The sequence below is a fragment of the Trichosurus vulpecula genome, chromosome 1 (assembly GCF_011100635.1).
Source record: "Trichosurus vulpecula isolate mTriVul1 chromosome 1, mTriVul1.pri, whole genome shotgun sequence".
Taxonomy (NCBI): domain Eukaryota; kingdom Metazoa; phylum Chordata; class Mammalia; order Diprotodontia; family Phalangeridae; genus Trichosurus; species Trichosurus vulpecula.
In genome coordinates, this window is record NC_050573.1 from 567,476,417 (window position 1) to 568,629,849 (window position 1,153,433).

At 39.6% G+C, this 1,153,433-nt stretch overlaps 9 protein-coding genes and 5 pseudogenes across 10 annotated transcripts in view; 9 read left to right on the forward strand and 5 right to left on the reverse strand.

Moving 5' to 3' along the window:
• Window positions 1-20,526, forward strand: part of FANCC (FA complementation group C) — a gene marked incomplete in the record, with an annotated part of 210,394 nt that extends 189,868 nt beyond the window's left edge. Inside the window, 5 exon segments of the mRNA XM_036734518.1 lie at window positions 587-662; window positions 2,657-2,738; window positions 4,676-4,850; window positions 12,319-12,519; window positions 20,320-20,526. Coding sequence (XP_036590413.1) covers window positions 587-662; window positions 2,657-2,738; window positions 4,676-4,850; window positions 12,319-12,519; window positions 20,320-20,481 — 696 coding nt within the window.
• A 42,808-nt stretch (window positions 20,527-63,334) lies between these two features.
• On the reverse strand, window positions 63,335-605,431 carry LOC118834457 (aminopeptidase O (putative)). Its single transcript, XM_036741906.1, has 17 exons — window positions 605,382-605,431; window positions 558,311-559,228; window positions 544,097-544,102; window positions 534,492-534,521; window positions 485,525-485,737; window positions 335,547-335,736; window positions 329,058-329,164; window positions 293,431-293,533; window positions 292,432-292,539; window positions 257,161-257,204; window positions 222,649-222,709; window positions 182,113-182,175; window positions 181,459-181,533; window positions 106,727-106,843; window positions 70,492-70,578; window positions 68,036-68,180; window positions 63,335-64,515 (listed from the first exon to the last, which is right to left on the reverse strand). Exons 2-16 carry the CDS (start codon window positions 559,105-559,107, stop codon window positions 68,040-68,042), a joined length of 2,142 nt encoding a protein of 713 aa, XP_036597801.1. The 5' UTR covers window positions 559,108-559,228; window positions 605,382-605,431; the 3' UTR covers window positions 63,335-64,515; window positions 68,036-68,039.
• LOC118834458 (THUMP domain-containing protein 2-like) lies at window positions 314,868-316,411 on the forward strand. The gene is given in 2 exon segments (XM_036741907.1): window positions 314,868-315,012; window positions 315,015-316,411. Coding segments are annotated over 2 exon segments (1,386 nt in total). The 3' UTR covers window positions 316,256-316,411.
• A 97,198-nt stretch (window positions 605,432-702,629) lies between the features above and the next one.
• On the forward strand, window positions 702,630-739,649 carry FBP1 (fructose-bisphosphatase 1). 2 transcript variants are annotated; one of them, XM_036741911.1, is made up of 7 exons: window positions 702,630-702,967; window positions 719,727-719,889; window positions 728,771-728,863; window positions 732,727-732,867; window positions 735,589-735,726; window positions 737,730-737,849; window positions 739,192-739,649. In XM_036741911.1, exons 1-7 carry the CDS (start codon window positions 702,798-702,800, stop codon window positions 739,381-739,383), a joined length of 1,017 nt encoding a protein of 338 aa, XP_036597806.1. In that variant the 5' UTR covers window positions 702,630-702,797; the 3' UTR covers window positions 739,384-739,649. The 2 variants fall into 2 exon arrangements, with proteins under 2 accessions (XP_036597806.1, XP_036597807.1); XM_036741912.1 differs by lacking the exon at window positions 702,630-702,967 and adding an exon at window positions 707,965-708,045.
• A 3,656-nt stretch (window positions 739,650-743,305) lies between these two features.
• On the forward strand, window positions 743,306-750,588 carry LOC118842002 (annotated as a pseudogene).
• A 4,901-nt stretch (window positions 750,589-755,489) lies between these two features.
• On the forward strand, window positions 755,490-799,465 carry FBP2 (fructose-bisphosphatase 2). Its single transcript, XM_036766663.1, has 7 exons — window positions 755,490-755,779; window positions 764,793-764,955; window positions 768,592-768,684; window positions 779,902-780,042; window positions 784,292-784,429; window positions 794,139-794,258; window positions 798,769-799,465. The coding sequence occupies exons 1-7, from the start codon at window positions 755,610-755,612 to the stop codon at window positions 798,973-798,975; spliced, it is 1,032 nt and encodes a 343-aa protein (XP_036622558.1). The 5' UTR covers window positions 755,490-755,609; the 3' UTR covers window positions 798,976-799,465.
• Window positions 791,815-792,310, forward strand: LOC118856382 (annotated as a pseudogene).
• Window positions 799,466-856,296: 56,831 nt separating the features above from the next.
• On the reverse strand, window positions 856,297-862,911 carry LOC118834464 (cathepsin L1-like). The gene is made up of 8 exons (XM_036741913.1): window positions 862,739-862,911; window positions 859,864-859,998; window positions 859,403-859,525; window positions 859,156-859,311; window positions 858,732-858,956; window positions 857,653-857,818; window positions 857,392-857,500; window positions 856,297-856,628 (listed from the first exon to the last, which is right to left on the reverse strand). Exons 2-8 carry the CDS (start codon window positions 859,987-859,989, stop codon window positions 856,529-856,531), a joined length of 1,005 nt encoding a protein of 334 aa, XP_036597808.1. The 5' UTR covers window positions 859,990-859,998; window positions 862,739-862,911; the 3' UTR covers window positions 856,297-856,528.
• A 31,407-nt stretch (window positions 862,912-894,318) lies between these two features.
• Window positions 894,319-899,199, reverse strand: LOC118834465 (cathepsin L1-like). The gene is made up of 7 exons (XM_036741914.1): window positions 899,074-899,199; window positions 898,612-898,734; window positions 898,360-898,515; window positions 897,922-898,146; window positions 895,393-895,558; window positions 895,177-895,288; window positions 894,319-894,418 (listed from the first exon to the last, which is right to left on the reverse strand). The coding sequence occupies exons 1-7, from the start codon at window positions 899,197-899,199 to the stop codon at window positions 894,319-894,321; spliced, it is 1,008 nt and encodes a 335-aa protein (XP_036597809.1).
• A 26,766-nt stretch (window positions 899,200-925,965) lies between these two features.
• On the forward strand, window positions 925,966-930,846 carry LOC118855108 (cathepsin L1-like). The gene is made up of 7 exons (XM_036765226.1): window positions 925,966-926,091; window positions 926,431-926,553; window positions 926,650-926,805; window positions 927,019-927,243; window positions 929,607-929,772; window positions 929,877-929,988; window positions 930,747-930,846. The coding sequence occupies exons 1-7, from the start codon at window positions 925,966-925,968 to the stop codon at window positions 930,844-930,846; spliced, it is 1,008 nt and encodes a 335-aa protein (XP_036621121.1).
• Window positions 930,847-942,657: 11,811 nt separating this feature from the next.
• Window positions 942,658-946,143, reverse strand: LOC118854863 (cathepsin L1-like). Its single transcript, XM_036765065.1, has 7 exons — window positions 946,018-946,143; window positions 945,556-945,678; window positions 945,306-945,461; window positions 944,885-945,109; window positions 943,690-943,855; window positions 943,474-943,585; window positions 942,658-942,697 (listed from the first exon to the last, which is right to left on the reverse strand). Exons 1-7 carry the CDS (start codon window positions 946,141-946,143, stop codon window positions 942,658-942,660), a joined length of 948 nt encoding a protein of 315 aa, XP_036620960.1.
• Window positions 946,144-978,729: 32,586 nt separating this feature from the next.
• On the forward strand, window positions 978,730-994,480 carry LOC118842013 (annotated as a pseudogene).
• Window positions 994,481-1,088,934: 94,454 nt separating this feature from the next.
• LOC118842023 lies at window positions 1,088,935-1,123,885 on the reverse strand (annotated as a pseudogene).
• A 110-nt stretch (window positions 1,123,886-1,123,995) lies between these two features.
• Window positions 1,123,996-1,126,290, forward strand: LOC118842033 (annotated as a pseudogene).
• Window positions 1,126,291-1,153,433: the final 27,143 nt, after the last annotated feature.

Sequence of the window (1,153,433 nt, forward strand, 5' to 3'; positions counted from 1 at the left end):
TTGCTTAACTGTGAATATTTGTTACAAGATATTTTTTTTCCTCCAGTGAGGGAGGATAGAGGGTAAGAGGGAGAAAAAATAATTTCAGCATTTTTTTTTTAAACAGAGAGGTGGGAGGCTGCTACATATGTTAAATGTTTCATGCGCCCTCAGATTAGCTCGTTGTGTTAGTTTTACTTAATTGTTTTGCTAAATTACAAGTGACCTGTTAGAAATAATCTCTAAATGAATGTTTTTATGTAAAAAGCGTACAAATACTGCTTAAAAGAAAAAAAAGGCCACAATCTGTTGTCACGGCGATCGTTGATGCCTTTCTAATGTGGTTGCACTAAGCCGGCATAGCCTTCGAAAACCCAGGGTCATCCACGTGCCGCAGCAAGACATCCAAGTAGGACCCCAGTCTAAGATCGAGTCAGCTTTGGGGAGGTGCCATATCATTCTTATTGACTTATATTGAACTTGAAATGCGCTACGACCTCCAGAGCTTTTTTAGGCACACTCCGACATAGCCATAACCTCCCCATCTGCAAAGTGGATTTTTTAACCCATGTAAGACTTTTTTTAAGACTTTTTTTTTCTGTTGCAGCTGAAATTTCCACTTAAGTCCTACTTTCCCTATGCCTCTTCATCTCTTCTCATGGTATTACTCCAAAACCCAAAAGGTGAGTTGAGCTAGATTTCAGGAGTGAGAAAATAACTTCTGAGAACATTGATGTTGAGATACATGTTTTCCCAGGCAGATTTGCTTATTAAAATGGAAGAAAAAAAAAAGAAAGCTGTCTAGTATTTGAAACAGTCCCACAGAAGTCTCCTATAATAGTTTGTAAAATTTACCACCTGAACATAGAATGTTTTGAGGATGACAGAGATAGCTATTTCAGAGGCAGAAGTGGGACTAGATCCCTGAAGTCTTTTCCCGATGATCCCTGCTACAGTTTGTTATGTTGTACACCTGACATTGTTTTCAACACAGATTTTCCTAATTTCATTTTTGCCCTATTTTGGACAGGACATATTTGATGTGTACTTGAATATAGAATTGGGAGGCACAGCTTTTAAAAACAGGGGCAGGGAGGGAAGAGGCATGGTTCTTGATCACCAGGAATCAAAATCAAAAGGAAAGGTAGTATTGACACAGACAGATAGAAAGGACATGGGTTTTATCCGAACTGAGAAGAAAGGGGAAGTTGAAAACTAAATTAACAGAAAATGTTTTCCTTTTAGTGCTTTTTTTTTTTCTTTAACAAATTTAATTACTGGGTACAGTTGTAGAAAAGAGATAATTCTAAGTGTTGCAACATTTACTTAATTCTCTTTCCAGAGGATGTGGCCAGGAGTAGGAAGAATGCAGTAGATAACCTTTTGAAGTTCTTCAGGATTTATTTGACTGGCTTGGGAGTCTCCTCTGAATCTCTTTGACGCTCCCATTATAATATGTTATTAACACAGTGGATAAAGGGAAGGTTTGCTTTTTTTGAGAGTAACTGGTTGACCTGGGATAGAGCCATTTCCATACGTGTTGGTTCATCTCTTGCCAGCTAAATCAAAATGATTATGTATTGGAAACAGAATAATCTCTGAAGAAAGTGTTCTTGTAAATTCTGAGAACTACCTACAAATAAGGCAACATGGATGTGTTAGTATTAATTATCGCTCAGTCTTAGAAGAAGCATCAGTTTCCTGGGATCATGAAATGAATAATGAGAAGGGAAGCTGAAGGGAATCAAAATTATCTATCATTCTCTTCAAATCATTAGCTCAGCTTATAGGAATTTTAAAGAGTATAGAGCCAACTGTTAAGTTCTCTTAGTCACAGAATCTAATGTGCCTTCATAGAGGAATCTAGGGACTGATGTCAGACACTAGTAGTAATTTAATAGTCACAGCAGAAAAAAGATTCAGGGAGAAGAGCTGGCTAGTGATTATTTAAAAAAAAAAAAAAAAGCTTAAATAAAATTCCAGCACCCTTAATATCCTAAGCCGTAATAGAAAGTAATGTTACTGATTTCAGATTTGGGTTCGTGTCTATAATTTCTGTGACATGTTAAGAAATAATGATATTTCATTCTACATACTTTATATAAATTTGCGGGGTGTTGGTTTTTGACTATATGAAGATGCAGTGCTGTTTTGTATCTAGTTTTAAACTGCAGGTATTCAAGTGTTTGGACGTGTTCAAAATCGTAGCATAGTCATGAAACTACAAATGTTTTTATATTAGCCTACCCATGGACTGAGTTAGGTCATAACTGGAAAAGAGTTAGTTGGGTAGTTTGTTCCTAATCCCCCATTGAATGTTTCAGAAAGTCACCACATATTTTGATATAATTGGTCTTTTATGATCAGAGGAGGCACAGAACTGGGAAAACAGGGACACAGTAACTGAATTCCAGGAAGCTTATACAATCTCTGCCCACACTGTGCCTGATTTGAAGAATCCTTTGAACTCTAGCCCTATGTAATACAGATGAAACTTTGTTCCGTGGGCTAACAAGGATACATAATAGATAGGACTAGGGAAAAAAATGAGTGTGGATTAGATGTGGGTTCCACAACTGAAAAATGGTACAAAGCTTGCCATACACAAGATCTCTAAATTTTAACTAAGAGTTTTATCACTAATATATTTAGTTCTCCTCTTTGATTTTCTCCCTAGATTTGCCTCGTGGACTTTGGTGCCAGCACTTGAATTACATTTCAGAAGTACTCAAAAAAATAGTTGAAGACCAGAGTGTTCAGTGAGCTATAATACCTTTTAGTTGCTTTTATGTTTTGTTTCTCTTGCTTTTTATATTTTCCCCACCTTATTGGAAGTTGTGGTGGGAGGAGGGGTTGTAGGAGTTAAGCATTTAATCTGTGACCACCATGAAGAATTTATGGGGAGGGAAGAGTATTCTTTGAACAATAGGGAGCCCCTGTAGGTGACGTTTCTGTTTTTGTTTTCCAGCAAGGAGTGATGCGATAGGAGCTATACTTTAGGAAGATTAATCTAGCAAGATTGAGTAAAATGGGTTGGAGTAAGGAGAAAGACCAGTAAGGACGTTACCGTATCATGCAAGTAAGAGGTCACGAGAGCCTGAGCTAGGACGATAACCATGGAATACAAGGAGGGGAAGAGAAGAGTATCATCAGAGGCATGACAATCAGTAGGGAAACTTCAGGTCTGGATGTGGCGATTTTGAGGATGCCCAGGTAGAGGGAGATAGCAAAGAGACAAAGTCGCAGGGCAGACTCGGAGCTAATGACAAGATCGAGGCTAGAGGCAGAGAGGTCAGTCCAGTCATCCCCATTGTGGTGATGGTGGATACTGTAGACATGGATGAGATCACCAAGAGATTTAAATAGAGAGGAGAAGCAGGAAGAGGATAATGCATTTAGTGGGTAGGAGAAGCTAGAAGAACCAGCAAAGGAGGCAGAAGGAAAAAAAAAAAGAGGAAGTTCAGGAGAGTCTAAGTCACAAAAGCTAAGGAAAGAGAATTAAATGAGGGGTGACAATTGACAGTGTCAAATGCATCATAAAGATCAAGGATCAGAAAATGCCATTGGTTGATTGTTTAGGATTCGTGTGTCATCTTTGAGAGAACAGTTTCAGTGTAGTGGCAGGGGCAGACACCAGATTACAAAGAGTTGATGAATGAATGTGTGTTGAGAAAGTAAAGAAATGAGTGCCAGCTACTCCTTTGAGAACTCTGGCAATGAGGAGGAAAGACCCCCACGGTAGAGGAGGTGAGCCTCTTTGTAGACAGAAGGAAAGGAATAAGTGAAGAGAGAAAGATTGAAGAGAGAGGAGATGTTTGATGTAGCAGTATTGTGGAGGAGACCAAGGGGAAGGGATTATAGACGAAAAGGAGAAGGGCCAGACTGGAGGAAAGGGTAAGAAAGATTGGGGGGCAAAGAGGGGAGAAGATGAGGAAGCCCGAATTGGACAATCTCAGTCTTCTTAGTAAAGGAGGAATCAAGGTCATGTGCTAAGAGGAAGAAGGATGTGGTAGGATTAAACAGAGTAGAAAAGGTCTGAAATGGGCTTTGTGAAGTTGTAGAACAAAGACTCTTCCAGAGAAGCAGACTTTTCTGTCTACTCTGGCTGCAAAATCAGTGCTGCCCTGGCGTGGCAACAGTACCTCCAAAACATCTGCCGTTGTCACTGAACAGCCAGAGTAGCCGTTTTCTGGACTCCATCTGGATTGCGTGAATCCTCTTTCTCATTTTATAGCTGCTTGGCCAGCTGGAAGGCAGACCTGTACAACTGGGAAGGGCCCATTCCCATCAGCAGCTCATTTAGAGCAGTTAGATAGCCCAGAGGTGCTATCTACAGATTTTAATTTCACAACATTTCTGCTCATCATGAAAAGAAAATTCTTTTTCAAATTCGACGCACAATCATGAAGTCTCTGAAGGTTAAAAATTAGTAAGTACTTAGTGGAAATTGTGCATGGAGTTCCCAAGAAGAGGTACTTTTGAGAATGATCCCTTTGAATACCTTGGATTGGAACAAGTTGGCACTTTTAGTTGTTTACTCAAGACTTAACAGGTATGCCCCTGAGTGATGGTCATAAGTCCAGCAGTGAGTGAGGATAACATAAGACACTTCTACAAACATTAAGTTTACTTTAAGAACTAAGGAGGGGGAAAAAGTGAACTTTCACAGCTGCCATGTATCTTGATTCTGTTCCAGATCCTGTGGAAGTCTCTTTGAGCACTGGTTTTCATTTATTCACTTTGGAGAATGGGCTGATATTGCTGCTGAAGAATTAGTGATGTTGAGAGCTGAATCCCCTGCAGCCTTGCTGTGGCTCTTGGCCTTCTACTATAACCCACATGATGGAAATCAAGAGAGGACTCAGACAATGGTGGGTGGGAGAATTGCCTTAGTACTGTTCAGAATCAATTAGGGCTTGGAGGGGAGGGTAGATGTTTCTGTAGGAGGGAGCCAAAAAATGAATGTGACATTCATTGAAATGTCATGGTTTTATCCAAGGTCTGCCTAGGTTTGTTTGTTTGGTTTTTGGTTTTTCCAGTTTTTTTTTTTTTTGAGGCAGTCAGGGTTGCCCAGGGGTTAAATAGCTAGCAAGTGACAAGTGTCTGAGGCCAGATTTTAACTTGAGTCCTGACTCCAGGGCCGGTGCTCTATCCGCTGTGCCACCTAGCCCCTCCCCCACTTTTGGGGGGAGGGTTGCAGGGAGCAAGGCATTCAGGGTTAAGTGACTTGCCCAAGATCATACAGCTAGTAAGTGTTAAGTATCTGAGGCCACATTTGCTAGGTTCTTGCTATGGGCCATTTTGGTGATATTTAAGTGTTGCTCTCTTCCTATGTCTCAGCCCCCTCCCCCAATAATAGGGTTGTGTAGGCTATTGCTGCCTGTGAATTCTTTTTTTTTTTCTTGTTCCTAAAACTGGCCCAAGGAGCAAGATTTCCTTAAAAGGCCCTAAAAATTCCTCAGGGACATAATGAAGATGAAGTATAGTCTTTGTGTCCTTATATGCTTTTTAAAAAACTTATCTTAATTATTCCATATATATCCTTATCTTACTTTTCCTTTTTTGATGGAGTCACAGAATATTAAAATTTCAAGAGACAGAAATTTTTAAAGAATTTATTTGTGCTGAATTCTGGGGATACAAAGACAGCTAGCCCCACCAGCCCTGAAGGAGCCTACATTCTGATGAGGAAAGACAGATCATAAAGGAAAAGTGGAATGGGCATGGTATGGAGATGGCCAGAGTGGCATAGAGGCCAGGTTCCCAACAAGATATGGTGAAAACTCCCTTATTAAAGCCTGAGACCCAGAGTCCAAGATTGCAGCTATTGATCAACAGTTCCAAACCCCTAATTTTATTGACTCAAACATGGGAAATTGACTCGCCTAAGGTCATAGATTGGGTTAGTGGTAGAATAAGGTTTGGAACCCATGTTCTCAGGGTAGAGCAGCAATCACATCATGGCAATGATTTCCATTTATCCAGTGGTGGTCGTTCTCACTTGTTACCACTTTATAACAGAGTACCCTAGTCCCAAAGCTTTGGCTTGGGGCACATTGGAATCACTGTTCTCCCCAGACAATATCAATGCTGAATTGGATAATTAAAGGGTAATCTGCAGAGATAGAAGGGTCTTTAGACATATCAATACCCAAATATATGTTTGACTTAGGATTAATTCTTCTCATGCCAATCATGATTCTTAAAACAGTGTTCAGCATTTAAAAAGAAGAAATTGGTGACAAATTCTGACTTTTTCTTAGTCAAAGTTCTCTCCATACAGCAGGGCAGAGACACAGAGCTCACATTCTATTATCTGTATTAGTGTTTGCTTTTTTCAAGCAGCAGAAAAACCAAAGCAAGCAAGTACTTTGCCCAACACTCAAGGAAACCTCCTTTACTCTATTAATTTGCATAAAGCATCAGCAGAAGAAAATTCTGATAATTTCAGTTAAAGTTACATAAACTTGTGAATGAATGTCAGCAAGAGAGGCGTCAATACCTTCAATCAAAGCCTTACTGCCTTTATTATCCAATATGAGCTAAAGTAACTATCATCTTTGGCACAGTTAATCAGTATAGTGCTTACTGATACCATCCTCAGGAAACCATCATGTGATTGCTTTAGTTTCTAGTTCTAAAAAAGGGTTGTAACCTGAGGATCTGTTTACTGATTGAAAAAGCCAGTCCAGGCCTCAAACGGACACGGGCTGCTTGTCAGAGAGAAAAGGCAGGTGAATGAGATCCAAATATGGTGCCCTTTTACAGTAACACTGTGCCTGACTAGAATCACAGGAACACAAATTCAGAGAGGGGAAGATCCTTGGAGGTCATCTAATCCAACCTCATCTTTTTATTTTAAAAAGTTATCAGCTTGACAAACATCAACAAACGCAAATATTTCCTTACATAAACAAGAACAGAAAAAAAATAAAAGATTGTATAGGACACTGTGAATCTCCTTCACAAACAGTTTGTATTTCTTAAAGGAACAGTCAGTTTAGCGTGCTAGTCCTGGCAGTGCCTGGCTCTCAACTTCCTTCTGTGCTCTTCTGTGTATGTTTTTTAATGTTTCATTGAGGCTTATTTCATCCTTTTCTTTCTTCTTCACTAGAACTAACCCCCTTCCCTCCTGTAACTCTCCCTTCTCTCCCAGAAAAGCTCCCCTTTGTAACACATAAGTACAATCTAGCAAATAAAACCCCACAAGCTGGCCACATTGCAATGCCTCATTCTGCACTCCTAGTCTGTCACTTCTCTTTCAAGGCATGTAAAGCCTGGTTCATTCGTCGGCATTCTTTTGCAGTCATGATTGGTCATTGCATTGATCACAGTTAAGTTTTCCCTTATGGTGTTGTAGATTTTATATAAAGTGTACTCATTCTGGGTGGTGGAGCCAAGATGGTGGCTGCTTAAGCCCTCCCCCAAATCCCTCCAAACACCTGTAAAAAATGGCTCTGAACAAATTCTAGAGCTGCAGAACCCACGAAATAGCTGAGGGAAGCAGGACTCCAGCCTAGGACAGCCTGGATTGTCACTGGGAAGGGTCTATTGCACGGTACTGGGAGTGGAGTGCAGCCTAGCCTGGGCCCCGCCAGGACAGGCCAGGACAGACCAGACCTGGAGTCAGCCACCCAGAACAGGCCTTGGGGCCATGAATCAGTGAGCTGTGGCAGTTACCAGACTTCTCAACCCACAAACGCCAAAGAGCAGTTTAGAGGGAAACTGCGGAATCGAGTTCAGAGCGGTCTGATCACCAGCCCTGGGGGTGGCAGAGGTGGTGCAGTGGTGGTGGTGGCAGCAGCAAGAAACTCCTGGGGCTGCTTCCAGAGCTCCAGCGTCAGCTGCTTCCCGAGTCCCTGGCTCACATGGTGGGAGGAATCTAGCAGCAGATCAGAGCAAGAGTGCAAGAAGCACTTTGTGGGCACAAGGGCAGATTCTCTTGCTGTTCCCTGCTTGGATCTGAATTGCAGTCCTGGTTGGTGGTTCTTGGGGGAGGAGGAGTGCTGCTGGGACAGAGCCTAGGGTGACAGTGGAGCAGAAGTAGCTCTGAAAGCAGCAGCGCTTGGACCCTAAAGCTTGGGACAAAGTACTCTCTACTCTACAAGCAGTCATACCCTGACAAAAAGCTCAAGGGTCAAGTAGTTGGCTGGAAACATGAACAGGCAGTGAAAACGCTCTCAGATTCAGACTCAGACTTTGGAATCTTTTTTTGGTGACAAAGAAGACCAAAACATACAGCCAGAAGAAGTCAACAAAGTCAAAGAGCCTATATCAAAAGCCTGCAAGAAAAATATGAACTGGTCTCAGGCCATGGAAGAGCTCAAAAAGGATTTGGAAAACCCAGTAAGGGAAGTAGAGGAAAAATTGGGATGAGAAATGAGAGTGATGCAAGAAAACCATGAAAAACAAGTCAGTGACTTGCTAAAGGAGACCCAAAAAAATACTGAAGAAAATAACACCTTAAAGAATAGACTAACCCAAATGTCAAAAGAGCTCCAAAAAGCCAATGAGGAAAAGAATGCCTTGAAAGGCAGAATTAGCCAAATGGAAAAGGAGGTCCAAAAGACCACTGAAGAAAATACCACCTTAAAAATTAGATTGCAGCAAGTGGAAGCTAGTGACTTTATGAGAAACCAAGATATTATAAAGCAGAACCAAAGGAATGAAAAAATGGAAGACAATGTGAAATATCTCATTGGAAAAAACACTGACCTGGAGAATAGATCCAGGAGAGATAGTTTTAAAATTATTGGACTACCTGAAAGCCATGATCAAAAAAAAGAGCCTACATATCATCTTTCAAGAAATTATCAAGGAAGACTGCCCTGATATTCTAGAGCCAGAGAGTAAAGTAGAAATTGAAAGAATCCACCAATCTCCTCTTGAAAAAGATCCCAAAAAGAAAACTCCTAGGAATATTATAGCCAAATTCCAGAGCTCCCAGGTCAAGGAGAAAATACTATAAACAGCCAGAAAGAAACAATTTGAATATTGTGGAAACACAATCAGAATAACACAAGATCTAGCAGCTTCTACATTAAGGGACTGAAGGGCTTGGAATATGATATTCCGGAGGTCAAAGGAGCTAGGATTAAAACCAAGAATCACCTACCCAGCAAAACTGAGTATAATGCTCCAAGGCAAAATATAGATTTTCAATAAAATAGAGGACTTTTAAGCTTTCTCAATGAAAAGACCAGAGCTGAATAGAAAAGTTGACTTTCAAATACAGGAATCAAAAGAAGCATGAAAAGGTAAACAAGAAAGAGAATTTATAAGGGTCTTACTAAAGTTGAACTGTTATGTTTACATTCCTACATGGAAAGATGATGTGTGTAATTCATGAGACCTTTCTCAGTATTAGGGGAGTTGAAGGGAATATAGACAGAGGGCACAGGATGAGTTGAATATGAAGGGATAAATATCTAAAAAAATGAAATAAATTTAATGGGTAAGAGAGGAATATATTGGGAGAAGGAGAAAGAGAGAGATAGAATGGGGCAAATTATCTCACATAAAAGTGGCAAGAAAAAGCAGTTCTGTTGAAGGGAAGAGGGGGCGGGTGAGAGGGAATGAGTGAATCTTACTCTCATTGGATTCAACTTGAGGAGGGAATAACATACACACTCAATTGAGTATCTTACTCCACAGGAAAGTAAAGAGAAGGGTATAAAAAGGGGGGGATGATAGAAGGGAGGGCAGATAGGGGGAGGAGGTAATCAAAAGCAAACACTTTGGAAAAGGGACGGGGTCAAGGGAGAAAACTGAATAAAGGGGGACATGGTAGGATGGAGGGAAATATAGTTAGCCTTTCACAACATGAGCATTGTGGAAGTGTTTTACATAATGATACATGTGTGATCTATGTTGAATTGCTTGCCTTCCTAGGGAGGGTGGGTAGGAAGGGAAGAGGGGAGAGAATTTGGAACTCAAAGTTTTAAAAGCAGATGCTTAAAAAAAAAGTTGTTTTTTGCATATAGCTGGGAAACAAGATATATAGAGAATGGGGCATAGAAATCTGTCCTGCCCTGTAAGAAAGTAAGGGGAAAGGGGATGGGGGGTAGTGTGGTGACAGAAGGGAGGGCTGACTGGGGCACGAAGCAATCAGAATATAAGCCATCTTGGGGAGGGTAGAAATGGGGAGAAAATTTGTAACTCAAAATCTTGTGGAAATCAATGTTGAAAACTAAAATATTAAATAAAAGTGATAAAATTAAAAAAAAAACAAAACAAAAAAAATGTACTCATTCTGCTCCCTTTATTCTGCATCAATTCATATAGATCCTCCCAGGTTTCTCTAAAACCATCCCTTTCATGATTTCTTATTGTACAAAAATATTCCATTACATTCAAAACTATTCTTTCTTTAGTCATTTTTCAGCTGATAGGCGTCTTCTTCCAACGCCATCTTTTTACAAAAGGTAAAACTGAGTCTAGGGGAGGTTCAGTGATGCCTAGGATCACAAAGGTAGCAAGCAAAGATGGGCTTAGCTTCTCTGATTCCACCTCCAGTTCTCTTTCAGCTGTTTGCTTAAAGTGTGTATATACCATGGGGGAAAATGGGAGATATGACAGTAACAGGTGAGTTTACTTAGAAGTTTACATGGTAGAGTCATGTCCTTTTTTTATCTGAGTGCTTAACAGTAAGGATTTTATAGGTACTTCAGTTTTGTTGTAAATCCTAAAGCCATAGTTCTTGCGTCTGTTGAAGTGTGCTTTGAAGAGTGAGTTCAGAATTAAAGGAACTTGTGACATGCTCTCCCCTTACCACCACCACCACCACCATCGTCCCTTCTTGCCAAGTTATTTTCACCCTTCTGCACCAGCTTTCTTAGTGAAGATTCCCACTTTCTCCCTCCACTGATCTCATTTCATTAAAACAGTAGCCCCCATTGGTAATTCTGAATCTACAAAGAATCAAGACCCTCCCTGTATTTTCACCTTTAAGTGATTCATTCCCTTCTCTAGAAGAATTTGTTTGAAAGCCTATGGTAGCAGTTTATACCAGTGCAATATGTTAGGGGGGGTGGGGGGTTATGGGGAACAGTATCTAGGTAACTATCCAGGCCTGGTAGTGAGGAAGAAGAAAGGGACATCCATCCTGGGGAAAAAATGAAATTGCAACAGGAGTCAGGAACAAAGTGGGATAAGAAAACAAAGAAATGTTTTAAACTCTCAAGTTGTTGCAGACACACAAGATAGCCCAGAAGCCCCTGAATGCAAGAGTGAGGAGATTTATAATAGGGAGGTTATGACAGAGAGAAGATAGTGTGAGCGCAGCAAATGAGAGGAAGCAATAACCAAAGCTCAGACTCTCTGCTTCTCTGGGGGTCAGTCCTGGGCCAGCAGAAGAGCATTTCCTAGTTTCTCACGGTCTCGTATGGTGTCAGAATGACTTCAGACAACACCCCTAGTGTATTGGCGTTTGTGACAGCCCTCATCAAGGGAAGTCTCTCTTTCCAACAAACAGCAACAACAACAAAAATTGACTCTTTCAAACTACATAAAATCAGTCATGGGAATTCTCAGCCCGGGATGAAGTATTCTTCAGAATGCTGGTTGAAGATCGTTCTCCCAGGATCCCTGTGGCATTTCAGAATCACGTCTCTAAATTTGTGTCTTGTTTTCCATTCACAACTTGCTCTGCTTTTTTTGTTGCAAGCATAAATCCCAGCATTAAATTTGTATTTTTTTCTTTCCTAAAATAACTGCTTGCAATCTTGCAACATGTATTGTGCTGACTCGTGAAGCCCTTTTTGTCCTGTAAAATATGTATTATTTAACTTTCAAAACACATGTATTAACTATTCTGAAGTACAAACTAAAACCTCTGCAGATGGTCTAAACAAGCTGGCAAAATACAAAAACAGAAAACCTGCCCAGTTATCAGAGTGTTTGATCAGAGAAGGAGGTCAGATCGCACGGGGCTTTAATTGATTTGTAGCTGTGATCCTGAAGTGAGTCCTCTGTTCTTTTTCCCACAATATAAAAATCTCACTGCATTCTGCTGAAACTTTCTTCGTTTCCTTTCATTACAAAAAAAAAAAAAAAAAGATTAAATCTTGGCATGATGCCCTGACTGCTTAGTGTGCAAGACCAAAGAAGTCAAGAAATTTCCATTCTGCCAATTTAGGCTTGTGTGGGGGAAGCAGTGTATACACTCAGGCATGCATTGCTTCCTCCTGTCCTCCTCATACTTTAGTTCTTTGATTTTATAGCGAGGGGTTCCTTAAGCAGCTTTGGTTGCCTAGTATTGAACAGATCCTAGAAACAGGGTTCAGGCTGGCTTGTCTTTGCATTCTGTAATCTGGGTTTCTTGGTAATTGCTCTCACCAGGTAGACGCAAGAGAAGCGCATGGGTGCCTCACGAAACTTTTCAGTGGGACTGCCCTCTCAGTGAAAGCTCTTCAGGCTGTGGCTGGTGAGAGCAGCGAGGCAGGTGCAAGACACCCTTCTGTTCAACGATTAATCAGGCACCTCCTTCTAAACTTCCTGCTGTTGTCTCCTGAAGGATGTAAGATTGCCCAAGAATTCATTGTAAGTGTCTACCCCTTTTTGCCTTCTGGTTCTTGATTGCCGATCCAGGGAACAGCTGCATGGCTTTAGAGCTGGAAGGGACCCCAGACACCAAACAGAAGGGCCGTGGTCCATCCTCTGTCAAGAATGGCGCCAAACTGAAGAACACTGTGCTGTCCAAGCAGCCTTCTTGAAGAAGGAGGGCTTCTAAGAGGACATTTAGTCATAAAGCATTCCTCTTGCCATTCAGTGTATTGGTCTTGCCCTTTATCATCACAAAGAATCCTGGACTACAGGTTAAAGAACAGGCCGAAGTAAAGCAGAGGTCACAATGCCATATAATTAAAGGGTGACTGCAAAGAGCCACATAGATTCTTCTTCCTAACATTAGGGATGAACTATTTTAGGTAGTTACTTTTTAGTGTCCTTGGCAGTATCAGAAGAATCCACTCTGAAACCAAAACTCTATTCTTTCTACCCTTATGTCTCAACTGGCATCTCCCTCCAGGGTTCCAGGCCTAGGGTGCCTATAGAAAGACCTTGCACATAGGCTTGCAGAAAACCCAAGGGGAAAACCTATTTTTCTTCTCTCTTCCTCTGTAGTACATCACCCTTAGGAGGGCCCAGCTTCTGCTAAAATTTGGTTTCTGAAGCACTTTGAATTTCTTTGTGTATGTGGTATGCCTCATTTGCTTCCAGAATAATTAAAGGCAGGAAAACTCTTTTAGGTTAGAGCTTAAAGATATATAAAAAGCTAGGCAGCTTCCAAATATTTCACTAGCTTTCTGAGTCATAACAGTTGCTTGAGTCTGGTGTGAGATTCTATTCATGCTCATATACGCTTTTCACTCTCCAAAGAAACTGCTGACCATGTTTTTAGCAGCAGAGGAAGAAGATGGGAGCACAGCGGGGCAGCCATTAGCTAAGGGGGTATAGACTTTGTTTTGGAGATGATTAGAGATACCAAGGTAGGAAGGGTGATGCTCCAGTGAGGGCTCAGCAGGGTTACGAAAGTCTTGAAAAAAGAAGAGAAATTGTAAAATGCCAAGAACAATATTCTTTTCCCAACAGATAGCCACAGTGTTGTTGACTGACTTGATTAGCGGGTGTGTCATCTAAAAGCTGTTTCAGAGATGGACCCAATCAGCTGTCATTCAGTGTGGTCAGTCTATGTATCCAGCCCTCCTCTCTCCTTGAGCTCTAATACCGTATTTCCCAAATGCCTGCTCGGTATCTCCAGCTGTGTGTCCCAGGTGCCTCTCATCGGAGTCTGTCAAACATGGAGCCTGTTTATCTTTCTACCTAAACCCCACCTTGCTCCTAACTTTATTCTTTCTGTCTAGGTCACCACCACCTCTCTCCTCAGTCTTCTCTCCATTCACACAACCACCCCCCTAATTTGGGCTCTCGTCACACTGCAGTTTGAGTATTGCAGGGATTTGCTAGTTGACTTCCCTACATCCATTCCTTCTCTCCAGTCCATCCTCTACACAGCTGTCAGACACCTTCCTAAAGCATGGGTGTGGCCGTGTTCATAAAGCTTCACTGGCTCCCTATTGCCTCTAGGATAAAATAGAAACTCCTCTGTGTTGGGCATTCAAAGCTCTCCAGACTCTGGCTTTTTGGGGGCAGCTAGGTGGCACAGTGGATAGAGCACCAGGCCTGGAGTCGGGAAGAGTCACCTTCCTGCATTGAGATCTGGCCTCCAAAGGCACTGTGTGTCTTAACTGTTTGCCTCAGTTTCCTCATTTGTAAAATGAGCTGGAGAAAGAAACGGCAAGCCACTAGTGTCTTTGCCAAGAAAACCCCAAATGGGGCCACAGAGAGTTGGATGCCACTGAAAAACGACTGGTCATGGACAATCTGGCTCCTTATACGTGACATTCTGTCACCAGCCTCCAGGAATCCTTAGACCCTTCCAAGGCACGCCTCCTCATCTTTAAACTCAAGCCCTCTTACATGAGGCCTTTTGGGATCCTCTTGACTATCCCCTCCTATTCCCCACTTCCATGTCCCCTCTACTGTAGTGCCAATGCGATCCCCACAGCGGCGGCTAGGAACACGCTGGTGTGGTTCTGAATCACAAAATAGAACAGACTCTCCGTGGAAGATGAAACCAAAACATTTATTCCAACACCAGAAAGCCAGATCTGTCATAGCAACAAAGAAATCCCATCACAGTCACCAGGAAGTCTATACACACTGTCAATGCAGGGGGCACCACATCCCCAAGCCTTCCCTCTGTCAGGCCTCCCCACAAACGAACTCCCTCACTCAGGCTAGCTACTCTGTGTCTCTGACTCCCTCCAACTTCCTGCTTCCCCTATTCGGCAAGCTCCTCCCACCACAGGCTCCGTGTAACTCAAGCAGGTCACATAGGTTTATTAATGGATGGGAAACAATACACCTACCAACACACCAGAAATACTCTGTATTTCATTTATTTATTCGTGTTTATGGTTCTTCTCATACGCATAAAATGAAGTGTAACCTCCTTGAAGACAGGGACTGTTTCATTTTTGTTTAGATATAATTCTTTTTGAAAGTAGGAGAAAGCAAGATATTTTTTAGACATTTACAATGTAGAGTTCTGCACCATGGCCTTTCTTACACTTTGATGATTTCAGTTTAACAAGAATTTATTAAGTGCCTGTTATATACAAAGTGCTGGAGATACAATGATAAAAACATCTTAAATTTAGACTTAAGAATACATTTAAATTTTGTTATGTAATATCTAATAGACTGCAGTTCCCCCAATTTTTTTAGTTCATTGGTTTTAAATTGGCCAAACTATAAAGTACTTCTGAGTGATTTTAAATTTTACCATATGAAACCTCCAGGTGTGAACAGGAGTAGCTAAGCTGTACCTTAAATAAAAGGTAAAGAAAAATCTGTTCAATAAAATAATAAAAGGAATACGTGGCCAAAGGTAAAAGCTGAGAGAACATGTGACAAACTTAAGGGAATTGTGAGAGAGGAAGGCATTTATCTGAACCTTGTGCCAGAGGGGTGGGTTCTCTATACTCCTCCCAGTTACGTGACTTCATTTTGCCATGGCCTTAAGAAGTCAAACAAGGGAAGCGGGAGCCTACATTTCCAGCACATGGGGCAGCAGAAACACTGGGTCTGATTGGTCTTTGTTGCCTCTTACCTTTCTAGGCCAAATTCATTTGCTGCTGAGCGTGAGCTCGTAGATAGTTTAGCACATGCCCCACAGTTTAGTGGTCCCCCTACAGCTTTTGCAACATTCCACATAGGGAATCTTAGTTACCAAGATCTCCTACCTACTGCCACCCCTCCCCCCATCCAAGCTCATATTTATAATCCCTGGTTAATTAGAAGACAGAGTCTATCTTTCTAGCCTTCTTCAAAGCTAGATATTACGTTTTCCAGCTTTCCTACATCTCCACCATTATAAATTACAGAGTAACATTAAAAATTGAGTATCTCAGAACCATGGGGGTTTGCCTTCCTTTTGGTGACCCATGATGCTTCTTAGGAACACAGACATTTACTGACAAGTGAATGGCTGTTCCTTTTCTTTGCATTTTTTCTTTCTCTTTTCTTATAGACAAAATCCATTCAGATCATTTTTTTTGTACATCAACAATGAAGTGCATTAGACAGCTTTGTCAGCATTTTCATTGTTTGCTCCTCCGACTTCCATTTCCATGCCTGTCGGCATCTGTTAGAAGCAACACCAGCCTTGCAAGAACTCGCCTGCAGGCCTTGTTGCTTATGTAGGAAATATCAGCACGAGGCATTTCCTCCTCTCTGCTCTTTGCCCCTTCATTCCTCCAGGGAAACACACATCCTCTACTGTACTCCTAAACCCTGCCACCCATGGGAATAGGAGAACAGGCCCACAATTTGACCTCAGTTTTCCCGAGGGTCAGGGATAACATGGGAGTTTTATTAGGTCTTGGATTGGGCAGTATTCCATTGATCATGTCCTGCTGTGGTGATGCAGTATGAGAGACGGGGACAGAAAAAGAACACATAAGAATAATCCATAGAACCCTGCTTTAGTTATTTCTACTACATTTATATTTTAATGACTGTGGGTTGCAGGGAGAGGATCCACTTTATTGAAGCTTCCATGGCAAAATTCAGCCTTGGGTAGAAGTTCTTGTCAGAAATTGTTGTAAAAGAGGAGCCCTTCACTTCAATTATATTCTGAAGTTTGCTACTTTCAACAAGCAGCTCATTTCCATAGAAAAGGATTCAGTTCTAGCTATAAATTAATGCTGCTAAACTAACCCTGAGACTGATAGAAAGCAGTAACTCAGTGGAAAATCCCAGCATATCCTCATTAAATTTAATAAATCAGGTCAGTTCACTGAAGATAATAGAGAAGTTCATTAAATGATAAAAAGCCAATATTTCTCTTCATGCCTTGGCTTCTGAAACTAACAAAACAAATATGCATCCTAAACAGCTGGGTGCCATCTGGGCATCTTGTTGCTCATCAGAGTAGAACATGCCTTCTGGATGCCATCCATACAGATGTTTTGAAAACCGCCTTTATCATTACCGGCGTTTGAAATTAGGCTTTGCAACAATGGCTGAACTGACATGACAGAGGCAGCCTGAGTAATGCAACTAAATATAATTGATGAAGGAATTTCTAGGTAAACATTTCTGAAGTCCCTATGACCAGGTTTTCTGGTGACATTCTATGAGATCATCAGATCTTCTTTTCTGGGGGTAGCTCATTCCAAGTAGCAGGTGGTCACCAGGTGGGTTGCTCTACAAAGAGGCTAGGTGTATTATTCATGTTTGTGTCAGCCAGAGCTAGGACATTCTAAGACTGGAGAAGAAAGAACTTCATGTTAGAGCCTTTTTATTGTGATTTACATGGGAATCTAGGGCCTTTCCGACAAGACTGAGTGCTACTCCGATCCATTCCAGCTCTAGCTTCTGGATTTAATTGAACATGCCGTCTTGGGGGCTGTGAAAAGGAAGTGCTGTACACGCTGGGTATGAGGGACATGATTTGTGTGGAAGGAGTGGCAAGAAGGAGCTCAAATACCTCCTTGCGGAGCAGCCAGAGGCTGATTTGGACCTGTTTCATCCTAAGAGGATTCAGCTCCTTCCTAAATTTAGTCCCTGAAAAATCAACCATCTGAGTCCTCTCTTAGAGTAGAGATCAGAGTTCTCTCTGCAGGATACTCTGATCTTGCAGGTGAATAACGTCCTAATTGTGGCTCCTTTGTATACTCTGTGCAACCTGTATCACATTTTAGAATCTGGTAAACCCTAAACACCTCGTCTCCATTCCTCTTCTCTTCTTATGCACTGCCAGCTCTCTCAGCCTCTTTCATACTGTTTCCCAAGTTCAGTCACTCCAGAATCATTTTATTTTTGCCTTAGTCTTTTTTAGTTCATCTGAACTTTGTCCCTCATTGTCCTGTCTTCATTCCCATCCATACTTTCCATGTCTCTGACTTTTCACTCTTTCTCTTCTGACACCTTCTTTTTACCTCTTGGTTCTCTGCCTACTTTTGCCACATCCTTCTCTTTTGGCTAAAAAGTCTTTCGGTTGGTCCTTCTGTCTCTGAATACGTTTTGCTTCTTTCTTTCTGTCCTATCATTTCTGTCTTCTGCTAAGTGCTAGGGATACAAGGGCAAAAGATAGTTCTTGCTCTCAAGGAGCTCACAGTCTAAGGGAGTGAATGGCAGTAACTGTGTACCAGGAAGCTATGTGTAGGATCAATAGGAAATAACGAACAAAAGGAGGGCACTAGAATTTTGGATGATCAGGAAAGGCTTCCTAGAGAAGGGGTAATTTAAACTGCGACTTGAAGGAAGCCAGAAGTGGACATAAGGAGGGAGAGCATTCCAGGCATGTGGGCACAGCCAGTGAAAATGCCTGAAGTTGGGAGATGATGGAGTGTCTTGAGGAACAGTGGGGAGGCCGGTGTCACTGGTTACAGAGTATAATGAAGGAGTGAGGTTTGAAAAGTCTGGGAAGATGGGAAGGGGCCAGCTTATAAAAGGCTTTGAGTGCCAGACAGAGCATTCTGTATTTGAGCCTGGAAGTAATAGGGAGTCATTGGAGCTTATTGAGAGGAGGATATACTGGGGTGGGGGAGGGACTTCTGGCAGAGAGACCAAGCAGCAGGCTTTGGCAGTAGTCTGGGTATGAGGTGACAAGGCCTTGCACTGGGGTAGTGGCATTGTCAGTGGACAGAAGGGGGCGTACATGTGAGAGGTTCCAAAGGCAGAACTGACAGGCCTTGGCAATTGAATGTGGAGCAAAGGGTAGGGGTGAGAGTGAGGAGTCACGAATGACACCCAGGTTAGGATCACTGGTGAAGGGGAGTATGGTGGTACCCTAAACAGTAAAAGAGAAGTTAGGAAGAAGAGAGGCTATGGAGGGGGAAACATAATGAGATCTGTCCATGTGATGTCCTATTCAGGGTAGCTAATAAGCCATTGGAAATATGAAACTAGAAGTCAGCAGAAAGCAGATTTCCCATATCAAATGGTTGCAACAAATGAAAAGTTCCTACTAAATCCTGAATCTCAGAGCTCTGTCTCGTGCATGTATATTCATGTGACAGTGTTATTTAGTTAGACAGCCTTCTCTTATGGCACTGTGCTCACTACACAATCTCAAGGGTCCTAGCTCTACAACTAAAAAGATCCCAGGTAGAATTGAGAGGGAACCAGGAGGTCACTGAGCCCAGCTTCTTCTTGTACAGAGGAGACTCAATCTGAGAGAAGCCAAGGGGCTTGCCTAAGATCCCGTAGATAGTCAGTGGCAGAGATGAGATAGAACCCAAGTCCTCTGACTCACTGTACCATGCTCTCTGTACACCACCGAGCACATGTGAATCCACGCACCCCAAGCTTTCACCCTCTATTCTCCCCATGTCTCTTCCTTCCCACCATCCACACCCTTGCTGCTGTTGCTGCTCCTGCCGCCCCTGGAGTTGAAGGGCCAGAGAAGGGAGACAGCCCTGAGACCCAGAGTTGTGATGGAGAGGGTGCTGTCCCAGGTTTCTGTGATTAATTGAGAATCTAATTGTACAAAACATCACATATAGAAATCAGTCTTTTTCAAACCCAGGACTCCCTGTTATATTCCTGTGTCTGGAAATCGTGTACTCCCACTAATCTCCCCAGCTGAGTTTTTATTTTCTTTGTTGTGTGTGTGTGTGTGTGTGTTTTCCCCCACTAATTGACATAGGAAAATGCTTTCAGGCACAAACAGAACTAGCTAGTCCTCTGGGCTCTATTACATAGAATAAACATTTCTGTGTTTCTCGTTTCCCAGATGGTTAGCGTGTTAGAAATCTTGGACATGTCCTAAGACATGACCACAGGTGAGTCATTAGTCTAAAAATATCATATTTAAGGTTGCTTGGAAATAGGCAGAATTTTCCCTTCTCCTTTCAGTATTTTCCCCTTCTTGCCTATATTTGAACTTTAAAGCAAGGCAACCACACTTCATCTGGCTTTACCATTGCAAACATTCCAAGTGCTTACAACAGAAATTCCATCAAATGTTTTTCTCTTAAAATGTTCCTAATTTGTATGTAGCCTTTTGTGAGCCCAAAATGTTTGAGAGCTAAAGCTTTCTATGGATGAGGGTGATCATTAGGAAAGGACTTTGCTAACTTCTTATATTCCTGGGAGAACTGAGTTTCCTCATTTTAAAAACAAAATGAAGGAACGGAATCTTTTGCTGTGGGATTAATAGAATAGATTGCTGTTTTTCAGAACTAGAAATGAATGCCTTAACTAGGTAAAAGATAGCTAATTTGTCCAGGAAATATTTTAAGTTGGCTTTCTCTTTTGCTTCTATTTTAGACAACTCAAACTGATGAAATAGCCAATGAGTTTTTACATCTCATTGCCTGTACTACATACAGATGGAATCGTCTTGGCATTGAAACCCTCAGGCCAGGAAAATTGGCAAGAGATCTCCTTCAAGAACTACGGCGTCACAGAACAAAAAGTGTATTGTTGTAATGGTCTCATCCCCCTTGCCGTCATTTTTTGTATGACAGTGTTTGCTCCGTGTTTATAGTAAAAGGAGTTAAGCTTCATAACTCAGAGTTATGAGTCTAGAAAATCAGTCACTGAGTATTTGTGAAGCACCTACTGTGTCACAGCCATTGTGGATACAAGGCCCAAGAAGGAAGCTGTCCCTTGTCCCATGTAGCCTAGACTCTACTGGGGTGAGGCGGGGTGGGGTGGGGTGGGGTGGTGGTGGTGGTAATAATACAAAGAGAATAAATAAGAATCTACACAGAGTGGTTAAAGATAAGGTAGTTTGGGAGGGAGGACAGTTAAAGAGATCAGGAAGGGCTTCACGTAGAAGGTGGTGCTTGATCTGTCTCAGAGGAAGAACAGGGCTCCATGAAGCTGAGGTAGAAGGAAGTGCAGGCCCATGAGACAGAACAGATGCATGGAGATGGAATCACACGCATGAGGAACACAGAGAAGACCAGGCCAGCTGTGACACAGAGGTCCACTGAGGCTGCAAAGATAGGTTTGGGCCAACTTGGTAGGACTTGAAAAGCTAAAGAGAAGAGTCACAATTTAAACACTAATTTCATTTATTTATTTGTTTGTTTTTGCTGTGAGAGGGAAGGGATGTCAAATTGTTAACTGTAAGAGATGTTGTAAAAGTAGCAATAAGGTATGGTAGCTGATCAGATACGTGGGGTGAGGTGGAGTGAAGGGTCCAGCATAATGCCAAGGTTAAGAACGTAGGAGGGTTTGGGGGAAAGAGAATGAGTGCAGTTTTGTACATGTCTCTGGGATATCCCATTACTGAAGCCCAAGAAAGAGTCTGAGGCTGGACAGAGAGATAGTGATAACCATGCACACACACCCACGTGGGAGTCATTTACACCAAGGAGGTAGTTAAGTGTATGGGAGCTGAGAAAGATTATAGAGAGAAAGGAAGAAGGCCTAGGACAGAACCCTAGAGAATTGTCCTAGTGAAGGGGCATGATGTGGACGATTAGCCTGCAGAGGAGAATTATGAAAAAATAATGTAACAAAAACCCGGAGAGGAGAGAGTGTCCACTACGACGTAGCAGTCGATTGTGTCGAATGTGGCAAGTGAGCTGAGAAGGACAAAGAATGAAAAATAATATCAGACTTGGCAATGAAAAGTTAAAAGAATAATGCTTAAAAAAATTAGGAAAAGAAGGGTGTCCTACCGTATTCCTTCTATGATTCAAATATAGCCTTAATACCTAAAGCAGGGAGACTCCAAACAAAGAAAGAAAGAAAGAAGAGATATCCCTAATGTATATCCAGTTAATCCATAAACATTTATTAATCACCTGCTGTGTGTCAGGCACTGTGCTAAGTGCTAGGATACAGAAAGAGGCAAAAGAGTCCCTGCTGTCAAGGAGCTCACAAAAAACTTTATTTTTTTTTTAAATTTATTTAACATATTTAGTTTTCAGCATTGATTTTTCACAAGAGTTTGGATTACAAATTTTCTCCCCATTTCTACCCTCCCCCCCACTCCAAGATGGCGTATATTCTGGTTGCCCTGTTCCCCAGTCAGCGCTCCCCTCTGTCACCCCACTCCCCTCCCACCCCCTTTTCCCTTCCTTTCTTGGAGGGCAAGATAAATTTCTGCGCCCCATTGTCTGTGTATCTTATTTTCTAGTTGCATGCAAAAACTTTTTTGTTTGTTTTTGAACATCTGTTTTTAAAACTGAGTTCCAAATTCTCTCCCCTCTTCCCTTCCCACCCACCCTCCCTAAGAAATCAAGCAATTCAACATAGGCCACATGTGTATCGTTATGTATAACCCTTCCACAATACTCATGTTGTGAAAGACTAACTATATTTTGCTCCTTCCTAACCTATCCCCCTTTATTCAATTTTCTCCCTTGACCCTGGCCACTTTCCAAAGTGTTTGTTTTGATTACCTGCAACCCCATCTGCCCTCCCCTCCATCATCCCCCCCATTTTTTTTATCTTCTTCTCTCTTCTTTCCTGTGAGGTAAGATTCCCAATTGGGTATGTATGGTATTCCCTCCTTAGACCAAATCTGATGAGAGCAAAGTTCACTCATACCCCCCTCATCCACCCTCTCCCCTCCTCCCACAGAACTGCTTCCTCTTGCCACCCTTATGGGAGATAATCCATCCCATTCTATCTCTCCTTATCTCCCTCTCTCAGTATGTTCCTCTCTCATCCCTTAATTTGATTTTATTTCTTTTAAATATCTTCCCTTCATCTTCAACTCACCCTGTGTCTGCTCTCTCCCTCTCTCTCTCTCTCTCCCTCTATCTATCTATCTATCTATCTATATATATATATATATATACATATATATACACACATATATACATACATACACATTCCCTCATATATATACATAAACATATATGTATGCATATTCCCTTCAGCTACCCTAATACTGAGGTCTCATGAATCATACTTGTCATCTTTCCAAGTAGGAATGTCAACAAAACAGTTCACCTTTAGTAAGTTCCTTGCAATTTCTTTTTCTTGTTCTTTTTCTTGATTACCTTTTCATGCTTCCCTTGATTCTTGTGTTTGAAAGTCAAATTTTCTATTCAGTTCTGGTCTTTTCACTGAGAAAGCTTGAAAGTCCTCTATTTTATTGAAAGTCCATATTTTGCCTTGGAGCATGATACTCAGTTTTGCTGGGTAGGTGATTCTAGGTTTTAATCCTAGCTCCATTGACCTCCGGAATATCGTATTCCAAGCCCTTCGATCTCTTAATGTAGAGGCTGCCAGATCTTGTGTTATCCTGATTGTGTTTCCACAATACTCAAATTGTTTCTTTCTGGCTGCTTGCATTATTTTCTCCTTGATCTGGGAGCTCTGGAATTTGGCAACAATATTCCTAGGAGATTTCTTTTTGGGATCTATTTGAGGAGGCAATCGATGGATTCTTTCAATTTCTATTTTGCCCTGTGGCTCTAGAATATCAGGGCAGTTCTCCTTGATAATTTCTTGAAAGATGATATCTAGGCTCTTTTTTTGATCATGGCTTTCAGGTAGTCCAATAATTTTTAAATTATCTCTCCTGGATCTATTTTCCAGGTCAGTGGTTTTTCCAATGAGATATTTCACATTATCTTCCATTTTTTCATTCCTTTGGTTCTGTTTTATAATATCTTGATTTCTCATAAAATCACTAGCTTCCACTTGCTCCAATCTAATTCTTAAATTAGTATTTTCTTCAGTGGTCTTTTGGACCTCCTTTTCCATTTGGCTAATTCTGCCTTTCAAGGCATTCTTCTCCTCATTGGCTTTTTGGAGCTCTTTTGCCATTTGAGTTAGTCTGTTTTTTAAGGTGTTGTTTTCCTCAGTGTATTTTTCAGTATTTTTTTGGGTCTCCTTTAGCAAGTCATTGACTTGTTTTTCATGGTTTTCTTGCATCCTTCTCATTTCTCTTCCCAATTTTTCCTCTACTTCTCTAACTTGCTTTTCCAAATCCTTTTTGAGCTCTTCCATGGCCTAGGACCAGTTCATGTTTTTCTTGGAGGCTGTTGGTGTAGGCTCTTGCACTTTATTGACTTCTTTAGGCTGTATGTTTTGGTCTTCCTTGTCAGCAAAGAAAGAATGCAAAGTCTGAGACTGAATCTGGGCGCGTTTTTGCTGCCTGGCCATATTCCCAGCCAACTAACTTGACCTTTGAGTTTTTCAGTGGGGTGTGACTACTTGTAGACTAGAGAGTTCTATGTTCCACGTTTGGGGGGGAAGTGCTGGCTCTGCCACACCAGCACTGCTCATTCCCCAACCCCCAACCCGGCCTGGGCTTAGATCTTCAGCAGATGTTGCACGCCTGCTCTGATCCGCCACTTAATTCCTCCCACCAGGTGGGCCTGGAGCCGGAAGTAACAACAGCTGTAGCTGCCTCCCCTCCGCTGCCCCCGGGGCTGGAAGCCGAACCTCAAATTCCTTCTACTCCCGCATCTTTTCCCACTAACCTTCTCCACAGTCTTTGGTGTTTGTGGGCTAAGGAGTCTGGTAACTGCCGCAGCTCACTGAATCAGGGCGCTAGGGCCCCCTCCACCCGGCTTCTGGTCTGGATGGTCCACGCCGCTCAGGCTGGGCTCTGCTCCACTCCGTTCCCAGCTCCCAGCTCCGTGTGGGATAAACCTTATCCAGAGACCATCCAGGCTGTCCTGGGCTGGAGCCCTGCTTCCCTCTGCTGTTCTGTGGGTTCTGCCGTTCTAGAATTGGTTTAGAGCCATTTTTTATACGTTTTTGGAGGGACTCAGTACGGAGCTCACATGAGTTCCTGCTTACCAGCCACCATCTTGGCTCCATCCCCCTCACACAAAACTTTAAATAAAATATGTTCCTATCACAAAGATTACACACCATGGCCATTTTGAATTTCTCCCAGGAATGTAAGGTAGAAAAACTATTGACATAACACACCTATTAATAAAATTTACGATTACATCGTTAGGTATAGAAAAGCCTTTTGACAAAATACAACACCTATTCCTATTTAAAAAAAAGACACTCCGGCTGGTAAGCAGGGACTAGAGTGAACTCCGTTACCGAGTCCCTCCAAAAACCTATAAAAAATGGTTCTGAACCAATTCTAGAACGGCAGAACCCACAGAACAGCAGAGGGAAGCAGGGCTGCAGCCCAGGACAGCCTGGATGGTCTCTGGGTGAGGTCTATTCCACACGGAGCTGGGAGCTGGGAGCTGGGAACGGAGTGGAGCAGAGCCCAGCCTGAGCGGCGTGGAACAACCAAAGTTGGAGTTGGGCGGATGGGGCCCCTAGCGCCCTGAATATGTGAGCTGCGGCAGTTACCAGACCCCTCGACCCACAAACACCAAAGACTGTGGAGAAGGTTAGTGGGAAAAGCTGCGGGAGTGGAAGGAGTTCAAGGTTCGGCTTCCAGCCCCGGGGGCAGCGGAGGTGGGGCAGCTACAGCTGTTGTTACTTCCAGTTCCAGGCCCACCTGGTGGGAGGAATTAAGTGGCGGATCAGAGCAGGGGTGCACAGCCTGCCGAAGATCTAAGCCCAGGCCGGGCTGGGGGTTCTTGGGGAAGGAGCAGTGCAGTTCTGACAGAGCTGGCACCTCCCCCCCAAACGTGGAACATAGAACTCGTTAGTCTACAAGCAGTCATACCCCACTGAAAAACTCAAGGGTCAAGTTAGTTGGTTGGGAATATGGCCAGGCAGCGAAAACGCACCGAGATTCAGTCTCAGACTTTGGATTCTTTCTTTGGTGACAAAGAAGACCAAAACATACAGCCTAAAGAAGACACCAAAGTCATAGAGCCTACAACAAAAGCCTCCAAGAAATACATGAACTGGTCCTAGGCCATGGAAGAGCTCAAAAAGGATTTGGAAAAGCAAGTTAGAGAAGTAGAGGAAAAATTGGGAAGAGAAATGAGAAGGATGCAAGAAAACCATGAAAAACAAGTCAATGACTTGCTAATGGAGACCCAAAAAAATATTGAAGAAAACAACACCTTAAAAAACAGACTAACTCAAATGGCAAAAGAGCTCCAAAAAGCCAATGAGGAGAAGAATGCCTTGAAAGGCAGAATTTGCCAAATGGAAAAGGAAGTCCAAAAGACCACTGAAGAAAATACTACTTTAAAAATTAGATTGGAGCAAGTGGAAGCTAGTGACTTTATGAGAAATCAGGATATTATAAAACAGAAACAAAGGAATGAAAAAATGGAAGACAATGTGAAATATCTCCTTGGAAAAACCACTGACCTGGAAAATAGATCCAGGAGAGATAATTTAAAAATTATTGGACTACCTGAAAGCCATGATCAAAAAAAGAGCCTAGATACCATCTTTCAGGAAATTATCAAGGAGAACTGCCCTGATATTCTAGAGCCACAGGGCAAAATAGAAATTGAAAGAATCCATCGATCGCCTCCTCAAATAGATCCCAAAAAGAAATCTCCTAGGAATATTGTCGCCAAATTCCAGAGCTCCCAGATCAAGGAGAAAATAAGCAGCAAGCAGCCAGAAAGAAACAATTTGAGTATTGTGGAAACACAATCAGAATAACCCAAGATCTGGCAGCCTCTACATTAAGAGATCAAAGGGCTTGGAATGCGATATTCCGGAGGTCAATGGAGCTAGGATTAAAACCTAGAATCACCTACCCAGCAAAACTGAGTATCATGCTCCAAGGCAAAATATGGACTTTCAATAAAATAGAGGACTCTCAAGCTTTCTCAGTGAAAAGACCAGAACTGAATAGAAAATTTGACTTTCAAACACAAGAATCAAGAGAAGCATGAAAAGGTAATCAAGAAACGGAAATTGCAAGGGACTTACTAAAGTTGAACTGTTTTGTTTACATTCCTACATGGAAAGATGATGCGTATGATTCATGAGACCTCAGTATTAGGGTAGTTGAAGGGAATATGCGCATATATATATATGTATGTTTATGTATATATATAAGTGAATGTGTATGTATGTATATATCTATGTGTATATGTATGTATGTGTGTGTGTGTATATATATATGTCTGTTTTTATATATATATATGTAAAAGAGAGAGAGCAGACACAGGGTGAGTTGAAGATGAAGGGAAGATATCTAAAAGAAATAAAATCAAATTAAGGGATGAGAGAGGAATATGTTGAGAGAGGGAGATAGGGAGAGACAGAATGGGATGGATTATCTCACATAAAGGTGCCAAGAGGAAGCAGTTCTGTGGGAGGAGGGGAGAGGGCAGGTGAGGGGGGAATGAGTGAACCTTGCTCTCATCAGATTTGGCCTGAGGGGGAATACCATACATACTCAGTTGGGTATCTTACCCCACAGGAAAGAAGAGGGAGGAAGATTAAAAAAAAAATAAAAGGGGGGGGAATGATGGAGGGGAGGGCAGATGGGGGTGGAGGTAATCAAAACAAACACTTTGGAAAGGGGACAGGGTCAAGGGAGAAAATTCAATAAAGCGGGATGGGTTGGGAAGGAGCAAAATGTAGTAAGCCTTTCACAACATGAGTATTGTGGAAGGGTTATACATAATGATACATGTGTGGCCTAGGTTGAATTGCTCAACTTCTTAGGGAGGGTGGGTGGGAAGGGAAGAGGGGAGAGAATTTGGAACTCAAAGTTTTAAAATCAGATGTTCAAAAAAAAAAAGGTTTTGCATGCAACTAAAAAATAAGATACACAGGCAATGGGGCGTAGAAATTTATCTTGCCCTACAAGAAAGGAAGGGAAAAGAGGATGAGAGGAGAGGGGGGTGATAGAGGGGAGGGCTGACTGGGGAACAGGGCAACCAGAATATAAGCCATCTTGGAGTGGGGGGGAGGGTAGAAATGGGGAAAAAAATTTGTAATTAAAACTGTTGTGAAAATCAATGCTGAAAACCAAATATGTTAAATAAATAAATTTAAATTAAAAAAAATATAAAATACCGAAACCAAAAAAAAAAAAAATAAAAAGTTTAAAAAAAAAAGACACTCCAAAAATAGGAGCCTTTCTTTAATGTGATAACAAAAGCCAAGAGCCAGCCAGCATCATATGTAATGGGAATAAACTAGGGGCCTTTCTAAATCGGGGCAAAAGCAAGGATGTCTACTGTCTTCACTACGGATACAGTACTAGAAATGCTGGCTTTAGCAATAAGACAAGAAAAAGAAACCTAGGCAGAAAGGAAACAAATTTGTCACTTTTTGCAGTTAATACGATGATTAACTTAAAGAACTCTTGGAAAGTGAGCTAAAAATTGGCACAATAACTTCAGCAAACCTGAAGGATTGATAAAATAACTATGGAATGTATAGAATTCTCTAGAGTGTGCCTGTCCAGATACATGTGGGAACTATGTGACTGCAACTAGAAAATAAGGTTTGTGAAAATACAGACTTATATAATTGAATAAAAATGAATTGCCCATAGGTAGGCTGAACCAACCTAATAAAAATGACAATACTGAGGGGGTTTTTAACTTATTTGGTGCCATACCACATCATCAAAGGATTACTTTAAAGAACTAGAAAAAAATAATGAAATTCATCTCGAGGAACAAAATGTCAAGAATCTCAAAGGAATTGAGAGAAAAAAGGGAAAATGAAAGGAACCCAGCAATATCAGATACAACATTATAGTATAAAGCAGTCATTATCAAGTACCAGTTAAAAATGGGCTGATTGGTGGCACAGTGAGCAGAGAACCAGCCCTGGAGTCAGGAGGACCTGAGTTCAAATCTGGCCTCAGACACGACACACTAGCTGTGTGACCTTGGGCAAGTCACTTAACCCCAATTCCCCTGCCTTCTCGCCTCAAAAAAAAAATAGGCTGATCAGTAGAGCAAATTAGATACATAGCATACAGAAACAGATTGAACTAGTAGACTAGTATTTGTTAAACCCAACTACAGTAAGAACTCACTATTTGACAGACACTGCAAAGCAGTCTGGCAGAAATTACAAACAGACTAGCCTTCCACAGCGTGTAACAAGATAAACCCCAAATGGATAAATGCCACCCAAAGGATGACCTTTCAGCTCTATGGCTGGGGGAACAGCCCTTAACTAAACGGGATGGACAAGATAACGGAGGAGAAAATACACAAAATTAAAGGGCTTTTAAAAAACAAAATCAGTGCAGCTAAAAGTCAATGAAGACATTGTCCCTGCCACCGGGAATATAACACACGAAAGGTGGGGGTACCCATCCCTGGGGAAGGATGGAAAGCTCCACAGAAGGCCACAAGCAGTGTGGTCGTTGGGCCCCTCCCTAACTAGTGGCTCCAGAGCCCGTGGCTTTGCTCTCCAGTTGTAGGCAGCTTCGGTCTTGCAGCACAGTGAGGATTCCCAGGGAAGGAAGACATGATGGAGAGGTCCAAAAGCGGAGGTGGGGGGAGAGGGGGCAACATGGGGGGAACTGGAAGGGAAAATAGAAAGAAAACCAGTGGGAGCGTGCCAGAGTCGGCTTGAATTTGAGTGTGAACTTTTACTCCTTGGAAATTGACAAATGCTACAAATTAAAGCTGACTTAGTGTTTTGTTGACTGTCTATATTTAAGCGATGGAGAAACATAAAAGTGTTAAGCTTACTTTTTTTTTTCAGAGAACTAATCCTTAAAAAATTTATCAGCACAACCCTAGAAACCCAGAAAATGAGGCAAACAGAATCTTTGCAGCAGTTTTCTCTGATAAGGGTCTCATTTCTAAAATATAAAAGGAACTGGTTCAGATTTATAAGAATAAAAACCATTTCCCATTTGATAAATGGTTAAAGGATAAGAATAGGCAGTTTTCTCTTTTGTAAATTTATTTTTTATTTTTTTTTACAACACTCGGTTCCCCAAGTTTTTGAGTTCCAAATTTTCTTTCTCCCTCTCCTCCCTCCTCCCCCCACAAGACAGCATGTAATCCGATATAGGTTCTACATGTACCTTCGCATTAAATTTATTTTCATAGTAGTCAAGTTGTAAAGAAGAATTATGGAATGAATCATGAAAAAGAAGAAACAAAACCAAAAAAGAAGGAAAAAAGAGCAAACAGTTTGCCTCAATCTACATTCAGACGTCATAATTCTTTCTCTGGGTGTGGATGGCTTTTTCCATCATGAGTCTTTTGGAGCAGTCTTTGAACCTTGTATTGCTGAGAAGAGCCAAGTCTATTAAAGTGTGTCTGTAATTGTGTATAATGTTCTCCTGGTTCTGCTCACCTCACTCAGCATCAGATCATGTCAGTCTTTCCAGGTTATTATGAAGTCTATCTGCTCCTCATTTCTTACAGCACAACAGTATTCCATTACCTTCGTATACCACAACTTGTTCAGCCATTCCCCAGTTGATGGGCATCCCCTTGATTTCCACTTCTTTAACACCACAAAAAGAGCTGCTATAAATATTTTTGTACATACGGGTCCCTTTCCCACTTGTGTGATCTCTTTGGGATACAGCCCTAGAAGTGGTATTGCAGGGTCAAAGGGTATGCACTTTTTTAATAGTCTTTTGGGCATGGTTCCAAATTGCTCTCCAGAATGGCTGGATCAGTTCACAACTCCATCAACAATGTAACAGTGTTCCAATTTTCCCACATCCTCTTCAGAATTTATGATTTTCCTGTTTTGTCATGTTGGCCAATCTGATGGGAGAGATGTAGTACCTAAGAGTTGTTTTGATTTGCATTTCTCTAATCAATAGTGATTTCGAGCTTTTTTTCATATGCCTATAGATAGAATAGGCAGTTTTTGAAGGAAGAAATTCAGGCCATCAATAATAAAATGAAAAATGCTCCAAATCACTAATAATGAGAATAATATAAGTTAAAGCAACTCCAAAATTCTGCCTCATTCATCAGATCAGTAAAGTTGACAAAAGAAAACAAAATGACAAATGCTCTAGGGGCTGCAGACAAACAGGCACTTCCAGTGTGTCGCTGGTAGAGCGGTGAATTGGTCCTCTCCTCCTGGAAAGCACCTTAAACTATGCTTAACAAGTTACTAAACTCTGATGGTCCTTTGACGGAGTGATACCACCACAAGGCCTGTCTCCCTCCCCATACCCCGCCAAGAAAAATCAAAGAGGGAAAGAACTTCTTAATCAATAAACTCTAGTAGCTCCCTCTCACCTCCAGGGTCTTTAAAGAATCCTTGTTTGGCATTCAGAGCCTTTCCAGTCTTACATCTTATGTGCCTGTCTGCCCCGCCCCCCACACACCTCCACCACCATGTAGTCACTGCCCTCCTTGCTGTTCCATTAACAAGACATTTCCTCTCCTTTTCCCTGGCTCTCCCTCCTCAGTCTCCTCCTGACTTCCTTCAAGTCCCAGCTACAATCCCACATTCTAATCTAAAGGAAACTTTTTTCAATTTCTCAATTCTAGCACCTTCCCTTCGTTGATTATGTCTTAATTTATCCTGCGTGAAGCTTATTTGTCCATAGTTGTTTGCGTGTTATCTCCCCCTTTAGATTGTGAACTCTCGAGGGCGGGGAATGTCTTTTGCCTTTCTTTGTATCCCTAGGGCTTAGCACAGTGCCTGGCACACAGTAGGCACTTTATAAATGCTTATTGACTGATATGCCAAAAAAAAAGAAGTATGCACCTCTTTTGTGGTATCAAAACTAGGGGGTACCCATGAATTAGGGAGGGCTGAATAAATTAAGATATATGAATATAATGGAATATTACTGTGACATAGGATTTTATTTAGATCTAATTCATTAAATTGTAATCTCTGAGTACAAGAACTGTCTTTTTTTTGTATTTCTATCCCAACTACTTATGTACTTTGCATACTTATTAAATTTTTATTTACTGACCGTAAGAAATAACAAAAGGGATAGTTTCAGAGAAACTTATGAAGATTCAGAAACTGACCTAGAGTGAAGAAAAGCCAGGAGAACAATTTATACAGTAACAATATTGTGAAGACAAATGACTTTAAAGACTTAAGAACTCTGGTCAATGCTATGACCAAACATGATTACAGAGGAACGATAATGAGACGTTACCTACCTTGGGATACAAATGTGCGTGTGACACACGTATTTGGAGATAGAGGAATCTTTTTTCTTTTTCTTTTTTCTGTCAAAGGAGTGGGGAGAGGAGGATAGAAAAGAAAGTAGAATTTTATTAATTGAAAAAAAATTTTTTAAAGAATCATGTTAAGTCTAAGGGATCTTCTGTAGGAGCTGAGACCAGGAAATTCATAGAAACCAATAAAAGGGATCAGGTCAAGGGTAGGTCAGGGTTAGGAACATCTTTAGTTGTCTTAATTCCAATTCAAAACATGGTTAATATACCGTAGAGGTCATCAAGCCCAAATATTTCATTTTATAATAAGTAAACTAATTAATAGGAAAGTTAAGCATTGTCTACTAGTTCGTAGCAGAGCTAGGCCTAGAATCTAGGTTTCCTGTTGGACTAAGGTCTGGTGTTCTTTTTTTTATAGGAGATTAAAAAGCACTTTTTTCTTTAAATCTGTCTGACTTGAATTTAAACACTTAGCTAAAATTTAATTTATGTTATTCAGTAGTTATATTTTCTTTTCCTTTTGGAAAGATGTAAGAATAATCTTTCACCAAACTTAACCCACATCCCCTTCTTATTATTCTGATGTTAGCTCACAACCTAACGTTACCTTTCTTCTACTCTCAAACCTACACAGATTTCCCTGGGGAGTTTTGAAAAATGGAGGATTGCCTGCTCTGTTCACCTGAGTAGCCCAGTGACTGCTACTAACCTCGGCAAATCCTGGGTTTGAACGATTCTCGTTTTACTGCAGCCAGACGTCTTAAATGGGCTTTCAGAATAATCAGTCTGCTTCCTGCTGTAGGGCACCAGGGGCCTCTGCAAGTCAGGGAAGCGTTCCTTCAGGCGGATGGTAAAATGGACGAGATAGTCATCAGTTTCTACAGAGACCATTTTGCCCTGACCTGCACCCCATTGATTAGTTGGACTACATTTTTGTTTATTAGCAACTTTGTGTTTCTGGCCCCCATTTTCTGAGAAGAGAGCTTATGTGGCGAGGGAAGCATGTTGGTAGTAACATGGGCATTTAGGCAAATGACAGATTGCATTTTCTATTTAAGAAGGGGACTAGGAAAAGATGTCAGTCCTACATATTACATTTGAGCCATTAGGCAAAATCAAACAGAAGAGACTGTGCTGTCCCTGTGTTACCCAGAGGAGGAGGAAAAAGCCTGAAGAATTTGTCCAGTGGGAACAAATGTGAGGAATGTTGTTCCTCATGGAATCAGGAATCTAAAATTATTTTGCCTTCCAAGGAAGAAAGGAACACAGTTTTTCATTTAGTTTCACTCCCAGTCTCCCTAGTTGGTTCTCTTAATGAAACTTTTCCTCTGACAGTATTTTGGTGTTTATGATTTTCTTTTCAAAAATACATTTCATGATGTTATTGATCACCAAGCTATTGGCCATATATCAGACCATAAATATATAACTAGGGATAGGGACTCATTGGTATGAGTGAGGAAACTTCCCCTACCAGCTCAGGCCAGCTCCTTCTCCACAACCTAAGAGCTGGCCAGATCACTGACAGGTTAAAGTAACTCGTCCAGGTCATGTCAATGCTGATTCCTTACATTACTCCATACTGCCTTTTAAAGATAGAATCAGCTGAAAAGAAATAAGCAACATAAAGCCCTCTCAGAACGTGCTGTTCCACAAATGTGCTTATGCCTCGGGTCAAAAACTGTACTTTGGATTGGACGATGCGTAATCCATTGCTCTCTAATCCAAGTTTAAACGACTTCCTCCTTGGCCCTCTGATGTCAGTGGCTCCTTTTCTGTTTGAGTTTTAGGTTAAAGGAACAGTTTAATCAAGATCAGTCCTCTTAGTCATCCCAGTATATGAAAAAGTCTGCCTCCTCAAAGAGTTGAAAATTACATGGGTTTTGCTCAAAAAATGGTCAGTCAAATGTGTGACATCCCGTTAGACCAGAACTCCTAGCACACAATAAGGACCCTAAGACCTAGAAACGGCAGGAAAGAAAATGGAAGAGAAATGACTTCTTAGACTCATTTTTGTTGGCCCCTAAAGGAAAACATCTTGCTTGCCTGATCCAAAATAGGGTTACTGTTCAGAGATACTTTAAAGGCAAATAGCCCACAAGCGCCATCTGTAACTTTAAAAGGAGACATCTGCACTCACATTCCTTGAACTTTAGTCAGCATAGTAGTTATAAATCTTTGGTATTTTTATTGCTCATTCACACTGCTTGTCTTATTTCTAGCTTTAGAAATCAAGTTTTTCTCAAAAATGTTACTGGCTGCAATCAGATCTAGGTATATCGGAAGACTGAAAATGGGAGCCCATTGCTACAGAGGCTGCATGAGTATCCATCCCTACAATGGAAAAAATTCCAGAGCCATGACCCAAATTTTCCCAAGTATAAATTTGAAAGATATAAATATGAAAGATTGATGGGGCCATCCTCCACCTGAGATCATTATTCCTTTCCCCTCTCTAGTTAGCATCCTGCTCTCTATGTCCTAGTGGAAAAAAAAAAGATTTCCTAAGTTCTCTCTTCAATGTGTTGCACCTCTGCCAAATCCAAGCTTTTTCAGCTAAACAAAACAGTATACTCTTTGATTCTTTTCGCTTAAATCAGCATTTGTCTTTTTTACATGGAAATCTCAGTTGCTATCAGGTCCACCCTCTCAGTGAATACTAATTCCAATTTATTTTTTAAACTAAAAGGAAAATGTCACAACACTTTAGCTTTTGAAGGTTAAAAAGACCTTAGAGTTTAGGGACTCAAGATCATATAAGGCTCATAGAATAAGAGCTGGAAATAATTTTAGAGGTCATCAAATCCAACCTGCTTGTATCGATGAGGATCCTGAGGCCTCAGACTCACCCTAGTCCACACAGTAAGTGACAGGGCCTGGATTTCAATCCGGGCCTTCCCAACTTCAAATCCTGTCTTTTGTGCAATGTTGCATACCTGCAGAATCCAAGAGAATTAGCACTTATTGGAGCTGCCAGTATTTTAATGGAAATGAAACCAATGGCCCTTCCCTTAAAAAAAATTATTTCTGGGGGGCGGAGCCAAGATGCAGCTGGAAAGCAGGGACTTGCATGAGCACCCTGACAGGTCCCTCCAAAAACCTATAAAAAATGGCTCCGAACAAATTCTAGAACTGCAGAACCCACAAAATAGCAGAGGGAAGCAGGGCTCCATCCTAGGACAGCCTGCATGGTCGCTGGGTGAGGTCTATCGAGCATGGAGCTGGGAGCGGAGGGGAGTGGAACCCAGTGTAGGTGGCAGCGGGACCAACCAGACCAGGAGCCGGGCAAAACAGGCCCTGGCACCCTGAATCAGTGAACTGTGACAGTTACCAGACTCCTCAACCCACAAACACCAAAGACAACAGAGAAGGTTAGTGGGAAAAGCTGCGGGGGGGGGGGGCAGAGCGAAAGGAGTTTGAGGTTCGGCCACCACCCCCGGGGCAGCGGGGGTGATGCAGCTACAGAACTACAGCTGCAGTTGCTTCCAGCCCCAGGCCCACCTGGTGGGAGGAATTAAGTGGCGGATCAGAGCAGGAGTGCAGAGCCTGCTGAAGATCTGAGTCAGGTCCAGGCTGGTGGTTCTTGAGGAAGGAGGAGTGCTGGTGTGGCAGAGCTGGCTGTATAGAAATAGCTCTGAAAACAACAGTGCATCCCCTCAAGCTTGGAACAAAGTACTCTCTACAAGCTGTCACACCCCGATGAAAAACTCAAGGGTCAATTAAGTTGGCTGGGAACATGGCCAGGCAGCAAAAACGGGCTCAGATTCAGTCTCAGACTTTGGAATCTTTCTTTGGTGACAAAGAAGACCAAAATATACAGCCAGAAGAAGGCAACCAAGTCAAAGAGCCTACATCAAAAGCCTCCAAGAAAAACATGAACTGGTCTCAGGCCATGGCAGAGCTCAAAAAGGATCTGGAAAAGCAAGTTAGAGAAGTAGAGGAAAAATTGGGAAGAGAAATGAGAATGATGCGAGAAAACCATGAAAAACAAGTCAATGACTTGCTAAAGGACAGCCAAAAAAATACTGAAAAAAGTACTGAAGAAAACAACACCTTAAAAAATAGACTAAACCAAATGGCAAAAGAGCTCCAAAAAGCCAATGAGGAGAAGAATGCCTTGAAAGGGAGAATTAGCCAAATGGAAAAGGAGGTCCAAAAGACCACTGAAGAAAATACTACCTTGAAAATTAGATTGGAGCAAGTGGAAGCTAGTGACTTGAGAAATCAAGATATTATAAAACAGAACTAAAGGAATGAAAAAGTGGAAGACAATGTGAAATATCTCATTGGAAAAACCAGCAACCTGGAAAACAGATCTAGGAGAGATAATTTAAAAATTATTGGACTACCTGAAAGTCATGATCAAAAAAAAAAAAACAGCCTAGATAGCATCTTTCAAGAAATTATCAAGGAGAACTGCCCTGATATTCCAGAGCCAGAGGGTAAAAGAGAAATTGAAAGAATCCATGGATCGCCTCCTCAAAAAGATCCCAAAAAGAAAACTCCTAGGAATATTGTAGCCAAATTCCAGAGCTCCCAGATCAAGGAGAAAATAATGCAAGCAGCCAGAAAGAAACAATTTGAGTATTGTGGAAACACAATCAGAATAACACAAGATCTAGCAGCTTTCTACATTAAGGGATGGATGGGCTTGGAATATGATATTCCGGAGGTTAATGGAGCTAGGATTAAAACCAAGAATCACCTACCCAGCAAAACTGAGTATCATGTTCCAAGGCAAAATATGGACTTTCAATAAAATAGAGGACTTTCAAGCTTTCTCAATGAAAAGACCAGAGCTGAACAGAAAATTTGACTTTCAAACACAAGAATCAAGAGAAGCATGAAAAGGTAAACAAAAAAGAGAAATCATAAGGGACTTACTAAAGTTGCACTGTTTTGTTTACATTCCTACATGGAAAGATGATGTGTATAATTCATGAGACCTCAGTATTAGGGTAGTTGAAGGGAATATACATATATATACATATATATGTATGTATGTGTATATATATACATGTATGCATATGTATATATGTGTATATTTGTGTGTGTATATATGTATGTGTGTATATATACATATATGTGTGTATATGTATATGTATATGTGTATATATATATATATACATATATATATATATATATATAGACAGAGGGCACAGGGTGAGTTGAATGTGAAGGGATGATATCTAAAAAATAAAATCAAATTAAGGGATGAGAGAGGATATATTGAGAGAGGGAGAAAGGGAGAGATAGAATGGAGTAAATTATCTCTCATAAAAGTGGCAAGAAAAAGCAGTTCTGTAGGAAGGGAAGAGGGGGCAGGTGAGGGGGAATGAGTGAATCTTGCTCTCATCGGATTTGACCTGAGGAGGGAATAACATGCACACTCAGTTGGGTATCTTATCCCACAGGCAAGAAGGAGGAAGAAGATAAAAAAGGGGGGATGATAGAAGGGAGGGCAGATGGGGGAGGAGGTAATCAAAAACAAACACTTCCAAAAAGGGAGAAAATTCAATAAAGGGGGATAGGTTAGGAAGGAGCAAAATATAGTTAGTCTTTCACAACGTGAGTATTGTGGTGAATTTGAGAAAGGCAATCTCAGTGGCTTTGTTGCTATTGTGGCTGAGGATTTCACTGTTTTCTGGTTGTGTAGCTGCTGCCTAATTCAGGATGATTATCCGACAAATTCATCTGTCAGCCTTCTTTACCAAATTAAAAAGAAAAGCTCTCTTTTATCAGTGTTTTTGATGTGGCTGGAAAGTATCCCAGGGACTCAGCTTAGAAAACTTAGGGACAGGATGAGAGCAAAGAATGTTTCAGAAAACAAACCAGAGCATGCTCCAAATGCCTTTTGTCCCCCTAAACAAAAGCCAGGAAACAGTTAAGACCTCAAATGTTGGCCTTTAGCTTCTGCTCCTATGTACATTTACCCTTGGGTGAGCAGACTCCAACACAATCTGGCCATCAGTGCTCTCGGACCCAGGTAAGAAGGATGTGCAGTCCTACGATAATATTAGGTGCAGGGGGTGAGAACCAAGAATATTTAACTGTTTGCCCTGCTCCCCTCTCCCCAACTATTAGACTTACTTGTTGTGTTTATTATTAAAGCTCTATCATTCATTAGAGGTAGCGGAGAGTCAACTGCATTTCCTTTAACCCCTAAGATGAAACTGTACAACAGCCAGTCTTGTTCCTTGTCAGTGATCTAGTGACACAAACTAGAAGGAGCCTGGACTGATTCTTCTACACCTGTGTTTGTGCGTGTGTAGGTCTCAGCCAGCTCTGTGCCTCCTTTTATCACCAAAAGGCAAAGGTTGCTTCTGGTGCCCTCATGAGGAGCTGGACGTCAGCAACATGTTTCTATGACATTCTGTCATCATTCATGGCGGCCTTCCCTTTTCTGAAGAGGACAGTTTGTTGGTGGCCCCCATTTGCCTGAGCCCTTCTGGCTGGAGTGCTGTAGTTCTGAGGTAGATTTCTTAACCATTTAGTCTGGTGGGGATTTCAGGGTTTTGCTGGAGTCGGTATGTCAGAGCTTGTCAGTCTCCCTCTATTCAGTCAGCTGTCTTGGTCAGAAGGCCCACCGTCTTTTCTAAAAAACAATGAAGTCGTACAGGTACACCAACATTTCCAGGCAATTCATGTCTATGACTATTTTCTCCATCATCCGCTGAAAAGTGGGGGGTACCCTGGAATGTCTTGGTGCATATACTTAAACTAGCAAAGTCAGCCAGGCAGAAGAAAAACGTCACCTCCTTCTTCCATAGTATGATACATTTTCATTGGATTTTTTAGAGTGTGTTAGTTTGGGCACATTCCTATCTTCCCATTCTTCTGTACCAGCACTGTAGGTAATATATATGGCTGATGGATAGTGTGTTGATGACCAATAGTTCTTTCAGATGATCTCTGAGGTCTTCCACACAGAATTTTGCTTTGGAATGGTCAGGAGTTTGCAATGTAGATTCAATAGGTTACTTCTTTGTCATAGCACACATGCTACTCCTGCAATGAGATGCCACTTATTCTTTCTTTTTTTGGTGGGGGAGGGGGGAAAGACAGGGCAACTGAGGTTAAGTGACTTGCCCAAGGTCACACAGCTGGATTTGAACTCAGGTCCTCCTGACTCCAGGGCCGGTGCTTACTCACTGCGCCACCTAGCTGCCCCTCCACTTATTCTCTTGCTGAACGTCTTCCTCGGAGGTTCAGCAAGAGAAGCCTTGGAGAGTCACCAAAGTCAGACTCTTCAGTATCTTCTAAGTTTGAAAATAAAAATCAGTCCTCTTATGATGCGGAATGAGCTCACTTGCCCCCATCTTCCTGTATCTGACATACATATGGCCATCTAGCCCATGTTACAAATGTCTCTTTGCTTGTAGCCTGCTGGTGGTGTTCTTTTATCAAACTGTTGTAACTTGTGTTTCTTTGGCCCTTTGTTTTACCATGGTTCCATCTTTCAACAGTTGTGCTTCACAGGCTTCTGCCTTCAAATCTGTGCCATCAGTGAACCCTCTTGCTTTGCTTCTGTGGTCCAAACATGAGAAAATGTGCTGAAAGTCAAAATTGAGTTCTCCCAAGCTATATTACCCAGGGTACCCTCACTCCCAGCAGCTGTCCACAGACCAAATGTTTATTTTTATCTTTATAATATTTGTGAAATTATCCATCCTCATAGTCCTTTGCCCAACTGTCATTCTGTATCTTCTCTTGAACTGTATTATTCCTCATTCCAGGTCTTTAGCTGTGGTTTCATGCTCAGTCCCAACCTCAACCACTTGCACAGGTCTATCACTGGACTATCTGAACATTATCACCAAAAAATTAACCAAGACATCTTATTTCAAGAAACCTTCAAGGGAAACTACTCAGATCTCTTAGAACCAGATGACAAAGTGGACATAAAAGAATCTACAAGTCTTTTCTTGAAAGAAACCCCAAAAAGAAAATTCCTAAGAACATCATGAGATGGCAAAAGAGTGGGGATCTGAAGGGGTGCCCATAAATTGGGGAATGGTCAAATAAGTTATGATACATAAGTGTGGTGGAATTCTATTGTCAGAAAACATTTAAGCACCTACTATATGCCAGGCACTGTGCCAAGCATCGGGACCACAAAAAGCAAAAAAGACAGTTCCTGCCTTTGAGTTCACAATCTAATGAGGGAGACAACAAGCAAGATAAATAGGAAATAATTCTGAGAATTAAGGGCTCCAGCGTTAAGGCGTTGGAAAAGACTTTCTGTAGAAGCTGAGATTTTAGTTGGGCCTTAAAGGAAGTCTGGAAAGTAAATGGCTGAAGAAAGGAGCATGCCAGACATGGGGCGCAGCCAGAGAAAATGCTTTCACCAAGAGTGGGTCTCGTTTGTGGAACATTAAGAAAGCTGGTGTCAGTGGATCAGAGAAGGAAGTAAGATGCAAGAAGATTGGAAAGGTTGGAAGGGACTAGGTTATGAAAGGATTTGAAGGCCAAAGAAAGGATTCTGTATCTGATCCTAGAGGTAGTAAGGAGCTGTTGGAGTTCACTGAGTAGGGGACAGGGTGACATGATTGGACCTACACTGTAGGAAAATCACTCTGGTAGCTGAATGGAGGATGGACTGGATTGGGGAGAGACTTGAGGCAATCAGATCCACCAACAGGCTATTGTAACAGTCTAAGGCTTGCACCAGGGTATAGGAAGTTTCAGAAGAGAGAAAGGAGAAACAATTGAGAAATACTGCAAAGATAAAATTGATAGGACTTGGCAACAAATTGGATATGGGGGTTGCGAGATGGTGAGCAGTGAAAGGTGGCCAGCCTAGGGCCTGGGAGGATGATGTTGCCCTCTTCAGTAATAGGGAAGTTTGTAGGATGGAAATGTTTAGGGGGAAAGATAATAAGTTCAGTTTGGACATTCTTAGCTTAACATCCAGTTATGGTGAACTCTTATCAGCATAATGACCAACCATAATTCTAAAGGACTAATAATGAAACATGCTGCCCAACTCCTGACAGAGAGATTATAGATTCAGAATACAGAATGAGATTTTTTTTAAAATGACATGGCCAATGGAGATATTTGGTTTACTATACATGTTTGTGATGGGTTTTTTTATGTTCTCAACTGGGGAAGAGGGGAAAGTGAGAAGGTGAATTTTGTCTGACTAAAACAATTAAAATATTTTTTAAAAAAATATATTGTGAGCAGGCAGAAAGAAAGAATTCAAGCAATGAGAAGCCATAATAGGGACCACACACAAACCAGCCACCACTATAAAAGAGAAGAAAGCTTAGGATACAATTTCCCAGAAGACAAACAATGTGAGTTTACAACAAAGAATAACTTATTCAGTAAAACTGAGCATAATCATATGGGTGGGGGGTGGGGGGTGAGGAGTTGAATGGGCCTTTAATAAAATAGAGGACTTCCAAGCATTCCTGATAAAAAGACCAGAGCTGTGTAGAAACTTTGAAATTCAAATACAGGATTGAAGAGAAACATAAAAAGGTAAATATGAATGAACAATCATAAGGGATTACACAAGAATAAACTGCTTACATTCTAATATGGGAAGATGATATGTGTCCCCTCTGAGCCCTTTGTCTTCAGGATCATAGGAGGAGTATAATCAGACAGAAGGCTAGCTATGTTCTGTTATGTCTTGATGGTCTTAAAATAAGTCCTGAAAGAGAAAATTCACTGGGTGGGGAGAAGAAAGGGAGAGGAAGGATAGGGGAAATTATCTCATATAATCAGAGTATGGAAGTAGAAGTCTATACAAAAAAAGGAGGAAGGGGTGGGGGCAGTAGCTGACACTTGAACCACACTCATCTAAACTCATCAAAGCACTGAATTGGCTGCACAAATACATTTCACCTAACAGGCAAATAAGAGGGGAAAGGGAGAAAGCATGCAGGGATTAGAAAGAGTGAAGATTAAGAGAGGGATTAATACTAAGCAAAACAAACTCTAAGGATGTACAAAAATATTTAGAGCTCTTTTTGTAGGGGCAAAGAATCAGAAACTGAGGGTGCCCACTAATCAAGGAATGACTGAACAAGTTAAAAAAAAGTATAAATAAAAAATGAAGTATAAATTTAAAAAGTATGAAAAAGTATAAATGTGATGGGATACTATTGTGCTGTAAAAAATTAATTTCCAGAAGCACTTAGTAAGACTTGTATGAACTGATGAGGAGTGAAGTGAACCAGGAGATCAATTTATAGAGGGAAAACAATATTGTAAAGTCAAACAACTTTAAAAGACTTAGCAACTCTGGCCAGCCAACTCTTTCAGAGGACTAGTGTTACCCACTTCTTGGTAGAGGGGTGAAAGATAGTACAACATGGGATTTTTTTTGACATGGCAAATAAAAAAATGTGTTTTGCTTCATTATTCATGTTGGTAACAGGCTTTATTTTTCTTCCTCAATGAAGGGGGAAGGGTATGTATGAGAGAGAAGGCCAAGTTTTTTCTTATTAATAAAATTTAATTTAAAAAAAGAATATGTAAGCTAAAAAAAAAACCTGCTGGAGAACAACTCAAAAAGAGGCAATTTAAGAATTGCTGGATTCTCTGAAAAAAACCTGGACACTATATTTCCAGAAGTTATAAATGAAAACTTCCCAGAACTATGAGAACCACAGGGCACAGTGAGAGTGAAAGAATCCACCATCAGTTCACGAAAAGTTCCCCAAACAGAAAAGTTCCAGGAATGTTAGAGGCAAAATCCAGAACTCTCTTATCAAATGAATGACTAGATGAATAAGTAAATAAGAAAGCTATTGCAAATATCCAGAAAGGAATTCAAGTAGCAAGCAACAACCATCAAGATCTCACAAGATCCTGCAGTTTCTAATATAAACGAGAAAATATCTAGGAAAACAATATTCCATAAAGCAGAGGCTATAGGCTTTGAAGTCAAATGAATAAATATTTACTATATAGGCACTGTGTCACCCAGAATAACTTCCTTGAAAAGCTAAGTATAACCCCAGATGGGAAAAGATGAACTTTTAATGAAACAGAGCACTTTTAAGAACTCTTAACAAAAACACCAGTGCTGAGTAAGAACTTGGAGACAAACACAAGAGTCAAGGGAAACTTATAAAGGTAACTTTATTTGAGCAATTGATAAGAGATGTATGATAATGTAGTACTAATACTCTAGTGGGGGAAAAGAAATTCCTTCCAGAATATCAGTATCTTCAGTTAAACTTTAAAAAAAGAGAGAGGACCTGGGGGTGGGTTGGTTCTGTTCTGAAGGTTTGAAGAAGAAAAAAGATAAGGGAGGGTAAAAGGAGGAATGCATTAGAGTAGAAAGGAAGAAGAAAGGAAGGGAGACAATGTGCTATTTTTCATATTTGAGGTGAATAGGAAGAACAGGTATCAAATGAACCTCTTTAATCTGATAGACAAAGAACAAATCAACACAAATATTTTAGTGTAGAAATATATCAAATTCAACAGAGAAACAAATGGGGATGAGGGTTGTCAAAGATGAAAAGAAAAAAGGGTAAAGTTGTTGAATCATGGTAAATGGATATAATGGAATATTAGTGTGTCAGAAGAGGTGATGAAAGAAATTATTTTAGGGAATCATGGGTAATAACTGATACAGAGTGAAGTGAACACAACCAAGATTACAAATCATAGAACATTTTGAAAACAAACAATTTTGAAATTCTTTACAATTTTGATCAGAACAATGACAAACTATGTCATCTTTCCAGAGGAATGATGAGACATGATACTCATCTCCTGACAGAGGGGTGACAGATACAGGGTGCAGAAACCTATACATTTTTTGGACATGGCCACCTTGTGAATTTGTTTTGATTAGCTATGCTTATGTTCTAAAAGGTTTTTCTTTCTCTTCGTCTTTTTTTTTTTGGCAGGGGTGGCAGGGTAGAGTTAGTAATAGTAACTCAGAAAGAAAAGGATGTTGAATTTTTTTTAATGCACAGAAGGAAGTTCAAAGGGAAACAGAAAAGTGGGGCAGTTTTAAAAGTAATGCGTGGAATGTATATTATATGCTTACAAAAAAGAAATGCATGACATAGAAATTCATAGTTTTCTACAAACCTTTTGTGTTCTACTCTGTATTAGGAAATTATATTTGGTGTTTAGATTGAGAATTTTAAAATAAAATTGAAAAGATAGTGGAAGAATATAGAGAGAAACTGATGAAAGTGTTTGATTGACCAAAGAAGGTTGGTCTAAAGCTGTCGATTGACCAGTGCTAGTTTTGAAGAGCCCCTATCAAATATTTAGGTCATATAATTTCTCAACAAGATGTAAGCATCAACCCAGAGAAGAGAGATAAACTTCTCAACTGGCCACATCTAAAGAACCTGAAGGAGCTAAGAACTTTTCTGAGATCTGGAGGCCACAATCCCAAACTTGGTAAGAATATGCAATGATCTAAACCACTGAATGATCTCATGCATGGATACAGCATTAGAAAGAACCTGAAGGAGAAGGATGAGAAAGGAAAATTGCTCTAAATCTTATAAAGCCATTTGGATATTGTTGGACAGAATAATGTGAACGAACTTTCAAAGACTTGACCAGTTGCCTCACACATGGATCTCAGAAAGCCTTTTTTACTGCATACTTTGACTAGTTTGAAAGGTTTGGGAGAAGCCTTGAGCCAAGAGAGTGATGGTCACCAGAAACCCATTGTATTTACCAGCTTACATTGAGATGAGTGATCTTGTTCATATACTGAAGTTCTTGGCTTTGAAGTGGGCTGTCACTGAGAAGTTCAAAGATGATATGCAAGGATCTGAATTTCATATGTGGATGGATATCAATACTCTGACGTATCTTGGCAAATGCCGAATTAGATGCTGTTTGCCAGAAACAGGTGGGCAATATTAGCTAACTATGAATTTAATATACACTACTTGCCAGAGAAAAATAATGAGAACACAGATGCTCTATCCCATAAGCCACATGACTCTGAAACGCTGATGATGCCTAAGGAAGGAAAGAAGGCTATCAGTGATGCTCAGGATTTTGGGGCACAGTATCAAAGAAGTACAGCTGAGAATGTGGGTCTTCCATGGGCCAGCAGTGCATCTAAACTTTGTTTCATTAAACCAACCTTTTTTGCCTCAGTTGTTTATGACTGCCTAATGGGAAGAGTGGATGACCCATGAAGGACTCAGGAAGTAATATAAGTAAAATAAAAAACAACCACCACTAAAACGAGGAAGTAAAGCTAAAGGACCCAACTTCCATTCCCTAGATGACAGCTTACCATTGAGATAATAGCAGAGGTTGAAACTGTGCAACAGATAACCAGAGGGGACACTAACTAATCTCATACATGATACCAGGAAACAGTTGGTGTTGCCAGTACATATTCTTTATGGCCATGAAAGCACCATATCATGACTTTGGATACACGGGTCAAAAGAGAACCCCAGAGCTAGTAAGAACCACATTTTATTAGTCGAAGGTGGCGGAAATCATTAAGTATGAACCTTATGCTCAATATGTCCAAAGAAAAATGTTATCAATTCATGCTTAATATATTGAAAATATGTGTACAAGGAAACCATTAAAACTTGTCTGTGCCTTTATCTCTGGGGAAAAAGGATAGTAAAAGTATAAGACATGCCATAGTGGAGACCAATCTCTTTTTTTTAGGAATGCACAGAAATACTATCCCAAAGAGATCATATAAAAGGGAAAAGGACCCACATGTACAAAAATATTTATAGCAACTTTTTGTGGTGGCCAAGAATGGGAAATTGAGGGGATGTCATTCAGTTGGGGAATGGCTGAACAAGTTGTGGTACATGAATATAATGGGATACTATTGTGCCCTAAGAAATGGTGAGCAGGTGGATTTCAGAAAAACCTAGACTTACATGACCTCGTGCTGAGAGAAGCGAGCAGAACCAGGAGAACATTGTACACAGCAGCGATAACACTGTATGATGACCGACTTTGTTAGACTTGGCTCTTCTCAGCAATGCAATGATCTAAGACAATTCCAAAAGACTCATGATGGGAAATGCTTTTCACATGCACAAAAAGAACTATGGAGTCTGAATGGAGATCAAAGCAGACTATTGTCCCTTTTTTGTTTTTTTTTCTTTTTCGTGGTTTTTCCTTTCTGTTCTGATTCTTCTTTCACAACATGACTGATATGGAAATATGTTTAATATGATTGCACGTGTATAACCTAAATCATCTTGGGGAGGGGGGGAAATTTTAGAACTCAAAATCTTATGAAAGTTAATGTTGAAAACTAATAATAAATAAATTTTAAAATACATATTCAACAAGAATACTTCCAAAATACTTCTACTGTTGCCAGAGTGGTGTGGGAGAATCATTTCTTAGTCTAATTATTTCTGGACCCTCTGTAAGGATCCATTCTGACTGAGGCACTCACTTTGACAGGAACTTACTCAAAGGTTTGGCAAGGACCAAGAAGTGAAAAACGAGGTCACCATCCACACATTAGGAAGAGACCTAATGGACGTCTACACCAAACTTGCTGAAATCTGGGTGAAAGCCATTCCTACATTTACATACAAGATGGAGAAGAGATAAGATTCAAATCTAGTACATCTCAGTTAAGAGAGAGATTGAAGAAAGCCTTCAGTTCAAAAGAACTGAGATAGGAACAAAGTGTAGCATGATGCCTAAGTGCATTAACAATAATTGCAGCCAGGTGATGAGTTTTATTGAGAAACTTGCACGTTTAGGGAACAAAGAAGTTAGCTGACTGCTGGAAAGCTAATTCATATCAAGTTGTCGGGAGACTGTGCAACTTGTCAGTTTATAAAATGAGGAGAGGGTGATGGGGGCCCTATGAAGACAGATCATCCGTTTATTGCACAGAGGAGAGTTAGACTCTGATGAATAGAAGAGAAGAAATGATGGACAGTTAGCTAAGCAGACTCTGAGGAGAAGAAACTTGTAGAAAGACTGTCTCAGCTAAATAAAAGGTCTTTTTAGGACTGGAGGGGATTCCACTTTAGATGAAGGCAACAGCAGAGACCCCTGAGGTACCAAAACAATCTACAGAGCTTAAACATGTTGATAGCCAATATCCTCATGAAAAAAAAGATCTCCAGATAATTAAAGTTGAAAATTAAGGCAACTCTGAGGCTACACCCTACACCCATCAGACTGGCAAAATTTAAAAACTATATTGGAGGGGCTTTAGGAAAACAGCACTATTGGTATGAACTGATCCAGCTATTTCTAAACAATACCTCCAAAAGATCCAAAAAAAAAAAAGAAAAGAAAAGAAACCATATGAAACCTTGCTCTTTTCATAGTGGCAAAGAATTGGAAACTAAGCAGTTGCCTAGCAACTGGGTAATGGCCAAACATATTATGGTATATAAATATAATGGAGTGCTATTGTGCCCTAAGAAATTGTCAAAGGAACAGTTTCAGAAAAAAAAATGGGAAGACTTGTGTGAACTGTTGCAGAGTGAAGTGAGCAGAACCAGGAGAACAATTTATATACAATAACAACATTGTAAAGGCAAAAACTTTGAAAGACTTAGGAACCCTGATCAATGCAAGACCAACCATGATTCTAGAGGAACATCTGAAAGGGCAGTGACAGACTTAAGATGCAGAATGAGACACACATTTTTGTGCATGGCTAACGGAGAATCTGTTTGGTTTGACTATTCTTATTTCTCATAAGGCTTTTCTTTTTCTTCAATTTGGGAGGGATGAAGGAGAGAAAATAAAGGCTTGTTAATTCAAATAAAATGTTCAATGCTTCTAGCTAACAAAGTTCCTCTAGACATATGGGATAATAATTCTCGTCAGTCTATCCCATAAACCAGTTCAGGTGCAGATGCAGAGAGGTCAACAGTTTATAAAAAATTTGAATAATCTGACCTGTGACCAAGCCAACTCATGATGCTGCTGGAGAAACATGAGAGATGATTACTAATGTTCACCTAGGTATACATTACATATAACTTTATATGATGGCATATGTTGATATATATAATATATACATATAATATATATATATATATATATATAATGTTATTATTACTGTCCTGCATGTACTAGAACTACATCTGTTTTGGTATGCATATTTTTGTTATTTTTATATACACTCAAGATGTGCATGTATTGTCAATCAATGTTGCTATTATTAGAGGTATCTTTTATTTTTTTACTGTTTATGATTATTTCCTTCTGTGCTATGGATACACATAGACTATTATACTGTTAGAATTTAATATATCCTGCATATATTTTAGACATTTTGTCATTGAAGTCATTTGTTCTTATATTGTGCTATGTCTAATGCATGGAACATTAATGTGGAATATGTAATACTGTGGTGTGATTGTGATACTCTGTTATACTGATTGTGATAGTTACAATATACATTTGCAGATGTCTGGTATGCCCTAGGCGATTTTCACAGAGACTACAAAATTTTAGCTGTGGGGAGGAATATAGGCCTTGGGTTGGTAAGACCCAGGATCAGAGACGTTTTGGAGAACTTTATGCTGGTGACTGAGAACCCTAGTACTAGACTGTCCACAGGCCTTCAGAAGAGCTCAATTTGTTTTGGGGTTCCAATAGCTCTAAGGAAGGGATTTCTATCTAAGCTTCAGGGAACTAGGCAGGAGAGGGTGAGAAATGAGAATAATAGATGAGCAGAAGACAGGAGCATGGCAGTCATGAGACAAGGATGAGCCAGTGGTTGTGATGACTGGTAAGAATGAAGTCCAATCAACAACTCCTTTTAACATCTGCCTTCCTCAGTGTTTAAATCATAATATATTTCTTCTTAACCATTCTTCCCTTCCCTATTGTCCACTCTTAGTGTTTTTATCTAATTCTACAAGTTTTAATTTGAGAGAAGAAAAGCTATCCCATGGGAGAAGGGATTCTCTGAATTTTACTCCTGGGTGGGAGCAAAAATGACTGGAGAATGAATGTCTCTAACTTTGCTGATTTCTGAGGTTATTCCAGAACTAATTTCGGAGATTATTTTAGTGGGGAATCACTCGAGTGCCTTTGAACTCTTAATAGAATTAACAAAGAGACAAGCCTGTAGAAGAGAAGGGTGGGAGTCAGTGTGATTGTCTCTGAATTTACCTGAAAGACACTCTGCATCACACGCCCCGCGAGCTATAGATGTATCGTATTCTGTTGACTAAAATTTTAGAATTTTTTCCTTATATTCTTTAGGGAAATCATGTTTAAATTTCATTTTTATTGTTCTCTTTGCTAGGTTTAATATCCTTACAATTCCCTTACAAAAATATTGGATAGCATTCTCTTTCCCTACATTTATAAACAGGTTATGTAAAGGTATTATTTATTCTTCAAAAGTCTGGAAGATTTCTCAGAGTTGTCTTAATTTGCATTTCTCTAATCAATAGTGATTTAGAGCATTTTTTCATATGACTATACAAAGCTTTGATTTCTTTGTCTGAAAACTACCTGTTCATATCCCTTGACCATTTATCAATTGGGGAATGACTTGTATTATTATAAATTTGACCCAGTTCTCTATGTAATTGGGAAATGAGGTCTTTATCAGAGGTACTTGTTGCAAAAACTTTTTTTCGCAGTTCTCATATGTAAAACCATCAGGGTCAATTTCTTCCCCAGCTTATGTTCAAGTCTGACATGGCCACTGGATAAGTTCTGTCTCAGCCACTGGCGGGCTGCAGGACTGGGCCCAGAAGATAGCTCCTTGTTCTTTAGAGCCTAATGCTGAAGCAGCTGGCTGTAAAACATGTCATGGACCCCCACTACCCTATTTCCTGGTGGCTTGGTGTGATATTCTGAAGCCCAAAAAGTTGTAGCCCCCTCAAATCTCTTTTACTGAGACACAGGAAAAATAAATACAAAGATGCGTATTCCTGGGCCACATGTTCTTCTTGGATAGGGAGAGCATGTGACATTTTCTCCCCCCTCAGTTTAGTCATGTAGGAAGGACCAAGGGGACAGGCTCTGAAGGCCTAATGCATTGTGAATACATTCCAGTTCTGGCTCCGTAGGCAAGGATGCTCCTCATTGCCACTGGTTATCAGAACAGGTGCAATTCCACAATGGCCCCATGTGCTCTAAAATCTATGTGGCAACTGCATTAGCAGAGCATTAGAAGCATGTTCATAAACGCTGAGCTCAATAGGCTGGTTCCCCGTTACATACACATTTGAAATCTCTATTTTTCTAGGTTTTTTTTAAAGGTAAGATTTAATTTTTTCAAAGTAGATTATTCTTAACTCCTACATTTGTTTGCTTGGATAGGATATTTCTATATTGAAAACAAGGAAGTAAACTGGTACTTTGACTTTGTTACCCCCATGCGTTACCATGAAATGCCTATAAAAACAAATGCCTTAAATCCTTTAATCCTGAAAATAGAGGTCAAATCAAAGTAGAGAACAGAGGAACTCCTTAGTTCCTTCACTGATCCCACCCATTTCCTGCCCTTTTCTTTCTGTGAGTCATTCCCGTATTACTCCTTCCTTTGCTGGATCCCAAACAAAGCCCGAGTGGGAATTCAGGGTCACACCAGGATGCGAGAAGGAAAGGATTTCCGGGAGATGGACACTGGGGGCAGTTTGGGTCTATGGTGCTAGCCTTCATCTTTCCTTCATGCTGCTGCTCCCCATACACCCTTGTTCCCAGCCGAATCTCACATTTCTCTGGCATAGTTCTTGTTCCAAGAATTGAAATAAGAAACAAGTGAATAAGTTTTAACTAGTGTGTGGGTGTAGACAGGAGCTGTCTCCTCTAGAACTCATTGCTATCTCTCCATTTCAGGTTGGCTCGAGCAATGAGTTCCTCTATGATGATTAATTGGGAGGTCAGCGGCAAACGAATCTGAGGCAGCCAGAAGAACGTGTGGGGGAATGAGTACCACTCCTGCTTCCTTCCAAGCATGTGGGAGAACAGCAGGCCCAATAATGTGCTCACGATGGCTCAGTAAAGCCAAGGACTGCTGCCGTTTCCTTTTCCTCTTGCCCAAAAGTTTATCCTGTTTCATGTGCGTAGCCCAGGCCATGAATTCTGAGGAACAGGGTGATAACATGTGAATGGTAAATACAATTGTATTTTTCAGCTTCAGGAAGAAAAGCTAAAACTAGTTCCATAAACACTGCTTAATTCTGTTTGCTCCTCGACCGGATTAGATACTTCCGTTGAAGACGAAAAGTCTTAGCTACAGCACTAGTCAATTTTCAATTAACTCATGGAGCTTTAAAAAAAAAAAAAGTATAATTTGGACCACGATTTTCTAACCACTTCCTCCCTCCCCACACCGAAAAAAAAAAGCAACCCCAAACTCTCAGAGCAGATAGCTAAAAATATAGCAGTAAAGAAGAGCTGAAAACACATGAATAGGAAGAAATATAAATAAATAGAAATAGAAATGAAGGAATATGGATTTCAGGCTGGGGGCAGCTGGGTGATACAACAGATAGTGCTGGGCCTGGAGAAAGGAAGACTCACCTTCCTGAGTTCAAATCTGGCCTCAGACACTTACTAGCTGTATGACCCTGGGCAAGTCACTTAACCATGTTTGCCTCAGTTTCCTCATCTGTAAAATGAGCTGGAGAAGGAAATGGCAAATCCTCCAGTATCTTTGCCAAGAAAACCCCCCAAAGAGCTCAGGAAGTGTAAGGCAGGACTGAGCAACAACAACAAGGCTCCAGAACAAGGATGGAATACACCTAACAGAGGCTGGTAAAACGCACATGAACCTAGTCAAAAAGGCTTTAAACTGAAAGTGAAGTGGGAAAAGGGAGGGAAAGGAAAGTACGTGTGTGTATGTGTCAAACCAACGTGCCTCAGAGATAGCTCTACTGTAAGGAGGGCTGCAGAGAAATTCAGAGGAAACACAATCCAAGAAAGCAGCCAACCAGTAAAACAAACAGCTCAGACTTCCCTGCACAAAAGAGCCGAGTAAAGGGAGCCAGCAAAGTGAACTAGAGACTCCAAAGGAGGCAAATGTGACCTTCTGGTTCTCAGTGAGACTCGGTGGAAAGAGATCCTGACTGAAAGGCTCGAGGAGGATTTGCCTGATTCAAAAGAACAGCATTCATAAAGGGAGATGGAGAATATTACGGAGTAGCATTGTATGTAAAAATATTTATTCATTTGAGTAAATCTAGGAATCAACTGAAGGCAGAAACATGAGGTTATACTCCAGGTCACATAGGAAGAGGAAATAGATGAACTTGGGAAACAGATCTCAGGGATGGTTCAGAGGCATAAATACCTGGACATATGTCAGAGCTCTGCCTCTCTCTGCCAAAAGCCCAAAAGCAGAGAGACTGAGCATTTTGTAAAAAAAAAAACAAAACTCTTCTTAATTCAAGAGGTGGAGGAACTGACCAAAGGGAAATTCAGTTCTGGGTCTGATTCTCATCAACCAATAATGAGGAAGAAACAAGCACAGACATGATGAGACTGCTCCTTGTAGAATTTGTGTCAGAGAGGAGGAAATCTGCACATAATCTACCATGCAAACCTAGATTTTTGGAGAGGTTTAGTCAAGAGGAAAGGTAGGGCCTTGAACTAAAATTCTTTAGAAGCACGTGGAATCACAGAATGTGAGAGAGAGAAGAGATTTCAGTGACTATCTAGAATGACTTCAAACAGAAATTCCCATTACAACATCTCAGACAAGTGGCTATGCACTGTTGGCTCAAAGACACTGCGCCCCCTCCCCGCCCCATCAGGCGGGGTGTTCCAGGCCTCTTGAAAAAGCCCACTCCACTTTGGGACAACTCTTAAGTCGTTAGGAAGTTTTTCCTGACATCAAGGCCTGTATTTGCTCCTGCAAATTCCACCTATGTTCCTGTTTTTTTTTTAATTAAGATTTTTTATTTTGGTTTACAACACTCAGTTCTGCATGATTTTGAGTTCCAGATTTTCTTCCCTCCCTTCCCCCCCAAGACGGCATGGAATCTAAGGCAAAACAGGTTGTCCACATGCAGCTCTTCAAATACTAGAATCATGTTCCCTCTTAGTCTTATCTTCTCCAGGTAAAACATTCAACATTTTCTGATCTATTTATTTAACCTATAGGCCTTGGGTCCTGCCATTTATCCAGGGGCTGGAACCTTGGGTTTTCTAGGAATTCCCATCTGCCTTGCAGCTGAATTTTCTTTTGTGTATTGTCTCCCCCAGCTAGAACACGAGGTTCCTGAGAATGGTCTTATTTTTCTCTATCAGTGTCCCTAGTGCTTCGCGCAGAGCTTGGCACATAATAAGCACTTAACCATTACTTTTTTATTCACTAATGTCACTCCCTTTGTCCAAAAATGTTCATTGTATCGTCCTTCCATCTCCTGAACGGTCAACCAGTCCTATGATGTGAACTCAGTAAATCAACGAGCTCTTAGGAAACATCTGGTACTCTGCTGGGCAGGAGGAATTAATTCATAAAGACAGAAACGAAGCAGCCCCTGTGCTTACAGAATTTACATTCTCTCACAGAAGACAACACACCCACACACAAGTTCAACGAATGTAAAAACAGGTATGACCCCTTTCTCCCCGCCCCTGCACCACTCCCTTGTGATTTGTGGGACCTTGGGCCACTTTCAGTAAAGCTTTGGCTCAGCACTGAAATACTTGGCTCTTCAAGATGAAATAGAAAGCCCAGAGTGGTCTCTTGGACCTTCCCCTCCTCCGTCTACCCCCATGAAAATGTGGGTAAGTAGTTATAGTCATTTGAAAGGGAAAGGAAAACCTTTCTTCCGTGTATGCTTCTGTGTCCTAGACCTCATCCAGACTACACACTGAGTGCCTTTTTACTCCCCTTTTTGGGATACCTTAGACCCAAGAGAAGCCACAACTTCTAAGTGATTCTACTCGGGGCTCTGAGTTAGGGGTGTAAAGAGCCAGAGTTTGAGACAAAGACCTTGACACTTCTCTTTAGAGGCCAAGATCCTCTAGAACTGAACCTGGTCATAGGAGTAGGTCTAAAGCTGAGGAGCCCTTTAATTAGAAAGGGTAATACAGGGATGGTTCTGTATATACAAAATCAATACAACATAACTGGGGCGGGGCACTGAACCTTAAAGCCTTTCACAATTCTGGATGCTCTCCAATTTACAGCAGTGAACACAGTACTCCAGATGAGATTTGATAAGGGCAGAGAACAGAGAGACTCCTTATTTCAGCAAGTTATTCCTCTCAATGCAATCCAAGGTCGAATTAACTTGACATATCCAAAAGATTGCTGACCCATTTTGAGCTTTTGCAGCCCACTAAAAGCCCCAGATCTTTTCCAAACTTCTAACTCTACCTCCCCATATTCTGTGAAGTTGATTTTTGTACCTGACTATAAGATGTTGCATTTAAATCTTTTTAATTTGATCTTTTTAGGTGCAGTCTCATGCAGTCTGTAGCCTGTTAAGATCTTTTCGGATCCCAACTGCCATTCAGAATCAGTTTAGAAGTTGGGAGAAATCTTAGGTGGCATCTAGTCCACATACCCCAAAGGAATCACTGCTGCACGCTCCAAAGCAGTCATACAATCTCTGCTCATGGTTAAAGAATACCGAGATGGGGAACCCACCATCTCTCTGGTGTTAGCAATCCTTCCCAGCTCAGAGTCATCTGAGAACTTCATGAGTATGACAGCTAAATATTGTCTTCCAAGTGTGATAATTTGCTTTTTCTTTTTTGGAGGGGGGAAGGCAGGGCAATTGGGGTTAAGTGACTTGCCTAAGGTCACACAGCTAGCTATTGTGTCAAGTGTCTGAGGCTGGATTTGAACTCAGGTCCTCTTGACTCCAGGGCTGGTGCTCTACTTACTGCACCACCTGGCTGCCCCTGATAAAAATTTTAAACAAGAAAGAAGCAAGTACCCTCAGGGACATTCCATTGGAGACTTCCAACCACATTGGCATCAACACATTAAAGACCACTCTTTGAATCGGCTTGTTGTTGTTCAGTCATGTATGAATCTTTCTGAGCCCTTTTTGGGTTTCCTTGGCAGAGATACTGAAATGGTTTTCCATGTCCTTTTCCGGCTCGTTTTACTGATGCGGAAACCAAGGCAAATAGGGTTAAGTGACCTGCCAAAGGCCACACAGGTCTTCCTGATTCCAGGCCAGGCATTCTATCTACTGTGCCACCTGGCTGTCCTAGTCAATGCTGGATCCAGCTCATATCAGATTGTACGAGCCCACTGTTAAATATTCAGTGAGCATTCCCACCTTGAAAGCAGTGGCATGCTACAAATTAGGGTTTATTATTTTATGGATTATCTAGATTACAATGATGGAGAAAATATTAATAATGCATGGAAAAGAACGTGTGTCATGCGTATGTGTTTTTCTCTTCAGAGAGCTAGTTGTTAAAACATTTACTAGCACACTCATACATCTAGTCCATAGCTCTCCATCATTTCGACAAGAATACCTTATCAAAAGCCCTGCTGGAATACAGCGATGAGATAATATCTAGAAAGCGCTTAGCTCCTTGTCTGGCACACAGTAGGCACTTCATAAATATGCGCTCCCTTCACTTTCCCTTGTAAACTGGATCCAAATTATCGCCCCCATCCACCAGCTTAGGAAGACAGTTGCTCACATCAATAAACATTAAAAAAGGGAAAGGAGGTTAGTTTGGGGTGACCTAGTCTGGACAAGGCTGCCAGGTAGCACAAGTGGATAGAGTGCCAGGTCTAGAGTCAGGAAGACCCGAGTTCAAATCTTACCTCACACTCTAGCTGTGTGACCCTGGACAAGTCACTTAACCTATTTGTCTCAGTTTCCCCATCTGTAAAATGAGCTGGAGAAGGAAAAGGCAAACCACACCAGCATCCTCGGCAAGGAAACTCCAAATGGGTCACAAAGGGTCAGACATGACTGAAATGACCAAACAACAAATTCTTGACAAAGTCATGTTGCTCTCTGTAATCACAACTTCCCATTCTAGCTATTTGCCAACCAGCTGTTGAATGATTCATTCTAGAATTTTCCAAGGATTTAGGTCAACATCACTGGCCTAGTGTTGTCAGACTCCTCTTCTTTTTAATCAGGACAGTTTCCTTTTTCCAGTCTTGTGGTATCTCTATTTCCATGATCTTTCAAATATGACAATGGCTCAGTAACTGTATCTGCCCGTTTTTCACCCAGTCCAGGTGGCTGCTTATCGTCTCACTTGTCCCCCGTATCACTTCCCTGTTAACCATTTTTGTTTTGTCCTGTCCAGAACAAAGGTCACTCTTCTTGGTAGAGAAAACAGAAGCAAAATTAAAATTAAGGAGCTATGCCTTCTGTTGCCAGCTTATTGTTCCATCCACCACAACCAGAGGTCCTATCTGATCTTCCCTATCCCTTCAATACATAGCTTTAAAAAGTCTCTTAGCTTCTCTTGCCAACCTTGGCTCCTTCTGAGGTTTAGCACCCAACACTCTTCCAGAACAGAGCCATGATTCATTCACTATCACTGGGCTTCGCTTCCACCTTCTGTATACTCCTCTATTAAATTTGATTATTCAATTCCCCATGCATTCACATTAATCTCTTTAAACAAATCCCATTTTCCCTCCTAATTGGAATTACTCCCCCTCATGTCATCAGTTTCATTCATTCTACCGTCCCTTCTGGTCTAACTTCCTGTGCAGAAGTTCAGTCCGTGGGATCTTACTGGTTATTCTTCTGAAATCTAGGATGTAGGATAAGCCTGTGCTTGGATTTCCTCGGCTCCCTTACAACCCCATGAGGAAGGTTTCCCATCATTACTACCCCCAACAACAGTTCCTCCCCATTGGTGAGAATTTGATCCAGAGAAGCATTTTTCCTTGTTGATTTCTTCATGTTTTGAAGGATAGAATGATCATTAAGGCAAGTAAAAGGGTTATTAACTATCCTGATTTTGGCAGACAGCTCCAGCAGATGTCTGGATAATTAAATCCCCCATCACTACTATATCATGCTTTGGTGCCAGACTTGTGATCTGTTTCCTAAACTAATTTCCTTTTTCAATCAACCAACCAGCATTTATTAAGTATCTTCTCAGTGCTAGGCACTGTACTAGGTGACTGGTGGTTTGTAGTATACTTCAGTGACAAAACCGCTTGTTTCCATCCCCATTAACCTTTACCCATATGTCTTCCACTATGCATCCCTCCTATGGCTGCTGAATTTTCTCACATGCAATAACTTCATAATATACAATTGCAACACCACCCCACCCCCGACTTTGATCTCTCCAAGTCTCATAATAGATATGGGGTCAGATTTTCTTGTAACTAGGAACTGCAGTTTCTCAGTTGTTATTGGTGTTGTTTGGCATAAACCTGAGCATTTGCATAGACTATAGAATTTAAGCTAAATTAGTATTTTTGAAGAAATTTTACTATTGGCTCCTTTTGTGGGTTTTGTTTGCTATGGATTTCTGAGTGATTCAACGTCCATTCTTCATTAGAGCTCCTCTCTATGGTATCTAGCTCAGGGGTTTGCAGAAATAGCCTTACCCTCTGCCCACTCCCATCCCATCTTTTCAAATTTAAAGCACTGTTGATTAGAACTATGATACCTGGCAAATGTATTCCTACCAGCCTTTGTTAGTTGGGTGTACTTCATCTTTGGCCAGGAATCTGTCATCCCTCCCTGTATTTTAAGCTCTTGTCCAGAAGCCAAAATCCTATTCGTGGGCACCATCTTCTTGGCCAGCTGTTCACTCCCCAAACTAATCTCAGACGATCTACATTCCTGCAACACTGACCTACTAGACATTCCCTCTGCACAGCATTGTCTCCTCCATCTTTATGCCTTGGGGCTAATGGTTCAAAGGCAGGCCTTGCTCCTTTCCTCCCCCCTCTCCTAAGTCTCAATTAGGAAACAAATTTTTTTTCAAAGTCTGAATTGGCAGCCAACCTAAATATATTGGATGAATTGGTAAATATACAGTCGCTAGAAGTACTCTTGTAAGGGCAGCTAGGTGGTGCAGTGAGTACAGCACTGGCCCGAGGGTCAGGAGGACCTGAGTTCAAATCTGACCTCAGACACTCGACATATTTACTAGCTGTGTGACCTCGGGCAAGACCTTAACCCCAATTGTCCTGGCCCCCCCCCAATAAATAGAAGTACTCTTGTACTTTTGTCTTATTCTTCTTTCAAACAATTTTACATTTCCTTATTTTTTTGTTTTTATGTGCATTTAAAGAGATCAGGAAAATGATTACTTCTAATCATTGTTAGGATCTTATGTTTTTAAATGAGTAACATACATATGAGGTCTTAGGCCCTAGCTGCCTGGACAAAAAAAGCAGGACTGCGCCTGCACTGAAGAGAAGCAGCGGAGAACAATCTTCCTTTTACATTTTCTTGCACAAACGTAAGAGGATGATAAAAATCTATATCCTTCCACTTTCTTACTCTGTGGCACCTACAATGTCACTCCATAGCCTGAGGCATTACCTAGATGCTAAGAGTATTACTTCAAAATCATCCTTTTCTTAAAAAAAAAAATTTTCAAATTAGAGGTGGCCAATGTCTTTATCGTTACTTCGAGGAATGCTTTACACAGATTCTGAATGGAGTCATTACTTGTTGAAAAAAAGTGGTTTAGAAGTTTATGGGTTGTTAGCCTAGTCATTTTCCTGAGTCAGGTATCAATAAAAATTAGCCACCTTCCTAGGGTGTCATTTGAAAGGCCAAACCCTCCATAAAGTCATCCCAATGTATCTTACTTCATGAAGGCGATCTGTCCTAAAATTTTTCAGAGTATGCTCCCTGGACCCCTCCCATTCATTTTCTCTCATGTTATTTGTGTATTTGTCCTTTTGCCACTTGAGGACGAGACCCTTGTGATCAAAACCTGTGTTGGCTTTATCTTTGTATCTCCATTACCTAAATGTGCCTTTCTTGTTGCAGACACGTAATACATCATTTAATATTTAATACGATGAATTAAGTGTAACATAGGGAACTCACCATCTTTATCCTCAATAGGTCTTCTCTGTGTGCCTGCAGAAATTAGCTAGTTGTCTTCCTACTTTCAAATCATCCGCTTTGGGGGCAGCTAGATGGCGCAGTAAGTATGGCACTGGCCCTGGAGTCAGGAGGACCTGAGTTCAAATCCAGCCTCAAGACTCTTGACACACTTACTAGCTGCGTGACCTTGGGGTAGTCGCTTAATGCCAATTGCCCTGCCTTCCCCACTCCAAAAATAAAAAAAAAAAACAAAACAGAAATCATCCACTTCCTACTCGCTCCTTTCTCCAAAACCAGATTCAAGCTTTTAGTGATTTATGGGAGTCTGGGCATCCTATGTGCTCTTTATGACAGGGGTTTATGTTCTTGTATGTCATAAACCCCTTTAGCCATGTGGTGAAGCCCACAGTCCCCTTCGAAGAATGTTTTTAAATGCATCAAATGAAGTACAACGGATTATCAAAGACACCAAAAGTTAGTGAAAGTAGATAGTATTGTCCCCCATCCAAATTCACAGACACACCCCACCTGAAATCTACCCATGGAACCTCTGCTTTAAAACTGATCGGGCTGCTTTGAGGACTACTCTTTGGCTGCTGGACAAGGTTCAGGTAGTTGCGGGGCACGCACTAATGATAGTTAAGTTTTCCCAAATTTTCATGCTGTTTAGTTTGATTATATGTATGTATATATACGTGTGTGTGTGTGTATAACATGTATCTGTATCTATACACACACATACACATAAGTATATAAAATACACATCTATGCATACAGATATATTATGCATGTTATAGCTTTCTTAAAAAAAGTGCTACATAAATGTTAGCTATTATCGTCAGTGGCTTGTTCTGCTGGAAATCTTTCTATACTTGTAGTGCTACTTTCCACTTCATAGCGAATCATCTTAGAAGAGCCCTGGATCTTAGTTCCATGCCAGGGGATACAGGTTCTCATCCCTGCTTCACCAGGAACTATCTACATGGCCATGGTCAAGTCCCTTCACCAATCTGGGCTTCAGTTTTCTCCTATGTAAAATGAACAGATGGTTTTAAATTAACTTAAAGTCCCTTCCCAGAGCTAAATAGAGACGCTCTGAACAAACCGCCTCCCATTTCTGATTACATGTATCCACACTTAACTATTTCTCAGACCACTCCTAGGTAAGCCTAGTCACCAACCAGGAAAGTAAGAGACCGAATGATCCAATGATGTTCTATGACCCTCTGACCTGATCTAAGATGGGAGAGAATGCCACTTTTGTTATCTTCCTTGACAAGTTTTAAATCTCAACTTACAGCCCTTGGCTTGGTTTCACTGATTCTCAAAATGTCTCTGCCTCTTGTGTGTCAACTTCAGTCACTTTCATTCCTCTCCTCCTCCAACCAAACATTACTCCCTTTAGAAGAGCAGAACAGTTCCCAGGCCTTACTACCCAGCACTCCTATGTCCTCATTTTCCCCTATTAACCTCTTTTGCCTTCAAGGATTCCTTGCATAGTCCCTCCAGCAACATTTTACTCTAATCAGATGGAATGCATCATCTCTAAGGTAATTTTAGTTAAAATCATTTGACACCTTTAATAAAGATTCCCTACTAGCCTAATGAACCAATTTGCATCTTCCAACTCATATCCTGTTTATTCTAAGAAAGTTACCAATGTAATTTTTTCTAAGTAGATGAATACAAATAGAGAGAACCATTAGCATGTTTACTTAAAAGTCACCAGTCTCCTCAAAAGAGATCCCACAGCGCAATCTGGGCAGCAGCAGCAACGCCACTGAGGGAGGTGGCTCCCAGGTATGCATTTGCACCTTGCTGCCTTTACTGCCAAGCTGGGCTGAGAAGCATCTTATACACTCTGCTTTCCTGTTCTGGATAGTACTTTTTTGGTTAGATTTTTTTTGAGAGTTTTTATTTTTAGTTTACAACACTCAGTTCTACATAATTTTGAGTTCCAGGTTTTCTTTTCCCCCCGCTCCCCAAGACGGCATGGAATCCAATATATCTTCTATGCATAACACACTAGTCAAGTTGTGAAGAACCATGACCAATGGAATGAATCATGAGAAAGTGGAAAAGGAACCAAAAAAAACCCCCAAAAACAAAAACAGAAAAAAAAGGGAAAAAAAGGCGAGCATGAAGTGTGCCTCAATCTGCATTCAAACTTCATAGTTCTTTCTCTGGATGTAGACAGCATTCTCCATCGTGAGTCCTTTCAAGTTGTCTTTGCACCTTGTGTTGCCGAGAAGAGCAGAGTCTATCAGGGTTAGTCGTCACAGAATCCATACATCTGTGGTTACGTATAATGTTCTCCTGGTTCTGCTCCGCTCGCTCAGCATCATATTGTGTGGGTTTTTCAATGTTATTATGAAGTCCGTATCATCCCCATTTCTTACGGCACAATAGTATTCCATTACCTTCATATACCACAACTTGTTCAGCCATTCCCCAATTGATGGGCATCCCTTTGATTTCCAATTCTTAGCTACCACAAAAAGAGCTGCTATAAATATTTTTGTACATATGGGTCCTTTTCCCACTTGTGTGATCTCTTTGGGATGCAACCCTAGAAGTGATATTGCTGCGTCAAAGGGTATGAATGTTTTTACAGCCCTTTGGGCATAGTTCCAAATTGCTCTCCAGAATGGATGGATCAGTTCACAACTCCACCAGCAATGGAACAATGTTCCAATTTTCCCACATCCTCTCCAGTATTTATCATTTTCCTGTTTTGTCATTTTAGCCAATCTGACTGGAGAGATGTGGTACCTAAGAGTTGTTTTGATTTGCATTTCTCTAATCAGTAATGATTTCAAGCATTTTTTTTCATATGCCTATGGATATCTCTAATTTCTTCCTCTGAAAACTGCCTGTTCATATCCTTTGACCATTTCTCAATTGGGGAATGACTGGACAGCATTTATGTCAGGCTGCAACTGTGTATGGTATTATTTCTAATAATCCTGCATCACTTCTGTTCTATAATCACATCGTTTCCAGTGAAATGTATATGCAGTGCTTTTATATTTGTGTGCAACAGCCCCTCTTCCACTCAGGATATCTGATATAAAGGAATCAAACAAGGTTCCACAATAAGATATAAAAGTGGTAAAAAGAAGAAAAAGAAAGATTCCAGGTCGATTGAAATTTTTTGTCTCAAAAACTACACTAGTTCTCTTCTTATTCCTCAAAGATCCTCTCCAGTTCTAACTCCATGAACCCACAAACCCCTGCCCATCTCTGTAGCCAATTTCATCAGATTGTTCTTAAAAGTGTTTTGATAATTATAATTTGATATAGTTGGTTTCCTACAACGGATATTATTTTATGCATTTAAAAAGAGTATTCTGAAAGGGGTGCATACGTTTAACCAGACTGCCAGAGGGGGTCTATGATACAAAAATGGTGAACAACGCTGGAACTAGATGAGAGTCAAGTTCTCTATGCCTGGCGTGAATGAAGATTACATTAGTGTCTCCTATGAGAGACTCACATTCATCAAGATGGCTTCGGGCTAAGCTGCAGATCTGGGATCCAGCACAAAGGGATGAATCTGTGCTAACTTCCACTTCACGCTACCATCCTTATTTTGAAAGCTATTCTTTGGCTGTTGCCTCCTCTAGTAATAACATAAACTTGGTGCTGCATAACTTTTAAACAAGAACAGATATAACTTTTATTGACAATAAATGTTTTACAGGAAGATGTAAAATAAAAACTTTTTAGCCCAAAGGACTAGGGAGTGGTCCCACCTACTGGATACCGTTTTGAAAGGTTTTTTTTTTTTTAAAATCCTGTCTTCTGTTTTGCCTCCAAGAAAATCCTTAGCATATAAAGGTGGCCTCTCTGAATCCCTTCCTAGTATTTAGACCTGGAACCTTTTCTAAGTTTTTGCTATTTCCACAAAGGAAAAGTAGCAAAAGCTGTACTCCACATAACCTCTGTGAAAACATGTGAAATGGGGCATAAACTCTAATGAATAGCACTCTGTACATCCGTTTGATGGCACAGCTCCTTGGTAGCCAGTGCAGAAGCTGGCTCAGCAGGGCAGGGAACTATCTCCTAATCCTTACTGAGTCTGAAAGGCTGAACTTTAAAAGTTGCTGAGTGGCCATAACCCAGGTAATTAAAAGCAAGTTTGGGGACTTTGGTGAAGCATGGCATAAAAGAGAAAGGGGATTAAAGAAGACCCCTGTGTACAATCCTACCCAAATCACCAGCAGGACTCTGCCTTAATGACTGGTGCAGAAAGAAAGGTTTGGCTTTGATTTCTGGAAGGGAAACACTGGGGCGTTTAGTTTCTACCATTCCATTTGAGGTAGATGCTGATCTGGGTTCAATACACAATGGAAAAACTGCCAAAGAAACATGATGTTAAATAAAGGTTATCTTTGTCTTCTTATACATAGTGTAACCCCTTCCTCATTTCACATGTGAAAGTCAACCACAGACACACAATAATGAAGGAAGAAAAATTTATTCTATTGTCATCTTAGAAAATATGGTTTATTAAAAAACACAATACAAAACCTAATTTACACATTTTCCCCACCACTGTGGTCTATAAGGTAATTAAAGACATTTGCACATGATAAACATATGTAGTTATTCGCAAAGCTCAACAGGGCAAATCTTTGTAGGAAAACTCTTTGAGTATTATGGACAAATTAGTTGAGACCTGACACTGCCCACAAAGGGCTTCTGAAGCAGAAAGCGTTTGCCAGGCCTTCATGTAACTGGGTAATAGGATTGAAAGCAAAGGGCCTCTGGCAAAGCCTAGACTCCTAAAACAAATATCTGGTTTTCTCCTTTTGAGGTGGAGCTTTCCAATTCTGCTCTGGGGCTCGAGAGAGAGCCAGACTCCAATGAAGTCAACACAGGCTGGTGATTCAAAGCACCAATGTCTACCCAACAGACCCAGGTCAAGTACTCTTGGCTTGCTGGCAAGAGAGGGAAAGTACTCTTTTTGCATTAAGGTCTAAAATCATGTCTGTATCTCTTCCCACAGAAGTGGAAAAATAAGTCTGACTGGAATCCTTCTCAGATTAGAAGAAACTATTCTCTTTCAATCCAAGTTATCTTAAATAATCCACTATGTTTTTTTCATTTAAAAGGTCTCTATCAATTATCAACAACCTACTAAAATTCAGGCAGTGATATTTGTAAAGAAAATCTTAAGTGAGATGTTTTAATTTTTTTGTAAATTATATTTTATCTGGAGAACACTTTAAACTTGTTCTGTGTATCTGGGTTACCCTTTTAAAAGTACTTGGAAAAAGTCGGACCAAAATTCCAAATGTGGTTATCTACCAAAAACAATTCAGGAACAACTGGCTGAAATGGCATGGAGGAAGAATGCCAAATACATCTGGTCACTGGCTGGCCCCACCAGATAGAAACCATGTGCTTTCTGGACATTTTGAACTCACATGCTGAAGGAACCAGTGCTTTTCAGCAGGTTTTACCAGATGCTTGAATGTCTGCATAGAGATTGTCATGGCAGATCAGAATCGCACGCAAAACTCTGGAGTGGGCATGCTGTGTGGAATAAGCTGGAGCTCTCACAGTGAGGTCCTGTGTGTGAGCATATATGTAAGCTTGTGTGTGGAGTTTCTTTTTCTATATGTTCAGTTGAAAGAAGCCTATGGGAGAGATAAGCAAAAAGAAATCAATGTTTCTTGTCAGCTGAGTGATTTAGCAGTCATATAATCCTTCCTTTGATGTCCAGGGTCAATGAAATCCTAGTACCACCAGGGTTTAGGAGTAGATATATTAAAAGAATCTCTCTGTGATCTTTCCTGCGAAGGAAACAGCAATAAAATTTATTACTTGGTCCCAACGAAGGAATTCTTGTAAAGGGTCTCAGTAAAGAGGTGTCTTTGTATTCCTCGACACTCGGCTTTGGGAAAAAAAAAGATTCATTGGGGGGCACAGGAAGAGAATGGTGTCTAGAGCCCATAACTCTAAGTCTGGGATTTGAAATCCTACTGCTTTGCATTTAAAATACATGATACGAGCTTGACCATCACATGGACTGCTACAGGATGAAAGAAATTACAGACAAGGTTTCATTTGGTAGAAATGCAAAAGAGAACAGCACCTGTAAACGTCTTTCTGGTTTTGAGAGAATGTAAGCAACAGGAGACAAAGAAATCCAGCCTACGTAATGCTAGAAAAATCACATTAAGCTAACCAAATTCAAATTTTAGGGGCTTACGTACATTCTTTTCACATCTGTACATCTTCGTGATTCTGCAAATGACATAACACAAAACGTATCTCATAGAAGCATTCAGTTGCTGCTTTTCCCCCTTGTTCTTTGAACCCCTAGCATTTGCTATCAGGTTGCTGCAGTAGGTGCTTGGGGCCATCTTCAACTGGGCAGGAATGCTTCTGGTCAGCATGTGGGCCCTTTACAAAAGGGGTGTTGTCTTTTTTGCTCTCGGGCTCGACTCCTGTTCCTGCTGAACTGAGCCAGTGTGTAAAATCAGAACTGTTATCAGCTCAGTAGGCACCGGAGGGCGGGTCCAATCGACAGCTCAGACCAGCAGGCCTGCTCCCCGCTACCTGGAAGCTCCGCTGGGAACCAGCCAATCGCCGGAGAAGACTAGAAAGAGGTGAGGCTACAAACACAAAGGATATTTTGCCAAACCGTCAAATCGGACGATGAGCAGTCCTCTGAGAAGCGTAAACATACCCACACACACTGTTCCATGGCTTTCACTGACCTCCGTGACTTTATCTGTGGTCTCAAGCTTTCATAAGAACAGTTCTGGTTATACCCAAGCAGGCTTTACCTTCCAGACAAGGCTAATCAGCATAGGTTTCTAAGATGGAGACAAGCAGAAGTACTTGCAGGCGATCTTTATATTCCTGACAGGACAAAGCATATTCTTCAGTCTGTTTCCAGCCGTTTTTTTCCTCATCTTCCACATACACGCACATGGCTTTTCAACCCGCATTTCTTAGAAAATGGCCCCTTAATAAGTGGTGTGACTCAGCCAGCAATCTTAGCGCCCAATCAGGTTCACTTAACGTTCCCATCTCACCTTCTCTTCAGGTGCAGAACTTAGCCACTGTGAACAAAGAGGAGACCAATTACTGTTCACCAATCGGCTAAGCTCTGCACCTTGTCAGAGAGGTCATCCTCTGAGCATTATTAAAGGGCCGGAGAGCATCTTCCATGGTAGCTTCTTTCTTTTGTTTCCGAGGAAGCTCTACCGCACGGGTCCTTCCGCACACCTATGGGCATTATCTATGGCTTCTGGAAGAGCAGCCAAGGTCATGGTTGCGTGGTAATCCCTGGCAATGTGATTTTAATCTTAAGTCACAAATCAGCATGCCAGGAACCCAAGCAGCCAGAGCACTCAAGAAAAACCGCTGTGTCCTCATGAGTTCATACTTGCACAACAAAGCGTTCACACTTTGACTGTCTCCATCTTATGTGCTTGTTAACTGACCAAACAGGTGGGTGGTTTGGGTTGGGTTTTTGGTTTCTTTGCTGGTGGTTAGTCCCCGTTCTATGAGGACCTTGCATTGAATTAAAAGAAAGAAGTCAGAGTTATAAACGCATCATTACGACTGTGCAACAAAAAAAAGAGAGCGCTGACAGGGCTGTCACAACCAGATAAATTTACAAGAGTTAGCACTTCAAGTATGGCTAGTTTCTCAGACGAACATTTCCAATGAGGTCGGGTAGTCAGTCCATGTAGCACATTCCTCTAGGTCAGGAAGAAATTTTTTATTATTGGAATCTGAGACAGGTCAACCTGAGAGAAGGAACCCATTTCACCTGAATCCACCCTCCACCGAGTCCCTAATATTATCAGCAATCAACCTCCATTACAAAAAAAAAAATGGGCACACAGGGCCCCAGAATTAAAGAGGGTGGGAATAAAATAAAGATTACGAAGGAGGAAGGAGCAGATCTACAAATAGGAGCGCTCCCAGGTCTGTCCACAGAGCCAAACTCCTGAACAATCTAAGGATTCAGTAAGATTTTGTCCACAAAAGCCTGGTCGAGAAGCAGAGCAATGGAATGGGCTTTATGTTCCTGCTTTGATGGAGCTCAAAGAACCTGAAGAAATATTAGTTCTCTGTGAAGTTAAAAAGGGGCAATCTGATTAACTGCGATGACTAAAGGAAAAATAAAGGGCTTGTGCAACTGAGACTTTCTCAAGTGCCCCTTATCAAAGCATACGCTAAACCTGCTAAGTAAGCTCTTTTTAGATTCAAAGCTACTGTCCCTACTACACCAAGCAAAAAAATCATAATTATTAGCTTATTACGAGGGAGCTAAAAGGACAGTCGTTCATAATTAATTTATATTCTTGGTATTATACCCCTCTTAATGTAAATAAGCTGTTTTAAAACAATCCCCAGAAAGCCCAACAACCTGAGCATGCCTAAAAGAGGAAGCGACTTGGAAGGTCTAGGGTTCTTTTCTTAAAAATAAGCCATAATAGACACTTGCTAAACTAAGAAGGCTGAATTTTGATCCCACAAATTGGAAGTAAAAAAAAAACAGCAACCAAAAAACCACCAAAAAAATCCCCCCAAAAGAGGAACAGACTGTCAAGATGTGTTATATCATTAAGCAAAAATGTCAAGTATGTTGGGCTGGAAAGGACTCTCATACCGAACCTAATCAGTTATGTGCTGAGCATGCTGGTGCAAAGGTGCTTTCACAACTTTAAAGGAGAAAACATTTTCATGTAAAAATCCCAAGATTCCAGGGTGCGGGAAGTAACGTACTTTTTTGTGAGAGAAAAAAAATCTTAATTACATGTGGTAGTTTTTTGCTTTTAGGTTCTCATCCCTCCTCAGCATGACTTCTATTGCTTTTCTCTGGTCATTTAGTTCTAAATATAGCCGGAAGCAAACTTTACTGAAGCTTTAAATATAAAAGCCATTTCAATGGAAAACATGATCCCTCAGCTTTACCAAACTGCCAAAGACTTAAAAAGATATGGTTAAAAATTTGCTTGAAGGCATCCTCTGCTGTGTTCGCCCTCCCCAACTCCTGATCCATTCTAGTGACTTGATGAGAAGTAAAAGACCAATGTTAGGGCTTCGGTAGAGAGACCTACTTTATCCCAACAAGCTGGGTGGCAGTTCCATGTTTGCACCAAACAAAGGGGAGAAGGAGGGGAAAATAATTACCTCTTTAAAATAACATCTCTGCCACCACCTTGGCTGATGATCTGTCCATGTGCTCCTTGGTCATCTCAAAGCACCTGTGAGCGAGCTGCTGCTGTTTGGCATTCTCGCTCACCATTAATTCTCCATAGAGATACACACCCATAGCCTGGGAAGGAAAACAGAACAGAACGATTACTTAAATACTGGGGATATTACGAAATATACACACACAACCCCTATCCATATTTATAGATACATGTCTATGATATGTATATATCTCTGTGTGAGAGAGACTAAAGGCTCAAACTGATCTTATACAAGCTACCCAAATGAAAAAAACTATCAGTTTTAGAGATGAAAAAATAGGTATATCTGTTTATCTTATAATCCTATTAATACCCACTGTTTTCAGTGCTTTTCTCCCCTTCTCTTGTCACTAAGAAAGACAAAAAATGATCAAAGTTGTCTTTCAGTCATTGGAACTTGGGGATATTATCAACTGTTGGGCTCGTATTTCTAGGGGGATATCTTTAAAAAAAAAAAAAAAGATAGGCAAGACCTTAGAGATCGTCACAGTTCAATCCACTCACCTTACAGATAAAATGAACGCCAGAGAGCGCCCAAGGTCAACTAAGTACCAGCAAGAACATAACATATGCTACTTTTGAATAGAAGACATCAAGTTCTTGCTTTTATTGACTTGTATGAATGCCTCAGTTGAGAGAAACACACATGCACATACTCATGTAATTTAGGTTTCCTTTTTCAAAAAGACTCTCTGTTGGTCTTCAAGATTCATGGTGGAGACCAAGATTTCAGACGCATTTCAGCCAGCTCACACACAAGTTAATTCTTCCAAGCTATAACATACTAGAGAAATGACAAATGTCCCATCCAATGCATAATGATGCTAACGTGACATCATGGGGTAGCCAGTGCCAGGAAGAATAATCAAGATGCAATTAGGAAAGAAGCATGTTAGTTCTTTACAGCCTGATAGCTTTCCACGTAAGCGTCCAAAATAGGGCTGCAAACACTGGCTTTTCTGTTTCAACAAACATGCTGAAAACAGTCACATTTGCATTTTTCCCAGACTTTTAAAATAGCCAAGTCAATTATGATCTGGACAAGCTAAGAACCACTTTAATTTCACATGCAATCTTGGTCCAAAGCTCATTTATGCCACAGATTGCACCCTGCTGGAGCAAATTAAAAGGATCTAAAAGATAGTAGGATAAAAACTTAGTAGTTATAGTTTCCAAAAATTCTTTCCCTAAAAAAAAAAAGCTTTAAAATGTTCATCTTTATTTAGTTAAAAAATCATTATTCTAAATATACAACAGTTAAACTTATTTTTTAGTATAGATCTTAAGGAGAGAGTTGTTTCTTTCTCTTATTCTCCTTTTATTCCCACTGTATTTGCCACCACCTCCTTCTTACTCCAGTGGGGCCCATGTGACATTTCATAATGGCCAGAAGTTGTATGCTTCTCTTTGTGAGGATAACTGGTCTTTGTTTTCTGTTGCCCCCAAACACTCGGAATGCTATCAAAAGTCTTTTTGTTTTATTCTTCACTTTTAAAATGGATACATTCTGTCTAACTCCTTAATGCTTGCCATCTCATTCAAAAGCTACATTCCGCCCTAGCCCCAATGCACATCAAGGAAGCAAAAGTTTACATCATTGAAAACAACCACGTTAATCATAGCAAAACCAGAATGGTCACTGGAAGTATGGCAGAGCAACCACTTCAAAAGACATGTGCCATAACAGCCATGGCAAGGGGGGTGCAAGCAGTGGTGGTAACATGCTATTGGAAACCCAAAAAGGGCATGCACATGTTTATCTAAAGATGAAAGAGAACTATAGCCTTTTAGGTACTGGGGACACACGCACATCTGTAAGCACACATTCACAGATGCCTGTGTCTATTTACTGAGGCACAACAGACTTCGTGGTAAAAGGCCGTTGGTAACCACTAAGTATCCTGGTGTCTTGTACGTGAAGGCCATTAAGTAGCATTAAGTGTAATGATATTAAAGTCACAGACAGCATTCATTTGAAATACTCCTAAAAGTTGACTGAATTGACTGAATTATGTTTATTAACAATGGAGGCCAAATAGGAAAAACCCCCAATGACCATCGTGTGTGTGTGTGTGTAAATATGTGTGTATATGTATATGTGTGTGTATATATATATATGTGTGTGTGTGTGTGTGTGTGTATACACACACACACACATACATCTATATTAATAAGTACAGTGGACAGGGAGACAAAAATTTGTGCAAAAATTTAACAGGGAGATAAAATATTTTAAGTAATGGTTTTCATTTTGGGGAGCTCTTTTGAAAGTCTTTGGGGTTGATAACGAAAGAGATATCAAAGTAATCCTATAGTCCAGTGTTATATTCTTGAGAGGAAGACCTACGAACCTAAAATACTAGTCCTTCGAACCTGTCCAAAGTAACTTACCTGATCCTCCAGAAGAAATCTCTCAACATCCTCATAGGCTTTTGTGTATTTGTGTTTAATGACAAGTTCACACCAACGATGTCGAACCTGAAAGGATAAGCCAGAGAAACTCTTAGAAAGAAAAGCACTTTTTGGTCAAGAGTTTTCGAGATAGAGTGATTTTAGGACACATATTTTCAAAAGAATAAAAATTAGCATTTGTCACCCAATAAGAAATGAGTCAGAGTCCGATTTTTTTAAAAAAATGAGCTAACTCGTAAGTGAAGAATCTTATGGAAAAAATGGAGTTTCGGTAGGTTCACATTTCATTTTGTTGCTTTAAATGCTTGCTAATATTAGTGTAGTATTAACGTAGTATGTCACTGATAGACATTCTTTTCCTTCAGATCAGAAATTGATTTTTAAAATTTTGTATCACAGCTTAACATGGTTCAATGTGACTGACAGAGAATAAGTGGTATAGCAAACAGGAAGTTATAGCCTTACATACTGCCAAGCAAGGGCACATTACAATACTATAATTCCCAATTGTTTTATTTCTAAGGAGAAAGCAAACAAAAGCAGAAACATCTGAGTAAAACAGCTCCCTTAACAATGAATACAGTGTGTAATGTACTCAAAAGAGCTCAATTTACAACTTAAAACTTTCTTTCCCAAAAAAAGATATTCTTCAAAATTCTGCAAGCAGGGATTAGCCAAAAGAAAAATCTAAAATCTACCAACAGCACAGAAAAGCTTAATTGCTAGAAAGCCTGCTTTCTAAGGATAAAATGAGAAGTGGGTTTTAGCACACAAATCTAAGGCAAGGTTATTGCCCATCAACCTTACAGTGCTGCTGGTTAAACAGCTGGGCCCAGTTGTGCACGGCCTAACTGGTGATTCTTTATATTTACATGTTTTTACCTACCTGAATTTAAAGAGAAGGAAAAAAAAAAAACACCATCTAGTGTTGTGACTTTAAGTGTCATTTCCCAGTGCATCAAAGCTTCCTCAATTACAGTCAATGAGCAGTCTAATGTTTTATATTCCATTATTGGTTCAACATCAGCCCTAAAGGGAAGTAGTTAAGTGCATTAAAAAACCTACTTACATTACAGCTTGCTTTTACTGCCTCTGAGAGTGGGAGGCACTTTATAATAATCAGCTTTTTGTGGTAACAGTAAAATGTAAGCGGTTTCGATATTTTTTGGCAGTCTAACACCAAATTATATTATTATCTACTACCATAGCAAGATGTCCTCCCGAAGGTAAATTTACGGACACACAATTAAGAATGAAGTAAAGAACAATCTCTCAGAGTTTCATTTGTCCCTGGGCCTCTCTCCATGGTCCATTTCTTATAAGAACAGGGATGATGATAACATGGGAATTCTGTTGCTCTGCATTCTCCTAGAAAGGAGAGAACCGCTCTGGATTTTCAGGAAGGGGATGCCATCTTCAGTGGCTTTACTTACACTGATGGAGAAATTTCAGAAGCTCATGTGAACGAACAGGCAGTCTCATTATAATCACTTAACAAGGGAAGAATGGTTTGGGGAAGCAAGGAATGTTGAGTGAGATCTTTATGTCTTTAACAAATGGTCCTCTTCTAAAGAACTAATGGAAAACAGCTATGGCATACAAAGAGAACACAGACACAACCCCTAACATAAAAGTTTGAGCACAACTTCCACATGAGCAGTCTGGGCAAAAAGGTACAACAGTCATGTTTGACTCAAGGGGAGTTAGAACTTCTACCCACTCCACTCGACTCACACCCCTTTTACCTCCTAGTCAAAAATCAAGTACTATCTTGCAAAAAAGGGGGGGGGGCTTCTCACGGGGTGTCTATATATCTAAATATACATATACCGCAGATACAAATCAACTAAATAGAAAAAGCTTAATTACTGTTTGCTGATAGATTGATTCGTTATTTTGGCCTACAGCTATCTGAAACAGAGAAGAAAAGGATGTAAGTCCCTGAGATCTACTTGGCTTTAACTTGAAAAGAATGACGACTTCTTGTTTGCTCTTGGTGCATTTTTTTTATTGCCATGAAGATTTTGACCCTCATTTTCTCCCCTTCCTCCTCTGGAATGGCAAGTTTGAAGGAAGACAAAATACCAAGGTGTGACAGCCTTGCTGGTACCGATGCAGCCCATCTCCAACTGCTGAGACTGTACTTCAATTCTCTCTCACTGGGGGAAAGCTCCAGAAGGATAGGAAAAAGCTTTGGGAGGTTTCCATAGCAAATGTGAAATCATTTTCCCTTCTCAGATAATTAAAATGATTTCTGTTTGTGGTTAATAAGAATTTACTATTTGGAATTCTGTGCAGTATCTAGAGAAAATACACCCTACCCCGCCTTAGTTCCCAGCATCACAACAGGAAAGGCAAAGACAAGACCCCCACATAGAGCTAAAAGTGTTACTATGGACAGGATGTTTAAAAATAAGTCGCAAGGATGAGATACGGGCAACTGAAGAAGGCCTTTTCCTGTTTGAATACTCGGTATTTTACCTTCACAAATATCTGAGATAAAAGCTTGGGAAAAATTCAGCAAAAATGTGAATTGGTCATTCCCCACCACTCCAAATGAGCAGCCTGCGCCACTATAAATCAGTTAATGATACACAAAATTATTAAGAATGAAATTCTCTGCAAATCACACCCATTTCCCCCAATTTCATTGATAAAATTTGGGATATTTCCTTCTCTTAAAACAAAACAAAGCAAGCAAACAAACAAAAAACCAACCCTTCATATCTTAGAGGAGTAGTGTGTGGAGAGAAGGGAACAAGCATTTATTAAGTGCCTACTACGCACCAAGCACTGTAACGAGGGCTTTATAAATATTACCTCATTTGAGGTAATGTTTGGCACAGTATCTTCAGCAGAGAGGGAAAAAATCTAAAGAAAGAACAGCAGTGGTAGTGGCGATGATGTGGTGGTGATGATGCAGAGGCGGTGAGAGCAGCAGCAACAACCAACCAATGAGGCAGTAAAAGACCCAGAGCTACCTATCCTGCTCCCAAACTCCTTCTACTGCTATTTTGCCACTTCCTCATGGATCTGGGTGGGCTGAGACTCACTTCCCTTGTCATTAATTCAGAAACACAGAATACCTTTAAGATCCAAGTGAACATAACCCAACTTCTTTTCTCAATTTACAAAGTCAGTAAAAAGTTAAGTATTGAGCTGCCCCAGAAGAGAGGGTATCTGTATGTTCCTTTACCCCATGTGTCTCCTGTTTCTGTGTCTGTTCTTAGGAAGAGTACAGGCTCCCTTCAGGACAGGGGCTCTACGGCCTATTTCTTGAACATCTCGTAACACAGAAGAGAATGGTCTTCACCAAATCGTTGGTTATTAACCAAACGATCCCCCACTGTTCTTCTTATGGATTTTTCAGTTCTTAAGAGAGCTGGAGACCCATGAAACAATGTACGTAGAAATTCCTTTATCTGAAGTCAGCCCAATTCCCCACACCCATTCTAAATGCTGTTCAGCAATGTTGCTGTGGGGAGAGAGGGACCCTAAAAGCCAAACCTAACCACTGAAAGTAATTAAGGAAAAGTTTCATTCTTTGCCGTTGGCAAAGTAGCTGACTGCATCATTCGGTTCTACGGGAACACAGACCTTCCGTTATTCACGTATCCTGCCCATGACAGAAAATTACATGACAAGGAACAGAAGAGAACTAATTTTTAAAAGTGATAATGCAAGTTTGTATTTATTTGTCCTTTGGCATAGATGCATCCACCCACTGTCAGCTATCTGGAAGGGCAATGGAAAGCTGGGACCTATTTGTAGAACTAGCAGTTGGTAACTTAGATGTCTGTGATAGATGCTCCCCAGCCTGAAGGGAAAGAATCCCCAACCCCTTTCCCTCCTTCCAAACATCCTCCTCACAACACAGTTCTCTCTCCCTAGCCTAACTACATTAGAACAGAACCTTGTTGATCATGAAATCTGATAAACATGTTGCTGGGACTTAAGAGTCATTAAAAAAAAAACCTACTACCAAAATCTCTGAAGTTATCTACAAAATTTATACTTGAAATGATCTAATAAGAAAGTAGGCAAGGAAAGAAAGGAAGAATAAGAGATGAGACAAGAAAAAAAGAACAATGGAGGGAGAATGACAGAAATGAGAGAACAAGGGCACAGGGAAAAGAAGAGAGGAAAAAATGTACATACGGTTAAGGATTAGGGAAGTCTCTTAAGTGCCCAGACTTCCCACTCCTCTACCTGACCCTTCCTATCAAAGAATAAGCTAAAACAGCAGTAAGGATGACGGTCCCTCCGGCTGAAAGAATATTTTATGCACTCTGCCCATCTGAACTCTCCTGTGAAGTTCAGTGCAGGTATTATCTCAGGGTTAGAGAAACGGAAGCCAAGCATCTCATAGGTTAACTGACTTACCAACGTTCCTGTAGTTAATCTGTAGGAGGAAGGAGAGGGCCACCACAACCTCTCTTGATTCTTAGTAGAGTGTGTTTTCCTCAGTAATACAAGAATTGCCTAACATTTAGAATAATACAGCCTAAGATTAAGATATTATTTGAAATCAGCCTAAATACTTCTGGCAATACTTAAAACATATTTTGTTCTTTAGGAATGGTATCAGGCCCATTTGTTCTGTGAAGTCTGGATTCGGTCAAAGGGCCACACTTGAGGACCTAGAGGGCCACATGTGGCCTGGAAGCCGCAGGTTCCTCACTCCTGGTATGGGGGAACTTAAGGGAGGTAGCCAATTCGGAAGACAGATTCTATGTGGAAGATTTTCATCCTTTATATGGTCATCTAAGTTACCAAATCATTTTGATCTCACGTGTGTGTGTGTGTGTGTGTGTGTGTTGTGTGTGTACACAGTACAGGTACAAACACACATTACTTTGAATTTATTACTTAAATAAAAAAAATTAAGGTCTCCTATTTTCTTGTGTTTTTATTATAACTGTTAGTAGCATGAGTCTGTTTCTAAGTCAAATCTTGGAGTAAAACACTAAAGTTCAGTCTTGAATGATGGGTGGGATCAAACCTCTGTGTACTTACTGTTCGGTCCAAGAAAAATAAATTTGCTTTTCAAAGCTCTCTATTCATAAATTATGGGAATCTGTAACGTGTAGTCATTAGGACACAGGTGGTATTTTTAATATATAAATTCTATTTCCATGGATGGAGATTTATTTGAATCAGATTTTCCAGGTTGTTGGATCATTTAAGAACAAAGCACTGGTGAAAATGAGAGCACAAATCCTCTGATGGAATGAACCTTGGCTCAGCACGGTGACCTATTCTTACTGTTCCCAATCCCACGAAAAGCAATTGGAACGATGAACAAGAAGCGATGGGAAACAGAATCACTCCGCAACAAAAACTGGGAAAATTGGATGGCTATGTTTGGGGCTGTTGTTTTTTTTTTTTTTTTTAAAAAAAAGGACATTAAAAAGATCAATAAAACGAACCAACAACAACAAACCTGGAAACGCTAAGAGGGACACAGGGGTCAAGAAGAACTTTGTGCCACAAAATTGCTCTAAGAATCCAGTATGTATCATCCTTTGCACACCTGAAAGGACTGCACCAATGTCGGCTGGTATCAGCAGGGGCGTATGAAGGTTAAATGATTCTGTACAAGAAAAATAATTTCTAAAGTTAAAAGAAGCAGATTGAGAAGGAATACCTGAAGGAACGGATAGCATCGACATGCAAAGATGAAGGTCAAAGGACATAAAGAAATTTACAAAGAAAGCCACTTCAAATGAGCAAGTTAATTCAAACGTACTAAGAAATGAGTATTAAAATATTATCATGCTAACACATTATGCACTGGATGCTGTGATACGTCCTGGGGGATACAAGGACAAAACCCAGAACATTTCCTGTCCTTGAGAGGCTTATGTTCAACTGTGAGGCTACAACATGTCCTCCAGTAAGTGAATAAAAAGTCAGTTCAGGAGGAAGCAAATGCTGAGGGGATGAGTGCGGGAGTGGGGGGTGAAGACTGGAGAAGGGCTCCCATAGGAGGTAGCAGGTGAGCCAAGTTCTGACATTAGATGTCGAGCGCAGAGGTGAACAAGAGGAAGTGGATGCTACATACAAACACAAAACAAAAAGAAACAGACATGGCAGACAGAATATCACATATGGGCAACAGCCAGGAGTTTGACAGAGTAGAAAAAGTGTGTGAAGGGGAGAATATCATCAAATAAGAATAGAAAAAAAGAAACAGGTAGGAGATATTGTGGAGGGTTTTAAAAGCTAGGCTGAGCAATTTTGAGTTTTATTCTGGAGGCAGAAGGAAGCCAATGAATGTCGGATGGAGAGAGGGAGGAAGGACAAAGAGATGGAGAAGGAGGACAAAGATCTGTATTTTAGGATCAAAAACTAGAGTGTATGAGCAAGAAGACCAATTAAGCCATTGCAACAGCCAAGTGAGAGGTGATTGGGCCCTGAAAGATGGTAGAGGTTGAGTAAATAAAGAAGTGATTGATAACACTGGGCAGTTATTATGAACAAGACTTGGAAACTGATTTGATAGTCAAGAAAAGACACAGGTACGGAGTAAGGACCAAGTACTTGAGCTTGCTTTTTGTATTTTTTTTGGAGGGGGGGAGTGTGGAGGGTTTTTTGGCGGGGAGGGTAGAGCAGGGGGTAGATTTCTGTCTCTTGGGACTGGGATCTTGCTTGGGAGATGACACTGAGACTCCTGTTAGTCCTAGAGGGTGGGCTCTGAGTCTTTCCAAAGGTACTTGGTAGCACCCTAGGCCAGGATGACAGCTGAGCCCACAGTGGTTACAGTCAAGAAATGAGGCAGCAACCAACAAAGCAGCAGAGGGCAGTCACCAGCGGAGTCCAGCAAGGACTGCAAGGCCACAAGTCAGTGAAGCTGTCAGAGGACATCGGACGCCTTGCAGTACGTAGCAGGGCCGATGCTGCACAGTCACTGATGTCTTCCTCACTCTGCTCCTGGCCACCTCGCTCTAATGATGGGCTTCACTGCTTGGCCTGAGTTACCATCGTATCTCCAGCTTTGGGCCTGCTGACATCCCGGCCCAGGGTCCTGCTAGGCAGTTGTGGCCTCACCCTAAGAGCGGCAGGAGTCTCGGCTCTGGGGCCTCCCCCTTCCTGAGGAACATCTCTTCCACAAGCCCAGAACTCTCAATTTCTTGACTCTGAAGCTGTCTTTTGGAACTACTGCTGACTGAGGTGGAGAGTGTGAGAAAGAAATCCCCTCTGCACCCTCCCTGCTGCACTTCCTCCCAAGCACAAGGGGAAAAAATGGCAGGCAACCTTGTGAGGACTGCAAGTGCTAGGTTCTTCCTTGATGGGCGGCTCCCTTCTTGACCACACCAGACGTTAACTAGCTCATTTTTTAATCTGGGCTGATCTCGGCCAGTTGTTAGTCACCTCCACCCAAAGGTATTCAATGTCCTGTTAACACTACCTAAAGCTCATTAACAAATGCCTACTATGTGCCAGGCCCTGTGCTAAGCATTTTACAGATATCGCTTCTTTTGATTCTCATAACAACCCTGGGTAGTAGGTGCTACTGTCATCCCCATCTTATACTAGAGAAAGCTGAGGCAGGCAGAGGTTAAATGACTCGCCCAGGGTCACACAGCTAGCCGAGGCTGGATTTGAACTTGGATTTTTTGACTCCAGACCCAACGCTCTGTAGCTGCCACTGTTACAAGATGTAAAGGGAAACTCAAAGTCTGAAAGGGGCACAGCCTTACATCTTATTGCCTGTTATCTGCCCCTTACCTCCTGTAATTCGGTCATGTGAATGGTTGGGTAAGGAGCTCACTTTTTTTTCACAGATAACCCCAGCTATAATTTGTTTCATCCTTTAAAAAGCCTAGGGGTTTGGTTAATAATGTGCACTGTGTTCTGCACATTTACTCGAATTACTTTTTGTTTATAGTTATTAGGTTTGTAATATATTTTATCTTTTAAAAAAGCAAATTAACATGCTTCTCATTCCTTTAATAGAACGTTTGGGATAGGGAGAACAAAAGGCGTGAAGAAGTAGAAAAAGTCATTGCACACTGCAGCCCCCCCAATTAAGAATCAAATGCTATAAACATGACTGGATTACATCTGTTCAGTCAATGCTTGGTGATCCATGCAAAGGGAGGGGAGTGTAAAACCCTGAATAATCCAGGCAGCTGCTTTAGGACTGTGGCTCTATTTCTCACAGCCACTAGAACACACTGAGCCAGCCTGGGGAGGAGAAGCACAAAATTCAGCCCCCAGGACTACTTCTCCACCTCCCTCCAGCCCCCTCCCCTCCCCTCCCCTCCCCCCAAGGTTTCTTGCAGTACATGGGCACAGGGACTAACCTTAACAGAGCTTCCTAACCACTAAACCACCCCAAGTGCTCCAAGACCACAACCTAGTTAGAAAGTTTCTAATCCTAATCCTGAGAGACCCCAATCCTTAAGCTAGACTGGCTGCATAGCCTAGAGATTCTCAGATATCAGATATTAGATAGCAGGGGAGCTGCCTGAATTTAGACCAGAATTCCTTATCCTGAGGTACATGAACAATACATGTATATAAACATAAATATACACACACACACACACACACACACACACACATATACATGTACATACACATATGTAGATAGGTAACTATCTTACTTATTGGTTTCCGTTGTAACCCTATGTATGTTATTTTATACCTTTAAAAATAGTATTCTAAGACAAGTCTCAAAGGGCTCTTGCCAGAGTGCCAAAGGGATCCATGACACCAAAAAGGTTTAGACAAAATCTGAGAAACGAATGGTTAGCGTAACAACATCAGGGAACACAGTCTTTGCACAAACATGTGCACAGTGCTAAGCTTCAGGCTGAACAAGGCAAGTTAAAGCACAACTTGAAGGTGACACAAGCCAAAAGAGAGAACACTGATGTGACTACTCAAATATGTATTTTTATATACAATGGGGAAAAGCTTTAAGACATCAATAGACCTAAGCTGACAATTAATCCTTCCAAAGCTATACACGAGTGTTAACAGGTATGGCATGCTAGGAATGTAAGAGTGAATTACTGGAGCATTGCACAAAGGGAAGCAAGCAGAAAGCTACAATGGATGTTAGGGCTGGAAAGGACCTTCAAGAGTACCCAGTTCAGCCTGACATTATAAGAACAAGCAGGAAACAAAGTATGTGCTGTGGCTAGCTATTCATATAACCACCATCTTAAATTCCAGAGGCCCAAAGTGATTATCTTGGGCGAGGGGGTGTGTGGCCTACTTAAACCCACAGAATTTTAAAACTTGAAGGTACCTTAGCCTCTAGTCTAAGCCCTTCATTTTATAGATGACAAAACGGAGGCCCAGACAGTGACTTACTTTATGATGACGGTCATTGTGAGTACCACAGCATCCTTACAAGCACGGCTCTTTGTTATACTAAGCCACCCCTCTGACTGGATTATTAGCACATTACTAATTCAACTCAGTAGTCTGTATTACTAGAGAGGCTGACAGCATTTTTATGCTTGGAAAAAGAGATTTTTCAGAGGAAATGGGATTTCAAGCAGCACAACAGTTCAAACAGACAGAAGGCACTCCATTCCAGAAAGCAGCATGGTCTCAAGATGGTAGGTGGTTTCTTGCAAGGTAACCAGCCAGTGATGGTCTACAAAAAGTATACAAAGTACATGGGTTACCAGTTAGAAAGTTTTAGAGAAAAACAAGGGGTCACAAGAAAGAGTCATACAGCGAAGGAAGAACTGGAAGGCAAAGAAGTTTTCCACTAACGTCAGTGAAGACCAGTGAGAAGTGTGATGATGGCTCTAGAGGAACCAGTTTTTGTTCCAATGACACTTCATCACTACTATGAGAAAAGGTTACAAATTTAGATGAAGTAGGTGGTAAACATCTTAGCATAGAAGAAAAGCAGAAAATTGAGATAAGGAAGGGGATCAAATAATAAAGGGAAAGCCTGATGGAAGTTTAGAAGCTAAGAATAACCAACCAGAAATCTCTTTAGATGGGCATAAAGAACCAATGCTGGAGTGAAAGGAATCAACTGTTGAACTAATTCGGAACAAAGAGATTCCTCGAGGGATTTAACAATGCTCTTGAAAGAAGAGCTATACCAGGATTCATGATCTGATAGTGGCTTTGGGGGAAAAAAAGTGTGTGTGTGCGCGCGCGCGCGCGCGTGTGTGTGTGTGTGTGTGTGTGTGTGTGTGTGTGTGTGTGTGTATTTTCAGTGACCCAAAGATTCCGGTGCTAGGGCTATATCCCAATAAAGGTCAATAATAAATTAAGGCCAAAAAGCATATACACCAAAAGATTTATAGCAACACTTATCATAGAATTAAATAACTGCAAAGAATGTTGATAGCCTTCAAATAGGGAATAACCAAACAAGGCATGTTACACGACTGTAGTGAAATACTGCCATGCTCTAAGAAACAATGAATATGATGAATAAAAAGAAGCATGGGAAGATTTATATAGACTATGCAAAAAACTGAGAAAACAGAACCAGGAAGACAATAAACACAACGGCTACGATAATGTAATTGGAAAGAGTAACAATGAAATGAATGTAGCAGAATTCTAATGATCCAGTTTGGGCCCCAAAATAAAAAAGTGAGAAGGTCTCCAAGGGTCTTCTCCAACAGCTTGCATGCCCCAGAACAAGAACAAACCACCCCCCACAATCTCTACTGATTCCATCCCTACCCCCAGTCCCAGCAATATCCCACTGCAGATCTGCCTCCCCCTTCCACTGTGCCCTCTGGAATGCCTGTTCTACAATGAATAACTTCCTTTCATTTTAAACCCTTTTCTTTCTTACTCCTTCCATCTTTTGCAGTTGAGCTCTGTCTCTCTCCTGATGACACTGCTTCCCATGCCTGCTATGCTTTCCTGGATTGGCTATGACCCCTGATCATGGTGGAGTGAGAAGACTCCTTCTTCTTCTCCTTTGCTACTTTCAGCTCTCCCTTTACACATCATCATTCAGCATCCTCTCTTTCAAGACTCACATTATCCACATCTGTCATCTAATCCCGAATCTGGTAGCAATTCTGTAACAACCCCAATGACATTCTCTTTCTTCCTTAACGAGGTCAATGTCTGGCTCTTTCACCCTTTCCCAACTCCTGCCCTCGACTAGGGTACTCGATCTGGTGACACTAGCCTCCACATTCCTTGCACAAGACACTCCCGTCCTGACTCCATGCATGGAATGACCATCTAATTTGTCTCCACCTCCTGGATTCCTTTAAGTATCAGCTAAAATCCCGCCTTATGCAAGTACTCCTTCTTGGTCCTCCTTAATGCTAGTACCTTCCTTCTGAGATGGCCTCCAAGTTATGCTGTATGTCTCTTGTTTGTACATATTTATTTACATGCTGTTTCCCCCATTGGACTGCGAGCTCTGGGAAGGCAAGCACTGGTTGTGAGTTTCTTTGTACTCCCAGTACCTGGCTCATAGCAGGCACTTAACAAACTCTTGTTGACTTGACTCCAACATACATATTAATGCTTCCTCAGATACCTTCCCTTCTCAGTTTCCACCATCTACTCTTCTACTCTGCCTCACCTACCTCTAGAGGCGGGCATGTTCTCGATTTTGCCATCACTTACAGTTGTCCCACTTCCTTGACCAAAGAACTCCGAAATCCCTTTCTCTGATCATAATCTTTTGTTGGGCAGATAGGTGGTGCAGTGGATACAGAGCTGAGGCTGGAGTTGGGAAGACTCGTCTTCTTGAGTTCAAATCTGGCCTCAGACACTAGCTGTGTGACCCTGGGCAAGTCACTTACCCCCCAACTGCTTCAGTTTCCTCATCTGTAGAAGGAAATAGCAAACCATTCCAGTATCTTTGCCAAGAAAACCCCAAACAGGGTCACAAAGAGATGGATACAACTGAAAAAGACTGAACAACAACAAAATCTTTCATCATTACATCTTTTCCTGTGTCTTAATGATCCCTGACCTTGCTGTTCTATCTGGGAACTTCATTCCTCCATCCCTCTAGTTCAAGTCTATACTAGCTTCTACTTACGAACCCCTTCCCCTCTTGTCCTAACACTGATCATGCCTTACTTAACCTCAAACCCTGGATTACTCTTACCATCTGCTTCCTTTGTTTCTATTCCTATATACAGATCTGGAGGAAACCAGAAAACCATGCTGACTCTGTCTACTACAAATTTGGGTTATCTGATATTAACTGAGTCTCCCTCTCCCCCTACACTCTCAGGTGAGGATCTCAAGTCATACTTCAAAACCCTCTCTTATCTCACATCACTCAGGAATCTTCCTCCTCACCTTAAAGCCTTGAGTTCAAATCTCATTTCTGTCTGGCTCTGTGACCCTGGGCAAGGCACTTAATCTTTTGGGGCCTTCCTGGCCAGATGTGTCAAACACTTCTGTGCATGGTCAGAACCACATCAAAATGTAATTGGGAAAATACTTAACAAAATATATTAAAATACAACACAGATTACCTTACATTTTAAAACTGAGTCCAATATGGCATCCTTATATACGGATTAGTAGACCCTTCTTCCAGTTGAGTTTGACACTACTAATCTGGGCAACTCTCTAAAACTCAGAGGCCAACTTGCATCAGTCCAGTCCTTGTCTCTTTATATTAAATTTTTAAAAGTAATAGCAAAACTGCCCTGCTTGTTTGTGTCTCCTTCTGACTTTTCTTCTGTTTTTTTTTAAACATGTTCAACTTGTATAATCTGTATCAAATTGCTTACTGTCTCAGAGAGGAGGGAGGTGAGGGAGGGAGGGAAAGAGCAAATTTGGAACTCAAATTTTTTAAAATGAATGTTAAAAATTATTTTTACATGTAATAGGAAAAATAAAATATTATTTTAAAAAACACGTTCAAATGATGCTCTGTTAACTGACTTTTCTCCTTTTATGTTTTTGCATCTGTATTACTACCTACCAATTTCCCCACCCACAAATAAAAGCTTTCTCTTACAAGAAATAGAAGTAGGAGTAGTAATGATAATAGCCAGGTAGCATTGGCGTAGCCCTTTAAGGTTTACAAAGTGCTTTACAAATATGATCTCATTTTATCCTTACAACAACACTAGAAGGCTGGTGTTATCATTATCCCATTTTACAGAAATAAGAACAGTCAAGGAAAACAAATGTGCACATCGGCTGTGACTGAAAATGTTTGCTTCATTCTACACCTCTAGGCCGTCACCTGTCTGCCAGGAGCCGTGACTGTTCACCACCTTGATCCGACTTCATCTTTCAAAATTGTTGCCTTGCTGCCGGTTTCTCCCTCCCTTGCCATTTGCCTTGGCAGAATATATTTATTTGTGAACATTTTGTCTTCCCCAGTGCCATGCAAGTTCCCTGTAGGCTGGTCTTTCATTTTTGTCTTTGAGAAATCTCCCTAAAATAGGATCTTAATAAATACTTACTGATTGATTGATCTGCCATAGCGAAGGCACTACATGAGGCCAAATTCACTACATGAGGCCAAATTTTTTAAAAATGTGCAAAGTTAAATATCTGCAGAAACGGAAGAGACAGACTCTAAAATCAGCTGTATTACAGTAGGACAAAAGGACCTTTTAAAATATATATCCTGTTGTGTATTCCCCAAGTACATTAAAATATTTTTTAGCATTCATTTTAAAAAAATTTGAGTTCCAAATTCTCTCTTTCCCTCCTATTTCTCCTCCACCCCTCGAGAAGGCAAGCAGTATGATGTGGATTATACATGCAAAGTCACACAAAACATAGCTGCATATTAGTCATGTTGCAAAAGAAAACACACACACACACACACACACCCCCAAGGAAAATAAAAAAAAAAGTTTTAAAAAGCATGCTTTAATCTGCACTCAGAGTTCATCAGTTCTTTCTGTGCAGGTAGATAGCATTTTCCATCATGGGTTCTTTGGAGTTCTTTTGATCTGAGTGGCTGTTACCACACACAATGGTCACCCAGTTCTGCTCATCAAGTGACCTTTTCAATGCATACCTCAATTTGCAATACACCCTGGAACCTATGTAACTAAAAATTCCTCTAATAAGATTGTTACCAATAATAGCCTGTTCATTAGCTTATAGCTAATTTATTAGCTTATAGCTAACCTCCTCAAGTCTTCTAAGATCATTATATCCTATAAAATAAATGAAATTCTCACAGACCAAGCAGATACCCCTTCAGGCTCATAAGGCAAACAGAGATTAGACCTAATAGCATAGGAAATGTTCTCCTGAGCTATTGTGGCTCTTTCTGTAACCATCACATCATTAGTAGAGTTCAAATATACAATAAATTTCTAGCTCCAGGAGAATAAAGACAACCTGTCCTTCATTAATGGCTTTCAGACTGCATCTGGTTGGAATTCTGGAATTCTGTAACACCCTCCAGAGAAAGAAATTAACACCCTAGTCCAAAGCACCTCAAATCCATCGACACCTATTCTGCTAGAAATCTCTGCGTATTTAGAAATTGAGTAATATTCTTTTCCAATTTAAAGGGCTTCACACAGCTGCCTCAGTTACCTTCCAAACTCTCTTTTTCTCCCAATGTCCTGTCAATTTCTTCTAATTATATCAGGAAGAATGTCTCAGGTGCTAATGGTCTTTAATCCCTAATTAGAAGGCTGATCTAATGGTTTAGGGCAGGGTACAAAAACTGAGCCAAAAATAGGGAGGGGAAAACCAAGGGAGAGAGGAAGAGGCCTAGAGAGGCAGCAGGCAGTATCTACAATCCTGAATCTGTGAATCAGGCAGATTTCCCTATTTTCATTTTACACATGACGAAATTCTCATGTTGCCCATATCGCCCAACAGCCTTCATTGGGCCCCTCTCAGTTTTTTAACCTTCTCACAGTAGTCTTCATTTTGAATCATTCGCACTCTTTCCACAATTTACGAAAGTATATTGCACAGTGAATTGGTGAAGTTTTCTAAAGAAATCTGGGTACCCATCCTTGCTGCTTGAGAATAGGATACACTTTCTGCTTCTTTTAGGACTTGATTTTCAAATGTAACAAAGAAGAGAGAACAATATGCCAGGGGAACGGATCTGGGAAGACTATTAAACTTCATTATGACTCCCATTTGAAATGCATGTTAAGCTGAAAATTAAAGCTCATGGCTTATGGAAGTTAATAATTCTATCATCGTAATGAGCAAACCTGCTTTTTAAATTTGTGTGCCCAGATAAGATTTAATTTTGCTTTAAAGTTAATTTACTGCTGTTGAAAGGGGCCTGCGTTAAAGCTCTAAGTCATTTGTAAAAGGAGGTACGAGGCAAACAGGATTCCCTAGCTAAGTACCTAGGGTTCAGGGCTATAATTATGCATGGACTGTTTACAATAACAAGCCAACAGGGCAGATGCAGCTCTAGGATCCCTTATCTATGGAGAGTTGCAGCTTTAATAATTTGTTGATTTTCACAAGCCTCCTCTTCACTGCCAGGTCTCTTCTCAAAGGGCTATAAGACATATTTTAAAAATTAAGGTGAACTGAAATTTTGTTTTGACCATTCTGGCACACTTTTTAAGATAAAAGGAGTTATCTTGCTTTCTTCAATGTTTTTATTAATTGCAAATTCCATCAAGTAATACTATATCCCCAATTAAGGTTCTGTGTTGTGAAGGCAAGCAGCATGGGCTTAGAATCCAGCAATCCAAATTTGGATTCTAGAGGAGCTAAACTTTTCTGAAGTTCTAGAAACCACATTTACTTAGAATCTCCCAAATTTAATTAAAAGGGCTTTTAACTGACAAGAAATGGGAGGAAAGAGAGAAAAGCTGCCTCTATGTATCCACGAAGCTAGATCCCACACAAAGGAGCTATAGGGCAACACCCATTAAGTCTACAAAAGACAATATCCAAGAAAGAAGCTAGTAAATACAAAACCTCAGCTGCCTATGCACAAGTGTACCAAGTACAGCAAGATGAAATTACAGAACAGATTGCAAGGAGGCAGATCTGACCCTAAAGATATCACTGAGACTTGGGGGTAGGTAGGTGGGAAATTTTGAGAAAAAAAAACAGATGAGGAGTTTGAGAAACTGATCATAAGACTGGAACAGAGGCATGAACCCAACCTATAAAGACATTTGCTGCTAAAAGCAAACTAGGCAATAATTTCTTGACTTGCTTTAATGGTAGTTTCATCCTTCAAAAGATAAAGGGAAGGGAATTTCTATTATGGGTTGGGAAGGGAAGGGAAGAGTTGGTGGGGTGAAAATGATTAGAACTTTAAGGGTGTGTGCACTGACTGCTTCATCTTAGAATTTGTGGTAGAGAAATGAAAGAAAGCTTGTAATCTAACTTGTATTCTACATTTAGGGCAAGAAAATTTCAAAGGATTCAGAGAAAGGATCTCATGGAATAAAATTCTACACAAGAAATGTGTCCAGAAGAGATGGGAAGTTATTATGAATAAAATTCTGAAGGCAGAAAGAGAATTCTATTGAGGAAAAAAGGGAAAAACTCAACATGGATATACAAGGCACTTGTCAACCAACTTAGAGTTTAAAAGGCGAGGGTGTGCTCACCGGATGAGCTGTCCAAAGAAGTGTTACAGACTGTAAAACCAGTTTGCTTCTTAGATGGTTAACAGGAGAGAGTGAAATTATAAATCAAGTAATCTTTTCATGAACTTGTTCCCATATTAAAGTCTATTTCCCTCCACTTGAGGGGAAGAAAACACACTTAAATAGTTCTTAATATGCTGAACAGCTCGAACCCTTAAATTTAAAGGATTTTTTGTTCCTAGGATTTAAAATTACATGGTTATGTTGTATTTTAAAACTTAGATTCTACTATTTCAGCTACACAGTGATAACACCGAATTTAGGTTGAGAGGGTGCTGGTTAGCATTTAGCCCTTTGGGGGTTAGCACGTTAACCATTTCGCATATATCTGTTTATCTTACGTGTGTAGTTCCACAAATTCAGAGAGAATAAGAAAAGTTAACTGCAAAGAAGAAATTAAAAAAAAATGTACCGGTCAGAAGCAAGGAAGGACCAGAAACAAAATTAGACAGAAGCAAAAATCGAGAGAGAGAGAGAGAGAGAGAGAGAGAGAGAGAGAGAGAGAGAGAATAGGTTCAGGACTGCCAGATCTCAGAATGCTCCGAGGCAGACAAGGAAAGCTCAGGGGAACACAAAAAAGCACTGTTTGTTTTAAAGCCATATTGGGAGAAAGGAAGAGGATCAAAGAAAGGGGTAGAATCACTGCCCTTCAAGGCTAGGACAATGGTAAGAAAAGATGGGAAGGAGATACAGCTCCTTGATTCTTAGGTTACTTCCGTGTTTTTGTTTTTGACAAGAAGAATGATCTTTGGGTTGGTTTTAAATTTAATATACACTTTAAAAAATAAAACTGCACAAATAAAAGAAACTCAGTTTCATGAAGAATCCTTTTTTTCTTTTGGAAATGTTCATGTAGATGTAAAATAATGATAATAATACAGTACCTTTTGGAATAATTTCCTATGATTAAAAGTTATTAATAAACATTCTTTCTAAAAACTCAATAGCAATACCCATGGCTCCAAAAATGGCAAGCAGATAATCAATACATGTTGGATTGAACTGAAGTCCTATATTCATCTCCCTGATGACAGTGCTCCTATAAATGTTAAAGTTTACAATGTTAAAAATAATTTTTATAAGTTTCTAATTTAAAAATTGTTAGAAGTGAGTCAGCCGGCAGACCTTATCTGCTCTGCCTGGTGATGCGTCCTTTTTTGGTTAGGCAGCAAGATATAGGGGAAAGAACATGTTGCATCTCCTACATTCAATTAGCTGTCATAAAGTTGAACATATCTGTTAACTTCGTTATGACTCAAATGTCCTTGAGTCCTAAATGTAAGAAAAAAATTATTAGTAGTAGTACTTGTTGAACAAATCTCATTGAAACCTTTTATTTTCAATCTAGTAAACAAACTGCTGACATTCAGAGCGCACATCATGTATTTACCAACCTCACACGGCTAAAACAATATGGGAACGAAACACCATCATCTGAACTGTGAGGAGGTATGGTGACAATTACATGCTGATACTTGCTACTTGTGTGACCTTAGGCAAATCACTTAACCTACCTAGGCCTCAGTTTCCTCATTTGTAAAATGAGGGGGTCGGACTGGATGACCTCTGAAGGTTTCTTCCAGCTCTACATCTTTAATCCTATGATAATGGATAAAAATTCAATTTTAAAATCTGAAGTTCACTTTTGGTTTAGAACTCTGTGAGGGTCGGTGTAAAAACACATGCATGCAGCCAAGCGAGGCCTGTTCTCTAAAGCCTAAAGCTACGGCGCAATACTCACGAATAAGCAATGCTAAGTGGAAAAGACTGATGCGATAGATGCTAAAAGCAAACCTACTTGGTCAGACTTCATGTGATCCAGAGGGTAGACTCAAGTGATCACGGAAGACAAAATACTTTTCTGTACTATATTCCCTTCTAAAAGGGAGAAAAATTACCTCCCCTACCAAAATTTTATCAAAATCAAGTTGTCTTCATCAAAAGAAATAGTTCCCTCATGTGATCATTTCAGCCCATTTATTCTGAACCTAAAGTATGCATTTTAATACTTTCATCCATATTATCTCTAGATAGCATGTATTAAATGCTTTCACACTTTCTGAAAATAATGCATAGCCAAATCTTTTATCAAGACAGTGGTCATCAGTAGCATCAAATCAATACCATATGTTAAGAACACTCTTAATAACATAATTCTTTGGAACACTAATTCATTGTTGGTGGAGTTGTGAACTGATCCAACTGTTCTGGACAGCAATTTGGAACTATGCCCAAAGAGCAATAAAAATGTGCATATCCTTTGACCCGGCAATACCACTATATACCCGGCTATATCCCAAAGAGATCATACAAATGGGAAAAAGACCCACATGTACAAAAATATTTATAGTAGCTCCTTTTGTGGCAGCCAAGAATTGGAGATTGAGAAGATGCCCATCAACTGGGGAACGGCTGAACAAGTTGTAGTATATGAATGTAATGGAATACTATTGTTCCATAAGAAATGGTGAGCAGGTGGACTTCAGAAAAATCTGGAAAGACGTATGTGAACTGATGCTGAATGAAGTGAGCAGAACCAGGAGAACATTGCACACAACCACCACTACACTGCGCGATGACTGACTTTGACAGACTCAGCTCTTCTCAGCAACGCAAGGATCTAAAACAACTCCAAAAGACTCATGATGGCACATGCTATCCACATTCAGAGAAAGAACTACGGAGTCTGAGTGCAGGTCGAAGCATGATTATTTGCTCTCTTTTTTGTTTTGTTTTTTCTTTCTCATGGTTCCTCCTAATAACTCTAATTTTTCTATACAACATGACTAATTGAAAATATGTTTAATAATGTCTATGTAGAGCCTACATTCGATTGCACGCCATCTTGGGGAGGGAGAAGTGGAGAGAGGTGGAGAAAATTTAAAACTTATGGGAGTGAACGTTGAAAACTAAAAATTTAAAATTTAAAAATTAAAAAAAAAAGACTAATTCTTGATTGATAAATCACTAGCTTTTAATTATTTGGAAAGGGGGTATGATACTGCATCTTCCCACATACTAGTGCCAGTCATTCTTAGAAAGGGGGGAAACAGTGAGTCATATAACTGGGTTGGGGTCACCTGAATAGATCTGGCTGTTTGGATTTGGACAGGAATATCTCCATTTGAAAATGCTATCTTCTTGAAAAAAGGGCAGTATCCCCAAAATGGAACGGATAAGACTTACATAGCACTTCAATACTTGCAAAATGCTTTACATCACTTCATTTGAGTTTCACCACAACTCTAAGAGGTGGGTATACAGCCAGAGGAAGAACTATGGAGTCTGAATGCAGATCAAAGCATACCATTTTCTCTTTTCTTGTTTTTTTTCTTCCTCCTGATTTTTCCCTTTTGTTCTGATTCTTCTTTTACAACATGACTAGTGTGGAAATATGTTTAACATGATTATACATGTATGACCTATATCAGATTGCTTGCTATCTTGGGGAGGGGGAAGGGAGCAAAATTTGGAACTCAAAATCTTACTAAAATGAATGTTGAAAACTATCTATCTGTGTAATTAAAAATATTTTTACGTAAAAGGGTGGGTATATAGAAATCATTATTCCCATTTTACAAATACGAGAGATTAAGTGACCTGTTCTTAGTCATGCATGTAGTTAGTGTTAGCATCAGGATTTGAACCCAAATCTTCCTGACTCCAAGTGCAGCATTCTATGCACCATCTCCAAAGCTTGGGATACAGAATAGTGGTAGTGCTTTATTCTCATCTCTTGCTAGGAATGGGGAGAAGGGTGGCTAAGAAGCTGGTTAGAGATACATTAGTGCAACGAGGGGGAGGGGCTGAGCACATACCAAATGCCCTGCCTGATTCCATTCCACAGGGAGGCTTGATTAGCCCGCTTCTGAGGGGCATCTTACTGTGCCATATCAGAGCAATCACACGCATCTTGCGATTGTTTACTCTTCATTTACTGGGCAGTGACAAAAAGCATTTCGGCTGGCTGTTGAGCTGGAAATGATTATTCATACAAACATGTCGGGTAGATGGTTTTCCTACCTGGTAATTTTTAAGTAAGGAAAAATCAGAGGGAGCTGCCAGGTGGGGGAAGCTGCCTCCCTGCCTGGCGGCCACGTATCACATCCTTAGTACACGATGCCTCTGTTCTGCTGTTTCTTCTTTTCAACTTTAGGTGAAGTGCTGTGAGATGGGAGTGTCCAGGTGATTGGTAAGAGCCATCAAAGAGGGTCCGCCGACAATCAGAACCACTAGCGGCCAAGTTCTGAGAGGAGCCCCAACAGCAGCTGGGCTATCTGCGTAACCCAGCCTGGGAAAGGAACAACTCACGCAACAGCTATGCCACATTCGGACATGAGCTTGGTGGGACCCTAAATAGGGAGAAAAAAGGACTCTCAGCACAAGAACTTCCTTTTGGTTTCACATGTTCCCTCTGGGGGTATTAGTGGATGAATTACAATGGTCAGAGTCTCCACAGTGGAGATGTACAGCAAAGACCAGGGGCCCTGTGCCTTGTCTGCTTGCCTGAGATAGACTGGCTTGGTGCAAAGCCAGTGGGATGCAGGGCAGGAAGAGGCCATGCTAGAGCTATCTCTCTTTTTTATTTTTTTGAGATTTTTTTATTTTCAGTTTACAACACTCAGTTCCACATAATTTTGAATTCCAGATTTTCTTCCCCCCTCCCCCCTCTCCCTCCCTAAGACAGCATGGAATCCGATATATCTTCTACATCTAACTTCGCACTGAACTTATTTACATACTAGTCAAGTTGTAAAGAAGAATTATGACCAATGGAATGAATCATGAGAAAGAACAAACAAAACAAAAAAAATTAAAAAACAAAAACAAAAGAGAAAAAAAAACAAAGGGAAAAAAAAGGCAAGCATAAAGCGTGCCTCAATCTGCATTCAGAATCCACAGTTCTTTCTCTGCATGTAGACAGCTCTCTCCATCCTGAGTCCTTTGGTGTTGTCTTTGCACCTTGCATTGTAGAGCTATCTCTCTTTTTCAAAGAAAGTCATGTTCATTTTGTTGAGTGATAGTCATTCTATCATACTGCTCTATTTACCAAATGCTAAAAATATAATAGGAATTTCCAGGTGGAAACAGAAAAAGAAATAAATCCTGAATGCTTTTCCCCAAGCAATGTTCATAACATACATCTAACTTCAACTGAAAGGCCAACCCCTAAATAGGGTTAATGGACCCTAAACCTCTTTGTCATACTTGGAGGTTAAGCCCTCCTCAAACTCTCAGGGGAAAAAGATGACCAAGCTAGAAATTCAATACAAAAACAACACCGATGAATGGATAGAGTACCAGATGTTCCCTTTCATTTTCCTCGATTCAGCATGTTTGCTTGCTATATAAATGGTTCACCTAAAATCCCACCTTTAGGGGATAAAGAATCAAAAATTTTGCAATGAGACTAAAAGATGTCAAAATTTGGACTACTGGGATTCAGAGAAGATTTATTCTAATCAATGCATCACTAAGAAAAAATAGTGATATTATAACTACGGTAATGTAGAAAGGATTAGCTATGGTTGGTGGCTTCTAGCCAATTTCTTCCCTGTGGTACCTTGAGAGATTACTGTGCTCAGAGAGGGTATCATATTTGACCAGCATGTGGGTAAAGCTAGTTGGACCAGGAAAGAGCACATCTCTGCAGTTCAAAACCTAGTGGAATAAAATGTAGACCAAGCAGTTCATAACAGCTTTGAGAATATATTTTTAATGGGTCTCCATAAACAAATGTTTTCCTTCATAATTATATTAAAATGGTTGTACCTACCAACACAAACACCAGTAAAGTCTCAAAGCTGTAGTTATCAGAAAAAGTTGGTCCAGGTCACTGAAGATTTCTTCATAATGTCTGTTTTAAATTCTATGTTCCTCCCAAAATGCTCACAGCTATGCAAATACCATCATATATGTGTGTGTATATAGATGTACGTACACACACACACACACACACACACACACACACACACACACACGGAGATGGTGGGGCTTTAATAGATGCTTTTACAAAACCAAGGCCAAAGTTTTTATAGCAACACATTTTTCTCCCCTTTACTGCCCTCAGGTAGTAAGCAGCATAGATGCTGAAATGGAAGAAAAATGCTTTTGCCCAGAAAATAACCTGGGATCTACAAACCACCTCAAATTTTCATGGGCCAGACCACAAAAGTAGAAATGAGTGCCAATGATCTTTGGCTCTTTTGTATGGTCTGAGCAAATAACTGGTCTATTTTTAGTTTCCATTCTTAGGGGTATTTTTTAGTCCTTTAACATAACCCCCTAAATCCCAGTGTGCCATGACACGACAAAAGAATATATAAAACAAAGGCCTAAAAGGCTAGAAAACAACTTTGGAATAAATGGACACTTAGAAGACACGAGGACATTTTTACTGACCAAAGTGAGCTATCTCTTTCAAACTCAGCTATGTAAGATTGCCTTTTTGTTGGCTTGTCTCTTCTAATACAGACTTTGACAGTTGTCAACCACAAAAAGGAATATATTTTTAGAAGTTATACTGGGGGAAGAAAGGGAATCAAAGAAAGATGGCACCATTACTGAGGATGGAGAACATGATGAGAACCAATGACTGAGAGAAAGCAGAACTAGGCTCAACTCTTTTTGCTTCACTCTTCCCTGCCAATAAACACAAATTTTGTACTTGAAAGGGCAATCACAAAAATGGGTAAGAGGGAGTTAAGAACCAAGATAAGTAGGGAAAAAGGAAGAAAACACCTAGCTGTCCTTTATGAAATTAAGTCTTCAGGCCCTGATAACTACATCCCAGCAACTGATGACGCCCTTTACTGAGCCAAGATCTTGCAGAATGGGAGAGATTCCACGGTGCTGGAGAGGGGCAAACTTTATCATGATTTTCCAAAAAAGGAAACAAAAAATAGCTTTTTATCAGATCTTTATATAGCAATGGGCCTGACTGCAATTCCTTGCATAATTTTAGAATGTATCATTAAAGAGATGGTTAGCTGACAACTAGAAAGGGAAGCAGTGACCACCAGGAGACATCCATGGTTTTATCGAGACTAAGTCATGTCAGAATAACCTCAAATCCTTTTCTGACAGGATTACTAGAATGGCAAATCAGGGAATTCTTTAGCCTAGATATTAACAAAGCATGTGATGATCTTTCTTGCTCTTCTTGTGGACAAGACAAAGAAGTGGGATAAATAAGAATCTTAACAGGAGATGTGATCAGACAGCTATTCACCTGATAAAGACTTGGGTCATCTGGATGCCTGTGGCATAGTGATCAACAACAACCCAAAATAGTAAGATCTTAGGTTAAACAAAGAGATGCACACTGCTGAGGACTAGAGATAGGACAGTACTACTGAGCTTTGCCCAGCAGGTCAACGTCCAGAGTACCGATTTTGGTTAGTTCTGGGCATCACATTTCAGGAAGGATATTGATAAACCAAAGGATGACCAGGATGGTGAAGGTATTTAATGGAGAAGATTGATGGATGTAACTGGGCATGTTTGGCCTGAAGAAATGATGACTGTGGGAATACGAATCACTCATTCATTCAAAAAGCATTTATTAATTGCTTGCTACGGACTGTACTAGGAACCAGGGACACAGAGACTAAACAGACAGTCCTAGCCCTCAAGAAGTCCACATTTTGTTCTGGTAAACAACATGAATACAGATAAACATATACAAAGTAATTCCTGTGGGAAAGAACTTGTCACTGGGAGAATCAGAATAGTCCTTAGATAAGGCTCTTTACCTGGCTGAGTCTTGAAAGAAGACTAGGATTCTACCAAGGTAGAAATGCAGAGGAAGCTCATCGGGCATGAGGGACAGCCCACACAGTTACAGAAATGAGACATGAAAGGTTATCAACAACCTGGAAGGTCTGACCAAAACATCAGTGGCATAAATGAGGATAAGATTCAGTGAGCCAGGAAAGGTAGCATGGAGCCAGATGGTGAAAGGCTTTAAATGCCAAAGAGAAAGAAGCGTTTGTATTTTATCTGAAGGATAAGTAAGAGGGGGCATCATGTCATCCAAAGAACAGTGAATGGCTCTAGAGTTGGAGGTCATGGGTTTGTAGATTTAGAGATTCTGCTCTTTACTCCTGGTGTGACCTTGAGTACATTACTTAACCTTGGTGGCCTTTTGTTCCCTGGTCTGTAAAGCAAAGAGGGTTAAACTTGATTTTAAAGTCCCTTCCAGCTCTAAATCTATGATCCCTATGATATTGAGTCTCTGGGCTTCTTAGATAGGAAGAAAGAAAGGGTCAATGCTTCAGGCATATCAGTTTTGGACTAAGGGAGAGACTGGCGGCAGGGTGAGCTAACTTCAAATATCTCAAGGGTCACCAAGCGTCAACGGAATTAGATGCGTCTGATCGGCCCCCAAGCACCGAGTTGGGAACAATGACTGAAAGAGCCAAGAGCATCTGATTAAGGCTTGATGGAGGAAACAATTCCTAAAAGCCAGAACATTACAAAAAAAGAAAAGTGTGTGTGAAAAGGTAAGGGACTCCTTCTCACTCCAGCTTTTCTAAGCACAGCCGGATGGCCACGTGTCCAGGAGGTAATGGAGGGGATTCTTGTTTGGGTATGGGCTGTACTAAATGGATTCTCAAGACCCTTACAACTCTGTAATTCTATGACTGTAACCATATTAGGCAGTCTACCAAGAGGCATTAAAGATAGACCTTAAACTTGATTTGTAGTTCAGTACGCTATTTTGAAACAAATGAATGACCACTTAAAAAAGAAACGAAACTTTTTTTTGAACATGCATCTTTTCTTCCGCACGTCCTTAAATGGTGAAATGTCTTATAGAAAGTAACAGAATAGGCTGAGATTTACCTAAGTACGAATAAAATTCCAGCTCACTCCCCTCAAGAAACTTTTCAAATATTATCAGGTTGAAAATGAGAGTGGGTCAGCTTCTTGAAAATCCTGAAGTGATAAGGAGCACTCGTCAGTGTGGCATCCCCCCTCCCCTCCAACACTTCCCTAGGAACCTCTATGAGGTAGGCCAGGAAGAAGCAGCATCAGCAACATGTGACAAAAAGATAACATTTCCTATAATATTTTCAGGAATCTGTGAAATACATTCAGGCATTAATTATAGTAAATAAAACCGAAGAGCTAGAAACGGTGTAGAACCCGTAGTACTGGAATACTGTAACACTCTTTGGTTCAATCTTTAGTTAGAAACCAATAGAGCAACTTAAAATACTATGTAGCTAGGTTGTAAGCATCCTGGCGCTAACTACAGTCCAGTTTAGCTTCAGTTCCCCTTTGTCTTTCAAGTGCTTTTTAATACCTCCACCAGAGGGCAGGAAAGGGTCAAGGAAAGGAGATGAAATGAGAACTAAAGCTATCTTGATATCTTGACCTTTGGGGTGTGGAAGGCCAAAGCAGCTTGAGAATGCTACAGCCGTACACAGTGCCTGCCTCTAGTGGAGGAAATATTCTATATCCTTTGGTAAATCCTAGGCCCAGGTTCAGGGCAAAGTGAGTCTGTTAAAAAGAATTTATAGAATTTATTTTTTTCCACAGTAAATTAGGCTATGAATTCAGGGGAGACAGGAGGAGAGCGAGAAATCGACGCCGCTGGCTAAGTTTCTGTTGACAATACGTAGCACTCCTGTTTATATGGCACTTTGAGGTAAGCAAAGTATTTTTCTCACATCTCTCCAGAGGGCAGTATGAGTACCGTTATTCCTATTTTGAGATGAGGAAACAAACTCAGAAATGCTCACTGCCTTGGCCATGGTTAAACAGCTGATAAGGAATTTCCTCAGGATTCAAAGGCCCAACTCCAAGCCTGGGGTTTTGTCCATCATCTCAAAGTACCACCAAACGAACTGATGGAGAAGTTCTGGGTCAGGGCAAGGGGGGGGAGAAGCAGAAAGGCACACGCTTTGTGTCACTCCGGCAGAAACGTGAGATTATATATGCCTGTGCACTTCCTCTGGGGTACAACGTCTTCCCTTGGTCCATTTAATGAAGGACTTTTATGACAAAAAACAAAAACAAAACCCCCCCCCCAAAAAACCCACCAGAAAAGAAATAGCGATCCTATTTAAAAAAAAAAAGGCTCTCCAAGTATTCATTAAACACTGCGCAACAAAGCAGAGCCAAAGGCAGGAGGGAAAGACACCATACTGTAGAGGAGAGAGCACAGCACTTAAGGGTTAGAACACCAGGAATGGAATCTGTCACTGGACCCTGGATTTAATCTCAGTCTCAAGGTCTTCATCTGTAAAATGAGGGGAACACTTGTACGGCACGCTTCTTAAACTTTAAACGTATAACCCACCAACAAAAACGCGAGCTATTCTTATTAGCAGGGAAGACTTCCTTCCTCCCAGTAAGTCCAGACAAATATTTTAAAAGGAAGACATTCCTAAGGAAAATGAATGAGATTAGAGTAATCTCTTCCTTCCCCTCTCCAATCTACCCTTTTCTGCTCCAAAGCTCTGAAGAAAAATCATAATATACAAAAAAGAGAGAGAAGTGTAGTTTTCCCATCTTGAACTTGCTTTAACCTATATCATTAAGTTGTGATATTTACTGGAGGCAAACTGAGAGTCCGATTTATAAAGGTATTTCTCTGACTAGTTGAGAGAGACGACTGTGAGGGGCAGTATGGAGTAGTGGATAGAGAGCTGGAACCCTGAAGCCAAGAGGACTTGGGTTCAAGTCTCACCTCTGGCGCATACTGGCTCTTTGGCCCTGGGCAAGCCGCTTAAATTCTCACATCGGCAGCCAACTCCGTAAGACGATAAACCACAAAGAAGGTGCCAACTGTACTGGAAGAGGTCTTCTCACCTGGCAGTTCCCTATTATCAATGGCATCTAGTCTAGTCCCCATCTCTATCTGCAACGACCAAGACTCTTTGTACCTGGGCAGGACTTAGAAAGATACTTGCAGAAAACTGGCATGAGGGTGACTATCTGCAGTGCCCCATATGGAAGAACCACAGGGCACCAGCCTCTTCCAAGAGGTATCATATTGACAGGTTGCCACATCTTTTTATCCCAGAAAGAAATTACTAATTGCTCCCTCTATTCATAGGCTGGTTGCATGGTTTTGACCCTTCCCAAGGCCTTCCCTTCCAGGTAAAATTTTACAATACACCATCTAGGGAACTTTGTTCCTCCAAGGGGTAAATACTGGGCGACAACTTGCCAAGTCTGTTCAGTAATAAAGCATAATAATGTGTTTCCACTGTCATGAGGGAAACGGAACAAAAAGCTGTTCTCCTTCAGTTCTAGTAGTTGAACTATCAGTATATTTGCTGCTACTTTGTGGTTTATTAAAAATTACTGGCACAGAGCTAACTCCAGCCACAACTCCGCCTATATTGAGGACTCTGTCGAACAATTTTCACGAGGGCAAATGTGGAGAGTCCAAGGTGCTACCACTTCACGGCCATGGTTTTATGGGCGTTAAACAATATGCAATTGAGCCACTCTCGAAAACTGGTCATGACAGTATCTAGATTCTGTATAGAGAGTTAAAAGATGAAAAACTTTCCATTTACTTGAAGTTCAGCACAGTGCTTACAAAAACAGACTAGGTCTCCTTAGCTAGCTCAGGCTAGACGTACAATAACCACCCATGGACCTGATCCTACTGCTGACTGGCTTTACAGAGGCTTCAACGTACTAATTTCTGACCTGGGCCAATATGCCCCTGCTTAGGCACCATGGTGCCAGGGGTTCATTACCTTGGTGCAGGACTTGGTGTGGACACCTGATAGTTTTTAGTTCTATTGTGCTCACAACTCCTGGCCTCAAGCAATCCATCAGCCTCTGCTTCCTTGGTAGCAGGATGATAGGCATCTACTACCATAACTCATATCCATATCCAGAGAGAGAGAGAGGGGAGGGAGGAGGTGAGAGCATAGAGAAGGAAGAGAATGGGGATGTCCCTTGAACATTAATAAATCTTTATGGTGCCCATTTGACTGGCAGAAAGAAGTCCATTTAATTATCATCATTTTTTCTTTTCAATTTTTCCTAAAAGAAAATTCTAGTGGGGATTATATTTTGCTTATTTTGCAGGAAGACTACCAAAAAGTAATTGAGGATTCAAGGTGGGGAGGGAAGGGAGTGGAAGATTGAAACTCAGCAAAATGTGGGAATCCATGCCATAAATCTACTTCAGGATATGTTTTGCTTCTCCAAGTCCCCCATAATTAGAAAGAAATCCTAAACCTAAAAAATGGGCCCAGAATTGAGACTCCTTCTATGTGCAGGGCAGTTCTGAAGTTCTAAAATACAATTAGTGGTTAAAAGGACAGAAAGGATAGAAATGCTTATAAATAGCATTACAACTCATTTGTAAGAAAAAAAAAAGCTTGCCACTCAGACCATAATCCAAGTCACAGCCTAAATTAAATTTAGAAAAAGGTAATATAAAATACCCCTTGACTTGAGACACCATGCATATGGTCTTTTGTTCTTAAACTGTTTAATTTTGATTGGTTTAGAATTTTCCTTCCTATAAACCACAAGCCAGAGAGGTTCCTATTGGCACGGAAAGGTCTAGGATGCAGTTTTTATGGACTCTTGGGCCAGTTTTAAGTCCACTACGAAACAAAGTGATGTACCTCAAAGTTCAGAGTACTCTTTAGAAGGAGCCACAAGGTTTATTTTTTGACCTTGTAAGCATGAAAACACCTTTACAAGAACAAAATTAGGCCAGTGCCATTGGTGAGGTTAGACATGTGCAAATGTACTCTTTAGTAACACAGTATCTTTTTCCTTACTTGCTAATGTGTTCTCTTGGATTTACTTGCTATCACTATAGCCTACAATCCTTTTTCCTAGAAAGCTGGTGGAAGCTAATTCCATGAAAGATTTTTATTTCCGTATCTTCCAAGGTTACATCCGTCTCTCTCTTTTACCTTGGAAAGAGCCCCTGAAAGATTCAGGTTTGTCTATCCTAGGCGCTACAGGTGGCCAACCAACTTTCTGGTTCCATGCCTATGTCTCTGTAACCAAGTGACAGAAACTTAATTAGCAGGGACGGCGTTGTCTGTGAACTAGCCGCCAACAGGATCACTACAGAGTGACTGATTTATACTGTTCCCTGAAAGAAGTTAGAAGTAAGAACCCCAGGGGGAAAAGGCTCCATTAGTAGTTGACCAGTTTAGGACTAAACAATGAGGGAAGATGTTTAAAGATTTACCTTTTGAGGAAGTTCCTGGCAGCCTACAGAATATATGGACTGAAGAGACTGTGTGTAAGATTAGAGATAAAGGTTGTTTTATTTTGTTGTAAGATACATAGTCAAACACCACTGATTCAAACTAATGGGAGGAGAGGATGGAATTAGTTGGCATATATTATATATATACACACATGATTATTCTATTATAATTTTTTTGTTCTCAAATACATAGAGCAATAAACTATATTAGTAAGATATTGTTAGGATATTATTAATTAGAAGTCTTGAGATAGTCTGGATGAGATCAGAGTCCTAGAATTTTAGAGCTGAAAGGGATACTGGAAATCATATAATGCAGTTCTCCTATTTTATAAATAAAGAGAATAAGATTGGTTGATTTGCCTTGTAATTAGGTTGTGGTTGAGCTATCACCAGAACATGGTTTCCCAGCTTCTAGCCCACTGCTCTTTCCATTAGATATGAAAGTATAATCTGATATTTATAGTTAATTGTACATAAATTGTTTCTAAAGTGCTTTAAAAATATTGTTCTCTTTTATTCTTGTTCGGGTACAATTTAGAGGCTCTGGGGTTCCATCTAACACCAAAGTTCTATGATTCTATGAAAGAGGGTTAACAATCCCAGCTCTTTATATTGTTAATATGCTTAAAAATCTTTGTTCTATTACCAAACTACATTTCAGCCTATTTTAAAAATTGTGAATTATTCCAAATAAATGGAATCCAAATTACTGAGACTCTTCTGTACTAGAAAATTATTAAATGCAAAAACTATCCCAGGAGCTATTACTAAATGACCCTGGTTCCTTCACTAAATGATTATGGCACGTTCAGTCATTTGTGGCTTGAGTAGTTTTTTTTTTTTAAATAAGTTTACACATGCCTGCTCTAGACATTTGTATTTCTTTGTAACTGAGAGAAACAGTACTCCAAATATGGAAATGTCATATTACAAAAAATTAGTAATACCAGTGGCCAGAGCTTTGTACTTCTCTTGTCAGCTTGTCTCTACGACCAGGCAAAGTCTACAATGACCACAGGAAGTGAACGTGGGCCAGAATGTTGCTGCTGCCAATACCAAGTTATGGCGCTTGATTCTGATTTCTAGCTGCCTTACTTCACTTCCAGGGAATGATAATATTTGAAGGTGAGTTCTCAAAGCAGAACAGCACAGCCAGGTGTCAAACAGAGGAGAAGAAAAGGCATCACGAAGTCATACTGGGTGAGGCAGAGTGACTGCATGGAGACACTTGTCTCACTTCTAGAACATCCCTGAAACTAGGACCTCTCAACCAAAGCTTTCTCAGTTTTGGAGAAGGAGGAACAGTATCTGATAGTAACTACCTCTGGCAACTAATAAGCCTTTGTCTCTCTGGAAAAATTCCTTTTCTGGATCAACCATGACTATTTTGCTTTTAACATAAAAACACTTTATTACTGTATTTTCTAGACAACACATTTCAAGCTAATCCCCATCACACATTCTAAGGTAGATAAATGGGTTTCAGAACTCCAAATTTTAAGGAGTTAAAAGAGACTGATACTATCTGATGGTGAGTCAACAGGTTATCAGTGGGGGACAGCTAGTTGGCGCAGTGAGTAGAGTACCAGCCCTGGAGTCAGGAGGACCTGAGTTCAAATCCGGCCTCAGACACTTGACACACTTACTAGTTGTGTGACCTTGGGCAAGTCACCTAACCCCAATTGCCCTGCCTTCCCTGCTCCGAAAAAAACAAACCAAGTTACCAGTGCCCAACTGGAGTTAAAATTGGAGTCTTGGAGTAAAAATTAAGACTATTATTAGGTCTCAGTAAGGAATAGGGTACTTAACTTCATCCAGGCTCAAGGCCCAGCTAACTGTTTTCACAGTTTATAAGAAGAAAAGAACTATTTTGGTTCTTTTAAGAGGATCTTGCCTTGTTCCAAGGAATAGATGCGTAATAGCTCTTAAATCTTGATTGTCCCCACCTGTGGCCATTTGTTCAGAAACTCCAGTACTGAGGCTATTACCATAAAAAATTCTTTTTCCTATTGCCTTGCTGTTCCGTTTGGTCGAGATGGACAACGATCTGGCCACAGCGCTTTGACTCATTGAGTAAAAGTAGTTCATCAAGCTATATTTACTAAAAATAGGTATCCAAGTAACGTTCTACCCTTAAACTCGTTTTCTGTGTCTGGAAAGTAGGTGTTATCTAGCGTACGAAACGGCCTGACATGTGTGAATTACCCATCCTGCTGGATTTGCTTTTGTTTCTCTCTTTAATACGAATACGGTATCACTCTACCCAAAAGCCACTCCTGAGTGAAGCTGACCCTAGCACAGCTCACTCAAAAATGCACGGAGCGTAAGGGTTTGCACGTTCCAGATGGAATGAATGACTGAGCTGGGCTGGGACGGTATTCGACCAGCTAATGCCCAGTAAATACTCGACAAGCCAATGCTATGATAATGTCACGATGAGGATGATTCTAGGAGAGAGCCGTAATTATGTACTCAGAACTCCCGAGCAGCAGATGTTACAGCCTGCTATTGGACGCGATGAAAAAAAGGCAATAAATCTTACTGACAAAGTTCTCCTACTTATTACAAACATCACAAACACCTAAACCACCCCATTCCCACAAGGATAACAACAAAGAAGGCCACTTCTATGGCACAGACATCAAAACACTCAGGGAAATAGATGCTGAGAGGGAACAAGAATCCAAGAAAGGAAAAGGGCTTACAATTGTCACCAAGTTTCCACCTCTCTGACAGGCTGTTCCACATTTGTCTGAAGAGCTGTAACGCCCACTGCTACTCTTAGCCTCTAAGGGCCTATGATCTACTTAGTTGTCTTAGTCTAAGCACGGAAAACCTATTCTTCCCATAGTATGCGACATGGGTTGCGGTTTTTTAATAGGGTCTTCGTTAAGGCTCAAAAGGGAAAACTGAAGCGAAATGCAAAATACAGAACTGAGTTCATCTAGTATAGAATCTTTGTTGTTGTGTCTGACTCTGTGACTCCATTTGGGGTTTTCTTGGCAGAGATACTGGAGTGGTTTGCCATTTCCTTCTCTAGTTCATTTTATGAATGAGGATACTGACACAGACAAGGCTTTTAAGTGACTTGTCCAGGGTCACACAGCTAGCGTGTGAGGCTAGATCTGAACTCAAGAAGATGCGTCTTTTTGACAACAGGCCCAACACTGTGCCACCTAGCTGCCCTCCATGGTGCTGTCATGGATCGGCTTAGCAGACATAGCTCTGAGGAGTAGTACTCTGTTCCGTTGCTGTTTCTTACTTGGGGTGGGGGGCAGGGAGTGAGTTCCTTCATTCACTGTTCTCAGGTTAGCATCTAAGCCTAGACTATCAGCTTGTTATTTGTCTATTAAGAGATGTTACAATTACTACCTGTGCACCTGCTGTGTTTCTGATCACTATCTACTAGGCCCTATAGTGTCAGAACTCTACTGGGCAGAGGCAGGGGCAGCGATAGAAAAGGCACTGGAAGGAACTATAAAAAGCAGTCACCAAAAATCCAGCTCTGGCACCCATAGCTGAGGAATGGGGAAAGTACAGTGGATCTCCTGGACCCGTGGAAGGCAAGGCTACTCAAAGGACAGAAGTTCTGGATGTTTTGAACTGGAGGTCAATGATTGAGGAAGTTTAGAATATAGCAAAAGGTGAAAGCCCTAGATCCAAAGACAGAAGTCCACCGAAAAGGTTATTAGGAGTTGAGATTTTGAGAAACAGAACTGAACCAGTGGGGTCCAAAGGACAGCTAGCCTGGACTATTCATTCTTATCACAGTGGTCACCTAGACAATCTGAGGTGATTTCATACCCACTAAATGGACATCTTAGAGAACTGGCAAATTCTTCAACATTAATTCAGAAGGTGGTAATTCTAGGCTCAGAAAGACATACCGCCATGTAGACTGTTGTCCCAATAATAGGTTGCTGAAATGTGCTGAGCTGGCAGGGGCTGTACTGAGACAGTGAGCCCCAGACCAGAGTAATGATGATAATGACAAATTTCACAAGTTATCAGTCAAAGGGATCCTTCAGCTTTCTACAACAGAGAAATGAAATTTGAAAAGACTGGCAATCAAAGCTGTTTGTAAATTTTGAAAAGTTAATCTACAGTTAGAGATGGCTAGTGAGGAATTAGGGGTGTGTATACCCCACCACACAAGCTCTCTCCCCACACCAGAGTTCAGGAATAGGAAAGGTGTGTGTGGGTGGGGGGTGTCTTTCTGTTCCCCAGTTTCATTTTAATGCCATAGCCTGGTCTGGTCCTGTGCCGTGGCCTAAAGGAAGAATACCATAGCGTTACTAGTAAAAGACTTTGCGAGCCTTTCTCAAATCCTCCTCCTCCTCTTATCTTCTACTACTACATGGAAAGTAAAAATAACTGGTTTTTAAAGTCCCCAGGGAACATGGATATCTACTGGAAAGAGGGCATCAATCATCATTAAACCCTGGTAGTACATATGAAATAAAGTCATAGTTCTAATGACCTTTTTACCAAATGATAAATAGCCTCAGGCTTTTCTCCAATAAAATGTTAACACTTTTAAACAGAGGGAAAGGGCAACACAATCCAATGCCAACAGATTCCAAAAGACTACATTTAACCAACAAAGTTTTGGATAAATACCCTAGGTTGGCTAAAATCCTATTATTCGTCCAGGTCTACAAGGCATTTCAGGGAAACCTCAGTGAGGCATTCATTTTGAAACAAGTAAAAATCTTTTGCTCAGGTATGTGATTATGTCTCTGTGAACATTCCCTTAAAAGGGAACTGGGTGGCTGTGAACTGATGTCCAATGAAAGCTATAATGGTAACATACTCTAGGTAGGTACTTGTTCAAGGTCTGCTTGGACCTCAGTTTCACCTTGAAAAACAGAAGTTGGAGATCAGTGTTGTGACTTTGAACATCCACTCCAATTTTGCTCTGGGGCCTTGAAAACTTTGTAGCACCTTTTTATGAAAAATCAATCCATTTGGGCTGACAATTGTGATCAGACCAGGATCCATTTTACATCCTTAGAGAAAGGCAGGGAAAACCAGACCTGCCATCTCACAACTCGCTGGCATCAAATGGCAACTCTACAGTGACAGCTTTGATCCTACCTCCTTAATTTGTCCACTGCCCATTATAGAATCCTGACATTTCACTGGTACTCAGCTATGATTAAAATATAGCCTAACTGCTAAAAATAGAAATGTCTGTTTGAACACTAATTAAAAATAACAGTCTGGCATTTGGAAACTCATATAAACAAAATTAAAAAAAGCTGAAATAAATAGCAACAGTTAAGACGTTGGCCTGTCCTTATTGGGGAAAAGCTATATCCTTGCCCCCTAGAGTTTTTCCATTAATATTTGAATATATGGTGGTTCTGAGAGGACCCACAATGTCCATCTCATTGTTTTAATCTGAAAGTAATGAGCCACTTTTCTCAACATCTCTCTATTTTAATTATTATCATACCATTCCAATTATAATTTGATAAACTGGGCACAATGACTTTCTACAGTATTTACAGCAGTTTTTAATTAGACACAATTCAAACTCAGTTAATTTTTGAAGATTTAGTCCCTAATATAGGAAATTTAGATCTCTTGAAATGGCATGGCACTTAATAAGCACACTTTTCTAATAGCTGCAGGGAATTCTATCTCAAATCTGTTTCACATAAGATTTCCCTTTTTACTGTCTTCATTTTCCTCCTACAATTATTAAACAACTGGAGGATTCAGTGAAATACATCATACTATAACAGACTGCATTCACTCACTTAAGGGCTTACATCGCATTCCCTTTCCCCCTTCCTATACATAAGACATACTAAACAAAGAATAATTTTAGGGACAAAATAATTTTGTTTTCCCACAAATGTCCAGTCTTACTTTTCAAACATGGCTTTGATAGCTTTAGCTTTCATTTCCCGTACATATGGCCCCCTTCCTGTCCTAACTAAATGCAAACAACAAGTTCTAACAAATTCCGTCCAGGATTCATTAATGTGTAACAGCATCTCACTTTGGCCAACCTACAAGGTTACAAACACCCCACCCTAACTTTATAATTCAAAACCATTACAGGATGTGATGTGTACCTACGTTAACAGACATCCTCCCATTTCTGTCTCTGCTTATCAGCCCCCGAGGACATGCACGTGAGTGTTCATAATTTCAGATAATGGCTAGGGATCTCAAAAAGCCCAAATAAGTGAAACCGTCATTAAGTGGAATGCCATGGTGTCTAGGTAACATGGAAAGAGGTTAATACTGCACACAGGCAAGCACAACCAGAAAACAGATTAATCAAGGCACACATTTCTTGTCCTTCTTCACAAATAAAGCAAACAGTTACAGCTTTTGCTAATGGAAAAAAATAGCTTGAATAGCCCAGGGTTCTAATGGAACGCCAACATTCCTAGCCAATGGCTCAGACACTCTGTTTAATATCTCAGTGGGGCTGTTAATGAATTACCTCTGCATCCTGCTCCCGGAGGTGGTACGTTTTCTCTAGGCTCTGAAGAATTCTGGGACATAATGTCTTCTCCTCTAGCAGAGACTCCAGAAGTAAGACCAGCTGGTCTGGAAGAAGCTAAGAGTAAAATAAAATGTATTATGAGAACAGAACTTAGTTTACTGAGTAATTAAATGAAAACAGACCAAAGACAACAAGTCTAGGGTAACCTGCATAATTATAGTATGTGTCTAAAATATGGGAGACTTTAGAGTTGACTTTTGTAAAACCTCTGAATTTATATTGTCTGTATTCTGAAAGACTCCATTCTAGGGCCTAATTAAGCCTCATTTTCCATGGCTTTTCATTTCATTTCTATTTTTAGAAATGACAAAAACCATGTTTATCTTAATGAAACATTATCGTGGTTTATTAGGTCCCTTTCTTTATGGAATGCCTATGTTAAATAACTCCATTTTGCTGGAAGGGATAAAGAAATAGAAAAAAATCCATTTAAGATTTTTAAGAGCCCACCCAAATTTAGCAGTAGGGAAGAGGCTGTCATTCATTTTTCTAAAAATGAGATCCTGAAAAATGCTAATAAATATGTAATATATTAGGACACAAGCACTATACCTCAGGACCTTCCTAATATGTGTGTGTACATATATAGATACAGATATGTTTGATTATAACCTTAAACAAAATTTGACAGTTCAAGAAAATAAAAGCCAGGGAAACAAAAGCATAGGGAACACAAGAGACTAAGTACTTAAATGCTTCCTCTAACAATAATATTGTACAAATGAATTATTCATAGACAAGCCCATTTAAAATATACTCAAGGGTTAGAAAACATCTATTGTCTAGACTCTGATAGGCAACTGGATAGACAACCCATAGAGCTTATCCATCAATGTGTGCGTGTGTGCGTGTGCGTGTGTGTGTGTATGTATATTACAGATATTGCAAATGGACATTGAGGTAGTATAAAAAATGATCAGGATGAACGGGCTGAAGTTCCTTTGGGAAACTTTAACGTTCTTTTAATGACTCTAAACTTCTCCCTGGAACAAAGGCTCATTTTTTTAATGCCAATGTTCTTTTGATAACTGTTTATAGCTGTTAGTCATGTAATACTATAATCTCTTAAGAACTGAAATTAGGGATCACCTGAAGGGCATGGTAGGAATGAAAAGTCTGTATTTTACAAACAAGGAATTATGAATGAGAAGCATGTTATTAAAGAAATATATTTCAAAGAGAATATTGGTTGGTGACATAATTGAGAAGAAGTGATAACTCATGGGTCAGTTAGCATGCTCTACTGGCATCCTCTGGAATGTCAGGAGAACTTGAAGAAAGCCATTGGCTCGTTGGGTGGATTCCCTAAAGTAAACTTACGGGAGAATGTGGGCAAGAATCAAACCTTGGGCAAAATGGGCTGGCACAGATGGGTTACAACCTGTATTGAAGAAATGCCCACATCAGTGAGATCACAGATCCACTGGAATACTCGAGTGTTCCACCCAATTAAAATACAAAAATTGGGATCCAAAGGTAAAAAGTCTATCACTAGCTGTTAGGATAAGAAAAAGGATACCTCTAGTAAGAACAGAATTATTAGAACCTTCTGATAAGGCCAACCAACAATGTTTTGTTCCTAGACTCACAGAATCACTAGCACTCTTCTTTACACTTTTTAGAAATTATACCTTTTTGATGTTTATGAAATGCCTTGTAAATGCAAAACTTCAACATAACTGCTGTCATTTTGAAGGCTTTGGGTTACACAATTAAAGCTTATGAGATTTTAAAAAAGGAAACAATGGGAGATGTTTAAGATGCCAACTCCTGGGGCTACTTTTTCTTTATCCCTATACTTTTTTTTTAAACAAATATATATGGAGTGACTACTGCATTCAGGGCCCTATGCTGGTTACTCTAGGCGTTAGAAAGATCCTGCTTCCGATGTTTCCTTGACATGTGACCATGGACAAGTGGCTTAATCTCTCTGAGCCTCAGTTTCCACATCTATAAAACAGTGATAATATCTACAGCACTTTACAAGGTTATTATAAGCATCTAATAAAAATGTATGTAAAACACTTTGTCAACCTTTGTTAAGCGCTACATAAATGTCAGCTACGATTATTAGTACAGTGGCAATGCACAATGCACAGTGTTTAGGGGTTTGGCAAGTAGTATGATTTGGTTGGTACCCAGGGGAGTTATGTCTGGAAGAGTAGGCTGAAGCCAGACTTGAAAGCTATGAAAATCCTCCTACAAAGGTATTTTACAAATACGAATTAATTATACAAAAAATACAAATAAATTACAAATACGAATGCAATGCATGCATTGATCCTGGAAAATCAACAAAAGTATAATTAAAAAAAAGCCAGGAAAATTGCTAACTTGTCTCTCACAACACCTATGAAGCATGATACGGCTGTAGAATATCGATTACCTAAAAGGAACTCTTCTCTTATTTGGGAAACAAATACAAACAGAAACTAGTATCTCCTAATTCTGGGAAGTTCAGAAAATGAAAGGGCAAGAAGAAAAGCCACTACCTTCAACCTAACTGTTCCGTGCAGCCCCAACAAAGAGCTATTGTTCTAAGTCAAGTTGGGGAACTGATTTAGAACAATCTAATTCAATTGAATTTATAAAAGGCAAAGAAACCCTGAGTTAGCTAGTTAACAAAACCTCAATTATAAGGAGTCACACGAATTTCTGGGCCAAACCAATTTAAAAACGTTTCCATCTTTTTCAAACTTGATTGGATCAAAAGAAAAGACAGAGATCTGACTCTCAACCCCGCTCAACTACTTATTGTAATCATTTTGCAAGCCACTTAACCTCTCTCCAGACTCAGTTTCCTTTACTGTAAAATGAGCTTAAACTAGCTGATCTCTAAAGACCCTTTTAACTCTAATTACGTATGTTCTTACGTCTGCTGGTCTAATGCTTGAGTTGTACCCACTATATGAACATGAATGCAATATTACATATCCAAAAGAATTACTGACGGTTTTTTGAATAAATTTCAGTCAAAATATTTAAGACCAAGTCACACACTTCTGAACAGGCAATGGAAAGTCCGGTGGGATGAGGAGGGGGAACTGGCAGATCTTTAATTACAAACGTCTTGGTGGGCATAAACTTCAAACTTTGTCTGTAAATTTAACTAAAAAGCTAAAGGGTAACACACAGACACATAGAAGCACATTCCTTCAACTTTTTCACCCTTTCGGCAACAGGAAACAGGCCCGCTGGATGCAAGACCCAGCTTGTTCAAAGATGGGCAAAATTCAGTGTGGGATCTTTATAAATACAATGAACACATTCCATACTAATGTTGGCAGATTTCTTCTTTCCAGTTCTTTGGAGGAGAATTGTATGAATTATCCTACATGAGAAATAAATTGTAGCCATCTGTCCTTTAATTGTTCAAAAGTTTACGTCCTCCCCACTTTTTAAATTTAAGGAGAAATGGGTTTTTCTAAACAAATGGATAAAGTGAAACACAGAATTTGGATTCTTTAATGAATGCTTTAAAATTAATCCTATCTTACATTCCTTGATTTTTAAATTATGCTAATTTCAGTGTCTTCCTGGTATTTTAAAGAGTTTCAGACTTCCTAAAAGTATTTCAAAGCAAAATGTCACATAAATAGCTCACTGTGTAAGGGCACCTAGTAACGAAAAGAAATATGGCAAAAATAAAATGTTTAAAAACAGTAAAAGGATTTCTTATACTATTAAATATGTTCAGAATACAGTATTGTATTGTGTTGGGAATCTCTCCCTGGCAGCTGGTGTGATGGTAATGGGAGACATACTCTGTAGACTGTTCTACTCCCACCCATATAAAAATCAAATTACTTTAATTTCACATGACTTTTAGGGCAATTGTGTTTTGGTAAACCAATGCTGGGAAAGATACAGCCTCAACTTTGTTACCAAATAATCAAGAAAAAAAATTGACTCGTTCTGAGCAATATCTTCCGTTGCCTTAAACGTGACTAATATTACTTTCCTTTTCCTTACGGTTCACAACCATACGGTTCACAACCATATCTAAACAGTGACAGGAATAGAAATCTGTTTTCCTTTACTTGACAAACAAGGATTTTTTTTTGCACTGGTTTTTTTCCATGTGAGGACCAGGCCAGTACTTTTAAAATTCATCTGACTCAAAACCTCAACCAAAATAAGTCTGTGGAACACCAACACTGCGTGTGTACTTGAAAGACAGAGTCTCATAAAACCATAAAACTTGTCCGACAAAAACAGAAAAATATAATGCTTAGTTCCATCGGCCAACTACAAATGCCATTTATTGGCACTTCAAAGCTTTCTACTTTTGCTCTAAATTTGGAGAATGCCACAGTTTCTAATTAATGAGAAAGGAGGAAAAAAGTCTGTCTTGTATTTTTCTCATCGGCCAACTTGGTGGTAAAGCAAAACCACAAGGCTCTGAATGGCTTGGAGGAGTTTCTGCACAGGCCCTTGGAAAGAAAATAAGAATTTTCCAAACCCATCCCAACCTGTAAGAAGCACAAAGAAAACAAACTGACGCTTCAAAAACTCTTAGTGATGTTACAAGGTCATCAAACCTGACTCCCAGAAGACCACCCACACAAATGAGGTTGCTGTTATTTCTTGCAGGAGCATAATGCCATAAATGCCAGGATCCCCCTCTTTCCCCAGAAAAAAATGTCACTGAAATATACAACTACTGACCTTTCACAGGCATGAAACATGACAAGGCACTATGGGCCTGAACATCCCCAGCCGCCTGCCACTGCCTGCCCCGTACCCCAAAGTCAGGGTAGAAATCAGTAAAGGAATACAGCTGGTCGGCTGAATATCTTATCTGCGCCAGCCTGCCCTTGAATGAAGTCATTGAAAGCCTCCTCAGAGGGGAAATGTGCCTCGTACTAATGCAGCGGCCGATTGACAGTGGAGTGATTTCTATTATTACTCCATTATCACACTGGGATCTGTGCCTAAATGAGGCAGACTTCCTCCCTGATGCCGTTTCCTTTTATCCTGGCTGGAGACTAAAAGCGGATCAATGGGAACTATACATATGATGTCACTTCAATTTACAGCTATTGCCTCCCTCTCCATTGTTCTCTGTCTTACACACAGAGACAGATCAATTCTTCCCAAAAATGGTTAAAAAATGCTTAGAGAGAAGTCTTCTCCCAGAAAAGGGTTCTCTGCTATATTTGTCTATGTTACTAGGGCAGGAACTGTTTACACTGAGCAAAAACAGAAGAAACGGGGAGGGGGGATGGGGATCTCAAATTCTCTTGTATACTGAAGATTTGCTGGCTGAAATTCAACACAAACAAGGCCCAAACCAGAATTAAAGCAATATGACCTTTGAAAACCATACACAGAAGAGCTTTTAGTTGCAGTGACACAATAGAAACCAGTAGTTTTCCTTCTCCCTTTGGATTAGGTAGATAGTTGCACAGATAGAAAATGCTTTTTTTCATTTAATTTTCACAAGAGTTCCCTCAAAGTCTATAAATTCCTTCCCCCGCCCTTGTTAGAAAACAAGTCCATCCCTCCCCCCCCACCAACATCTACCCACCCACCCACAGACCACTGAATAATAGCAGTGAGAATGAGTCTCACTCACAAACTTTCAACATCAATGGGGGAAAAAGAAAGCCCAGGTAATGGTGTGTCAAGCAGAATCTGGGAGCAAAATCATCTTGATCTAAACAAAAATAAAAAAAAAAGCAAAGAGAAAGAAAGAAGGAAGGAAGAAAGGAATGAAGGGAAAAGCTAGGCTCTCAAGGACCTTAAGTCTCTGCATGGACATCATGCTTTCAGGGTTGTTTTCTATAGCTATAGACACTTTCCTTTTTTTTCTCCTAATTCTTTAAAAGTTTTATTTAAAGTTGTGAGTTCCAAGAAATATCCCTTCTTCCATTCCCTCTCCCTGAGATGGTAAGCAATTAAATATAGGTTACATATATATACAATTATGTAAAATATTTCCATATTAGTCATTTTGTACAAGAAGACTCGAATAAAAGAAAAAAAATGAAAGTAAAAAATAGTATGCTTCACTCTGTATCCAAACAGTATCAGTTCTTTCTCTGGAGGCAGATAGTATGTTTCAACATTAGTTCTTTAGGACTGTCTTGGATTACTTTATTGCTGAGAATAGCTAAGTCATTCATAATTCTTCACTGAACAATGTTACTGTTACTGTGTACAACGTTTCCCTGGTTCTGTTCACTTCACTATGCCTCAGTTCTACCAAGTCTTTCCAGGTTTTTCTGAAATCCTCTTGTTTATCATTTCTTAAAGCACAAAAATATTCCATTACAATCATGTACCACAGCTAGTTTAGCCATTCCCCAATTGATGGACATCCCTTCGATTTTTCCAATTCTGTCACCACAAAAAAGCCGCTATAAATATTTTTGTACAAATAGCTCCTTTCTCCCTTTTCTGGATGTTGTTCGGATATAGACCTAGCAATGGTATTGCTGGATCAAAGTGTATGCACAGTATTATAGCACTTTGGGCATACTTCCAAATTGCTCTCCGAAATGGTTAGATCGGTTCACAATTCCACCAACAGTGCATTAGTGTTCCAATTTTCCCACATCCCCTCCAACATCCAACATTTTTCCTTTTTTGTTGTATCAGCCAATCTGATAAGTATGAGGTAGTACCTCAGAGTTGTTTTAATTTGTATTTCTCTAATCAATAGTGATTTAGAATATTTTTTCATGTGACTATAGACAGCTTTGATGTTTTTGTCTGAAAACTGCCTGTTCATTTGACCATTTATCAGTTGAAGAATGACATACTTTTATAAATTTGACTCAGTTCTCTATATATTTGAGAAATGAGGTCTTCATCAGAGATATTTGTTACAAAAATCCCCCCCTCCCCATTTTCTACTTTCCTTATTTTGGTTGCATTTGTTTTGTTTGTGCAAAAACTTTTTAATTTTATATAACCAAAATTATCTATGTTACATTTTATAAATTTGTACATTTGACAGATAAGCTATTCCATGCTCTCTTAATTTGCTTATGGTATCATCCTTCATGTCTAAATCATGTACCCATTTTGACCTTATCTTGGTATATGGTGTGAGATGTTGGTCTGTACCTAGTTTCTGCCATCTGTTTCCCAGTTTTCCCAGCAATTTTTGTCAAATGATGAGTTTTTCTGTTCCAAAAACTTGAATCTTTGGGTATATCATATACTAGATTACTATGATCATTTACTATAATGTAATGTGTTCCTAATCTATTCCACTCATCCACCACTCTATCTCTTAGCCAGTACCAGATTGTTTTGATAATTACTACTTTATAATACAGTTTGAGATATGATATAGCTAGATCACCTTCTTTCACATTTTTTTCATTAATTTCTCTTGATACGACAGTTTTCTTTGAATACAAAGTACCTCTTCTTTGCAAATGTTCAAAAAGTTATAAAAGTATAAGACAAGACAACATATACCTATAATTAACAACCATCCAATCCCTCACCTTCACTTCCACCTAACAGAATACCAGAGAGGACTTTCCAAGTTTTACTCAAAACAATGTTTATAAACCCTGTTCACCCTCATCTCTATTGTGAAGTCTTCTACATGAAAGCAAAGCTTTATCCCCCTTAGTGTTATCAAATAACATGAACAAAGCATCCACGCAAATAGCTGCTGTTAACCAGGACACTGTGATAGGACATTTTAAATGCAGTATGTCTCAAGATTTAATCTGAACCAATATTAAGGACAGAAGAAACAAAAACGGTGTGTCACACTACTAAAATGAAAATTCTGTGAGGTTCAATTAAAATAAAATGCCCTAAAATTTTTAAAATATCATTTAAGGGTAAATAGAGTCTAAGTCTGTAGTGTTTTTTAAATTTGTTTCTTATCTAAACTAATACTTTACCACACCCCAAATTCTACAAAGGCACAGACCCTCATTTAATCTGAACTTTCTATATCACTCTGCACCTAGCATAAAAGCTACACACAACAGTAAGGCCTTAGTGAATGTCTGTCATTTGCATGCTATTTTTGACTCATAAACAGATGAATATCAATTAAAGTATATAGAACTGTACTACTGTCTCCAAAATTTAAAAAAATCAATTAGGCAAATGTAAGGTACCAAGGTATCTATCATCTACCAAGCTGTTAATGTTTTAATTATTCACATTGAGATGTTTGTAATTGATTCCTGAAGACAACTTGAAGTGATTTTTTAAAAGCATCAATAAATCATTTTTTAAAAAAAAGGACAGACAAGGCTGACCCATGCAAAGAAATCTTTAGATGTTAAAACTCCACATAGAAAATAATGAAGCATATTGAATTACTTTAACATCATAATCCAAGCACAAATAGGCTAGTGCAGATACGAGCCAAAGTCACATGGGGAACACCATTTCAAGAAGTAACAATGGTATCCACTTTACCAGAGTTAAGTTGTCATTAGCATGAAGTATATGATGATGACGATGATAATTGCTAGCATTTATATAGCGCTCTAAGGTTTGCAAAACACTTCACATGTGATCTCATTTGAAATAATTTTTCAACACAAAGTATAAAGATGCTCTCATTAAAAGGTTTCAACACTAAGAAGGATTAAAATAATGAATGCTTTGTTATGTCCCTCCATTACCTTTTTTTGTTACTTACAGTATATATAATCCAATGTAAACCTTCCCTCTTCCTAAAAGTCATGTATAACAATCTACTGTACATTTTAGAATACTGCAGAAAAAGAGCTTTTTAAATACTAAAACTGAGAACTTACAAGTTCAGAAAGAAACTTATTATCCTCAGTGATAGTGGTATATTTAAAAAAAAAAAGAATATTCTCCTGCAATATGTAGCAGCCAAAGTGACCAGAGAGTCCATTTTCATGGGTTTAATACTCATAAATGAAAGTATCACTTTTTAAAGACAACTATAAATTTCTACGCTATTCATTCTCTGCATATGCCCATGACAGCATGCTTTAGTGTATTATTTTCTATTATTTAAAAAAAAACCTTTTGTGCATTTTCTTTAGTAATCCCAAAGTATTATTTTAAATTCATCTTAAAATTTCATAACTATAATGAGATAATATTTTTCATCTAATTATGACCACGTATTAGTCAGTTGATATAACTTTGTTGAATAAACACTAAAAACTTTTTTAAAAAAATCAACCTCCTAATTCTTTGGTGAAATAATATTCTGATAGTGTCACAAAGGTTCTGGAGGTATGAATAAAACTTAGCCGTAAGAAAACTGTCATGTATGTAAATTAGGTGTGAATTTACCTTACTAAAATCTTTACTCTAAGTTTTCGTACCAGCTATCTTGCATTGGCAGTTCAGACTACTTTTTTTTATTTTATTTTTTTAAAGGACAGCCAATGCTACTAATTAATAAGATGAAACATGTCTTATTAAACCATGTTGCAAAATATTTTCCAATAATTTACTTAATGGACAGAAGATTCACTTAAGAAAAAGTCTGACATCTGCAATCCAATCTAAGTGCACTGAAACATCATAAATGATTAAACCTATATGCTTTAATGAAGTGCTGAGCCAGCAAAATGGACACCAGGTGGTTTCTAATGCAGGTTTAGTCAGGTTCTATCTAGCCCCAGTGTTCACAAAGAAACATTTCATCATAACTTTACCCTTGAGCATAACCGCCTTTCAAAAATAATATATAATTTTAAAAGTTCCAACTTCAAAAGTCTATTCACACCAGCATATAGATAGTATTAATGAGAAAGATAAGTGACGAACAAACTTTACACAGCAGGAAAGAAATAATGCTTGTTCCAACCAGATAAAGGTTGAGAACATCTGATAGACAGATTTAAAAGACAGCATAGTTAAAGATTACATTTTTTAAAACTTTGGCACTGAAACTCTCAATTCAAACAGAGTACTACTAATATTTTACACCTTTCCAAAATAATTTTTGAAAAAAAGCTATTTAAAAAACCACTTTAAATCACTTTGAAGACCTCAAAGTGCTACGTAAATGTGAGTCATTATTGTTATCTTATATCCTAAATCCTGTGAACCATGAACTTTGTACTGTTAGTGAAAAGATATTCACTGGGGAAAAAAATGCAGCAGACACCATCCCTTTATTGATTTATTTATTTTTCCAAAAAAAAAAAAGGTATAGCTTTATTTCTTGGTGGAAATAGACTCATGCAATGAAGCACCTCTAAATTAATATGTCCGTGCAGAAAAGAACTTTGGACAAATATCACCTCTAAGACTATTTAGCCCCTAAAGAGAAAGTATAAATAAAGGGAATTTTTTTTGAGATCTTGTGGACATTATTATCTGAAGTACCACATGTGTAAAAATAGAATCTTTTCATCCCTTATTTTTAAAGCAAAGATTTACTGTATTTAACGAAACTGCTCTTTCAGCTGCCCAAAAAATATGCACGCTTTCAACACCTCAATATTAAATGTGATTAGTTGGTGCTGCTGTAGTTACTGCCCATTTGGCTAGAATATCCAGGGAGTTGTTATTCCATGATTTTGTAGTTTATCCACAAAAAGTTAATTTATGTTCCTACACAACTAGATTCTGGCCCAGACAAGATTCTCATTTCTTAGAAATTTGAGTAACACACATATTTAATAATTACAAGCCTGCAAATATTTTATATTGTAAAGGACCAGAGTATTAAATTATCAACTATCAGCTAGGAATATGTTAAAGGAAGTGTATACCCTCCTTTAATTTTAATCAAGATAATTGTTTCTTAAAGGTACTTAAAAGCAAATAAAATAGAAATCATAATCCACATAGCCATTACAATGGGTTCGTGCATGCCCAACACAAAGACTGCCCATCAATTTCTATCGTCACATTATTGAAAGTAGATGAATTTAGCATTTCATTTTTGCAGCTGTCAGGAATGTAAACAAAACAAAAATATAGGATATTACAGAAAAATAGTTTAATGACAATACTAACAATTTTGCAAGGGGTTTGAGAAAGGAGAGAATGGTAAACAGACTGGTAAAGAGAAGCGAACGACTATAATCTGGGGCACAGAACAGATAACTGAACTAGGAATAAAATCTTTTTGGTAGGGTTCTGAAATATATTAACTTTCCTATAACTCCTAAACCCAAAACATCTTATCAATGGGATTCTGGCTTCTAGTATCATTTCTGTAGTTCTACAGAAGCCAAACCAAAATCAAATCTTGCACGCATGCCTCTCATTTAGGTAGTTTCTGTTCTATGGGATTCCATAGAAACATAACTCAAATGCTTACTTAGTGTCTAATTGTGGTTGGTTAGAAGGAAGTGGTGCATTGGCAGGGGGAAAGGGAAAAAAAGAATGATAAGAATTACTGCTGAAGGAGAAAAATATTTTTTATTTATACCAAATTCTTCCGTCCTAGTGTAACGTATCCCACTTAGTCTCTCTTATATTTCATATTTCAGTATGTCTGAAGTTTGGAAAGAAAACATATTTAACTTAAATTAGGAACACCTTTGGTTCTATCCCAGGTGTTTGATACCCTCCTCCCTGTTTTAATTTAGAAAAGTTTTCTATGACATAGATTGCTATTAACTCGGGGTACCTCTAACTTTCTAGAAATTCCTATTGCTGAAAGATATTAGGAAGGTGAACATTTGGTGGAAAATGTAGACTAGGAATTCCACTGACTTATGAGGACTAATAGAGAGGCTTCTAATGTCTTCCTATCCTTCTTCTCTGTCCAATAACAACAGCTCACTTTATGGAAAGAAAAACTGCCTAGTATTTACATGGAAGAAAAAGGACTGCCCTGGGACGCAAATATTGTGTGTAGGGGCTCACACACACACAAATAAGAAACAGAATGTTGAAATTAAAGCAGACAATACAAAGAAGCTAAATTTGATTGCACAGTATTTGAGGGATTTCGATAGCCTAATGTTAAAAAATTAAACAACGCAATTCAGAAGCTATTTACCAGTGAAGAAAACTGATTGCAACAGTGTGATTTAACACAAATGAGAAAAAATGTTGAAAAGGACAAAGCTCAAAATTGAAATGATTCAAGAGAATTCAAACAACATAATCTTACATCTAATTTGTGCAATCACTTGTAAACAAGTTCAGCTTAAACTCATTATATTGTGAAGCAGCCAGAAGCTTAAATAGGACCAGGAAATTTGAAATGTTGCCTTATTCACTGCCCTAGAAATATACTCCAGGTCAGGTTATCAAAATTAAAGTCTACAAAAAAAGGGAAAGGATCATTACTAATAGTAGCTAATTACGGATTTAACTCCAATATGAGTAAGATACTCCTTTCACAGATGTCTGTAACAATGTGGTTAAAACTCAGCTATGTTTTCCATTGTAAGCCTAATTCTCAGTCAGTTACAATCTTAGCCAAAACTGTCCCTAAAAAAAAATGGCAATTGAGATTTTTAAATTGCTTGGTGTTTAAAAAAATTATTAGTGAATAATAATGTGCGTGTAAAACTCAAGTTTTATTTACTATGGTCATAATTTTAACAGTACTAAGCAATTTTCAATCCAAGAAAATACTACCTAATTAGTGACTTTTCCTGGTTGTATAAATTTTTTTCCCTTAAAATACCCAGTCTAAAAGTATCAGAAGTCCCTCTCCGCCTTCCTACCCCTCACCCCATCTTCTAAAAGGTACAATTTAACTTGGAATCTTTCAAAAACTGTATCTGTTTTATGTTATTTTTCTGAAATAATTTTTAAGGAAATTTTCATGCCTAATTTGAATGGCAAAAAGATTTTCCCCAAAAGTAGTTCATGAAGTTACTTTTCCACATTTAAATGAATTTCTGTTTCCATTTTTAGTACATCAAAGAGAGTGAGACCAATCATAGCCTATATGATGCTTTCTTAAAAGTTAAACTTTATTCAATTATACAAAACAAATCCATTTGATTGACATATGATCAGTATTTGTAATGATAATCAAAACTGGATACCACTTTATGGCAGGAATTAAGCTGAAAACATTTTGTAGATGCCACATTAGGTTGTTATTTAAAATGATATGTAATTCCTACTTTATACAGAATACATTTTAGCACAATCAGAAGGCTGGTTGGTCAACTGATACGATGATAGTTTGGAATTTTACATTATTGAAACAGTTATATATTACTTTAAAAAATGAACCTCAATCTCCTCAAGATTATCTAAACTTTTCTTTTTACTCAAAGTTAAGCAACTAATAAAATACCAAGGTATTCAATATAGACAATAAATAAAGCAAAGTTTTCTTCTGGAAACCATAAGCTCGTAATTCTAGAAGTGAAAGAGATCTAAGATGTGGTCCAGGTCAAACCCCTAATTATACAGATGAAGAAACTGAGGCCCAGAGTTTAAATGATTTGCCCAAGGTCTTATATGTAGTACAAAATTAGGATTCAAACTCAAGTCCAACTTCGGAATTTTCCAAAGTGTGCTAAGTGTTGAGATTATGTACACCTCTGGGTAGGCAGAGGCATCCATCTGGACTAAAGGGTGAATGAGTAATTTCGGAAAAAAACAAACTCAAAAAACAATTCTCAACTTTTGCAAATTGTTTACATAAGAATCTAATTTGCAGGAATAATTTGTGCTATTCTTACAATTTTATTCTGGGAAGAAAAATTCACTTGAGTCAAATTATTTTAAAATAACAACTTATTTCTGAGTATTTGCTACCTGTTTATGCCCAAAGCCCACTATCCATTAGGCACTTAAGAAGAATCCACAGTGGCACCCACATTTCTAAATGTCCTTAATAGCTTATTAAAAATGTGTTCACAAGTGTTCAAACTCTACTGAGCAAATCTGACAGCCAGCACTACCAGCAGAAGTACTATTCACAGCTGAATGACTTTGGGCGCTACAATACCTATAACTTGTTAGTTGTTAGTGAAGATAGCCATTTAGAAGAATGAATGATGGAAGCAAACTTATTTTCTTAAGAGTGGGAAAGCAGATGGGAAGGGGTAGAAAAACAAGAGAATTCAATAGGACCAAAACCTTTTCTCTTTCAACAAAGAAATAGAAGCTCTCTCATTTGATAGCCCAAAACCCTGGGACAGTGGGTCCCATGTGGCTGTCACATTTTCCTAAATAAAAAATAAAAATAAATAAAAAATAAATCTTACTTACTAATGTTTATTTGAGGCAGCAGGCTGGTGCCTAGAGTCCTTCCACCTTATCAGTATTTGGGTGCTCTGGTCATCCTTCACAAAGCTTAAGTGTTTGCTCCCTTTTCTCCTTTCCTTAAACCAATCCCAGAAGAGGCCCAACGTTGCTCCGCCCTACAAGCTGCACATTTTGGACTGGTAGTCATCAAGTTCCTCCTTCCCACCCTAGACCTCCTTTAGGAAAGAAGTTTCTCTCTTCCTCTTCTCTCTGGACTGTCATCTCTTACCCAGTAATTACCCTAATTAGAAGGTTTAATCTCAGCATTTAAACAACCTACAAACTAGTTCCAACACAGCCTGCAATTCAGATGACTAAGAGAACAAAGGCAGTAAGAGGTGTAGCAATTTTATTCCTAATTTATGGAATGTTGATGATCTCTTCTCATTGCTCATCGTGTTAAAAAAAAAAGTCAACCTTGCACCACGACCTTTTCACAAGAGAGGTATCATTAGCATTTGTGTGGAAAACACCATGGTTATGCCAGCTACAATAAGGGAAAAATATTATTCACTAATACTATGCTTCAAAGTTTGGTAAGTAATTAAAAGCAACGAAAACTTCTAAGGCACCACCAGGTGGAAAATTGCAAGACCCATGGTAATAAGTCAACATGGGGAGGTTTTGCAAGAAATGTTTTCATGCGGCATGCAGCTTGGATTAGGTCATGCAAAGAAAAACATAGCAGGTTTCCATTAAAAATGTGTATGATTTTTAACTGAGGTCGGCAGGAATCATTAATTGCTCCCAAGGGTATTTACAAGCATGAATCTACCTGGCACTGGTAATACCGTACAATGTCAGAAATTTCATTTTCACAGGCACAAGGAAAGCTTCAATGACTTAAATGGCAGGCATTGACCAAGTCAAGTTACTGTTATACACAGGGCATACTGAAGAAGACCTTTTGCTTTCAGGACTGCAGTTCTATGGCAATTCTAACAGATAAAAGTTAAGTAGCATTAACTTTGAAGAAGAAAAATCTCCAAGCCTTTAACTATTATGACTACCTTTGGGGACTGGAGAAGAAGCTACACTGAAGGTTCAAGGTTCAAGTGAGCAGACCTCATATCTTCCAAGGATTACAAGGAAACGTGGAAAAAGACTTTAGATCATATAGTATCAGGAATCCAATTCATGGATGCAAGTGAACAGTTACTTTTTCTTTAACAATTTTAATACCTTTCCCTTGTTCTCCACACTGAACTTTCCTCATTTTAGTCTTTAATAAAAGGTAGAACTCACATTGCGACGGCATCGTATAGTCTTTTTCCACAAAGTAAGTCTTTTAAACACATAGCAATTACTGAGCAGGACTAGCTCAAGTAGGTTACCAAACTATTCACAGCCTTTTTGTTGTTGTTACTAAAACTACAAATGTGAGTTTCCATATCGTAGTCTGGTTGAATAAATTGTGCTATGGATATATTAGGCTGTAACGATCAATGATCATGAAGAATTCAGAAGCCCTTGTAAGAACTGATGGAGAATTTTAAAAAGCAGTACTGGTATATAAACATGCACAAAAACTACAGCAATGTAGATGAAAACACTAAAAAGAAACTGAACTCAGATTAAACGTAATGAACAGTAATGATCATGGATAACATGGTGGGGGGGAGGGGGAGGGGGAGGTGTGCCGTTAGAGAGGTTAGGGTACGGCAGTTGGAAAAGGGACGCCAAATGCCACATACAATGCTGGACATGGCTGTGTTTCAGTGGTTTTTATTTAACTGTTTTTCTAAGGCAGAGGGGGAGGGGAACAGGAGGGGGAGGCTATATACTAGAAAATGAGTGTGCTATAAAGAACAAAGGGCATCAATAAAGCTTTTTTTTTTAAAAGAAAGATATTCCAGCCCATAAAATAAAGCATTCTTTTTTTATTTGCTAGAACTTGTCGGATCTTGAAAGCACTCTGCTCATACTTAGAAAAGTTACCTAATAATTTGGAAGTTAAGATCATCTTTTTTTCTTTTTTAACAAATCAACTGGTATGAAGACTTTTCACAAAACTCTCCCTTTTCAATATATTTTTTACAAGTTAAAATGGTTTAAAAATCAACAACGGACAAATGTAGATTTTCTTTACACAGTATTTTTGTATCTGCATTTGTCAGAACATAGTATATACTAACTTTTTAATAAGGCAAAATGTTGATATAAGCATTAATCAGAAACAACTTTTGGTACCTTAATTTTGCACGTCATTTTAATTTACCTTAAAAATTTTCTGGTCTGTATTTTAATTTAGCAAACACTTGAAAACAATTTACCAGACAGGCAAATTTGGATGTTCTTCTGAGAAGAAAACTGACAAAGTAAAATTTCAACAATTCCAAATGTTAATATAAATCTACCTAGCCTGAAATGTTAATCTAAAGAAATAAAAGGTGATATTCTTTGACCCCATCCAGGGTCCATAAACTGACAAAATCAGGCACCTGAGAAATGAAAATAAAGAACATACTTACAGCTACAGATAAAACAAATATGATAATTTTATTTTTTTCAAATACTTGCATATTAAATGTTTTAATATATGTTCAATGGATAAGGATGGGAATGTTTCAGCCAGCTAGAGCTCAAGTTTTACGCACAAGAACAGGAGTAGCATCTAATTTAAACCAAGAAAAGCACCAAATTTACACTCTCCTACAAGTAGTTATATGTCAACACTCCAAGCTGAGTTATTTTTAGTGATCCTACTGTAGTCACCAACCATAGTGCAATGAAAATATTTCTACCGAAGAACAGAATCCCTTTACAAAGAAACAGCTCATTTTTTAGGGCTAAAAAGAAGTGAGAGACAGGTAGAATCCCATTTTAGCACAGGAATTCTGCAGTAAAGCATTTTAGAATAGAATATGAATGTTCTTTGAAGGATAAACACAATCTGACTTAAGTTTTCAAATATTTTAAGCTACCAAGCTCTATTAAAAAATCCCCACCCAAGTAAAGATTGAGAAATGAATCTGATGTCTCCACTAAGCCACTCACAATTTTTCCATATGAGTCAGAGAGCTTAATTTTAAATGCTAAAGAAATTACTGTCTTATTCATTTTTTCTAAATGCATATGAAGCCTATTAAAGTCATTAAAAGGCATCATGTATTTTTTTTAAAAGTCTAAGTATCTATCAGTATGAGGAATCCAGATCGCTATTTTTTCAAAAATGATTAGTATAAATATTATATGAGAGGCTGAGGAAACACTATAGAAACATGCCAAAATGCCAATATTCAAAATCTTAGCAGCACTGAGTGACAGCTACGTTACAGAAACTTTTCTCAGAACTCACTCTCATCACTGAGCCAAACGATGCTTCCAGAAGATTCCTATTACATCCATTTCTTTCTTCAATATTCATATTAGTAGTTCCTATAGGCAACATGCTGGAGGAAAAAAAACTTAGGGAGTCAGGAGATCTAGATTTCAGTTTACCATTTACTAACTATATGAGCTTGGGCAGCTCACTTAATCTAAGGTTCATTTTCCTGAACCATTAAAAAAAAAGCTATTTAGCTTACCTATCCCATAGGACTGTGAGATGTGAAAATGTTTTGTCAACTGTGAAACACTAAACAAATTTTAGGATAGATTTGATCAAACCATTTCCTTCTGTTAACCAAATAGCACTGCCTCTCTGGCCAATAACACTGGAGGAAGACAACTATTCACGCACCAACATTTAAACATCTGGCAACAGGTGGGTTATACTCACAGCAGGGATGACACCCATACATCTCCTTAATATTCGGACCATTAGTTCTACAAGACAATGCAGACAATAGCTGCATGAATTTTTTTTAGAAACTCCCCTCTTCTCTTTCCCTCCCCTATCTGCTTCGATTTCAACATTGTATTTATAGACGGGTGGTGATGCTACACACATGTGATCAGACAAATAGCATTCCCTCAGGAGCATGCTGCTCTATTGTTTAGAGGAAAGCCAAGAATTACCCAAAGCCAGTTCAATTTGTACAAGTACAATGCTAAACATAAAATACCTAACACCACGGAAGGCAGCAGTTATAAATTAATGCTTTAATGCATAATTTCTTGACTTTTTGAATGTGTGAGCCCTAGGACGGCCTCCATAAGATTCTTGAAGATTAGTGTCTCTAAAAATTTCACAGAGAATATTATCAAAACATCAAGCTAGTGACATAAAAGTTAAGGGCAGTACTTTATATATACTTAAAGTCAACTGAGTTCAAAATTAGAATAAAGAATGCATATAGTATGCATAGCATTAGAATAAAGAATGCATAGTATATTGCCTGTATTTCTACCTCTAGTAATGGGCTTTATGTACTAGATTTTAATATCCTTGAGCCTGGGCAAGTGCAGAAGTCTTTTTAAAAGAAACATGGTTTACTTGCACAAAACTGATCAGTTTTGAGAGATCGTTAATATCCTTGAAGAGAAGTGGTTTTTGTGGGTGTGAAACAAAAATGGTGAGAATTTGAATTAGCCCCTCTTATTATAGTATTGAAATTAAGTCTCCTTAATTTATCAAGTCATGTTCATGCCCTGATTTTATATACTCGTATCTATCAATAAATATTGTGATACTTGAAAAAAAAAAGAATGCAGTGTTGTGTGGACACACTGCCCCATTAGACACTTCAAAGCTATGTAATTAATACACAGTTGCCTAGTTCACACAAATGCCTGAGAGTGCGCTGCTGCTCCACACAGCTATCAATCATAAAGTGTTACTGAGATAATTTTGGGCGTACTCATCTCCCAAACATGGATGACAGAAAAGCCAACAAAGGTTGAAGTATCAGGAACATGGAAGCGAATGAAGAAAAGCGGTCGTGTGCTAGGAGTTGTGCTTGCTGAGGCAGAGACAGGAATGCTCCTCGGGGGCACGGACTGTCTGCTTCCTCTCTTTGTATCCCCAGTTCTTAGCACGGTGTCCCACATACAGTAGGTGCTTGATAAAATTTTTACTGATTGATTGGTTTACAGAGGAAGAGACAAAACTACTGCAACTGCCCAATGGGTTAATGGAGATTTGCCACAGAAAAAACAGTGACAACAAGAATTATGTTGGAAAGAGGAGAACTGATGAAAGCTTAATGGTTTAGAAGTTGTTTTGAGTCTTAGGGCAGGGTGGATAGGCAATGAAGGTCCAATTAATATAATAAAGGGAAATGAGGGATGTGTGACAAGCAGATGAAAGAGCGAGAAGGACCCAAGTTAAGGACGAGCAAAGATGAGTTCGCAGAAAATGTGGGAGTGGGGACAGGAATCCTGGATATTGAAAGATGGTACACAGGACAGTGATGGGTTCACATGAGAGCAGGGAGGGAAGTAGATCCGAAGAGCAGAACACTTAGTCATAAGCAAACGCACAATTAACAGGAAGAGCACTGGTTCTGGAATCAGAGGACCTGCATTCAAACAGCAGATTGGTCACTTATACCACTGTGACCTTGGGAAAGTTATTTCACTTCTGCTGGTCTCAGTGTCTCACAAACAAAATGAAAAAGGCTGCATTTCAGGGGTGGGGAACCTGCAGCCCTGAGGCCACATGTGGCCTTCTAGGTCCTCGGGTGTGGCCTTTTGACTGAATCTCAGTTTTACAGAACAAATCCTTTTATTAAAGGGGATTTCTTCAGGGAAGTTTGGATTCCATCAAAGGGCCGCACTTGAGGACCCAGAGGGCCACATGTGGCCTCGAGGCTGTAGGTTCCCCACCCTTGCACTAAATGAGCCCTAACATTACCATAACGCTTCTAGCTCTTAATCTTATGATCCTGTAAGAAGCCAGTGTCCTTAACAACAAGAACAAAAGTGATCACTTTGTGATGCACTGCCCAGTACTTCTTGAGTACTTCTGCTTTTCTAATGACGTATTCTACCACCACAGCAAGGCACTTTATGTTGATTTCCTAGTAGTGGTGGTTACTGTACAATGATCCAGCAACACCCACCCTTTAAGAATAACGGCATAAAGAAAAGTGATTAAACTGCTTTTGATGCAAGCCCTGTAGGGTATACATCCTAAGAATGTCAGACAGAAACCAAGGTCAAATATACACCACAGATCCTAGATTTTAGAGTTGAAAGGGGACTTCAAGGTCATCTAATCCTACTCCTTCATTTTACAGTGAATGAAACTGAGACCCAGAGAAATGCAATGATTTGCCCAAGATCACATAGATCTAACATGTGGCAGGGGCCAGGATCTGAATTCAGGTCCTCTCACTCCAAATCCAGTCCTGCCACAAAGAATACTGCTATGAATATTTTAATGAGAGGCTGCAGAGAAGGGAATAAAGTGGGTACCCTATGATTGAGGAAAGGTCAAAATAACTATGGTATATTAATACAATGGAGTATTGTTGCGCAGCAAAAGAAATAACAAAAATGAAGAATTTGTTAGACACAGTAAGATTTATATGAACTGAGGCAGAACAAAATAAGCAGCACCAATAAAACAATACAAACAATGACTATGATAACATACACAAAATAGCACCAAAACTTGAACTCAAGAATAATGGAAAAAACCAGTGGAAGTCCTAGAGAAGAGATAATAAAACATAGCTCCTCTTTCATCCAAGAGAGGTTAGGGCCTGCCAGGGAAGAATAATATACACCGTCAGACAAAGTTTCTGTATCAGAGTTTTGATTATTTTCTGCCACAAAGGGGTATATGGTAAATGACTGTGACATAAAGACAAAAAAAAAGCATTTCTCAACAAAACAATTTCTCTTAAAAACAGGGGTGTGCATTTGCAAAATGGGTGGGATTAAATCAAAACACAGCAAGGAGGCAAGTGGTGTATAATGAATGAAATTTACGAAATTCCTATCAGCACTGATTAGAACCAGCTAATTTAACTATTTTAAAAATTATTTTTAAAAAATGATTCAACAGTGAAGTTTCAGAGGGTATATAAATTTAGGAGAGTATATTTGCAAAACAGTGCATACTTAATTTCACAAGCTAAGGAAATCATCAATAGGGAATTTCTTATCTATCCCAGGAAAATAATCCAACAGGTGATGTGAAGAATTACTATAATTAAGCACAAGGAAATGTGAGCCAGATGCTCAGTATGTTTGCATTTTCTCCCAAATAATGCCATTACCCAATTGTATTTATTGGAAACCCTTTCATTATCTTTCCCTTAACAGACATTACTATTTATAAAAATAGAAATATAACATGAGAATATGCTGAAGGGATTCACAAATCTACACCAATTGGTAGTACCACGGCTTAAATTGATGGAAAGCTATATAGAATTACATATGGTCTAACCTATAGAATTGTGTGATATGAATGATCGTGACTCTCTACATTTATACAGACTTTCTGCAAAGTAAACTTGAAAGCCTTTGCACATTCAATATATCATTTGGACTCACAATAGTATTTATAGTCTGGAGCTGTTATAATCTAGGTAGATAAGATGGGGTAACAGAAGTTAGGTGACTCATTCAAATTCACATTTTAAGACTGTCCCTCCTGGATTCTACTAGTCACCAAACTCAAGTAATACATACTCTTATGTAGTCAATACCTACTCCATTATTTTAGGTAGTAATTAAAAATGGCAGTGAGTTCATTTTTCTCTGTCTTGCAATGTTCCTTCCCTTCTCCCAAATTAAAGTTACAGGATACCATCTATAGCTAGCCACAAAAAATGAGGATTTTTTAAAAGGTGAAATATACCACTTAGGTAGGCATTACTCAAAGTAAGAGAATATGAATAACTGTTCCTGCCTTGTTTTGTGGAAGTTGGATATATTTCTCAGCAGCAGCCATAAGAAACCACTATCATTACAAAGACTTTGAGTCACCCGAATGAGGTCACTGCAGCAAACCCACCATTGTGACCACACCTTCCTTTTGCCAGGCGTTTACCACTCTTTAATGACTGACGTTCTGAGTCCCAAATCACCGTCCCTACGTTTTTGAACTGTTTGGTCCTGCATATAATAAAAACGAATGTCCTTTCAACCCTCAATTTTAGGGGCACTCAGGATTTTCTACCTCATTCTGAAAGTAAGAAAAGCTCCTCTCCCTCATTCCCCACCCCAAAGTATCTTTATTTCTAGGCCCAAGTCGAGTGAGTTGGTAGGTACTTTGTAGTATCCAATTTTTGTGTGATGGAAATTAAAAAAAAGAAAAAGAAAAAAAGCATGGGCGGATAGATCTTGTAAAGTCCCCCTTCAGAAATCTGGCCGGCCATGTTCCTTTGCAATGGAATTGTAAAGCTGGTAAAGGCAAAAAGTCACAAACAAAACAAACCACCAAAATAAAATGAAATGCCACAGGCAACAGCGTCTTGGTTAAATCTAAAAGCGATTCAAGTTAATATGTAACATAACCCCACCACCTTTTTCATGGCTTTAATTATTACAGACAGTAAAAAAAATATTCCGTCCATCCCTATTTAGTAATGTTTTATTTACCCCTAAAGGCTAAAGCTTTCATTAAATGCAGAAAAGTTGTGCTCAATTCAATACATATGGTAAGATCTCTGTGTGCCTTGTACAGTAGTGTCATGCTTTCCTCAGAACACTGCACACAGTTACAATGTGCCTATGTCAGAATTCTTCTGTCTATGCAATTAATAAGTGGCAAACTTAAAAAACAAGTTTCTCCTTTCCTGTTTTCCTGCTGTGAATTGTTCTCTTCATAAACAACGTTTTCTGTTTTTAAAAAAAGAACTGATAAGTACACGGCACTTCAAGGTTTGTAATTTCTTAAAACAATCCTATGAGGTACACGCTTCAGGTTTATTAAAATCCCCACTGTACAGATGAGAAATTCAGGCATGGAAAGTTTATAAATACTTTCCCCTGAAAACACAGGGCTAGTAAGTAATGGAGGTAGGGTTCAAACGCAGTAAGTGTCCTCTAATATTGCTTCAAGTCAAAAGGCTGAGGTAGTCTTTCTTCCCAAATATAAATATTTTACAGTTTCTAGCTGGCAAGGTCTTCTAAAAGAAAAATCGATTTCAAAGTGATACCACAAAGTGGCTTTCTATTTGAGAAAGCAAAATGAGCGGGCAGCATAGGAAACAAAAAAAAAGTTGGAGAAACAACTCTAGTTCTATCTGATATATATATATATATATGTGTATGTTTATTATATATAGTATAATATGCATAATATACATATGCATGTATATAGCCACATAAACACTGAAAAATTTATATTGAAGCTGGTCCCTGACCAAATAACAAAGAAGACAAAAAAGACTATGATATGAAGACAAAAAAGCATTTCTCAAATAAATATTTTGATATATAGCTTTATCAGGAGGCAAGAAAAGCCAAGAATGGAATCTGTCCTAACAAGTAAATAAACTGTTTACTAGTTGAAGTGCACTGGGAGGTACATTAACTCTTCCAAGTCATTAAGATTCTATTTATTATATTCAAGAAGGAATTTACTAAATTACTACTCATTTGGTTTACCAGTCTTTGGCCTTTGAGTACCTGAAGTAATCTGTCCATACACATAAAAATATGTGTATATGCTTCAAAGGCAAGAAACTGAATAGTCTGGTCACAAAAGGAAAAGAACAGACAAAAGAAAAGTACTGTGCAGCATTATGTTGACCCCTATATTTCTTGTATTTGCTATTCCTGTAATCCTATGAACTTAGGCCCTGGAAAGGCATGTATTTGGGTCATTAAGTAATGCAACTTCCATCATCTGTGGCTGCTGATCTCTAAAGATATTTAGAATTTGAAAGGAACATTTCCAGTTCTCTTCTCTTCAGTCTTAATGATGGTGACTAAGGTTTTTGAGAGGGAACTTTCAGGGCACACAGCAATCACGGACAGTCTTAAAAGTCCTTGCCTTTTATCCCGTATTCTTCTACCTCAACCCTATTCCCTTTGCAAAGCAGTTACAATGAAGCTTTCCAAAGACTCTAATGCTGAAAAATGAACTTGGGTTTGCATTCAATTACCCTACTTTATTAGCAGAACTCGCACACCAGGACACAGAAGATCACATGGTGTTCATTTGCCTTTGGTTCTCCAAAAACCCTTCCATAATGGCAAAATAATTCCAAAAGTGGAAAATGAGAAGCAGAATGAAAAGGTAAGGCCATAAACATTAAAAAAGAAAGGATTCTGATTTTAACTGGTTTTCAAGGAACCACTCACATGGGCATCAAAGCGAACTAAACCCAAATGTGAGCTTGTAAGAAAAGCAGTGTCATACTGTCATTCGTGAGGACGTTTCTAGCCCTTTCCCAACCCCAACCCTGGATTGCTCCCACCACCTTCCATCTCTGCTCCCACATGCATGCCACTGAGTGGCTGTGGAAGAAGTCACATGGACCTGCTACCTGAATCTACCATAAATGTCACTCAGTCTTAACAATGCCAACCAACAACCACCAAACTATCTTTTCTTTTTGTGACAGCCAAAGTCCTAGAAAAAGCTATCTATACCTGTCTACCTTCTCATCTCCCACTGACTTCTCAATCCCTTGCAACGAGCTTCTGACCTCATCATGAAACTTTTCTCCAAGGTTACTAACGATACCTCTTTATCATCAAATCTGATGGTCTCGAAGTCTCTTAATGCCCTTCTTGAACAACATTGGACACTGGTGCTTGCCCCTTCCCTTCCAATGTGTTCTCTCCTTCTGAGCTGTCCGTGACAATGCTCTTTTCTGGTATTTCTCCTGCCTTTCTGGCTATTCCTTCCCAGTCTCTTCATTTTCCATTATTTAAGCCTCACACACTCTATCAATGCTGTTCAGGGCCTTCTTGCCTTCTCCTTTTGGGTGATCTCACCACTTCAACTACCATATCTAGGGGGACAACTCCAAGATCTGTAGGATGGGACAGTGCGTAGTACACTGGACCTGGAGTCAGGAAGATCTGAATTCAAATCCGGCCTCAGACACGTTACTAGCCATTTGACTCTAGGCAAGATGCTTAGCCTCTAGCCCAGGGGTGGGGAACCTGCACCCTCAAGGCCACGTGTAGTCCTCTAGGTCCTCAAGTGCTGCCCTTTGATTGAATCCAAACTTCACAGATTTCCCTACCCCTGCTCCAGACGTCTGCCTCAGTTTTCTCACTTATAAAACCCTCACGGGGTTACTGGGAGGATAAAAATGCAACACAATTTGTAAAGCTCTTTGCATACTTTTAAAGTAGTATATAAATGTAAACTATTCTTATTACTGCTCTCCCTCATCACCAAGCACCTTTTGGACATACGGGATGCTGCCAAATAATCTTAAACTCAACACATCCAATACAGAAACCCCCCCCCCAATTTTTTTGCCCAAATCTTTCCCTCTTTCTAATTTTATTTCAATGACAATAATAACAGTAAGCATTTATGTAGCACTTTAAGGTTAGCAAAGTGTTCTACGTATTTTCTCACTTGACCCTCACAACAACCTTGTGAGATGGAGACTTTTATTATCCACATTTTACAAATGAGGGAACTGAAAACAGAGAAGTTCCCTTTATCAGTGAAGTCACACACTTAGACCCTTTCTTCTTATGATTAATAACAAAGTAATTATAAAAGAACTTTAAAAGCCTCAAAGTTTGCTTACTGACCAAAAGAAATAAAATAAATCATCATTCTTGTCCAGTTATCTGGCTCATAATTTCCTTATCTTTTGTAAGCTACTGACCTAGATGAAGTAGCAGAGTACCCAGGAGGAGAGATAAGAAGCTGCCAGATGGATTAAACCACCACCACCACCACTACCATCATCTTGACTGCTCCCTCCCCTCAGATCTCCATCCATCCAGCCCAGGACCTTGATCTCAAGGGCCCTGGACACAAAAGTGCTCTTCATACAATGGCTCTGCTGTTGGCCTAACCCTTGCAGCCGTCATGGAGGAGAGCAATACCTGTGTAGAAGGCACATCTCTACACCATCCACTAACCAGCTGTTATCCACAGGGCAGGCAAGGCACCCTGAGAAAGAGGCAGGAGGCAACATACACTAGTCCAATCAAACTATGGTCACCCCCCTTGAGTACCATCTCCCCTCAGGGCTGGATGGGAGCCAAGAGCCCAGGAATAGAAGCACTCTCCAGACCACCAGATCTTTTCCCAACCCGGCTCCTATATCCATCATTTAGAGAAAGCCTTCCCTGTGAAGTTGCTACCTAGTCAACTGTTTTTGCAGGTGCCGCAGTCACAACAGGCACGGCCAGCGAAGATCCAGAAAAGAAAGTTCATGGCACTGTCAAATGGCTCAATGTCAGAAAGAGGGCTGGTTTTGTGAGCAGAAATATTCTTAAAGAAGATGCATTACTACCTGCATTGCTGCTGCACCCCTCCATCTAACTTGCAGCTGAAATCTCTGTCTTTCTTATTAGAACGTGAACTCCTCCAAAGCAGGAACCGTCTTGCTTTTTCTATTTGTAGCCGCAGCTTTTAGCGCAGTGTTTTGCACACAGTAAGCACATTCATTATTCTGCTTTGACTGACACAGGTATATGGCATAATGTAGATGATGCAGCAAAGCTCCTACTTAGGTTGTAAGGGCTGGACCACATGACTTGGGATTCAGAGTGAGGAGGGATCCCGGAGGCTACCTAATCCAAATCCCTCATTCATTTTACAGATCTGGGAACGGGGGCCTGAGAGATTAAGTGACTTGTCACAGGTTAGAGTAAAGTAGCAAGGTGGGATTCCAACCCAGGTGCTTGATAGAAACAAGTAGAGAATAGCAACACGCCGTATTAGAAATAGCTGAATGAACTGGGATGTTTAGGCTAGAAAGGAGAAAACCTAGGCTTTACTAAGATGTTTCCAATATTTGAAGGCTTTAGGCCTTCAAAGGCAGACTTAGGATGAAAGAGTTTCAATCGGCAAGAGGCAGCGTTTCACTCACCATGAAGACTTCCTAACGTTTAGAGGAACCCTACAATGGAATGGGATGCATTATGATTCACTCAAAGTGTTCAAACACAGGCTGGTCCAGACAATGTTGAACGTTTTTCCAAACTCTGAGATTATGAGGCTATGTTGGGATTTTACAAGTCTTGGATGCCACACCAGGAATTTAGGCTCCACAAATATTTTCATCCGAATCAAGCCAATAAGTATGTATCTAATGTGTGCGCGTGCACACACACACACACACACGCACACATGCACAAGCACACACACACACACACAGCATTGCGCTAGGGTTTCAGATAAAAAGACAAAATGAAAAACAGTCATTGCTCCCTCATGGTGCTTACATTATACTAGGGTTATGAGGAGAGATACATTGTAAAGAGAAAAGTATTTAGACCATTTGAAGATGGAGATCACATTAACAATTAGGGCAATCAGGAAAGGCCTTGAAAAGTGGGAAGTAGTATATGGGCTAAGCCTAGAAGGAAGTTATGGATTCTAAGAGATGGAGGTGAGAATAGGAGTTCCATCAGGAGATGGAACACCAAGCAGGCCAAGTTGTCAGCAATAAAATGTGTATGAAGGAAAACAATATGAAATAAACCAAAATGGCTGGGTGAAGAAGCCAGAGTTTAAAGGGCCTTAGATCTGTATTTTATTCTAGAGGCAAAAAAAAGTCTTTAAAAAGATTTCTTGGATGGAGGAGGCTTAGGAATGTTTAGGAAGATCATTTTGACACATGAGGAAAATGGACTGCAAAAAGGAGAGACTAAAAGCTGACAATCCAATTGGAAGGCCGGTGCAAGCATCCAGGCTAGGGGTGGTGAGGGCCTGCACGGTGGTGGTTCTCTCCATGTGAACAGAGAGAGAAGGTGACTGATGAGACATATTGTGAAGGTAGCAGCAACATCTTTGACTAAGGTGTGAGGCTTTAATTAGTTTAGACAACAGCAGTGTAAAAGCACAAGAAATGCATTTACTAATTCCTTTTGCCTGCTTTTTCGAAGTTGGTTACACAGCATAGTTATTATTTATTTGCTATTTTTAAAGACCATCTTGTTTATGCTTTGTCTTTTCCTTTCTTAAAAATCTTTTGTTTTCTGAGAAAGTTAAAAATAACACTGTCAGAATTTTTCCAGCTAGAGAGACATTATGCAGCATTTAGAGCATTTTCTCATGGGGGTCATTTTTCAATGACTTTTGAGTACCCATGCTGCTCTCCTCTAGACCCTCCTCAATTTCTGTTGCTCTTGGTGGAATCCAAAATTGTCAAAATAAATAAATAAAAAGTCAAAATAGCAACAAACATACAGAAAAATTACTTTGTGACTTTTCTCCTGCCACAACCTTGTCACGTTAAATGGTTTTAAGTTTGTTTTAATTAGAGCACTGTCCATTCTTGCTTCCCTATGTAATAAACTGAGCCTTTTGCTCTATTACGTGGCATTTCTTTTTCTATCTTAAATACACTGGGTTAGTTTTTCCTCTAATTTGAACCTACTGAGCACCTATACACCTTTTGGGGAGCCATTTCTCTAGTTTACCAAGGTCACTTTGAAGTCTATCTTCCAAGGAGCTAATGACTATCAAATTTAGCGTCATCAGCAAACTCAACAATCTACACACAATTGTACCATCCAGGTCACTAAGAAAGGTATTAAATAATTCAATTCCTGGGCTCATCTCCATGAGATTCCACCCAAGTGGTCCCAGTTAATGTGAAATCTCAGCCCCTCCAAATGTGTTCCTTTCCAGCTGAGCCTAACTCTTAGAATACAGGACAAGTCATATTATTTAGGGACTAGAGATAATTTCTACAGAAAAGACAGCATTGAACAAATAACCAGCTACTACTGTCTGGGCTGTAAGTACTTTTAAATATGTTTACAGGTTCTATGACTTCTAAGACTCTCTTGCCATAATTAAAATCTATTTTTTTAAAAAAAGAATATACCCTTTGTTGCTATCAAAACAAACAAAAATTAGCATCTATTCTTTATGCTGTTCCTCTAACTATAAACAGTCATCATGCTATTTGCACTCTGGGACCTGAAATTAAATTAATTCAAAACAATATAGTGAAAATGAAGGACTTGGTGGCTCCTGACTTTCAGGCCCCAGGTTCAATAGCCAGATTCTCCGTAGAGCCAGGTGTATACAGAGGATTTGTTTGCTTTAGCTACCATTACACAGAGGGGTTATATTATAGAGCTATTATCCATTATATTCAGTTTTAAAATTTACACAGATTGCCTAGAAACCAAAGTACAGAAGAACTAAGATTTTTATGCATTCGAAGTCGCCCACTGCCAGAAAATACTTGGCATGCTCCCCAAACTACAGTCTGGGCTAAGCTTACTGCTTATGTGTCCCGACATTCAAGTTAGAAGATATCCAGTTTTCCAAGGAGTTTAGTTATGCCAGCACTTTTAATGTGACTGGAAAAAATTCAAAAAGTGTCTTCAATATCCTGTTTGAATGTGCTTTGTACTTCAGGAAACTGCTATATTGCCTCCCCTCTGTCAGACACTGAAGCTTTTGATCTGGGAAATACAAGAGGAAGTGGTAAAGTACCCCCTTTGTGCTGTGCAAAAAACCCTAACCCTCTCACAGGTATAATAACATCGAAGGGTGAACAACACTGTGTGTGCCGAACAATTCTGATCTTAAGGTCTCCAAGTACTTTGAAAACACAAAGCTTCAAGCGTGTCTGAAGCACAGGAAACTTGGACCAGGGTGCAGTACTGTACTTATTTTTGCAAAAAATGGGCGACAAGTCAGCAAGCTGAGCAAAAGTACTCTGGGAGGCAGGGCCAAGATGGCGGAAGGGAGACAGCATTCTAGCTGAACTCTCTCAGTATGAATCAGTTACAAAAGCAGAAAGAGAGGACTGAGGAAACTGACTTGCTCTGACAGGTAATAATCATAGTAACCATGATAATAATTATTTCTTCCAAAGACCTCGAGGCATTTCAACATATTATCACATTTACCTCTTCCATAGCCTTGTAAGGCAAGCTAGGAGTGGTTAAGACCACATTCACTGGAAAAATTCATACATGTTGACACCAAGGGTATGTCGTGCTTTACGATACTTGAAATAAACATATTTTGAGGGGGACCCCCTGAATGCAACCAACACTTGTTAAGCACCTACTATGCGTCTGGTACTGTATTTTACAGCAAAAAGGGGAAGTGGAGAAAGTCACACGGATAAATTACTCACAATCTCGCTGTACGGCCTAAAAGCTAATTTCCATTCTGGCAGTCTCAGAGCAATTAAGAAGAGTATACAAAGATTTATCATTTTTCCTTTAAACTTGACCAAACCGTCTCTTGATATCTGCTTGTATCTTCTCACCAAGCTCTTTGGCAGCTGATAAGGGAGGTCAAGGAAGAGGGGCCAGGAATATCATCTCACACATCAGAACTCAACCCTCTAACCTGAGGGTATGAAGGAGACATGAACTGATCAAAAGAAGAAAGCAAGCAAGTACTCCTATTATCTGCTCAGTTACCTAGCTAAAATTCAGAGCAGACCCATCTGAGCCTTTAGCCTTCTAATCACTGTTTCTATTTTAGTACAAAATATATGAACATTTAAACTCCACCAAGTGTGAGAACACCATGAGATGACATTCATAACCTCCTTTTAAAGTAAATTTGTCAGTATTGCTAACTTAACGCTATTTTCAAAATGACTGGTAGTGCTCAATGATTACCACTTTCTGGAATTAATTTCTTTAAAATGATCTTAAAAGCAAAACAAAAACTTTGAAAATATATTGTAAAGATAAAGGAGTAAAAGGAAAAGAATGTTTAAAGCATAGAAAAACCCAAAACCTTAGCATAAAACAGTAGCTTAAGAAATATTTCGAGATATTATATCATTTCTGAACATTTATTAAATAATATTAATGGAAGACATTCATATTAAATTGATGCTGAGGTTGTCTTCATGTGTAACCATAAGGTTTCCTCCAGTTTTGTGTCCATGAGCACTAAGATAAGTAATAGAGGTAGAAGATATGCCTAGCAAAATAAATCATGCCTACTATTGAGATGTGAAGATTTGCCATAACGTCTACTAAGAGACAGTCTATGTTTTATGACATTCAAGCTAAAGAGAAACCCAAACAGTCTTCCCTAAAATGATATATTAGTCCTTAAAGTAGATTTTAAACAAACTGTGTGCAATGAGAATTCATAATGTGCTTATCACAGTGTGTGATTTACTTCATGACCATCACATCATCAAGGGGGATAATGCATGTGGCAATGACTGTAAATGCAATGTTTGTGGCCAAGCTAAGAGACAGACAGGATCAAAGAGGGTTATAAAAAGGCATAGTCTCACCAGGGTGACATTACACACTGTGTCTACGAAACCAGACTTTGCTTTCACGACTACAGCTTTCCCCTGATCTCTAAGTTATGCCATGCTTGGCAACACTTGGAACAAACAATTCTCCTCTTAGGGAGGAAAAAAAAAGAAAACCAGTACTGAGGAGTCAAACATCTGCTGAAGAAATTAATGTTACACTTGTGTTTTAAAAGAATAAATAGTTTTCTTTTGTGGCTGAAATCTAGTAAAATTAAGAAAGAGGTATAACCACTCCCCCCAAAATCTTTTAAAAAGGATTAATCAGATCACTGCCCCTTTTTCTCATTAAAGAGTTTTAAGGATTATTTCTCTCAGGAATATATGAACAACTCAGGTGTGTCATACCATATGCCAAGATTATAAGTAAGCAAGATCAGAAGGACAAATTCTGTCTGCATAAAATTGTAAATCTAAAAAAAATCCAAAAGATATTTCATTTTCATACTCCCAAATTACCATGAAGTAGTTTAAAAAACTATTAAAAATCACAAAACTGTGGGTTTCTAATATTCCTCAAAGAACTGAGAAGCTACGGCTAAGCTGAAAAAATAAAATTACACTTACATATGTACACAGACCATCAAAATGACCATTTACAAAACAAAAAAAATTTTAAAATAGCATCCATAACACTTGGCACCAAAGATCCTGACAAATTTTTTGAAGCATAATATGATATCCTGTCTAGTTTAAAAGCAGCTGGACACAGGTTATTCATTCCAAAGTCTGCTTAGGGTGGTGGCAAGTGTTCAATATACCTCTATTTTATAGATAAGGGAATTTAAGCACCGTAGTGGGGAGGGCAGGAAAAGACTTCTGGATTGGTGGTTTAGATAATCCTGCTTTCACCAGCAGATTTGATGGTACAAAAAACAATTATAAACAGTATGATATAGTGTAAAGGAGATTCACGATGAAATAACAAATTACCAATATAAAATTGCATTCCATCAGAGATTTCAAAGAATTGACTGATGTTAGATAACTGTATTTAAATCTTCATATTATTCCCAGTTGTCCTGTAATACAGTACAATATTTCAAGCTCTTAATTCCAGTCATTTACTATACCTGTACACTATCCCTCCCAAAAGCAATATAAACATGACATTTTGTTTTTAAAAGAAAAATTAGAAAAGGTTAATTTCAAGAGGTATCGTCCAATTTACTTTAGGAAAATTTACTTAACCTCAAAAGAAAATTCACTACATACAACTCCCAATATCACCTCTTTTCTCTTAAACACACAAATATCTAATACTGTATTGTTGAGAGTATCACTAATGAATGTCTGCTTTCCAATTTAGTTAAAATAACAAATATTCAAAACAACACAGGCTTCCTCTCATGGACTACATTAAATTGTGCAGTGTTATGGAGTGATTACTAGTTTGTAATTATTATAATTGATAAATGGTTGCTGAGATTATGTATATCTTGAAGCCTTTCAAAATAACTGATGTATGTACTTCAGAGAGTAACTTTACAGATTTTGAGAGTTATAAGCTGACTGGATGACTTATGGAATTTAGGTTTAAGGAGGGGAAAAAAGTCATTCAAATTCAACTAGGTAAAGGCCTTATGAAAATATAATTAATTGGGAGGGGGAGTGGGAGATACAGTATTTCCATTTATGGACTGAGCATCTCCAAATGGGACAATGCTGGAGTGTGGTTATGTACCCACTGCCAGTTGTTCCCCTAAACCAAATTTCAAACCATTTATTCATTTCAGATACTTAGTAAATCATTACCATCAATTTCTGTCAACATCCCAGGGATCCTACTATGCATGTATAGTGTGGCAGAATCATCAAAAAGGCCATTATAAAGTAAAATTTTTCGGAAGCAATAATTCTTCTTAGCACTAGGTGAAGTGTGTGTGAGCCTATTTGCTCCTGTTAAGCTCAGTATTCAAAACTTCTTCAAAACTCCATGCTGTGGATATTACAATAAAGTGAATCAGAACTCTATAAAAAGCTAAATTTGGGCTGATTGTAGCTGATGGCCTGAAATTTTGGTAACATGTGTGTGCACATGCACATGTGCACACAGACATCCACATAAACACATACAACTTGTGAAAAGAGTGAGACAGGAACGAGAGTGTTTATAAAGCTTCATAAGAATGCAGAGTTCTGGTTCTCGTAGGAATTATCGCAAAGTGTCAAAATTCTATTGCCACAACACTCTGGTGGCTGTCATGTTTGACACGTTTAAGTTTTTGCCTGTTAAGACTTTCATACAGACATGTTCTGTAAGGGGATTGAGAAGATGTGGAGGATTATCCTACACTCCCCACATCAATGGGTGTCTACTTCCGCTAAGTCAGGAGTATGTTGACACCATTTTTTCCTTCTCAGGAATCTCCCCTCAGGAAGAGACCTTTGTATTAGGAGTTATGCGACAGTTAAAACCACCGCTACTGTTCACTTTCAGCAAGAACAGAGAATATGGTTAAGTTTCAAATTTAAGTTTTAAAAAATGTACTTTCTGATAACTTTCAAACACATGTGGGGCATGTGCAGATATTAAGTAGCATGAGTGTCAGAACACCAGACTACACTTTTACAAAAAAAAAAATAAAGCACAAATGACTTCTCCAGTCTGACATTCAAAAAGTAATTTGCTTGTTTATATTGGTATTAACTGTTATTTCTAATGACAGAAAAATAGGGAAGAAATAGCAGATTATCACAAGCTAAATATTTTTAAGACCCCCCATTGTGTTAAGTAAGAGTGTGGTATAGGGAGCTAATTTCAGAATTAATTCAAATCTTTCCTGTGAAACGATATCAGCTTTGTAACCAGGATCCATAACCCCTCAGTTCCCTAAGCTATTCTTTAAGATTAAAATGACAGAAGCATCGAAGATCTACATCCATGAATAAAGCTTCCACACTGAGAATTGTCCCAATAAAATGTCACAGGTCTGAACTGAAAAACTGAGTAAAACAAGTGCTTTAAAGTTGTACCTTTCTTTCTTTCTATCTAATGTGGCAGGCAGGAGGATCACACAGTTTTCTAATGACATCCCTTACAGTCTCACCTGCATAAATTCCTCATTTGTAATGTGTTCAAGTTTACTCAAAACGATTGTGTAAACCTTAACCTGATTCTTCAAAAACTGCAGAATTCCATGGCATGCAGCCATTCAACATCACAAGATCACTACTGCTTTAAAAAAATGAAGCTTTATTTCAGACAGAAGCTTGATGAGATTAAAAAGGGTGGTAATTTTCTAGAAGTAATATAGTCTGTTCAGCCTGGATAAGCTGATGGCACAGTGGACAGAGCGCTGGGCCTCGAGTCAAGAAGACTTGAGTTTGGATAGCCTCATACACTTACTAGCTGGGTGACCCTGGGCAAGTAACCTAACTTCAGTTTGCCTTAGTTTCCTCCACTGTAAAACGGGGATAATAAAAGCATCTACCTTACAAGGCTGTTGTGTGGGATCGAATGGAAAGCACTTAGCACAGGGCCTGCCACACTGTAGGCACTATAACTTACTCCCTTTCTCTTCCCTCCCCCTTTCTGGTGCTCTTGTCCATTCTGGGTCCAGTTCTCCATCCGCACAGAGTATCTGTACAAAATATCTATAAGACAGATGATCTCTAAAGGGCTGTCCATTTGACTTATGTCACAGTCTGGACAAGAGACATTCCAAACAAAATCAACACAATCAGAATAAGAGAGGAAATAATTAAAAGGGGAAAAAATCTTTGAAGCCAATTTTTCTAATAAAGGTCTGATGTCTAATATCTACAGGGAAGTTACAAAAATATAGAAGAACAACAGCCATTCCCTTATGGTCAAAGATATAACAAAGCAGTTCTCAATAGAAGAAACAGAACTTACAAACAACAACAAATCACTAATAATGAAGAAATAAAGCATTTATTTAGTGTATACAATGTGCAAAGCACTGTGATAAGCGCTGGTGATAACAGAAAGTAAGACTGTCCCTGCTCTCAAGCAGCTCACGTTCTAATAGGGGAGAAAATATATCTGCATAGTTTCAGTCACAAGTCACGTGGAAAGGTCTTGTGGGCCTTTGGGTGCAGCCAGCAAAGCAAGTTGTAATGCCTCTTCTTCAATATCATTTCAGTGGAAAATCAGTTTCTGATGCTGAACCATTTGACAGCGCCAAAGACCTTGATGACAAGAATTTTCTGTTCTGGATTTTCAGTAACTGCGGCTGTAGCACCTGCAGAAGCATTCTCTGCCCATTGCTTTCCAGCATGAGGACTGAGGGCGCTGGGCTGGAATCATTCCTATTCTCAGGGCTCTCTCTATCAGGATTTGAGGGGAGATGCTACTCAAGGCAGTGATCTTGGTGGCTGGATTTGTCTGGCACATGCTTCTTACAGTCTGTCTCCCTCAGGATGCCCTGCTGCTTTAGCTGCGTTTGGCAGTAGTTTGGGGGTGGCTGGCCCCTTCTCCACAGGAGTCACGCTCCCCCTAATGATGGCTGTCAGGACTGGTATAGAAGCATGACCAGTGATCTAGGAGGTGCTTCCATCCCCAGGGCTTCAGTGCCCATCTAACTGCTGGCAGTGATGAGGAAGGTGGGACCCTTGCCACAGTGACTTTTCCCCTCAGAGATAGACATAGGGGCTGAGCTGGAAGCAGGTCTGGTATTTTGGGGACACTGTTATTCCCAAGGCTATTGGGCTCAGGGTCTTAGACTGTCTTCATCGAAGTCTGAGTAGAAATGGTGGTCAAGGTGGTGGTGGTGTCTCACTTGGCAAATTCTGCCTTCTGTTTTTCCTTCAAGGTACCTTGATGCTTTAGCCAGGTTGGCTTGCCTAGTCAGAGTGTGGCAGTTGGTGGGGATGGCTGGTCCTTTCTTTCTGGGATGATAACTATGAGGATTGCAGGACCAGTGGTAATAAGAAGAAAGCTGCACACTGAAACAACTCCAAGGTTTCACCTCAAATCACCTCAGATTGGCAAAGATGTCAAAAGAGGAAAACGACATGGATGGACTATGGATGGACAGGCAAATTAATGCACTGATGGTGAGGCTGCGCAGTGATCCAACTAGCCTGGAAAGTGACTAAACTGAATATGTATCAACCCAGAAATAACTCCACAGAGGTCAAAGACTGAGGACAAGGACCTACATGCGTGAAACTATTTATGGTAGCACTTTTACAATATGGTAAATAACTGTAAACAAAGTGAGTGCCCCTCAACTGGGACGTGGCTAACAAATTACCGCATGTGGATGTGAAGCAATATTACTGCTCTGGATGAAACAGATGGATTCAGAGAAACTTGAGAAGACTTGTTTGAAATGAAGCCATGAAGTGAGCAAAATCAAGAGAACAACTCGCATAATGACTCCAATAATGCAAAGGAAAATAGCTTTGAAAGTCTTAAAAAATCTGTTCCGCGCCATGACTAATAACGACTCCAAGAGGCTGTAATGAAGCATGTGCCACATGCAAGGGCAGAAAGGTGATGGATTACAGGTACTGAATGAGACATGCATTTTTAAATGCGGCCAATTTGTGGATTCTGTTTTCCTTGATACTTATTTGTTACAAGGGAAGAAGTCTCTGAGGTGAGGAGACACATTTTTCAGTGCACAGAGAATAGGAGAGAGACAATAATAAAAAAAAGTCAGTGATGTATTTTGAAAAATAGAAGACAACAGATTTGAAGTTCAAGAAGGAACATAGACAAACACAAGAAAGCTCTGTTACTATCATTTTAAACTAGAAATAAGCTTCATAAAAACAAACTCTATTTAACAGAGTTTGGTGTTTCATATATATATGCCTCTTTTCCTGCTCTTATAATAAAATGTTCATGGTTAAGTAGAAAATAAAAAAAGAAAAATTTTAAAATAAGTATTCGTCATTTGGTTCTTCCTACATGGAGGCAGGCCAAGCTCTTTTAAGCTATTGGAGATCTCATTTTGGAGGCTTTGAAATGTTCCAGGGCTTGATGCCACCAACACGATGTCATTCATAAACAAGAGAATCTAGAGAACTTCACCATTTATAGGGAATCCTTCTTCAATTTGGACTGTGAACTAAATATCCTCTAGGACAGTAGCAAATACCTTTGGTAAACATTTCTCCTAGGTTAATGTCTTACTTGAAATTAACAATCAGAAGGTCAGAGTCATCCCTGTGCTACATATATCAAATGAATCTTTCACCGGAAAAATGGAATAAAACAATTAGCAGAGATTATCTCATAGGAACATATGAATTTACCAAATAGCTATCAAAGAAAGCATGTCAGAAAACATAAAGCAGAGAGAAGACAGCACAATTACTGAGCACTTATTAAGTACCTGCTATATGCCAGGCCCTGCAGTAGGCACTGTGGATACAAATAGAATGAAACAATCCCTACTCTCAATGAACTTACATTCCAATAAAGGAGAGAAATGAATATTATGCTATATTAATAACTAATTATTAATTTTGTGATCCATTTTCCTTTTATTTGTTAAAATTCAACTCCTGAAAAGGTCAGTGGGCCTCTGAAGGAAATGGCTGACTGATGACATCTGTCCCTAACTCCCAAGGCACACACTTCTTAACTGGGTGGGCAGGACCACACTCAGCTGGATGGCCTAATTTCTGTTTAGAGTATAAACAGAATCCAGTCTGGGGGAAGAACCCCTTATCCTTGATCCCCTCCATTAGAGAGTAAGGCCATCCAGCTCATGAAGGAAAAAACTAGCAGGAGAGGTCCAGATGGGAATGGCTTCCCCTGCCCAGATGTCTTGAGGCTGCTGAGTCTTATGAGCAAGACAATTCTCTGCAGAAGGAGCTGAAGACTTGTAGCCTGCCTCCTCATTAAATGTCCACCAATCAGGGTTGATTTTCACTTGTCAGGTAAATTCCTTTTCAGAAGGGATTTAAGGCATTTCAGGGTCTCCCTTGGCATCTTTAGTTACTGAGAGAAATGAATGACCATCAATTCAGTGATTACCGGCCAGCGTAATTATTAATAAATTGTTAATTACTCAGAAACTCTTTTGGGATTTTCATTCTTCTCATAGGTGAGAAAAGAAGTAGATATGTAACTATATATAGTATAAATATAAGAAGAATAAATACAAATATACACAAGGTAGTTAGGAAGAGGGAATACCAGAAGATGAGGGGGATCAGGAAATAATGCAGTAATGTCATGTATGCGAGAAACAGGAGAAAAGATTAATTGAATAAGATCACAGAGGCAGTCAGGTGGTACAGTGGATAGAGCGCTGGGCTTGGAATCAGAAAAACTCATCTTCTTAAGTTCAAATCTGCCCTCAGACACTCACTGGCTGTGTGACCCTGGGCAAGTCATTCAATGCTGTTTGCCTCCATTTCCTCATCGGCAAAATAAGCTGGAGAGGAACTGGCCAACCCCTCCAGTATCTTCACCAAGAAAACCCCAAATGGAGTCACAAGAGTTGGACATGACTGAGCAACAACAATGCGCAAAGAGCCCGGAAAGAGGTTGGAACCAAGTTGTCAAGAAGCTTTACAAGCTCAATAGCGTATCTGTATATGGCGACGAGAGACCACTTGAGGTTCAACTGCAAAAATCTGTAGTGAACCAGGGGTGGTAGCAATTTAGATTTGAAGATCTTTCCCACCCATTAATAGGACACGTGACATACAGGAAGTTGTGTGTGGTGGCAGGAGCTTCCTGACAGGAAAAGGAAGTTATGTCACAGGAAATGCTGTGTGTGTGTGTGTGTGTGTGTGTGAGAGAGAGAGAGACAGAGAGAGAGTGCACAGAGCGAGAGCAGTTATGGCTGCTAATGACCGCTGTGTCTGTTAGAGATGAGGTAATGAAAGTCGACCTCTGAGAGCTGAACAGATTGACGCCTGTACTGTGAGTTTGTTTTTGGTAAGGCCCCAGGAGGGGGTCTGAGAGGTTTTGGGATGATAAGACTCCAGGTTGTGATACTATGTATCCAATGATGAACTGGGTAGATGGCTTATGGGATATGGTTCTCTGGTGCCTGAATAAACGGTTTACTACTTCTACCTTCTATGCGGAGAGTCTGGTGTACTTTGTGACATAGAACAACATAGGCATTTTGACAATTACCATCTACATTGTTATTATGCCTCAGTGATACACCAGGTCAGCAGTATTTCAGGACTTCTTCCAGCAGCACTCAGAGGCTATGAAGTACAAGCAGAACAAGCAGAGTGAGGGGATTATTCAGTTGGGGATTAGCGTGTCAGAAATAAGGAAAAGACAAAGAATTTAAGGATGTAGGAAAGGCTGCTACTGAAATGACTAACCGGAAGGTCAAGACTGAAGGACTAGTGAATCTGGAAGCAGGTTCGGAAGGTACGTAGATGAGTATAATATAAAAATAGTTTGGAGGATTGAACAAGAAGATGTCAATAGGCTGAGGATTAGAACACTCCTATCTGAACTTTTTAAGCAATGGAGGCAGAATGCTGGAGCTTACTGACACATTAAGTGGCTAAAAATCAGTTATTTGGCATCAATTAACAAGTATTTAAGTTGCCCACTATATGCTAGGCATCATGCTAAGCAAAGACACAAGGAAGACTACCTGCCCTCAAGAAGCTGACATCCTATCAAAAAGAGAACACACAAATTTATAGGCATATATGTGCCATATGCAAATCAAATACAAGGTAAAGCTGTAGGGAAAGGATAATACCAGCTGGGGGAACCATGAAAAGCTGACCACAGTAGGCGATGCTTGAGGAAACCAGTAACTCCAAGAAGCAAAGATGTGGAAGCATAACCTTGAAGGTTTGGGAAGGCAGGGAAAGGGAGGTACTACAGCCAGTGCCACACATGGGAGATAGAGCATCATGTATAAAGAAGAGCAAGAAGGCTGTATGACTGCACCATAGAGTGTGGAGAGGAATACTATATAAGACTGAAGAGGCAGAAAGAGGCCATGTTGTTTAAAAAAAAAAGCTTTTAATAACAAACAAGAGTTTATATTTGATCCATAAGGTAACAGTGAGCCAACGGAGTTTACTGAGAAAAGGGATGAGGAGTGGGGGGATGCTGGAATGGCATGGTCTGAATTGTTTGGGCAGCTAAGTGGAAGATGGAATGGAGTGGGGAAAGACAACGCAGGGAAATAAATTAGAAGACTATTGTAACAGTTCAATTGAGAGCTGATTATAGCTTGAGCTAATTGGCTATGTGAGTTGAATCAGGTACATCCAAAAAATATTGTAGAGATAGACACAACAGAATATAACAACTGAGTGGATATGTGAGGTGAAAGTAAAAAGTTAAAGACACCATGACAGTGCAAACCTGGGCAAAGAGAAAGATGGTGGTACCCTCAACAACAAGACAAGAATTTTGAAGAGTAATAGGTTAGGAGCACAGATAGAGATACAAGTTCTGTCTTCAAAATGTTAAATTTGAGGTGTCTATGCAATATTCAGCTCTAAATTTCCATGAGGCAGTTTGCAATGTAAGACTATACCTCAGGAGAGAGACCAAAGCTAGATATATAAATCTGGGAATCATCTGAATCATTAAATGTGTTGCTGCAGCCTTTCTGGTAATAATTTATATAATACTTTGAATCGATATTTGTTACAGATATTAATCTATAGTTTTCTTTTTCTATTTTGTCTCTTCCTGGTTTAAGTATCAAAACCATATTCGTATCTTAGAAGGAATTTGGTAGGATCCCTTCTATTTTTCTTAAAGTTTGTGAAACAGCATAATTGTTTTTTTTGAAATATCTGGTAGACTTAACTTATTTTTTTAAACTTTTTTTTAATTTAAATTTATTTATTTAACATATTTGGTTTTCAGCATTGATTTTCACAACAGTTTGAATTACAATTTTTTTCCCCATTTCTACCCTCCCCCCCACTCCAAGATGGCTTATATTCTGGTTGCCCTGTTCCCCAGTCAGCCCTCCCCTCTCATCCCCCTTTCCCTTCCTTTCTTGTAGGGCTAGATAAATTTCTATGCCCCATTGCCTGTGTATCTTATTTTTTAGTTGCATGCAAAAACTTTTTTTTTGAACATCTGATTTTAAAACTTTGAGTTCCAAATTCTCTCCCCTCTTCCCTCCCCACCCACCCTCCCTAAGAAGTCGAGCAATTCAACCTAGACCACACATGTATCATTATATATAACCCTTCCACAATACTCATGTTGTGAAAGGTTAACTACATTTTGCTCCTTCCCAACCCATCCTGCTTTATTGAATTTTCTCCCTTGACCCTGTCCCCTTTCCAAAGTGTTTGTTTTGATTACCTCCACCCCCATCTGCCCTCCCCTCCATCATCCCCCCCCTTTTATTTTTTTTATCTTCCTCCCTCTTCTTTCCTGTGGGGTAAGATACCCAACTAAGTATGTATGGTATTCCCCCTCAGGCCAAATCTGATGAGAGCAAGGTTCACTCATTCCCCCCTCACCTGCCCTCTCCCCTCCTCCCAAAGAACTGCTTCCTCTTGCCACCTTTATGCGAGATAATCCACCCCATTCTATCTCTCCCTATCTCCCTCTCTCAGTATGTTGCTCTCTCATCCCTTAATTTCATTTTATTTCTTTTAGATATCTTCCCTTCATCGTCAACTCACCCTGTGTCTGCTCTCTCTCTTTTACATATATATATTTATATATAAACACATATATATACATACACATACATACATATACACATAGATATATACATACATACATACACATTCACTTATATATATGCATAAACGTGTGTGTGTGTGTGTGTGTGTATGCATATTCCCTTCAACTACCCTAATACTGAGGTCTCATAAATCATACACATCATCTTTCCATGTAGGAATGTAAACAAAACAGTTCAACTTTAGTAAGTCCCCTGCAATTTCTTTTTCTTGTTCTTTTTCTTGATTACCTTTTCATGCTTCTCTTGATTCTTGTGTTTCAAAGTCAAATTTTCTATTCAGTTCTGGTCTTTTCACTGAGAAAACTTGAAAGTCCTCTATTTTATTGAAAATCCATATTTTGCCTTGGAACATGATACTCAGTTTCGCTGGGTAGGTGATTCTAGGTTTTAATCGTAGCTCCATTGACCTCTGGAATATCGCATTCCAAGCCCTTCGATCTCTTAATGTAGAAGCTGCCAGATCTTGGGTTATACTGATTGGGTTTCCATAATACTCAAATTGTTTCTTTCTGGCTGCTTGCAGTATTTTCTCCTTGATCTGGGAGCTCTGGAATTTGGCGACAATATTCCTAGGAGATTTCTTTTTGGGATCTATTTGAGGAGGCGATCAATGGATTCTTTCAATTTCTATTTTGCCCTGTGGCTCTAGAATATCAGGGCAGTTCTCCTTGATAATTTCTTGAAAGATGGTATCTAGGCTCTTTTTTTGATCATGGCTTTCAGGTAGTCCAATAATTTTTAAATGATCTCTCCTGGATCTATTTTCCAGGTCAGTGCTTTTTCTAATGAGATATTTCACATTGTCTTCCATTTTTTCATTCCTTTGGTTCTGTTTTATAATATCCTGATTTCTCATAAAGTCACTAGCTTCCACTTGCTCCAATCTAATTTTTAAAGTAGTATTTTCTTCAGTGGTCTTTTGGACCTCCTTTTCCATTTGGCTAATTCTGCCTTTCAAGGCATTCTTCTCCTCATTGGCTTTTTGGAGCTCTTTTGCCATTTGAGTTAGTCTGTTTTTTAAGGTGTTGTTTTCTTCAGTGTATTTTTCAGTATTTTTTTGGGTTTCCTTTAGCAAGTCATTGACTTGTTTTTCATGGTTTTCTCGCATCCTTCTCATTTCTCTTCCCAATTTTTCCTCTACTTCTCTAACTTGCTTTTCCAAATCCTTTTTGAGTTCTTCTATGGCCTGGAGCCAGTTCATGTTTTTCTTGGAGGCTGTTGGTGTAGGCTCTATGACTCTGTTGTCTTCTTTAGGCTGTATGTTTTGGTCTTCTTTGTCACCAAAGAAAGAATGCAAAGTCTGAGACTGAATCTGGGCGCGTTTTCGCTGCCTGGCCATATTCCCAACCAACTAACTTGACCCTTGAGTTTTTCAGTGGGGTATGACTGCTTGTAGACTAACGAGTTCTATGTTCCACGTTTGGGGGGGAGGTGCCAGCTCTGTCAGACCTGCACTGCTCCTTCCCCAAGAACCCCCAACCCGAACTGGGCTTAGATCTTCGGCAGGCTGTGCACCCCTGCTCTGATCCGCCACTTAATTCCTCCCAACAGGTGGGCCTGGAGCCGGAAGTAACAACAGCTGTAGCTGCCCCACCTCCGCTGCCCCCGGGGCTGGAAGCCGAACCTCGAACTCCTTCCACTCCCGCAGCTTTTCCCACTAACTTTCTCCGCAGTCTTTGGTGTTTGTGGGTCGAGGGGTCTGGTAACTGCCGCAGCTCACATATTCAGGGCGCTAGGGGCCCCATCCGCCCAACTCCAACTTTGGTTGTTCCACGCCGCTCAGGCTGGGCTCTGCTCCACTCCGTTCCCAGCTCCCAGCTCCCAGCTCCGTGTGGAATAGACCTCACCCAGAGACCATCCAGGCTGTCCTGGGCTGGAGCCCTGCTTCCCTCTGCTGTTCTGTGGGTTCTGCCGTTCTAGAATTGGTTCAGAGCCATTTTTTATAGGTTTTTGGAGGGACTCGGTATGGAGCTCACTGTAGTCCCTGCTTACCAGCCACCATCTTGGCTCCACCCACGAGATAATATTTGTGAGACTTAACTTATAAATCATTTATTTCTGGGATTTTTTTGCCTCTGGGAGTTATTTTTGACTTATTCAATTACATATCTTGAGACTGGTTATTTAAATTCTCTCTTTCTTGTTACATTGATATTTGTATTTTATATTTTTGTAAATATTTATCCATTTCATTTAAGGGATTTGTGAACAAAGAATAGTACTGTTGAGCTGGTTCACTAAGAGGTCATGATTGTGAAGAGAAGAGGGTATAATCAGAGAAAGAGTGATGACCTGGGAAAGAACTAAGGTGTGGAGAGACCAGTATGTAGATTTCTGATTTTTTCAAGTTGGCACCCACAAATTGACATCTAAAAGGTGATTTTCTAATTCCTTGCCCAATGTCTATCCTTCTATGATTAGGCCATAACTCTCTCTTGTTTCCAAGTGCTTAAAACCACATAAAAATAGAAATGTCCTGAATGGCAGAATCTAATTAATCCAAAAAAAATCCCCCCCACAAACTAGAGAACATCTATGTTCCTTTCCAAGAATAAGAAATGTAATGTATGCCCCTTATTTAGTATAGTATCACAACACAGTGCCCAGAGACTTGCCTTGGGTTCCTCGAAAAGACAAACCACTCCAGTCTTAGAGGGTCTTCTGAGCTGAGAGCAACACTGATGATCATCTTAGGGAATTGTCTTCAACCTATAGGATACTCATTTGGCACAGATGGCACATGCCCAGAAAAGGAAAGATACTAGCAGTAGCCAGCATAGCTAGTCTCCAACTCAAGTTAAATGAAGGCTTCCTCTTCATATGACACAAAGATTATTCCTGGACACGTATTTCACCACTCTTTGATGACTCTTACATCTATAGACAGACTGACTATAAATGACACAGATCTTCTGAACATATGCCCTTCCATGTCACAGTTAACATGGTACTGGGGAAAATACATAGACAACAATAAACTGAACACATTATTCATGTCTCCTGTAAACTCTGTAAAAATATATATCTTTAGCAGAAACACATATGCAATCAAAAAAAGTTGGGAGTTCTGAAGCATCAAAGCTCTCCAGCTGTGGTACACTTCTCAATGGTCTACAAACAAAAAATCCTTGAGCTCTCTGAAACAAGACAAAATAGGGAAAGGTGAACATTTCTCCATGTTTAAGGTATGCATTTCCTCAAATGATACAAATATGTGATCCAGGCTCAGTTTTTACAGCTTATATATTTTTTTCTCCTAAGACGTTAGGTTGAGGAAGACAAAAATCACACCTTAACATACAACCAAAATGTCAACTGGAACACTTGTGAATTAGAGCACTGGCAATGTTGTCCTTGGGTTTCTACAAGCATAGCCAGCATATTGATCATATGTTTAAAGGGATGATCAACTCTCAGTGAATAAACAGACGCCAACTGTGAAGTGCTATACTAATGTTATCTGTATTGACATAGAAATTTCAGTTTAGTATCATTTCCATTTTTTAAATTGCTCCAAGGACTGCTCATCCTGATTTTACCTTTGTAGTATGGATGGTGAGCTAAGCAGGCAAAGAAACCAACCTAAGCATGCATATGTACATACATCCAGAGAAAACAGTTTGATCATGTGTTAATAGGAGAAGGAAGCCCATTTTCAGACTTCTTGGTATTCTTTTAAAAATTTAATAGGGAGAAAAGTGGGAAGGAGATATGCACTGAATTAGTTTGATAAAGTCAACACTAAAACTGGTGAAAGAAAATCTTACCCCCAAAAGATAAAAATTGCCCTGTTTTGTATTTTTAAAAAAATCTAGCAAGGGAGGTGCTCATAGTAACAGGACACATGTGCATTCCCATGAACATAACACCAAAAGTTGAAATGAACACTGTAAATTTTTAGATTATAAAACACATTAGTATAGTAAACTTCTTGGGGAGGAATTTTCAGCAACTTAAAAGCACAAGATGGCTTCAAATGCCAACCAGAGCAGATAATAAAATTAAAATGCCACAGAAGAGGAAAAACATCCTACTTATAAACTTCTTCAAAATTCAATTAAACTCCTTTGAAGTGAAAACTATTCACATCTTAATAAAAGCCAGAAAACAGCAGATGGATTGGGTAACACAGCAAATACCTTAGAAATAATTTAAGGTTTCCAGTTTCAATGCAGTGTCTAAAGCAGAGCAGGAGTAGCTAAAGAGTTATTGAATAGGGCGCCAGCTCTCGTAATATTCACATTGTGATCTCAAAGAAAATATATCAATAACAAAGTGTGGGGTAAACAGAAAGAACACTGAACAGGTGGTCATCAAAAGGCCCGGGGTCTAGTTCTAGATCTGCGGTCAACCAGCTGTTCTGACTTCCTCTCCCTAGATGTCAGTTTCCACAAATGCGTAATGTAAATGGGCATAGGAGGAGAGGGCAGACTCCATGAGGTCTGTGATCTTTTCCAGCTTTAAAATTCTCTCTAAGACTGAGCTGAAGTTGCACCCATCTAATTGTGAAATAGGTTTCATGATGAATCAGGCTCAAAGGAGTGGGAAGAATTCAGGTGTGATTACTTCCATTTTATAGATCAATGGGCACAAAGTAAAAGCTGGAAACAGGATTAATATACAAATCCTCACTCTTGATCCTGTGCTCAACCTAGGAGATCAGGTTGACTCTTTTACCTGTATAAAAGTTCATTTGGATGGGAAGGGGGTGGTAGGAGGGTTACTTTTCAAACTGATTTAACCAAAGTTGAATACATATCAATGGTAGAACCTGGAATACAATCCTGGGGTTCTAAATTCCAATTCTTTCCACTTAATCACATTACTATCCTTTCATGAAAGGCAAAGAATAAATCCTTTACAAGGGCAGTATTTCAAAACAACTGAATCAATTTATTTAAAATTAAGGGATGAAAAACTTGAATGAACCACTTTTTAACTCCTAACGCAACCATTACAATCATGACAATGAGAACATGAAATCCTACTCCTGTCTCTTCTTCCAGTAATTACTTTACTTAAGTTTAACTGAAACGCTAGAAAGACCCTTAGAGATGGTCTAGCATAAGCCCTTTCCTTTATAGCTGGAGAATCCTTGGGGAAGTGCCCCACTCCAAAGACTGTTCTCTGAAAATACGAACAATTATGGTAAATCAGTAAATAAAATAAGTTAACTTATATAGAAACATGCCACCAATTCAACATATAATAACAATAACAATAACGTACACACAGAGAATGCTCTCCAGGTAACAGACTGCTTTACACACAAGGTAACGTTTGATCCTTGTGGCAGCCCTGTGAGAAAGATCACCGGAATTTTCCCAATTGTATTAATGAAAAAGTTGAGGCTCATTGAGTTGAAGACGATTTGCCCAAGATCACACAGTTGTAAATGACAAAGCTGAGACTCGAACCCAGGTCATCTGACTCCAAGTCCAGCGTTTTGTCCATCACAGACTGTCCAAGTTTAGCTTTCTCAGTTCTCAAATCTAGATTTTAATATGCATTGGGCTGAGAATCCTATACAGTCTTCTGATACGAATCTTGAACTTAGCTCTGAGGACAAGCAGGTATTAGAAAAGGTACAACAGACCTGCAGATAGATTATCCCAAGAAAGTCAAAGGGCAGATGATTTAGCATTCACTATACGGTAATAGAAGACTCAGGTAACATAAATAGAGGAGGTCTAGAAATATCCCCAAATTAAGTTCAACCTCTCTCCCTCAACATAAACCATCAGAAAGAAAGCAAATTGAATGCATCCTCTTTCTCTGTACCTCAATAAACGATAAAATAACCAAAGCATGGGGTCACCAAGAAAAAAAGAGGAACAGTGTTAATCAACAATTCCGACATATTACTAAGCCCTAAAATTGCTCAAAACTGTCCTCTACTCAGCTACCTGATTAATTAATTAATGGTGCAGATCTGACCATGTTACCCTCATTCAAAGCATTACAATCTGGCTCCCTCCTACACTACACGTTTTACACTCCCTACAGCATTGGCCTCCTAGTGGTTTCTCACACAAAAAACATCCTGCTCCAGTCTCTGGTCTCTTCACCGGCCTCCCCAGGCCTGAAATTTTAGAGAAATGTATAACTGGAAAAGGCAGAGGCTAGTCAAGAGATAAGACTAGAACAAGGGAAAACAGACAATCTGCATGATCCACTGGTCTCCATACAAAGTCAAGGGAATACAAGAAAAGCATCCAGTACATTAAGCAGACCCCTTCAAGGCAAATTTACAGGGAAAAGTGGATACAAGGAATCTACAGGATGAGCAGACATGAACGGGTTAAGGGACACCTTGTTTGAAGGAATACCATACAGATAAGGTTAATATTTCAGTGAAGCATAAGAACATATACAACATTCATGTGTGTAAAGTCACAAGGCATGAACATCCTGATCCTCATTCTTGACTGGATTTCTCCCACTTACTTCTGAAGTCATAAAAAGTGCTGATAATAATGGTAGTTATTACATTTTCATAATGCTCATGTGAGTGAAATGGTTAAGACAGATACTATTGTTCCAATACGCAGACAAAAAACAAGCATCAGAGGGGTCAGGAAGTTTGCCCAAGGTCGCAGAGCTAGGACTTAAACCCAAGTCTTCTAACTAAATTCCAAGGGTCTTTCCACTACTGTTAAGCTCCCTCTCAGATCTTTAACATCCTGTATCTTTTATTTTCACCAAACTATCTAGCAAGGAGATTTTGAGCCAATGTAGTAGACATACAAGCAAAGAGGCTGATACCTAAGAATCAATAAATTGCATGTTATTGACACACGAATGACACGTGGGTACTGACAGACACATATGCCATTAATAATACTCTCATTTCAAGGTTTGCACAGCACTTAATATCACCAGCATCTACACATGGAACTTTCTGAGTTAGGTATTATAGGTGGTATTATCCCAGTTTTACAGATGAGGATCAGAGAGGTCTAATGATTTGGCCTCGGTCATATTATTTCCTTTAAACATCTCCAGCAGACGAGCCTGGTAAACACTGTATGAAGTAGAAAAAAGTATGGAGATTTCAAAAAAAATATTTCCATCTATGAAACTACCTCAAAATGGGGAGGAACCCTATAATCACCAAATAACGTGTAATGTTAGATCTTTTTGCCATCAGATATCAGTTCAAAATGAAGTCATACTTGAGGCAGTTAAGGTGGTGCAAGGGATAGAGCGCTAGCCCTGGAGTCAGGAGGACCTGAGTTCAAATTTGGTCTCAGACATTTAACTAGCTGTGTGACCCTGGGCAAGTCACTTAACCTTAACTGCCTCCAAAAATAGAAAGATCGTAATTGTAGGCATCTTCTGTTTCTACTATCTGCCTTTATCACACAGTACATCTGAAAAAACACTGGATTTGGCATTAGAGGACCTGGGCTCTAGTCCTGACTCTATCACTCACTGCTTGCGACAACTTGAACAAATCATTTAAATCTCTCTGGGCCTTATCCAATCTACAGAATGAGACAGGACTACATGATGCCTACAACTAACTCTACATCCAATTCATTTATGACCCATAACTCATCATCGCGGACTTCCTTTTGGGTTTTGATTTGCTGATGCCATCCTGAAATTCATCATCTTCCCTAAAAATGAAAGCAATTTCAGATGGGTACAAGACCCAAAATACACTCAGAAAGTTTGTTCTTTCATTTAGTGATGGCTTTCTTATTAATAAACACTTGTTAAGCACATCACTGTTTGTGACTCGGGGAGAGACAAAAGTCATAAGAACTTCTACCCCTAATGGATCTTATCCTATAGTAGAATTAGACACACACGATATTACAAGCTCATTAGAGCTGCTAAATAAAATGGTCTAAAGAAGGTCATTTACCAGTTGTGGTGACTGAGGATAGCTTCAGAGACGAGGTGGCATTTGAGCTAGGGTTTAAATGATAGCCACTTTCAAAAGGCAAAAGGGGGAAACAAAGGCATTGCAGGCATGGTAGTTCGTATAAGCAAAATATGGTGGCAGGTTAGTAACATAAGTTCATCTTTAGGTAACAAAGAATAATCTAATTTGGTTGAAGTATAGCTTATATGAGGGAGAAGACATGAGATAATGCTGAAAAGACCAACTGGAGTCAGATTCTAGAGGGCTATGAATGTCTGGAAAAAGGATTAAAATTGTATCAGGGATGTGATAGGGAGTCACTAAAAATTTTAAATGATATGACCAGAACTATGGGTAAAAAAGATTACTTGACAGTGAGTATATATCGGGGCAGCGAGAGAATCACTGTTTTTTGGGAAGTTATTGCAAAAGTCCAAGTGGAGGTAATGACTATCCCATGGTTATCACATTGGGAATAGAGAGGAAGGCATGAAGAAAAATGTTGCAAAGGGGAAGTGATACACGGGAAAAGAGGAAGAGAGAAAAGTTTAAAGACACCCCTCCCAAGGTTACAAACAAGGGACAGAGAATGAATTGTGGTGCCAGAAGAAGAACTACTGAAGTCAGAAGGAAGAATAGAGGTTAAGGTTAGGGACAAAGATAATGCGCTTGATTTGGGATATGGTCAGTTTGAATTGCCAGTGGACTATTCAAATAGTAACGCACTATCTGTAGTTGGAGAGAAAGTAACTTAAAAGAGAGGTTAGAACTAGAGACACAGATGTCCAATTTTTCCACATAGTGACAGGAGGCGATGGCCATGGAAGCAAATGAGACCGTGTAGAGCAGAGGGTTGAGAAGAGACATGTGAATACAGACCCATAAGACACGGAGCCAATGAAGAAGAGAGGAAAGACGGGATGAGAACAAGTGTCCAGCAGGAGCGTCAACAGCAGCAAAGACCTGAATCACAGAGTAAGAATTTATGGTAACCACTCCCCTCATCTAGTGGCTTTGTTTCCTTTGGGTGAGGGGGGGGTAGTCCGATGTGGTATCACTGATGTGATTTTACCCAAATTTTGGAAACTCCCACACCAAAGCACAAGTGAAGTTCCCAATTACCCTGCAATGTGTATAACCTTACAGGGGGTGGGGAGAATGTAGTGGTTAAATGATTGTTCCTGATCACATAGCTAGTATGGACCAGAGGCAGGAACTGAATCCAGGTGTGACTGCAATACTGGCCCTATATCCATATGCTTGCTCTTTGGTTTATATTTAAGAATAGGAAATATTCCCTGAATTAAAAAAAAGCCTTTGCATAAGAAGAAACTGACTAAAAGTATTAGTTTTATTCTTTAAAGCTGTTCTGTGAACTAACATCTGACGCACCAAAGATATGACTCTATACATGACAGATGTACACGTATGAAAACAATGACTGTATTCAGGCAATTGGGAGTAGAAAAACCCCTATGGTAATATAGCAAGCTACAAAACATTAAAAGTGAAAAATCCTTAAGTCAAATAATATTGATAACTCATTTATTCACTATTTAATGAATATAAACACAATGAAAATACTTATTCCTATGAAGAAACAGCATAAAAAGTACCAAAATTCTGAGAGACAGAGAGTAACAGGATTCATTGCTGAAAAGAACCTTAAAGATCATTGACCGTAACCCTCCACAGTCATAAACGGAAGAATACACTGCTAGTCAACAACATGTACTGAGCACTGTTATAATACCAAAATATCTCCAGGTTTCTTTGATATAAAAGTCAAAGGTTAAACGTAGTCCTTAAAACAATGATAAAAAGGCTGCTTGTAATAGTGAAAAAACGGAAACAAATATTTACATTCCAACAACTGAGTATTGACTGATTATATGGTACGTCAACGTAATTCAATACGACTGACCCTAAAAGTAACAAATAGGAAGGACACCAAGAAAGACAGAAAGATCCCTATGAAGATCACTTCACAAAATGAATAAAATAGAACTAGAGTGACTACCTAAAACAGCAGCAACAAAGCTTTTTAATTCTACAGATAGAAAAAAGAAATTATAATTTTAAAATTTATATCTTAGTTTAATCAAAATGTAAATAGTTCAGATGTTACAGTTATGTGGAGGATATTATTTATTTTGCTTGTTTTCATTTGTAAAGAAAGTTATTATTTATAATTTAAAAAACAGAAACATTACTGATTTGCCTATTTTAACATAATCTAGAATGCAATCCCAAAGAGTTAAATTTGTGTTTCAATTTTAACTCTAAATTTCCTGACATCAGACCATTAGCATTATGTGAATGCAGAATTTTGCTATTTAATTTCCTCCTTAAAGATCATAAAACAAACCAAGGGAGAAAACAAATAAATCTGCCACTTACTTATTATGGAGTTCAAACCAGGTCAATGGCCCTATTAGAGTGTAACTGAGTTCAGCTTACTTATTAATATACGCTGACAACACATTCTGTAACTATGGCTGCGAATGAAGGAAGAAGCTAGGCGTGGCTATTAGCAGCAGTCCTTATAATATGGATCTCTATCCAGTAGAATCAGTTGTATTAAGACACAGTGAAATTTTCATCAATGTTGGAGGAGATAGGGAGTAAAGAAAAGATTGGAAATCTCCAAGCATCTTGTTTTCCTGCATACACCTCAACCCCCCACAAAACCCACTGCTACCAATGGAAACATTGCAGGGGAGGCATCAATCTTTAAAAAACCAACACACATTTAATGTGAATAATTTCATTATTTTATGTTGATCAACAGTGTCAGTCTTTCACCCAGAAAGAGCTAAACCGAGTTTTGTACAGGATGACCAAATCCTGACCCTCTGACCTGGTCTCAGCACGTTCTAATCATTTCTTATGGACAGAACATCTAGTAAGGTACAGCAGAGAGTTCTGGACTCTGAGTCAAATGGCAGGGGTTCAAAATCACAGCTTGGCCCCCTGGGCAGAAGTAAGTTACGTTACTCTCATTTCTCTGGGCTGCAGTTTCTTTTATCTTTAAAATGCTAGGGCAAGGAGAAGACATAGGAGTAAATGACTCCTATGGTCCCTCTTCTACCTCTAAGTCTGTGACCCTTGTGAATTTACCAGGCCAACAGCCAAATATCCTAACTACAGCAACGGCTGTGTCAGTGTGTGCTCTTCCCCACTCCCACCCCTGCTTGATGCAGAGATAACCATAATGGGGTAGTGTCATCTTCCACTACATGTTTCCTTTACTTCCCATTACTTCTATTTTCATATATGCCACAGTATCTATTGCTGGTGCCCTGTAAATACAAAATTCTGCATACCACCCACATTCTGAATGACCACAATGTATCTATTACAGGTCCTCACCTGGTTATACAATGATGCTCTGATGGACAAAGGGATATACAATTTGCTCCTGCTGAAAAAGATCAGCACGATGTCAGAAATAGAAGTCAATAGATAGGTTAGCTATATCTATATCCCTTGTTTATATGTGGCTGTTCCATGTTGTTGTCTCCATTAGATTCTGAGCTCCCTGAAGGCAGGGGCTGTTTCCAGCTATAGTAAACACTTCCTAGCTTGCTGATCTCACTGACTACCATACACCAAGCTTTCCATTTGCCAGTTACACCTGGAGGTTTCACCATGGAGAATTACGTATGCTATCTCTATGCTCTCAATGATTTTCTAAATGGGAAATTTTTAAAAAATAGGCAAACAATTCTAAGTGTCAATCTGACAAAAGGCTTATGATTACTTTGAGATTAAACTGCCAGGTAAAATCCACCCTTTAAAAAGGACATTATGGAAAGTGTGTGTGTTTAAACAACTGAAAAACTTTATTCTCTCCTTTTCTTTTTCTTCTCAAGTATTTCTTCCACTGACCTGACCTCCTTTATGAAAGTAATCAAAGAAAACTACTTTCCCACATAATTTTTTTTTCCACTGACTCTCCCTCTTTTGAAATCAACTTTTTGAAACCTGGCACACTTTTGGTTACACATGTGGCCCTCTATGCTTAGGCCCACATTATAAAAATCTAATTTTCTTTTCCTGACTTTCTGGTCAATCAGCATACATGAAGTATGGCAAGGACTTAATATTCATAATAACTCAGAGGCAACTTGGTGTAGTAGATAAAGGCTGCTTTAAGTCAGGAAGACCTAGGTTCAAGTCCACCCTTAGATAGATCCCAGAAAACTCTCTTAAGATTATCAATTGGCAGAATATAAGCTGATTGACAGTGATGGAAGGACCGGACTATCCTCACCAGGAGTTCCTTGCACAGATGAAATAACAGATCTATATATCCCTTGACTCTCCTACTTCTTAAAAATAATTTTAACATTTACAAAATAGTACAGGTTAGAGCACTTAATATTGAGTGAAATAAAGAAGAGATGTTTCACATCTTGATTTTAATTAACATTGCCAGTGGCCCCTACCCTCTTTAAGTCCCTACATCACTGTAGTAAATAGTTATAAGACTAGACAGAGAATAACAAAAACCATTCACATTTATATAGGGCTTTATGGTTTATAATACATGGAACCTTTGTCTCCAAGCCACTATCAGTCAGTGATAGGAGAATCAAGCCTATCACACCAGTCACTTGGCTAAGTTATGATGTTATAAGTAAACCTGAAGACAGACTTACACATGTCTCTAGATCACATACACTTTCCTTATGACAACAGTAGTAGGAGGAAATGTACCAGCCCATTTTACAGATGAGGAGGCAGAGGCTCAGAGAAGGTACATCACCCAACTAGTGAGGGCTGAAGTCAGACTTGGAACCCAAGTCCTTCCTAACTTGAAGTCAAAAGCTTCTTCTATTACACTACCCAGCCTCTCCAATAGGAACTGTCGTAAGACTAATGAAAGTTGCCAGGGGTAGGCCCAGGGCCAACAGCACAATCCCCTTCTTTGTTTCTGCTCCACTTTTCTTTCTGCCCCTTGCCTTAGAGTTAAATATCAAGGGAAAAGAGTGGGCCTTACGGGAAAAAAAATCGAGAAATCTGAATAAATGCTAGAACTAGCTGGAAGAACAAAACATCTGATGTAAAAAGGGGAGGGAGGGAGGGACAGAGGTTGGAGACAGACAAAGGCTGCCTCTGGCCCCAGGCACCCCTAAGTGGCTTCAGCCATTATACTAGGAGGAGAAAGGATGAGAGGACACCATGACTCCAATATCAAGACTGTATGTCTGGGGTTATGTGCAGTGTTGTGTCTGACGTTCTATGGAGATGGAACCTAAAGATTTGTACACTTTCATTTTCTGCCTCTTCTCTTCCCTCCAGTTCTCCCTCTAAGGAAAGATGAATCTATTTTATCAATCATTGTTCATTAATGCTTTCTGTTTTGCCATTTGCTTTAAAAGAAACTCTTTTTTTAAGACCAAATGGTTGTTATAACTATACAGATTTGTGTATGTATGCATCCTTGGAGGTAAAACTGTCACGAGAAGGTCGGGGTTGATGTATTCAGGAAGAGAGAGGTTTTCATAACTTCTGGGAACAGTATTGGGGCTTAGAGCTAGGCAGAAAAGAGATTTTACTGCTTCATATTTTATAACTTCTCAAAATCAAAGAAAAACCAACGAATCCAGACCAAAAGAAACCTAGACACAACTGAGCCTTTCCCTTTGGGGGAAGAAATAGTGATTTTGCTTCAGGCACCTTCTGTCCTTGGTCCTTCCCATACAGGTTTAAAGAAACCCTGAGCCTCAGAAGGGTGGGGCAGACCCAGCAGAGGAAGGAGAAAGTCACTCCTACTGGGAAATTTGGGAACACAGGGTGTTGCCCATATAAGGGTGGAGGTAGACAAGAGGGAGTAACTAGTTGTCCTGCTCAACAACCTTTCCTCCTGTACCCTACATACTTGAAGAAACAAATACCATCACTGTTAGAAAGTGTTAGACATGTATTCAGCATTTTTCTACCAAAACTGATTCATGATGATATAAGCATCTGAATATGCTGATGACATTCTAAGAAGTCTTCTTAATAATTTATAACAAATTACTCAGGATAGATACAAATATCTGGGAAATTTATCCTCAGTGCCTAAGTGACTCTGGTAATAAGTCAAGTGCTTACAGAAGGCCCATTAACTCTTTTAGTTTATAATAAGGCCATAAATAACCTGAGGCAGGAAAATAGTCAATGTACATCAAGTCCTGATTTGAGATTGAAAAATTCAGGCCTCCTAAAAGTGTGTTGTATGGTGAGTAAATAGAGTAGTATAGTTAAAAGTTAGGAAGACTCACCTCTGATGTTGAGAGCTGGGGAACAGAACAATGGAAAAGGCACTGACTTTGGAATCAGGATCTGAGTTCAAATTACGACTCTTAACATTTATGGCCTATGTGACTTGGGGCAACACACCACCTCCTTGGGTGGGTCTCAGTTTCCGTATCTGCAAAATGAGGAGACTATACATAGATGGACCCTGGGGTCCATTTCTGCTCTAACTCTATGGTCCTATTTACTTGCTATGTGACCACAGAAAAGTCACTTGACCTCTCTGAGGCTCAGCTCAGTCTCCTCGCCTATTACATAGGGGCGAAAACACCTTTAAATATCCATCTTGCAGGATTGCTGTAAAGCCCAAAGGAGATAATTTACATAAAGCATTTGTTAACTTTAAAGTGCTAAATAAATGTCAGCTGTGATAATGCAAAGTCTATTTTGTTGATGATTAATATTAAAAGAGCTACAGAATTCACAAGCAACTTTGGGAAAGAACTCTTACAGCTGACTTTTGAAAGCTTACTGGAATTCTACAAAGCCTGGGACATCAGCAGGCATTTTGCCACTGGCTACTGAGACCTTCTGCAAATTGGGTTAACATTAATTAACAAAGGAGTAGGATACCCGAATCAAAGATACAGGACGATGATTTCGGCTAAATCCCTTTGGCACAGGTCTACTGGAATTGTACAATTGAATAAATACAACATGTATTTGCATGTGGCGATGCAGGGCATCCCACACCCACTAGCTTCCCGGAGTCAGTCTGACTGCCTGGGAGACAATTGTACCATAGGGAGTGGGCTGAGAACGTAACATGCAGAAATAACAAAGCTGCCTGGGCCTGACTTTATGCTAAGGGCACCTCAGCTTGTCTGCAGATTCAAAGGTAGCGTTATAACCACATGCCTACATGCATAGAAGCAACTGTATTTTCCCCTAACCATGATGCATCCCCATGGCTCATATTCCTATGAAACCATTTCTTCCTTTGGGGGATAAAAAAACGATGATGGCCTAAGTAGCCATCAGGACTGAAAACAGTCATGAAAGCTCACCATCAGAAAGACTTTAGGTCATACTGACCACCATTCTGAAGCAGGCAAAGTATGGGCCCTTACTATTCTTAGTCTAATTGTAAAATGGAAAAGATTCAATTCATAAACAGTTGAGGACAGGGGCAGCCCCGTGGCTTCCTCCCAGGTTCTCTGTAATAAGTAGTTATAGGATACTCTTGTAGGTTGGGGGGGAAAGGAAAAAAAAACACAACAGAATATAAATGATTCTGTAATTGCAATTCTGTAATTTTAATTGTGCATCAACATAGCTTTCATTAACAAAATGCGTAGTAGAAACTTGCTTGGGATACAAAAATGATCTCTACATCTGAACTTTTCTATTGTATTGAAATAGAAGTCACTTTCCTTTCCAAATTGTTATTTCTAACCTCACATTAAAATTTACTGAGACAAACATTTTGAAAAAAAGAGCTGGTCCCTCCAGATGTGCCCTCTTAAATTCTCTTATTTGTGCTTAGCCTTAAATATAAATATGTGTGCCCCACCCTTCAACAAAAAGTATTAGGTGAGAATAATTATAGCTATTCTGAAATTCACATGTACTCATTGTCTATTTTTCCTATTCCCACATTTTATTATTTCAAAATAGGTCAGGAACAAAAAGTCTAGATAACTAGAACTCCATGTTCAAAATCCACTATTACCAACATTATATTTTTCTTTACCCCCTTTAAAAGGATTTACACACAAAAATGCACAGCCTTGTTGAAACAAGTTAAGATTTCCTCTCTGCCATTATCTCAAACTTAAATCAAGGTTGTAGCAATGCTATTCAAGGCTTGATCCTGAAAGAATGAACCTAAATTTAAGCAAAACCCAGACAAAGCTTCTGAAAATATCAGGTTATTCTCTGCCATGGTTTGTTAGCATCTCTCCCATCCTAACTTCACAGGTCCATCTGTTCTCGGCTTTTCTACTGATTGCCACTGCTCGGATGGCCCATAGTGACAATGTCTTTGCATATACATAAGGCATTTTTTTCTAGGTAACAACATCAAAAAGAATGAGTCAATAAGATGGAAACGGTGCCAGGGCTTGGAAATAGCGATAAAATCCTCAAACCAAGGGCAATCCGTGGTTGCAGAGACAATGATCTCTCATCCCTCTTCTCATAAATGCCTTCGGACAGCAACATAAAGCATGTGTACATAAAATATGCATGATGAAATATACACACATACTTGAACATCAGTGGTTTCAAGGTATTTCTATCAGTTGTATTGCTAATAGAGTTCACATGAACAGCAATTTGTTTTAGAAATTTATGAGGGGGACATATCTGATGTTTGCCCATGCTACAGAGAAAAGAACTCTAACCTTCGACACAGGTCCCCTGGGTTCAAATCCCAGCTTTCAAACATGTTTTTAAGGCAAGTCCCTTAACCCTTCTGACCCTCAGTTTCCTTAACTTGTGAAACAGGAAGAATAACACTTTTACCACCTACCCCTTAGGACTGGGCAAGAAAAATGCTTTGTAGACCCTTAAGCTCTAGAAAAGCAGGAGCCACTATTGTGACTAGACCCCACTGCTTCTGCTCTCTTCCCCAGTTTATTCTGAAGACCCCCAACATAATAGGATTGCATGCTATACGTAGTACAAAAGAGGCTTGCCCTTACTACTTTCTGGCACCTTATGCTCTCATGTCATAAAGGTAATAAAAGCCTAAGTGGGGATTCAGAAAACACCAAGAAAAAAAGAGAAAGAAAAAAAGAGCCAAGAACAAAAACAAACCTCTCTTCTTTTAATATACCAGCAAGTGATCATCTAGCCTCTGCTGGAAGACCTCCAATGAGGAGTACCCAGGACCTCTCAAAGCAACCTATTTTACTTTTGGATGGCCTCTAGTAGTCAGGAAGTCCTCTCAACCCCACACACTCCCCTAGCCCCAAGCCACAATTTACCTCTTTGCACTTTCATCCACTCTTCTGAGCTGGCGGCCAAAGAGAAAAAGCATGATGCCTCCTCCACATGAAAACCTTTAAGATACTTTCTATATCAATACTTTAACATATATTTTGATACACAGACTCTCATTTGAAAATAATAATAATCTTATATTCTATTTCCCTAACCCAGCCTTCCTCCCCATACAGTTCTGCATCGCTAAATCTTTCACACGGACAAGGTAGCATTATTAGTTATATAAATATGACATTTGGAGAGGGGCACAGGGGGGAAAAAGGTCATAAGGAGAGGAAATTACAACTATAGAAAAGCAAACATCTCTAAAACTCAAGCATATCAAAGTATGTACACATGTGATGAGGAAAAGAAAACACAAGGTGGTGGTAGGGGGTGAAATTTATAAAAAATGTTAAAGAGGTAGAAGGGAATACGCATTTATATGACACCTACTATATGCGCTAAACACTTTACAAATATTACCCAGGTGATGTTATTATCCCCACTTCACAGCTGAGGAACCTGAAAACAAATGGGTTGAGTGACTTGTCCAGGGTCACCCAGTTAGTAAATAGCTAAGGCTGGATTTGAACTCAGAGCTTCCTCACTTTGGTGCAGCACTTCTGTCCACTGCACCATCTAGTTCCCTTAAATAAGAAACACACTTGCTTTTCTTTAAAAATATAGACTGAGAGAAGGAACAATCTTCTGTGAGAGCCCCTTTAATTCCTTCAAAAATAAGAACCCTAGTAATCTGGTCACATTCATTGCTTAACAAGGAAAACATACATGAGAATGTTTTCCCGTCACAGTTGGTTTTGACTGTGACATGCTCTACAAAAACTTCATGCCTTTTAACTTAGGGCACTAATTTAATGTGAAAGCCAGGATTTCAGCATCAACCCTTGGAGGTACCCAAGCGGTGGCTTTTCTATTCCATCTTTGCCAATTCTTCAGAATCAGCAGGATAAAAACTCCCTTAAGTCCACTCCTTCCTTCCTCAAGAGCCAACTAAGTCAAGATGTTTGTAATAAACTCCATCGACTGGGAAAAAGTGACTTTCACAGTCTTAGTTCCTAGGCTATCAAAGACATCCATGTAAGGGTATCATGAGCTTATCCACATTCTCTTCTTCTCCTCCTTCCTCTAATCTCTCCATCTTAGCAACAAATACAACAAACGTCTCAAAGCATTTCCTCTTCCCTGTAACTAAAGGCCAGCTTTTTCTCAGATTCTTATTTGGTAGTGCCACTTAGGAGTAGGACGAACTTCACTTTGGGAGTAGAAAAAATGCTGACTGGGAATTAGGAGACTCAGGTTCTCCTTCTAGCCTTGTAACTCATTAGCTGCTTGAATCATGCTAACCCTCTCCCCACCCATTCAGTAAACTCCAGTGGCTCCCTACTGCCTCCAAAATTAAACATAAAATCATCTGTTTGGCTTTTAACCAGACCCCCTTCTACCTTTCCAGTCTTCTTACATCTTAGTTCCCTCTGTGTAGTCTTCAATCCAGTGACAGAGGCTTCCTTGCTGTTTCTCACACAAGACCCTCCCATCTCTAGGCTCCAGACATTTTCACTGGCTGCCCCCCCTGTCCAGAATGCTCTCCCTCCTCCTGGCTTCCTTCAAGTCTCAGCTAAATCCTACTTCCTACAGGAAAATTTTCCCAATAACTCCTTAATGCAAATGCCTTTCCTCTTTGGTTATCTCTCATTTATCCTACGGATATCTTGCTTTGTACATAGTTGTCTTTCTGATTGGACTGTGAGCTCCTTGAGATCAGCAACAGGTTGTGCTGTTTTTTGTATCCCTACCAGATACAAAGCACATTGCCTGGCATGCAGTAGATGCTTAATAAATGCTTGCTGACTTGACTGATAACTTGCTTGGGATATGCCAATTTTTAGCTCTTTTAAGTAGCCATTTGTTAATTGCACAGTTTCTATTTTACATAGTTCTATATATAACTGATCAAAACATATTTTCTAAAACTGCCATGACTTCTATGCTTACCTGGATAAAGCTGCTTCTATTTGATATCAAGATCAGATTTCCACACATTCAAAATGTAGGCATCAACCTAAGACTTACACACTCAACTGGTTCACAAAATGGCCATTTCAGGAAAAGAAGTTATTGCACAGTAAACTGCCTGTGCTCGTATGTGCCTTGTGTGACGAAAACCACATGCAGCACAAGCCCCATTTAACAGAAGGGTTAGGGAGCTCTACGAAGCCTTTGCCTGACCCAATGTGGCAAAACCTGAGCTTGGCTGGCTTTAGGGGCTAAACAGCATTATACTAAACGCAGACTTCAAAGAGAAAAAAAAATTGGGCAAAGGGAACGAGAGTTAATAACTTAGTAAATGCAACAAGTGAATGAGGATTGAGCATGCCAAAGAGGAAGGTGGCAAAGTGCCTGGGACTAAAACCAGAACGTTGTCTCTCTACTTCAGACTGAAGACTAGAGATGGTAAACACTGTTTTTTAAAAAAAATAGCTGGAAAGAATACTGTAACAGGCAGTAACCTACAAGACAAGTATACAAATAGAAAACTCATAAAACTGATACTACTACATCGACAGCTAGCCAAAGAACTGTTGTGTGAGGAAAACCTGGTTGATTCAAATCTAAAAATAATTCTAAAACATGCTTCTGGTCTCTCCAATGGACAAGTGAGAACAAAGGAGAAAAGATTTTACTGTACCTATACAACTTCTATTTTATTGGAATCACACAATCTTCTTTCAAAAACAAAGGAAGAAGAGAAGAAGAAAGAAAACTGCCACAGTACAACACTCTTTAAACAGATTACAATGCAGACCTTTTCTATTTTATGCCTCTTCAAACAGATTACAATATAGGACTTTTACATAAGATGGGGGTTGAAGCACAATAATCAGAAAATTATTTATTTTTACCATCTGTCTAATACCTGCATTAGAGCAGAAAAAGAGCTAGGTTTCACAACGAAAAATGCTAGAGGGAGTTCGAATGGACAGCTTAAAATACTTTTAAAAAAGCAACCCTAGACATACAAAAATAATGCCAAAATGACATAAAAACTTCTCAGTAAACAAAAAATTAACAGACAAAGCAAGGTCTGGTTGCTATAGCCTGAAACAGGGTGTGGAGATTCCAGGGTACAGTGACTCACTTATGTATCTTGGACAAATTCATTTAGATGTTTCTGTTTCCTGATGTGCAAATAGTAACAAAGGAGGATTTTGACCTTAACTGATTAAGACAACTGGAGATCCTCTCAAGAAGTAAGAGCTACAAATATGAAGAGTTTAGGTGGAAGGATTCAATTTTGAATGAAGAGTATGTGGCAGGATACTGGGTCCTACCTATTTGATCTCTTAGAGATACTAAGAATAACAAACTTCATGGTAAACCTCAATTCAACTCCACAAGCACTTTAAACATCCTGTGTGTGAGGCATTGTCTGACAAAGACCAAAATAACACACTGCCCTCAAGCAGCTTCCATTTTACTGGGGTGACAGCATGCACACAGATTAGTAAAGGCAAAGTATATACAGAATAAAAGCAAAGCAATTTATGTGGGATTGGGGCAAGCCTGAAACAAACTAGGAGGAATCAGGAAAGGTCTTGTGTAGAGTGGGGAGGGCAACTCGTAGTTGTTCAGTCATTTCAACTGTGTCTCAAGTCTTTGTGACCCATCTGAGGTTCTCTTGGCAAAGATACTGGAGTGGTTTGCCATTTCCTTCTCCAGCTCATTTTACAGATGAAGAAACTCAGACAGAGTTAAGTGACTTGCCCAGGGTCACACAGCTAGCAAGTGTCTGAAGCCAGATCTGAACTCAAGAAGAATCTTCCTGACTCTAGGCCCAGCACTCTATCTGCTTTAGAACCTCAGTGGAACCCAAAATAAAGCGAGGGATTCTAATAGGCAGAGGTAAAAAGGACTGTGTTCCTGCTATGAAGGACAGCTTAGGGAAAGGCCATCATGGTGAGACACACCAACATCACTGACAAAGAAGTGTATCTATGGTACTTTAGGCTCAAGTCAAATGGTGCAAGCTGTTTTTTTGGGGGAGTGGCAGGAGTTTCTATTTATCTTAGAGGGAACCAGGGAGAGATTCAAGATGGTAGCATAGAGCCATGACACCATCAGACCTGTTCTAGAGGATGATTATGCTGGCAGAGGAAAATTAAACAGGAGACAAATCAGAACTGTCCAGGAGAGAGGTGGTGAGGACTGAACCAGGGTGTGAGGACAGAGTACTCTAGTAACTTTCAACATATAGTCTTTAAATTATCAATATCAAAGTAAGGTATATTTAAATGTATTTAAAACTTAGAAGAACAAAATAGATAATGGATGCAATATGGGATTACAAACATTGTCCAACATACACCCTCTGTCCTCTACTCTTGTTCTTTTCTACCTTGTGAGCCAATATGCCAACAGTGAAAAAGTGCCATAGGAAATTTACACCTACAGCTGCCTCACTTCCAAATACAAAAGGAAATATGCAAAATGGCCACCACTTCCTTGTCTACCTGCTACCAAAAAAAGTTCTTATGTTGATGAAGAAAAAATTATCCACTCTGTAGTTTTCTTTCCATTTCTTATACAGTGTCATGTAATACAAAGCTGGATGTCCTAACAAATGAATAAACATCATCTTCTCATTAAAACAACAAAATTCTAGCATCCCAAACTCCCTACCTCTTGAAAAGCCAGCTTTTCTTGATTTTTGTGAAATGAAATAGATAAATGGTTATGAAGCGCCTAATTGGTAAGGCAAAACATGTTTGGTTTGGGAAATAGAAAGGACAAAGAGAAGCGAAGGATTATTCTTCAAAACACAAGTGTCAAGCAGTGAGGAAGTGTGACTCTAAAACTGAAATGTCTGATGATTTCCAAATGACATGCTACATAAATGTGGTACAAAGAAACTACAAAAGGTTATGGGTTAAAATTCCCATGATTCTAGATTGCTCAGGGTTTCTGATCATATAGGAGCAGAGAGGGACAGCGAAAAGAATGCCGGACTGGGAATCAGGAGACCTCGGTTAAATGTCAAATTCTATTACTGCGTAACTGTTACTTTGGGCAAGTCACTTAACCCTCTGAGACTCAGGATGGCCTTTAAATGGAGTGAGACCCCACAGGACTAGTGATTTAGTGCTTGAGCCATATATAATCCTCTCATTATACAGATGGGGAAACTGAGGCTAAGAGGATACTTATCCAAGGTCACACAGGAAATGAGCATCAGAAGCAGAACTTGAATGCAGGTTTCTATGGCATACTGCTTTCCCTTCAGCTCTGGGAATCTATTACTATGGATATGTGATATTCCTGGATTTATTCCAAATGCAATCTTTTTTTTTCCTTTTATCTTAAATTTAAACATTGGAAGGGAAAAGAAAACCCATCAGGGAGGGAAGAAAGAAAGAAAGAAAGAAAGAAAGAAAGAAAGAAAGAAAGAAAGAAAGAAAGAAGAGAAGGAAGAGAAGGAAGGAAGGAAGAAAGAAAGAAAGAGAAGGAAGGAAGAAAGGGAAGGAAGGAAAAAAGAAAGAGAAAAGAAAGAAAAGGAAAGAAGGAAAAAAAAGAAAGAGAGAAAGAAAGCAGGGAGGGAGGGAGGGAGGGAATTAAGAGGGGAAGAATTTTTTACTTACAGTAAGAAAGATATGTACTAAACCTGCTGAGGCCATCAGTTAGCACAGTATCTAGCAAACAGTAGGTGCTTAATAAATGCTTGTTGACTTGAGGCATTTATGTTTTACATTAAATTATACTGAATTTACAATTCATTTCGATGGCGTTACATAGAGCTAAACTTATCACAGAACACCAATGCTCCCAGAACTTTGATGATAAAAAAGGTGGCATTCTCAAATTTCATAAAATGATGGTACTGAACTATATGCGACAAGCAACTGTCCACAGAGAAAATGAATGAAAACAAGTAGGTGTATAAAATGGATTCATATCCTTCTACACAAGGCTCAGATGATTAATGAACACATCACAGAAGCTTTGTGCCATCCATACTTTTCCTTCCGCAAATATGGAGAACCTGACATTTCCCTTCTCAGACACTGAGATATAAAAACAAAATTAAAAGCTAATATGTTGTACATAGTAGCATATGGAATCCTGCACTTCTAAAAATGGGTGCAGTGACTTTCACTCATAGCTCATCTTAGATCATTAACATAAACAGAACTTCCAAGATGCATTTCCAGCCTCATGTATTCAGTGTTTTCAAACATGTTGATGATGCCTGTATTTGTGCTTATAAATTACATTGAAGAACGCAAATAAATTCAGATAGTTAAATTTCTTAATTTCCTTGCATAATTTCTAGTCCGCATGTGTAAACGAATGCTTTATGAAACTAAAGGCTGTCATTGGAAACGCTAGACCAGTGTAGCCTAATTGGTAAGAATATGAAGTACTTATATTCTTTTTGCTACACTCATCTGTACTTGGACACAACCTTAGAAAAAGCGGGGAGAGAGAAGGGAAAGAGAGAGAAAGAAGGGAAGGGGGGAAAGACGGACGGTTTTTTTCTTTCTAGATCAGAAATTTCTGAATAGCAGAAATTATTTCTTCTATTTCTTTAGTAATCTCCCTACAGTTTCACATCTAGGATTCCCAGTAAATATTCTTGACTTACTAAGTTCTTGTTGAGGAGATGTGGGTTCAGGACTGCACAAGATGCATTAGATGACTTATTTTAACGTTTTCTGTGTATTGGTTTCAGAAGGACCAAAGTCTATCATTTAACTTTACACACTTTTTCCTCAGAAGGCACGAGGACAGATCTTTCTAGGCAGCTAAACTTCTCTTTGAGCTGTGCAACAATGTATTTTCAAACCATCATTGTTTAGGATGCTTAAGTACTAGCTTACTGAATGGCACTTCTGTAATTCAGAAAGCCTAAGTGGACTAAATGGCTAATATACTTTGATGGGCAGTATTCTGTAATGGGATCTTAATGTGAACAAACTCTTTAATTCTAACAGAAAATAAACCAGCATAAGTCGGTTTCCTCATTTAGAAAACAAAGAGTTTGAACTGAATTGTGGGTGAGGCCCCTTCCCAGGCTAACATTCTATGATTTTAACTATCTGTTTGGCCAAAGCAAAACAATCTTAATACAATAGGACCTAATAATTCAGTAATTTATTTAGGATTTAATAATTTGACACAATCCACATGTAGTGTAGTTACATTTAATAAAAAGTAGGATAGTGAAATCAAACACCTTAATTGCCACATTTGAGTTCTAAACTAAATATCATATGTAGAATACATATCTTTAGCAAAGCACATTTTTCTAAGTTTTTCTCGTTTGGAACCCCAAATTTTTTGAAAATGACATTTCTATAGGTCAGAGGACTAAAGCAATTAACATTTTAAAATCACGCATTAAAATATTTGTCTCCTATAAATACAAAAGAAGTGATAAAGGCCCCTGGGCTTAACAATAGTTTCAAATGTCTATTTCCTGAAGTGAGAGAGAAATAGAAATAGTGACAGACCCTAACTACAGTGATACTAAGAGGGTATTCCTAAGATACAGCATCTTACTACTGCCATCTGAGAACAAGCGCCAAATATCAGTTCATGAAAATTATTCAGATGAGAATTATTGCTAAATAAAGCATTCTGCCACGGTAGCATAACTAATACTTCCTAAAAGTAACTAAAAACCTCTGGTCTCCTCCCCCACTCTCGACTCCTTTTCCTGTAGAATTCTTATGTTTTATATTAAAATGGCTTTAATCTTTCATTGCCTAGAAGAATAGATGGCAGCTGGCATCAAACCTGCTATCATTAACAGTGATATAAATTATCCTCACCCCTTCAATTATTTTCAAGCATTCCCAATTTTAAAATGGATGCCTTATACTGGTACTCCATGAAAGGGACAAAGGAAAAAGCCATCATATTCCTAGGCATTTCTTACTGTCAATATCTAGAAAAGAAATAAAATCTCATTTCCCCCTCTGATACTAAATCATTTAGAATGATATTTTAACGGTCAGCCAACATTTCCATCCAAAGATTTTTATAAAAATATATTTTATTTGCATGACGGGTAGAGAGAAACCTCTACTCTCGGTTTTCCTCAGGGTGACTCAAAGTAGATTTTGGTGTTTGTGTGTTCCCTATTGCTACCAGCATATGTTTTTAAAACTGTGCTCCATCTGGTGCTTTAATAGTATAAGAAAAGATAGGAGACCCACTCCCACACGACTAAGAGTATATTTCATAGGAATTCTCCCCAGGCTCTGCTAAAAAAGGACAACGGAGCAAAGGTCATGTGAAATTTGATCCGACTAAAGCCCTGGAAAAAGATCATTTCTTACGTGTAAACTTACTAATTTGTTGTACAAAAGAAAAAGCAATCACAAAATTTAAGTGGTTATTAAAAACAAAGTAAAATAACTTTTTTTCTGGGGGGGAGGAGGGGACTACCAGATAAAAGGTACTCAAATGAAAGTGGGCCACAGGAAGACAGAACACAAATTTCAGAAATAAAATTATGAATTGCATGTAATAACCACATAATTATTTCTATATGATGTTTATTTTGAATTTCTTTTTTATAAAATGTTGTTTTCATTTGCCCTCTAAACTTTCTGTAAAGCATAGGACAGAAAATAGCAAGAAACTATGGAGAGAATAAGGAATTATTGGTAACTAGAGTTTTTTTCCATTAGAATCCATAAAGCATTTCTATGAAAATCTGGTATCAATAAAACTACTGTAAGGTAGTATTACATAGACACACAGTGGACAGGGATTTTCACTGGGTAGTAACATTCACAAAGAGAAACTACCACACCTAGCCCCTGACAAAGCTGGCATTGATACTGCATCATTAGCAAAACACATAAGATCTTTGGTGATTCTACTATTTAGAACTACAATATATATATATATATATATATAGCAATATAGCAATTAATCCTAATTGATCACACTTAGTCAAACACTAGGTGAAGTCCACCCTCAGGATTCCTGCTCTGTTTTTTTGGCTGATGTTTCGGGGGATTCAGCCATAACTCATTGCTGTTGACTGATTTATTGATTGTTGATGGTTTCTTGCTGTTATGGGTTTAAGTAAGATACTTCATCTTACTAAACCAGTTTTCAGGAAGGAAATATACAGTAGAGAGAATGGCTTTTATTAGTGTCAAAAACTGGTCTTTGGAAATCACGAAGCAAACATGAAATGGGTCTTGTCAACCAGCAAGCCAAGGAAGAAGATAAATACAAGCAATGTTAACCTATTTTAAATTTCAGGCAAATAGGTTATAACCTTTTTAAAATCTTAGAACAGATTTTATAATTCTTAAAGTACTCATTCGTATCATGGACAAAGTCAGGAAATGGTGATCACCAAAGGACAAAATCCAAGCTACTTTTATTTTTAAATTCCAAACTTTCCCACACAGTTCTAAGAATCTTATTTAAGACTACCAGAATCACTTCTTACAATTCAAACTATGCAAAGAAAACCAAAATAAGAATAAATAAAAGGCAAAATGTTGGTGTGCTTTAGAACCCAAAAAGGACACAGCTTCCAGGTAAATATTTTCAGGGAATAACTTTAAAATTCCATGAAGGGATTTTATCATTCAATCCAAACAAATAGTTAAAAGATTGATAAATACCATAAAGTAAGGACTAGATAGGTGATCTTGTCACTGAACCCCCAAGCTTTATTTTTTTCATCTATAAAATGAGGGGATTGGACTCTAGAGATGAACTCTAAATTCCCTTTCAACTCTGAATCTACGCTTCCCAAGCTTTTATGGCAGTTTCTCTCAGGACTCTCATTTTTTATTCTTGCTATTTCAAGAAAAAGTCACTCCACGTTTAAAACTTCAATTTTAATGTTTAAAAGTATTTATTGGGATTAAGTAACGAAGTTCCACTTTAAAGGACATTTTCCAGAACACATCTATATACAACATATTCTATAACTTATGTGTCATAAACCTGGACATGGAGTCAAGAAGATTTGAGTTCAAATCCAGACACTTTACTAGCTGTGTGGCCTTAGTCAAATCACTTTAACCTTTGTCTGCTTCAGTTTCCACATCTGTAGAATGGAGACAGTAACAGTACCTACCTTACAGGACTGTTGTTAGGCTCAAATGAGCTAATCTTTGCAAACCTGAAGCACTATATAAATGGTAGCTATTATTATCAATTTCAACACTGGCCAAAATGGTCAGCTGAGAATGAAGACAATATAAGGAAAGCATGTTATCAACATAAATCAAATTACATTAATATCATTCAAGATGTTGATGTCAAGCTAAGTAGCTAAATATGGGATTCCTAACTTTCCAATATCAACAGAACAAACAACAAGTATTTATTAAGTACCTACTGTGTGCCAGGCACCGGGAATACAAGTAACAGTCTTTGCCTTCAACGAGCTTTCATTCTATTTGAGGGAAAGAATGCACACACACAGAAAAGTAAATGCAAAGAGGGCAGTAAAAGCTAGGGGACATCAGGAGAAGCTTCCAGCAGGAGATGGTACTTGAGCTCATCTTTGAAAAAAGCCAGAGAGATGAGGAGAGAATACATTCCAAGTGTGGAAGATGACAGCTTCCATGCACAGAAATAAGAAACATATAGAGAACACAAAAGGCAAGTCAGGCTGGGTGGAAGGGAGAATGTCTGAAGCTTGATTCTGAAGGGCTTTAAAAAAAATGAAAGCCAGAGGGGTTTGCATTTCATCTTAGTGAACTAAAGGGAACCACTGGACTTTTTTGACCAAGGGAATGATATAACCAGATTTACTTTTGGAACACCACTTTGGCAGCTGCATGGGCAATGTATTAGAGAACGGAGGAAAAAAAAAACCAAAAAATAAAAACAAAATTTGTGGCACACAGCCAAATTAGGAAGCTATTTTCAATAATCTGAGAGATTATAAGGGCATGAATAAGGGTGGCAGCCGTGACTGGAGGGAAGAGGATGAATGAGAGACGTGTTGTAGATGTAGAACTAATAAGATTTAACAACTGACTGAATACAGGGACAGATGGAGTGAGAACTACATAGGATACTACTACGAGGTTTGGGAACCCCAGTGGTTAGAAAAATGGGGACACCCTCATTAAAAATAGGGAAGCTAGGAAGAGGGTAGTTTTGTGGGAAAAAAAGGATGAATTTTGTTTGAGATATAATGAACTTGAGATGCCTACTAGATATCGAATTAGAAATGCTTAATAAGCAGCTGGTAATGACAGACTGGACCTTAGGGAGAGACCAGGTCCGGGAGTCACCTGCCTGGAGATAGTAACTGAACAACACTGTTCAATGTCAGGCAACAAATGCTACAGGCAGTAATTACACACTTGCTGCTTAGTTTTCATTTTAAGAATTCCTATTCCTTTCCAGAGATGACCTTGTAAATTTTAAGAAAATTACAAGTTTAAGTTTAAGACTATTTTTGAGTCAGAAAACTGAATTCCATACCATGCCCTAAGGAATAAATGGGTATGCATCGTACTCCAAGTACTCCTCAGAATTAGAATTCTTAGAAACTCTGCATCATCATTTTGGATAAGTCACATTTTTTTCAGGGTAGAAGTGACTTACTCCAATTGTTTTGTCTCAATCTTTCATTATTGTGAAGAATTTTGTCTTACCTCTCAATGAATGGACGTGAAAAGGTAAAAAAAAAAACCAGGAAAGTTTAATTGTTAAGGGCTGATTGTATAGGAGACTTATTTACTTCCAAAGCCCATTTACTGAAGACTACTTACTGAATGAACAAAAGTGTAGAGATACAGTTTATAAAATATAGCTACAACTAACTTGTGGATTTACTAATGTATATCTGAATTTCCACATCCCTCCCTACTCCACCTTCCCCACAGCAAATATTATTTAAATTAAATGAGATCCTGAAGCAAGTAAAAAGGAAGAATATCAGAAAGAAATAATGCCTGAATATAAGAAATCTAAGAGAGAGTGGGTTAAAAACAATACCAGAAGTAAAGTACAAAAGATAATTCTAATTTATATGGCGGAAAAGAAAAAACAGGAAAAACTACAACAGGAAGAGGACAGAAAATGAAAAAGAAACGAGAGAAAAAGAATTGTATACATCATCAGGAAAAAGACGAAATCACTGAGTGGAAGAAAAAAGTTATATATATTATGTATGTGTACACACAGAGACTATATGTATGTGTGCATATATTTTATATACACACACACATATATATGTGTATATATATATATATTTATAGAAATCTAGCTATTTATCTGGAAATGGGTATATGGGCAAATGGAAAAGACAACATAAGAAATCAAAACCAAAGTAAATGGCAGCATAAAATAACTTTTAACTTGTTTAACAGCTGTACCTCACTTAGAGAACTGCAGTTTATGGTTTTAGTCCTTTGCTTTGCAGAGCAACCTCAATACTAAATTTTTTCTTTTGCATTTCACTTAGAGAACTTGCTAAGTATAAATGCCACAATAAGTTAGAGCAGCCCATGTCCACCATTTGTCATCCTCAAGTTTATTTTTTTAAGTTAATATTTTTTAATGTAATTCCTTGCCTGATATCCATATTCATATTATTCTTCCATTTATGTATTCTTACAAAAAATACAAACATACATACACACACACACACACACACACACACACAAAGGACAGCTGTCCCTTGGTTGTCCCTTTCTTGGATTTTTTTTTCCATTTGTATACAACAGTTGTTGGTTCCCTGTGACATACAAATTTGTAATAGCAGAACCCTCCTGTGGGAGAGAAAATGTGACTCTCTCAAGGAAAAAAATCACAAGGTAGTGGGTTTGATCTCAATCTTCAGTAGACGCTAAAGATAATGGGCAGACAGCTTGGAAGAGAAAGTAAAGAAAGGGAAGTGATTAAACAAATGGATGTAGTGACCAGATAGAAAATGGTATCTATCAAAAACAAAAATAATTTCTTACTCTAGTAGAAATGGACAAACACAGTAATGCTACATTTTTAGATGTTAGAAAGATTACTTTTGTTTTTAAAAGAATAAGTTGGCTTTAATTGTGAGAAAAAAATCTATTTATAGGCCATTTATAGAACTAAACATGGAGTTTTATGTAACCAGACATCATAAGAGGTTCAAAACCTATGGCAAAGGCAACACAATGGGGTACAGATGACTCTCTTTACTCTGTAAGACTGTATTTCAGAAGAGATCTTCATATCAGCCTGTGATATATTAAGTGGACCACTGACTAGAATTAGAGGATATGGATTCAAAATCCCATTTCTAATACTATGATTTTTGACAAGTCATTTAAATGCCCTCAGTTTCCACATCTATAAAGTGAGAAGGTGGGACTAGATGGCTTCGGGGGTCCCTTCCCCCTAGAGCTATGATCCTGCAAGTTATCTGAAACACCAGGAAGTCCTTTGATGTTTTTATGAAAATTTACAACAACAACAAAACTTCCTTCAATTTTACCTTACCCTGGAAAGGCATCAGTTAGCTACAGAGCCTTTGTCCCATTCTCCAGTGGCCAAACTGCCAAGATAATATGGTATACAAATGCTTGGGGATTACTCATGTAGAAAGGCTCAATGCAACGTATTTTATTACAACTATTATCATCTACTGTGCATATCTAACCCTCGAAAGTACTTGAGCCCCTTCTCCCATAAGGAGGCTCTATGTTTCACACTCCCCTCCTCACAATGCTTTCAGAGTTCTCTTATTAAAAATGCTGGCCATATTTCACTCAGTAAGAGGTGAGATTTTTCTTACCCATAAGGTCCAACATAATCTAAACTTTACGATGAGGAAAACAAAGAAACAAAAAAATAACATAAAACCCTTCAGATCCACTGGAAGGAAAAAAATCTCAACTCAGGTCACTCTCACCCTTGCAAGTCTCCAAAGAGATTACAATAAGAAAGTGTGTTATAGATTAGTTTAATTTTATTTCAGAACAAATCTAGGTCTGGTATACAAAAAAAAAAAACAAACCCAAATGCATTCCTTTCCATTTTATTTTATGGATTTAGGAAGATTTTATACGGTTACATAAAATATCTTGGACACTCTGCGGGGGAGGGGTGAGGTTCAGATGAATATTCTCACATCATATAGAAAAACACAAAGCAATTGTTGTAAACCATCATTCTGTTTGCTTCCTGTCTTCTATTGTAAACACTCATCTATCAGGTTAAAAAAAATCTAACCATAAAGTTTTTTTATAGAAACAATTATCTCGGTATACAAAAAAAGTGGAGACATAAAATTAACTCTGGAAGCGTACAGGTTTCTTTGTGTGTGTGGCTTTTTCCTCTATTACTGGTTAAGGAAAGAACTTTTCTGAAACATCAAAGCCTAACCTAACTCCCCTCCTCCCTAAAAAACACACCTTGTATTGTTGCTACAAAGTACTAGATTTTTAAAGCCAGTGATCCCAAAGCGTTTGAAAACTGCCAGGTGGAAGCTTAAGTACCTTGGAATTTTCAGCATCCCATCCAGAACAATGTGCTTTGTGGACATTCAAGAACAGCACAATGCCCATACTAAGGCAAGACATCATAGAAGTTGGCAGCGGTGTTATCAGCAAGAATTTGGCTACAGAATCAGCTATGATTCATCATACATTCTAGAAGGAGCAAAACAACATACCGTGCTATTTTAATCCTTTGATTCTATCAAGGATCAAAACCAGGAAAAAGAAGAAAATGCAGAATAGATGCATATGAATTCCCAATGCGCGTAACATTTTCAACTTTGTGTAAGTCACCATGCAAGTTTTAAGATTCTGTTTCTTTTTAAAAAAAGAATAAAAACCCAATATATTACTTACCTCCTATTATATATAATTTGAGGTATGATGAACTGTCTTAAAACTTATTGGGTGTTTTCCCAAGAAAACAGGGAGCCCAAATGTCTGTACCTCAAAGTGTTCTAATCGCTGCTTTAAGGCAGCCAACTTTTCACTTACTATAGAGCAAGAAAAATTCCCTCTAGTGCTCCCAAAGTTTATCAAATTATTTAACTTTCTCCTCAATTCAACCTTAGGAGGATTCTTGAAAATACCCATTTGAAGTGTGCTTTAACAGCGCCAACAGTGCCTTTAAATCCTCGTATCCACACTCTAGGTGCGATCTATCCCAACATTCTACTTCGGAAGTTTATTCTTGAGAATTTTTTCTTCAAAATTTATTTTAACATTATAAGGTCCAACAGTTTGCGTAATATAACTGCGGAAAACAAGTTGTGCGCTACTGCAGAGCCTCTTTAAGACTGCCACATTCCTCCCAGTCCCCTCCCCCCAACATATTCAGAAGGCTCTATTAAAAACAGGAAATTAATAATTATCAGGACTCACAGTCAGTAGCCTCAGCAATTAAAAATGTTCTGCATTTGACTGTAAGCGTGGTCGAGTCAAGCGCTTCTTCCCCGCAGTGCCCGTGATCACGCAGGGGAGGTTGAGGACAGATCTGATAACTGATCAAGACCCCTACCTTTTCAAAAACTTCTTCGTTCTCCCTCCTCCTTCTTTTCCTGGCTCTCCGATTTACGCGGATCCATTTTGTGACCTGAAGTTCAAAAACCAGAGCGCTTTTTCACAAACGAGCAACAAAGTGGGAACAGACTGGGAGCCCCAGCTTTCCATGGCTTCACCGCCGAAGGACACGCGCCGTCCCAGCCGGGAGAGGCACGCTCTTGGCACAACAGTCACTACTTGACTCGGGCCCTTTCATCTCCCACCTCCTCCCGGTCCCCCCAAAGAATGGCAACTCAGAGTTCGGCGTCAAGTTATGAGAGAAGCTTCAGGCCACTTGGCCGAAGTATGGGGGGGGGAGAGGTTCGGGGCTCTTTGACTTCTGACCCAGGGCTCAGATTTATTCATCTGCCCGCTCATTACGTCCCCCTCCCCCAAGAAAAGCAGCATCTTAATCACGGCCGATCTTCATTACGCTAACCCTGGAACGCTGTCAGAGGCAGCCCGGGTGGGGAGGGGGGGGGGCGGGATGGGACGCGAGAAGCCGCAGGGAGGAGGGCGAGGAGGCGGCTGGATGCCCGCGGGAAGGCGGCTGGATGCCCGCGGGAAGGCGGCTGGATGCCCGCGGGAAGGCGGCTGCACGCCGCGCACCCAGCCAGGTTTCCCCTCTCACCTCATCATCTACTTGCCGAACGAGCCGACTCTCCGCCCAAGTCTCAGTTTCTCCTTGCAATGGCTAACGGGAAGAAGAAGAAGAAAAAAGAGTCAAACAAAGTGCAAGTTTATTGAGGTTGCGGTGGCCGCGCGGGGCGGGGGCGGGGGTCTCCCCAGCCCCACCGCCTGCCTGCTTCTCGGGCTCTCTCCTGCCACCCCGCATACCCTCCCCCAGCCTCTGGAAGGAGCCCGCAGCCCCCGGACTCGGGGCTCGCCCGCGTCTCCCCCGCCTCCCGTCCCGCGCCCCGGAGCTCCCTCACCTCGCCGCTGCCCGGGAGCAGCCCATGGCGCGCGCGGTTCGGCTCCCACTGGGTTGGCTATTTTCTTTCTTTTTCTTTTTTTGGGGGTGGCGGTGGTGGCTGGAGGCGGGGAGAAGGGCTCGGCCCCCTCCCCTCCCCTCGGCTCTCCCGGCTCGGAGGCGGGGACGGAGCGGCGCCGACCGTACCCCCGTCTCGGCCGGCGCGGAGCAGCGGCGGGGGCTCCTTCGGAAATGAAACACCTAAAGGGGCTGGGGCGGGGGCGAGGACGGAGGGGGGCCCGGTGCTCGAAGATGGGGAGGAGGCAAGGGAGGAGCCTGCCTTAAAGGTATAGAGGCTGCCTCGGTGGGGTGTCCCCACCCCTGCCTTTCTCCTTTCTTTCTCTCCCAGCCCCTCCCACCACCTCGGAGCACAGGTTCCCTCCAGCCCATGGCCCTGAGGCTCCGTCGGGGTCTCTAGCCTCCCATAGTCTCCCCACCTGACCTCATCTCAGCCCTGGACCTTTCGCTGCCGTCTGTCCCACGTACCGGGGTTCACAGATTTGGCCCCGAGCACCTCGATGTCCGCCTGGCCTTGGGTCAAAAACTAGTTCACAAACTTGGCTCGTAGAGATGACGGGGCTTTCTAATGGAATGAGCTAGAACACGTTGGCTATTTAAGACCTGCCAGTAGCCCCTTGACCTCTAAGGAACCCAGAATAATGGCAGGTGGGTTCCCAGGGGGAATGATGAGGGGCATTTTAAAGGCTGAGAGGCCAGTGTGCCTTCTGCTTACCACCTACTTATGGCATCTCAGAAACCGCCCTTAATGAACTCCAGACATTCGTTAAATGCAGGTTGGCCAGGATGGGCCCTGTTTGATTTGAGCACTACGGTGACCCAACTTTCTAGCTGCTGCTTTAAATTCGGATGCAATCTACGTTAATAAAACAAAAAACCATCAACAAAGACCCCCCCCCCAAGGTAACTGTAGCTGATACAAGTGATACTCAAAATATATTTTTTCATATTTGGGGAAAAGACAGTTTGCTCTGGGTATATAAAACTTTTCCATATGCTAGTTGTTTTTCTGCCATGAAATAATTTTGCTTCATTACTTCCATGAGTTTTGTTATAGAAGCGCTAGAGTTCTGTATATATGAAACATGATGGTGACATCACTAGAAGCTACATGTACGTAAATAAGGCGGATGGGGGCGGGCAGGGAAGACGTGGGTCACATTTTCGCCTGCTAATCTTGACAGTATCCCTTTAACTTTATCACATTTCTCTAAAGAAAATCTCTTAACCCTCCCCCCCCCTTTTTTATTACTACAACATCTTTCTTTCGAGATCAAAAGCCTTAGATCAAAGCCAAGATCAAACTCTCTGCTTTAAATAGAAGCAACATCGCCATGAAGTAGTTTACACAAAGAACTTCTTAATGGAGACATCACAGTAGAAAATCTTATTTCATCCCTTCAGTTCATATTCACAACAGGACTACTTAAAAGTACATTCCTGATGCAGTTCCATCATGAAAATGTACAACAGGCCTGCCCAGAGGGCTAGCATTCTACTTAGTGTTTCTGTTTCCAGGAAGGAAAGAAAATCCCAGATGCGTCTAGAATGGTGGCTTGAAGAAAAGTGGTTTGTAAGCTGCTTCACATGACTTTAATCGGACACTGCTAGGAACATTATTTCAGTTCCATTGCTAGTACTAGGGGAAATGGAGAAGCATATATTAAGTGTCTACTATATACCAGGCATTGTGCTAAGTGCTTTAAAAATATTCTCTCATTTCATCCTCAAAACAAGTCTAGAAGGTAGGTGCTTATATTACTATCCCCATTTTAACGTTGAGGAAACCCGGGCAAAGGGACACATGGACCACACCCAGTGAGCGGCATTCCTTGGAGACTGGGATTTGAATTCAGGTAGTCCTGACTGCAAGCCTGGCTTAGCCCAGGGCCCTAAGAGGTTTAAAAGATAATCTATTTTATTAATGGTTAACTTTGAGTCACAGATGTAGAGCTGGAAGGAACCTCAGGAAAAATTAAGTGACTTGCCCAGTGTCCTGCAGGCTACCTGCTATATAGTCTGGTCCTGGTTCTCTGACACAAATCTAGTACTCGTTGGACCACTGCTGATTAAGTGCTTAGTGTGATCTAGTCATGGTATTTAGAGATACTGAAAAAAGGCAAAAAAATCAGTTTCTGCCCTCAAAGAACTGCCTTGCTGAACCGTGTAGATTATTTTGTCTACTAGGAGGAAAGAGTTTAAAAAATAGTTAATTTTCAAAAATATAAGCATTCCCAATACATACACTTGGGCCAGTAAAACATTACAAACAATGAGGAACATCTTTGTATAACTGGAAAGCTACTTAATTTTAAATGGAGAGAGAACTCTTAAGCACTTAGGCTTCTAAGACTACTTAGGACAGTTCAGGATCAATAGAAAACTATTATCGGCAGACATTTCCTTTTACCCACTACAGTTTGTTCTCTGACTTCAGCTAGACCTAGGAATTCCAATGTTGAATGATTCAATATTGACATACTAAGATGCTTCCATATAAACACACCCAATTTCCTTAAATATCCCGTTCTTTTGACCCATCAACATTTTTTTAAACAGAAAGAATAAGAGAGAAAAGCAGACAACAGAAGCCAAAGTAATTACTGCAAATTCATCTTACAACTGGTTCTAAAAATAAGTGGAGGATGTAGCCAATTACTTCTTGTTGGGCTTTTCCTTGTTTCAGTTTCAAAATATAACACTCAGATTAATATAGATAGGGCTAGCTTCGGTATTTATCAGAGTAACAGTGAAGTTATTAGAATTGGAATTGAGGTCTGGGCTCTTTTACCTTATCCTCTAGTGTTACTTTGTTCACCCTCTCTCAATGATATCCAAAATGTTTTGATCGCATGCCCCTATCGCTAAAATTCTTTGAGCGCTCATTTCCCCAATATTTGCATATTATTTATAAATAATATACATATACTTTTGTCCTAATATATTATACATGTTAGAAAAAATGCAAAAATGGAAAATTCAAGATGAACTAAAGATAGTAATTTTAAAATTTTATTAGTATTAAAACCTTTTGCTGTTGCTCAAATATTAATAATCAATAAGAATTATGTTATAAATAAGTAACAATGATAGTTGATATTGCCCATATTTAAGTGAGACAGATAATTGAATAGGCTTCATTATTTTTGAAAAATCACTGTGAATGTCCTGAGGGACAGGAAAGACAAGTAATTGCTAGTAATTAAAATGGGGATAACAGCAGCTACTGTAGAGAGCTGTTGTACCAAATGAGGAAATATGCATAAAGTGCTTTGTAAAACTTAAAGTACTATGTAAGTTTTGTTTTATTTTATTGAATTAATTTTTTTTTACATTTTAAGTTCCAAGCTGTCTCCCTCCCTTTCCACACTAGAGAAGGCCACCATTTGACACAGATATAGATATAGATCTATCTATGTAAAAGCATACTATAAATACTTCTATTTATCAGTTCTTTCTCTGGAGGTGGATAGTATCCTCCTTCAAAGGTCCTTTGATTCATACGTCCAGTTGATTTGAATATTTACAATATTCAGAATAGCTTAGCCATTTGTAGTTATTTTTTCAAACAATATTGCTTTTACTATATCCAGCATCCTCTTGGTTCTACTCATTTCACTCTTCTTTATTTCATGAAAGTCTTTCCACATTTTTTCTAAAATCAACCTGGTCATCATTTTTTACAGCACAGTAACATCCCATCATAACCATATACTACAGCTTGGTTAGCCATTCCCCAGTTGATAGACATCCCCTCAATTTCCAGTTCTTTGATACCGCAAAGAGAGCTTCTCTAAATATTTTGCAATATTTAAGCTCTTTTCCATTTTCTTTAATCACCTTGGAAACATACCTAACAGTAGTGTTGCTAGGTCAAAGGGTAATTCTTGGAGCACAATTCTAGATTGCTCTCCAAAATGGTTGGATCAGTTCACAATTCACCAGCAGTGTATTAATGTCCCAGTTTTTCCACATCCCCACCAACATTTGTCATTTTCCCCTTCTATCGTTTACTAAAATCTGATAGGTGTGAGATATCTCAAAGTTGTTCAAGTTTGCATTTCTCTAATCAATAATGATTTAGAGCATTTTTAAAATCACTAGATGTAACTGTGATTTCTTCATCCAAAAGCCACCTGCTCATATCCTTTGTATATTTACCAACTGGGGAATGACTCAGTCTTATAAATTTGACAAAGTACCTTATATATGTGAGATTTGAGGCTTTTATCTGAGGAAATGTCTATAAAATTTTTTCCCCAATTTCCTGCTTTCCTCCTAATCGTGGCTACATTGATTTCATTTGTGCAGATCCTTTTTAATTTAATGTCATCAAAACAATAGCTATTATATGATGAGTTAACCAAACAGGCAAATTTATTTTTTTGTTGTTGAAAGATACACAATCCAATTTTTGGGCTATATAATGGTTTTTATTGAAAGACGTACACTACAACAATCGAATAACAGGCTAGAAATCAGTGAACATGGCGACTTTGCAGCAGGAGTCATGTTTCTCTCTAGGTAGATATTTGCCATATACAATATGAAAACAATCACAAGTAAATTGTCTCTGATTCCAGCTCAGCAGAAGGTTTTCAGAAGAAACTCCCTCCTTGTTCTTTGTGGATAGTATCATACCTTAGCCATGTTTTTGTACGAGTGAGAGGAACAGTAACAAGGCAAGTTTGGGTGTAAGGTACAGTAAGGCTGAAAGGCTTTAAGTGCCAAATGGAGGACTTTAAATTTGATTCTAGAGCCAACAGAAAACCACTGGAGTTTATTTTTGGTAGGAGGGTGACATGCAGAACTGCAATTTGGCAGATCAGTGGAGAGTGGACTTCAGTGGAAAGAGAATAGAGGCAGGGAGGTCACTGCAGTAGTCCAAGGAAGAGGTGATTTTTAACTTGATTTGGTCTGTGTGAGTGGGGAGAAAGAAGACAGAGATGGAGAGTGTTTGACAAGCAACAGTTCATGTTGTTTATGCTGGGATGTACAAGTGAGGAGAGAAGGATGACATTGAGGTTGTGAATTTGGGTGACAGGAAGTTCTACGTTGCCCTCAACAGAAAAAGGGAAGTTCAAAATTGGGATGAGTTTGAGGTGAAAGATAATGTAGAGATTTGCAATGGAGATGGCAACCCAGCCATGTATTCTAATCTTGTGCAACTTTATCTGTTCCACCCAAAACAAAAAGCCATAGTGGTGGGGGGAGGGGGACTTTTACACATCACTGTTCCTGAGCATAGACCTTGTGGTGGGGCACCTGCCATACCCAGGTGAGCTTTGAAGCATGGGAGAGGATTTTCTCAATGGAACCAGCACAGCTCCTGCTGTATCCCCTGTGGGGACTGGCTAATGCCAGTGGCAGAAGAGGGGGAGACTGCAAAATCCAGAAACAAGCAGGGTTGGGGAATGTTGGGTAATAATTAGCAAAGTGTAGGGATGGTTATGTGGGTGACAAACCCAATGATTGGCTCTTAGGGGGAGGATGGAATGCAACCATTTTCCTACTCTCCAACTGTTGTATGACGCAACCACTTGGGGTCACACCGCAGGCCAACTTGAAGAACTCGAATTTTCTTAAAATGAGAAACAAAGGAAAGATGCCACAGTCACTCTACTATTCTGTAAAATGGGGGAGTAGGATCAGGTGAACTCTCATTCTTCGATCCCATCCTAGCATTTTTGTGTGTGGTGACTGTTAAGAGAGGTCATGTGAGATTTCAGTGTGATTCTGAGATATGTGGTGCCAATTTTCTTCTAAGTATTACGAGAGAACTAACAGTATTTAGAAGGCTCCAGAAGTGTAGCGCTCAAGCAGTATAATTTATATTTGTCCAGACACACATACAGATAGATAGACAGTCATAAAGTATTTATTAAGAGCACTGGGCTAAGTGCTCAGAGTACAGAGGCAAAAGACAGTTTTTGCTCTCCAGAAGCTCACAGTCTAGTGGGGGAGATGATATGCAAATAACTATCCATGTACAAACACGCTACATACAGGAAAAATTGTGAATAATCAATGGAAGGAAAACATTGGAATTAAGAGGGACTGGGAAAGGCTTCTTGTAGAAGGTGGGATTTTAGCTGGCACTTGAAGTAAGCCAGGGAAGCCAGGGGTGAGAGATGAGGAGAGAAAACATTCTAGGCTTGGGCTCAGCCTGTGAAGACGGAGTGTCTAGTTCAAGGACCAGCAAGACAGCCAGTGTCACAATACTGAGGCGTAGGGGGGAGGGAATAAGGTGTAAGATGACTGAAAGCTGGGGCTGGGGGTTGGGCTATGAAGGAGTTTTAACACCAAACAGAGGATTTTATGTCAGACAGATATACAGACAGACAGAAATGGTGGAAATGCCTGCTCTCCTTACCTTACCGCATGGTACAAGGATAACGTTTTATCAATCTTAAGCACCATAGAAATGGGGAAGATTACTTGAATTGTGTCTTGAAGAACCTTACGCTATTCTTGGCAGGTTATTAGACAGAGAGATGGATAAAAGACTAGGAGCAGCCTAGTATCATAGGATAACGGATTTAGAGCTGGAAGACACCTTAAAGATCAGCAAGACCAACCCCTTCATTTTATAGATAAGGAAACTAAGATCTAGAGAGGGCAAGCAGCTTACCTAGTATCATATGGCAAGTGAGTTTCTGAGGTAGGATTTGAATACCCTTGTCCTTCCAAAGAGGGGGGGAAAGCAACAAATAAAACCAAAGGGTCCTAATTTTCCATCCATTAAATACTAGTTTTACAAATAAGGAATTTATATAATTTTTTTTTTAAAAATTCACCATACTGACTAGAAATAAAGCATATGAAGTCATCATTGCATTCACATTGCTTTAAATAACTATCAAGAAAGTAGGGGAAAGTAATGATATATAAGGCTACCAAAATTTATCCTCTGCCTCATGAAATTATGTAGTTGGCAACCGGAATATCAATAATGCATTCCCTAGTGCTCCATCAGTGAAGGGACTTGATTTTCATGATCATACCAACAGTATATTTAACTTCCAAATTTATTTCTTCTGCTTTTTCAGTCAAAAAAAATGCCTCTTAATTCTTTAAACTGGAGTCATTTTGTTTTCACCCCCAAGGTAATATAATTAGCTATTTTTAACACACTTCACATTTCTATTAAGTGAATGCATTCTTAAACAGTAACTGTCACGAGTGTCTAGAAGCTAAATGTTACACTGAGATAGTATTAAAAGTTAAGACATTAGTATGATTAATAGGATATGATACATAAAGACTGGAAAAGAATTTTCCCACTAAGCTTAGCACTAGACAAGCATCTGTTTTGCCACGTCCATTAAATATCAAAAAAGGATTCCTTGTGTTTAACTTAAATTCTTCCTGATATCGTTTAAATCTATTTACTCTAGTATTGACTTCACTCGAGATGGGATGTTGAAAAACTAAAGGAGGAAAGAGTAACTGAATTGGATTAATTATTTTAAGGTGAGAAAATTTAACAACTGTTTTCAAGTAGGATGAAGTCACTTTAAATATCTCATAATGTTATGTATTCTGTTTACATTACTTTTTTATAATGCTTTATTCTGGTGGAAATATGTTCTAAAGAAACTGGCTCCAAGGAATTCTCTTGCTAAAGCAGTCCCTATATAGTCAAGGCAGTTTGTAAAAAAGCAGAAAACAAGGGGGAGGAAAAGCCCTTTCGGTTGCTAGGAGCAACTGTAAATGCTAAGAGAAGACAACTGAATTGAAATTTTAAGCAGTACTTAGTAGAATAGCTAGCAGCCAGAGATTGCAGCTGAGGGAAGGGAGGTGGGAGGAGAGATGTTCTCTCTTTTAAAATACAGCTTAAAATTATCCTTTTCTGATTGGAAAAAAAAGTCATTCAGGTTTCACTCTGTTGGCAGCGGGATGAAGTTATGTGCTTCGGTCTCTTTTTTCCTACTTCTACAACATGGATAGGAGCAAATCCATGGAAGTCAGAGGAAATGGCAGAAATGTCTACATGGTAAAAATTCCAGAAGGGCAGGATAAGGTCATTCCTTTAATTAACTGGAACAGCCCAAGCAGGTAAAAAGATCTTCTGTGGCCAAGAAAGAGAGAGGCTGACAGCTGTGAGAGGCTCAAAGGATGCTTTTATTCCAAGCTGGCCATCCCTAGGAGGGATCCGATTCCAAGACGACAACATTGTACTTATACAGTACTTTGCAGTTTACAAAGCATTTTTTCTCACAATAACGTTGCGAATTACATAGGATATGTATATATATATGTATATATATCAATATTCCCATTTTATATATTTGGAGACTGAGGCTTAGGGAGTAAAAATGACTTTGCTTAATAAAGCAAGCTGGAACTTGAACTCAGGCCCTTTGATTCCAAGTTCAGTACTTTTTGCATTGCTAAATACTGCCTCTGATTCAGGGCGAGTTTGAAGAGAATTTTCTAATCAGGAATTGGAGATGAGACATGGGTTGGAATATTATTATTACAAGACCAGATATAATTAATAGTTAAGGATGGGGGAGAAAGATATCAAATTCCATTCAGTTCATTTCTTTAAATACTGCTTTCTCTTGTCATTTTGAATACTATTGTGTTCATTAAAAAATGTTGTATTATGGTGTTTTAATAAAGATATCTATTTCTGACTCTTCCTCCTGGATCCCCCAAAAGGGGAGAAGTATGGCAAAGTCAGTTCTAATTCTCTTGAGTAAAGGTATCAGATTGAAGTATGGTGGTTCAGATCATATGATCAAGACCCCTACCACCACCTGGTGGCAGTGTACCTTAATTGTATATACAGTATCTTGGAGGAGAAAATCATTTGCCAGAATTAAATCTATACATGTATTCATTTAATGATAGCAAACATCACAAAGGATTCTTTTAACAAAAGCATTACTTGGATATTTCATTTCCATTGAACTCAAACTAAAGGAAATGGGCTTAAACTAGTACAAAAAGTAAGTACTACAAAAGTTTAGGTTACTAGAATATGACTTCTGAATAAAATCTCAGAATATTAGAACACAGAGGCATTTGTAGAAGCCTGAATTAATTTTGAAACAAATAAAGAGAATAGTGGAACCACATTTCATAGAACGCTCAAACTGGCAAAGGTCACAGAGATTGTTGAATCCATGCCCCTCCCCCTCTATATATGTATGTATATATAGATATGTACACATATGTGTGTATATATATACACGTGTATATATACACAGGTATGTTTATGTATACATGTATGTATAGATATGTCTATCTCACAGATTCTGATATTCCAAAATTTAAATATTATGTCCCTCACTATATTAAGTCACTTTGATATAAAATCCTGGCTCTGACCAGGTCACTATGATTTTCAATAAGTCACTTAACGTCCTCAGTTTGCTCTTCTGAAAAATGAGAGGGATGAACTTGAGAACTTCAAAGGTCTCTGCCCATTCTTGGTTCTCTGGTCCTGTGGCTAACTCGACATGAGATGGGTACAGACAATTCTGTCTCTCCAACTTCAGGACTTAAATGGCATCTGCTATACTGCTTCTATACTACATATAGAAACAAACAGAAATGATCACACTCTGAAGTTGCATGTTGGAATCATATAATTTGGTGTGAGGGCAGCTAGGTGGAACAATGGATAGAGTAACATAGAGCAACAGGCCTAGAATCAGGAAGATCCAAGTTCAAATCCAACCTAAGACACTTCCTAGCTGTGGGCAAGTCACTTAACCTTGTTTTCCTTAATTTCCTCATCGGTAAAAATGAGCTGGAGAAGGAATTCAGTATTTTTGCCAAGAACCGCCCCCCCCAAGTGGTCACAAACAGTTGGACACGAGGGAAAAAAACTAAACAATTGGGTTCAAAAAGGATTTTGGTACTTTAACAAAAGACAGATCCCACAACAAATCAGGGGACATCATATCTAACTGTCTGAAGTCATTACATGGAACTGCTAACACATTCTGCCCCTTCTTGTTGCTGCCAAAGCCAGATTACCAGTGTAATGGAAATGGCTATTCGAATGACCTACATGTCATTTTTTATATTTACATTCTAGGGAAAATACTTTGACACTATCAGTTAATAAGCAGAAGAATAAACTATAAAATAGTGGAATCTTCACTCCCAGAAATCTTTAAAAACTTGACTAGTATGTAAATTAATTCAATGTGAAGTTATATGTGGAAGTTATATGGGATTCCATGCCATCTTGGGGAGGGAAGAGGAGAAGGGAGGGAAGAAAATCTGGAACTCAAAATTATGTAGAACTGAGTGTTGTAAACTAAAAATAAAAAAAATTTAAAAAAAAAGAAAATTAAAAAAAATAGAGAGTCAGCAGGCACTGTGTTCTGGAGATGATACGTCCTTAGATAGTTAAATTCTTTCAGAAGAAGCAGCTTAGAAATAGATGACATCTTTTATTTGTTTGTTTTTTGGCAGGGCAATTGGAGTTAAGTGACTTGCCCAAGGTTCCACAGCTAGTACATGTGTCAAGTGTCTGAGGCCAAATTTGAACTCAGGTCCTCCCGACTCCACAGCCGGTGCTCTACTCACTGCGCCATCTAGCTGCCCCTGAAATAGATGACATCTTAAAGGTCCTGGTGCCATTATATAAAACCCAAATTGCATAGGTTTATCAGTATAATAGCAAAAGGTTAACATTTCTCTAACAGTAGAGTTCTTCTCAATTCTTGTTCCATTGCTTCTTTCTCTTCCTGCCATGGTGCTGATCTTTCTCAGCAGTAACAGTTCCACATCATTCCTTCTTCAGAGCACAGTCCCACAACCAGTTGGGTATGTGGTGGTCATTCAGCATGATAATCTTAGGGCATAATTTTGTATTGACAGGGCCCCAGAAATGGTTGCTCACATAAAAACAAAAGTAATGGGAAGTAAACAAACTACCCAATGGGTCTAGTACTGCCCTTTTATGGTTCTATCCTTGCCTAAAGGGAATATGAGTATGTGTGTGTGTGTGTGTGTATACGTGTACACGTGTGCTTGTAGTACACTAACATAGCAGATGTTTTTGTTAGGTCACTTGACTGTTGCCTAATAATACCACAGTATCAGATTTAGAGTAGGAAGGGACCACCAGAGTCATCTGGTCCATCCACTTAATTTTACAGATGAAGGAAGTGCAGTCCAGAGAAGGAAAGTTACTTCCCCAAGGACACATCGGTAATAAGTGGCAGACCTATCACTCCCCACTAGAAAAACAGCAACTTATCCAAGGTGACACAGCCAAGTGTATCGACTAAGGTCTTCGGACTGCAGTGTGCTTTCTACCAGACTAGGCTGTCTCTCAGAAGTCAGCTGTAATATAGACAAGATGTAGGTTCTAGGCACTGAGCAAGTGGAAATAAGTCTGTGCCTTCATCTAATTCCATTTTAATACACAAAAAACGTGCATTATCTTAATTACTGTTTTTATTCTCTCTCTCTCTCTCTCTCTCTCTCTCTCTCTCTCTCTCTCTCTCTCTCTCTCTCCCCTCTCTATCTCTCCCCTCTCTATCTTGGTCTCTTTCTGTCTCTGTCTCTCTCTCTTTCCCCTCTCTTTCTCTCCCTCCCACTCTCTCTATGTCTAGATGTCAATATACGTACATAATCTTCCAATATACTGTTAACATAATAAAAATTGTCTTTTCCAGGTGTTTGTTTATGAGTTGTGCTAAGCTTGCCATCCACTCATCCACAGTCTTTTATAATGGACTTTCTGTGATTCAAAGCTTGCATGTGGAAGATAGTTAAGAAAGCATCTATGTCTGTAGAAAAAATAATTTTTTTCCAAGTACAAAGCCAACTGATGCAAGCAGGGGTCAAACATGGAATTTTGTATCTTAAGTACTATGTTCATGCCTATTCTGCTAACCAGCCCAGATAACATATATATAGAAAGATGTTCTCTAACAACATCTTAGATAACTATGTAAATATTATAACATTAGATAAATATATATAGATATAGACACATACATATATACACACATACATATATATTCAGATTAACATTAAATTAGATTTTTAAAGAAAGCATTCATCTCCAGCTATAGTTAAGAACCTTTCCCATACTTCCAAGACAAACCTGTGTGTGTTCTTAAAGGAGGTAAGGTCTTTGAGAAAGTGAACATACGTATGTAATTCCATGTACCTTTTAAAGACCTGGCATCTTTGCTCCTAAAACTTGGGCTGGGATGCTGTTTAGTTTCCCAAATGTCCCTATTACAGCCACTCTTCTGCAATGCAAAAGGAATGGGCCTTTGCTCCCTGAAACAACATTCGTGGTTTTTTATGGAAGTAAAATAAAATATGTGTGTGTATGTGTGTGTGTGTGTACACATATCAGAAAGGGCCTGAAATCAATACATAGTGTACAACGTTTCACAAATTCTCAGATTTTATATATAATATATATATTTTATATATGTGTATATATACATACACATACATCACATATATGTGTTTTCCAGAAAGTTTATTCATAAAAGATTTAACTCTGTACATACAGTTGGCCAAAGAAAACATGGGTAGGGCAAGAATTAATTGGCTGCAAATCTCTTTCCTTTTTGCAGGGTGTTTTCTCAAGCAGTGGATTAAATCAGTGTTTAATGCTATGCAAGCCCAGCTGTGTCCATATTAGGAGAGTCTGATCTCACATCTCTCTGCAGAAAAAGGACCAGGATGTCCTCCCTCTTTTTGCTGTTTCCACCCCCAACATATGTAGGTGGGAGAGTGGGAGCTTGGGAATGTGAACTTGATCCAGCATTGATCAGCCAAGCAGCAAACCCTTATTGTTCTTTAGATACCAAACATTAACTCCTTTCTACTAGGGATAAGCCCAGCTATTTTGTATATAACTTTTGTACTCAGCAGTACGCTTGAAAAAGAACCACAAGGCTGTATTTGGCTTGTCATAAACAACACAATCTGATGTGCGGATATCAGAGACACTTAAAACCAGTTTATGAATTCTTTTTTCTTTTTGCAATTGCTAATTCCAAATCATAAGGCCAGTATAGTGATTCATCTTAATTTTTTCAACTAAAGATGCTTCTATCTAGCATTTCTTATGTCTACTGTATTTCTTATTTTTGCTTTCCTCTACTCTGGGGTCCAAGAACATTGGAAACATGGTAATATTGCATTGGCCACAGCTGTTAAAACCATTTAAAAATGTATGTTCACTATTTAAGCAAAAACTCATTAGGGATTGGGACTGTTTTAGCCAGTACTAGCTTAGGTGCTATGGGCATAAGTAAACTTAAAAAGCTCACCAAATAATTGAAGCTGTAACCTCATACTAAAATGCTTCACCCATCAATGACACAAAATGCATGGTATCAGACAAACCAATGGCAGACAGTGGGCACCTGCAGCTCTTCACATTATTACGTAGCCATGGGCACCCTCCCAACAATGACTGCATGGCAGAATAAAGCAGATTCTTTGGGTTAGTTGCTTTGCAAAGAGGGACACTTGTTTGACAGCACCATCTCAAAATGTCATAATTCCTTTGTTACAGAAAGACTAGAAACTACAATTTGATATTTGCCCACAGTATTCTTATGTGCCTCATTTCCAGGGGTCAGTAGCAACAAGAACGAGAGCCATAACACAAGGAAAATGTATTTGAAAAGTTTTTACATTTAAATTTATATCCCATAGACTGAAGGAAAGAAAACTGAATGAAGAAACCTAATGTGATTATTGTATAAGCTGTGTACGCTTCTTTTGAGAGATCAGCAGCTTATCTGACCAGAGCCAGATGTATAAAATACATGTAGCTATTTTCTACTTATAAAATAAATGAAGATGAACAAGAATAGAAGTTTAAAGAAATTAAGCCCACTGAAAATACCGGAAAGACTGAATTTCTGAAGGAAATTCCAAGATGGAGATGTACCTTTTACTCATCAGTGCAGGCTGTTAAGAATCATGATGATGATGACGATGATAGCTGGCATTTATATGGTGCTTTGAGGTTTGTGAAACAGTTTACATATGTCAGATCATTTGAGCTTTACAACAACCCTGTGAAATGGGTACCACTGTTATCCCCGTTTTACAGCTGAGGTTCAATGATTTACCCAAAGTTCACAGCTAGCAAGGGGGTCTGAAGCAGGATTCAAACTCCTGACTCCAAGGCCTGTGTTCTATCCACAGCACAACCTACCTGGCTAAAGTTACATTTATGATTCTGAAGGAAAAAAAGTTTAAAAGAAGAAAAAAATAGCAAAAACTACTTTGCAACTTGGGCTAGGGTGCTGTTTAGTCTCCCAGATGTCCCCATTTGGGAAACGTGCACTGGGAAGACATAGAAAAAGCACAGCTTTAGGTACATAGCAACTTCGCATCCTGGCAGAAATCAAATGGTGATAGTAAAGGAGGCTCTCTACCACAGAATCCCAGGATTACCTATGGTCCCCAAGCCTTAATATGCTTTCTGTGTAACTTTTCTTTACCTTTTCATGTTGATAAATGTTACTGAAATTGAAGATGAAATCAGCTGTAAAACATTTGAAGCACAAATCGTATCCCATTTTAAAAGGCTGAGTTAATAAGAGCAAGTCTACTTAAAATAATTTGCTGTGTGTACTAAATAGTGTGTTTTGAAAATATTTTAGTACCATATTTTTGTGACACACATATAAATGCCTTGAAAACAGAATTTTAGAGAAGCATCTTATATCTGAAAAACAAATGGAGGGTGTCCCAAAAGTCTTAGCCCAGTTTTAAGCTTTAGAAACATAAAAGCTATACCATACATGTCATATTTTCCAAAATATTAGGTATTTTATGGTATTTTGCCAAATTCCATGTTAATGGCCCAAGTTTCATTGAGCTGAAATTTTCTGTGGAAATGTTTTAAAATTTTACTTTATGTCTTCTGTTTGCTTAAAGCAACAATGATCCTATTACTTTAATTGTAAAGTGGACCTTTAAAAAACGTGGCATGACCTTTGGAGTATTTGATTCCTCTGATTCCCCTTTAGCAAGTCTGATAAAGAATTTTCTAGAATACATTTAGCTGTACTTGGAAGATTCCACAGCAGTCCTTCTACAAAGTTAGCCAGGGAACTGAAAGGAAATGTTTTAAGTAATGCTAATAACTTACTATTATAAGAAACTACCACTAATTTTTATTTCTCAAGCCGTGCTCTAGAAGTCATTATCTTTGATGTCAGAGGTACAGCTAACTTATTTATTTATCTTTAGGAACTGCAAGACATTAAAAGTCTTTGAAAGATCTTTTTCCCTCCATCTCTTGCTTGTCAGACAAGTTAACACTCAGGAAATAATTGATTTTCATTGTGGGAAATGTTTATTCTTCAGTAATCGGCCAGCATAAATGCTTTCACAGATAAATCACTAATTAGGATTTCTCCAGACAATCTCCCAAGTATCAACTCTTGGGCGTTCTACATGGTGAGAGAGAAATGGGACTGACAAAGCAAAACATGGTTTGAGATGAGCCATACAATAAGCTCCTCAAAATTAATGATCACCTCAAAATCTGAGCGAAATTTGACAGGTACACAGGGAAGAAAAAGAAGAAAGTGTAAGATGAAACAATCACCATCCTCAAATTACAAAGTTCTATCCAGGACAGCCAGGAAACAGAACTGAAGTCTCTTTGCAACGGAAAGAACGGTTTCAGATACCCGCTTTTGCATATTGTCTCCTTCAGCAGATACAAAGTTTTACTTTTGCAGAGAAAATTCTTACAATAATACAGGGTTGGGAGCAGACAGAAGTCCTGTATGTGCTGTGCCTGAACCAAAGTACTGACATAGAAGGACTCAGTCCTTTCTCTTCCACACATGCTCATGGCCAGACCTAGATAAATCACTGATAACCATCACAGTCAGGTGTGTAACAAGAGCATTCTCCTCTTTGACACATTCAGATATGGTCAGGCGGCTTGTAACTAACCATATCCAGTAACCTCTGATATTCTAAGATCTGTCGGGGCTCCTTAAACACTCTCTAACTTTGTGGTAGCGTAAGTGACATTGTATCTCCATAGACAACAGAGGCAAAAGTCAGGGACTCTAGAGATTTGTTTCTGAAAGCAAATAAGAGGGCCATATAAAGATCTCTCCAGTGTGTTAGAAGGTGCACAAAAATGCTTTTTGCTTGACCAGTTGCCTTTGCTCATTTGTTTTTGATGGTCTGGTATGGTTACTCCTACAGACTTTATTATCTAGTTTAGCTTCCAGTTCAAGAACAATATAGCTCTATCTTTCCAAATTCAAATAAAGTGAGCAAAAATAAGCCCTTCCTCCTCTAGCCTTCAACAGATGTCAAAAACCAAAACGAAATGAAACCAAATAACCCTATATTATACCATATATGCTTCTTGAACTTAAACTGATATTTTTTGCATAAAATATTCAGCACAAGTACACAAGGACTATGAATCTGGGTATGATTTAGAAGTCAGGAAAGGGAAGCTTTTGTTCAGCATGCTTATGTCAGTTTAACAATCATCTGAAAGCTCCTAGATGTGTGCAGACTGAGTTAGGTGTTGCACACGTAGAATGTTACATACAACAAATGCTATAATATAAAAATAACACGTGGTAAATGCATAATAGTGCTATATGAAGTCTGAGGGAAAGGAAAGGTCACTACCAACACTGTGGATGCACGTGAGCGTGTGTGCGTGACACACACAAACTAGAAAGACTTCCTGGTGGAGGTGCATTTGTGTTGAACTATAAAAAAAGGCAGGAATTCAAAACACAGAGGTTATATATATGGAAGAGCGTTCTAAGAGCATTCTAAGCATAGGGGAAAAGAATAAGCAAAGGCACAAAGAAAAAGGAACACATCCAGATGACAATTAGTATATTTGTGAATAGTACTGGTAGAACTAGTGTTACACTATCACTAGCATGCATAAATCTAATTTACCTCCTAAAGAGTGTGAAAAAGGATTTTTAGGAAAACCAACACAAAGGTTTGGGACCAATATTATATCGAATATTGTTTACTCCTAGGTTTGCTTCAAAACAATAATGCAGACATAACTCACAAAACATTTGAATGTCATGTGACAAAACGGAAAGCTATTTCTTTGTAACCAAATGGTAAGAGAAACGTTGATTTCCCTATTTGTCTGCAGCCGTGATTTCATCAATGTGTACAGTCCCTCCCCTGGTGCAGACTGCAATCCATCCATGCCTCTTAAGCCTATGGGATTTTGGTCTATATTCGTCCTTAAACATCCCATTGAGTACCAGAGGCCTCTTCCTACATTAATGAATTCAAGGACAGTATCTGCTATCCAGTGGCAATACATGACTAGCCCACATTTTTTCCTTTGGCAATACAAGCCCTTGACTGTATATTGTGAATTTTTTGGCACAAAAGTCATCATTAGTAATACACCATAGCCTGTTTACTTACACCCACCATGTCTCCATTACACTTTGGTCACTTTATTAGGTGATGTTGCTCATAATCTCCTATCATCCTACTCTGTAATATTTTGCAAATAAGCCCATGTACTAAACTGATTTTGCCTCTGGCTGGTATTTCTGTTTAGGACACTAAGTGTTTATTGGTTATAATGAGTTTTAAGCTCTTTCAGCATCCTCATTGTGATGACTATTTCATATAAATTGAACTTCCTGAGGTAGTGTGGGCTAGTGGCTGGAGAGTCAGCCTTTGAGTGAGGAAGACCTTGGCTCAAGTCTTCCTCTGACACTCACCAGGCTTTGTGACCCTAGACAACTCCTGTAACTTGTCAGTAACAAGTGACTAACACAGTGTTCTAGGTAATTCTTTCTAAGTTGCAGTGAAAGTGCCAGGTAGAGGAGATTTCCCTGTCTAGGAGTTCCCTATACTAATGACATGACAAATCCAGTCTCTGGTCCTAAACTTCCCTAAGAAATAACGATGACTAGAATCAATGTCTTTACTTTCTCGGTTTTCATTTTTTTTTTCTGAGTCAATATGTTAAAACTAAACACAGTGTCTTTCCATTTTTATCCTTTCTTCTAGTGTGGCTTGGCTTTTGTGTAAACCAGTCAATCTGACCATACACAACTAGCTGATTCTGAAATAACTCATTTCAGTAACCAGTCATTTCCTGTCTGTTAATATAAACTCAATTGCATTTGTGGTGGTGGCGTTTAGGACTTGCCAGGTCCATTACCGAAAAGAAGGAATATATATTCATGATAGCTAGGCAAAGGTTTCTGAATAATCTCCAAGCTACTGGCTTCTTTTACTTTTCATTCCAAAACATATATTCGATCAATATTTATTAAGCCTCCAGTAAGTAAAAGCCACTATGGTAAGTTGGGGATGGGGTGGGGTGGCAGGGAGATACAAAGACAAAAACAAAAATATTATTTGCCCTCAAGGAGTTTTTATTCTACTCAAATAACAAGGAATCTGAAAGGCTGCCATGAGGAGGGAATGCATGGGGGATGGTTTGGGTGAATACATGGATGCAGAAGGTGGCCTTTAGAGTTCGGGGAATTACTCATATGTATACCAGTATGTTGAGAATGTAGAATGCATGAAGGAAATTAATGTGAAATAAAGCTGGGAAATAGATCAAAGCCACATTTTAGGAAGTTTAAGGTGTCAGGATAAGGAAAACATAGGCAATAGGGAGCCAGCTTTTCAAATCAGGGAGTGCTATGGTCAGACTCGTACCTAAGGAAGATGAATGTGTGAAGGATGAATTTTAGAGAGGACTAAAATTCGGAAGATCTTTGAGGTAGCTAGGTGGCCCAGAATGCCAGACCTGGCATCAGGAATAAAGTTCAATGTTGAGTTTAAATTAGGCTTCAGACACATACTAGCTAGTTGTGTGACCCTGGGCAAGTCACTTAACCTGTTTCCCTCAGTTTCAAGTGTAAAACAGGGATGATAATAATAGCACCTACTTTGCAGGGTTGTTGTGAGGATCAAATGAGATAATATTTGTAAAAAAAAAAGCACTTAGCACAGTGCCTGGCACATAGTAGGCACTTCTACAAATGCTTATTCCTTTTCCTTCCCTGGTGAGAGTTGTGTCAGTGTGAATGGAGAGGAAGTGATGGTTGTGAGAAATGTTGTGGAGGCAGGATTGACTCAGCATCTGATTTCATATTGTTAGGTTAGGGAAAGGCAAAGATGAATCAGAGTTATGAGCTAGGGTGGCTGGGAGGATGGTGATGCCCCCCTCAAAATGGGGAAGTTTAGAGAGGAACAGACTTCGGGGTGGGGATGATGATGTCTGCTGTATTCAAAGCATGTTGAGATGGAGGTGTTGGGGAGACATACAAGGAGAGATGGCCAGGAAGAAGCTGGAGAAGGAGAAGGACTGAGAAGAGAAAACAGGGGCATCTGTCTATGTCTACATGTATATATGCATATATACCTACATATGTATATTCTATTATTCCCCACTGTGTTTATCTTTGCACTGAAGTCACAGAGCATCAACGATACGACGACTTTCTTTGTAAGAATTCTCTGCTTTGGGGCAGCTGGGTGGCACAGTGAATAGAGCACCAGCCCTGGAGTCAGGAGGACCTGAGTTCAACTCCGGCCTCAGACACTTGACACACTTACTAGCTGTGTGACCTTGGGCAAGTCACTTAACCCCAATTGCCCTGCCTTCCCCCCTCCAAAAAAAATAGAATTCTCTACTTCGTCATCCTTTGCAACAGATGTTGGTACAACAGAAGTTGCTACAATTATTTTCATAGTGGTCTTTTTGCTTACGCTCTTCATGTACATACATGGCAATGTGAGATAACTAACTGTCCCATGAAATGATGTTTCTTTTTGCCTTTGTGTCCATGATGTCCAATTAAGCCAATTCCTTTATTAAAGGAGAATCTCTGAGCCATCCTTCCAATTCAATTCAGTTCAACCCAATTGAATACAACCAGCTGGTAAGAATTAAAGCAAGCTAGGTGGCGTAGTGGAGCTGAAGACCTGGGTTAAGATCCAGCTTCAGACACTTACTGGCTTTGTGACTCTGGGCAAGTCCCTTAACCCCTTTATGCCTCAGTTTCCTCATCTAGCACCAACCTCCTAGGGTTTTGTGAGGATAAAACAAAGAATATTTGTAAAGCGCTGTGCCCATCTTAATGTGTTATTTAACTGCTGCCATCATCATCATTATTATTCAACAACTATGTGCGCATTTAGGGCAATGTACAGACTCTGGAGATGGACAGCAATGAAAACAGTCCTTGCTTTCAAGGTTATATTCTATCGCTGGAAGAAATACGTGGACAGAGATGTTATTTCATAATGAGGGAGGGGAAGAGAGGGAAGTGCTCACAATTACACAGATCCTTCTTTAAAGGATCAGGAATGATCCAGTGTAGAAGGGAAGACCCGAGTGGAGCTTGGGTGGTGATAAGGAGGAGAACACAGGAGACACTATGATGTGTCAGGGGAACGTCAATTAGGCCAGACTGGCTGAATGCAGAGTTTGGGAGGGGATGACAATGTGACATCAGCCTGGAGAGATGGCTTGGCGTCAGACTGTGAGGAGTTTTAAAAGCCAAAGAGGAGAAATTGTAATTCATATTAGATGTAAGAAGAGACCACTGAAGCTTCTTGAGCAAGGAAGGACATTCGGATTACTGACATTGGAATAACAATTTGGCATCTGTGTGGAGAGTGGATTGGAGTGCAGAGGTGAGAATGGAAGCAGTGATCAGTGAGGAAGCTGTTGGAGTTGTGTAGGTAGGAGAGGATAAGGGTCTGAAATAGGATATCGTTCATGTAAGTGATGAAAAGGGGATGGATGCAAGATAGACTGTGGAGGTAAAAGTTAAAAAGAAAAGACTTGGGAGCTAACTGGATGGGAGAGTGGAGGCGAAGTGGAGGATAACTCTGAGGTTGTAAACCTGGGTGCCTGGAAGAATGATGACGCCCTTGACAGAAGCAGGGAAGTTAGGAAGAAGCATGGTGGAGGGTTGAAGAAAACCTGTGATTTATTTTTGTCTTCTGTATTCATTCATAGTGACACAGTCCATATGGCCATAGTTCAGTTTCTCCAGTAGTGTATCAGTTCAGTTATTGGACAAAGATAATGCATTTGTGGGAGACCTAAAGAATTAATGTCATTCTTAGCACCCTCTACCTACTATTCGAGCACTCTGCCACCATCACTGGCTGAAGGGAGCTACACAGAACACAGGGTATCTGCATACTTTGTTTTTTTATTAATGCCATGGGACAACATGGTCAAAGAATTCTTTACCTACTGGTCAGCCTTGGTGATGTGCTCCTCCTAGGATAGCTTGGCTCATTCTCAGTCAGCAGACACAGCCTGTCCCAGGTACCATGCTTGGAACCTTTCTAGCTATGTGAAACCTGCCAGGGCTTATACTCCACTGCCATTTCATTTAGAACTCAGGGTCACCTTCATGCCAGGATGAAGCATTGAGGTTATACTTTGTTGGAGTTCATAGTTTTTTTCCTGGCAAAGAAAAAAAATCCTGGCCTTTAAAAGGAGATGAGTCCTAAGATAAAAAGGGAAGCAGTCAACTGGGAAAAATATTTGTATCAAATTTCTTTGGTAAGTGTTGGTATCTAAGATATATTAACAGCTAATGGAAATATATGGCTAAAAGCCATTCTCCAATAGAGAAGTGGTTAAAGTATTATGTGATCAAACACTTCTTAAGAGAAGAATTGCAAACTGTTAACAGTCGTACAAAAGAATGCTCTAAATCACTATTAAGAGAACTACAAATCAAAGTAACCCTGAAGTTTCAGCTCAAACCTTGTAAGTTGGCAAAGATGATAAAAAAAATAGGAAAAGTCAATGTTGGAAGAATGGGAAGAAGGTAGAGATGTGACTAGTTCAACTATTCTGGAATGCCATTTGAAATTATACACAAAATGTGGTGAAAATGTCCCAACTCTTCACAAGTAAGGTGGCTAAACTTTCTACAGCCTTTGAACCAGAGATTCCACTCCTAGGCATATACTCCAAGGGGGTCACTGGCAAAAAGTAATACTCCATATATACCAAAAAATTTATAGCAGTATTTTTTGCAGTCGTAAACAACTAGAAACAAAATCAATGCCAATCAATTGGGGAACATCAAAACAAATTGTGCCACATGAATGTAATGAAATATTACTATGCTGTGAGAAACAAAGAACCTGATGTATACTGAGATGCACAGAAAGACATGTAAACTGATGCAAAGTAAAGTAAACAGCTAAGAGAACAGTGACTATACCAATATGAATCGAACAGTGACCCCCCCAAAATGACTATCTTAGAACTACAGAGAATAACTGGCTCACCAAAGAAGAAATGAGAAAGCGCCTCCCCCTGTTCCTTTGGAGGACTTGGGAATGGGGTACATGAGCATGGGACATTGCAGGTAGGGTCAGAATTTTCAATGTATTGATCAGTTTTGTGACTTTTTTCTATTTTCCTTTTTTTTAAAGACTGGTTCTCTAGAAAGAAGGAAGAAAAAGGATGCAGGGCAGGGGAGAAATCCAGGCCATGGAAAAACAAGATATTAATAATTTTTTAAAAATCAGATGAGTTCTTCTGATGCCACTTGATAGGATCATAGATTTAGAGCTGGAAAGAAACTAGCAACTTTATAGATGAGGAAAATGAAGCCCAGAGAAGAGAAGTGACTTGTCCAAGGCCACACAGATTAGTAGGGCTGGAATTCCAACCCAGGGTTTCTGTTCTGTTCTGTTAGGACCTTTTCTTTTTCCTCTTTATCTTCACTGCCTTTGCTCCATTGACTGGAGATAGTGTTTGTAAATCATCCATAGGTGATACTCTGTTCCATAAGTTGCTGTAATACAGGTCTTGGAAAAGTTGCTAATGTGTTGAGTTATCCGGAGAGCTGGAAGACATCCTGAAGGCTGTCAGTGATTGATCTAATACAGCAGACTCAGGGATGACCTTATTAATATAATCCCAACATATTTAAGAAAAGTTCAATCTGCCATCTGCATGATTGTGCATAACGTGTATGTAAACCAGTGATATCAATATCAAATAGAAATACAGACACATATTGGCTTAGAAAATAACAAATTAGCATTATCTATATTGTACTGTATTTTTATTTATTTTATTTGGTAATAGGGAGTTGCATTGCCGGGGACTCAAATTTGACATCTCTGGTATAGCTCTTTTCTTTCAGTGCATATTTTGCCCTTTGAAAACTGGAATGACATAATGTGAATTGGAGCTGGCCTGACTTGTGAGGATCTTTAATACCAGAAAGCATGTTCGGTTTAATACAAGAAGACCCAACTAAAAGGATCTTTTTTTAGACAAATGTTTTCTAAGAGAGAGGTTCACATTCTGAAGCTGATATAGTTTTCACAATACTTACATAGCTCTCCTCTTCTGAGAAGCTATTTTTATGAAGTAAAGAACAGTTACATCATCCCATTAAAATGTGTGTTACTTTACCACAGATTCAATTCTACTCAAATTATATTCTCTTCTGTAGAAAGCAATGTGTACTTCAACTTCCTATCACATAAAAGCCTGATATAGTGAGTATTATTCCTAATCTCACTTTTGCTATTTATTAACTGTGTGACCAGGGAAAGTCACTAAACATTTGAGGTCTTACTTTCCTAATATGAAAAAAGGAGGAAGTTTACCTACATGACTTCTAAGGTCCCTTCTACCTCTAGATGCTATAAAAGTCCATAAACAATAGTGCTGGGATTTCTGTGTTCTAACATAATTCTCCTATACTGAATAGTTTACAGAGGATACCATTTACCATGTAGGTGGTTGTTCAGTGACTGGGTGAGGACTAAAAAGGCTTGCTGGCAGGGTGAACACTATCTGACAAAGAGCAGAAAGTCAGGAGAAGGTTTTTAAAAAAAACAATCCTTGGGATGGGAAAGAAAGATGAGTAGTCTAAATCAGTGGTTCACAAAGTATGGTCCTGGGTCCACTAGAGGTCCCTGAGACCCTTTCGGGGGTAAGGTCAACACCATTTTCGTAATAATGCTATATCATTTTAATTTCTAATATATGAAGTATAGCTATAACCTATGTACACAAGAGCTCTTTGAAGTCCTTAATGATTCATGAGTATAGAAGGGTCCTGAGATCAAAAAGTTTGAGAATTCATGTTCTAGATCAGAAGTATTAAAGATGAGGCCTGTACCAAGTGTGGCCTAAATTAAATTAAAATGTGATTTTGAAATGTTTAACAAAATAAATAAAAATGCAATAAAACATATGTATGGATTAGTGACTGTTTCTATTTGAGTTTGATACCCCTTTTACACAGGAACTGCTTTCAGGTGTTATTTACACTGAACCTCTGACAGAAAGCTATGAATTGCCAGTCAGACAGGTGAGCAAGCTAGCCTTCTCTCCCAAGAAATGGTGGGAAGGATCCTTTAAATAATGCTTACCTAAGGAGCCTCCACTAGGAGGAACAAAGAGGCCAAAAGGCAGTTTGCAAAGAAACCTAAGGCCGATGGACTTCACTCACTTCCATAACAAAGGAAAGAGAGAGATGGGAAGGAAGAGTAATGTTTTAATGATGTTCATAATGTGGACAGTGTCTGTTTTGCTGCCATTGCTAAATAACTACTGTTTTGGTGCAGTGTTCAGATAGGTCTTCCTCCTAGAAGAGAAGGAAAAAGATCTGGAGGAATGTGTCTTCATTCTTCAGGTTTTCACAGAATGAGGGTCCTTTTAAAAACTGATAAAGGGCTTTCAGACACAAATAAAGAAGAAAAAGGATCTGAAGAGAGAAGGAAATCCTGACCAGGAGGCTAGAGGATGGAATAATATGAAGAACAGAGGAGGAAGAGAACAAGGACCACTGGACACTTGAAGTTATATAACAGGCATGAAGCTCTTCCAATGGAGGGGAAAAGCTATACCCAAAGGGGAGAGAGAGGGCAGCTGTTTGCCCTGCTAGGAATAATGATGAGCCTCATTAGAAGGGAAGTTCCTTGGGCCTAGGGACTGTTTCATTCTTTATATTTTTACCTCTAACACATATCATAGCAGCCACTTAAATGCTTATTGATGGCTGATGTGGATCCTAATAGCTATCAGGAAAAAGAATATTTAGCAAGAGTCAGAGGAAGAAGAGATAACCTGTGATGGTTCATGACACCCTGTTGAATGTTAGTGATGCAAATATTTGTTGATGTGGCTTTGATAACAAAAATGTATCATCTTCCTGGAGTATCAATCTGTGACATGGCAGAGATCTTCCTAAGATTGTCAAAGCTGATGATACTACCTGCTTCTAGTGATTCAGACAGGTCAAGAAGGATGTTCCCAGAAGAAATCTAGAAGACGTTGTTAAAGTCTCGGATGAGAAACTGAATATTTTAGGAAAATAGATGGTGTCTTCACCATTGCTTCTGACTGAAGAATGCAAAGACTTCAGAAGAGAAAGGCAGTTTTCAGAAATGAAGAGCTGTTTCATAAAATGGTATGGGAGAAGAGGATTTGGATTTCTGGATCCTGACTTAAAATATTGAAATGATTAGCTCTTGGCCAGGCATAGAATACACCTAACAAGGTCTGGTAAAATAAATTTTGCCTGAGTCTTGTAAATCTAATTAGAAGGACTTTCAAGTGAAAAGGAAGGAGAAAGGACAAAATTGCCTACATATATCTACAAATCTCAATATTTTAGAGCAAGGGTCCTTAACCTTTTTTGTGTTATGGACCCAACAGGGAGCCTGCTTAAGACTATAGACTCTCAGAATAATGTTTTTAAATAAATAAAATAAAATGCATAAGAGTGTAATAAAAACCAACTATATTGAGATATACTTATCTAAAAAAAATTTTAAACCAAGTTTACCATCTTAGGTTAAGAACTCTTTGTATAGAGAATGATTATTCCTAAAAGAAGGACAATAGTAACAGATACACCCACCAACTTACAGGAGACAAAATCCAGAAAAGGAACTTTTTTTTGAACTGCCTCAGATGTCTATAGCCAAATGTACACAGTCTAAACAATAAGCAAGGAGGCAAATTTGACCTTGGAAGCATGACTGAGGCTTGGTGGGATGGGACTCATAATTAACATTCTGCTCTGGAAGGATATACATCTTAGACAAAAGGAGCAGAATAGTTACACACTCATAGTTTCTTGGTCTTCAAGTAAAGGTTGGATGATACCTTGCCCTGGAGGTTGTAGACTTTGCTCCTTGTCATGTATAGGTTATAATAGATGGGTGACCTCTGAAGTTCTTTTGAACCCTGGGATCCTATGATTCTGTCACTAGAGGTGTAGTTGTCAACAAGCATGATACTTTTTTCCAGTAGACTGGAAAAGTTCCCACTGAAGCTGGAAATTAGGAGATTTTTTTCTTTTTTTTAAATGGTATTTTACTTTTACCAATTACATGTAAAGATAGTTTTCAACATTCATTTTTAATAAAATTTTGAGTTCCAAATTTTTGTCCTTCCCTCCCTTCCATCCCTCCTCCCCAAGATGGCAAGTAGTATGATATAGGTTATGTGTGTGCAATCATGTGAACATATTTCCACATTAGTCATGTTGTGAAAAAGGAAGCAGAACAAAAAAAACAAAAGAAAAATGAAAATAGTATGCTTTGATCTGCATTCAGACTCCATAATTCTTTCTGTGGATGTGGACAGATAGCATTTTCCATCATGAGTCTTTTGGAACTGTCTTAGATCATTGTACTGCTGAGAAGAGCACAATGCTGCTGTTACTGTGTACAGTGTTCTCCTAGTTCTGCTCACTTCACTCAGTATCAGTTTATGGAAGTCTTTCCAGGTTTTTATGAAATCCACCTGCTCATCATTTCTTATAGCGCGACAGTATTCCATTCCATTCACATACCACAGCTTGTTCAACCATTCCTCAATTGATGGGCATCCCCTCAATTTCCAATTCTTTGCCACCACATAAAAAGCTGCTATAAATATTTTTGTACATGTAGGTTCTTTTTGGTCTTCTTTCTGTTCTCTTCTGTGCATTTAGGGAAAAAATGCTACAGTGACCCTCTCTTGTTTTTTGTCTTTTTCTTTTGGCTATCCTATTCTTAATCGGCTTCCCCTTTCTACCCAGACCCTCAATTGAAAATAAATAAACAAGACACCCTCCCCATGTAAAATATGCAGTCAAACAAAGCAAATTCCCACATTGGCCATGTCCAAAAATTTATGTTTTATTCTGAATCTCGAGTTCATCGTTTTTCTTTTAGGAGCTGGTAGCATGCTTCATGACTAGTCCTCTGGCATCATGGTTAGTCATTTCATAAATGAATCTTTGAGTCTTTTAGAGTTGTTTTTCTTTACAATATTGTTATTGTATACATTATGCTTCAGGCTCTACTCATTTCTTTCTTCATCAATTCATATAGGTCTTCTGAAGTTTCTCTGAAATAGTACTTTTCATAATATCTTACAGTGCAATAATATTCCATTACATTTATATATCGTCATTTATGTAGCAATTTCTTAATTGACGGACCTCTTCTTAGATTACAGTTCTTTGCCACAACAAAAAAATTTTTCATAATTATTTTTGTACATATGACCCTTTTTCTCTCCCTTTCATCTCTTTGAGGGCATAGGCCTAAGTAGTGGTATCACTGTGTCAAAGGGTATGCACCATTGCAAACTGCTTTCTAGAATGGCTGGACCGATTCACATCTCCAACAACAGTACTGCCCACTTTCCAAGTACAGTTATCTCTTCCACATTACGATTTTCCCCTTCACAGTTTTGACATATCACAGGTCGGCATAAGGAATTAATGGGAATTTGGAGGGAGTTTTGTGGAAGCCACAGACAAAACACAAAGGCCAGCAGACAACACAGAAAAAAAGTTTAGAAACTCAGAAATGTATAAAATATATGTATAGCATTGTATAATAGCAACATATTTTATCTTTTAACACCATAATATCTCAGACTTCTTCTCTGGTAGAAGGAGGGCCAAAACATTTTACACAAATTTGCCAGATCAAGGGGCAGTGCCCCCTCATCACCCACAATGTGGAAGGGATAAATGTATCTACTTTGGTCATTCTTTGGAACTTGCATGCAATTGGCTTTGTGTTAATCGGTGTTTATTTAGGTGTTAATTTGTAAGTACACCCGGGATGGAAGGTGCAGGCTCTTTCTTTTATATCTCATAGCCCACTAAATGATAGGGAGCTATATATACTAGATGATGATAGAGATTGCACCTGGGATTCCTTGATGCACAGAACTCTTGGAGGAGGAAATTCTGCCAAATTCTGTCATCGTATACTGGCTGAATGACCTTGAACAAATCACTTCTCAGTTAAAAAAAAGGCAACTTTAAGATAAAATGTGTAAAAATATGGCTATTTAATGTGGCTCTGGAGCCACAAATAATTGTTCTAGCCCATCTTCTTTAAGATAGCATCTCAAATATTTAAAGACAGGTGTATCCATCCCTTCTAAGTTTTCTTGGTTGTAAATGTTATTTTCTCTAATAGACTGTAAACACCCTACAGGCAGGAAATACAACTAATTCATTTTTGTGCCCTCAGGGTCCTTATGCCTCACATAATAGGTACACAATAAATAACTGAATTGATAAATGTAGGTGGACTAGGCAACTTGGTGCCTTAACCCCTTCCCTACCTCCAGTCTCTTCTACCTATTCTATAATTCCTGAAATTTTACTCTAAGAGTCTTTCTGTTCTTTAGTTTAAGTTTTTGATCCCAGTTAGAAAACAAATCCCCTCCCCCCCAGGAGAATGAATACTGTATGCTATCATTAATTATTTACATTTTTAGTAAGAATGAGTTTCTGATTCTTGAGAACATGTTTGTATAGGGGAGAGCAGAAGACACTGAGAACCTGAGGTAATATACTAAAGGAGAAAAGGATAAAAATTTGGTTCACTACAAATAAGTTTTTCCTATGACATAATTGTGTACAGGGCTAGTGCTGGCTGGCTTGTGCTTTGTGGACAACTGTGAAACCTGACGTCCTCATCAATATACAAAACCCTACTTCAAATAAGGACACACATTCAAACTGTAAATATTAATTAATGTAGCCTGAGAGAAACACATTTCCTTATCTGTGAGCACCTGACACACAGCTTTTTTAATTTTTATGTAGCCAATCTTCCAACCAAGCCTGGGACATTTTGTGTGCTGCTGGTGTGTAGGAGACAGGACTCCTGAGTGGCCAAGAGAAGATGGAGGTGATACTATATATATGTTCAAAGGGGGGAGTTCGTGCCAGAACTTCTTGGGAGAAAGACATATGGTTCCAGAGACTCTCTGAGGGAGAGAAAGAGGGACAGAGAATATTCCAGAGAAAAGGGAGACTTTGGAAACTGCAGAGCCACCATGTGTAAGATAGCCCCAGGCTTGGCTGGAAGCCCAGTTTCGGTCACATATATGTAACTGAAGTAAATTTATGACAACACATTCAATCAGCTATGTGGGGCAGTGCTGGACCCAGTGGCAGCAAGATCTAAGTCCAAACCCAGTCCCAATCCTTTACTAGGCCAAGTCACTTAACCTCTGTTGACCTTAGTTTCTTCAACCTGCTCAGGAATCTTAACTATTCAAGATCTCCCCCACTCCCTCCCCCCTCCCATTTGGGTGGAGATTTCTGTTTCTCAACCTCTCTTTGTAGCTTCTGTCTGGGCTGTGAACTCTTTGTTGCTTCGGGTTCCACATGCATGCTCATCTCTCTTATAAAAAACCTAGAGTTTTGTGACGTTGTGATTGCTTATTGACAAACCATAAAGTGATAACAATAACAGCCTCCACCTCATGGAGCTGCTGTGAGGCTCAAATGAGATATTATGTCTAGTAAATGCTTGTTCCCTTCCCCTTCAATCAGTAAGTATTAAGGATCTACTATGTGCTTAGCATTTTGCCAGGAGCTGAGGATACAAATACAAAGAACCATATTCTAACGGGTAAGACAAGGACCTATTTAAGTATCTTAAGAATAAATATAACAAATACAAAGTAGCTACATATAAAGCAGCTTGGAAGGAAGGGCACTAGCAGTAGGGGGAGGGAAGGGATCGGGAAAGGATTCACATAGAAGGTAGAACTACAGTACCTTGAAGGGAAAAAAGAGATTCTATGAAGTAGAGAGGAGGAGGGCATACATTCCAGTTAGTGCAGAGACAGAGACAGGAGGTGAAGTGTTGGGAGTTAGGAATAAAAAGAAGGCCACTTTGGCTGGACTGCAGAGTTCAGGAGTGGGGAAGTAATACTGTGGCTGGACAGAAAGACTGGGGTTAGGTTGTGAAAAGCTTTAAAAACTAAACAAAGGAGTTTATATTGTATTCTAGAGAGGGAGCCCCTGGAGTTGACTGAGCAGAGGAATAGCATGGTGAGATCTACACTTAAGGAAAATCTCTTTGGTCGCTGTGTGAAGGACGAATATTATTATAAGAACTACGTTTTTGTTAAAGAGTCACAATGTGCTTATTTTCATCTAGAATGGTTTGTACCTGTTTGGCTTAGGACTCAATTTGGATTCAGTCAAAGGGCCACACCTGAGGACCTAGAGGGCCACATGTGGCCTCAAGGCTGCAGGTTCCCATTCCTCGGCATCCTAAACAGCCACAATGCATGAAAATCATAAAAAAAAAATGTGAAAGTATCAGAATTGATAACTGGAATAAAAATGAAATATCAGCTCAAAACATAAAAGTAAGGAGTATCTTGTGTTTTGATCTGGGTGTTTCAATATAACACTGATCAATAAGGGAAGAACGAGCTGAAGTTTTGTGCTTTGTTAAATATCTTCTAGGGACGGAGCTTTTTTTTTTTTTAAACTTGTACACAAGGCAAAGCTAGAGATCTAGTTTTAAAATATTATCATGAATCCCTTGAAAAACATGAATCTCTTACAAAGTGTGATACAGTGCAACAAATTAATTCTGAATTGAAACAGCTGGGCAAAAAAAAATGAAATCATTAGGAATCAAAAACTGTTCCAAATGAAGATAGTGCTTGGTATTTATTGATTAGAAGACCCCCAAAGATTTCATGGAATATATTTATTTGAAAGAATCATTTTGTCTACATTTCCAAAATCCATTGTCTTGGATTCACATGAAACTTGAATTTTTCAGAGACATTATTCATAGGGTACCTGAACTAATGTTAAAATGACTGACTAATGATGGGAAGACTGTCAAGAATGTTGCAACATTCTCTCTCAAATAAACCAGCTGGCTCTCCCCAAGTCAAAGGCATGATGTCCCTGCTGTCCTGTAAAGTCTCTTGCATCTTGCTTCACATCTTAGCAAGTTCTCTTGAGTTTAGCGATTTCGATACTTGTCATAGGAGACACAGTTTTCCATCATCTACTCACAAAGCCTCTGACAATCCATTGTGGAGTGGGAAGGAGGTTGATGAGAAGTGATGTTTTAAGGAGATAAAACAACATCATGTTTTCTCAGTTCAGGGCTTCAAGGGATATAAGTATAATTGAACTAGTCAAGTCTTGACTATCTCAAGAGTGATTATTCTGTGTGCCCACTATCCATCTTGCCTTTCCTCCTTATTTCTTCTGGCTACTTTTTGGCGATTGAAGCATTTGGCCATGCTTATTAGTATGTCCCCCATCAAGATGAAATTCATATCATTCAGCTTGGTTCTGTCAGTAGCTCAAGAATGAGAGAAATTATTATTTTTTATTATATTAATAGCCCATTATTAATTAAGATACAGGCTTTTTATTTCCTCATTGAGGGACCAGCCCTTGTAGGTCAGTCAGCCGGTCTCTGAAAAGCTTGGCTGATAAGAGGAGCTTGCCCTAATCTTCTGGGTACATGCTCCTTGATCTTAGGCAGGATGCCACCCAACTAGGAGACCTTACTTCTGTTTGAAGTAGAAACAGAATCTAATCTAGGTGAATTCTTGCCCTGAGGGAATAAGTCCATGTCCCTGTGCCCCTCCATTAGAGTTCAGGGTGACCCAGCTCATGAAGGAGAGAACCAACCAGGGTGGTCTGGGTGGAGAACAGAGATTCCTCTGTTGAGACCTGGAAGTGGCTGAGTTTCATGATCAAGCCATGTTCTCAGTAGGTGGAGTTGAAGACTTTTAGCCCACCTCCTCATTAATTGTTCACCAATCAGGTTTGATTTTCACCCATCAGGGGCACCCCCTTTTCCAAAAGTACTGAAAGCATTGAGTATCTCCATGGTTTTGTCTTTCATTACTGAGAGAAATCACTGACCATCAATTTATTGATTATTAGCTAGCTTAATTAATAAATTGATTATTAATTAACCAAGAACTCTGTCTCTCTGGTTTTTCAATGGTAATAGTTAATACCCTTGTGGAAGGTTGAAATTAATAGCTGAAGGAAGGCAATAATTGCCTTTTTTATGAACACATTCTAATAAACATTCTTATGTAGAAGAGCTTAATTTGCAAAGCAGTACAAGGTAGAACCAAGACCAATTAAGTGAAAGTTAAAGGGAGCAGATTTAAGTTCATGAGAAAGAACTTCCTACCAATTAGAACTATTAAAAATAAAATGAGGCGCCTTGTGAAGCAGCAAATGCCCCCGAGATCTTCACACAGCACCTGTCAGGGATGATATAGAAGATCACAGTAGGGTGCAACTGAACTGGATGACTTCTAAATTCCCTTCTACTCTCAGCTTCTATGATCCTATGAAAATTAAGATAATTTGGAATTTAAACCTTTTGTTGTCACTTTTACATTTTAATGATCCATCAGATCACACAGATCACATAAATCTGGGGCTAGAAGAATCTTAAAGGTCATTTGGTCCAAGCCTCTCATTTTAAAGAGGAGAACACAGAGGCTCAGAGAGGTTCATTGCCTTAACAGGGTCACACAGCTAGCAAGTATTTTAGGTGGGACTGTAACCCGAGACTTCCTGCCTCCAAGTATAGCACCTAATCCATTATGCTACACTGGACCCATGTTCCCCATCTCTTATCATGACATAAAATGGGAGGCGACCTGAAAACTGGCCAGCAGACACGTCAGCGCTTTCGCAAGTATACAAGTGATGTGAAGGCTACCAAGATTATAAATACATTCACTTTATTACAGATGCATTTATATTTATTTTGCCCTCCTGGGAAAACTGAGGTCATCCTATGCCTTCCTGATTGATGCTGTCATCAGTCATTCCCTCTTTAGCTAGAGGCAGCAAGGTAGCACAATGGATAGAGTGCTAGACCTGGAGTCAGGAAGACCTGAGTTCAAATCTGGGCTCAGCTCTGTGACCCTGGGCAGGTCACTTAACCACTGTCTGCCTCAGTTTCCTCAACTGTAAAATAGGGATAATAACAAGACGTACCTTACAGGGCTGTTTTGAAGACCAAAGGAAATACTCGTAAAGCAATATGAATGCTTGTTCGCTTCTCCCTCGCTTCCCTTCTTTTAAGCACTTGAATGCAAAAGGATCTGTGAGTTCTTGGATTTCACCGTTTCCTTGAAATCACAACCTATTAATGACCGCCAATCCTGGACACCTCTTGTCCATGAGCTCCCATAAATTCACCCCAAGAAAGTGCATTTGACATTGTGGGGACCCTCTCAGACCCTCCCAACACTTCAGGGGTGCCAGGAGAGAACTCAAGCTAGCCACCTATTATCCATCCCTAACCCTTGTGCTATATGACCAGGCCATCTTCTTCTTTCATATATTTCCCTGAGGAAATCCTTTAGTTTGGGGTTTTAGGTGACAGCTGGTCCCAATTGTCAAAGAAGTGACTCACTTCTTAAAGAGGCCTATTCACTGAATAGGTGTTACCTCACTCAAAGTGAGTACCTGAAAAGGCCTTAGCCTGAAAGGGCCAGGGTCTCCCAATGCACCCTGGGTCATCTCCAGTCATTCTGGTGAATATCTGGTCATGGGTCCCAGATGGCTCTAGAGGAGAAAGTGAGGCTGGTGACCTTGCACAGCCTTCCCTCATTCAAATCAAAGTCAACTGCAAGTCATGTCATCATTCTCCTGATGTCATGGTCTTCTTTGAAAATGAAGGACAAACACAACAACCTGAGGAAATCCTTTACCATACTTCTTCAAATGATTAAGTAATCATTTATTTATTTATATATTGCAGGCTGCTTATGTCCACCATGTCTTACTCCATTAGCTTTCCTGTGAGACACATTTTTAATTCCTGAGAAACTGTAGTGTTCCACAACATACAGTCACATATCATTGGTGGAACGTTAGTTTGAAAGTGGTGAGCTTTTGTCTCCTATAGACATTGGGGCCATGAAAAGAATTTTGTAATGTTGTCCTCTTCTTGTTTTGCTCTGAGCCTGCCTTGTTCCTTTACGCTGTCTGTCCCACATTTATACTTCTTTCAGTCAGTGCCATAATGGTAAAGATGTGTACTACTATGAAATATTGCCCGGACAGTTTGCCCATTTCCTACCAACACCATCCCAAAGGGTAGCCGTGAAGCATGCGTACATGACTCTCATAAAAATTTTATATAGGTGCATATAGGTCAGTAGTTGGTATTTTCTCGGCTGCCTTTTTCAGTACTAATGAGGTTCAAGGCTTTTCCCATGCCTTTGTTGGAACTGATCCCTTGACACTCTCACTAGCTTGTACACTTACTAGTCTAAGCATCCTTGCTCTAATCCAGCTGCTCTGTCCCCCTTTGTTCTCCTTTGTATCATTTCTCCTTCTCTGTAAGCATATCTAGGACTGTCATGTTGGTGTCTAAGGGTGACGACTCTACTGTCCTTAATGGTGAAAAAAGTTTCGCATAAAAATCTTTACGTTAACCCAGTAACTCTACTACTGGTATTAAATTAGGGCTATCCCTACTGCAGTTTAGAATAAGAGCTCCCTGAATTCAAGGAGTTTAAAAATTAGGAAGAGACTAGATCATTTGCTCCTGCTCATTTCAATTCCTTCACTTGGCAGCAAATGACTCTCTGAATGAGTGATGATGTGACAACCCAAGTGTTCACTCTAAAGCAGAGGAAAAAAAACCCATGCACAAGACTGTCCAAAGGAGATTTATTAAAGGATATTCTTTACAGTTGTCTGGAGACCCCCAAATCAGCATCCAGATTGGGATGATGGTAGTTCCAAAGTTGGCTTTCCAGCCTTCTTTTTTTTAATATAGGATAAGTCCAATTCTAGATACACACCCTTAAAGACTTGGAGTTGCCTTTCACTCCACATCCAAATAGTTGGAAAGTTCTGTTAATTCTACTTCTCCAACATCTCTCAATTTCATCCCTTTCTTTGGTAGGTGGTCTTTAGGAGATGCTCTGGTAAGAAGAAATTCAGTACCTAGTGTCCTTTCACTTCTGAATTCAAGATAGCCTAGTCCTCTGACAAAGAAAATATATAGTTCATCACTGGATTTATACTTAAAATCTTTCTAGATTGTTAGGACATGTAATTTCTCTAGTTTAGGCTCTCATCCCTTCTCACCTAAACTGGTGAAACAGTCTTGTTACTTACTAGTCTTCCTGATTCCAGTTTACTCCCTTTCTAACCCACCTTTCAGATCAATCATCAGGATGAGATGCCTTCATCATATCCTTCCACTACTCTTCATTGCCTTTCTATGACCTACTAAAAAAAAAAGCATACACAAGTGCTATAAGAGAGTACAAATATCAAAAGTTTGTTCCTGTCCACAAGGCATTTATACTCTATGGGGGAAGGAGAATATATGTGTGCACAGATAAGTACATACAAGGTAATCTGAGGAGACAGAAAGCATGGAAAATTGGGGTGGGAGTGGGAACTGGGGAAGACTTCACTAAAAAAATGCCATTTGCGCTGAACCTTGAGGAATGATAAGGCCCAGACAAGGAAAGAATATTTCCAAACATAGGGATAAGCTAATTCAAATGCATAAGTTTTCCATACTCTGTGTTCTTTCCAAATTCTTAGTTCCTTGTTTTCATCTTGTCTTGCTTATGTCTAGAATGGCTTTCTGTCTTTCTCTCCCTCTTCCCTTGAGGTCCACTAATTGGATTTCCTACTTTTCTCCAGTGCTCAACTCAAGTGCTACCTTTTTCATAAAGCCTTGCCTGACCCCTGCTCCTCCACTACTATACAAATATCCACTTCAAGGTGATGAGTTCATAATTACTTTGCTTAGATTTTTCCCTTGCACTTAACTGTGCTTTCTTTTTATGATTATGTACATGCTGCACTCCAAGCCCATTGTAAATTCTTTTGGGCATTTAGGTTTTCTGTCCTATCTTTCTTTGTATACCCACTACCAGCCCCTAGCATGATGCCCCGCACATGGCGGGTGCTTAATAAATGCTGAATTACTTGTTTGACTCTAACCCATTCAAATATCTTAGGTAAGGCCCCAGTTACTTCTTATATATGTGGAAATGGGTATGCAAAAAGGATAGTGAGGATCCCTCCAACCCATGTGTATCAGAAAATTAAAATCTATCTGTAGAATAGAGCCTGGAGAAAGTTATATTTTTGTGAAGAATTATTTCTAATGTTGATGGTGCGACTGCTTTCAGATTTGTCTATAAATTGAAGTGTAGACGGAGGTACATATTCCTTTTTAGGGCCTGTACTTATTTCTCTGTTGCTGTGCTGGCTAGATTTTTTTTTTTATGATTTCCATTTAGTGTGGCTGATGAGGATAACCCAGGCCAACCACAGCATATGCCATTTTGGCAGAACACAAAAACATCTCTTTGGATGAAAACTTCACTAGTACAATGTGAATGTCCTGTCATGAATGACTTCAATTGCCCAGCCACAAAAATTAAAAGAGAGAACAAAGGGCTTCTGAGCAACTTTAGGAGCTCTGGTAATGTTAGTCCTGGTCTGGCATATTAGTAACTTTATATTATAATGAAGTGAACAAAGAACAAGGTACCCTATTCACTGAGTGGCTCCCATAACCAGGGGGTTCCCCGATCCACAGCTTCTTTCACTTAAGTGCAAACCTGCTCTCTGAGAGCACGAGAAGTGCTGAAAGCAGGTAAATCACTATCAAAAAATATAAATAATCAGAGGAAATGGGTCAAAAAGATTAAAAGGAGCAGTCTGATCATTCTCCAAGGAAAAGAACACTAAATCACCGTCCTTTCTGTCCGATCCTGTTGTTTTTACAGAATAGTTAAACACCCAAGGAAATACCAGTTTGGTCTAAAAGACAATTTATAGCTGGGTCAGCCCCACTGCATCTGGATATGTTTTTACAGTGGGTTCCATTAGCTGATAGCATAGTTATCTGTCTACACTAGAAGCTATTAACCAGTACTGATAAAACTTTAGGGAAAAAACATACTACACAGAGCTAAATTTTCCTCTAAAAATTAAAAAAAAAATTTTCTTGGTCAAATTGCAGGTTTAGTGATGGACAAACCCTTTCAAGGGTAAATAACAGGTACCTCCTCACAATGAGTCAGTCATTCAAAAGGCATTTGGTAAGTGCTTACTGTATGTCAGGCACTGTGCTAAAAGCTGGGGACACAAAGACCACCCTTCTGAGAATGGATTAAAGCCAAGGTCAGTCTCAGTGTTCTCAGCCTGATGCTGGGGATCCCTGCTTAAAGGAACAAAATTAAGGACTCTTTCTTTTCTCTTCCCTCAGGGTCAACCGCTCCAAACAGAAACTCAGTTGTTCACAAGATCAAAATATGGAAATCAGCTTTTTTGGCTTCCTGTGATACCCCTCCTCCAATCCTTAAAAATCCCTGGGAGCCTTTTAAAACAGCCAGTTGTGAAACTTAGTGTTAGAGGTTTTGCAGCAAATGCTCCCTTTGAGAATGCAAAAACTCAACTGTTACGTACTCAACATAATAAATGCATATACATGAATGAATGCACCCTGGCTTTCACTAAAAAAAAAATACCATGTACTGAGGGAAAAGAGAATCTAGGTTCAGATTCTGGCTCTGCTACTGGCTCTGTGACATTAGGCAAGTCAGTGTGCATAGGCAGACCTCAGTTTCTACGTCTGTGAAATGAGCCAGACATGAACAGATGAGCTGTAAGGTCCTTTCCAGCTCTAAATTCTGGGATCTGTTGAGGTCTAAAGTTTGTTGGGCTAGCTTAGGAACATAAGATCATAGATTTAGAGTTGAAAGGGACCTCAGAAGTCATCTTATCCAACCTTCTCGTTTGATGTTTAATACTCCTACTGAGTACTCCTCCAATCTGCACCCATACTCAAAGGCTGGGTACCCAGATTTTAAGGTAACCCCATGGATCTACACTTCAAACACTAGGACTCATGAGGCTCCACAGGTGTGCTTCCCATTAAGAATCGGCCAGTAGACACAACTAGGTTTTTTTTTTTTAATCAAAGCATTTTACTCAGATCGTGTAGCGAGAACAGTAGGTACAAAACATTCTTCCTATTAAGTCTGGGGCACACTCTCCCACCACTGCACGCAGCCTCCATGGGGAGGGTGGGCTCACACTTAGAGTACAATATTAGAAAGGGACTTGTATAAGATACCCATATGGCAAAGGCAACTCACAACTCCTGGTACCTGTCTGCAGTGTATCTCTGTTGCCCACTGGATGTAGTGTCTCCAGCAGGATCTCATACTGGTCCAGGATTACAAGATTGCAAGAATTTTGGGGGATGGGAAGGGATTCTCTGTTCCTGCAGAGGTCTCCTTAAGCTTTGACTGCTACACTGCCTGTAGCTATTCAACTCAGCTAAAGTCCAAAAGGAGTTAATTAATTTTTTTCTTAGTCAATCCAGCTGTCCCCTCCAGATTTAATCAAAGAGCAGTCTTCCCTTATGGAGAGGTTGGCCTAAATGCATTTCCTGTAACCTGCAATAACTCAACTAACCATCTGTGATTGCACCTGGGCCTTCAGTGACTGTGTTAACTATGAAAGGTGGGGATGGGTCAATCATATCCCTGCTCCATTATACATGGAAGGGAAGTTAAATGACTCACCCAAGGGCACAAAGGTAGTCAGGGCAAAGCTGAAATTCTAAACCAGGTCCTCTCGCTCCGATTCCAGCAATTTCCCCACCATACCAAACTGCCTTCTCTTAGAGAGCAGCTTCATGAAAAACCATCCCATCATGGGAAAGTAGCCACTCAAGGCTTTGTTACTCTTGGTAAAGTATCAGCTGTTCTTTTTCCTATTCGGGGTAAACCAAACCAACGATTTTTATTGGATGAAACAATCCCAAACCCATGCATTATGTTGCACAGAGATTGTGAGTACTCTTCAGGAATCTGAATTAATGACATTGTCAACCAAAATTTTCACAATACTAGTGGAACAGGCCACTAAGAGCAGAGTAGAGGGATGGATGGAAGGGTAGCAGAGAACAGCTCCTTCTGACCCTCAATTTCTTGCCCTACTGATGTTCTGAGCCATTTAGGCCCTTCTTAGGGTAAACTAGTAAAACTGGACCATATGTCAGTAGACTGTCAATGAGGAAACAGTAGTTCCTTGGCTTTTCAATTTAAATAATTGTGCAAGGTATTATGGTAGCTGCTGGGGATATAAAGATAGTTGTCACACAGACACTATCTCAAGGAATTTACTATCTAATCAAGAGGAAGAAACCAAGTATACAAATATCTTTGATACAAAGAAGAATGTGGAAAGTACAAGGTAGTGTATAGGGAGTGTAGCGCATAATCTCCCAAAGTGCTACGAAAAATTTAAAGTAAAGATCATTTTCAATTAGGAACATGGAGAAATCAGAGAAAATTTCATGGAAGAAATGACACCTGCATTGGGCCCTGGTGAAAGGGAGGGACTCTAGCTGATAGAGAAAGGGGAGAAACAAGAAAGAAAGGAATAACATGAACAAAGGCATGAAAATAGGAATCTCTAGTATGTGAAGAAAGGGAGTATGACATGGGACTGGAAAGGAAGGATGACTGAAGTTTTGAGCCTGGATTACCTGGCAGTATGGTAGTAAAGATCAGTAGAAATGGGGAATATAGGAGGAGGGAAAGGCAATGTTGGCCAGATTATGGGTTCTAGCACAATGGAACTGATAAATAATTCACTTTGTATCCCTATATGAAGGATAAAACGGTATTATACCACCTTATTTAATGTACAATTCATATTATACCACCTTGCTGAAAGCACGTGGTCACTTAGATAGTTGGCCAGTGGTACTCCCATTGGTAGAAAGGCTGAAATGAAATTTATTGCCACCATAATGCTAATAGTACATTAAGTAGAAATCTGTAAATCACTCTGTACAAATGCTTTTAAGAACATACAACTAGGGGGTTACCTTTGGTATTCCAGAAACATCAAGCCAGTTCTGAAAGATATCTTCTACAGACAGGCCAAGCCTTTAAAAAAAATCAAACAAAGGATTAAAGAGTAATTACATTTTGCTTCTCATAAAGTAGTTCCCTCGCACCCAGCTAAGTAATGCACACCAGAAATTTTCCAAAAAATATGTATTCTTGGCAAAAAGAGCAGCAATTCTATAGAATAAACAATGGTTTATAATGTACTTGTATTAAACCTATGTTTTTTTTAGTTAATCTCCATAGATGAGGTAGAAGTTGACATTTAAAGGCATATTATATTTGATCCTTTAAATAATTTTTGTGCTTAGGAAAGGAAAAATAGAGTAGCAAGCTAGTATGTAGTTATGTATTATGAATATATGCATATACACACATATATGTAAGTATGTGTGCATGTACATATGTATGTATGGCATAAAAGTTAAGAACAGGTGTTCCCAAGTAAGATTTTTGTGGAAAGAATTTGTTGGCTTGTGTTTTATTTTTGAAAGATTTAAAAAGTATTACATCTTTTTTTTTTAAAAAAATAGACTTTTATTGGTACCTTTTGCTTTTATATTGCCTAGATTTCCCCTATGTTCCTCTCTCCCCATCCCAAAGCATTATTTCTTATATCAAAGATTTTTTTTGAGAAAAAGAGGAAGATGAAAAAAATCCATCAATACATACACACACATATATACATAAATATATATATGAAATAAATGTGACATTAAGTGCAATGTTTCCCATCTTTGCAAAGCGGTGAGAAGAGGTGTCTTCTTAGATCTATTTTTTGGGGTCAGGCTTGTTCTTTATAATTTTGGAGTGTTTGTTTTTTCTATTTACATTGTAGTTACTGCACGCCTTGTTTTCATCAGTTCCTCTAAGTCTTTCCATGATTCTCTGTATTATCATGTTTATCTTTTCTTATAGCACAGTAATATTCCATTACCTCAGGGGGTTCTTAACATTTTTATCTGTCATGGACCGTTACCCATTTGGCAGTCCAGAGAAGCCTATGGCCCCTTCCTCAGAACCATGTTTTTAAATGAATAAATAAAATAGGATTAGAAAGGAAATAAAGAATACTGAAATAGTTCTAAAATGTACTAAGAACAAAAAGTTCATGGACCCCAGATGAAGAACCTCTCCATTCCATTCATGTACCTCAGTTTGATTAGCCATTCCTCCAACTAATGGGCATTTCCTTTGTTTTGAGTGTTTGGATACTGAAAAAAGTAGCAGGGGAGCTAGGTGGGCTAGACTTAGAGTCAAGCCTCAGGTACTTACTAGGCATATGTGATGTGGGCAATTCACTGAACCTCCCTCAGATGCAGCTTCCTCATCTAAAATGGGGATAACAGTAGCTCCTACCTCCCAAAGTTGTTGTGGGGATAAAAAGAGGCACCTATAAACTGCGGTGTGTGTATGTGGGGGAGGGGGTGGCACGGCGCTGTCCATCTGTCTGTCGGTCTAAACATTTTGCCATGTATGGAGCCTTTCTTTTTGTCAAGGGCCTCCTTGGGGTATACTCCTCACAGTAAAATCTTTGAGTCAAAAGGTATGGAAATTTTAATCATTTCATTTGCATAATTCCTAATTGTTTTCCAGAATGATTAATTCCCAACCATATCAATGATGCATCAGTGAACCAACTTTCCACAACTCCTTCAAAATGGACTATTCCAATCAAAAATCAACTAAATTAATGAGAGACACTTTTAAAAAAAATCACTGGAGGTGCTGTAAGAATGAAAAACTGAATGCTGATCTGGTGAGCACTAGAATTATAACTTGAAAATGTCCTTAGACTAAAGCAAGTAAAAGTTATAACAAGGACACGAGATCCAACTGAGATATGAGAACTACTAACTAGATCCTGCTGCCACTGACTCTGTTTCTAACATTAGCCCCTGTTTTAGAATCACTGAATTCTAAAGCTGGGAGTGACTATACAGCTCATTTTGTACACATGACTCATTTTGTCTGCTTCGACTCTGAATCAGGAAGAACATTCCCACTTGTTATATCTTCATCTCCAGTCATCTAAAAGGTCTTTGCTTTCATGAACTTGCTGACTTGAATCATCCTTAAAATTAATTAGCATCCAATATATTCAAATTGTTCCATTGTTTCTTCCTTTGATAAAATCTAACTTGCAGAATCCTGGGAGGATGACAAAGTGAGAGGTATCCTAGGGGCAATTCTTAGGGCCTCCAACCCCCAAAATATGAGTAAAGATTCCAAAATGCAAAAGATTCAACAATTATATAAAAATTTAAAATGTAAAAAAAGTAACCCATAAAAGGGTAATTCTTAAAGAAAAAAATAACTGAAGACTGACTCATCAACCCAGTACTCCTGATGAGTTACTCCCCCAGCTTCTTCCCTCTCTCCCTCAATTCATATCCAGCCTGAGGAGACCTTGCAGCAATTTGAGGGGCCTGCTTTCTTTTGGAAGCAAATACCTTGACAGTGATCCATGGGGAACCTCCATTCCAAGGGCCAGGTGAAGCTACCACTGAAGCTACTACTGACTTCACCTACCCTTGTACCTCATCTAGCCCAATGGAGTGGGGTGAGCCTAGGAAGCAAACCCTTCCTATCTGCTACAATTTTACATACCAATGTCCAGTTATTCTCTTAGCAGTACTGAGGGACTTAACTTTCAGGGTGAGTTGAGGTCACGGAATCTAACCATCCTAGAGGCTAGAGAAACAGGAGGGGGAAAGGATGAGGAGTAGTATGCAGTCTGAAAGAAATGGATGAGGAGGAGAGAGAAGAGCAGTAGTGCAGGACCAGTTATAGTTTTTTTTAATAGATCATCTGATAAAAGGCAAGCAGCATCATGGGGGGTGGGGGAGCTAAGATGGTGGAGTAAAAGCAGAGACTCACCTGGACTCCAACACCCCTCTGAACACCTTTAAATAATGCCATAAAACAATTCCTGGAGCAGCAGAACCCACAGAAGGACAGGGTGAAATGATTTTCCAGCCAAAGACAACTTAGAAGTTCAGCAGGAAAGGTCTACTGCACCTGGGTGAGAGTGGAGCAGAGTCTAGCACCAGCACATCCCTAGCTTCAGCAAACCAGGAGCAGGCCTTGGGAGCCACTGTCTCAGCAGCAGCAGCTGCTCTCAGCCCACAGATAGTAAGGGGCTGAACAACTGGTCAGATGGAGATTACAGGGGTCTCTTTGCTAGCACTGAGGCATGACTCTGTTGTTTTGCCCATACTCAGATCCAGGCAGCAGTGTTGGGTGGCAGTCCCAGGGCGAGGAGGAACACTGAATGCAGTGGAGAGGGGACCCTCCTCACAGTTCCAGGGCAGAAGAGAGACCAGAGCACAAGTCAGGAGAGTAGTAAACACACTTCTCCTTAGATCATAACTCCTTGGAAGAACTGAAAACCTAAAGGACCCTAAAAATTTCTTTGAAAATAGCTGCACAAAATCCCTGAAACTTGAAACAATTGACCCTCCCCCTTAGAAGGACAGCCCTACTTTAACAAAGAGTTAAAAGTCAAGAAATTGGCTGAGAAAATGAGCAAACAGAAAAAAAAATCTGATCATAGACAGTTACTACGTTGACGAAGAAAATCAAAACACACTCAGAAGAAGACGACAAATTCAAAGCTCCTATATCCAATGCTTCCAAGACAAATAAGAATTGGTCTCAGGCCAAGGAAGAGCTCAAAAAAGGATTTTGAAAATCAAGTAACAGAGATAGAGGAAAAATTGGTAAGAGAAATGAGAGTGATGAAAGAAAACTATGAAAAACAAGTCAACCGCTTCACGGTAAGCACAGGGGAAAGGGGGGCACTATGAAGTCCAGTGAAGGAGTGGCCCTGAGCCAGTGGCGACAGGAGAGGGGTCCTGGGAAGAGGTGGATAGAGGCTTGTCCCAGGAGTCTCCATAGCATCAGGAGAAAAAGGTCTCAGCATCAGAGCTACCTGGGGCCCCTGGTAATAGTGGAAGAAAGGCCCAAAACAACTTCCAGGCAGCCCTGGCCCAACTTAGCATCCAGGCAGCTTGAGCCTGAACCACAGTGAGAGACAAGGCCAAACAATTCTTATAGAAAGAGGATACTACTTTGGGCCACAGATCTCAGGACGATGCAGGACCTACCCATGCTGTTCAGGAGAGCAGGGGACTCTGCCTCCCCTTGAACAACTTAGACACTAAGGGTAAAAAGAGGAGCAAACCCATGAGGAAATACTTTGGGCCAAGAGATGCTCATTGGATAATCATCAAGGCGGGCAGCTAGGTGGTACAGTGAGTAGAGCACCAGCCCTGGAGTCAGGAGGATCTGAGTTCAAATCTGGCCTTGGACACGTGACACATTTACTAGCTGTGTGACCTTGGGCAAGTCACTTAACCCTAATTGCCCTGCCTTCTGCCCTGCCAAAAAAAAAAAGGATAATCATCAAGGAAAAGAACAACTCCACAACAAAATCAAGTAGAGACTTGGAGGAAAAAAAAATGTACAGGTCACAAGGATTACAAAAATACCTGGAAGAAATGAAATGAGGTTTTTAAAAATGACATAAATAGGAAGGAAAGAATGGCAAGGAGAATTAATAAATGTTGGGAAACCTTACCCAAGAACTGAATGTCTTGAAAATTAGAATGGGCCAAAGAGCAAAACAATTCAACGAAAAAATAAATATTAAAATGAAATTTTAAAATAAAAAATAAGAAAATACATGAAATATAATATAAAAAACAACCTGGAAAACAGGTCAGAAAGCAATGAGCTAGGAATTATAGGACTATCTGAAAATTATGACTATAGATATCATATTTCAAGAAATTATACCCCAAAACTGTCCAAATCACTTAGAAACAGCAAAATGATAATAGAAAGCATATACCAGGGTGGGGTGGAGCCAAGATGGCAGAGTGAAAGCAGGGACTTTCCTGAGCTCTCCCCCAAATCCCTCCAAAGACCTGTAAAAAATGACTCTAAACAAATTCTAGAGCTACACAAACCACAAAATGACAGCATGAAATGAGTCTCCAGACCAAAACAGCCTGGATGGTCTCCGAGAAAGATCTATCACACTGTGGTGGGAATGGAGCACAGCCTGGCTTGAGCCACATTGGCACAGACCAGGCCAGAGCATACCAGGCACAGCAGGCCTTAGGGCACTTAATCAGTGAGCTGTGGCTATTTCCAGAATTCTCAACCCACAAACACTAAAGACAACTTAGCAGGTCAGTGGGAAAACTCTGTTGGACCTAGATGAGGGAAGGGCATGGTCTGGCCCCAGCTCTGGGGTGGTAAAGGTGGCTGCAGCTGTGGTGGTGGCAGCAGCTGCTTCCAGAGTTCCAGGCCCACAGACAGTAGGGGGAATCAAGCAGTTGATCAGAGCAGAAGTGCAGGGGTCTTTTTGTTGGTGCTGAGACAAGATTCTCCTGCTTTTCCCTGCTTGAATCTGGGTTGCAGTCCTGGTTGATGGTACTGGGGTAAGGAGGAGTGCTAGTGTGGCAGAGCCTGTGGTGGCTGTGGAGAGGGAGTTCAGAAAAGAGTGCTTGAGGTCACTCACAGACCAGAGCACAGGCCAGGAGAGGAGTAAACCCCTCTCATTAGATCATACCACCTCAGAAGAATTGAAAATTTACAGGTGCTTAGAAGTAGCTCTGAAAACAGCAGCACAAAACCCCTGAAGCTTGGGACAGAGCACTCTCCACTCTGGAAGCAGTCATACCTTGACAAAGACCACAAAAGTCAAGTAATTAGCTGGGAAAATTAGCAGACAGTGTAAAAAACATCAGACTATAGAATCTCACTTTGGTGACAAAGAAGATCAAAACATATGGGCAGAACAAGACAACAAAGTCAAAGATCCTACATCAAAAGCCTCCAAGAAAATATGAATTGTTCTGAGGGCATGGAAGAGCTCAAAAAGGATTTGAAAATTCAAATGAGAGAAGTAGAGGGAAAACTGGGAAGAGAAATAAGAGTAATGCAAGAAAATCATCAAAAGTGAGTCAACAGCTTGCTAAAGGACACCACCCCAAAAATACTGAAGAAAATAACACCTTAAAAAATAGGCTAACCAAAATGGCAAAAGACCTCCAAAAACCCAATGAAGAGAAAAATGCCTTTAAAAGCAGAATTAGCCAAATGGAAAAGGCGGTCCAAAAGCTCACTGAAGAAAATAATTCCTTAAAAATTAGAATGGAGCAAATGGAAACTAATGACTTTATGAGAAATCAAAAAAATCATAAAGCAGAACCAAAAAAAATGAAAAAATAGAAGACAGTGTGAAATATCTCATTGGAAAAACCACCGACCTGGAAAATAGATCCAGGAGAGATAATTTTAAAATTATTGGACTACCTAAGGCTTTCAAGAAATTATCAAGGAAAACTGCCCTGATGTTCTAGAACCAGAGGGTAAAACAGAAATTGAAAGAATCCCCCAATCGCCTCTTGAAAAAGATCCCAAGGGGGCAGAGCCAAGATGGTGCTGTGAAATAAAGGAACTACCAGAGCTCTCACAAATTATGTCAGAAACGTCTAAAAAAGTGAATCTGAGCAGACTTGAGAGAGTTAGAAGCCACTAGTAGATTGAGAGTTGCAGGAGCACTGGGCATGCACAAGGGCACCAGATGAAACCAACTGAGAGTAGCTAAGGAATCCAGCCAGTGAGCCAGTCTGGGAGAGTGCTGGGTGAGCGAAACACCAGAGCAGGAACAGGCCCAGGGAGGAAGTACCGGCTACAGCCACGACTGAGCCCCAGGCCTCTCAGCCCAGGACGGGAGTCTGTTGGAGTGCAGAGCCTGCGACTGTGGGAGCAGCTAGCCAGAGGCCTCCAACCCACAGTCTAAAGGTTTGAAACTGGCCTTCTTGAACTTCTGGGAGCCATGATACCCAGGTAAAATGGCTTTCCCTCCCTACCCCCTCACCCAGAGAATACTACCTCAGGAGAAACAGAGAAGCCAGAAGCAGGGCTTCAGTGGCAAGAGGGCCCCTCTTGTAGTGGCAGAAGAAGACTACTGCAGGAAGAAAGGTGTCCCAGCAGGCCCCACCTCAGCAGAACGATGAGAGTAACTGAGCCCAGGGGGGTGGAGCTAACAAACGTCAATGCCAGGACCCCAGACGTGGCTTTGCACAGCCAGGGGAAGTGGCAGACACCAACACAGATGACAGCTGAGACCACCCCTGCTGTAGAACAGTCCAGGGGAAGAGGAGACTCCCAGCAGCCAGACCATCCCTCTACCACACCTCATGAAACCAGAGGCCATAGAACATAAAGCCAGTGAGCAGACCTACAGATTCCAACACAAGAAACTTGGGACAGAGCCCCCTGAGTCTCAGAAACAGAGATTCACTTTAGAAGCCAGGAGGAAAAAAAAAAACACCATAAAAAAACACACTAAAAAGCCAAAGACCAAAGAGTCGTACTATGGAGACAGGGAAGATCAAAACACCAATTCAGAAAAGGACAGCATGGACATTACAACCACAAGTGAAACCTCAAAAGGGAAAGTGAACTGGTCTCCAGACCAAAAAGCATTCCTGGAAGAACTCAAGGAGGACTTTAAAAACCAAATTAGGGAGGTAAAAGAAAAAATGGAAAAAAAATTCACTGATGAAAACAAATTTTTAAAAAGGAAAATTGGCAAAATGGTTAAGGAGAATCAGAATATAAATGGAGAAAATGTCTCATTGAAAAGTAAAAAACCAAATGGAAAAGGAGATAAAGAAGCTAAAGGAAGAAAACAATACCTTAAAAATTAGAATTGTGCAATTAGAAGCTAATGACTCTATGAGACATCAAGAATCAGTCAAAGTCTAAAGAAAGAAAAAATAGAAGAAAACGTGAAATATCTGATTGGAAAAACAACTGACCTGGAAAATAGATCCAGGAGAGACAATCTAAGAATTATTGGTCTACCTGAAAGCCATGATGAAAAAAAGAGCCTGGACAGTATCTTCCATGAAATCCTTAAGGAAAATTGCCCAGAGGTTCAAGAACCAGAGGGTAAAATTGTCATCAAAAGAATCCACCAATCACCTCCTGAAAGAGATCCCAAAGTGAAAACTCCAAGAAATATTATAGGCAAATTTCAGAACTGCCAGGTCAAGGAGAAAATACTGCAAGCAGCGAGAAAGGAACAATTCAAATATGATGGAACTACAGTCAAGATCATGCAGGATCTTTCAGCTTCTACGTTAAATGACAGGAGAAATTGGAATATGATATTCCAAAAGGCAAAAGAGCTTGGACTACAACGAAGGATCAACTACCTAGCAAAATTGAGCATAATTTTCCAGGCAAGGAGATGGACATTCAGTGAAATAAGGGAATTTCAGACCTTCCTGATGAAAAGGCCAGAACTCAATGGAAAATCTGATCTCGAAATACAAAACTCAAGAGAGATAATTAAAAGGTAAACAGGGGGAAAAACCCCTAGTTAATCAATAAGGCCAATTAGTTACATCCTTATATAGGATTATTTTGTCTTATATATGTCAATCTTGAGAATAGTACACTTACGACAATTGAAAGGGATAGTCATAGACTGTGGGTATCAGTATAAAATAACTGATATAATGATAAAAATATAATTAAGTGATATAAAGGGATGGTTCTGGGAGAAGGGGTAAGGAGGTATTAGAAAATGGTAAATTACATCACACAAAGAGGCACAAAAACATATTATAATAGAGGGAAAGAAGGGAGGGAGAAGAGTAGTATTTGAGTTTTACTCTCATCGGATTTGCTTCAAGAAGGGAAAAACATACCCTGACAAGTATAGAAATCAAACTTGTCCTACAGGCAATAGGAAGGGAAAGGGAAAAGAAAAGGGAGGGGGGTGGTCAGAAGGGAGGGAAGAAGTAGCAAGGGAAAAAATGTAAGATAAGTGAGGGGAATCAAGAGGAAGGGTAAACTGAGGAAGGTGGCAGTCAAAAGCAAAAAAAAGAAAACAGAAATAAAAACATAAACGGGGGGGAAATAGGATGGAGAAAAAGACACAGATGATAATCATAAGTGTGAATGTGAATGGCATGTACTCTCCAATAAAACGGAAGCAGATAGCAGAATGGATTAAAAACCATAATCCTACAACATGCTGTTTACAAGAAACACATTTGAAACAAGGGGATACACACAGGGTAAAGGTAAAAGGCTGGAGGAGAATATATTGTGCTTCAGCTAAAGTAAAAAAAGCAGGGGTAGCAATCCTAATCTCAGACAAAGCAAAAGCAAAGATAGATCTAATTAAAAGAGATAAGGAAGGACACTGTATCCTGCTAAAAGACATCATAAACAATGAAGCAATTTCATTACTTAACATATATGCACCAAGTGGTATAGCATGCAGATTCTTAGAGGAGAGGTTAAGGGAGCTACAGGAAGAAATAAACAGCAAAACTATAATAATGGGGGACCTCAACCTTCCCCTCTCTGAACTTGATAAATCTAACCTCAAAATAAATAGGAAAGAAGTTAAGGAGGTGAATAAAATTTAAGAAAAGGCAGATATGATAGACCTCTGGAGAAAACTGAATGGGGATAAAAAGGAATATACCTTTTTCTCAGCAGTACATGGCACATACTCAAAAACTGACCATGTACTAGGGCATAAAAACCTCACAATCCAGTGCAGAAAGGCAGAAGTAGTAAAATTATTCTTTTCAGATCATGATGCAATAAAAATTATTCATAATAAAGGACCATTGAAAAAATAAGCTAAAATTAATTGGAAACTAAATAATCTAATTCTAAAGAATGAGTGGGCCAAAGAACAAATTAAAGAAACAATTAATAACCTCATTCAAGAGAATGACAATAATGAGACAACATACCAAAACTTATGGGATGCAGCAAAAGCTAGAAAAAGAACAAATTAAAAATCCCCAATTAAATACCAAATTAGAAATACTGAAAATCAAAGGAGAGATTAATAAAATTGAAATCAAGAAAACTATTGAATTAATAAGTAAAACCAAGAGCTAGTTTTATGAAAAAACCAATAAAATTAATAAACCTTTAGTCAATTTGATTAAAAAAAAGAAGAAAAGCAAATTACCACTATCAAAAATGAAAAGGGTGAATTCACCTCCAATGAAGAGGATGTTAAAACAATAATTACGAATTATTTTGCCCAATTGTATGCCCATAAATTTGACAACCTTAGGGATATAGATGAATATTTACAAAAATATCAATTGCCCAGGTTGACAGAAGAGGAAGTAAAATACCTAAATAACCCCATCTCAGAAAAAGAAATTGAGCAAGCCATTAATAAACTTGCTAGGAAAAATCTCCAGGGCCAGATGGTTTTACATGTGAATAATATCAAACATTTAAAGAACAATTAATTACTATACTTTATAGACTATTTGGGAAGATAGATGAAGGATTCCTACTAAATTCTTTTTATGACACAAACATATTACTAATACCCAAACCAGGAACAGCCAAAACAGAGAAAACAAATTATAGACGAATTTCCCTAATGAATATTGATGCAAAAATTTTAAATAAAATATTAGCAAAAAGACTGCAGCAATTTATCACGAGAATAATACACTACAACCAGGTAGAATTTATTCCAGGAATGCAAGACTGGTACAATATTAGGAAAACTATCAGCATAATTGATCGTATCAACAACAAAACTAGCAGAAACCATATGATCATCTCAACAGATGCAGAAAAAGCCTTTCACAAAATACAACACCCATTCCTATTAAAAATACTAGAAAACACAGGAATAAACAGAGCCTTCCTTAAAATTATAAATAGCATCTACCTAAAACCATTAACAAGCATTATTTGTAATGGGGATAAGCTCGATGCATTCTCAATAAGATCAGGGGTGAAACAAGGATGTCCATTATCACCCCTATTATTCCATTTGAAATAATAATAATAATAATAATAATAAATAGCTTTAGCAAAGTTGCAGGATATAAAACAAACCCACATAAATCCTCGGCATTCCTATACATTACTAACAAAGCCCAACAGCAAGAGATAGAGAAATTCTATTTAAAGTTACTGTAGACACTATGAAATGTTTGGAAGTCTGCCTGCCAAGACAAACCCAGGACCTATATGAACACAATTACAAAACACTTTTCACACAAATAAAGTCAGATCGAAATAAATGGAAAAATATCAGTTGCTCATGGTTAGGACGAGCTACTATAATAGAAATGACAATTTTACCTAGATTAATTTATTTATTCAGCGCCATAACAATCAAACTATCAAAAAATTATTTTACAGAGCTGGATAAAATAATAACAAAATTCATGTGGAAGAACAAGAGGTCTAGAATATCTAGGGAATTGATGAAAAGAAATGCTAGGGAAGGTGGCCTAGCCATACCGGATATTAAACTGCACTATAAAGCAGCAGTCATCAGAACTACTTGGTACTGGCTAAGAAACAGAGTCATGGATCAGTGAAATAGGTTAGGTACATAAGATGCAGTAGTCACTGACTATAGCAATCTACTCTTTGATAAACCCAAAAACCAGTTTCTGGGCTAAGAATTCACTATTTCACAAAAACTGCTGGGAAAATTGGAAAATGGTAGGGCAGAAACTGGGCATAAACCAATATGTTATACCATATACCAAAATAATAAAGTCAAAATGGGTTCATGATTTAGGAATAAAGGCTGATACTATAAGCAAATTGGGAGAGCAAGGAATAGTTTACCTATCAGATTTATGGAAAAGCAAAGAATTCATGACACAAGAGATAGAGAGTGTTACAAAATGCAAAATGGATAATTTTGATTATGTTAAATTGAAAAGTTTTTGTATTAAGAAAGCCAATGCAACAAAGATTAGGAGGGAAGCAGAAAACTGGGAGAAAATCTTTACAACTAGTGTCTCTGATAAAGGCCTCATCTCTAAAATATACAGGGAATTGAGTCAAATTTATAGGAATACAAGTCATTCCCCAATTGAGAAGTGGTCAAAGGATATAAACAGACAGTTTTCAGAGGAAGAAATTAAAGATATCTATAGGCATATGAAAAAATGCTCGAAATCACTATTGATTAGAGAAATGCAAATCAACTCTTAGGTACCACACCTCTCCTGTCAGATTGGCTAAAATGACAAAAATGCTGGAGAGGATGTGGGAACACTGTTCCATTTCTGGTGGAGTTGTGAACTGATCCACCCATTCTGGAGAGCAATTTGGAACTATGCCCAAAGGGCTATAAAAATGTTCATACCCTTTGACCCACCAATACCACTTCTAGGGCTGTATCCCAAAGAGACCACACAAGTGGGAAAAGGATCCATATGTACAAAAATATTTATAGTGGCTCTTTTTGTAATAGCAAAGAATTGGAAATCAAGGGGATGCCCATCAATTGGGGAATGGCTGAACAAGTTGTGGTATATGAATGTAATGGAATACTATTGTGCTATAAGAAATGGGGAAGATATGGACTTCATAATAACCTGGAAAGACCTACATGATATAATGCTGAGTAAGCAGAGCAGAACTAGGAGAACATTATACACAACCACAGATATATTGCTTCTATGATGACTAACTTTGATAGACTTGGCTCTTCTCAGCAATACAAGGTTCAAAGACAACTCCAAAGGACTTATGATGGAGAGAGCTATCTACACCTGGAGAAACAACTATGGAGTCTGAATGCAAACTGTTTGCTCTCCTTTTTTTCCTCCTTTTTTTAGTTTAGTTTCTTCTTTCTCATGATTTATTCCATTAGTCATAATTCTTTTTTACAACTTGAATACTGTGTAAATAAGTTCTATGCAAAGTTATAGGTAGAAGATATATCAGATTCCAGGCTGTCTTGGGGAGGGAGGGGGTAGGGGTGGGAAGAAAATCTGGAACTCAAAATCATGTGGAATTGAGTGTTGTAAACTAAAAATAAAAAATCTTAATTTAAAAAAAAAGATCCCAAAAGGAAAACCCTTGGGAGTATTGTAGCCAAATTCCAGAGTTCCCAGGTCAAGAGAAAATACTGCAAACAGCCAGAAAGAAACAATTGGAGTATTGTGGAAACACAAGCAGGATAACACAAGATCTAGGAGCTTCTACATTAAGGGACTGAAGGACTTGGAATATGATATTCCAGAGGGCAAAGGAGCTAGGATTAATACCAAGAATCACCTACGCAGCAAAATTGAGTATAATCCTTCAGGGCAAAAAAAATAGATTTTCAATGAAATAGAGGACTTTCAAGCATTCTTAGTTGAAAAGTCCAGAGCTGAATAGAAAATTTTACTTTCAAATACAAGAATCAAGAGAAGCATGAAAAGGTAAACAGGAATGAGAAATCATAAGGGACTTATTAATGTTGATATTTGTAACTTAACTCATGAGACATTTCTCTGTATTAGGGTAGTTGAAGGGAATATATATATATGAACAGAGGGTACAGGGTGATTTGAATATGAAGGGATGATATCTAAAAAAAATTAAGGGGTGAGAGAGGAATAAGGGCTGAGGAGAAGGAGAAAAGGAGGGATAGAATGGGGTAAATTATCTTACATAAAAGAGGCAAGAAAAAGTTGTGATAATGGAAGGGTAGAGGGGGTAGGTGAAAGGGAATGAATGAACCTTACTGTCATTGGATTTGGCTTAAGGAGAGAATAACATACACACACAATTGGGTATCTTATCCACAGGAAAGTGGTGGGGAAAGGGATAATGGGTGGGCATGATAGAACAGAGGGATGATTGGGGAAGGGGGTAGTCAAAAGCAAACACTTTCAAAAAGGGATAGGGTCAAAGGAGAAAATGGAATAAATGGGGAGCAGGATAGGATAGAGGGAAATATAGTTAGTCTTTCACAGCATGACTATTATGGAAGTGTTTTATATAACAATACAGGTATAACCTATATTGAATTGCTTGCCTTCTCAAGAATGGTGGGTGGGAAGAGAAGAAGGGAGAGAATTTGGACTCAAAGTTCTAAAAACAAATGTTAAAAACTGTTTTTACATGCAACTAGGAAATAAGATATACAGGTAATGGGTATAGAAATTTATCTGGCCCTACGAGAAAGTAAGTGGAAAGGGGATGGGGGTGGGGAGTGGGGTGATAGAAGGGAGGGCAGACTGGGGAAAGGGACAATCATAATATATGCCATCTTGGGGTGGGGGGGAGTGTAGAGATAGGGAGAAAATTTGTAACTCAAAATCTTGTGGAAATGAATGTTGAAAACAAAAAATAAATAAATTAATCTTAATACACACACACACATATATATTATATATGTATGTGTGTGTATATATATATGTGTGTGTATATATATGTATATATACATATATATACATATACACATACATATATATATGTATATATATATATATATATATATATACACACATACACATATACCAGTAACATCCTAAAATGCAAACTCCCAGAAAAGTCATAGCCAAAATCCAGAGCTTCCAGTTTGAAGAATAAAATACTGCACACCACCAAAAAGAAAGAGGTCAAGTGCCAAGAAACCATGATTAGCATCACACAAAACTTGTTAGCCTTCACTGTGAAGATGTGGAGAGCTTGGAATATGATATTCCAAAAGGCAAGAGATAAGGACATACAACTAATGATATCCTGTCTGGCAAAACTAAGTATAATCCTATAAGAGGAAAAAATAGACTTCTAATGAAAGAGAATATTTCTAAAGCATTCCTAACTAAAAAGCCATAACTGGGTGGACATTTTGAAATAAAAATGCAAAAGCCAAACAAAACATAAAAAGGAGAGACACATTTGTAGAACTGGAATGAAATTTGCGTGGAAGATTGGTTTACATGCTAAGAGGGAGACAAGAAACCATTATCTTCTCAGCAGATAAATATAAAAATAACATAGAGTCTGTGGGTGGTTCTTCAGTTCTGAAGGTCTCAAAAGACAGAAATCAGAGAAACGAGTGGCTACACTGGGGAAGAATGGAATAGAAAGGGAAAGAAAATCACTATCACCTAACAGAGTTTTATAAGATGAGTATTTAAACATGGAGGAAAGATGGAGGGAATGAGTCTCCCATGAACTTCACTTTAATCTGAACCAGATGAAAGAAGGATGAACACAATTACACACATTCCTCACCCATCCACAAACACACATATAAAGATTGTGGTATAGAAATACATTGCAAAAGGCTAAACAAGAGAGAACTGGGACAAAGGTTGAGGAGAGAGGGATTTGAGAGGTAGGATAGGATTGGTAAGGAAATTGTCATATGCAAAACAGACTCCAATGATGAGGATGGAAGGTCAAGGTCAAGGAAGGATTAAAAGAAAAGTAAGAAAAAGCAAAAACTTAAGATTAAGGGAGGGGAAGAAGGAAAAAAAGCTGCAACAGAGTAGAAACAGGCCATTTCATTTAGATGCCACAAGTATCAGGCAAACTCCCTCTCTTTTATTATCTTATTTGTACAGAGGAGTGTGGTGACAAAGAGAAAAAAAAGTGCAAGAATTCAGAATTGAGGGCAATATACAATTAGGATTCATAACCATGAATAAGATTGGAATAAATTAACTCATAAAATGGAAGAAAATCGTAGAATCCCTTAGAGAATCCTACAACATATTGCTCATAAGAGTTAAAATGAGGGGTTGGAACAAAATTTATCAAGCTTCAGATAAACTCTAAAATGGGTAGAAATTGTGATTTCTGATAAGGCTACAGTAAACACAGACATAATAAAAAGAGATAAGTAGGAAAATTGCATCATGCTTAAGTGCACCATATATAACAAATCATTTTGAATACTTAACATATATGCACCAAAAGCATAGCATCTAAAAAATGAAAAGTTAATAAAATTAGAGTAAGAAATAGATAGTTAAAATTACAACAATGAAGGACATCAATATATCTCTTTCAGACTTAGACAAATCTAACTAAAGGATAAAAAAGATATAATTTAAGGATCTGAATAGAATTTTTTTAAATTAGAAATGACATGTCTGATAATTACCGACTACTTAATTTAACTAAAGTGTTCAGTGCAGCACTAATCAAACTACAAAAGACTATTTTATTGAGCGAGAAAAATGCTAATAAAATTTGTATGAAGAACCAAAAGGTCAAGAATATCAAGGGAAAAAAAGAGGGAAGGAATACAATCTATCAGTATAGAGAGCTACATCAGAACATATCAGGTACCCAGCATATAAAAGAAAACAAGCACAGTTCCCTAGGGTTTAATTAAACCTAAATACTTCAGTTACCAGGGCAAGGACTTACCTGGAAAGCAGTTTGGCACTAACACTGTATACCAAGATAAATACCAAACACATACATGACTTAGACATAAAAGATATTATAAACAAATTAGAGGTATAAGGAAGAAATCACCTTTCAGATTTATGGACAGGAGAAAAATTCATAGCCTTTTGACTTCTTTAAGAATTGGAGAGAAGCAGAAAATATAGACAATTTAATTACATAAAATTTAAAAAGTTTTTGTATAAACAAAACTGTGTTAATATTAGAATGGAAACAGATGACTGGGAAACAGCAAATTTTTCTCACGTTTTGTGTATGTATGTGTGTGTGTGTGTGTGTGTGTGTGTGTGTGTGATATGAAAAATGTTAAAATTTATAAGAGTAAGAGCCATTTCCCAATAAATAATTGGCTAAAGAATGTGATTAGGCAATTTTCAAAGGAGGAAATCCAAGCTATCAACAATCACATAATAAAATTTTCCAAATCACTAATACATAGAGATGTAAGCAAAGCAACTCAGAAGTTCTACCTTATACCCATTAGATTGGTAAAGATGAGAAAAGAGGAAAATGACAAATGTTGAAGGAGTTACAGGAAAGCAGGTACACTAACATACTGCTGGTGAAGCTTACATTGGTCCAGTCTTGCTGGAAAGCAATGTGGAGCTATACCTGGAAAGTATATAGCCTTTGACCTAGCTATACCACTACTAGGTCTATACCCCAGAGAAATCAAAGAAAGAGAAAAAGGACCCATATTTGTTATGAGAGATTTTTTTAATTGTTCAACTGAAAAGAGGGCAGTTGGAGGGAGAAATATAAATGCATATAAAATATTTTTAAAAGGGAAGAATAAAATGAGAAAAAGAGAGAATAATGATGAGCCCAATATTGAAAATTTTAATCCATTCATATTTATGGTTATGATTGTTTAATTTGTGTTTTTGTAATTAAAGCATATATATTTTATATATATTCTTTTAAATCAGCATTTTTTCTATGTTGTTTATTTTGTACATACTAATCTTATTTATTCTCCTCTTTTCCATTATCGTGTCCAGTTCTGAGACTCCTTCATATACTCTGAATCTGTGCCATGTCACTGGTCTGTATCCTTGATGCTTCTTGCACAAGACACTCCCTCCATGGATTTTCACTCATGTTTCCTCATCTTTGACTCCTGGCTTCCCTGGCTTTTTTCAAGTTCCAATTAAAATTCCACTTTCTTCAGGAAGACTTTCCCATTCTTCCTTAATCTTGGTGCCTTCACTCTTGATTTATCTCCAATTTATCCTATATGTAGCTTGTTGTACATAGTCATGTACATGCTGTTTCCTTGAGAACAGGGACTAGTTTTATGTTTGCCTTTCTTTGTATCCCCAGAGTTTAGCACAGTGTAGGTTCTTAATAAATGCTTAATGACTGACTTAAGATGCCAGAGAGAGTCATGAAGATCCAGCACTCTGAACCTCAAAGATATGGAGGAGTAGGGGTGGGGCAAATCCCAGGAGGAGAAGGTTGGCACAAGAACCCAAGGGACATAGGGCCAGATCAGGTATGGCTGACCGCCTCACCAAATAGTGTAACAGGAGGTAGAGCCTGGTACTGGCAAAAAGCTCCAATTCAGAAAGAAAATCTAAAGAAATAAGTAAATCAAAGAAAACATTAACCATTACCAAAAAATTACTGTAAATCTAGAGATCTCCAGAAAGATGAAAGTAATTTTGTAATAACTACATGCAGAAACTAAAAGGAAAAAAATTAGATTTTCCACAAGTATTACCTGAATGCCTAAAAAGAAATGAAGGAAGAGATTAAAAAAGAGAAATAAAAGCTATAAAGGAAAGAATTGGAAGGTCATTAAATAGCTTAGACACTGTTGGTGGAATTGTGAATCAGTCTGGTTTTTTTAAACAATTTGGAATTATATGATAAAAGCAACTGTTCATAAACACTGACTTATTGAATCCAATGCAGGACATATATCCCCAAGGAGACCAAAGACAAAAAGATCTAATAAAAGCCAAACTATTGGTAGCAGAATTTTTATGGCAGCAAATAACTGCAAACAAAGTAGGTGCCCATTGATTGGGGAAAAGCTGAACAAACAGTAGTGAATGAATGTAATGAAATATCATTGTGCTGAAAGCAATGACAAACATGAGGAATCTGGACCAACATGGGAAAATCTGTGTATGTGAGGCACAGTGAAATTAATGAAAACAGTAATAATAATGAAATATTAAATTAATGAAATCATAATAATGAAAACAATATACAAGATATTAAAAAGTTGATCTTGGTCTCAGAGAACAGATAATGAAACACACCTCTCTCCTTTTGGCAGAGATAAGAAAATGCAAGGGCAGGAATGTTGCCTACTTTGTAAGATGTGGTCACTAGATTTGTTATTTTTGCTTCTCTGTCTTTTTTACAATGGAAGATTCAATCAATGGAAAGGGAGTGGGGGAAATGACATCCAGAAATGACCATGATGTAAAAATAAAATTTTGTTATAAAAATTACTTAAATCTAAGTTATGCTTGCCTTGCATCCAAGATAGCTCCTAGATTCAATCTAATTACTTGCTTCATGTCAAAGACCAGGTGTGATTTTAAGATATCTTTTGTGTGTGTGTGAAAGCTTTCTTCTTTTCATTGTCTGTAAGTGATCTCAGTTTAAATGACTAGAGTTTCCCCACCAGAAGCTATGTGACTACTTCCATCTGGTGGGTACGGGGGGTGTTTGAGAAATCTCAGTCCCTCAGATCCAGACCTGTTCTTCAGTTGGATCCTGCTAATTTGTGGAGTACAAGGAAAGGGGTCGCAATTGTCCTTGGGCATCCTAGGTGTTCTTGAAGGTGGGGGTAGTGTAGTTACACAGACCATGTTACAAAGAAGCAATAAAGAAAAAAGCAGAAAGAAGAAAAAGATTACTTTGCTCAAGGGTTGGTCATGTGTGTATTCCATCTTAGAAGCACTGAAAGGGGTTAATTGTTTGGGGCTTCTACCACTCTCTATGGAGTCTTCTTTCTCTTTTCTGGTTCTCAAGCTGCATCTACAAAAGGTAGATACAGTTGGATGATGTCTCTGTAGAAAACCTCAGGTAAATCTCACTTGGAAGGTAGAAAGTTTAGTTTTTCTCTCTGAAATGTAAGTTTCTTTCCATCATCACCTGCTGAGAAGACCTATCGTAGTATTGGAAGATCCTGAGGTAAACAGCGTATCTCAATGTAGTTTCAACAAGGAGCAGACCACACACTGCGGTTAGAAACAGCAATATGGCACCTAGGGACTGTGATTCTCGCTCCTGTGATTTTTTACTCTCTAGTCAAGTTCTTTCTAGGATATTATGGTTTGCCCTCTGCATCTTAAGAGAAAGGATGAGAAGAAGGCTTAGCGGAGAACCACAGAGATGATTAAAAGGTAAGGACATAAGATCCAATAAAGAAAGGCCAAAAGGACTCAGATTATTGTTTCTGAAGAAGAAGCTGAGGCTGAGACTCAATGGCTGTCTTTAAGAGCTACTTGATGAAGAATGGTGAACAGCTGTTGTTCACCTCTGCTGAGGAGTGAACAAGAGGAAATGGGCATAAATTTCTCTAGGAAGGCTTTAGGTTAAATACAAAAGAGGACAACCTGATATTAAGTGCTGTCGAGTCCCTCACTGGGTTATTGAGGAGATCAAGAGATCTTTGTCACTAAAGAAAATAACAACAGGCAGACACCCTCCTATTTGGGAGTTATGTAGGAGCTCAGAGATAGGATTCAGACATTCACAGTGAGTCCATTCCAGTCTTAGTTTTCTGACCCAATGAAAATGAGAACTGAATATAGTAGCATATAGATTTAGATATAGATATGTATATGGCTAAAGGATCCAACAGTATACATGCACATAATTATTACTGTATAAATTCCAAAACCTGAGTTGGTCATTGCTCATCCTTTTTCACTTAAGCAGGGTTTTAATCAAAATGGCTTTCTCTCCTTCAGTTAACACTCGTAAAAATTCACAGGGACTGTGAAGCAGGCTTACTAAATAAACACAGCCTTCTCTATATTGCCAGTGAAGCAGAGACAATACAGGAGAGCAGCGGTGGTTGTTCTGTTTATCAGTATTGGCCAATGAGGAAGTCAGAGAACAGGGCATCTGATACCTGATTGTCCCCCTCCTCGTGTCTCATCTGGTGTGGGTGATGTTTCCCGGGGAGATGTATATCTCCCACAGTAAGGTAGTGTCTATGGTATTGATGACTTGAAATGAATGCAAACTTTACTCTCTTGAGGAAATCTCTCCTGTTGAAGGGCAAGCTCTGGTGTGACAGATCTACTCTGACCTCCTTTTAGGTTTGGGGGTTGGGGTGGGGAATAAAGATTGATCAGAATGAGTGTGTGTACAGAAGGCACCTTTCTGATTTAGCTAGGCATGTACCTTGCTAATACTCTTCTATGCACAAGGGGAGGGATAAAAAGAACATGTGTTTTTAAATCACTTTCCTATGGAAGAGTTCAAAGCATCTTATAGCCATTATCACATCATACCTCATAACACCCTTGTGAAGTGGGTGTCAATTTTTTTGTGGCTTTTGACAGATGGGAAATTAATTTAACCAAGGCAGTCTACCAAGCCAAGAGAGAAGACCCCACGTTTCTTAACTACCTATGTTCAAGGTATCAAACTGCATTGCTGTCTTCTGGGGTTTTGTTAATGTGGTATAAGAAGTTAAAAGTGAGAGCGGACTTCACTAGGCATAAAAAAAGAATAATAGCAACTGTCTTACTCCCAAGTATGTGCTAAGACAGTAGTGTCAAACTTAAATAGGAAAGGATCTCTGTGGGCTACACACTGACTCAGGAAATTACAAATGAACATTATCTATGTTGTATTGTATTTTTATTTATTTTGTTAAATATTTCTCAATTACATTTTAACCTGGATTAGGTCTACTCAGGGAGTTTTGCAGACCATTTACAGAGAGTTTGACATCTCTGGTATTTGAGATAATTAATGAGACAGAACACTGTTTCTATTGAAGCAATGTATAAATTTCTTTTGGGGAAAAGGTATATATTAATGCAAGATTTTAAAAAAATGATCAATGGGATTGTGATAACAATCAGTGTGGATGAATCTTTGTATACTACAATATTTAACTAAGCTAAAAGCTGACTTTTTTAAAGCAAGACACTTTTTCACAATCCAAGCCAATAGCAGATTTCTTTCTTTTTAGATCATGTGGCTTAAAATAATCACAACAGACAGGCAGAAGCATTTCCACTTAGCCAGGATTCTGGGCTTACAGGAAATGACCCTTCTGCATGTCTGATCACTATGGAAATTGATTTTATACAGATAGCTAAAAGTACACAGAACCATAACAGCACCCGCTCCATATTTGTACAAGCTAGTGCTGTTCTTTCTGGTTCATTATCGAAATCCAAACCTGATCAGTTTTTGGAGGTCTCCGGTTATGGGTGCAAGACCTTTCTGTTCAGGACTCTGCTCTCTGGGTGGGGAGTTTCCTTCCTGGGATTCTCCCCCTCCCCCCATAACCTGATTTCAGATGATAGATAGCAGCATTAAAGTGAGTCAGAGTAAGTTGAGGTCTAAGTGTTATTGAATTTTAGGCTATATTGCAGGAACAATGATATGTGGGACATCACTGGTATGTTGCCGATTAAAAAAGGATCCAAAATCTCAGTATAAATAGGCATGGCAGAAAAACAGCATTGCTTATATTTGTATTTGTTATATTTTTTAGGGCCAAGCATCTTTTAGAGGTATCTGGCCATTTGTACTCATCAAATTGATGCTTAAAAAAAGAGAAATTTATTTGTGGACTTGCCCACTTTCCTTTATAATTCTTGTATTTAGCCTCTTTATTGTCTATAACTCACATTGCAAGTTCCTACATTCATTACACAAAAGAACTGATAAAATACTGGATGGGTCGCAGGATGGCCTCCAAAATAAAACATTATTTTTGCAATGGAATTTATATTTTTAAAAATGTATCTAGTCATAGGTTTGTATGACTATTATTAGTCACACAGTAGTAAGTAAGTTTTGTAAATATTCTTTGTGAAAAGTGGGTCATTTTCTTAGGGTGAGTAGGTTTAGAAGCAGGCCAATAATATTTGTTTGCCAGCCAAGTCTGTCAACATTGATGGGGGGAGAAGAGTGGTTGGGATGAAATTTAAACAAACATGAGCCAACAAATGACAGTCTGGTAATTTCTTAGTAGTTGTTGGTAAACCTGTTATTGCACGGAAGTATTTGTATGAGTAAATGATTCCATCTACTTGTTTAAAGAGAAAGAAAACAAAGCACAAAGGAAAGAAATACCTTGCTTCAAATAATCCAGTAATAGCCAAGACTGGGATTATATTTACCAGTTTCTCTGCATTTTCATTTAGCTCCCTAGCCACTGCCTGTCACACTGGACAGTCCTTCATCTCTTGGGCACTTACCTGCTGTCCAAATCTTAAAACAAACTTTTCCTCACATCAGCAGCTTTGTTGGGTCTCATGAAACAATAACTGAAAGGAATAGCTGAGTAGTATAAAGGAAAATTGGAGAGTTTACCCCAAACGCCATGACTGCTCTGGAGCTGATCAGTTTCAAGGTTGAAAAATCTTTCCCAAATTTGCATGATTCACATGCCTAGCAGATTGCACAGGGATCAGTTTGCCATAGGGGCCAAACATTTGAGGCTCTGGGGGGTGAATATGGGGCCTTTGGGGATTAGGTAAAAATTAGTAAGTACAACATGCTGCACAGGTAAGAGGATAAATACTCTTTTTAATGACTCAACTAGCTTTTGAGATTAGCCATCAGGAAAGAAGATGTCCCTTGACTTTTCTAGAGATATGCTACATGTTTAACACAAACTGATGAAGTAGGCAGGGGAATGGGAAATGACATTAACTTCTGGGACCAATTTCAACTGCACATTGAAGGCAACTAATCCAAATGAGGCATCTCCTCATCTAGATTCTAGATCCATTCTATGATAAGTATTTGTCCTTGCCCGAGGCCCTGAGTAAAAGGAAGGAAATGGAATCTGAAAGGAAGGGGAATCAGATGTTCTGTGTAGACCTAGAAGGCTTAAAATTTCAGTGGATTTGTGGCCCATTAGTACAGGTATTTCTTTTACTGGTGCCAATGAAACTCCTTATTCTACAAGATTCTTATCCAAGGCTTCTCTCAGTCAGTCCTCCACAGAGGTTCAGACTAACGTGGCTTTTCTCTGCTGTTAATAAAATTATTTTGAGGGATTCCGCGGCAGCGCTGGGTTAGTCTATCACACTCTCACCACATGGTTTTCCCACTTGCCTTTGATAAGGTATTTGGTTCCATTTTACACATACAAATTGTCATTAAAATGCTACAGCCCATTTATATTCACCATGTGCTTTAAATTGCCTTCTGAGTCATATTTGATTTTGATTATGCTGAGATTCAGTACAATTTGGGTTGAGGTGAGAGGAAAGAATGAGCATTGTGATAGCCCCTACTATGTGCCAAGTACTGTGCTAACCCTGCGAAGTAGGTGCTATTATTATCCCAATTTTATAGTTAAGGAGACTGCGGCAGACAGCAGTTAAGTGACTTGCCCAGGGTCACGCAGTAAGTTTCTGAGGCCATATTTGAACTCAGATCTTCCTGACTCCAGGCCCTATCAGCTCTATCCACTGCACCATTTAGCTGCATATAAGTCATATAAGAATAAATTTTCTAAAATGAGAGAGGTTTAAAAATATAATTGATTCTCTTATCAGATAATGGAAATATCTGCAGTAGAAATGAGCAGTAATGCTTTAGAGATAATTCTTATGGGGGATAGGAGACTGGGGAGGGGAACCTCTAAAATTCTTTTTAATTCTAAGATTCTGTAATTATAGGACCTGATTTCATGTAACTTAAAAAAATTGTATTCCCCATAGCTATAGCAACAAGCATGATACTTTGTAAAAACAAATAAAGAAAAAAACCCTAAAGTTTTTTTGGTTATTCTAAACTTGACAAATTCCAACAAATATGAGTTGTTCCTACGCAAAGAACAAAACATAACAAAACAAAACAAAATAAAAATGATCGGTCAAACTGATTTTCCTAAAACACAGTTCTGAGCATGTAACCCTCCCTATTCAGTAAACTCCAGTGGCTCCCTATCACCTCCAGGATCCAACATAAAACCCTTTGTTTGGTGTTCAAAGCCTTTCATAACCAGTCTTCCTCCTCCCTTTCTAGTCTTCTTATACTTCATTCTCCTTAGAGCACTCTGGGATATAGTGAGACTGGCCTCCCCACTCTGCATTTTCACTGACTGTCCAGCACATCTGGATTGCTGTCCCTCTTCTCCACCTCCTACCACATCTGGCTTGTTTCAAGTTTCAGTTAAAGTCCCACCTTCCAGAAGAAGACTTTCCCCAGGCCTTCTAATACTGACTTTCTCTTTGGATTGTGAAAGATTGTTCTTTTGTTTGCCCTTGTTTGTTTGTTGTTGTTTGCCTTAGCACAGTGCCTGGCCTACAGGAGGTGCTTAATAAATGCTAGTTGATTGTCAGACAAAAAAGAGAATTTTATATGAAACTGTAAATCATTATTAATCACATCTTGTTTTTTTTAAAGCATATAATAAACTCAGTTCTTTAGATCCAAAGCAGTCCTGCTCCCTCCATCAGAAAGTGGGTAGCATGCATCCCTATCAGTCCTCTGGAGTCCTGGGGGGGGGGGGTCACTGCATTGATCAGAGTTCTAAAGTCCTTTTCTTTTACAGTATTATAATCTCTGTTCACTTCCTTCTGTATCAGTCTTCCTAGCTTTTTTAAAAAATAATTTTAATGAATCCATTCCTTTATCATTTCTTAACACACAATAATATCTATTATTTTCATATACCATAATCTGCTTAACTCTTCCCTAATTGAGGGGCGCCCTTTTGGTTTCTAGTTCTTTGCCACAACATAAAGTGTTGCTGTAAGTATTTCTGTCCTTACAGGTCCTTTTCCTCTCTTTGATCTTCTTGAGGTACATACCAACTAGTGATATCACAGTCGATGGGTATGTACAGTTTAGTAACTTTTGTATCAGTGTACCTGTCATCCTACAGCCTCTCCAACAATCACCACTTTCTTTTTTTTGTCAACTTTTCCAAACTTATGAATTTGAGGTGGAACCTCAGAGCAGTAATTTGCAATTCTCTTATTAGAAACTTGCAGCATTTTTTCCATCATGGTTGCTGACAGCTTGCCCTTCTCCATTCTGAAACATTTCAGTTCCTATCTTTTGATTATTTTGTTCTTATACATTTGAATCAATTCCCTGTATATCTTAGCTATCAGATCTTTATCAGAGAAACTTGCTGAAACTATTTTCCCCCAATTTTTATTGCTGCTGGTTCTGGGCCCTGTGTCGGTGGTCAGAATGCTTTGGGTTTCTAACCACATTGGAGCTTCCTCTTCTGAGCACTCCAGGCTTTCTGTCTGTTGGTATGGACTGTTGCAGGCTTTCAAGTGCCCCTAGAGCACAGATGTATTGGCATATGTTTAATAATAATTTCTCCGGTGAAAAAATGTATGCAGAAATTTTCCCTTGCCAGCCTGAGCCATATCCAGCATACCCCTGCCCTAGACAATCTCTTGTCTCTATTCTTCTGACTTGTTTACCTGTGCTGGTGCTCACTCTTCTGGTGGTATTCCTTTCTCCTGGATGTCTTTTTATACAGTCCTGGCCTGGATGAAGGTGCTTTTCTTGCTGGTTTTCTTGATCATTGTCCAATCTGGTGCTCTTTTTAGATCTTTGCTGGAGTACATGTGTGAGAACTGAGCTCCTCTGCAACTGTTCAAGCAGCCATCTGGGATCTCTGGCTGTTAGGAGCTCAGAAGTCATTGACTCCGCCTTCTTAATTCTTCTTTCTTAGGGAAGGGCAGAGTCTTGAAAAGCCAGAACAGCTTAGCAGCAGCAAGTCCCACAAAGAACTAATGCTCACAGAATACATTTTGATCTTGAAGCTCCTCTTTGTGTCCCCCAAAAGAGCACTTCAATCTAGGATTAGGGTTAACTCTAGGGCTATTGGTCCAAGAGTACCCTTTATGCTTCCCCATAATATGTTCTACTAATTTATAGCAAACACTAGCTCAGAATACAATAAAAACCAGATTACTTTATAAGGACACAAAACTCATTATAAAAGTACAAACAGCAAATAAGCAAAATTTAAAAAGAGAAGGAAATTACTGAGGGTAAGGGATTCTAGTTTGCCAAGTAGCTATGAGGCAGAGGGGAATAAAGTGGAGCGGGGATAAATCCACCAATTTCTAATGCCACAGCAAATTCTGTTCAGGCAGATTACTCAGTAAGTGGGTCAGTGAACCAGAGAAAGCTCAAACTGCTCTTGGGTATATTCAATTCTGGGCAACTTAACTCTTCTCTTGCAATCATGTGGCCACTGGTTCCCTTGGGCTCCAAAGTTCCACCATGATCCTTAAGTCCTTCCTTCCAACTTGGAAAAACTATACTTCCCATTAATACCTTTGGCAATAAGGGACTACATGTTAAGAATGAAAAAGAAAACCTCCCAACACTGAAAAGGCACTATGCTATCTCAGTGGAAACTGTTGTATTTGTGTCTTGAAAGTCTGAAATATTTTTCTTGAAAAAAAAAATAATAATTTTCACTTACATAGTACTTTAAGTCTTATAAAGTATTTTACTTATACTAACCCTGTTTTGTACAAGTATAACTACTTCCATTGTGCAGATGACAAAAATAAGGCTCAGAAAAATAAAATGACTTGATTAGCATCCCATGGCTACTGGTTTCAAACTTAAATCCTCTGATTCCAAATCCTGTGTCATGCTGCTTCCTAAATAAACAATCGTAACAGAAAAAGAGACCTGGGCGCCACTGAAGGAAGAAAGTGCATCCACTTTTGTACTTTTTTGGCAACAGTTTCTGGGGCAATGGACGTATCCTATTAGTTGATCAAGAATCAGACGGGTCAGATATGAAATAAAAAACAAAGCCTTGCAGGTAAATTATGGTTCTTGGTATCGTGAATGCTCTTCACACCTGATATGAGTTTGGCATTAGGCAAACACTCAACCACATACCAACTTGGAAAATCAACCACTGTAAATCTGAAATCCCGCCCCTGGACATTCCAGAAGAGACTATGAGAGCAGAGAAAGCTGCACCTTTTAATAGCAGCCTTCTGAAAAGCAAAGGTATAGCCAAGGTCCATATCAGTCTTTTCATGAAATGTAATTTCCTTCAACATTAAGAGGGTGAAATGGAAAACTCGAAACCAAACAATTTATCTGAATGAGCTGTTTGTATTAGTTCTAGGGAGATGAACTAGCCTGTCTTGTTTTAATATTATTTTTGCCACCTACATTAAGAAAACTACTTGTTATTAGTGAAACTCAAATTCCACTGCCGTTTTTTTCAGTAAAAAAGATGAGGCCTGGGGGGGGCGGAGCCAAGATGGCGGCTGGTAAGCAGGGACTAGAGTGAGCTCTGTACCCGAGTCCCTCCAAAAACCTATAAAAAATGGCTCTGAACCAATTCTAGAATGGCAGAACCCACAGAACAGCAGACGGAAGCAGGGCTCCAGCCCAGGACAGCCTGGATGGTCTCTGAGTGAAGTTTATTCCACACGGAGCTGGGAGCTGGGCACGGAGTGGAGCAGAGCCCACCCTGAGCGGCGTGGACCATCCAGACCAGAAGCCGGGCGGAGGGGGCCCTAGCGCCCTGAATATGTGAGCTGCGGCAGTTACCAGACCCCTCGACCCACAAACACCAAAGACTGCGGAGAAGGTTAGTGGGAAAAGCTGTGGGAGTAGAAGGAGTTCGAGGTTCGGCTTCCAGCCCCGGGGGCAGCGGAGGTGGGGCAGCTACAGCTGTTGTTACTTCCAGCTCCAGGCCCACCTGGTGGGAGGAATTAAGTGGCGGATCAGAGCAGGGGAGCACAGCCTGCGGAAGATCTAAGCCCAGTTCGGGTTGGGGGTTGGGGAAGGAGCAGTGCGGGTCTGACAGAGCTGGCACCTCCCCCCCAAACGTGGAACATAGAACTCATTAGTCTACAAGCAGTCATACCCCACTGAAAAACTCAAGGGTCAAGTTAGTTGGTTGGGAACATGGCCAGGCAGCGAAAACGCGCCCAGATTCAGTCTCAGACTTTGGATTCTTTCTTTGGTGACAAAGAAGACCAAAACATACAGCCTAAAGAAGACAACAAAGTCATAGAGCCTACAACAAAAGCCTCCAAGAAAAACATGAACTGGCCCCAGGCCATAGAAGAACTCAAAAAGGATTTGGAAAAGCAAGTTAGAGAAGTAGAGGAAAAATTGGGAAGAGAAATGAGAAGGTTGCGAGAAAACCATGAAAAACAAGTCAATGACTTGCTAAAGGAGACCCAAAAAAATACTGAAAAATACACTGAAGAAAACAACACCTTAAAAAACAGACTAACTCAAATGGCAAAAGAGCTCCAAAAAGCCAGTGAGGAGAAGAATGCCTTGAAAGGCAGAATTAGCCAAATGGAAAAGGAGGTCCAAAAGACCACTGAAGAAAATACTACTTTAAAAATTAGATTGGAGCAAGTGGAAGCTAGTGACTTTATGAGAAATCAAGATATTATAAAACAGAACCAAAGGAATGAAAAAATGGAAGACAATGTGAAATATCTCCTTGGAAAAACCACTGACCTGGAAAATAGATCCAGGAGAGATAATTTAAAAATTATTGGACTACCTGAAAGCCATGATCAAAAAAAGAGCCTAAATACCATCTTTCACGAAATTATCCAGGAGAACTGCCCTGATATTCTAGAGCCACAGGGCAAAATAGAAATTGAAAGAATCCATCGATCTCCTCCTCAAATAGATCCCAAAAAGAAATCTCCTAGGAATATTGTTGCCAAATTCCAGAGCTCCCAGATCAAGGAGAAAATACTGCAAGCTGCCAGAAAGAAACAATTTGAGTATTGTGGAAACCCAATCAGAATAACCCAAGATCTGGCAGCTTCTACATTAAGAGATTGGAAAGCTTGGAATGCGATATTCCGGAGGTCAATGGAGCTAGGATTAAAACCTAGAATCACCTACCCAGCAAAACTGAGTATCATGTTCCGAGGCAAAATATGGATTTTCAGTAAAATAGAGGACTTTCAAGCTTTCTCAGTGAAAAGACCAGAACTGAATAGAAAACTTGACTTTCAAACACAAGAATCAAGAGAAGCATGAAAAGGTAATCAAGAAACGGAAATTGCAAGGGACTTACTAAAGTTGAACTGTTTTGTTTACATTCCTACGTGGAAAGATGATGTGTATGATTTATGAGACCTCAGTATTAGGGTAGTTGAAGGGAATATGCATATATATATATGTTTATGTATATATATATGGGTGAATGTGTATGTATGTATGTATATATCTATGTGTATATATATGTATGTGTATGTATATGTATATATATGTGTTTATATATATAAATATATATATGTAAAAGAGAGAGAGCAGACACAGGGTGAGTTGAAGATGAAGGGGAGACATCTAAAAGAAATAAAATGAAATTAAGGGATGAGAGAGCAACATACTGAGAGAGGGAGATAGGGAGAGATAGAATGGGGTGGATTATCTCAAGTAAAGGTGGCAAGAGGAAGCAGTTCTATGGGAGGAGGGGAGAGGGCAGGTGAGGGGGGAATGAGTGAACCTTGCTCTCATCAGATTTGGCCTGAGGGGGAATACCATACATACTCAGTTGGGTATCTTACCCCACAGGAAAGAAGAGGGAGGAAGATTAAAAAAAAAATAAAAGGGGGGGATGATGGAGGGGAGGGCAGATGGGGGTGGAGGTAATCAAAACAAACACTTTGGAAAGGGGACAGGGTCAAGGGAGAAAATTCAATAAAGCGGGATGGGTTGGGAAGGAGCAAAATGTAGTTAGCCTTTCACAACATGAGTATTGTGGAAGGGTTATACATAATGATACATGTGTGGCCTAGGTTGAATTGCTCAACTTCTTAGGGAGGGTGGGTGGGAAGGGAAGAGGGGAGAGAATTTGGAACTCAAAGTTTTAAAATCAGATGTTCAAAAAAAAAAAAGGTTTTGCATGCAACTAAAAAATAAGATACACAGGCAATGGGGCGTAGAAATTTATCTAGCCCTACAAGAAAGGAAGGGAAAGGTGGATGAGAGGGGAGGGCAGTGATAGAGGGGAGGGCTGACTGGGGAACAGGGCAACCAGAATATAAGCCATCTTGGAGTGGGCGGGGAGGGTAGAAATGGGGAGAAAATTTGTAATTCAAAATGTTGTGAAAATCAATGCTGAAAACCAAATATGTTAAATAAATAAATTTAAATTAAAAAAAAAGATGAGGCCTAAGCTCAATACACAGAATAAAAGGCCATCATTCAGCTGTTAAGTGATCATTACATCTTTTCATCCATCTCCTTTTGTCCTGTCTATGGTGGCTTAGCTCTAATAATTCAATTGAATTAACCTCTATGAGCAAAGTTTGACAACGATACCAAGTTTGTTGAACTAAAATATGAAAAATGGATAACCCTGACCCTCAAGGAGCTTACAATAGAATATATGAATGCAATGTGCAAGTATATCACACAGGATGTTATAGGGGCAAAAGAAAATGTACTTTAGAAAAATTGGAGGAGGGAATCAATCGCATCAGCTGGGGAGTGGGGTGAAAGGAGAGGGAAACGTTTAGTGAAGGCTTCCAGGACAATTTAAAAGAAACCTTCCTGTGAGAAGCCAAATTTGGATTACCTATGATTGAAACAGTTACATAAAAAACTTGGGTATCGGTCTGCGTATTGATTTGATCTGCTGTGCATCTAGGACAGAATGCTGTAGTGCATCTGGCAATCCAATAACTTTGTTTTTAAAGCACAGTTTCACTTTTGGGGTTGGGAGGAAGAAAGGTAAATTCATTCTTACATTTCAACTCAAAGATTTACTATGTCAGAGTTTCCTCCTTTTAACATTTGGAAACAAAATTCTGCTACTAATAATTTGGTTCCAGACCAAATACAGGGCTTCTGTATCCTTGACTGTATTTGGTTCCAGACCAAATACGGGGCTTCTGTATCCTGACTGTATTTGGTTCCAGACCAAATACAGGGCTTCTGTATCCTGACTGTATCAGACCTTATCTAAAGTGCTGCATTCAACTCTGGATCCCACATTTTAGGCACATTATCAGACAAGAGTTATCCAGAGGAAGACGGAAGGAGATGTAAAAGTTGGTAAAGGAGGCTAGAAACTATGCCACATATGGGGATAGGAATGTTTCTCTTGGAGGAGAGAAATTTTGTGAAGGAAGGAAATAAGCACTTATTAAGCACCTACTATATGCCAGGCACTGTCCTAAGCATCTAAAAAATCTTATTTGACCCTCACAACAACTCTAGGAGTTATTTTAAGGCACACACAGGTTCAAGGTCACATAGCTATTAAGTGTCTGAGGCCAAATTTGAACTCTGGTCTCTCAGACTCAAGTGTGCCATCTAGCACTTCTTGACGGGTAGTGGTAGCAACTGTCTCCTAATATGTCAAGGATTGTCATGTGTAGGTTCAGACGCGTTCTGCTTGGCCCCTGAGGGCACAAGTAGCCGCAAGGGGTGGAAGATAAAAGAAAGGGAGATTTCAGATCCATATATGGAAAAACTTCCTAACAGTTAAAACTGTGCAAAAGGAGAACTTGGAGAGATACAGTAATACGTGCAAAAATGGAACTAAGTTGGGAGATCAATGTTGTTAAACTACCTTTCCTTTCCTTCTTTGTGATCTTATAAGTAGTTGAAAACAATGAAACCATTTCTACTTAATTAGGCATTCTTAATCTTTTTTGGTGTGTGTATCACAGACCCCTTTGACAGTTTGGTGAAGCCCATGGGTGCGCCTTCTCAGAATCATGTTTTTAAATGTATAAAACAAAATAGGACTTAAAAAGAAGACAATGTTATTTAAAGATAATTATCAAAAGATAAGTTCATGATCCCCAAGTTAAGAACTTTGTTTTCCAGGGGTTTGCACTTCTGGAGTACATGACACCCTCTTTTCTTTAGGTAGGTCTCATCTCTGGTGTTTTCATTTGCTGTCTGGTAGAAAAGATTGGTCTCTAAGCAGTAGGCTTGTATAATGCCCTTTGGGTTAGAACTTAAGTTATCTGAAGAACCGGGTTGAACTGTCTGTTGTATGAAATGTAGTACTGATTTTGATTGGGGAAATGAGAAATCTCAATGTATAACACCTTCCCACCGATGGCACTTAAACTAGGTGGTAGGCATTCATAGCACTAATTCTGCAGTTTTCAAGAGTGTCCTTTATCCTTAAAAAGCTCTTTTGCAGGATAAAATAAATAAGGTAGAAAGAAAAGCCACTTCTTTCCATTTCATGATCCTTACAACTCAAGAATTGTGGCAATTTCTTGGAGGAGTTTTCATTCCAGCCCAGTCAGCATGACAGAACCCAATGAAGATTCACTTTGACTAGTTTCCAGAAAAAAAAAAAACTGCCCAGGCATTATTTTTTCTCCTAGGGGTTTATTTAAACACTGCACATCTTGAGTTCTATGTTTAATATAATTTCACTTGGAGACAAGGGAACTTAAGTTTTTCCTTCTGAAAAGTGAAAACAAATTTCTGCAGTCCTATAATCCTTGAGTTGAAGTATGTGAAAACTGGAGAAGGTGAACGCAATATGTGGATTTATATCACCATCCTTGGGGCATGTAGTGTAAGTGATCCCTTGTACTCTTTGACTTTCACCCTGTTTATCGCTTATTGAAGAAGGAAGGCAGGAAGGCAGGCAGGAACGAAGGAAGGAAGGGAGGGAGGGAGGCAGGCAGGCAGGAAGGAAGGAAGGTAGGCAGAGTAGGTATTGTATTCTATGCTTTACAAATGTTATCTCATTTGATCCTCACAACTACCCTGGGAGGCAGGTGATATCATCATCTCCATTTCACACTGAGGCACCCAGTGGCAAAATGACTTGCCTGAGGTCATACAGCTATTAAGAGGCTGGATTTGAAGTCAGGTCTTCCTGACTCCAGGCTGAGTATTCTATCCACTGACTCCTTGATTTTCCCCTTGTGGAAAATAGTAAAGATAACATAAGATTCCTTCCATATAAAATACAACCATATGGATGAGAATTGGAAATCGAGGGGATACTCATCAAGTGGGGAATGGCTGAACAAGCTGTGGTATATGATTGGGATGGAATGTTATTGTGCTATAAGAAATCACAAGCATGATGACTTCAGAAAAACCTAGAAAGACTTACATGAACTGATGCAAAGTGCAGTAAGCAGAACCAGGAGAATATTGTACACAGTAACAGCAATACTGTATGATGAAGAATTGTGAATGACTTAGCTATTCTCAGCAATATTCAGCAAATCCAAGACAATTCCAAAGGACTCATGATGAGGCATGCTATCTGCCTCCAGAGAAAGAACTGATATTGTCTGGATACAGACTGAAGCATGCTATTTTTCACTTTCATTCATTTTTTAATCAAGTCTTCTTGTACAAAATGAGCAATATGGAAATATTGTACATGATTGCACATGTATAACCTATATTGGATTGCAATGATTGCTTACTCAGGGAGGAGGGGCAGGGAGGGATAGAATTTGGAACTCAAAACTTTAAAAAATGCTTAAAAATTGTTTTAATATGTAATTGGAGAAAAAGAAAATATTGTAAAAAATTAAAGTGAAATAAAATACAACCACAGGTGAAATAGGCTAGAAAACACTAAAGCAGTGATACCCTGCTGCATATCCTGATAACACCCTCACCCCCTACTGTCTTGCTTTGTGTGATCCTTGTTCATTAAACCTCCATATATGATCTAACCAATATGGCTGAAATCTTCTTGTTCTTTTAGGATCTTAGAGGTAACAATTTGTCACTGTGGCTGTCCAACTTTTATCTCTCATTTTTAACTTTAAATGACTGGCCTACCTCCTTTTCCAGTCATACTTATCTTCCACAATATCTTTCATGCTGTATCTTGCACCCATTCTTGTAAGAGGTTGTAGGCTGCTTTTTTGTGTGGCTCATTAGGCTATTTATCATTTTAAACATTTGGAAATTGTGATGTGATAGAATTCAAAGCTACATACCATAGCCCAGCATATCTACCACATATAGTCATAAGCCAAAGTATGGAAGATGGATGAGTGGATAAGCCTAGAAGCACCCTGTTTAAAAAGCTAATTCAAGCTGCTCCCACCCCCACCTCCATTTCCACTTACCGTTTTTCTTCTGAAATATCTTCCAGCAGCATATGAAGAAAATCCTGCAGAAAAAACAAAGCAGACCCATTAACATGTCTATTGATAAATTATCTTGAAGCTACATTCATTTTTGATAAAGCTTTACTAGCAACTACAAATAACTGCTAAGGAGCCCCCTGTATAACCACACAATCACTTATTCAATGTTCCAACTCAACCAGTTAAAGGAGGCAATTGTGCAAGAACCACAACAAATAAAAATTTTAAGGTGTTTCATTATTTACCTTAGCCCAACAGCCTATTTCATTCAGAGTGAAACCATTGTCATCTTCAATTTACAGACACAAGTATACTTTTTAAAAAATTAATCAGATATTCTTTAAAAGCACTTCTGTGAAAAACCCTTTTCACCTGTTAGCCTTAATGAAATCAGCAACGAGCTCCTAATTGTCTTACTAAAAGAAAATAGGGAAAAGGTACCTGATCATTTTTGTTAAAAAACCATTCTAAATCAGAAAGTACTTATCCGAGCCCTTGATTTCCTCCACACAGCTCTTCCTATCTATTTTAGACCACACTAAACTCTGCTTCTTTGAAATGGTTTTAAATACATAACTTTTAATATTTCATTGTTGCCTAATTATCTGTATATCTTAGTCATCTCAATAATTAGACTAGATTCCTCGAGAACAGAAACTAGACATATTTCTTTTGTATCTCCCACAGTGCTAAGCATAGCAGAGGATACATAGCAGAGTGATAACAACTTATAAGAGATATGTTATTTTTAACATTTAATTTTTAGATCCACAACAAGGGGGTGGAGCCAAGATAGCAGCTGGAAAGCAGGGACTAGTGTGAGCTCCCCGCCAAGTCCCTCCAAAAACCTATAAAAATGGCTCTGAACCAATTCTAGAACTGCGGAACCCACAAAATAGCAGAAGGAAGCAGGGCTCCAGCCCAGGACAGCCTGGATGGTTGCTGGGTGAGGTCTTTCGCGCATGGAGCTGGGAGCGGAGTGGAGCAGAGCAAGCCCAGCGTGGGCCGCACGGACCAAGCAGACAACCAGACCAGGAGCTGGGCGGAGCAGGCCCTAGTGCCCTGAATCAGTGAGCTGTGGCAGTTGCCAGACTTCTCAACCCACAAACACCAAACACAACAGAGAAGGTTAGTGGGAAAAGCTGCTGGGGACAGGGTGATAGAGTTCGAGGTTCAACCACCACCCTGGGGGCAGCGGAGGTGGGGCACCTACAGAACTACAGCTGTAGTTACTTCCAGTCCCAGGCCCACCTGGTGGGAGGAATTAAGTGGTGGATCAGAGCAGGAGTGCAGAGCCTGCTGACGATCTAAGTCCAGTCCAGGTTGGGGGTTCTTGGGGAAGGAGGAGTGCTGGTTTGGCAGAGCTGGCTGTAATAGCTCTGAAATCAGCAGTGCATCCCCCCAAGCTTAGAACATAGTACTTTTTACTCTACAAGCAGTCATACCCCATTGAAAAACTCAAGGGTGAAGTAAGTTGGCTGGGAACATGGCCAGGCAGCGAAAATGCACCCAGATGCAGTCTCAGACTTTGGAATCTTTCTTTGATGACAAAGAAGACCAAAACATACAGCCAGAAAAAAGTCAACAAAGTCAAAGAGCCTACATCAAAAGCCTCCAAGAAAAACATGAACTGGTCTCAGGCCATGGAAGAGCTCAAAAAGGATTTGGAGAAGCAAGTTAGAGAAGGAAAAAAGCAAGTGAGAGGAAAAATTGGGAAGAGAAATGAGAAGGATGCAAGAAAACCATGAAAAACAAGTCAATGACTTGCTAAAGGAGACCCAGAAAAATACTGAAAAATACACTGAAGAAAACAACACCTTAAAAAATGACTAACTCAAATGGCAAAAGAGCTCCAAAAAGCCAATGAGGAGAAGAATGCCTTGAAAGGCAGAATTTGCCAAATGGAAAAGGAGGTCCAAAAGACCACTGAAGAAAATACTACCTTAAAAATTAGATTGGAGCAAGTGGAAGCTAGTGACTTGATGAGAAATCAAGATATCATAAAACAGAACCAAAGGAATGAAAAAGTGGAAGACAATGTGAAATATCTCATTAGAAAAAGCACTGACCTGGAAAATAGATCCAGGAGAGATCATTTAAAAATTATTGGACTACCTGAAAGCCATGATCAAAAAAAGAGCCTAGATATCAGCTTTCAAGAAATTATCCAGGAGAACTGCCCTGATATTCTAGAGCCACAGGGCAAAATAGAAATTGAAAGAATCCACTGATCGCCTCCTCAAATAGATCCCAAAAAGAAAACTCCGAGAAATATTGTTGCCAAATTCCAGAGCTCCCAGATCAAGGAGAAAATACTGCAAGCAGCCAGAAAGAAACAATTTGAGTATTGTGGAAACCCAATCAGAATAACCCAAGATCTGGCAGCTTCTACATTAAGAGATTGAAGGGCTTGGAATGCGATATTCCAGAGGTCAATGGAGCTACGATTAAAACCTAGAATCACCTACCCAGCGAAACTGAGTATCATGTTCCAAGGCAAAATATGGATTTTCAATAAAATAGAGGATGTTCAAGCTTTCTCAGTGAAAAGACCAGATCTGAATAGAAAATTTGACTTTGAAACACAAGAATCAAGAGAAGCATGAAAAGGTAATCAAGAAAAAGAACAAGAAAAAGAAATTGCAGGGGACTTACTAAAGTTGAACTGTTTTGTTTACATTCCTACATGGAAAGATGATGTGTATGATTCATGAGACCTCAGTATTAGGGTAGCTGAAGGGAATATGCATATATAGATGATATAGATATAGATATAGATATAGATATAGATATAGATATAGATATAGGTGTGTGTGTGTGTGTATATATATGTGTGTGTATGTATATATATATGTGTATGTGTGTGTCTGTATGTATATATGTATGTGTACACACACACACACACCTATATCTATATCTATATCTATGTATGTGTACATATATGTATGTACTATATATGTATGTGTACACACACACACACACACATATATATATATATATATTGAGAGAGAGAGAGAGAGAGAGAGAGAGATAGAGAGAGAGAGAGGGAGAGGGGCACAGGGGGAGTTGAAGATGAAGGGATGATATCTAAAAGAAATAAAATCAAATTAAGGGATGAGAGAAGAATATATTGAAAGAGGGAGAAAGGGAGAGATAGAATGGGGCAAATTATCTCGTATAAAAGTGGCAAGAAAAAGCAGTTCTTCAGGAAGAGAAGAGAAGGCAGGTGAGGGGGAATGGGTGAATCTTGCCCTCATCAGATTTGACCTGAGGAGGGAATACCATACACACTCAATTGGGTATCTTACCCCACAGGAAAGAAGGAGGAAGAAGACAAAAAACGGGGGACGACAGAAGGGAGGGCAGACAGGGGGAGGAGGTAATCAAAAACAAACACTTTCGAAAGGGGACAGGGTCAAGGAAGAAAATTGGATAAAGGGGGATAGGTTAGGAAGGAGCAAAATATAGTTAGTCTTTCACAACATGAGTATTGTGGAAGGGTTATACATAATGATACGCATGTGGCCTATGTTGAATTGCTTGACTTCTTAGGGAGGGTGGGTGGGAAGGGAAGAGGGGAGGGAATTTGGAACTCAAAATTTTAAAAACAGATGTTCAAAAACAACAAAAAAAAGTTTTTGCATGCAACTAGAAAATAAGATACACAGGCAATGGGGCATAGAAATTTATCTTGCCCTACAAGAAAGGAAGGGAAAAGGGGATGGGAGGGTAGTGGGGTGACAGAAGGGAGGGCTGACTGGGGAACAGGGCAACCAGAATATACGCCATCTTGGAGTGGGGTGGAAGGGTAGAAATGGGGAGAAAATTTGCAATTCAAACTCTTGTGAAAATCAATGGTGAAAACTAAATATATTAAATAAATTAAATTTAAAAAAAAGTAATATCCTTAACAACTCAAAACTAAGTTTTAAGCCCATCAACAGGGGAAAGCAAAATAAAACAGGGCAAATCAAAACAGATTTGGGCAATGAACTGGGTCCAGAAATGAATGGAAGTATGAAAGCCGGATGGATTGCATTTAAGAAATTGAATGGCATTACAATGACCCCCGAGTTTCTATCTGAAATAAAAGTCAATGATGCTGTATGATTGCAAATAGGATATGGGATTCAGCAATAAAGTACTGTCCAGTAAAAATAAAAAAAAACATTCAATTTTTATTTTTTCTAAATTACATGTAAACAAATTTTAACATTCTTTTTAGAAAAAAAATTTGAGTTTCATATCTCTCCAACCCTACCCTCCCTCCCCCATCCTTGAGTAAGCATATATATATATGTATATAGAATATACATATGGTAGTGGTGGTGGTGTTTAGTCGTTTCCAGCTCTTTGTGACTACACTGATTATATTGTCCTTGGGGTTTTCTTGGCGAAGATACTGGAGTGGTTTGCCATTTCCTTCTCCAGTGGGTTAAGGCAAACAGAGGTTAAGTGATTTGCCCAGGGTCACATAACTATTAAGTGCTTGAGGCTGGATTTGAACTCAGGTCTTCCTAACTCCAAGCCCAGTACTCTATCTATCCACTGAGCCATCAAACTGCCTCCTAGATTATACATGTGCAGTCATGCAAAATAGTTTCATATTAACCATGTTGCAAAAGATAATGCAGACCAAAAAAACACAAAAAACAAAAACAAGAATAAAAAAGAAAGTTTAAAAAGCATGCATTTAGATTCCTTTAGTTCTTTTTCTGGAGGTGGATTGTATTTTTCACCATAAGTCCTTCAGAATTGTCTTGCATTATTGTATTGCTGAGAATAGCTAAGTCTATCAAAGTTGATCATCAAACACTGTTGCTGTTACTGTGTACAAAGTTCTCCTGGTTCTGCTCATTTCACTTTGCATCATTTCATGTAAGTCTTTCCAGGTTTTTCGGAAAGCATCTTGCTTGTCAGTTCTAAAACCACAATAGCATTCCATCACAATCATATACCACGACTTGTTCAATCATTCCCCGGTTGATTGGCATCCGTTCGATTTCCAATACTTTGCCATCACAAAAAGAACTCTATGAATACTTTTGTACATACAGGTCCTTTTCTTATTTCTTTGATCTCTTTGGGCTTGTTGTTTGTCCATTTTTGAGGAGGACTAATGACATCATGGGTGACGTCTTGACTCATGCATGAATTGGATTTAAGTGAGGCAGAGTTGTGCAAAGTCATCAGCCTCACTATCCCTTCCTGAATCATTAAAGTCCGTTAGCAGGACAAAATTCAAGATGACTGGCAATGGACCAGTATGCAGTTGATGACTCTGGCATCTTCAATGCCATAGCAAACTTGACAGACCTAGTAGTGGTATTGCTGGGTCAAAGGGTATGCACAGCTTTTTTTTCTTTTTTGGAGGGTGTAAGGCAAGGCAATTGGGGTTAAGTGACTTGCCCAAGGTCACACAGGTAGTAAATATATCAAGTGTCTGAGACCGGATTTGAACTCAGGTCCTCCTGACTCCAGGGCTGGTGCTCTACTCACTGTGCCACCTAGCTGCCCCCAGTATGCACAGTTCTGGAGCCCTTTGAGTATAGTTCCTACCTGCTTTACGGAATTACTGGACCAGTTCACAATTCCAGCAACGCCATATTAGTGTCCCTATTTTACCACATCCCCTCCAACATTTGTCATTTTCCTTTTCTATCCTATTAGCCAATCTGATAGGTATGAGGTGATACTCAAGAGTTTTAATTTACATTTCTCGATTCAATAGTGATTTAGAGCATTTTTTCATGTGAGTATTGATAACTTTGATTTCTTCTTCTGAAAACTGCCTGTTCATATCCTTTGTCCACTTAAAAATTAGAGAATGACTCCTATTCTTATAAATTTTGATACAGTTCTTTGTATATTTTAGAAATAAGGCCTCTATCAGAGAAACTTGCTGTAAAATTTTCCTCCAGTTTCCCGTTTTCCTTTTAATCTTGGCTACATTAATTTTGTTTGTGCAAAAACCTTTTAATTTGATGTAATCGAAATCACCCATTGAATGAATGAATGAATGAATGATATCCTGTAGTGTTCCCTCTCTCTTGCTTGGTCATAAATTCTTTCCTTATCCATAAATCTGATAAAATATTCCATGCTCTCTTAGTTTACTTATAATATCACCATAATATCTAAATCACATACCCATTTTAACCTTATTTTGGTATACAGTGTGAGATGATGTTTTTGCCTAGTTTCTATCAAACTATTTTCTAGTCTTCCCAGCAATTTTTGTCAAATAGTGATTTTCCCCCCTAAATCTTGGATCTTTGAATTTGTTAAGCATTAGATTACTATGGTCATTTACTATTGTGTACGTATACTTAATCTATTCCACTGGTCTACCAGTATATTTCTTAGCCAGATTTTTTGATGATTACTGCTTTGTAATACAGTTTGTATCTGGTACTGCTAAGCTATCTTCTTTCACGTTTTTTTTTCATTGATTCCCTTGATATTCTTGAACTTTTGTTCTTCCAGATGAATCATGCTACTGTTTCTTCTCGATCTATAAAAATTCTAATACATAAATTAGATAGAATTGTCATCTTTACTATATTAGCTTGGCCTATCCATGAGCAATTAATATTCCTCCAGTTGTTTAGATCTGGATTTATTTGTGTTTTCTAATTGTATTCATGTAGTTCTTGGGTTTGTAGGAAAGTAGGAAAAAAAAAGTAGTGGAGACTCCCACATACTTTATATTATCTACAGTTATTTTAAATGGAATTTCTTTTTCTATCTCTTTCTATTGGATTATGTTGGTAACATATAGAAATGCTAATGATTTATGTGGGTTTATTTTGTGTCCTGTAGCTTTGCTGAAGGTATTTATTATTTCAACTAGCTTTTTAGTTGATTCTCTAAGTATACCATGATATCATCTGCAAAGACTGAGTTTTCTTTCATCATTGCCTATTCTAATTCCTTCAATTTCTTTTTCTTGTCTTATTGCGATAACTAGCATTCCTAGAATAATCATGAATAGTAGTGATGAGAATGGGCATTCTTGCCTAACCCCTGGTCTTACTGGAAAGGCTTCTACCTTATCCCCATTGTAGATAATGTTTGCTGATGGTTTTAGATAAGATACTACTTGTCATTTTAAGGAAATCTCCATTTATTCCTACGCTTTCTAGTGTTTGTAATAAAGAATGAGTGTTGTATTTTGTCAAAAGCTTTAACAGAGATTTGTTGGCTGAACTGAACTATTTACCAAAAAGTTGTTGTTGTGTTTCTCCTTTGTTTTTTAAGAAGACCATGACATCAGGAAGATGATGACATGACTTGCAGACTTTGATTTGGGTGAAGGAGGGCTGTGCAAGGTCACCAGCCTCACTTTCTCCTCTAGAGCCATCTGTGTCCAGTGGCCAGATATTCAACAGGATGACTGGAGATGGCCCAGGATGCATTGGGAGACCTTGGCCCTTTTAGGCTAAGGCCGTTTCAGGTTCTCACTTTGAGTGAGGTAAGGCCCATTCAGTGAATAGGCCTCTTAAAGAAGTGAGTCAAGGGATGGTCTCTTGAATTGAAAAAAAAATCAAACTGGGAGGGGAAGACCCTCAGGGTTGTGGTTCAAAAGAGAAGCAGTTACTATGGATGTTCACTCTGAGCCAGGACAGCCCAAAATATAGCCATTAAGTGGTGCTTGGGCAGGGACCTATTGTGGTCCAATCTATGGGCTCCTGAGTGAGATGGGTTTAAGGTTTGGTCTTTGAGAAAAGAAAGAGAGAGAGAGACAGAGAGAGAGAGAGAGAGAGAGAGAGAGAGAGAGAGGAAGGCAGGAAGGAAGGAACCTAGCCAGTAAACCCCAAATTAACTGGGCAGCAAAAAGTAGGAAAAAAAAGTAGTGGAGATCAGTTAGTTTTATGACTGAGGCACTGAACTCATGTCAGTTCAGTTCAATAAATATTTCTTAAGTCTCAGCTATGCATAAAACCCTATCCTAAGCAGAGGATGAAAAACATTTCTAGTCATCATGTTAAAAAGTATTTATTAAGTACCTACTATATGTAATGCACAAAGAATACAAAGAAAGGCAAAAATATTTTCTGTCTTAAAACTAATTTTTTTTCCAGTTTCATTCAGTAGTATGTGAATGAAGTAGCAAAGGAAGCAATGGTGTGAGGTTGGGCTTGGCAGAGCAAGACTGGTGACAGGATAAGGGTGCAAGTATTGGAGAGATAAGGATAATATAGAGTTGAATTGGTTAAGCAGAAGTTGAGATGGAGAATGGAAGACAGTATAACCTATGAAGGAATAATGACCTGGAAAAGAACTAAGGGGCAGAGGTCATGGTGAGGACAAAGAACAAGGTTAGAGAATGTAAGACAATGAAAAAGATGGCATGACTTCAGAGTTATTGAACATGGAACTGGAATACTGTAGGCAAGATCAAGAGAACAACTATCTCACTGTGTAACTGAGGAGCAGGTCATGGGAAATGAGTAAGTTGAGAAACTGGGAGGTTAAGATGTTTATGGAAGTATCAATATGTGTGTCGAAGGCCCCTAGTGTGAAGGCAGGAGCTAGGGAGGAGAGAAAGTCTGAATCAGGTATTGGACTCAATGAGGAAGAAAGGAGACTGTCCTGGAGGCTGGTAAAGCGCTACCAGAATCTTGTCTGAGTGATAAATACGGATTGAATGAACCTCAAAGAGTAAAAGGTTATTGAACGATGGTGGTAGAGGGAGAACCTGGGAATGGCCATAGGGATTAAGGAGTATTTCAAACCTCCCTCCACCCATCACAACTAATGAGTGCTGTGGGGTAGGAGTGAAAGTGTAACAAGTTCTAGAAAGGGTGGCCAGGGAAGCTGTGTCATCAGAAAGGGAGCAGGTCTCAATGAGTACAATAAAATGGAAGGGATGAGAAACGAAAAGGTTTAAGAAGAAAGCAACTTTGGTACTTAGGAAACAGGCATTCCAATAAATATTTTTTCCCAGTAAATATTTTTAAATTAATTTTTAAAATTAAATTTTATTGTTTTTCTGAAGACCTTCATTCTTTCCCTCCTTCCCCCAACTGAGAAAGCAAACTAAATAAAACCCCTATTACAAACATGTATAGTCAAGCAAAACAAATTCCAATACTGACCATGTCCAACTACCCCCGCTCCATGTCTCAAGCAGCATTCTGAGTCCACTACCTCTCTATCATGAGTCCTTCACTGATCAGTCGCAAGCACTTTCAACAGTGTTTGTCTTTACAACATTGTTATTTTATAAATTGTACTCTCCTCACTTCACTCTGCATCATTTCATATGTCTTGCCAGGTTTCTCTGAAACCATCCCCTACACCTTTTCCTACAACACAACAATATTCAATCACATTTATATACCCTAACTTATTCATGCATTCCCCAATTTGTGGGCACCCCTTCAGTTTTCAATTCTTTGTCATCACAAAAAGAGCGACTTTAAATAGTTTTGTATGCATGGATCCTTTTCCTCCTTTGCTCTCTTTAGAGTCTCAATGTAATAGGAGCATTACTGGGTCAAAGGGTATGTACAGTTTAATAGCTTTCTGTAGCATAATTCCTGGTTTTCTTTGTAGAATGGCTAGACCAGTTCACAACTCCATCAATAACGCATTAATATACCTGTCTTCCTATAGCCCCTCCAGCGTTTATTTTCCTTTTTTGTCAACTTTGCCAGCCTGATGGATTTGAGGTGGCACTTCAATTATTTAATTGGTGTTTATTATATTAGCTTGGCCTACACAAGTAGATAGATCTTTAGTGGGACATTGGGGACATCAGATTGAGGGGGAGGGGAACAAGGAAATAGGCAGCAGGTGAAGGGGAACGGGATTTGTACACAACAGCTGGGATTATTGGCATAGGGCAGTTATGATGTGGCGGGAGTGTGCTTATCACTAAGGAATAGGTTAAGTTAGGTCCCTAAGAGGTCAGGTGGCTGGTATGAAGGTGGGCCAGGTTGCAGAATAAGCCAGTAATGGATAGTGAGCAAGAAGGGCAGGATTTCTCTTGATAGAGAGGTTCCAGGCATGGACTCATCAATCACTGCATGGGCCTTCACAAGAGCTTATTGTCTACTAGGAAAAGATAGGACATGTACCCAGGCAAATACACAAGTAGGCAGAGTGTAACGAGGGCAAAAGAGAATTCCATACAAAATGCTCTAGCATAAGTTGAGGAAAGAGAGGATATTTTTACCTAGGGAATTGGGGAGGATTCCATCGCACCTGATCTGACCTTTTAAACAAGAGAAAGATGCTGTCAGATGGAGTCGAGGGAAACTAAGCATTCCAGGCTCGGGCCTTTTAGGATGCATAAAAACTCCTCCTACAAGGACAAGGACCTAAATATGTAAACATGTACATTGTGGTGACTGACTTACTATGAGGAGGTAATTTAGGGCCCAACAAAGTCTGTCTTTCACTCTTATTGATGGCCCTTCCCTGCTGTTTCTTGGTACAGCCCACTGACTGGTAGGTTACAGCTTACCAAGTATTAATGCCGTATTCTAGATAAGGAAATAGAGAGGTGATATGTCCAAAGTGTCAAGGTGAATGACTGGCAGAGCCAGGAATGGGATTCTTGCCTGGAATGTTGATAATAGCTTTTGAAAGAACTGAAAGCCAAAAAATGTTGGGTTTTTTGAAAAATATTTTAAAACAACTCTAAAATCCCAAGCACAGAGAGAATTAAGATATACTCAGGGACGCTATTATTATGATTATTAAACCTTCTGATTTCCTGTCCATTCCAGTGATGGCAAAATGACCAGTTTGAGGAAGTAAATGGTTTCATTGGTGGTCTTATCTATATACTCATACAAATTTGATAACAGAAAAATTGATAGTCTTCACACTATTTGAATAGGTTTTGCCCTTACCTATCACACTCCACCTTGTGTTATACATACAGACTAAAAATTACAGATATTAAAAATTACAGACAAATGTGAGTGCTGCAAAAACAAACAAGCCTACAGCTTCCTAAAATCTTAAACACCCCAGATTTTTGTCCTTTGAGAGAAAAAAATGTTTATTGTCACTCAGTGCCTAGCATATTGCCTCTCACGTAATTTGGTGCTTAATAAATCTTTGCTTGTGGAAATGAATCGCCCAGAGGTAGGCAAAGCAGGTGGCATGAATTCATGCCTTAATGAGCCTATATCTAATAATCAAAGTAAAATAAAAAACATTTTTGGCACCTTCTGAAATCAAAGGATTTGGCCATAAGTATGAATATCATTCAAGCACTGAAATATCACCTAAATTGAAAAAAGTATCCCCACAAGGAAGCGGTCTTGTGTGTGTGTGGCGAGGAAGGGGAAGGTCCTTTTTGAAATCTCAGTTTGAAGTTCTGTGCTTAAATTTATGCTGTAGGATCTTTTTATTGCTTCTTTCCTCCTCCTCCCTCTGCTGGTGCTACATCCATAGCTATTGAAGTACTATAAAAGAAAGCTTTTGCCACCAAAGTCTTTGACTGTCAAATGGTTCAAAATCAGAAACTGATATGACTTTATCGTTAGAAAGAACCGAGGACCTTTCCATCTGATTCAGAGCTGAAATGTTCATATATGTGTTCTTTTCAAGGAATGTGAGCTCCTTGAGAGCAGAGACTGTTTTACTTTTTCATTTGTATCCCCAGAACTTGCCTTCATGCTTTGCACACAGCAAGCACTTTAAAATACTTTATGTATTCATTCATTCTCATAAGTTTTAGAGATATTCATTTTCTTTAAAGGACTTAGGCTAATAATAATAATAGCTAGAATTTATATAGTGCTTTACATATATTATTTTATCTGCAAATCAACCCTGAAAGTTAGGTGCTATTACTGTCCCAATTTTACAGTTGAGGAAACTTGGTATGTTGACTCGTTGTTATGAATTTTCTAGTTTTTAATGATTTATTCTTTCACTAACAATTCTTTAATATTAAATCATTTGGTCTCCATTTAAGTTTAAATCTTTTCTTCTATAACTTCATTGCATGATACACGGTGTTCCTAAAGTCTGGACACATAGGCAAAAATGCATATTTTCAAGAAATGAAATGAATGAAATTTCCAACATTTTATTTAGCTGAATATACAAATAACATCTTCAATATGATTTCCATCATTTGTGATACAAAGGTTGATGTTCTTTGCAAGATTCACATGAATTCGATGCAATAACTCCACATTGCTGGCAATTTTACTACATTCACTCTTTACGCATTCAATCAAGGGTGTTGCATCTGTGATTTTCATTGAGTACACCTTCTCCTTTAGCATACCCCAGAAAAAGAAGTCAAGGGGGCTTAGGTCTATTAATATTCCAAATATTTCAAAATATTCATTTTGCACATGTGTCCAGACTTTAGGGACACCTTGTATTCAGTAATGGATGTATTAAATATTTCTGCTTCCCTGCATTTGTTTTTAAGGTTTTTATGTCCAACTATATATGGCCAGTTTTTATAAAGGTACCACACACACCTTAGAAATATGTATACCCTTTCCTATTCCTATTCCGTAATCACCAAAGAGCTATTGTATCTAATGTTTCTAGAGATCTATTCAGATCCTTTACTTATTTCTTATTTATTTTTTCTAATATTTATTGATGTCTGAAAGGGGACATTTCAAGATCCCCAACTATTATAGTTTGGCCGTACATTTCTCCCTGCAATTTGACCAACTTTTCCTTTAAGTACCATGATGCTATGCCATTTGTTGCATATGTATATTAAGAATTCATATTAATTCATTTTATGTTGCCTTTAGGCATAATGTAGCTTCCCTGTATCTCTTTTAATCAAGTCTATTTTATTGTTGCCTTGTCTAAAGTCATAATTGCTATACTTGCTTTTTTAATTAATCTGAAGCATCAAAGATTTTGCTACAGTCCATTATTTTAACTCTGTGAAAATCATTATTTCAAATGTGTTTCTGGTAAACAAGGTATTGTTGGACTCTGCTTTCTAATCTACTCTGTTCTCCTTTTCCATTTCATGGGGGAGTTCATCCTTTTCACATTCATGGGTATAACTGTTAATTAATTGCATGTTCCCTTTATCCTTTCCTTTTAATACCTTTTCCTCTCTTTACCAAGAAGAAGAGGCTGGTAAGAGATAGGGAGCGTGTCTAGTAGTCTATATGTGGTGCAATTCACTTGTGTTCCTCTGCCCTTCTCTTCCCCTTGCCATGACTCAGATCACAAATTCTCACCCTTTTTTCTTTCCTCCTCAGTGAGGATAGAATTTGTTTGGCCGATCCCTTCCTGAACCTACCTTCTCTTTATTCCTTCCTCTCTCTTCTTTCAGTTCCTTTTTGTTTCTCTCTTCAGCTGAATACAGCTCTACAGATAATTCTTGAATGTGTGTGTTTTTGTCCGTGTTCTACATTTCTTTGTCCAGTTTAGATGAAAGTGAGATTCAAGTGACACATACTATCCCATCTCTTCCTCCATTTTTATATAGTTATTTTCTTGTGCACATTAATGTTTCAAAAATCCGGCTAGCAGCTGTTGTGGGGGGTGAAAGACCAACACAAGCCCAGCAACAAACGCGCTACCAGCACACTGCAAAAGCCCAGGTTCTTTTGATCTGCTTTAGTAAGGAAAGCAACGTAAAGGACTTGACAAGTTAACTTTAATTCAGCATACAAATACCATTTACTTAGTTCAGGGGAAAAAGCCAGCACTCTGAACTTCGGAGCAAATACAAACAAATTACAAACATCGACAGACAGACCAAATATAGATTCACAGTTACCAACATCTAGGTTCAGCCTGGGAGCTCATAACAAGGACTGGCCCAGAGTCACGCACACCACCACAGCTGTGGGTAAGAGCTCCAAAAAAGAGAATGCCAACCCCTGGTTTTATATCTTTTTCAGGGTCAAGGGTGAGTCACACATGCAATTCACCCACGTGACCTAGAATCGTGACAAAGAGGCGACAAACCCATGTGGTCTAAAAGCCTCTGATGTCCCAAACATGTCACTCAAACTCATGTGTAAACTAGGCCCTCCCCTGAGGCAAGCAGGCACCAAGGACTCCCAATCTAATCAAGGAAACAAAGGCCAAACTCTTCAAGGGCACTTGGTTGAACTGAGTGCTAAGAGCCCATTTTGCTTAATTAAGTGATGTTCATCAATTACTGCATCCTCTGGTGCTCCTCTTCAATCATACTAGAGTAAAGTGAGAGAGTTGAACTCTACTGTTTCCTCTCACACAGTCACCTTTGCTGGTCCCAACTGGTCATTTATTGAATGTGGTATTAAAGGTGAAAGAGGAAATCTATGTTCTCCTCAGTTCAGGAGTTCCCTTTAATGATGCAGATCACAATCCCTGGTACCAGTGGAATATTCTTGCTGGCTGTCCATATGTTAGCCCTTACACTTGCCATGTGACCAGACCATCTTTTCTTTTTATCATAAATTCCTTCATGAGATCCAGTGCTCTTGTTCTTCTGAGTTCCTCGTTGGCTAGATGCTGCAACCTGCTCACATCTTCGATGTTCTTCTTTACTGCCCTCTGTGTGTTAGTCATCTTTTAGTTCTTTGGTGGCAGTTACATGCCCAAAAAACTGTACAAGGTTAATAAACAAAGATGAACCTTTACTTTCAAGGAACATTTAGGGTCATTAAAAGGAATTTGCAATTTCACAAAATTGCAAATCAATCTAACCTGTTTTCTTCCTCCTGTCAAACACTGGGCCCTTCTTCTGTCTGTCTGTACTGTCTGTCCCAGACATGAGGACTGTTGGACAAGCTCTATAGGGTATCCATCCAAATGCAATTGAGCAATAGATACTCTTGTTCCATTTTGTCCTTCCTCTGTGGATAGAAAGGCCAGATTCCTTTGAGTTCTTTCAGATCCCTTCCAGGAGGCTCTACTCTCTTTTGGGACTTAATGCCATCAGCATATCATCTGTATAATGGAGGACCTCATCATCTCCAGAGAATCATCTCTTCAATCTGAACTCCATACTGAATATCCTACATCAGAGTGGCAAATATCTCCCTATTTCATGCCTCACCTAATGTTTATTATTAGGTCATTAAATAGGGGCATTTTTATTGTTTTATAATGTTTGATGTATGAATGGGAGACATCTTATTGTAAAAAAGCCTCCAAGATGATTTTTTTCTTTTCTTATCAAATGAAATGCCTTTTCATAATTAACAAATGATAAACACAATGAGATCTTGTATTCTTTATATATTTCAGTTACAGTAATATGGTAAAGATGTGGTTCATAGGATCATAGATCTACAGCTAGAAGGGGGTTCAGAGGCCCTCTTATTCAATCTCTCATTTTGCAGATAAGGAAGATATGGCTTAGAGGAAGTTCAATGACTTGTCCAAAGTCATGCTGGTGGTAAGCATAAGAGTTCTGCTGTTGAATATCACTTGCAGAAGTCTTTTTGTTTCTGATACTAATTAAGAATACCCTTGATTCATATTTTATAAGGTTTTATACAGATGGGAAGGCATAGGTTGTTAGTTATTGGTGTTCTCTTAATCATCTTTTTTCATTATTAATAAATTCTAAGAATTTTTCCACATTTTGGTACCTTGCTCTTTTTCAGATATTTTCATAGGTCCCTCATTGCCCTCACAATTGTATCATCTCCAGTATTAATGTTCTCAATACGTTCTTGGTAAAATTCAGCTGTTTTTCCTTTTTTCTCTTTAGCATCAAATCTTACCCCCTTTATGAGTACATCTGGGACTATAATGTTAGGGTTCAAATGTGTTGGTTCCACTAATTTTTTAATGGTTTTAATAAATATTTTCTATTTTTCTTCTGTTTGTATCATTCCATTTTTAACTTTGAAAGCCTGTGGGATTACTTAGATATCTTACCAAACCTTCTTTAAACTGGTTTTACACTCCACTATTTCTCTCTGCTTTTTGAGATGATATTATCCATAACTGTTCATCTTCCTTTGTAAAATTTTATATATTAGTTTAAAATATTCTAGCTCATTGTGGCCTTGAACAATCATTTCTCTGCTTCTGGCAAGTAAGTTGTTAGCTGACTAAGGCACTTTCTGGACTCTTTTGGCCTCTTTGTTGTGGCAATGAATTAACATTATTTAAACTTTCAGGTGAAATTATTATCTTTATTGCTAACATCATTACTTTGTCCATTTCCCATTTTTGACCATCAATTATTTGTTTAAATAATTACTTTCTTCTTTTTAGCTTCTAATTCTGATCTTAGATGATCAGAAAGACATATGATTAAGGGTTAATTCTGTTCTTAATGGTATGATTTCGTATTTGCCATGTCCAGTGCCTATCAATTCTGTTTTTGAAGGAAAGTGTTCATGACAGAGAGATGTGATACTCCTTGAATAATCTATAGTCTTTGGCTTTTCTTATTCTTTTTTCCTGAAACATGCATTCTCATATATTTCTTCTGATTCTCATTCTTTCAGAACACCTTTGTTTTAAAATCACTAGCTATCAGAGTATATGTTGATTTAATTTTGAGCAATTTTTTAATTTAGTTTTTCCTAGAATTTCTCTACCACTTTATCCTCAGCAATTAATATTGGTGCATAAACTGCCATTATTTTGATGGTGGGCTTTTTTAAAAAATGATTTGTATTAATACTATAATGTGTGATGACTAAATATCCTATGAGATAATATTTCTTGGTATAAAACCCACTTACCAATGCCTTTCTTTGGCTCAGGGAGAGGCCTGGGCCATCCTTTGATTTATCTGTAACTCTTTGCTAATTTCACTTATCCATTCAGTGTCATCTCTACATCATTAGAGTCAGACTTTGTGCAGGATCTACAGCAATGCTGTCAAACTCAATGGAGGCCACCAAACTGTACATAAGGATCCCTGTGGGTCACATATTGACTTTGCTTTAAAATCTATTATTACCTATTTTTATTGCATTTTTTGCCATTTTGTTAAATATTTCCCAATTACATTTTAATCTGGCTTTAGGTCACATTCAGGAGTGATGTGAGCTATAGGTGGTACATGGGCTGCTTGTTTCAACATCTAGAGATCAACATTTTATTAAGGACACATAAGACGGCCTTCCCAGGCTCCTCTTCAGCATTCTCTATGGACAAGTATGAAACTCTCTGATCAAGCTCTCTATGAAGCTTCACATATCAGGGCAGAATCTGCTATTTAGAAGACTGTCAACATGCTTATCATTATATGGGTTAGGTTTAATCTTTTATGGGCTAGACTACAAGAACAAACTCTAGAGGGTTGGGAAAACTCAGAATAGATGTTTAGATAAGAAAACAGATAAAATTTAGAAAAAAATGAAAATCTGCAATCTTCATTGTCTAAATATTCTCTTTCTATTGACAGACTAAAGTAGTTCTAATACATGAGTGAAATCTATAAGTTCATTTTTGTTTATGATTTTATATTCCATTTGTTGCAGAAATTTCACTGAAAGCACACTAAGTAAATTCTCTCTATTAGGAGGAATAATGAAGGGTTTCCTCTTGTTGAAACCCCTGTTCTATGCTTGAAATTTCACTTATCTGTTGCTAATTCCAATAAAATAAACAAAAATCTAATATTAGAAACATACAGGTCGTACAATGAAAATGGCGGGGGGGGGGGGGGGAGAATCTCAAACTGATTAATGCCTCACATCTGAAGTCATCTCCTCGCACCTGCAGTGAATATCTTGAGGGGGAAAAACATGGGAACAAAACTAGTATTCAGAATGAGAACAATTATTTTCATTTAGTTTTTTCTCTTCCTCAAAATGGTTATCTTTACAATTGTTCTACAGAAGGGTAGTTTTTAGAAATTCATTATTCATAATTTCAATTCTAATACATCAATGTATTTGCTCTAAAAATATTTGATTAGTTTAATGGCAGCTAGTGAGCTTATGAAAAAGCCAAATACAGTAATTACAACTTCATACTAATTTTACTTCATTACAGTCCTATATTCCATATCAGTTTATCCTACATTTGCCCCATAATTTATGTTCAATTATGCTGGGCAAAAATTACATTAGCAATGGCAAAGAGCAAAACGTAATTGCATGAGAGTCAGGAAACCAGAGTTAACCTTACTTCTGTCCCCTTGCATTTTCCCAATACAACGGGATTTTTCTTTGCATGAGTACAGAATGCACACTACCAAAATCATATGTAAATTCAGAGAAAGTACACAAAGTCCTCAAATACTCCAATTAAAAAAAATGTTATCAGAGTTTCCTGACAGGTCACCCTTCCGGCTGCTGCTATTTCTTACTGTTTTAGAATAGAACAGGATGCCAGAGTAAGGAGCACACTGCATACTACAAATCTGTCTGTAGTTAATAGCTGACTTTACCAGGACAACAGAGCATAGGTTACTGGGAACTGCAGCACCATTTGAGCAACATGGTAACCTAATAGATTTTATTAATCTTTGTGCTAAAGCAGGGTCATTTTTTTTTTTAAAAAAAGGTTAGATACAGTCTTTTGTTCAGACTAAGGAGTTCTATTATATTACTTAGGCATTCTATATGGATTCATATTTGTCAGTGGAATTGCTTAATTGGTACTTTCTTGTTCCTTTCATGGGCTCTACTTTAAATCACTAACAGAGAAGTCATTTTGCATGACTTTTTGCATCTGCATATGGCCCTGTGCATAGCCAGATAGACAGCAGATACATTTGTTTTGTTCCTCATAGGATGGTCTAACACAAGATGCCACTGATAATCATTCCTTTCTCTCACAACTTCTTTTTAACCTTATCTATCCTTCTTGATTCTTACTTTCATGTTGTTGACAGCTTTTATGACAGAAACTTGGAACTCATAATGGGCAACAAGAATTTCCCTTGACTCTTAGGGCCATTTGAGAAGTCTGTGAACAGTAAAACACCAGGGACCTACTACCTACAATTCCTGTAATTTGTCTGAAATCATTCAAAAATGAAGGCACTAGAAAATCAAATTCATACTTTGGTCATCTTGATGATGGATTAAAATAAATGATTTTGTTGTATTGAAATTTCATCCATATTCTTTTGCTTGATGACCTAGTTTAAGTAGAATTATACATATAGGCACAGGCCTAATTGGTATAAGTAAAATTTCCATCACTGTCACAGAAAATTGGAAAATATATTACTATTTATTTTCTGCTCCTCTAAGAAGGTAACACCAATAAGATAATTGTTTGGCAAGCTGTTTGGATTAATAATTAATAATTGATTAATATTAAATAAATGTAACTAGAGCTCAGACTGACTGCTCCTCAGGTGGAGTAAGGGCTTGAGGCCTCATTAAGAATCCTAGGAGTTAGGGGCAGCTGGGTGGCGCAGTGAGTAGAGCACCGGCCCTGGAGTCAGGAAGACCTGAGTTCAAATCCAAACCGAGACACTTGACACAACTACTAGCTGTGTGACCTCGGGTAAGTCACTTAACCCCAGCTGCCCCGTGTTAAATGAAAGAATCCTTAGGAGTTGTCATCTTCATAGACCTGGAAGGAATTATAGTTCTATCAGTCTCTGACCAGGGGTCAGTATCGTCGTAGGAGCCACAGAGCACAACAAGTTGGAGCAGTGAGTCAGACAGCTGGAGTCAGTGAGTCTGCAGTGAAGCCGCTTGGAGGAAGACATTTGGTTTGGAGACTGATTGTGGGTGTTGATGCAGCAGAAGATCCCCCTGCTTGCCACTCTGTCTGTTGGAGGAATCATCCAAAAGAGTGCGGCTGAACTTTTTCTTCCTGAAAAGCTGCTGCAATTGGTGACATGTTTCAACTCTCTCTTTCCTCTGTTTTTGGTTTTTTAATCTCTGAATAAAATTGGCAGGAATTTTACTCTAGGTTATTTAATTTTGTCATAACTTTTGATTGGATTTGTGCCTTTGAAAGTGCTCTCCATTTACATAAAAATCCATGAACAATCATGACAGATGTGTACTGCATGTCTGTATATATTTATTCCTTGCTGAGTAAGTGAAAATGGTGGAAACCAGTTGATAGCTAGAAAATACACAGAAACATAAATAGGGCAGAGATCTAAATCACTATTCAAATGTTAAGAATTTTCTTAACTGGGGTTTCTGAGATCTATGATTTTAATAACTTTTCGTCAGATAAATTCTTCAGCCTAACACATTGATCAGGAACCAATTTACTTGTAGCCAGGCTAGGTCTCTTTGAACATAGGCACATTAGTAAAAACTCCAGCTTTGAATGTGAAGAGGAGGAGATGGGAAAGAGGAGGAGATGGGAAAGAGGAGGTGACAGAAAGAAAGATTATAACCCTGGAAGGCCCTCTCAGAGAAGAAAGACATCTCTGGGAAGGATTTAGTTCCTCCCCTTTTTCCTACTGTGGTTCTAAGAAGCTGTAGCATGTGTAGCAGCCACACCCTGGTAAACTGTCTTGGCAGACAGACTAAACTAGGTTGAGGGTAATCTACAGGCCTCAAACCCTTTAGGGAGTTGGGGGGGGGGTGGAGTGTCTACCCCAAGCATTTCAAGACTTCCCCTGGCGAAATGGATGGATGAGAACAATTTGTTCCAATAGCCATGAAGACAGCTGAAACAGGCTCTGTGGAGTGCTTTAGGGCTTAGTGAAACATCAAAGACACCAAGGTCATCCACTGCATCCCGGGTCATCGCCAGTCTACTTGGCTTTTGTCCTGCCACTGGACTTTGAAGATTCTGGAAGAGAGAGGCTGACGGCTTTCCACAATCCTGCCTCACTTAAATCCAATTCATGTACAAGTCGAGACATCGCCCATCATCCACTATTTTATCCCAACATTGTGCCATCGTTCAAAGATGAAGGACAAACGACAACACCAACAACGTTGTGAGAAAGACTAAAAGAATGAACAACCAGCCAGTTTTGTTCATAGTACCACCTACATATCAGGCTACATAAGCATAATTTTTAAAAAAGTCATCAATTTCAGCATAAGGTCAGACACTTGGTGATGAATTCTTGGCCAGGGCAAATAAAAATACAATATCCTTCTAATTTTTGAGAGGTAGCCTTTAACTTAGTTACAGCAGCAGAATAATAAAAAGGGGTCAGGAGGCCTAGAAATCACAAAGAACTTAGACCACAAAAAAAAATCTTAAAAATTGGTATTCTGAATGTAAGATCCATATTTATTAACCAGCAAAGGAATATAACACAGGAGCAATTAAATCATATCCACCTTTGCATTCCTGTAGCAAATTAAATCAAAAGACACAAGAAAGTTAAGCCATATAAAAAGAATCCTCACAGGTCTTCTTTGGAGAGGAGATAAAGGAATTGGTTATATAGTGCAAAGGAAACAAGGAATATTATTTCATGGGACACTTAAGTCACATTTGTGTGTATGCTCAGGCTAGCTCAAACGGGCTTACAAGAGGCAATGGTTAAATTTTCAAAGTGAGCATTTATGCTTTGGAAACACGTGAAAACATTACAAATGAGGACTTGGCTTATTATTTTATTGATTGTCCAGACTTTAAGAAAATGATGGAGTAAATACTAATAATACATATTGAACTTAAAAGTGTTTTGTACCTTCATTTCCCTCCTGGTGAGTCAGTTATTAAACATTTACCAGCACGCTACTTGTCATATCATATTTCAATGTTTATAATAAGCATTTGTAAGAAAGACCACTACGAAGGTAACCACTGCTCATGTACCAACATCTATTTCAAAGAATAAAGAGACAGAAAAATCTTAAGAATAACTCCATAAGATCCCTTGGAATTACTTGATATTCTGTGGCTTTAGTACAAAAGTGGGCATTGATGAATATGGCTCAGGAGTAAGAAATAAGAGAGTCCAGAGCAGGGGTGGGGAAATTGCGACCTTGAGGCCATACGTGACCCGCTGGGTCCTCAGGTGTGGCCCTTTGACTGAATCCAAACTTCATAGAACAAATCCCCTTAACAAAAGGATTCTAGACTCAAAAGCCTGTAGAGAAGATTCATGTTTATATAATGAATAAATTGCTCTTCATGAAGACAGTAAGTATGAGGTAGATTTAGACACCATCAAATATTATAAAAATCAAAATAATTATATTTAATAGATAGGAACCCATCAGTTTACTGATGTGAATCTTTTCTAAATAAACTGTCTATGAACAGACCAATGACTTGTAAAAATGAAAATCAATACCAAATTAAAAGAAAGGATGAAGAAGAGAACATATGAGACATACTACTTGAGACAATTCTAAGTTGGCCTATTTAAAAACCTGGTGATGCAAAAAATAAAAAGGAAAGTAGATAAAAGAATAGACATAGACATGGATTAAAACTGATCTATAGCCATTTTCTAGGGAAGTAGATTTATTGCCATTTGAAGGGAAATAAAGACTAGAAACTGCGTTGTTTATAGCAAGCATCCAACAACAAAGGCTTAGGCATAACATTGTTCATAAAATCTCATGGAGGAAGACAGTGGAAGATTCTAAGTAATATAACCTCAAAAAGAATCAGAAGTAGTGGAGTAGAAAACAGGTTTATTGTAAGTTTGGGGAAAGATCCAATTAAACCAAATCATCCCTAAGATATTTAAGGATGAAACTTAAAAGGAGGAGGACCTGTTTTATAGCAAGTATAAAGCATAACACATGGACATCCCTCATGTGAGGTCAAGAAATCTGGAGGTATGCTATCAGTACACTGAAAGACCCCTTAAGGAGGGCCTAAGAGAGAACATGGACAAAGATTACCTAGAATGAAAAGATATGATCAAATTTCCATCTGTACCTTGGGATGGAGTACTGACATTGATAAGATCACAGATTCATTTAATTATAGAAAGGAGTCCATACTTCAGTCACAGAAAGACATTACTTTTCATTTCCCACTCCCCTAATGATCTACATGTTAATTAGACCAGTTCTAGACACCCTGTTTTGATTAACACTCATCAACACTAAATTAAGCATAAAGATATTTTAAAATCCCACTGAGTTCAGCTTCAATGTAATTTTGTAACTATTTATCAATCTTAGTGTAAGTATTCTACAAAGAGCAGGTGCATGGGGATTTACTTGAATCCACTGAAAGAAATCAGCTGTATAGCTCTATGGGCTTCAAGTCTTAGGTTGGACATTTTATTAAGAGTTACTCTGTTCTGCTGGAGAGGCAGAAGAAGGTAAAGTGGACAGTAAGGAGATTGTTAGAAATAGAAGAGCGGGAGGAAAAAAAGATGAGAACTAAGAAAAACAGTCTGCTGGTTTGCCCAAGAGAAGATTATCAGGAAACTGAGTGACAAAGATTTTGATAGGAGAGGATGATTTACAGTATTGTAGCTGTTGCCAGATTACTTGGAGGGATGGGGCTGGACAGAGAGGTATGGAATGAAAAGTGTCCAAGTTGAAGTAAAACCTGAAGGACTACATTTGGGTAGCCCTGTCCTATAGTTTAATCATAGTGCCCAGTGAGAATTTAGCAAGTGGAGAAAGTGAATAATCACATTTCCATAGTATGTTCAGGTTACTCTGCTCCTAGACCTCTGGTGAGGAAGCTAAGGAACCAGAGGTTCAGAGAGGTGGGGCAAATGGCTGATGGCTACACATCTAGTTAAAATTCAAGCAAGTTTGGCAAGTAGCTTATTCATCTTTGGAGATGATCTAGCAACTAGTAAAATGTCTTGAAACAGTAGGTGCTCTATAAAATTGGAGAATATATAAGTTGGAAGATATCTTAGCCATTCTCTAGCCCAATTTCATAAGTTTACAGAGGAGATGCCCTAGGAGGAAAATCTGCTTGTTTAAAGTCATATGGGCGGAGGCAGCTAGGTGGCACAGTGAGTGGGCAAGTCACTTAACCCCAACTGCCCTGCCAAAAAAAAGAAAGAAAAATAAAGTCATACGGCCAGTGGCAGGATACAAACCTACATCTTTTAACTTCGAATCCAGTCCTCATGCCACTACATCATATTGCTTCTTAAATGTTTATTGAATTGTAGAATTTCAAAGTTGGAAGAGACCTCAGAAGCCATCATATTAAATTATACTGAAGGACAATCTCTTCTAAAATACACACAACAAAGTCATTAAGCCTTTGCTTAAAAAACAAAGGGGCACCCCACTGTCTCCTGCCTGAGGTTACCCTGTTACCCCAAGCTTTTCCCTTAAACAAAGTCTATCTTTTTATCACAGATTCTTCCAGTGATGCCAAATGGCTGTAGAACATTGACTAGTCAGTCAGGTCTCCAAAGAATTAAAGTCACAAGTCACCTAAAGGGCAATGGAAAGGTATGTAAGAAACCTAAATAGGATGAAGCAAATTATCAATGAATGGAGAACTGTGTTGGTTCTATACAATGAAGTAAAAGATATTATCAGGTTTGTGTAAAACTAGAAAAGGAGGTTGTCTGATTATTTAGCAAGAGTGAAAAATTACTGATGGACACAAAGGCAGGAAACAAGCATTTGTTGAGTACTTGCTACATGCCAGGTACCGTGCTAAGTGCTGGGGACACAAATAAATGCAAAGAGAAAGAGTTCCTATTCTCAGGCTTACATTCTAATGGGGGAAGATAACACACACACAAGGAGGACAAAGAAGGAGTGGGGTGGGGATAAGGAGAACACAGGGGCATGGTAGTGATGCCTGGAGAGTCAGAAGCACAGTCGGGAAGGGAATGAAGCATGCTCGACCTTGGAATCATTCCCAAGATGGAAGACTTGAAAGAAACTCACCAATGAGAGATGGGGGCTGGCATGGCAGAGGGATGTTCCAGGGTGAGAAGGCAGCTGAGTGATGGTGGCAAACCAGGAGAGTCAGAAGCACAGCCAGCATGGGAATGGGTAGCCCATTTGTCCCATGTCTTTTTTGGCAGGGGGCGGGGGCAGGTGAGAACTGGGGTTAAATGACTTGACCAGGGTCGCACAGCTAGTAAGTGTCTGAGGCCGGATTTGAACTCTGGTTTTCATGACTCCAGGGCTGGTACTCTATCCACTGTACTCTATCCACTAGCTGCCCTGGCCTGTTTGTCTTTTGACAAATATTAAAAGAAGTATGTCAAATGGACCCTTGTGGAGAATATATAGGAAGATATGGACAAGAATCATGCAGGATTATAAGGCCTGAATGAGGTGAGATACACACTTTGGAATGTATTCTTTACAGTGAAATCAGTGATAATCAAAGCGCTGATGCATGGATTTAGATCTGACTCTGAAGATATTTTTGGATCCTGACCATGATGCAACCTATTAGCTACCCCCTCTACCTTTGTGTCATCTGCAAATTTGATAAACATGCCAGCTGTGCCTTTAACCAAGTCATTTAAAAAACGTTAAACAGCACAGGACCAACAATTCAACTAGAACCTTTTTTTCAACTAGTAATTCAGCTAGAAACCTTCTAAACTGACATAAACTCATTAATCATCCCACTTGGTGATTCGGTTTTGAAGCCATTTAACGACTGTCATCTAATCAACATTTCCACGCTGTCCACAAGAATAACACAAGAGACTCTGCCCAACGTTTTGCTAAAACATAAGTAAACTGTAGCTACAATAACCTCCTGACCTAACACTCCAGTAACCCTGCCAAAAAAAGAAAATGATGGATGACCTGGCGTAATCGGTTCCTCGTAAAACCATGAGGGCTCTCCTATCATCTCTTCACTTGCCCTGGGGATCACCTTGCTATCAGCCATTTTGGTCCATCCTTCTCAGTCCAAAGATCATTCTTCTTGTCGAAGAGAATAGAAGGAAAAAAAACACAGAGCTCTATTTTCTCTGCACTATTTGTTATCATTGTCCCATCCACCCAGAGCAGTGGGCCTATTCGTTCTCTGATCCTTCTCTGTTCCTTCTCTTTTCCTCCAATATTGCTTTTTAAAAAATCTTGTCTTCGATGTCATCCTTGGCTTATTCTAAGCTTTAGTACTTGTTTCAACAATCCAGCTAGTAGCTTCTGTGGGGGTGTAAGATCCACCTACAACCAGCACCCAGAAAGCTGCCAACACACTGCAAAAGCACAGGTTCTTTTGATCTGCTTAACTAAGGAAAGCTATGTGAAGGGGTTGACGAGCTTACTTTAATTCAGCATACAAATATCACTCACTTAGTTCAGGGGAAAAAGCCAGCACCCTGAACTTCAGAACAAAATACAAACAAAGTACAAACATCAACAGACAGACCTTGTCTGATTCAAATCCCAATACATAGTTACCAGAGTTTAACAAAGTCTCAGCATCCAGGTTACAAGCTGGAGGGCCCTTAGCTACAGCTGCCCAGAGTCTCCACATCAACACCATCTTGAGTGAGAGCCCTAAACAAATTACAAACACACAGACCCAATACAATTCATAGTTACCAACATCTAGGTTCAGCCTGGGAGCTCATAACGTGGGCTTGCCCAGAGTCACTCATGCCACCACTGCTGTGGGAAAGAGCTCCAAAGAAGAGAAGGCTAGACCCTGGTGTTATATCTTTTTCAGCGTCAAGGGTGAGTCACACATGCGACTCACCCACGTGACCTAAAATCGTCACAAAGAGGTGACTTAAATCCATGTGGTCTAAGAGTCTCGAATGTCCCAAACCTGTCACTCAAACTCATTTGTAAACTAGGCCCTCCCCTGAGTTAGCCCCACCTTGGGCCCCACCTTAGTTACCAATCCACACTCACATAGGTTTTACACCTAATAGGGGTTTGGGCCTGGGGCTCAGCACCTAGTAAGGCTCAATGAAATACTCTGAATTACTCAAAGGAAACAAACCATACTCTTGAAGGGCACTTGTTTGAACTAAGTGCTAAGGAGCCCATTTTGCTTACCAACACACTCCACCCCTTGTTGTAGGACACATAATCTAATCAGCCATGTATCCTAGAACATACATTGACCCATTATACATTGTGATCCAATTACGCAGGAAACTAAAACATATCATTCACAACAAAGCAAAACATATCATTCAGTGACATTCCCAAATATTTGCTTATAATACAAACATGACCCACCCCTAGGTCCCAGCAAGATAATCTCTTCAATCAATCATTCCCAAAATACTTGTTTACAATTCAAATGTCCACCCCTAGGTCAAAACAAGTTAATCTCTTTCGCTAATACAAAGTGAACAAATAAAGTACTTCTTCAGCAGCACACTGCCATTGCAGGCTTTTTCCCAGTACTCTGAGGCACGGGCATGCTTTAGTTAGTAAAGTCCTAAAACAACTGAACTCTTTGATATCTTCTCTCCCCCAATTTAGGATATATGTCAGATTATGCCTGTATTTTCTCTCCCTTTTCACAAATTCTAAGATCTAGTGGTCACTTCCTTGAGAGATTCCCCTATTTTTCTCTCCTGCTTTCAGATGGTAATATTTAGGTCCATAATAGAAATTCTTGAGAGGTAGCATGGCAAGATGGAGCCCTAGGCCACTCTCTACGACTATAAATTGCAGAGCAGGGCCAGTCTACACTGGTAGAAGGACTTTCTTCATTGGGAGTTTCTCATATTAATGAAATAACAGGTCCAGTCCAAAAAGCCCCAAGAAAATACTAGAATAAAAATTCTTCTTATTGGTTCCTCTACTTTGTGTTATGTCAGAATATCATAAATGCAAATCAAGAGATCATTAGCTATTCTCCTTTTGGCAGAAAGAACTCCACCAAAAGTCCAGATAACTGAATTTCCCTATCACTGCAGTTATATATATCCATTTCATTGTGGTTGTTATCCATATTTTGTGCATTTGTTAAGAGATGTCTGATGCCATTCATTTTATTTCTGGCTCCATTCTGGAATTTTGTTCTCTGCAAATTTCTGGAAGTCTTCAATGTTAATCTTCTTCTTATCCTGTTGCTACTACCTATGGTGCTTTGCTTAAATTCCCATAGACAGTCTTCTTCCCTTCCCTTCATTTTCAGGGTAAAGTCTTTTTGCTTAATTTTTTAAGACATCAGATGAATACATTATTATCAGCCCTTGTTAGGTACTCCCCACTTCTGGTCAAGAGTTTCACTCCTATAATAGAAACTCAGAAACCCAAATTGTTCTCCAATGCTATCTTCTTAACCAACTATTCAATCCTTTTTTTTTGGCTTTTTTTTTGAGGGGGAAAGGCAGGGCAATTGGGGTTAAGTGACTAGCCCAAGGTCACACAGCTAGTAAATGTCTGAGGCCAGATTTGAACTCAGGTCCTCCTGACTCCAGGGCCAGTGCTCTACTCACTGCACCATCTAGCTGCCCACCCCCAACTATCCAATCCATCAATCAAATTACAGTCCATGAATCAGGCATTGCAGTATCTTGACTGGGCAGTGTTGTGTTAGGAATTTGTTCTTAAAAGTCAAATATGCATACCAGTCCTCTTAGCTAATTCTCACTAATTTTTCTCATAAATAGACTTGACCATGTAAGTCTTTCAACTTTTTTTAGGCTCCTTATTACCCACTGAATAAAATGAAGACTTAATGCCCTTTAAACAATCAGGCCCAACTTTGCCTTTCTAACTTTATTTCATATCACTCTAAGCAGTCTCAGCTCTAGCCAAACTAGACTACTCTCTATCCCTTAAATATACACTCTGCCCTTCTCTACCTTTGCTCAAACTATGACCTGTCCGTAACGTGCCCTCCTTTCGCTGTTATACTCACATATTCTTGTATAATTGACCTCTTCTGTGAAGGAAATCTTACTTAATCCCAAGTACTGATGCTTTATCCCTTCCTAGCTTTTGCACCTCACACTTTCTTTTTTCATTTCTCTAATACATTTGGCATGTAATGTTGTGTATTGTTTTTTGTGGTTGTGCCATATTCTCCTTGTTGTTCAGTCACGTCCAACTCTTTGTGACCCCATGGACCACAAGTCCCTCTGTCTTCCACTGTCTCCTAAAGTTTATCCAGGCTCATGTTTGTTGCTTCCATGATAATATCTATTCATCTCATCTTCTACCATCTCTTTTTCTTTTTGCCTTTTCTTTTCCAATGAGTCTTGTCTTCTCATTATGTGACCAAAACATTTAAGCTTTAGCTTCAGTATTTGTCCTTCTAATGAATAGTCAAAATTAATTTCTTTAAGTACTGATTAATTTGATCTCCTTGCTGTCCAAAGAACTCTCAAAATTTCTAATATTTCCTCTGCTGTTTAGTCATTCTTCAGGCAAGTCAGACTCTTTGTGATGCCTTTGGGGTTTTCTTGGCAAAGATACTGAAGTAGCTTGCCATTTCCTTCTCCAGCTCATTTTACAGATGAGGAAACTGAGTTAAAAGTGACTTGCCCAGGGTCACACAGCTAGTAAGTGTCTGAGGCCAGATTTGAACTTAAGAAGATGAGTCTTCCTGACTCCAGGCCCAGCGCTCTATCCACGGAGCTGCCTAGCTGCCCTTACTAAACTAAACTCATCGGAAGCTCCATGAATGCAGAGGCAAGTGTTATCTAAATTTTGTACCTCCTCTAGAGGTGAGCATAGATTTAATAAATATTTATTTAATGTAGTAAATTTTGCCTTTTCATATAGAACTACAGAGATGAGCAGTCCATATTTTTATAGTGCCTTTAAAGCTTACAAGGGTGCCTCTATTTGCCATATTCATAGTAAAATTACATATGTGTATAGTATGCTTACATCTTATTCACATGTGAAGGATAGTATTACTATATTTATATTTGAGTATGCTTGGGAAAAAAAGAATAATAGATAGTTCTTAGTCCTTTCCACCCTGAATTCATATGTCTACTATTCACCAATAGTCATGCCCGCCGTTTGCAGAGTCTCATGACATTTGTAGCTGTCCTTTGCCCATTATTCTATAAGACGACTTTGCTCACTCCCCTCTGTGAACTGCATAAGCTACTTCTGTCTCTGCTACGTTTCTGCTGCTTACTTTACTCACAGTGGATCTACTGATTGTTTTGGGGCAACACTTTGCTTTTATGGAGAGCCAGTTGTTAATAGAAGGATGATTCAGAGAATTCCAAAGGGCATAAATTACATTATATCACAAGGGGGTGTTACATTATTCAGGGGAAAAAATAGCTCTATCTCATTGGATATAAAATGTCATCCACTAAAATGCAATTTGACAATGGAAAGCCTCTGTAAACCCTACTAATCTATATTCAAAAGACTGAGGGGAAAAAATAGACCTGGAATGAACAGATTTTAGATCATCTGATTTTTAGCTTCCCAAGCCCTTCATCCTTACCCCTCTGAAAAGAATCTCAAAGAGCACATCTAATAGATGTGAGAAAAGCAGTAAATTAAACATAATTTCCCATAACTGTTGTTGGACTACAAAGGCTTATAACTGCTAACATAAACAACTCAGTAGTCAAAGTATAAACAAGTGTACTGGTATTTTTCAAGTCATTCATGCCAACTGTTTGTAACACACATCACCATGCCAAACCACCTCTACTCTGTCTCCTACTTACCAGAATTAAACTGTCTTTTGATTATTTGATTCAGTGAGTTTCTACCATGTGACACAAGACAGATTCGGGATTCTTAGGACAGTGGAAGATTTTAGGCAGGCCCGGGATCTGCTCTAGGTTGTTGTGATTCCAAAGATTGTAACCTAGAACTGGATCGGTTTCAAAGACAGGAAGGAATTCTGGGATTATATTGAGAAATTCTTAGAAATTCTGAATTATTCTAGTAGAGTTCTAGGGAATATTAGTTGTTACTCCCATCTCCACAGCAAATCTAAGTTCAAAGAGGATTATGGATTTCTCCTTAACATTATTATTATTTTTGTTGTTGGTAGTAGTGGTAGTGGTAGTAGTAGTAGTAGATAGTTGATATTTATAGAGTCCTTCAAGGTTTTTAAAGTACTTAAGTTCTTCTCATTTGAGTATCACAACAAACACCTGAGGTACGGTAGATACCATAGACATATTCACTTTAGCATTCTTAGAGCCACTTTGGTCTCTATTGAAACCTTTGGGTTCACTGCGCCCCCCCCTACCCCTACCAGGGGTCCCAAGTTCTAGAGCTGTGTTAGATTTCAGTCCATTGACTCAGGGTCTTGCTGTCCTGCAGAGCTGAATGATGAGATAGGAGTATATGACCTATCGTTGTCAATGTTTCTCTTCAAAATGGTTTATATTCGTCCCTTTTTCTTTCATTCCTCTGGCCACCACCCTAGTCTAGAGTCTTATACAGGGATAGCTGTAATATCCTCCTGGCTGGCTTCTTTCATTTTCCATCCTCCAATCCATCTGTCATTTGGCTAGCAAACTAACGTTCCTTAAATAGTGATCTCAACATGTCATATGCCTAATCAGGGAATTTTAATGGCTTCTTCTTTCTTACCACATCAAACCTAAACTTCTCTGCCTGGCTCTAAGGCCCACAGTAGTCTGGTCTATCTGTTCAGCATAGGTTTTTCAAAAAAATTATTATGAATTTAACAATCTTCAACAAACAAAAACTTAAAGATACAAAGATCAGGAAAGAAGACTGTATAAGAAACTGAACTGTTGGAATATGTACACACACATATATGTATGTATATACACATGAAGTTTAAAAGGAAATAAGAAAATACTGTATTTATATCCTCTTCTGCATTTCTTTTCTTTTTCTGTGCATTTTGAAAAATGTTTTGTTTATGGTCTTTTAAAAAAAAGTTTAGTTTTATCTAATAAGCGAACTTTTCAACCCCACTCTGAGTCAGAGACCTCCCTTGTCACAAATATGTATCCTTAAGAAAAATAAATCAACATACTTGCCATGTCTGAGAACGTTCTATGTTGTTTCCTACAATTTTCCATTCCATCCCCTCAGTTCTAATCAGACTGGTCTCTTATGTCCCACAAAAAGGCTTTGCTCATTCCTGTCTCTTTGTCTTGGCTCAGATTCTTCCACTACCTACAATAACTTCCTTTTCCTCTCTTCCTATTCAAATCAAACTCATCTTTCAAGGCCCACCTCCAATTGTGATGAACAACTTATACCCTATTCCAGGTCTCATTTAGCTCTACTTTTTAGGAAAGTTCTTTAGCACTTAAAGTCAATTCAATTCTATCAATTAATCAAGAAGCCCTTCTTAAATACCTGCCATGTGTCAGGCACTATGTTAGGAGGCTGACGATATAAATCCAAGCATTTATGAAGGGCTTACCATGAGTCAGGCACTGTGTGAGGTGCTAAAGATACAAAGACAAAAATCAAACAGTCCCTGGACGCGAGGAGCTTACATTCTACTGTGCGGTGGTCAGTACTATGAACTTTAGGACAAGGCAGGATCTTGCATCATTTACTATTGTCTCATGTGTGTCAGTCTTTTTTCCCCAAATATATCATAAATCCCTTGAGAAAATGGATAATTTTGATTATGTTAAATTGAAATGTTTTTGTACAAAAAAAGCCAATGCAACAAAAATTAGGAGGGAAGCAGAAAATTGGGAGAAAATCTTTGCAACTAGTATCTCTGATAAAGGCCTCATTTCTAAAATATACAGGGAACTGAGCCAAATATATAGGAATACAAGCCATTCCCCAATTGAGAAATGGTCAAAGGATATGAACAGGCAGTTTTCAGAGGAAGAAATTAAAGCTATTTATAGGCATACGAAAAAATGCTCTAAATCACTACTAATTGGAGAAATACAAATCAAAACAACTCTTAGATACCACATCTCTCCTGTCAGATTGGCTAAAATAACAAAACAGGAAAATGATAAATGCTGAAGAGGTTGTGGGAAATTGGAACATTCTTACATTGCTGGTGGAGTTGTGAGCTGATCCAGCCATTTTGGAGAGCAGTTTGGAACTATGCCCAAAGGGCTATAGAGATGTTCATACCCTTTGACCCAGCAATACCACTTTTAGAAAGAAGAAATCACACAAGAGGGGAAGGGACCCATATGTACAAGGATATTTATAGTGGCTCTTTTTGTGGTAGCCAAGAATTGGAAATCAAAGGGATGCCCATCAATTGGGGAATGGCTGAACAAGCTGTGGTATATGAAGGTGATGGAATACTATTGTGCCATAAGAAATGGGGATGATACCGACTTCGTAACAACCTGGAAAAACCTACACGACATAATGCTGAGTGAGCGGAGCAGAGCCAGGAGAACACTGTACACAACCACAGATACGTGGATTCCGTGAGGACCAACCCTGACAGACTTTGCTCTTCTCAGCAACACAAGGTGCAAGGACAACTGCAAAGGACTCACGATGGAGAATGCTATCTACATCCAGAGAAAGAACTATGAAGTTTGAATGCAGATTGAGGCACACTTCATGCTCGCCTTTTTCTCTTCTCTTTTGTTTTTGTTTTTGGGTTGTTTTTTTTTTTTTTTGGTTCTGTTTCTTCTTTCTCATGATTCATTCCATTGGTCATAATTCTTCTCCACAACTTGACTAGTGTATAAATTAATTCAATGCGAAGTCATTCGTGGTAGTTATATGAGATTCCATGCCGTCTTGGGGAGGGAGGGGGGAGGGAGGGGAGAAAATCTGGAACTCAAAATTATGTAGAACCGTCTGTTGTAAACTAAAAATAAAAATAAATTTAAAAAAATTCCTTGATAAAGGGGGCCATGTTTTTTATTTCTTTGATATAGCCTGTCGTGCTACTATTGGACACACAGTAATTGATATTTATTCATTGATGGATTTAGCTTCAGAAGTATTAAATCAAACCTGCTAGTAAAAATGGGGGCAAACAGTATACTGATTTGCACTTCAGGTATTCCCGTTCCCATCCTCATGAGATAGGGATGACAGCAAATTGTCTAAATATCAAAGATATTTTCATTGCCAAAGGACCCGATGATATTTTTTCAATCCTTATCCTCGAACTCTATCCAGCATTGATCACAATACACCACCGGATATACTCCCCTCTCAGGGTTTTTGTGACCCTGTTCCCTATTGGTTCCCCTACTACCTCTTTAGCTCCCCCTTCTCAATCTCTTTTGCTGCCTTATCATTCATATCATACCCTCTAACTGTGATTGCAACCCACACCTCTGCCCCAGACCTTTTCCTTCCTTTCTCAATAGTCACTCTCTTGGTGACTTCATCAGCTTCTATGGATTGAATAATCACTTCTATACAGATGACTCAAAAATCTATGTATCACAGATCTATGTATCTACGTAAAAATCTACATATCTATAATCTATGTATCACAGATCTACGTATCTATGTAAAAATCTACATATCTATAATCTATGTATCATAGATCTAGTAGCTATGTAAAAATCTAAGTCTCTATAATCAATGTGTCAAAGCTCCAGTGTCATATCACCAACTTCATAATGGCCCTCTTGAGATTTCTTTCAAACTCAACATGCCCCAAACCTTTTCCAAGTTTCCCTGTTTATTTCAAGAGCACCAATGTCCTTCTAATAACCAAAATCATCCACAATTCCTCATTCTCCTTTCTTCCACAAATTAGTTGCCAAATTTGTCAACTCTGTCTGCAAAACATCTTTTGCTCTTGTCCCCTTTCCTCCAGACGCAGGGCCACCAGCCTAACTTAGGTCATCTTCTTTTTTTCTTTTTTTGGATTACAATAGCTCCCACTTCCTACTTCATATCTCTCTCCTTTCAATTTACTGTCCACCATGCTGCCATATAATATTCCTACAGCCCGGCTGAATACTTGTCTGCTCAAAAAATTCCAGTGATTCCCTATTACCTCTAGTATCAAAAGCAACTTCCTTTATTTGATGTTGAAAGTCATTTGAAACTTGGCCTCGATCTACCTTTCTGGATTATAACATATTACTCCTCTTCATATATTCTACTTTCCAACCAAAGAGGCTTTCTTGCTTTTGCCCACGTACAACACTCCAGCTCCCATCTCGGAGCCTTTGCATAGGCTGTCCACTATGCCTGGAAAGCACTTCTTCCTCACTTTTATCTCTTAGAATCCCTAGTTTCCTTCAAAGCTCATTGTACACTGAGCATAAGCTCTCCTACATGAGTCCTTTCCAGATCCCCTTAGCTGCTAGTGCTTCCCCCTGGGAATTAACCTGTATTTATTTTGTATATACATATATGTGTATATGTTGTCTCCCTTGATACTTGAGGGCAAAGACTGTTTACTTTTCGTCTTTATGGCCTCACTGCCTAGAACTCTGCCTGGTACATAGTGGGCACTTACTAAATATGTACTGATTGAAGGATCTCGTAGTACTGTCACAAGAGCAACTGTGAAAAAATTGTTGGGGCATAAATTTTATACTATTTTCCAAGCTGAGTTCATCCCTCTAAATTATTGAGATTTCAAGCACTTCAGCGATCACATTTAAAAAAAATTATTTTCCACATTTTGAAGGTGGGGGAAAAAAAGCAAATATGAGTTACAAGAGCTTACCTGAGAAAGAATCAATTTTCCATGAAATTTCTGTACAAATTTTCTCAAAAATGAGAAATATGTTTCTTCACCAAGCCTACTGGCTAGAAACCGCAGAAGAAAATAGCCCTACGAGAAATAAATACTAAAAATAAAAAGATGCCGATGGTTATCAGAAAAATATTTATATAGTGAACTCCAAGCTATCTGCCAGTGAATTATAATGATTTTGGTTTCTCCATGGCAAATCTTTAGACACAGCTCATTCTAATCGTAAGAGCTTGCAACTGCAAGGTCCTTTTGGATTACAAAGTTCTTTACGACAAAATGGCATGCAGTGAAAATCTCATTATTCCCATTCTGCAGATAAAAATTGAGGCTCAGAGCTCACATTCACAACGTTATTCAGTGGTAAAGCTAGGACTGGAACCCAGGTGTTCTGACTCCAAGGCTAGTCCTCTATTAACTTAACACCTGAACCCTGCCCCACCAATATGGGGCAAAGACGTTAGGTTATGGCTGCTGTATGTCCTACTTATTTATTAACAGTACAAACTGCTTTTCTCTTTTTCTATATGCAGCCTCACAGTTCGGTATGCTTTTGAAGGAAAGGAAGTTTAAGGGCTTTTCCTCACATACTGGCTTAGTAATATGGAAGTTCTTGTTAAATCCCAACAGTTATTCCTGTCTCCAGACTGATGTTTTACAGTAGCCTGAAAGGATTCAGTCAAACCTGACATCAACAGGAAGCAGGAAAGAACAGAGTAAAGTGGTAGAAGAAATTGGCCACTTTTTCAGGCTTTTGGGCTTCATTTTAGATAATGGAGTGTTTCAATGCCTGTAGTATCAGACGCATCCTTACTCCAACGTAATTACAAAGAAGTATTCCAAATCCAAATACAAGTCACTTTTTGATTATCACATAGTGACTTCCTTTATCATGAAAGTCCTTTTATCATAAAGTTAGCTATGCCGATAAAATGCAATAATTTTGGTGTTATGAAACTTGAGCAGTCTTACCTTCAAATAATGGACTTGCATGAAGATCTTTTCTGGATTAAGACCATATCTGACAACTGAAGCTCCAGACTCACTCACTTGTCCCGTTTCATCTCTATTGGGTCTAATATTGAAAGGTAGGAAAAGTACTTTATTATTTTCCCTGCACAAATAATGTCTTATTTCTTGAAAGCCTTGCTTACTAGGGTCTTCATTTATTTGTTACTAAAATTTTTTCAACATTTTACAATACATTGACTGATCAAGAAAAGATTAATATTTGGGTTGGGTTGCAACCTATGGCTACTTCTTTGACATAACTATCAAGGTTTAAGCTAGATAAGATCTCACCGAATCTCAGGTTCTGCTTCTTTTGTTTTAGAACCTATATCATTTTGATGCCTCCACAAATTCTGATTCTGATGTCTCACCCATCATACAGAGGTAACCCAGGGTTCTCAAACACATAACTTACAGCATACTGTAAGCTCAGACAATCCTCACAGTGACAGAAAGGCTTCAACTAGGATTCTGGCAGAAAACTGCCTTCTAAGGAACAGTCTCATTAAGCAAGGAAAACATCATCACCAGCACACTGACGATTGGTACTGAATTCTTCACCTATGCCAACCAATGAAATAAAGAAAAATGCAAGATGGTCCCCAGTCCTGTGTAATCCTTTCTGATACTTCAATGAAGGGGGCAGTGTATCAGGAAAGGGGTAAAAAAATTTTAAGTGGTAAGGGACCATGGAAGTCATATAATCTAACTTGCTTGTTTCACAAATGTAGGAACTGAAGAGAGGTTAAGTGACTTGACCAAAAAAAGACATTCAATAAGCTGGACTCTAAATCCAATGCTTATTCTACTCTACCACAACAGAGCATAGTAAGGATTGAACATTTTTTTAAATGGCCTAGAAATTTTAATGTGTCTATTTGTCCTCTAACTGTCCCCCTTGTCCAACAACCAGTGAAGAAGAGTTATGCTACTGGAGGAACCAGATTATATCAATCTTAACCGTCTTACTGTACACAAAATTATAAGAAAGCAGGAAATTGTGACTAAATGAAAGACTAGCCAACAGGATCTTCATGGACAGAAAAATAGAGGATTTGATATCCCTGTTACAGAGAGCCCAAAAGTGGCAAGAGACATCATTTTTATGGGATGCAGTCATCTTGTATTGCATTTCACGTAAGTATTTTCCAAAGCAAAGGTATCGCACATAGCCTGCAACAATCCTCAGTGTAGCTGGAACCAGATTAAAATAAAACTATAAAATATTTAATGAAATAAAAATACAATAGAACATAGGTAATGTTCATATATATGGTTTTCTAAGTCAATATGTAGTCTGCAAGGATCTTTATATACAATTCTAAAAAAAATTCTACCATTAAAATAATTACAGCATATACACTGGTATCTATCGCAGAGAATGAAGAAGTAGAGAAATTTTATGAAAATTTGGTAAGATCCTCCAAATTAAATCAACATGTACACTGATGTTCATTATCTTGAATGCTAAGGGAGGAACAGGTAAGGAAAATTAAAAAAAAAGCTAATATGCCTATATATCATGAATATCTTCTTTAAGAAAAGAATGATAGGCACTAAACATAATGAACAAAAAATGAAATTGTACTTTATGACAGGAAATGAATTATTGCTCATGAAAGAATTAGCTGTCTTTGTACAATTAGATCACTGACTTATTAAAGCAAAGATTAAAATCAGTACAAAGCCAGGAGAATAAAAATGAGGAAAAGAGAAGGCATACTATTAAAATACATCAATTCTAATCTATTCAAATTAGTTTCTGATAACAAAAAAAATAGATAGTGAGAAGAATAAAGGGCAGATAATATACTATAATGATTTCATTCTGAAGCTTAACCATTGAAGATCATATTTAACTTTACATAAATTTTCATAACAAAGTGACCAAAAGAACCTAAAAAGCGCCTTAGTTAGAAAGTCCATGAATTACTTGCTATGGGGAAAGATATGGCGGCCAAAGGCAACACTAGTTTAGAACGCAAATTGCCTGAAAAATCTATGTAGGACATGATTAGAGGCATTATCAATGTCATTTCTGTTGTCCATTTCCCATTGTTTAGTTCAATTACTTGTTCAGGTAATTCACAGTTAAGTCATTTTAATTGTATTCACATCTTTTTCTCATTATTATTTCTTCTTGATTTTTTCTTTTTACAAAAAATAATTCTGATTGTAGTTCTAATGATTGAAGGTCTAACTATGCACAGATAGCTGATTCAGGATAATTCGCATCAATAATATATACATTTTTCCTTTCTTTCAAAATATAACCTATTTTGTCCTTCTTGTGTTATCTGGTACTCACCTAGTCATACCAATGCTCTTTTCTATGTTTTATGGCATAGAAGCATGAGGTTTGTGTGTAATCTACAAGTCTTTGGACTTTCTTGTTCCTTCTCCCTAACTGTGCTTTTCCATATATTACTCCCCATTCTTACCTTTTCCACTCTTTGCACTGAAGTCAACAAACACTAAAATATATGTTGAATTAATTTGGAGAATTTTACCAAGTTCTTCATAGAGTTTCTCTACCATCAATGCTCACCAACTAATGTTAGTACAGAAGCTACAGTTATTTTCAAGGGGAAAATGCATGTATTTATCATTAGTACTACATTAAATGATGAACAAGTATGCCATGGCATAATATTTCTTATTGCCTTTGGGTATATGATAAAACCCAATCCTCCGCCTCTTTTGTTTGCCTCTCCAGGAGCTACCTGCAATCCATTTAGCTGCAACTTTTTTTCCTTCTCCAGGTTTCTTTATAACAATAATATGAAGATTGATAGGATTCAGCTTCTCTAGCAATGAGATAGCTGTTAAAGGCAACACCAGGCTAGAATACAAACTCATTTGTAAAATCTTATGAAGAAGGATGAGAGATAATTATGAGCAATGTTGTCTCATAAAGCAGAGAGGAGAAGAGTATAAAGCTAGTTTACTTTTTAAAAATTAAATTATATATTTACAATTAGCAAAAATCTATCTTCTCTAGTTCCCAACCCCACCCAACCAAAAATGAAAGTAAAAACAAAGCCTCCATTACAAACATGTATAGTCAAGCAAAACAAATTTCCTCATTGGCCATGTTCCTCCCCTCATTCATCTCCATACACACATATGTCTCATTTTGCATTTTGAGACTTTCACCTTTCTATCAGGATGTGGATAGCATGTTTCATCATTAGACCTGTTGTTAGTAATGTGATTAGTAATTATGTTTATTTGAGTTACTAAGTCTTTCAAAGTTGTTTTATTACAATATTGTTGTCATTGTATCAAATGGTCTGGATTTTCTCACTTCACACTGCATCAGTTCATACAAGTTTTCTGAGATTTTTCTGAAACCATCCTCTTAATTATTTCTTATAGCACAATAGTATTGTCATATTATAAAGCACAATTTGCTCAGCCAATCTCCAATTGATGGGCACCTCTTCAGATTCCAATTCTTTGCCACCTCAAAAAAGAGCTATAAATAATTTTTACAGTAAGTCCTTAGAATTTTTTTTCCTTAGAACTAAAACCTCCCTTTATCTACTGTACCTCTAATTCTCCCTTTTCCTTCCTATTGTCTGTTGAGTACGATGCATTTTCTGAATCCAGCTCTATCTGTATATTCTTCCTTCCTTAAACCAGCTCATATAAGAGTGAGATTCAAATGTCTGCCATTCCCCCTCACCCCTTCCTCATGGTTTTTATAAACTTCTAGGTGCCCATCTGGATTATATGAGATAATGAGATGATTTTCTCTAACCTCCCTTTCCCTTCCCCTCTAGTATATTCTATTCCCTCAGCCCTTTTCAATTATTCTTTTAAGATTATCAAGACCTAACCAAAATATTCCCAGGCTTTCTGTCTGATTAGAATACTTCTATAACCCCTGAAGACGATAGGGTTTAAAGGGAACAGATGGATCATCTCACCATTTTAGAATGTGAGCAGTTTATCCTTTAATTTACTTAGTTTATCCTTATCTAATTGCTTATAATCATTCATTCATGTTTCACTTTTTCAATTTCTATTAGCTTCTGTGTTCGAACTTGAAGGTTTCTACAAAACGATGGTCTTTTCAGGAACGCTTGCAAGTCTTCTATCTTATTAGAGGTCCATTTTGCCTCTATAGCATTATACTCAAGTTTTACTTGGTAAGTTATTCTTAATTGTTAACTTGTCTCCTTTTCTTTCTGAAATATCATATTCCAACCTCTCTTTCTTTAATATTGGTAGCTGCTGAATTGTGTATCATCCACAGCATGGCTCCTTAGTACTTGAATTTTTTTCTTTCTGGCTGCTTGCAGTGTTTTTTTTTTTTCCTTTGGCCTGGAAGATCTAGGTTTTGGCTATAATGTTCATGGACATTTTCATTTCAGTGTTTCTTCACTAAAGTGACTGGTGGATCCATTCTAGTTCTATTTTGTCCTCTGGCTTTAAGAGGCATAGGCAGTTTCCTTTTATGATTTTTTGAAATACGATATCTAGGCTCCTTTTTTGGTCATGGTTTTCAGGTAGTCCAATAATTCTTATACACACACACACATGCATGTGGCATGCACGTATGTGTGTGATCAGTTGTTTTTGTTAATGGATACCTTACCTTTTCTATTTTTTCTGTCTTTTGTTTTAATATTTCTTGTTGTCTCATGGCATTATTAGCTTCTATTTGGCCCATGACCATTTTTTGGGAGCTTGTTGTTTGGCCAAGATTTTGTACCTCTTATACCAAGCTATTAATTCTCTTTCCAAATATTGTTTTTTGTAGCTTTCATTTCTTTTCCAATTTTTCCTCTGGCACTCTCATTTAACTTCACATTTTAATTCTTTTTTAATCTCTTGTTTCATCTCTTCCAAAAATGCTAAATTAATTTGCACCCAAGCTATATTTTTATTTGAGGCATTGCTTGTGGATGATTTGGAGTCATTTTCATCTTCTGGGTGTGTTGGGAGTCCCTGTCACTATACTAACTTTTTTCTGGTGGAATTCATTCTTTGCTTGCTAATTTTTCCAGATTACTCCCTGACTTCACATTTTATGTTAAGGCCAGGCTGTGTACACTTCTGGCTCTGTTGCTTCTTTCTTAGTATATGAAGTGTGATCTTATTGTAGACTCTCAGGTCTGGGCAGCTCAGACTGGGGACCTGCAAGATTTCAGTGCTCTCAAAGTGTTCTATCTGATTGTTGGTCTGAGCTTGGCATATTCCTGGCCTGGGTTTGGCTCTGAGAAACAGTGGACTGCTGCTAGACTCATCCACTATCAGCCAACTGGAAAGTTCTTCTGGTTCAGTGACTAAACTGTAGGTTTCCCTTTTGGTCTGGGATTCCTGCTCTGGTTATTCCTCAGCAGGCTTCAAACTGCGCTAAAAGCTAGAGTGGATACCCTGCTCTGCTCCTGAGCTGCACTGCTGTTGTTTGCTTCTGAACTTGCTCTTCTCAGTGCACAGCCAAGGACCTGCTACCACTTCTTATCCTGGCAAGACTCCCCTGGGCACAGGTATCCTTTTCATGCCCTGAATCTGTAACCTGGAACTGGGTAATAGGTAATAAAGCTGCCTGTTGGCACCTGTTCCTGAACCTTGAACAGGTTTAGGTTCCTCCATGCTGGATTTGGGACCTCTTCTTACCCTGGTTCACAGCTTCCTTATGCTGGCATGCTTTGTACAATGTGTTCCTGGCCAGACCTCATCACTACTGTCAACAGAACTCTGTCTGCCTACAATGACCAATCCTGAAAACATGACTCAGTGTGACTTTTTCTTACACTTCTTTATCAGGATTCAGTCTTGTGCATTTTCTAGATCTGTTTGGGGTTACGGAGGAAATGAACTACAGTTCCTGCTTCTCTGCCATCTTGGCTCAGACTTTCACATAAAACCAATTTTTAAAGAAGCTTTTCAAGATATCTGAATCAACAAGCTTTTATTAATTACAGTCATATAGTGAAGTAAGCAGAATCATGAGAACAATTGATACAACAACAACATTTTAAAAATGAACAACTTTGAAAAGACTCCACATTCTCTGTGATCCAGTGACAATGGCATCTTTGCTGTTCCTTGCATACAACACTCCATCTCCCAACTCCATGCATTTTCATTGACTGTCTTCCATGTTTGGAAATTTCTCCTTCATTTTATTTTTTGGCTTCCCTCAAGGCCCAGCTAAAATCCTACCTTCTACAAGAAGGCTGCCCTGACCCCCCTTAAGGTTAGTACCTTCCCTCTATTGTTATCTCTAATTTATCCTTTATCTATTTTGTTTGTACATAGTTGTTTGCGTGTTGTCTCCCCACTTAGACTATGAGATCCTTGACAGCAGATATTGTTTTTTGCCTTTGTACGGTCACCACATAGCACAGGACATGATAAATACTTGTTGCCTGACTTGACTTAAGAACTCTGATCAACACAATGACTCCATGACTCCAGATGACCAATGCTGAAGAACCATAACCCCCTATTAACAAAGAGGCGATATACTCAATATGCAGAATGAGATATCTACATTTTTGGACATGGCCAATGTGGAAATTTGTTTTGCTTGCCTCTGTATATTTGTTATGGTTTTGTTTTTCTTTCTTTTTTCCCCAGGGGCAGAGGTGAGGGAGATAGAAGTAAAGGAATGCTTGTTAACTGAAAAAGCACTTAATAAATTTTAACATAAACACATTCAGCCCATGGACACTCAAAGATGGAAACGGGATGATTACCAAGAGAAGAAAAATAGAGAAAAAAATTACAGAAACCATTTTAACCAAGTTTTCTCTATCAAGGAGGGTGGAATCACTATGTTTGTAATCTAACATCACAAACTCTGATGTGCTTTTTATAGAGGAGATAGAAATGGCACTAAAGAGAACAAATACTGGAAAGCAATCAAGTTGGATTATGTCACATCTATATGTGTCATGTATATATACATATATATATATACACACGTTTACATTTTTACATTAAACATTTGCATATGTGAGTAGAGCACCGGCCCTGGACACATGTACTAGCTGTGTGACCTTGGACAAGTCACTGAACCCCAATTGCCCTGCCTTCCCCTTCAAAAAAAAACATTTACATATAATATGATCCATGCTTAAGGTAACACAGTTATGAAGTCGTTAAGGGACAAAATGTGACCAAAAGGATATCAATATCTACTGACATCTACTGTCTTATCTGTCCAAAGAATTTTGAGAGTCATCTATACCTGAAAGGAGGGCATCCTCAACAAGAACATTAGTAAGGAACAAGAAGGCTTTTGTAAGTGATATTAAACAAGAGACCCCATCTTTGCCATTTCACAATCAACTGAAAGACAGAGAGGATATATAATCCTGTTGTTAATTAGGAAAAAGCATTGGATCCCCAAAACCCCAAAATCCACCATGCACCATCCATATACAAAAATTGTTCAAAATTCCTTGAGAAAATGAAAGACCAGAAATAACCTTGTTCTATGACCCTCTGATAATAAACATCAGGGGAGACACAAAGCAGCAAGATAGATGCTTGCCAAAATCATTTGTCACTATGATAGAGGAGATTCAACAGAGTTCAGATTGAAGAGGACTTTCCTATGAAAGATGAGGTCCTGCAGATAGATGTTCCTGTTACAAAGGATACTGTACTAATTTCATCAAGCTCCAGAACATTGCAGAACCTCCTGAAAGAGATCTGTAATCACTCAAAGGAGTTTTACCTGTCTATCCACAAAAAAATGTCAAGTGGAGGAAGAATGTCTATTGTTCAGATTTCAACATGCATGTGGATCTATGCCTTATAAAACTTCTCCAGCAGCATGTGTAAGCAAGTACAGATAGGCACCAGGATTAAACAGGATAAGAATGGTCTGCATTGCTTTTGAGAAATCGCAAGGTTCTTTCACTGATCCAAAGCTTCTCATAAAAGCAAAGTACCATCTTTTCAATACTAACATTTTACCAGACTCAGAACCAAAGATAACTATCACACAAAGTTCAATAGAAAAGCACGTGGTACGTGTAAACAGACTGCAATATCTATTCAACAAAGATCTCCAACGCACATGAGCAAAGGATAACATGAAAGAATTGGATGATAGGAAGGTGGGCTGCTCACATTGGAAGAGTGAAAGAAACCAAGTAAGCAGTTTTTCTCCTCTTGTACCTTCGAGATGCTGGGAAAAAGTGAGGAAGGCATAAAGCCTCTTGGATGGTGTATTGGCGATCAAGATGGGCTCTTAGCACTTATTCAACCAAGTGCCCTTGAAGAGTTTGGCCTTTGTTTCCTTGATTAAATTAGGAGTCTTGATGACCTCCTTGCCTCAAGGGAAAGCCTAGTTTACATGGGTTTGAGTGACATGTTTGTAACATCAGAGGTTTTTAGACCACATGGGTTTAAGTCGTATTTTTGTGATTTTAGGTCATGTGGGTCCTAAGGGGAGTTACTAAGACCAGAGCCAATAGTAAGAGCTTAAGTTCTGGTTGCTCAGATGACGTTTGATGATGGTTAAAGAGTGCATAAAAAGAGAATACAGAGCTATTTGCTTGGGGCTCTCACTCTTGGTGGTGCGCTGATGTGGAGACTCTAGGCAAATGTAGTTAAGAGCCCTCCAGCTTGTAAACCCGGATGTTCGGACTTTATTGAACTCTGGTAACTATGAATTGAGATTTGAATCAGACAGGGTCTGTCTGTTGAAGTTTGTAATTTGTTTGTATTTGCTTTGAAGTTCAGGGTGCTGGCTCTTTCCCCTGAACCAAGTGAATGATGTTTGTATGCTGGATTAAAGTGAGATTGCTAACCTCTTAACGTTGCTTTCCTTAGTAAAGCAGATCAAGTGGGCTTGCAGTGTTCTGTGAGCTGGTTGTTGTTGGTTTTACACCCCCCACAGCAGCTGCTAGCTGGATTGTTGCAACAGATGGACAGGCATAGATGAGTTGTACCATTGAATAGGACTCCTCAATCAATGAAATCACAGATCCATTTGAGTTGGAGAGGCTGGAAAAGGATGACCTAAGGTTATTAGTAATGCTGCTTCCTAAAACAGAGAGAAGCAATAGAGTATAAAATCAAGTTAAGGGATTCTTGGTGAGAATCCAAACTAAACAAAGTGATCACTAGGGCATTCAAGTGTGAAAATGGAAGGAACACAAGAAACAGAGGGAAAAATGGGAAAAAATCTGCAAAAATTTTTGTAACTGACCTTTTTCTCCATCAGGGGCAGTAGAACCATAGGATCAGTTTTAGATGTTCTTATAGAAGAAGTAGAAATGGCATTATACCAAATGTAAATAAAAGAGTTACGCTTATTTCATTCTTTTCAAGAGAAAACACCACTGTAAAGAATCTCCAACAAGATGTCTCTTATGCATAAATTATAGGATGAACCATTTAGAGCAGGAAGGGACCTTTGAAGCCATCAAAGCCAGCTACCTCATTTTTCAAATGAGGAAACTGAGGCACAGAAAAGTCGAATGATTTCCCAAGGTCACAGAGTAAGGGAGTATCTGAGGAAGGATTTGAACTTAGATCTTTCAGACTACAAATGTAGCATTCAATCTCCCATATAAGCTAACTGCCATAGACGCTGTTATTCAAGATTCTTTGAAAGATGTAAAAAATTATTTCTTACTGAATGAGTCTGCGATCACAAATATCAAGTGAAACATCAGAACACGGAGATGTGTGTTTATCCAAGATGTCTGACAGGATTATGGAGGAAATCCAGCACAGAGTCCAGATTAGGATGAGGTCCTCCACAGAGCTCCCTGTTTGCAGATGACGGTGTTCTTGTGGTATCAAGCCCAGGAAATCTGTAGAGATGTCTGGAAGAGCTCTTATAACCACTGAAAAAAGTTTGAACTAATCATCTATACAGGATAAAAAAATCTATGAAGAATATCTATTGCTCAGATTATGATATTCAATTCAATGGACCAATATATTACCTTTAGATTAGTGTCGCACAAACACGCAGAGAGAGAGAGAGAGAGAGAGAGAGAGAGAGGGAGAGAGAGAACACATGCATAAATGGATGAGTTGGGCCCAGAATTAAATAGGAGAAAAGAGAACTGAAATGCTTTTAGGAAACTAAAAAGCTCCTGTCATGAACTCAAACTTCTAGAAACAAAGGCTCCATCATTTTAATATTAATTTTTCATCAATGTTGTTGCATACATGTGAGTCATGGAACATTACAATCTGTAAGGAATGAAAAATGAGTTTCACACATAGGGCAATAGAAAGATGCAGGGTAAATGTGAGCAGGATGCAAAATACAACAAACTAAGATGTCTGAAGAAGAGATGGAGTAAAGGATGTTAAGAATATATGAGGGAGGGGGCAGCTAGGTGGCGCAGTGAGTAGAGCACTGGCCCTGGAGTCAGGAGTCCCTGAGTTCAAATCTGGCCTCAGACACTTGACACCTATACTAGCTGTGTGACCTTGGGCAAGTCACTTAACCCCAATTGCCCTGCCAAAAAAACAAAAACAACAAAAAAGAGTATATGAGGGAAAATGAAAATGAATCACATGTGTGGCAAGAGTGAAGGATAAGCATGGAAGAGCCCAAGGGCTTACTGACATTTTTGTGAGATTGGTAATTAAGTAAGGCCTCCGATATGTTGGGTAGAAGCCCTGTAGTGAATTTATGAGAGGACATGGACAACAGTGATACAGAATGAACAGACATGGATGACTTGATATCTGCAACATTGGAGAGAACATCTAAATAGATGAAAGCAGATATCCATTTGGGTATTTTAGTATTATTTTTTTTCTGGAAACAGAACAGGAAAAGCAATTTTTCTTTAAAATGGTAAAAATAAAGAAACAAATAAATAAATAACTTGCATAGAAAAGAAGAAAATAACTCTCTCTGCAAAAGCCTGATTTTATCATATTTGTCATGTGAGGATCAGTTCAAGGAAGCAGGCACGGACAATAGCCTGGAGAAGAGAAGACTCAGGAAGGACATGACAACTGTGGTCAAATATCTGAAGGACTGTAGGGTGGAAAAAGGGTTAGACTTGTTCTGATCGGCCCCAAAGAGTTAAAAGCATCCATGTTAGGAAAAATTTCCTAACAAATAGAGCTATTCAAAGGCATAATAGTTTGCTGCAAAGGGTGTGGAGTGCCTTCTCTTTGAAATTCTTCAAGGAGAGGCTGGATTACCACCTGTCAGTATGTCATAGTAAGAACTCTTTTTGTGAGTGGGTTGGACAAGGTGACCACTGAGGTCCCTCCCAATTCTCAAATTCTGTGGTACATTTCTGCTGCTTCTCATCGTTTCATTTTCATTAACTCTCTGTATTTTGTAATCCTGTACCAGTTGAGTCCAAGCTCTGGCAGGTTCCACTAGGCTGCTTAGCAGTGCCTGGCCCATAGTAAGTGTTTAATAAATGCTTGTTGACTGATTGACTGGACGGGCTTTGAATGTGAGCCTGGCAATGAATTGTGTCTGTTGTTTGAGGCTAGGCTAGCTAAGCACGAAGAGGCTCTTCAATAGCTTGGCCACCAGGTGATGAATTGTTTGACTACAAAACTCATGAAATGGCATTGTGTTGTGATATGCATTGATGGAAGCAAAATACATAGAGATGAAATCATAAATGTCTAGACATATTTAACAATTTTATATTTAAATATTTTGTAAAAAATTTATTCATTTTAAACTTAAATACAAAATAAGGAAAGAAAAAAAACATTTCCATGTACCCAGCAGAACACAGAGGATTCAATATGAAACAGTACGTTTTCATTTCAAACTGTTTAATTTTTTTTTTTTTGGAAAACCTAGGTAATAAATACTACACATTGTTTTGAAAGCTACCCAGCTTTTCTGTGATTACTTCTGTTTTCTTTTGTTCTCTGCTGTGTACTTTTTATTTTATTTTTTTTCTCCCTCCCTCCTCCACCCTTGACAAGGCTACAATTAAACACGAATATATATATATATATATATGCATATATACATATACACACATATATACATATATGTAAGACCATACTTAACATGTTTCTGTTTGTCAGTTATTCCTCTGGAGGTGGAGAGCATCTTCCTTCATAGGTCCAAATCTTTCCATATTTTTCTAAAATCAACCAGCTTCTCATGTCTTTTATCTCAATAGTATTCCATCATAATCATATACCACAACTTGTTTAGCCATTCTCCAACTGAAAGGCAGCTATCATTTTAGCCAATCTGAAAGGTGTAAGATGATATCTCAAAGTTATTTTAATTTGCATTTCTCAAATCAATGATGACCTAGAGAACTTTTTCATGACTATATATAGTTTTAATTTCTTCATCAAAAAACTTCCTGTTCATATCCTTTGACTATTTATCAGTTACAGAATGATTCATATTCTTATAAATTTGACAAAGTTCTTTATATATTTGAGAAATGAGACTTTTAGCTGAGAGATTGTCTATGAAAGTTTTTTCCCAATTTTCTGCTTTCCTTCTAATCTTAGCCACATTGATTTTATTTGTATAAGAACTTTTTAATTTAATATAACTGAAATTATCAATTTTATACCTCACAATGCTCTCTGTCTTTTGTTTCTTCATATATTTTGTTTTCCTATCCATGATCTGATAGGTAGTGGGTTCTATGTTCTAATTTTATTGTATTCTACATTCTAATTTCTCCCTCTATATCTAGGTCATGTATCCATTTTAACCTTATTTTGGTACATAGTAAGATATTGGTCTCTGGCCAATTTCTGCCAGACTGCTTTCAGCTTTCCCAACAATTTTTACCAAATAATGAATTCTTATCCCCAAAACTTAAACTGTAACATTTGTCAAACACAAGGTTATTATAGTCCTTTACTACTGTGTAATTGTGTATCTACTCTGTTCCACTGATCTATCTTTCTATTTCTTACCTAGTAACAGACAGTTTTGATATTTACTGCCTTATAATTTAAGGTCTAGTACTATTGAATCTCCTTCCTTTACATTTTTTCATTAGTTTTTTGAAATTTTTGACCTTTCGTTCTTTCAAATGAATTTTGTTATTATTTTTTCTAATTTGGTAAAAAAAAATTTTTTAGTAATTTTATCAAGATGGTATTAAAAATTGATTAGGTAAAATTGTCCGTTTTATTATATTGGTTTTCCTTACCCATGAACAAATAATATTTCTCCAGTTATTCAAATCTGACTTTCTTTGTATAATGTTTTATAATTATATTCATGTAGTTTCTGGGTCTATTTTGACAAGTATATTTTACAGTAATTAGGGTGGGACTTTTCTTTATTGTTTTCTCTTTTGGAATGCTGAGGCAATCAAGTACCTTTTTGAGTCTTGCCTTTCAAATGTAATAGCAAGGCAGGGTAGACTTTTTGTTGTCTTTTGTTTCTTTGATTGAATCAAGTCTTTGACCTGCTCAAGAAACAAGAAAGCCTAGTTCACATAGGTGTGAGTCCCATGGTTTTGGGAGAAGCATCATATGGTTTTGAGTCACATGACTGGGATTCCCTTTGACCCTGAAGAAGTGTATATAAACTCAGAGGTTAGTGGTTTGCCTTTGGGGGCACATTCATTGAAAGAGTGTTGATGATGAGACTCTGGGTAAGCCATTGAAGCAGCCCCCTGCCCCCTCCCCAGCTTTGAAAACCCAGATGTTGGTACTTCTCTGGTAACTATGTATTGTGATTTGGTTAGACAGAAATGTTGATCTGTTTATATTGTCTCTGTTTGTAATTTCTGTTTGTATTTGCTCTGAAGTTCAGGGTGCTGGCTTTTCCCCTTGAACTAAGTGAATAATATAGGTATGTTTGATTAAAGTAAGATTGTTAACCCCTTAAAGTTGCTTTCCTTAGAAAAGCAGAACAAAGAACCTGTGCTGGCAGCTTTTCTGTGTGCTGTTGTTACTGGCCTTACACAGCCACAGTAGCTGCAAGTAACACTGTTGTTACACTATACTCTCAGATATTTTTTACTGTCTAATTATTTTAAATTGTCTAAAACAATATTTAATATTGGTGACACATAGTGTAGTTTCCCTGTTTCTCTCTTTTAATTAAACCTGTTTTAGCTCTGCTTTTTCTGAGATAATAATTGCTACCCCTGCTTCTGCTTTTTTCACATTAGCTAAAGCATAATAAATTCCACTCCAGCTCTTTATTTTAATTCTGTGTATATCTCTCATTTTTTATTGTGTTTCTTGCAAGTGACATATTGTTGAATTCAGATTTTTAATCCATTCTGCTTTCCATTTCTGTTTTATGAGTAAATTCATCCCACTGACATTCAAAGTCATAAGTACTCATTATATATTTCCCTCCATCCTATTTTTCCTCACTATCTTTCTCACCCTATTTGCCCTCTGCCTCCTCATGTATCTAATATACTTCTATCTACTACATTACCCTCCTATTCCTTAATCTACCCAGCCCTCTAAGCATCCCTCCTTTATTCTCTCCCCCATCCTCTTAATATTTGTTCTTCTAAAAGTCCCTCCCTTATTCTATCCCTTTGCCTTCTTATTTCTTTCTAAGTTTAGAAGACTTATATACCCATCTAAGCTGTATATGCTGTTCCCTCTTTAACCCATTTCCTATGAGACTAAGGTTACAGCACTACCAGCCCTCCACCCCCACCTGCTTCTTCTGTATCAGTTTTCTTTCACAGCTCTTTTGTATGAGATAATTGCTCCTTTTTACCTCTCCATACCAGTTTTATTTTTTAGAATCACCCCATTATACTCAGCTCAGCCCAAGCCTTTCTTTCAAACTACCCAAATAATGATAGTCATAAGAGTACTGATAACATTTTCACAAATAAGTTAATTGTTTGACTTTATTGAGTCCCTTATAATTAGTCTTTCATGTTTTTCCTTATATTTCTCCTGAATCTTATATGTCGAATTTTCCATTAAGTTCTGGTCTTTTTGTCACAAATACCTGAAAGTCTTTCAATTCGTTAAATGTCCATTTTTTTGTTGTTGTTGTTCAGGATCATACTTAACTTTGCTGGGCAAATTACCCTTGGTCACATTCCCAGCTCTTTTGCTCTTTGAAATACAGTTTTCCGAGACCTACAGTTCTTCAACATAGAAACTGCTAGTTCTCCTGTAATCCTAATTGTAGCTCCACAGTATTTAAGTTGGTTTTTTTTTCTTGTTGCTTGCAATATTTTCACCTGAACCTGGGAGTTCTGAAACTTGAATATGATAATCTTCTAAGTTTTCTTCCTGGGATCACCTTCAGGTGGTGATCAGTGGATTTTTTCTATTTCTGCTTTACCTTCTTGTTCTAGAACTCCCAGGGAATTTTCCTTGATAATTTCTTGTTATATTGTACCAAGATTCTTTTTTTTTTAATCATAACTTTCAAGTAGTCTAATGATTTGTATATTGTCTCTCCGAAATCTATTCTCCAGATCAGCTGTTTTTCTAATGAGATGTTTTATGTTCTCTTCTAATTTTTCATTCTTTTAATTTTTAAAAAAATTATTATTTCTTGGTGTCTTATAATGTCATTAGCCTCCCCTTGCCCAATTCTAGTTCTCAAGGAGTTATTTTCCTTAAGTTTTTGGATCTTTTTCCAGTTGGCTCACTTTCTTTTCATAATTTTCTTGGATTGCTTTTATTTTTTTTTTCCAATTGTTCTTCAGTCTCTCTTATTTGATTTTTTAAATCCTTTTTAAGTTATTCCAAGAAATCTTTTTCGGGCTTGTGACCATTTGATGTTTCTTTTCAAAAAAGGAATGGCTTTTTTAGCTTCCCTATCTTCCTCTGAATGTGAACCCAGGTCTTCTCTAGCCCCATAGTAGCTATCTATGATTAGGTTCTTTCTCCTTTGCTGACTCATTTTTATTTTGTTTTATTTTATCAGCTTATTATTATAATCAGCTTCTAGTCCCACGGTGTGGGGAATGGTGCCTCAGGCCTCAGGTCCTTCTTACTGTTATTTTCTGAGCTGTATAGGAGACCCAAACTCAGACATTCCTCTCCATCCCTAAGCCACAGCAACAGCCCCCAGCCACACTGACATGCAAACACTCTTGCTACCTGTGGTCCCTCCAGTGGCTGCAAACTTCAGCTCTCCTCTCTGCCCTGGAACCAAAACCAGGGACTCTGCTCTCCTGCAAGTGTCCACAGCCTGCAAGGTCCCCACTGTACTCACTAAGCATGTACTCTGTCCTTCTTGTCAGCACAGGGGGAGGGTCTTCCAATCCTCTTCTGCTTGGGTGGGACAAGGTCCAGTTGGTGAAAGTTCCTGAGGCCAAGGCTGCTTCCCCAACCCAGCAGCCCAGCTGCTTATTGTCAGTTCATTCAGTGGAAGAGTCAGCCTGGAGGTGTTTGCATTTCAGTCTGGCCAAACCTCTGTCCAGGAGGTCCAGCCTATCCTTAGGTTCTCTCAAGTTGTCTTTGGAGGACAACTACCTTGTTTGTTTTTGTTGCTCTACATTCACTTTGAGGTCATGCTCTGTCTTTCTTATACAGGAAATCTGTAGAGCCTGAAGCTTTCTAACCTACTCTTTCATCTTTCCAGAATCTTCTCATAATTAAATCTTTCTTAAGTCATACTTGTGCCCTGGGTCAATTCATACGAAGTCATCTAAAATTATGAAATTTAGGTTCCTAGAATGTCAGAGATGGAAGGACCTCTTCCTGAGCATTCTCACCCACACAGTCTATGTTTATATTGCATATATTTCGTATTTATTTATCTGTACACATGTTGCCCCCATTAGAATGTAAGCTCCCTTGAGTGCAGGAGCTGCTTTCATGTTTGTCTTTGAATTCTCCTCTCCTCCCATCCAGAACAGTCCATGGTACATAATAAGTGCCTCTTGAATTGAATCAAATTTAATTGAACCTTAGATATCCTCTGATCTTCATTTTCACAGATGAGGAAACTTAGCCCCCAAATGTGAAGTGATTTGCCCAAGGTGATCCAAGACAGAAAGGCAACAGTCAAACAACAAATGCAGAATTCAGACCCAACGGTCTTTCTCTGACAGCATAATATACAGGCCAAAGAGTTTCTAGATGTTTCTATGTAAAACTCTCCGTAATAGAGTGAACCTCTGGCACCTCACGGATAGCTCCCTGTCATCAAATCAACCATAGCTTCCTGGCGTACTGTATTTCATCTCTTTTTGTTGGATATATCAGAAGAGTTTTCCTTTCCTTATTCTTTAACTCTCAAATCCACTGTAGGTTTTTCTTTTGCTACCCTTGCAATGTCAGCAGTGATGGATATAGACAGTTCTATCAACACATTCATCTCCTGCCCATATCATTGACTCACATTCATTAAGAATTTTGGTGTCAGGGCAGCTAGGTAGTGAAGTGAGTAGAGCACTGGCCCTGGAGTCAGGAGGACTTGAGTTCAAATCCAACCTCTGACACTTGACACACTTACTAGCTGTGTGACCTTGGACAAGTCATTTAACCCCAATTGCCCTGCCTTCCCCCCTCAAAAAAAAAAGAATTTTGGTGTGGTTAAAGAGTTAGATGATGGTCAGGCATGGAGTAGAATAGATCTGAGATGGAAAAAACTGAAGCTTGGCCCTATTGACAGTTTTCTAATCAAGCGGGTGTCTCAATCCAATCTTCCAATATATTACCACAAGAGAGGCAAAGCAAGGTTGCTTAGGGTGGGTTGAAAAACAAGGGAAAGCCTCTGAACTTCACTGTAGTGAATCGAATTCACTGTATTCCATTAGGTAGTTTCACTTTTCCCATCTTAGCTCTGACCAATCTTACATGATCACACTTGTCAGAATGAAAATCCCCTTTCATCTTCATTCTCTAGTTTGTCACTGGGGCTGAGTCTTTGTTTTGTTCACTTCAGTAATGATAGTATTTTTAGCTGAGAGAAGACAAGCCCACCACATACATTCTTGGGGGTAGGGAGGGTTCTCTGAACCAGCAAGAATTCAAACCAGGTTTCCTAGTCATAGCAAGGGAGACAGTGTTGTCTTTTAAGTTCTCCACGCCCCGGAGTCTGCTGTGCAGAACTGAAGGTGGGGAGTAATCAGGAAGATGATGGGAATCTTTTTTCCCCCAAAGGCATTATTCCATGCCTGAGTCACTCAGGAAGCCTGTCATTTCTTCCCCTGCTGGCAAGTTTCCTTCTAGAATATACCATTCTTCTTACCCTGTTCTGCCACTCTTTACAAATTAAAGAAGACTAAAGAAAATTCTATTGATGTTGATGGAGTCCGGGGAATATTTCATGCTCCTACGAGGCAACTTTTAAAGTCAGTTTGGGGCTGCAGAAGTAGCTTCTAGAAAGGCATAATTAAATATCAAGGGGTTCATTTTTACATACATCAAGCAGCTCCTGCCCGAATACCGAAAACATAAACTTCCCGTTTTACATCACTCTGAATCTCTCATAATTGGTCAGTCAACAACCTGAAATAGAGCACTGACCAGGGGCAAGGTGTGGGGGAGAGTGAAAAGGAAAGCCTACAGAAAGTTTTTTGTCTGAGGTCCCCTGCCATGAAAGAGCTGGGAAGTAAATAAGGGAAATTAGGGACATATGCTCCTGTGATGCATAAATATATGCGACAGAAACATCTACACATTACGACCAACTACACTGCTGCCTGCTTGCCTCTATCGTCACATTTAAACATTTGAGGAGGTCCGAAAGGTCAAAGAACAGGGAACGAGGTGAAATGTTTCTGAAAAGCCTTTACAGAAAAGAGGAGAATGACAGAGTTTTAAAGGAAGAAAAAGAGACATGGTTTGGCAGGTAGAAAGAAAAGGGCATGACATTTCAGGCAGAAGACTTGGCCCAAGCAATGATTCATAGGTAAGCGAGGTCAAGTATGAGGGAAGGATAACAAGTAGGTATGTCTTACTAGGGCAGAGAGCATAAGCCAGCGTATAAGAAAGGATGTAATGAGAAACTCATGTGGATCAACATCATCTGGACAGTCTTTGTCACTCACCCCACCTCTCCATCTTCAGCTCCACTTGGTTTCCATACCATGGGATAATACGTCCCTCCCAGGATAAGCTAATGACTCCAAATCTCCTCACCTTGCTGCTAACTGCCTTGGATACTTAAAAACAGTAGCCAACTCAAATCCTATCCTCCTTTTGCCTCCTCTATGCTAGGAGGGCTGGATGGTGGAGCAGTGAACTCCTCCCAAAGCTTTCCTTTGTAGACGGCAGAATTTGGACCTTAGAGCTCACTCTACCTGTCCCAGCAGGTTCCCCCTGGTGTGTATGTCCTCCCCCTTCTGGCTTCCTTTTTTGTGTTGTCTTCCTTTCCCACCCACCCCCATGAGACATTAGACTGGAAGCTCTCTGAGGGAGTGCTTAGCCTAATGCCTGGCATGGGGTAGGTGTTTAATAAATGTTTACTGAATCGAACTGAATTGGAACCTCTGTTAAAGATATCACATAAGGTTAACGGATCAATTTTTCCTTCTTGACTTTTCTTTCTTATACAAAACTTGAAGACTTTGGTGCCTGATGAACTGATTTTTGAATCATGCTTCCTGAAGAATAAACTATTTCCGCAGAAGCGCTACAAAAGGTGCTGTTTTCTGAACATTTCAGTGGGGAAAGTGCTTTTATGTTATTGATTTTACTGTTCTCCTTTCCAGTCTTGACTTTGAGCTGGCCAGCTCAGTGTTAACTGTATTCTACTCTCAAATCCTTTGTCCCTTTTTCTTATTATCACTTGTGTCTTGCCAAACCTGCATCCGCCTACGTTGTTCTGCTCACATGCTGCTGAATGGCCCTAGAGGAAGTCACGATATTGTGCTATATCAACAACAAATTTATGTTCTCTAATCTGAATTTGACTCTGCAATAAGGATGTAATTTTCCTCCTCCTTAATTGATTCTCCCTCCTAATTGGGAGACATCATGGAGTAGTGGATAGAGAGGTGGCTCAAACAGTGCCTCTGACACATACTGGTGACCCTGACTAGTAACCTCCCGGTGGCAACTCCCTAAACTCCTAAGCTGTGGAGAAGGTACTGATCTGCATTGGCTCTCCTTCAAAAATTCCTTATACCACTGAAATTACAGGTCTAGTAAAAAAAATCATCATACTCCCAATAGCAACTGCTCTAAACCTTCCCATCTCAAGCCTACCACACCACCTCCTTAACATGAAAAATAAAGAAAATAAAGGCCATTTGCCATGAACTCCTTCTAACTACTTAAAATCTCTTTATATCATCTCCCCAAACTATCTTCTTTTCCTCCAGTATCTGAGGAAGGGATGACCCTTCTCACTAAGGCCAACTCCTCTACTTACACCCCTGATATCATTTTCCATTTGAAGATCACCACCACAATCATGGGTGCTGAAAATCTTCAATCTCTCCTTAAACCAGCTCTTCCCCTGTTGTCCACAAACAGACCCAGGTATTTTAAGCGCATTCCTTCACTTGAATCTATTACCACATCAAAACATCGTCCTATACCAGGGATGGGGAACCTGCAGCCTCAAGGTCCCTTCCAGGTCCTCAAGTGCGGCCCTTTGACTGAATCCAAACTTCACAGAACAAATAAATAATGATAAAAGGATTTGTTCTGTAAAACTTGGACCCAGTCAAAAGGCTGCACCCAAGGACCTAGAAGGCCACATATGGCCCTGAAGCTGCAGGTTCCCCACCCTTGTCCTATACCATCTCCACCTCCTTTTCACAGCCAAACTCCTAGGGAAAAAATATCTACAATCATTGCCATCATTTCCTCTCCTATCCCTCTCTTCCCAAGCTCTTGGCTTCTAGCATCTGAAGTAACACTCCAAAAGTGATTAATGATCTCTTAATTGACAAATCCAATGGCCTTTTATGAATCCCAATGTTTCTTGAATTCTTTACAGCATTGAACACTGCTGAACACCCGCTCCTCCTGGATGCTCTCCTCTGGACTTCTGTAACACTATCTAACATTCCTCAGTCTCTGTTAGATCATCATTGAATCAATCAATAAGCACTTATTAAATACCTGCTACGTGCCAGATAACATTGATATTGAGAAAAGTGAAACTGCTCGTGCCCTCATGGAGTTTAAATTCTACTGGGGATATAATATGTACATATATATATAATGACATAAAAAATGAATACAAGGTAAATATTTGGGGTGGGGGTAGTAGCAGCTGGGGGAAATCAGGAACATTTTCACAGAGGAGATGGCTTCTGAACCAAGGTTTGAACAGAGCTAGGAATTGTGAGAGGTGGAGGTGAGGAAGGAGAGTATTATAGGCATTGGAGATGGATGGTCTGTGCAAAGTGAAAGAGAGAGGAGATGGAGCAAGAAGGCCGGTTTAGATGGACCACAGAATATATGAAGAAGAGCAATATATAATTAGCCTGGAAAGGTAAATACGAGCCCACCAAGAGAAAACCCACCATGAGTCACCAAGAGAGAGCACGTGGAAAACAGATTTCGAGGGGGCCGCGTCTCCGCGCCGAGTCATGTCGGACCTGGCGCCCGAGGAGAGGTCACCATCCCCGGGAGAACCCCCATCGCCGCTTCGGGCCGGGGCTCGGTACTTCTGTACTGTCGGCCGCGGCCTGGAGCCCTTCCTCACGGGAGAGGTTCGAGCCCGCCTGGCAGCAACGGAGGAAAAATATGTAATGAACTTCAAAGACTTGTAACTGGGGATCCCATGTGTTGGGTACGTGCTATTTCAATTTGGAGAAGTCTTCTTGAATTGGAAGAAAAACTTCTACCTGAAGTGTCCATACCCTCCAAAAGGAAAACAGGAGAAAATGAAAACATCATTACCAAGAAGTTAAAGAAAGAACAAACACTAGCAATGCCAGGGGATACAGAATGCCAGCTGGAAAAGCAAAAAAATGACAAGATAGAGGAGCGTAAAGATCTGACGCCTGAAAACGAAAACTTTCAAGAACAGTCTGAAAATCACGGGAAGAAAGAAATTGAACATTACCAGGGAAAATTCACTTTCAGAGTTTCTTGCCGCTGTAGTGGAACAATCGCAAAAGCATTTACCACAGAGGAGGTGGGAAGAATAATTGAAATTGCTCTTATAAAACAGCTTGGCTGGAAGGCAGATTTGAGAAACCCCAGTATAGAGATATTTATACATCTAAATGATGTTTACTCCGTGGTGGGGATTCCTGTTTTCAGGCTTCCTTTGGCAAGCAGAGCTTACATCAAAGTGGCAGGACTTCATTCTACCATAGCTTGGACAATGGCATCTCTTGCTGAAATCAGTGTAGGTGCAGTTGTTTTGGATCCAACGTGTGGACTTGGAACAATCCTGTTGGAAGCTGCCAAGGAATGGCCTAACGCCTATTATCTGGGTGCTGATGTAAGTGACTCACAGTTACTGGGTGCTTATGACAATCTGAAATCTGCTGGTCTCGTGGACAGAATAGAATTACTTAAGTTCTCCGTAACAGAATTGCCATTACTTTCTGAAAGTGTTGATGTTATTATTTCTGATGTCCCATTTGGAAAAAAATTTAAATTAGGAAAAGACATAAAAAGCATTCTTCATGAAATGGAAAGAGTACTTTGTGTTGGAGGGACTACTGTATTATTGCTTAGTGAAGACCTCCACAGGAACCTACAAGATTTTAAGGAAAGTAACATCATATGGAATTCTAGTAAGGACAACACAAATGAATTCAAAATTGTAAAGTATGTGAACGCTGAAGAAAAACATAGAATTGAAGAGAATGTTTCATCTTTGTTTCAAGACCACAGACAAGACTGTTTGGACAAAAGGCCACTTTTTGGCACCTTGGTACAGATGGAATGCCACAAAGTTAGCCTTGGAAGAACCAAGGCATTCATATCGAAATATAAGAAAATTCATGCTTCTGGACTATAACAGCCTTCTTAATTTGTTTCAGGTTATAAGTTTAGCAGTTTAGTTTTAGGTGTACATTGGTAGAAGACCAGTGATCTTTATACCACAGTCCACGTAAGTAAATTCCATTAAAATTATTCCATAAATGAGCAGTGGAAAGACCTGCCACCACTGAAACTAACCTTCTCTTCTCTTCACCCCTTGCCTCTGCCACAGCTTCCATGAACTTAGCCAAATGGCCAGTCAGCCAGGAAAACATGACTACTGGGGCATCTTTACCCTTTGCTTTCCCTGAGCCCCTCCCCGGTTAGAGTCACCCAGAATCTATTGAGAGTACATTAATACTCACATGACTTCATTGAGATGGAAGTCACAATTCTGTTCTTTCTGATGAATTAGAGGACCACTAACCAGGCCTTACAATCTGCTCTACCAGTACCTCCTATGGTTATATTTGTAAAGCACTTACCACAGGTGCCTGGCACATAGTAGGTGCTTAATAGACCTTATTCTCTCCCCTCCCATCCCATCTTCCCTCTTGTTTGCATCTATACCCTCCTGACACCACCCCCACTGTATCTGACTTGTTAATGTAACTTAAGGACCAGCTGGGCCTGGCCATCTGCCCTGTTGATGCCTCTTAGGATTTCCAGACCTTCCCATCCCCACTGCAGCTTTCTTTTAGGCATTGTCAGCTCCCCAACTAGATTGGGAGCTCTTTGAGAGCAAGGACAATCTCACTTTTGCATATGATTCACCCATGATTAACACACTGAGTGTCACATAGTAAATGTTTGATAAATGCTTTCTCATTCATTTCATTCATTCATAGATCCTCTCTTTAAAATGTCTGCTTTCATAGTGCTTTGCTTATTAAAGAGATTGAGTGTTTTGTATTAACTAAAACATCTTAAAAATGGTATTATAAATGATAGAATTTAAAGAACTGGCACTGGTGCTCTCTCAAAATATGAGGTACGGCTCCCCTAAACACTGTTTACTAGGCAGGTATTTCATCAAAAAAAATAAAGATTTTTGATATTTTTAGTAGTTCAAATTAAGTATATTGCAAGCAAGTATGATATAGCACAGAATGGATGCTTTATATTATAGCTCATTTTATAAATAGATTCTTATTTTCTTAAATGGAAGAATATTCTGTGAAGCTGTTTTGATATGAATCTAGAGTTTTATACATCCTGTGCTTTTCTTCTTTGTAAGAATGAGAATTATTTTCATTTTCAGTATATTGTGTCACCCATATTAAGGATAATGTCAGTGAATTGATCGTGCAAATGTCAGCAGTACCAACATATTTATGATAATAAAAAATACAACTTATTTAAAAAAGAAAAGAAAAGAAAATAGATTTCGAGAAGAGGGCCCAACACTGAATCTTGGAATATACTTAAAGTTATGGGATGGGATATACATGATGTTCCAGCAAAGGAGACTGTCCTGACTCCCGGTCAAACCCATGACTCTACTGGTAATTCTATATCTTGTTTGTACTTAAATGAGTACATGTTCTCTCCTTATATTTATACATGTAATCTCTTAAAGGACAAGGACAGTATTGTTTTTGCCTTTGTCCCTGGAACACAGTAGGTACTGAATAAATGCTTGTTGATTGATTGATTGGTGTCTTCTTGTTCCTGAATCCCTGCTGCTTTGTAATACCCACAGCTAGTACAGAAAATCAGTATTCTAATTCCTAAGTAGGACAAAAAAAAGCCAGGAAAGATTTTAGTTTACAGAGAAAGGTTCCACATAAACTTTCCACATGCATTTCAGAAAGGGCCCAAGGGTGAATTAATTCATACTCCAGTATCACTTCCTGTGTCTAATTTACCAGAATAGTACAATGACACAGATGGAAAGTGGCTGCTTGGCCCTTGGTTATTTTCTATTAATAATGGAGGTAGCAATTGTCCCCTATGGCTGTAAAGAAACACCTGTGCTCAATAATCAAATTTGAGCCTAAGTCCTTTAAAAATAGTCTGGAATATTCCTTTTTCCTCATCTCTGATCAAATAAAAACAAAAATGAAAACAAAACCTAACAAATTTCTAGTGTTGCTAAATTCTAATGAGCTGGGCCTGGGTATATTATATATATACATATATATATATATATATAGATAGATAGATAGATATAGATATAGACATAGATATAGATATATAGATATAGATATAGATACTGAACATATGCACACCCAACTATCTGTAAAGGAATTGTGAAAATTTAGCAGGCCATGTTCTAACATAGACAAAGTAGCTGAAATGAAAGATTGAGGTTTCCACTCTCACTTTCATTCCTGCTTTCACCTAATACAGCTACTTTATTTTTTTTTTGGAGGGGGGAAGGAAAGGCAATTGGGGCTAAGTGACTTGCCCAAGGTCACACAGCTAGTAAGTGTCAAGTGTCTGAGTTTAGATTCGAACTCAGGTCCTCCTGATTCCAGTGCTGGTGATCTACTCACTTTGCCACCTAGCTATCCCCCTACTTTTTGTCCATCTTGAAAATGGAGATAATGAATACCTGCCATCTAACCCACCCACCAGAAATATTGCAGAAATGAACAGATAAAGCTATGCTCATCTCAGAAGATAATATTTTGTGCTTTCTTAATAAAAGGCTTAGTATTTTATCAAATAATCAAAAAAAATTCTATGCTCTCCATGATTTTAGAAACAGACTTAATAGGCATCCAGGGTGAGAGTTTTTCTTCAACAAGTGCCATTATCCTAGAAGGAGCTTATTTCTAACTGACAAAATTATTTCAAAAAGAATGAGACTTCATCTCATGGACTCCAAAACAAAACTGAAAAGATATGTTCATTCTTCCTAATGGTGAAAAGGAAAGGATGATTAATTATCTACAAAAGTAAGAAAAAGTGTGCTGTCAGTTGGTGAGGCTGCCAATAAAAAGAAATACTTGGAGTTAGCAAAGAGATAGAAAAATATGACAAACTGCAGGTGGTAGCTAGTGACAAACTGGGTAACAAAATGGAATATAAAAACTGGATAAATGTTATATAATACATGTCAACAAAGATTGTCTAAGTTTTTCCCATATGCTGAAAGTTTGTGAATTTGGAAAATCCTCTCTAGTTTCAAAAAAACAACAACAACAAAGAAGAGGATAAGGTGTTCTAAGCAGCTGGTGGATGAATCCAAAATGTCAAATAGGCAATTTGGAAGTACTTAGAAGTGAAATAGAAAATATTCAAATAACATTAAATAGGACTAAAGCGGCCTTTAATTGAATCCATAAGATTCAGTTTACTCACCTTTGCTTGGGAAAGGGTGAAATGGGAGTGGAGAAAATCACCAGAAAGTACAAAAAGAGACAGAGGAAACCAAGGTAGGTCTTAGCTTTGCCAAGTCATCTGAAAGGAACACTTGGCCTCACAGGTAAAGGAATGAGTCAGATTGGGCTGAATTACATCCAACATCATTAAACAACTTGGGTTGGAGGAATTAGCCTGTTGGACAGAACTAACCAAGCAATATCACGTTCCCTGAGGGCAGGGCTCGACCGTCTTGGGTTTTTTTTCCCACTTGTACCCCCAGTCCTTTTACTGTGCTTGGCACTTAGTAATCATTTAACACCTGCCTTTTCATTCATTGTTTTCATCCATCCGTTTGCCTCAGCGTCCTCAACTATAACATCGGGATAATAGCTACCCTTACCGCCCCAGGGTTGTGAGGATTAAATGAGACGATCATTGTAAAGCAATCAGTGTAAAGCCTGGCATGCAGTCAGCACTACATAAACGTCAGCTATCATTCCTGTCATTAGTTAATATCAGAGATATTAATGGGGGGGGGTCGTGTCTCCCCTCAAACGTTAAGAGAAAAGAAGAAAAGACAGACAGAAGGAATCACCGACAGTCAGAATAGCTTTGGAAGTTACATGTTGACTTTATCAAATACTTAAAAAGATAAGAGAGCTCTGAATGATAAGAGATTTGCAGTTTTATGAAGAAAATGAGCTCCACTGCATCCTCCGTCAGTAAGCATTTATGAAGCACCTCCAATGTGCCAAGCACTGTAATAAACACTGAGGCTGCTGCAGAAATATGCTACCGATGTCAATGTCAATGTCGTGAGGTGAAACTATATTATGGGGGCAGTTACTGTTACATGAGGTAATTGGGGGTTTGGAGGGACATTGCTATAGGTTTGGTTTCTATTAAGAGGCAGTGCAGTAGAGTGGATAGAAAGCTGAACTCAAAGCCAGGAAGACCGGAATTCAAATCCTTCCATGGACACTTCCTGCCTGTGTGATCTTGGGCTAATGACTTAACCTCTCAGTGCTCTAGGCGATTCTTTAAGACTTTAAGTTGCAAAGAAAGTACTGACCTAACATTGGTAGAGGGAGTTTCTTCCCTGGGGAATTCTCTTAGGTGAATGAAATCATGGGTCTAATGTTCTAACGCCATCCCTTAATTATACTGTACACCTTAATATAGATGGATCCTTTCCTCCAGTCAGGCTGGTGGTCCCCTTACTCTTCCTCATCCCCACCCCTGCCCCTCCCCATCTTTATTTTTTTTTAATTTTTTTATCAAGATTTTTTATTTTTAGTTTACAACACTCAGGTCCACATGAACCTGAGTTCCAGATTTTCTTCCCCCCGTCCCCCGTCCCCCCCTCCCTCCCCAAGATGGCATGGAATCCGATATATCCTCCCCATCTTTAGTATGCTTTTACTCATGTCGTTTCTTGTCCTCTCCAACAAGGCTTAGCTCATGTTTTTTCCCTCCCCCCCAGAAACGCCAACTCCTCTAGGACATCTTCCCTAAATAAGCCAGACCTCGGAGCACCTCTCTCTTCTGCACCATACCACCTAACACTCAGTCATGTCTTGCTTCATTTTGGCTCCATATTGCTTTGAGTAATATCAACATGTTACAATTCCCTTTGCTCTCTTCCCAACTTAACTGAAAACATCTTAATATCACCATCCTGGGCACACAGTAACTGAAGAAGAGGTACTTCCTCATCGAGTGACTATTATGGCTAATGATTCTAATAAATACTAGAGCAACGAAAGGTTTATAAAATGCTTTTCTCTCAACAACCTTGTGTCAAAGGCAGTGCAAGTAGTATTATCCACATATTTCAGATGAAGAAAATAATAATAGTAATGAAAATAATAACTGAGGCTGTTAGGTGGTACACAACGGATGGAATGCTGAGTCTGGCGTCAGGAAGACCTGAGTTCAAATCTAGCCTCAGACACTTGCTAGCTGTGCGACCCTGGGCAAGTCATTTAACCTCTTTTTGCCTCCGTTTCTTTTTCTATAAAATGGGATAATAATTGCACCTACCTCCCAAGATGGCTGTGAGATCAAAGGAGATAATAATTGTAAGGTGTTTACCACAGTGGCGGGCACACAGTAAGTGCTACATGCTAGCTACTATTATTATCAAAGAGCTAGCAGTTGCATAACACTTTTATAGATGTTATCTCATTTTATCCTCAAAACAACCCTGGAAAGCAGGTACTATTATCAAGCACATTTTACAGATGAGAAAACAAAAGAAGACAGAGGTTAAGTGACTTGCCCAAAGTCAGACAGTTATCTCCGGCTGGCTTTGAACTTTGGTCTTTCGGATGACTCCAGGTCTTGCGTGCTATCTACTCTGCTGCCTAGCTGCCACTCCAGGGTTTACTATTTGCATACAGGTATATTCTCACTCGTGGGGTGAAAAATATAGATAGCTTAAAATTTGAGCTGGGTAGGCTGCTGATTTGGACCTACAAAATTATAAGTGAAATTTATGAGAAATATTTAAGGGATGCAAACTGTGTGTGAGGGGAAGGTTGGCAGGGAGCTTTCATGAAAATCTTTCTCAATATTTTTTTTATAAAACTTACGAAACTTCCAAGTCATACATCTCCAGACTATGTTTCTTTTCTGGAATATGTATTATAGTTATGCCAAAGGGCAAAGTTAAATAATTAGCTTTTCTTCCCCTATTATTAGCTGATGTGTATGTGGTCAGTACATGAAGCATTCTCTTGGAAGGCAGGGAAAGATACATTTATAAAGAATCACGTGAACCTTGCCGGCAGCTATGTCAGGGGGAAAGCACACGGCAGATATTATGCTTGCTTTGTAAGTGTCTCTTCAGCATGATATATTTTAAAGCTCTTCTCAGCATGAGTTTCGCTTGAACAATGAACGCTGAATGAAAAGGGAACGAATAAGAGGGCATAAACAATCAAGTCAATGGAGAGCTACGTTAGACCATACAATAAGCAGCAGTAAGCTCTTAGATCCTGCTGGGCCTGCCAGAATATACTTCAGAGAGAAGTTAAAAAGGAGACACAGAAGTTAAAAAAAAAAAGATCTGGACAAGCCCTGGTGAATGGGGGCGGGGGAGTCATAGTGCTTCCTCTGAGATGCCTATTAGTCAAGTCTTTTGTGGAGAGGAGAGCTTGCTGAGAGTTTCAAAGGAACACCAGCTGGAACGCTGGCAAATACTAAACAATGCAGGAGAAAGAACTAGCACAGTTTTGACCTATAATGGGTAGGGAGCCCCCCAGTTATGTGGTCCAGGGCTCACTTCCCCACTCCCTCACACCATCAATTTGCCATAATTCCCACCAGCAGTCACTCTTTGGCCTTGAAAGTGTCAATTAAAATACAAATATCGCCTCTAGAGAGAAAAAGAGGATGGAGAAGTCACGTGGCATAGCAGGTAGCAGGGTGACCTCTAAGACAGGAAGACCTTCATTCAAATTCTGGCTCAGACACAGGGATCATCTTTCTGACCCTGAGGAGGTCATTAACCACTCAGTGCTACAGGCAAGGGGCTAAGAGGGAGTTTCTTATCTAACAGACAAAGGGTGGGACAGTCAAGAGTACAGGGAAGTATTGCAAGTAGTGGATGGAGCACTGGGCTTGCAATCAGGAAGACTCATCTTCCTGAGTTCCAATCTGGCCTCAGACACTGAAGAGCTGTGTGACCCTGGGCAAGTCACTTAACCCTGCTGGCCTCAGCTTCTTCATCTGCAAAACGAGCCGGAAAAGGAAACAGCAAACCACTCCAGCATGTTTGCCAAGGAAACCCCAAATGGGGTCACGAGGAGTTGGACAGAACTGAACAGCAACAGAGAGAGGGTCAGGAGAGAGGAACTCTTGCTGTTAGAAGGCTGAAATCCAGAAACTAGATCTTTTCATGAGGACAGGTCTAGACACCATACCAATACCTTCTCCCCTAAAAAGGGTAAATCATTAAGCCCGTACCAGACACTGAATCTACATGAATTAGTTTGTTAGATAAGCCAGGAGAACAGGGTCCTGAAGATATGAAATACAGAAAGTAATTACTATTAGACTTAGTGTTCTAGGAGGGGAATCAGACAAGGCACACTTTGATTTCTTGACAATTTTGCTCTGGTTTTGTCCTGGAAGCAAGGGGGGATCAGGAAAAGCCTAGAGAGAACAGCAGAGTTGAGGTGTGGGCAAAAGACATCTTTAATAACGAAGAAGTAAATATTCCCTCTAATGTTTGTAAGCTGTGAGTAGGCGCTCATGCTAGATGATCCATGAAAACTGAGCTTGCATTTATAAGGAGCATGGCTAAAATAAAACTAGAAACAAATTTAAGCTGACATGTATTTAATGATGTGCACAATCATGCTACGTGGCAGCCAGGCATAAAAATAGGCAGTTTCATTTTAATGACTGTAATTGGTATTACTTTTAAATAGCTAAAGTAGAGTTTTGTTTTTTTCTCTTTCCACTGTTGTTTCTCTACTAATTAACAATATCAATGTTGACTGCTTTCTCTAATATTCCATACCTTAGCTGTCATCATACAGAAGACCTACATTCTGATCTCAGCCTTTCAATGGGACTTTTACTCCTGACTCTGCCACTTTAGGCCCCACAGCTGAAAATATTTGAAAAGGCCCTTTGGCTTCCATAATCCCATCTGTCCTTTCTCAGAGGGAATCCTAAAATAGCGCTCCACCAATTCTCCATCCCCTGCCCCACCCTGCTTTTCCTAGGTTTTGTCAAAGCCATTCTTTAGATTATTTATCTACCTGGAGAAAAGGGGAGTCTCCACCACAAAAATTCCTTTAACAAGTCTTTCATTCTGTAATAGGGGATGAAAGGCTTAAAAAGTGACATGATTGGGAGAGTTAACACAGTCATGGGAAAGAGGTTCCAGTAAAAACATAAACGACATTACCAGAACCTTTCTAGTTTTGATAGAGGGAGCGCATTAGAAACCATGAAGGTACCGAATGTCTCATGCTATGGGGCATGAAGAAAGTAAACCAAAAGGGGGAACCTAGAGATACTAGAACAAACTTCACTGACTTCAGAATTTTGCCTAGGGCATTCCCTGTTTGTTCTCATTTGTGGACAAAAGTATTTCATGTCTTGTAAGGTCATTCAAAGCACTTAAGAAGACAGAAGCATGGGATAGGAGAAAAAACACCAGGTTTAGCCTCAGAACCAGGGCCCTTCTACTTGTTTATTATCTGCATGGCCTCTAGAAAAGTCACTGCAGACGATCAGGGCTTCACTTCCGCTTCTTCATCTGTAAAAAGGGGCAAAAATGCCCATGCCATCTATGCACAGGGCAGCTGTGCTTTACAAACTACTACCTCAGTTTAAGCTAGTGTGACTATTATTCCTATCATTAAGTATCTGGTTTTATTTTAAATGAAACTAAGTTTAATGGGGGCGGGAGGAGGGGGTGGGAGGGGTACAGCTAGGTGGGTAGATCTTCCTGAGTTCCAATCTGGCCTCAGACACTTCACGAATACCTGTGTGACCCTGGGTAAGTCACTTAACCCCCATTGCCCTAGCTCCCCCCCTCAGAAAACCAAAGCGCTTTTTTCTTCATCATCACCACCATCATCACCACCACCACCATCATCATCACCACCATCATCATCACCACCACCACCATCATCATCACCACCATCATCATCATTGTCATCACCACCATCATCATCATCATCACCACCACCACCACCATCATCACCACCACCACCATCATCATCACCACCATCATCATCATTGTCATCACCACCATCATCATCATCATCACCACCACCACCACCATCACCACCACCACCATCATCATCACCACCACCACCATCATCACCACCATCATCATCATCACCACCACCACCACCATCATCACCACCACCACCATCATCACCACCACCATCATCATCATCATCACCACCACCACCACCATCACCACCATCATCATCACCACCACCGTCACCACCACCGTCACCACCATCATCATCACCACCACCATTATCATCATCATTGTCATCATCACCACCACCATCATCATCATCTTTATAAAGGGCTTACCAGGTACTGTCCTAAGCACTTTATAGTTATTATCCAATCTCTGCCTCACAATAACCCTGTGAGGTAGGTATTGTTATTATCCCCATTTTACATATGAGGAAACTGAGGCATAGAGAGACTAAATGACTTGCCCAAAGTCACAGAGCTTGTAAGTATCTGAGGCCAAATTTGAACTCAGGTCTTCCTGACTCCAGGGCCAGTGCTCTATCCATTGAGCCATCCAGCTGCTGGAAAGACAGGCAGGAGTGGTCTTCTTTTGGGGGGGGGGGGCAGAGGTAAAAAGGGCATCCCTCAGTGCCTAACACATAGTAGGCCCTTAATAAATACTTTCTGAATTGCATTAAATTGATTTGAGGGAGCAAGCCTGATTGGGCCTTTCAAAGGAATCTGTTTCCTATGCTTGTCTACATTTACTTTTGCCTAAAACAAATAGCAATTTCTGTACGTGCCAAAAATTTTAATTAGCGTTTCCTCATAGACACAGACTTTGGCTTGTCTTGAAAAAGTAGTATCCGTGGTCAATGGGATTCTTCCCTAGGGTTTAAAACATATATATGTGAATATTTATGCATCTGTATATGTAAGGAGGACCACAACCTAGGTAGGCAAAACTGCAGAGATGCAGAGCAAAGGTCTGCAGACCCCTTTAACACAGCTAACTGCCTCTTTAAGGCTGGTTTAAGTTATAGGGTAATTTGCATAACTCTGGCAAATCTAAGATAATTTATGTGACCCTGGCTAGGAGCCAGATAGGAGTTGAAAGGAATTTCCTTACCCCAATCTAAATATCAAAAGATCCCTCAGGAATTCTCAGAGGAGTGGAGAGTTGGGGAGAGGAGAGAGAGATATAATGTAATGAGGAAAAACAAGATCCTGATCTGAGGGACACCTCTGAGCTCTGGAGAATGACTACAGGCTTACTAATAAAAGAGATGAAACTCGTTGATTAGCCCTAAGCTAATGTTTTAGGCTGGCAGTCTCACAAAAGAGAAGTAGCATCCCCTTTAAGGAAGAAGCCACCTAACCAAAGACTGATCCAGCCAAGGGTTTCAGCCCCATGCAGAAGCAGCCTAGAAGCAAATGACAGCAGCAACAGTTTAAAAAAAAAAGCCAGGAGTGGTAACACTGGAGGTAGAGACTTAGCAGCTATGGACATGGAGCAGAACAAGGAGGCATAGCCAGGTACTGGCAGATGGAGAGGTGTTCCAGCCAAGAAAAATTCTAAATCATGACTTGTCCAGGAGCTCTTCCCTTGCCCCCTGGCACCACAGGGATCTGCAGCACACAGCACCCTTTAGATATAGGGTAAAGAATTTCCCTCGTTATTTGCTATTCTGTCCCAATTAAGCTTTGCTCTCTGATTTCTAGTTCCCGGTAAAGGATGCACTGTATGGGGGCTCAAGTTGTATTTGTATAACTACAATGATCTGACGTGCACTGAGCAAGGATTGTTCTGGTTCCATGCTATATGCACATGTACACGTACACACACACACACACACACACACACACACACACACACACACACACAAACTGATGCTCTTCTGACCTTATTTTTCACAACTTTCTGATCCTTCCCAAGGTGGCCCTCTCAGGAGCTGGAACAGTTGGATTGAACTCAGGGTAGACCATAAAATCCATGATGAATTTAGGCCCATTTCCCACTAAAAATAATGCACCTCAGATATACTTTCTATGATACTATTCATTGAATCGTTCAAAAAACGTTTATGGTATAGTTCGCATAGCAGCAGCTGGTGGCTTAATGGATGGAGCACTGGGCCTGGAGTCAGGAAGACCTGTGTTCAAATCTAGCCTCAGATACTAACTAGCTGTGTGACCCTGGGCAAGTCACTTCACCTCTGATTGCCTGATGAAAGGATCCACTAGAGAGGGAAATGGCAAACCGCTAAGTAACTAAGAAAACCCAATAGACAACTATGTCCACGGGATCATGAACAACACAATAATTAGCATAAATTAACACAAAAATGATTCCTGAACACTAAGGCAACAAATGCCCAGCTATGTTTGCTATTAAAAAGGTCTATGTTCCCAGATTAAAAATATTTTATTCTTATATGCTGACCTTCAAAATGAATAACTTGACATTAGTGGTGTTTTAAGGTTCTGTAAAGCACCTTACATACATTATTTCATTTGACAGTTATAAAAACCCTGTGAGATAGGTATGATTGTATTACTGTCCCCATGTTACAGATAAGGCAACTGAGACTCAAACTGTAAGTGACTTTGCCCAAGGTCACAGATGTAGAAAAAATCAGAGCTCTGCCCCAAACTCAAATACGGGAATGAAAAGAAGCAGAAAAGGCTGAATTTTTCTCGCAAATTCTGTCTGAATTCCCATGCAATAAGCATGGATTCACCACACCCTCCAACAGAATTCAAAGGTTGATCTGTTCATTATATTCCAGGGGCAGAGGGGGATAAGATATCAAGGTTCTCATACTTTTCTTTCTGGAGTACAACGCAACAAACTGAGTACTATGGAAGTGAGAACAGGTTTGTTGAAAAAGGGTGGAGCTGTGGCGTCTGTGTATTGGGGAGAATAGAAAGGGGCCTTTGCTAAATTTGCCAGGAAGAGTGCTGTAGAACAGAAAAGAGTTTAAAATTATAGTGCCTGGTCCTGTCTACTTTCTACAAATCGTGACTGCTGAGTTCAGCCCACACAACCTTGGACCAGAAAGCTGGGTCAGCTGTTCTTGCTGTCAGGGCAACCACAGCCACCTTAGAGCAAGAGTGAGAAAGGTCTCTGGCCACCTCTCAGCACTTCCAGCCAAAGACACAGGCTCTCAGATAACTGCTTATCTGTCCCACATCTAACTCTACTGAAGGAAATGAAAACTCAGAGAAGAAAGGAAAAGAGAGGAGAGGCAATCCTTATCTGATCAAAGAAGCTAGGGCAATCTAGAAAAAGCAAATGTGGAGTCCTGTTGGTCAGAACTAAACAGGAGGTGAGCAGAAGCCTAAACTCTGGTTTCTGCTGAGAGCCATCCAAGACAAAATGCCCCATTGAAACTAACATCTGTTATTACTAAACATATTTTTGAATCAATATTGTTTCTAAAGATTTTTTTTCCCTTTTGGTTGCAAAGCATTACTGTCTGCCAGTCCCTCATAACCTATTCTTTCACATGCTTTAGCCACCACATAAAGTGACTATTAGAACCTCAAACAAGGATCATTGGTCAGGAAGTGGCCTCTCACTATTTCCTGAACAGAGGCACTAGGAAAATGTCAAAAGGCATTTTATACCAAACCCCCACACCGTAAGCCTTAAAAAAAAAATCACAGCACGAAGAGGATGAGTAAGCAGTGCAATTTAATTTCCAAAGGAAACAGCAGATTTAATCAGATGATTTGGAGATATCCTTTGGGGAAGGAAAGGAGGGAAAGGGAAAAAAAGATTAAAAAGTTGTTTTGTTTTGTTTTTTTACCTTAACACTTGCATCTCTTCTGTAGAGTTCTGCACCTCATCTCGAAGTCTGCGCCAGCGGAGCAAAGCCTTCAACTCTTGCAGCTCTTTAGCTTCATCACGCGATAGCTGCTCATCATACAAAAAAGAAGCCAAACAAACAGTCATTCTTTGTTGTTCCTACCCCCTCTACTCCTTTGTCAATAACTTTGCTTTGTTTCAAACCGGTGCAGGAAAACTAAGGATGACAAAGGCAACTTCTCCCTGTTTTCCTCCTCTGTCTATTGGAAAGGTGAAATAGCATAAGGCAGGCCTGAAGGAAGCCTCTGAGTGCCTTAAATCCAGAGGCAGCCACAAACCCCTGTGCCTGAGGACTAAGACAGGAATGCTTTATTACCCACTGAGGAACAGCAATGAGTGAGGTGAATACGTGGCACAGGTACCTGACATCCATCCCCTGACTCTTTGTGGCACTATTATGCACACCAAGATGCCACCTGGAGGCTGATTCCATCATACCCTTCCTTGTTTTGTCTTCCTGCAATGGGTGGGGAAAAGCACTTCCATTTTCTTTTTACTTTCCCAAACCTCATTTTGTGAAGAACAGTTTACGGTGGAACTGGCTAATGAAACCCACACTATTTTGTTTGCATATAAACCCCATTCAGAGAACTTTTACTGCCTGCATTCATTATGGGAAAAGGCTGGCTGCTCTATCACCCTGCCCCATTACTTCAACCTCTGCCGCAGTCATTATGATTCACTATGCCATACACTTACAATCTTGCTAATGGATGGGAACAGAATTGTCTATTGGTAAGGAAAAATTACTAACATTGAGAGGCAAATATTTTCTCATTATTTTATAAACTTTTGGAAATAAAAGCTCTTGCCCCCAAGAATGGGCATTTGTTATCCATTAGCTTTGACAGAATGTTATCTGAGCTCTCCCCTGCTTTTTGCCAAATCTGGCACTTTCAGTCAAGTATAGTACTGAGAGAAGATGGCAAAAGGGTAGGAGAATTAAAAGAGATTAATAAGGAATGAGGGGAGAGAGAGAGAGAGATGGAGAAGGATCTTCTTTCCAAAGAGTGGCATGAATCCATGAGTAACAATAATTACTTGAAAGAAGTTTCAAGACTGCGTTCAGTTGTCTGTCAGTAAGAGCCAATATAGATGACTTAAGTTCCCTTTGAGTAGGGATAATTTAATTTATTGTATTGTATTTGCATCCCCAGCACCTAGAACAGGTACCTGGTACATAGTAAGTGTTTAATAAATGCTTGTTGATTGATTCACATTAATAGGCAAGAGATTAGTTAGCTAGGCAGTGTCACCATCTCTTGATGGTAAGGTTATCTCAATGGAGTTACAGTTTCCTCCCAGAGGGGCATAAAGATTCAAACAGTATATAAGGTTCATTTCTTTTTATCTCTGGGCCTCAGCAGTTTTCATTTATTGTACAGGAAATAAACACTGACTGGAAATCTACTCATGTCCTTCTGGGTCAAAGGAGAAGCTGGTCAAGGGCTCTGATTAAGGGAAAAAGAGGCCAACTACAGAGAAGGAAAAAGAGAAGAGAGAGAGAAGAAAGGGAGAGAGAGAGAGAGAGAGAGAGAGGGAGAGAGAGAGAGAGAGAGAGAGAGAGAGAGAGAGAGAGAGAGAGAGAGAGAGGAAGAGAGGGAGAGAGAGAGAGAGAGAGAGAGAGAGAGAGAGAGAGAGAGAGAGAGAGAGGAAGAGAGGGGGAGAGAGAGAGAGAGAGAGGAAGAGAGGGAGAGAGAGGAAGAGAGGGAGAGAGAGAGAGAGAGAGAGGAAGAGAGGTTTCTTGCAAATATCACTTAAGCAGAAGCTGTTCTTAAGTTCTGGTGCCAAAGAGAGTCAGGTAGTTGTAGACAGTCCTGCCTCATCTGGAGCGAGATCCAGTTGTGATGCAGCAAGTAGATCTGGTTATATGTTACATGGCGCACTCTAGGGACTATTCATGACAACTTGCTTGTCTCTTTCACCTGATCCACAGATTCATTCGTGTGGAGCTCAGAGTGGAGTTGTGGTAGTTTTTGGGAAACATTCCGAGCACCTTGGTGTGGTAAAGTCTGAAGATCTGGGTTCATATTCTGGCTCTGCCACTTACTACCTGCTCGACCTTGGTTAGGTTGCTACCTCCTGGGGCCTCAGTTTCCACATTTGTAAAATGAGGGGGTTAGACCCAATGATCTGTAGCTCTAAATTTAATCCAAGTGGCATCATAAAGTATCTCTTAATTGCTTGGGAGATAGTTCTTCACTTCACTTCACTTGCCTCCACACAGGGTCTCCAGCCTCACTCCTATCTGGGTTGGGGTGAACGGTTCCCTTTTACCTCTTCTCTAAGAGTGTCAGGCCATATGTCTCTTCACATTTTCCTCCTGTAGTTTTTCTGAGCCTGGCAGTAAAGCCACATTCCTTATTGGCACTTCCCATTCTCAAGATGCCTTGCAAGGCAAATGTTCTCTGATAAACCCCAAGGCGGCCTCCAAAAACTACAAAATGCCTTGCTGGCATTCCTGAGCTCTCATAAAATCCCATCTCCACAGGTTTTGGAAGCCACCAGACCTAACCAATACCTGTAAAAGGATCCACCTTAACCCTTCTAAGTAGCGGCCAACCAACTTTTACCTAAAGATCTCTAGTGAGAGGGAAATCACTACCTTACAAGGCAGTTAGGAAGTTCTCCCCTATAGCTCCCCAGTCTGCTATCAGGGATCAGGCAGAACAAATCTAATCCTTCTTTCCCTATTACGGCCATTCAAATACTTGAAGGATACCATATTCCCCCACATCCCCTAAGGCTTCTCTTTTCCACTCTAAATGGAACATAGCATCATCTTTCAGTCTCTCACCATCTCATCTGCCCTCCTCTGGCTACCATTCAGCTTATCAGTGTTTTCTGAAAACTCAAGCCCAATAATTAACACATTTCAGATTGTACAAGGAGGACCATCAGCCACTCTCTTATTTATGGCAGTCTAAGACAGAATTAGCCTTCCTGGCTGCCACAGGTACCCTGTTGATTTATTCTGAGTCTGTAGCCCAATAACCACGCCCCACCCCCACCCCCGCCCACCGCAACACCCATCTTTTTCAAAGGAACTGTGGTCTAGCCACACTTCCCATATCTTGTTCTTGGGGACCAGATTTAAAAAAAAGAAAACTTAAACGTAAAACTTTACATGTATTCTCATCTTTGCAGGTCTGGCTAAATATTCTAGCCTGACAGGCTCATTCTGAATCCTGATTATATCATCCAACATGTTGGCCATTCCTTTCGGTTTTGTGTCACCTGCAAATTTGATAAGCATATAAGCACCTATGCCTTTATTCAAATTGGTCATAAACATCCATAAAACATTCATTAAATAGCACAGAGCTCTGAGGAATACCCCTGGAGACCTCATTCCAAGATCACATCCAAACATTAATGACTAATAGCCATTCAACCAGCTCTTAAACCCACCTAATTGTACTGCTGTTCAGCTCACAGTGTTCCATTTTCCCACAAGCTTGACAGACTTTGCCAAATTCCTTGCTAAAACTGAATTAAACTATATCTGTAGCATGTTCTTGATCTACCAGTCTAGTAATCCCGTCAAAAATGAAATTATCTGTAATGTACACCCAGGGCCTGATTAGTGCAAATAATGAATCCCCTGAAGTGGTTACATTATTTGCATTTGCCGTTCATATTTCCATTGGCCTGGAACCAATGACCATATTTTACAGAATTATAACTTCAAATAGCACAAATTCAAATACATGCTACCTCCTCAAAGGATTCATTATTCATACTAATTGGGGCCTAGCTAGTCTTACTATGTGTGACTACTACATCATTTTCTAAATGTCCATTAAGCATCCCTTTAATAAAAGATTTTAGAATTTTGCCAGGAATTGAAGCCCCTTGGTCTGAATTTTGCAGAATCCATTTTTTCCGCTTTGTGAAAACTTGGATAGTATTTGCCCCTTTACAATTCTGTGACACATAACTTTTCCCATAACCTTTCAAAGATCAATGACTAGGACTCACAAATCACACATACTGGTTCTTGGTACCCAAGATGTTGTTGGTCTTGGCCAAGTGACTTACACACATTAAGTAAGGGAGGTGAGGTGCTTGCTCTAACTCTCTGTTATTTTTATTCTGTTCTTTCTAATGCAAAGACAATCATCCTTGGCAAAGAAAACAGAAATAAGGTAAAATTTCAGCAGTTCTACATCCCCTCCACAGTCAGTTATTGTCGTCCTAGCCTTCTTTTTCTTAATGTAGCTTTAAAAAAGGATAAACTCATTTTTTTGTTAATTTTAGCTTCCTTTACCAGCCTCAGCTCATTCTGAGCTTTAATGCTTCTGACACTATTCTCACATGACCATATCATCCTTTTGAATTCATCCTCCATTCCGGGCTCTTGAAATTTTTGCACATAATTTTTTAGAATTTAAGTTAGTTGATGAGTTCCTTGCATATCCATATCAGTCTCTTCAGACAGATCCCCGCCCTCCACACACACACATCATTTTTTCCTACTCATTAGCATCGCTTCATGAGGTTTCTTCAGACATTCATTTCTGAAACCTTCTTATCTCTCTTTGGCTGATTTTACCTGCTGAATTTTAATTCATTAGATCTAAAATATCTTGTTTCCCATATGAACCTTTTGAAATCTGCTCTCTCAATATCTAGGGTGCAAGTCATATCATGCCCAGTTTTCTCTTCTTTATCACAGATTCTAAGATGTCTATGATAGAGCACCTTGTCCCACATTTTACAGAAAACGTTGAGGCTCTATGACATGAACTCCTTGTCTCCTCCTCCTCATCTCTGAACAATCTCCTAACCTCAAATGCCTTCTGCTATTATCTCCTCCTCCACCCCTTTCCCATGAAGAGGGGGCCTTACCAAAGCCAAGCAATTCTATTCAATCCCACCTCCTCCAGTTATGAGTATAAGGTTGCTGTAGTTCCTTTTTTAGATACTGTTTTCTGTAAACTTCTGGGCATCTCAACTGCTACTACTCTCCCTACTTAGTAACTAGCTACTTTGATATCTAGCTTGGTGGATATATGTATGTTAGGTCCCTCCTGTCCTACACTCCCCCCAGTCCTCCCACCTGCCATCTCCCACCCCATCCCAGTCCATTTCAGTTTAAAAGTCCATTTGATTAGATTTGGAAAACTCCAGACAAATCCATCTTAACCAGCTCTTGTTAGATACATTCTATCTCTACCCAGGGGCCTACAGTTTACACTGTGGTCTAGAAACCCAAATCTCATTCTCAAACACCATCTTCTTAACCATTTCTTCCCTTTCTACATCTGCCTTTCTCTTCTAAAATCCTTACCTCTGACTGACATTAGAGATGAAAACTTCACTTGTACCTCCTAATACCTTGAGTTTATTAACCAAGACATCATAATATTTAGTGATTCTTTTTAGGTTTCTCCTGGAAACTTCATTTTTTACCCACATGAATCACCAGAAATAGTTAGTAGTCACCTGGTTTAACAAGTATTGAGAGGTGGTCAGTCATGTCTTTGATACAACATGTCTCTCTATTGTTATTAAATTGACAAGGAATAGTAACAGCTGATGTTTATACAGCACTTTCAAGTTTGCTTTTACATACATTATCCCATCTGAGCCTTACAACAACTCTGTGAGGCAGGTACTATATGTATAATTATTCCCACGCCCTGCCCTAAGTCTCAGGAAAGTGAGACTTACCCACGGAGTACCCAATGAGCAAGAGCTATAGGTGGGACACACATCCAGGTCTGTTTCACACCATCTTAAGTGTCTAGTCACTGGACTATGCTGGTACCCCTTCAACAAGGGCCGCCACTTCTACTTCTAACTTCTTCCTCTAACCTTTAATGGATTATTTCTCCATCTTCTGACTCTTGCTGGATCATCTCTCACCTGAGAGTAACTGAGGAGCCACATCATCATGCCTTAAAGTATAAACAGCGGATTCTTTTTCAGTATATTCAGTTCCCTAATCTTTAATAACAGCCTCATTTTGGTTTCTTAGCCCCAAGTGTCAGCGATTTCTTTCTTCTCTGGGTCATTTCTTCAACCCTCCAACCTCTTGACACAGGTCAAGATTTCCCTTTGAACACAGGGTCTCTCTGTCACACATACAACCCCTTGCACTGTACGGACATGCAATAATTAGGAAGTAGCCAGAGCATCATTAAAAACAAATGGCACTGTAACCAATAAGTATTTGTACTTTTAAAAATGGAAAGGGTGCTTAGGAGAGTATTCTTTTGGGCAGAACTTTTTTAAGGGAAATTTTTACTAACTGTCCCATCACAGAAGATCCCCAGTGCTGTTATCACCGTGATCAAGCAGCATTTATTGGGCTACTATGGTGTGCCCATGTGCAGTGGTGGACAAAGTGCCGAACACCTGGAGAACGAGGCTGGCCTCAAAGCTACTTTCTTCTGCGATGGATGATACCACACATACCACATACCTTTTGGGCTTCAGTCCAAAATACATCTTCCAAATGAGTGGCAAAACCTTCACTTAACCATTCTTCAGTCCAATCTTTAGCCCCAATGGCTAAACCAAACCAGGCATGAGCAATTTCGTGGCAAAGTCGTGTTCCACAGAGTTGGCTCCCTCCAGGTAAGACACTCTGAGACAGGAAGATGATGTGTGGGCTGTGTTTAATGAAGAACAAAACACATTACAGTCTTGTTAGAACCTGCAACTCATGGTATATTAATATGTGTGCTTTATTAGCCTTGTCAACCTATTATTACTACATGCATGTTAGATCACGACAGTTTGTAGCTCAGTTGTTTTTTAGAAATAAGGCCGCAGTTTGCTCCTTGGCAGTGATTCAGGCTAACATTTCTGCCAAGCAGGGGTTTCAGTCGTCAAACAACTATTACCTATGATAAGTAACTTAAACCAAAGTTTTACACTTAAAAAATTACAAAGCTGATTTAGTTCTGCATCCACTGAAATGTGGATGGTAAAGAGAAAGGCAGGTGTGAATACGTGACTATCAAATTGGATGATCAAAGATCCTGAAGCCAAAAAAAAAAATCGTTTTTTTTTTAAATAGAGAAATCTTATAGAATAAAAGGAAAAACAAGAAAAAATAGTAAAGGAAGTTTCCATTTTGCACTGGGGATGGTTATCAATTTGACAAACTAACAGGTGCTCCAAAATATGTGAACTTTCCAAAAGCACACATGAAGACCAGCTCTATATAAAGAGAGCATTTCCAAGTGCACTGTATCATTTGGCCAAGGACATTTCTCCCGCCTGTGTATGTTTGCTCACATGATACAAGAAGGATAAGACAGGCAAGGCTGTGTGTCAACCCACACAAATGTGGAAGAGAGGCCCCAACACCTGGACCAGACTTTTAGATTTGGTATAAACTTTATAAGTTAAAATCCATAATACTTTGAATATCCTGTTTAGGGGCTAAGAGAGGGGGTGGGTGAAAGCAGAGAGTGAAGAGAGATGGTTCAATGCTTTTGTTGTCAATAGGTTAACTCTATTCTCATTTACACACAGCTCTTTTACAGTCTCCTAGGAAGCATGTGGTCTGATCTATCTCCCCTCGATAGGCACAACAAACCAGTTAGATACATTCAGCCCACATCTGTGTGCACTGGTTATTTCCTTCAGAGGACATGTGTTTGCTATCATGTAGACCCTGCCCAAGTCAACACTGTTCGGCAGTTTCTCCCTCACTCCTTTGCCTACGATTAAGGAAAACCCCACCTCTATTTCCTTTGCAACAAGTCCAACCATTCAGATCTGAGAGCTCAATGGAAAATACAGTTGGGTGTGCCAAAATAGGTAAGCTCTGATGAGAGACAATAACAGTGCCTGCATGCAAATGAAGCACAATTAACTGGGATCTCTAGAGATTGCACCAGAAATGACTTGAAAGCACAGGGAGGAGAGTCAAGGACAAAGGAGCAAGAATAAACAAGAGTAAGGCAGGTTCGAAGGAGAGAAAAAAGTTAAAAGAAAAGAAAAGGAAGACAGAGGCAGAGAAACAACCCACCTTTTTATTGAGAAAAACACTTCTGTTGAGAAGTTTAACTGTACAGTGTGAGTATACCACTTTGGTCATTTTTAAGTAAATGACCCCTAGCTCTGACATGTGCAAATGCTAAAAGGGAAAACCACAGAAATGCACCAAGTAAATAACATTCCAGACATACTGCTGGCACTATTTTGTCCTTTTGGCTAAACAAAACATGAGCAACTTTATGCCTTATAAACAGACTTACAAAAGAGCCGGAATTGTTAAGTGTCAACTAGACATACAGATATACAGTCCTAGCATATACAAAGATACTATGTCTGTTACTGCTTTCAACACAATACCATTATACATGGTAATTACTAAGAAATCTCTGCAATCTTTTTATGTTTTAAAAAAAAACACCCTAATGTTCAAGTGTGACCTTTATGCTGTTTTCTTTTTCCCCTCCCAGCATTAAAAAAAAAAAAAACCATGTGTGAGGCCTGTTTGTGAAAATATGAAATACTTCAAGTGCCCCAAGGAGTGTACCAAAACTGGAGATGTGAGTGTAATTTCATTTTCCAACTTTTTAAACATTTAATAGAAATCACCTTGTACAAATCATAACATTTTAGATTTGGAAGGTATATTAGGGATAATTTAGCAATCCCCTCCACCAGCCCTACTCACTTTACACATAAGGAAAGCCAGGCTTAGCCAGGTTAAGTGACGATCCCATAAGAAACCTTAGTTGTCCCTACTAGACTTTCTCCCTGCCATTAAACCTCTTAGTAATGATATACTAGAGCACTGGCATTTCAGTCTGATTGAGAACCATGGAATTCAGATCCTGAATTGGAAGGGACCTCAGTAATTATCTTCCCTAGTCCCCTCACAATATTCCTAATTGCCAGTTGTTGAGTTCCCAGTACAGATATATTGATTTCTTCAGACAACTGTCCCCCAAGGTTTCCATCATGTACACCCAAGCAACTAGTACTTTCCAGTGTGTAAGAAATGGGAGGAGGAGTTTTGTTTCCACAGAACTAAAGGTGTGCTTCCCCATCCTCCCCCACCCCAGCTTTAGCAGAAACCAGGCCTCAAGGTCAGTCAGGTGAGAGGTCAGAGGCTTGTACGCATGCGCATGCTTTTTGAGAAGGCAGTCAGGGGAATTAGAGAGGCCAAACCGCTTGAACCAGTTCAAGCTTATCTAGGGTCTGGTCTTGGTCAAGAATCCAGGCCTATTGATTTGCATAATTTGCATATGTTAAAGAGGGAAAGTAGGGGAGTAAAAGAATATAGATTAATCCTAAATTAAGACAAGGAAAATCTAATTAACTTCACTTTTGCTTCTGTATCCTTATTATCCTATCTATATAAACTGTATAACCTAGGAAAACTATGTAAAAAATAAAGATTGTAAACTAACCGTAACTCTAGGAGTGGAGAGAATGGTTACCCCTGCTCCTGCAGCTGTATCAGTGTGAGTGTTCCAGTGAGCACTACACCCGCTCTCTGGAGGAGAGTAATAAAATGCCTTCCTCTGCCCACTCTGGTCTTGAGTTCTTTGGGTGAGAACGGGCAAATCACATGGATCTTCCTAAGGTCAAATGAAGGGAAGCAATGGGCAGCGGAAGCTCATCCCGGGCTTACTCCCGGATCTTGCCTTGGGGTGTCCTGTGATCCCCACTGCAGTGTTAAGAGAGCTACCACTCCCAATTCCCTTGGGGAACCCTGTGGTCTGCACAGCCTTCTTAAGGGGACATCACTTGGGACTTCCGGCCCTGTCTCGGGAGCCTTGTGATCTTACTACTGTTCTAAAGGGACATCACTTGGGTCCTCTTTAGGGTCTGACCCCTAGAAGCCCTGTGATCCCCACAGATTAAAGGCAGCAGGGGCTGCCACTTGGCCTTCCCCTAGGAGTCCTGTGGTCTGTACAGCCTTCCCTAGGGATTATCACAGGGTTCTTCCTCAGGACTTTGGCCCTGCCTAGGAAGTCCAGTGATCCCCAAAGCCACATGTTCTCACAATTTGGGGAAGTCCAGTGATCCCCAAAACCACGTTTCTCACACAGTGGTTGAGAAATTGTTGTGTTTGTCCTTTGTTTTTGAAGAGGACCTATGACATCAGTGAAATGATAACATGACTTGCAGTTGACTTTGATCTGAGTGAGGGAGGGCTGTGCAAGGTCACCAGCTTCATTTTCTCCTCCAGAGCCATCTGGATCCAGTGACCACATACTCATCAGGATGACTGGAGATGGCCCAGGATGGAATGGGAGACCCTGGCCCTTCTAGGCCATGGCCTTTTTATGTACTCACTTAGAATGTGGTAACACCCATTCAGTGAAGGGATGGCCACTTTAATCAGAAAAAAAAAATCAAGCTGGGAGGGGAAGACCCTCAAAATTGCTATTCCCAAGAGAAACAGTTACCATTGACATTCACTCTAAGCCCAAAATACAGCCATTGAGTGGAGCTTGGGCAGGGACCTATTATAGTTCAATGTATGAGCTTCTGAGTGATCTGGGTTTAAGGAAGAAAGGAGGAAAGAAAGAAGGGAAGAAAGGAGGAAAGAAGGGAAGAAAGAAGGAAGGAAGGAAAGAAAGAAAGGAAGGAAGGAAGCAGGGAAGGAAGAAGGGAAGAAAGAAAGAAAGAAAAAGGAAGAAAGAAAGGAAGGAAGAAGAGAAGAAAGAAAGGAAGAAAAGGAAGAGACAGAGAGAGACAGAGAGAAAGAAAGAAATCTAGCCAGTAAATCCTAAGTTAAGTGGGCAGCTTCTGGCCATCAAAATTTACCTTCCTTTGGAGAGGAGGAGGACAAGTCAAGTTATACAACTAGCTGGGCCCCCCATAGGTGCAAAATGGAAGGTCCCCTCATTGATTCATGAACCTTTTGAAGGATTATATTATCATCATCATCACCGAAATTATTACTAGGGGCAATGTTTTGGCAGAGAACGCTTCAACAAATGCATGGATAACTGAAGATCCCCATTAGTACTGTATCATGCTAGCCATCTAACAAGAGTATCACTTTTAATTTCACATTTTCCATTCCCAACTTACTTCTGGTCTTGAAATAAAGGTATTTCCAACTGAGCTAGGAAAATATTTTAATTTTCCATTCATTTTAGGTTTATATAAACTGACTTTTCCAAGCATAGATGAAACTTTATTTTTGCATAGTAGAAAGAGTTGGATCTAAAGTTTCATTCATTCATTCAATAAGCATTTACTAAGTACCTAGTATGTGCCCAGTTCTATACTAGGTTCTGGGTATACAAAGAAAAAAATAAAGTGGCTCCTCTCCTCAAAGAGCTTAGATGGAGAAACAGTATGTGTCAGTGTAAGGAATGAAACCACAGTGGTGAAAATAAAGATCTTTGGAAGAGGTCCATTTTATTGTGGTCTGTATTGTTCTTTGAAAACTGAACACATAGGGGAAAGTCACAGCATTCAAGGCTTGTAGGGAGAGAAAATGTAGTGGCTGGAATATGTAAATTAAAAGAGAAAAGCCTTGGGCACCATTCAGAAACTTTGTTCCCTTTTTGATGTACACGTGAATGAGCTCAACGGCAACCAAAGCAGGACCTAGAATATCCAAACCACCCATGGACACCCAAGCACCCCCATGGGGAGCAAACCCTCAGCTGCTGTGCCATAGCTAGCTCTTCTCCTGGATTTCCCATTTATCGGTTGTGTGGCCTCGGGTAAGTCACCTCACTTTTCTGGGCCTTCTTAGTTTTCTGTTAAATGAGGGGTGGTAGATTACATGATCTCTAAGTTTGTTTACATCTCTGTCGACAGGGTTTAAGACTCGGATTCCTTTGGAATAGGGATTTTCTGGGGAAAGTTATGCCCCAAATCCCCCAGTTCCCAGTACTTTCTTCCCAATGGTAAACATAATGTATGTGATAATCTTGTGGTTACATTTCTCTTGGAAGAATGCATTTCTTTCTTAACATACAAACCAAAAGATGGAATGAGATTTTAAAAAATTGATGTTGACCCTTGCTTTTCATGGCTGATATCGAAATCCTGTGCTTTACACATAATAGATATGTACCATTTTCTGAGATATTGAAATATAAAGACACATTTCTTACTTGAAAAAAACTTTCTAACCCCAAGTATCAGAAGTATGATAGAAGAAGAGCTAGATTCAGAGTGAGAGGACGTCTCAAATACTAGCTCTGCTACTTGGCTAAATGAAATACCTTAGCTAAGTCACTTAACCTTATAGAAGAGGTCTCAGGTTCCCCTTCTGCAAAATAAAGAGGTTTGACTAAATGAGCTCTGGGATTCAGCTTTAGGTCCCAAGAAAATTCAAGGAAAAGTCACTCATGTTTATTCATTCAACAAACTGATAGTTCTGATACATTCAGAAGCACTCTTAGAAATTGGGCCATGTCATATTAAATAGCCCTGGGCCTAGACCAATGATCTCCAAAATAAAGGCCACAACGATCATATGATCCCAAGATTGTCATCCAATCCTCCCCTGGGGCTTTTCACCAATTTATCAATACCTACCCTTCACCTTTTACACCCCAGGCCTCCCTCATTCCACCTCATCCAGCAGCCACTTAGGGCACTTATGACCTAACTCTGACTTTGGCACTCTACTTCAGCAACTGCATAGGTACCATGGGGAAAATTCCTTCAATCCATTATGGCCCAGCCAAGCCTCTTGAAGTAACCCCATGGCAATAGCAGGTACTCAATAAAAGATGGATTCAATATGGCAGGGCAGTAAGGGTAAGAACTCTCTTCTTTCCTTTTTGTTTTGGGTGGGGCACAGTTAGTTATATAAGATAAGAAAGCATGGATAGCATGAAAGTTTCAACTAAAATTTCATTGTTTCCTCCCAAATCAACCCTTCTTCAGAACTTTCCTGTTTTTGTCAAGGGCACACCAATCTTCCAGTCACTTGGTTTATCAGTTTTACCTTGTGGAACAACAATGTTGCTAGCAGCTGCTGTGGAGGTGTAAGGCCAATAACACCAGCATACAGAAGGGCTGCTAGCACAGGTTCTTTGATCTGCTTTTCTAAGGAAAGCAACTTTAAAGGGTTAACAATCTTACTCTAATTAAACATACATATACCATTCACTTAGTTCAGGGAGAAAAGCCAGCACCCTGAACTTCAGAGCAAACACAAACAGAAATTACAAGCATAAATTATATCAACAGAGCAAATAATACAAACCAGCCTGTCCAACACCTCAATACATAGTTACCAGAGAAGCACCAACAAAGCTAGGGGGCTCTGTGATGGCTACCCAGAGTCTCATAGGGTCAAATCACACAATACTCCTCCAGTGAGTGACAGCCTCAAAAGCAAAAGGCCAACCTCAGATCTTATATGTCTCAGAATGTCTCAGGGTTATAGGGCGTCCCAACCATGCAACTCAAAGTCATGTGAACTAGGCCTTCCCTTGAGATAAGCAGGTCTTCAAAGACTCCTGACTCGATCAAAGAAACAAAAGCCAGACTCATCAAAGGCACTTGATTACCTCAGTGCTCTAAAAGAGAAAAGAGTAAAAAATTTCCACCCTTCTTACCATTATACCTTGGTGTCATCTGAACTCTGGCATTTTCATTCAGCCCCAAGTACCCAAGGTGGTACAAAATGTTGTTTCCATCTTCTCAACCTCTCTCACACACGTCTCCTCTCCATTAACACATCCATCACGCTCCCATCATCTCTCACCTATACTATTGTGCTGGCCTCCTCACTATGCTGACTCATCTCTTCCCCTGCCCCTAATTCATCCTCCACACATATGCCAAAGTAATTTTTTTCTAAAATAAACACATAAAAATTTTTTTTTCTGAATTATATTCCAATGGCTCACTTTTACCTCTAGAATCAACTATAAGTCTGTTTGGCATTTAAAGTCCTTCATAATCTGGTGCTAAATGACTTTCCTAGCCTTATTTATGCATTATTCTCCTTCTTGTACTCTATGGTCCAGCCAAACTGGCCTTCTGCCTGTTCCTTACACGCATACAAAAAACAGAACTAAAATACCTAAAAATGAATATGAAGTTAGGGTATGATATCATCCATTAAGAAGAACTATGTAAACAAAGAGAAATGAATTTATATTAAAGACTTTGTATTGAGTTGAAACGAGAGATAATTCACTTGTGTATGTTTTTACATTATCTATACATACATACGTAATATCTATACATAGAGAAACATAACTCCTGCTAAAAAGCAAGATGAACACTTTGTATATTTTTATATTTACATTTTTAAATGCAGAAAACTTAAAAATTTTTTTTATTTTGTGGGTCTGTATGAAAACAGGCAGAGGGCTAGGCTTGGCCTGTAGACTGTAGTTTGCCAATCCCTGCCTAGACAATCACTGTTCACACTAACAGTGCCCATTTCAGGGTTTTCTTTGCCTGCTAAAGGGATCCGTGCCATGGGTCTCTCCAAATGCCAAACTGTTTATTCATCATCCTTACAATGGATGGAAGCATAATCATTTTAATGAAACCTTTATACTACATTTATTCTCTGTACTGGCTTAACATTTTCCAAAACAAGAGACAGAGGATAAAGTTATATTCTTTAACACCCACTCCACCCCAAATAGATCATACTCCTACTGCTCTCTTCATCACAATTTCCTTCCTGCCTTCTTTGTGTCTAGATTTCTTCTTTCTCCTTTCTTTTTCCTTTCCATTTCCTTCCTTCTTTGTTTTTTATTTATTTTCTTTCTCTTTCTTTTCTCTTTATTCTTTATCTCTTCCTTCCTTCCTTCCTTCTTTCCTTCCTTCCAATAAAAGGACAGGAAAAGTGGAAGTAGACTGGGAAAATGGGGCAGGGTGGGAGTAAGGGAATGTACACATCCTCTTTGTTTTCCTCTGAGACATGCAACAGTGTAGCCTCCACACAAAGGCTCCAATAAATAGCATGTTTCCATCTCTTTTCCCTAGAAATTATGTATATCATTACTGACTTCAGAATGGGTTTTCAGTTTTAAGATGTTACAGAAAAATAAGTCACCCACGTAGCATAAAGTGTTGCATATATAAACCTCAAATATGCCTCTAATAATAGGAGGAGTGCCTTGATTGTTCTCACTGGTCGTTACAACCCTTCAGGAGGAATTCTATTTAGAGCAAAAGTAGATTTTCATCAGATCCCAAATTTATTTTGGTACTTGATTTATTTCTGCTTTTCTCTGGAGACTTGACTGCTTTTACTCTTCAGGGAATAATAGAATACTTTAGGGCCCAACCTAGTTTTAACTTCTACAGCAGGTCAGAGCAGGTTGCATGGGTGGAGTAAAGAAGCTTGGAAACTGCTTTTGATTAAGAACAAAAAGAACCCCAAACCCCAGAAGAACCCCTCCCAGTATCCTGGAGATGATCCCAATCCCCTTTGTAAGGGAACAAACTTAATAAGTCACCTTCAGCATGTAGATACTTGGCAAAAAATGTTTGGAAAAGACCTTCATTTTCATCAGACTCTCACTCTTTCCAAGTTAAAATTCTCCTGCAATTTGATCAACAACATGGTCAGATGAATGATATCTTACCATTGTGGGAAGGGAAAAGAAACCTAGAAAAAAAAGAAACTAAGTACCACTCAAAATTAAACTACACAGTTCAAAGACTTTCCTGATTCAATGAAAGCGGCTTTTACTTATATGTACCAGAGTTTTCCATTGATTTAGTTTGGAAAGCCAAAAAGCTGACACATTACTCGGAGGCATTCTAAATGGAAGGACAATTTCTCTTGGAACACTCCCTCCCTGATCCACCCTTTTACTACGTTAAAAATACCTTTTTATTTTTTGTCCATAAGATGTAAGTATAAATATATTTAAAAATAAATAAGAAAAATAAAATGTCCAACCCCTTCCTCAAGGTCCGAGGTTAAGTTATGATAATGAAAGCATCTTCTAGAATAATTTTACCTGAATATTCTAAACAAGAAAAAAAAAAGATAACCAGCTTAGATGCAGGAGAATGGAAAGATAGTCTTTTCAGATTTTACTTTCTTTCCTATTATTGTGATCAATGAATCATTTGCTATCTTCTTTCATTTCCATCATCTGGAATATAACTATTGATACAAAGAACAGTAATTAACAAGCATTTACTAACCACTTACTATGTACCAGGCACTTTGCTAAGCATTACGGATACAAAAAAAGGCAAAAGCAATCATTGCTCTTAAGGAGCTCACAGTGTAATGGGGAAACCATCATGCAAACAGCTATGTATATGAAGATAATCTCAGAAGGAAGGCACTTTAAGGACTGAGAAAGGTTTCTTGTGAGAGATAGTACTTCTGCTGAGACTTGAAGGAAGCCAAGTAAGGCAGGAGGTAGAGATAAGGAGTGAGAGAATACGTGGTATGGGGGACAGTCAGTAAGAATAAAATACAGTCAGGAGATGGAGCATCAATTGTGAGAAAAAGCAAGATCAGTGTCACTGGTGAGCAGAAGATATATGTGGGAAAGAGGAGGGGAGTTGCAAAAAGCCTAGAAAGGTAGGAAAGTGACAAGTTATAGAGAGCTTTAAGAGCCAAAAGGAAGATTTGATAGTTTATCCTTGTAGACAATATGGAAGCACTGGAGTTTAATGAATAAGTGGTGATATGGTCCCACTTACACTTTAGGAAGACCAGTTTATAACAGCTGTGTAGAGGATGGATTTGAGCAGAGAGACTTGAGTCAAGGAAAACAAATGGAAGGATATTGCAGTAATCTATGTGTAAGATGATAAGGTCCTGAACCAGGATAGTGGCAGCGTGAGAGGAAAGAAGGGGATGTATAAGAGAGATATTAGAAAGGTAGAATCTATATTACTATATAGTCTATAATCTATAAGGCAACTGATTGACTGGATATGGGAACAGAATGAGAAAGAGTGAAGAGATGAGAATAACACCTAGGCTGAAATCCCGGTCCTTTGGAGGATGGTGGGACACTGGCCAGTAATAGGAAGATTAGGAAGAGTAGAGAGTTTGGTGGGGAAAGATAATGAGTTCAGTTTTAGACATGTTGAGTTTAAGGTGTTTGAAACATTCAGTTCGAGAGGTCTAATAGGCAATTAGAGTGGCAAGACTGAAGGTCAGGAGAGAAATTAGGGTTACCAAAAAGATCTGAGAATCATCTACACAGAGATGAGAGCTGAATGCAGAGAAGCCAGTGAGATTATCAAGAAATAGTATGGAAGGAGAAGAACTGAGAGGTTCCAAGGCAGACTCCTGTGGGACACTCATGGTTAGTAGGTGTGAGCTGGATAAAGAGCTAGCAAAGGAAACAGAGTAGTGGTCAGGAGTGGTCATACAGGAAAGAGACCAGTATAATGGAAATCTAGACAAAAAAAAATCTAGAGAGATGAGAGCATTAAAGATGGTGTCAAAGGCTGCAGAAAGGTCAAGAAGGTTAAGGATGAAAAAAGGCCATTAGATTCGTGATTAAGAGAGTTTTAGTTAAATGATAATGCTGGAAGTCAGACTGCAGAGAGTTAAGAAGAGAGTGAGAGGAAAGGAAGTGGAGGTATTAACTGTTGACAACCTTGTCAAGCAGCTTAGCCACAAAAGGGAGAAGAGATATAGGATGATAGCTGGCAGAGATGGATGGATCAAGTGAGGACTTTTTGGGTGTGAGGAAGACATAAGCATGTTTATAGGCAGTAGGGAAACAGCTGGTAGACAGGGAGAGACTAAAAGTTAGTGAAAACGGGGATGATAGAGAGAGCAATGTGCTAGATAGAATGGGATCACTCGTGCATGGAGAGGAGTTTGCTTTGGGAAGGAGGGGTCCAACTGTTCGTGTAAGACCCTAATAGTGGAGGAGATGGTGGTAGAAGGCATATGGAGGGTGTGAATTGAGAAGAGGAGAGGAAGCTATCAACAAATGGCCTCAGTTTGGTTTGGTGATATATGAAGAAAGGTCTTCAGCTGAGAAGATGGAGGGAGGGACAGATATGGGAGTATTGGGGAGGGGGATGAAAATGTTGGAAAAGTGGCTGTGGTAAGTGAATTAGAGAGGTGTAAAAGGACTGTCTTGCTATAAAATGATATAACAAAATTTGTTTTTCTAAACATGACTTTTTCCATATTTGTTTAGCACCATCTGAGTAGGAAGAAGGAAGCAGATGGTGAGAGTAATCTAAGGCTGGGGTTTGGCAGTGCAGGATCTTTAGATACGATAAGGGAGCAAGAGATTTTAGAAAATAAGACCCTGTAGAGGCGAACTGGTTCATCGAGGGATCAGGATGGGGAAGGAAGGAGAGGGTGGTCAGTGCAGGGGTGATGGCCTGGGAAAGAACTGAGGAATGAAAGGACGGTGGTTGCAGAGGAGACAAAGAGAAGGTTTTGGGGTTGAAAAGCTGAGGCAAGTAAGCCACATCCATTTGAATCAATCTTGTATTTTCCGTGCTATGGCCAAGTTAACTTTTTGTTAACTGTTAAATATTCTATAAGTGTCTTATTCTAGTCTCAACCCTGAACCACTAGACTACCCCGAATCAGGCCTGGCCTACAAAAGTAGAAGAGGCCTTACTAATGGCAGGGTAGTTAAGCTATAGGACTGCAGGTGGCAGAGGTGGTAGCAACATCTGCAGAGACCGTAATAGCCAGCAACAGCTAAGAGGATTGAGTGGAAACTATGGAAGCTGTGGCAAGTAGTAGGCACTTAATAAATTAATAAATTTATTATTATACAATACTTTATTATTAAATTATATAAAATTAAATTATTTTTAAATTAAATTAATTGAATTTAATAAATTTAATCTAAATTAAGTTTAAATTAAATTATTAAATTAATGAATTAATTCTTATATAACAATTTCTTATTAAATTATATAAAATAGCTTATCATTATAAATTAATTTTTAAAAGCACTTAAATTAAATGAATGATCCACTGTAGAATCCCCTAGGGGATAGTTCCTTTTCCTCTTACATCATAAACCATATGTTCAACCTAAGGAGCCCCTGAATTCTCACTGACAAATACAAAGGAAATTTGTGTTTAAAAATAACACAAATTACTTAATATTCTGATCACTATGGGCTTGGGAAGCCACTGACATCTTTAATTTTACCTTTTTGGAAAAGGTTTTCATCAAGCAATTTGGATTTATTTGAAAAGGATGATTAAATTAAATTATGACCCAGAGATTCTACTGCTAGGTAAATCCCTCAAGGAGGTCAGTGACAAGAAGAAAGGCCTCCAAGTACACCAAAATACTTAAGTGCTTTTTTATGTGTGGTAGTAAAGAACTGAAAATAAAATATATAGATGCACACTGAATAGGGAATCACTAAATAAATTATAGACATGAATGTAATGTAATATTACTGTGCTGTAAAAAAAAACGAATACAGAGAGCTATAGAGTCAAATGAACTGATTCCAACTGAGGTAAACAGAACTAGGAAAATAATATATAAAATGTGAAATGACCACTATCTGCCAAGATTCCCCCTCCCCCACTCTGTGTTAGGCTAGACTGGACCAGAGGCTTAAGCCAGAAGCCTCTGGCTATGCTGATCTGGCTTCCTGGTCACATAAGGACATTAAAATGCCAACCCATATAGAAGAGGAATTCAGACTTGGTGCATGTCCCAAGTCTGTGGGAGTTGCCACACTCTGCCCTGACCAGCCTTGTTTACATATGAAGAATGGGGGATGGGGGGTGGTGGGGCTGCCCAAGCTAAGTGCTGAAGAATCCTTGTTGAATATCTTTTCTATGCTATGGCTAAATAGACGTCCTTTTGTTAACTGTGAAATGACCTATGAGTACTTATTTTGTTCCAATATTGAACCTGAACTCACAGGGTACCAGTCAGAGTCAGTCTCACCCTCAACCCAACAACAGAAGTGGAAATAAAGACAATAAAAATAAAAACCAAATGCTGTGAAACTGAGCCCAAGCTGGGCTCCTAAGAAGAGATACGACAGCCACTGATCCCAAGCTTCTTTGCAAAAGTCGGGGATTGTGGGTATGGAACACTGTTTACAACATCAATCTTTTTTTAAATACATCAGTTTTGCTGTATGTTTTCCCCCTGTCCTTAGAAAACTCTTCATTACAAGAGAAGGAGGGAAGAATACAGAAGAAAATGTAGGTGGTGTAAAAACAAGGGATCGAAGTGATCAATAAAAATTTTCTTTTAAAAACAATTCTTCAATTTTATAAATCTGTGGACTTGCTCTATTTCCAAACTACTTAGGCCTGCAGGATTGAACATTGGAAAGGACCTCAGAGATGATTCAAACTTCTCATTTTACAAATGAAGAAACTGATACACAAACATCTGTCCATTTTCTGCAAGGGCTGATGGGCTCAGGACCCTTTTGACTAGTAATTAGAAATTAAGACATATTGTCAGCAACTGCTTGAGTTAAATGACATGCGATTCGAAAAAAAAAATATTCCAGGGCTGCACTGTTTGTGCCCACAAAAGGGCTAATACTATTAGTCTCCACTGAGATACAGGACCAGTCTTATTTGATAAAAGAATACATTTGCTTTACTCCCAGAAGAGAATAAAATGGCATAGCAGCATAACTCGAACAGCTCCTCTGGTTACTTCTCACTAAAGGCAACTATTCAGCCACCATCATGTCATTAAGGAAAATGGAGAAACACAGCATGACACATGTCAAAAGCAGACTGGCTTTAGAAAAAAAATTCTTTTTTTATTAGGAACTTAATGATTATCAATAAACACAAACATTTCATGTTATAAAGAACAGGAAGAAAACCGTATAAGAAATGGAGAACTTCTGTTTTGTATATATAATTTTATATATTTTTAATATATATGTATGTATATATAAAGTTTAACAGGGTAGTAACAAAATTATACCGTGTTCCTTTCTATACTTTTTTCTTCTGTGTATTTAAAAACATGTTTTATTGATATGCTTTCTTTAATTATCCATGAACCTAACTTTTCCCTTCCCTCAAGAAGCAGCCTTCCTTTATAACATATACATACACACTTCCATATAATTTAGTATAATAGGTTAAAACCGAACTAAGACTTCTATAACATCCTATATGTATATAATTTGTTATTCATATACCCATATATGTATATATGTATATACAAATAAATGTGTATTTACATATACCCAAGGCAAACAAATCACATTGGCCATGTCTGCAAATGCACATCTCATGTACTACCTCTCATCTATACCCTCTCTGCCAAAAGGTGTTAGGTAATCTTCATCATAAGTCTTTCATCATCACAAAATGACCAGGGTTCTGAAGTCTTTCCAAAATTCTCCCCCCACATTATTATTGGGAGGGAGTCCTGGTGTATGTTACTCTACTGGCTCTGCTGAGTTCACTCTGCATCTCTTCATACAAATCTTTTCCATATTTTTCTCAATCTATAATATTTATTCATCTTATGACACAATAAAATTCCATTATATTCATATGCCACAATTGTTTAGTCATCTCCCCAGCCCTGCTTTGGAGGTCCCAAAATGCTGTAAAAAAGAGTAACTCTGGGGGGGCGGAGCCAAGATGGCGGCTGGTAAGCAGGAACTAGTATGAGCTCTGTACCGAGTCCCTCCAAAAACCTATAAAAAATGGCTCTGAACCAATTCTAGAACGGCAAAACCCACAAAACAGCAGAGGGAAGCAGGGCTCCAGTCCAGGACAGCCTGGATGGTCTCTGGGTGAGGTCTATCCCACACGGAGCTGGGAGCTGGGAGCTGGGAGCTGGGAACGGAGTGGAGCAGAGTCCAGCGTGGGCGGCGTGGACCATCCAGACCACAAGCCGGGCAGAGGGGGCCCTAGCACCCTGAATCAGTGAGCTGCAGCAGTTACCAGACTCCTTAACCCACAAACACCAAAGAGTGCGGAGAAGGTTAGTGGGAAAAGCTGCGGGAGTAGAAAGAGTTCATGGTTCCAGCCCCGGGGGCAGCGGAGGTGGGGAAGCTACAGCTGCAGTTGCTTCCGGCCCCAGGCCCACCTGGTGGGAGGAATTAAGTGGCGGATCAGAGCAGGAGTGCACGGCCTGCTGAAGATCTAAGCCCAGGCCGGGTTGGGGGTTGGTGAAGGAGCAGTGCTGGTGTGGCAGAGCTGGCACCTCCGCCCCAAACGTGGAACATAGAACCCTCTAGTCTACAAGCAGTCATACCCCGCTGAAAAACTCAAACGTCAAGTTGGTTGGCTGGGAATAGGGCCAGGCAGCGAAAACGCACCCAGATTCAGTCTCAGACTTTGGATTCTTTCTTTGCTGACAAAGAAGACCAAAACATACAGCCTAAAGAAGTCAATAAAGTGCAAGAGCCTACACCAACAGCCTCCAAGAAAAACATGAACTGGTCCCAGGCCATGGAAGAGCTCAAAAAGGATTTGGAAAAGCAAGTTAGAGAAGTAGAGGAAAAAATTGGGAAGAGAAATGAGAAGGTTGCGAGAAAACCATGAAAAACAAGTCAATGACTTGCTAAAGGAGACCCAAAAAAATACTGAAAAATACACTGAAGAAAACAACACCTTAAAAAACAGACTAACTCAAATGGCAAAAGAGCTCCAAAAAGCCAATGAGGAGAAGAATGCCTTGAAAGGCAGAATTAGTCAAATGGAAAAGGAGGTCCAAAAGACCACTGAAGAAAATACTACTTTAAAAATTAGATTGGAGCAAGTGGAAGCTAGTGATTTTATGAGAAATCAAGATATTATAAAACAGAACCAAAGGAATGAAAAAATGGAAGATAATGTGAAATATCTCATTGGAAAAACCACTGACCTGGAAAATAGATCCAGGAGAGATAATTTTAAAATTACTGGACTACCTGAAAGCCATGATCAAAAAAAGAGCCTAGATATCAGCTTTCAAGAAATTATCAAGGAGAACTGCCCTGATATTCTAGAGCCACAGGGCAAAATAGAAATTGAAAGAATCCATCGATCACCTCCTCAAGTAGATCCCAAAAAGAAATCTCCGAGGAATATTGTCGCCAAATTCCAGAGCTCCCAGATCAAGGAGAAAATACTGCAAGCAGCCAGAAAGAAACAATTTGAGTATTGTGGAAACCCAATAAGAATAACCCAAGATCTGGCAGCCTCTACAGTAAGAGATCGAAGGGCTTGGAATACGATATTCCGGAGGTCAATGGAGCTAGGATTAAAACCTAGAATCACCTACCCAGCAAAACTGAGTATCATGCTCCAAGGCAAAATATGGACTTTCAATAAAATAGAGGACTTTCAAGCTTTCTCAGTGAAAAGACCAGAACTGAATAGAAAATTTGACTTTCAAACACAAGAATCAAGAGAAGCATGAAAAGGTAATCAAGAAAAAGAACAAGAAAAAGAAATTGCAAGGGACTTACTAAAGGTGAACTGTTCTGTTGACATTCCTACATGGAAAGATGATGTGTATGATTCATGAGACCTCAATATTAGGGTAGCTGAAGGGAATATGCATACATATATGTTTATGTATATATATATATGGGTGAATGTGTATGTATGTACATATCTATGTGTGTATGTGTATATATATATACACATACACACACACATATATATATATACATATACATATATATATATATATATATATATATATATATATATAGAGAGAGAGAGAGAGAGAGAGAGAGAGAGAGAGAGAGATGGAGGGAGAGAGGGAGAGAGCAGACACAGGGTGAGTTGAAGATGAAGGGAAGATATCTAAAAGAAATAAAATCAAATTAAGGGATGAGAGAGGAACATACTGAGAGAGGGAGATAAGGAGAGATAGAATGGGATGGATTATCTCCCATAAAGGTGGCAAGAGGAAGCAGTTCTGTGGGAGGAGGGGAGAGGGCGGATGAGGGGGGAATGAGTGAACATTGCTCTCATCAGATTTGGCCTAAGGAGGGAATACCATACATACCCAACTGGGAATCTTACCCCACAGGAAAGAAGAGGGAAGAAGGTAAAAAAAATGGGGGGGATGATGGAGGGGAGGGCAGATGGGGGTAGAGGTAGTCAAAAACAAACACTTTGGAAAGGGGACAGGGTCAAGGGAGAAAATTCAATAATGGGGGATGGGTTGGGAAGGAGCAAAATATAGTTAGTCTATCACAACATGAGTATTGTGGAAGGGTTATACATAATGATACACATGTGGCCTATGTTGAATTGCTTGACTTCTTAGGGAGGGTGGGTGGGAAGGGAAGAGGGGAGAGAATTTGGAACTCAAAGTTTTAAAAACAGATGTTCAAAAACAAACAAAAATGTTTTTGCATGCAACAAGAAAATAAGATACACAGGCAATGAGGCGTAAAAATTTATCTTGCCCTACAAGAAAGGAAGGGAAAAGGGGATGGGAGGGGAGTGGGGTGACAGAGGGGAGCGCTGACGGGGGAACAGGGCAACCAGAATATATGCCATCTTGGAGTGGGGGGGAGGGTAGAAACGGGGAGAAAATTTGTAATCCAAACTCTTGTGAAAATCAATGCTGAAAACTAAATATGTTAAATAAATTTTAAAAAAAAATTTAAAAATTTAAAATTTTAAAAAATTTAAGAGTAACTCTTAATAACTTCAAAATGCAGTATCCATGCTTTTTAAAATCACAAATCCAAATCTTCCTATTTTTTTTAAAGCTGTCAAGGCTTTCAAAAAGAAATCATCAGAAGAGGTGTAGAAGTATAATAATAAAAATGGTTCCCACTTATACACTTTATAGTTGTCAAAGTACTTTATTCACAATACCCCAATGAAGTAAGTAGTGTCAGTATCATTACCCCTATTTTAAAGCTGTGGGAACTGATGTGACAATAGTATCAGAGCTAGGAGGGAGAGGCTTCAAGCCTAAGCCATCTAATTCCCAGCTGAGAGTTCAATACACTACCCTATGTTATACAGCTTGTGCAATATTGGTAATCTAAAAATCTGAATCAAGCAGACAAAAAAGCCAATAAGTAATTAAGCATCTGCTGTGTGAACGACACTATGAATATATATATATATATATGTATACATATATATGTGTGTATATATATATATATATATATATATATATATATATATATATATATATATATATAAACACACATGTGCTCCGTATGCATGAACGTATGGATAAAATAAGGTCCGTTTGGCCTTGAAAGCTTGCACTAAAAGTCAGCCTTTCATATGAAACTAAGGTAAAAAAAGATGCTTATTTAACATGGATCTATCTTTTCCAACCACACTTATACACATATAAAGTCAGTGTGAGTGAAAAGCTAATGACATATCTACATTAGGGCAGTTTTGAGAAGCCCTTTTCTACTGAGCAGACTGAGTCATGGTGGAGAAGAGGGGGGAAACGAGGGTCACACTCAAAAAGCAAACTAATCTAAAGGGTTATAAAATGTTCATAATATATGCTTTTTAAAAAAAGTACAGGGAACATAAAATATTTTTAATAAGTATAACCATTAAGCTAAGATACACTTTGCCTCTATATCACAGCCATATTTAGGGGAACAGAAGATAAAGAGAAAAAAGCATCAGACTGGGGAAGGGAGATGGAACAAAAAGAGGAGACAGAAAGACACACAAGAGATACATGAAGGAAGAGTAAAAAGGGAAGATGGGAGGAGTAGAAAAGAGACAGAGGAAGAAAAATGCAGAGGAGGAGGAGGATAAGGAGGACAAAGGGCAAGAGGGTTCTTAACCTTTTTTGTGTCATGGATGCCTTTGGAACTCTGGTGAAGCTGTGGGCTAAAGTTCCTTCCAAATCTAAATCCTATGCTCCCAAGAGGAAAAGGTCAAGTACTTTATTTGGCCCTTTCCTGCCAAATTAGATAATAACTTATTTAAAGGGCACAGTTTGCATCATTTTAATCTTTGTAGTTCTGGCACCTAGCACATGTTTAGCACATAATATATACTCAATAAATGTTTGCTGAATTGATGCTTGTTAGTTACTCTAAGGGTAGCCAGGTGGTGCAGTGGATAGAGTGCCAGGCCTGGAGTCAGGAAGAGTTCAAATCTGGCCTCTGACACTTACTAGCTGTGTGACCTTGGGCAAGTCACAACCCTGTTTGCCTCAGTTTCCTCATCTATAAAATGAGCTGGAAAAGGAAGTGGTGAACCATTCCAGTGTCACAAAGACTCAGACTGAAAAACAAATGACTAACAAGAAGTTACTCTAAGTGATGCCTTAAAATCTGGCATTAGTCTGTACAAGTCTCACTCTACGTATTCAGGATTCAGATTATGAAATTCAAACAAAAATTAAAATCTCACTAATTCAGAACAATTGGGGAGAATGACAGATAGGAAAAGTGAAAAATCCCTAAGAAATCTGGCCTCAAGGTACCGTGTGGCTTTGCTGCCAGTCTAGTCTGGAGAGCAAAAGGCAAAGTAGGATCTATGATCAAGCTAGATCATAGTCAAATACCATTCAAGAAACATGAGGTAGGATGCAGAACTGAGCAGCAGCCTAGGTATCAAACAGTACCAGACAAACTAATGTTGTCAACTACTCTTGGCTCTCTGCCAGCCTACCAAGTTCACACTAGCCAATCACCACATTTTAGGGATGGGGTCACAAGAGGAATTCATTGTAGCCTGAAACAAGTTCCCATATCCCATCCAGGGTGGGAATTTCAGCTGTACTTGATCCAAGTAAGGAGATTCAGATAAGGAAGCAACTGGTCAGGTACCAATCTTACAGCATAGATTCTGAAACATTTTAACATTACTACTTTTATCTTAAATTTCTAACTTAATTCTTATCAATTGTTTGTTTAACATTCATTCATTCAACAAACATTTATTAACAATTGATATGTTCAGCAAAATCTTTCTTCCTTTGAGCAGGGATGTATTTATTCATTATATTTGTATCCTCAGTGCCTAGAACAGTGCCTGGCACTTAACAGGTGCTTAATAAATGCTTCCTGATTGACTGAATCAAAAAAAGTGCAAAAGTAAACTTTAATTCAGTCCAATTCCAGCAAAGACTTAATTTACATATTATTAATCCACATAGAGAAGCATGGTGTTGAAGGAGCCAGCCTTGAAACCAGAAAGACCCGGCTCCAAGTCCTACCTCAAATACATGCTAATTGTGTGACCATAGACAAGTCACTTATCCTCCCAATAATCTAGACAATCCTCTAAAGCTAAGCTGCAGAGAAAGTGCAGCCTGAATTGGTTGAGGTTGCTTCCTCCCCTGGGAGTTCCTATAGCAATGAAAGCATAAGTCCAGCACCTAATCCCAACCTAAATGATTGTTTATTATACTTTTAAATACAAATACCTTCATTTAACAATAACCTAGTATATAGAGAGACTAATAAATTTGCCAGCTAAACAATGGCATATTATAATGGTCACAGATAAATTGAATTAATAATTTGCTAACCTTTCTTCTCTGACTTAATTGGCATTGAGCAGTAACATATGACACAAGAATATCATCATCAGATATATATGCATGTGTGTGTGTGTATATGAAAATCATTCGATTAAAGTTACTTTTATTTGTGCAAAGGATCTGAAGAGCCAAGTTCTTCCATGGCAAGTTACAATTTTTTCTAACAATTAAAACTTTTATAACAGTCATATATCACTGTTAATTGATAAATTTTGTTTTGGCACAGTAGAGAAATCCCCCGAAACTTACAGAATCAACCACAAGTTTAGAGCTGGCAGAGACTTTAAGATTTATTTAGTCTAACATTCGATTTTTACAGATGGGAAAACTGAGGACCAGAAAGGTAAATTCACATGTCTGAGGTCATAAAAGTGATCATAGTAGCAGTGAGGATTCAAAACCAGGTCCTCAGAATCCAAATCCAGCACTTTTTTTTTTTACCACATCCTGATGATTCATAGACAAACTAGCCACAAAGTACTCCCCCAAAACTTGTATGTGATTTCTAAATCTGCATTTTAAAAATCCCATCGGATTGTTTGTATATTTGTAGAGACAGTGATACTTTATGAGAAGTATTCAAGTTAGAAGCCTCTCTCTCTCTCTCTTCCCCCCCTCCCTCCCTCCCTCTTTCTCTCTCTCTGTCTCTGTCCATCTCAATTTCTCTCTCTCTCTGTCTCTCTCTCTCTGTCTGTCTCTGTCTCTCTGTCTCTGTCTCTCTCTCAATGAGTAAGCAAATAAAGGTAAGTATACCTGGAATGAAAAATAAAGTATGAAATGAAAGGTCTTTTTAAAAATGTGTGTTCCTTATTTCAGTTAAATTTTCCATTAGAAATATGTACTGTACCTCTTCTTTTAACATTAAGGCATATCTACATGCATCTAAATTTTAAGATGCAAATTCACAATACTTCCGTATAGTCAAAAGTGCATTTCCTGAAGGCAAAGACAGTAAAGCATAAACTCTGGCAAGTATTAGCAAGTTGTCTGTTACCTGAGAATCACTTGAAGTTGAGTCAGTCAGTCAATAAACATTTATTGAGTACCTACATGTTCCAAGAACTGTGCTAAGTGCTGGAGATTGTTGTTTGTCCTAAGTTCAGAAAGAGGACCATGACATCAGGAAGGTGATGCCATGACTTGCAAGTGAACTGGATTTAAGTGAGGGAGGGCTGTGTAAAGTCACCAGCCTCACTCTCATCTCCTGAGCTATCTAAGTCCAGTGGCAAGAAATAGATCAGGATGACTGGAGGTGGCCCAGGATGCAGTGAGAGACCTTGGCCTTTTTAAGCTATACAAGAAAAGTGAAAGATAGTTCCTTCCCTCAAGGAGCTTGTGGCCTAATAGAGGAGACAATAAGCAAATAACTATGTCCAAACAAGCTATATACAGAATAAATGGGGACTAATTACTAGGAGGCACTAGAATTAAGAGGGATTAAGAAAAGTTTCCTATAGAAGGGGGGATTTTAAATGGGACTTGATGGAGGTGAGTAAGAAGAGGGTTCTCTAGGCTGAGGGGATAGTCAGTGAAAATGTTTGGGGTCAAGAGATGGAGTGTCTTGTGAAAAGAATAAAAAGGAGGCCAGTGTCACTGAATTTAAGAGAATATGGGGTGAGAGTAAAGGTGTAAGAAGATTGGAAAGGTAGAAGAATGTCCAATTATGATTACAAATCATCGTCACCAGGAGGCTGGACATCAGGTGACACCTTATTTTTTTTTACCCCAGACATTCATGAAACAATCTACTAGGGTGTGAACAGAGTTACAAACTGCACTGATAAGTGGAGTAACCACGTGGTTAAAATCACGAAATCTTTTTCAAGTAATTTAACAGCTGTTTAACTATAGATGTCTATACAATTTTTCACAAGTATTTGGGGCCCAAAGGAATAGTTTCCATTCCTTTAACTGGAATTTAAGAAATATTTGTTAGCTCGGCTTTGGATAGGTCATTATGCTACTAGGTTTTAGAGAAGATGGAAGTTTTAGCCTAGACACAGTCTCTACCCACAATGGATCAGTCAGCTTTATCTAGTAGCTGACAAGGTTGGCTTTGTAAGTAAAGTACTATAGTTTGCTGCCTATATAACGTGATTTTGAGGGACATCAAGATGGGTACATTTCCATTAAACATCTCCTCTATCCTAAAAGGCTACCGTTAAGAGTTCATTCCTTTGGATTCTTCTTGGTCCTTTTATATAATACCAACATTCTTGTGGGTAGTACATTAAACTAACTCACACTAAAGTATCATTGACTGTTGAAAGGCGAGGCTGCTGAAAGACACACTATTGGAGTTATAAACTAATCCAACCACTCTGGAAAGAAATTTGGAATTGTGTGAAAAAAGCAATAAAAATGCCTACACCCTTTGACACAGAGATCCTACTGGGATCCCAATCAGTACACAGCCCACTGAGGATAAAAAAAAAAAGGTCCCATATACATGAAAATATTCATGGCACAGTTTTGTGGTAGGAAAGACCTAAAAACAAAGTAGATGCCTGTCAGTCACTGTACGCCTAAACACATTGTAGCCATTCATGTCATGGAATATTGTTGCAACAGAAGAAACAATGAATATGAAGAATTCAAAGAAGTTAAATGAAGACTTAGCATCAACTGACACACTGAGGGAACAGAACCAAGAAAATAATATACATGACTGCAACAATGTAAAAATGAAACAATGTTACATAAATACAATAATGTTATATAATGAAATAAGAAAATGCACTCCCATATGTAACCAACCCTACTTAGACCACGCCCATCATCTCCCTACTCTCCACTTCTAACTCTCCCTATCTTTTTGGCTCTCACTAGATCACAGATTAGAGGATTCTGAACAGAAAGGACCTTAAAAATTATTTAGTCCAATACTTATCAATTTTAGATGAGGAAGCTAAGGCCCAAGGAGGTTCAGTGACCTGAAACAGAGCTAGCTGGAGTTAGGAGGCCTAAGTTTAAGGCTTGGCCCAATGTTAACCAGCTGTACGGCTCTGGGCAAACACTATGATCTTAGTTCCCTCAACTATAAAAACAAGTACAATGATACTTGACCTACCAACCTCACAAAGCTCCCGTGGAGAGAGGGCTTTTTAAGCTTGAAGTACTATGTAAATGTGAATAGTTAAAATTACCCAAATTTATAAATTTTAGTCAGTAAGTAGAAGATTTGAGCTGAGTCTTCCACCTGCAAATCCAGGGCTCATTCCATCATACCATGTGACTATACTGATATCTCACAAAGCCATGTCATTACATATTGCCACCTCCCTCTCCTACGTTCAGCTATCCCGTCTCAGTTCTGTAGGATAAACCAATAATTGGAAAGTATGCTAAGAACAACCTGAACTAGAAATATGGGATATAACATTTCCTTCCACTAAGCTTAAAGAGCATTCCTTGTCTTTAAAGCATCTGTGAAATGAGTAGGTGGAAAGTAAACTTGTCTTCATTTTACCAGGGAGAAACTGAGGCAGAAAGTAAGCTGGGGCACAAAGTTAGTCAGTAATGAATCCTGGACCTGAATACAGGTATCCTTATCTAAGAATAAGTTCCACTAGCCCTGGAACTAACTACCATTTTTCCAGTATTCATTATACTTTAGAAAAATCTCTGATGGATAACAGAATTTTTATATCATTTTAGTTATAGGGCTACATTTATGTTGCTGGTCAAAGGTGCATTGTATCCTCCAGACACACCTGTAAAAACAAACTAATACTGTCATCTGGTCAGATCTGTTTCACTTCTTTTTAGACATAATGAAAAATATGCCACAATAATAAACCTCTTTTCCCTCTCCAGCAGCTGGAAAATTACATTATGATTAAGATGACATCATTCAACTACTCCAAGCAAGTTGCCTCTCTGAGAAATCATGGGGAAGCAGTGACAGCATTGATAGAAACACCACTTTGCAATGAAAGCCCACTATTTTTATTTAGCAAAATGGCTTTTTTATTACCACAAGTTTTTTTAAATGAAAATATGACAGAGCACATTGTCTGAGGCCATTGATCACTCAGCATCCCTATCTTGGAAATAAATAGCCACTGCTAACAATTCCTTGCTTCAAAACAAGAACAAAGATAATAAGAACGAACTGAAGGAGAAAGCAAATTTTAAACATTTTAGTTCCAGGATTGGACCATCTTCATTCAGAGGACCAGGCAAATTTCCAGATGTTAGGCCATTAAGCAGAGCTTCAAGGGAGGAATGCCACAGCTATTCTCTCCTCCCCATGAAAAAGAATGAATTGAGGGTAGATACTGATGAGCCATATACCTGTTTATCTGGCATAAACCGTGTTACTATGCAAAGCAAGGCATAGAGGATAGAGTGTGGACTTTGGAGTCAGAAAGACTTGGGTCAAGGTCTGTCTCTGATATTGTGTGTGTGTGTATGTGTATATATGTATTATATGTATATATTATATATATATGTATTATATATATATATATATATATATATATATATATATATAAACTGTGTGATATGCAAGTCACTTAACATCTTAGGGCTAAAGCCAGGTCCCTGAGACTATGTTACAATAGTTGCTGCTCTGCATCAGTGAAGGAGTTTTCACATGAGAAGTTACCCACACTGAGGAAAAGCCAGATCCAGACCTAAAGAAATATGTAAAACACTGTGCTGGGCACTGGGGGAAATATAAATATAATTACGATATAGTCCCTGCCAAAGGATCCACATGCACAAAAAATATTTTTAGCAGCTCTTTTTGTGGTGGCCAAGAATTGGAAATTGAGGGGATGCCCATCAATTGGGGAATGGCTGAAAAAGTTATGGTATATGATTGTGATGGAATACTATTGTGCTATGGGAAATGATGAGCAGGTGGACTTCAGAAAAACCTGGGAAGACTTGCATGAACTGATGCTGAGTGAAGTGAGCAGAACCAGGAGAACACTGTATAAAGTAACATCAACACTGTGCGATGACCAACTTTGATAGACTTGGCTCTTTGCAGCAATACAATGATCAACTGTATTACAATTCCAAAAGACTCATGACAGAAAATGCTATCCACATCCAGAGAAAGAACTATGGAGTCTGAATGCAGATTGAAAGGTACTCTTTTCATTTTTTTTCTCTTTTCTCATGTTTTTTTTTTCCCTTTTGTTCTGATTTTTCTTTCACAACATGACTAATGTAGAAATGTTTAACATTGTTCACGTATAGCCTATATTGTATATGTATAGCCTATATCAGATTGCATGCTCTCTTGGGGAGGGGGGAGGGAGGGCAAAAAATCTTACAAAAGTCAATGCTGAAAACTAAAAACAATTAAAAAAAAAGATATCATCCCTGCCCTCATAGAATTCACAGTAAACAGTAACTATGCAATATGGAAAATCTCTTCCTTTAAAGACCTTCAATCATGTTGTTAACTTTGGTGATATTAACTAGGGGATCCTTAAGTCTTTTCTATTATATTTATAATCAATTATAAAAATGCCTCTTAAATGTGATATTAAAATGATTCCATGGTGACTGTCAGTTCTTAAATTTTATATTTTCTGTTATTTCTTCAATTCAAAATGACTCAGAAGTTAGGGCTACACATATGGAAATTTTTTATTTCTTATAGTTCCTTCATTTTTAGAGGGTGGTTTTTTTTTAAATGTGGGGGAAAATAACTTTGAAGGAAAAGAAGAAATACTTCAAATCTCAAATTACTTTTCAAAGTCTCATGTTCTGTTATTAAAATGACAGCCTATTTTGCACATATATATTTGTACATATATGTATAAGTATAACTATATATTTTAAATGCCCTTCCCCCTGCCCCCCAATTAAGCTTTGGGTTGAGAGACCAGCTGTGGAAAAATTCAGCTCAGAAAGAAGATTTTTGGCAGGTTTGGCATGAGGGAAAACCAGGTTATAATAGAGCCATAAAAGCATGTAACCTTAACTACAGTGTGTTTGCTATTGCAAACATACTTCTATCTAAAATAAAATATTAACAGGCATTACCTCAGTCCTTATGAGAACAGACCTGAATCCCAGTTTTTCATGTGGTTTGATTTCCATACATGCATTTTTCCTGTGAATGCTCCTCACATTGCTAGCCCAATGGAAGCTTCAAAGTGAGTAAGACTGAATCAAGTATGTTTACTTTGGCAACCAAGTTCAGGTCTTCTGGATTTTCCATCTACAAAACATCACAAAGCAAACGCCTAAAAAGTACTAAAAAGGAGTAGCTAAATTGTTATTAACTTAAGGAGGAAACCCTTTGAGTATGGTTAACATATTTGCGACTACTCAAGCAGAACTTTCGTATCCAAAAGCATCAGTGAGAAAGCATTGTACTAAATATGCTCAAAGTGTATAAATATAAAGTAACACTATGTGATAATATTATTTATAAAATTAACATTAACATTGTACACCATAAAGTAATACAATATATAAAGTATATACACAGAAAACTATTTAAAATATACTAAATACATTTTATTTACACATGCTTTTCCCAATGTAGATAAAAATATATTTGCTTTAGGATTTGTGATGACACATACGTCTATATTACTTCACATGAACACAGGATCATAGATTTAGAACCAGAAAGGATTATGGAAACCCATCTAGTTCAATCCTCTTCTTTTAGAGACGGGAACTGAGGCTCACTGAAGTTAGGTGATTTGTTCAGGGTCACAAGGATTTAAGATTTGAATTCGTCTTATTGACTCCCCACCTTCATTATTCTCCGACCTCCTCCTTTCTTTTCATTTTCTTATATAAGCTAAGAATTGCTCAAGCTATACATTAGAAAGGTAAGTAGAGATAGATGGATAGACAGATAAATAAATAGATAGACAGACAGACAGATAGATGGATAGATAGAAAGACATTTAAACGAAACTACTGTCAACTGTGGAGATTTCATAGTTAGGCTGCATTTTGTCTTTCCAAAGTGTTTTTATAACATCTGAACGCTACCCTTCCAAAACTACTGTAAGATGACTTACTATGAAGATTCTTATGTCATAAGTGAACAAATTAGGACTGAGTACAGTTAAAACTAGAATTCAGGTTTTTCTCTTGCTGCTTGGTTGGGAAAGCTACTCAGTTAAATTTATTCTCTAGGTGAGTGTGCCACACCAAGATGTTATTTTCTTTTAAATCTATGTAATAAATTCTACAGGGGAGAAAGGAGCAAGGAACCCACTCACTCCCACCCACTAAGTTAGTGACGTCAAAAAAACCCAAAAGAAAACACTGTATTTCTGTGTTCTTGAGAAGCTCCTGCTATGCCAAGTAACTTGAGAAGGAAGCCGACTTTCCATCAAGAAGTAGCCACTTTGGTGGTATGTATACATGGCCTGATGTTCTGTACTATTCTGCCCACAAGAGTGAGAAAAACAACGTGCCATTGGTTGGAGAAGCGGAAACCTTAAATTTGAAAAAAACAGCATTTCAGAGTTGGAAGGGACCTAAAGATAATATAGTCCAACTTCTTATACACATGAAAAACAAAGCCCACAAAGATTAAATGACTTCTCCAAGTTCACATGATTAATAAGAGACAGAGCTTGGACTAGAATAAGAAAATCCTGGAACAGGAAAGGACCGCAGATCATATGACTTAGGGGAACACGGCATGGTAGAGATTTGAAAGCAGGAGATCTAGGTTCTGGTCTCCCTCATCTCTGAAACTAACTGTGATGAACTGGGACTGACAAGGTACCTCTATGGGACTCCAAGAAGAGGGTTTACTCACGTTTACTCAGCAGAGAAAGAATATCTCCTTCTGACTTGCCACAGATATAGAAGGAAGAGAAACTTCCTGGCTCTAAGGACAAATCGATATCCTAGTTAACTTGGGAAAATGAGAGGCTGCAGTAGTGAGTGGAGTAGGGAAAGAAATGGATGGGGTCTGTGCAAGGGCACAAATTCTGAACCTTCTTTTAAAAATGTGATGTCATGGTTAAACAAACAAAAAAGCTTGTAGAAGCTTCCTTTTTTTTTTTGGTGGGGAGCAGGGGAGGCTGGTGGTAAACAGTGGGAAAGACTAACTCAGGAACTTGTTCAAAAGTCACCTTTGAAAGAGAGCATACAATGGCTCCAGATAGAGGCCATGGGGAGTTGTTCCTGGGCCAAACTGAGAGCTAGAGCTGCAAAACAGCAAAGCCAAGATGTGGAGGAGAAAACACTGGTACTGAGTAAAATGTACTATACAGGTCTAATCAACTCTCTAGCAACCGCCTGGGTTTTTTCCTCGTGGTGGAGGGGCTCAATATTATGCTAATATGCATCTAGGGAAGTCTCCATTCCTTGGGGGGGAGGTGAGACTGACTAGGGAGGAAAGGGAGATTAGACATGTCCTATGTTCAATGGTTTATTATCCCTGTCTCCCAAATAAATAACAACAACAAAAAAGTCTTAAGACGATGACAAAGTTGATGCAACTGTTGTCTACATTAAGAGGGGTATGAAGTCCAGGGATAGGGATGTGATAATTCTCCTATTACCCTGCCCAGATCAGATGACATCTGGAGTACCATGTTCAGTTCTGGGCACCACCATGTCAGATAACTTGGGGAGGATCTGGATAATGAAGGACCTTGAGTTCAGGACATGTGAAGGCTGTTTGAAGGATCTTGAAGTGCTTAGCCTGGAGAAGAGAAGCCTTAGGTGGGGAGATTGATTGCTGCCTTCAAGTATTTGAATGACTAGCATGTGGATAGAGAAGAAATTTCTTCAGCTTGGTCCCAGGGGGCAGAATGAAGAATTTACAATTAGAGCTGCCCAAAATAGGACGCCAAGGGAAGAGCTGGTTTACTATTCCCTGGAGGTCTTCAAGCAAACGCTGGATGACCACTCTCAAATTATGTAATAGAGAGGATTCTTATTCAGGTGTGGTCCAGAAGAGAAAGCCTCTGAGATGTCTTCCAACAAAGAGATTTTGAAATTCTGTGTGCTTGCCTGGGTACCTGAGGGACCTTTATCTTTTCTGTTCAGAAACAAACATGGGCTAAATGTTGATGTACCAGGGAAAAAACTCCAATTGGGAATACAAACCAATGATATATTTGCGTGAGACTGAACCCAATTCATGCAAACCCAGAGCCTAGGTTATGGGCCACAGTTTCCAACAGCTAGGAAAATCTACTGAAAAAGATTTATATATAAAAAAGCCAACACCCAGAAAATTGTTAATCTTATAAAAGAAAGATCAATTCTGGGATTAAGGAGAATGCTTTCTCAGCAATTCCGTCACACAGCTGCAAGACTCACCAGACTTTCTTCCCTATTTGGTTAAGAAGCCGACTAATGTCCATTTCCAAAAGAGCCCTTGAATGTGAGTCATAAAAGGTACTTTCCCCGGATTGCATTCCTATCCTCTATTCAACAACAAAAAAAGAATTACTTAAAGTGAATCAACAAACTAGAGGGAGCAGGGATCCTACCATGATCAAGAGCGTTCCTTCATTAAAGTAACAGGGACGAATATCTTGCACCAGAAATCTGGCACAACACAGAATCTTGGCCTAGTCTTCTTTCTGTCTCATATTCTCTAAGTGAGAATTTTGGATTCGTGCTTATCCACGTCCTGACGACCACAGAGAGAAATGTGGGAGCACACACACCCTCCGCTGCTCCCCTTCATGACTACAAGATGCAGCACTACACTGAGCTAGAAGTGTACCTCACTCCTGCTCAGGGACAGTCTTCTCAGTTCCAAAAGGTCCTTTCCACTGTCTGTTAAAATGGCAGAGACAACACAGGATCATAGATTTAGAGTTGAAAAAGAGGCATTAGAGGTCACCTACCCCAGCCATCTGATTTTACAGAGAAGGAAACTGAAATCAAGAGGCTAAATGGCTCGCCCAAGGCCAACCAAGGCAGAGGCAACATTTAAACCCAGATCTTTTTTGGCTCCAAATTCACTCCTCCTATTGCAACACAAACTGATAAATGGTCCAGAGAAGCCCAGAATTATAGGATTTGAGGGCTGAAAGTTGACTCAGTGATTACCTAGTCTAACACAAACATGAAGGAAATACTCATTATAATGTGTTTGAAGACCTCCAAGGAAAGTGAAATTACTACCTCAGAAGGCGGCCCTTTGCATTTTTGGACAACTAATAATTAATAATAAGGATTTATATACTGCATTCAGGCTTACAAAGCACTTTTGTATGTTAGTTTACTTGATCTTCACAATAACCATGGGAGATAGAAGCTATTACTGTCATTCACATTTTATTGAGGAAGAAACTAAGACAGAGAGAAGCCAAGTGACTTTACCAGGGTCACAAAGCTAGCAAGTGTTTCGGGCTAGATTTGAACTCAGGTCTTCCTGACTCCAGACCCACTGTTTCATCCATTGTTCCACCTAGATGGTTAGGTGATGGCTCTCATTGTTAGGAAGTTTTTTCTGATGTCAAACCTAATTTCTCCTCTTTGCCTATTTCAACCACTGCTCTGGTTCTCCTTCTGAGAGGTCACAGAATAAGTCAAATTCTTCCTCCACAGGACAGCCCTTCAAATATTAGAACACTAGAATATGAACATTAGAATTAGAACATTAGAAGACGATCCCAAGGGGTCTTCTCTTTCCCAAGCATGCTGACTTCATTCAGCCTATCCTCAAGAGGGACTCGAGGTCCTTTCCTATTCTGATGGCCCTCAGGACAATCTCCAACTTATCAATGTCCTTCTTAAAGTGTGATGCCCAGACCTAAAGATAACACATGGGGTGCAGAGAAGGTCTGATAAGGGCAGAGGACAATGAGACATTTACTTCGCTGTTCCTGGAAGCTATGCCTCATTTAATGTAGCCAAATAAAATTGAGAGGTGGGGGTGGGGTGGAACTGTCATACTACATTCCTGATTTATGTTGAGTTTGCAGTCTACTAAAACACCCAGATCCTTTTTCCTCCCGGAACAAATGTTATCTGTGACCCTCCCATATTGATGGAGTTGATTTTTTTTGTACCTAAATGTAAGACTTTACATGCGTCCATACTGAATTTCATCTTATTAAATTCAGTCAAATGCTCCAGCCTGTCAAGACTGTTCTGGATCATCCAATGTTGTTATATTCCTATTGACAGAATTTATTATCTGTATATATAGCTTTTCATCATGATTCTTATTGATGGCCATAGGTATCCTTGGGTCCCAGAGTGGCTTTTATGGAAGATGTTAATAGGGGCTCAGGGCAAAGAAAGGTGTGATAAAATGAATAACCTGACAACAGAGGACCCATTTAGATGAACAGGAAGTTTTTGATATAGTTAGGAATGTTGTCTGGCACCGCACCTCTAAAAAAATAAAGAGGGAAAAGAAATCACAGCAGGACACCTGCTTAGGATTGGGATAGAGACTGGTATAGGAACCTTCTCTACTACTTAGTCTTAGAAAGCTGACTAGTTGAGTGGTTAAGTGCTTTGCCTAGGGTCACACAGCTAGGGCAGCCAGGTGGTGTGGTGGATAGTGCCCAGCCTAGAACCAGGAATACTCACCTTCCTGAGTTCAAATGTGACCGCAGATGCTTCCAAGCTATATGTGACCCTGGGCAAGTGCATTAATCCTGTTTGCCTCAGTTTTCTCAGCTGTAAAAGGAGCTGGAGGAGGAAATGGCAAACCACTCCAGTATCTTTGTGGAGAAAACCCCAAATGGGATCAGACATGACAGAACACGACTCAACAACAACAACAACCGGCCAGTGCATATCAAAGGCAGGTCTTCTCGGCTCTGCGGTCAGCTCTCTATCCACGGTTGTTCAGTCATTTTTCCGTTGTAGCTGACTCTTTGTGACCCCATCTGGAGTTTTCTTGGCAAAGACAATGGAGTGGTTTGCCGCTTCCTTTTTCAGATGAGGAAACTGAGGCAAACAGGATTAAGTGACCTGCCCAGGGCCATATAGCTAATCAGTGTCTGAGGCCAGATTTGAACTCATGAAGAGGAGTCTTCCTGATTCCAGGCCTGGCACTCTATCTATCTGCTAATGTCATGCTATCTGGATATTAAACCAACAGTTTGTTTTGTATCAATTCCTCATGTATAAAAGCCCACCCTCTAAATCTTCAGCAGCCTTGACCTTGACTCCATCACCTGGAAATGTGGGACAGCAATTCAATCTTTCCAGCATGGAACAACTGCTTTCGTCAAGGGGAAAGGAATAAGCATTGATTAAGCACCTCCTATGTACCTGGCACTGTGCTAAGGACTTTACAAATGTCATCTCACTGGACCTTCACAACAACCCTAAGAGGTAGGTGCTATTATTATCTCAATTCTACAGATGAGGAAACTGAGGCAGGCAGCGATTAAGTGACCTACCTAGGATCACACAGCTAGTAAGCGTCTGAGGGGGTCTTCCTGACTCCAGGCCCAGCCTTCTATCCACTGCACCACCTAGCTGTTCCATCCACTTCTACAAACAATATGTAAGCGGAGTACAATGAAACAAAACCTTCAATTGGCTAAAAGAGCATCAAATGCTGATTGTTATTGTAATTAATGAGATGCATAATTCTTTAATCAGGAAAAAAGGTGTTGTTTAGAACTGTGGAGCTCAAGAATAATATGAAAGAAGACATTACTTAGTGGCTCCCAAATTATTTTCTTAGCTTTTGTGCTGAAGCTATACAAGCTGTCCCTTTTTGTGTGTGTCATTCAATAAGATATCTGTTATGCTTTTGTACCAAGAACAAAGATGCTTTTATCAATTCTCAAAAGTCTGTAGGACAAACCATTCATGCTGTCAAACCCCCTAAAAACCTTTCAGCAAATAGAGAAACCCATCAGCAACAAATGTCAACATACTAATTTGTTCAAAGCAAAACAAAGCAACATTCAGAGGAAGTGCACCCTTTGGTGTTATGTCAGCCCTCCAATTTGTAACAACTTTATGGTGACCCACAGATAATGCAATATTAAATAGAACTGTGTTACAATGGTTAAAACTGGAACAATACCCTTTTCCTTAGCAAGCGTGGATAGCGGCTAAAGCCAAAAGAAAGTACATCAGTACATCAAACCCATTCTAAACTACAGAAGATATGGTAAAAATACCCATTTTTATAAAAAAAAAAAAAAAAAAACCCTGACATCTTTGTCATGTTACCGGAAATGAGGTTCATTTTAGCTATCTAGGAAAGGCAGTGTGGTATAACAGAGAGAGCTGAAGTCAAGAATAGCTGGGCCCAAACCTGCTTCAGACACGATTCTTGTGACAATAGACAAGTCACTTAACCTCTTTTAGACTTGCCTGTCTTATCTTCAAAGGGGCTAATACCAGCATCTCTCTTACAGTTCTGATGTAAGGATCAAAGGAGATGATGCACGCACACACACAGAGCATTGTGCAAATTATTATTGATTATTATTATTGATAAATGTACTTAAAGTACAATTAAATGAAAGTAAGACCAACAAGAGCAAAGCAGAGCTCTTATATTATAAATCAGAGAATTCTGGAATCGTCCTCATCATTGTAAAGATCAGTGTAACGGAAAGTGTCATAATCAGTTACACTTAGGAAGAGGTTCAGTTGAATGGAAGCTCCTTGAGGGCAAGGAATGCTTTAGTTTTTGTTGTCATATTCCTAAAACTTAGTACAGTGCCTGGTACCTAATAGATGCTTAATAAATGCTTGTTGAATGGAATGGAAGACAAGTAGAAATGATGGTCATAGCAGTGTTGGAAAGATTAAGGCAAGAAAGGTTAAGTTCCCCATCTATTATAGTGCTCAGTGCAAGATGCCTAAGCTTCACGTGATTAGAACCTTCATTCCCTGGATGTTGGGCAGCTAGGTGGCGAATGGATAGAGTGGACAGACTCATCTTCCCGAGTTCAATCCAGCCTTAGACACTTACAAGCTGTATGACCCATGAAAAGTCACTTCACCCTGTTTGCCTCAGTTTCCTCATCTTTAAAATGAGCAGGAGAAGGAAATGGCAAATACTCCAGTATGGTTGCCAAGAAAATCCCAAGGGATCATGACTGAACAACAACAAATCCCTGGACTCTGCCTAAAAGAAAATGAGAATTTTCTTGTCTGGTTCTTTTAAAGAGCCAGCCTATTCTGGCTATGAAGCCAATGGAAGTGGTAGAAGAACTCGGCATGTCTTCTCCCAGAAGCAGGTGCCTGGTGTTTCCCACATGGCTATCTCATCTTAAATGATGTGGGCCTGCAAAAACCAGGTTATAACTAACTGACTGATGTTTTCATTGTTGAAGGGAGAGGGAGAGGTAGAGGGAGAGGGGGGGAGACAGAGAGAGAGTGAGAAAGAGAGAGAGAGAGAGAGACAGAGAGAGAGACAGAGAGAGAGAGAGAGAGAGAGAGAGAGACAGAGAGAGAGAGAGAGAGAGAGAGAGAGAGAGAGAGAGAGAGAGAGAGAGAGAGAGAGAGAGGTGAGAAAGACAGGGGAAGGCTGAAATGGTATATTGCTAACCTCTCATGTTTAGTCCAGGACTTTCTCTCCTTGTACTGTCATTGTGCTGAATGGGGGTGTTGATAGGTTTTGGGTTGGGCCCCATGTGCATTATGACTCATGCACCTCCAGAGCCCATATATAGCTTTCTCCAGAACTGGAGTAAGGAATAATGCCAGTTGTAGTTAGATACAACCCATGAATTGCACCATCACTGTACAGCTATGTCAACTTATTCTTGGTTTCCTTTTCCCAGAGAAGGGTGCCTGGTGGGGGTGGGGTGGGGGGGAGATGGACGCATGTATAAGGCATACACATACACACACACATATATCCCTTAGGATATATGAATTCTTAGTTGATGAGAATAAAGGGAGAAATAAGGCAGCAGCCCGCTTTCACCTCATGCCAAATCACAATTGATTGACCTGTGCCTATCAGTCAGCATTACCTCATGGTAGAGGGATGATTTCACCAGTATTGCTAAGATCACTGGTCCATTCAACCTGCTGACCAACTGAATCAAATGAAATGAATTCTAAATACAGTGGGTGATGTAGCAGAATTTTGTTGACTTTGTCTTTTGCCTGTACATTTTCAACCATCTTTGAAACTTTACCAATTCCTATTAATATAGAGCAGAATCTTTACCTCCCGGGCATCATGATAGAAACCATTTATTAGAATTTTCCTCAATAACTAAATTGCAAATAAATATGAACCTATGGGCCTGATGTAGTCACATTTCTCTGGATTCTCACAGATCTTCCAACTACCAAAAACATAACAAAACATAATTACTTTTAAAGTGAATATCATAGATTGAGAGCTGGATGGGACTGCAGGACACCCATCATCTGGTCTCTGTCCCTTCATTTTACAGCTGTAAACATAGACTCAGAAAGTTTAAGTGATTTACCCAATCTTCCACAGGGAACAGTATAAATGACAGCAGACCTGCGGTTTGAAGCAGGGTCTTCTGACTCCAAGTTCAGTGCTCTTTCCACCACATCAAACTCTCCCTTGAAGTAAAGTGACTGGCCCTTGCATGATGGTGAACCCCTATAGTACCTGCTCTTTGGGGAGGCTGACGCTGGTGGATTGCTTCAGGTCATGAGTTCTGGCTTGCAGTAATGTTGAAACAGATTGGGTGTCCACACTGAGTCTGGCACAAATATGTGGAATGCCCAGGGAGCTGAGGGCCAGCCGTGTGCAAAAGTAGGGGCAAACTGGCCCAGGTCAGAAAAATGGGACAAATATTTCCTATGCAGATCAGCTGTGGGATCCTGCCATGAGTGGCCACTGTACTTAGAGCCTGAGCAAGGTAAAGAGACACAGAGAAAGAAATAGATAAAAGAAAAGAAATAAGATTTTTTTACTTTTAAAATATTTATTAATCTATTTTTTAAAATTTTACAGTAATTTTTAAACAATTACTGGGAGAAGCACAAAGGAAGACTTAATAAATTGGAGAGACAAAAAAGTGGTGATTTGTGCAACATGTAGCTAAGAATATGGTAACAGGATTGCATAAAATGCACTTCATTGATTTGTATTTAGGAAGAGAAAACTTCACCTTATTTCATTTCCCACCTGGCTGTACTCCTTCGGACTCCTCCATTATACTCCCAGGAATCTCATCATCCTAGAAAACCGAATCAGCCTTGGCATTCTGCCCTCCCTACCTACCCCCTCTTTGTAAGCTTCAAAAGCTCCATTTAAGGAGGGGGCCTAGGCTAGCCATCTCTTCTTTCCCACCCAGCTTTGACTTCTAGGTCCCCAGGAACCTCATCTTTGATCCAATCAACCTTGGCACTAGGATCTCACTGGTACTCTCTGTGCCCTACCTTCTCTTCCCCTCACCACCCAATTTTTAGCCTCCTTCTATGTGTTTAGGGCAGGGCTCACCTTTCCTCCTTTTTGGTATGTGTATCCCTAGCACTAGCACAGTACCCAGCATACTACTGACTGACAGACTAACAGAACTAGGGCTATACTGGCCAAATTCCAATTGGGGTAACTGAATTTTGCCTACTGAAATACTACCCTTGGCATTTCTTTTCTTTTAAAAAGGTTCTATTAATGCCTTTTAATTACATGTTACATTCATTTCAAAATATGCTACTAATTAGTAAGTCTTCCCTCAGAACAAAGTTCTAAAAACCCAGCAAAACCAACCAAAACACCAACCATGTCTTATTGCATATGCAACATTCCACATCCAAAGTCTCCTATTTCTCCAGCGAAAGGAGCTTGTGCATCTCCTTCTCAGGGCCAACTTTGGTAAGTATAATTACATAACATGTAGTTTCATTTTCTTGCTGTAGGCATGGTGTATATTTTTTCCATATTCTGCTTACTTCACTCTGTGTCAGACTGTGTAAGTCTTCCCTAGGTTTCCTGAATTCCTCATATTCATGATTTCTTATGGTATCATAAGATATTCATATTATTTGTGAACCATAATTTGTTAGCCATTCTCCAATTGATGGGAACAACATGAAAGCAAATTTTAATTCAGACGAATAGTTCAATGAACATTATTTTAAGATTATTTGCAATGTCAATCAACAATTACTGAATTTGTTTACAGTTCTTTGCTACCACAAAACTACCACCATTATTTTCTATTGCTTAGATCTGTAATTTTGCAGATGTAGGGAACTTCCAGCAAGGAAATTGCCTCTAACAATTCAAATGAACAATTATCAGGAAGTCGACAACTTTTAGTCTTGGTTGCCGGGGCACTAAGGTTTTAAGTGAATTGCCCAAAGTCAGACAGCCTGGAAGTGTCAAGGATAGGACTTGAACCTCATAATTCATAAGGCTCTGAAGCCCAGTCAGTGGCCAGCTGCTTTCAATTGTTTGTATGGGTTCCTTTTATTTCTTTTGGATAGAGTACTTTCCTTAGCTTCATGTGTTGTAGCACCACCATTAACTATTCAGTAGCACTTGTATTTTACCCCAGAGCAACCTGTCTTGGTAGTAGAATACTAAATGCATCTGCCCACAATGTGTGAGATATTTTAAAAACATCAAGCCTTTTGTCAGGACCTACCTCTTCCACTTAGATGACTCCTTATTAGTGCCTGTTTTTGTCTTGCTTGTCTGAGTTTCTTTTCTCAGCATTTATCTGAGCGTTACAGGATCATTTGAATTAAGATTTGGAAGGGACCTTAAAGATCTAGTGAATCAATCAATAAGCATTTATTAAGCACCTACTATGTGCCAGGCATTGTGCTAAGTGCTGGGGATACAAAGAAAGGGAAAATACAGTCTAAAAATGCCAGAGAAAATATGCAAACTATTTACAAATAAGCAATTTGTGGTGTAAACTGGAGATAATAAATAGAGGAAAGGCATTAAGGGGAATCAGAAAAGGTTTTTTTTGTAAATGATGGGATTTTAGTGGGGACTTGAAGAAAGCCAGGGAAGCCAGGGAGAGATAAGAAGGAGAGTATTCCAAGCCTGGGAAACAGTCAGTGAAAATGTCGGAGGTCAAGGGATAGAGTGTCTTGTGGTTAGAACAGCTAGCATCAGAAGATGGCAGAGTACATGGTGTAAGAAGACTGTAAAGATAGGAGGAGCAAGGTTGTGAAGGGCTTTGAATGCCAAACATGGGATTTTACATTTAATCTTGGAGATGATAGGGAGCCACTAAAGTGTACTGAATGGAGGAGGGGAGAGGGGTACACTTTAGGAAAATTAATTTGGCAGCTGAGTGGAAGATAGACTGGGGTGGGGAGAGCCTTGAAGCAGGGAGACCAATCAGCAGTTTATTGCAATAGTGCAGGTATAAGGTGAAGAGGGCCTGTACCAGAGTAATGGTACTTACTGTCAGAGGAGAGAAGAGGGCATATTTGGGAGATGTTACAAGGTAAAAGACTTTGGGAGGATTTCTTAGTTTTACCCTCTAATCAGAGGGGCACAGGATACTGAGGGTAGTGATGGAGTGTGTATACCAAAACTGGTGGATTCTCAAAGAATGAATTTCTTATGAGGAGGTTCACTTGGGACATGGTGGGGCCTAGTCCATGGAGTGTGAACTGGTAAAAGGATGGTAAAGAATGAGATGATAATTGAAACTATGGGAGCTAATAAGATCACCAAGTTAAATAGTATGGAGGAAGAAGAGCTCAGAAGTTCTAAGACAGAGTCCTGTGGGGGTACCCACAGTTGGTGGGTGTGATCTGGATGAAGATCCAGCAAGAGACTGAAAAGGAGCCATCATACAGGTAGGAGAAACAAGATGGAGTAACTTCAGGGAAACCTAGAGAGAAGAGGGTCAAGAAGGGTGAAGACTGAGCAAAGGCCATTAGATCTGACCTTTGTAGACCTCGCTTTATGGATGAGGAGAAGGAGGATAAGAAAAATTCTCGACTTGCCCGAGATCATATAGGTAACGATGGTTGGTATATTTATAGAGTTTTAAGGTATGCCAACTGCTTTACATATATTATCTCACCTGACTACTACCACATCCGGTAATGGTAAAATCAAAGGGAAGGTCAAATTGAAATTTACAGGAATGGTCCTATCAAAAGATTCAGTTGTTCCAATTAGCTTCAAGCCATCAGTGCTGTCTCTGCAGTGTCTGCATTCAGGAATACCTATAACTCCCTTCATGAGAGTGTCCCTTAGATAAGATCCCTTAGACCAAAATGACAAGGTCTTTCAATCCCATTCTTTATGACTGTCCCTTTGAAAGTTTAGCCATTTTTAATAAACAGAAGGTAGAGCACTCTTTAGGGAAATATACCCAAGTATCTCAGGACACCAGTCATGTTCTTAGCACAATACTAAATGCCGGAGAAAAATTTTTGAAAAGGAAATATAAGACATCGAGCACACTGTACGTGTATATATACACAATCCATTTTGTCAATCTTATTGAAAATATTTTTGTTTCCTATTGTAAATGTATAAAATGAGTGAGTCGACAATCACAGCCCTTCCTTTTCTACTTAGACTTCTATTGATATTTTTCCCTGTTGGTCAGTGGTCTTTGATAAAGAGTTTTTGCTCTCTTGCACAGAAATGTTAGGCCACTCAGTTCAAACTGACCAATGGTGGTGATCAAGATCAGAAAAGCAAAGAGGACATAAACTTTGTAAAAATATCTTTGCTCATGCTATACTCTGCTTCTTGAATGCCTTTCCCTTCCTTTTCATTTATCCAATCTTACCTCTAAGAATCAAGTCTTATCTTACTTTCTAAATTTTCCATGAAATCGCTGAAGTTCACTTCTCTGAAGATCTCTTCTCTCTAAATTTCTATAGCACTCAGCATCCATACCACTCATTTTTGGCACTTCATCTTTAAAGTATCATGTATTGTTATAATTTTTTAAAGTGTCTTACCTGCCAAGTGAGACTTAAAAGCACCTTGAATGAAGCAATTATCTAACTTGTCTTTTCTACTCTATGCAACACCTTGAGCACTAGTGAATAAATACTAAGTGTTCAATAAATACCTAGGGAATTGATATAAAAAACTTTTTTAAATGTATCAAATGTATCAGATTGCTTGCCTCTTGGGGAGGGGGGTTGGGAGGGAGAAAAAATCGAAACTCAAAATCTTATAAAAATGAATGTTGAAAACCATCTTTACATGTCATTAGAAAAAAATATTATTTACAAAAAATGTATCAAATCTGAGTTCTAGTCTTTATTTGAATTAGTCGTGTGACTTAGAACGAATGACTTTATTTCTCTGGGCCTTGGTACCTTGTACACTGTACAGCTGAAGGGGTTAGATTGGATAATTTTTAAGGTATCTACTGACTCGACAGTATTTGATTTTATATGAAATACAAACAAAAGGATATAATTATTATAAAAGACTAAGATTTCACTGATCTCAACAAAAGCATGCCTTAGCAGGTGGTCTTCATGAATGGTTATGACAAAAAAAAACATCCTCCAGTATAACCAGTCTTCTGGTCATGAGCCTCTCCACACTTAGCTAGGCTGAGCCTCTGACAACAGAACAACACAAGGCCTTTCCCACAGAGCAGACCTATCTGATCTGGTGTTTTGCTGATGCAGTCTTTAAGAATGCAGGCTCACGTCCACACCACGGCTTTAGAGGAGAGAAGAAAGAAGATACTCCTTTCCTATATTAGGAAAGAAGAGACAAGAAATATCACAGAACAGTAAGAAGAGATGATGAGAGACATCACAGAACAGACTAGCTTTGGTCTTTCCTGGTCCCCTTGAAGGTCATCTGATTAAAAGGTGGTGCTCATGAAGCCAAAATCAGGCTCAATGTCTGTGGATTAAGTAGCTTTCTATTTTTCCATGACCACTGACTATCTTCCTATCCTAGAACAGTCCTCTTGCCTGCCCATTTATATGTGGGAATATCTCAGTGCAAACTTAATAAAATTCCTAAAAAACAAGATCTTAGATTTAGGCCTGGAAGGGATCTTGGAGTCCATCCAGCACAAACTCTTCATTTTACTGAGGAGGAAACTGAGGCTCAGAGAGGTTAAGTGATTGGCCAGTAGGCACAGCTAATGGGTATCAGAGGCAAGATTTGAACCCAAGTTTTCCTGGCTCAAAAGACATATCCCACTGGTAACGGGTCAATGATATCAGTTTCCCTGCTAAGACAGGGCACATCACTAAACACACTAGCGGTGAAGGACACAATCTGCCTGGCCTTCAACCACATTCTTTTCCTTGGTCTCAGGAACAGATGAAGTTCCTGTCCTGATCTATGTGTCCAGCTCCCTGGACTAGTTGTGGATGCTTAGTCTAGTTTATAATCATCTCCTGCCTGAAGCACAAACTCAAGATCTATTGATTACATTACATAGTGAGCTTGAAGTGGCAGAGAAGCAAACATGTCAACGACAGCATTCTGATCAGCTAAATAAATTCAACTTAAACATTTAAGTGATTATTATGGGCAAGAAACAGTGTTAGGCTGGATATCAGATGCCTACCCACTTCTCAACTCACACCTACATCCTAATTTTGGAATCCTGCCACGTAGCCTCAAAATTTGGTGAATTCTGGTTCCTGGCCACAGCTTCATTTGGTCAGTGATTTGACCTTGCCAACCAACTCTCCTTTGAAGGAGATCTTGCCTTCTGATCTCCACCATTCTAATGAAGTTGTTTTTTTCAGTCAGTAATGATCCCTTCCCTTATCGCCAAATCCAGGGGTCTTGCTTCTATCCTCATCCTCTTTGCCCTGTTTGTAGTACAATACAGTATTTCCTCTTTTTTGTTACCTTCTCCTCCCCTAGCTTCCATGACACTCGCAAATTCTCTTCTTAATTCTCTGACTGTTCCTTCTCTGTCTCTGTTGTTGGTTCCTTATTTCTTAAACAAGGATGTTTTCCAAGATTTTGTCCTTGGCTGTTTTCTCCTAGGATCACAGGGGCATCTAGGTGGCATATTCAATAAATAGAGTACTGGACCTGGAGCTAGGAAGACCTGAGTTCAAATCCAGATACTTGCTAGCTGTTTGACCTTAGGCAAGTCACTTCATTTCAAGGGTCAAGCAGATATTAAGTGGCCGAACCAGGATTTAAGCTCTCTGACTACAAATCCAGTGTTATTTCAATGCCTGTTGATTTTATGCTTCCATAGCTTCAGTGACTATCTCTATGCAGATGACTTCCAAACCTTTTCCTAGCACTTGTCTCCTATACTCAACTACTTGTCAATAGCTTCCCCTAATTTCAGTTGTGCTCCAAACTCAACATGCCCAAAACTGAACTCATCATCTGCTCACCAACAACTGCCTCTCTCCCTAATTTCTCTAATTCTATTAATATACCATTATCTTTCTTGTCATTGAGGTTCAAAACCTCAGAGAAGAGAACAGTCAATGTTAGAGAGGTTGTTGAACCATGCAAAGCAAGTGATTAAAATCATCATGCCCTTTGACCCAGATATATCAACACTACTAGGTAAATACCCCAAGGAGGTCAGTGCTCCTCCCCTTCCCTACCCCACCCCCCACGCCAAATCTTCATATACACCAAAATGTCTCTGACTTTTCCTTCTTTCTCACTCCTATTTAATCAACTGCAGAATCCTGTATCTTCTGTCTCCGAAATATCTCTTACAACCATCTCTCTCCCTTTAGTAGATGGTCTTCATGAATTGCTGTGACCAAATGTGAACATTAAAAAAATCGACACCAGATATACAGCTTTCTGGTGATGAGAATGCAAAGTTAGCTAGATTGGTTGTCTGACCACAGTCACACTGCCTCAACTCAAGATAGGTACAAGGCAATTTTCTGAGGGGGAGGCACAAGGAACTGGGGAGGGGGGAGTAAGAAAGGCTTCTTGGAGGAGATGTTGTATGAAGTAAGACAAGGACTCATTACTTGTTTCCCTGACTCCCACCTATGCCTTCTCCAATCCAGCTTTCATAACACTGCCCAATTAACCTACCTAATTTACCAATCTGATCATATCAATCCCTTACTGTAACAACAATGCTACTTGTCTCTACTGTGACTGTGTAAGGCCAACAACAAGACCAATAACACTGGCACACAAGATGGCTGCTAGCTCAGGTTCTTTGATCTGCTTTTCTAAGGAAAGCAACTTTAAAAGGTTAACAATCTTACTTTAATTAAACATACATATACCATTCACTTAGTTCAGGGGGAAAAGTCAGCACCCTGAATTTCAAAGCAAATACAAACAGAAATTACCAACAGAGAAAATATAAACTGAGCAAATAACACAAATCAACAGACAGGCTTCTAGCTGTCTGACCAAGGCTATACATACATAGTTACCAGAGAGAGAAGCACCAATATCTGGGTTTTCAAAGGGGGGGTGGGGGTGGGAAGGCTCCTTGACAGCTACCCAGAGTCTCCACAGCAACTCTCTTCCAATAAGTGAGCCCCAAACAAAATGCTAACCTCAGAGTATATATACACTTCTTCAGGGTCAGAGCATTTCACACCTCTCAAGGGCTTCACACCTCTCCTGACCTAACTAGCAAAAGGGTGTGGGCCTTCCTACAAACAAAGGCAAGACTCAATCAAAGGCACTTGATTGTCCCAGTGCTGAGAAGCACTCCAAAACAAAAGACAACAAAAAGTCGCACTTTGCTTGCCCTTACACTTAATTGAAAATGTTCAGGGCTTCCTATTGAAATCAATGCAATACAACTTAACAATAACCAAAATTAAAACTCCTGATCCTGCCATTTAAGATCTTCTACAATGTCTCATCCTAGCCTTCTCTCTCACTCTTCTCCTTCGTATAACCAATACATGAGCCAAACATACTACTCTCTTTTTTATCTTGTCCTAGCCTTTCCTGTCTTTGTAACTTTCCTCACACTATCCTTATGCCCTGGGTGCCTTCCACCCAAATCTGGATCTCTCATTTGAATTTATCATAGTTTTTGTTATGATCATAATTATCATGAATATTTCCGTCCCCCACTTCCTATCTTTCCATTGTAAGCTCTTTCAGAGGAGGGTTTATCTGACATCTGCCCTTGAAAATCTCTCACCTAGCATAGGGGCTTGTAATAGTAGACACTTAAATACTTTTTTAAAAAAAAATTAATTGAACCTGTGACATCTTGTGACAGTGTAGCAGCTTAGCTTCTTAATCTTTCCTGAAGATGCATGGTTAGGCTGGAATTTCTCACCAGGTGCCCCATTTGCCCTTTGGTTAGAAGGATAATGAAACTAGGTCTCATTTATACAGCATGCAATAGTTTGTAAACAACATTCTAAGCAGAAGTTTTATTTTCTTCTACATTACAAATAAAGAAAGTAGGAAACTGCCTTGGAAACATCACATGATTTGCCCAATGACACAAGGCTAGTTAGGGGCAGATGCCCATTTGAAGCTGGTCTTCTGAGGTCAGATCCAGAGCCTGTTTTTACTCTACCATATGGCCTCTCTTGCATGTCTTTAAGAAGAAATCATACCTTTGACTACAATTCTTCATATATAAGGTAAATCACAGAGGCCAATCCTATAGAGAGTGCCAACTGAACAGTTATAGAAAAAAATGCTCCTTCACTGTAATAAGTATTCTAGATTAGCAGGAAGATAGACTGGATAACATCAGACCTCTTCTGTTTCCAATTTGATGCGTGCAATGGCAGAGATAAAAGAGTATGAATCCCACTCAAACCCAGGAGCAAAGGAACAATCCATCATTCCTGATTGAAAGATCGTGCTTCAAGATCAAACCTGTGACAGAAACATGGACCTGTATTTCCTGCTCAAGGCAGAAACTACCCATCAATAGACTAGAGAGAGGAAGCTGAAGATCTCTTTATCTTCAGGTAAAATTTGCCTGCAGTCTGATCACAAAGAGATTGCTAACTTAGACTGAATTCTAACCACCAAATTTCAACATTTTTTCCCTTTAAAGTATAATGTTTAAAAATAAATGTGATGACTTGAATTGCTGTGGAACTTCATTCCTTTATACTAATGACTAGCAGTGTCACTGCAAAGAAGTGAAAATTTTGAAAGAGGTGAGAACCGCCTGTGGCAACTGAGATAATCATACAACCAAATGCCCTTCACAGGGACACAGGATAATAGATCTAGAGCTGGAAGGTATTTCAGAAGCCGTCTACCCAACTCACCTCATCTTACATATGACCTGGGGAAATTAAGATACTTGTCAAAGGTCACATAGGATCAGAGGCAAGATTCGAACCAAAGTCTTCTTTCTCCAAAGCCAATGTTGTTTTCCCCTGCAGAATATTGCATTCATTCAGTTCAGTTATCCTAACTAATGGCCATAATGAGGTCATGTGAATACATCTTCCATAACTTTTTAATCTCACTAGCTCCTATCAGTTCAATGACCAACTCTGTGCAGACGATTCCCAGATTCATCTAGCTCTAGTCTCCCCCCTGAGCTCTGGTCTTGCCTGACCAACTATCAACTGGATACTTGGAACTGGATGTTCTACACGAATCTCAAATCCAGTATGTCCTTCCCCAGTCATACCCTTCTCCCAGACTTCTCAGTTACTATCAAGTACACATCATTTTTTCTAGTCACCCAACTTCTTAATCTAGGTGTCCATTCACTCAGTTCAGCCTATCAGTTGCCAAATCTTATAATTCCTTTCTATTCAACATCTGTTGTAAAGTAAGCACTGAATAAATATTTGTTGATTTATTGATTCCGTAGACAAGGACACCAGAGAAATGCAATGGCTTTTTAATTGTATCTGGTTGAAAAATATGGAAAGAGTATTCTTAAAACCCTACAAAGTATAGGCATAGAGGGATCTTTTCTTAATATCATAAAAAGTACCTATCTAAAACCAAAAGCAAGGATCATATGCAATGAGGATACACTAAAACCCGTAGCAATAAATATGGGAGTGAAGCAAAGATGCTTACTCTTTCCACCATCATTTGATATAATTCTGGAAATGCTAGCAACAGCAATAAGGCAAGAGAAAAAATAAAAGGCATAAAGATAGTTAAAGAGGAGATAAAACTATCCCTGTTAGCTGATAATGATGGTTCACTCGGAAAATCCTAGGAATCAGCAAAGATACTAACTGAGACAATTAATAGCTTTAGCAAAGTTGCCTGTCACAAAACAAAACCTAAAAAACAACGATAAAACACAAGAATCAAAAATAAAAAGGAAAATCTCATTCCAAATAGGTATAAAAATGTACCAAAACTTTAAAAAATATTATATGGATTCAATTACAAAGTGTTCCTTAAAGAAATAAAGAACAACTTAAAGAGCTGGAAGAATGTTCAGTGCCCATGGAGAGGGTGTGCCAATATAATAAAAATGACAATCCTTCCAAAGTAAATTTATGCTTTTAGCACCATGCTAATTAAACGACCAAGGAGATATTTCATGGAACTTGACAAAATAATAACAAAATTTATTTGGAAGAACAAAAGATCTAGAATATCAAGGAAAATGAGGAAAAGAAATAGAAATGAAGTGAAAATAGCATTTCCGATCTCAGCAGTCCATCAATTTCATCAAGTATTGGTTAAAGAATAGAGAGCTAGATTAAGGGAACAAACTAGAAAAGGGAGAATTCAAAATAGTGGAACGCAATAGTCCAGTATTTGATAAAGCAGAAAACATAAGTTACTAGAAAAAACACTCCTTGTTTGATTAAAAACTGCTAGAAAAACTGGATAGCAGTCTGGCAAAAATTAGGCTTAGACTAACACATTATACCATGTTCCAAAAAAACATTCTAAATAGATACATGACCTTAATATTAATGATCAAACTATTAAAAAAATTAGAAGAGTGAAAACAGAGAAAGAAAACTAGTATTTTTCCATATTAGCTATGTTGCAAAAGAAAACACAGACCAAAAAAAAAATAACCCTAAGAAAAATAAAGTTTTAAAAAAAGGCTTCAATCTGCATTCAGACTGTTGGTTCTTTCTTTGGAGGTGGATAACACTTTTCATCATACGTCCTTCAGAACTGTCTTTGAGCACTGTATTGCTGAGAATAGCTAAGTCTTTTACAGTTGATCATCATTACAATATTGCTGTTACTATGTATGTACATCCATCCTTCCTTCCTTCCTTCCTTCCTTCCTTCCTTCCTTCCTTCCTTCCTTCCTTCCTTCCTTCCTTTCTTCTTTCCTTTCTTCCTTCCTTCCTCCCTGTCTCCCTCCTTTCCTCCTCTCCCTCTGTCCACATAGGGAATCCTACCCTTACCAGCGGGCACTCTGCCCAAAGAAAGATAAATTGTGATCCACTGAAACCTCCCAAGATATCTTGGGGTTTACAGGCTACATTTCTTTTTTAAGGATTCAGCTTAAACCCAGATCACCAGGCTCTCATTAACTGGCCAACAATATGTCCTATTCCAAGCTTCATTTGGTCACTGTTTGGCCTCAGATGGCTAAGGGTAAGTGTAAATAGCAACTGTTTGTGTTTTGGCCAGAAACCCTGAGGGTCTTCCCCTCCCAGATTGATTTTTCTTTGCCTCATTTTTTACCTAGTCTTAATCATTGAATGGGCATTGCCTCAGACAAACTGAGACCTAGGAAACCACTGGGGCCATCCCCAATTGTCCTGATATCTTGCCACTGGACCTAGATGGCTCCACAGGAGACAGTGAGGCTGGTGACTTTGCACAGCCCTCCAATTTATTTGCAAGTCATGACATCACCTTCCCAATGTCATGGCCTCTTTGAGAAGGAAAGACAAACATCAATCAATTACTATGTACAATGTTCTGCTTATCAATTAATTTAAGTCTTTTCAGGTTTTTCTGAATGGTTGGGATCACATCACAACTCTAGCAACAATGCATCAGTGTGCCAATTTTTCCACATTCCCTCCCTCCAACATTTGTCATTTCCCCTTTCTGTCAATATAGCCAATCTAATAGCTATGAGGTGGTATCTCAGATTTGTTTTAGTTTGGATTTCAATAGTGATTTAAAGTATTTTTTCATATGACTACAGGTGACTTTGATTTTGTCTGAAAACTGCTTGTTCAAATCCTTTGACCATTCATCAACTGGGGAATGACTTGTATAGATTTGAGTAAGTTCTCTATATATTTGAGAAATGAGGCCTTTATCAGAGACATTTGCTGTAAAAAAATCTTTCCCCAGTTTTCTTCTTTCCTTCTGATTTTGGCTACATTGGAATTGTTTCTGCAAACTCTTTCCAATTTAATGTAATCAAAGTTATCCATTTTACATCTCACAATGCTCTCTATCTCGTTTGGTCACAAATTCTTCCCTTTTCCATAAATCTGACAAGAAAGATATTCTATGCTCCCCTAAATTGCTTATGATATCTTACTTTATGTCTAAATCATGTATCCATTTTGATCTTATCTTGATATATACAGTGTGAGATGTTGGTCTATACCTAGTTTCTGCCAAACTGCTTGTTTGGGGACTTTTTCAATGTCTCTATTATTTGTGCTGACCATTTTTTCCTCTTAAAACCTACTATTTGTCATGTGGAATGGCTGTCTGGGAGAATCAGGTGGGAAAGTGCTGGGAATAAACGATTATGTAAGAAACAAAAGAAATCTATAAAAACTTATCTAAAAATAAAAAGAAGGAAACGGATTATTTTCTCTGAAAAAGAATTTCTAAGGCCATGGTTTAGCAAAATAATCTTTTTTTAAAAAAATCATCCAACAACCCAATCCAACAAACATGTGTCAGTCATTGAATTCACAAGGATAAAGTAAAAAAAAATGGCCCTTCTCTCAAGGAGCTTATATTCTACTCAAGGGAAATAACCTATAAATAGATATGATTAAATTTGACAATTTGAAAAGAGACAGACCATGAAGAGGAAAGACCTTCTATAGGAGGGAACATGAGTTGATCTTTGAAGGGAACTAGGGATTCTAAAATGTAGAGATGTGGAGGCAAAGCACTTTACTTAAAATGGATTATCTATACAAAGGCTTGGAGGTGGGAAATGGAATACAGGCCAGTTTGGTTGGAATGTAGATTGTGAGAAGTGGAGTGATAATGCTCAGCAAGCCTGGAAGAGTACACTGGATTTTTCATAGGATCACAGAATTTGAGAACTGGAAGGAACCTCAATGGTTATCTGGTCAAGCCCACATCCAAAGGGAACTATCACTACCGTGTACCTGAAAAATGGCTATCCATCTTTGAAGACCTCTCAATACACCTCATTTCACTCTTGTTCACTCTACTGACATGAAGTCTTAAGTTTGCCTTTTTGCAATTTCCTCCTGTTGTTCCTAGCTGTGTCCTCTGGAGCCAAACAGAACAAGTTTAATCTTTCTACGTCATGGTGCTCCTTTATACTAGAGGGAATAGGGTGCTATTGAAAGTATTTAAGCAGAGGAGTGACAGTCACAGTTATGAAAATTATTTCAGGATCTTTGTGGAAGATGAATTGAACAGAGGAGAGATGCCATTGGGATTACTACAAAATACACTAGAGTGAAAGTCAAGAGGAGTGGATTCTAGTATCAGCCTCTTGCCAATAATTAGCTACATGACAAAGTCATTTTGCTTTCCTGGGCCTGAATTTCTTCATCGGTAAAGCAAGACATTTGAACTAAGGACTTTCAAGGCCCCCTGACAACTGTAAATATTTTATGGTTTTATGATACAAAAAGTGAAACCTGCTGGTCATTGACATATTGGAAAGACTTTGAGCAGTTTGGAGTGAAGGCTTGCTTTGGGGTTGCCAACCAGAACGGCTTATAATACATGACATAGCCTGAGTGGCACCTGGTATCTATATCTTTGCTCACTGACCAAGGATAACTATCCACCAAATTCAATATGATTATAGAATAAGAGTATTTTTATAGAATATCGGTATTTTCGTGATAAGGCACCTGGAATTGCTGACATTCTCCACAATAAACTCTAGGTGTTTATTTCTAAAAACAGAGATAAATATCAAAACATTGTTCCAGATTGGCTATAATTTTATTTTGCTGCTGTATTAAGTTTCTAAAAACTTCTACAACCTTTTTTAGAGGAATAATTTCTCTTTAACTTCTCATTAATAACTGTAGCAAGTCTAAGACAGCAAAAGGGACTTACTAGACATAGACAAAATCAATTCTGGCTCTATAAGAAGGCTATATATGTTCTGGTGTGGCCAGTAAGAGTAAGAATGGTTCACATTTCAGCCTGAAAAGGTTAAGCAACTCACCCAGAGTTACACAGGGTAGGTGGTCCCCTTTTTTTCTTTGCCTCTAGACTACATCAGCTGGCCCGATGCACCAAGGTGAGAATGTGGGTGGCATAATCCAAGCTTTTGCTAGGTTATTAACAGGCATTGAAAGGTAATGTGGTATCACAGCAAAAGCACTTGACTGAATTTATCACCAGAGACCCCCAGGACTAAGACCCAGTTCTGCTACCTACTGCCTTTTGGGGGCAAGTCACTTCTCCTCTCTGGGGTTCAGTTTCTTCAGCTGTAAAAAAGGGATAATAAACTAGAGGGTCTCTAAGATTCCTCCTTCCAGCTGTAACATTTTATGAACTTTAATGCTAAGTCCTCTTTAAGAGGAAACAACTTGAAAAGGAGTACCAATTTACCATACAAAAAATGTTATCTATAATTATATATAAAATTCAGTGGGGGGGGGGCAGAGCCAAGATGGCCGCATGAAGGCAGCGGCTTACCGGAGCTCTCTCACAAGGTCTGTCAGATTCCTATAAAAAAGTGAATTAGAGCAGATTTGAGAGAGTCAGAAACCGCGAGCAGTCGGCGTGGGGCAAATTTCCGAGCCAGGAGAGTTTGAAAGGCCGGAGGAACGAACCTGCAGGCTCGGAGAGTGCTCGGTGCGGAGCTGCTCCAGACCAAGGCGGAAGCGGCTGGCCGAGAAATCCACGTGGGAGACGGGCTGGGAGAATGCTGGGTGCTCGAAACCGCAGAGATCCCCGGGCCTCCCGGCACGGGACGGCAGTCTGTGGGAGCGACGAGAGGCAGCGCAACGCCACCAGCCGTGAAAACACCCACTCCTGACGCCTGCAAAACCCAGGAACGCGGCTTCTTGAACTTCCGGAAGACTCAATGGCCAGGTAAACGGCTCTAACCCCTCCCCCCCTCACCCAGAGAATTCCACGGGGAAAAAAAAAAAAGAGAACTGAAACAGAGGAGAGAGTAGTGGGGCCTCACAGGACAAATACTAGAAAGGAGTCAACGCCAGGAGCCCAGACGTAACCTTGCTCCCCCAGGGGAAGTGCCAGACATCAGCTCAAACAACAAACAGCTGAGACCATTGCTGAAAAGCAAGTGCTGGAGAGCACCCACAGGGAGTGAGACGCCAGGGAGCCAGACCCCTCCCCCACACCTCAGGAAACTGAAGGTTTTAATTCTAGACTCACAACCCCCAGAATAAGAAAGCTGGGACAGAGAGCCCAAAGATAGAAATTCGTTGTAACACCAGGAAAAGGGAAAACAACAAATATGAAGAAGAATACAAAAAAACCGAGGACAATAGATTCTTTTTATGGAGACAGGCAGGATCAAAATATCGACATGGAGGAGGACGGCATTGACACGGTAGATACATCAGATACCTCAAAAGCTAATATGAACTGGTCTCCACCCCAAAAAGCACTGCTGGAAGAGCTAAAGGAGGATTTTAAAAACCAAATTAGGGAGGTAAAAGAAAACATGGAAAAAATGGAAAAGTCCCTAAAGAATAAGATTGGTGAAATGGCTATGGAGATACAGAATCTAAAGAGAGAAAATGACACCCTGAGAGGTGAAATCAACCAATTGAAAATGGAGGCTCAAAAGCAAAATGTAAACACTAACTCATTTAAAATTAGACTTGAGCAAGTGGAAGCTAATGAATCTATGAGGCATCAAGAAGTAATAAAACAAAACGTAAAGAATGAAAAAATAGAAAAAAATGTGAAATATCTGATTGGCAAGACAACTGACCTGGAAAATAGATCCAGGAGAGACAATTTGAGAGTTATTGGTCTACCAGAAATCCACGATGAAAAAAGGAGTCTTGACAGCATCTTCGAAGAAATTATCAAAGACAACTGCCCAGAGGTCCTAGAACCAGAGGGCAAAATAGTCATTGAAAGAATTCACCGATCACCCCCTGAAAGAGATCCCAAACTGAAAACACCAAGAAATATTATAGCCAAATTTCAGAGCTATAAACTGAAGGAGAAAATACTGCAAGCAGCCAAAAAGAAGCAATTCAAATATCGTGGAACTATAGTCAGGATCACGCAGGATCTCTCAGCTTCCACATTAAAAGACAGGAGAAATTGGAATATGATATTCCGAAGGGCAAAGGAGCTGGGACTACAACCAAGGATCAACTACCCAGCAAAACTAAGCATAATTTTCCAGGCAAGGCGATGGACATTCAATGAAATAAGGGAATTCCAGACCTTCCTGATGAAAAGGCCAGAACTCAACGGAAAATTTGATCTCCAAATACAAAACTCAAGAGAGACATAAAAAGGTAACCAGGGGGAAAAACCCCACAAATCTCATTAACCAATAAGCTTAGGTTGTTTACATCTTTAAGTGGGATTATATCATCTTATGTATGTTTTTTATGTATATATATATATATATGCATATATATATATATACACACATATATAAGTCATTCTTGTGAATGGTACAACTATTATGACAAATGAAAGGGATATACATAGGTTGTGAATGCCTGTATAAATTAACTGATGTAAAGATATAAAATATAAATAAGAGATATAAAGGGAGGGCTATGAGGGAAGTGCTAAAGAGGTAGTAGAAAAGGGTAAATTACACCAAAGGAAGTGGCAAAAAAACATATTATAATAGAGGGAAAGAAGGGAGGGAGAAGAGCAGTATTTGAGCTTTACTGTCATCTGATCTAGTTCAAGAAGGGAATAACATACTCTGATAAGTTTAGAAATCTAACTTGTCCTACGGGAAGTGGGAGGGAAAGGGGGGAAAAAGGGAGGGGGGAGGGCAGAAGGAAGAGGAGAAGTAGCAAGTGGGTAACGGTTAGATAAGGGAGGGGAATAAAGAGGGAGGGTTAACTGAGGAAAGCGGCGGTCAAAAGCAAAACTTTGTTGAGGAGGAGAAGGGGAAAGGGAGAAATAAAAGCATAAACAGGGGGAATTAGGATGAAGAAAAAGACACAGATAGAAATCATGACCCTGAATGTGCAGGGGATGAACATTCTCACAAAACAGAAGCAGATAGCAGAATGGATTAAAAACCATAATCCTACAATATGCTGTTTACAAGAAACGCATCTGAAACAGGGGGATACACTTAGGGTTAAGGTAAAAGGCTGGAGTAAAATCTATTGTGCCTCAGCTAAAGTAAAAAAAGCAGGTGTAGCAATCCTAATCTCAGACAAAGCAAAAGTAAAGATAGATCTAATTAAAAGAGACAAGGAAGGACATTATATACTGCTAAAAGGCACCATAAACAATGAAGCAATATCATTGCTTAACATATATGCACCAAGTGGTAAGGCATACAGATTCTTAGAGGAGAGGTTAAGGGAGTTACAGGAAGAAATAGACAGCAAAACTATAATATTGGGAGACCTCAACCTCCCCCTTTCTGAACTTGATAAATCTAACCTCAAAATAAATAAGAAAAAAGTTAAGGAGGTAAACAGAATTTTAGAAAAGGCACATATGATAGACCTCTGGAGAAAACTGAATGGGGATAAAAAGGAATATACTTTCTTCTCAAAAGTACATGGCACATACTCAAAAACTGACCATGTACTAGGGCATAAAAACCTCACAATCCAGTGCAGAAAAGCAGAAGTAGTCAATGCATCCTTTTCAGATCATGATGCAATAAGAATCATTTTTAATAAAGTACCATGGAAAAACAAGCTAAAAACTAATTGGAAACTAAATAATTTAATTCTAAAGAGTGAGTGGGCCAAAGAACAAATCAGAGAAACAATTAATAATTTCATTCAAGAGAATGACAATAATGAAACAACATACCAAAACTTATGGGATGCAGCAAAAGCAGTTCTTAGGGGGAGTTTTATATCTCTAAATGCCTACATGAATAAAATAGGGAAAGAAGAGATCAATGATCTGGGCATACAGCTGAAAAAGCTAGAAAAAGAGCAAATTGAAAACCCCCAATTAAATACCAAATTAGAAATACTGAAAATCAAAGGAGAGATTAATAAAATTGAAACCAAGAAAACTATTGAATTAATAAATAAAACAAAGAGCTGGTTTTATGAAAAAACCAATAAAATTGACAAACCTTTGGCCAATTTGATTAAAAAAAAGAAAGAAGAAAATCAAATTACCAGTATAAAAAATGAAAAGGGTGAGGTCACCTCTAATGAAGAGGAAATCAAAACAATAATTAGGAATTATTTTGCCCAACTGTATGCCCATAAATTTGACAACCTTAGAGATATGGATGAATATCTACAAAAACATAAACTGCCCAGACTAACAGAGAAGGAAGTGAAATTTCTTAATGACCCCATATCAGAAAAAGAAATTGAGCAAGCCATCAATGAACTCCCTAGGAAAAAATCTCCAGGGCCAGATGGTTTTACATGTGAATTCTATCAAACATTTAAAGAACAACTAATTCCAATACTTTGTAGACTATTTGGGAAAATAGGTGAAGAAGGAGTCCTACCAAATTCTTTTTATGACACAAATATGGTACTAATACCCAAACCAGGTAGAGTTAAAACAGAGAAAGAAAATTATAGACCAATTTCTCTAATGAATGTTGATGCAAAAATTTTAAATAAAATATTAGCAAAAAGATTGCAGCAACTCATTACGAGAATAATACACTATGACCAGGTAGGATTTATTCCAGGAATGCAAGGATGGTTCAATATTAGGAAAACTATTAGCATAATTGACCATATCAACAACAAAACTAGCAGAAATCATATGATCATCTCAATAGACGCAGAAAAAGCCTTTGACAAAGTACAACACCCATTCCTATTAAAAACACTAGAAAGCATAGGAATAAGTGGAACCTTCCTCAAAATTATAAATAGCATCTACCTAAAACCATCAACAAGCATTATTTGTAATGGGGATAAACTCGATGCATTCCCAATAAGATCAGGGGTGAAACAAGGATGTCCATTATCACCCCTATTATTCAATTTGGTACTGGAAGCATTAGCTGTAGCAATAAGAGAAGAAAAAGAAATTGAAGGAATTAGAATAGGAAAAGCAGAAACTAAATTATCACTTTTTGCAGATGATACGATGATTTATCTAGAGAATCCTAGAGAATTAAGTAAAAAACTACTTGAAATAATAAACAACTTTAGCAAAGTTGCAGGATATAAAATAAACCCACATAAATCCTCAGCATTCCTATACATTACTGACAAAGCCCAACAGCAAGAGATAGAAAGAGAAATTCCATTCAAAGTTACTGAAGGCACTATAAAATATTTGGGAGTCTATTTGCCAAGACAAACCCAGGGCCTATATGAACATAACTATGAAACACTTTTCACGCGAATAAAATCAGATCTAAATAAATGGAGAAATATCAGTTGCTCATGGTTAGGCCGAGCTAATATAATAAAAATGACAATTCTACCTAAATTAATCTATCTATTCAGTGCCATACCAATCAAATTACCAAAAAATTTTTTTACTGAGCTGGACAAAATAATAACAAAATTCATTTGGAAAAACAAGAGGTCTAGAGTATCTAGGATATCAATGAAAAGACATGCTAGAGATGGTGGTTTAGCCACACCAGATATTAAACTGTACACAGCAGCAGTCATCAAAACTGCCTGGTACTGGTTAAGAAACAGGGGTGTGGATCAGTGGAATAGGATAGGTACACAAGTAGGTGAAATCAACAAGTTTAGCAATCTACTCTTTGATAAACCCAAAGAGGCCAGTTTCTGGGCTAATAACTCACTATTTCACAAAAACTGTTGGGAAAATTGGAAAATGGTAGGGCAAAAACTGGGCATAGACCAATATCTTACACCATATACCAAAATAAAGTCAAAATGGGTTCATGATTTAGGAGTAAAAGTTGATACTCTAAGTAATTTGGGAAAGCAAGGAATAGTTTACTTATCAGATTTGTGGAAAAGTAAAGAATTCATGACCCAACAAGAGATAGAGAGCATTACAAAATGCAAAATGGATAATTTTGATTATGTCAAATTGAAATGTTTTTGTACAAAAAAAGCCAATGCAACAAGAATTAGGAGGGAAGCAGAAAATTGGGAGAAAATCTTTGCAACTAGTATCTCTGATAAAGGCCTCATCTCTAAAATATACAGGGAGCTGAGCCAAATATATAGGAATACAAGCCATTCCCCAATTGAGAAATGGTCAAAGGATATGAACAGGCAGTTTTCAGAGGAAGAAATTAAAGCTATCTACAGGCATATGGAAAAATGCTCTGGATGGCTGCTGATTAGAGAAATGCAAATCAAAACAACTCTTAGATATCACATGTCTCCTGTCAGATTGGCTAAAATAACAAATCAGGAGAATGATAAGTGCTGGAAAGGATGTGGGGAAATTGGAACATTGTTGCATTGCTGGTGGAGTTGTGAGCTGATCCAGCCATTTTGGAGGGCGGTTTGGAACTACGCCCAAAGGGCTATAGAAATGTTCATACCCTTTGACCCAGCAATTCCACTTCTAGGGTTGTATCCCAAAGAAATCACGCAAGCGGGAAAAGGACCCATATGTACAAGAATATTTATAGTGGCTCTCTTTGTGGTAGCCAAGAATTGGAAATCAAAGGGATGCCCATCAATTGGGGAATGGCTGAACAAACTGTGGTACATGAAGGTAATGGAATACTATTGTGCCATAAGAAATGGGGATGATGCAGACTTCATAACAACCTGGAAAAACCTACACGACATAATGCTGAGTGAGCGGAGCAGAGCCAGGAGAACGTTGTGCACAGCCACAGATATATGGATTCCGTGAGGACCAACCCTGACAAACTGTGCTTTTCTCAGCAACCTAAGGGGCAAGGACAACTCCAGGGGACTCACGATGGAGAATGCTATCTTCATCAAGACAAAGAACTGCGAAGTTTGGATACAGACTGAGGCGCACTACATGCTCGCCTTTTCTGCTTCTCTTTTGTTTTTGTTTTTGGGGTTTTTTTTGTTTTTTTTTTTGGTTCTGTTTCTTCTTTCTCATGATTCATTCCATTGGTCAAAATTCTTCTCCACGACTTGACTAGTGCATAAATTAATTCAATGTGAAGTTATACATGACAGTTATATGAGACTTCATGCCGTCTTGGGGAGGGAGGGGGGAGGGAGGGGAGAAAAACTGGAACTCAAAACTATGTAGAACTGTGCGTGGTAAACTAAAAATAAATAAAGAAATTTATTTAAAAAAAAATTCAGTGTGAAAAGCTAATCATTATTGCATATAAAGCATTATGTTACCTCAGCTTTTTAAATGTCCTCCAAAAAGTGACTTTCTAATACAAACAAGCAGTAGTAAATGAAGGGTGGAGCCTCTCTTAAAGTACTTGGATTTCCTAACATCTTCCTCATAAAGGAAAAAAAGTTTTCTGCCTGCCAGCATTTTCACAATAAAAGGAAAACAGTAAATTTATAGGCATCATAGCCTTAGGATTTTTTCTTTTTTTAAAAAATCTACTAATATTTTTTGTTGTGACATCACTTTTATTTCTCAGTGCATACCTTCCGGAACCTCCCAGAGAATCATTCTTTACAAGAAAAAGTAAAAAGGAGAAATAACAAACAATTCAGAAAAACTAACCAAGACATTGCAGAAGTCTGACATTATATACAATGTTTTGCATCTAGAGGCTCCTATCTTTTAAAGACTGGGGATATGCCTTCCATTGTCTCTTCTTTGGGGCCAAGTTTATTCATTACAGTTTCATAGCATTCTGTTTAATTTTTTTTAAAAAAAATTATTGTTGTTCCCTTTTATAGTGTTGGGATGATTGTGTATAATTTCCCTAGTTCTTTTTACTTCATTTGTATCAGTTCGTTCCCATGCCTTTCTGTATTCATCGTACTTGCTAGCTCTTTGCATACATTTCCATTGCATTCATAAATCAATTTTTTAAACCATTTTAAAATTAACATGTATTCACTCTGTTTCCAGCTCTTTGTTACTACAAAAAGTGGTGTTACAAATATATTGGCCTAAATATAGGATCTTTCTTTTGTATCATTGATCTCCTCGGAGTATATGCCTAGCAACAGTGACCCACTGAGGCAGAGTATGGATTTCTTAGTCAGTTTCTTAGCCTAACTACAAACTACTGTCTAGCCACCAATAAGGTTGCATAATAACAAATCTCTGCTGAGTTTCAGCAATGTATTGTACATACATAATTAAGTGTGCATCTTTAACACTATCTGTTGCTTCGTTCCCTTGCAATGCAAAATAGATATTAATTTCTCAATTCATTGACCACAAAGGTTTTCAGTATATGAGTAATTTTCCTTCCTGTTGAATTATCTGCAATTGAACCATTTCAAGTAGTTTTTAAATCATTCACTAAGCATCACTTTGACAATATCAATAACTAAGTAGCACCAATGTTTTTCCTACTGGATGAAGCTTCTTATTATTCACAGCAATCCTGAAAGCAACTATATATAACGTAAATTTCTTTTGATGTTTCAGACTCGGCTTTTTAAAGTTTGCTTTTGCCATAAGTCTTTCTCTACTCCAATCCAGTCTACTCTCAGCCATCAAACTGATTTTCCTAAAGTGCATATCTGACCAAATCATGCTACCCCTCACTCCCCCCAGCCCCCATTCAGTAAACTTCAGTGGTTCCTTATCACCTGAGGGATCAAATATAAAATCCTCTCTTTGGCTTTCAAAAGTCCTTCATAACTTGGTCCCTTTCTACTTTTCCAGTCTTCTTACACCTTACTCTTCTCCACATACTCTGCAATCCAGTGACACTAACCTCCTTGTCCCTTGCACAAGACAACGCCACCTTCATCTAAGCATTTTCACTGGCTGTCCCACAAGCCTAAAATGGTCTCTTTCCTCACTCCTGCCTCCTAGCTTCCTTTGAGTCTCATCTAAAGGGCCTTCTGCAAAAAGCCTTTCCCAGTACTTTTTAATCTTAGTGCCTGCCCTCTGATATTACTCCCAATTTATCTTGCATAAATTTTGTCTGTACGCAGTTTTTAGTCTGTGGTCTCCTCCTTAGACTGTGAGTTTCTTGAGAGATCAGGGACTATTTTTTGGCCTTTTTTTTTGAATCCCCGGCATTTAGCACAGTGCCTGGCACATAGCAGGAGCTTAATAAATGTTACTTGACAGACTGACTGCATATTAAAAGGATCTAATATTCTCTGGAAAATGCTTTTCTTACCAATGCATTATGCATGTAAATTTTCAAGATGTTATTTCAGTTTATTAGATTTCATGCTACCTATAGTTAAATATCAATATAAAATAAACATGTGGTCTTGCCTTTCTTTCGATTGTGAATCCAGTAATAATATAATGGATTGTAATTTTTTTTTGATTTGCACTTTTTACTTTGTGTTTCTATATTTCTGCTACTTACCAGCTGCCTAATTGTTTTGATTTTATTAGTTTCAGCTGTTTCTGTGGAATTTTATCTTCAAATTGGCTATGTACCCATCAGGAAGGGATATTGTTTTACTTTTAAAATATTAGGGCAATAAAAATGTTAGACAAATTTAGTTGCTGAAAATTTCAATTACCTATAACTGTTCTCAAGTTATTTCAGTTTTTAAGTTGTAATTTTTAAAAATGAAATTACAGCGTACTTAAAAAAAGAATGACATTGCAAAATAAAATAGACGCTATATAGTACTTTCAACTTCCACAGAAATAATTTAACCTTGAGTTTATACACTTCACTTTCAAGTACGACAAGCAGCATGATGACACAGTACATCTGTGTCATGAATGACAACGATAAAACATGCACGTGTCTCAATTCAACACGCGCCGATTTAAATGGGACTTTGTGCACATTGTATTAAATAACTGCTTGCTGTATTTACGGTCAGTTGAATTGTCTTCCTCCGCCTTTCACTAATGTTGAGTTGAACGTTGTTTTCATCAAAAAAGAGTGGACACATCTGGACAGAAATTGAACTAAAAACATCCAATTATTTTGGCCATCATTCTGGTATTGTTTGCAGTTGCCCGTTCCTGTGATATGTATTCACTGACTGACTGGCCTCCATGACCAGAGGGTCTTATGTCTCGTACTTTGGAAAACTATGCCTTAGTTTAATCAATTGTGATGACCAAAAGAACCCATCACCTGGTGGTCAGCCCTGTGGTGATAACTCTCTCTGGTACAGTTCATTGTCAGAAGCATATTAAAAGACTTCACAGCATGGTAGAATCTAAGAGAGTTTGTGTTCCAGTGGAATAACTTGTGAGGACACAGAATTACCTTTACATCATGATAAGATATTGAAGCACAACTTTACTGAAGGTAAGTATTTTTACTCTTTGAAAACTGATCATCCATGGAAGTTCAACTAGTCTAAATATTTGATTATCAAAAACTTTCCAAAATAGATAACAGATAATTCAGTTTTATCTTTTAGCTCAGTCTTGGTCCCTGGGATTATTCTGATTTAATACGAATCATCCTGTCTATGAAAAATCAACTTGCTTAGGCAACAGTGTTCAAAGGTCCTAAAAGTTCATTAGTACTTCACTAAACAAAAGCAATATGATGAATGTGCCCAGGCCCTGGGACAACTAAATGAACAAAAATCTAAAGGTCTGTGAACTTTTAATTAAAGGCAATTGATTTTTACAGCTGAGATCCAGGTCATTCTGACCTTTTCAGAAGCTTCTTAGGCCAAGACTTCAGTCCAAGAATCTTCTTCCCCATGTGAAAAACATAAATGTACATTTGGCAGTATTGTTATTACATATTCTAGTTATCCTGTATTATTATCACATAGTTACCCTGTGAAAAAAATAAATCCGAAAATGCTCATTATAATGTAAATTCAGCACAGCAAGTCTGACTTTTGTATCTTGGAATAATTTAGGGCTCAACAGCTTTTGAATGCCTTTCTACTTCTTGAAAAAATATGCTGAGACTTCTGTCTCTGGTTTCTAAGTCTTAGCATGTGTTATATGGAATCTGTAGAGCTTTTCCATGGCTCCTTCATCATATTTAGTTCCTGGTGGGCTGGGCCCAAGCCATATTTCCTCTGGCCTTTCTAACAAAAAAAGAAAAGAAATGGGGGAGAAAAGTACACATGTCTTAGGGCACAGTGAGCTCTTTGAAACCAAGTGAAAGCAGAATTACTGTCCAATCTTCTAAGACTGTCATGAATTGATGAGTCAGTGTTTGAAAAGTGCTTAGAAGTTCTCAGATGAAAGACCACAGATCTGTATAAAGTATTAACTTACTTTTCCTCTGTGGTTTTTTTTAAAGGAATGGTTTTTTGGGTTGCTGTTTATGCCCAATTCCTTGCCTTAAAAAAATAAAAACCACCAAAAAGGGATGCTCTTGTAAATGAATATGAAATCTTTAGTGTTTTCCCTTAAATCCTGAGTATTTTTCTTGGGTTAAAAAAAAAAAGGAGAGTGAAAAATTATTTGAATCTGCTTAGGCCACTGCATACTACACAGGGCAATTTGAACATACAATTTTGAAAGCATTCTAATTGAATTTCATGATCACAAACAGGAAGGCTTCTATTCAATTACAGAAAGACAATCTATACTTCTCTATGACTACAACATCAAATATAATTCATTCTGATGGATTTTATGTATTTCCAATGATTACCTCTCTTTTTAAGGAAGGTAGGATTCCCCATCTATGGGTTTATACAGGAAAGAATGTGTTCAATCAACTGCTAATAACATTTATTCACAGGGCTCTGAAAGTAAAGATCCATTACCACACATAATTTTATTCCTCCCAACACATGAATTGCATTGGATTATCACTGAAATAGAACATTTACTACCTGGAACCTTTCATTGAATTATGGTAAAAGCCTAAATAAGACTTTTTAAAAAGCAGTTTTGCAAAAAACAAACAACTTTTTAAAGCAAATTTTCTCATCCTATCAAAATACCATATCTAACTAGAATATATGTAAAGATGGAACAAAATAAGATGGACATATTTAATTGCTCATAGTTTACTAGTTAGCAAATTACTCTTGTGGAACTTGCCTGATTTGGGGAATAGAGAAAGGGCTCCTTTCCTTCTTTTGTCATTCTTCCCCTATATCATCCCCAAAGAGTCCTTTTACCCCCGGTCCCTTTTTTTAAGGGTATTATAATATGAACGAGTCAATCCTCTTCCTAAAATGTCAAGATGATAAATTTCAGTTTAGAAGTGAAAAGTGGGGTCTTTAGTTTTTGGTTTGGGGATAGAATGTTTATACCTTTTATATTCTTTCAACGAAGAGAACTAGGAGCAGAGGTTCGGGGAAAGCATTAAAATATTTTGGTAGGGAGTATTCTTCTAAGTTTCCTTTGGCTACCAAAGCAATGTATCTTGACAGATTACTGGATTAGAAGCAGTATCCCAGAAACAACTGACCAGAATTCCCCTACCTTAAATTAAGTCATTCATGTTTTCCTCCATTTTTCCCTCTTCCACCCACTTCAGTGTTTTTCTTCTGGCCTCTATCCTCTGCTATGGCCCTTGATTTACATTCCTGTTATTACTCACTTACCAAATGAATTCCTTAGACCATAGTTCCTCTGCTACCTTTTTTCCTCTTTGATAATGTTGTTTCCTATGTTCTCTTGCCACCCTCACATTACCCCTATCTTTCAAGGGCCAAGTTGGCCTCTTCCTACAAAACTTTCCCAGACATGATTCAAAAATCTCTGATGTCATCTCTTCTAACTCCTATACCACTTAGCCTGTAACACACTTTTAAAATTAAAATATGGTGGGATAATCCACCATACGATGCCATATTCAGCAAACAATAAAATCTGCTATTATTTCATGTATGTTAATTATGTCTGCCCAATTAGACCATAATTTCCTTGAAGTTAGGGATACTCTTTTATACTTCTGTGTACTTACTTTACAGTGCCTAGCACAGTGCTACGCATGCAGAAGGTAACCAACACTTTTTGACTGTCTTATAGAAAGCATCTATATAGAGACATTTATGGTTTCAGAAATCAAGAAGGAATAGTTCAAAAAACTATGTTTATCTTGATTCTAGGTAACAGGATTTGGAATAAATGAGTTTGAGATATTTGAGCTCTATCTGATCCAAAAACGTAAGAGGCAGAATCATTTAGGGCGTTGCTGAAAAGTTCTAAGAACTTAAACACCGACTGCTAAGCAGTCAAATATTATAATCTGATCCCAGCAGCATCAGAAGGAACTTATGTGGAATGGAGGCTTCAGCTTCCTTCCTATGTGATTCTAGAGCAATACAGCATCTCTAACAAGCACCAATCTCAAATAACAGTTGCGCTGCATTGCTACTCTATCATTTACAACGTGTTTCTCTATGTTATAACAATTCTGGGAGGTTGGCAGAACAGGTGTTATTTTATCTGCTTTGCAGAAGGGGAAATCGACATTCTGTAGAGAAGTAACTGAACACTATCACACAGGCAGGAAGCGGCAGAGCTGGAACTTGGACCCATGGCTCTCTGCTCCAAACCCAGTGCTCCTTTCACTCATCCACACGACATCGAAGCAGCAGCGAAGAAAGATCAGGTCTCTAATTTTGGTTCTCTGTAAGAGAACATCATGTCTCTGTCTCTAACTAGACTCCCAATCTGACTACGGAATAGGACCTATTTTAAACAAGTTTTCTCATGCACAAGAGTATCACTTGTCAGAATAAATGTGAAGCAATATGAGCTCATCGGAGGAAAATTGTGATGGACACTCCTGGTATTCATTTCAGTATCATCAGAACCTTTATATGCCTGTAAATGTCTTTTTGATCCTTGAAGTGCCTGTTGGAGTCAATTTTTAATCTTACCACATCCCTTGTAAGTCTTCATAAGGTGCAAGAGGGTGAATGTATTAATTATCCTTTAATGTAACATATAGGGCAGCTAAATGGTACAGTGGATAGGATGCTGAACCTGGACTCATCTTCCTGAGTTCAAATCCAGCTTCAGATAATTACTAGCTGTGTGACTCTGGGCAAGTCACCTAATCCTGTTTGCCTCAGTTTCCTCATTTGTAAAATAAACTGGAGAAAGAAATGGCAAACCAATCCAGTATAAAAAAAAAGAGATCATGAAGAGTTGGGCACAACTAAAAACAATTCACCAACAATTGCTACATATGTGAGTAAGCAAATGCAGAACAGCTGAATTGTCTTAAGTATTTACATGTGGTGGAGTCTACAAAGAGTTGAGAGATAAAAAGTTCTTTAAAAAATTCACAACTTTTGTTGACCTCTTTTGTTTTTACATCACCTACATTTCCCAATTCAAGGTGTCCCAAAAGTCTTAGTCTAGTTTTAGCATTAATGAGCTTAAAATTGGATTAAGACTTTGGGGATGCCCTCTCTATCCCTCTCCCTCCCAAGAAGCCAACCTTCATAACAAAGACTAAGACAGTGGGTAAAAAAACAGATGCACAAAATTAACCAATATATTAACCAAACCTGGAATTATACACACACACACACACACACACACACCATATATATACATACATACATGTATGTGTGTGAATATATATGTACATATGGAGAGACAGAGAGAAAGAGAACTCTATGCCCACAATTCTACATCCTGGGCAGATAAGAAGCTAAGATGCAAGTTTGTTAGAACTCCAATCTGATACTCCAAAGTTAGTAATGATAACAGAAGTACCAAGGCTATGTCCTTAAATCAAGTAATCTTTGTGTAAAGGAAAAGGAATCCAAATATCAAGGACCTTACCTTGCTTAAGGTATATGGCAGATTTACTGACACTATGAAGATTAAAATCATCCACCACTAACAATACTGTGAATGCACTGTGTGCAGATATCTGGGGATCCAAAACTTATGTGATCAACCTCGAGTGGTTTGGAGGTGGATGACAAATCAAAGAAAAGTTTAAAATAGAAAGGAATTAAGACAAAGAGCTGTAGATCACGTGATCACCAGATTGGTAGCAACCCCTATGCCTGTGATTAAGATACATATGCAAAGATGAACCAAAGTCACATACACCTGTCATAATAACAGTTTGTAAGACAGTTCACTGACATATTGAGAAAGACAGTGTCAGAGCAAGGCACTCACTGTCTATTTCCAGAGTGCTCCTCAAAATAAAATGTAAATATGAAAGGTAATCTATGAATGTTTTCAGAGACAGGGGTTGCCACTTAGGCACTGAGACTAGTATTGTGTCACTGAGGAACTCTGGGAAGAAAAGGAGGGAAATGAATAGAGTATCAATTCTTATTCCTCTAATCGAAGAGAGTATGCTGTTGTTCCCTTCACTGAAAAGAATATTAGGTCCCTGAGGTAATGACCTGGGGGCTACACCCAGCCTGAACATGGAGAGACTAGTTTTGGGGTGATAACTTCTCCAATGGGCTTGTCACTGAAAAGGCATTCAGCAGGGGAATAATTCTTTAAGGTCAGAGCAATGGAGCCCACAGTTACTGGGCCTTTGTTTTATGTTCTTTGTCTTTTCTTAAGAAATCCCACAACCGCTAGTGTCCTTCATTTCCTCCTCTTTCCTAATGCTTCTTTTATTGCATTGTGAACATTGTTTTAAAATTTGAATGTACACTGGGACAATGTAAACAAAATCCCAAGCACTAGTGGGTTACTGCTAAGCTGGCTTTGAAAAAACTGTGTAGTGGGTGAAGCTTGTTTCCAGGGTCCCCAGCCTTCCTTTTTTGTGTGCTTTTTTGGATGCTTTTTTCCTATGTGCCTTTTCACCTTTCCCCGCTCTGTTCTTCTCCCCAACCCCAAAATGCTGACCCCCATCTCATTCTGCCAGAGAGATAAACCAAGAGTTCAATCACACCAAGCTGTCAGAGACTTGATGTTAGCTTACTTGAGGAGTTTTGACATTTTAGTGACAAACATAGGGAAAACACAATGTTAAACAGAAAGAAATGAATCATAGAATCTCATATTGGAAGGAACCTCAGAGGTTTAACCCATACTTCAACCGGAAACTCCATCTCCGGCATTCTAATGAGTGACCAATACTTCTGCTTGAAAACTTTCTACTCTCTCCTAAAACAGCCCACTCCATTCTTAACATTTCTTATACGGAAATTTTTCCTTACATGCAGCCTAAACCCATCTCTTTTTTGCTGTTCATAGTTTTGACATTTGAGGCCTAAGGAAACAAATCCAATCCCTCATTTACATAACAGAATTTCAAATATTTGAAGATGACTATTTTAAAAATATTTTTCCCATTACATGTAAAAAAATTTAACATTTATTTTTGAAAAAAATTTGAGTTCCAAATTGTTGCCCTTCCTCCCTCCCCTCCTGAAGACAGCTATTGATGTGACAGTTTACATCTTCCATGGTGCTAATCTTCCTTTCTCCTGGTTATTCTAAAAACTCCAGTTCCATTTATGGCATGATTTCCATTCCCAGTCATCATCGTGGTTAACCTCCTCTGGATGCTGTCTAGCTTATCAGTGGCCTCATTTGAAAATAACAGTACTAAGAACTGAACATAGTATTCCATTTGTAATCTGACCAGGGCAGAGCACAACAGACTGTCACCTACTTCATTCTGGCCACCAGGCTTCCACTAATGCAGCCCAAGATTGAGACAGCCATTTAGGCTACTGATTCATATTGAACATGAATTCCACTAAGACTTTTATTTTTCTAAACACTGTTCTCTAACCATGCCTTCCCTGTCCTTGTACAATTGATTTTTTTAATAGAAGTTCTTTATATTTATCCCTATTAAATTCTAACTTATTAGAGTCAGCCCATCCTTTTAGCCTGTTAGAATGTTTTTAGATCCTGATTCTATCATCGAGTATATTCCATATCTTACCCTCTTCCCCATTTTGTGTCCCCTACAATATATGATTAACGAATATATGATTCGTTTGCCATCTTTGCCTTTGATGAAGTCACTGATAAAAAATTAAAAATACATGGGTAAGAACAAACTTCTGGAGAGATTTCAATTCAATTGAACATTTTTTGAGCACCTACTATGTATAAGGTACTCTGCCAGGTCCTTGGGGATACAAATCTATTGCCCTTCTGGGATGGCAGGGAAGCTGCTCTCAACTGAATCAATGCTCTATACTTGCTAAAAGTACTTTCTATGCTAAGGTTAAATAAACCTCTATTTGTTAACTGTTAGATGGTCTATGAGTATCTCATTTCATTTCAGTTCCAAAAATGAAGCTTCCTACTGTCCTCACTGATAACTGGTCTACAAAACTAGTGAAGACAGGAAGAGCTTGGTGTTGGAACAATTCAGCTAGCAGCTGCTGTGGGGGTGAAAGACCAACACAAGCCCAACAACAAGAATGCTGCCAGCACAGATTCTTTTGATCTGCTTTACTAAGGAAAGTAACGTTAAGGGGTTAACAATCTTACTTTAATCCAACATATACATATAAACTCACCTGGTTCAGGAGGAAAAACCAGCAACCTGAACTTCAGAGCAAATACAAATACAAACATACATTAGAAACAGACCAAATCACAATTCATAGTTACCAAAAAGCATCAACATCTGTGTTAATGAGCCAGGGAGCTCGACAATGGCTGGCCCAGAGTCATGTGTCACTCCTCCTGTGGCTCAGAGCTCCAAGAGAGAATGCCAACCTCTGGTTTATATATCTTGTTCAGTGGCAAAGGTGAGTCACACATGCAACTCGCCCACATGACCTAAAAGCATCACAAAAATTTAACTTAAACCCACATGGTCTAAAAGCCTCCAATGTCACAAGCACATCACTCAAACCCATATAAATTAGGCTTTCCCTTGAGGCAAGGAGGTCATCAAGGACTCCTAATTTAATCAAGGAAACAAAGGCCAAACTCTTCAAGGGCACTTGATTGAATAAGTGTTAAAAGCCCATCTTAATTACCAATGCACTTGGTTCTTTCCCAATGGCTGGCTCTCTTTGACTTCCCAATCTGTACAGGCTCTCTCCAGAACTTATTTAAAAATCCTGCAAAGACATGACCATTTTTTAAAATTTTGTTCAGTGACCTTCTCTCTTCTGACTCAGGAGAAGTAATCAAAATTTACAAAGAGATTACTAGGTACTATCAATCAAACCTTCTCATCCCCTTAAAGAAAGACAAAAATGAAACAGTCACTGCATTTAAGGAACTTACATTCTACTGGGGGCATATAACATATGCACACACATATGTTTATTACAGATAATTTGAGAAGATATAAGCATCAGCATCTAGGAGAACCAAAGAGGAACCAAAGATGAACCCTGACAAAAGACAAGGGACCTGAAAGGTAGAAATGAAAAGAAAGTGCATTGTAGGCATAAAAGACAGCTTGTGTGGACTCACAAAGATAGAAATGAAGCCTTATGTTGGGGAAGAACCTATTAGTTCAGTTTGATGGGAATGAACAGTATATGGATTTAAGTAATGTGAAATAAGGTTGGAAAGACAGAGTGGAAACAAACTACTGAGGACCTTGAATTCCAGGCCTGGAAATCTGTACTTAATCCTTCTGGCTACAGAGAAACACTGAACATGCCTGAGCAGGGAGAGACATAGTCAGGTCTCTGATGCAGGAAGATTATCAGGGCAGCTTCATGAAGAGTGGCTTGTGGTGGGGTAAGACAGGGAGCCAACAAACCAATTGAGTTTTTATAATAGTGAAGGCAAGGGCTTGTTTTCGTTGAGGTTGATCTCACCATTGTAATAATTTCAGATAGCAGGAAAAGCACTAGAAGCTTTCAAGATAAATACAGGGATAAATCACAGATGCCTCTCTCCGGACTGTCATTTGACAAGAAATGCTAATGATAACTAGACAAGAGAAAGAAATTAAAGGCATAAACATTGGCAAAGAGAGGAAATTATAGAAATGGAAATTACATTCAGAATAACTACAAAATACATATCTAGGAGACAGTCTACTAAGACACACTTAAGACTTATGTAAATATAATTACAAAACACTCTTTAAAGAAACAAAGTATACTAACTGGCTCTCACAATCACATATTGGGTCTCTAAGCGGCTGTTACTCCCATGTTTTAGGAGGGTACCCTGTGGATACTCTCCTAATACTATCTAAACTCAGGAGTCACGACCAGAATTCTAGATCTGATAGATAGTTTGTCTCCTTCTGAGCAAGCTGTTGCTAGATTACCTGACGGAGGCAGAGGAGAGAGAAATCCCCTCTTCATTCCCTTCCACAACACTCTGAGATCTTGTTCTTCTAGCCTGGAACTACTTCCAGGGTTTAGTTACTTAAAGTTTTGCAAAGATATTTCCAATTTGTATCCTTCCAATGAGGCTTCCTTTAATTCTATCAGAGAAAAGGGTTCATACTTCATAAAGGAATCAATGGGAAGCATACAAATGTGGCTGATTAACAGGGTGTGGTGACTCTTGTACCTGGAGACATACATCCGCCAAGTTGGAAAGGCTCCAACTTGCAATGGGAGGGCCTCTTCACAGCCTTGGGTGAACAGGATGGCACACCAAAATGGCCCTTGGGTCACTAGGAAGTTGCGTCAATAGCTAGTCAACTTGAGTCTTAGCCTCTTGGGACTTTCAGGTCTTGGGGACAGCTTTCTTAGCTTTTAGGAAGAGAAGTAGCCCAAGTTACATGTCAGGAAGAAAGACTATGGTCTAGCACAACTAATAATTTATAATTTTCTACAGAGTCAAAAATGTTAAACTTAAAAAAACCCATAAAACTGCATACAAAGAAACTCCACTGAAAAGCAGCTTAGTGAAATTTTTCCTGTTACAAGAAAGAGAACAATATGTTTGTCTACATTTGCAAATAGCACCACAAAATTCTTGCCTTTGCTTAATTTATGTCTGGGAAGAACAGTGTTAGTGGGTTAATGGAAGATCTAGCCTGGTCAAACCAATGAGAGAGAAGAAACAGCTTCTCAAATCTCGTTTTTCTTTTGTTTTCTCTGCCCTGGAAAAGGATCTTTGGGCTAAAAAGGACAAAACAAAAATGGCTAATAGGGAGTTGATATGTGAGATAGAAAGATAGTAACTCACTGACAAAGATGAGCTCAAGGCACCAGGCCCAGATGAAATGCACTGTCCGGTAATGAAGGGACTGTCATATCAATGTCCTTTGAAATATCATGGAAAACAAGAGATGATTGCAATAGGGTAAATGTCCTCATTTTTTTTTAATTTTAGGACATATCATTAAAAAAATTTTAGTGAACATGTAGAAGGGAAAGCCAAGATTAAAAAACTGTATTGCTTTATCAAGAATAAGTCTTCCCAAAGTAAACTCACTTTTTTAATATTTTTTTTGTCAGGGTTATCATAGAACATGCTAATTCTGTAGACAGAATTTGCCTAGATCTTAGCAAAGCATATGACAAGGTCTCTCATGCTATTCTCATGGACAAGATGAAAAGATGTGGGTTAGGTGATAATGACGTTTGATAGACCTGAAAGTAATTAGATGGCCAGTCAAAGAGTAGTCATTAATGGCTTAATGTCAACTTGGAATGAGATCTGCAGTGGAGAACTTTAGATATCTGTTCTTGATCTGTTCTTGATCCTGTACCATTGAACACTCTCATGAATGTTAAATGGCACAACTTTCTATCAATTAGATATCCAGATATTAAATATATAATAATTGTATATCCCAGGTAGAATGGGCTGCTTTGGGGATGGCAGTTTCCCCGTTACTGGAGGCATCTAGTGGAATATATAACTTCTCCCATTCTCATTTGCCTATGTTGATGACATGCTCTTTTTTATTTCAACTTTATTTTTCTACCCAGAATTGGGAAATATGACCACTGCTAATACTGGAGAGGAGCAAAGAAAGGATGGGAAGGATGAGAACCTGGCTAAATCAACTTCTAACTTACTTTTTTTCTGGATTATCAATTCATAGAATCCTAGGTAATATATACACATATATGCATTCTTTTTATACGTAAAAAAGAAAAATATTAACAGGGACAAGTCTTATCAATTGGTCAACAGCCCTTGACTCCAATGGATACCAAAAATAAATCCTATGGAGTTCTAGAAGGAATAAAAGGGAAAACCCTTTGCTCTATCACTTATGACCTGTTTGACCTTGGGCAAGACATTTCACTTGTCTAGGCCTTAGGCTACGCTTCTATAAAATGAGAGAGCTGTTCTAAATGATCCCTAAACTTTACAGGTCTAGGTCTAAATCCTATGATCCTGTGAATTGTTGACCAATAACAGCAGTCTTCATCATTTTTTGCTATGGTGGACTTTCTTATATCTTCAAAATAATTGCAATACAGGATCAGAACAAGGTTTTAGTGAGCATTACCATGGGATCAGAGTAGGCATGAGAAAAACTACTCCATTCTTCCTCAAGCAGCCCAAGGATGCTCTCCATCCCACGTGAGCTCTTGAAGGGCTTTCCCTCAAAGATTTAGATTAATCTACTTTTGACTTATTGCTAGGAGAACTTGTTTATTTTTGTTTAGATCCAGCCTTTCTGCCTATAAGACGTTACAAACATTTTTATTAATATCTCAGACTCCTTAAGAAATATATATGATAGTGACCAGTACAAAAACAAGGTCAGTAAACAAGACCCTCAAGGTCAGGCACTAGTTGAGAAAACTACCCAGGTATTCTTATTTCCAGCTCTCACAATAATGAGTCACATTAAATCTCTGCCACAACAAAAGATGAAGTCATTGATTCTAACCTGTTTCACTTGGAATGTGTGATACACTACTGCTCTTCAGAGATGTTCTAGTTAAGGCTAATGTGACCCTGGGGGCTGCTACATTTGGTCAACTTTTTTTAAACCTACTATAAAGCTTATTTATTGCTTTGGAACTTTCCTAATAAAATACCCATTTTTTTTTTAAAAAATCCTCAAATTGGGGGCCAGCATCTGTAAGCAAACCTCTGGAGTACTTTCATTTGACTGTCAGGATGGAAAAATGCCAGAAGACCAAGGGTTGAGAAAACAGGAAGGATTTCTATTATAAACACATTACTGTTCAGCTTCTCTCACTTTCCTGGCTCCTCTGATGTTATATTATTTTTTTCTCAATACTTTGACGTGGTTGAAATGAAAGGTAAACTGGCTCAAATTACTCAGCAATGGAAAGAGAATGTATCAGTGTTGAAGAGACCAAGGGACTCTCTTCCGTGTTGAATTGGAATAGAAATAATCACAGCTGAGATAATGCCTGAGTTATATGGTTAGGCAATACTGACCACTGTAGCAGCATCCCCTGCTGGCTAAGTACTGGACTTTCAATAACTGAGCTTGTTGGCAGATGAGGCCTTCATATGTGCTGGCTAAACAGCTAAATGTAGAAACTGATAGATGGGGAAATATAGTACTGCAAATCCAGTCTTAAGAATGAGAGGTAAGCTTCACCACTATTCTAAGTCATTCAAAGAACTCAACCTGGGGTGAGAAGAAAAGGGGTGAAAGAAGAGATTTAACTTGATGAACTGCCTTCTTTCAACTTCAAAAATGGTAAAAATTATGTAACTGACTCATATGTGGAGTAAGGAAGATAACATTGAAGTGCCTTTCAAAAACAAACATCCCAGTGGAATTATTACATAAACCTAAATGACTAGTCTTTGCAGACCAAAATAACTAGCTACATGAAAAGTATCCAAGCTTTCAGAGTGAGATACTAAATAACTACACAGATTTAAAGTTTGAATAAAATTTTGGAAGTAGCTAAAATTTCCAATTAATTTAGGAAAACAAATGAAAGCTCCATATTTAGATACTTTGAAAAGGGAAGAATTTATTTTTATCAAATCAGAACTTCACTGACCAAATCTAATCCCCACTGAAAAGAGAAAAGGCAGCATTATTTTCTTCAAAGATAAATAATGGAACACAGACTAATGTGCTTTAGCTTGTGATAATTATAATAAGATTAGAGTGCAACAGGATTATAATCAAATCTTGGTCATTTTGTCTGGTGAAGTCTAAGTTCAAAAATCAGAGGTAAGTTGGATGGTGTTGCTCACCAAAGTATTGTTTTAGAAATTTTCTTCCTTTAAAAAAACCCAAAGTCTATGAATTGATGATTATTTATTTGTTTCTCAGACTTTCAGCTAAATGAATTGAAAATTTCACATTGGAAGCAATAACACTGATATTTATTCTTTAGGTATAATACTAAAGGTCTGTAGGATAGGTTCATGCTTCAGGTAAAGGTGGCACTAAATGACTTCTACAAGTTCCTTCCAACTCTATGATTCTATTATTCTATTGTTTGGCCAAAACAGGATATAGGGCCTGGGTGAAAATCACAGAAAAGGACTGTATTCTCCTTGTTTATTAAAGCTAATTGGATTAAACCTTGAAGAGTGGAATAAAACCCCTAGCTGACAAATTTCCCAACTGGTTAAGGGAAATGTATCAAATTTCAGTGTTCACATTTCAAAAAGGGCACACCCCATAACACTCTAAAAAAAATGAAAATGACTAATTAATTTATTAAAAACAGTTTTTCACAACTGCACTTCCTAGGAAAAATAAATGTGAATGTTTCTGCATTTCCTCTTGTGCTTAATGATTTTTAATTTTTTTGCCATTGTAATAATTTTTGCTTTACTATCAACAAAATAATTATGATTACAGTTAAATGGAAAAGAATGAGATGATTTTTGTGCCTGCAGAATCTGTATATGTAAACCAAAATATTCATAACTTTCACAATGATGAAATTTATACATGTATTTAATAATCTATAAATGTAGCAAATCTAAGCTAAAATACCAAAGACTTGATATCGTCTTCTGGATCATTTAATAGAACTGGGAGTTTGCTTCTTTCTGCTATCAAGGTGGTTATTATCAAGCATAATTTGTGGTTTGAAATGTTTGGCATTCCTGTCTAGCAGTAGCCCAGACTGTTTAGAATAGATCTTTACATAGGAGTTCAAACATCTGTTCATTTTAGGTCAGATTTCTGTGAGATCCTATGATTAGAGTCTATAAACATATGCAGCTGTCTCAGATTAAATGAGAATGGTCTCTTGCATACAGTGACAGCAAAAGATCATGTTTAAAATCAAAAATATAATAATAAGGCTAAGAGTTTTAAGCAGAATGCAACTCTTCAACAAAATGCCAACAAGTGATATGTTATCAATTAAGCCTGCTGCTGTTCAAACTGTTTAAGTACTATGCCAAAGAAATACATATTAATTAGAATTTAGGACACCAACCTACCAACAGGCTAAAAAGGCAGTAGTTAAGTTATAGACTACCTTAACTAAAAAGTCCCTCTATTATGGGACTCCAATCTTTCTGAAGCCAAAACTGCTTATTAAATGAAGAGTGTACATAAAACTGCAAAGCAATGGAATGTCAAATGTTGGAAAGGAAATAAAAAAAATTAAAACAAGCTGTGATGATTTTGACAAAAAACCAAAAACCTTCTAATAGGAAAAGTTGTTTGGTCAGATTTCTTGCCCCCTCCCCCCAAAGTTCTGGTTTATTTTTAAAAGTAGTCTGTATAATACTTGATTAAAGTTTTGAAGTATGAAGTCTAAAATTATTTTCCAGTACCCAGTAAATGAAGGTCTACCAAGATTAGGTATATTTTTTACTTCATCCATTGGTAGTAGGATTCACTGTATTTAAGAAATGATAACCCATGGATTAAGACAGCTGAGAATTAACATTAGAAACTGGAAAACTACTCAAGTAAGGGTTAATGAAGCGTTCAGAAAAACATTCTTAAATGTTGGTAATTCCAGTGCTGGATGCCAGAATTTGACCAGGAAAGCAAAGCAAATCAAATCCATAAAGTGTGGCTTTTTATGTTGTTGTTGTTTTTTTACAAACACTGTTAAAAAGCAAAATGGCTCTATGCAAGATTTCTTACTAAAATAAGCTACTAATACAAGTTAAATAACTCAGTTTCTTACCTGTGTATGCAAAGCTTAGAGAAATAAAAAAAAATTCCTTCCCAAGGAAAAAGTTTATAAAACATTAACATATTCTAAGGGTTTTATAAATTATGCTGCTTTATTAAACATAAACCATTAGCAGACAGCATTTCTCTTAATGGCTTTAATATGTTTAAATGGCTCCCCAAAATGTACATTTACACTGTACAAATAAAATGTATGTTTGAGAGAAATACCTTAATATAAACATACTGGAACATAAACTTTTAGAGAAAATCAGGTTAAAACTTTCCAATCTAAATGGAATCGCTGTGTGCATGTATGAGCAAAGCAAATTCTATATTAGCAAATTCTGTTGGAATGTAAAGAAATAAAGCAATAACAAAGTATAAACATATTTTTGCTTTTTAGCTGACAGAATTTTAAAAAATCACACAGATTTAATTGTGCAACCCAAAGGAAAAAGCAAAATAGAATGATTACGAAAGTCTACAAACTCTGAAAGAAACGCAATGATTGAGAAGTGTCCTCAGACCATAAGATAATAGATTTAGAGTTAGGAGCAATTTTAGAGGATAAAGGCCTGAGGTAAAGAGGTAAAGAAATTGAGGGTCAGAAAAGGTACTTGATTTGCCCAAGGTCATAATGCATGGCTGGCTTTACACAGATCATCTCATTTGATGATGGCACTGTCTATACAAGAGTCGTCAGGTCAGAAGATTTAGTTCCAATTGTCTCAGTCCATCAATGCTGTTTTCACAGTGGCTGGACTTAGAAAACACTACCCCACCCTTTGTGAAGCTGTTGAAAGAAGGTTCCTCAGACCAAAATGAAGAGGCTTTCAGTCCTATCCTGTGTCACTATGCCTATAAAGATTTGGCCAGTTACGTAATAAACAGAAGGTTTCATAAGCTAGACACAGGAAATGGAAGAGAAGTACCTATTAGATAATAAGAGAACACAAGGCAATATAAAATTAGAGGCTAAATGGTCCGGTGAAGATCAGAGGAGTCCAGAGAAGCGAGAAATAATTGTAGTTGGGAGTAATCCAAAAATGCTTCATGGAGAAGGTATAGGTCTTAAGCTGAACCTTGAAGGATGAGTAGGATTTTGGAGTCAGAGGAATGATTAAAAATATTCCAGTCACGGAGAATAACAACAGCAATGATGTATAGTATACAGTTATCCCTTCTACACTGCAACTTTCCCCATCGCGGTTTTGATACATTGCAGGTGGCATAAGAAATTAAATGGGAATTTGGGGGGAGTTTTGCAGAAGCTGCAGATAACACACAAAGGCCAGCAGCAACAGAGCCTATGACCAAATACTTAAGCTAAATTTTACAACAAGGTATTGTAAACACCTCACAAAAAGAAAAAGAAAAAATTCAGACTTCTCTGGTACAAAGGGAGGGCCAAAAAGTTTTGCACAGATTTTCCAGATTATGGGGGTGCTATGCCCCTAACCCCAACAATGTGGAAGGGATAACTATTTGTGGGTCAATGTGGAAAGTAACCAGTTTCTACCATAAATAGCTCTGTGAATACATTTGTAAGCAATTTTCTCACCATTACCCCAGAAAACAGAGAACTACAGAGATTGATGGCTTTTAATAAAGTTATATTCTTTGTTTCAGATTCTGTCTTGGGCTTCACTCATTCCTGATTGTGTTCACAATTCCATCAAGTCTTACCTAGCATAAAACTCCCATTTTATATGACCAAAAGAACACACCTTTAAAGCTAGAAGAGAACTTAGTAAATAATCTGGACCAACCTCTTCATTTTATAGCTTTCTTCCAAGAAGCTCACATGGTGATCTCATTTGCTCCCATGGCTGGGTTCAATTATCATCCCCATGAAGACTGACTGACAGTTCTATCCTATTTTCAACTTGGTCTATCTCCTATGCTCCAATTCTATAGCATTAGCTGTCTATTTCCCACAGTAAGTCCCATGGGCATCTCCAACTCAATATGTCCAAATCAGAACTCAAATATAATGATCCTTTCCCCTAAATCCAATTCTCTTCCAAACTTCCCTATTTTAGCCAAGGGCACCATAATCTTCCCAGCCATTCAGGTTCACTTAGTGCCATTTTTTACTCCTCACTCTCCCTTGTCCCACATAGCAATCAGTTGTCAAATTTTCTCATTTCTATTTCAACGACTTCTGCCATATCTCTTCATTTTTTTCTCTATTCACATGGCTACCATCCTTTTTTAGACATTTCTCTTTTTTTAATCGGGAAGCTTAATCTTTGATGCTAACATCCATCTTTAAGCTAAATATGTTATTAAGATGTCCATACATTTTTGACCCAGAGATCTCATTGCTAAGGCATACGTGCTAAGGAAGTCAAAGACAAAAAGAAAGATTCCACATTGTCCTGAGCGAAGTCTGGCAACCCACTACAGTGAAGAGTTGAAGCCTGACAACTACCATTTAGTAATGGTTTATTAGGAAAAAAGATACAAGTGGAAGCAACTAGGAAGGAGACATAGTGGACACTGCTCGTCTTCCTAATTCACCTAGCAAAAGCACACACTCTGGGTGATATATTTCTGGTAGTTCAGAGAAGCCACTGCCCAAGGACCATGTTGGCACTTGCCTACACATTTAGGTTTAGGGTTAGGGTTAAGGTTAACAATTCTATTGGTACCACTCTTCTGTCAGGATGCCAAAAAGCATGGTTCCCAATGTGCATACAACCAACCTCTTTGAATCTATATAAATTTAGATTTATATGTATACAAAAACGCAGAGCAGCACTGGACATGAAAGCAGCTCCCTATCAACTGGAGATTTGCCAAACAAGTTGTGTTATATGAATGTATAAAAATAACAGATATGAAGAATTATAAGTAACATGGAAAGACTTACATGAACTGATACAGAATGAAGTAAGCAGAACCAGGAAAACAATGTATATGACTACAATAAGGTAAACTGAAAGTATAATAAAGGGGAAATGAGTGCTGTATAATTATAATGACCAAGCTTGGACTTAGAGAAGAACTGAGAAAATGGTCCTCTTCCCTTCATTGCAGAGGTAGAGGAATAAGGTGTGCAATATTGCATATACTTGTCCAAAATGGCTGGTTTTTCTAAGCTGCTTTTTCCCCTCTTTCTTTTTGAATCTTTTTTTTTAAACATGAGAGGTTACTGAGTAGGGAAGCAAAGGAGAGATACATTCTGAAATGAACGTCACATAAAAAGACATCAATAAAAATAAAAAAGGAAAAAAAATCTAAATTTAACCTTGATTTTGAAGCTGGCATAAGCATCAAAATAGGTGAGGTCACTGAAAAAATGTGCTTAGTTATTTTTTTCAGCTACCTTTCTCCCCTTCATCATCACCATTCCTTCTCTGCTACGTGTCCTAAACCTTTAAAAGAATTAATAAATTAGCTAATGATAAATTTGTGTAATCTCTTTAGGAGTCTTGGTAGAACTTCAAACTTATTTGATGACAGCAGCATCTGCTGTTCTCCCCAAACCGCATCCTTCCCCTTCGTCATACAGCCTCCCTACCCACAATTTACCTTGGCTGTAGCTTCCTCTTCATCAACTCCCACCAAAAACTGTCACCCATATGTAAAGCTCTGTTTTGTCAGTAAAGGGAAATTTTCTCTTTCTGAAGCAAGCCCATCTGGCCAAAGTGCATCCAAAATGGCCAAGAATCATACACAGAATCATAGAATTTTAGGACTGGCAAAGGCCTCAGAAATAATATGATCCAATACCTTAATTTTACAGATGAGGAAATTCAACACATGGGAATTTAGTGACTTGCTCAGGGTCACACAGTTTGTTAGTATAAAAAAGCTGGAACCTTTTTCTCCTGGCCAGTGATTTTTCTGAAGTGGTTACACTTGCTGGATGCTTTGAAATTCTGTAGTGACTAGATGAGAGGCAATAAGCCTAGATCCTTAAATAATCTGGAAACATGGCAGTTTTTTCCTAACTTTTTAAAATTCACGTTACAACTGTGAAACTTGATGGTACATACTAGGTCTCAAGACAGAAGTCTTATTCTAGTTCCTCCTGCATTCTAGCTCTCCACAATTCTGATAAGATGTAGGGAGAAATTACCAAATCAATGAAGTTCAACCTACACCCAAAGGCCCTAACCCAACGTGTACACATACTAAACAAACACACACACACACACACACACACACACACGCACGCACGCACGCACGCACGCACACACGCACGCATGCACACTCAATATCTGGATGAGTATCAGAGACAATTTCTTCTTTCTCTTTCCTTTTGTTACCACAATCATTACCATCAGTGAAAAACTGGCATGTGGAAATGAAACTCAAAGCATTGGATCACAACAAAAACATCTTTGCAATGTGGCAAAGTATCCCAGTGTTGAGAAACAATGTGAAAGCCTATTACTTAATAAAGGGAAAAAAACCAGGAAAAAAAACTCCACCCTACCTAGAGTTCAAATCTCAGAAGCTGTCTGGAAACCAAATAAAAAATGTCTGTTATTTTATATCCCAAATATACTTTGGCCCCACACAGACTTGCTATTCTCACTTTCACTGTGGTGGATTAATTTTATTAGCTATACAGGAGACTGAAAAATAACTGAAAATGTTAAGCAAAGGAAAAAACATTGGCACCAAAGCTGTCTTTCTCTAGATAAGAGCAGTCTTAATTATTTTTGAGTCTTTCATTGAGTACAGAGCGCAAATGAGACTAGCAACTAGTTTACGCAAGAATGGAAATAGGTCAGGAACTAACCCTGTCTTGGAGATCAAACGATCATGATCTTGTGACACCAATTTGGTGATTTTATTAACAGTCTAAGTTCTTTTAAACTCCCCAAAAGGGCAAAGTAAGGAAATTGCATAGGTCAGAGGACTAGTTTGTCTCCTAGCTAAAGCAAGCTAATTGTTGTAACAAAGTGTGGCTTCTCAGGGCAAGATTAGCATCCCCGGCAATGAACAGTATGGTACAGGGGATCAGGGTGATCAAAAGGGAGGGTGTACACAGTTCCATGGGAGGAGACGGGTGGTTGAGGAGGAATCAGGCCTGTCCTCCTCCTGTTGGGTGGGGAGGAAAGTCTTCCTCAGCCAAACTTTGCTCTCCCCAGCAACATTTGCTGCTTATACCTTTAGTTGCCAAATCATTCCCCCTTAAGTTATGGAGACCATATGACCATGGTTTAGAGTTAATTTTTTTTGCAAGGTAATTGGGATTAAGTGACTTGCCCAGGGTCACATAACTTAACACTTAATTATCAAGTGTCTGAAGTAGAATTTTAACTCTGGTCCTTCTAACTCCAGGCCAGTGCTTGATCCTAGCTGCCCCTGGGTTAATTCTTAACAAAGTAATTTCCCCTAATATTGTTCCCCCATAGAATTTTAATTACATTGAGGTCAAATCTTGGTTCTGCCATTAAAGTGAACATGGTCACTTGCTAAACTCCCTGACCTCTGCTTCATTATCTTTATAATGATAGGAATGATCCCCTCAGAATATCTATGAACATGAAAGATAATGAGTGTGACTATGTGGACACCTACATGACTTAAGTTTTCTTCCACTCTGGCATCACCCATATCGTCTGCTATCTCGAGCATTAAAGTCATTATGGAAATTGATACCTTACCTGGCACCTAGCATCATGTAGCATAGGGAATGAAGGGCTGGACTTGACGTCAAGAAGGCATGGGTTTACATACTACACAACAAAGTTAGTGTGTAACCCTAGACAAGTGACTTAACTTCCCTCAGGTTCAATTTTTTTCACCTATATATTTCTGGGTCAAAAGGTAGAGACATTTTTAAAATTCTAATTCCGAATTGTTTTATGGAATGACCAGACCAAGTTGTAGCTCTGGCAACATTGCATTAGCTTATCTCTCTCACTACACACCTTCCAAAATTGGCCTTCATCATCTTTGCGAGCTTACTGGGTATGGACTGTTTTAGTATGCACTTCTCTTCTTATCAGTGATTTGCAACAATCTTTTATATGGTTGTTAATGGCTTACAATGCTTGTTTTGAGAACTGTTGGTTGATGCCCTTTGATCGTCTATCCATTGAGGGATCATTATAGGTTTGATATATTTACATTGATCTTCTCTATATTTCAGATACCAGACATTTATCAGAAGCATTTGGTGAAAAGGTTTTCCCCCAATTGAATTTCACTTATTTCATTGATAAAAAAGCTTTTTAATTCCATGTAATCAAAATTGTTTTATTTTTTGTGATCTCCTCTTTCTTTATTTAGATAAGAATTCAAGCCCTACAGCATTGGACACTGTTGAAAATTCTCTCCTTCTAATACTTTCTCTTCTCTGAGTTTTTGTGACAGTCCTCTCTTGAGCCTCCTCCTCCATTAGTCTGACTGCTCCTGCTCATTATCATTTGCCAGTTTATCACCAATCTTTCTCCCCCTAAATGTGAGTGTTCCCCTTGGGTTCTCTTTTTGTCTTTCTCTATATACTCTCTTACTTGGAAACCCCATCAGTTCCTACGGTTTTAATTATCTTCTCATAAAACCCAGGTATATAAATTTAACCTTAGTCTCTCTCTTGAGTTCCAAGCCAACATCTCTAATAAGGTACTGGAAATTTCTTAATAGATGTCCCAGAGGCATCTCAAACTCAACGTACCCAAAAGATAATTATCTTTCCCACAAACTCCTTTAAAGTTATCTATTTCTGCTAAAAAGTACCATCATCATTACAAGTCACTCAGGTTGGCAACTTTAGAGTCATTCTCAATTCCTTATTTTCTCACAGACAACACAGCTCATCATTGCCGAACCTTCTCATTTTTATCCTAAAGTCTCCAACATCTTTCCCTTTCTCTCAGTCCACCAGGCTACTACCCCTAGGTAAAATCATCCTCACCTCTTGCCTAGACAATCAATATTTTCTCCATGCCTCAAGTCTGAAGGGCTATCATGTGGAAGAGAGAGAAGAGTTATTTCACTTGACCCCAGAAATCAGAACTAGAATAGGTTGAAATTACAAACAGGAACGTTTAAGATCAATCTAAGTAGGAACTTCCCACAAATTTTAGTTATCAAAAAATAGAATGGGCTACCCCAGGTGGCAAACTGGTTCTCAGGGCCTTTCAAGGAGTGATCTGATAACCACTTGTTAGAGATGTTGGGAAGATTCATGTTTCAGGTAAGAATAGGACTAGATGCCAATCTAGGATGCCTTCTAACTCTAAGCTTCTATGGAAGGGATGGAAGGGAAAGAAATATGCATTTATAAAACACTTATTAAGTGCCAGGCACTGTGCTAAGCATTTTTTTACAATTATCTCATTTGAATATTCAGTAATTCAAAATGTTGTAGAAGCCAATAACTTTGCTTGGAATAATATTGGCACCATTTTTTAGTACAAATTGGTCTTTATAGAAGTTTTTGAAACTTGAACCAGAACCCATGGAAAAAAGTAGAGGATACAAGATTCAACTTTTCAGATTTCTACCACAGAAAAGAAAGTTCCTCTTACCTGTATATAGCAGTATTACATGCAATAGAATTTGGGACCAATTTCTTCTGCAGAAATTTAGACCATACAATTCTATTAATCTATTCTTTAAATTTTTTGAAACTCACTCTCCTCAAATGTAGTTTGTGTCAGATAATGCCAAATTTTCATTTCTCCTCTCATAAACTCAGATACAGACTGGTTACTTCCCTCCAATTCCACTTCTTTGTTAGGATGCAATCCAGAACATCAATTTCCTTCATCACACCTTTTACCTTTTAAAGAATGAAATCATCATTAAAACAAGCCAAGAATGTATCAGCTGTTCTGCTTTTGGCAAAGAGAGAGAGATCCAACAAATGGAAGCTTTTCCCTAAAAGCTTAAGATTTTTAACTAAAATTTCATAATCCTTAACAATGCTTTCTAGATTTGTTCTTGTGACATATTATTTGTCTCCACACAACTTATCAGAAGCAGGTATTGGTCATCAGGTTTGACAAGTGTCAGGAGGACTCTGTCCTGTCTTAGACAGATGACCCAGGAAGAAAGCTGAGCTCTCTGAAGAGAAAAAGACATGGGACTCTGGCCAAAAATACCATACCCTGCAAAATTAAGTATTGTCTTGAATGAAAAAAGATGGACAGTTGAGAAACTCTCAGACTTTCAAGACTTTGTAAAAAAAATCCCAAACTTAATAGAAGATTCGACATACAAGAACCAAGAGAAACATAAAGTATATACCAAAGTCTGATTATAAGGGATTCATAAGGACAGGCTGTTTACCTTTTTATAATGTAAAATGTATGTCTAAGATTCTTATTAATAATTGGTGAGCTCAGAAGAAAGATTGGGGTAAACCTGACTATGATATGAATCTAAAAAGTAAAACCATTAAGGAACAGCTAAAAAGAGAAACTATTTTATACAAATGAGGTGCAAGAGGAAGAAAGGATACAGAGGAATTAGATGGGAAAGGAGGACTGGTAGTTCTGGTAACCTACTTTCATTGGGAATGGGTATTTAGAAGAGTACAAAATTCTTCTAAATTTAGAAGAAATAAAATGCTAGGGGCATAGTAAGGGGGGAGAAGGCAAGGGAGGGATTTATAGAGGAGAGAATTAGGGAATAGGTTAGGGGGGGGTACAGAAGGGTGTTTAGATTTATGGGAATGGGAGGATAGGGGAGGGATCCTGGGACGGGGTAGGCAAGTAATAGGAAGGCGAGGTAGTCAGTAGAGGAGGGGGTAGGCAAGTAACAGAAGGGCAAGGTAGTTGGTAGAGGCAGGGGGTAAGCAAGTAATAGGAGGGCAAGATAGCGGGTAGAAGTAAAGTAGAGGAGGCAGGAGGGATAGGAAACAAAAGATATGCACAAACATAAAAACAAAGATCAGGAGTAGGGTATGTTTGGGAAAGTATATGTCTGCATTTGTATATGTGTATGTATTTATCTATAGCTATCGAGAAACATATCTAAACTATATTGTAGCCTTTGGGAGTGGGGTAGGGGGAGGGGAAAAAAGAACAAAGTAAAAACGTGCACAGCAGAAAACAAAAGAAAACTCACAAGGAAGCAAAGGAAAGATGGACCATTCTCAACACAATGTGTAGTATTTATTATACGGGCTTTCTTGAAATAAAAATTTATTGTTACATAATTTTGAAGCCCCTCTTATGTTCTCAAAAAAAAAAGAAAGCTGACCTCTCTATTGCTGCTACTAAAGTTCCAACTGTTTTATATTCACTAACAATTCATTGATAAAAGATATCATCAACTAACCAAGGAGACTAAGAAATCAATGATGGTAGTAGTGGACAGTTAAGTGTGATTCTCCCAGTTCTGTCCCAATAATCTGTAAAAGCAATATATATCATTCTAAATGATGGTTCAAGTCACCTAGTTATACATTTAGGAAAGCCCAGAGAAGTGAGAAGGGTACAAAATAAGAAGATCTTAATAAAGCCTATACATCTTTTATTGAAATGCCTATTTTTAGTTTTTGTTGCTTTGCATTTTTGTTCTAAATGTCCCACTTGCATTATATTCAAGCTATAGTTCTTTGTACATAGTAAATGTTTAACAACTTTTTTTCATTCATTCATTCCTGACCTTCCTTTTCTTTCTGTAGTTGTTACCAAGTCTTTGTGAGGCTGGTGGGGAGAGGGAACTTCAAAATATGATTCTATAATACATAATCAACTATCTATGTTTTTCCAGATTTGAAACATGTTTATTGCACTCTTCTTAAGTTATCTAGCAATCACGCTTCACTTAGAAAAAGAACAAAAAAGCCGACAGCAGAAGAAACACAACCCAATGTAGACAGCAAAGATATCAGTCTGGAAGGAGGGGAGGCAGCTATTCAGAGATAGTCCTAGATCATCATAGCTGCCTTATAACCCCTTATACAACATCTCTGCACCTTCTTTTATGGATAAGGGAAAGAAAAATCAAGAAATGCTAAAGTATTGGTAAACGCGCCTTTGTATCAATCAGTTGCTCTAAGATTCAATTAAACCCAACTTCTGAAATGAAAACTGGGAAGAACTATAAATAGAGAGATACAGCAATTTCTTTCCCTTGGCAATTTTATACCAATATCTGAAATTGAAGCAGAAAAAAAACCTAAAAAAACTTCAAGTACTTTCTTACATTTATAGCATTTAATTCTTAGATTATCCAAGGGTAATTCAAAGCCCATACAAAAGGACAAAGGGTAAACATCATATTTTCTATTCATCATCATTTAACATAATTGAGACTTATTGCTTCTTCATACAGATAACTATATGGTATACTACACTGAAATCACTGGGAGGTGGAGGGTACAAGGGTATCGAAGGAATATATTATGCCCATTTTGCAAGACAGAAACATTAAGAGATGGCCTAAGAACTAGATAAATAGAGTACTGAATTTGGAGTCGAGAAGACTTTAGTTACTTAGCTGGTAAATGACTTGCCCAAGGTCAAGCTACTAGTAAATATGTTAAGTAAAGAACTATTATCATCCTATCTCAGAAAAAAAAAGTCGCATCCATAAAGTGCTTTGCAAATCCTAAAGCACCATGTAAAGCACTATTATCACTGCTACTGTTAGGGTTAGTGAATGACTTACTGCGCTCCTTCTGTCAATCACAGAGCCATACAAACTCTGTCTGCTTGTGCAACCAGACATATCTCAATGTCCTAATGGGATAGGAAATGAAACTAGGTATCAATTCTGGGCTGCATAGACACTACGTGTGGAAAATTAGGGGAGAATTGAGCCGAAATAATATTCGTGCATCTCTATTCCTGTTACCTAGTAAACAACAGTAAATAGCATGTCATCTAAAATGCTAGGCAGCTGGGTGGCACAGTGGATAGACGGCTTGGCCTGGAATCGGGAAGACTTGTGTTCAAATTTTGCCTCAGATACTTCCTAGCTGTATGACTTTGGGCAAGTCATTTAACCCCTGTTTGCCTCAGTTTCCTCAAACTATAAAATGAAACTACTAAATAGCGCCCACCTCGCAGGGTTTTGTTTTTTACAACCAAATGACATAACATTCGCAACATGCTTAGCACAGTGTCTGCTGCCTGAAAGGTTCTATTTAAATGCCATGTAGTATGACCATTATTACTATGAATATTTGTCTCTCAATCTTCAATCCTTTATGCAAACCACTGCCAAAGACTGACTTAAAATACTGCGTTCAGCCTATAACGTCTCCATTAAAAAAACCTGTAATAGTAAAGTCTTTTATGAGCCAGTTCCCTCTTGTCAATCCAAAGTTACTTCTCATTACTTCCCAATAAGAACCTTCTACTTTGGTCAGACCCCTCTAGTTCTTCACAACATTCTGACCATGAGCTATCGCATCTTCATTCGTGCCTCGGAAAGATTTGATCATGCTACTTCTCTTGCTTTGAAGGCCCTATCTATCTATGTTATTAATTCAGTCCTAAAAAGTCCCATCTCTTCCAAAAAGATTTCCTTGCAAACTCCAATGACAATGACTATATCCCCCTTCCTCAGTGTCCACACAGCCTACTCCACACCATACATTATGCCATTAATAATATTAAATTTAGACTTTCATTTATTTTTTTTTAACTAAAATGTCCATAAGCTTTGATTTATTTAATTTATTTAATATATTTAGTTTTCAGCATTGATTTTCATTTCTACCCTCCCGCCCACTCCAAGTTGGCATATTTTCTGGTTGCCCCGTTCCCTAGCCAGCCCTCCCTTTCGTCACCCCACTTTCCACCCATCCCATTTTCCCTTACTTTCTTGTAGGGCAAGATAAAATTTCTATGGCCCATTGCCTATGTATCTTATTTCCTAGTTGCATGCAAAAACTTTTTTTTGTTGTTTTTGAACATCTGTTTTTAAAACTTTGAGCTCTAAATTCTCTCCCCTCTTCCATCCCCACCCACCCTAGCTAAGAAGGCAAGCAATTCAACATAGGCCACATGTGTATCACTATGTAAAACCCTTCCACAATACTCATGTTGTGAAAGACTAACTATATTTTGCTCCTTCCTAACCTATCCCCCTTTATTCAATTTTCTCCCTTGACCCTGTCCCTTTTCAACAGTATTTGTTTTTGATTACCTCCTCCCCCTATCTGCCCTCCCTTCTATCATCCCCCCTTTTATTATCTTCTTCCTCCTTTCCTGTGGGGTAAGATACCCTATTGAGTGTGTATGGTATTCCCTCCTCAAGTCAAATCCGATGAGAGCAAGATTCATTCATTCCCCCTCACCTGCCCCCTCTTTCCTTCCTACAGAACTGCTTTTTCTTGCCACTTTTATGTGAGATAATTTACCCCATTCTATCTCTCCCTTTCTCCCTCTCTCAATATATTCCTCTCTCATCCCTTAATTTGATTTGATTTTTTTAGATATCATCCCTTCATATTCAACTCACACTGTGCCTTCTCTCTCTGTCTCTCTCTCTCCACACACACACACACACACACACACACACACACATATTCCCTTCAGCTACCCGAATACTGAGGTCTCATAAGTCATACACATCATCTTTCCATGTAGGAATGTAAACAAAACAATTCAACTTTAGTAAATCCCTTATGATTTCTCTTTCTTGTTTAACTTTTCAGGCTTCTCTTGATTCTTGTGTTTGAAAGTCAAATTTTCTATTCAGCTCTGGTCTTTTCACTGAGAAAGCTTGAAAGTCCTCTATTTTGTTGAAAATCCATATTTTGCCTTGGAGCATGATACTCAGATTTTCTGGGTAGGTGATTCTTGGTTTTAATCCTAGCTCCATCAACCTCCGGAATATCATATTCCAAGCCCTTCAGTCCCTTAATGTGGAAGCTGTTAGATCCTGTGTTATCCTGATTGTTTTTCCAGAATTTCTTTCAGAATTTCTACAGCTTGCAGTATTTTCTCCTTCACCTGGGAGCTCTGGAATTTGGCAACAATATTCCTAGGAGTTTGCTTTTTGGGATCTTTTTGAGGAGGCAAGCTGTGGATTCATTCAATTTCTATTTTACCCTCTGGCTCTAGAATATCAGGGCAGTTCTCCTTCATAATTTCTTAAAAGATGATATCTAGGCTCTTTTTTTGATCATGGCTTTCTGGTAGTACAATAATTTTTAAATTATCTCTCCTGGATCTATTTTCCAGGTCAGTGCTTTTTCCAATGAGATATTTCACATTGTCTTCCACTTTTTCATTCCTTTGGTTCTGTTTTATAATATCTTGATTTCTCATAAAGTCACTAGCTTCCACTTGCTCCAGTCTAATTTTTGAGGTAGTATTTTCTTCAGTGGTCTTTGGACCTCCTTTTCCCTTGGGCTAATTCTGCCTTTCGAGGCATTCTTCTCCTCACTGGCTTTTTGGAGCTCTTTTGCCATTTGAGTTAGTCTAGTTTTTAAGGTGTTGTTTTTTCAGTACTTTTTTGTGTCTCCTTTAGCAAATCATTGACTTGTTTTTCATGGTTTTCTTGCATCCTTCTCATTTCTCTTCCCAATTTTTCCTCTACTTCTCTAACTTGCTTTTTCAAATCCTTTTTGAACTCTTCCATGGCCTGAGACCAGTTCATGTTTTTCTTGGAGGCTTTTGATGTAGGTTCTTTGACTTTGTTGACTTCTTCTGGCTGTATGTTTTGGTCTTCTTTGTCACCAAAGAAAGATTCCAAAGTCTGTGACTGAATCTGAGTCTGTTTTCGCTGCCTGGCCATGTTCCCAGCCAACTTACTTGACCCTTGAGTTTTTCGTCAGTGTATGACTGCTTGTAAAGAGTACTTTGTTCCAAGCTTGAGGTGATGTGCTGTTGTTCTCAGAGCTATTTCTTTCCACCAGATCTGCCACACCAGCACTCCTCCTCCCCCAAGAACCACCAACCTGGACCTGACTCAGATCTTCCGCAGGCTCTGCACTCCTGCTCTGATCTGCTTAAGTCCTCCCACCAGACGGGCCTGGGGCTGGAAGCAACTGCAGCTGTACTTCTGTAGCTGCATCACCTCCATTGCCCCCGGAGAGGTGGCCAAACAATGAACTCCTTTCACTCTGTCCCCCACAGCTTTTCCCACTAATCTTCTCTGTTGTCTTTGATGTTTATGGGTTGAGAAGTCCGGTACCTGCCACAGCTCACTGATTCAGGGTGCTAGGGCCTGTTCCACCCAGCTCCTGGTCTGGTTGGTCCTGCCTCCGCCCATGCTGGGCTCCGCTCCCCTCCTCTCCCAGCTCCTTGCGCAACAGACCTCACCCAGCTACCACCCAGGCTGTCCTAGGCTGGAGCCCTGCTTCCCACTGCTATTTTGTGTGTTCTGCAGTTCTAGAATTTGTTCAGAGCCATCTTTGATAAGTTTTGGAGGGACCTGGTGGGGAGCTCACGCAAGTCCCTGCTTTCCAGCCACCATCTTGGCTCCACCCCCCCCAGCCTTTCATTTATGTTTGCCCCTCCTAGAGAGGTGGTATTGGGGGACTGGGGAGGAAGGGAGCTAATGTGTTGAACTTGAAGGAAAATCTAGATTCAAATCCTACAAAACAGCCTAGCTGGGTGACAATGGGCAGGTCACTTAACCTCTTAAGAGTCTCATCTCCCAATCTGTAAAAGGAGGTTAATTATAGCTATAGTATAGCAGTTCTCTTTGTGGTGACAAAAAAATTGGAAATTGAGCAGATACCCATCAACTGGGATGAATGGCTAAACAAGTTGTGGTATATGAATATAAAAAAATACTATTGTGCTACAAGATATGACGAGCAGGAGGATTTCAGAAAAACTGATGCAACTGATGCAAAGCAAAGGGAGCACAACCAGGACAACACTGTATGTAGAAACAGCAACAGATGATCAATTATGAATAACTTAGCTCTTCTCAGCAATACAATGATCCAAGACAATTCTAAAGGACTCATGATGGAAAATGCAATCCACATCTACAGAAAAGACTCTAAAAAAGACTGTATATGCATGTAATAGAATACTATGGTGCTATAAGAAATGATGAGCAGGAGGATTTCAGAAAAAACCTGGAAAGACTTACATGAACTGATGCAAAGCAAAGAGAGAAAAACCAGGAGAACATTGTATGTAGAAACAGCAACAGATGATCAACTATGAATAACAGCTCTTCTCAGCAATACAATGATGCAAGACAATTCTAAAGCATGCATGATGGAAAATGCAATCCACATCCACAGAAAAGGCTGAAGGAGTCTGAATGCAGGAAGCATACTATTTTCACTTTATTTATTTTTTTGTATTTTTTTCTTTTTGGTCTGTTTGTTCTTTTACAACACAAATAATATGGAAACATGTTTTACATGTCTGCAAATATATAACGTATTTAAAATTCTTACCTTTTTACGGAGGGGGGGGAAAGAGAAAGAGTAAGAAAATTCGGAACTTAAAATTTTTTTCAATGAATGTTAAAAATTGTCTTTCAATGTAATTTAGAAAAAAATAAAATACTTTTAAAAATAATAGCTATCATATCTATGTCATAGGATTTTAATTTTATCCATGGCATTTTTTTTTCTTAAACAAGATCTTATATCAAGTGCTCTACAGCTTCTAAAGCACTGTGTAAATGTCTGCTATTATAACATTCCTTTCATTTTGCCCGAGTTCAGATCAGGAGAGTGCTGAGAAAGCACTTCTTCGTAGCAATTCTCCTTTTTTGTTTAAGGTTCTGTAGATTATTGTACAGGTGGATAAAGTGATTACTTTTTTTTTATTTGAATAAAAGTATCAGGATGTAATCTCATCTTCTGGAGGGCCCTTGAAAGCATCTTCATCTGCTGCTCTAGTAGCAGACAGGAGGATGAGAGTGATTCATATCTCATGCTATTTTCACATGGATTACATTTCTTCTACTAGGTATCTATAATCTGAAAGCTTTTCATTTATTGTAGCTTGGAGATTATAATTATTTGGTATAATGACATCGATTAAAAATGTTGCTTGTATCCAGGCAACCGTGACCATTTTTTTAAATGGGTGGGTGGGGGGGGTCTATAATGATGTTCCAGTATTATTCATTTGTTGAATTCTCAAGGATATTTCGAGGTCTATATTTGTAGAACAGCAATTTATCATCCATTAGTTTATGGAAGATAGTGAGATTCCAATGTATAATTTTAGCCACCAAGCTATATACTTCCAGGCATTCTGGAGCTAACGATTTTTGCATTATGACTGTGATAATTCTTTTATTGTTCCTTGTATTGAATTATTTAATTTGCATGAAGTCAGCTCCAAAGAAGCTGCACTCAACTGAGTCAATGGGGTGTCCTCACTACATATTCTTGCTGAATATCCTTCCCCAACTCAGGCTAAGTAAACCTTCTTTTGTTAACTGTTAGATGGATTCTGAATATCTCATTTCATTCGAATATAGAACCTATATTACCAGAGGACTGGCCTGCATCAGACCTTTCTTTTCTTTTCCTTTATCCATTTAATAATTTAGGCTAAGTGCCCAATGATGCTTGATGTTCTAGATCACCTAGGACTACAACCTTGAAAACAAATACTCAGGCTGTGTGTCCAAGTCCCAAAGATACTACAATAAAAGGACCATCATATCTACTTACAGTCTTGCATTATTAGGCCTTCTCAAATCATGAAGGTAACTGGACCAAAAAATACTCCATGCTAAGTGAACAAATGAGATGGGGCCAGACATCAGGGCATTTGGAAATTCTGTTGCTGCTCCTTTCTATGCCACTCAGGAGGTATAACATAGTCTGTCAGTCAGCCAATAAGCGTTTATCGAGCATCTGCCATGTGCCAGGCACTATGCTGAGTGTTGGAGGAACAAAGAAAAGCAAGACAATCCAGTCACTGTCCTTAAGAAGCTCACCTCTGTTCTGCCTCTTACAGTTGAGAAGGAGCTGGAGGAAAGGGGAGAAAGTACTCCACTCCAGAGTACGATGAAGTCCAGAGGAGTACAGCTAGGGAGAGGAGGGGGGAAGGTGGTGCAGAATGAAGAGATGGCTGCCCTAGGTGCCCTTCTTAAATGGAGGATCTGGGAAGAAAAGTGAGAATACCTAAGTTCTTTTGATAGATTGAAAATTTGGCATTTGGCTAGTTGTTTACATCATATCACATCTCTTGTTTTAAAATAAATGACACACAAGACAATTCCAAAAGGCTCACGATAAAAAATGCTATCCACCTCCAGAGAAAGAACTAATAGAGTCCAAATGCAGATTGAAGCAAAATATTTTTCACTTTATTTTTTCATAGGTTTTATTTTGGTCTGGGTTTTCTTTATATGATTTTCTTTCACATTTCACAAAACAGAAATGTTTTGCATGATTACACATGTATAACCTAAACTAAATTGCCTACCATCACAGGGTGGTAAAGAGGGAGAGAATTTAGAACTTAATTTTTAAAAAAAATAATGTTAAAATTATTTTTAAATGTAATTGGTTAAAAATTAAATATTCCAGATACAATAAAATAATAGCATAGAAAAGGACTATCCTTTTTTCATACTGGAAAAAACATTGATTACTTTCCAAAACTATTATAAGACAGAGGAATTGAAGCCACTAGATTTTCATAGCATCTAGAATTAAAACTTCCAAATCTCTAAATTACTACTATCATACAAAGAAATAATGATAGTATTGCTATGTGGGCAAAGGGAGCAAACTTTAGGGGCAGGTGCTACTGTAAAAATCTGTTGGATACCTCGGGTCTTTCAACCACGGTAGCAAAGTGAAAAGAATACTAGGTAGCAGTTTGGAGACAAGACCCAGGCACTTAGCCCAGATCTGCCAGTTACTAATTATGATATAATCAAGTTACTTAACTTCTCTTTAATTCTCCCATCTTTGAAATGAGCCAAATATTAGCCTAGGAGGGAAGCAGGGTAGTCTGGAAACAGAACTAGACTGGAGGTCAAGAAACCTAGATGCTGGGCCCAGATCTGCTATTAACTATGTAATCATAGACAAATCACTTTTTCTGCGTAGATCCTAATTTCCTCATCTATAAGAATGCGTGGGAGAGAGAGTGTATTAGGTTATATTAAATGATCTTCCTGATCCCTTGCACTTCCTCAACCTGTAGCTGAATTTCCTCTATTTAACCATAACTTCTTGTCTTTTCTGTAGGGCCTTACACCTCCTAAACTTATTATCTAGCCTCAGTGAAATCTTCAATCAAAACCCATCACTTCTTGCTTTCCCAGATCATTACCCTTGCTCTGGCCTCACTTTCTTCTCTTAAAAATCTTACCCTTTAATTAACAAGTTCAACTTTAGACAATCCTCAATGCTTGAATCCCTGGTCCTATTATCCTATGCTGCTCATCCTTACTCAAATGCCAACCCTGGTTTATGAATGCCATTGTAGAAAGTCACACAGTCTTCATACTTGAGTTCACTACAAAGTTATGCCATCCATTCTGAATTGGGCCCTCCCTGCTGCATGCTAGCACTTTTCTTTAATCAAGTCTTTATCAAGTACACCACAACAATGGTTTTAAGCCTTCTCTTTTCATCTCTAACCGCCTATTCCATCACCTCTTTGCTTACTCTCAGCAGAGGACCTTGCCCTAAACTGAACTGAAAAAATTAAGGCTCTTCATGAGGTGCCTCCTTGCCTTCCCAATTTTACACTTAAATATTTCAGTATCTTCCTCCAGTCTCTCCTCCTTTGTTCCAGCATCAGAATAAGTAACCCTCTTCCATGTCAATGCTAAACTCTCTACTGATACCATTGATCCCACGCTTTCCCATTTCCTCTAAGAACTTAGCCTGTTGATAATCCCTTCTCTTTCCTGTATTTTCAAATTCCCCTGGTGCTCAACACCTCATTGGCTCCTTCTCTACTTCCTTCAAATATATCTCCTATCCTTTAAAAACCCTTCACATACCCTCAAGTTAGCATACTATAGCTCTCCTTCCTTTTCTGAGTCAATGTCCTGGAAAAGCTGTCTACACCTTCTCACTTAGACACTCATTTTTCAAGCCCTTTAAAATCAGGCTGCCATTCTTACTACTTAACTGAAACTGCTTTCTGAAAGGTTACTGATGATTTCTTTGTTGCTAAGTCTAACTCCCTCTCTCCCCCCTTACCCCTCCCCCCAGGCCTTATCTTTGATGGCTCCCTTCATGGTTGGACACAATAGACCAGTGGTGTCAAATGCAAACAGAAACAGGGGCAGGCTGCACAATGACCTTTTAATCTAGTTCAGCAGCACTTGGGAGCATGCTTTTGCCACTTTTGCTGTAAACTACTCCTTCCTTCTAGATACTCCACCCTTGCTAGGTTTTCTTGGAAGTTGTTCACTGTTTTACTAATTCCTGTTAGATGGCTTCTTCTTGGTCTCTTGTGTATGATCATCACTCAAGTCCTGCTACCTATAAACAAGTGCAACCGCAGGCCTTGTCCTAGGACCTCTCTTCTTCTTCTACACTGCATTACTAGGTGATATTATCAGTTCCCAAACATTCAGCCATCACCTCTATGCAGATATTCCTCAATCTACATATCTAACCTGCATTGTCCTCAATCTCCAGTCTCAAATGGTCAGCTGCCATTCTCTGTCAAAGGCTGCCATTCTTCCAGTTACTCAGGTTTGCAAACTTGGAGTCATCCTAGATGCTCCACTCTTACCCCAACTCTCATTTCCAATCAGTTGCCAAGTCTTATCCCCATTAGAATCACATCACACGGGAAATACTTTAAGATTAACATCCAGCTCATTCTCTCTTGCTGTTGTTATTCGTCCTTCATTTTTGAAGAGGACCAATGACATCATGGATGATGTCTTCACTTGCGCATGAATTGGACTTGAGTGAGACAGAGTTGCACAGTCATCAGCCTCACTCTATCTTCCAGACTCATCAAACTCTAGTGGCAAGACAAAAGTCAAGATGACTGGCAACAGTTCAGGATATAGTGGAAGACCTTGACATCTTCAATGGCTGACCAAGCTTTAAGTGCTCCACTGTAGAGGGCCAGCTCTGAGAAAGCCCATTCTGGGATAAGATACAGGCCAAAGGCCTGTTCTTGCCCTTGGGCTGATAACTCGGCATGTGGGCTCTCCATCCCCTACCTGGGCATACACGTGCTGATCAGGATGAAGGTTCTTCAAGCCTCCTTTGTACACACGTGCTCTCTCAAAAACCCCCAGGGCACACATGTGCTAAATACCACCCGTGGGCTATTAACACAATATTGTTTATGGCAAAAGGGGAACAAAAGCACAAGGAAGTCATGCATTATGCAAATGCCTCGCACGTGGATTTGTTGATTCTGCTTGCCTAAAAGTTATATAAGCCCTCAGTTAAATAAACAGAGCTGTTCTTTACTCTCTCGCCTAGCCTAGCCCATGCTTTGTGTTTTTCTTTTCACTCTCCACAGCATTCGGACATCTCTGGCCATTTCAACGCCACAGGCGCTGACGGCACTCCACAGCATCAGAGCCTGCTTCAGTCATCTTCATGGCTGTTAGAACAAACTGTTCTCATCTGCCCATTCTGTCTGGAGAAGTCTTCACATGGTTGGGGTAGACATCCTCCTAACTCACCAATGGGTCTGAGACCTATCAATTACCCCTCAACCTGGTTTAGCCCACCCGGTGAGATGGTTTCACAGGGTGTGGCTGCTGCACATGCTACGGCTTCTTGGAGCCAAAGATGAGTGTTGGGTGAAGGTGGACACCAAAGGTCGATGAGCAGCCCTGAAAAGGACTTGGCAAGCTCTTCGGCCAGAGTTGCTAGTCCTCCCTTAATAACCTACATACCCTTTATTCTCCCTACCTATACCACACTAACTACCCAGTCCAGGCCTTCATCACCTCCATACTTGGTCTCTTAATTGGTCTCTCTGAATCTGTTCTCTTTTCCATTCATTTTCCACATAGCTTCCAAATTGATAATCTTAAACTGCAGGTCTCACTATGCCATTTCTCTGAACCAGAAGCTTCAACAGCTCCCCATTGCCCCTAGTAGAATTTAAACCCCTTGAAGGCAGGGATTATCTCATTTTTTCTATTTTTTTTAAAAAATTTCTAGCATCTAGCACAGTGCCTGATATAGGTGAGCACTTAATAAATGTTCATTGATTAATTTCCCCTTGAGGAAATCAAAGCTCCCTTAAGAATTTATGTATGCAGTAAGGTAGTGGTAGATCTCTAAGTTTTTAACATCTACTTCAAAGTATTATCCATTCCATTTGGATCCAGTATAACATGTTTTGTCAAAACTATGCAAAACTTGAGGCAGCTAGATGGCTCATTGGATAGAGTGCTGGGCCTGGAGTAAGTAAATCCTGAGTTCAAATCTAGCCTCAGACGCTCACTACCTGTGTGACCCTGGGCAAGTCACTTGGCATCTGTTTGCCTTAATCCACTGGAGAAGGAAATGACAAACTTCTGCAGTCTCTTTGCCAAGAAACCCCACATGAGGTTATGAAGAGTGAAACACAACCAAGCAACCGAGCAACAATAACATGCAACGCTTGACTATGCTACCCCCTGGCTAGTCACAAGACCTGTATTCACTCCCTTATCCCCATTTTTACCTCCCAATATTGACTGTGACTTTATTCCTCTGAACTTGCATTTCCCCATCTCGATATCCCCTGAAAATATTGGCTAAGAATTGTTGATGGTAAGATAAAATACCATTATGGTGAAAAAAATCTTTTGGATTGAAAGTCTTACTCCCAGGGTATAAGTGAAAAACTTCCAAACTAAGTCTACAGCAGTTTCTGCTTCCTTACACCAGATGCTGCCCTAGACAAAGGCTTTCCAGGGGATCTTGTCCTCTGTCCCTCTCCTTATCTTGCTCCCTATTACCATTTTCTTCCACTTTTCCTCTCCTCCTTATCTTCCTTTCAATTTCTCCTCTCCCTCTCCCTCTCCTCTTCTTAGTAAGCAATGAAAATTCAAAAGGTAAGATATTTATAGGAAGCTCTATGCTCATTTTTATTAAAGGGATTCCATTTTAAAGAATCCTGAGGGAAGGTAGATGAAGATGGAACTGCCTAGACATTAGAGAATCCAGAGTTTACAGATCACTCACTTTTGGTACTCATACCATCAATAACATCTAAGTAAGAGGAGTACAAAGTAGGCTTTTGATCCTGAAAACCTAGAGGTCCCATTAGAGTGTAAGGTAAATATTTATCTCCACTTGCTTATTTCTTTTAGGGACCAGTTTCTGGCTTGTCCAGTGTCCTATCTGGCCAAAGGCCAGCCAGGTCAGGAAAGGATCACTTCAGAGTTCCAGGCTTAAAATAATGAGGGAGTAGTCTTAAAACATTTCCCACATGATTTTTAAGAAGGGTTATATGAGTGCACTGATAGTATAAGGAAATATGTAGGATCTAAGAGAATTTTTTGCCCTCATGCTGATTTAGGAAAAACCAACAAAAATAGCCACATAATCTTATGAATTCCTTCCCCACTCCAATGAAAAAGAAAAGAAGAACATGATGGAATGCTATAAAAGGGTCAGCAAGCCAACAAGAAGAATTATCTTGGGAGAAGTGGCATACACTGGTATAGCAGGAATTCCAAACCCTGGGCTTGGGTTCTAGCTCTTAGCTCTGTGAATAAGCACCAGGGTGACTTTAGAACATTCATTCATTCAGCCAGCAAACAAGCATTTATTAAGTGGTTTTTATACTCAGGCATTATGCTAAGTATTTGAGATACAAAGGCAAAAATGAAACAGTCCCATACCTTTAGGAGCTTACATTCTACTGAACAGGGAGAGGAATGATATATATGAACACATACAAGTAAATACAAAATGCAGGGCATACCAAAAGTTATACTTTTAAAGTATAAAAGATTAAAGCTGCACTAAGACTTTTGAAAGATTCTGTATGTACAAAGTACATAAAATGTAATTTGGGGAAAGTACTGGAGGGATGGAGAGGTCAGTTTCCTTATCTGTAAAATTAAAGGGTTAGACCAGATTAGGGTTTTTAACCTAGATTACAATAGACTGGGGTGGGGGGGAGGTGTCTGTGAATTTATGTAAGCAAAAAATACATCTTTATTAATGTCTTACTGAAATTTAGCACTTCCTTCAACTGTTTAAAACTATTACTCTGAGAAGGGGTCCACTTGCTCCACCAGACTGCCAAAGGGGCCCATGATACCCACACACAAAAGGTTGAGAATCCCTGGATTCAAAGATCTCTCAAGCTCCCATTAACTCTAAAAGTCTAACTCGGCTCCGAAAAGATAACTTGAACAGCTGAATCCTTCCATTCTCCTATCACTGGTTGAAGTTCAGAGCTGTTGACAAGACATTTTTTAACTGGGGCCAAGAGGTAGGAAAAGTACTCTCAGTTTGAGGTCAGGAGACAGACAGAAACCAGGGGACAGTGACATGAAGTAGGGGCAGGGGCTCACCCCTGCAAACCATTTGAGAGCTTTGAAACCAACAAGCATTCATTAAATGCTTACGATGTGAAAAGTACTGTCCTCAAGGAGCTTATGTTCTACTAGGGGAGGTGGGCACACTGCTTGTAAACAGTAAGGAAATACATAATAATAACACGAGGGTAAGGAAAGCCTTCCTGTGAAAGATCTGGCTTTCACTAAGGCAAAAAGGCAGCAGGATCAAGAGCTAAACCACTGTAATAGTAATTAAGGTGGGACTTTTTGCTGTTGACCTTTAATGATTCTGGCCTTTGTTTGAATGGGGCAGATAAAGTGTATTTCTCAGCACTGAGACACTTGGGAGTCACTGATTTGTATCTGATGTGATATTGGGGGTGGGGAACTTTTCCATGCCCAGCCTGGGTGAGGTTGGGGCCCTTGGGGCTCTGAACAGCATATATAAGTGCAGAGGTTAGCTTTCCCTCTCAGAGCTCTCAGCCACAGCAAGAGTGGTGTGTGACTCTGGGCCAGCCATTGTATTGAGCTCCCCAGCTGAACACTCAGATGTTGGTAACTACGAAGTGCATTTGGTCTGTAATTCAGGGTGCTGGATTTTTCCCCTGAACTAGGTGAATGTTATTTGTATGCCGGATTAAAGTAAGATTGTTAACCCCTTAATCTTGCTTTCCTTAAGTGTTTCCCGTGTTGGCAGCTTTCTGGGCGCTAGTTGTTGGTGGATCTTACACCCCCACAGAAGCTGCTAGCCGGATTGTTGATACAACCACCAATCCGACCTAAGTAGCCTTGCCCCCAATGTGAAGGTGTGAAAGTGTGGAATCAGGAAGCCCATCCTTTGGGCCTCATGGAATTGTCCCTGGTGCCTGTAGGTAGCCCTAACATTGTTTTCTTCCTGCTGATCCTAGGCTTAGGGGAAAGGGTATAAACCCTCCCAAACAAAGAGAGATTGGTTTATGGAAACTGTAGCAGTGGCTGGAAGTTTTACACCTTTGTATAAAATTAAATTCTGGAAAACCCTTAGGAGGTATCTGGGGAAGGGCCAGAAAAGCAGGTTAACAGATAATAGTCTGGCTAGAACCCAGGATTCCCCAATCCCTTTTCCTATGCCCAGATATCCAGTTAAGATCCTAGGGTCACAGATTCAGAACTAGGAGCCTTGGAGGCCACTGTGTCCAAAAGCTTCATTTTATAGATGAGGAAACTTGACACACAGATGTCACACCTAATTGTCCCAGTTTGGGATGCCAGGAATGTTGGAGATAACGTGGCCTTTGGGAAGGAGACTTATCTGGCTCCAACTTTCTCAGTCCCTGATGGAGGGGTGCAGCCTGTAGGTATGTGCATCCTTTCCCTTTTCCATTATATTCCTTATGTTAGATATGGCTGCCTCTCCTCTAACCCCACCACCACACTTCCAGGGCTAACTTGGTGTCTTCTAAATTCAGCCACACTTTGAACAAAGCTCCACTTACCCTACTCTGGTTATAGTTCTAGTGAAATTCCTTAAAACTCAAACTGCAATATGCCTAGCTACGAATCTACAAGTCCTATAAAAGAAGAAAGCTACAGAGTATGCATACATGCGTCACCACATACTACATGGTGGTTATATTCTGGATGAGGTGAAAAAGCCTAGAGGAGCTCTAGAGCATTCATTCAAAGTTGGGCTTGCCACGAAAGTCACATTTTTCCGTTTGAGCAATTTTATGAGCTTTACCAATGAAACAAACTCAACACAAAACAACAGGACTGGCCGGTGAGATTCTGGAAGGCAGCCTAGTCCTCAGCTCCACTGACCAGGCTGTGTGCAGTGGGTGGTAGATAGGTGTTGGCTCTCCCAGGTGACTTCACTCCTCTGCAAGCTAAACCAAGGTGGGGCTACTCCACTGCAAACAACTCAGACTCTCCAGCCAGAATTCAACACTGTTCTATTATTTTGTTCGAGTAACCACTAAAATTTGGGGGGAAAAACCAAACCAAAACAAAACGGCAAAAGACTGATCAACGTGGCATAAAACAATCAACAGAGTGCTTTTGTTTGAGCAGCTTGGCCTCTGAGTCATTGGTGAAAACAATGCCACATACATAGCCTGGCCTGTATAAATTCAGCCCTAGTAGAGAGGCACTGGGGGATGAATTTAAGTTAGGCACAAAATAACTCGTGAAGAAATTGTGTAGGGTTGGGACTAGGGAAAGACTTACTTTTCTGGATCCCATATGCAGGCAGAATATGCTCCACATATGGGTAATCATACCCTTGCAGGGTCCTCAGAGGTGTGGCCAGGCCAGAGACTTCACTGAACAGGCAATTTTACTATTGGCAAAAACAAGCAAATAAGAACACCACAAAAAAAGCTGCAGTTGTGATCTCTGACAAGGGCTTTTTACAATGAATCTGAAGCAGATATTTGGGGGGGGGCACAGCTGAGGAGAGTAAGGGAGGAGATTGAGAAAAGGCATTTCTACACTACATTTCCTCATTTTGTTGTTTTTCTAACATACATTTTAGTAGTAACTAACATACATTTTTAAAAACAGCAGATTACTGCTATTTGCTGTAGAAAGATATTTTTTAAAAAATTTCTTAGCTTCCCTGAGACGTAAAGGTTATAAATAGCTGAACAGATTTTTTTTTCATTATCCTTTAAAATTTTAAAAAAACATATAGGTTATTCCTCAGCTGAGCTTGGCTATGCCAAGTCTCTAGCTAGGAGTAGATTTTTAATAGCCGAGGTATAAACTCCTGAAATATGGGTTTATGCTGGAAAAGTTGAGACAGCCTTAACTCTAACCATGCCAATGGGCGCCACTTTAATTATATTCCCAGAATTGAATAAAATGTAGCCACTCTTCTCCAGTAGCATCACAAAGAATCCTATTAACTATGTAATTACTAAATTAAGAAATAACATTCTCTCAAACTCATGGCAAGAGAAAAATAATGCTTCACATTCCAGCTCAAATCCTTTGTTCAAAGTTACAGGACATATTAGGGTGTTCTTCACTTGCAATGTAGTGTTTACTGCATTTATTCTAAATAAGTGAGTTTCTGTGCTACAGCCAGCACAAGACTATGTGCTAGATAATGATGCGTATTTCCTAGAGTATTTATAATTGTAATTTGAGAGCCCAACTCCCTGGCAATCCTAGACACTGATTCCTCTGGCAAGATGCCTTTTGACAATTTGGGTGTCCTGCATTGAGGAGGCAGAGTTATGGTGTCCATAAAATTATATTCTGTTTGCAAAAAAAATTAAGAGGCAGATGGTTTGTCTCCCACCAATGCATCGATCACCCTTTCAACAGAAAATGTAAATAGAGGTCAAAAACATATATAGTAGGATTTGTAAGCTGATCTCTATAATAAGCATGCACAGTTTTAAAAACAGAACCTTTTTGTGAGACCCATTAAAAAATTTTTTTTAATGCTCCCTCTGCTGTCTTTGCAACAGCAGTTAAAGAACACTATTTTCAGAGTCGCATTAATATTGTTGGAGACGCCAGGGTAAAACCAAGGATTCTTTGGCAGGATATGTGATATAAAACTTGAAGTTGTTCCTGTTAAATAAAAACAGCTACGTTAATTTTGGTGCCATCAAAAACACAGAGAAACACATGTGCCAAAGGAGTGGGGGCTGGGGGATGTTTACTAAATGGAAAACAGTTGTATTTTCAAGATTGGAGAAGGTCATCACCATTATTAGAGAGTAAAAAAGTTAAATTGCTTTCTATATTTCTAAAATTATTTTTCTCACCTGGTGAAAGCAAACTTGCATAATTTCATTTAGGAGACAACTGAATTCAGGTAACAGAAATTTCATTCCTTTACTCCATAATTAACTAGATAATTTCTTGCTGGTAGTATAAGATAATTGCCCTAGGCTCCACCCTATTACAAGTGTTCTCAGGAAGAGATTCTCACAATTTACAGATTAACTGAGCTGCTAAACAACCTAGTTAAAAAAAAAAAAAGAGCATGCTTTGCCTTGCTGTACTCAAAATCTTGTTTTGATCTTAAATTGACAACTGGGTGGAGGAGCATAATTGCAGAGGTAGCAATTTCTTTTTTGACTCCAGTTGGCGTTAGGGAATATTCCCAGCAGCAGCTAGGAAACACTGAATTAATAAACAGAGTGTGCATCAACTCATAATTACAGTTATAATTCTGAAGAATTCATTTGAGAAAATCCTTGGCTGGTTTCAACACCTCTGTATATCCAAGTGGAAAGATGGCAATGGAGAAAGAAAGGAATTTGAATGAAATGAATAGAGAAAAAAGGCGAGGCAGGGTCATTATCTCCTTGGTGGTTTGAGAAAGATCTGGGAGAACCTGTATGTTCTGGGCCAGGTCTGACCAGTGGTGCAGACTCAAGACTGGAACTAAATTAGACATTACCATACATCATTTAACAAAAAGTTTGCCCAACAGTGGTCTGGGAATGATATTCAGCAAAGATATAGCATTGGTTTGGTTGGGCACGGCTCTCCTTGCTGATGGATTTGCCAAGGAGACATGCCAAGTCAGAAAGGTGTGTCAACTCCCATGGAACTGGGAAGTCCATCAAGGCTGAGGAGTTCCAACTACTAATGAAAAGGAAGCTAAACCAATAACTTGAGCTTTGGTCCTGTAGAATGTCTCAAAGACAGTTTCATTGTCTCTATGGGGAAAAATTAGTGTATGCAGCAAGGACCTTCCAGTTCCCAACTAGATATTGCTCCTACCCCATCCCATCCGTTGGTGACAAGGTCTTCTAGAGGATCTTTTACCATTTAAATGGATTTAGGGCCATTAATCACAGGAAATCCCTGAACTAAAGGACGCTAGAAGCCTAGTATAGATAGTACTGGAAGAGGAGACACCAAAAAATACATTCCCCTAAGGAACCAAAGTCAGAAATCCCAGTCTTCCTTCTCCCTTAGATAGACCATATTATAGACTACAATCCATAGCAGTAGCAGTTAGTTCATGGTGGATCTCCCAAAGTTAAGCAATGATAGTGAGTGGAAGAAGTTCCAGGAACATGGGCCTCAGCACAAATGATCAGTCACTAATCTTCACCATGGGTCCAGGTAGCTAGGAGGTTGATACTGACATTCACCTTGCATAACCACCCATTCGGTGTTCCCTGATCTACACTCCCTGCGACCTTGGAACCCTGTCAGGTAGACACATACTAAGCACTTAATAAATGCTTATTGATTGCCTCTTTGGAGGCCTCTGCTGAGGGACTGCCCCTTTCTTCCACGGGGGATGAGGAGCAGGGATGACAGGGAAGCCTCTACTCAGCTGAGTCCTCAAGGTGGCAAGGATAGTAAGGTGCTGTGGTTTTATCCTTTTCATATTGTGAGTGGTTGCATTCACAGTTAATAAAGAGTATGAAGTCCTAATAGAGTGTACAGTCTGTGTACCTACTGGTAATAGAGAGTCTGAAACTTGGAGTGATTCATTCATAGTTTGTAAAGGAAATGTAAGAATAAGGATTTATACTTCTCCTTTAGGAGGCGTGAAGAGGACCCTCAATTAAGTCTGATAAAATTATAAGGTAGCTAACCATGGGATCAGGGATATCCCTGGTGGCTTTAAAAAACTAAGGTAGGTGGTTCAGCAGACAGTAAAGAAAGTTAAAGAATTAGCCTGGGTACTCAGGAACTGTGACCTGTAGAAAGAAGCAGGCCTAGCAGAGATGCTGTGCCTAGAAGGAGGAATCTGAGAAAACCAAGAGAAGAAAAAGGACACTAAGGTTAAGCAGTGTCAGAGCTTTTGAGTTTTTACTGCCACATGAACTTCTTGGAATGTGCCTTTCTAATGATATCCTCTATGTTTGTGCTCATTGTTCCCATAGATGCTGTGTATACTTGTGGACGGAGTGAACTCCAAGTTTGAGGAGGATCAGGAGAGATGTTCTGTTACTTCTCTTAATGTCATGCCATTTCAATAAATGCCTTTGCTTTGAGCTAGCTGTGTCAACTGGCTGATTATTAAAGGTGGATGTACCAATGGGGGTTCATGAGCTAATTTTACATGTGTGTGTCAATAGAAAACTTTGAACATATGATACTCATTATCTTCCCCTGGAGACTAAAGATTTGAGTGTGATATGGAGGGGGTATTACACATACATCCTAGAAAAGGTTAGAAAACTAGAAAAACTTTCCATCCCCTACACTCTTCATGAACGACAAAGAGAAATCTCTATAAGACTTATTTTCTTTCACTGTTGTAAACCTACTAATGTGTGTTATTGTCCAGCCAAGGCTTTGAGTTTTCTACAATACATCTACCTTGACATCACAAAATACTTATGGGTCATGGACAGCAGAATTTCTCTGGCACAAAATATATGCATTTGTGAAAAGTAGTAAAAACCTTCCCTTGAAGCATTGTAGGTCTCTCAGAAGAACATGACAGATTAAAAAATCTGACTATCCTAATGCAAGAAATATTTTTTTCAAAATGTTGACCTCCATACAAACATATATGCTACTTTACCTGCTTCTGGTGCTGGTTCTCCCTAAATTGAATGAATTCAGCAACATGCAGAAGTTTTATTAACAAAGATAAGCAAGATATAGAACATAAGTATATTCACAGACAGTTTACAACTGTGATACGTGCGGCAAGCATGAGGTTATTCTTCTATTAGACTCAGTAGTAGCTAGACCTTTACTTGTTTCTGCCTATTATAGACTTCCCAAATATATGAGTAAAGACAGAAACTTGGAGATGGTTCAGAAAACAACAAAAGAGATGATTAAAGGGTTGGAAAATGGACTACAGAAAGCAGTACAAGGAGTTGGGATTATTCAGTCTAGAGAGGAAGCAAAAGGGTGACCTAATAATTATTTTTAATTAAATAAAAGATGTGTATACAGCAGATGACTTTTGGCTTCTCTGCTGCTGCATTGAGGATAGAACAAAAGTAAATGGAAGAAGCAGCAAAAATATATTGAACAAACAGGAAACCTGAGCCCCAATCGTTGCCTTGGGACTTAATAGCTACGGAACTCAGGGGAATCACATAATTTTTCTAGGCCTTACTTTCCTCATCTGTAAAATGTGGGAGCTTGGACTGGATGGTGTCTTAAAAATCCCTCCAACTTTAACATTGGTGGTTCCATGGAATGAGATTAATCTGTAGCAGAAAGTTAGAGATCAGCTATACAAAAGTGAATTTTCTTTTTATTCTTTCTGGCTCTCCAGTCACACTACTTGGTTTAAACCACACAACTACATACTATTTTTCACCTGGTCAAAGACCATTCTAAGAAAAAATAGTTTCTTGCTTATTTTCCATCGTTTTCAAGTGCACTTCTTTAAAAAGATCATGTGATCTCACATAAGGTGTCAGGAAGCATAGTGGGGAAGTAGAAATGGTTCATTGTTCTTACTAGAATATAAGCTCTTTGAGGGCAGGGATTGTTTATACATTCATAGCACCTATTGCAGGGCCTGGAAAATAGAAGGCACTTAATAAATGCTTGACTGATTAACTGATTACTGGCTTTGTAACTCTATCAATGCCACCCCGGCCTGTGATGATTTTCCTTTCGCCTCTACTTCTATTCTTGCTCACTTTGCCCTGAAAAAGAAGGAAGTAACAAAAAGAATTTGGAAGCAAAACTGGAGGTAAGGGCCATTTGGGTCTGCATGCCTCTGTGTACAAGGAGAAATATCATTCAATCAATAACCATTTATTAAGCATCTACACTATGCTAGGCGTTGAGATATAAAGAAAAAAATGAAATAGACCATGATCTCAAGGAACTTACATTCTTTGGGGGGAGATATACTTACAGACAGCTAGGTGGTGCAATGGATAGAGCACGAGGCTTGACGTCAGGAAGAGTGAGTCCAAATTTGGCTTTAGACACTTACAAACTGTGTGACCTTTGAAGGTCGTTTAACCTCTGTTTGCCATAGTTTCCTCATCTGTGAAATGGATAATAGCAACACCTACTTCCTAGAGTTTTCGTGAAGATCAGATGAGATACGTGGAAAGCACACAGTATGGTACCTGGCACATAGTAGGTACTATATAAAGACTATCATCATCAGCACCATTACATATTTATAGAATAAATAAATGTGCTATAACTGCTAAAATCAATGTAAAATAGTTAAAAACAAAGCAGCAGTGTGGTAGGAGGATAGTTACTGTTGTTCATCCTGCATTTTTGAAGATGATCAATGATGCCATGCGGTGGGACAGCTTGACTCAAATGTGAATCGGATTTAAGTGAGGGAGAGTTGCACAAAGTCATCAGTCTCACTCTCTCTTCCAGAGTCATCAAAAGTGGGAAGACAAAAGCAAGGTGACGGGCAACAGCCAAGCACGCAGTGGACGACCTTAATACCTTCAACGCCTGCCTGAGCTCTAAGCACTCCAGCGTCAGCACCTCCTTCAGCCGCCTTCGTGGCTATCGGAACAAACAGTTATCATCTGCCCATTCTGTCTGGGAGTCTTCACATGCTTAGGGTAGGCATGCCCTTAAATCACCTGTCAGCTATTCTCAACTTGTTGAGTGCATCTTCCAAGATGACTTGACTGGGATGTGGCTGCTGTGCACGCTACAGCTTCTTGGAGCCACAGGCGGGAGTTGGGTGAAGGTGTATACTAAAGGTGGACGAGCAGCTCCAAAAAGGGCTTGGCAAGCCGTGATACCAGAGATGCTAGTCCTCCCTGAATACTCCATACACCCTTAGGAGGGTAACAGCAGTTGAGAGGACCAGGAAGAGCATCATGGAGAAAGTAGTACTTGGTGCATCATGAAGGAAGTGAAGGATTCTGTGAAGTGGATATGAAGGCAGAGTGCATTTGGTTTGCAGACTATGGCAAGGAAAGTAAGGAGATTGGAAATACAGCCTGAGGCCAAACTGTGGCTGGCTTTTAAAGGCAAACAGATACATTTCATCTTAGAGGCAACAGAGTCACTGCAGTTTACTGCATAGAGAAGTAACATGGTGGGATCCATTCTTAGGAAAAATCACTTTGACAGTTGCGTGGAGGAAGAAACTTAAGACAGGAAGACAAGTTAGAAGGCCGCTGCAGTAGTCCAGATGAGAGGTGATGGGGCATGACTTAAGGTGATGATTATGAAGGGAGAAGAGGCAAGATTTAAAAAATATTTCAGAGGTAGAACCAAACCAAAACAGATGATAATAGACAACAGGAATGTGTGCCCTGTTAGTGTGGTGACCATTGATAAGACTGGGGATTACGCATATTTTTTTACAACTAAAAGTTTTACAGTTTATAGATTTTTTGTGTTATTTAGATTTTATTTGGACACAAACAGACACTTCCCAACAAATACCTAAACAGTATTCCTTGACCAAATAAAAGGCCATTCCCCCAAAATGGTTGAGCAAAACTATTTGATAAACTAATTGCAACTCTGTCAGAATATGGGTCACTTTCTACTTTTTTAATTTACTGATTTTTAACAGAAAGATGCAGTTTCCTCATCTATGAAATAAGGAGGCTAAACAAGACAAGATGACCTAAAATATCTCTCTTGGTTTTCACTCTAAGAGACTATGTATGTTTTAATTTTAATAATTTGGTATTTTTTATATTTTACCTGAGTTTTGAAGCTTTTTAATGTGTTTGCTTATATTATTACAGATGCTACAGTTGTGGCTTATATTATTATGTTACATATGTTTATTGTATATACTAGCTTCATTCTGTATCTTTTTGCATGGAGTAATAACATCTTCTCTATACTTCTCTAACCTAGCCTATATAAGTGTGACTAAGGAACTAGACTTTCGCTTTCCCCCACCTCCAATACCACAATCATTCTTTGGAATGACCTTGTATTGTGGTGCCACTATTTAAAGAAAAAATGGATACTTCCCTATTGCTTCTCCTTTCTTCTTTTAGGGTATTTCTGTCTGATTGTCCTCTGTGGGACTAGTTCATAGCTCTTTCCTTTGTTGCCTCAATGACTCTCAGATAAAGATGAGACTTCCAAGGGCAGGATCCTAAGTCATCGCTTAGCCTTTTCACACTATATGGATGTGTTTACCGTTACTGTTTCTTTTGTGTAATGAGTTTCTTTTTAAAATGTTTTGTTTACTTATAGTTGCCTTTGGAGGGATCTAGTTGGGGGTCCATCTATTTTCATGTAAGTAGATGTTATATTATTTGCAAGGTACATTACCCCAGGATGCAAGCTGACTTCCTCTGAAGTTTGATTTTTCACATTCTAGCCTTTTCTTTCATTTTTTCATCATTTAGGAATAGTCTTGCATGATTCAACTAATGTTCTTTGATATTGAGGATGTGGAATTTAGAGATTACAATAAAATATGGGGCTTCTCTCTGGTACCTTATGAATTTTATTGTTCTGTTCTTTATATTACCTCTCACTCTTATACCTCTAGGAAATTTTCTGCAGGACTTCCTAAAATATGGTTTTTAAGTTCTGTTTCTTCATGTTGTTTTTTTCTAGGAGGAGAAGGATTCTCAAATTATCTTGCTGAACTCTTCAAGGTCAGTTCAATTCGTAGAGGCCACAAGTTGTCTTATCACTGTATTTTTATGTTTCCTGGCTGCCATTCTTTATCTCAGTGTCCAATGCTTTGCTACACTTTCCCAAACATTTATCCTAAAGAACTGATTTTCTCCATTTGTATTCTTCTTTAAGAACGTTAATTTAATTCTTTATATCCTTCTTTAGTTCTTTTATTCAGAATTCTTACAATTATTCTCTTCTTATTTCTGGGAGGTCTGATTCTGAGAGTTCTTACTTCACTATGATTCCCTTATCTTGGAGGTCTTTTACTTTAACTGACAGTATTTATTAATTGCATGAAGTCTTCTTTTTTATTTGTTCATTCCTTTCAGTCTTCTGGATGTTTTTATCCATGATAGAGTCCTGGAAACTGTTTATTTCCTTTCCCTTATTATTATTGTTCTTTTGCTTTATCTTCCATATGTCCAGAGATGACATGGAAGAGCTGGGCTTATATATAACCACTCAGCCACCTTGCTGGAAATCCACTTGGAACATTCATCACGATTATCAATATTTAAAAATAATTTGTAATGCTGTTCTAGAATATTTTTGGAATTTTCTCTTTAATGGGATGTGTAGAACAGACTGTCCCTATTGATAATAAGCAAATAACATTTATTGCTTTCCTAAAACCTTCATTGTAGAATGAAGCTGGATTAGCCTACCCAGCACTTCTTTTACACAGAACCATGACAGAAGAGCATCCTGTTCTTTAACAGTTTAAAATGCACTCTTTTTGAAGATTTGTTTTAGTATTTTTTTCCCTTCCTGCTTCCTTCCTTCCTTCCTTCCTTCCTTCCTTCCTTCCTTCCTTCCTTCCTTCCTTTCTTCCTTCCTTCTTGTATTTTTTCTAAGGTTATGAAATTTAAATTGAGTCCTTTAAAATGAGTTTGTGGCTTTTCAATAACTTTAGTCAATTTTTTATGGATCCTGGAGATCTGAACATATCAGGATCTGGGGGTTTTGAGGCATTCATTTTGTTTACATTATCCATTACTAATTCTTTCCACTTGGCTTTCTGTAGTCTCATCATCCCATGTGCTACTTGTTCTGGTTTGCAGATCACAGGATCATAGATTTAGAGCCAAAAGAGACCTTAGAACTTGAGTCCAACTCCCATCATTTTAGAAACTGAGGGCCATGGCCAGGCTTGCCAAAATGGCTTGCTAAGTGGTTTGTCAAAAGTCACACAGGTAATAATAATAATGAGCAAAGCTAGAAAATTTCTGACCCCAATCCAACAGTCTTTCCATCACAGCAAGCTGCCAGTTTTTAAAAAAAGAATGAAGAAAATAACATTTAAAAAACCCAGAGGTATCTGTCTTCTCAGTATCATTTGTTGTAAAGTTTTTCTTATACCTATTTAATAAAAATATAGGACCATTACTTATTATCATACTCTTTGCCATTATATATTTCAAGAACTTTTTTCTTTATATGTTTTATAAATTATAGATAGTTTTAAAAATTTTATGCCACTGTTTACTCCTTGATGACCTAGCCTAATTCCTGCGTATTGTAATATCTAACTGACCTCCTATGGATGTTCCGGGCCTTCTCTTACATACTAAAACAAAAGCCTATCCCATTTAGCACCATTTAGCCAGTGTTAAGGTCCATCTACTTTATTGTAAATAGCATCAACAACTCCATTCTACTTGATCCCTCAGACTGTAAAGAAAATTAGAAGGCATTCAAAAAAGAGTTCAAAGTTGGTTTTAAAAGAAGGAGAGAGAAAAACCTCTATTACTTCTAATGATGCAAAGTTATTCTAAACTCTAGTTCTGAAGGTGGCATTGCAAACTACAAAACAAACTCATAACATCTAAATATCAATATGACTACAAAAGCTATGGACAAAAAGTACCTGGCTTCTCTCTCCAAACATAATACATTAAATGAGGAATAGACTTAAATGAACCAAATTTTCAAATGAATAGCTTAAAAATACTAAAAAATGAACACTATAATGTCATATTTGCCCATGATGCCCACTAGAATGATGTACATTGTTGTAGGCTTTCCCACTCAAAGACTAAATTTCCCCAAGACTGCACAGTGACATGCAAAAAACCCATGGAAGTCCCTCCACTGAAGAAGGAGCAAAATAAGCATCATTCATAGTGCCTACTTAGGAGTTTTCCTGGCTTTACTTATTTCATTCAGTCTTTTGCTTTCTTAATCTGTCAGTCTATATACTCCTACATCTAGACAAAAGCAAACAACCAACTTTGTAGCCACTTGCCATTAGCAGTTCAGACGAATAAGCAAAGATACATATTACCTGACCTAGACAGTCAGCACCTGATGAAATGTTCCCTTACTAAATGGCAAAATGCTTAACTGAACAAAAGAAAACCCATTCTGCTAGATAGACTGAAAGTCGTGGTAGGGAGGAGAGACATAGTTTTACCACACTAGCCAGTAAGAGCAGCTAGAAGGCACAGTGGGTAAGAATGCTAGACTTGGAGAAGGAAAGACCTGAGTTCACATCCCTCTTCAGCTATTTCCTGGTTGTGAGACCCTGGGCAAATCAGCCTCAGTTTCCTCGTCTGTAAAAATGAGAACAATTAATATTGCCTACTGATGACACATAAAGAGCTTTGCAAACTTTGCAAACACTATATAAATGCTAGCTATCACCATCAGCAACAATTTCATTATTGATATCTCTGGGCCTCAGCAACAGAATAATACAACTCAGATTTGAACTGTCTATCCTGTAGGAACCTGTGATCGGGGTTTTGGGGGTCAGTGCATGACTATGTTTTAAAAGTTATGTTACTTTTAGCTCAAAGCACTATGGAATGGAAGGGGAGAAAAAAAGAATTTAGGACAATAAACCCCCACTACCAAATCTATGTACACATAATGGGAAAAACTGGGGAGAGTACAACTTGCATTTTTTTAAAGTTAATTTTTATTGTGAATGTGACAATCATTAACAAATACAAACATTTAAAGATAGAAAGAACAGGGGAAAAGACTATAAAACTGAATTTTTTACATACATTATTTTTAATATATATGTATGAAGTTTAACAATATAGTAATAAAACTGCTCTATTAGGTCCTCTTTTGCATTTTTTCCTTCTGAGCACTAAAAAAATTTTCTTGAATGTCATTTTTTCACATGTGTGTGTATGTGTGTGTGTGTCCCCGTGTGTGTGTGTGTGTGTGTGTGTGTGTGTGTGTGTGTGAGAGAGACAGAGAGAGACAGAGACAGAGAGAGACAGAGACAGAGACAGACCTCTGGAGAAAACTGAATGGAGATAAAAAGGAATATACTTTTTTCTCAGCAGTACATGACATGTACTCAAAAATCGACCACGTATTAGGGCATAAAAACCTCACAATCCAGTTCAGAAAGGCAGAAACAGTCAATGCATCCATCTCAGATCATGAGGCAATAAAAATTATTTGCAATGAAGGACCATGGAAAGGTAAACTAAAAATCAATTGGAAACTAAATAATCTAATCCTAAAGAATGGGTGGGCCAAAGAACACATCATAGAAACAATTAATAACTTCGTTCAAGAGAATGACAATAATGAAACAACATACCAAAATTTACGGGAATGCAGCAAAAGCAGTTCTTAGGGGGAGTTTTATATCTCTAAACGCTTACGTGAATAAAACAGACAAAAAGGAGATCAATGAAATGGGCATGCAACTGAAAAAGCTAGAAAAAGAACTAACTGAAAATTCCCAATTAGATACAAAATTAGAAATACTGAAAATCAAAGGAGAGATTAATAAAATTGAAATCAAAAAACTATTGAACTAATAAATAAAACTAAGAGCTGGTTTTATGAAAAAACCAATAAAATTGATAAACCCTTGGTCAATTTGATTTAAAAAAAGAAAGAAGAAAATCAAATTACCAGTATCAAAAATGAAAAGGGTGAATTCACCTTCCATGAAGAGGAAATTAAAACAATAATTAGGAATTATTTTGCTCAATTGTATGCCTATAAATTTGATAACCTTAGGGAAATGGATGAATATTTACAAAAATACAAATTGCCCAGGTTAACAGAAGAGGAAGTAAATTAACTTAATAACCCCATCTCAGAAAAAGAAATTGAGCAAGCCATCAATGAACTCCCTAGGAAAAAATCTCCAGGGCCAGATGGTTTTACATGTGAATTCTATCAAACATTTAAAGAACAATTAATTCCCATACTTGGCAGGTTATTTGGGAAAATAGGCGGAGTCCTACAAAGTTCTTTTTATGACACAAATATGGTACTAATACCTAAACCAGGAAGAGTCAAAACAGAGAAAGAATATAAACCAATTTCCCTGATAAATATTGATGCAAGAATTTTAAATAAAATGTTAGCAAAAAGATTGCAGCAACTTATCACGAGAATAATACACTATGACCAGGTAGGATTTATTCCAGGAATGCAAGGCTGGCTCAATATTAGGAAAACTATCAGCATAACTGATCATATCAATAACAAAAGTAGCAGAAACCATATGATCATCTCAACAGATGCAGAAAAAGGTTCTGACAAAACACAACACCCATGCCTATTAAAAACACTAGAAAGCATAGGAATAAATGGAGTCTCCCTTAAAATTATAAACAGTATCTACCTAAAACTATCAACAAGCATTATTTGTAATGGGGATAAGCTAGATGCATTCCCAATAAGATCAGGGGTGAAACAAGGACGTCCATTATCACCCCTATTATTCAATTTGGTACTAGAAATGTTAGCTTTAGCATTCGGAGAAAAAAAAAGAAATTGAAGGAATTAGAATAGGCAAAGAAGGAACTCAGTTATCACTCTTTGTAGATGATATGATGATTTACTTAAAGAATCCTAGAGATTCAAGTAAAAAACTACCTGAAATAGTAAACAGCTTTAGCAAAGTGCAGAATATAAAATAAACCCACATAAATCCTCAGCATTCCCATATATTACTAACAAAGCCCAACAGCAAGAGACAGAAAGAGAAATTCCATTTAAAGTTACTGTAGACACTATAAAATATTTGGGAGTCTACTTGACAAGACAAACCCAGGGCCTATATGAACACAGTTACAAAACACTTCTCACACAAATAAAGTCAGATCTAATTAAATGGAATAACATCAGTTGCTCATGGTTAGAATGAGCTAATATAATAAAAATGACAATTTTACCCAAATTAATTTACTTATTCAGTGCCATACCAATCAAACTACCAAAAAATTATTTTACAGAGCTGGATAAAATCATAACAAAATTCATTTGGAAGAACAAAAGGTCCAGAATATCAAGGGAATTAATGAAAAGAAATGCTAGGGAAAGTGGCCTAGCCATACCAGATATCAAACTGTACTATAAAGCACCAGTCATCAAAACTACCTGGTACTGGCTAAGAAACAGAGTAGTAGATCAGTGGAATAGGTTAGGGACACAAGATGCAGAAGTCAACAACTGTAGCAATCTACTCTTTGATAAACCCAATGAATCCAGCTTCTGGGGTAAGAATTCACTATTCTACAAAAACTGCTAGGAAAATTGGAAAGTGGTATGGCAGAAACCGGACATAGATTAATATCTTATACTGTATACCAAAATAAAGTCAAAATGGGTTCATGATTTAGAAATAAAGACTGATACTATAAGTAATTTGGGAGAGCAGGGAATAGTTTACCTATCAGATCTATAGTAAAGGGAAGAATTCATGACTCAACAAGAGATAGAGAACATTACAAAATCCAAAATGGATAATTTTAATTATGTTAAACTGAAAAGTTTTTGTATAAACAAAGCCAATGCAACAAAGATTAGGAGGGAAGCAGTCAACTGGGAGAAAATATTTACAACCAGTGTTTCTGGTAAAGACCTCATATCTAAAATATAAAGTTAACTGAGCCAAATTTATAGGAATACAAGTCATTCCCCAATTGAGAAATGGTCAAAAGATATAAACAGGCAGTTTTCAGAGGAAGAAATTAAAGATATCTACAGGCATATGAAAAAATGCTCGAAATCACTATTGATTAGAGAAATGAAAATCAAAAGAACTCTTAGGTACTACATCTCTCCTGTCAGATTGGCTAACATGACAAAACAGGAAAATGATACATGTTGGAGAGGATGTGGGAAAATTGTAACATTAATACATTGTTGGTGGAGTTGTGAACAGATCAAGCCATTTTGGAGAGCAATTTGGAACTATGCCCAAAGAGTTATGAAAATGTGCATACCCTTTGACCCAGCAATACCACTCCGAGGGCTATATCCCAAAGAGATCACACAAGTGGGAAAGGAACCTGTATGTACAAAAATATTTATAGCAACTTTTTGTGGTGGCAAAGAATTGGAAATCAAGGGGATGCCCATCAATTGGGGAATGGCTGAACAAGTTGTGGTATATGCATGTAATGGAATACTATTGTGCTATAAGAAATGGGGAAGATACGGACTTCATAATAACCTGGAAAGACCTACATGATGTGATGCTGAGTGAGAGGAGCAGAGCCAGGAGAACACTGTACACAACCACAGACATATTGATTCTGTGATGACTAACTTTGATAGACTTGGCTCACCTCAGCAATACAAGGCTCAAAGACAGCTCCAAAGGACTCATGATGGAAAAAGCTAGCTACATCCAGAGAAAGAACTGTGGAGTCTGAATGCAGATTGAGGCAAATTATTTGCTCTTTTTCTCTTCTTTTTGGTTTTGTTTCTTCTCTCTCATGATTCATTCCGTTGGTCATAATTCTTCTTTGCAACTTGACTATTGTGTAAATAAGTTTAATGGGAAGGTTTATGTAAGAATCTATATTGGACTGCATGCTGTCTTGTGGGGCAGGGGAGAGGGGAGGGAAGGGGAGAAAATTTGAAACTCAAGAACATGTAGAACTAAGTGTTGCAAATTAAAAATAAAAAATCTAATTAAAAATAAATAAAATTAAAAAAAAAGCTGGGCTCACCAGCTCAGAAAGTGAGTTCAGGTAAGAATTAAAAAGTCTAAGAAAAGCCCAATGGTTCTGAAAGAATCACTTTTCAGAAGCAGGAGAAGATTTCTTTCTGTTCTACCCCATGTGTCCACAGAGCTTTGAAGCAGAGCTACTTAGGTGTAGAAGAAGTCACCAGTCACCCAGGTTCACAATGTAGAAGTCACCCTTAGCCCTTCAGCCTCCTTCACTCCCCATGTCCAATGCACTGTCTGTCAAGTCTTGCTAATTCTCTCTCTCCAGCCTTGGCTTAGGCGTCCATCACCTCTTACACCTGAGTTATTGCACCTGCTTCCTAACTAGTCTCCCTGACTCAAGTCTCCAATCTCATCTCCACAAAATCGTCCAAATGACATTGCTAAAGTACAAGTCTGATGGTGTCAATTCTCTGCTCAAGAAGCCCTACTGGCTCTCTGTTATCTCTGGGAGCAAACACAAATTCCTCCGTTAAACATTTAAACTTCTTCACAATCTGGCTCTTGTCGACCTTCCCAGAGTTTATTACACATCCCACCACTTTACCTGTTGGGCACATGAGCCAGACCAGCTGAAGCAGCAAGGGACCCTGAGAGACAGACAGAATGTGGCATGTACCAGACAAGTAAAAACCCTGATAGGACCTCAACTACTACCTCCCCTCAGTCTCTGATGGAAACAGCTCAGGACTCTGAGCCCAAGAGCACTAGTGCCTCCCCCGCCACCCCAGGCCACAAGAGTTGCTTCCTTCCCAGCCTCCAGAGCTGTCGTCCAAGAAAGCAACCATTGTGGAGTAACCACCTGGTAGCGGCCTCTTCAGATGCAATGGCCCTGTCTCCTCAACAGTTATGCCTACTGAAGATGCAGAAAAGAAAGTTCTCACCACCAAATCCCTGGCACTATCAAATGGCTCAATATCAGAAACGGGTACAGTTTTAGAGTCGATGCATTACAATCTGATCTATAGGGCCTTTCCATCTGCCCTTCTCTATGTGTTATCTCTCTCTATTATTAGAATGGGAGCTCTTTGGAAGCAGGGACTGTCTTATTTTTCTATCTCACTGCTTAGCATAATGCTGTGTACACAGTAAGTGTTTAATAAATGATTTTTCACTCATGTTCCTCTTTATTGCCACCTCTTAGGATACTTCAAAGCTTAAATCAAGCACCACTTCTCATATGAGGCCTTTCTTGATCCACCCAGCTACTAATACCTCCTCCTGAAACCACCTTGCCTGTGTGTACACATATTTTACAAATACTTATCTGTGTACATCAATTAATAAATAATGCATGTGAAGTATTTTGCAAATCTTAAAGTGATACATAAATATTATGTATTATTATTTTGTATTAGGTATTATGTTCTGGGCACTGAGCTCAGAGCTGAGGATATAAAGACAAAAGATAAATCCCTTCCCTCAGCTTATATTCTACTGGGGAGATAACATGTAACCTCAATCAGTAAAAGTCTACAAAATATATACATAATTTATACATGTTATATCTTGGGGGAGAAGGCTAGATAACATATGAGGTGGCTGAGGAAAGATTTCATGTAGAAGGTATTAACTGAATAAAATTTTGAAGGAAATAAAGGATTCTAAGAGGTAGAAATGAGATAGGAGGGCATTTTAGGCCTATTTTCTCTCCCTGGATAACATAAGCTCCTAGAGAGCAGAGACTGATTTGCTTACCAAACTCCAGTCCCTTCTGTCTCTAACGTTATTATCATTTACTTCAACCCTAATACTAGCCCTGCAATGTTTCATTCCATATCTGCTCTCACTTTCCATTGTGCCCATGGAACTCTCACTCTATAATGAACACTATTTCAGTTTAGATCTATTTTTTCTTGCTCTTGCATCCTCCAGCACCCGCTAAAAACTGACTCTATTCCCCAACCCCAACCCCACCATGACCATCCTTTCTGGCCTTGGTTGTACCTTCTCTCATGTGACCTGACTCATTGGTCCCGGTGGAGGACTTGGAACTCTCTTTGGTGGAGGACTCTTTCTCTCTCTGTCGCTACTTCAGCCTCTCTTCCTGCTTCCATCAATCAGCAACTTCTCTGCCTTGCTCTAAGTTTATACAACCCAACCCCCAATCCAAACTCTTTCCCTTTCTCCATGCACTCAGTGACTGGCTCACAGCATCCTCCTCCACATCAACTCAGCACTAGGTAGGAATCACGATGTTTCCTCCAACTTCTGGGTAGCCCTAACTTCTAGGCTCCCCACTCTGACTAAGTTACCCATAGGAGTGAGTGGCCAGACTCTTGATTTTGTCATCCCAAGTGTTCTGAAATTCTTTTATCCTGTAATAATCTTATCATTCTACATACCTTACTATTCCTAAACCTATTTTTCTTCCTCTCCATGACTAGAGTCCCTCTATTCTCAGGACTGTCCAGATCATCATCTCCAGTTCTGGCTAAACTCTGCTCCCTTCCCAATCTTAAGTCTCTCATCCACTTGTTCTGTTACCTCTCATGCCTTAGCGAGCCCCAAACCTGGATTATTCCCACCATCTGCCTCCTTCATTCCTACTCACATAATGGCTGAACACATCTGGAAAAAGCCATGAAACAGTGCTAGGTGGACCTACTACAAATTGATGCGATGTAAGCTCAACTGGACCCTCACTGCAGCAAAGCAAACCTTCTCTTCTTCCTTAATCAACTCTCTATCCCGCTGAGCACAGTAGTTGTTCTAAACCATTCTGTCCCCAAGCTTACCACAGGTCTTTCACTCTTAATCTTTAGCTAAAGCCCTCACCCCATACATCACCAAAAAATTGGTGATTATCTGCAAACTCCTTCTTATCTCACATCCCTCGACATCATTTCCCACTATCTCCTCCTTTACTCCCATCTCTGATGAAGAAGTGATCCTTCTCTCTGCCAAGGCCAATCACTCTTCATGTACCATTAACCCCATTCCCTCTTAATGTCTCTAGGTATTGTCCCCATCAGTCTTCCCCTCTCTCAAATTTTGCCTATCTACTTGTTCTTTCTCTGATGCCAACAAACATTCCTAAGTCCTCCCTATCCTTAAAAAAACTGTCAATAGATCCTACCACCCTCACTAGTCAAAATCCTTTATAACCCCTTCCCTTTTCAGCTAAACTCTTTGAAAAAGCAGTGTGTACTCAATGACAACACTTCTCTCTTTTCTAAATCCTCTAAAATCTTGCTTCTGACCTCATTATTCAATTGAAACTGCTCTTTCCAAAGTTACAAATAATCTCTTAATTGCCAAATATAATGTTCTTTTCTCAATCCTCATTCTTCTTGATATCCCTGCAGCATTTGACACTGCTGACCTCCATCTCTTCCTGGATACTCTCTTCTCTCTGGATTTGCACAATACTCCTCTCTCTTGGTTCTCCTCCTACTTGTCTGACTGAGGAGTCTCAGTCTCCTTTGCTGGATCATTATCTATGTTATGTCCATTAACTGCTGGTTCTCTAAAGTTCTGTCCTGAGCTTTCCCTAGAAACCCAATCTCCTCCAAACTTCCCTATTACATCAGGGATACTATTATATTGCAGTCACCTAGATTTATATTGGTATCATCCTTATCTCAATTGCCTTATTTTGTTTTCCTCTTCACAATAATACATCCTCTTTGCTCTCACAGCCATCACTATAGTTCAGGATCTTATCACTTTTAACCAAGAATAATGCAACAGCTTCCTCCTAATTGGTCACCCTGACTCAAGTCTTTCCCTACCACAAACTATTTTTGTCATAGCCATGAAAGCAATTTCCTAAAGTGCAGGTCTCCCATATTACTTCACCTTACCCCATGGCTCAATAAACCCCAATGGCTCACTATTCAATCTAGCATTAAATATGAAGTCCTCTAGCACTTAAAGCTTACCACAGACTTCCCTATCTTCCTTCCTGGGCTTCTTACTCATTTTTCTAACCTCTGGTCACACTGGTCTACTTGCTATTCCTCACACTGGCTATTTCTCATGCCTGGACTTCTCTTCTTCCTCATCTCTGCTTCTTAAAATCCCTGACTTCCTTTAAGACTCAGCTCAAATACCACCTCCATAACAGGCTTTTCCTGGTCCCCTTACTGCTCATGCCTTTGCCAGCTCTCTAGCAATAAAACCAAAGGGAAATGCCAATAAACTCATCCATCTAGGCAAGGACCACACAAGAAGACATCCAGAAGTCTGTGGGCACTCTGAACAGGGACACACAAGAAGGAACAAAAGCCAGCCTGATTTCCAGTAAATAAGGCTTCAAGTGAGGGGGACTTAGTCCTGGCCTGTCAGAGTTACTACAAAGAATAAAACTAGCTCCAGGTAGATTAAAAATGAAGAGACAAGACAGGACATGCATACCTTGGGGACTTCCGTGAGGAAGAAAGTCAGCCAACAACGTATCAAAATTTCAACAAGAAACAAAACAATCTCCCTCAGTAACTTTAGGAGAATGGAGAGGCACAGAAACCAGGTAGCCTATACCAGGGAGCCCAATGATTGGGAAGTAAACTAGAGGGCTCTTAAGTATCTGCTGACCACACCAAGACATCAAGAAATTGGATATGAGACAGAAGAATCCTAGTGTCCTCCAAGAGGCCTAAAGCCAGCAGGAATCTCCAAAATCCAGTTGGTGTTTGTCAAGACCTTAGCAGAGAACACAGCTCAAGGGCACACAGATGGAAGAGAGACTAGGGTCCTTAAGGGGTCACTAGTAGGGAGATCCAGAAACCAGGGATTACAACACATAACAGTGGTTGGTCTCAAGGCCAAGCTCCAAGCCCAGGAACCATGCACTCTATCTGGAATTACAGCAGTACTACAATAGCAGCAGTCGGCCTGCAGAAGAAACAGAATTAGGCATCATTAGGATGGGCAGGTTAACCATCCATCATTTCAGGAGGGGTTATAACCTGGCCCTAGCACAATGTCCAAGTCCAGTAACTGAGGATCAAGAGAAGTAAACAGAAGATAACTTTGAATACAATAAAGAAATACTGTGTACTGAGTTAATCAAAGCCTAAGGGGTAAACCTATAAGACAGTGCAATAAATAGAAGTAGAGTCTCAGAAAGAAAAAGAATGGCTTGACCATTCATACAAGAATGGATGAAGAAATGAAGAAAAAAGATAAAAGAAAATAGAAACTAGAAGGCAAATAAATAGTTTAGAATAATGGTAGAAAAAAGTACTCAATTAATGGACTCCATGAAAATTAGAATGGAGCAAAAAAAATTCATTGACCTAATGAAAAAAGAAATTCTAGAACTAAGTCAAAAGACTGAAAAATTAGGAGACCATAGAAAATATCTTCTATCAAATCAACTGACTTGGCAAATAGGTAGAGGAGAGATAATGTAAGACTCACGAGACTTATTAAATACTGTGACTATTTTCAAGAAATTAGGAAAGAAAACTTCTCTGAACTATTAGAACTAGAAGGTAATTTTTAAATAGAAAGAATCCTCCTGAAATTCCAAATTGAAAAAAAAAACAACCTCAGAAAGATCATAGCCAAAATCTAGAGTTTCCAAATCAAAGAAAAATTCCATAATCAGCTATAAAGACAGTTCAAGTATCAAGGAACAACAGTCAGGATAATCTAAGACTCTACAACTACAATAAATGGAAAAAACACTACAATGTGTTGCATTGAAAGGAAAAGGCAAAAGAAAAAGGATTACAACTAAGAATAACTTATTCCACAAAGCTAAGTATAATTCTAAAGGGAAAAATGACTCTTCAATAGAATAGAGCATTTTGAACATATTCAAGGGGTTGTAGTAGTAGCAATATCCCAAAGCATTATCACATACAGGCCAGGAGAGTTTTTCATTAAAAAGTGTTGAAACTGTATTTAAAACTGAATTGGCTCACAAGACTAAGGTGTACATTGTTGATTTAAACAAATGAAGAAAAACAGAGATATGAAATATATCCTTCATTGACAATGATACAAAAAGTTATAACCGATACAGCAAAGTTAAAGTATTCAAATATAAATGAAGACTAAATAATATGATTTAAAGAATATGTAGGTTGAAGAACAAATCACAGAAACAATAGCTAATTTAATAAAAGAAAATTACAACAACGGGACAATATACCAAACATTCTGGGATGTACCCAAAGCAGTCACTGAGGAAAAAATTGAGATCTCTAAATACTTTCATCAATAAAAGGGAGTTAGTATACCTCAATGAAATAGGCATGCAACTAAAACAATTTTTTAAAAGCTAGAAAAACAACAGACATAAAGCCTCTATTAAATGCAAACAGAAATTCTGAAAATAAGAGATTAAAAACTGAAAAAAACTCAATTAAGAAAAAATAAGAACTCTTCTTTTGAACTAATGAAACTGAAAAAAATATGAACTAATTTGGTCCCAGAAGAAAAGAAAGTTGAGTTAACAAAAACAGTGAAAATGGAGAATTCACAATAGATAAAGAGATGAAAGAAATTAGAAAATGGTTTGCTCAATTAGATGCTAACAAGACTGACAAGTAAACCAAATAAATATATACAAAAATATAAAACATCCATATTAACTGAAGAAAGAGAATTTAAATGACCTAATCTCAGAATATGAAATTGAATAAGCTACAACTAAACTCCCAAGGAAAAAAACACCTCAGTTCCAGATGGATTCATAAGCTAGTTCCATCAAATCTTTAAAGAACATTTAACTGCGATGTTATATAAATTGTTTGCATACCTAGTAAAAGAAGGCATCCTACCAAATTTCTCCTAGGAGACAAATATAGTCCTGTTACCTAAAACAGGGACACATAAAGCAAGGAAACAAAGTTGTAGACCAATATATCTAAAGTATAGGATTGCAAAAATGCTGAATAAAGTATCATCAAAAAGGCAACAGAAACATATTAAAGAGATTATACACTATGATCTGGTTGGAATTAAATAAGACATGCAGGACTGGTTAACATTAGGAAAATTAACACAATAAAATATATTAGTAACAAAAACAATAAAATCAATAGATACTTTAAAGTTTTTGACAATACAAAGTACATAGTTGTGGCAAAACATTAAAAAATCATAGGAATAAACCAACACTTCCTCAATAGAGTAAATAGTATCTACTGAAAACCAATATCTAACATAATCTGTAATAGAGAAATGGAGGAGGTCTTTCCAGTAAGATCAGGGGCAAAACAAAGAAATTCATTGTCACCACTATTATTTGATATATTTCTGGAAATGTAACTATAGCAATAAGGCACAAAAAAAAGAGAAAAAGCATAGACAAAGAGGAAAAAGTATCAATTTGTAACTGAAATAATAACTTCAGTAAAGTAGAAGGTTAAAAAATAAATCTCCCAAATCATTAACCCTTCTAATGTTACCAACAAAACCCAGCAGGAAGAATGGGAAAGAAATTCCATTCAGAATAACTACAGAATGTGTAACTGTACCTATGAAGACACATAGGAATGATATGAATACAAGTACAAAAGAAAAAAGGAGGACAAATAATAGATAAATGTATGTCTATATAATATATATTATATTTATATAATAAATGTCTATATCATAAAAAATGAAAACACTACCCAAATGTTGCAACAGTCAAACTATCAAAGCACTGCTTTGCAGAACTAAAAAGTAATAATAAAAAATTAATCTGGAGGAAGATGATTGTAAGAATATCAAGGGAAACAGTGAAAACTGGAAGGAAGGGGGCTTCGAAGTATCAGATCTCAGACAATAGTCAACTATTAATAGACAACTATTTGGTAAGGATTGAAAATAGAAACACCAACCAATGGAACAGATTGGGTACACAATACCCCAAAATAATAGAACAGTATCCTAGAAACTTAAGGATAACAAGTAGTAGAAGAAAGATTTATTAACAAAAACAGATAGGAAAACTGGCAGAAATTAGATCAATATTAAATCTCACACTAAATCAAGCTCCAAATAGACATATGGCCTAGATATGTAAGGTTACATATTAAATAATTAGAAGAGAAGGGGAGGATATACCTCTCAAAACTAGGGACAGGGAAAGTGTTCTTGGCCAAATGAGGGATAGATGGTCACTGAAGGTAAAATGGAGAATCTGGATTACAGAAAATTGAAAAGTTTTTTGCACCAACAAAAGCAATGCAGTTAGAAGGGTTAACTGGGGAAAATATTTGCAGCAAAATTCACTGATAAAGGTCTGACATCCAACATGTCTAGATAATGGATATAAATATGTAAGAACAAAAACCATTCCCAAACAGATAATAGATCAAAGGATATAAACAGGCAAGTGTTCAAAGGGAAAAATCCAAGCTAGATGAAAAAGAGCCAGATGAAAAAGTACTTCAATTCGCTATTCATGAGAAAAATGCAAATTAAAATAACTCTGAGGTTATACTTCACATCCATCATATTGACAGAGATGACAAAAAAGGAAAGTGCCAGTGTTGGAGGGGTTGTGCTGTTGCTTTAACTTTGAAGCAGTCTAACCATTCTGGAAAATTATTGGGAACTTTATCCCCCAAATGATTAAATTGTTTATTTTTTGCCTTTTGACCCAAGAATACCACTACTAAGCACGTGCCTAGTAGTGGTATCCTTGATATAGAAAAGACACAGCAAAGAGAATTAGAAAAAAAAGTGAATACTAAGCAAAAAATTATGGTGTATGAGTGTAATGGAATATTGTTGCACTAAGAGAAATGAAAAAAAGGATGAAGTCAGAGAAACCTGATAAGATCTATATGAACTGATATACAGTGAAGTGAGCATAACCAGAAGAATTTATATGACTACGATATTGTAAAGAAAACAACTTGGAAAGATTTCATAACTGATCAATGTACCGACCAACCAATCTAAGACAGACAGAGAGGTAACAGACTAGACATACGGAATGAGACATAGATTTCCAAACACAGCCAAGGTGCAGACTTATTTTGTTTAACCACACTCACGGGTCACAAAGGAGGGCTCTCATCTTTATTTTATTTTTGTCTAAAGAAGAATAATTAGGGTGGGGCAAGAAGTAAGGAGGATAATGATAGTGATAACTACACACACACACACACACACACACACACACACACACCCCAAACAAATAGGAAAATAACATTACTAAATCTTTTAAAAATACACTTTAGGGCCAGCTTCTGGGCTAAGAATTCACTATTTCACAAAAACTGCTGGGAAAAATTGGAAAATGGTAGGGCAGAAACTGGGCATAGACCAATATCTTACACCATATACCAGAATAAAGTCAAAATGGGTTCATGATTTAGGAGTAAAAGCTGATACTATAAGTAATTTGGGAGAGCAAGGAATAGTTTACTTATCAGATTTATGGGAAAGAAAAGAATTCATGACCCAACAAGAGATAGAGAGCATTACAAAATGCAAAATGGATAATTTTGATTATGTTAAATTGAAATGTTTTTGTACAAAAAAAGCCAATGCAACAAAAATTAGGAGGGAAGCAGAAAATTGGGAGAAAATCTTTGCAACTAGTATCTCTGATAAAGGCCTCATTTCTAAAATATACAGAGAACTGAGCCAAATATATAGGAATACAAGCCATTCCCCAATTGAGAAATGGTCAAAGGATATGAACAGGCAGTTTTCAGAGGAAGAAATTAAAGCTATCTATAGGCATATGAAAAAATGCTCTGGATCACTACTGATTAGAGAAATGCAAATCAAAACAACTCTTAGATATCTCTCCCGTAAGACTGGCTAAAATAACAAAGCAGGAGGATGATAAATGCTGGAGAGGATGTGGGAAAATTGGAACATTGTTACATTGCTGGTGGAGTTGTGAGATGATCCAGCCATCTTGGAGAGTAATTTGGAACTACGCCCAAAGAGCCATAGAGGAATGTTCATACCCTTTGACCCAGCAATACCACTTCTAGGGTTGTATCCCAAAGAAATCACACAAGAGGGGAAGGGACCCATATGTACAAAGATATTTATAGCAGCTCTTTTTGTGGTAGCCAAGAATTGGAAATCAAAGGGATGCCCATCAATTGGGGAATGGCTGAACAAGTTGGGGTATATGAAGGTAATGGAATACTATTGTGCCATAAGAAATGGGGATGATACGGACTTCGTAACAACCTGGAAAAACCTACACGACATAATGCTGAGTGAGTGGAGCAGAGCCAGGAGAACATTACATACAACCACACATATACGGATTCCGTGAGGACCAACCCTGACAGACTTCACTCTTCTCAGCAACACAAGGTGCAAGGACAACTCCAAAGGACTCACGATGGAGAATGCTATCTACATCCAGAGAAAGAACTATGAAGTTTGAATGCAGATTGAGGCACACTACATGCTCGCCTTTTTTCTTCTCTTTTGTTTTTGTTTTTGGGTTGTTTTTTTTTTTTTTGGTTCTCTTTCTTCTTTCTCATGATTCATTACATTGGTCATAATTCTTCTCCACAACTTGACTAGTGTATAAATTAATTCAATGCAAAGTTATACATGGTAGTTATATGGGATTCCATGCTGTCTTGGGGAGGGAGGGGAGAAAATCTGGAACTCAAAATTATGTAGAACAGTGTGCTGTAAACTAAAAATAAAAAAAATACACTTTAGAAAGCAAAAGGTCAGAAGAGGATTCAGTCAAGGCAGCGTTGGTACCATCATTTTAAATTTAATAACACACTTAAGAAAAGAAAGGATGCGCATGTAGTTCATATAAGCTCTGGGGATCCTTCTCTCAACTCCCCCTCACATAAATCAGGTCCCCAGAGCAGGGCAGCCTACTTCCTTCAAACCTCGGGGTCCTAGCATTTACCTGAGGGACAGTGGCATTTTCTATCAGATAGAGTATCGATTCCAGTGTGTTCTCCCCCAGTTTTAACCTTCAGTGCTTAATGCCCCAGTTTCATGTAATCAATTAACATCAATCAGCTCTGACAAAGGGAAATTTATAGAGAATATACAGGAAGAACAGAAATACAAATATTTTCCCCCCGCAGCTGGGAAAACACTCTTTATACAACTTTGGACCATGGGAATAGTGAGTTCCAACTTAAAGTGGCTGCTATGAACATTCATCCCACAAAATTCACTTCAAAATATAGCATAGCTGATGATAGAATGCTATCAGTCCCTCTTGGTAAGCTTCAATCCATTTTCAGAGCCACTGCTAGGCTGGGTTGAGCAGGTTTCTCAGAACTTCACTCTTCAGTGAGCTCAGCTATCATGCCAAAACTGCCACAGACTCCATTTTCTGACCTCTGAAGGCTTGATCTCCCAATCTTTCAAAGCTCACAAGGTCACAGCCTGGTCCAATATCCCTTCACCTAAAAGCAGGAAAGAAGAAGGGCAGGGGCAGCTAGGTGGCCCAATGGATAGCACACTGGCCCTTGAATCAGGAGGACCTGAGTTCAAGTCTGGACTCAGACACTTACTAGCTATGTGACCCTGGGCAAATCACTTAACCTTGATTGCCTAAAAACTGAAGAGAAAGAGAGAGAGAGAGAGAGAGAGAGAGAGAGAGAGAGAGAGAGAGAGAGAGAGCGATGCAAAGAAGTAAAACCCAGGGGCTCTCACTCAAGTCCTATCTGTCAGTCCAGGGTAGAAGGCAGGTAGCTGGCAGCAAGAGACTGGGGCCACAACTCCTACTACCTCTCATAGCAACAGCAGGGACAAGCCCTCTAGGCCTCCTGGCTCCTCTCTCTTGAGAGCTCCATGTTGGCTTACCCTCCTTGCTCACCATAAGAGAACAAGATATGGGCTGAATCATCCAATTAATGGAATTTGTTAGCATTTTTCAGCCCTGGCTCAGCAGCCAATTAAAAGGCTCCTTTTCTTCACATGCTAAGGGGAGCAGAAAGCACCAGGATGTCTGTGTATGCTCTGAATCAGGGAGCAGGCATACTGTGAATGCTCAGAGGAACGGCCTCCCGCTGGCCAGTCCCCTATTACATACAAAACAGAGACTCACAGCTTCAAATCCAACCTTCTTCTGTGCTCCTTTTTATACGGAAACGTCCATGTCTGCCAATGTTTATGAAGTACGTAATAAAAAAGAAAAGAACATTTGAGAAAAATGTGAAGAAATCTGAGAACTGTGTGAAGTGATGAAGAATAAAGAGACCAGAAACAGAAAAATAATTTATACCATGACAAAGGAAAACAATTTTGAAAGATTTAAGTACTCTGAGTACTGTAGTGATCAATCACGAATTCAGAAAACTGGTGAGGAAGAAGCCTTTCTACACACTGACAGAGGAAGAGTATTAGACACGCTGGATGAAACACAGCCAGCATAGGAATTCCTTTTGATTAACTATACTCAAGTTATAATTGACATCTTCTATAGGGTACATGAGGAATTGGGTGGTGATGGTGATACAAAAAAAAAGAGAAGAAAAAAAATCAATGAAACATTTTTAAAAATGTATACAAGAAGAACAAAGTTCAGAATGGAACACAAACAAGCACATTAGTACTAACGCACTAAATTTAACATATACGTGGTGTCCCCAAAGTCTGAGTGCAAGTCCAAGCTATTAAAGCTTAATGTTTATTGATATAACAATAGCTATCAAAGCTATTAATCCTTAAAGCACCTGAACTTTTAAGATAAAATTGAACATCATCATTATCATTGCATTTATAATATATATGTGTGTATATATAGCAATTAAAGATTTGTAAAAAGCTTTACATATCAGTTCTCACTGGATTCTCACAATAACCCTGTGGGGTATGTACTATTATCCCCATTTTACAGGAAACTGGGTTTTCCTGGAAAGGGAGGTTAAGTGACTTGTCCAGGGTCACACAGTTAAGTATAACCATTAAAATTGAAGTAAACTGAGGCACAAAGTTCTGAGCATGATCAATGTATTAGAAAAGTGCAAATTTACCAGTAACTAGGCTCTCAGCTTCCTCAGCAAAGCTAAGACCCCAAATTAAGGGGACAATTCTCTTTTATAGGTTTTGGAGAGTACAGAATAAAGAACAGAACACGATAGGCCAGAAACAAGTTATGATTGGTTACAAGAGCTCGACATCATCAATAGCAAAATCAAAATTGGAAATGAGGGGCTAGCAACAACCCCCTCCTCCCTCCTGTGACTAAGAAATGCTCGTCGTTTGAGTCCAGCTGCATCTGCAAGGACAGAGATAACAAACCAGACATCCTTGAAGGACAGCTTGGTGGTGTAAAGATACTGGACCAGACTCGCCAGTATCCATTTGCCTCCCCCAAGGATACCAGATTTCCTTGAGGCAAGAATGGAACCATGACTAGTAAGTGAACTGCATTTCTAAACTTAACTCATTACAGGCCTGTTGAATTTCTGAACTAAGTTCAGAGACAAAGAACGATGACTTTAGGTACTTACAGGACAAAATTAGCTAACTGTAAATAGAAACAATTAAAAGAAAACACAGAACCAACCTGATCATTTCCTAAGTATCTGAAACAGGATTTGAACTCAGACCTTCCTGATTCCAAATCCAGCACCCCATCCACTGTGCCACCTACCTGCCTAAGAGATTGGTTTCACATACAATCCTCTTTCTCCTGTTCTTTGTATATTGAAATGTTCATGTTTGTCAAGCTTGTAACAAAAATATTTTTAAAAGAAATTTAGCAGTGAAAGGGAAGACAGAAAAATTATATTAACACATAATTGGCCTAGAAAGGTCAAAAGCAAGCTTTTTTCATACTGGAGAGAATTGCGCGTGTCTGTAGGTAGATATGAAGGAACCAACAGCAAGGGAATTAATGAAGATGATAAAAGAATCAAGATGAGTGTTGGACAAAAGTCCTGCAGGAGGCCTGGGGAATAGGATGAAGGCTGTAAGCAGAGGCTTTCTGAGCCCCATGGTGCAGTAGAAAGGTCTCTTTTGTGACCAGAGAGAAAGAGAGAAATTGATGTTGAGAAGGTGGGAGGAGGAATTGTGGATGGGAAGTGACGGCAATGGCGGCAGTCTTCTCAGGGAAGTAGACAGCCTGGTCATTTCCTTTAAGGATGTGTTGGGGAGCAAGAGGAAAAGGGGCGCTGTCCAGAATGAGACAGGATTAAAAGGGTAGAACAGGCAGACTGTTCGGCAGTAACAGTACAGGAGGAAGAAAAGGATGAGGAAGATGAGGAGGAGGAGGAGGATGAAGATGACGAATGAAACTGTACCATAGTTTGTCTCCATGTGAATGCCATAGAGTAGGGGAAACACCTTTAAATGAAACACCTCTCCTTTGTGATGGTGTCAATTGGCCTCTGATCACATAGCTTCTCAAAAGTGCTTCTAGATAGGCATTGTAACTGGTTTACATGAAGTGTCCATGGATACCTCAGAGCACCCAGAAACTGTATCAAAGCTGTACGTAATTCCAAACATTTTTAAAAATGAAAAGGTGTGCTCATGTTCTCTTCAGAAAAACATCTTTAAATAATGATACCATAGCTCAGTGGGTTGGTATGAGGATCAAATGAAAAATTAAGCATTTTACAAACACTAAAACGCAAGGTAAATGTTAGTGATCATGGTTGTTGTCGTTACTGGCATTACTATTCCAAATGCAGCCCATCCAGCGTAGAATATAGCCGAGCTATTACCTCCTTCGCTCTGGATACCATCTGAATGTAGAACACAAAAACTGACCTTTCCTCTAGATGCCAAACATAAATGAGAGGAAGGAAGGGGCTTGAAAGTTCAATTATTTGGCAAAAGGAAGAAGGTAAGCATTGAAAAGGGCAGCTAGGTGGCGCAGTGAATAGAATGCCAGACCTGGAGTCAGGAAGATTCATCTTCCTGACTTCAAATCTGGCCTCAGACACTAGATAGCTGTGTGAACCTGTTTTCCTCAGTTTTCTCATCTGCAAAATGAGCTGGAAAAGGAAATGACAAATCACTCCAGTATCTTTCCCAAGAAAATCTCAAATGGGATCATGAAGAGCTGGACACACAACTGAAAATGACTGAACACAGTAACTGAAAAAGCCTATTAAATTATTTGGCAAAAGGAAGAAGGCAGTAATTGAAAAAGCATATTAACAGTACAACAAAGATGGAGTAGCAGCAAGTTACACTGAGACTTTTTTTTAAATTTATTTATTTAACATATTTAGTTTTCAGCATTGATTTTCACAAGAGTTTGAATTACAAATTTTCTCCCCATTTCTACCCTCCCCCCACTCCAAGATGGCATATATTCTGGTTGCCCTGTTCCCCAGTCAGCCCTCCCTTCTGACACTCCACTTCCCTCCCATCCCCTTTTCCCTTCCTTTCTTGTAGAGCAAGATAAATTTCTACGCCCCATTGCCTGTGTATCTTAGTTTCTAGTTGCATGCAAAAACTTTTTTTTTGTTTTTCAACATCTGTTTTTAAAACTTTGAGATCCAAATTCTCTCCCCTCTTCCCTTCCCACCTGAAGGGAGTTAGTGCCGACCCTAGGGCTGCTCGGACCCTAGCTCTTGGCCTGTTTCCTGGGTAAAACCAGACAGGCTTAATAGGAGTTGGAACGGTAGGCGTCTGGAGGAAAGAGTTCTGTCCCTAGCAGACCCCCTAACAGCACCCTGCCCTTGCTCTGATAGCCATCCTTTCTCATGCAGGCAGAGTCCATTCACCAAGGACTCACAAGCCCAGAAGGAGGAACACAGCTGGAGGAGGAACCTAATGCTCTTGAACCAGTGCCTAACACAAACATGCTTTAATTAATGGGAACTTCTTTGATACTTTACAAGGGCATCCTGCCCCGTGCCTTACATAGCTAATTCAGTAGTGATACCAGCTTGTATCCTGCCCGAGCCTTCCCATGCCTCTTTAGATACTATAGAAACAGCACTCCCCTCCTGTTCCCAGCCTTCCCTGTCACTGTAGGACAGCACCCCTTCCTGTTCCCATACTCCTATGGAAACCACCTTACCACAACCCTAGTTTTCCCATACACTTGTAGGCGATATAGTTTATAATAATCCAGATTCTTCCCACCAGATATTGCTACTTACATCTAAGCACATCCCTTTTTTCCCATGCCTTCATCCACTTGAACACCTGCTTCTGCTTATGTACTGCAAAAACCTATAAAAATGGATAATGGCTTCCAATAAATCGGAGTTATAATCATCATTGCTCCCGCCTCATCATTGCATACTGAGATAGGGCAACTTGCTGGTCAAGACCCTAGCACCCACCCACCCTAAGAAGTCAAGCAATTCAACACAGGCCGCATGTGTATCATTATGTATAACCCTTCCACAATGCTCATGTTGTGAAAGACTAACTATATTTTGCTCCTTCCCAACCCATCCCCCTTTATTGAATTTTCTCCCTGGACCCTGTCCCCTTTCGAAAGTATTAGTTTTTGATTACCTCCACCCCCATCTGCCCTCCCCTACCCCATCCCCCCTTTTTTATCTTCTTCCCTCTTCTTTTCTGTGGGGTAAGTTACCCAATTGAGTATGCATGGTATTCCCTCCTCAGGTCAAATCTGAGGAGACCAAGATTCACTCATTCCCCCCTCACCTGCCCTCTGCCCTCCTCCCCCAGAACTGCTTCCTCTTGGCACCTTTATGTGAGATAATCCATCCCATTCTGTCTCTCCCTATCTCCCTCTCTCAACATATTCCTCTCTCATCCCTTAATTTGATTTTATTTCTTTTAGATATCTTCCCTTCATCTTCGACTCACCCTGTAGCCGCTCTCTCTCTCTCTCTCTCTCTCTCTCTCTCTCTCTCTCTCTCTCTCTCTGTATCTATCTATCTATATATATACACACACATATATACATACATACACATTCACTTATATGTATATACATAAACATATATATATATGCATATTCCCTTCAGCTACCCTAATACTGAGGTCTCATGAATCATACACATCATCTTTCCATGTAGGAATGTAAACAAAACAGTTCAACTTTAGTAAGTCCCTTGCAATTTCTTGTTCTTGTTCTTTTTCTTGATTACCTTTTCATGCTTCTCTTGATTCTTGTGCTTTAAAGTCAAATTTTCTATTCAGCTCTGGTCTTTTCACTAAGAAAGTCTGAAAGTCCTCTATTTTATTGAAAGTCAATATTTTGCCTTGGAGCATGATACTCAGTTTTGCTGGGTAGGCGATTCTAGGTTTTAATCCATTGACCTCCGGAATATCGTATTCCAAGCCCTTCGATCTCTTAATGTAGAAGCTGCCAGATCTTGGGTTATTCTGATTGTGTTTCCACAATACTCAAATTGTTTCTTTCTGGCTGCTTGCAGTATTTTCTCCTTGATCTGGGAGCTCTGGAATTTGGCAATAATATTCCTAGGAGATTTCTTTTTGGGATCTATTTGAGGAGGCGATAGATGGATTCTTTCAATTTCTACTTTGCCCTGTGGCTCTAGAATATCAGGACAGTTCTCTTTGATAATTTCTTGAAAGATGATATCTAGGCTCTTTTTTTGATCATGGCTTTCAGGTAGTCCAATAATTTTTAAATTATCTCTCCTGGATCTATTTTCCAGGTCAGTGCTTTTTCCAATGAGATATTTCACATTGTCTTCCATTTTTTCATTCCTTTGGTTCTGTTTTATAATATCTTGATTTCTCATCAAGTCACTAGCTTCCACTGGCTTCAATTTAATTTTTAAGGTAGTATTTTCTTCAGTGGTCTTTTGGACCTCCTTTTCCATTTGACTAATTCTGCCTTTCAAGGCATTCTTCTCCTCATTGACTTTTTGGAGCTCTTTTGCCATTTGAGTCAGTCTAGTTTTTAAGGTGTTGTTTTCTTCAGTGTATTTTTCAGTATTTTTTTGGGTCTCCTTTAGCAAGTCATTGACTTGTTTTTCATGGTTTTCTCACATCCTTCTCATTTCTCTTCCCAATTTTTCCTCTACTTCTCTAACTTGCTTTTCCAACTCCTTTTTGAGCTCTTCCATGGCCTGGGACCAGTTCATGTTTTTCTTGGAGGCTTTTGGTGTAGGCTCTTGCACTTTGTTAACTTCTTCTGTCTGTATGTTTTGGTCTTCTTTGTCACCAAAGAAAGAATCCAAAGTCTGAGATTGACTCTGGGTGCGTTTTCGCTGCCTGGCCATATTCCCAACCAATTAACTTGACCCTTGAGTTTTGCAGTGGGGTATGACTGCTTGTAGACTAATGAGTTCTATGTTCCACATTTGGGGGGGAGGTGCCAGCTCTGCCACACCAGCACTGCTCCTTCCCCAAGAACCCCCAACCCGAACTGGGCTTAGATCTTCGGCAGGCTGTGCACCCCTGCTCTGATCCGCCACTTAATTCCTCCCACCAGGTGGGCCTGGGACCGGAAGCAACTGCAGCTGTAGCTGTCCCACCTCCGCTGCGTGGGGGGCAGTGGCCGAACCATGAACTCCTTCCACTCCCGCAGCTTTTCCCACTAACCTTCTCCGCTGTCTTTGGTGTTTGTGGGTTGAGAAGTCTGGTAACTGCCGCAGCTCACTGATTCAGGGCGCTTGGATACACTCCGCCTGGCTCCTGGTGTGGTTGGTCCGCGCCACTCACACTTGGCTCTGCTCTGCTCCCAGCTCTCAGCTCCCAGCTCCCAGCTCCCAGCTCCGTGTCCCAGAGACCATCCAGGCTGTCCTGGGCTGGAGCCCTGCTTCCCTCTGCTGTTTTGTGGGTTCTGCAGTTCTAGAATTGGTTCAGAGCCATTTTTATAGGTTTTTGGAGGGACTCCATGGGGAGCTCATGCTAGTCCCTGCTTTCCAGCCGCCATCTACCACTAAGACTTTTTTTAAAGCTCAGATAAGCCGAGAGGGACAGAAATTTAGTCTGTGGATGGCAGAGACTGGGTCTGACCAAGAGCACACCTATGGAGCGTTCCAGTGTGGGGAGAGGTTATGTAGCAGGGCAAGAAGAGGTCCCCAAAGCAGCAGAGAGGGGCCTAAATTTACGGCTCTGACACTCATGACGTGGGTCCACATGATAGAGCTAGGGTAAACTGAGGAAGGAGCCTGCACTCAAGAATGGACATTACAGGGTGAGGAACAAGGAGTGGTCACAGGGACTGGACTGTGTGCTAAGAAGGGAGCAAGTGTGGCTGAGCAATTGTGTATCGAGCAAGCAGCAAACAAGAGCTGTGTGGCTCCGACCCCAGGGGCAGAATGAGGTCTCAGTTCTAGCCTCCAGACCAGTCTGAATCCTGCATTGGAATGACCAGGGCAGGAATCCTAGACCAAAGGAAAGCTTGCAGAGCTCTTCGGATATGTGATAGTGACTGAGTCCAGCCAATAGTCTACTGAAACTACAAATGGGACAAGCCCACAGATCTGTTACTTAGATCAAAACATGGTCAGCAACTTGCAAAGCGGAAAACAAGGGGACGGCGATCAGACTTTGTCCTAAATCAGACCTCTCTGGGAGCACTAGAGCTGTGCTGTCCCTGGAGCCTGGAATAACACAACTCTTAATACCTCATTAAGAAAGCAACAGCAACAAAACAGCAACTTCTCTCCAGAAATGTGCAGAGTCTGGCCTCACCATTAAATCTGAAGCCAAGAAGTAGACTGAAAGAAGGAGAAGAGCAAAATAAAAAAGAATCCCACTATCAAAGGCTATTAACAGCAACAGAAACAAACTCAAAAGAAAAGAACTCCAAAACATCTATAAGCAAAGTCTCAAAGAAAAACACAGCCTGAACACAAATTCAACTATAATTCCTAGAAGAGACAAAGCAAGAGTTTAAAAAAATTAAAACTGGTTTTGTCAATGAAATGATAGCACTAGAGAAAATTTTCTTTAAAAGAAATTAGAGCTATGGACAAAAGTATTGGAAAGTGAATTAACAGTTTGGAACAAAAGGTGCAAAACTCTGCCTAAGTTACAAGTGCCCTGAAAATTAAAATGGGTCTAGCAACTCTGTGGCAAAACAACAAATGCAGAAACAAACTCAAAAGACTGAAAAAATAGTAGAAAATGTAAAGTATCTCATAACAAAAATAACTGATATGAAAAACAGATCAGATAAGGATAGAAAATATAAGAAAAGATAAAAATTTAAGAATCATTGGAGAACAATGCAATGACCAAAAAAAAACAGTCTAGCTATTGTGTTTCAAGAAATCTTAAAAGAAAGCTGCCCAGAACTCTGAGAACCAAAGGACAAAGAGGAAATTGGAAGAATTCACCAATCATTTTTAAAAAGAAACCCCTAAATGAAAACTCTTAGGAACATTACAGCCAAAATTCAGATCTTCTAGGTCAAAGGAAAAATATTGCGAGAAGCCCAAAAGAAAGAATTCAAGTATCAAGGAGCCACAGTTAGTATCACACAAGATTTAGCAGCCACTACAATAAAGGAGTGCAAAGCTTGGAATAAAATATTTCAGAAGGCAAAGTATATAGGCTTGCAATCACGAATGGCTTCCCTGGAAAAATTAGGTATAATCCCAAAGGAGAAAAATGAAGCTTATGAAATAGAGGACTTCCAAGCAGTATTGATAAAAAGAAAAAAGGCCAAAACTATATAGAAACTTTGAGGTCAAAGCACGGGAATCAAGAGAAACATAAAAAAGTAAACAAGGCACTAAACAAGATAAACTGCTTATCTTCTAAAACAGGAAGATGAAAAATACATCCTTTCTGAACCTTGTCATCATCAGAGTCACAGAGGGAATCTGACTAGACAGAAGGACTAGGGGTGGTTCTGTTATGCCTTGATGATTCTAGAAGAAAACATGTAAAGGGGGAGTAAAAGGAATAAACTGGGGGGAGAAAAGAGAGAGGAAAGTTAGGGGAAATAGTCTCATATTACCAAGGTGGTCAAGTCAAGTCTATACAAATAAAAAGGGAAGGCAGGGGAGGCAGGAGATGGATGACACTTGAACCTCACTTTCATCTGAACTGGTCAAAGGAAGTAAAAATACACACACACACACATACACACAGTTGTGTTTGGAAATACATTTCATTCAACAGGAAAAAAGGAGAGAAAGGGAGAAAGGAAGAAGGGAGAATACGCGGGAGGATAAATTAAAGGCGATGGATAGAATATTCCTCAGCAAAATAAACTCTAAGGATGTACAAAAATACTTTTAGTTCTTTTTGAAGTGTGAAAGAATTAGAAACTAATAGGGTTCCTATCAATTGAGGAATAGATGAACAAGTCTATGGCATATAAATGTGATAAATATTATTGTGCTATAAGAAATGAAGAGGAGGATGATATCAGAGACACCTGGAAAGACTGGTATGAAATGGTGAAAAGCGAAGTAAGCAGAACCAGGAAAACAAGTAATATAATGACAACATCATCGCAAAGACAAATAACCCTGAAAGACTTAGGAGTTCTGACGAGTGTAATGACTAAACACGATTCCAAAGGACTTATGATAAAGCACGCTACCTATTTCCTGATAGAGAAGTGAAGGACTCAGAGCACAGAATAAGCCTTTCTTTTTTTTTTTATGGACAATGCAGAAATTTGTCTTGCTTGACATATTTGTAACAGTGGTTTTGTTTTTCTTTCTTTCTCAATGGGGGGGGGGGGAAGGAGAGAAGGCAGATTTTTGCTGATTGAGAATTTTTTAAATTGAATTTTAAAAAGAAACAGCATATTACCAATACAGTATTTGAAAATGTTGCTAATTTTTTTTTATTCTATGGAGAAACAGCAATAAATACTCTAAGGAGATAGGCGATTGCTATGAAAGGAAGTCTCCTTCCCTCCCTCCCCTCCCCCATTGCCTGTTAGAATTGGTTCTTTCACTTAACAAAACATCACACAAACAAAAGGGGTAAGCCTGAGCCATCTCCAAACCTGGGGATTCAAAGATCTTCTTCCTCTAGTCTCCTCGTATCTCCAGCCCAGTAGAAAGGTCAACACCAGCCATTTATTTCCCTGCAAGAGCAGACAAGTCAGCTGGAGTCTTACCCAGGAGTCTCTAAGGGACTCTGGCACCTCATGACGTAGAAGAAGGCTCACTTGAAGGACAGGCCATCCTCCAAGGCCATTCTTGTTAACTGAATCCTACACTAGAGGGACCATGGGAATGACCTAGCCAGCCAGCCATAGAGAAGTACTCTAAATCTCAGAGGAGTACAGCATCACAAAAAGAATGCTGGATTTGCAGTCAGGAAACTTGGTTTGGAGTCCCAGGCCCGGCACCATAACAGACCATAGATCAAAAGTTAGGAGGTACCTCAGGCCTGCTAACCACAGCTCAGAGAGTTCACACAGATAGTAACTGTAGCGCCAAAATATGAGCTCAGGTCTTCTGACTCCAGAGCCAGTGTTCATTCACCTGAATCAGACTACCGACTCATTTAGTGACTGAACAAGCTGCCTCCAGGGTACAGGCTTCACTTTCTTCACTTGCAAAATAAGAAATTTAGACTTAATAATTTCCAACGTCCTATACTAGCTACCCCAAAATGCTGTGGTTCTTTGCAATTCCATTCAAAGTCCTTTTTCTCAGAAGACCTCAACCTGCTTCTCTGTTTACAGGTGACAGGAAGAGGAACAAAGGATAATGAGTTTTTCACATGGACAATTTTAACCTTGTTAAGGATCGGTTTGAAAGCTGAAGAAAAATTCATTCCTAACATTATCATTCAAAATCTCTATCAATATCACATCCCCACAAAGACCAAGATTTTGGAGGCAGAAATGGTTCATTATTCTCACTCCCAATGCCCCCTCCATTCAACCTAGAAAAGTAGGCTAGAAGGATTCCAACTTAAGTAAGTCAATGTCTAAGACTACAGAACTATTTGGCTAATGTTTGACGGAAGGTTTTACAAAAATAATGGATTTTGCATATTTTTCTGGACACCCTCCAGCTTCTCCTTCTTATCCTCTATGCATAAATTTCATACTACACATTTTCTTGGACCATTTGGAAAACTGGAACCAAGTAGGTGGTAATAGCCCAGTTAAAATGTATCATTTGTGTCCCCAAGTAATTTAAGGGGGTTCTGGTGTCCACATTTAGCTAAGCTCAAAGTATTCCTCCCATTTGCCCATGCCCTTTCCTCATCCTCATTCAACCACCTCTCTCACAAACATTCCTCTGACTGGAGGGAGGAAAGCTCCTCCCAGAACTCTCATTTAAGAAGGGCACCCAGGCCAGCCATTTCTTTATTTCACATCCAGCTGCACTCCTTTGCACTTCTCCATCACGCTCTCCACAGACATGCCCACCAACCTCCGGCTTTTCACCTTTCTTTTGTGTGTTGTCTTCCTCCATTACATTGTAAGCTCCATTAGGGCCATGACTGGCTTTCTCACATTTGCATCCCAAAGACTCGGCACGGTGCTTAGTACTTGGTAGTCATATAGTATATTAGACGCACACTCACACTCACACACACATACACGTTCCTCTTATTAGGTATCACTTTCAAGTAATTTCCATTGATTGGTTAGACTAGACAGGATAAATAGCATTAATGGATGTCCCTCTTCTAAAGGTGGCCCTGGAAAAGGCAAGACAGTCAGCATTTCTGTGTCCTGTCTTCTCTCAAAATGTGAAGCGGGTTCCCACTACTATTTAACCCTGTGGATGAGTGTATATATTTGTACGTTGGTAGGAGTGAGCTACAGCAGTCAGAGAAACAGAGGACTTTAACCGATCTCTCTTGAGGGTCTGTTTCCAAAGAGCTTGAGAATACCCACGTGAGCTCTGGTGTAAGGCAATAAGCAGTGTACAGCTCTTAGGTGGGTATGACCCTGCACAAAGAGATCAAGGCAACAAAACAGCCAAATAAGACAAGAAGTGGGGAGGGTGGATAAGAAAAAGAAAGAGACAGAGTACATTTGGGAAGGGTAGCACTCCAGGAAGAAGAAATAGTAAAAAGAGTAAAGAAGACAAGAATAAAGGAAAAATAGTTTTTAGCTAAGTAGCTCTGAGCAAAGTGTCTCTGTACATGCACAAGCTCTCCACCAATGAAAAGAAAATCCAAGGACACAATGCCAGCTGAGGCACAAAATCCTTAGGGCGAGTAATATCTTCCAGGTGGGTGTACCTAACAGCACACAAAGGCACCTGACAGGTCCTTTACAACTGACTGTCAGGGTCAAAACAACAGTGTGTGTGGCAACAACTAAAATGTGTTCTTTCCCCCTGGGTTCTCTGTTTTTGTTTGTTTTAAAACACCAAACAGTTTAAACGGCAGACATGCCTGACAACTGTTCAAACATATGTAGGTGCAACTTATCAGCTTGAAAATAGAAATAACTCAAGGACAAAATGGGGGAAGGGAAGCTAGGTGCCACCTTTTAGGGGGTAAGAGGAAAGGGTATGAGTGTTAAAGTACTTGGCAAAAGAAGGAAGGTAGTCATTTTTAAAAGCACACCACCAACACAGTATGTGGTAGTGACTGCTAATTCTTACTGATGGAGAAACAGCAACGAATGCCCTAGGCGGCTGGATGATTATTATGAAAGAAGAGGCGCTTGTCCCGCAGAGCCTCTAAGATTTGTTCATTTTTGCTGCCAACAGTACCAAAGTTGGGTGTGGTAGCCCACCCTTTAAACCCAGCTGTGGTAGGCTGAGGCTGGTAGATGTTGGGGAGATGGCAAATCTCCAGCTGTGGAGTTCTGAGCTTCAGTGGGCTTTGCTGATCTGGTATTGTAAAAAAGGGGAGAGAGAGAGAGAGAAAGAGAGATAGAAAGAGAGAATGAGAGAGAAAGATAATGAGAAAGAGAGAGAGAGAGAGAGAGAGAGAGAGAGAGAGAAGGAAAGAGAGAATGAGAGAGAGACAGAGGGAGGGAGAGAGAGAGAGAGGAGAGGGAGAGAGAAGAGAGAGAGAGAGAGAGAGAGGAGAGGGAGAGAGAAGAGAGAGAGAGAGAGAGAGAGAGAGAGAGAGAGGAAGAGTGAGGAGGGAGAGAGAGAGAGAGAGAGAGAGAGAGAGAGACCATCAGGTTACATAAGGGGAGACAAAATGGTCTGGATCAAAAACAACAGGTCAAAGCTCCCATGTCAAGTGTGATCCGGTTCACGAGTAGCCCCTGTACTTCCAGTCTGAGTGAAACAGGGAGATCAAATCTTCAAAACAAAACAAAAAACCAGCAGCTAAAAGGATCTTTCTGAAATTTTTGCTGGGGGAAGGGCTAAGTTTTTCATTTATGTGTGTATATAGAAAATGGAGTTAGACTAAGTTCAAATCGATCAAGCAATCATTATTTATTAAGCAACTACTATGTGCCAGGCACTGTGCTAAGTCCTGGGGATACAAAAGAGAGGCAAGAGAAAGTCCTTGTCCTCAAGAAATCTATAATCTAATGAGGAAGACAACATGCAAACAAATATATACAAAGCAAGACAAGAGATAAATAAATAATTAACAAAGGGAAAACACTAGAGTTAAGAGAGGCTGGGGAAGAATGGATTTTAGATGCCTTAAAGGAAGGTGGAGAGGTCAGCAGTTGGAGATAAGAAGGGAGGACATTCTAGACTTGGGGGACAGCCAGAGAAAATGCCAGGAGTCAGAGACATAGAATGTCTTGTTTGTGGAACAGCCAGGAGGCCAGCATCACTAGACAGACGAGTACCTGGCATGGAGTAAGATAAAAGAAGCCTGAAAAGGTAGGAAGGGGCTAGGTCATGGAGGACTCTGAATGCCAAACAGAGCATTCTGTATTTAAACCTGAAGGCAATAAGGAGTCATCGGAGTTTATTGGGGAGGGGTTGGGGGTAAGAGGAATGACATGGCTGGACCTAACCCTTAGGAAAACCACTTTAGTAGCTGAATGAAGGATGGATTAGAGTGGGGAGAGACTTGAGGTAGGTAAACTCACCAACATGTAAGGTGATGAAAGCCTGCACTAGAGTGGTGGCACTGTCAGAGGAAAGAGAAGGAGGCATACTGGACAGATGTTGCAAAGATGAAATCCACAGGCCTTGGCAACAGCTTAGAGACCAAGTCATTCCCCCGCACAAACACCTTCAGCGGCTATTCGTTGCCTATAGGATGAAATACAAATTCCTTCACCTTGTCTTTAAGGAACTCTGGAATCCAGGTGCTAGATACATTTCAATCCCCATAGGATGATGTTGTTCACCCTTCGCTTCTGAAGAGAACCAGTGACATCACAGAGCGATGCCCTGACTTGCACGTGAATTGGATTTAAGTGAGGCAGACCTGAGCGAAGTCACCAGCCTCACTCTCTCTTCTAGAGTCACCAAAGTCCAGTGGCAAGACAAAAGACTGGCAATGGCCCGGGATGCAGTGGACAACCTTGGTTCTTTGATGTCTGACCAAGCTCTAAGCGCTCCAAAGTGCCTGCTTCAGCCATCGAAGGGGTGGGGAGCACCTGGGAGCATAACTCATGAATAGTAGATATTTTTCGGAAAAGAGATGGCATCACTGGAACTGGATGGTCTAGAGTATATCTCGAAAGGGAAATATTTTCTATGTATTATTTAAAGGAAGTAGACTGAATACTTAAATTCAAAGAAAGAAACAGGAAAAAGTAAGAGACGTTAAGCACGTGAAGGAAGTAATAAAGGAATAGTTTGTGGCACAACTCAATTGAATTATAATTCTATTTGATTATTTTTTTGCAGAAACTAACTGGAGTTCCTACAAAGAGAAATCAAAGCTCTAAGGAAAAAGGATATGTTAGGAGAGGAATAAGACCAAAAAAAAACCCCCCAAAATCCTACTTCTTCCCCTTCCCAATTTAAATAACAACCACTGAAAAAAAAACAATAACACCTAAAAACTCACATCACAGTCCAGGTATAAGGATTTATAAAAATGTTTGCAAAATCTGCCAAATCAACTCAACAAACAAGCAGGGAAAATATAGTGGAGCTGGCAGAAATAACAAAAGAAAGACACAAAATTAATTCAATTAATTTCATTATTGTGTTCCTCTAGGAAAGAACCAACATCATTTCATCTTGCACTGAATGTGAGAAAACCTCTTTTTCAATTTTAAAAAACAAAAAAGGAGTGAAAAGAGAGGGAAAGAAAGGTCTAAAAAGAGGGATCTAAAAACCCTAATAAAAGTAATCTTAAAAAGAATGGGCATACACACACACACACACACACACACACACACAATCTAAAAGCTGTGAAGTCTTGATACTTAAGATAATAAATGAAATTTATGACTGCTTCCTTTCCCAGCAGACAGGAGTACAATTAGAAGGCTAAAAACAACAGACTCTTTGTACAACATGCCATGATTTGCTTATTTTGTTACAGATAGGCTGGGAGATAAGGGTAAACAGTAAAATACCTTGGTTAACCCCAGGAGAAAGAGGGTAAGGAGCTGGTTAAGTTTGTCCTTGGGCATGTGCCTGTACACAGTTTATCCTCAAATTGAAGTACTTTAGAAAATTGTGCTGGCAGTAGACAGGAACTAGCCAGGAGTCCTCTACAACTTTTAGAAGTCACTGGTTATGCAATCAGGTCAAAGAAAAACAAGCAATTTATCATGGGTTGACATGGTTTTCCTCTACTGTGGACCTTTAAGTAAGTGATAATGATTTATAAAGCTCTCTGTTTACTTGTTGTATTATGTAGCTGTAGCTTTCTGAATGAATTATTAAATGAAAAAGACCTGAAAATGAAAGAGAGCACGCACGCGCGCGCGCGCACACACACACACACACACACACACACACACACACACAGGTATGTAAGCTTTTCATCTTTTGTTACACAACACACAGGTCTCGGGATAAGTCCACAGCCATTGCAATAAACATAAAGCAAAAAGTTTTCTCATCTTCACATAGGGTTGGCTAAAGACAATGAGGGTCCCAGATACCCTTGGAACCCCTGCAGATTATTCAGGACAGTTTCTCAGCATAGTGCCAGCAATTCTTAGATACACTGTTGAGTTTCCCAACTCCTGCAGCTTTCACATTAGAGGTAGGACTGCTAGGACAACATAGCTGAAAGTACCAGACTATCCTGAGCTGAAATTTTAAAAGGAAATGCCAGAACTCCTGAAGAGATACAGGTAAGGATGTCTCCAAAACCAATGAAGAATGGCAAAGGAAGACAAAGGGCATCTAACTATTTCTACAGGATATGGGAGGGACTCATTCAGGCAGGAGATGAAAGATGAGGGCTGGAACAAGACCTCATTCTCCTTAGGGATGAATGTGCTTGGCTATCAGATGGTTTTTGAAGCTAGCTTGTATCTGTAGGCCGGATGCTCTTTTCACTGGCTCTTAACAAATGTTTGTTATGTGAAGAGTTCTTCAGTCTCACTATGGAAGTTCTCTAGAACTTACAGTGCTCTTGAGATAGAGCCGCCTCACACATGCAGCCACCCTAAGGGGAAGGTGCCAGCCTATTGATTCCATCTATTGGACTAATGATGTCAAATAGGGATAGGAAAAATAACTAAGGACTAAGGTAGTTGTCTATGTACATAATGGGTCGCAGATACATATGTGGATTGAAGTTAAGTAGTTGTGCTTTAAAGTTTGCTTTTTAGGGTTTGCAGATACTTTTTTGTCCCTGTAATTCACAGAAGCCCTTACTACCATTAGCAAGTCCAATGAAGAAGTTAACAACTTACGAATGCTAGGGAAATCTCAATGAGTAGTGCTAAAAGACAAAGAGAAGGGCCTAAGTCATGAGGAAGATCTGACTTGCAAGCTATTGAACCGTCAGCATCCCCTCTGCCATCAACAAATATCACAGTTCAACAGCCTGACATGGCCAAGTCCTGTGTGCAGCTGGGCATCAGAACAGTGGAGGCCATAGCTCCTGATTCAGTGTTCTTCACACAAGACCATGCCTGTAGTAAATCCCTCTTAGAGAGATCCTTAGGCCAGGAACGAAAGAGCAAAAAGAACTGTCTGGATGAATCCCTAGTTGATTAGGCAGCGGTACAAACCTGGTTATGCAAGGCGACAGATAAGAGCTGCTGAAACACAAACAGTGAAGCAAAGCATTTATTCTAAATAAATGCAGATAAGGTTGAGGTGTTAATTTTTAAGGCAATAATCACAAATCTAGTTGTAGCCTATTATTCCATTAACATTATACCTATTTCCACATACACTGTAAGACTGATGAATTCCTTTCATGTATTCTTTTCAAGATCCCAACCAGGGCAGCTGACCAGGAAGAACTACAGGCAGGGGAGTCCTTCCCCCTTCCTTTCACCACTCTACTGACCCCAGAAACCCAGATCCCACTGAGGTACTGATGTGAACAGCTACCAGCAAAGGTCCCTCTCCCCAAACCTTCCAACCAATGACCCCTTCCCCCTTCCACCTCCTGGTTGGATACTGACCTTCCCCTCTCCACCCCAAGTTCAGAAATGCAGAATCCCTGTCCATGTGGTCCCTGGGACCCATTCACACTTCCTAATGGTGATAGGCTAAGGTCCTTCCAGTCCCACAGTTCTACAGAGAAAACATGGATGCTTACCTAACACTGCTTGAATGAGCTGGGAGTCATCAACTATAATCTTTCCTCTGGGCCCCAGTGGGCACTTCTTTCTGACATGCCAATCCATCCATGGAGCCCCTGGGTCTTTCATCAATGTTACCATTGGATCTCAGATTTCCAGGATCTTCCATCCAGCCTGCGGCTGAATGCTGTGTGGTGGCCCTCAACCAAAGTGTGAGGTCCTCAAGAGTTGGGACTGTCTCCCTTTTTCTATTTGTATCCTCATCATTTAGAACATGACTTGGAACATAGTAAGTGCTTAATACTTGCTTTTCATTCATACATTTATTCAATTCAAGCTAAGCTAGAAATTGCCTCTTCCTGTTATTAGAAGCAACATGGTTCATATAGTAAAAAGTTCACGGGATTAGGAGTGGGAAAACCAATATGCATATCCTTGGTCTTCCACTTTCTACTTCTACAATACTGAGCAAGTCACTTCACCACTAGAGATCTCAGTTTCCTCACGTAAAACGAGAGGGCTAGACCAGAGTGCCCTAAGGTCTCTTCCATTGCTAGGTCAATGATCCTATGATATCTCTGGGCATTAGTTTACTCACCTGTAAAAGGGTGGCACAAGATCCTCTCCAGGGTTCTTTCCAGCTCAGTTATATTTGTATTTAATGAAGTGTGATAGGTAAGGTATTTTGTAAACCTTATAGCACTGTATAAATGCTAGGTATTATTACTGTTGTCGTTCAGTACTTCGTTATTACAAAGTGCTTTGCATATCTTTTCTCAGCTAATACTTACAAGAGCCCTGTGAAATACCCTGGAACTTTTATCTACATTGGACAGAAGAGTGAAGCCCACAGAGGTTGAAGTCATAAAGCAAGTAAGTGAGGAAGACGGTATTAAAATCTAAACCTAGTGATATTTCCTTTATATCATACTGCCTCTCCTATACAATGTAAGGATAAAATAGAATTGAACAATAATAATCAGTCTATGAGATCAAATGAGCACTTCATAGTATTAATGATGATGCTGTACCGAAGGCAGTTGTTTAAAACTCCAGAGACCGATTTATGTTTAGTTCAAAAAGGTAGGTCTTTATTTCTCTGTGCACAACTGGATCTAAGGAACTTTAGTTCTATCAAGTCTAAATATGCCTTGTTTAAAGTTTTTAAAAGCCTGTTACCTAGTAAATAAACACATTTGAACCAAAGTAGAAATTCAAGCTCTAGAAGACTAAACTTTGCTTAGAATTGAGGCGGGGCAAACATTCTCCTCCCTCAAACAGTGATTCAGAAAAAGAGGAGGAGTCAATAGACTGGTGACCTTTTCACTAAGAAACAACAAAAGCAACATTTTTAGTATAAAGCATACGTTTGATCAATTTGCTATCAGGGTTTTAAGAGCTCGAAAACTTTGCAGGATTGTTCATGACAGTTTTACCGTCTTATTAACTGGTGCTGACGTTTTTTATTCAGATTATAGATGAAAAGTTTTTTTTTTCCATCTTAAAAAAAATCAAGACCAAGTCAAGAATAGATTCATTAAAAGTTTCATGCTTACACAAACAAACTATGATATTTAGATTTAAAATGCAGTGAAATCACTGAGGATAACATCCAAGAAAAGCAAAACCCTTGAAAGACTATTAATAATTTACCCTCTTTAGTTCACATGGGAATGGTCGTTCAGCTTACCAAAAAGAAGCTCAAAAATCCCATCTACTCTGAATAAGACCTAGCAACGACAACAACAACAACAAAAATACAGAAGCAAAGAGTTTCTAATATTACATGCATGTTTATATATAAGAGTCTCTGGGACAAGTTGTTTCATGCGCCAAAAAAAAAAAAAAAATTCTTTGATGCCTCAGGAGTATTACAATAAACAGTTGAACAGGAAGTTCAAGGGAATATCCTAAGACCTTTGTGGACAGATAATCTTGATTCTGGGGTTTCTTCTGTTTTACTTCTATACATGGTAAAGGCTCTTTATTCTTCAACTTTTCCTGTACAGTAGCATCTTTCATTGCAAACAGAAAAAAATCACTCGCACCCAGCAGCAAGCTCAGTCACAACTCCTTTCAGCTGCCTGTGGACTGAGGTGCACAAGTCCTGAAACGTCCAAGACAAACAAGAGGAACTAACTCAAAGAGCCAGAAGTAGGAAAAATCAAGAGCACCCTGTAACTTCCAATGGAAAACACCACAATTACCACTATCTGACTCAAATATAGTGACTATCAAATAAGTCCAAGAAAACATCAAGATGAGAATGAAGTTGATTTCCACAGTCCAAAAAGAAAAACAAGACAGGACCTTTGGAGCTCTACCGCAAATTCTTAAGATTGTTTTCTTTCTTAGCTGTACCAAGGCTGTTTTTATCCAAAGTTATTATAATGACATTTTTGGCATTTGTCACCCATACTATCTGCCCTACGGATACAAAGGCACACTTCAAAAATACACAGTTTAGCATTAAATCACTGAAAACACCTTTAAAAAAAGCAGCAAATCCATGGACTACCTGTTTGGGCACATTAATCTGAAGAGAAAAGCTCTGCATCATGGCCTGAAGGTCAACAAACTCTGTCTTAGATAGATTTAGCAAGAAGGAGATACACAGAATAAGGCAATCTGTTTTCTTTTTCTTTTTTATGCCCTTTCTTCAATTTTCTAAAGTCAGATTTGTTGAGAGGTATTGTAAGTATCATGAATGTCCAAAAAGGTAAAACAGGCAAAACTGTCTCCAACAAATCTAAAAATGGGAGATATTTAATCAGGAGATTTCCATCTTCAATATTTCCCTGATTCGAAGACTTCAGAAGGAGATGAGGAAGACAACAGTTATCAATGAACATTTTCTCATTACAATTAAGCCAAATTCCTAATATAGTTGTGTAGGTCAATTATGAGACATACATGACCAAAGCACATTATTTCAGTTTTTTATATATCATTTCAGCAAATGAGTCCACTTTCCCAAAACTTTTCAGAGATTAAAGCTTTCGAGCCAAGTTTAAAAAAAAAGCCTAAGTATCTAATAAACCTCAAAGGTAAATATGGTTAGTTCTTTAACACTCGGTTTTTGCTAAGAATCTGTGTAATTTTCAGCCAAAATACAGCAAATGACAGATGCACAGGGGCATGGAAAATAATTGGCATCAAGAAGGAACCCTTCCTTTGAGTAATGGAGAAAATATAAAGTCCCATGTTTTGATGAGCTTACTTTTCCTAGCCTTAATAAAGCATATGCCCCATTAATGACTTATGATCTACAAACAGATGGCTAACCACATAAAATAAAAACCTTGCAAAAATGCCAATTTGCTGAGTGTCACGCAACCAGCAACCACTGAATGGAAACTGGTATTACTAAATGGAGTTGGGGTAAACAAATTTAGTCAAAGTTTAGTTGGTGTGACTGGGTTTTCTGTGTCATAATGCTGTCTTTCACATACAAAGACGATGTTACCAGATAACTTGTTAGTAAGGCATACATTTCAAGCTGTTTTCCCAGTAGGGGTGATAAATTTAGACTAATCCATCTTATGTTGTCTCAAAAATAGAGCACTCTCAAATAGGTGTCCCTAAGAACAATGGCATGAACTTAAGAGACAGCTGGCCAGGGTTAGGGGTATGGCCAGAGAACAAAGTAAAGCTAAATATCACGCACAGAGCTTAAAGCCATGACCTTGGCCTCATTAGCATCATGCTATAACCACCTAAATTAACCTTAATCACAGACCTATTATAATCCAGAATACATCTCTGTGAGACGTACTGTGTTCTCAAATCTTAGCAGCTGTGTGGGCTTTTCTGCGTTTAAGGAAGTCCAGACTGACTCTACCATCACCCAACCATCGATCCTTTGCAGGACCTAAAAATACAAGAGCAACTGGTGACTGAGTCTCCATGAATAGTATCCTTAAGGCTACACAGGCAGAGATGCCAATGCCAATTACATACAAGAAGTACCCAATCCCATCGTCTGAAAGAGGGTCTGCTAATTCCTGCACGGATGAAAATATCAGAAGTGGAAGAATGACATGGAACATAGATCCACAAACCAGATTGTCTAAAAAAAAGGTAGATTACCTGGCCATCCCCAGGCTTGCAAAATTGGCAGGGACAATTAGCACATCGAGCCTGGAGAAAGGGTGAGCACCCAGGGTTGAATGTGCTGCTGAGAGGCATCGAGGAATCAGCTGAAGCAGGTTCTCTTCACAGCAGTGTTGGAGACACTCCGGGGCAAACACCCGATAAGGAATGATTGCTTGAGAAGCAGCACCACGATTCTGGAAGTGGCAACTGGCACACCTGAGAGGGACATAAAATAAGTAAATTTTGTGGAAAAATCTGATGATGATGTTAGTATCTGCGTTGGAAGTAACATCTGTAGACAACATACACAATCCCTAAGATGCAATAGTACATACGGGCTTCCAGAGAAGACATCTCATTTGTAGTCGTGCTTTTCTTTATGTGAAGGCAATAGTTAAAAAAAAAATACAGGAGATCAACATTATTGATGTGCCTGAGTGGAACTGATCTGGTTACTTCAATCCAAGCTAAGTGAAAAGTCGCAATATCTTGTTGATAATAAATGGGGGGCGGGGAGGAGGAGGGGAAGGATCCTAAGATTCAAACGAATTCAAAGGAAAAAACTAAAAGGCAAGAACAAGTTTTATCTTCAGTGATGTACTTTTAACTCCCATTATGGGAAGAATTTTCTCAGAAGTAGTGTATAATATGTAGCCCAAAAGAAAAGAAAAAGAGACAGTAGAGAACAAATTAAAGATTCCATTCTGAAATTTCCTGGAATAAAAGACTTAGAAGCCATTTGTAACAATTAACCAAATTAATGCAAGTATGGTCTTTTTCAAATGAACACAAGCCTTTTTACTCAAAAGAAACCTGCATGCTCTTTACAAAAGCCACTAAATGGTATTTCTATTAAAGAAGGAACATGAGAGCCACTTCTAACAGTCATTTTCAATCAACTTATAATAAAGGCTTGACAATGCAAACACTTTAAAGAAACAGATCAGGGCTCAACCTGTACCATCTGACCACCACCAGTTGTTTTCAGCTGAGCTACAATGAGCCTTGCATTTATGAAATGCCTTTCATCCACCCAAGTCCAGCTCTCAGGAGATTCATATAACAGCTATATAAATAAGCCTCACCCGTCACTGAAATCAAGTGGTAAAGGACAATCAGCTTCCTGCCCTAGTCACATTATACTCTTAGGAAACAGACAGTGGTGATGCATAAAACTTTCATCTGGAATCAGAGCAGGGGAGAATGCAAGTATGAATACTGAAACCTAGCTCAAGCACAAGGACTAAGCTATCAGTTAGTTCTTGGGGAAAGTGTTAAGGGTGACATAGACACACACATTCTCAAGTTATATGTCTTGTATATACCTACTTATTTTGTCTATCTATTCATCTATCTGTCTATCTATCCATCCATCCATCTATCCATCTGTCTGTCTATCTATCTATCTATCTATCTATCTATCTATCTATCTATCTATCTTTTCTTTTTATCCTCAGTGCTCAGGACAGGACCTGGCACATAATAAACCCATAATAAATGCTTGGTGATTCAACTTGTTATAAGACAACAAAAAACTCATTTTAAAAAGATGAGGACATGAACAAGGGTGATGAAGTGGAAAGGGAGGGATAGAAGTGAAAGATGTAGAAGTGGAATTCACAGGAATTAGCAAATGACAGATATGGAGAGCTGACCAAAGGAAGAGTAAAAGATAATTTTATGAAGTTTCAAGCTTTGTACGACTGGCAAAATGATAATGTCATCAAAAGAATAGGGGAGTTAAGGGGGATGTAAGAAGCAGCATGGCATGATGGATAGAAGACTGGTCTTGGAGCTGGAAAGACCTGATATCAAGTCCCACTTTGGATACAGATTGGCTGTGTGACGCAGGGAAAGTCACTTACCTCTCAATGCTGTAAGACTCTCTCCAAGTCTATAGATTGTAATGAGGTGCTGACCCACCTGCATTGGCGAAGGGAGTTTCATCCTCCCAGAGTTCCTTTACTAGTAAATGCAAAGGTCTAGTCTCCATCCCTAGATGGCTTTATTTGTTTTATTTGTACCCTGGGCATCCAGTATAGTGCCTGGCACAGAGTAGGCACTTAATAAATGCTTGTTGATGACTGACTGATCACTATCATTAGGAAAGATGGGCAGATTTTGAAATTTTAAAAGAAACATCCTTTAGACATACTGATTGTAAGATGTGACCAAGAAATCCAGGTAAGAATATCTAGTAGGTGGTAGGAAAATTAGAACTGGAGTTCACGACTAACGTTATAGCTTTGGCAGCGCTCTATATGCAGATAATAAACGAAACCATTGAAGAATATGAAATCTCTAAAGTAGACGTATCAAACTCAAATAGCAATTGGCCACTAAGGACCCATAAGGATCCCTGAGGCTGCAAATGAGGCAATGGAGGCAACTGGGTGAACCACGCTGACTCCAGCTCGTGACTCAGCTCTGGACCCAGTTCAGTTCCTTTTTTATTCAATGAAGGGTCTACTCCAACTTCTGTCCGGTAAGAACACTTTTACTCAATGGTGGGAATTGTGAGAAAACATTATTGTGCTGTTTGAACCTGGCCCTGCATGGCTGGGAAACTAGATCCCCTCTATCTGCTGCTTAGAGACTCTTAACTAAGGACCCAGGTTATGCTAAACAGAAACCCAGTCAGATCCGAAGACTAATGCAGAGTGTTTTCTCAAGATTACACATCTCAAGCAATCCATTTGTTTTATCTGAAAACTGGTCCCATACTGATCAATCAGTTATTATTTCCATGTTCCTTTGATTGAAAGCAGACACTTCCAGGGAGTGAGATACCTCTTCTCTGAATTCAGGGAACCACATCTGTTCACTCTCCCCCTTCCAACTTGGAAAGTCCCTAATCTTTTCTCCAATTAGAAATCAAATTACCTAAATTTTGTTTTCTGGTCAATTGGTTTTATTGATTACTTATTTTTAATGCATAAAAATCTATCTCCCCCTATATTTGGGGTCTAGTGCCAAAGCTGAGGAAGGCTACAGGACCCAATTTTAGGGACAATTGGCATGCGTTGCTTAATACATGCTCAGAAACTCAAACCTTTCTTTCCTCAGTCATTTCATTTTCCAGCAGCCACACATATTGACTTAGAAAACCACATATAACACTATGTTCTACTGTATTTTTATTTACTTCGTCAGATGTTTTTGAATTACATTTTAGTCTGGTTAGGCATACTAGGGAGGGTGGACATGCCTGATACCTCTGCACTAAAGGAAAGAATGGAGAGAGAAGAAAGCTGCAAGTGGAGCATTAGAGACATCCCTACTGGGGAGAGGAGGAAACAGAGAGGGAGAGGGAAAAGAATCAGCAAAGAGGACTGAAAAGGAAAATTAATTGGTAGAAAGGAAGCCAGAAAATAGCAGTGTCCAGAGAACCAAGAGAGTACAGGAATGGAATGTGAGTGCAAAATTGTAAAATACTACAGAAAGATTAGGATGAGGAGTGAGAAAGGAGCCAGATTCAGTGGTTTTAGGAAGCAGTAACAAAGGGCAGATTCAGAAGAATGGCAGAGGAAGAAGCCAGATTGCCACACTGCAGGATACTTGGATACTGGCTGTGCCAATGAATCCCAAAGTTTAAGGTATGAATTGTGAAGTAACCCTAGGTACATAGAGTGAAACATCACATGCACCTCCTGCCCCCAAGGTCTTCTCCAGCACAGAGAAAGCACATAGCCTCCTAACCAAGCTGCCATACTTCCCTCCTGGTCCTGCCTGCTGTGGGACAGGCTTGCTGGGTCCTCACAGGATGCAACATTACTCCCTACCATGAGGATGGACCTCATGGGGAGGACCTCAAATAGTCTAATCACATGCCTCCCTTAGTGGGCCTTCCTCCAAACACCATGCCTGGATTCACTGTTCAATGGTTAGCACATTCTCATTCTCTCATTCCTTCCTATCCCAATAATTCTAAAATTCCAGCTGTAGACATACAAAGCCCATTCCTCATCCTCAACTTCATATCATCCACTTATTTCGATCCACCAAGGAAAAGAGCAGTGGTTGTAGGCTGGGTACTGAGTGAGGAGCAAGTACAGAAGCAACTGCAGCTGGAGGGGGGGGAGGGAGGTTACAGATCCAGCTCTACCCATGACCAAAGGATCCATCGAAATAACCGGATCAATAAACCCTTATGAAAGAAGAACCTAGGGTTCTGCAGCTCTGAACTTGCAGAGCCTTCCACTGGGCTGACATTGACTGAATCTGGCAGCAGTCCACTGGAATCCACAATTGTGTTGCTCAGACTCAGTCCTAGGTCATGAACTTGCAGAGCTCAGATAAGGAAGACAGGGCTCAGATTATACCATGAATGATACTACTGAGGGGCAGGGGAGAAGGGAGACATAAAAGGACCAAAGATTTTCAGGTGCCCAGCCCAAACTGTCCCTGAGATCTTGGAATAATGCAAAACCCAATGCTCTAAGAAAATTGCAATAAGTCTCAAGAGGACATAAAACAGGACCAAGTACAATACAGCCATTCCTGCTAGAAGTATGCAGAGGTTAACTCTAACACAAAATGTGAAATAAGAAAGTAGGGCTGAAGGAATAAGCAAACGAAGAAAGAATCAAAATACAAACTCAGAAGAAGGAAATGGCTCCAAAAACTCTACCCACAAAGCTTCAAAGAAAGACACAGCTTGAGCACAAGTTCAACTAGCACTCCTGGAAGACGTGAAACAAGAGTTTAAAAAAATAGTGAAAATGATTTTATAAATGAAATGAGAGCACTAGAGGAAAGAATTATAAAAGAAAAGAGTAATAGAGGAAAAATCAGAAAAGAAATGAGAACTATGAAAGAAAGAAAATTAAGTTTGGCACAAAAGGTACAAAATCTTATCCAAACAACAGACTCCTTCAAAATTAGAATCAAAAATAGATGCTAATGAGTCTATGAGATAAAAAAACAAAGTCTTTAGACTTTGTTTTTATATTTATATTAATTCTATATTTAATATAAATTATATTTATTTATACTTGCCATGTTATAATACATTTATATTAAGTGTTCTATATAATACCTACACTCCCACACTCTCCTGAAAAACAAATCAGAAAGATGATTTAAGAATTATTGAACTCTCTGAAAGTCATGACCAAAAAAAGAGTCTAGACATCGTATTTTAAGAAATAATACAAGAAAACTGCCCAGATCTCTCAGAACCAGAAGGTCAGGTAAAAATAGAAAGAATCACTAGTCACCTCCTAAAAGAAACCTCATATTGAAAAGTCCCGGAAACTTAAAGCCAAAATCCAAAGCTATCAGGTCAAAGAAAAAATACTGCAAACATCCAGAAAGAATTCTAGTTCCAAGGAGCCACAGTCAGGATCACATAAAATATAACAGTCACCATTATAAAGAAATGGAGAGTATGGAATAGTATATTCCAGAAGGCAAAAGATATAGGCTTACAGCCAAGAATAATGTACCTAGTAAAGCAAAGTATAATTCTGCAAGTTCATAAATGGACTTTTAATGAAACAAAATTTTCAAGCATTCCTGATGAAAAGACCAAAGCTGTATAAAAATTCTGAAATATAAACTCAGGAGTCAAAAGAAACATAAAAGGTAAATATAAGCAAGCAATCATAAATGACTAAACAAGGATGAACCATTTACATTCTAATATGAGGAGATTATACGTGTGTCTTCTCAGAACCCTATTATCATCAGGGGTCAATAGAGGGAGTCTAATAAGACAATAGGCCTGGGATTGGTTTTTTTTAATTAACATTTATTTTTAGTTTTAACATTCATTTCCACAAGATTTTGAGTTCCAAATTTTCTACCCATCTCTCCTCTTCCCCCAAGATGGCATGTATTCTGATTATCCCTTCTCCCAGTCTGCCCTCCCTTCTATCACCACCCCCATCACCTTGCCCCTTACTTTCCTGTAGAGCAAGATAGATTTCTATACCCCATTGCCGGTATATCTCATTTCCTAGTTGCATGCAAAAACTATTTTTAACATTTGTTTTTAAAATTTTGAGTTCTACATTCTCTCCCTTCTTTCCTCCCCAACCACCCTCATTGAGAAGGCAAAGCAATTCAATATAGGTTATACATGTGTAGTTATGCAAAACATTTCCATAATAGTCATATTGTGAAAGACTATTTTTCCCTCCATCCTATCCCACTCCTCATTTATTTTATTTTCTCCTTTGACCTTGTCCCTTTTCAAAAGTGTTTGCTTCTGACTACCCCCTCCCCCAATCTGCCCTCCCTTCTGTCATCCCCCGCTCTTATCCTCTTCCCCACTACTTTCCTGTAGAGTAAGATATCCAATTGAATGTGTATTCCCTCCTTAAGTCAAATCTGAAGAGAGTAAGGTTGACTCATTCCCTTTCACCTCCTTCCTTTTCCCCTCCATTATAATAGCTTTTTCTTGCTGGGACTAGTTTTAAAAGGAAGGGAGAGGAAAAGGAATATACTAAGGCAAAAGGTAGAGGAAAAAGTTATTTTACATAATTCAAGTATGCAAATAATGACTATAAAAACAAGGAAGAAGGGACAAGGGAGCAGGTAACACAGGAACCTCACTCCCATCTGATCTGGTCAAAGGTAGAAAGAATACACGCAGTTGGGGGCCGAAATATAGTTCATTCAACAAGGTAACAGTGGGGAAAGGGGAGAAGTCAGAAGAGGGAAGAAGGGGAAACAGAGAATTGAAACAGATTGGAGCAGCAAGTGGTGGTGTGAATCAAGTGAACCATACTGACTCCATCTTGTGACTCAATTCTGGAGCTAGCTCAGTTCCTTTTATATTCAATTAAGGGTCTACTCCAACTTCTGTCTTGTGAGAAAACATTATTCAATTGTGGGAACTGTCAGAAAACCTTATTGTACTGTTTGATATTAATCCTGTGTGGGGAAGCTGGACCATCTCTACCTGCTGCTTAGAGATTCTTAACTAAGGACCCAGGTTATGCCAAACAGAAACCCAGTCAGATCCGAAGACTAATACAAGGAATTTTCTTACAATTATATGTCTCATACAACCCATTTATTTTTTCTGAAAACTGACCCCATACTGGTCAATCTGTTTTCATGTTCCTTTGAAGGCAGACACTTGCAGGGAGTAAGACACCCCTTCTTTTCTGAATTCAGGGAATCGTACCTGTTCACTCTCCCCCTTCCAACTTGGAAAGTTCCTAATCTTTCCTCCAATTAGAAATAAAATTATTTAATATACGGTTTCCTTTTAATTAATTGGCCTTATTTTATTGTTTTTAATGTATTAAAGTCTGTCTTCCCCCCATACTTGGAGTTTAGTGCCAAAACTGAAGAAGACTACTGGAACCAATTTTGGGGGCAATTGACATGAACTGCTTAATAAACTGAAATGCTTGGAAGCTTGAACCTTTGTTTCCTCAGTCATTTCATCTTTCACTTGCCACAGAGTACATATTAAGGAAGAGATTAGTCCAGAAACGTACTTCATCAAACCTAGAGCACCAGTACTGAGCACACTCCTCTCTCATCACCCTCTTCTTTATAAAGAGGGGGTAGGAAACAAAAAGAAGAGAAACTGTAAAAGGAGGAGGGAAATACACAATTAATAATAATTTCTGTGGATGTTGATAGGATGAATTCACCCATAAAATGAAAGATGATAGCAGAATGCATTAGAAACCACAATCCAGCAATATATTATTATAAGATATATGCTTAAAACAGAAGGTTTAACATAGAGCCAAAATAATGGACTGAAGCAAAATATATTATCCTTCAGCTAAAGCAAAAAATGCAGAGGTAGCAATCGTGACTTCAGACAAAGCAACAGCAACAACAGACTTATTCAAAAGAGATAAAGACAGAAAATACATTTTGCAGAATGGCAGCACAGACAAAGAATTAAAATGAAAAGTATAGGTACCAAATAGAATAATATCTAAATATTTAAAGGAAAAGTTAAATGAGTTACAGGGAAAATAGACAGCAAAGCTACAAAATATAAAACAATGGGGATCTCAATTTGCTCCTATAAGACCTAGATAAATATAATTTAAAAAAACCAAAAAAAAGTTAAGGATCAGAACAGAATTTTACAAAAGTTAGATATGATAGCTGTCTGGAGATTACTGAATGGGAAGAAAAAGAAGTACATGTATTTCTAAGCTATGTGTGGTACTGTTACAAAAACTGACCATGTATGAGAGCTGGGGAGGAAACGAGAATCTATACTGTATTTACTCTGCGCATGGCACTCTGCTAAGCACTTTTATCAATACTGTCTTATTTAATCTCATTGACATTAGGGCATAAAAACTTCATAAATAAGTTGAGAAAAGGAAAAATGATAAACCAATTATTTTACTGACCATAGTGCAATAAAAATTATATTCAATAATAGGTCTTAAAAGAATCAATTAAAAGTTAACTAGAAACTAGGTAACTTGAGAGGGCGGAGCCAAGATGGCGGCTGGAAAGCAGGGACCAGCCTGAGCTCCCTGCCGAGCCCCTCCAAAAACCTACAAAAAATGGCTCTGAACCAATTCTAGAACGGCAGAACCCACAGAACAGCAGAGGGAAGCAGGGCTCCAGCCCAGGACAGCCTGGATGGTCTCTGGGTGAGGTCTATCCCACACAGAGCTGGGAGCTGGGAACGGAGTGGAGCAGAGCCCAGCCTGAGCGACTTGGACCATCCAGACCAGAAGCCGGGCGGAGGGGGCCCTAGCGCCCTGATTCAGTGAGCTGCGGCAGTTACCAGACCCCTCGACCCACAAACACCAAAGACTCCTGAGAAGGTTAGTGGGAAAAGCTGCGGGAGTGGAAGGAGTTCGCGGTTCGGCTTCCAGCCCCGGGGGCAGCGGAGGTGGGGCAGCTACAGCTGTTGTTACTTCCGGCTCCAGGCCCACCTGGTGGGAGGAATTAAGTGGCGGATCAGAGCAGGGGTGCACAGCCTGCCGAAGATCTGAGCCCAGTTTGGGTTGGGGGTCCTTGGGGAAGGAGCAGTGCTGGTGCAGCAGAGCTGGCACCTCCCCCCCAAACGTGGAACATAGAACTCTGTAGTCTACAAGCAGTCATACCCCACTGAAAAACTCAAAGGTCAAGTTAGTTGGCTGGGATTATGGCCAGGCAGCGAAAACGCACCGAGATTCAGTCTCAGACTCTGCATTCTTTCTTTGCTGACAAAGAAGACCAAAACATACAGACAGAAGAAATTAATAAAGTCAAACAGCCTACACCAGAAACCTCCAAGAAAAACAGGAACTGGTGCCAGGCCATGGAAGAGCTCAAAAAGGAGTTGGAAAAGCAAGTTAGAGAAGTAGAGGAAAAATTGGGAAGAGAAATGAGAAGGATGCGAGAAAACCATGAAAAACAAGTCAATGACTTGCTAAAGGAGACCCAAAAACATACTGAAAAATACACTGAAGAAAACAACACCTTAAAAAACAGATTAACTCAAATGGCAAAAGAGCTCCAAAAAGCCAATGAGGAGAAGAATGCCTTGAAAGGCAGAATTAGCCAAATGGAAAAGGAGGTCCAAAAGACCACTGAAGAAAATACTACCTTAAAAATTAGATTGGAGCAAGTGGAAGCTAGTGACTTTATGAGAAATCAGGATATTATAAAACAGAACCAAAGGAATGAAAAAATGGAAGACAATGTGAAATATCTCATTGGAAAAACCACTGACCTGGAAAATAGATCCAGGAGAGATAATTTAAAAATAATTGGACTACCTGAAAGCCATGATCAAAAAAAGAGCCTAGATATCATCTTTCAAGAAATTATGAAGGAGAACTGCTCTGATATTCTAGAGCCACGGGGCAAAATAGAAATTGAAAGAATCCATCGATCGCCTCCTCAAATAGATCCAAAAAAGAAATCTCCTAGGAATATTGTTGCCAAATTCCAGAGCTCCCAGATCAAGGAGAAAATACTGCAAGCAGCCAGAAAGAAACAATTTGAGTATTGTGGAAACCCAATCAGAATAACCCAGGATCTGGCAGCTTCTACATTAAGAGATCGAAGGGCTTGGAATGCGATATTCCGGAGGTCAATGGAGCTAGGATTAAAACCTAGAATCACCTACCCAGCAAAACTGAGTATCATGCTCCAAGGCAAAATATGGATTTTCAATAAAATAGAGGACTTTCAAGCTTTCTCAGTGAAAAGACCAGAACTGAATAGAAAATTTGACTTTCAAACATAAGAATCAAGAGAAGCAGGAAAAGGTAATCAAGAAACAGAAATTGCAAGGGACTTACTAAAGTTGAACTGTTTTGTTTACATTCCTACATGGAAAGAGGACATGGATGATTCATGAGACCTCAGTATTAGGGTAGCTGAAGGGAATATGCATATATATATATATATATATGTTTATGTATATATATAAGTGAATGTGTATGTATGTATATATCTATGTGTATATATATGTGTGACACAGGGTGAGTTGAAGATGAAGGGAAGATATCTAAAAGAAATAAAATGAAATTAAGGGATGAGAGAGCATCATACTGAGAGAGGGAGATAGGGAGAGATAGAATGGGGTGGATTATCTCACATAAAGGTGGCAAGAGGAAGCAGTTCTGTGGGAGGAGGGGAGAGGGCAGGTGAGGAGGGAATGAGTGAACCTTGCGCTCATCAGATTTGGCCTGAGGACGGAATACCATACATACTCAGTTGTGTATCTTACCCCACAGGAAAGAAGAGGGAGGAAGAAAAAAAAATAAAAGGGGGGGGATGATGGAGGGGAGGGCAGATGGGGGTGAAGGTAATCAAAAACAAACACTTTGGAAAGGGGACAGGGTCAAGGGAGAAAATTCAATAAAGCAGGATGGGTTGGGAAGGAGCAAAATGTAGTTAGTCTTTCACAACATGAGTATTATGGAAGGGTTATACATAATGATACACATGTGGCCTAGGTTAAATTGCTCGACTTCTTAGGGAGGGTGGGTGGGAAGGGAACTGGGGAGAGAATTTGGAACTCAAAGTTTTAAAATCAGATGTTCAAAAACAAAAAAAAAAAGTTTTTGCATGCAATTAAAAAATAAGATACACAGGCAATGGGGCGTAGAAATTTATCTTGCCCTACAAGAAAGGAAGGGAAAAGGAGATGAGAGGGGAGGGGGGTGATAGAGGGGAGGGCTGACTGGGGAACAGGGCAACCAGAATATACGCCATCTTGGAGTGGGGGGGGAGGGTAGAAATGGGGAGAAAATTTTGTAATTCAAACTATTGTGAAAATCAATGCTGAAAACTAAATATGTCAAATAAATAAATTTAAATTAAAAAAAAAAAAGAAACTAGGTAACTTAATTATTCATCACTATTAAGGAGTCAGAACACTTTTTTGCTCCCCAATGCTACTTCCAGACTCTCTAGTCATATCCCCCAGCAATCTTTTATCCTTTAGGACTCATCTTATCTAAATTTATCAATCAATTCAGACTGTGGTAGCCTTTTTCTATAAACCCCGAGGGAATTTTCTTTTCTTCTTCGATGGGTTCAATGCCTAGTTCACAGTATTTCTCTTCTTCTCAACTTCTGTCTTCATACTAATGGACTTTAACACATATATTCATTCCTTAAATACCCTAACTTTTCAGTTCCTAAATCTACTGAATTCCCCTGATCTACTCCTTCTCACCACTTCAGCTACACAAGGAGATGGTAATACTTTTAATCTTGCCATCACTCACAAATATTCCACTTTCTACATTCATGAACTCACAAATTCCTTTTCCTGATCAAAATCTTCTAGTTTTCTATTTTCCCCTATGCAGTATGACTTCTCTCCTTTGTTATTCATCCTTACTGAGACCTCCATTTCCTCCATCCCTGTCCTGCTCCTACTGGATCTTCATATGAGGTCAGGACGGAGGGGAACTGAAGGACATAATATTCAGAGTAAGTCCCAAGTCCCAGTTCAGGCATCAATTAGAAAAAAGGAGTTTCCCCTCTTAGGATATGGAGTCATTGTTCCAATTCCAGTCATTGTTCTCTGAAATCCCTAACAAGAATCTTGTGAGATAGGTGAGGCTGTAGGGACCTTTGATCCAGCCACTGGTCAAGGGCTTACAGGACTAGGAAATCAGGATGTCAGGCATACATAGGGGAATTCCCATGAGGTGCTCAGTAGGGGGCTCTGGGGCCTTATGTGAGTAGAGAAAACAGGTTTATTCAGCACAAATGATCAGGAAGAACTCAGGCAAGGATGCTAGGCCACAGAGGCATTATTCTTGGGTGAGGAGTGGTGCCAGGGATTTGGTCATATGGAGGAACATATATAAGGCCCAAAACATGGTCAGGCTCATCCACTCTTTTCCTGACCTTTAGTCAGAGGGTTAGTCATGGCTGAGGCCTGTTACCCAGTCGGGCTCACCAAGGCAAGAGTGTTTCCTGGTTTGAGGAGTGCCATTGGCTGATGCAGTAGAGTGATAAAGGAATCAGAGGCCAGGGTTCTAATATGTTAATTAGGCAAACTTATTACAAAAGCATTTGAGATAGGCCACTATGACCACATGGTGCCTTAGGCACTAAAGAGGGGCAGTGGTCATTATAACCCCTCAGTTCTTTCTCAGGCTATTTACCTCTACATTGGCTGTACTCCTCTATTTTCTATCTCAACCCTTTGGTGAATGAAGCCCCAATCTTGTTTTACTGAAACTATCTGCCTCCTTTGCTCCTACTCACATATGGCTAAATGGAGCTGGAAGAAATCATGAAACTTCTGAAAACTTGAGTCTTCTACAAAATCATATTACATAATCTCACCTGGACCCGCACCACAACAAGATAATTCTTCTACTCCTCCCTATCAATTCACAATCCCACTCCCCAAAGCAACTTTTCCAATCCATATCATCTCTACTCAAGCCTCCCATAGCACCCCCTCTCTCCACACGCTTGACTGACGGCCTCAACTCATTGAAAAAATGGAGGCTGTTCATCAAGAGCTCCCCCTTTCCATTTCATCTTCTATCACCTAGACATCTCTCCCCACCATCCTCTCCTTTACTCTGATCTCTGGTGAAGAGGTGGCCCTTCTCCTTGGCAAGGCACAATCCCTCTACATAAACCTTTGATCCCACTACCTCCCATCTTCTCCAGCAGGTTGGCCCCATTATCACCTCCACTTTCTCTCTTATCTTCAATATCTCCCTATCTACTGACACCTTCCTTGCTGCCTGCAAACATTATCAGGTCTCCTACATCCTTAAAGAAATGTCACCCGATCCTACCATCCCTGCTAGCTATCATTCTATATTTCTCCTCCCTTTCGCAGCTAATCTCCTTGAAAAAGTTCTTTATACTTGGTGCCTCCACTTCCTCTCCTTTTACTCTCTTCTAAACCCTTTGCAGACTGGCTTCCAACATTATCATTTAATCAAAAGTGCTCTCTCCAAAGTTGCAACAATCTCTTAATTGAGACATATATATGTATATATGTATTATTACATATATGCACAAGAGAACATCTATATATGTATATACATGTGTGTATGTGTCTATACAAATATAACACACATGCATATATACACACACTTGTCTCCCCCCCTAAAATGTAAGCTTCTTGTGAGCTGGGATTTTTACATTCTTTGTACTTGTATCCCCAGTGTTCAGCACAAAGTAGGCATGTAATAAATACTTACTGATTGAGTGATGGATTGATGGATATCAGCCGGTGAAAAGCTTGGAGATGTAAGATGGAGGGTCATTTATGAGGATCAGCAAGAAAGTTCATTTGGATGAATATGAGAAAACTTATAATAATGAATAAAATTGAAAAGAGAAGTTGGGTAGAATTTTATTTGAAAATAGCTATGTCTTTCCTAAATTTTCTGTCCTCCAGGCCAAGTATTCCTATTTTCTTTAAACAGTCCTAATATGGTACGAATGCAAAGACTCTTTACCATTCTAACAGCTCTCCCCTGGGCAGTCTCCAACTTAATAACATCTTTTCTATAATGCAGAACCCAGAACGATCAAAATGAGAATTATATTGTTAACTCACCTTGGGCTTACTGTTCACTAACGCCCAAGACATAACCTTAATGACCAACCCAAACCCCAATGATAACTTCAATACCTTTGAGATGTCTTCATAATCTACATTTTCCAACTTTCATCATTTTTGTTGCCTTTCAGAGGATTTTATCTAAGTGCCCATACCTCATTTTGGGCAACTGGGTCCAACGTAAAGAAAATGTTTTTTTTTAAAGTGTCATAGTGTTTAACATAGTAGAAGAATTTCCTAGTGGTTAGTGCATCTATATTTCTGTTCATAAAATTCAATAAAATAAATAGAGTTTGGACTTTATCAGCCTTACAACTGATTTACTTACTAAAATGTTCAGCCAGAGTGGGCTACAGATACTTCATGGGGCTGATCTTGGAGAAAAAAATGTTCTTTCGTTAATTTAATCCACATGAAGAGTGATCAAAAGTTCAGTGACCAATAAATACTCTGGCCAAATTTCTGGATTCCAGATGAAAACTTCAGGCAAAAGAAAACCTGTAGCATATTAGACTCCCTGTAAAAGTTACATTTATGTGAAATGATTTGGTGGTCTTATGAAGGGGTGAAGTGGTGGGAGGAGTAAGGCAAAGGAGACCAGATGTGAACATAATCAGAAACACCACTACACTTGGCACTAAAGGATACCTTTGTTAGAAAGAGTAGCAAGGAGTCAAGGATTTTGTGAATCAAAATATGCCATCACCCTGAAACTTCTAAAGAAAATCTTTGAAAAGCAGAGCAGAAATACAACTTGAATAGGACTAACCAAATGTAAAGTATGTTAACTATATATAACTACAACAGTGCATATTTAGTGGAGAGGAAGATCAATAAATGAAGGAAGGTCTAAGTCACAAAATCTTAGAATTAGACAATATACCTTAGGGATCATCTAGGCCTTATTAACTATAATAAACCAAGGTAAGTCAAGATCCAAGGAGGTATCTTTGCTTATAGGGCTACCACTTTTAGCTATATCCACACTTCTCTATAGTCCCAAAATATTTGAAATTCTAACCTAACATGGTAGCAATATTCCACCAAGTCCCCAAATGCTACAAAACCTCCTCAGTGAAATATGCAGTCATTTGAAAGAGGTAAATCCGACCACCCAGATAGAAAAACAAAGTGGATGAAAAATGTAAGAAGTAGGTTGAAGCTAAAGGCCTTATACTTCTTCCTTTGGCCTATGAGCAACAGATCAAAGGCCTACAACTCAGTCCAATTTCAAATGGCAGTGGGCCAGAGGTAGGAGGTATGGCTAAAGACTACACAGAATATCTACTTTCTTGCCATAAACACCCAGAGAAAGGTGGTATTTTCCTCCTTGCATCCCTGAGCATTCCTAGGAGATGGTAGATTAAAGAGATAAGTGCCCAAACTTTAAATACTAGCAGATGCCAGGATTTACAACTTAGTATGGCTTGTCAGGATGATATTCTCTTCAATCACACAATTCTCTGTTCCTCTTCCCACCAATCACACACTTTCCCATCAGCAAAAACTTCCCACTTCCACTCCAGTCAACCTAAAAATAATTTCTCACTACAAAAATATAAGGGCAGCTAGGTGGCACAGTGGATATAGCGCCAGGCCTGGAGACAGGAAGACTCATCTTCCTGGGTGCAACTCCAACCTTAGACACTTACTGGCTGTGTGATCCCAGGCGAGTCACTTAACTCTGTTTGCCTCAGTTTCCTCATCTGTGAAATGAGATGGAGAAGGAAATGGCAAACCATTCCAACGTCTTTGCCAAGAAAACCCTAAATGGAATCACAAAGAGTCAGGCACGACAGAAAAACGACTCCAACAACAACAACAACAACAAAGTCGAGGATCCCTGATCTAGCTGACCCCATTAATTTTACCCATGAGGAAACCGAGGTCCGATGAAATTAAGGAACTTGCCTACGGACACAAAAATACAGAGTCCTATTTCCTGGCCTCTTCCTGCCTGAAGGTGAGAAACACCACTTCACTGAGTACGCCCATCCCTTCCCCACCTTGACCCCTTAGTAAAGCAGTTCACCTCCACATTGTCCTCTTCTCGTGATTCTTTTGCACTTTATCTTATTGCTGGTCTGGCCTTGCCAAGCCTCTGCCTTGGATTACTCTCACCATGTGCTCATTGTCTTTGTTCCTACCCACATGCTTCTGAATAAAGCCAGAAGAAAAATCACAAAACCATGCTGACAAGATATACTGCAAATGTATATCATGTAATTTCAACTGGGTCCTCACTGTAGCAAGGCAATCCTTTAACACCTTCCTAATGGACTCAATTTCCCATCATGACGGCTTTTCCAAACCTTTTCATCCCTGCTCAAACCTCCCATGGCTCTCCTTCCTCCAATCATTTCTGCTAAGATCTTTATATTGCTATATTACTTAAGAAATTGGGGCCAATATCTGAGAGCTCCCTCTTCTCCTCATCTCATATCACTCAGATGCTTTCTATTTCCATCTCCTCCTTCAATCCTGTCTCATATGATGAGGTAGGTGGCCTTCCTGCTTGACAAGGCTTAGCCCTCTACTTGTAAAAACAATCCCATTCTCTCCCATCTTCTCCAGAAGACTGTCACATCTATCATCCCTTCTCACTCATTTATCTTCATTCTCTCCGTGTGCTGGATGCCTCTCTATTGGCTACAAGCATGCCCATGTCTTCCCCTTCCTAAGAAAGCCTCACTTGAAGCAGCTCTTGTTGTGGGGGCAAAGAACTGCAAATTGAGGGGATGCCCGTAAACTGAGAAATGGATGAACAAGTTGTGGTATATGATTATAACGGAATGCTGTTGTGCTATAAAAAAAGATGAGTAAGACAATTTCAGAAAAACCTGGAAAGACTCACATGAACTAATGCAGAGTGAAATGAGCAGAACCAGGAGAACACTATGTACAATTACTGCAACATTGTACGATGAACAACTATGACTGGCTTAGCTCTTCTCAGCAATACAATGATCCAAGATGACACCAAAGGGCTCATGAAGGAGTCTGAATACAGACCAAAGTACATTTCCATTTTCTTTCTTTTCTTTTTTTTTTTGGTTTGTATTTTCTTGCACAAAATGACTAATTTGGAAATACGTTTTACACGATTACACAAGTATCAGATTTCTTATCATTTTCAGAAGGAGAGAGGGGAGGGAGAAAGGGAAAGAACTTGGAACTCAAAATTTTTTAAAAAGAATATTAAAATTATTTTTATATGTAATTGGGGAAAATATTTAATAAAATAAACCTCCCCCCCAAAAAATTCCTCACTTGATCTATCCATCCTCAATAACTACCCTCCCATACCTGTCTTCCTAAACTCTTTGAGAAGGCTTTCTATAATTGATGCCTCCACTTCCTTTCCTCTCACTCTCATTACTCTCTCCAGTCAGGTAATCAACCTGACTACTGACCTCTCTCCAAAGTTACTAATAATCTCTTTATTCCCAAATCCAAAGGCCCTTTCTCAATCCTCATTCTTCTTGACCCCTCCGCAGCCTTTGATACTGTTGATTTTTCTCTTCTCTCTGAGTTTCTGGGACACTGCTCTCTTCTGGTTTTCTTCCGATCTAAACGACCACTCCCTCTCAGTCTCCTTTGCTGGATCTGCATACAGGTCATGCCCACTAATGGTGAGTGTCCCCGAGGACTCTGTTCTGAGTCCTCTAGTCTTCTCTGTCCATGGTGACCTCATCAGTTCCTCTGGATTCAGTTATCATCTCTCTGCTAATGATTCTCATGTTTATTTGCCCAGCTTTTGTGTTTCTTCTAACCTCCAGCCTTGCATATGAAGCTGCCTGCGTGACATCTTGAACTGGATGTCTTACACTCACTATATTGACTACTGAACTTGATATCTTTTCCCCCAAACCCTCCTTTCTTCCTAAATTCCCAATTACTGTTGAGGTCGCCACCACCCTTCTAGTCACCCAGGGTGGCAACCTATGTGTAATTGTTAACTCCCTGCCCTCATCTCCCACATTCAATCTTTTGCCAAGTCCTGCCAAATTTACCTCCATAAGATCTCTCCTTTACATTCCCTTTTCTCCTCTGACATCACCACTACCTTGGTGAAAGACCTCCCCCTTGGACTGTGATAATAGTCTGCTGCTTGGTCTCCCTGCCACAAGTCTCTCCCTGCACTCAGCTGTCAGACAGATGTTGCCTGACTATGGCACATCACTCCCTCCACACCCATTTAATAAGCTCCAGCGGCTTCCTATCACCTCAAGGTTCAATTACAAAACATGCCCTTCACAGCCTGGACCCCTCCTACCTCTTCAACCTTGTTACACCTCACGTCCTCCACAAACATACTCTTTGATCCAGTGAGATTTCCCTCCTCTGCTGCTCCTCACACAAGACAACCTAGGCAGAGTGCTGGACCTGATTTCAGGAAGGACCTGAGTTCAAATCTAGCCTCAGATCCTCCCTAGCTGAGTGACCCTGGGCGAGTCACTTAACCTCTGTCTGCCTCAATTTTTCCAACTGTAAATGAAGACAATAATAGAACCTACCTTTCAAGGCTTTTGTAAGGATCAAATGAGATCATATTTGTGAAGTGCTTGGTGCAGTACCTGGTATATAGCGGATGCTTAATAAATGAATTTTCCCTTCCCTTTCCTTCCCCCCATCTCTTGGCTCTGGGTACTTTCTCTGGCCCTCCCCCAGGCCTGTAATTTTCCCCCTCCTCCTCTCTGCCTCGGCTTCCCTGGCTTTTTTTTAAGCTGCAGTTAAAGGCCCACCTTCTACACAAAGCCTTTCACAATCCCTCTGAATGCTCACAGTTTACCTTATATTATTATTATTATTTCCAACTCATCCTGCATACATACCCTTAAAAAGCTTATCTTTTATTGGGAAGATACCACATATTCACAAATAAGTAAATTTACGCTATATACAAAGTGAGAGCAAGGAAGGAGGGGATGGTGAATGGACTTACTGTTGCTGTTCACAATCATTTCAGTCGTGTCTGACTTTGTGACCCCATTTGGGGTTTTCTTGGCAAAGATACTGGAGTGCTTTGCCATTTCCTTCTCCAGCTCATTTTACAGATGAGGAAACTGAGGCAAACAGGGTTAAGTGACTTGCGCAATGTCACCCAGCTAGTAATTGTCTGAGACCGGAGTTATACTCAGAAAGAGGAGTCTTTCTGACTCCAGGCCGATGCTCTATCCACTGCACCACCCAGCTGCCTGCTGAACGGGCTAACAACAACAAATTTAGAAGTCTGGAAAGGGTTCTTGAAGGAGGTGGCAGTAAAGCCTTGAATAAATCTAAGGGTATCAAGAGGTAGAGGTAGAAGGGAGTACATTCCAGGAATTGGGGATGATCTGTGCAAGGGCAAAGAGGAAAGAGAGGGAACGTGGTACACGAGGAACAGCTATGGTAGGCCAATCTGGCTGGAACATAATGTGTGAGGGGGGGTAACATCAGCCTGGAAAGAAAGGTTGTGGCCAAATTCTAAAGGGCTCCCAATGCCAAACAGAGGAGTTTATATTCAATCCGAGAGACAACAGGGAATGACTGTAACTTGCCACTCTAGTGTCCATCAATACATTTCAAGTTCAAGGGTATTCTGGAGCATATTTACTTTTAGAAATGCTGGTCCAGTTCCATAGATTATCTGTCCATTATTAGTCTAGACCCATGATTTCAGTGGTGCTGGGAACTCCTAGTTGGAGAGCTCCCTCTACCAATGCAGATCAGCAAAAAATCAGCAACTTAAGAGTCTTAGGGAGATTCCTGGGGCAAGAAGAGATAAAGTGGCTTCGCCAGGTTCACACAGTCACTGACAGCATGTGTCTGGCAAGACTAGAATCCAGGTCTTGCTGTCTCTGAGGCTGACTATCTACTATGCCATCCTGTCTCCGCAGGCTCTATGCATGGCTCCATGGAGATATGTATGTATGTACTAGATGTCCTAAAAGCTTAGAGTGGGTTTAAACTGCAAAAGCTTAAACCTGCACTAAAACTCATGGGATATACCGTATACACGTATTTCTGCATAAGAAATAAACCCATTCTCCTGTCTTCTAATTCTGTATTTTTCCACTAGCATTTTATCCTGTTCTTATTAAACAAACCTTGGGTTAGAGTTCCTTAGCTATGATGACTCACATTCATAATGGGTTAGAAAAAATGGGTCATATTATTTCCTAAGGTGAGGATTATTCAGCAAGAAGCCAAGCACCAACCCAGAGCCTGCCTTGGAAGATGGAAAAGATGTCACAGTTGATCGTTCATTTGACAAACAGGGTTCCAGTTTCACCTCTCTCCAGGACCCAACTGCAATTGTGAAGGTAGACGCTGGCATTGGCATGGTTACATAGTATTTCCAGCTCAAGCGCCCTATAAATAAGAAGAAAACAATGGGTCATATAAGGACAAACAATGGTCCTAAAGCTGTATTTCTTTTCCAGTAAACATAGTTGAAGAGGTTAGTGTGAGAAACCAATAAAAGTAGTTCTTTAGAAGTTATTTCAACTATAAGGATATTATCTTGGATTCAAAGTACCTATGGCTTACCAACTTGGTGTCAGAGATACCTACTAAGCTTATGCCTTTTCTTTTTCCAAAAACTTAATTTTTAAATCAACAAAATTTACTTTTTCTTTCTCCCACCACCTTTCACCCCCATTGGGAATTAAAAAAGAAAGCAAAACCTGTCTAATAAATATCTATAGTCGAGCAAACCTAATTCATTGAACATGGCCAAAATGTTTGCCTAATTCTGCATCCTGAGCCCACCACCTTTTTCTCAGGAAGTGCTTCATCTTGGTTCTCTGGAAGCGTGATTGATCATTGCATTGCTCAGAATTCTTACATCATTCAAAGATCTTTTTTTTCCAAATTTAAATGTTTTTATGAATGTCTTTGGTTTTGTACATTGCCATATGTTTCCCTCGTATCCCTCTCATTCTCCTTCCCAGAGAGCCATCACATATAACACGTAAAAATACAAAAAGAAAGAGAGGAAAAATCTGCATAACAAAGCAATACATTGAAAAATTTTGAAAACAGATGCAATGACCAATATGTGTAGACATTGTATCTCTGGAAAGAACTGGGTGGTGAATGTCTTCTAGAATCAATTCTTTCTAGTTATGCTTCTTTTTTATAATTTTTGACTTTTGATATTTTGTGTGTGATTGTTCTTTCTGTTTAAATTGTTGTAGTTACTATGTATATTTTTTCCTTGGCTCTGCTCAATTCACTCTGCATTAGTTCAGTAGCTCATCCCATGCTTCTCTGTATTCACCACATTCATTATTATTTTTATGGACAGAGCTAAATAGAAATATTAAACAATTTATTTTCATCTCAAACCTAGGATTTTTAACAAAAACTAGGCATCCTTTAGTGCATACAGAACTACCAAGTAAATACAAAAAAAAAACTTATAAAGACTTACTTTACAAAGAAAACAGGTTAAAACAGGATACTATGGGGAAAGTACAGTAGAATTAAATGGAAGCTAAATAAGGATTAGTTAAATAATGAATGGTTTAAAAACAAATCATAAAGACAATAAAAAGTACAAAATAATGACACTAGCTTTTTTACATATAAAAATTGATGGGTTGCCACTAAAACTTCTCAGAGGCAGATTTATATCCGTGAATGTATAGATTTTTAAAATAAAACAAGATAAAATAACTGAATACACAGTTTAACAAATTAGAAAAGCAACAAATTATCCTAAAGCAAGCACAAAAAGAGAAATTTTGAAATTAAAGGTGATATAAACACAATTGAAAATAAAAATAAAACCCTGCTGAACACTTAACACTTGCTGAATAGTCCTCCCACTTTGTAGTTCCTACTTGTTTTTCTGCTGTTTTTTCCTGTATTTTTTAAAGATTAATTTATTTTTAGTTTTTTTTTCTTTTTAGTTTTCGACATTCACTTTCACAAGATTTTGAGTTACAAATTCCCTTCCCATCTCTCCCCTCTCCCCACCACCAGATAGCACATATTCTGATTGCCCCTTTCCCCAGTCTGCCCTCCCTTCTATCACCCCACTCCCCTCCACCCTTATCCCCTTTCCCCTTACTTTCTTACAGGGCAACATAGATTTTTATACCCCAATGCCTGTATATCTTATATCCCAGTTGCATGTAAAAATAATTTTTAACACTTGCTTTTAGAACTTTGAGTTCCAAATCCTCTCCCATCTTCCTTCCCCATCCACCTTCCTTGAGAAGGCAAGCAATTCAATATAGGTTACGCATGTATCGTTATACAAAACATGTCCATAATAGTCACGTTGTTTAAGACTAACTATATTTCCCTCCATACTATTCCACCTCTCCACTTACTCAATTTTCCCCTTTGATCCTGTCCTTTTGCAAAAGTATTTGATTCTGACTACCCCCTCCCCCAATCTGCCCTCCCTTCTATCATCGCCTCCCTCTTTCCCCTTCCCTCCTACTTTCCTGCAGGGTAAGATACTCAATTTAGTGGGTATGTTATTCCCTCCTTAAGCCTAATCTGATGAAAGTAAGATTCACTCACTCCCTTTAACCTCCCCCCTCTTCCCCTCCATTGTAACAGCTTTTTCTTTCCTCTTTTATGTGAGATAATTTACCCCATTCTATTTGTCCCTTTCTCCTTCTCCCAATATATTCTTCTCTCACCCCCTAATTTTATTTTTTAAATATCATCCCTTCATATTTAACTCACCCAGTGCCTGTGTGTGTGTGTATGTGTGTGTGTGTGTGTGTGTGTGTGTGTGTGTGTGTGTGTGTGTACTGAGAAAGGTCTCATGAGTTACAAATATCATCTTTCCATGCAGGAATGTAAACAGTTCAACTTTAATGAATCCCTTATGATTTCTCTTTCTTGTTTACTTTTTCATGCTTCTCTTGATTCTTGTATTTGAAAGTCAAATTTTCTATTCAGCTCTAGTTTTTTCATCACGGATTCTTGAAAGTCTCTATTTCATTGAAAATCCATTTTTCCCCTGAAGTATTATATTCACCTTTGCTGGATAGGTGATTCTTGGTTTTAATTCTAGCTCCTCTGACATCCAGAATATCATATTCCAAGCCCTTTGATCCCTGAATGGAGAAGTTGCTAGATCTGGTGTTATCCTGATTGTGTTTCTACAATACTTGAATTGTTTCTTTCTAGCTGCTTGCAATATTTTGTCCTTGACCTGGGAACTCAGGAATTCAGCTTCAATATTCCTAGGGGTTTTCCTTTTGGGATCGTTTGCAAGAGGCAATTGGTGGATTCTTCCAATTTCTATTTTACCCTCTGGTTCTAGAATATAAAGGTAGTTTTCCTTGATAATTTCTTCAAAGATGATGTCCAGGCTCCTTTTTTTGATCATGGCTTTCACGTAGCCCAATAATTTTTAAATTATCTCTCCTGGATCTATTTTCTAGGTCGGTGGTTTTTCCAGTGAGATATTTCACACTATCTTCTATTTGTTCAACCTTTTGGTCCCGTTTTATAATTTCTTTGTTTCTCATAAAGTCATTAGCTTCCATTTGCTCCATTCTAATTTTTAAGGAATTATTTTCTTCAGTGAGCTTTGGGACGTCCTTTTCCATTTGGCCAATTCTGTTTTTTAAGGCATTCTTCTCCTGATTGGGTTTTTGGACTTCATTTGACATTTGGTCTAGTCTATTTTTTAAGGTGTTATTTTTTCAATATTTTTGGAGTGTCCTTTAACAAGCTGTTGACTCATTTTTCGTGATTTCCTTGCATCCCTCTTATTTCTTTTCCCAATTTTTCCTCTACCTCTCTTATTTGATTTTCAAATTCTTTTTGAGCTCTTCCATGGCCTGTGAACAATTGATATTTTTCTTGGAGGCTTTTGATGTAAGACCTTTGACTTTGTTGTCTTCTTCTGGCTGTATGTTTTGATCTTCTTTGTCACCAAAAAAAGATTCTATAGTCTGAGGTTTTTATACTGTCTGCTCATTTTTCAGCCAAGTACTTGACTTTCAAGTTCTTTGTCAAGGTATGATTCTGCTTCCAGACTGGAGAGTGCTCTGTCCCAAGCTTCAGGGGTTTTTCACAGCTGTTTTCTGAGCTGCTTGTAGGCACCTGTAAATTTTCAGTTCTCCTGAGGTGCTATGATCCAATGAGGGGACTTTACTCCTCTCCTGGCCTATGCTCTGGTCTGAGTGACCTCAAGCACTCTTTTCTGCCTTGTAACTGTCAGGAGGACTCCCTCTCCACAGCCACCACAAGGTCTGCCACATCAGCGCTCCTCCTCACGCCAGGACTACTACCCAGGACTGTGACCCAGATTCAAGCAGGGCAAAGGAAGAGAATCCTGCCTCAACACCAGCAAAGAGATCACTGCACTCCCTCTCATTTCACACTCTTGATTGCCCCCACCACCTGTGGAAGCAGCCACCTCGACTGCCCCAAGGCTGGGGCCAGACTGCACCCTTCTCTCAACCAGGTCCAAAAGAGCTTTTCCACTGAGCTGCTAAGTGGTCTTTGGTGTTTGTGGGTTGAGAAGTCTGGAAACCTCCACAGCTCAGTGGTTCTGTGCCCTGAGGCCTGCTCTGCCAGGTTTGCTTCTCGTTGGACTCTGACAGTGGAGCCCAAGCTGAGCTGCGCTCTGCTCCCAACATGGTGTGATAGACACTTCCCAGCGACAATCCAAGCTGTCTTGGGCTGGAGACTTGTTTCACTCTGTCATTTTGTCAGTTCTGTAGCTCTAGAATTTGTTTAGAGTCATTTTTTACAGGTGTATGGAGGGATTTGGGGGAGAGCTAAATCAAGCCCTGCTTTTGCTCTGCCATCTTGGCTCCACCCCCTGTTTTTCCTATATTGAGGAACCAAAGAATTGACAGTAGTACAGTTCAGAATTAATGAAAAGGAGCTAAAATGTCACAGAACTTGGTGGTACTTTTTTGTGCTTTTCGGCAGGGCAATTGGGGTTAAGTGACTTGCCCAAGGTCACACAATTAGTACGTGTCAAATGTCTGAGGCTGGGTTTGAACTCAGGTCCTCCTGACTCCAGGGCCGGTGCTCTATTCACTGTGCCACCTAGATGACCCCTTGGTGGTACTTTTTAAAGGACTCCCTCTGTCTCTTTGCCTCTGTCTCTGTCTCTTTCTGTCTCTCTCTCTCTCTCCATCTCTCTCATATGCAACACAGTACAAAAGTATTATATAGAAATATCAAGAGAAGTAGAAGGCAAAGAAAATAATTAACTGACCTCAAACAGGGGTCTTCCCTAGAGGGTGACTAGGCGTTCAAGTAAATTCCGTATTTATGTAGCAAATTGTGGAAGTAAAGAAAAGTGACTCCATTGCCTTTATCTTTGAGACTGAAAATGCTTGTACAGTACTCCTCAACTCTTACGACTTGCGATCTACTTGTCTCTTGGATAGCGGGTCTTTTGTTTTGTCACGGACCCCTTTGGCAGTCTTTTTAGGCTTCTCTTGATTCTTGTATTTGAAGATCAAATTATCCATTGAGGATGGCCTTTTCATCAGGAAGGTGTGGAATTTCCTTATTTCATCGAATGTCCATCTCCTTGCCTGAAAGATTATGTTCAATTTTGCTGGGTAGTTGATCCTTGGTTACAGTCCAAGCTCCTTTGCCTTACAGAATATCATATTTCAACCCCTCTGATGTTTTGGGCTGTTGCTGTATTTTCTCCTTGACCTGAAAATTCTGGAATTTGGCTACAATATTCCATGGAAATTTCAATTTGGAATCTCTTTCAGGGGTTGATTGGTTGACTCTTTTGATGAATATTTTACCCTCTAGTTCCAGGACCTTAGAGCAATTTTCCTTGATGATTTCTTGGAAGATATTGTCCAGGCCTTTTTTCATCATGGCTTTCCAGTAGACCAATAATTCTTAGATTATCTCTCCTAGATCTATTTTCCATGTCAGTTGTTTTTCCAATGATATATTCTACATTTTCTTGTATTTCTTTTATTTATTTACCTATTTATTATTAATTACCTATTAATTACCTATTTATTCTTTTTCTTTATTCTTTAGATTTTGTTTGACTTATTCTTCATGCCTCATAGAGTCATTAGCATCTGCTTGCCCAATTGTAATTTTTAACAAATTGTTTTCTTCAGATAGCTTCTGTACCTCTCTTTCCATCTGGCACATTTTATTTTTTAAGGAGTTATTTTCTCCTGTTAGGTTCTGTACGTCCTTATCCATTTTACTTTTTAAAGATCTGTACTCATCAATGAATTTTTTTTCCTTTTGGTTCACTGTATTTTTTTAAATAATTGGTCACTTTTTCTTTTACCTCTCTAATTTGGCTTTTTTAATTTATTTAATATTTTTAGTTTTCAGCATTGATTTTCACAAGAGTATGAATTACAAATTTTCTCTCCATTTCTACACTCCCCTCCACTCCAAGATGGCATATATTCTGGCTGCCCCATTCCCCAGTTATCCCTCCCTTCTGTCACCCCACTCCCCCCATCCCCTTTTCCCTTATTTTCCTGTAGGGAAAGATAGACTTCTATGCCCCACTGCCTGTGTATTGTGTTTCCTATTTGCCTGCAAAAACTTTTTTTTTGAACATCTGCTTTTAAAACTTTGAGTTTCAAATTATCTCCCCTCTTCCTCCCCACTCACCCTCCCTAAGGCTCACAATTCAACATAGGCCACATGTGTATCATTATGTAAAACCCCTCCACAGTACTCATGCCCATATATATACTTTAGTATGTCCCTTATGACTTCTCTTTCCTGTATACTTTTTCATGCTTCTCTTGATTCTTGTGTTTGAAAGTCAAATTTTCTATTCAGCTCTGGTCTTTTCACTGAGAAAGCTTGAAAGTCCTCTATTTTACTTACTAAAGTTGAACTGTTTTGTTTACATTCCTACATGGAAATATGATGTGTATAATACATGAGACCCCATTATTAGGGTAGCTGAAGGGAATATATATATATATAAAGAGACAGAGGGCACAGGGTGAGTTGAATATGAAGGGATGATTTCTAAAAAAAATCAAATTAAGGGATGAGAGGAATATATTGAGAGAGGGAGAAAGGGAGAGATAGAATGGGGTAAACTATCTCACGTAAAAGTGGCAAGCAAAAGCAGTTCTGTACAAAGGGAAGAGGGGGCAGGTGAGGGGGAATGAGTGAATCTTGCTCTCATCAGATTTGACCTGAGGAGGGAATAACATACACACTCAACTGGGTATCTTACCTCACAGGAAAGTAGGAGGAAGAAGATAAAAAAGGGGGGACAACAGAAGGGAGGGCAGATAGGAGGAGGAGGTAATCAAAAACAAACACTTTCAAAAAGGGACAGGGTCAATGAAGAAAATTGAATAAAGGGGGATAGGATAGGAAGGAGCAAAATATAGTTAGTCTTTCACAACATCAGTATTGTGTAAGGGTTTTACATAATGATACACATGTGGCCTATGTGGAATTTCTTGCCTTCTTAAGGAGGGTGGGTTGGGAGGGAAGAGGGTAGCGAATTTGGAACTCAAAGCTTTAAAAACGGATGTTCAAAAAAAAAAGTTTTTGCAGGCAAATAGGAAATAAGATACACAGGCAATGGGGCATAGAAATCTATCTTGCCCTACAAGAAAGGAAGGGAAAAAGGGATGGGGGGAAATGGGGTGACAGAAGGGAGGGATAACTGGGGAATGGGGCAGCCAGAATATATGTCATCTTGGAGTGGAGGGGAGCGTAGAAATGGGGAGAAAATTTGTAATTCAAACTCTTGTGAAAATCAATGCTGAAAACTAAAAACATTAAATAAATAAATAAATAATCCAAAAAAAGGAAAGAAAAAAACCCTTCCACAATACTCATCTTGTGAAAGACTAACTATATTTTGCTCCTTCCTATTCTATCTCCCTTTATTCAGTTTTCTCCCTTGACCACGTCCTTTTTCAAAAGTGTTTGCTTTTGATTACCTCCTCCCCCTATCTGCTCTACCTTCTATTGTCCCCCCTTTATTATCTTCTTCCTCCTTCCTGTGGGGTATGATACCTAATTGAGTGTGCATGTTATTCCCTCCTCAGGTCAAATCCGATGAGAGCAAGATTCACTCATTCCCCCTCACCTGCCCCCTCTTCTCTTCCAACAGAACTGCTTTTTCTTGCCATTTTTATGTGAGATAATTTACCCCATTCTATCTCTCCCTTTCTCCCTCTCTCAATATATTCCTCTCTCATCCCTAATTTTGATTTTATTTTTTTAGATATCATCCCTTCATATTCAACTCACCCTGTGGCCTCTGTCTATATACATACATACACACATACATATATACACATATGTGTGTGTGTGTACGTATATTCCCTTCAGCTACCCTAATACTGAGGTCTCATGAATTATACACATCATCTTTCCACGTAAGAATGTAAACAAAACAGTTCACCTTTAGTGAGTCCCTCATGATTTCTCTTTCTTGTTTACCTTTTCATGCTTCTCTTGATTCTTGTGTTCGAAAGTCAAATTTTCTATTCGGCTCTGGTCTTTTCAATGAGAAAGCTTGAAAGTCCTCTATTTTATTGAAAATCCATATTTCGCCTTGGAGCATGATAATCAGTTTTGCTGGTAGGTGATTCTTGCTTTTAATCCTAGCTCCACTGACCTCCAGAATATCATATTCCAAGCCCTCTGATCCCTTAAGGTACAAGCTGCTAGATCTTGTGTTGTCCTGCTTATGTTTCAACAATACTCAAATTGTTTCTTTCTGGCGGCTTGCAGTATTTTCTCCTTGATCTGGGAGCTCTGGAATTTGGCAACAATATTCCTAGAAGTTTTCTTTTTGGAATTTATTTCAGGAAGTGATCAGTGGATTCTTTCAATTTCTATTTTACCCTCTGGCTCTAGAATATCAGAGCAGTTCTCCTTGATAGTTTCTTGAAAGATGATATCTAGGCTCTCTTTTTGATCATGGCTTTCAGGTAGTCCAATAATTTTTAAATTCTCTCTCCTGGATCTATTTTCCAGGTCAGTGGTTTTCCCAATGAGGTATTTCACATTGTCTTCCATTTTTTCACTCCTTTGGTTGTGTTTGATAACATCTTGATTTCTCATAAAGTCACTAGCTTCCACTGGCTCCAATCTAATTTTTCAGGTAGTATTTTCTTCAGTGGTCTTTTGGACCTCCTTTTCCATTTGGCTAATTCTGCCCTGTCAAGGCATTCTTCTCCTCATTGGCTTTTTGGAGCTCTTTTGCCATTTGAGTTAGCCTATTTTTTAAGGTGTTATTTTCTTCAGTATTTTTCTGGGTCTCCTTTAGCCAGTCATTGACTTGTTTTTCATGGTTTTCTCACATCACTCTCATTTCTCTTCCCAATTTTTCCTCTACTTCTCTTACTTCCTTTTCCAAATCCTTTTTGAGCTCTTCCATGGCCTGAGACCAGGTCACGTTTTTATTGGAGGCTTTTGATGTAGGCTCTTTGACTTTGTTGACTTCTTCTAGCTGTATGTTTTGGTCTTCTTTGTCACCAAAGAAAGATTCCAAAGTCTGAGTCTGAATCTGAGTCCGTTTTTGCTGCCTGTTCATGTTCCCAGCCAACTACTTGACCCCTGAGCTTTTCGTGGGGTTATGAATGCTTGTAGAGTATAGAGTACTTTGTCCCAAGCTTGAAGGGTTGTGCTGTTGTTTTCAGAGGTATTTCTACACAGCAAGCTCTGCCACACCAGGGTTCTTCCTCCCCCAAGAACTGGCAACCTGGACCACGACTCAGATCTAAGCAGGCCCTGCACTCCCACTCTGATCCACCACTGAATTCCTCCCACCAGGTGGTCTTGGGGCCAGAAGCAACTGCAGCTGTAGCTCTGTAAGCAGCGGCAGAGCTGCAGCACCTCAGTTGCCCCCAGGGTGGTGGCTGAACCATGAACTCCTTTCACTCTGTCCCCTGCAGTTTTTCCCACTAACCTTCTGTGTTGCCTTCGGTGTTTGTGGGTTGAGAAGTCTGGTAACTGCCACAGCTCACTGATTCAGGGTGCTAAGGCCTGTTCTGCCCAGCTCCTGGTCTGGTTGGTCCGGGCACAGCCGACGCTGGGCTCTACTCTGCTCTGCTTCCAGCGCAGTGCAATAGACCTTACCTAGCAACCATCCAGGCTGTCCTGGGCTGCAGCCCTGCTTCCCTCTGCTATTTTGTGGGTTCTACAGTCGTAGAATTTGTCCAGAGCCATTTTTATAGGTGTTTGGATAGTCCTGGGGAGAGCTTTAGGCAAGTCCCTGCTTTCTAGCTGCCATCTTGGCTCCACACCCTTTAAACTGGCTTTTAAAATCTTCCTTTAGCTCTTCCAGGAATGCTTTTTGGGCTTGAGACCAGTTCATATTCTCTTTTGAGGTTTCAGATGTGGGTATATTGACAATGCTGTCCTCTTCTGAACTGGTGTTTTGATATTCCCTGTCTCCATAGTAAGATTCTATGGTCTTTTTCTACTTTTCTAGTTTGCTTCTTCATGGTGGTTGCCTTTTTCCTGACTTTCAAAGGATCTCTGCTTTTGGGGCCCAGGGGGCTCTGTCCCAAGCCTCTTGTGCTGGGAATTAGGGGCCTGGTTACTGGTTTTGTGTGCTGTGGCCTCTGGTTTTGTCACCTAGAAGCTATATAATGCTATAGCTCACCTGGTGCTGAGCTGGAGATGGCCGGTGCATGCCAAGGATCAAGGTTGGTGAAACCCTTCTGAGTTTCCCCGGGGTTACACTGAAGCTCACAGCGGGAGGTGTGGGGGAGGGGTGGTCTGCTGCTGGAAGTCTCCTCTTCCCCTAGGGCTGTGCTACAACACAGGTGGCCTCAGTCACCGTCTTTGCTGGTGTCTGCCAATTACCCCAGCTGTGCAAAGGCACACCTGGGGTCCTGGTGTTGGTGCTTGATGGCTCCACTCCCCTGGGGCTCAGGAACTCCCACTGGTTTGCTGAGGTAGGGCTTGCTGGGATGTCTCCCGCCCTGCCACGGTTCCCTTCCACCACAGCAAGAGGGCCCCTCCTCCCTAGTTTCCTGAGCTAAAAGACTGCTGTACCTTTATTTCTGGCTCCACTATTCCATGATTTTTCCTAGGGCAGTATTCTCGAGGTCAGCAAAGAGGGATGAGAGCACTTATAGTTTACTCCATCATCATGGCTCCCAGAAGTTCAAGAAGGTGACTTTCAAGCATTTAGTCTGTGGGCTTATAGCCCGAAGAGTAGCTGCTGCTATTGCCACAAGCTCAGAGCTTCTGTCTCACCTGCCTCCAACAGATTGCCATCCTATACTGAGAGGCTTGGTACTCGCCACTGCTGTTGTTCATTGAGCCTACCATCGTCTGCTCCCACTCTGCTAAGGTGTAGACCCATGCCTTGTGCTCTGCCAGCCTGGTGAAACAGATCTTTCTACTTGACCTTCTGGACGCTTATGGGATGGAAATCTGCCACACTCTGTTTCCTAGTGGATGCTACCTCTCTCAAATTTGTTCAGAGTCACTTTCTTAGACGTATCTGAAAGAATTTGTGAGACAGCTCAGGTATGTCCCTGCTTTTACTCCACCATATTGGCTCCACCACCCACATTCATCATTTTTAGCAACATAGTACTATTCCATTAAATTGATGTACTATAATTTGTTTAGCCATTCCTCAATAGATGGGCTTTGACATTGTTTCTAATTTTTTGCTATCATAAAAAGTGTGGTTATAACTAGTTTGTTGTACATGGTCATTTTCTTCTTTTCAGAGGCCTCCTTGAGGTATATGCCCAGTAATGGAATCTCTGGATCAAAGTATTGGACTTTTTAGTCACTATTTGCACAATCCCAAATTGCTATCCAGAATGATTGTACTGATTTACAACTCCACCAAAAATGCGCCAGTGTTATGTTCCCACAACCCATCCAAATACCAAATCTTTGGATACCAAATCCTTATTGAAAAAATTTGATAAGAGATTGTTTTCCCATTCAAATGCGACCTAGGTACATTAACTGTATCTATAAATCAATCAATCCAGATGCTTTATGCATTCTGTAGTTATTGGAATGCGATTTCTGTTTTTATTATTGTCTCTTCTGTTTTGTTACTATTATATAAAAATATTACTGATTTTTCTGGGTTTATTTTAAAAGCCTAGAAATTGTTGAATCTATTAAATTTCTCAATTAGTATCTCTGCTGATTCCCTAGGATTTTCTGAATATACTTTCATATCATTAATAAATAAGATTAATTTTATCTATTCTTTACCCATCTTTGTGCCTTTAATTTCTTTTTATTATCTTACTGCAGTTGCTACAATTTCCAAAATTATATCAAATGACAGAGGGGAAAGAGGATATCTTGCTTTACTCCCATCTTTTCCAGAAAAGGGTCTGGGGTATACTCATTCTTTACAATGCTTTATTTTGGTATTAGATTTTTTAAAAAAAAATACTATTAAAGTAAGGGCCCTTTAGGCCTATGCTTTGTAGAGTTTTCTTTTCTTCTAGTATAAATGAGTATTGTTCTTTGTCAAGGGTTTTATTTGCATACATTGAGATAATCCTGTGGTTTTGGATGTTTTCGTTTTAGCATGATAAAGTATGTTGATTGCTTTCTTAACCTTGAAGCACCCTTTAATCCCTGCTATGAATTCTGTTTGGTCATAAAGAATGATTTCTTGGGAAAATCACCATAGTTTGTTTCATAGGATTTTGTATAAAATTTTTGAATTACTATTTATTAATGATACTGAATTGTAGTTCTACAATTTATCCATCACTGGTTTAGGTATTAGCATGAAATTTATCTCATAAAAATATTCTGGCAGGGTGAGTTCTTTTTCAATTTTTGAGAATGCACTTTGTAATATGGATGCTAACTATTCTTTAAAGGTCTAACAGAATTCTCCTGTCGGTCCATAAGAACATGAGTTATTTTTCCCCCTTTGCTATTTTTTTTAAATTTATTTAATATACTTAGTTTTCAGCATTGATTTTCACAAGAGTTTGAATTACAAATTTTCTCCCCATTTCTACCCTCCCCCCTACTCCAAGATGGCATATATTCTGGTTGCCCTATTCCCTAGTCAGCTCTCCCTTCTGTCACCCCACTCCCCTTCCATCCCCTTTTCCCTTCCTTTCTTGTAGGGCAAGATAAATTTCTATGCCCCATTGCCAGTGCATCTTATTTTCTAGTTGCACGCAAAAACTTTTTTTTTGTTTTTGAACATCTGTTTTTAAAACTTTGAGTTCCAAATTCTCTCCCCTCTTCCCTTCCCACCCACCCTCCCTAAGAAGTCAAGGAATTCAACATAGGCCACATGTGTATCATTATGTATAACCCTTCCACAGTACTCATGTTGTGAAAGACTAACTGCATTTTGCTCCTTCCTAATCTATCCCCGTTTATTGAATTTTCTCCCTTGACCCTGTCCCCTTTCAAAAGTGTTTGTTTTTGATTACTTCCACCCCCATCTGTCCTCCCTTCTATCATCCCGCCCCTTTGTTTTATCTTCCTCCTTCTTTCCTGTTGGGTAAGATACCCAATTGAGTATGTATGGTATTCCCTCCTCAGGTCAAATCTGATGAGAGCAAGATTCACTCCTTCCCCCCTCACCTGCCTTCGCTTTTCTTCCCACAGAACTGCTTTTCCTTGCCACTTTTATGCGAGATAATTTACCCCATTCTATCTCTCCCTATCTCCCTCTCTCAATATATTCCTCTCTCATCCCTTAATTTGATTTTATTTCTTTTGGATATCTTTCCTTCATCTTCAACTCACCCTGTGCCTGCTCTCTCTCTCTCTCTCTCTCTCTCTCTCTCTCTCTCTCTCTCTCTCTCTGTATATATATATATACACATACATATATATACACACACACATACATATATACATACATAAACATTCACTTATACATATATATACACAAACATATATATGTGCATATTCCCTTCAGCTACCCTAATACTGAGGTCTCATGAATCATACACATCATCTTTCCATGTAGGAATGTAAACAAAACAGTTCAATTTAGTAAGTCCCTTGCAACTTCTTTTTCTTGTTCTTTTTCTTGATTACCTTTTCATGCTTCTCTTGATTCTTGTGTTTGAAAGTCAAATTTTCTATTCAGTTCTGGTCTTTTCACTGAGAAAGCTTGAAAGTCCTCTATTTTATTGAAAATCCATATTTTGCCTTGGAACATGATACTCAGTTTTGCTGGGTAGGTGATTCTAGGTTTTAATCCTAGCTCCATTGACCTCCGGAATATCGCATTCCAAGCCTTTCGATCTCTTAATGTAGAAGCTGCCAGATCTTGGGTTATTCTGATTGGGTTTCCACAATACTCAAATTGTTTCTTTCTGGCTGCTTGCAGTATTTTCTCCTTGATCTGGGAGCTCTGGAATTTGGCAACAATATTCCTAGGAGATTTCTTTTTGGGATCTATTTGAGGAGGCGATCGATGGATTCTTTCAATTTCTATTTTGCCCTGTGGCTCTAGAATATCAGGGCAGTTCTCCTTGATAATTTCCTGAAAGATGGTATCTAGGCTCTTTTTTTGATCATGGCTTTCAGGTAGTCCAATAATTTTTAAATTATCTCTCCTGGATCTATTTTCCAGGTCAGTGGTTTTTCCAAGGAGATATTTCACATTGTCTTCCATTTTTTCATTCCTTTGGTTCTGTTTTATAATATCCTGATTTCTCATAAAGTCACTAGCTTCCACTTGCTCCAATCTAATTTTTAAAGTAGTATTTTCTTCAGTGGTCTTTTGGACCTCCTTTTTCATTTGGCTAATTCTGCCTTTCAAGGCATTCTTCTCCTCATTGGCTTTTTGGAGCTCTTTTGCCATTTGAGTTAGTCTGTTTTTTAAGGTGTTGTTTTCTTCAGTGTATTTTTCAGTATTTTTTTGGGTTTCCTTTACCAAGTCATTGACTTGTTTTTCATGGTTTTCTCACATCCTTCTCATTTCTCTTCCCAATTTTTCCTCTACTTCTCTAACTTGCTTTTCCAACTCCTTTTTGAGCTCTTCCATGGCCTGGGACCAGTTCCTGTTTTTCTTGGAGGTTTCTGTTGTAGGCTCTTTGACTTTAGTAATTTCTTCTGTCTGTATGTTTTGGTCTTCTTTGTCAGCAAAGAAAGAATCCAAAGTCTGAGACTGAATCTCGGTGCGTTTTCGCTGCCTGGCCATATTCCCAGCCAACTAACTTGACCCTTGAGTTTTTCAGTGGGGTATGACTGCTTGTAGATTACAGAGTTCTATGTTCCACGTTTGGGGGGGAGGTGCCAGCTCTGCCACAGCCAGCACTGCTCCTTCCCCAAGGAACCCCCAGTCCAGACTGGGCTTAGATCTTCGGCAGGCTGTGCACCCCTGCTCTGATCCGCCACTTAATTCCTCCCACCAGGTGGGCCTGGAGCCGGAAGTAACAACAGCTGTAGCTGCCCCACCTCCGCTGCCCCCGGGGCTGGAAGCCGAACCGCGAACTCCTTCCACTCCCGCAGCTTTTCCCACTAACCTTCTCAGCAGTCTTTGGTGTTTGTGGGTCGAGGGGTCTGGTAACTGCCGCAGCTCACATATTCAGGGCGCTAGGGCCCCCTCCACCCGGTTTCTGGTCTGGATGGTCCACGCCGCTCAAGCTGGGCTCTGCTCCACTCTGTTCCCAGCTCCCAGCTCCCAGCTCCAAGCTCCGTGTGGGATAGACCTCACCCAGAGACCATCCAGGCTGTCCTGGGCTGGAGCCCTGCTTCTCTCTGCTGTTTTGTGGGTTCTGCCATTCTAGAATTGGTTCAGAGCCATTTTTTATAAGTTTTTGGAGGGTCTTGGTCTGGAGCTCACACTATTCCCTGCGTACCAGCTGCCATCTTGGCTCCGCCCCCTCTGGTGTAAATATTTTAAATAAGATTCTAACAAAATGACAATAGCATTATATTAAAAAAATTCAATCTAACCAAGTGGAATGAACACAGAATAGAGGAGATTATAAAAGATAAAAAGATAATTTTTCTTTCATTATTTTTAAAACCTTTTACACTAATAAATTCAATGAATTCATAAGAAGGGAAAACATTTCTTGGGCAAATCTTTTCATCAAATATCTTTGATAAGAGTTTGATACCACATGTATGTGTATATCTATGTCTACATCTAAATACATATGGAAATGGGGCAGGTAGGCGGTGCAGTGAGTAGAGCACCAGCCCTGGAGTCAGGAGGACCTGAGTTCAAATCCGGCCTCAGACCTTTGACACATTTACCAGCTGTGTGAGCTTGGGCAAGTCACTTAACCGCAATTGCCCTTCCTTCCCCATGCAAAAAAAAAAACCAAAAACTGAAAAAAAAAATATGGAATTAATACAAATACGTATGAGCCATTCCCAATGGATAACTGGTCAAGGGACAGGTTTAAATAGTTCTTCAAAATGAATTACAAACTACTGATACATAAAAGACTACTCCAAATCATTACACTAATAAGATGATAAATGAAATGAAATTTTCACTTAAAAAACTCCGAAGTTTCACATCTCTCTTAGCAAACTGGCAAAGATGATAAAAGCTACAAATAGCTAATGTTGGAATGGTTTTAGTAAGATAATCATGCTGCTGCTAGAAGTGTAAACTGGTCCAACCATTTTGGAAAACAGCTTAGAAGTAACTAAAGCATCTCTATCATTTCACCGGGAAATATGATTACTAGGCATGTATCTTAAGAAGGTCAAAGACAGAAAGAAAAAAATTTGTAGTAATACTTTTTTTGGTAGCAAATTCCTAGAAACAATGGCTTTAGGGAACAAACTGCGGTACACAACAAATGTAAAAAATTCAGAGGAACATGGGAAGACATACGTGCATTTATAGTGAAGTAAGGAGAACCAGGAAAGCAACATATATGACTATAGAAGTGTTTTTTTTTTTTTAATGAAAGTCAGTGCCAATAAGAGTGACCAAACTTGTCCCTAGAGAAAAGGAGAAAATGTGCCTTCCCTAGCTTCATTGATGAGTTAGAGGAATACAGGCGTGGAATATTTCATATGCTATAAGATAGAGGTGTCAAACAAATGATTCCTGGGCCATACGTGGACCACAAAACTCCTGAGTGCTGTCTGAACCCGATGAAAGTATAACTGGGAAGTCATTAACAAAATCAATAAAAATACAATAAAATGTAGATAATACTGGCCTATAGCAATCTTTGTGTATACTTTGGTGGGCCTCATTTCTATTTGATTTTGACATGATTGCTATCCTAATAATAATTGTAACAACAACAATAACTACCATTTATATAGAGCTTACTATGTGCCAGGCACTTTGCAGTCATCGTCTCATTTGATATTCACAACAACTTTGAAAAGTAGGTGCCGTTACTGCTCCCACTTTACAACTGAGGAAACCAAGGCAAAAAGAAGTTAAATGACTCGCCCCAGGGTCATAGTGCTAACAAGGGCATATCTGAACTCAGGTCCTTCTGACTCCAGGACTGCTGCTCTAGCCACTGTACCACCCAGCTGCCCCATAAGATAGGGTCCAATGATTTTGCTCAACTACTCATGCTTTTCATGTTTTAAAAAGTCTTTATGACAAGTTATGGCTTTCTGTTAAAGAAGGAAGACATATATTCAGAAATGAATGTGATATAAAAACAAAAGATCAATAAAATAAAGCTTTAAAAGCACACCGCTGTTTCCCACTACAAACACAGCAAACTGAGTACTGATTTCACTTGCCCTAGATACATACTAAAAACCATCTTCGCTATTACTCTCTCCTTGCTGCTTGCACTAACTTTCTGAAGGCGGAGGCAAAGGATACACAAGTTACAGTTGCCACATGTATACTGAGGCCATTGGCCTGGGTTGGCCCAAGAATAACATTCTGAAGTTGTGTAGCATTAATACTACATAAAGTGATTCACTTAAAATGGGAATGACAGGAGAGCTGGCACAATTCGCAGCTCTACCAAAAGTCACACTGATACAGTATTAGTGGAACTGGGCCAACTACTCTGGTTATCAGTTTGGACTTATCACAGAAATGTGACTAAACTGTTCATACCCTTTGACCAAAGATCCTACTACTAGGCATATACTCCAAGTAAGTCAATGACAGAAACAAACTTTCTATACCAAAATCTCATAACCTCTTTGTGGTACCAAAGAATAGAAACAAAGTGGGTGAATGGCTGATAAAACTATGGTATATTAATAAAATGGACTATTATTGTGCAGTAAAAAATGAAAATAATGAGTAACAGAAAATCACAGGAAGACAAATGAATTGACTGAAAATAAAACAAGCAAAAGCAAAAGAACAATAACATACAATGTTACTCAAGCAATAGAAATGAAAAATCAGGAAAAGAAAATGAAATCAGAGTAACTGAAAAGCGAAGGGTCCTGACAATGAAATATACTACTCTCCTCATGACAGGAGAGTGGCAAAGTGTCTGAAAGAAACATTGTATTCCTTGTTAGATGTGGTCACTATGAGGGCTATTTTTCCTGAATTGCTTTCCTTGGTCACAAAGGAGGGCTTTAAGTGGGGGTGGGGTTGAGGGTAGGGTGGGAGGATTTCTCCAAAAGACTGTGATGCAAAGACACATGTGTGCATGTGCATACACACACACACACACACACACACACAAACACACACACACACACACACACACAGAAATATAAACAAAATTTTTTTTAATAAAATGAAGGAGGCACCATGAACGCTTTCCAGGAGAACAGACCATTTGGAGTCTATTTAAATAGGGTTAGTTTTAAATAAGTCATCCTTAATAAAACTGTACAAAGTGTGTTTCTTCAATTTCCCCCCTTTACTTGTTCTAGACTCCGGCTACACCACCTGTAAAATAAAAGAACACGCTGTACTTAAAATAAACCTGGCATTTCTACTCTCTCAAGGCCAGTAGCCCATCATACTACTGAACCATTTTAGTTAACTAGGGCTCATTAGCAAAACCAGCAGAGTGTTAGCATGACAGGGGAGAGACCCAAAGGAAATGACACCCCCTAACTTGTCAGGCTTGGGCAGTCATCCAAATTACTCTCCTTTCTAAACCACCTACCTTAAAGTTTGTTCCCCTGACCCCCTTAAAAATAGATCATTATTTGCTAAAGCTTTTAAGCTATTTTCCCAAATTGGAACATATCTAGAAAAATAAAATGCTATTAGGCTTTAACTTTTGTAGCCATAAGAAAAAAAAATCACATCAGATGTTTATCAGATAATCATAATAGTGACTGCTATAAAATACAGATGGGCATTTTAATCCCTGAAACAGGAGTGTAGTTTACCTTGAAGAGGACTCTATTTTTTCTATAAACATAAGTATTTGAAACAGGTAATTTTTCAAATAGTAAGAGACAAGATTATATTCTGTGTTGTAAACAAGAGAAAAGGACTCTATGGAAAGTCATACAGTCACGTTAATATATATACATTAATAGTTTTAAACACCGCACTACTAATAATTGGATGATTTAATCTTACATAGATCTTACATAGATATCTTACACAGAAAAAAGTTATTGGTGGAGAAAAGAGGAGATGCAGAAGTCAGTTCATGTTCAGTAGAGAAATTCCCATCCTAAGCCATAATACATTTCCCTAGTCAGTTTTCAGTATTTTTTAATAGATCAAAGTTACAATTCAAGTGCTCAGCTACTAAAATACATCTATGACCTCTCCAATTTGAAACCTAAGCTTTAGATGTCACCTTCAAAGCAGAAGATCACAACTGATCTACGGCCTCTTAATCCCATGTGACTCGTCCATTTCATGCAGAAATTAACCACAGGAAGTCTACCCGAAGTGCTGCAGCCCTTCCTTACCTTCTCCCTTGCACTTGTCATCCCTGGCTTTCACCAAATGAAGCCCATCATTTTGATTCATACACCTCCCTAACGATATCTACCTTTTGTCTCCAACCCCTAACTGCATTCCATGCCTGGAACGCACTCCTTCCTTAGCTCCATCTCTCACAATCTCTAGTCTCCTTCAAGACTCAGATAAAATACTATCTTCTATATGAAGCCTTTCCTGATCTGCCCAGCTGCCAGTGTCTTCTTTCTGGAAAATAATCAACGTATCTATCTTATACATATTTTGTATGTCTATTTATGGGTGTGTGTGTGTGTGTGTGTATATATATATATATATATATATATATATATATATATATATATGTATATACAGTGTCAGCTTCTTGGAGTCAGGGTGTGTTTCTTCTTTGTCTTTTTATCAGCAGCACCTACCACCTGTGCTCAGCACTTAATAGGCATTTAATAAATAATGGTTGACTGAATAATGTCATTCAACCAAAATACTTTCAAGTATCTATTTTATTATAGGGTACAACCATTTCCCACCAATCATACTCCATTTCAATGTCCTCTGTGTGATACTTTTTAAATTCATCAAATACTGTAGAATTCCATGACTCACAGACTCACAGCTACACCACACCATTAAAATATTGGGATCAGAAAGATAGGTCATCGGATAATAGATTTTGAGCTAAAAGGCACCTCGGAGGCCATCATGTCCAAACCTATCATTTTACAGATGGGGAAATTAAAGTACAGAGGATAAGTGACTTCCTTAGGGTCACAAAACAATAAAGCCAGTACTGTTTCTGGGAAATGTTTGAGGTCATTAAAATAGCTTTGTAATTTCTTGAAGGCAGTCAGTCTGACCTACCCTCTTCTTCCTATTTAATTCTGGGCCCGACTCATGGTATATTTGCACTGTCTATCTGAAGTAGATAGACAAGCTCTATAGGCTGTCATAATCTGTAGGTCATAATCTGGGCAAAAGACACTTGTCATTCACTTGGTTTTTCATGTGTGGGTGGTAAGGGCAAACTCTTCTAGGTGGTTATAGACATTTTTCGGGAGGTTCTATAATGTTTTGGGACTTGAAGAAGTTGGCACAGCACCATCTGCAAAGAAGAATACCTGTAGGACTTGACCATCTGTAGGAAATCCATCTTTAATTTGGAGTGAGCTAGAATTTCTCCATGACAGTGGTGAAAATATATGTTCTTGTCATATGTCTTGCCTGACCCTGATGATCATGAAAGGTTATTTCTGTTATATTTTTCAAGGAAACTTGAATAATTTGAATGTATCTGACCTGCCACTGTACCCTATGGGCACATGTCCAAGGGACCTTTCCATCTGTCTTTGAAGTTGAAACACCAATACGTTTTGTCCTCCTCATTAGAGTGCATGCTTTGAGAGCAGGAATTGTCTTGCTTTTCAAGAATTCCACATTTTTCAAGTATTCTTAGAACTTAGTTTGCATATAAGTGATTTTTCATTTATTCATTCATTCATTCCTGTCTTATAATTCCACTAAAAGTACATCTGGGACTCTGATATTAGAGAACAAGCAGAGTGGTACTGTAGTCCTGGGTGACCAAAAAAAAGTTATAAAATCTTTGAAACACTACTCCACTTTTGTCGTTTTTATTTTTGCTTTATGGTCTTCCTTCTAGTTTCAGCCTTAAATAATGTCAGAAGGACTTTGCTCAGTTGGATCTCTTGCCAAGTTTTCTTTAAACTGGGTTCACCCTCAGCTTCTTCTGCTTTGTGAAGCAATATGTTGTTCATATTCTTCTGTTATCATCCTCTGTGAGTGTTTTACAAATGAGTTTTATTCACAACTGCTTTGGGTTGCCATTTGTCTGTTTGGCAAACAGGTCAAGGGTTTGCAGATTAAGTCATTTTTAGGCTCTTTTGGTCTCCCTGTAATGTTAAGTATTTTATATCGGTTATACGTCCCTATGAAATCACGGTAGTCTATATCTAATGCCTTTCAATTCAATCAGCAAGCAGTTCGTAAGTACTTACTATGAGCCTGGCACTACATGAGATACTAGGGATACAAAAACAAAAAACAAAATGGCCTCAGCTCTCAATAAGCTTACATTTTATGAGTGAAAATAATGTGTGTGCCTGTGTGTTTGCAAGGGAGAAACAGAGAGACCAAGACAGACAGTGAAATACATGGTAATTTCAGGGGAATGCCCTGACAGGGAGGTAAAGGCCCAACATAGGAATCAGTATTTGAAATTAACTTTGAAAGAAGGGAGAGATTCTTTGGGATGGACAGGAAGAGTGAAAGCATCCCTGGCAGAGGGAAGAGAAGCTGTACAAAGATAAAAGTATAAGATGTGTAATATGTGAAGAATACTAAGAGGGCCAATTAAGCTATATGTATGAAGGGAAGAAATGTGTAATAAACATGAAAATGTCCTCTGGAACCAGGTTAGGAAGGGTTTTATATGACAGAAGATTTTGTATTTCCTCCTAGAGGCAACAGGGAACCACTAGAGCTTCTTGAAGAGGGGAGTGACAAGGTCAAATTTATGCTTTAGTAATACCACTTTGGCAGGTAAATAGGGAAAGAATTAGGGAAAAGCTTTGAGATGGGGCTAGCTTGGAGGTTACAGCAACTATCCAGGCAACAGATAATGAGGATCTGAATTAGGGTGGTAGCTAAGAGAGTAGAAATAAGGGCACTTATACAAGAGATGTGGTATAATCAATAAGACGTGGTAACTGATTAGATAGGTGGGAAGTAGTCAAGAGGCATTCAAGATGACTCCTATGTCATGAATCTAGAAGGCGGTGATGATTTCAACAGTAATAGGAAAGTGCAAAAGAGGGCTGGTTTGGGGGAACAGTGAGTTCTGATCTGGACAAGTGAAGTTTGAATTAGCCTGTTTCCTTACCTGGAAAATAAAGACATACGTAACATCTCTTAGGTATGTCCTCTTCTCTCTTCTCACTAGGCTACCATTCTAATTCAGGACCTCATTATCTGTTGCCTGGATAATAGCCTCCAAGCTAATCTCCCTACCTCAAGGCTTTCCCCTAATCCTTTCTCTACATACCTGCCAAGGTGATATTACTAAAGTATAGGTCTGACCATGGCTTCTAAATTCCTTTTTAGTTCTAAAATTATGATCCACAATTATAGAACCTTTTCAAAAAATTTTCATTCCTTCTAACTTTGTACTAATTGCGATCTTTCCTCAAATAGGTGGTCTAACTGTACGTAGAGAGCTGATTCAGGAATATCTCCTGTAGCAGTAACAAGCCATTTCCTGTATATAAACATATAACTATCTCAATTTTCTACAATGCTATTTGGTGCTTGTGATGCCCAGCACCTTCCAAGTCTTTTCTCAAAAAAAGTATTCTGGGCATATAGCCATGATGCTGCATTGTAGTCTACAAGTCTTTAGACTCTCATTTCTTATTCTTGATCCACTTTTTCACATGCGTCTCATCTTCCTTACCTATTCCCATCTTTGTCCTGAAGTCACAGAATATCAAAGTACATGCTAATTTAGTTTAGATGATTTTACCTAGTTCTTCAGAAAATGTCTCTGCCTCTTCAACATCTAAATATGCTCATGCATAGGCTATATTTTTTTCTTTGTGGCCTTTTTCGCAAATGTTTGTCACGAGCACTGCAATATGCATGGACCAAATGTCCCATGAAATTATGTCTCCTGTCATTTTTGGAGGCACAAATCCCCCCTTCCCCCAAAACAAAGAACTCTGAACTTCTTTCACTTTTCTCTTCTGGGTGTACCTGTGAACTACACTTTCATTTATCTGTTACTCCTTTCTGTTGGTTTCATTCCCTCAATATCAAATGCACTTGGTCACGGGACAAGGATCTCACATACAAAGTACCAATAAGTTAAAATTTGCATATGGTTGTGACCCTTAGTATGCTCTACACCCTTTTCTGCCATTTTGCTGCCACCACTGTAGGGGCTGAAAAGAATCATTTTGATTTTTTCTTCATTCTACAATTCGCCACGGCCAAAGAATTCATCACCAAGTTGGAGTTGACTAGTGAGAAGCCTCTCTGGGTCAAGATGGACCATCCTGGAAGTTTTTCCAGCCTGGTAGAGTCTGCTAGAGCTGGAGCTGTGTGGGCACAGGCTTTGAGAACCCTGGGCCCTCTTCAATGCCAGAAGAAAACATCAGAATAGAGTTCTGCGGAGGACAGTTACAACTACATACAGAAATTTCTGTGCAGGTATTGCTTATCTTATGGAAAGTCTCTATCTTCAGATTATACTCTGGGGGATAAATTTGCTATTACAACATAACCTAAAGATACATTATGACACATAAAGTTTTATAGAGTTCGGTGTACTCCTATTTCTTTTAAGGATACAATGGTTGCATTAGGCATTTAAAACTTATTTCAAATTTGTTTTAAATTTATATTAAAATAATCTCTTTAATTTTTTAAACCTTCCTGCTTTCTCAAAGATCAACATCATTTTTTAAAATAGTGGATCAATCCATCCTTAATTTAATTTAATAAAATTCTTTATCTTTATCCTTTCCTGCTTTCTGGCAATTCATTTACTCTATCATTATCAAGCACTTCCCTTCTTCTTTAGCAGCCTTCCCAAATGACTCTAAAACTCAGCCTTCTCTCTCTAATATAGTTATGGTTCATCATGCCTCACCGCATTTGCACTAAATTTTGCACTGACTCATAAAGCACTATCAGCGCTCTGTGATTTATAATCAGTAACCATCTAGTCTAACCCTCTCATTTTACAGATGGGAAAACTGAGGCTCAAAATCAAGAAAGTAACTTCTGGATAGAACACCAGGCCTGGAGTCAGGAGGACCTGAGTTCAAATCAGGTCTCAGATATTTACTAGCTCTGCAACCCTAGGCAAATCACTTAACCTCTGTTTGCCTCAGTCTCCTTATTTGTAAAATAGGGATAGTAATAGCAGCTACCTCCCACGGTTGTTGTGAGGATCAAACGACAAGATATCTATAGAATGCTTAGCACAATACTTGGCACACAGGAGACGCATATAACTTTTAGTTATGGTCACTACTACTATTAACTTACTCAAAGTTATACAGAGAGTTTATCAGAGCTGGAGAGGACATCAATAATTGGTCATGCTTTCCCTCTCTATTTTTTTCTCCTGGGACTTGTATCTTTTAGCTGATATCGGCCTTTTCTCCTACTTAAGATTTAAGAGCCAAATTTCCCAACACAGGAAGTGCTAGCTGGTGCCATCCTCCTGAACACTCATAATCTGACTATCTTTCTTGGGTTATTTTTGGCTGTTACTCAAGGGTTATACTGAAAGAAGAACAAAGGAAACGACAGGATGCTCAAAGGCCGAGATGGATCAGAATATTGTAACAAATACAATGTGCCAGCTTATGCCACCTCCTTTCACGTCCTGATGCTTGTCAAATCCCTATTCAAAGGTTCCCGTTTCTGTACTGTGTGTCAGTTACAGCACAGAGAGATGGGATAATGTGACCTTCACCATTCAATCAAGTGGAAGAGTGCCATCTATTGAACCAAGGACACCACGTCCTCCTCCTAGGCTCCTGAGGATTCCTCTTCATTGGTTAATGGTCCAATTCAGCTCTATTCAGTTTGGGACACATGAAAGAAGAGAGTACTGAACTTTTTTTTAATTCTGTGTTAACTTTAGTCATTTGGAGTCAAAGCTGTAATTATTAGTCATTAATTTGGGGCAACTACATACCAGGACCTGTGTGATAAAGAAGACCAGGAGATGAACTAAATTCCTGACTCTACAATAAGAAATGAATCAATGGGCTTCACATCAATTTAAATCAATTCAATTCAGCACCAAAGCACTGGACTTAAAGTCAAAAAGACCTAAGTTCAAATCCTGCCTCAGACACTTCCTAGTTATGTGACCCTGGGCATGTCCCTTAAGCTCTATTTACTTCACTTTTCTCAACTGTAAAAGGGGGATAATAAGTTCCCAAGTTTGTTGTGATCAAATGAGATTTTATTTACAAAGCAGTTAGCACAGGCCTTGGCACACAGTAAGCAACCATACAAAGTTTCACTATCACTATTATTATTATTATTATTATTATTAGTAGGCATGACGAAATTCATGAACACCACAGTAATATCATGAAAAAGAGAACTGGGTGTAGTGTGCTGGGCTTGAGTCCTGGCTCTTCAACTTACTAGCTGTATGATGTTAGCTCAGTCACTGCAATCTTTTGAGCCTCAACCTCTTGGGCTGTGAAATGGGGATAATAACGTATACCCTGCCTAACTCACAGAACAAAGCCAGAACTAGGCTCCCTAGCCTCTGGGATGGTGGAGGCAGGGGAAGTGTCTAAAGAACCATGACCACTTTCTGTGCATAGTTAAGAGAGCCTAGAGATAGAGGTCATAGGGGTTGGGGAGGCTGAGGCACTTGGAGGCTGGGGGGTTCAAGGGCTAACAGGGATTGGGGCAGAGGATACAACTCTGGCCAAGCACTGAACTTTGGAGGAAGGAGTGAGAATGACCTGGAGGTCCACAGATGACAGCAGCAAGGATCCAGGCATGATGCTGCAGGAGAAAAGCCAGGTTTCAGTGAGCACCCGATGATGAAAGAAATGTGAGGTTATCAAGAGGAAGAGGAAAAAGGGAAAGGGAATTCAGTAACTAAGAATTCCAGAAGGCAAAATGGACTGGGAGGGAGGAGGAGGATACACCCTGAAGAAGGCTGGGTCTGAGTTTATATAAGGAGGAGGAGTAGCAGCACGTGGCATTGCAAACCCCTCCTGAAGATCCCACCCGAGTTTATGGGGGGGAAAGGAAAACTTGCGACGCTGCAACCAGGACAGTGCAACAACTACCTTCATCTGATCTCCCCACCCCACGAATCATAGGCTCATCACAATTTAGAGCCAAAAGAGACCTCAGTACAATCCCCACATAGGACAGATGAGGAAAGTAAAGCCCAGTGTGGTTACATGATCGCAGAGGCAGGAAGTGACAGATCCAGGCCTTCTGACTCCAAATCCAGTGTTCTTTCCACGCACTGTCCATGGGACTTTGGTGGGGCGGGGAGGGGTGGTAGATAAGGATTTCTTGTGGGAAGGCAGCAAGGCACTATGAGATGGAAGTACGACACCTGCGATACCAGTGCCTGGCAGAAAACCTCCGCTGCCCTGTGCTAATTCGGATCAAATATATCATATCAATCAACCAATTAACAAGCATTTATTAAACACCTACTAGGTGGTAGGAACTGGGGATACAAAGGAAAAAAAAGTGGTGTGCAGTCTTATACAAGTACATAAGTCTTACATAAGTCTATAATAAAGATGAACAGAATAAATACAAATACATCCAAGGCCGTTTAGGGAGACAGGGCACCAGCCTTTGGGCCTAGGAAAGGCTTCGTATGGAAGGCAGTGCTAAAGCAGAATCATATAAATGAATGTGTTTGTAAAATTTAAGGCATGACATAAATTATTATTATTACTGTCATTAATCATGTCAATGTTAAGTCCAAGTTCAAACTTAATGAGTCAAGTTTGTTTATTTTACACAGGAAGATTATATTATAACCAACTGAAATCACTCATCATGGACCTCATTGCCCATGCAGTTAGGTGAGGCAGGATCCAAAGATAACTAAGTAGAACCAGTCCTTGCCTCATAGAACCTTAGAGTCTAAACCAGACAAAGTGGTGTGAACATCTGTATTTAAGATGTTCAGAAGGCTAAATGAAAGAATTAACTAAAAACGATGCCGCTGTTCAATAATAATTTTTAAAATTTTATCAAGGACCTACCATGTGCTCCACTTTGTGGGAACATACGAAAGATTATAAAATATAGCATTTACCTAAAGGAGACAAGATACACACATGTGGGTTTGTATATACACATACATATATGCATATACATATATATATATATACATACACACACACATACAAGCTGTGATCTCATTGCTTCTTGAAAACAGGTCTGTCCATTTTCATATCACAATATTTCCTTAGCTCAAGAAACAGTGTTTACTTTGTATATCCACTAGTTGTCACAAAACCATCAAACTTCTACATGCTTCTAAATATCTCCTATTTATCAGTTACATATGAATTTAGATAATTTTACTAAGACCAAAGTCTGAAAGCAGCTTAACTTGCGTTGCTGGTTTTAAACGATCAGGAGGGGAAAGACTTTGCTGCCAATTGCACATCAAGGATCCCAACCCTGATGTTTTGTCCTTCCCCTGGAACTTCTACAACTTCCCTGGAACACAGCTGATCTCTCTGGGCACGCCAAAATGTAACATTTTGCTTAGAGTGAAGTAATGTCTACATCCCTATTTACCATAGAGAAATGTAATAAAACCCCATGGAAAGAACACCCAGCCATTTCACACCTTTTTTTTCCCTTTCTCACATGCATTTTTCTCCACTTGGAAAAGAGCTAAAATTAGGTACTATAATTCTATTTCTTGATCTTTCCACCAAAAATGCTAGCAGTTTTTTGTTTCCTTTTCCAAAAGATGGAAATATACTGAATGTCTTTGGGAAAAGATGCTAAAATTGTTTACAATTCCCTAAGAAGAAAAAAAATTACCCTACCAATTCAGAAATCATTTTTCAATTCTTCATTGTGCTGGTAAAGGCACAGTATAGATGACTAAGCTCCAATCTGGTTGCTGCCAGGAACTCTGAACACTGATGTCACTTCTGACACTATCAATAGCAATTTTAAATGCTTCTTCCATGGATATCATTTCCCCCAAAATGATTATGTACAGCGCAGAGCACAACTGTAGTCTGCATGAGTAAAGCTATACAGACAAAGCAAGAAGATAAATGATTTAAACAAGAAGCTAGTGGCAGAACTTAACCCTATGGGGAAAAAGTATGGTACCTATTACATTGAGTAAATTTTTCCAGTGTTCTACTGCACACTCAGAAAACTGGCCATGTCTTCACAATTCTATCAAATTGCTGAAATGTTAATCTTTAAAAATATTGACAGGAATTAGTTCCTCGGTTTAGTCAAGATTCAGTATTCTTCTTTTCTTCCATGCTGCTAGTATATTCTATTTAGTTCTAATAACCTATTGCCCAAAGCTTTGCCCCTTTATAGTCTGGAAACTAGTAGCATGCTAGTGTGGGCAAGTGGAATAAGTGCATTTATGTGTCACTATAATGAAAACTATGAGTTGTTGGGTTTTCTTCTTATATCATTTCTTGGGTGGCTCATCATACAATGGATATTCCATAAGAAAGCAGAGGTCCCTTGGAAATAGACAATCTATCTACAAAATTTGTTCCTTGGAAATGTAAATGATACTATTATATTGTATTTGCATATTGCTTTTCTCTAAGGAATGCAAAGAGATTCACAGACATTATCCCATCCTGTGAAAATTTTGGTAAGGCTGGCAAGAAAGCTAACATTATTATCTTGGTTGTCCGTCTGGTGAACACCTGCTGCTGGATGCAGAAGGAACAACGGTATTTGGCACAGAATATTTAATGACTGTTAAGTAATACTTGTCAAGCTCAATTTTCCCATATTTTGAAAGACACTTGTAAGTTAGCTCTGTGAAACCACACAAGCCAAAGGTGGTGTAAATACAAGAAAATCCTCACTAAATTCTAGCAGAGTGTACTTTGTTCTTTGGGACTCAATACATCTTAACTTTGGAACTATCACAATATATGACAAACCAGGGCAATTCACCACAGGCTCTGTGTGTGTGTGTGTGTGTGTGTGTGTTTGTGTGTTTGCAGGGGGGAAAGGACAAAAAGGGGTGCTTATACTAGTATAGGACCATGTGGATGTACAGTGACTGACTTAGGGAGTCAGTGGGTGGGGAGGTATATCAGATCTGCCAGCAGGGTATGAAAACAAATCAGGTCTCAGGACATTGTGAGACAATCACTTCAACCAACTTTACCAGTGATAAAGACAGAGGAGTTCTTCACTTTTTGTGTGTCATGGACCACTTTGGCAGTCTGTTAAAAGTCTATGGATCCCTTCTAAGAATGTTTTTAAGCTCATGAAATAAACATATACAATTATAAAGGAAATGAATTATATTGAAATATGGTTGTCAAAATATTAAAGAAACAAGATCATAGACCTGGGGTAAGAACCGCTACTCAACTAAGAAAATGTAGGTGGAATTAGCTTTCCCACTTCTATACATACCCACTTCGGGCTGAATATTGCTCTCTTCTAACTTCTTTTCCCCTTCAAGAGTACCCTTGACATTGGTTTCAATCAAACTTCACTAGTAAAAAGCAGTAAGTAGATTGGTGTTATTATTAGAGAAGTTGAAGAAACATAGAGTGATTTCCTCTAGCCCCTTGTATCCTTCTGAGGAAGCATCCTAGTTTAAAACATATATTTGGATTATATAGGTAACATATAATAAATTCCTTGTGCCTTATAAATTATTTTGTTACAGTGAAGTTCTATTTTGTACTTTTTAAGTACTTCTATAATCACATCTACAGTATTCAGATAAGTGAAAAAAGAGTCATTGGAATCCAGCGAAGAAAGGGCGTTATATACACACACTGATCTCAACATTTTGTTCAGTTGGATAAATGAGTTTTTATCTCTGGAAGTTGGTATGTTTGAGGAGCAGAGAGGTGGGGAGAGTAGAATGAATAGTAGTTAATACTAATATGGGGAGTATTAAAGAGCAAAAATCAATGTAAATAACTCTGAGCTCTGCTTATCCTTCCCCCCCTTTTTTTTTTACAGGATACCTACGATTCCGATACCTGATAATCAAGTACTTAAGGCATATAGACTGACTTTTGCTTGAACAGGGATCATCACAGAAAGCAGTGATTGTGTATGATTTTCAATGTAGAGAATTGATTATAACTAGATCAACGAGGAATTGTTCATATGTGCCATTAAACTGAGACAAAGAAATGAGTAGGAAAAGCAGCATTGAAAATCAGCAATTTCATGAGATTTGCCTTTTCTTTCCAGCTAAATTAATTTATTATAGAATTTGCAGGATTTTTTGTTCTCTTATTTGCGAAGTATGGAGTCTAACGATCTCATAAATATCAAAAAAAGACCAGTGGTATAGTATGGTGACAAGAACTTAGAAAGTTCTAAAAAGCCTCATGTTCAGAATTACTGTTTGTCCTTCGTTTTCAAAGAGGACCAATGACCTCTCATGGGTACATTGGATTTAAAAGTGAGGCAGAGTTGCACAAAGTCATCTGCCTAACTCTCTCTTCCAGAGTCACGGAAGTCCAGCGTCAAGACAAAAGTCAGGCCCAGTGAAGGCCTAGAATGCAGTGGATGACCTTGGGGTCTTCAATGTCTGACTAAGCTGTAAGCACTCCACAGCATGTGCTTCAGCCACCTACCTGGCCACTAGAATAAACTGTTCTCATCTGCCTATTCAGCACAAACTTGGGGTAGACAACCCGCCTAACATCACCAACAGGTTCGAGGTCCTTCGGTTACCCTCAACCTGGTTCAGCCTGTCTGCCTAAGCAGCTTACCAGGGTGCGCACGAGCTACGGCTTCTTGGAACCACAGATAAAAGTTAAGTGCTAGGGAGACACCAAAGGTGGATGAGTGGCCCCAAAAGGGCTCAGCGAGCTCTCACCCCAGAGGTGGTGGCCCTCCCAAATACCCCATCCACCCTGGTGTAGTTCACAATACCTCGTATTTGAACCCTGACAGAACTACTTGACAGTGAGACTGCAGACAAGTCAGTTAACCTCTCAGAGCCTGTTTCCTCACCTGTAGAAGGAGGATAATAGTATTTACACTACCTATCTCACACAGGGTTGGTGTGAAGAAAACATTTTGTAAATTATAAAACCCTATAGAAACTAAAGGAATAAAAAAAGTGACATCATTATTGTCATGAAACATAATTATGGAGGGCTGCAGCGCTGATTACTAAAACGTAATGAATTAAAATGCATGTACCAACAGCTGCTGTGAATTTACAATACAAAAATTCTCCAATTCAAAGGCCAGAGCCACAAATGAACAGGATAGTGTGGTGCAAAAAGCACCGAATCTGGACTTGGAGCCTGGACTTAAATCCTGGTACCACCGCTTACTGCTTGTGTCACAATGGCTCAGTCACTCACTCTCTCAAAACTTCAGGCTCCTAATCTACAAAATGATGGAGCAGACTAAATGTTCACCCTCAGGTCCCTTCCAGATGACAGTGAGGAAGAAAGTGTGGCAGCTACGGGCCTTTACAAGACACAGACATAATCTGAATTATATTTTCATATAATTAAGTTTTAATGATAAATTTTATATCATTTATTTTTAGATCACCTACACTTGCCACTGTATCTTTCTCCCCTAACATTATTTGAAAATAAAGAATATAAGAAGTGGAAGAAAAAAGATCCACAAAACAATCGTGTCAAAAGTCTAAAATCATATGCAGTATTCTACACCCATAGTCTTCCAGCTCTGCAAAGAAGCTAGTCTTACAACTCCTTATGGGGCAAATATTGTTCTTTATCATTTTAAGGCAATTCAGTTTCCAGTATTTGTGATTGTAATTATGTATATTGTTTTCTTGCTTCACTTTGCATCAGTTCTTACAAGTCTTCCTGTGCTTCCTTGTATATTCATTTATTCCTCATTTCTTATGGCATTATAATATTAAGTTACATGCATGTACTTGTTTAGCAAATTCCCAAATGATGGGAACACTTTGTTTCTAGAGCTTGGTCTCTGCTAAAAGTGCTGTTATAAATAGCTTTTGGTGTAAATAGGGCCTGATTTTCTGTCTTCACCTCTGTTGAGCAGATGCCTAGTGGTGAAATAAATGAAAGCAGATTATTCATTTTTGTAGATAATCTGTTTCTTTTGCATTCTCAGCCTGGCTAGCACATAATAATACCTTGTTATTTTTGCTGTTGAGTTGTGTTAGTCTTGTCTGACTCTTCATGACACCATTTGGGGGTTTCCTTGGCAAAGATAATGGAATGGTTTGCCATTTCCTTCTCCAGCTTATTTTACAGATGAGGAACTGAGGTGGAGTTAAGTGACTTGCCCAGGGTCACACATCTAGGAAGAGTTTGAGGCTAGATTTGAGTTCATGAAGAAGAGTCATCCTGATTCTAAGTCCTATGTCTCCTAGGTGCCCTGTATATTATATGCTATACAACATATAGTACATTTTCACGATTCTTTTGACTTTGTTACGATTTTGCCTTCTTCATTTTTTATACTACCTTGATTTTGTATCATTTTAAAAATCAGGTTGACTAAAGGGTTATCAGTTTTTTAAGCTTTTTTTTTAAAAAAATAAGCTACTAAGTTTATCTTTCTATATTTTTATCACTCTATGTGCTTTTTATTTTCTCTCCTCTAATATTCAAAATTTCTCTTTTCGTGATTACCTTGATTTGTTGACTTCTTTAATTTTAAAGTGAATATTCAGTTTATTAATTCTCCTTTCCTATTAGTTAATATAAGTTTTTAGGGGAACAATATTTTTTCTCTAAGGACTATGTTAACTGTATTGTGTCTTACGATTACCATTGCATTTCTCACAATTGTTAGTGGTTTCTATGATTTGTCCTTTGTTACTTGAGATTTTATTATTAAGTCTTCATTTAGGTTTGTGTCTTTTGCTTGTACTCCCCACTTTGATCATCATCATTATTATTACATTATGGTCTATAAAGGATGTCCTTAGAATTTCTACTTTTTAACATTTTCAACTTCTCTTTAATCCATAGTCTACTGTTTTAAGTGTCACATGATGCTAATATGTATATTCTACGGGTGGCAGAGCCAAGATGATGGCTGGAAAGCAGGGCCTTGCTTAAGCTCTCCCCAAGGTCCCGCCAAACACCTGTAAAAAATGGCTCTGAAGAAATTCTAGAGCTGCTGAATCCATGAAATAGCTGAAGGAAGAAGGGCTCCAGCCTGGGAAAGCCTGGATGGTCACTGGGAAGGGTCTATTGCACGGAGCTGGGAGCAGAGCAGAGCACAGCCCAGCATGGGCTGCGACAGGACCAGCCAGACCTGGAGCAGGGCAGAACAGGTGGTAGGGCCCTGAATCATTGAACTGTGGCAGTCACCAGACTTCTCAACCCACAAACACCAAAGACAACAGAGAAGGTTAGTGGAAAAACTGCTGCATTAGAGGGAAAGGAGTCTGCGGTTGGCCCTAGCCCTGGGGGCACGGAAATGGTGCAGCTCTGGGGCTGCTTCCAAAGCTCCAGCTGTGGTTGCTTCCAGCTCCAGGCCCACCCTGTGGGAGGAATTAAGTGGTGGATCAGAGCAGGAGTGCAGAGCTTGCTTAGATCTGGGTCGCGGTCCGGGTTTGTGGTTCTTGGGGGAGGAGGAGCGCTGCTGTGGCAGAGCTTGTCATGTAGAAGTAGCTCTGAAAACAACAGCACATCCCCTCAAGCTTGTAACAAAGTACTCTTTACTCTACAAGCAGTCATATGCTGACAAAAAGCTCAAGGGTCAAGTAGTTGGCTGGGAACATGGCCAGGCAGCGAAAATAGTCTCACACTCAAACTCAGGAATCTTTTTTTGGTGACAAAGAATATCAAAACATACAGCCAGAAGAAGTCCACAAGGTCAAAGAGCCTACATCAAAAGCCTCCAAGAAAAATATGAATTGGTCTCAGGCCATGGAAGAGCTCAAAAAGGATTTGGAAAACCAAGTAAGAGAAGTAGAGGAAAAGTTGGGAAGATAAATGAGAGTGATGCAAGAAAATCCTGAAAAACAAGTCAATGACTTGCTAAAGGAGACACAAAAAAATACTGAATAACACCTTAAAAAAAGACTAACTCAAATGGCAAAAGAGCTCCAAAAAGCCAATGAGAAGAAGAAAGCCTTAAAAGGCAGAATTAGCCAAATGGAAAAGGAGATCCAAAAGACCACTGAAGAAAATACTACCTTAAAAATTAGACTGGAGCAAATGGAAGCTAGTGACTTTATGAGAAATCAAAATATTATAAAAACAGAACCAAAGGAATGAAAAAATGGAAGACAATGTGAAATATCTCATTGGAAAAACCACTGACCTGGAAAATAGATCCAGGAGAGATCATTTAAAAATTATTGGACTACCTGATCGAAAAAAGAGCCTAGATATCATCTTTCAAGAAATTATCAAGGAGAAATGCCCTGATATTCTAGAGCAAGAGGGTAAAATAGAAATTGAAAGAATCCACCAATCGCCTCCTCAAAAAGATCTGAAAAAGAAAACTCCTAGGAATATTGTAGCCAAATTCTGGAACTCCCAGATCAAGGAGAAAATACTGCAAGCAGCCAGAAAGAAACAATTTGAGTACTGTGGAAACACAATCAGGATAACACAAGATCTAGTAGCTTCTACATTAAGGGATCAAAGGGCTTGGAATATGATATTCCAGAGGTCAAAGGAGTTAGGATTAAAACCAAAAAATCACCTACCCAGCAAAACTGAGTATCATGCTCCAAGTCAAAATATGGACTTTCAATAAAATAGAGGACTTTCAAGCTTTCTCAGTGAAAAGACCAGAGCTGAATAGAAAATCTGACTGTCAAACACAAGAATCAAGAGAAACATGAAAAGGTAAACAAGAAAGAGAAATCATAAGGGACTTACTAAAGTGGAACTGTTTTGCTTACATTCCCACATGGAAAGATGATGTGTGTAATTCATGAGACCTTTCTCAGTATTAAGGAAGTTGAAGGCAATATACATATATGTAGACAGAGGGCACAGGGTGAGTTGTATATGAAGGGATGATATCTAAAAAAGTAAAATCAAATTAAGGGATGAGAGAGGACTATATTGAGAGAGGGAGAAAGGGAGAGATAGAATGGGGTAAATTATCTCACGTAAAAGTGGCAAGAAAAAGCAGTTCATTGGAAGGGAGAGGCGGCAGGTGAGGGGGAATGAGGGAATCTTGCTCTCATCGAATGTGACTTGAGGAGGGAATAACATACACACTCAATTGAGTATCTTACCCCACATGAAAGTAGGGGAAAGGGGATGAGAAAGGGGAGACGATAGAAGGGAGGGCAGATGGGGGAAGAAGTAATCAAAAGTAAACACTTTTGAATATAGTTAGTCTTTCACAACATGACTACTTATGGGAGTATTTTGTGTAATGATACAGGTGTGGCCTATATTGAATTGCTTGCCTTCTTAGGGAGAGTGGGTATAGAGGGAAGAAGGGAGAGAATTTGGAACTCAGTTTTAAAAGCAGATCTCAAAAAAAAAAAAAAGGTTTTTTTGCATGCAACTGGGAAATAAGATATACAGGCATCTATCTTGCCCTACAAGAAAGAAAGAGAAAAAGGGATGGGGGGAGGGAGAGTGGGGTGACAGAAGGGAGGGCTGACTGGGCAATGGGGCAATCAGAATATATGCCATCTTGGAGTGGGGGGAAGGGTAGAAATGGGGAGAAAATTTGTAATTCAAACTCTTGTGAAAATCAATGCTGAAAACTAAAAAATATTAAATAATAAAGTATGGAATTCAACATAAAAAAATTATGCTTATTCTCTGGGGTATTCATTCAGAAGAGGCTACAAATCTTTTAATTTTTTAAGGAATTATTTTTTTTCAGTGAGCTTTTGGACCTCCTTTTGCATTTCGCCAGTTCTACTTTTTAAGGCATTCTCCTCATTGGCTTTTTTGACCTCTTTTGCCATTTGGGTTAGTCCATAGTGCTTCTGGGCATAATGTAGATTCCCTGCTTTTCTATTTTGGCTATATCTATTTTTACGGTCACCTTTTCTGAAATCATGATTTCTACTCTGGCTTCTTTAAGTTCAACTGAGGCAGGAGAAATTTTGTTCCCATCTGTCATTTTAATTTTGTGTAAATATGTTTCAAGCGGTTTTTTTGTAAACATCATACTGTTGGATTGTTTTCAAATCCATTTTGTTACAATATACTGTTTTATAGGTGGATTAATCCCATTCATATTCATAGTTACAGTTGTTAATTGTATTTTACACCATTATAGTCTCTCATACATTCTCCTTTGTCCCCGCCCTTATCCCTTATTTACAACAGAAGGTGGTGAAAGGGAAGGAATGTGATCAACATTAATAGCAACATGTAGGGTGCCCCGAAAGTCTTAGTGCAGTTTTAAGCTGTTAAAGCTTAATTGTATAATTGAAACCATATGCCTTCTCTCTAGAGCACAACCATTGGTTTTTATATTTTATTTCTATTCATTTTCTATTCGTAAAGACATCCTAAGAAATTGGTTTTTCTTGAATCTCTTACATTATCGACTCTATCCTCCCTCTCAATATCTTCTCTTCTCCCCTTCCAGTCCCCCACTTATTTGCGAATTAATTCGGATATTTCTGCACTTAGCTCGTGTGTGTGTGTGTGTGTGTGTGTGTGTGTGTGTGTTCAACTCTCCTTGGTCCAGTTAAGAAAATTAAAGTTCATGAGATATCAGTTCCTTCCACCCAATCCTTTTTGCTTATACACTCATTCCCTTAAACAACTCAATTAAAAGAAAGAATAAGTTTCTCAAGAGTGCCCATTAATTTGGGAATGGATAAACAAATTATAGTATATTAGTATAATGTAATATTATTACCCTCACTTTACAAAAGATATTGTTTCTGAGTAATCTGAAAAGATCCGTATAAACTGACAGGGATTTAAGTGAACAGAACCAGGAAAGAAAACATTGTTTGAAAAAAAAATTTCAAAAGGTTTCAGAACTCTAATGGATATGACTGTTGGGGGCAAACTAAGTGGCACAGTAGACAGAGTGCCAGACCTGAAGTCAGGAAGACTCATCTTCCTGAGTTCAAATCTGGCCTCAGATATTTACTAGCTGTGTGACCCTAGGCAAATCACTTAACCCTGTTTGCCTCAGTTCCTCATCTATAAAATGAGATGGAAAAGGAAATGGCAAACCGCTCCAGTATCTCTGCCAAGAAAACCTCAGATGTGATCATGAAGAGTCAGATACAACTGAAAAATGAATGAACAACAACCAGAGGATCAGTGACAAAGCGTGCCATTTCCTGACAAAGGAGTAAGAACTCAAAGTACAGAATGAGATACAAGCTTTTGGACATGGCAAATGTGTAAATTTGCTTTGACTATCTGTTTGTTATAAGTACTCTACTTTGTGTTTCTCCCCATTCGATGGAAGGATTGGAGAGTTAGCAAGAAGGTTATATTGAAAAAGAAAAGAGGCCCATAGAAGATTTTTTTTAAATGCACAAAAGACAAGAAAAGGAAATTCAGAGGAAAACAGATAAGCAAGATAGCTTTAAAAGTAACATGTGGAATATATTTTTTGTTTATTTCCTTAAAATCCAAAAGAAAACAATAGAGTTTGTAGTTTCACATGTAAAATTCACTTTTTTCTGTTCTACTTTGTATATAGAAATGTTAATTTTCCCTTTTTTGATGTTAAGTTCGAAATTTTTAAAATTGCTCTCAATTTTTTTTCTGAAATAAATACCAAATAAGATGAGTACTTTGATATACACTGTGGAACAGAAAAGGAGGACTGTACATGAAATAGCAACTCTCTGTTATGTATAGTTTTTTTAAAAGTATAATCCAATCATATTTTATTATAATTATAATATAGGTTCAATTATAATAAATTATATAACATAATAAATTCTGCTTGTCTGTGGTTCCTTCTGGACTTCTTCCTGTTCTTTTCTGTGCATTTAAAAAATGCTTCTATAGTCCTCTGTTCATTTTCTTTTCTTTCTTTTGGCTACTCTGTTATCAGCCCAGCTCTGTCTCTCACCCTTTGCAAAACTGGAAAATATAAGAAACATTAAAAACTCATATAAAACATGCATACTCAAACAAAACAAATGCACATATTGCCCCTGTCTGAAAACATATGCCTTATTCTGTATCCTGAGTCTATCACTATAGGAGGCTGGTAGTATGCCTCCTCACCAGTGCTCAGGAACTATGGCTGGTCACTGAATTGATCCAAAGATCTCAAATTCTTAAGCTTTTCAAAGCTGTTTTTGATCAGAAAGTCTCAAATTCTTAAGCCTTTCAAAGCTGTTTTTCTTTACCACGTGTAACAGCAAGGCAACAAACACAGCATCGATGATAATTGTGAATATGCCTATGTAATTCTGTATCGCAAAATATGAGAGACTTAGAAGAAGTAAAACGTTTATTCAGACACCGGAGGACCAGATCCCATAACTAAGCAACCAACTCCCACAACTAGTAAGCCCACTTTATCATAACAACAAGGAACTTAAAACACAATATCACAGCATGGAGCCTCGCCATCCCCAAACTACCCACCCCCCTGCTGGGGCCTTGCCACCAACAAATTCACTCACAGCCACCACACGTCTGCTCTTTCCCTCAGCTCTAACTGCTCTCTCAGCATTTCCTTTTCCTCTCAGCTAGCTCCTCCCACCACATGTGACTTAGGCTTCCTGTGATGTAAGCAGGTCACATGGCCTATGAATGGGTGGGAAAGATCTTCAAATCTAAATTGTTATTACATTATGCGGTTATTTCGTAAATGGTTCTTGTAGCTCTTGTCACTTCACTCTGCTTCAGTTCGTGTCTTCCCAGATGTTCCTGAAACCACTTCTTCCATTGTTTCTTACAGCATGATAATGTTCCATTTCATTCAATACCATGATTTGTTGAACCATTCCCCAATTCATGTTTTTTATTCAATTTTCATTCTTTTTCTTCATATGTTGAAATGTTTATTTGTGGATTATTGCTAAATTCACAATTAAAAAAAACAAAATTTAAAAGAAAAAAAAATACTGGCTCTGGAGTCAGTGAATTCAGATTTTACCTTTGATACTTATTATCTTTGTGACCTTGGGCAAATCACTTAATCTTCCTGGGCCTCAGTTTCCTCATCTGTAAATTAAGAGGGTTAGGCCAGATGCCCTCTGAGGTCTCTTCCAGTTTCAGCTCTATGATTCTGTGAACTCACAAACTCTGTATCCCCAGAGACAGAGGGAATAAAAATATCCCCAGATATTCTGTTCGGTGGCTACCATTCCCACATATATATTCTCTCCCATTATTAGAATACAAGCTCCTCAGGGGCAGGGACTATTGTATTTGTATTCCCAGCACTAAGAATAGTGCCTGGCACATAGTACACACTTAATAAATGCTTTTTCATTCATTCATTCCTTTATTCCTTAAGTCATAGGAAAGAGCTGATTCACCTCCAAATGTAAAAGAAGACTATGTATTTCTCTAGTAACCTCATTTAACAATAAGCTTATTATAATGGTGTTCCTACAATGTGGACCTGCCCATATGAGGTTGCCACATCAAACCAAGACCACCAACTTATTTTCCATAGCACATGAGATAGAAACAACTAACGACTTAGGTAAAATATTAACTGGTAATCCAAGGGGCCTCCCATTTCATTTTCTGACAGCTTATTTAATAATGGATTGATTTCCAATTTGACTAATATAAGGTATTTAGTTTAGAAAAACATTCCTTTTTGGGTTTCTGAGTGAAGCATTAGTGCAATACATAAGTAAGCAAAGAACACATGTACTGTACCTTCCTGAAGCTGTGTTGGCTTGGCAGAATTTTCCCCACTCATTAAAACAACAAAAGATGCAGCTGCTCGGACTGTAGCCTGCCATGTTGACATGGCAACTGGTGGCTCCTGGCATGGAAAAAGGGCCCTGTTGTTTATTGGGGATCCCATAGTATAAACACATGGCCTGAGGAACAGAGAGAAAGAGAAGGTAGAATCTTTGAAATGCGGCATCCCTTTCTTTACCACTGTATTAGTGAAGGTTAAGTTGAGCTTTGTGGGGTAGGGTAAGGAGGTGGGGATTATTATAAACCTTTATGTATTACACATTTCAAGGCATACAGGACTGAAAATGTCAATGGCATGCTTGGAAAGCCAGGTAGTAACCTTTTATTGTATCAACTGCTTAAATGTGTACAGGATTGGATAATTCTGGTGGGGGGAGAAGGGAGGAGGTGTGGTGCATGTGTGTTTGGTTGGAGGGGGAAAATACATTTTGGATGAAGTTTCAAATCGTTGTCTGCCAACTTCTAATTTATATGACTCTGGCCCCTCCAACCCCTATGCGTCAATTATTTTTCTTAAAGAGCTTAGAAACATCCTTAAAAACCTTCTGGAAAGTATTCTGGAAAAAAATGTGTTTGGAGAGCACCAAGGTATTTAATGTTTGGAAAAATAAGCTGGTGGTCTCAAGTCCTGTGCCTGCAGAAGGACAGCTCCATCACAGAAACCACCATCCCAAATGGAACTCTTGTGGGTGGGCAATCCTTGCACTGGTGCCAAGAACGGAGACAGGAATATACATAGGATTACTGGCCATTATTGATTGGCATGTGGAACTGGAAATTTGTACTGTCAAAAATCTAAGTCTAGGAAATTGATAGTATGATGCTACATTCATTCTGTTTCAATTTTAATAAAAACCAGTACATATAAGGTTTTTTGCATAGATCTACCAGGGTTAGAACAAGGAATAATCAATCTCCTCTTGAAAAATTAGTCACGGTTGATAGAAATAGAGTGGTCATATAAGATCATGGAGTACATTCTCTTGGCAAGGGAAAGTAACAGACAAAGCTGAATTTTGTGAAGCCCATGTGGAAATGTTTCTGTTACTTGGTTACCAGAAGCTATGAAAAAAGCATAATGTTATTTTAATAGAGCATTTTACATCTAGTAAATAAAATAAGTATAACAATGTATTCTTCTGGATGTAGGCAATATTGTTTAATTCACTTTTGACTTACTGTGGTTATTCCTTAATATTATTTGCCCATAATAATTCCTGATACTTATTTATGGTTTACAAATCCAAACACATACTCTCTCATTTTCACAACCGTATGAGGCAGGAAGTACAAGAGTATTATTGTCTTCATTTCTGTAGATGAGAGAACTGAGGCTCAGACTTGCCCAAAGTCACACAACTAGAAAATAGCAGAGCTGAGGCTTAAGGAGTGGTCTTCTGACTCCAGAGCTGATTCCAGAGAATCAGCTCCATGAAATTAGTTTGTTTGTTTGTTTTTGGAACATCATTGCTGAAAGAATTCCTCTTTTCCCAGGTTTGCTCTGGATGACCACCACCCAGCACCAGCTTTTTCTGAACTTGGGGGATCAGATGTGAGTGTTGGATAAGCCAAAAGTAGATCTAGAAGGAAAAGAAAGTTTACAACTCTTGTAGCCCTTCAAAGTCTTGCCAGATATCCCCATGTTATATGTTCTAGTCCAAATCCTCTCCAATCAGGAACTAGACCATGAACATTGTAATGGCAAGCAAGGTGGGACTTTTTGCTGTTTTTTCCTTTTGGAGTGCTTCTCAGCACAGGGACAATCAAGTGCCTTTGAGTGAGTCTTGCCTTTGTTTGGATCAAGAGTCTTTGATTGAATCAAGAGTCCTTGATTTGAAACAGTATATATACTCTGAAATTAGCATTTTGCTTTGGGGCTCACTCATTGGAAGAGTGTTCCTGTGATTTGGCCAGACAAGACTCTGGGTAGCCGTTAAGGAGCCCCCCAGCTTTGAAAACCCAAATGTTGGTGCGTCTCTCTCTGGTAACTATGTATGTATTGCTATGGTCAGACAGTTGGAAGCCTGCCTTAGAAGCCTGTTGATTTGTATTATTTTCTCTGTTTGTAATTTCTGTATTTGCTCTGAAGGTCAGGGTGCTGACTTTTCCCCCTGAACTAGGTGAATGATATATGTATGTTAAATTAAAGTAAGATTGTTAACCCCTTAAAGTTGCTTTCCTTTAGAAAAGCAGATCAAAGAACCAGTGCTAGTGGCCCCCGTGTGCTGGTGTTATTAGCCTTACACCTGCACAGTAGCTGCAAGTAACATTGTTACTACAAACATAAAGACTTGATATGACTACAAGTTAACTTTTCTTTGTAGCATAATCTTCATAAGCAGAGTCTGAGCCTGTTTTCTTCTGCTACTTCAATCTGCTTTTGGCATTTTTTTCTTTTGCAGAAATGCAAGGATTCTTGCAAAAAGTAATGTATGTGCCTATACTTTTCTTGCCTAATGTGGTCCTGCTCCTGTTTCCTTTGAAATTTCTTGAGAATAGCATGCAATATTGTATTGTTAATGCAATGGGAAGATCTTTCCCATCCATTAAGAGGCCCATGTGACCTGCCTGAGTCCTGTGAGTGTGAGTCACATGGAGCCTGTGTGGGGGGAGCTTGCCCAACGGGTGGGGCAGGAAGGGAGCAGAACACTCAGAGCTGGGGGAGAGATGGTGGGAGTTGCAGCTTGGAGAGACAGAGAGAGCAGGCAAAGAACAGAGGAGCTAATGTGAGTGAGAGGGGGAGTGACTTTGTTTAAGGGAGTCTGCTAGTGAAACTTGGGGGTGTCAGTGCTCTCTGCATTGATAATATGTATAGATTTCTTTGTTGCTATGATGGATTTGGCTTTCTGGTGTTGGAATAAATGTTATGGTTTCATCCTCCATGGAGAGCCTGTTATATTTTGTGATTCAGAACTATGCCAGCATACTCATAGCTGCCATGGCCTCTCAGGTATCGCATTGGTGTTACAAATGCCCATTACAACACAACCCACAATTCCTAGACTTACGTTCTTGCAGTATTCTAATGCCCTGGTAACCTTGTGATCTAGTTCCCAAATGAGAAACCACTTTCTCAATATCATTGGTGTAGGGGGTAAACAGGGTACTGTGTTACTGGAAATCACAGTTGGGTGACCATCCAGTCTGTACCTGAAGAACTAGAAGCCTCTCTGTTCCTCACAATGAAACTTTATGACACAATAACAAACCAATTATATCTGTTTTCTGAAACCCCTCTCTGGATGTCAATTTGTCCCTGTTTTAACTCTAATTTAAATTTTTGACATTGAAGGAAATTTATGGTCTTACCTTTGAATCCCCAAGATATTTATTATTTCCTCCGATGTAATGAAAGTTCCTTGAGATAAGGGGCTACTTTGTTTCTCTATTTGTACCCTCAGTTCCAGCACAGTGTCTTTTTGCTCAGATCTGCATTCCTAGGACTTAGCACAGTGCCCAGCACATAGCAAGTACTTAATAAATGCTTCCTGATTTAACATTAACAGCTGGGAGATCAGGAAAGCCTACGTGCATAGATGGCATGATCTAAGTATTGAAGGAAAATAAGGATTCTAAAAGGCAGAGGGAAAGAAAGACAGCACTTTAGGCTTGGGGACAAGCAGTACAAAGGCACATAAATAGGATATGGCAAGTCACCTATGAGGAAAAATAAGAAGGCTAGTTTAACTGGATCATATGGTGTTCAAAGGGAGTGTGCAACAATGGTAGAAAAGTAGGCTGTGGAAGGGTTATAGAGGTCCTTAAATTCCAAATAGAGGATTTCATATTTGATCCTAGTCAATAAAAATTGATTTGAGTTTACTAAGTAGAGGTCACATGGCCAGATTGACACTTTAGGACAATCACTATGACAACTGAGTGAGGAATAGATTAGAGCAGAGGGAGATTTGAGGCAGGGAGATTAATTAGGAGGCTATTACAATAGAACAGACGAGAAGTGATAAGGGCCTGAACCACGGCCCGATCTATGAATGAACCAGATATATGAATGAAGGACAGGTAGACACCTGAAATGAAAAAGTAAAAAAGGCAAGATCTGACAATGGAGGAGATGTGTGGGATGAGGGAGAGTGAGGAGTTGATACTGTAAACATGCATGTTTCCCTTGAGAGAAATGGAAAAATTCAGAAGGATGAGTTTGGGGAGAAAAATAATGAGTTCAGTTTTGGAGGAGCTGAGTTTGAAGTGTTAATTTTAAAATATCTAGCAGGCAGGCTGTGATGGGGGGATTGGAGCTCAAGAGAAAGACTAAAGATATAGGTTTGGGAATCATCACATAGAGATGATAATTAAGCCCATGTGAGCTGAGTATAGAGGGATGAGATGAGGGTCAGAATAGAGTCATGAAGTACCCCTACCTTAGTAAGAATGTCATGGATGATAATTCAGCAAAGAAACTGAAAAGGAGCAGCTAGAAAAGCAGGAGGAGAACCAAGAGTTCATAATATCACAAAAACCCAGAAAGGAGAGCATATACAAGAGGGAAGCGTGATCGACAGTGTCAAATTCTGTAGAGAATTCAAGGAGGATAAGAACTGATAAAAGATTGTAAGCTTTGGCAATTAAGAGATCCCTGGTAACTGGAAAAGGTTCTTTCAGTTGAGTGATAAGGTTGAAAGCCAGATTGCAGAGGATTTAAAAAGTGAGAGGAGAAGAAGTGAAAAGTAGACAGCTTTTTCAAGTACTTTGGCTGAAAAGAGAGGAGAGATAGAATGATATATTATGGGGATGGTTGGTTCTAGTGAGGGTCTTTTAAGGATGGGGAGAGAGGCATGTTTGTAGTCAACAGGGTATGAGCAGGGATTGGGAGGAATTGAAGGTTAGCCAGAGAGAGGGGATTATTGTGGGGCCATCTGCTAGAAAAATCCTGGAAGTGAAAGGATCAAAGCTATATCTCAAGGGCTTAACCTCAGTTAGGAGAAGGGCCACTTTTTCACAGGAGAATGGGGTAGCTCTTGAGATTCTGAGTACACTGTTGCAGAAAGTGAGGTCAAAGGAGGAAGACTGCTAGCCAAGAGCCATGGAAGACATAAGATAAAAAACAAAGTACTCAGAGTTTGAACTTCCATCAGAAAACCACCAATTCACACCAAGATGTAAATGTTTGATAAAGTCTTACTTTTCCCAGGGGTCATTTATATTTTAGTAGGGATCAAAAGCCTAAATAAAATGGATCACGCTCTAATGACAGAATTTCAGATATAAGTTGCCAGAAGAGCAAGATATTGGGACTTTGTAGGTCCCTAAATGAAGACAGGCCTGATCATACCTTTAAACCACCACCACTAAACTTTTTTTTCTTTCCTCTCACCTCCCCCACCCCCATAACCTATGTGTATTTTTAAACACATCATGAAGTTATCTGAATGTATAATCACTGTAATACATATATGCAGCTGTGTTTACTTCTACATGCACAGCCCTGTATCTCAGCCACAATGCTAAAATGCTAATGGAATGTAGTAGGGTGTGTGGGCACCAGCCTGCAATTCTTTAATGCTTATAACTTCATTATTTCCAGACCAAATAATTCCTTCCAACACATAAAGGAAAAATTCTCCTCATGATGGCTCATCTCACATACCCCAAGGAGACTTATTCACACATGAAACTCCTTAGGGAGTTCATACGAGTTCTGTGTGTGGTGGGAAAATAAAAAGGGGCTGGGGGGCAGGGAGGAAAAGGGGTATGGAAAAGAGAGATGAAAAAGAGAGCTTAGGGGCAGGCCCATGGCTTGCTGCCATCAAAATGGCTCTGTAGCATTAAAAACCATTTTAAATTAGGAAGCACTTGTCAGAACAAAAATTACATCAGATACTCGTGAAATATTTATATTATTCAGGGAGTAAGGGTGGGAGGGAGGCTGACTAGTCCTGGTGAGGTGTCAGCTAACACAGAACAACCTGTTATTCTACTTCAGTGGAGAGTTCTGGAGAAAGGAAAACACAAAGATTGAAAACGTTTTTCCCTTAGTTGATTTTTTTTTTTAAAAGAGAGAAGGAAGAGATGCATTTTACCATTTATTTTGTTCCGTTTTAGTTTCTGAAGAAAAGTGTGAGGTTTTATCTCTTTCCTCAAAATCAGTTATTTTCAAAGATACGATTTTTTTCATATTCATTCAAAAGTTTTTTTATTCTTTCATACAGTTTTTATTCTTTTAGAAGGAGTTTCCCCAGGCATTAACAAGGAATGTATTTGAGCACCATTATAGGATCATTAGTTTGAAGGTGGTTTTATCTTGTTAGGATATATTTGAACTTGTTATTTTAGGTCAGGGATGGGTAGTTTCTATAGTTTAATGGGTCAAGTTTTTTTAAAAAATAAGTTCCACAGAGATACAACTAATAAAACAAAGTATTTTCCTTCACTTCCCTTTGCTCCTCTTCTCATGAAGAATTTCCTCTTTCTCTCCTCTAGAGTTCTTTATGTCATATGCATACTAATGGATCATGTGAGCTGTCCATCAATATTGTTGCACCACCAACCCATCTTTATTTTCTGGTCATAGAAAATGACTTGATGACATCTTTTTACCATTTCTTCTACACAGTTCATTTTTAGTATGTTACCTCCTGCTCATGGTAACAATGAGTCTCTGGATTACCTACTTGGTGACAACCAACTTTTGATTTTTTGGAGACTATGGTATATGCTATGGCTCTTTGCCAGAAACCACAAGAAGAATGCCGGTGTTAAAAGAGAAGGCTTTTGTTTCAATGGAAAGCTCAGGGTCCTTAAAAGAACTGTGTCATTTCCCAAAAACAATCCCAAAGACCTGCTTTCTAAATCCTGTTAAATTCTGAGTACAGATCACTGCCTGTCCAAGAAGTGAGGAATGAGCTCTATAAAACAGGTTGCCTATCCAACAGCAAATCACAATCAGAAAATTGTCATCCTTTATTCATTTGCTTTTTGTGGCAGCAAACAGAAGTGCTTATGATTTTTGCAGATTTATTTCCTATCCTGCAGTTTACTGAAAATATTACCTTATATTTGGGTCATTTTTCTAGGGTTCTCTAAGTAAAACACCGTATTATCCACAAGTAGGGATAATTTGGCCTCCTCTTTATCTGTGCTTACTACCCAAACTTCCTGTTCTTGACTAGTATAGTTAACATTTTTTAGGATGTCTAATGATACTGGAGACAATGGGCATATATCCTTCTTTCCCACTGATCTTTATGAGGACAGCTTCCAGTGTTTTGCCATCACAAATAATGCTAGGTCTTGGTTTTAGATGTTGATTATATTAAAGAAAGGTCCTTTGATTATTAAGCTTTTAAATTTTTTTTTAACAAATGAGTGGTCCATTTTTTCTAAGCTTTTTTCTGCATCTGACATTATTTTTGTGGAAGTTGTTATTAAAATGATTAATTATGCCAATAATTCTTCTAGTTTCAAATGATCATTGCAGCCCTAGTATAAATTCAACTTGGTCATAATGAATAATTTGTATATATTGTTATATATCTATATATGGATGTTATATATGTTTGTTATTGCTTTTGCATTGCTAATTTGTTATACTGAACTCTAGTTCTCTTTTGATACTTTTACTCTTCCTTATTTGGCTATAGTTTGATAGGGTATTTTTCTATCTCTATTTCTATTTCAGCATAGGTATTCATTGCTCTTTAAATATTTTTTTAAAAAATCACTTGTAAATCCATTAAACCCGGGGTTTTTTCCCTTGGTCAATTCATTTGTGAATTTCTCAGATTCTTTCTCTAAGACTGGATGGTTTTAGATCTCTGTTTCTTTGTTAGTTTGGGTATTTTATATTTTAATAAACATTTATCACATTCTTCTGGATTCTTAGTTTGGCTGGTATAGAATTGTGTATAGTGGTTTCTAAAGATTAAATTTATTTCCTCCCTGCTTGTTGTTAATTCATCATTCATTTTTGCTTGGGTAATTTGATTTTCCTCTCTGTTTCTTTTCTTTTTAAATTAAATCTTATTGTATTTAATTATCAACCATTTATTTTTTCTCCCTCTCATGGGGGCAGAGGGGGAACAAAACTTTTGTAACAAATAAGCATTTTCAAGAAAAATAAATTTCCATACTGACCATGTCCAAAATTATTTCCTTTATTCTGACCTCTGTCAAGAGGTGGCTGGTATTCTTTATCACTAGTTCCATGGAATTGTGGTTGATCACTAAGCTGATTAGAGTTCTTAAGTCCTTCAGAACTGTTGTTTTCCAAAAATGCCAATGTTATAGTACAAATATTTCTCTTGTTTATGCTCATTTCATTCTGAATCACTTCATGAGTCTTCCCAGGTTTTTCAGAAACTATCTCTTTCTTCATTTCATATAGCACAGTAGTATTCCATTACATTCATTTACTATAACTAGGGAATGGCTCTTACTTTTATAAATTTGACTCAGTTTTCTAAATATTTAAGAAATGAGCCATTTATCAGAGAAACCTGCTATAATTTTTTACCCAGTTTCCTACTTTTCTTTTAATCCTGGGTGCACTGGTTTTGTTTGTGCAAAAATTTTTTAATTTCATATAATCAAAGTTATCCATTTTACTTCCCATGATCTTCTATCTCTTGTTTGGTCATAAATTCTTCCCTTATCCATGGATCCGACAGGTAAAATTTTCCATGCTCCACTAATTTGCTTATGATAGCAACCTTTATGTCTCTAAATCATGTCCACTTTGACCTTATCTTGGTATCTGCCAAATAGCTTTCCAGGTTTCCTAGCAATTTTTGCCTTAGCTTGCATCTTTGGGTTTATTAAACACTATGGTCATTTACTACTGTGTATTGTGTACCTAATCTATTTCACTGATCTACCACTCTACCAGATTGTTTTCATGATTACTGCTAAGCCACTTTTCTTAATTTTTTTTCATTGATTCCCTGGATATTTTTTACCTTTTATTTTTCCAGATGAATTTTGTTATTATTTTCTCTAACACTGTAAAATATTTTGGGTAGTCTGACTGGCATGGCACTGAATAAGCGAATTAATTTAGGGAGAACTGTCATTTTTATTATATTGGTTTAGCCTACCCATAATCAATTAATATTTCTCCACTTGTTTGGATCTCTCTTTATTTATGTGAAAAATCTTTTGTAATTGTGTACATATAGTTCCTAGGTTCATCTTGTCAGGTAGACTTTCAAGTATTTTATATTATCTGCAATTACTATAAGTGGGATTTCTCTTTCTAGCTCTTGCTGTTGGACTTTGTTGTTAACATATAAAAATGCTGATAATTTATATGGGTTTATTTCATATCCTACAACTTTGCTAAAATTTATAACTGTTTCAACTAGTTCTTTTATTGGATTCTCTAGGATTTCTGTAAGTATACCATAATATCATCTGCAAAGAGGGACGGTTTTGTTTCCATTTTGCGTATTCCAATTCCTTTGATTTCTTTTTCTTGTCTTCTTACAAAGCTAAAGCTAACATTTCTAGTACAATATTGAATAAGAGTGATAACAACTGGCATCCCTGTTTCACCCCTGATCTTACTGGGAAGGCTTGTAGCTTGCCCACAGTTTTAGATTAGATACTACTTATCATTTTAAGGAAAGCTCCATTTATTCCTGTGCTTTCTAGTGTTTTTAGGAATAAGTATTACATCAAAAGCTTTTTCTGCATCTATTGAGATAATCATATGATTTTTCTTGGTTTTGTTACTGATATGGGGAATTATTCTGATAGTTTTCCTAATACCGAACCAGCCCTGCATTTCTGACATAAATCTTACCTGGTCATTGTGTACAATATTTGTAATATATTGCTAGTGTTTTATTCAAAATTTTTGCATAAATATTTTCATTGGGAAATTGGTCTAAAGTTTTTTCTTTTTCTGTTTTTGCTATCCTGGGTTTAGAAATCACAAAAGGAATTTTATAGCACAGCTCCTTTGCCTATTTTCTCAGATAGTTTATGTAATATTGGAATTAATTGTTCTTTAAATGTTTGGTAGAATTCACCTGCAAATCCATTTGGTCCTAAGGATTTTTTTCTTAGGGAGCTCATTTATACTTTATTTAATTTCTTAAGATAGAATTATTTAAGTATTCTATTTCTTCTTCTGTTGATCCGGGCAATTTATATTTTTGTAAATATTCATCCATTTCACTTAGATTATTAGATTTATTGATATACAATTGAGCAAAATAGCTCCAAATGATTGCTTTAATTTTATCTTCATTGGCAGTGCATTCCCCCTTATCATTTTTTGATACTGGTAATCTGATTTTCATCTTTCTTTTTAAAATCAAATTAACCAATGGTTTATCTACTTTATTGGGATTTTTACCATAAAACTACCTCCTAGCTTTATTAGTTCAATGGGTTTTTTATTTCAATTTTATTAATCTTCCCTTCGATTTTATAAGATTTCCAATTTGGTGCTCATTAGGGAATTTTAAATTTGTTCTTTTTCTGGTTTTCTAAACTGCATCCCCAATTCATTGATGTGCTCTTTTTTTTAAATTGATGTATGGTTTAGAGATATAAATTTTCCCCTAAGTACTGTTTTGGCAGTACCCCACAAATTTTGGTATGTTGTCTCATTATTGTCATTCTCTTCAATGAAATTAACGATAGCTTCTAGTATTTGTTCTTTGATCATTCATTGTTTAGAATTAATTATTAAGTTTCCAATTAATTTTTAATCTATGTTTCCAAGGCCCTTTATTGAATGTAATGTCTATTGTATTATGGTATTAAAAGGATGCATTTAATATTTCTGCTTTTCTCCATTTGGTTGTGAGGTTTTTTATGCCCTAATACATGGTCAATTTTTGTGAAGGTTCAACATACAGCTGAGAATCCTTTCTATTCTCATTCAATTTTCTCCAGAGGTCTATCATATCTAACATTTCTAAATTTCTCTCTTTAACTCATTAATTACTTTCTTATTTATTTTATGGTTAGATTTTAACTAGTTCTGAGAGGGGAAAGGAACATTTTAAGGACTTTAGCAAAAGAACTTCCAGAAGCTGAGTGACTACTTCGCCACATCAGCTCTCTAAGTATGAGTCTCCTGTACTATGTACTAGTGGGAGAATTTATCAGTCTTTTGGGGTATATGTTTACCACCCACTGTTTATCTTAGTAAATAATCCCTTTCTTTTACCCACCTTACTAAATATTTTTCTAAAAGTAAATTAAGTCTGGCTGGTTAATATATCAATTGATGATCATGGGATGAGGGGAGGCACACCAATGGAGGTTAGTTAATTATAGCATCACAAAGGCATCCCCCACACACTCATTAGGACTCCCCCTACAACTGTGATGGGAGAAGTAGCAATTACCCTCTGGGGAACTAGCCTGCCAGTGCAGTAGGGGTTGGGAGAGTGGTCCCAGAAAATTACAAATATATTCCAATAAAGCTCATAACACTTATGAATTTTAAATGTACTTGAAATGCATTTCTATGCAAAAAAAGAATGATACAGGAATCAAAAGTCAAAAGAAGTATATTCAATTTACACTCAAGACATGAACTTCAAATCAATTCAACATTTATCAGCAGCTGCACACACACACGCACTATGTAAAAGGTCCTGTGAATCTAGCAGAGAAAATCAGGAAAGGTCAGAAAGGGAAAAAAGATGGATACAGCAAGGAACAAAGGAAGCTGACAGAAGAGAGTTTTAATTAGGAGTAGCACCTCAAAACTGTCAGTTGTTGCCAAAAGATAATGAAGAACAAGGAATTAGATGGCCTTATTTTTATTGCCTGTATGTATAGCCAATATGCTGCTAAATTTTTCTGAAATAATAGCAATCTGTAAATATATTTTTAATAATTCTGAAAATTAAAAACTTAAAATTGGAAATGGAGGAAGTATCTAATCTTAGTAAGGTTCCCTAAACCAAAGGCTACCAAATAAGGGAAGCCAAATTCTAAATATCATTGCCAAAAAACTGCTTTACTTTAAAAAAAAAGATTTTAAAAATGTCCTTTTAATATGCTAAATGCTAATAATATGTAAAGTCCAAGGAACTATTATTAATAAGAAATTCACAAATAACAAGAGACTCTTCCAGAAGAAGTTTGCCTGGAATCATGAATACCGATCTTCACTGCCATCTATTCTTCAAAGTGGGAACAGCACAGAACTTTGAGAGAGTGTCACCTCAGGAGCACATATCATCCACCTCTGCAAAAAAAACACCAAATTCCAAATGGAGTGGTAGGTTCTAGATTTGATCATTAGGCTAACAAACCAATGTCCCTATTCATAAATGGATATGGTTAACATACCTGATCTTTTCATCTAGGCTTAAGGAATGTAATAGTATCAAGAGTTTAACCTCCATGGGAGTTGACCTGTTTCTCTGTGGTATTAAGAAACATGAATGGCAATGCTACAGAATGAATAAAATGAACACCTTGGTATAGCCCTCTGACTCAGAAGAACATTATTGTGAATGCTTGCAGCTCACTATAGGCGATTGTGCAACTCTCAATTAACCTACCTGCCACTCTGGTCTGTGGTCCATGTAACTGATCTCCCCTCAGGCTTTGTTTTGTACCATATTCTTATGATGTGAGGAAAGTCAGTGGCTGTCTTAACCCCCATTTTCCTGATTTGTAAGCTCCAGGTACTAGAGGTGAACAAGAGTTCTCCACAGCCAGGAGCTTGGCTGCAGCAAGCATAATGATATAACTGCTCCCTCCAATGATCTGCAGGTAGAGTCACAAGTTCATGTACAATCTGATTTCTGAGCTCCTTAGAAACATTAGTGAACTTGGTAAACCTTGTAAATCTTTCAATACCTGGCACAGCAGCAGCGTCTACCTCCTCCACCTTTAATACAGATAAATCACAGCAGTCCAGTATAAGCAAAAAATCCTCACTTCCATGATTCCCTGGGTCACAATAGTTCTTTGAACTAGAAATCCCGTAAGTTTGTTCTTTGCCGCTATGGTTACCGCTTCTATCAGAAGTGTCTTTTTCACTTTTATTACAGTCGGCAAAACCTTTAGATCTCATTTCAGATGAGAAAGCACCTAGATTTGTCACAGGAACGTGGCAAGGTTCAGATATCTCAACTTTGCCAGATTCACGTGACTCTGACTGGCCAGAGTTCCCATCAGCGCCAGTTAGTTTCCTGCATCTGCTTCCAGGCTCAAGGAAGAGGATAATGGCACCTTCAATGACATGGCTCTCAAAATCCACATCCAAATCCAATTCATAGTGCTTTACAAGTATGTGGTTAGTGTTGGCCATAAGTGGCAGGTCATCTCTGGAAGGGTCTGGCACCGTCTCCATTGTCTTAAATTTGGTAGGCAGCAGCTCTGATGATTCCAGCTTTCACACCTCTAATCTTCCATCCAAATCCTTGTTTGTTAATAAGTCCTTGATGCAGGAACAGTAGCTCCACACGTCAATCCTTTCTCCAAGAAGAAAAATACAATTAGAGGAAATTGTAAGCACAAGGTACTATTAAAATTTCCACTCTTAACAACTGACTACTGTCCATAAACAGTTCCTCTCCGTAAGAAGAGTATTTAACCAGGAGGCGAACAAATTTATCTCACTGATATAAAAGAAAGTGGCCTTATGACCATCTAAAAAGTATTTCCATTCACTAACTGAATGAAATGGTCCTCAATAAGGCCAAAAGATGTGCTTTCAGCTATAGCAATTCTTATTTTAGAAAAGATCTGTTATGTAAAAGAACACTTACCATGTTATTTCACACTATGTTTTTTTAAATATTAAGTGCATCATTTCTAATTTTGTGTATCAAATAAAGTAAATATTCTTCTCTTGTGATACTAAGTAACGAATCAGAATGAAGACTCAGTGGCTTCATATGTTTTATTCTTGAGAATAATAATTTAATACATACAATATATCTCTAAGGATTAATGTACTTTTCACATTAGGGCTGAGCTTATATCAACAATTCTAGTACATTATAAGAAAATGAGCCAATTTACTAGGAGTACATTGTAAGTATTCCTTTGAGACTGTTCATAGAGATTTTTCAAATTTATAGTTAAATGCTCAAGGATATCATTACATCTTAATAGCTGAAAACCCATTAACATTTTAGATAATAGCTTTCTTATGGCAAACAAAAGGTCTTCTCTTTTGAAAAGAAAATATGCAAATACCTATAAAAGGAAAAAAAGAAATTAAAATGCAGCAACAGCTGTTACAATAAAATGTATAAGTTCACCATAAAAGTTTTGATTCAAAGTAAATTTTATATTTTTATAACAATCTAGCTATAAAAATTATCTGATAGTACTTCATTGTTTGTATGTCAATTTTCTTTCAGGATATGTTGTTTTTTCTTCCTTTATTAAAAAGAATAATAAATCATAGGGAAAATGTGTACAATATTAAAGGAAGTAACATGAGTGAAAAAAACCATAATGGTCAGAATATAGACCATCCCTAGAATGCTAGTTATAGTTCTGCAATAAGAGCTCTTAGAAAAGAAACAGAGAACATAGGCACAAACTAAAAAATAACACTAACTACTGGTCATAATCAGATCTTATGTTAGCCAAATTTAGGGAAAAAATATGCCTTATATCTGAAATAGTTAAATGCTATAGAACCGATAATGTTAGTATAATCTTTTTTATTTTTTAAAATTAGCATGCATTTATTATCCAAAAAAATTGTTTTTTAAAGAAAAAATGTTCCCATTTGCTTCTGTTTAAAGTGATATGCCTACATTAGAAGAAAATGGGCTTCCAGAAAGTTTCCTACTTGCCAATTTGTACACTACTGCTAAAAAAAAAATTAGCTGACGACAAAGACATAAGAAAGTAGCTATCTGATTATCTTTTATTAGCTTTAAGACAACTCATAAGGCTGTCTGTTTTAGGAAATTTTTGCGCATAACAGGAAGGATTTTATTGCCCAATATAGGGTGTCCCAAAAGTCTTAGTGCAGTTTTAAGTTTTAACAGCTTAAAATTTCACTAAGACTTTTGAGACATCCTGTATAAAACTACATGGTATAATTCTAAATGCCAGACACTATAAAGTCAGTTAATTTGAGGAAGAGAGTGATCCTGATGACGGAAAGTGGTACACAGGCAACCCTACACCAGGAAACAAAACATTTAAAATTTTTTACCAGAACTATCAAAAAAAAAAAAAAGAGTATATACTGTTGCTTTTAAAAACTGCTCCTTTTGCACTCCCTTTAATTGGTCAAGCTTCCTGAAGCATGTATTTATTATAATGACACTATGTGTCTAACATGTTGCATGTAACAATGCATTTTGCAATTACATACAAAAAGAAGCATAAAAATGGTGTGTGCCCTTAAGGAACTTGTAGTCTGTTTGGGGAGAGGAGACTAAACACCTATTAACATTCTATCAGGGAGACAGACAACACATACACATATTGGTATGTGAAACATATACACAAAATAAACAGGAGGTAATAGAAGAAGGGAAGTGGGAGAGGAGGCACTAGCAGCTACAGAGATCAGGAATGGCCTTGTGTAGGAGGCAATGTTTGAGCTAGGCTTTGAAGGCTATCAGTGCATTTCTGAGTATTATAGTCACATAGCCCTCAATTCCATTCTTTCTATGACCTTGCTCCCTTATTTTCAAACATAGTCCCTTTTACCCTCTCTGCCAAGGAAATCTACATACTGAGGATAAAGCCTGAAAGTCATGACACAAATCTTTGGCTTGTTATGATCCACAGAGTAAAAAGGGACTCTAACTTTAAATGTACACCATGGGAGGTGAGTGAGCGGTGATCTTTGGTGCACAATTCAAAGAGCAAGCAAGAGACTGGAGACTGATACAGGAAGACTGAAAGGATGTAAGGGCCTCCTAAAAGTTTGTGTTGAACAGCCACCAGACTTCCATACTACATAGCTGCTTCCTCCTCCCACATGGGTTCACACAATTCCTTTGAAGCATTTGGACTTATCTTGGTTTGAGAGGGAAATATTAAAATCTCCTATTGTTACTATACTAATAATGTCATTTTTCAACTAAACTAGATTTTAATAATTTAGCCACTTTGAAATTTAGTGCATTTATATTTAATTTTTTAAAATTTACTACAATGTCTTTAGGCATCATGTAATTTTGTGGTTGTTCTCTTGACATTATCAACGTTTACTGTTGCCTTATTTTGCTTTTGTTGCCTGAAGCATAACATTGTTTCATCCCTTCACATTCATTCCATAATATATTCTATTAAAATATATTTTAAAATGTATTTCTTATATGCAGCAAATGATTGAGTTTAGTTTTGTTACTACATTTTTCCATTCTCATTTTTATGGGGGATTGAATCTATTCAGTTAGGATTGTAACTATTAAGTTTTTGTCTCCTTCCATTAAATATATTTTCCCCCATCTTAAATCAGACCTCACTCTTCAGCTATTTTACTTATATTAATCGAATCTTGGTCTTCTCCATCCAAATTCTCCCTCCAGCTACTCCAGGTTGTCTTAAATTTTTTTTTTTATTCTCTCTTTTGCTCCCTTCTTTTCCCTCTCTCCCTCCTTCTCCTTTTTACTTTCCTCCTGCCTTCTTTTCTCTCTCCCTCCTACCTTTTTCTTCTCCCTTTCCCTCTTTCCACTCCCTCCTTCTCTTCCCTTTCTCTCCCTCTGTTCTTCTTCCTCCCTGAAATGTCAAAGTACAGTATATAATCACCTGTCCCTTCTCTCCCCCTCCCCCTACCTCAATCATCCTTTTATTTCTGTTGTATTATTTTGTAACATGCCTTTTCAAGAAGTATTATTTTCACTCTATTCTCTTTCTGGTTTTCTCTTCTAAGATATGCACTGATCTATTCCCGGGAATGACTCTTTTCCACAGAAACATTGGGGTACAAGGAAAAGTGTTCTGTAACCTAAATCCAGGGAGCCCATTCAATTCTTTGCCTTTTCCTTCTTCTCAGTTCCCTTATCTTCTTTAACCCAGCAATTTACCTTTGAACCAATGGCAACATGTTCAGTCAGCCCTCTTCAAGCCGTACTTCATCAGGGACTCAACCATATTTTCCACGGTGGAAATTAAAGCCAAGATGTACACGGTATTGAACACACCTCCTCTCCAGCAGGATTCACTGCAAAACCTGCTGCAATGGTATTACTTCATGATACTACCAGATCATCACCTTTCTTCTAGGAGTATCCAATACTTACTTTTCCTTTGTGATCTTCCCTGTTCTATCTTTTCTATCCTATCACCCAAAAGATAACGGAAAGAAAGGAAAGTCCCTCATCCCACTTTCCTTTTGGGGCCTGGCTAGTCTTTTCCTAGGTTCTCCTATCCTACTCTCTCCTCTTCCTATCCAAAAAGAGTTCTGTATTAACCCATTACAAATAATATTGATTTATTAATGAGGGAATAAGTTTGTCCCTGAAACAAATTTTTGCAGAATCTGAAGTAGATTGAACCAAACTATTTCCTCTCTTTTTATTTTATGTTTGGTTTTGTTACATTTTTCTCATGGTTCATTTCATTGGTTGTAATTCTTCTTTACAACTTCATTATTGGGAAAATAAGTTTAACATGAAGGCATACGTAGAACCTATGTCAGATTATGTGTCGTTTTGGGGAGGAATGGGGAGAAGAGGGAGAGGGAAAAATTTTGGAACTCAAAAACTTGTGGAACTGAGTGTTGTAAACTAAAAAAAAAAATTAATAAAAAATGAAAAAAAAGAAAATGTGGTTAATAGGAATGTATGTATAGAGTACATACCAGATTGCATGCCATATTGGGGAGGGAGGGGGAGAAAATTTAAAACTTATGGAAATGAATGTTGAAAATTAAAAATAAATTAAATATTAAACTTTAAAAAAAAAAAGAAAGAAAATCAAACAATAGAAAGAATCCAGTTCCTTACTCTACTTTCATGGTCCTGTCCAGCACTAGCTACATAAAAACAAACATTTCATTTCTTATTCTTTTATTGCTGTATGAAAGTATTTCATATTCTTCTGATTGGTCCATTTGCACTGTTTATGATACTCTGCTAAACTCTTGACTTGCTGGAAAGAATGATTCAAATTCTTCTCTTTAATTGAACATCCAATTCTTTTATTCTTTTCTTAGAACTTTTGCAGAATACATTATGTTGGCGCCACAGGCAATTTTCTTTGCTTTTAGGAACAGCATATTTTAATTTTTGCTTAGGTTTCTTATAAACACAGAGCAATCCTGTGCTATTCTCATCTGTTCTCTTTGAAATGTAAAATGTTTTTTTTTTCCCTCCTGCAAAATGTTACTTGATATTGTAGTTTTGAAAGTTGGCTATGATGTTTCTTGGGGAGCTAAACTTTAGGTTTGTTTCTGTTAGTGTTTTTGTGGTGTCTCTGAAGCTGTACACTGCCATCTGCATCCAATGCTTGCTGACAATTTTTTTCTTAAAATTTCAAGTTCAGTATTCTTGTTTTGTAGCTTTATATGTTGAGGTATTCTTCCAAACTTGTTTTTAATTCTCCTACTGATTTTCCTTATTCCTCTGCATTTTTCCATTCTAATTCTATCACTTTCTTTTTTTAGAGAGTCTACTATTATAGAAAGTATCTGTCTTTTGTTCTAAATTCTCTGGTTTTGGTGAAACATGTTGGGTTTTTGGACACTGGCACATACCAGGCTGCTGAGAGCCTTCCCCTTTCACCACTCCTTGACAAAATCTCATTAAGCACTGGAAGGCAGAGAGATGATATGGCCCTAAGAGTCCCCCCCCCCGCCCCGCTGCCCCCCTCACTTTTCTAAATGTTGCTAGAGATCCTTTCCCCCTTTATCCCCTTTCAGCTGTACATTACTACCTCCAACTCCCAACCCCATGTTAGGGAGATTTCTAATTTCAGTTTTTATCACTGTCATTTTCACTTCTTTTATTGTTCTAATTAATTGTTAGGATGGTCCTTATGGCTGCTGCATTGTTGTTTCATGGGCCTTGTAATACCTCCTCCTTCTTTAAGGGGATTTTGATTCAACTCCCTTTGGATAAAAAGTACTTATCCATTAAAATGAGGCTGAGGATCAAGTGTGGCAATGCTATACCTGAAGGAAAGGAGAAAGGAAAGGAAGGATGAATGAAGAAAAAAGTAAGAAAGGGGAGGGAAGGAGGAAAGGAGGGAGGAAGGGAAGAATGCCTGAAGTTAAGAATTAGAAGCAACCTGAGCAGCCATCTCATCCCCTACAGCAAGGAATCCCCAGTATAACATACAAGTGGTCATCTAACCTCTGCTTAAATATGCCCCAGGACATTGCTAAGGGGGAGACTCTAAATAGCCTTTGCAATTGAGTTTCATCTCTTTCATCCACACATCTCTTTTTGCGAGTTTCCTGTTTCTTCCTCTGCACTATTATAGATGTAAACTGCACTGCCCTTTAGGGCCTCTTCTGCTGTGTCTATGTTGTCATCTAGGCTCCACACTCCACCACAGTAACTTACTTTCCTTCCTCTTGAGCTTTGTGGTTGCTTTGATTTATGGACTTCAACCTGCCCTAGAAGCTGGCTCTCTGGCCAACTGCCAGGGCAAAAGTCTGTGACTAATCACAACGGAGAAAGGGCTGCCTTGGGCCAGTATGGATATAGGATTGGGGCATCAGAAATACCAGGAAAAAAAGGGCCTCAATCTTTCCAAGGAGAAGATCCCTCTGGGACACAACCACAGGGTTAACTTCAGAAGTCTGTGCCTAAATCTACAACCTCCACTAGTGACAGGGATGCTCAAAGCTAACATGGTCCTGAGCTTGGGTACTGGGAGGTGAGGAGGGAAGGACCTGGAATACTAGCTTGTTAAACTACTCTTTAGTCGCCTTTTCTGTCAGAATGACCTTATAATGGGTTCTTCAACCTTTCTCTCTTCATTGCTGCTTTTACTGCATCTAAGAACTTTGTTGGGGTAAGGGAAGGTTGCAGTCTAGAATACTTCTCAGTCTATCTTCCCAGGACTGAACAGCACATATTTGCAGAAGATTCACTTAGATGCTATTTTGGTTTCCATGGCATGCTACATAAAACAGCAATCGTTTCTTATTTTGACAGTGCAGGAAAAAAGAAGAGTATTTAAGCCAGCCCCAGAGATCTTGATGAATTATTGTTAGGGCACTTCTACATAGTTTCCAACCTAAACTGTTCACAATATGGATGTCCATTACAGCTTATTACTTATTACGATCATGTCCCACTTGTCTTTGGAGTCATGGATGACCTGATTCTCCCTCACATAATAAGATGTATACACACACACATAATTCTCATTGATGTCAAATGCTTGTACGACCTTACATGCAGGGCAAAAGTGAGCTGACTGGTTACAAATGGCTGTATTTGGCTACTTATGAATGGACTCTCTCAGTAAGTGGTATCCATACTTCTGAATAGAAAGTCTGCCAGCAGTTTTCACAGTTATTTGCCTAAATTTTAAATACCTAATGGTTTTACTACAAACATTTTCTATTACTTCTTATTCTCCTTTTGCCCCACCCTTCCAACCTCCTCCCACAAACAACTAGCTAATATTCCAGTGAATAAGCCATTGCTGAGACCAAAATAAGTTTGCTTTTATGATTCATATTTCAAATGTCTTAGTGACAGTCGCGACAACACTGTTAAAGGTTTCAAAAAGATTCTGTGTTCAGTAATTTTTTTCATGTGAAAGTGGAGAAAGATCATGTAGGAGGTAATACTAAACAGATTCATGTTACATGAAAGAAACGACCTTGCAATTCATAGCCCCACCAATGGTTTATATCACAGGGGAGTGTGCATGTAATGTGGATATATAAATTTCATAAATGAGCAATATAAATTTTATCCCTTAAGAACATCAGAGAACATTTGCCAAACCACAGAGACTTGTTCTAAAACCAAGGTTCTGTCTTTTATACATTCTACACAGTGTCTAGCACAAAGTCAATGCCTGACAAACGTTAAATAAAATGTTACTGATTATAATAAAGGCACAGCTTACTTTCCTCCTTTCAGGCATCACTTTTCTACATTTAAAAAAAAATTATCGATGTCTGTTCTATGTTAGTTGACTGTTGTTCTCTGTTAAGTACCTAGAAGGGAAAGATTCTTTATGTATGCTTTGCATAGCACTCACCACATTATGAGCAGTTTATAAATATTTAATTCTAGAGATGATTTAGTAAGAGATGAAAGAACACCTGTACTTATAAGCTTTTTAGGAGACAATGGTTGCTTCTATTAACAACTAGTTTGCATGCTGTATCATCCTGGTTTTGTGTATAATTCAACAGGTGCATTAGAGACACATAAATTTTTTATGTGAATTTCCATTCTTTTTACATGTTCCTGTGTTTCAGCCTGTTAAGTTCTTTAAAATGTAAGACGACAGAGGTATAATATCCCTAACAAAAAGGCAGACTCTATAGTTACCTTGAACTGGACTGAGCTCTACGTACTGGGTAATACAGTAAAACGGTCCAACTATTAAGTAAGGCATGGAACAAGTATATCTTCTAGTTCATAAGGACTGTAAGTTCCAACTGCCTTTCTATAATCTCTACAGCATAGAAAACATTGAACTTATTCCTACTGGCAAGTAGGAAGTAGATAATTCTTGTATAAACGTACTGCCAGCGCATTCACTCCAATGTGCATAATCAGTGTCCCTTGAACATTCTTATTCTATCCTTGGACCTCACACAGCATTAGGTTTATGCCTCTCATTTAATTAATATGTAATGTTTTGTGTTGCCGGCATTGTATGCCATGTGCTAGGCATTGTGCTAATACGGATACAAAGATATCATCTCACCATCTAATATGTGACACACAATTAACTACTCCTTAAGAAGATGATATCTTAGCTAAGTTCTGAAGGAAGCCAGGGAACCCAGGAGGCAGAAGTGAAGATGACAACCATTCTGACAGACAGGCAGTGAAAAGACATGGAATTAAAAGACAGAGTAACGCGTTTGAAGAACAGCAAATAAATCAGTGTAGCTGGACTGAACACTGCCCTGGGAAGGCAGAGAGAGTTCATATCATGAAAGACTTTAAGTGCCAAACACAGGATTTTATATTTGATTCTGGAGGTAACAGGGAGCCACTGTAGTTTATGGAATAAATGGGTTACCTGAATTTTAGGAAAACCATTTTGGCAGCTGAATGAAAAAGAGATTGGAGTAGGGAGAAACTAGAGGTGGGGACCAATTAGAGCGCAATTGCAATAGTTCAAGCAAGAGATGATGAATGCCTACACCAGGGTGGTAACTGTGTGAGTGAAGCAAAGTACATGTACATTAGATGTTGTGAAGGTAGAATTATCATATCTGTCAATGGATTCTACATGTGGGGTGACTGAGAGTAAGATGTCCAGGTGATTGGGAAGAATGGTGGTAGCCTCAACAGTAACATGAAAGTTGGGCAGAAGGGAAGGTTTGGGGTTCAGCATGTATTATTTCGGACATGTTGAGTTTGAGATGCCTAGGGGACAAGCAGTTTGAGATACTCAACAAGTACTTGATAATGTGGAACTAGGCTTGCTATTGTTCTGTAGCTCCTTCCTTTCATAGGGAAATTCCTGGAGAAGACCATCTACAATCAGTGCCTCTATTTTCATTCTTCTCACTGTTATCAACTCTGCAGTCCAGCACCTGACCACAGCATTCAAATGAAACTGTTCTTTTTAAAGTTATGAAGGATCTTCTAATTGCCAAATCTCGTGGCCTTTTTTAATCCTCATTCTTCCTGACTTCTCTTCAGTCTTTGATACTGTCAATCACCCTCTTCTCCTTGATTTGATAGGTGTCTCCAAAAGCTCCGTCCAGTGACCTCTTCTCTTCTCACCCTAGGCTATTTCACTTAGTGATCTCATTAGCTCCCATGGATTCAATTATCATCTCTATGCTAACGTGTCTCAATTTTTTTTATCCAACTCTAATCTCTTTAATGACATCTAGTCTCATATCTCCAACTTTATACTGGATAACTTGAAATAGATGTCCCACAGACCTCTAAAACTTAACATGTACAAACCATAGCTCGTTATATTTCCCCACAAGCCCTCCCCTTTTCCTAAGATTGCTATTACTGATGAAGGAATCATCAAACTCAATTACTTCAGTCAGTCAATAAACACTTATTAAGTGCCTACTATGTGCCAAGAACTGTACTAAGTACTAGGGATACAAAGGCAACAGACAGTCCCTGCTCTCAAGGAGCTCACAATCTAATGGGAGAGACAGGTACACAAATATATACAAATAAGCTTTATGCAAAATAAATGAGAAATAAGTAACAGAAGGGAAGATCTAGAGTTAAAAGAGATTAGAAAAGTCTTCCTATAGAAGGTGGAATTTTTTCTGAGACTTGAAGGAAGTCAGGGAAGCCAGGAGGCAGGAATGAAGAAAGAGAGCATTCTAGGCATGAGAGGACAGCCAGAGAAAATGTCCACAGCCAAGAGAAGGAATGCCTTGTTTGAAGAACAGCAAAGGGGTCAGTGTCACTGGAAGAAAGAGTATATGGAGACTGGGAGGTGGGTATAAAGTGTAAAAAGACTGAAATGGGGGCAGGAAAAAAGATTATGAAGAGTTTTAAACACCACTGAACGCTAGAGGATTTTGTACTTGATTCTGGAGGGGATAGGAAGCCACTGGAGTTCCTTGTAAGCAAGAGGGAAGCAGACAGTAGCTAGGGAGAGATTGAAGAAAAGTGAGAGAATGGGGATGACAGAAGGGATAATCTGCCAGGGGAGATGGGATGGAATGGGACTGCTTTGTAGGCAGAAGGGATTGCCTTGGAAAGGGGCAGGGCCACATCTTCACGTGACACAAGGGTGAAGGAGATAGTGCCAAAAGACATCTGAGGAAGAGCGGTATAAAGGGAGTTCTCTGTAAATGACCTCTATTTTTTCTGTAAAAAAAAAATGAGGCAAGGTTTCTTTGAGAGAGTGGAGGGAAGTATGAGAATGGGAATTCTGAAGAGGGATAAAAAGGCTGGAAGACTATTGTGCAGTAAGAAATGATGAACAGGCAGATTTCAGAAAGACCTGGAAAGACTTGTATGAACTGATGCAAAGCGAAATGAGCAGAACCAGGAAAACACTGTACACAGTACCAGCAATACTGTGTGATGACCAATTATAAATGACTCAGCTCTTCCCAGCAACACAACGATCCAAGACAGGTACAAAGGATTCACAAAGGAAAATGTTATCCCCATCCAGATAAAGAACTGATGGACTTTGAATGCAGACAGAAGCATATTTTTTTACATACTTTATTCTTTTTCATCAATATCTTTATTTTACTTCTCATTTTTCTAGGCATTTGAGGATAAGGTGAGATATAATTGCATACAATGTACCTTGAGTTAAAACAACATTAAGTTACATGTTTTAGTATCTATAAATACAAAGAAATTCAAAGTCTAGATTCCCACTGAAACTATAGCTCTAAATCCCCAAAATATACACACACACACACACACACACACATATTATAATAGAGTCTTTTCATTATGCAATTAAGCATGCTAGGCAATATCATATATAATTTAGGGAATATTGCAAGATAACATAATGAAAGGGGATTACTATTTTTTCCCAAGACTCTAAATGAAAATAAGCCACTTTGATGATTACCTGCAATTAATATTAACTTAAATACCAATTTCAAGCTAACCTACAACTTAAATAAACTTTGGGCTATGACAAATTTAAACAGAACCTTTGTTGTAATTTGTAACAAAAAGACTAGAACTCAATGAAAACTACAATACAAAAGATCCAGAAGAAATATAAGGAAAACATTAAAGCCTAATTATAAGGCACTCATTAAGGTCAAGCTGTTTACTTATTACATATATAGATGAAAATGTTATCAATATTCTTTAAAACTGTCATCATTACTAAGGCAGTTTGAAAGAAATGTTGGGGTTGAGTTGTATATGACGGAATGACCCTAAAAAACAAAACTGGGTAGGAAAAGGTAAGAGAGAACAATTTTATTATAAAAATGGAGCATGAAAGGAAGAACTAATACAGAAGAAGCAGGCTGAGGTGGAGGGCTGTTATTATTGGAACCTTACTCTCATCTGTGTTGAAGAGTAATTTCATTGCTCAAAACAATTTCTGATCATGTGCAGCAAACTATTATTATGTATCTTTGTGTATTTACAATACACTACTGAGTACTATTTGGATATAATATGCAATTGTGAGTAGGAATGCAAGAAAGTATAGTTCATGTTACTACAGAAGTTATAAAACATGTTTGTGATAAAAAGCAATCTAATTATGACAAGTTAAGAGTAATATTCAGATAACTTCTTGAGATTAAAAAAAAAAGCCTGTTTAGTTACAGCCTAATTTATTTCTAAAGAAAAATTACGAAAGAAATTTAAATCTGAAAACAATTTCTATCAGTATAGTACTTACTGCCCTTCTATGATGAAATTCACTTTCATTGATCATAGCTTATGTTTATTTGGCTACACAGATCAATCACATCTCACTGTGCAGATACCATTTCTCTTTGGTGTCTATTATGTTGGCACTCACAGTAATCACCGGGTGTTAAATTGCAAAAATCAGATGGCAATTCAATTTAAAGAAATTATTTGAGCTAAGATTTCTAACAGATATTGCTATTTCTTAAGAGGAATAACAGATTTAAGTTCTATATTTATTTATGGTCCATGACGTTATATTTAACCACTAAAATATAATACTGAAAAAGGTTACTACACTGTAAGGTTTTATTTTAACATTAGTTTCTTCCTGCAAGATGTATCTTTGTGACCTCAGAGTTAGGTCACACATTGATGTGCCTTTAGCAAAATCTGAAATTACACTCCTTGTATGGTATCACAAACTGGAAGCTTTGGGTCATTAGTGTTTCTGTATAAACAACTTGACTTATATTTTTCTTAAAGTTTCATGGGGAAAAGAATGTTTTAGCATTATAGACGTATCTACACATACAAAAGTAATTTTTTAAGAGTCCCAGAGGCAAACCCTAAATGGCTACATATTCTCTCTATCCCTAGCTCCAAACCTCCTAGTTGCTTGTTTTCCCTCATACTATCAATAATTAAAGATCTCTCACAACAATAAGGGTTCACATTTATACTATAACAAGGTTTATAAGCATATTCCTAAAAAAACTATGAGTTAGGCAGAATAAGGTTATACCCATTTTACAGATAAAACTGAGGATAAGAGATGTTAAGTGACTTGTGCAGAGTCACACAAAAAAGCCATTCCTCAATAAATAAGTGGTCAAAGGATATAAGCAAAGAGTTCTCAAAATAATTAATAAGCATATAAAAGACTGCTCCAAATCACTAATAACACTGAAATAAGTTTCACCTCATACCCAACAAATTGGCAAAGATGATGAAAAAGAAAAAAGCAGTAAATGTCAGAGAGGTTATGAGAAGACTGGCACACTACTACACTGTTGGTAGAATTGTGATTTAGTTCGGGGCAGCTAGGTGACACCCTGAGTACAGCACTGGCCCTGGAGTCAAGAGGACCTGAGTTCAAATCTGGCCTCAGACACTGACACATGTACTAGCTGTGTGACCGTGGGCAAGCCACTTAACCCCAACTGCCGTGCCCCCCCCCCCAAAAAAAAGGAAAAAAAAAGAATCGTGATTTAGTAATCATTATGGAAAACAATTTGGAATTATGCAAAAAAGTGACGAAAATGTCCGTAACTCAGAGAGCCTACTGCTAAGCATATAGGCCAAGGAAATTACCGGCAAAATAAAAGTCCCCGTATAGCAGAAATTTTTGTGGTAACAAGGAATTAGAAACTAGATGCCATCCTTTGGGGAATAGCTAAACAAACTGCGATGAACAATACACAGAATCATGGAAAGACACACATGGAGCCAAGAAAACAATATACACAATGACGACAATAATGAAAATAGAAAGAACATCCACAAAACAACTGAAAAAAATGACTATGAACTTTAAAAGAACAAGAGCAGGTCCGAGGGATTTGAAAAGACAACTTGTTGCATTCCTTTGCTAAGGTGAGAAGTGTACAGGTAGGCAAAACTGCGTATATTTTCAGATTTGTTGATGTAATGGTTAGTTTTAGTTATTGCATTTTTTTCTTCCTCTTTGTCTTTTTTTTCTTTAAAAATATTATTCATTACATAGAATGTCTCTCTGGGAAGGGGATGGGAAGGAATAGAAGGGAATTTAGGCAAAGTAAAAACAAAACATGTCTATACAAATTTATTTTATAAAACAGAAATCATTGCACAATTATGAGAATGAAGCCTACTAAATACAAATTTAAACAAAAAACAACTAATTAATCTCAATTTAAAAAAAAACCTGACATGTGAGTTAAGGACATCTCTTAATGGTCATCACCTTCTCGATGCTAGAATGAGACGATAAAGTAGAGAAATTCTACTTTAAAAAACTGATATGGTCTGCCAAACCAAAGCAACACATACCTAGACACCTGATGAATTCATTATGAAGGTAGACATGGAGGATGTTGGTGAAAAATATATTGGGAAATATAGTGTGTGAATAAGAAAGAGAAAGGCCACAGGCTTGTAGACAACTCAGAAGAATTCCACCTATAGACCACGAATACTTTTAAGAAGATGGTAGAAAGGTGCTAGACATGGCATAAATTTCAAATAAAAATCACAAAAATTAGACTAACCATATCATACGGAAGGAGAGAGGGAGTCATTTATTTTATTAATAGAATTAGCTAGTTCAGATGGTAACTAGTTAAGGATTAACATAAAAGATACTGTATAATTACAATACCTCCAACCAAACCTATTTAAACAAGCTACTGCCCCTGAGAATGGGAAATGGATAAAAGTAAAGACTTCAATTTTGATTTTTACAATTTATTAGAGAAGTTAACCATCAAAAAACAGTTACCACAATGAGGAGGTTAAAAGAGCCTGGGAAACATTTGATCTTGTCAAGCTGAAAAACATGGCAGCTAAGCCAATACTCATGCAGCTTACATTAATAGTAACAAAACATAACGGGAAAAGGTGGAAGAAAATTGTCAGTTCCATTGGAAAAAATAATGAAAAATAAAAAAATTTTTTTAAATTTCTTGCAGAGAGCCTGGCATGAGACCCAACTAAGCCAGATAATGCCTAGAACAATTATATATGAAAGTGGACTAAGAATAAAAATAGGAGACAATAAATGAAAAATGTAACAGATTTACCAGCATTCCCTCAGTTATATTTTCCTAAATAATGATAGCATGCTTAGTGTGCCTTTTGACCCAACTATACCACTGCTAGGTCTATAAGCAAAAAAAGATCAAAGAAATAGGAAAAGGTCTCAAATATACAAAAATAATTCATTGTAGTTCTTTTTGTAGTGGCAAAAAAAATATGGAAACTAAAGAGCTGCCCATCAGTTGAGTAAGAGCTGAGTAAATTGTGGTATATGAATGTGTAGGAATATTAATGTGCTATAAGAAATATAGTGCCAGCTAGGTGTCGCACTGAGTAGAGTCAGGAGTCAGGAGGACCTGAGTTCAAATCTGTCCTCAGTCACTTGACACTTACTAGCTCTCTAACCCCAATTGCCTGTCCGTGCTCCCTCCAAAAAAACAAAAACAAAAAATAAATAAGGATGGTATGATTTCAGAGAAACCTAGAAAGACTTGTATAATGCAGAGTAAAGTAAATAGAATCAGAAAAACAATTTCTACAATAACATCATTATTATAAAAAAAGGGAATTTGGAACTTTTATAAACTGATAAAGAAGGAAAAGAGCAGAATCAAGAGAAAATATATAAAATAGCACCACCATAAAGACAAACAATTTTGAAAAGCTCTAAGAACTATGAGCAATACAATCACCATCCATGATTCCAAAAGGATCAATGATGAGACATACTATCCATATCCTGATAGACACCTAATAGATTTAGGATGTAGAATGAGGCATACACATTTTTGTTTACAACCAATGGGGGAATTTGTTTTGCTTGACTATTAATATTTGTTACAAGGAATTTGGTTTTTTTTTAAATGTGATAGAAGTTGAGAAGAAAAATAGATTTCTGTTAATTTAAAATTAATGTAAAATTTTAAAAATTTTAAATAGAAAACTAGGGAATGCTACAGGTATGGAATGTTACATGCATTTTTAGATGAAGTCAATGCATTTTTAGTTTTACTTAATTGTTTTACTTTGTTTGAAAAAAAAGGGCCCATCATGGAGTGAGGATAATATGTAAATGTTCACAATGTAAAAATAAAATGCACCAATAAAACTTAAAAAAAAGATCATTGCACAATCACATTTGGACTCAGTATCCACTTGTTATATAAGGAAAGGGAACTGGAACTTGAGAAGATGAAGCTGGGAAAAATAGCTTGATCTAACCACAAGTATGAAAAGATTTATGACAGAAACAACAAAATTTTGAAAGTATTCATGAAACAGTTTTTTTTAATATCTCAAAGAGCAGAAGACATCAAATGAATGGAAAAAATTACAAACTTTTTATTACTCAAAAAAATTACCAAATAGACATCAGCAACCACTGACACATAGGCCTGCTTTCTCATTTCTCTAAAATTTTGTTAAAATAGTCCATTCTCAAATAGGATGAAAATATGAGGAGGGAATAATAGAAAGCCTTTCGCACATTATTTTCCATAAATGCTTACAATCAGACAATTTACTGAAAGAGGCAGAGAATATAAGTCCAGTTGTGTTAGTTATTTTTAGAGGTATTTTATTTTATTCAGTAGACACTAAACTTCAAAGGTTTTCCCCTAACAAAGCGTGACTCATGATATATTGAAATCATAAAAGATTCTTTGATACCTGCAACAACACATTTGTTTCAAATTCTCAGATTATCTATACTGATCTCTGCTAAGATTCCCTGTGTTCTCACCACTGTCATAAAGGATGTTCTCTAAAGAGAAATAGAAGGGAAACTCCCTATATAAAATGAGAGTTTCAAGAAGTTCCTTTTTGCAGATAGCACTGTGTTCTAGAATGCTACAGGGCCTCATGAAATACACAGCTACAGAAAAGAGAATAACCCAGGAATCCACGCAAGAAAAATCAAGAGGATAAAGAAATGCAAATTCCCCTTATTATGAAAGGAAATTAGATAGCACACTGAGTCAATCAGTGCATATTATGAAAAGGCAATATAGAAGTACAATAAATTGGGACCAGGATTAAATAGAAGAGTAGGATAAACTACATTTGATAAACTCTGTAATACTTTAAACGATGCAAAATAGTCTCTGACACAAAAATTCATTTTTAACATCAATATTCTCATGATGATGCTTTATAATTGTTAATTATATAAGAGCAAAATTTCTCTGTATAGATAGCTAGGAAGCACAGTGGATAGAGCATTGGACCTCAAGTCAGGAAGAACAGTTCCAATATGACTTCAAATGCTTACTGGTTGTATGATCCTAGGAAAATCATTTGACCACTGTTTGCCTTAGCTTTTTCTTCCATAAAATGTAGATAATAATAGTACTTACCTTTCAGGGTTGTTCCTGAGGATAAAAAGAGATAATATATGGAAAGTGATTTGCAAACCTTAAAGTACTATATAAAGGCTAGCTATTTTTCCAAAGTATCAAAACCGCAAATAACCTAAAAGACAACGTAGATCACGAGATTACAGGATCATAGATTATACCTGGGAGGGACCTTCGAAGGAGGTTAAGTGTCTTGCCAAAGGTCATAGGTAGTAAACATGATTCGAATCCAAGTCAATTCATTTCAGATCCATTGATCTTCCACTGTACTACACAGTAGGTTTAAGTGGGCTACTGCTAGAGATATACTACCAATAATATCTTGTGAGTGAGATAAAAGACACCAAAGAAATGCACAGCTGGAAAAGAAGGTGGGGTGTTCATGTAAAAAGGGCAAAGGATAAGAGATGGACAGCCCAAGTGCTGTTATTCTTAGAGTACTAAAAGATCTAAGAAAGGCCTAGTGTTACCCAACAGAATGAGTAGTTTTTTCATGTGCTTTAAGTTAATAAGTTTATTAAATCATGATTTACCTTAAAAGTTTAATAAAATAGTTTAATTTTTTTAAAAACTTGAAAGCAGGCTCAAATTCAATCTAGCTCAATAGATTGAATCTGGCCTGCTTGTGAAAACAGGCGTCACAAAGTGGGGGATTTCTTAAGACAACCCATTATGGTGAATCCCTAATAAACTTTGTCTTTTCCCTTGGCCGAGAAGGCTTGAGTCAAATTCTTTCGGCAGGACCTGGCGTGTAGGTATTTTGGGACCTTGGCAACCCCTAGAAACCTATGGTTCCCTACCTATCTTCTTTTTCCTTTGACCTCTTCATTTTTTTGGTTCCCTGAGACCGAGAATACTGCTCATCTCAAGTTCTTCTCCAGCCAAGACTAGAAGGTAAGCCTCTCCCTCTCCCCACCCCCTTTCTCACTCTCCAAGCATTTTGGAGGTGCTTTTTGGGCCCGACTTCCCGGGGCCCCAGTAAGTCAGACAGCTGCTCGCTGTCTCAGACTCAGCCTGACGCTCTCAGGTTCTCGGTCCAGTGGTTTATGTTCGAGGCCATGAACCTGGGCACACCTTCTGAAGCATAGAGGACAAGGACGGACGCCCTATCTGGAAGTGCGCCCCCAATTTTCCCAATTCTCTCAGCGCTAGGGAATGGGAAAACCTCAGGTACCTTTTGGTATTTATTTTTTTCTGTCTTATTTTGTTCCTTTTTGAGGATTACTCCCAGATCCTCCTTCCAGCCCTGCAGCCCCCCAAGCCCATAATGGGTCAATCTCTTCAATCCCCAAAAATTTGCCTTTGGGTTATATTTTTAAAAATTGGAAAAAATTTAGTTTCCCTAAACAACTTAAAAAGAAAAAGCTGGTGTATTTTTGCAACACTGTTTGGCCTCAGTATCACCTAGAAGGCCACGAATTGTGACCCACTGGGGGGGCTTTACAATATGATACCCTCTTGCAGCTAGAGCTATACTGCAGGCAAAAAGGAAAACGGAGAGAAATTTCCTACATAATGGCCTTCATCGTGCTTTCTCAGAACCCCGTTCTCAGAAAAGACTGTAAGATGCTCATAGCTAGAGCCCCTCCAACCAATGCCTGGTACCAACCAAGGGTGAATTATCTGCCCAGCAACAGCCATGCCAGGTGACGAACCAGTGTATCAGCTTTCTTCTCCATAAGGGTTCCATCCTGTGGAACAGTGATCCTACTAATTATTTAAATTCAACTTCAAGATTTTTTTTCCCACACTCTTGTTCTCCTTGACAAGGCAATGTAGTACAGCATAAAGGAAAGAGAAGACCCGGGTTCAAATCTAGCCTTTGGCAATGGTAGCTATTGTCTTTGGACAGACTTAAGTTTTAGATTTCAAGACCTGGGTTCAAATCTAGCCCTTGGCCAATGGTAGCTATTGCCTTTGGGCAGCCTTAAGTTTTGGATTTCTCATCTGTACAATGGCCATGATACTCATTTTGCTGAAGTTACAGGGTGGTGGAGAGAGCAAAAGCAACTTCCTCAGTCTAGCCCCTTGCTGTAACAATGTATAAACAAGAGTCCTACAGTATCTAGGGACAGCTAGAGCACTGGGTCTGGAATGAGAAAGACCTAAGTTCCAATGTAGTCTCAGGGACTTACTAGCGGTGCAGCCCTGCGAAAGTCACTTAATCTCTGTTTGCCTCAGTTTCCTTAACTGTAAAATATGAATTATAACAGAACCTACTCTGAAGTTGTTGTAAGAATCAAATGGGATGATATCTGTGAAATACTGAGCATAGAACTTGGCACACAGTAGGCTCTATACAAATACGTCTTTCTTTTCTTTGCTATGTCCAATGGAGTGACTCACCCATCACTGATGCCAGAATCTGCAATTATCCTCCTGAGGATTCTCCAAAGAGAAAAGGATTTTGACATCCTGTAGTTTTAGAGTTATGAGTTGTCTTGGCCACTTGCTTTCCCTACCCATGTGCTTCACTAACATTGTACTTCAGGCTGGTACCACTCCTGCTTTGCCCCTCCCCCCCCATATTTACATACTCTGTGTTTATTTGTAGGAGAGTATGTGACAGATTTTTTGGTGGGGCTGGGGGTTGCAAATATTTTTAATTCCATTTTGAGTGAAAGACTTTGCCAAACCTAAGTCTTCCTGCTGATTTTTAATGGGGGCTCATGAACTACTTTGTTAGAACTATAGCAAACCACAGAATTAACCCTATAATCTGAGACAGCAGCTCTGAGTATCCAACCTGACAGTGCTAATGTGAATTGGGGGAGTGGGCTTAGAGTAAATGCTGCACTAAAAGTGAAGTTAAGATGCAACATGTGGGAGACAGCCTTTGCAAAGACGCAAGAGAGAGGAGATGAAATGTCACGTCTGCTTTTCTTTTTTTAGTTATGATCATCTAATACCTAGAAAAATAATGTATATTATTTTTTTAATTCAAATAAAAAACACTAGTGTGGAGGTTAACTTTAAAAAAAAAAACTTGAAAGCATACAGACAGAACTCAGGGCAAGGTATCATATCCCATGATTTATTTTATCACAAATTCCCAGAGATAGGGAATTACCATACCATAAGTATTTAAAACTGAAAGAGTGCTAAGAATTTCTCTAGTCCAACACCCTCATTTTAAAGATAAAGAACAACTCATGCCGGACTAACTTCATCTCCTTTCTTCTGGACAGTTTCTAAATGGATAGATTAGAGAAACGTCAAAACATTGTACACTAAGGTTTCAGCAAGGCATCTGGTAAGTCTGTCTTCATTCGATAAGACACCTACTAGATGATCACACCTACAGGGGAATGTGGGCCTGGCTGAATGCAGATTCAAAAGGTAGTTACTGTTGGTTTAAGGTCAACTTAGAGGATTATCAGACAGGGAATGTAAGACCACCAATTCATCAGAACAAAAATAAAAATTAACTAGCTAGAAGAAAGGATAAAGATCAGATCTTACACTACGGGATCACAAAACCTCCAAAATGATTTATCCAAACAAACTATTTGACACTGAAAAGTGGGAAATGGAGGAAAGAAAATACATCAAAACAATTAGAATTACCTACCAAGAATCAGAGGAATAGATAAGGGACACAAGACACAGTAGTAAATGACCACAGTAATCTACTTTTGATAAATCCAAAGACCCCAGCACAGGATAAGAACTCAGTATCTGACAAAAACTGCTGGGAAAACTGGAAAAGAATATGCCAGAAATTAGGTATAGACCAACATATCACACCATATACCAAGATAAGGTCAAAATGGGTACATGATTTAGACATAAAGGGTGATACCATAAGCAAATTAGGAGACCAAGGGATAATTTATCTGTTAGACCTATGGAGATGAGAAGAATTTTTAACCAAGTAAGAGACATAGAGCATTAGGAGATGTAAAATAGATAATTTTGATCACATTAAATTAAAAAGGTTTTACACAAACAAAACCAATGTAACCAAGATTAAAAGGAAAATAGAAACTTAGGAAACAACTTTTACAATGTCTCTGATAAAGTCCTTATCTTTCAAATAGATAGAGAACTAAATTAAATTTATAAGAATACAAGTCATTCCCAGATTGATAAATGATCAAAGGACATGAGCAGGCAGTTTTCAGATAAAGAAATCAAAACTTTCCTATCAGAGCATATGAAAAAACACTCAAAATCACTATTAATTAGAGAAATGCAAATTAAAACAACTCTGAGGTACCTACCTCCTCATACCTATCAGCATGGCTGATATGCCAGAAAAGAAAAGTTATAAATGTTGGAGAGGATGTGGGAAAATCGGGACACTAATGCACCATTGGTACAGTTGTGAACTGACCCAACCATCCTGGAGAACAATTTGGAAATGCGCCCAACAGAAGGGAGAAAATTTGGCATTCAAAATCTCTTAAAGATCAGTGTTAAAAATTTTCTTTATTTGTAATTGGAAAAAATAAAATACTATTAAAAAATAAAAAAAACCTACTAAAACTTAATCAATGTAAAATAATCACCATAAGAAAACCAAAGAGCCCAGAAATTGCCTCGGCGAGCAAATACTTGATTGCTTTGCCAAGCAAAAAGATACTGCAGCCAAGGGCAACACCAATTTAGACTATAATATTTGTAAAACCTCACAAGGAGAGTGGTAGAAAATTGTAATCAGCATCACTTCATAAAGAAGCAAGCTTGCAGAAAGTATGTCATGAGACCCAATTAGGCCAGATCAATCCAAGGTTATTTACACATAAAAGCAAACAGACAGCAGCAAACAGGCAAAAAATAGAACAGATTTTTCAGCATTTGTGCAACAAACTATTTTCTTCATCAATGACAGCATAACTATGACATTTAGACTTGACCATTTCAGACCCCAAAGTATTACATGAATAATTAAAATGGCTTTAAAGATAGGAACAGGAAGAACAGCTAAATTAGACTATGCACGTGAAGAAACGATCCATGCTGTGTGAGATACAGTTTTGAGAGTGGTAAAAAATCAGCTGTCAAGATATATGAGACTCTGGAAAATAAAAAACTGGAAAAAAATAATGCGTGGTATTATTACCCCCGAAAAAAAGGCAATGTCACCACAGGCACTGCTCCCCTGGACAATGGTAAGGAACATTGCTCTTCTGGAACTTTTTCTCATTCTCATAATGAAAATATAAGAAGAAAACAAAAATTTGTAAGATTCACATCTTTGCAGTCAAAAAACTGGTACAGAGAATACAATATTCTACACATGGTTATTTTTAAAGAAGTATTTAGCTGAGTAAATCAAAATTTAGTCCTAAAGGCTGCAGCCAATAAGATGTTGCTATGCCTACAACAGCATGGTTCACCAGTTGCTCCTGTTTACAAGTGACATTGTGCTTACTGCGTTAGCAGTAATGTCCTTGACAAGATCCACAACCACTCAAAAGGATAGGCTAACAATTAATAAAAGAAAACATAAAGAGATGAAGAATCTCTATTTTTCAGACTATCATATGTAATTGGATAGAAAAATCCATCGAGTCAGTCCATCGGTGCAAATATTTTGGACAGATAATAGGGAAGGGGGGACAAATAAGGCTAAACACTTAACAAGCAATTATCTAATTGATTCCCCCGAACAGCCCTGTAAGATTACAGATAGAAAATATAGGTGTGAAATTAGCTTGGCCAAGAACGGAGCAAGACGAAGAAAAGAAACGCAACTGTATTCAAGGAAACTGTTGTGATTTCAATAGCCTTGGAAGAAAAAAAATCCCTCTAAAACATTCTTCTCATGATGATACATGGCTGCAAATCATGGAGCGCCACACTCTCCAAAGACTACGAATTACAAAAAATTCTAGATTAAAGAAAGAAAAATGATGAGGCGTACGGCAGGCAGAACAAGGGCATGGTATGTTAACAGCAGTTACTTGTGCACAAGAAGTGTCATCAAAGACAACATCCCGGAGGTACATATGTATGACAGATGCATGACAGCAAAAGAAGACAGATATTCTTACAGTAAGAATGACAGATAATGGACAGCACTAGTGATTCTCTGATTGGTGGTGTTCAGTCTTCATGACCACATTTGGGGTTTTCTTGGCAAAGATACGGGAAGGGTTTAGCATTTCCTTCTCCAGCTCATTTCACAGATGAGGAAACTGAGGCAAACAGGGTGAAGTGACTTGCCCAGGGTCACATGGCTAGTAAGTATCTGAGGCCAAATTTGAACTCAGGTCTTCCTGACTCCAGGCCCAGCACTCTACCCACTGAGCCACCTACCTGGGTGTTTCTCTGGTACCTACAGAACTGTGAAAGACACAGAGGAAGGTCTTTAACACATCGAATAGTTCACCTGTGGAGGACTTGTGGGAGGACGCGGACAAAAGAATAAAAAAATGTGAATGACTCACAATCTGATCGTTAGTGGGAATCACTACTAATGGATGAACTCAAAGCTTCACTGAAGTATTTCATTTGGAGAAAAGAGTCCTTGGGCCTTTCCTAGTCAACATTTTTACCATCTCCTTACATGAGGACCAAGAAGTTTGGGATATCTGATCTGAAAAAGAGGAGATTTAGGGGGTACATGATAGTTACCTTTGTGTATCTGAAGTTCTATCAAGCAGACAAGGACTAGGATGGTTCTACCTACAATGAGAAGACTTAGAATCGTCCGGAAATAGAATGGCCTGGATCCAGAGTCAGTGGGGTCCCCATCACCAAAGTTATTCAAGCAGAAACTGGATGACCATTTATTTTGGATGTTTTAGAGGGCACCCCCTATTCAAGCTACTAAACAAGGGGTGCCCTTTGACCAAACTATGCCACTGCAAGGCCCATATCCAAAACATCAGAGGTTCCATGTGTACAAAAATATTTCTAGCAGGTCATTTTATACTGCCAAAACACTGAAAAATTAAGGGAGTGTCAATCAAATGAAGAATGGCTAACAAATCATGGTATGTAAATGTAACAGAATACTACTGTGCTATAAGAAATGGACTTTGTATCAAAAAGATACAAAGACCATCCATAATTCCAAAGGACCAATGATAAAGCAAGCAACCATGTGCTGACAGTGTGGGAATGGATTCAGGTTACTGAATGTTGTGTGTGCGCATACCTGCTGTGTGTGCGCGCGCGCGCGCGTGTGTGTGTGTGTTCAGAATATGGCCAATGAAGGAATTTGTTTTTCTTAATTATGCATATTTGTTACAAGGAACATTTTTTTTTCCATTTCCCCAAAGGGGAACTAGATTTTTGTTGATCAAAAAATAAAACTTTAAAAAAAGAGAGAGGGAATGTTTGTTAGCCTCCAAAGTGTGGTTAACTTCAGGTCAATCTAACGGTTTTTTCTGGTACTTTATATTTCTATGTCTATTAATGGGTTCCTATAAACCTTTTGCACTGCAGTTTCTATGGCGTAAAATAAAGGTTATTCCGCACCAAGTTTCCACACACACAAAAAGTCATTTCTATTCACTGCCTCTACTTCTCCTCTCATTTACTTTTTAATCCCATGAAATGTCTTTTAATCTCATTACTCAGCTAAAATTGTTTCCACAAAAATTATCAATGATTTCTTATTTGCCTATTCAAATAGGCTTTTCTGAATCCTCATTCTTCTAGATTATCTGTAGCATCTGACATTGTTACCTGCTCTCTCTTCCTGGATACGCTCTGCTCTCTGAGTTTTCGTGTGTGTGTGTGTATACACACACACACATACATACACATATACACAATACATGTGGGTGTGTGTTAAATTTAATGTATATACACATACAACACATGCAGATGCAATATATACAATACCAGTCTTTGTCCAGACCACCAGTCTCCCAATCATGATTTACTAGATATTTCAAACTCAATGTCCTGTAGGCATCTCAACTCAACAAGTCTAAAACAGAATTCATTCTCTTTCTCCAAAAACCCACCCTTCTTACCAACTTTCTTGTCAAAGGCACTACCATTTATTCCAGGCACCCAGGTTTGCAACCTTGGAGTGACCCTTGATGCCTCACTCTCCCTCACTCCACAAAGTCAATCAGGAACCAAGTCCGGTCAATCCTATCTTCATATCTCCTATATTTGTTTCCTTATCTCCATTCACAAGACCACCACCCTCTTTCTGGCTCTCATAAACTCCCATTTGGAGTACTACAATAAGCTCCTAAATGGTCTCTCTGCCTTAAATGTCTCTTTTCTCCAATCTATCCTTAGCTTATCCATAGCTACCAAAGCAATATGCCTAAAGCACAGATCTGATCGTGTCATTCCCTGTTCAATAAACTCACATCCCCATTTTACCTGTAGGAGCAAATACACACTCCTATTTGGCAGCTACCTTTCTAAGTTTTTCATACATACGTGACTCAACATTCAGAGGCTAAAGACTAACAAAACTGTAGTTCTTGCTGTTCCCCATGTTCTGCATTCCATCTTCCATCTCGGTGCCTATTTCCAATGCTTAGATGTCACTTTCTCCTAGCATGTCCCTTAAAATCCCTAGTTTCTTTTATGCCATTGTCCCAGATGTCAAATGATACTCCATTAGATAAAAAAAAAAGAAATTGCCAAAACTCAATCAGAAGCTAACAGTATAGATTTTTAACAAAATATTCCCATATCTTTCCCTCTGTACTCACTCTAAGTGCTTTTATGTTGAAGTGTGCAGTTTTAGCAATTGGGGAAAAAATAAGCTATGAGACATATTCAAACCACATTTGAGAACAAGTCTTTAAATATTGATGAAGGACAAAGAGGAATCAATTCTGTGATTGCCAATCTAATTGACACAATCTTCTTCTGCCCCCTTTATAATAAGTTCCTACGGCACAAATAATTTGCACTTGTTTCAAATATATTTTATTTCAGTAAAGCTATATAATTGCACAGAATTTTGATTCTGCATGTTTACACAAAAACAAAATACAAAGATCAAATGGGAAAATTGTGTCTTAAAGTCAAGAGGTATTATTTAATTTCTTTTGACTCAATGTTGTATTTCAGAAACTTAGGAGGTCCAAAGTTATCTTTCAAATAGATATTTTATTTGATCAACTTAGTTCAATTTTAAAATGTATTTTTAAAACTTTCCAAATACCACATTTAAGAAATTGCTGTCATTTCCACCAGGGTAATTAACAATCGAAAAGTTTTGGTTTTTTAATTTTTTATCTTTAGGACCTTCTTCACAGATAAGATTAACCTTTTGTGCAAAGCTATTTCAAAACTACTTAGAGTTCAACCACAAAGACATCTCACAGCTTTAATTGTTTATGGTTGGATAGGATCCTAACTATAAACAAATATTAAATCACTTTTTATCCAAGGCACTACTAGGAGGCAGCTAGGTGGGCCAATGGATAAAGCACTGGACCTGAGGTCAGGAATACCTGAGTTCAAATGTGACCTCAGACGCTTACTAGCTGCATGACCCTGGGCAAGTCACTTAACCTCTGTTTACCTTAATCCAAATCACTCCAGTATCTCTACTAAGAAAATCCCATGACAGTACGGTATGGTCCACAGGGTCCTGATGACTCGGACATGACTAAATGACTGAACAATGACAACAAAAGCACTACCAAATAACTTTTGAAATTCATAATATATAATTTTAGATTATAAAACATGTCATTGGTGTGAAAAATCAGACTTGGGAGACGAAAACATAAAGTAATACTACTCTACCCCAGCATGACAAACATACAAAAATGTATACAACAAAATGAGTGCTTTTCTTTTCACTAGTGACAATGAAGAAGGGTATTTATTCCAGTGACTGCCACTGCTAAAAACATTTCTGTAGTTCCTCTTTTGGGAATAACTTCAGGACTACTAGAAAACAAATCTCACTCATTATTTTGTAGTCCTAAATGTACATGCTATCAAATTTGAGTTCTTATCATAGTAAGCAGACCTGGCTGTTTCGAAAATTCAAGTCCAGTCTCAAAGATATGTAGGAATAGCCTCAAAACATTTTTAACATTTACAAAATGGTTTAAGCACTAAGAGCATCACTGAAATAAATCAAATGAGGGCTTTACCCTCAGAATTCTAAGGGTACTTTTTTTTAGTTGTATAATTTCTAATATATAACCTTTTTAAAAGCAGTCACATTATTTATATTTACATTTCATACGATGCACAAAAGCCCAAGTTAATCTTATTCTTGTAAGATAATATAGTATATCAAAAAAATGATCTAAGACTTAATGTTTACTTTCAGAAGCACTGCAAAATACATCCATGAGTACAGCCTCTGTGTTTTCCATTTATATTTCATTAATAAATGTCAAAATATATAATTCCACATGAACATAATTTTGGAAATACTTATTTAGAGGAGAAATAATTGAAAATTTAGACAAAACAGCAACATTTTAATTTTTACTTAGTATAATTAGGATATAATAATTGACAAATAAGGGGTTACAATTATTAAAATGTTACAGGGTAGTTTTTCAACCATTAATAAAGATGAAATATTTAAGAAGTGCAAGAACTAACAATAAATGTAAAAACAAGTGTCACTTTAGCTAAACACCACAAAGGAACTAAGAATAATGAAGAGAAGGCAAGCAGATTGTATGATTGTTAATTCCATTTAAATATATCATAATATAGTTAAAATAGATATATAGTATATAGTATATTTCATAACATAGTAAGTTCCATATATTATCTTTTTTAAACCATCGGAAATGCTTTGTTCTGAGTGTGGTACCATGTCACGTTCCTTCTCAGTCCTTTGCATCCCAACTATGACCTACATAACTCAGTAGCTGTCTTCTCCTGGCACAAGGAAGAACAATGAAAGAGATTTACCCTCAAAATGGGAGAGCGCAGATCCTTGGGGGGCGGAGCCAAGACAGCCGCATGAAAACAGCGTCTTACCTGAGCTCTCTCACAAGGTCTGTGAAATTCCTATAAAAAAATGAATTTGAGCAGAGTTGAAAGAGTTAGAAATTGCGACTGAGTTGGGGCAAATTTCCAAGCCGAGAGAGTCTGAAAGGCCGAAAGCACGAATCTGCAGAAGGCTTGGAGAGTGACCAAGGCGGAAGCGGCCAGCCAAGAAACCCACGTGGGAGACAGGCTGGGACAAAGCTGAGCGCCCGAAACCGGCAGAGATCCAAACCGGCAGAGATCCTCAGGCCTCCCAACACAGGACCGCAGTCTGTGGAAGTGACGAGAGGTAGTGCAAGGCCACAGCCCGTGAAACATCAACTTCTGAGGCTTGCAGCCCAAAGGTATGAAACACGGTTTCTTGAACTTCCAGGAGACATAATGGCCAGGTAAACGGATCTAATCCCTCCCCCCTCACCCAGAGAATTCCTCGGAAAAAACAAAGAATGCTGGAACAGAGGAGATAGAAATGGGGCTTCAGTGGCCAAACAGTAGAAGTTCATTAATCCTAGAGGGACAGAGCCAGCAGGGGTCAACACCAGGAGGCCAGACATAATCTTGCTCCCCTAGGGGAAGTGCCCACACCAGCTCAAACAATAAAGACCTGAGTCCATTGCTGAAGAGCAACAGTGCTGGAGAGCAAACCTAGGGAAAGAGACATCAGGGAGCCAGACCCCTCCCCCACACCTCAGGAAACTGAAGGCTATAATTCACAAAGACAACAACTAGACTCACAATCCCCAGAACAAGAAAGCTGGGACAGAGAGCCCTGAGCCCCAAAGGCAGAAATTTGTTGTAAAGCCAGGAAAAGGCTAACCAACATGAAGAACACAAAAAAACCGAGGACCATTGATTCTTTTTATGGAGACAGGCATGATCAAAATACCAATTTGGAAGAGGACAGCAATGACACTATAGATACATCTGATACCTTAAAAGGTAATGTGAACTGGTCTCCAGACCAAAAAGCATTGCTGGAAGAGCTAAAGGAGGATTTTCAAAACCAAATTAGGGAGCTAAAAGAAAATATGGAAAAAAAATCCACTGATGAAATCAAGTCCCTAAAAAATAAGATTGGCAAAATGGCTACAGATTCAGAATCTAAAGAGAGAAAATGACACCCTGAGAGGTAAAATCAACCAATTGGAAAAGGAGACTCAAAAGCAAAATGAAAACACTAACTCATTAAAAATTAGAGTTGAGCAAGTGGAAACTAATGAATTTAGGAGGCACCAAGAAGAAGTAAAACAAAATGTAAAGAATGAAAAAATAGAAAGAAATGTTAAATATCTGATTGGGAAAACAACTGACCTGGAAAATAGATCCAGGAGAGACAATTTAAGAGTTATCGGTCTACCGGAAATCCATGATGAAAAAAAAGAGCCTTGACAGTATCTTCGAAGAAATTATCAAAGACAACTGCCCAGAGGTCCTAGAACCAGAGGGCAAAATAGTCATTGAAAGAATTCACCAATCACCCCCGAAAGAGATCCCAAACTGAAAACACCAAGAAACATTATAGCCAAATTTCAGAACTACAAAGTCAAGGAGAAAATACGGCAAGCAGCTAAAAAGAAACAATTCAAATATCGTGGAACTACAGTCAGGATTACACAGGATCTCTCAGCTTCCACATTGAAAGACAGGAGAAATTGGAAAATGATATTCCGAAGGGCAAAGGAGCTGGGACTACAACCAAAGATCAACTACCCAGCAAAACTAAGCATAATTTTTCAGGCAAGGAGATGGACATTCAACAAAATAAGGGAATTCCAGACCTTCCTGATGAAAAGGCCAGAACTCAATGGAAAATCTGATCTCCAAATACAAAACTCAAGAGAGACATAAAAAGGTAAACAGGGGGAAAAACCCCACAAAACTTATTAATCAATAAGGGCAAATTATTTGCATCTTTATATAGGATTATATCATCTTATGTATGTTTTATATATATACATATATATGTCAGTCTTGAGAATAGCACAGCTATTATGACAACTGAAAGGGATACACATAGATTGTGAATGCCTGTGTAAAATAACTGATATAAGGATAAAAAACATAAGTAAGAGATGTAAAGGGAGGGCTATGAGAGAAGAGGTAAGGAGGTAGTAGAAAAGGGTAAATTACACCAAATGAAGAGGGACAAAAACACATTATAGTAGAGGGAAAGAAGGGAGGGAGAAGAACAGTATTTGAGCTTTACTGTCATCTGATCTGGTTCAAGAAGGGAATAACATACCCTGATGAGTTTAGAAATCTAACTTGACCTACGGGAAGTAGGAGGGGAAGGGGGGAAAAAAGGGAGGGGGGGTGGTCAGAAGGGAGGGGAGAAGTAACAAGTGGGAAACGGTAAGATAAGGGAGGAGAATAAAGAGGGAGGGTAAACTGAGGAAGGCGGCAGTCAAAAGCAAAACTTTGTTGAGGAGGGGAAGGGGAAAGGGAGAAATAAAAGCATAAACAGGGGGAAGTAGGATGGAGAAAAAGACACAGGTAGAAATCATAACTGTGAACGTGAATGGGATGAACTCTTCCATAAAACGGAAGCAGATAGCAGAATGGATTAAAAACCATAATCCTACCATATGCTGTTTACAAGAAACACATTTGAAACACGGGGACACACACAGGGTAAAGGTAAAAGGCTGGAGCAAAATATATTGCGCCTCAGCTAAAGTAAAAAAAGCAGGTGTAGCAATCCTAATCTCAGACAAAGCAAAAGTAAAGATAGATTTAATTAAAAGAGATAAGGAAGGACACTACATCCTGCTAAAAGGCACCATAAACAATGAAGCAATATCATTGTTTAACATTTATACACCAAGTGGTATGGCATGCAAATTCTTAGAGGAGAGGTTAAGGGAGTTACAGGAAGAAATAGAGAGCAAAACTATAATACTGGGAGACCTCAACCTCCCCCTTTCTGAACTTGATAAATTTAACCTCAAAATAAATAAGAAAGAAGTTAAGGAGGTAAACAGAATTTTGGAAAAGGCAGATATGATAGACCTCTGAAGAAAAATGAATGGAGATAAAAACGAATATACTTTCTTCTCAGCGGTACATGGCACATACTCAAAAATTGACCATGTACTAGGGCATAAAAACCACACAATCCAGTGCGAAAAGGCAGAAGTAGTCAAAGCATACTTTTCAGATCATGATGCAATAAGAATTATCTGCAACAAAGAACCATGGAAAAATAAGCTAAAAATTAATTGGAAACTAAATAACCTAATTCTAAAGAATGAGTGGGCCAAAGAACAAATCAGAGAAACAATTAATAACTTCATTCAAGAGAATGACAATAATGAAACAACATATGAAAACTTATGGGATGCAGCAAAAGCAGTTCTTAGGGGAAGTTTTATATCCCTAAATGCTTACATGAATAAAACAGGGAAAAAGGAGGTCAATGATCTAGGCATACAGTTGAAAAAGCTAGAAAAAGAGCAAATTGAAAATCCCCAATTAAATAGCAAATTAGAAATACTGAAAATCAAAGGAGAGATTAATAAAACTGAAACCAAGAAAACTATTGAATTAATAAATAAAAAAAAGAGCTGGTTTTATGAAAAAACCAATAAAATTGATAAACCTTTGGTCAATTTGATTAAAAAAAAGAAAGAAGAAAACCAAATTACCAGTATCAAAAATGAAAAGGGTGAGTTTACCTCTAATGAAGAGGAAATCGAAACAATAATTGGGAATTATTTTGCCCAATTGTATCCCATAAATTTGACAACCTTAGCAATATGGATGAATATCTACAAAAACATAAATTGCCCAGGTTAACAGAAAAGGAAGTAAAATTTCTAAATAACCCCATCTCAGAAAGAGAAATTGAGCAAGCCATCAATGAACTCCCTAGGAATAAATCTCCAGGGCCAGATGGTTTTACATGTGAATTCTATTAAACATTTAAAGAACAACTAATTCCAATACTTTGTAGACTATTTGGGAAAATAGGTGAAGAAGGAGTCCTACCAAATTCTTTTTATGACACAAATATGGTACTAATACCCAAACCAGGTAGAGTCACAACAGAGAAAGAAAATTATAGACCAATTTCCCTAATGAATATTGATGCAAAAATTTTAAATAAAATATTAGCAAAAAGATTGCAGCAACTTATCACGAGAATAATACACTATGACCAGGTAGGATTTATTCCAGGAATGCAAGGCTGGTTCAATATTAGGAAAACTATTAGCATAATTGACCATATCAACAACAAAACTAGCAGAAACCATATGATCATCTCAATAGATGCAGAAAAAGCCTTTGACAAAATACAACACCCATTCCTATTAAAAACACTAGAAAGCACAGGAATAAATGGAACCTTCCTTAAAATTATAAACAGCATCTACCTAAAACCATCAACAAGCATTATTTGTAATGGGGATAAGCTAGATATATTCCCAATAAGATCAGGGGTGAAACAAAGATGTCCATTATCACCCCTAGTATTCAATTTGGTACTAGAAATGTTAGCTGTAGCAATAAGAGAAGAAAAAGAAATTGAAGGAATTAGAATAGGAAAGGAAGAAGCTAAATTATCACTTTTTGCAGATGATACAATGATTTACTTAGAGAATCCTAGAGAATCAAGTAAAAAACTACTTGAAATAATAAACAACTTTAGCAAAGTTGCAGGATATAAAATAAACCCACATAAATCCTCAGCATTCCTATACATTACTAACAAAGCCCAACAGCAAGAGATAGAAAGAGAAATTCCATTCAAAGTTACTGGAGACACTATAAAATATTTGGGAGTCTATCTGCCAAGACAAACCCAGGGCCTATATGAACATAATTATGAAACACTTTTCATGGGAATAAAGTCAGATCTAAATAAATGGAAAAATATCAGTTACTCATGGTTAGGCCGAGCTAATATAATAAAAATGACAATTTTACCTAAATTGATCTATCTATTCAGTGCCACACCAATTGAACTACCAACAAATTATTTTACAGAGCCAGACAAAATAATAACAAAATTCATCTGGAAGAACAAGAGGTCTAGAATATCTAAGGTATTGATAAAAAGAAATGCTAAAGAAGGTGGCCTAGCCATACCAGATATTAAACTGTACTATAGAACAGCAGTCATCAAAACTACCTGCTACTGGCTAAGAAACAGAGTTGTGGACCAGTGGAATAAGACAGGAACACAAGATGGAGAAGTCAACAACTATAGCAATCTACTCTTTGATAAACCCAAAGAGGCCAGCTTCTGGGCTAAGAATTCACTATTTCACAAAAACTGCTGGGAAAATTGGAAAATGGTAGGGCAGAAACTGGGCATAGACCAATGTCTTACACCATATACCAAAATAAAGTCAAAATGCATTCATGATTTAGGAATAAAGGCCGAAACTATAAGCAATTTGGGAGAGCAAGGAATAGTTCACCTATCAGATTTATGGAAAAGAAAAGAATTCACGATCCAACAAGAGATAGAGAGCATTACAAAACGTTAATGGATAATTTTGATTATGTTAAATTGAAATGTTTTTGTACAAAAAAAGCCAATGCAACAAAAATCAGGAGGGAAGCAGAAAATTGGGAGAAAAATCTTTACATCTAGTGTCTCTGATAAAGGCCTCATTTCTAAAATATACAGGGAACTGAGCCAAATATATAGGAATACAAGTCATTTCCCAGTTGAGAAATGGTCAAAGGATATGAACAGGCAGTTTTCAGAGGAAGAAGTTAAAGCTATCTATAGGCATATCAAAAAATGCTCGAAATCACTACTGATTAGAGAAGTGCAAATCAAAACAACTCTTAGATATCACATGTCTCCTGTCAGATTGGCTAAAATAACAAAACAGGAGGATGATAAATGCTGGAGAGGATGTGGGAAAATTGGAACATTGTTACATTGCTGGTGGAGTTGTGAGCTGATCCAGCCATTTTGGAGAGCAATTTGGAACTATGCCCAAAGGGCTATAAAAATGTTCATACCCTTTGACCCAGCAATACCACTTCTAGGGTTGTATCCCAAAGAAATCACACAAGCGGGAAAAGGACCCATATGTACAAAAATATTTATAGAGGCTCTTTTTGTGGTAGCCAAGAATTGGAAATCAAAGGGATGCCCATCAATTGGGGAATGGCTGAACAAGCTGTGGTATATGAAGGTGATGGAATACTATTGTGCCATAAGAAATGGGGATGATACCGACTTCGTAACAACCTGGAAAAACCTACACGACATAATGCTGAGTGAGCGGAGCAGAGCCAGGAGAACACTGTACACAACCACAGATACGTGGATTCCGTGAGGACCAACCCTGACAGACTTCGCTCTTCTCAGCAACACAAGGTACAAAGACAACTCCAAAGGACTCACGATGGAGAATGCTATCTACATCCAGAGAAGGAACTATAAAGTATGAATGCAGATTGAGGCACACTTCATGCTAGCCTTGTTATCCCCCCTTTTGTTTTTTCCTTTTTCTCTCTTTTGTTTTTGGGTTGGTTTTTTTTTTGGTCCTGTTTCTTCTTTCACATGATTCATTTCATTGATCACAGTTCTTCTCCATAACTTGACTAGTGTGTAAATTAATTCAATGCGAAGTTATACGTGGAAGCTATATGGGATTCCATGCTGTCTTGGGGAGGGAGGTGGAGAGGGAAGAAAATCTGAAACTCAAAATTATGTAGAACCGAATGTTGTAAACTAAAAAGAAAAAAAAAATCCTTCATAAAGTAAAAATAAAAAAGGAGGGGAGCGCAGAATAGACTTAGAAGTGTAGAAAGGAATGGGAAGAACTACAAAATAAAGAAGGAAAATAAAGAATGCATTATGGGAAGAAGAATGCATTGTTTAAGCTTTTATTTATACTAAAAGGAAAAAAGGAATAAAAATATTAAAAACTAACTGTTCAACTACCTCAAGGTTGAAGATGTGACTCTTCTAAAATTAATTTAAGAAATTTCTTCTTGTGTAAGTTTATAGTCTATATTTATTATTTTCGTATACTTCCTAAGGGTACGATATATACTGTAATGAAGCAACCTAAGACTGAGAAATGAATTTCGGTGGTAGCCAGGTGGTACAGTGGATAGAGTTCCGAGCACAGAGTCAAGAAGCCTCATCTTCCTGACTTCAAATCCAGACACAGACACTTACTAGCTGTGTGACCCTGGGCAAATCATTTAACTCTATTGGCCTCAGTTTCCTCATCTGTAAAATGAGCTGGAGAAGGAAATGGAAAACTACTCCAGCATCTTTGCCAAGAAAACCCTAAATGAGGACCCAAAGAGTCAGACACGACTGAAAAATAACTCAACAACAACCATGCTAAGAAGACAGAAGAAAGTAACTGAAAACATTTTATACGTAGCATTTATGCACAGATTGCTTAAATGCTACAATGCATACAGCAATATTAAAATTAGGATGTTATTCTTAAAATCACGCATATTTTTCCTTGGTTGCTTTGAAAACAAAAACTATAATACTAACTGTAAACATAGTACTTCCAGAGTCTGGGATACCTTAAAAAATACTTCCTACCAAGTTCTACATAAAAGATATATTAGAGATAAAGATATATATATACACAATATTAGCAGTTCTTAACATCTATTTGGTCAAAAACGAGCACACTAGAATCTCTGGCTTAATTTCAGTAGTATATGTGCTTTCAGATTGGTCAATCCTGATTTTTCCATCTCATCAAAACACTTCCATCTGTCACTGCAAGAGCACCTGCTGGAAAAATAGTATTGCCAATTCTCTGAAGTACAATTCCTTGGTAAAATATCTTTATTAATGCTTTTTCATATGCTTTCTATCTACAGAAATGGATGCCTTTCTATATGACTCTGGAGAGCTGTAATCCATTTTCCTCTCTAAGCTGCTGAACACTAATATCAAAATAAGTCAGGACCTTATGAAATACTTCCCATTACTTCTCAATTTGTTGTGGTGGTGGTGGTTTTTTTTTTTAAGCAGTTTCTTAAAAAATGTAATGATCAGGTTAAAAGTCAACAGGAATATTGAAAAGAAAGTGACATGAACAGTTTACTGGGGGAAAAAAGGTTAGGTCCAAGCAAAATCATGGTTGAACCAAATACTTGATAAAACCCATTAAAAGGCAGAAAATTAATAAAATGCTTTACAATGGGTTTAGTTGTCTCTCAAATGATGAGTACTCAGCTTGCTTCCATTTCCTTATAACAAGAAAAAGAGTTGACATAGTTTTGTGCATATATCCCCTCTCCTTCTCAGTTTGTGACTTTTCAAGTTATAAAATTGTTTTCCAGAATGGTTACACCAATTCGCAGTTCTACCAACACTGAATTAGTATGTCAGTCTTCCTATAGCCACTACAGTAAGTATATAAATCCTCCCCATCCATTACTTAGTGTTCTGTCCAGCATAGGCTGGACAGTTCTCTTGTACATGTTTTGGTTTTTTTTTTTTTCCCTTCCCTGCTTAATAAAAACCCTTTTTTAATTTCATAGGCACTGTCTTCCTCTGGTTTTCTTCCCTTTAGGGAAAAGGGGGATTAAATCTTGAGAAGTGGGCTTTGTGTTCTCTGAATATCTTCCCTTTGGGGGGAAAAAGATACCTAAATTCAATAAAGAGAACACACTTATCTTACTCCTGATATTGCTGAAAAGGCCTCCAGCATTCTCCATTACAGAAAATGCAACCTCTTGGTTTTGGATCAATACTATTTATCATTTCAAATAAAGGCCCATTTATTCCTATGCCTTTTAATGTTTCATAACAGGAATATTGTCAAAATATTTTTTCTGCATCTATTGATATAAGGGTGTGAATTTTGTTGTTTGGGGTTATAATATCATCTCTACATTTCCTAATATTGAAAGTGCAATGCAATGCTGATATAAATCCAACTAAGTCAAAATCTTTTTCATGTTGCTATAGATTCTTTGATGATATTTTATTCAATATTTTTGCAGCAATATGTTTTGGAGATAGTTATCTCTAATTTTCTTTCTCCAATTTATCTCTACCTGGTTTAAGTATCAGGATCATGTCTGAACCATAACTGGAGTTTGATAAAATTGTTTCTTTCCCTATTTTTGTAAACAATTTATATACTACTGGATTTAACTGTTCTTTGAATGTTTGACAGAATTCATTTGTAAGTCCATTTCCTCTTCTGAGACTGGGTCATTTAAATTCTCTATTGATTTTTCTGTTAATCTAAATTTTATATTTTTGTAAATATTTATGTATTTAACTAAATTATTATATTGATACATAATTGGACAAAACAGTCTATAATAATTTCCTTAATTTACTCTTTATTAGTTTTGAGTTTGCCTTTTTCAATTTTGATATTGGCAATTTGATTTCCTTCTCTTTTTAGCAGACTTATTGGCTTCTTTTTTTTTTTAAATCCCAGCTCTGTTTTATGGATCAATTGACTAGTTTTTGTGAGGTTTCTTTCTGTTCAATATTTTTATTTATTTGATTTATTTTTCTAGGTTTTTTTTTCATTTGTATGACCAATTCACATTCTATTCTTTTTTTTTTCTTGTTGATGAAAATACTTATAAACATAAATTTCTTCTTCAGGGATACTATGGCTACACTAAAAAGTTTTTGTAACAAGTTTTGAATCAGTTGCTAATTACTTTGATTAAATTACTTACATGATTTGTGCCTTGCCCCACATATTTTTGAGAATTTAACGATTCAGTCTCCACTTAGTTTTAATCCTTTATTTAAATGCTCTTTACAATTGTTTTTATTGTGTTGTAGTAAGTAGTTTAAAATTTGCATTAAATATTTCCTTTTTTTTTTTTTTGCAATTAGTTATATAGAAGACCTGAGCTCAAATCCGGCCTCAACCACTTACTACCTGTATGACCTTGGACAAGTCATTCAACTCTACCTCAGTTTCATCATCTGTAAAAATGAGCTAGAGAAGGAAATGGCAAACCACTCGAGTGCCTTTGCCAAGAAAACCCAAAATGGAGTCACAAAGAGTCAGACATGCCTAAAGTTTAAAAAAAAAAAATTTATGCACTACTATATAGCTAATGTTCGTAAAAGTGCCACAAACAGCTGAGAAATACTCTCTGTCTCTGCCTCTTTTCTATTTCCATTCAGTAATTACCAGAGATCTATCATATCTCACTTTTATAACACTCTATTCAGATCCTCAAATTCTTTTCTTTCTTTCCTTTTTTTTTTTTGGTTAGATTTGGCTAGCTCTGAAAAGGGCACAATGAGATTTCTAAAAATTATAGTCTTACTGGTTCTTACTCTTTATTTCTCTTGAATTTTGTTTTGCTTCTCAGTATTCTTTCCCCAACTCTATCATTCTTAAGCATCTCCTTTGCCTTTTCCCTTGCTTCCACTAGTTTGTTTAGTTTAATGTACTTTTACTCCCCAAATCATTTTGTGTTTTCAGTCTTCCTTTGGTACAACTGAGATAACAGGGGGCTCCCCAAACTTTTCCTCAGATAAAGAGGAAATCTGGAACAAAGTAGGCAGGAGTTAAAAAGCAAAATAAAGCATGGAAGGAGAAGAAAAAATCTTTACAATTTAGAAATTTAAGAGTATATAAGAATCTTTCATACCAAGGTCATACCAAAGCCTACAAAATGTACTTATGTGAAAACAAACTTTTTTACATCAAATAACTAGTCACTGAATGTCCCCATGAGGGCAAAATGGATGTTCTAACATTAGGTGATATAGTGCAGTGGTCTGATTCATAAGATCATGGAACTGGAAAGAACCTAGCAGATCACCTAGTCCAATCCGCTCGTTTTACTAATGAGGAAACTGGGGCACTGAGTGGTTTAATAATAATGATAACAAGAACTGGCATTTACATTGTACTTTAAGTTTTGCAAAGTGCTTTACAAATATCTCGCTTTATCTTCACAAAATCCCTGGGAAGTAGGAGCTATTATTACCCCTACTTAAGAAATGAGGAATCTTGAGGGAGACAGAGGTTAAATAACTTGCCCAGGGTCACAGAGCTCAAAAGTGTGTGAGACCCAATTTCAACTCAGGTCTGCCTGACTCCAGGTCCATCAAATTATCCACTGTACCAACTAGACATGCCCAAGATCACAATGCACTAAGTAGCAGAAATAAGACCAAACTCACAAATTCTTTGTAGCTTTTCACAATGCTGACCACATCCTCCTCTTAGAGTCCCTCTATTCCCTTGTCCTTTGTGGCTCTGCTTTCTTAGTTCTCCCTTTATATCTTTCTTTTAGTGCTATCAAGAATTTCCATGGGTACAATCCTCATCTCTATGAAGATGATTCTTTAGAAAGATCTGAGAGTTTTACAGGACTGCAAACTCAGCATGAGGCACCAGTGCGATGGCAGCCAAAAGCTTGTGCCATTGGGCAGCATTAAGAGAAGCACAGCTTCCAGGAATAAGGAGGTGACCATCCCATAGTACTCCACCATTGTTTGGCATTATCTGGAGTACTGTGTTCACCTTTGGCCTCAATTTAGGGGGGACTTTGATATGCAGAAGAATGTCCAAAGGAGAGCAATCAGTATGGTGAAGGGCTTTGAGTCCATGTCATAGGAAGACAAGTTAAAGAACTGGACATGTTTATCCTGGAGAAGAGGAGGCTCAAGGGAGACATGCAAGCTGTCTTCAAGTATCTGAAGTTTATCATGTGGAAGGATTAGAATTGTTCTGTTTGTCCTCAGAGGGCAGAACCAGGTGCAATACATGGAAGTTACAAAAAGGCAAATTTAGGCTTGATGTCAGGAAAAACTTCCTAGAGTGTCCAAAAATAGAATGTGGTATTTTGGAGGGCTTCAAGGAGAAAATGGACAACCTCTTGGCAGGAACAGAGAGAATCCATGAGGAGAGGTTGGTCAACATTGTCAAAAGCTACAGAGATGATATCTGGGTTTGTTACAGTGGGGATCCTTTCCAACTCTCAAATTCTGGTATTTGAGGTTCCAAGTCAGGTTCCACTTTCTATCTGAAGCCTTTCCCAATCCACCTTGTGCTCCCTCTCCCCACCTTGAAATTACTTTGTACCTACCAATTTGTATCTAGAATGATGTCTGGTTTTTTAATCTTTCTATTTCCAATACCTATCACAGCACATTGCATATAGTAAGCACCAAATAAATATTCACTGAAACATATCAAGTTAATAAGTATAAAAAACCTGAAGCTCCTCTAATGAATATTGTAAATATAATGTATTACCTACCACCAGAAAGTAGTTAAATAGTTTCCACATCCAGACACATGTAGGACTTTATGCAAATGAAAACATTAATGCTACCAAACTGGACAAAATGGTATGATGTCATTTCTACAAAACTGTGCCAAATTCAATGTTCAATCAATTTCAATACCTAAGCTTCACTACTATAAGTGTCAAACAAATTTTAAAATGAACTGAAGTTGAGTAACATTAAAGAAATTAATTACTGCAAAGGAAACAAAATTAGTTAAGAACAAAATTACAATCAATGAAAAACTGTGAGAATATCTCCTAAGAAGTAGAATGTTTTAAGTTTATTTTTGTTCAGATTTCTTATTTCATTGGAGTACAAAATTCAAGTGAGGAATTTCCTTTTGCCAATTAAGAATGACCAATGTTCTGCAACTAAGTCTTAGAACTGACTAGCGTAGTAGGAAGAAAATCTACCAGACTCCTCTTCCAAGTGGACTGGGCTAGTTCTCTTCCTTGAAAGGTACTGATACAGTCTGATACTAAATTGGCTCAGGCAACTAAAGGATGGAGCCAGTGAGTTATTTCCTGCTCCCCTAATTACAAAGAGCCACAAGAAACAGTAGTTCCTTCCTGATTCTTGACCTGAGGACCACCCGAGAGGACGACCGGGTGGGCAACACAGGGACGGTTAATTCAGCAAAATTAGCATTTTGTCTTCCATGAATATCCTTCCTCTGCTATGTAAGTACGTGTCTTTGAGGGTAGAGATTGTCTCGCTTCTATTTGTATACTCAGCAATTAGCAAACTGCCTGGCACACAGTAAGTACTTAATAAATGGTAGTGTACATAGCCTTAAAATCCTAAAAAATAAATTTATATTATTACATCCTCTGCACCTAAAAACAGGTATTTGATGTTTAATGTTGTTGCTAAAGTTGGATTAAGTAAATTTAAATGATGCAAATATATTGGGAGAGTCTGAAGAAAAAATATGAAACTATAATACCATTTATCAGTTTGCTAACAGATACACACAACACAAACACATATGAAGCACTACAAGAAAATTCTTTCAGGCTTTTAGATCCTGTCCTTTAGAATATGCAGAGAAGTAAAGATGCAGAGAAATAAGGCAGGAGTCCTCAAAGGACTTGTACAGATTATTAAAGACAACTTTCATATCAATACCTAGCTGCCTAAAAAGGCATTTAGGAAGTGGACAGGGTATATATTGCTAAATACATTTTTAACAAACACATCAATACCATTAGATTCAAATGCCAGGGCAAATGAAATATATATTTCATTTTACATCTTCAGACAATGAAATCTCTAGTTATGAAGCTTAAGGCAGAAATCACTAACAAGGAAGTCACTTTAGAAGACAATTTGGTGGGACAGGGAAAATATTCGACTATTCCCCATCTGTTAAATGAAGAGGTTGGACTAGATGATCACTAACATCCTTCCTAGCTCACATTTTCTGGGATTCCATAATTATAATATAGCTTTGCCTTACAAAAAAAAATGAAAACAAAACTTAACATGAATATGCCTTTAAATTTGATGGGAAATTCAATTTCAACTTTTTAATATGTACAATTTTTATAGGCTCCTACAATGCAATAATTATGTACGTCTGTATATGATTCATTGGTCCTTACTATGTATGGCCACAGCCATACCATGTGTGATTTTGCATGGATGCTATTTTTAAACTACGACATTGACACATATAAATTATCAACCATAATTGATAAAAAGATAGCTAAAGATACTACATGTTATGTACTATACACATATACCTCATATACAATCATATAATTTTATATCTGTGGACCATTAGTTACTCTCTAGGCCTTACTTAGATTTCATTTATTTCAATAAAATACCCATATTCCAAGTAACGATAAAAATTCAATAATTTTTGTATTATGTTAATGTATATTTTTGACGTTCATTCCACACACCTCCCACAGTAAAATTTATTTCCATAGCTTCTAATCATTGACTTCTGGAGAGGTCAAAGAAGTATCTCAAGGGGTCCTTCAATCCTATAGATTACTATATCTCACAGATACTCATTTTAAATTATACAACCACTTAATTAATAACAAATTCCATCAAAGTTGTTACTGAAATCACAGTAGCTTTTTTTGTTATTTTCTCAGTCAACAGATACTAATAAAACTGTTGTTCTTTGGGAATCTGCCAACATTTTTGACATTAAATCTGAAAGACTCATACAATGGAAATGAGATCCCTTAAAGTTTTGTTATGATAAAATCTATTATCCAGAAAGCTGAGGAATAGGATGTTCTAGCAAATTAAATATACTAGTAAACTAAGGATTGGCATATTTGGTATACTGTGCCACAAGCAAATTGAAAATTCTTCAAAAAGTGAGAATACAGTGAAACATTGAACACCAAAAATTTGATGATTCAGAAAACACTTCAAATAACCTTGAGTTGTTTCAGATGACTGCACAGTACTGTTGGTAAAGAACCTGCAAGATGCAGAACTGAATCTCTACAGAATTTGTCCTATACATACCAGGATCCAGATAGATCCTAGCTTGTTTCCAAAACAAGAGAAAAGAAAAAAAAAGAGCTCTGAGCAATCAAAACGTGTCACAAAGTCTAAGAACTAAAGTTAATATACATTATAGGACCTACAGTTGGAAGACAATTTAGACTCATCTAAATTCCTCACTTTGCAAATGAGGAAAATAGGCTCAAAGAGAAGTAAAGTGGCCCCCAAATTACACAGCTAATAAGTAACAAAAGCTAAGATTCAGTCCTAGCTCCAATTCTTTGATGTTAAGTCTGGTGGTCATTCTAATATATCACACTGCCACTAATCATTCCTCGGGCACTTAATTAGTTCCTACCTACTGTATACTTACATACAATTCTACAATTTGGACTATGGTGCTTGGTTTCCAAATCCATAGTAGATTAAAAGCAATGAATTACAAGACTGAAGAGTGGTTGCTAGAGGTGGGCAGAGTAGCAGCAAAGAGGAGCTAACAGTTCGATAACAGAGATACAGAAAAAGCACAACCGCCTAAGCACTAGGGTTATTTGACATAGGGCAAGAAGCCTTCATGGAAATAAATAGGCAGGGCAGGTAATCATACTGGAAGACAATATAAAAACTAATGTTTATAATAATGACTCCTAATCATCAATAAAAGGTCAAATTACGTTTGGTGTACTATCTGAAAAAGCAGAGAAGTATATAATTCATTTTTTAAAAGTTTCCGTACAAAATGATTTAAAAATTTTTTTTTGAGTTTTCCTGTCTAAAGACTACCCAGCTATAAAAAAAAAGCCTATAAGAATACCCAGCTATTAAAAAAAAAAGTTCAATTAACCAGTGACTGATTCTCAAAAGGTTAAAGATAGCTGAGGTGAAAATATACTTGTTAGGTTTGTTCCTCCCATAAAAATTGAGTACAGGAGACAATAATTCAGTTTTTTGAGCTTTCCAGTTGTTTGGAATCTATGTATTTTGTGAGGTTTTTTGGGTTTTCTGAGGGGGGAAGGCAGGGCAGTTGGGATTAAGTGACTTGCCCAAGGTCAAACTCCTAGTAAGTGTGTCAAGTGTCTGAGGCCACATTTGAACTCAGGTCCTCCTGACTCCGGGGAGGGTGCTCTACTCACTGCGCCCCCTAGCTGCCCCACTGGAATCTCTGTGAACAGGAGTTCACTGTCTAAACTCTTAGAAAAATAATGCCATTTCTATGTTAGTGATAATCTTTAGTTGGCAAATCATGGTAAGCAAATGTTAACTTATATTAGACATATTGAGAGTTAAAATAAAAATCCTTTTAGAATACCATTTCAGTATTGAATGGGTGATTATGATAAAAGGAAATTGTATCAAAAATACTGGGTCTTTTTTCTAATTTTATTCTATCTTTTCTCTGTACTATTGCCAGAACTAAATATTCATTTATAATGCTCCCCTTATGTTTTTAAAGGGTTCCTAAAATTATACCAAGTACACTATTAACATCAGACATAAATATCTAGTCCTCTATGAGAAATACCCTATATTTTGATGGATCATAGATGTTCCGTGGGTGCCATTCTCCCATAAAACCTCCAAAGGGAATCTCCCTAACATGCTGGCAGCTTTCCTCTAAATTTCCTAACATTCCATGAACACCAGCAGATTGTGTAGGCTCTCTACCAGTTACCCATTGTTTTCACTCCATGATCAGCCCTCCTCCTTTTCCAGCAATATATCATGCTGATTGATATCCTTTCCAAAACCCTGCCCTAAATATGAAGTTTCCGGATTATTTATTAGTTTGTTATGGATCACATGTCAAAGACCTGTAATTTCATTAGCATAAATGCTCCCTCCACCTGTGCAGAACTCAAGCCTTCTATGAAAACAGTAGTCTCTGAGACCTGATACGGCGAAAGTATTCATCATCTTATAACTACACTGAAGATGAGCCTGTATCATCTTAGCTAGACTAGTCTTTAGATAAACAAATATAAGTACTGTCCAATATCCACACATTGTATCCTACCTGCTAGGACCTGCCAGAGGTTGTGCTTCAAAGAACTCAAAGTTACCAGCCTATTAGGCATCCAATCAGAACTTTAGTGGCGTTCATTTGGCCCACTAAAATCATAGTTTTAAAGCTGGAAAGGACTTCAGAGGTTATCTGGTCCAAATACCGCATTTTATGGGTGAGGCAGAGGAAGCCCAGGGAAGTGGGCTTGTCCAAGGTCACCCCAAACAGTATCAGAGGCAGCAATCGAACTCACGACCTCTGCCTCCAGAGCCAAAGCCTTTTACGCTGTAACACAGATTCTTTAACACTAGAACATAATAAACACTTCAAATTACATCCGAAGAAATCGCTCCCTTTAAGAGGCAGTTAGGTGGCATGGTGGATAAAGGCCAGGATTTGGAGTCAGATCACCTTCTTCAAACCCCGCCTCTTGCCAGTTACCAGTCAGTCAGTTACCTTCTCTGAGCCTCAGCTTCACCTGTAAAATGACGCAGTCGGACTCCACAGCCTCGGCCACCCATCTACGAGGTCTGTGGGGGCTGGGGGGGGAGGGGCAGGCTGAATGACAAGAAGGACTTTATGGTCACTGGAAACGGAACCGCTCCACCTGCCACAGACACAAGGACCCAATAAGAAGGTTTCATTGTAATTAAAAATGACAAGCGCTCGATGGCGGCGGGTGCCTCCGTACTCACACCACGGAAACCGCTACTTTTCAACCACAAGACACCGACTGCCATCACGCCAGAAACGCCCCCGAAGCCGGGTCTTCAGCGAAGCCCACGGTCAACGAGACCACGTGCGTGCCCGCGAAGGGGCTTAAGGCGCCGACGGTCGGGCGGGTGCGGGGGGGGACCGCGCGTGGGGATGCGGGCAAGGTGGCCACGGAGGGATGGACGCGGGGGAGGTAAAGCGAGGGGGTGCGACTGAGAAGGGGGAGCAGGCAGGGCGGGAAGGAACGGGGTGCAGCATGTCCAACTCGACAGGAAAGCAGGGTTTAACTGACGAGGTCATAGGGCAGTAAAACTAGAAATGGAAGGATCTGATCTAGCCGGAGTCGATCTAGTCCATCCCCCTCACTTTACAGAGGAAGAAACTGAGGCCCAGGAAGCCCACGCACTCGCCCAAGGTCCCAAGGGATTAAAGGCAGGATTTGAACTCCCGCCCTGGGAAGCTTCCTGAGTGGGCGCTTGCCAAAGTTCCACCCCCTCCGCTGCCTGCCTTCGGGTCATTTATCCTCAAGGATGACCATCATCTTTTCGAATCCTCTTACGAAATCTCGCCTAAGGACACCTACGCCTCTGGGACAGGAGGGGCTTGGGGTGGGGGGAGCATCCCCATCCAGCCTCGGGAGAAGGGGGCTGCTGTGCTTCCTTCCACACATCACCCGGAGAGGGGCACAGCAGGGGCCGGAGACTGCTGGGGATCAACAGCGAGGAGGAGACGGCGGCTGATTACCTGCGCCCTAGCCGGGGCCGGGGGCCGCAGACTCCTCACGCGGTTCCCACGGGCTCCGTCGCTCTAACGTCATCCGAGCGCGCCTCGTGCCGAGGCCACGCCCACCGCTCGCGACGCTCCTCCTTTCCCCGCCCCCTGGTTCATTCGGGTCCAGTTGTGGCCTCGCTCTCGTTCCCGCTCTTATTCCCGGGCTATGCGCCTGCCCCAGCTTAGGGAACCTCTCAGTTCCAATACTTGAGAATGGGGCTTACACTGGGCAAAGAAGAGAAACAGCAAAGATAAATAAATAATATATAGGGTTCATAAAGTGCGTTACGGATTTTGTCTTATTTGGTACTTGCAACCAGAGGAAACTGGGTGTTGCTGTGCTTGCACACGCCAGCATCTGCACTCCTGGGTGCAGAGCGGGGCACGGCATATTTTACAGATGAGGAAACTGAGTCTGTCTGAGGTTAAGTGATTTAAGCGAGAAGTCTGGTAGGTGTCTGAGGCAGAATTTGAACTTGATCTTTCCCAACTCCGAGCTCTGCGCTCTTTATCCGTTTGCAACCACCTACCTGCCTCTTTACCCTGCTCAGAAATTTTAGGTGATTTCTTATTGCCCCTAAGATAAAATCCAGATTTCTACCCGGTCTTCCACATTCCAATACCAACTTGTAATTGTTTATTTATTTCATGTACATCGACATTTATTTCATTTGTGTTTCGGTCAAGGTGCCTTACTAGCTGTTCCCCAAAAGAAAGATGACATCTGCCATTTCCCCGCTTATGTATAGGCTGCCCCCGATGTATGAGACATACCCCCCCCCACCTCGTTCTCTTAAAAACTGCCAATCTCCTTCAGGTGTCATCTCTTATTAGAATTAATTATTCTAATTAATTTTCTAAGAGCAATAATTAATGTGCTTTCTCTTTCCAGAAATTAATTTGTGTTTGCTTAGCTTTGTAAATATTATATCCCTCTGTAGAATGTGAGCTCCTTAAAGGCAGATATCTCTCTTTCCTCTTTTAGAAAGAATAAAGCCATATGCTGGCCCTGAGGTCCTATCTAACTTTAATACTAAGATAATTTTGCCCAGACCTGGCCAAGAGTGGGTGTGGTAATGAAGCAACTAAACTTTTCCTCTCTGATACATTTCTATTCATCCTAATTTCAGAATATTCAATATGTTCAAGTCAGAGAAAGTAGCATCAGTGATATTACCAATTAATAATACACATGCAAGAATGACATTGTCCCATTAATTCTAGCATAGTTAAATATGAGTGTAGTTCATTGCTTGAAATGATTTATCAACTTAAAAGTAAACCTTGCCAAATGTGTAGCTACATTCATAAACAATTACAGTGTCTTTTATTTCACATGTTTAGTCTATGTGATTGGCAGACTACTTTGAATTAACTTTAAGATTAACATAAATTATATTTTGTATATTTAATTTTTAAAATAGACATAAATTTTGTATCTTGTTCCTAAGTAGATTGATTCTAATGAGAACATACAGCTTCCTTTCCAAGTTCTTTATAAATTTGCAAATTATTTCTTTCTTAGATGTGATGGAGGTGATTTCAGTTATCTTAAAAGTATATAGCTTTAGCTCAAGCTATGCAGACTCTCCAAAAACAGCAAATAATTTGTCTCATTTTTGCTTTCACACTCTTGAGTTATTTCTGCCTTGGACTTCTATTAAGCAGAAATTGATGTGTATACTGAGTTGCATATACTGTGGCATATACTGTGACCTCCCACTGTTCCCAAAATAACACCAGAATGCCATTGCATGTGGATTAGTTAATCCCTTTCAAAGAAACAAATGAGCTGAAGTTAATGGGGAGAGGTAACTGATGTACAACTTTGACTTGCAGGTGTTGTGTCTGACTCTAGGCCAGTGGATTCTTAACAGACCCACTCTTTTAATTGAAGAATTAAGTGGGAAGATACCTCTATGGGAATTTAATTCAAATGGGCTTATCATGCTGAAGCTATGCCGGCAAAACACAAGCTTTGGAGGGTTCTAGTGTGGAAAAGATTTCAGCTACAGGCCCAAGTAATGAAGTGTCTATGTCCATAATTTAAGGGTCAGCCTGATGACATTAAGAGAGATTTATTTACCATTGACTTAAGAAAGATGAAAAATTTTCCCCGGCAATTCACAAAGATGAATAACAGCAGATTAATAATAATAGCTAGCATTTATACAGCATTTTCCGGTTTGTGGAGCCTCTTACATACATCATCTCATTTGACCCTCGCACTAACTCTGTAAAGTAGATACTATCAGTCGCATCTTACAGAGGAGGACATTGAGACCCAGAGACATTCATTTACCCACAGTCACACACTAGTAAATGTCAGAGGCACAATTCAGACTCAGCTTTCTCCTAACGTGAAAGGCCCCCAGGTGTGCTCTTCCCATCTCACCAGGCTGCCTCCTTGTATACAGTGAAAGTATTGAAGTTTCAACTCAAAGGCAGTAGTGGAGGTTTGATCTTCTTGAAAAGCCTTGATGCGCTAAGGCTTGTGTGACTAGATCATTGATGAAGTGTTAAATAGTAATGTGGATAGTTGTTGTACAGTGGAGAGAAGACTATGTCTTATTCCAAAACTCTGCTGTTACTTATAGTGCTACCTGTGTGACCTTGGGCAGGTTGCTCATTTGTGATCGTTGTGTCTTCTCACATGTGTAATGATAGGGTTGAAAAAAAATTTAATTAAAAAAAAAGGGAATGATAGGGTTGGACTAGATCTGAGGTGTCAAACATAGGACCTGCAAGCCCCAACGCTTCTGAGTGCAGCCTGAACCTAATTAAAATGTAATTGGGAAATGTTTAACAAAAAAATGAAAATACAATAAAAAATAGATAACATTACCTATTTAAACTAAATCAATACATGGTCTGAAAAGATCTTTATGTATAGATTAGTGGCCTCATTTCTATTTGAGTTTGATACCACTAGACTAGATGATCTCTAATGTCCTTTCCAGGGAACCAAAGGAAATCCTGGGATTCATAGCAAATTGCAAAAATGGGCCATATTGGCTAAGGGAACTTTTAAAAATTTACTTATCGCCAAACAGGGAGCTAGTATGCCAGATGGTGCTTTAAGCATGTGCTTGGGCATTGGCTAGCTGGTGGATTAAAAAATACTTCTATTAATGACAATCCTTTGGTTCCACCATTGCCCCTAATGTTATAACTGTAGTGTTCTCTGCCTTCTCTTGGCTTCTGAATTATCACTAGGTTGCTAATGTTCTCTAGGCACTCTTCTCAAGAAAAGGGAAAGATTAGCTTTGCCTGCAATTCATATAAACTATACTAGACAATATCTGATCTTAGAGTTATTATTTTTGCTTACTCTGTAGTAGCAAACACACCACAACACAGAGGGAAAAAACACTTCTGAAGGCAATTCAACACACCATGGTGACCACTATACAAAGGAAGGATATTCAAGGCAAGTACGCTGATTTATGTCACTGCTGGCTGTCTTGTCTCCTTTCACATTCTCTTACTACTTTCAGAAATTTGTCACAATCCCTTCTATGGGGTCCTGATTGTGGAAAAGCCATAAAATTTTAAACTCTGTATGAAAGGTAGAAGCCCAAACATGGTGACCTGTTAGAAATCATAACTTAGATGTTGAATCATACTTTTTAAATTTTATTTTCTATTTTTAGTTTACAACACTCAGTTCCTCAAGTTTTTGAGTTCCAAATTTTCTCCCCCTCCCTTTTCTCCTCTTCCCCTCCAAGATGGCAGGTAATCTGATATAGGTTCTACATATGCCTTCACATTAAACTTATTTACACAATACCCAAACTGTAAAGAAGAATTATAACCAATGGAATGAATCATGAGAAAAAAGAAACAAAACCAAAAAAGAAGGAAAAAAATTTAAAAAAGAGAGAGAGAGCAAATAGTTTGCCTCAATCTGCATTCAGACTCCATAATTCTTTCTCTGGGTGTGGATAGCTTTTTCCATCATGAGTCTTTTGGAGCTATCTTTGAAGCTTGTATTGCTGAGAATAGCCAAGTCTATCAAAGTTAGAGATCACAGATAGCATGTCTGTAACCATATATAATATTCTACTGGTTCTGCTCCCCTCACTCAGCATCAGATCATATAAGTCTTTCCAGGTTATTATTAAGTCTTTCTGCTCCTCATTTATAATAGCACAATAGTGTTCCATAACATTCATATACCTCAACTTATTTAGCCATTCCCCAATTGAAAGGCGTCCCCTTGATTTCCAATTCTTTGCCACCACAAAAAGAGCTGCTATAAATATTTTGGTACATAGTGGTCCCTTTCCCACTTTTGTGATCTCTTTGGGATACAGCCCTAGAAGTGGTATTGCTGGGTCAAAGGGTAGGCACATTTTTATAGCCCTTTGGGCATAGTTCCAAACTGTTCTCCAGAATGGCTGAATCTGTTCACAACTCCGCCAACAATGTAACAGTGTTCCAATTTTGCCACATCTTCTCCATCCAGCATTTATGATTTTCCTGTTTTGTCATGTTAGCCAATCTGACAGAAGAGATGTGGTACCTAAGAGTTATTTTGATTTGCATTTCTCTAATCAATAGTGAGTTAGAATATTTTTTCATATGACTATAGAGATCTTTAATTTCTTCCTCTGAAAACTGCCTGTTCATATCCTTTGACCGTTTATCAATTGGGGAATGGCTTGTATTTCTACAAATTTGACCCAGTTTTCTGTATATTTTAGAGATGAGGCCTTTATCAGAGACACTGGTTATAAAAATTCTTTCCCAGTATTCTGCTTCCCTCCTAATCTTTTTTGCATTGGCTTTGTTTGCACAAAACCTTTTCGATTTAACATAATCAAAATTATCCATTTTGCATTTTGTAAAGCTCTCTATCTCTTGTTTGGTTATAAATTCTTCTCTTCTCCATAAATCTGACAGGTAAACTATTCCTTGCTCTCCTATAGTATCAGCCTTTATATCTAAATTATGAACCCATTTTGACTTTATTTTGGCATACAGTTGAAGATATTGGTCTATGCCCAGTTTCTGCCATACTATTTTCCAGTTTTCCCAGCAGTTTTTGTGAAATAGTGAATTCTTAGCCCAGAAGCTGGACTCTTTGGGTTTGTCAAAGAGTAGATTCCTATAGTCATTGACTATTGTGTCTTGTGTACCTAACCTATTCCACTGATCCACCACTCTGTTTCCTAGCCAGTACCAAGTAGTTTTGATGACTGCTGCTTTATAGTGTACTATAAAGTTTAACATCTGGTATGGCTAGGCCATCTTCCCTAGCATTTCTTTTCATTAATTCCCTTGATATTCTGGACCTTTTGTTCTTCCAAGATGAATTTTGTTATTATTTTATCTAGCTCTATAAAATAATTTTTGGTAGTTTCATTGGCATTTAGTGAATTAATTTAGGTAAAATTGTCATTTTATTATATTAGCTCAGCCTAACCATGAACAACTGATGTTTTTCCATTTATATAGATCTGACTTTATTTGTGTGAAAAGTGTTTTGTAATTGTGTTCATATAGGTCCTGGGCTTGTCGTGGCAGGCAGACTTCCAAATATTTACAGTGTCTACAGTAACTTTAAATGGAATTTCTCTTTCTCCCTCTTGCTGTTGGGCTTTGTTAGTAATATATAGGAATGCCAAGGACTTATGTGGGTTTATTTTATATCCTGCAACTTTGCTAAAGTTATTTATTATTTCAAGTATTTTTTTACTTGATTCTCTGGGATTCTCTAAGTAAATCATCATATCATCTGCAAAGAGTGATAACTGAGTTCCTTCTTTGCCTTTTCAAATTCCTTTAATTTCTTTTTCTTCTCTTATTGCTAAAGCTAAACATAGGGGTGATAATGGACATCCTTGTTTCACCCCTGATGTTATTGGAAATGCATTACACATAATCCTTGCTGATGGTTTTAGGTAGATGCTACTTATGATTTTAAGGAAGACTCCATTTATTCTTTTGCTTTCTAGTGATTTTTAATAGCTTTTTTCTTTTAATAGCTTTTTTCTCCATCTATTGAGATAGTCATATGGTTCTGCTAGTTTTGTTGTTGATATGATCAATTATGCTGATAGTTTTCCTAATATTCAACCAGCCTTGCATTCCTGGAACAAATCCTACCTGGTCATAGTGTATTATTCTCGTGATAAATTGCTGTAATCTTTTTGCTAATATTTTATTTAAAATTTTTGCCTTAATATTCATTATTTGTTTATAATTTTCTTTGTCTGTTTTGACTCTTCCTGGTTTAGGTGTTAGTACCATATTAGTGTCATAAAAAGAATTTGGTAGGACTCAGAATCATAATTTGGAGACTGAGTCAACACTTAAGATACTATGCACTATGAAAGCCATAACAAAAATATTGTGACCTACACATGCCCAATACACAAACTTATATTTGGGCATAACATTGGCTTAATGCCCAACCTCAATACTAAGCAGAAAATAAAAAATATCGACCAATCAGTAGTGATACACTCTCTAGCTCCTCCTCCCTTTATCTGTTTTCTAAAATTACCACAGAGATTTTTAGAGTTCTTTGCAGGGATCCACTGAACTGTCTGGCTGCTGCCCCAGACCAAAGATTGCCCCTGTTTTATAAGTATTCATAATGATTGATTAAACTACTGCCTCTAATCAATCTGGAGATACTTGGCCTCTTCATTTGGTATCAAAAGAACATCCCCACAGTTATGGGGGAGGTACAAGTTTCCCCAACCAGAGGAATTCCAGACTTTACACCTTACCAATGTCCTAACACTCTCAATCTGACCTTGTATCCAGCACCCTTTGTCACATAAACTAGCAATCTACTATCTCCTGATGTCTCTGAATACCATTGCAGATATTCAGCGAGTGATTCCCTTCTCCAGCTGCCCTAGCAGTAGTAAGAACTGCAGAGAAAAATTTCTTACACATGGGTGAGCATTCAGTCCTCTCTCATGTTCCAAGTCCTGGCAGTGTCCTGGTAGCCCGAGAGTTGGGTCATATGCATTTAGATTAGGACCCCATAAAAGGAATATTGCATCCCCAGGAAATGCTGAATAAACTAAGAATTACATCTTGGATAAGATTCATCAGTTCTAAGGGACTGAAGATGGAGTAGCTAAGTCTGAAATGGAGTCAATAAGGTTTATTAGGAAAAGAATTTTAATGGTGCCTTTTACATAAAAAACAACTTCTAATATACTTGGTATTTCCTAAGCAGAAGAAACTTAGGTCTAAAATGGCAAGGTTTTGCTGTGTCCATTAATGATCCTTAATCCAGATTCTCCTCACCTGAAAATTTATGGAGTATTCTCAATAGCACTGTATAGTAGTCACCATGATATGAGGAACTGTATTCAGGGGTGCTTCTTCTGTCTGTTTTGTAATGAGAACCATCAGAGAACCAAGGTTAAATGTAAAATGCCTATTCGACAGTCCTGCAAAATGCATAATGTCTGAATATTTTAAAAGTATCAACCTCTCAAGAGTGTATATCAGTAGTTATATATTTTTATTGCTGCTTTCTTTTCTTTCAATGTGTACTTGTGAGTCTTTTGTGTAGAGGAAATAAATAGCTGTCCTATCCCTGTTCTCCACTTTCTATTGAGTACCTTTATACTTCATTTTGGGAATACTAGACAGGAGGCAAATCTAAAATTTAATTTATATCCCTGGGGCTCCATGATAAGGGCCCAACCCAAAGAGTCAGAGATCAGACAAGAGTTTTAGCCCTCTCTTTGGAGGTCAGGCTCCCCTTGGGTTTGACCTTAGCTGGTGTGCATGGATCAGAAGATGAGACAACTCCTTAGTAGAGAGGGAGGGAACAAGTGTTCTCAGTGACCCAGCATCAATTATTTAATTGCTACACAAAAAAACCTTATTTTAATTCAATTAAAACATTACTGACCAAATATCAGTCAGACATATAAATTGTTTTTCTATTAGTTGATTTGGAAATGGTATTATATTTCTTTTATATCATAGTTTCTTTTATAGCTTCCCATTCGGAACAAAACAATTTGATAATTTTCCATCTCAAATTAATGAACCTAGTTGGTCTCACTTATTGGGTTATACAATCTATAATTTTCTCTGGATTTTTAAACCTTACTTAAGAATCTGAAAGTGAATGTGTATCAGATTTAATTCATGAAATTTCTATTTCCCTCCTGCCCCTGCCCCTCAACTAATAGCCACACTGAAATTTTCAAAGCAACTCTGAAGTTAGAAGAATGCTTCTTTTGGCCTAAATTGTTATAACAAATTGACAGCTCTTTTTTTTTGTTTCCTCATATTTGCATATTATATGGAGGTTTTATTAGTTCATCAGATAGCTCTATAAAGGGATTAATAGAAATCACAGGACTTCAGGCCTGGAGGGATCTTAGAGTTCATTTACTCAAATTCCCTCACTTCATGAATAAAGAAACTAAGAGAAATGAAGTAAGTTGCTCACAATCACATAAAAGTAGTCAGAATTGGGACCAGGACCTAGGTCTCTAGATTCTTAGGCCATTGCTCTGTTTAGTATATCATGATTCCATTTGCTACACAGGGCTGGAGGTCTAGTTGGTCAATCATTGCATATTTGCTAGTTGATCAACAGAATTACGGTAATTTTTCATACTTTTGTTTATATAGGTCCTATTAGACCTTTTATAGCCTAACAGTATAGCTACTACAGACAGCTAGTTTACAATAAGTACTTGGCAAAACTTGAAAGCAAATGGCAAATGGCATAAACAATGACAAAATGTGATTATATATTGCCAAATAATTTACATCTGGGAAGACAAACAAAACTTACTAAAGGAGCAACAAATAGTAAGATAAATACCAAATACATTAAGCATAAAAAACACAGAGTTGGATCTCATCAAATCACAGCTGAATGAAACTTTTATAAACTCTTAAGGATTATAATAGAGAAGGGATCCCCAAGCAGGAGGTCTGGAGTTGGTTTTATATCAGGCATTAATTCATTCTATAATACTGATTAAGTCACTTAACTTTGTGCTTGAATTTTCCTACCTAGAAAAGATCAGAACATATCTTTGTAATGATATTCAAAATAACTACAACGATATCAATGGGAATAAAAAAATGGCCAGAATTCAATGATGTATAATTATAGTTGTCCAGGAGCTTGGCCCCTGAGAGGAGTGAAGAAACTGTACCTATCTTTCCTCTTTTAAAATATGGACGGGGGAGCTATGAGCTTGTAATATTACATATACTGCTAGACGAATGTGATCAAGGAAGAGCAAAGATGGTGGAGTAGTAAGAAGAAATACAGCTGAGCTTCCTAGTACAACTCTTCCACAAGGACCTAGAAAACAGATGAACTCCTGATGTGGAAATCCAAGAAAATGGCACAGTAAGTTCTCTTCCCAGCCAAAGTCAGCATGTCTACCAACACTGGGGACTGAGTTATCCAGTCACCAAGCACTTATTATTTAGGTGCCAGGTACTGGACTAAGCATTCGGAATACAAATAGAAACAAAGATGGTCCTTGCCCTCAAGGAGCTTACATTCTAATGGGGGAAGACAACACACAAAAGGAAGCTTTAAAAGTGTGTGTGTTTGTGGAGGGGGAGACACAAATGTATATGACCCTGGGGTGTGGTATAGGAAGTCCAGAGTGTGGCCTGGAGAGGAATGATACATGGCTGGCCTGGGTATCCTTCTTGAATATAGGTTCCGGGAGAATCCATCCAATCAGAGAGAGGTTGCAGGGGCACTCCTTCCAAGGTGAGAGTTGCAGGGCAGGAAGGAGGCTTTAGACTGATGAAATTAGGCATAGTAACAGAAGTTCAGAGCTCAGCTAAGAGAAGAAGGAGGTGGTGTCCCCTACCATGCCATGCAGAGCATTCTAACCCTCAGGAATTGAAAGCAGAGAACTAGAAGCTCTCTTGCTCACCACAAAGTTCCAGGCCATAGATTCAGGATGGACTAAGGAGGGAACATGTGCATAGGTTCCCAGGTGTGTGATGTTTCAGGTAAGGAACAGTCATAAGCCTGGGATGTATACTGAACAAAGAGAATGTTCAAAAGCCTTCAGCACAAGCTGAAGCCTGCAGAAAAAAAAAGAAGAAAAAAAAACAAGGCAAGAAGCCCAGAGAAAAGGGAAACCTGAAATTCTGTCACTCTGACCCTGCAGCTTTCCAGCTGAGATGAATGAGTCCAGAAAAAATCTGTTATAAACATGTGGAGTTAAGCAAAACAAATTCTCTCATTGCTTATGACCAAATGTATATCTCAATCTGTACTCTGAGTTCATCATCTCTCTATCAGGAGATGAGCAGCAGGTTTCATCATGTCCTCTGGAATTGTAATTGGTCATTGCTTCGATCAGAGTTACTAAGTTTTTCAAAGTTGTCCATCTTTACAATATCGCTGTTATTTTATAAATTTGTTTTCCTGGTTCTCACTTTACTCTGCATCAGGTCATACAAGTCTTCCCAGGTTTCTCTCAACCATTCCCTTCATCATTTCTTATGGCACAATAATATTCCATCATAGTCATATATCATAACTTGTTCAAACATTCCCCAGTTGATGGTCACCCTCTCAGTTTCCCATTTTCTAATACAACAGAAAAAGCTGCTGTAAATTCTTTGGCATATATAGGTCCTTTTCATCTTTCCTGGCTCTCTTTGTGATATAGACCTTGTAGTGGTATTGCTAGGTCAAGGTTAAGCACAGTTTAATAGCTTTTATGACAGAGTTCCAAATTGTTTTCCAGAATGGCTACATCAGTCGACAATTCCACCAACAATGCACTAAATTACCCAGAGTCCCTCAGAATTTCTCATTTTCCTTTTCTATCAACTTTGCCAATCTGAGATCTACTGGAAATCTCACCAGGAGCAAGCCCATAGTTATATTACACAGTTCCAAACCCAGGTCAGGAACTTGAAGAATTCAGATCAAGAGAGCAATAATCAGATTTTACCCTGAAACAGACCACTTTGGAAGCACTGAAAGCTTGCAGGTCCCTACTCTGAGTTGTTCTTGAGATTGTAGAATAAAATAATACAACATTCAATACCCTGAGAAAACAACACCAGACTCAAGAAGATATAAGCTCAGTCCAGTCATTCCCTCCAGAAGTTCACAGAGTGTGGTTTTAACACAAAGAACTGTAACAATACTGTTGCTAGCAGCTGCTGTGGAGGTGAAAGAACAACCACAAAAGTACACAAGATGGCTGATAGCACAGGTCCTTTGATCTGCTTTTCTAAGGAAAGCAACTTTAAGGGGTTAACAATCTTACTTTAATCAAAATGTATATACCATTCACTTAGTTCAGGGGAAAAACTCAGCACCCCGAACTTCAGAGCAAATACAAACAGATATTACTAACAGATCAACAGACAGGCTTTTATCTGTCTGACCAAATCACAATACATACATAGTTACCAGAGAAAAGCACCAACATCTGGGTTTTCAAAACCAGGGGGTGGGGGTGGGTGGGTGGGGCTGCTTCAATGGATACCCAGAGTTCTGTCACCAACACTCTTTCAATGAATGTGCCCCTAAAACAAAACACCAACCTCAGATCTTATATATACACATCTCAGGGCCCTGGGGCACTTGATTACCTCAGTGCTGAGAAGCACTCAAACAAAAAACAGCAAAAAGTCCCATTTTGCTTGCCATTACATTTGAAAGGCAAGACTCATCAAAGGTACTTGATTACCTCAGTGCTGAGAAACAAAAGACAAAAGAGTCCCACTTTACCTGCCCCATTCAAACAAAGGCAAGACTCATTAAAGACACTTAATGGTCTTAGCATTCTAAAAGAGAAGAAAAGCAAAAAAGTCCCACCCTAATTACCATAACAAGAGCAAAGCCAGAAAATAGACTGGAAGAATAAGCAAACAAAAAATAGAAAACCTCCATAAAGAGGTGATAGGGACGATAAAAATACAAACCAAGAAGAAGAGAATGGCTCCAAAAAAAAAATCTAAAAGTAAAGTCTAGGAAAACAAAAGCAAAACAGCTTGGGCAGAAGTTCAACTAGAGTTACTTCAAGGAATGAAGAAAGATATCTTAAACAAAAGTTTAAAATGATTTTAAAAATTCAAATCCATGTTGATTGGAACAACAGGGTGGATGCCTATCTTAAGTAAAAACTGGTTATATGGTTATCTCTTCTGGATCAGATCTGGGTGAAAGCCTTGTTGAGCTCATCTCATCACAATATGATTGCCTTCTGCTCCACTACTGCTACATTACTTCAGTTCAAAACCTATCTCAGACACTTATTAGCTGTGTGACCCTAGGCAAAACACTAAACCTTTTTCAGTCATTTTCCTCATCAGTAAAGTGAGGACATTCCTCCCTCCCTCAACCCAATAGCCTCTAAGGTCCCATCCAGATCTAATTCTATGATCCTTTTAATTGCTGCAAAATAAAGTAGAATTAATTACTATCTCTTTATAGTTCATTCAGAAAAGGTCTATAGTTGCCAGAACAACAAACTTACTTGGGTTTTTAAAAAAATCTGCAAGATGTGTTGCTTTCTCCATCATAACATAATGGATAAAAGTGTGCCTCAGCCAGGAAAACCCCAAGCTCAAGTCATGCATCTGATACATACTGGGTATGGGACCCTGGGCAAGTCAGTTAACTTTTCAATGCCCTGAGCAATTCTCTAAAACTGTTAAGTTAAAAAGTATCAGAAGAAGATCTGCTTTGGTAGAGGAAGCTTCCTCTAACAAGCATTCCATACATCATTGCTATCACTGGTCTAGTCCCTCTCCTTATCTAAGAAGTCTCTGATTGAACTAGGAATTTTATAACTTGGATTATAAGGTAGAATTTTATTCCTACTAAAGATTCTGGTCTGACAATACTGAATTTTTATTAATAGGTAGAGGTGTATTTTTGGTCTCTGATGTTTGATTTGATGTTACACTTAACCATTAATAGCCTAAATGGGAAAAACAAACTGGCCCATAGTTCTATGTATTTATCATCAAAACGTCTATCCTTTGACATTGGAAATGAACTGCTGAGAAGAAACTTGTTTACTAGGTGTGATTATGCTAATTTATTCAGATGCAAAGATTGTTAGGTCTGCTAGAAGGCACAGCAGTCAGAGTGTTGGGCTTGGAGTCAGGAAGACTCATCTTCCTGAGTTCAAATCTGGCCTCAGACACTTGTTAGCTGGGCAAGTCACTTGACCCTGATTGCCTCAGTTTCCTCATCTGTAAAATGAGCTGGAAAAGGCAAACCATTCCTGTATCTTTGCCGAGAAAACCCCAAATGGGGTCATGAGGAGCCAGATACGACTGAAAACAAAAGAACAACAACAAACTATTGGGGAATCAGAAACGAAGATCATTTTGGTAACATCTAAAAAAGTCAACAACAAATCAAGTGAACAAACATCTATTAAGTGCTTTCTATGTGCCAGGCACCAGGGTAAGTATGGGAGATAAAAGACAGGCAAAAACTGTCTCTGCCCTTAAGGAATTTACATTCTAATAGAGAAGAGAACATGCATACAGCTATGTAGAAAAAAGTGAAATATATAGGGTAAAGTGAAGGTAATCTAATAGAAAAAGCATTGCCATTAAGGGAGACAAAGGAAGGCTTATTGCAGAAGGTGGGATTTTAGGTGAAATTTGAAAGAAGTCAGGGAAGCCAGGAGGTGGAGATGAGATGGAAAAGTATTCTGGGCACAGGGGACATTCATTGGAAATGCATGGAGTTGGGTGATGGACTGCTTTGTTTGAGAAAAAGTGTGGAGGCCGGTGTCATTGGATCAAGAGGTACGAAGCGACACACTGGCATCTTGAAGTTGCTGCTGAATCACCTCTTCAGGAAAAGAGGCACGAAACTAGGCAGACCAAATCCCAGCTCAGAACATCCCGGTGGTGCATGGAGACTGGGTGGGAGAGAAGGGCAAATGGCTGTTTCCCTTCCTAACTGTTGGGAAATGGTCTTCATGCACTTTGAAGCCGGAAAGAAAAAGTGCGCCAGAAGTCTGTGCTGATGTATCAGCAGCTTATCTGAGAACTCTGTCATCTCCCATTGTAAGCCTCTCAGTGGCTGGAAGCTGGTCCTAAACCTGCTCCTAGGTCCACTGAATCTAGTAACAACAGCTCTGCTACATGTTCTATAAAATGCCCTTGTTACTCTATTAATGTATTTTCCTGATTTTATACTAACTTTCTGCTTAAAGAAAATTGTCCATTTTTTACCACCACCACAATCAAGTGATGAATATTGCAGTTTGTCACAGGGAAGAAATTCAGAGGAAACAGGGGTTCAGACCATCAATTAGAGTAGATATGAACCAGAAACACTTGTGGGAAAATGAATGTATCACTGGGCTGTTTCAAATGCGTCATAGCCTTCTCAGTGCTTCAGTCATCCTTTCTAAATTCAGGATTTGTTTACACGGGGCTAAGCAATTTACCCCTTTTCACTTCAATTACCCATCCATATTAATTTATTTCCTAACATAAAACACCATCCTCAATAGATCATTTATTCATCAGCTCCTGCATTCTATCACACCGCACTCCAGAAGGACAAACTGACTACTATAGAAAGACAAGGCGATAACTGCTTTGAACCTTTGGTTTAAGCCTGAAATCAATTTCCATCATTCCAAGTGAGGAAACTGCCAGAGAAGAGTTATAATAAAGCCCTTTTGGTCTGGTTGACAGTTGAATACAAATAAACATAGGCTGATGGGGAAAGAGCGGCCTTTTCTATTTATTTTCCTTTCTGACTAAAAACTGCCTTTCCCTTACCAGTTGAGAGGTATTACAACACAGTCGGCTAATGTGAATTTAAACAGCCTTTCCAACATGAGAGGCCTTCTTAGGGTTAGAGAATCTCTGTCATGCTCAAATGCACTTTGTAAATTACATCTCACTCAAACTCAGTCAAATTGTGCCCTTTCTGACCAATTGTCTTTCCCCTGAGGATTCATTCAGAAATGTATTCTTGTCTTCCTTACTTCCATTCCCCACCTTCCACCCTCAAGCTCAGGGCTGGTTTGCAAAGGCAATGACTGGTGCAGGTGCAGGGGACTAGCGGGGGCAAGACCACCTAAGTAGGAAACCAGGTGTGGGGACAGTCGTAACACTCTCCCACCCCCAGAGAATTCAGGGCAACTGGGACACTAAACCTTTACAATTGTTTCTATGGCAGTGAACTGTGATACCACAGACAGCTGTGACTTCATTGAAGAAAACAAGCAACCGGCAGGAGGCCTGTCAGAAGTTTGCTAATTTGCCCACTGATATCTTTGTCATTCTCAATGAGCTCTGACTAGCAAGGACTGAAATGGAACACACACAAACGCACAAAAGCTTCTACTGAAGTCAGTGCTTTCCTCCTCCCCACTGAAGACAACAGGGAGCTGTGCTTTTGTGGGACCTCCAGACTAGAGTCTGGCGGCTCAGAAAGGAATACAAGTAGCCACTTTTCATTAAGGACCTGATCTCACTTCTCTCTCAAGAAGACTGGACACTGGTTTCCTTCTGTGTAGTCAATCTGTATGGTGCAAATTCAAAATCCAAAGATACTCATTATTTCCTAGCTGTGACTAACAGCTTTTGTATGTGGTCTTCTCTAATCTTGAATAGGTTAGGATTTGTTTTTGTATTGGAAGAATCATTTCAGAGACCATATGGGAGCTAGAATAGGGTTTTTCTAAAGCTGTGGATAATCTAGCAGGACTGTACTGCACTAGCTTCTTAGCTTGCTTTTATATTCTGGCTTGTTAATTAATCGACCCACTATATTCCAGGCACTATACTAGGCATGAGGACACAAAGAAAAATATGAAACCGTTTTGCCCTCACTGAGCTTGTATTCTGTCAGGGAGACACAATACAGTGAGAATTATAGAATCAACCTGCCACTTGAATCATTCTCATATTTAATCTTGTTATTCCAAGATCTAGAGTAATCCAGGGTAACGTTTAGATATTTTCCTATTAATACAATTGCAATCTTATTAGGTAATCAGTAGACTTAAGCCCCCACTCTAGTTTATTCAGTATTACCTGTTTAATAAACTAGAATAATATCCTTTCCTAATAGAGTGACATTTACTACTATAGCTTTAAACTGCCAGCCCAAACTGCTCCCATCACCTCCCAATATTCCATGTGGCTCTTAAAGATACAAAAACAATTTTAGAGCCTGGTGATACAGATGTTACATAGCTATGTGCAAAATATACACAATATAAGTACAAGGTAATGAGAGGAGACAAGCCTAATATTAGAGGATCTTATTAAGTATGTTTTGCTCAACATATAACATTTTTACTTTGACTCTTCCCTGTCCAAGAAAATTCAATTAAATCCAAGTATTTATTAAATACAAACAGCCCCACCCCATCTATTGGATAAAATACTAACTCCTTAGCACAGCATTCAAAGTTCTCTGCAGTTTGTATCCAACTTACATTTCTAGCTTTATATTCTACCACTTGCCTACCTGAATTACTCATTTTAACTAGATTGTTCAGCTCTATGTCCCACATTCATACTTCATATCTCCACACCTTTATACATTCCATAATCCTCACCAGAAATTTACCTTTCTTTCCTCCCTAATTATTCTAATCCTATCCATCATTGTTGAAAGTCCATCTCAAATACAACCTCCTTTGTGAAACTCTCCTTGGTCATCATAGTTCACAATGATCTTTCCCTCTGAATGCCTATGGCACTTATTGTTACTCATCTGGTTCCCATACACATAAAATATAATTAATAATAATAATATTTCAATTCTACACTGTAGACAAACCTTTCACTGAAGCAGATTACAATCTCTCCAAAATTTACTGTGACTGAAAAAAAAAACCAAAACCTGATTGCCTATTAGGTCAATAATCTCCAAAGTTAGGGCATCTACACTAGGGCTCATACGCATAAAATATAATTAATAATAATAATATTTCAATTCTACACTGTAGACAAACCTTTCACTGAAGCAGATTACAATCTCTCCAAAATTTACTGTGACTGAAAAAAAAAAAACTGATTGCCTATTAGGTCAATAATCTCCAAAATTAGGGCATGTATTGTAGGGCCCATGGTATGATCCAAAGAGGTATGTGATTGACCACTTAGAAGTTGAGGAGATGAGTCATATCCCACCCTACCTGGGATAGCCAATTGTAGTATTTGTCTCAAACACAGGCATATCACCTATTTCACCCATCAATACTTCACCCTTCCACTACTGGCCTCCTGTGGGCACTGGCATTCACCCCCAAGGGGTAATAAATGTATAACTTAACCTCAACCCAGGTACCTACAGTATAAGCAAAAGCAAAATTTGCAGACACCCCACAATTCCCATACCCCTACCCTCAGAGCATCTTGTAGCTGAAAGGTACTCCTTTTAGGGCAGGGTCTGAACTCTATGGCAGTAACTCATAAGGAAAACCTGTTATCCGTTGTTTTTTGGTGGGACACAGTAGATCACGAAAGGTGAACAGACAGGGATAGGCTGTGATCTGCCGCAGAAGTCTCATTACACTATCTGTTACCATTTGTTGTTCAATTGTGTCTGACCCTTTTTGACCCCATTCGGGGTTTTCTTGGCAAAGATATTGGACTGGTTTACTATTTCTTTTTCCAGCTATATTAGGAAGGCAGAATTTATGATTTCAAAGAGAATCTCATATGTGCCTAAAAGGTCCGGAACCGCAGGATATAAGGAATTCTCTAGGCAGAAGGCAGGAGAACTAAAGCATGTATTTATACTCCACAGTAACAATCCCACAAACCAGCGTCCCCATTTTGATATTTTCATCAAAAGCTTCCAGGCCCAATAAGTCCGCCTCACAAGAGTAACTAGGAGGCCACAGAGAAGCGAGATGGTATAAGGCAAAATCGTATACATGCTTCCCCTCTACGGTAAGAAGATTACCCACTAGCCTCTAGTCAGCTCTGCTACCGGCAGCTCAGCTTCGGCTGTAGGCGTCTCTGGCTCCAACCGGAAAAGGAAAGGAGGATCTTCAAGCTGTCCTCTCCCCTCTTATAGAGTTTTTGACATCATCAAGCGCTGCCTGAACGACCAGGGCCAATTGGTTCTTGACTTGGCCCCTCCCCCAGCGTAGACCACGTTAACACACCTCCCCTCAGCCAGCGCCACGACTCATCACACAGGAAGCTCTGGTCCTGCCCCGGAAGAGCAAGCCCCAGCGTCCAGGGAAGCTCAACGAGGCAAGCTGAGTCATTCAAAGAAAACAAAGTCCATTCTGGCTACATTCCACCCCTCACAATGTTCTAGGATGCACAATCCAATCATAATTCAAATTAAATTATACATCCTAGAACATTGTGATCCAATTATGCAGGAAACTAAAACATATCATTCACAATAAAGCAAAACATATCATTCAGTGACATTCCCAAATATTGGTTTACGATTCAAATGTGATCCACCCCTAGATCCCAGCCAGATAATCTCTTCAATCAATCATCCCAAAATAATTATTAATAATTTAAATGTCCACCCCTAGATCTTCGTATCCATTACATAGGATCAATAATATCATAACAATAAAACAATATAGCAAGGATAACACAAAATAAGTACACAGAACACTATCATCATCCCCCCCTCAAACAATTGGGGCTCAAAATCTTGGGGTAATGGGTGAAGGTCTCATTTTCCATAGCTTCTTCTTGCTGAAATTGGATGTAGAGGTGTCCCTGCCCCAAAGAGTCCCATTCCAGAGTTCAGTTCTTTAGCGAGCTGGCAGGAATTCCAAGAATGCTATGTACTTAGGCAGTCACCGGAAACTGCAGGGTGCTTAAACCTGCAGGAGACAGAACTAGCGACAAGGTTAACTAAAACAGAAAACAAAAAGAGTAGGCAAGTATGGGCTATTATCCTTTAAATAAAATCATCTCCAGTTTAGTTGAAATTTCAGTTATGCAGAGATCCAATATCAGAGCCAAACTCAGATGGGAAATGTTTCTTTTTAAACGGAACACAATGAAGAAACTAAGCCAAGAAGATCCCACCCTAGATGGAGACCAGGATTGTCCTCCCAGCCTTTCCCCAGATGTACAAGGGAAACCAGGAGGATCCCATCCTAGATAGACTAGAATTGTCCTCCCAGCCTTTCCCCAGATGTACAAGGGAAACCAGGAGGATCCCATCCTAGATAGACTAGGATTGTCCTCCCAGACTTTCCCCAGATGTACAAGCTTTTATCCGTTAATCACACAAAGTCACCTTCCCTCTGAGTGGCTTGTGTCAATTATCAGCATTAGCCATACCTGTGGGGTCCGTGAATCTAATATTATAGCCCTATTCACGGTAAAATATATGGTTCAGGGGTACGATTTGGTAATTATCTTCCCCTGAATAGACAGCTGTTACAGTGTTGTTCTTCCCATGGGCTATGACTTCTGCAGCCTTTGGAATATCATCTGGCTTCCATTTTACCCATACCTTAGCTCCCAACTTTATTCTATCAATGGAGCAAGCCCCTTTTGCCCCTCTAGTAGTTATTCTGGGAGGAGGATCAGTTTTCACAAAGGGTATTTTTTCACAGGGGATAATAATCACTTGAACTATCCTATCATTCCTACCAAATTGTACAGGTTTTTCACCCAAATTCTGGAGTGTCACAACAATTTCTTTTTGATAATTCGAATCTATCACTCCAGCCAATACATGTACTCCTTGAGCTGCTAATCCTGGTTTAGGTAATATCTGTCCAAAATGATTCTTGGGGATTCTCATACATACTCCAGTAGGGGTTTTTCTTATCTCTTTCCTATTCAACCTAAAATTCTCTATACAATGTAAATCATATCCTGCCGAACCAGGTGTTCCTGGACATGGTAGGGGGACATCTTCCCTCACAGTCCAAAATTCAATATTTTGGATCTCACGTGTTTGCTGTTCTCTAATCTGCAAATTTGGGGTCATCATTCTGGCTAGAGGTGTACTCCCCCCTAAGGGCCTATTGTTCAAATTACGCAAGGCAATAGACAAATTATCCTTCCAATGTAGATATGAATTATTAGAGCTTAATTTTCTCAGCTGTTCTTTCAACAATCCATTCATTCTTTCAATCAGCCCAGATGCTTGCGGGTAATATGGAATATGATATATCCATTCTATATTATTCAACACACAATATCTTTTCACTTCTTTGCCCTTGAAATGTGACCCATTGTCACTTTGAATCTGCATTGGGGTTCCATAGTATAAACTTACAATATCTAGGGTTTTACAGGTGTTTTTCTGAGTTGCATCCTTATAAGGACAAGCCACTAGGACACCTGAATAGGTGTCAACACACGTACATACATATTTACATCCTTTATCCTGGGGTAGTGGGCCAATATAATCTATCTGCCAAATTTGGGCTGGAACTTTTCCCCTTGCTATTTCTCCAGTTACTATCCTAGGAAGAGTTCATTCTTTTTCTAATTGGCATATACAACACCCCTCTGTTATTTGTTTTAACAACGCATGAGAGATACTGATACCTCGATCCTGTGCCCATCGGTGGGTGGCCTGGACCCCTAAATGGCCGGAGGTCTGGTGGACCCATCTCGCTAAGGCTAAGTCATCAGTTGGAGTTGGAGTAGGGACAATACATTCAGTGGCAATCTTTGCTAGTCGATCCGCGTGTGCATTGTACTCACGCTCTGGTGTGGTCAGGGTCGCGTGAGCATCAACATGAAAAACTGACAAATCCGTAACCAAAGACATGTCCCATATATTTTCCCATAACTCTTTACCCCAAACTTGTTTGCCATGAATCTCCCAATTCTGATTCCTCCATATAGGCATCCAAGTAGCTAATCCATTAGCTACCGCCCATGAATCAGTAAATATATGACACTGTCCTCCCTTCTCCATTCTGATGGCCTGATGTACTGCCATCAGTTCAGCATATTGGCTACTTCCCCCTATTCCAGAACTTTCCAGAGTTCGCCTAGTACAGGGGTTATAGGCTACTGCTTTCCAATGTCTCTTCTGTCCTAAATATTTTGCTGTCCCGTCAGTAAACCAAGCGTGTTTCTTCTGTTCTACACTTAGTCCATCATACCCATTATTCCATTTCACTAAGGATGGCACCATCTGTTGCTTAGATTCAATGGGTTTTTCATTTCTCTCAGTGCCAATGTTCGCCACCGATTCATGTAAAGCAGAAACTCCACTTTTGCCTGCTCTGGACCTATTCTGAATATACCACTTCCATTTGATTATGCTCGCCTCTTGTGCATGTCCAATTCTGTGAGAAGCTGGGGTACTCATTACCCAAGTCATAATTGGAATTCCAGGCCTTAATATCACTTCATGGCCCAGGGTTAGTTGCTCAGTTTCTACTAAAGCCCAATATGCAGCTAACAGCTGCTTCTCAAAAGGTGTATATTGCACTCCAGATGAGGGCAGTTTCCTTGACCAAAAGCCTAAAGGTACACTTCGGCTCTGTTGTTTTTGCCACAGACTCCAATTTGCATAGTCATCTTGTACAGTCACTTGTAACTCCACTGGCCCATTTTGCATAGGCCATAAGTCCAGAGCTATTTGGATAGCAGCCTTTGCTTCCTCAAAAGCTCTACTTTGTTCAAGGCCCCAGTCGAATTCATATTTCTTTCTGGTGACTTTATACAAGGGTTTTAAAATCTGTCCTAAATGTGGGATGTGGTGTCTCCAATAACCAAATAGCCCTATGAACTTTTGGGCCTCTTTCTTATTAGTAGGGGTGGGAAAATCCTGAATTTTTTGTTGAGCTTGTGGGAGAATTTCTCGCAGTCCTCTATTCCACTGTATCCCCAAGAATTTTACAGTTTGAGCTGGCCCCTGAACCTTTGCGGGGTTGATTTCCCATCCTTTGCTTTTCATATGGTCAGTTAATAATGCTAAACTCTCCTCCACTTCTTTTATATTCTTTCCCTGTATCATGATGTCATCTATGTAATGTGTAAGCTGTACACCAGGTAGCTTTAATTCATCCAAATGCTCAGCTACAATCCTGTGGCAAATAGTTGGGCTATGAATATATCCTTGTGGCAGGCGTGTAAATGTATACTGTCGGCCTTGCCAAGTAAAAGCAAACTGGTTCCATTGCTTGGGGTCTATTGGGATCGTAAAGAAGGCATTGGCCAAATCAATAACTGCATACCAAGTCCCTTCATGTTTTTGTATTCTCTCTATTAAAGTAACCGTGTCTGGAACAGCAGCATACAAGGGAGGAGTCACTTTGTTCAGCTGTCTATAATCTACTGTCATCCTCCATGTCCCATCTGACTTTCGGACTGGCCAGACAGGGTTGTTCCATTGAGTAGTTGTAGGGACTAACACTCCTGCCTCAACACATTCTCTTATAGTGTTGGCAATTTCATCTTGCCCACCTGACACACGATATTGCCTCAAAGTAATTACTTCAGAAGGTTCGGGCAAAGTGATTGGATCCATCTTGATTTTCCCCACTAAGACTGCATTAATGCCTATTTTCCTCACAGCAAATTGGTATTTCCCTTCAGGTAAATTTAAGGTCATACCCTTCAAAATGTCTATTCCAATGATGTATTCAGGAATAGGCACAATAACCACACTATATTCTTTCTTGGGCAACTGTCCAATTTTCATCATCAATTTAACTTGTCTGGCTGATATTTCAGTCCCTCCTAGTCCTGTGATGGTAATAGGAGTTCCATGGCTGAATTTGTCTGGATTCCCATAGATAAGGGTGGCCTCGGCCCCAGTATCTATTAATGCCCTAGTTACTGTACTTGACCCATTTTTCCAATATATGGTCAAGTTAATGTGAGGTCTGCAATCCAGCTTACGTATTTCCTTAATTTGGGCTGGGGCCTGGCCTGTTTCCTAGTATTCCCTAGCATGTGATTCACTTGGGTATGAAGGTTCAACATCTGTAGCATTTGCAGGAACAGTTCTTATTTCCCTATCTCTCCTGTTATCGAGTCCTTTATCTCGGTACATCCTGTACAATTCATTGGTTGGAATGCCATCTATCATTTCAAAACCCACCCCTGCTCTCAATAGAGCAGTGAACATTTCTTTTCTTGTCACTCCATTTTGGCGCCAAGTTTGCTGGCTGTTCACCCTTCTCTCTCGAGGAGATCTGTCCCTTCCCCAGTCTCCTAAGTCATGTAACTGTAAAATCTTATTTATCACCTCTGTAAGATGGCTCCCTACTTCCCCAAGTAACAGATTCAAAATTAGTTGTTTATAAGCAGGGGCAGCTGTCCTAATTATTAAATTCCTATGAGGGATTCCTATGGGATCATTGTAATATTTGTCTGCAGTTCCTGTCATAATAGCAGTCTTCATTACCTCCTCCTTTAGTCTCATGATACAATCTTTAAGTGAATACCAGGGTCTGTGCTCAGTGGGCCACATAGAATCATTAGTATATCTCTTATTGCATCCCGCAGCAGCTAATGCCAACAGAGTAGTCCTGCTAGCATCATCTCCTTGCTGATGATGTTCCCTAAAAGCTTGCTGAACTAGAGGATCGTGGCTGATACCTATGAATCTCATACAGTCCCTCTTATCTACTAATATTCCACCGGCCCCTTGATCACTGAGCCTTACCATCCAAGATATTAATGGTTCTCCTACTCTTTGGCTGAATCTACTCAAAATATCTGTGACCTCTTGTGGTGAGAAATCTTCCTGAAATTCCCTCGTAACTAAATTGACGCCTCTGGTTTCTGTCCTCCTCCTCTCTACGGGACGAACGCTTGTCTGAGTATTTAACCATCTCCCATTCTCTGTGCGAGGGATGTCCTGAACCCTAGTAGCGTTTTCTGTCTCAGCCCCTAACACTGTCTCTTTTTCCCCCCACTCGCTTCCCCTGCCACCATGGCAAGGACAAAGCAGGCAGTCAGGCTTGGTCTGGGCTGAGTTGGGATGCACTCTTGGCTTATTTGGCCTCCTGTTGCTCCTAGCCACATTAATAGAAAAGTTATCATCTGAGTCAGTGGGTTCTTGAGCAGCAATTTGTTCTCCTGCTATCTGAGATTCCCGTTCTTGCTGTGGGGTAGGAGTGCCCCCATCTCTTTCACTTAATCTCAATCTTTCATATACTAGCCGGTAGGCTGATAACACTATCCAGCTTTGCCTAGATAGTGATGCCCCTGACTGAATCCCAACCTCTTGTAAACACCTTTCCAAATCCTTAGGATCTCCTCTCTGTAGCCTTGGTTCCCAGTTTTCACAGGGTCCGGCTTTTTTAGCCAATTCCTTTGCTAAGGAGGAATAAAAAGGATCCTCCCACCCTGGGATATTCATCTCTTCCTCTGAAATTCTTCTGCTTCTGAACAGAGATCTTATATCTAGCGATCCCATCCACCTCGTCGCCAAATATATTAGGAAGGCAGAATTTATGATTTCAAAGAGAATCTCATATATGCCTAAAAGGTCCGGAACCGCAGGATATAAGGAATTCTCTAGGCAGAAGGCAGGAGAACTAAAGCATGTATTTATACTCCACAGTAACAATCCCACAAACCAGCGTCCCCATTTTGATATTTTCATCAAAAGCTTCCAGACCCAATAAGTCCGCCTCACAAGAGTAACTAGGAGGCCACAGAGAAGCGAGATGGTATAAGGCAAAATCGTATACATGCTTCCCCTCTACGGTAAGAAGATTACCCACTAGCCTCTAGTCAGCTCTGCTACCGGCAGCTCAGCTTCGGCTGTAGGCGTCTCTGGCTCCAACCAGAAAAGGAAAGGAGGATCTTCAAGCTGTCCTCTCCCCTCTTATAGAGTTTTTGACATCATCAAGCGCCGCCTGAACGACCAGCTCATTTTATAGATGAGGAAACTGAGGCAAACAGGGTTAAATGACTTGCCCAGAGTCACACAGCTAGGAAGTATCTGAGGACAAATTTGAACTCAAGAAGATGAGGTGGGCCTGGCTCTATCCACTCTGCCACCTACCTCCACCCCCACCAAATATACCCCTTTTCCAAACTTTCCTATTACCTTCAAGAGCACTATCATCCATCCAGTCACCCAGGTTCACAGTCTCAGTGTCATCTGCTATTCAACAGACTCCCCACCCAACAAATCTAATCAGTTTCTGCTTCCCCAACACCTCTTTCTTTTCCCCTTTTATTTACTCATATGGGAATCTCCCATCACTTCTCGTCTGGACTTTTACAATACCTTTCTAATTGGTTTCCCTGCCTCAGGTCCCGCCCCACTCCAATCCATAGTCCATATAGTTGCCAAAGTGGTTTTCCTAAACCACAGATCTAACCATATTACTCCAGTGGATCCATTCTGATCCTAGGATCAAATATTGTTTAATAGTTATCTCACTGTTTTAATCTCTATTTTGTTTATGTAATACAATAGCTTATTAACACAAATTTATAAGTAAATACGCACATTTTGGGGCACACGATGAAGAACTTCTTTACTGATGGGGATGCACGTTCAAAAAAGTTTGGCAACCATTATCACAGGTTACCTTTTGGTGTTGAGCCTCTCTGAATTTAGCTAGGTGGATCCCAAGATGACAGAAATTCAGTCTTTTGGTAGATTTATACCTGTAGTTCTTTTTTTTTTTAAGCTTAGTGTTAGCACAGTGATAGGAGAACAATGTTCAAATCTGTGACAAAAGATTGAAGCATAGCTGAGAGTAGTTGGATGATTTACCATTTTACCTGTTGGGAGGAGCGGGGCAGAGGCAGTTATTGTGGATATCTGAAGAGAAAGCACTATTATTGGGGCAAGTAGATTTAATTAGGCTTTGCCAAACCTGTGTATCTCTAGACAAACTGACACAGAAAATTCTTAGCTTCCTGATCTGGGATTCTCAAGGAGAAGTGAGTATGTCTTTTTGCCTCATCTCTTTAGTATAAGAAGGCAGCTCGGTAGTGTAGTGAATAGAGTTGCAGATATAGAGTCAAAAACATCTAGGGTCAAACTGGCTTCAGACACTAACTCAACAGCCAAACTGAATTCTTAAACCACACATCCAGCCATTTCAATGGCTACTCAATAAATTCCAGAGGCTCCCTATCACCTCCAGGATCATATATAAAATCCTCTGTTGGGCATTCAAAGCCCTTCATAACCTAGTACCCCTCCTACCCTTCCAGTCTTCTTACAACATATACACCCCGCCCCCATCTCTATTCTTTAACCCATTGACACTGGTCTCCTTGCTGTTCCTCAAAGGAGACATCCCTCAATTCTAGGTAAATTCCTTGACTGTTCCGCATGCCTGGAATGCTCTCCCTCCTAATTTCTTCCTTTTTGCTTCCTTCAAGTCCTAGATAAAATCTCACAATATACAGAAAACCTTTCCTAACTATTATTAATTACTGCATTTAATTATCAATTAATATTGGATTGATTAATAAATATTAAGCCCTGTTAATGGCTAATGACTTCTCTCTGATGATTATTTCTATTTATCTCGTACATAGCTTGTTGGTAAGTAGTTATTTACATGATGTCTCCCCCATTACATTTTGAGGTCCTCAAGGGCAGGGATTTTGTATAGTTAGAGCTCACCATACTGCCTGGCTCATAGTAGGTGCTTAGTAAATGCTTATTGCCTGACTGACCCTGAAGGAGTCACTTAATTTTTCTGAGCCTTAGTTTCCTCATTTGTCAATAGGGGATAATAATAGCACCTACCTCACAGATTTATTGGGAAAAATCAAATGAGATTATAAATGTATACATATATATGTGTATATATATGTATATATATACGTATACATATATATACAAGCACACACATATACACACATATATATGCACACATAAAACATGCATATGTGTGATATGTGTATGTATGTATATATATATACACATATATATATACATATATATATATATAGTCTTGCGAACTTAGATCAGTAATCAGTTCTAACTATTGTTATTATTACACCAAATCTCTGTGAATTTTATGTACCTATGTGTCCTTTCTCTGGGTATCTGACATCTTGTGACAGTGCTTGGTATGGTCCATGTACAAAAAGCAAAGAGTCCATTTCCAGTAAGGACTGAGAGTATGATGAAAAGGCCTTTTAGAGACTGTTTTGTCAACATATTTAAAATGACACTCATTCTGAAACTGGGCTCTAATCAGGATAAAGCTGTATTCTGATATCTCAGATATAATATTTTTTCAAGAGCTGATTTGTTAATATAATTTTCAAGAAACCAGGGTCCCTTTGGTGTCACAATGAGGCACTAGAATAAGTCTTTGGTAGAGGAACAATTTCAGGCACTATATGTGTCTTGTCTCCCAATATGGATCACATGCTATGTATAAGAAGGTACATGTCTTATACTCATATTATCTGCCACTACACCTATGCCAGTGCCTTGGCAATTGTAGATGTTTTAGTATTGACTGTTAATAATAGTGATGCCTATTTAATCAATTACAGGATATTTACATCCTGAAAAAAGTTCAGAACAATGCTAGAACATACTAAAGTATACAGAGTCCCAGAAAATATTTTTTTTTCTGGAGAACTCAGTAGAGTCATTCACTCTAAAGAAACAAATGAACAAACAAAACCCCCTGATATGAGTTACACTTGGTTAATAGATTGTGATGTAATACTTAATTTCTGAAAATTCATGTAGTATAGAGATGCATTTTCTAAATTCTGCGTCACTAAGGGCCATATAATTTATATAGGAAGGTAACAAGGTATCAATACAAAGATGGGGAAATGGGGGCACACAACTTACCCCCAAAACTTAAAACGTGAATATTTAAGAGAGGAGTCATTTATAGATTATTGTGTGATGACTAGTCACAGCTGTTCTCCCCAAATGAATCTCCTTCAAAATGTGGATTTGTTGTCTTATCGGATCCTAGTCTATTAAACTGTTCTTCCCTACTACATTCCTGTTGTGTTAAAGGGACTTGTTTTACAAAAAATAAAAATAAATAAATAAATAAAATAAAGGGACCTGTTTACAAAATAGAAATACATCACCAGCTTATGTTTTGATCTACTTCATCCTGTCACCACTTTACTGTAAAAATGAATGTTGCATGCACATAGGGCAATTTATCGTAGCTCTTTAAAATTTTATGATGGTTTGTATTGTCCTTATACATTCCCAGAAATATCCATAGTGTACTGGCAATGTACTGTTTTTATCATCTTGTAGTCTGACCTTTTAATGGCATCATTCCACAAAGCTAAACAAAAGCTACGAGAAAAATCACATTTTGACATGTTTTGACAAATAGTTGCTGTAATCATCTCTGATATTTGATGTCATGAATTGTTTAAAATGTAAAGATCCAAAAACATTATAAGCATTCAGTCATGCTATTTAGCTATGGATTTTCTGCTCATAAAGAATATTGTTAGACCATTGATTTACTTTTTATAACAAGAAAAGGCATCACAGATGTTTTAAGTACAATATCTGGTGCTATTGGGCTATGTTGTCCTGTGCCTTTCATATAACACACACTTATGACTGTCTGCATTGTTCTTCTCTTTCCCTGCAGTATAACTTACGCTCCTCTTGTCTCCTTGGAACGTTGTTTGAGCCCTCTCTGACACCTTTTGGAATATTCTGGCTGTGTTATCTAATTGGCAAGTCTAGTCTCTGCAGAAAAGTCATTAAGCGAGCAGCAGTTTGAGACATCAGACACTGGAGCCACGTTGTAAGTTTTGTTCATCAAGTAGAGAGTTTACTGTTCTGAGCAAACAGATGCCACAGAGAAAACCAAGTCTCCATTTGGAGTGTTCGGGTAGGAGTTTATTAATCTCCCTCAAAGACGTCCATCTTAGAAGGCTAAAAGGTGAATCAAGGCTATGTTATAAGTGAAACAGCATGGACTTGATCTAGGTTTAAATCCACTGGTTCCGTCGATTACTAGCTGTGTGACCTTGAGCAAATCAATTGAATTTTCGGATTCTCAGTTTTCTCATGTATGAAGTAGAAATAATAATGTGTGTTCTGCGTACCTCACAGGGTTCTTGTGAGGTTCACATGACATAATGTATGTCTTGTGCTTTGTGACATTTTCATTTCGTTTCATTTCTCATCATATCTCATAATATCAAGATATTTCATTTGTAAAGTCCATGATTTGAACATTCATAAGCAAGTATGTTTCCTTAATCCCCACAAGCAAGACTCAAATGACAAAAGGCATAAGTTGTCATCATTTCCATTTCCACAAATATATTTCTTATTTGCCTTTCTTTTGATATATAAGAACTTAAGAATTTTTGTCTTGGTGAAAAATATAAATGAATCATTGCCTTAATGATGATTATATCTCTTTGTATATACCGTAACATCTTGCCCAGAGACTTGTACAGAGTAGGCACTCAATAAATATTATTAACATGGGGCTATTTTGGAAAATAGTTTAGAGAATCCCAGAATCTTGGAGCTAGAATAAATTAATCCATCCATCAACATATGTTTACTGAGTACCTACTATGTTAGACACTGGGAATACAAAGGCAAAAGTTAAATATTCCTTGACCTAAAGGAGTTTACTTTCCTTTGGGAAGAGACCAAAGATAATAAATAAAGATAGTCTAATCTAACTTCCCCATTTTACAAAGTTGAAGTGACTTGCCCAGAGTTATTGTATCATATTATGCCAATGAACATTCAATTTAATAATTATTTACCGAGCGCCTATTACAGGCCAGGCACTGGACATACAACAACAAAATTTAAATAGTTCCTGCCTTCAAGGAGCTTCTGTTCTGCTTGGAAACCCTTATTGAACTTAAACAAATGTGAACAATATGAATTCAGTCTGCAAGAATTCCCTGCCAAGAAATATGAGGTTCCCTTTGGAGCTACTGAGATGATTTTTTAAAAATAATTGAAAAATATCATCATTGTTTTGAGGTTTCATCTAGAGCCTTACATAAATGTAATCCTGGCATTTTCCAGTTTTGCTATCTGAAATGAAAATCACCATTGTGTTTTAATTGACATGTCTACACATACCTAAAGAAAAAGAAAAGGGAATAACATACTATTAATAGTAATATTGTGTGACTGTATAGTAGGGTCAGGCGACAGACTATTTTTTTATTATCTGAAGATCAGTGTCGCTAAGTTTAAAGAGGCACATCACCGGGTTGGCCACACAGTAATGAATTTTTCAGACGCAGTTAACTCTTGAAGGCTATGTAGGCACAGAAAGACAAAGATCTATACTAGTTTTAAAAAAAAAGTATCCACACTGGTGAGTTCATGATCATTGATAACATTGAAATATTTGCAAAGTGTTTTAATATCAATTATAAACTGTGTTATACTTTTCAACTTTGAAGAAAGGGGGATCTGAAGAACAGAGGAGATGGAGAACAAAGTTCTTGGCAAAGATAAATGAAATTGAGAAGCCACTATTCCAAAAGTCTGCTTCTCCATGTCTCCTTTTTCTCTGTGTCTTTCACTATTTTTACTTTCTTTTCTTTTCACTTTAATCACATTCCTTCCTCCTCTCCATCTTCATCTTTCTATCATATTGTGACTACCCTCTCAAGGACATAAAATAAGTTAGACCAGGGATGGGAAACCCATGGCCTTTTATTAAAAGGATTTGTTCTGTAAAATTTGGATTCAGTCAAAAGGCCACACTTAAGGCTCTAGAAGGCTACATGTGGCCTCAAGACCTCAGGTTCCCCACCCCTGACTTAGACAGCAGGAAAAGATGTTAGCATATCTTTATGCATTACTCATGTTGATTTTTTATCTTCTTTGTTGTAGATTCCCAACTATACTATAAGCTTCATGAGGGAAGAAATATATCTTATGTTTCTGTATCACTCTGATGTCTCAGTGCCTAGGACAGTGCTGAACACAAAAGTACTTACTGACTTACTGATTGAAATTTGAAACCTCACGGATATTTCCGTCTTGGGCTATGGGACACCAAAATATCTGGTGTATTCATCCAGTTCACTGGAGAAATCAATTAAACCAGTGGTGAGGTCATCTTTAAACTGATTTAATGTATAAGTCTGTGAGGGTAGGGACTGTATCTTTGCATTAATCTTCATCATGTTCTTCTGGAGAGACAGTGTAACATATGAGAAAGAAGACTAGCCTTAGAGTCAGGACCACCCAGGTTCAAGTTCCATTTCTTATACACATGAGCTATTTAACCTGAGCAAGCCGCTTTAACTTTTTGGTGCTCCAGGAAAATTTCTAAGTAGCAAATTTCTAGGAGCAAAACGGTTGCTGATCTGTGTTGGTAGAGGGATTTTTCTCACTATGAGCTCCTTATACTAAATAAAATCACAAATCAGATAAAAAAGATTTTCATTTTTTTGTTTATTGCAGGGTTGGCATTCAATAAATCCTGAGTGGTAATGTTAAAGAAGTAAAGGAGAAAGAGAATCGAAGATTATTCAGAGTTGTAGAAGACCTGGGTTGCTTTTTAGATTTCCAGTAACTGAAAAACATCCACATAAACACAGTGCAGTAGAAAATTATGCAAAACATGTTAAGCATCTGAAATATATTGTAAATGGGTGAGAGCTAATGTTGTTGACAAGCTAACTTAATTCCCTGTTGTGTGCACATGATCTCCCAGAATGGGTATTTCTAGAAAAAAAATGGATTCAGTTGAGAAAAAAAACACCCTCAGCCTGTAGCTATTCAACAGTTCTGACTGATTCAGATAGGACTCTCTGTGCTGCATTTATCTCCTATTTTCTGGCACTAACATTAATATTTAAAGGGATATAAATGCTTGCCATTAGTTGATAATGAAGATATTATTGGTGAAAGAAAGCTGCAGGTTAACATATATCTTTCTCAATTCTGAAGTCATCTGTTTTGGATCATGAACAAGAAAAGACCATATTAGTGAAAGAAAAATTGGTCAGGTATTCACAGAATGGCAAGAGGCCAGAAAAGCACTCAGTGAAGTCTCCCATTGCATTTGGCGTGTTTTGTTTGCAGAGTGCATGCTTTCTGGCCATGTTATAAGGTCAAGAGGCTTATCTGTAATTTTGATATAGCCTTCCTTTTAAATTTTCTATGTGAATTAGATGGTTAAAAGATGAAGCATACAGAATTTAAGTTAAATAACAACCAGAAAAGCAGAGCAGCAAACGCCTTAGCGTATGTGACACTCGCCTTACAAAAATACATCATGACCTTGTCCTCGTTAGGGATGATAATCATGTTACCGTGGTCCATCCCAGCCAAACATAGATCTCATGTGCTGGACTTAGCCTTATACCTCCCAGATTGGGGTAACGGAGTGTACAACAAAAGCAGGTCAAGGTCTCCTCAGAGGAGATGCTATTAGCTGCTGTTAACACAGGAGAGTTATAACGCTGCTCTCCACGTTGGAGAGACAGAGCTTTCGGCTGAGTCACCCTTCATAGTCATCTCATGACACATCGACAGGCAGCACCACTCTCGGACAAGGTTTGTGGAACGTGTGTTCCCCTGCTCAGGGCGGCACCTGTGAGTTCTCTTGGGCAGTAAGTCAGGGCGAGAGAAAAGTAGTAAAGGGCTTTGTAAATAGATATCATTGCTATTTTGGTGACTCCTGGAAGGGCATCAATACAGCTAAATGGGGATGTCTAGACACTTAATCACAGAATAAATTTTATCATTCTAATTATACAACTTCATTAGTCCAGTTCCTCGGTAAATCTGAGCACGCTGCATGAGGGAGCAGTCACGCTCAAACACCAAGTGTTGAAAATTCTGTGCAGTGATGAAGTGTTAGCTAAATTAATTTGAGTGATAGGGACAGATTGCAGTTTCTTAAAGCCTGAGTATTTTAAGTTAAAAGAAATAGTTTGCTTTAGATGTTTTCCACACTGAGGCTGTTCAAATCACAAACCAGTAACATGCTCATAATTTTTAACCAAGTTTCAGCAGCTTTGCAAGAGTTCTTCACTTTCTTTAATTTCTCCATTTCATTCTTCCTCTTTTGAATTAAGTAGGTAGGAGGGAGATGGATGCCATTTATTTCCCCTTGGCCCCCCAGCAAAACATTACAGCTCATCACAGGCAGGCCTGGTTGTTATCACAAAAGATCTAGTTAATAGATCTTAGTCCACCCTAAAATGGGATATTGAAATTGAGGCCCTTAAGTGGTTAATGTCTGTTTTATCAGGGTCTTCTCTCAAATGGTTTGATTTTGAACTGGGAAGATGAGAAACAGATGAGTCCCCAACCTTCCACTCCTTACATATGCCCTTAGCGCTAAGGCCTCAGGGCCTACCACCCAGTATAATCTAAATGAGCATGAGAGCACAGCCTGTTTGAATAGTCTAGGAAGCGGTTTCCCCCAACAATGCTGATACAATTTGAGAAATGCCAGTTTACCTTTAGGGCCCCAACAATGTAAATTGATTGATTTTTAAAGGTTGAAGTGAATTAGAATCCAACAAGATGTAGTGAAAACAGCACAGGGCTGGGAGTCAGGTATCTGAAGTTTAGTCTTGTTTGTTTCACTAATTAGCTGTGTAACCTTGACCAAGTTTCATATTGGGTCTCAACTTCGTGTGAAAGATCAGCCTAAAAGACTCTGATATTTCCTTCCAGCTTTTAATGGAGAAGAAGGTAGCATTAATTCCTTTCTCTTTTATTCTTTCAGGCCTAAAGGGACTTCAGTGCCTTATTTTAGCTTCACTAAACCCTAAATTATACCTGGCAAAATAAAGGGAGAATTGAGTCAACGGCTACCATCTTTCCTTTATGCAAAATGGGGAAATTACAACTATTTAGGGTTATGTGGTACTAAAGATGAACATGCGTCCACTACTGACCAACACCTCTTTCCTCTCCCCCACTATACAGATGTAGAAACTGAGACCCAGAATGGCAAAGAAATATCTCAAGGTTATAGAGTTAGGCAGTAGCAAAGCTGGGATTCAAAGCCAGGCTTACTGACTTCAAATCCAATGTTTTTTCTACTATACTAAAAACATTTAATTTGTGGAACTTTGAGGAAAGGCCATTTGAAATGTTTTATATCAGGGTTGTCCAAAATGCAGCCCCACTACAAGCATAGAAATTTACATAGACGCTTTAGTAAATGAAGCCGAGCTACCACAGAGCTCTCACTAAAATGGCAAATCAAAATATATTGTCTATTGTTTCAATAAAAATCTAAGTTTGGACAGCCCTGTTTCATATTAATCTACTTCCAAAGGAAAATTCCCACCTTTTTTTGTTTTAGCAAGATCATTCCCTGCTCCCATGTGTACAAGAATCGGTCGTTTCTGCTCCTCCCAGGACAGAACACATCTACATTAGCTCCTGTTGCTGTCTATCAGAAAGATGACTACAACTGATCTTCCCCAGTCATGGGGGATTAAGCTCTGTTGTGAAGGACTTACTCTACTCAGTTCTGAGGCAGAATCTGCACGGCATATTATCATGGCTTTAAATCCTTCTTTGGATATACTCTCTGCCTTGTTCATAAATAGTACAGGACCTGATCATAGACCACGTATTTTAAGCCACTCTGGCAGTCTGAGTTCAAAACTGGAATGAAATGATACCAATATACTATTGAATATCTAACAAAAGGAGGTTTACTTACCATAGCATAGAAAGGATATAGTCAGGTAGATGTGACTGCCATCTTTTCCATATAGAAATTAGTCAGGTCAGCAGGCTGTGGGGGTTTGTATAGCAACGGGACATTCATCAGGCATTGACTCGTCATGGGCTCCGTGGGATCTTTTGTGCCCTTGGGTGACCAGGAAGTCACACTAATAGCTTAAGCCTTAGCCCCCTGGACCAGGCTTTAGGAAGGCTTCTTTGACTTTTTAAGGGGAAAAAATACTACCCTCTTAAGAGAAAAAAAATAATGCCTATGTGGCAGAAACCCTGGTTGTTTTTTTCCCTACCGTACCACAGAAGACTTCCAGGGAAAGACAGACCCATCACATAAGTTCTTGACTGATTACTGTCCTGGAAGTTACAGAAGACATCAACACCAGGGAAAGACAGGAGGGGAAAACCAGAAATCAATGCACATAAGCCACTCTGAGATTGTAGAACCTCACCTGATGCCATTTCCCTACTGAGCTGCTAGGTGGTGTAGTGAATAGGATACTGGACTTGAAGTCAGCAAGACTCGAGTTCATTTATTAAGCTATGTGACCCTGGGTAAGTCATTTACCTGAGCCCTAGCTTCTTTATATGTAACATGGGGTTAATGATAGCACCTCCCTCACAAGGCTGGGGTAAGAATCGCATGAAATGACACACATAAAATGCTTTACAAATAATAATAAGCTTAACGCTGGCTATTTTTAATATTTCTGTTTCATATATCACATTGGAACTCATACAAGGGTTTCAGCTGTCTGAACAAGGTTCATCAGCCCTGAAAGCAGTATACAGTTATCCCTTCCACATTGAGAGGATTAGGGGTATGGTGCCCAGTGATCTGGAAAATCCACATAAAATTTTTCACCCCTCTTTTCATACCAGAAAAGAAGTCTGAATTTTTGCTTTTTCTTTTATGGGGTATTTACAGTACCTTATTATGAAATTTGGGTTAAGTATTTGGTCATAGGCATATTTTATGTGGTTCTCAGTTTCTAAACATTTTCTATGTTGCCTGGTGGCCTTTGCTTGTCCTCTGTGGCTTCCTCAAAGCTCCTAAAAAATTCCCAATTACAGTGTTTTCTTATGCTGACCCACGGTATATCAAAACCACGATGGGGAAAGTTGAAATGCGGGAGGGATAAACGTAAACCTAGTTGAAACCTAGCTCCTGATGTAGGTGAAGCCCTTGATACTCATCTGTAGAGCAAGTCAATAAGCATTTATTAAGCATCTACTATATACCAGGCATATAGAATAGGGATATGCTAGGGATACAAAGAAAGGCAAAAAAACAGTCCCTGCTCTCAAGGATCTCAGAATCAAATAGGGGAACCACAGGCAAACAACTAGGTTTCAACAAGATAATCTTAGAGGGAAGGGACTAGTATTCAGGGGTACCAGGAAAGACTTCTCATTCTAGGAGGAATTTTTTGTTGGGACTAGAAAGAAGCAGGGAAGCAGGAGGAGGAGGTGATGAGGGAGAACATTCCAGGCATGGGGGGTAACACACTTGAACTTCTCCCAACCCCCTCCATACTCATTATTAATACCCTGATTCTCAACACTGGTGTCCAGCCCTACCAGAGCTTCTTGGCCTCCATATTTCTTAGTAACATTAACCAACTGCTGAAGGAGACCTTGGAGGTCATCTAGGCCAATGCTTTCACTTGGTATGTGAGGAAACTGAGAGTTTAAGAGGTATCAAGGTCATACAGAGAGTAAGTCACAGAGATAGGATTTGAACCCAGGTCCTCTGACTCTAAATGCATCGCTCTTGTCACTGTACTACACTGTCTCTTAATTAGCATCAGATCATGCTAGGGACCATACCTTTTCCCATGAATTCAACTAATACCAGGTTCCTTTTTTTGTGGTCTAGCATCTCCTTCACCTCATATTTCTCCTAGACAATGTGGATGGGTGCTGACTGTTCCTGCTGCTCTTCAGGAATTCCAAAGAATGTATGGCTGGGACAGCTGTGTGGTGCAATGTATGGAGTGCTGGGCCTAGAATCAGGAAGACCCTACGTCAAATCCGGCCTCAGATGCTTACTAGCTGTGTGAACCTGGGCAGGTCACTTAACCCTGTTTGCCTCAGTTTCCATATCTGTAAAATGAGCTTGAGAAGGAAATGGTAAATCACTCCAGTATCTTTACCAAGACAACCCCAAATGGGGTCATGAAGAATCAGACATGACTGAAATGACTAAACAGCAAAAAGAATTCATAGGTTTAAGGTAAGAGGCATAGAAGGCCAGGTGAATTTTCCAGGCTTCCATACAACCTCAATTCTGGTGCAGCTGTGAAGTCCATATAGTCACAGAACTTGAGAGGTATAAAAGGCCTCAGCACCCATCTAGACTAACCTATGCCCAAAAGGAACCCCCACGCTAACACATCTGCCAAATGGTCATCCAGGCTCTACTTGAAGGCCTACAGTGAGGGGGCACCAGTCACATTTTGAAGAAGCCCCTTCTAATTTTTTGTTTTCAGTCATTTCGGTTGTATCCAACTGTTTGTGACCCCATTTGGGGTTTTCTTGGCAAAGATACTGGAGTGGCTTGCCATTTCCTTCTCCAGCTCATTTTACAGATGAGGAAACTGAGGCAAAGAGGGTTAAGTGACTTGCCCAGGGTCACACAGGAAGTGCCTGAGGCCAGATTTGAACTTAGGTCTTCCTTACTCCTGGTCTAGCACTCCATCTGCTGCACTACCTAGCCTCCTTATTCTTGGTCAATACTAATTATTAGGAAGTTTTTGCTGATATCAAACTTATCTTTGCTTCTTTGTAACTTCTACCCTTTCTTTATGGTTTTTACCACGGTGGAGTCAAAAAGAACAAGTCTAATGCTTTATCCACATGCTAGCCCTTGATACTTGAAGACTCCTATCATATCCTCCTGTATGTACTGAAACAGTCATCAAATTTTTTTTTTTTAAATCAAGAGCATGAGCACCAGGTTAACAACCCCTACCTTAAAGGCTTTCCTTCAACAAATGCCTCTTCTACCTATTTCAAATTCCACGTGTTTCCTTAAAAGCTGTTACGATAGATATAAATGTGTTCAGTGGCTCTCTTACTATTAATGAAAAAGCATGAAATACAATACCCTTAAACATATGAAATCATACAAAACATATTTCCTTATTAACCATGTTCTGAAAAAAAGCAATAAAAAGAAAGAGAAACAATATATACTTTAATCTGCACTGAGTCCATCAGTTGTCTGTTTGGAGATGGATAACATTTTTCATCATGAGTCGTTTGGAATTGTGGTGGATCGTTGTACTGATCAGAGTTATTAAAGGTCTTTCTCAGTTGATTATCATTGTAACATGGCTGTCCCTTTGTAGACTGGTTTCCTAGTTCTGCTCACTTCACTTTGCGTCAGTTCATATAAGTCTTCCTAGGTTTTTCTGAAAGCATCCCTTCATCATTTATTTCAGCACAATAGTATTCTATCACATTCATATAATATAATTTGTTCAGCCATTCCTCAGTTGGTGGGCATCCCCTCAGTTTCTAACTCTTTGCCACCACAAAAGCGCTGCTATAAATATTTTCATACCTATGGGTCCTTTTCTTTTTCTTTTGATTTCTTTAGGGCCCAGACTTAGTGGTAGTATTGCTGTTGACTAAAGCATTCACAAAGAAAAAAACCCAAGTAGGTGAAAAATTGTCCGGATTGTGATATACAATTAGATTGACAGCCTGTAGAATTAGTCCATCAGAACAATAAATTTGGGCCAGAATTGAATAGGAGGAAGATTGGAGTGCTTTGGGCAAGTTACACAGTGGAAACAAAAGTCCTTGTTAACGCTAGTGTCTGTTCCATGGCGTATAGAGTTACACCATGGGACTGTATTTTGATTCCTCTCCAACAAGGAATCAAAATCTTGGGGTGACTCAAAGGGCAATGGAAAGACATAGGCATAGTAGGCATAGTAGGCCAGCACATATTACTAATAAATTATGAGGAATGGTGTAAACTATGTCATTAAAGAGATATAGGACCAGCAGAGAAGATAGGCCATGTAGTACAAGTATAGATAACTGATAGAACAGAGCTCTTGGTCCTTTCTGGAACCTTTCGGAAGTCTGGTGAAGCCTTTGGGTTCTTTCTCAGAATCATTTTTAATTCATAAAAATACACAGGATTACAAAGGAAACCAATTATAATGAAATGCAGCTATTAAAATATTTTTTAAAAAATATGTGCCTGGACCTCAGATTAAGAACTTCTTTGGTTGGGAATACATCTGCTCCACTGGAATCCCTAAAATGTTAAGAGAAGTGTATGAAGGAACCCAGTATGTTGAATAGAATGCTTGTGGAAGAGTCGTGTGAATAAGGAAGAGTTGTCATCGTTCAGTTGTGTCCAACTCTTTGTGACCCTATGGATCTTATTGTCCATGTTTTTTTGTTTGTTTTGTTTTGCAAAACCTTCTCCAGTGGATTAATGCAAATGAGGTTAAGTGACTTGCCCAGGGTCAACGAGGGTCACACAGCTAGTAAATGTTTGAAGCCAGATCTGAACTCAGGTCTACCTGAACTTAGAACTCTATCCACTGAGCCACCTAGCTTCCTAGGCAAACAGATGTTAAGTAATTTGTCCAAGCTAACATGCTGGTAAGTGTTTGAGGCCGGATTTAAACTCAAGGCTTCCTGACTCCAAGCCTAGCAGTCTATCCACTGAACCATCTAGCTTGCCCCATCAAAATATTGAAGAACATTTGTTCTGACAACAGAGAAATATTTTTTAAAAATATGTTAACAAACCAAAAATATTCTTCCCTTGAAAAGTTAAGCAAGATAACAAAACAAGTCATTGCCACCAATAGGACTTGATAACACACACTTTTATAATTTACCATTTGATAAAAGAAGAGTACATGCTTTAACTTTAACCACATAGTACCAGTGGATAAAGGATAGGAATAGTTCTCAAAAAGCAAATTGCAAACAAGTAACAAGCACGTGAAAAATTGCTTCAAATCACTAATGAGAGAAGTGTAGATCAAAACAACTCTGATGTTTCACCTCTGACCCTGCAAATTGTCAAAGATGACAAAGGATAGTCAATGTTGGAGGGGTCGTGAAAAGGCAGACATGCTAATATTATACTGTTGGTGAAGCTGTAAATTAGTCCGACAATCTGGAAGGCAATTTGAAATTATGCTAAGAAAGCAATACCCTTTGATCCAGAGAGCCTACTGCTAAGGGAGGTCATTAAAAAAAAAAGGTGCACATACACCAAATATTTATAGTAGCACTTTTGGCAGTCACAAAAAACTGAAAATAAAAGTGGATGCCCATTAGTCGGGGATCGGCTAAATAAATTGTGGTAAATGACTTTAATGAAATATTACTGTGACATAAGAAATGATGAAATATACAGAGAAAAGTGGAAAATGATGCAAAGTAAAGTAAGCAGAAACAGAAAAAATAATATATATACAATAAATATAATGTTGTAAACGAAAGAACAACAAAAGAGCTGAATGCTGCATAATTGTAATAGCCAAGATTGGCTCTGAAGAAGAGATAAGAAATACCTCACTCCCTTCTTTTGCAGATGTGGCAGGACTTTTGGTGCAGAACATTGCATGTATTGTTGGTTCATGTGCTAGTCAGTTTTGCTTAATGGCTTTTTTTCTATCTTTTTTCTTTTTGAAAATACATTTTAGCGATTTCTTTTTTACAGCACCTTCATTTCCAAATATATCTTTAAAATGAGGGGATTGGATTAGATGAACTCTCAGGTCCTTTCCAGCCCTGGATCTAAGGTCCCCTCCCTTTCCCTTACACAGTCATCCCTTGTAACAAATTTGCAGATGACACAAAGGTGGGACAGAAAACTAAAACACTGGATGACTGAGTCAGGATCCACAAAGATGTCAAACTTACAGCATTGAGATATACCTAAAAAGATGAAAATCATTAGGGATAAATGTAAACTCTTACACTTAGATGCAACAATCAGCTTCACAAAAGTACATGATGGAAAAGCTATTATGAAGGATGACTCTCTGTGTATGGGGGTGGGAGTTTCAAGGGGAAATTTAGGCAACATAAAAACAAAAGGCAAAAATTTGTTTAAAAAAAACCAATTGCATGATGCAAGAAGCATGATTAGATAGTAGTTTGTGTGAAAAAGACATGGAGACTTTAGTGGACTGCAAGCTCAATATGAAGTTGGTTTCCTTTATAATCTTATGTGTTTTATTTAATGCATTTAACAACATTGTTCTGAGAAAGGGTCCATAGATTTCTCTATACCGCTAAAGGAATCTATGACTCAAAATCTAGCCATCTCTAAGGCATGGGGGGTAGCATCTGTAGGAGGGGGGAGAGTAGGGAAGAAAAAAAAGGGAAAAAAGCAATTTACATGAAGATTTTGTATATTTGAAACGAATAATAGCAAGTTGTGCTAGTAAATTTGCAGTTTCATGTGCGTTCTTTTTAATTGTACTATGTTATGGAAATGTTTCTTTTATTCCACAAATTAAAAATAAAATAAAAGGTTAAAAAAGGTTAAGGAACCCTTACTTTTACAGTTTACTTTACTAACTTGTGATTGAATAATATACAAATAATTTTATAATAAATAAAAATAAATGCTATGATTATAATTTACAATATAGTATATGGTATATTAATGTAGTATACCAATACTACCAACAGTATAATAGAAAATAAATGTATAATAAATAATGTATGTATATAAAACTACCTCAGTTCCATGCACTATCTTCCCATTTTTATTCTTCTAATTTGTTATTTGTTTTTATTTTTATTCCAATAAAAAACTCTAAAATTGATTAATAAATATTTTTTCCCAGTCCCTGGACATCTCTATATTATATGTTAGTGATTCAACTATCTGGTAATGGGTCTGAAGTGATATTAATTGAGGGGCTGGGAGAATAAATGTGTGTGGTATACCAGACCTTGTCTCTTTGTTCTAGCATCTGCCCTAAAACAATTCTTGTAATCGAACAAAAGCTTACTGTATTGTCTGAATTCTCTTCACCATTTAAACACTTACTTCCTTGTTTCTGGGGCAGGCAGTTGCTGCATTTCTGGAATATCTAGTAGACAGAGGTTCAGGGGATACCTCTGTTAGACCTGGAACTTGGATGATATGAACGCTGAGCATGTTAAATTATTGCAGGAAAATTCTACCATGGGTGACCATACTTCATCCTATAAACCTTATGAATGGTGTAGCAGTCCAAAGACTGCTTTGTCTTTTGGTTATCACTTTTTTTAAAATTTGATTTGATTTTGCTCTAAGTAACAGTTGAACTTCTAATTACTTCTAGAGGAATTATCTAACATGCGATTTGACTACCTTCCTCTGGTTCTCTTGATATTTTTCGGTTATCACTGAAGCTGGTAGACCATCTCCAGGTTTTCTAGCTATGTAAGCCAAATAAAAGTTTTGGTGAGAATCACTTAAAGCTTAAGTTTAGTTTAGGTCTGGGATTTCCCTAAAAATGAAGAGTAGAAAGATACTCAAAGTACAATGTACAGTTGGCATAGGACAGTTACATAATCCTTCCACTAAAAAAAGAGAAATGTTTGGAAATACAAGGGACTGATAGGAAGGCATTAACAGAGATTTAAACATGAAACAGTAAAATATAACTACTATTGTGCTGTCCTGGGTGGTAAAGCAAAACATGAAGCATTTTGAAAGACTGATAAGGCAGTATGTTAACTTTGAGCACTTTCCCCCTCAAGATAGTAATAATAGCTAACATCTATATAGAACTTATCGAATGCTAGGCACTGTGCCAAACACTTTACACATGTTGTCTTATTCGATCCTCCCAACAACCTTAGGAGGTAGGTACTGTTACCATCTGCATTTTACAGATGAAGAAACTGAGGTTAAATTACTTACCCAAGGTCACATAGCCAGGAGGTTATTTGTGGCCATATTTGAACTTAGATCTTCCTAACTCCAGGTGTGGCACTCTGTCTACTCTGCCAACTAGTTGACCCATATCTGCTGGCAAGTCAAGATTGGGATTGGGCTCGACTCTTTCTCCTGTCAATGGTCATTTTCTTTTCCAAGAATCACTATAGTAGTGATTACTGTATTGTACTGTAGGGGGAACTTCCTGTGTTGTACCCTGGATCACCTGAGCTCAGGAGCAAAGAACTTCTGACATCTTAAACATCCAAGTTGCCTCCAAGGTTGGAAGTATCCATTTCAGAATCACTGTTTGATCACATATGCACAAGGGAGGAAAGAAAGGGGAAGAGGCAGCCAGAGGTCCCAGCTCAGACTTGCCTAACCAAGTCCCTATTGTAGCTGTTGCAGGAAAGCACTGACCGCTTTAGGCAGCCCTGGGGTGGGGGTGGGGGGTTGGAGGGGAGAGAGAGAGAAAGAGAGAGGGAGGGAGAGAGAGAGGGAGGGAGAGAGAGAGAGAGAGAGAGAGAGAGAGAGAGAGAGAGAGAGAGAGGGAGAGGGAGAGAGAGAGAGAGAGAGAGAGAGAGAGAGAGAGAGAGAGAGAGAGAGAGAGAGAGAGTTATATGCCACAGGTTTCAGCAAAGAGACAGCAGAGAAATAGAAGGGGTGGGGATGGCAAGGAGGGTGAATTAATTCCTTTTAACGTCTACTGAATATGTGGTTCTTTCTAGTTTAGTGATCAATTCTCTTTAATGTAGCTTCAACAGAAATCTTCCTGATATCCCACATGGAGGGTATCAGGGAACCACTCAGGATTTGCTATCTCATCCCCAAATGTGACCCATCAAAAGTGGCCCAGGATCCCAATGGATCACTCACCTATTTGCCCCCATTGCATTATTATCCTATGACCACGGTTAAAAATATTGGAATGACAAGAATATATTTTTCTGGGGTCTTGCAAATCTAATCCAAAGGATTGTAAACTGAAAGGAAGGGAGAACGAAAAAACTGTCCACGTAGACTGAGGTAGAGTAATGAAGTGGAAAGAATGTTGAACTTGGAGTCATGAGTTTGAATCCTGTCTCTGCCATTTGGGCTTCAGGTTTTTCACATGTAAAAGGAGAGGTTTGGACTAGAAGGCGGCCTGCTTAGAGGCAGCTAGTGGCAAAGTGAATAGAGTACTGGGCCTAGGTGAGGAAGATCTGATCTCAGACACTTAGTAGCTGTGTGACCCTGGTCAAGTCGCTTGACTTTTGTTTGTCTCAGTTTCCTTAACTGGAAGATGGGGATCATAGCACCTACCTTGAAGGGTTGTTGTCAGGATCAAATGAGATAATATTTGTGAAAAGTGCTTAGTACAGTGACTGGCGCATAGTAGGTGTTATATAAATGCTTATTCTCCTCCTCTCCTTCCATCTCTAGATCTGTAATTCTATGATTCAGCAAGCTAGATGCTATAGAAAGTAGCTATGATGTAGGAAGAGTCATGTAGAGTCATGCAGAAACTCACAGGAGTCAAAATCCCATAGAGGAGCCAGCAATAAAATACATGGTCCGAGCTATCAATAAACATGTAATGTGTCCTCTCTCTGGCCTTATTTTCCCCAAATGAGACTGTACACCTCTCCCCCTCAGAGCACCAGTGGTACCCTATTAATGTGTCTGTTCTCCAATGCTATTGGCTAAAGCCCCAAACCACACCCAGTGGGTGTTCCTGCCGTTGTTAGTTACCGATAACTAGCACCCCAAATCTGTTTAACCAATTAAATTCGATGAGCTTCTATCTCTTTCTAGCCTCACCTCCTCTATGCACCGATACCAAGGCAAAGAGCCAAGATCTATATTCGCAGGCCACATGTTAGCTTCCCACGGATGGCAAGGGACCAAGGCCTCTCCTTTTACAATGTAGTCTGTCTTCTTTCACCAAAACACTGATAGCAGAAAGAAGCCAGCCAAAGAGAAGGGTCTGAGTTTCTCTTAGACTAATGCTATTTTAATGCATTCCTCCTACCCCCGATAGTAGCAGCACAATTGTAGCTACAATTAAAGAGGCAGAAACCTCTTTAACTTTGTTATTAGTCGACCAACCCCTTATAGACTGCCTCTACTGTGCCACCTGGTCACCCAATTAAGTCCTAACTTTTTAAAAAATTTTATTTTTTATTTATGGAATAAAACAAGCATTTCCATAATAATCCTTACCTTTTCATAGAAACGGAATCAAGATTTTGATGAATTGCAAGTGACTGAGTAGCAATTCACAGTTCCTAGGAAGTATCACTCCAGGAAGTACCTTTCAGTTTTCCACGGGTGGTACATATTCCAGGTACATTTGTAGTCCATCTGTCCCTAAAATGAATCCTTAATTTATCCAGAGTTAAGAGAAGGCACATTTCTCTGATCTGCAGTCCCAGCTAAGGTGCTACAACACAAATAAGTTGATGTTTTTTTTTTTTACATAGGAAACATATTTCTGTTGATGGTATTAAAATTTTAAAATGGCATCGAGGTATACAACAATTAGATTTAGACTGTGATCTCCTTGACAACAAGGCCTATCTTTTACTTTTCTTTGTATCTCCAAAGTTTCAAACAGTGCCTGGCACATAGGAGGCACTTAAAAAAGTGAATAAATACTGAAAGATTGCTTGGGTGTTGGTCAGGCCAAAGGCCCTATACAATATTTACAATGTCTGAATTAAGTGTGGATGTCATTCAGTCCCTTTTATTATCAGCCCTAATTCTCACAGACCCCGCAACAAATCCACCTTAGTCCAAATATAGGGTCTTTGCTCTCTTCTGTATCTCCCCATGCTATCCTACAGTTCAATGCCTCCAAAATATACTTTCATATTCAACAAGCTATCTATTCCCTTGGCTTTCCAGCACCAAGGTCATGGTATCCATAGTTCTCTGAATATAGAATATAAAATTATATGTAGAAAATATATAGAGAGAAATATAGACTATATAGAAATATAGACTATAGAATTCATCAAATATAGAATAATTCTTGCAATGAGCATGACCTGTATGGAGGGTATTGAGGGTATTGAGAACTGTGAATATGGATTAAGCGAAAGAATATTGGAAATGAGAGGCAGAAGATGTACTGGATGGCACAGTTAATTTTCTATACTAATCTAGTAAACCCTTGTATTCCCAGTACAGATGCAGCTCTTGGTCCTTAATTGCGGCTAGCACTCTTGGGGAGGGTTCCGAGATGACTCTGGCTTCAGTATGGAAGATGGGGTTCTCTGCTCAGGATAATTTCATCAACTAGTGAGGTCTTCAATAAGGGGGATTTCTCAGATGGCAACCCAAATACTACCGCTAATCACTGTCCTGATAATAACTTCCAGAACTAGTTGTCCTCTACTGCCCTCTGCTGCCACAGGAAGGTAATGGTTTCATACCCCAGTAGCCCTCCTCCTGCTAAGATCACCCTGTGGTGTTCTTCTGGAGGGACAGAACCCAATCTCAACAGGCTCTAGGCCAGGTGCTCTTAACTTTTTTTGTGTGTCATGGACTCTTTGAAGTCTTATGAAGCCTATGAACCTCTTCTCAGAATAAAGTTTTTGAATGATTGAAAGAAATTCTAAATTTAGTGAATGCTAAAAATAAGGATATGATTTTCTTCCCCATCCAAACTCATAGATTTCCTGAAATCTATCCTCAGATCCCTTGCTTGCCTTAGATAATATAATTTTCTGATGGCTCAGAACTTTGCTATTTCTAATTTGCCCCTTTCAAGGCTACCAAGGTATTCCCATTGTGAGGGAAAGCATGTCAGGGGAGTTCCTCAGTTCCCCCAACTCTCCTCTTGATTCTTGGCCATCTGCAATTCCCAGAAGAAATTTTCTGTCTCCTTTTCAGTTACTTTTACTTTTCTCGTCCTTATATGACTGCTTGTGCCAACCTGGGCTGTCTGTAGTACTGAGCCAGGTGATTTGTTTCCCTACATCCAAAACAAGGTCAGTGCCTTTATTGAAATTTATCCTCTCCCTGTCAGCCAACTAGAACCTCTTGGGCCTCTTAGTTCCCAGTTGTGGTCCTGGGCTCTCCTGATTTTCCCTGAGTGTTTTCAGGCAAAATTATGACCCTTTCTCCATAACTCCAAGCTATCACTGAGCTTCGTGGTTGGGATTAGCTTTGCTAAGTCCTATGGGCCCAAGTGCCCTTCTAAAAGATCATAGGATCATAAGATCGCAGATTTATAGCTGAAAAGGACCTCAGAGGTCATTTTGCAGATTATGAAACTGAGATCCAGAGAGGCTTAATGATTTATCTCTCGCCACATAGCCAGTAAGTGTCTGAGGTGGGATCCTCAGTCTCTTTGCTCAACCCTTTTCTGAAAATTTCAGTTAGCCACTTCCCATGATATCCCATAGCTCAATGTCTCCAAATGTATTTTTATATTCAGTTAGCATTCTGTTTCCTTGGATTTCCAGCATTAATGTCATAGTATCCATCTTTCTCCAAATATTACTATAGAATAGTTCTTGCAGTGAGTATGACCTTGTATGGAAGGGATGTTGAGAATTGTGAATACAGACTGGACTGTTATCTTGGACAGTGAAGCACAAGAATATGCATTCCAATCGTTTTATAAGGTATTCGAAGAGAACACCTTTACAACATCTAGAAGGCCTTGGAAGGATGAGAGACCAAAACTATCCACATTTGGTATATGTTGATGTGACCTTGCAATTTCCCCAAGAAACTGGTTTTACCAACAAAGCAAAATGGATTCTCTAATTTTACTGTGTTAACTAATTGTCAGCTCAACCAAAACCAATTCCAGATGATCTAAGTTATTAGCAAAATGTTGCAAACAACAAGCTAGAATGCTTTTACCATTCATGAAGCTTACATAAAACCCTACAGAACTATAGGATCAAGTAGTGGCAACAAACATTATAAGAGCACTGGTTCTTCAGCCTTTGAAGTGGATCCAGAGAAATTTGACTTTGAGGATTCCCTTGAATCCAAAAAATAGTAGGAATGATCAAAGGCAGAAGCTCAGCAAGAGCACAGGATTGTTCTCATTGCCTGATTGGTAATGTGAGATGTGTTAGAGGAACAATGTCTAGATCACTGAGTCCCAACTCTTTCAGGAAAGATCTTGGAAAAATTCTTAGGTCTGTGATGGGTGGTGTCAGAGACCATCTCAAAAATCTGCTGGTTAGTGGAATCATCACAGAGTCCAACAGCTCATAACGGGTTGTGTTGAATGTGCTTCTCTTTAGGGATGTGTAGTAGCAATTTAGAGTCGAAGATCTTTCCCACCCATTAATAGGTCATGTGACTCGCTTACATCACAGGAAGCCTAAGTCACATGTGGTAGGAGGAGCTTCCTGACAGGAAAAGGAAGTGATGTCACAGGAAATGCTGGGGGAGAGAGAGAGAGAGAGAGAGAGAGAGAGAGAGAGAGAGAGAGGGAGAGAGAGCAGTTATGGCTGCTAATGGCTGCTAATGGCCGCCTCACGATGGTTAGAACTGAACAGGCTGACTTAGCTGTACTGCGAGTTTGTTTTGGGGAAGATCCCAGCAGGGGATCAGAGAGGTGTTGGGATGTTGTGATGTTATGTATGGAATGTTTTACTGCTCTGATAGATTGGGTAAATGGCTCGTTGGGTTCTGATTCTCTGGTGTCTGAATAAATGGTTTCCTTCTTCCACCTTCTATGTGGGCAGTCTCTCATACTTTGCAATACAGAGCTACACAGGCATTTTGACAATTATCATCTACTTTGTTATTATTGCCTTACTGTCTAAGATATAAAATTAAGGGGTGAGAAAGGAATGTACAGGGAGAAGAAGAAAGGGAGAGGTAGAACAGAGTCAATTATCTCACAAAAAAGAAGCGAGATAAGGCTTTTACAGTGGAGAGGAAGAGGGGGGAGGTGAGAAGGAAGGAGTAAACCTTCCTCTCATCAGATTTGGCTCAAGGAGGGAATAACATACATATTCGGTTGGGTATGGAAATCTATCTTACCCTGCGGAAAGTAGGGAAGAAGGGGATGAGAGGGGTGATAGTGACAGAATGGGGGAGGGGGTAAACAGAAGCATGCACTTTTGAGGAGGGACAGGGCCAAAGGAGAGAATAGAATAAATGGGGGGTGGGATAGGATGGAGGGAAATATAGTTGGTCTGTCACTACATGACTATTATGAAAGTATTTTGCATGACTATACATCTATAACCTATATCAAATTGCTTGCCTTCTCAATGATGGTGGGTGAAGAGGGAAGAAGGGAGAGAATTTGGAACTCAAAGTTTTAAAAATGAATGCTAAAAATTGTTTTTACATGCACCTGGGAAATAAGATACATAGGCAATGTGGTATAGAAATCTATCTAATCCTATAGGAAAATAGAAAGGGAAAGGGATAAGAGAAGGGGGGAGGATAGAAGGGAGGGCAGATTGGGGGAAGGGATAATCAGAATGCATGCAGTTTTGGGGTGGGGGAAAGGGGAGAGATGGGGAGAAAATGTGGAACTTAAAATCTTGTGGAAGTGAATGTTTAAAAACTAAAATTAAATAAATAAATTTTTGAAAAAAATGCTTCTGCTTTTGTCATCTTCTTGTCTATTTGCTTTTGCAGTGTGCTATGCCTGGTTTCTGCTGTTAGCTATTTATGTATATGTTGCTGTCAATGTATGTTTTGTCATATAAGCCCACTGTTGTTATTATTGTTTATTTTTGCTGTTATTAATATTTGCTTCAGTGAAATAGGCTTCATAGATTTTTGTGACATATTTATACATTATATCCTGGGTTAATCATTCTTTTTTCATTAAGCACTGATTTTTTTTCCTTCTGATGCTCTGCTACATAATTATAGATGTCAAAAGTAGCATAGTCAATATTGCAAGGGATCACAAAATTCCAAAACCAAGGGAGGAATGTTGCTGAATATTCAGACTCAATTGATCTGTGGTAAGGTTCTGTGACCTGGTGGTATGAAATTTTGGAAACTGTTCTGGTGGACAGTGTGAGCATCCCTCCAGATGATGGGAAAAGATCAGAAGACGCTGAGGAGAGAATACTGAGTCAAAATGGCCAAGCATAATATTCAGTTAGGGCCTTGAAAAAAGAAAGTGGAGTGGCAGCAATGTTATTATTAGCTGTGGCCTGACAGTTTGGAGTGATGGAAATGCTTCAGCAGACATTTTGAATGGACGTTAAAACTTAGGATGTCAATGCAGCTGGACCTCTCTCCTGATTGTTAGTCTGCCTATTCAAACTCCTAAGAAGAGGTGTGTGGCTAAGACAGACTCTTTGAGATTGTTCAAAGGATGATGAAGGTTTAACTCCCCTCCTCTTTCCTCAATGCATTTTTGACATGATTCCTCTCTTATGTGGTTCTTAATTCTGCATGTTTTCAGATAAAATTATAATTGTTCATATCTGCCATATGATTCATGCTTGTCATCAATTTTGTGCATGGGATGTTACAAGGGAGGGTATCAGTAAGTAGTTTGTGGTACACAGTGATAAAAACAGGTAGAGGTTTAAAGCTGTACAAAATGCCTTTTTTCCCTGTGTCACTGGGGACTGAATGAAATGAGAGAAAATCTTGCATTTATTAAGTCATAACTCAAATAGAAGAGATGAACTATGTGATTCAGACCATTTTGTGTGACAGACTATATTGCCTGAAACTTCTAGCAATTATAGTTTATGGTTTATAGTTGCTTATACGATCCTAGAAACTCTATTTTTCTGGTAGCTGGTTTCATATCTGACTATATTCTCCCAGACCTCTCCATATCCCATCAGTTGTCAAATCCCTGATTCTGTTCATATCACAAGCACCCTGTTCCAAACCCTTATCACCTTCCATCTGGACTTCCATCTTCAAGTTGGTCTCCTCTCAACTCTCTGAGTATTCTCCACACAAACTGCTACTTTTAAAACCCAGATATGTCGGGCAGCTGAAAAGCAGGGACTAGTGTGAGCTCCCTGCCAAGTCCCTCCAAAAACCTATAAAAAATGGCTCTGAACCAATTCTTTTTTTTTTTAATTTTTTTTTTCTTTATTTATTTTTAGTTTACCACACACGGTTCTACATAGTTTTGAGTTCCAGTTTTTCTCCCCTCCCTCCCCCCTCCCTCCCCAAGACAGCATGAAGTCTCATATAACTGTCATGTATAACTTCGCATTGAATTAATTTATGCTCTAGTCAAGTCGTGGAGAAGAATTTTGACCAATGGAATGAATCATGAGAAAAAAGAAACAGAACCAAAAAAAAAAAAAAAACCAAACAAAAAAAAAGACAAAAAAAAAAAACCCAAAAACAAAAACAAAAGAGAAGCAGAAAAGGCGAGCATGTAGTGTGCCTCAGTCTGTATTCAAACTTCGCAGTTCTTTCTCTGAATGAAGATAGCATTCTCCATCGTGAGTCCCCTGGAGTTGTCCTTGCCCCTTTAGGTTGCTGAGAGAAGTGCAGTATGTCAGGGTTGGTCCTCACGGAATCCACATATCTGTGGCTGTGCACAACGTTCTCCTGGCTCTGCTCCGCTCACTCAGCATTATGTCGTGTAGGTTTTTCCAGGTTGTTATGAAGTCTGCATCATCCCCATTTCTTATGGCACAATAGTATTCCATCACCTTCATATACCACAGCTTGTTCAGCCATTCCCCAATTGAAGGGCATCCCTTTGCTTTCCAATTCTTGGCTACCACAAAGAGAGCTGCTATAAATATTCTTGTACATATGGGTCCTTTTCCCGCTTGCGTGATTTCTTTGGGATACAACCCTAGAAGTGGTATTACTGGGTCAAAGGGTATGAACATTTCTATAGCCCTTTGGGCATAGTTCCACACTGCCCTCCAAAATGGCTGGATCAGCTTGCAACTCCACCAGCAATGCAACAATGTACCAATTTCCCCACATCCTTTCCAGCATTTATCATTCTCCTGATTTGTTATTTTAGCCAATCTGACAGGAGAGATGTGGTATCTAAGAGTTGTTTTGATTTGCATTTCTCTAATCAGCAGCGATCCAGAGCATTTTTTCATATGCCTGTAGATAGCTTTAATTTCTTCCTCTGAAAACTGCCTGTTCATATCCTTTGACCATTTCTCAATTGGGGAATGGCTTGTATTCCTATATATTTGGCTTAGCTCCCTGTATATTTTAGAGATGAGGCCTTTATCAGAGATAGTAGTTGCAAAGATTTTCTCCCAATTTTCTGCTTCCCTCCTAATTCTTGTTGCATTGGCTTTTTTTGTACAAAAACATTTCAATTTGACATAATCAAAATTATCCATTTTGCATTTTGTAATGCTCTCTATCTCTTGTTGGGTCATGAATTCTTTACTTTTCCACAAATCTGATAAGTAAACTATTCCTTGCTTTTCCAAATTACTTAGAGTATCAACTTTTACTCCTAAATCATGAACCCATTTTGACTTTATTTTGGTATATGGTGTAAGATATTGGTCTATGCCCAGTTTTTGCCCTACCATTTTCCAATTTTCCCTAGAAATTTTTCTAGAACTGCAGAACCCACAAAACAGCAGAGGGAAGCAGAGCTTCAGCCTAGGACAGCCTGGATGGTCTCTGAGTGAGGTTTATCCCGCAAGGAGCTGGGAGCGGAGCGGAGCAGAGCCCAGCATAGGCGGTGTGGACCAACCAGACCAGGAGCCGGGTGGAGCATGCCCTAGTGCCCTGAATCAGTGAGCTGCAGCAGTTAACAGACTTCTCAACCCACAAACCCCAAAGACAACAGAGAAGGTTAGTGGGAAAAGCTGCGGGAGTGGAAGGAGTTTGCAGTTTGGCTACCACCCCGGGGGCAGTGGAGGTGAGGCAGCTACAGAACTACAGCTGCAGTTGCTTCCAGCCCCAGGTCCACCTGGTGGGAGGAATTAAGTGGCAGATCAGAGCAGGAGTGCAGAGCCTGCTGAAGATCTAAGTCCAGTCCGGGTTGGTGGTTCTTGGGGAAGGAGGAGTGCTGGTGTGGCAGAGCTGGCACATCCTCCCAAGCTTGGAATACAGAACTCTTTAGTCTACAAGCAGTCATACCCCACTGAAAAACTCAAGGGTCAAGTTAGTTGGTTGGGAATATGGCCAGGCAGCAAAAACGCACCCGGATTCAGTCTCAGACTTTGAAATCTTACTTTGGTGACAAAGAAGACCAAAACATACAACCAGAAGAAGTCAACAAAGTCAAAGAGCCTATAACAAAAGCCTCCAAGAAAAACATGAACTGGTCTCAGGCCAGGGAAGAGCTTTGGAAGAGCAAGTTAGAGAAGTAGAGGAAAAATTGGGAAGAGAAATGAGAAGGATGCGAGAAAACCATGAAAAACAAGTCAATGACTTGCTAAAGGACAGCCAAAAAAATGCTGAAGAAAACAACACCTTAAAAAACAGACTAACTCAAATGGCAAAAGAGCTCCAAAAAGCCAATGAGGAGAAGAATGCCTTGAAAGGCAGAATTAGCCAAATGGAAAAGGAGGTCCAAAAGACCACTGAAGAAAATACTACCTTAAAAATGAGATTGGAGCAAGTAGAAGCTAGTGACTTGATGAGAAATCAAGATATTATAAAACAGAACCAAAGGAATGAAAAAGTGGAAGACAATGTGAAATATCTCATTGGAAAAAGCACTGACCTGGAAAATAGATCCAGGAGAGATAATTTAAAAATTATTGGACTACCTGAAAGCCATGATCAAAAAAAGAGCCTAGATACTATCTTTCAAGAAATTATCAAGGAGAACTGCCCTGATATTCTAGAGCCACAGCGCAAAATAGAAATTGAAAGACTCCACTGATCGCCTCCTCAAATAGATCCCAAAAAGAAATCTCCTAGGAATATTGTCGTCAAATTCCAGAGCTCCCAGATCAAGGAGAAAATATTGCAAGCAGCCAGAAAGAAACAATTTGAGTACTGTGGCAACACAATCAGAATAACACAAGATCTAGCAGCTTCTACGTTAAGAGATCGAAGGGCTTGTAATACGATATTGAGGAATTCAATGGAGCTAGGATTAAAACCTAGAATCACCTACCCAGCAAAACTGAGTATCATGTTCCAAGGCAAAATATGGATTTTCAATAAAATAGAGGACTTTCAAGCTTTCTCAGTGAAAAGACCAGAACTGAATAGAAAATTTGACTTTGAAACACAAGAATCAAAAGAAGCATGAAAAGGTAAACAATAAAGAGAAATCATAAAGGCCTTACTAAAGTTGAACTGTTTTGTTTACATTCCTACATGGAAAGATGATGTGTGTAATTCATGAGACCTCAGTATTATGGTAGTTGAAGGGAATATACATATATATGTATATATATGTTTATGTATATATACGTATAAATGAATGTGTATGTATGTATATATGTATGTGTATATGTATATATATAGAGAGAGAGTGGGCACAGGGTGAGTTGAAGATGAAGGGAAGATATCTAAAAGAAATAAAATAAAATTAAGGGATGAGAGAGGAATATATTGAGAGAGAGAGATAGGGAGAGAGAATGGGGTAAATTATCTCTCATAAAAGTGGCAAGAAAAAGCAGTTTTGTAGGAAGAGAAGAGAAGGCAGGTGAGAGGGAATGAATGAATCTTGCTCTCATCAGATTTGACTTGAGGAGGGAATACCATACATACTCAATTGGGTAACTTACCCCACAGGAAAAAAGGAGGAAGAAGAACATAAAAAAGGGGGGGATGATAGACAGGAGGGCAGATGGGGGTGGAAGTGATCAAAAACAAACACTTTCGAAAGGGGACAGGGTCAAGGGAGAAAATTCAATAAACGGGGATAGGTTAGGAAGGAGCAAAATATAGTCAGTCTTTCACAACATGAGTATTGTGGAAGGGTTATACATAATGATACACATGTGGCCTATGTTGAATTGCTTGACTTCTTAGGGAGGGTGGGTGGGAAGGGAAGAGGGGAGAGAATTTGGAACTCAAAGTTTTAAAAACAGATGTCCAAAAACAAAAAAAAAAAGTTTTTGCATGCAACTAGAAAATAAGATACACAGGCAATGGGGCATAGAAATTTATCTTGCCCTACAAGAAAGGAAGGGAAAAGGGGATGGAAGGGTAGTGGGGTGACAGAAGGGAGGGCTGACTGGGGAAGAGGGCAACCAGAATATACGCCATCTTGGAGTGGGCGGGGAGGGTAGAAATGGGGAGAAAATTTGTAATTCAAACTCTTGTGAAAATCAATGCTGAAAACTAAATATATTAAATAAAAAAATTGTAAAAAAAAACCCCCAGATATGTCAATGCTACTTCTCTGCTCAACAAGTTTTAATGACTCCCCATTGCTTTTAGGATAAAATGAAACCTCTGTGTTTGTTTTGCTATTGTTACTGAATGTCCTGGGGTTCACTCAAAAGATACCTATCAAATGCGGAAATACGTTTAATATAATTGTACATGTATAGCCTGTATCTTGGAAAGCGGGGAGGGGAAAGGGGCAAAATTTAGAACTCAAAATCTTATAAAAGTGAATGTTGAAAACGAAAACTAAATAAATAAATAATTTTTAAAAATATATAGTCAAAAAAAGCCAGTCCTTTTTGGTCTGACTCCTTCCAGCCTGGATGTGTTCTGGTGAAAGAAAAGAGGCAGTTCTCTAAGGTGGGAAGTCTCTGGCTTTCCATCCAAGGCCCATATGTGGCCCATGAATATGGACCTCATTTCTTGCCTTGGTGTTCATTCTTTTGTTTTAACTGAAAGAGATGAGAGTTGGTTGTTACCTTGTGAGCTTCGAAAGGAATCAACTTAAAATTAGGAGAGTAAGCCACCAGGAAGTCCAGGACTGGAGTCCACACTGGGTTTTGCTGTCAGTCAGTCCATCATCAAGAGTCCGAGGAGCAAGGAGAAACCTTTGCCACCAACTCCACACAGCCACAGGTTAGCAGGGGCACCCCAGTGTCCCATGCCCTCAGCCCTCACCAGGCAGTAGCTGAGAAGAGGACTCATCCAGTCTCAATAGTGAATTTGGATACAGACTCATTAGGATCAATGGCACTGTGTTAAGTCTAAGCCTCCTTTACTCAGGGACCAAGGTGCTATAGGAGAGAGTGTGCCTCTCAAATTTTGGAAAGGAATTTTTGTTTTTTGTTCTTGCTTTGTCTTCAAAGTAAATATCCTTTTGTAAATGCTAACACACACACAAGCACACACACACCCCAGCCCCAGCCCCTAAGGAATACCCTTGGAACCATAAAGGTGGGGGGAGGTGGAGGAAGGTGGGGGAAGGTAGGGGGAGTCCTCATTCTGAAAAAGTGAATCCAGAGCATTCCTTACACTAATGTCACATGCTGCCAAGGAGAGAGCACTTTTCCACAAAGTACCCTGGCTCTGGACTTATGAGGTCAGGTTTAGGCCTGGGGGAATCTGGCCCTAAAGAGAGGAGATTTAGGCTTTTCTTGAACTCTCCAGCTCATTTTGTTCCCACCCCAAAGTCCTAGGAAAAAATCTTTTAAAGTTTACGTTTTGCTCATGTTTAGGAACTTCCTTAAAAGAGATTAATTAGGGTACATTTGAGAAAAGTTTCTAAATGTACAAAGTAGTAGGTATCAGATATCATACAGCTATCTATTTCCTTCACCAGTAAAGAAATACTTAAAACACAAACTCACAAGTACTCCTTGATATATTTGGAAAATAGATAATCCTCTGCTTTCTATGGTGCGTATTTGGCTTATGGCTCCCTGCCATCAACTCCACATAGCCACAGGTTAGCAGTACTACAAAATGTCCTATGCCCTTGGGCCTTACCTGGCAAAACTACCTCTTGGACATATCTGCCCTCAACAATCCCTCTAACAAACTCCCATGACCTATTTCTTTTTTCATTCCCACATTACTCAATTACTGGGCACCTGGGAAAAAAATGATACCCAAACTCTTCCTCCTTTTCTGTCATGTCTATTCTCGACCTACTGATGAGGGCACAGTCTCTGGGAACCCGCTTGAATCTGGAATACTGTCTCCGGAAGCCTCCTTGAATTCTCCTTGAATCTTCCAACTAGATCTGGCCTTCTCCTAAGGCCATAAGCCTTACATTATCATTAGGCCAAAATCTCTACCTGAGCCTTGCCCTCTGTTGTTACTATCAAAATACATGCCTTCAGTTACTTCGCAACCCTGATATTCCTTCAGCCACTTCCTGCCCTTAAGCCCATTCTCTTGGTTCCTGGACTCTGACCTCATCTGGTCCTCCTTAGACTCCTCCTCAGGACCCTCCCTAAAGCCCTCCTCTAGTCACCTCAGACCACCCCTCAATCCCTCCTACAATCTTGGTGTATATAATCTCCATCTTGCCTCCATGAAGGTGCTCAGATTCTATCTACCTCAGCTCAGATTGAATCTGGCCCACTTGTGAAAACAGGCATCACAAAGGGTGGGATTTCTTAAGACAACCCATTATGGTGAATCCCTAATAAACTTTGTCTTTTCCCTTGGCTTGAGTCGAATTCTTTCGGCAGGACCCGGCATGTTGGTATTTTGGGATCTCGAGCACCCGTAGAAGCCTATGGTTCCTTACCTATCATCATTTTGATTAAACCTCTTCACTACCTCACCAATATCTCTATCCAATTCTATCCTCCCTTTCCACTGTGCCCTCTGGAACTCCTGCTCGCAATAGTCAGCAAACTTCCCTTAATCTTTCTCTCACACTCCTTTGACCTCACTGAGACCTGAGTTTCCCCAGACAACAGTGAATGTCTGGCCACCTTCTCTAGCATTTTCATTCATACACACACACACACACACACACACACACACACACACTAGTCCTATAGGGGGATTTGGAATATTCCTTGCTCTTCGCTGCCACTTTTGCACTCTCCCTTTGCCACCATCCCTCAGCAACCTCTCCTAAGTTAATAATATAAAAATTCTCCACCCTATTCAAATCATAGTGACTGCTGGCCCCCAGTTCATTCTTCCTCCTTTCTTAAGGAGTTTAGCTCCTGAATCACTGTCTTCTTCTCCTCGTGGGACCAGAGATGCTTTCCAAAGGAAACTGAAATGACTTCACATAATGGCCAATCTATAACTACCACTGATACAATCCTCTCTTCCTCTTTAAACAGCCCATTATGTTCCATCCTGCATGCCCATAATGGTAATGCAATGCAGGTCAGCTGCCCATGGCACAGTGTGGTTCCTGCTAAGTTCTGACAACCTCCCTGTTACCCCGGCTCATGATATAACAGAATGAAGCTTTTATTTCCTGCCTAATTGCAGTGGATCCTTCCACTCTACTACCACCTCATCCCATTCTTGTGTCCTACAGATCAAATTAAAGTAGATACAGGAAGAAACCCATATAATGAATTCAGTCTCATATAAATGTCATTTCACTTTCCCCCCAATCCTCTGGTAGTTTTCCTGAGGGAAACTGAAACAGTTGATACTAATCTTGTTCCTGCAGAGGTTATTCAGGTAAAAGACTAGCCAAAAAAAAAAAGACCAAAAAAAAAATACCAGCAAGTATTAAAACCGGTGACCTAATGAGGCTGAGGCAGACTTGCAGCCCAGCCCTGGTAATTTACCCCTAGCAAAGGGGAAGGAACCAGAAAGAGACTGTTGAGGGAAGAAAAAAAGAAGTTTAAAACACTGAATGTATCAAGAGAAAGCAAGCTTTAATAAAAGACTAGTTCAAAACAAAGAAATCAATAGAGATCCTAAGTCCAGTAAATATGAGTAAAATTTCAAAGAGAATATGAAACTCATTTTAACAAGTATTGTAATATGAAGGAAAATGAACCAAAGCCTGATGAAAAGCAGAATACTTAGGACTACTCTGAGGGCAGAGAAGAAACTCCAGGATAATTCAAAAGAGAGATGAATCCATAAAAATAAGAAATTAGAGATGGATCTAGGCCATAACTTGGAAGTTTCAACTCAGAATTATAAAATAAATTTATATTATCTGAAAAAATTGAATCAATAATGGAGAATCTCTCTAAAGGAGCAGAAGAGAGATGAACAGATTTGCAATATGAAAGTACTGAAGTGGAAGAAAATATGGTAGAAAAAAAGGAAAAGGCCACAATGGTAAAGAACATATAAATTCAATGCAAGCCAAAGTGGTTGATTGACTTTGAAAAGAGGATGATGAGAAATAATTTATTGACTATACGTCTCTCAGAAGAACGTGAATTAAAAAAAAAACCCTGAATAATATAACGAAGGAAATAATACTGAAAGCTGTCCAAACCGTGTGCACACAGACAACAAAGCATTATTCAGGAGAATTCACAGATCACCATCAGAAGAAAGCAAAAAAAGAAAACTCTGTTCATCTCACTCCATAACTCGAAGTGACTAAATTTAACAGTTCCTATTACAAACAACATATTTTGCAGGAGAAGGGCCCATCCTGCCTTAACCTCTCTGTTGATCTCCATAAGCTTTTCAAACATCTCGAACTGTATATCCAATAGACATCTTAAACTCAATGTGTCCAAAACCAAACTCATTATAACCCCCCAAAACTCTCTGCCTCTTACCTTCCCCATAACTCAGTCCCTCAGGCTCACCTCCTAGGTGTCATCCTTGATTCCTCACCGTGTCTCACCCCATGTCAAACCTGTTGATTTCACCTTTGTAACATCACTCAGATATCTTCATTTCTCTCCTCTGACACTCCCGCCACTCCAGTGCAGACCCTCATCACCTCATTCTGGGACTAATGCAATAGCCTTCTGATGGATCTGTTTGCCTCAAGTCTCTCCCCAGTCCAGTCTATCTTCCATTCAGCCACCAAAGTGATTTTCTTAAAGCACAGATCTAGTCCTGTCACCCCACAACTCAATAAACTCCAGTGGCTCCCTGTTGCCCCCAGGATCAAATACAAAATCCTCTTTGGTATTCAAAACCCTTCATAATCTAACCCTTTCCAACCTTTCCAGGCTTCTTACACCTTATTCCCTGCCACATACACTTCCATCCAATGACACTGGCCTCTTGGCTGGTCCATGAACTAGACATTCCATCTCTCGAATCTGGGCAAATGGGCAAGTGAACCAACATCTCTGTCTGAGTGGCAGATAGACTCCTAGCCTAAAAGGGCTTGACAAGATTCAGAACTATAACTAAGGTCTTGCCTCAGAGCATTGAAATTTAGAGGGTGAAAACCCTTAGAATATACGTCCTTTGAATCGAAAAGTCATTATAATAAGTAGTTTCCCCAACCCTACTCAGTTGAATTTGTCTTATGTCATCACTATCATGCATGACAAAGTTGATACAGATGATGTATACAATCAGGGGGCATTTTATGCTTCTTACTCCACGAACCAAAATTATGGCTCCGACTAGCTTCCAACCCATATTATCTTTTTGCTGGAGTACAGTTAATGTTGTCTTTCACTGTAGGAGCATTCATTTGGAGGTCATTTGTGATCCATGTAACACTGCCACCTTCTGGGAACTTTGGTATAGACAATCATAGAACACTCCATGCCCATATTCCAAATCAGATATGACTATTTACAAGTATAATATTGATTTATGAAAAAGATCAGATCAATAATTGGAGAATCAGGTTGTAGGTGGGCATGAGGATGGAGATTCACTGTGTCTGTGTGTGAAGATGGAGGCTGGGACCCAAGGGCTTCAATTAAGACAAACTACAGATATAAATGGCTGATTTTTTTTTTTAATGCCAAGACCCAGGAATCTTCTTAGGTTTTTTTCATGGGCAGAGTTGGGGGCTGACAGGTGTGGGGCTAGATTGTTCCTAGTAGAAGTTTCAGGTCCCTGGAGTCAAGGGAGACATGAATTCACATCTGGCCTCATGCACTTACTAGCTCTATGTCCCCGGGTAAATCACTAAATATCTGCCTCAACTTCTCCATCTGTAAAACGGGGATGATAATAGCCCCTATCTCCCAGTGTTGTGATGAGGATAAAATGATACAATATTTGTGAAGTGCTTTGCAAATCTTAAAGTGCTATACACATGCTAGTTACAATTATCTCTGCCGTGGGAGATCGGAAAAATACATTTTGATATGGGAAATGAACTAGAAAGGTCCTAAAGATGATTATTACAGAAAAAGAAGAGACCTGGGTAAAGGGAAAAGAAAATGGAAGGTAGGGTGGATTGGTAAGAAGGGAGTTTGTATCAAAATGTGGGGAGGATGGGGGAGCAGAGCATGACTAACTCGACCAATTTGCCTAGGTGGCCCCTGAATATGGAACCGATTAGTCATCTGAGCAAAAACAAGTCATATCTGTAAACACAATAGTGTTTCAAGATGCCATAGCCCTTCATGGTCTCCTTTTCTAAAGAAAGTCTTTGTCTTTTTGCGTACATGTGTTTATAGAATGTGTAAATAAATATGTGTTGATTATGAAACACATGAGTCTATGTTTATAACATATTTTGTTATTTATGTTAATCAAATGACTTCCATCTGAGAAGCCAAAGAGGTATGATGAGCATTATCTCAGTCAGAACTAGGAGTTAGATTACCAGAATTCAAATTCTTAAACACAGAGAAATTGAGCCATAAATTACTATTTTAAAGCTGTATCAAATCCAGGAAACATTCTCTTAGGATCTCTAAGTTTCACTATGGTGCTTTGTTTCATTTCGCTTATGGAAACTATATAGTACCGATCAGTTGGACGAAAGACCTTTATCATCTTAGTTCTCACTTAAAACTCTATTTTCACTTTACTATAAGGTGTCATTTTTGGTGTTCCTTTAACAACTGATATTTATACAGCTCTCAACACTCTCTTCATAACAACCCCGTAAAGTAGGCAGGTGGTTTGAAAAGAACATCAGCTTTTGCAGCTGAAGACCTGGGTTCAGATCCCTGCTTTGTGTGGCCTTGAATAATTTACTTACCCTCTCATTTTCTCAGTTTCCTTCTCTGCGAGGAAAGTGTATTATGTAAATATGGACTATTTTAATCTCCATTTTACAGATGAGAAACTGAGCCTCAGAAAGGCTAAGTGACTTGCTGACAGTCACAGTTGGTAAATGGCCGGGCTGAGACTTAAACCGAGGACTTCTGATGCCTAGTTATGTCCAGTCAACACCAGGTAGCCTCCCATTACTAATGACTTTACATAAATCTGTGATCTGAGGCTGAATAAGAGAGATCGGGAAAAAGTCTCTTGCTTCTGCCTTTTAAAATGGGTCCAATGTGGATTTATTTTTAGGGAACCCATGCAGATACAGAAAATGAAACATGAGGGCTGGCCACATAACACATGCTACCTTTTTGATGGAACTCTACGCAAGTCAGAAGTATGGCTGCCCACAGTCATAACTTAGCATATAAATCATTTCCTTGCTTCTCTTGGGTCCAGTGATGGCAAACCTCACAGGATAAAAGGAATTGTGATAGTTTAGCATCTAAACAAGGGTGTGCCGGAGCTGGCTCACACTGGTGAGGACCAATTGTTAACTTTTCAGTGTGAGCGTTTACATCTTAGAAACTTGTAAACACTACAAATAAGGGCTTGATTTCTTGTTTGGTTGATTATCTAGACAAGAAAATGGTGGAGAAAATGTTAATAATTCCGATTAAAATTTTAAATATGTTATATGTATATGTGTACATGTGTGTATGTATATATGTATGTACACACATGTACATATATGCATACATACATGTCATTAAACATTTACCATCACGCCCATACAGTGTCGTATGACTTTGCAGGACCATAAATATTTACTGAGAAGCTTGGACTGAGTACTGGAAGACTTGTTTTCTTCTGACCAAGTCACTCCCTTCTCCATAAACTCCAATGACTCCCTGTCACTGACAGGAATACAAAGTGATCGGGGTGGCTCTCAAAACCATGATATCCACAACAGAAGCTAACATTCACATAGCCTTGCTATGTCCCAGCCATCGTGCTGAGCTCTTCACCATCATTCTCTCGTTTGAGCCTCCCAGCAACCTTGGGAGGTAGGTGCTTTTATCACCCCCATTTTATAGGTGAGGAAATGAAAGTAGACAGAGACTAAATGAATTGCCCAGGGTCACACAGCCTGAGGCTAGATTTGAACTCAAGTCTGTCTGAATCTAGGCCCTGCTACCTAACTGCCTAGCACTCTTCTACCTTCTCAGTCTTCTTGCACCTTACTGCTGGACTCCTACTCTTCATCCAATGACACAGGCCTCCTGGTTGTCCCAGGAACAAGACACTCCATCTCTCAGCTCTGGGCATTTTCTCTGACTGTCCCCATTCCTGGAATGCTCTTCTTCTGTTCTGCCTATTGACTTCCCTGGCTTCCTCCGAGTCCCCAATAAAATCTCATCTTTCACAGGAAGTCTTTCTCAACCCTTTTTTGGAGGGGACAAGGCAGGACAGTTGGGGTTAAGTGACTTGCCCAAGGTCACATGGCCAGCAAGTGTGTCAAATTTCTGAGGCTGGATTTGAACTCAGGTCCTCCCAACTCCAGGGCTGGCGTGCTACTCACTGTGCTGCCTAGCTGCGCCCCCCCAACCCTTTTTAATTCTAGTGCCTTCTCTCTGTTATTTTCTATTTATCCCATAGATGTCTTGCTATGTATATATTTGTTTTCTTATCATTTCCTCCATTAGACTGTGAGCTCCCTGAGGACAAGGATTGTCTTTTGCCTCTTTTTGTATTCCCAGAGCTTATAGTGCATGGCAGACAGTAGGCACTTAATAAATGTTTACTGATTGGTTGGTTTTTGTTTGTGACTGGGTAAGTCTCTTAACTTTAAAGGTTTCCTCATGGGTAAAATGGAAGTGATAATAACATCTATTGGGGTTACTGTGAGAGGAAAGACAAGATAATGTATGTAAAAGTACTTTATAAATTTTAAAACACTGCATAAATATCCGTTATTTTTATTATTAGTATGGACAGAGCACTCTGCTAGGTGCTGGGGACATAAAGATAAAAAGACACAGTCCTTATGTGCAAGTAACTTATATTCCGTTTGGACCATTGGGATATATTAAGTACTCACATTAGTATAATACAAGGTAAATTGAGGAGAAGGAGCACAAAGTGCTGGTAACATGACAGAAAGCTTTATGGAGAAAGTGACACCTGGGCTGAGGTGTGAAAGAAAACAAGGAAGCTGGGAGTAAGGAGTTAGTTGGGACTGTGTTCCAGGTGGAGTGTTAATTTGTATAAACAGATAAAGGTGAGAGATGCTAGGTTAAGTTTGAGGAGCACAAGCAGCCTGGGTTAGTTAAACAGAGATTTTGTGAAGGATAATAATACGAAATAAGGCTGGAAAGGTAGACAGGGGCTAAAATGTGGAAGACTTTAAGTGCCAATTTTTATGTTTTTATTTTTTCCTAGCAGGGGCCAGCAAACTCCAGCCAGCAGATCAAATGGGATTTAGTCCTCAGACTGTAGTTTACCAATCCCTTTCCTGGAGGCCATAACAAACACTTCTGAACGGGAGAGCGATATAGTCAAACCTCTGCTTTAGGAAGATTTATTTTGGCAACCATGTGGAGGATGCATTAGGAAAGGAAGTAACTGGAAGCAGGGAAATCAATTAGGAGGAAGCTATTATATTAGGCTAGGCAAGAGGCTTTAGGGGCCTTAACTAGGATAGTAGCTGAGAAGAGGACTCTTTCTTCAGTTGTTTGACAAGTATTTATTAAATTACTACTATATACAAGGCATTGTTTGATGCTGGGGATTCAGAGGAAGAAATGAAATAAGCCCTGTCTTCAGGAAATTTACATTGGGAGAAACCACATGTACACATATAAATAAATTAGAAATATGCATTAAAAGTAAATATTAAAATGGGTATGGTAGAGTACACCATTTCACTGCTACTGAAGAGGCAGAAGTTTATTCTTCAGCTAAGGAGTGCTGAGCTGCAACAGTCTAAGATAACTGAGTATTGGCACCAAGTCCAGAACCAATTTGATAGGGCCCAGGAATAAGAGACCACCAGGCTAATTAAGGAGGGATGAACTGGCCCAGGGCTGAAAAAAATAAAGCCGGTTAAATCTCCTGTGCCAATCATTAATGGGCCTGGGCCCATGATTAACTACTACATTTCCAGCTTCAGTGAGATAGGGAGAACCAAAATTGAAAAAAAAAAGAAGAAGAAGAAGACAGCACTAGCGACCGAGGAGATGAAGGACTCGTGTCCTTCAAGTTAGTGTAATGACAATTTAGATTTGAAGATCTTTCCCACCCACTGATAGGCCATATGACTTGCTTATGTCACAGGAAGGCTAAGTCACATGTAGTGGGAGGAACTTCCTGAGAGGAAAAGGAAGTTATGTCACAGGAAATGCTGAGAGAGAGGGCAGAAGTGTTCTGACTGTGCTGTGAGTGATTGTTGGTGGCAAGGCCCCAGCAGGTGGGCTGAAGGTTTTGGGATGGAGTGGTTCTCTGCTGTGATATTGTGTATTGAATTCTTTGCTGCCATGATGGATTGGGCTTATTGGTTTTGGGATATGGTTCTCTGGTGTCTGAATAAATGGTTTACTTCTTCTACCTTCCATATGGAGAGTCTCTTGTATTTTGTGATACAGAACCACATAGGCATTTTGACAATTATCCTCTATATTGTGATTACTGCCTTGCTAATGCTCTTAGTCATGTCAACTTAGGCTGAACTTTAAAGGAAAATGCGTATGATAAGAGAAAGAGGTGAGAAGGGAGAACATTCTAGGTAAGGGCCATGCAAAAGCACAGAGATAGGAGATGGAATGTCACATGCAAGGAAGAACAATTGCACTAGACCAGTTCAGCTGGAACATAGGAGATGTAGAGACAAGGAAGGAATAGTCAGCTTGGAAAAGTAGGCTAGAGCCAAATTATGAGGTGTTTTCAATGCCAAACAGGTGAGTTCGTATTTTATTCTAGAGATAATAGAAAGTAACTGGAGCTTCTTGGGCAGGGATGAGACAGGCTCAGGGTTGAGCTTTAGGAATATTAATTTGGTGGCTATGAAATGCGCTGAAAAGAGGAGGTTGAGGCAGAGGGAATAATTGATAGGCTACTGTGATCATCTAGCAGAGAGATGTCGAGGACCAGAACTAATGTAAGGGTTGAGTAGAGAGGAATAGAGGGATAGCAGAGATTTCGAGGAGATTTGGCAATGAGATTTGGCAATCAATTGGCTTGGGAGGGGAAGTGAGGAGTTGAGAATGACTCTCGGGTTTGACTGTAGGGAACTGGAAGATTGATTCTGTCTTTGACAGAAATAGAGAAGTTAGGAAGAGGAGTAGAGTTTGGAGAAAATGCAGTGAATTCTGGTTTGGACATGTAGAGCTTGAGATAGACAATTGGTAGTACAGGCCTGGAGTTCAGGATAGATAGGGCATACCTATGGACTTGGGAGTTATTTGCATAGAGATGACACTTGAATTCATTGAAACTAATGGGATCACTGAGAGATGAGAAATTGAAAGAATGATCATTTCTAATGGGACAGATAGAGTAAGAAAAATCTTCTTGAAGGAGGTGATTTTTTCCTGAATCCTTGAATACTTTCCTCCTCTAAATTCATATTGCTTATTGTCAATGCCACTAATTTGTAACTTATTCAAAGAATGTAAGAGTTAGAAGGTACCTAGAAGGTCATTTAGTCCAAGATGGAAGTTGGAAAAAGGAAATTTTATTTTATATTCTATGTGTTATATATATTAAGATATATGTTACATATTATGTATTTATAAGATTATAGCTTATATCCATACACATAATCAGATGCTTTAGGAGATAGGGGACCTCTCCCCTACCTTCTTCTCTCCCATCACTGGAGGTCTTTGACCAAATTCTGGATAACCACCATAGAGATGTGTTGGAATGGGCATTCTTTTGTGGGGTATGGCCTGGACCAGATAGCCGGCTACTGATAAAAAGATACAACTTTAAAGTTCCATGATGGCAAAGATAGGACTAGAACTCACATCTCTGGATTTCAAGTTCAATGCACTTTCTTCTAGGAACCTTGAGGGAAAGTAGAGATGAAGGAGGAGAATGTTGTAGGCAAGGGAACAATGATGGTGGAAATGGTCATACTTCACTTGCTTGGAGGCTACATGTTAGACCATTATGACTGGAGCATAAGATGTAGAATGGGAGAATAGTGATACAAATAGGGATCATTTCATTCTTTCTATTTGTATCTCTAGCACCTAGTAGAGTGCCTGGCACATACTAGGAGATTAATAAATGCTTGATTGATAGTGAGATACAAAGGTTAAGAGGTAGGTTGGGATTGGATTATGTAAACCCTTGAATTCCCTATTAGGGTTTGTATTTTACTTCATTGATAATAGGAAATTATTGAAGATTTTCTTCTAACAGGGAGGTAAGATGACAAAAGAAGTGTTTGTAGACAATTAATCTGATGTAGGGTGAAAGATGGGGAAGTGAAAGAGGCTAGAGACAATGATCTCATTTCGGAGGCTATTGCAATAGTCTAAGAATGAGATTATAAGGAACTGAACTAAGGAATGTCTGAGAGAATGGAGAGGAAAGCACAAATGAGAAAGACATTAAGAAGGAAGAATTGATATGGCCGTTATCAGATAGGGAGGAGAAGGGAAAAAGGAGGAAGCAAAGGTGATGCCTAACTTCTGAGTTTGGAAAAAGGCGAGGGCCATCTAACAGAACTAAGAAAGTGGGAGCCAATTTGGAAGGGAAGATAACGAACAGGATTTTAGATAGCATAGTGTGTTGACAGTGTCAGACTTGATATAATTCCTAGTAGAGTTATTTCATGTTGACTCCACAGAAATTTTTGTTTTGGCCTCAGTGTTACTAACATGCTCTGCAGTGCTGTATTTGAAATGCTCAGACAGTAGGTCTCCTTGGGGTTGGTAAAGTGCAGCTAACATCTCCTTAAGTACTTTGCTCTCTAAGTCTCTGCCTTCCTCGAAGAGAAATAAATTTCTCTGGCTCCCCTCATTCTCCTGCTTCTTGCTATCACAAGTGTCTTCGTTCTCAAGATCAGGGAAAAGTTCTGCAGGGCGTAGAGGAAGAAAAAAATCTCTGCTGACCCCTGCAGGCATTCATTTCCTATGCCCTCATTTCCTTGGCAACACCAACTAGAGGACTGGCCAAGATAGTATTACACTAAATAGAATCATTCCCATTTTAAAGATAAGGAAAGAAGAATCTCTGAGAGAAATTACATGGTAAATACCTTAGGTGGAGTGTTGCTTCTCCGATGCAAGACTCTTGCTTGGGTGAGAGGTCAGGGCTGGAAAAATAGGTTGGACCATCATTAGTGTGAAAGAGATAGTTTAAAAATGATGAATTTTCCAAGGGAGGAAAAGATATGAAATGCCATTTATGATAGGCACAAATTGATTATCATGAAAATCTGTAGTGCTTATACACTGCTTTTTAAAAAATTATGGACTTGACAAACATAACAAACATGAAAGTTTCCACATACAAAGAATGGAAAAAATATGATTATATATAAAACTGTAAATTTCTATTACATGCAGTTTGGGTTTTTTTAGGTATATTTAACATGGTAGTGCTTACGCTGTTCCGCTTGTCTGAGTTTCCTTAAATACTTCCTTCTGCTCTCTTCTGTATATTTTTCACATCTAATTTATACTTTTTTCTTTTTTGACATTATTATCACTCCTTCCCCACTATTCTTCCCTCATACATAACTTCCAAAATTCCTCTCCTGTGACAAATGCACACACATATTTTGTGTATATATATGTATATATATGCATATATATGCAGAGACAGAGAGAGAGTTAAGTAAAACAAATTCATATATTGCTTGTTGATGAAAATGTCTCATTCTCTCCCTTTAGTCTATCACTTCTCTTCCGAGGGGGTAGGGAGATAAGCCTTTTCATTATTGGTTATTGAATTGGTTAGAATTCTTAATTCCTTCCAAGTTATGTTCTTTTACAACATTGTCATCATTAAACAAATTACTCTTCAGATTTTGCTCACTTCATTTGGCATTAGTTCATACAAATCTTCCCAGGATTCTCTGAATCTGTCCTTATAAGTCATTTCTTATGATACGTACTAGTCCATTACTATTTGTATATTGTAGTTTGTATAGCCCCTCTTCAATCGATGGGCCTCATTCTGCTCTAAATATTTTTGCGAATATTACTGCTTTCCTTCTACTTTTGATCTTTTTTTTGTGGGGGGGGCGGTGTTACGTACTTGTCACTGAGGATACTTCTTTTGCACATTTAAGGGACTCCAGAAAGAGAAATGGGAGGCCTTTTGGTTGGACCAGGGTGGTCTAAAGATACAGGCTCACTGGGTGGTTCTGCAGTCATCATAGAAGCCAGCTGAGCAGGAAATTAAAGGGGAGATGAACCAGACTAGACAGATGTGGAAACAAATAGAAACATCTGGTTTCATAATTCTATAGATTCCTCTCTTTTTCCACCTACTTTTCATTGCCTCCTTTTTTTGCACTTATAAGGGGAGGCTTACTCACTTCCCCATTCCTTAAACCAAAATAACATGTCCAGTTTCTTTAAATGAACATTCCCCTGTCAAAGTACAGTGGCTTGCAGTTTTTTTCATACTATGTTCTATCCCATTCCTTACCCTCCCCTTTGACCTGTCTCTTCTCAATGAGAGTGAGAAATGGGGGTGGGGGGATGGAAGGTAGGGGGAGAGAGAGAGAGAGAGAGAGAGAGAGAGAGAGAGAGAGAGAGAGAGAGAGAGAGAGAGAGAGAGAAAGGATTTTTTTGCATTTGACCGTGAAGGTGTAGGGAACCACTGGAGTTTATTGAATGGGACAGTGACATGATCAGATCTGTGCCTTAGGAAAGTCCCTTTGGTGGTTGGCATCGCTAAGCACAGTGGCTAATCAGCTCAGACGGTTACAATACTACACTCCTATGTGCCAGTGACTTTTAATTTCCCTGTTCTTTGTCCGAAGTCTAGCCATGGCCATTTGTCTTGCTAGTGCCCACCTTTACAAGGGCTGGGGGATGAATAGATGACTATTTATGGCTGGAGCTGTACAAATGCATAACCAGAATTGGAAAAAAAGAGCTTGAAGTCAACTGATACAGGAAACGTAGGACATTATACCCTATTGCATTGTGATTTTACTTTATTGTCAAATCCCAATTTTTTTTTTAATTTTGATTTCTTCCGTATAGGAAACTCCCCGCATTGATGCAGACTGGCAATTTGTCTCTCCAGACTGCCCCACTGTGACTCGGCTGCCTTCTTACCCTGAAGTTTATCTAAACACCTGGGATTAGTGCTATGTCTGCTCCTTTCTCCCATTGGTGAGTTCCTTTTGTGAGAGGCCTCCATTCTGGAAACAAGCCTAAGCCTGCTGTGCTTCATAGCCCTCCCAACTCTGGGCTTTGCCACCATTCCATTGCTGGGGTACCTCTCTCTCCTGGCCTTTTCAGCTCTACTTTACAAGTTGCTTATATTTATCTCCCAAGTGTCTGGCACAGAGAAAGCATTAATAAATGTCTGCCTGCCCTAGATGTTGCTGGAGACACTGACATATAGTGGGACTTGAAGCCAAGTCTTCCTGATAGAAAGACTGACTCTGTAGCCCCCATGACTAGCTGCCTTCTCCTGACAGCATCTTTTTTCCGACATAAATCTTTTTCATAGCCATTCATCACATATAAGCAATTTGTATGGCTTTAATATTTATACTTTGGTAGTGATAATGCTTCATGCTATAATACTTATAGTGCTCTTTACCTTTAAATATACTCCTAGATGCATTATCTCATTTGACCTATGTCTCTTGGGTCCTTAAAAATATTTTTAAATAATGAAAGCTCATAAAAACTAGCATCTACATAGTGCTTTGAATTTTTCAAAGCACTTTACATATGAAATGATGAGGGGAGAGAAAGCTGGTGAGCATGTACAGCATGGAAGAATCTAAAGGGCCTGCTTCTAGAAAGTCTTGATACTGTGTAATGGAAAAGCCCTGTTCCTGAATTTGGAGCATGCACAGATATTCTCTAACTGGTTCCAGCCTACTAATGACATGGTTAAGGGACAGATTGTTAGCTGGCTACAGAACCCAAACTAGAGTACATTCAAAATTTATTAACCAGCCAAGGTAAGTCTTATTGCTCTGGCTCTGTCTTGCCTGCCTAGTTGTGGTTAAATCAGTCATACAGGGGCAGCTAGGTGGCTCAGTTGAGTAGAGCACCGGCCCTGGAGTCAGGAGGACCTGAGTTCAAATCCGGCCTCAGACACTTGATACACTTGCTAGCTGTGTGACCTTGGGCAAGTCACTTAACCCCAACTGCCCTGCCAAAAAGCAAAAAAAAAAAAATCAGTCATACAGTCAAAAAAAAACATTTATTAAGCGCCTTTTATGTGCCAGGCACTGTGCTAAGTGCTAGGGATACAAAAAGAGGCAAAACACAGTCACTGTTCTCAAGGAGCTTGCCTGGTGTAGAATCGAGAACTACTGTTAGCACTCTGGGAAAAGGGGCCCATCAGTGTATGGCTCTGTTGTTGAAAGAGTGACTATGACTTTGTGAGCTTGGCAAGATCAAAACATTGTACCAGAGGTCCAATACTTGAAATCCATGCTGGGTTTAATGGCCAGAACAGAAGGTGAGGGGCAAAAACCTAGACCAGTTGGACCTCTTGCCTCAGACACCTATCAAGTCACTTATAACCTCTCAATGCTTCAGACTATGGTGGCAGAACTGCTGCTTATTTCCCAGATGTTAGTAGAAATATATATATATACATATATATATATATATATATATATATATATATATATATATATATATATATATACACATATATATGTACTTCTCCATTAGATTGTAAGCTCCTTGGGGTGGAGCCAAGATGGTGGCTGGAAAACAGGGACTTGCTTAAGTTCTCCCCCAAATCCCTCCAAACACTTGTAAAAAATGGCTTGGATCTGGGTTGCAGTCCTGGTTGGTGGTTCTTGGGGGAAGAAGAGTGCTGGTGTGGCAGAGCTTGCTGTGTAGAAGTACACAGGTCCAGGATTCAGGGACAAAGCAATTGCCATTCTGAAGGCAGTCTTACCCTGATAAAAAGCTCAAGGATCCAGTAGTTGACTGGGAACATGAACAAGCAGTGGAAAAGGACTCAGACTATAGAATCTTTTTTTTGATGACAAAGAAGATCAAAACATACAGCCAGAAGAAGTCAACAAAGTCAAAGAGCCCACATCAAAAGCCTCCAAGAAAAATACGAATTGGCCTCAGGCCATGGAAGAGCTCAAAAAGGAAAAATCAAGTAAGAGAAGTAGAGGAAAAACTGGGAAGAGAAATGAGAGTGATGCAAGAAAATCCTGAAAAACAAGTCAATGACTTGCTAAAGGAGATCCAAAAAAGTACTGAAGAAAATAACACCTTAGAAAATAGACTAACCCAAATGTCAAAAGAGCTCCAAAAAGCCAATGAGAAGAAGAAAGCCTTAAAAGGCAGAATTAGCCAAATGGAAAAGGAGGTCCAAAAGACCACTGAAGAAAATACTACCTTAAAAATCAGAATGGAGCAAGTAGAAGCTAGTGACTTCATGAGAAATCTAGAAATTATATAACAGAACCAAAAGAATGAAAAAAATATCTCATTGGAAAAACCATTGACCAGGAGAATAGATCCAGGAGAGATAATTTAAAAATTATTGGACTACCTGAAAGCCATGATCAAAAAAAGAGCTTAGACATCATTTTTCAAAAAATTATCAAGGGTATATGAAGGTAATGGAATACTATTGTGCCATAAGAAATGGGGATGATACGGACTTCGTAACAACCTGGAAAAACCTATACGACATAATGCTGAGTGAGCGGAGCAGAGCCAGGAGAACATTGTACACAACCACAGATATATGGATTCCGTGAGGACCAACCCTGACATACTTTGCTCTTCTCAGCAATGTAAGGTGCAAGGACAACTCCAGGGGACTAACTATGGAGAATGCTATCTCCATCCAGAGAAAGAACTGTGAAGTTTGAATACAGATTGAGGCACACTACATGCTCGCTTTTTTTGCTTCTCTTTTGTTTTTGTTTATGGGTTTTTTTTTTTGGTTCTATTTCTTCTTTCTCATGATTCATTCCATTGGTTATAATTCTTCTCCACAGCTTGACTAGTGTATAAATTAATTCATTGAGAAGTTATACATGGTAGTTAAATGAGATTCCATGCCGTCTTGGGGGGGAGGAGGGGAGAAATTCTGGAACTCAAAATTATGTAGAACCATGTGTGGTAAACTAAAAATAAAATAAAAAAAATTATCAAGGAAAACTGCCCTGATATTCTAGAGCCAGAGGGTAAAAAAGAAATTGAAAGAATCCACTGATCACCTCTTGAAAAAGATCCCAAAAAGAAAACTCCTAGGAATATTGTAGCCAAATTCCAGAGTTCCCAGGTCAAGGAGAAAATATTACAAGCAGCCAGAAAGAAACAATTTAAGTATTGTGGAAACACAATCAGGATAATACAAGATCTAGCAGCTTCTACATTAAGGGATCGAAGGGCTTGGAATATGATATTCCAGAGGTCAAGGAGCTAGGATTACAACCAAGAATCACCTACCCAGCAAAACTGAGTATAATGCACCAAAGCAAAATATGGATTTTCAATAAAATAGAGGACTTTCAAGCTTTCTCAATGAGACCAGAGCTGAATAGAAAATTTGACTTTCAAATACAAGAATCAAGAGAAGCATGAAAAGGTAAACAGGAAAGAGAAATCATAAGGGACTTACTAAAGTTGAACTGTTTTGTTTACATTCCTACACGGAAAGATGATATTTGTAACTCATGAAACCTTTCTCAGTATTAGGGTAGTAGAAGGGAATATACATATATATAGACAGAGGGCACAGGGTGAGTTGAATATGAAGGGATGATAGCTAAAAATAAATAAATAAATGAATGAATGGATAAATAAATAAATGAACAAATGAATGAATGAATAAATAAATATAATTAAGGGTGAGAGAAGAATATATTGGGAGGAGAAAGGGGGAGATAGAATGGGGTAAATTAACTCACAATAAGTGGCAAGAAAAAGAAAAAGCAGTACTATTGGAAGGGAAGAGGGGGTAGGTGAAAGGGAATGAGTGAATCTTGCTCTCATCAGATTTGACTTAAGGAGGGAATAACAGACACCCTCAACTGGGTATCTTACCCTACAGGAAAGTAGGGGGAAAGGGGATAAGAGAGAGGAGATGATAGAAGGGAGGGCAGATTGGAGGAGGAGGTAATCAAAGGCAAACGCTTTTGAAAAGGAACAGGGTCAAGGGAGAAAATTGAATAAAGGGGGATAAGATAGGATGGAGGGAAATATAGTTAGCCTTTTACAACATAACTGTTATGGAAGTGTTTTGCATAATGATACATGTGTGGCCTGTGTTGAATTGCTTGCCTTCTCAAGGAGTGTGGGTAGGGTGGGAAGAAGGGAGAGAATTTGGAACTCAAAGTTCTAAAAACAAATGCTCAAAAAAAGTTGTTTTTACATGCAACTGGGAAATAAGATATACAAGAAATGGGATATAGAAATCTATCTTGCCCCACAAGAAAGTAAGGGGATTGGGGGGGGTGTGTGGAATGAGGTGACAGAAGGGAGGGCAGACTGGGGAAAAGGGCAATCAGAATACATGTCATCTTGGGGTGGGGGGAGGGTAGAAATGGGGAGAAAATTTGTAACTCAAAATCTTGTGGAAATTGATGTTGAAAACTAAAAAATATTAAATAATAAAACAATTTTTTAAAAATTTTTAAAAGAAACAAAAAATTAAAAAATAGTAGATTGTTAGCCCCTTGAGAACAGGGACTATCTTCTGTTTTTCTTTGTATCCCCAGTGCTTAGCCCAGTCTATGGCACATAGTAGGTACTTAATAAATGCCAGGTGACTATGTCAAAGCAGGTATGGACTAAAAAAAGAGAAAAGAAAAGCCCTACTATAGCTGACTTTTAGGAACATCTATTGTACTTACAGGATGCCACTAACACAGAGGTCTTGAAATGGTTCAGGACAAACTGACATGTTCTTCCAATATCTAAGTTCTCTGAGAGAGTGAAAAGTTCTGAGGGCTTCCTGCTGCTCTTGGGGAGTCTAAGTAAATGTTCTACATCCTAGTATGAGAGAACAGTGTTTACAATTCTAATTTATACTCCTATTCCCAAGGAAATTTTTATTCAGATGCTTTAGCTTCTGGTATTCACTATATTCTCAAGGAAAATAATAGGTACTGAACACACCAAAAAAAGGTCAAATCCAAGCAATAGGGAGGTGGCTTTTAATGCTTTTCCCTTCTATATATGGGGTAACTAGGTGGTTCAGTGGATAAAGTACCAACTTAGAGTCAGGAAGATCTCAGTGCAAATCTGGGCCTCGGGTGCTTATTAGCTGTGTGACCTTGGGCAAGTCACTTAAACTCTAGTTGCCTCAGCTCCTCATCTGTAAAATGGGGGCACACTGGAGAAGGTAGTGCCACACCACTGCGATATCTTTGCCAAAAAAAACCCAAATCCATGGACAAACACATGGAGTCAGATGTGACTGAACTACCAAACAACCACAACAACATCGATATACACATACCCATGGATTTTTTTCTCTGTCCATTTTGGGACATTGGTACATTTTTATTCATAATAATTCTTACCTCTGCCAGGAAATACAGCTCAGTTGGCAAGGAACCTATGGTATGAAAAACAAAAACAAAACATTTACAGTCTCCTAAAACTGGTTGTGCAAAAGAGCCTTCTGGTTTCGCTCCTCCCTGAAATCTCTTTCGACTCTATTATCCCTTCCCGGGGTCAAAAACCAAAAACCAAACAGACAGAAAAAAAAAACCAAACCAAACCCAACCTAGTTGTTAACAATGAGCTGTTTCAAAGTCCACTCTTTGGCGCCTATGCAGGTGACCTTCCTATTTGCTTTAGAGCAGGAAAAAAAGCGAGGGGACTGTTAAAACCCCACCAGCCAGGAGAGAGCAATGGGTTCACCTGGCTTCTGTGTACCTAGACCTCAGAGGTCAGAAACTGCCCCCAGAGTGGTATCTATTCTGTGAAGCAATGGAACTCTCCAGTATCCCTGGGTGCTAATATTTAACGTTGCTTAAATTCCACAAGCCGGGTGGAATTACACTATGCTGTAAACAAGTCCTTTCACCACTTCCCTGTATAAATGCCACGTAGCGGGCAGAGGGCTTCTAGGGCTTTGGGAACTGCGTCAATGTCCTCATTGCATGATGAAATTGCCACACGCAAGAAGGAAAACTTAACCTATTACATGAGACAGAGCATTGGGTTTGGGGTCAGAGGACCTGTATGACTTGTATGACCTTCAACAAGTCACTTTAATTCTTCGGGCCTCAGTTTCCTTATCTGTAAAATGAGGACTAGATGAATTCTCAGGCCAATTCCAGTTCTAAATCTGCAATCATATGCTCCTTAATAGAGTTCCACATTTTCTTTCATTCTATATAAACATTTGCTGAAAGCTGAATGTTTCTAGTCACTCTTCTTTGGATCCTAGAATTTTTCTCCCCAATCAAACTTAGATCTATTAGTAAGTTGGGATAATGGTGCTGATTCAGCTTTCTTTTGACCTTTCTCCTATGATCACTAAGCTTGCTTTTGACAAATGTTTAACTCTTTGATTAATGTCTACAGACTGTAAGGACTTCAGACAGTTCTTTATCTTAATATTTTATCTTATTAGGTGTGATTGCTTCATCAATGGAAGTCAGTCTCTATTCTTTCTCCAATAAACATAATTGTCCACATTTTAAGAATGCATGGTTCTTTTTTTCATTACCATTGGGAAACAAATTACTTCTTCAATCTTCTTGGAATTATTGTTTTTCTAATTTCCTGCTCTTCATGTCCCTCGTCTCTTAGAGACTGGTATATAATTAACTATTAAAATTATATATTTTTTTACTTTTTAGTCTTATTTTGGGCAATTCCCCTGTTTTTCATTTTTTTCCTGTTTATATTCAGGAGAGGATTTCTTTACAACATCTTATACTGCATTCTCTTATTTTCTTTTTAAAAGCCTTAGGGCTATTTGGATAAAGAAAATGTTATCTTTTGAAATGGACTCCCACTCATCTTCTGGGTTGTTTTACAAGACTTCTTTAATGTCCTCCCAATTTTTCTGTTCATTGAAACTGAGCTCTGAGGTACCCTTAAGTCCTTAATGCAAGTACACGTTTGAGGTTGCCTCATTCCTTAATGTCTTTTCACATTAAAGTATTTACATTATAGGGATCTGACAATACTTGACTAAGTTATACAGCAAAATTATAGCAGGAAGGAGAGATTTGGACATGGAAAAGAGCCTTGGAAGGATGGGACTTGGGCAGACTTTTTAAAATACCCTTTTCCCAAGCATGTTCATTCCCTGTCTTCCCCCTCTCCATACATCTCTTCTTGCTTTTCCTCTTAATTGCAGATTGCTGTAAGCCACAAGACCCATGAAATGACTTAGCAATGTTTTATTAAATAATACTATAATGTCAGAACAGGAATAGGCCTTTAAGGTCACCTAGTCTGATTGTCTCATTATAGATTAAGTACCCAAGAACTGGTTCCAGGTAACATGAGCAATAAGATGGAGGATTAGACATTTTCTCTGATCTCCATGACCTCTCAAAGCTCTCCAAAATGGGAATCATGTACCAAAGATAAAGCAAGTTCAGCTGTCTCCATGATCTATTACCCAGAATTAAAAAAACAAAACAAAAACCCCATGAAGTGATGTTTGCTGACCTTGAGATTACTCAGCTCCCCTCCCATAACTCCTAAACTATTAGCAGACCCAAGGACATGACACAGGCTTAAACCGAAACCCACTCCTGTACCCTGGTCTGCCCTTCTTTCTAGTGTTATGGAGACTCTGGATCCCACCTGCAGAAGTTTGCTTGGACCTCGCCAGCCAGCTTGGCCACAACCTTTCAGGAACAAAAGTCTGCTAGGGGCTGCAACACAGAAGCACTAGTGCTGCAGAGCTCTGAGCTAGTGGTGTTGGGTGCTGGGGGTGGGGTGGGGGGACAGATGGGGGAAGTGCTGTAAAACTCTAGCCTGGGCCAGGGGACTAAGAAACAGAAAGATTAGGAAAAGTTACCAAGACAAGACACAGTGTGGAAGGAGGGACTGTGCAGCACTCCACCAAGCCTTAGGCAAAAAACACAGCACCTAGTTGGGACTGGTTCTGACCACCTAAAAAGTCAGCTGGGGCAGAGACCTAGGCTGGTGAACTGAGTATCGGCCGATATGGGAGGAAGCTGAGATACTCTGAGATTCAGCCCCCCAAAAAAACCACCATCAGAGGGAAGGGATTTAGAAAGTGAGTGACAGAGAAAAGAAGTAGGGGTGGGAGGAGGGGAGAAGGAGAAATTACCAAAGAAGAAGAAACTCAAAGACTTTGAACATAAATAGATAAATCAACAGGAAAATCAGTAACAATGGAAGTCAATATGGCCTTCAGGTCTAGTAAATAAGTTCAGACATCTATGAATAAATACTGCAAAACAAAGGGAAATGATCCAACACTTGATGAGACAGAGGACCCTGTGAAATGTGACCCTCTAAGTGGAGAGACCAGGAGAGACCACTACCATGCCACTGCCAGGTGGGGGCTTGGCTTGGGACTTCCAGTGCTGAGAGTCTGAGTGTCCTGGCCACATATCCATTTTCTATCTGTCTGTGCCCAGTACCACATATGTTGCTGGTTCTCTCCTGTCTGTGTCTGGCCCCCACGTATCTGCCCTCATGTTCTTTTTCTCTGTTCCAGCCAGGCCCCCATGTGCTAGCTGTGCCCCTACGTGTTCCTACTTCTGCTTTCACTTCTCTGTCCCAAGCCCCAATGTATCCTTGAACTGTGTGCCTGCCCCCTCGCTGCTTCTCTCCTCTTTCCCACATCTGTGGGCAAATTCATATTACATAAAAATCATTTTACAAGGTCTGCTGAGCAGCCCACTTACATAAAACAAGAACTGTCTGTAGAAACATGGCCTTAATATTAAAGATCATAATATTAAAAAAAATTAGAAGAGAAATAGCTATGGGTAGGAAATGTATTCTTTTTAAAAATAATTAATTAATTTGTTTTTAGTTTTCAACATTCACTTCTATAAGATTTTGAGTTCTAAATTTTTTCCTCCTCTCTCCTCTTTCCCCTCCCAAGACAGCATGCAATCTGATATAGGCTATATGTGTACAATCATGTTAAACGCATTTCCACATTAGTCATGTTATAAAGAAGAATTAGAAGAAAAGGGAAAAAACATGAGAAAGAAGATACAACCACAACAACAAAGAGAGACAGAGTAGTACACTTCTGTCTATATTCAGGCTCCATAGTTCTTTCTCTGGATGTGGATAGCATTTTCTATCATGAGTCTTTTAGAATTGTCCGTAAAAGTTGGTCATTGCACAGTGTTGCTGTTATTGTGTACGATGCTCTCCTGGTTCTGCTCACTTCACTCAGCATCAGTTCTTCTAAGTCTTTGTAGGAAATGTATTCTTAACCAAACAAGAGGTAGAGGTAATTGCAAAAGATAAAATAGATAACTTTGATTACTTGAACCTGAAAACTACTTCTGAACACACAACATTAATGCATCTAGGATGAGAAGGGAAGTGGTTAAATGGGGAAAAGTCTGTATTAAGTTTCTCTGGCAAGGGTTTGGTATCCAAGATATATAAACAATTAATATATATATGTGTGTATATATGTATATGTATGTATGTATGACTAATGGCCATTTCCCAATAGGTTAATAGTCAAGGGATATAAACACATAGTTCTCCAAAGAACTGCCAAGTGTTCATAGACACACACACATGCACATACATACATACAGTGCTCCAAATCGCTAATAAGAGAAAAGCAAATCAAAACAACTTTGAGTTTTCACCTTGCCCACTGAAAACAGACAAAATGCCCAAAAACGGCAATAGTTGATGTTAGAAAGGTTGTGGATAGATAGGCCCACTAATATATTTTTGGTGGAACTGTGAAATTATACAACTACTTCGTAAAACAATTTGGAATTATGCAAATAAAGTGACCAAACTGTCTATACCCTTTGAACTAAAAACTTGGCTTATCCCATAAGGCAGCATTGAGAAGAAAAAAGTCCCCATATACTCCAAAATATTTATAGCAGCACATTTTGTGATAGCTAAGAATTAGAAATAAAGTAGAAGCCAACTGATTGGGAAATGGCTAAACAAATTGTGGTACATGAATGTAATAAAATATTATTGCACCATAAAAAATGATAAATGTGGTGAATACAGAGAAGAATAGAAGGACCTATATAAACAGATGAAGAGTAAAGTAAGCAGAGTCAAAAAAAACCCACTAGTTACAGTAGCTACAACCATGTAAATGGAAAAAACCATGACACACCGAGAAATCAAAAGTAAATGTAAAAGAGTTATGAAGATCAAGCCAGACTTGAATGAAGAGATATGAGGAGATGCCTCATAAAATAACCTTTTGGTAGTTGAAATGGCACCAAATCTATACATTATTTTAGATAGTGTTGTCAGTTTTATTATGTCATGTCCCATACCATGAACAGTTAGCATCTCTCTAATTTTTTCCTTTATCTCTACAGAGAATATTTTGTACTTGAATTCATGTAACGACTATGGCTGTCTTGGTAGATGAACTCCCCAGATATTTTACACATTGTGTGATTATTTATAAAGGAATTTGGTTTTCTATTTCTTCTTGGTGAATTTTGTTTGTGATGTACAGGAATACTGATTTTGTGTGTGTGACTTTATTTCATTTCCTAAAACTTCACTGAAGTTTTTAATTAATTTAAGTCGAATATTCAGGGCTCTCTAAGTAAACCATTTGCAAGAAGCCAGAACCTGAGTAGGGGCCACCTCAGGGAGAGGGGCTGAAGGAGGAGATGCCTCAGGGAGACCTGTGGCTGGGACCTGAGCAGGAGTCACTGAAGGGAGAGGGGCCAAAGCCCTGGGGGCCATAAGAAGGGGGTCATCCAAAATGTCCTGTTCACCTCCATCGCCTCTTTGTGTGGCAGCTTTACTTATGAGCATCTTACAATCTTTTCTGAGAACAGGGTTCCAAGAGAGCTCCACGAAGGCCTTCATGTAGGCAACTTCTATCCATTTTCCTTCATGGCCACAGTACAATTCTAACTGCAAGAGAGTATTATGTTTTAAAGTCCCCAAAATGGGCCACACTTGGTGGCCCTCTAAGTGATACTGAGGCCAAACAGTGTAGCAAAAGAACACCAGATTTTTCTTTTTAAGTTCTTTAGAGAAACTAGATTTTTCCCAATTTTGCAAAAGACAACCTAAAGGCGAACTTGTAGGAATTGAAAAGGATTGAGCCATTTCAGGTGTTTGAGCTGGAAGTCCTTTCTTCCCTAAAGGAGAATATACGAGTAAGGGTCTAAAAATAAACAAAACAAAATGAGACAAAAAACCCACAAGAACATATCTGGAGTTTTCCCAATTCACTAGCACCAAGAGAATTGAAAGAATTGGGCATATACTTCCAGATAGGGCATCTGTCCTTGTCCTCCATGCTTCAGAACATGTGCCCAGGTGCATGGTCTCCAACATAACCGCTGAACTGACAACCTGAAAGTGTCAGGCTGAGTATGAGACAGCTTCCTAGCTGTCTGACCTTCTAGGACCTTCGAGGTCAGGCCTGAAGAAAGCACCTCCAAGGTACTTAGAGAGCAACCCCAACTGCAGGGCCAGAAGGGGATAAGGAAAGGGGGATGCTTGTGTAATTTCCAGTCCTGGCTGGAGAAGAACTTGAGATTAGCAGTTGTTCCCGGTCAGGGAGTCATATGAAGCGAACTATATGTTTTTAGCGGTGCTCAAGACTCCAGAATACCAACACACTGGGTCCTGCTCAAAAGAATTTGACTCAAGCCTTCTCGCAGCCAAAGAAAAAGTTTATTACAGATTCACCATATTGGGTTGTCTTAAGAAGTCTCATCCTTTGTGACGCTCGTTTTCACAAGTGGGCCAGATTCCATCTGAAGTTGGTGGAATCTGAGCCTGGATTGGGATTTTTAAAAGCCCTAGATCTGGAGTTTGAGGTTCACATCCAGGCTTTGCTGTTTACTAGCTGTGGGATTTGGGACAGATCCTTCTTCAAGAATAGCCACATGCTCACATCATATGGGCAATTCCTCTATACCTTAAAAAAAACCCATTTCATAGATGCCATTACAGCACTTGACTGGTCCTTCTGTCATACCTCACTCTTGCTATGTGACTAGTCTACTTTTTAGACATTAAGATGGCACAGTAAATAGAGCACTGGTCCAGGAGTCTGGAAGACCCGAGTTCAAATGTGGCCTCAGATGCTAACTAGTTGTGTGACCTTGATTTAGTCACTTAACAGCCATCTGCCTCAGTTTCCTCAGTTGTAAAATGGAGATCATTACAGCACCTACTTTGAAGGGTTATTATGAGGATCAAATGAGATAACATTTGTAAAGCGTTTAGCACAGTCTCTGGTACATAATAGATAGTTTAAAAATTCTTGTTCCCTCCCCCTCTTTTTGGATCATGTGTTCCATAGATGATGGTTGTTTATGTTACTTCTTGTGCATCAGTCATTGTTGGCAATGTGCTGCAAATTGCTCAAGTCCATCATGTATCTTATCTCTCCATTGTCTCTGGATCAACTACCCTTTAGATTCTTGGCACACTGTGGTGTTTCATGATTTACATCCATATGACATTACGAGGAAAATGGTGGTGTCAAATATATTAGTCTGTGGAATCATTGAAAACCTAGAACAATAACTGGTTCTATGATATCTGTTTTACCTCCTCAAGGTTGCTTTGAAGATCAAATGAGATAACATACATAAAGAGCTTTGAAGACCTTGAAGCCTATTTAGATGTAAGCTATTATTTTTAATTAATTTATTGATGAATTATTAATTTATTTTAATAATTTATTATTTTTAATCAATTTATTTGTTTTTAGTTTTCAACATTCAGTTCCACAAGCTTTTGAGTTTTAAATTTTCTCCGCCTCCCTCCTCAAGATGGCATGCAATTTGATATAGGCTCTATATATACATTCCTCTTAAACATATTTTCACATTAGTCATGTTGTAAAGAAGAATTAGAACCAATGGGTTGAACTACGAGAAAGAAGAAATGAGAGAGAGAGAAAGAGAGAGAGAGAGAGAGAGAGAGAGAGAGAGCGAGCAAATAGTTTGTTTCAATCTGCATTCAGACTCCATAGTTCTCTGGATGTAGATAGCATTTTCCATTATGAGTCTTTTGGAGTTGTCTTAGAGTCTTGCATTGCTGAGAAGAGCTAAGTCTATCAAAGTCAGTCATCACAAAATGTGGTTGTGACTGTACAATATTCTCCTGGTTCTTCTCGATATAAGCTATCATTATTAGGGAGTCTTTTGAACTTTCAGAGATTATAGGCATCAGAAGGCTGACCAAGGATCCCTCATATCTTCAGAACAACAAGGGCATTCCAAAAGGAGAACCTCAGGACTGGCGGAGGGCCTCTGCAATCTAAAACCCTTTCATTAGGAATATAGTTAATGGCTCACCAGGCAGATTCAATCTCATTATCTGGTAATCCAGCCACAGGGCCAGTATTTAACTAGGCTTTTATCTATCTGCTAGTTTAGGTGTGGTCCCATTTTGACAGCAGAGGACTAGATGAGGCCATATCTGAAGCCCCTTCCAAACGCATTATTTTATAATTCTATGGTAGATAATTTTATATTTCAATCCTGCTTCAGGGAAGATTTCGTATAATGGAGTGATATGAATGGGAAGTTACCTTATCTGACCCTAATGGCAGTGAGAACTCCACTCTCAAGTGGATAAAAGTGCCCTTTGAGTTATTAAAGTATTTTAGCATTTATTGTTTTAGTATTATTAGTATTTATATATTATATTTAGTATTATTTTAGTATCTTGGAGAGAGTTAATCCCTTGAGTATCTCCTTAGGCATTGTATGGCATAGTGGAAGGGGCGCTAAATCTAAAGACTGAAGTCCTGAGTTAGCATCCGCCTTTGCCATTTACTGCCTATGTGACATTTCCCACTCTGGTCTTCAACTGCAAAATGGGCTGATTGAACTAGCATCAGGACCTCAGGGATTGTTTGTCCAACTTGATTTAGTAAGTGGCAAAGGTAAGATTTAAATGTAGTTCCTTTTCTTCTAAATATCCATTTTTCCATCAATAATTTCAAAGATCCCTTTCAGCTCCAAATCTTCTATCCAGAACCACATTTTGAAAAATACAAATTGAGCGTTGGTTGATTCAGGCAGTGCTGGGACGCCTGAGGAGAAGGAAGTAGCTGGCTGCTCACTAGTCCCAAAGAAACCCTTCTTCTCTAGGAATTCTCAACCTTTTTTGTTTCATCGATTCTTCCGTGAGTCTGTAATGAACGCTTCTTCAGAATAAAGATTTATAAATGCATAAAATTCGATAAATACAATTATAAAAGAAACCACTTATATTGAAATGCAGTTTTGTAGTTCAGTCATTTTTCAACTGTGTCTGACTCTCTGTGATCTTATTTGGGGTTTTCTTGACAAGGATGCTGGCATGGCTTGCCACTTCCTTCTCCAGCTCGTTTTACAGATAAGGAAACTGAGGCAAACAAGTTAAGTGACTTGCCCAAGGTCACACAGCTAGCAAGTGTCTGAGGTTGTATTTGAACTCAGGTCTTCCTGACTCCAGGCCCCGTACTCTATCCACTGTGCCACCTGGCTTCCCCAAGATGCAGTTATTAATATACTATTTTAGAAGAAGTTCATAGGCTCCAGGTTAAGAGCCCTTACTTTAGTAGATATCAGCAGGTAGGGACTGGGACTGACTGTAAAAAAATTCCCCTCCTTTTCTTTCCATTTGCCTTTCTTAAGCCTCCCTTTGCCCTTTCATGGTGATTTTTTTCGTGTTCCAGACTGTTCAATTTTCATTTTAGCCATACTTAGGATGACAGGCTCTGATTTGGAAGGGGATATCAGAAACTATTTCGTACAAGCCCCTCGTTTGACAAATGAGGAAATTGAAGTACAGAGAGGTTAAATGATTTGCTGGAGGTCACACTGGTAAAAAGCATCCCATGGGGATTTGAACCCAGCTCTTTTGACTTCGAATCTAGTACTCTTTCCATTCAACTATGCCATCTCAAATACGAACATCTGAGAAGTTGGGCAAGACTCTTACAATTTCAATTGGTCATAGGTTGGCCCCAAATTATAGAAGCAGCTATTTGCACAGTCTCTAGAAAGCTAGACCTGGAGTCAGGAAGACCCGAGTTCAAATGTGGCCTTATACACCTACTAGTTGGGTGATGCTGGGTGAATCACTTAGCTTGGCTTTGCCTCAGTTTCCTCAGCTGTAAAGTAGGGATAATAATGGCACCGACCTCGAAGGGTTGTCGTGAGGATCAGATGAGATATTTGTTCTTTTTTTTAAGTACTTCGCGTCCAGTGCTGTGAAGGCTCCAGCAGGCACTATAGAAATGCTTATTCCCTCTGCCCCCTTCCTACTCGTTGATCTGTCTTGTCGACCTCATACGGTGACATAATCACTTTCTGACTTTGAGATAAGCTATCAGCACTCTGGAAGGTTCCCAGGCCCCAATTTCATCCCAGCCCCTGACACGTGGTTGTGGGTTTGTTTCGCCCTCTCACCATGGCTCCAGATTCTCACAGTAAGTCTTTTTTGTTTTCCGGTTTGGCTGGTAGAGGAAAATAAAATGTCCAGCAAATCGGCTCAGATTCAATGTAGCTCAGCAGATTCAATCTGGCCCACTTGTGAAAATGGGCGTCACAAAGGGGGGATTTCTTAAGATAGCCCATTATGGTGAATCCCTAATAAACTTTGTCTTTTCCCTTGGCCGAGAAGGCTTGAGTCGAATTCTTTCGGCAGGACCCAGTGTATGGCTATTTTGGGGTCTCGAGCACCCCTAGAAAGCTATGGTTCCCTACCATCATCATTTGTCTTTAAACCTCTTCATTTTTGGTTCCCTGAGACCAGGAATACTGCTCATCTCAAGTTCTTCTCCAGCCAAGACTGGAAGGTAAGCCTCTCCCTCTCCCAACCCCTTCTCGTTCTCCAAGCATTTTGGAGGTGCTTTTTAGGCCTGACTTCCCAGGTCCCCAGTAGGTCAGACAGCTGATCGCTGTCTCGGACTCAGCCTGACGCTCTCAGGTTCTCGATCCAGTAGTTTATGTTCAAGGCCACGGACCTGGGCACACCTTCTGAAGCATAGAGGACAAGGACGGACGCCCTATCTGGAAGTGGGCACCCAATTTTCTCAATTCTCTCAGCACTAGGGGATGGGAAAACCCCAGGTACATTTTTGTGTTTGTTTTTTCCTGTCTTGCTTTGTTCCTTTCTGAGGCTTACTCCCAGATCCTCCTTGCAAAAGAAGGGACTTCCAGCCCCCCGGGCCCACAATGGGTCAAACCTCCTCGATTCCCAAAAATTCACCCTTAGGCTGTCTTTTACAAAATTGGAAAAAAATTAAGTTCTCTCAAGAACTTAAAAAGAAAAAGCTGGTATACCTTTGCAGTACTGCTTGGCCACAATATCGCCTAGAAGGCCACAAAGAGTGGCCTATTTTTGGGACTTTACAATATAATACTCTTTTGCAGTTAGAATTACATTGTCAGCGAGAAAGAAAATGGACAGAAATTCCTTACATAATGACCTTTGGAACCCCGTTCTCAGAAAAGATTGTAAGATGCTCATAGCTAGAGCCCCCCCACAAAGGGGCAATGGGGGTCAACAGGACATTTTGGATAACCCCCTCCTTATGGCCCCCAGGGCTTCAGCCCCAGCCCCTCCTCCTGCTCCCCAACCTCCCTGGAGCACCCTTGTTTCCCGTGCTCCCCCTTCCATGGCCATCCCCTCTTTCTCTTGGTTTCCTGTAGTGCAACCCCTCTCTTTTCCTGCCTCCTTCACGGTCCAAGTCTCCTACCCTGCATCTCCTCCCATGTCCCCTCCCCCCTTGGTGACCCCTGCTCAGGTCCCAGCCAAGGGTCTGGTTGAGGTGCCTCCCTTTGTGGCCCTTTCCCCTGAGGGGACCCCTACTCAGGTTTTGGCCTCATGGCCTGCCCTTATTTCAGGCCCTGCAGTATCTACCACCATTGGCCCTACCCTCAAGGCAACCCCTACTCAGGTTCCAGCCTTGGGCCCTGCCCCCACGGCAGTACCTCCTCCCCTGGCCCCTCTCTCTGAGGTGGCTCCCACTCAGGTCTCTTTGGTATCTCCCTTTCTGACCCCTACCCCTCCTTGGGTACCAGCTGATCTTCTCCCTTGCCAGCCAGAGTCCCTGGCCTTGCAGTCTAACCTAGGTCAGCCGACACCCCCCAGCCCCTCCCTTACCTGAAGCTGCACTTCCTGTATCCCTCCCCAAGCTCCAGGCCCCACAGAGCCTTCAGGGCTTTTTCCCCTGAGGGAAGTGCCTGCCTCCCCTACCAGGACAAGAAGAGTGCATGTTCCATTCTTCATTTCCGATCTCATTCAAATTAAAGAAAAACTGGGGAGTTCTTGGCTGCTGCCATGGCCAGGAAAAGACCCAAGGAACACCCCTCCAGGGTGCCCCCTTGGAAGCCAATTGGCTTGGGCAGTGGGGAAACCTGCTTTCGATGCCACAAGAGGGGTCACTGGTCCAAGGAGTGCCCCTCTAGGGCGCCCACCTGGAGGAAGCCCCCAGGATCCATGCCTCCAGGACCATGCCAAGCAAAGGAAGGATTGTCCCCGAGGTTCGAAAAGTGGTAGAGCCTCCTCCCAGGACCCTGTCCTCCAGTCTTCTCAAGACTCAGAAGGAGGGAAAAGCCTGGGGCTTGGCAGTGCTCCCACTTTCTCCACCTCTCTCACCGAGCACAGGGCAAAATGGAGGCAGAAGGTAAGGTTACCCACTCTATCATGGCTATGTTCTCTTGTTTTAACTAATGGCTCTGGCCCCACATGCCCCTCGACCCATCGGGTCATGGGCATCATGGATCTGTTGTTTGAATACCCCTTCTCCGGCCCTGTCCCCTTGTTGGGAAGGGACCTGATGGTGAAATCGGGAAGCCAATTTTCTCTAGCTAAACCTCATAACTCCCTTTTCCCTCTGTTTACCAGACCTCCCATGTTGCCTCAGAGGTGTGGGAGAGGGTTGAGCCAATCGTTTGGGATCAGGGAATTCCTGGGCAAGCTACTTCTGCCACCCCAGCCATAGTTCCCCTCCATTGCCTTCAATATCCAATTAAGCCCAAAGCTTGGGAGGGACTGCAACCATTAATTGGCACTCAAGGCCCTGACTCACTCCCTCTAGAGTGGGGCCCCTACCCAGCACAAGCTTTTGGGACTTTGAAAACTAAACTGACCACCACTCCAGCATTAGCTTTACCTAATCTAGAAAAACCTTTCACTCTGTATGTTGCTGAAAGGAGAGGACAGGCTTTGGGAGTCCTAACCCAGTCCTTAGGACCTGACCCCAAGCCAATTGCCTGTTTTTCAAAACAATTAGATTCTCTGGCTGCTACAGCCACTCTAATTGAGGAAGCTTCTAAACCTCTAGCAGACCAGCCCCTAGAAGCTCTGACTCCTCAGAGCATCCTAGAAGCAGAGGGCCACCAGTGACTAGCTAACCACAGGCTCACCAAATATCAAGCCTTGCTCTTAGATACCCCCGACCTAATTTGGATGTGCTACACACTCCTGAACCCCGAAGCAGTGTGGTACACAGAACAACTGATTAGGGGAGCTAGGTACAAAATAGTCATCTTTAATAACTTCCAGGGAAATGGTCCTTTCTCTATACTCCTATACTGTCTGTTTAGTTGTTTGCTTAACCTCCTTGCCAGGTTTGTCTCCTCCAGGCTCCAAGCCATCAACTTCCAGATGACTACTCAGACTATGTACCCCCTGAACTGGACCCATCAAGGCAGGGACAGCTCTATGCCCCTTGCCAGCAAGAAGCAGTTTCAGAAACTGAGACTTTTGTGCCTGACCCCAAAAGAATTTGGGTCCCGTTTGTTTGAGGGGGGAATGATGAGGGCACAGTCTCTGGGAACCCCCTTGAATCTGGAATACAGTCTCTGGGAGCCTCCTTGAATTCTCCCTGAATCTTCCAACTAGATCTGGCCTTCCTCTGAGACTATAGCCTTACATTATCATTAGGCCCAAACCTCTACCTATTGTTACTATCAATATGCATGCCTTCAGCTACTTCCCACCCTTAATCCCATTCTCTTGGTTCCTGGACTCTGACCTCACCTGGTCCTCCTTAGACTCCTCCTCAGGACCCTCCCTAAACCCCTCCTCTAGTCACCCCAGACCACCCCTCAATCCCTCCCACAATCTTTGTGTATATAATCTCCACCTTGCCTCCATGAAGGTGCTCAGATTCAATCTACCTCAGCTCAGATTGAGTCTGGCCCACTTGTGAAAACAGGCATCACAAAGGGTGGGATTTCTTAAGACAACCCAATATGGTGAATCCCTAATAAACTTTGTCTTTTTTCTTTGGCAAAAAAAAAATGCACAGCAAATCATTTAAGTTGTCTCAGCTCCAGCTACTGACAAATAAGATTAACAACACACTATCTATTGTGGTATAACTAATACAGGGTAGTTACAAGAACCACAGTTGTATTCAAATGAACAGATATTTACTAAGCACCTCGTATGTATAGATGTGTATGTAGATAGAGTGCTGGGCCTGGACACTTACTAGCTGTGTGACCCTGGACAAGTCACTTAACCCTGTTTGCCTCAGTTTCCTTATCTGTAAAATGAGCTGGAGAAGGAAATGGTAAATCCCTCCAGGATCTTTGCCAAGAAAAACCAAAATGGGGTCACAAAGAATGGGCCATGACTGAAAAATGATTAAACCACAGCAAATATGTACAGAGGATTGTATTGGAGGTGGAGAAGGGATGGTACTCGATTCAATCACACAATGTTATTCAGAAACAGAATCATCTGGAAAACTTTCTTATATACAGGGAATTCCTTTTCCATGTGTCTCTGGACTGCACATCCTCCATGACAGTGGAAAATATCCTCGATGGAATATCTCCATTTCATGATTCTTTTGACAATAGTAATTAGTAATAGTCATTAAACAGTTATCTGTTTTAATTTCTTTAAAAGAAACTTGTATGAATTCTCTGTCTGAATATGAGATGTCTTGTTGGAGGAGAGCTGGAAAGTTTTCTCCCTTTAACTCTTGCAGAAGATGTGGGGAAGGGGGAGGGACTGGGAAAGTAGGCCAGCTGACGGGAAAGCAAAGATATTCCAAGGGTTCTCAGCCTCAGGGTTCTTGACTGCCTCTCTTGGGACCAGAGGAGAGGAGGTGTCAATAGTTTGACCCATCTGACACATGCCACCTCCTGTCTTTCCCTTAAGGTGCCATACTATTTCAGCTAGGCTGGCTTGCTGCACCACTGGTGGAACTTGGTTGGCAACTGGCGGGAATAGCTGGCACTTTCTCCATATGGGTTGCTCTTCTAAATGATGGCTGATATGATGGAGGTATATGGGTCTCCTCACCTAGTTTCAGGGTTGAAAACAAGAGAAAGCAAGAAGCAATTTAAATTACACAGGTATATAGGAGAGTAGCCAATATATATGAGCGTGAGTCTTCCTGGGAATTCTGTCTCTAAATTGGCTGGCCAGTTTCAGGAAGATGGCTTTGGGTTGTTCTTGCAGTGAAGATCAAGGGCCTCTGATGGAGCTGCTTCTAACTTTTTGAGATTCTATATATGAATGTTGACTCACGTTTAATAAGGGGAGAGAAGTCAATGTCCTTTATCCTAAGATCTCAACAAGAGGGAAAAGGCTGTTTAAAAAATTAAACATAGATAGGTGTAAAGGTATTTATGCATAAATATTTTTCTAGGAAGCAATATCAATTCATGTACATTTCCCAGAAGAAGGATGCCACTTGCAGTTCCAAATTTTATGAAGCAAATATATACAGAAACACATCAAAAGAAAGGGCATAGAAAACACAAAACAGATCCTATGAAATGAATCAAGGAAGTCATAGTTTGTCAATTACTCTAATGAAGATTTTGCAGAGATGGGAAAATAAGCACTTCAGTCGGAAGTTAGTGATATTTTCTTGGTTCTCTTATCTTAAGAAATTATTAATTATAAAGTACATGCACTAATGAACTTGTGAACTGATCCAACCATTCTGGAGAGTAATTTGGAATTATGCCCAAAGGGCTATAAAACTGTGCATATCCTTTGATCCAGCAATACCACCGGTAGGTCTATATTCCAAAGACATAAAAAAGAGAAAAGGACTTATTTGTACAAAAATACTTATAGTAGCTCTTTTTGCGGGCGCTAAGAGTTGGAAATCAAAGGGATGCCCATCAATTGGGGAATGGGTAAATAATCTGTGGTATATGATTGTAATGGAATATTATTGTGCTATAAGAAATGATGAGCAGGATGATTTCAGAAAAACCTGGAAAGACTTACGTGAACTGATGCAAAGTGAAGTGAGCAGAACCAGGAGAACGTTGTACGCAGTAATAGCAATATTGTACAATGAAGAACTGTGAATGACTGAGATATTCTCAGCAATACAATGATCTAAGACAATACCAAAGGATTAATGCGGAAGCATACTATATGCTTCCAGAGAAAGAACTGATATTATCTGAAGCATGCTACTTTTCACTTTCTTTCATTCTTTTTAAAATCTGAATCTTCTTGTACAAAATGGCTAATATGGAAATATTTTACATGATTGCACACATATAATCTATATCTGATTGCTTATCATCTCAAGGCAGGGAGAAGAAAGGGAGGAAAGGAAGGCTAGAATTTGAAAGCCAAAACTTTTTTTAAAAGCTTAAAAATTGTTTTAACATGTAATTGGGGAAAAATAAAATATCTTATGTAGTAGGAAAAAATAATAAAGTCCATGATCTTTTCCACGTATTGGGTGGGATCCTTCCCACCTTCAGAAATCTTGAAAAATCAGTCTTTCAAGACCCTTAAAATAATGCAGGCTTCAGCATAGAACTTTTATGTTTACTTGATCTAGTCCTGCTGCTCCTCCATTTTTTCCCTCATGAAATAGATGGTGGATTCTGATATTTAAAGCCAAACATCATGAGTCAGTCAATAATCATTTGTCAAGTGTCCACTTTGTGTCAGGTACTATGCTAAGCACTAGGGCTACAAAGAAAAGTAAACAGTCCCTGCTCCCAAAGAGCTGGTGCTCTAATGGTGGAGACAACATGCAAACAACTAAGAATGCACGAGACACGTACAGATATATATTGGAGGTAATCTCAGTGAGAAGGCACCTGTATTAAGAGATGGGAAAGAGGCCCCTTGTAGAAGGTGGTATTTTAGCTAAAACTTGAAGGAAGCCAGAAGGCAGAGATGAGGAAGGAGAGAATTCCAGGCATGGGGGATAGCCAATAAAAATGCCTGGAGTATCTTGTGCAAGGAACAGCAAGGAGGCAGGAGGCCAATGTTACTGTATCATAGAGTTCTTTATGGGGATGTAAAGGGGAGGAGGTAAAAGAACAAGCATTTATTAAGTACCTACTATGTGCCAGACAATGACAGGTAGGTGGCGTAGTAGATAGAGCACCGGGAATCACGAAGATCTAAGTTCAAATCCAGTTACAGGCATGTGTTAGCTGTGTGACCTTGGGCAAGTCACTTAACCCCTATTTGCCTCAGTTCCTTATCTGTAAAACTGGAACATATTGAAGAAGGAAATGGCAAGCCATTCCAGTATCTTTGCCGAGAAAGACAGAGTCAGAGACTACCAAACAACAACAAAACATGCCAGGCACTGTGCTAAATGCTTTACAAATGTTATTGCATTTGTTCCTCACAACAACCCTATGAAGTTTCCCAGTTGAGAAATCTGAGGCAGACAGAAATCAAGTGAATTTCCCAGGGTCACACAGCCAGTAGGTGTATGAGGCTGGATTTGAACTCAAGTCTTTCTGATTACAGATCCAGCATTCCACCTATTCCACCACCTAGCTGGTGTAAAAAGATTGTTGTTGATAAAGAAAAGAGCTTGTTATAGAAATCTATTCAGGTCCTTTCCATTTTTCAACTTTTTATTGTCCTCCTTCTAGCTATATTCTTAAATATTTATTTGAGCTTCTCGCCAAGGTTTCCGTAACGTTTTTATCCTTCCACCATTTTATGAGACATAATCTTCCACTATTCTCCTCTGTAAAATTTTACAATTGGTATATAATCTAAACAGCTGCTCTTGGGTGCCATTTCTTTTCACTCAGCCCAGGACTCTTAGAATTAATGCTGTTCACAAATATCTATTTTTGGAAAAGAAATGTCATATCAAGAGAAATAAAAAATAAATAAAAAGGGAGTAATAAAATAAATAAAACTATATAACTATGTAATAACTATAAGAAAACTAGGAGTTTGCTTAGGCCTTAAAGAACTGCAATAGAAAAATTATTTTTAAAAAAGTTGGAGTGGAAAATCAATTTAAAAAAATATTTAGAACTCTAGTCAAAACAGCAATCAATGACTTCATGCCTGATGATGACGCATGTCTCCTGTCTCTTAATGGAAAGGTAGAGATGAACAATGAGAAAATGATTTTCTGACATAAACAATGTTTTGATGTGTTTTACTTGACTGTACTTATTCGTTACAAGAGAGGGCTTCTATGGGTGTAAGGCAGAGAGTAAGTTAGCAGGAAATAAGTTTTGAGAAAAGAAATAAAAAAGCTTCAAAAAACAAAAAATATATAAAAGCAAAAAAGTTCAAAAGGTGACACAGGAGACAATTTTGTTACTACTGTGTTAAAATTAATTTACATATTTTTAAAACAAAATACAGAAAGGTTATGTTTTCACATTTGTATTTGTATATTGAGGATTTTAGGTTTAAGAAGAAAAAAAGAAAAAATTTAAACAAACAAAAAAGAAATCTCACCTGGCAGTAATAGGGCACAGGGATCAGCAATGGCAGTGAATACTATTGGCTAACTACACCTCCAATCTTACTGTACTCAAGCATTCTTTTATAGCACGTCCAAAAGGAAGTAGACACTGGACTAGGGAAGGGTTGCTTTTAGGAGATGACACTGTATCTAGAGACCTTCTGATCAAATTAAGGCTGCAAATAATTCCAAATAAATTGGTTCTCTGACTAACTTATCATAACTCGTTGAATTTAATTGGCCTTTGGAATGTGAGCCATGGTAGGCTTTGGAAGTTAAAATCACACACATGTAGTCTCTACTTGGAAAAAATTGTTGGAGATCAAAGTAATCTGAAATCCAATCATTGTACGATATGGCTAAATGGTCTCCATACAACTTGCTGCCAGATGTAATTCCTTCATTTTTTTCTGTGCCTGGCAGAAATGGGATATTAATTTTTAAATATGCCTCCTGATTCAGCTAAAAGAAAGATGACCTTCATGGTTGGGTAAAGGCAATAAAAAAGCAATAATCTCACCAGGAATTCAGTTTTGTTGCTTTTTGCAGACAAAAATAGCCTTTTGTTGGTAAAGGACTGAGAACCTTAGCTGGTAGGCAAAAAAGAACAAAATGACAGGCATGGGAGTGGGGATTGTGATGGAGTTAAAGGTGCTACTTACAGGTGTATGGTATTTCTTCTACACCTGATGCCTCAATCTACCCTTCTGGCAGCACATCTGACATCACCTATCAAATGAGAGCCGGAGCCTACCTTTCCTGGCAATTCTGAGGAAGCCTCATCGTTGTCAGATGGAAAAATAGATGTGGTACCTTGCTGTATCTGGCCTTACTAGGGCTCTGCCCTCTGATAGGTGGAATGCTATTAAAGAAAGAGCATGACAAATTTCCTAAGGTCACCAGATTTATGTTCTTGGAATGTTCTTTCCGCACCCTCCCTCTCCCAAACGATCAATAATAGCTAATGAGTTAGAAATATTGCACAGACTCAGATGCATGTGGGTACTATTGACTGATCCACATGGACAGTGAATGGTATTCACTTCTGTATCCACCTCACTGTCTAGCACAGTACTTCATATAGAGTAACTCATTGAATAAATGAATTGACAGAAATCTAAGACAACATTTTTAAGTGCAGGGCTGAATTAATATAACCATATAGTTGCTAAGAGTCAATTTTCAGTCACCAAAATAAACTTGGTGACTCATAATTTTTAAACTTTGTACATATAGATATATTTCTCATTTCCCTGTACTACCAAAGTTCAAGAGAAACAGTCCTCATCTCTGCACCAGGAACATATACTACAGCAGAACCTGTGACCAGTGTTTCTGTTGACTCCATATGAACAGTCACATTTCTGGAGTGACCAGATTTGCTAATTTCCAATTAATTGTTTTTGTTCATTTAAAAAAATACCCATGTGGAGGGAACTCTCTTCCTGGTTTCAGATTAGCAACTCTTTCGTAATTTGTATTCTTGGAGGGTTTCTTATGCCACTGGAAAGTTGAGTGCTTATCCGAGGACATGTAGCATGTGTGTCAGAAGTGGAATTTAAATCTAGCTTTCCTGACTCCAGGGTTGGCCCTCTATCCACTACAATTCCAAGCTGCCTCTCAGGTCTGGTATTATTATTCTTCAATTTGCATAAAAACATATGGATCACTAAAGCTCAAGTTATTATGTAAATCCATAAAGAATGAGCTTCTCATCTAGCATGCCTGGGAAAGGAAGCTCAAAGAAAACAAATCTGAATTAAAATGTAGAAAATTTGCAAAAACCTTATTGCTAAACTATTTTAACTTTTTATTAGACTTAATGACTTCTTTATAGCTAAGTGAATCTTAGTTTTTTTAAAAAGACTGCATTAGGAACATGGTGGTGGGGGAGAGAAGGAAGGACTGAATATACATTGTACTGATGTGCAATTCACTCTGGGACCCATTTTCTCTGTTTTAACCCACTGGGAGTTCCAAGGACACACCTGTTATTTTTCCAATCTGATAGCCCTGAGGCTAAAAAAGAATCAACATCCCAAATTCTTCACACAGATGCCAAAGTAATTTTCCTAAAGTACAGGCCTGATGAAGTCATTGTCTGCTCAAAAATCATCTTGTGCTTTCCTATTCCTTCTAGAATAAAATGCAAACTCTTTCCCCAGGTATTTAAGACACTCCACATTCTCATTCTAGCCTATCTTTCCAACCCTATTTTGCATTACTTCCTTCTCTGTATCCTATGTGTACTAACCAGAATGGACTCCTTTGATTGAGTGCTGTGTCTCCTGTTCATTCCTGAGGACTAGTCCTCAGGCCAGGCATGCAGAACCCTTTCATCTCTGTCTTTCATAAAGTTCTCCTCTTTCAAGACTTAGCTCAGGTGCCACCTTCTCTGTGAAGCTTTTCTTAATTCTCCTCTACCCCTCCTAAAGAAAGCACTTTGTCTTGATCTTTGTCTCATAGAATTATCTTGTTTTATAATTATTTGAACTATGATGACTCCTCCCTAGTAAGTTCGTTAAGGGTAGAGGTGTTGTTTTTTTCTTTCCTCGTGTCTCCAAAATTTATCTCAGTGTTTTGGATACAGCATGTGCTGAATATATTTTGTTTACCTGAATTTGAATTCCAATTGCTTCAAGTTGCTTGGGTTCGAAGGGAACTTTATATGGGACCTAGAATTTGCAGTAGAGAATTAGGAAAAAGAAGAAACTTGGGTACAAAAGGAGGGGAGAGAAGATGGCTCCATTCAACATACTGGTCTCCTTTCTTTTCTAAGTATAAGTTAATGGAACACAAATGTAAGTGTGATCAAGAAAGAGAAGTGATTAATCGAAGTAACCAGACCTCATAACAGAAATTGGCAAGCCTTGAACAACTATTATAACAGGTCACTTTGAATTGGAAATTGGGGGATGAAAGAACAAGCCATGGTACGTGAATGCAACGGAATACTAGTGTGCACTAAAAAATGATGAGCAAGCCGTTTTCAAAAAGAAACTTGGAAAGGCGTATGGACTAAGCAGAGCCAGGAGAATATTGTTCACAGGAACAGCAGCATCATACGATGATCAGCTATGAATGACTTTGCTCTTCTTAACAATACAATGATCCAAGATAATTACAGAGGACTCGTGATGGAAAATGCTCTCCACATCCAGACAACAACTGATAGACTCTGAATGCAGATTGCAGCATAATATTTTCACTTTCTTTATTTCTCCCGTGGGGTTTTTCCCCCTTTTGGTCTGTTTCTTCTTTCGCAACTACGACTAATATGGAAATATGTTTTACATGATTGCACATATATGACCTGTATCAAGGTGCTTACCGTTGTAGGAAGAAGGGAGGGGAGAGAGGGAGAGAAAAATTCGGAACCCCAAATTGGAATGCTAGAATGCTAAATGAATGCTAACAATTGTCTTTACATATAATTGGGAAAAGAGAGAATACTACTAAAAAAATTAAGGTCACTTCCTTCTTGGTGTCTCACTTTTCCTCGTCTGTAAAATGAAGGATACCTTTTATCAATGGATTTCTGAGCAAAGGCGAGGTTCATGACGGGAACGGGATTTTAACCAGGTTTAAAGATAAGGTGCCCTAAATAAGATCGAGCAAACTGGAGGCTGAGCAGGAACCACGAAAGGCAAGAAAGAAGCCCTTGACAGTAACATTGCATTGCAAGCAATAACAAAGTCCCAAACGAAAGGCAGGGTTTGGAACACTGGAGTAACCGACGAGGTAGAAAAGCAGTGACTGCAAAAAAGGCCGGAGGTTGGAGGCTGGAAAACAACTGCTTAGCGCCCCGGGGCGGAGTCGCGCCCCAGGACACACCCCCGAACTCCAACCGAGCCCCAGTTCCGGCTTTGGCAGCCTGCTCCAGTGACTGACCCGAGCCCTGGGAGGTGGAGACTGGAGGCTCCCCCGCACACACCTGCGCAGAGGCCGGCTCAGACGCCCCACTCCAGCCCCTCCGACTGCCTGCAAGACTTAGGACTTTTCTTGCCCTGCGGACACATACCCCTCCGATCCAATCATGGCTGACAAGTCCGTCTTCGACACCGATGTCAGCACCCTGACCCGTTTCGTCATGGAGGAGGGGAGGAAAGCCAAAGGCACCGGCGAGATGACCCAGTTGCTCAACAGTCTCTGCACCTCTGTCAAAGCCATCTCCTCTGCGGTGCGGAAAGCAGGCATAGCCCATCTGTGAGTGTTTCCCCGTCCTTCGCAAGCTCCCCTCCCTCCTTCCCTTTCTGAGGCTGCCCCCGGCCCCAGTCACTCATTCGGCGCCCCATTTTAACCCTGTGGCCCTAGATGGCCTTATCCCCGTCCCGTCACAGCGTTTCCCTACCCAGTTCCCCCAGGGCTCACCATCCAGGGCCATTCTAACGGTGCCGGTCTGTGGCACAGATTGTTTAAACTCTCAGACCCTCGCGGTAGTCAGAGCTTCGTTCAATTGGCAGAAGAATTCCTGGTTATCTTGCCAGAATGGTTGCTCCTGCTTTTTAGCATTGCTCTGAAGTTCAGAGCTTTAAAGGATTGAACGAACGTTTGGATCCTAAAGGAACTTCAGAATTCTTTATTTCAAAGATGAGTCTAGAGTGGATAAGTGACTCGTGCAAGGCCACACAGGCAGTGACAGGACTGGGATTCCAACCAAGGTCCTATGACTTTAGATCTGGTGCTCTCCCACTGATACACTGATTTGTCAGTTAGTAGTAGATTAAAAAACCCCATTCTAATCTGGAAATTATCAGGGATAGAGGGATGGAAAGTTTGTGTTTTCCCCTCTTGGGTCACGATTGTGTTTATAGGAGAGATGAATGCTGAAAGGGATCTAAGGGTCTTCTAATCCACTCATTTTAAAGATGAACCATACTGAAGCCCCCAAAGGTTCACACAGGGAGTGAGTAGGTGGGATAGTTTCAAAACTATGTTTTCTGACTCTGTTTTGATATTGTATTGCAAGACTTCTTGTGAGAAAAGAGTGGATGGATGCTTGAGGTGAAGGAAGATGGCTTTGGGCCTAAGGCTCTTTATCCAGCAATAAACATTTATTAAGCACCTCCTATGTGCCAGACACTGTGCTAAGCACTGTATGTATACATCAGGTCTGTCCCTTGTCATTGATAGCATTGCTACTCAAAGTAAAGCGTGATGGAAACTTGTATGGTCAGAAATCCAATTATAAGTGGCCAATGGCCATTGCCAATACTACTTTAAGCAACTGGTGCCTTGTTAAGCATTTGGTGCTTTTGTAAGTAAAATCATTTTAAATGAGCTAAGGGAACTTGCAAATGTCTCCTACTATAAGTCCTTTCAAATAATCACCTTCAAATTTCTCTTATGTGTAAACCCAGATTTTTGCATACTGGCTTTACTTAGTGTGAGACTACCAATATATGTCTTTTAAATATATCAAATAGATTTCCCCAAACTTTGCATAAAACTAGAATTAAAAGGGACCTCAGAGCTAGTCTAGATCAGCCCTTTCATTTTCTATTTGAGGAAACTGAGAACCAGAGAAGTTAAAAGATTTGCTTGCAATCATGGTTTGTAAGTGGGAGACCCAGAATTTGAGCCTAGGCCTAAGACTCAAAAAACCAAAGCTTTCCTCACTGTGTTAGCCTGCCTATCATACTACCTGGCAGATGACAGCAGGGAGCATTATTTATCTGAGGATAATCCTTGTACTTCAAAACAATTTTCAGTCATGCTTCTAGTCCTAAAGATTGTGTAGTGGCTATATAGGCCTAAAAAGGAGCGTGTTCTCACGTTCTGCCGTCCTTCTCAAATGACAAGAAAAGATGGGCCTCCCTGAATACAGTCGGAAACAAGATTGAAGGAGGAAAGGTCAGTGTCTCTCTTCTTCGTCACCTCTTAAACTTTGGCCTCAGCAGTCTTTGAAATATATTCCATTCATTCTCACATTGCACAGTTAATCTTTTTACTTAAAATTTAGGAAAAGAGACTGGACCTGTGAGTTCACTAATAGAGGGAATTCCAGGATTCAGGTTCCCCCACTGACTCACACTGACCGCAGGATGCTGGCTAGAAGCACTAACTTCTTAGAGCTTTGTGCAAACTGTCTGCCGAAGAGCATCGTTGTTCCTATGTCGTTTATTGTTTGCAAGCCCCTCAATATATATTATCTTATTTGATCTGCTCCACTAACCTCCTGGGAAGTCGACGGTGCTAGTACCCATTTTACCGATATGAAGATAGAGGCTCAGAGATGTGCTCAAGGTCACAAAGTTATTAAAAAAGCAGAGCCTGGACTTCAGCCCAAATCATCAGACATAGGATGCAGTCATTTTCCCAATAATTCATCTTAATGGAAGGGCACTCTGAAATGAAGGATGCTTTTCATTTGAAAAAAAAAATCAGTTCGCTCAGGTCTATAAAGGGGGAGTCACCTTAGGCTCAGAAACGTATCTGTTTTGCTTTTTAGTCTCTGCCCCTCTAACTCCAGAGTCTTCTAGACTCTTATCAATAGCTTAGAAAATAAATGCTTCTCTCTCTCAGTCTCTCTCTTTCTCAGTGTCTCTCTCTCTCTCTCTCTCTCTCTCTCTCTCTCTCTCTCTCTCTCTCTCTCTCTCTGTCTGTTTCTTAAAAGTAGTATTTTCTATTTGAATGAATTAGATAATTGCCTCAGTTCTTTGTTCCCCTTTGAACAAAGCCAAAGTGTTCCAGTTGACATTGGCCTGGTTTTTGCTTGCAAAATCCACCTGGCAGATTTTTAGACCAGACAGAAACACCTATTAACAATAATTCTGTTGTTTAATCATTTTTCAGTCATGTCCAATTCTTTGTGGCTTGCCCAGAGTCACACAGGCAGTGTTAATAATATTAGCTGACATTTATATAACGTCTTAAGATTTTCAAAATGCTTTACATTTATTATCTTGTTTGTGCCTCCCAATCACAAGGAGCTCATGACAGGTATTAACCTCATTCTACAGATCAAGAAGCTGAGATTCTCAGGTTTAAGTGACTTGCCCATGATTGCAGAAGCTAGCAAGTGTCAGAAGAAGGATTAGAACAGTGGTCTAGTGAGGAATTTTTTTTTGTCACATTGGAGATTTGAGCATGTTCATAGGTAACAGGGAAGGAATCCTTAGATAGGGAGAAAATGAAGATTTAAAAGAGAGAGGAGATGATCGAGAGAGCAACCTGCTAGAGAAAATGAGAGCAGAGGGATTGGAGTTACATACACATGTAGAAGGGTTGGCTTTGGTGAGAAGAGCCACCTTTTCTTCAAAGACTAGACTAAACGAGGAAATCATGGTGAATGAAGTCAAGGTCATGGGGAGGCAAGGGAATAAAGGAAAGGGAAGAACATGAGGTACCTGCTCTATGACCAGGAGAAGGGGTAGGCAGAGTTGGAGATCCCAAGTATGGTCTAAAAAAAATGTGGGGTCAGTTTTAAATTCCTTCTTAGATTTTCATAGAGTTACAGAATTTGGTGCTGGAAGGGATCCTTGATTTTATCTAGTCCAATCCTTTCATCGCACAGATAACTAAACTGAAGCCCATTTAGAATGTCTCTTGTGCCTTTCTCTGAATCTGCTCTGATAACACTGATCAGTGTTAAAGACCAGAAACCAGAATTCAGATTTCCAGGTTGCTGGTCACAATAATATTATGCTATGTGACTTTGGATAAGTCACCTGAATTCTAGGGGCCTCAGTTTCCTTGTATGTAAAATAGGGATAATACTTGTTTGACCCAACTCATGTGGTGGTGTTATAAGGATCCTATGAGATAACATAAGTAAATAGTGCAACACTTCAAGTACGTGTGATTCAGTAAGGGTCTACTTCTGCCATCACTCTCTGCTTAACCCACTGCAGTCTGGCTTCTGACCTCAGCATTAAACTGAAACTGTGCTCTCCAAAATTATCAATGATCACTTCATTGCCAAATCCAACAGCCTTTTCTCAGTTCTCATCCTTACTGACTTTTCTACAGTATCTCATAGAGTTAACTGCCCTTTCCTCATCGATACTGTTTCCTCTCTGGGTTGTCATGATACCCCTTTCTCCTTATTCTCCTGTCTGTCTGACTTAAAACTACACCAAGGTCAATCCATGACAGCATCTCTCTGTCTCTGTCTCTGTCTCTGTCTCTCTCTCTCTCTCTCTCTCTCTCTCTCTCTCTCTCTCTCTCTGTCCCTCTTCTTTAAATGACAGACATATCATGGACCCTTACTCAAACCTTTCCCAGTTTGGTCCTGCTAGAACTCACACTTCACTGACATCACCTCGCAGTGTAGGACTTTAGGGGTGTTTTAAATAACAATAAAACATTGTATAAATGACTGTTATTGCCTTTTCCTTCCTTCATTTCTTTTAAAATAATTCTTACAATTTAACATTTGGTTTTGAAAATTCAATTTAGTCCTGAGTGATGTAATAATAATAATAATGACCCTGAAGTAAGAGCCCAGGAGAAGTTACCTTTTTACTAACATGCTTTGAAATCCGTTTCATTTGCTGTCAGGATCCTTGCTGCTTATCAGAGTAGATTCAGAGAAAGGCACAAGAGACATCCTAATTCATTCATGCTGTACAGCTTTAGAGACCACAATCAGTTCTTGCTGAGCTAATGATAATATATGAAATAATATGTTTTTTCCTCACTTTTCTTCCTATATTACAGCAATTTGGGATCTTGAGGTTTCAATAACTCACTTTTTATGTAGTGTTTTAAGATTTATAAGGTGTTTTCTTTAAACAGCCTACTATGGTAAGTAGGGCAAATATTTCCTCCTACTTTATATATAAAGAAAATGAGGCTCAGACAGCTAAAATAATTTGCCCGAAGTCATGTGGCTAGTTAGTATGTAGAGATCTGGGGGGCTTCTAACTCCAGAAACACTTTTTCTACTATCCAACATGGTCGGCTTACATTTTTATTTAAATGCTAGTGGTTTGCCTTCCTTTATGTTCCCCCTACTGGAGTGCTAGGTAAAAGAAATCAGCAGGATCAATACTCTTCCTACTACCCCAAGAACAGACTTGTGGCCTAAAATATCTCCTGTTAGATCTTTGCTTCATGTTTAGTGAATATGCTATTAGAATCACCAGTGAGAACCCAGTGATTGGATACTTCCCCACCTTTCCTGACCCCACCCCATAAAAATAAAAAAAAAGATAATAAGTTACTCCAGTTTAAACTTTGGAACCAGAGAATTAATGTTAAACTAATAAGTGGCAAATATCCACCTTCAGATTTTTGGTGTTTATGACTGGATTGGATTACAGGAATTTTCATCTAACAAGGTTGTATTTATTGAATTCCTCATTCCCCTGTGTTTTAATTATGAATTTTAGCTTTCTTTAAAAAGAAATCCTTCCACCCCTCACCAGAGCCATGTTTGTCTTGTGAACAATGAGGCTTACTTGTACTGGCACCAACTTTAGGATTGAGGGAACTTTTTTCTTTCCCTCTAATTTACATAAATTGTTGCCATCCTCAACTTGTTTGGGTTGGTGCTTGAACTTGTGGGACTAGTTGGTCCATCTGTGGTTAAAATATCTAGCAGTTGTGGCGTGTGGTCAACCAGGTTAAATGATTATAGTTCTTGCCATTTCCCCTTTTGTCCTCTTTTCATGCAAGTCAAGCATGATGAAAACAAGCTCTTGGACTTTGGAATGTTATCTGGAGTTCTATCCGCTGCATCGTCTAACTGCCCGGCTTATGAGTTTTTTATGACCTAGTACATGGTCACTTTTTGTAAAGATGTTTTTGTTGTAGTTTTTTATATGATGCATATTTTTATATGTCCACTCTTTAAGATTCCAAATCAGTAATTGCAAAAGGGATATCACATTTCATTTTCTCCTATTCTGTTCAGATCCATGATTTCTTTATTGTTTACTTTTTTGTTAGATTTGTTAATCCGAAAGAAGAATATACTATAAATATACTATATACTATGGAACATACTATAAATACTCTTTTTACTGTCTTTTGTCTTTGCTCTAATATTTCTTTTTCATCACCGAATTTTAGAGTTCCATTTTCTTTTTCATGGTATCTTCTGCTTTGTTAAAATTTTCTATCCTTTCTTCTGACCATAGATTCTCCTTTCCATTTTTAAAACTAAGTTCCTAATTTTATTCTTTAGCTCTTTCTTCAATTCTTGTTTTTGACTAATCTGAAGATTCTTGTAGGTTTTCCATTTTGTCTTTTGTGGTTCTAGTTATGGTTGCTGAAGAATAATTTTCCTCTGGAGTTTTTTCCTCTCATTTTAGTACAGTATTTTTAAAAATTGCATAAGAGCTGCGTCTCCCTCCCTTTTCCCACAGTATCTCTACCCCTGCTTTGAGCCTTTTTTCCCTGTTCCTCACTTTCTCCATCTGTTTAATGGAATTTTCTTAAAGCCTCTTTCCTTACCACTTTTCTTCCTCTTGTATTTATGTTATTTTATTAGGTGCATTTCTTGCTGCTTTGAGTTAATGATATAGATATAGGCCTAGCTACAACTTTCATTCGGTCATCCTCCCAGAAGTTTTCTCTTTGTTACCTTCTTAGTTTTCTATGTAATCTTGGTCTGAAGGAATTTTTTGCCTTTGTGAAGTTTCCAAATGAGGGGTATATAGAAAAAATTTTAAATCATTAAGCTTTTTTAAAAAAATGTAGGAGGAGACCATTTCCTTGACCTTTTTTCCCACCAATGTCCCTAGATGACTAACTTCCATGAGTATCAAGTTAGGCAATGTTGGTTTTAATTGGTTTTAGTCTTGTTATTTCTACATTCACAACATCTCTCCTTTGTCCTTTCTCTCTACTAATATCTCCACTACCCTAGCTGAGACCCTCATCACCTCTTGCCTGGACTATCGCAACAGTCCCTTAATTGGTCTCTCCTGAAAATCTCATCCCATTTGAATCTCATTCTCCACATAACTGCTAACGAGGCTTTCCTTAAAAATGGTTCCCTTTTGCTTAATTTGCATTTCTTTAATCAATAATGATTTAGAGCAGTTTTTGTAAGTCTAAAAATTGTTTTGATTTCTTCATTGGAAAATTGCCTGTTCATATCCTTTGACCATTTATCCATTGGGGAATGACTCATATTCTTATGGATTTGACAAAGTTCTTTATATATTTTGGATATGAGATCTTTATCGGATAAACTGTGTATAAAAGCCCTTCCCCCCAATTTTCTGCCTTTAGGATCGAATATAAACTCCTGTATTTGACCTTTAAAGCCCTTCACAACTAGACCTCAGACTATTTTTCTGATCTTGTCATACGTTATTCCTGATGAGGAGCATGGAAGTCCAGCCAAACTAGTTTTCCTGCTGGTCCTCATATTCGACTCTCTATCTTCCGTCTCTGTGCCCTCACTGTCCCCCATGCCAGAAATGCTCTCCCTCTTCACTTCCACTTTTTATAATCTACTTTTCCCTTCAACACTCAGCCCTTCTATATAAAGCCTTTCTTCACTCCTTCCCCAGTTACTACTGCCCCCAAATTACCCTGTATTTCTTTTGTACATATTTTGAATAATTTACAGATTTACATATGTCTCCCTCCCTCTAGCATGTAAGCTCCTTGAAGACAGGGACTTTATACTTTTGTCTGTGTTGCACATAATAATGTGCAATAACCATGCACTTAATACATGCTTGCAAATCGACTTATACACGATCTGATCTGCAGCTCAGCTAACTATTAACAGGAGACAGGAGTGCTGAAGGACACAACAAATCCTCCTCTTCAGTCTATCAGCGATAAATTGTTAAAAGTCCTAGACTTCATACCAGACACTGGAGATACAAAGGTAAAAATGAAATAATTGCTGCTCTAAAGTAGTTTACAGGGTGGAGCCAAGATGGAGGCTGGAAAACAGGGATTTGCCTAAAGCTCTCCCCCAGGACCCTCCAAACACCTATAAAAAATGGCTCTGAACAAATTCTAGAACTGCAGAACCCACAAAATAGCAGAGGGAAACAGGGCTCCAGCCCAGGACAGCCTGGATGGTCGCTGGGTAAGGTCTATCGCGGAACTGGGAGCGGAGCAGAGCAGAGCCCAGCATGGGCTGCACCTGGACCAACCAGACCAGCAGCTGGGCTGATCAGGCCCTAGGCTGATCAGTGACCTGTGGCAGTTACCAGACTTCTCAACCCACAGACACCAAAGACAACAGAGAAGGTTAATGGGAAAAACTGCCGAGGACAGAGTGAAAGGAGTTTGCAGTTTGGCCACTGCCCCGGGGGTGGTGGAGGTGGTGCAGCTACAGAAGTATAGCTACAGTTGCTTCCAGACCGAGGTCCACCTGGTGGGAGGAATTAAGTGGTGGATCTGAGTGGGAGTGCAGGGCCTTCTCAGATCTGAGTCTCGTTCTGGTTTGGTGGTTCTTGTGGGAGGAGGAGTGCTGGTGTGGCAGAGCTGGCTGTATAGAAATAGCTCTGAAAACAACAGCACATCCCCTCAAGCTTGGAACAAAGTACTCTATACTCTACAAGCAGTCATACCCCCATGAAAAACTCAAGGGTCAAGTGGTTGGCTGGGAACATGGCCAGGCAGCGAAAACAGACTCAGATTCAGACTCAGACTTTGGAATCTTCTTTGGTGACAAAGATGACCCAAACATACAGCCGGAAGAAGTCAACAAAGTCAAAGAGCCTGCAACAAAAGCCTCCAAGAAAAACATGAACTGATCTCAGGCCATGGAAGAGCTCAAAAAGGATTTGGAAAAGCAAGTTAGAGAAGTAGAGGAAAAATTGGGAAGAGAAATGAGAAGGATGCGAGAAAACCATGAAAAACAAGTCAATGACTTGCTAAAGGACAGCCAAAAAATATTGAAAAAAATATTGAAGAAAACAACACCTTAAAAAGTAGACTAACTCAAATGGGAAAAGAGCTCCAAAAAGCCAATGAGGAGAAGAATGCCTTGAAAGGCAGAATTAGCCAAATGGAAAAGGAGGTCCAAAAGACCACTGAAGAAAATACTACCTTAAAAATGAGATTGGAGCAAGTAGAAGCTAGTGACTTGATGAGAAATCAAGATATTATAAAACAGAACCAAAGGAATGAAAAAGTGGAAGACAATGTGAAATATCTCATTGGAAAAAGCACTGACCTGGAAAATAGATCCAGGAGAGATAATTTAAAAATTATTGGACTACCTGAAAGCCATGATCAAAAAAAGAGCCTAGATATCATCTTTCAAGAAATTATCAGGGAGAACTGCCCTGGTATTCTAGAGCCAGAGGGTAAAATTGAAATTGAAAGAATCCACTGATTGCCTCCTCGAAAAGATCCCAAAAAGAAAACTGCTAGGAATATTGTTGCCAAATTCCAGAGCTCCCAGATCAAGGAGAAAATACTGCAAGCAGCCAGAAAGAAACAATTTGAGTATTGTGGAAACACAATCAGGATAACATAAGATCTAGCAGCTTCTACATTAAGGGATTGAAGGGCTTGGAATATGATATTCTGAAGGTCAATGGAGCTAGGATTAAAACCAAGAATCACCTACCCAGTAAAACTGAGTATCATGCTCCAAGGCAAAATATGGATTTTCAATAAAATAGAGGACTTTTAAGCTTTCTCAGTGAAAAGACCAGAGCTGAATAGACAATTTGACTTTCAAACACAAGAATCAAGAGAAGCATGAAAAGGTAAACAAGAAAGAGAAATCATAAGGGACTTACTAACGTTGGACTGTTTTGTTTACATTCATATATAGACAAAGGGCACAGGGTGAGTTGAATATGAAGGGATGATATCTAAAAAACATCAAATTAAGGGATGAGAGAAGAATATATTGAGAGAGGGAGAAAGGGAGAGATAGAAGGGGGTAAATTATCTTGCATAAAAGTGGCACGAAAAAGCAGTTCTGTAGGAAGGGAAGAGGGGGCAGGTGAGGGGGAATGAGTGAATCTTGCTCTCATCGGATTTGGCCTGAGGAAGGAGTAACATACACACTCAATTGGGTATCTTACCCCACAGGAAAGAAGGAGGAAAGAGATAAAAAAAAGGGGGACTATAGAAGGGAGGGCAAATAGGGGGAGATGGTAATCAAAAGCAAACACTTTTGAAAAGGGACAGGATCAAGGGAGAAAATCGAATAAAGGGGGATAGGATAGGAAGGAGCAAAATATAGTTAGTCTTTCAGAACACAAGTATTGTGGAAGGGTTTTACATAATGCTACACATGTGGCCTATGTTGAATTGCTTACCTTCTTAGGGAGGGTGGGTGGGGAGGGAAGAGGTGAGAGAATTTGGAACTCAAAGTTTAAAAGCAGATGTTCAAAAAAAAGTTTTTACTTGCAACTAGGAAATAAGATATACAGGCAATAGGGCATAGAAATCTATCTTGCTCTACAAGAAAGTAAGGGAAAAGGGTATGGGAGGGAGTGGGGTGACAGAAGGGAGGTCTGACTGGGAAACGGGGCAATCAGAATATATGCCATTTTGGAGTGGGGGGCAGGATAGAAATGGGGAGAAAATTTGTAATTCAAACTCTTGTGAAAATCAATGCTGAAAACTCAAAATTTTAAATAAATAAATAAAAAATAAAGTAGTTTACATTCTATCCCTTCCTCTTCCTTGCACTGATTCAAGAAAAAAAGCTGTCTCTGGGTAACCATTTTAAGTGCAAAGTATGTAGGAGCTGTATAGCCATAACAGATGGCCTTGAATTTTCCAATTATTGTATAGAGTCTTCCTTATTAGAATGCATGTAACTGAGAATGGTGTTGGGGGTAGACATTCAGCTGAGGCCCAAGGATTCCCAAAAGGGGCAGGGTCCCTAAATGTTTCACTATGGAGAAGACTTCTTTTCTGATGTTCCTACCATTACCATCAATGCTTAAATCACAGGCCGATCTATATTTTGATTTTAGGGATTTTTGGTTTTTGGGGTTTTTTGCGAGGCAGATGGGGTTAAGTAACTTGCCCAGGGTCACACAGCTAGCAAGTGTCAAGAGTCTGAGGTGGGATTTGAATTCAGGTCCTCCTTATTCTAGGGCCAGTGCTCTATCCACTGCACCACCTCGCTGCCACTAGACTTTAGTTTAAAACAAATTTTTTTGGACTTGGGCTTCAAACTTTAACTGGAAAAAAAAATTGACCATTGTGCAGACATCAGAGATTTATCTCCAAGGCAGAAGGTTGCGTGTAGGAGTTTCTCCCAACAGCTTCAGACTAACCCAGTGGGAAAGCAACCAAATGCCTAGAGGCCAGCAGATAAGATTGATCGCTTTCAAGATAGGTGGGAAAATTCCCATAATATTAGAATAATAGGCTTCATTGGCCATCTACTCTTGCTCTTTCCCTGACAATTCTCCCTATGAAGTGGGAAAAAACTGGGTAGTCCAAAAGTCACAAGGCAGTGACCTCTGAGGGTAGTCAGACTGTGCCTGATTTGTTTTTTCTGGGAAGGATTTGCGTGGTGAGGGGTGGGACGTGAGTTCCATGCACCTGCCTCCTTTCTTACTTGATATTTAATTTTATTAGAATGATATTATGTAGGACTTTGACAGTTACCAGATGTCCTTCTGTCAGAAATCTTGACAAGTGGCTAGATATCATAGAATTTATTCTGGTCTTCTGGGTAAAGGTAGTATGTCATTATCAATTTCTTGTCTCTGCAATATCTATCAATAAGTAAATTGAATTTTCTAAGCCAGGCTGATCATTTGCTCCTAGAATTAAATGTGAAACCCTTTGTTTGGCATACAAAGTTCTTCACATCCTCGTCACTTGCTACCTTTCTTGTCTTCTTACACGTTACTTCCCTCCATACACTCTATAATCTAGCCATACTAGCTGACTTGCTTTTCCTTGCACATGGCACTCCATTTCCTGTCTGTGTATCTTTGCACAGAGCTGTTCCCCATGCTTGCAATGCTCCCATTCTTCACCTGTGCCTCTTAGTCTCTCTGGTTTCCTTCAAGACTCAGATCAAATCCGACCTTCTGCAGGAGGCCTTTCCCTCTGCTGATACCTTTCCCTCTACATTTACATTTCATCTACTCTATATATGTCTTGTGTGTGCCTGGTTATTTTCAGGCTTGTCTCCTCATTAGAACATAAGCTCCTTGAGAGCATGAACTGGTTTTTCTTTTTTTTTTTTTCTTGTATCCCCCGCACTTAGCATAGTGTCTGGAACATAGTAATAAAAGCTCCGTTGGCCAACTGCTGTGCTTGCAATTCTAGTAGTTGCCAGCAGGTAATACCTTTTATCTAACTACTGCTTCATTTCAGTAAATAGAATTTCCATTGGCAGGAGTAACTGAGAGGCAGAAATAGAATACAGCCAATTGTGTTTTATATATAAATGTGTGTAGTGTGTTCATATAAACTCTATATTAGAATTCCAAAACAAATTAATAATAACTATTTAATATATTTGTTTTACAAATTTAAATACATATATACACACACCTATACGTCTCAGGATTTGAAGAAATGCAAATGACTAGAAACAAGCTAAATTCTTTTTCTTAACAAGTACAACTGTTGTCAATAAAGTTTGACTTTGATATTCATTTCTACTTGAGCAAAACTTCATTCATAATGATCCTAGGCAGATGGATATTTACCTGTTATTTTGTTTTCTTGCTGTCTATGTTAATTATTGACAGGACTCAGTTCTCACTAATAAGGTAATCTCTCCTGACGTGCAGCAGCCTTGTTTATCCCAAGGATGCCTCAAACTACTGTTTTTCCTACCTTCCTGGTTCTTGGTCTTTCCTCTTCCATGTCTTAAGTAGAAAAAGTGAAAACATTTGATTATCTTTTTCAGTACTCAATTAGAATGGGATTTTTTTTTAACTAGGTCCCACAGTTTTATAAAATGCTCAGGCCAACTCTCCTTCCCACACCACTATGCTTTTTTTTTTTTTTTTGGCAGGGCTGTTGGGGTTAAGTGACTTGCCCAAGGTCACACAGCCACTGCCTGTGTCAAGTGTCTGAGGCCAGATTTGAACTCAGGTCCTCCTGACTCCAGGGCCCATGCTCTACTCACTGCATCACCTAGCTGCCCCTGCCACTATGCTTTTTTTAAAAATGCCTTATCTTATTTTAATTATAGTCATTTCCAAGTGATACTCTGCACCCACTCTCAAAAGCTTCCCTTATTTCAAAGAAAAACAAGAAAACCAGTTGACAGGCACAGTGCCTGATACCATATGCAATCAATCAACAAGTATACATTAAACACCTTCTATGTGCTAGGTGCTGGGGTGGAAGTACAAAGAGTCAGACAATCCCTGCCCAAAAAAAGCTTATATTCTAATAGGGGAGACCGCAAATATGTATAAAATATATGCAGCCCAAACATAAAGTTTACATATGTGTACACATACATACGTGTTGTTTGTCCTTCATTTTTTAAGAGGACCGGTGACATCACAGTGATATACACACGCACACACATACACACAGTACACATATACACAATACATACACGCATAGATACATGGCATTTGGGGTGAATCAGAGAAGCTTCTGCCTAAGCTTCATCTTAAAGGAAGTGAGGGGCTCAGTGAGGTAAAGATAAAGTGGGAGTGCGTTCCAGACGTGAGAAGAACAGGAAGAAGTAAGTTTGGCTGGATCACTTAGTGCGGTAGGGAGAGGCTGGAAAGATAGATTAAAGCCGAGCCGTGTAGGACTTTAAAAGTGAAATGGAGGAGTTTGATTGAAGTGGCAATAGGAAGCCATTGGGGTGGAGGCGTGACATGGACGTACCTGCACTGCACTCTCAGTGTTCCAGAATGTTCCTCTGCCTCTACCGCCATTAGCTCAAGCTGCCACTGGCTGTGATTCCCGCATTGTTGGAAGGCTAGTGAACAGAATCCTTGTTCCATGAAGCCAATTAATTTCAGGTAGCTTTTATATAGCAATTTTTAAAATTTAACATTTTTCCCCATTATTTGTAAAAACAATTTTAACATTCTTTTTTCAAATTTTGAGCCCCAAATTCTCTCCCTCCCTTTCCTCCCCCTCTCATTGAGAAGTCAAGTGATTTGACATAGGTTATACATGTGTAGTCATACCAAACACATGTCATGCTTGCACAGCTATTTGAAAAAATGTTTACTTCAAAGAGAAAGCAAGAACAAATGTACAAACATTTTCTCCAGAACATCTGAGATATACTTCCTCCTACACCATCTTGTCTCTGAGGAAGTAGGCTTCAAACTTAGCTCAGTTCTTACATAACATTGATCCTAGAAGTTCGCGTCCAGATGTAGCGTGACTACAAGATGAAACTTTCTGTTGGTCTCACATCCAGGTCTCTCCCCTCCAAAAAAATCATCCCTCACTTCCTGGGCCATCGAGGCAGCACCGGCTGAGAAATCTAGCCTGGACTCTGACTCCCCCATTCCTGTAGCTTGCTCCCTGGTCCTTCTGAAAGTCCAAAGGTCAGAGACTCCGATCCTTTGACCCGACCTTCACGGATGCGATGAATAAAGAAGTCATTGAGAACCCTCAAAAAATGAATGAGGCCAGAAGTCCGTAGATGAAGCTGGGAGAACTTTTTGGGTGCCTCCAAAGCCAATCAACACATGGCTAGCTGACTGGAACCTATAGGGACTATTTATGCATGCTCTCTCCAAGACATAGCTTTTATGTGTCACTACAATCCTTCTAGAAGTAGGTTTCCCAGGTCTTCTACATGGAGAGTTGTCATCCCAGGTTCTGTTCGCATGCTCCAGGAGCCCAGGACATTCTGATCTTCATTTCTTCCCCAGAAATAACTTTTAAAATCTCCAATGCTTTTTGTCATCCTTGTCCTTGTGTGCTTGCTTCTGCAGCCACAGCTCCTTCTGAGCTGTAGGGCTCTGGACACTGTTCTTAAAGAACCATGCTCACACTTTCTGTCACTCGACCTTGCTTCCATCATCTGTACATATTTTTTTTAAAAATGGAAGTTGTGCAATGAATTAATTTGCATTCACACTCAGCTCTTTCAACAACTCTAGATTATTTCTCTTTGTGTCTTCAGAACTCCAGTCTTAAGAATTTCCTACCTTGGGGCAGCTAGGTGGAGTGGTGAACAGAGCACCAGGCCTGGAGACAGGAGGACCTGAGTTCAGATCCAACCTCTGACCCTTGACACATTTATGAGCTGTGTGACCTTGGGCGAGTCACTTAACCCCAATTGCCCTGCCTTCCCCCCTCAAAAAAAAAAAGAATTTCCTACTTTTTCTGAACTAATATTTCCTATTACAATTCTAGTCTGTAAGAGCCTATCTATCCTTTCTTTGAACCTTTGCTCTCTCCACGTCTAGACAGTGAGCCTCTCCGGGCCTTAGTTTTCTCTGTTGTAAAGTGGGGAAAATGGTACTTACAGTACCCATCTTACAGGATTGTTGTGAAGGAAGCGTTTTTGTACCTTAAAGTACAATATAGAAGAGTCATTGCTATTGAACGCTCCCTAATAAAAGCTGCATAGTAGAATGAGCACCGAATTTGGAGTCAGAGGACCTGGATTCAAATCCTGCCAATGCTACTTTAGATCAGCGTGAATCTTAACTCACTCCTTTTTGGGGGGCCTGAGTTTTCTCTTCTCTGAAATGGGGGCACTGGAATAAATGACCTCCAGGGTTCCTTCCTGGCCTATGATCCTCTGAGAAGATTGCCAATTTTGCTGAGCTGGGTTTTTTGGGAGAAGTTAATTTTGGAGTAGTATAGTTGGTTCCCTCTCATGAACTGAACAAGAGGCACTTGGCACTGAGGCCTAATCGGGGGAACAGAAGATCTTATGAAGATTTCAATTCTAGCTCTGTTGATGATTCTTTTGAAACCATTAGCAAATTTTATAAATCTTCCCTCTAATACAAATGTTGTTAATGAGCATCACAGGAATCTCATGAGGAATGAGTAAACAGAAAGAAAAAGTACTTTAGATTTTTCAAAGTATTGAGGTCTGTGATAGCCAATAAAATCAATCTCTCTGATTCCTCAATTTTAAAATGGTTGTAATAAAATTAACTGTGTACTTCAGAGTTGTGAGAGTTAAACAAGATAATCTGTGTAAAGTACTTTGAAAGACAAGCCTGGTGTCAATATCAGTTATGATTCTTATCAGTAATAATTTCAATATGAGAAGAAGAATGAATATGTAGTTATTGCCTAGAAGTGAAGAGAAATCCCTGGGGATCTTCCCTTTGGAATCTCATAAGCCAATCCATGTTAATGTTCTAATACCACTTTGGTAGAGAGAGTTTGCCCCTCAGGTTGAGATACAAAATGGTACAGTTCAATGGCATATGCCAAAATTTGGGTAGTTGGAGATAGCCTGTGATGCTGAACCACAGAAGACAGATGTGTAGTCCAGCTGGAAGCTCTGAATAAATGAAAAAAGAGGCCATTATTTTGAGTGTCGGTCCATTTCACAGAGCTCTATAATGAATGGCTAACAATTGTCTCTGTGTGGTGAAAGGACTGCTAGGTATGGAGACAGGTCCTATCTATAATGCATACTAGCTATATGAATGTTGAAAAGTCTCTGAACCAATCTGTGCCTAAAATTTCTCCAACTGTAAAATGAGAATATTACCTTAGAGGGTTGTTGTGTGGATCAAATAAAGCAATCTGTACAAAGTGCTTTACAGACCTTAAAAGGCTATAGAAACACAAGAAATTGAGGCTATGCTGGAAAGACCAATGAGACCAGGAGTCAAGGGACTAGATGATCTCTAAGGTTTTTTCCAGTTTTATCACTCTTATGATTTTAAGACTTCAGTGCTCTCCTTGTTAGCTATACTCTCCCTTGTAGGCTGCACTTTGGCCCAAGAAATCTTTCCATTTCTGTCAAATGGTTCTTTTTACATCTGAGCCTGGAATGGCCTCATTTCTCTCGACCAAACCGTCCCTTCCTTCAGAACTCTATTCGATGTCTTTTGGAGAAAGTCTATTCGTGCAGTCATAACTCTGCTATATATCTTGCTTGTTATCCTTGTTTTTAGTTTTGATGGTTTTTATTTTCTTCTAGCTATGGAATTGCTGGCTCTACCAATGTCACTGGTGACCAAGTCAAGAAGCTGGACGTTCTCTCCAATGACCTGGTTATTAACATGCTAAAGTCATCCTTTTCTACGTGTGTTCTTGTATCAGAAGAAGATAAAAATGCCATAATAGTAGAACCAGAAAAAAGGGTGAGTGTTTACATCTACCATGACGTTGGTTTTGTATTATATTCTCTTTTATGTTTAGAAAAATCCATGATTTCACTGGTTTGGCTTTTCTTGGTTCTCTTCCTACCTTGCTGGCTATTCCTTCTTCATAGATAAACCCTCCTCTCCTTGGTCATCTTTCGCATCCTGTTCCCTAACTGAGTATGCTCCTAAGGCTCCGCCCTCTGCTCTTCTCTTGCTGTACCATCTCTCTGGGTCTCATTATTTCCCACGGATTCATCTTTTAATCCATAGATCGATAATTATATATTGATTAGTCAACACACTTTGATTAAGCACCTGTATGCACCCAACATTGTGCTAGGTTCTGGGGATACAAATACAAAAACATGACCATCATTGCTCTTAATGGTCTTAGATTTTGTCAAAGGAAAAACATGTAAATGTATATGTAAATGCTGCATATAGGTACATTTATGTGATATGTGTTTGTGTTTGTGAATTTGTATATGTATGTACGTGTAGCAGGGCTTTCACCTAAACCACCTGTAACAGTTTTGTAGAGGAGAATGTGAGTATGTGGGGCAAAGTAATGCTTACGTACTCTTGAGAAAAAATACACCAAATTTCCATCCTTCATCCTGCTATTTGACTCATATTATTAATTATAATAGGCTCAAAGGCAATTAAGGGGTATACTCTGGTATTACCTCATAAATTACCACAAATATAGATATTATCTGATTAATTAGCTCTGAGGCCCCAGCCAGATTAATTACATATATATGTATATACATATAATTATGTATAATTATTGTATATAATTATATTATATATAATTATATAACATATGTATTATATACATGCACACATATATACACATATACATACACATACACACACAACACACACACACGCACACACACACACACACACACACACACACATATGAAAACTGGAACCACATTCAATGTAGCTGGGGTTTAGGACTGACCCTATCTGTGTGTAGAGCAATACTCCCATTTGAGTGTAAATAGGTAGGGCAATGCCCACTACAAACTCATTTTTCTTCTTAATTCTCATCTTGGGCTTTAAGGTAATCTAAGGAGGTTTGTTTACTGAAATTGCAATAGTTTGCATTAATTAATTAGCTCTGAGCCCCCACTCTGATTAAATAATGTTATTTAATAAAATTAGAAAGACTTCATTCAATAAATGTTTGCTCATCTTTCTACATATTTCAGACATAATATCCTAGGCTTAAACAAACAAGTTATTGGCTATATCATTTATCAACAATAGAACAATAAAACATAAGTGATTATTTACAGTGTATTAGCTGTAAGAAAGGTCACAGCCAAATTCACTTTTAACTATCACTATAACTACCAAGTTCTCCTGAATTCTAAAAACAGAGTCCCAGCATTAAGTTCTCTCTGGATACGAAATTATAGTCTCTTTTCAAGAATTCTCTTTATGTTTCCTTAAAAGGTAAAGGTTAAACAAGTTCTCTTAGAATGTTTTTCTTTGTCCTCTCTTCAGTCATTACAGTTGTGATTCAGTTTTAGTTAAGATCTCAGCCTCCTCCCTGATTCCTCATAGAATGACCTAAATTATCACTCCAAATTTCCATTGTACCTTAAAGATACAGTGACAGTAGACACTGTTTCTGTGGGAGACCTATGAAAGCTGGTATTACACTAAGTTCTTTCAGGTAAAGTCTCTCAGGAATTCTCTTCAGAATGTCACTTTGAAATAATTTCTTCTCTGCAGAATTAGAGTTAAATTCAGTTTTCTCATGATGTTTCTCAGACTCTCGTAAAGATAACAGTTAATTCCTATAGTCTCTTTCTCTCCCTCTTCCTCCCCCTTGCCTCTCTCCGCCCCCCTCTTCTCTCTCTCCTTTCCCCCTCTCTCTCTTTCTCCCTTCTTTCTCTCTTCTCCCTCTCTCTCTCTCTCTCTCTCTCTCTCTCTCTCTGTCTCTCTCTCTCTCTGTCTCTCTCTCTGTCTCTGTCTCTGTCTCTCTCTGTCTCTGTCTCTGTCTCTCTCTCTCTCTCTCTCTCTCCCCCTCTCTGCTCCCTCCCCCGCCCCCCCCTCTCATTAACTCTCAAAGGGTACAGTTAACATTAGTATTTCTTAGACCTTTCTCTGGGGTAGTTAACTATCCAAAACTCCGCCGGAAAGATGTTATCTTAATCCACTTAGTGTCTCACACAGCCCCTCTTTAGTCATGTCAGTTAACTTTCTCAAGATGGCAGTTAAATGTCACTATCCAAGATTTAAAGGTTCAGTAACAATACTGAATGTCTCTGTGAGGGGGGTTTTTAAGCTGGAGGTGAATACACAAAGCAAATACAAGGATTTTTTTGAAGGGGGGAGTGGGGTATAAGCAGCTTTGAGGATCAGGACCAGCCTCATGTAGAAGAAGGAGACCCTTGAGCCCCTGTTTCTTCATTATGCTGGGTTATTGAGAATGTCCCTTTAGGGGCAGCTAGGTGGTACACAGCACTAGGCCTCCAGTCAGGACGACCTGAGTTCAAATCTGGCCAGCCTCAGCTCAGACACTTACTAGCTGTGTGACCCTGAGAAAGTCACTTCATCCTGTTTGCCTCAGTTTCCTCATCTGTAAAATAAGCTGGAGAAGGAAATGGCAAATCACTCCAGTGTCTCTGCCAAGAAAACCCCAAATGGGGTCACGAAGAGTTGGAAACAACAGAAGAACAGCAACAACGTTCCTTTAAGGTCTAAGATCAATATTTCTTGTAATTGGTAAATTCCAGGAGAACGCGGGCAAATCTAATACGGTGTTCATTTTCCCAATGGTACAAAAAAAATTTTAAATTGAATTTTCAAAAAAAGACAATTCACTTCTCAGTGGCAGGGGTAGACACTGTGATTCCTTATTCCATTAGGCAATCTTTATGTACTATGTTGCTGCTACTTTTTGTCCTTACCGTAGTTTGGCTTTGAACTGTGTTTAGAGTGAAGCTTCCTTAACAGTCTCTCAAAGAAGCGTTTCAGCTCTTCCTTCCTGATTTCACTTCTTTCCTAACCTTAAGCAGTTATGTGACAGCATGAAACCTTGGCCAACACGAAGTTTCATGATATGACCATACAACCAAATACTGTTTCCAGTGATTCATCAGGTTAAACTAGTTTTCATCACATTAGCTTACCTATGAAGATATTTTATAATGGATGTTGGAACCATGCAACGATTTCCCCTAGCCCAAAGATATATCTTACTCAGATATTCCTACGAAGTCATGTTGCCATTAGAAGTTAGCCCTCCTGGGATCGCTGTACCTGGCACATAGGAACATTGATTTAGAGATGAAAGACACACTAGAGACCCCTGGGTCCAATTCCCTCACTTTACAGAAAAGGCAACAGAGAGGTTAAGTGATTTACCTAGGGTCACATAAGTAGTAAGGGTGGCCTTTGAAACCAGGTATTCCAACTCCACACTTGGTGCCCTATCCACTACACCGTGTTGCCTCTCAAACTACTCTTACGGAGGGTGATACAGTCAAGGGTCTGGTCCCCAATTTTACAGATTCAAAAACCAAAATGTTTCATCTACCCAGGAGACATCTAGCCATAGAAGCTTGGTTTGCAGAAAGCAAACTCATAAGAGGATGAATTATAAACCAGAATGAATGCCAACTTATTAATTCTTAAAGGTGAACTTGGGCCATAAACTGGAATGGATTCCTTTTATAGGGTACTTCCACCTGGTGAATAAGCCTGCCCAGAAGAAGAATTAGAGATTAGGTTACTAAGTAAGCATAGCTGTGTGACCCTGAGCAAGTCACAATCACCCTGAGTATTAGTGGCTTCATCTGTAAATCTAGGAGTTAGCAGAGGACTTCTTAACATTTTTTGTGTCATAGATCCCTTTGGCAGTCTGGTGAAGTCTATGGACCCCTCCTCAGAATGATGTTTCTAAATATATATAATATATAGGATTAGAAAGAAAGCCAATTATACTCGGCGTCCCAAAATTCTTAATACAGTTTTAAGCTTAGATAGGACAGAACAAACATGGCTAATAGATAACTAATACCCAAGAGAACAAGGGAGGATTAGTAAAACATTTAGCTCTTCTTCATGAGTTTGTCACTTGGCCCAGGAAGTGAAAGAAGTGGCAGTTGTGATTGCTAAGCCTGTTTGAAGGATCGTGGTGAATGGGGGAGATATTACAGGATTAACTTGATTGTTGTTCGGTCATAGATGACTCTTCGTGACCCCATTTGGGATTTTCTTGGCAAAGATACTGGAATGGCTGCTGTTTCCTTCTCCAGCTCATTTTACAGATGAGGAAACTGAGGCAAATGTTTAACACAACTAGGAAGTGTCTGAGGCTGGATTTAAACTCAGGTCTTCTCACTCCAGGCCCAGCACTTCATTTACTGTACCATGACATAGCTGCCCCAAGGACAGACCTTGTCCTGAGTCTTTAAAAAGGAAAGTGAATATAATCTGCAAACCATAAGCCAATACACTGAACTTGAGTTCTAGGCAAAATTCCAGAATAAAATTCTAGAAGGAATGGTTAGTGAACATCTGAAAAGGGACGCAGTGATAATGAACTAGCGTGGCTTTGTCAAGAACAAGTCAGGCCAGGTTAACCTCATTTCCATTCATCACTGGTAGCTCAAAGGAAAGCTATAGGTATTATCTAAATAGATAGTAGCAGAGCATTGAACAAAGCCTCCCTTCTTTCTCTTGTAGACACAGGAAATCTGAGTTAGATGATAAGAGAAGTTGTTCAGTGGATCCAGGAATGGTCGAGTGGCTAGACCAAGATTGTCCTGAATAGTTTGACATCAAGTGGGAAGGAGATTTCCTTTGGAGTATCCCAGGGATCTATGCTTGGATTTATGTTAATTAACATTTTTTATTAATAACTAGGATAAAGGCACAGATGGAAGGGTTATCAGGTAGATGGCACATATTTGTAGATGGCACAAAACTGGGAGGGATAGTTATGACATTGGATGGTAGGGCCATGATCCAAAAACATCTCACCAGGCAAGAATATTTGGCAAATCTAATGAGAGGCCATTTAAAAAGAATCCGATGTAAAGTCTTACACTTGGGTTCAAAAAATTGACTTTGTAAGTAGAAGATGGGTGAGGCCTGTTTAGATAGTAGTTCGTCTGAAAAGAATATTTGAGGTTAAAAAAACAAACAAACAAACCTGAAAAACATGAGAATGATCTTCAGCTGCATTAAGAAAGGCATAATTTCCAGGACTAGGGACATGATAATCATGCTGCCCTCTTCTGCCCCGATTGGACCACACCTAGACTATTGCGTTCAGTTCTGGGGCCCACATTTTGATGAGAACTTTGGTAAGTAACCAGAACAAGCAATGCCTGAAGATTATGACATAGGAGGACCTGAGGTTGTTTAGAGAAGACTTGGGATAGGGTGGGCATGGGATGATAGCAATCTTCAAGTATTTGGAGAACTGTGTTATGGGAGTTCTACTAAATTTGTTCTGCTAAGTCCCTGAGGACAGAGCTGGGAGCAATGGGAAGAAGTTCCAAAGTGGTAAATTAAGACTTATAAAGAAAAACTTGTGAATAAGAATGATGCAAAAAAGTGCAGTGGACTATGAGGGTTCCGCCCTTACTCTTCCTGAGTTCAAATCCGGCCTCAGACACTTACTAGCTGTGTTACACTGAACAAGTCACTTAACCCTGTTCGCCTCAGTTTCCTTATCTGTAAAATGGGCTGGAGAAGGAAATGGCAAACCACTCTGGTATCTTTGCCAAGACAACCCCAAATGGGGTCATGAAGAGTTAAACATGACCAAAAAGCTCGACAACAACAACCTCCCTTACTAGAGGCCTTCAGGCAAAGATCGAATGACCACTTATTGATATGTAGTAACCATGGGTTTTTTTTTCAGGGATGGGCTGAATAAAAGATATCTTCCCAGCTCTCTCTGAATTCTGAGATTCCATGTCTAAGACTGGGAAGCTTCAGTAGCCTGATAGTTTTCCTTCTCTCTGAGGATATTTCCTTTAAATGGCAAGGATCAGCTATCTGAAGTTAGAACTGCTTCTCTCCTTGTAAATACTAGGGACACACTGAAGCATTTTTCATGATCTATTATTCCTTTTAAAATGTTCCTCATCAGTCACCATTATGGCTTTCCAGATGATAGGCATTTATATTTCCAGAGGCACTTTAAGTTCAGGTGCAAAATATTTATAAATATTATGTTTCTGTGAAGATATTTTTAAAAGTCCTTTTTTATTGTGCATTAACAATTTTTTAAAATGTCTCAAGACACAAAGTGGGATATATAGGGAACTGTGAATTTCTACCATGTGCAGTGCTTTAGCATTTCAAAAAAGTATGCGTACGTGTGTGTGTGTGTGTGTGTGTGTGTGCACGCTGTCCCAAAAGTCTTAGTGCAGTTTTAAGATTTTTTTTGGGACACTCACAATGCACAAACACACATACATGCACAAGTAATATGATGAGGAAGAAAAAGTATACACATAGATAACTATACATATACAGATACAGACTTCAGACTAAATAATTATGTATAAATATATATTTAACCAGGTAGCAGCAAAATGTCCTATTTTTCACCCTTTCTAAACCTCTCCTCCCTTTCCTATGTTAAACTTTAAAAATATTTATTGAAGCTTTTTTTTAAAAAATGTATCTTTCACTGCCTCTAGTACTGTTCTCTCCCCAATAACAAATATATAAAATCAAATATGTAAAAGCAAGCAAAACAAATGAAGATATTAACCCTATCTGAGAATAGGTCTGGTTCTGTATCTCTTTACAGAGAGGTAGGAAGATGTGCTTCTTTATCAGTCTTTTGTGGTCATTCGTGGTCACAGTTTTATCAAGTTCCTGAAGTCTTTCATGGTGACTTCCCATTACATTATCATGGTCAATTCTGGGAAGCATTCTGAAGTCGTTCCCCAACTGATAAATGGTCAAAGAATGAACAGGCAGTTTTTCAATGATGAAATCAAAACTATTGTCATATGAAAAAATGCTCTAAATCACTATTGATTAGAGAAATGCAAATTAAAACAACTTTGAGATATCATCTCATGCCTATCAAATAGGCTAAAATGACAGAAGGTGAAAATGACAAATGTTGGAGGGGATGTGGGAGAATTGGAACATTAATTATGCTGCTGGTGGAACTGTGAACTGATCCAACCATTTTGGAGAACAATCTGGAATTATGCCCAAAGAGTTATAAAACTCTGTATACCCTTTGACCCAGTAATACCACTCTTAGGCCTGTTGCCCAAGGTGATCAGGGAAAAATGAAAAGAACCTGCATGCTCTAAAATATTTATAGCAGCTCTCTTTGTGGTGGCAAAGGACTGGAAATTGAGTGGATGCCCATCAATTGGGCAATGGCTAAACAAGTTGTGGTGTGTTTGTGATGGAGTACCACTGTCCTGTAAGAAATGACGAATTGGTTGATTTTAGAACAACACAGAAAGAAATAATGAAAAGTGAAGTTAGCAGAACAAAGAGAATGTTGTGTACAGGAATAGCAATATTATTTGAAGAATAATTGTGAACAGCCAAGTTAATCTTAGTGTTATAAATACTCAAATCACTAATAAAGGACCTATTGAAAAAGGTGCTGTATACCTTCAGAGAAAAAACTGAAAAACACAAGTATGCATAGCATGGTTCTACACATATTTATAAATCTGTGTCAAATGGTGGCCTTCTCCAGTGTGGGGAGGGGAGGGAGACAGTTTGGAACATAAAATGTAACAGAAAATATAAATTAAATTTTAAAAAAATTCTGTAGCCCAGAAATCTCAAACAGGAGTCCCAGTCCCGGGCTCAGCCCAGAGCACTTCAGAGTACAGCCCAAACCACATCAAGATGTACTTGGGAAATATTTTGTTTTTGTTTTGGAGGTAATTGGGGTTAAGTGACTTGCCCAGGGTCACACAGCTAGTAAGTGTCTGAGGCCGCATTTGAACTCGGGTTTTCCTAACTGCAAGACCAGTGCTCCATCCACTGTCCCACCTAACTGGGGGAAAAGTACAATGAAAACTTAACATTTTGTTTTAAAACTAAGTCACTATGCAGCCACAGGGATCCTTATGTATGGATTAGGAGTGGCTGTTTGGGTTTGACATCACTGCTATGGACTCTAGGACAGGGGTGGGGAGCCTGCTGCCTCGAGGCCACATATGGCCCTCTAGGTCCTCAAGTACAGCCTTTTGACTGAGTCCAAATTTTACAGAACAATTCCTTTTATTAAGGGGATTTGTTCTGTGAAGTTTGGATTCAGTCAAAGGGCCGCACTTGAGGACCTAGAGGGCCACATGCGGCCTCGAGGCCACAGGCTCCCCGTTCTGCCCTAGGACATTAGAGCAACAAGGACCCCTAGTCTTATTCCTCATTTTTTGAATGAGAAAACTGATATCCTGGGAGATGACTTACTCAAAACATACATGTAGCAAGTAGCAGAACCAGGATTTAAACTCTCAGGTTAAAGAGTCACAACATTTGAGTCAGAAGCGGGGGGTCTTAGATCTTATGTCATCCAATCTCCTTATTTGACCGTTGTGAAAACTGAGGTTCAGCTGAGGACAGTAGAGGTGGAATGACTTAGCCCAAGGTCACAGTGAATGGCAGAGCGATGATTTGAATAAACTTTTTCTGATTAGAAATCCAGTGTTGAGTTCCATTACACCTCACTGCCTTTAGGAATAATCCCATCCATTGCGCATGAATTTTTGTTATCCTTAATGGCACTTCCTTACTTTGTTTCCTCATCGAGGGTACCGCTTGGATCACCTGGGGTCTAGCACCCTGACTCTACTTACTGTAACACTTATATTCAAAGTGAAACCTGATCATTCTTTCCTTTTATTTTCAGGGTAAATATGTGGTCTGTTTTGATCCTCTGGATGGTTCATCTAACATCGACTGCCTTGCATCCATTGGAACTATTTTTGGCATCTACAGAAGGGTAAAATGTGATGCTTCATTTTTCGGTGCTTCCATGAAGGGGCTTCACTGAGTATCACCTTACGCACTGTTATAGAAGCAAAAAATATATGTTGTGGAGGATGTGATTTTAAAGAGATTTTTACCCAAGTTCTGAAATTATTGCCGGGATATTACCTAGACCTTTAACTCTGCAGATGAAGATACATTCAGTTGGCCAGGCAATATAGTGGGAAGGGAGTGGAAAATATTTTATTCTTGTAATTGAAGCTCTCCAAAAGCCTTATCAATATCATTAGAGATCATGTCTCTTTATACCTACAGAGTAGAATTTAATCCAATTCAACACACACTTGTCCCCTAGCAAGTATGTTTGGCCCTTGGAATATAGATATAACATGGACTTTACTCCTGAAATTTAAATGTGATAAGGGGAAAAGACGTGCACAAGAATAACTGTGATAGAACAAAGTGTTATAAGTACAAAGGAAAAGTCTAATAAAATGCTATGCATGAATTTGATGATGGGAGATAACTATTGCTTTCTTGGATTGGAAGGAGTATTGGGGGCAGTCAGAGAAGACTTAAAGGCTCAGCTCAGATGCCACTTCTTCCATGAAAGAAGGGAGGAACTCTAAGAGAGGGAGAATGGGGATGGGTGGAAGTAGAGTATTCTCTAGGCATGAGGTGGAAGTATAATGGGATAGCCAAACTCTCCCCAACAACTATTCCCCACCCCCAATCTAGAAATACACCAGGCTGAGTTCTCATTTGGAAATCTAAGAAAAACATCATAGTGAGTAATTTTCCCAGACAAGGTCAACAAAAAATAGGAAGACAGAGAGGTTTGTGGATACTGGGGACAGCCACACAGAATGTGCCTGGTGGGGACTGAAAGAAACCTACCTTTGACTGTGAACCAGGGAAAGAGATCTCAGATCCAGCTCAGAGTAGTCTAACCTTGTACAGGTTAGCTGGTAGCTCTATCGTTCACTATCTACTGCTGGGTCACAGATCTAGTGTGACCTCGGAAGAAGCCCTGCACTTAGGAGTGGCAATCCAGGGCAAGGACTGGGCCATAGGCTGTGTACTGAGCAAGGAGAGAGTTCGGAAGCAAGTGCCAGCTATGTGGCTCTGACCTTGGGAGGTAGAATGAGGGTCTCAGATCCAATCCCTAGCCTAGCCTGAAGCCTACAGCAGAATAACCAGGGTAGGAAGGTGAGGCAGACCGAAGGGGAGCCTACACTTCTGTCACTCTGAACTTGCAATGCTTTCAAGCCATCCGGTAGCGGGTGAGTCCAACAGCAGTGTACTGGAGCTCCAACCAGGGCCCTGCCCACATTTGTGCTGCTCAGACCCAAACCAGAAACTTGTAGAAACCAGTAAAAGCCAGTGCTCAGATTTTACCCTGGGTCAGATCACTTTTAGGGGCACTAAAAGCTTGCAAGTCTCCATCATGAGGTAGCTTCCCATTCAATAAATTGTGACTCCCTGTTTTCTATACAAGATGAAACACAAGCCTGACATGTAAGACCTTCATCAATCTGGAATTTTTCCTATTTCCCTTCACAGTACTCACTTCTATGTTCTAGCCAAATTGGACTGCTGTTGCTGCTGCTGCTGCTGCTGCTGCTACTGATTGTGTCCTTCACTCTTCCACCTTTATGCATTTATATAGGAAGTGTCCTCTATACCTAGAATGTACTTCAACCTCTTCTCTTCTTGTTAAAAGCCTTCTTTTCCTTCAGCATTACTTCCTCCATACAGCCTTCACTGCTTTCTTCTGGTGTCAGCAACATCTCCCTCAAATTTTCTCAGAATACTTTGAATTTCTTACCTATCACAGTCCACCTTGTATAGCGTCTTATTCCTCTGAATGTTGTATTCTTGTTATATTATAAGCTCTTTGAGGGCAAAGATTACCAAGTTTTTCAATTCTGTATCTCCAGTGCCTAGCATAGTGTATTATACAGAATAGGTGCTTAAATGTTTGTTAAATTGAATCATATATCAAAGATCTTGGTAAAGAACAAATCCAGTGTATAGTAAAGACAAAAGAAATACATCTCTTAGTGCAGGGGGACCCTTCTATGTGGCCCTCTAGACTCTCATGGACTAAGATGAAGGCGAGATCAGGATCAGGTTTCTCTCTCTCTCTCTCTCTCTCTCTCTCTCTCTCTCTCTCTCTCTCTCTCTCCCTCTCTCTATCCCTCTCTCTCCCTTCTCCTCCTCCTCCTTCCTTCCCTCTTTTCTTTCCCTCCTTCCCTCCCTCTATACCCTGGAGTAACTTCAAAGATTAGGTATGGCTCAAGTTTACCATCTTCACAAAACTAGGTCAACAAAGTCCTTTCTAGAAAAGGGAGATATTCAGTGTATCATGTGTGCCTCGTAAACTGACAGTCATTTTATTTCACTTATGACAGAAACTATATAAAATGCAGAAGACTCAAAGGCCAAATATAGAAATACATAAAGCACAGCCCATTATTTACCTACCTACCTACCTCTATTTCTATCTATTTCTGTTCCTATCTCTTCTGTGGGACTGCAGAACAGGTATTTCATATTCACCTTGGATTTGAACTGTCTGTACGACTCAGAATGTCTAGCTCTCCTGGCCATTCAGGGTCTAGATTTCTTTGGTCCTTCATCTATATGGTGTTCCTGGTGGTGGTCATTTTTCCCTCTGAGAAGAATGCTTTTAAAGAAATCTCCCACTGGTCAGCCAGTACCTGACTAAAGAGCTCAGGAACTCTTGGCCTCATATAGTATACCCCAGCCCCCAAGGCTATAAACATCCAGTTTTCTGGATCACTAGTTGTCGACTTGTGCTTAGGAAAGGAAAGAAGCAGAAGAAAGCAGCCAGGGACATAAGGTTCAATCTCAGACCTGCTTAATCAAGCACATCTTCCTGTGCTATTTGCTTGTGCTATAAACCAACATTGTCATTTGAAGGGAGAGGAGACCCTTTTGCTTCTTGCTAAAAATTCAAGGAAAAGAAAGCATGCATCATGGGGAGAGGGGTCCAAAAGAGAAGGGCAGAGTTGTTTCCATACCTCTGATTGTCCAGTTAAAGCCTTTCTTCCTAACTCACAATTGACAATCATCTCCAGAGATGCCCTACTTATTGGGGACCGACAAGCAACTCTCATCAGTTCTCATCTCAGTAAGGTACATGTGCCTCAACAAGGAACCAGACCATATGCCCTTGCTACATGGACAGTTTACTCAGCCAACCAAATTAGGAGTTTGTCTCCTTGATTACTCCTGCCATAGAAGCATCAGTAAGAGATAATTGACTGATATCCATCTCTCTGGGAATACTTATAACTTATGATGAAGATGGAGAAAAATTCAAGTTCATTGACTTCCTGGAGTCCTTTATATACAAAGCTCTGTCTCCTGGTAATATGCTCCACATATCGATTTTCCCAGCAGACGTACTTCTCTTGACCCTGTGTTAATTTGTTTAAGTAAAGATGAGGTCGAATGGTGGAAGATCTGGTTAATAGTAATAAAATTGGAATATTCAGGGAGCTATAGCTAACGAGTGTGTGTGTGTGTGTGTGTGTGTATGTGTGTATGTGTGTGTGTGTGTGTGTGTGTGTGTGTGTGTGCGCTTATATTTTGAAGTGGTAATGGAGAAGCAAGAGAAAATCTGATTAGTAAAATTAGAGCAGGATCTTGTTGGGAAAGAGTGCTCCTGATCCAGGAAACCAGGCATCTGGTGGGAAGGCTACTGCAGTAATAGAATCAGGAAATTACCTAATGCACGAAATAAAGCTATTAACGAGAGATGTCTCATTACATTAGGGTGACGGTATCATCATGCATTCTGTAAATAATGGAGGGCCAAAGAAAAGTTTTCCTTTTTTTCCATTCCAGAATTCAACTGGTGAGCCTTCTGAGAAGGATGCTTTGCAGCCTGGCAGGAATCTAGTGGCTGCTGGGTATGCACTTTATGGCAGTGCCACAATGTTAGTGCTGGCTATGGAATGTGGAGTCAACTGCTTTATGCTGGATCCGGTAAGAATTCTTATGGGTGATTAAAAAAAAGAGCCCACATGTTAGCAGAGGGAGGTTAAAGGAGAATTAGGAGAATTGAGGGGGGAAAAGTTGGTGGGTGCTAGAAAATAGAAAGTGAGTGAGATGCTGGTTTTTTTAAAGTGAAGAACATTACATGAACTATGTTAGAGGGATTCCTGTTGTAGAATAGGATGTCATCTTTTCGTCCCAAAGTTCTTCAGATTTTAATGTCCTAGAGTTCTGCACCATGTTCTTTAAAAGATTTAAGAGATTTATTGGTTATAAAACACAAAGAAATAAAAATATGCATGGGAACACCTCCCCTCGAGTCCTGTGGAGGAAAACAGGATTTCTCGATTATTGAAGGCAACTGCTAAAACAGCCTGTTTCTCCAAAAATTTAGAGGTTGAATGTGAGGCTCCCAAGGTACTGTGAAAAATGTTCATTGCCGTGAGTTTATCTTATAAATCATCTTTAGCCTACTAGATGAATTGTTTTACATTTAGTTATTTAGTAAAAAAAACCAACATAAAATATTTCTAAAAATTTCTTTTCTAGTGACATAATTGCGTATGTACATATATGTACAGAACATATAAATATAAAATTGATTAACGTTATTAACCAAAATTCCCTCACAGAGCACTAATGAAATAACAGCAGGCATTTTATGTAGCATCGATGTACACTTTATTGAGAGTCTGTAAATAATTGAAAAACACTGAATTGAATAATTCTGGACTTGAGAGGTAAACAGCATTTAGGGTAAGATGGTTCAAAAGTATTATGAATGAGAGCACAATTGTGTGCTTACCATATTTTCCACTAAATCACAGAATTTGAGAGTTGCTAAGCATGCTGGAGGTAACCAAGACCAAACCCTAGCTGGATAAGAAGGATGGGATTGGTCTAAGTGGTCTCCAAGGCCCCTTCCAGCTCCAAATCTGTGATCTTATGATCCTTCCGACAGCATAGCCAAGTGAGCATCCAGCTTTTGAAGACATCCAGAGACTCTGCTAGAGCAGCCCATTGTATTTTTGAGTCTTGGAAAGTTTTCCGTTACGTGGTACCTCTGTTTGCCTCTTTACATCTTCTTCCTATGGCTCCTGTTTCTGCTCTCTGGGGCCAAGCAGAGATTTGCAGAACTGAATTTATATCCCTTCAAAATATGGGGGTGTAACATATAAAAGTGAATTGATACTACCATTTGAGACCTAGGTAGCTGAGATTCAGGTAGGCAAACAGTGGCAGAACCAAGATTCCTACTTCTAGTAAACAACTAAACCCGTGGCCAAAGCACCATTTCTGAAGGAATTAATCCTGTTATTTAATTTATTGCTTATCACATATTCTTCAAGTTGGAGATTTGCTGAGATTAAATAGATGGGCAGTTTCAGAATAGAGTTGCTCCTGAGTTTATACTACATTTGAGTAACTTCAGATGAAGAAAAAAAAATAAACCTATTCTTCTTTCCAGATTGCAAAAGGATATCTAAAGGTGTAAGTTTTCTTATATTCAATTCTTCATTTACCCTTCTGAGACCTAACAGCTAGTACATACTTTAAAAGATAAATGCAAAGTAATGTAGTACTGGTTTTTGTTGTATTTTTTTTTTGGCTGCTTTTACTCAAGCTGATTAAAACCATCCTAATGTAAATAATAAATTAATGCCTGTGGCCTGCTTATTCCTATTCTGTGAGGGCAGGGACTGTATTATCTAAACTTTATATTTCCCCTAGCACTTAGGGTAGGGCTTTGTACACCTCAAACACTTAATAAATATTTATTATTATAAAAGCCTTTTTATCGATCAATAATCATTTAGTAAGAATTTATTACCATATACCTGGCTAGGCCCTTGGGGGTACAAAAACAAAATCAAATCAAATAGTCCCTGCCCTCATGTAACTTACACTCTATAGACGGAATCAATATCTATGCATATAAATATGTTTAAGCAAGTCACAACAGTAGCAGCAACAATTTGCATTTTCTTACCGCCTTTATATTCAAAAAAAGCTTTCACATTGGTTATCTCTGTACTTTGTATTATGGAGATGGAGTTTCCTACCTGAGCCCTTAGATATTATGGTCAGATGCTGTATATAGTTTCCGTGACTAAGTAGTTCCTTCTATGCATGCAGAAAGCATGACTTCTTGCCTGCGTGTGGCTGTTTTGCATTATGAAATTTTTATTTTCCAGATATCAGCTTAGTTTGCCATGGACAACTCTCTTTTCCCACCCTTATGTGCTATATTCCACTGCTTAAATGGGGTTGGGTGGCTTGATAGGTCCCAGACTCTCCAGTGATGATCAACTATTTATGTGGGACAATAGTTAGATGACCTGCATGAAACGTGGTGGAGTGAGGGTAGGATTGGGGGAGATGTTGTCTTTTGTGCCCTCGTGTCAGTTGTCTCAGCACAGAAGCTACAAACTGATGGGGCAGAGCCTCAACCATCCTCTACCATTGAAGGTAGTGCAGAAATCTGCTATACAAGACAAGCTTGGTTACCTACTCGTCCTGGGGCACAATGGGAATGTATGATACTTTCCCCCAGTCCCCTTTGAAGTACTTAACCCCATAAGCAATACCCTACCTGGTATAACACATACCTTGCATTGTTTCTAGAGTCATGTCGCATCATGACTGAGTGGTAACTTCAGGCTATCCACTTATATTTGCATATTTAAAGATTTCCCAATTCTTTTTTTAAAGGCTATCGGGGAATTCATTTTGGTTGATAAGGATGTAAAGATAAAAAAGAAGGGTAATATCTACAGTCTTAATGAAGGCTACGCCAGGGACTTTGATCCTGCAGTCGCCGAGTACATCCAGAAGAAGAAATTTCCCCAGGTGAGCGTATCCGTGTACCCACCTTTGTGATACACACAAGTAAAATACACCACACAGGTGGAATACACCTCACAACTGGCATCAGCTATGACAGCTGAGCGTAAGAGAGAAAGCTTTCAAGTATGGTAATAAGCCATGCTACTGTTAGGCAAGAACCAACCTTGATTGCTTCAACAAGAATAATGACCAAGTTGTTGGTCTCAGGGAGATAAATTTTCTCTTGCAGCATGGCTAATATGAAAATGTTTTGTATGAACTGCACGTGTACAATCTATATAAAATTGCTTGCCTTCTCAAGAAGGGGTTGGGGAAGAAAGGGATAGAGGAATTTGGAACCAAAATAAAAAAAAAACAACAAATGTTAAAAATTTTTGTTTGCATGTAATTGAGAAAAAAAATAAAAAATTTAAATGTTAAAGGGCTTTATTATGGGGGTAAGAGGAACATCATTCTAAGACAGAGATTCTTAACCTTTTTCAGGTCATGGATCCTTTAGGCAATCTAGTGAAACCTATGGATCCCTTCTCAGAAAATGTTTTTAAGTGCATAAAATAAAATACATGGAATTACAAAGGAAAACCATTGTATTGAAATGTAATTATCAAAGTTTTTTAAAAAAGAGAACTTCACAGACCTCTGATCTAACCCCTATTTAAGATGATAAGGACTTATAAGGGCAAAAAGAGACCAGGATATTTGCCTTATGTTAGTTCTGTTACAAAAACTAGAGATATCTGTTCTTTCCTGATTTGCCTTGTAAAAAAAAAAAGATAGATTCACATATACACACATATACATGTGTGTATGTATATATATATGTGTGTGTATAGGTATATGTATGTACACAAATACATGTGTGCATGTACATATATAAAAAACAGAGAGATGTATGTCTGTATATACGTGTGTGTATATATATGTGTGTATATGTGTGTATATACGTGTGTGTGTATATATACGTGTGTGTATATATGTGTGTGTATATGTGTGTATATATATGTGTGTGTATATATGTGTGTATATATGTATGTGTGTATATGTGTGTGTATGTATGTATGTGTGCGTATATATCTATATGTGTGTATATATGTGTGTATATGTGTGTGCGCATATATATCTATGTGTGTATGTATATATATGTGTGTGTATGTGTGTATGTGTGTATATGTGTGTGTATATATGTGTGTGTATATGTGTGTGTATATATCTGTGTATATATGTGTATGTGCGTATATATCTATGTGTGTATATGTATATATATATAGTGTGTGTATATATATGTGTTTGTGTGTATATGTGTGTGTATATATGTGTGTGTGTATATACGTGTATATGTATGTGTGTGTGTGTGTATATACGTGTATATGTCTATATATCTGTATCTCAGGTCATGGAAGCAGAATACTTACTCTGAGTCTTCACAGAACCAACCACACTCATCGAGTGCCTTTTATTAATTAACCACAAGAGGACTGTGTTGTGAAACTGTGATAAGGAGAAGCAGCCCCGAAGAACAACACACGTTGTTCTGGCCCTTGAGAGTCCAGAGGTTCAGTTCCTGGCACTGCCATCAGAATTCTTGCCCGGGGGAGAGGTGGGAGGTAGAGGTGAGGGGAAACAGGATGATAAAAGTAGCCACCTCTTGCAAGATTAATGAGTTAATTGGTCATAAAACACTTTTAGTTCAGGGACCTATGAGCTCAGAGAGTATAAGGGTTATAATTTCATATGGGCCACTGTGGAATTAAAGCCTCCAGGATCATCCATCCCAAGTTGCTTCACTTAATACCTTCCCCCATTCCTTCCCCTCCTTCCTCCTCTTCCCACTCCCTTACCTCCACCCCCTCCCACCCCCCACTTTTAAAATGATGCTGTGAACATGGGTGGAAGGGGAAGAAAATCTGTTTTTTAAGCTTTTCTTTATGGGCTTGCAGGTATATATGAACTACTGTTATTTGTCTCCCACTTTCAATCCCAATTACTAATTATCTTGAAATTGGCAGGATAACACAGCTCCTTACGGTGCAAGATATGTGGGCTCCATGGTGGCAGATGTGCACAGAACATTGGTGTATGGAGGAATCTTTTTGTATCCAGCCAACAAAAAGAGCCCCAAAGGAAAGGTAAACACTCCTCCTTGAGGACTGGACCAAGGAAATGGGCTCAATTTGCGACATAGGGCAGTTTGAGTTGGTTACAAGGAAGGCTGCTTTCCCCAACTCCCCTCCCCTACCCCCATTCTCCAAGGTTGCTAATGGACTGCTGAGAAGTACTAGGGCATGTTCTTTGGTTTAGAGGGAGTTGTACTTGATGAGGCCTCTAAGTGGTAGAGTGGGTAGAGTGATGGGCTTGGAGCCGGGAAGACCTGAGTTCAAATTAGATGCTGGGCAAATCACTTAACTCTATTTGCCTCTGTTTTCTCACCTGTAAAATGCGCTGGAGAAGGAAATGGTAAAGCGCTCCAGTATCTCTGCCAAGAAAACTCCACATGGGGTCACCAAGAGTCAGATACGGTTGAAACAGCTAAACCTACTTGAAGTCGGAAGTTGGGGTGGGGGCTAGAGTGTGAAGTAAGTGACCTCTAGAGATCTCTTCCACGTCTGTGATCCCGTGATTTTGTCACTGTACAGAATTCCCAGTGTGGAGAACTCCTTCTACCAATGCAGATCACCAAGTGGTTTATAATTTATGTTCTTAGAGAATTGCCTAGGGGCACTGATGGGTTAAACAAGTTGCAGGAGGTCACACAGCAATTATTTACCAGAGGTAAATTGAACCCCGGTCCTCCTGACTCCAAGTCTGGGCCTGTACACTATTCCGCTTCCTATTTGATTGTTTTTAAATGATTTATAGAGATAGACACCTAATGAGCCTATTAGCTCTTGGGAAACAACATTTTTACAAGGAAAGTGTGGATCTGTAGTGAAATTTGTCTCTTAGATATCATGCAGTTACTGATTAGACTGACCTAATATTACATGACTCATGTTTGGGTTTTTCTCAGGTATTGAATATGATTTCTTTTATAATCTAAGAAACACTGTTCTGCCACTTATTCTAAATGGGGTAACAGAAATTGTTTCCCGATTAAAGTACTGTGTACTTTTCTTTCTCCCTATGGTCTCAAACTTAATCTGCACAATTAATATTTTCTCCAACATTTTCTTAAGCCCAGACAATAAATAAAATATATCAAGCCCTGAATTTGTAGTTTGCTGATTTCATAGGCATAAATATGCACACTGAAAATTTAGCAATTGGCTCTCTCCAGATGTGTGCAAAGAACTCTAGATTTGGACCCAAGTTCAAATCTTGATTCTGCTGCTTTACCACCTAAATAACTTTGTACAAATTACCCTCTTTGGGCTGCAAGTTCCACATATGTAAGATGAGAAGTTTGCATCTCTAAATTTTCTTCTACCATCCAAGCCTGTGACTAGATGGTTCTCATCTTTTATTTTCTAGCTGAGACTCCTGTATGAGTGTAACCCAATGGCCTTTGTCATGGAAAAAGCTGGAGGACTGGCTACCACAGGAAATAAAGCTGTGCTGGACATCATTCCCACTGACATCCATGAGAGAGCCCCAGTGATTCTGGGGTCCCCTGATGATGTGAATGAATTCCTGGAGATTTACAAGAAGCATGTTGCCAAGTGAAGATCTCATCTTCCCACACAGGCTGAAGCACCAAAAAAGAATAGGACCAAAGATCATAGCACACTCTGTGAACAGATAAACTTCCACGGCAGACCAACGCCAAAGCACTTTTTCATTTCCCACGATCCTTTTGATATACCAAATACTGTATGTTGCTTTGAGCACCCTAACCAAAAGGCGGTTTCTATAGGGCCACAAATGGTAAAGATATTTTGAGAGGTAGGGAAGAAAAAGAGGAAATAAAATTGTTCTTCCTTAAGAAAAAACCCAAGACTTCATTGATTTGTGTTGAATCTTACACTTGTATCCTCTCACATATAATAGTTATTTGCATTTGTACCATCTGTCAGCACTTTATAAATTTCAGTTCATAAGACCAGGGTGTCTATTTTGATTTTTTCCTAGGCACTGTAAGGTAAATAGTGGTACATGTTTGTTATGGTACTTGATTCAAGGAGAAAGTTTTTCCCTAAATGTGTCTAACTAGGTCACAGAAGCAGCATGATTGCACTCAATTTTGATTTTTCTTTATGAATTTTTGACTATTCAATTAAAAAAGCATGACATTTACTAATCTTAAATTACCATATTTAAAAGTGATACTGTAATTAGTGTAAGCTTTAAAGACAAAATGCCTCCTAGATACAATCAAATGTTTTTCTCACAAAACTGTAATTGTTAACAATTACTACTTAATCCGGGGCAGCTAGGTGGTTCAGCAGATAGAGCACTAGGCCTGGAGTCCAGGAAGACTTTGAGTTCAAATCTAGCCTCAGACACTTACTGTGTGTCCCTAGGCAAGTCCCATAACTCTGTTTGCCTCAGTTTCCTCACCTGTAAAATGAACTGGAGAAGGAAATGGCAAACCACTCGAGTATCTTTGCCAAGAAAACCCCAAATGGAGTCACAAAGGGTCAGACACAACTGAGAACAAATGACCATGACAGCAACTACTTAATCCAACCAGAATTAGATTAGCTCTGCCTCTTTCAGGCACCGAATTTGGAGTCAAAAGACAAGTTTGAATTCTGGCTCGGCTTAGTGCTTAAAAGCAATCTTGGGCACATCACAGGACATCTCTGGGTCTTAGTCTCCTCATTTATAAAATAAATGACTAGATGATCCCTAAAGTTTCTTCCGGACCTAAATCCTATGTACCCATGAACTGATAGTCTTTGATTTCTATTAATATGCAAAGTAAGCTCCTGGTATGTAAAGTAAGTTACTGGTATGCATTCCTGCTATCTATCTAGTACCTCTCTTCAGAGGATATGGATATAAATAAACACACATACACAGAAATATGGGGATAAGGATTGTACCTGTAGTTTTTAAAAATTAGTTAATTAATTTTCATTTTCCACATTCACCCTCGTAAGATTTTGAGCTCCAAACTTTTTTCTTCCTCCCTCCTTCTCCTCCCCCCTCCCCAAGATGGCGAGCAATTTCATATAGGTTACGCATGTACAATCATATTAAACATATTTTCACACTAATCATGTTGTGAAAGAAGAATCAGAATAAAAGGAAAAAACCACAAGAAGGAAAAAAAAGAGAGGAAATAGTGTGCTTGGATCTGCATTCAGACTCCGTAGTTCTTTCTCTGGACGAGGATAACATTTTCCATCATGAGTCTTTTGGAATTGTCTTAGATCCTTGTATCGCTGCGAAGAGCCAAGTCTATCAGAGTTGGTCATCACACAATGCTGCTGTTACTGTGTACAGTGTGTACAGTGCTCACTTCATTCAGCCTCAGTTCATGTAAGTCTTTGCAGGTTTTTCTGAAGTCCCCCTGCTCATCATTTCTTATAGCACAGTAGTATTCCATTACATTCACATACCCTGGCTTGTTCACCCATTCCCCAACTAATGGGCATCCCCTCAATTTCCAATTCTTTGCTACCACAAAAAGAGCTGCTTTAAATATTTTTCTATATGTGGGTCCTTTTGTATTTTTTATGATCTCTTTAGGATACAGACCTAGTAGTGGTATTGCTGTGGACCTGTAGTTTTATTGGTATAGAGAATTCTCAGGTTAGGGGACTCCCTCTACCAATTCATTTTAGCACCTTCTCGACAACCTATAGTCACAGAGAACTTTCTAGAACACATTTCTATGACTTACCCAGGGTCACACAGCCAATGTGTCCAAAGTGTAACTTGAACCTAGGTCTTCTTGACTTTGAAGTTAGCTCTCTACCCACACCATGTGTCTATACATGTGTATATACATACATATATGTACATCTGTATGTATCCAGTGATGTTCCTCTTCCATAAACTCTTAGAGTGAGAAGACCCTTCTCTCATCCAACGCCCTCATTTTTAGATGAGGAAGCTTAGGTTCATACGGGTGATGACTTTAGCAGGATTACACAACTACCTGAGCGGCAGAACCAGCTCTGCATTCCCAGCCCAGTCAGTACTCCACCACTCCATTTTAAATGGGCAATTATTAAGTGCTCACTACATGCAAGATGCTGCTATGTGGCACAGTGGATAGATAGAGTGCTGCACCTTAGTCCGGAAAACTCATCTTCCCGAGTTCAAATCAGGCCTCAAACACTTAGGGACTGTGTGACCCTGGGCAAGTCACTTAACCCTGTTTGCCTCAGTTTCCTCATTTATAAAATGAGTTGGAGAAGGAAATGACAAACCACTCCAGTATCTTTACCAAGAAAATCCCAAATGGAGATGTAAAGAATTAGACAGGACTGAAAAATCCTGAACCACAACAACACATGCAAGGTACTCTTTTTTAAGTAGTAAGCTCTTTAAGGGAAGGGTCTTTTGCCTCTTTTTGTATCCCCAGTGCTTAGCACAGTACTTGGAACATAGTGGGTACTTCATAAATGTTTATTGATCAATTGATTGAAGTACTGGTGATACTAAGATGTGAATGACACAGCCACTGACTCAATGAATTTACATTCTCTGGATGTCTGAGATGTAACAAGTACAAATACAAAGATTAAGTTTCCCCCATTCTGGACTTGTGATTTCATTTGACGCCTTACGACAACTCCCTGAACTGATGAACATGGGCCTCTCCTCTGCCACTTAGGAAATAACCTGGGGAACTGAGAGGCTGTGGGTAACCCATAGTCACACAAGCTATTAGAGTCAGAGGGAGAACTCGAACTCAGGTCTTTCTGACTCTGAGGCTAATCCTCTCCCCACTTTGCTACACTGACTGTCATAAATATAAGTACAGTACAAATAAAACAGAAAGCATTAATAATAGGGAGTGGCGGGGTGGAGAGACAGGTACTGGGTAGAGGGGATGGGTTTGTAAAGGCTTCAGGGCTATGTGGATCAAATGAGATCATATATATAAAGCTCTGTGCAAACTTTATATAAATATACTACATAAATATGTATATATGCACTATATAAATATGCATATATATGTAAATGCTAGCTATTATTAACTTGCTTACAGTTTAGAACAGGAACAGAATCTCCCAAGTTTTTGCAAGAGGAAGCCTTTTTTTTATCATCTCCTCAAATCTTTGAGCCCATAATAACTGGTACTTATATACCCCTCTAAAGTCTGTAAAGTGCTGTACATAGTTCTCTCATTTGAGCCTCAGGACAAACTTGTGAGGTAGGTACTATAGGCATTTTTTTTACAAATGAAGAAACTGAGGCTCATCCAGCCAATAAGCGTCAGAATTGGGATGTATTTGAACACAAGTGTTTCTAACTCTGAGTCTCCTGTTCTGTCCATCATAGTATGTATGTTCCCTAGACCCTGTCCGTTATTCTATGCTGCCCCCTAGTCACTGGAAAGGGAAAAGATCAGAGAAAGATGCTGACACTCAAGTTCCTGATCTGGGGGGGAGGGAAGGGAGGCAACTTCCAGCTGCACTTTTTTTCCTGCTGAGAATCCCAGTAAACCACAGACTAGGAGGAGGGGGTAATGGCAATCGGTGTATGGATCTACCAGGTATGGCTTTCAGATTTTCTGATAGCTACTGATCTACAGGAGATCTGCTAGAGAACTAGCTACTGGTCTGCTAGAGAACTCCAAAGCCAAAAGAAATATTGTCTCAAGTATCAAATAAGTAAATATGTGTAAGTATCAGCAAGGATAGCTAATTGGCACAGTGGATATAGTGCCAGTCCAGGAGTGAGGAAGACTTGAGTTCAAGTCCTGCCTCAGATGCTTACCGGCTCTGTGACCCTGGGCAAGTGGCTGAAGCTCTGCCTCAGCTCCCTCATCTGTAGGACAGGGAGGATAATAGCACCTATCTCTGAAGGTTGTTGTGAGGGCCGAATAAGATGATAATCATAAAATGCCTGGCACACAGTAAGCACTATACAAATATTGTTGTTGTTGCTAGTATTATCATATACTTGGGGCAGCGAGGTGGTCCAGTAGATAGAACACTGGGCCTGGAGTCAGGAAGACATGAGTTCAAATCCAGCCTCAGACATTTTCTAACATGTGACTGTGGGCAAGTCACCAAACTCATCTGCCTTACTTTCCTAGTCTGTAAAATGGGATAATGATAGCACCCACCTCCTCTCAAGGACCAAATGAGACAATGATTGTAAAGCATTTGGCACAGGGCCTGGCACACAGTCAGTGCTGTAAGAATCTTAGCCATCATTATTATTAATTATACTGCGATCAGTGTCCATATGTACCTTCAATTGAAGTAGTTCAAAAGAAACGTGAGATGTACAAACTTAAAGACATCTCCATTCCAAGTGTTCATACGGACTACTTGTACCTGACCTGTGGCAGAGCCTTCCAAGCTTAGATTGGTCTGATCAGCCACAGTTGGACACACCATACCTCGAACCCAACGTAGTTATGTCATTTTGGTCCTCTTTGAGCACGAAGGACAACAACCAACCAACCATATGTACCTTTAAGAAAATAAGCTGGCATTTCATTCACCCTTCTACGGACCTTTATCTGTGGTTGCATTGCACTCCTCACATTTATTCATAGCCAGCAAGAACTGTGGCATTTGGTGAAAGGTCATCAGCTACAATTACAGGCTGTGTGGGTAACTCAAACTCCCAACATGTCAAAGTAGCCGCAACGGGGAGTGACTGAGGCAGTTGGCCATCAGCTGTAGGCCAGATGGTGCTAGAAATAGCCAAGCCTCCCCGGGCTCCCTTTGCTAGCCTAGCTTACAGTTCATCCTGGGACAGAAGTTTGCTGGAATAGGACATTGACAAGATTAGACACTGCCCTTCTCCCAATTACACTTTCAGTTCAATGAGTCAGTATAATTCCATTTTCATTGAATGTCTGATATCACTACCTCTCCCCCAAATCATAGAATATCAGATCAGGAAAAGATCCTAGAGAGATTAGGTAGGCCAACACTCTCATTTTACAGAAGGAGAAAATGACACCTAGGTCACATAGCAAACTAGTTACCTGGCCAGGAGGAGCCTACTCATTCCCAATCTAATGTTCTTTTTTTCACTGTATTACACCCTAGTTTTAAGCACATACACACATATGCACATGCACAAGTTTTATTGATACCTTTTGTTTTTATATCCATCTCAACTGGGCTCTCACTGAGGTAAGGCAAGTCATCTCCTCACTAATTAATTTTATATCCAATTCATTATGGCAGCATTGAAAATCTCTTTTTCTCTCAAGCCTCTCGTGGCACTTCTACCCCTACCTTTTCAGCTGAGGGGCTCTTCTTATACACTACTGAAAAAATCGATGGCATTTGCTGCCTTCTCTTCATCTCACATTTTCCTTGACATCACCCACCACTCTCTCCTCCTTTACCTCTGTCTCTGATGAAAACGTGGTCGTTCTCCTTGCCAAATTTGTCCTCTGTACATGGATCCTAAGTCCCATGCCTTCTGCTATTATCCACAAGAATATCCCTACTATCACCCTAACTCTCTAATTTTCAGTCTCTCTCTGTCTACTGCTCCTCTGCTGCATATAAAGTCAAGTCAAGCCAAACCAATTCAAGTTGAGAAACATCTATGAAGAGCCTACTATGGTCCAGGCATTGTAATAAGCAGTGAGAATACAAATTAAAAAGAAAAGGCAAAAACTGCCCCCCAAAACAAACAAACAAACAAAATCCCAATCCTTTCCTTCAAGATGTTCAAAGTGCGATAGGGAAGACATTACGAAAACAACAACGCACAGACAAGTTACATACAGGACAAATTGAAAATAATCATAGTCTAGCTCATTTTACACTTGAGGAAATTGAGAAAAAACAGGGTTAAGTGAGTTCAGGGTCATAGAGCTAGTAAGTGTCTGAGGCCAGATTTGAACCCATGAACATGAATGTTCCTGATTCCAAGACCAGCGTTCTATCCACTACACCACCTAGCTGCCCTGCCTCTTCCCATGTTATGCTTCCCTGAAAAAAAAAAAAAAACACCTTGAATCTTTCCTGTCTGAGTAACACACAGAAATTATCATGAATAGTGGGTCCAGATTTCCCGGCCAGCCAGGAAGTGGCTTTCCTCTAGTCTTCTTAGTACAGAGTGATCTTGAAAGCAATCCTTTTTAACCTAAGAAGCAAGCTATTTCAGAAATCGCCGCCTTCTTGTAGGATGATGCATAAAATCTGAACTTAGGAGCTGTCAACCCAGGTTGGTAACATTTCTTCCCCGAGATCACTAGGACTGATATGCTCAGAAGAGGAAAAGAAAAGGCTAAGAAAGCCTCTAGAACCGGGAGCTCTAGGGACAATAGTTTTAGACTGTGGGAAAGCACTTACCTCTCATTGCCATGTGCTTCTGCTGAAAGATGCCATAGCTGCTGAGAGCAGAAGACGATCCCTTTCCTTGCTTGATGCACTCCTCTCTAGGAGGTTGAGGGAAAAGGGAGAAAGGTACAGCAGGAGCATGGAGCAATTTCTGCTGTCTTTTATAGACCACAGAGTGAGTGAATCATTCCTGAGTTCATCCTCTTAACTCTTAGTCACCAATAATCAGGAAACCAAAAATAGGATTTCCCCATGTTCTATCAGTAAGGGGCTCACTCCTGTGCCCGTATACCCACAAGTATCCGGCTCAGCATTGAATGGTTAAGTAAATTGTCCACAATCACACATTCAGTAAGTGTCAAAAGTGGAATCTAAAAAAGACTGTCTGAGTAAAAGAACAAATCAGAAAAAATAATAGATAATTTCATCAAAGAAAATGACAATAATGAGACACCATGCCCAAAACTTTTGGGATGCAGCCAAACCAATCTTTAAGGGAAAATTTATATCACAAAACATTTTCATCAATAAAAGAGATAAAGAAGAGATGAATGAATTCTGCATGCAACTAAAAAAACTAGAAGAGAAAAATCAAATGAAAAACTCAACTAAACACAAGAATATAAATGCTGAAGATCAAAGTGGAGATAAAACAAAATTGAAAAAAGCAACCATTCAAGTACATAAAATTAAGCTTAAAAATAATTACATAAACAAACCCCTAGCTCATTCTAATTTTAAAGATTGAGGAAAACAAAATTGCCAAAATAAAAAAAAATGGAAAAAGAGAATTCCTAACAGATGAAGAGGATATAAAGGAATTTTTAGAAACTATTTATCTCAACTTTAGGTCAAGAAAACTAGACACTTAAATGAAACAAATGAATATCTAAGAATGATAATATTCCCAGATTGGCAGAAAAAGAAATCAAGGATTTAAATGACCCAACTTCAGAAAAACAAATTGAACAAAGAAACAAAAAGAGCATTTTATCAACATTTGAAGAATAAATAATGCCAACATTATATATTGCTTATTTAAGAAAAAAAGGAACGGGAGAAGAGAAAGATCTTACCAAACTTCTTCTATAAGATAAGTTACCCTAATAAGGAAGGAAACAAACATTTGTTAATCATCTGCTATGTGCCGTACTCTGTGATGAGCCTCCTGACAACCCTGGGAAGAAGGCACTACTACCATTTCCATTTTATACTTGAGGAAAAAGAGGCAAACAGAACTTAAGTGACTTGCCCAGGGTCACAAGCTGGTAAGTGTCTGAGCTCAGATTTGAACTTGGGTCTTCCTGACTGCAGGTTCGATACTATATTGATTCTGTCACCTAGTTGCCTTAAGCCAGGGAGAGATAAAGCAGAGAAAAACAACTATAGACTGATGCCTTTACTGATGCAAAAATATTGGAGAAAATATTAGCAAAGTTACAGTGACATATTTTTTAAAAAGTTATACACTTTGACCATGTTAAATTTATACTGGGAATTCAGTGTTGGTTCAATATTAGGAAAACTATAAATATAATGGGCTATATTAGCAAAAATAACAAAATCCCGTGGTTATAGTAATAGATGCACAAAAGCTTTTGAGAGAGTAACATTTATGTTAAAAAACATTAGAAGCATAGAAGTAAATGTAATATGATTAATAGTATCTATCTGACAACAAAAGCTAGCATTATCTATTTTTTTTCTATTTTTGGAGGGGGATACAGGGCAATTGGGGTTAAATGACTTGCCCAAGGTCACACAGCTAGTAAGCATGTCAAGTGTCAGAGGCCAGATTTGAATTCAGATCCTCCTGACTCCAGGGACGGTACTCTACTCACTGTGCCACCTAGCTGCCCCATAGCATTACCCATAATAGAGACATGCTTGAGGACTTTCCAATAGGATCAGGAATAGAACAAATATATTCATTATCACCTCTATTATTTTATATAGTTCTAGAAATGCTTGTTGTTGCTTAGTTGTTTTTCAGTTGTGTCCAACTCTTGTGACCCCACTTGGGGTTTTCTTGGCAAAGATACTGGAGTGGTTTGCTATTTCCTTCTCCAGCTAATTTTACAGATGAGGAAGCTGAGGCAAACAAGGTCAAGAGACTTGCCCAGGGTCACACAGCTAGGAAGTTTCTGAAGTCAGATTTGAATGCAGATCCTCCTGACTGTAGGGCTGCCATTCTCTATCTACTGCGTCACATAGCTGCCCCCAACAATTTATAAACTTACTAAAACATTGTAAAGAAAACAACCTTGAAAGACTTAAGAACTTTGATTAATAAAGCGACTAGTTTACAATTTCAGAAGACTCGTCAGGAAGCATGTTTTCCATCCCTTGGCACAGGTATGGTAGCCTAGTTTAGTTGTTTTAGTCCTGTCCAGCTCTTTGTGAGCCCATTTGAGCTTTTCTTGGCAAAAATACTGGAATAGTTTGCCATCTCCTTCTCCGGCTTATTTTCTAGATGAGGAAACTGAGGCAAACAAGGTTAATGACTTCCCCAGGGTCACACAGGTAGTAGGTGCCTGAGGCCAGATTTGAACCCATGAAGATGAGTCTTTCTGATTCCAGGCCCAGCACTCTGTCCACTGCACCACCTAGTATGGTAGCGTAGAGGAGCAAAATGAAATATACATGTCCAGACACAATCAATATATGAATTTGTTTTAGTTGGCTATACTTTTTTTTTTTTGCTTGGGAGAGTTTTTATTTTGGAGAGAAGAGTTGTCAGAGGGGAATGTGAGGGTAGTGATGGTGTAGAAAAAAAGGGAGAGAGAATAAAGAAAAGAGTATTAATTAAAAATTTAAAACTATACAAAAGAGAGAAGGAAGGGAGTTCATAAGGGGATTCCAACAAGCAGGGCAGTAATGGCATTAAATTTGATATGCATTTTTAAGCTGTAGATAATAGAATCACATTTGCCTATGCAAGTTTTTTGTTGTGCTTTGTGTATAGAAAGTTCACATATATCGCTTGTCAAGTTCGTAATAAAAAAATTAAAAACAAAGGAATAAACAAGAGCAATTGTTTGCAATGGACAAACACTAGAAGCTTTCTCAGTACAAGTATAAAAAATAAAGGTGCCCCTCTCTCTATTATTTGACCAAATCTAGAAGGTCAAATAGGAAAAGAGCACAAAATTAAAATGTACTGAGGGGCCTTGTCAGGAAAACCCCTGATCAATTTTATAAGAAGGCCTGGTCCATTTGATGATTTTGCCAGGTACAGATAAATTGCCTGAATGTGGCTCAGGGAGCACTGTATGCAGAGAGCAGGGAAGTGGAGAGATGTACTAAAAGCATGCTTTAAAGGTTAGAGCTCTCCAAAAAAAAATTTTGAATAGATTTTTATTTTATTAGAGTTTTCTCTCTTTTAGACTTGTGTATTTTGGCTGTAATTAACTCTACTTTTGGTGTGCAGTTCCCTTTTTAGAAAATTGGAGAGGTCTGGAGAAAGTGACCAGGCTGCCATCTTGCTGGTCATGTAACCCACTCCCTTCTAATAATTACTTTTATGTATTCATTGTATGCTACCAGAGCACTTCACAGAAAGCCTCGTTAAGAAGTCACCAAGTTTGCTGTTTGGGCCCTGGTGATATTTAAACGTATTTGGAGTAGAACACTAGTCAGACTGGCCTAGCCTGGCCACAGGAGCCAAGGATCTGGCCTGTATGGGTGAGAATCTTAGCCAGATTTCCAGATGTATTACTCCCCAGGCAACATGGAGGCTACGAGTTGTACTTCCCTCTTTACACATTGCAGTCTCCCTAGAAGAAATGTAAATACTAGATCTGGAAAGCATAGCTGTTATTCTGCCAAGGGCCTCTGGGGGGACTGGAGGCTCATCATGGAAGGCCATAGCATGCTGTAGCCCTTGGAAGACTTCTTCCTGAAGAATGCTCCCTGCCAATCCTTTGACCGCAAACCCATCACTTCTTGGGTATATCTTCAGTTTGAGAATACAGTGAACGAGAGGCTGCCCTACAATCTTTGGAATCTGATAAAAGGGTCAAGTGTAAAAGCTACAAAGGATAGATTTCCACCTCTGTCCTTTGAGAGTCCCATGTCTTCTTCCAGCAAAGCTGCTCTAGAAAGCTTCTTAGTCATGGAGTGTCGTGTGAAGTCTCCAAGGGTATTGCCAGAAGGCCCCTGATACCTATATTCATTACTCAGAGCTAGGGGGAATTGCTTTTTAGTGACCTTCAAAATCCAGGTTACAAGTTTATCCCAGCCTACATCCAAACCCCAGAATCATCCCTTCTGAGGAGTGGTGGGAACAGTGGTCATAAGCCCACAGACCATAGACAGCATTATGAGGAAGAACTGCCCTCTCCTCACGGATACTCCTGAGAGTCCAGACCATGGACCCGTACTGGTTACACAAACATCAGAAGGGAAATAAAGGCTTCATGTAATTTGGAGATGATGGTAACAACTTCTTACTTACCTTGGGGAAAGAGGGAAATTGAGCATGAGATAGTTTCCTGTGAAGAAGAAACAAACACTGGTCCCTCTTCACCAAGAACTTGGATCTAGGAGGGCAGACACTTACATTGCCCATGAATGATTTTTGTAGTGGTTCTAAATCTATTTTATGGCCCTTGAAGAGATCATATCAATAGGCTTTAGTATCAGTTAGGACCCTAGGGGTCTTTGTTATTGATTTAATATGGGACAATAAACCCCATCATCATTACGTGAACTAAAACTAAGGCACCCTAATGTATTTCTTGGCAATGCTAGTGAGTGGTGCAGCAGAGGACTTGCACTTTATATTTTTCTTCTTGCTATTTATCTAGTTTAAAGATAATTCATAGAGGCTGGAGGAAAAATACGAAAAGTATTTTCATACAATATTTTCAATCAATTGCAAATATGTACTTGGGATAGGATAACTTATAGTAAATTTTTTAAATGTTTACACATAAATACAGAAAATTGTTAGTGAAAACAAAGTTACCCAGTGACTTCTTGTGTTTAATTCCATCATTGCTACTACCACTGCTGCTACTGCTCCAGACAGCAAAAAAACACAGGGGCTTCATCAGCCACCACCACACCATCCATATGTGGAAGCATTGGTTACAGCAAGTTTTGAATGCTGTGGATAAGTTCGCTTACCTTGGTGGCGTACTTTCCAGGGATTTACACATTGATAATGAGGTTGACACACACATTGCCAGAGCTAGCTCAGTGTTTGGGAGGCTCTGAAGGAAAGTACGGGAGAGAAGAGGTATTAGGACTACTAAACTGAAGGTCTACAGAGCTGTGGTGCTGGCCTCATTGTTGTGTGCCTGTGAAACCTGGACAGTCTACCAGAGCCATTCCAGGAAACTGAATCAATTCCATTTGAATTGTCTTAGGAAGATTCCGAAGATCACCTGGCAGGATAAGGTACCAAGCACTGAGGTCCTTACTCAAACTAAACTGCCAAGCATTCAAACTGTGCTTGAGTGCAACTCTGATAGGCTGGCCACGTTATCTGAATGCAAACCATATGCTTGCCAAAAAGACTATTTTATGGAAAACTAACGCGGGGCAAGTATTCACATGGTGATCAGAAAAAGTGATACAAGGACACTCTCAAGGTCCCTCTTAAGAACTTTGGAATTGATTTGTGACATGGGAGACACTGGCACAGGACCACTCAGCATGGCATTCCCACATCACAGAAGGCACTGTGCTCTATCAGCAAAGCAGAATTGAAATAGCTCAAAAGAAATGCAAGATACGTGAATTTAGAGAATCCATCCTACATGTTCCCATGGACTATTTGTGCCTGACCTGTGGTAGAACATTCTGAGCTCATGCTGGTCTGATCAGCCACAGTTGGACACACTGAAACTTGACTCTAGCACGGTGATGTCATTTTGGTCCTCTTGGAGAACAAAAGATGACAACCACCAACCAACGCATCCAGACGCTCTTACTTGTCAACCTTTCCATTTTAAAATGGGGATAATTATTTTCAGTATTAAGTATATCTGAAAACACATTTATAGGCTGTTGGGAATAAGATACTGCTTTGGGATTCAGTTGTGTCATTTGTAAAATAAGGTGTTTGACTAGATAATCTTGAAGAGGCATACACATAACAATAATAATATTTACATAGCGCCTGTTGGGAAGTCTCGAGTTCTAGACTTGGAGTCAGGAACATCTCAGTTTGAATCCTGCCTCAGACACTTAGATGCTGTTGTTTGTTCTTCATTCCCAGAGAACCAGACCTCTTACTGTATGACCCTGGGCAAGTCACTTGTCTTATCATCTTAGTTTCCCCTTCCATAAAATGAGTATGAGAATAGCCTCTGCATCACAAGGTTATTTTGAGGATCAAATGAGATGATGTATGTAAAGCTCTTTGTAAACCTTAAAGCGCTTTATAAATGTCGGCTGCTATTAGTATTCACACATTTGAAATTTTAAGGTAGAAATACAAAGAAATCCTTAGGAATGCTTATTTTTTTCTCCTTCCCTCATTCCTCATTGCCCAGCCCCCAGCCCATGATGATACATTTTAGCCTCTATGGCAAGTGGTGGTAGAGGGGCCAGGTGAGATGAGGCTCACCTGGAGTGCACTGTGGGAGGAGGAAGCACACCCTAAGACCTCACAAGGGTTCCAGATCTGCTGAAAGGGAGGATGCATCCTCCTGAAGAAGAGTCCTTCCAAAATAGGGCAGCCTAGAGGGAGCCTGGCAGGGAAACAGAGGAACCCATAATTTCACACACACACACACACACACACACACACACACACACACACACACACACCCCACAGAAAATAAAGCTTAATTATTGAAATAGAGACTTCATTCGCTTCCTGAAGGGCTAAGGGCAGGATCATTGTTTCCCAGACCCCACTGGTCTCCACAATGCTCTTGTCCCTAGAGAGAACATCCTGCAAGGCAGTCCTCAAAGGACACCCTTGTTGTCCATGACTCATTCCTCCCTCTATGGTTTCATCTTCTCCTCCTCTCCCCACCCCATACTGGGCTACAGTAGGCAGGAAAATTTGAGATGCCCGGGGAGGTGGGCAAAGCTTTGTGACATGGGAGGCAGAGGCATCCCCAGAGGGCCAGGCAATCCCTGGGGACTGAAGGGCCATAGCCCTCCTCTGACTTGCCCTAACTGAAACGCCCCTCCTTTTCTCAGGTACCAGATGACCTCTAAACTTCTCATCTTAGGGTAAAGCCCTAGTCATCTCTCACCCTAATTTCAGTTTTCCTGGATGTTCACTGTTTAGGGACATAAAGTGGATTGGCTTAAGAAGAGTAGCTACATCAAAAGAGACTGGGCTCTTTTGGTTAAGAGATGGACTGGGGGAGGGGTGCATAGGAGCTATGGAATGTTGTATATGCTGACAGCTGTAGTTACCATATCAACTGATTTTGTTTTGTTAGAGGCAAAGATTCATCGAGTAGGGGGAAGGGAATGACAGTGATGTCAAAACAAAAGACATCAATAAAAATGAATTTTTAGTGTAAAGGGGAGGGATTGAGGAGTCCTTGAGCAAAATCTAGGAGGTGAATCAACCTTATTACAGAAAGTAGAATTTTGTTTGAAGTCAAGTGATGGCACACAGGCAACTCCTGATTATTGTCTGTCAGGATTACCCCTCCCTGTGGCCTTATGAAAGTAAGGTAGTCAAGTTTTTCATGTTCCAGAACTCCCTCTTTATCTTTCCCCTTGTACTTTCTTCCTTATGTAGTGAAGGGGAGGGAGGATGGGGGTGATGGTGGAGGAATGTCTCCCTCTTGCTCTGTTCTCCACAGGATCAACAGTGATGACATAAAGCAGAGGAGCGTGGCAATGTCCTTACACATAGTCTGTGAGAGGAGTTCTAAGACACAGGTGCCTGAACCGTGATATCCTATGTAACAAGAAGGAGGAATTTTCAATTCCCTAGGCAATGTCATCTTGGAATTGACTGTTTAGCCCAGGGGTGGGAAACCCGCAGCCTTCAGCCCACATGCAACCTTCTAGGTCCTTAAGTGCAGCTGACGGAATCCAAATTTTACAGAACAAATTGGATTCAGTCAAAAGGCTGTATTTAAGAACCTAGAAGGTTGCATGTGGGCTGAAGGCTGCAGGTTCTCCACCTCTGGTCTAGCCCCAGAATAGAGTTCTCCTGGGCAGTATCAGTTTTGGTATTTGCTTCATGAGTAACTCCAAGTTTGAGAATTTAAGTTTGAGTTTGAGAATTTAAACACTGTACTTCAGAGAGAGAGATTTCCTAATACCAAATGCTCATTGAAGAAAGAAATGAACAATCCACATGGTTCTAGGGCAGTGTCCTCCTTGGGAAGCAAAGCCAGTGAGCTACTTGGACATCGAGGTGCCAGTCTGATGGGATAGGGTCTATTTGTTTATCAAGCTTCCTGGGTAAATCTAGCTAGTGCTTCTTAAGCTGTAGGTCATGGGGTTGTGAAAAATTTGGCAACAGTAAAAAATTTCTGCATGCGCAACAACCAAAAATTAACTAAAAATCAAACTTGTAATGAATGTTTCTGGCAGCACTTGCCCATGTTGCATCTGCAGACTGGGTTCTGCACACACAGCATGCGCACTTTGCACTGTGCATGCTCTCAGGCCATGCAATGCCAAAATGCTGCCTAAATGCAAAAAGGGGTTACGAGTGGGAAAAATTAAGAAGTCCTGATCTAGACCACAGGATGGTATTAAAATTCTTGGGGAGACTGTGTAACAATAATAATAATTAATAATAAAAACAGTTAGCAATTCTATAGCACTCTAAGGTTTGTAAAGCACTTTATGTCAGTTGATTCTAAGAACAACACTTCAAGGCAGGTGCTAACGTTATCCTCATTAAACTGAGGCTAGGAGAGGCTTAAGTGACTTACACAGGCTCACACAGATAATAAGTATCTGAGACAGGATTCAAACTCAGGTCTGTCCTGACTCCAAGTCCAACATTCTATCCAACTATACTCCTTAGCTGCCTGTGTGGTACTAGTAATGACAGAGAGTTGTTCCAACAGAAATGCCAGGTTCAGTTCCCTTATGGAGGGAGTTGATAGGTTATTTGCAGGCTTCATGTTTTTGTATTTGTTCATGGGCTCCTTTGAATGTTATACATTCTCTATGGAGAGGAATAAAGACTGTCCCATACTCAATAACCATATTATCCATTGACTGTAGCAGTTGAAGCAGAGCCCAAAGAGAGAAACTCTCCCCCTTCTTGATGGGGGTGGGTGGGAGGTGAGGAGGAAAGAGAGGAACAGAGATAGAGACTAGATAGTGGTTCACATCCTAAACTTGCTCATGTGGCTTGGAAGACATCCAGGCTTAGAGATTCCAAAAGGCATTTCCCTGAGGGCTATTCCAAGGCGTTTACATCACATGGCTTTTCTTGAAAGTGCTGGCATGGCCAGTACATGTTTCTGCTTAGCATTAATAGAGTCAACCGGGAGCTTCAGCGCTTGAAAGAGTAGAAAGATTTCTTGCCCTCAGACAAGAATCATTTGAGATCTCTTGGTCAAAATGGCAGACAGAAGCCCCTTCGAAACAGATATGATCACCCTCACCAGATTTGTTATGGAGAAGGGTCGACAAGCTAAAGGGACAGGAGAGCTAACCCAGCTGCTGAACTCTATGCTGACAGCCATCAAGGCCATCTCTTCAGCTGTGAGGAAGGCAGGCCTCGCCCATCTGTGAGTACTAATGAGAAAAAGAAGCCTGGGGTAGGGTTAGACTCTGACAAGACAAGACTATAAAATAAAGGGTCTCGCGGGGAGATTTTTTTAAAAAGAGAATGCTTCTTTAGGCACAAAATATAAATACTTAAAATTAGTTGTTAGCAAATACAGAAGTCTTTTAAAATATTAACATACATTAAAGCTTAAAACTGCTCTAAGACTTTTGGGACATTCTATTTTTGATAGCAGGGTATAGTAGTGGCCTCAAAGTAAGGAAGACCTGAGTCTAAGTCACCCCTTACACACATTGGCTGTGTGATCCTGGTCAAGTACATTAACCTTTCCATGTCCCAGGCTGGCAACTCTCTGAGACTACCTTGCAGAAGAGTTGTCACTCTATGTTGGTCATGTGACTTTTTCCCACTGGGAATTCCTTAAACTAGTAGTTCTCAAAATGTGGTCCAGTACCTCTGGTAGAGTGGTCCTGAGTCCTTTTCAAGGGATCTGTGAGGTCAAAACTATTTTTATAATAATACAATGTCCTTTTACTTTCTAAAACAATAAATATCAATAAATGTAACCTACAGAAACAAAAGCTCTTGTGAGAATGTAAAGGAATCCTGAGACCAAAAAATTTAAGAACCATTCATTGCCTTCCACAAATGAATCCCCTCTCAACCCAAACATATATGCAAATAGACTTTTCCATATACTGTATGAGAACTTATCTTCTAATAAAGTAATAGGAAAGAAAAGTACATGTCAATAACCACTGACTGTTATTTTGTTTCTTTTTTATTTTTTTTTGGCAGGGCACTTGGGGTTAAATGACTTGCCCAAGGTCACACAGCTAGTAAGTGTGTCAAGTGTCTGAGGCCGGATTTGAACTCAGGTCCTCCTAACTCCAGGGCTAGTGTTCTACTCACTGCACCACCTAGCTGCCCCTGTTATTTTGTTTCTAATGTAAATGTAGTGGGCTGGAATTTTTTTTTTTAAGTGCATTTGCACAAGTGGATTTTCAGATCGAATAAAACAGGCTATGTGGTAGATGTGACTACATGTGATCCTCCAAAAATATGGTGCCCTGTCACTACCCTCAAAGGCTAATGCAAAAAGGAGTTTATGAAGTGATTCACAAATTAATTTTTCAAGATTTCCTTCTTCTGTCATTCTTTTTAATTTCCCTTGACTCATGCTCAAGCAGATTTGTTATTTGTCTCATTTCCTTCTCCAATCTCCAGCCTTTTCTTGTCTTTTTATTTTCTACTGCCATATCAGAAAGTGTAGGGTATGTGTTGAACGGTGTGAGTGGGATGGGATGGAATTCAGAGAGTCATCAATGGATCTTCCTTCTTTCCATCCCTTCTACTTTAATGTCACATGCAGGTTGTCACAAGTTATAAAACTATGAGATGACTTCAGTTCAGTTGTTTGGTTAAAAGAAATGACAGTCTTATGCTTTCTATTTTAATTCTCTGTTTATTAATACAAACGTGCCACTCTATACAAAGGACCCTACTGCTGAAAGATCGCCTTCCATTGTGGAAGGAGCTCAATTTCACATACTTGCATAATGGGGATGGTGACACTTTGAAATGCCAAGTCATAGAGTTTTAATGAGGGAAAAACCCTTCATAAACCTTACATGAGTGGTTTCCCACATTTTTCAATTTTTGCCTTGCTGATTACTTCTCTTAATTTCATTGTCATTCAGTAAGTATAAGGTACCACATTAGGCACTGTCCTTTGGGTCCCAACAAAGAGCTTTCTCTTATTTGCTTTGAAGGACTTGGCTTGGAGTTTGTGATTAAGAGTATTAAAGTATAAGCATTGATCTCATCTGGAATTAAGGAAATCTGCTTACGGTCAGTTAATCTATGATGCTATCTAACCAGCAGGTGGCAGGCATAACCCACGGAAACTAGCCATGGGCTTTCTTGAGAGTTTTGTTTCTTTGCCACTCAGAGAGGATAGCCTTTGCTTTTCATGTCTATATTACCTGCCTATAGCAAATCAGTATATTCTGGTTTAAAATAAATACCTGTAACTTCAGGTCAACCTTCGATTAATAGACCAGGGTGGCAACCAAGGGGACGAGGCAAGTTGGGCGGCACTTATCTGCTGTTGTTTTTTGGATTTTATAATTGATCCTAGAGTCATAGATGTTGTTACTGCTGTTCAGTTGTGTCCGACTCTTCAAGACTCCATTTGGTGTTTTCTTGACAAAGATACTGAAATGGTTTGCCTTTTCCTTTTCCAGTTCATTTTACAGATGAGGAAACTGAGGCAAGCAGGGTTAAATGGCTTGCCCAGGGTCACATAGCCAATAGGCATCTGAGGTCAGATTTGAACTCAAGTCTTCCTGACTCCAAGCCCTGCACTCTATCCACTGAGCCACCTAGCTGCCCAGGATAAGAGGTAGCCACTGGCATATATCAAGTGGGACAGTGACATAGTCAGATCTGAACTTTAGCAAGATTGCTTTGGCAGCTGAGTGGAGGATGGACTGGGGTGGGGAGAGACCTGAGGTGGAAAAACCAATCAGAAATCTATTATAAAAGTCCAAATGTTAGGTGATGAGGGCCTATGCTGGAGATGCAACTGTGTCAGAGATAAGAAGATGTATATGTGCGATTTGGGAAAGGTAGAAACAATTGGAATTGGCAAGAGATTTTATATGTGGGGTGAGTGAGAGTGAAGAGTTGAGGGCGACATTTAGGTTGTAAGCCTGGGTGACTAAGGGGATGGAAAATTAGGAAAAGAGGAGGGGTTGGATGGGAGTGGGGGAGGGATAATGAGTGCTGCAATTTTGCGCAGGAAAACATTTTTGCAAGACTTAAGATCACTGGTCAATGCAATTGACCAATCACTGCTCTAGATTTAGAAGACTGATAGCTAACCATGCTCCCGATTTCTTGGCAGAAAGATGATGGACTGCAGGCACATAATGAGACATACATTTTCAGACATAGCCAATATGTGAATTTCATTTGCTTGACAATACTCATTGTGATAATGGAGGGCTTCAGTTTGGAGGGTGTATTGGGTAAGTGGGTAGTGACGATGATTTTAAGAAAAGAAGAAACATGTCAATGAAATATTAAAAATACAAAGAAGAGAGAAATTCAGGAGACACAAGTAAGCAAGATAGTTTTGTTATTGTCAAGTGAAATTTAATGTTCTCTTAAAGTAGGAAGTCTTAACCGTTTTTGTATTGTAGGCCGCTTTGGTGGTCTAGCGAAGCCTATGCTTCTCAGGATAATGTTTTTAAATGCATAAAGTAAAATACAGAAGATTAAGAAGGAAACCAGTTGTACTGAAATACAGTTATCAAAAGACAGCAATAAAATAATATATGTAAATATGTTTGTGTATGTGTATATATATATACACACACGTGTACATATATGTGTGTACACACACACACACACACACACACAAATGTATCCTGTTCTAGTGCCTTGCCACAGTGAGGAGGTCACCTGGGTTTTCAAAATCTTTTATCAAATTGCAAACTCTGATCACTGAAAAGATTTCAAGGAAGTGTGCAGTGATGGTGCTCTGCAGACCAGTCTAGCTATATTTAGAAAGGCTTATCATCAAGTAGATAGCAAAAGAAGAGATATTTCCACTATAAAAATTCATGAAGACTATCTACCATGTCACAGTGGGGGCTTCAAACTGAATTAGTATGGGTACTCCCTACATGGAAGAAATTACAGATCCTTGAAAAATTGAGGTATTTAAAATGTTTCATAAAAAATACAGACAGCTCACATACCCCATTAAGATTTGCCCAATGGAAAGACAACTAGGTTTAGAGGAAGGTTCTTAGTGTATTGAGTGGACCTTCTACAACAGCAGCTCTCAATGTGTGCTCTGAGGACCTCCTACGTGTTCCCCAGATCCTTTCAGGAAGACTATAAGGTCAAAACTATTTTCATAATCACACTAAGACATTATTTGTCTATTAAAATACTCCCTCCCTTTTCCAACTGCATATCTGGGTGAGGTCAAATTTTCTTCATATACTTCAACCAAAACAACAGTTGGCAACAGATTTAACATAGAAGCAGATAAATTTGGCTATTCTATTCTGTTGTCCTGCTTCTGTTCTAAATCTATATTATCCTATTCTAATTATATTATTTCTATTATACCAGACATTAAAGAGATTTGTAAAAATTATGTAAGACAATATTACTTCTCACTAAATATTTTTGTTTTAGAAAATGTATTTATTTTTATAAAATGTGGTATTTTTCACATGTAATGGGTTTATTATTATTTAAAATGAATTTCGTACATCATGGAATCTTAAGACTAGAGGTAGAAGGGACCTCGGAGGTCATCTGGTCCAACCCCATCTTCCTACAGATGAAAAAACTGAGGCCCAGATCTGGGGCAGGTAAACCTGTACAAATTGCTGTGGCCCGGTGCAGTCCAGAAAGGAGCCTAGGACCCAGCTGTGTCACGTATGTTTTTACCTTTTGCAGTAATGTCATTACTTGTCTATTGTTTTTGACATCCATTGTAAAATCAGTGAATTTCAAAGAAAATAATAATGATATGTAAAGTTATATCAACTATCAGCCAATATTTTTTCATCTACCAAAGAAATGCGAATGACACATCAAGAACAGAATATAGTTACATTTAATGTAAACCTTAATAATGTTGTTATTGTTCAGTCCCTTTTCAATCATGTCTGACTTTCTTGACCCCATTTGGGGTTTTCTTGGCAAAGATACTGGAGTAATTTTCCATTTACTTGTCCAGCTCATTTGACAGATGAGGAAACTGAGGCCCACAGGGTGAAGTGACTTGCCCAGGGTCACTCAGCTAGTAAGTGTCTGAGGTCAAATTTGAACTCAAAAAGATGAGTCTTCCTGACCCCAGGCTCATCATCATATCCACCACGCCATCTAGCTGCCCCATGAGATACACACACACACACACACACACACACACACACATATGTGTCTGTTCTGTTACATACATGTATATATGAGTGTATTATATCAATATGTATATATGAGTGTATCTGTATGTATGTGTATGTGTATATATATGTATATATATATACATACATATATATATATAAATATATATATATATATATGTATATATATATGTATATTGGACTTACTCTTCTAACCCACACATGCACTCATACATCTAATCCCTGGAATGTAAATGGTCACCCTCTCCAGGTTCTAGTGCTATCCCTAAGGGGCAGTAGGGGTCTTTCAACGCTATCAACTTCTCCCATTCCAGGGTATTCTTTCCAAAATCCATTGCCCAGTGACAATATCTCCTTAATATAACCGATGCCTATTAAAACGAATTAACTTTTACCGAAAGACTTACTGAAAAGAGATAGCAAGAACCAAAGTATGAAACCATTCCCCTGAGCCAGGGCACATTGCCATCTTGGTCTCTAGGGACAGCTGGCTTGAACTTAAAACATTTGTTATAAGCATTTCCACCACCCAGTCCACTGGCCGGTGTAGATACGGATGAGTCACTCCGAACGGCAAAGGACCCAATGTCTCGACTGTCAGGTCAATCCGCTTCTGGAACAGATCCCACAGGTGTTCCTCACTGGGCTCTACTGCACAAACCCTATTATGGACTTGAGCTCCTGCAACTCTGGTGGTTCTTCTAAACTTTTAAAACTCAGTCATAGCTTGGTCCTGTCTATTTCCTACATTCGTTTACCTAAGAGGAGGAAAAAAATGAAACATAACAGAGCCAGAAACCCAACGCTATGTGTTCAAGGCTACCTAGAAGCCTGAGTTGGGAGATAAGGGATGGAGCCTTCTTTCTCCCCATCAGAAGGCTTACACATTCCTGCCCCCCTCCCATAATTACCACCATGAAAATGGACCCTGATCTGGCTAGTTTTGTGTTTTCTGTATTCACACTCAGTTCTGGTTCAGTAGCCAGTCAAAAGGTTTTTCTTTGCCACTTAGTAAGCAGGTATGAAACAGTCACAGAATCCTTGTGCAGGCTCTGAACCAAAAGCAGAGATCTCCATTATGTTGTTGTTCAATGTTCAACTCTTTGTGACCCCATGGACCACAGCACTCCAGGCCCTTCTATTCTTCTCTATCTCTCAAAGTTCCTCCAAGTTCATATTCATCGTTTCCATTATCACATTTATCCATTGCATCCTCTGCCATCCTTTTTCCTTCAATCTTTCCCAACATCAAGGTCTTTTCCGATGAGTCCTTTCAAGCCAAAGTATTTAAGCTTCAACTCCAGTGTTTGACCTTCCAGTGAATTAGCCTGAATCAATTTCTTTGGGTATTAACTTATGTGACCTCCCTGTTGTCCAAGGGACTCCCAAAAGTCCTCTCTAGCACCACGGTTCAAAAGTGTTAGTTCTACAGTGTTCAGTTTTCCTTATAATCCAAGGTTCATAGCCATGCATCACTACTGGAAAAACCATTGCTTTTACTGTACAGACCTTTGTCAGGAAGATGATGTCCCTGCTTTTTAGAATGCTGTCCAGATTTACCATAGCATTCCTTCTAAGGAGCAAATGTATTCATTTCATGGGGCAGTTGCCATCTGCAATGATCTTTGAGCCTAAGAATATAAAACCTGACAATGCTTCCATTTCTTCTCCCTCTGTTTACTAGAAAGTGATGCAACCAGTTGCAACATCTTAGTTTTTTGTTTTTTTTAATAATACGATTCGAGCCAGCTTTTATAATCTCCTCTTTCACCCTCATCAAGAGGCTTCTTAATTCCTTCTCGCTTTCTGCCATCAGAGTGGTATTGTCTACATGTCTGAGATCATTCATATTTTTCCTGGCAACCTTAATTCCACTGGATTGGAAAAGATCAGTTTATGTCCCAATTCTAAAAAAAGGGCAATGCCAAGGAATGTTCAAATGACCAAATAATTGCCCTCATTTCACATGCCAGCAAGGTTATGTTTAAGATTCTGCAAGCTAGTTTTCAGTAATGTGTGAACTGAGAATTACCAGAAGAGAAGGCTGGTTTTTGAAGAGGTAGAGGAACCAGAGATAAAATTGCCAATATTTGCTGAATCATGGAAAAAGCAAGGGAGTTCCGGAGAAATATCCACTTCAGCTTCACTAACTACACTGTGTAGATCACAACAAAACGTGGCAAGTCCTCAAAGAGATAGAAGTACCAGATCATCCTACTTATCTCTTGAGTAATCTGTAAACAGGCCAAGAGGCAACAGTCAAAATTGAACATGGAACAACCAACATATTGGTTTAAGATTGGAAAAGGAGTACGACAAGATTGTATATTGTCACCTTATTTATTTAACTTATATGCAGAGTATATCATGCAAAAGGGGAAATTAAGGTTGCCAGGAGAAAGCTCAACAATCTCAGGTATTCAGACCTTCACTATACATGATGATACACTCATAGAAGAAGGCTCATTGTGGCAACAATTCAGCTAGCAGCTGCTGTGGGGGTGAAAGACCAACACAAGCCCAACAAGGATGCTGCCAGCATAGGTTCTTTTGATCTGTTTTACCAAGGAAAGTAGCATTAAGGGGTTAACAATCTTATTTCAATCCAACATACAAATATCATTCACTTAGTTCAGCACCCTGAACTTCAGAGCAAATACAAACAAATTACAAAGATACATTATAAACAGACCAAATACAATTCATAGTTACCAAGAAACCAACATCTGAGTTCAGGAGCTGGGGAGCTCATAACGACAGCTGGCCCAGAGTCATGCGTCACTCCTCCTATGGCTCAGAACACCAAGCAAATAGCTCTGTTCTCTTTTTATGCACTCTTTAGCCGTCATCAAATGTCATCTGAGCGACCAGAACTTAGGCTCTTACTATTGGCTCTGGTCTCCGCAACTCCCCTTAGGCTTCACGGCCACATAGGTTCAGCACCTAGTAATTGGGGGTTTGGGCCTGGTGCTTTGTACTTAGTAAGACTCAATCAAAGAGACTTAATTAATTTATCATTCTAAAACAGTAAAAAAGTCCCAACTTAATTGATATTACACTCATCAAAACCATCATGTAGGTTGGCCACAGGTAGAAACTATTATACGTACTTTCAGAACTGGGTTCCCATTGGTTAATTTCCCATTATACACAAATACCTATGTATCTATATATGTTTGTATATTATTCACATGTATGAATATGTACGCACATGTATATATATATATAATTTCCCACCTGAACATTTCTGAGTACTTTTGACTCTATGAGCATTTACTTTTGCAGTATGTCAATATAGTCTCCTGTGCAGTCATAACTTTACTAAATCAATTGTTTTTTAAATGTAACTTTTTATGAATAAAGTTTCAACCTGGGCAAAATTTTTTAATTATTCTGTAATTACAAGAAGTTAAAGGGCCTACATATGCATGTTTTATAAAAAGATAGTTTTTCTTTTAAAATATTTGTTTTTTCTCTTAATTATCAGATAAATAAGACTGTGTCAAAATTCCAAAAATTTTAAATTTGACATTCTAATGAAAAATAAAAAGCAAAAAATATTTCATGAGTAGTTAATTCTAAATATGGTGCATTATAAGAGTGTTTAAATTAGAGAAAAGTTGCAATTGACAAGTATTTACTGCCATGTAGATTTTTAATAATATGATATATGTGATTTTGATTTAAATTTTTTGTGTTCCTTAAATTTATACTTTAATATGTTCTTTAAAAATAACTTTTTATTTTCTCATTTTCTATATGCATATATGGCATATTTATTTTTGTTTTTCCATATCAGTAGAAATACTGTGTAAAGATTTTTATCTCTTCTTCTTTCTCACCTCTTCCCTTTTCTCCTCTCGCTAGTTTTCTGTCCTTGAAGAGGGTTCAAACTTTTTTAAAAAAATTTCAATAGAGCCCAGAAAGATTAAAAGCCACAAAAGTAAGGAGTATCAGGGGGCAGGATTCGAACCTAAGTCTAGTCCTTTGGTTTCAAAGCCAATGCTTTTTCATGATACAATGTATTGAATCCTTATATTACATCTGTGTTTTCAATCTTCTTAGGTATGGAATTGCAGGAACTCTCAATGTGACTGGCGATGAAGTCAAGAAGTTAGATGTATTATCCAATTCCCTGGTTATTAACATGCTCCAGTCCTCCTACAGTACCTGTGTCCTAGTCTCAGAAGAGAATAAAGAAGCTATTATTACAGATAAAGAGAAGAGGGTTTGTATATTCAAATGCCCCTAACTCTTTCCTTGTCTGGGCTTGGGATGGTGTTCTCCAGTTGATCAGCAGATGGTGGTATCGCACTGGTCTTTGGGTTTGTTGTTTTCTGCTTTTAAAGTTTATGGGGTTGGGTAATTAGATAAACCATAGCTGGAAAACAACTCATCCAGGAATTTAGACGGGGGTGATTTACTGAAACTCTTATTACTCACTAAGCGACAAGAGAACCAGTAAAGCAGGACTATATGTATGCCTTTGTTACCCTGTCATGGACAGGCATGTAGGGATCTTAGGGCAGATGATCAGTCTGAGTTAAGGAACATGGGGGAGGGGTGGAATACGGGATCATATGGGAAAGTTTAGTTACCTTCTCCCCCTTCCCCTCAAAACATACAAACAAAGCACGCTGCAGTGAGGTGTTTCTGGAGGCCTGAGATTTCTTTGTAGTGGGCAGGTGGGAGGGGGTGGGGGTTCTTATCCTTTTTTGTGTCATAAACTCCTCTGGCAGTCTGGTGAATAGAACGGTCCCCTTCTCAGAATAATGATTTGTTGTCTAGATTCATAACTGGAGGAAATGCTAAATTACAGTTAGAGGCCAGTGAAAACAGAGATGCATTTTTTTTTTTAATTTTCACCCTCTAAGTTCATGAACACCCTGAAGCTTATGGAGTCCAAAGTAAATTGCTTGTTTTTGTAAGCCCGAAAGTTTTCCTTAACAAAAAGTGATCAGAGGCAGACTTCCCCCCGTTATAGGTTCATTTTATATTCTTTTCTTTCCTCTTTCTTCCTCTGGCTTTTGGCCCTTTTACTGCGAGTCAAGCATTCACTTCTTCTCCTTGTGCCCCAGCTAAGATATTGGGCTAGGATAAAGGAAGGAGGTGGTCAACAGGATGGATGACAGTGTCAAGCTAAAAAGAGGATCTCTAAATGTTAGATCAATGGACGAAATCTTAGCAGATGAAATTTAATAGAGACAACTGTCAATCCCTATACTTGGATTTTAAAAAATAAACTTTGAATGCACAAAATAGGACAGAATAGCAAAATAACTGCTTACATGAAAAAAAATTGGGCTGGGGTTAGCAGACTGCAGCTTCCACATGAGTCACTAGTAAGGCAGGAAAGGGAGGAATGATATTTATTATCAACTATGTGTCAGATACTATGCTAAGTGATTTAAAAATATTATCTTATTGGACCTTCACAACAACAACAACCCTCTGAGGCAGGTGCTAGTGTGACATGACACAAGAGTGACATAATACATAAAAAACCTAATTCAACCTTGGGCCATATGGTCCTGAAAATGGGAGATGATTGTTCTACTGTTCTCTGCCCTGGCCCATGCCCTCTGTACTGTTCTGCTTTGGATACTTTATCTTGCCACAACCTTGGAGAAGCACATTTCATTCTTGCTAAATGTTCTCACAGGACATTAATTCTATTTATATTACCAACTTATGTCCATGAATCATGATTCTCAGTCCTGCTATCAATCAAACCGAAGCAAGAAACAAACTGGAGGCTGAATATGATATATGTGTATTTCTGTGCAAAAAATACACCAAGAAAAAATTGTGTCAAGTTAACAGGAATTTATTAAAAACCTGCTATGACAGGTACCATGATAATTACTGGGGATACAAAGAAAGGCAAAGGACAACTACTGCTCTCAAGGAACTCATAGTCTTTTAGGGGAGCTATGTACAAACAAGATATAGACAGAATAAATTGGGGAGCAATCCCAGATGGAAGGCACTAGGATTTAGGAGGACTGTGAATAAATCTGTTGAAAGGAAAAAGAATTACGTGTCTCACTAGTTTATTTAACTGTTCTGATAGACGTTGAACAACTTTGGTTTATTAAAAATCTTGTTATGCATTCAATAGTTTTCTTTATGAACAATTGATGACTCTATTTATTTCTTGTACATGCTTGGTGAACTCTAGAATTCATTTGCTTTCATGTTGAACGGGGGTAGGTGAAGGTTTTCTGAAAGCTGGGGAGTATGGAGACCAAAAAAGACTGGGCAGACTTGTCGAAGGATTCTTAAGTCAGCATTAGTTAGACTAGGCAGCCTCTAGGGTACCCTCCAACTCTGAGATTCTGCAAGATACTAGCAGATTGAAGGCAGCATGGTGTAGTAGAAGAAGCACTGAATCTGAGATTGGAGAGACCTAGATTTTAGCTCTGCCTTTCTGCTAACTAGCTCCATGACCCCACATAAGTCACTTTCCCTTGGGGGGGCCTCTATTTCCACATCTGTAAAATGAGGAGGTTGGATTAGAATGGCCTTTAAGGTTCTGCCTAATTATGTCATTGTATGATTCCGAGAGACAGAAATCTCTGATCTTTGAGTGGGCTTCCAGTTTTGACACGCCACGCCATGATATTCTGTTGCATATGGGGAAGATCACTGAACAAAGAACCAAGAGACCTAGGTTCTTGTTCTTCCTTTGCCACTTACTTGATGTGTGACCTTGGGCAAGTCACTTAATTTCTTTGGGCCTCAATTTTCTCTTCTGCAAAATAAGGGATTTTGAATTAATGATCTCTCATGTTCCTTCTGGATCTAATATCCTGACTCATATCCATATTAGAAGGATGGTCTCTAAGTAGAGTTGTAAAGTAGATAAAGCTTTTCTTTGGCAAACTCTTCCTACGTTCTTCCCCTACCCCTTCACATACACTTCCCTAGACACATTTCAGTTATCCTGTGTAGGGACTATTCATTTACTCTTGACCCAGTGCTGCCCTCCCACCTTTCAGGCTCCCAGTTAATCAGAGCTCTCCTCTAGGGAATTCTACTCTAGTTCATCTACCTCAATCAAAGGGTCCCACTCTCCCCTAGCAACCAGTTCAGTTGCTGCCATGCTCTGTTCTTCTATTGAAAACCACCTGTCCAGTAACTCATCCTTAAGTCCAAGTCTCTTATGCCTTCCCAGGTAAGTAATCTGAAAAAAAAAAAAAAACAACAACAAAAAACCCAACACTTTAATCTATGATAGCATGCTAATGAGAAAGAACTGTAGAACCTGAGGTGATTACACATATATACAGTAATCGTGGCCTTTTGGGCACAACACTCCCACCTCTTTTTGTCTGACCCAAAGGAGTGACTTTAAAGGTAGGAGGAGGAAGGGTGGTGCAACAGTGGACTGGTGGGGGTAGATATTTTGATGCAGGAAGGGCCTTGCCCCTTTGTAGGCAGCCACCTACACTGCTTATAGATAGGGCTGGCCCTGGGTACCAAGATTCAAATACACTGGCCCCACACCCTCCTTATGTAATGGGACCTCTTTGATAATGAAATTCTTTTCATTTAAGTCATTTTTTGGAAGGAAGATTGGCCGGTGGAATTAAAAACAGGTGCAAGTTCAGCAGGCAGATTTCCGTTCAGCGGAAACTTACCACCCACACGGGACTCCCCTCTAAAATCTCCCCATAGGTGTTCAAACAGAACCTGAGTGACGGGAGATGTTGAAGAGGAGATTTTTGTGTGGGTTGGGTAAACTCAGTGACCTCCGGGATCCTTTCCGATGTCACTACAGACATCAGTCATGCGGTGTTTGTGATTGTTTTGTGTGTACAAGCAGACGTTTAATTGCATGTTATTATCTCTACTCATTCAGGGTAAATACGTGGTCTGCTTCGATCCACTAGACGGCTCCTCCAACATTGACTGCTTGGCATCTATAGGAACTATATTTGCAATCTACAGAAAGGTATGTGTCTGCGTGTAAGACTTCCTTATCTTTGAGGTCAAGTAGGAAACATCTGCGACTAACAGGAGATCTAGCTTGTTCCAGATCAGCACTTTCCAAGTGGAAATTGTCTCACTTGAAGGAAAAAAAAAAAGGCTGGGTTGAAGTTCAGCTTATTTTAATACTTGATTTTAGTGGCTCTCATAGTTAAAAAAAAAAAAGAAAAGGTACCTCTCAAAGATGTATAACTCCAAACGGAAGAAGTGTTGTATTTGCTAAGTCATCATGCTCATTATCCCTCAATTATGCGGTTAAAATTCAGCTAGTCAGCAATCCTCTTTCTTGAGGTCAATCGGTTGTTCTTGCAAAGGAATCAGAAGGTGTCACATTTTTAGCAAATGGTTTCAAACCCACTGGAACACTTTGTTTCTGTTTCCATTTTCCACGTGTGCAGATAAGAGTCTTAAAAGCAGTAGGCAGCATTTTGGGCAAAAAAAAAAAAAGCTTAGTTTTATAAAATGTGTTGCTCAAAGCTTCCTACTATCATTAACTAATATCTCAATGCACAATAAATCTGTGTTTCCAATAATCCGGATAATTTTGAATTTTTTGACGGACTTCTTGTTGGATCTGGTTCTATTATTACTTTTCTTTGGCTATGTGATAGAAGAGGAGCTCGTATTAGAAGGATCAGTTTAACAGAACATTTTTAGTACTGTCCTCAATCTGTGGTTGCTTTGCAAAATCTTTTAAAGCCAGTCATCTATTTTGTAAATAATTTCTATAATCCATAAATGCACTTAACCAGGTACAAGAAAGTTGTAATGAGTCACAACATGCTTAAAGTAAACTAAAGAGTGCAACATGGTTCACTCCTCTGCAACAATGGACTCCCCCTTGTTTCCCACTTGTTTATGGGATGTGCTATGTGACTTTCTGGTGTACAAACTGAATGACAGAGCCATGGTCAATCTAGACAGTAAATTAAATAGCTTAATTCCGTTCCCTTTTATGGTCAAACAGGGACTTCTGAAAAATAAAATGTAAAAAAAAAATTTTAAAAAACATAATGCTTCCAAATTTCAGTCATGGGATTCAAGTAAATTTCCTAGAAAATGTGATTGTCTAGTATCAAGTAATTATAGCAAGCTAGCCACCTCCAGCCTTCCCAGATTTTGCTAGAGAATCAGCAAGATCCACCTCCACCTCCAAAAAAAAATACAAATGAAAACAAAACGTTCTGTTAATATAAAAGCAACCAAGGTTCAAGTAATAATTTTTTAAAATGGAGTCCAGCAATGATCATAATACAAAAATGTGTATGTAGGGCCAACTCTATTTTTGTAAGAAGGGAAACAGAGAAAAGACAGGCTTCTTTCTAAAGGGAGCCTGGAGAAGGGGCCGTCTACCCTAAGACAAAAGGGAGAATGAGAGGAGGGGCGGCTTGGAGGAGCTAAACCTTGGGTGTGGCTTTTAAAAAGGATCTGAACCCATAGCATCCCTCTTCTGCGAACTTTTTTTTTCTATGCCCCCACCACCATAGTCATCACTTGACTATGATTCTGACCTTTGCTGCTGCAGCCCTGCTCCGTTGTTGTAGCCCCTGCTTCTCATGGCTCTGTGAAAGATTAGAGCTGACTGTAGCTGTCGAAGCCTCTGCATCTTTTCCCTATAGTTGCTGCCAAAGCATTGCTAGTCTCACCAGCAGGGTGGATATTTTCATTAGACACGTAGTCTTTTTCACCTCTGCACAGTGCCTCTGGATGGGGTGAAACTCAACAGTATGTCCTGTCTGTGATGGAATCCCCCTTCTTAAACTTTAAAGAGGTTTTTTAAAAACTTTTTCTGGATTCCAGGTCATTGTCAACTACATTTCCTTTTAAACCTCTGACAAATAGCTTCTTCACCTTAAGCATGAGTACCAGGGTAGGCAGAATCCTTCTTTAGTGTCATTGTGTTGCTGTCTAAGAAGTGACATGAGGCAGCCCTGGAACATTGGCCTTCTCCACATTGGAGCAGGCCTTAGAGCTGAATCAGCAGTATCACTCTGTTTTGGGTGTTCACCAACACTACATAAGTCATCAGCATCCTGAAGAGCCCCCATAAGCTAGACTTATCCATTTGTGCGTCGAAGCCACTGATAAACACTTTATACTATGGTAAGGATTTCATCTGTCCAGCCTTGGCTTTCTCATTACATTTATAACCTTGTCTTCCTACTTGCATGTAGTTGTATTTCAAGGGTGCTGCTAAGGGGATTTCAGGCAGGCATGCAGCGATCATTTATTGAACACTTGCTGTGTACCAAGCACTGTACTAACCACTAGGTATAGAACATAAGGTAAAAAAAAAAAATCCAGACTCTGCTCTCAAGAAGCTCACAGTCTAATAGGGAGACAGCATGCGAACAACTACATACAAACAAGCTATGTACAGGATAAATTGGAGGAAATCTTAGAGAGAAGAGATTTTCTCTAGGGGGAATCAGGAAATAATCCTTATAGAAGGTGGTGTTTTAGCTGGGACTTGAAGGAAGCCAGGGAAGGCAGGAGACAGAGATGCAGAGGAGAGAATTCCAGGCTTGAGTATAGCTAATGAAAATGCCCAGAATTAGAGGGGATAGAACCTACTATGTGCCAGGCACTCTTTTTTACAAATATTATTTCATTTGATCCTGAGGTAAGGGCTACTGCTGTCTCCATTTTACAGTTTAAGGGATGAGAGTCTTGCATAAGGAATAGCAAGGAGGCTGGAAAAGGCAGGAGGGGACTAGGTTTCAAAAGGCTCTGAATGCCAGAGAATTTTATATTTGATCCTGGAAGTGATGGATAGCTGCTTAAGTTTATTGAATTGGGAGTGGAGGGTGGGCAGGAGACATTGTCAAACCTGTGCTTTCGGAAGATCAGTTTGACAGCTGAGTAGGGGATGGCCTGGATTGAAGAGAGACTCGTGGGGGGAGATATAACAAAAGGTTGTTCCAGAAGTCTGGCTTTAAGGTGATTTCCTTATTTTTATTCTAATTGGGACTTAGCACGACAACAGCATCCCAAGCAAACTTGGTAAGGTGTGGGGGTGGAGGCAGCAAAGTGGAAGGCAGGGGCTAGATATACATGAAGAGCAGGAGAAATGGCTGGAGTGGACAGTGCCCAAGGAAGCAGTTGTGGCAAGTAGAAGACAGGACAGAAAAGCCACCATCTAAGCAGGAGTGGAGTAGAAGAGATGAGATCACCAGTACAGACTCTGGCACCTCTAGGAGTGTGTGGAAGGATTCTATTTCCTGCACTCACTTGGAGGGAAAGACCCAAGGCTGGTGAATCCTCACTTCTTTCTCTCTTCCTCTTTCTTTGTGGGAGAGCTATGATTATAGGCAGGAGTGAGCCAGCTGTTTTGGAAATGGATCTGGTATGAGATATGACAGGTTGGCCATTTTTCTTCTCCACTGTCTTCAAGAACATGGTTTGAGGAAAACAAGGCCTCCAGAGGGACAGAATAGAAAGTTACACCCGAAGGAAAGATCTAGGAAGGAGTAGTGCCACCCTTGTGAAGATGGGATCAGAAGAATGGGGAGATAGCTCCCGAAGGGGAGGAGCAAGGTGATGGCAAAAGCTGCATTCTTTTCCCTTGGGAACTGCTAGCCCTCCTTACCAACAGAACAACTGTCCCTCCTCCAGGCCATTATATTGCACTGGCAGTATTTTCATCTGAAGGATTATTCCATGTGTCTATTTGGTTAAGGGCTCTTTACTGGTAATATACATAGCAGCACATCAGATCCATAAGCAAGTGCAGACTGAGGACATAATGGCTTGTTAAAACCCTCAACTTGTTTTGTTCAGTCATTTCAGTGGTGTACAACTCTTTGTAATCCCATTTGGGGTTTTCTTGGCAAAGATACCAGAATGGTTTGCTTCTTCAATTCATTTTATAGATGAGGAACTAAGACAAACAGGGTTAAGTAATTTGGCCTGGGTCAAACAGCTAGTAAGGTCAGAAGCCAGATTTAAACTCAGGAAGAGGAGTCTTCCTGACTTCAGGCCCAGCACTCCATTTACTGCACCACCTAGCTTGCCTCCAAACCTTTAACTATCTCACATTAAATGTGACCTGGTATCATTTTTGAAATTCATGCTAAATTAAATTTTACATAAATCACAACCTGACTGTATTCTATCACAGCTTACTCTGCTATTTAATTTGACATACTATATTTCCATGTACCTTTCAACTTTCAAATAGTCTCTCCGTTTGGCAGAAAGTTCTAGAAAAAACTTATGGTGATGGAAATAGATTTAAAATATTTTAGAAATTAAAATGTATACATATTCTTAAAATTATGAAAGGTAGCACTGTTTTAACACAGTTTGTAAATGGGTTAGACTCTGTCCCCTAAAACAATACTTAAAGTAAAATAAGAGAATTTGCTCCTTGCATTTATGTAATGCTTTATTATTTGTGAAGACACTTGCATATAGCATAATCCACGTAAGGTCGGTAGGATAAGTCCGACTAACCTCATTTGACAGATTTGGAGTAGTATGGTACACCAGATAGTATCTATGGTACTGTTTTACCTAGTGTGTACTCCGCAGTTATCAGTGTACCCAGAGGTCACCTTTGACCAACAGAAGATGACCCATGATACGTGAATGAAGTCACAGAAAGTCACCATGTGAACTTCAATTATAGAAAAAAAACTTGGGATGACACTGAAGTAATCAAGTTCAAAGCAGTGCATATCAAATAAGTTGTTTATAACAATACATGCTTGTACCATAGGACGTGCATTGCAAACAAGTGTTATTTCCACATTAGTAATAAAATTGACTTTTCCATCGTTGTAACACAAAACATTTCATAAGTCACTCCCCTCCAAGAAAACTGATCACACTAAAATTCCCTTCTTCAAACCAAACCAAAGATATTTCTGATTCAGCTTTAATAATTAATAGGATAACAGTTTGGTCCCACAAACAGCTGTATCAATACCCAATTATGCTTATACCATTTTGAAACATTTCAGGACTATATACACACATACACACATATATACACATATACATACATACATACATATAGTAATAGGCAAATGACTAGGCCAAATACTCATTTACTAAGTTGTTTAGGATATAGAAAGGACTATTCTAGGCTGAATAGCTCAGAGTATACACATACGCATTTTGTTATAGTAGCTCAGATGTATCCCAGCCGACAGTCCATGGGATAATGATATAACATGTGTGCATCTTTGTTTCACAGACTTCTTTTATCTTCATCTAATTATCTCTATGTTATTCATAAAGGATGAGCTATTTCAGGGATTTAATCTTACACATAACTATGTAAACACTAGTAGGCAGATGATAAGCCTGAGTATTAATTTACCTAGTGGTTTGCGATATAGAATGACTACCCATTCAGACTGAAAACAGCCACATCTTACATACTTGCATTATGGTCATGTTTTCTACTGACCACTTGGTCAGATTATAGAAATTTTCTATACAAGGAAAAAGCAAAGACATGATTGTAATAGCTTCAAACTGATCCTTGATGACTCAATACATATATGGCAGGAGAAAGCATTCATAGCTCTGTTTGATTTCAGGTCAGAGTAATAGTTAACAACCAATCATGCAGTAACAATTCCACCTCATAGCCAGACTCAGGAATAGCCAGGTGGGAAACATTCCTGTTCAAAAGGAAGTAATACAATGGGCTATGCCACGATTGTCCTCTAGGCTTTCTCCCAGATAGAGACCTCCACCTGTAACAGTTCAGGATCACATTCCCACTGAGAACCTTGCGATATTTCTCTCAACCAGTCACTATTGCCTGAATGATCCATCAGACAACTACACCTGAATTCAAAACTCAAAGCAGTATCAGTTGCATTCCCAAGAACTTTTACCTTAAATGGCAAGTTTCACTAATCACAGCATAGGGTTGGATATGGTTATTTTTCCTCTCATGAGGTTGCAATGAACAATAAAAGTTCACCAGGACTCAAACACACGTAAGAGATTTCACTTAACACTTTTCGCTTGTTTTTCTTTTCCTCTTCTTAAGTTTAAAGTCATCCCAATATAAAGATGGATCATTAGAAATCATTTTTATATTATAGCCAATTTCATTGTTCAGGAACTCCATAACCCAAACAGCTCCTTTCTCAGGGATGATGACCTTGTCCACACAGATGGTTTTCAGGAACCTGGCAAATTTACAAAATAAGGGGAATTGACAAAGACCCTAGAAAAGGAGCCAAGCCTGATAGCCCAGCCTGCACACCCTATCTACCCTCAGTGCTGCTGTGGGCTGTGCTCTTTGACATCCCTCCCCCACCCCCATGCAGAGTAGAATAGACTGATCCTGCTGCACACTCCACACCAAAGTGGACTGCCCTTAGTAGATAGAACCAATCCAGATAAAGCATTCACCTCATTCCCTCTGTTTAACACTGAATGGCACGACTGTGGATTTAATTACATGATTGAAATCAAAAACATATTCCTAAAGCTTCAAGTTTATTTAAGGCATTGATGGAAAAAGTAAATGAAGTGGAGAGTGAAGAATTTTTTATTGCAGGTATTGGCTGGTTCAATCACTTCGAAAATCAAATTGAATTGCATAATATCAAAATGACCAGAGAAGGAGGAAGCAGCTAAATAGTCTCACATCTATTTTCAAATATTTTCATTGCACATATCCATTGGTTTGGAACCAATGACCAGATTTGACATATAATTATAACTTTAAATAGTGTGGATTTGAATAATGTGACAACTTTAGCTAGATTCATTATTTGAACTAATCAGGACCTAACAATACAATACGTGATTTTCTGTTAGAATGGAAAAGAATTAATTAAATGACTCAGAAGCAAAGTCAGGCTAGAAACTTCTAGTTTCAATTTTTCTCTTACTGACCAAGATTTTTAGCTATTGGCTTGCATGAAGAGAATCTGACTTTTTAGTTTGTTGTTTGTCAAGGTCCTGTTTACTATAGTCTCTAATGCTAAGTCATCCCAGACAGAGCATTTAATATCAAAACATCAAATTGAGAAATGCATTCTGTTTTTTAATTAAGTTCAAGTCAATAAAACATTTATTTTTATTTATATATATATATATTATTTATATAGTTATTGAGTATTAAATATGTGCAAGGCATTCTGTTGTTAGTGCTTGGAATTTTTTTATAAGTCCCTAACTTTATGAAACATCCTACTAATAATACAAAATGTACTCAAGCAAATAAAACAAAGTATATACAAAATAATTTCTGAAATGAGAGCTAATAACTTGGAACAATTTGGGGGAGGGGGGAGCAGTAGGATTAAGAAGTTAGTACCTGAGTCAGATTTTGAAGAAAGCTAAGGACTCCATGATGTAAGAAGGCAACGCATTCTAGACACAAGGGCCATTATGGAAAGGTGAAGGAGTGAGAGATGATACGTTGTGAATGGTGAATAGTTAGCAAACCAGTCTGATTGGAATGGACAGTATGAATGGCAAGATATGTGGGAATCACATTGCCAGGCATTCTGCTATCCACTGGGAATATAAGAAAGGCAAAAAACAACAAAACAAAACTTAGTCCTTGCTCTTAAATAACTGACAGCCCAACAGCATGCAAACATCTATGTACAAACAAGATATAGATAGAACAAATTGGGAGGAGTCTCAGAAGAAAGGCACTAAAATTAAGGACTGGGAAAAGCTTCTTGTAGAAGAAAGACCAGGGCTGGAGAACTTGTGGCCTCAAGGCCCCATGTGGCCTTCTAGGTCCTTGGGTGTGGCTTTTGGACTGAGTCCAAGTCTTACAGAACAAATCCTTTTATTAAGGATTGAGGCCACATATGGCCTCAAGGCCGCAGGTTCCCCACCCCTGAAACAGACCTTTAGCTGAGACTTGAAGGAAGTCAGGAGGCAGAGATGAGGAGGGAGAGAATTCTAGTCCCAGGTGAGGAAAAATATTAAGTTGGGATAAGGAGTATCTTGTATGAGAAAGAGCAAGGAGACCAGTTTCACTGAATCTCAAAGTAATGGAAGGGAATAAGGTATAAGAACACTGGAAAGATAAGGGGACAAGTTATGAAGGACTTTAAAAGGGGAGACACTGGAAACAGGACTCTATTGTAATAGTCCAGGTAAGAGGTGATGAGGAACTCAACCAGAGTACAGGCTATGTGGTCAGAAAAAAGGGGATAGATGTCAGAGGTATGGTAGATGTAGAGTTGCCAAGAGTTGGCAACTGATATCTTGTGATTGAAATTAAGGTAAGCTGAGGCACAAAGTTCTGAGCATTCAATTTATTGGTAAGGCTAGCAATTATCAGTAAAAAGGGTCTTTAGCTCTTCAGCAAGCCAAAAGACCATAAACGAGGGCAGGTAGATCATTTTTACAGACAAAAGGAGGAGCATCCAAAAACTAGAAGGCAGCATTATTGATGGGGAAAACAATATGATTGGTCAAAAAGTCTGAAGACTATAGTAAACAGGACTTTGGCAAACAAGAAAGTAAAAAGACAAATTCCCTTCGTGTAAGCCAATACGTAAAAATCTTGGTCAATAAGAGAAAAATGGAATCTAGAAATTTCTAGCCTGACTTTGCCTCTGAGTGATTTAAATAATTCTTTTCCATTACAATAGAAAAATGACATATTGTACAGCTAGGTCCTGATTAGTTCAAATAATGAATTCTGTTGAAGTTGCCACCGTGGAAACTTTATTGGTGGTGTCCACCTGTCCCAACAATGACAGACCAAACTTTCTTGAAAGACAGCCAGTGTTGCAGAAATAACAGAGCACACTTCCTGGCATTCACCTGTATCCTTCAAGGTTAACAGATTTCTTCAACATAAGAATAGCACGATGGCTTACAGCAAAGCTAGACTTCCAAACTTAACTCAGAGACAAATGAAACGTGACTTAGGCAGTTACACAAAATGCTGGCAGTGATACAAAAATGAAATCACAGGATAGAATCAATTTTCAGATAAAAGGATTGAGGAAGGAGGAAGAGTCATGGATAACTTCAAGGTTATGAACCTGAGTCATTCACAGGAAGGATGGTAGTACCACCAAGAGAAAAGGGGACCTCTGGAGGAAGGGTAGGTTTGGGGAGAAATACATTGAGTTCTGGTTTTTTTCCTCCAAAACTCTTTTCTGGTCTTCAATCAGAGACATACACACAGGGCTTCTCGTGGGATTCTGAGTGTTTTCTTAGGAAATGTTTTGCAAACATATATTAAGTGCTTGCTTGTCCAGAGAACTATGCAAGGAGAAGTGGGAGAGGCAGAGAAACATAGACAGGTCTCTTCCTTCCTGGAAGAGTCTTAGAGAGACTAATTAAGTTACTTATACTTAAGCTCTTAGTACAACTTATTATATTCTGAACTATAATACAAAATAATGTTTGTTGGGTGCACTAGAAAAGTGAAAAGTTTTCTGACTTGGTGGTAGAAGGTGTGGGGTCCCGATTGGGGAAAAGCCATAATATACAGTAATAAGTGAAAAGCCATTAAAAACTTAACTCTGTGAAAGGTGGAAGCCCAAACTCGGTGACCTGTTTACAATCATAAAATAGATACTGAATTATATTTTAGTATTACTGAGTCATAACTTAAGATACTATGACCTATGAAAGCCAAGACAAGAATATCTTGACCTATATGCTACTGGGACATGATCAATACACAAAATTATGTTTGGGCATAACATTGGCTTAACTCCCAAGCTCATTAGTAAGCAGAAAACAAAACATATCCACCAATCAGTAGTGATGCACTCTCTAGCTCCTCCTGCCTTTGTATGTCTTCTATAATTACCATGGAGATTTTGGGGGTTCTTAGCGGGGATCCACTGAACTCTCCAGCTGCTGCCCCAGACTGAAGATTGCCCCTGTTTGTAAGTATCCATAATGATTGACTAAACTACTACCTGTAATCAGTCTAGAGCTCTGTGGCCTCTTCCTTTGGTATCAAAAGAACACCCTATGGTTATGGGGGAGATACAAGGTTCCCTAGGCAGGGAAATTCCGGACCCTACAGAAGGTAAAACTATTACTGGAAGTGGTCATGGATAGAGTGTAGGACATGCAGTCAGAAAGGTCTGGGTTTCAAATCCTCCCTCAGCTACTCACTGATTATGTGTCACAGGAATTCACTTAACCTTTCTCAGTCTCAGTTTCCTCATTTGTGACATACATGGCTCTCTTATGTCCCTTCAATCCCTAAATCTATGATCCTGTGCTTGAGGAGATGAGAGGAGGCTTCATCGACAGGGTAACAGTCTAATTGGGCCCCCTAGAAGAGACAGAGAGAAGAGCAGAATGTGCCTAGGAAAGCTATCTCAAGGCTAAGCCACTGTTCCCATTGTGTCCTTCAAAGCAGTGGTGCCAAACTCAAATAAAGAATGGGCCACCGAACCCTCCATAAGGATCCCTGTCAGCGCCATATTGACTTAAAACAGAAGTGTCAAACACACGTGGCCCAAGCACCACCTGCAGTCAACAACACTCCCGTCTGAATCAGATTAAAATGTAATTGGGAAATACTGACAAAAATATAAGAAAGCGTAGATAATATCACATTTGAAAGCTAAGTCAATACGTGGCCTGCAGGGATCCTTACCTGCTTCTATTTGAGTTTAACACCACTAACTCAGAAAACCACATACTAACATTACCTGTTTTCTATCTTATTTTTATTTATTGTGTTATATGTTTGCCAATCACATTTTAATCTGGTTGAAGTGAGTATTGTTACAGGTCCATTTGACTCGTCTGTTTTAAAGACTCCTTCTATTATTTACTCGTTAGTTCCACATCCTCCTCTCTTTTTCCTTGACTCTTTTGCTTCAAGATTTCAGTTGTTGTTCCCAATGAAAACTCTTCAAGAGATACACAAAGAATAGCATTTGAGGTAGCCACAGGAATGTAGAGGAGAGGATGATCTCAAAGGGGCAGGAGACTTGTGGCCTGATGGGAGAAGAATCCCTAGAGCTTTCTGGGAAAGGACTCAGCTGCAAATGTCTGTTAATAAGTGATATTCAGGACTGACTGAAGATGCATCTGAATTTCTGAAAACTTTATTTGTGTTTTTATTGTGTTTTACTGTGTTTTTTAAAATTTCATATTCATCTATTGGATGACTTTCTAGGCTAACAGATTTATTTGGGGAAAGGTTGTTTTCTATTTAAAATAAAACATAACCCACATATTGCTTTCTTCTTTTTCCCAGACCACAGAGGATGAGCCTTCAGAAAAGGATGCCCTTCAGCCGGGACGCAATATTGTGGCTGCTGGCTATGCTCTCTATGGCAGCGCTACCCTGGTAGCTCTTTCCACTGGACAAGGAGTGGACCTCTTCATGCTGGACCCTGTGGGTATCATTTTATACATGTCTCACATACCTTTCGTGTGCAGGTTAGAGCTGTTACTAGGGTGGGGCAGATGCACCAGGATCAGTAACTCAGAGGGTGCTGAAAGCAACTTCTTAGGTTTGCTTCTTTTCCAACCTGTGACCAGGATTATGGCAGAGCTTATTTACTCATCTCATCTTCTTTCCCCAGCTGGTCTTCCTTTTCTCCCTTGCCAATCTCTGAATCTAGATGTGGTGAGACATTCTCTACTCCCTTCCCTACTGAGTGTTGCCTGGCTAGGGCCTCATCCACAGGTGCCTATAGCTTCCTTGTTCAGCTCCACTCCCAGCAGTGGTAGGCCCGTCTTGTCTGCTGGGGATGCCTGTAAATTTGTCGTCCTGCTCATCTCTATCTGCGGCAACTTTGATGTATTTCTCAATACCTCCCCCAACCCCTACCTCCACACACCCAGGCCCCTCAGACTCCCTCTTCCCCCAGCCACACTTTCAGCAAGATAGAAATCTTGAAGTGTCCCGGGGAAGACTTCACCCACACTCAGTTCCCCCCTGTCTTTGTCTCAGGTGAAAATTTCGCAAGTTCAATTAATAAATGTTTATTGAGCACTTTCTATGAAACAGGCATGGTACAAGATTCTGGAGATGCAAATACAAAAACATGAAATAGTCAAGAAGTTTACATGAGGAAAGTAACAAGTACATAGATAGATCAACATGAAAAATCTAGAAAATAAGTCCAAAGTAATTTTCAGTAGTAGGAGGAGTTGGTGAAGATGTCTGGTGGGACATGGCACTTGAGCTGAACCATGAAGGGAACTATAGGCTCTGAGAGAAGAAGGCAAAAAGGAAGAACATTCCAGGTGTGAGGAAGAGCCTGTAGAAAGGCCTCAAGATGGCAAGTGGAGTGTTATACTCAGGAAAAACCTAGCAGGCCAGTCTGACTGGAACTTGGAGTATGTGAAGGAATATGGGATTTACTTTGGAAAGAAGGGCTGGAGTCAGATTGTGAAGTGCTTTAAATGCTAAGCAGGAGACATTCAGTCAATATTTAAAAAGATTAACTTTGACTATTCATTGGAAGGACAAATACTGAAGCTGAAGCTTAAATACTTTGGCCACATAACGAGAAGACAGGACTCTCTGGAAAAGACCAGGATGTTGGGAAAGACTGAAGACAAAAGGGAAAGTGGATGGCAGAGGATGAGTTGGGTAGAGATAGTGTCATAGAAGCAAAAGCAATGAACATGAACATGGAGAGACTTGGAGAGAGAGTGGAGGATAAAAGGGCCTGTTGTGCTGTGGTCCATGGGGTCACAAAGAATTGGATATGACTGAACAACAAAAACAAGGGAGAACCTGTAGTGTATCCTAAAGACAATGGGGAGCCATTGAAGCTTCTTGAAATGTGGAGTGAAACACGGAGTATAGACCTGTGCTGCAGGAACATTGATTTGGCAGCTCTAGGCAGATTAGATTAAAGAGTTAAGACTGGATTCAGAGAATCCAATTAGGAAGTGTTTGCAGTAGTCTAGGCAATGGGTGGGGGACCTGCAGCCTCAAGGTCAATTGAAGTTTGCATTCAGTCAAAGGGCTGCCCTTGAGGACCTGTAGGGCCACATGTGGCCTTGAGGCCATAGGTTCCCCGTCCCGGGTCTAGGCAAGAGCTGATGAGGACTTGAATCTAGTTGGTTGTGGTATGAATGAAAAGAAAAGATATGAGAGATGTTGAGGGGGCAGAATCAGTAAAACTTGGCAACTAATTGGCCATGGGAGGGGATGAAAATGAAGAGTTGAGGATGAGTAAACATTTATTCAGCACCTTTAGTTGTTTAGTCATTTAACTCATCATGAGTCCATTTGGGGTTTTCTTGGCAAAGATATTGGAGTGGTTTGCCATTTCTTTCTCCAGCTCATTTTACACATGAGGAAACTGAGGCAAACAGGGTTATGTGACTAGCCCAAGGTCACCCAGCTAGTAAGTGTCAGGCTGGATTTGAAACCCAGGTCTTCCTGACTCTAGGCCCAGCGCTCTATCCACTGAGCCACTTATTATATTCCAGGCACTGTGTTAATCACTGAGAATACAAAGAAAAAATAAAAATCCAGTCCCTGCAGGGTGCTCACAGTTAAATGAGAGAGTGAAGTTGGAAATAACTATGAAGGAACAAGACATAGACAGGATTAGTTGGAAATAATCTTGGAGGAATGAGAGATTGGAAAAGGCTTCTTGTCGAAGGTAGAATTTTAGCTGAGTCTTGAAGGAAGCCAGGGAATCCAGGGGGCAGAGGTGAGGATTCACAGAGTGGATTCAGGAGCCAAGATGGTGGAGTAACAGGAAGAAGTGTAACAAGCTCTGTCCTTATCTAGGCTATTTTTATATTACCATGTTAAACTATTAATTTTGTCTTTACCTGAAACATCATTAGGAAGAAAAATCCAAAAAAAATTGGGTCAAGATCTAGATATAAACCCGGGGAACTTAATAGTCATCATTTGGCTCTTTAACACACACCAAAAAACTCATCTATAGCTTGCCAAAAGGTACATAATTATGAATTTTTGCTAAGTTACGCTACCCTAGTCCACTGGGGGGTACCAAGCTTTGCTCTAGGGGCCCAGGAAGCTTTTAACATTTGGATCCCTTTCCTCACCACCTTGTGACAGAGCAGTTACAGATATTATTATGCATATTTTATGGGCAAGACTCAGAGAGGTTGGGATTTATTTGCCTGAGGAAAAAGAGTTAATGAATAATAGAGGGAGGGAGGGACTAGGACCCACTGAGCCCAGTCCTCCTTCTCCTCAGAAGACAATCTGGAAATTCAAACATGCAGCTATCCAAGTGCTATGAAAATGCATAATCAAGTCAGACCTCCCTATGAGAAAGACAACCCAGAACACCCACACTCCTGTTAAAAAAAATCTGCCAGAAACCTTGAGAGAGTCAGAGGGATGAACTTAGACAACTCCCTTCTTACACACAGGAGTCTATGTGATGAGTAACCAGAGTCAATAGATAAGCTATATATGATTCATGGGACATGTGAAAGGGGAGGGGAGGCATGTGACCTGGTATCCTTTTAACTCTGCGAACTGCTTCATGTACTGAATGCAGGTAGATACTGCCAGGGAGGCAGTGTCTTTGCTATGAGCTCTCTGATGTAGGCTTAAAACAGACAATTTTTTTTCTGAAACTGATTTATTAAATAGGCAATATTTGGCACAGCTTGTGATACCAAAATAGCTCAAGTTGCAGGATCAGGGGGGTGGGGGTAGAAAGGGAGATAAAATTTCCAAATAGAGATTTCTTTTCAGGTTACAAGACAAGAACTCATAGTCTTTTTAAAAAAAATTATTTTAAATTTTTAGCTTACAATAACTCAGTTCCACAAGTTTTTGAGTTCCATATTTTCTCTCCCTCCCTCTCCTCCCCCCTCCCTCCAAGATGGCATGTAATCCTGTATAGATTCTACATATATCTTCATATTAAACTTATTTACACAATAGTCAAGTTATAAAGAAGAATTATAACCAATGGAATGAACCGTGAGAAAGAAGAAACAAAACCAAAAAAGAAGGGGAAAATCTGCAATCAGACTCCGTAATTCTTTCTCTGGGTGTGAATCGCCTTTTCCATCATGAGTCTTTTGGAGCTGTCTTAGAACCTTGTATTGCTGAGAAGAGCCGAGTCTGTCAAAGTTAGTCATCACAGATACCGTGTGTCTGTAATCGTGTATATATTCTCCTGGTTCTGCTCCCCTCACTCAGCATCAGATCACGTCTTTCCAGGTTATTATGAAGTCTGTCTGCTCTTCATTTCTTATAGCATGATAGTATTCCATTACATTCATATACCACAACTTACTTAGTCATTCCCCATCCAAGAACCCATAGTCTTCATTCTAATTTTTTCTAAAGAGCCAAATGGTACATATACAGGTTTCTTTTAAGACAAGGGAAAAGAAAGAAATACAATGACAAAAGAGTTCATCCATATTTACTCTAAGTTATTCCTTAAAGACCTTTTGTAGGAAGTCCATAAAAACTTTTCACAGAGAAGCCATACTTCCACAAGATGATTAGATCTGAGTTTGACCTGAGTTTTGTCTCTGCATCTGTCCCTTTTTCCCTTCCAAGTTCATGAGCCCCTGAATCTATCAGCTGATGCCAAATTCAGAACCCCTATGTTAAAGACGCATTTCCTGACTGTCTTACTGGATTCTGTTTCTTAGTGTCTCTTTTTCCTTTTTAGGCTCTTGGTGAGTTTATCCTGGTGGATAGAGATGTCAAAATTAAAAAGAAAGGGAAGATCTACAGCCTCAATGAAGGCTATGCCAAGTACTTTGATCCTGCCACGACCGAATATGTGCAGAAAAAGAAATTTCCTGAGGTGAGAAAGACCTGGCATGACAACTAGAGGTCTAGAGTTTTGCAGTGAGGCCCGGGGGAGCCTTGATTGGAGAGGCCTATTTAGAAGAGTGAAATTCAGCGTAACTGCACATTAGGTCTATCATCTTTGGTATGATAATGATGGATTCTGCCTTCTTAAGCAAAAAAAAAAAAATTGTTCTAGTTAAAATGTGCCTATTAAAGTCTGCCTTATTAGCTTCCCACTGGATAAAAAAAGGTCCTGGGTATTGAGCAGATATTAGGAGGTTGGAGGAGAGGTAATTATCTTTGCATATATCCACCTGGAGCAGGCATGCGTATACCCACAGGATTTGGAGCCAAGGTGCAGGTTAGAGGAGAACCCAGAGCAGGTTTCTCAGGTAGACCATTAGGGACAGGTACCCAGTACAGACTATAACTATCATGCCAAGAGTGTAAGAGTGAGGCCAGTCATAGACTAAAGCGAAGAAGCCTTGCCTGATTGTCGATGGTGTGCTGAGAGATGCAGACCGGGTCGAAGGAGCGGCTGGACCTCATCATCTCCATCTGTCTGGAACCAGTTACCATATTTTACATAATAATTACTTCATATACTGCAAATTTTAATACATATAACTAGAACACTTCACAGGATTCATTACTTTCACTAATGAGACATAGCTATAACCAGATACATAGAAGATGGCTCTCAAAGGGGAAGGCTGGGGGGACTGGAAATACTCCCTTATAGATGGTGTTGTTTGAACTGAGTCTTGAAGGGAGCCAGAGAAACTAAGAGGCATTGGTGAGGAAGGACAGCATTTCAGGCATGGGGGCCAGCTAGTGCAAAGATTCAAAGGTGGGAAATGGATAGTTGAGTGTGAGAAACAGCCAGGAGGCCAGTGTATGGCTGGATCATAGAATTCATGGTGGGAAGTAAAGTGGGAAAGGATTAAAAAAGAGGCTTCAGAAAGGACTGGCCACTGAGCCACTCAAGAGACCTTTTCTCTCCCATCTAGCCTGGGCTGTCAGGGGGCTGGGGGAGGGAGAGGGGGGAAGGACAGAGTTTGTGGAAGGGACTGTTGCAGGAGCCCCTGCTTCCTCACACTGTTGTGTCCACTGGCCAAGCCTCTCTGACTTGGCCTGAATCCTTGGCCCCTCTCTCCTGCCTCCATGTTGCCATGACGAAGAAGGCAAGCCTACACTTGGATTTTGCCTTTGCCTCTTCTGTTTGCTGTTTCGTGGTTATAGGTGACCATATCTAAGACTGGGAGCAATCCTGGGATTTTGAGAAGTGTGGAGGTCCTGGGACCAATGAAAAGAGTGGTCATTTACTCAGATTAGAAGTAATACATGAAGCAATAGTTAGAATTAAATATACCTCTGTTTGGCATCCGAGGCTCTCGCCCCATGGCCTGACCTCAGTTTCTTCGGCTATTACATGGGAACGATAATGGCGGCAATCTTCCAGGGCCGTTGTGAGGACCAAATGAGATCATATTTGTAAAATGCTTTGCAAACCTTAAAGCTCAAATAAATGCTGGCTGTTACTATTACTATAGTCATTTTTATAGAGAAAACCTGAGGGTTTTACTTCTGCGCTCTGTGAAGGTGCTGGGCCTCTGTAGCCTGAATAAGGTTACCCATATCGGGCTTAGTCAGAGTATGTTTGGATTAGAATATAAACTCCTTGCAAACAGGAATTGTTTCATTCTTTACATCTGCATATTCAGAGTCCGTGCAAATACTCAAGAGGCGCTTGTTAAGTGATTCAATTTCCCAATGGTAATATACGTCAGGAAGAAGGTGGACCTGATTCTGGGGCATCCATACTGAGCCAATCTTTCTGTGATCTCACTGATTGGGACAACTCCAGCCTATTCGACAGCTCATGGACTTAGAGACAGAAGGTAGCTTAGTGGCCATCAAATCCAACCCTATCACTTTACAGATGGGGGAACTAAAGTACAGAGAGGTTAAGTGACTCACCTAGGGTCACACAGCTAGTAAGTATCTGAGGTAGAGTTTGCATCCGGATATTCCTAACTCTGAACTTAGAACCCTGTCCAGTCAATGAACAATCTTCAGTTCTGCTGAGGAAAAACTGGTATGGGTATTTGGGTCACATGGTGATCTTATCAGCTCCCGTGCATTTAATTGATCATCTCCAAGCAGATGATTCATATATACACATATATATATATGTATATATGTACACATACACGCGCACACACACATACATATATGTACACACACATGCACGTGCACACACACATATACACACACACATATACACGCGCACACACACACATATGTACACACACATGCACGCGCACACACACATATACATACACACACATATATACACACGCACACACACACACATATGTACACACACATGCACGCGCACACACACATATACATACACACACATATATACACACATCTCCCTAGTCCCAAGGTATAGTCCTGCATTACAAACTGTCTGTTGAACAGTTTCAGCGGGATGTTCCCTTGTTGTTGACGTTCAGTCATTTTTGTCGTGTCTGACCCTCTGTGATCCCATCTAGGGTTTTCTTGGCAAAGATATTGGAATGGTTTGCCATTTCCTTTTCCAGCTCATTTTACAGAAGAGGAAACTGAGGCAAACAGGGTTAAGTAACTTTCCCAGGGTCACACAGCCAGTAAGTGTTTGAGGCCAGATTTGAACTCAGGAAAATGAATCTGCTGGGCCAGATGTGCCACCTAGTTCCCTATCGTTTTAATCATCGTGTTAAAAAAAATTGATTTGAACTCAGGAAGATGAATTTTCCTGATTCCCAGTCCAGTGCTCTATCCACCAAGCCACTTAGCTGCCCAAGCAAACCCCAAATGAGATTGCAAAGGGTTGGATACTTCAACTTTGGAGGTACCAAGAGAAAAGAGGCCTACACCTACAGAGCCTAGACCCTTTGGGATTAGAGACAATTCTTTTTAATCTAGGCATTCCCTTTTCCTATGATTGATGATACAAGCTGGTGAGCCTGAGGACCAAGGCTCTTCCACAGAGACTGGAGAAGGACCAAGGGTTCAGAAAGGACAACAAATCAGAGCGTCCATATCTAGATCATGTGCCCATTGGCTGAGGTAAAACACTCAGGGGTGATAAGTGAGGGCACCATGCATTTAGCCCAGAGATGCTTGCTAGTGCAATACATCCTATCACCTTTAGAGACTGAGAGTGCACAGTATTTATAAGATCTACTATACAAAATTCTATTGGGTAATGTTGCGCAATACGTGCCTTCATGTGATGTGTGATTCCAGTGTGTGCTGCTACTGACTCAGTTGTGTGTGACCCATTGGTGCTGGATAATGCGTGCCTGTGGGAAACCTAGGCGTAAGTTTACTTTGTACATAACATTTATATGGATGTTTTACAATGTTTATAACTCTACACCTGTAAACTATATGTGTATAACCAAGGTGATATGCAGAGGCTGCCAATTTTTTTAACTGAGGGGAGAATATTACCAATAAGATAATATGAGTTAAGGCAAACCTCCCTCCTGCATGGGATGGACAGTGAGGTCAAGGTCACATATAGGAGGCCAGTGTTGGGGATGCTACTCATGAGACACAAGGATGACTAATGAAGACTACTGGTGCCATTCTGAGAAAGTCTAGGAATGAGGCCAGCTGTGAACCGGAATGAGGAAGCAGTGTTTGCTGAGAACAGCAAACTAGAACATGGGACCTACTGCTCTTTGCTTGGATCATGTGGACTCGGCAGAGGCCGTGGGGCTCTGAGACACCCTTGGGGCCTGTGGTTCCTCTCCCAAACTTTTTTCATGTATGAATTTGGTAAGCATCATATGCATTATCTCATAAACATTTTCCTGTGCAAATTTGATAAGCGTCAATGTCTTCAACTACTATTGACAAAACTATTAAGCTATGCAGCCCTGAAAGGCACTTTTCCCTGGAGATCTCCTTAGAAATTGAGATTGAAACATTTATGACAATTCTTTGGGCATAGGCGACCAGTGCTGAATCCACCTAATTAATCGTATTAACATTCAGCTCGCATCTTTCATCTTTTCCACAGGAATAGCATGAAATTTGTTATGTTTGGCTGAAATCCGGGTAAACTGTGTCTACAGCCTATTGCTGACCCTTGATCAGTCTGTCTGACCCGTTATAACCCCATTTGGAGTTTTCCTGGATGCTGGAGTAGTTCGCCATTTCCTTCTCCAGCTCACTTTTACAGATGAGGAACTGAGGCAAACAGGGTTAAGTGACTTGCCCAGGGTCACACAACTAGTCTGAGGCCAGATTTGAATCAGGAAGATGAGTCTACTGGGCCAAATGTGCTACCTAGTTCCCTACCATTTTAATCATCCTGTTAAAAAAAAGATAATAAGTCTGGGATGGCCTGTTCTGGATCCATAAGTCTGGGATGGCCTGTTCTGGATCCATAAGTCTGGGATGGCCTGTTCTGGATCCATAAGTCTGGGATGGCCTGTTCTGGATCCATAAGTCTGGATGGCCTTTGGATCCAGGCTGCACAGTTATTGCTTCCTTTTCTCCGTGTTCACTAATGACTTGGCCAGGAATGGTAGTCAAGATTATTAGACTACATATATTTTAATTTGAGTCTTGAAAATAGCTTGTGGAGCATGTGTTATTATTATCCCCATTTTACATATGGGAAACTGAGGTTGGGAGAATTTAAGTGGCTTGCCTAAGGTCACACTGAAATCTTCCCAGTTCCTGCTCCAGCACTCTATGTACTTAGACCACCCAGCCATGTCTATTGTTGGTGCATTCCACTCTGTTACATTTTTTCATCTTTTCCAGTACCAAACTACCTTTCCCATTCTCCTCAGCCTTTTGAAGATAACTGACAAAGGTCCAGAGCATATGTTTTACCAGGAGGTGAGAGAGAGTAAATGTTGACCTCAGTGGAAAGTGTTCCAATCCAGCCTTTGCTATGCTTGGAGTACTTCTGAGCCTTTTCTAAACACAAAACAAAGGACTGATGACCTAAAAACTTTCCAGGGGTTGCTGGATAGCAAAAAGAAAATACAAATGGGCATCAGAATAGAAAAAAATCAGATGTAAAATGAGGCAGCTAGGCAACACAGTAGATAGAGGGCTGGGCCTGGAGTTAGGGAAACATGAGTTCAGATCCTCCTTCAGTCACTTACAAAGATAACTGTGTGATCTTAGGCAAGTCACTTAATTTTGGTCTGACTCAGTTTCCTCAACTGTAAAATGGTGATAATAATAATACCTACCACTCAGGGTTGCTGTAAGGATCAAATGAAATAATACTTTTAAGTTCTTTGCACAGTAGGCATTATACATATATATATATATATATATATATACATATGCTAGCTATGATTATCATCATTATTATAGACAGAAGACATTTAAGGTACAATAACCTTTTTTTAAAAAAAAAAGTTTTATTGAAGACTTTTTTTAAGCATCACTGTAATTTCCTCTAGTGTCCCTCCTTCTCTCTTAAGAGGGGTTATCCCATAAAACAAATTTGTTGTTGTTGAGTCATTTCTGTCATATCCAAGTCTCCAAGACCCCATTTGGGGTTTTCTTGGCAAAGATGCTAGAGTGGGTTGCCATTTCTTTCTCTAGCTTATTTTACAGATGAGGAACTGAGGCAAGCAGAGTTAAGTGACTTGTCCAGGGTCACATCTCTAGCAAGTATCTGAGGCAGATTTGAACTCAGGTCCTCCCAACTTCAGGGCTGGTACTCAATCCACTGTGCCCACCTAGCTGCTCCATATAACAAGTAGTATTTTTAAAGAAAAAAAGAAAAAAATCTGCAAATCGCATCAATATACTGAAAAGTCAGAAAATATGTGTAATGTACACTACTTGTGGACTCACTTCTGCAAAGAGGTTTGAGGGTGGCAGTCTCTTCTCCTCTCTCTTCTTTCTGACCAGGTTTGTTCTTTACGCCACTTTTCGCCACAACCAACAGTGTGTGTGAGACTGTTCTTCCCATCTATGTTGTTGTAGTCATTGTGTATATTGTTTTCTTGACTCTCATTACTTCACTCTGCATCAGTTCCTGTAGATCTTCCTATGCTTTTCTGTATTCATCACATTTGTCACTTCTTACAGCACAGTAATATTCCATTACATCCATGCACCACAATCTATTTAGCCATTTCCCAGTTGATGGCCTCTACTTTGTGTCCAATTCTTTGCTCTCACTAAAAGTGCTGCTATAAATATTTTGGAGTATATGGAATCTTTTGTTCTTATCAATGGCTTCCTTAGGATATAAGCCCAGTAACAGAGTCTCTAGTTCAAAAGGTATAGAAAGTTTAGCCACTATTTGCATAATTGTAAATTAATGGGCATTTACTTTCTTTTTAATTCTTTGCTATCACGAAAAGTGATACTACAAATATTTAGGTGTATATGAGGACTTCCTTTTTGTCAGTGGCCTCCTTCGAGTATACATCTCATAACAGAATTTCTGCATCAAAGAGTTTGGAAATTTAGTCACTTGCATACTTCTGAATAGCTTTCCAAAATGGTTGTACTGAGTCACAGTTCCACCAACAGTGCATCAGTGTGCCTATCTTCCCACAACCCCTCCAGCATTGACTATTGCCACTTTTTGTCATCTTTTCCAATTTCCAGGGTGCGAGGTAAAACTTCAGGATTTTTTGATTTGCATTTCTTTCATTATTGGTAAAACAGAATTTTAGCAATATTATAGTATTAGCTGTCCTCAGACATATTTTCCCCTCAACATCCACGTACTCTTATTTCATGACAGACAGAAGTCAAAGTTTCCATTGTTCCAATGCTGCAAAGAAGTCGACTTATTTGTTTAGATTCCCTTGGAAAGAAATTTTAATCATTGCCCAGTTGAATTGAAGTCCAAACAAAAGTTTTTATTGTTTTCAGAGGCCTGAGAAAACTGGGGAACAAGATCGAGGCATAGTTGCTAGGACTTTCTAAACTGACTAAAATAATGTATCTTTAAACAATTGTCCTGAATTAAGTACAAGTGAAAATACTGTACGAAAATTATACAGGCATGAATATGCTTGACTTTCTTTTCTACAGGGTTCACTTTGTCATTGTAGCAGTTTCCCACTGTAGCTGGGCAGTTGTTGTGAAGTTATTAACCTTTTCTGGGCCATGGACCCACTGGGAAGTCTGGTGAAGTCTCTGAACCTCTTTTCAAAATGATGTTTTTAAGTGTATAAAATAAACTTACATAAGACTACAAAGGAAACCAATTGTGTCAAAACACAATTATCAAAATATTAAAAAAAATAAATTCGTAGACCCCAGGTTAAGAATTTCAGGAAGAGCCTCTCCTCCTCTAGTGCCACTGAGTGAGGGTCCTCTGCCACAGCCTTTACTGTCCCTGGAACCATGGCTTCTGAAGTAACTACGAATGATGAAGTAATCCAAGTTTTTAATGACATGAAAGTAAGGAAATCTTCTACACGAGGGGAGATCAAAAAAAGAAAGTAGTTCTCTTCTGTTTAAGTGATGACAAAAACCAAATAATTGTAGAGGAGGCAAAGCAGATCTTGGTGGGTGAGATTGGTGATACTGTAGAGGACCCTACATACCTTTTGTGAAGGTGCTACCTCTGAATGATTGCCAATATGCTTTGTATGATGCCACACACAAGACAAAAGCGTCTAAGAAAGAAGTCCTAGTTTTTACATTCTAGGCTCCTGAACGTGCACCTTTAAAAAGCAAGATGATATACGCTAGTTCTAAAGATACCATTAAAAAGAAATTTACAGGTATTAAACAGGAGTGGCAAGTAAATGGCTTAGATGATATTAAGGATCGTTCAATGCTTAGAGAGAAATTGGGAGGCAATGTCGTAGTTTTGCTTGAAGGAAGACCTTTATGAAATGACAGTGAAGTGCCATCCAAAGTAGCTTCCATTTCTGCAGCTCCATCAGTTGGAACAGTGTTAAGTTTTTGTCCCTTACCATACCTTCCCAGAAAACATAAAGAAGTCAATAATTTAAGCAGCCTTCCGGTGATTGCCATTAGACTGTTTCATCCTGGTAGTTATATGTAGAACCCAAGAAATGCCTTCACATCGCATTTTAGCCAAAACAAATGGCATTATATGCATCCCTTGCAGAACTAAGAAGATAGTCAATATGAATAGCTTAGAAAACTGCAAAGGGTTAAGCTAATTGAATGCCTTGAAAGTTTGATCCCCCCAAAAAATAAAAAAGGCAAGTTTGATCCACTGGTCCGATGCTAAACTTCATTCAGTATTACTTAGAGTTGCACTTGATTGCAGTCCCTGAAGTTCTTGTGCTTTGTACACTTAACCTGCATTTAGCACACCTATTGTGACATGGCAGTGCACATGTATGTATGTATGTGTGTACGGGTGTGTGTATATGCATGTGTGTGTATATATACACATGTAGATAGATATGTGTACATACATTATAATATACACGTGTGTGTTTATATGTGTAACTACGCCTTAAAAGCACTTTTATGTAATAATGTTGTCCCCTTCAAAAAGGAATGTCAATTAAATTGTCATGACTGTCATTGAATTCTTAGAGCAGCTACAGTATGTCAGTGTTCATTCCTGTTATCTACGTATCTTCTTCAATGAAGCACTTGTTGATGCCTTTAGATTTTCCATTGAATGTGCCCTACAGGAGTGGGAGCTAAGTGTTTACCATGTGAGTCTGGCAGCACTGAAGACATTTTGAATAATGTTATAATGGCAATTTCTGTATGAAAAGAGCCTTAAATGGAACATTGTTTTTGAGAACAAATTCCCCACCCCCACAAAATTGGCCACGTTGCAATAAAACTTGTGGCTTATTACAGAAAAAAAAAGAATTTCGGGAAGATAATCTCATTCATATCATCCTATTACTTGTTTATGCAAACAGAGCAAACAAGGCTAGAAGCATTTCCATGCAAGTCGATATACTAACAGATGCCTAGGCATCTAGGGAGTTGTTCGAGGCTGGGAATAACGTATACAGTACAACTAGCAATTTATTACACAACTACAGTGTGGGTAATATGTCACTGATGATTCAAAAGGCAAAACGGAAAGCAGTCTCCCTGCCCTAAAAGAGCTTACATTCCGCTAAAAATGGCGATGGCATTGTATCTTTAGCATTGACATTCCTTGGTAGGGTAGTAAGATGCCACGACTGCTTTTATTCTCATCTCATGGTTTTATTCACTTTGCTTCACACCACTTCACTTCCATTTATTTCAGTGGTGGTATAATAGAATACTTGGAACCAGAAGGCTTAATTTCAAATCTGTGCTCTGCCCCTCTGAGCCTCAGTTTCTTCATCTGTGAAATGGTGATAGCAATCCCTGTGCTACCTCCCTCCCAGAGTTGTAGTGAGGATATACTGAAATAATATATGTAAAAATGCTTTAAAAATCATACAGTACTATATAATGAATATAAATAAATATAAACTATTATATAGTTTTTTATATTATATATAATATAAACTATCATGTATTCTTATGTAGATGAATATAAACTATCATTATTAAATAGTCTGGAAGTATGGGGAAGAAGGCAGAACGGAGAGAAGGTGGAAGTCCTGGGCTTAGAAAAGCGAAGGCTTAACTCCATTTGAGATCTGAGTTTTCCTAAGCAAGGCTTGGCTTCTGTTAATTGCCAGGCCCACTAGTTGCAGCACTGTCTTTTTTCTTTCTGCATCTTTTAGGATGGCAGCGCTCCCTATGGGGCCAGGTATGTGGGATCTATGGTCGCTGATGTTCATCGTACCCTGGTTTACGGAGGGATATTCATGTACCCAGCTAACCAGAAGAGTCCAAAAGGGAAGGTAAACCCAGAGCCTTTGTACTCTTTTCAGCTTTTCCCTGCTTTTTGGTAACTTCAATCAGAGAGAAATAAAAATAGTTAAAACTCAGTAGTGAATGACAAACTTCTGGGGGAAAAAAGCAGGGAAGGCAGAGGTGTCCTGTGCCTAGAGCGCCTTCCTCACCTACTCACATATAGCTTAAGAAATCCTTCCTATGCTTCAAGGTTCAGCTCAAATGCTTGTTTGCAAGGGAAACAAGTTTTCTCTTCCATTGATCCTTGACAATCTGAAATGACATTTCCATCCCTCTGACTCTGCTAAGCATTTTCCCTCCCTCTCCAGTTAAGCCTCAACTGTATGCACTAGGCATTTTTCTAGGTAGCACTTGGGGATATTACTATTGAGTCATTCAGGTGTGTCCCACTCTTTGTGACCCTGTGGCTCATAGCACGCCAATATTGTCCATGAGATTTTCTTGGCAAAGATAACAGAGTGATTTGCCATTTCCTTCTCCAGTAGATTAAGGCAAACAGGGATCAACTGACTTGCCCGGGGTTACACAGCTAGAAAGTCTGAGGCCAGATTTAAATTCCTGCCTCTAGGCCCAGCGCTCTATCCACTGAACCACTTAGCTGCCTCAGCACTTGGGAGTATCTTCCACCTTAGTCATGGATCTCCTAGACATGCTCCTTTAGATTCAAGGTACTCTAACGGTCTCAAAATCATAAATCTGCTTGGTTCACTGCTAACACCCAGGAGGCACCGAAGGTTTCTAGACTCCAGCCTCTAACAGGTTCACTATTGATCTGGTCAGACAGGAAACAGCTTCAGAGGGGTTAATAATAAGCTTTATTCTAGTCTAGTTTTCTCTAACACGATATTGCTGATAACAGAAACACCACAAACTCCTGCAGCATTCCCTGATCATCCTTCTTGCAGGGGCCATCAGAAAGTGGGGGCAACTACCCCTGTGTCTCAATGGGGTCAATCTAGACAGGCACAACTTGTGCATTCCCTAAATCCCCTCAAACCTAAATGGGGGCCAGTTGAGGCAAACACAGATTTCCTGTGCTTTCCCCACTCACTGACCAGTGCCCACCTGCTTTATGGGGCAACAGACAAAGAAGGCATCTTGCCAACATTAAGCTCACAGGTTAACTTTAGCAATATTGTCATTCCGCGCAAACCTAGTAAATATCAATTATGTCACTCCCATTATCTCCTGGCACAGCCTTGGTAGGACTGCCTATCAGTATAATTCTAGGAATTGCTATCTAGGATCCTTGGCCCTATTCTGGGATACTATATTTTGGGAGTTATTATCTAACACCAGAAAATAGACGTCCCATGGCCATGGATCCTGAGAAACTAAACTCTAAAAGGATAACAAAATCCTCCTTACGACACTGCTCAGAATCATAAATCAGTATCTGCACCAATGTCTTTGGCCATTTAGCCAGAGGACTAGATCAATCCAAAGTAAATGTATTTAGGGAAACAACATAACATGAGGAAGGAGTAATAGGACATTTCTTCTATAAAGCTGGGACACAGTCTCCCACAAATATGTACTCACCTAATAAAGACACCGGGAAATGCACACATATAAAGGACTTGTGCTGGGACATGTGTATGGAGGAGCAATTCACTCTTTGCCGATACCCTTTGGGGATGTTGTGATGCTTCTCATGGGCCTGCCCTCACCATTCTCACATGGCATTCAATCTCTGACAGGTGTAAAGTCTCTGTCAGGTATTTTGTCCTGCTGGTCTCACAGGATTGTGCCAGATAGTGCTCTCCTGGTGCAGATTACTATCTAGCCACACTTTTTCATCCTGTGTGATTCTTATCTGTGTTTTCCCTTAGTCTCCTATAATCTAGTTAGCAAGAGGGAGGCCTTCCCCTGGGTCTTTATATTTCACTAATAGTAGTGCAACACTAAAAAGCTGTCTATATTTTTGGCTGTTTCACTCTTATCATGGGATTACTTATCTTCTTTTAATAGACCGTATTCTACACGTCATTTTTTGGGCATAAATAATTATTAAATATGTGCAGCAGTCTGCTTATGCTCACTCTGAATCTCTCTATTCTCCTTTGGGTCATTTGTAACATTCGTTCTTTGGTCACCACAATTTCCAAATTATACAAAATTATTCTATCAAAATTTTTTTATTGTGAAGGGTTTTATATTTCTTTCAATTCAATCATCAGCAACATATTAATTGTCCACTGTGTGCCAAGCATTGTGCCAGATATTGGGTATTCAAATATAAAGAATGAAATCATTACTTCCTTCAAGTAGCTTTCATTCAAATAATAGGGTATTTGTATTTATCACCACTGATCTCCTCACCTTATCTTCCCAGTCTTCTTACGTTTTACTTACTTTCATGTACTTTATAATCTAGTTAAGACGGCTTACTTACCATTTCTTGGGCATGATGCTCAGGTCTCATGTGTGTGTCTTTTTACTAGATATCCAGCACCCTATACATAGACTCTTCTCCTTCTTCCACAATTCAGCTCAAATCCCATCTTTGGCAGAATTCTTTTCCTGGTCTCTCTAGCTTCTAATGCCTTCCCCTGTGATGGTAAATCAAGCCATCTTTTGTCTCAAGTCTTACCCAACCCTTAGTTATTAAATGGGCATGGTCTCAGACAAACTGAGACTTAGAAAGACCAAGATCACCCACTGTACCCTGGGCCATCGCCAGTTGTTTTGATCTTCATCTTGGCACTGGACTTTGATGATTGGAGGAGAGAGCTGATGACTTTGCACAGTTCTGCCTCACTCATGTCTAATTTATGCACAAGTCAAGACATCACCCTCATGATGTTCATTGAAGGATGAACAGTAGCTTGGTTGGTTCCCTAGGTATAATTTTCCTTTCAGGTAATCCTCCACTGGGCACCAGTTTGGGAGGCTTCTCTCAGCTTCCAGCTTCTGGCTTAAACTGGAGCCCTTAGCTAAGGTGTTGTCTCTTCTCTGTAAGAGGAAGAATGTGATCTGCCAGTCCACTCGTAGCTCAAACTCCAGAATCTCAAGCTACAGATATTATAAAGGCAAGGCCTTCATAATTCAGCCATTGGACTATGGAAAATCCTTTAGAAATTTTTCTCACCTACATGGACAAGCTCTCTCTTCCTAGGGCCTTGGATATAATAGGTTATTTCCTTTATAAAAGTAAATTCATTTACTCCAACCTGATGCGGTTTGGAACATGGACCAGCCAGCCAACCTTCCAAGCAATGCCTGCAGGCCTTAAGTGTGAACTTCCTGTTCACCAATGGCAGAGTCTATCCAAAGTCTCTTTCTGACTTAGGATCAGAAAATCATCCTAACTCTCTGCCTAATATCTAATTACTAAATTGTACGCATTTTGCATGATTTATTTTTTTTTAGAGTTCTCTTTTAACAAGTCATCAAGGACCATTTGCCTCTGAGCATTTCTGATTTGTTTTCTAAACTCCAAGATTCCTTCTGGTCAGCAATGAAAATGACCTGGGACCTGGCCGGGAGCAGGGGTAGGAAATGCCAATAGAACTGTTTAGAATGAATTACTTCTGGGCAGGTATCCCTGTCTACTTCAGTCCTTTATCCGAGATTTAATAACATTTCTACAGCACTTATTAAGGCCAGGCACTGTGTTAAGCGCTCTGACAATCATTGTCTCATTTAGTCCTCACAATAACCCTGGGGAGTAAATGCTATTATTATCTCCATTTTACAGATGAGGAAACTGAGGCAAATAGGCTAAGTGACTTGCCCAGGGTCACAAAGCTATTAAGTGTCTGAGGCCAGATTTGAATTCACAAAGATGAGGCTTCCTGGCTAACCACTGTACCACCCAGCTGCCTCTACTTTCTACCTTTAATCCATGAATGTGGCTCTCCTTAAACCTTTTTGGGCTTTCAGCCTACAGTTTAAGATGACTTTACCATGATGTTAAATCAGGCTGAATGAGGAGAAACATATGACCTATAGAGTGACAATAAAGACAAGACCATGAAGACAAAGAAGTTAGTTTTGTAAGGCAGTTATTCCTCTCAAGGATCCATCTTTCTTCACAGAAGATAATTCTTTTGGTCACTTGTGCTGTGATTTCCTACATAATAACCTTACTGCATTGGTCAAGATGTCATTTTACTTACATGAGAGGGGAATTTTTCAGTCATTAGGCCCTGAACAGGAGCTTCTGTTTCGAGAGGAGCAGGTTGCTCACCTCTGCTTCCTCATTAGAAGACAGAGATCCCAAAAGGCATGAAGAGCACAAGTCCCCATTGCTATCATTTCTTCCCAGGCTCATTGGCCACTGGCCTAGCCAGGGAATCTAAAGACAATTGAGACCAGTGCCAATTGGCAGTTCCATCTCTCCCTGGGGGCCCAACTTCAGGTAGTTCTCATAAAAATGTTAAAGAGACAAAGGGGGTGGGACAATTCTGATTCTACCAGGTATTTTAAGAAGGGCTGGGGTTTCAGAGTCCTTTTGTCAAGCCCAGTCATGTGGACAGATGTGTTTCCCTGCAGCTCCGGCTCCTGTACGAGTGTAACCCAATGGCCTTCATTATTGAACAGGCCGGAGGCGTAGCAACCACAGGAACCCAGCCAGTATTGGAAGTGAAGCCGGAAGCCATCCACCAGCGAGTCCCTCTCATTCTTGGGTCTCCAGATGACGTGCAGGAGTATTTGGCTTGTGTTCGGAAACATCAGCAAAGTGGCCAAGACGGACGCTAACTCTGCTTCGTTTCCTCTTCTGTTCTCAAATTCTACAAATTACCCAGTGTCCAGCACCCCCCGTCCTGAATGCATATTATCTGGCAAAGATAACGAGGTAACTTGATCTGTACACTGGAACAGAAAGGTTAAAAATGAACTCCTGAAGCCAGGTCCTGTAACAAGAAATGTCTCAATGGAAGGTGGTTAAAAACAAAATAAAACAAAATGGCTTTGTCTTGCTTTCTGTCATGTCAGAGAAATAAAGAGTCTTGGAATGCTATATTTGTTAACACACACACACACACACACACACACACGCACAAAACAACAGCTGGCAGCTATTCAGATGCTGACAGGGATGAGAATGTTCTTAGATTTCACCAGCATTGATTTTGAGATTTGAATCTGACCTACTTTTAGGTGGCTGAATTTTTTTCTTTTTCATGTAATATACAAGTGTGTGTGTGTATATACATGTGTATTTTAAATAGTCAATACATTCTCTTAGAAAACATTTTTGTCCTTTCTTCTGGAAAGTTTTGCTTTACAGCAGCTCAGGACAAGTTTTGAAGTCTCCATTTTTCAAGGGGCAGCTGGGTGGGGCGGGGGATAGAGCACCAGGCCTGGAGTCGGATCCAGCCTCAACCACTTACTTGTTATGTGACTCTGGGAAATTCACTTAACTTTGTTTGCCTCAGTTTTCTCATCTGTAAAATGACCTAGATAAGGAAATGGCAAACTGTTCCAGTATCTTTGCCAAGAAAACCTCAAATGGGGTCATGGAGAGTCGAACATGACTGAAAAGCAACTGAACAATAAACAACCTGCATTGGCCTTGAGTGACCGATAATATCTTGCCTGAATGGCAGTCGGTTAGTCATTTGAAAACCATTGCTTCTTTTTTTGGCAGCTTTTGTCCTCTCTCTTTTATATTCTGTATGAGAGACTCGGACAAGATGTCCACATGTTACAGTGTAAAAGAGGTCAGAACCAGAGGCAAATGACCCCTGTTCAAGTTCTCACCCTTGGGGACAGCCTGAGCAAATTCTTTCAAGACGACCTTGCCCTCCAATACTTTGGGGTGTCCCTGAACCTCAACAGTGGGACCCTGGGCAAGTCAATTAACTTCTCTGGGTTCCAGTTTCCTCATCTGTAAAATGAGGGTTTGGACTGAATACCCTCTAAGATCCTTTATCGCGCTGAGCCTATGATGTGATGAATTGGTCAAGATGACCTTTCATTCAAATTTTGAGCACTCATATGCCTAAAGAGAGGAGGCAGTTGCTCTATGGTTTGCTTGAAGAGGATTTCATAGGAGTTAGAGGTTCAAATGCATGAAAATCATCTGGACCTCAGAGCTGAGACTGAGCTGTAAGGGGTCTTGGAGACCATCTAATCTTAAACTGAGGCCCAGGGCAGTGAAGCCCTTGCCCACAATTACAAAGACAGTAAGTGGCAGAGACAGGATTTTGCAACATATTTTTCAATCCAACCTCATCATTTCAAAGAGGAGAAAACTAAGGCCCAGAGGTGAAATTGATGAGGTTAGGGAGCCATATGTTGAGGTTTGGGGTTTAGGGGTGCTCAGGACCCCAAAATAGCTATATGCTGGGTCCTGCTAGAATGAATTTGACCCAAGCCTTCTTTCATCCAAAGAAGAACAAAGTTTATTAATGATCCGCCATATTGAATAGAGTCTTAAGAAGTCTAAGCATTTGTGACACCAATGCCAGTAGGTCAGATTGAATCTGAGCTGAGGTAGATTGAATTCGAGTACCTTCATGGAGGCAAGATGGATCTTATATACAGAAAAATTGCGGGAGGGATCTAGGAGTGGTCCTGGGATGATGGGAAGAGGGGTTTAGGGAGGGTCTTGAGGAGGAGTCTAAGAAGGATCTTGATGGGACTGGGGTGAGGTCAGACTCCAGGAGCCCAGAGAATGGGATTACGGGTGGGAAGTAGCTGAAGGTTACCTGGAGATAACTGACAATGGAGAGCTAGGCTAAGTTTAAGGGTAACAGATTTGGGCATAGACATTTTGACAGGATCAAGAGTGGGAAGTAGCCTGTCAATAGAGAACTAGCCTAGGTTAAGGGTAACCTAGAGATTTGGGCCTAGTGATAATGAAAGGCTTATGGCCTCAGGCAAATGCCTCATCAAGTGGGAGGATTCAAGGAGAGTTCCTGGGGGTTTTCACAGTCTAAACCCCATCAGTATCAGTAACCTATACCCGATTAAAATGACTTCCCCAAAGTCACACAAATTAGAAGCAGAGAAGGAATTTTTAACTTAAGCCCTCCAACTCCAAATCCAGGAATTTTTCCATGGCACCATTCGCTTTATTTTTTTATTTTTTATTTTTTTAGTTAACAAAAATCTGTCATTCTCTCCCTCTGACCTTCCCCCTTCCTATCATGAGAAAGAAAAAAATAAACCCTGAAAAAAAACAAACCCTCTTGCGAAAATGTATAATCCATTTGCTCCATTGACCACATTCCTCCCAAACATGTCTCAATCTGTACTTTGTCAGGAGGTGAACGGCATACATATTTTATTATGAGTCCTTTGGAATAATGGTTGGTCATTTTGTTGAGCGAGTTCCCAAGTTTTTCAGTCAATTGTCTTTACAATGTTGTTCTTTTTGTATATTGTTTCCTGGTTCTACTTACTTCACTCTTTATCCATTCATATAAGTCATTTCAAGTTTCTCTGAAACCACCCCTTTCGTTATTTCTTATAGCACAATACCATTAAATTGCATTCCGAGAACAGCCAGGTAGCCTAGTAGGTAGAACATTAGCCCTGTAGTCAGGAAGACCTGAGTTCAAGTCCGGTCTAGACACTGCAAATCACTTAACTTATTTGCTTTAGTTTCCTCAGCTGTAAGATAGTACCTACGTCCCAGGATTGCTTTGTCAAATGAGATAATATTTATAAAGCATCTGTAACATACTAGGCACTATATAAATGCTAGCTGCTCTTTTTATATTCATATACTGTAACTTGTTCAGTCATTCCTCAAATAATGAGCTCAGTTTCTAATTTTTTGCCACCGCAAAAAGATCTGCTATAATATTTTTATACATTTGTATAATGGTTCTTTTTCTCTGATTTCCTAACAGTGGTATCTATCACTGGGTCAAAAAGTACACACAATTTAATAACTTTTTGAGCATAGTTCCAAATTGCTTTCCAAAATGACTGGGCCAATTCACAATTCTTCAAACCTGTTTTCCCATAATTCCTCCAGGATTTGAAATTTTCCTTTTTTTGTCATCTTTACCGATCTGATGAGTGGGAGGTAGAACTTCACAGTTATTTCAGTTTGCATTTGTCTATTTTTAGTGAGTTAGAGCATTGTATATGGTCATTGATCGCTTTGCATTTCTTCCTCTGAAAATCATTTCATTTCTTTAATAATTTTCTTCCAAAGATGTCAAAAATTTTTACACCTATAATCTCTTCACCTCTGTTATTTCATTTACTGGAACAAAATCTCAGAAGGGGGAGAAGGTTCACTGTCATTATCTTGATTTCATAAATTGAGAAAACTGAAGTAAAGCATGCTTGAGTCACTTTACAGTAATACTCAAGATCTCAGTGAGCTAGTGAAAAATCGCATTTTCTAACTAATTATACTATGCTGTTTCTCTAGTGTTAATAATATAACTTCTTTCTTGGAAGGCTGATAATCTGTTCATAAACCATCTTCTTGGAAGCTAAGCTGAAGCCACATGAGAACATCCTGTGATACAGTCATATTGCAAAAGCTACCTGGAAAAAATAGCGTGGAACAAAGGTTGGAGTATGCAAGAGAATTCGTTGCAAATATTTCTTTGACTCAGTGGCTTGTAATTTATACCCATATTTTTAGTATCAAATAAGATCATTAGTATTTTTTTTAAGTTTCTGAGAAGTCAAACAACTTGTGGAAGGTTACGCAGCTGCAGAATTTTTAAAGTTTTTTAAGTACCTGCATTGCGTCATAACCAATACTAATTCAATGGTTTGTCATCCTATTTCCTTCATAAATACCATCATCTTTCTATACCTGGTAGAAAAAAAAATGGCATTGGAAGGAGGATGAAGGGTATTTAATTTTTTTAGTGTAGAAGAAGCTACAAATGTTAGAAAACAGGTTGTAAAATGTCTCTTGTGAATCAGCTGATATGTTTATGCATTTTGGTTTGTATATGGTCCCTTAATGGCATAAATGCCTCTGGCTGACGTGCTTACCTCTTAGGCCTGCACTCAATTGTTCCTTAGTGTTTTATTTTGCTGGTCAGAGTTGGAATCATCAGGAGGATGGGTAGGAGTTTAAACTTCCAGATGCATACATCACCTGCTTTTCCCAATTCTGACAGAACTCTATGCAGATTCCTGAGTCTCCAAAGGAAATGGTTCTTTGCATCTGAAAGAAAAAGACAAGGAATGCTGCCTACCATTACAAAACCATTACTTTTGCTTCAGACTTCTTTTTCCCTAATATTTCTGGTCTTTCTCTGTGTGGACTCAATCTCGTTCAATTTAGCTTAAAAAAAAATATCCGGTGTCTACTATGTGCAAGGCATTGTGTTTTAACATGGGGATGAAAATGACAAAGTTAATTGCCCTCAGGGAGCAGCACACAGATAAGTATAGTACAAGGCAGAGTAAAATGGGAGACAAAGAAATCCAAAGTATCCTAGGAATATTTGAAGTAGGAGAGAATATTTTTAGTTGGAGGTTGGGGGAAAAATCAGGGAAAGCTCCTGGGATCCAAACCGAGTCCTGAAATGGATTCTGAAAGAAAAAGCTCTGCTATAGGCTACAGATTTATGTGGCAAACTAGGATTTCAGAGTAAAGAAGGGATTTTAGAGATGAATTAGTGAAAAGAGGAGTTAGCTAGGGGGCACAGTGGATAGAGAGAGTGCTGGGCCTGGAGTCAGGAAGACTCATCTTCCTGAGTTCAAATCTGACCCCAGACACTTACTGGCTGTGTGACCCTGAGCAAGTCATTTAACTCTGTTTGCCTCAGTTTTCTCATCTATAAAATAAACTGGAGAAGGAAATGGCAAACCATTCCAGCATCCCTGCCAAGAAAACCCCAAATGGGGTCACGGAAAGTGGGAAACACTGAACAATAGCAAGTCTGACTCTCATTTTTCCAGAAGAGGGGTATTTGTCAAAGTTTCTTAGAAGTCAAACAACTTGCCTAAGGTTACACAGCTGCAGAGTTGGAACTAAAAGCCCCATTTCTTGATTCCTTGTCCATCAGGCAGAAGAATTCGATAAGGCCAGTTTATAGAAAATTAGATAACATGACTTTCTGTGTGTCTGGGAATTAGCATACATGGTAAGCTAATTATTCAAAGGTGTTTTTTTTTTTTTAAGGAGGGAGATGATTAACATTGCAACATCTTCTTCAATGGGATACTATGGACAAAGCATTTGATTTTGGAGTCACAGGTCCTGGGTTCTAATCCTGACTGAGCCAGTTACTACATGGGTGACCTCTGGGAGTTCATTTACAAATCTTGATGTATCATTTTCATTATTTTTAAAGTGAAAAGGTGGGCTAAATGACCTATAAAGTTCTTCCCAGCTCTAAGTGTATCATCCTTAGAACCTAGGGCCTGTGAACAACCAGCTTAAGGAAGAGACCTGAATTTCAGTCCTACCTCAATGCACTAATTTGATTGTGTAAGGTAAAACCTTGAGACTCCAGTTTTCTCATTTATAAAATTAGGGGGTTTGGAATATGTGACTTCTTATGTCCCTTTCCAGGCCTAAAGTTCTGTAATTCTCTGAAGATAAAAAAAAATCAATCTAGGTAAACAAGAGAGAGCCTGCATGCTTGTCAATTAAGCCTGCATTCTGCACTTTCAGACTCTTGAACACTTGTCACATCTTGTAAACACACAGTGGCCTGACAGCGTTCATTCCTCTGCCAACTGGCAGGCCCCAAGCATCACATTTCTACTTCAGTGCTTAGCTTCGTTTGTTCCTTGCAGATGAAGACAAAACCTGAATCTTTTAGCATGGAGCATGAAGGCAACACATTTCGGTGTTTCTAGAAGTAAGAGTTAAAAAAAAGGTCCATCTTCCAGGGACCTATATGATTTTATTGAGATGCATCTGTAATTTTTAAAATACGATTTTTCCCTCCTGGTATCCCAAATCTTCACTGAGAATTCAGTTGAAGCTGTCCCTGAAGTCAGTAGTCTCTTGGGGTTGGGTGTTTCTTGTCAGATACATGATCTGGTGCAGGCAAGACTGAGAGGAAAGGTCCTTTCCTCCAGAGACTGGTAAATGAACTCTAGCCCCAAAGCTGTGCTCTCTATTCAAACATGCTCTTACCCCCTGTCAAAAACACATCAGTTCCAGGTTGTTTTTTTTAAACAGTGGGAGAGAGGGTCTCAGAGGGAGGGACAATGTTAATATAAGAAGCAAAAAAGGAGTAGAGGGAGTAGAAGTAGGTTTTGACAAAGTTAGGTGGCTTCAGTGAGGCCAGGTGAGCAAAACCTTTTAGAGAAATGGCTAGCAGTCAGCCCTCCCTGGGGCCCCTGGGCTGCCTTAGTCGGATCTCTGGGAGAAGGCCATATCTTTCTGGTTCAGAGAACTGTAAATCAGTCACCAGGGAAACCATCACCTCCCACAGATTACTGAACCCAACTCTGGTTCGAAGGGTTATGTGCCCAGGCATAAATCCCAGCTGGAGGCAAAGTCTCTGGTGTCTTATTCAGTTCAGTATCTAAATGCATTCTGCACTTTCAGCTTTGGGCCATTTGAAAATAAAAAGGATAACTTCTAGAACTAAGAAGAAGAAAAAAAAATGCCCATCTTCCAGGGGCCCATATGATTTTATTGAGATGCGTCTGTGATTTTTCAAAAGTTGGTTTTCCCCTCCACTGACCTCATGGGTGGACTTTGTTACTAAAGAAAAGGGTTTTAGAATTCAAAGCTGAAAGGGGCGCTGAGATCAGCTGGATGAAGTTTGTTCGTTCTGCAGATGAGTAACCCGGGGCCAGAGATGTAACCTGACTTGTCTGAGGCCACATAGCTAGGAAGAAGCGGAGCCAAAATTTGAACCTGGATCAATTTAAAAAACCAAACAAACCTAACCTGCCCCCACCCCCACCCCTAGCCTACCCCCCCAAAACCTCCTCCATACCCACCGCCTGCCGTCCTCAACCTTGTAAAGGTGTTCATGATAACAGCCACAGGTTTTTCTTTAGGAGCAAGGCTTTCTAACTCATCAGTCCTGTATGTCCAGTCTGTATTATCCTGACTACTCCTTTCCCTTCTGCCTTCTGGATATTATCAATAGAAATATTTTCAGTCAGTAGGTCAGTCAGCCAGCCAGCTAATCAAGGACTTTCTGAATGCCCAAAGGAAACCAAAGCACAATCCAAGTTGGCCTTGGGTGATGAGAGATCTGGCCTGATTGGTCGGGGGTCTAACTCTGAAAGATGTTATGCTCTCAGCGGGGAGACCAGACAAACAACCATGCCGACAATACTGGCCTGTGCAGATGAATAGAATTTTTATTCATTGGTAAGTACTGGAGTGACATGGTCAAAGTGACAGGTGTGACAAATTATTCTGGTGCGGTGGGTAAAGCAGTTTGGAGAAGGCAGAGGCAGCAAAGTTGCAGCGAGAGTATCTCTAGGTGCAAAAGGACAAGATCCTGGGCAAGAAATTAATTTAGTAGGGGCATCTAGGTGGTGCAGTGAGTAGAGCACCAGCCCTGGAGTCAGGAGGACCTGAGTTCAAATCCAGTCTCAGACACTTGACACACTTATTAGCTGTGTGACCTTGGGCAAGTCACTTAACCCCAATTGTCCTGCCCTTCCCCCTCCAAAACAAACAAAAAACCAAAGAGAAATTAATTAGTAAAAATGGCCAAGGTCTTTTTGTGTGATTAATAATGGCATAGTATCCTCCTAAGAAATTTTTAAAAATTTAATTTGTTTTATTTTTAATTTATAGAATAACCAAGCATTTCTAGAATAGTACAATTATAAAGATGATTGCACATGAAACCAAAAATCTACTAAGCACAACTTGCTAATCCTTTCTTTTTACTTTTATACATACTTTTCCCACTTAATAGTATTTTATTTTTTCCAAGTCCCTGCAAAGATAGTTTTCAACATTGACTTTTATAAGATTTTGAGTTCTGAATTTTTTCTCTCTCCCTCTGCTCCCCCCTCCCCAAGACCTTGTGCAATCTGATACAGGCTACACATGTACAATCATATTAAACATATTGTGAAAGAAGAATCAGGACAAAGGGGAAAAACACAAGAAAAGAAAAACAACAAAAAAAGAGAAAATATTATGCTTCGATCTGCATTCAGACTCCATAGTTCTTTCTCTGGATGTGGATGGTATTTTCCATCATGAATCTTTCGGAGTTGTCTTAGATCATTGTGTTGCTGAGAAGAGCCAAGTTTATCAAAGTTGGTCATTGTACAATGTTTCTGTTACTGTGTACTATGTTCTCCTGGTTCTGCTCACTTCACTCAGCATCAGTTCATATAAGTCATTCCAGGTTTTTCTGAAATCTGCCTACTCTTCATTTCTTATGGCACAATAGTATTCCATTACATTCATATACCCCAACTTGTTCAGCCATTCCCCAATTGATGGGCATTCCTTCAATTTCCAATTCTTTGCCACCACAAAAAGAGCTGCTATAAATATTTTTTGTACATGTAGGTCCTTTTCCCTTTTCTATGATCTCTTTGGAATGCTGCTGGATCAAAGGGTATACACAGTATTCCAGCCCTATGGGCATATTTTCAAATTGCTCTCCAGAATGGTTGGATCAATTCACAATTCCACTAACGATGCATTGGTGCTCCAATTTTCCCACATCTTCTCCAATATTTATCATTTTCTTTATTTGTCTTATTAGCCAATCAATCAAATAGGTGTGATGTATTCCTTTCAAATATACAACAAAATCATCATGTAAATTTCTCTTTTTTTCTTTTTTTTCTTCTTTCCTCCCCCACCCCCACCCTAGAAATGGTCACCATTAGATACAAATAGGTATATATATGTAAATTTATTCTATATATACTTCTATTTATCAGTTCTTTCGATGCAGATAAAAGTTGTAATTACTACCACTATATTTACTCCTAAAGGGAAAACAAATCACTACGGACATCCCAATAGATTAGAATGAACCTCTCTATACGCTCAGGAAGTCTGATTATCATTTGCTAATTATATTATGACATGAAGTATTTATTCTAACCCCAAAACTAGGGTTTAAGTACTTACTATGTGCCAGTGACTGGGAACTAAAGGATGCAGGCCCTGATCTCAAATAATTTACAATACCATGGGGGAAGGGACAAGTACACAAATAACTTTGGTAGATCAACTTAGATAAGAGCAGGGAAGTTCAGATAAAGTGTTATGAGAAATTTGAGAAGGGAGAGATCATTTTCTTCTGCGAGATGGGGAAGTGGAAGGGTCAGGATGGCTTCACTGAGGAGTGAGCATCTCAGTTGGGTCTTTAGAAAAGTGAAAGACTTCAGCAGACAAGGATTGGGTACAGGATGATAGGGAAAATCAGTTCTAAGTAAGAGAGTTGGTGTCGTGGGACAAGCCTGACTCGGGCTGGTAACTGGGCAGTTTAGGCCTAGTATTGGAATGAAGTAAGACACTACTAGATCTTTCAAGCTAGGTCAGGGATGGGGAACCTGCGGCCTTGAGGTCACATGTGGCCCTCTAGGTCCTCAAGTGTGGCCCTAAATGGGCCACATGTGGCCTGAAGGCCGCAGGTTCCCCACCCTTCAGCTAGGTGGTACAGTGGATAAAACACTGGGCCTTGAGTCAGGAAGATTTCTCTCCCTGGGATCCAGTCTGGCTTCAGACACTTACTAGCTGTGTGACCTTGGCCAAGTCACTTTATCAGTTTCCTTATCTGTAAAATGATCCAGAGAAGGAAATGGTAAACTATTCCAGTATCTTTGCCAAGAAAACCTGACAAAGAGTCGGACGTGACTGAAATAATTGAACAAAAACCAGGTCATTCAGCTAGGTGGGGCAGTGGGTAGAGCACCGGGCTTGGAGTCAAGAAGATCTGAGACACTTACTAGCTGTGTGACCCTGGGCAAGTCACTTCACCCCTATTTGCCTCTGTTCCTCATCTGTAAAATGAGAACACACTGGAGAAGGAAATGGAAAACCACTCCAGTATCTTTGCCAAGAAAACCCCAAGGACAAAGTCCATGGGGTCATGTAGAGTCAGACACAACTGAACAACAACAGCAACGTCATTCAACAATTAACAAAAGGAGGGTGACTTAGCAAAAACACAGGAAGGATATTCAGGAAGAACATCATACTGATTCACCTTAAGATTACTTCCTGTTGTTGACAGTACTGTCGGTCTGGGTCAGAAGCCTGAGAAAACAGGAGCTCCTCACGGCCCTTTGTCAGGTGACCAGGAATACGAGCCAGTCCTCTTAGCCAATCGAGTCTCAAGGAAAGCTTCAATGGCTCTTGAGGAAAAGAACTAGCCTTACCTGCATGGGGTTAGGCCCTTAGGAGAAGGTAGGCCAGCCTTCATGGGAGGAAACATTACCCCTCTCTCACACAGTGTGAAAATGGTATGGAGATAGGGATGAGAAGTATGAGAATGGAAGATGGAAAAGAATCCTGTTGGAGTGAAACAGAGCACACTTGGAAGGGATTAGTGAGAGAAGACTAGATGGTAAATTGGTACCCGATTGTGAGAGGTCTTGAATTCCAATCAGGAACTTAGCTGGTAAGCAATGTGAAAATATTGAAGGTTTTAAAATAGAGGACTGACATGATCATAGTTGTGTGTTAAGAAGACCGCTCAGGCAGTGGGTGGACGATGGATTGGAGAAGGCTTAGGGGAGAGACTGAAGCTAGGAAAACCAGTTGGGAGACTGTTACAATTGTCTGGCTGAGAAGGGCCTAAAATAAGGCAGCTCCAATGAGAGTAGAGAAAAAAGCTCTAGAGATATAAAGATAAAAGGGAGAGAGTGCCTGCCCTCAGGGAGCTTCTATTCTATTGGGAGAGTTAACATGCACACATACATACATACACACACACACACATACACTTAGCCACACATTTATCTACCTGTCTTTTATCCATAAAACAGGTAATGTATGCACACATTGCTGTTCAGTCATTTGGGTTTTGTGACTCCATCTGGGCTTTTCTTGGTGAAGATACTGGAGTTGTCCTTCTCCAGCTCATTTTTACAGATAAGAACTGAGGCAAACAGGGTTAAGTGACTTGCCTAGAGTCGCACAGCTAGTAAGTCTTTGAGGCCAGATTTGAACTCACCAAGATGAATCTTCCTGATGCCAGGCTCTGTACTCTTATGTACTATGTCACCTAGCCGCCCTGTATGGATACACACACGCACTTATAGACACATATGTAGCACCCTCTCTAAGCCTTTCCTTTTACTCTAGTTAGGGACAATTACCTTAGAGTTCCAGGTATTTAGTGAATCTAAATTCCTAACTCTATAACTCATGAACCCTCACTATTATGTTTATTTTTAATAGTCAGCCAGCTGACACAATCAACTCAAGGCAAAGGCATTTACTGTGAAGGTCATTATTTATCATTCATTATATTGTTCAGAAAACTTATTAATTATTGTTTGTTTAAATCCAGCTTCAGGTGACTAGAGATTGTTTGAACCCAGAAGGTTGCCCTGACCTCAGTAACTCTCCAGCAATGCTAGAGATGGCTACAAGGAATTGTGGGTGCCCCCGGGTCCTGGATCTACCCTCAGCATTCTTGTTGTGGGGTCTCCACATCCAGGTCCACCCAAGCTCGTGTTTTGGATTTCTCTGTATTTTGGCTTCACCCAAATTTTATTGAATGTTTACATTTGCTAATTTCCATCTCAATCTACCTTGTTGCTTTCAAGTGGCCTTCGCAGCAAAATTGCTTAACTGTGTCTGTGTGGTTTGTGTGAGGGTTCCCTCGTCTAAATCCTATATAATAATGTAAAGCCCTTCCGGAGCCTGGACAGGAGGGAGCCACACCTCCTTTCTGACTTGCTCTTCTCTACCAACTGACCTAATAAATTTCTTTCTTAAAACATTTCAGATTTTGGGGATTGTCCTCATGAACAACAACCAAGATGGCATTCCCTTTATACACCTATGGCACTCTCCCACAATTACCCATGGGTACTTGCACAGAGATATGCTAGTAGCAAGGAGAACACGGACAGCATATACATGGGCGAGGCGATTCTAACCTCTATGACTGCAATGTCATTTCCCTTTTTCCAGTATCATTTCCCTTTTCCAGTGTCTTCATGCTGCTCCCCCTAGGTGAAGCACCTCTAAAGGGCAGGCCATTCAGCTGTTCTTTTCCTCAGCCCAGCTCCCAACCAGCCAGGGCTGGCTCTATTCTTGACTCACAGAGGTCACTCCTCAGAGCTATCTTCTGCATCATTTATTCAGTTCACTCCTTGATGGGTTCACAGTCTCCTACTCTGCTACAAGATGCCATAAGCCAATTGGAGGAGTTGGAGAAAAGAGAAATTTCCTTTCTCCTGAGAGTCAAGAAACAATTCCTTCTCAAGGGTTGGGTTCTTCTTCCGCAAGTGGCTCTCTTCTCTGCTGCTAGGACTAATGCTCCTTCCGGGCTATCTGCTACCTTGATTGTCTCTTCAGATAGCAAGTGCATCTTGGTTTTTAAAGGGCCACCAGGAACAAAGTCGATCTTTGCCATCCAATGGCTGGCTAGCTGCCTTCTAATTCAATTAATTTTGATCAGAGAATTTCTTTACACCTAATAAAGGGATAACTGTGTAGATACATCTCCATTGTGAGACCTTCTCTTCCTGTGGTCTCTGTTACCTGACCTTTATCTTCTGTGAATTCACCGAGTGGAAATAATTAGGGGGAATCTTTATGAACTCCCCTTCTCACTGTATATACAACATAAATACAAGGTAATTCGGTAGAGAGGAAGAGGCTAGGAGCTGGGGAATCAAGAAAGAATTCATAAAGAAGGTATTCCTTAATTTGAGTCCTGAAGGGTGCTAGAGATTATAAGAGGTGGGTTTGAGGAGGGAATAAATTCCAGGAATTGAGATCACTCAATACAAAGTCACAGAGATGGCAGATGGAATGTCGTGTATGAAGTAAGAAGGCCAGTTTGGCTGGAGCATTGAGTGTTTAAAGGGGAATAAGGTGTAATAAACCTGGAAAAGCAGGTTGGGGCCACGTTGTGAAGAGCTGTAAATGCCAAATACCAAGAGCGACATGGTCAGACATGTACTTCAGGAAAATCCCTCAGGCCCCAGTGTGCGAGATGGATTAGATTAGAGAAAGACTTGAGGAAATAAGACCAATTAGAAGACTATTATAGTAGTGAGTCAAAAGATCACGAGGCTTGAACCAGATTGTCGGCTGTATGAGTAGAGAGAAAGAGGATAAACTGGAGAGCCATTCTGGAGGGAGAAACAAGAATTGAATAGGGAGAAACATAACTTCCAGGACTGGGGCTCACAAAACTAAATGTGTAAGTGCAGAATGGAAAGACATGTCCAGACGATAATTCCTGCTCATGAAGAGGACACGAATCAAGCTTGCCATTTGGCAGCCAATAGAAACTAATGTAATCTTAGGTTGTGATAACAAAAGCATAGTAGCCTAGTTAGACCACATCTAGGATATTGGGGTATCGTGTTCAGTTCTGGCTATCACATTTAAAGGGGATATTGACAAATGGTAGGAAGACCAGGAAAGCGAGGAAATCCCAAATAATACCACACCGTGCAAAGTCACGCACCTTGTCAGACACATACAATAACTGCATTGGCTGGTTTTGCTCAACTGTTTTTCTCTGTTAAAAGGGAAAGCGCTGAGGTGGGTGGGGAGGAAGGTTATGTCTGGGAATGATTGTGATGTAAAAGCAAAAGGCCTCAGTCAAACTTTAAAGATACATGAAGATCACTTGAAGTAACTGGGGATGTTTTACCTGGAGAAGAATTCCATCCCTCCATAGACTCCCTATCTTCAAAACGCAGCTCAAACACTATCTTATGCATAAAGTCATTCCTGATCACCTCAACTGATATTACCCTCCTTCTCTAATAAATACCTTGTATTTATTTTCTCCATATTTATTCTATATATACTTATGTGAGGGCAATTAGGAGGCACAATGCATAGAATGCTGGTCCTAAAGTCAGGAAAACCCACCTTCATAAGTTCAAATCTGGCCTCAGAAACATACTAGCTGTGTGATCCCCTTAGCCTCAGTTTCCTCAACTGTAAAATGAACTGGAGAAAGAAATGGCAAACCACTCCAGTATCTTTGCCAAGAAAACCCCAAATGGGCTCACAGTCAGACATGACTGAAACAACTGAACAACAGTTGCTGTTGTCATCAACATTTAAATGTAAGCTCCTTGTAAACTGAGATTGTTTCATTCTCTGTATTTGTATCCCTTGATGCCTAGCCTAGTGCCTGGCACCTGGTAGATGCTAAATAAGTTCTTGATTGATTCGAGGGGGATGTGTTGGATGTTTTCAAGTATTTGGAAACTGTCATGTGAGGGATCAGACTAATCCCACTTCATCCCATGAGACATAACTAATTGTAGTGAATGGCGATTTCAGAGAGGTAGATTCCAGCTTAATATAAGTCAAAACATTTGTGTTTGAGCCATTCTAGTAGAATGGACCACTTCCAGAGTTAGTGATTCCCCACCATTGGAGGGCTTCAGACAGAGCCTGGATCATTACTTCCTAAGGTTATTGTAGAAGAGGTTTTATCAGATAAAAGCTGGATTAGATGGCTTGTGAGGTCCCTTCCAATTTTAAGAGTCTATGTTTCTGTGATTCAGTCTAGATTTGGGAGGTACTAGGAGAAAAGTGGGAATTAAAGCGGTGGGAATACATGAGCTCACCAAGCAAAAGAGTATATAGAAAGGTTGTGTACAAGGATTCCAGTGGAGCTAGAGAGGCTTCAGGAAGCTGACCGCTCCACACGGCCCCCATCCCCACTCTCCTCCCTTGCCTAACCTGAGCCAGGACTATTGTGAGCAAAAAACAGTGGTAGACACCTGAGTTGTTGTTTCAATAGTGCTCAACTCTTCATGACATCATTTGGGGTTTTCTTGGCAAAGATACTGGAGTGATTTGCCATTTCCTTCTTCAGCTCACTTTACAGTTGAGGAAACCAAGGCAAACAGGGTTAAGTGACTTGCCCAGGGTCACACAGCTAGCAAGTATCTGAGGCCAGATTTGAACTCAGGAAGGTGAGTCTTCATGACCCCAGGCTTGGCCCCCTATCCACTGTATCACCTAGCTGCCAAAGAGGGCCTGAGTTAATTTGGGTTAACTTCGCCCCCAGGAAAATTGATCTAGAACACAGCTGTGGGCCCTTTGGACAAGAAGTTCTCTGGGGTCCCAGGAAGCCTCTTTTCTGATTACTTTAACCTACTTGATTATAGCTTTCATCCTTTGAACTTTTACATGGTTGTTTTTGTACATATTTTTGCTATTTATATATATTTAGTATACAGGGCGTTATTTGTATATATTTTTAGTAAGTGATTTTTTTTTGTTTGAGTGATAGCTTATAGTAGATATGGTATAGCACTCAGAAAACAAAGAATAGAAACAGAACTCAAATAAACTCATGAGGAGGACCCATCTATAAAGCATGGGAGGAACATGAGAGGCCAAAAAGGAGCCATTAGAAATGGAGGCATTAACCACGACAGTGCCGTGCCAAAGGAGCTAATGGAGGAGAGGTGGTTTGTGGTATCAAATTCTGGGGAAAGGTCCAGAAAGGATACTCAAATGGAGCTGTGATCTCATTGATTTGGGAGCTTAGTCCAAAGATAAGCATCTCAAATTGCCCATCCCATGTGGCTCTTGTCCATATCCTCCAGTACATTCAACATAGGAATACACCCAATATGCTGAAGGCCTTCTGAGCTTTCTCCAGATGCTGTGAAAGTCCTAACAAAGTACTCTGACTGTTTGCCTAACTCACCATGGCCTTCTGTGTGATGTTCATTTTTAATTCTTTGAAAATTGTTGTGTACTATTCCTTGCAGCCATATAGCAACACCGGTAAGAGTGTTGGTATTAAAAAAAAGGGTTTTTGCCCCCAGCTTGAGAGACTTGTTGCAAAAATAAACTTTGCAGTTTATGTAAGTTAACCTCAACTTTCATAGAGAATGCCCCCTGCAATATATGGGATCTCCTCCGTCACAGGAGTGATCACTGCTGGCAGGCATTTGTCTCCCTTGTTCTATGTCTCACCTGATGCCTCTCATCAGAGAATTACTGAACAGTGTTATTTCTACTTTTTGGTCATTCAAAGAACCTCAGGTGATATTGATGACTAGACGGGAGACATGTTGGAAAAGATATTTGCAAGGTAACATTTTCCTCTGCTGAATTATGTTATTTTCATAATTAACAAATACAAGCAAAATGGACTTTTATATGCACTATACCTTTCATTGTTGTTCAGTCTATTTTCAGTTATATCTGACTCTGTTGAATCAATTTGGGGTTTTCTTGGCAAAGATACTGGAGTGGTTTGCTATTTCCTTCTCCAGCTCATATTACAGATGAGGAAACTGAGGCAAACAGGGTTAAGTGACTTTCTCAGGTTCACACAGCTAGTAAGTGTCTGAGGCCAGATTTGAATTCAGAAAGATGAATCATGACTCCAGGCCCAGCACTCTATCTACTTGTTCACATCAAGCTGCCCTCATATCTCTCTTGCCTTTGGAGAATCTGTGGCCTCACTGATCAGCACGTGGTTGTTTTTCAGTCATGTCTGATTCTTTGTGACTTTGTGGCATGTCTTTCTTCTTATGTAATAATACTATTCATCCATCATTCTTTTTATTTTTTAATTTTCTTTTAAATTTGTGGAATAAAAAAGAATTTCCATAACATAGTACAACAACAAAAAAAATGATTGTACATGAAACTGCAAACTACCATGCACAAATTGCTATTACCTTCAAATATACAACAAAATTATCATGTAAATTTCTTTTGTTTTTCTTTTTTTTCTTCCCTTCCCAGCTTTCCCTAGAGATGGCTACCATTAGACACAAACAGATATGGTGTATATGTATACTCTTAGCTTTGCTTTGACAATTTGGTCATCTGACTGTACACAGGCAGGTGATTTAAGAATAAATTCAATATTAATAACAAATCTTTTCTTATATGTTAAAATATAATCGATTTCACTTTTTGTGATGTTATTTGCCATTAGTTATAACTAAGGCATACCAATGCTTTTCTTACAGAAAGTATTTATTATAAAAACCTGTAAGAATTTCCTGTAGTCTACAACTATTTAGCCTCTCTCAATCCTTTTTCCTGTTACATGTTTTCTCATATATTTTCCATCATTCTCACCTTTCCCCACCTTTAAATTGGGCTTACTGAGTATGAGTGTATGCTTTTTAAAATGAAAATTTATTGATTTTATGTCATTTTTATATCACCTACAAATATTCTTATTCCCCTCCTAGAGAACTATCCTTAATTTGCTGTTTGGCTTTTTTCAGTCATGTCTGACTCTTTGTGACCCCATTTTGGGGTTTTCTTGGCAAAGATACTGGAGTGGTTTGTTATTTCCTTCTCCAGCTCATATTACAGATGAGGAAACTGAGGCAAACAGGGTTAAGTGACTTTCTCAGGGTCACACAGCTAGTAAGTGTCTGAGGCAGATTAGAACTCACAAAGATGAGTCTTCCTAATTCCAAGCCCAGCACTCTATCCACTGCTGCTCCTTTTTTATACTAGAGAATTTTTACTGTGGGCCCAGTAGACAGAACACTAGGCTTGGAGTAAGGAAAACCTGAGTTCAAGGACCAACTTAGCAGGGGTGTTTTAAAGATCAAATGAGGTAATATTTGCAAAAGTGCTTAGCACAGTGCCTAGTCCATAGTAGGTGCTATATAAATACTTGTCCCCTTCCCTTTATTGTCTCCTCACCCCTCACTTCAGAGTCCAGAAGCTTCACTGAAATGCTTGCTTTTCTACATCCCCTGAGTCTTACTTACTTATGATCCAGTAGTGTGTACAGAGTCCAAAATCATGGTTTTTCTATCTACTCCATGTAGGAGGTTATAAGAGTTATTTATTTTTAAAAATTCTCAAATCACAGTATCATTATGACTCAGGATCCCCTCAGCCAGTATAAACCCTAGTTTCTTAGACCAAAGTACAAGTCTCTGTCCTGTTTAGTTCAGTTTATTCCAAACTATTCGCTGACCTCCTTCCTTGCAATCGTTCTGTACACAAGTAATGAAGAGATATGAGTCATAGAGCACTAATGACCATAAGTAGTGTATATTTATGAGTCAAAGATCAAGAATTAGAAAAAAGAAATAAATCAGGCAGAAAATGTTTGCCAATTGCAGACAAAGGAGAAACAGGCAAGAAAATGAAATATCCGCTCTCCTTTTGCTAAGTCCATGCCAGTTAAACACTCCCTTCTGTGGAGTTTGAGCAGCCTAAGCCATGAGCAGGAGGGAGCTCTAGACTTATCAACTCCCTCCAGTATTGGTCTCCTTTCAAAGCAGTCACTTGTTCCTCTCCAGAACTGATCTGAACTTCACAGTCAGCTTCCTTAGTTCAGCTTTCTTTCAGTAAAGTCTTGCCAACCTTACCTTCCAGACAAGAGGAAACTACACTATTACTTCCCAGACATCCATGTAGTCATGCTCTGGAATGTTTTCTTGTCAAGACATTCTCTGTCTGCAAAGGAGCAGTCTGCCTCAAAGCCTGGTGATATTTCTCCCTGGGGTTTGGAATTTAGCAGTTCCCTGCAAAATCACTCCGTGATGTGCTTGAAATCTGGAATTAATACACCACAGCCTCAAATAGAACAAGGATGATTTACCTCTGGCATTTTAGCATTCTATTCAGAGCAAATATATGTGTGTATATATACACGTGCATGCGTGTGTGTGTGTGTGTGTGTGTGTGTGTGTGTGTGTGTGTGTTTCATGCAGCAGACATAGCACAATGCAAAGCATCATTTGATAGGCTGCTTCAGTAACTAAAAGTCTAAATTACATATAGGATATGTACAAGTCACAGTGGTACATGCATATCCATATAATACTAGGAAATATGTATAACCTCAAGCAAAATTAAGGGAAGAATAATATTAGTTGATCTATAAAATAAAATATGCAGAAATAACAAGGTATAGGAAAATCACTAAGAACAAAACTATACATAGCCAACAGACTAATGTAGCTACAATACAGATAAGATACTAACATAAAAGCAAATAAATATAAACCAAAAAAGTGAAACAGAAGCACACTTAATATATGCAGTAATTACGTATGCATAAATTAACTTATCCAATTACATTCAAGGCACACACACAATAGGTAAACATTAGCAACATCATCTGGTTACATGTATAACCATTTCTCCAGTTTCCTCTGCGATATCATTGTCCCATCATTGGTCAAATAATCTTAAATATTCTGTGACCTATTGACCTGTCTACCCCTATTCCCAAGCTAGTTGATGGTACAGGCTGATCATAATCTTCACCAGAACTATAGTCCCTCCTGTCTCCAGTCATGAAGTCTCCACTTGGGTCACCCCTTTTCCCCCCTTTCCACTAGATAAATGGATTCCCATAAAGTTGGATCTCAATGGTGGGTGTTCAACAGTCTCCTCACTTTCCTCCCTTAATAGACCTCTCCCCAACCACAGATACTCTCCCTTCCCTCTTAACTTTACCGCCCCAATGCCTCACTCCAGATTTAGCCACCCCTTCCACTGTATGCTGAAAAATCTGCTTGATAAACATGCTTGCTATCTTCTTTAAACTTTTTCTTTCTCACTCCTTTCATCTTTCTTACTCAATTTACCCCGGCTCTCCTCTGAGGAAACTGCCTCCCTGGCCTGATGACACATTCAATCATGGCCTCTGACTCACTGGTTGTGGCGAGAAAGTTGGAATATTCTTTGTATCCCATTGCTGTTTCCAGAGTCTCCCTCTACCACCACCTCTTAGCATCCTCTCCTTTGAATCCATGATATTCAAATTTGTCACCCATTCCAAATCTGGATGGCCACTATCTATTGATCTTCTGGGATATTCTTCTTCCTTCCTCCTTGGGCTTCTGCCTGGCTCACAATCTCTCTACCTCAGCTCCTGCCCTCATAATAGGGACTTCAACATACATATTGGTGCTTCCTCAAATACCCTGACTTCCTAATTCCTGAATCTACTCCATTCTCAACACATATAAACAGTATATTCATGTTTTCTCCCCCATTAGGATATGAGATTTTTGAGTCTAAGCACTGTGTTTTCATCTTTCTTGCTATCCCCAACAGTACAGTGGCTGACACATAGTGAGTACTTAATAAATGCTTGTTGACTGACTACTTAAACGTGAACTTGTAGTGGAATGAGGTACTTCTAGGTACAATGTGTTTGTACCATTGAGTCTCTAGAGCTGATATCAGAAAAAGTGTTGCCTCTAGGTTCTGTCCATTTCCATCATTGGAACTGGTTATTGGATCAGAGCCTTTGAATGACTGGTAGGCAGTCTCTTTCACTCACAGCATGTTGACATGAGTGTCCCTCATTGGGTATACCTGATCATCAGGGAGTCCAAACAACTCACCTACTGGCAATACAGGGTTTAAGTGAATTGCCTTTATAGGGCTCCTGCCAGTCTTTGGGACTATCTGGCAAGATGCCTAGACTCTCCAAACCTAGACTTAGGATGGTTTCACATCTACTAACTTTACATCTACCGACGCTATCTTCTTTGTCCCATAGACACCAAGATTTCTCAGCAAAATTGCCACTAGTTGAAAGTCTTGATAACAAACTTGGGCATCATACCATTACATAATTCTTTCAGTATTCTTCTGGACAGAAGTTGTAGCAAAGTGCTACCATTCCTTTAACTTTTCTCTCAGCTTACAGATGCACTGGTTGTGGTGTGTGCGATTTCTCCTTCCTCAATGATTCCAAGGCACGAGCCAATAGGCAGGCATGTTTCATATGCAAATCACAACGTAGGGAATAAAGCCAATGGCATCATTCCTGGTGAGATTTTATACATGTACTAAGAGAGCCATATGTTGGCTCCAGTGAGATTTTTGTTCTTGTCTAAGTATCCCTAACGTTTATTCTTGTGCAGTTGAAATGTTCAAGTTGCATGTCCCCTTGATGGTGGTAAAGTGTTATTTTCTCCATCTTTATGCTAGCCAGATTGAACATCTTTTTCAGTAGTGTGCTTGGGCTTTCAAAGTCTCTGTTTTGGTCTGAATGGATCTTGGCAAGAAGGATTTCTAAACTGAGAAATATGTCTCTAACAGTACTTTAGCAATCGTGAAAGTTTTTGATTCCTGGCTGGGTATGCCTGTCTATACCTTACAAAGCAGTCAGTCACTCCCAATATATATCTTGTATTCTAACTATCGACTTCCAGAGATACCAACAAAGACAAGTTCCAAATGTCTGCTAGTTCTTATGTTCTCCAAATATGCTATATGAATTGGTAGCACTTTTCTTCGTGTACAGCAAGCACAAGTCTCACACAGTTGAGGGACATCTTTAATTGACTTTAGCTAATAAAATCTGTCCCTTGCTAGTTCTAGGGTCCTTCCTTGAACCACACATATCCAAAATCATTATGTAAAGTTTTCAAGGCCACAGAGAAATTTTCACTGGGAAGCACTGCCTGCTTTCTAGTACCACATGGGGAATCAGAGATGCTTTATTGCATGGCTCCAATTTCTGCTGTTGTCTCCATGGTGGCTTCACTTGAGCTGGATCTTGCATTACCCTTCAGGGACATTGGACCTCCTATTCCTGCAATGAGAACTATCATCTTGTTAAATTTCTGTCTAAATGGCTCCTTCCATTTTTCTGGTATCAGAAAATGCCCAAAGTCAAATTTCTCTGGATCTTCAAAGACTGACCTATCAGAACTAAGGTTTCCACTGACCTGTTGACTTTAGAAAATTCTTTGGGAAACTCCAGGATTACTTTAATGCATCTCAAGTATAATGACAATTTAGATTTGAAGATCTTTCCCACCCACTAATAGGCCATGTGACTTGCTTATGTCACAGGAAGCCTAAGTTACATGTGGTGGGAGGAGCTTGCTGAGAGGAAAAGGTAAGTGCATCACAGGACACTGAAAGAGTAGTTAGAGCTGAGGGAAAAATCAGATGTGTGCTGTGCTATGTGTGTTTGTGGGAAGGCCCCAGCAGGGGGACTGAAGGTTATGAGATGGCAAGGCTCCAAGCTGTTATATTGTATTTTAACTTCCTTGCTGTTATGATAAAGTGGACTTACTGGTTCGGGGAGTTGGTTGCTGCTTGGATGGGTTGGACTTATTGGTTATGGGATTTAGTCCTCTGGTATCTGAATAAATGTTTTACTTCTACTTCTATATGGAGAGTCTCTCATATTTTGAGATACAGAACTACATAGGCATATTCATGATTATCGTCGATGTTGTATTTATTGCCTGAAGTATCAAGTAAGTAATACATCAAGTAAGAGCAGTTTTTGATAGTTTTCCAAGGCCAAATCTTTCAGAGGCTCTAAAGGCATTTTGCTCAAATATTTTTCCTAACATGAATAGAACATATGTTTACTTAGATTCTACTCTCCAAGACAGTACAGTTTATTCCCTCAATCTTCATTGTCCCCTTCATACCAGGTCTTATGAATCCGGGAAAATTCCCATTAAGAAATTTTGATAAGGTCATGCCCATTGTTTACAGCAATTGGAGCAACCTCCTTCACTGAGCCCATCTCCTTTTCCTGAAGCTAGTCCTCTAACCCACAGCTTAGGCATCCCTAGCACTAGTCTCTTCAAAAGTGCATGCAGTCTTTGTGTGGCCATTTTCTCTGTCGTTGTAACAGAAGATAGTGTTGTCTTTTTAGTTTTCTCCGATAGCAAAAAAGAAGAAGAATCTCAAGGGTAATTATGAGAAAAAATGGGAAAGAAGGGAATCTTGTTGTTCAGTCATGTCCAACTCTTTGTGATCCCATTTGGGGTTTTCTTGGCAAACATACTGGTGGTTTTCATTTCCTTCTCCATTTCATTTTACAGATGAGGAACTGAGGTGAACAGGGTTAAGTGACTTGCCCAGGGTCATACAGCTAATAAGTGCCTAGGCCAGATTCAAACTCATGAAGATGGGTCTTCCTAACTTCAGGTCCACCATTCTACCAACTGCACCACCTAGCTGGCCCTTATACCAAATGCTAAATGAATGGAACTACCAAACAATAACCACTAGAAATTATTTGGCACTAATTTAAAAAGGGAGATGTAGATCAATAGAACAAATAAGGTCATATCATACAGAAGTAACCAAACACAGTAGTGTAGGCTTTGATTAACCCAAAGTCTCTGGTTACTATTTGACAAAAACTTCTGAGAAAATTGTAAAGTAGACGGGAAGAAATTAGATTTATTATTATTATTGATGTCTGAAGAATTAATTATTAAGAAATACAAATGAAAGCAACTTGGAGGTTCTTCTTCATATATCTCAGACTGGCAAAGATAATAAAAGAGAGAAACGATGAATGTGGAGGGGCTATTTTAGGCACTGTATACTAGTGCACTGTTGGTGGAGATGTGAATTGGTCCAGGTATCTAGGAAAGCAATTTGTAACTATGGCCAAAAGGTTATGGAAATAGGCATACTCTTTGGCCCAGTTATGCTACTACTACTAAAGCTATATGCCAAAGAAATCAAAGAAAGAACACACAAACACACACACACACACACACACACACACACACACACATTTGTAGTATTCATGGTAGCCCAAATTGGAAATTGAGAGTACATAGTTCTATTGGTGAATGGCTAAACAAATCATGATAGATGAATGTAATGTTACTGTTCCTTAAGAAATGGTGAAATGAACAGTTGTCAGAGGAAATCAGAAAGACCACTACGAATCGATGTAGAGTAAAATGAACAAAACCAGAACTATGTCTATAATGATAACAATATTATAGAGGGGAAAAAAAAAACTTTGAAAGACTTCCAGAGCTCTGTTGGATGTCATAATAAACCACTGATCCAAAAGAATGAAGATAAAACATGCCACTCAGCCCCTAACAGAGGTGAAAAAACATACATTTTCAGACATGACCAAAGTGGGAATTTGTTTTGTGACACTGCAGCTATGTATTGAAGGCTTTATTTTTTGTATTTGTTCTTTGTTTGCTTGGTGGTGACATGGAGTATTGAGAACAAGATTAATTTTTTAAAAACAAAGAAAAGGAAACCAAAGTGGCGTAAAAATGAAAAATGTCAATAGCTTTAATTTGTAGGTGAGCATAAAAGGAAACACAAAGGTCAAAAAAAAAATCTAGAACTTTCCCCTTAGGCTGGTCATATGCTTCTGTTGCAAATCATCATTTCTCCAGAAAAGAAAGGAGAATTCTCCCTCCCCACCCTGCCTCCCAGTGCTTTTTCTGCATTCCAGTCTAAAAGTCAAGAGAGAAAAAGCATATTGAGGCCAAATCATTTCACAGCTCCTTTTTTGCTCTTCCAACAGTATTCTGTTGCCCTCTTGCACCTCCAACCATCAGTTGCTAGGCACTTTGGAGGCATCCCTGGAGTGCCAGGGCACATGTCTACCTTCATGGGAGGTGCTCTTCCAACAGAAATCCATGCCGTATTGATGGGGTTTAGACTGGGGGAGCCCCCTTGAACTCTCCTTGAATCTTTGAGATTAGCAGTTTTTCCCAGACAGGGAACCAAAATGATGAGGTCAGAGAACTATATGTTTTCAGGGGTGCTCAAGATCCAAAATACCGACAACCCGGTCCTGCTCCAGTGAATTTGACTCAAGCCTTCTTTCAGCCAAAGAGAAAAACAAAGATTCACCATAATGGGTAGTCTTAAAAAAATCTCACCATTTGTGATGCTCATTTTCACAGGCAGGCCAGATTCAATCTACTGAGCACCTTCATAGAGGCAAGATGGGCTTATATAGAGAAAGATTATGGGAGGGATCTAAGGTGGTCCTGTGGTGATGGGAGGAGGGGGTTTAGGGAGGGTGTTAAGGAGGAGTCTGAGGAGGATCTTGATGGGACTGGGTTGAGGTTAGAATCCAGAAACCAAGAGAATGAGATTAAGGGTGGGAAGTAGCTGAAGGCTACCTGGAGATGACTGACAGTAGAGGGCTAGGGTAACAGACTTGGGTAAAGATATTTTGATAGGATCAAGGGTGAGAAATAGCTGGACAATAGAGGGCTAGGCTAGGTTAAGAGTAACCTAGAGTAGCTGTGTGACCTTGGGCAAGTCACTTAAGCCCAATTGCCCTGCCTGCCCCTCCCCTCCCCTTAAAAAAAAAGGAGTAACCTAGAGATTTGGGTGTACCTATAATGAAAGGCTTATGGCCTCAGGCAAATGTCTCATCAATTGAGAAGATTCAAAGAGAGTTCAAGGGGACTCCACAGTCTAAACTCCATCACTATAACCTCACCCAACTGATTAGGGAACTCATCAAATTGGTATAGTGCTCCTCTCCTAGCCACCCTTCCCCCCCACTACTGATTACTTCTGATATGTCTGAGAATTGTTAAAAACCTCTTGTGGTCTAAGAGTCTAAAAATATTGCAAATAAGTTGTTGTTGTTGAGCCATTTCAGTAATGTCTGATTCTCCATGATCCCATTTGGACTAATGATTTCATTCAATTGAATAAGTATTTATTAAGTACCTCCCAAGTACCAAGGTAAAAGTCCCAGTCCTTAATGAACTTACATTCATACTTGTCGGGGGTGGGGTAAGGTGGAGAGGGAGATGTGAGATGCTCACAGATAAGTAAATAGAAAATATACGCAAAATAAATGCAAAGTAATTTTAAGGGTACGAAGGAATCATTAAATGCCCCTTGTGGGAGACTGTTCTTGAGCTGAATAGTGAAGGGAGCTAGGAATTCTGAGAGGTGGAGACAAGGAGGGAGAATATTTCAAACATGCAATCTAGCCTTTGCAAAGATTTGGAGATGGGATGCATCTGGGGAACAAGTGGGCCAGTGTGGGCTGGAACCTTGGTGTATGAGGAAGTATTGTGAAATGGGTCTGAAATGACCAATTGAGCCAGACTTCATTGGGTTCGCCAAATGAATTTGTATTTTATCCTGGAAGCAATGGAAAGTTGTAGAAGACTATTAATGAAATGGTCAGACCTGCATTTTAGGAATCAAACAGTCAACATGAATTTATTGAGTACCTATGTGCCAGCTAAGTGGCGCAGTGAATAGAGTGCCAAACCTGGTGTCAGCAAGAACTGAGTTCAAATTATCCTCAGACACTTACTAGCCGTGTGACCCTAGGCAAGTCATTTAGCCTTGTTTGCCTCAGTTTCCTCATCTGTAAGATGATCTGGAGAAGGAAACGGCAAACCACTCCGATGTCTTTGCCAAGAAAACCCCAAATGTGGTCACAAAGAGTCGGACACAACTGAAATGACTGAACAACAACTTAATATGTGCCTAGAACTGCGGTTACAGAGGCAAAAGAAAAGTTCCTGCCCGCAAAAGGCTTATAGTCCCTAGAGGGAAACAATATGTATATGAAATGAGGGGAGGAGGGGTGATAAGCAGCGGGCTCCCCTGGTCTGTTCCGCTGACCTTATGCTTTGGCTACTTCTAGGGAAACGTGCCTCAGTTTGGTGTGAGGCAGCAAATCCAGGGTGGTCCCTTGGTTTTACACCCTCCTTGGAGTGCTGTAGCCCTTACAAAGGAGAGACAGCTTCTAGCTCCATCTTTTGCTTCCCCTCTGGAATGCAGCTCTCACTCCTTGGGCTTCTGACGGGAGGTGGGGTTAGTACCCTGCCCCCTAACCTTGACAAGCATGGCATCTGCAAGAAAATGGCAGCTAAGGAGGAGGCTCATCTAGGTGAGTTGAGCTTGGGTCTTGGGTCCCTGACTACCTTTTATATTCTGTGCATTCATTTATGTATATGGTGAGAAAACATTGATCCTGAGATGGTCAGTCCCCGGCATTGGAGGCAGACTTGTGAGAACAGACTTACACCAGGAGGAGGTTCCACATACCAGAAGATGACTAGGACGAGGAGGAGGAGAAGGAGCCCAACCCTGGCCAGAATTCTTTGGATAGGGCAGATCTGAGGTCAAATGTCAAAGATCAATTTGGCAGTCAGGCAAATTGCCTCAGGTACAAGTTTCAGCATCCTAGAAGACACCCCTTGTCTCAAGTTTTTCAAATGCATGCTTATGTGCCTCGTGTGTGTTTAGCGTTGCTTTTGTCCTATTGATCCACGTTAGAATTTGAGTACTTTTGTAAGAATTTGAGGACCTTTCTACTCTTCTCTTTGGGAGACTCCCTAAACACGAACCGAACTCAAGCTGTAAATGATTCTCTCTGGAATTGTATAGAGACAATAAGACAGAAGAGTCTTTTGTTGGAGCTCAAGATCCCCTAGTTTTAAACTCAGTCCATGTACACAAAGTTGAGAAGATAGTCTTAATGAAGAGGGAGAAGGCCTGGGACCCAGCCCACATGGGCCTAGCACCAGCTATTTATATGCAAATATAAGCAGATGCAATATATACATAAACATATATGTATAATTACTAAATTAGTATACAAATATGTATAATTAGCTAATTAATAAAATTAGTATATAGTTATAAAATGTAACTATAAATACACATTTACACACATGTTTATAATTAGGTGATTAGGATAATTAGTGTATATGTAATTAGTTAATTAGAAGGGAGCCACTAGCAGCTGGGGGAGAGGGAATCAGGAAAGACCTTGTGTAGGATGTAATATTTTCTCTGAGCTTTGAAGAAAACTAGGCATTCTAACAGGGGAGAAGTGAGGAGAAAGTGCATCCAGGCTTGCTGGACCACCTATTCAAAGGCGCAGAGGAAGGAGATAGAACATTGGATGTGACAGATGGCATGTAGACCAGTTTGGTGGACTATGGTGCATATGAAGGCAATAGGAAGCTACTGGAGCTTAATGAATAGGGGAGCAATATGGTCGGAGCTACTTTTAAGGAATATCACTTTGATAGCTGTGTGGAGGATTTATTGGAGAGGGTAAGGAATGGAGGCAGGGAGATTAATTAGGAGGCTATTGCAATAGTCTGGGTGAGAGGTCTGAACTAGGATAATGGCCCTGTGAGTCAAGAAAAGAGGAGGTAGATCAGATATTTTGTTGAGGTGGAATGGATAAGGAGCTGATAGTCAGTCAATAAACATTTAATTAAATACCTACTATGTGCCAGGCACTATGCTAAGCACTAGGGATAAAAAAAAGAGGCAAAAGACAGTCCCTGCCCTCAAGGAACTCACAATCTAATGTTTTATAGTATATAGAAGGGGAGGGGTGAAGGAGAGTGATGACTTCCAGGTTGCAAACCCGGGTCATCTGAAGGATGGCAATACCTTTAACAGAAATAGGGAAGTTAAAAGGAGTGAAAACTAATTTCCAAACAAATAGAAAGTTAATGTTCATCTTGTCTTAACTTTAAAGCAAAAGAAAATAGTGGGGGCACACATCTGCTTGCATTGATCTGTTGTTATTCCTTTATCTAGAACACATTTTTGCTCTCATTGATGTTAACCATGTGGGAAAAGTCCCATCGCTACTCTAGTGGTTTAAATGAGATTTCCTATTACCAGAAACTAAGAATATGAATAGAAAATAATTTTCTTGGATTGTCATGAAATGTAACAGGAGACACAAATCTCATTTACTGATTTATTTATACTTTACTGATCTCTGCTCTGTGTCAATGCCCATTTTGTCCCTGGGTAGCACCCAGCCCAATGTGGAGTAGGAACACTCAGTGGCTATGTGGAAAGGTAATACCATGGTCTCTCCATAGAGATCTCAAGTACATTATTTAGTTCTGAATGCTCATAAATAATAACAGGAAAGACAATATAAGAGGATTTAGAGCTAGAGGGTATGTTAGACATTACCTGCTTCTAGAGCAAACCCCTCATTTTACAGGTAAGAAAACTAAGGCCCAGAGAAGTGAATTGACTTGCCCAAGGTCACAGGGGTGGAAAAGGATTGTCAATATTCTGACCCCAAATTCAGGGCTACACCTCACCTGTTTCCCTCTACACTTCACATTCTTTCTCTAAAGGATCCTAGGGTTCATGTATGCACTGAATCAATCAAAAGAAATGCTCTAAATAGAATGTTAGGATAATGAAGAAATATTTCCAGTGAACAAATTGAAGGCACATTTCACATATCCTGAGACTGACTTGCAGGTGTGAGAAAGATATTTCAATTGTTGTTTAATTTATTGGCCTTAAACCAATGGTGATCAATTCAGTTTTCATTTGCTATGACATTATAGTAGTAAGCAGAATTGTTACCTTCTTGATGAGAATATTAAGCACCCATCTTGAAGTGTTGTCTTTCGGGGACCTCTAGGTGATCCACAAAGTATCTCTCTTCCTTGTCTCATCCCCACCCCCAAAACCATGGAATGAACCAGAGGAGTGTGTGGTCAACCAGAGAGGGACAAGGTGGCTGGCATCCTACCCTCACAAACACAGGGATTTTTCTCCCACGCAACTGAAGAGGTTAAGCAAAATGATGATGGTAGGGAACCATAGGCTTTTAGGGGTGCTCAAGACCCCAAAATACCTACATGCTGGGTCCTGCTGAAAGAATTCAACTCAAGCCTTCTCAGCTAAGGGAAAAGACAAAGTTTATTAGGGATTCACCATAGTGGGTTGTCTTAAGAAATCCCACCCTTTGTGATGCCTGTTTTCACAAGTTTTCACAAGTCACAATGTCCTGAGCTGTAAGCAGAATGGCCTTTGTTTTCTTTGAGTGACTCAGTTTATCTCATTGAGCCTTGCTGGGTGCTGGGCCCCAGGCCCAGAGCCCTGTTAGGTGTGAAACCTTGGTGGGGTAGGGCTAATTCCAAGGAGGGCCTATGTTGGATTAAAGTAAGCTTGTCAACCCCTTCACCTTGCTTCCCTTGGTTAAGCAGATCGAAAGAACCTGTGCTTTCCCAGCTTGCTGGCAGAAGCTGTGGGTGGATCTTACACCCCTGCAGAAGCTGCTAGCCAGATTGTTAAAAACAGCTTCCGTTGGAGCCAGAGACAGCTACAGCCAAAGCTGAAGCAGGAGCTGCCGGTAGCAGAACTGACCCACGTGTGGACCGAGAAGTGCTGAGCAAGGACTTGAGGCCAGTGGGTAATCTTTTTACCGTAGAGGGGAAGCATGTATATGATTTTGCTTTACACCATCATGCTTCTCAGTGGCCTCCTGGTTACTCTTGTGAGGTGGACTTATTGGGCCTGGAAGCTTTTGATCAAAATATCAAAATGGGGATGCTGATACGTGGGTCTGTTACTTTGGAGCTTAAATACATGCTTTAATTCTTCTGCCTCCTACCTAGAGATTCCTTATATCCTGTGGTCCCGAAACTTTCAGACATGTATATGATTCTCTTTGAAATCATAAATTCTGCCTTCATAATACATGAGCTAGATTGAATCTAAGCACCTTCATGGAGGCAAGATGGAGATTATATACACAAAGATTGTAGAAGGGATTGAGGGGTGGTCTGGGGTGACTAGAGGAGTCTAAGGAAGAGCTTGATGGGACCCAGATGAGGTCAGAGTCCAGGAACCAAGAGAATGGGATTAAGGGTGGGGAGTAGCTGAAGGCATGGATATTGATAGTATCAAGGGTGGGAAGTAGCTAGACAATAAAGAGCAAGGCTAGGTAGAGATTTGGACCTAATGATAATGTTAGGCTTATGGCCTTAGGGGAAGGCCAGATCTAGTTGGAAGATTCAAGAAGAGTTCAAGGGGGTTCCCAGAGACTGTGCCCTCATCACAACCTCACCACTGCCTTTGCCCATTATTATTACACCGCCGTACCCCTTCCTGTGGCTATGGAAGCTGCCAACTTCTCCCCTTCTGTACTCGGCAAGGGCTTCCTGCAGCAGTTAAAAAACTACCTACTGTACCAAAGGTGCATGTACCAGCCCCCTTGCCCACCCCTCACACCAGCATACCCACACATTGACCCCTAAACCACCTTGTAGATGTAGCAGGTGCCTCTTAGGAGGTTCTGAGCCTCAGAGCAACAGCGGTGATTAATGATGAGGTATGGGATTGGGAGAGCTGGTTCAGGTGTGAAAGAATTCACTTAGACCTTCTCCTTTAGCCAACGGGAGCTTTTTGTTTTAAGTGAAAAAGCATCATGGGCCTTCTTAGCATTGGGGGCATTATGCTCATACAGAGGTTTTAGAATGATGATGTAGTTTTAGGTTTTATGGGAGTTAAAAGATTAGGGACAGGATGTGGAAGATGGATGACACAAGATGAGGGAGACACAAAGAATTTTATGGTCCAAGATAAGGGGGAAGTTTTTGACATTTCAAGATAAGGGGAAGAGACTTTAAGATGCCTTCTGGTGTAAAAATAAACTAGGGAAAAGCAACTCTTAACCCTTAGGGCACTGTTTACATCCTTCTCAGTTAAGAGTCCTCTCCTCCCCTCCCCTTTGCTGTGGGACAGAGTGAGATGAACCCCAATGGATGGTTTGAGATGTGTATTATAAATCTCATATTGTCTTTCCCCCAACACTGAACTCTAACCTACCCTCTTACTGCCAAGGGCATCATTATTCTTCCAGTCACTTAGGTGGGGGTTATCAACTTTCCTCTTTCCCACACCTTGCATATCAAATAAGTTGCCAAATCTTATCATATCTGAGCAATTTGGTAGAGGAGACCTTTTTTATAGTGTGACCAAGAGTTTTAGGAAGATTCTGAAGATTGCCTGGCAGGATAAGGTACCAGACACTGAGGTCCTTACTTGAACTAAACTGCCAAGCATTCAAACTCTGCTTCAGAGAGCACATCTCTGATGGGCTGGCCATGTTGTTTAAATGCAAAACGTCCTCTTGCCAAAAAGACTATTTTAGGGAGAATGCACACAGGGTAAGTATTCACAGGGTGGTCAGAAGAAGAGATACAAGGACACTCTCAAGGTCTCTCTCAAGAGCTTTGGAATTGATTATATGACATGGGAGACACCGGCACAGGACTGCTTAGCATGGCATGCCCACATCAGAGAAGGACCTGTGCTCTATGAGCAAAGCAGAATTGAAACAGCTCAAAGGAAACACAGGATGCACAAATTTAGAGAATCCACCCCAAAATGTTCACATGGACTATTTGTGACCAACCTTTGGTAGAGCGTTTGGAGCTCCTATTGGCCTGATCAGCCACACACTGAAACTTGACCCCATCATAGTGATATTGCTTTGGTCCGCTTTGAGAACGGAGGACTACAACTTGGACTAGGAAGTAACCTAGGGGTCTAGAAGGGATTTAGGGCAGGGAAGTGGCCTGGGGCAGTCTAGACAAGTAATCGGAGATTGGGGCAGGGTCACAGCCACTTTGCTTGGACAGTTGAAAGGATTATACCGAAATGAGGCTCAGGCTAACTCCAGGCCCACTTGAGAGAGTTCTGGGGAAGTTGGGGAGGGGAGAGGATTTCCTGGACCACTACCCCATCATCATTAGTCCCTTTATACAGATGAAGAAACTGAGGCTGAGGGAGGCTAAATGACTTGCCCGGGCTCACAGAACTAGTGTCTTGAGGCAGGATTAGAATTCAAGTCTTCTGATCCTTAAATCCACTGCATTATCCGCTATGCTACCTATCTAGAGGGAAGATTGTTTGGGAGCACATCTTGTAACAGCCTGGATAATACAGGTTCATTTTTATGCTGCCCACCTGTTGAAAAGGATATATCTTGCTAAGCAATAACTAAAAACCAATTAAGCTGAAGACTTTGAATGATTTCCTTAAGAACTACATTTGTAAAGTCAAAATATGCTCATGAATTTGAGAGAATTATTGAAATAGGGTTAACTCATTTCACAGTATGTGGACTAGGACCAGTGTTATTTAGCTAATAGGGACTTGGCCTCAGAAAACAAAACAAAGTCACTGTTAGAAAGTGTAAGCTTCTTGAGGGTAGGGATTGCTTTTCACTTATGCCTTTGTCTCAATAATACCAAGCACCACTGTACTTGCGCATAGTAGGCACTTCGTAAAAGTTTGTGAAATCAAGTCAAATTAAATATCATTCTTTGACCAAGAAAATAAAATTCCATACTCATATGTTTTTAATTTGATGATTTGTAAACACTGCGTCATTTTTAATTAGTTCTCTGGGAAGGAGTCATGCATCCCTGTTTTGAAGAGTAGCTAAGTGACATAGTTTCAAAGTGAATCATTAAATGCATTAAGGGAGGGAGGGGAAAGTAATTAAAATTTTGACTATAAGAATTAGAAACATGACTCTTTGACAATTTAGGGTCTGAATTGTAGTGTTGTCTATTATAATTGTTTGCCTACAGTGGATTGTGGGATGTACTTTGGAGTCAGAAAGACCTAGGTCAAAATCCTGCCTCTGATGCTTGCTTGCTAGCTGTGTTGGCAAAAGACCCGGGAAGTCATAACCTTTCTGAACCTCATTAGCAAAAGATAATAAGAGGGGGCACAGTGAGTAGAGCACCAGCCCCGGAGTCAGGAGAACCTGAGTTCAAATCCGGCCTCAGACACTTGACACACTAGCTGTGTGACCTTGGGCAATTCATTAACCCCAATTGCCCTGCCTATTAAGAGCACCTGCTTTGCAGGGTTATTGTTAAGGACCAAATGAAATAAGCCATGTAAAGCACTTTGAAAAGTTTAGGGTGCTATATTTTATACCTCCCTCACATGCAGCTTGTGGTGTCTTTGTGTGACTCCTTTTCTCCTCCCACCCTTCTCCAAGGGAGACTTTAATTCCTGCCAGGAGGTTGGAACCAGAGGCTGCTGCTCCGTTCTCCTTAGAGAAAGAGGGTACCGGGTTAGAGTTATACCCATCTGCTCCCTTAAGTATGATTAGTCTAGGAGAGGACGAGGTTTTCAGGGTCAGTCTAACTTCTGATTGCCATTTCACTATTGAGGGCCCCAAGCTCTTTATAGGAGGCTTGATCTCCCTCCCACCAAACACCAGTTCCACAATGAACACATATAACACTTAGCCACAGAAACCCATTTGTACAAATCGGTAGCAAAACAGAAATCAGAGAAAGTATGCATATGAGATTATATGCCAGACATTACAGAGTAAAGGAATTCTCATTAGGAATGAGGCAAATCAGTCTAACAAGTTCACTCAAGGGGAAGTTCCCTGAAGTCTCTAGTGAAGCAAGATGGAGAGAGATAAGGATGATGGAGACTATTGACTACTCCCCTGTCTTCTCAGTCTTTTTCCTTCAGTAACCTGAGGTGGGGTTGGCCTCAGGTACCTTCCCTCTCAAAACTGGAAGCCAGAAGAGTCCAAAGCAACTCCAAGAGACTAAAGAATTCTCCTGTTTCTCACCAAATCTGTCCTGCCCCTCAGGCAGGGTAAGACATTCATCTCTACCAGTAAGGAGAGTGCCCTACACACCTATGGGGTTTGAGTTGGGCTTACGTGGAATTTATACAATTCTATTTTATAAAATACTATATAATAACACAACTTCTCATTGTAGAGCCCCTGCAGTACACCCACCCCTCCCAATGGCCAACGAGGATTGCCGCATTGGACGCTATCTATTAGCTCGACAGAGTGGGGTCCTTTTACGAGGTGCATCCTCTGATCACTGTTGGTTTGGGAAGAGAGATGCCCTCTCTCCAGGGAGAAGAGGGCATTTAATCTTGAAGACAAAAGAGAATGCTAGTGATATAGGATCTGGGGATCAGGGCAGAAAGAACTCTACCTGCAATCCTTATACTGAACTTTTCCAGCACAAAGTTGAGCAGTAGGTACTGTTCGACTGACTGGCTAAAGAGGAGGCCTAAGGACCAGAGACATTGCTACGAAGAAAAGGGATATTCCAGATCCTATTAGTATTCATTGGACATGAAGCATCTGAGGACTAGAAGTAAGACTAGTGCGGGGTTCCCACCGTTGTCTCCTGATTTCTCCACTCCTGTCTTCATTGATTTCCTGCTATTTAACAATCCCAACAGAGATTGGGGTGGGGGCCCTTTGGACTGCAGACTGAGTGACTAGTATTTAGAACTGTTTTTTCTTTAAGCAGTAGGGCAGCTAGGTAACTCAGTGCCTGGAGTCAGGAGGACCAGAATTTAAATCTAGCCTCAGACTCTTACTAGTTTGGGCAAGTCCCTTAACCCTGTTTGCCTCTGTTTCCTTATCTATAAAATGAACTGGAGAAGGAACTGGCGAACTCCAATATCCTTGCCAAGAACACCTGAAATGGAGTCCCAAAGAGTTGGACATGACTAAAATGACTGAATAACACAAAAATTGGGTTTTGTTGTTATGCGTTTGAAACAACCCCAAATGGAGTCCCAAAGAGTTGGACAGGACTAAAATGACTGAATAACACAAAAATTGGGTTTTGTTGTTATGCGTTTGAAACAACCCCAAGTGGAGTCCCAAAGAGTTGGACAGGACTAAAATGATTGAATAACACAAAAATTGGGTTTTGTTGTTATGCGTTTGAAACAACCCCAAATGGAGTCCCAAAGAGTTGGACAGGACTAAAATGATTGAATAACACAAAAATTGGGTTTTGTTGTTATGCGTTTGAAACAACCCCAAGTGGAGTCCCAAAGAGTTGGACAGGACTAAAATGATTGAATAACACAAAAATTGGGTTTTGTTGTTATGCGTTTGAAACAACCCCAAGTGGAGTCCCAAAGAGTTGGACAGGACAAAAATGATTGAATAACACAAAAATTGGGTTTTGTTGTTATGCGTTTGAAACAACCCCAAATGGAGTCCCAAAGAGTTGGACAGGACTAAAATGACTGAATAACACAAAAATTGGGTTTTGTTGTTATGCGTTTGAAACAACCCCAAGTGGAGTCCCAAAGAGTTGGACAGGACTAAAATGACTGAATAACACAAAAATTGGGTTTTGTTGTTATGCGTTTGAAACAACCCCAAGTGGAGTCCCAAAGAGTTGGACAGGACTAAAATGACTGAATAACACAAAAATTGGGTTTTGTTGTTATGTGTTTGAAACAACCCCAAATGGAGTCCCAAAGAGTTGGACAGGACTAAAATGATTGAATAACACAAAAATTGGGTTTTCTTGTTATATGTTTGAAACTATTAAAACAAGGTAACTCATGCATCTGGGTCAATTCTACTTGCTTGAACATGCACAGGGCACTTGGGAGGAGGGGGGATAAACCTGGAAAAGAAGGAGCTCTAAATTACTGAGGTTTTGTAACCCAATTGGGAGTTTGGAACTATGCATTTAGTATGGAAGAGAGCTTGTTTGAGAGAAATAATAATCCCCAGGAGGATATATGCCTAGTAAAGGCAAGCTGGCATGTCTCAGTCCCAGAGGCAGGAGAGCAAACTGGTAGTCATCTTTCCTTTCCCTCAGAAGGTAGTACAGACCATAATTGGCAGGAAAGCCATTGCCACGGAGGGGAAACTTGTTAGGGAAACTCCACCCTTGTGAAGGGAGGGGAAATGAGCCCTTAAAGATGATTAACAACTTCTCTAGCCTTGCCTTGCTATATTGCCTGGTGGCTATGTTATTATAAATTCAATCAATGAACACTTAGTAAGCACCTACTATATGCAAAAGGCCCTATTCTTGAGGAGCTTACAATCTAATGGGAGGAGCAATATGCAAATAAATACATACAAACGGGCTACATATTGGGTAAATAGGAAATAAGAGAGAGAGAAGGCACTAGAATTAGAAGGATTAGGAAGGACTTCCTGTAGAAGGTGGGAGTTTACCTGGGGCATGAAGGAAGCCAGAGAAGCTGGGAGGTAAGAGGCAAGGAGGGAGAGCATTCCAGCTACACAGGAGAGCCAGTGAAAATGCCTGGAGTCTAGAGATGGATCATCTTGTTCAGGGAAGAGCAAGGAGGACAGTGCCACTGGATCAAAGAGCATATGGAGGGGCCAGGGGCGTAAAATGTAAGAAAACTAGAAAGGTCGAGGTGGGCCAGGTCACAACTGGCTCTGAGTGCCAAATGATGTTTGATTCTGGAGGTGAGTTCTTGAGAAGGGGCAATGGCACGGACAAACCTGCCCTTTTAGCAGCTGAATGGAGGATGGATTGAACAGAGGAGAGACTTATGTCTGGTAGACCAAGCAACAAGGTATTGCAATTGTCCACACATGAAGAGAAGAGGACCTGTACAAGATGGTGGCAAATTCCCTCTTTGCCTGTACCAAGTGGATGGCAAATTCCCTTTGTCTCTCCCTTTTAGAATTCCTACTTTTCATTCAAATTCTACCTCCTTCACAGGGCCGTTCTTGATTCCTCCAGTCATGAGCATCTTCTTTTTCTTGAAATTATGTTTAATTATTTCATTTATTTACCTGTGCACATGCTGTTTCTCCCAGCAGAACACAAGCTTCTTGAAGGCAAGGACTACTTTGTCTTTGTCTTTGTATCCCCAGCACTTGGTTCAATTACTAACACATCGTAGACTCTTAACAAATGTTTGCTAGGTTGAATTGAGTCAAAATTGCCTTCTCTAATATAGGATATTACATCAGTATCAGACAGTAATATCTAATGTTAGATGTTAAATGTTAGTACTACCTGATATATCTATTAATATCTAATATTGGGTATCAATGTCTATTAACATCTGATTGTGAGCTCTTATTAGGGGAGGGATTATGTTTTTCCAAAGAGTACCGTTGATAATACTTTACACATAATAGAAACTCACAGACACTCAAATGTATCTATTGAATAGTATTGAATTGCATGAATCTGCATGTAGTAGGTGCTAAATATTTATTGACTGATCATCAAAAATGCAAATCTTAAATCTATTTTATGGCCATTTAGTCCAGCCTTCTAAAACAGAATACCCTATACCAGGATCCTTCTTGGGAAGGAGGTAAGAGATTAAGAAATCAAAGAAAAAGAGGTTCATGGAATGCTCTGTGATTTGCTCAGTGATCAAATCCCTAAATCCTTACCATTCTATCCTTGTGGTCACTGACCACCCCAGGCCAATCATGTATAAATGTGACTGTGCAATATTGTACAATAGAATGAATGAGCACCGGCTCTGGAGGCAGAAGACCCGAGTTCAAATCCCACGTCTGCCACTTAACTTCCTATGTGACTTTGGAAAAGTCATTTTACTTTAATGGGTCTCAGTGTCCACCTTTGTAAAATGGCAAGATTGAACAAGATCTGGGGTTTTAGCCTTCTGTGTGTCATAGATTCTTTGGCAGTCTGGTGAAATCTATGGACTTCTTTTCTGAATAGCTTTTTTTTAACATGCCTGTTTTAACAATCCAGCTAGCAGCTTCTGTAGGGGTGTAAGATTCACCCACAGCCAGCACCCAGAAAGCTGCCAACAGCACAGGTTGATCTGCTTAATCAGGGAAAGCAAGGTGAAGGGGTTGACAAGCTTACTTTTAATACAAATATCATTCAGTTAGTTCAGGGGAAAAATCCAGCACTCTGAACTTCAAAACAAAATGCAAACAAATTACAAGCATCAACAGACAGACTTTGTCTGATTCAAATCCCAAGACATAGTTACCAGAGTTCAACAAAGTCTCAGCATCCAGGTTTACAAGCTGGAGGGCTCCTTAGCTACAGCTGCCCGGAGTCTCCTCATCAACACCATCTCCAGAGCCCCACACAAATGGCTCTGTCCTCCATAGGGCTTCAGACATCATCAAACATCACCTGAATCACCAGAGCTCAGGCTCTGGTGATTGGTTCTTGAGTTGGCCCCTCTCCTTAGGACCCTGGGAGGTTCACATCCACATGGATTATGTTAACACCTGGGGTTTGGGCCTGGGGCTTAGCACCTAGTAAAGCTCACTGAGATAAATTGAGTCACTCAAAGAAAACAAAGGCCATTCTGGTTACACTCCACCCCTTGTTCTAGGATACATAATCTAATCAGCCATGTATCCTAGAACACACATTGTGATCAATTACAAAGGAAACTAAAACATATCATTCATAATAAAGCAAAACATATTCAGTGACATTCCCAAATATTGGTTTACAATTCAAATATGACCCACCCCTAGGTCCCAGCAAGATAATCTTTTCAATCAATCATCCCCAAAATAATTGTTAATAATTCAAATGTCCACCCCTAGGTCAAAGCAAGTTAATTTCTTAAGCTCATAAAGTGTCCAAATAAAGTGCTTCTTCAGCAGCACACTGCCATCGCAGTCTTTTTCCCAGTACCCTGAGGCACGGGCATACTTTAGTTAGTAAAGTCCTAAAGCAAACAAACAAACAAATAGAGTTCTCTTGGGGATATCTCCTCCCCAAACTGCCGTTGCAGGCTTCCACGTGGCACCCAAAGTCCCAATTTCAAAGAAAGAGTCCAAACAAAGTTCTTTTAGGGTCTGTTCTCCCCATTAAGTTCCAGTCCCCGGTTCCAAGTCTCGAGGGTCTGCTGGGCAATAAAGCCAACAGGGTGGGGTCCCTAGGGGTCCAAGGCACTTCCCCCACCCCAACAACAACAAATCCATGCCTCCCTCCTGGATCCCAAGCAGCCCAAGCTGAAGGGACCAAAAAGGCAGACTCAGTGCCTTGCTGCAAAGTTTCCATCTTGCCCCAGGGCTGGACTTCAGGCTCCTGGGTTCCAACTCCAGCTGGCCTCACCTGGCTTCTTCTGGAATCCCAATGTAGGTGGTTCCCCATCTTTGTGCTCACCTCACCAAAGTCAGCTAGAAAGCAGCTCACTGCTCTCACCTTTCCAAAGTTCTCATGCAGGCAGTCTCTTGGATCAATATTTCGGCAGCCGCTGTCTGCTTCTTCTTTCTCCTCACCAGCCCCTCCTGCCAAATCTGTAGGAAGGCCATTCTCCAAGTCTCCAAGGCCATTCTCCACTCCTGTTTCAAAACTCCATATATAATATAATCTCAAGACATTCATCCTTTCAGCACAGTCCTCTGGGGTCAGGCTTATCAGCTTAAGCCCTGGGAAGAAGGGATTATCTCCTGCTCTGGGCCCCTGGGAAACCATGCCCAGCACTTCCACCGGCCTGTTTTCCTTCAGGACTTTGTTGCTCCTGAGGCTGCACAAAACCATAGCCGCTCCAAGTAGAAAGAGCAATCCAAAAACTGGGAAACATTCAACAAACCCAGTACCCCAACATGCCATGCTTCCTTGTTAAAGCCAGATCCTGCCGACTACGCCATTTGTGTCAACAATCTGGCTGGCAGCTTCTATGGGGGTATAAGATACGCTGGGGCAAGCACAGCTTCTTTCGATCTGCTGAAGCAAGGTGAAGGGGTTTACCGGGAATGCACAGGTTCTTTCAATCTGCTTAAGCAAGGGAAGCAAGGTGAAGGGGCCAACAAACTTACTCCATTCCAACATACAAACAGCATTCAGTTAGTTCAGGGAAAAAGCCAAACTATTCAAGGGCACTTGTTGACTAAGTGCTAAGGAGCCCAATTTTTGGTTACCAACACAATGCCTAAAATAAAATAAGAATTATTTAAAAATATATAATATGCACATACATATACATATATACACATGCATACATACATGTGTATATACATACAAATACAAGTTCATGGACCCCAGGTTAAGAATGCCAGGACTAGATTACCTCTAAAGTTATTTCTAACTCTAAACCTGATGATCCCATCAAGACAGTATAGAGCTGACAAGATTATGTGGTTTGCATCAGGAAAAATATTAAAGCATTGCAACTTGATTCAAGAAATCTAGCAGGATATCACTTAAATCATATAAGCCTGGGCTTTCCTAATCACATGCTCCAGGGGAGGGGAAAAATTCAAAATTCTCAGCAATGAGAAATGATCGTATTTATAGACTTAAGTTAAAATGTTAGATGGGGCTGAATATAGGGACAGCTAGATAGTACAGTGAATAGAGCAACCTGGATCTGGAGTTGGAAAAGCGCATCTTCCTGAGTTCAAATCCAGCTTCAGACACTAGCTGTGTGACCCCTGGCAAGTCATTTAACCCTGTTTGCCTCAGTTTCCTCATCTGTAAAATGAGCTGGAGAAGGAAATGGCAAACCACTCCAGTATCTTTGCCAAGAAAACCCCAAATGGGATCACAGAGTCAGACACAACTGAACAATAGCAACAACTGGTTGCAGAAGAAAAATGATTCTTCTCTGGCAAGTTGAGGAACCATTCAGTAAGTTAACTTCTAGCTAAGGATGTGCTGGTAAGAGTTTCATAATCAGCTCTCAAAAAAAGGAACAGCACATTTTAAAGTTTAACCTGCATTATTAACATTTTGTCCATCACTTTCTCAAGTTTAGACATTTAACAAAATAATAAATCAAGTCCTGAGTTGTAGCCTTTGCTAATTTTCTAGGTCTAAATGCTCACACTGAAAATTCAGTTTGGCTCTCACAAGGTATGACCCAGCACACCACTGTGTTCTATGTCATTTCCTTTTTTTTTTTAAAATTAATTTAATTTTTCTTTTCGGTTGCAAATTCTCTCCCTTCCCCCACCCCTCCCCCACCCAGCGAGATGGTAAGAAATAAGTCATTTCCTTTTGATGACAGGTTGCTTGGATTTGCTGAATTCCACACTGTTGGAATGGAAGTGACCTCAGGAAGAACTGGATTCAGGTTTTACCTTTAGTGCTCACTAAGATTGTGGCCCATGGAAAATCACTTTAGTGCCCTAAACAACTCTTTAAGACTATAGGTTACAGAGAAAACTATAGATTGTTCAAATGTGGTATTTTCCTTAGTGGGAACTCCCTATGCAGTTAAAATCACAGATCTGTTAAAAGAAAATACATGAAAATTTACTGGGGGAGGTGAGCAGGGAGGGTGGCTAAGTGGTGCAGTGCATAGAGCCCTGGCCCTGGAATCAGAAGGAACTGAGTTCAAATCCAGCCTCAGACACTTGATACTTACAGCTGTGTGACCCTGGGCAAGTCACTTAACCCTGATTGACTCACATACCACACACCACACATACACACATATTGCTTGGGGAGGGGAGTGCTTCTTGGTCCTTAACTGGCCAAATTAGGTGGCCTCTGATATCCTCATGACATCAGAGATATTATCTAAATCTATGATCATGAAATCATAGTTTAGAGTTGGAAGGTACCTTAGGGGCCTTCTCATTGGCAGATGAGGAAAATGAGGCCCAGACAGGAGTATCTTACTCATGGTGATCTGGACAAGATGCTAATCTACCAAGAGCAAGTGTCCTATGAAATGGAGTTTTCACTCCAATACTTATGCTCCTATAACCATAAGCATAAACTCATTCGAAAACACATTTGCTCACAATGATTGGAAAGAGCTGTTCTTTGGCTTCACATTTGAAAACATAGAAGAAGATGACTGGATTGTTCACACATAACCAATAAATGGGGTCTTTTGAATTTTGTTTTTGTCTCAGTGCTCAAAGGGTGGGTACAGTGGCACAAGAGATAACAATGGTGCTTAGAGTGAAGATGGGTAGTCGCCTTCCTGCTTTCCGTAAGAGGCTTTCCCCTTCCTCACTAACATGCCAAGCATGATAATATAGTCTAAACATCTCTACAGTCAGGTCACTCCCTCATAATTACTTACTGAGTCATTTCTATGTCCCTGACTCAGACTGAAAGGAAATAGTATCTGTAAGGTCATAGCTTTAGAGACGGAAGGACCCTTGGTGGCCTTCTGGTCCAATCCTCTCATTTTACAGATAGGGAAACTGAGACCTACAAAGGCTAAATGATTTCCCCAAAGGTCATACAAGGGGGCAAGTGGCTAAACCAGGATTTGAACTGAAACCAAAACTGCCATTCTTTCCACAGGATCACACTGCCTACCCACAAAACCAAGACAGTGAATGATTTAAATGTCTTAAATTTGTTGTTGTTGTTGTCCAGGTATGTCTGACTCTTTGTGACCCCATTTGAGGTTTTCTTGGCAAAGATAATAGAATAGTTTGCCATGTCCTTCTCCAGCTCATTTTCCAGATGAGGAAACTGAGACAAACAGAGTTAAGTGACTTGTCCAGGGTCACACAGCTGATAAGTGTCTGAGGTCAGATTTGAACTCAGGTCTTCCTGACCTGACTCTGGGCCCAGCACTCTATCCACTGTTCCACCTAGCTGCTTATCATGCTGCCTACCCACAACACTAAAATAGTACTGATGATTTAAATGTCTTAAAATTAGAGATCCTCATTATAAGTGAAACAAAGGATATTACATTTCATAACTAGATTTTCATGAAATTACATTAGCATTTACTTATCATCATAGAAATGAGGGGAAAAGAATTAGTAGATCATATAAGGAGAGGGAGGATATGTATATATACACACATATATATATATATATATATACACACACATATATATATATATACACACACATGTATGAATATTTAAGCACATGAAATCCTTATTTCAGCTCAATTTGGCATCTTTCCTCCTAGTAGTTTGTAGAAACTAACTTAGAAACTTCATGTGGTAAGTGGGAATCTGTGAGAACAGCTCTTAGCAATGCCTCTCTGGGCAAAACAGAACCCAGTCATGTAGGAACTCTCTTACAAGGGGATTTCTGGCAAGATAGCTTCTTCTCCTCCAAATAGCAAGAAATATGTTCAAGAAAGTGAAAGAACAACCAAAGGAGCAGGGGAGAAATCTGCATAAGTTATTTATAGCAGAAAAACTAGCAGGATAATACTGATAACAGTATTCATATGGCATTCTGAGGTGAACAAAGAGCTTTACAAATGTTATCTCATTTAATCCTCACAACAACATTGGTGTGGGGACAGAGCCAAGATGGTGGACAGAAAACAGGGACTTCCTTGAGCTCTCCTCCAAATACCTCCGAACACCTGTGAAAAACGACTTTAAACAAATTCCAGAGCTACAGAACCCATGAAATAACAGTGAAATAAATCTCCAGCCCAAGATGGCCTGGATGGTCACTGGGAAGGGTCTATCGCATTGTGCTGGGAACAGAGCACAGCCCAGCATGGGCCAAACCAGGACAGACCAGGCCAGAGCAGACTGGGAGAAGCAGGCCTCAGGGCAATGAAGCAATGAGCTGTGGCAGTTTCCAGACTTCTCAACCAACAAATGCCAAAGACAACTTAGCATGTCAGTGGGAAAACTCTGTTGGACCTGGGTAAGAGAAGGTCATGGTCTGGCCCCAGCCTCGGGGCTGCGGAGGTGGCTGTAGCAGCAGCAGCTACTTCCAGAGCTCCAGGCCCACAGAAAGTGCAGGGAATCAAGAAGCTGATCACAGTGGGAGTGCAGGGATCTCTTTGCTGGCACTGAGGCAGGATTCTCTTGCTTTGCCCTGCTTGTATCTGGATCGCAGTCCTAGTTGGTAGTCTGGGAGTGAGGAAGAGTGCTGGTGAGGCAGAGCTTGTGGTGGCTGTGGGGAAGGAGTCCTGGTAGTTATAAGGCACAAAAGAGTGCTTAAGATGACTCACAGACCAGAGCACAGGCCAGGAGAGGACCAAACACCTCTCATTGGGTCATACTACCTCAGAAGAACTAAAAATTTACAGGTGTCTAGAAGCAGCTCTGAAAACAGTAGCACAAAACCCCTGAAGCTGGGGACACAGCACTCTCCATTCTGGAAGCAGAGCTCTACCTTGGTAAAGAGGTCAAAAGTCAAGTAAGTGGCTAGGGAAATGAGCAGACAGCATAAAAAACCTCAGACTGTAGAATCTTACTTTGGTTATGAAGAAGATCAAAACATACACCTAGAAGAAGTCAAAGTCAAAGATCCTACATCAAAAGCTTCCAAGAAAAATATGAATTGGTCTCAGGCCATGGAAGAGCTCGAAAAAGATTTGGAAAACCAAGTAAGAGAAATAGAGGAAAAATTGGGAAGAGAAATGAGAATGATGCAAGAAAACCATGAAAAATGAGTCAATAACTTGTTAAATGAGACCCCCCCAAAAATACTGAAGAAAACAACACCTTAAAAATAGACTAATCCAAATGGAAAAGGAGGTCCAAAAGGTCACTGAAGAAAATAATTCCTTAAAAATTAGAATAGAGCAAATGGAAGCTAATGACTTTATGAGAAATCAAGAAATTATAAAAGGGAACCAAAAGAATGAAAAAATAGAAGACAATGTGAAATTCTCATTGGAAAAACCACTGACCTGGAAAATAGATCCAACAGAGATAATTTTTAAATTATTCGACTACCATGATCAAAAAAAGAACCTAGACATCATCTTTCAAGAAATTATCAAGGAAAACTGCCCTGATATTCTAGAACCAGAGGGTAAAATAGAAATTGAAAGAATTCACTGATCACCTCTTGAAAAAGATACCAAGAAGAAAACTCCTAGGAATATTGTTGCCAGATTCCAGAGCTCCCAGATCAAGGAGAAAATACTGCAAGCAGCCAGAAAGAAACAATTTGGGTACTGTGGAAACACAATCAAGATAACATAAGATCTAGCAGCTTCTACATTAAGGGATCAAAGGGCTTGGAATATGATATTCCTGAGGTCAAAGACGCTAGGATTAAAACCAAGAATCACCTACCCAGCAAAACTGAGTATCATTCTCCAAAGCAAAATATGGATTTTCAACAAAATAGAGGATTTTCAAGCTTTCTCAGTGAAAAGACCAGAGCTGAATAGAAAATTTGACTTTCAAATACCAGAATCAAGAGAAGCATGAAAAGGTAAACAAGAAAGAGAAATCATAAGGGACTTACTCAAGTTGAACTGTTTACATTCTTTCATGGAAAGATGATATCTGTAATTCATGAGACGTTTCTCAGTATTAGGGTACTTGAAAGGAATATACATACATACATATATAAATGTATGTGTGTATATAGACAGAGGGCACAGAGTGACTTGAATATGAAGGAATGATATCTAAAAAAGTAAAATTAAGGGTGAGAGAGGAATATATTGGGAGGAGAAAAGGAGAGATAGAATGGGGTGAATTATCACACATAAAAGGGGCAAGAAAAAGATGTTATAACGGAAGGAAAGAGGAGGTAGGTGAAAGGGAATGAGTGAACCTTATTCTCCTAGGATTTGGCTTAAGGAGGGAATCGCATACCCACATAATTGGGTATCTTACCCTACAGGAAAGTAGTGGGGAAGGGGTGGGGATGATAGAAAGGAGGGCAGATTGGGGAAGGGGGTAGTCAAAAGCAAACACTTTTGAAAAGGGACAGAGTCAAGGAAGAAAATGGAATAAATAGGGAGTGGAATAGGATGGAGGGAAATATAGTTAGTCTTTCACAACATGATTATTATGGAAGTGTTTTGTATAATGATACATGTATAACCTATATTGAATTACTTGCCTTCTCAAGGAGGGTGGGTGGGGAGGGAAGAAGGGAGAGAATTTGGAACTCAAAGTCCTAAAAACAAATGTTGAAAACTGTTTTTACACGCAACTGAGAAATAAGATATACAGGCAATCAGGTATAGAAATCTATCTGGCCATACAACAAAGTAAGGGAGAAGGGGGTGAACAGGGGGAGTGGGGTGATAGAAGGGAGGGCAGACTGAGGAAAGGGGCAATCAGAATCATGTATTCTTGGGGTGTGGGGGAGAGTAGATGTGGGGAGCCAGCTATATCCTGTTTAGGCCTCTTAGACCTCTGCAAGGCAGGGTCAATTGAAAATGGGTCTATTCGTGGCAAGGCCAGGTGCAGGATGAGAAGATGTGGCAAAGAAAACCCACCTTCACAGCTAATTATCCACATGGGAAAGAACAGAAATGTTTCAGTATGTTTATCTACATGGGAAAGAGTAGAAATGTTTCAATTTGTTAGCCTGTAGGAGACTGGTGTCTCGTTCCCAGGAACAAGGAGATGAAAAACTTAATCAAGGCTTTATTGTACTTTTCTTTGAAGTCAGGATGACTCAGTAACTAACCTGTATAAAATTCTGTCAGTAACTCCATTAAAATCAGTCTATAGTTTGACTATACGACTTGCCTAGCCTCATGTCTTTGTCTTTTTGTGTCAATTACCTCATCATATAGTCACACCATCGCAGGTACAGTCGGCGCCGCTGCTGTGGGACAGATGGCGCAGGAACAGGGACTGGTCAAAGAAGTAAGAAGTGAGGATGAAGTAACATCTTACCAATAAGACTCCGGAGCGTTCAAAGAAGAGGTAAGAGGATTACTCCAGTAGGCTTACTGGGGGATTGTAGAAATTTTAGAGATTTAGAGTTTTAGAAAAGTAGATTTAGAAACTTTAACTATGGGGCAGATACAATTTAAAGATGGAGACCAGTATCTGCAAGTATTGAAAAAGATTGTAAAAGAAAGAGGTTTTTACATAACGAAAGAACAATTGGAGGACCTGCTGCAGTGTGTAGAACACTGCTGCCCATGGTTCCCCGAAGAAGGGACAACTGATTTAGAAAAATGGGAGATTATCAGAAAACAAATTAGTAAAAGATTAAGGGAAGATGGACCAGAACGCTTCCCAATGTTCCATATGGAACATTTTTAAAATATGTCTTACTCCAGAAGGAAAAGTTCCTATGGTACAAAGAACAATTAAGCATGATATTGGGGTTGGGGAGAGATCTTGTGAACCTCAGCCCAGGGATGGATGACAATAACCCACTGGGGGTAGACTAGCTAACTGGGAGATACCAAAATAGAAAGGGATAAGGAAAATGCCAGGTTTCTAGAAATCCTTTTTGCGCGTCCTGTCATTTTCTGTCTGTATTTCCTTTGTGTTATGTGTCTCTGTGTGAAGAGAGTATGTTATCTAACTCTTTGTTGTTAAAACTGTTGAAATAAAGAAAATGCTCTTTCTTTCTCGCTTCATTCCAGTCCTGGCCAAATTTGGAATGTGAAGAGAGATAAGGAAGAAAAACGGGGATCTTTCCCCCTTAGAATTAAGGGAAATGTGTCACTCCTAAATTTGATGTTTAAGATAAAGTCAGAATTTATTATACTATTTGGCATTAAGACAAATTTGGAAAATGTATGGATCTGAAAAAGAGACACTTTGAGTTTTTCAGCATGGGGGAGAAGGGACAAGGTGCCACTGGATTTTTTCCAGAGTCCCACTCACCTTGGCTAGAGGATTCAAGGTTCTCACTTTCAAAAAAGTTTTAAAGGAGTGAACACAGAAGTAAAGTTTACTCACGTTAAAATGAAAACTATTAAGATCTTTTCACCTGTCTCAGACTGAGGCAGGGCGGCTAAAAATTCCTTAGCAGATTCTGTTAACCATAGATAATCTGATGAAGCACATGAAACCTTTTTTCAAAATAATAATACACTTATGAATGTGAAGAAAATTTAGTTTACATGACAAAAGATATGTATTTTTTCTCTATCCCCCTCCAATCTATCTATAGACTCCTTGGGGGGTTAAGAATTCCAGCTCAATGTCAGAAGTATATACAAAGATGTTTTAATTCATGTGTGGTTAATAAGAATCACCATGAGACTAGTATAAATAAAAAAAAACTGGAAAAAGGACTTTAAAAAATCTAGAATGTGCTTTCCCAATTTTTAGAATTAAGAACCTTAGTAATGATCCTATAAACAGAATTGGAAAATACTTAATAACATAAAGGTATTAAATAAATAAATAGAATTAATAAGTAGTTTTTTATACACAACTACAGAGATCCTTATGTACAATTTAGTGACCCTCATTCCCATTTGAGTTTGATACAAGTGGCTTAATGCTTCCTAAATAGAGAAATAAAAGCAGAGAATGAGAGCCAATCTGGACATATTTGACCAGAAAGACTGCTACTGTACTCCTGGGAAACAAAAAATACTTCTTAGAATAGTAATTATCTCAATAGATATATATTTCTAGCTTGCTGTGGTCTTCCTAAGTTTGCTACTTGTAAAGTTTAAAAATGATTCAGCTGTGGATATACAATAGAGACTTGGCTCCTTTTCAAAATAATTGCCCCGCTTACTAGCTGCTCTTTCTTATTTAGGCCCTTTATTTTGATGTTTTTTCACCTAAAATCTCTATTTAAATTAAATTATAATAACATTGAAACTGCAAAAATTAAAATACATGTTGCAACAAAAGCTCTACTCCCCATTCTCTACTTTGCAGCCCTCTCATACCCCACTGAAAACAGCCCTGGAACCCTGGAGGCCCTGACACCCACACTTCTAGGCAAGCAGAGGAACCTCTCCTCTCAAGCCCCCAAGTCCTTGCTCCCACACCACTGGAACCTGAAATTTTTGCTCCACGTTTCCCAAAGCCCAGCAACCCCTATTAGGAAGCAAAAGTTCCTCAGGGACCCTCCTCAATGACTCCTCAGACCTTTAATTCAGGTGCTGGACTCTACAGCTTCCCAGCACTCCCCGGTCCTTAGTCTCCCTCCCCTTTCCCAAATCCCTGGCTCGACCACCCCCAGTCCACAGCCAAACTCTGCAACTGTGGTGAGAGAAGAAAAGCCTCTGTGCTTGGTAAGCCCAATATATGGAAAGATTTGGGAGTGCAATTAATGTCGTCTGAAAATTTTCTGTTTGTGTTGTTATTGTCCTAAATTGTAGTAAAATTCTCCTATATTGTAAAACTCGAGTGAATGTTGTGAGCTAAAATTAGTGGTAGACAAAGAAATTTTTAATCTGAATTTTGTTGAAACTAAAAAGTGAAAACAATTGTGTCAAACTGGTTAAGTTACTTTCTCAGCCTGGCTAACCCTGTCTTCTCATGCTGTATAATTGCCATTGGTAAACCAGGTATTCCCACCTTTACCTGTAGTTAATACTGTCCCGGCTTCGGCCAGCACTTAGGACACTTGTAAGATCGTTAACTAGGTTTTTGGGGATTACTCTTTTAATGTTAAAAACCAATAAAGTTTTGGAGAGATAAAAGGAATTATGTCCACCTAAAGATATTGATTAGGATAAAGATATTGATTATTGTGAGTTATTACTATTCCTGTTCAATTAACTATCAACCCCCTCTGCCTGGAAGGGAAACTGACCATACCTTGTTAGCCATGAGTCAAATTCCTTAGGCTTCCTTCTTACCTGGGCCAAAAGAAGTAGTCAGAATACTGGCCCAGCACATTTTCAACCAACCTAATTACAATAGATGATTCCAAACTCTTTGTAAAACTTTCCCAAGAAAAATGTGAATGGAACTTAGAAATGTATATTTGAATAATTAAAAAAGGGGTACATATGGTTATTTGGCATTGAGAAATTTATCAACTACATAGCCCCAAGAAAATTCTATTGTGGTAATATTGGATAACTATTGCAACTTACAGGTTGTGACATAATTATTGTGATTTACTAACTGAGACTATTACTATTATCATTAATGTAAATACTAGTAATATGTATGTGTAAAATTTGAGATTCTGTGTTGTCAGAAAAGCAACTTCTTTTATAATCTAAATGTTGTTAGGCTAAGAATTGTACTGAGGTAGAAAACTTTTAAATCATTCTAGTTGACTATGTCATAATATTTTGTAGTGTTATAATTTAAAAAATCATAAATTGCCAAATTTTGTCTTTAATTGTTTTGCTATCATTTAAGAAATTCGTGAGACTGCTAATTAAGCCTACGTCTAGTATTTACAAAACTATGTTTAGTCTTCTTTTTGTTTTCTCTTCAATTATGTGGAAAAGATTTGGTGATCAAATTTAAGAATTGTTTAATACTTAGAAATTAATAATAATATCAGAATAAATTGTAAGCTGTTTCTGAGAAAGGGAAATAAGTTTATGAAGAAAAGTTTTGTAAAATCCTTTGTAAGATTTTTAGAAAGCCTCAACCTTGAATAAGTATGCTCAGAGAAGAGGCAAAAGATAGCAGACAGGCCCACGGTTTTTCTATTAATCCTTCCTGAAATCCATGTTACTGTTCCTTATTTTGTAAAATTGCCGAGACCCCTGTAAACCATGTCTATGGGCTAGTTCATCAGCCCCCAGAAAAGAACTTGTTTGATTTATGTAGGTCCTAAACAATGAACTTAGCTTGTTGAGAAGCCGCAAGTTTATGTACAATAGATAGAAAAGATTCTAACAGTTCACTTTTATACCAGGACAAGTTTAAGTTTGAGAAGGAAAGATATTAAATGAAATCCCTTCTGCATATGAGTCCTGATAAATCTTTATGGCTTATTGCAAGTCTGTCTCTGGCTCTAAGCTGTGATTGGTCAAACTTACTGTTTTAGGCAAAAGGCACTTAGGACTATAATTTTGTTTTGAGTTTGAATTTGGGTATAGTTATCTGCACTGAAGATCTGTAACTACATTTGAGTTTAAACAAAACAAGGATGTTTTATCCTATCATATTGGGTATGTCATATGTCCCTGCTTTTTCCTTCTATAGCAAATTTCTGTGATTAGAACGGGTAGTTAATATAAGATATAAGCTCTTTTGTGTTATCTTACTAGGCAATCTAATCTTATTTTTATCTAGAACTAGAACATGTGCAGAAATTTATACCAACTGCTTAAGACTCATCTTCAGATGTTCTCTTTGTTTAAAAGGATTCTAAGAGCAGTATACAACATCTTTTTGACTAAGAAACTTGTGATATCTAAGAATTCTGCAATAACTAGAAACTTTTGTTAGTTATAATACTCTGGAGTTAGTGTTACTTAAGGACTTTTTCACCAACTTGGTAAAGTTTTATGAACAAGAGTAGAAATGCATGCGAGCCACTTGGGGCTTGCTTTGTAAATGTTTCTTGAGCAATGTGAGAGTGTTATTTTGTTATTTGATTAATATCATGCTTGTCTAAAGTATTGTTATAACTAATGATGCTTTGGGAAAAAAAAAAGAGGTTTGTTATTGGCTTTGTAAATGCCATCAAAGAAACATGGCATGACTAAAAGGTTAAGATTCTATATGCATTGTGTTAAAAATTGACAATTTAATGTATTCATATATGTACTGAAGCCTGTTATTAACTCCTTAAGTGACATCTCATCCTCCTAGTGAGGAAATTAATAATGGATGTATGTCAAGTGTAAGACACTGGCTTCTGATGTGAATTTCTTAAAAAATGACAATTGGCCATGGTTCAAATTTTGAGTTTGTAAATATGATCAGGGTCATAAAGATTAGAAATAGTAATTTAAAATCGTGTTAAGATCACTCTTGTAGGAGAATGGACAGAAAGCTGATTCCTATAAGAAGACAAGAAGAAGAAGATGCTGTGCTGGAGATGGTGGAACAGACACCAAGGACCAGAAGATTGCATTGATGACGATCCCTGCCAGACAGCTGCATAAGAAAAGACTTTTTGAATCTTAAAGAAACAATTACATTTTTCATTTCTTTTTGAGTCTATGTATCTATGTTCATACAGGGGACTACCCCTTTGATTTGTCAATGCGTAGATCAATCCTTCCTACGTTTGCTTAAATGGTTGATGGTTAGGGGGATGAATTCACGTGTATCTATAATGGTGAAGTGTCTACGAAAGAAAAAGGGGGGTAATGATTGGAATGCTGAGGTGGTGAAACGCCCCTTTTCCTGGTATTGATCCAGAGGGGCTAGTAAAAGCAATTATTGATATTTTCAAAAAATTTAACCCATTTAATAATGTACTTTTGACTATTTTCCATACACTACCTTATATTCTTTCTTTGATCATACTGATTGTTTGTCTACCATGTGTCCTTAGGTTAATGAATGCTATGTTTTAGCCACTTAAAATTACAGAATAAAAAGGGGGGAGATATGGGGAGCCAGCTATGTCCTGTTTAGGCCTCTTAGACCTCTGCAAGGCAGGGTCAATTGAAAATGGGTCTATTCGTGGCAAGGCCAGGTGCAGGATAAGAAGATGTGGCAAAGAAAACCCACCTTCACAGCTAATTATCCACATGGGAAAGAACAAAAATGTTTCAGTATGTTTATCTACATGGGAAAGAGTAGAAATGTTTCAATTTGTTAGCCTGTAGGAGACTGGTGTCTCGTTCCCAGGAACAAGGAGATGAAAAACTTAATCAAGGCTTTATTGTACTTTTCTTTGAAGTCAGGATGACTCAGTAACTAACCTGTATAAAATACTGTCAGTAACTCCATTAAAATCAGTCTATAGCTTGACTATACAACTTGCCTAGCCTCATGCCTTTGTCTTTTTGTGTCAATTACTTCATCATATAGTCACGCCATCGCAGGTACAGTTGGAACCGCTGCTGCGGGACAGGTAGAGATGGGGAGAAAAATTTGTAACTCAAAATCTTGTGGAAATGAATGTTGAAAGCTAAAAATAAATAAATTAATAAAAGAAAACATTGGGGCATAGGGGCTATTATCTCAATTTTATAGATGAGGAAACTCATGCAGACAGAAGTTAAATGACTTGCTCCAAGGCTAGTGTCTTAGGTCAAATTTGAACTCAGGTCTTCCTGACCTCAGGTCCAAGAAAAGGGTAACTATAAACAGCTCCTCATTCATTGCAACAATACTTCAGAGATGGAGTTAGGTTTCAAGGCAAAATCTCTAGCACAGAATAATTCTAAAACAAAAAACAATTGGATCCCAAGAAATGAGAATAGACTACTCAATCCATAAGTATTTATGAAGTGCTTTCTATGAGCCAGGCACCTCCCAACAGAGGAAATACCTCTTCTATCAGACCACCCCCCCAAACCATACCAGACCACTCCCAGCATTGAGCCATCTAAGCAGAAGAATCTGTCTCCACCCAAACCTGAGCCGAACAAAATATCAATGCAGTATCATTATCAGTAAGGTCCTTCAGAAGGAGGGGAGGGGAGGGGGAGGAAGCTGGCAGTCTCCAAGATACTGATTACTAAGAAAAATCATTTTTCACAATACACATTTCCAGCTTTTGGTTCTCACAAGTCAAATAAGCTCCTGTTAGAGTCCCTGCCCTCAAGGACTTTATATTCTAATAGGGAGACTATACAAATTGTGCTTTGACATGAGAAGTCACAAAGATCATAGCACAGCCCTTGGATAAGCCCTGTTCACTGGCTAGGCTTGAGTTATTTTGATTATAAAGAAAGCTGAAGGAAGGCAGCAAAGGGAGGGGTGGGGGGCAAGTGGGAGAGAGGCTGAAATATCCTTGAAGTAAAAGAGCCAACTCAGTCAGCCAAGCAACATTTATTAAGCCAGAGCTTAATAAAGTCACTTAGTTGCTCCTAGGCATGGCCTCCTATGTGTCCAATGATTAGAGAATAACCGAACAAATTATGGTATATAAATGTAATGAACGATTGTCCCATAAGGAATGATAGTATAAAGAATTTGGCCAATCATGCTAAGACTTGAGGCAGACAGAAGAAAACAGAGCCAAGAGAACAATTATGTACAATAATTATAACAAAGTAAATAAAGCTAACATTAAAACGTATCAAACCTTGGGTCAGATACGGGATGTCCCCTAAGTCTTAATGCAATTTAATGCTTTAATGGCTTAAAACCGCACTAAGACTTTTTGGGTTACTCTGTAAGATGGACAATGACATTGCTTTTTTCTAAAAAAAAAAAAAAAAGGAAAACCACAATAATTGAAAGTGACATGTCTTATGAGTCACACACCCTCTGTGAGGTGGTTTTTAACACCCGTAGAGGGGAGAGGTTGTTAGGGTGTTAAGGTGCTTCATGTTATCATTAACAAATCTCCAAAGATTTAACCATTTAATCATAACATTTTCCATTTTAGAGTAAGCAACTTAGCATCCTCTGTGTGTGCGTGTGTGTATATGTGTTTGTGTGCTTATTAAAGGAATACCCAGTATCAATCAGGGAAACCTACCAACTTAGTGCTAAGGACCTTCTTCTAAGAGTATGGTTACTGTCTATGACATCAGTCTCAAAAGGTCTGGGATGTCCCACATAACAGTGCCCTTGTTACCTTTATGACCCATGCCATGTTTATTATCTTGAACTTTCTTGGACCTAAGTATATTATCATTTACTCCCTAATGGGCACAATCAGCTTATTAGCAAGTGTGTGGACTCTTTGTACTAAATCTCTTTGGAGGTCCTCAGTGATTGAGGGTGTGCTAACTCACCCATACTTGTCTATATTCCCTCTCAGCCTGAAGTCTTCGCAGGATTTATAGTTCAAATCTCCCCCCATTCGAGAGATTTTCTCTCTATTTGAATGTTATAAAAGCACTCCCACCCTATCAGAGTACCACATATATTGATTTTGCCCCCAGATGTCCCCGGCTCTTTTTTATATCTTTTTGAATGAGATATCAAGCAGTGGATTTTGTGAAGTAGTGATGATAACAGAATTTAGGTGGGTTTGCTAAGCACTTTACGAATAAATCATTGATCATCACAACAATCCTGGGAAGTAGCTACAGTTATTCCCACTTTACAGTTGAAGAAACTGAGGCAGAGTTCAGTGATTTGCCTGAGGTCACACAGCTAGAAAGCATCTGAAGCAGGATTTGAACTCAGTCTTCCTGACTAGAGCTCAGTCCATTGCCTACTCACCTAGCTGCCTTTACACCTGGAATGCTCATTTGAAAGGAGCTATTCTAATCTTGCTTTACAAGTGAACAGATGAAATAGAAAAACCAGGTCTTCCTGAGTGCAGTCCTAAGTCTCTTATCACAGCACCATCTTGCTACCCCGCACATGGCAGAGCCAAGATGAAACCCCAGGTCACTGAGACTCTAAATCCTGAATTATCCTGTTCTCCCATTGTATTTTTGCCCATTCTGTGAGAGAAGCAGAGACAATTCACTGGGAGTCATAGGATCACAGGACCTTAGAATTAGTCTAGTCTAGTCCCTTCATCACCTTCCAGAGGAGGGGACTTGAAGCCCAGAGATTCAGTCACTTGTCCAGTCAATGCCCTCAGTGCCCAGCAGAGGCTGGACTGAAGAGCCCAGTGCCCCTGATTCCACAGGGAGCATTCTCTGAACCAAGGCCTGTCCTATCAGACAAGTCACTTTGGGCAGTGGCTCTGCTGAGCCCAATGCTATTCCTCATCTGTAAAACAAACAGATTGGAGCTGATCATTCTCAAGGAGTATCTGAGCTCTAAAACTGATGGTGCTTTGTTTGCTCTTCTCCTCCTTATGGCACAACGCTCTTGATCCCCCTGACTGCTATTATTTAGTTTGGTATGGGGACTGACTGTTGGGCCTGAAGTTGAGAAGACCTAAGTTCAAATCCTACAATGGATACTGTATTAGTGAGGTGACCCTAGTCATTTTCCTAACTTCTCTTGGCCTCAGCTTCCCTCTGTACAACGGGGATAATAGCACCTGCCTCACAGGGTGTTGTTGAGTCATTTCAGTCCAGCCCTACTCTCTGTAACCCCATTTGGGGCTCTCTTGAGGAAGATACTGGAGTGGTTTGCCATTTCCGCCTCCAGTTCATTTTTCAGATGAGGAATTGAGGCTAACAGGGTTAAGTGACTTGCCCAGGGCCACACAGCTAGTAAACGTCTGAGGCTGGATGAGAATTCAGGGCCTCCTGACTCTGGGCCTAGTGCTCTATCTACTGCCCTACCCTGCCCACCTCTCACAGGGTGGTGAGGATCAGGTGAGCTAACTTTATGTCCTCGCCTCTCACCTACTCTGGGGCTTCTGACTTTCCCACCATGCTCCTAAGTTGAATACCTTCCCTCACATTCTTCCCAACCCTTTTCACCTTATTTTCGTCTTGTCTTCCCTAATTAAGATTGTAAGCTCCTTGAAGGCATGGCCTGTCTTTTTTCTTATTTATACCCACATCACTTAGCCTGGCACATAGTAGATACTTCATGTTTACTGATTAACTGAATGCAAGAAACATTTAAAAGAACTTTGCCAACCTTTCAAAGTACTACATGAATATTAAGTATGTGGCCATCTAAGATTCATTCCAACTTTAAGATAAAAATTGTCATTTTACTCAAAGGCCTTTAGTTGGTGATAGAAAAGATGCAAAAAAATGTTTAATAGCAGCTTTCATTATGATTATACTTAGGAAATCTTGAAAAACTCTTTGAACTTAAAGACGGCTCCTGTCAGCTCTATGTCACTTTAGGCCCAGATATCTATTTCTACATTTAGATCAGAAACAGATTGAGAGTATGAGAACCAACCCAAGCATAGATTACAAATGACTCCTGAAAATTGGCATAAAATTTCCCATGTTTTGCATTTCAAGGAACTGAAGTAATGTCAAAGCCACACCCAGATTATTGATTTGCAGTTCAATCAGTATGTTGTAATGAGGTAGGGTACAAAATTCAATCCCAGAAAACATCTGTAGCCACTGACTGACTCCTGTCCTAGGAACAAAAACTAAAAACCCAACTTTCTTTTCCCCTGCTACAAAGTTTAACATCTTTCAGAAAATCAGCTCTCCTAAACTTCATATATAGTGAATCAAGGTTTATTTAAAAAGGTAAAGCTTTATACATACAATTTTAAAATGAAAATTTCTGTCTTTGAATTAAGCAATATTACAAGCTATTTATAACAAAGTAGTGTTTATATTTCACAAATGTAAAAACGTCAGAAGAAACTCAAATTACAACTTGGATCCTGGGCAATTCAAGTGTTTGATCCCAAATGATACAGGTCAAGTCCCATCTCTCTGTGAAGCAGTCTTCCTTCAGTCACATCATACTTCAGGATAGCTGGCTGCTGTTGCTATTCCACAGTGGTTATTCTTGTCCCTGGACATTAAGATGTACCCACTTTGGCCCCACTCTTCACCCCAGCTGTAAAGAAAGTTTACTATTAAGTTCCAGAGCACCATTCAAAAATACTTTTACTTTAGGGATGTTAAGCATTCTGACACATATTGTGACTGAATTCAGAGTTGGACTTTTCGAGATAGCAGTGAAAATACTTGCTGGTGACAACTTTGTTGTGTAGTTGATTAGCTACGGCCAGTAACTCTTCATGACCCCGTTTTCAGGTTTTCTTGGCAAAGATACTGGAGTGGTTTGCATTTTCCTTTTTCAGCCCATTTTACAGATGAGGAAACTGAGGCAAACAGGATTAAGTGACTTGCCCAGGGTGACACAGCTAGAAGTGTCTGAGGTCCTTTCTGAACACAGGACTTCCTCACTGTATGGCCACTGCTCACTATTTACTGGGTGGCCTAGCTGCCCCACCATTCCTGACAATCACTCAACAATAAGCACTTTCAGGTTTTTCAACTGAAGTGCTTTTCCCATAGCACTTTGTGAGTCAGTCTGACAATAACTGTATTAGAACAGTCCAACAAACTAGGCCACAGGAAATCTTTTGTACTATCAAGTCATCTGTGGTCATGGAAACTACGAGGAACCACTGGGGACCTCTCAATCTACTCTGGATCCTAAAACTAGGGCCCCTTCAACCCATGAACATCCCTTCTCCATTTCACAGGATCCCAGGAACTCCACCCTTCTTCCTCCTCCCTCTTTCTTCAAAATGAAATAACCAGAAACTGGCAACAAGCAGGTCAGTGACATTTCAGGCAAGATGTTGGTTTACCTGTTCTTGACAATCCAGTATTTCTTTCCATTTTCTTTGACACCATAGCCCACAACCAGCACACCATGATCTAGCTGTTGACTACTGCATCCTGGTTCATAATAAACACCTAGGATATTCAAGTGAAATAGGAATTTGAGAAATGCTAACTAAGTGAACTACTAGTTAGTATTAACTAGTAGTTTTAACTAGTATTAACTAGTTAGTATTGACTACTAGTTAAGTGCATTGTTACAGAAATAATGAAGAACAAAGGCTTACCAGACTGATAGAACTGGAAGGATGGATGTCCTGCATCAACAGCAACAGAGACGGGACCCACCGATGCCACTGCCTTTGCAAGAGCCTTTTCCTGCCCAGATGGGATGTCCACATATCCAGTGACATTAGCACCAGAGCATTCCAGCCGATACCGACAGTCTCTATCCTTTTAAAATGAAATGGATAAAAGGTTTGGTTTACTGTTATCTATGGGCAATGTTCTCCCGTCAATTTATCAGACGAACAGCTCAAGAAAAGAGCTGGATGTGGGTGGGTAAACGATTATTTGAAAATCACATGGAAAGAAGCATAGTGTAAACCAGAGGGCTGGTGACAGTTCTATACATCACTCCTAAGTCTGCATCTTGCATGGATTCAAATGTATGGTTCAGTGGATCCCATTTCTACTTGGGTTTGATACCACTGGCATAAAACAACCAGTTCATTAACAATTCTAAGAGCCTACTAGTTGTAGCATAGCCCAATGAGACCAAGGTTCGAATCTAGCTCTCCACTTACAAGCTATGTGATCATGAGACTGAGGTGGAGAGGTTATCAGAACAATCAGGACAATAGCTCCCCCAGACAGGGCTGTTTGAGGATCAAATGTGATTAGGGGAATGACATGCTTTGTAAACCTTCAGGATGATCTAAATGTCAGCAGCTGTTATGCAATATTAGATTTGATTGTCATTTAATTCCCTGCTCAGAAGGAGGCACCTGTGGGAGCTAGGGGTCAGGGAGGCATCAGGGCAGGGTACAAAGGCCAGAATGGATTCAGGGTCAGGGAACCTGGGGTTCCAATGCAGACCTTGCCATTCATCACTAAATATGTTTGTGATCTTGAACAAGTAAGTCATTGTAAATTGAAGATGTCTGACCATTAAATGATCTATAAAGTGGTCTCTCAGTGGGTGATTGTACACAGAGTGAATGTAGCTTGGATTGAGCTGTAGATTTTGTTTAGTCGAAGTCTTCAGTCTTTGCAGGCCTCCTCAACTCCCATCCCCCAAACTGAGACTCTCCTTTCAAAGAGAGCTAAGCCAAAAGGATGGGGACTCCAACAACTACATATTTACCTTTCCTTCATAGGGATAGGATTCCTCTGTATCAATGCCTCCATTTTTCTTCACATATTGAAAGGCATTATCCATTAAACCACCATTACAGCCTTCGTTGCCATCATCCCTAGAGCAGTCAACCAAATTCTGTTCACTAAGTGAAACAAGTTTGCCCGTCTTATGGTACCACTGGCCTTCCAGGGAACCAGTTGCGCTAAATGCCCAGCAAGAACCACACTGACCCTGAAAAAGTCAAAAAGAAGCACTGCTTAGTTTACAAGATAATCTTAAGAAATCTTTATAAGACAGATCTAAACAGCTTTAAATATGGAAGGGAACTCAGTCACAGATCTGAGATGAAGTCCCACTATTTTTACAATCATAAGCTTCACTGAGTTTTATCTGAGTTATCTATGGATCAAGCTTAAACAACTTTTCATACCTGATTCTTAACAGGAGTTACATAGCCTTTGTCTCTCCAGTCTACAGATTTAGGGGTCTTCACAAAGAGAGGTTCGCGAAACAGAGTTCCTTTGGCCTTCCTTTGAAATTTGTCATGTCTAAAGCCATTCATCACCTGTCTGAATTCCTCATTGGTCTAAAATGAAAAGAAAGGTGATCTATATTAAGTATATTGGGAAGGTAACTGACTACTCAGAATTAGCATCAGATTGTTACAACACACCCACCATATCACCAAACTTGTTCATTTCCAGCTGGAAACCATGTTTGCCAGCACTGTACTCCCGGTTGTGCATTTCAATCATTCTCAAATTCTTCTCCCATGTTGCTCTCCTCCAATTATCTTCATCCTAGAAGCAAGTGCAAAAATGTAAGGTTCAACAAGCTTCTGCTTACATCATTACACATTCAAATGAAACTATCTTCAGACCAATTCAATTGTCAATAATTCAGTTAGCACCCAGTTGGGATGGTGACCACATCCAAATACTGCCATCCCAGGAGGGTTTCCAAGCTCTGATGCTACAGACATCCCTATCCTGTGAACATCTGTGAGAAAAGCATCAGTCTTGAGCAAATGAAGCTCTTGTCTGGATAACTATTGGCTTCTGGGGAAAGACCATTTCATTAGTCCACATTGGACATGCTGTACTCAACACAGTTGGGGAAAAAAGTAGTTTAAGGTTACCGCTCCATAGGTCCTTCTGTGTTGTGACTTCCATTGGTACCATTTAGCATCTAAAGTCCGGTCAAGTTGTGGAGTAGCAGCTACCATCCCCAAGCACAGGGAAGCTAAACAGAGGTAGAAATTCATGCTTCAAACCTTAGGGGAAAAAAATGGAGAAAGAGATAAAAGCATTGTGTGAGGGGTGGGGTGGAGTGAGGGCAAATACAAGAGGTGTAATGCTGATCCAAAGATTTTCAGGGAGTTTAGACATAGGTGCCACATTGGAGAGAGTGCTGGACCTAGGGTCAGGAAGAGCTGAGCTCAAATCCTGCCTCAGACACTTAGGATTTGTGGGGTTGTAGGCAAATCAGTTAACCCCTCAGCCTCAATTTCTTTATGTGTAAAATGGGGATAATAGCAGCACCTACCTCAAAGAGTTGTTTTAAGGATAAAATGAGATCTTTGTAAACCACTTTGTAAACCTTAGAGCACTAGCTATTTTCATTTATTTATTTGTTTATTATTTATTTATTATTGTTAACCACTCAGAAGCTGAGGTGCCACATTCCAGTTCCTGCCTGTCAACCTACAAGGCTTGTCTCTAATCCAATTACACTAATAATCTCCTACTCAGCCTTCTCTCTCATGTTCCCAACCTCCCCCAACTAAAGGCAGCTGTGATGAAACTACTACCAAGCAGCAGCCATTGGGAAAATGGGGGAAGGGAGGGGGTTGTGGCTGGAGCAGAGACAGTAAAAGACTGTCTCTCTTCCTGTGAGTCCCACAGGATGAGATAAGAGGTTATGGGATATGCAGATTTTATTACATTATCTTTCTCCTCCAACCCATGACAGCTATTATTGTCAAGGATACCACTGTCCTTCCAAAGTTCAACCTCAGTCTTACCTTCAGCTATTCCAAACTCCACCTACCCAATCAGGTGCCAAAACATCTCTCTCATTTGTCTAGTTCAGCCCTGGTTCAAGCCCTAGCCATGTTTCCAATGGACTTTTTCAATAGCCTTCTAACTGATCTCCCTGCTCCAAGTCTTCCTCTACTTCATCCTATCCTCACATAGCAGCCCAAATCATTCTAAAGTGACCATTTTGCTCTCATCCTCTTCAGCACACTCAAGTGTTTCTAGCGCCACTAGGATCATATTATTTCACTTTATCTGGTACTTTGAAAAGCTTCTATTTCTGTTTATTAGCACAGTAGCACATGGATAATTTATAGAAATAAATGTACATATATATAGGGCAAGTGCTCACAAATATTTTGTCCTCATATGGAGGGAGGGGGAGTATCCTAGTAGAAGTCTGCAGATTCCTGCTTTACTGAGGGCAGGGACTGTCTTTTGACTCTTTATAACCCCAGTGCTTAGCACAAAGCTCGGCACAGAACAGTACTAAATGAATGGTTTTCTTAAAGCCAGTATAACATTTCTAAGCCCCTCCCTAAAACTAATCACCAAATGTCCCTTCTTTAGAACTCAAAACAACTCTATTTCTCAGGAGCATGACCAAGCAATATACTAGCCTAGTATAGGGCTACATTTGACATCAAGGTGACTGAGTTCAATCCTGACCTCTGCCACTTACTACCATATGGGCATATATGGGCATGTCACTTCACCTCAGTGCCTCAGTTTCCCTAAGGCTTTACAGTCAGCTGCTGATGGAGGGAGTGGGACAGGGGGAAAGCCTTTTCTGCCTTTTCTGCAGTCGAGTGAGATAGTCACCAGACTTTCAGATCCTCTCAGCCTTAGACCTAAAGACCCTGCAAGCCAAAATCCATCTTTTACAAATACAAGAACTCTGGGCATCTAAATCTCCTGCAATTAAAAACAACCTCTAGCCCGCCTCTCTCCAAACAAGCTCCACCTCTCCAAGCTGGAAAAGAGGTCACGTGGAGGCGCCCATGTGAGCCAGGACCCCCAACAACACCAGCCAGGCAGAAGGGACTTGGCTGGAGGCCACGAACCGCCCTCCCAGCACAATCCCCACCCCCCACCTCCCGCACCCCCGCTCCGGGACACCGGCTGTGGTGGGGTTTACAGGGCATTGTAAGGGACCTTTCAAGCGGGGCCCAGGAGGAGCAGATCAATACACACAGATATAAGCAAGGACATTTACACTTTCGTAACCCTCCACCCCCAGCCCAGGGATGTTGGCAGACTTTGCAACCAGAGGAAATCCAGAAGCCCTCCAGGCCATCGGGGATGAAGAAATCCGGGAAAGTGACGGAGAACAGTCCCGGATCAGATCCGGGAAGGAAGTCACAGCTCATCCCTGACCTGGCCACTCCTCATCCTCAAATCCACGCAAAAGGTGACCCTCCCCAATGCCCCCTCCTCCTCAACTCCTCTCCCATCAAGGGCGGGCCAAAAACACATCCCGAACTCCATAAGCGGCGCGCTCGGCTCCCTACGCCTCTGTGATGCTAGTGGTAATCGAGAGAAGGGCAAACACTCCTTTAACGCTGTTTGGGGTTCGCAGAGGGCTTTCCAGATGCTCCCCCATTTCGGCTTCCTAACAAACTTCCTGGGAAATAGATGCTACGAATTTGTCCTGGTGTCACTGAGGCTCGGGAAAGGTTTACACCGCCCTCAACTCCCGTTAAGGCAAGACCCAACACGCGCACGCACACACACACACACACACACACACACACAGACACACACACACACGGGCACGCGGCCAAGCTCTGCTCTCCCAGCCACATCTCCCAGCAGCTACAGCAACAAAAAACTCTTCCTCCACTATCCCTCTTCCCGAGCCCAGGCTGCGTCCTCTTTTGCTCCTCCTCTTCCCGGGGGCTGCCCGGAGCCTAAGGACTTTGCCCCTTTCTGAGCCTCTCCCTCGGACCTCGGAGCTGCGGCTCCCCCAGCCCTCACCTGAGCGGCTCAGCAGCGGCGGGACTTGGCGAGAACCGGACCTCTAAGGAAACTTGAAGGTCCTGCTGGGGGATCACTTAGCCCTGGGTCCGGTGGCTCCTTTTTTATGCCAATATCCCGGGCTAAGCCTGCCAGGTCCCACCTCCCATCGTAACCATTGGCTGTTCCGGGATGAAGGGGCGGGGCCGCTGGTGGGTCAGAGACTCCGTGACTCGCGATGCTTCTGCTTCTCAACCAGTCGCGTTTTGCTGTTGACTTAGGGGTGGAGACGCTGCGCGGTTGGGGGAGGGGAAGGGAGATCTCTGGTGATCCCGAAGACTGCTTTATTTTACTTTGCTTGCATGAAGGGCCCCTGCTTGGCTGGGGGTTAGAGTTGGGAAGAGGGTGGGAGGGAGGAAGGAATAGCCTTGTCCTCATGCACGACAGAGATCAGTGGCTTGGCTGAGGTGACCGGATAAACCACTTGTATATTCATGAATTCATTGATTTCTACGTTTGGAGAATAATCATAGAGTTAAGAGCTGGAAGGGATCTTCCAGGCCTGCATTTTATGTATGAAGAAACCCAGGCTCAGGGTCTAAGTGATTTGTCCAAGGTCAAACAGCAAATGGCAGCACTGTGATTCAAACCCAGGCCCTCTCACTCCAGATTCTGAGATTTTCTGTATGAAGATTCTGAGCCAGGAGATTTACAAGACCGGGATCTGAGTCCCCAGGGAACCTAACTGTGGAGGGGGATGGTAGCTATGAGCAGACAAACATAATATGCTCTGATTAATGAGAGATACACCAGAGAAGTGTAACCAAATTGACCACTTTGTGAAGTAGGGGTTTGGGTGTGAGGTTGGATCAGAGGCAAGCTTCCTTGTAGGGGTGGCATTGGAATTCAGGCCAGCGGGAGAGAGGGGTTTCAAATGGTCATGGGGTGGGGACAGCTTTTAGGCAGAAGAAAAGGTGGGTAAAAGCATAGAGGTTGGAAAGCCAGGCTTTTGTACTGGGAGCTGTCTTCTCCAGTAGATCTCTCTTCTCTCACTAATCTCCAGTTGCTCCCTGTCTATTGGCTGCTTCCCCTAGTGACCACAAAAGTGCCTGTGTCTCCCTTATCCTCAAAACACCTGCACATGATTCCTGCCAGCTGTCATTCTATATCTTTCTTCCCATTTCGTGACTAAACTCCTTGAGAACGTCACCTATAGTTGGTGCCTCCATTTCCTTTTCTCTCAACCAGTTCTTAACTCCCAGCAGCCTGGAATCCACCTCACCATCCAACTGAAATTGCTCTCTCCGAAGTTGCCAGTGATCTCTTAATCTTGCCACATCTAACAGCCTTTTCTCAACCATTATCCTTCCTGACCTCTCTATGTAGCCTTTGACACTGTCAGTCTCCCTCTTCTTCTGGATACTTTCTAGGTTTTCATGGCACACTGCTCTCTTTTGGTTCTCCTCACTCTCACACTGCTCCTTGTCAGTCTCCTTTGCCTGATCTTCCCAAACTAGTTGTCCTGTGAGGGTCCCCCAAGACTGTCCTAATCCCTCTTTTTCCCTCTATTGTTTCATTTGGTGATGTCATCAGCTCCCATGCTTTCAGTTATTATCTCTCTGTAGCTGTCTCTCAGATCAACTTGCCCAGCCCCAACCTCTCTCTTAGCTTTCACTTTTGTATCCCCAGCTGCCTTTTAGACAACTTGAGCTGGATCCCATAGACATATTAAATTCAACATGTCCCAAACTGAACTCATTACCTTTCTCCCTAAATCCTCCCCTCTTCCTAACTTCCATATTACTATCAAGGGTTCCATTCTCCCATTTGCCCCAGCTTGAAACCCAGGTGTCATCCTCAACTCCTCCCTCTCACCTCCCATTGACAATGAGTTGTCAATTCCTGTCAATTCTGCCTTCATAACATTTCTTAGATATTCCCCCTTCTCTCTTCTGACATTGCCGCCATGCTGGTGAAGGTCTTCATCACTTCAAGCTTAGACCATTGCAATAGGCTAATGGTTGGTCTCTCTGCCTCAAGTCTTTCTCCACTCCAATCCACCCTCCATTTAAGCTGTCAGACAGATCTTGCTGAAATGTAGGTCTGACCATCTCACTCCACCACCTGGCAATAAATCTCTGTCTTTTGAAACCTTTCATAACCTGGCCCCTTCCTGCCTTTCCAGGCTTTTTAAACCTGATTCCCTCCACATACTCTGTGAATCAGTGGCAGTAGCTTCCTTTGTGTTTCTTGAACTCAACACACCATCTCCCAGCGTTATGCTTTTTCATTGTCTGTCTTCCATGCCTGAAACACTCTTCTTCCTGAAATCTGATTCTCAGCTTCTTTCACATGTCAGCTCAAGTCCCACTTTCTGCAAGAAGCCTTTCCCTGTCTTCCTTAAACTTCATTTCTCCTCTATGTGATTATCTCTGACTTATCCTGAATATATCTTCTTTGTTGGGCAGCTAGGTGGCGGAGTGGATATAGCACTGAGCATGGAGTTGGAAGGACTCATCTTTGTGATTTCAAATCTAACCCCAGCTATTTACTGGCTGTGTGACCCTGGGCAAGTCACTTAACCCTGTTTGCCTCAGTTTCTTCATCTGTAAAATGAGCTTGCCATTGCAAGCTACTCCAATATCTGCTCTGTTCCTTGACAGTCTCCTTTGTCTTCCTACACTCCTTGCCCTGTAAAGGTCCCCCAAGACTCTGTCCTAACTCCTCTTTTTCCCTCTTTATTATTTCATTTGGTGTTCTCCCTCATCAGCTCCCATGCTTTCAGTTGTTATCTCTCTATAGCTGTCCCTCAGATCAACTTGTCCAGCCCTAACCTATCTCTTAGTTTTCACTTTTGCATCCCCAACTGCCTTTTAGACATCTTGAACTGCATCCCATAGACATATTAAATTCAACATGTCCCAAACTGAACTCATTACCTTTCTCCCTAAATCCTCCCCTCCTATTAACTTCCCTATTACTGTAAGGGTTCCATTTTCCCAAGCTGAAAACCCAGGTGTCATCCTCAACTCCTCCCTTTAACTGCACATAGTCAATGAGTTGTCAAGTCCTGTCAGTTCTGTCTTCATAACATTTCTTAGATATGCCCCCTTCTCTCTTATGACATTGTCACCTCAAGCTTAGACTATTGCGATAGGCTGATGGCAAATGTAGGTCTGTCCATCTCACCTCACTATTTGGCAATGAATCCTCTGTCTTTTGAAACCTTTCATAACCTGGCCCCTTCCTGCCTTTCCAGCCTTCTTAGACCTGACTCCCTCCACATACTCTGTGAACCAGAGACAATAGCTTCCTTTGTGTTTCTTGAGCTCAACACACCATCTCCCAGCTCCATGCATTTTCACTGCCTGTCTTCCATACCTGAAACTCCCTCAAGTCCCACTTTCTGCAAGAAGCCTTTCTCTGTCTTCTTTAAACTTCCTTCATCCTCTACGTGATTGTCTCCAACTTATCCTGACTATAACTTGTTGGGCAGCTAGGTGGCAGAGTGGATGTAGCACTGAGCCTAGAGTTGGAAGGAGTCATCTCTGTGATTTCAAATCTAACCCCAGATAGTTACTAGCTGTGTGACCCCAGTTTGCTCATCTGTAAAAATGAGGTGGAGAAGGAAATGGCAAAGCACTCGAGTATTTTTGCCAAGAAAATCCCAAATGGGGTCACAATGAGTTGGACATGACTGAAATGACTCAAAAAGTAATACCAGATCTCTTGTTTGTAAGTGGCATGTTATCTCTCCCATTAGACTACAAGCTCCTTGAGAGTAGAGATTCATGTTTGCCCTTCTTTGTCTTCCTGGTGCTTAAAACAGTGTTTGCCATGTTGTATATGCTTAAGAATTGCTCAATGGGGACTCCTTTACTCAACTTCAAGAACTAAGTCAGCAGAGGGACTTTGCATGTGAGGAAGCTCCCTACATCGAGGCAATCACACATCAGGACCAAAACTAACCAAACAAGCCAATCTCTGTGCTCAAGATGGTGCTTTGAACTGGGTAGTGCTTTCCTATATATGTTACTGGAATAACATCCGTAGGTGCCCCATCTGGGCTCAGCTAGGTTTTCCCTAAAAGGTATTGAAATGTCCTTGATACCTAAATGGTGACAGCATAGAATCCTGTTCTGTAAATATATAGGTGGCACAGTGGGTAAAGCCCTGGACTTTATGAAAACTTGAGTTCAAATCCTCCCTTAGATGCTTACTAGTTGTGTTACCCTGTGCAAGTCACTTAATTTTTGTCTGCTTCAGTTTCCTCACCTGTAAAAGGTGGGCTTATAATAGCATCTACCTCCTAGGGCTGTTGTGAGGATCAAATGAGATACTATTTTTAGTGCCTGGCACATAGTAGGTACTTAATAAGTACTTGTTCTCTCCCTCCTCTGATCATTTATGTATAAAATCCCAGTGAAGGGGAAGACAAAGATGGAATCACTCTGCTCCTCAGGCTTGACACAGGCATCTCACCTGCAAGACACTTTGGAAAAATTAGAGGTAATGAGGTCACAGCCAAATTAATCAATGTCGTATCCAAGATGACTATTCTTTGCATGCTCTTGCTAAGTAAACCTTTTGTGAAATGTTAGTTGGTCTGTGAGTGATTCATTTCCTGAGATGCCAGACTGGCCTGAGAATGTTTGGCTCAAGTTGGATGGATTGCATTGGACTGAACTCATCATGCTTGAAGTGGGGGAAAGGCAATGTGGAGGAAGTAGATCCCTGATTGATTGGATGGTCTAATGCCTTTCACTGCCGCAAGCCATGGAGCTTCTGTCATGTTTATGACTGAATACCAGAAGGGACCTTCAGTGAACCAGGGGGAATAGGAAAAAAACCTATCTGTGGGCTTTTATTCAGTAGAGAGAGATGTAAATGGGCTCTGAGTCTTTGAGAACCATGTACTAGAAAATTCTACTGATAGACAAGATGGAGGGCTAGAGATTTTCTCTGATTCTGTAGATGTCTCCAAGTTCTCAAGAACAGAAATTATGTGCCAATGATAAAGAAACTTCAGTTGTCTCCATAATTTAGGATGGCTAGGATCCAAATGAACAGACAAACCCATGAACTGATGTCTGCGTTCATTCATCACCTCTGTCCCACTTGTCATGCTACTGATCCACATGAGCTCCTAACGAAACCCACGTATCCACCCTATCTTCTCTCTCCCTGTTCAGGGCCATAGAAATCTGGGCTCCAGGCTAGAGAAGCCAGCTCTGGCCTGGAGAGACAGCCAGTGAATCTCTGCAGTACTCTGTATAACAGAAGGTCACTGGGGCCACATACCCAAGGTTGAGGTATGTAGAATTGTGCAGGAAAACCAGGAAAAAAGGTAAAGGGACAGATATCTAGGCTTGAAAGAGAGCTCAACAATTCTTCAACTTCCAGGAGCCAAGATGGCTGATTAAGAAGTAAGTCACTTTTACTCTTCCTCATTGACCTCTAAAATTTCAGAAAATATCACCTCAGGAACAACTCTGGAACAGCTGAGCCAGTATAAAAGCAGGGTATAGGGCAGAGCCAAGATGGTGGCTGGAAAGCAGGGACTATCATGAGCTCCCCACCGAGTCCCTCCAAAAACCTATAAAAAATGACTCTGAACCAATTCTGGAACTGCAGAACCCACAAAACAGCAGAGGGAAGCAGGGCTCCAGCCCAGGACAGCCTGGATAGTCTCTGGGTGAGGTCTATCCCACACGGAGCTGGGAGCAGAGTGGAGTGAAGTGGAGCAGAGCCCAGCGTGAGTGGCACGGACCAACCAGACAAGGAACTGGGCAGAGTGTGCCCTAGCGCCCCGAATCAGTGAGCTGCAGCAGTTACCAGACTTCTCAACCCACAAACATCAAAGACAGCAGAGAAGGTTAGTGGGAAAAGCTGTGGGAGTAGAAGGAGTTCGTGGTTCCAGGGGCAGCGGAGGTCGGGCAGCTACAGAACTACAGCTGCAGTTGCTTCCAGCCCCAGGCCGGGAGGAATTAAGTGGCAGGTCAGAGCAGGAGTGAAAAGCCTGCTGAAGATCTAAGTCCAGTCTGGGTTGGGGGTTCTTGGGGAAGGAGGAGTGCTGGTGTGGCAGAGCTGGCACATCTCCCCAAGCATGGAACATAGAACTCTTTAGTCTACAAGTGGTCATACCCTGCTGAAAAACTCAAGGGTCAAGTTAGTTGGCTGGGAATATGGCCAGGCAGCGAAAACACACCCAGATTCAGTCTCAGACTTTGGATTCTTTCTTTGGTGACAAAGAAGACCAAAACATACAGACAGAAGAAGTTAACAAAGTCAAAGAGCCTACAACAAAAGCCTGCAAGAAAAACATGAACTGGTCTCAGGCCATGGAAGAGTTCAAAAAGGATTTGGAAAAGCAAGTTAGAGAAGTAGAGGAAAAATTGGGAAGAGAAATGAGAAGGATGCGAGAAAACCATGAAAAACAAGTCAATGACTTGCTAAAGGAGACCCAAAAAAATACTGAAAAATACACTGAAGAAAACAACACCTTAAAAAATAGACTAACTCAAATGGCAAAAGATCTCCAAAAAGCCAATGAGGAGAAGAATGCCTTGAAAGGCAGAATTAGCCAAATGGAAAAGGAGGTCCAAAAGACCACTGAAGAAAATACTACCTTAAAAATTAGATTGGAGCAAGTGGAAGCTAGTGACTTGATGAGAAATCAAGATATTATAAAACAGAACCAAAGGAATGAAAAAATGGAAGACAATGTGAAATATCTCATTGGAAAAACCACTGACCTGGATAATAGATCCAGGAGAGATAATTTAAAAATTATTGGACTATCTGAAAGCCATGATCGAAAAAAGAGCCTAGATATCATCTTTCAAGAAATTATCAAGGAGAACTGCCCTGATATTCTAGAGCCACAGGGCAAAATAGAAATTGAAAGAATCCATCGATCGCCTCCTCAAATAGATCCCAAAAAGAAATCTCCTAGGAATATTGTCGCCAAATGCTAGAGCTCCCAAGTCAAGGAGAAAATACTGCAAGCAGCCAGAAAGAAACAATTTGAGTATTGTGGAAACCCAATCAGAATAATCCAAGATCTGGCAGCTTCTACATTAAGAGATCGAAGGGCTTGGAATACGATATTCCGGAGGTCAATGGAGCTAGGATTAAAACCTAGAATCACCTACCCAGCAAAACTGAGTATCATGCTCCAAGGCAAACTATGGATTTTCAATAAAATAGAGGACTTTCAAGCTTTCTCTGTGAAAAGACCAGAGCTGAATAGAAAATTTGACTTTCAAACACAAGAATCAAGAGAAGCATGAAAAGGTAATCAAGAAACAGAAATTGCAAGGGACTTACTAAAGTTGAACTGTTTTGTTTACATTCCTACATGGAAAGATGACATGTATGATTCATGAGACCTCAGTATTAGGGTAGCTGAAGGGAATATGCATATATGTATATATATATATGTATGTATGTTTATGCATATATATGTATAAGTGAATGTGTATGTATATATGTATGTGTATATATATATATATATATATATATATATATATATATATGTATTTGGAGAGAGAGAGAGAGAGAGAGAGAGAGAGAGAGCGAGCACAGGGTGAGTTGAAGATGAAGGGAAGATATCCAAAAGAAATAAAATCAAATTAAGGGATGAGAGAGGAATATATTGAGAGAGGGAGATAGAGAGAGATAGAATGGGGTAAATTATCTTGCATAAAAGTGGCAAGAAAAAGCAGTTCTGTAGGAAGAGAAGAGAAGGCAGGTGAGGGGGGAATGAGTGAACCTTGCTCTTGTCCGATTTGACCTGAGGAGGGAATACCATGCATACTCAATTGGGTCTTTTACCCCACAGGAAAGAAGAAGGAAGAAGATAAAAAAAGTGGGGGGGGGGCTGATAGAAGGGAGGGCAGATGGGGGTGGAGGTAATCAAAAACAAACACTTTCGAAAGGGGACAGGGTCAAGGGAGAAAATTCAATAAAGGGAAAAAGTTAGGAAGGAGCAAAATATAGTTAGTCTTTCACAACATGAGTATTGTGGAAGGGTTATACACAATGATACATATGTGGCCAATGTTGAATTGCTTGACTTCTTAGGGAGGGTGGGTGGGAAGGGAAGAGGGGAGAGAATTTGGAACTCAAAGTTTTAAAAACAGATGTTCAAAAACAAAAACAAAAAAAAAGTTTTTGCATGCAACTAGAAAATAAGATACACAGGCAACGGGGCATGAAATTTATCTTGCCCTACAAGAAAGGAAGGGAAAAGGGGATGGGAGGGTAGTGGGGTGACAGAAGGGAGGGGTGACTGGGGAACAGGGCAACCAGAATATATGCCATCTTGGAGTGGGGGGGAGGGTAGAAATGGGGAGAAAATTTGTAATTCAAACTCTTGTGAAAATCAATGCTGAAAACTAAATATATTAAATAAAAAAATCCTATAAAAAAATAAAAGCAGGGTACAGTGGTCTTTTAGCCCAGGAAGCTTGGGTGATAAGTAGGAATGGTCCCTCTTGTTCTGGGGGAAGGAGAGCAGTACAGGACTGGAGGCATCCAGCAAACCAGGGGGAGCTCCTGAGTCCCAGTGTGGTGGAGTAGGCAAGCAAAAACAACAGGACCCCCTGAGTACCTCAGCACAGGCAGGGAAACCAGTAGACACCAGCTTCAAAATCAACCTGGTACACCTGTGTGCAGGTGTCCTCTAGCAACAAAAACTCAGGTGCTTCAGCATAACTCCAGGAAGCACAACTACAGGAGGCACAATTCCAGATGTTCTCCAGCAGCCAAAGCTTCTAGTGCTTTAAAGAAGTCTGGGTTAGCAGATGTCCTCCAGGGGCCAGATTCCCCAACCCCACCCTCAATGCTCCAGTATTGCCGACCCCAGCTTTACATCAGGTAAGCTCTCAGACCTTTACCACCTCCAGCTGCCAGCACCTGAGGCCCCAGCACACAAAGCCAGTGACTAGGTTCTGGACTCCCAGCACAAGAAGCTTGTGTCAGTGCCCCTTATGCTCCATCAAGAGAGCTTGACTTTAAAAACCAGGAAATAAGCAAACACCATGAGCAGAAAGCAGAAATGGACAATGACCATAGAGTCTCATTATGTGGACAGGGAAGATCAAAACACAAATTCAGAAGAGGACGATGTTGTCAATATACCCACGTCTGAAACCTGGCAAAGGAATATGTGCTGGTCTTAAGCCCCAAAACCCTTCTTGGAGGGGCTCAAGAAGGGTTTTAAAAGACAAAGAAGAGCAGTACAAGAGAAATTGGGAAACAAAATGAGAGGTATGTAAGAGAGAGTCAATAGCTTGGAAAAGGAAAGAGAAAGATTGATTCTAGAAAACAAGTCCTTAAAAAATAAATGTGGCCAAAAATAAAATACACTGAAGAAAAAAACTCCTTAAAAAGTAGATTTGGCCAAATGGAAAAGGAGGCATAAAAACTCACTAAGGAGAAGAACTCCTTAAAAAGTAAAATGGGCCAAGTGGAAAAGGAGGTACAAAATCTAATAGAAGAAAACAATTTGTTAAAAATTAGAATTGGGCAGCTGGAAGCTACTGACTCTGTGAGATTTCAAGAATAAGTCAAACAAAAACAAAAGAATAAAAAAAGAAGAAAATATAAAATATCTCATTGATTAAACAACTGACCTGGAAAATAGATCCAGGAGAGACTATTTTAAAATTATTGGTCTATCTGAAAGCCAAGATGGAAAAAAAAGAGCCTGAACAGCATTGTTCAGGACATCATCAAGAAAAACTTCTCTGTGGTCCTAGAATCAGAGGATAACATAGTCATCAGAAGAATCCACCAATCACCTCCTGAAAGAGATCCCAAATTGGAAATATAAAGGATTATTGTAGGCAATTTGAAAAATTACCAGATCAAAGAGAAAATATTACAGCAGCCAGAAAGAAACAATTTATATATCATGGAACCACAGTCAGGATTATGTAGGACCTTGCAGTTTCTACACTAAAAGATCAAAGGGCATGGAATATGATATTCCATAAGGCAAAGGAACTTGGATTACAACCAAGGATTAACTACCCAGCAAAATTAAGCATAATCTTTCAAGGGAGGAGGTGGATATTAAATGAAACAAGGGGCTTCCTAACCTTCTCAACAGAAAAATCTGATCTTCAAATACAAGACTCAAGAAAAGCATAAAAAGGTAAAAAGAAAAGGAAAAAAAAAACAACAACATGTTATTAATAAGGGCAAACTGCTTATGTCCTTACAAGGGAAGATGGCACTTGTGACTATTGAGAACTTTATTGTTATTCTGACATTTAAGAGGACTATATATAGAGGGTGTGGGAACAAGTTGGCTTTGATATGATGATAAAAAATCCAAGTAAGTAGTGAAAAGGGATTGTACTGGGAGAAGAGGAAAGGAGGAGGTAGACGAGGATAAATTAAGTCACATGAAAAGGCACAAAAACCTATTACAGTAGAGGGAAAGAAGGGAAGGGAGATGAGCACTGTGTGAACCTTACTCTCATCAGATTGGGCTCAAAGAGATAATAACATAATCAGATAGATATAGAAATTGAACTTAGCCTATAATAAGTAGGAGGGGACAGGGGAAAGGAAAGGGGGTGGGTGGATAGAAGGGAGGGAAGAAGTAGTAAGGGAAAAGGGAAGGGACTGATAGAAGGGAGGGCAGACTGAAGGAGGCAGATATCAAAAGCAAAACTAGTGAGGAGGGAAAGGGAGAAAGGAGAGAGAAACAAACAGAGTGGAAAATAGGCTGGAGAGAAAGACACAGATAATAATCATAACTGTGAATGTGAATAGGATGAACTCTGCCAGAAATATAGTGGAATGCATTAAAAGCCATAAACCTACAATATCTTATTTACAAGAAACAAGTTTGAAAGAGAGGGATACACATACAGTAAAGGTAAGAATCTGGAGCAGAGTATATTATGCATCAGCTGAAGTAAAAAAAGCAGGGATAGCAAACCTGATCTCAGACAAAGCAAAAGCAAAAATAGATCTAATTAAAAGATTAAGGAAGGAAACTATATCCTGCTAAAAGGTACCATAGACAATGAAGTTGTATAAACTTATATGCACCAATTGGTAAAGCATCCACATTCTTAGAGGAGAAATTAAGGCAGTTACAGGAAGATAGAGACAACAAGCTATATTAGTGTTGTGAAAGTGTTTAATGTGAATGTATAAGTAAAACCTATACCAGATTGCATGCTGTCTTAGGGAGGAGAGAGGGGGGTGGAGAGGGAAGGGCAGAAAATTTGGAACTCAAAAGCTTGTGGAACTGAATGTTGTACATTAAAAATTAATTAATTGATTTAAAGGAAAAAAAATATTAGTGGGGGACCTCAACCTACCCCTCTCAGAACTAGATAAATCTAACCACAAAATAAACGAGGCAGAAGTTAAGGAGGTGAATAGAATTTTAGAAAAGTTGGATATGGTTGACCTCTGGAGAAAATGGAATGGGGATACAAAGTAATATACCTTTTTCTTGGCTGTACATGGCACCTACATAAAAATTGACCATGTGTTGGGGCATAAAAACCTTGCAATCCAATGCAGAAAGACAGAAATATTAAATGCCTCCTTTTGAGATCACAATGCAAAAAAAATTACTTGTAATGAAGGGCTATGGAAGGATAGGCTAAAAATTAATTGGAAACTAAATAATCTAAAACTAAAGAATGAGTGGGTCAAATAGCAAATCATAGAAATAATTAATAACTTAATCCAAGAAAATGACAATAATGAGACAACACACCAAAACTCATGAGGTATAGTGAAAGTGGTTCTCAGGGGAAATTTTATATATCTAAATGCTTACATGAATGAAATAGAGAAAGCAAGATCAATGAATAAGGCATTATTCTAAGAAAAAGACCTAGAAAAATAACAAATTAAAAATCTCCAAGCAAATACCAAGTTAGAAATTCTAAAAACCAAAGGAGAGATTAATAACATTGAAATTAAAAAACTATTGAACTAATAAATAAAATAAATTTAAGAGCTGGTTTTATAGAAAACCAAAAAAATAGATAAACCTTTGGTTAATTTGATTAAACAAAAGAAATAAGAAAACCAAATTACCAGTATCAAAAATGAAAAGGGTGAATTCACCACCAATGAAGAGGAAATTAAAACAATAATTAGGATTAATTTTGCAAAAATGCATGCCAATAAATCTGACAGTCTTATAGAAATGGATGAATATTTACAAAAATATAAATTGCCAAGATTAACAGAAGAGGAAATGAAATACTTAACTAACCCCATTTCAGAAAAAGAAGTTGAACAAGTCATCAATGAACTCCCAAAGAAAAAGTCTCCAGGGCCAGATGGATTTACAAGTGAATTCTATCAAACATTTAAAGAACAATTAATTCCAACACTATATAAATTACTTTGAAAAATAGGTGAAGAAGGAGTCCTACCAAGTTCTTTTTATGATATAAATATGGTGCTGATGCCTCAACAGGGTAGAACCAAAACAGAGAAAGAAAATTTTAGACCAATTTCCCTAATGAATATAAATGCAAAAATTTCAAATAATATATTAGAAACAGATTACAGCAAATTATCACAAGGACAATACACTATGACCAGGTGGGATTTATATCAGGAATGCAAGACTGGTTTAATATTTAGAAAACTGTCAACACAATTGACCATATCAACAACAAAACCAACAGAAATCATAGGATTATCTCAACAGATGCAGAAAAAGCTTTTGACAAAAAACAACATCCACTCCTATTGAAAACACTAGAGAGCACAAGAATAAAGGGAGTCTTCCTTAAAATTATAGATAGCATCTTTCTAAAACCCTCAGCGAGCATTACATGTAATGGGGATAAGCTAGCAGCATTTCCAGTAAGATGAAACAAGGATATCCATTATCACCACTGTTATTCAATAATGTATTAGAAATGCTAGCTTTAGCAATAAATGGAATGAATTAGAATAGGCAAAGAAGGAACAAAGCTATCAATCTTTTCAGATGATATAATGGTATACTTAGAGAATCCTAGAGAACTAAGTAAAAAATTACATGAAGTAATAAGCAAGTTTAACAAAGCTAACCCTAACCCTAAACCCCTCATTGTGGATAAGTGTATACTATGTTATACAGTTAAGTAGCATCACAAGTCTGAACCCTTGCCATGTGCTCAGTGTGCATTAGTTCATTCTTTCTGTGAGAACATCTAAAGTACTTATTCTACATCTTCTGTGTGCTGGATTCTGTGCTAAGTACTTTTTTTTTTGAGGGGGGAAGGCAGGGCAATTGGGGTTAAGTGACTTGCCCAAGGTCACACAGCTAGTAAATGTGTCAAGTGTCTGAGGCTGGATTTGAACTCAAGTCCTCCTGACTCCAGGGCTGGTGCACTACTCACTGCACCACCTAGCTGCCCCCTAAGTACTTCTAAAAAGAAAACAAACTGACCATCTCCCCTAAGACACTCTCTGATTCAGAGAAACATCAGGGAGATATGATCGGCTGAACTATAAGGTAAAGTAAAGCTCCTTAGCTTCTGTCTGACTTAGAAGTGTACTTTTCCTTAAAGTGATTACCCTGGGGGGTGGTGGAGCCAAGATGGCAGCTGGAAAGCAGGGACCAGCGTGAGCTCCCTGCCGAGTCCCTCCAAAAACCTATAAAAAAATGGCTATGAACCAATTCTGGAACTGCAGAACCCACGAAACAGTAGAGGGAAGCAGGGCTCCAGCCCAGGACAACCTGGATGGTCTCTGGGTGAGGTCTATCCCACACGGAGCTGGGAGCTGGGAGCTGGGAATGGAGTGGAGCAGAGCCCAGCGTGAGCAGCACAGACCAACCAGACCAGGAGCCAGGTGGAATGTGCCCTACCACCCTGAATCAGTGAGCTGTGGCAGTTACTAGACTTCTCAACCCACAAACACCAAAGATAGAGGAGAAGGTTAGTGGGAAAAGCTGCGGGAGTGGAAGGAGTTCGGGGTTTGGTTTCCAGCCCTGGGGGCAGTGGAGGTGGGGCAGCTACAGCTGCTGCCGCTTCTGGCCCCAGGCCCACCTGGTGGGAGGAATTAAGTGGCGAATCAGAGCAGGAGTGCACAGCCTGCTGAAGATCTAAGCCCAGTCCAGGTTGGGGGTTCTTGGGGAAGGAGTAGTGCTGGTGTGACAGAGCTGGCACCTCCCCCCCAAACATGGAACATAGAACTCTTTAGTCTACAAGCAGTCATACCCCACTGAAAAACTCAAGGGTCAAGTTAGTTGGCTGGGAATATGGCCAGGCAGGGAAAACACACCCAGATTCAGTCTCAGACTTTGCATTCTTTCTTTGGTGACAAAGAAGACCAAAACATACAGCCTAAAGAAGTCAACAAAGTGCAAGAGCCTACAACAGAAACCTCCAAGAAAAACATGAACTGGTCCCAGGCCATGGAAGAGCTCAAAAAGGATTTGGAAAAGCAAGTTAGAGAAGTAGAGGAAAAATTGGGAAGAGAAATGAGAAGGATGCGAGAAAACCATGAAAAACAAGTCAATGACTTGCTAAAGGAGACCCAAAAAAAATACTGAAAAATACACTGAAGAAAACAACACCTTAAAAAATAGACTAACTCAAATGGCAAAAGAGCTCCAAAAAGCCAATGAGGAGAAGAATGCCTTGAAAGGCAGAATTAGCCAAATGGAAAAGGAGGTCCAAAAGACCACTGAAGAAAATACTACTTTAAAAATTAGATTGGAGCAAGTGGAAGCTAGTGACTTTATGAGAAATCAAGACATTATAAAACAGAACCAAAGGAATGAAAAAATGGAAGACAATGTGAAATATCTCATTGGAAAAACCACTGACCTGGAAAATAGATCCAGGAGAGATAATTTTAAAATTATTGGACTATCTGAAAGCCATGATCGAAAAAAGAGCCTAGATATCATCTTTCAAGAAATTATCAAGGAGAACTGCCCTGATATTCTAGAGCCAAAGGGCAAAATAGAAATTGGAAGAATCCATCGATCGCCTCCTCAAATAGATCCCAAAAAGAAATCTCCTAGGAATATTGTCGCCAAATTCCAGAGCTCCCAGATCAAGGAGAAAATACTGCAAGCAGCCAGAAAGAAACAATTTGAGTATTGTGGAAACACAATCAGAATAATCCAAGATCTGGCAGCTTCTACATTAAGAGATCAAAGGGCTTGGAATACGATATTCCAGAGGTCAATGGAGCTAGGATTAAAACTTAGAATCACCTACCCAGCAAAACTGAGTATCATGCTCCAAGGCAAACTATGGATTTTCAATAAAATAGAGGACTTTCAAGCTTTCTCTGTGAAAAGACCAGAGCTGAATAGAAAATTTGACTTTCAAACACAAGAATCAAGAGAAGCATGAAAAGGTAATCAAGAAACAGAAATTGCAAGGGACTTACTAAAGTTGAACTGTTTTGTTTACATTCCTACATGGAAAGATGACATGTATGATTCATGAGACCTCAGTATTAGGGTAGCTGAAGGGAATATGCATATATATATGTTTATGTATATATATATATATATATAAGTGAATGTGTATGTATGTATATACCTGTGTGTGTGTATATATATATATATATATATATGAAAGAGAGAGAGAGCATATATATATATATATATATATATATGAAAGAGAGAGAGAGCAGACACAGGGTGAGTTGAAGATGAAGGGAAGGTATCTAAAAGAAATAAAATCAAATTAAGGGATGAGAGAGGAACATACTGAGAGAGGGAGATAGGGAGAGATAGAATAGGGTGGATTATCTTGCATAAAGGTGGCAAGAGGAAGCAGTTCTGTGGGAGGAGGGGAGACGGCAGGTGAGGGGGGAATGAGTGAACCTTGCTCTCATCAGATTTGGCCTAAGGAGGGAATACCATACATACCCAATTGGGTATCTTACCCCACAGGAAACAAGAGGGAGGAAGATAAAAAAAGGGGGGCATGATGGAGGGGACAGCAGATGGGGGTGGAGGTGATCAAAAATAAACACTTTGGAAAGGGGACAGGGTCAAGGGAGAAAATTCAATAAAGGGGGATGGGTTGGGAAGGAGCAAAATATAGTTAAGTCTTTCACAACATGAGTATTGTGGAAGGGTTATACATAATATTACACATGTGGTCTATGTTGAATTGCTTGACTTCTTAGGGAGGGTGGTGTAGCCAGAATGGACTTTGTTTTCTTTGAATGACTCAGCTTGCCTCGTTGAGCTTCCCTGGACGCTGGGGCTTGCTCTTCCGGGGCAGGACCAGAGCTTCCTGTGTGATGAGTTGTGGCGCTGGCTGAGGGGAGGTGTGTTAACGTGGTCTACGCTGGGGGAGGGGCCAAGTCAAGAACCAATCGGCCCTGGTCGTTCAGGCGGCGCTTGATGATGTCAAAAACTCTATAAGAGGGGAGAGGACAGCTTGAAGATCCTCCTTTCCTTTTCCGGTTGGAGCCAGAGACGCCTACAGCTGAAGCTGAGCTGCCGGTAGCAGAGCTGACTGGAGGCTAGTGAGTAATCTTCTTACCGTAGAGGGGAAGCATGTATACGATTTTGCCTTATACCATCTCGCTTCTCTGTGGCCTCCTGGTTACCCTTGTGAGGCGGACTTATTGGGCCTGGAAGCTTTTGATGAAAATATCAAAATGGGGACGCTGGTTTGTGGGATTGTTACTGTGGAGTGTAAATACATGCTTTAGTTCTCCTGCCTTCTGCCTAGAGAATTCCTTATATCCTGCGGTTCCGGACCTTTTAGGCACATATGAGATTCTCTTTGAAATCATAAATTCTGCCTTCCTAATATATTTTGCGACGAGGTGGATGGGATCGCTAGATATAAGATCTCTATTCAGAAGCAGAAGAACTTCAGAGGAAGAGATGAATATCCCAGGGAGAGGATCCATTTTATTCCTCCTTAGCAAAGGAATTGGCTAAAAAAGCCAGACACTGTGAAAACTGGGAACCAAGGCTACAGAGAGGAGATCCTAAGGATTTGGAAAGTTGTTTGCAAGAGGTTGGGATTCAGTCAGGGGCATCACTATCTAGGCAAAGCTGGATAGTATTATCAGCCTACCGGCTAGTATATGGGGGCACTCCTACCCCACAGCAAGAAGGGGAATCTCAGATAGCAGGAGAACAAATTGCTGCTCAAGAACCCACTGACTCAGATGAGAACTTTTCTATTAATGTGGCTAGGAGCAACAGGAGGCCAAATAAGCCAAGAGTGCATCCCAACTCAGCCCAGACCAAGCCTGACTGCCTGCTTTGTCCTTGCCATTCACCACAAGAGGTCACAGATATTTTGAGTAGATTCAGCCAAAGAGTAGGAGAACCATTAATATCTTGGATGGTAAGGCTCAGTGATCAAGGGGCCGGTGGAATATTAGTAGATAAGAGGGACTGTATGAGATTCATAGGTATCAGCCATGATCCTCTAGTTCAGCAAGCTTTTAGGGAACATCATCAGCAAGGAGATGATGCTAGCAGGACTACTCTGTTGGCATTAGCTGCTGCGGGATGCAATAAGAGATATACTAATGATTCTATGTGGCCCACTGAGCACAGACCCTGGTATTCACTTAAAGATTGTATCATGAGACTAAAGGAGGAGGTAATGAAGACTGCTATTATGACAGGAACTGCAGACAAATATTACAATGATCCCATAGGAATCCCTCATAGGAATTTAATAATTAGGACAGCTCCCCCTGCTTATAAACAACTAATTTTGAATCTGTTACTTGGGGAAGTAGGGAGCCATCTTACAGAGGTGATAAATAAGATTTTACAGTTACATGACTTAGGAGACTGGGGAAGGGATAGATCTCCTCGAGAGAGAAGAGTGAATAGCCAGCAAACTTGGCGCCAAAATGGAGTGACAAGAAAAGAAATGTTCACTGCTCTATTGAGAGCAGGGGTAGGTTTTGAAATGATAGATGGCCTTCCAACCAATGAATTGTACAGGATGTACCGAGATAAAGGACTCGATAACAGGAGAGACAGGGAAATAAGAACTGCTCCTGCAAATGCTACAGATGTTGAACCTTCATACTCAAGTGAATCACATGCCAGGGAATACTAGGAAACAGGCCAGGCCCCAGCCCAAATTAAGGAAATACATAAGTTGGATTGCAGACCTCACATTAACTTGACCATATATTGGAAAAATGGGTCAAGTACAGTAACTAGGGCATTAATAGACACTGGGGCCGAGGCCACCCTTATCTATGGGAATTCAGACAAATTCAGCCATGGAACTCCTATTACCATCACAGGACTAGGAGGGACTGAAATATCAGCCAGACAAGTTAAATTGATGATGAAAATTGGACAGTTGCCCAAGAAAGAATATAGTGTGGTTATTGTGCCTATTCCTGAATACATCATTGGAATAGACATTTTGAAGGGTATGACCTTAAATTTACCTGAAGGGAAATACCAATTTGCTGTGAGGAAAATAGGCATTAATGCAGTCTTAGTGGGGAAAATCAAGATGGATCCAATCACTTTGCCCGAACCTTCTGAAGTAATTACTTTGAGGCAATATCGTGTGTCAGGTGGGCAAGATGAAATTGCCAACACTATAAGAGAATGTGTTGAGGCAGGAGTGTTAGTCCCTACAACTACTCAATGGAACAACCCTGTCTGGCCAGTCAGAAAGTCAGATGGGACATGGAGGATGACAGTAGATTATAGACAGCTAAACAAAGTGACTCCTCCCTTGTATGCTGCTGTTCCAGACATGGTTACTTTAATAGAGAGAATACAAAAACATGAAGGGACTTGGTATGCAGTTATTGATTTGGCCAATGCCTTCTTTACGATCCCAATAGACCCCAAGCAATGGAACCAGTTTGCTTTTACTTGGCAAGGCCGACAGTATACATTTACACGCCTGCCACAAGGATATATTCATAGCCCAACTATTTGCCACAGGATTGTAGCTGAGCATTTGGATGAATTAAAGCTACCTGGTGTACAGCTTACACATTACATAGATGACATCATGATACAGGGAAAGAATATAAAAGAAGTGGAGGAGAGTTTAGCATTATTAATTGACCATATGAAAAGCAAAGGATGGGAAATCAACCCCGCAAAGGTTCAGGGGCCAGCTCAAACTGTAAAATTCTTGGGGATACAGTGGAATAGAGGACTGTGAGAAATACTCCCACAAGCTCGACAAAAAATTCAGGATTTTCCCACCCCTACTAATAAGAAAGAGGCCCAAAAGTTCATAGGGCTATTTGGTTATTGGAGACACCACATCCCACATTTGGGACAAATTTTAAAACCCTTGTATAAAGTCACCAGAAAGAAATATGAATTCGATTGGGGCCTTGAACAAAGTAGAGCTTTTGAGGAAGCAAAGGCTGCTATCCAATTAGCTCTGGACTTATGGCCTATGCAAAATGGGCCAGTGGAGTTACAAGTGACTGTACAAGATGACTATGCAAATTGGAGTCTGTGGCAAAAACAACAGAGCCGAAGTGTACCTTTAGGCTTTTGGTCAAGGAAACTGCCCTCATCTGGAGTGCAGTATACACCTTTTGAGAAGCAGCTGTTAGCTGCTTATTGGGCTTTAGTAGAAACTGAGCAACTAACCCTGGGTCATGAAGTGATATTAAGGCCTGGAATTCCAATTATGACTTGGGTAATGAGTACCCCAGCTTCTCACAGAATTGGACATGCACAAGAGGCAAGCATAATCAAATGGAAGTGGTATATTCAGAATAGGTCCAGAGCAGGCAAAAGTGGAGTTTCTGCTTTACATGAATCAGTGGCGAACATTGGCACTGAGAGAAATGAAAAACCCCTTGAATCTAAGCAACAGATGGTGCCATCCTTAGTGAAATGGAATAATGGGTATGATGGACTAAGTGTAGAACAGAAGAAACACGCTTGGTTTACTGACGGGACAGCAAAATACTTAGGACAGAAGAGACATTGGAAAGCAGTAGCCTATAACCCCTGTACTAGGCGAACTCTGGAAAGTTCTGGGATAGGGGGAAGTAGCCAATATGCTGAACTGATGGCAGTACATCAGGCCATCAGAATGGAGAAGGGAGGACAGTGTCATATATTTACTGATTCATGGGCGGTAGCTAATGGATTAGCTACTTGGATGCCTATATGGAGGAATCAGAATTGGGAGATTCATGGCAAACAAGTTTGGGGTAAAGAGTTATGGGAAAATATATGGGACATGTCTTTGGTTACGGATTTGTCAGTTTTTCATGTTGATGCTCACAAGACCCTGACCACACCAGAGCGTGAGTACAATGCACACGCGGATCGACTAGCAAAGACTGCCACTGAATGTATTGTCCCTACTCCAACTCCAACTGATGACTTAGCCTTAGCGAGATGGGTCCACCAGACCGCCGGCCATTTAGGGGTCCAGGCCACCCACCGATGGGCACAGGATCGAGGTATCAGTATCTCTCATGCGTTGTTAAAACAAATAACAGAGGGGTGTTGTATATGCCAATTAGAAAAAGAACGAACTCTTCCTAGGATAGTAACTGGAGAAATAGCAAGGGGAAAAGTTCCAGCCCAAATTTGGCAGATAGATTATATTGGCCCACTACCCCAGGATAAAGGATGTAAATATGTATGTACGTGTGTTGACACCTATTAAGGTGTCCTAGTGGCTTGTCCTTATAAGGATGCAACTCAGAAAAACACCTGTAAAACCCTAGATATTGTAAGTTTATACTATGGAACCCCAATGCAGATTCAAAGTGATAATGGGTCACATTTCAAGGGCAAAGAAGTGAAAAGATATTGTGTGTTGAATAATATAGAATGGATATATCATATTCCATATTACCCACAAGCATCTGGGCTGATTGAAAGAATGAATGGATTGTTGAAAGAACAGCTGAGAAAATTAAGCTCTAATAATTCATATCTACATTGGAAGGATAATTTGTCTATTGCCTTACGTAATTTGAATAATAGGCCCTTAGGGGGGAGTACACCTCTAGCCAGAATGATGACCCCAAATTTGCAGATTAGAGAACAGCAAACACGTGAGATCCAAAATATTGAATTTTGGACTGTGAGGGAAGATGTCCCCCTACCATGTCCAGGAACGCCTGGTTCGGCAGGATATGATTTACATTGTATAGAGAATTTTAGGTTGAATAGGAAAGAGATAAGAAAAACCCCTACTGGAGTATGTATGAGAATCCCCAAGAATCATTTTGGACGGATATTACCTAAACCAGGATTAGCAGCTCAAGGAGTACATGTATTGGCTGGAGTGATAGATTTGAATTATCAAAAAGAAATTGTTGTGACACTCCAGAATTTGGGTGAAAAACCTGTACAATTTGGTAGGAATGATAGGATAGTTCAAGTGATTATTATCCCCTGTGAAAAAATACCCTTTGTGAAAACTGACCCTCTTCCCAGAATAACTACTAGAAGGGCAAAAGGGGCTTGCTCCATTGATAGAATAAAGTTGGGAGCTAAGGTATGGGTAAAACAGAAGCCAGATGATACTCCAAAGGCTGCAGAAGTCATAGCCCATGGGAAGAACAACACTGTAACAGTTGTCTATTCAGGGGAAGATAATTACCAAATCGTACCCCTGAACCATATATTTTACCGTGAATAGGGCTATAATATTAGATTCATGGACCCCACAGGTATGGCTGATGCTGGTAATTGACACAAGCAACTCAGAGGGAAGGTGACTTTGTGTGATTAACGGATGAAAGCTTGTACATTTGGGGAAAGGCTGGGAGGACAATCCTGGTCTCCATCTAGGGTAGGATCTTCTTGGCTTAGTTTCCTCATTGTGTTCCGTTTAAAAAGAAACATTTCCCATCTGAGTTTGGCTCTGATATTGGATCTCTGCATAACTGAAATTTCAACTAAACTGGAGATGATTTTATTTGAAGGATAATAGCCCATACTTGCCTACTCTTTTTGTTCTCTGTTTTAGTTAACCTTGTCGCTAGTTCTGTCTCCTGCAGGTTTAAGCACCCTGCAGTTTCCGGTGACTGCCTAAGCACGTAGCATTCTTGGAATTCCTGCCAGCTTGCTAAAGAACTGAACTCTGGAATTGGACTCTTTGGGGCAGGGACACCTCTACATCCAATTTCAGCAAGAAGAAGCTATGGAAAATGAGACCTTCACCCCTTACCCCAAGATTTTGAGCCCCAATTGTTTGAGGGGGGGATGATGATAGTGTTCTGTGTACTTATTATGTGTTATCCTTGCTATGTTGTTTTATTGTTATGATATTATTGATCCTATGTAATGGATACGAAGATCTAGGGGTGGACATTTGAAAAATTAATAATTATTTTGGGATGATTGATTGAAAAGATTATCTGGCTGGGATGGATCACATTTGAATCGTAAACCAATATTTGGGAATGTCACTGAATGATATGTTTTGCTTTATTGTGAATGATATATTTTAGTTTCCTGCATAATTGGATCACAATGTTCTAGGATATATAATTTAATTTGAATTATGATTGGATTGTGCATCCTAGAACATTGTGAGGGGTGGAGTGCAGCCAGAATGGACTTTGTTTTCTTTGAATGACTCAGCTTGCCTCGTTGAGCTTCCCTGGACGCTGGGGCTTGCTCTTCCGGGGCAGGGCCAGAGCTTCCTGTGTGATGAGTCGTGGCGCTGGCTGAGGGGAGGTGTGTTAACGTGGTCTACGCTGGGGGAGGGGCCAAGTCAAGAACCAATCGGCCCTGGTCGTTCAGGCGGCGCTTGATGATGTCAAAAACTCTATAAGAGGGGAGAGGACAGCTTGAAGATCCTCCTTTCCTTTTCCGGTTGGAGCCAGAGACGCCTACAGCTGAAGCTGAGCTGCCGGTAGCAGAGCTGACTGGAGGCTAGTGAGTAATCTTCTTACCGTAGAGGGGAAGCATGTATACGATTTTGCCTTATACCATCTCGCTTCTCTGTGGCCTACTGGTTACCCTTGTGAGGCGGACTTATTGGGCCTGGAAGCTTTTGATGAAAATATCAAAATGGGGACGCTGGTTTGTGGGATTGTTACTGTGGAGTGTAAATACATGCTTTAGTTCTCCTGCCTTCTGCCTAGAGAATTCCTTATATCCTGCGGTTCCGGACCTTTTAGGCACATATGAGATTCTCTTTGAAATCATAAATTCTGCCTTCCTAATATAGGTGGGTGGGGAGGGAAGAGGGGAGAGAATTTGGAACTCAAAGTTTTAAAAACAGATGTCCAAAAACAAAAACAAAAAAAAAGTTTTTGCATGCAACTAGAAAATAAGATACACAGGCAACGGGGCATGAAATTTATCTTGCCCTACATGAAAGGAAGGGAAAAGGGGATGAGAGGGAAGTGGGATAATAGAGGAGAGTGCTGACTGGGGAACAGGGCAACCAGAATATACGCATCTTGGAGTGGGGGGAGGGTAGAAATGGGGAGAAAATTTGTAATTCAAACTCTTGTGAAAATCAATGCTGAAAACTAAATATGTTAAATAAATAAATTTAAATTAAAAAAAAAGTGATTACCCTGGAAGAGCTGACCCTGGGACCCTAAGAACCACCATCTCTATTGGGATTGTTTTTCATCCTCCCCTTTGTCCAACTCCAGAGTGGGTTTTCAGGCCATAGCACTGATGCATAGGGTTGTGGAAGAGGGGGAGATGGGCCCAACACTCAGACCTCTAAGCCAGCTCTTCCTTTTTCTCTACTGCTCTTGTTCTCAGTGCTAATGGTGAGCTGACTTTAGTCTCCAGTGAAAATGCTCTTTCCTGATTCTTACCACAGAGCCCCTACTACTACCTCTTTTCTGCGGAAAAATTCCCAAGATTCCAGAATTTACTTTCTTCATTGAAAAGTGACTCACTTCTGTTCTTTCTTATAGCCAAATAACCTAGTATTAGCTACATAGAAATATTTCTTTTTGAATACTGCGTCCCTCAGTCTGTCCTCCCTTCTATCCACCCCTCCCTTTTCTTTCCCCTTTCTTTTCCTACTTCCTATACAGTATGTTACATTTTTATACCTAATTGAGTATGTTATTCCCTCTGAGTCAAATATGATGAGAATAAGGTTCAAACAATGCTCATCTCCCTCCCTTCTTTCCCTCAACTGCAATAGGTTTTTTGTGCTTTTTCATGTGATATAATTTACCTTTGTCTGCCTCCTCCTTTACTCTTCTCCCAGTACAATCCAGTTTCACCACTTTATTAGATTATTTGTCATCAAATCAAAGTCAACTTATTCCCATTCCAGTGGTGTATGCATACCCCTTCTAAATTCCATAATAAAGAAACAGTTCTCAAGAGATACAGGTTTCCTATTCCCATGTAGGGATGAAAACAGTTTGCCCTGATTGAATAACATGGTTTTTTCCTTCTTGTTTATCATTGTATTCCTCTCTTGAATCTTGTATTTGGAGATCAAATTTTCTGTTGAGCTCTGGTCTTTTCAGCAGTAAGGTTTGGAAGTCTATTTCATTGAATAATTATCTCCTTCCTTAAGAAATTATGCTTAATTTCACTGGGTAGTTGATCTTTGGTTTTAATCTAAGCTCCTTTGCATTATGGAAAATCATATTCCACTCCCTCCAATCTTTTAATGTTGAAGCTTCAAGGTCCTGCCTAATCCTGACTGTTGTTCCAAGATATTTAAATTGTTTCTTTCTGGTTGCTTGCAGTATTGTCTCCTTGACCTGATAATTCTGGCATTTAGCTACAATATTTCTTGGCTTGCTCAATTTGGGATCTATTTCAGGAGGTGATTGGTGGATTCTTCTGATGACTATTTTACCCTCTGTTCTAGGACCCTGGGGAAGTTTTCCTTGATGATTTCTTGAAAGACAATGTCCAGGCTCTTTTTTTGATCGTGGCTATCAGGTAGAGCAATACTTCTTAAATTATCTCTCCTGGATCTGGTTTCCTGGTCAGTTGTTTTTTTCAATGAGGTATTTTATGTATTCTTCTATTTTTTCAATCTTTTGACTTTGACTGATTCTCAATCTCTCATAGAGTCATTAGCTTCCACTTGCCCAGTTCTAATTTTTAACGCATTAATTTCTTCAATTGGCTTTTGTTCCTCCTTTTCTTTTTAGCCAATTCTACTTTTTATGGAGTTCTCTTCAGTGAGTTTTTGTGCCTCCTTTTCCATTTGATCTATTCTACTACTTAAGGAGTTGTTTTCTTCAGTGTAGTTTTTTTTTTTCCAATTTGGCCAACTGTATTTTTTAAAGACTTGTTTTCCACAGTCAATTTTTGTCCTTCCTTTTCCAAGCTATTGACTCTCTCTTCCGTACCTCTCATTTCCTTTCTCAATTTTTCTTCTTCCTCTCCTGTTTGACTTTTAAAATCTTTCTTGAGCTCTTCCAAGAAGACTTTTTCACCTTGAAACCAGTTCGCCTTCCCCTTTGAGGTTTTGGATGTGGGTATATTGTCCTCTTCCGAATTTGTGTTTTGATCTCCCATGTCCCCATAATGAGAATACATGGTCCTTGTCCATTTCTATTTTTTGCTCATGGTGTTTGCTTATTTCCTGGCTTTTAAAGCCTCTCCTGTTGGAGCACAGGGGGCACTGACTCAAGCCTCTTGTGCTGGGAGCCAGAGAACTGGTAACTGGCCTTGTGTGCTGGGGCCTCAGGTGCTGGCAGCTGGAGGCTGTAGAGGTCTGGCAGCTTATCTGGTGCTGAGCTGGGGTCAACAACACTGGATCTCTCTTGTTGGGGGTGGGGAGTCTGGCCCCTGGAAGACAATTGCTCATCTGGGCTTCTTTTCAGCACTGGAAATTTTGACTTATGAAGGATATTTGTCTGCTTGGAGTTGTGGTTTTTGGAGTTGTGCTGAAGCATTGGGGATGTTTGGCTCCTGGAAGACACCTGCTCACAGATATACATGGTGGTTTTCAGAGCTGGAGTCTATTGGTTCCCCTGCCTTTGCCAAGGGGTGTACTGGAGTTGGCGCTTGCCTGTGCCAACACACTGGGGCTCAGGATCTCCTGCTGGTTTGCAGAGGTGGGGCTTTTTACTATGCCTCCTGTCCTTTACTGTTCCCCTTCTACCAGACCTTTCTGTTAATCCCCCAAGCTTCGCAGGCTACAAGACTGCTGCACTCATCTTTCTGCTGGCTCGGCTCTTCCAGGAATTTTCCTGGGGCAATATTTTCTGTTTTTTTAGGGGTTGGTAAGGAAGAGTGAGAGCAACTTACTGCTTACTCCACCATCTTGGCTCCTGGAAGACGCTATGGAATTCTGATTTGAAAGGAACTATTCTAATCTTGCTGTTACAAGTGAAGAGATGAAACAGAGGATCCCAAGATGATGGATTTAGAGCCAGAACAGAACTTGAGAGATCATATAGTCTCATCCCCTCATTTTGGAGATGAATGCAAATAGAAGGCCCCGGAGACATTGTTGCTTATCATGTGGGCTTGAGGTGGGTTGTGGTCCATGAGGATTCCTTGGCATAGATACTGAAGTGGTTTATCATTTCCTTCCCCAGAAGATTAAGGCAAATAGAGGTTCAGTGATTTGCCCAGTATACCACAGCTAGTAAGTGTCTGAATTGGATTTGAATTTAGTTCTTCCTGACTCCAGACCCAGTGTTCTCTCCACTGCACCACCTAGCTGCCTCCAAGACACAGGCCCAGGGTCACCCACCCAGTAATTGTCTGAAGACAGATTTGATCTCAGATCGTCTTGACCCCAGGCCAAGTGCTCTATCCACTGTGCCTTTGGGTTGCTTCTAAGTTGGGGCAGAATATACATTTATATGGTGCCCACCATATGCCAGGCATTGTTAAGCACTTTGCAAATATATTCTCATTTAATAACCCAGCAAGATGTTTTCCTTATCTTACAGTTGAGGAAACTGAGGCAAAAGGGTTAAGTGACTTGCCTAGGGTCACATAACTAGTAAATGTCTGAGGACAGATTTGAACTCAGGTCTTCCTGAGTCCAATCCTAAACCTCTTATCATACTACCACCTAGCTACCTCATACATGGCAGAGCCAAGATGAAAACCCGGGTCACTGAGACTAAATCTTGAATTATCCAGTTCTCGCATTGTATTTTTGCCCATTCTTTGACAGAAGCAAAGAGACAATTCACTGGAAGTCATAGGATCACAGGCTTAGAGCTCAAAAGGACCTTCGAATTAGTCTAGTCTAATTGCTTCATCACCTTCCAGAGGAGGGGACTTGAAGCCCAGAGATTCAGTCACTTGTCCAGTCAATGCCCTCAGTGCCCAGCAGAGGCTGGACTGAAGAGCCCAGGGCCCCTGATTCCACAGGGAGCATTCTCTGAACCAAGGCCTGTCCTTTCAGGCAAGTCACTTTGGGCAGTGGCTCTGCTGAGCCCAATGCCATTCCTCATCTGTAAAACAAACAGATTGGAGCTGATCATTCCCAAGGAGTATCTGAGCTCTAAAACTGATGGTGCTTTGTTTGCTCTTCTCTTCCTTGTGGCAGAATGCTCTTGATCCCCCTAACTACTGTTACGTAGCTTGGTATGGTGACTGACTGTTGGTCCTGAAGTTGCAAAGACTCAAGTTCAAATCCTACAGTGGGTACCTTATGAGTGAGGTGACCCTAGTCAAGTCATTTTCTTAACCTCTCTTGGCCTCAGGTTCTCTCTGTAAAATAGGATAATAGCACCTGCCTCACAGGGTGTTGTAGAGTCATTTCAGTCCAGTCCTACTCTCCATGACCCCATTTGGGGCTCTCTTGGCAAAGATACTGGAGTGGTTTGCCATTTCCTTCACTGATTTCTTTTACAGATGAGGAAACTGGTAGACAGGGTTAAGTGACTCACCTAGGGTCACACAGCTAGTAAGTGTCTAAGGCTGGATGAGAATTCAGGGCCTCCTGACTCCAGGCCCAGTGCTCTATTTACTGCACTACCCAGCTTCCCCTCTCAGGGTGAAAAGGATCAGATGAGTTAACATTATGTCCTCACTTCTGACCTGGGTGCACTACTCTGTGGCTTCTGACTTTCCCACCATGCTCCTAAGTTGAATACCTTCCCTCACACTCTTCCCACCCCCTTTTCACCTTGTTTTTGCCTTGTCTTCCCTAATTAAGATTGTAAGCTCCTTGAAGGCAGGGCCTGTGTTTTTCCTTATTTATACCCACATCACTTAGCCAGACGTATAGCAAATACTTTGTGTTTACTGATTAACTGAATGTAAGAAACTTTTTTTTCTTTTAACAGCACCATCATCAGGTTTTATTAAGTTTGTATTTTCTTCAATCATTTATCAGAAAACAACACATGCCTCTTTATTCTGAAAATATTCAAATAGATTTATCATCTCAGTGATTTGGGGGTTCCCTCCAATGATGTAGATTTTAGTACATCCATGTCTTCCTTTCCTGTGAGACTCATACTCATGTTATCCCCAAAGGTTGCTACAGGTATTCAGTCAATAGGATGTGAGACTTTTTCCCTTTTTCCTAGCATTGTGGGAATACCTATTCAATACTATGTGTGTGTGTGTGTGTGTGTGTATGTGTGTGTGTGTGTATGTATATATATATATGTATATATATATATATTCTTGTTATTGACCAACTCCTCTTTTCTTTCTATTAGATATTTGCATGGTGACATTTTCATTTCTTTTTATTTTATTCAAATTTTATTTTTTCAATTTTTAATTAATTAATTAATTGTTTTTTTGTTTTAGTTTACAACATTCAGTTCCTCAAGTTTTTGAGTTCCAAATTTTCTCCCTCTTCCTCTCCTCCCCGCTCCCCCCACAAAACGGTATACAATCCAATATAGGTTCTACATACACCTTCACACTAAACATATTTTCACAACAGTGAAGTTGTAAAGAAGAACTATAACCAATGGAATGAATCTTGAGAAAGAAGAAACAAAAGGGAAACAAAAACAAAAGCAAACAAAAATAAAGAGAGCAAATAGTTTACCTCAATCTGCATTCAGACTCTGGAATTTTTTCTGTGGATGTGAATTGCTTTTTCTATCATGAGTCTTTTGGAGTTGTCTTTCAATCTTGCATTGCTGAGGAGAGCCAAGTCTATCAAAGTTAGTCAATGACAGATACCATCTGTCTGTAATTGTGTATAATGATCTACAGGTTCTGTTCCCCTCACTCAGCATCAGATCGTATAAGTCTTTCCAGGTTATTATGAAGTCTGTCTGCTCCTCATTTCTTATACCACAATAGTATTCCATTATATTCATATACCACAATTTGTTTAGCATTCCCCAATTGATGAACATCCCCGTGCTTTCCAATTCTTTGCAACCACAAAAAGAGCGGCTATAAATATTTTTGAACATACAGGTCCCTTTCCCACTTGTATTTCTTTGGGATACAGCTCTAGAGGTAGTATTGCTGGGTCAAAGGGTATGCACATTTTTATAGCCTTTTGGTCAAAGTTGCAAATTGCTCTCCAGAGGGGTCGGATAGGGTAGCTAGGTGGTGCAATGAGTAGAGCACCAGCCCTGGAGTCAGGAGGACCTGAGTTCAAATCTAGCCTCAGACACTTGACTCACTAGCTGTGTGATCGTGGGCAAGTCACTTAACCCCAATTCCCCCTACCCCCCCCAAAAAAAACCCCAGAATGGTTAGCTCATTTCACAACTCCACTAACAATGCACTAGTATTCTAATTTTCCCACATCCTCTCTAGCATTTATGATTTTCCTGTTTTGTCATGTTAACTAATCTGACAGGTGAGATGTGGTACCTACGAGTTGTTCTGATTTGCATTTCTTTAATCAATAGGGATTTAGAGCATTTTTTCATATGACTACAGATATCTTTAATTTTTTCCTCTGAAAACTGCCTGTTCATATTCTTTGACCATTTCTCAATTGGGGAATGACTTGTATTCTCATAAATTTGACTCAGTTCTCTGTATATTTTAGAAATGAGGCCTTTGTCAGAGACAATGGTTGTAAAAATTCTTTCCCGATTTCCTGCTTCCCTCCTAATCTTGGTTGCATTGGCTTTGTTTGGATAAAAACTTTTCAATTTAGTGTAATTAGAATTATCCATTTTGCATTTCATAATGCTCTCTATCTGTTGTTTGATCATAAATTCTTCCCTTCTCCATAAATCTCACAGGTAAACTACTCCTTGTTCTCCCAGATTGCTTATAATATCAGCTTTTATATCTACATCATGAACCCACTTTTGACTTTATTTTGGTATATGGTGTGAGATATTGGTCTATGCCCAGTTTCTGCCATACTATTTCCCAGTTTTCCCAGCAGTTTTTGTCAAATAGTGAGTTTTTATCCCAGAAACTGCAGTCTTTGGGTTTATCAAACAGTAGATTACTATAGTCATTGACTGCTGTGTCTTGTGTACCTAACCTATTCCACTGATCAACCACTCTATTTCTTGCCCAGTACAGAGTAGTTTTAATGACTGTTGCTTTATAATACAGTTTAAGATCTGGTATGGCTAGGGCACATTCACTAGCATTTCTTTTCATTAATTCCCTTGACATTCTGGACTTTTGTTCTTGCAGAGGAATTTGGTTATTATTTTTTCTGGCTCTGTAAAATAATTTTTGGTAGTTTAAGCCATATGGCATTAAACAAGCAAATTAATATAGGTAAAATTGTCATTTTTATTATATTAGCTCAGCCTAACCACAAGCAACTAATGATTTTCTATTTATTAGATCTGACTTTATTGGTGTGAAAAGAGTTTTGTAATTGTGTTCATGTAGTTCCTGGATTTGTTTTGGCAGGCAGACTCCCAAATATTTTACGGTGTCTACAGTAATTTTAAATGGAATTTCTCTTTCTATGTCTTGCTGTTGGGCTGTAAGGAACTTTTTAAAAGAACTTTGGCAACCTTTGAAAGTACTACATAAATATTAAAAATGTGGCCCTCTATGATTCATTCCAACTCCTAAAAAAAATTGTCATTTTACTCAAAGGACTCAAGTTGGTAATAGAAAAGATGCAAAAAAAATCATGTTTCATGGCATCTATCATTATAACATTATGGTTAGGTTATCTTGAAAAACTCTTTGTACTTAAAGATGGCTCATGTTAGCTCTATGTCATTTTAGGCCTATACATCTATTCCTATATTTAGAGCAGAAACAGCTTTGAGAGTCAGAGAACAAACCTGTACACTGATTACCAATGGCTCCTGAAAATTGGCATATAATTTCTGATGTTTTGCTTTTCGGGGACTGAAGTAATGTCAAAGCCACACCAATGTATTGATTTGTACTTCAAGCAGTGTGTTGTAATGAAGTAGGGTACAAAATGATGGATTCAATCCCAGAAACCATCTGTAGCCACTGACTGATTCCTGTCCTAGGACCAAAAACTAGAAACTTAACTTTCTCCTCCCCTGCTACAAAATTTAATACATGGAAGGAAATCAGGTCTCCCAAAGCTCATATATAGAGAATTAAGGTTTATTTTAAAAGGTAAAGCTTTATATATACAATTTCAAAATGAAAAATTATAAGTTTTGGAATTAAGCAATATTGCAACATATCTATAACAAAGTAGTGTTTACATTTCAAAAGGAAAAAATGTCAGAAGAAATTCAAATTACAACTTGGATCCTGGATGAGTCAAGTGTTTGATACCGAACAATACAGGTCAGGTACAATCTGTCCGTGAAGTGGGCCTCCTTCAGTCACATCATACTTCCGGATAGATGGCTGCTGTCGCTATTCCACAGTTGTTATTCTGGTCTCTAGCCATGAAAATGTACCCATTGTCACCCCAATCTTCACCCCAGCTGAAAAGAAAGTTAAGTATTAAGTTTCAGAGCACCATTCAATAACGCATTTTTACTTTAAGGGAGCAAACCATCTTGATACATAATGCGATTGAATTCAGAAAATGAGTTGGATCTTTCAGAAAGCAATGAAAATAATTGCTGGTGACAACTTTGTTGTGTGTAGTTGATTAGTTGTGGCCAACTCTTCCTGGGCCCATTTTTAGGTTTTCTTGGATGGGTTTGCTATTTCCTTCTCTGGGTCATTTCCCAGATGAGGAAACTGAGGTAAAAAGGGTTAACCGACTTGGCCAGAGTCACACAGCTAGGAAGTGTCTGAGGTCCTATTTGAACACAGGACTTCCTGACTCTATGGCCAGAGCTCTCTATCTCTGGGGCCACCTAGCTGCCCTGTTCCTGACAATCACTCACTCAACCATAAGCCCTTTCAGGTTTTCCAAGGGAACTGCTTTTCCCATAGCACTTTGTGAGTCAGCCTGACAATAACTGTATTAGAACAGTCCGACAAACTAGGCAACAGGAAATCTTTTGTACTATCAAGTCATCAGTGGTCATGGAAACTAGGAGGAACCACTGGGGAACTCTCAATCCACTCTGCACCCTAAAACCAGGACCCCATCCACCCATGAACATCCCTTCTCCATTTCACAGGATCCCAGGAACTCCACCCTTCTTCTTCCTCCTCTCTCCTCAACATGAAAAAACCAGAAAGTGGCAACAAGCAGGTCAGTGACATTTCAGGCAAGACGTTGGTTTACCTGTTCTTGACAATCCAGTATTTCTTTCCACTTTCTGTATCGACGCCATAGCCCACAGCCAGCATGCCATGATCTAGCTCTTCACTACTGCAATCTGGTTCATAATAAATACCTAGGATATTCAAGTGAAATAAGAACTTAAGAGATACTAACTAGGGAATGACAATAATATGGTTAAGAGCATTGTTACAGAAATGATGAAGGACAAATTCTTACCAGAGTCATAGAACATGAAGGATATATGTGATGCATCGATAGCAACAGAGATGGGCCCCACAGTTGCCACAGCATCTGTCAGAGCACTTTCCTGTCCAGATGGGATGACCACATATCCAGTGACACTAGCAACGGAGTATTTTGGCTGATACAGACACTTGTCATCCTTTTAAAATGAAACAGAAAAAAGGTTTGGTTTTCTATTATCAATGGCATTGCCCGGATGAATTTGAAATTGATGGCCACAGAATTAATAAATCTATGGACACACCGTATACCAAAAGAAAGTCGAACTGGGTTCAGGATTTAGGAATAAAGGCTGATACTATAAGCAGTTTGGGAGAGCAAGGAATAGTTTACCTGTCAGATTTATGGGAAAGGGAAGAATTCATGACCCAACAAGAGAGAGAGAGCATTACAAAATGCAAAATGAATAATTTTGCTTATGTTAAATTGAAAAGTTTTCATATAAACAAAGCTAATGCAATAGAGATTAGGAGGGAAACAGAAGATTGGGAGAAAATCTTTACAACAAGTGTCTCTGATAAAGCCCTGGTCTCTAAAATATACTGGGAACTGAGCCAAATTTATAGGAATACAAGTCATTCCCCAATGAGAAATTGTCAAAATATATGAACAGGCAGTTTTGAGAGGAAGAAATTAAAGTTATCTATAGGCATATGCAAAAATGCTCGAAATCACTAATGATTAATGAAATGCAAATCAAAACAACTCTTACGTACCATATCTCTCCTGTCAGATGGGCTAACATGACAAAACAGGAAAATGATAAATGCTGGTGAGGATGTGGGAAATTTGGAACATTGTTCCACTGTGGGTGGAATTGTGAACAGATTCAGCCATTCTGGAGAGCAGTTTGGAACTATGCCAAAAGGGCTGTAAAAATTTGCCTACCCTTTGACCCAGCAATACCACTTCTAGGGCTGTATCCCAAAAAGATCACACAAGTGGGAAAGGAACCCTTATGCACAAAAAAATTTAAACCAGCTCTTTGTGGCAGCACAGAATTGGAAATCAAGGGGATGCCCATCAATTGGGGAGTGGCTAAACAAGTTGTGGTATTTGAATGTAATGGAATGCTATTGTGCTATAAGAAATGGGGAAGATACAGACTTCATGATAACCAGGAAAGACCTACATCATATGGTGCTGAGTGAGAGAAGCAGAACCAGGAGAATATTGTACACAACCACAGATATATGGATTCTGTGATGACTCACTTTGATAGACTTGGCTCCTCTCAGCAATATAAGGTTCAAAGACAGCTCAAAAGCAGTCATAATGGAGAGAGCTGTCTACATTCAGAGAAAGAATTATGGGGTCTGAATGCAGATTGAGGCAAACTATTTGCTCTTTTTTTCTCTTCTTTTTTGGTTTTGTTTCTTTCTCATTATTCATTCCATTGGTCATAATTCTTCTTTACAACTTGGCTATTGTGTAAATATGTTTAATGTAAAGGTATATGTAGAACATATATTGGATTCCATACTGTCTTGGGAGGGAGGTGAGAGGGGAGGAAAGGGAAAAAAATTTGGAACTCAAAAAGATGTGGAACTGAGTGCTGTAAACTAAAAATAAAAAAATCTCAAATGAATAAGTAAATAACTAAATCACAGCTCAAGAAGAGAGCTGGATGTGGTTGGGTAAAGGAGTATTTGAAAGTCACATTGAAAGAAGGCAGCACAGTGTAAGCCAGAGGCCTGGTAACTTTCTTACACATCACTCCTTAGTCAATATGCATCCCCCATGGATTCTAATGTATGGTTCAATGGACCCCATTTCTACTTGGGTTTGACACCACGGGCATAAAACAACCAATTCGTTAACAACTCCAAGAGCCTACTACTAGCCCAATGAGACCAAGGTTCGAATCTAGCTCTCCACTGATAAGCTTTGTGTTCATGAGACTGAAGTGGAGAGGTTATCAGAAAAATCAGGATATCGTTCCCCCAGATGGGGCTGTTTGAGGGAGGATCAAGTGAGATTAGGGGAATGACATGCTTTGTAAACCTTCAGGATGATCTAAATGTCAGCAGCCATTATGCAGTATTGGATTTGATTGTCATTTAATTCCCTGCTCCTAAGAAGGCACCTGTGGGAGGTAGGGGTCAGGGAGGCATCAGGGTAGGGCACAAAGGCCAGAATGGATTTAGGGTCAAGGAACCTGGGTTCCATTCCAGACCTTGCCCCTTATTACTATGTTTGTGATCTTGAACAAGTCATTGTAAAATGAAGATGTCTGACAAAATGATCTGTAAAACATCTAAGAAAACACTGTCTACATACTTCCTAAGACCTCCTCTCAGTGTGTGATTGTACACATAGTGAAGGTAACTCATTTTAGGTGTTAATGTATTTTGGATTCAGCTTTAGATTTTGTTTAGTTAGGGATGAGGGGTTTGAAGTCTTCAGTCTTTGCAGGATCCTCAATGCCTATCCCCCAGACTGAGACTCTCCTTTCAAATACAGCTAAACCAAGATGACATGGAATCCAATAACTATATTTACCTTTCCTTCATAGGGATAGGATTCCTCTGTATCAATGCCTCCATTTTCCTTCACATAGTCAAAGGCAAGATCCATAAAACCACCATTACAGCCTGCATTTCCCTCATCCCTAGAGCAGTCAACCAAGTTCTGTTCACTAAGTGAAACAAGTTTGCCTGTCTTTCGGAACCACTGGCCTTCCAGGGAACCAGTTGCACTAAATGCCCAGCAAGAAGCACATCTACCCTGGAAAAGTCAAAAGGAAGCTGGTTAGTTTACAGGATAATCTTAGTCATCTTTATAAGACAGATCTAAACAGTTTTAAATATGGAAGGGAACTCAGTCACAGTTCTGAGATGAAGTCCCATTATTTTTATAATCATAAGCTTTTATAACTCATAAGCTTCACTGAGTTTTATCTGAGTTATCTATGAATCAAGCTTATACAACTTTTTGTACCTGATTCTTAACAGGAGTTACATAGCCTTTACCTCTCCAGTCTACAGATTCAGGGATCTGTTCAAAGAGAGGTTCATGAAACAGAGTTCCTTTGGTCTTCCCTTGAAATCTCTTTTGTGTAAAGCCATTCATCACTTGTCTGAATTCCTCATTGGTCTAAAATGAAGAGAAAGGGGGTTTATATTAAGTATACTGGCAGCAGAAGATAACTGACTACACAGTATCAACATCAGATTGTTACAACACACCCACCATATCTCCAAACTTGTTCATTTCCAGCCGGAAACTACGATTGCCAGCACTGTACTCCAGATTGTGCATTTCAATCATTCTCAAATTCTTCTCCCATGTTGCTCTCCTCCAATTATGTTCCTTCTCGAAGCAAGTACAAAAATGCAAGGTTCAATAAGCTTCTGCTTATATTATTACACATTCAAGTGAAACTATCCTCAGATGAAATCCACTGTCAATAATTTGGCTAGAGCCCAGTTGGAATGGTGACCACATCCAAATATTGCCACCCCAGAAGGGTTCCCAAGCTCTGATGCTGCAGACATCCCTACCCTCTGAACTTTTGGGGGAAAAGCAGCAATCTTGAGCAAATGAAGTTCTTGTCTGGATAACCGCTGGCTTTTGGGGAAAGGCCAGTTCATTAGTCCACCTTGGACATGCTGTGCTCCAACATAGTTGGGGGAAAAGTAGTTTAAAGTTTACCCCTCCATAGGTCCTTCTGTGCTGTAACTTCCATTGTTCCCATTTAGCATCCAAAGTTGGGTCCAGGTGTGGAGCAGCAGCTGCTATCCCTACACACAGGGAAGCTAAAGACAGGTAGAAATTCATGTTTCAAACCTTAAGGGGAAAAAAGGAAGAAAGAGACAGAAAACGTGTATGATCAAAAATCAAGCCAGACCAAAAATCCAAGCTCTTGTTTCTTTGTGAAATAAACACAAGCTTCCCAGTGGAAAAACCTAATTCATTTCACCAAATATTCACACATTATCTAGTAATGTGCTAAGCATTGTGTGAGGGGTGGGGTGGAGTGAGGGCAAATACAAGAGGTGTAATGCTGATCCAAAGATTTTCAGGGAGTTTAGACTTAGGTGCCACATGGGAGAGAGTGCTGGACCTAGGGTCAGGAAGAGCTGAGCTCAAATCCTGCCTCAGACACTTAGGATTTGTGGGGTTGTAGGCAAATCAGTTAACCCCTCAGCCTCAGTTTCTTTATGTGTAAAATGGGGATAATAGCAGCACCTACCTCAAAGAGTTGTTTTAAGGATAAAATGAGATCTTTGTAAACCACTTTGTAAACCTTAGAGCACTAGCTATTTTCATTTATTTATTTGTTTATTATTTATTTATTATTGTTAACCACTCAGAAGCTGAGGTGCCACATTCCAGTTCCTGCCTGTCAACCTACAAGGCTTGTCTCTAATCCAATTACACTAATAATCTCCTGCTCAGCCTTCTCTCTCATGTTCCCAACCTCCCCCAACTAAAGGCAGCTGTGATGAAACTACTACCAAGCAGCAGCCATTGGGAAAATGGGGGAAGGGAGGGGGTTGTGGCTGGAGCAGAGACAGTAAAAGACTGTCTCTCTTCCTGTGAGTCCCACAGGATGAGATAAGAGGGTATGGGATATGCAGGTTTTATTACATTATCTTTCTCCTCCAACCCATGACAGCTATCATTGTCAAGGATACCACTGTCCTTCCAAAGTTCTCAACCTCAGTCTTACCTTCAGCTATTCCAAACTCCACCTACCCAATCAGGTGCCAAAACATCTCTCTCATTTGTCTAGTCCAGCCCTGGTTCAAGCCCTAACTATGTTTCCAATGGACTTTTTCAATAGCCTTCTAACTGATCTCCCTGCTCCAAGTCTTCCTCTACTTCATCCTATCCTCACATAGCAGCCCAAATCATTCTAAAGTGACCATTTTGCTCCCATCCTCTCCAGCACACTCAAGTGTTTCTAGCGCCACTAGGATCATATTATTTCACTTTATCTGGTACTTTGAAAAGCTTCTATTTCTGTTTATTAGCACAGTAGCACATGGATAATTTATAGAAATAAATGTACATATATATAAGGCAAGTGCTCACAAATATTTTGTCCTCATGTGGAGGGAGGGGGAGTATCCTAGTAAAAGTCTGCAGATTCCTGCTTTACTGAGGACAGGGACTGTCTTTTGACTCTTTATAACCCCAGTGCTTAGCACAAAGCTCGGCACAGAACAGTACTAAATGATTGGTTTTCTTAAAGGCAGTATAACATTTCTAAGCCCCTCCCTAAAACTAATCACCAAATGTCCCTTCTTTAGAACTCAAAACAACTCTATTTCTCAGGAGCATGACCAAGCAACATACTAGCCTAGTATAGGGCTACATTTGACATCAAGGTGACTGAGTTCAATCCTGACCTCTGCCACTTACTACCATATGGGCATATATGGGCATGTCACTTCACCTCAGTGCCTCAGTTTCCCTAAGGCTTTACAGTCAGCTGCTGATGGAGGGAGTGGGACAGGAGGAAAGCCTTTTCTGCCTTTTCTGCAGTCGAGTGAGATAGTCACCAGACTTTCAGATCCTCTCAGCCTTAGACCTAAAGGCCCTGGAAGCCAAAATCCATCTTTTACAAATACAAGAATACGAAAGCAGGTCACACAGACTCTGGGCAAGTAAACCTCCTAGATCCAAAAAGAACTTCTTGCCTGTGTCTCTCCTAACAAGCTCCTCCTCTCCAAACTGGGCAAGGAGGGCCGATGAAAGTCCCAATGTGAGCCAGGATGCCCAGCAACACCAGACAGACAGAAGGGACTTGGCTGCAGGCCAGGAGACCCCCCTCCTTGCACTATGCCCATCCCCCAGCTGTGGGGCACCCGGTGTGGGGTGTTTGCAGGTCATTGTAAGGGCCCTTTCAAGTGGGCTGGGGGAAGCTCTTTTCCTTCTGCTCTGGAGGACGAAAGCAAGTACTTTTATGATTCCCCAGCCCCCCACCTCCACCCCAGGGATGTCTGCAGAGTTTGCAACCAGAGGAAATCCAGAACTGCTCCAGGTCATTGGGGAAGAAGAAACTCAGGAAAGTGAGGGAGAATAGACCTGGGTCAAGTCTGGGAGGGAAGTCACAGTTCATCCCAGGGCTGGGCACTCTTCATCCTCAAATCCATCCAAAAGGTGACCCTCCTCAACGCCCCCTCCTTCTCATCATCTCCTCTCCCACTTAGCGCAGGCCAAAAACACACCCCAGCCTCCACAAGTAGTGGACTCAGGTCCCTGTGCTTTCATAGTAGTAGTGATTATCAAAATAAAGGCAAGCATTCCTTTAACACTTTAAGGGTTGCAGAGGACTTTACAGATGCTCCCCCATTTGAGCTTTCTAACAACCTTCTTGGAGAGTAGATGCTTTTAATTTGTCCTCGTTTCACCGAGATTTCACATTGCACTAAAGTTAACTGCCCCCCATCCTCTGTTGAGGCAAAACCCACAACCCCCGCCCCTCCCAAGTCAAGCTCTGCTCACACAGCCACAGATATCTGCCCGAAGCAACAGAAACAAGAAACTCTTCCTCAATCATCCCTCTTCCCAAGTCCAGGATCTGTCTTTTTTTTCTCCTCCCACTCCAGGGAGTCCCCGGGAGTCTAAGGAGTTTGCCCCCTTCCGAGCCCCTCCCTCGGACCTGGGAGCTGCGGCTCACCCAGCCCTCACCTGCCCCGGGATCTGTGGAGAGCCGGACCTGTAAGGAAACTTGAAGGTCCTGCAGGGAGATTGCTTAGTCAAGAGTCTGGTGGCTCCTCTTTTATGCCAACGTCCCAGGCTAAGTCTGCCGGGTCCCACCTCCCATCCTAACCACTGGCTGTTCTAGGATGAAGGGGTGGGGCCACTGGTGGGTCAGAGACTCCCTGGGGCATGATGCTTCTATCACAACTTGTAAGGTTTTGCTGTTGCCTTAGGGATGGTGACCCAACAGGGTTGGGGGAAGGCTTTGGTGATCCTGTAGGCTGCTTTATCTTACTTTGCTTATACAAAGCTGAAAAGGGTCAGGGCTTCTGGTTAGAATTGGGAAGTGGGTGGGAGTGAGGAAGGAATAACCTTGTTACCATGTAGGACTGAGACCAGTAGCTTGGCCAAGGTGACCTGGATAAACCACTTGTATATTCAATAATTCACTGATTTCAACATTTAGAGAATAATCGCAGAGTTAGAGCTAGAAGGGATTTTCTAGCCCTGCATTTTATGTATAAAGAAACTCAGGCTCAGGGTCTAAGGGACTTGTCCAAGGTCAAACAGTAAATGGCAGCACTATGATTCAAACCCCGGCCCTCTCACTCTAAATACTGAGATTTTCTGCGTGAAGACTCTAATCCAGGAGATTTATAAGACAGGGTTCTGAGTCCCCAGGGAACCTAACTGTGGAGGGGGATGATAGCTACGCGCAGACAAATATAACATGCTCTAATTAATGAGAGGTGCACCATACTAGTGTTAACAAATTGACCACTTTGTGAAGTAGGGGTTTGGGTGTCAGGTTGGATCAGAGGCAGGCATCCTTGTAGAGATGGCATGGAATTGAACCCAGTGGGATAGAAGGGGTTTCAATTGGCCATGTGGTGGAGACAGCATTCTAGGCAGAAGAAAAGGTGGGAAAGCCACCTTTTTGTACTGGTAGCTGTCTTCTCCAGTAGATCTCTCTTCTCTCACTAATCTTCAGTTGCTCCCAGTCTGTTGGCTGCTTCCCCTAGTGCCCACAAAGTGCCTGTGTCTCCCTTATCCTCCAAACACCTACACATGATTCCTGCCAGATTCTATATCTCTCCTCCCTTTTGTGGCCAAACTCCTTGAGAATGTCATCTACGGTTGGCACATATATTTGCTTTCCTCTCAATCAGTTCTTAACTCTCAGTAGCCTGGCATTGGACCTCATCATCCAACTCTAACTGTTCTCTCCAAAGTTGCCAGTGATTTCTTAATCTTGCCACATCTAACAGTCTTTTCTCAATCATTATCCTTCCTGACCTCTCTATGTAGCCTTTGACACTGTCAGTCTCCCCCTTCTCCTGGATACTTTCCAGGTTTTCATGGCACACTGCTCTCTTTTGGTTCTCCTCACTCTCACACTGCTCCTTGTCAGTCTCCTTTGCCTGATCTTCCTACACTCATTGCCTTGTAAGGGTCCCCCAAGACTCTGTACTAACTCCTCTTTTTCCCTCTTTACTGTTTCATTTGGTGATGACATCAGCTCCCATGCTTTCAGTTATTATCTCTCTGTAGGTGATCTCAGATCACCTTGTCCAGCCCCAACCTCTCTTTGCATTCAGTCTTGCATCCCCAACTGCCTTGTAGACATTTTGAACTGGATTCCTTAGACATATTAATTTCAACATGTCCCAAACTAAACTCATTACCTTTCTCCCTAAATCCTCCCCTCTTCCTAACTTGTATATTACTATCAAGGGTTCCATCCTCCCATTTGCCCAAGCTTAAAACCCAGGTGTCATCCTCTACTCCTTACTCTCACCTCCCATAGCCAATGAGTTGTTAAGTCCTATCAGTTCTGCCTTCATAACATTTCTTACATATGCCCCCTTCTCTCTTTTAACATTGCCACCATGCTGTGAAGGTCCTCATCACCTCAAGACTATTGAAATAGGCTGATTGTTGGTCTCTCTGCCTCAAGTCTTTCCCTACTCCAATCCATTCTCAATTTCAGCCGTCAAACTGATTTTGCTAAAATGTAGGTCTGACCATCTCACCCCACTATTTGGCAATAAATGCTCTGTCTTTTGAAACATTTCAAAACCTGGCCTGTGCTAGTTTCACTGGAATTTAGAATATACGGATAGTAGTATGATGTAATATTAATTAAGGTGGGACTTTTTTTTTCTTTTTGCTGTTTTCTCTTTTGGAGAACTCATTTAATCAAGTGCCCTTGATGAGTCCAGTTTTTGTTCCTTTGATTAAATTAGCAGTCTTTGATGACCTCCTTGGCTCAGATGAAAGACTGGTTTGAATGGGTTTGAGTGACATGTTTGTGACACCAGAGACTTTTAGGCCACTTGGGTTTGAGTCCCATGTTTGTGACGCTTTTAGGTCAGGTGGGTTTGAGTCACACACTGTGACACCCTTTGACTCTGAGCAAGATATATGAACCCAGAGGTTGGCAGGTTGGCATTCTCTGCGGGGTGGGACTCTGGGCAGACGTTGTTAAGAGGCCCCTGGCTTGTAAATCCAGATATTGATGCTTTCCTGGTAACTATGAATTGTGATTTGGTCTGTTTATATTGTATATGTTTATAATTTGTCTGTATTTGCTCTGAAGTTCAGAGCTGGTTTTCTTCCTGAAATAAGTGAATGATATTTGTATGTTGGATTAAAGTAAGATTGTTAACCCCCTAATGTTGCTTTCTGTAGTAAAGCAGATCAAAGAATCTGTGTTAGCAGCCTTCTGTGTCCTGGTTGTTGTTGGTTTTACACAGCCACAGTAGCTGCTAGCAAGTTTGTTGCAACATGAGAGGAAGAAATTGAGGGGATCAGAACAGCAAGTGGTAGTGGGAATTGAGAGAACCACACTGACTCCAATTCTGGAGCTAGCTCAATTCCATTTTCAATTTCTGTCTTGTAAGAAAACTTTATTCCATTGTGTGAATTGTGAAGAGAACTTTATTGCAGTATTTGAACCTGTGTGGCTAGGAAGCTGGATCTCCTCTACCTGCTGCTTAGACACCCTTAACTTGAACAAATCCTAGGTTTTGCTAACCAGAAAGCCCAACAGATCCAAAGACTGATGCAAGTTCTCTCACAATTTTACATCTCAAACAACCCATATGTCTAATCTGAAAACTGGCCCTGTTTTGGTCAATTAGTTATTGCTTCCATGTTCCTTTGATTGAATACAGACACTTGAGGGGAGTGAGACACCTCTTATTCTGATTTCAGGGAATTGCACCTGTTTGATCTCCCCCTCCCAACTTGCAAAGTCCCTAATCTTTCCTCCCATTACAAATAGGAGTACCTGATTTTGTATCCTACTTAATTGTTTTCTTTTAGTTATTTGGTCTTATTTGATGAATTATTTTTAAAGCATAAAAGTCTGTTTCCCCCGGTATTTGGTGGTCCATTGCCAAAGCCGAGGGACCTGGGACTGATTTGTTAAGCAACTGGCATGTGTTCCTTAATGAAGTCATGTAGGCAGAAGCTCAAACCTTTGTTTCCTCAGTCATTTCATCTTTCACCCACCAGAGATAGGATTGGACTGCTAATCAGATTGTGGAGGGCCTTGAGTGCCAGATGAAGTGGAATCCAATTGGAAAAACAATGACTCAAGAGACTCCAATGATTCAGCTCATACACTATAGTATCTCCTTGAGAAGAAGTCACTTGTACTCTCTGGGGAAGAAAATACATTTCTTTATCTGTTAAATAAGGGGGTTGGAACAGATAATCTTTTTGGGGGGGGCAGAAGGCAGAGCAATTGGGTTTAATTGCCTTGCCTAAAGTCACACAGCTGATAAGTGTGTCAAGTGTCTAAGGTCAGTTTTGAACTCAGGTCCTCCTGACTCCAGGGTCAGTGCTGTACTCACTGCACCACCTAGCTGCCCCTGGAATAGATAATCTTTAAGGTCTCTTTTAGACTAAAAAAATTCTATAAAGAAGAGTATTTCTTAGGTAATTGGGAATCACCAAAATTTGTGCCAAGAAATTACATGACTTGAACATAAGGAAAATTATAAGTCTTGAGAATGGGTCTGGAAAGGAGGGAATAATGGGAGAAATATTGCAAAGATGTGATTAACAGGATGAAACTGACCAGATGTGGAAGATGAGGGAGAGAAAAATAAAATCAGAGATTACACTTAACATAGGGGTTTGGAACATGAAACGTTGGCTGAATGACAATGACAGTCAGGAGGAACGAATTCTGGGGAAAAGTTCTGATCCTGGGTTTGACATGGTTTTAGGTACAGTTGGAAAAGATCTGAACTGTAATTGCATCCTAATTGACATACTTACTTCGGATTTCTCTCCTCTATCTTTATTATTCTTTATATCTCTTTTTTCTTCTATTCTTTATCTATCTGCCACAGAGCTGCCAATCCGATATTCCTAAAGTGCATATCTCCCCATGTGAGAGAACTTCATATCAATAACTAATTATTACTTTGTATATACCCTTTCCCTTCTATTTTAGTTGAGACCTATCTTCTGAAAAGGTCAGTCACAGGGTCTGAAGGGTTGGCTGAGTGATAAGATTACTCCTAGCCCCCAAGGCACCTGTTTGTTTACTAGGTTGGGCAGGACTCACCTATCCCTCTTAAAATGTGAATTCCCTTCAAGGCTGAGCTCAGGTACAAGCTGCTACCTGACCCTGATCCTCTCAGTTATTAGTGTTATCTATACCCTCATACCCCTACATTCTTTCAAAATTGCTTTGCATGCATTTACTTTGCATGTATTTTGAACCTATCTTCACACATGTCCATATCTGCCCCTAAACCCCATCCCATTAAATGTCAGATAGATCCTTCAGGTAGAGGACAACCTAATTTTTGTCTTTGAATCCCCAGCATATGATAAGGGGTCATTAATCATAGGTTTCCCAATCCCTCTTAATGCTAGTGCCTGCCCTTTGTGACAAATGTCCAATTTATCCTCTATATAGCATGTTGAACATAGTTGTTTGCATGGTGTCTCCCCATTAGACTATAAACTCCTTACCATGTGGAAGTGTCTTCTCTGTCCCATGTAGGAATTATCTATGTTCTGGGCATAAGGCACAATGGAAAAGGGGAATGTTCTGGGTAATCTCTACAAGGCAGTGGCTGAAAGTACCAAGAGGGGAGGAACTCAGAGTGGACACCTTAGAAATTATGATTTCATAAGGAATATAGAGAATAGAGAGAGACTAGATAGTCATAGAGGCTAGGAACCAGAGCATGAGTGTCTAGAGCAGACAGAAAGAGAAGGTGAATAATGAAGAGAGTGAGAGAAACCCTCTCTGGAAAGGGAGGCCAAAAATGACATACAAAAAAATAATGAATGGAAGAAGTTGGAGGGGAGCAGAGGAAGTGGGAATGTATTTGACTGAGTAGGAAAAAGAGAGGAGGATTAATAAAAGCAGGAAAGAAATTGGAACTAATTAGCAAGACCCCAAAGGGGAAGAGGGAACCAACGTGAAGAGAGCAATCACCAGTGAAAGGAAAAGAGCCATTGGGAATAGGACACCTTAAAATGGATAAACCAAAGTAACTGAAGGAACATAATACTGTGTTTACAGCAGAAGAAAGTAAAAAAGGAAAATATACCTTGAAAAAACCCAATATTAGAGACGAATGGGGGAAAATATGAACATAATGTTCAGTATTTTAAATGTGAATTTCAAGATTAGATAAGAAACAAAACCAAATAATCTGTTGCTTAAAAAACACATTTATAAAACAAAGATATAATCAAAACAAAACTGAGGGGATAGAAAAAAATTTACTCTGTATCAAGTGAATCCAAAAAAAGCAAAAGTTGTAATTATGCTCTCTGACAAAGAGAAAGCAAATATTCAGAAAATTAAAAGGGATAATAAACAAGAAAACTACATTATGGTAAAAGGAACCATTGACTGTTGTCTGGTTTCTTAACCAATAGTAGTAATATATTTGTGTGTTCCAAATGCCTTAGGATCCAAATTCATAAAGGAACCATTAACTGAGGTATAAGAAAACTTAGACAATACACAATGTTGTTCCAAGTCGTGACTTTCCCCATGGCAGTTTTAATATATCCCAGATTGACATAAGAAATTGATTGGGAATTTTGGGCAAGTTTTGCAGATGGCGTAGAGAATGTGCAAAGGCCGGTAGATGACACAGAAGTAATTTAGAAACTCAAAAATGCATAAAATATGTGCATAGTATTATATAATATGAACATATTTGATCTTTTAACACCCCAACACTTCAGATTTCTGCTCTGGTACAAAGGGAGGGCCAAAAAAATTCCAGATTGAAGGAGTGCTGCACACCCAACCTGGGTGATATGGTAGGGACACTTGTAGAGACAGGAGACTAAGATGTCCATACCCTTTGAAGCAGAGACTCCATTTGGGAGGCCAGTGAAGGACTGTGAACCTACCTGAGACTCTTTGATACAGGACACAGGAAGCACTTGGAGGGGCAGTGTTTGAGTCTCCCTGGTATTCTAGAGACTTTCCCAGAGTTGAGGATATGGATGTGTGCCCACTGCACTCTATTTGATTATCTGAGGACAAGGATGTGCTGTGTCCATTTCTCTCAGCCCAGAACTCTCTCAATGGAAATTCTAGGAAGGGGCAAGTGAGGGACCCTTGGGGAGTGACTACTGGCATGGCCCTGGATGTCTCCGCACCCCACCCCCAACTGTGGCAGAAATGGTAACTACTCTCACTGGGAAGTTAGAGAAGAAGCATTGCAATTAAATGCCACCTTGGTCACCTCTTGTTTTGTGCCTCAGTCTCTATTTATATTGCAACGAAGAAAAGCTCAAGAGGGAGAGGAGAGAGTCACTAAACGACAAAACAAAGACTCCAGTAAAACTGAAGCAAAGAAGAGTTGAACATAATTAAATAAATACCTTTAGTTTTACACTCTAGTCACCTAAATGCACACTCAATTTCATGGCAGTTGATAACTGATAACTTTCTATCAATACATGATATTCAGGTCCTAAGAACTGCCATAAACTATTAACACTGGGACTGTTTTGTCACAGTTATCCCTTCCACATTGTGATTTTCCCCATTGTGGTTTTGATGTATCTTGGTGGACATAAGAAAGTAAATGGGGGTTTTGGGGGAGTTTTGCAGATGCTGCAGCTGACCAGTGAAAACCAGCAGAAGACACGGAAAAGGTTTAGAAACTCAGAAATGCATAAAATAAAAATAGTATTGTATAATATAGTCTATGACCCAAATTTTACAATAACATAATGTAAACACCCCATAAAAGAATAAGAAAAACAGTTCCAACTTCTTCTCTGGTATGAAGAGAAGGCCAACAGAATTTATGCAGATTGTCGAGATCTTGGAGGCATTGTGCCCTTCGGTACCTGGAGGTGGAAGGGATAAGTGTACTAATATGTTGTACAATTAAGTCTGAACCATTGCCCTGTGTTCAGTGTGCTTTATTTCATTCTTTCTGTGAGAACATCCCAGATACTTATTCTTTGTCTTCTGTGTGCTGGATTCTGTGCTAAGCACTTTTTAAACCAAAATAAACTGACCATCTACCCAAAGGCACTCTCTGATTCAGAGAAACGTGAAGATATGATCAGCTGAACTATAAGATAAAGCAAAAGTCCTTAGCTGCTGTCTGACTCAGAAGTGTCCTTTTCCTCCCTGTGGTTACCCTGGGAGAGCTGACCCAGGGACCCTAAGAACCCCCTTCTCTATTGGGAATGTTCTTCATTCTCCCCTTTGTCCAATTGTAACTTAGGACTATCCTGAGTGATCCAGAGTGGGTTTTTGGGCCATTGCACCGATGCCCAGGGAGGTGGAAGAGGAGGAAATGGACCCAAAACTCAGACCTCAGAGCCTGCTCCTCCTTTTTCTCCACTGCTCTTGTTCCCAGTGCTAACACCGGGCTTATCTTAGTCTCCAGTGAAAATGCTCTTTTCTAATTTTTACCACAGAGCCTCCACTTCCACCTGTCTCCTGTGGAAAAATGCCCAAGATTCCCAGAATTTAGTTTTTCATTAATATGTAAGTGACCGGCTTCTATTCTCTCCTATAGCCAAATAATCTCATAGTAGCTATATGGAAATATTTCTTACAGGATCAATGTGAATAGAAAATTGGTTATGAAGTGAAAAAGCAGACTAGGAACACTTTTAAACCCTTATCTAAAGTAGAAATGGAGGCAACTAGGTGGTGCAGTGGATAGAGCACCAGCCCTGGAGTCAGGAGGACCTGAGTTCAATTTTGGACTCAGATGCTTACTAGATGTGTGACCCTGGGCAAACCACTTCACCCCGATTATGTGGGGGGAAAAAGTAGAAAAGTAAATAAGCAGGCTACTCACCAAGGCTTACAAAAGAAAGGAAATTGAATGATTTTGTAGTCAACTCAGAACCTAGAAGTACCTACCAGATTTGATGGTGGCAGGAGACCTTGCCCCACTGGTTCCTGACCCTCACTCTCTATATCTTCTATCCCAAAGCTCTGAACTCATTTTCCATTCCTCACACCAGAGTCCTTATATTAACCATCTGGCTGATGAGAGAGAAACATCAACATTGTTTTCCATTGGACCAATAGAAGACACATATTACTGGTGTTCCAAGTTGAATAACTGAATGCTTTCCTCCATGAAACATTTTTACTTACCTATGCAATGAAAAACTGGGTTCCTGTATCTATTACTTTCTAATCCTATGTGGAAAGAAATCTCATTTTATACCTCTGAGCCTCAGTCTTAAGTCTGTAATACTTGATCTATTTTAGGGGCCACTGTCAGGATTAGATGGTACTCCGAAAACCTTTGAGCTGTACAGAAATGTAAGCTGCCATCATCACTAGAGCTACATTCAGCTACATTGTGCACAGTCTGTTTCTTCTTTGATCTTTACCCCAGTATTATAGACCGTGCTTCTCTTTCCTTTCCTGTGGATCCTGTGAGGTCCCAGTTATCTTTTTTGCCTGGCACTCTCCAGTTCAGATGCCATGAGAGAAAGTTTAAAAAAAAATTAATAGACAGTTAACATTAAAGTGTATATATCAAACTTTGCTAGCATAGATGTGTCATTTCCAGGAACATGGTAATGAGCTTTTATTTAAATGAAGAATCTTATAAAGATGGAAATATTCTGTTAAGAAATACAAGTACTGGGGCAGCTAGGTGGCACAGTGAGTGGAGCGCTGGCCCTGGAGTCAGGAGGACCTGAGATCAAATCCGACCTCAGACAGACACACTTACTAGCTGTGTGACCTTGGGGAAGTCACTTAACCCCCATTGCCCTGCCTTTCCCCCTCCAAAGAAAAAGAAAAAAAAGAAACACAAGCACTTGACTCTAAGCTTTAACAATATGGTTGAGCTTCTGAAGAAATCTGAACACAACAGCAATAAAATTAAGAAAATATCAAATGGAGAAATATCGGTGGCAAACAGGACAGGTAAAAACTTGACATCTAAAATATATAAGGAAATGTTGTTGCATAAAATATCAGCCAGTGGATTTCGTGAAGCAGTAACTATAATAATAATAATGATGATGATGATGATAGCATTTAGATGGGTTTGCTAATCACACACACACACACACACACACACACACACGCATGCACACACATGCACACACACGCACACATACACGTGTGTAATTTGATCCTCACATCGATGCTAAGAAATAGTTGCTATTATTATCCTCATTTTACAGATGAAAAAACTGAGGCAGAGGTTAAGTGACTTGCCCAGGATCACACAGCTAGTAAGTGTCTGAGGCAGGATTTGAACTCAAAGTCTTCCCAACTAGAGCTCTATCCACTGCCTAGTTACCCACCTCTTACTGTACAAGGTTTATTTTGAAAATCCTTGTTGCATAATGTATGCTTTGTTTAAATATAACCTGGAATTCTCAATTTTTATTAATTAATTAATTTTTAGTTTCCAACATTCACTTCCATAAGATTTTGAGTTTTTAATTTTCTCCCCCTCCTTCCCCTCCCTCTTCTCCAAGATGGTGTGCAATCTGATATAGGCTTACATATCCATTCATATTAAACATATATTCACATTAGCCATATTGTAAAGAAGAATGAGGACTAATGGGAGGAACCACCATAAAGAAGAAACCAAACAGAACTAAACACACAAAAAAGAGAGCAAATATTATGCTTTGATCTGCATTCAGACTACATAGTTCTTTTTCTAGATGTGGATAGCGTTTTCCACCATGAGTCTTTGGGAGTTGTCTTAGATCCTTGCATTGCTGAGAAGAGCTAAATCTATCAAAGTTAGTCATTGCAAAATGTTGCTGTTACTGTGTACAGTGTTCTCCTGGTTCTGCTCACTTCACTTAGCATCAGTTCATATAAATCTTTCTAGGTTTTTCTGCAGTCCACCTGCCCATCATTTCTTGTAACACAATAGCATTTCTTTACATTCATATACCACAACTTGGTTAGCCATTCTCCAATTGATGGGCATCCCCTCAATTTCCAATTCTTGGCCACCACAAAAAGAACTGCAATAATAAATATTTTTGTACATGTGGGTACTTTTCCTATTTTTATGAACTCTTTGAGATACAGACTTAGAAGTGGTATTTCTGGGTCAAAGGCTATGCACAGTTTTATAACCCTTTGGGTATAGTTCAAAATTGCTCTTCAGAATGGTTGGATCAGTTCACAACTCTATTAACAACGCAATGGTGTTCCAATTTTCCCACATCTTCTCCAGAATTTATCATTTTCCTGTTTTGTCATGTTAGCCAATCTGACAGGAGAGATGTGGTACCTCAGAGTTGTTTATTTGCATTTCTCTAATCAACAGTGAGCTAGAGCATTTTTTCATATGACTATAGATATCTTTAATTTCTTCCTCTGAAAACTACTTGTTCATATCCTTTGACCATTTATCAGTTGAGGAATGACTTACATTTTTACAAATTTGACTTAGTTCTCTATGTATTTTAGACATAAGGCCTTTATCAGAGACACTGGCTGTAAAAGTGGTTTCCCTTTTAATCTTGGTTACATTGGCTTTGTTTGTGTAAAAGCTTCAATTTAATGTAATCAAAATCATCCATTTTGCATTTCATAGTGTTCTCTCTCTCTTGTTTGGTCATAAATTCTTCCCTTCTCCATAAATCTGACAGGTAAACTATTCCTTGTTCTGCTGGTTTGCTTGTAGTATCAGCCTTTATCTCTAAATTTTGTATACTCATTTTGACTTAATCTTGGTATATGGTGTAAGATCTTGGTCTATGCCTAGTTTCTGCCACAATATTTTCCAGTTTTCCTGGTAGTTTTTGTTAAATAGTGAGTTCTTATCCCAGAAGCTGGAGTTTTTAGGTTTATTAAGCAGTAGATTACTATAGTCATTGACTATTGTGTCTTGTCTCACCTAACCTATTCCCTTGATTTACTACTCTATTTCTTAGCTAGTACCAAGTAGTTCTGATGACTGCTGCTTTATAATACAATTTAACAACTAGTATATCTAGGCCACCTTCCCTTGCTTTTCTTTTCATTAATTCCCTTGATATTCTAGATGTTTTCTTCTTTCAGATGAATTTTGCTATTGTTTTTTCTTGTTCTATAAAACAATTTTTAAGTAGTTTGACCACTATGACATTGAATAAGTAAATTAATTTAGGTAGAATTGTCATTTTTATTATATTAGCTCAGCCTACCCATGAGCAACTGATACTTTTCTAAATGTTTAGATCTGACTTTACTTGTGTGAAAAGAGTTTTGTAATTCTGTTCATATAGGTCCTTGGTTTGTTTCAGCATGTAGACTTCCTAATATGTCATAATGTCTACAGTAACTTTAAATAGAATTTCTCTTTCTATCTCTTGCTGTTGGGTCTTGTTAGTAATAGATACAAAGTGCCAATGATTTATGTGGCTTTATTTTATATTCTGCAACTTTGCTAAAGTTGTTTATTATTTCAAGTAATTTTTATTTGATTCTCTAGGATTCCCTAAGTATCATCATATCATCTGCAAAGAGTGCTAGCTTTGTTTCTTCTTTGCCTATTCTAATTCCTTCTATTTCTTTTTCTTCTCTTATTGCTAAAGCTAACATTTCTAGTACAATATTGAATAAGAATGGTTATAATGGACATTCTTTTTTCACACTTGGTCTTATTGGAAATGCTTCTAGCTTATTCCCATTTCATACAATGCTGGCTGATAGTCTTAGATTCTGCTTATCATTGTAAGGAAGACTCCATTTATTTGTATGCTCTCTAGTGTTTTTAATAGGAATGGGTATCGTATTTTTTCAAAAGCTTTTTTCTGTATCTATTGAGATAATCCTATGATTTTTGTTGGTTTTGTTGATGATATGGTCACTCATGTTCATAATTTTCTTAATATAAAACCAGCTTTGCATTCCTGGTATGAATCCTACCTGGTCATAGTATATTATCCTCAAGATAAGTTGCTAATGTTTTATTTAAAGATGCCACATTAATATTCATTAGGCAAATTGTTCTATAATTTTCTTTCTCTGTTTTGGTTCTTCCTAGTTTAGCTAACAGCACCATATTTATATCCTAAAAAGAATTTGAAACAACTTTTTATTCACTTATTTTCCCAAATAGTTTGTATAGTATTGGAATTAATTGTTCTTTAAGTGTTTGATAGAATTCACTTGTAAATCCATCTGGCCCTGGAGATTTTTTCTTAGGGAGTTCATTGATGGCTTGTTCAATTTCTTCTTCTGAAATAGGGTTTTTTAAGTATTTCATTTCCTCTTCTGTTAATCTGGGTAATTTATATTTTTGTAAATATTCATGCATTTCACTAAGATTGTCAAATTTATTGGCGTACAGTTAGGCAAAATAACTCCTAATTATTGTCTTAATTTCCTTTTCATTGATGGTGAATTCACCCTTTTTATTTTTGATACTGCTAATTTCCTTTTCTTATTTCTTTTATTTAACCAAATCAACCAAAGGTTTATCTATTTTATTGGTTTTCCATGAAACCATCTTTTAATTGTACTTTATTAGTTCAACAGTTTTCTTAATTTCAATTTTATTAATCTCTTCTTTGGTTTTCAGTATTTCTAATTTGGTATTTACTTAGGGATTTTTAATTTGTTCTAGTTTTAACTTTTTTAGTTGCCTGCACAATTCATTGATCTTTTTCTTTATTTTATTCATGTAAGCATTTAGAGATATAAATCTTCCCCTAAGAACCACTTTCACTACATCCCATAAGTTTTGGTATGTTGTCTCATTATTATCATTCTCTTAGATGAAGTTAGTGATTGTTTCTATGATTTGTTGTTTGATTCACTCATTCTTTAGGATTAGATTATCTAGTTTCCAAATAATTTTTCATCTATCCTTCCATGGCCCTTTATTACATGTAATTTTTATTGCATCATGATTTGAAAAGAAGGAATTTAATATTTCTGCCTTTCTGCACTGGATTTTCAGATTTTTATGCCCTAATACATGGTAAATTTCTGTGTAGGTTCCATGTATAGCTGAGGAAAAAGTGCATTCCTTTCTATCCCCATTCAATTTTCTTCAGAGGTCTACCATATCTAACTTTTCTAAAATTCCATTCACCTCTTTAACTACTTTCTTGTTTATTTTGTGGTTAGATTTATCTTGTTCTGAGAGGGGGTGGTTTAGGTTCCCCACTAGTACAGTTTTGTTGCCTATATCTTCCTGTAACTCCCTTAACTTCTCCTCTAAGAATTTGGATGCTGTACTATTTGGTGCAAATATGTTTAGTAATGATATTACTTCATTCTTTATGGTACCAGGATATAGTTTCCTTCCTTAGCTCTTTTAATTAAATCTATTTTCACTTTTGCTTTATTTGAGATCAGGCTTGTTACCCTTGCTTTTTTTTAAACTCCAACTAAAGCATAATATATTCTGCTCTAGATTTTTACCTTTGCTCTCTGTGTGTCCCTTTACTTTAAATGTGTATATAGCATATAGCAGGATTATGTTTTTCAGTCCACTCTGCTTCCATGTTATGGGAGAGTTCATCCTGTTCACAGTCACCATTATGATTATACCCTGTGTCTTTCTCTCCATCATATTTTCCCATCAGTTTATGCTTTTCTTTCCTCTTTTCTCCCTTTCCCTCCTCACTAGAGTTTTCCTTTAGACCACCACCTCCCTTAGTCTGTCCTCCCTTCTATCAGTCTTCTCCCTTTTCTTCCCCTTTTCCCTTATTACTTCTTCCCTCCCTTCTATCTATCCCCTCTTTTTTCTTTCTCCTTTCCCCTTGTACTTCCTATAGGCTAAGTTTGATTTCTATGCCCATCTTATTATGTTACTGTGTCTTTGAGACAGATCTGATGAAAGTAAGGTTCAAATAATGCTCATCTCCCTCGGACTTCTTTCCTTCTATTGTATTAGGTCTTTGCACCTCTATGTGTGATATAATTTACCCTTGTCTGCCTCCTCTTTTCCTCTTCTCCCAGTACAATCCCTTTTCACCACTTAATTAGATTTTTTTATCATCACATCAAAGTCAACTTATACCCATACCCTCTGTCTATGTATAACCCTTGTAAATGTCATAAGAAAGATACGGTTCTCAAGTGTAACAAGTGTCATCTTCCCTTACAGGGGTGCAAACAGTTTGCCCTTATTAATAGCATGTTGTTGTTTTTTTTCCTTCCTATTTACCTTTTTATGCATCTCTTGAATCTTGTATTTGAAGGTCAAATTTTCTGTTCAGCTCTGGTCTTTTTATCAGGAAGATTAAGAAGTCCCCTATTTCATTGAATATCCATCTCTTCCCATGAAAAATTATGCTCAATTTCACTGGGTAGTTGATCTTTGGTTTTAATCTAAGCTCCTTTGCCTTATGGAATATCATATTCCATGCCCTCCAATCTTTTAATGTCGAAGATGCAAGGTCTTGCATAATCCTGACTGTTGTTCCAAGATATTTAAATTGTTTCTTTCTTGTTACTTGCAGTATTGTCTCCTTGACCTGATAATTCTGGCATTTGGCTACAATATTTCTTGGCATTTTCAATTTGGGATCTCTTTCAAGAGGTGATTGGTGGATTCTTCTGATGACTATTTTATCTTCTGGTTCAAGGAGCGCAGGAAAGTTTTCCTTGATGATTGTTTTGAAAGATGCTGTCCAGGCTCTTTTTTGATCATGCCTTTCAGGTAGACCAATAATTTCTAAATTATCTCTCTGGTATCTATTTTCCTGGTCAGTTGTGTTTCCAATAAGGTATTTTACATTTTCTTCTATTTTTTCATTCTCTTGTTTTTGTTTGACTGATACTTGATATCTCATAGAGACATTAGCTTCCAGTTGCCCAATTCTAAGTTTTATTGAATTGTTTTCTTCAATTAGATTTTGTACTTCCTTTTCCATTTTGCCCATATTAATTTTTAAGGAGTTCTGTTTGAGTGAGTTTTTGTGCCTCCTTTTCAGTTTGGCCAATTCTACTTTTTAAGGAGTTCTTTTCTTCAGTGTACTTTTTCCTCCCCATTTGGCTGATTGTCTTTGCTTTTTAAATTAAGATTTTTTTATTTTTAGTTTACAACACTCAGTTCCACATCTTTTTGAGTTCCAGATTTTCTTCCCCCACCCCTCAAGACAGCATGGAATCCGATATGCCTTTTACATATAACTTTGTATTAAAGTTATTTACACAATAGTCAAATTGTAAAGAAGAATTATGACCAATGGAATGAATCATGAGAAAGAAGAAACAAAAACAAAAACAAAAGAGAAAAAAACAAAAGAAAAAAAAGGAGAGCAAACAGTTTGACTCAATCTGCATTCAGACTCCACAGTTCTTTCTCTGAATGTAGATAGCTCTCTCCATCACGAGTCCTTTAGAGTTGTCTTTAAACCTTGTATTGCTGAGAAGAGCCAAGTCTATCAAGGTTAGTCATCACAGAATCAATATATCTGAGGTTGTGTATAATATTCTCCTGCCTCTGCTCCACTCACTCAGCATTATATCATGTATGTTTTACCAGGTTATTATGAAGTCTGTATCTTCCTAATTTCTAATAGCACAATATTCCATTACATTCATATACCACAACTTGTCCAGCCATTCCCCAATTGATGGGCATCCCCTTGATTTCCAATTCTGTGCTACCACAAAAAGAGCTTCTATAAATATTTTTGTACATATGGGTCCCTTTCCCACTTGGGTGGTCTCTTTGGGATACAGCCCTAGAAGCGGTATTGCTGGGTCAAAGGGTAGGCACATTTTTATAGCCTTTTTGACATAGTTCCAAATTGCTCTCCAGAATGGCTGGATCGGTTCACAACTTCACCAGCAATGTAACACTGTTCCAATTTTCCCACATCTTCTCCAGCATTTATCATTTTCCTGTTTTGTCATGTTAACCCATCTGACAGGAGAGATGTGGTACCTAAGAATTGTTTTGATTTGCATTTCTCTAATCAGTAGTGATTTCGAGCATTTTTTCATATGCCTATAGGTAACTTTAATTTCTTCCTCTGAAAACTGCCTGTTCATATCCTTTGATGATTTCTCAATCGGGGAATGACTTGTATTCCTATAAATTTGGCTCAGTTCCCTGTGTAGTTCAGAGATGAGGTCTTTATCAGAGACACTAGATGTATAGATTTTCTCCCTATTTTCTGCTTTCCTCTTAATCTTTGTTGCATTAGCTTTGTTTACACAAAAACTTTTCAGTTTAACATAATCAAAATTATCCATTTTGCATTTTGTAATGCTCTCTATCTCTTGTTGGGTCATGAATTCTTTTCTTTCCCAAAAATCGGATAGGTAAACTATTCCTTGCTCTCCTGAGTTGCTTATAGTATCAGCCTTTATTCCTAAATCATCAACCCATTTTGACTTTATTTTGGTATACGGTGATTGTATTTTTTAAGGACTTGTTTTCTTTAGTGTACTTTATTACCATTTGGCCAATTATAGTTTTTTAAGGACTTCTTTTCTACAGTCAATTTTTGTCCTTCCTTTCTCAAGCTATCCACTCTCTCTTACATACCTCTCATTTATTTCCTAGATTTTTCTTCTGTCTCTCTTATTTGACCATTGGGTTTTTCTAAGCAACTGATTATTGGATTTTGTTTTCTTATTTAATTTTTAAATTCACATTTGAAATAGTTAACATCATGTTTATATTTTCCTCCATTTGTCTGTAATATTGGGTTTTTTCAAGGTATAATTTTTTTTAACTTTCTGCTATAAACACAGTATTATATGCCTTCAGTTATTTTGGTTTATTCATTTTAATGTGTCCTATTCCCAATGGCTCTCTTCCTGCCGCTGGTGATTACTTGCTTCCCATTAGTTGAAGAAAGGTTACATAGAGAAAACCTAAGGATCATAGATTCCAAAGATGAACATAAACAGACTAAAAAAAAATTAACAGTATAATGTAGGAAATAGTAGAGGTAAGCAGCCAGAACTCAGCATAGAGAATGAAATGCCAATTGAAAGAATTCATAGATTGTCTCCAGAAAAAAGATAAAGAAACAAAAAGCCCCAAGATTCTAAACTCCAAGATACATGATGGTTAAATTTAGCAATTCCATTCAGAAACAAGTTTCTCTCTATGGGGTCTTGCTAATTAGTTCCAATTTCTTTCCTGCTTCTATGTGATCATTTAATTGTTCTCTTTTTTTTTCTTCTTTCTTTCCTCTCCTCCCCTCTGGCCCTGTTTATTATTTTGTCATGTCATTTTTGGTTTCCCTTTCCAGAGAGGGTTTCTCTCACTCTCTTCATTATTCACCTTCTCTTTCTGTCTGCTCTAGACACTCATGCTCTGGTTCCTAGCCTCTATGACTATCTAGTCTCTCTCTATTCTCTATATTCCTTATGAAATCATAATTTCTAAGGTGTCCATTCTGAGCTTCTCCCCTGTGGGTAGTTTCAGCCACCTCCTTGTAGAGATTACCCAGAACATTCCCCTTTTCCATTGTGCCTTATGCCCAGAACATAGACAATTCCTACATGGGACAGAGAGGACACTTCCACATGGTAAGGAGTTTATAGTCTAATGGGGAGACACCATGCAAACAACTATGTTCAACATGCTATATAGAGGATAAATTGGACATTTGTCACAAAAGGCAGGCACTAGCATTAAGAGGGATTGGGAAACCTATGACTAATGACCCTTCATCATGTGCTGGGGATTCAAAGACAAAAATTGGGTTGTCCTCCACCTGAAGGATCTATCTGACATTTAATGGGATGGGGTTTAGGGGCAGATATGGACATGTGTGAAGATAGGTTCAAAATACATGCAAAGTAAATGCATGCAAAGCAATTTTGAAAGAATGTAGGGGTATGAGGGTATAGATAACACTAATAACTGAGAGGATCAGGGTCAGGTAGCAGCTTGTACCTGAGCTCAGCCTTGAAGGGAATTCACATTTTAAGAGGGATAGGTGAGTCCTGCCCAACCTAGTAAACAAACAGGTGCCTTGGGGGCTAGGAGTAATCTTATCACTCAGCCAACCCTTCAGACCCTGTGACTGACCTTTTCAGAAGATAGGTCTCAACTAAAATAGAAGGGAAAGGGTATATACAAAGTAATAATTAGTTATTGATATGAAGTTCTCTCACATGGGGAGATATGCACTTTAGGAATATCGGATTGGCAGCTCTGTGGCAGATAGATAAAGAATAGAAGAAAAAAGAGATATAAAGAATAATAAAGATAGAGGAGAGAAATCCGAAGTAAGTATGTCAATTAGGACGCAATTACAGTTCAGATCTTTTCCAACTGTACCTAAAACTATGTCAAACCCAGGATCAGAACTTTTCCCCAGAATTCGTTCCTCCTGACTGTCATTGTCATTCAGCCAACGTTTCATGTTCCAAACCCCTATGTTAAGTGTAATCTCTGATTTTATTTTTCTCTCCCTCATCTTCCACATCTGGTCAGTTTCATCCTGTTAATCACATCTTTGCAATATTTCTCCCATTATTCCCTCCTTTCCAGACCCATTCTCAAGACTTATAATTTTCCTTATGTTCAAGTCATGTAATTTCTTGGCACAAATTTTGGTGATTCCCAATTACCTAAGAAATACTCTTCTTTATAGAATTTTTTTAGTCTAAAAGAGACCTTTAAAGATTATCTGTTCCAACCCCCTTATTTAACAGATAAGGAAATTTATCTTCTTCCTCCGAGAGTACAAGTGACTTCTCAAGGAGATACTATAGTGTATGAGCTGAATCATTGGAGTCTCTTGAGTCATTGTTTTTCCAATTGGATTCCACTTCATCTGGCACTCAAGGCCCTCCACGATCTGATTGGCAATCCAATCCTATCTCTGGTGGGTGAAAGATGAAATGACTGAGAAAACAAAAGCTTGAGCTTCTGCCTACATGACTTTATTAAGGAACACATGCCAGTTGCTTAACAAATCAGTCCCAGGTCCCTCAGCTTTGGCAATGGACCACCAAATACTGGGGTCTGTCTCAGACTTTTATGCTTTAAAAATGACTCATCAAATAAGACCAAATAACTAAAAGAAAACAATTAAGTAGGATACAAAATCAGGTACTCCTATTTGTAATGGGAGGAAAGATTAGGGACTTTGCAAGTTGGGAGGGGAAGATCAAACAGGTGCAATTCCCTGAAATCAGAATAAGAGGTGTCTCACTCCCCTCAAGTGTCTGTATTCAATCAAAGGAACATGGAAGCAATAACTAATTGACCAAAACAGGCCCAGTTTTCAGATTAGACATATGGGTTGTTTGAGATGTAAAATTGTGAGAGAACTTGCATCAGTCTTTGGATGGGCTTTCTGGTCAGCAAAACCTAGAATTTGTTCAAGTTAAGGGTATCTAAACATAGGTAGAGGAGGTTCAGCTTCCTAGCCACACAGCATTAGGTTCAAATAATGCAATAAAATTTTCCCACATTTCACATAATGGAATAAAATTTTCTTACAAGACAGAAATTGAACTAGACCCATAATTGAATAGGAATGGAACTGAGCTAGCCCCAGAACTAGAGTCAGTGTGGTTCTCTCAATTCCCACTACCACTTGCTGTTCTGATCCCCTCAATTTCCTCCTCTCATACTACTGTCCGTGTGTTCTAAATTCCAGTGAAACTAGCACAGTCCCAGTCAGTTCACCAACTAGCATTCATTAAGCACCATCTATATGCCAGGCACTAAGCTAAGCATTGGGGATACAAAAAATGTTAAGAATAAAACAAAAGGAAACAAAACAGTCCATGCTTTCAAGGAGCTCACAGTCTACTAGAGGGTGGGGAGGTTGTAATAGCCTGCCAACAACTCTAAGACATCATTGTTGTTCAGTCATGTCCAACACTTCATGACCCCATTTGGAGTTTTCTTGGAAGAGATCTGGAGTCGTTTGCCTTTTCCTTCTCTAGATCACTTTACAGATGAGGAAACTGAGGCAAACACTGTTAAGTGACTTGCCCAGGGTCACACAGTTAGGAAGTGTCTGAGGCCAGATGTGAAGTCTGGAAGATGAGTCGTTTTGACCCCAGGCTTGACACTCTATCCACTGCACCACTTAGCTGTCCCACAAACAAGATACAGTCAGGATAAATTGGAGATAATCACATAGGGGAAGAACAAAATTTAAGAAAGAGGGGGAAATGTTATGAAGGCGGAAGCCCACCTCTGACTCAGTGTCACACCCAAACCCCCAGTTCACAAAGTGGTCAATTTGGTTGCACTTCTCTGGTGCATCTCTCATTAATTAGAGCATATTATATTTTTCTGCCCTTGGCTACCATCCCCCTCCACAGTTTAGTTCCCTGGAGACTCAGATCCCTGTCTTGTAAATCTCCTGGCTTATGGTCTTCATACAGAAATCTCAGTTGGGAGTGAGAGTTTGAATCACAGTGCTGCCATTTGCTGTTTGACCTTGGACAAGTCACTTAGACCCTGAGCCTGAGTGTCTTCATACAAAAATGCAGGACTGGAAGACCCCTTCCAGCTCTAACTTTATGATTGTCTTTTAAATGTTGAAATCAATGAATTAGTGAATATTCGAGTGGTTTATCCAGGTCACCTCAGCCAAGTCACTGGTCTCAGTCATGCATGGTGACAAGGCTACTCCTTCCTCCCTCCCACCCACCCACCCACTTCCCAATTCTAACCCCCAGTGAAGCAGAGGCCATTCAGGAGAAACCCAGGCCCTTTTCACCTTCTACAAGGAAAGTAAATTAAAGCAGCCTTCCTGATCACCAAAGGTCTTTCTTCACCTTCCCCAACCCTGTTGAGTCACCATCCCTAAGGCAAAATCCAACAGGTTGAGAAACTAAAGCATCATGCCCCAGGGAGTCTCTGGCCCACCAACGGCCTCACCCTTTCATCCCTGCACAGCCTGTGGTTAGGATGGGAGGTGGGACCAGGCAGGCTAAGCCAGGGACATTCCCATAAAAGAGGAGCCACCAGACCCAAAGCTAAGCAATCTCCCACTAGGACCCTCAAGTTTCCAAGAGATCCAGCTCACCTCAGGTCCTGCTGCTGCTGAGCTGCTCAGGTGAGCCACAGCTCCCAAGTCCGAGGTAGTGGCTCAGAAAGGGGCAAACTCCTTAGACTCCAGGAGACCCCCGAGAGGAGGAGGAGAAAAAGAGGACAGAGGTTGGGCTTGGGAAGATGGATGGTTGAGGAAGAGTTTGTTGTTGCTGTTGCTGCTGGCAGATGTGGCTGGGTGACCAGAGGATGGCCAGGTGTGTGTGTGTGTGTGTGTGTGTGTGTGTGTGTGTGCGTGTGTGTGTGTGTGTGGATTCTGCCTGAATGGGGAGTGGGGGAGGTTGAGTTTAGGGCGATATAACCTTTCCTGGAGCCTCAGTGAAACCAGGACTAATTCATAGCATCTGCTTCCCAGGAAGGTTGTTAGGAAGCTAACATTAGTGCTTTGAGGGGTAGCTCTTGGCCTCAAGCTGAGTTCCTTCTGTCTGTCTGGTGTTGCTGGGCATCCTGGCTCACTTGGGAGCCTTCACCTGTCCTTTCACAGCTTGGAGAGGTGGAGCTTGTTAGGAGAGAGGCAGGCAAGAAGTTGTTTTTGGAAGCAGGAGGCTTAGATGCCCAGAGTTTGTGTGACCTGCTTCCTTACCCTTGTATGTGTAAAAGATGGATTTTGGCTTGCAGGGCCTTTAGATCTAAGGCTGAGAGGATCTGGAAGTCTGTTGGTGGCTATCTCACTCGGCGATAGAAAAGGCAGAAAAGGCTTTCCTCCCCTCCCACTCCCTCCATCAGCAACTGACTGTAAAGCCTTACCTTTAGACTCTGTAGGATCATAGTTTTAGAGCTGGAAGGGACTTTAGGAAAACTGAGGCACTGAGGTGAAGAGACATGCCCATATATGCCTATATGGTATTAAGTGACAGTGGTCAGGACTGAACCTTAATGTCATATCTTGCTCTATTCTGGGCTAGTATGTTGCTTGGTCATGCTCCTGAGAAATAGAGTAGTTTTGAGTTCTGGAGAAGGTGCATTTGGTAACTAGGTTTAAGGAGAGGCTTAGAAATGTTGTAATGCCTTTAAGAAAAACATTTATTTAGTCCCCATTAAGTGCCAGGGATTGTGCTAAGCCCTGGCATTATAAAGAGTCAAAAGACTGTCCCTGCCCTCAATAAAGCAGTAATCTGCAGACTTTTACTAGGATAATCCCCCTCCCTCCACATGGGGACAAAATACTTGTGAGCACTTGCCCTATATATATGTACATTTATTTCTATAAATTATCCATGTACTACTGTGCTAATAAACAGAAATAGAAGTTTTTTAAAGTATCAGATAAAAATGAAGTGATACGATTCTACTGGCACTAGAAACACTGGAGTATACTGGACATGATAAGAACAAAATGGTCACTTTAAAATGATTTGGGCTACTGTGTGAGGTTAGGATGGAGTGGAGGAAGACTTGGGGCAGGGAGATCAGTTAGAAGGCTATTGCAAAAGTTCATTGGAGAGGTGGTTAGTACCTGAACTAGGCTGTTGTGAAGACCAATGAGAGAGAGGCTTTGGCAACTGATTGGGTAGGTTGGGTGAGGGAGAATTGGAGGTGAGCCTGAGGTTGAAAAATTGGAAGGAAGGTGCTATCCTTGAGAATAATAGCTGTCATGGTTTGGAAATGTATGGCTTGAAGGAGAAAGATAATGTAACAAATCTGCGTATCCCATACCTTCTTACCTCATCCTGTGGGACTCACAGAGAGATAGAATCTTTTACTAGTCTCTGGTCCAGCTACAACCCCCTCCCTTCCCCTATTTTCCCAATGGCTGCTGCTTGGTAGTAGGTTCATCACAGCTGCCTTTAGTTAGGGAAGGCTGGGAACATGAGAGAGAAGGCTGAGCAGGAGATTATTAGTGTAATTGGATTAGAGACAAGCCTTGTAGGTTGACAGTCAGGAACTGGAATGTGGCACCTCAGCTTCTGAGTGGTTAACAATAATAATAATAGTAAAAAAAAATCTAGTGCTTTAAGGATTCTAAAGTGTTTTACAAATACTATTTAATTTTATCCTTACAACAACCCTTTGAGGTAGGTGCTGTTTTCATCCCCATTTTACACATAAAGAAACTGAGGATAAGGATGTCTGAGCGTAAGTAATTTGTCTACAGCACCATAGCTACTACTCACTGAGGCAAGATTTGAGCTCAGCTCTTCCTGACCCTAGGTCCAGCACTCTCTCCCATGTGGCACCTAAGTCTAAACTCCCTGAAAATCTTTGGATCAGCATTACACCTCTTGTATTTGCCCTCACTCCACCCCACCCCTCACACAATGCTTAGCACATTACTAGATAATGTGTGAATATTTGGTGAAATGAATTAGGTTTTTCCACTGGGAAGCTTGTGTTTATTTCACAAAGAAACAAGAGCTTGGATTTTTGGTCTGGCTTGATTTTTGATCATACACGTTTTCTGTCTCTTTCTTCCTTTTTTCCCCTTAAGGTTTGAAACATGAATTTCTACCTGTCTTTAGCTTCCCTGTGTGTAGGGATAGCAGCTGCTGCTCCACACCTGGACCCAACTTTGGATGCTAAATGGGAACAATGGAAGTTACAGCACAGAAGGACCTATGGAGGGGTAAACTTTAAACTACTTTTCCCCCAACTATGTTGGAGCACAGCATGTCCAAGGTGGACTAATGAACTGGCCTTTCCCCAAAAGCCAGCGGTTATCCAGACAAGAGCTTCATTTGCTCAAGATTGCTGCTTTTCCCCCAAAAGTTCAGAGGGTAGGGATGTCTGCAGCATCAGAGCTTGGGAACCCTTCTGGGGTGGCAATATTTGGATGTGGTCACCATTCCAACTGGGCTCTAGCCAAATTATTGACAGTGGATTTCATCTGAGGATAGTTTCACTTGAATGTGTAATAATATAAGCAGAAGCTTATTGAACCTTGCATTTTTGTACTTGCTTCGAGAAGGAACATAATTGGAGGAGAGCAACATGGGAGAAGAATTTGAGAATGATTGAAATGCACAATCTGGAGTACAGTGCTGGCAATCGTAGTTTCCGGCTGGAAATGAACAAGTTTGGAGATATGGTGGGTGTGTTGTAACAATCTGATGTTGATACTGTGTAGTCAGTTATCTTCTGCTGCCAGTATACTTAATATAAACCCCCTTTCTCTTCATTTTAGACCAATGAGGAATTCAGACAAGTGATGAATGGCTTTACACAAAAGAGATTTCAAGGGAAGACCAAAGGAACTCTGTTTCATGAACCTCTCTTTGAACAGATCCCTGAATCTGTAGACTGGAGAGGTAAAGGCTATGTAACTCCTGTTAAGAATCAGGTACAAAAAGTTGTATAAGCTTGATTCATAGATAACTCAGATAAAACTCAGTGAAGCTTATGAGTTATAAAAGCTTATGATTATAAAAATAATGGGACTTCATCTCAGAACTGTGACTGAGTTCCCTTCCATATTTAAAACTGTTTAGATCTGTCTTATAAAGATGACTAAGATTATCCTGTAAACTAACCAGCTTCCTTTTGACTTTTCCAGGGTAGATGTGCTTCTTGCTGGGCATTTAGTGCAACTGGTTCCCTGGAAGGCCAGTGGTTCCGAAAGACAGGCAAACTTGTTTCACTTAGTGAACAGAACTTGGTTGACTGCTCTAGGGATGAGGGAAATGCAGGCTGTAATGGTGGTTTTATGGATCTTGCCTTTGACTATGTGAAGGAAAATGGAGGCATTGATACAGAGGAATCCTATCCCTATGAAGGAAAGGTAAATATAGTTATTGGATTCCATGTCATCTTGGTTTAGCTGTATTTGAAAGGAGAGTCTCAGTCTGGGGGATAGGCATTGAGGATCCTGCAAAGACTGAAGACTTCAAACCCCTCATCCCTAACTAAACAAAATCTAAAGCTGAATCCAAAATACATTAACACCTAAAATGAGTTACCTTCACTATGTGTACAATCACACACTGAGAGGAGGTCTTAGGAAGTATGTAGACAGTGTTTTCTTAGATGTTTTACAGATCATTTTGTCAGACATCTTCATTTTACAATGACTTGTTCAAGATCACAAACATAGTAATAAGGGGCAAGGTCTGGAATGGAACCCAGGTTCCTTGACCCTAAATCCATTCTGGCCTTTGTGCCCTACCCTGATGCCTCCCTGACCCCTACCTCCCACAGGTGCCTTCTTAGGAGCAGGGAATTAAATGACAATCAAATCCAATACTGCATAATGGCTGCTGACATTTAGATCATCCTGAAGGTTTACAAAGCATGTCATTCCCCTAATCTCACTTGATCCTCCCTCAAACAGCCCCATCTGGGGGAACGATATCCTGATTTTTCTGATAACCTCTCCACTTCAGTCTCATGAACACAAAGCTTATCAGTGGAGAGCTAGATTCGAACCCTGGTCTCATTGGGCTAGTAGTAGGCTCTTGGAGTTGTTAGCGAATTGGTTGTTTTATGCCCGTGGTGTCAAACCCAAGTAGAAATGGGGTCCATTGAACCATACATTAGAATCCATGGGGGATGCATATTGACTAAGGAGTGATGTGTAAGAAAGTTACCAGGCCTCTGGCTTACACTGTGCTGCCTTCTTTCAATGTGACTTTCAAATACTCCTTTACCCAACCACATCCAGCTCTCTTCTTGAGCTGTGATTTAGTTATTTACTTATTCATTTGAGATTTTTTTATTTTTAGTTTACAGCACTCAGTTCCACATCTTTTTGAGTTCCAAATTTTTTTCCCTTTCCTCCCCTCTCACCTCCCTCCCAAGACAGTATGGAATCCAATATATGTTCTACATATACCTTTACATTAAACATATTTACACAATAGCCAAGTTGTAAAGAAGAATTATGACCAATGGAATGAATAATGAGAAAGAAACAAAACCAAAAAAGAAGAGAAAAAAAGAGCAAATAGTTTGCCTCAATCTGCATTCAGACCCCATAATTCTTTCTCTGAATGTAGACAGCTCTCTCCATTATGACTGCTTTTGAGCTGTCTTTGAACCTTATATTGCTGAGAGGAGCCAAGTCTATCAAAGTGAGTCATCACAGAATCCATATATCTGTGGTTGTGTACAATATTCTCCTGGTTCTGCTTCTCTCACTCAGCACCATATGATATAGGTCTTTCCTGGTTATCATGAAGTCTGTATCTTCCCCATTTCTTATAGCACAATAGCATTCCATTACATTCAAATACCACAACTTGTTTAGCCACTCCCCAATTGATGGGCATCCCCTTGATTTCCAATTCTGTGCTGCCACAAAGAGCTGGTTTAAATTTTTTTGTGCATAAGGGTTCCTTTCCCACTTGTGTGATCTTTTTGGGATACAGCCCTAGAAGTGGTATTGCTGGGTCAAAGGGTAGGCAAATTTTTACAGCCCTTTTGGCATAGTTCCAAACTGCTCTCCAGAATGGCTGAATCTGTTCACAATTCCACCCACAGTGGAACAATGTTCCAAATTTCCCACATCCTCACCAGCATTTATCATTTTCCTGTTTTGTCATGTTAGCCCATCTGACAGGAGAGATATGGTACGTAAGAGTTGTTTTGATTTGCATTTCATTAATCATTAGTGATTTCGAGCATTTTTGCATATGCCTATAGATAACTTTAATTTCTTCCTCTCAAAACTGCCTGTTCATATATTTTGACAATTTCTCATTGGGGAATGACTTGTATTCCTATAAATTTGGCTCAGTTCCCAGTATATTTTAGAGACCAGGGCTTTATCAGAGACACTTGTTGTAAAGATTTTCTCCCAATCTTCTGTTTCCCTCCTAATCTCTATTGCATTAGCTTTGTTTATATGAAAACTTTTCAATTTAACATAAGCAAAATTATTCATTTTGCATTTTGTAATGCTCTCTCTCTCTTGTTGGGTCATGAATTCTTCCCTTTCCCATAAATCTGACAGGTAAACTATTCCTTGCTCTCCCAAACTGCTTATAGTATCAGCCTTTATTCCTAAATCCTGAACCCAGTTCGACTTTCTTTTGGTATACGGTGTGTCCATAGATTTATTAATTCTGTGGCCATCAATTTCAAATTCATCCGGGCAATGCCATTGATAATAGAAAACCAAACCTTTTTTCTGTTTCATTTTAAAAGGATGACAAGTGTCTGTATCAGCCAAAATACTCCGTTGCTAGTGTCACTGGATATGTGGTCATCCCATCTGGACAGGAAAGTGCTCTGACAGATGCTGTGGCAACTGTGGGGCCCATCTCTGTTGCTATCGATGCATCACATATATCCTTCATGTTCTATGACTCTGGTAAGAATTTGTCCTTCATCATTTCTGTAACAATGCTCTTAACCATATTATTGTCATTCCCTAGTTAGTATCTCTTAAGTTCTTATTTCACTTGAATATCCTAGGTATTTATTATGAACCAGATTGCAGTAGTGAAGAGCTAGATCATGGCATGCTGGCTGTGGGCTATGGCGTCGATACAGAAAGTGGAAAGAAATACTGGATTGTCAAGAACAGGTAAACCAACGTCTTGCCTGAAATGTCACTGACCTGCTTGTTGCCACTTTCTGGTTTTTTCATGTTGAGGAGAGAGGAGGAAGAAGAAGGGTGGAGTTCCTGGGATCCTGTGAAATGGAGAAGGGATGTTCATGGGTGGACGGGGTCCTGGTTTTAGGGTGCAGAGTGGATTGAGAGTTCCCCAGTGGTTCCTCCTAGTTTCCATGACCACTGATGACTTGATAGTACAAAAGATTTCCTGTTGCCTAGTTTGTTGGACTGTTCTAATACAGTTATTGTCAGGCTGACTCACAAAGTGCTATGGGAAAAGCAGTTCCCTTGGAAAACCTGAAAGGGCTTATGGTTGAGTGAGTGATTGTCAGGAACAGGGCAGCTAGGTGGCCCCAGAGATAGAGAGCTCTGGCCATAGAGTCAGGAAGTCCTGTGTTCAAATAGGACCTCAGACACTTCCTAGCTGTGTGACTCTGGCCAAGTCGGTTAACCCTTTTTACCTCAGTTTCCTCATCTGGGAAATGACCCAGAGAAGGAAATAGCAAACCCATCCAAGAAAACCTAAAAATGGGCCCAGGAAGAGTTGGCCACAACTAATCAACTACACACAACAAAGTTGTCACCAGCAATTATTTTCATTGCTTTCTGAAAGATCCAACTCATTTTCTGAATTCAATCGCATTATGTATCAAGATGGTTTGCTCCCTTAAAGTAAAAATGCGTTATTGAATGGTGCTCTGAAACTTAATACTTAACTTTCTTTTCAGCTGGGGTGAAGATTGGGGTGACAATGGGTACATTTTCATGGCTAGAGACCAGAATAACAACTGTGGAATAGCGACAGCAGCCATCTATCCGGAAGTATGATGTGACTGAAGGAGGCCCACTTCACGGACAGATTGTACCTGACCTGTATTGTTCGGTATCAAACACTTGACTCATCCAGGATCCAAGTTGTAATTTGAATTTCTTCTGACATTTTTTCCTTTTGAAATGTAAACACTACTTTGTTATAGATATGTTGCAATATTGCTTAATTCCAAAACTTATAATTTTTCATTTTGAAATTGTATATATAAAGCTTTACCTTTTAAAATAAACCTTAATTCTCTATATATGAGCTTTGGGAGACCTGATTTCCTTCCATGTATTAAATTTTGTAGCAGGGGAGGAGAAAGTTAAGTTTCTAGTTTTTGGTCCTAGGACAGGAATCAGTCAGTGGCTACAGATGGTTTCTGGGATTGAATCCATCATTTTGTACCCTACTTCATTACAACACACTGCTTGAAGTACAAATCAATACATTGGTGTGGCTTTGACATTACTTCAGTCCCCGAAAAGCAAAACATCAGAAATTATATGCCAATTTTCAGGAGCCATTGGTAATCAGTGTACAGGTTTGTTCTCTGACTCTCAAAGCTGTTTCTGCTCTAAATATAGGAATAGATGTATAGGCCTAAAATGACATAGAGCTAACATGAGCCATCTTTAAGTACAAAGAGTTTTTCAAGATAACCTAACCATAATGTTATAATGATAGATGCCATGAAACATGATTTTTTTTGCATCTTTTCTATTACCAACTTGAGTCCTTTGAGTAAAATGACAATTTTTTTTAGGAGTTGGAATGAATCATAGAGGGCCACATTTTTAATATTTATGTAGTACTTTCAAAGGTTGCCAAAGTTCTTTTAAAAAGTTCCTTACAGCCCAACAGCAAGACATAGAAAGAGAAATTCCATTTAAAATTACTGTAGACACCGTAAAATATTTGGGAGTCTGCCTGCCAAAACAAATCCAGGAACTACATGAACACAATTACAAAACTCTTTTCACACCAATAAAGTCAGATCTAATAAATAGAAAATCATTAGTTGCTTGTGGTTAGGCTGAGCTAATATAATAAAAATGACAATTTTACCTATATTAATTTGCTTGTTTAATGCCATATGGCTTAAACTACCAAAAATTATTTTACAGAGCCAGAAAAAATAATAACCAAATTCCTCTGCAAGAACAAAAGTCCAGAATGTCAAGGGAATTAATGAAAAGAAATGCTAGTGAATGTGCCCTAGCCATACCAGATCTTAAACTGTATTATAAAGCAACAGTCATTAAAACTACTCTGTACTGGGCAAGAAATAGAGTGGTTGATCAGTGGAATAGGTTAGGTACACAAGACACAGCAGTCAATGACTATAGTAATCTACTGTTTGATAAACCCAAAGACTGCAGTTTCTGGGATAAAAACTCACTATTTGACAAAAACTGCTGGGAAAACTGGGAAATAGTATGGCAGAAACTGGGCATAGACCAATATCTCACACCATATACCAAAATAAAGTCAAAAGTGGGTTCATGATGTAGATATAAAAGCTGATATTATAAGCAATCTGGGAGAACAAGGAGTAGTTTACCTGTGAGATTTATGGAGAAGGGAAGAATTTATGATCAAACAACAGATAGAGAGCATTATGAAATGCAAAATGGATAATTCTAATTACACTAAATTGAAAAGTTTTTATCCAAACAAAGCCAATGCAACCAAGATTAGGAGGGAAGCAGGAAATCGGGAAAGAATTTTTACAACCATTGTCTCTGACAAAGGCCTCATTTCTAAAATATACAGAGAACTGAGTCAAATTTATGAGAATACAAGTCATTCCCCAATTGAGAAATGGTCAAAGAATATGAACAGGCAGTTTTCAGAGGAAAAAATTAAAGATATCTGTAGTCATATGAAAAAATGCTCTAAATCCCTATTGATTAAAGAATGCAAATCAGAACAACTCGTAGGTACCACATCTCACCTGTCAGATTAGTTAACATGACAAAACAGGAAAATCATAAATGCTAGAGAGGATGTGGGAAAATTAGAATACTAGTGCATTGTTAGTGGAGTTGTGAAATGAGCTAACCATTCTGGGGTTTTTTTTGGGGGGGGGTAGGGGGAATTGGGGTTAAGTGACTTGCCCACGATCACACAGCTAGTGAGTCAAGTGTCTGAGGCTAGATTTGAACTCAGGTCCTCCTGACTCCAGGGCTGGTGCTCTACTCATTGCACCACCTAGCTACCCTATCCGACCCCTCTGGAGAGCAATTTGCAACTTTGACCAAAGGGCTATAAAAATGTGCATACCCTTTGACCCAGCAATACTACCTCTAGAGCTGTATCCCAAAGAAATACAAGTGGGAAAGGGACCTGTATGTTCAAAAATATTTATAGCCACTCTTTTTGTGGTTGCAAAGAATTGGAAAGCACGGGGATGTTCATCAATTGGGGAATGCTAAACAAATTGTGGTATATGAATATAATGGAATACTATTGTGGTATAAGAAATGAGGAGCAGACAGACTTCATAATAACCTGGAAAGACTTATACGATCTGATGCTGAGTGAGGGGAACAGAACCTGTAGATCATTATACACAATTACAGACAGATGGTATCTGTCATTGACTAACTTTGATAGACCTGGCTCTTCTCAGCAATGCAAGATTGAAAGACAACTCCAAAAGACTCATGATAGAAAAAGCAATTCACATCCACAGAAAAAATTCCAGAGTCTGAATGCAGATTGAGGCAAACTATTTGCTTTCTTTTTTTTTTTTTGTTTGTTTCTCTTTTGTTTCTTCTTTCTTGTGGTTCATTCCATTTGTTATACTTCTTCTTTACAACTTGACTGTTACAAAAATATGTTTAGTGTGAAGGTGTATGTAGAACCTATATTGGATTGCATACCGTTTTGAGTGGGGAGTGGGGAGGAGAAGAAGAGTGAGAAAATTTGGAACTCAAAAACTTGAGGAACTTAATGTTGTACAGTAAAACAAAAAATTAATTAATAAAAAATGGAAAAAATAAAACTTGAATAAAATAAAAAGAAAGGAAAATGTCACCATGCAAATATCTAATAGGAAGAAAAGAAGAGGTGGTCAATAAGAAGATATATATGTATATATACGTATATACATAGATACATATATAGACACACACACACATACACACACATATATATATGTATGTGTATATATATATATAGTGTTGAACTGGTATTCCCACAATGTCAGGAAAAAGGGAAAAATTCTCATCTTATATTGAGTGAATACCTGTAGCAACCTTTGGGGATAACATGAGTATGAGTCTCACAGGACAGGAAGACGTGGATGTACTAAAATTTACATCATTGGAGGGAACCCCCAAATCACTGAGATGATAAATCTATTTGAATATTTTCAGAATAAAGAGGCATGTGTTGTTTTCTGGTAAGTGATTGAAGAAAATATGAACTTAATAAAACCTGATGATGGTGCTATTAAGAGAAAAAAAAGTTTCTTACATTCAGTTAGTAAACATGAAGTATTTACTATGTATCTGGCTAAGTGACGTGGGTATAAATAAGGAAAAATGCAGGCCCTGCCTTCAAGGAGCTTACAATCTTAATTAGGGAAGACAAGACAAAAACAAGGTGAAAAAGTGTTGGGAAGAGTGCGAGGGAAGGTATTCGACTCAGGAGCATGGTAGTGTGTAGCATGGATTTATGAATTCAAGAATTAAAACAGAGGCATCTCAAGGTGAAAGCAGAAAGGAAAATTTATTACAATCCCGCAGGAAAGGGCAACTCCAGGGACCAAAAGGACCGGGGGGTCCTCTCAGTGTCAGAGCACGCCGGACACAGAGAATTGGGGTGTTTATATAGGTCCCTAACCGCAATTCCCCCTCCCAACCTCCTTCCTTTCAGCTTGCAGATGTAAGCTTTGAAGGTACAATCTGGACGCGATAAATCTATCCCAGGGACAATGGCAAGGAACAAATAGTATGGTTATTTTTGACAAGCAGGTGATGGACATAACCTTCCCACCATTCTTATCCCATTCTCCAATCAATCTGAAGTGGTAAATCTATCTTAATGACAATGACAATGAACAAATGGTTTGGTTATCTGTGACATGCAGAAGCCAATTGTTGGTTACCTCATCTTCACATCTGTGGCACACTAGCCTTTCCCATCACCCTTGCTTCTGAAATGGATGCCTCCCATCACCCTTACATCTGTGACAGATATACCCAGCACCCTTACACCTTGTCTCCCATCATTCATACATAACTGGTCTTGCATGTCTACATTGCACCTGGCTTTCTGGCTTTTCATCCATTCTTCTCCCAAGCCAAGGGTCCCTTATCCTGGGGTCAATGCACAGAAGGTGAGCATCCTGTGTCCTATTCTTAACCTCAGGGGCCTTACGGTCACTAGCTTGGCTTATAGAGGGGAAAACATCTAAGTACAGAAATGGCTTTACAGAAAGGAAAATATCTAAGTAGAGAAATGGGACTCACTATCCTATTTATTTCTATTTATCTAATTTGTTGCCTTTTATGAGAGATCTTCACTCGTTCCACACAGTAGGAAAATCAGAAGCCCCAGAGTAGTGCACTCAGGTGAGAAGTGAGGACATAATGTTAACTCATTTGATCCTCACCACCCCGTGAGGGGCAGCTGGGTAGTGCAGTAGGTAGAGCCTGGAGTCTGGAGGACCTGAATTCTAATCCAGCCTCAGACTTCCTAGCTGTGTGGCCCTGGGCAAGTCACTTAACCCTGTTTGCCTCAATTCCTCATCTGTAAAATGAGCTGTACAAGAAAATGGCAAACCACTCCAGTATCTTTGCCAAGAGAGCCCCAAATGGGGATACAGAGAGTAGGACTGGACTGAAATGACTCAACAACACCCTGTGAGGCAGGTGCTATTATCCTATTTTACAGAGGGAAGCTGAGGCTGAGGTTAAGAAAATGACTTGACTAGGGTCACCTCACTAATAAAGTATCTATTGTAGGATTTGAACTTGGGTCTTCTCAGCTTCAGGCCCAACAGTCAGCCCCCATACCAAGCTAAGTAATAGTAGTAAGCAGGAACAAGAGCATTCTGCCATAAGGAGGGGAAGAGAAAACAAAGCAACATCAATTTTAGAGCTCAAATAGTCCTTAGGAATGATCAGCTCCAATCTGTTTGTTTTACAGATGAGGAATGGCATTGGGCTCAGCAGAGCCACTGCCCAAAGTGACTTGTCTGATAGGACAGGCCTTGGTTCAGAGAATGCTCCCTGTGGAATCAGGGGCACTGGGCTCTTCAGGCCAGCCTCAGCTGGGCACTGAGGGCATTGACTGGACAAGTGACTGAATCTCTGGGCTTCAAGTCCCCTCCTCTGGAATGTGATGAAGAGACTGGACTACTTCTAATATCCTTTTGAGCTCTAAACCTGTGATCCTATGACTTCCAGTGAATTGTCTCTTTGCTTCTGTCACAGAATGGGCAAAAATACTATGGGAGAAATGGAAAATTCAGGATTTACAGTCTCGGTGACGTGGATTTTCATCTTGGCTCTGCCATGTATGAGGTAGTGAGGTGGTAGTGTGGTAACAGGTTTAGGACTGGATTCAGGAAGATCAGAGTTCAAATCTGACCTCAGATGTTTGCTAGGTGTGTAACCCTAGGCAAGTTACTTAACCCTTTTGCCTCAGTTTCCTCAACTGTAACGTGGGGAAAACATCTTGCTGTGTTATCAAATGAGATTATATTCGCGAAGTGCTTAACAGTGCCTGGCATATAGTAGGCACCATGTAAATGTAAATCCCGCCCCTACTTAGAGGCAACCCAAAGGCACAGTGGATACAGCTCTTGGCCTGGAGTCGAGATGATTTGAGATCACATCTGGCCTCAGACAATTACTGCGTGGGTGACCCTGGGCATCTAACAACCTCTGTTTGCCTTGGAGGCAGCTAGGTGGTTCAGTAGAGAAAACACTGGGCCTGGAGTCAGGAAGAACTGAATTCAAATCCAATTCAGACACTTACTAGCTGTGGGATGCTGGGCAAATGACTGAACCTCTATTTGCCTTAATTTTCTGGAGAAGGAAATGGTAAACCACTTCAGGATCTATGCCAAGGAATCCTCATGGACCACAAACCACCTCAACCCCACATCCTAGAGGTGGGGCATTAGTAAAGTGACAATGTCGCTGGGGCCTTCCATTTACATTCATCTCCAAAATGAGGGGATAAGACTACATGACCTCTCAAGTTCCCTTCTGGGATCCTCTAGTCCATCTGTTCACTTGTGATAGCAAGATTAGAATAGCTCCTTTCAAATGAGAATTCCAGGGGTCTTAAAGGAAGCAAGTGTGTTGGTAGCCAAAATGGGGCTCCTTAGCACTTAGTTCAGCAAGTGCCCTTGAATAGTTTGGCTTTTGTTCCATTTGAGTAATTTAATGTATTTCATTTGAGCCTTACTAAGTGCTAAGCCCCAAGCCCAAAACCCTATTAGGTGTAAAACCTTAGTTGGTGTGGATTGGCAACTAAGGTGAGGCCCAAGGTGGGGCTAACTCCAGGGAGGGCCTAGTTTACATGTCTGGGAGAGCAGAGGCTTTTAGACCACATGGGTTTAAGTCTGCCTCTCTGTGACAATTCTAGGTCACGTGGGTGAGTCTCATGTGTGACTCACCCCTGATGCTGAAAAAGATATAAAAACCAGGGGTTGGCTGTCTGTTCTTGGGAGCTCTTTGGCGCAGCAGTGGTGGTGAGTGTGACTCTGGGCCAGCCCTTGTTCTGAGCTCCCGGGCTGAACCTAGATGTTGGTAACTATGAATTGTATTGGGTCTGTCTGTTGATATTTGTAATTTGTTTGTATTTTATTCTGAAGTTCAGGTTGCTGGCTTTTTCCCCTGAACTAAGTGAATGCTGTCTGTATGCTGGATTAAAGTAAGCTTGTCAGCCCCTTCACCTTGCTTTCCTTAGTTAAGCAGATCCAAAGAACCTGTGCTGTTGGCAGCTTTCTGGGTGCTGGCTGTGGGTGGATCTCACACCCCCACAGAAGCTGCTAGCTGGATTGTTGAAACACCAAGATGGCGGAGTAAGCAGTAAGTTGCTCTCACTCTTCCTTATTGACCCCTAAAAAACCAGAAAATATTGCCCCAGGACAATTCCTGGAAGAACTGAGCCAGCAGAAAGATGCGGTGAAGCAGTAGTAATATTAATATTAGCATTTAAATGGGTTTGCTAAGCAATTTAAAAATATATTATTTGATCCTCACTTCAACCCTGGGAGGTAGATGTTATAATTATTGTCCTTTTACAGATGAAGAAACTGAGGCAGAGGTTATGTGATTTACTGGGGTCACACAGTTGGAACTCAAAGTCTTCCTGACTATAGCTCCACCCACTGCCTAGTCACCTAGCTGCCTCTAACAGTGCAACTTTTTGTTTTAAAAACACTTGTTATATAATAGATGCTTTGTTTAAATACAACCTGGAATTCTCATTTGAAAGGAACTATTCTAATCTTGCTGTTCCCAGTGAACAGATGAAACAGTGGATCCCAAGATGATGGATTTAGAGCCAGCAGGGAACTTGAGAGGTCATGTAGTCATATCCCCTCACTTTGGAGATGAATGCAAATGGAAGGCCCCAGAGACATTGTTACTTATCTAATGCTCCACGTCCAGGACATGGGGTTGTGGTGGGTTGTGGTCCATGAGGACTGAAGTGGTTTACCATTTCTTTCTCTAAAAGATTAAGGCAAATAGAGGTTCGGCAACTTGCCCAGCATCTCACAGCTTGTAAGTGTCTGTTCTTCCTGACTCTAGGTCCAATGTTCTATCCACTGAGTGACCTAGCTATCTCCAAGGCAAACAGAGGATGTCACATGCCCAGAGACATGTACCTAGTAAGTTCCTGAAGCCAGATTTGAACTGAGGTCTTATTGACTCCAGGCCAAGTGCTCCATCCACTGTGCCATCGAGTTGCCTCTAAGTGGGGCAGAATATGCATTTATATGGTGCCAACTATATGCCAGGCACTGTTAAGCACTTTGAAAATATCTCATTTGATAAACCAGCAAGATGTTTCTTTATTTTACAGTTGAGAAAACTGAAGTAAATGGGGTTAAGTGACTTGCCTAAGGTCACGCAGCTACTAAGTGTTGGAGGCCAAATTTGAATTCAAGTCTTCTTGAGTCCAGTACTAACCCTCTTTTTTTTAACTTATTTTTTTATTTTTAGTTTTCAACACTCAGTTCTACAAGTTTTTGTGTCCCAAATTTTCTCCCCTTCCTGTCCTGCCCCCACCCCCCAAAACAGCATGTAATCCAATGTAGGTTCTACATATACCTTCACATTAAACTTATTTACACATAGTCAAGTTGTAAAGAAGAATTATAACCATGGAATGAAATCATGAGAAAGAACAAAACCAAAGAAGAAGAGGAAAAAACAGAGAGCAAATAGTTTGCCTCAATCTGCATTCAGACTCCATAATTCTTTCTCTGGATGTGGATAGCTTTTTCCATCATGAGTCTTTTGGAGCTGTCTTTGAACCTTGTATTGCTGAGAAGAGCCAAGTCTATCAAAGTTGGTCATCACAAATAATGTCTGTAATTGTGTATAATATTCTCCTGGTTCTGTTCCCCTCACTCAGCACCAGATCACATAAGTCTTTTCAAATTATTATGAAGTCCATCTGCTCCTCATTTCTTATTGCACAATAGTATTCCATTATACTCATATGCCACAACTTGTTTAGCCATTCCCCAATTGATGGGCATCCCCTTAATTTCCAGTTATTTGCTACCACAAAAAGAGCTGCTATAAATATTTTTGTACAAATGGGTCCATTTCCCATTTGTCCAATCTCTTTGGGATACAGCCCTAGAAGTGGTATTGCTGGGTCAAAGGGTATGTACATTTTTATAGCCTTTTGGGAATAGTTCCAAATTGCTCTCCAGAATGTCTGGTTCAGTTCACAACTCCACCAACAATGCACTAGTTTTCCAATTTTCCCATATCCTCTCCAGAATTTATGATTTTCCTGTTTTGTCATGTTAGCCCATCTGACAGGAGAGATATGGTACCTAAGAGCTGTTTTGATTTGCATTTCACCGTACCACCTGTGTTGGTAACCAAAAATGGGCTCCTTAGCACTTAGTCAACAAGTACCCTTGAAGTTTGGCTTTTTTCCCTGAACTAACTGAATGCTGTTTGTATGTTGGATTGGAGTAAGCTTGTCAGCCCCTTCACCTTGCTTCCCTTGCTTAAGCAGATCAAAAGAACCTGTGCTTTCCCGGTCAACCCCTTCACCTTGCTTAAGCAGATTGAAAGAACCTGTGCTTTCCCTGGCATACCTTACACCCCCTGCAGAAGCTGGATGGTTAAAAACAGCTTCCGTTGGAGCCAGAGGCTGCTACAGCTACAGCTACAGCCAAAGCTGAAGCAGGAGCTGCTTGTAGCAGAGCTGACCTACGTGAGGATTGAGGAGTGCTGAACAAGGACTTGAGGCCAGTGGGTAATCTTTTTACCATAGAGGGGAAGCATGTATATGATTTTGCTTTATACCATCATGCTTCTCTGTGGCCTCCTGGTTACTCTTGTGAGGCGGACTTACTGGGCCTGGAAGCTTTTGATCAAAATATCAAAATGGGGATGCTGTTTGTGGGTTGGTTACTGTGGAGCCTAAATATATGCTTTGATTCTTCTGCCTCCTACTTTGAAGATTCCTTTTATCTCGTGGTTCCGAGCCTTTCAGACATATATATGATCCTCTTTGAAATTATAAACTCTGCCCTCTTAATACACCACCTTGCTACCTCATATGTGGCAGAGCCAAGATGAAACCCCAGGTCACTGAGACTCTAAATCTTGAGTTATGCAATTCTCCCATTATATTTTTGTCCATTCTGTGACAGAAGCAAAGAGACAATTTATTGGAAGTCATAGGATCACAGGACCTTAGAAGTATCTAGTCTAGTCCCTTCATCACCTTCCAGAGGAGGGGACTTGAAGCCCAGAGATTCAGTCACTTGGCGTTGACTGGACCTCAGTGCCCAGCAGAGGCTGGCCTGAAGAGCCCAGTGCCCCTGATTCCACAGGGAGCATTCTCTGAACCAAGGCCTGTCCTATCAGACAAGTCACTTGGGGCAGTGGCTCTGCTGAGCCCAATGCCATTCCTCATCTGTAAAACAAACAGATTGGAGCTGATCATTCCTAAGGACTGTTTGAGCTCTAAAATTGATGTTGCTTTGTTTTCTCTTCCCCTCCTTATGGCAGAATGCTCTTGTTCCTGCTAACTACTGTTACGTAGCTTGGTATGGTGACTGACTGTTGGTCCTGAAGTTGAGAAGACCCAAGTTCAGATGCTACAATGGATACTGTATTAGTGAGGTGACCGTAGTCAAGTCATTTTCTTAACTTCTCTTGGCCTCAGCTTCCCTCTTAGAATGATAGCACCTACCTCACAGGGTGTTGTTGAGTCATTTCAGTCCAGTCCTACTCTCCATGACCCCATTTGGTGTTTTCCTGGCAAAGATACTGGAGCTATTTGCCATTTCCTTCTCCAGTTCATTTTTCAGATGAGGAACTGAGGCAAACAGGGTTAAGTGATTTGCCCAGGGCCACACAGCTAGGAAGTATCTGAGGCTGGATGAGAATTCAGGCCCTCCTGACTCCAGACCTAGTATTCTATCTACTGCACTACCCAGCTGCCCCTCACAGGATGGTGAGGATCAGAGGAGTTAACATAATGTCCTCACTTCTGACCTGGGTGCACTACTCTGGGGCTTCTGACTTTCCTACTATGCTCCTAAGTTGAATACCTTCCCTCACACTCTTCCCAACCCTTTTCGCCTTATGTTTGGCTTATTTTCCCTAATTAAGATTGTAAGCTCCTTGAAGGCAGGGCCTGTTTTTATTCTTATTTATATCCCTATCACTTGGCCTGGCACATAGTAGATGCTTCATGTTTACTGATTAACTGAATGTAAGAAACTTTCTAAAAGAACTTTGGCAACCTTTGAAAGTACTAAATGAGTATTGAGTATGTGGCCATCTAAGATTCATTCCAACTCTAAAAACAATTGTCATTTTACTCAAAGGCCTTAATTTGGTGATAGAAAAGATGCAAAAAAAAATGTTTAATAGCAGCTTTCATTATACTTATGGTTAGCTCATCTTGAAAAACTCTTTGAACTTAAAGATGGCTCATGCTAGTTCTATGTCATTTTAGGCCTTTACATCTATTCCTACATTTAAAGCAGAAACAGCTTTGAGAGTCAGAGAATAAACCAGTACATTGATTACCAATGGCTCCTGAAAAATGGCATATAATTTCTGATGTTTTGCTTTTCAAGGCACTGAAGTAATGTCAAAGCCCCACCCAGACCTATTGATTTGCACTTCAAGCAGTATGTTGTAATGAAGTAGGGTATAAAATGATGGATTCAGTCCCAGAAACCATCTGTAGCCACTGACTGACTCCTGACCTAGGATTAAAAACTAAAAACCTAACTCTCCTCTCTCCTGTACAACACTGAAGGAATTCAGCTCTCTCAAAGTTCATATATAGTTAATCATGTTTTATTTTAAAGTGAAAAGCTTTATACATACAATTTGAAAATGAAAATTTACAAGTCTTTGAATTATGCAATATAACAAACTTTTTATAACAAAGTAGTGTTTACATTTCACAAGTGTAAAAGTATCAGAAGAAATTCAAATTACAATCTGAATCCTGGGGGAGTCAAGTGTTTGAACTGAAACGACAGAGGTCGGGTCCCATCCCTCTGTAAAGTGGTCCTCTTTCAGTCACATCATACTTCAGGATAGCTGGCTACTGTCGCTATTCCACAGTGATTATTCTTGTCACTCACTGTACCCACTTTTGCCCCAAGCTTCACCCCAGCTGAAAGGAAAGTTAAATATTAAGTTTCAGAGCACCATTCAAAAACACATTTTTCCTTTAAGGGCAGGAAGCATCCTGACACATAATGTGACTGAATTCAGAAAATGAGAAAATTAACCTTTCAGAAAGCAATGAAAATACCTCCTGGTGACAACTTTGTTGTGTGTGGTTTGCTAGTTGTGGCCAATGCTTCATGAGCCCATTTTTAGGTTTTCTTGGTAAAGATACTGGATGGGTTTGATATTTCTTCCTCTGGCTCATTTCCCAGATGAGGAAACTGAGGCAAACTGGGTTCAATGGCTTGCCCAGGGTGACACAGCTAGGAAGTGTCTGAGATCCTATTTGAACACAGGCCCTCCTGAATCCAGGGCCAGCACTCGCTACCTACTGGGCCACCTAGTTGCCCTGTTCATAACAGTCACTCACTTGACAATAAGCACTTCCAGGTTTTCCAAGTGAAGTGCTTTTCCCATAGCACTTTGTGGGTCAGTCTGACAATAACTGTATTAGAACAGTCCAGAAAAGTAGGCAACAGGAAGTCTTTTGTACTTGATAAAGTCATCAGTGGTCATGGAAACTACGAGGAACCACTGGGGACCTCTCAATCTACCCTGGATCCTAAAACTAGGGCCCCTTCAACCCATGAACATCCCTTCTCCATTTCACAGGATCCCAGGAACTCCACCCTTCTTCCTCCTCCCTCTTTCTTCAAAATGAAATAACCAGAAACTGGCAACAAGCAGGTCAGTGACGTTTCAGGCAGGATGTTGGTTTACCTGTTCTTGACAATCCAGTATTTCTCTCCACTTTCTGTATCGACACCATAGCCCACAACCAGCACACCATGATCTAGCTGCTGACTACTGCATTCTGGTTCATAATAAACACCTAGGATATTCAGGTGAAATAGGAACTTAAGAAACACTAACTGGTGAATGACAGTAACGTGGTTAAATGCATTGTTACAGAAATAATGAAGAACAAAGGCTTACCAGACTGATAGAACTGGAAGGATGGATGTCCTGCATCAACAGCAACAGAGACGGGCCCCACGGTTGCCACTGCCTTTGTGAGAGCGCTTTCCTGCTCATGTGGGATGTCCACATATCCAGTGACATTAGCACCAGAGTGTTCAGACTGATACCGACCATAGCCATCCTTTTAAAATCAAACAGATAAAAGGTTTTATTTAATATTATCAGTGGCATTGCCCAGATGAATTTAAAATTGATGGTCATGAAGTTAATAAGTTGATCAGCAATGTTCTCCCATCAATGTATCAGATGAACAGCTCAAGAAGAAAGCTTGACGTGGGTGGGTAAAGGATTATTTGAAAGTCACATTGAAAGAAGGCAGCACCGTGTAAATCAGAGGGCTGGTAACAGTCCTACACATCACTCCCAAGTCAATTTGCTTTCCCCATGGATTCTAATGTATGATTCAGCGGACCCCATTTCTACTTGGGTTTGATACCACTGGCATAAAACAACCAATTCATTAACAACTCTAAGAGCCTACTAGTTGTAGCATAGCCCAATGAGACCAAGGTTCGAATCTAGCTCTCCACTTACAAGCTATGTGATCATGCGACTGAGGTGGAGAGGTTATCAGAAAAAGCAGGATGATAGCTCCCCCAGACAGGGCTGTTCGAGGATCAAATGTGATTAGGGGAATGACTTTCTTTGTAAACCTTCAGGATGATCTAAATGTCAGCAGCTGTTATGCAATATTAGATTTGATTGTCACTTAATTCCCTGCTCCTAAGAAGGCACCTGTGGGAGGTAGGGGTCAGGGAGGCATCAGGGTAGGGTAAAAAGGCCAGAATGGATTTAGGGTCAGGGAACCTGGGTTCCAATCCAGACTTTGCCACCTATGACTATGTGTGTGATTTTGAATAAGTCATTTTAAACTGAAGATATCTGATCAAATGATCTCTAAAGCAGCTAAGACAACACAGTCCATACACTTCCTAAGATCTTCTGTCAATGGGTCACTGTACGATAGTGAAGGCAACTCATTTTAAGTGTTAATGTATTTTGGATTCATTTGTAAATTTTGTTTAGTTAGGAATGTGGGGATTGAAGTCTTCAGTCTTTGCAGGATCCTCAATGCCTATGCCCCAGACTGAGACTCTCCTTTCAAATATAGCTAAACCAAGATGACATGGAATTCAATAACTATATTTACCTTTCCTTCATAGGGATAGGATTCCTCTGTATCAATGCCTCCATTTTTCTTCACATATTGGAAGGCATTATCCATTAAACCACCATCGCAGCCGTGGTTGATAGCATCCCAAGAGCAGTCAACCAAATTCTGTTCACTAAGTGAAACAAGTTTGCCTGTCTTATGGAACCACTGGCCTTCTAGGGAACCAGTTGTGCTAAATGCCCAGCAAGAACCACACTGACCCTGAAAAAGTCAGAAGGAAGCACTGGTTAGTTTACAAGATAATCTTAAGTCATCTTTATAAGACAGATCTAAACAGCTTTAAATATGGAAGGGAACTCAGTTACAGATCTGAGATGAAGTCTCTATTTATCAATTATAAGCTTCACTGAGTTTTATCTGAGTTATCTATGGATTAAGCCTAAGCAACTCCTAATACCTGATCCTTAACAGCACTTACATAGCCTTCATCTCTCCAATCTAAAGATTTAGGGATCTGTTCAAGGAGAGGTTCATGAAACAGAGTTCCTTTGGTCTTCTTTTGAAATCTGTTTTGTCTAAAGCCATTCATCATTTGTCTGAATTCCTCATTGGTCTAAAATGAATAGAAAGGGGGTTTATATTAAGTATATTGGGAGCAAAAGATAACTGACTACTCAGTATTAACATCAGATTGTAACCATACCCACCAGAGCTCCAAACTTGTTCATTTCCAGCTGGAAACTATGTTTACCAGCATTGTACTCCCGATTGTGCATTTCAATCATTCTCAAATTCTTGTCCCATCTATCTTTCCTCCAAATTTCTTCATCCTGGAAGCAAGTACAAAAATGTAAGGTTCAGCAACCTCCTGTTTATATTATTACACATTCCAGTGAAACTATACACAGACCAAATCCACTGTCAATAACTCGGTTAACACCCAATTGAGATGGTGGCCACACCCAAATACTGCAGTCCCAGAAAGGTTTCCAAGTTCTGATGCTACAGACATCCCCACACTCTGACCTTTCGTGGGAAAAGCAGAAATCTTGAGCAAACGAAGCTCTTGTCTGGATAACCGCTGGCTTCTGGGGAAAGGCCATGTCATTAGTGCACCTTGGGCATCCTGTACTGAACACAGTTGGGGAAAAAAGTAGTTTAAAGGTTACCCCTCCATAGGTCTTTCTATGTTGTGACTTCCATTGATGCCATTTAGCATCTAAAGTCTGATCAAGTTGTGGAGCATCAGCTACTATCCCCAAGCACAGGGAAGTGAAATACAGGTAGAAAATCATGTTTCAAACTGTGAGAGGAAGAAATAAAGAGATTATAAAATGTGTATGATTAAAATCAAGCCAAACTAAAAATCCAAGCTCTTGATTTTTTTGGGAAATAAAGTCTTCTCAGTGGAAAAACAAAATTCATTTTCATCAAATATTCATACAATAACTAGTAATGTGCTAAGCATTGTGTGTGGCGTGGGGTTGAGTAAGGTAAGTACAAGAGACAATGCTGATCTAGAGATTTTCAGGGAGTTTAGACATAGATACAAAAACATTAAAACCAGAGACAATGCTTAATTAAGTGCTAACATTAATGGTACAATAATTGAAAGTGACACCGAGTTCAAAAGCAGTAACGGTTTTTAAAAGGTGAAATGTGCTCCTAAATTATATGGCAGTGGATCCCCAGATGGAAACTAAGATCTGACCACAGTGGGTTAGAGGCAGGTGGCACAGTGGACAGGTGCTGGACCTAGGGTCAGGAAGAGCTGAGCTAAAATCATGCCTCTTAGTAGTAGCTGTGGGGCTGTAGGCAAATCACTTAACCACTGTTACCCTTGGTTTCTTTGTCTGTAAAATGGGGATAATAATAGCACTGACCTCACTGGGTTGTTGTGAGGATAAAATGAGATAATGTTTGTAAAGCACTTTGGGAACCTGAAAGTGTAGTTCGGGCCCTAACCATGTTTCCAATGGACTTTTGCAATAGCTTTCTAACTGATCTCCCTGCCCCAAGTCTTCCTCCACTCCATCCTATCCTCACAAAGCAACCCAAATCATTCCAAAGTGACCACTTTTCTCTTATCATCTCCAGCGTAGTGAATGCTTCTATTGCCCTTAGGAACATATTATTTCATTTTTATCTGATACTTTAAAAAAGGTCTATGTGTGTTTAGTAGCACAGTGGTACATTACAATGTATAGAAATAAATGTAGATATATATTGGGCAAGTGCTCACAAATTTTTTTTTTCCTGATGGTGGGGGAGGGTGTCCTAGTAAAAGTATGTAGATCAACTGCTTTATTGAAGGCAGAGACTGTCCTGACTCTTTATAGCCCCAGCGCTTAGCACAAAGCTTGACACATAATAGTACTAAATGGATGTTTTTCTTAAAGCCACTACAACATTTCTCAGCCTCTCCCTAAACCTAATCAATCACCAAATGTCCCTTCTCCAGGACTCAGAACAACTCTATTTCTTAGGAGTGTGACCAAGCAACCTATCAGCCTAGAATGGAGCTAGATTTGACATCAAGGTTCAGTCCTGACCACTGTCACTTACTACCATATGGGCATATATGGACATGACACTTCGCCTTAGTGCCTGAGTTTCCCTAAGGTCCTTTCCAGCTCTAAATCTCTGATCCTATAGAGTCTAAATGTAAGGCTTTACAGTCAGTCAGCTGCTGCTAGAGGGACTGGGAGAGGAGGAAAGCCTTTTCTGCCTTTTCTACAGCCCAATGAGGTAGCCTCCTCCAGACTTTCCATTCTTAAAGGCCCTACCAGCCAAAATCCATCTTTTATAAATAAAAGGATATGGAAGCAGGTCATATAAACTCTGGGCATCTAAACCTTCTACATCCAAAACCAACTTCTTGCCTGCCTCTCTCCTAACCAGCTCCACCTCTCCAAGCCGGGAAAGAGGTCAGGTGGAGGTGCCCATGTGAGCCAGGATCCCCAACACCAGCCAGGTGGAAGGGACTTGGCTGGAGGCCAGGAGCCACCCCTCCCACCACTATCCTAATCCCCCAGCTCTGGGGCATGGGCTGTGGTGGGTTCGCAAGGCATTGTAAGGGGGCCTTTCAAGTGGGGCTCAGGAGGAGCTCTTTTCCTCCTCCTAATCTGGACCAGTCCCCGACACACAGACACAAGCAAGTAAATTTACATTTTCCTAGCCCTCCACCCCCACCCCAGAGATGTCTGCAGAGTTTGCAACCAGAGGAAATCCAGAACTGCTCCAGGTCATCAGGGATGAAGAAAGCAGGGAAGGGGAGGGAGAACAGTGTCAGCTGAGATCCAGGAAAGAAGTCACAGTTTATCCCGGGACTAGCCACTCCTCATACCCAAATCCATCCAAAAGGTGACCCTCCTCAATACCGCCTCATCCTTATCATCTCCTCTCCCACAAAGTGCTTGCCAAAAACACACCCCAGACTGCTTAAAGTACGGGTTCTGGTCCCTGTTCTTCCGTAATAGTCATGGTAATCAAAATAAAGGCAAACATTGCTTTAAAGCTTTAAGGTTTGCAGAGGGCTTTACAGATGCTCCCCCGTTTCAGCTTCCTAACAACCTTCCTGGGAAATAGATGCTATGAATTTGTCCTGGTTTTACTGAGGCTTGAGGAAAGGTTACATCACCCTAAACTCAACACACACACACACACACACACACACACACACACACACACCCCACCCCACCCTACCCTTTGGTCAAGCTCTGCTGACCCAGCCGCATTTGCCAGCAGCAAAAGCAACAAGAAACTCTTTCTCAACTATCACCTCTTCCTAAGCCTAGAATTTGTCCTCCTCTTTTTCTTCTCCCAGTCCCAGGAGCCTAAGGCTTTTGGCCCTTTCCGAAACCCTACCTCGGTCCTGGGAGCTACGGCTCCCCCACACCTTACCTGATCTCAGCAGCGGCGGAACCTGGGGAGAGTCAGGCTTCTAAGGAAACTTCAAGGTAGTAGCTGGAGATTGCTTAGCCTTGGATCTGGTGGCTCCTCTTCTATGCAAATGTCCCTGGCTAAGCATTCTGGTCCCACCTTCCATCCTAGCCACTGACTGTGCAGGGATGAGGGGGTGGGGACACTGGGGGGTCAGAGACTCCCTGGGGCAAGACTCTTCTGTGTCTCCAACCATTTCGGTTTTTTTGTTGCCTTAGAGATGGTGACCTAACAGGGTTGGGGGAGGTAAAGGCAGGGCTTTGGTGATCCTGGGGGCTGCTTTATCTTACTTTGCTTATACAAAGGTGAAACGGGTCAGGGCTTCTGCTAAAGGGCCTCTGCTTGGCTGGGGGTTAGAGCTGGGAAGTGGGTGGGAGTGAGGAAGGAATAACCTTGTCCCCCTGCAGGACTGATTCCAGCAGCTGGGCCAAGGTTATCTGGATAAACCACTTGTATATTCGTGAATTCATTGATTTCAAGTTAGAGCTGGAGATCTTCCAGTCCTGCATTTTATGTATGAAGGCACTCAGGCTCAGGATCTAAGTGACTTGTCCAAGGTCAAACAGCAAATGACAGCACTATGATTCAAACCCAGGCCCTCTTGCTCCGAATTGTGAGATTTTCTGTATGAAGACTCTGAGCCAGGAGATTTGCAAGAAGGGGATCTGAGTCCCCAGGGAACTAAAATGTGGAGGGGGATGATAGATATGGGCAGAAAAATATAATATGCTCTAATTAATGAGAGGTGCACCAGAGAAGTGTAACCAAATTGACCACTTTGTGAAGTTGGGGTTAGGGTGTCAGGTTGGCTCAGAGGCGGGCTTCGTTGTAGAGATGGCATTGGAATTCAGGCCAGTGGGAGAGAGGGGGTTTCAATTAGCCATGTGGTAGGGACAGTTTCTAGGCAGAAGAAAAGGTAGGTAAAAGCTTGGAGGGAGTGAAAGCCACCCTTTTGTACTGGGACCCGTCTTCTCCAGTAGATTTCTCTTCTCTCACTAATCTTCAGTTGCTCAGGGGCTGCTTCCCCTAGTGACCACAGAAATGCCCGTGTCTCTCTTATCCTCCAAACACCTGCACATGATTCCTGTTAGCTGTCATTCTACATGTCTCCTCCTTTTTGTGGCTAAACTCCTTGAGAACATCATCTACAACTGGTGCCTCCATTTCCTTTCCTCTCAGTTCTTAACTCCCAGCAGCCTGGCATCAGACCTCATCATCCAAATGAATCTCTTCTCTCCAAAGTTGCCAGTGATCTCTTCATATTGCCACATCTAACAGCCTTTTCTCAGTCATCCTTCTTGACTTCTCTATGCAGCCTTTGACACTGTCAGTCTCCCTCTTCTCTGGGATACTTTCTAGGTTTTCATGCCACGCTGCTCTCTTTTGGTTCTCCTCGGTCTCACATTACTCCCTCTCAGTCTCCTTTGCCTGATCTTCCTACATTCCTTGCCCTGTGAGGGTCTACCAAGATTCTGTCCTAACTCCTCTTTTTCCCTCTTTACTGTTTCATTTGGTGATGTCATCAGCTCTCATGTTTTCAGTTATTATCTCTCTGTAGCTGTCTCTCAGATCAACTTGTCCAGCCCCAACCTCTCTCTTAGCTTTTAGTCTTGCATCCCCAACTGCCTTTTAGACATCTTGAGCTGGATCCCACAGACATATTAAATTCAACATGTCCCAAACTGAACTCATTACCTTTCTCCCTAAATCTTCCCCTCTTCCTAACTTCTTTAATACTATCAAGGGTTCCATTCTCCCATTTGCCCAAGCTCAAAACCCAGGTGTCATCCTCTACTCCTTCCTTTCACCTCCCATAGCCAGTGAATTGTCAAGTCTGTGAGTTCTGCCTTCATAACACTTCTTACTTATGCCCCCTTCTCTATTCTGACATTGCCACCATGCTGGTGAAGGTCCTTATCACTTCAAGCTTAGACCATTGCAATAGGCTGATGGTTGGTCTCTCTGCCTCAAGTCTTTCCCCACTCTAATCCATCCTGGATTCAAGCTGTTAGACTGATTTTGCTAAAATGTAGGTCTAACCATCTCACCCCACCATCTGGCAATAAATCCTCTGTCTTTTGAAACCTTTCATAACCTGGCCCCTTCCTGTCATTCCAGGCTTCTTGTACATGACTCCCTCCACATACTCTGTGAACCAGTGACAGATTCCTTTGTGTTTCTTGACCTCAACACAGCATCTCCCAGCTGTTTGCATTTGCACTGGCTGTCTTCCATGCCCAAAACACTCTTCTTCTTCAAATCTGATTTTCAGCTTCTTTCAAATGTCAGCTCAATTCCCACTTTCTGCAAAAAGCCTTTCGCTTTTATTCCTTAAACTTCATTTGTCCTCTATGTGATTATCTCTAATTTATCCTGACTACATCTTCTTTGTGGGGCAGCTAGGTGGTGCAGTGGATAGAGTGTCAAGCCTGGGATCAGGAAGACTCATCTTCCAGACTTCACATCTGTCCTCAGACACTGACTAGCTCTGTTACCTTAGGCAAGTCATTTAACCCTGCTTTCCTCAGTTTCCTTATCTGTAAAATGAGCTGGAGAAGGAAATGGCAAGCCATGCCAGTATCTTTGCCAAGAAAACTCCAAATGGGGTCATTAAAAGTCAGACGACTGAACAGATTTTCAAATACAAGAATCAAGAGAAGTATGAAAAGGTAAACAGGAAAGAAAAATCATAAGAGACTGACTAAAGTTGAACTGTATTGTTTACATTCCTACATGGAAAGATGATATTTGTAACTCATGAGATCTTCTCAGTATTAGGGTACTTGAAGGGAATATATATATATGGACAGAGGGCACAGGGTGAGTTGAATATGAAGGGATGATATATAAAAAAAATAAAATTAAGAGGTAAGAGAGGAATATATTGGGAGAAGGAGAAAGGGAGATATAGAATGGCGTAAATTATCTCACATAAAAGTGGCAAGAAAAAGCAATTATAATGGAAGGGAAGAGGGGGTAGGTGAAAGGGAATGAGTGAATCTTGCTCTCATTAGATTTGGCTTAAGGAGGCAATAACATACACACTGTATTGGGCGTCTTACCCCACAGGAAAGTAGGAGGGACAGGGATGGGGGGGGATGATAGAAGCAAGGGTAGATTGGGGGAGGAGGTAGTTAAAACAACCACTTTTGAAAAGAGACAGGGTCAAAGGAGAAAACTGAAAAAAGGGGGACAGCATGGGATGGAGGGAAATATGATTAGTCTTTCACAACATGACTATTATGGAAGTGTTTGGTATAATACATTTATAACCTATATTGAATCACTTGCCTTCTCAAGAGGGGTGGGTGATGAGGGATAAAGGAAGAAAATTTGCAACTCAAAATTCTAACAGCAAATGTTAAAAAAATTGTTTTTACATGCAACTGGGAAATAAGATATACATAAAATAGGGTATAGAAATCTATCTTGCCCTACAAGAAAATAAGTGGAAAGGGGATAAGGCAGGCGGAGAGTATGGTGATAGAAGGGAGGGCAGACTGGGGAAAGAAGCAATAAGAATACATGCCATCTTGGGGTGAAGGGGCAGAAGGTAGAGTTGGGGAGAAAATTTGTAATTCAAAATCTTGTGAATATGAAGGTTGAAAACTAAAAACAAATTTTAAAAACAGGTGCAGAAAAAGCTTTCAACAAAATACAACACCCATTCCTATGAAAAACACTAGAGAGCATAGGAATAAATGGAGTCTTCCTTAAAATCATAGGTAGTATCTACCTAAAACAATTAGCAAGCATTATATGTAATGGGCATAAGCTAGATGCGTTTCCAATAAGATCAGGTGTGAAACAAGGATGTCCATTATCACCACTGTTATTCAATATGGTGCTAGAAATGTTGGCTTTAGCAATGAGAAGAAAAAGAAATTGAAGGAATTAGAATAGGCAAAGAAAAAAACTAAGTTATCACTCTTTGCAGATGATATAATAATATACTTGGAGAATCCTAGAGAATCAAGTAAAAATTACTTAAAATAATAACTTTAGCAAAGTTGCAGGATATAAAATAAACCCACATAATTCCTCAGCATAGGGGATTCCTATATATTACTAACAAAGCCCAATAGTGGGAGACAGAAAGAGAAATTCCATTTAAAGTTACTATAGATATTATAAAATATTTGGGAGTCTACCTGCTAAAACAAACACAGGAACTATATGAACATAATTACAAAACACTTTTCAAACAAATAAAGTTAGATCTAAATAAATGGAAAAACATCAGTTCCTTGTGGTTAGACTGAGCTAATATAATAAAAATGATGGGGGAGGAGCCAAGATGGTGGCTGGAAAGCAGGGACTTGCCTAAAGCTCTCCCCCAGGACCCTCGAAACATCTATAAAAAATGGCTCAGAACGAATTCTAGAGCTGCAGAACGCACGAAATAGCAGAGGGAAGCAGGGCTCCAGCCCAGGACAGCCTGGATGTTCTCTGGGTAAGATCTATTGCACTGTGCTGGGAGCAGAGCAGAGCCCAACATGGGCTGCATCAGGACCAACCAGACAGGGAGCCGGGTGGAACAGGCCCTAGCACCCTGAATCAGTGAGCTGAGGCAGTTACCAGACTTCTCAACCCACAAACACCAAAGACAACAGAGAAGGTTAGTGGGAAAAACTGCAGGGACAGAGTGAAAGGAGTTTGCTGTTTGGCCACTGCCCTGAGGGTGGTGGAGGTGGCGCAGCTCTGTGTTGGTAAGCAAAATGGGCTTTTAGCACTCAGTTCAATCAAGTGTCCTTGAAGTGTTTGGCTTTGGTTTCCTTTGATTAATTCAGTGTATTTCATTGAGTCTTACTAGGTGCTAAACCCAAGGCCCAAACCCCCATGAGGTGCTAAGCCTATGTGGGTGTGAAGCTCCCAGGGTACTAAGGGGAGGTACTAACTCAAGAGCCAATCATAGGAGCCTAAGTTCTGGTCATTCAGATGACGTTTGATGACTTCTGAAACGGTATAAGAAGAGAAGACAGAGTTATTTGTGCAGGGCTCTCACTCTTGGTGGCTGGAGACTCCAGGCAGCTGTAGCTAAGAGCCCTCCTGCTCATAAACCTGGATGCTGGGACTTTGTTAAATTCTGGTAACTATGTATTGGGATTTGAATCAGACAAGGTCTGTCTGTCGATGTTTGTATTTTGCTCTGAAGTTCAGGGTGCTGGGTTTTTCCCCTGAACTAAGTGAATGGTATTTGTATGCTGAATTAAAGTAAGATTGACAACCCCTTAACATTGCTTTCCTTACTAAAACAGATCAAAAGAACCTGGGCTTTGGCAGCATTCTTGTTGTTGGGCTTGTGTTGGTCTTTCACCCCCACAACAACTGCTGGCCAGATTGTTGAAACAAGCTCTGAGGCTGCTTCCAGAGCTACAGCTGCAGTTGCTTCTGGCCCCAGGCCCACCTGGTGGGAGGAATTAAGTGGCAGATCAGAGTGGGAGTGCAGAGCCTGCTTAGATCTGAATCATTGTTCGTATTGTAGGTTCTTGGGGGAGGAGTAGCACTGGTGTGGCAGAGCTTGCTGTGTAGAAATAGCTCTGAAAACAACAGTGCAGCCCATTGAGCTTGGGACAAAGTACTCTCTATTCTACAAGCAGTCATACCCTGACAAAAAGCTCAAAGGTCAAATAGTTGGCTGGGAACATGGACAGGCAGCAAAAACAGACTCAGATTCAGACTCAGACTTTGGAATCTTTCTTTGGTGACAAAGAAGACCAAAACACACAACCAGAAGAAGTCAACAAAGTCAAAGAGCCCACATCAAAAACCTCCATGAAAAACAGGAACCGGTCTCAGGCCATGGAAGAGTTCAAAAAGGATTTGGAAGAGCAAGTTAGAGAAGTAGAGGAAAAATTGGGAAGAGAAATGAGAATGATGTGAGAAAACCATGAAAAGCAAGTCAATGACTGGCTAAAGGAGACCCAAAAAAATACTGAAGAAAATAACACCTTAAAAATAGACTAACTCAAATGGCAAAAGAGCTCCAAAAAGCCAATGAGGAGAAGAATGCCTTGAAAGGCAGAATTAGCCAAATGGAAAAGGAGGTCCAAAAGACCACTGAAGAAAATACTACCTTAAAAATTAGACTGCAGCAAGTGGAAGCTAGTGACTTTATGAGAAATCAAGATATTATAAAACAGAACCAAAACAATGAAAAAATGGAAGACAATATGAAATATCTCATTGGAAAAACCACTGACCTGGAAAACAGATCCAGGAGAGATAATGTAAAAATTATTGGACTACCTGAAAGCCATGATCGAAAAAAGAGCCTAGATATCATCTTTCAAGAAATTATCAACGAGAACTGCCCTAATATTCTAGAGCCACAGGGCAAAATAGAAATCGAAAGAATCCACTGAACACCTCCTGAAAAAGATACCAAGAAGAAAACTGCTAGGAATATTGTTGCCAAATTCCAGAGCTCCCAGATCAAGGAGAAAATACTATAAGCAGCCAGAAAGAAACAATTTGAGTATTGTGGAAACATAATCAGAATAATACAAGATCTAGCAGCTTCCACTTTAAGGGATCCAAGGGCTTGGAATATGATATTCCAGAGGTCAATGGAGCTAGGATTAAAACCAAGAATCACCTACCCAGCGAAACTGAGTATCATGCTCCAAGGCAAAATATGGATTTTCAATAAAATAGAGGACTTTCAAGCTTTCTCAGTGAAAAGACCAGAGCTGAATAGAAAATTTGACTTTCAAACACAAGAATCAAGAGAAGAATGAAAAGGTAAACAAGAAAGAGAAATCATAAGGTACTTACTAAAGTTGAACTGTTTTGTTTACATTCCTACATGGAAAGATGATGTGTATAATTCAGGAGACCTCAGTATTAGGGTAGCTGAAGGAAATATCCATACATATACATATACAACATATACATATACATACACATACACATACACATACACACACACACACACACACACACACACACACATATATACATATATACACATATATACAGAGGGCACAGGGTGAGTTGAATATGAAGGGATGATATCTAAAAAAATAAAATCAAATTAAGGGATGAGAGAGGAATATATTGAGAGTGGGAGAAAGGGAGAGATAGGATGGGGTAAATTATCTCACATAAAAGTGGCAAGAAAAAGCAGTTCTGTTGGAAAGGAAGAGGGATCAGGTGAGGGAGAATGAGTGAATGTTGCTTTCATCAGATTTGACCTGAGGAGGGGATAACATACACAATCAACTGGGCATCTTACCCCTCAGGAAAGAAGAAGGAAGGAGATAAAAAAGGGGGGATGATAGAAGGGAGGGCAGATAGGGGGAGGAAGTAATCAAAAGAAAACACTGTTGAAAAGGGAAAGGGTCAAGGGAGAAAATTGAATAAAGGGGATAAGATAGGAAGGAGCAAAATATAGTTAGTCTTTCACAACAAGAGTATTGTGGAAGGGTTTTGCATAATGATATACATGTAGCCTATGTTGAATTGCTTGCCTTCTTAGGGAGGGTGGGTGGGGAAGGAAGAGGGGAGAGAATTTTGAACTCAAAGTTTTAAAAGCAGATGCTCAAAAATAAAAGTTTTTGCATGCAACTAGGAAATAAGATATACAAGCAATGGGGCATAGAAATCTATCTTACCCTACAAGAAAGTAAGGGAAAAGGGGATGGGAAGGGAGTGGGGTGACAGAAGGGAGGGCTGACTGGGGAATGAGGTAATCAGAATATATGCCCTCTTGGAGTGGGGGGAGGGTACAAATGAGGAGAAAATTTGTAATTCAAACTCTTGTGCAAATCTGCTGAAAACTAAAAACATTAAATAAATAAATAACAATTTTTAAGGAAATGACAATTTTACCTAAATTGATTTACATATTTATTGCCATACCAATTAAGCTACCAAAAAATTATTTTATAGAGCTAGAAAAAATAATAACCAATTTCATCTGGAAGAACGAAAGGTCCAGAATATCAAGGGAATTAATGAAAAGAAATGCTAGGGAAGGTGACCTAGCCATACCAAATCTTAAACAATAATACAAAGCAGCAGTCATTAAAACTACTTGGTCCTGACTAAGAAACAGAGTGGTGGATCAGTGGAATAGGTTAGGTACACAAGACACAGTAGTCAAAGACTACAGTAATCTACTATTTGATAAACCCAAAGACTCCAGCTTCTGGCCCGAGAACTCATTATTTGACAAAAACTGCTGGGAAAACTGGAAAATGGTGTGGCAGAAACTAGGCATAGACCAATATCTCACACCATATACCAAAATAAAGTCAAAATGGATTCATGATTTAGGAATAAAGGCTAATATTATTAGCTATCTGAGAAAGCAAGGAATAGTTTACCTGTCAGATTTATAGAAAGAGAATAATTTATGACCAAACAAGATATAGGGAGCATAATGAAATACAAAATGGATAATTTTGATTACATTGAATTGAAAAGTCTGTGTACAAACAAAGCCAATGCAACCAAGATTAGGTGGGAAGCTGAAAATTGGGAGAAAATCTTTACAACCAGTAGATAATGCCCTCATTTCTAAAATATACAGGGAACTGAGTCAAATTTGTAAGAATACAAGTCATTCCCCAATTGAGAAATGGTCAAAGGATATAAACAAGCAGTTTTCAGAGAAAGAAATTAAAGATATCTATAGTCATATGAAAAAATGTTCTAGATCACTATTGATTAGAGAAATTCAAATCATAACAACTCTTAGGTACCACATCTCACCTGTCGGATTGGCCAACATGACAAAACAGGAAAATCATAAATGCTGGAGAAGATGTGGGAAAATTGGAACATTATTACATTGTTGGCAGAGTTGTAAACTGATGTAACCACTCTGGTAAGCAATTTGGATCTATGCCCAAAGGGCTATAAAAATGTGCACGGTCTTTGATGACACAATACCACTTCTAGGGCTGTATCCAAAGAGATTATACAAACGGGAAAAAGACCCATATATACAAAAATATTTATGGCAACTCTTTTTGTGGTGGCAAAGAATTGGAAATTGAGGGGATGCCCATCAATTGGGGAATGGCTAAACAAGCTGTGGTATATGAATGTAATGGAATACTATTGTGTGATAAGAAATGGGGAATATATGGACTTCATAATAACCCAGAAAAACCTACATGATATGATGCTGAGTGAGGGGAGCAGAACCAGGAAAACATTGTACACAAACACATACATATTGCTTCTGTGATGACTGACTTTGATAGACTCTTCTCAGCAATGCAAGGTTCTAAGACAACTCCAAAAGACTCATGATGGAAAAAGCTATCCACAGCCAGAGAAAGAATTATGGAGTCTCAATGCAAATTGAAGCAAACTATTTGCTTTCTCTTTTTCTTTTGTTTTGTTTCATTTCTTCCTTCTTGTGGTTCATTACATTGGTTATAACGCTTCTTTACAACATGACTAATGTGAAAATATGTTTAATGTGAAGGTGTATATAGAACCTATATTAGATTGCATGCTTTCTTGGGTTGGGAAGGGGGGAGGAGAGTGAGAGGGAGAAAATTTGAAACTCCAAAGCTTGTCAAACTGAATGTTGTAAACTAAAAATAAATTAATTAATTTAAAAGGAAAAAAAGCGTGCTAGGAAAAAAATGCAGTCAAGATGATGAATTGCTTTAGTAAAGTAGCAGAATAAGTGTAGTAGATCTAGGCTGGGTTTAATGTAAGGAAGACCTGGGTTCAAATTCTACCTCTGAATTTACTGACTGACTGACCATGGACAAATTACTTCATCTCTTTCCTCATATATGTGAGGATACATACAAATACACACATATCTCTGTGTGTGTGTGTGTGTGTGTGTGTGTGTGTGTGTGTGTATACCAGCAGCTAGGTGGCACAAGGGATAGTGCACTTGATATGAAGTCATGTTCCTCAGTTCAAATCTGGCCTCAGACACTTACTAGCTGTTTGACTCTGGGCACATCACTTAACCCTATTTGCCTCAGTTTTCTCACCTGTAAAAATGGGCTGGAGAAGGAAATGACAAACCCCTCCAGCATCTTTGCCAAGAAAACTTCAAATGGGGTTGCAAATAGTCAGACATTACTGAAATGACCAAACAACAACAAAGACTGATAGCCATTTATATAATAGTCCTTGGATGTTTAAACACGCTCCAGTGGAACAGCCATGCTGAGTCAGTGCCATAAAGGTATCAGAAAGTAAGCAGTCTTCTATCCTTTGGTTCTGCATCTTTCTGTGGGACAGGTATGCATGAGTTTGGGGATGTGACCAATATAAAAAGGCTCTGAGCTCTCATCCACTGGTTAAGCATCACTTCCTTTTTAAACTGGCTGTATCTAATGAGTGCTAGTCACATGACCTTGGCATAATGCTGTTGGTACTTTCTAGGGTAGCTGACACATGTTTGAATATGACATACAACATTTTCTCTTAGCTTACAATGAATAAGCAAGTAAACCCTGCCCGATAGCTAGAGGGCAATGCATGAGAACAAATTTGTCATCTATGAAGAGGCTATGAGGCTGCCACTCTCCCAAACCCCAACAGTCCATCTAGCCCTAGTACTGATGTCAACCTACAAGTTCTAGAACATGCACAGCTTGGCTTTTCAATTTTTCAGTGGCTGTATCTCCTCTCTCCCTCAGGAGTGGGTAAAGGTCTGCATAATGATACAGTTCTCACAAGATGTTTGACTCATTTCTCTAATAACAGTTAATCATCCTAAGCAGAGGCAGCTTCTCTGGAAGAACTCTGGAACTAGGGGCCGATAGCACAAGGAATAGTCTTAGGATCTTGTCTCAGCCCCGGGTGTGGAAATTAAGATGGAGTGAGAACCGAACCGCTGGAGAGGTCACGCTTTCCCTGGTCTCAGTGCCATATTTGTGCACCAGGACTTCTGCTGGGTTTCATAGCTGCCAGCATTAAAGCCCAAGGATTGAGGAGCAACCTTCAGAATCCAGTCCAATGTTAAAAGTTAAAAACCAGGACTCCTCTGACTTTGATGCAGCTTTGGGAAGTCACCTTGGTGGAACCACTGTTCTGTAGAAATGGTTAAGTGTGAGCCTACTCTCCCCAGAGACCAAGGTGATTTAGGGGAGAGTGTGCTCTCTAAGGGACTGTCTGTACTTCTGTTTTTGCAGTATCTTCAAAGTAAATATATCTGTGTAAAATATAGTGATGCTCATTAAATGGAACTGGGGTGTTTGTCACTGGTAGATAACAGTGGAGGGGGCATACCTGGAATGGGGGTTTGAGGGGATAACAGAAAAGAAATATACCTTAACCCTTCAGGGGTACTTCATAGAACCTGGAAGGGTAACCTTATATATACAGTTATCCCTTCCACATTGTGGGGGTTAGGGGTGTGGAGCCCCTCCAATCTGGAAAATCTGCATAAAAGGTTTTGGCCCTCTCTTCATAACACAAAAAAGTCTGAATTTTTTATTTTTCTTTTATGAGGTGTTTATAATGCCTTATCATAAATCTGGGTTAAGCATTTGGTCCTAGGCAATATGTAGGTCAATGTGATATCTCTATGTTTCTAGCCTTTGTGTATTGTTTGCTGGCTCCTGTGTTCTTTTCACAAACTTTAACTTCTTACTTACTTTAACTTAAAATAAATTCTGTATATTTATGGCATTAAAAAATAATGTTGCTAGTATACAGTACTATACATATATTTTATGCATTTATGCATTTCTAAACTTTTTTCTGTGTCATCTGCTGACCTTCACGTGTTGTCTGCAGCTTCTACAAAACTCCCCCAAAATTCCCATTTAATTTCTTATGGTGACCCGAGATATATCAAACCATGGTGGGGAAAGTCGAGGTGTGGAATGGATAGTTGTATTTGCCTTTAGAGGGGCAATGTGGAGCAGTGAAGAGAGAGCCATTCTTGGCATTGGTAAGACCAGCCTTAAGGTTCTCTTCTGACACATACCGGTTATGTGACTCTGGGACTTCTTATCGCCCCAAGATACTCTCTAATATTATCAGCTGCAGAATAGGTGTGAATATTTAAGTAGCAGGCACCATCTAACAGAGGCTGGGTAGCCTGCATGTGGCGATTGGGATAAATTGGCAATGCCTCACTCCACATCTCAAGGAAACAGGAGTTCTACCTTTGCGAAAAGTAGCAGGACAACCATGACTGAGCAATCACTCCTTTCCTCACCTCCCTTAAAAAGGGGGATTGGACTAGGGTTTTATTGATTGTTACTAATAAATCAGCTAACTTGAAAGCCTTGAAAGCCAAGGCTTTTTCAGATGACCTCTATTTCCTTGTTGAAGACCTCTTTTGTTTCTGTCTTCATTCATCTGAACTAAAGAAATGGTTACTTTAACAGGCTTCTCTCCATTAAGAAATGGACTGATGGTGAATATTTCCATTGCTTCCTTCATCAGAAACTCCCAAACATATGTCACTAGGTAGGCATGCCTCACCTTCAGGTCTTCCCATTCTTCTTATGTTTCACCACTACTAATGGTACATAAGGGTTGCTGGATTCTGTGATGATGCTAACATGTCTTTGGAATGGTTTCTGAGATTTTCCATCATAAAGAAATCTTCCCAGATCTTTTTCAGAATGATCATATGTGAGGGAGCCGTATTTTGTAGGTTACACTACAGACACATCCCACATCCTGTTCATTCAGTGAGTACAAAGAAATCCTCCTGCTGATTTTCTGCCTCAACTAATTCTTCCATGCTTCTGACCCAAAGGACTCACCAAAGTCACATATGTGAGGATTCAGCCCAGGGGTTAAAAAGTCAGGAGATCCTGTAAATGGTCATTGACACCTCTCATCTCTGTCCTCTTATGAGACTCTGCACAGTCTGCATGGACAGTCAAATGTGCCCACGTTGAACCCTAATTTGTTGCTTGCAGTATTCTGATAGGATTTTGAAAAGGATCAGTTAGTTCCAATTGAGTGAGTATTAGAAGGTCTAAACTTAGCAAAGTTACAGTATCCACCTTCTTGTTGAAACCAAACACGTCCTTAGGGACTCTCAACTTTACCTTGATGTATCCAAGGGATGGATAGTCTTTATCATTCAATCCACCAACTTCAATCCCTGTCCATAGACTTTAAAGGCATTTTTCTCAAATATCTGTCACAGAAAGGTGGGAAAATGCTGGTAACAGACCCACTGTCCAGGGCAGCATTACAGTCCACATTCTCCATCAATCTTTCCTATCACCAGAAGTCTTTTGAGTCCAGGTGGAATAAACCAATAAAGAATTGATAGGGTAACTGTGACTGCCCTAACATATTTTTGCTCTAACATATTTAAAATAAATATAGCTCTCTATCCATAGTTATAACCAGAGAGTGGGTGTATGGGTGTGGAGGGTCTGTTACCTGATGGAAGTACTCTTTTATTCATGGCCTGCATTCTCTAGGGTCTCCAGAATGGGTCTATCCACTGTTGCCTCTTTGCCAAATTATCTTTGAGTCTGTGCCTGCAGCTCTATCCTGGTGGCTCCCTTGCTTTGTCTCCATGGCCCACACTTGAGAGAAGGTTCTCAAAATAACAGAAGCTGAATACTTTATAGTGTATTGACTCCCCAGGAGGGGGGAACCTGTGACCTCAAGGCCACAAGTGGACCTCTAAGTCCACAAGTCCTTTGACTGAATTCAAACTTCACAGAATAAATCAAGCTGCATTTGAGGACCTAGAGGGCCACATGTGGCCTCAAGGCTGCAGGTTCCCCACCTCTGCCCTAAGGTCTGGAGTAGCTGTCTCACTTCAGGCATTGTTAGTAATGTTTTCTGTCTGCATAGAGGTGACTGGATGTATGAGACACACATACCTAGCCTTTTCCTAATCTTTGTAGTCAAATTTTTATTTAAATCCGATTCATGAGCAAGTCCAGCTATGACCCTGTGACATCATTGATCCTCTTTGAAAATGAAGGCCAAACCACAACATCAACAGCAGCTTTCTCAGGACTTATTGCACTCATCAGTGTCAATCCCAGCAGATGCCACTCTACCCTGAGCAGTGACTCAGCTGGCCTTGTCACCCTCGTGTCACAGTATTAGACACAGAATCAGCATAGTATTCTTATATTGACCTGTCTTCTTCAAACATTCAGCCAAAGTTTGCCTGCATTGGCCCCAACTGATGTCCAGGTGTGCACCAAGGAGGTTATTTACTACCACTGAGGCTTTCTTTCTTAAGCTCTCAGTCAGTCTTGTCACTTTCTCTGCCTCAGGCACCTTCCCTTGTTTTAGGCTCCGTTATCTGTTCAACCGAAGGCTCTCAGTGCTATTATCCTGCGGAATGATAATTCGTGTTTAGAGAAAATGCTAGCCTTGGGTTGTTGTGGTATCAGATCACTACATAGAATGTGGCCTCCATCTTAACCACAGGAAGAGTGATATTTTCAGACTTAATTGTAACATCTAGTTTTTGTGAGAAAACCTTTTATTTTTGTTCTCACTTTTTGTGTAAGTAGCTCCTTCTCAGATGGTAGACCATTATACCCGTTGTCTCAAAAGTCTTAGTGTAACTTTAAGCCTTAATAGCTTAATCTGTATCATAGTTATTTAGTCATTTGTCAGTCATGTCTGACTCTTCATGATACCATTTAGGGTTTTGTTGGCAGAGATATTAGAGTGGTTTGCCATTTCCTTCCCCAGCTCATTTTACAGATGAAGAAACTGAGGCAAACAGGGTTAAGTGACTTGCCCAGGGTCACACAACTAGAAAGCATCTGAGGCCAGATTTGAACCCATGAAGATGAATCTTCTTGACTCTAGGTCCAGGGTTCTTTCCACTGTACCACCTAACTGGCAAAAATTATATATATATATAATATGTATACACACACACACACACATATAATGTATTATATATACCTATTGCTCCTGAGAGAGGCATTCATGGTCAAATGTCTCAAGTAGCCTCATAATAACCTCCTTTATTGTCTCTCCTGCTTTTACATTAATGACTTTAACTATACAATCTTCACAATCCTGTTCAATATTATTAAAATGACTGCTGTTCTCTGACACTAACCTGAATCTTGTTTCTACCTTCATAACACTTCTTGTGTGTATATCCCCTTCTCCCCACTCATATAGCCACAGCCCTTGTTCAGGCCTCCGCGTCTCCCCTTGGGTCTATTGCAACAGTCTTTTAACTTGTCTTCCTCCCTCATCTCTCTCCACTTCAAACCACCCTCCTCCCAGCTGCCAAGGTGGGTTTTTTTTCCTAAAGCATCTTCCTGCTCAATGAGCTCCAGTGGCTTCCTATCACCTCAAGGATCATTGCATTTAATACTCCTAGTAAACTGGGTCCTTTCTCCCTTTCCACGTGTACTAGACTCCCTTCCATCTACTCTGTGATCCAGCTACATTGGCCATACTTGCAGTTGCTTATCTTCCAGGCTTGAAATGCTCTGTTCCATCAAACCCAACATTTATTTTCCCTGGCTTCCTTTGACACTCTGCTCAAAATCCACTTTGCACATGCAGGAAGACTGCTAGATGCTAGAGGCTTCATCAACTATGTCTGTAGCTTCCTGGTTGTTTGCATGTTATCTTACTCATAAGAATGTATCTACCTTGAGAACAGGGGCTTTCTTTGTATCCTTAGTACTTAACAGCCCCTGGCACGCAGTAATCACCTAATAAATACCTGTTGATCGACTCTCCCAAATATTAGGAGACCTCAAGGCTTTTTTCATACCAAACACACCACAACACAATTAAACTCTTTCAACTCCCATCTTTTAAAAGAGATTGTACCACAATTGACATCGATACTGAAATATTAATGCCAGCAATAAATTCATTATAACAGAAAACAAGGCTCTATGCAATTAATACAAGGTACATAGCAAAACTTTAAAGCAATACGTGAACTCAAAACCATGAAAACAATCTCAATAACTTATTCACATATCAACATATATTACACAATGATGTATATACAAGGTCTTCAAAACTTGCTTATAAATACATAGCACATCAATAAAATGCAGCCATATACATATTGCATAACAATATTTTCATGCTAGCACCAGTTAGGGTATGAAGCCAAGCAAGTCTGGATAAGCTCTTTTTATCTCCGGAAAATAAAGGAAAATACTTTTAAAAATATAGTAATGAGAATAAACAGCGAATACCTGAAATAATCTCTGGGAAACAATTCCAGAAGTTAGCGCAATAGAATTATTTCTTTTTTTAAATGTCAATTTATTTTTTATTTTTAGTTTACAACACTAAGTTCTTCAAGTTTTGGGGTTCCAAATTTTCTCTCCCTCCCACTCCTCCCTCCAAACCCAACAGATGGCATGTATTTCAATATAGGTTCTACATATATCTTCACATTGACCGTATTTCCATAATAGTCCAGCTGTAATGAAGAATTATAACCAATGGAATGAATCATGAGAAAGGAGAAATAAAATTTAAAATTTAAAAAGGAAAAAGAAAGAGGGAGCAAAATGCTTGCCTCAATCTGCATTCAGACTCCATAATTCTTTCTCTGGATGTACATAGCTTTTTCCATCATGAATCTCTTGGAGCTGTCTTTGAACCTTGCATAGATGAGAGGACTCAATTCTATCAAAGTTAGTCCTTACAGATACCATGTCTGTAATCATGTATGATGATCCTGTGGTTTTGCTCCCCTTACTCAGCACCAGTTTGTATAAGTCATTCCAGGTTATTATGAAGTCCATCTGCTCCTCGTTTCTTATAGCGCAATAGTATTCCATTACATTTATATACCACATTTTGTTTAGCCATTCCCCAATTATTGGGCATCCCCTTGATTTCCAATTCTTTGCTGCCACAAAAAGAACTGGTATAAATTTTTTTGTGCATATGGTTTCCTTTCCCACTTGTATGATCTCTTTGGGATATAGCCCTCGAAATGGTATTGCTGGGTCAAAGGGTATGCACATTTTTATAGCCCTTTGGGCATAGTTCCAAATTGCTCTCCAGAATGGCTGGGTCAGTTCACAACTCCACCAACAATGTAATAATGTTCCAATTTTCCCACGTCCTCTCCAACATTTGTCATTTTCCTGTTTTGTCATGTTAGCCAATCTAACAGGAGAGATATGGTACCTAAGAGTTGTTCTGATTTGCATTTTTCTAATCAATAGTGATTTAGAGTATTTTTTCATATGCCTATAGATATCTTTAATTTCTTCCTCTGAAAACTGTCTGTTTATATCCTTTGACCATTTCTCAATTGGGGAATAACTTGTATTCCTCTAAATTTGGCTCAATTCCCTGTATATTTTGGATGTGAGGCTTTTATCAGAGACGTTGGTTGTAAAGGTTTTCTCCCAATTTTCTCCTTCTCTCCTTATCTTGGTTGCATTGGCTTTGTTTATACAAAAACTTTTCAATTTAGCATAATCGAAATTATCCATTTTTTATTTTATAAAACTCTATCTCTTGTTGGGTCATGAATTCTTCCCTTTCCCATAAATCTGACAGGCAAACTATTCCTTGTTCTCCCAAGTTGCTTATAGTATCAGTCCTTATTCCTAAATCATGAACCCATTTTGACTTCATTTTGGTATATGGTGCAAGATATTGGTCTATGCCCAGGTTCTGTCATACCATTTCCCAATTGTTCCAGCAGTTTTTGTGAAATAGTGAATTCTTAGCCCAGAAGCTGGCTTCTTTGGGTTCATCAATGATCAGATTGCTGTAGTTGTTGACTATTGTGTCTTGTGTACCTGGCCTATTCCACTGATCCACCACTCTGTTTCTTAGCCAGTAGCAGGTAGTTTTGATGACTACTGCTTTATACTACAGTTTAATATCTGATATGGCTAGGCCACCTTCCCTAGCATTTCTTTTCATTAATTCCCTTAATACTCTGGACTTTTTTTCTTCCAGATGAATTTTGTTGTTATTTTATCCAGCTCTGTAAAATAATTTTATGGTAGTTCAATTGGTATGGAACTGAATAAATAAGTTAATTTAGTTAAAATTGTCATTTTTGTTATATTGGCTTGGCCTAACCATGAGCAACTGATGTTTTTCCATTTATTTAGATCTGACTTTATTTGTGTGAAAATTTGTTTCATAATTGTGCTCATATGGGCTTTGGGTTTGTCTTGGCAGATAGACTCCCAAATATTTTATAGTGTCTACAGTAACTTTAAATGGAATTTCTCTTTCTATCTCTTGCTGTTGGACTTTGTTAGTAATATATAGGAATGCTGAGGATTTGTGTGGATTTATTTTATATCCTATAACTTTGCTACAGATTTTTATTATTTCAAGTAGTTTTTTACTTGATTCTTTAGGATTCTCTAAATAAATCATCATATCATCTGCAAAGGAAATTGGTCTATAATTTTCTTTCTCTGTTTGGACTCTTCCTGATTTAGGTATTAGTCCCATATTTGTGTCATAAAAAGAATTTGATAGGACTCCTTCCTTGCCTATTTTCCCAAATAGTCTATAAAGTATGGAAATTAATTATTCTTTAAATGTTTAATAGCATTCACATGTAAAGCCATTCGGCCCTGGAGATTTTTTCTTAGGGAGTTCATTGATGGCTTGTTCAATTTCTTTTTCTGAGATGGGGTTATTTAGGTATTTTACTTCCTCTTCTGTTAACCTGAGCAATTTATATTTTTGTAAATGTTCATCCATTTCCCTCAGGTTGTCACATTTATGGACATACAAGTGGGCAAAATAACTCCTAATCATTGTTTTAATTTCCTCTTCATTGGAAGTGAATTCAACCTTTTCATTTTTGATACTGGTAATTTGGTTTTCTTCTTTCTTTTTTTAAATCAAATTGATCAAAATTTTATCAGTTTTATTGGTTTTTTCTAAAACAAGGTCTTAGTTTTATTTATTAGTTCAATAGTTTTCTTGATTTCAATTTTATCAAATCTCTCCTTTGATTTTCAGTATTTCTAATTTGGTATTTAATTAGGGATTTTCAATTTGTTCTTTTTCTAGCTTTTACGGTTTTATGCCCAATTCATTGTACTCCTTTTTCTCTATTTTGTTCATGTAAGCATTTAGAGATATAAAACTTCAAGAGCTGCTTTTGCTGCATCCCGTAAGTTTTAGTATGTTGTCTCATTATTGTCTTTCTCTTGAATGAAGTTATTAATTGGTTCTATGATTTGTTCTTTGAGCCATTCATTCTTTAGGATTAGATTATCATCAATTGGGGAATAGCTGAACAAGTTGTGGTATATGAATGTAATGCAATACTTTTATGCTATAAGAAATGGTGAGCAGGAGGACTTCAGAAAAACCTGGAAAGACTTATATGAACTGATGCTGAGTGAAGTGAGCAGAACTAGGAGAACATTGTACATAGTAACAGAGACATTGTGCAATGACAACCTTTGATAGACTTAGCTCTTCTCAGGAATGCAAGGATCCAAGACAGCTCCAAAAGACTCATGACAGAAAAATGCTATTCATATCCACTGAAAGAACTATGGAGTGTGAATGCACATTGAAGCATATTATCTGCTTTCTTTTTATTTTTTTGTTTTGTTTCTTCTTTTTTGTGGTTCTTCCCATTGGTTCTAATTCTTTTTTAAAACACGACTAATGTGAAAATATGTTTAATATGAATGTATATGCAGAGTCTATATCAGATTGCATGTCTTCTTGGGGTGGTGGAAGGGGAGGGAAGCGGAGAAAATATAAAACTCAAAATCTTATGGAAGTGAGTGTTGAAAACTAAAAATAAATTAATTAATTAAACAAAAGCAGAATGAATCCCCCTGCCATCCTAGTTTCCTCCCTTCCACTAAGTCATGGCCCTATAGCTGCACCTTTTGTGACCCACAGCCAAGGAGCTCTGCCCTACTGCCCTCCAGGCCCTGCCTCCTCCTTTGTCTCCAGCCTTTGCCAGAGACCTCCCAAAGCTACTTCGGTCATGTCAGGTATATGTATATTGGGAACAGACCCCTAAAACTTCAGGGGACATGTTAAGGAATTCCTGACTGATCAGATTAAAAAGAAAGAATCCAGAAACACAAATACCTCCCCAAATATCTGGAGATTGGAAATTGGATGCACCTAGGGAGGAAGCCAAGTTATTCTGGAAATTCAATGATGGTATTATGGTCCCATTTAATAGTAACAACAGTGTCTTATGGGCACTTCATGAACCCCCAGAGGGTAAGAAAACTTAAGAGTAGGAACTGAAACTTATTATCACTCTGGATTTCATTGTGGAGATTATAAAACAAGTCTACTAAGAAGGAGAAAGGGGAAGAGAACCCAGAGAAGTAAACTTTCTGTCCAAGAGCGAGTCTGATTGAAAGGACACAAACTATATGCTTAATACAGATTTCTTAGAATGGACCTTTTATGACCACTACTGACAGACTGAGGGATGGATGACAGATGATAGATAGATAGATAGATAGATAGATAGATAGATAGAAACATTTATACATACACACATAGATTTAAAGCCAGCAGTCCATGGTTATTCACATTGAAATTGTTACTGGACCAGTCCATCCTCCATTCAACTGTCAAAGGTATCTTACTTTTAAAGCATAGATGTCACCATGTCATTGGGTCCTTGCCCAATGTCACCATGTCACCTTCTCTGCTCAATAAATTCCAGTAGTTACCTATCACTGCAGGATCAAATATAAAATCCTCTGTTCAGCATTTAAAGTTCTTTGTGATCTTACCCCTTCTTATCTTTCCAGTCTTCTTATATCATACTCCCCCTGCCTCCCCCCACCTTCCCCCTTCCCCATATACCCTGTGACCCAGTGACACTGGCCTTTCTGCGGTTGCTCACAAAAGATATTCCTTCTGACTCCAAGCATTTTGACTGGCTCTCCACCATACCTGGAATTCTCTTTCTCATCTTTACCTCCTGGATTCTCTGGCTTTCTTCAAATCCCCAGCTAAAAGTCCACCCTCCACAAGAAACCTTCCTTGTTCCACTCAATACTAGTGCTATCCCTCTGTTGATGTCTCCAATTTATCCTGTATGCATCTTCTTTGTACATAGTGATTTGCATGTTGTCTCTCCCTGGCCCCTGTGAGATGGTGAATTTCTTGAGATTTTGCCTGTCTTTGTCTTCCCAGTGCTTATTGAGTATTGACTGATGGACTAGCTTTTAGAAAAAGACAAGTGGAAAGTCTGTGGTAGAGTTAACTACAATCTTCACATTCCCGTTCAATATTCTTAAAATAATTTCTATGCTCTAATCTTGTTTCTACCTTCACAACACTTCTCATGTATATATCCCCTTCTTCCCACTAATATAGCCACAAACCTAGTTCAGGGCCTCATCTCCTCTCCTCTTGCTACTGCAATAACTTTTTTTTTCTTTTTGCAAAACAATCAGAGTTCAGTGACTTGCCTAAGGTCACACAACTAGTAAATGTCAGGTGTCAGACTGGATTTGAACTCAGGTTCTCCTGACTCTAGAGTGGGTACTGTACCCACTGCACCACCTAGCTGCCCTGCAATAACATTTCAATTGCCTCACCTCTCCGTTTCAAACTATCCTCCTCTCATCTGCTGAGGTGGGTTTTTTTTTCCAGAGCATAGAAATGATCATTATTATCCTCCTACTCAATGAGCTCCAGTGGCTTCCCATCACCTCCAGGTCATAAAACAGGTCCTTCTTCCTCGACTCCTACCATGCACTCTATGATCCAACTTCACTGGCCATACTTGGACTTTCTTGGTCATACCAGGGGATTGGGGAAATAGTCCTGCTTCAGATCTGGAAGGTAGCAGGTTTACTCTCCACTGTCTTGACTTTCTTCCCACAAAATGCTTATTACAGAAAAGGTAACTACAGAAAGCAAGAAAATACTTTATGTAAACAAGCAGTAAAAGGGTACAGATCAGGTTAGAGCAGGGGTGGGGAGCTGTCTGTATCAGTAAGGCAAGAAACAGAAAATCAGTGATAATTGTGAATATGCCTATGTAGTCCTGTATCACAAATTATGAGAGACTCTCCATAAAGAAGGTGGAAGAAGTATAACATTTATTCAGACATCAGAGAACCATATCCCATAACCATATGTTCAGCTCCCACAGCCAGTTAACCCACTTCATCATAACAGCAAGGAACCCAAAACACAATATCACAACATAGAGCCTCACCCCCCAAGACCTCTCTGGCTCCCTGCTGGGATCTTCTCCAAAACAAACTCACAGTACAGCTGAGTCAGCCTGTTCAGCTCTAACTATCACAAGGGCAACCATTAGCAGGCATTAGTAGCCACAACTGCTCTCTCTCTCCCAGCATTTCCTGTGACATAACTTCCTTTTCCTGTCAGGAAGCTCCTCCCACCACCAGTGACCCCCTGCTTCCTATGATGTAAGCAGGTCACATGGCCTATTAATGGGTGGGAAAGATGTTCAACTCTAAATTGCTGCTAAATTCAGCCCCAAGATCTTTCATATCCATTACATAGGGCAATGGGAATTCTGGGATAACTGGTGTCAACAGAAGTTTACACAACAATATAATAGGGACATCACAAGATAAGCACATAAAACAATGTCATCATTCCCCACCTCGAACCAATGGGGCTCAAAATCTTGGAGTAAAGGGTGAAGGTCTCATCCTCCAAAGTTTCTTCCTGCTGTAATTGGAGGTTGAGCTGCCCCAAGAGATTAAGAGTCCTATTTGAGAGGTCAGTTCTTTAGCAAGCTGGCATCTGTAACTCAGTTGACAGCAGGTCCAGGAATGACATGTCAGAGTCATGGGCAGATCCAGGAGTGACATGCAAAAACATCAGAGGGTGATGTCTGGCTTAAGGGATCAGGCATCTGCAGGTGGATGGTACTAAGCCTGCAGGAAACAAATCTCACAAACAAATTTAATAGACAAAAGTCCAAAAAAGACTATCATAACCTCATTCACAATAGAATACAAGAGTCAAGGGTACAATTTTATAACTATTTTCTCCTGGGTAGACCACTGTAACAGTATCATCTTTCCCATGTGCTATTATTTCTGCAGCCTTTGGAACATCATCTGGCTTCCATTTTACCCACACTTTAGCTCCCAATTTTATTTTATCAGTAGAACCAAATCCTCTGATTGTTATTTTGGAAGGAGGGTCAGTTTTCACCAGAAGTATTGTTTCACAAGAAATAATGATCAATTGAACTATTCTATCATTTTTACACAACTGTATAGGTTCTTCGCCTACATTCTGGAATGTCACAATAATTTCTCCTTGATTACTAGAATCTATCACTCCAGCCAATACATGTATTCCTTGAGCTGTTCAAAATGATTCTTAGGGATTCTCATACATATCCCAGTAGAGATTTTTCTTATCTCTTTTCTATCCAACCAAAAGTTCTCTAAACAATGTAAATCATATCCTGCCGAGCCAGGTATTCCTGGATACGGTGGTGGGACATCTTCCCTAACAGTCCAGTACTCAATATTTTGGATCCTATGTGTTTGCTGTTTTCTAATTTGCAGATTTGGTGTACTTCCTCCTAATGGTCTATTATTCAAATTATGTAAAGCAGTGAACAAATTATCCTTCCAATGTTGATATGAATTATTAGAACTTAACTTTCTTAACTGTTCTTTCAACAATCCATTCATTCTTTCTATCGATACAGATGCTTGTGGATAATATGGAATATGATATATCTACTCTATATTGTTCAATATACAATATCTCTTCATCCCATTACCTTTGAAATGTGACTCATTGTCACTTTGAATCTGCATTGGGGTTCCATAATATAGACTTATAGTATCTAGAGTTTTCCAGGTGTTTTCTGGGTTGCATTCTTATAAGGACAAGCCACTAGTACACCAGAATAGAGGTCAACACAAGTACGTATAAATTTGCATCCTTTATCTTGGGGTAGTGGTCCAATATAATCTATCTGTGAAATCTGGGCTGCTCGCTCCATGTGGATTAGACCTCACCCAGAGACCATCCAGGCTGTCCTGGGCTAGAGCCCTGCTTCCCTCCACTATTTCGCTATTTTGTGGGTTCTGCAGTTCTTCCGCATGGACCGTGCAGAACTATGCCCAAAGGGCTATAAAAATGTTCATACCCTTTGACCCAGCAATACCATTTGTAGGGTTGTATACCAAAGAGATCACACAAGTGGGAAAAGGACCCATGTATACAAAAATATTTGTAGCGGCTCTTTTTGTAGTAGCAAAGAATTGGAAATCAAGAGGATGCCCATCAATTGGGGAATGGCTGAACAAGTTGTGGTATATGAAGGTAATGGAATACTATTGTGCTATAAGAAATGGGGAAGACACAGACTTCACAATAACCTGGAAAAACCTACACAATATAATGCTGAGTGAGTGGAGCAGAACCAGGAGAACATTACACACAACCACAGATATATGGATTCTGTGATGACTAACCCTGATAGACTTTGCTCTTCTCAGCTATGCAAGTTTCAAAGGCAACACCAGAGGACTCATGATGGAGAGAGCCATCTACATCCATAGAAAGAACTATGGAGTCTGAATGCAGATTGAGGCATACTGTTTGCTCCCCTATTTTTTTTTCTCTTCTGTTTTTGTTTCTTCTTTCTCATGATTCATTCCGTTGGTTGTAATTCTTCTTTACAACTTGACTATTACGTAGATAAGTTCAATGTGAAGTTATATGTAGAAGATACATCAGATTCGATGCCATCTTGGGGAGGGAGGTGGGGGAGAAGAAAATCTGGAACTCAAAATCATGTGGAACTGAGTGTTGTAAACTAAAAATAAAAAATCTTAATTAAAAAAGGTATATTTTTGGCCCTGCCCCGTGAAAGCAATCTGGTCTCACTGTTTGGAGTCTATTGGGATTGTAAAGAAAGCATTGTCCAAATCAGTAACTGCATGCCAAGTCCCATCATATTTCTGGATCCTTTCTATTAAGGTAACAGTATCTGGAACAGCAGCATATTAGGTTGAGTCACTTTATTCAATTGTCCCTAATCCACTGTCATTCTCCATGTTCCATCTGACTTTTGTACTGGCCATAAAGGATTATTCTATCCAGTGGTTGTAGAGATTAACACTCCTGCTTCAACGTATTCCTTTATAGTATTGGCAATTTCATCTTGCCCACCTGGCACATGATACTGCTTCAAAGTAATCACTTTAGAAGGTTCAGGTAAAGTGAATGGGTTCATCTTTACTTTTTCCACTAAAACTGCATTAATTCCTATCTTCCTGATGGGGTGCTTGTGCTTGGACCCTAGTTCTAACATCACATTTCCCCTTAGCCTCTGCTTGGGTGCCTGTGCCTGAACTCCAGTTCTAAAATCACATTTCTCCCTAGCTTCAAAGCATTGGCCCTAGCAGTCTGTCTCTCTAGCTAAAGGGCAGCATGCCCCAACCAAATTATCTCTGCTTCTTCCTCAGTAAGCAACTACGCCCAATTATAGATTGATTCCAGATGATACGCTGAGTCTAACATATATCCTAGACATAGTCAAATGTATACTCTTTTACATTAATCTTGTCTAACAAGACACGTGATGGAATCCACCTGGATATTCCCAGTCAGCTGTGAACTTTTGGTGAGTTAGTGACATTTCACAGCAAAAACCACACCTACACCTAAGCCCCCTCCTCCTTGGGCTATTTCCCAGTGAACTCTGGGTAAGATACCTGTGCAGTAGATACAAAAAGTGCATGTTCCTGTAAGAACTGAGCACCCCTTAATCACAACTTAACCACTCTCTAATCCCACCCCAAAACACCTAATTGACAGGTTTCATCCCTAAATCTTGTACTTAAACTTTCCCTGTAGCCCTGTATGGTTGCAGGTTCCCTAAGAATTCTTGCCGGCTGAAAAAGCATAATAAATCTTTGCCTCCTTGACTTAAAGAATGCTTGGGTCCACGAATTCATTCCAGGCAGCCTTGCCTTGGGAACTTTGGTTTGGGATTTCTACATCCCTGCATTCATTTCTCCTTCAACATTCCTTACTGCAAATTGATATCTCCTCTCAGGCAAATTCAGAGTCATACCTTTCAATATATCTATTCCAATGATGTATTCATGAATGGGTACAATGACCACAGTATATTCTTTCTTAGGTAACTGTCCAATTTTCATCATCAGTTTCACTTGTTTGGCTGACATTTTAGCCTCTCCTAGCCCTGTGATGATAATAGGAGTTCCATGCTTAAATTTGTGAGGGTTTCCATATATGAAGGTAGCCTCTGCCTCAGTGTCTATCAACGCCCTAGTTATAGTATTTGATCCATTCTTCCAATATATAGTGAGATTAATATGGGGTCTGTAATCCTGTCTGTGTGTTTCTTTAATCTGAACTGGGGCTCGGCCTATTCCATAGTCTCCTTGAAGTTGTGACTCACTTGGATACAAGAATTCAAGAACTGTGGGATTTGTAGGGGCAGGTCTTATTTCTCTATTCCATTTGCTATTGAGCCCCTTATCTCGGTACATTTTGTATAGCTTATAAGTTGGAATACCATCTATTCTTCTAAAATCTACCCTTGCTTTCAATAGAGTAGTAAACATTTCTCTTCTTGTCACTCTATGCTGAATCTGCTGGCTACGTACCCTTCTCTCCCAAGGAAATTTATTTCTTCCCCAGCGTCTTAAGTCACTTAACTGTGAAATCTTATCCAGCACCTCTGAAAGAGGGTTCCCTACTTCTGCAATTAGCAGAGCCAAAATCACATGTTTATAAATGGGGGGTGCCATCTTAACTATCAAATTCTTGTGAGAGACTCCCAAGGGAGTTTCATAATAAACCTCAGCGTTCCCTAACATAGTAGCAGTCTTCATTATTTCCTCCTTTAACTTTCTTGTCTAGTCCCTAATTGAATACCAGGGTCTGTCTGCAGTAGACCAGATAGAATCAGCAGGGTATTCTGTATTACAAGCCTTTGCAGCTAAAGCCAACAAACTGGTTTTTTGGTTACCTCTTTGCAAATGATAATCCCTAACAGATTGCTGTATGGAAGAATTCTGACTAATACTTATGAATTTCATGCAATCCACAGAATCTACAGACACTCCTGTGGTCCCTTCATCACTGATTCTCACCACCCAAGATATTAATGATTCTCCTGTTCTCTGGGTGAACCTACTCAGGATATCTGTGATTTCCTGCTGTATAAAATCTTCCAAAATCTCCCTGAACTCAGTATTATGATCCTGTTTCCTGCCTCCTTTGCTGTATAGGGCACATTTCTCTTTGAAAAATCTGGTATGATACTGTAATACTCAATGGTGGCTCAGAAGTAATAAAGTATCACCTCATGTCTGAGGTTGCGACATTGTAGCCTCCTGTCTAGCTTCTCTCTTCCTGTTACCTTGGTAACCAGACTGACTGCTAGGCTCGGACCTGGGTTGAACTGAGGTGCGCTCTTGACCTCCTTGGCTCCCTCTGCCTTCTAGCTTAATTTACAAGGCTAGTGGGTTCCTGTTGTTCTACCACCTAAGTTTCTCCATCTTGCTGTGGTTTAGAAAAAGTGCTTTCACTTGACTCATCAGACCTTTCAGCAACTGTCTGAGTCTGAGCTCTCTCTTGTAGTTCTTGTTTTCACATACAATACGATAGATAGGCTGTGAGTAAAATCCAGCCTCTTCTAGAGATATCTGTTGGCACTTCTGTTCCTGGCTCGACAGTAACTTCTCTGAGATATAGCTCCAAATCTCTAGGTCCTCCACACTGTAGCTTCTGCTTCCAGTCTTCACAGAGACCAATGCCTTTAGACCATTCCCTTGCCAGGGAGCAATAAGTTATAACCTCCTATCCTGGGACAACCATTTCTTCCTCTAAAGCCCTTCTACCTCTAAATAGAGATCTTATACCTTGAGATCCTGTTTATGAGGCCAAATAATGTATCAGTAAGGCAATAAACACAACATCAATGATTGTGAATGTCACACATAGTATGAGAGACTCTCCATAAAGAAGGTAGAAGAAGTAAAACATTTATTCAGACACCAGAGAACTATATCCCATAACCAAATGTTCAGCTCCCAGTCAGTTAACCTACTTCATCATAACAGCAAGGAATCCAAAACACAATATCACAACATGGAGCCCCGCCATCCCAAAAACTCTGATCCCCTGCTGGGGTCTTCCCCAAAACAAACTCATAGTACAGCTGAGTCAGCCTGTTCAGTTCTAACAATCACGACAGTGGCCATTAGCATCTATAACTGCTCTCTCTCTCTCAGCATTTCCTGTGACATAACTTCCTTTTCCTGTCAGGAAGTTTCTCCCACCATATGTGACCTAGGCTTCCTGTGATTTAAGCAGGTCAAATGGGTGGGAAAGATCTTCAAATCTAAATTGCTACTACAGGAACCTAGGGCTTCCAGGCTACATGTGGCCTTCTAGGTCCTTAGGTGAGTCCTTTTGACTGAGTCCAAGTTTTACAGAACAATCCTTTTATGAAGGGAATTTGTTCTGTGAAACTTGGATTCAGCAAAAGGGCTGCACTTGTGGACCTAGTGGGTTACATGTGCCCTCAAGGCCACAGGTTCCCTACCCCTGGTTTAGATGATAAGACATGTAAGAATTTAGGGACATTCTTACTCAGAAGTGAAATGAAATCAATTCAGCTGAGAAAATGATCTCACCCACTCATTGCAGTCTCTGTGGTTTAGGGCTTGAAATCAAGATGCACGTTGTGGTACTGGCTCCTCTCCACATGCCTGTGTCTCTGAGGCCTTTCAGAAATCATTTAAAGTTCATGACTATCCTTTCCTTTCTCTGATTCCTCCTAGAAATATCTCAGCCAATCAAGATTCCCCTCTCCCTGCATGCCTACAGTACCACACAGCTGTCTTTGGAGGACTGCCTAAACCCTCATGGGTAGGGGGTGTGTGTGAAATCTACATTTTGTATTTTACTTCAATCTGTACATGTTGTTTTCTTCAATAAGATGGAAGTTGCTTTGACTGTTTTATTGTTGTCTTTTCGTTTTCTGTTCTTGGAACATAGGAGGTATTTAATAAATGTTTGATTATTAATTTATTTATTGATTCAGTGATGTCCCTTATGCCAATTTTTACATGAAAATCATATCGGTAATCATATTGGTAAACCATTGCTTTTTGGGTGACCTACAGCTTTGATTATTTTTGCTTTTGTAGTGTCCCATGATTTGTAGTCAGAGGACATCACCAGGAGAAAATTAGTGTCAGGAGGAGGGGAAGCTGTAGATGTGAGTAGTGAAGAGAGGCACATAGAAAGATTTCTTCCCATATCCCTCCATTGTAAGGGTGATGCAAAGGTGGAATAAGGGATGACAATGCTTTGGAAAGCATTTGGAAACATCAAGAAGCAACTGGGGTGGTGGCATTTATTTTTTGGAGGAGCTAAAGGCTGATTTAAGGGCTATGAAAATGGATGGAGTCATGGTAGTTGTAATGGACATATGTTTATGGCCTGTTAGATGAAAAAGAGAGAGGATAATGGTGGAGATTGAAAGTATTCAGCACCATGGGGCTGAATGGATGGTAGAGCTTTTCCTCCTGTATGACTGTCATGGTATATACATGGAGCTAAGGCTTGATGTCTATATGGTACAGTGGATAGAGTTCTGGACCTGGAGTCATGAAGACCTGAGTTCAAATCCTGCCTGAGACATTATAGCTGTGTGACCCTGAAGTCATTTAATCTTTTTATAACTCAGTTTCCTCATCTGTAAAATGGGGATAATAATAGCATCTACCTGCCAGGGTGGTTGTTAGGATAGAATTAATTCATATTTACAAAGCACTTTGTAACCCTTAAAGTGCTAAATAAATGTTAGATATTATTATTACTGTTACCTCTCCACAAAGACCCATATAACATATCAATTTAGTAGGAATAATTTACTTTTTAAAAATTCAGTTTTATTTTATTTTCACTTCTGAATCTTTTCTCTTCCATTTCCCATTCTCCTGTCCACTGAGAAAGCAAGGAAAAGAAAATCCATTAGAAATACATAGAGGAGTCAAGTAAAACAAATTACTGCACCAGCCATGGCCAAAGAGAATGCTTCGGTCTGCACTCCCAATCCATCTCTTCTCTGTTTGGACAAAGACAGTATGCTTCATCATGAGTGTTCAGGAGTGTGACCATGGTGTTGATCAGAGTTCCCAAGTCTTTCAAAGTTGTTTGTCATTACAATGTTTGGTTTTTTTAAAGTAGGTTTTCTCCTTATTCTGCCCACTTCATTTTACATCAGTTCATATAAGTCTTCAGAAGTTTCTTTGAAATGATTCCCTTCATTGTTTCTTCTAGCACAATAGTATTTCATCACATACATGCAGTTTAACTTGTTTAACTATCCCAAAATTGATTACCACTACGGGATTACCCCACCTTCACCCCCCAGTTTCCAATACTTTGACTCCAGAAGAAGCACTAGTATAAATATTTTTGTATGAATGGATTCTTTTCCTCTTCCTTTGATCTCTTTGGGGGTATAAACCTATTTGAAGTGTCACCAGGTCAAGAAAAAGTATTCTACAATCTGCTTCTGTTCTTTACTAGTCATTCACTCCTTAATCTCTTGCATTCTGGCTTCCATGCCCACTCCTCAATTGAAACCATTCTTCATTATGGTCATCATTGGCCTACCAATGACCAGATCCAATGGTCTTTTCTTAGCTGTTGATTTACTGTCTTTGACCCTTATGCTGCCTTTTTAATGGGTGATCACACTCTTGTTCTTCTCATTTTCCCCCTCTTTGGCTTTCCAGCCATGGCTGGAAAAAGCTTTTGGCTTTCCACATGGCACTTCCTGTTTCTCTTTCTTTTTATCAGAATGATCCTTCTAGGTTTCCTTTCTTAGTTCCCCTTTCTCACCCTAATTTTGGGTAGTGTGCTTTTAAAATCAGGAGTGTGCTGGTAAATGTTTAACAAATGGATCTCTAGTGGATAAAAGGACACAACATATTTTTAAGTTTAATCTGCATTAACATTTTATCTCATCATGGACAATCAACAAAACAATATGGCAACCCCTGATGTGTGGAATTTGCTGATTTCAGAGGTGTGAAATGCTCTTACTGAACATTTAACAATTGGCTTTTGAAAGCCAGTTTGAGCTGGCACCAATGCATCCTTCCAAAATTCAACTCTACTCTCTCTTTTTTCTCTCTCTTGGATATCTCATTCATTTTCATGGCTTCAATGACTATATTTATAAAGATGATTCCCAAAGCTATCTGTACCTCATCAATCAGTCAACAAGCATTTATTATCTGCTTGCTATTGCCAAGCACTATGCCAAGCAATTCAACCACTCCCTTAATCTCCATTCCTACATTTCCATCTACTTGCTAAATATTTCCATTTGGATAGGCTTCAGGTTTCTCAAAGTAAGTATGCTGAAAATTGAACCGAGAGCATGACATGGGGGGAAATGACTGCACTTGATGCTAAGGAATCTAGGCTCAATCTAATGTTTTCTTGGGGAAATTACATAACCTTAACCCCTCTGGTCTTCAGTTTCCTCCATAGTTTCATCTATGCAATGAAGCATTTGGACTAGATGGTCTCTAAGGTCTATATGGTGCTGTAGAAGAGCCCTAGGCTAGGAGTTAGGAAGACTTCAGTTCAAATGTGGCCTCAGACACTTACTAACTGTGTGATGCTGGGCAAGTTGCCTGCCTTAGTTTCCTCAACTCTAAAATGGTTGTTACCCTAGCACCTACCTCACAGGTTTGATGTGACGATCAAGTGAGTTAATATTTATAAAGTGTTTAGCACAGTGCCTAGCACATAGTTATTTTTGCTGCTCATCCTTTGTGCTTGAAGAGGACCAATGACATCACGATGTTGGGGTCAAGGTACAGTGTGTTCCACTGTGGTTGAACAGCCCAGAAGGTTCTCTCACATGTTGGGCTTAAATAGTCCGTTTGAATATTTGAGATGGAGATGTCTCTAGAGTTGTGCATCTCAAGTTTCCTTTGTGTTATTGTGATTCTATTTTGCTCATGGAACACAGTGCCTTCTTTGATGATACAGGTCTCCAGGTCTTCACAGAATTTTTCTTTAATGATGAACAGGCAGAGTTCAGAAAAAATCTGGAAAGACTTACCTAAACTGATGCAAAGTGAAGCGATCAGAACCAGGAGAACATTGTACATGGTAACAGCAACATTGTTCACTGACTAAATTTGATAGACTTACCTCTTCTTAGCAATGCAAGGATCTCAGACAACTCTAAAAGATTAATGATGGAAAATGCTGTCCACAGCCAGAACTATGGAGTCTGAATACAGATTGAAGCATACTATTTGCTCTCTCTCTCTTTTTGTTTCTTTTTTCTTGTAGTTCCTCCCATTGGCTCTAATTCTTCTTTACAATGTAACTAATATGTAAAGATGTTTAACATGAATGTATACATAGAGGCTACATCAGATCATATGCCATTTGGGGTGGAGGGAGAGGAGGCAGAGGGAGAAAATTCGCAACTCAAAATCTTATGGAAGTGAATGTTGGAAAATAAAAATAAATAAATTAATTAAAAAAGTAAAATAGAAAAAAAAATAAGTTTTTCTTTCTCTTCATCAGGGTTCATCATGGTAGGAGCATACGCACTGATGATGGTGCCTATTACTTTCCTGAAAGTGGCGATTGCATTGCTAGGAACCCATCATTCACTCCTTTTGGAGGCATATGAGCTCACTGACTAGAGTAGATCTGATTGCTAAATCCATGCAGCCTTTTTTAAGGACTACACTACTCACCTCCTGGTGTGAGGAAGGGGCTAAAAAATTATCTGCTTCACCCAACCCTGGCCTGCTTACCTCAGTATGTAGAGATCCCACCTTGTGGTCAAAACACAAAAAAATACACAAAAATTTTTGTGAAGATGATTCCACTCATCATTGGTACATGGAATGTATGTATGCTCATGGACAACACAAAATCTGGTAGACTTGAAAGACAAACAGCTATTGTTCAAGAGAACTCATTAGGTGTCACATCCAAATAGCAGCCCTGAGTGAAACAAGGCTGGCAAATGAAGGCCAGCTTACTAAAATTGGTCAGAGCTGGATATATGTTTTTTTGTCATAGTCGCTGTGATGAGGAGCATTGTGAAGCACATAGTAGGCACTTAATAAATGCTTATCCCTTTTCAGTCCTGAATACAATGCTCTTGTGAACTTATCTTTTTTAAACCTTAACTTTAATGTCATTATCTTTGTTGATAGCACCACTATCTTTCCACCTACCTAGACCTAGAACCTTAAAGGCACCTTTGCCTCTTTCCTCTTCTTCATCTTTCTCATCCATTTATTTGCCAAGTCATATTGAATCTATCTTTATAGTGTCTATCTTTTGTTGCTATTGTTATTGTTGCTTCTGGTCACTTGTGACTCAGCACTTTTATTTTATTTTCTGTCTTTTTTCCAATTACACATAGACAATTTTTAACAATTTTTTATTTAAAATTTTGAGGTCCAGATTTTCTTCCTTTTCTCCCCTCCTTCCTCCCTAAGACAATAAAAAAGTTTGACATAGGTTATATATGTGCAAACATATAAAACATATTTCCGTATTACTCATACATCTACTTTAGTATCTTAAACACTCTTTCTGCTACCACATTGTCAGTTCATTATAACTTCCCAATTTTCCTCCCCATTTTCAGTCTCTCCTTTGATCAATCTATCCTGTGTACAGACTCCAAAGTAATCTCCCTGATTCAGAGATCTAATCATACACTCTGGAGTCTATTGTTCCCAAAGTGGTCAATACTGCCCCCTGGGGGAGCACTGGAACAATGCAGGGGGGTGGTAATAGCCTCAAGTACAATTGGGGGCTGTTGAATAAAAATAAGGGGGCAGTGAAAGCATAAGGAAAGAGGAGAAGAGAAGACAATTAAAAAAACATTTGTACATGCTTCACCTGTAGTGTAACATAGTTAAAGTCATAGCAATTATATTATTTTCCAAATAAACACACAAAATTGATCAGTGGTCAAGTCTGCTGACAGATCTTAACAAACAAATGTTGGCAGGTGAGTGTGTGGGGCATTGTCGGGAAGTCCAGCAAGCATGGGCAGGAATGTGTGCGTGTAATGACTTGTTTACAATACCATACTATATACAGTTATATGACTCAATGTTGTGTCATCAAAATTTCAATGCAGGACCCCCCCCCCAATAAATTACTAAATTTAAGATGTGCTATTTAAAAAAAAAATACTTATATATATTTTTTGAAATGATGCAAATTAAAAAAAACCCATTAGAGTCTTAAATAAAGTAGATTTCCAGGGGGGGGGGCTGACTAATATTTTTTAAGGGGGCAGTAGGTCAAATAAGTTTGGGAACCTCTACTGTAGACATTCCCGAGTCTCTGCTTCCTTAAAAAAAACAAAACAAATAAACAACAAAAAAGACTATCCACAAATCTTTACTAGATCCTACCATCCCATGCAGACCTTTGGTGGCTCCTCATTTCCTATAGATAAAATACAAATTCCTTGGCCTGGCATTCAATGCCTTCCACAGTCTGACTCCAGCCAAATATTTCTTTCTTTCATCATACTCTTCTTCAGAGACTTGTCTTCCCTCAGATGACATCTCTAGCCATCCTTTTTAGTACTCATTTCATCTTTGTACTAATGCCTGAAACATAGTGGTTCCAGAATGGCAGTCAGAATTCTTCTTGCTCCCCATCACCGCTTCTGTACTCTCCCTTTGCTTCTATCACTCAGCAACCCTTCTTCCTTTGAGGTTCAAATTATACAAATATTTTATGCCAACATATATGGACTTCATATCTTGATGGCTGTCATCTGCCCTCCCAACCCTTGGACACTCTCCCTTCTTTTTCCGTGAATAAAGTCTTTCTTCTTTCCTCATACTAGGGGACTTCAACATACATCTCGATATTCCCTCAAATATCCTAACTTCTCAGTTCCTCAGTCTACTCAACTGCCATGATTTAGTCCTTCATTCTACCTCAGCCCATAGAGATAAATCCTCATATCTTGTCATCACACACAAGGGTTCTGTTTTCATAACCACGAAATTCTTAATCTTATCCCAAGTTTTTTTTTAATGTCTCCCTATTTATTACTTCTAAACCTATTCTTTGTCCTCAGTATGATGCCCATTCCCTCTTCCTGCAACACTCTCCCCAGCTATCCTGTTTTGGCAATACCTTTCTCCTTTCTTAATCTTGACAGGTTAATTAGCCAGTCCAACTCTACCCACTACTCTCAGTAGAAGGTATTTTGCTACACCCTGATGTTGAATTATTTCCAGTATTTGCTTCCTCTCCTGCTACTCATTTGTTGCAAGACTGAAGCTCAGAAAAAGTCATGCATGCATCCCTGCTCTCTGGGTCCATTACAAATTTATATGATCTAATCTCAAGTGGGCCCCTTCCCTAATAATTCTATATTGTACTCCCCACTGTTGCTATTCTCAACCTTTTCTCCTTAAGACTCCCACAACCCATAAGAAATTATGAACAGGTGGACTTCAGAAAAACCTGTAAAGACTTATATGAACTGCGGCTGAGTGAAGTGAGGAGAACCAGGAGAATATTGTACACAGTAACAGCTACAGTGTGCAGTGACTGACTTTGACAGATGTTGCCCTTCTCTGCAATGCAAGGACCTAAAACAATTCTAAAAGACTCGTGATGGAAAATGTCATACACATCCAGAAAAAGAACTGGAGTTGGAATACAGGGCGAAGCAGACTATCTTCTTTCATGTTGTTGTTTTCTTTTTCTTTCTCATAGTTCCTCCCATTCATTTTAATTCTTCTATACAATATGACTAATATGAAAATATGCTTAATAGGAATGTATATGTAGAGCCTATATCAGATTGCATGCCATGTTGGGGAGGTGGGAGGGGGAGAGGGGGAGAAAATTGAAAATTTATGGAAGTGAATGTTGAAAACTAAAATTAAATAAACTTATATATAAAAAAGAAAAGACACACAAAAAAGAAATCAACAAATGCTATAAGTCAGGACTTGTTTTATTGCTTTGTTGATTGCTTAGACTTAGGGAAGTGATAGAGAAAATGTAAATAATGCAAATTATGTGGAAAAGAATGTGCTTTTAAAGAAGAAAAAAGACTCCCACAGCCCTCCAGGCTGAGCGCCTCACCTCATCCTTTTTTTTTAAAGGTACAATTGTAATTTATATATTTTTTCAAATTCATTTTAGTTTTCAACATTCATTTCCACAAGATTTTGAGTTACAAATTTTCTCATCTCTAGCCTCCCCACCCCCCACTCCAAGATGGCATGTATTCTGATTGCCCCTTTCCCCAGTCTGCCTCTCTTCTATCACCTCCACCCCACCACCTTTATCCCCTTCCTCCTTACTTTCTTGTAAGGGCAGATAGATTTCTATACCCCATTGCCTATGTGTCTTATTTCCCAGTTGCATGTAAAAACAATTTTTAAACATTAATTTTTAGAACTTTGAGTTCCAAACTCTCTTCCTTCTTCCCTCCCCACCCACCCTCCCTGAGAAGGCAAGGAATTCAACATAGGCCACACATGTATCATTATGCAAAACACTTCCATAATAGTCATGTTGTGAAACACTATATTTCCCTCCATCCTATCCTGTCCTCTTTTATTCAGTTTTCTCCTTTGACCCTGTCCTTTTTCAAAAGTGTTTGCTTTTGACTAGCCCCTCCCCCAATATGCCCTCTATTCTATCATCCCCCCACCCCCACGTATCCCCTTCCCCCCTACTTTCCTGTAGGGTGAGATACCCAACTGAGTGTGTATGTTATTGCCTCCTTAAGCCAAATCTGATGAGAGTAAGGTTCACTCATTCCCTTTCACCTATCGCCTCTTCCCTTCGATTATAAGTTCTTTCTTGCCATATTTGTGTGAGATAATTTACCCCATTCTATCTCTCCCTTTCTCCTTCTCCTAATATAGTCTTCTCTCACTCCTTAATTTTTTTAGCTATCATGCCTTCATATTCAACTCATCTTGTGCCATCTATCTATCTATCTATCTATCTATCTATCTATCTATCTATCTATCTAAATATTCCCTTCAACTACCCTAATACCGAGAAAGGTCTCATGAGTTACAAATATCATCTTTCCATGTAGGGATGTAAACAGTTCAATTTTTTTAAGTCTCTGATTATTTTTCTTTCCTGTTTACCTTTTCATGGTTCTCTTGATTCTTGTATTTGAAAGTCAAATTTTCTATTCAGCTCTGGTCTTTTCATCAAGAATGTGTGAAAGTCCTCTATTTCATTGAAAATCCATATTTTGACCTGAAGTATTATACTTAGTTTTGCTGGGTAGATGATTCTTGGTTTTAATCCCAGCTCCCTTAACCTCTGGAATATCATATTCCAAGCCCTTTGATCCCTTAGTGTAGAAGCTGCTAGATCTCATGTTATGCTGACTGTGTTTCCACAATACTCAAATTGTTTCTTTCTGGCTGCTTGCAATACTTTCTCCTTGACCTGGGAACTCTGGAATTTGGCTACAATGTTTCTAAGAGTTTTCTTTCAGGATCTTTTTCAAAAGGTGATCAGTGGATTCTTTCAATTTCTATTTTACCCTCTGGTTCTAGAATATCAGGGCAGTTTTCTTTGAAAATTTCTTGAAAGATGATGTCTAGACTCTTTTTTTGATCATGGCTTTCAGCTAGTCCAACAATTCCTAAATTATCTCTCCTGGATCTATTCTCTAGGTCAGTGGTTTTTCCAATGAGATATTTCACATTGTCTTCCATTTTTTTCATTCTTTTGGTTCTGTTTTATAATTTCTTGATTTCTCATAACTAACTTCTACTTGCTTCATTCTAACTTTTAAGGCAGTATTTTCTTCAGTGATTTTTTTGGACCTCCTTTTCCATTTGGCTAATTCTGCTTTTTAAGGGATTCTTCTCATTAGCTTTTTGGAGCTCTTTTGCCATTTGGGTTAGTCTATTTTTTAAGGTGTTATTTTCTTCAGTATTTTTTGGGGTCTCCTCTAGCAAGTCATTGACTTGTTTTTTATGATTTTCTTGCATCATTCTCATTTCTCTTCCCAATTTTTCCTCTACTTCTCTTACTTTATTTACCTAATCCTTTTTGAGCTCTTCCATGGACTGAGACCAATTTATATTTTTTTGGAGGCTTTTGATGTAGGCTCTTTGACTTTGTTGACTTCTTCTGGCTGTGTGTTTTGATCTTCTTTATCATTAAAATAAGATTCTATAGTCTGAATCTTTTTATTCTGTTTGCTCATTTTCCCAGCCAATTACTTGACTTTTGAGTGCTCTGTTAGGGTATGACTGCCTCTAGAGTGGAGAGTGCTCTGTCCCAAGTTTCAGGGGTTTTGCACTGTTGTTTTGAGAGCTACTTCTAGGCACCTGTAAATTTTCAGTTCTTTTGAGGTGGTATGATCCAATGAGAGGTGTTTACACCTCTCCTGGCCTGTGCTCTGTTCTGTGAGTGATCTCAAGCACTCCTTTCTTCACGTAACTACCAGAAGGACTCCCTCTCCACAAGCTCTGCCACACTGGCACTCCTCCTCCCCCAAGGACCACCAACCAGGACTCTGACCCAGATCCAAGCAGGGCAAGCCAAGAGAATCCTGCTTCAGCCCCAGCAAAGAGATCCCTGTATTCCCACTCTGATCAGCCACTTGATTCCCTCCACCATCTGTGGGCCTGGAGCTCTGGAAGCATCTGCTGTCCCCACAACTGTAGCCACCTCTGTTGCCCTGGGGCTGGGCCTGGACTGCGCACTTTTCTCACCCAGATCCAGCAGTTTTCCCACTGTCCTGCTAAGTTGCCTTTGGAGTTTGTGGGTTGAGAAGTCTGGAAACTTCAACAGCTCAGTGATTCAGGGCCCTGAGGCCTGTTTGGCCCATTCTGTTCAGGCCTGGTCTATCCTGGTGTGGCCCACACTGGGCTGTGCTCTGTTCCCAGCACAGCGCGATGGACCTTCCCAGCAACCATCCAGGCCTTCTTGGGCTGGAGACTTGATTCACTCTGTCATTTCATAGGTTCTGCAGCTCTAAAATTTGTTTAGAGTCATTTTTTACAGGTGTTTGGAAGGATTTGTGGGAGAGCTCAAGTGAGTCCCTGTTTTCACTCAGCCATCTTGGCTCGGTGCCCCCCACCTTATCCTTTACTGAGAAAACAGAGACCATTGCTAGTAGCACCCTCTTCTTCCTCCCTTCTCACCTCTCAGCCCCTGACATCATCCCTATCTTCTCCTTTTGACAAAGAGATGGCCCTTCTCCTCTCCAACCTCAGACATGTAGTAGCTGTGTGACCCTGGGCAAGTCACTTAACCCTGTTTGCCTCAATTGCCTCATCTGTAAAAATGTGCTGGAGACGAAATGGCAAATCACTCCAATCTTTGCCAAGAAATCTCCAAGTTGGGTCACAAAGAGTTGGACAGGACTGAAAACAACTAAAAAACAACAAAAGCTGAAGTCCAGAAAGTCAGAAGTATAGATAGAAAGCTGACTTTGGAGCTTGGAAGACTCACCTCTGATATATAATGATTGTGTGACCCTGAACAAATTGCTTAGTCTCTCAGTGCTCCAGGCCAAAGTTGTCAAACATGCAGGTCCCAGGCAGCTGGAAACAGATTAAAATGTAACTGGGAAATGTTTAATAAATTTATAAAACTATACATTTGTAAGTGAAAGTATAAAAATCAATAAATTTATTGTAAAGAAAATCAGGTGTGAAACACTTAGTAACTCCAATCAATCCAATGATCCACCCAATTCCTAAAGGACTCATGGTGAAAAATGCTATCCATCTCCAGACAGGAAATTGATGGACTCAGATTTTTTTTTTTCTTCTAGAACATGGTTAATGTGGAAACATGTTTTGCATGATTTCATAAGTATAATGAGTATTGTAGTTCTTGCCTTAATGGGTAAAGGAGGAGGTGGAGGGAGGGGAGAGTATTTGGAACTGAAATTAAATAAAATTGAATTTAAATTATTTTTTAAAATTTTTTAAATTTAATATATTTAGTTTTCAGCATTGATTTTCACAAGAGTTTGAATTACAAATTTTCTCCTCATTTCTACCCTCCCCCCCCCACTCCAAGATGGCATATATTCTGGTTGCCCTGTTCCCCAGTCATCCCTCCCTTCTGTCACCCCACTACCCTCCCATCCTCTTTTCCCTTCCTCTCTTGTAGGGCAAGATAAATTTCTATGCCCCATTGCCCGTGTATCTTATTTTCTAGTTGCATGCAAAAACTTTTTTTTTTTGAACATCTGTTTTTAAAACTTTGAGTTCCGAATTCTCTCCCCTCTTCCCTTCCCACCCACCCTCCCTAAGAAGTCAAGGAATTCAACATAGGCCACATGCGTATCATTATGTATAACCCTTCCACAGTACTCATGTTGTGAAAGACTAACTATATTTTGCTCCTTCCTAACCTATCCCCCCTTATTGAATTTTCTCCCTTGACCCTGTCTTTTTTCGAAAGTGTTTGTTTTTGATTACCTCCACCCCCATCTGCCCTCCCTTCTATCATCCCCCCTTTTTTCATCTTCTTCCTCCTTTTTACCTGTGGGGTAAGTTACCCAATTGAGTATGTATGGTATTCCTTCCTCAGGTCAAATCTGATGAGAGCAAGATTCACTCATTCCCCCTCACCTGCCTTCTCTTCTCTTCCTACAGAACTGCTTTTTCTTGCCACTTTTATGCGAGATAATTTACCCCATTCTATCTCTCCCTATCTCCCTCTCTCAATATATTCCTCTCTCATCCCTTAATTTAATTTCTTTTAGTTATCTTCCCTTCATCTTCAACTCACCCTGTGCCCTCTCTCTCTCTCTCTCTCTATCTATCTATCTATCTATATATATATATATATATACACACACACACACCTACATATATACATACATAGACATACATATTTATATATATGTATACACACACATATATATGTATATATGTGTGTATATATATATATATATATATATATATATGCATATTCCTTCAGCTACCCTAATACTGAGGTCTCATGAATCATACATGTCATCTTTCCATGTAGGAATGTAAAAAAAACAGTTCAATTTAGTAAGTCCCTTGCAATTTCTTTTTCTTGTTCTTTTTCTTGATTACCTTTTCCTGCTTCTCTTGATTCTTATGTTTGAAAGTCAAATTTTCTATTCAGCTCTGGTCTTTTCACTGAGAAAGCTTGAAAGCCCTCTATTTTACTGAAAATCCATATTTTGCCTTGGAGCATGATACTTAGTTTTGGTGGGTAGGTGATTCTTGGTTTTAATCCTAGCTCCATTGACCTCTGGAATACCATATTCCAAGCCCTTCTATCTCTTAATGTAGAAGCTGCTAGATCTTTGATTATTCTGATTGTGTTTCCACAATACTCAAATTGTTTCTTTCTGGCTGCTTTCAGTATTTTCTCCTTGATCTGGGAGCTCTGGAATTTAGCGACAATATTCCTAGGAGATTTCTTTTGGGGATCTATTTGAGGAAGCGATCTGTGGATTCTTTCAATTTCTATTTTGCCCTGTGTCTCTAGAATATCAGGGCAGTTCTCCTTGATAATTTCTTGAAAGATGATATCTAGGCTCTTTTTTTGATCATGGCTTTCAGGTAGTCCAATAATTTTTAAATTATCTCTCCTGGATCTATTTTCCAGGTCAGTGATTTTTCCAATGAGATATTTCACATTGTCTTCCATTTTTTCATTCCTTTGGTTCTGGTTTATAATATCTTGATTTCTCATCAAGTCACTAGCTTCTACTTGCTCCAATCTAATTTTTTAAGGTGGTGTTTTCTTCAGTGGTCTTTTGGATCTCCTTTTCCATTTGGCTAATTCTGCCTTTCAAGGCATTCTTCTCCTCATTGGCTTCTTGGAGCTCTTTTGCTATTTGAGTTAGTCTATTTTTTAAGGTGTTGTTTTCTTCAGTATATTTTTCAGTATTTTGGGGGGGTCTCCTTTAGCAAGTCATTGACTTTTTTTCATGGTTTTCTCGCATCCTTCTCATTTCTCTTCCCAATTTTTCCTCTACTTCTCTAACTTGCTTTTCCAAATCGAATTTAAATTATTCTTAAAAGTTGCATTGATGTTATTTGCTTTCATGAGGCATCCATTTTCCCTTGTTAACTCCCTTCCCTTATATCAAAAATTAAAGCAGTTAAGCACGTTTGAAAGTATGTACTATATTCCTCATCTCCACTGAGAGGTGGAAGGTGTGTTTCCCCATCAGTCTTGCTGGTAGGCAGAGATTGGTCATGAGGATTAATCAGAAATTTCACCACCTTCTAATGTTGTTTTCCTTTGCATTGTTATAGTCATTGTCATACACAGAAGATAAACCTGTAAAAACTGGGACCACGTTAGTATCAGAATTATGTAATTTCTGCACAAGTCATAGACTTGGCCATTACCTAATGAGTTTTAATAAAGCAAGAAAGGGTTTGTATTTATCTTTTAGTTTGTAGGATGTGTTTGTTTCCTCATCCATCCTTCCTGTTTCCAGTATGCATACTACAGATATCTAAACCTGATCAGGTGTCAACTAGTTATTTCAAAATACTGAATGAAACCTATAACTGTTACACTAGTCACATCAAAGGAACCAAAATTGCCCTGTGAAGGGACACGAAGAGGGAGAAAGTAGGGCCATAACTGGGAAAATTTTTTATGTGGAGCTAGAACAGTGAAGGTTGGGGGTCCGTAAGTGGGTTCAGAGGACAATTTGACCATTGATACAACCCACCTGGACTCTGGGAGGACCATGAGATACAGTCCACCTTGAAATGAGATCCTGGGCCTGGAGGGGTGGAGTTGGGCCAAGATGCCTCTAGGGTCAACGAGCATCATGAGGCAAAGCAGGGGGATAGAGACAGCTGTGGTGGCATAGGGGCTATAGCACCGAGCCTGGAGTCAGGAAGACCTTAGTTCAAATCCCATCTCAGACAGCTATGTGACTAGGGGCAAGTCACTTAACTGTTTGCCTCAGTTTCCTTATCTGTAAAATGAACCAGAAAAGGGAATGGCAAACCATTATAGTATCTTTGTCAAGAAAACCCCAAATGAGATTATGAAGAGTCTAACACAATTGAAATGACATTACAGCAAATGGAGACAGAGGAAAAGTAGCATTCCCTTCCCCCTCCCCCCATGACTCCTTTAGATTCTGTCACATCCATTCTAGATACAACTCCAGGGCAAAGACATATACAATAATTCTGAAACTGCTGACTTCTATTTTATGAATTATAAGTGAGTGTTAGTTACTTGGGATTGGGCAAGAGTGTTCCTGATGCAACTTCTTTAGGTTCTAGCTTCCCTGAAAGGCCCTGGCTTCTTTGATAGCTTCCTCTCCCCTTGCCATCCCTGTCCTCATTACACTCCCACCCCACACCCCCATCCCCACCCCCTCTGATTGGCCTCAGCTTCCATGACTTTCCTAGCTTTTCCTGGTCAAGAGGCATCAAAACTCACAGATGAAATACAGATGAAAATAACACCTTAAAAAATAGACTAACCCAAATGGCAAAAGAGCTCCAAAAAGCCAATGAGGAGAAGAATGCCTTAAAAGGCAGAATTTGCCAAATGGAAAAGGAGGTCCAAAAGACCACTGAAGAAAATATTGCCTTAAAAATTAGAACGGGGCAAGTGGCAGCTAGTGACTTTATAAGAAATGAAGAAATTATAAAATAGAACCAAAAGAATGAAAAAATGGAAGACAATGGGAAATATCTCACTGGAAAAAACCAATGAACTAGAAAATAGATCCAGGAAAGATAATTTAAAAATTATTGGAAAAAAGCTGAAAGCCATGATCAAAAAAAAAAAAAGCCTAGACGTCATCTTTCAAGAAATTATCAATGATATTTTAGATATCTTGATATTCTAGAACCAGAGAGTAAAACAGAAATTGAAAGAATACACTGAATGCCTCTTGAAAAAGATCCCAAAAGAAAACTCCTGGAATATTGTAGCCAAATAACAGAGTTCCCAGGTTAAGGAGAAAATATTGCTAGTAGCCAGAAAGAAACAATTTGAGTATTGTGGAAACATAATCAGCATAACATGAGATCTAGCAGCTTCTACATTAAGGGATCAAAGGGCTTGGAATATGATATTCTGGAGGTCAAAGGAGCTGGGATTAAAACCAAGAATCATCTACCCAGCAAAATTGAGTATAATACATCAGGGTAAGATATGGATTTTCAATGAAATAGAGGACTTTCAAGCACTTTCAATGAAAAGACCAGAGCTGAATAGAAAATTTGACTTTTGAATACAAGAATCAAGAGAAGCATGAAAAGGTAAACAGGAAAGAGAAATCATAAGGGACTTACTAAAGTTGAACTGTTTTGTTTACATTCCTACATGGAAAGATGATATTTGTAATTCATGAGACCTTTCTCAGTATTAGGGTCCTTGAAAGGAATATACATACATACATACATATATAAATGTATGTATGTCTATAGATAGAGGGCACAGGGTAAGTTGAATATCTGAAAAAAAATTAAGGGATGAGAGAGGAATATGTTGGGAGAAGGAGAAAAGGAGATATAGAATGGGATAAATTATCTCACACAAAAGTGGCAAGAAAAAGCAGTTCTATTGGAAGGGAAGAGGGGGCAGGTGAAAGGGAATGAGTGAATCTTGCTCTCATCAGATTTGACTTAAGGAGGGAATAACATATACACTCAATTGGGTACCTTATTCTACAGGAAAGTAGTGGGGAAGGGGATAAGAGGGGGGATGATAGAAGGGAGGGGTAGTCAAAAGCAAACACTTTTGAAAAAGGACAGGGTCAAAGGAGAAAATTGAATAAAGGGGGACACCATAGGATGGAGGGAAATATAGTGTTTCACAACATGACTATTATGGAAGTGTTTTGCATAATGATACATGTGTAGCCTATGTTGAATTCCTTGCCTTCTCAGGGAGGGTGGGTGGGGAGGCAAGAAGGGAGAGAGTTTGGAGCTCAAAGTTCTGAAAACAAATGTTTAAAAAAAGTTGTTTTTACATGTAACTGGGAAATAAGATATACGGGCAATAGGGTATAGAAATCTATCTTGCCCTACAAGAAAGTAAGGGGAAAAGGGATGGGGGGGGGAGTGGGGTGACAGAAGAGCGAGCAGACTGGGGAAAGGGACAATCAGAATATATGCCATTTTGGGGTGGGGGGGAGGGTAGAAATGGGGAGAAAATTTGTAACTCAAAATCTTTTGGAAATCAATGTTGAAAACTAAAAATATTAAATAATAAAAAATAAATGATAAAAAGAACTGAGAGGAGCACTAGTCAGCCACCGGCTGGGCACCTGTTCTGCTAATGTGATTAGAAAGGAGCAGTCCCAGGCACACAGCCCCGCATCGCGGGCTCGGCGGCGGGGATCGCGGCTGGCAATCTCCGCGTGCCTCACGTGGTTTCCCGCGCCCAGGCTACGGCTCCTCGTGGGAGCTAGCGCAAGGCGGACCGTGCGGCGGCCGACGGGGAAGCCGAGAAGCCGGGGAGGCCGGGGAGCTGGCTCAGGGCAGCGATGCGGCCGCGGGAGAGGCCCGCGTGCTCACGAAGCACCGCCCGAGCTGACGCGTGTACGTGCGCCACGCGGAGGCGCTGAGCCGGGCCCTGGGCCTCGCGCGCCCGGAGCTGCGGGTGGCGCCGAACCCGGCCAAGGCCAGCCGGAGCGGCTTCGAGGTGACGCTGCAGCGCCCCGACGGCAGCCGGCTGGAGCTCTCGAGAGGCACTAAGGAGGGCCCACGAAAACTGAAGTGTCCCGAGCCGGAGCAGGTGTGGAGGGGCTAAGAACCGGTGGGCCTGAGTGGGGAGCCGTCCCACGCTAGCAGGACGTGCGTCCCATGGCGAGCTGGCCGTCCCCAGTGAGTTCGGAGCATCCGTGCTGGAACGCGACCAGAACTCCAGGCACGTCCCTGAAGCCATCGTTCCTTCCTGTGGAAAGGGCAGTGGGTGCGTGGGGAACCTGCTGCCGTTAAATCGCTAATAAAAGTCTTTGATACAGAACGGTTAAAAAAAAGTAGTCCCAGAAGGAGTGCTTCATACCAATTAAATAGAAGGTAGTTTTATTTTTCTTAGTGGGGGAAGACTGACAATCAGGAAAGGCCCCACATACAAGTTAGTGCTTGATCTGAACCTTGATGGAACCAAAGGATTCCGAGAAGTTCCAGAGCTGGCACCTTCACTATCATTCTGATTGTCTTTAGAGATAGGAACTGGATATTTGATGCCATTGATAGGCACCTATACAGCAGTAGTGTCAAACTCAAATAGAAATGGGGAGCCACTGAACTACATAAAGAACCTGGTGGGTTGCATATTGACTTAGAAAACTACTTATTAACATTACCTATATTCTATTATATTTTTATTTAGTGAATTTATTGATTTTTATACTTTCATTTACAAATGTGTAATTTTATAAATTTATTAAATATTTCCCTGTTACATTTTAATCTGTTTCCAGCTGCCTGGGCCCTGCATGTTTGACAACTTTGGCCTGGAGCACTGAGAGACTAAGCAATTTGTTCAGGGTCATACAGCCATTATATATCAGAGGTGAGTCTTCCAAGCTCCAAAACCAGCTTTCTATATATACTTCTGACTTTCTAGACTTCAACTTTTGTTGTTTTTTAGTTGTTTTCAGTCCTGTCCAACTCTTTGTGACCCAATTTGGGGATTTCTTGGCAAAGATTGGAGTGATTTGCCATTTCGTCTCCAGCACATTTTTACAGATGAGGCAATGCCCAGGGTCACACAGCTACTAAGTGTCTGAGGTTGGATTTGAGTTCAGGAAGATGAATCTCCCTGACCCCAGGCCCAGTGCTCTGTGCAGTGTGCCTCTCTCTGGATTTCAACACCATGCCTTATCTGCAGTTTTACCTGGAACATCCATCAGTGGCCTTCTAAGCCCAGCATATGTCTCTGCAATTTTGACCTTTTCCCATTGGTGAGTTCTTCCTGGACCCACTGTTTGGTAGAGGGGTCCAAGCTGGTCAACCTTCCTTCTCTTCCTGGCTGTGCTTCATTGCCCTCCTAGGCAACAAGGTGATGTAGTGGATGGAGTGCTGGGTTTGGAGTCAGGATGACCTGAGTTCCAACCTGCCCTCAGGTTCTTACTAGTCATGTCCTTGGACAATTCTTTTAACCTCTGTTCATCTCAGTTTCCCCAAATACAAAATAGGGATAATAATAGCCCCTACCTCTCAGGGTTCTTGTGAGGACCAAATGAGATATTTGTAATATGTTCAGCACAATGCCTAGCACATAGTAGACGCTATGTAAATGCTAGTTACAATGATGATGATGATGATCATGAAGTCAGCACTACACCCCCAAATATTTTTATCTCTATCTTCTAGCTCCTTTTGTGGGTTGTAGCACAGTGCCTGCATGCAGGAAGCACTGAACAAATGCTGGGTGCCTTGCATTGCCCTTACCTACTATGCCATGCTTCCTCTCATCATTATCATCATAATCAAATATAACATGAATCCAGGAGGTTATTCTCTATGTCTTCTTTGTATTGTATTTGTAAAATGCCAGTCGCAGTGTCTTCCACGTGTATGTGGGTGCTCTATTAATGTCAATTGGTGGCAATGATGATAAGGATATTGAAGGATGGTCCCCAGAAGTTAATGCTTCCATTCCTTGGATGGAATAGTGAAATGATGTCACATAAAAAATATCAAATTTCATACCATAGACCTATGTGGGCATAACAGTGGGGCAGTCACAACTTCCATTCAGTACTGAATTGGTTTTTTGGAACCGTCCTAAACTTTGCTGAAACCCTGAGTCTTTGGGTGGTGCTCATTACCACAATAGATACTGCTACTTCCTTCCATTCAGGCTTAAGCAAAAACTTGGCTCCATCCCCAGTTAGCAATTGAATAAATAAAGGGTTGAAGCAAGCAGATTGAATCAAATAAAAACACAAACAAATCAACTCATCCTCATGTCCTAACACTAGGTGATGTGGTTGCCACCCTCTTCTGGAGGTGTCTGTCCACAAAATTATGTTTGTGGAGGAGGGTGCATCTCTGGGTCATTCCTACTCAGAAAATCCTTCTGCTTAATGCATTAACACCCCACCTGGATATACATTCACAATATCTCCTAAAGTCCTCCTATCATCCACCAGTAAGAAGTGGGGGTATGATAAAAGGATAAATGATTTATTGGGAAACGGTGAGTTCTGTTTGGAGTCAGAGAACCTGAGTTCAAATTCTGATTGTACCATTCAGTTTCTTATAGAGGCAACTAAGCGGTACAGCGGATAGAGAACGGAACCTGGAGTCAGAAAGACAAGAGATCAAATCTGGCCTCACACACTAGCTCTGTGACTCTCGGTAAATCACTTAAACTCAGCTGCCTCAAGTGTAAAACTGGGTTAATAGCACGTACTTCACAGATTTGTTGTGATTATCAAATGAGATAATATAGGGAAAATACTTAGCACAGACCCTGGCACATAAAAGGTACTTAATAAATGCTTGCTTGCTTGCTTCCTTCCTTCCACTTAAGTTCCCTTATTTGTAAAAATGAGGGGGCTGTAATTGATGGCCTCTAATATCCCTTCGAATTGTAAATCTAAGAATTTTCTGTAATGTGGGCCAGGTCAATGAGTCTGGAGTCATGTAAATTTGGTAAGCCTCCTCCTGGAAGTGCCCATAATACAGAATAAAAAGGCCTACATAGGCTGATAATGTTTAACAACTGTCTCTGGGGTGAAAAAAAATGCACACAAGACCCGCTTTTGATTTGCATGGTTTACCTTGTCTCTGTCACTTTTAAAAGTCTAGATAATCAACTAAACAATAAGTTAAGCCTTGATTTGTAATCTTTACTGATTTCTGAGGTGTAAATACTTCCACTGAAAATTTAACACTTGGCTCTTGCAGAGTTTGAACCACCCTAGTGACCCCCTGGTCCTACCTCTCCACGGAGAGCATGGGTAGGAATTTTATCACTCTTTATGGTCTTCTTACTACATGTTTCTTTGATTAGCTGCTGAACCAGAACAGAGCAGGCTTAGAAAATAAGGGGCAAATTGGTTTTTTCCAGCCTGACTACATACACAAGAGTGGTAAGAGAGAGCTACCACAAAATTAAAGCAATCACTTAGTTCAATTAGACAACAAGCTTTTATTATGTACCTGCTACATTCTAAGCATTGTTACTAGTTGAGAATGCAGAACAAAAACTGAAACAGTCCCTGCTCCCAAGAAATGTACTTTCTATAGGAAGGAACAGATTGTAAACAGAAAATTGTTAACAAATGACCCCATCCCATAAAGGGGGCCTGAAATGAAACAGAGTCTGATACACCAATTAAATACTGTCTGAGAGAAAGACTTGTAGGAGAGAGGCGATCTTACAAGGGAGCAGAGGTTGAGAGAGTTCTTCATCTGCTCAAAGGGGAGAGGAAAGGGGGGGAGATAATATAGTTTCTAGAAGCTTTTGGAGGGGGAGGGGGGGGGCTTAAGGGAGAACACATCTGTGGATAGATAAGCCTAGGAGTAAGGTGTTTGGAAGCTCCAGAGTCTGCAGCTGCTGCTCAAGGCCACCCTGACCCATTCAAGGCTGGTCCAACCTCTGTAGCCATCTCCAAGTTCATCTAAAGTTTGCCTCCCAAAGGAGCTTTGAGCCTCAGAAGTCCTTCTAATTGGCTGGTTGTTCTGTAACTCCATTGTCCTGCTCCCTTGTGAAGAAGGCAAGTGGTAACAGATAGTTTAGTCATTACAGAGCTCAGGTCCACAAAATTAAATACAAAATAGATAAAAAGAAATATCTAAGAGGAGAGTATAGATTTAAAATGAAGGGTAGTTTGTTAACAATATAAATGGGATCCCAGAAGATACAATGGAAGAGTAGGGTAGAGTTGCATAGGGGGAAGGGAGGAATGGAGCTTACATGATTGAGTTTGTCCCTTACTTTGAGGGGAGGGACTGTTTTTGTGTCTTTGCCTTTCAATGAGTAACAACTTTTCCATAGTAGAGTCAGATTGCTGGAATTGTGAGCTTTTGTTCTTTGCTGAGGTGGGGTGGAGAGAGAGAGAGAGAGAGAGAGAGAGAGAGAGAGAGAGAGAGAGACAGAGAGAGAGACAGAGAGAGAGAGAGAGAGACAGAGAGAGAGACAGAGAGAGAGAGAGAGAGACAGAGAGAGAGAGACAGAGAGACAGAGAGAGAGAGAGAGAGAGAGAGACAGAGAGAGAGACAGAGAGAGAGAGAGAGAGAGAGAGAGAGAGAGAGAGAGAGAGAGAGAGAGAGAAAGGGGAGGGGAGGGGAGGGGGGAGAGCTAGCAAGCAAGAGTGAGTGCCCACAATTTGTGGCTACTTCTCATCCATTTCACTGTGGGGGCAAGGGAGTCATCTCTCCAGCTTTTTCTCAGTTTTTCTTCTTCTTTTTTTTTTTTTAAGGACTTTCCAAGTCCCAGGAGAATTTCAAAAACCATGCAGTATTTCTTTGCCTCATAACATGAACAAAGTACAAAAATTCTAGTAATCGATGTGGTTTCCAGGGACCTCTTCATGCCTCCCCATTACACATGTATCGCCACAACTTAGCATTGTGTGGGGCATATAGTAAATTAATATAGTAAGTTAATAAGTTTGCTGATTGATTGGCTAGGATTCAGCCTGGGCAGTTTACTAGTAAGAATTACAGGGACTCTGAATTCAATCAGCGGAGACTTGACCAACAATACCAATTTTGACTTATCTACTCATTTTTAATGGTTTGGTCATTAATATTAAAGTCACAAATCCATTTAGAATGCATTGTAGAATCTAGTATAGGGTAGAAGCCTAATTTTTGCCAGATTCTTTCTAGTTTTTATCAAACACTGAGTTAATGAGGTCCATTGTTTCTGCTTCTCTGTTCCATCCATTGATCTGTTCTAAACTGATTCCAGGTGGTTTTGAGGATTGTTGCTTCACAATAGAGTTTCCTTCATCCCTACTTCTTTTCATTGTTTACCTTGGTATTCTAGAGTTTTTATTTTTCTGAATAAATTTTTTTCATAATTTTATAGAGACCTGTATAATTTCCCTTTGATAATTTCTTTGGTACAGTATTAAAAATGTAAATCAGCTTGGATAGAATTGTCATTTTATTATATTGACATGGAACAGACATGAGTACTGCAGTATACAAATTGTTCTCTATTTCTTTAGGGAATACTTTGTAGTTGAATCTATACAAGTGTTTTGTATAATGTTGAGTTATCAGTCCCTGAATAAGATGCAACATCCTATGAGCCCTTGAGGTGGAGTCCCTTGTCCTACATAATGGTCCAAACAGGGGTCAGTGGTATCTTGGGACCTTGCTGTTGGTTAAAGGGGTGGAGTGTATTTGATATACTTGCTCTCTTATCTTCTACTTACTTAGTTCTGACCCATGCTTCCCTCTAATGTTGAATAGGTTATCTCCCTCAGTAAAAAGGCATACCAATGCACTGTTGGTGGAGCTATGAAGCTATGAATTGGTCTATACTTTCTGGAAAGAATTTGGAAGTATGCCCCCAAAGTTATTTTACCCTTTGACCTAGCTATGCCATGACCAGACTTGTAACCCAAAGAGATCAAAGGAACAGGAAAAGGACTGATATGTGCAAAAATATGTATAGTAGGTCTTTCCATAGTAGCCAAAAAATAGAAAGTAAAGGGGCGTTTTCCTAAAGGGGAAAGGATCAACAAATTATGGATTATAGATATAATGAAATATTATTGTTCGATTAGAAATGATGAAATGAACAGTTCCAGAAAATAATGGGATGAACTATGAACTGATTCAGAGTGAAATGAGCTGAATTAACATATATGATAACAATATTATAGAGAAAAATGTTAAAAGAATTTAGAATTCTGATCAAAACAATAATTTATCATGAGTTCAGAAGACTGAAAATGAATATGCTACATCCCTTTTCCCAGAGAGGTGAAGAATTTAAAATGCAGAGAGAGATACATTTTTGGGCATGGCCAGCTTGGGAATTCATTTCACTGGATTGTGCATATTTATAAGGAAGGTCTTATTTTTCTTTTTTTTTGGTAGTTGTTCAGTAGGGGTTGGGGGGAAGTGGGAGCAACAGTACAAATGCATGTAAAAATAAATACAGGCATTTATTATGAAATGGAGTTCAATTGAATTCTGATACCCTGGAGCCTCATTCTTTTGATGGGGGTCTTCCTCACTTACCTTGCTATTTCAGGAAGGACCCAGCTACGCTTCACTTCACTCTCTACTCTCCAGCCCAGCCACCATGCTGCATGCCTACCCTTTCTAACACCCTTTTCCAATACTGATAATGAGAATCAAAGTGATTCTCTCCTGGAGAAGCACTTTATGAAAAGGACCCATGCAACATTTCTCCCTGTATCCTTTCTCCTAATCTTCCAAATTCATAGATCAGAGTCTGACCAAGACCATTCTAGCAGAAAACAATAATCGCTGTGAAGTTAAATCTCTTCTCTGGGCCTCAGTTTTGTTGTCTCTAAAATGAAGGGTATGACATTTCATGATATGGTCTAAATCTCTTTAAACCTTCACTATGGCCTGAAAGTGAAACTTTATGTATTTTACACTTTCCTCAGGGGGAAAAAATCCCAAACTGGAAAACAATCTATGTCATAGGATCATAATGCATTGGACTAACCAAATCCCAGACAAGAGCCTTATCCTTTAACTTTGTTGAGTTTTCCCCATCTTCATGAAGAGACGTGATCAAGAGGAATGCTGAAATGAACAAGGAGACATCCCAGGATCGTAGACTTAGAGCTGAAAGGAGCCTTAGAGGCCCTCTCGCCTAAGCCCATCATGCTGTAGGTGAAGACACCGAGGCCCAGAGAATGAAATGATGTGCCAAATACCCAGAACGGTTGTTTGTTGTTCAGTCTTTTCAGTTGTGTCCCACTGTTAATTACCCCATTTGGAGTTTTCTTGGCAAAGATACTGGGGTAGTTTGCCATTTCCTTCTCCAGTTCATTTTACAGATGAGGAAACTGAGGCAAACTGGGTTTGATGACTTGCCCAGAGTCACACAGAGAGTAAGGGTCTGAGGCTGGATTTGAACTCAGAGTCTTCTTGACTTCAAGCCTGGCACTGTATCCACTGGGCCACCTAGCTAGCCACGCAGAACTATAGCTCACATATATTATTATAAATAGTATATATTATTTATCAAGTGATAAATGCTTGTTGAATTAAACGGAAATTAATGAAGTTGACCTCAGCCTCCACAGAACATCAGCGTTGGAAAAGGCCCAAAAGATCATGTAGTCCAATCCCAAGGACCTAATAGCTTCTCATATTTGTCAAGGGCTCCACCATCCTTCTAGTCAACCAATTGGAAACCTCAGAGGCATCTTCCTTCCTTCCTTCTCCAACCGCCTTCTATCTATTTACATACCCACTAGCCTGGTTCAGGCCTTGATCACTTCTCTACCCGACAATTACATTAAGCTTCTCATTGGCATCCCTCCCCCAAGCCTCTCTGCCCTCCAATCCTTCCTACACAGAGCTGGCCAAACTGACATTCTTAAGCACGTGTCTGACCAGGTCACTTCCCTGCTTGGGAAGTGTCTGGGATTCCTCATTAGCTTTTGGAGTAAATATAAAACTTCTCTGTTTAGCATTTAAAACCATTCACATCTGGCTCCAGTTCCCTTTTCCAGGATTATTGCACAATGCTCTGTGTTCTAGTCAAACCGACCCACCTGTGCTCCCTGTATACCACATCTATCTATTGTTGATTCAGTGAGTCCGTATGTTTAATGAATTCCTGACTGTCTCCTGGACATGTTCTAGTCAAACTGACTTCCTTTCTGTTCCCTGACTTCAGTATTCCACCACCTGTCTCATCATCCGTCCAAAGGCCTGGAATACACTCACTCCTCACTTCTGCCTCTTGCAATCCTGAGATTTCTTCAAGCCTCTGCTCAAGTTTGATGGGGCCTATTCTAATCTTCGAGATGGGGGTGCCCTCCCCTACCCCAAATCACTTTGCACTTATTTGGCATATCTGTGTGTTTGTTTTTTCCAAATAGAATATAAATTCTTGGAGGTTGGGGATTCCTCAGCCCTTGATAAATGCTTATTGAATGAATGAATGGAATTGAAACTGAGGCCTAGAGAGGTGAAATTACTTGCTCCAAATCAGAGAGGTAGCAAGTAGCAGAGCCTAGATTTCAACCTAGATCCTTTAGCATTTTTTTTTCCTAAAAACCATGCTTCCTAGGTGAAATGGGATGAAATTAGGTGAGGATGGGGCTGCCTGTGCTTAAGGATCTTTCATTGTTCATATTCAAAAATCTTTTGTCCTTTGGTGAAAAGTTAAGAGAGTGTTGTAAGTTATGTATTCTAATTCTCAGCATGGTGTTCTGAGCCATATAAATTAGAAAGGAGTTACTTGATGGAGGTTATAAGCACTTTAAAATAAAACCATCACTTTAGCCTGTTTCCTGAAAGCATTGTTAATTATTGTTAACATGGTGAATAAAGAATCATGTCTCCAGGGCTAGTGCCAATGGCACCAAGAATTCAAGGAAATGGGCACAGGGGGGATGAATTAACTGAACATCTCTTTCTTTGCCTTTCATGATGTACTGACTTGTTGTATTGGCAACCAAAAATGGGCTCCTTAGCACTTAGTCAACAAGTGCCCTTGACTAGTTTGGCTTTTTCCCCTGAACTGAATGCTGTTTGTATGTTGGACTGGAGCAAGCTTGTCGGCCCCTTCACCTTGCTTCCCTTGCTTAAGCTGATGGAAAGAACCTGTGCTTTCCCGGTCAACCCCTTCACCTTGCTTAAGCAGATTGAAAGAACCTGTGCTTTCCCCGGCGTACCTTACACCCCCGCAGAAGCTGGATGGTTAAAAGCAGCTCCCGTTGGAGCCAGAGGCTGCTACAGCCACAGCCACAGCCACAGCCACAGCCACAGCCACAGCCACAGCCACAGCCACAGCCACAGCCACAGCCACAGCCACAGCCACAGCCAAAGCAGGAGCTGCCAGTAGCAGAGCTGACCTACGGGAGGAAGCTGAACAAAGACTTCAGGCTGGTGGGTAATCTTTTTACCATAGAGGGGGAAGCATGATTTTGCTTTACGCAATCATGCTTCTCTGTAGCCTCCTGGTTACTCTTTCAAGGCGTACTTATTGGGCCTGGAAGCTTTTGATCAATATATCAAAATGGGGTTGCTGGTTCATGGGTTGGTTACTGTGGAGCCTAAATATATGTTTTGATTCTTCTGCCTTCTACTTTGAGAGTTTCTTATATCCGGCGGTTCTGAACCTTTCAGACATGTTTATGATCCTCTTTGAGATTATAAACTCTGCCCTCCTAATACACGTGTGCTAAATTTTAGCGTTTTTTTTTGTTTTGTTTTGTTTTTTTGCCCATCTCTCATAGGCTGCAGTGGTGGGGAACCTGCTGCCTCAAGGCCACATGTAGCCCTCTGGGTGCTCAAAGGCAGATCTTTAACTGAATGCCAGTCTGCATTGGTAGAGGGAGTTTCTTCATCGTGGAGTTCCCTATACTGATGAAATTAGAGATCCATTCTCTATCACTGTCATTGTGCCCACTAAGTTATTACAGAAGTCTCTTTGGTCAGGTATGTCACACTTCTTTCTTCCCACTCATATCTGTGGGACAGACCTGTTTTTCAGGTTTGGTGGATATTGGGGTTGAGAAAATACTGTCAACCCAGCTACACATACTGCCACATTGTTCTGTTTAAATGGCTATCTACACGTTGTTTATTTTTCCTTTTCAAAAATATAAAGGAGGATATGAATTCTAGAATTAGTCATTTTCTTCTGCTCCAACAAAAGTGTATGAAGCTGATTTTTTAAAAAAATCTTAACTCATTTGCAGTTGAGGTTGGTTAATAGGGGAGATGAATCCATTCATAGCAAGGAAGACACTAATTACAACTTTGAATTAAACATCTCATCTCTTTAAATTGTTATAACCACATATTGAAGCTCAGGTATGATATAAAGAAGACTGGATCTTGAGTCAGAAAACCTGGTTTGTCCAAGTACAGGCTGGGCTGTTTATGAGCTATGCGAAATTAGGCAAGTCATGGAACCTTCCAGCCTTTCCCTCCTCCTCTATAAATGGGAACAATAATTCCTGTACTGTTTACCTCACAGCGTTGTTACGAGACTTAAATGAGTGGATATATGTAAATACACTTTACAGACTATAAAACATTTTGGAAATATAAGGTATTCAAATAGTCTTTTCTGGGTCATTAAAAAAACAAAAGGAGGCAGACTAACCAAAAGGTCTCCCTTCAAGTTCCTTTATTCCCACTTTGGCCTTCCACGATGCTAGAGAAGGCTCAGATGGATTTTCTCCCCCATAGGACTTGCCAGTGTTTACACCTCTGCTTTCAAATAGCTGAAATAGTTCCCTAAGTACTCGTCAGGCATTCTGCACGGTTTCTTCAAGGACTCATCCACCTCACAAACACATTGGTTCAATTGCTGGATTTAACTTGTAATCAACTCTTGAAAGACTGTGTGAATAAATGACATGGTCAAAGAAAGTCAAACGCCAACCCAAAGGAATAAACCAGAGTGGGGACAGCTCCCCCCACCCAAGACTGCAGCTTACAGAGCTGAAGGGAAAGTGATTTCACATTTGGTTTCTCAGTTTCTCCTCACGCTTATTGTTCTCCAAATTGAATTTAGACAGATCCCAGTAAGAGTGAACAGTGAATTCCCCTGAAGTGGTTTCATTGCTTGAATTGCATGTTTTCACTGGGCTGGGACCAATGATCACACTTTGCATAATTACAACTTGGGGTAGCTATGGTTTTTCCAGTAGCAATGTATGGCCATCAGAGTTGCATTGGAAGGAAAGCCCGAGCGCCCCCGAATTGATGCTCTCGAGTTCTGGTGCTGGAGAAGACTTTTGAGGATCCTAGAACAGCAAGGAGATCAAATCAGCAAATACCGAAAGGAATTAATTCAGATTCAGACTAGTCATTGAAAGGGCAAATAATGAAGTTGAAGTTTTACTACTTCGGCCAAATAATGAAAAGATGGGACTCATTGGAAAAGACCCTGATATTGGGGGAAAATTGAAGGCAAAAGAAGGGGGTGACATAGAATAAGATGGATACTGTCATGGAAACAACGAATATGAGCTTGGACAGACTTAGGGAGACAGGGCAGGAGAGAAGCCCTGGTAGACTGTGATCCATGGGGTCATGAAGAGTTGGATGAAATGGAATAACTGAACAACAAGAGACTTGGAATAGTGTGAATCTGAATGCATATGACCACTTTGGGCACTTGCTTCTTTATGAATATTAATTCATTTTATCCTTACAATAACCCTGGGATGTAGTTGTGAGGAAGGTAGTTGTGATTGTGTAATATTAATTAAGGTGGGACTTTTTTTTACTGTTTTCTCTTTTGGAGCACTTACTTAATCAAGCACTCTTGATGAGTCCAGCCTTTGTTTCTTTGATTAAATTAGGAGTCTTTTAGGACCTCCTTGCCTTAAGGGAAAGCCTGGTTTGCCTGACGCCATATGGGTTTGAGTCCTAGGTTTGTGATGCTTTTAGGTCACATGGGTTTGAGTTACACATTCTGATACCCTTTTGACCCTGAACAAGATTTATAAACCCAGAGGTTGGTGTTCTCTCTTGGGGCTCTCAGTCACTGGAAGAGTGGCATGGGACTCTGGGCAGCCATTTTAAGAGACCCCCGGCTTGTAAACCCAGATGTTGATACTGTCCTGGTAACTATGAATTGTGGTTTGGTCTATTTATATTGTGTATGTTTGTAATTTGTTTGTATTTGCTCTGAAGCTCAGGATGCTGGTTTTTCCTCCTGAACTAAGTGAATGATATTTGTATGTTGGATTAAAGTGAGATTGTTAACCCCTTAAAGTTACTTTCCATAGTAAAGCAGATCGAAGAACCTGTGTTCGTGGCCTTCTGTGTGCTGGTTGTTGGTAGCTGCTAGCAGATTGTTGCTACAGGTCCTTACTCCCATTTTAGAGATGATGAAATTGAGGTAGACAGAACTTAAGTGAAGTGGCAAGGGTCAGACATGCTAGTATCTAAAAGTAGGGGTGGGGAATCTGTGGCCTCAAGGCGTCCCCCTAGGTCCTCAAGTGCGGCCCTTTGACTGAGTCCAAGTTTGACAGAACAAACCCTTTTATTGAGAGATTTGTTCTGTGAAGTTTGGATTCAATTAAAGCGCTGCACTTGAGGGCCGCATGTGGCCTAGAGGCTGCAGGCTCCCCCAGTAAGATTTAATCTGAACTCAAATGTTCTTAACTCCAGGTCCAGGGCTCTATCCACTACGCTGCCGACCTCCTTGGATAGCTTTGATTTGAGAACAGAGGTTCTAAATTTTAAAAATATTTCATAGGGGCAGCTAGGTGGCATAGTGGATAGAGCACCAGCCCTGGAGTCGAGGAGGACCTGAGTTCAAATCCACCTCACTTTCAAATCCTGATTGCTTCCAAAAAAAGAAAGAAAGATATTTCCTATATTCAATTTAGTAGGGAAAAAAGGGGAGAGGGACAATTAGTGGAGGAAAAGGTCCTATACAGCCAGTTCATATATATGCCTTGTCCAAAGTCACACAAATAGTAAGTGATAGATTTGAACCCAGGTGCTTTGTCCCTAATCGCAGCACTTTCTGGTGTCTTGTGATTGTATTACTTTTACGTAGCTTGAGCTTTATTGCAGATGATGGGGGTAGGGACAAGCCACAGTGAAAAACCACTGTAGAATACAGTTTTCTTTTTAAAGGCAGCGTAACTGTCACTAGCTACTTAACATGATTTTAAAATGTTGCTGACCTACTCACTTCTTCAGATTCCCAGTCCATTCTATTCTTACACAGTTTGAGTTGTTTCTCTGTTATAAAATTTCTTTTTATTATTCTTTATTTTATTTATTCATTTATTATTCTTTTAATGTTATTTTTGTCACTAGTAGCATTGTTCATTGGTGAATGAAATTAGAATATAAACTCCTTGAAGGCAGGAACTCTTATTTCCTTTTGTTTTTATATCCCTGTGTGTGGGATGGGATTTTCAAATAATAGGAGAGACATCTTTAGGAGAAACAAAGTAAATTTATTTTACAAACCTTGCAAGATTTGGGCATACCTCCATATGGAGGAGGCGAGGTAAAAGGAACCTGTCTTAATTTATACTCTTAATGAAAAGATTCCCACCTCTATCCCTTCTTACCATTGACTGAGAGGTGGGCTTACAGTCTAGGTGTGAAAACTAGACAGAGGACCAAGGTTGATCCAGTCCATTCAGGTTTTCCCTATCAGAACTCAACTGCTGGGGTGGTGTCTGAAAGTCTAGGAGAAGAAATGGGGTGGGGGGGCAGGGTTTGAGGAGAGACCTTCCTGGAGCAGAGAACAAATAACTCACAGGAAATTCATTATCTTCTAACATCTGAGAGAGAGGAGGAAGGGCATGCCCACAGCTCCAGGCCCTGACCTTCCAGAATCACAAGGCCAAATCCCAAACCTCTCCTACTCCCTTAGACATACCTTGTGAAGTCTTCACAATTAACCGTCCCATTCATCTAGAACCAAGCAGAGACACTTGCAGGATGCAGGAGCTAAGGATTCTTGAATTGAATACTTACTGAATACAGGTTTAGTGTAGTGCTATAGCAGAACTAAACAACCCAAAGTCTGGGCCGGGCATTTCTGGTTAATGAGAAGGTCCTTCACGTAAGGCCTCCCTGCATTCTGAACATGTTAAAGGTGGGAAAATTGAGGTGCTGATATTCAAAGTTAAATCTAGTAGAACTTCGTCGATTTGGCGTCTGCTGCTATTTATTTTGGGGGTAGCTAGATGGTGCAGTGGATAGAATGCTGGGCCTGGGGTCAGAAAGACTCATTTTCCCAAGTTTGAATCTGTCCTCAGACACTTACTGGCTGTATGATCCTGGGCAAGTCACTTAAGCCTGTTTGCCTCGGTTTCCTCATCTGCGAAATGAGCTGGAGAAGGAAATGACAGACCATTCCAGTATCTTTGCCAAGAAAACCCCAAATGGAGTCAGGAAGAATCGGACATGACTGAAGACACTGAAAAGCTATGTAATTTGTGAGCTAGAGTGTGTATTTGCACTAGTGTGAAGACAGAATTTGCTGAGTAAATCTTGTAACTATACCATGCCTATTTGGCCTGTTTAAAAGGGGAATGATATTGAGGTATTATTGAAAGGCAAGCAACTAAAACCATTTGAAAGGAATTATGTCATGAAAACAGTTGCCTCTGTTTGGTGAGACTTCATCTGCAATAGAGAAGGCACAGAATGGTAGGGTGATGGAGAGGTGGCTCTGAAACCAGGAAGGCTGGGTTCGAATCCAGCCCTAGCATGTACTTTCCCTATGACCTTGGGCAAATCACTTAGCCTCTGACCGCTCTAGGCAACCCTCTGATGATAACAATGATAAGAAGAACAGCAGCAATAGCTCTATAGTGCTTACTGTGTGCCCAGCACTGTGCTTAGTGCTGTCCTATTGTTATCTTGTTGGATCCTCACAACAACCCTGAGAGGTAGGTGCTGTTATAACCCCGTTTGACAGATGAGGAAACTGAGGCAAATGGAATTAAGCAACTTGTCCAGGGTCACGTAGTACCTGAGGGCAAATTTGAACTCAGGTCTTCCTGACAGCTAGGTGGTACGGTGGATAGAGTGCTGGGCCTGGAATCAGGAAGACTCCTCTTTTTGAGTTCAGATCTGGCCTCAGGCACTTACTAGATGTGTGACCTTGAGCAAGTCACCTAACCCTGGTTGCCTCAGTTTCCTCATCTGTTAAATGAGTTGGAGAAAGAAATGGCAAACCCCAAGAAAACCCCAAATGGGGTCACAAAGAGCCAGACATGACTGAAAAATGACTGAACAGCAAAAATAAAGTGGCACAGCAACAAGTAAGGTGGCAAAGAACCCAGAAGTCATGAACTGATCATCCCAAAGATCAGACCACATCCTGGTAATATGTGCTGAATCAGGGAAGGTCGTCTAGGCTTCGCTTTTTGTCATATGATATGTAAATCTCAAATTCCAGACATCCACAGTAAGACCAGCAGAATAAGGAATGGAGCTGATGACAATAAGATGTAATGGATAAGTTAACGTTAAAGTTTTACTGACATTTTTGAGGTGATTTGGATATGCGGATCAACTAACCCCAAGGTAGCACAGATAAGTTTCTGTCCCCCTGCCAAAACCCTAGAAAAACGAGATCATGAGATCTCAACTTCCACCCCTCATCAGGTCCATGCTGCCATGTGATCTCAACTCTAATCCATGGCTGTGTGAATGCTTTTCTCTGTGCCTCCCCCACCCCCATCTGCCTGCCTTACTGCAGTTCCCTATCACAGTCCCCACTGTATCTGGATCCCTTTGCACTGCTTGTCTCTGTACTTTTTGTTCTGTTTGCCCCTGTACCCTCTGTGACCTATTCACCTGAGACTGCAGCCTCATTTCCCACTCCCATTGTGGTCTTTCCTGGTGAGGATCCAAAGAACCCAGAGTGGCTGCCCCATTTCATAATTTCATAAATTAGTTAGTGATTCAGAAAGCTATTGTAATAGTCCAGGACAAAGATGGTAAGAGCCTGTACTATGGTGGCCATGTGAATGGAGATAATAGGATACATACAGACACACACACACACACACACACACACACACGTATTTATATGACATGTCATAGAGGTAGAGACAGCAATAGTAATCATAAGGTTGGGAAGAGGGGAGGGTTTAGGGAAAAAGATAACTAGTACTTTTTTGGACACATTAAATTTGACATGTCTATGGGACATGCAGTTTGAGATGTATAAAAAGCAGTGATTTGTGACTGGAGCTTAGGAGAGAGGTAGGACTGGATAGATAGGTCTGGGAATTATCTGCCTAGAGAAAGTAGTTTAAACCATGGCAGCCAAAGATTTCATCAAATTTCAAACCATCATAATATCAAAGGAGATATTATGGAGAGAAAAGGGAAGGGGGGTCCTGGACAGAGCCTTAAGAGATACCCATGGGAAAACAAAGAGATACCCCTGGGTAGTGAACATGATTTGGAGGATGATCCAGCAAAGGAGACTGAGAAGGAGCAGTAAGATGGGTAATCAGAGAATCAGAAAAGAAAGTAATATCAAGAAAATTGAGTAGAGTACTGTCCCAGGGGAATGGTAATCCACAGTGTCAAATGCCACAAATAGGTTAAGAAAGATGAAGACTTAGAACAGGCATAATTAATTTGGCAATTGATATATTATTGGTAACTTTAAATATGGCAGTTTCAGTTAAATGACTAGGGTGGCAAAGGGTTTAGAAGTGAATGAGAGGAGAGGAAGTGGAGATATGTTTAGTAGAGATGCCTCTCACAAGGAAGTTAGCTTAGAAGATGAAGGAGAGATATTGGAGGACAGCTAGTGGGGAAATATTGGGATCAAATGGGAGACATATGGATGTGTTTGTAGGTGGAAAGATTGTAAGAGAGGATGATATTTGATGACAACTGGGGCAACCTGCTGGAGAAGATACATGTCCAGGGGTTTACTTTAGTGAGGAGAAGGGCCACCTCTTTGTCAGAGATAGGAATGAAGGTGGGTTTCCTGGAGGAAAATATCTGTTGATCAGGAGAAAAGGAGAAGAGGGAGCTCTTGGAAAAAGGTCTCAGTTTTTTCAGTGAATTATGAAGTGAGGTCTTTTGCAAAGTTGGGGAGAATAAGGGATATTGTGAAAGACTTGATGAAGGATGGAAAGGTTGAGCATTTGTCCTCAAGGCTTTCCACAAACCTTCCAGCATCTGCTGTTTCCATCTTCTTTTGTTATCTTTGCCAATGTTCACGGTGTAAATAAAGTCTTGGTGCTTTTTTAAAAAAAATTATTTTCTCTTATAAGTATTCTGGAGCATGCTTTCATATGGTTGTTAATAGTTTGTAATTCTTTTGAGAATTTGTTCATGTAAATTAGAGAGTGGTTTTTACCCATACATTTTTGTTACTTGTTTACATAATTTGGACATCAGAATCTTATCAAAGCATTTGATACAAAGATTTTTATTTTTGGTCAAACTACTTCCCTTCTTATACTAGTTGCATTAATTTTGTTTATGTAGAAGCATTTCAACTTCATGGAGTAGTAGTTTTCTATTTTATTTTTGGTAATAATGTCTAGCTAGATGGTTCAGTGAATAGAGCACTGGGCCTGGAGTCAGGAAGACCTGAGTACAAATCTGGCCTCAGACACTTACTAGCTGTGTGACCCTGGCCAAGTCACTTAAGCAACTCCAGTGGCTTCCTCATGTTACCCCCTATACTCAATTAACTCCAGGGGCTTCCTTTTGCCTCCAGGAGCAAGTACAAGATGCTGTTTTTGGCATTCAAAGTTTTTCATAACTTAGCTCCATCCTACCTTTCCAGTCCCCTTACACCTCATTTCCCAACATGTGTGCTTCAATCCAGTGACACTGGCCATTAACAAGATAGTGGATTTTTAATAATATGATTAAGTTTTTTTTCCTAATGTTGGACAATCCTTGTATTTATAGTATAAATCCAATTTACTCATAACGAATAATTTTTTTGGATAAATTGCTATTTTGCCACGATTTTATTTAAATTTTTTAAAATCAATAATGTTGATGTTATTAGTCTATAGTTCTTTTTCTTTGCTTTATCATTCCCTGGCTTAGTTGTTAGGACTCAATTTGTTTCATAAAAAGAATTTGGTAGAATGTTTTCTTCTTCAATTTTTGAGAATAATTCCATAGTGTATGTAGGCATTAATTACTGTTTAAAAGTGGATAGAATTCTATGAATCCATCTGTATCAGGGATTTTTAATTTGGTAGTTCCTTTATAATTCATTCAGTTTCCTTTTCTGAAATTGAATTAAGATCCCTTTTTTGTGTTCTACTGATATGAGTATTTTATATTTTTGTAGATCATTTTCTCTTTCTTAGGAATTTTTTAGTTTTATTGGCATACTTCCACTACTCCTAATAACCATAACTAACATTTAGATATTGCTTACTGTGTGCCAAGCTCTGTGTTAAATGCTTTATGATTATCATCTCATTTGAGACACACAGCAACTTTGGGAGATAGGTGCTGTTATTACTCTCATCTTATGGATAACAAAACTGAGGCAGAGTAACTTGCCAAGGTCATACAGCTTGTAAATATCTGAGGCTGGATTTGAACCCAGGTTTTCCTGACTTCGGGCCCAAAGCTCTATCCACAGCCCCACCTCTCTGCTCACCCTATGCAGTATATCTCTCAGTTCAGGCTAAGATCACATTTCTTTTTACGTGCCATATCATTCTGTTGTGATCTGTGGTCCTTTAACGCCCCCAGATTTTTTTTCAGATTAACTGCTCTCCAGTACTTGCAAAGCTCAATTGTGAACCCAAGTACAAGAGTTAAATACCACCTTGATTCGTTGAGCCCAATATCATCTCTTAACAGGAGCATCTGATAGAGCCCAATATCATCTCTTAACAGGAGCATCTGATAGAGCCCAATATCATCTCTTAACAGGAGCATCTGATAGAGCCCAATATCATCTCTTAACAGGAGCATCTGATAGAGCCCAATATCATCTCTTAACAGGAGCATCTGATAGAGCCCAATATCATCTCTTAACAGGAGCATCTGATAGAGCCCAACTTTTGTTTAAAAAAAACTATAAATTAAATTGTTTTTGTGTGTAATTGGAAAAAACAAAATATTATTTGGAAACCCCCTTCTGTAGGAAATCCCTTTTCTATTTGGACTGTTTGTTAGATGTCCTGCCCAACAATTGTGAATACCTTCAACGACCACATATCTCCCTGTTTTGTATCTCTCTGGATATTAATAATTAAATTTGTTGAACAAAATTATCTCATATCTCTTTGATATATGCACCAAGAGGCTGTAACCCTTAAGGTGGCATTATTCTCTACAGCATGACAATAATAATAACTGGCATCTGATGTTTGTAAATCGCATGTTTGTAGTTGTTTTTTAACATTTGTAAATTTCAGCTTCCCATGAGCCCTGTGAGGTAGGTACTACAGGAATTATGATCCCATTTTATAAATCACAAAGCTGAGACCGAGAGGTGAAGGAATTTGGCCATGTTCACACAATGTCAAAGGCAGGATTTGAACTTATATCTTCCATTTTCCAATTCTAGGGCTTTAGCTGTTATATGACACGGAAGTTTGAATTGGCTCTGTGATATTCTAAAGAAGAAAAGCTCCAGACCACCCAAAAGGAAAAAGACACATGGTGGGCATGACTAGACTGTTGTATATTACCAACCAAGAATCGTACAGGAAAAACAACATAACATATGTTTTCAAAGAGATGTGTAACACACTTTGGGGCTACCCTCACAGACCAAACTGCACTAGCAAATTGGGCTCCACCAGGGGGATGACTTCCCCAGGTTCAAGATTTTCTATGGATCAGCAATCCTAAAGCTCATGAGATGCCACTGGGGTATTTACCTTGACTCTGATTAGCCAGAGAGGGAACCAGGATCATCATTGGTTTCTAATTTATTGTCAAAGTCATTGTATTTCTTGTTCTTTTGGTTCTGCTTATTTCCCTTCTCATTAAGTTCTTAGAAATTGCCCCATGTTCCTCTGAATTCCTCATATTTGTCATTTCTTATTGTCCAGTAATAGTATGTTACATTCATTTGCCATAGTTTGTTTTTTTGTAGCCATTTCCCAGTTGACCGGATTCATTTTTTTTCTAGTTCTTTGCTCTCACAAAGTGTAGCTTTGCATGTTTTGATATATATGACAATATATGATATTCCAGGAGGCCAAGGAGGCTTTTCTAACCTTGGGTATGAAGATGGAAATGATTGACTCAACAGCAACCAGGCACATGTAAATAATAACACAGGTAAGTAACAAGCATGTAATAGTAACAAATTTACTTGGCTGGTAAGGATGCAGCTGTGAGACAGCAAAAATACCTTTTGCAACAACAGACCCAGCAACAGTTAAAATCAGCACATCTCCTCCTCTCTCTTCCCCCCACGATGAGAGCCCTCCCAGATGCCCATCATAGCAGTCAGTAAAAGGTGAGATTCTAGCCTAGATAGAGGAGCAATGACCCCTGGGTGGTCAGCCACCCCTGGGATTGCTCTTGCAATAGTCGACTGGGTCCACATGACTTAAAGGCATTTATTTTGCAGCCTTACTTTTTCCTGACTCTTATCTCCTCCACATTCACTCTCAGCCATTTCTTATACAAAGTTGGTTGATTTAACCCATCAAGTTAAAAACCCTTGGGGGAAGGGGGTCTTATCTATACAACCATCTGGTCCCAGTAGGGGTTGTAGCAGGGCCTGTCCAGAGCCCATCACAGTAATCAAACTTTATTTTTGAGTCTCTAACTTCCTTGTGCATCTGTCTAGTAGTAACTTCACTGGGTCAAAAAGTATGGACATTTGTCATTTTTATTTTGATGACGCCAAATTGATATCTACAACGGTTGGACCAATTTGCAGGTTTACCCAGAATGTTTTAGTATGACCTGTCTTTCTACAGTCCCTCTAGCAACTGATTTTCCCATATTTTGGTCATTTTTTGCTGATGTACAGGGTATGAGGTTCAATCTCCAGAGTTTGTTTTCATTTGTATTTCTCTTACTCTAGTGATTTGAAACAGGTTTTCGAATGGCCATTTATACTCCATCTTTCTTCTTTTGAGAACTATTTGTTCATGCCCTTTGACCATTAATGGGTGATGAGCAAAGATCACTGATGGTGGCTTAGCAGTTATACCTGTCAGTGCTTTCACAATCCTGGGCTATGGTTCCTTTGGGCCTAATAACCTGAACTCATTAGGGGAAGCCAGTTGCTCTCTTACTGTCTCTATGCTTATCCTTTTAAAAAATTTCTTTAGTAATTAATTTTTCCCCAGTTACATGTAAACAATAATTTTTAACATTTGTTTTTTAAACTTTGAATTCCAAGTTCTCTCCCTCCCTTCTCACCCTCCTGCCCCCATTGAGAATGCAAGCAATTCCATATAGGTTATATATGTGTAGTCATGTAAAACATATGCATAATAGCCATTTTGTGAAAGAAAACAGACAAAAAAAACTCAAGAAAAATAAAGTGGAAAAAAAAACCCAACAGGTTGCTTCAGTCTGTATTAAGACGTCATCAATTCTTTCTCTGGAGATGGAGAGCATTTTTCATCCTAAGTCCTTCAGAGTTGTCATAGATCGTTGTATCACTGAGAATAGCTACGTCATTCACAGCATTCACATCCTACAATATTGGTATTACTTTGTACCCATTACATTTCACATTGCATCAACCCATGTAAGTCTTCCCAGGTTTTTCTGAGATGCTCATCGTTTCTTATAGTGCAATAGTACTATAATTATATACCACAACTTATTCTGCTATTCCCTAACTGATGTCCATCCTCTCAATTTCTAATTCTTTACACTCAGCAAAGAGCTGCTATAAATATTTTATACATATAAGTCCTTTTCCTTTTTGTTTTTTATCTCTTTCTCCATGTTTGTCTTGGGTATAAATGTCTTATTAGCCACTTTTTTGTTTTGTCCTTACCAGCCTACAGATTATTCTCCTTGGAAGAGAAAACAGTGAAAAATAATAGCTGAGTCACTCAGCCCGTCTCTCTGTGGTCCATTATTTTCATATCCTATCTCTCTAGAGCAGTAATCTCCCTTCAATGATCCTCTTCTTTTAACAATAGAACTTAAACACAAACAAACCCTTTAAACATATTTTGGAAAATTCTGCTCATTCTGTAAATAGTGTCATTCCTAACACTATTTTTTTTAATAGTCTGTGCCTTGCTTTTGTTCTCATTTTTGTACTAAGGGCCTCATGGGCTTCCTCAATGCTAAGGATGACTCTTCTACTTCAGCAATATTTGGGTAAGGGCAGCTGCTGCTTTCCTCGAAGATGCTGAATCACAAAGTACCTTGCATTAGCTTTATGCAGCTGGCCAACCAAAGCCCAACAGTATCCAAATCCCCTCTGTGTCCATATGTTCTGGGAATTCATTTCTTTCTTCACTCTCTATGCAGAGCATTTTCAATGGCTGCCCCCCCATGTCTGGAATGTTCTCCCTCCTCATCTCCACCTCCTAACTTCCTTGGGTTCCTTTAAGCCCCAACAAGGGCCCCACCTTTTGCAACAAGCTTTCCCCAGTCCTCTTTAATCTCAGTATCTTCCCCTTGAGACTCTCCCCATTTTACCTTCTCCATATCGTGTTTGTCTATGGTCGTTTGCATGTTGTCTCCCCCATTGGATTGTGGCCACCTTGAGAGAAGGGTCTGTTTTCTTTATATCTCCAATAATTAGCCCAGTGCCTCACATAGTAGGCACTTAATAAATACTGGCTGATAGAGTGATTCTGAAGAATAATTTATACAATAACAACAACATTGTAAACACAAACAACTTTGAAAGCTACAAGAACTCTGATCAGTGCAATGACCATGATTCCAGGGGACCAATGATGAAGCATGATATCCATCTCTTAACAGAGAGGTGATCGACTCAGGATGCAGAATGAGATATTCTTTTAGACACAGACAATGAAGGAGTTTGATTTGAATGCATATTTGTTAAAAGGAATTTGTTTTTCTTTTTTTCCCATTGGAGTGGAGGGTGGGAAATCAGAGGAAATACATTTCCATTAATAAAAAATAACATTAAATTAAAAACAATAGAAAATAGAAAAACAAATGTCCTCACTATTGAACCTCCTTTAGTCTAGAGAACTTCACTAATCATCTTTGAAGATTCTCCAACCACAATCCTCCTGTGTCCCAGCAGGATCTCTTGAGACTATATCATTAAGGCAATATTCATGACCTCAAAGAGGACCATGAGCATGCCTGAATGGTTCAGAATCACAGAATATAATGAATTCCCTAGGTAGAAGGCAGAGGAAGTATAACATTTATTTAGACTCCCAAGGATCAGACCCAAGGACCAATGCCCCCAATTTGATATCTTGGAAACAACATTCCAAAATCAATAAGCCCACTTCACTATAGTAACAAGGAGGTTACAACAAAATATTATAGCAGCAAGCCAGACCATACTTGTACTTCCCCTCAATGGTAGAGCCCTCCTATAAGATCACTCACAAGTCCTAAGTCCCTGCTCAGCAATCTCTCCTGAGGCTCTGCTGACTCCAAGTTCTGAAACTCCCTCTTGTTTTCAGTACTCTCTGCTCTGTACTCTCTGGAAGCTATCCCTTGGCTCCTGAATCCTGTATTCTCAGTCCTCAATTTCTCAGCTTCTCCCTCCTAGTCCTCTGTTTCTCATCTTCTTCAGCTTCTGCTTCTAGTTCTCCCTTTCTCAGTTTCTGCAGCTTCTGCCCTTTCCAAGCTCTGTTCTCTCTTTTAATAGCGTCTTTAAGACATCATCTGATTGACTAGAACTCAGTCACATACCATTGGTTCTGGTCTTAGCAACTCCCCTTAGGGCCCTGAGGGTTTCCTGCCTCTCTCAAACTAGCTAACTAGTTTGCTTACAGTCCTGGGGCCTCACACTTAATTACTTAAGGGGTGTGGGCCTCTCTCTAATCAGACTTCCCTTTGTGGGCCCCACCTGAAGCCCCACATGAATCCCCATGTGAAGCCTATTCAATGGGTGGGAAAGATCTTTTCACTTACTGTTTTGCTTTACAGACTCACTATAAGGACACCAGTTATCAGAGACTGGGTGACTCACCAGGAAGCTGAGGGATGGGATGCTCTCTGTCATTTGCTGAAGGGCCCTGGCTGTGGATGTTGCTTGAGGATGCTTGAGGCCAATGGACACAGGCTGTATCTTTGATTGTCCCCAGAGGTTCCACCAGAATTCCCTTCTCTATAACAATCTTTTAACTCCCATTTTCTCTGTCAATCTATAATCTATCCATATCTCTTCAATTCAGTAAGTATTTCTCAAGTACCTACTATTATAGAAAACTCTGTGCTAGGTGCTGAGGTTACAAAGACAAAATTGCTAAATAAATTATATGGTAGTACCTAAGGGGTACACACTACACACAAAGAATGTAATTTGAGGAGGAAGAAAACATGTACAACGGCATGCCCAGAACTTTCCAGCCTGATCCTAGCCCACAGTTCATGTTAGCGCAATGATTGGCTGCTTTGGGGATGATTGGCTGCTTCCTGCTGGCCTTATGCAAATTAGCACTGAAGAACACAAGAGCTTATTGACCACTGAGAAGGAAAGATCTGATGGCTCAGCAGACTTTTAAAAAGAGAGTATTGTTCAGTTGTGTCTGACTCTTCATGATTTCATTTGGGATTTTCTTGGCAGAGATACTGGTTTGCCATTTCCTTCTCTAGCTCATTTTACAGATGAAGAAAATGAGGCAAACAGGGTTAAGTGACTTGCCTAGGGTCACACAGCTAATAAGTATATGAGGTTGGAATTAAACTCACAAAGATGAATCTTCCTGACTCCAGTCTCAGCACTCTAGCCACTGAGCCACCTAGCTGCTCTACAAAAAGGGAGTAACTCAATTCTGATTTTTCTTTCTTAGATCTTCCAGGTAGTACCCCATACCTCTGGGACCAACCATGAGGGTGAAGGTTGGATGGCCCTTCTTCATCCTACTGGCAGCATGTTGATTGCTCCCACATGTCAGCTATAGTCCAGGGCCTCTGCTAGGCAACTTTGAGCCTGGGGCTTTGGATACCTTTTCTGAATTGTGTATTTTGGCTTGATCTTAGAGGACTGAACATTGATTTTGAGGTGGAAATGTCCAAGTTTGGAGGTGACCTTGTGAGTTTGAGAAGTCTAGCGATCCTGAGTCCTTCATTGGAACTGGCTTATCTTTAGGAGTCCCAAGAAACTACTCTCTGTAGCTATATTTTTGAAGGCTGTGCTATCTGATGAGTCCTGTGCATCCACGTGGTCTCTTTAGACAACTTCCCCCTTTACTCTTCGATGGAATTATTTCTCTTTGTATCTTCAGAATTTCATCCTTGAGACCTTCCCATTCATCTTGAACTGACTTCCTCTGAAGAGTTTTAGTGCATAGGATCCTACATGTCCTTTCTCTGAACCTTTAAAATTTGCTCTCCTAAAGTCTAGGGCTCATGATAGATAATACTTGAGATTTTCTCCCTTGGATAATGCAAATTTGAAGATGGAAGGTCACTTTCCCCCACAGTTTACACCATTTCCACCCCAGCAACTAATCCATTTCTGTTTGTGAAAATAAGATCCAGAATAGAATTTCTTCCTAGTTGGTTCCTCCACCCACTGAAGGATGAAATTATCATTAATGCAAGTTGAAAAGTTATTAGTTTCTTTCTCTTCAGCATAGAAAAAGCTCCATTAGATATCTAGATAATTCAAGTTCCCCATCACTACTATATCATGCTTTTGTGCCAGCCTACTGATGTTTCCTCGTATCCTGATCTATTTTCTCTCTCTGTCTGACAAATCTAGTATGTTGTAATGACAAAATCACACTTACTTCTCCCTCCTTTAACTACCACTTAAGTGCTCTCTTCTTCTTAGCGCCATCTTGTCAACTTCCATTGCGCCATGAGAGCCAAGTGGAGGAAGAAGCGAATGCATAGGCTGAAACACAAGAGGAGAAAGATGAGGCAGAGGTCCAAGTAACCAGACTGTGCTAACCACGGAGGCCACAGGAGCAGAGATGGAATAACCCTTGGTGACATCGAGAAAGCAGAAACCATCAGGAGACATCACCATCTGGAAAAAGGAATCTTACCACCTCCCTGACTGAAGGGTATGCCATCATTTAATGAAAATTCCACCAGCCTGACTCTTGACTCTGTGCCATGGGACTTTTGTCATTCCGGACTGATTGTTTTCCTTGTGGCTAAGTGTAGCACACCTGCATAATAAATCCTCAGTACTTTCTTGCGTGAAAAAAAAAACAAACTACCACTTAAGTGTTTGGGTTCTTGGATTTTCTCACATCATTATTATTATTTTTAAATTATATGATGCATCCTCTGCCCCATTTCTTTTGGATAAAGTATAACTATCCAGAGCCATATCCCAGTCATGGTTTTCATTTCACCAAGTCTCAGTGAGTTCAAATTTGCCTCCTTAAAACAGAACCTCTAGTCCCTTTTGCTTGCTGCCTAACCATCTGGCATTTGTTTACCAATATTCAGCCAAAGGGATCACTGGATCTCTTGGATTTTGTCTCCTGTGAACTTACGAGTGTTTCAACTCTTAACTACTTTTTATGGTATCTAATATGATAGATATACATAGACTGTCTTTTTCTTCACCTGTCATTTTTAAAAGTACTTTTGATTAGATTTGCAAGACACCGAGCAAATACATTCTTACCAGCCTTTGTTAGGGGCATTCCACCCTCAGCTAGGAGTCTGCCATCTCTATATTGTAAGTTGGAGTTCCAAAGCCAAATCTCATTCTCAAGCACTATATTATCAACTCTGTGCTTCCTGATGCACTTGGTCTCTTCTGTATCTCTTGCTGCAGTGAGAAAAAGTGAGGAAAACATTGTTTCTGCCCACCATGGTATTCAGTTTCTTGTCCAAGTCATGAAAACTGTTTTGACAACAATATTTTGGTTTTGCAACACCACATGTGCCCACCTGACTGACCAGATGTGGGTCGTAGGCTCTTGTTTTGATCAGGGTCTCCAGTTTTATCTTGAATACTTGGTCAGGTGAGATTATGGACCTATTTTTTATTTTTATTTTTTATCTGTTATCAGGTCTACAAGTTGTGACCTCAGTAACCCTGTGCAGGGAATCAGTAACTATCAGCTGTCAGTCAGTATTTATGGGCTGATACTTCTGTTCCATCTTTTCTCTGCTCCTTACTGGATCACATCTGACCTGAGAACTTCTGAGATGCTACTTTATCAGTCTTTGGAGGACAAAAAGCTGTTTCTTCCTCAGAAGCATCTGGGTCCTTCTTAAGCAAAAGCCTCAGGTCTGTTTTTATTTCCCTTCCTCCTCTGTGTGACACTCATCCATCTCTGACTTCCCAAGAAGCGTCAGACCTCTTCTCCACCACAAATCCCCCTTTTGCTCCATAGAAGTCTCAGCTTTGTTTCATTCAGTAACACTTTGTTTTCTTAACAAGCTGAAGCCCAGGGGGAGTCATTGCTTAATTAGCAGGGGTTGGGGTAGTTGACTTTGCTCCTATCTTTAGTCACTTACCCTCCTGTGCACTGGCTCTAATTTTCCCCTAGTCCTTTCTGTCAGTGTTCTTCTGGGTATGATTTTTTCCTTTATGGGGATTTTCCCATTACCTGCCTCATTCTATCCCTTGGGTGAAGGAGGTTCTTTTAAATCTGCATAGGGAGAGAAAGGAGGCAACCAGGTGTATCAGTGGATAGAGCACTGGTCCTGGAGTCTGGAAGACCTGTTCAAATGTGATCTCAGATACTTATTAGATGTGTGATCTTGGGCAGGTCACTTAACCTCTGCCTTAATCCACTAGAGAAGGAAATGGCAAACTACTCCATTGTCTTTGCCAAGAAAACCTCCTGGCTAGTATTGGTGTGCTGTGGTCCATGGGGTCACAAAGAGTCTGATGTGGCTGACAAAGGGAGAGATAATGGGAAGAAAGATTGTCTGAAGAGACTGGTTCTGGCCCTGTTGACTCCTAGTGGTTATCAAATCTCCTTTCATCAGAAAACTGCTAGCTTATCCTTTATCCAAATAGTCTGTATTTAATTAATCTTCTCTGCTTCGAGGAGCCATAAAATATCAATAACACCCGTTTTGTTCAGTTCATACTCCCAGTTGGTAGTCTTGGCTATTAGAAAGAGAATCCATAGTTCTCTTTTCTGTGTGTATCTGGCTGTTCATATCCTTCCTTGTTTGTATCAAATCCCCAGGACACATAAAAATGATGAATGCTGTTTTAGGGAAATGGGTTTCTTTTGAATATACTTGGCAAATGCAGAAAGTAATCAACTCTTAAAAGCAATGAAGATTGGGGATAGAGCTTCAGTGTGAGAGTCAAAAACCATGTAAGGAACAATGAGGTAGGAAGAATTGCCACCAGTTCCATTCTCAGTAACGGGGATATCTCCATCCATTCTGCATCTGCTCCCTGTGGCTCTTTCATAGTTCAGGTTCAGGTTTTTCTCAGTAGCTTGCTTCTGGTCAGGGCAGCCATGATGGCAGTAGCAGCAGTACTGAGTAGCCTTCCACTGTAACTGATGCTCTGTCCTCTCAAATTCTCCCTCAGTCAGGCCAAAGAATACCTTCCATCCTCTCAGTGCATTTGCTCCTTTCTCATTTCTGGGGAGACTTCAGTTCTTCCTCCTCCTTCTGGATAAAGAGATAGGAACACTTCTCCTAGAAACAACCCCAGGCCCTATTGTGCTAGATAGAATCAGACAAGGCAGAAGGTTTCTCTTCTTTGTCCAGAAGGCCTTCCTCTCATTGACATCGCAAACCTGAGATAAAGAAGTACTTCATTTGAATACCTTCACTTTCTCCAAGAGGAGCAAGATGAGCCTGCTTTAGGATAATAGTCACTCAGCTGTGGCAGGAAAGCATTACCTCACACTTCCAAATTTTCTCCATCCTTCATAGTGGTTGAGATTTTTAGTCTGCTTCTTATTTTTAAACTACTTGTGAGTATCTGTATAATATCTCAACATTGAGCACCTGGTTAAAACTTTTGCTGCCCATTATCAACTTTTAATACCTTGGTGTTTGTTATTCAGTTGTTTCAGTCATGTCTGACTCTTAGTGACCCCATTTGGGGTTTTCTTGGCAAGGATACTGAAATGATTTGTTGTTTCCTTCTCCAGCTCATTTTACAGATGAGGAAACTGAGGCAAACAGGGCTAAGTGGCTTGTCTAGGGTCACACAGCTAATAAGTGTCTGAGGCTGGATTTGAACGCAGGTGGTGTAGTGAATAGAGCGCTAGGTGTGGAGTTAGGAATCTTTGAGTTCAAATCCAGCCTCAGACACTTGCTAGCTGTGTGGCTCTGGGAAAGTCACTTAACCCTGTTTGCCTCAGTTTCCTCCTCTGTAAAATGGGCTGGAGAAGGAAGCCGCAAAACCCCTCCAGTATCCTTGCCAAGAAGACTCCAAATGGGGTCACAGAGTCAGGCAGGTAGCCTGACTATCTACTCAGCCACCTAAGGAGCTCTTAAATACCAGGACAACCCCACTCACGTTCCTCTCCTGAGTCTCCATAACAGTTCCACAACCACATCCTCTTCCCCCAGGAACCAATCTCCTATTCATTAAACCAATTTGCTCCACCCACTGATTCCCACTATCATTTTACTTTAGCTTCCAAACGTTCCATTCACTCTTCCTATCTTGCCTGGTCTTGCCAACTACTTTCTCCTTTTCCCTGTTGAGTTTTCTGGTATATCTCTTTACTCCATAATGCTCCTTACACCTGCCCCTTCTCCTTCAGCCTTTTCTTATAGAAACCAGAAGTAGAATCTGGACCAGGATTTCTACCTGGAGTTTGTCATCTTTCAGATTTTTTCCATTCTCGCAAATTCCTACTCCCCCAATTAAATCTGTGGCCTTCTTTGCTAGTCCCAACCCCTCCAAATCACCTACACAATTTCTTTCTTCTTATTTAGCACAAATCCTCTCTTCTCCTCCTCCCTCACTCTTCTCCCATGGAAGTCAGAAGTAGTTTCATCGGCAGCTCAAATTTAGTGCTTCCCAAACCAGACTCATTATCTTTTCTCCCCAGACCTTCCCTTCTTCCTGTCTTCTCTATTTCTGTCAAGGGAACTGCCATTCTCTCACCTACCCAGGTTTGCCCAACAGGAAACATCTTCGACTATTCTCTCTCCCTTACCTCTCACATCCAGTCGGTTTCCAAGTATTATCAATTGTACCCCTACAATATAACTCAAATGGGTCCACTTCTCAGTACCTGCATAGACTATTCGATTCAGGCACTCACCACCTATTCTTTGGGCTATTACCATAGTTCAGGGCCACACGACTAGTAATTGTAAGGCTGGGCTGAAACTTGGGTCTATCCTGACTACAAGCTCAATATTCTATCTACTGTGGCATCTAGATGTCTCTTTCAAGGCACTATCAAAATTTTGAAGGGAATGTTAGACTTGCAGCTTCTTGTATAAATCGTCTTTTTTTTACATTACACTGTGTTATGGAAATGCTTGTTTTATTCCATAAATTAAAAATAAAATTAAAAAAAGAAGTATACTTCTAATTTGTGCTTGGCACATAGTTTGGAGTTTATAAATGATTTCCTGCCTGCCTGCCTTCCTTCTCTCTTGCCTTCCTTCCTTGCTTCCTGCCTTCCTTCCTCATCACCTCACGCCTGTGGGTGTGTCTGCCTCCCTCAAATCTCTCCCCACTCCAATTCATCCTTCAGCCACTAAATAATGCAGGTCCAACCGTGTGTAGTATTAATGTGATGAAGATCTTCCCTACCCATTCAATAGGCCTCAGGTGGGCCTAGGTGGGCTTGATTATATCTTAGTTTGTAAGTAAGCCTAAAGCCCCTACTTACTAGGTGCTAAACTGATGTGGGCATGAAGCCCTCAGGGCCCTAAGGGGAGTTGCTAAGACTAGAGCCAATGGTATGTGCACTGAGTGCTAGTCAGGCATGAATTCAGACCTGAGTTCTAGCCAATCAGATGCCAGCTAGGACTGTATAAAAGGAGAACCCAGACTTGAAGAAGAGCAGAATTGAAGAGGAGAAGAAAATTGAAGAGGAGCAGCACGACTAAGAGCAGCAGGACTGAGAGGAAGACATTGAGTCATCAGACACCAAGAGGGCACTGAAGAGCAGACATTGAGAAAACCAGCATTGACAGAGCTGCAGAAGAGAGTGCTGATTGGAGAGTTAGGATTCATGAGTGATTGTTTATAGGAAGGCCCTAGCAGGGGGGAAGGTTGCAGGATGACTTGTTTCCTTGCTATAATACTGTGTTATAATTTCCTTGTTACTACATTGAGGTGAGCTTACTGGTTTTGGAATATAATTACTACTATATTGAATTGGGGGTATTGGTCCTTGGATTTGATCCACTGGAGTCTAAATAAATGTTATACTTCCTCTGCCTTCTACATAGAGAGTTTTTCATACTTTGTGATTCGCAACCATTCAGGCATGTTCATGGTCATCCTCGAGGTCATGAATCTTGCCTTACTGATATACCCTGATTTATGCCCCTGCTCAATAAACTCCATTGGCTCCTTATTGCCTCCAGAATCAAATACAAAATGCTGTGTTTGCCATTAAAAGTCCTGTATAACCTAGCCCTCTCCTACCTCTCCAGTCTTCTTACACCTTATTCCCTACCTTGATCCAGTTATACTAGCTTCCTTGCTATTTGTCAAACAAGACACTTCATTTCTCAGCTGCAAGAATTTTCTCTGTCAGTCTCTCATACCTGGAGTGTTCTCCTTCTTCCTTTAAGTCCCAAGAAAAAACCCATCTTTTAAAGGAAGGCTTTCTCAACCCCTTTTTCCACCTGTTGATTATTTCCTCTTTACTCAGTACGTAGCTTGCTTTGTACATATTTCTTTTCATGTTGTCTCTGCAGTTAGATTGCAATCTCCTTGAAGGCAGGGACTGTCTTTTGCCTCTTTTTGTATCTGCCAGTGCTTAGCACTGTGCCTGGCACATAGTAGGGTCTTAATAGATGTTGATTGATTGGTCGAGGGGAATCTTAGAGCTTATATAATACCTACATTGCTCGTAATGTTGAGGCTTAGGTGTGCTAGGGACCCAAATACCAACATGCTGGGTACTGACCAAATAAATTTGACCCAAGCCTTCTTTTAGCCAAAGAAAAAAAAAGTTTCTTAATGATTCACCATATTGGGTAGAGTCTTAAGAAATGTCCATGTTAGCTAGATTTTTAAGGAATCTGAGCCCTTGTGATGCTGGCGTTGACGAGTGGGCCAGAGTGAATGTCAGATAGATTGAATCTGAGCACCTTCATGGAGGAAGGATGGGGCATGTATACATGAAGACTGTGGGAGGGATCTGGGGGTGGTTCTGGGGTGACAGGCGGAGGGTCTTGAGGAGGAAACTAAGGAGGATCTTGATGGGACTGGGAGGCTACAAGTCAGACTCCAGGAATGGGATTAAGGGTGGAAAATAGCTGAAGGCTACAATGGAGGGCTAGGCTAGGTTAATGGTAACAGAAATTTGGACCCAGCAATAATGAATGGCTGATGGCCTCAGGGGAACGCCACATCTAGTGGAAGGATTCAAGGAGATCTCAAAGGTGTTCCCAGAGCCTATACCCCATCAATAATACCCCTTTATCATTACTCAGAGTGAAATAGTCAAAATGTGTCAGAGGCTGGAATCAGTCCCAGGAGTTCTTGGGTTTTTAAGGCCTGCTGTCTATCCAGTATACCAGACGGCCATAGTGTTTTTTTGTTGTTCAGTTGTTTCAGTTGTGTCTGACTTTTGGTGACCTCATTTGGCAAAGATGTTGGAGTGGTTTGCCATTTCCTTCTCCAGCTCATTTTCCAGATGAAGAAACCGAGGCAAATTGGGTTAAATGACTTGCCCAGGGTCACCCAACTACTATCTGAATCCAGATTTGAACTCAGAAAGATGAGTTTTCTGACTTTCAAGTCTAGCCTTCTATCCACTGTACCACCTAACTGCCATTATACTTACTAGATGCCAAGTATCACAAATATAAAAGACAAAAGAAAATCAGATTCTTCTTAGGGGCAGGTTTGTTCCCCATTGGAAGGTCTCAGGTCCCATAGTATGCATCCCATGTTCTCTCTGTCTATGCTTCAGTCTCCCTGAGCAGAATTTCAAGCTTGTGAAAATCTGTTGTCTCCAGAAGTTCTGTGACTCCAAGATCAGGCACAATGCCAGCTCTAAAGCATTTGGTGTCTCCACTAGGTAACCTCCTCAGCAGGAGCCCCCCCCCTCCCCCCCAGAGACCACCATAGTGTCCCCTTCTCCCTTACTATAGAGTATGCAAATGGAAAGTTACTTCACACCAAAATACTGTCACACCAAATACTGACTTGCTCTTTGTCTTAGACCACAACCTGAGAGTAGTTGGAGCTGCCTGAATGGCAACTTAGCTGGCCAGTTCCAGGTGGGCAACTCAGCTCATCCTTCCTTCCCCCCTCCTCCTCTGCCCTTACCTGAGAGTGTTCTGCCAAAGGAGGGTGAATTTTGATGGACAAAAGCTATCTAGTTAACCTGGGGTTTACTGGCTAGATTTCGTTCTCAAAGACCAAGCCTTAAACCTAATTCACTCAGGATCTCATGGATTGGACAACAGTAGGTCCCTGCCCAAGCACCACTTCAAGGCTCTTTTTGGGGCCCTTCTGGCTCAGAGTGAATGTAAATAGTCACTGTTTCTCTTTTGGCCAGCAAGCCTGAGGGTCTTCCCCTCCCAGTTTGATTTTTTTTTATTCTCTCAAGGTGGGACCATCCCTTGACTCACTTCTTAAAGAGGCCTATTCACTAAATGAGCACCGAGACACAACTATGAGTTACCAAGCTTACTACTGAGCATTGATCCTATTATTCATGGAGGAATTAGAAAATCCTCTTAGAACTCTCAGCTGGTAGGAGTAGGCAAGGGTTTCCAGAGCCTATACCCTGTCATTTTTATCTCCAGTGTCTAGCTTTTTGACAGGCACATAGTAGGTGCTCATAAATGCTTGTTGAGTTAAACTAAGAGCACTGCTGAATCTACACTGAGCCACCTTTATCCATTTTGTAGGGTAAGATCATTGTGGATACTCTGTCCACCTAAACTCTTAATTCCCCCGAATGACTTTTCTTCTCTGCTTGCAGTCTTGCTGGTGTTTGCCCTGATAGCCTTATTCAAGGTACAGGTGTTGGTCTTTTCATGGCCTTTATGGTGTAATACATGGAAGTAGAGTCTGAGGACTTGGGTTGACTCTTGTACAGACTAGTTGTATGACCTAGGATGGGTCACTCCATTTTTCTAATGCTGTTTCCTCAATGACAGATGGAACATTAAATGGAACTTCCCCAACCTACCTCACAGGGTTACTTTCAAGGTCAAAGAAAATGATATATTAAAGGCTTTGTAAACTTTAAAGCTGTGTAAATGTTACCTAATTATTAAGTGTGAAATATTAGCAAGAACTTGGCATTATTAAAAAGCTCATTATTTCTTTTTTTAAAATTTATTTTAGACAAATACTAAAACAAATACACAATAAAAAGAAAAACTATTACAAACTTATTAAAAAGTATTATAAACTTAAATCTTGAAACTTAAATATAAAATAAGAAAAGAATAAAAGGCATTGTCGTATGCACAGCAAAATGTAAGAGAGGATTCAAAATATACAGCACTAAATTTCCATTTCAAGAAAGCATATAAAATAAATATTATGTGTAATGTTGAGAGCCATCCATCTTTTCTTTGCTTCCTCTGCTGTATACTTTTTACTTTGATCTTTTTTCCCCCTTCTTCCCCATCCCCTGTACCCCAAAGGCTGCAATTAAGCGTGGATATAATTATCTATAGATATAGATACATAATACACATATACATACATACATACGTATTATACACACACACACATATATATACACACACATATACTTTCCCTAACAAATTCTACTCCTGATCGTTATTTTATGTTTGTGTGTATCTCTTATTTCCTATCCCTCCTGACTCCTCTACTTCACTTCTGCCCATTACCTTGCCCTCCTATTACTTAACCTACCCTCCCTGCAGGGATCTTTTCCTTATCCTTTCATTCCCATTAATCTGAGCAGCCTTCTATACCCCCTTTAACCTATTCCCTCATCTTCCCCTCTAAAGATCCCTCCCTTATCCCCTTCCCCCTCCCTATCCCTTTAGCATTTTATTTCTTCCTGAATTTAGAAGACTTTTATACTCTTCTAGATATATATGTACTGTTCCTCTTTTTTAAAAAAATATATATTTTTTTATTTTTAGTTTACAACACCCAGATCCACAAGTTTTTGGGTTCCAAATTTTCCCCTCCCTCCCTCTCCTCCCCCTCCCCTCAAGATGGCATGTAATGCAATGTAGGTTCTACATATACCTTCACATTGAAATTATTTACATAATAGTCCAGTTGTAAAGAAGAATTGTAACCAGTGGAATGAACCATGAGAAAGGAGAAATGAAACCAAAAAAGAAAGAAAAAAAAGAGAGCAAGAGGTTGCCTCAATCTGCATTCAGATTCCATAATTCTTTTTCTGGATGTGCATAGCTTTTTCCATCATGAGTCTTTTGGAGCTGTCTTTGAACCTTGCATTGATGAGAGGAGTTAAGTCTATCAAAGTTAGTCCTTACAGATACTGTGTGTCTGTAATTACGTATAATGATCTCCTGGTTCTGCTTCCATCATTCAGCATCAGTTTATATAGGTCATTCCAGGTTATAATAAAGTTGGTATCTTTCCTCTTTCTTATAGCACAATAGTATTCCATTACATTCGTATACCACAATTTGTTTAGCCATTCCCCAATTGATGGGCATCCCCTTGATTTCTAATTATTTGCCACCACAGAAAGAGCTGCTATAAATATTTTTGTACTTGTGGGTCCCTTTCCCATGATCTCTTTGGGATATAGCCCTAGGAGTGGTATTGATGGGTCAAAGGGTATGAACATTTTTGTAGCCCTTTGAGCATAATTCCAAATTGCTTTCCAGAATGGCTGGATCAGTTCACAACTCCACCAACAATGTAACAATGTTCCAATTTTCCCACATCCTCTCCAGCATTTATCATTTTCCTGTTTTGTCATGTTAGCCAATCTGACAGGAGATATGTAGTTTTGATTTGCTTTTCTCTAATCAATAGTGATCTAGAACATTTTTTCATATGACTATAGATATCTTTAATTTCTTCCTCTGAAAACTGCCTGTTCATATCCTTTGACCATTTCTCAATTGGGGGATGACTTGTATTCCTTTAAATTTGGCTCAGTTCCCAGTATATTTTGGATATGAGCCCTTTATTCTGATAACTGAACTCTGAACACTGGTTGTAAAGATTTTCTCCTAATTTTCTGTTTCCCTCCTAGTCTTTGTTGCATTGACCTTGTTTATATAGAAACTTTTCAATTTAACATTTTGTAATGCTCTCTATCTCTTGTTGGGTCATAAATTCTTCCCTTTCCCATAAATCTGACAGGTAAACTATTCCTTGCTCTCCCAAATTGCTTATTCCTAAATTTTTTTAGGAATTTTTATTCCTTTATTCCTAAATCATGAACCCATTTTGACTTTATTTTGGTGTACGGTGTAAGATATTGGTCTTTGTCTAGTTTCTGCCATACCATTTTCCAATTTTCCCAGCAGTTTTTGTGAAATAGTGAATTCTTAACCCAGAAGCTAGATTCTTTCAGTTTATCAAAGAGCAGATTGCTGTAGTGATTGACTACTGAGTCTTGTGTACCTAACCTATTCCACTGATCCACCACTCTGTTTCTTAGTACCAAGTAGTTTTGATGACTGCTGCTTTGTACTATAGTTTAATGTCTGGTATGGCCAGGCCACCTTCCCTAGCATTTCTTTTCATTAATTCCCTTGATATTCTGGACCTTTTGTTCTTCCAGATGAATTTTGTTGTTATTTTATCCAGCTCTGTAAAGTAATTTTATGGTAGTTTGATTGGTATGGCACTGAATAAGTAAATTAATTTAGGTAAAATTGTCATTTTTATTATGTTAGCTTGGCCTACCCATGAGCAACGGATGTTTTTCCAATTATTTAGATATGACTTTATTTATGTGAAAAGTGTTTTGTAATTGTGTTCATATAGGCCATGGGTTTGTCTTGGCAGATAGACTCCTAAATATTTTACAGTGTCTGCAGTAATTTTGAATGGAATTTATCTTTCTATCTGTTCCTGTTGGGCTTTGTTAATAATATATAGGAATGCTGAGGATTTACGTGGGTTTATTTTATATCTTGCAACTTTGCTAAAGTTGTTTCTTATTTCAGGTAGTTTTTTACTTGATTCTTTAGGATTGTCTAAGTAAATCATCATATCATCTGCGAAGAGTGATAACTTAGTTTCTTCTTTACCTCTTCTAATTACTTCAATTTCTTTTTTTTTCTCTTATTTTATTGCTAAGGCTAATGTTTCTAGTACCAAATTGAATAATACGGGTGATAATGGACATTCTTGTTTCACCCCTGATCTCATTGGGAATGCATCTAGCTTATCTCCATTATGTATAATGCTTGCTGATACTTTTAGGTAGATGCTGCTTATAATTTTAAAGAAGACTCCATTTATTCCCATACGCTCTAGTGTTTTTAATAGGAATGGGTGTTGTATTTTGTCAAAAGCTGTTTCTGCATCTATTGAGATAATCATATGGTTTCTGCTAGTTTTGTTGTTGATATGATCAATTATGCTGATAGTTTTCCTAATATTGAACCAGCATTGCATTCCTGGAATAAATCTTATGTGGACACAGTGTCCATTATTGCCATTATACTGGTGATAAGTTGCTGCAATCTTTTTGCTCATATTTTATTTAAAAATTTTGTATCAATATTCATTAGGGAAATTGGTCTATAATTTTCCTTCTCTATTTTGACCCTTCCTGGTTTAGGTATTAGTCCCATATATGTGTTATAAAAAGAATTTGGTAGGACTCCTTCTTCACCTATTTTCCCAAATAGTCTATAAAGTATGGGTATTAATTTTGCTTTAAATGTTTGATAGCATTCACATGTAAAACCTTCTGGCCCTGGAGATTTTTTCCTACGGAGTTCATTGATAGTTTGCTCAATTTCTTTTTTCTGAGGTGGGGTTATTTAGGTATATTACTTCCTCTTCTGTTAACCTGAGTAATTTATATTTTTGTAAATATTCATTCATTTCCCTCAGGTTTTCAAATTTATGGGCATAAAATTGGGCAAAATAATTCCTAATTATTATTTTAATTTCCTTTTCATTAGAGGTGAACTCACCCTTTTCATTTTTGATACTGGTAATTTGGTTTTCTTTTTTCTTTTTTTTAATCAGATTGACCAAAGGTTTATCAATTTTATTAGTTTTTTCATAAAGTCAGCTCTTAGTTTTATTTATTAGTTCAATAGTTTTCTTATTTCAATTTTATTAATCTCTCCTTTGATTTTCAGTATTTCTAATTTGGTATTTAATTGAGGATTTTCAATTTGTTCTTTTTCTAGCTTTTTCAGTTGCATGCCCAATTCATTGATCTCCTTTTTCTCTCTTAACTTCCCCTAAGAACTGCTTGTACTGCATCCCATAAGTTTTGGTATGTTGTCTCATTATTGTCATTTTCTTGAATGAAGTTATTAATTGTTTTTATGATTTGTTCTTTGATCCATTCATTCTTTAGGATTAGATTATTTCATTTCCAATTACTTTTTAGTTTATCTTTCCATGTCCTTTATTACAGATAATTTTTATTGCATCATGATCTCAACAGGATGCATTGACTATTTCTGCCTTTCTGCACTGGATTGGGAGGTTTTTATGCCTTAGTACATGGTCAGTTTTTGAGTATGTGCCATGTACCTCTGAGATAAAGGTATATTCCTTTTTATCTCCATTCAGTTTTCTCCAGAGGTCTATCATATCTAACTTTTCTAAAATTCTATTCACCTCCTTTACTTCTTTCTTGTTTATTTTGAGGTTAGATTTATCAAGCGCAGAGAGGGAGAGGTTGAGGTCCCCTGCTAGTATAGTTTTGCTGTCTATTTCTTCCTGTAACTCCCTTAACTTCTCCTCTAAAAATTTGTATGCTATACCATTTGGTGCATATATGTTAAATAATGATATTGCTTCATTGTCTATGTTGCCTTTTAGCAAGATAAGTGTCCTTCCTTGTCTCTTTTAAATAGACCTATCTTTGCTTTTGCTTTGTCTGAGATTAGGATTGCTATTCCTGCTTTTTTTTTCCAGGTAGACCAATAATTCTTAGATTATCTTTCCTGGATCTATTTTCCAGGTCAACTGTTTTTTCCAATCAGATATTTCACATTTTCTTCTATTTTTTCATTCTTTAGATTTTGTTTGACTGATTCTGAATATCTCATAGAGTCATTAGCTTCTACTTGCCCAATTCTAATTTTTAATTTATTGTTTTCTTCATTTAGCTTCCGTAACTCCTTTTCCATTTAGTAATTGTTACTTTTTAATGAGACATTCTCTCCAGTTATATTCTCAACCTCCTTAACCATTTTGCCAATTTTACTTTTTAAGTATTTGTTCTAATTAGTGAATTTTTTTCCATTTTTTCTTTTATCTCTCTAATTTGGTTTTTAAATCCTCCTTGAGTTCTTCCAGGAATGCTTTTTGTGCTGGAGACCAGTTCACATTCCCTTTTGAGGTTTCAGACGTGGGTATTGTGTCAGTGCTGTCCTATTCTGAATTGCTGTTTGGATCTTCCCTGTCTCCAAAATAAGAATTAATAATCTTTGTTTTTCTGCATTGCTTTTTCATGTTATTTGTCTTTTTCCTGGCTTCTAAAATAGATCTCTGCTTCTGGGGTTCAGGGGGCTCTGTCCCAAACTTCTTGTGCTGGGAGCTGTGGGCTTGATCATTGATTTTGTGTGCTATGGCCTCTGGTTTCATGAGATATGGGGGAAGGTAGTCTGACTATTGGAAGTCTCCTCTTCCCCTAGGGCTGGGCTACAGCATGGGTGGTTGCAGCTGTTTTCTGCACTGGTGTCTGCCACTTCCCCTGGCTGTGTGAAGGCATGTCTGGGGTCCTGGTGTTGATGCTTGCTGGCTCCACATCCCCTGGGGCTCAGGAACTCCTGCTGTTCTGCTGAGGTTGGGCCTGTTGGGACACTTCTTGTCCTCCCCTAGTCTCCTGCCCCCCAGAGGAAGGGCCCTCTCACCAACTTCCCGACCTAAAAGGCTACTGTACCCCCACTTCTGGCTCCTCTATTCCAGGGTTTCTCCTGGGGGAGTATTATCTGGGTGAGGAAGGGAGGGATGAGAGCCAGTTTAACTGGATATCATGGCTCCTGGAAGTTTAAGATAGCAAATTTCAAACCTTTAGACTGTGGGCTGGAGGCTTCAAGGGTAGCTGTTCCTGCAGCTACAGGCTCTGCGTTGGTGTCTCCCGTAGCTCTGACAGACTCCTGTCCTGGGCCGAGAGGCCTGGGGAACACCTCTGTAGCTGGTATTTACTCCCTGGGCCTGGGCCTGCTCCTGTGTTTCACCTGCCCAGCGTTCTCCCAGCCCAGCTGGCTGGCTGGGTTCTGTTGCTGCTGTCGTTTGGTGTGGCCTGGTGCTGTTCCTTGGGCTGGGCCCTCCTGCCCCATTCAGTCTACTAGTGGCTTCGAACTCTCTCAGATATGCTCAGATTCACTTTTTTAGAGGTATCTGATGGAATTTGTGAGATAAGTCCAGTAGGTCTGTGTTTTCATAGCGCGATCTTCCAGAGGAAGATTTGTATTGTTCCCTCTTGAACCTGTTCCTGATGAAAGTAGCTTTCCAGAACTGTTGGGGGTCCCTGACCAGCAAGGACCTCGATCTCAGTACGCAGTGATGAGGTGGGAGTCAGGGAAGATGCAACTCCGATTTATTGGGAGACATTATCCAGTTTTATAGGGTTTTGCACTACATGAGCAGAAGCAGGTGTTCAAGGGGTAAGGGGATGACAGCATGGGAAGATCGATATCAGGTGGGAAGAATCTGGATTGTTGCAAACTATGATTCCTACAGGCGTATGGGAAAATTAGGGCTGTAGCAAGATAGTTTCTATGGGAGTATGGGAACAAAGGGGGGTGCTGTCCTACAGTATCTATGGAGGCATGGGAAGGTTCAGGCATGTAGCCAGCTGATATCAGAGCTGTATGAGCTATGTGAGGCACGGGGCAGGATGCCCTTGTAAAGTATCAAAGATGTTCCAGTAAGTAAAGTATCAAAGCATTGTTGTGTTAGGCACTGGTTCAAGAGCATTAGGTAGTGGCCAGCTGGGTTCCTCCTTCTGGGCTTGTGAGTCCCTTGTGGATGGACTCTGCCTGCATGAGAAGGATAACTACGGGGGGGCTGTTAAAGATGGAGGCCCTCCCTCCGGGCACCTGCCGTTCCAACTCCTACTAAGCCTGTCTGGTTTTACCCAGGAAACAGGCCAAGCGCTAGGGTCCTAGCAGCTCCGAGGTCGGCACCAACCCCTTACACAGAACTACCAGCCCTCTTCTCCCATATAATTCCTCTGTATAAGTTCTTCCTCTTACACCTTATTTTATAAGATAATTACTCTTTTTAGCTGTTCCTAAATGGTTTTAAAATCATATCATGCTCAGGTCTACCCCAGTCTTTCTTATGAGCTACCTGATTACTAGCAACAATTTTATACGTATATTTTACATTTTATGTACATAAAAGGTAAACAGTCTATCTTTATTGAGTACCTTGTAATCAGTCTTTGGTGTGTACCTTATATTTCTCTTGGCTCTTATATGTCAAATATTCTATTAAGTTCAAGGTTGTTTTTTATTTTTTAAACAAAGTCCTGAAAGTCTGGTAATTCATTAAATATCCATTTTTTTCATTCAGGATTATACTTAGTTTTGCTGGGTATATTTTTGGCTAGAACCCCGGCTCTTTTGCTTTTTGATATATAGTGTTCCAAAACCTGTGGTCTTTTGGTGTGCTAGGTCTTGTGTGATTGTAACTGTGGCACTGTTATATTGAATTTTTTTTTTCTTGGTGTTTGTAATATTTTATCCTTGAGCTGAGGGTTTCAGAATTTGACTATGATATTCCTGTGGGTTTTCCTCATAGGATCTCTTTCAGGTGGTGATTGGTGGATTGCTTTTTCTATATCTACTTTTCCTTCTTGTTCTAATGCTTCAGGACAATTTTCTTTGATCATTTCTTGTATTATTGTATCAAGATTCTTTTTTTTGATCATAGCTTTCAGGTAATCTGATTATGCTTATGTTTTCTCTTCTTGATCTGTTCTCCAGATCAGTTGTTTTTCTTATGAGATGTTTTTCATTCTCTTCTATTTTTTCATTCTTTACATTTTGTTTTATTATTTCTTGATGTCTTATAAGTTCTCTGACTTTCCCTTGCCAAATTCTGATTTTCTTTTTCTTTTGTTTTTGTTTGTTTTTTCATAATAAAAATAAAACTTGAGAGTTTTTATTTTTAGTTTACAACACTCAGTTCTACATAATTTTGAGTTCCAGATTTTCTTCCCCCCACTTCCCACCTCCCTTCCCAAGATGGCATGGAATCCGATACATCTTCTATGTATAACACACTAGTCAAGTTGTGAAGAAGAATCATGACTAATGGAATGAATCACGAGAAAGAGGAAACAGTACCAAAAAAACCCCAAAAAAACAAAAAAGAAAGAGGAAATAAAAGGGAAAAACAGGCAAGCATGAAGTGTGCCTCAATCTGCATTCAGACTCCATAGTTTTTTCTCTGGATGTAGATAGCGTTCTCCATCATGAGTTCTTTGGAGTTGTCCCTGCACCTTGTGTTGCTGAGAAGAGCACAGTCTATCAGGGTTAGTCATCACATGAATCCATGTATCTGTGGTTGTGTATAATGTTCTCCTGGCTCTGCTCTGCTCACTCAGCATTATATCATGTAGGTTTTTCCAGGTTGTTATGAAGTCTGTATCATCCCCATTTCTTACAGCACAATAGTATTCCATTACCTTCATATACCACAACTTGTCCAGCCATTCCGCAATTGATGGACATCCCCTTGATTTCCAATTCTTTGCTACTACAAAAAGAGCTGCTATGAATATTTTTGTACACATGGATCCTTTTCCCACTTGTGTGATCTCTTTGGGATGCAACCCTAGAAGTGGTATTGCTGGGTCAAAGGGTATGAACATTTTTGTAGCCCTTTGGGCATAGTTCCAAATTGCTCTCCAGAATGGCTGGATCGGTTCACAACTCCACCAGCAACGTAACAATGTTCCAATTTTCCCACATCCTCTCCAGCATTTATCATTTTCCTGTTTTGTCATTTAAGCCAATCTGACAGGAGAGATGTGGTATCTAAGAGTTGTTTTAATTTGCATTTCTCTAATCAGTAGTGATTTAGAGCATTTTTTAATATGCCTATAGATATCTTTAATTTCTTCCTCTGAAAACTGCCTGTTCATATCCTTTGACCATTTCTCAATTGGGGAATGACTTGTATTCCTATGAATTTGGCTCAGTTCCCTGTATATTTTAGAGAAGAGGCCTTTATCAGATATACTGATTGTAAAGGTTTTCTCCCAATTTTCTGCTTCCCTCCTAATTTTTGTTGCATTGGCTTTTTTTATACAAAAACATTTCAATTTAACATAATCAAAATTATCCATTTTGCATTTTGTAATGCTCTCTATCTATTGTTATGTCATGAATTCTTTTCTTTTCCATAAATCTGACAGGTAAACTATTCCTTGCTCTCCCAAATTGCTTATAGTATCAGCCTTTATTCCTAAATCATGAACCCATTTTGACTTTATTTTGGTATATGGGGTAAGATGTTGGTCTATGCCCAGTTTCTGCCATACCATTTTCCAATTTTCCCAGCAGTTTTTGTGAAATAGTGAATTCTTAGCCTAGAAGCTGGATTCTTTGGGTTTATCAAAGAATAAATTGCTATAGTCGTTGACTTCTCTATCTTGTGTAAAATATCCTATTCCACTGATCCATGACTGTTTCTTAGCCAGTACGAGGTAGTTTTGATGACTGCTGCTTTATAATACAGTTTAATATCTGGTATGGCCAGGCCACGTTCCCTAGCATTTCTTTTAATTAATACCCTAGATAGTCTAGACCTCTTGTTCTTCCGGATGAATTTTGTTATTATTTTATCCAGCTCTGTAGAATAATTCTTTGGTTGTTCGATTGGTATGGCACTGAACAGATAGATTAATTTAGGTGAAATTGTCATTTTTATTATATTAGCTTGGCCTAACCATGAGCAACTGATATTTTTCCATTTTTTTAGGTCTGACTTTATTCACGTGAAAAGTGTTTCATAATTATGTTCATATAGGCCCTGGGTTTGTTTTGGCAGATAGACTCCCAGATATAAATAGTGTCTCCAGTAACTTCGAATGGAATTTCTCTTTCTATCTCTTGCTGTTGGGCTTTGTGAGTAATGTATAGGAATGCTGAGGATTTATGTGGGTTTATTTTATATCCTGCAGCTTGCTAAAGTTGTTTGTTATTTCAAGTAGTTTTTTACTTGATTCTCTAGGATTCTCTAAGTAAATCATCATATCATCTGCAAAAAGTGATAATTTAGATTTTTCTTTGCCTATTCTAATTCCTTCAATTTCTTTTTCTTCTTATTGCTACAGCTAACGTTTCTAGTACCAAATTGAATAGTAGGGGTGATAAGGGACATCCTTGTTTCACCCCTGATCTTATTGGGAATGCATCTGACTTATCCCCATTACAAATAATGCTTGTTGATGATTTTAGGTAGATGCTATTTAAAATTTTAAGGAAGGCTCCATTTATTCCTCTATTTTCTAGTGTTTTTAATAGGAATGGGTGTTGTATTTTGTCAAAAGCTTTTTCTGCATCTATTGAGATGATCATATGGTTTCTGCTAGTTTTGTTGTTGATAAGATCAATTATGCTGATAGTTTGCCTAATATTGAACCAGCCTTGCATTCCTGTAATAAATCCTGCCTGGTCATAGTGTACAATTCTTGTGAGAAGTTACTGCAATCTTTTTGCTAGTATTTTATTTAAAATTTTTGCATCAATATTCATTAGAGAAATTGGTCTATAATTTTCTTTCTCTGTTTTGATTCTTCCTGGTTTGGGTGTTAGTACCATATTTGTGTCATAAAAAGAATTTGGTAGGACTCCTTCTTCACTTATTTTCCCAAATATTCTATAAAGTATAGGAATTAATTGTTCTTAAAATGTTTGATAAAATTCACATGTAAAACCATGGACCCTGGAGATTTTTTCCTAGGGAGTTCATTGATGGCTTGCTCAATTTCTTTTTCTGAGATGGCGTTATTTAGAAATTTTACTTCCTCTTCTGTTAACCTGGGCAATTTATGTTTTTGTAGATATTCATCCATATCCCTAAGGTTGTCAAATTTATTGGCATACAGTTGGGCAAAATAATTCCTAATTATTGTTTTGATTTCATCTTCATTAGAGGTTAATTCACCTTTTTCATTTTTGATACTGGTAATTTGATTTTCTTCTTTCTTTTTTTTTAATGAAATCGACCAAAGGCTTATCAATTTTATTGATTTTGATTTTCAAGGAGTCATTTTCTTCCTTGAGATTCTGCATCTCCTTTTCTAATTGGTTGACTTTCTTTTCATAATATTCTTGTTTTTCTTGCAGTTTTTTAAAAAAGATTTTCCTCAATCTCTGTCATTTGATTTTTATAGTCTTTTTAAAGTTCTATGAATTTTTGGGGGTAGAAGAGGGTTTTATTGCTTCAGTATCCTCCTCTGAAGATGAATCCTGGTATTCATTCCCCCAGTAACTCCCTGTGGTTGGATTCCTTCTCCTTTGCCTGTTTTTTTGTTTTTGTTTTTGTTTTTTTTTACTTTGTAGCAGCTTAGTTTTTGTAATCATCTCTAGTCCCAAGTTATGGGGGATGGTGCCTCTGGCCTCAGATCCTCCTTCAGTTCTCCCATCTGGCTTGGAACTGAAACCAACATCTCCAGTCTCCTGTAAGTGCCCACCTCCAGCAGCATCCCTGCCGCACTGCTTCTGCACTCATCTGGCATGTGGGGGCCTTTTTGCCCCCACAGCTCACCTGAGTCTCATGTTCCTTGTCAACAAAGGTTCCTTTGATCTTCCCTGGCTCAGATGCCCAACTCCCCTTACTGTGGAAGTTGGGGATGGGGTAAAAGTTCCTGTGCCTGAGGCAGCCTCCCAACCCAGAAAACCCCAGGCCTTGCTTTTTGTTGTTTAAGTGGTCCTAGCCTGGAGGTGTTTACTCTTCACAGGGAACTTCACCCTGGGATTTGTCTTCAGATCTTCTTTTATTATCCCAGGAATACCATTGTTCTACCCCATTCTTATTTATTTTTACCTCTGTATGTTCACTGTGAGGCACTATTTCATCTTGTTTGTGAGGGAAATCTGGAGAGCTTGAAATTTTCTGAACTATTCTACCATCTTCCCAGAATCCTCTCTGATTATTTCTTGCCAAGAATGAAATCACTGGGGAACCTAGGCAGTTTTGTTAAAAAATATATATGGTGATTACTTGGGAATTTGATTACCTTCTTGATAAGTGGGAAAGTCTCCTAGATCAGATTACTTGATGGATGAATGGTGGCAGTGAGTCTCCCAAAGAATCTACTAGATAGGTAAACTGGAGATGATTTTATTGGTTCTGGCTATCTGAACAACCTAGGTTTATAAAAGGAGACAGCCATATTGGCCAGTGATTCTGAGATATAGAAACTAGAGCTAGATTCATCTGAACATAGTCACAATTTGTACAGTAAATGTTTATTAAGTTCCTGCTATATGTCAGACAGCTAGGTGGCTCAGTGGATAGAGCATTGGGCCTGGAGTCAGGAAGACTCATCTACCTGAATTCGTATCTGGCCTCAGACACTTAACTGGGTGATCCTGGTCACTTGTAACAGTAGTAGGGATGTTTGGAAATAAGGAGGATTTGGGGGAAAGATAATGAGTTCAATTTTTGATATATAGAGTATCAGATGTCCACAGGGTGTCCATTTGGGGATGTCGAGTAGGCAGTAGGAGATAAGAGACTGGCGGTCAGCACACAGGTGAGGGCTGGATAAGTGAATTTGAAAATCATCAACATAGACATGATAATTGAATTCATGGGAACAAATGAGTTCACCAAGTTAAATAAGAGGAAAAAAGAGTCTGTTAAGTAAGACCAAGTTAAATAAGAGGGAGGACACCATCCTGTTGGATATTCAGGGTTAGTGGACATGAAGATCCAGCAAAGGAGACTGAGAAGGAGTAATCAGATAGGAGAAAACAAGGAAAGAGCAGTATCACAAAAGGTTAGAGAAAAGAGATAATGAAAGAGGATAGGGTGATTGACACTGTCAAAGTCTGGAAGCTGGATTGTAAAGAGAATGAGAGGAGAGACAGAGGAGGCACCTGTTATATTTGACTTTCTCAAGGCATTTAGCCACAAGAGGGAGGTGAAATATGGGATGATAGCTAGCAAGGATGGATGGATCAAGTGGGGGTTTTCTGAGGATGGGAGATAGTTCATAGGCAGTAAAGAAACAGCTAGTAGATAAGGAGAGATTGAAGATAAGTTGAGTGCTGAGAGGATGAGAGGGCAATCTACTGGAGAAGACGAGATGGAATAGGATCTCTTGTGAATGTAAATGGGTTTGCTTTGGCAAAGAGAAGGACTACCTCTTCATGTGAGGTGGTGGTGAAGGAGGAGATAGTGGCAGGAGTTATCTGGGTGATGTGAGGTGAGGAGAGGAGAAGAGGGAGCTCACTGCAAATGGTCTCTGTTCTTCCAGTAAAATGTGAGGCAAGTTCTGAGCTGAGAGGGTAAGGTGAAGAGGAGCCCTGGAAGGTTTGAGGAGGGATAAAAAGATTTGGAAAAGTCACTGTGGTAAGTGGGATAGTGAATTGATTAGGGAGGTATAGAAGGATTGCCTTGCAGCAGTGAGGACCCAGTTGAGGTTAGGTAACAGTAATTTGTTGTGGACTCATTCAGCACAGTTTCATGATTTTCTTCAGTAGCATATTTGTAGGAACAAAGGCAGTGGATTATAGGAGTGATGGAAGGCTTAGCAGGGTAAGATGGTCCATATGATAAGGGGTAAGGGACTCAAGAGAAGGCAGTGTAAAGTTGGATTGGTTCACCAAGGGGTCAAGAAGGGAAGAAGAAGAGAATGTGGCTAGTAGAGGGTTGATGGCCTGGGAGAGAATGGAAGAGTTGAGGGACTGGAGGTCATGGTGTGGACAGAGAACAGGGTTTGTAGACTCAAGGCAGAGGGAAAGAAACATGGAATGAAAATAGAGTGTGATCACATAAGGGAATTACAGAGTTCATGAAAATGGAAGTGGAGCATTTGTGGGTGATAGCAAGATCAAGGGTATGACTACCTTTGTGTGAGGCTGAGGTGGGATAGAGGAGTGAGTCATGTGAAATGAGTAGGAGGAACTGTGGACATTGAGGTCAGGTTAGGGTGTGTGAAGGAGTATCAGTTTGTATGCTGAAGTCCTGTAATATGAGAGCAGGAGTTGGAGGGTAGTGAACGATTCTGATCTAGACACCTTGAGGTGCATAGATAATGGTTCTCAGAATTTTGATTGGGTAGATTCATTGTTCATTCTTCATTTTCAAAGAGGCCCAGTGGCATCATGGGCTGATATCTTGACTTGCATGTGAATTGGATTTAAGCGAGGCAGAGTTCACAAAGTGGGGAGCCTCACTTTCTCTTCCAGAGTCATCACAATTCAACGTTAAGACAAAAGTCAAGACAACTGGTAACGGCCCAGCATTCAGTGGATGACCTTATTACCTTTTATGCCTGACCAAGCTCTAAGTACTCCACAGCACGTGCTTCAGCCTCAGTAATGGTCACTGGAACAAATTTTTCTCATCCTCCCATTCAGATGGGGAAGGCTTCATGTGCTTGGGTAGACATCTCCTTAACTCACTGACAGGTTTTGAGACCCAGTTACCCTCAACCTGATTTAGCCTATCTTCTGAGACAGTTTTACTAGGGTGTGGCTGCTGTGCATTCTACAGAGTCTTTGAGCCACATGTGAAAGTTGAGGGACAGGTGGACACCAAAGTGGATGAGCAGCCCTGAAAAAGGTTCGGTGAGCCCTCATACCAGAGGTTCTCCCTGAATACCCCGTATAGTAGATATAGACTGAATGAACTTCAAAGGAAGAGATCTCACTGAATGATCATGGGAGAGGGAGCACTTGGAAGTAGCAATGGGAAGCAAGGAGCATATTAGTTCCCCAACCTCAACCAGTGAGTCATGAGAATGGAAAGTACAGCCATTGTTGGAAAAGGTGATTGTGGAGGCTGTGGTCTTAGTGAGAGCCAGAAGATGGAATGCGTGGGAAAGCAAAAGATTTAAGATGAAAGTAAGTTCATTGCCTATATAGTGGGCATTCCAGAGGGCACAGCTTTAGAGTGGGACATAGAGAGCAAAGCAGGTTCACAGAAATGGGAATAAGAAGTGGGGCAATGGGGAATGGATGGATGGGGTTAGGAAGATGACGTGGGGGGTTCAGAATCATTGGTGTGTGTGTGTGTATTTTTTTTCATCCTCCATAGGGGTTTGGTCTTAGGGTGGGGTCCTTTCAGGGCCTTAGGCAGTATATATAAGGTAACAAGTACTTAGAGCTAAAGGAATGGTATTAATTCCCCTTCCTCCAAGGCAGGAGACCAGGCTGAAGACTTGATGGAATGGCCTTTCTCCTCTTCCCCAGGAGGAAAGAACCTGATGTTCAATGGAATGGGGTAACAATAGTAAACACTACTTGTTGTTGAGTCATTTCAGTCATGTCCAACTCTCTGTGACCCCATTTGGGTTTTTCTTGGCAAAGATATTGGAGTAGTTGGCCATTTCCCTCTCCAGCTCATTTTATAGATGAGGTCACACAGCTAAGAAGTATCTGAGGCAGGATTTGAACTCATATCCTTCGGACTTTGGGGCCAGTGCTCTATCCACTGTGCCACCTAACTGCCTGTAGTAAAGACTAGATAGAAGCAAAAGGAAACAAAGAAAGTTATATTGGGATAGTCATCCAAGATTGAACCTAGTGTGTATGATCCTAGAGTTTGGAGTTCAGTTAATGTGAACAAGCATTTATTAAGCACTGACTACAAGCCAGGCATTAGGCTAGGCACTGGGGATAGAGATACAAGAGTAAACTAAAACACATGCAAGACTTACATGCATGTGACTACAAAACACTCCTTCTAGAAATAGAGGGAGATATAATTGGAAAGGTATTCGTGGCTCATGACTGGGGAATGTAAATGTAAAAAAAAATGGCAGTACTAGCTAAATTAATCTACAGATTTAGTACTATTTTAGTCAAAGCACTGAGGGGGTATTGATAGAAACAGAAAAAATAATGGCAATATTTATTTTGGAAAAAAAAGTCTGCAACCTCAAGAGAAATAGTGAATATGAATGAAGTATTTGCCAGATCTAAGAGTATATCATGAAGCTGTTCTTAACAAAACCACTTGGTACTGATGAATGTAGAGCAGCTAGGTGGCATGGTGGAAAGAGTATTGGTCCTGGGGTCAGGAAGACCTGAGTTCAAGTCTGGCCTCAGACACTTATTATCTGTGTGACCCTGAAGAAGTCACTGATCCTGTTTGCTTCAGTGTCCTCATCTGTAAAATAAGCTAGGAGAAGGAAATGGTAAACTACTCCAGTATCTTTGCCAAGAAAACCCTAAATAGGGTCATGAAGACAGAACTAAATGATTCAATAACAACAGACTTTTGTGGGGGGAAAATAACCAATCAATCAGATATGAACAAGACCTGAGCGCCTCTCCTGACAACCCTACTGGTGAGTGAGTGAATGGAAAAGCATTTACTAAGTGCTTATTTGCGAAGCATTGGGGAAACAAATAGAAAAGCAAGACAGTTCCTGATCTCAGACAATTGGCATTCTAAAAGAAGAAACAGCGCCATTAGGAAGTAAGAACTTCTAGTCAGCTGGTCCTTATGATGCATCTGTAAAGCAGCTAGTAATGCATTGTTGTAGTGTCAGTTCTATTGACAAAACCACATCCATTTGTAATGCTGAGCCACTTGACAGTGTCAAGGACTCTGATGGTGAGAATTTTCTTTACTGGTTCTTCAGTAGCCAGTGAACATTTATTAAATGCCTACTATGTGCCAAGCACTATGCTAAGCACTGGGGAAACAAATAGTGAGAAAAGAGTCCCTGCTTTCAAGAAGTTTATAATCTAACAGGGAAGACAACACACAAAAGGAAGCTAAAAAAGGGATGAGGGTAGAAGGTACCCAGCGTGGGGGCAGGGTGGAGAAGTCAGTCACACTTGTGATGGGAAATGCTATCCACATCCAGAGAAAGCACTATGGAGTCTGAATGTAGATACTATTTACACCTTTTTTTTCCCTTTCTTGTGGTTTTTCCCTTTTGTTCTGATTCTTCTTTCACAACATGACTAATATGGCAATATGTTTAACATGATTGTACATGTATAACCTATATCAGATTGTTTGCTGTGTTGGGGAGGGGGAGGGAGGGAAGGATAGGAGGGAGAAAAATTTGGAGCTCAAAATCTTACAAAGATGAATGTTGAAAAGTATCTTTACATGTAATTAGGAACCCGCCCCCCCCCAATATACTATTAAATGCAAAGGAAAAAAAAGAAATCAGTCAGAGAAGTCCCAAAGTAGTGCAACCTGGTAAGAAATGAGGTGACCAAGCTAAGCAGTCTCCTTAAATGGAGGTTTGGAGTTCATGGCCCTACCCTCCAATCAGAGAGGCTGATTGTGGTGATGATGAGGTGGAATACCAAGGCTGATGGGATCATGCAGGATGATGAGGTTATCCTATTAATGGGGCATGTTGGAGAACCCAGAGAGCTTCCAAAGTAGGATTGCCAGATGGGAAATGAGGAGAAGTCTGAGAGAAATGAGAAGTCTTCAGTGCCATGACTGCTGAGTAGATAAGGGCTACAGCAACTACAGTGATCAAATCTCCACAAAGGTTGCTTTTGGATGATGCCTGTTGGGTTTGGATTGAAAACAGGGCCAATGCTCTTGGGGGTATGGCTATTAATTCCAAGGGCTCTTGGCTACAGATTCCTGAGCTTTCTCTACCTAGCCTGAGTAGAGCTGATAATCAAGTGGGAGGGGGTGGTAGTATGCTGCCCCTCATCTCTCTCCTTTTAAAAATAATTATTCTGAACTTAAGAAATAAAACAAGCATTTCTATAACGTAGTAGAATAGGAAAAAGATGATTGGATGTGAAACTGCAAATCTGTTTTATATAACTATTCCTCTTAAATATATATTAACTTTGTGATGTAACTTTCTTTTTTTTCCTCCTCCCCACCCTAGAGATGGCTACCATTAGATACAAATGTGTGTGTGCGCGCACGCACGCGTGTGTGTGTGTGTGTGTGTGTGTGTGTGTGTGTGTGTGTGTAAGTAAAACCAATCTATACATCCAGTGGTGAGATTCAAATAAATTAACAACTGGTTCTCCATGGATCTGAGCCGAGGTGTTGCTGCTGCTGCTGTGGGCACAAGCCCCACCCCCGCTGATAACCAGTTCGCCAAACTCAGCCTAAAATTAGGTACCGGTTGTAATGAACCGATGTGAACCAGCGAAATCTCACCACTGTATACATCTGTTCATCAGTTCTTCCTCTGGATGCAGATAACATCTTCCTTCATATGTCCTTTATAGTTAATTTGAGTACTTATAATAGTCAAAATGACTTAGTCACTCAAAGTTGTTCTTAAAACAATATTGTTGTTACTGTCTCTCTCTCTTAGGATTTTTTTCTGTCTGGTATTGTAGAAGTAGAATTGACAAAACTATGTGATTAATTGAATTTGAAAGTGAGGGAGAAGGAAGAGAAGAAGATGCTTTTGAAAATGTGATCCCAAGTGACTTTTAAGGATGCCTTCAAGAGAAATGGGGAAGTTAAAGATGTGTGGATTTGTGGAGGATAATGAGGACATGTGGTTAGAGATGTACAAAAGAATATAGTAATCTGAAACTAGAGCTTAGCACAAAGACAGGAGCTAGTTATAAAATCACCTAGATAATTGTGATGATTGAACCCATGGGAGCTCATGAGATCACCAAGAGGTAGGATTATCTAGAAAAGAGGGACAAGGACAGAGCTTTGGGGACCTCTTTTATTAGCGGGTAGGATATGGATGAAGTGCCACCAAAGGAGACTGAGAAGGAATGTTCAACAAACAGAGGGAAAACAAGGAGAAGGGAATAAATTGCTGGGAGAAGAAATCTTTTAACTGTTGGAAAAAATGGAAAACAGTGTGACGTAAATTGGATTTAGGCCAGTGTTTTACAGACTACAACATAATAAATTCTGAACTTATATATGATCTGAATATAAAAGCTCACACCATGAAATATTTAAAAATACATTTGTACTGATATTTTACTTTTATATCACCTAGTTTTCCATTGTATTTCTCCCTTTCTCCCAGGGAATTATCTTTTATAATATATATACATATGTGTGTGAATATACATACATATATATGCATGCATACACACACACACATCTATGGAAGAAGGGAAATAGTCAGCATAACTGATCAATATGTTGAAAAAAATCTAACAATATACAAGGTTCCATATTTATTGACCCCTACTCCCCATCTCTACAGAGGAGGAAGGAAGATGTATTGTCATATCTCTTCTTTGGAGCCAAGCTTGTCCTATATAATTTTGGAACATATGTTTTTGATTGTTTTGAAGTAGTTGTACCTTTCATTTCCATTGTTGTAGTGTAGTCATTGTGTATTTTTCCCCTGGCTCAGTTTATTTCATTTTGCATCATACACAAAACTTTGCTCATGTATGTCTTTTTATGATTCTCTGAATTTACCATGTTTGTTTTTTCTTACAGAACTAAAATATTCCATTGTATTCATGTACCACAACCTATTTAGTCATTCTCCAATTGATAAATATCTATTTTGCTTTCAATTCTTTGCTGCTACAAAAATGCTGCAATAAATATTCCTATGAACCCTTTCTCTTTGTCTTTGACCTCCTTGGTTATATGCCTAGCAGAAGAATCTCTGGGTCAAAGGATATGGATGGTTAGACACTTCATTTACATAATTCCAAATTGCTTTTCAGAATGATCATACTAATTCACAGTTCCACTAACAGATCATCAGTGTATCAGTCTTTTCTTATGTATTCCAACACTGACTACTTTCATCTTTTGTCATCTTTACTAATTAACTGGATGTGAGTTGAAACCTCGAAGTTTTTTGCTTCCCATTTTTTTTTTTAGTGTTTCGAGGTGACTTCCTGTATAGTTGCTAATATTTTGCAATTCTTCATTTGAGAACTGTTTGTTCATATCCTTTGCTCAATCATTTATTGGGAAATGGCTTTTGGCTTTATATATTTTTGTTAATTGTCTTTATAACTTGGCTACCCTTATCAAAGATTGATAGAAAGATGTCCTCAATCATTTCTTATTCTAGAAGCATTAATTTTGTTTATGTGAAAGCCTTTCAGTTTCATATAATCAATTGTATCTTTTGTAATTACCTCTATTGCTTATTTTAATAATTCATCTCCTACTATGAATGATATAATCTGCTTCTCTTCTAATTTTTTATGATCCAATCTTTAATATTCAGATTATGTATTCATTTTTATTATTGTGGAATATGGCATAAGATTTTGGTCCAAGTTTAATCTCTGCTAAACTGCTTTTTAGTTTTCCCAGCTGCTCTTATTAAATGGGGAATTCTTTCCTAAGTAATTTATGTTTCAGGTTTATAGAGCACTGGGCTATTGAGCAACATTATTTCTGTGTCTCCTTCATCTAGTACACTCAGTTGATTTACCTTTCTGTTTTTTAACTCGCACCAAATGGTTTTGATGGCTGCTGCTTCGTGATATATTTTGAGGTCTGAAAGTACTATTCTGGGGGAGAATTCTTAATGAGACAAGGGATAGAGAAGATTACAAACTTCAAAACAGATAATTCTGACTACATTAAACTTAAAAGGCTTTTCATGCAGAAACAATGAAGACTGAATTAGAAGAGAAATTGTAGAGTGGGAAAATATTTGCATCAAATGTCCCTGGAAAAAGTCTGATTTCTAAAACATACAAGGAATTGACACAAATGAGTAATTCTAAGAGCTACAGTAGATAGCTGGTCAAAGTATATGAATGGTTCTTAAAAGAAGAAGAATTCAAACAATTAATCCAATGTTATAAATTAGTATAATACATTAAAATAAATTTTAGTAATCAATAATTTAACTCATTAAAATTTAAAAATCAGAAAAATTTAAATAAAAAATTTAAAAGAATAAACTATAGATGTCTACCCGAAAAGATACTCCCAGTCCAATAAGATCTGTATGAACAGATGCAGAAAGAAATAAGTACAGCCAAAAGAATGATAAAAACTGTGATTCCAATAATGTACATGAAAAGATCATTAAAAGTAAGCCTAAAATCAAAGAAGGGCTTAGATAAAGGAGTGTACCTCCCCAATTCATGGCAGAGAGGGGGTGAACTACGAGGCCAGAAGACCATCAAGCATTGTTAAAGGCAATTGAATTGGATCATTTTGCTTAGTCCTTTTCCCTTGTTATATTGTGACCCACCTTTCTCATCACCACCATCACCACCAAGTGCAGAACAACTATCACCAAAAATCAGATAGGAACAGGTACCTGGGGGTGGTAGCACCTGCCACACCACTGGCTCTGCTTCCCATCCAGTCCTCACAGCCAACATCCAGGGAAGCAACTCCTCTGAAGAAGGGGCCGGTTACTTCCACCAATTGCCAACCAGGCATGCTGGGTTAGCTGAAGCAGCAAGACACCCTGTTGGAGAGCCAGGGGGAAGCATGTGCCAGGCAAGTCAACCCCTATCAATACCCTGACCACCACCTTCCCACAGATGCTGATGGAGACAGCCCAGAACTCTGAATCCCAGAACCTTGGGAGTAGCAGTGCCTGCAGCCTAGCACCCTCTGGCATCATCCTGGGGAGCAACATCCATGGAGAAGTAGCTTGAAGGCTACTGAAGATGCAAGAAAGAAAGTTCTTGTCACCAATGTTTATAGTATTATCACATGGTTCAGAAACTGAAATCAGTTTGTCAGAGGAAATAACATCAAAGAAGAAGCATTCTTATCTGTTTTGCTGCTTTACCCTGAGGATCATCGGACCTTTCCATCTGACCTACAGCTGAAACCTTCCAAATCTGTTTTCTTCTCCATTAGAACATGAGCTCCATGACCTACTTTATTATAGGTGTCTTGTCTTGTCTCTTTGTATTCCCAACACTTAGCACAGTGCTGAGCACATAGTAAACATCTAGTAAATGCTTTATTCATCCTATAAATATAGGTCGTAACCAGAGTGTGAAGGGCTTGAAATGTCAATTTAAGGAGTTTGTATTTCATCCTAGAGGTATGGAAGTGTCTGGAGAGACATAATCAGAACTTTGCTTGAAGAATATCGGTTTAGCAGTTGTGTGTGGAATGGACTTGAGAGAGGACAGTGGTTGAAAGGGGAACACTTAGGAGTCTGTTGTAATAGTCCACATAAGAGGTCACGAAGGTCTGAACTCTAGTTCAGGTAGTTCTAGAAGGTGTGGTCTGAGCAAAGACAGGGACAGATGTGAGAGATGTTGAGGAAGTGGAAATGTCAAGGCTTGGTGACTGGCAAACTATGAGAAGGGAAGAGTGAAGAGTGAAGGATGGCTTCAAAGTTGCAAATCTGGATGACTGTAATAATAATGGTATCTGGACAGAAAAAGGGAAAGCTGAGAAAGAGGGAGGGAAGATAGTGCATTCTGTCCTGGACGTGTTGAACGTGAGATGTTCTTTCCAAGTCCAGCTGGAGATGCTCTGAGCTTAGGAGAGAGATAAATCCTGGATTTAGGAGTCATCCTCAGAAGTCAGTAGAATCCATGGGAACTGATGAACTCATCAAGAGGTAGGGCGTAAAGAAAGAAGAAGATGGCCCAGAAGGAAGAAGTTCTAGATGATGAAGGCTCTGTTATAAATTTCTTAACCTTATCTCAATTGTCATCACTGAAACAAACCTATCCTTTTACTCCTCTCCAACTGATTCTGTAACTTTCTCTAGCAGCTGTTCCAAACCTTTTCTGTCTCCAGGTTTCCCACAATACCCCACTTCCCCCACTCTCCCAGCAGAGGACTCTTCTTTTTACTTTGCTGAGAATAGAGGCTATTTGCCATGATCTCCATTCTTTGCTGTTCTCCATCTCAAAGCCCCTTGATATCATCCTCCCACTTTCTGCTCTGTCACTCCAGGCTTTCTGAAAAGGTGAACCTTCCCCTTGCTAAGTCAACCGCTTCTACATGAACCCTCAATTCCATTTTCTCTAGAAGATTGCCCTTTCAATCTCCTTTCTAATCATCAATCTTTTCTTATTTACTGGATCATTCTCTGCGGCCTACAAACATACCCTGGTTTCCCCAACCCCTCCTTAAAAAACTGGAACTAAACTCTAACTCCTTCCAGGTATTGTCTCTTATTTGTACTTTTTTTAAAAGCTAAATTCCTAGATAAAGCTGCTGCTGCTGCTGACACTTCCTCTCCTTTCAGCCCTTTGCAATCTGGCTTCTGATCATGCATATCATTCAGCTGAAACTGTTCTCTCAAGGGAACCATTGATCTCTTAATTGCTAATTCTGATGACCTTTTTTTCAATCCTTATCCTTCTTGATCTCTCAGTATCATTTGAAACTGATGTCCATTCTCTTATTTCTGGGTTTTGTGATACTCCTCTCTAGGGTCTCTTGCTGCCTATCCAACTGCTTTACTGCGTCATCTTTCATATAGAATTCTACCCCCAAGGCACTGTCCTGGGCCCTCTCTGTTTTCCCTGTATTCTTCATTTTGTATGAGCTCATAAGATCCAATGATTCCACTTAGCATTTCTTTTTGAAAATTTGTTTTCTGTTTTTTAAGGCAGTCAGGATTTAATATCTTGCCCAGGGTCACATAGCCAGTAAGGGTCTGAGGTCAGATATTAAATCAGGTCCTCCTGACTCCAGGGGGTATTCTACCCACTGGGCCACCTAGCTGCCCCTCTACTTGTCAGTTCTATGCAGATGACTCCAAGATGGCTTTTAAAATTTTTAATTTAAATTTTTTTTTTATCAAGCCTAGCCTTTCTTCTGAGCTCCAGACCCATGTCATCTACTGCCTATTGGACATTTTGAACTACATGACCCAAAGGCATCTCAGGCTCAAGATATCTAAAACAAAACTCATTATCCATTTCCCCAGCCCCACCCCTTTCCCAAACATCCCTCTTTCAGTCACCAGCATCCTTCTAGTCACCTAGGTTTGAAACTCTGAGTCATCCTTGGCTGCAAGCTCTTAGTCATGCCACATATCCAAGTGGTTGCCAAGTTTTGTCAGTTCTCCCCTCTCAGTATCTCTTATATCTCTTCCCTCTCTCCGTTCCCAATCTGCTTCTCTACCTAAAGATCTCATCACCACCTTCCTACCTCAGCTCTTGCAATGCCTCCTGATGGGCTTTCCTGCCTCAAGTCTCTGTCCATCCAAACCATCTTCCACACAGCAACCAAAGGGCTTTTCCAAGGCATGGGTCTGGCGGTGTCACTCCTCTTTAAAAACCTTCAGTAGCTCCACGTTTTCTCTAGGATTCAGTACAAAATTCTCAGTTTGGCATTAACAGGATTCACTATGGAGTTCACCCTATCTTTACAGGTTTATATTCATTGCTCTTGTTCATGCAGTCTATGCTCCAGCCAAACGGACCTTCTTGTAGTTCCTGTATTAGCAAAGAACCATATCCTCTCCCTGCCGTAGGTGACATAGGTGACAGACAAAGATAATGAGGTGTTAATGCATTAACAAAGTGTTCATACTTTGGAAAGTATGAACATTTTTCTCTAAATAAATCAGAAGAAGGGGGTAGGAAGGGATTTCTTGCATTGGAACTACTCTCCCAGAAGAAGACATGTCATGCAGAGATGAGAGAGAGTTTGAGGCCCAGTTAGACCTCCAATCCAGAGAGACTGACAGAGAGGCTGTTACTTGGGAAGGAAGAAACTTTGAGGGAGACATCGGGTAGCAGAAAAGAAAGGCTATGGATGAGAGAGAGAAAGAGAGAGAGAGAGAGAGAGAGAGAGAGAGAGAGAGAGAGAAGAGGAGATGAGAGGAGGAAGAGAGAGAGGGAGCAGGGGAGAGAGAGGGGAAGAGAGACAGAGAGACAGAAGGAGACAGAGAAAGAGGGGAGGAAGAGAGGGAAGAGAGAAGGGGGAAGAAAGAGAGTGTTTGTGAAATGGAGAGTTGAAAGGAGAGGAGCAGATTATGGGACTCCAACTGAGCAATCTAACATACAGAGACATTGGGCCCACAGGAAATCTTTATGAGACTCCACTAGGAGAGAAAGTATTTCCAGGCCCTACAGTACCAGAATAGCAAGCCTTGGCTATATGTATTCCTTTTATGTATACCTCAATACTTTTTACTTTGTATGTACTAACTAGCTCCATTGGAGTCAAGGAGGTGGCTCAGTGGATGGAGCACTAGGCCTGGAGTCAGGAAGACCTGAATTCAAATCCAGCCTCAGACACTTACTAGCTGTATCACCGGGGCAAGTCACTTATCCTTTTTTTGCCTTAATCCACTGGAGAAGAAAATGGCAAACCATTCTAATATCTTTGCCAAGAAAACCCAAAGCATTAGTATGCAATGATCTATGGGGTCATGAAAAGTTGCATATGACTGAATGACACACTAGCCCCATGGATGGGATGTGTTTTTGTGGGACAGTCAGTCCTAGGATTAGAGGGGGAAATGTTTTCTAGCTAGTATTCTTGCTATACCATCTTAATAAATGTCTTTCATGAGAACTAATTTGGTCTTCTGGCTCACTGTTAATGGAAAGCACACTAGTGGGCTTGTAAAACTAAACTCTTATTATTGTAGACCCACATGTAACCTAGAATTTGTGGGAGTAGGACTCATCCTCTGGGGACCCAACCCTCATGTGTGGGAACAAGTTGCAGGGAGCAGCGGGGTGGGGGTGAAATTAGACATCACACACATTGCACTCCATCTCTCAACTCTAAGCCTATGCACAGGTCATTCCCCCATACCTGAATTGTTCTCCCTCTTCCCCTCTGCCTCTTACAATCTTCAGGTTCCCTTCCCTCAGCTCAATTCCCACCTTCCACAAAAGAGATTCTTTGAGCTTCTAGGAGAACTGTTGTTCAATCTTTTCAGTAGTATCCTACTCTTCCTGATTCTATTTGGAGTTTTCTTGGCAAAGAGAGTGGCTTACCATTTCCTACTCCAGCTCATTTTACAGATGAAAAGCTGAGGCAAACAGTGACAATGTCTGAAGCCAGATTTGAGCTCAGGAAGATGAGTCTTCCCGACTTACAGTCTGGTGCTCTATCCATTGCACCACCAAGCTGCCCTTCTAGAAGAATTGCCCTGCCCAAATTATCTTGTAATTATTTTGTGCATTTTTTGTATTACGTATATCTGTATTCCTCAATAGAATATAACATTCTTCAGTGACTGCCACTCAGCCTGGCAGTCAATCAACAAGCATCTACGGAGCACCTATGTACCATACACTCGGGTAGGTGCTAGGGATGGTGACATCATTATGCTAGAGTCAAGTTTCAAGGTGTCCAACTATGGCTGATCAGACCAATACAAGCTTGGAATGCTCTACCACCGGTCCAGCAAAAATAGTCAGTATGAACATTTGGGATGGATGCATTTTATTTGAGCTGTTTCAGTTCTGCTAAATATAAAGATGAAACAATCCCTAATCTCAAGTAGCTTAATAAATGCTTGTTGATTGATGCTCTTACAAAGCAAACTTAAAAGGATTAGTCAGACAAGTTAAATAGTGGTGATTATTAGCACTAGTTTTGTCTGTTTGGATAGCTATCCTGTGACTAGAGATTGTTTGGCATGTTATTCCAGATTAGTATCTGTTATGGTTATTGTGAGAGGATAATAGTTCTTTATTTGCACAAGTTAAAAAAACAAAACAAAACAGCACAACCCACACACTTGCCTGAAGCACAACTAGTGAGGAGCAGTAGTAGTTTACAATACAGTGCTTGGTTTTTAACTGGAGTTTTTTTTTGGGGGGGGGGGGTTTGGTAGGGGAGAGGGGTTGAAAAATATTTTATTTGGCTCTTCCTCAGAGACTACAGCTTACAATTAATCCATCTAAATGGTCAAATGGAATGTTGAAATGGTAAATTTAATTTTCAATTAAAGGCTCTTACGAGGATAACTTGAAAGAGTCTAAAGAGTGTTTTTCTGTCATGACTGGAGAGAAGCTGGAGAAGATTGAGAGAAAGAAGATGAAGAAATCTTCTCTTCTGATAAAATTATTGTAACCCTTGTCTTGTAAAGAATAAGAAGAGGATTCTTGTGAAGAGACTACATTTGGTAGTCTTAAGGAGCTGACTGGTGTGGGACTATATTCCCAGAAATGAAGAGAAGTCATTTGAAGTTACAGTAAGGGTTTGGTATAACTCTGGCTATGATTTTTCTCACAACTAAAATATTGTAAATAATTTATCTGTATCTTTGTTTTATTATTTATTTCATTGTTAATATATTGTTTATTCAGTAACTTTAATATTTATTTGATCCTAGGAGATTAAGGGATTTAATGTAGACATTAATAACAACTATTGAAAAGGTAGGCTTCTTTAGTTTATTAAATAAACAATATTAAATGATCTGGGATGGGGTTCTGAGCTTAGTTGCTGGAGAGAGATGTTGAAATTTTCTTAATTAATGAGGAAGTAGACAGACATAACCCTGGATTATCCTAGATGTCCAGATGATGAGTTTAAATAGGAAAACAAGTGAAATAATAAGCTCAGGTTTTACCAGCAAGTGAATATGGTTAACTCCAGACCCTGTTTAACTTTGTTCCATTTTTTGTCTCAATATTTAAAAAATAAAAATTTTTATATGTATTCTGTTTATTTCACCTCCATTTACAAATGTATTCTCAAGTATAATATCGTTTAATGGAGTTAGGGAAAGGCCTTGTTTTAGCTGCTTTCTTAACTAATGACTCTGAATCAAGACAGGACTTACTTTCCAATCCTCATGTATCCCCTGTCTTTTAGGATGGAGTTAATGAAACACAAACTCCAGGCTGTGCCAAAATTAAAATCCTTATGATTATGGGCTTCCTATCAGGATGCTAATTTCCCATTGTAGAACTACCACAGAATTTTAATAAAGAGCCCATTTGACCCCTCCCTTCCACTTCCTTGGAAGTCCTCTGTATTCTTCAGAGTTGCAAGTTGAGGGTGGGAATTATTGGGAAATCTGGTCCTAAAGAATTAATGGAGAAATCAGCATAGAAATCCACGAATAGCTCACGTCAGAGATTCCCAGAATGTTAGAGCCAGGAAGAACTTTAGAAATCATCTAAGTCAGTCCCACCATTGGATAGTTGAGGAAACAGAGCCTCAAAGAAGTTAATTGATCTGGGCAAGATTACAAAGAGTTAATGTCAGAGGTGGGCTTAGAACCTAGGTGTCTTGGCTTCTGGTCTTGTGCTCAGTCTGTTTTATCTCAAATTCTCCCCTTTGGATAATAACTTTAGAGGCTCAGACCTATTTGACTGTCCCTAATCTCTCCAAGGGACTCAAATACCAGAATGACCTTTTTATTTCACAGAAGACTGAGGATCATAGATTTACAGCTAGAAGGGGCCTCCGAGGTGATCTAGGACAGCTGCCTCACTTTGTAAATCAAGAAATGGATGGCCCAGAAAAGTGATAGTGAAATGATTAGCCTCAGATCATACAGAGGATGCGCTTTAGATGCAGGAACTGAAACCAAGGACTCTGACTTCAAAAGCCAGTGTACACTGCACCATATAGAACATCAGGTCATATAGTGCCTCCCTGTGGGGTTTGCCATGTTGTTCTAGACTCAAACTAAAGAAAGGAGAGGGGGGAGAAAAGACTCAGGAAAAAGAGGTGGTAGTGGGGCCGAGAATATTGAGGGGGTTTTCTTTGGGAGGCCTAGTAATTCCCAGAGGGTTTCATCAAGTAATGAACTTTCAGGATCAGTTAGGAGGAAGAAAGGTGGGGGATCCTAACAAGATGAGTAGTCTGAAGGGCATCTAGGGCAGGATAAAATAATTTGAGGGGGTGGGAGTGAGAAAAAGCAGTGGAGGATTGGAAAAGGAAGTATTTCTGGCTCATGTGAGGGCAGAAGGTAGTTAGTGAGGAAGGAAGTGAGAATAGTTGGTAGGCCATGATATCTTAGCTGTCGTGTTATTATAATTTGAAGGGGCAGAGGAGCCTGTGAAATAATTGGGGTTTTGGGGGGGATGGGATAAAGGGAGAAAAGAAACAACTATTAGCATATTCTTTCAGGGAAATTTAATGTTTCAAGGAAGTTTCTGGGGTGGCTTTCAAGGAGAAAGTTTTCATTTAATATTTGAGGTTAGGTGTTTGGTTTGTTTTAACCCTTCAAAGCAAACATGTCCTTCAGGTTTTTATTTGGCCACATAATTGTTTAGGTTTTGCAATAAACTGAACTGATTGGGATGGAATGCAGAAGGGAAGTCCTTGCTTAAAAGTTCCTACAATAGGCCTCATCTACTATTGGAGAATGAAGAAGAGGTCCCTGGTCTGAAACAATTAGCTCCCGTGGTGGAGCTTGGTTAAGGGATAATCTTATGCAAGGGGCAAATAGGATGCTGCAAAAGCACAGGCGACACTTAGTTAGTCTGCTAGTCATAATCAGTTAATATGCAGTTGCCCACTCATTGTGATTTGAAGGCATTCCCCTCCTTGCCTCCCACATTAAAGAAATCAAATGAGCATTGGCATTCCATCATAGCTTCATTCCTTTGGGACTTGAAGGTTAAGAATATGCATGAATATCCTTAAAAAATAAAACAGTTGTGGGGAAGGTCATGCTTTAAGCTTAATGAGCAGATTCTTTGGTTATCCAATTGAGATCTTTAAGGACACAGAATGTTTCATTTTTATCTTTCTGTTCCCCAGCACTTTTCATATAGAAGGTGCTAAATAAATGTTTGCTAATAGAATTTATCAGTTTATAGATGATCCAACACCTGATAGCAGAAATCAAAGATGGGATAGACACCTAAAGCAGGTGGTGATGGGGAGGAGGGAGATGGCATGGGGGGAAGAGTCTCTGGAGGAGTTGCCTTTGCTAGAAGAGAGGGAGAAGTAATAGTAGGGAGGAAGGGATGAGCACGAGCAGAAGGGCACCAAAGGTCAGGTTTATCTACTTTTGCTTTTGCCTAGAACCTGTTGTGTGGGAAAGTTCCCATCAGAGCTAAGAGTCCCTAGTCTCCTTTCACAGATCACAAAAGAGCTTCCATTACCCACCTGTTCTCTCTGATCCTTAGAAAGTGCTTGGCCCTCTTGGCACTGTGGCTTCATCAACAGCATTTATTAAGCTTATGGTGTGTCTGCAGCAAGGTAGTGAGATCGCTATAGACAGGATCCCAGGCCAGAGTAAAGAGCCTAATCCAGTGATGTGCCCTCGGTGGAGTCTTATTGATTGCTGTTGACCAACCAAGTAAAAAGTTTGGTGGTTGGAATACTTCTCCTTTCTTCTCTGCCGACCTCCAGGAAGCAGATTTTTTTCTAGGTTGGTACATGGTATGAAAAAGATTTTTCAAAAAGTTTTTTAAAAACAAAAGGCCTTTTGTTTTTACATTGCTGTCATTTCCACATTATACCTTGATCACACTACATTGAATCCTCCTCTTCCCTAATTAGATTATAAACTCCTTGAGGGTAGGGACTCTCTTTTTCTGCTCTTTGTATTCCCAACACTTAGCATGGTGCCTGGCACATAGTAGGCACTTGATAAATGTAGGGCACCTAGGTGACACAGTGGATAGAACACTGGGCTTGGAATTAGGAACTCATCTTCATGAGTTCAAATCCAGTCTTCGATACTCACTAGCTGTGTGATCCTAGGCAAGTCACTTAACCCTGTTTGCTTCAGTTTCCCCATCTGTAAAATATCTGTAAAATAAGCTGGAAAAGGAAATGACAAATCACTCCAGTATCTTTGCCAAGAAAATCGCAAATAGGGTCATGAAGAGTTGGACATGATTGAAAAACAACCAAAAAAAATCAATGTTAATTGTCTAATTGTAATAAAGTACAAGAGTTAAGCAAATACAATCAATGTGATGATCACAAGTGACAGCATAAGCAGCAGGCTGCCCCTGTAATCCCTCACTTCTCTGCTGAGAGGAGGGAGGCATGTTTCATTATCTGTTCTTCAAGACCAGGATTGAGCATTATAATTACAAAGTTTGGCTTCCTTTTGGCATTCTTTTCATTTACCTAATTGTCATGGATATTATTCTCCTGGTTCTATTTTCACTTTGCATCAGTTCATAGAAGTCTTACCAAGTTTCTCTGAATTCTTCATATTCAGTTTTTCTTATTATATAGTAGTGTTCAATTACATTCATATGCCACAATTTCTCCCCCTACTCCCTGAAGGATTGATGTACACTTTATTTCTAGTCCTTTGCTACCAGGAAAAGCACTGCTCTAAAGGTTCTGGTCACTATCAGGCTTGCTGGGTCTGAGGGGGCCTCTAAGGAGGTCAAAGAAAGAATGTATCAGAATTTCAGAAAAGGAAGAGGCTTTGAAATCTAGTTCAACTTCCCTACTTTAGAGATGAGGAGGCAAGGGTCTAGGAAGGTAACATGGCATCTTCAAAGCCATGGTCCCAACTATTGGCAGAATCGTTGCTAGAACTCATGTCTCAAGATTCCCAGTCTAGTATTCTTTCCACTACAGTGAACTACCTCTCTCGGGACTACTTTTTTTTCTTTTTTGGTTTCTAACTGTCCACTCCTTGCATTCAGCCAGGGCAGGTTGGGTATGCTTACATAGATGTGGCCAAGCACACTCTTGAGAATCTAGGCTTGGGAGCTCATGGAAAATGGGTCATTGAATGAACAAGAGCTTGTGCACGTGTTGTTAATTAACCACATAGTAAACAGCTTAATCTAACCAGCCAGCTGATTAATGAGCAAGAGTCTCCCGTATTCCAAACATCCTATCCCTACTTATAGTAACTATAACCTCCCTAAAATGATTAGATTTGTCATCTCTATCACTTCCCATCAATCTGCCTTCCACTAAAGAGTGACAAGCTTTTATTAAGGACCTACTATGTGCCAGGCACTGTGCTAAGTACTTTACTCATATTATCTCATCTGACCCTCACCACAACCCTGAGAAGGCTATTATTATCTCTATGTTATGGTTGGGGAAACTGAGGCAGGCAGAGGTTAAGTGACTTGCTGACCAAGGGTCACAGAGTCAAGGTCTGAGGCAGGATTTGAACCTGGGTATTCCTGACTCCAGGCCCAATGCTGTCTTCACTCTACCACCTGCCTGCCTTATGCATTATCATAATATTTATCATTGTAACCAATAAATACAGCCAAGCTAAGCAAATTCACACACTTTCCCTGTGTGAGAACACATCTCATTTTGTGTTTCTAGTCCATCATGTCTCTTCCAAGAGGTGGGAAGCATGTTTCATCACCAGTCTTATGAAGTCATGACCGTTCACTGCATTGATCAGAGTTCTCAGGTCTCTAAACACTGTTTTCCTTACATTATCGTAGTCCTTGTACATGCTCTAGATAAATGGTCAGATGACCTTAATTCCCAGTCATCCACACATATCTTTGGTCTCCTTGATGATATCTTTTATTTCTTGCGAGTAATTCATCATTAGTGGCATGTTGCCAAGTATGTATGCACACTAACAGGTCTCTCCGTTGCCCTTCAGATGACTCACAATTTTCATTCTTCAGAGAGGCAGCATGGTGTAGCTCATTCATTCCCATTTAGTGGCTTTGAATCTTTAAGGAGTTCACAACAATGGTCCAAAGGATTTGTGCTAAAAAAAAATTTAAATTGTGCCACAAGCAGTAAATAATTGCACAATATTCTAAGTGGACTATTAAATCACCCTGGGAGTTCACAACCCATTTTTGTTGTTGTTGGAAGGAATTTGTGAAAAATGTTGGGATGTGGGAAATTGGTTATCCCCATGTAGTGGATAAGAAACTGGACTTGGAGTCTGAAGGACTTGGGTTCAAATCCCACCTCAGATAATTATTATGTATGTGACCCTGGGCAAGTCACAACATTTTTGGGCCCTTTGTTTCCTCAACAGCATCATGGGTTGGAGGAGTTGGGACTCTATAGCCTCTAAGGTCCTTTTAGCTTGAGATATCTGATTCCTTGTCTCATTTTCTGCTGTACACACTGTGGCATAAAGTTGCATGAAATCACTGGAATAATATTGGTGTTCAAAAGATGGGTCTTTGTTTCAGAAGAAGCTTGTGGGCGTCGAAGGAGCTATGCAATTTCCCAAATGCAATCTTGCTGGCTCTCTTTTTCTTATCCAATTCTGCCATACTAATGTACATATTCTATGTCTATATCTATCTATCCATCTACCTATCTATCTATCTATATGATATATGCCCAAGTAGATGCACTCATTCGGCTGTCAGTCTAACTGCACACATTAATCTGTGTAATAAGCATTCTTCATCTACCTTGGTTATTCTTTGTTGATCATTAGGTTGAACTCTTGTAAGTGATTATAAAACTCAATTAGGAAAATTTGGCTTCTTTTGTAAGGAACCAAAATGCTGCCTGGAAACAGGGTCATGTGGTGAATCTCACCATCTACAAGGAATCCTTCTTTCAATTGAACTCTGCGCTGGACATCTTCCATGACAACAGACTATACCTTTAGGGAGCAGACATCTCTGTCTTATGCTCTTTGGCATATTGATAACAAAATAAATATTGAACAGTTATCTCTGACACTGAATTTTTCAAGGAATTTTGTGTGGTTTTGACTGAAGAGAGACAAATTATTGGAGGAGAGCCATTAAAGCAGCATCTTGCTTTACCAAATTAAATTTTTTTTTGTAGTCCACAAGCTGTACACAAAAGAGATCTTATATTTTTGTGCTTTTCAGGCAGTTATGTGAGTGTAAAGATGTGGTCTGTTGTAGAATATAATTTGTAAAAACCTGTCTATCATCATTCTCATATTTTAATCATGACACAAGTGTGTTATTCTCTTAAAGATTTTGTAGAGATGAGCAAGTGAGCATATGTGGGGGATCATTATTGTCTTCCTGATGATAGAAATACTGTCGGTGATTCTCTTTTTTGTCTTTACTCATTTTTGATGACTCCTCCTCTTTTAGATTTCTTCAGGATCAACCCATCAGTAATCTCAAAATTGTGTCATCCCCAAAATGAACCACTTGTGTATACTGAGTCTGGTCAGCAGATCTTTCTTTGTTTATTTCCACTGGTGTGATTTGTGAACTTCTTCGTGTAGTGTATTAGGAGGGCAGAGTTTATAATCTCAAAGAGGATCATAAACATGTCTGAAACGTTCGGAACCGCCGGATATAAGAAACTCTCAAAGTAGAAGGCAAAAGAATCAAAACATATATTTAGGCTCCACAGTAACCAACCCATGAACCAGCAACCCCATTTTGATATATTGATCAAAAGCTTCCAGGCCCAATAAGTACGCCTTGAAAGAGTAACCAGGAGGCTACAGAGAAGCATGATTGCGTAAAGCAAAATCATGCTTCCCCCTCTATGGTAATAAGATTACCCACTGGCCTGAAGTCTTTGTTCAGCTTCCTCCCGTAGGTCAGCTCTGCTACTGGCAGCTCCTGCTTCAGCTGTGGCTGTGGCTGTGGCTGTGACTGCAACTGTAGCTGTAACTGTAACTGTAACTGTAGCTGTAACTGTAGCTGTAACTGTAGCTGTAACTGCCTCTGGCTCCAACGGGAGCTGCTTTTAACCATCCAGCTTCTGCGGGGGTGTAAGGTACGCCGGGGAAAGCACAGGTTCTTTCAATCTGCTTAAGCAAGGTGAAGGGGTTGACCAGAAAAGCACAGGTTTTTTCCATCAGCTTAAGCAAGGGAAGCAAGGTGAAGGGGCCGACAAGCTTACTCCAGTCCAAGATACAAACAGCATTCAGTTCAGGGGAAAAAGCCAAACTAGTCAAGGGCACTTGTTGACTAAGTGCTAAGGAGCCCATTTTTGGTTGCCAATACATGTAGTATTCTGGGAAGTATGTTGTTAGAGTCCAAATCAAGCGGCTCTGCTGTCTTTGATGAAGAGAATAGTTTGTTCTGAAATGTTAACTGATCTTTTCCATTTTTTCTCATGTTCTACTTAGAGTTTCATCCCTAAATGCTCTCAGGATGACATGGTTTAATTGTGTTTAACACTAAGCTCAATGTAAATTTGTTTTTCCTTCACCCATGTCTCCTGTCTCACTCTTTTATGAGGTGATGCTGCTTATAATCTTCCATAATATTTCTCTGCAAGAGTTTACAAATGAGTTTCCCATTCTACACCATAATTGCCCTCAGCAGCCATATCCTTCCACTTGGCAGAGAGGTCAAGTGCTTCATGGCTGGCATAGCCCCCAGATTCTTTATACTCATCTCATTTTGGTTATTGCTTTACATCAGCTAAACTTCCAAAAGAAATGGTGAAACCCATAATAATGTCTGTTTCCCATCACTTCATCATGTTTTATCATGTATGTATTTTCCATCATTGCCAATTCATTTCCCATTTGTGGGAATGTCAGTTACAGGTTTAAAATAGGTCATGTTGGAGTGATTTTAACAGTCTGTTATGGATTTCCTCCCACTTTTATTGTTTCTTGTGGTTTGGTATTGATTTTTATCTTTGTTCTAACTGGTTGATAGTTTGGTTGCATATAGATAGCTGATTCAGAAATGACTCCAGTCATTTCCTGTCAATTAAGACATAATTTCATTTTCCTGGGTGATTTTGTTAGGTACTTATTGTGTTCAGCACCTCCTGACTCTCTTCTTGAATCAAGTGTTTATGATATATGGGCATAAGACTTCTCCATAGTCTTCAAAGGCTTCAGACTTGTTTCTTGATCCTGAGTAATATTTTGCAAAAAATTGTTCATCTTCTCCCCTGTGGATACCCTTGCATTGAAGTCAGTGAGTATAAGTTGATTTCATTTAGAGCTTCTCATCAAATTCTCTATAGAATTTGCCTTCCTCCTCATCTTCTGCAACAGATGGTGATGTTTTCACTTGGGCTCATTCTGAATACTGCAAGGCAAGAGGACCATAAAATATATCACATGAAATGATGTCCCATAAAATGACTTTTTACCTTTGGATAGATGATAAAACCAACTCTGTTAACTTTTTAAAATTTTTCTTTTCATAGAGAACCTATAAGTTACCCTTCCATTTAGCTGCAACTTCCTCTTGTCTTCTGGTCTCATTTATAGGGAAATGCCAATTTTGATATGATTCAGTTCCTCTAGTAGTAAGACTAGTTGGTCAAAGATGTCACATTTAGAATAGATTTAATGTTTATAGATGTTCTAACATCTCTGTTATTTTTAGTACTCTTTACCCCATTTTCTACCATTCTGACAACCTTAGGCAGCTAGGTAGTACAGTGTTGGGCCTGGAGTCAAGAAGACTCACATTCACATCTGGCATCAGATACTTATTAGCTGGGCAAGTCACTTAACCTCTATTTGTTTCAAGTTGTCTCAACCGTAAAATGGGGATAATACTAGCACCTCCTTCCCTTGATTGTTGCGAGGATCAAACTTTTAAAACAGTTAGCACAGTACCTGGCACACAGTAGGAGCTTAATGAATGCTTGTTTCCTTTCTTCTGTTACTGTAGAAGCAGAGGAGAGCTGCACAGAGCTGAGAGCCTTTTCAAAGGGGTTGAAGTGAACAGGAGAAGAGCAGACTGGGTTGCCTTTGGGAAACATGCAGTGCTTTTTAATCATCCTAAGCTTCTTTCTGAAACAAGAGAGCCCGTTATTTTAGCATCAGTATTCTTCTAGCAATGCCATAGGACATCAAGTCATGCAACAACGTGGTCTTTGAAGAACCAAAGTCACAGATCACCCAGAGGGCATTGGGCAGGCTGCAATGTATCACCAATAAAGAGATGTATAGGAGATGTTATCAGAAAGTTATGACCAGAAAATGAGGTAGGCCAGTTACATAGCTAAAGATAAGTGATGGACAAGCTGTGTGTTCTGTAGGTATCATGCAATGCCAAGAGATCTAGAGGAACACCCCATCAGGTTGGCGGGATCCACTCTGGAGAATTGATGGGAGGGCATGAACAAAAGCAGCATAAGATGAGGAAGCACAGATGGCCTGTGCTGTGTATCACTGGAGTGAGCATGCATGTCAGTGAGATCATCAATCATCTGAGGTTTGAAAGAGCAGAAATATCATGGGGTTGCTATGGCCAAAGTATTCATCACCTCATGGTCAGCCTTTCTGTAGTTAACTAGTCTAGTCAGCAGGCAGCAAACTCAGCTTGTCACTTGGGCCATCCTCAAAGCTGTTCCAGCTTGGCAGGACTTGCCAGTTTGTTCTTCACTGACAATGCCCTCAAGGGCCTCCATTCCGTAGGGAGGAAGCAGAGGCTGGCTGGTGAGAGTCCAGAGATGGGTGACCAGAAAGGTGAGGGGACCAGACAATGTGCCGTTGGAGGATTTAATCAATTAGGGATATTCAGACTGGAGAAGAGAAAACATAAGCTGCATCTCAAGAAGAGCTCCCTCTTCTTGAGGGAGCCTGTGGTCAGGAAGATTTGGATTCAAATTCCACTTCAAGCACTAGCTCTGCGACCACAGGGAAGTCAATTTATTTGTGTGAGCCTCAGTTTCCTAATCTATAAAATCAGTGTAATTATCTTTGTAGTGCTTGTCTTAAAGTGTTGTCATGAGGCCCAGACAAGATAATATAGAAAAAGAATTTTAATGGACTATTCGCATATCAGATATTATTTTTATGTTCCGTGTTGTGGAACCACTCTCCCAGCTCCCACTCACACTCGGCAGGTCACATCTTCAGAGCTCTACTGCTCTGCTCCCCTCTGAGGGCCTGGAGAGGGGCTTGTCTTTTTCACTCGTGGTTCTAAGCTGATATCAATTAGACTGCCTGATTTAATTAGTTTTTAGAAAGGAGCATTTATTAAGATACTATAGTAAGAACAGAGGGTACAAAACATAACCTCAAAAGTCTGACACATTTTACCACCTGGAAATACATAGCCAAAGAAAAGTGAACTTAAGTTAGAAGCCTACACATAGCAAAAGGGTTACTCACAGTTCATAGTTTCTGGAAGTCTTCATCTCTCCGTGGAGTTCTCATGAAATCCCCCTTGGGCATTGCATAAGTTTTTCTGTTGGTCTTCTTGTAGAATCTTGAAGCTGTCTTTCCTTAGTGTGTCTAAGTTGTTTATGGCTCCTAGTGGCGACACTGTGTTAGCTGTTCTGGGGATGCTTTTGGGAGGTCTAAAGTCCTCTCTGACCCTCTGACCTTCAGAGGTTGAATTTGAACTCAGGTCTTTCTGACTCCAGGTCTGGTGCTGTATGCACTGACAATACCTAGCTGCCCCCCACGTCCCCCCCCCAAAGGTATCTGAGTGTAGCATCTTGTCCTCTACTTTAAGTGGGGTATAATTGATTGATTCATTAGGTTTTGTCTTTTGGAAGCAAGATTAGAATCTTGTTTTGATTGGCCTCAAAAGGTAAAACAAGGAAGACACAGGAAGGTGGATTTGGGCTTGAGGTAAAGAAAACCTTCCTGGGGCATCTAGGTGGCAATGGATTGAGGGTCAGGCTTTGACTCAGGAAGACCTGAGTTCAAGCAAAGCCTCAGATACTTACCAGCTGTGTCACCCTAGGCAAGTAATTTTCCTTCTGTTTGCCTCAGTTTCCTCCTTTGTAAAACAGGTGTCACAATAGGGTTGTTGAGGGGGTCTAATGAGACAATAATCATAAAGTGCTGAACACAGTGCCTGGCACAAATGAGCGCTTTATATATGTGTGACTCATTATTATTTTTAACTAGCTTAACTTACAGGCAGCCAAGTGGTACAGTGGAGCACTGGGCCTGGAGTCAGAAAGACCTGCGTTCAAATCTAACCTCAGACACTTGGCACAGTGCCTGGCACATACAAATGTTATCTATTATTATTATAATCTATGCAGAGTGGAATCAGCCTGCTTCAGGAAGTTCTAGATCACTGGAGTTCTTCAATTAGAGGCTGTATGACAATTTGGGAGGGCTTTTAGAAAGGTTATTCTTTTTCATGCATGTTTTCCCACTCTGAGATTGTGCAAAATGCATTGACACACTGATTCATGAAGTCCCTTCTCTTTTTCTCCAGTCTTCTGCAGGCTTTTCCAAAGTTTTCTGTCTTCCAGGCACACTTCCTCCTAGATATGCAGATCAATAAAGCCTACCCTTAGCAAAGAAACATCCTCCAAAAGAAATCCTAAGTCTCCCTTCTGAAGAAGAATGGCCACAATGCTCTGAGGCCAGTCAGAGCATGTGAGCCAATGAATATCCTCTTAAAAGACAGTCCGGCATTTAATTTCCTTTCCAGGTTTTTTATCCTTCATTTTGTAAACCAACTAAGCTCATTGAGCAGTCACAGATGTTTGACTAGAGCAGCACTAACTCCTCAAAGAAAAATGAGGATGGATGAATTGGGGCCCAAACTTGGCAAAATTGTGGCAGGATTCTGCTTCTGATCCTCCTTCCTGGGATCTTCCTGTGCCTCTCTCCTCCCTGCCGAACAGCTCCTTCCTTTTCTGTTTTAATGCTTTTACGTTATATCTGGAGCTTTCTGTTTGTGAGGAAAAGGACAATGATAAGAATCAAAGTATGTTACTGGTAGAAGGCAACAGGGAGGGAAGTCTTGCAGGACAAAGGTGGCATTTTACAGGTAATAACTTGAGGGTACCCAGGTGGTGCAGTCCATAGAATTCTGGACCTGTAGTCAGGAAGACCTGAGCTGAAATCTGACCTCAGGCACTTACTAGGTGTATGACCCTGGGCAAATCACTTAACCTCTGTTTGCCTTAGTCCACTGGAGAGGGAAATGGCAAACCACTGCAGTCTCTTTGCCAAGAAAACCTTCTAGATAATATGGCTCACAGGCTCAGGAAGAGTCGGACACCACTGAACAATGAATTGATGGAGAGGTGAAGGGATCATAGGGTCATAAAAGATGAGAGATTTGGAGGTAGAAAAGACCTTAGCTGTCTCATCCAACCTCTTCATGTCTGTACTGTGGTTGAAGATGCTAAGACCAGGCGTGTACTGGCAAATGTTCAACAACTGGCTTTTGTTGCTGTTGTTGTTCAGTTGTATCTAACTTTTCATGACCCTTTTGGGGGTTTTCTTGGCCAAGATACTGGAGTGGTTTGCCATTTCCCTCTCATGGATGGGAGGACGGATGAAGAACTGAGGTAAACAGGCTGTGACTTTCCCAGGGTCACACAATTGGTAAGTTTCAGTGGCTAGATTTGAACTCATTTCTGGTTCTAAGTCCAGTGCTCTAGCCACTGCACCACCTAGCTGTCAGCCAAAAGAACTATTCCCCCACTCCCTCCTCCCGCCTGCACAAATGTATGCCAGACACCCTTTTAAGTATAATCTGCCTCGTTCTCCATCACTCTCCCCCAGTTTGGACAATCAACAAGACGATATATATCAAGCCCTGATTTGTAGCATGGAGGTATAAATGCTCACACTGAAAATATAATGTTTAGAACTGACTCCAGCATTCCTCAGACATTACATGAATTAAGCATTATCCCAAAGGTAGTAGTCCTCAGGGCAGCTAGGTGGCAGAGTGGAGAGACCACTGAGACCGATATTCCTGAGTTCAAATCTAGACTCACGCACTTACTAGCTGTGTGACCCTGGGCAAGTCACTTAACCTGGTTTGCCTCAGTTTCCTCATCTGTAAAAGGAGCTGGAGAAGGAAATGGCAAACCACTCCAGTATCTCTGCCAAGAGAACCCCAAATGGGGTCACACAAAGAGTTGCACAGGCCTGAAAATGAACACATATGCCAAACCACATCTATTTGTTAGCCCTCTGTCCCTCCTGAAGCTATTTTGTATTTACTTCGTAGGCTAAGTGACTTGCCCAAAGTCACACAGGTAGTAGCTACAGGAGCTAGGTCTTATTGTTCCAGATTTATTGCTCTTTACCCTGCCTTGAGCTTTGGTGACATTATAGAGAGAGTTGTGGATAATATATTAATTACATTATGGTACTTACATTATGTATGTAATATAATGGTAATTACATTAGCAAGGCAAGATCATTGGGGATTGCCAGAATACAGAAATACAGCCATGAAAGACAGATAAATAAAGAATGGTTATTTACATTATAAAAAGGATTTTTTCCACCTCCCCTCCACTTGCCTTAAGCATCCTGTCTACCAGTCAGGGTACAACTTCTAATCCCCAAGTAGAACGTAAGCTCCTTGAGTGGTGGGCCTGTTTCATTTTTGTCTTTGTATGCTCATTGCCTCACACAGCCCCTAGCACATCCTAGTTAATACATGTTTGCTGAACTGAATTAAACTAACCTGATGCTGTCTCCTGAATCATAAATCTATTTCCTTTTGTTCAGTTACTTATAATAATAATCTAGATCAGGACTCTTAGGGCCGCATTAAAATAAAATAATTACTCGAGGGCTGCACCCAGAATAAAAAATACAGTACACTAATAGAAAGTGGGGGAATGCGGGTCATCAATATGACAGGCAAAGGCACAAAGCGTGAAAGCAAACAAACACAAAACAACAAAGCTACAACACAACAGTATGAAGGTATGTGCATACTGACTAGTCTGCATCCTATAGACAGAAGGCATACCACAGATGGATTGAAAATTCCGTGTGATATGTTTCATCAGTAATACTTCTTTAAAACACCAAAGAAAATTAACATCAGTGAGATTATTTATTAGTGATGGAATTAAAAAATCTAATACACATTCCATGCAAATTATTATTTTATTTTTTCCCTTGTGAAAATTAAAACCCACAGACAGGCTGCATAAAATTGCACTGCGGGCTGCATGTGGCCCACAGGCCATATTTTGGATGGCCCTGATCTAGATGATACCCTCTTTGAGGGTACTCCTTGTGTCTTCCCTTGACTTTTATCAGTCCAATGAAACGTCATAAACAATATGCTAAAAGCTTATTGACTGATTATGAATTTATTAATCCAATCTAGGATTTGAGGAGTTTTTTTCTTTTTCAAAGCACAAAAAATTTAGGAAACTAGTACACAGTAAGAAAAATAAGAGAACTTTTGCCCCATAAACCTGGAGCAAACTCTTCTATAAATAGACAAACAATTGGGAGAAGAGTCAGCACACAAAGACACAATGAATGGGGACTTAGGGAACACAGAGCCCCTTAAGCTTCAGTATCTTCTGGTGAGGACAACATGCTGGTATTGCTGCCCACTGGCACCTGTCTCACACTTGTTTCTACCCCTGACTTTTCCTTTTCCCTACTCCTTACTTTTATTTTTTTTCCTCTCCTTCCCCTTGTCTTATCCTTCCTCCCTACTTGCTCTTGTCTTCCCTCCCTCCCACCTTCCCTTTGTCTCCCCCTCCTTGCCTCCTTCTCCTGGTATCCACCTCCCTCCCTCCTTCCCATGGTCTCCCCTTTTCTCCCTCCTTCCCCTGGTCTCCCCCTCCCTCCCTCCTTCCCTTTGTCTCACCCTTCCTCTCTCCCTCCCTTTTCTTTCCCTTGGTCTCCCTCCCCTAAACCCCAGAGCAGTTGTTTCTCTCTCCACCTAATGGGCTTCAGCTGCAAAGATCAGTTGAGTGCTACCTACCATTTTCCAGTAAGAGGATGAACTGGTTTTCCCAACTGTCCTCTCTCTGCTTCTAGCCTAGAACCTAAATTTCACCCCTCTTCATTTCCTTCACTACTGCAAATTCCAAGGTGATGTTGTTTCTATTACTTCTATCGTCTTGTCACAATTAAGGCAAGAGTAGTTCTCTTCATGACTTTCTGTACCTTTTGAGAAATGAAATTATTAGTAACTAACATCAAGGATTTATTAGCTACACTTTTCTGAATAAAATTAGGCTTCTAGGGCAGAGCCAAGATGGCAGCTGGAAAGAAGAGACTTACATGAGCTCCCCCCCAGGTCCCTCCAAAAACCTATAAAAAATGGCTCTGAACAAATTCTAGAGCTGCAGAACCCATGAAATAGCAAAGGGAAGCAGGGCTCCAGCCCAGGACAGCCTGGATGGTTGCTGGGTAAGGTCTATCGCATGGAGCTGGGAGCGGAGCTGAGCAGAGCCAAGCATGAGCTGCACCCAGACCAACCAGACTGGGAGCTGGGCATAACAGGCCCTAGTGCCCTGAATCAGTGAGCCATGGCAGTTACCAGACTTCTCAACCCACAAACACCAAAGACAACAGAGAAGGTTAGTGGGAAAAGCTGTTGGGATAGAGTGAAAGGAGTTCCCAGTTCAGCCACCGTGGAGGTGGTGCAGCTCTGGGGACAGAACTACAGTTGCAATTGCTTCTGGCCCCAGGTCCACCTAGTGGGAGGAATTAAGTGGCAGATCAGAGTGGGAATGCAGAGCGTGCTTAAGATCTGAGTCGAAGTCTGGATTGCCGGTTCTTGGGGGAGGAGGAGCGCTGGTGTGGCAGAGCTTGCTGTGTAGAAATAGCTCTGAAAACAACAGCGCAACCCCTAAAGCTTGGAACAAAGTACTCTATACTCTACAAGCATTCATAACCCCACGAAAAACTCAAGGGTCAAGTAGTTGGCTGGGAACATGGCTAGGCAGCGAAAACAGACTCAGATTCAGACTCAGACTTTGGATTCTTTCTTTGGTGACAAAGAAGACCAAAACATACAGCCATAAGAAGTCAACAAAGTCAAAGACCCTACATCAAAACCCTCCAAGAAAAACATGAACTGGACTCAGGCCATGGAAGAGCTCAAAAAGGATTTGGAAAAGCAAGTTAGAGAAGTAGAGGAAAACTTGGGAAGAGAAATGAAAATGATGCAAGAAAATCATGAAAAACAAGTCAATAACTTGCTAAAGGAGACCCAAAAAATACTGAAGAAAATAACAGTTTAAAAAATAGCCTAACTCAAATGGCAAAAGAGCTCCAAAAAGCCAATGAGGAGAAAAATGCCTTGAAAGGCAGAATTAGCCAAATGGAAAAGGAGGTCCAAAAGTCCACTGAAGAGAATACTACCTTAAACATTACATTGGAGCAAGTGGAAGCTAGTGACTTTATGAGAAATCAAGATATTATAAAACAGAACCAAATGAATTAAAAAAAATGGAAGACAATGTGAAATATCTCATTAGAAAAATCACTGACCTGGAAAATAGATCCAGAAGAGATAATTTAAAAATTATTGGACTACCTGAAAGCCATGATCAAAAAAAGAACCTAGATATCATCTTTCAAGAAATTATGAAAGAGAACTGCCCTGATATTCTAGAGCCAGAGGGTAAAATAGAAATTGAAAGAATCCATAGATCTCCTCCTCCAAAAGATCCCCAAAAGAAAACTCCTAGGAATATTGTTGCCAAATTCCAGAGCTCCCAGATCAAGGAGGAAATACTGCAAGCAGCCAGAATGAAACAATTTGAGTATTATGGAAACACAATCAGAATAACACAAGATCTAGCAATTTCTACATTAAGGGATCAAAGGGCTTGGAACATGATATTCTGGATGTCAGTGGAGTTAGGATTAAAACCAAGAATCACCTGCCCAGCAAAACTAAGTATCATGCTCCAAGGCAAAATATGGATTTTCAATAAAATAGAGGACTTTCAAGTTTTCTCAGTGAAAAGACCAGAGCTGAATAGAAAATTTGACTTTCAAACACAAGAATCAAGAGAAGCATGAAAAGGTAATCAAGAAAGAGAAATCATAAGGGACTTACTAAAATTGGATTGTTTTGTTTACATTCCTACATGGAACGATGATGTGTATAATTCAGGAGACCTCAGTATTAGGGTAGTTGAAAGGAATATACATATATACAGACAGAGGGCATAGGGTGAGTTGAATATGAAGGGATGATATCTAAAAAAAATGAAATTAAGGGATGAGAGAGGAATATATTGAGAGAAGGAGAAAGGGAGAGATAGAATGGGATAAATTATCTCACATAAAAGTGGCAAGAAAAAGCAGTTATGTTGTGAGGGAAAGGGGTCAGGTGAGGGGGAGTGAGTGAATCTTGCTCTCATCAGATTTGACCTGAGGAGGGGATAACATACATATGCAATGGGGTATCTTACCCCACAGGAAAGGAGGAAGGAGATAAAAAAGGGGGGACAATAGAAGGGAGGGCAGATAGGGGGAGGAGGTAATGAAAAGCAAACACTTTTGAAAAGGGACAGGGTCAAGGGAGAAAATTGGATAAAGAAGGATAGGATAGGAAGGAGCAAAATATAGTTAGTCTTTCACAACATGAGTATTGTGGAAGGGTTTTGCATAATGATACACATGTGGCCTATGTTGAATTGCTTGCCTTCTTATGGAGGGTGGGTGGGGAGGGAAGAGGGGAGAGAATTTGGAACTCAAAGTTTTAAAAGCAGATGTTCAAAAAAAAGTTTTTGCATGCAGCTAGGAAATAATATATACAGGCAATGGAGCATAAAAATCTATCTTGCCCTACAAGAAAGTAAGGGAAAAGGGGATGGGGGGAGTGGGGTGACAGAAGGGAGGCTTGACTGGGGAATGGGGCAATCAGAATATATGCCATCTTGGAGTGGGGGGACAGTAGAAATGGGTAGAAAATTTATAATTCAAACTCTTGTGAAAAATAATGCTGAAAACTGAAAATATTAAATAAATAATGATTTTTTAAAAAAATTAGGCTTCTAGCAGATCTCTTACTGTTTGAACTCTCCCATAATTCTTGGTTACAGACCAGTTCTATTAACTGCATTTCAGAAACATTTTCTCTGTCTTCTCTTTGAAGTGGTAGACTATAAACCCATCCCACATCCCTTCCATTTCTCCCTCGTTGTGGTTGTTGAGTCATTTCAGTTCTGTCTGACTCTTTGTTATCCCATTTGGGGTTTCCTTGGCAATTCTGCAGCTTACTGTATAATTTTAAGCAAGTTGTTTGACTTCTCAGAACCTTTGACAAATGCCATTTTGGGGTTTTCTTTGCCAAGATACTGGAGTGGTTTGCTGTTTCCTTTTTCAGCTCATGTTACAGATGAGGAAGCTGTGGCAAACAAAGTTAAGTGACTTGCCCAAGGTCATATAGCTAGTAAGTATCTGAGGCCAGAATTGAACTCAGGAATATGAGTCTTCCTGACTCCAAGACCAACATTCTATCTGCTGTACCACCTAGATGCCCCCTTTGAGAACAGTTTTTCTAGGAGATGGTACTAGTTGACTCTAATATAGGGGGAAAATTCCCTGGACAGCTTCTCCACTCCTTGTTTTGCAGTTGGTCATAGGAATAGTCTTGTATTGGGTGAAGTTCTGGGAGCTCCATTTTAAGGACATGCTCAACCTGGAGCATGCTCAGAAAAGGCTGGTTGGTGATGAACTGTTGAAACCATGTCACACCAGTATGGGTTAAAAGAAGTCAGGACATTTAACCTTATGAAGGTAGGCCATAGCAGAGAATGTACTATTGATCTTCAAATATTTCAAATATCTAAATATTTAAAAGTTCTCATGTGGACAAGGAATTAGGATCTTGTATAGCTCTGTGAGGCATAAGAAGAATTTATGTAGGGAGATTGTTGGGAAACACATTTTAGTTTAAAATAAGGAAGAACTTTCCTGTGACTTATAATGGAAGGCCTTGTGAGAGAATGGCTTTGTCAGCCCCTCTTCTCCACCTCCATGTTGCTATGGCAGTTAAGGTGAGCTCAAGCCTGAGTTTTCCCTTGCTTCTTTTGTGTTTGTTTCTTCCTGGTCATAGGCAAACAAGTATCCCGAGGTGGACATATCCAAAGTTGGAAGCAAACTTGTGATTTAGGGGCATCTCGAGGTCCTGAGGCCAATGAGAGGAATGGTTGGTTACCCAGATTAGGAGAAGCAATAGTTAGAATCAAATGTAGAGTCCTCAGGTTGGCATCTAGAGCTCTCCAAGGCCTGGTCTCTTCTTACCTTTCCAAACCTTTCACACTTCCCACCCCAAATTCTTGTTCCTCAACACAACACTTTCCCAGCAGCCTGTTTTTGCATAAGCTGTTCACCTGTTGAGGGTGAAAAACCCAGGGATCCAGGAATCCCAAACTAAAATTCCCAGGGCAAGGTCTCCTGGAATGATTTATGGACACCAGCAATCTCTAAGTCAAGTTGGCCAAAGTTTATTGTTATGCTTTACAGCAGGCAAGAGTTTTTAGTGAACCAGAAATCTAAAAAGGGACACAATTATATCTTATATAGGGCATTTTGGGGGGAAAAAGGTTTCAAGTGTCTTGATTAGTTGTTTTGGGGTGGAATTAGAGAGTGGTTAAGGCGTGGTTAAGGAGTGGTTAGTTCTTAAAGGAACAGGCACATTTAGTATCTACTGCCTGGGCGTATTACCCAGAGTTCATTGGGAAATAGCTCAAGGGGGGGCTAGGAGGAGGTATGGTTTTGACTGTGATATGTCACTGAGTCAACTAACGGTCAGAGCTGACTGGAGATATCCAGGTTGCTTCCATTAAATGTCTTGTTAGCCAAGAATAACGTAAGGGGGTATACATTTGCTATGTCTAGGATACATATCAGTAAGATCAGTAGGCAGTAAATATTGTTATGTCCCAGTGCACAGCCAATTAGCAATACATAGGGAGTTGAACCAATAAATTCTATAGGTAGGCACAGCTGGCTACTATGAAAAGAGTAGAGATAAGTATTCTGCTACGGCCTGCTGCCCTTGAGCTAGAGAAAAACTGTCAGAGACAGTATTTTAAAGCTAGGAAGAGATGTGATTTTAGAACTGGATGTGGTTTTGGAATTGGGGTTCAAGCACAGGCACCCAAGCAGAGGCTGTTAGAATTAGGGCGCAAGCACAAACACCCAAGCACCCCATCGCCCCCTGCCTGGAATGCTGTCCTTCCTCACCTCTGCCTCTTCTGTAGCTTCCTTCAGGCCTGAGTCACTTAAATCCAATTCACTTGCAAGTCAAGACATCACTCTCCTGATATCATTGGTTCTCTTTGAGAATAAAGGACCAAAAACAAGAAGAAGATTCCATTCAAACAACATTTTCTGTAGGAATCACTTCCATTCCCCTCTGAGATCTACCTTCTATGTACCCTGCTTAGAAATGGGTCTCAATAGTGCAAATATTGACTGCTGTGAAGTGGTCTGGTTATAGTATTCAAATGAGCAGGATTCAAAGTCATAATTACATAAAATGTGATAATTGGTTCTTGCCAGCTGAAAACAATGGAATATGCCATGTGAATTAGCTTATTGTATTAGTGGTGCAAATCTGGACCTAGTTGTACTTACACATTGTGTCCTCTATTTGGACTTGAACTCTTTGTGGGCAGGAGCTAGTTTTGTCTTTATAGCCTCAAAGGCTAGAGTAGTGCCTAGCATACAGCAAGAACTTGATAAATGTGTGTTGATGACTGCCCAATGAAGAAACAATTTTCCCCCTGTTGTTTTTTTTGGGGAGCTGTGGGGGTTGATACTTCATAGATCATTATTTCTGGAAGGGATCTTGGACATCATCTTGTCAATTTTGCAAATGAGGAAACCAAAGCTGGAGAAGTTCATGTAAATGAGTAGGTGGAAGGACCACAGATTTAGAGCTGGAAGGCACCAGGGAGGAAGTAATTTACTCCTGTCAAACAGGAAGTCGGTCCTGCGGTTTTAAACAGACTCTCTGACTTCTGGTCCATCCCACTTCCACGGTGCTGGTGGGGAACTGGGCCTGGAAAGAGCTGCACATTTACACGTGCTCCAGGACAGTGAGTGGATCTCAGTGCAGTCTCAGCACAGCACCAGGGACCCTCCTCTAATGACCCATTACTGTACTCTCCCCTGCCAAAGTTCAGGAGTGGGTCCTTTGCCAACAAAGACCCTGATTCCTCTCTACCCCCGCAAGTCCCCCCCCTCCCCATCAGTCAGATAATTTAAAAGTAAGCAGCTTCACCCTACACTCCCTGGTCTCGAAACTGTGATTCACTCCTTGGGAGGTGCTGAATGGCTGTAACCTCCACACTGCTTATGAAGCAACAACACGAAACTTTTTGCAAAACCCATCCTGGTAGGGAGGGTTCAGAATGGGGGAAAGGGGGCATGTGACAAGACCAGTAAGAGGTTCAATCATCATTTTGCTCCTGGGAAAGGAGAAGTCAGGGCTCAGTCAGCAATAGTCAAAAGCTGTAAGTCAGAGAAACCAATCTATTTAGTGACATAAAAAGGTTAAAAAACCCTTTCAAAAATCATTCTTTTATTCATTTTAATTTTAAAATCGTATTTAATTCTGCCAAAAAGGGGGCAAAATCTTAACCAACACCCCTAGCCTTTCACGAGGCAGAACTAAACAAATTAACAGAATTCTTTTTTTTTTTTTAAAGCTCCTTTGAGGAGTGAGCTCTTGCTGCCTTTTTAGGTACACAGAGTTTGTAAATCCTATAGCCAAACTATACAGTGTTACACTTTTTCCATACCTGAGACTCAGTAAGTGTGTTGGATGAGACACTGTTCTCTATATACCATTTATGGAAATGTTTCTCTGTCTTCCTTTGCTATGGATTCTCGTTCAAATTGTCAATTCATTTTTTTAAAAGGATTCCTTATTATTCTTTATTAAGGAGATGAGTAGGAAGAGTGTACTTGGTGCTAGACTCCCACTATATGTCCTTGGACCTTGATCACCATTGTCAGTGCATGTGAAGACCCTTTGAAACGCAGTTTAAGAAGTGCTGAAGCGGTCTTGAGTGGAAAAAGTCTAAGGAGCCCTGAAATAGAGAATGCAAGAAGGATTCAAGTTCTTGATAAGAATGAGACTAGGAGAGGGGCGCTGCATGCATTTGTGATGTCAGACTGGCCAATGAAACTCAGTCCTAGGAGCATCTGGGGGCCACGTAGGGACTAAGGGATTTCAAAAATTCATGATACTATGAAATAGAAGGGCCTGCTGATGATTCAGAAGATGCACAGAAATTGTGTGACCATTTCTGTCTACAAAAAAGCTTTGTAATTGGCTATTTAGCTAGAATCAAGTTTATACTGGATATACAAAAAGCACCAGTTGGCTAAATCTTGTCTCTTTTTCCTACTTGCTGACCAAGAGATATAAGGACTTGTCTCTGAGCTCCAAGGAATGGGAGGGTGGGCAACTTTCCCTTCACAGGGCTAGGACAGTGTCTTCTAAGCAAGCCGGTGCCTGGCATGGGGATCCCCTTCTGTTTCCATCTTCTTTCCTTTGGTATGGGGCCTTGTGAGATCTGTATAGTTTGGCTGTAGGATTTACAAACTCTGTGTACCTAAAAAGGCAGCAAGAGCTCACTCCTCAAAGTAGCTTTAAAAAAATAGAAGTTGTCAGCCACTGAACTTACTTCCAGGTGTGATATGGCTGACAGATGGAATCGCTCCCACAATGCAAAGCACAAATCTCAGCTACCAGCATTCTGGATCAAGCAGGTCACTCCTCAGGTTTGGCACCTTCCTTGGCCTAGCGATCAGACCTCTGGAATATTGTGTTCTGGGTACCACATTTTAGTAAAGTCTTAGTTTGCAGTCTCAGATCTGCCATACAGGGCGTGTCAATACCAGGATTTGAACCCAAATTGTAACTCCAAATTTAGTGTTCCTTTGACTGTATCAGGTTGCTGTGGTGAAATAATGGGAGCCTTGGAAAGTTCATTGTAGAGTTCATGATCTGGGATCCTTAGAGTCGTGGTGGCTGAATTCTGAACAGGAAGTCTTTCTCAATCCCTTTTAATTTTAGTGCCTTCTCTTCTCTGTTGATTGTTTCCTATTTATCCTAGGTATAGCTTGCTCAGGACAGCTTGGCCTGGAGTCAGGAAAACTTCCTGAGTTCAAATCTGGCCTCAGAAACTTAATATCTGTGTGACCCGGGACAAGTCACTGAACCCTGTTTGCCTCAGTTTCCTCATCTGTAAAATGAGCTGAAGAAGGAAACGGCACACTATTCCAGTATTTTTGCCAAGAAAACCCAAATGGGGTCACAGAGAGTTGGGCACAACTGAAAATGACTGAATAACAACAAAAAGCTTGTTTGTATATAGTTGTTCCTATGTTGTCTCTCTCATGAGATTGTAGGCTCCTTTTGCTTTTCTTTGCATCCCCAGGGCCCACTGCTGGGGACATTGTAAATGCATGCTAAGAAAAGACAGAACAAAAATTCCTATGGCCCAAAATTCTCAAAAGAAATTTCACAGAAAACAAATGAGATTTTTTTTTTTTTTAGGAACAAAATTTTGCAACACGATAAATTCTGGTGAAAAAGGAAAAGGGGGAAAAATGAGATAGAATGATGTGGATTCAGCTCTGACCGATTTAAATTTTAGAAAAAACACAGGTGGAAGCAAAGGAAAATAAATGAGGACAAATACAAAAACTGCCTCAGCCTTCTAAAGTAAGTGTTGGTAGAACTCAAGTTCGGGTCCAGCTGAAGATAAGAAGCTAAGACAGAAAAGTGCCTTTTAAAGAATGATAAACAGGTAGTTGAATTTAAAGATAAGCAAGGATATGATAGTGAGAACATTTAACTGCCCTCACCATTGGTTCCCCCAAGTCCCAGGTAAGCTTGTCTTTGGGACTGGTTGGTGAGATTGCTGAAGGCTTGCTCCTTATCTCTGAAAAAATCCTGGAGAATGGGCGACTACTCCAGTGCTGGAGATGTGCAAATGATATCTAAATTATCACAGTCTCACACTTTTAAAATATTAAAGTGCTATATAAAGGGGAATAATTTTTTTTTATTTTAAAAAGTGGAAGAGATTGAACTCTTCAAAATTCATGGCTTGAGAGCTTGATTTTGATTCCGGACAAAGTACTTGAAGATATTGAAGGTCAAAAGGGGCAGGGATGTAGGGGATGGGGGGAGAGGTGGGGCTGTTTTTATTATGCACCTACTGAGTACCAGTATGCAAATATCATCTCACAAAACCCTGGGAGGTAGGAGTTATTATTATCTCCACTTTTGTTGTTGTGAACCCATATGGGGTTTTCTTGGTAAAGATACTGGAATGGTTTGCTATTTCCTTCTCCAGTTCATTTTATGGATGAGGAAACTGAGGGAAACAGAATTAAGTGACTTGCCTAGGGTCACACAGCTAGCAAGTATCTGAAGCCAGATTTGAACTCAGGTCCTCCTGACTCTGATGGCATACAGGATCTGGGAGCCCCCTTGAACTCTCCTTGAACTCTCCTTAACACTCCTACCATTATCACTAGGCCCAAATCTTTGTTACTCTTAACCTAGCCTAGCCCTCCATTGTCTGTTATCTCCAGGTAGCCTTTAGCTACTTCCCACCCTTAATCCCATTCTCTTGTTTCCTGGAGTCTGACCTATAGTGACCCCAGTCCCATCAACTCCTCCTTAGACTCCTCCTCCAGACCCTCTCTAAACCCTTCCTCCCATCACCCCAGGACCACCCTAGATCCCTCCCACAGGCTTTCTGTGTATAAGTGTCATCTTGCCTCCATGAAGGTGCTCAGATTCAATCTAAGATTGAATCTAAGATTGAATCTGACTGGCTTGTGAAAAGGAGCATCACAAATGGTGAGATTTCTTAAGAAATCTTAAGATCTTCTTACATTATGGTGAATCTGTAATAAACTTTGTTTTTTCTTTGGCAGAGAAGGCTTGAGTCGAATTCATTCAAGTAGGACCTGGTGTGTCGGTATTTTGGGGTCTGAAGCACCCCTAAAAATATATGATTCCCTGACCTCATCAACTCCAGGCCCAACACTATGCACTGTACCACCTAGCTGCCCATCTCCATTTTATAGTTGAGTAAACTGAGGCAGAGGCTAAGTGATTTGCCCAGGGTCAAAAAGCTACCAGGTAGCTCAGGCTGGATTTGAAATCAGGTCTTCTTGACTCCAGGCCCTGGCTGGACTCGCACCACCTAGGGAAGATGATTGGCTAAGCCAGCAAGGGCTCATCCAAAGCAAGCCATGCTGGCCTAATTTTCTTCTTTGACAGGCTTACTAGGCTAGCAAGTGTGGGAAATGTCATATTGATTTCAGCATGGCATTTGACAAAGTCTGCCCTCCTCAAGGACAAGATGGAGGCATGAGGACTAGATGATACTACATTTAAGGGGATTTGGAACTGGTTGAATGACTAACCCAAAGAGGAGACATTAATGGTTCAGTGTCAACACAGGAAGTCCCAGCTGGACTGACTCAGGAGTCTGTCCTCAGCCCTATGCTATTCAATATTTGTATCAGTCTTGGAAGAAGGTACAAAATAACATGTTCATAAAATGTGTAGATGAAAGAAAACATGGGAAAAAAAGCTGTGTTGGATGACAGTCAAAGTCCAGAAAGATCCTCACAGACAAGAGCAATGAGTTGAATTCAATAAAGAAATATTAATAGGAATAATTATGAAGTCCTACTCAAGTACTCAAATGTTTTTGTGATCTCATCTGTTTTAAGATGCAAACATTTCATTGCAAACTGCAACCCATCCTTTGTAATCCTGGTTCATGTTCTCCTAAACTTCTGAACAGAGTCCACCCAACATACTGGAAGTCTTCCTGACCTTTTTCTGACATCTTCAGGGTGTCAGTGAGGCACATATGCCATGTTCCTGTCATTGCTCCCTCTCACCATATGACCAGCCCATGTTCCTTTTCCATCATGATGACATCCTTCCCTCTTCTTCTTCTTTGGAGTTCCCTATTGTTTTGAGAGAAATGATCATTTCTCTCTTGTATCAACAACTAATTATTGAATCAAAACCAAGGTTTTTCCCCTTTTCTGTTTCCTAATCCAGAAATTAACCAGCATGGGAAATCTTTCTCAAAGACCTACCCAGCCAGCATGACTAGGATCTAATCAAAAACAGTAAAAGAAATTCTAAATTTAGGTGAATCAGTGGATTCCTGCTCATTATGCGTATTCAGACAGGTCTTGGAAAATGTGGATTCTCCCTTTTGTCAGAAAGGCGATATAGAAATTACTGTCTCTTTGACCAAGATTTAGGTGCTCAGTGTCATGTGCCTCAAGACCCTCATTGTAATATTTGTTTTCTCATTAATTGTAAATCAATCAGAATTGATTGCCACCCTCAGGAACACCTGCTCTTCCAAGGCCTTACAAACTGTGAGCCCACAGCCGTGAGGGGTCTTTTGGCATTCAAGAGTGCCACTGACCTCTTTTATTAATAACATACTAGCCTTATTAGCAAAATGATTAAATTACCCAGAAACTATGTCTCTGGAGCTCTTTAAACGTCAGTTTTAAATGTTGCAGCCTGCTTACCCCCACCATACACCTTTCTGTCGCCCTCTATGTGCTAGCTGTTATTAGTCTTTGAAGGTAGAGATGTTTTTTCCCTGCCTGTAATGGTAAGCAAAGTGGGACTTTTTGCTGTTTTTTCTTTTGGAGTGCTTCTCAGCACTAAAGTAAAGTGACTTTGACTGAGTCTTGCCTTTGTTTGAATCGAGAGCCTTCGATTGAATTAAGAGTCTTTGATGACCTGCTAAAGTCACAAGAAAGCCTCAGTCAAATGAGTTTGAGTCATATGGTTGTGGTGCCCTCTGCTGACCCTGAAGAAGTGTATATATACTCTGAGGTTAGCATTTTGCTTTGGGGCTCACTCATTGGAAGAATGTTCGTGTAATTTGGCCAGATAAAACTCTGGGTAGCCGTTAAGGAGCTCTCCAGCTTTGAAAACCCAGATGTTGGTGCTTCTCTCTCTGGTAACTATGTATGTTTTGCTATGGACAGATAGAAGATCTGTCTGCTGATTTGTGTTATTTGCTCTGTTTATATAATTTCTGCTTGTAATTTATGTTTGTGTTTTCTCTCAAGCTCAGGGTGCTGACTTTTTCCCCTGAACTAAGTGAATGATATATATGTATATGTTTAATTAAACCGAAGTTGTAAACCCCTTAAAGTTGCTTTCCTTAGAAAAGCAAATCAAACAACCTGTGCTAGCAGCCCTCCTGTGTACTGGTGTTTTTGGCCTTACACCTCCACAGCAGCTGCAAGCAGCATTGTTGTTACACTGCCACACACAGCAACACTAGCAAAATGTTTTTCATAGAAAAGACAATCATTTGCTGTCATACCTAGGATCAGTAAATGGGCTTCACAATTTTCCAAAAGTGACCTAGCTTCTTTTCCTTTGGCTTCTCAACTCTGGACCCAGGTCCTTTTAAAATTATACCATCTGTTTAGAAATACGAACTGTTGGAAAAACTCATGTCTACAGGATGTCTATTTAAATTCATGCTGAAAAATTCGGGCAACAGACATTCTTCATCCATTTGGTCTTTCATGTATAGATAGACAGGCCAGACTCCTTTGAGTAATTGATTGCAAATCTCTTGCATGAGGTTCCACAATGTACAGGGATTTGATTGAGTCAACAGATTCATTCGCAAACAAGTATGTGTGTAGCACCTCCCTTTACCCAAAGAATCCTTTATTAATGCTTGCCCTTTTCCTGGATCTCTTCCATTACAGTGCACATTTGTGTCCACACGTGTGCGTGTGTCCACACGCATTTCCTTGATTTATGCCTTGCCTGATGTTTATTGCTTTAAGCACTGAGCACTGAATAAGCTTATTGATGTTGCCATATTTTTACACTTAAATATATTTAATAAGTACAAGATGGGTGAGTTATGGCTAGACCACAGCCACTGTAAAAAAGATAAGGAAGTGTTAGTGGTCTATATATTCAATATGAGGCAAGAACAGGACAATGAATTCAATAATTCGATAAACATTTATTAAGCTCCTATTCCTTGCAAGGTTCTTGCTAGGTGCTAGGGATACAGACAAAACCCAAAGAAGCAGCGTATGATCTTAGGCTGCACTGAAAGGCTGCACAGAACAAGTAAGGGGATGAAATATCCTTTTGTTTTAGACTGAGTTCTAGACTTATCTAGAGCAGTGAGTTCAGTTCTAGGCACATTTTAGGAAGGAGACTAAAGAGGTCAAATACATCCACAAGAGAGTGACCAAGATGGTGCCAGGACTGGATACACATTGTAAGATGAGGGACTGAAGGAACTAGAGCACATAAAAAATTAGCTACTGAAGATACAAAGCTTCGTGTGATGTTACTGCCTCATAGTTATCAGTAAAGACATAATAGCTGACTACTCTTAGGATTTATAGGGAATGATTACTATCTATTTTAATGACCTAGAAACCCAGGCACTCCACTGTTTATTTAAGCAAGTTCCCTTTAAATAACTTATAATTTAATATCAAGAATTTTGTATGTAGGGCAGCTAGATAGCACGCTGGATAGAGCTCCAGGACTGGAGTCAGGAAGACCTAAGTTCAAATCTGGCTTCGACCACTGGCTGTGTGACCCTGGGCAAGTCACTGAACCCTGTTTGCCTCAGTTTCCTCATCTGTAAAATGAGATGGAGAAGGAAATGGCAGACCACTCCTGTATCTCTGCCAAGAAAACCCCAAACGGGGTCACAAAGAGTCAGATGACTGAAATGAGTGAACAACATCATTTTGTACGTGGTGGCAGTGGTTTAGGCAGTCCTAGTCTCTGGGCAGGGAATAAGTTTTGTATGTCAAGAATTTGCGGATATTGCTCTTTACTGATGTTGATAGTGACCCCACCACATATCTCCCTGATTAGCAGACATGGCTTATGAATTGCTGTAGTGCCGTCGCCCCTCCCAAACTCTGGTGGTGAGTGCTTCTGAATTTAGACAGGTCGACCCGCCAAAGACAGACAACTTATGTTGCTGTGAGGGAAGGGCCCACCCATCTGTGAGCTCTATTAGCATGAGAATGCAGGTTCCCTTACATACCCCAATGAGGCATTGTGTTATTCAGTTGTTTTGGTTGTGTCCCACTCTTCATGACCCCATTTGGGGTTTTCTTGGCAAAGATACTGGAGTGGTTTGCCATTTTCCAGCTTATTTTACAAATGGGGAAACTGAGGTTTACAGGGTTAAGTGACTTACCTAGGGTCACACAGCTAGTGTCTGAGGCTAAATTTGAACTCAAGAAGTCGAGTCTTCCTGATTCCAGGCCCAGCACACTGTTCATTTTGCCCCCTAGCTACCCCATAATGAGGCATTAGAGTAAGTTTCACAGGCTAACATGGATCTAGGACCTTATCAACGTAGATACTTCTGCTAGGGGTGCAGATCACAAGCCATCTATGAATTCTGTGTAATTCTTGCTCGTCCTTCCATAATCTTCCATAAACAACCCAGGCAACATGCTAGAGAGGGCTTCCTCTATGTGGTGTTTTTTGTTTTAACATTTCATGGTACTAGTGCAACACTCAGTCTGTTCACCTGTTCTACCTAGCTCTTACTGCGGCTCCTTTTCAGATCAAACATTTCCTGGGTTATATATTTTTATGTTACCCCCCCAACCCCACCCCAGGCAGAAGTTATGATCGGTAATATATTGTAACCTATTTATTAACTCATGACCCTTTGAATCACCTGTTACTTTTTCTTTTCAGTGGAGTATCACGATCAGCAGCCATATAGCATTTGGAAGATGAATGATATTAAAAAAAAACAAAACAGAGATGGCTTTAAGAATCAGGGAGAAATTGAAATGATTGAAAAAAACCCTGATTTCCCAATTGAAATTGGGTTCATTTTCTTCTTCCTATTTGATTGTGTTGTTCATCTGTAGTTTCAGTCCAAGTGCGTGTCATGCTTTGGGCAAATGGCGTCTTTCATTTACTCGTTTTTTCTTACATGAGTTGTTGGGTATCATTTGAAGAGTCACTATATTCACTTAAGTGGCCTTGCAGTATTCTGAGACTGAATACAGTTAGCTCTTCCTCATCACAGAGGTTAGGGGTGTGGCGCCCCTGCCATCTGGAAAATCTGTGTAACATTGCGTGTCTTCTGGTGGCTTTTGCATTCTTTTCACAAACTTTAACTTTTTACTTATTTTAGCTTAAAAAATAAATTATGTATATTTATATTAAAAGATAAAATATAGTGATATTATGTAATACTATACATATATTTTATGTATTTCTAAGTTTCTAAACCTTTTCTGTGTAATGTGCCACCATGGGAAAAATTGAGATGTGAAAGGAATAACTGTATAATCATCCACAAGCAGGGGCATCTGGAAGAATTCACTATTCATAAAGGATTCCTCTTTTACTGTGACCCTACACAGGACATAGTTTGAACACCTTTGTCAAGCAAATCCCTATTTTATGCCTTACTTGACATTGGCAACCCCAGGGTTGTTGAACAACGTTCTCTCTGATTGCTTCTTTTAAAGATTGTGTGTGTGTGTGTGTGTGTGTGTGTGTGTGTGTGTGTGTGTGTGTGTGTGTGTGTGTGTCTGTGTCTGTGTGTGTAGTCTACATTTTATTCTACTGCAGGGTTCCTTAATTGGGTGGAACTTGTGAACTTTTAAAAATATTTTGATAACTGCATTTCAATAGAATTAATTTCTTTTACAATCTTTCGCATTTTGTTTTATACATTTAAGCATATTCTGAGAAGGGGTCCATGGGCCTCACCAGACTGCCAAAGGGGTCATGACATAAAAAGATTAGGAATTTCTGCTTTACTGGGTCAAATGCATTTATTGTTTGTTTGGGAAATTGTATTCTCAGGCCCTCTCAATTATGAGATTGAAATGGCCTCCTGTCAAAAATCATTTACAAGTTTTCCTATCTTCTCTTATTTTTATCCTGGACATCTTTGATATTTATCTAGATCATTCTAGCACATGCTGATTTTACTGAGATATTGGCCAGTAGCTGTGGATGTCTTCAGTTTCTTTTTGTTAATGATTCCATCCATATTTTTTCTCCATTCATTTCATATAAAACAATACTTTAATACTGGTGTCTGGTTTACAAGGCACTTTTCCATACATTATGTCATTTGATTCTCACAACGACCTTGTGAGGTAGTGCAAATATTTGTGTTCCTGACTGTTGATGAGGGAATTGAAGTCACCCAGGTAGTAAGAGGCTTGTCTCTTAAGAGACACACCTGTTCTTAAACCTGTACCACCCCTTTCAGGCATTCCATGATGTAATCGGCACCATGTCTTTTTAGTCTGCCGAAGGAACACAGATGCAGCTCTTTCCCTTCAAAATGAGAACAAATAAGTTTTGTTCTTTCCTCTTCTTCCATCCCCATGGTGATATTTTAGGTGACCCAATCAAGAATGCCCCCAAATTGACATCTATACAACCCACAATCAGAAAAGGAAAAGTCATATGAGGAGTAGTGTTGATGAATACACAACCCAGAGAAATAATTTCTTCTGGGACAAAGTCTAACAAAAATCTGTTAAAAAATACTTTATCTGTTAAAAAAAAAAACCTGAACAAAAAAACACCCAACCAAAAAACAGCCCCAACAAAACAAAAACTCTTTAGGACAAAAAAATTTTAAATTTACTACATTTTTAAGAAAAATACCTGTATTAATACATACACATACATATATACATACATATTGCATATATATACTGCACCATTAATTAACATTACATGCCTTTCAGGATAGAATAGGACATATTTCTTCATACTAATTTAAAAGCTATGTATCGCAATTTAAAATCATTGCAGGAAAACTTCCTTTATTGTTTCTGTTGCTCACACTTTTAGCACTGGAAATAAGCAAACCATGGCCTGAATGCTGAAAACCATCTGCTATGTACCGATAATGATGGATAGCTACAGAATATCACTGTGGGATCATGTACTTTACATGGGTTTTGGTCATCCTACAACAGTATGGACTTTTAGCTAAGATGAGAGGAAGTAATGAAGCATGACAATTTAGAGGCTCATGGGGAACTCCACACTGAGTTTTCAACAAAAGCAAAATTGGTAACACACAGTTAGGGACATAGAGGTTGCATTTTCTTTATGACCATTACTGGCCAGCTCTGATGATTCCAAACACATCTTCTTCTGCAAAAGGCACTCACAAAGTTCCTATTTATAAATTATACAGTGCTATATACTGACCACAGACTGCTTAATATGAAACAGTGTATGGTTTATAAAAAAAAGTTAAGCCAAAGAGATGGTTTTAAGGAATAAAACCAGCATAAGAAATGCACATTTTTGATACTTGCACATTTTTAAAAAGTCAACATAACTTTTTTAAAATTTCACTGAAAAATTGGCTATTCTGATTTAATTAGCAATAGGAAGCAGTACATTAGTGGACTAGGAATGGAACTGAAAACACTGAAAGTAGACCAGCTTTTTTTAAAGGCCAAAGTAAAAGCAACAGTTTGCTGTCAAGGTTGGAAGATGATTCACATAAAACAGAAAGCATGGTGAGAGAGGGAGGCAGTGGAGGAGGCAGAGGGGAAGGGAGACCCTGGGGATAAGATTGTACATAAGCATATAAGTGAGCACATCCAGAATCCATGGTTATACTGTGCTCTTCTCCCTTCTGCAGTGGGAAGAGAGAATTTCTACCCATACCTATGGCCATCCTCATCGTGACACAACTGAACTAATTGAATTATAGGACATTCTGCTGTTACAGCTTGAGGCATAGGCTTCTTGGCCATTGGCATTTAGGTTTATTTTGAAAACAGAGGATGCCCTCAATCAAAAGTCGGCCATGTCACGGTGGCCTAGTTCTCTCGGTTTGGACGTTAGGGTACCAACAGCACTCTCAGGGTAGCTACACCATTTCTGGAGGAGAGCACATACTGGCCTTGGAAGGAAGTCCTTAGGAGTTCCATGACTATACCCAGGTTCATGGCAAGAAGGCACCAGTCCTTTCCCATAGGATTGGGTGGGTCCAACAGGTGGCTCAGTTTTCTCTGAGTTAGGAGGTTCAGTTCTGAAGCATGAATGTCCATTCCAAGGCTGCCCTGAGAGTAGACCTTGAGACACCCAAAGCGCATAATGCTACTGAAACTTTCCTTATAGCCACCCATGGTGTTAGTCAATGAGTTCTCTTTAAGGGTCTGTGCTTGGAAAAAGTCCCGTGGCTGGTAAATCATGACAGGCTCTTAATGTTCTCTCAGTTGCTGGGGCCTTAGATAATATTTCACTGTCAATAGGCCTGGTAAAGTGGTGGTCATGACATTCTCAATGGTACTACACACAGAATCCAGAAGCAGGCAACATTTGATCATCTCAGTTTCCAGCCCTGAACCTCAATGCCCTGCCCATGGTTGATCAATAGAACAAGCAACTCTGCCCTGCGGTGGGCAATTTTGGAGCCATTCACCCACAGTAGGATGTCTGCATCCCCTTTAGTGCTCTGTTGGTGAGTCCACCTGCACAGAATAACTTGTACCTTGTGAAAGATCCCACAGGGGAAAGGGCTGAGGTGCTCCACGGGGACAATTCAGACATCTCCATATATCATTGCTTCATCTTCTTCATCAGTCTAGGAGTGGTGCAAGTTGTCAGTCCTGATGAGGGCAGGGATGTCTACCATGGTCCCACTCTTCAGGTCCCAGGCACAGATATCCATAGCATCTAAGATCTGGATTAATTCTTCTACATCACTGTCTGATACTAGACGCTGAATGTCCTCCATGGTGTACTGCCCCCCTGCAATGGTGTAGGGCTTTGGAAGTCTCCACAGAGAGGAGCTTTCCCAAAACATTGGTGCACAGTCATCCTGCATCTAGGAATATGACTTCTTCTACAATCTCACTCTGCCAGAGGGAACAAGGAGTAGTCATTTCCTGGGAAGTAGATATGTAAATGGTAGGGTTTTTTCTTAGTTCATCGAAATGATTATATCAGTGACAAAAAGAGAGTCATCTTGCCCTTTGCTAAGGAACAAAACAAATTCCAGTAGCTACTGTCCTGAATCTCTAAGCAGTTATCAATTTACTCTTTTCTCTCACCCACAGAATATAGATATTGGTCTCTTCATTATATTCATTCGGATTGTCCTTCAGTGATTCCTTTATCTGAGTTTTTTTTGCTGCCTAGAGAAAAATGAACAGACCCAACAAGCTGATATTTCTCTAGCAGCTTGTATATGAAGTTCAAGTCCTTTTTGCCATCTCCTTCTGATGTAAATTTCTGATGAGAATTTTTATTTCTACTGCTTAACATAAGTGAATGATAAGTTCTTTGAATATCTCTCATAAGACCTTTCAGGTACAGGCATCAAGACACCTAACAGATGACCTCAATCATGGGCCAGATGTTGACCAAGCAGGTATACATCATTCACTTGCTCATTCATGGAAGTTATGATCACTTTATATATACTTTACTGAGGTCATCTGTGTATGATAAATCAATTGTGCCTCTCTTCGCTTATAATACCATAGAGCATGGCACCAGAATCTTCGCAGTTCTTGGAAAAGCACCTTTTGAAATTCAGCTTCCTTAAATATCTTTTAATGTTTCTTTTTTCTTAGTATCAATTAAAAAATAGGGGAAGATTTGTGAATTGTCAATTAATAAGCTTTGAAACATGGTCAACTTTCAGTCTTTACTACTGGCAGTAGGAGTGTACTGCTTTATCCTGAAAATCCAAAGTATATGTTATACTTGAACTCCTACCTTAAATAATTTTTTTTTAAATCAGAGATAACAAAATTAACTTATTTGAGTTCCCTTGTCAAATTCTCCAGGTTTTAGCATTCCAAATTAACCACCTGAACTTGGGGAGCTTTTCCTAAATACTCCCCCTTCCAAATCACAGAGCTCAATTTTCCCTTGGCCTAGGAACAGAGCTGAGAAATGAGCCACAGCACTGTGACTCCTTGGTTCATGAGGCTGGGCTGTGCCATGAAACAGTCATCTCAGTTCACAAGACATTTGCTAAGGGACGTAAAAGCCACCATGAAATCAGTGCTGTCATCGGTAGCTTTCTTCCCTTTTTCTAAGCCTAGAAATCCTTTGCCTAGGAATGAGTCAGGTTAGCACAAGTGTAGGAACTGTCCTTTTAATGAAGATAGAGGAAAAATATACCTACCATCAGGGCTTCTTAACCTGGGCTCCATGAACTTGGAAAAAAAATTTTCCCCATAACTGGATTTAAAAATAATCAGTTCCTTTGTAATCTTCTGTATGTTACTTTGTGCGTTTTAAAAAAAAACATTATTCTGAGAAGGGTCCATGGGTTTTACCAGACGCCAAAAGGAGTTTATGCCACAAAAAAGGTTAAGAATCCTTAGTCTAGAGGGAGGGTCCGCATCTCCCTGACATGCACAAAGGCAGACTTGAATGAAATCATTGTCACTGGACTGAAGATTTCCTCACTTCCTTTGTGATCTTAATTTGTTCAGTGCACTCACAAGGATGAGACAGGGGATGTTAAGCTAGCTGATCTCTCTCTCTCTCTCTCCATCTATCATCTATCTGAATTAGAATATATATGTCCACATATATGTGTATATACACACACACACACACATTCTGAATTAGAAAGTGGTCTAAAAAACCAGAGGGTAACATGTAGGAGAAACTTTGTTGTCAGCTATATGTCAGGTATAATGGAAAGTCCACTGAACCTGGATGGAGACTTGAATTCAGATCCCATCTCAGTCGCTAGCTGATCTTCTCAATTATCAGTACTGGCAATTCTAAGCCAGAGTTTCCTTGTGTGTAGCGGGGCGGGGGGGGGGGGGGGGAATTTAAATGACAAAAAGATATAAAAGTGCTTTGAAAATCTGAAAGCCTTATATAAATATCCATAACAGTTGTTTGTAGTAGTACCCCAAGAATTAATCCTGTCAACTTATTCATAACTTATTCAACATATTTAACTTACTCATATATCAATACATATTCATAAATATAGATAAATGGTTTTGGGGCCAAATGGAGCAGTGATGCAACCAGAACTGGACAATCCAAGTTGCAAATGTTACATATTTAAGACCTAAAATAACTTGTCATTTCCAAAGCATTTCTGGCTACAGATTCTTTCTGAAGGAGTTGTAGCTGCCAGGTCAAGACTGGTCAAATATTTCAGAACTCAAATGTATTTATTTATTTAAAAAATTCTCATTTTAGTACATTGCTTCTTATCTTACAATTTGGCTGCCACAACATACCACTGCTTTGGTGTCAAATGTGAGCTCGGATCATCTGGTCAAAGTGACAACATTTTGTCTAAGGTATCAGCCTTTTTAGCAGCTCAGTGAAAATACGTGGATATTAGAGAATGAGGTGAATCCAAGCCCCATCAAACATTGAATACTGAATCTACAAGACAGTACAACTGTGTAGAGAAGACCAATAGTCTGTGTTTTGAGAGTGAGAGGAAAGAGGCAAGTTCATAACTGGGCAGGGATATAGGTCAGTAGCCACTGGAAGTTCTTCTGCACTACAGCAAAGGGAAAAATGAATTTAAAAAGAAAATTACCAATACAAGCACTTTAATGTTCCAATGAAGAAATTGCTTAATTTTTTAAAAAAATAGTTAAGCTTATGCTATGTCTGATGACAAAGATGTGTGTGTGTATCTGTGTGTGTGTGTATACATATATATTTCCAGAAGAATTTTTCTTATTTTTAAGTATTATTTTTATTTATTTATATAATTATTTATATGTACAAAATTTTATAAATATCATATAAACATCAAGTATTTATTAAATATTACTATTATACAAATATAATTTATATAATATTAAATACTCTAACATTAATGATACATATATGATTATTACATAAGCAAACATTTATTATTTATATATTACATATAAAATATGTATTATATATATTTTTTTCTCCTTTTCTCTCCTTCCCTCCCTACTCTGTGTTCTGTCCACCCTCACTGCTATTCATGCTCATTACTCCATATTCAGGACCTTTTAAAAGACTGTGGACAAATGATCCCCTTCCCACCCCTCCAAGTATAGACCTTTCAAGAAAAGCAAACAAACATATCTCAGAAGAGAAGAGTTAGGGTTTCTTAGACTTCTTTAATCACCATGCTGTGGACTACTCACTTCTCCTGTGCTGTGGAGCTGCTGAGCAGCATGCCTTAAATCCTCTTCATTTACAAGTGGGTTCAGTTGGTCTTGCACATCGAATACAAACTGCTGAAGAGACATCAGCTGGTTGGGCCCATTCAGTTTTCTCCAGGAGGGCAGAGTGGAGATGATCTTCTCACACAGGTGTGTCATTGGAGGGCAAACCTAATGAACATCCATTTGTGTAACCAATTATTGTCTACACACTGAACATATACTTTCTTTTATTTTAAAGTTTTGGGGTTGTTGTTTTTTTAGGATTTACATTTTCTTTTTTTTATGTTTAAATTTAAATTTATTTATTTAACATATTTGGTTTTCAGCATTGATTTTCACAACAGTTTGAATTACAAATTTTCTCCTCATTTCTACCTTCCCCCCCACTCCAAGATGGCTTATATTCTGGTTGCCCTGTTCCCCATTCAGCCCTCCCCTCTATCACCCCCCTTCCCTCTCATCCCCTTGTCCCTTCCTTTCTTGTAGGGCAAGATAAATTTCTACGCCCCATTGCCTGTGTATCTTATTTTTTAGTTGCATGCAAAAACTTTTTTTGCTTTTGAACATCTGATTTTAAAACTTTGAGTTCCAAATTCTCTTTCCTCTTCCCTTCCCACCCACCCTCCCTAAGAAGTTGAGCAATTCAACCTAGGCCACACATGTATTATTATGTATAACCCTTCCACAGTACTCATGTTGTGAAAGGCTAACTACATTTTGCTCCTTCCCAACCCATGCCGCTTTATTGAATTTTCTCCCTTGACCCTGTCCCCTTTCCAAAGTGTTTGTTTTGATTACCTCCACCCCCATCTGCCCTCCCCTCCATCATCCCCCCCCTTTTATTTTTTTTTATCTTCCTCCCTCTTCTTTCCTGTGGGGTAAGATACCCAACTGAGTATGTATGGTATCCCCCCCTGAGGCCAAATCTGATGAGAGCAAGCTTCACTCATTCCCCCCTCACCTGCCCTCTCCCCTCCTCCCACAGAACTGCTTCCTCTTGTCACCTTTATGCGAGATAATCCACCCCTTCTATCTCTCCCTATCTCCCTCTCTCAGTATGTTGCTCTCTCATCCCTTAATTTCATTTTATTTCTTTTAGATATCTTCCCTTCATCTTCAACTCACCCTGTGTCTGCTCTCTCTCTTTTACATATATATATAAACACACACACATATATATATATATATATATACACATACATACATATACACATAGATATATACATACACACACATTCACTTATATATATATACATAAACATATGTATATATATGCATATTCCCTTCAACTACCCTAATACTGAGGTCTCATGAATCATACAAATCATCTTTCCATGTAGGAATGTAAACAAAACAGTTCAACTTTAGTAAGTCCCTTGCAATTTCCGTTTCTTGATTATCTTTTCATGCTTCTCTTAATTCTTGTGTTTGAAAGTCAAATTTTCTATTCAGTTCTGGTCTTTTCACTGAGAAAGCTTGAAAGTCCTCTATTTTATTGAAAATCCATATTTTGCCTTGGAGCATGATACTCAGTTTTGCTGGGTAGGTGATTCTAGGTTTTAATCCTAGCTCCATTGACCTCCGGAATATCGCATTCCAAGCCCTTCGATCTCTTAATGTAGAAGCTGCCAGATCTTGGGTTATTCTGATTGGGTTTCCACAATACTCAAATTATTTCTTTCTGGCTGCTTGCAGTATTTTCTCCTTGATCTGGGAGCTCTGGAATTTGGCGACAATATTCCTAGGAGATTTCTTTTTGGGATCTATTTGAGGAGGCGATCGATGGATTCTTTCAATTTCTATTTTGCCCTGTGGCTCTAGAATATCAGAGCAGTTCTCCTTGATAATTTCTTGAAAGATGGTATCTAGGCTCTTTTTTTGATCATGGCTTTCAGGTAGTCCAATAATTTTTAAATTATCTCTCCTGGATCTATTTTCCAGGTCAGTGGTTTTTCCAAGGAGATATTTCACATTGTCTTCCATTTTTTCATTCCTTTGGTTCTGTTTTATAATATCCTGATTTCTCATAAAGTCACTAGCTTCCACTTGCTCCAATCTAATTTTTAAGGTAGTATTTTCTTCAGTGGTCTTTTGGACCTCCTTTTCCATTTGGCTAATTCTGCCTTTCAAGGCATTCTTCTCCTCATTGGCTTTTTGGAGCTCTTTTGCCATTTGAGTTAGTCTGTTTTTTAAGGTGCTGTTTTCTTCAGTGTATTTTTCAATATTTTTTTGGTCTCCTTTAGCAAGTCATTGGCTTGTTTTTCATGGTTTTCTCGCATCCTTCTCATTTCTCTTCCCAATTTTTCCTCTACTTCTCTAACTTGCTTTTCCAAATCCTTTTTGAGTTCTTCTATGGCCTGGGGCCAGTTCATGTTTTTCTTGGAGGCTTTTGTTGTAGGCTCTATGACTTTGTTGTCTTCTTCAGGCTGTATGTTTTGGTCTTCTTTGTCACCAAAGAAAGAATCCAAAGTCTGAGACTGAATCTGGGTGCATTTTCGCTGCCTGGCCATATTCCCAACCAAGAACTTGACCCTTGAGTTTTTCAGTGGGGTATGACTGCTTGTAGACTAACGAGTTCTATGTTCCACGTTTGGGGGGGAGGTGCCAGCTCTGTCAGACCTGCACTACTCCTTCCCCAAGAACCCCCAGTCCAGACTGGGCTTAGATCTTCAGCAGGCTGTTGCACTCCTGCTCTCATCCACCACTTAATTCCTCCCACCAGGTGGGCCTGGAGCCGCAAGTAACAACAGCTGTAGTTGCCCCACCTCCGCTGCCCCTGGGGCTGGAAGCCGAACCCCGAACTCCTTCCACTCCCGCAGCTTTTCCCACTAACCTTCTCCGTAGTCTTTGGTGTTTGTGGGTTGGGGGGTCTGGTAACTGCCACAGCTCACATATTCAGGGCGTTAGGGCCCCCTCCGCCCTGGTCTGGATGGTACACGCCGCTCAGGCTGGGCTCTGCTCCACTCCGTTCCCAGCTCCCAGCTCCGTGTGGGATAGACCTCACCCAGAGACCATCCAGGCTGTCTTGGGGGTGGAGCCCTGCTTCCCTCTGCTCAGGATTTACATTTTCTTGTCTTTTACAGTCAAATGTTATTTGTGTACATACTCTGGTTATACTCGATCTTTTTTTTTTTTAGAAATAGAAAAAAATTATAAGCTATATAATTTAGACAGCTGACAGTTGTTCACACTGCTCACAGGAGCCACAATTACTTTAATTCACTAATGGTTAATTTGAGCTTTTCCTTATCAGCTCCAGAAAATTCACAATTTTTCCATTTTTGTGGAATTGAAATGTTGGCATGCATTTCACTTCACACTCTGTAGCAACACCCTGACAGCCATCTCCACCCACTTCTGTGAAGATCACCTCTGGGTACTTTTCACCAAGTGAATGAAAGAGGCTTGATCATTTTGCATGGTCCGTACTATGTTCCTGAGAAGTCAACTACTACTAATTTTTCTCCAGCATCTTTCAATTCTGAGTCAAAGTTTTCCTTGCTTTCCTTCTGTTTCACCGTCTTTTACAGTGTCTCAGGAGGCACAGGCAGCTCAGTACGCTTGGGAGGAGGGAGATGCTTGGGAGCAGCGTGCTGCACTGAGAGCTCAGGCGGCACTGAGGCGGAGGCTGAGACCACTGAGAGGCCCTTGTCTGGGCAGGCGGGTGGGGAGATGGGGATGTGGTTGATTTGAAGAGTCCCAGTGCCTTGGGTCCAGGTGACTTGAGCTTGCTAGGTCCAGGTAAGCCTGAGCCTTTCCTGTATGTGCTTCTTTCTGTGGGAGATGCAAGAAAGTCTCTTTTAAAGTTTTTTAAATTGATCTTTTGTTTTATTTCTTATATCAGAGAATTTTTTTAAAGAAAAAATGAGAGGAAGAGGAAAAAAAAATCAGAAAAACGAATCAGTACATTGAAACAAAGCTGACGGCCTGTGCAGTAGTACACAGTAGTGGACCTTTCACCTCTGCAAAGGAGTCTGGGGAAGTGTTGAAGGTACACTTTCAGTAATAATTATGTTTATCTGTAAGAAATGGGGGGAGCAATTTTGTTTCCACAAAGTTGAAAGTATCCCTCTCCCCTGACCTCCCCCCAGCTTTAGCAGAATGTAAGTCAGGTGACTGATAAGAATTAGTTCTTATCAGAGCTGTGATCTAGCAGACACCAGGCTTTGGGTCGGGTGAAAGGTTAGAGGCTGGTACCCATGCTTAAAGGAGCCATTTGAGGAGGACATGAGGTAGGCAGTCAGGGAGTTGTATCTGGCCAATGAAGAGCCTGGCAGGAGATTCAGATTTGGAGTCAATAAAAGGACTGGTGGCCATCCGAGTCCTTTGTACTTTCTCCTGTACTCTGTTCAGGGGATGTGAGAAACGTGGTTTTGGGGATCACTGGACTTCCTAGGCAGGGCCAAAGTCCTGAAGAAGAACCCTGTGGTAAACCCTAGGGAAGGCTGTACAGACCACAGGACTCCCAGAGGAAGACCAAGTGGTAGCCATCCCTTAATCTGTGGGGATCACAGGGCCTCCTATGGGTCAGACCCTAAGGAAGACCCAAGTGATGGCCCCTTAGGATGGCAGTAAGATCACAAGGCTCCCGAGACAGGGCCGGAAGTCCCATGTGATGTCCCCTTAAGAAGGCCGTGCAGACCCCAGGGATCGCCAAGGGAATCCAGAGTGGTAGCCTTCTTAACACCGCAGTGGGGATCACAGGACACCCCAAGACAAGATCCAGGAGTAAGCCTGGCGAGCTTCCGCTGCCTGTTGCTTCCCTTCACTTGACCTTAGGAAAATCCATGTGATTTGCCCATTCACACCCACCAAAGAAGTCAGGACCAGAGTGGGCAGAGGAAGACATTTTATTATGCTCCCCAAGAGAACAGGTGTAGTGCTCAAGGGAACACTCACACCAATACAGCTGCAGGAGCAGGGGTAACCATTCCCTTTACTCCTGCTAGAGTCATGGTTAGTTTACAATCTTTGTTTTTTACATAATTTTCCTAGGTTATACAGTTTATATAAATAGGATAATAAGGATACAGAAGCAAAAGTGAAGTTAACTAGATTTTCCTTGTCCTGGTTTAGGATTAAACTATATTCTTTTACTTCCCCTACTTTCCCTCTTTAACATATGCAAATGATGCAAATCAGTAGGCCTGGATTCTTGACCAAGACCAGACCCTAGATAAGCTTGAACAGGTTCAAGTGGGTTTGGCCTCTCTAATTCCCCAGACTGCCTTCTCAAAAAGTATGCACATGCGTACAAGCCTCTGACCTCTCACCTGATCGACCTTGAGGCCTAGTTTCTGCTAAAGCTGGGGTGGGGGAGGGCAGGGAAGCACACCTTTAGTTCTGTGGAAACAAAACTCCTCCCATTTCTTACAGGGGACTATCCATTTATTCAGACTGAATAAATGTAAAATATAATTAAAACGTTCCTGGCTTCCCAACGAGTAGTGTTTATTCCTAGACAACATGAGTATTTTTATAACATTAATCCAATGTTACTTTGAGGGGTGGAAGGGGGAACAAAAGACTTAGGTTGTTTTTTTTTTTTGAGTGAGCACTCTGCAGTTTTCAATGTCAACTCTAATCAGAATCCAATCAACTGTTTTTTTGTATCTATCAAAAATTCTGTTGAGAATTTTCATTTCTACCACTTAATGTAAATGAATAACAGTTCCCTGAATGTCTCTTAAGACCTTACAGGCACAGAAATAGAAATGCATGCAAATGTGGACTCATTCATTCAATAAATGTTGAGTGAATGGGTATTCTTTACTCATTTGCTCATTGACAGAAAAAATGACAACTTTATGGAGAATGAAACAGGAAATGTGGGTGGGTAGGTGTGGTTCTCTAAACAATAATGGTAAGTTTCTGCCAAATGAAGAACAGCACTTCTTGTAGGATGATATTTTCAGTTATATCTGTTTGAAAACACTTGGCATTCATTGTTCAATCTTCCATAGAAAATGAAACTTGTAGAGCTGTATAACTATTGCATAACCACAATGAAAAAAACAACTGCAATGCATTCTGAGTAGAACAATCATCCTGCCTCTGCCCCCTCCTCCCTCTAAGCTTTCTTTCATACTGTTGCCAGAATAGATATGTTCACATATGTTCACATCACTCTCCTGTCTCACAAATAAAGTTCAAACTCCCTTTCTTGACATTCATGATCTCCGTAATCTTGTACCACCTAAACTTAGCCCTTGTTCTCATGCTGCTGTCCTCCACATCTAGATTCAGTCAAAGTGTTCTGGATAGAGAGAATATCAACCAAAATGAACTGAATGCTCCTTTTCGTCTCTTTAGGCCAAGGACACCCTCTTCGCCTCCCCTGCACTGGGTGAATTCACATTTATCTGTTAAAGATGAACTAAAATGCAACCTCTTACAATAATCTCCTCCTAGGCCTCTTGTAGCACTTTGTCTAGCAACTTCCTAGTGCCCTAGACAAGATTTTGTGCATTACTTTACTTCTCACTCCCACAATACTTCAAGAGATTAAGGACGTTTAAATTTCTAAAGCCTTTATTTCCTCCAGGGCATAAGCAAATACTCTGCACACACAGACATAAGTGTTTATAGAATGCACATGGGGAAAGGAATTTGAATTTTCCTTTTCTAGTCTTATGTTTTAGGTCTACTATGTTTCCGATAATATACAAGCTTTAAAAAAATTAAGCAAGACCCCAAAATTATTGGGGAGTTTGTCAATTCATTTGTTGGAGTTCACGGAGAGGCTAAATTACCCTTCCCACCTGTATGCCCAGAAGGTGATATTATGAATAGTAGATGGAGACCAATATTTAATGTTGTCCCCTTATCCCTATGTGGACTGGGGTGCTCAGTGGATGAGCTTCGAGTTCTTTCGTGTAAGAGTTGGGTTGACTGAGTCAATCAATTGAATTAACTCAACCTCACTTAAAATAAGGGTCTGTATGAAATGCCCTGATGCCTTAATGAGGTAAGAATGTTTCCCTATTGAATCAAAGGCTTTAGACTAAGTGTAAAAAATCCCTTATCAATTTTAGGTATCCTGCAAACTGATTAGATGAACTTAAGTGATGATACACAGGTAGGATGTTTGGATTGACCAGTGAAATTTGGTCATACCCAGTGGGTTATCTATAAAAAGGTGGGCCAGCAGACATTGGAGAGTTTGGGGACTTAGTGGTAGAAGCCCCTGGCCAAATCCTTGAGGAGGAATTTCTTGACAAGGAGGGAGGGTGGGGAGTGTACTTTGGACTTCCTTTCCCATTGCAGTGACCAAAGGACAACTTTGTGAACTTCAGAGGATTTGGATTTGTTCCTAAGCATTCCAGCTGTGTCTCTAGGACAGCAATGGCTGATGGGTAGCGAAATAACAACAAAGTGCCTGCCTTGGGTTTGGGGCTGAGGGGTGCTCGAGACCCCAAAATACCGACCCACTGGGTCCTGCCAAAAGAATTCGACCCAAGCCTTCTCAGCCAAGGAAAAAGACAAAGTTTATTAAGGGTTTGCATAATGGGTTAAGAAATCCCACCCTTTGTGACACCTGTTTTCACAAGTGGGCCAGATTCAATTTGAGCTGAGCTAGATTGAATCTGAGCACCTTCATGGAGACAGGATGAGACTTATATACACAAAGATTGTAGGAGGGATCTAAGGTGGTCCTGGGGTGATGGGAGGAGGGGTTTAGGGAGGGTCTTGAGGAGGAGTCTAAGGAGGAGTTTGGTGAGACTGGGATGAGGTCAGACTCCAGGAACCAAGAGAATGGGATTAAGGGTGAGAAGTAGCTGAAGGCTACCAGGAGATAACAAGACCATGTAGGGCTAGGCTAGTTTAAGGGTAACAGATTTGGGCATAGACACTGACAAGATCAGGGGTAGAAACTAGCCAGATCAAGTGGGAAGATTCAAGGAGAGTTCAAGGGGGTTCCCAGAGACTGCACCCTCATCATTAGGGGCCAAAGATAATTGGACTCAATGAGGAAAGGCAGATTCCAGGTTCTACAAGGATCCTAGCAAAAAAAGCTACACCACACCTAAGGGGGCTTGAGCAAAAATACTTCCAGGAGCTGTGAATTACCCCTTTGTCACAAACACTTTCTAAGCTTGAGCCCAGTTTGTCCAGAACTCCCTCTGTCATGTGGAAGAGTGCGCCACAGACTTTTAGGAGGAATGTTTTGTATCACCTGTTCTTACTATATACCATCTTAATAAGTGCTGATTAAATCTGGTTGACTGATGGACATCAACCGATAATCAATGGGGAAAAGTGCCTCAGTGTTAAAGTAAGTTGGAGTTAAAGGAAGAGAAAAACATTTCCCAATCCTCGGGGCTACAAGGAAGGGAGATGCAGCAGCCTGGTGACAGCATCTACAGAGCATGTGCTACATCTGGAATTGCGGCAGGTAACAGAACAACCCACAGCTCACGTACAAGTGATTTAATGGTTGGATGGTTTAACAAACAATTATAAGGATAAGACACGTCTACATTTAAACTCCAACAATTTTTTTTTAGCTTTGGAAGCAATTAAAAAAACAAACCCTCACCCAATATAGTTAAGTGATACAGAGGGTAGAATGCTGGACTTGGAATTAGAAAAATTTGAGTTCAAATGTTGCTTCAGATACTTATTTAGCTGTGTGACCTTGGGCAAGTCATTTAACCTCACTTAACCTCAGTTTCCAAATTTGATTGCCTTTAGGATAGAAATACAAATTCTATGTTTGACATTTAAACCCCTGTAAATCTGGCTTTAACTTACTAACTTTAACTAACTTTCTAGACTGATCTCACATTTCTTGCCTTCATACGATCTCTGTACCAACCAGACTGTCCTGTTGTTTAGTCATTTTCAGTCTGGTCTGACACCTTATGACCCCTTTTGGAGTTTCCTTGGCCAAGAAATTGGAGTGGTTTGCCATTTCCTTTTCCAGCTCATTTTACAGATGAGGAAACTGAGGCAAACAGCATTCAGTGACTTGCCCAGGGTCACATAGCTAGTAAGTGTCTGAAGCTAGATTTGAAGTCAGGTCTTCCTGACTCCAGGCCCAGTGTTCTATCTATTGTACCAACTAGCTGCCCAATACATGGCATTCCTGGTCTTCACTTGGCACATGTGGTTCTTCTAGTCTAGAACTTGCTCACTCTTCCCTTCCACTTAGTAGGTTTCTTTTATACTTGGCTCCTGTGCCATGCCATTATCTTTGTGGGACTTCTTCTAATCTTCTCCTCCTGTGTCCCAATTATTATGTGTTATCCCCCCTCATGAAATTATTTTGCATTTACTTTATATGTACTTCAAACATAGTAGCCAATAATAGCTAGCATTTATGTAGTGCTTTAAGGATTGCAAAGCAACAACAAATGCGAGAGGAAGGTCCTATCATTATGCTTATTTTCAAGATAAGGAAACTGAGGCAGGTGGTGGTTAAATGACTTTCCCAGGGTTCTACAGCTGGTTAGTGACTGAGATTAGATTTGAACTCAGATCTGACTCCAGGTCCAGGACTCTATCTAATATACCACCTACTTGCCACATCTATTTAATTCTCTTTGTACATGTCTTTTCCCTAGTAGAATTCCAGGTCCTTGAGTTTGGGGACTTCATTACTTCCTTTGTTGCCTCAGAATCTAGCACAGTCTTCATCTCTTCCTCTTCACCCCGTCGTCTTTTCAGCTCCCTCTTATTGGTTGTCTTACCCCATTAGAATCAATCAGTAAACATGCAATAAGTGTCTACTGTAAGGGGACTGTCCTTTCTGCTTGTTGTCTTTGTATTTCTTAGCCGTGCCCAGCACATATAAGTGCTCAATAAAGGCTTGTTGGCTTTCCATAAAAACTTAATAAATAGCTATTTAATACCCCCTTTCAGTAGTACCATGTCTGAAGGTACTAAAGTAGCATCCATTGTCAATATCCCCTCAGAAATTTGGGCTCTCACCTAAAGAGGCTAGAGTCTTCACTGAGAGTTCCTACTTATAGAAACAGTCTGACTTCTTATATCTTGCAAATGATTTTGTAATAGCTTCATGTCTTTAGATCCAGAAGCACCAATATCGAAAACAAATAGCGTGTCAGAAATATGAAGATCATTCCCAAATCTAAGAGAAAGGAGTAGTAGGACAAATGGATAGGAATTTCTTTTTTTTAGAAAGAGATGGACATAATTTTGTTCAAGATCCTGTAAAGTGAAGTACAGTTATCCCTTCTACATCACAGGGGTTAGGGTGCAGAACCCCCCAGTCTGGAAAACCTGTGTAAAATGGGATACCCCATAATACTATAGAAATGACAGTGATGATAAATGGTCCACAACATTCATACTTTGGTATGAATGTAACTGTACACTACTCACACAAACAATGAAATCTCACTTACGAAAGCCTGGAGGACACCACAAAAAAGAATGAGAAAGAGAAAGACACAATATGGCAACAGGAATGAGATCATAATACTAAACATACATTGAAAAATTTAATCCTATTGTAGCTTTTTAAACTTACAGGTTTTCTTACTATTTTCTTGCAAGAATGGGATTTTACACAGATTTTGCTGGTGAAGAATGGTTCTCCCATTAGATGAAGAACCAAAAGGGATTTGTATTCCAATTCATTCCCTCTCCTCAGCAACAACATTTAGACAATCTGTTTTTGTTAAATTGGCCACTGCTCTCAAATTTATTTGCCTTTGAATTTTTCTATGACAAAATTAAAGAAAGAAGGATGGTTCCCTTTTGTAATTTTTTATTTAATAGATAGGTTGGAGAATGTGGTAATCCTTGGGCTTTGTCTGGCTTATAATTTAATTCTATTTTGACACTGAGATAAATACCAAAGAATTAACATCAATTGCTAAAAAAAGACTTTGCAAATCTTAAAATTCTAAGTAAATGAGTAGTTATATTATGACACAGAACATTCTAAACTTGGAGTATGCAAGGAAAAATCTTTAGAGGCAATATCCTAAATAGCCATAAGATGGAGGTGTTACTCCATAAAATTCTCTCTTCTTCATATAGTCGTTTCTGTCTTTCTTTCAGTATTTCTTTATCCATCTCTTTTTCTTCTTTTCCTTCCCTTTCTCCTCTCTCTATAGAGTGAAACTGATATTCATTGTTTAAAATTGTTATATTTCCGATATAGTGTTTTATGTCCTCAGTTCTAAATTTATAAAGAACATGAAGAAAAATGAAATAAAATAGATTTTAAAAATTTATATAGCCCCTTTTTCCCATGGGGAATCTTGACAGAAGATTCCTTATCCCTACTTTAAAGGAGGAACTAGGTCACACCACTCATTTCATTGTTTTGCAGAAGAGAAATTCTGAAATGGAGCATTGCCCCCTGGTGGTAGGAAATACAACTGCTCTGGCTTATGGTGCAGTGGATAGAGCACTGGGCATGGAATCAGGAAGACTCCTTTTTCTGGGTTCAGACAGTTATGAGCTGCGTGACCCTGGGCAAGCCTCAGTTTCCTCATCTGTAAAATGAGCGAGAAAAGGAAATGGAAAACCAGACCAGTATCTTTGCCAAGAAAACCCCAAATAGGGTCACGGAGAGTCGAACACGATTGAACAATAACAAACTGGCGGCAGGGATTACTTTTAGTATTGCTGCCTGGCTTCCCATAGTTCCAATGGATTTTCTCCCTTGAGAAATGTTGGAGTATACCTCAGAGCAGGCTTTTTGATTCCTACAAACCAGAAACAATAGCTCCAAGATAAAAAAGTTGACCAACTAATATGATCCAAGTGACAATGAGAAATGGCCGGTTATTAATTTAATATTTGAGAGAAGAACTGAGAAGTGGTTTTTAAAAAAATTAAATAATAAATCCCACAAGTCTATTGCTTTTCAACCAATTAAGAGAACAGAACCGTGTTGTCAGATATTCAACGGATAAGAAAGGCTGAATGTAGAAAAGAAATACAGAAATATACAACCTGTCAGCTCAAACTACTGGCAGGATTCAAGCAATGCTACGTATGTGCTAAATGCTTCAGGAATCATGAGTGGTAGGAGACACATATGGGAAAAATTCAACATCAAAGAAGAAACCACAACATTCTTATCAAAGAAATGTTCACATGCACACATATTACCTGTATCTTACCTATGGGTTCTTCAACAAGGAAAAGTGACTTTCAGAAACCAAGCCAGAAAATCACTTGATTTAGCTGGATCTCATAAGGTTCTTCCAGGCTGAAAAGCACAATGTGAATTGAAGTGGGATCATTTGCCACAAAATAATCAATTGTAGCAGCAGAAATAAAGAGGATTCCCAGAGAGCTCCCACACACTGAAATCACCAACTCCTACAGAGAGAGAAATAAGAACTATTGTGTGTCTTCAAATAGCAAAAGGCTAAATTTTATTTGGCTTCTCCCAAAGTGATCTAGGAGACTAGAATTTGAGGCAGCATTTATTTTAGATGTACCTAAACTGCTGTTTCAAGTATATGAAATCATAGAAATTATTAATATTAATAAATATCAATGGCAGACCACTGATGTAGGTGCATTTACACGTGCATGTACATGTACACCTACATGTAATTTACATGGAAATTACATGCCTAACAGCAATTTTAAATTCCTGTTAAGGCTCGTTTGGATACTCCATTGTGGCATAGAAGAGAACTCATGTGAGAGGTTCTGGTAATGAAGCACAATCTCTGGCTGTTTCTTTCAAGCAGGAAAGGTTTTAAATATGAACCTGATGATGGACAACATGGATACTGGCCAAGGATAGGTGTAATTAACTTTGGAGCAACTCATCCCCAGAGGGCTGGTTGTAATTAATTTTTTGGCCACATTAATTCCTGAAACAGTCATTAAACATGTAGAAGGGTTATGATCTGTGTTGGTTGTGGGTACCCGCACTAATGAAATCATGGGCCCTTTTAGGCACTGAAGAAATACATTTAATAGGAGGCTAGCTAGAGAGATGGATTTGGGAGTCAGGAAGATCCAAGTTCAAATCCTGTGTTGGTTACTACCTATGTGACCTTGAGCCAGTTAGCCTCAGTTTCCTCATTTCTAAGATGATGATCTATTTCCCATGGTGGTTGTTAGGATCAAATGAGCAAATGGACATAAAGTGCTTTGCATACCTTATAATGCTACATAAATGTTAGCCGCTATTATTATGTCACATGTATATATGATAACCTATATTTACATAATGCTTTAAGGTTAGCAAAATACTTTCCTCACAACCCTGTGAAGTAGGTGGCACAAATATTATTATGATTTCCATGTTATTGGATAAAGAAACTGAGCCGCAAGGAGTTTAAATGACCTTCCTTTGATTTTATGGGGCAGTTAGTGGATAGTGCACTCAGTAGAGTGCCAGGCCTGGAACTGGGAAGACTCATCTTCCTGACCTCAAATCTGGCCTCAAATGCTTACTAGCTGTGTGACCCTGAGCAAGTCACTTAAACCTGTTTGCCTCAGATTCCTCACCTGTCAAATGATCTGGAGAAGGAAATAGCAAACTACTCCATTATCTTTGCCAAAAAACACCTCCAAAACAAAATGGGGTCACAGAGACCTGGACATGATAGAAAAATGACTTAACAAAGACAAATTTTCAATAATAGTTAGTGGTATTAGGCTGCTAAGGAAATGCAGCATGGTAGAGAAAGGGCTGAATCTGAAACATGGGAAGACCTGTGTTTGGGTCCTCTCTCAGTCGTCAGCTGTGGGACCCAGGGCAAGTCATTTAATCTCTGATCCTCCGATTCCTCATCTGAGGATAAAATTAGGACCCATTTCACTGTTGTCCTGAGGATCAAACATAGAGTGCTTTGTAAACCTTGTTCTAAAGGACAATCATTCAACTGGTGCTTTTTGCTGATGTGGATACTCCCTCTACTGGGTCCTTTACAGGGCTTTTTCCCCCCTAGACTTAGTCCATTGTCTCAATTGTATTCTTTTGCCTTTTCACATATCACTAACAAGTATGGTAACTTTCGGGAATATCTCTCTCTAGCAGACTAAGGTTTAGAGAGAAATCGTCTTTAAAAGATAAGTCAAGGGATTCAGTACCTTTTAGGAAAGAATAGCCCCACTTCATGGGAAGCACAAATAGATAGGCATTCTGGATGTTGATCGCTTTGGTCGACTGGTCATCAGCTGAGCCGTGGGTATGGTGGGAAGGAGACACAAACACTTCAAGCATTCTTTTGGTGGGACCTGGCTCAGCTTCCTACAACTTCTCACACTTAGGTTTTCACAGCCAGGTTACAGGTTGTTGATACTCACTGATACTAGGATGCATAAGAAAAAAGGAGGTTAATCACTTATTACACAAGAAAAGGCATACCTCAACCAGGAGGGCATTTTGTTGAATTGTACCAGATCTTTTAAAGAATATGCTGTAAACATTAATTAATATCTATGGTCTATGGAAAGAAAGAAAAAGATACCAGTTTCCACATCTGTAAAATTGATGTCAGAGTAGGTGTTCTCCAAGGTCCCTCCTGGCTTGGAATCCTGTTATCTTAGAGAAAGGTTGTTCTATTCTTCCCCTGGGCAACATTGTAGCTGACTGAGTTACCTAAATGGATTTTGGAATAACGCTGTCTTAAGAGGAACTCCCAAAAGGAAGCAACAAGGAGAAAACAGTTAAATGCCAAGGGCAGCTTTGAGTGCTAGAAAAGGAATAAAGGGGACGGGGCATAGAGTTTAGAATATTATGTCAGGCATTTCAGCCCCTCATTTAACAGATGAGGAAACTGAGGCACGTTAGGGTGTACCTTGTTCAAGGCCTCAGAGCTGGTTGGCTCCCCTTGTATCTGCAGAAGATAATTCCTTTCCAGAGTGAAGTGGTGGGCCAAAGTCAAGGTTGCAGGGAGAAGGGGACTAGGACATTTTGTATGTTTCCTATACACTTAATCCTGGAGTACTCACATTAGTGACTCCAGTAAAAAAAATTGGCGCGCTTTATTTGTTGAAAGAAGAATATCTGGTTTTAGTGGAATTGCTGATGTAAGTACTCCAGGATTAAGTTAGAACCTATAAAGTTCTCTTTCTCATCATAAGAGTAAATGGGACAGATGACAATGGTGATGATGGGAAAACGGGGAATTTCAGGAGTCCTTTCCTTCTTATGATACTTTGGGAAAGTCTAATTGAGTCTCTTAAAACAAGATAATATTGCCTACTCAGGGTAGTAATTACACACATATACATATGATGTCCTTTTATCTTTAAACATGAAAGTAAGGACATCATATGTATATGTGTGTAATTATATGTATATACACACACAGATATACATGTATACATGTATATGTATAAATCAATATGCAAGCGGTCTGTTATATGCATGTTTGTATGTTTATACACACATGTATGTTGTAGGCCTTTGCCTGATTTTATAAATCTCTCTGTTATCCCAGTGTTTGATGTCTCCAAGCAAAGTTTGGCTCCTTGTTGGGTACTCTGTAGATGGGATTCTTGCTCAGTTACAGTTGGTACTAGATGGCTTCTGTGGTCCCTTCCAACTCTGAGATTCTGGGATCCTGTGATATGTTGTGATTCTGCTTTCTTCACTTTTTATCACATCACAGGAATCTTTCCCCATTTTGCTGTATTGTGTGTATCTGTAGATATAGATATGTAGTCCCCTGGTAGCTCAGGTCCAAATCTGGGATGAATTTTTATACTTGGAATCCACCAGACAGCCAACAAAAGGAAATTTACTTAGTAATTACAAGGGAAGGAATAGTCATGCAGGATAAGGTTGAACACAGCTTCCTAGTTTTGATCATGCTGCTGATCTTGGGTCTTGAAAACCTTAGGGAGGGACTTCAGCCCCTCAACTCTTGGCTATTTTGTACCCAAGAGCCAAGAAAGCCCTATGCAAGGCCTGAAATTACTTCCATAGTAGATCTAATTTCAGGTGCCATTTCAATACTTTTTAAGGAAAAACTAGCCTAACTTCATGAGAGAGAGAGGAGCTTAGTAATATTACTTCTATGATATCTGTCAATAGCATATGGTGAAATTGCATTATATAGCACTACTATACCACAAGTTTATCAACAATTTCCCAGTCACTGCATATAGAGGCTGATGCTCAGTGAAATTAGATTTATATTAACTTAGGAACAGGTTTATTCCTGCTAACTCTCTCCTTGCCATACAACCTAAGGCAATGAATGCTCCTAGAAGCCCGGGCCTCCCTTTCTTCCTAAGTATATGTTTCAAAGCAGTGCTATGACGCGTCTGTGCTACTAACTGTAAAGGACATTTCTTAACTCTTCTAGTCATTATATACATATATGTATATGCATATACATATATATGTATATATATGTATACACACACACACATATATATGTATGTATGTATGTATGTATGTATATATGTTACTCTTGTAGTCAGTATATTCTTGCCAAAGTTACACAGTCGGAAATGTGGAGTAAAATCTTTAGTACAATTCCAAACTACTTGGAAGTATACTAGAAAATTCAGCAAACTGCACAAATCTCTTGACCTGGGGATATCATTACTAGGCATATACACCAAGGAGATCATACACAGAAGGGCCTCTCCATAATAAAAAAATATATGTATTTATAAGAACACTTTGTTGTAGCGAGGAAGTGAAAAGAAAATGGGTTTCCATTAAAACAAACTGTGGTATATGAATGTACTGGAATATTACTATACCATTATATTCGACTAATATGAAGAATGCAGATGATCTTGGGAAGACTTACATGAAGTGATACAGAGTGAAGGAACAAAAACCAGACAGCAATTTACATGGTGACCACAAAACATAAAGGAAAACATCATTGAAATGATGTGGTTTAGAGGTGCAGGGACCCCAAAACACTGAGGTTCAGGGCAGAGTTATCTGGAAAGAATTTGAGGACTCAAGCAGTCTTCTAGTCATGTGGCAAAAAGTTTATTATAATGCTAATAAAGTGGGCAGAGCTCAAGGGGGAACTTGCAACTTAATGGAGGTGATACTAACGCTCATATAGGAAAATTTCAGAGAGTGGTGTGCCAAGTATATGGTGACTGTGGGAATCAGTACATGATAGTTCTGTTGGTACAAGATAGTCCTGTTCATACAAGGGAAATTCTACAGAGGTCAGATTGTTCTTGCCTCACTGGGACCCCCTCATGAGTTATTGCCAGAGATAGGATCTTTGGGCTGGAGAGACATGATTCTAGAGCTGGGGCCCAAGAACCCCATCAGAAAGACTTCATAACCCTGACTGATGCAGTGACTAGTCATGACTTCAGAGGGCTGATGTGGAAGCATCCCTCTCATTTCACAGAGAACAGGTAAATGATAGGTATGGCATGAGGCATACATTTTCAGATGTGGTCATTGTGTTAAACTGTTTTTGTGCAACTGTACTTTTTTTTATTAAAGAGGATTTTATTTAGGAGTCATTGGTAAGTGACATCAATTTTTTAAGAACATCAACATTTAAAATAGAAATGTGGCGGTAGTTAATAAGGAAATTGAATTAATGCTTTGGCTTGTCATTACAACATGTGAGGTATATGTAAAAGGTATTCTTATACCCACTTTACAAATAAGGAACCTGAGGTAGATAGATAAGAGAATGAGTAGCTGGATTTGGCCACATACTTGGGTTGGTCATACTGATGAGGCTTTAATGGTTAAATCACATGTACCTTTCTTGCTAACTCCCTCAGGCAATTGTCTAATTATAAAGCCAGGTTAAAAACAAGCCTTGATTAGATTGCAGTTCTTAAAATGTACTTTGCATTGTTTTTTTCTTGATATGCCAAAACTTTCACACCATTTTACATGGCATATTGCCCTTAGGTTGGGGGAGGGGTGGCAAAGGAAGAGTCCAACCACTTAACATAATACCCATCTTTAAGGCACTATTTCCTTATTGGTTTAGGTCCTCTAACAGGGAACCTACAAGAATTTCTTGCATCACTGATTTATTTTTCTTCTTTTTGCTTTAGAATTTCTATTTTTGTTTTGCTTTCTCATATCCTCTAACCCCCTCCCACCCACCCCACCCACCCCCAGGAGTGGTGGACTATTCTGGCACTTCTTTCATAGGCTAAACCAACCTGACACTGACATTTCTTTTCTGATGATAGTATTAAGAACAGATTTGCCTGAACTACATGAGAGAATAAGGAAAGGGAATATATTTTATTAAAGTTTCCATGCTTGCTCATCTTTATGGTGAAAAACCAATGTATACTTTATCAATCAGTCAGTAAGTCAGTCAATCAATAAGCATTTATAAGTGCTTAATATGTGCCAGGCGCTATGGTAACTAAACACTGGTGATACAAAGAAAGGCAGAAACACTCTTCCTGTCCTAAAGGAGTTCCCATTCCTAATGGAGGAGATGACCAGGTTCATAGAAGATATGTAGAGAAGTGGGAAGGCACTAATCAGAGGGAAGGCACTAATGCTGGTGGTGGTGGGGAAGGAAGGAACAGATAGACCATGAAAGGCTTCTAGCAGAAAGTGGGACTGAGTCTCAGAGAAAGTCAGGGAAGCCAAGAGATGGAGGTGAGGAGGCAGAGCATCCTAGACATAGGGAGCAGTTAGCACAAAGGTATGCACTGGGAAAATGGACTATTGTGTTCAAGAAACAGTAAGGAGGCTGATGTAGCTGGAGCAGAGAGTACATGGAAGACAGTAAAGTGTAAGAATGGAAAAGTAGGAAGTAGCCAAGTCATGAAAAGCCTCAGGTATCAGGCAGAGGACTGGAGATTAAATAGCATGGGGTAGGGTGATATCGTCACACCTGTGCTTTAGGAAAATCATTTTGTCAGATGAGTGGAGGATGGACTGGAGTGGGGAAATACTTGAGGCAGGCTATTGTAATAGTCCAGATGGAAGATAACGAGGACCTAAAACTGAGGTAGTGGCAGTGTGAGAAGAGAGAAGAGGGCATATACTAAAGACACTGGGAGGGTGGAAACAACAAAATGTGACAAAATGTTGGATAAGTGGGGTGTGAGTGAGAAATTGTGGATGACACAGGTTGTGAACCCAGTTTACAAGTAGGATGGTGATGCCTTCAACAATAATAGGAAAGTTGGGAAGAGGGGAGGATTAGGGATAAAAATGAGTTCTGTTTGGACATGGCAATTTTGAGATTCGTTTAGGACAACCCATTAGAAAAATCCAAAAGACTAATGGTGATGTCGAGGGATGACAGAGACGAGGTCCAGGAACCCCAAGACTAGAGTTTCCAGGCGAGGTCATTGAGAGGGAGTGCCCCTCAAAGACCCAAGTACTGCGAGGTTTGGGGCCATCTGGAATGAATTCACGATCTCAAACATTCTTCAAGTCAAGGTGGCAAAGATTTATTATGCTTTACAGCAGGCAAAAGTCCTTAGGGAACCTGCAAGCTTACAGGGCTACAGGGAAAGTTTAAATACGAGATTTGGGGGTGAAACCTGTCAATTAGGTGTTTTGGGGTGGGATTAGGGAGTGGTTAAGGGGTGGTCAGTTCTTAAAGGAACATGCACTTTTTGTATCTACTGTGCAGGTATCTTACCCAGAATTCATTGGGAAATAACCCAAAGGGGGGCTACCTGCAGGTGTGGTTCTGACTGTGAAACATCACTAAGTCAACCAAAGGTCAGGGCTAGCTGGAGATGTCCAGGTTGCTTCCATCAAATGTCTTGTTAGACAAGATGAATGTGAGGGACTATACATTTGACTGTGTCTAGGATACATATCAAGAAGGTCAGTAAGTAGTAAATATTGTTATGTCCTAGTGCACAGCCAATTAGCAATATACAGGGAGTCAGTCTATAGGTAGGCACAGCTGCCTACTGTGAAAGGAGTAGAGATAAGTGTTCTGCTAGGGCATGCTGCCCTTGAACTAGAGAGAAACTGTCAGAGACTATTTTGAAGCTAGGGAGAGATGTGATTTTAGAACTGGGGTCCAGGCACAGGCACTCAAGCAGAGACTAAGGAGAAATGTGATGTTAGAATTAGGGTCCAAGCACAAGCACCCCATCAGTGATACAGTGCTGGAGTTCAGAAGAGAGACTCAGGCTGGATATATAGATTTTGGAATCATATTCATGAAGATGATAATTGAATTCCGTGGTGGAGAAATTGAGGGGATTAGGACAGCAAGTGGTTAACTGTGGCGATTGAGTGAACCACAATGACTCTATCTTGTGACTTGATTCTAGAGCTAGATCAGGTCCATTTCTATTCAGTTATGGGTCTAGTCCAAATTCTGTCCTGTGAGAAAACTATACAATTGTGGGAATTGAGAGAAAACTTTTTTGCATTGCTTGAATGTAGCCCTACATGGCTGGGAAGCCGGGCCACATCTACCTGCTTTTCAGAATCCCTTATCTAAGGACCTAGGTTATGCTGACAGAAATTCAGATTCAAAGACTGATGCAAGGAGTTTTCTTATAATTGATACATCTCAACACATCTCAAGCAACCCATATATTTTATCTGAAAACTGGCCCTGTACTGATCATTCAGTTATTGTTACCATGTTCCTTTGATTATTTACAGACACTTGGGAATGGGCAGGGGACAGGATACCTCTTTTTCTGAATTCAGGGAATTGTACCTGCTTATTGCCCCCATCCCAGTTTGGAAAGTTTTTGATCTTTCCTCCAATTAGAAGTCAGATTTCCCAATGTTTCCTCTTAATTAATTGGTCTTATTTGATTGTTTTTAATGTGCAAAACTCTGTCTCTCTCTGTTTTCAGGGTCCAGGAGGTCTGGTCCCAGTTTGTTAGGCAGTTGACATGCATTGTTTAACAAATTGATGTGTTACGCTCAGATGATCAAACCTTTGCTTCCTCAGTCATTTCATTTTTCATCTGCCACAAGAGGAACTGATGAGATCACCAAGTGAGACAGTATAGAGGGAAGAAGAGAAGAGGACCCAGTACCTAGCATGGGGCACACTCATAGTTCACAGGCATGACATGGAGGAAGGCCAAGTGAAGGAGACTGAGAGAGATCAGTCAGATATGTAGGAGGAGAACCAGGAGAGAACAGTGTCATGAAAACCTAAAGAGGAAAGAGTGTTCAGAAGAGGATGATTGACAGTGGCTACAGAGAGGTCAAGAAGGATGATATTCGAGAAAAGGCCATTAAACCTGGCAATTAAGACATCAATGGTTCAAACTATGGAGAAAGCCAGACAGCAGAGTGTTTAGAAGCTAGTGAGAAGGAAACAAGTGGAGGCACCCAGTGTTGGCAGCTTTCTCAAGAAGACTATCCATTAAGGAGAAAAGAAAGATAGGGCAAAAAGCTAGTATGGATGGCTGGAGAAAGTGTGTTTTTTTTTGTTTTGGTACTGCTGTTGTTTTCAGATGGGGGAAGACATGGGCAGCAGGAAAGGAGCCAGTAGATAGAGAAGAGATTGAAGATAATACAGAGAGTGGGGATAATAGTGGGGACAATCTGATGGAGAAGATAGATCAAGGGTACAATTAGAAGAGTTTGCCTTAGCAAAGAGAAAGGTTATCTCCTCATCAGAGACAGAAATGAGAGAAGAGATTGTGAGGACAGTGAGTGAAGTAAGATGAGGAGAAGGGAAGAAGACGGGGAGCTTTCAACAAATGGCTTCAGTTTTTTTTTGGTAAAGTATAAGCAATGTTCTTGATGACAGAGGGATGAAAAGGTCTGGATTAGCCATTATTGGTGTGTGAGACAGTCAGTTGATCAGAGGGGTGTAAAAGGATTACCTTGCTAGCCCAGTTGAGATCATATAGAAAATCTGTAGTGAACCAATCCAGTTCATGAGCTCCATTCAGCAGTATGTGAATCAGAAGAACAAAGGAAGCTGATGTTGGAGGTAGTTCAGGGTTGGAGTTTAGCAGATCATGATCAGTGAAGTCGAGGGATTTGTAAATACTGGATTGAGAAGTGAACTGGCTCACTACAGAGTAAGTGGAGAGAGAAGTAAATTCAGAACAGGGTAAGGTAAGAACCTGAAAAAACATTGAGAAGACAATGGATTGGAGGTCTTTATGAGGGTGAATAATGGTTTTAGGAGGGGTGAGGCACTGGGAGATATGGAATTATCCAAAGCTATGATCAGATAGAGCAGTGTCAGCATTTTAAAGGAAATGGAACATATGAATATTGGTCAGATACAGTGTGTGACTATCCTTATGTGTAGCTGAGGTAGAATAAGAAATAAGTGATGGGAATTGAGTAGAAATTGAGAGAATGTCAAAATGTATGTATGCTGAAGTTGCCCAGTATGAAGTGAACTGAAATTCTATGAACCATGTAGTGAATTCATTGAAGAAGGAAGAACGTCCTATGGGTCAACAGATAACAGCATATACCTCAATGGAGATGTAGCTGAATGATGGTAGTAGAGGGAGAGCCTAGAAGTGACCACACTAACTCCCCAACCATGACCAGTGAGGTTTGAATGGGTGGGTAGCATATGAGTAAAAAGAACAACAGTACTGGAAAGTGTGGTCAAGTGTGGAGTATCATCAGAAAGGTGCCAGATTTCAGTGAACACTACAAGATGGAAGGAATGAGAAAGGAAAAGGTTTAGGATGAAAGGAGATTTGTTAATTATGAATCAGGCATTCCAGATTTCACAGTGCAAGTGATAGGCAGATCTGGAGTGAAACACTGAATATGAGGCAACTCTGAAAGCTTATAAAAAATTTGATCAAATGCAACTTAAGAATACAAATGTTCTGTCTTCTTATCAACCCTTACCTTTGGGGGGAAAAACTAACCAATGAGAAGGCATGAAGTAGAAATTTAAAGACTAGCTAGACATAATCATTCCTGGATTGGGAGAAAGGAAAACAGAGGAAGCTTCTCAGAAAGGCTGTTTATTCCTGAGTGTTCAAGATACCTTGGGATAGATCACTTAGTTTACTGTACAGTTTATCCTAAGAGAATTTGGACACCATTAAATTTGATGACCTGGGTGTATTTAGATACCTCCTGAAGGGGCTCATTACCGTCTGTGGTACTCACTGATAAGCTACAACTTTTGGGTCATATTTTGTAAAGAACCTATTTGAAGAGAGTCATCTCAGGCAGACATCTCAAATTAGAAGGCACAAAGGGCTAATGCAGTTCATTCTTTTGAGGGGGAAGTAGTTGAAGAGAGTAATACGGATCTATACATATGCATACCCCCGACTTTAAGGCCTCACCTCAGCTGTTATCTGGGGCCAGGTTCTGGCTGGCTCAGAGGCTCATTGATCAACATACCTTTAATCATTAACTGACCACGCAGAGCAAAGCCATACATTACCAACAACTAGTATCAAGATTGTATTTTTCAGGCTGACATTTGGAACTTTTATTCTTTCAGATTCAGGTTTGATACACATCAGTGGAAGGATCTATCACCAGATTAGCCTTATCAGAAAGAAGTTGGAGGGGTTGTTTGCCTTACTCTATTTCTTTTGCCTTCCCACACAACTCTTCTCCAGGCTAAGTATCCCTAGTTTCTCCAAATGATCTTTCCATGGTGCCGTCTGGAGCCCCTTTGTCCAAACTAAAGACAACAAGGTCCTCCCCCAAATTCCTCCAAACACCTGTAAAAATGGCTTTGAATAAATTATAGAGCTGCAGAACCTACAAAATAGCAGACAGAAGCAGGTCTCCAGCCCAGGATGGCCTGGATGGTTGCTGGGAAGGGTCTATCACATGGTGCTGGGAGCAAAGCACAACCCAGCTTGGGCTGCGCCAGGATAGACCAGACTGGGAGTCGACTGCAGCAGGACCATAAATCATTGAGCTGTGGCAATTACCAGACTTCTCAACCTACAAACACCAAAGACCATAGAGCAGGTTAGTGGGTAAACTGCTAGATCAGGTTAGAGAGTGGTCCCAGCCACCAGCCCTGGGGGTGGCGGAGGTGGTATGTCAGTAAAGCTCCAGCATCAGCTGCTTCCAGAGTCCCTGCCTCACACAGTGGGAGGAATCAAATGACAGACCAGAGTGGGAGTGCAGGGTTTGCTTTGCCCTGCTTGAATCTGGGTCACATTCTTGGTTGTCAGTCCTTGGGGGAGGAGGAACACTGGTGTGGCAGAGCTTGTGGTGACAGTGGAGTAGAAGTAGCTCTGAAAACAGCAGCACAGCCCGTAAAGCTTGGGACAAAGCACACTCTACTCTACAAGCAGTCATACCCTGACAAAAAGCTCAAAGGTCAAGTAGTTGGCTGGTAATGTGGCCAGGCAGTGAAAAAGGATGCAGACTCAGACTCAGACTCTAAAATCTTTTTTTGGTGACAAAGAAGATCAAAACATACAGTCAGAAGATGTCAACAAAATCAAAGAGCCTACATCAAAAGACTCCAAGAAAAATATGAATTGGTCTGAGGCCATGGAAGAACTCGAAAAGGATGTGGAAAAGCAAGTAAGAGAAGCAGAGGAAAAACTGGGAAGAGAAATGAGAGTGATGCAAGAAAACCATGAAAAACAAGTCAATGACTTGCTAAAGGAGACCCAAAAAATACTGAAGAAAATAACACCTTAGAAAAATAGACTAACTCAAATGGCAAAAGAGCTCCAAAAAGCCAATGAGGAGAAGAATGCCTTGAAATACAGAATTAGCCAAATGGAAAAGGAGGTCCAAAAGACCACTGAAGAAAATACTACCTTAAAAATTAGATTGGAGCAAGTGGAAACTAGTGACTTTATGAGAAATCAAGATATTATAAAACAGAACCAAAGGAATGAAAAAATGGAAGACAATGTGAAATATCTCATTGGAAAAACCACTGATCTGGAAAATAGATCCAGGGAGATAATTTAAAAATTATTGAACTACCTGAGAGCCATGATCAAAAAAAGAACCTAGACATCATCTTTTGAGAAATTATTAAGGAGAACTGCCCTGATATTTGAGAACCAGAGGGTAAAATAGAAATTGAAAGAATCTACCCATCACCTCCTGAAAAAGATCCCCAAAAGAAAACTCCTAAGAATATTGTCACCAAATTCCAGAGCTCCCAGATCAAGGAGAAAATACTGCAACCAGACAGAAAGAAACAATTTGAGTATTGTGGAAACACAATCAGCATAACATGAGATCTAGCAGCTTTCATGCTGAGGGATCCAAGGGCTTGGAATATGATATTCCAGAGGTCAAAGGAGTTAGGATTAAAACCAAGAATCACCTGCCCGGCAAAACTGAGTATAATACTCCAAGGCAAAATATGGATTTTCAATAAAAATATGGACTTTCAAGCTTTCTCAGTGAAAAGACCAGAGCTGAATAGAAAATTTGACTTTCAAACACAAGAATCAAGAGAAGGATGAAAAGGTAAACAAGAAAGAGAAATCACAAGGGACTTACTAAAGTTGAACTGTTTTGTTTACATTCCTACATGGAAAGATGATGTGTATAATTCATGAGACCTTTCTTAGTATTAGGGTAGTTGAAGGGAATATACATATGTATAGAGAGAGGGTGAGTTGAATATGAAGGGATCATATCTAAAAAAATAAAATCAAATTAAGGGATGAGAGAGGATTATATTGAGAGAGGGAGAAAGGGAGAGATGGAATGGGGTAAATTATCTCACATAAAAGTGGCAAGAAAAAGCAGTTCTGTAGGAAGGAAAGAGGGGTCAGGTGAGGGGGAATGAGTGAATCTTGCTCTCATTGGATTTGACCTGAGAAGGGAATAACATACATACTCAATTGGGTATCTTACCCCACAGGAAAGTAGGGGAAGGGGATAAAAAAGTGGGGTATGATAGAATGGAGGGCAGATAGGGGGAGGAGGTAATCAAAAGCAAACACTTTTGAAAAGGGACAGGGTCAAGGGAGAAAACTGAATAAAGGGGGACAGGATAGGATGGAGGGAAATATAGTTAGTCTTTCACAACATGAGTATTGTGGAAGTGTTTTACATAATGATACATGTGTGGCCTGTGTTGAATTGTTTGCCCTCTTAAGGAGGGTGGATGGGAAGGGAAGAGGGGAGAGAATTTGGAACTTAAAGTTTTAAAAGCAGATACTCAAAAAAAAGTTGTTTTTGCATGCAACTGAGAAATAAGATACATAGGAAATGGGGCATAGAAATCTATCCTGCCCTACAAGAAAGTAAGGGGAAAGGGGATGGGGGGAGTGAGGTAACAGAAGGGAGGGCTGACTGGGGAATGGGGCAATCAGAATATATGCCACCTTGGAGTGGGAGGAGTGAAGAAATGGGGAGAAAATTTATAACTCCAAATCTTGTGGAAATCAATGTTGAAAACTAAAATATTAAATAATAAAATAATTGAGAAAAAAGTAAATACAAAAAAACCCAATAAATAATGATGTACGTAAAATACTTTGCAAACTTTAAAATACCATGTAAATTGTTATTTCCATTTTAAAAATGAGGAAACCAAGGCTCAGACTTTTCCCAAGGTCATAGAGCTACTAAGTGTCCCAGGTCAAAATCCGAGTCATAAGATTATAGGGTCAGTCAGTCAGTAGACATTTAAGTGCCTACTAATGTGACAGGCACTTTGCTAACCTCTGGGGATACAAAGATAGGCAAAAGATAATTCCTGCTCTCAAGAAACTCATAGTCTAATGGGGGAAACACCATGCAAAAAATCATGTACAAAGAAGCAGAATAAATTGGAACTAGTCATCAGAAGGAAGGCACTAGAAATAAAGGGGATTAAGAAAGGCTTTCTTTAGCAGGTGGAGTTGGAAAGGAGAACTCTGGACATGGGAGACAATGAGAGAAAATGATCAGAGATTGAATATCTTGTACAAAGAACAGCAAGGAGGCCAGTGTCCCTGGATCAAAGAGTGCAGGAGGTGGGGAAGGGTAAGAAGACTAGAAAGGTGGGGACAGCTTAGGGAGGGTTCTAAATGTCAAACAGATACCCCAGATTTAGAGTTGGAAGGGATCGCAAAGCAAAGTGGTTGATTGATTTTGAGATCCCTGTGAGTCACAGAGGTAAGGTGTAGAGGCTGACAGGTTGATGACTGTGAGGGTGAAACTGATGAATCACTGCTATAGAATTTAGATGGGGACTTTTACTGTAGTCCTGTGGATTTTGCTGACCACCCTAAGTTGATAGTCTGGGAATATGTTATGTTAGGGATTGTGGCAGAGGGCAAGAAAGCTTCTCACTGTTGTTCCCAGTAGCAGATTGAGAGCTTAGACTTAATTTCAAGAAACATTCCTAATTGTACAACTTGATTCACAGGGTCCTTTTTTGTAAAGTCTTAACTTTAAAAAAAAAACAACCCAAAAAAGTAAATTCAATATTTCAAGATCTATGATTTCAGTGCAGTACTAGCACTCTCTCTTCCAATGCAGAACCCAAATTCCATACCTTAGTAGATGATGTCAGGAATTGCTGTGGCTAAAAAAAAAGTAATTCATTACTTGGGGACTGTAATAGCAATTTAGATTTGGAGATCTTTCCCACCCATTAATAGACCCATGTGACTTGCTTACATCACAAGAAGCCCAGGTCACATGTGGTGGGAGGAGCTTGCTGAGAGGCAAAGGAAATTGTGTCACAGGAAGTACTGAGAGAGCAATTACTACAATTAGAGCTGAGGGAAAGAGAGCAGACGGTTATTAGCTGTGTTGTGGCGGCTGTGAGTGAGTTTTTGGGAAGGCCCCAGCAGGGGGTTGGAGAGGTTTAGGGATGGAGGGGTTCTCTGCTGTGATGTTGTATATTGAATTCTTTGCTGCTGTGATGGATTGGGCAGATGGCTTATGGGATCTGGTCCTTTGGTGTCTGAATAAATGGTTTACTTCTTCTACCTTTTATGTGGAGAGTCTCTTATATTTTGTGATATGGAACCATATAGGCCTTTTGACAGTTATCATCTATATTGTGATTATTGCCTTGATGATACACTTGGTGGCATGAACAGGATCGCAAGGTATAAGATCTCTATTTGGAGGTAGAAGGGCTTTAGAGGAAGAAGTGGTTATCCCAGGATGGGATGAGGTACCTTATTCCTCCCTAGCATGGGAATGGGCTAAAGGCACAGGACTGTGTGAGGACTGGAAAAAGAAGCTACAGAGGGGAGAACCTAGAGATTTGGAAAGATGTTTGTAAGAAATTACAGTTAAGCCACATGTTTTGGCTGGAGTGATAGATTCTAGGTATCAAGGAGAAGTTATTGTAACATTCCAGAATTTGGGTGAAGAACCTATACGGTTTTGTAAAAATGATAAAATAAATCAATTGATTATTATTCCTTGTGAAACAACACCCCTTATGAAAACTGACCCTCCTTCCAAAATAACCATCAGAGGAAAGGAAGGGTTTGGTTCTACCGATAGAATAAAATTGGGAGAAGTTATGGGTAAAGCGGAAGCTGGAAGAAGTTTCAAAGGCTGCAGAAATTATAGCACATGGGAAAGATAATACTATAACAGTTGTTTACCCAGGAGAAAATGATTATGAAACTGTATCCTTGACTCATGTATTCTATTGTGAATGAGGCTATAATTGTTTCCTTGTTTCTTTTTGGCTTTTGTCTGTTAAAGTTGTTTGTGAGATTTGTTTCTTGCAGGCTTAGTACCATCCACCTGCTGGTGCCTGATCACTTAAGCCAGATGTCACCTCTGATGTATTTGGATGTCACCCCTGGACCTGTCCACAACCATGATGTGTCATCCTTTGATCTGGCATCAACCAAGTTCCAGATGCCAGCTTACTAAAGAACTGACCTCTTGAATGGCACTCTTGACCTCTTAGGGCAGAGACAGCTCTCCGTTCAATTTCAGCAGGAAGAAGCTATGGAGGATGAGACCTTCGCCCCTTTCCCCAAGATTTTGAGCCCCACTCATTCGAGGGGGGAATGATGACATTGTTTAATGTGCCTATCTTGTGTTATCCCTGTTAAATTGTTGTGTAAAGTTCTGTTGACACCAGTTATCCCAAAACTCCCATTGCCCTATATCAGGGCTGTCCAAAATGCAGCCCACAGTGTGATTTATGCAGCCTACCTACAAGCATAGAAATTTACATAAATGCTTTAGTAAATGAAGCCGAGCTACCACAGAGCTCTTACTAAAATGACAAATTAAAATATATTGTCTGTTATTTCAATAAAAACCTAAGGTTGGACAGCCCTGCCCTATATAATGGATAAGAAAGATCTTGAGGCTGAACTTAATAGTAATTTAGATTTGAAGATCTTTCCCACCCATTAATAAGCCATGTGATCTGCTTACATCATAGGAAGCCTAAGTCACATGCAGGGGCAGGAGCTTGCTGAGAGGAAATGGAAATTGTGTCACAGGAAATGCTGAGAGAGCAGTTACTATAGTTAGAGCTGAGGGAAAGAGCAGACGTGGTGTGGTGTCCTCTAAGTTTGCTTGTTTTGGGGAAGGCCTGAGCAGGGGGTGGAGAGGTTTTGGGACAGAGTGGTTCTCTGCTGTGGTATTATGCATTGAATTCTTTGCTGCTGTGATGGATTGGGCAGATAGCTTATGGGATCTGGTCCTCCGGTGTCTAAATAAACAGTTTACTTCTTCTGCCAGAAGTCTCTTATATTTTGCGATATGGAACCACATAGGCATTTTGACAATTATCCTCTATATTGTGATTATTGCCTTGCTGATACAGGGACCGACCTCTTGGCAATGAGACCGCCCACGCTATTTCCTGTCTCAGTGAATAGAACCTGTTGCCAGACTCATAGTCTTACCTTCTTGGTAGAATGTTTAAGAGTTGGCACTTGGCTGGCATACCCTCTGAGAACCCAGCGTCACTTCCACTCCATTTCTGAATGGGAAAAAGGGGGCATCAAAATAAAATACTGTATTACATTCAAAGCCATATGATCTGTGACTTCTTTGGTGTAGGATATAGCTTCTTAATCTATTTTGTGTCATGAGATCCCTTTGGCAATCTAGTGATGTTTTTAAGACCACTTTTAAAAATAATGTTTTAAAGTGCAAAGGATAAAGTACACAGAATTACAAAGGAGACCAAATATACTGAAATAAAGATGTAATTTTTTTCCCATCCAAGTTTTTGAATCCCCTGAAATCTGCTTCTAGAATCCCCAGTGTTGGTACTCCCTGTCAATAAAGATCACAGCCAGTACTGTGATACTGGTTTGAGGAGGTGTCACCCAAACAAATCATCATCACTGTGGCCAGCCTTCTAGACATGGGTGAACCCTTTCGAACTTAGCTCCTCATATAATGGATTCGTAGCCTGTTGTTGCCCAGCCAGTGTTTGAAAGTTTTTCAGTTCAGTAGAAACTGTCCAGAGATTTTGTTTCTCTCATTGGCCTAGCTTTTAATTTTAAGGTCACCTCCATTCCATGAATGAAATAGTGCTCTAGGATTAGAGGGGAAAAAAAGAATAAACTGGGCCCTCCCCCTAACCTCCTTGCCACAGCCCTCAGCCAGGCCTGCTCCCACTCTGTCTCAGCCTCCTGACCCTGCAGCAGCCCAGGTGGGTGTAGCCCAGCCCTGCTTCCCTTGCTCTCCCTCCACTCTCAGGCTGCTCCTTCTTCCAGTAATTGTCCTGGCCTCCCTCACACCCCATCTTCCCTCTCTCCTCCTCCTCCATCCCTGCCCCTCCCACACTCCTTCCTTCTTCTTCCTCCCCAGCCTTCTCCAGCCACCTCATCCTCAGCCTCTTCTCCCGATGAGGTGATGGCAGCATCCAACTTTGGCAAGATTCAGATTGGGATTTACATGGACATCAAGTGAAGCAATGGTCGAATACATCAAGCTATGGTAACATCTTTGAATAAAGATAATGAAAGTGTAACTGTTGAATGGATAGAAAATGGAGATACAAAAGGCAAAGAGATCAACTTGGAGAGCATCTTTACATTTAATTCTGACCTTGCACCTGATGAAGAAATCGAACCTAACCCAGAAACACCTCCATCTCCTATCCCTTCAGTGAAAGTAAACAAAATTGTGAAGAATCACCAGGCTATGGCTCCTATTAAGAATGACCTCCCTATAAGAGACAATAGGGGGGTTGCTTCTGCCTCTTCACAGCCTAGTCAGTTTCCTGGACAGTCTTCCGCTACACAGCAGAATGGTAGTGTTTCAGATATATCTCCAGTTCAAGCTGCAAAAAAAGGAATTTGAACCCACTTCACACAGAAAATCCAATTGTGTGAAGGAAGTGGAAAAATTGCAAGAAAAACATGATAAAAGGAGGCTACAACAACAAGAACTTGGAGAAAAAAAGAGCCCAGGATGTAGATGCTACAAACCCAAATTGTGAAATCATGTATATGATCAGAGACATTAGAGGAAGCTTGGATTATAGACCACTTACAACAGCAGATACTATTGATGAACACACCATATGTGTTTGTGTAAGGAAACGACCACTCAAAAAAAAACGGTAATGAAAGACCTTGACGTGATCACAATCCCTATTAAAGATGTTGGGATGGTACATGAACCAAAACAAAAAATGAACGAGGTTCCTAGAAAACCATGCTTTTTGTTTTGACTGTCTTTGATGATTCAGCTCCTAATGAAATGGTTGAGAGGTTTATGGCTAGACCATTAGTAGAAACCATGTTTGAAAGGGTCACATGTTTTGCTTATGGTCAAAAAGGCAATGGAAAAACTCACACCATGAGTGGTGACTTTTGAGGAAAGGAGCAAGATTGTTTTAAAGGGATGTGTGGGCTAGCACCTTGAGATGTCTTTTTAATGCTAAAGAAACCAAACTATAAGAAGTTAGAACTTCAAGTATATGCAACATTTTTTTCAAAATTTATAGTGGAAAGATATTTGACTTGCTTAATAGGAAGACAAGACTGAGAGTGTTAGAGAATGGTAAACAGAAAGTTCAAGTTGTGGGATTACAGGAATGCAAGGTTAAATGTGTTGAAGATGTCCTGATGCTCACTGAAATAGGTCACAGTTGCGGAATGTCTAGTCAGACATCTACAAAGGCACATTCATCTCAGAGCCATGCAGTCTTTCAAATTATCGTCAGAAGGAAAGGAAAATTACATGGCAAATTTTCTCTCATTGATTTGGCTGGAAATGAAAGAGGAGCAAACACTTCTAGTGCAGATTAATAAAAGCCTTTTTGCACTCAAGGAGTGCATCAGAGCCTTGGGTAGAAATAAACCTCATACTCCCTTCAGAGCAAGTAAACTCAACTCAGGTGCTAAAAGATTCATTCATAGGAGAAAACTGCGTATCCATGATTGGTACCATCTCTCCAGGGATGGTATCTTGTGAAAATACTCTTAATGCATTCAGATACGCAAATGGGGTAAAAGAATTGATTGTAGATCCAGCTGCTGCTGGTGATGTCCATCCAATTATGAACCATCCTCCAAATCAAACTGATGATTTACAGACACAGTGGGGTGTAGGGAGTTCACCTCAGAGAGAATACCTAAAACTCCTTTGTGAACAAAATGAAGAGGAGCTTTCTCCATAGTTTTCACTTTTCATGAAGCTGTCTCTCAGATGGTAGAAATGGAAGAGCAAGTTTTAGAAGATCACCAGGCACTCTTCCAAGAATCTGTTGGTTAGAAGATGAAAGGCCCTTCTAGAAATGACTGAAGATGTGGACCATGATGTAGATTCATATGCTACACAGCTTGAAGCCATTCTTGAATGAAAGATAGAGATTCTTACTGACTTCAAGATAAAGTGAAATCTTTCCTTGCAGCTCTACAAGAAAAAGAACTGGCCAGCAAGCAGATCAATCAAAAGAGACCCGAGTCCTTTAAAATAGGCACTAAAGAAGGGGCTAAAGAATCCCTGGAGCCCTCCACACTCTCACATTCATTGCTTTGGCTACAAGGGTCATTTGATCATTTAAAAACTTTTTTAAAGTGTCTGTGGAAATGTCCTGTTCTTCCCCAGAATGGCATTTCAATTTGTGTGAAACACTCCTTTGTCTACAAAATGCTTTCTAGTCCAGGAGGCACAGCCAAACAAGATTGGGATTTATGAAGCATTTTGTTTAATGTTTCATTTACTCAAATTGTGAAGTTTACATTTGGAGATCCTTGCCAATTTTTTTTTATAATGAAGTAAGATTGTGGACTTTTCTTTAAAGGAGAAAAAGCCACAGCATTTCATTTTAACTGTTCAATTTTCCTACAAAGACCAACCAAGCAGTTTTAAATTGTGTTTGCATGCATGCATACCTCATCAGTGATTGTACATATCTTGTCCTCTCCTAGAAACAGCTGGGCTCACCTCTTCCAGCTCTGTGACTTGATCAAGGCTATTGATCCTAAATTTTCTCCTTGTGGAGCACAGTCTTAATAAAGGACATTCCTTATTTGTCAGTGTAAAAAAAAAGAATAAACTAGGATTTATGCTTGAAGGGCAGAATTCCAAAGCTGAGATTTCTTGGAACTGGGAATCACTGAAGCATGCATGGGGAGTATCATTTGCTGCTCATCCCACTGTGCACTGACTTCCCCAGTTAATACCTGGCTTCTTGTTCATGGGCTGGGCAATTCCAAAGGAGATTTATAAATACTTGTTACAAAAAAAGCAATTGAAAATGGACAGAACCCTTTCAGCCCTGGATTCTCATAGTAGAAAATGGCACCTTTAATCTTAGCTTCTTCTTCTAACATGTGTTTATTAAAGCAACTTAATTAAAAGGTGTAGGTTTAGTGATGATCTCTTAAGTTGGCTTAGCCTGACCCAGTATCAAAATTGGTTCAAGTTTATATATGTGATACATTTAATTAACTATCTCCTAAATAATGCTGTACCCTAAAGATATTTTATATAAAGACATATCATTTTACTAAGTTTATAGTACTGCATTATAATTTTCTGGACTCATATACAGATGCACAGGCAAATACATATACAGAAAACATACAATCATATATACATACATACATACATACATACATACATACATACTCTATTGTTTTCAGCTAGGAGGAATGGGAAGGTATACCATAATTCCAGTATTTTGTGGGCTAGTAATCAGAAAGCATGATCTTATGAAAATAAGGGGAAAATAGCCTGGATTAGCAATTTCTCTACCCAGCAACGTCTCCAGTCTGTCTCAATCTCCTTGCTCTTTCTCCCAGAAGTAGGGGTTAGCATTGGCTATTAACGCCATTTTCACTCTAGCTAAGAAGATAAGCAGGTAGGTCTCTAAAATTACTGAGTCAGTGATCCTATAAAAGGAAAAGGGAAAGGGAAAAAAACACCTACTGCTTCAGGAACACCTCCACTCTCAACCCTATTTCCCCTAATGTGAAGAGTTAAAATTATCATGCATCTGACTTGCAATTGCCAAATCATGTTGTCAAGAGAGATGTGAACTTCTAAGATTTTGTGACTCTACCCTCCTCCCTGGCAGATCTCGCTCCCTTGCCCCACCCCACCCCCTTCAACCAAAATAAGCATCATCAGGAATATGTAACACCAGAAAAGGAGGTAGATTGGTCACAGAGCCAGAATGAAAAGCAACAGGTAGGAAATCCAATTAGTATATCTTATTAAAAAGAACCAGAGGAAAGCATCTGATACTCACTGGATGAAATAGGATGAAAGGGTTGTGATCTGCATTGGTGGAGAGAGTACTCCTATCAGTGGCATCCTTAATCCATCAAAATGTCGTTTTCCCATTCCCACTGCAACTTTTCTAGAACAGTCTATAATTTCTCCCTTTCTAGGCTACTGTAATAACTTAGCCCTTCACAACCTGGTCCCCTCCTTCCTTTCTCGTCCTCTTAGATTCACTCCCATTTACTCCAATTCAGTGACATTGTCTTCTTTGCTGTTCCTTGTATAAGACACTGTATCTTCCTACTCTGAGCATTTTCACTCTTTGTGCCCTATGCCTGAAATTCTCCTCCTCCTCCTCTCTACCTCCTGGCTTTCCCAGATTCCTTCATGTCCTAACTAACATCTCATCTTCTACAGGAAACCTCTCTTCTTTCTTTATCTTTTTTCTTTCTTCTAATTTGGTATTTATTCTGATCTTTGTTCTAACCCAGGAGTTCTTATCATTTTATGTGTAATAGAGCCCTTTGGTAATGTGGTGAAGTCATGTACCCCTTCCCAGAATGTTTTTAAATGCATGAAATGCTATATCTAGGGTTAAAAAACCAATTTTATTAGAATAATCATCAAAATATTAAGAAAGAAGTTCAAGGATGCAGGTTAAGAACCCTGATAGCCTGTCTATTATCATATTCAGTTATTCCTTCTACATTGCAATTTTCCCCATCAAGGTTTCGATACATCATGGGTTGGCATAAGAAATTAAATGGAAATTTTGAGGGAGTTTTGTGGAAGCCATAAATGATATGTGAAAGCCAACTGATGACACAGAAAGTTTAGAAACTCAGCAATGCATAAAATATGCGTATCGTATTGTATAATATGGCCTATAAACAATTACTTAACCCAAATTTTACAATGATGTACTGTAAACACTGCATAAAAGAAAAAGAAAAAAATTCAGACTTCTTTTCTGGTATGAAGGAAGGGCCAAAAAAATTTCACCTGGAGGTGCCATGCTCCTAATTCCCAGATGTGGAAGGGTTAACTACAATCTTTCATATTTTATAATGTTTGGTGCTCAACTACACACATTTCCCAACTATTCATTAAGAAATTATTAATGGCACACATACCATATGTGAGACTTCTCATTAGCCAAATTCTCTTGACTTATTTCATGTCTTAGTTCCACCTATCCCAACATGGTACTTCTCTATGTTTACTTTTTTGCTCAGTCAGAATAAAACAATATTTTGACTCAGAGGATGCTGTTAAGTTATTAATAGAATTTTCCTACTACTTCATCCCTTTTGCAAATGGTGTTAGTGTATGAACTGCAATCATCTTCATTGTGGTCAGTTTGCTCATGTTCATCATGTGGACTGCAAGGTAAGATGACTAAGTGCTCCACGGAATGATGCATCTTGTTGGCTTTGGGCGCGTTACAAAATCAACTCCTCAAACTTACTCATTTGCCAACTAAGGAGGGGCAATGAGTCATATATCCACTCTGAGAAGAGGTTCTTAATCTTTTTAATGTCATAGATCCATTTGGCAATGAGGTGAGCCCTATTCCATCGAGCCCCTCTCGGAACAATGTTTTCAATGCGTAGAATAAAGTGCATAGGAGTAGAAAGGAAGTCAAAGGTTAGAAAAGATATCATTTCCCCCCATGCAGATGGATGGACGCCCTGAAATCTATCAATAAATTCCAGGTAAGAACCCTTTACTTAGATAGAACTTCTTTCTATCTTCTGATTTCAGAATTTTGTTTATAGAGGCAGCTAGGTGGCAGTGGAGAGACCACTGAACCTGGAGTCATGAAGACCTCAGTTCCAATGTGGCCTCAGACACTGACTAGCTGTGAGACCACTTAACTTCTGACTGCCTCAGCTTCCTCATCTGTAAAATGAGGATGATCATAATAATAGTAATTCACCCCTGAGATGGTTGTAGGGAAAAAACGAGATATTTTAAAAAGTGTTTTGTAAAACTTAAAATCCTAAAAGTTCTACCACTTTTCTATTCCAACCACAGAAACAAGACCTGGGTTTAAGTCCTGAATCTGTTACTTACTAGTTGTGTGATCTTGGCCAAGTCACCTAATTTTTCTTGGCCTCAGTTTCCTCATCTGTAAAACGAGGAGGTTGGAGTAAACGGCCTCTAAGGACCCTTCAGACTCTAACTTTATGGTCCAATGATTTAATGCTTGAGGACCATTCTGTATTTTTTCCTGTATCATGGTTTATGGCCATAATTTTTGGTTTGAGGGAGCCAAATTTCTGCTGTGAGTCGCTCTGAATTTCATTAGACTCGTTTTTAGACCACAGACACCAATGTTCTTGCTGGTTCTGTATTTGGAACCTTTTAAGCTTAGTAGAGTCTGCTAAAATCTGCACCTAGAAAGCACAGCTTTTAAGACTCCAGAGTCACCTCTATGCTAGAATGAATCATGAGTATTTGGTGAAAGGAATTCTACATAACATGCAGGGGAAATTTCTATACGTAAGCCAGATTTAGAGGCCAGAGAATCATAGGATGTTAAGACCATCTAGTTCAATTCCCTCATTTTACACATTAAAAAATGCTGAGATCTAAAATGTTGCCCAAGGTCACACAGCTAACTGTAGCAATCCACATCTTTTGATTCTTTGTCTCAAGTTCTACTGCCAAGACTTTCCATGGCAGTTATGGACTTGACAACAAGCTTCACTACCCAGGTAGAAGCTTTTCTTGTCTTAACTTCAATAACCTTACCTTGTGTTGCTTTTGCTTTGTTGCTACCAATGTTTCCTCTATTGTTCAGCGGTCTCTGACTATCCATGACCCCATCTGGGATTTTCTTGGGAAAGGCACTGGAGTAGTTTGCCATTTCCTTCTCCAGCTCATTTGACAGATGAGAAAAATGACACAAAGTGGTTTAAGTGATTAGCCCAGGGTCACACAGCTAGTAAGGCTGGATTTGAACTCATGAAGATGAGTTGGCCTGACTTGAGGTCCAGCATTCTATCCACTGTACCATCTCTCTAAGGAAGTTTCCTCTGTGAGGAAGTATAAATATCTATCCCACATTTTGCATAATAAAGTGATGACTTGGGAACACCTTGAGCTCATGGATGGGCTGGTGGTAACAAGGGATGGCTAAGAGAAGGACTCTCCTGGATTAGCTGGAGCAGCTAGGTGAGTGCAGTAACTAGAGTCAGGAAAGCCCGAGTTCAAATTCAGTCTCACATGCTGACCAGCTGTGTGACTAAGTTACTCAACTTCTGACTGCCTCAGTTTCCACAAATGTAAAATGGAATAATAATAGTACCTACCTCCCAGAGTTGTTGTGACGATAAAATAATATTTGCAAAGCATGTTGCAAACTTTAAAGTTCTATAGAAATAATAGCTATTATTATCATTATCCTGTGCTGTTAGTTAACATGAAGACATACTGTTTATTTCAAATGCTGGTTGCTTAGCTTTTGACTTATTTTAAGTGAGAATATTTCAATTAAACTTAGCAAATATTCATTAAATGCCGACCAAGTTCAAGGTACTGTGCTAGGAGCTGAGATACAAAGATTAAAAACAAAACAGTTCCGAGCTTACATTCTACTGAGGGAATTTTTATTTTATTTTGTGTTTTGGGATCTTTTCTCAGTAGATAATGCTATAAAGCCAATCAGCTTCTGCAAGGAAAGTAAACACTAAAGCAGTAGCCGTACACATTGTTTGGCATTCTCTAGGATTATGTTTTTGATCCCCCCCACCCCACCACTTCCTTTTCCCTAGCAGAGCCCTAATTGTTTATACAGAAGTACAGATGAGAATAGGCAATATGAAAATGGTGAGAAAATTGATAAGCATGGTGAAGTATAGGACTAAGGCTTTAGCACTGAAGTTTATTTTGCCGGCAGTGGATTGAACGGGCATGGATTGAAGCACAGAGATCAATTAAGGGGCTACTCCTGTAGCCCGTGAGAGGTGATGGGAAGCCTGCACTTGGCTAGCGGTCTGTGGGAGTGGAAAGAAGGTGACACAGAGCCAAAAAAAAACCTTGACAACACAGTAGATAGAGGGTAGGGAGGGCGAAGGATAGGGAAGAGTATGATTGTGAAGTTGTGAACAGTTGTCACTGGGAGTTAGGTGATGGGGTGATCAACAGAAACAGAAGAATGCAAATAAACAGTGTGATTGAAAAGGTAACCCCTAAAGCTAATGTGATCTTAGGGTACATGGTTTTCAGAATGAGGGAGATGACAGTCCTGATGTAATCTGCCCAGATCAAGCACTGTGTTGTTTTGGGTGCTACATTTTAGGAAGGTTGACAATTACTGGAGGACATTCAGAAGGAAGACAGCCAGGATCATGTTAAATGAAGATAGATAGACAGACAGATAGAAGCATTTTTGAAGGCCTATGTGCCAGGTACTGTGCTAAGTGCTAGGGATTCCAGTGTAAGCAAGCAAGACAGCCCCTGCTTTCCAAGTGTTTACATTTTAAGGAGGAAGGAGGGGAAGCAAGAACAAAGGGGAGTTGGAAGGTAGAAGATCACTAGTCAGGTTTGGAGCTAGGTACTAGATGGAGGCCTGGTTCTGAGTAAGCTAAGACAAAAGGTTGCTTACAGAGCCCAGGGTGGTTTCAGGTTCAGAGTATAAGATTCCTGTGGGGAGAAAGTAGGACTAATGACAGTGTGGTCTGAAGCTGGTGTCCTGCTGTACTATGGCAGGGACCCTTCTGAATGCCCAAGTTTTCCTTTCTTTGCCCTTGGAGAGATGTCTGGTCTCTCCTTCTCTCTTTGAAGATGAGGGCAGGGACACTTCAGAGATTAGAAGCCCTTGGTGGGGAGTAGATAGTAACCACCTGTGGCTGCAGCCTGAGATGGGCTTAATGATAGAGGCAAGCCAGGACAGATCTTGGAGATATGATGGTGATGGCAGAGATCTTAAGGTGAGATCAGAACCAGTGTGGGGAAAGCAGAATGGGGTGCAGTGAGGTGGAGACCAGATTGAAGTGTGACAGGACTAGGCTGAAACCCCCTAGCTGTTGCTAGACTCACTGGGAGGCAATCCCCCTCTTTTCTCCAGCTGCTTCTTCAGTTGACCTTGTAAAGGTCTCCACCTATGAAGTAGGAGGCAGTTTGTGGCACAGATGATTGAGTGAAACAATTTCTTTACAATTTTACTGTATCCAATAAAAATCTGTAAGCATTTATTAAAAACCTACTATATGCCAGGGCCAGCAAGGTGGCACCAAGGATAGAGCGCTGGGCCTGGAGTCAGGAAGACTCATTTTTCTTAGTTCAAATCTGGCCTCAGACACTTACTAGCTGTGTGACCCGGGGCAAGTCACTTAACCCTGTTTGCCTCAGTTTCCTCATCTGTCAAATGAGCTGTAGAAGGAAATGACAAATTACTCCAGTATCTTTGCCAAGACCCAAATGGGGTCATGAAGAGTCGGGCATGACTGAACAATAATAACAGCAGTTAGAAGAAAATTTCCCACATGTAGAGTAGGGCTAGTATCATAGAGATTTTCATAATTTTATTATTTCAGAGTATTATTTTCTCTTTCTTCCCCCTCCCCCCATATTCCTAGATATTGAATCAGGGCCAGTGTTCACACTACCATGTCTAGTTGTGCCACCTTGGCATGGGAGGATGAGCAGTCTGATTGGTTTGTAGAATGAGTGTCTTCTAGAAAGGAATGAGGAGATTGTGTCTTTTGCAAAGCCAAGATGTGCATTGGCTGTCCTCTGGCGAATTCACTTGCACTGGTAGCTTGACGTTACCACCATCTGCTGGCCAAAGTACATACTACATCCCCTTTCTGGTTAAGCCCCGCTGCTTTTCTCTAGTTTGCAGACAGTGGGAAACGAATGGGGTTGTGGTAGTAGTAGGCAGATCCTACCATTACAACACCACCTGGCCCAGCCCACCTGTCACAGAAAGACCTGGGAAGGTCTAGCCTAGAGAAGATTGAGGGGAGGGGACATTTGCATAATAGCTGTCTTTAAATAGGGGTACAAATTGTAGAAAGGCACAAACAGGCTCGATACAAGGAAAAATGGACAATTCGAGCTAGAGAAAAATACTAGGCAGCTCCTGAAGGTGGCAGGGATAATAGGACACAGGGAAATGTCTTGTGTTACAGCCAGCATTTGGACTGAGCTTTAGAAGTAAATTTGGAATTCTGAGATACAGAAGGGAGGAGGGACCTCAATCTAGGCACTGGGGAGTAGGCTGGCAAAGGCAGGGAGTTGGGGTATGCAGTGGGGTGATAGACAGCAAGGAGGACAGTTTGGCTGTATCGAGGTAGCTGGCATTTAGATAAGGTTCAAGTTTTGCAAAACCTTTTACAAATAATATCTCACTTTTTTATCAGAAGCAGCATGGGTGGAGGTGCTATTTTCATCTTCATTTTATAGAAGGAGGAAAATGAGGCAGAGTGACTTACCCAGGGTCACACAGCCATTCAGTGACTGAGGCCGCATCTGACTTCAGCTCTTCTTGACTTCAGGTCCAGCCACCTACCTGCCTCTGATAATTATAGTTAGCATCTGCATAGTGCTCTAAGGTTTGTAAATTGTTTTATAAATATGATCTTGCTTATCCCCACACAACCCCGGGAGCAGCTGCTATTATAATAATTATTATTATTTCAATTTGATAGATGAGGAGCCTGAGGAGAGAGGTTAAGTGAATCACCCAGGGTCACACCGCTAGTTAATGACTGAGTCTGGATTTGAATTCACGTCTTCTGGACTATGGGTCCATCACTCTATCCACTAGCATACTGAGGAGTAGGTGAAGAGAAATGTTTAAGAAAAGTCTAATAAATCTGGAAAGGTAGGCTAGAGCCAGATTAGAGGGGCTTTAGATGGCAGACAGATGAGTTTCCATTTGTTCTAGAGCAGAGGTGGGGAAGCTGCAGCCTCAAGGCCACATATGGCTTCCTAGGTCATTGGGTGCAGCCTTCTGAATCCGAACTTCACAGAACAAATCCTTTTATTAGCCACCAGTATGGCTTCAAATCATATTTTCATATAATCTCTGTGGAAGCAAAATTCAATCATACCTTTCATCTATGAAGTACCAACTCCTCCCCCCCCAAAAAAAAACCCAAGGGGAAAATTGTTTCTTCATTGGGCAGTCAATCAACACACATTTATTGTTTGTTCAAGATCCTGTAAAGTGAAGTACAGTTATCCCTTCCACATTGCAGAGGTTAGAGTGCAGCACCCCCCAAATCTGGAAAAGCCGTGTAAAATCTTTTGTACCAGAGAGGTCTGAATTTTTCCTTTTTCTTTTATGAGGTGTTTACAGTAACTTATTGTAAAATTTGGGTATATTCATGGTATTAAAAGATAAAGTATATTGATACTACACAACACTACACATACCTCATGCATTTCTGAACTGCTTCTGTGTCATCTGCAGTTTCCAGAAAACTCCCCTAAAATTCTCATTTAATTTTTATGTTGACCTGCAATATATTGAAACTGTGATGGGGAAAGTCACAATGTGGAAGGAATAACTGTATTGCAGGGTGAAATGACTAAGGGGATGGATTGGATGAGCCCTGGTGGTTCCTTTCAGCCCTAAGATCTTTCTCCTTATTTCACAGCCAGAGGGGGTGCTTAACAAAGTAGATTCTCAGAATTATGAGAAAAGAATAAGAAACGAACTAATAAACCTGGAAAGGCATTTAATTTCCTTCTTGCAAGAGCGGGTAACCTAAACATAGACACCCTTGTTTTAGGCAAATACACAATTTTTATACCCTGCCCTGATTCGCATTTCCCTCTCCTGCTCCCATTGGCTGGGAGTCGCAGGGTTCCCAGCCTTTCTGAAGCCACCTAAAACCCACCCTCATAAGTCTCTGGCTTTGATTACATTTCACTTTTCAGCGCCCCCCCCCCGCTCCCCGCCCCCCCACCCCGTTCTCATTTTCTTTATACTTTGACATTCTTTAAAAGCAGTTTCCTCAGTGGATATACCCAGGTTGTTGAAGTTTCCTTCATCATTAAGATGAGTCCCAATATACAAGATAGGGCTGTGGAATGGAGTTTTCCTCCGGGCTTTGGGGTTGTGGACACAAGAGACAATTCTGAATTTTCATTCAAAGTGTTCAAAGGAAGGAGATGCTCACCCTTAGATGTGCTGATAAGCAGGCACCTGCCTCCCGTTGAGTGAAGTGTAAATCAACATCCCCAAGACTTTCCCTCTAACCTATTTTCCTGCAGTCAGCAGCAAATAATAATCTCTCTGGTATTACAGATAGTACATATTTTCTGTGGAAACATTAAGTTCAATTCATGTCTTACAGAATGAATATATCACATCCAACCTCCAACAGCCGAACAAAGCAGGGGAACCCTTTAAAGAAACACCCTGACCCCTATTCCCCTCCAGGTTGTCTGCCTAAGGAGCAGCAATGTAGCTAAAAGTGCATGAAGGGATTTGGTGTGGTGGGACACAGCTGCTTTTCCTGCAATATGGGGCGCCTGAGCTGGTCTGTCTTTTGAACTTAGGAGTTCTGAAACTGCCGTGTGTCAAGCCAATTGGATGTTTGTTCTTCATCTATTGAGAATCTGATGGGCTCCAACAGCAAGCACCACCAGTTTGCCTAAGGAGGGGCAAACCCACCCAGGTAAAAAAAATACAGAGCAGGTTTTCCTGTGCCAATCAGTAGGAGCACTGATCTGGTGAGTGGTTGTTGCACTTTTAGCCTGCCTGAGCTAGGAAGACACAGCCCCTTCCCCCCGCCCCAAAAAAATGTCGACTCAGGGTGTTTTTTTTATTGTTTCTCATGTAAAAAGTGTTTGCTTTAGAGCAAGTATGTGTTTGGGTCTGTCTTGAAGACATGATTCCTTACCTGTTCCTAATTTATTTCAGCAATGACATATCTTTACCACAACCAAACTCACCTCCAGTGGGTCAGGGAACATTCATGAAGTCAGCATGGCTGGCAACCAGGACTGCAGGAATTGGGTTTTTCAGCCTGCTGCCAAAAGCTGGTGGAGGAGGAAAAACTCAAAACTTTGGGAAAAAGACATTTCATCCTTTCTCTCTTTTATCCACATTCAGTTAAATCAGAGTTCATTTCATAAATAGGTAACATTCTGGAGCTTCCCAAGTGTAGGTAGGTATGAACTAAGAAAACCTACAATTACTTTTATGGACCTCAAAGATGGTAAACTGACTCTCCTAATATTATCATGAGACCATTTTCAGAATCTTCGTATCACCCTGGACGTGGAAGCAACATGGATGGATCTAATTCTAATAACTACTCTTTCCCATGACTAATCCAATAAGAAGGTTTTGTTTCAAGAAATGCCACTCTTTTGGACACTAGATAAAAGATCTATCTAATAAATCACCAACCAGCACCTATCTACCTTTTGGGAGGAGATGTAACCCCCAATAATGACTCTTTTTAAAAGACCTCTGAAAAGTTCTTTGGATACCCCATGATACTATAGAAACGACAATGAGGATAAATGGTCCACAACATTCATAATTTGGTGTGAATGTAACTGCATGGTACTTACACAAACAATGAACTCTCACTCAGGAACTACTAGAAGATACCATGAAAAAGAATGAGAAGGAGAAAGACACAATATGGCAATATGAACAAGATCACAATACTAGAAATACATTTAAAAATTTAAACTTACTATGGCTTTTTAAACTTACAGGTTTTCTTACTATTTTCTTGCAAGAATGGGATTTTACACACATTTTGCTGGTGAAGAATGGTTCTCCCATTAGATGAAGAACCAAAAGGGATTTGGATTCCAATTCATTCCCTCTCATCAGTAACAACACTTAGACAATCTGTTTTTGTTAAATTGGCCACTTCCATCAAACTTATTTGCCTTTTAATTTTTCTATGACAGAATTAAAGACAGAAGGATGGCTCATTTTGTAATTTTGTATTTAATAGATAGGTCAGAGAATGTGGTGATCCTTGGACTCTATCTCGCCTATAATTTAATTCCATTTAGACATTGAGATAAATACCAAAGAATCAATATCAAATGCTAAAAAAACTTTGTAAATCTTAAAATTCTAATAAATAAGTAGTTATGCTATGATATAGGTCATTCTAAAAACAGAGTATGCAAGGAAAAATCTTTAGAGGCAGTACCCTAAATAGCCATAAAAAGGAGGTGTTTCTCCATAAAGTTCTCTCTTCTCCATGTAGTTGTTTCTGTCTTTCATTTAGTATTTCTTTGTCCATCTCTTTTTTCTTCTCTTCCCTCCCTTTCTCTTCTCTCCGTATAGAGTAGGACTGGTCTGAGATGACTCAACAACACCCTGTGAGATAGGTGCTATTATCCCCATTTTACAGAGGGAAGCTGAGGCTTAAGCTGAGGCTAAGAAAATGACTTGACTAGGGTCACCTCACTAATAAAGTATCAATTGTAGGATTTGAACTTGGATCTTCTCAACTTCAGGCCCAACAGTCAGTCACTATACTAAATGAAGTAATAGCAGTCAGGGGGATCAAGAGCATTCTGCCATAATAAGGAGAAGAGCAAACAAAGCATCATCATTTTTAGAGCTCAGATACTCCTTGGGAATGATCAGCTCCAATCTGTTTGTTTTAAAGATGAGGAATCTCATTAGACTCAGCAGAGCCACTGCCCAAAGTGACTTATCTGATAGGACAGGCCTTGGTTCAGAGAATGCTCCCTGTGGAATTAGAGGCACTGGGCTCTTCAATCCAGCCTCTGCTGGGCACTGAGGGCATTGACTGGACAAATGACTAAATCTCTGGGCTTCAAGTCTCCTCCTCTGGAATGTGATGAAGGGATTAGACTGGACTACTTCTAATGTCCTTTTGAGCTCTAAACCTGTGATCCTATGGCTTCCTATTAATTGTCTCTTTGCTTCTTTCGAAGAATGGGAAAAAATACTATGGGAGAACTGGATAATTCAAGATTTAGAGTCTCAGTGACCTGGGTTTTCATCTTGGCTCTGCCATGTATGAGGTGGTGAGTTGGTGCTGTGATAAGAGGGTTAGGACTGGACTCAGGAAGACCTGAGTTCAAATCCGACCTCAGACACTTACTAGCTATGTGACCCTAGGCAAGTCACTTAACCCTGTTTGCCTCAGTTTCCTCAGTTGTAAAATGGGGAAAACATCTTGCTGGGTTATCAAATGAAATCATATTTGTGAAGTGTTTAACAGTGCCTGGCATATAGTAGGCACCACAGAAACGTATATTCTGCCCCAACTTAGAGGCAAATGGATGGCACAGTGGATAGAGCACTTGGCCTGGAGTCAGGAAGACCTGTGTTAAAATCTGGCCTCAGTGACTTAATAGGTGCATGACCCTGGGCCTGTGACATCCTCTGTTTGCCTTGGAGGCAGCTAGGTGGTTCAGTAGAGAGAACACTGGGCCTGGAGTCAGGAAGAACTGAATTCAAATCCAATTCAGACACTTACTAGCTGTGGGATGCTGGGCAAGTCACTGAACCTCTATTTGCCTTGATCTTCTGGAGAAGGAAATGGTAAACCACTTTAGTATCTATGCCAAGGAATCCTCATGGACCACAACCCACCTCAACCCCTCATCCTAGAGGTGGGACATTAGATAAGTGACAATGTCTCTGGGGCCTTCCATTTGCATTCATCTCTAGAATGAAGGGATAAGACTACATGACCTCTCAAGTTCCCTGCTGGCTCTAAATCCATCATCTTGGGATCCTATATTTCATCTGTTCACTTGTAACAGCAAAGCTAGAATAGTTTCTTTCAAATGAAAATCCCAGAGGGTCTTCCAGGAGCCAAGATGGCAGAGTAAGCACTAAGTTAGGCTCTCAGTCTCCCTTATTGACCTCTATAAACCCAGAAAATATTGCCCTGGGAAGATGCCTAAAAGAGCTGAGCCAGCAGAAAGACAGGGTGCAGCAGTTTTGTAGTCAGGGAAGCTTTGGGGATCAATGGGAAAGGTCCTTCTTGCCCTGGCAAAAGGGGAGCAGTATAGGAAGGGAGGGGGTCCCAGTAAGCCAGCAGCATGCCCCATCTCAGCAAACCAGGGGGAGATCTTGAGCTCTGGGGTGATGGAGCAGGCAAGTGCCAACACCAGAACCCCTTGAGTGCCTTGGAAGGCACAGGCAGGGGAACTAGTAGACTCCAGGTTGGAAAATGATCATGTGCACCAGCAGGCAGGCATCCTCTAGCAGCCAAACCTCCACTGTGCTGCAGCACAACTTCAGGAAGCAAAACTCCAGGCACTCAGGCATCCTCCAGCAGCCAAACATTCCAGGGCTTTAAAGAAGCACAGGTGAGCAGGTGTCCTCCAGGAGCCAGACTCTTCATCCCCATCCAGAAAGCTCCAGTGTTGCTGATCCTGGCTCAGCACCAGGTAAGCTGCCAGACCCTATATCACCAATGTGATATCCACAGCAGCTGCTATGAATGTTCCAGCGTATTTCCAGGTTTGAATCACAAGATATAACACACTGTCTTACTCAAAGATGAAACGAAGATAATCATTCACATATTAGAAAGCCAAATTCATTATAGTAATAAAGAAGTTGATACACATTACCAATACAGGGAGCACCACCATCCCCAAGCCTACCTTCCATTAGGCCTCCCCACAAAAAAGCTCCCTTAAGCAAAACCACTCCCTCTCTCACTCATGCTAGCTGCTCTGCCTGCTCTCTCTCTCTCAGCTCTGCCTACTCTGTCTCACCCACTCACTTTCTGCTCCACCCTTCCTGCTCCACTCACTTGGCAAGCTCCTCCCACCACAGGCTCTGTGTAACTGGCTCATGTGACTTGGGCTTCCATGTGAGCCAGGCTTAAAACAGATCACATAGGCCAATGAATGAATGGGAAAGATCTTCCCATTCCATTATCATTACATACCCCTACAGCCTCCAGCTGCCAGCACCTGAAGTCCCAGCACACAAAACCAGTGAACAGGTCCCTGGCCCCCAGCACGAGTGCTCCAGCAGGAGAGCTCAACTTTAAAAGTCAGGAAACAGCCAAATGTTATGAGCAAAAAGCAGAAACAGACAATGACTATAGATTCTTTCTCTGGGGACAGGGAAGATCAAAAGACCAATTCAGAAGAGGACAACATTGTCGAGATATTCACATCTGAAACCTCAAAGGAGAATATGAACCAGTATGAAGTCCAAAAAGCCTTTTCAGAAGAGGTTAGGAAGGATTTGAAAAGTCAAACAAGAGAGGTAGAAGAAAAATTGGGAAAAGAAAAAAGAGAGCCAATAGCTTAGAAAAGGAAAGACAAAAAAAATGGAGTGTAGAAAACAATTTCAGTTAGATTTGGTCAATAGAAAAGAAGGCATAAAAATTCAATGAGGAGAAGAACTCCTTAAAAAGTAAAATGGGGAAGGGGGGTGGAGCCAAGATGGTGGTTGGAAAGCAAGGACTTGCCTAAAGCTCTGCCCCAGGACCCTCCAAACACCTATAACAATGGCTCTGAACAAATTATAGAACTGCAGAACCCACGAAATAGCAGAGGGAAGCAGGGCTCCAAGCCACGACAGCCTGGATAGTCGCTGGGTAAGGTCTATTGCTCAGAGCTGGAAGTAGAGCAGAGCCCAGCATGAGAAGCACCTGGACCAACCAGACCAGAAGCCAGGTAGAACAGGCCCTAGTGCCCTGAATCGGTGAGCTGTGGCAGTTACCAGACTTCTCAACCCACAAACACCAAAGACAACAGAGAAGGTTGGTGGGAAAAGCTGTGGGGACAGACTTAAAGGAGTTTGTGGTTTGGCCACCATCCGGGGGCAGCAGAGGTAGTGCAGCTACAGAACTACAGCTACAGTTGCTTCTGGCCCCAGGCCCACCTGGTGGGAGGAATTAAGTGGCAGAAAAGAGCAGGAGTGCAAAGCCTGCTTAACATCTGAGTAAGGTCCGGGTTGGTGGTTCTTGGGGGAGGAGGAGTGCTGGGGTGGCAGAGCTGACTGCATAGAAATAGCTCTGAAAACAACAGCACAGCCCCTCAAGTTTGGACCAAGTACCCTCTAGTCTACAAGCAGTCACACCCCAACGAAAAACTCAAGGGTCAGGTAGTTGGCTGGGAACATGGCCAGGCAGTGAAAACGCACTCAGATTCAGACTCAGACTTTGGAATCTTTCTTTGCTGACAAAGGAGACCAAAACATACAGCTAGAAGAAGTCAACAAAGTCAAACAGCCTACATCAAAAGCCTCCAAGAAAAATATGAACTGGTCTCAGGCCATGGAAGAGCTCAAAAAGAATTTGGAAAAGCAAGTTAGAGAAGTAGAGGAAAAAATGGGAAGAGAAATGAGAGGGATGTGAGAAAACCATGAAAAACAAGTCAATGACTTGCTAAAGGAAACCCCAAAAAATACTTAAGAAAATAACACCTTGAAAACAGACTAATTCAAATGGCAAAAGAGCTCCAAAAAGCCAATGAGAAGGAGAATGCCTTGAAAGGCAGAATTAGCCAAATGGAAAAGGAGGTCCAAAAGACCACTGAAGAAAATACTACCTTAAAAATTAGATTGGAGCAAGTGGAAGTTAGTGACTGTATGAGAAATCAAGATATTATAAAACAGAACCAAAGGAATGAAAAAATGGAAGACAATGTGAACTATTGTGTTAGTAACCAAAAATGGGCTCCTTAGCACTTAGTCAACAAGTGCCCTTGACTAGTTTGGCTTTTTCCCCTGAACTGAATGCTGTTTGTATGTTGGACTGGAGTAAGCTTGTCGGCCCCTTCACCTTGCTTCCCTTGCTTAAGCTGATGGAAAGAACCTGTGCTTTCCCGGTCAACCCCTTCACCTTGCTTAAGCAGATTGAAAGAACCTGTGCTTTCCCCGTGTACCTTACACCCCCACAGAAGCCGGATGGTTAAAAACAGCTTCTGTTGGAGCCAAAGGCTGCTACAGCTACAGCCATAGCCGAAGATGAAGCAGGAGCTGCCAGTAGCAGAGCTGACCTATGGGAGGAAGCTGAACAAGGACTTGAGGCCAGTGGGTAATCTTTTTACCATAGAGGGGGAAGCATGATTTTGTTTTACACCATCATGCTTCTCTGTAGCCTCCTGGTTACTCTTGTGAGGCGTACTTATTGGGCCTGGAAACTTTTGATCAATATGTCAAAATGGGGATGCTGGTTCATGGGTTGGTTACTGTGGAGCCTAAATATATGCTTTGATTCTTCTGCCTCCTACTTTGAGAGTTTCTTATATCCAGCCGTTCCGAACCTTTCAGACATATATATGATCCTTTTTGAAATTATAAACTCTGCCCTCCTAATACAACTATCTCATTGGAAAAACCACTGACCTGGAAAATAGATCCAGGAGAGAGAATTTAAAAATTATTGGACTACCTGAAAGCCATGATCAAAAAAAAGAGCCTAGATATCATCTTTCAGGAAATTATCAAGGAAAACTGCTCTGATATTCTAGAGCCACAGGGCAAAATAGAAATTGAAAGAATCCACCAATGACCTCCTGAAAAAAATCCCAAAAACTGCTAGGAAAATTGTTGCCAAATTCCAGAGCTCCCAGATCAAGGAGAAAATATTGAAAGCAGCCAGAAAGAAACAATTTGAGTATTGTGGAAACACAATCAGAATAATACAAGATCTAGCAGCTTCTACATTAAGGGATCGAAGGGCTTGGAATATGATATTCCAGAGCTCAATGGAGCTAGGATTAAAACCGAGAGTCATCTACCCAGCAAAACTGAGTATCATTCTCCAAGGCAAAATATGGATTTTCAACAAAATAGAGGACTTTCAAGCTTTCTCAGTGAAAAGACCAGAGCTGAATAGAAAATCTGACATTCAAACACAAGAATCAAGAAAAACATGAAAAGGTAAACAAGAAAGAGAAATTGTAAGGGACTTACTAAAGTTGTACTGTTTTGTTTACATTCCTCCATGGAAAGATGATATGTGTAATTCATGAGACCTCAGTATTAGGGTAGCTGAAGGGAATATACATACATTCATTATATATATATATATATATATATATATATATATATATGTATATATATATGTATATATATACACACATACACACATCCATATATATACATATACACATATATAGACAGAGGGCACAGAGTGAGTTGAATATGAAGGGATGATATCTAAAAAAATAAAATCAAATTAAGGGATGAGAGAGGAATATATTGAGAGAAGGAGAAAGGGAGAGATAGGATGGGGTAAATTTTCTCACATAAAAGTGGCCAGAAAAAGCAGTTCTGTAGGAAGGGAGGAGGGGGCAGGTGAGGGGGAATGAGTGAATCTTGCTCTAATTGGATTTGACCTGAGGAGAGCTGATGGAGAAAAAAAATTCCTCTTATAATCTAGATGTTATTAGATTAATAATGTGCCTAATTAAGAAATTGAGGTTGTTAACTGAAACAAGAACCTTTGAAACCATCTATCCATGGATTCTTATCCATCTTGTATAAAGTTTCTGTGTAGAGGAATTCTATTGGAAAAAAGTTTTAATGTCCTGGTAAACTTTGTTATTGTGATAAGGTTTATTTAATTGGGTATGTAATTTATAGAAACTAGGTGTCCTCCCCATTACAACAACTTTTTGACTAAGGAACTTTGTAATATCTAGGAATTCTGTGCAATATTTGAGAATGAGGACATTTGGCACCAACTTAGTTAATGAATTCCAGTGTTCAAGGGTTAATTTGCTTTAAGGAAAAAGAAGGAGATGTCTATCATTTTAAAACCTTCTAAATGTCTTCAGAAAAGTTTAGTGAGTATTCCTTTTAACAACAGGATAAATTTTAAACTGTTTTTAAAGAAGGGAAATAATTCTAGAAATGATTTGAAAAATGTTTTTGTGATTTTAAGCAAGAGTAGGAGCTTATCAATGTATATAAGATTTGATTCCTAAAGTGTCCCTTTCCTCCCAAATAAGTAAACAGGGGACATAAATCTATCAATCTGTGAGGCTGGTCATTAACCTCTTTGCTTTGTTTAAGCTGGAATGGATTCCAGCACAGACAGTTATGTCAGTAAAAATCACTAATTTATGAGCTATTTTTCTTATGGTTGAAATGTAAAGGAGGACTGAATAATGGGTTTGAAAGATTTGGAAAGGTAAATAAAGGTTTGATTGGAAATACAAAAGGCAGATAAGAAAGTTTGGGGACAAATAGGAGTCAGCTAAGCCTCTCCTGTCCCAAAGAATACTAGTTTCAGATGGTTTAAGTAAGTTGAGAAAGAGTGTGAGAAAGTATTTTAGAAGACAGAAAAGTTATGTAACTTGATTTGATAATTATTAGCTCAATGAAATTTGGGACAGTCCTATCTGAAGGATATTTATTTCGTATTTAAGATTTTATGGGACTACAATTTAATATTGTTTTAAGCTCTGATTACAGGAATAGGTCACATGAAGCCAGTAGTGGAATGACAGGCATTACAGGCTGAGAATTATAAAGGTGGTTGTCTGTGCCTGGGAAAAGTTTTGAAGACGACCTTGGACACAGCCTAGGTAGGATCTTCCTGACTCTATTTCCCAATTCTGCTATTTCCTTTCTGAAAAGGAGTCTCCACCTGATTACTCTTAAGCCCTGCTTTCAGCACCTGGTGACTATAAGATTGGCTATCAGATATGACTGGTGCCTGGAATCAAACAGAGCTAAGGAAGTTCTTTCCTTCTGTTAAGATATATGACATTGTCCCTCGTTTCTTTCATAGCAAATTTACATTAACAAGAAGTTTTGTAAACACTATGATAAATCTGTTAGGTAACAGATGAGTATTGAGATATCTCTGAGTTATTATAATAGGACACAGGTATGAATAGCTTACAATTTGAACCTATGTTCATGGCCAAATAAAACATTGAAATAATATAGGGATAACATCCTCCAAAAATAAAAAAAATAAAAAAGGGGAAATGATTAGGCAAAGCAAATTAGGCAAAGATGTAATGTGATCAATGTCTAAGAGAAGGAAGGGATAGCGAATTTGGAAAAAGGATCAGATTGATTCCCCTAAGAATTATATACAGATGTGTATGACTGGTTCCAAAATTTATCAATTCTGGAAATTCAGGCTGATGAGTATGTTTTGGTAATAAGATCTTAAATGTGGATTTTTGCACAAGGAAATTGTATGAGATATTGTTACAAGTGAAATTATATCTCCTTTGTAAGGTATCTGTCTGATGATTTTAAAAGGAAGATGAATTCAATTTATGGTTGGACCTTTATATTTTAAAGGATTCTTATACCAGGTACAAAATTTAGGTAAGGACAGAAACAGTAGATGATATATGAACTGAAATACTCTGAAGTTAAAAGAAGGAAAACCAAATTTAAGTGATTGTACTAAGTTATATTAAGTTAGAATTGTTTGAGAATTTCTAGATCTGAACCAGAGAAGCAGAACTCTCTTTTACTATCTAGGTATTGTATTTTTTTGAACTTAGCCCTGTGTGGCTGGGACCTATGTTGTGCTGTTTTTCTCTCAATTATCAAATCATATGTATTCTGGAAGCTCTTATCAGATCTGACTACTTCTACAGCTGCCAACTTGTGGATGGACTCCTTTGTGATACCTGAGTAGCCAGCTATTGCTAGAAAAACCCTGCCCCCAGCCACTAACTGCAAACCCCAGTCCTGCCGTTTGGCAAGTGTCTTGGGCCCCTAAGACATTTCCAAGGAATGTAAGCTAATTACCAGTATAGCCTAACGATCTTCCTTTGTCTAACTGAGTGGACTGAGAGACAACTCTATCTCTCGTCTCAACAAAGCCAGCTGGAGCATCCCTCAGTCTGCCTATGGCCTTGAAGGATGAAAGCCTCAGCCCCAGATATTCTTTTGAATTATGTGACTGTTCCTAGCTCTTATCTCATGAGTCATGTTGTGGGATGTATGGCAAACTGGACACAGAGATCCTGGGTTGTAATTCCAATTGACACTTTGTCAGCTATCTGACATATTGTATTTACAATCTATTCAGGAGGTTCCTCTAACGTATCATGGTCATAAAAAGTGAAATAACACAGGCTTGCTGAGTCTGCAAAGTAACATATGTAAACTTCAAGAGATAATTAAGCACTGAATCCTGTATTGTCTAAATAAACTACCCTCTCGCTTCAAACGTGGTCATTTGATTTGGGAATTTCCCCGAATGACCGCCGGCTAATGAACTTCTCCATTCAAAATTTATACTCTGTGGCGTGTCTCACTCACTTCTGGTATAACACTTGAATCTTCCAACTAGATCTGGCCTTTCGCTAAGGCCATAAGCCTCACATTATCATTAGGACCAAATCTCTACCTAAACCTTGCCCTCTGTTGTTACTTTAGATATGCATGCCTTCAGTTACTTCCCAACCTTGATATTCCTTCAGGAACTTCCTGCCCTTAATCCCATTCTCTTGGTTCCTGGACTCTGACCCTACCTTATCCTCCTTAGACTTCCCCTCAAGACCCTCCCTAAACCCCTCCTCTAGTCACCCCAGACCGCCCCTCAATCCCTCCTACAATCTTTGTGTATATAATCTCCATCTTGCCTCCATGAAGGCTCTCAGATTCAATCTAGCTCAGTGGATTGAATCTGGCCCGCTTGTGAAAACAGGCATCACAAAGGGTGGGATTTCTTAAGACAACCCATTATGGTGAATCCCTAATAAACTTTCTCTTTTCCCTTGGCTGAGAAGGCTTGAGTTGAATTCTTTGGGGTCTCAAGCACCCCTAGAAACGTATGGTTCCCCTACAATCATCATTTTTCTTTTAACCTCTTCACACAGACCCACCCCTCCAAAAAAATCCAATTCCCTATCAGAAATGCTCGTCCCTCATCTATTTTTCTACTTACTTAAATCCTACCCCTCACAATCTCCCTCCTCCCAGATTTTAGTTTGTGTTAAACTCTGTACTGTTATTTATACTTTCATGTCTCCCCAGCTAGATTCTAAGTTTCTCAAGGGCAGGGACTCATATTTTTTGTATCCCCAGAGACCAAAAACCAAAATCATTCACTAGGTGTTTAGTGAAATTGTTGGGAAGCTGCATGAATAGAGATTATATAATGAGCACAGCAGCTAACTAGCTACAGAAAGACTGTTATGTGCTTTAATCTCCTTGTTGGAATATGTCTCAGAATAAATCTATTAGAAGGTAACTATTTTGTTATGGAAGACAATAAAGGGTTCTACATCAGGTAAAAGAGAGAATTCTGGCTACAGCCACATGAGTCACTGGTCTGCCTGCATATGAAAAGTGTCCAGGGCTCAACCTCATTAATATACAAAAGACGTTTAGATTAAAACAGCTCTGGGGCACCACCTTACACCCATCAAATTAAATTAGCAAAAATAATTGAAAGTAAGGAAACAATACTGGTGAGATTAAGAAATAGGTGCACAAGTTCATTGATGGTCGGCCTGCAAACTAGTAGAATTTTTTGGAAAACAGTCTAGCAATATGCAGTCAAAATTACAACATAATCATGCCCTTTGACTGAATAATTCCATTATCATAAATATAATGGAAAGGGTTATCAAAAAGGGGGGGGAAAGGTACTATCTAATAAAGGATTTTACAATTGTAGTATGTGTAATTACCCAAAACTAGGAACAACCTAAGTGAACTAAAATAAGGGAATGGTTACACAAATTGTTGTACCTTGATGTAATGGAATACTATACATAATGCAGCTAAAGTGTGCAAGTAAAGGAATATAAAGAAATCTAGGCCTTTACTAAGTATAGTAAACAAAAAGAAAAGTAGATGAGCTGAGTATATTTACTCTGTTTATTTACATATTTACTACAACAAGTTAAGAAGAAAAATGGGTGAAAATAAATGGATGAAGAGCACTCATGGGGACTTAGAAATAAAATTATCTTTTATGTTTTTAATTTACTTGTTATTTATAAAGAAATATTTGGAGAGTAAATTTGGTTATATGTGATGTTTAATATTAAGCATGTGATAAATGACATTTTAAAAAATAAGGCGAGGAGAAATAAGAAATTAAATCAAAAAATAAAACCGTAAAATTTTAAAAATAGAAGAAAAGTATAAAAAAAAGAAAAAAATTAAAAATTAAAACTGCGCCTAAAAAGACAAAATAGTGCATTATCAGCTGAAAGCATGGAGGTACCTGGAGCAATGGGGAGAATCACTTAACTTCCACAAAAAAACCAGGAGTGTATATTAGGAAGGTAGAATTTATGATTTCAAAGAGAATCTCATATGTGCCTGAAAGGTTCAGAACGGCAGGATATAAGGAATTCTCTAGGCAGAAGGCAGGAGAACTAAAGCATGTATTTACACTCCACAGTAACAGGCCCACAAATCCCCATTTTGATATTTTGATCAAAAGCTTCCAGGCCCAATAAGTCCGCCTCACAAGAGTAACCAGGAGGCCACAGAGAAACATGATGGTATAAAGCAAAATCATATACATGGTATAAGGCAAAATCATATAGGTGCTTCCCCTCTACGGTAAGAAGATTACCCACTGGCCTCCAGTCTTGGCTCAGCACTCCTTGATCCACGTGGGTCAGCTCTGCTACCGGCAGCTCAGCTTCAGCTGTAGGTGTCTCTGGCTCCAACCAGAAAAGGAAAACCGATCTTCAAGCTGTCCTCTCCCCTCTTATAGCGTTTTCGATATCCTCAAGCGCAGCCTGAATGACCAGAGCTGATTGGTTCTTGAGTTGGCCCCTCCCCCTAGCGTAGACCAGGTTAACACCCAATAGGGCATGGCTCTGGAGTTAACACCTCCCCTCAGCCAGCCCCATGACTCATCACACAGGAAGTTTTCCGCTTCCCGGAAGAGAAGCAGCAGCAACCAGCAAGGCTCAATGAGGTAAGCTGAGTCACTCAAGGAAAGAATTTTTTATGTGGTTGAGTAGAAGACCCCAAGGTCTAAAAGACTAATCAAACGTGAAACCTATTATTTCAAATGTATAAATTTTTCTCAGCTCTTCTCAGTGTCTGAGAGAAGTAATAGAAGCAAATGTGAAAATGTGCCAAAGCTGGTTTGAATTTTTTGGACCCCTGGCTTAACTTTCTTGTAGCTGGGTAGTTCTCCCTTGGTTTCTCTGACATAGGAAAGATAACACTTCCATAAATCAATATGTAAAACCTTCATAAGGTATCTCTGAAATAACTGTTAACACAAGAGAATGTTATTAGCTGTATATAATAAAATTTCACTTTTACATTATTGAGGTGAAATTCATGAATATAAAATCAGCAGAAAGAAAAAATAATTCAATTGGATCAGTGAAATTTTGTATTCTCACACACAAAAGCACATACATATGAGGAAAGAACTTCTGTAGTCTAGGTTGTCTTCATTTAAATAGTGGAGGCTTAAGTGATCAAGCCTATTCTGCTTATGGCCACTAAAATATGATTGCAACTACCAGTTAAACTATAGCATACTATTGAGTATGTTTGAATGGACTCACCTTTTCAACCTTGTCATAACTTTTAGCTGTAATCTGCCAAAAAATACAAAAAAAAGGCTTAAATTTTTTTTATCTTTGGAATAACAGAAATAAGTTTCTATACTGCATTATTAACAGTTTCTTTTCTTAGAAATCTCTTCCCCCTTACATAGCAAATACAGTGAGAGTATGGAAGCAAAATGGGGCTTATAAACTTATTTTACTTGGAAAACTACTATAGCACAATGATTTTCATAATTTTTAATGTCAAGGTAGATAATCCATAGCATAATTATCAAATAAGGCAGACCAGGTATTGCAAAATTGGTCCTAGGACAAGCAGCAGGATAGGTGCCCTCAAATGAGCTTTTTAAGGACAATTCTATTACAGGAGAGACCTCAAGGAGATACTTCAGACTTTAGGACACAGGTCCTATGATGTAAGGAGAAAGAGACCTGAGGAAAGGAGAGACTGCTGAAGAAGATATCACCAGGGAAGGAACATGGGTAGGTGCATCCATCACCAAGGGAAAGCCCATCTGGTAGCTTTTTGTTTTAAACAGTCATACTCGCTGACTAGGTTCTTAAGCTCAGTAATTTTGTTCTACTGAAGTACATGTACACTGTAAACTGGTGCCTTTGGACAAAGTCCAGTTACTCTAGCCTCTGAAGTGACCTCACAACTTATACCAAATATTGATTATGCAGCCAAAACCAAAAGCAGGAATCTGTAGGAGGACCACCTGATAGAAGGCTATTTGGACTGTATACTGAGGGTCATATTTGATTCAAGACTTGTTTTTACCAAATAGCCACAACTAGAGTGATGGAATGAAACTATTGGGCAAGATACTGAGGGTAATTTCAGGGAGTTTTTCAACATGTGTAAGTAAGTACGTATGCGTGTATGTATGTGCGTATGTATGTATGAATGTATGTGTATGTATGTACGAGTATGTGTTTATGTGTATATGAATGTATGCATATGTGTATGCACGTGTGTATGTGTGTATGTATGTACGTGTGTGTATTACAGCATATGAATCCAATTATTAGAGAATTGGACCTGTGGTTAATGAACATGACTGTCAGGTCTTTAGAATTTAGGAACATGGACTCATCTCTCTTAAAGCTATAGAATTATCTGTGATGTTGTTTGTTTCCAATGTAGTTGAGATTATGATATCAAATAGGACTGTGGATAGTTGGCAAATATAATATTTGTTGTTGTTGGGGCATCTCGGTGGCAAAGTGAATAGAGTGCCAGGCCTAGAGTCAGGAAGACCCCAGTTCAAATCCAACCTCACTTACTACTGTAACCCTGGAGTCATGAAGAGTCTGACATGTCTGAAACAACTGAATCAAAGAGGATTGTAAATAGTCTGCAAACAGTTTTTTATGTCACTTCTTACAAAATTACTCTAGCTATAGTGATAAGTACTTTTAAGCTTCCCTTTACAAGAAGATCAGAGGTTAAGTGTTCCAGGTCTTACTCTAAGTGCATTAATTGGTGATACTGTTTATACAACTCCCTTCTCCCAACAGCCTTCAGCATCAAGCTTCTTCCTTAAGAGGGAATTCCTGTGTGCCACCCCCAACCCCCAACAAGCATTATTTATCAGCATTTTAGAAATATAAAATACCCCAAATTATGAACATTCATAGCTATTTTCAACATGCCAATTGGTTCTACATCTTCTGCTCCTCTTCATGGGCTATTGAACAGAGCTGAAAGAAGTCTCACAACTGGGTTCATTGGGTACATTACAAATTCATGTTATCCACCTTCAACTAGGCCCAAGGTACGTCTTTTTATTCCCTCCAAATGATTTCCTATCTAATTCTCCATAGAGACTAATTTCAAACCTTCTCTTTCTTCCTTAAGCATCCCATGTCTCTCCCTCTCTTTTTCAAATGAGGACTTTACCTCCTACTTTACTGAGCAAATTAAGGCCATTAAATGTGAATTCCCTATTTCCTTAACTGCAAAACCTATTGACATTATCTCTCACTCTTTCCCCTTATGTACAATCTACGAAGGCCATCCCCACTACACATGCAGTTGATCCCATCCTGTCTTCTTTTAGTACATTACATTCCTTCTCAAATCTTCAGCCTCTCCCCACTGCCTCAAACATACTCAAGTCAACCCATCTTTAAATAACCTTCACTAGATGCCACCATCCCCTCAAGCTATTATCCTATAGCTCTCTACTCTTTGCCAACCAAACTCTTTGAAAAAAGTGTCTACACTTGTCACTTTCATTTCCTCTTCTTTTGTTTACTCATAAACCCTTTTCTATCTGCTTTCTGACTTCAGTGTTCTCATGAAAGTTACCCACAATTTCTTTAATTGCCAAATCAGATGGTCTTTTCTCGATCCACATCCATTTTGACCTGTCTGCTGGATACTTTGTTCTCTCTGGGTTTTCATGATACTTCCTTCTCGTGATTCTCCTTCTACTTGCTAAGCATCCCTTCTTCTCCTTTGCTAGCTTATCATCCACATCACACAATAGCTTATGTGACTATTCCCCAAGGTTCCATTGCAGGTTCTCTTCCAGGGATTTCAGCAACCCTCTACATACTATCTCTTATTTAATTATCATCTCTATGCACACATACCTGGCACATAGTAAACAATAAATGCTTATTCATTCATGACATATTTATATCTAGATCTATGTGTCTCACCAACCCAAGTTGCTTCCCTGAGCTTCAATTTTGCATCACCAGCTGCCTGCTGCACATGTCAACCACTTTCCCTTTTGAAATTCTCAACTTTTCCAAACTTCCCTATCTCTAGAACCTACTACCATTCGTCCTGTGCTATCCATGACTCCTCTCTCTCCCTCACATCACACATGAAACTGCCAGACCTTGCCATTTCTTTTTTAACATCTCATGTTCAATCCCTTCTCTCTATTCACACAGCTGCTATCTTAATTCAAGAACTCCTTGCCTCTTGCCTGGATAACCACAACAGTTTTGTCTCAAGTCTCTCATCACACAAGTCCCTCCTAAATTCTGCTGCCAAAGTAATTTTCTTTAAGCACAGATCTGACCATGTCACTCCTATACTTAATCAACTCCAATTGCAACTAATTGTCTCTAGGATAAAATATAAACTACACTAGTTAGCCATTATAAAACCCTTTGTGATCTGACCCAATCTATCTTTCCTGTCTCCTCGGATATGACTCCCC

Bases quoted from the DNA above. Each gene is read 5' to 3' on its own strand.
- FBP2 (XM_036766663.1), top strand. From the start codon at position 755,610: ATGGCAGACAGAAGCCCCTTCGAAACAGATATGATCACCCTCACCAGA. The intron at 768,685-779,901 runs GTATGTGTCTGC...TCTTTTTCCCAG, and splicing joins TATTTGCAATCTACAGAAAG to ACCACAGAGGATGAGCCTTC. The intron at 794,259-798,768 runs GTAAACCCAGAG...GTTTCCCTGCAG, and splicing joins AGAAGAGTCCAAAAGGGAAG to CTCCGGCTCCTGTACGAGTG.
- LOC118855108 (XM_036765226.1), top strand. From the start codon at position 925,966: ATGAATTTCTACCTGTCTTTAGCTTCCCTGTGTGTAGGGATAGCAGCT. The intron at 926,092-926,430 runs GTAAACTTTAAA...ACTTGCTTCGAG, and splicing joins ACAGAAGGACCTATGGAGGG to AAGGAACATAATTGGAGGAG. The intron at 929,773-929,876 runs GTAAGAATTTGT...TGAATATCCTAG, and splicing joins CTTCATGTTCTATGACTCTG to GTATTTATTATGAACCAGAT.
- FBP1 (XM_036741911.1), top strand. From the start codon at position 702,798: ATGGCTGACAAGTCCGTCTTCGACACCGATGTCAGCACCCTGACCCGT. The intron at 719,890-728,770 runs GTGAGTGTTTAC...TTTTATTTTCAG, and splicing joins TAGTAGAACCAGAAAAAAGG to GGTAAATATGTGGTCTGTTT. The intron at 732,868-735,588 runs GTAAGAATTCTT...CTTTTTTTAAAG, and splicing joins ACTGCTTTATGCTGGATCCG to GCTATCGGGGAATTCATTTT.
- LOC118834464 (XM_036741913.1), bottom strand. From the start codon at position 859,989: ATGAATTTCTACCTCTGTTTAGCTTCCCTGTGCTTGGGGATGGTAGCT. The intron at 858,957-859,155 runs GTATGAAAAGTT...TGACTTTTTCAG, and splicing joins TAACTCCTGTTAAGAATCAG to GGTCAGTGTGGTTCTTGCTG. The intron at 857,819-858,731 runs GTAAATATGTAG...TCATTTTAAAAG, and splicing joins CCTATCCCTATGAAGGAAAG to GATAGAGACTGTCGGTATCG.
- LOC118834465 (XM_036741914.1), bottom strand. From the start codon at position 899,199: ATGAATTTCTACCTGTCTTTAGCTTCCCTGTGTGTAGGGATAGCAGCT. The intron at 898,735-899,073 runs GTAAACTTTAAA...ACTTGCTTCGAG, and splicing joins ACAGAAGGACCTATGGAGGG to AAGGAACATAATTGGAGGAG. The intron at 895,559-897,921 runs GTAAATATAGTT...TCATTTTAAAAG, and splicing joins CCTATCCCTATGAAGGAAAG to GATGACAAGTGTCTGTATCA.
- LOC118854863 (XM_036765065.1), bottom strand. From the start codon at position 946,143: ATGATTTTCTACCTGTATTTCACTTCCCTGTGCTTGGGGATAGTAGCT. The intron at 945,462-945,555 runs GTGGGTATGGTT...TATTCATTTTAG, and splicing joins TGAACAAGTTTGGAGCTCTG to ACCAATGAGGAATTCAGACA. The intron at 945,110-945,305 runs GTATTAGGAGTT...TGACTTTTTCAG, and splicing joins TAAGTGCTGTTAAGGATCAG to GGTCAGTGTGGTTCTTGCTG.
- LOC118834457 (XM_036741906.1), bottom strand. From the start codon at position 559,107: ATGGAGACGGTGCCAGACCCTTCCAGAGATGACCTGCCACTTATGGCC. The intron at 485,738-534,491 runs GTATGATGAGCC...CAGGTGTGCCAG, and splicing joins TTTCTTATGGAATATCCATT to TTGCCACTTCCAGAATCGTG. The intron at 222,710-257,160 runs GTAAGTGGAAAT...TTTTTTTTAAAG, and splicing joins GATATTTCAGAAGAAAAACG to GCTTGGCCTGTCTGTAGAAG.